The 1,108,321-nt window shown below is 44.6% G+C and overlaps 7 protein-coding genes, 5 long non-coding RNA genes and 1 pseudogene across 40 annotated transcripts; 6 read left to right on the plus strand and 7 right to left on the minus strand.

The window, feature by feature from the left end:
• Nucleotides 1-94,396: 94,396 nt before the first annotated feature.
• Nucleotides 94,397-334,791, minus strand: COL4A1 (collagen type IV alpha 1 chain). Of its 5 annotated transcripts, XM_074990128.1 has the most exons (53): nucleotides 327,650-327,666; nucleotides 326,792-326,846; nucleotides 242,670-242,720; nucleotides 218,238-218,327; nucleotides 218,106-218,150; nucleotides 215,207-215,251; nucleotides 215,051-215,113; nucleotides 214,904-214,957; nucleotides 214,743-214,769; nucleotides 211,000-211,080; nucleotides 209,998-210,060; nucleotides 205,630-205,665; nucleotides 203,153-203,194; nucleotides 201,441-201,530; nucleotides 199,961-199,996; nucleotides 199,744-199,803; nucleotides 194,553-194,597; nucleotides 194,220-194,273; nucleotides 193,306-193,347; nucleotides 191,465-191,558; nucleotides 189,711-189,746; nucleotides 178,917-179,081; nucleotides 172,567-172,662; nucleotides 167,204-167,287; nucleotides 164,238-164,308; nucleotides 162,743-162,934; nucleotides 160,892-161,060; nucleotides 159,817-159,909; nucleotides 159,614-159,718; nucleotides 154,080-154,177; nucleotides 153,777-153,927; nucleotides 153,280-153,393; nucleotides 152,625-152,792; nucleotides 151,194-151,283; nucleotides 147,544-147,696; nucleotides 145,569-145,667; nucleotides 145,390-145,479; nucleotides 139,991-140,130; nucleotides 136,710-136,836; nucleotides 136,548-136,628; nucleotides 135,809-135,907; nucleotides 134,198-134,248; nucleotides 133,050-133,235; nucleotides 131,920-132,053; nucleotides 124,081-124,153; nucleotides 122,222-122,293; nucleotides 121,746-121,874; nucleotides 120,961-121,059; nucleotides 107,444-107,656; nucleotides 105,510-105,687; nucleotides 101,889-102,003; nucleotides 100,750-100,922; nucleotides 94,397-97,951 (listed from the first exon to the last, which is right to left on the minus strand). In XM_074990128.1, coding segments are annotated over exons 1-53 (5,001 nt in total). In that variant the 5' UTR covers nucleotides 327,652-327,666; the 3' UTR covers nucleotides 94,397-97,869. The 5 variants fall into 5 exon arrangements, with proteins under 5 accessions (XP_074846229.1, XP_074846248.1, XP_074846221.1 ...); XM_074990147.1 differs by lacking the exons at nucleotides 326,792-326,846; nucleotides 327,650-327,666 and adding an exon at nucleotides 334,694-334,791; XM_074990120.1 differs by lacking the exons at nucleotides 326,792-326,846; nucleotides 327,650-327,666 and adding an exon at nucleotides 333,856-333,985.
• LOC142011179 (uncharacterized) lies at nucleotides 262,397-272,924 on the plus strand. Its single transcript, XR_012644982.1, has 4 exons — nucleotides 262,397-262,428; nucleotides 268,249-268,337; nucleotides 271,237-271,279; nucleotides 272,632-272,924. It is a non-coding gene; the product is annotated as an uncharacterized LOC142011179 (long non-coding RNA).
• Nucleotides 332,796-592,442, plus strand: COL4A2 (collagen type IV alpha 2 chain). 3 transcript variants are annotated; one of them, XM_074990097.1, is made up of 48 exons: nucleotides 332,796-332,819; nucleotides 334,562-334,632; nucleotides 334,829-334,889; nucleotides 387,991-388,071; nucleotides 486,750-486,884; nucleotides 486,975-487,019; nucleotides 490,535-490,651; nucleotides 492,672-492,743; nucleotides 495,132-495,167; nucleotides 495,275-495,337; nucleotides 495,922-495,957; nucleotides 496,904-496,945; nucleotides 500,179-500,268; nucleotides 504,910-504,954; nucleotides 508,632-508,694; nucleotides 512,595-512,639; nucleotides 514,707-514,760; nucleotides 515,411-515,477; nucleotides 520,506-520,607; nucleotides 521,046-521,201; nucleotides 526,076-526,168; nucleotides 526,550-526,713; nucleotides 531,215-531,287; nucleotides 531,384-531,490; nucleotides 532,818-533,019; nucleotides 533,866-533,925; nucleotides 534,811-534,873; nucleotides 539,144-539,251; nucleotides 541,323-541,544; nucleotides 547,389-547,550; nucleotides 548,316-548,486; nucleotides 550,851-550,994; nucleotides 555,501-555,626; nucleotides 556,454-556,635; nucleotides 556,870-556,933; nucleotides 557,355-557,429; nucleotides 560,284-560,391; nucleotides 561,326-561,433; nucleotides 562,525-562,596; nucleotides 562,998-563,123; nucleotides 572,384-572,500; nucleotides 577,833-577,994; nucleotides 578,124-578,222; nucleotides 578,928-579,074; nucleotides 580,460-580,576; nucleotides 587,198-587,389; nucleotides 587,748-588,034; nucleotides 591,831-592,442. In XM_074990097.1, the coding sequence occupies exons 1-48, from the start codon at nucleotides 332,811-332,813 to the stop codon at nucleotides 592,083-592,085; spliced, it is 5,196 nt and encodes a 1,731-aa protein (XP_074846198.1). In that variant the 5' UTR covers nucleotides 332,796-332,810; the 3' UTR covers nucleotides 592,086-592,442. The 3 variants fall into 3 exon arrangements, with proteins under 3 accessions (XP_074846198.1, XP_074846209.1, XP_074846188.1); XM_074990108.1 differs by lacking the exon at nucleotides 332,796-332,819 and adding an exon at nucleotides 332,894-333,498; XM_074990087.1 differs by lacking the exon at nucleotides 332,796-332,819 and adding an exon at nucleotides 333,932-334,273.
• LOC142011183 (uncharacterized) lies at nucleotides 360,109-438,332 on the minus strand. The gene is made up of 4 exons (XR_012644986.1): nucleotides 437,493-438,332; nucleotides 437,116-437,166; nucleotides 383,996-384,089; nucleotides 360,109-360,217 (listed from the first exon to the last, which is right to left on the minus strand). It is a non-coding gene; the product is annotated as an uncharacterized LOC142011183 (long non-coding RNA).
• On the minus strand, nucleotides 591,870-594,439 carry LOC142011172 (uncharacterized). The gene is made up of 2 exons (XR_012644979.1): nucleotides 593,089-594,439; nucleotides 591,870-592,066 (listed from the first exon to the last, which is right to left on the minus strand). It is a non-coding gene; the product is annotated as an uncharacterized LOC142011172 (long non-coding RNA).
• A 9,516-nt stretch (nucleotides 594,440-603,955) lies between these two features.
• On the minus strand, nucleotides 603,956-659,474 carry RAB20 (RAB20, member RAS oncogene family). The gene is made up of 3 exons (XM_074990179.1): nucleotides 659,235-659,474; nucleotides 605,084-606,673; nucleotides 603,956-604,097 (listed from the first exon to the last, which is right to left on the minus strand). The coding sequence occupies exons 1-2, from the start codon at nucleotides 659,404-659,406 to the stop codon at nucleotides 606,141-606,143; spliced, it is 705 nt and encodes a 234-aa protein (XP_074846280.1). The 5' UTR covers nucleotides 659,407-659,474; the 3' UTR covers nucleotides 603,956-604,097; nucleotides 605,084-606,140.
• A 63,183-nt stretch (nucleotides 659,475-722,657) lies between these two features.
• On the plus strand, nucleotides 722,658-811,948 carry NAXD (NAD(P)HX dehydratase). Of its 5 annotated transcripts, none has more exons than XM_074990266.1 (11): nucleotides 724,778-725,000; nucleotides 726,370-726,741; nucleotides 730,716-730,866; nucleotides 735,237-735,282; nucleotides 736,473-736,561; nucleotides 769,549-769,657; nucleotides 790,098-790,148; nucleotides 790,226-790,330; nucleotides 790,698-790,818; nucleotides 802,102-802,222; nucleotides 811,533-811,948. In XM_074990266.1, exons 2-11 carry the CDS (start codon nucleotides 726,462-726,464, stop codon nucleotides 811,681-811,683), a joined length of 1,224 nt encoding a protein of 407 aa, XP_074846367.1. In that variant the 5' UTR covers nucleotides 724,778-725,000; nucleotides 726,370-726,461; the 3' UTR covers nucleotides 811,684-811,948. The 5 variants fall into 5 exon arrangements, 4 of the variants coding, with proteins under 4 accessions (XP_074846373.1, XP_074846369.1, XP_074846378.1 ...); XR_012644998.1 differs by lacking the exon at nucleotides 811,533-811,948 and adding an exon at nucleotides 794,149-794,268 and having other exon boundaries at nucleotides 724,868-725,000; XM_074990272.1 differs by lacking the exons at nucleotides 724,778-725,000; nucleotides 726,370-726,741 and adding an exon at nucleotides 722,658-722,862.
• Nucleotides 724,025-726,102, plus strand: LOC142001621 (myb/SANT-like DNA-binding domain-containing protein 7; annotated as a pseudogene).
• Nucleotides 811,949-815,495: 3,547 nt separating the features above from the next.
• CARS2 (cysteinyl-tRNA synthetase 2, mitochondrial) lies at nucleotides 815,496-869,974 on the minus strand. 5 transcript variants are annotated; one of them, XM_074990223.1, is made up of 15 exons: nucleotides 869,632-869,974; nucleotides 869,181-869,231; nucleotides 856,568-856,685; nucleotides 851,172-851,243; nucleotides 850,397-850,502; nucleotides 849,336-849,419; nucleotides 847,316-847,445; nucleotides 846,527-846,660; nucleotides 837,940-838,007; nucleotides 834,565-834,631; nucleotides 825,500-825,638; nucleotides 823,185-823,308; nucleotides 820,412-820,510; nucleotides 818,507-818,578; nucleotides 815,496-815,728 (listed from the first exon to the last, which is right to left on the minus strand). In XM_074990223.1, exons 1-15 carry the CDS (start codon nucleotides 869,874-869,876, stop codon nucleotides 815,657-815,659), a joined length of 1,581 nt encoding a protein of 526 aa, XP_074846324.1. In that variant the 5' UTR covers nucleotides 869,877-869,974; the 3' UTR covers nucleotides 815,496-815,656. The 5 variants fall into 5 exon arrangements, with proteins under 5 accessions (XP_074846324.1, XP_074846315.1, XP_074846334.1 ...); XM_074990214.1 differs by having other exon boundaries at nucleotides 815,502-815,728; nucleotides 818,315-818,578; XM_074990233.1 differs by having other exon boundaries at nucleotides 815,503-815,728; nucleotides 818,315-818,578; nucleotides 869,586-869,773.
• Nucleotides 869,975-870,189: 215 nt separating this feature from the next.
• On the plus strand, nucleotides 870,190-898,987 carry ING1 (inhibitor of growth family member 1). Of its 5 annotated transcripts, none has more exons than XM_074990306.1 (3): nucleotides 870,190-870,416; nucleotides 883,451-883,571; nucleotides 897,384-898,986. In XM_074990306.1, the coding sequence occupies exon 3, from the start codon at nucleotides 897,530-897,532 to the stop codon at nucleotides 898,085-898,087; it is 558 nt and encodes a 185-aa protein (XP_074846407.1). In that variant the 5' UTR covers nucleotides 870,190-870,416; nucleotides 883,451-883,571; nucleotides 897,384-897,529; the 3' UTR covers nucleotides 898,088-898,986. The 5 variants fall into 5 exon arrangements, 4 of the variants coding, with proteins under 4 accessions (XP_074846407.1, XP_074846416.1, XP_074846390.1 ...); XM_074990315.1 differs by lacking the exon at nucleotides 870,190-870,416 and adding an exon at nucleotides 873,208-873,226; XR_012645015.1 differs by lacking the exons at nucleotides 883,451-883,571; nucleotides 897,384-898,986 and adding an exon at nucleotides 875,407-878,355 and having other exon boundaries at nucleotides 870,288-870,416.
• On the minus strand, nucleotides 880,609-886,223 carry LOC142011233 (uncharacterized). Its single transcript, XR_012645016.1, has 3 exons — nucleotides 886,110-886,223; nucleotides 882,146-882,491; nucleotides 880,609-882,043 (listed from the first exon to the last, which is right to left on the minus strand). It is a non-coding gene; the product is annotated as an uncharacterized LOC142011233 (long non-coding RNA).
• Nucleotides 898,988-984,803: 85,816 nt separating the features above from the next.
• ANKRD10 (ankyrin repeat domain 10) lies at nucleotides 984,804-1,026,608 on the minus strand. Of its 11 annotated transcripts, XM_074990364.1 has the most exons (7): nucleotides 1,026,249-1,026,378; nucleotides 1,022,810-1,022,947; nucleotides 1,020,156-1,020,308; nucleotides 1,013,076-1,013,167; nucleotides 993,315-993,535; nucleotides 989,791-989,886; nucleotides 984,805-986,472 (listed from the first exon to the last, which is right to left on the minus strand). In XM_074990364.1, the coding sequence occupies exons 3-7, from the start codon at nucleotides 1,020,294-1,020,296 to the stop codon at nucleotides 986,024-986,026; spliced, it is 999 nt and encodes a 332-aa protein (XP_074846465.1). In that variant the 5' UTR covers nucleotides 1,020,297-1,020,308; nucleotides 1,022,810-1,022,947; nucleotides 1,026,249-1,026,378; the 3' UTR covers nucleotides 984,805-986,023. The 11 variants fall into 11 exon arrangements, 5 of the variants coding, with proteins under 5 accessions (XP_074846447.1, XP_074846465.1, XP_074846456.1 ...); XM_074990346.1 differs by lacking the exon at nucleotides 1,022,810-1,022,947 and having other exon boundaries at nucleotides 984,804-986,472; nucleotides 1,026,249-1,026,584; XM_074990355.1 differs by lacking the exons at nucleotides 1,022,810-1,022,947; nucleotides 1,026,249-1,026,378 and adding an exon at nucleotides 1,021,665-1,022,803.
• A 42,261-nt stretch (nucleotides 1,026,609-1,068,869) lies between these two features.
• LOC142011276 (uncharacterized) lies at nucleotides 1,068,870-1,097,825 on the plus strand. The gene is made up of 4 exons (XR_012645030.1): nucleotides 1,068,870-1,068,984; nucleotides 1,069,673-1,069,767; nucleotides 1,088,060-1,088,185; nucleotides 1,092,272-1,097,825. It is a non-coding gene; the product is annotated as an uncharacterized LOC142011276 (long non-coding RNA).
• Nucleotides 1,097,826-1,108,321: the final 10,496 nt, after the last annotated feature.

The raw sequence follows: 1,108,321 nt of genomic DNA on the forward strand, positions 1-1,108,321 counted from the left end.
AACTTCTGATCAGAGGAAAATTTACAACAGATTTGGTGGTCTTAGCTCTTACCTTTTAGGAGTGCTTTTGATCAAACAGACAATCAGGGGAGTTTGTGAACAGTTGATTGCAAACAAGATGGAGTTTTGAGAGGGGCGCTCTCTACGTGAAGGAGGAGCAATTCACAGGACCTTTGGTTATGTGGCTGTATGGAGTGTGCGCGCTTGTGTCTGGGGGTTACTTGTGACTGTGTACTGGGCTTGTTTGTCTATGTGTTTGTGTGTTTGGAGATCCATGTGCAGAGTTACTTGCTTGTTTGAAAGACTGTGTGCTGAGGCTGGCAGTTAGGATTTGAAATCTAGAGCCCTCTGCTCAGTGTTTGAGCTGTAGCCAGCAGGCGGAGCTACCAATCAGGAAGAACAGAGCTTATAAAGCCTGCTAGTAAGCAACTAGGTGATTGCAAATAGGAGGGAGTTTTGAGGGGGCAGCTGAGCGAGGAGCTAGTTCCTTTTGACTTTCTCTAAAACTTCTATACTAAAAACTACATCCCAGATGACCACATTGAGTTTGCTTGTCTGTTTACATTTTGAATTTTGAATTCTGATTGCAGATTATTTCAGTTTCAGTTACTGTGACAGTTGGGATTGTGTGCCTGGGAGGATTGGAATCTCTTTTGATCCCTTGTTCCCTTGATTGCCTTTGATCAGCCTCAGGATCAGCCTCCCCCTGTATGATTAACAAAGGGGAGGCCTGACTGAGGTCTGCAGGCTTTATAAAGCCAGAGTCAGAGTGACCAGGGGCTTGCATACAGGGGAGTTTTTAAGAGGCAGTGAAATAGAGGGGTTCCGCTATGGTTAGGAAGACCCACAACATGTGTGCCAGCACTTCTCCTGTCTTCCATCTGCACCTGTAGTCTGACAGACCTCCTGACCAGGGTTGCCTCTACCCAGACCCTGGGGTGGTTTTGTAGGGACTGTGACTTGCAATTCCCACCTACTGAAATCCAGGCTCGGGAGACCATCTGATGTGGAAGGTGCCTTCTGATAAAAGCTCTCAGGAAGCAGGTGGTGGAGCTAAAGGAAGAGGTAGCTGGGCTTAGGAGTATGAGACTCCACGAGCAGTTCCTGGACAGTATTCATGTGGAGATAGCTGAGGTTAAGATGGCTGTCCCACCACCAAAGAGTGCTGACACACCATCAGTGGAGGTGGAGGTGGCGATGGCTCAGGGGGCACACTGGCAGCTGGTCACTTCTGGCAGCAGGCAGTGTTCTACTCCTCCTCCCAATCCTCCCACTGTGGTACTGGGAAACCGTTACACTGTTCTGGATGTGGGAGATACAGGAGATAAGGAATCACCCCCTACAGGTGAATCAGAGGAGCCTTGTACCCCCAAGGCTGGGAGATCTGCTGCCACCGCTACAAGGAGGAAACGTAGAGTAGAGGTGGTTGGAGACTCTCTTCTGAGGGGGAGGGAGGCACCCATCTGTTGCCCTGACATGTCATCCCAGGAGGTATGCTGCCTTCCAGGAGCCTGAATCCAAGACATTATGGCAGCAGTGTTGAGGATTATCCAGCCTGCTGACTACTACCCCATGCTACTCATCCATGTGGGCACAAATGATACTGCAAGGTGTAACCTTGAGCAGATCAAGTGTGACTACAGGGCTCTGGGAGTACGGATGAAGGAGTTGGGAGTGCAGGTGGTGTTCTCTTCAGTCCTTTCTGTCCAAGGTAGGGGACCAGGCAGAGACAGTGCATCCTGGAGGTGAACGGCTGGCTGCAAGGATGGTGTCACCAGAACTGGTTTGGCTTGCTCGATCATGGGATGCTATTCCAAGAAGGACTGCTAAGTGGGAATGGAGTTCCCCTTTTGAGGAATGGGAAGGATGTATTTTGATTGAGACCTGGCAGTTGGGGTGGAAATGGAAGGGATCATGGACTATAATAATGGAGAAAAAAGAGGGACTAGGTAGACCTGGGAGGCAAAAGCAAATCAGCGTCTTAGATGCCTATATACAAATACAAGAAGTATGGGTAATAAGCAGAAAGAACTTGAAATCCTATTAAACAAACACAACTGTGACATAAATGGTATCACAGAAACTTGGGATAATACACAATTGGAATATTGATATAAAAGGGTACAACTTATTCAGGAAGGATAGGTAGGGTAAACAGGGAGGTAAATAACAAGAGTGTGTCATGATAAGGGTCTACTACAAACCACCTAACCAGGTAGAAGAGGTGGATGAGACTTTCTCTAAACAATTAACAATATCATCCAAAGCACAAGATTTGGTGGTGATGGGGGACTTCAGCTATCCCGACATATGTTGGGAAACTAACACAGTGAGGCACAGAATATCCAGAAAGATCTTGGACTACGTGGATGACAATTTTTTATTTCAAAAGGTGGAAAAAGCTACTGTGGGGGAGGAGTTCTAGAGCTGATTTTAACAAATAGGGAGGAACTCATTGAGAATTTGAAAGTGGAAGGTAGCTTGGGAGAAAGTGACCATGAAATCATAGAGTTCATGATTCTAAGAAATAGTGAAAAGGAGAACAGCAAAATAGAGACAATTGATTTCAGGAAAGCAAATTTTGGTAAACTCGGAGGCCTGGTAGCTAAGATCCCATGGGAAGAAAGATTAAGAGAAAAAACAACTGAAGAGAATTGGCAGTTTTACAAATGGACATTATTAAAAGCCCAAAAGCAAGCTATACTGCTGCATTGGAAAAATACAAAGTAAGGAAAAAGACCACCTTGGCTTAGCCAGGAGATCTTGTATAATCTCGAAATCAAAAAGGTGTCATATAAAGAGTGGAAATTAGGAGAAATTACAAAAGATGTATATAAGCAAACAGTACATGTATGCACTGGCAAGATTAGAAAGGCCAAGGCACAGAGCAAGCTCAAGCTAGCTAGAAACATAAAGGGTAACATGAAGTCATTCTATAAATATATTAGAAGCAAGAGGGAGACCAAGGACAGGGTAAGCCCACTACTCAGTATGGAAAGAGAAACAGCATCAGGAAACTTGGAAATGGCAGAGGTGCTCAATGACTTCTTTGTTTCGGTCTTCACCAAGAAGGCCAATGCAGAAATGCCTAACATAATGTATGCTAGTGGGAAGGGGGTAGGTTTAGAGCAGTGGTTCCCAAACTTTTTGGCATCACACCCTCCTTTTGACTTTTGAGAAACCCTCATGCCTCCCAAACTCTTCTTTATCACATCCAACCCCATTTTTAACAAAAAATTCAATTTGTACTTTAATATAAACACAAAAACTTGATATTAAAATGTTATTTAAAATTAAAAAGAAGCACAAATAGTTTCGCTTGGCACCTTGTGGGTGCCTGGTGCAGCCCCAGCTGACCAGCTGCCTGAGCCCTGTGCCAGCCGCCCACCTACCCGAGACCTGCGCTGCCAGAGTCACCCTTCTGCCAGCCACCCAAGCCCCACACTGCCAGGACCAGACGCCTGTCCCAGCCACCAACCCGAACTGCCCATGCCACACGCTGCTGGGGCGATCCACCCACCCACCAGCCCAAGCCACCTGAGCCCCACACTGCCGGGGTGAGCTGCCCAAGCCCCACAAGTCTCACAAGCCGGCCAGCTGCCCAAGCCCCGCATGCCACACACCCAAGCCCCTCCCCTCCCACAAAGCCAGGCACCACCAGCCCCCTGCTCTTACCCTGTCCTCATCCCCCTCATCCAAGTCAGGAACCCCAGCCCCCCATACAACACCATCCTCCTCCTTCTCCCACCACCAACCCACACTCACTCATCCTTGCATGAGGCAGCTAGCTCCACATGGGTCTTCTAGCTTCATGTAGGTCTTTGCCAGCTGATTGCTTTTTATAGCGGCTGCACCAGGCCACCCACATAAAATGGCAGGGGCTGAGAGCCAGAAGCAAAGGCCAGCTCTTTCTTTGGGGGGGGGGAATGATGGGGGAGGCTGGGTTGCCTCATACCGCCCCCCCCCAGAACTTCTTCACACACACCCCAGTTTGGGAAACCATGGTTTCGAGAATAAAATACAAAAAGAACAAGTTAAAAATTACTTAGAAAAAGCAGATGTCTGCAAGTCAGCAGGACCTGATAAAATGCATCCTAGAATACTTATGGAGCTGATAGAGGAGGTTTCTGAGCCTTTAGTTATCACTTTTGAAAGTCTTGGAAGTCAGGAGAGATTCCAGAAGACTGGAAAAGGGCAAACATAGTGCCCATCTATAAAAAGGGATAAAAGAACAACCCAGGCAACTACAGACCAGTCAGTTTAACTTCTGTGCCAGGAAAGATACTGGAACAAATAATTAAGAAATTCATCTGCAAACATCTGGAAAAAAATAAGGTGATAGGTAACAGCCAGCATGGATCTGTAAAGAACAAATCATGCCAGACCAATCTGATAGATTTTTTCGACAGAACAACAAGTCTTGTGCATAAGGGCGAAGCGGTAGATGTGGTATACCTAGGCTTTAGTAAGGCATTTGACAAGGTCTTACATGATGTTCTTATCTATAAACTAAGCAAATACAACTTAGATGGGGCCACTATAAGGTGGGTGCATAACTGGCTGGATGAACATTCTCAGAAAGTAGTTATTAATGGTTTGTAGTCACACTGGAAGGGCATAACAAGTGGGGTACCACAGGGATCTGTTTTGAGCCTGGTTCTCTTCATCAACAATTTTGGTATTGGCATAGAGAGTACACTTATTAAGTTTGCAGATGATACTGGAGGGGTTGTAACTACTTTGAGGGATAGGCTCATAATTCAGAATGATCTGAACAAACTGGAGAAATGGTCTGAGGTAAACAGGATGCAGTTTAATAAAGACAAATGCAAAGTACTCCACTTGGGAAGACTCAATCAGCTTCATACATATAGAAAGGGAAGCGACTGTCTAGGAAGGAGTGCTGCAGAAAGGAACTTAGGGGCCATAGTGGACAACAAGCTAAATATGGGTTAACAGTGTGATGCTGTTGCAAAAAAAGCAAATATGATTCTGGGATGCATTCACAGGAGTGCTGCAAGCAAGACACAAGAAGTCATTCTTCCACTCTATTCAGTGCTCATTAGGCCTCAACTGGATTATTGTGTCCAATTCTGGGCATCCCACTTCAAGAAAGATGTGGAGAAATTGGAGAAGATCCAGAGAAGAGCAACAAGAATGTTTAACGGTCTAGAGAACATGAGCTATGAAGGAAGACTGAAAGAACTGGGTTTGTTTGGTTTAAAAAAGAGAAGATTTAGAGGGGACATGATAGCAATCTTCAAGTACCTTAAAGAGGGTTACAAGGAGGAAGAAAAATTGTTCTTCTTAGGCTCTGAGGATAGGACAAGGAGCAATGGGCTTAAATTGCAGCAAGGGAGGTTTAGATTAGACATTAGGAAAAACTTCCTAACTGTCAGGGTAGTTAAACACTGGAATAACTTACCTAGGGAAGTTGTGGAATCTCCATCACTGGAGATATTTAAGAGCAGGTTAGACAGACACCTATCAGGGATGATCTAGATGGTGTTTGGTCCTGCCAAGAGGGCAGGGAACCGGACTTGATGACCTCTTGAGGTCCCTTCCAGTTCTAGTGTTCTATGATTCTATAAAATAGCTATGTGCTATTTTGAAACACATTCTTTTGCATAGCTCTTTTATTTCAAAATAAGCTATTTCGGAATAGCTGTTCCAGAATGGATTGTTTCTTAATAACACTGCTGTGTAGATGAAACCTTAAAGTCCTTTTCAGATCAGAACCAGTCTTTTTTCTCACCTAGGTCCAGCAGCTGTTTTCCGCCCTTGGTGTTACAGTTCTTTTGTTTCTGGATGTTTTCATGTATCCTCTCAGGGTGGCTGGTTCTGTGGTTGGCCTCTTCATTGTTGTTTCTGGTGGGCTGGAGATGGGCTTTTCCCAGCAACAACAGATAATAAATCTACAGTCAATATTCTTAATTTCAGATGTAGAAATGGAACATGAATGTAAGTAGAATACAGCAGTGCCTCGATTTATGGGAGGGTTGTGTTCCCAGGCACCCCCAAGTAACTGGAATTTTCCATAAGTCGGGGAACAGCTTTTTTTCCTGGTGGAACACGCGTTCTGCAGCTGGGGAGCAGAAGAAGCACCTGGAGCTCCTTTTAAAAAATAAGTGCTGGGGTTGTGGGGGGCAGTTCGGGTGGTTAAGCATGGCAGTAGGTTGGGGCTGAGGGAGGGGGTGGTGTAGTTGAGCCTGGGGTGGATTAGGGCTGCAAGGGGTGGGGAGGTGGAGCTGAGCCAGAGCTGCATGCGGGGGTGGGGGGTGGTTGAACTGGAGCCACACATGGGGGTGGTTAGCTAGAGCTGTGTTTAGGTGGTGAGCCAGGCCACAGCACGGGGGGTGTTGAACCGGTGGGGGGGGTGTTGAGCCAAACCGCACATGGGAGGTTTGAACAAGGGCCAGGGCAGTTGAAACAGGGTGGGGGGGCGGGGTTGAGCTGGAGCTGCAAGTGGGTGGTGAGCTTGCGGGGGGTGTTGAACTGGGGCCGAGGGGGTTGAGTGGGAGCCGTGCATGGCAAGGGTGAGATGGAACCAGAGTCAGAGCCAGGCATGGAGGTGGGGAGTAAGCCAGAGCCATGAACAGGTGATGAGCAGGGCGGCGGGGGATGGTGTTGAACTGGGGCCACAAGGGCCTGGGGGGCAGTTGAGCCGTGGTGGGGGGAGCAGGATTTTGAGTGGCACTTAACTCGCATTAATGCCAGTTAAGCGCAACTTGAAATCGTGCATGTTGAGGATTTACTGCATACACATTCAGGGCATTTCCAGTGATAGACTATAGGTGCAAGACCAATGAACTCATGTCCCAGCAAGACGGAATGAACCTACAGCCTTAGGGGCTAAAGCCATGTGCTCTATCTCATGAGCTAAACCAGCTGTCTCTCAGCCAAGGCTGTAGAGCAGAGACTTCGCTCTCCCTTGTCAGTGAGCTCACTGCCTCAGGAGTTACACATGTAACATTTTGCATAAAGCACATTCGAGTTAGGCGTATTCATATTTATAAGCATATTTTCATAAAGAATATGGAAGAGACCATCACAGACACTTTGCAGGCCAGGGAGGGCTCATGTTGAGGGCAGTGTGGAAGACAGAAGGAGCAGCTGCCTGGGGCAGTGACGGCTAGCATCATTGGCACAGAAGGAAGTGGAGAATGCATAAGGGCCTGAAAGCCTAAACTTGATGTGCTTTGGCTGCTTTTCCTGCCTAAGAACTGTTCAGTTTAGACCCGGCAGTGTGGGGTTCAGGTGGCTTGGGCTGGTGGTGGGTGGCTCACCCCAGCAGGGTGGGGCATGGGCAGCTCGGGCTAGTGGCTGGGGCAGATGGCTGATGGGCAGGCGTCTGGTCCTGGCAGTGTGGGGCTCGGGTGGCTGGCAGGAGGGTGGTTGGCCCCAGCAGTGGGCGGGAGGGAGACTCTGGCAGTGCAGGTCTGGGGTAGGTGGGCAGCTGGCACAGGCAGCTCTGGCGGCTGGCACGGAGCGTTAGCAACTGGCCAGCTGGGGCTGTACCAAGCACTGCAAGGGGCCAAGGGAAACTATTTGTGCTTATTTTGAATTTTAACTAACATTTTAAGATCAAGTTTTTGTGTTTATATTAAATTACAAATTGAATTTTTTGCTAGTGGGGGGTTGGAAGAGGTGGGGGTAATGAAGGCTTCTCAAAAATCGACATGCGGGGCGTGATGCCAAAAAGTCTGGGAGCCACTGGTTCACATAGACACTGGGATTGCTGATTGTTTATGAGGTTTGCTATTTGACTGTAAATATTTTTGCAGGTATTTCAGAAGAATATAAGGCCTTTTAGTCTGCAAAATCTCCGTAATAAATCACTTCAAAAAATTAAGGCATCTCATTTCCAAAGAAGTTCATTGCAAGGAAAACAAATAATAAAACCCTGTTGATTACAACTCCAAAATATATGTAAAACGTATATAAAAGGTCAATATTTGTGCTTATTGTTTGAAGTAGGTTAGAGCTAATTAGATAACTGAACCTCAGGCCAACTCCTTGGGATGATTCATTCATGCTTGTCCGAACAGAACAGAGTGGTGAAGAGGAAATGACATGACAGACACCCATTTGGAAGCTTTCAGTTCAGTTTTTATAGCTATTATTCTGTGCCAAAGGTTTGGGGTTTGTTTTTAAAAAATATTATTCTATATAAAGTTTTCTTACATACAGATTGACCTCTCTAATCCAAAACTCTCTTGTTCAGCAACATCCATAAACTGTCATGATTTGAGTTAGCCAGCTGACTACTTATCATGGATAGGACCAAAGTGTTGGTAATGTGATAGAAAATATTGACCTCCCATGGTCCAGCAAATTCTTTTATCCGGCACCAGTCAGATCCCAAGGGTGCCAAACTAGAGAGGTTAAACCTGTATTTCCTACCAGAGGATTTGATTTAAATCACAACATTTTCCTGTTACACTTGTGTGGAATTAGAAATTTTTGATCTATCTCTTTTCCTTTTCTCCACCCACTAAGTTCCCAGCTGTGGACATCACTCGTGTTATCACTTTTGCACATGCTTGAAGATAATCATGTGCTTAAGTCCATGGGATTTTTGCTATCCTGCATGATAATACATACTTAAAATGTTCCCTGAATTGCAGCCAAAGACATCAGTGTGCTCATGTGGACTGCCTTTAGCTCACAATGACCTTGATAGTTGTTGTGGTCAAAGCAACACCACACTTTTTGGGGAGGGCTAGGGCTGAAGTCCATTCAAGTTGATGGACATATTGCAATACATTTCAATGGGCTTTGGATCAGTCCTAGTATGAAAGGCACGTACTATGAAAGGATGACCAAAAAGCAAACACTGGCAGATGTTTGTTTATGACATTTCACTTTATTCCTACAATACACATTAGCAATGTATGTTTATGTAAATAATGAATTTATTGCCTTGTTTTGTTTAGGGCACATGCTTCTCTTCTTTCACTTACCCTCCTTTCTTAAAGGTGAATAGAAGTACACTAATGCAGGTCAGACAGAACAGGAAATAACAGCAGCCCTAACCTTCAGTACTGGTGTGACATCTCACTAATTAAACAGGAGTAGTTATCATTAGGGTGCCAGTGACTGTTATCATCTTTGTCCCATTTCCACAGCGAGAAAGTGAGTGTTAAATCTTGTCTTGGCAGTTCTGGCCAAGATAATTTTGTTGTTACACAACTTGTTTCAATGTATTAGTTAAATGCTAAAGGTATCACATTAGCTAATTTACCTGACTAATCCATATATCTCTACATGAGTGTATTACAGTAAGTTGTTCTACAAAGATGCTGCCTGACAGGTAACTTTCAGTTTATACTTAATCCACTTTCATTTTATCATTTTTGTCAATAACCCAGGCATGGGCTCTGTGTATTCTAGAAGTAACTATAGTGCTGCTGTTCCCACACAGCTTATCATCACCTTTCTGATATAACTAAACCTACTGGGCTCAATCTTACAACACTGTCCTCGCGTCAGTAGCCCTTACTACGTGACCAATTCAACTGAAGCAATGAAACTGTTGTATAAAAAACACTCGGTAGAACCGGGCCTCTACCTAATTAATTCATTAATTCCCAAAGACAATTTCCTGGTAATTGTTGAGGAAAGAGCTCCATCTAGCTGTTTTGGGTCCAAAGCTGAACACTGGTATTTATGCCAAAATAACGGAAAAAGAGAAGAGATATTTCATAATATTATGTTGGTGAACATCTAGCAATATTTAGCTATCGCTACATACTTTATCAGTATTGCATGAACACTTGTACAGCAAGAACAAATGTTACCTTACAATGATATTCATAGACAATAGCAATCTTTCCATCAACCAGAGCATATACTTTGGTTTTACTTTAACTCACATTAACCTCCTAGAAGAAAACATATAACCAATTAGGGCAAATAACCAGCATACATATTAATAATATTAATAACTTAACAAAGTTGCCATATTTTATCGCACCACATAGTTTACATGTATAAATAGACCTCTACTACACAATAAATATTTTTCAAATGATTCGACAGACATCATTTATTTACTATTTCTATTCCCATAATGCTTCAGGACCCCAAACTGGGATTAGGGTCTCATTCTTCAAACAATGGTCCCACCCCAGAAAAATTCTGGAATCTCAGCTTCAGGCACTATGTGACAGGTCAATAAAACAAGGAAATTATAGGGCTGAAAATCAAATTGTATTAAATACAGATGTGTTTGCATAAATTGATCATTGCAGTGGTCTCAAGGAGTCCCAAGTGGCTACCAGCCTGACCACTTATATCCATGTTGTCGATTTTGAATAAATGCCACTTTGTGACAAAACTTGTGACTGTAACTTGAAACAGTGTCAAAGGCTTCACGTCTCAGGCAGACACACAGTACACCCGTTGCTGTTGACCGACACACCGAAAAGAAGAACTTGGGGTTGTTATTTTCACAGGACTCCTGAGCAATAACACTTACATGGCTTTGGAAGGCATCTATCCACACAACGTGTCAGCTCCAGTACAGCTGCTACTAGGCTGAGAATGAACTGAATGGCTGATTTGAAATGCCTTCCAAAGAGATGTGCCACACTAAGCACTAGCAGTAACCAGCACTTAGAGCAAGAAGGCAGAAACGGGTGATGGTTGGGAAGGAGCGAAAAAGAAAAAGTTATACTGTAGGACGGGATGCAGGGTTTTGATACATAAACGTTCTGAACACTTGGATCTGCTACAGATTGTTGAAGAGACATTTATAGCAGCAGGCAGAGGTGAAAGTAAGCAGGTGCAACCTGCTGTGAACTTCCAGAAAGAGCTGTTGTACCTGCAGCAAAAACCAGCAGGGAGCTACTTAAAAAGCTGGCAGGGAGCTGGGTTGCAAAAGGAAAGTCCCTGTAAGAAATTTTAACTTAACTTTCACCCCCGCCTGCAGGAGTGCAATCAAAGTGGGAGGAATTCTACCTTCAACTACCATGGTCATCCCCACAGATGTCAGACACGGTGACTGCACAGGGATAGACAGGGCAGCATCTGGTCAGTGCTATTTACTGTCCTGCTTCTGAAAAATAAAAAGGAGAGCGGCAGGAAGCTGGAGGTGCCTTCTGTTTTCGTTCAGGGAGCTACCTGTGACACAGAGAGCCTGCACTAACCAGTCACTCCCACTTGCACGCAAGTCAGATTAACCTTTGTTATCAACATTCGATTTCCATCAGCCCAGCCACCTTGCTCCCACTTAGAGCATGTGACGCAGCTACTTTCCTTCCTCACAACAGCTGGCACCTGCCCAGAGAGAGAGAGAATTAGATGCTTGTTTAGACCATTAACCAATCTTTTTAGAACTTTTAAGGTCTTCCACTTTGTCACTTTTTAAGGAAACAGAATCTTCATTGGGTACATTGGATTTAAGAAATCTCCCCCACCCTACCCCAAGAGCTTTACAGTTCAATACAACTGATTGTTGTCTAACATTTTTCACATGTATTAGGAGTCCTGCAAAGAGATGCACTGAGTTCATTTTACTCCTTGAAGCAGTCCTATGAGCTCAAAAACATTAAAATCCTTTTAATATCAAAAGTGTATTTGCAGGAGTTCTGAAGCTTTCCCCTTTTTTTTCATCTGCATCTATATATCTGCCATCTGTCTGAGAGTCCATTTATTCAAGAACTCCTAAATTGTAAGAGCTAGGACCACCAAATCTGGTATGCAGCGTCCTCTTGTCCTCACCTAAAGCAAGGCCAGGGTGTGGCTGTGCCGGAAAAATGGGATGTAGCTGGAAAGTGATTGTTTCTTATTAAGCAGAAAGGGAAGGGTGTGAGAGCAGAGACAGTTACACTCACAGGGCAGCAAGCACCAGGGACAGTTATACTCATGAGCAACCACGGAGGGGCAGCAAGTGCCACGGTGATCACTTGCTGTCCAGCTGCATGGTCCCAGTCACCCCAGCCTGCCCTGGAAAGCAGCTGCTGACTACCTGCCTTCCCTGGGCTGACCCCGGAGAGCGCGTGTGGGTGGCCTTCTTGGACTGGGCCAGCCTCGGGAGAAGCCAGCAGCCATGGTGTGCATGTTCCTGGCCCCTGGAAGTGCATGTTCCCCCTTACTTCTTGGACCACCCCTCCCCAGGCCAGACCTAAGGAGAAGTCAGAGGATGGGCTGCACAGCCCTTCCCCACCCCCAGCCCTTGGAAAGGACCAGTAAGTCTACTAGTAATTGACATATGATTCCAAACACACATATACACACACCAGCCAGAGATTGTTATGCACCAGAAGACACGAATTTAAAGAGGGTAAAAAAAATATAAGCTTCAAATAACAAGATGGGAGGTACCAAGGCAGACCAACACCTTCAAAAGGGCAAAATGTAACCACTCTGGTTACTGCATAACACATCCAGTACTACTCTTTCTCTCAGGTCTGAGCAGTGGCTGAACTACAGCTAGGAGAGGCAAGCCCCCAGTTCTGCCCAAGACCCCATCCCTGCCACCTAGGGCCCCTGTGGGAGCCAGACCTCCTGACCTCCCCATCCTAGGGTTAAGCCATTTCCCCCTGCAGGAGGAGGCACATGGCGCCAGCCTTTCCCAGCACTGGGAGCATAGGGAGGTCCTGCAGCATATGGCCACAGCCTTCCTTGGACAATGGCGGGGGGCTGCCCTTCCCCTCCCCCTGGCCCGAAATCTCAAGCAGCGCCTGACCCCAGACTCCCCGGCCCTGACAGGGATGGCAGCACAGGCCCAGCCACAGCGGAGCTCAAGCCAGGGCAGCCCCAAAAGACTAGGGGAGTCAGGCTGAATGGAGAGGTGGGCTGGGGGCAGAGTGTTAGTAGGGCTGGCTGGGCAGTTTGGAAAGGCATCACCTTTCCCTGACTCTTATGCGCACTGCCCTGCTCTTTTAAATGTGAACAGTGATAGGGTGTCATAAGGTGGAGGGAGAAAACTTGTTCTTCCTGGCCTCTGAGGATAGAGCAAGAAGCAACGGGCTTAACCTGCAGCAAGGGAGGTTTACGTCGGACATTAGGAAAAAGTTCCTAACTGTCAGGGTGGTCAAACAGTGGAATAAATTGCCTAGGGAGGTTGTGGAATCTCCATTTCTGGAGATATTTGAGAACAGGTTAGATAAGTGTCTATCAGGGATGGTCTAGACAGTACTTGGTCCTGCCATGTGGGCAGGGGGCTGGACTTGATGGCCTCCAGTCCTAGCATTCTGCTGCTGTCTGCTGTGTCAGGGATGGCAGAGTGGTTTGCCACTGCAAGAAATGATCAGGGACACATTTTTGGTGAGTCTCATGCTATTTGCCCTGCATACATAAATGAATGAATGAAAGCCGCTTTTACCTTTCACAAATTTAACTACTTCTTGACTTGTTTCAGTGTTGTGAGGTAAAGTGTATTTGTGGATAGTCCCTTTGGGGCCCTTCCACTAGAACCAGCTCCCTAGCAAAATAATGTGCTGCAAGATGACAGTTTTGGTGGCTTTTTCCCCTGTCTTCCACCAGCAGCCGGTTCTTTTCTTAGGGACTAATGCCTATGGCTAATTATGTCTGCTAGGCATACCTAAACAGCTGCTTAAGGAACCAAGACACATTTTGATTAATTTATTAGCATTAATAAGATGTGCATAGATAAAACTTTGACTTGTGCTGAGAATGTATTGTTCTAAATTGGACTAAATTTCTATTTTTATTTATTTCTACATTTTAAAAACTAAGGCTGTGTCTATGCTAGCCCCTCCCCCCACTTTCGAAAGTGGGATGCTAATGACACACTTTGGGATATCCTAATGAAGCACTGCAATGAATATGCAGTGTCTCATTAGTATAACGGTGGCCACAGCACTTAAAAAGTGCCGCTTTCGATCATGTGTGGCTCGTCTACATGGGGTCCTTTTTGAAAGGACCCCGCACACCTCGAAATCCCCTTATTCCTATAGGGGGTCATTGTCTCAGAGGAAATTTTTGACAAAGATCTCAAAATTTGGCTGAACTGGAATAAGCACTCCATTTGTCTTCTTGGAGTAGGCAGCCAGCACAGAAAAAGTCCAAGAGTAGCAGTCTAGGGCTTGGTCTACATGAGGAAGTAATTTCAAAATAAGCCCCCAGTTTCAAAATAACAAGTGGAACGTTCACACTACCATGCCCGTTATCTCAGAATAAAGGTCCACTTATTCCAAAACCGGTATTCCTGCTTACCATGAGGAGTAGCACTTATTTCAAAATAGTTATTTCGAAAGAGCACTAGTTTGCATGCCCCAGCATTGTTAATTCAAAATAGTTGGCCTCTGGAGGCTTCTCACAGCTGCAGCCTGACCGCTCTGGCCACACCAGGCATCTCCACCGCTCCTTCGTGCTGTGGAGCTACACAAGGGGAGAAAGGCTCGGTACGCATGGCCAGCTGTGACAGCCTTGCGCAGGTCTCTACCACCGGAGGACAGCATGACAAACCCAGGGAACTCTGTGATCCCCTGATGGCTGCTAGCACACCTCCAGCTCCCACAGCAGCTACAGCCCAGGAATGAAAAAGAACTTTGGCCAGTACTGGTGTGGAGATCCTGGACCTCATTAAGGTCTCAGGGGAGGAGACCAACTTCTAGGATCTCCACACCAAGAGGTGCGCCACAGTCATCTATGGCTGGATAGCCGCCAGCCTGGCCAACAAGGGGCATGCCAGGACCCTTGAGCAGTGCTGGGTCAAAATCAAGAAGGTGTGGCAGGCCTACCACAAGGCCAGGGAGCAGAGAAGGCACACTGGAGTGGCACCACACATCTGCCACTACTATAAGCAGCTCAGTGCCCTCCTGGGAGGTGGCTGGTTGCCTCCCCTGCCATCGTCATCAAATCCTGCCAGGACACACTCAGCAGGAGGGCCAGGGGGAGGGGAGGAGGAGGAGGAGGAGGCCAGCCAGGCAACCAAGCTCACAAGCCACAAGCTGCTCCTGACCCTGGAGCTGGTTCCCCCCAACCCCTCCACACTCAGGATATCTCCCAGGCTTCCTCAGACATGGGGCAGGCACCTCAGATGAGTTCTATAATGTTCCCTCTCCACAAGCTGGGGCAGGTACCAGAAGCAGAGCACTTTCTCTTTGCCCACTCAGCCCAGGGGTCATGTGACAGCTTGTTCACCCATACACACATGGAGTGCCAGTCCAGAGCACTGAGCTCTCACAGGGACCCCTCAGTCCTTCCCATGGGGTTCCTGGAGGGACCTGCCCCTTTCCAGCATCTGTGGTTGGACACCAGCCCACAACAAGCCACCCCTGGGAACTGGGGCCATGGAATCACACAGCAGTGCCACTCATGGGCCAGGGTCAGGCCCACACTCAGGCAGCTCCCGTTCAAGTGTGGGGATGTGGAGGCAAATGACTGCATGCATGGGAACCTGCTTGGGGGGAGGAGGAGGAAGAGATCCCATTAGCCTTCTCTCCAGCATGTGGCATTTGCTGCTCATGCACCCCTCCCTAACCCCACTCCCCTCCAGCAGGCAGGGATGGAAGGTCCCCCCTGTGGCTCCAGCACTTGTGAGACGCAGAAGGACACAGAGCCGCCCCATCCCTGGCTCCCACCCCCAGATTCCTGGACTGGTGGGTACCCTTCCATGCCTGCCTGCCCCTGGGCTGTGGGTGTTGCAATGTTCACCTGGGATGGTTGTGCCCCATTGGCAGGTGCCTGCTGTCTAGGCAACCTATAGCCTTGTCTGAAGCACATAGCCATCATCTGAACTGAGGCCTGTGGTGTCTGGCTGGGGATCTGGGCTGGGCGTCTCACACAGTGTCACCTGAGATGATTGCCATCATAACCTTTCTTTGCTGCTGGGCTAGCCGTGACCTTAGCATGTCCCCCACCTCCCACACCATCTACTCGGCTGCAACAGATCTGCAGGCAGAAATGCACCTGGGGTCACCAGAGGTGGGAGCAGATGGCCTGCCTGCCGCCCCTTGTCTAGCTAGTCCACTGGCTTTGGAAGACTTCTATGATTGCCAAAATTTTTCTTCATCACCTTGACAATAATATTGTATCTATAATATAACTTTATAATATTAAAAATCAGATGTACAGGACATTACACGTGAGCTCTGGACAACCGTGGGGAACCATTCATAACAAACCTTACCTGAGGAAGAATGGGAACTGGGGGCAAAGGTAAAAGGGTATTTTGGGAGGACAGCTTGGAGATGGCCTTGGACGAATGATTACTGCTTTGTGCTAAGATGGGTCTGTTCGGAATATCTGGCATTAGTACCAGTGGTAGTCTTATTCCTCATACTAACAGTAACTAACAACCACTACGACACCATCCAGGGCTAAATCTCCATCTCTTTTATAGCATGGAAAGTAATTAAAAAATTGGCCCTCAGTGAAGTTAAACTTTCATATACATACTAGCAGATGGATTTGGTGCTGCTTGGGTCTTTTTTCTGCTCCCAGCCCCACCCGGCCTGATTTTGGGCAGGGGGAGATGCAGAGTGGACTGAGACTCCTGGCCCACTCAACTTTCCTCACTGGGAGGCCAAGTCAGGCCTAAGCTCCCAGCCTCCCCAGCTGTCCCTGAGGTGGTGGGGCAGGTGAGGCCAGGCAATGGCTTCTGCCAGTGCTGTGGTGGGCAGGGGGTGGGGGCTCCCTGATGGCATTACAGTACCTCTAATTCAAAAGCATAGATGAAAAATACCATAACATTTAAAAAAAACATAAAAATGTTCAGGCCTAGAGATGGGAATATTTCTGGAGCAAATGGGCAACACACATATATTTTATCAACTGGCACATGCTACCCTAGCTCAGACCTGGATTGTCCTCAGACTCCCCCGAACTGATCTGAAGCCGTACAAAAGCATTAAAGAAGATAAGAGGCAGGAATTCATTGCTAACTATCAAACCCTCCCCCAGGCCATTGAAAAAAACTTTATTTTTCTTGCTCAAAAAAAAAAAATCAAAGGAGCTAATTGAATTTTCATTTAAGTTTCACTTCTATTAAGACATGTTAACAATGATCAAAAATGTATTTTCCACTTCATAACTGTAACTATGAATGACACCTTAGTGAATATGCAAGGACGAATATAAGCTCAGTGACAAGGCCCAGAGAAACCTTCTTAAACAGCTAACGTGTTAGCTTCTATTAAGAAAAAAAGCACATCATAGTTGTGCAGGCTCTGTGTACTTTTCATTTCATGAGTAGTGGGTAGAGAGTTCCCAAATACAAAACAACTGAAGTTGCATCACACTGTAACACTTTGTTCCCTTTGTCTTTGATTCATATGGCTCTTTATCCTTCTCTGTTGCTCATGGGAATTTCAATCCTGTTTGTTGGCTTGCCTTGTCAGTATGACGCAAAAGATATTATATACTGTATTCCCCTTATTCACGATGTGCCAGTACTTCTGGTACTTCAGTGATACTTCTTATACCACAACAGCTAAGAGCTTAGCAGTGTAACATTGCAAGCTACTGTGTTCAACAGATTTGAAAAGCACCCAAGTATACATAGCCCCCAGGCAGAGGGAGAAGGCCATGCTTGGGGAGGGAAGCCCCAGCCCTCTCTCTTTCATACCCAAGCCCAGCACCCATTGTGGCTACTGGCTCTGGTCCTGCCCCTGCTACCCCACAACCCACAGGCTATCACATCCTATACTCCCCCAGTACTGGGCAGCCCTAGCTTCTTCCTACCCCACAGCCCCAGGAACAGCAGGAAAGCCCCAGTCCTGCGATTAGCTGTGAGCTTCAGCCTCCAGCCCTGGTCCTGAGAGCAGCTTTGGCCCCAGCCTCAGCAACAACCAAGTGGCCCCAGCCACAGCCTCAAGAGCAGCCCAGCCCCAGCTCCCATCCCGAGAGCTGCTGCATCCCAAGCCCCAACTCCAGGAGCAGCTGCATGGCCATGGCCCCCAGACCCAGTCCCACAACAGCTCCCCTGGCTCCAGCTGCAGCAACTGGGGAGCCACATGGCCCCAGCTCCAGACCAGGCTCCAGCCATGGGGGCAGGTGGGTGGCCATAGCCCAGCCTTGGCCCTAGCTTGAGCCCCAGGTGCAGCCATGGCCTGGACAGCCACTTCTCAGGCCTGGGAGCAGCTGGGCAGCTGCCTTGCAGCCTCAGCCTTCCCAGCTGGCTGAAGCACGGTGGGCAGGGCCACCCCGGTCCTTTTGGGAAGGCAGTGCCTTCCCTTGCTGTATTACCCACCGCCCACGACACAGACCCACCTCAAAGTCCAGTATTTCACAGTCAGGAGGTGATATGTCACCCCAAAGAGACTCTTTCAGGGACCAGCTTTTTCTACATCCGTGATGAAGCCCAAAATCTCCACTGATCTAGAACTATGGGACAGTCCACCAACAGGTGGAGCTTGTGCACACTGAAGTTCAGTAGCAAAGCTCTCATTCTTCTCAGTGTTCCAGGACTCAAATGAGCGAGAGGTATCAGAACAGTAGTTAGGAGAGAATTTTCTCAGGAACAGGGCTCTACCAATGGAGCATCTTCCCAGGAAAATGTAGAACAGTCACAAGTATCACCACCTGCGAAGTGCAGTTTACCATTTTCATGGTAACCACCTTGGAATATTTCCAATCCGCTGCAGAAGGTTGTTGGGAGGTTGGGAAGAAGAGGGGGAAGAAAATAAAAATCTCACGCATGGTGGGTATACGAAGGGCAGAATCCCAAGAAGATGCCTTTTAGCCTGTCTGTCTCTGCAGATGACTGATTGCATAATTCTGTTAGGAATTCAAATACTGTGATGATGAGCTTAGGTGAGAAAGGGATGTGTTGCAGGAATCCATTTATACTGCAGCAGTATTTAATGGATGTCTGAATACAGAATACTCAGTACGCAATGACCATAACAGGAGTAAATTTAGGAAATAAAAAGTGAAGTTACAGCCATGATAGCTTATAAATTAACTTGCCTACAAAAGTCTGACACAGTAACACACACACACACACACACACACACACACACACACAGGCTACGTCTGCACGTGAAGCCTACTTCGAAGTAGCTTATTTCGATGTAGCGACATCGAAATAGCCTATTTCGATGAATAACGTCTACACGTCCTCCAGGGCTGGCAACGTCGATGTTCAACTTCGACGTTGCGCAGCACCACATCGAAATAGGCGCAGCGAGGGAACGTCTACACGCCAAAGTAGCACACATCGAAATAAGGGTGCCAGGCACAGCTGCAGACAAGGTCACAGGGCGGACTCAACAGCAAGCCTCTCCCTTAAAGGGCCCCTCCCAGACACACTTGCACTAAACAAGACAAGATCCACAGAGCCGACAACTGGTTGCAGACCCTGTGCGTGCAGCATGGATCCCCAGCTGCGGCAGCAGCAGCCAGAAGCCCTGGGCTAAGGGCTGCTGCACACGATGACCATAGAGCCCCGCAGGGGCTGGAGAGAGAGCGTCTCTCAACCCCCCAGCTGATGGCCGCCATGGCGGACCCTGCAATTTCGACGTTGCGGGACGCGCAACGACTACACGGTTCCTACTTCGACGTTGAACGTCGAAGTAGGGTGCTATTCCCATCCCCTCATGGGGTTAGCGGCTTCGACGTCTCGCCACCTAACGTCGATGTTAACATCGAAATAGCGCCCAACACGTGTAGCCGTGACGGGTGCTATTTCAAAGTTAGTGCCGCTACTTCGAAGTAGCGTGCACGTGTAGACACAGCTACACACACACATGCTAACTTCTTCAAAGCGGAAAAACATTTTATTTAAACTGTTTCTGTCTTTATTTGAATGAAGTCTTCCAGTAAAATGCAGCCAGTCTTGAATTTTCATGGATTTTGCTAGTTTCTGTTTGTCAGTGACACAAGTATATTCATAGGGATTTACCACAAAAGGCGATGGTGACAGATGTTAAAAAGCATAAGATAGGACATACCTAATGAGTACAGGGGAAAAAGAAAGGCTGCTGTTCTCGAAGCTTAAGACATTTTATATCAAATCAGGCTGCCTTCATTCTGTCAACTCTAAAAAAAAATATTCCAAGTGGGAAAAACTTTGAAGCCAGAAAACTAACCTGTTTCAGCTCAACCAACCAAAATTACAGGGAGGCACGCCGCTCACAGGCTAATGCAAGGTTCTGAAGTTACCACCTTAACTGCTCTTAAGCTATCAGTGGAGTCTCTGTGTGCCAATCTGAGCGTTATGCTGCTTAAATGTGGTTAATTTTACACTTCTGTTTTAAGTAAGGGCTGTTGGCCTCCTTAAGCGTAGCTAATAAATGCCACATTTCCCACACAGCCCTGCCAGATGTATTCCAGCACTGTTCCCATTTTAACAGCCCCTCAGTCTTCAAATGTGTAAAACTGACAAACTGCCTAAACTTGCAGGTATTTTTATTGGTTTGCTAATGCAGAATGACCGCTGGGGACTAAATGGAGACTGGTACCAACCCTTTTCCTCTACAGGTTAACTGTGAGCAATATAAAAAGCTCATAGAATTAGCTATCCCCACAGCCCATGTGCAGAATGGCTGCCATGCCATGGCAGCTACTTGCAAAGCCTCATTCACAACTGACCCTCAACTCCTATACACCATTTACAATACAGTTCTGCTTATTGCGTCCCTCGGATAAATACCTCGGGTGCTATTTTGATTTCATGTGCACAGGTATGGACATGCACTTGGTATTTTTCAAAGTGTGAAATTGTTGGCAACTTATTTGTACTCACAAATTACGTCACTTGGCTTTTCTGGATCCCAGGCCTGCAAAGGGAGCTGCCTACATGGACGTATGCCCCCACAACAAGGTGGCCCCGAAAAAAAGAAGTAGCAGCTGCAGAACCTAATGGATAAGGCTGCGCTAGAGAAACTGCTGCTTAGCCTGAGAGAGTTCAGTGCCCTTACAGGCTCAGGTTGATGAGGCTGTGAGCATACATTGGGATGGTATTTGCTGGGGTTGCAGAGGGCATTGCACTGCTCAACCTGGGCACAGGCAATCAGTGGGCGAGTCCCAAACTTTGGTTTAAGAAAGGAAAAAATGGTGCTTATACAATTTTGAGAAGGTGGCGTAAGCATGCAAACAGAAACCTTGGCCACTTGAAAGAACAAGAGCAAGATGTTTAAGGATTGCAAAGTTAACCTGAGCGAAAGAGTTGCAGTCTTAACAGAAATCACGGGTGGTAATGGTCACAAACAGCAAATACACCTCACTTCAGGGCTCACAGGGCTTGTCTACACTTGCCCTCAACTTCAAAAGGGGCGTGTTAATCAGGGCAATGGGAGATTACTAATGAAGAGCTGTGGTGAATACTCAGCACTTCATTAGGCTAATTTTCCCCCACAGAAACTTTGAAGTGTCAAACTTCGACTTGCCGGCATGCGTGTAGCTAAAGGTGCTTCAAACTGCCTGTGCTACTTCAAAGTCCCTTTACTCCTCAAAATTTTGATGCTTTGAAGTTGCCGCAGGGGAAAATTAACCTAACGAAGTGCTGCATATTCACCGCAGCACTTCGTCGGTAATCTCCCGTGGCCCTCATGACCATGCCTCCTTTGAAGTTGGAGGAAAGTGTAGACCCAGCCAGAGACTGCAGAGCGTGAAGGTGGATACGTTTAGGGCAAAGATGGGGAACCCCTGGCCCACAGCCTAGATCTGGCCCCTGAGGCTTGGGGCTCCCCTCCCCAGCATCTGGGCCATGGTAGGGTGCGTGTGGGGTGGTGTCAGGCAAGCTGGGTCAGAGTCAGGCAAGCTGGCTTCAGATCTGGGTCGCAGGCTCTGTCTGGCAGGGGCTGGAGGCAGTTGTGCAGGCTGCTGAGGCAGCTGGCCAGTGCCTGCATGGCTGCTGCCTCTGCTCCCACTTCCCTTCCCCCGGCTGGGGGAAAAGCAGCACAGTCCTGCCTGGAGAGGCTTCCCTCCGTCGCTCCCATTGCCTGGGGCAGTGGGGGGTGGGGGCGCAGAGCCAGGTGCATCCCGGGGCACTGCACAGGTAAGCTTCGTCCCTGTTGCCCAGACCCTGCACCCCTAGATGGCATCTTGCATGTCCTCCCACCCAGACATCCACTCCCTCCCTCTCCCGTCCAGACCCCCTCACCCTGATCCTGCATCCTCCCTCCCAGACCCCTCACCCTCACCCTGCTCTCTCCATTCCTCACCTCACACCCCAAACCCTCCTGAACTCTTCCTCCACCCAGACCCCACAGCCCCAGCTCACTCCTGTACCCTACCGCCTCCCCGACTCCCCAGCCCTCTCCTGCACCTTCCCACCCACCCAGACCCCTCACCCTAAGCTGGCTTCCTAGCTTCCCTCCCACACTGAAACCCCCATTTTTAGCCCAGCCCAGAGCCTAGGGGAGTCCACAGTAAGTACTAGCTCTGAGACACACACCTGCAGGATCTGGGGCCAGAGTGTGAGGGGAATGAAGGGAGTGTCTTTCTTTCTTTCTTTGTTTTTCAGTTGGGGACCACATTTCTCTCTCTCTCTCTCTCTCTTGCTCTCTCTCTCTTTTCTCACACATGCAGCCTCTAACTGGAGACAAGTCGCTTGATCATTGTCTTTGGTCAACCCCCTCTGGGGCACCTGGCCACCGTTGGCAGACGGGATGCTGGGTTAGATGGACCTTTGGTCTGACCCAGTAATGGCTGTTCTTATGTTCCTATTTTTCTGTGGACCAGGGCCCCCACCCCAAAACAGGTTCCCTGCTTGGGAGGTTAACATTTAACTAGCTAACCAACAAGCCTCATCCTAAACAGGGTGGAGGGTTACTGGGGCGAGGGGGCTGGCACAGCATGCGGCAGCAGGAGTCAAGTTCCCAGGAGCCACAGGCAAGTGCAGCAAAGCAGCAGCCTCTGGTCTGCTGCCATCTCCCAGGTGGTAGCAGGAAGCAGAGCACCCTGTCCCAGCATGGGCTGGCATGGGAGATGGCAGCAGAGCCGAGCTGCTGCTGCTGCTGCAATGAAGGGCCAGGACTGGGGGACCCAATCCCTGCTGTTGGCCCAACCGCACCCAGGACCCCACAAGCTAACCTGAGCGTGGGAAGTCACAGAGAAGTAGCCGTGTTAGTCTGTTGTGGAACAAAACGAACCAGCAGTCATGTGGCACTTAAAAGACTAGCAAAAGAATTTATTAGGTGAAGAGCTTTCGTGGGGCAAGCCCACTTCTTCAGACCTGCCCCAGGAAAGTCCATCACCTAATAAATCGTTTTGTTAGTCTTTAAAGTGCTGCATGACCGCTGTTTGTGTGTGTTTTTCTGAGGGTGGGAGAGTGTCCCATCCATAAGGCGGTTGGGGTGGCCACTGAAGGGCCTCCCAAAGCACAGGACCAAAGATGGCCCTGCTGAACCACTCAAGCATGGGATGGCTCTGCACACACCTCTGTGTGCCGGCAGTGGTGCACAGCGAGCAGCTGGAAGCTGCTGTAGCCCTGCTGCTTTATTGGTGGTGGCAGCGACGGACCCCGCGGGGGTGGGGGCGCTTGTTAAAATCACCCAGGTGGGGCTGGAGGATGCACTGGGGAGGAGCGCACAGGCCGGCAGATGTGTGAGGGGTGTGAAATGCATGGAGAACTTTTGCCCAAGGTTGCCCAATGGCCAACTAGGAGGATTTGAGGACTGGCACTAGACATAAGGCAATTGAGTTTGAGTCCCCTGTTTTATATGCTATAGCACTGTTGTGTGAACTGATAATTACCAAAGTCTTTGACCTGTCAGCGCCAGATGTCAAGGCTGCACTGCTGAAGATGTCACCCGGAAAAGCAGAAGGTCCAAAAAAGCTACAGAGGAAATGATTGAATCCTTGAGTCAATTGAGTGTACACAAAATCTGTACACAGCTTTGAAAGAGAAGAAAATCCCAAGAGAATGGAGAAATCCACATCGTACTAATATACCAATGGGAAAGTGACAAACAGAACTATTTGAAGTATTGAGGAATTAAGCTGCTGTCCCACTGCATGGAACTGTTACAGAACCATAGACAGTTGCGTTCATCAAGCCCATTTTAGGAAAGGAGCAATTGGTTTCAGAGAAGGAAAAGGCATGTGCCTTAAGCCATGTGCTTCTCTCGGCAGGTGGTGGCAGAGAAGCTGGAAGGAAATGTCAGGCCTGGTTGAGCTTCAATTTTGGGAAAATATTCAACAAAGAACATAAGTGACGGCTGATGCCTCTGTTACATTTCTAGGATGTGTACCAGAGGACCATGTTGAGATGGTGATGTGTTTGCATGATGGTCCTTACAAAATTAGAGTCAACCTTCAGTGTAACAAGGATTTCAAAGTGAAGGTTTGGCTATGCTGGCTATCTAGTCTATTCATAATTGGGGGGACTTCATAAGCAATGGAATGGAAGGTGGTACAAAAATGACCTATGTAGATGACATTGCACTAGTGGCCTATGGTAAGGAAGATTTGGTCCAGGTGGGTGATTCCTGGAAAAGGAACCTAACAAATTATGGCCTCAGAAGTCATGGCGGGGGGGTGACTTATGCAGCCATATAACAGATGAATAACAATGTTAAGAGCCCGTGCCCAAGCCAGGTTTCTGTGCTTCAGTGTCTTGGAAAGCTGATTGGCAGCAAATGGAGAAATCAACAGAGATCTGCAAGCAAGGTTACTGAGCCTGGGAAGGCCTGAGAAAAGCTCAGAGGAATAATTTATGATAAGCAGAGGTGTAAAGTAACTAAGTAGAAACACTTTGTTACACTATCCAAGTGCATTTTTTCAGGATTTTCACTTTATTCCATAATTTATTTTCATGGAACTTGTACTTTCACTTAAGTGTTTTTTTTTAAGCAAATACTGTACTTTTTTTCTCACCTACCTTTTCCGAAAGTATTTAGTTACTCACTACTTTCATCACCCCACGAGCCAGTACTCCAATTGATTAAAGCACAGCTGCACACGCATACTATCCAATCACCATGCAGTGATAATTTTTTTTAAATACCCAAGCACAATGACCCCGCCAAAGAAGAACCTTTTTACTAACCTTTTAATAGCTGCATCAACCCCTTTTCATTCAAAAACAGTATCTCTGCAGTACCTACCCACTCTAGTGACCAAAGCTGTTGCCCAAGGCAATGCGCTGAGGGGGGGTGCATATGAAGAATCTCATGTGACTTTAGCTGCAGGCCAGGCCAGCTAGCTAGGAGGGGAAATCCAGGAGGGAGGACAACAGCTGCAATACTTACTCTGTCTCAGGTGATTCCTCTGCTCTAGTGGGAGAAGCAGCAAGGTGTGTGCCCAGGGCAGGGGCTCCCCATTCTCCCAGAGACAGAGGGCTCCTGTAGAAGCCCTATGGGAAGAGGGTGGCGCAGGCTGTGCTGGAAGAGGCTCAGGGTGGGTGGCTGAGGTTGCTGCAGGTTGAAGAGTGTGTGTGTGTGTGTGTGTGTGTGTGTGTGTGTGTGGAATGACATTTAAAGTTGCCTTTCCCACCCCCACCACAATCTGATACGGCACCACTAGTGAGTCAGGAGCAGTCAAAGAGCTGCAGGAGAGCTGTGGGCAAGATGCAGCCCCCATCCGATAGATAGCATGGAGATCACCATGAGCTACAGGCCAAGCACCAGGCACAAGGGGCAAGTGCTGCTGCAGCAAGGGAGCTGCCAGTGCTTCTTCAGAGCATCTCAAACTGTGGAGGTAGAACCCACTACAGGGTGAGTGACCCCCTCAGATATTTTTACCCACTGTTTCATTTCACAGTCGGATGCCTTTCAAAGGCTACGTCTACACGTGAAGCCTACATCGAAGTAGCCTATTTCGATGTGGCGACATCGAAATAGGCTATTTCGATGAATAACGTCTACACGTCCTCCAGGGCTGGCAACGTCGATGTTCAACATCAACGTTGCGCAGCACCACATCGAAATAGGTGCTGCGAGGGAACGTCTACACGCCAAAGTAGCACACATCGAAATAAGGGTGCCAGGCACAGCTGCAGACAGGGTCACAGATGAGATGAAGAATTACATTCCCCTCGCACATTCCCCTTGGATGGCCCAGACTAGTAGATTTTGTGTGTTGCAGCCCATGAGGGGATGGAAGGACGTTGGAGCTCCAGCATGAGGTCCTCAATCCTGAAGGGAAGCCGTGAGTCTTTTGGGAGTGGGGGGCAGGGTGTGGAGAGCAGATCTAGGCAAGCCAGGTGCTGCATCCAGCCACCGGGGCCTTTGATTTCCCACCAGTGATTTAACCTAAAATAATTTATTCCCCACGTGGCTCTCAAAGGAAGGGCTTGGCCAAGGAGGACTTGACAACTCCCTTTGCAAAGGGGATTGGTAATAGCCCTGTACTCAGAGGAGCAAGGGACTGAGCAGCTTCCAACGGAAATGAGGGTGGGGGTGGGGTCACCAAAATGCAAGTTTGCCCAGGGCACCATTTTCCCTAAGGCTTGACTCTGATACTTCTGAAAATCAACTGCTTCTAAGGTTGAACAAGCATTTTTGTGATTAATCGTTACAGCACTAAAATACACACTTGTGACTGGACAAAATAAATATATTTCTGTAATCTGACTCCTGTATTTGGTCACTCTTTAGGTTTAGAAATGAAGGCTACGACTACATTTAAATTCCAGATTTGAAACATAAATCCATAGTATGTGTGTATAGAACACACACACACACAGATATAGACATAAGTGTGTGTGTGTGTGTGTGTGTGAAAAAATAATGTAGACCTATGATAATTTAGGTGGTTAACCATAGGTTTCTACAGGATGGCTATTTTTCACTATCAGGATGTCACAACTTTGTACTTTTATCAAAGTCGTTTTCCAGAAGGATACTTTGACTTTTATTTAAATACACTTTTTTTTGTAAAGTAACTGTACTTTTACCCAAGTAACTTTTTTGGGTACTTTTTACACCCCTGATGATAAGCATATGGCCAGACTACTGAAGGGACAACTATACAAAATCTGGTTAAGACCAGCTTCTCCATACAGATATGGGACATGGATTGAGGTAGGAAGAGAGCCTGAAACAGAAGTGTGACAGGTTCAGTCACAGAAATTCCCTTAAAACAAAAAAAGCAGTTAAGTAGAACTTTAAAGACAAAGGAATCAAAATAATCTATTAGGTGAGCTTTCGTGGGACAGACCCACTTCTTCAGACCATAGCCAGACCAGAACAGACTCAATATTTAAGGCACAGAGAACCAAAACCAGTAATCGAGGTTGACAAATCAGAAAAAAATTATCAAGGGGAGCAAATCAGAGAGTAGAGGGGTCGGGGGGGGGAGTCAAGAGTTAAATTAAGCCAAGTTTGCAAAAGAGTTCAAACTCTCTTAGACAGAGAGTTAATGGGCACAAAACAGACACAAAAACATTCCTGATCCACAAACCAGTTAGTCTACATTTTAATGGAGTGGGCCATTCTGTTAATGACATGAGAGTTTGCGTCTTATTGAAGAAGAATTTTCAGTCTGCTTTGGAAAGAGAAACTGTGCTGAACTCTCTTTCATATTCAAATTCGACACATTAACACGTGGTTTGAACCGGGATGCAAATTTTCTGGGACATTATAGGGGCTCTTTGGCATATGTGGCTTAATCTAATTCTTGACTCCCTCCCCGCCCCGCCCCTCCACTCTCTGATTTGCTCACCTTGATAATTTTTTTCTGATTTGTCAACCTTGATTACAAGCCAATAGGGTACTGTCCCGCCACAGTTCACCTGCCTCACTGGGTGCGTGAGGCTTAAGGTTCCTGAACTTGACAAGTGATTGAAATTTGGGCACCAGGCAAACCAATAAGAAAATCAACAAGAAATGAGAAACATCAACAATTTAAGCTTGCTTGCTGGAATGTGCGGACCATGCTGACCGGCTTGACTGAAATCTTCAGGCCATCAGTGACACCCGAAAGACCGCTGTCATCAACGAGGAACTGAAGAGGTTCCGAGTTGATATCGCTGCACTGCAAGAGACGCAACTCGCAGATTCGGGATCTCTAAAGGAAAAGGACTACACCTTTTTTTGGCAGGGTAAAGCCCAAGAAGAACCCAGAGAGCATGGTGTTGGCTTTGCTGTCAGAAACACCCTTCTACAAATGGTGGAATTAGTCATGGGTGGATCAGAAAGACTTCTTCAGATCACGCTTCAAACTTGCGCCGGTCCCGTCCACCTGATCAGCACTTATGCTCCAACCCTGTACACCACACCAGAAGTAAAAGACAAGTTCTATGACGTGCTTAGTGCTGCTGTAGCGCAAATACCTGCTTGTGAACAACTGTACATCTTGGGTGACTTCAATGCAAGAGTTGGAGCTGATTGGGCCTCATGGCCTTCCTGCTTAGGACACTTTGGTGTGGGAAAAATGAATGACAATGGACAGCATCTCCTTGAACTGCGCACGTACCACAATCTGTGCATCACAAACACTTTCTTCCAAACGAAGCCACAGCACAGAGTGTCATGGAGACACCCACGCTCGAAGCACTGGCATCAACTAGACGTGGTCATCACTAGGCGTAATAACCTCAAAAACGTCCTTCTGACACGCAGCTATCACAGTGCTGACTGTGATACAGATCACTCGCTAGTTTGCTCCAAGCTCAAGCTGAGACCCGAGAAGCTGTACCGCTCTAAACCTGCTGGAAGGCCCCGCATTGACGCCAGAAAGACGGCAAACTCAGAGAAAGCTGAAAAGTTCAGAGAGACCCTCCAGGAAAATCTGCGCAGTGGCCCTGGGAGCGCCGGTGTGACATCCAAATGGCAACAACTGAGGGAAACAGTTTACAACATGGCCTTGTCGGTGTTTGGAAGAAGAGCTAGAAACACGAACGACTGGTTCGAAGCTAACTCCGATGAGATGATTCCAGTCATTGAAAAGAAGCGTGCTGCACTCCTGAGCTGCATCTACACGTGCACGCTACTTCGAAGTAGCGGCACCAACTTCGAAATAGCGCCCGTCGCGTCTACACGCGTCGGGCGCTATTTCGAAGTTAACTTCGACGTTAGGCGGCGAGACGTCGAAGTCGCTAACCTCATGAGGAGATAGAAATAGCGCCCTACTTCGACGTTCAACGTCGAAGTAGGGACCGTGTAGACGATCCGCGTCCCGCAACGTCGAAATTGCTGGGTCCTCCATGGCGGCCATCAGCTGGGGGGTTGAGAGATGCTCTCTCTCCAGCCCCTGCGGGGCTCTATGGTCACTGTGGGCAGCAGCCCTTAGCCCAGGGCTTCTGGCTGCTTCTGCGGCAGCTGGGGATCTATGCTGCAGGCACAGGGTCTGCAACCAGTTGTCAGCTCTGTGTATCTTGTGTTGTTTAGTGCAACTGTGTCTGGGAGGGGCCCTTTAAGGGAGTGGCTTGCTGTTGAGTCCGCCCTGTGACCCTGTCTGCAGCTGTGCCTGGCATCCCTATTTCGATGTGTGCTACTTTGACGTGTAGACGTTCCCTTGCTGCGCCTATTTCGATGTTGGGCTGAGCAACGTCGAAGTTGAACATCAACGTTGCTGGCCCTGGAGGACGTGTAGACGTTATTCATCGAAATAGACTATTTCGATGTTGGCTGCATGTGTAGACGTAGCCCTGGAGTACAAACGCTCACCGAGCCAGAGTACCCAGCAAGCACTTAGAGCAGCCAGAAGAACAGTACAGCAGACAGCCAGGCACTGTGCCAACAACCACTGGCTCCAGCTATGCAGCAGCATCCAGACCTGTGCTGACTTTGGTACTCTCAGAGGAATGTACGAGGGCATGAAGAAGGCATTAGGACCCACCCAGAACAAGATGGCACCTCTGAAATCCAAATCTGGTGAAGTCATCACTGACAAAGCCAAACAGATGGAGTGCTGGGTTGAGCACTTCTCCGAGCTGTACTCACACGAGAACGTTGTGGTTGATGCAGCCCTCGATGCCATCGAGCTCCTACCAGTAATGGACGAACTGGATCAAGAACCGACTGCGGATGAACTGAAGAGAGCCATCGACAGCATTGCAGCAGGAAAGGCCCCTGGCCAGGATGGTATACCACCAGAGGTAATCAAGTGTGCCGCAGACACACTCCTGGAACCCCTACATGAGCTACTGTGCCTGTGCTGGAGACAGGGAGAGGTTCCACAGGATATGCGCGACGCTAACATTGTAACGTTGTATAAGAAGAAAGGAGACAGAAGTGACTGCAACAACTACCGTGGAATCTCCCTCCTAAGCGTCACTGGTAAACTGTTCGCTCGCGTCATCCTTGGCAGACTCCAGAAGATTGCTGAGAAGGTGTACCCCGAATCGCAGTGCGGATTCTGTTCAGAGAGGTCTACCGTTGACATGATCTTCTCTCTAAGGCAGCTGCAGAAGAAGCGCAGGGAGCAGAGGAAGCCACTCTACATAGCCTTCATCGACCTGACCAAGGCCTTTGACTTGGTCAGCAGGGATGGTCTGTTCGAACTGCTCCACAAGATAGGCTGTCCTCCACAGTTACTCAAGATGATCCAGTTGTTCCACGAAGACATGAGAGGAACCATCCAATATGACGGTGCATTATCGGATGCTTTCAGAATCAGGAGCGGCATCAAACAAGGATGCGTGCCTGCTCCGACATTGTTCGGGATCTTCTTCACACTCCTTCTGAAGCATGCCTTTGGATCTTCAACAGAGGGCATCTTGCTGCACACAAGATCTGATGGGAAACTGTTTAAACTTGCAAGGCTGAAAGCTAAGTCTAAGGTGAAGGAAGTCCTCATCAGAGACATGCTGTTCGCAGACGATGCTTCTGTAGTGTCTCACACAGAAGACCAGCTTCAAAAACTGCTGGATCAGTTCTCCAAAGCGTGCAAGGACTTTGGGCTTACCATCAGCCTAAAGAAGACAAACGTACTCGGTCAGGATGTTGCTGAATCCCCATCAATCAGCATTGACAACTATACGTTGTCCACGAGTTCATTTACCTCGGATCCACCATCACTGACACCCTGCCGTTGGAGACTGAGCTAAATAGGAGGATCGGAAAAGCGGCCACAACTCTGTCCAGACTCAGCAAGAGAGTGTGGAATAACAACAAGCTGTACACTCACACCAAAATGCAAGTCTACAGAGCCTGCATTCTCAGCACCCTCCTTTATGGCAGTGAGACTTGGACCCTGTATGCCCGCCAGGAAAAGAGGCTGAATGTCTTCCACTTGCGCTGCCTCAGGCGCATCCTTGGAACATCATGGAAGGACAGAGTGACCAACACCGCCGTCCTTGAGCAAGCTGGAATCCCAACCATGCACACCCTCCTCAGGCAGCGTCAGCTCTGCTGGCTTGGCCACGTCCACAGGATGAATGATGGAAGGATTCCAAAAGACATCCTGTATGGTGAGCTAGCCTCTGGCAAAAGACCTCCCGGACACCCCCCGTTGCGCTACAAAGATGTCTGCAAGAGAGACCTCAGAGAGGTAGACATCGAGCTGGACAACTGGGAAGAACTAGCAGACAACCACAGCAGATGGAGGCAGGGGTTACACAAGGGCCTTCAGAAGGGCGAGATGAAGATCGGAAAGCTAGCAGAGAAGAATCGAGCGCACAGAAAGCACACTAAGGACTTGCCAGACACCCACCACATCTGCAAGAGATGCAGCAAAGACTGTCACTCTCGTGTGGGTCTTCATAGTCACAGTAGATGCTGTAAATGAAGTCGTCAATTGAAACTATAAAGGGCGCGATCCATAGCCTATGCAGACTGAAGGGGCAACACCTGACTGGTTTGTATTGGTGTATAAAATGAATCCTCAAAGGAAGTGTCTCTGACTGGCCAAGGAGGAACAGAAAGTCCTGCCATTAACTGAGTTGTTCCAATGCTACTGGCATATACATATTAACGTGTGAACTCATGAGAAGTGGGTATCTGACTAACTGAAATCATGCCAGACTATGGATGTTGCTGGATGAGAAAGCTCTGGATTAGAGAAGTTCAATCTGTACTGGTTTAACTGGGCTTTAGATTGGGCCCTAGACAAGCAGAGGCTGCGCAGGTCAGAACAGAGGTTTATAGCTCTTGCTTGATTTTTATTTAGCTGTAACTACCACTATACATTTCTCACTGCAATGTATACCAAATCTCTCATCCCCAAATATTGTCTTAGGTGTAGGCATGTACGTATTAATGGTCTGGAAGAGTGTGTGGGATACTAGTACCCTGCTTTGTTGACAATAAACCTTCCTACCTGTGTGCTATACTGGCTCTTGTGGTCACTGGGCAGTTCATTGGAGGTCTGCTGTGCCAGCTACCGGCACAGAGCCAGGACAACATCCAGAGGGAAGGCACACAGCCAAACATCTATCAACACGTGTGAGCAACAAAAGGCACTTGAGAAGACTTGAAGCTATTAAAATGGGATATTTCAGGCCAGCAAGGAGATGCCCTTTCAGGACGACACGTTGAAAGATGCCATCAAGAGTGAGACCAAGGTCTGTGGTATTAGAGAGAAGCTGTGAGGGAGAAAACTGAGGTTGCATGGGCATGTACAAAGGCCATATGAAGGGTATGCTGTTAGGAAGGCATTTGAGACTAGAGTTTGTGGGAAAAGAACAAGAGAATGCCTAAGAAAACACTGACAGCTTGTGTTTGGGAGGATGGAGTGGACATGGAGTTAGTATTGAACTGACATGCCAAGAAAAGATCGATCCAGTGAGCCAACACCAGTGAGTTGGAGAAAGAGGGCTCAGGACAACAGAAGCAGCTCAGGACCAAAGGCCTGATAGAAAACACACTGAAGTCAATGAGAGTCTTTCTACCGATGGAACCTCTCTTGTCCATCACCCTTGGGGCCTGACCAGTGCAGGATGGGAGAATTTGCCGACTACAGGAGGTTAGTATCGTCTGGCAGCATTACCAATGCTTCCATTACGTACTGGGCTCTTAGAAGACATTTAGGGGTAAATTACAGCTAAATAACAGCACAGAACCCTAAGAGCCAGGACTGGTGGCTATAAACAAACTTCTTGGAACCACAGGAAACTTGGCCACACTCATGAGAAGTGGGTATCTGACTAACTGAAATTGTGCCAGACTATGGATGTTGCTGGATGAGAAAGCTCTGGATTAGATAAATTCAATCTGCACTGGTTTAACTGGGTTTTGGATTGGGCCCTAGACAAGCAGAGGCTGCGCAGGTCAGAACTGAGGTTTATGGCTCTTGCTTGATTTTTATTTAGCTGTAACTATCACTATACATTTCTCACTGCTATGTGTGCTGAAGCACTCATCCCCAAATATGTTCTTATGTGTTTTGGACACTCTTAAGAATACAGTAATTACTTTGGATTATAACACTGAATTACCCTCAAATCCAGAAAACTAACACAGAAATCACAACTCTGCCACAAGTATGTTAAATCATAAGCAGTGAATACTAATGTGACTGGTAAACATTGATTCTGGAACTATGTCAGTAAACACATAAAGGAAAAAAATTACATTTACATATACATCATCTCAATGTACCAAAACACCTTATAAAAGCAGACATAATTAGACTCTTCACAGATGAATAAATTGAAGCCAAGTGCTATAAAGGACCAGATTTCTAAACTTCTATGTACAAATAATAATGTTATATTCACACATAGCAATTTAGGCACTTAAGAGAACACCTCTATTTGAAATGTGTATGTTATCTAGATATTTGTATGTACAGATTAGGCACTTATATGACCGTGTATGTACACATGCAACTGCATTCATGCAAATCCACACCTTTGAGAGTGAGGCCCAAGGTCACAAAATAAAATGATCAGAACTAGAATTCACATTTCCTGGCTCGGAGTTACTCTAGTCCGTAGACTCTGCTTCCTTTCTTGGGTTCAGGATTTCTCAGCCCATCCAAGAAAACCTTTAAAGTTAATAGGCATTAAAAAAGAAAATAAATAACTTATATAAACAATAGGTTGCAGGAAGTGGGAAGGAATAGGTGTATTACATTTTAAATTGTAAAAAGACTCACTGGAGTCTTCTGACTTTCATTTCACTCTGCTGCATTGTGCTCTTGTCTCTTGCTGGTGGTGAGATTCTAAACACAAGTAATGTTCTAAACTAGAGCCAGAACCCTCAACACCTTCTGTAAACCTAGGTTAGGGGTGCACTGATCTCTGAATATACTTAATTCTGTGGCTGGGGATTCTTACTTCAGTTAACTACAGAGTACACTACATTCCTTAACAACTATTTGTCAGCTAACCTTCTGTTGCTTGCCAAACAACTATTCTTAACTTTTGAGGGTTCCCTGAGAGGATTCTATTCGTAATCATAGTATCTTTACAATGTGGACTTTACATGCTAAGTGTTTTTTAAAGTGGAGATTAATCACCAGGGGATAGAGCTAGTGTGTATCCTAATAAGTATCAGAGGGGTAGCCGAGTTAGTCTGTAACTCCAAAGACTACAAGAGTCCTGTGGCACCTTGTCAATGAACACTATGAGTCATGCATCTGACAAAGCAGGTCTTTGCCCACAAAAGCTTACGTTCCAAAATATCTGTTAGCCTATAAGGTGCCACAAGACTTTTGTTGTATCCTCATATCATTATTCTGACTTCAAAACACTGTTCTCATGGAGGATGGATGAAACTCCAGTGAAGCTGGGAAGATACATGCCATAATCAGTTCAGTGCCTTGTTGGAGTAAGATAGATGAAATAATAAGAGCCACTGCTCAAAACCCAAACCCCACCTGAGTTAGCTCAGGAGTGGAACCATGTCAGCACAGCTGTTTTGGTGGAGTTGTGTGTGACTGTGAGCAGGCGAAGAAAAACAACCAGAAAGTCAGGGAGACAGCTACCAGAGCACTGGAGGGTGGTGTCACAGAGCACTAAGGAAAAGCCTGGAGAGAAAGTTTTTTGGTCGGAATACCTGTTGGAAAGGAGCTCTTATCTGATTCCTACTGTATTCAGGAAAAGAAGACTCTGTACATAACTCTGTAGTAAACAGGGCTCCATCCATGAAACCTGACTCCATCACCATCATCACCTAACACACAACTCACAAGACCCTGAATATTGGCTAACTGCCCCAAGGGGTAACAACATTAAAAAAAACTTTACAAAAAATGCGTTGTCCTAATTACTGTCCACATAACATGCTGGTCAGTCCCCTTTGCTTAGATCAGTGTTAAATATGAACTTAATATTTCTTCACTGAATAAGGTTTGTGACAACTTTATTTTTATTGAGAAAGAAAGAGGAAGAACAATTGTGGGTTTGTTTGCTAAATACATTTAATTGCTGTAGACTCGAGAAAGTTGCCAGAACGAGCTGTTCTAGTTGCAGTCCCAACGCCAGGGAAACAAGCCATTTTAAGAAGTGGTTCTGATGGGCAAGGAAAATGCCAAAACAAAAAGCTGAAGTGTCAACATACAGTGAGCATGTTTAAGAGAGCTGGCAAATAGACTTTAAGGGCCCAGAGTGAGAACCTGCAGTAGTGAATTATCTGAGACAAAGCAATTCTTATATCCACTCTCTCTGAGTCACAGGCTCTTCCTTGTATAGTTCTGGCTAGCAAAGGATTCCTCCGTAACATAATAGTAACAATCCTGTCTGGGGATGGTATTTTCCAGGGTTCTTTGCTCTTAAAAACTAAATCCTCAATTATGCATGGAGTCTTAAAAAGCTCAGAACACTTGGTTACAATTACAATTTTGCATCAAAGCGTCAGCATTTAAGAGGCAAGTCGGAAACATGTCCTGGAAAAGTGCACATGCCACTTAGATTTTGCAGAAGAGTACTTAAAAATACACAATAGAGAACAAAAATCTGTAATGCTCTGAAGCCAGAATCACTTCATTTTACTTCTGGAGCAATAAAATGGAAGAAATGTTGTTAAATCTGTTTCAATGAGGTGTTTTTATACAACATTCATGCCTGCCATGTGTCTAGAAGCTGATTTCCCTGGAGATCTAAGTCCTAAAGAGCTACCTGTCTTTTCTACCAGAGCCCAGAAAGTCACAGACACAGATGGTGAATGCATTACAAATGCTGTGCAAGACATTTTGTGTAAATCAATTGACTCTTATGCATAGATCCTACAGCCCATAAGGCGGTCCTTACAAGAAAACGGATACATTATTTTTGCCGTAGATGTGTTACTATTATGTTACGGAGGGATCCTCTGCTAATGCAGACTTACAGCACAGAAGACAAACACATACATATTTACAATAGATGTCGGTCATGGTAACGGATGGGAATAATCACTGTTCCATTTTTAGGGAGGCAGACCTAGTTAATGACTTCTGCCTTCTTAATCTTACAGGGAAGGAATGGAAGAGGGACTTTAAATCCTGACCACCAATCAAACCTGCCAAAGGCTGTAAAGGCACTTTCCTTAGGATGCCTCAGCCCCTCAAAACATGTTGCTGCTTTGCAAATTCCTGATGCCAAGCTCATGGATCCTATTACGTTTATAACCACCTCCCCCAAGTCTGCCATAACTTACTTTGTGCAGTACATGCAGGGGACAGACCTCATTTCCCGCTAGTACCGAAAACAGCTTGGAACATAATTAGCCTTGTCAAGTCTTTCACTGGCATGCCATATATGGCTGCCAGCTTTCCAAGCAATTCAATAATCCCCAGAGTGATGCTGCTGGGTCTGCAATTAAAAGAGGTGTTTACATGCCTGCAAATGTCCCAAGCTATAAATAGAAGTCATTTTCTTAGCATCCTGTGATGTCCTACTTGTTCTTTGCTCTTTCTTGCCATTTGCCAGATTTACACATTGTGTTACACACAACAAGCACATTCACTTAACTTCCTTAGCCATATGGAAGATCAACAGCACCATCACCGCTGCATCTCCGCTGTGAAAGAAAACAAATGCTAAACAAAAGACTCTATGCAGCACTCCTAAAATAGAAGAGAAAAACACCCAGGAGCTTTAGCAAATAGGTCTTCTCTGCAGTATGGAGCACATTTGCAAGCCTGGATGCCCAAAGTTAAGAGTCTAAACATGACATTTGTAACTCTTGGCAGATAGTGTGGGCTTTATCTTGAGTAAATTTGTATCACCAGCAAATTTTGCCACTTCACTGTTTACCCCCTTTTCCAGATTATAATGAATATGTTAACCAACACTGGGCCCCAAACAGGTTTTGCAGGGACACAGCCTCATCTCAGTTCTCAGAAAAATCATGGAGGGAATCCTCAGGGAATCCATTTTGAAGCACTTTGAAGAGGGGAAAGTGATCAAGAATAGTCAACATGGGTTCACCAAGGGCAAGTCATGCCTGATCAACTTGCTTGCCTTCTATGGCAAGGTGACTGGCCCTGTGGCCATGATAAAGTCAGTGGATGTGCTATGCCTTGACTTTAGCAAAGCTTTTGATATGGTCTCCCACATTATACTTGCCAGCAAATTAAAGAAGTATGGATTGGATAAAAGGACTGTAATGTGGAGAGCAAGCTAGCTAGATTGTGGGGCTCAACAATTAGTGATCAATGGCTCGATGTCTGGCTGGCAGTCAGTTTCAACCGGAGTGACCCAAAGGTTGGTTCTAGGGCCAGTTTTGTTCAACATCTTCATTAATGACCTGGATGAGGGGGTGGCTTGCACCTTCAGCAAGTTTGCAGAATACACTAATCTAGGGGGAGAGGTTGATACTTTGGAGGGTAGGGATAGGGTCCAGAGTGACCTAGCCAAATAGGAGGATTGGGCCAAAAGAAATCTGATGAAGTTCAACAAGGACAAGGGCAGAGTCTTTCACTTGGGATGGAAGAATCCTAAGCACTATGGCTATGTCTAGATTAAAGGGTTCTGTCAGCAGAAGTTTGTGTCCAAAGATACCTTGCAACAAAACTTCTGTCGACAGATCATGTACAAACTGCAGAGCAGATCAAAAGAATTTTCTGCACTGTCAACAGAATGTCCAGACTGCCCAGCTGTTCTATTGGCAAAACTGCCACCTGGAACCACAACTGACAGGATTGTGCAGTGCCCTGGAGGCCTTTTCTGTTGACAGAAGCTCCTCCAGAATGTCCGGACCAGCGTTGTATTGACAGATCTCCATTGACAGTGGTGTTCTTCCTTGTGGCGAGTGGGGTACCACTGTTGAGACAGGTGCTACGTTCTGTCAACTTACTGTCAACAGAATGCACTTGGCAATCTGGACACTCCACAGGTTTTGTCGACAAAAAGGTCATTTTGTCAACAAAACCCTTTAATCTAGACATAGCCTTGTACAGGATGGGGACCGAATGGCTAAGCAGCAGTTCATCAGAAAAGGACATGGGGATTACAATGGATGAGAAGCTGGATATGATAAACAGTGTGCCCTTGTAGCCAAGAAGACTAATGGCATATTAGGGTGCATTAGGAAAAGCATTTTTAGCAGATCTAGAGAAGTGATTAGTCCCCCTTATTTGGCACTGGTGAGACCACATTTAGAGTCCTGCATCCAATTCTGGGGCCCCCACTATGGAAAGGATGTGACCACATTAGAGAGGGTCCATCAGAGAGCAATGAAAACGGTTAGGGGGCTGGCGCACACGACCTCCAAAGAGAGGCTGAGGAATTTGGGCCTGTTTAGTCTGCAGAAAAGAAGAGTCGGGAGGATTTGATAGCAGCCTTTAACTACCTGAAGTGAAGTTCCAAAGAAGATGGAGAGAGGCTGTTCTCAGTGGTGACAGATGGCAGAACGAGGAGCAATGGTCTCAAGCTGCGGTGGGGGAAGTCTAGGCTGGACATTAGGAAAAACTATTTCACTAGAAGGATGGAGAAGCACTGCAATGGATTACCTAGGGAAACTGTAGAAACTCCATCCATAGAGGTTTTTAAGTCCCAGCTTGACAAAGTCCTGGCTGCGTTTATTTAGTTAGGATTGTCCTTGCTTTGGGCAGGGGCCTGGGCTTGATGACTTCTGAGGTCCCTTCCAGCCCTAGAATTCTATGGCTATGTCTGTACTTGTCCCCTTCTTCGAAGGTGGCTTGGTAATCACGGTGATGGGGGATTACTAATGAAGTGCTGCATTAAATATGCTGCACTTCATTAGGCAAATTCTCCCCTGTGGCAACTTGGAAGTGTTGAACTTCGAAGTGCTGGCGTGCCATGTAGCTGTGGGCACTTTGAAGTGCCCACGCTATGTCCAAGTTTCTTTATTCCTCATAAGCTACTCTAGCCTCATATTGATAGATTCAAATGTAATGAGACACATGCCTGAGAAAATATTAATCAACATGAGGATTACAGAACCCAGCGCTATATTTGCACTGCTAGAGTTGGGATGTTAATCAGAGGTGAAGTGGGCTGGTATGCCATACCTATAAGAAAGCAGCTGTCGGTACATGCAACACACAACTGATGCTAAAGCACTTTAAGGACCTTACTGGCTGGGCTGCCATAGAAGGGGTGGCCAAAGGGGGCAGGTATCTTGGGCTCTAGCAATTTAATGGGGTTTGGGGCACCTGCCACTATCATGGCCATGGCTATAGCCCTGGGCATAAGTGCCCACTCTGTGGCTGCTCCAGGGCTGGAGCACCCATAGGGAAAAATCAGTGGTTGCAAAGCACCCACCAGTGCCAAGCTCCCCTGCTTCCCCTCTTCCACCCATGCCTCTCGCCCACTGGTCTCCCATGTTTACCAACTCCTCCCAGCAGAATGAAGCACATTGATTCACGGTGTTCAAGCTCTGGATTGGAGGGGAGTGGGACTGGGCTGCACTCATGGGGAGGAATTGGGTTTGGCAGGGAAGAGGTCATATTGAGGGCGGGAGCTTAGAAACAAGAGTAGAGTGGGGACAAAGGCTGGAGTCGGGTGGGGCATCAGTGGCCCCATGGCAAAATGAGAAGTTAATGTCTATGGCCCCAAGCCCTTTCAATAGCCACCAGCACCCCAAGTGACACAAGCTGAGCAGTGCTGAAGGGCTGGCTGGAGGAACTTGGCTGCCAGCCCCACCCCTTTTGCCCAAGACTCTGCCCCTTCTGAGGACCGGGCTCTGGGCCCACAAAAATGGTAAGTGTCTTAATTTACTTTCACCTCTGGTGTTAGTCAGTGGCTAATATTCATGAACACAATTGCCCTGCAAGTCTCCCTTCCCTGCTTTATATTTCGACCAACGCATTCACACTGAGCAAGCTGCATATTTAAAGCTATGATATTAAACTGGATGTTTTGACACATGAGCCATATTCACCAGAGAGGCTTCAAGGAATTCATTTTAAATATGATATTGTGTGACAAAGCACTATAATTATAATGCACATTTCCATCCCCTTTAGGTTTTGTTTCTGCCAAGGTCAGACACCAAGGTATGCTGTTTATAGGCCAGTGATTTATAAATAGGACCCTTTCAAGTAGACAGGTTTATCTTACTGGGTTCAGGCTTATTATTAAAGTCCCAGTGGTTAAAAACTGTGCACTGAACAGGAAGTGGAAGATATCTGATGGATAATCAATAGCGTGCACTTCAATGCGAACAAGTTATAAATAATTTGTCATTGATGGAATTATTCTTTCTTCTTTGTAACGTATATTAGATAATCAAAAATGAACAGCTGCATAGTTTCTAAACACTTCCCATCATTTGTGATAAATTTTAATTCAAAGAGAAGGCCTAAGTGTTCATAGCATTTAGGTAGTACTTTTTATCTTCCAAGTACTGTATACCCATGAACTGACGAATTGTTATAACACCAGCCATCTTTGAGATAGGTAAGTATGAACACATTAATATTAATGAATGAATCTGGTCCTCTTTCACTGAGATCCAAGGCCCAACATCAAAGAAAGTGGGTAAAGGTGGTTTTATGGAGTCATGTTGTTAGACTCCATTACTTCTATTATTTGAAAGATCAGTAGGGTTGCAACTGATGGCTGTTATCTTAAATAAATTACTTTTGTAAGACATCATGTGCCCCTCCCTTCACTTTACCCAGCATGTGCCATATATTGTTAAGCAAACCAAAGAATATAACTTACTGCATAACTACTGCCATTGTAAAACTATTGTATCACCTCTACCATATGCAAAGTGACTACGTTTCTCAAGTAGCTGATTTATGGATGCCACTAAGGCCCAAATGCAAAAGTGACTAATTCCAATCAATGGAAATCTATCCATAAACACATCTGAGGATTTGGGTCTCAGTCTCTACCTGACAAAGGGTGACATACGCACTGTGGTTTTATATAAGTATTTTAACAAGCAAGATTTCCAAGTAGATACATTTTTAGGCTGTCAGGACATGTGTTTGGCCCTAATTCTCAAGGAAAGCCTCCTGGTAAATTCAGGGTCTCAATGCATGCTAATTACCCACATTCATGTTCAGCTGCTCGCTCTGTTTCCCTACTCCCCATTTTTTTCCAAGTCATGAAAAACTTCTTTGACATGATGCAACTGCTACAATTAGCCCCGCTCTTAACAGTAATTGTGGCAAGGAAATTTGATTTTTTTTTTCCTGCAGCCAAACAAAACCACAAAAAAGACTAAGAAAGACGGGGACCAGTAGGAACTGCTGCAGAGCCACTGTGCTGGCTCTACTTCACTTATTCTCAGAGGGGTAGCGGTGTTAGTGTGTAGCTTCACTAAATACATAAACACCCCGCAGTCCTGTAGCACCTTAAAGACTAACAATGTTATTCATTCGTTTTCGTGAGTAAGACTGACTCCATCAGATCTGAGCCAAAATAAGAGCCCACAGCAACTTTCTCCCTCCCCTCCCACCCCTCGCTGAATTATATATACACCCTGGATTCTTATTTTTGCTCCAAATCAGATGAAGTGGACGTTACCCATGAAAGCTCATAACCTAATAACTAAAATTGTCAGTCTTTAATGTGCTACAGATCTACTTCATTTATGGATTACTTTATGCAAGGGAAATTCCCAGGTTACGGCTTAACCTGGGTTTCGTGATAATTTGCACTACCAAAAAGGCATGAAACAGATGAAGTGGGACCAGACTGTAACTCATCATTACTTATGGTGTACACACTTGGGCTGCGTCTACACGTGCACGCTACTTCGAAGTAGCGGCGCCAACTTCGAAATAGTGCCCGTCACGGCTACATGTGTTGGGCGCTATTTCGAAGTTGAAATCGACGTTAGGCGGCGAGACGTCGAAGTCGCTAACCCCATGAGGGGATGGGAATAGCACCCTACTTCGAAGTTGAACGTCGAAGTAGGGCACGTGTAGACGATCCACATTCCGCAACATTGAAATAGCGGGGTCCGCCATGGCGGCCATCAGCTGAGGGGTTGAGAGACGCTCTCTCTCCAGCCCCTGTGGGGCTCTATGGTCACCGTGTGCAGCAGCCCTTAGCCCAGGGCTTCTGGCTGCTGCTGCTGCAGCTGGGGATCCATGCTGCATGCACAGGGTCTGCAACCAGTTGTCGGCTATGTGGATCTTGTGTTGTTTAGTGCAAGTGTGTCTGGGAGGGGCCCTTTAAGGGAGCAGCTTTTTTGTTGAGTCCGCCCTGTGACCCTGTCTGCAGCTGTTCCTGGCACCCTTATTTCGATGTGTGCTACTTTGGCGTGTAGACATTCCCTCGCAGCGCCTATTTCGATGTGGTGCTGCCCAACGTCGAAGTTGAACATCGACGTTGCCAGCCCTGGAGGACGTGTAGACATTATTCATCGAAATAGACTATTTCGATGTTGCTACATCGAAATAAGCTATTTCGATGTAGCGTGCACGTGTAGACATAGCCTAAGAGGTGCAGAGCACCTGCATTTCCCTCTCTCTTGACCAGGAGTTAGTTTCAATAAATGAGCAAGTGGACTCTGCTGCTGGCAGGTTCACATACATTTAACCTTTGAGCTGAGGTGGGAAGGGGAGATGCAGCCAAGTAGCAGCATGAACTCAGACCACCCAGAGCACTGTGCGCTTCTCAAGCATTAGCACTTCAGAGCTCGCTAGACAACAAAATTTGGTTGTCTTGCTTCCTTGCTTAATGCCCCCTGGACTGCCTAAGTTTTTAATCACATGCCTCACTCTGTACTTGGTAGATGCTTGGCTTCTCCTTTTTTTCTCTCCCCAAAATAGCTCTATTATGTCTCCCAGCCGCTGAGCAAAGTTTCCAAATTGTTTGGCATCTTGCACAACTGGACACTTCTTTCTCAAAACTGTATGTGCAGCCTGCCAGGCTCTTCACAGACCAGCCCTGTCAGCTGGACAGTCCTCTAGGATCAATGCACAGCCAAGATTAACTGGGTAAGCCTCAGGAAAACAATAAGAACCCTGTCAAGAAATTCCATCTCTTTACAAATTAACGGGACACTGTCTGCATAAATTCTGAATAGCATCTACCTTTAAAGCTATACATTTTGTAAGCAAACGATCCAGTAATTATCCTCATATGACTAGTTATAACTGCAATCACCAGACTCTCTAGCTAAAAGCAATAAAAATAAAATCAGAGCAGTGATCAGGTTACCACATAAACTGCTGTGCATTAGCTCAATCCACCCTACAAAAAGGGTGTTTTGGTTGCCACGTGTTGGGTTTTTTCAGACCTAAAAATGAAGGTGTCAAGCTTTTTCGCTAATAAGAAAGAAAAGAGAAGGCTACTTCAGCAGTAGCCCTACTTAAATCATTCTTTCATAGAGCTATTGTAGGCTGGATTTCATAGAATCATAGAATCCTCAAAGATTTGGGTTGGAAGAAGATCTCAGGAGGTTATCTAGTCCAACCCTCTGCTCAAAGCAGGACCAACCCCAACTAAATCATCTCAGCCAGGGCTTTGTCAACCCTGGCCTTAAAAACCTCTAATGATGGAGATTACACATACCACAGCCCCAGGTAACCCATTCCAGTGGTTTATCACTCATTAGATGCATCTACACTAGAAACTAACTTCAAAGTAACTTCGAAGTTAGGCACTACATCAAAGTAGGCAGCAGAAAGTCTACACACATTTTCCCTTACTGCAAAGTTAACTTTGAAGCAGGGAATCCAACTTTGAAGTCCTTATTCCATCCCCGGGAATGGAGTAGTGCCCTACTTCAAAGTTTAATTTTGAAGTAGGGTGTGTAGAGACACTCAACGTTGAAGTTGCTTACTTCAAAGTTGTACTTCCATGTAAGCAACTGCGAAGTTATTTTTTGTAGTGTAGACACTACCACCTAGTGGAATGATTTTTCCTAACATCCAATCTAGACCTGCCCCACTGAAACTCGAGATTATTGCTCCTTGTTCTGCCATCTGCCACCACTGAGAACAGCCTCTCTCCATCCTCTTTAGAGCTCCCCTTCAGGTATTTGAAGGCTGCTATCAGGTACCACCCCCCTATTTGTCTCTTCTGAAGACTAAATAAGCAGTTTCCTCAGCCCCTAACTATTTTCATTGCCCGTCTGCTATACTCTCTCCAGTTCTCTCACATCTCTGACCTCACAACACCCAAAACACTTCTCAAGCTGGATTTTTGTTTCAAATTTTGTAGTAAATAAATGGTACATGTATGGGGGGACTGGGACTGAGATGAAGTGTCCACGCGGGGAGACTGGGAATGGCTGGCCAAGAAGACTGGGACAGAGAGAAGAAGCCTGAAGAGGGGAGACATAAGCTGCGTCTACACGTGCACGCTACTTCGAAGTAGCGGCACCAACTTCGAAATAGCACCCGTCGCGTCTACACGCATCGGGCACTATTTCGAAGTTAACTTCGACGTTAGGCGGCGAGACGTCAAAGTCGCTAACCTCATGAGGAGATAGGAATAGCGCCCTACTTCGACGTTCAACGTCGAAGTAGGGACCGTGTAGACGATCCGCGTCCCACAACGTCGAAATTGCTGGGTCCTCCATGGCGGCCATCAGCTGGGGGGTTGAGAGATGCTCTCTCTCCAGCCCCTGCGGGGCTCTATGGTCACCGTGGGCAGCAGCCCTTAGCCCAGGGCTTCTGGCTGCTTCTGCGGCAGCTGGGGATCTATGCTGCAGGCACAGGGTCTGCAACCAGTTGTCAGCTCTGTGTATCTTGTGTTGTTTAGTGCAACTGTGTCTGCGAGGGGCCCTTTAAGGAAGCGGCTGGCTGTTGAGTCCGCCCTGTGACCCTGTCTGCAGCTGTGCCTGGCATCCCTATTTCGATGTGTGCTACTTTGACGTGTAGACGTTCCCTCGCTGCGCCTATTTCGATGTTGGGCTGAGCAACGTCGAAGTTGAACATCGACGTTGCCGGCCCTGGAGGACGTGTAGACGTTATTCATCGAAATAGACTATTTCGATGTTGGCTGCACGTGTAGACGTAGCCATACTGAGTAGGAGAAGTAAATGGCAGTAGGGTGAAAAGCCAGGCTGGGAAAGAGTCAAGACTAAAATAGGGACATGTTGGAGGGGAAGGGGCAGAAGTGGTCAAATTTGACAGAAACAGGCAGAAGAGTCTGTACCCACTAGCGAACTCTATCCTTCAGAGCCTGGAATAGAATCTAAGATTCCTGAGTGTCACCCTGTTCCTCTGCTGTCAGCAAATATCACTGGCAAAATGTGTGCCCAATCCCCCAATAATGCCCCTTACCATTGCAGGCAAAGTTCTGGTGCAGATCCACACCACTAGCCTTCTGCTCCTATCAAAAGAAATTTTATCAGAGTCACAGAGTAGATTTTGACCATGTCACAGAACCGCGGGCCTGATCTTCACAGCATGTCAGCTGCAAGAAAAAGTGTCGGGAGCAAAACTGACCATTGTGTATGTCTTTCATTGATCTAACTAAAGCCTTTAAATCAGTGAACCTGGATTGTTCTTTTGAAGATTGGATGTCCTGATAAATACATGAATATCCTGAAGTTGCTTCATGACAACATGAAAGTGACCATTCAGAGTAGAACGGGCTCCCAAGAGTCTTTCAAAGTACAAACAGGAGTTAAACAGGGCTACATGATTACCCCAACTTTGTTAGCTATTTTTATTGCCATCATTCTTTATCTAATTGCTGGGAAGCTCCCAGCTGGCACTGAAATCATCTATAGGATGGATGGAAAGCTGTTCAGGCTTAGCAGGCTGAAAGCTAAGAGTAAGAGTTCCACTTCATCTATTGTGGAACTTCAAAAAGCTGATGACAATGTAGCTTTTGTCCACTCAGAAAGATCTTCAGACTATCTTGAATGTGTTTTCTGATGCTTACACGTGTCTTGGTTTCATGCTCAATATCAAGAAGACCAAAGTGCTCCATCAGCCCTTTCCAAATGAGATGCCACACGCCCCATCTATTAAAATCAATGGAGAAATACTAGAGAATATTGACCATTTCCTCTACCCTGGAAGTTCTCCTTCATCCATGGCAGATATTGATGCAGAAATCTAACGTCATCAGACCTGTGCTTGCAGCCCTTGCTTGTTTATGACACAGGATTTCTGAAGTTCACGACATTCAAACAGACACCAAACTTCTTGTTTATCAAACTATTATTCTTCCAACATCATTGTATGGGTCTGAAACTTAGACAACCTACAGACATCATTTGAAAATCCTGGAGAGGCACCACTATCCCTGCCTCCACAATATCTTGAAGATCAAATGGGAAGACAGGCACCCCAACATTAGTGTTCTAGAAGTTGCAAAGACCAGCAGTATCAAGGCAAGGATCATCTGTTAGCAATGGTCACATTCAGGTCCTGTTCTCTCAGCTGAAAGAGGGATACCAAAATGTGGGAGGACAATGGAAGTTTGATAAGGACTTGCTGAAGGATAACTTAAGGACACTTGGAAGACACTCTCCCAGGATTTCTCAAAGGGGAAAAAAATCCTACACAATGGTCCCCAGTATTTTGGGCTTGCCCTTGATGAGCTGAGGAGGATAAGAGGCACAGGAGAAAAGGGAAACCAGCTTCCAGTCATGGTCAACAAGCCTCCTGCCATCCGTAGAAACATCTGTCCCACTGTAATAGAACTTGTGTTTCAAGAGTGGATCTTATCAGCCACCTGAGGATCCACAGTTCCCATGGAAGATGATCACACTCAGCAATGAGTGATCACTTCCTCATCAGTGCTGGTCCACAAAGATGAGGACAACCTACTGCCAGTACTCAGTTAACTTATGCGGCACAAGTCTGTGCAAAAGATTTAAAGATATCAAACCTGCTGATGAGCTACGGGGGCATCAGTAAGGTGCACAAGATGGAATTTCTGGTTTTTAAATTGCTTTTAAAGCTTCCACAACCACACAAACACACACACTAAAATAATACTAAGGCCACGTCTACACTAGCCAAAAACTTTGAAATGGCCATGCAAATGGCCATTTTGAAGTTTACTAATGAAGCGCTGAAATACATATTCAGTGCTTCATTAGCATGCAGGCAGCTGCAGCACTTTGAACTTGACGCGGCTCACCGCTGCATGGCTCGTCCAGACAGGGCTCCTTTTCAAAAGGACCCCGCCTACTTTAAAGTCCCCTTATTCCCATCTGCTCATAGGAATAAGGGGACTTCGAAGTAGGCAGGGTCTTTTCGAAAAGGAGCACTGTCTGGATGAGCCGTGCGGCAGCGAACTGCATCAATTTCGAAGTGCCACGGCTGCCTGCATGCTAATGAAGCACTGAATATGTATTTCAGTGCTTCATTAGTAAACTTCAAAATGGCCATTTGCATGGCCATTTTGAAGTTTTTGGCTCGTGTAGACATAGCCTAAGGCAGCAAAACCAAGTACTCCTCAGGCAGCAAATGCCAGAATAAAGGATGCTTCTTCAACCTTAATTTGGCTACTTGAATGAATTATGATATCAATTTCATTTACATAATCACATCCTATTTTTCCCACCCTTGCCTCATTCACTGCACAGGATCAACTTGTTCTGGTACCAAATCAGGGTCATGTAATGAAGGAGGCTATTAGAACCCCTGCCTCGTTAGTTGAGGAAGTTGGAAGTACTTATTTTATGGAGAAGAGAATTGCAAAAAGGGGAAAGGATGACTTGGTGGTTGAGGCAGTTGGGTGCTGTCTTGGAGAACTGGATTTTAACCTTGCCTGCACCCTAAAGTTCCTAAGTAGACAGGTCAGTTAGGCTGCGTCTACACGTGCACGCTACTTCGAAGTAGCGGCAGTAACTTCGAAATAGCGCCCGTCACGTCTACACGTGTTGGGCGCTATTTCGAAGTTGAAATCGACGTTAGGCGGCAAGACGTCGAAGTCGCTAACCCCATAAGCGGATGGGAATAGCGCCCTACTTCGACGTTCAACATCGAAGTAGGGATGTGTAGACGATCCGCGTCCCGCAACATCGAAATAGCGGGGTCCTCCATGGCAGCCATCAGCTGGGGGGTTGAGAGATACTCTCTCTCCAGCCCTTGCGGGGCTCTGTGGTCACCGTGGGCAGCAGCCCTTAGCCCAGGGCTTCTGGCTGCTGCTGCTGCAGCTGGGGGTCCGTGCTGCATATACAGGGTCTGCAACTAGTTGTTGGCTCTGTGTATCTTGCACTGTTTAATGAAAGTGTGTCTGGGAGGGGCCCTTTAAGGGAGCGACTTGCTGTTGAGTCCGCCCCGTGACCCTGTCTGCAGCTGTGCCTGGCTCCCTTATTTCGATGTGTGCTACTTTGGCGTGTAGACGTTCCCTCGCTGTGCCTATTTCGATGTTGGGCTGAGCAACGTCGAAGTTGAACATCGACGTTGCCAGCCCTGGAGGACGTGTAGACGTTATTCATCGAAATAGCCTATTTCGATGTCGCAACATCGAAATAAGCTATTTCGAAGTTGGGTGCACGTGTAGACGTAGCCTTAAAGTGATATTTCAGAAGGAGACTCTACTTGTGCATTTCTCATTTTCTAGGTGCCCAGTCTAAGAGCATGGGATCAGATTTGTTCAACATCTTTATTAATGACCTGGTTAGGGACTGGATTGCACATTCAGCAAGTTTGTGGATGACACTAAGCTGGGGGGAGGTAGATACATTGGTGGTTACAGATTGATCCAGAGTGACCTGGATAAATTGGAGGATTGGTCCAAAAGAAATCTGATGCAATCCAACAAGGAGAAGTGTAGAGTCCTGCACTTGGGACAGAAGAATCCAAAGCATTGTTATAGGCTGGGGACTGACTGGCTAACCAGCAGTATAGCGGAAAGGGATTTAGAGAGTATGGTGGAAGAAAGGCTGGCTATAAGTAAACAGTGTGTCCTTGTAGCCAAGAAGGCTAATGGCATATTGGGGTGCATTAGGAGGAGCATTTTGAGGGGATCTAGAGAAGATATTTTTCCCCTCTATTCGACATTGGTGAGTCCACATCTGGAATATGATGTCCAGTTTTGTCCTCCACCACACCCCAGTATAGAAAGGATATGGATGTGCTGGAGCAGGTTCAGCAGAGGGCAACGAAAATGTTTGAGGGACTGGAGCACATGACCTATGAGGAGAGGCTGAGGGATTTGGGCTTATTTAGTTTACAGAAGAGAAGACTGAGGGATGATTTAATAGCAGCCTTCAGCTTCCTGAAGGGGAGGTCTAAAGAGGATAAAGAGAAACTGTTCTCAGTGGTGACAGATGGCAGAACAAAGAGCAATGGTCTAAAGTTACAGAAGGAGAGGAGTAGGTTGGATATTAGGCAAAACTGCTTCAACAGGAGGGTGGTTAAGCCCTGGAATACATTGCCTAGAGAGGTAGTGGAATCTCCATCCCTAGAGGTTTGTAAGTCTTGGTTTGATAAAGTCCTGGCTGGGATGAGTGAGTTGGGGCTGATCCTGCTTGAAGTTAGGGGCTGGAGTCGATGACCTCCTGAGGTCCCTTCTAGCCCTATGACTCTATGAGTCTGTGATTTGCAGCAGTGAGCACAGCATTTCTGCAACTAAGCTCCACAGGAACTGTTCTTTGAACATACTAAGTGCTATGTCATATTAATTACTCTGAAAACATCAGGTCCTACATATCTCATATTGAGAACTCAAAATTAGTGGATATACTTGTAATCTGAATTTCTCTGTGCCTCAGAGCTCCATTTGCAAAACAGGGATAATAATCAGGGCTGGCCAGAAATATGCCATTTCACAAAAAAACCTCCACAGTTTCAAAATCTGGTTTGATGTCAAGGTGCAATGAAAATTAGACCTTTCAAAATCTTCCATGAGGAAACATAAGACCTTTCCCTCACACACAGGCAAGGACCTGGTAGCTAGGGCACTCCCACATTCAAAGAAATACCTTCTTCAATAGGGCAGAGTATGGGCTTGATGGTGGGTCTCTCAGACTCCAATGAGTGCCTCTCTTTCTCTGATTTTGACTAGAAATTCCATTCTGGGCTTGAAACGCTTTTCACCCAGAATGTTAAATGAAGCCAATGACTAGCCATGAAACATGCTGGTATCAGTTAAATGGATTTTTTTGATATAACTTTTTTGTCAAACTTTGTCAAATATTTTTTTCAATCTGCTCTAATAATAAATACCCCTTTCTCATGGGGGTGTGCTGAAAATAAATTTATTAGTGACTGTGAAGCACTTGGATGCTATAGTGACAAGTTCCGCAGAAAAGCTCCTGAATAATAAACACAACAATGAATAATAATTCTCTCTTCAGAACACATTTGAATACCATGAAAAATATAAGGCCTGGAAGCTGCACATTCAATCATGGGGAGGAAACTAAATATTAACTCACTTCTCCCCAAGTGAGCATCATCCATTCTGTGGGAAAAATAATATGTGATAACATAATTAAAGGCTGGATCAAACTGTTTATGTACAAACCAGCCCAATTAAGGTTGTACAGGCAACTTTAATTCTGGTATTTTCTTATTTGGCTTTGCAACATCAATAATGTTCTTTTAATGTAGCTTTTCAGTGTGTATTTATATATGAAAGATACTTTCAGGTCTTGTTCAGAGAAATAAAAAAAACGATCACTGATTAAAAAAAAATATACCCACTATGAGACAGGGACCTACTATTCAATTAACAACCTTGGAGCACCATCCATAGCCAAGTGTCCACCTTAGATGTCTCTTATAGTTTAAATTTTAATTGACTATTTGTTTATTTGCAATAAGACCTAAACGCTTTTCCTTCACTGTTACAGAATTAGAAGGCTGTTTCCCTATGCAATATTCTGAAAAGAATGTTTAGGACAACTCCAGTCATAATTATATCCCATTAATTATACAATTTGTACTTCAAACGAGAATCAGCAGATCAGGACAGATGTTAGTCATGGCTCTTAATGCTCTACTAACAGGCTGCTCTGATGCTACAGTGACAAGGGTGGCAATAGGCACTGTTAACAATGAATTCCTTTAAAAATGTGGACTTAAAGTGCATTGGCACTTAGCGAGATCTTGCTCGGTACATTGGCCTGGGCTGGTGCTCCTATTATCGCTTTCACTTCAATGTGCACCTTATCTTTGTAAGAAAAAAATAAAAATCACCGTTCCTTTTTCAGATATTTGTACCTATTGGATTTGCAGATATTTTAGAAAATACAGAGAGGCTTTCCGTGCTTTCCACGGCAGCAGAGATTTCAGCCCATTAAGGAGCTATTTTTATACTGTAGAGGTGCCAAAGAAAGTTGCTTCCAGTCCTGCTTAGCCAGAAGGACAATGGCCAGAGTGTGGGAAATATGGGAGAGGAGAGGCATTTGCAATGCTCCAATAGGAGAGAGAAGGGGCCTGTCACACCCCCTAGGCAGAAGGGGAAAAGTTTGTTTTCATTGATTAAACCAACTTTTCCTCTTATTTTATCTTTTCTTTTTCTACTTTTCTTTTTCAGGACAGAGTCTGACCCTCTCAACCAGCAATCCCAAAGGAATGTGAGAAAGGGAATCAGAATCTTTCATAAAGGCTGTGTCTACATTAGGGGATTTTGACAGCAAAACAACGGTCAGTGTCCAGATGCCCAAGGCATTCTGGAGGTTTCTACAAATGCCACCTCCCATTGGAGGGTGCGTGTTAATGAGGCAATTCAAACCAGGCTAATGAGGTGCTAACGTGCATATTCAGTGCCTCATTAGCATAATGGCAGCAGCTTGAATTTTGAAGGGCAGACTTCGAATTGCAGGTTGACAGTGAAGATGGGGGCAGCTTTGAAATAATTGCCCCACTTCGACATCCCCTTACTCCCACAGAACTAGATCAGAGTAAGGGAATGTCAAAGTGGGTCGCTTATTTCGAAGCTGCCCCCATCTTCACTGTCAATCTGCAATTCAAAGTCTGCACTTCAAAATTCGCATGGACACCATTATGCTAATGAGGTGCTGAATATGCATGTTAGTGCCCCATTAGCCTGTTTTGAATTGCCTCATTACCATGGCATCTCCAATGGGAGGTGTCATGTGTAGAAGCAGCCTCTGTTGACAAGTATCAGAGAGGTAGCTGAGTTAGTTTGTATCTTCAAAAACAACAAGAAGTCCTGTGGCACCTTATAGCCTAAGAGATCATTTGGAGTATAAGCTATCATGAGTAAAGACCCCCACTCATGCATCTGATGAAATGGGTCTTTGCCCACAAAAGTTTAGGCTCCAAAATATCTGTTAGTCTATAAGGTGCCACAGGACTTCTTGTTATTCTGTTGACAGTTGACAGAAGGCGGCACTTTTGTCAACAGCTGTATTCTGCTCCCCACAAGGAATAACTCCTCTGTTGACAGAGATCTGTTGACAGAAAGCTGTTCTATCGACAGAGAGTCCCCTGAAACATCCAGAGCAGGCTTCCAGGACACCAGGCAGTTCTGTCTGCTGTGCTTCCACTTGGCTGCTTTGCCGATAGAGTGGATCGCAAGAGCAATCCACTTGGAAGTTTGGCCACGATCAGTCAACAGACATTTTGTCAGAAGATATCCTCTGACAAAAATTTCTGCCAACAAATTGCTGGAATCTAGACATAGTCCAAGTGTTTAGTGAGTCAGTCAGCCATTCCAGAAGCCACTTGGCTGTTGCTCACACACCTAGCGGCAATCAAAATACTTTAGGAAAGTAAGTGTTGAAGAAAATTAGCTTGGAGTTTTCAGTAAGAAACTATACCAATAATTTTCAGCTTTACAAATTCAGACTCTGATTCTGTGGGCTGACCTTCATGGCAGCAAAATGACACCCCTGCAAAATCTCATTCATTTTAAAGTAGCATTGCTTGTGGGCATATGAGTCTGCCCACAAGGGTCAACGAGCACAAAGCCTGTAGATAAAAGCTAGGATATGTGTGTGTATAAATGGAACACAGAGTAACCTATTTATTTTTAGATCATACATGTAACTGTCAGAGCACAGTGACATGACTCTGTTCAAATGTAATGCAGGTGATTTGGAACTGTGACAGCCTTCCAATGCACCTTTGAATGTAAATTCCTAATTGTGGTTTTACAACAACATTACTGAAGTTGCTTTTCTATTTATTTATTTTGAGAAACTTTGGCTTTCTCCAAACAGCCCCTCGTTGCGTCTGTAACAGAACTAATTTAATTAGAAAAACAAAACAAAACAAGCTACCACTGTTTTCTTGACAGCGCAATAAATTCCTGACTAAGCTTCTACTTACTCCAAACATACCTTTCTGTAATGCAGCATTTCCCAAATTGTGTTCTGTGGAACACTGGTGTTCTGCAGGATGTGAATAGGTGGTCTGTGATAAAAATGTTGATGCTAGTGATATTTTTCCTTCTAAAATATTAAATACGAAATTATGTGTGTATCAAAAATACTAAGCCATTTGAATAGTATTTAGATGGTGGATGTATTAATTTTTAACATGCATTCATAATAGCATGTTTGTTATTAAGTGATTCATGCAGAAACAGTTAATTCAGAGTGTTTCACCATGAGTCATGTTCAGGTAAATCACGGGATGCTGTGAGAGTTCAACTCTCCAGCATCCTGAATAACATTTAAATAACTTAATAATTGTCAAATGTTACTTATTTTTATTCTCCAGTACTTTTCTGTATCCACGAATTTATAAAAAGACAAAATTTAAAAATATGTTTCCACATCTAATTTCTTTTGCATTTCTTTTTCACAGAAAGCGTTTTCTGTACTTCCTTAAAGCTTAAAAAATTTTGAACAATATTGTCCTTTCTCTTTTTGTACAAAAGAAGGATACTAACATTCTTTCTTTTGGCTGTTATACTGATGTTTTGGTTTGAGTTTTTACTTAACTTTTAATTTTTATTCTTAATTATGGGGTTGCTACCCATCCTCCTATCAGAAGGACATTAGTTGTTTTTTAAGGCTATGTCTACACTAGAAGCATCTGTCGACAGGAGTTACTATTGACAGGGTACTCTTGACACAATTTCTGTCAATAGATTGCGTCTACACACAACTTGCTGTGTCGACAGAGAGATGCCAGACTGTGCTGCCCTCTTGTGCCAGAAAGCAGAATGGCAGCTCTGTAAAGGGCTGCCCAGCAACTCAAAGCCCTCTCTGTCGACAGACGTGTCTACACTGCAGACAGTACGCTATCCAGAGATTGTTGTGCCTCAAATTTTTGAAGGATAGTACTGTCAAGGAAAATGCAGAGTTCTGTAGAGGCTTTGTCAACAGAATGCTTTAAATGTGTAGGCACTCCCTGAGTTATGTTGACAGAAGGCCCCTTCTGTCAACAAAACTCTCTAATATAGACCCAGCCCAAGAGAAAATCTTCTAATTATTTTTTGTTCTTTGTAAAATAAAAGCCATCATCTAAAAAACTAACTTTTTTAAATTATCTGGCTGAATGAATTTGGTTTGATTAGTTTGGAAAAGAGACTACTGAGAGGGGACTCAATAGCCATGTCTACACTAGCCGGCTATTTCGAAATAGCCGTCCCAATTTCGAAATAGTGCCCACCGCATCTACATGTGTTGTGCACTATTTTGAAATTGAAATCGACGTAAGGCAGCAAGACATCGAAATCACTAGCCCCATCAGAAGATGGGAATAGCGCCCTACTTCGACGTCCAATGTTGAAGGAGGGTATGTGTTGACAATCCGCGTCCCACAACGTTGAAATAGCGGGGTCCTCCATGGAGGCCATCAGCTGAGGGGTTGAGAGACACTCTGTCCAGGCCCTGAGCTCTCTGGTCGCCATGTGCAGCAGCCCCTTAAGGCTACGTCTACACGTGAACGCTACATCGAAGTAGCTTATTTCGATGTAGCGACATCGAAATAGGCTATTTCGATGAATAACGTCTACACGTCTTCCAGGGCTGGCAACGTCGACGTTCAGCGTCAACGTTGCACAGCACCACATCGAAATAGGCGCTGTGAGGTAACGTCTACATGCCAAAGTAGCACACATGGAAATAAGGGTGCCAGGAACAGCTGCAGACAGGGTCACAGAGCTGACTAGCGCTTCCGGGGCAACAGCTAGCCGCTCCCTTAAAGGGTCCCTCCCAGACACACGCAGCCTGCACAGCACGTGGTCTGCAGAGCCACAGGCACGCACACCTCAAGCGACGCAGTCATGGACCCCCAGCAGCAGCAGCCACAGCAGCAGCAGCCAGAGGTCCACCCAGCCGCCCCTGCAGGAGCAGTGCTCGCCCTGCTCCATGCCATGCAGGAGGCAGCTGAGCACATCCTTGCCACAGAGGAGGAGCTGCCCGCAGGGAAGGAGGACACAACTCCCAACCCTGCAGCACCCCGCCCCCTGCCCCCCCCGCCCCAGCCGCACACGCCGCCGGCTGTGGAGCTACCCCACGAGCACTGACTGGTGGGAGCGGCTGGTGCTCGGAGAGTGGGACGACAACCACTGGCTCCAGAACTTTCGCATGAGCCGGCAGACATCTCTGGAGCTATACCAGTGGCTCACCCCCGCACTCAGGCACCAGGACACTGCCATGTGGCGTGCCCTCAGCGTGGAGAAACGGGTCGGCATTGCTGTCTGGAAGCTGCCACTCCAGACAGCTACCGATCCGTGGGCCAGCAGTTTGGCGTCGGCAAGGCCACCGTCGGGGCTGTCCTCATGGAGGTAAGAGGACCCACGGGGGTAGGGGTAGGCAGCCCTGGAGGGGGTGGGGGGAAGGCAGCCCTGGCAGGGGAGGGGAGGGGATGGGGGCACTGGCAGGGGAGGGGGGCCCTGGCAGGGGAGGGCCACACACACCCTGCACACCCCTCACTGGTGCTCTCCCATGTGCTTCCCCTGCAGGTCGTCCGCGCCATCAACGCCCTGCTCCTCCACAGGCTCATGAGGCTTGGGGACCCGGATGCCGCCATTGCGGGCTTTGCCACCCTGGGCTTCCCCAGTTGCTTCGGGGCTCTGGATGGGACTCACATCCCCATCCATGCCCCGGAACACAGTGGAGGACGCTACTTAAACAGGAAGGGCTACCACTCAGTTGTCCTCCAGGCCTTGGTGGACAGCCGGGGCCCTTTCCTGTACATATATGTGGGCTGGCCTGGCAGCACCCACGACGCCCGGGTATTCTGGAACTCGGACCTGCGCCGCCCGCTGGAGGCGGGCACCTACATCCCCCAGCGGGAGATCCCTGTGGGGGACACCACCATGCCCCTTTGCGTCATCGCAGATGCGGCATACCCCCTCCGGCCCTGGCTCATGCACCCGTACACAGGCCATCTGTCTGCCAGCCAGGAGCACTTCAACCAGCGCCTGAACCACGCGCGCCAGGTGGTGGAGCGCACATTTGGGCGCCTCAAAGGGCACTGGAGGTGTCTCCTCACCCGCCTTGATGTGGGCCTCGCCAACATCCCCCAGATTGTGGGCGCATGCAGCGCCCTCCACAACCTCGTGGAGAGCAAGGGGGAGGCCTTCTTTCAGGGCTGGGCTGTGGAGGCCGGCAGGGCCGATGTGCAGCCACCCGCTGCCCCCAGTTGCCAGGTGGACCCCCGAAGGGACTCAGGTCCAGGAGGCCCTGCGGGCCCAGTTTGACGAGGCCATGGGGTGAATGCTGGCAGGCCCCCCCACTGCACCCCCCCATCCTCCACAACACTCCCTGCCCCTACGCACACACCACAGAGCACCCAAGAGCACCCCCCCCCGACTTTTCTTGTAAATAAAAGCAGACAGTTGTTCGTCAACTCAAATATCTTTAGAACTCTTATTATTATTATCAATGACTAACTATTTGCAGGGAAAAATCTAACATATGTATATGTATTATAAATAGGGATAAGATGAAAGGGGAAGACAAGGAAGGGGAAAACTATTTAAATGGGGGGGTAAGGATCAGCATTGTAACAGGGGTCAAATATACAAACTATTTACAACAAACTAACTTAAAACTGGGGGGAATATATACAAAGGTGGGGGGGCACGTCCTGGGCTCCACACCCCTAAAGTCCAGCTCTGGGAGTGGGCTGCCGGGATCCCCGCCTCGGCCTCAGCCCTGGCCGGGGCTGGCTGGGGGCTGGGCAGACTGGGAGATACAGCCAGTGAGTGTCAGCTGGCCCCAGGTCCCCCTCGGCGGAAGGGCCCTCGGTGGTGGGTGGTGGTGCGACGGCGGACGGCGCAGCAGCTGGAGCAGCGGGTGGAGCAGCAGGTGGAGCAGGCAGGGTGGGCACAGCGGCGGCCGGCGCGGCATGGGGGGCCAGGTAGTCCGCGATCCAGTTGAAGGTCCGCATGTAGGCCCCCATGCCTCCTGGCACCAGGCCAGCGCCTGCTCCTGCAGCTGGAGGCAGCGTTCCTCCACCCGCAGCCGCTGCTCGGTGACCTCCAGCTGCCGACGGTGGAGGGCCAGCAGCTGGGGGTACGTCGCCGTCGGCTGGTGATGCTGGGTCCGCCGTCTTCCCCGCCGTGGGGCTGGTCGGTCCTCCGCCGAGGGGCTGGCCTGGAGTGATGGCCCCGGAGGGCTGTCCGGGACCACTGACGCCTTGCCGGCGCTCTCCGGTCCTTCCGATGGTGCAGCTGCAGAACACAGGAGGGGGGGAAGAAGAGTGGAGACGGCCATTAGTGTGGGCCCCGAGCCGTGGCCCTTGTCCCCCCACCCCTCTGCTGCAGGTTCCCCATCCCCATCCCCGGGAGATGCTGCTGTGATGGGGTTCAGGGGTCCCCCTGCACTGCACCCCGTCTGCTGGCAGGAGTGACTCTCACTCAGCAGGTAAAACAGGAGGTTTACTAGGCAACAGATGCCCAGTTTCTCACAGAAGCGACAGTACAGCAGTCAGAGACGGTCCTTCCAACCCATCCTGGGGAGAAGACCCCGAGGGGTGCCCCTCTGGGGTGTAGCTTTCCCCCTCCTCAGGCTGGCTGCCTTCTAGCTCTCCCTTTCCCTAGCCTCTAACTGCCGCCCCCGATTCAAACCCAGCTCGGCTCCTCCCTCCTCTTTGTTCAGGGCAGAGGTGTAACCTGCCGCTTGTAGCCCCAGGGTCATCCTTAGCCACTGGGAGCTATTCAGCTTGTTTCTCATATGTAGCCTGAGTCTCGCATTTGCACTCCCCCCACTCCATCACATGCTGCTGCTGCTGCTGCTGCTGCTGCTGCTGCTGGGTGTCCCACCCACTCCCCCCAGCCCTGGGGATGGGACATGGCACTGTCGTGCTGGGGGGGGCAGGGGCTGATGCACTCTTCTGAGGGACATGCCACTTCTGTCCTTGGGACCATGGTCATCTGGGCATGTGGAGGGCCCTGGTCATATCTATTACCCCCGCCCCTCAACCCCGGGGGTGTGCACCGGGGGGGTACATACCTGACGGTCCACTCCCACGGTCGGGGGACACCCAGGGAGCGGACACCCGGCTGGAGCTCCTGGATGGGAGGATGATCTGGAGGCCGGTGTCGCTGGAGGAGGACTCCCCCTCCTCCTCCTCCTCCTCCGGTGCCCTGGGGGTGGGCTCCTGGGGGGGCCCCCGGGGTGCGGGGCTTGCCTCTGGGGCGGACTCCGCTTCCAGGGCCTGCTGGGGCTCCTCGGCCGAGGTATCAAGAGTGGCCGGAGGGGAGGAGGTGTGCCGGGGGCCCAGGATGGCCCTGAGCTCCCTGTAAAAAGGGCAAGTGACGGGGGTGGCCCCAGATCAGCCAGCCGCATCCCAGGCCCGGGCGTAACCCTGCTGCAGCTCCTTCACTTTACTCCGGACATGGTCCGGAGTGTGGGCAGGGTGACCCCGGGCGGCCAGGCCCTCGGCCAGCCGAGTGAACACATCCGCGTTCCTCCTCTTGCTCCCCATTACCTGGAGCACCTCCTCCTCGCTCCAGAGCCCCAGCAGGTCCCAAAGCTCGGCCTCCGTCCAGGAGGGGCCCTGCTGCCGCTTCCCCGCCTGGCTGCTGGGCTGGGAGCCCTGGCTTCCCTTGGGGGGGGTCCCCTGGGGGCGCTTAGGGGGCTGGCGCGCGGCCATCGCAGCTGGGAGGGGTGTCTGTTGCGGCTGAGGGACGTTCAGGCTGGCCGCCGTGTCTGGGCTGCCGCCTGCATGTTCTCTCAGCTTCCTGCACAGAAAGGGAGGGGGCGGGGAGCTTTAAGGGGCTGCTCCACGTGGCCACCATCGAGCTCAGGGGCTGGAGGGAGTGTCTCTCAACCCCTCAGCTGATGGCCGCCATGGGGGACCCCGCAATTTCGATGTTGCGGGACGCGCAACGACTACACGTTCCCTACTTTGACACTGAACATCGAAGTAGGGCTCTATTCCCATCCCCTCATGGGGTTAGCAACTTCGACATCTTGCTGCCTAATGTCGATGTTAACTTCAAAATAGCACCCAACACGTGTAGCCGTGACGGGCGCTATTTCGAAGTTGGCGCTGCTACTTCAAAGTAGCGTGCACGTGTAGACGCGGCTTAAAGCTCCCCACCCCCTTATTTCCTGTGGCAGGAAGCTGAGAGCATTCAGACAGCAGCACAGACATGTGTACAGCCTGAACACTTTCCAGACGCCCCGATCCACCACCCAGCACCCATGGCAGCCAGCCACCCCTCCAAGCCCCCACAGGGCACCCCCCCAAGGGGAGCCAGGGCTCCCAGCCATCCAGCCGGGGGGGAGAGACGGTGGGGCCCCTCCTGGTCGGACACCGAGATCCAGGACCTGCTGGGTCTTTGGGGTGAGGAAGAGGTGCTACAGGTCATGGGGAGCAAGCAGCGGAATGCAGCTGTGTTCGCCTGGCTGGCCGAGGGCCTGGCTGCCCAGGGTCATCCTGTCCACACTCCTCACCATGTCAGGAGTAAGGTCAAGGAGCTGCGGCAGGGTTACACCCGGGCTCAGGACACAGCCAGCCGGTCTGGGGCCACCCCCACCACTTGCCCCTTTTACAGGGAGCTCAGGGAGATCCTGGGCCCCCAGTACACCACCTACCCCCGGCCACCCTTGACACCTCAGCCGATGAGCCCCAGCAGGCCTCAGAGCTGGAGTCCGGACCAGAGGCCAGCCCTGCACCCCAGGGGCCCACGGAGGAGCCCACCCCTGGGACAGCAGAGGAGGAGGAGGAGGGCTCCAATGACAGTGGCCTCCTCATCGACCTCCCCTCCCACAGCTCCAGCAGGGCGTCCACCTGACAGGGATCCCCTGACCATGGGAGCGGACCGTCAGGTATGTACCCCAGGTGTACATCCCTGGGTTAAGGGGCGGGGACAAGGGAAAACCAGGGCCCTCCACACACCCAGATGACCATGGCCCCTAGGACAGCAGTGGCACGTCTCTCAGAGCCCATCAACCCCTGCCCCCCAGGACAGCGCCATGCCCCATCCCTGGGGATAAGGGGGAGCAGAACCTCAGAAGGGGCCCCCCCCCGGGGGATACCACACCCATCATCAGCATCTCTGGGGGACAGGGGATGGGGAACCAGCAGCGGAGGTGTAGGGGGCATGGGCCATGGGTCAGGGCCCAGACTAACGGCTGTCTCCACTCTTCCCCCCTCTGTTCTGCAGCGCACCATCTGAGGGCCTCGAGAACACAGGCGCTGCATCCATCGTGCTAGACAGCCCACCAGGGCCATCACAGAAGGCCAGTCCAGTGGCAGAGCAGGTACTGGACCCAGGATGAGCCCAACAGCGGCAGAGCCAGCCTCAGGCATCCCCTGACCCCCAGCTCCTCACCACCCTCCGGCGTCAGGTGGAGGTTTCAGAGCACTGCCTGAAAGTGGAGGATCGCCTGCTCCACTTGCAGGAGAGAGCACTGGCCTGCTGCCAGGAGGCTTGGGGTTCCTTCATGAGGACATTTGAGCGGATCACTGAACACATGGCACCCCCTGCAGCTCTGGCCACCGTCCCTCCCAGCCGCCCTCCACCTGTCCTGCTGGAGCCTGCCATGGAGTGGGACCGTGGGGCCCAGGAACCAGCACAGCCATACCTGCCGGTTCTTCCAGCCCCCACCCAGCCTCGATGGGGCCTCCGGCCCAGAAGTGGGGCAGGCCCCCCCACACCAGGCGCTGGACAGTAGGGGTGAAGGAGGCCAAGGACTGGGCCTCCCCAGGTCCCCCTTTGTACATATTCCCCCCCCCACATTAATTGTAAATAGTTGCCTTGTCCCACCCCCCCCTTTAGTAGCTGTCCCCCCCGCCCATGTACATAGTTCTCCCATTAATGTAAAAGTTCATTGTTTGGTTTCAAGAAGGTTTTGGTTTAATTACAACAAAACAAACGTGGGTGTGTGCTCTCTGCTGCTCAGTGGTGTGGGCGTGGGGGCAGGTAGTGTTGGGAGGGTGTCGGGGGGGTGCAGTGGGTGGCTCACCAGCAGCTGGCCCTGCCAGTGTTCACCCCGCAGCCTGCTCAAAATGGGCCCGCAGGGCCTCCCGGACCCAGATCCCCTCAGCGTCAACTTGGCGACTGGGGGCAGCGGGTGGCTTGGCGTAGGCCCTGCCAGCTTCCACAGCCCAGCCCTGGACAAATGCCTCCCCCTTGCTCTCCACCAGGTTGTGGAGTGCGCAGCACGTGCCCACAACCTGGGGGATGTTGGGGAGCCCTGTGTCCAGATGGGTGAGGAGACACCTCCAGCGGCCTTTGAGGTGGCTAAAAGTCCTCTCAACCACCTGGTACGCATGGTTCAAGCGGGTGTTGAACCGCTCCTGCGTGACACTGAGGTGGCCCGTGTAGGGGCGCATGAGCCAGGGCTGGAGGGGGTATCTGTGACGAGGCAGAGGGGCACAGTGGTGTCCTCCAGAGGGATCTCCCACTGGGGGCACAGGCCCGAGTTCCTAAACACCCAGGCATCATGGGTGCTGCCAGGCCAGCCAACATAAATGTCCAAGAAGAGGCCCCGGCTGTCCACCATGGCCTGGAGGACCATGGAATGGTAGCCCTTCCTATTCAGAAAGCGTCCTCTGCTGTGCTCTGGGGCACAGATGGGGATATGGGTCCCATCCAGAGTCCCGAAGCAATTAGGGAAGCCCATGCTGGCAAACCCCGCAATGGCCACATCTGGGTCCCCAAGCCTCACGAGCCTGTGGAGGAGCAGGGCATTGATTGCGTGGATCACCTGCAGGGGAAGGACATGAGAGCACCCATGAGGGGTGTGCAGGGTGTGTCTGGCCCTCTCCCCAGGCTCCCCCTCCTCCCTGGGCTCCCCCCCAAGCTCCCCCTCCCCCCGGGCTCCCCCCATCCCCCTGGGATCCCCTTACCTCCATGACGACAGCCCTGACGGTGGCCTTGCCCACACCGAACTACTGTCCTACAGATCGGTAGCTGTCTGGAGTGGCCAGCTTCCAGACAGCGATGCCGACCCATTTCTCAACGGTGAGGGCACGTCGCATGGGGGTGCCCTGGTGCTATAAGGCAGGGGCAAGCCACTGGCAGAGATTGAGGAACGTCTGCCGGCTCATCCAGAAATCCAGAGCCAGCGGTTGTTGTCCCACTCGCCAAGCACCAGCCGCTCCCACCAGTCTGTGCTAGTGGGGTTCCTCCATAGCCGGCGGCGTGTCTGGAGGCTGGGAGGGCAGCATGGTCTGGGGCTGCTTCTTCATCCCCCAAGGACAGCTTGTCTTACTCGAATAGAAGATGCTGAGCTGCCTCCTCCATGGCACCAAGCAGGGCGGCCACTGCTCTAGGTTCGGGTGTGTGGGCCTCTGGCTGCTGCTGCTGCTGCTGCTGCTGCTGCTGCTGCTGCTGCTGGGGGTCCATGCTGCTTACACGGGGTGCGAGTGCTTGTGGGCTCTGCAGACCACGTGCTGTGCAGGCTGAGTGTGTCTGGGAGGGGCCCTTTAAGGGAGCGGCTAGCTGTTGCCCCGGAAGTGCTAGTCTGCCCTGTGACCCTGTCCACAGCTTTTCCTGGCACCCTTATTTCGATTTGGGCCACTTTTGTGTGTACATGCTCGCCTGTGGTGCCTATTTTGATGTAGTGCTGTCCTACGTCAATGCTGAACTTCGACGGCACCAGCCCTGGAGGATGTGTGGATGCTACTCGTCGAAATAGCTTATTTCGATTTCGCTACATCAAAATAAGCTATTTTGATGTAGCGTCCCAGTGTAGACATAGCTAATAGCAGCTTTCAAGTCCTTAAAAGGGTTTTATAAGGAGGAGAGAGAAAAATTGTTCTCCTTAACCTAAGATGATAGAACAAGAAGCAGTAATCTTAAATTGCAGCAAGGGAGGTTTAGGTTGGACATTAGGAAGGACTTCCTAACTGCTAGGATGGTTAAACACTAGAATAAATTTCCTTGAGATGTTGTGGAATCTCCACCATTGGAGATATTTAAGATTCAGTTGGATAGGCATCTGTCTGGGATGACCTAGATAGTGCTTGTTCTTTCCATGAGGGCAGGAGACTGGAGTTGATTGACCTCTTGAGGTTCTTTACAGTTCTAGTATTCTATGATTCAGTGTATGGTTGGGGCCTTTTGCCTATTCTGATTTGCTAGACTGGAAGTTTAGAGGACCTTTCAAATTAAGTTGCCTTAAAACAAGTATTATGCCGTCTTACAAACTTTAATTTTGAAAGTAAACCACTGATTGTTCTCAAGTAAACGACACGTCTCAAACACTAGCAGTTTCCCTGCTCCAGGCACTTACAAAGATTTCTACGTTTGGTAGCATTAGAGTGATTGCTAAGCACTTCTTGAGAGCTTGGAATAATTTTTGCATGTGGAAGTGACTTAAGAAGAGTGCTCAGAGAAGAGCTCAAAGTCATTAAAATGACTCCTAGCCAACAAAAGGCTCACAATAAAAAGTAGAGCATTAATCAGTAGGTATAAAAATGCAAGCTAGCTGGAGCCAGTCTTGTAACAGCTCTGTTAGGGAAGTAGAGGCATTTATTTTGGTTCCCCTTCCTTTCACTATCATTGTCCAGGATTCCACTATTCTATTAACCAGACTTGCAGCCTTGTCAGCTCTTCTTGTCTTTTTCCACCACTGTCACTAAGTGCTTGTCTACCCCGAAAATTATAGTGGTTATACCAATACAGCACCCTCCCAGCTCCATTCTAGTCAGCCTGCAGGTGCAGCAGTACATTTTGTCCACTTTCTTTGCTGCTCGGCGGTCCCGCATTGTGATTTCACACCCTTTTAAAGGTGTCCAGAGGGAAGTTGTGGTTTTTCGTGATGTTAACATATTATTCATAACAAGCTAATCTGTTGTCCTTCTGTGCAGCCCCGGCTCCCCAGTAGTGTATCCAAGCTGCTCAGTCAAGCCCCTCTCCCATGCGGGCTGTCACCACAGCTCATTTGATCCCTGTCTGCACCCCACACAAGACTGACAATGGTGTCACTTGTCACTTGAGCCCTGTCTGCCTCTTGGTTTGCCCAAGCCCCTGCCTCCCACCTTGTCAAACAGGGCTGGGGCAGCCTTCAAATTCTAGGGGATGGGATTTCTGCTGTGGTGGCGTCTGGGCAGCTTTGTTTCAGCAACAGGTGGTCCTGCATTGTAACAAGTGAGGTTGGTATGTTGCCATCAGCTCGCTGGTGTGATTGTGAGTCATCTGGCCAATGTACCAGCTGGGTCACTTTCTTTTGTTGGTGATGGTATCTTCCCAGCACTTTCACAGCTGAAAACTCCACTTCTCTCAGTGGTAGTGGATACTGCCTTGTGCAAAGTTTTATTCTGAGTAAGCGGGGTTGGTACTTGCCCCCCCGCCCCCGCAGCAGTGGTTGCTTAAACATAAATGAGTCACAACACATTTGGCCCTCAGGGCTTGTCTACAGCCCCCTCCATTGTATTCCAGAAGGTCCTAAGCCCCTTAGAGGAAGCCTGTTTCTTGCTTCCATGGTATGAGTCATTGCTTCCTTAAAATCAGTCAAACTCTTCTACCCTTTTTTCCCTGTTTCTCATCCTTCATACTAAGACTTGCCCTGATTAGCTGCAGCAGCCATGGGTCTGTTTCTCCATGAATGACATTTCTCACAGCAGAGCAGGTTTGGGGCTGGTTTGCCCTCTGCAGCAGGGCTGGTTGTTAAGTCCTTCCTGTCTGCATTTAACAGGTAAGGGTAATAATGCATTCCATTTTGGATGGGACAGTCCCTTTAAGCCCCATCCTAACTATCCCCAGGTTTTTGGCAAAAGTAGGTATTTGTCCTGTTTTCTGTTGCCGAAGCATATGGGCCAAATGCCCACTTTTGTCAAAATGTGGGTTGTGGGGTAGGGAGTTGCATGGTGGTTCACTTTCCCCTCTGGCCACTGGGCCATGCAGCCCTGAACAGGAGGACCACCTTATGTACCCTGGCCATTATGTCATTCTGCCCTGAGCTCAAGGGCCAACAGTTGGACTCTGCCATGTGTCTATGGCTACGTCTACACGTGAAGCCAACATCGAAATAGCTTATTTCGATGTAGCGACATCGAAATAGGCTATTTCGATGAATAACGTCTATACGTCCTCCAGGGCTGGCAACGTCGATGTTCAACTTCGACGTTGCGCGGCACCACATCGAAATAGGCGCTGCAAGGGTACGTCCACACGCCAAAGTAGCACACATCGAAATAAGGGTGCCAGGCACAGCTGCAGACAGGGTCACAGGGCAGACTCAACAGCAAGCCGCTCCCTTAAAGGGCCCCTCCCAGACACAGTTGTGCTAAAGAACACAAGATACACAGAGCTGACAACTGGTTGCAGACCCTGTGCCTGCAGCATGGATCCCCAGCTGCCGCAGCAGCAGCCAGAAGCCCTGGGCTAAGGGCTGCTGCCCACGGTGACCATAGAGCCCCGCAGGGGCTGGAGAGAGAGCATCTCTCAACCCCCCAGCTGATGGCCGCCATGGAGGACCCAGCAATTTCGACGTTGTGGGACGCGGATCGTCTATACGGTCCCTACTTCGACGTTGAACGTCGAAGTAGGGCGCTATTCCGATCCCCTCATGAGGTTAGCGACTTCAACGTCTCGCCGCCTAACGTCGAAGTTAACTTCGAAATAGCGCCCGACGCGTGTAGCCGCGACGGGCGCTATTTCGAAGTTAGTGCCGCTACTTTGAAGTAGCGTGCACGTGTAGACACAGCTTAAAGCACCCTTTCCCCCACTCAAAAGGTGATGGGATGAACTTGCCCCACAATATTCTAACACTACCCAAGATCATGGTGGAAATGATTCAAGTCCTTCCTGGTAACCTTTGAGAGAGAAATGTTGGTTTCTTAATGGTCACCCCAGTAATGGGTCACCCAGCTAGCCCCCTGTTGATGGGAAAAGCTGAGGCCTTGATGATATTGTTTCCCAAGACTATGAACAGGTGAAGGTAGCTGCATTGGACTGATTAGGCATTGATGAAGAGACCTGCCACCAGCACTTCCACAAAGGGAGACACTTCCTGCAAGACAAGACCACAAGCAGTTGTCCAGAAGCTGAAAGGCTTCTAGTGGCACTAATTAAAGTTGGAAAGATCCACTCTGGGCCCTGAACAATTCATAAAGGTCCTCCACCAGCAGGCATGATTTGCAACCACCACCCAGAAACCCTTCTAGAACCTTCCTGCCTCAATCACAAAGACAGCAGATGCTACCCCAACATTTCAATGCAACTGAGTGTCATGAGTCACAAGACCCTTGTGACAATGGAAGGGTCCTCATATTGACCATACCTGATCACAGTAATCAACACTTTCTGTTAGGGTCAGGCTGAGCTGCCTGGTGAGGGGATGAAGGGTTGCTGTTAGATATGGGCTGAGGATCTGGGGTCAGAAGCCAAATTATGCTCATTTGGAACACCAGCCAATACAAATTGAGTGACAAACTGGAGGGCTGTAACCAAGGAACAGATATACGGAGGCAGGCAGGCTGCACACTCTTGCAAAAGGCTGCAGCACCATTTAGTTTTTTCCTCAGACTGTTGAAGACATATAACTGTTAGAATGGAAAGCTCAGAGAATAACACCTCAAGGTCTATCTTTTTCCAGAAGCCTTAATGCCTGGGTAATTCCTAAACAGCAATTGTGTAAACCTTTGGGGACTTAGTTACTATACCTAGGAAGCCCTAACTTCTGAACAGTCCACCAGACAGTTTTCCAACAGAAACCAGCCTTTTCCCACAGAAACTGATCAAAACTGAAAGGTTACATGTTTCAGTTTTAACAAATCCACAATAAAAATGCCCAGTCTGCCTTTCCTTACTACCTGGGGCTCTGTGCCCCAGTTTCCTCCCTCCAGCACTAAACATTTCCTTCTCACAATTTCAGATGGGCCAGTTCTATTGCTTTTTAACTGTTTAGCTGTCCGGCCAAATCATAAACTCCCCCAGGTTCCTTTGCAGGATAAACAAGAAGTACAATAAAAAAAGCAGCCTTTCAACTCCTGATTTATTTCAGGACCTTTGCCAGCCCTTACTTGAGGCTTCAGGCTCCATTGTCTCCCAGCTCCATAATTTTCCCTGAACAAAGAAGTTCTAGTGCTCCCATTCCATAACACGGATCTCCCTCCAGCCCTGGATGGCCAGGCCCACTAGGCTTTCTCCCCATGCCTTCCCAAAAGACACCCTCCCATCAGCCAGATTCTAGGGCAGAGGACCATTTCTTCACCTACAGTCCCTCTCTCAAATGAGCTTAGAGACTACCCACTTACTAGCTGAACCTCTCGAATCCACTCATGTGACCACTCCATGAGTATCTCAAGCTGTTGACAGCTCAGGTCCTTCTTGCCTTGAGTAGGAGGGTTAATTCCTTCCCCGTCCATCATGTGAATGAGTGTTTTCATTTTGTATAACTTTTCTAAGATTTTCCTGGTCTTTAGGTGAGGAAAGGCAAAACTATTAGACTCTGCCCACAAGACAGGAGTTGAGTGGTGGTGGGGGGGCGGGTGTTCTTTTTTATAGCTCCTGTGAGGAAATCCTTGCTAGGCCTGGTAGCGGCTGCAGGCATTCCTTCACTATGGGAGCAACTGGTGTCACCCTACCACAATAGGTGGCAGTGGTGCTTAAAGCATCTCAGAGAGATCTTTGTGTTGGAATAAAGTCTGGATGCTCTATGTGAAGCAGCAAAGGTTTATTACAACCAGCTGGCAGCGTGATTCTGAATTTGGTTGAGTTTCAGAATGCACTGACAGGCACCAAGTTATGATTGGTTATACAGAGAGCTGATAGTCAGAGGAAAGAAGAGGAGCAGACAATAAGGAAATAAGCATAATCAATGAGCAATCCAGCCGAATTAGCGAACAATCTGGGAGTTACAAAGAGTTTCCGTGAGCAGTTTACAGAACATTTTATCTATAAACAAGTCCTTTGAAGAGTGCAGTCCTCACCACAGATATATAAAGCGAGAGCTCATCTGTAATACACTGATGTGTAAAGCAGTGATGTCTCCAGTGATGTCTCGTCTGGCATCCTGATGTAATCTTCGCATGGACATGATCATTAGTGTTATTTCTACAGAATCAAAGCAAGTGGGCAATGCAGAATCAAAGCAGAAGTTAGTGAAAGAATCATGTCAGTGGCCCTTTAACTATAGTCCAATTACCCTCTCCACAGGGTCCCTTCCTGGAATGTGGCTGCCTAGGGACTTATTTACATCAACTGGGATGCCCTCCCCAGATGGCTGGGGTGGGGGAGGCTTAACAGACTCCATTTTGGAACAGTGGTTTTTAGCAACTATCATGGCCTACTTCAGAATTTTATCCTATACTTGCTTTCTTAATTTCCTTGTTGTCCAGTGAGTTTTAATGTAATTAATAGGTATTCTCAGCACATTAACCCCCTTTCTTCCTGTTGTCCATATATTTTTTTTCTAAGAAGCCAAAGAAGAATCTAAATACCTACTGTTGCTTCTCCCACCGAGGAAAATTTGTAGAAGTTGACATGGGAATGGAGCAGTCAACTCTGAGAGTGTCATTAGCTTATTTGTTTGGTGCTAAGAGTTTTGTTCTTTAACTTCCTGTCATTTTTCACTTTCCTGTTCCTAGTCTTTTAAAAAGCTCGGCAAAAATGCTATTCCCTAATAAACTCTACTGCACTTAAGATATTCAAGAAATTAGACCAAAAGGGGATGACAGTAGTTTCCTTTCATATCACATAACTTCAGTCAAACTCTTTGGGGAAAAGGGTAAATCTAAATGCACCATGTGCTCTGCTAAGCTCCAGAAAGTGCTTTACTGTGTGGTAGCTTTTTGGAATCAGGAGCTGAAGTGTTCCTTATCTCTGTTGTACTCTTGATCCACAGTGACATTGAGTAAAACTACATTCCATAGCATCTTTTTTTGTACTGCCGTTTCACTTCTTTTTAATGACAAGGAGGTGCAGTACACCTGTACAGGAGTAAGCCTCAGGAGGTACATGGCTCATTTGAGAATGAGTGTCTGAGCAGGGAGTTTTCTCCTTTCATGGATTGGAAAAGACAGGATGATAGTTCCTGAATGAAGGGAAGGACGAATGCATTAAAAATGCATTCTTTCATTAAAAATTCATTCTCTCTGTAAGAGTTAGCAGACATTACCCAGTGCAAATGAAGGACACAGCGTGTTTGTGTATTTATTGTACAAGGGATCAACTGCTTTCATGTGCATGTGGCCATTTCTTTTTCATGAATCCTCATGTTGTTAGTTATGCAGGACAACTTTCCTTTGCAGTGAAAGTGTGACTGTACTCTGAAAAGTGACTCAAAATATGACATTGAGGGTTTCTGTGCTTGCTGTCTCTCCCTAATTCTATATCAAATTTCTTCAGTTTATATAAATTCTTCACGATCTCCAACTAGCAGTCCCACATACTTAACCTGCATTTAGAGAAGCTGGGTAGTTTTTCCCCCCCTCACAGAACACACTCCTTTCTCTTCCATACCACTCTTTTTCACCAGGTATTCATCCAGTTCCTTCAAACCACATGCATACCCACAACTTCAACTCTATAGTCAGCAAAATGGCAAGTACCTTGCTGATGAACATACATGGCATGTTTACATCTAAGAGCTGATTTTCTGTTAAGCTATAAGCCCTCCTCTCCCTGATCAGCACCTTGCAGAAGATTCAGAGTAGAGTTTGACTCCAAATCTCTAGTGAAGAGACAGTCAAGCAAATGGTTAGCTACAAATGCTAGATTTACCAACTGCAGCATTGTTAAATGTTTAGAAGAGTGTTTCTCAGGAGCATGAAATGTCATATGGGTGGGGAGGGTGCAGTGTGATTGGCTGCTATGTGTCAGGCTCATCCATCTCATTAGATATGTTGAAATATGTTACTGCTTTTAGATTTACATTTATATACCGATTAATGAAGTTTTTGCATTCTGCATACTTATTTCCTTACATATGCCAAAAGGTTTTTTTTCATATGAACATAACCGAAATTTCCATCGGTTTGGATGACATTAGGCAGGTTGGGGTGGGGTAGGAGGCTGCTAATTGCCAAGACAAAAAGTGGGGCCCGATGCAAAAAGTTTGCTCACCCCAATCTAGGCATTAAAGTAAACTTTATATTCCTTTCCGCCAGCATACGAAACAGTAATTCACAAGATGCTGTCAAACCTCCAGTTAAAGACAATGGCTCTGCCCGCTGCAAAGCACAGATACTGGATTTCATTAGAATGAAACAGGACAGAAAGTGCACTACATGGAAATGACGCTTTGTGTTTTTCCCTGTGAGGTACTTTTCTTTCACTAGATCTGAATAGTGGTTGAGCTGAGTGCCCTGCCACCCAATGGCTGCCTCAGTGCAGCTTCTTTAGTTCTCTGTCTTATTTTCATGTTCATAGATAACATTGCATTTTGTTCTGTTGCTCTTTTAATGATCCATGGGGACTTTTTTGCACATTGGTCTCTGTGAAACTAGCTTTATAGTAACATTGACCTACAAGTCACACTGATGGAAAATTCATTATACTTTGGGATTAGTCGTTAATCTTTGGGATTATTAATATTACACCAAGAACAAGTGTGTCTGTATGTTTAATTGCTAGCGTTATGAACCAAGTGCTAGTATAGCATCTGGCACATGCATATAGTTCTTTGTCAGCACTGACAGACACATAAATAGGATCTGTTTTCAAAATGACCTTCTCCTTCTATCTGTATTAGAACAGTCTGACAAAACTCATAATTGGCCGTGGCATTTTTACAGTAGCTCTGAGCACAATGACCAGGCACAGAATTTCCAGGCTGCTCTGCCACAGCCCTGCCTCTGGTCAGTCTTGCCATAGGAATGCCTCCAAGGGGGCTATGTAGAACCATCTATTACTTCTATACACTGGAAATCTGAAAATAGAGGCTGCCTCTATACTTAGAAGTTATCCTGGCATAGTTTTTTTCTGGTGGGGTGTGGAAAAACAACCCCTGCTAATGGCACTGCTATGCTGACAAAACCCCAGTGTACACACAGCTATGTGGACCAAAGAGGATTTCTGTCAGTGTAGCTTGTGTCCTTCTGTCTGTGTAGTTTATGTCCTGTCAGCATAGGCTGTGTCAACACTTGGGGCCTTGCTGGCGCTAATGGCTCCATAGTGTAGCCATACCCACAAACATTTTCATTGGAGATAATTACTTCACTTGGATGATAGCCTCTTTCCTAGGTAAAATACTTAGGCCAGGTCTACCCCTGGTCTGACTTAGCTCGAGGTAATGAAAAATCCCCATTCCCTATGCCGAGCCAACACCTACTGCAGGCTCAGGTAGGTGACAGAAGAACCTAGCTACTGTCACTCAGGGGCTCCTACATGGACAGAAAACCCCTCATGAGCACCTGCCCACCATGTGGATATGGCCTAAGTACCAGACTGCAGTGTCCCATGTGTCTGCCACTCAAGAAGTTGTGAAACTTACCTGTCAAAATCTGTTCTCTCCTGGCTCCAGCCCAAACTTCTAGCCCATTGTACCAACTCAGCCTACTTCCAGTCCCTCTCTATCAACTTGTATGGGAGTAGAGGGAGGAAGTAGCATGTGCACCATACATCTTTATTTCTACATGCATCAGTCTGAGGTCCAGGCAGGACCTGTATGTTCTTCTGTGTACATCTTTACTGCACATTGACCTACACAACATCATGTGGGAAACAGCGTGTGCTCTAAAAGCTATCTAGGCAAGAGGTAGCAAGTGAGGGACAGAAAGGTTGCTTTAACATTTGCCTTTGTGAGTTTAAATAAGCACTTCACCATCATTTACTATAAAGAGAAAAACATTGCCTAATGGTTTGCACAAGTGACAGATTCCAAAACTTTCTTATCTAGCTCTGATTCTGTTTTTGACTTGTGACCTGAAGCAAGCCACTAAAACATCCTTGCCTAATTGTCCACATCTCCATTATTAGAATAACAATACCCAGGTTTCTAAAGTGCTTTGAGATCCAAGCATGAACAGCATTATGTACATGTGAAATATTGGCATTAACCTGCAGCTCTGTATTAATAGTCTACATTGATATGACCACTGCATGAGGACAAGTGTGACAAATAAGAAGTCAGTTTGGGCCTCCTCCTTCTTCTTGGTGGCCACTCAATAATGAGTTGGACATCTTCATGTCACCCTCCTATTTATGAGTCCATTGATGGCTGATCAGCCCAATGCTGGAGCTGTAGATCTTATCACAGAAGGGGCAGGTGTTGGTAGCTGTTGGAAGGGCACAGGTCAGTTTTTGACACGCTTTTCTTCTCTGCCTCTCCTCATCTGCACTGAGGTGGGACCTCTCAAATTGCACCACTCCCTGATGAATTGCCACTCTCCACTGGGGTTGGTCTTGGGCAAGCTTCTCCCAAGTTCACCTATCCTCCTAAGAGAAATTTAGGATTTTCCTGAGGCAGTATTAATGATATTGTTCAAGTGCCTTCAAATGACGTTTGTATGTTGGCCAGGTTTCACATGCATACAGTAGCATTGGAACAACCACTGCACAGTTTAAAAGGAGCTTTGTCTTGGAGTAGACATCTCAGTTCTCAAAGACCCTTCGTCTCAAGCGGGCGAAAGCAGAGCTTTGCACAGCTCAGATGATACTGGATTTCCACATCAATGTTGACTTTAGCAGAAAGATGACTTCCAAGGTATGGGAAGTGCTCCACATTTTCCAGCAGTTCTCCACTGACTTCAACAGAAGACACATAAGATTGTCCCACCGGTGAGGGTTGGTGGAGTATCTTGGTCTTTTTAATGATCAGTGTGAGGCCAAGATTCTTGTATGATTCAGTGAAGGCACTTACAATGGTCTGAAGGGTTGTGGGAGAAAGAGAAGCAAGCACGTTGTCACCTGTGTACTAGAGCTCCATGATCAGCGTTGTGGAGGTCTTGCTTTTAGCCTTCGGTCTCCTGAGAGACTGGGTACCTACTCAGGGGACCTAGAAATGGCAGTCTGCATCAAAAAAGCCACTGGTCTGCTAGATATATTGGCAGTGTCACAAGAAAATACATCAACTAATCAGTTTGTGCTTGTTTAATGTTGGATGATTTTTTGCGTAATTCAGAAAATTGCCTTTGTTGATATGTTGGAGTTAGTTATGTAGAGCATTTGTTCTTTAAAAAGGTCTCCCAAACGTATTAATATTGTATGGCCATACCTTCAAAAGACTTTCAGCTCTAATTGCACATTAACAATACATGCTTAAGCAAGAAAAGTCACATAGCTGTAGAAGGGTTTTTGCTAACCCTTCTGTCTTTTTAGAAAGTGAATTGACACACCCATTTAGAAGGATGTACAAATATTTGAAACAGCAAGCTTCTACTAGTGAACCCTTTGGAGACAACGGCTATGTCTGCACTACAGAATTATTTTGAAGTAACAGCCCTCTACAGTACGTCCATGATATTTCAAAATAAATTAAAAATAGCAGGTGCGTTGTTTCAAAATTGGTAAACCTCAATGCGGGTGGGTGCTATTTCGATAGACATTTTATATTGTGACAAAGTCCTTTGTCAGCCTCTGTGGGTCCCTGCACTTCCTGGCAGATCTGAGCTGCCTCAGAGACTCACAGAGGCCCCCCTTTTGCCCAGGCCCTTCCAAAGGCAGGGGTCTCTGCTTAGCAAGCCACCCTCATCATAGGCAGGACCAGTACAGGGAGAATAATATCAGTCCCCTTGCAGGCCCGCGCCTGCTCCAGTAAAGTGATCCCTCGGGGGAAGGATGGGGGGAGTCCAGACCCACCCTGTACCCTGGACTCTGGCCCAGGGTCCCTAAGAGAACAAGAGGCAACCGGCAGGACCTTTACCCCTGCCCCAAAGTAGTAGCCTCACCCTGGGCCACTTCGCCCACCACTTCCCCATGGTACCTTTTCACTCTACTCTACTCTGCTCAGGCTCCTGCTCCTGCTCCTGCTCCTCCCAAAACCTTTCCCCCGCTACCAGATGGGGAGCCTTTTATAGGGAGCACAGGGCCTATCTGACCAATGAAGGTCTGGGCCTAGACAGGGAACGGAAACGCTCTGTCCTCTAGGCTGCAGGGCTGCCACGGGGATCCCATCTGGGGAGCCCCGCGGTTGGGAGGTGAGGTGCTGGGCGGTGGGCAGCTTTTGGCTGCTTCAGGCCCCCCTGGGGCTGTCTTTTGGCCCCCTTTCTGGGCCAGCTTCTCTTCCCTGTCTTAGGCAGGCTGCTTTATTCTCCCTGCCACCCCTCCCAGCTAGTTTCTTCTGGACCTACTGGGTGGGTGGTGTGAGGCGGGGACTCCTGCTGCCCTGCCTCTTGGCGGGGAGGGGGGTTCCCCCCCTTCCATCTTCTGGGGGGCACTCTGCTGGCCCTCTACTTGGGCCCACCTTTCCATCCACTGGCTGCTGCATCCTTGCTGCTCCGGAGGAGGTAAGGGGCTTTCTTGGGCGGCGGCCGGGCTTCCCTCCACAGCTTGCTATGGAGTGGCTTGGGGTGGTGAGTTTGGGTGGGGCCCCTCCCCACCGGGGCTCCAGAGGGGTGGCTGCATAGATGGGGGTGGGGTGTTAGGGTGCGGTCCCTGCCCCACCCCTGCAGCCACTGCCTCCTTTAACCCACCTCCCACACCCAGCTGCCGCCGGGGCCCTCTCCAACTGGGCCCCACCCTCACCATCTGCCCCTTCCTCCTGCCTGCATCTGCGGGGCTCTGCAGCAGCAGCTGCTGTGGGCCCTCCTTCAGGCGCCCGTGGGCACACCTCTCCCCTAACACCAGCCCCTCCCCTTCCTGGTTGGCTCTGCCACCCTCCTTCTTACCCCTCCCTTTGTGCCCCCCCCCCCCTTTTTGTGTTTGTTAGGTGCCTGAGTCCCTCCCCTTCTCGCACGCTCACCTCCCCACACATACATATATTGACCCCCTCCCCCACATCCCAGTGCAGTAGTAGGAGCCATTTACCATCTTGTGCTGGGAGCTGTGGCCTTCTTGCACCTCCCTTTCCTCCCTCTCGCCTCCTGCCCCACCCCCACCTGACCAGGTCCTCAGCCTGGCCAGTGGGGGAGGGGTAGCCACTTCCTCCCTCCCTTCTCCCTTCCTCCTCCCCTCCCCCACTCCTTCTTAAAGTGCCCTACCTCTATAAAATTCCTTGCTCTGCGCCCCTCATCATGACCTCCACAACCGCCGGGGGGACATCTGGTGATGCCCCCCTCCCTCTTCCCTCCACTACTACCCCTTCCACCCTTGACATGGTGGCCCACTCGTCCAGGGCTGCCGGGGATCTTGCCATGGCGTTGGTTGATGGCGCGGGCATGGGCTCCGGGGCTCCTGCTGCCTCCGCCACGGCGCCCTCCTCCAGCAACCCTGCCCCGAATCCACTCCCCCGAAAGAGCAGGAAGGGCCAGGGGACCAAAAAGGGCAAGAGCCCTGCCTGGAAGGCCAAACCTCCCGCGGCCGGGCCCTCCATCCCAGCTGCCGAAACACCTGCTGCAGCTTCCCCTCCTTCCTGCCCCCCTGTTCCCTCCACTGATCCTGGAAGCAGTGATCCCCTGGCCCCCAGGTCATATGCCCAGGCGGCGGCAGCCGCCATGCATCCTGCTCCTTCCGCCTCCGCTTGGAATACCATCCCCGACGGTCACAGCCCCTTCCCTACCCTCACCAGGAGGCACGGAGTCCGCTGCCTCGTGGTGTCAGCCTCACCCCACATCAAGACCTGCGTGCAGGCGTTGGCACGGGTGGTGGGGCCCGCGGCCGTGGTGGCGGCCTCTCGAATGTTTGGGAAGATCGTGTTCTTCCTGGCATCGGAGGCCACCGCGCCGGAGGCGGTGGAGAGGGGCTTGGCGGTTGGGGGCGTCCACGTGCCCCTGGAGCCGCTCAAGGACCTGGGAATATGGGTGGTTTTCTCCTCTGTCCCTCCCTTCCTCCCCCAATTCTGCCCTTCTGCCTTACCTCACCTCCCTGGGCCGGCCCTTGTCGGTCCTGAGTCCCCTCCCTCTAGGCTGCAAAGACCCCGCCCTACGACACGTGCTCTCCTTCTGCCAGCAGGCGCAAATCCAACTGCCGCCGGCAGCAACACAGGGCGCGGTGGCCCAGGAGGGGACTATACTGGTGCCTCATCAAGGGGCCCAGTACCGGGTCTATTACACCTTGGGGGAGGCCTGGTGCTTTGTGTGTCAGGTGGCGGGGCATGTCCAGAGGGATTGCCCCCTGGCCTGGCACGGAAGAGGGGAGCCCGGGACCTCCTCCGACCCGGGGAGCGCCAGCCACATGACCGGCCATGCCCCGACTGCGGCAGGCCCTGGGACCGCCCTTCCTCCTCCCGCCCCGGACGGATGCCGAAGCGTATGGCGAGTGGCAAGAAGAAGTGGGCACCGGTGCCCAAGAGGGCATTCAAGCCGGATATGTGGAGGAGAGGGAGGCAGGGCCGGTGACAGGACCCCGGACAGGGCCCACCCCAGGGCGGGCCGTCCCTTTCCCTCGCTGTCCCATCCTCCTTCTCCTTCCCTCCCTCCTCGTTACCTCCGTCCCCTGGTCCTTCCTCCTCTACCACCGAGCCCGCCTCTTTGGAGGGCTGGCTACTAGTAAGGGGGAAGCGCAAAAAAAAGAAATGCACGTGCCCGGCACTCCACCCTGTCGGAGGACGGGGTGGATGTGCTGCGCAAGGCATTAAAGAGAGCTGCCAGCCCTGATCCACCTGCTGAATCCCCAGCTACTGACCATCTGCCGGGGGTGACTGAGGCCACCGCGGCAGCAATGGAGAATACCACCCCTTCTGTCCCGGGGCCCGAGCCCAAAGGGGCAGAGGAGGCCTGTCCTGAGACCGTGGCCTCCTCCGACACCCCTCCGGCCGCTGCCCAGACCGTCGTCGCAGAGCGCCCAGAGGAGGTGAGCCCCGGCCTTGCCCTCCTCTCGCAGGAGGTCGAGGCCCTAGTACTAACCCCGGCTGCTCTGGACATAGAGGGCCTGCTACTAGAAGCCTGCGGGCCGACTGCCTGCACTCAGCCATCCCCCTCGCTTTCCCCACCTGTTGGCGATCCCCCAACCACTACCCCTCCTTGTTCAGGGACGTCGCAGGGACCCTCCCAACTGCAATTCCCCAGCCCCTGGATGCTCCGGGAGGATCTGTGTTCCCCCCCTTGCTCTCCCTTCCATCCTGGAGTTGAAAACCCCAATGCCGACCCTCCCACCTCACTGGTGCCTGCTGCCGAATGCACTGGCACCTTGTCCTTTACACCCTCTCCCATCTCACGACCCAGAAAAGCTCCCCCTCCCGAAACCCCTCTTGTTTGCACTCCCGCCCCCACTCCCACCTTATCCCCCGCTCCCGCCCCTGCCCCCACCCCCACCCCCTATTCCAATCAATGCCTTGCCCCAGAACCTGTGCTCTTACCCCCTCTGGACCCTCCCCCTCCCTCTCTCCCCACACTGCCTCCCCCACCCTCCCTCCTCCTCCTCCACCTCCCCCTTTTCCTCATGACCCCTCCCCCTTCCCTAAAACCTTTACCCCTCCTGCCCCATCCCTTTCCTTCCTGCCCCCCCCTTGGACCCTGTCTGTTCATAACCACTCCTGAGGCTGCAAACCCTCGGGAGGCCCCCACCCCTCGGGAGGCCCCCTTTGCTTCGCCCTCTCCAAGCACTTTCGGGGCTGCTCTCCCTCCGCCACCCCTACTCCTCCCAAAACCAAGCCCCAGCCCCCATCCCGACCTTCTTGCCAGCCGTCGGGCCCAAAAAGATACCAGGCCAAGGGACACTCGGGACCCCGAGGCCTCGGCACCCCACGCGCTGGCAGACGAGATGCGCAAGTTCGTGGAGGACATTCGCAGCTCCAAGAACAAAGTAGCTCTAGCCCTCCAGCGCTGGGGTGACTTTCACTTCATCCTTGAGTCCGTGAGGGCCCTTCTAAAGGAGGGCAAGGGGACCAGGAGGAGGGACGCCACGGCCTACCAATGGGCCCGCAGCTTCCGTGACGCTCTAATCACCTATGGTGTCAGCCACGGCTTGCTGCGTGGCCCCACGGGGACCGTTGGCATTTCCTCCAGCGAGGATCCTCCCCAGCCCTCTAAATGCTGCTGATCATCTTTGCCGCCTTGAACACCGGGGCTGCGGGTCGGGTCTCCGCAGGTGCAGGGTGCTCTCCTTCCTCCGAGAGGGGGCGTACTCGGTCACCTTCCTCCAGGAGAACCACACTACTCCGGCTGCCGAAGCCAGCTGGCGGCTGGAGTGGGGAGGCGGGGTCCATCTTAGTCACCTCTTGGCCCATCGGGCCGGCGTAGCAACCCTGTTCTCCCCAGACCTGCAGCCCGAGGTGCTGGGGAGCGTCGAGGTCGTGCCAGGCTGCCTGCTGTATCTCCGAGTACGGATGGAGGGGCTGCCTCTCCACCTCATCAATGTTTACGCCCCAACATCCGGCCCGGAGAGAACATCCTTCTTCCGGCAAGCAGTGGCCTTCCTCAACTCCATCAATCCTTGCGAGTGCCTGGTCCTCGGCGGGGATTTTAACTGCACCCTCGAGGAGCGGGACCGTATGGGGACGGAGCAGTGCCAGGCCTCTGCGGACATCCTCAGGGAGCTCATCACTCATTGCTCCCTGGTGGATGTCTGGCATAGCCACCACCCGGACGAGGACACTGTCTTCACCTATGTCCAGGTGGTGGGCCACAAATCCATGCACTCCCGGTTGGACCGCATCTACATCTCCCGGCAACATCTCTCTCGGGCCCTCTCCTCCAGCGTACAGCCGGCCCCTTTCTCAAACCACCACCTGGTGGCCGTGAAGGCTTTCTTCTCTCTGGGGAAGCAGGGGTCGGCCTACTGGCACTTCAACAACAGCCTGCTGGGGGATGTGGGCTTCGTGGCATCCTTCCGGGAGTGCTGGCTGGCCTGGCATGGGCAACGGCACGCCTTTCCCTCGGCGCGGCTGTGGTGGGATCTGGGAAAGGTGCGCACGCGGCTCTTCTGCCACGACTATGCCCGGGAGGCCAGCCGGCAGCGGGATGCGTTGATAGGACAGCTGGAGCGGGAGGTTCTTGAGCTGGAGAGGCGCCTGGCCGCCAGCCCCAGAGATCCATCTCTCTGCGGCACGTACCGGGAGAAGCGGGACGAGCTCAGGGCCCTCGACACCCTTTGGGCACAGGGGGGCCTTTGCGAGGTCGCAGATCCAGCTCCTCCGGGAGATGGACCATGGCTCCCCCTTCTTCTATGCCCAGGAGAAAAAGAGAGTTACCAAGAAACATATCTTCTGCCTCCTTGCGGAGGATGGCACCCCTCTTATGGGTCCGGTGAAGATGCGCGAGAGGGCTCGTGCCTTCTACGTCACCCTTTTCTCCCCGGATCCGACCAACGCTGACGCCTGCAGAGTGCTTTGGGACCAACTCCCTTCAGTCAGCATGGGCGACGGGGACCAGCTAGAGCTTCCTCTCACTCTAGCTGAGCTCTCTGAAGCCCTCCATCTCATGCCCACCAACAAATCCCCGGGCATGGACAGGCTGACCATGGAGTTCTACTGCATGTTTTCGGACGTCCTCTGTCCAGACCTGCTCAGCATCTGTGCCGAGTCCTTGCAAAGCGGGGTCCTCCCCCTGTCATGCAAGCAAGCCGTCCTCACCCTGCTGCCCAAAAAGGGGGACCCCTGCGACCTTCGGAACTGGCGTCCCATCTCGCTCCTCAGCACGAACTACAAGATTATCGCTAAAGCCATCTCCCATCGCTTGGGGTCCGTGCTACAGGACGTGGTCCACCCCGACCATACCTACACCATCCCAGGCCTCACCATCTTTGCCAACCTCTATCTGGTCCGGGATCTCTCGGAGCTCGGGTGTAGGGATGGTCTGTCGTTCACCCTCCTGTCCCTGGATCAGGAGAAGGCGTTCGACAGGGTGGACCATGGGTATCTCCTGGGCACTCTGCAGGCCTTCGGCTTCGGACCCCGTTTCATCAGGTTTCTTCAGGTGCTGTACACTGCCTCAGAGTGTTTGGTCAAGCTCAACTGGACCCTGACCACTCTGATCAGCTTTGGGCGAGGGGTGCGTCAAGGCTGCCCGCTGTTGGGCCAGCTCTACGCTGTGGCCATCGAGCCCTTCCTCTGTCTCCTTCGACGAAGGTTGACAGGGTTGGTGCTCCGTGAGCCGGAGCTGCAGCTGGTTCTGTCAGCGTATGCCGACGATGTCCTCCTCGTGGTCCAGGACCCGGGAGACCTGGCGCGGTTGGAGGCCTGCCAAGCTGTTTACTCGGCAGCCTCCTCCGCCCGGATCAACCGGGTCAAGAGCTCTGGCCTGGTGGTTGGGGCTGGGTGGCAGGCAGGCCACCTCCTACCCACGCTTCAGGCCATTCGGTGGAGCGTGGGTCCGCTGTCCTATGTGGGCATCTTTCTGCCACGCATCCCTCGCCGCCAGAAAACTGGCAGGGTTTAGAGGGCAGCGTGGCTGAGCGGTTGCGGAGATGGGCACGGCTGCTCCAGTGCCTCTTCCTACGGGGGAGGGCACTGGTGCTTAACCAGCTAGTCCTGTCCATGCTCTGGCACCGTCTCAACACCCTTGTCCCACCTCCGGGTTTTCTGGCCGCCCTCCAGAAGGTAGGTCTGAAGTTCTTTTGGCCAGGACTGCACTGGGTCCCTGCAGGGGTTCTTCATCTCCCCCTGTAGGAAGGAGGGCAGGGCCTGACCTGCCTCCGCACTCAGGTCCATGTCTTCCACCTCCAGGCCCTGTAGGGACTCCTTAACAGCAATAGTGCAGATAGTCCGGCGTGGAGCATGCTGGTGCACGCTTTCCTCCGTCGCTTCTGAGGGCTCCAATATGACTGGCAGCTCCTTTATTTACCTTTGAGAGGCCATCCGCGAGACCTCTCAGAGCCGCCGGCCTTCCACCAGGACCTCATCCGCATCTGGCGGCTGCTCGCAGTCTCCAGGTCCTTAGGGGCTGCCAGGGGGGAAGACCTCCTCGCGGAGCCTCTGCTACACAATCCCTACCTCCATGTGCAGAAGGTGAAGTCCCCCACAGTGTGCCGGAGGCTGGTCCTCAGTGGAATCACCAGGGTCGGACACCTCCTGGACTATGACCGAGGAGACTGGATGGAGGCCCCGGCGCTCGCCTGGCGCATGGGGCTTTCCACCCTACGCTTTCCCTGGTGCGTACTCGAGGAGGTGAAGGCCCCCTTTCCACCTGCTGCTCACGCCTACCTATGCCGGTTCCTGCGAGAGGGTGCACCCCGCCCCCCTCTCACTCCTGGCCCTCCGGATCTCTCTGTGGGCCCCCGGCTCCGCGAGCCTTCCCGCCCCCGCCCCCCCCCACCTCATCCCAGCTGGCTGCACGCCTTGCAGCTGGTCCCCTTTCGAACCGCGCCCAGACATCATCTGTACACGCTCGTGCTTCGCACGCTCCATTTCCCCACCCTCACATCCCGCCCAGATCACAAGTGGCAGGACCTTCTACCATCTTCAGAGGGTGGGGAGCCCCAGTGGGCCAGCCTTTATTCTACCCTGGTCCTGCCGCCCGCCGGGGACATAAGCTGGAGAATCCTTCATGGGGCGGTGAGCACGGGCGTGTACTTGGCACGGTTCACCCCCCCTCTCGGACATTTGCTTTTTCTGTGGAACGAGGAAGACCCTGGCGCACATTTACATTGAGTGCGCCAGGTTGCAGCCCCTCTTCTGGCTCCTCTAGAACCTCCTGCTGAGGTTCTGGCTGCACTTTTCCCCGCACCTTTTTATCCTTGCACACCCCATCCGTGGCCCCACTAAGTCGCGGGACCTCCTCATCAGCCTCCTCCTGGCTATGGCCAAGGTAGCCATTTATAACACTCGGGAGAGAAGGCTGGCGGGGGGGAAGCCTGCAACTGTGAGGCCTATTTCCGCTCTGCTCTCCGCTCACGAATCCGGGCAGAGTTCCTTTTGGCGGCCTCCACTGGCTCTCTCGACACCTTTGAGGGGCAGTGGGCTCTGTCCGGGGTTCTCAGCTTGGTGTCCCCTTCTGGTTTCCTCGTTTTAAACCTTTGACCTGCACTCCCATCCCTGTTTTTCTCTTTAGATGTCCCCCATACTTTGTTGGGGCCATGGTTTTTTTTTTTTTGAATGGGTTCCCTCTCCCTTTAAGAGGGGCCTTTTAGTCGTGGGCAGGCTGCATCCGCCCACTCCCTAGCCTTCAAATAGAACCCAGTATACTGTCCTTCTAGAAGGCTCTGGAAGCTTCCAGGTAAGGGTCTACCACCGGGTTTACCACATTATGTATTTTGAAATAGCTGTATTAAAATATTTCATTTTGAAATAGGGCTGCAGTGTACACTTAGGCTACATCTACACTGCAGAGATCTTCCGAAAGAACTTTTGAAAGCATGAGCCCACAAACACAAAAGCGGATCAAAAGAGTGATCTGCTCTTTCGAAAGAGAGCATCCACACAGCCCGTGCTCTTTCAAAAGCAAGGGCCAGGGATAGAAAAATCAGGCCCCATGAGGACTGCTCTTTCGAAAAAGGGCCTGCTAAGTGTCTACACGTTTTCAGGGCGTTTTTCCTGGAACGGGAAAGGAAGAGCGATTTCGAAAGGAGCGCCACATTCTTTCAATTTACTTTCAAAAGAATACTTTTTGCGTGTAGATGCTCCATGGGATCTTTTGAAAGAGCCCCCTTCTTTTGAAAAATCTCTCAAAAGAACTTGCTAGTGTAGATGCAGCTTTAGTCAAACAGAAGAGTAACAGGAAGAAATGAATTAAACTGTTCTAGGAAAATTCATATTAGTGATGCCTCAGATACTCCTGATTATGCTCCATCCTTAAAGGGGCACTTCTCAATGCTAACTAAGATCTAAAGCAGACAAAGGCCGTGTCTACACATGCCCCAAACTTCAAAATGGCCACGCAAATGGCCATTTCGAAGTTTACTCATGAAGCGCTGAAATGCATATTCAGCGCTTCATTAGCTTGCGGGCGGCCGCGGCACTTTGAAATTGACACTCCTTGCCGCCACACGGCGCATCCAGACGGGGCTCCTTTTCGAAAGGACCCCACCTACTTTGAAGTCCCATAGGAATAAGGGCAAGAGACTGATTTAGGGCTCCTCCCATTTTGCATTCTTCTTCACTCCATTCTTACAGGAGGGACAAACGGGTAAATAGTGCCCAGGTTCAGTCTGAACAATGCCAAGCAGAGTGGGAAAGGGGCCTTTGCTCCATCCACTTCATGTTAGGACAATCTGCCCCAAAGCCAAGCCACCTGACAAACGAAGTCACCCAACATTCTGTGTTCCATTCTATTTCATTTTAGCTTGGATATATCCAACCTGGCCAGCATCTTCAGGTTACTTTGCAAAAGGAACTAAAAGTCACTATACTTTGCTTGGATTCTTTTAATTATCATGATTAATAATCGAGAGCAAAGGTCAAAATAAACAGTGACAGAAATGAACGGAGTACTTCTTTGTTTGCTTTCCTTTCATCAGGAAAACATGCTGTTTGTTCAGACCAGTGCAATCAGCAAGGGATTTGACAATGGACAGCTGGAGATGAGTCATGGGTGATTTCACAAAAACAAATAATCCTCTGTTAATCTCTATGACAAACATCCTGTTAGTATTGCCATATTCTAGGAGGTGTTATAACAGGAGCAGAAAAAGGATTAAGTGCTTAAACCTGTCCCACCAGTTCAAGTTTACTGCAGCAGAATCTCTGTTTTGGTTATGTGCTCTCTTAGAACTAGAAGAGATTATTTCCCTACTGTATTTCTTTATCTGTAATTAGACCCCCCTGGATTATGCAGGAAGTGATTCATTGCTGATCTATTTATATTTCAAATTATCCATTTCAACTCACTGAGACTCTTCAGTATGAAATAAGAGTAAGGCTCAGAGGTTCACCAAGCTTACGCTATAGTCAGCTCTCAATGTCAGACTTTTCCATTCACTTGGAGCATTAAATTCCTGTCAACAGATCCTCATGAGAATAACAACTGTGTACACTCCTCTTCATTGTCCTCACAAAGCTGTTCAGCATAGCAGAATGTATTTTTCAGAAGATAAGTGATTCTAGGAAGTGATTAAATAAACAACACTTCTTTGTAGTACAAGGCTCCGAGTCTGCCTTTCCCACCCAAAATGTGAAATAATTTAAAAGTACAAAGAAGTGAAAACTATCAAGCAACTAGAGTGGCATGACTAGTCTGCAGCTTTAACTGAGCTATGTAACTTTTTAATAAAGAGTATAGCTGAATGCGTTGTCTTCTCCACATTTTTTTAATGTTAATAAAAATTGATAAACTCTCATTGGCCTCTTTTCCAAAACTGAAGCTGAGTTCAAGAGGACTCATTTCTTTCATAATCCCCAAAATGATTCAGCAGGAAAGAACCATAGAGACGCTTCCTAAATAACATCAGCTGACAAAAGCTGCATCATCAACAGGTGATCAAGATAACAATAGCACCCAGGGTTTACCCTGGAATTACTTAACTAATGAAAAGAGATTTTCACAAATGGTGCACTAGCTCTGTCCTCCTGGCAGTCAACAGTCAGGTGACCACTGACTTCTTTGAAAGCCAAGAAAATTGTACCAGATGCATATCATGTTGGGCACCCAAGTTTTAAAAATGTTAGTCTAACTTTGCGTCAAGTTTTTCACAACATCTTGGACAAATGGGTTTTAGATAGAAGTTAGGCAGTTTTTCAATGGCACAAATATAATTGATAAATAATGCCACTTAATGCAATCGCTGATAATAGCAGGTTTCACCAATGGGTTACTTACACACTTAATTTGAGTAAACCCTCACTAATGCACTGGAAGAGCCTGTGGTCCCCTATTAGAAATGGTATTAAAAAGCAAAGGAGGATGCTATATTTGTCCTCTAACTGCAGACTGGAGAGACACTTCTTTGTAGATTACAGAAAAGGGAGAAAACGGTTAGAAATTCGAGACAGGTGCTAGAAGAGTTAGTACTCAGGACATCTGCTAGTGCAGGAAGGCCCAGCACAGACATTGTTCCTTCTTCGTTGACCCTTCCTAATACCAGTTGAACTATCACACAAAACACAGGTGTGGTAAGGCTATAAACATGTCAATTTTACCAAAATTAACTTACCTCTTCCAAAATATCCTTATTTTGTTTCCGAATTTTTACTTAGAATGTCTAGGACTGGTGATACAAGGCGGGGGAGGTAATATTGTTCACATCGACTGTTGGTGAGAGACACGTGTTCAAACTTAGTGAAGAAAAGTTGAGTGTAACTTTGAAAGCTCATCTGTTTCACTGACAGAAGGAAGCCCAATAAAAATATTATCTCATTCACCACGACACTGAAGTTCTCTGGCCAAAATGGCTACTCTTACACTGAAAATAATAATCATAACGGTGGTGATATTGTTCTTCCTATAGGGTAACAGAATCCCAAGAGTTGAGCAATGTACAAACCCTTCCAACAGAGGGCTTGGACTAGCTGACTTCTCCACTCCTCCTTGAATTCCCGATAATATCTCTACACTTGATTCAGTGGGTGCTTAAAACCTTCCACAAGGAAATTTGTAAGATGAATAGGGCAGCTATTACTATTGCAAGATGTCCTATCCATCCCTGTTCTATTTAAAAATCCCAAAGACTATCTCTTCTGCACAGCATGAGGATTGGAGTGGATTACTAATAAAATATGTAAGCAAATGCTCAGTATGGTTTCCCATAAACTACTATATCATTTGGGAGAAAGCATGGAACAGATAGGACACTAGACTGGCACTCAGCTGACATGATTGTCTGGGTAAGTCAGTTCATCTCCTGTGCCTCATTCTTCCCATCCAGAAAATGGGGCTAATATTTACTTTTGATTATAAACAGTTTTGAAATCCACAGATGTAAAATCCTATGGAGCCTATTGTTCTTAGTAATAATTTGATCAGATACTATGCAGAACATGTGAATCTATTAAAACCATGCAGTAGTTTTAGGACTGCTACACAAACACACTTTTATTGGGATTGGTCCAAGAGGTGGTTGCTTACATGAAGATAGTTCATAAGTTACTATCCTATTTCAAGGAAAGGTCAGTTCTACATTCCAGCACACTTTATACCACTGAGAGCAAATATGCTGGTTGACATAGGTGTGCCATGCTACCAGACTTTCTATGGAAAATGACAAGACTATCCCTCACTACACCTTAGGTAGGTCTAAGATGTAATGTAAAGGCAGGGTTTCAACTCACACTCAAGTCTAACCCCAACGCTTTCATCTACACACAAATCACACTAGTCCAGGGCCGAGCCCAGAGATCCCAGAACTCAGAAGGAGTAGAGGGTCCAAGCTGGGACCCAGGGTTCAATCCCTAGTGTTTTGCAGTGCAGATACAGCCTCACTGGACTCATGGTCTGCCATAAGTATCCTATAAACCCACATGCCAACTTCCTTTGTCCTCTGGGCTGCCTAGTTTGCTGACTGCAGGGGTTTACCACACCGTACCATGATCGAAGGACAAGTGCAACCACATTTTTGGGAAGGTGCCAGGAAGTCTGACATGGGGTGGTTGAACTTGGGCTTGCACAGTGCTCTGTAGACACTGGAACCCCACGTTAGAACCCAGGCTTCAACAGAGAAGAGTAGAACCTCAGGAAATTTTTTTTTTTTGCTTGAGAGAGATCTTTGGTCTCCTTTTGCATGTCACACTGTTCCTCTGCTAGTATTTTTAATTTACTGCCAAATACCAAGTTAATATGTTATCAGACAGTATGGTATCTATGACACCTGTTCACCATGGAGAATATGCCCATGACTGATGTGATCCACCTTATGATAGAGGAGAAGTACTGCTTTCTCATCCTCCTACATATGCTTGTCATTTCCTCTCGTACACCTTCCACAAAGCCCCTCTCGCTCTTGCTGTCGCTGCAGTTCACCTGCAAACAGAAGGAGAAACTTCAAGAATTTTCATTGTGTTGTATGTTTCCTAAAACAAACATATCTCCACTTCTCACAATTGTTAATTTATGTATATCAGCTAGATTTCTGCAGCTGCGGTAGATTACTGCAGAGTGTATCAGTGTGCTGACACTGAATATTTGTTTTTCACTGCTTAATAACTCAGCAAAGCAATAACTTGATTTGGTAGCTCAGGGGTTCTTTCCATATTCCCCATTTCCATAGGGCCCCATGCATTAATAAGCTGGGCTGGTTTCTTCTGTGCTTTAGACCTGCCCGTTGTCACTCTGGAGCTGTCTCTACACGTGCACGCGACTTCGAAGTAGCGGCACTAACATCGAAATAGCGCCCGTCGCGGCTACACGCGTCGGGCGCTATTTCGAAGTTAACTTTGACGTTAGGTGGCAAGACGTCGAAGTCGCTAACCTCATGAGGGGATCGGAATAGCGCCCTACTTCGACGTTCAACGTTGAAGTAGGGACCGTGTAGACAATCCGTGTCCCGCAATGTCGAAATTGTGGGGTCCTCCATGGCAGCCATCAGCTGGGGGGTTGAGAGACGCTGTCTCTCCAGCCCGTGCGGGGCTCTATGGTCACCGTGTGCAGCAGCCCTTAGCCCAGGGCTTCTGGCTGCTGCTGCTGCAGCGGGGGATTCATGCTGCAGGCACAGGGTCTGCAACTCGTTGTCGGCTCTGTGTATCTTGTGCTGTTTAGTGCAAGTGTGTCTGGGAGGGGCCCTTTAAGGGAGCGGCTGGCTGTTGAGTCCGCCCTGTGACCCTGTCTGCAGCTGTGCCTGGCACCCTTATTTCGATGTGTGTTACTGTGGCGTGTAGACGTTCCCTCGCTGCGCCTATTTCGATGTGGTGCTGCGCAACGTCGATGTTGAACATCGACGTTGCCAGCCCTGGAGGACGTGTAGACATTATTCATCGAAATAGCCTATTTCGATGTCACCCCATCGAAATAGGCTACTTCGATGTAGGCTCCACGTGTAGACGTAGCCTGGGACAGCAGCTGGATATGGATGTAGCCTGAAGAATGAGACCAAATGCCTTGGTTTTTCTTGAGTGTGACTTCATGATTTCACTCAACAAGGTTTTTAATCTTTGAGAAGACAAGTGTCTTTCATTAGAGATTCAAGTATTCATGGAATGGGCCACCAATACTGCACTGATCTTTTGCATAATTTCTTTTGGTATTAAGTACGACTATGTGCATGGTCAAGTTAGTCAGCTGGATTTTTTGTCTCCTCCCATTTGACTATCATGGCATTTGAGATTACCTCATTAAGACAGCATCCTAGATGTTCCTTATAACCTTAAGGAAATGTAGATATGGACAGGAGCCTTCTTCCTGGTCTGTCTGAATGCCCAAGTTTTATACTGCTTCTGGGCACCTGTTAAGGATATCTGGTGGAAAAATTTTCTCTCAGATTTCCATTTCTGATTTTTTTCCCCATTTCAGTTCAGGAAATTCACCATCTTCCTCTAGTCCTGAGTTAATCCTACTAAGAGATGAGGAGGTTTAGTGCTTTGGATTTAGCTTTCTTGGAATGCCAATAATACTTCCACTTTCTTTGTTTGGGGTGGCAGATGAAGGGCAAGACAATGGTGGGGAATGCCTTTTTCTCTGCTTGTGCTGGACCTTTTCTTATTTTGGCCATATTGTTGGGGCAGGGGAGGAGAGATGGAGGGCGAATGACTGTGTTAGAAACAGAGGATGAGTCACTCTACAAAATTACTGGTGTCCTCAAGGAGAGGGACTGCCTGAGAGCCATCCAATGTCAAATTGCTTCTGCAGGGTGATCAGAAACCAGTTAAAACTTCTAATATCATCTAATAACTGATCCTCCTCTTCCTAAATGTGCCTGCTGTGCTGGTAGCACACTTTTGCTTCACCTCCTCACTAGGCTGTGGCACCTCCTTGGAGTGCTTCAATAATAGGGGAAAAATACATAATTAGATCTTCCTTGGAGCCAGTGTTTGAGGCACATGCTTGGGTTAGAGTTCCTCGTGCCTTCTAGGAAGGAAGCACTGCAAAAACTCTTGACAATGTGTGATTTTGGCCTTGTTTTAAGGTTCCTGTGGATTGGTTGCCATTTGGCTCCCTTCTACTCAGAAGACTCCCTTCTCCATGGTAGCGGTAATATTTTAGTTTTGTTCATAAGTTTCCCAAAACCTTAAAAGTCTAAAATGAGGCTGGGAGAGGAAAAAAATCATTGCTAGGGTCATTTAATCTGATATGGAAGAGGGTAAATGTTTCCCACTGTCTGTTTTCATGACCGCCAAGACACTGGATGCTGGCAAAAGACCCTATGTCAAAGAACCATCACTGCTGTACTTCTTTTAACGTATGGTAAAAAGGATCCACACACTTACGAAAGATTGGTAAATACACTTTGGAAAGACAATATTGTAAATTATTCCACTACTATAATTTACAGTGGAAATGTCATGTTCCTCTACCAGATATGGACTGACAACAGAGCTTATTTACACACACCAGATGTGTTCATCACAAATTTCTTCAGTGCTATACCAAGTAACACTGAGGTTCATTTAAATCGAGATTTGATACACAATGCCATCTGAACAGTAAATATGGTTCTGTGTTACCACACTAAGGTAATGAAAGCCCATGGTAAAATAAATAAAATGCCCATCTCATGTACATCCCTAACAAAAAAGACTGAAAATATATTATAGTAAGCCAACCCTCTGGTTTTATTGATACAGTCCCTACCTTCAGACTGCACCTCTACTGAAAAACATTGCATATTCTTATCTGTAACTTTTTATCCTCTTAAATGTGTCACTCAACTCATACCAAAAAGACCCTGGTATTCTGTAAGCAGAAATATTTTGAGAGTCTCTCTGCAGAGTTCTGCATTGGTTCCAGAATTTTACTTTCTTGCCTCTGGTTACATACATCCAGCTGTATTTATTGTAATTGGTATGAAATGGACAAGATACTGACAGAGAAGTCTAGAGATGGAATATGATCATTTGCTGCTCTGTCAATTTCTGACTTGCAAAAGAAAACATGTTGCCTTTGTGCAGGATTGCTGCAGGCCATAGTTGTCATTCTGACTCTGTTTTAGGCTGTAATAAATGTGTGCAAGTCTAGGCAAGGGGAAGAGGTTTTGATCAAATCGACTTCATACGCATTCTAATGGGATTCTGAACTGAAGTTTACTCAAAGGCTATAAACAAAACTATATGCTACCATTTGAAGTTATTATTCCTTCCTTATAAAAGCATTAAAACAATAATGCTGCTTGCAATAGCCATTTTCTTCACAGAGGCCTTTCTGACCATTCATTTGCAAATTCTGTAAAAGAAGGAAAAGCTTGCTCCTTCTTGCTAAGCTGTTATTGAGGAAATCAAGTTTCTGAAGTTTTTTTTGTTTTTTTTTAAATTTCCAACACATCCTGTGTGAGCTTATATTAAATCAATACAATACAATACAGATAATATCTACTTTCTGCCATAATGCATGGGTGGAAGTATTTAACTACCTTCTTACATACCTTCAAAGATGGAAATTCCACTACCTCTCTAGAGCTTCGTCTACACATGCCCCTCCCTTTTGGAAGGGGCATGTTAATGAGGCACTTTGGAAGAGGTTAATGAGGTGCTGACATGCATATTCAGTGTCTCATTAGCATAATGGAAGCCAGTCGTGCAAAACACAAGACGGTCTGTATAGATGCGGGCGCTCCAAAATATGTGCCACACTTTGAAATTCACTTATTCCTAAAATGAATTGTTTGATTATTTGCTCAGTTATCTTTCTGGCTGTCAAAATTAAGCTGTCTGATTTGTAATTCCCTAGACTGTCCTTATACTCCTCTTTTTTATAGATAGTTTGCCCAATTCCAGTCCTCTGGGCTCTCTCCCATCTTCCATGAATGCTCAACTACAATGTCTCGGACCTCCTTAGCCAGTTGCATAAGTATTCTAGGATGGATGCATTTCATCAGGCCCTGGCAACTCCCAAGACAACTAACTTATCCAGGTAATTCTTAACTTGTTTCTTTTCTTATTTAAGACTCAAAACTTACCCAATTTATACTGATGTTCACTAAGGATCATCCAATCACTGCCAATTTTTTTGGTGCAAATTGAAGCAAAAAAGGCATTTAATACTTTGGCCACTGCTGCACTTTGTTTTGGTCTTTCCACTCCACCTTGGCTACAGCTACACTAGTGAGTTTTGCTGACAAAAACCTCGGTTTTGTCAACAAAACTGGTGGACTGGCCACACACAAAATGCATTTTGTCAACAGTACGTCGACCAAAGTCAGCACTTCCACCGACAACCTTCTGTCTCTCCCAGGGTGAGGAAAAGTGCCTTTTGTTGACAGGTTCTGTCACCAAAAAAGCTGTGTGGATGCTCCCTCTCTAGACTCTTTTGTCAGTATCTTGTCCATTTCACACCAATTACAATAAATACAGCTGGCTGTATGTATGTCTTTTGACAGACACGACATCCAGAACAATGGGCTACCCTGTCTGATCTGCTTTTGGGTGCCTGTTTTGTCAAGACAGCAGCTGGGCAGTCCAGCCACTCTGTCAACAGAGCTGAACATTCTGCCAATTGGCTTTGCACGTGGCCACACTCTGTCGACAGAAGTTTTGGTGGGAAATCTCTTACGACAGTGACTTTTGTCGACAGAGCACTGTAGTGCAACTGTAGCCATAGGGTAGTGGACCGGTCCTTATCTTTCTCTTACTTCTAATGTATTTGGTAAATGCTTTCTTTGTACCATTTAGGCCCCTAGCTAGTTTAATGTCATTTTGTGCCTTGGCCTTTCTAATCATGTCTCTCCATACTTATGTGTATACATACAATTCATCCTTCCTCATTAGACCTAGTTTCTACTTCTTGTATGACTCCTTTTTAAAGTGCAGGTCACTGAAGCTCTCCTGGTTTTTATTTAATACACATCTTAATTTTCCCTGTGAAGAGGGAGAGTTTGCATGTGTGCCTTTAATAATGTCACTTTAAAAAAACTCTCTAGTCTCCTGAACTCATTTTATCCCCTTCCACTTGCCTCCTGTGTGAGCTTACCTGAGTTCTCTGAGGCCAGATCTGCACTAGACCTTAAAGTCAATTGTAGATACATAGCTATGGCAATTGTGTAGCTGGAATTAACCTATCTACAATTGACTTATCTGGCTGTCCTCAGAGAGGGAGGCTGATGGGAGAAACTCTCCCATTGAATTCCCTTACTCCTTGCAAGATTGAGGAGTTGATCTCCCAGGTAGTAAAGACATACTCTGAATTTGCTAGAATTGGCCTTCCTGAAGACCATTATCTTTATTCTCTTTTCCCTCCTACCAGTCCTTAGAATCTTAAACTTTTATCATTTCACGATCAGTGGCCCCATGTGTTATTAACCTGACAACTTGTGCAATTAATTTTGGATTAAGTAGGATTTTTTATTATATCTAATGGAGTTAATAAGTGGCTTTGCCGAAAGGCATAAAACTGAAGCACATTTGTTTAAAAATAGCCAACCAACACCAATTCATGCTGTCGTTTCTTCAGGAGTCTGGTAAGTAGGGTTCTACCAATTTCATGGCTATGAAAAGTGTTATGGCCTATGAAGTAGGTCTTGCCCTCTGAAATCCAGTCTCCCCTTGCTGCTGTGAGTGCAAGGTGTAGCTGCTGGTCTTGGCTAGTCTGGGGTGGGCCAAGATCTGTTGTTCCCCTGCATGGCTGCTCACAGTGAGAAGATCAGACCCACCTCCAGAAGCAGGACTTGGGGCTTCTGCCTTCTCTGTTGCCTGCTGGGGTGGCTCCACCTCGGGGCTTCAGCACCTTGGCTGCAGCTGGGGCTCAGGCACCTGGGCTCAAAGTTTCTGCCTTGTATGGCTTAAGCCAGGGCTTGAGGCACCTGGGCTTTAAGTATCAGGCTTTTGTGGCCCCTAACAGGGCTCAGGGTGCCCATTTTTCCTGGGGATCCCCCAATTGGTCAGGGACCCTGCATTAATCTGCTACTGGCTGGGACTAGCAGCTAGGAGCCCCCAGCTGCGGAGCTATCAGCTCAGTGCAAATCAGACCCACCTTCACCTCCAGGAACCTCCTCTAACTGCAGGAAGATGAGTAACTGCTGCCTTCAAAGCCCAGCTCTGAAGGCAGCACAGACATGAGAATGACAGTCCCGTGACCTTCCTACAATAACTTTGCGCCACCTCCTCCCCCTGCTTCTCATACTATTTTGGGTCAGGGCACCCATGGTTACAACACTGTGAAATTGTAGCTGTAAACAGCTGAAATTGTGAAATTGACTAATTTTAAAACTCTCTGGCTGTGAAATTCACCAAAATGGTCTGTGAATTTGGCAGGGCCTTACTGATAAGGGCATATTGCTCTGACAGAAACTATTTTATAGGAAAATAAGTTTAATCAAACGAATCTTTACAAAAAGATAAATCCCATAATTAGAATGTGATCGTGCATAACTGTGAGAAAATCTGCATGAGTTCAAACTATTGGGAAAACCACTGCACGTAATTATCTGCCTTAATGTTTTTTGCCGGGTATTTTTTTGCATTTTTATAAGTCAACAGATGCATATTTCCAGTCTGTTTATGTTGACAACTACTTTCCTCCAATTTGGTGATCAAACTTTCTGATGATTAGAACAAGCCAGGACTGAGCTAAAGATTTGTGCGTGCATGTGTGTGTGTGAGACAGAAAGAGAGTATAACCCAATTTTACAAGCAGAAAAGGAGCACTTGTTAGATATACTAATGTTCTGTTCTGCTGTATGGTATAAAGAGAGCAATAGCACCATCTGCAGTTGTAGATGTGTACTGTGGCATGAATAGCTTTCCTAGTTTTAGTCAGGTTTACATAATGAACTTTAAGTTAAGCACGGTAATCTGGGTGTTTATCACAACAAATGAGCTCTTCAAAGTTCCTGTTGACATAATAAGCTGCACTGAAGCAACAATGCTGGCCCTGGGTACTTAAATCCATGACTACTGATTTTTATACTTTTGTAGTGTAAGAGAGGGTTGCTATAAAAATTCACTGGTCTACCTTAGTGCATGGGCAGCTATTCTTCTACATCATGAAAATCAAGGTCTCAGACATGACTGACTTTCAACCACTTATACCTTTATATATTGATGTTGGGACAAAGGACATTTTGGGCAGGAAAGTTATTTTTAGAGTATTTTAGTAGAGGATTACTAAATAAGTAATCATGAGTAAATAATGAAGACTGCTAAATACCATCTAACCAGCCTTTCAAAGAGTAAACAAGGCATTGCTTTCAATTTGTTTTTTATTAAGAAAAAAAAGAAGTTAGTGTGAACCTTGTTATCAGTTCCTTGCCAGCCAAAAGATACTTTCTCTGGCTGTCTCTACATTGCATTTGTTTTTATGATACTTTTTTTGACATCCCAAGGTCAAAAGAAGTAAAGTCAACTGTGTGCACACAGCCACAGCTTTGCAAAATGGCACATTCAAATTTTACAACCATGGTTCACAGCATAGCATTGCAAAAAGAGCATTCACATAAGCCAAATATAGCTGTGATAGAAAGCTCTGGTTCCCAGGAGAACCAGATTTTAGGCATATTTCTGCAGCTGGAGAGTAAGTCAGCATGTTTTGGGAAGATTCCTGCTGATCAATGGCTGACTGTTAGAGCTCTGGGCTGGGACCTAGAGTAAAAGGGTGGGCACAGGATCCCCTAACCGAAGAGACCTGTGGTCCAAAAGTCCTCTCTTTCCGCAGGATACTTGGCCTCTGGTAGTCCCCACAGCTCCTCAGAGCACTTGTTTGACATTGCTTCTGGAAGCTCTTTGGGATACTCATCCATCTCCAATCACAGGGTGTGGCTCCATGCCAGGGCTAGTCTGGGTGCATGCAAAGTGGCATGGCTATCTTTTCACACTTCCTGTCCAATCCTGTAACTTCCCATGCCAGACATGAATTTGGCTCTGCCCACTAGGGGGCTATAATGGTTCCTTGCTCTCCAGTATGGAGTGAGGCAGCTCTGCCTCACATGCACAAAAGAGTCAAGGGAAGAGTGACAAATATATAAAGTAATGCCCCTGTATGCACAATTTCGATTTGCATCTAACTCACATTAGTGCGAGTAAAGCAAATTGAAAGCCTTCTGGCTCCCCCAACTGGGGGAAGCTGGAGGGAAGCTCCATGGCAGCAGCTGTCTGCCTGCTGGGCTTCCCCAGCTGTGGGAGCCCGCTGGGCAGACAACCACGATAGCATCACTTCTCCCCGGCTACCCCCAACTTGGGGGAGCCAGGGAGAAGCCACATCTGGCTCCCACAAGCCCGGGGAGCCGGGAGCCAGGCTGCCGCGTAGTTCCCAACTCCCACCCCTGACTTACGCTCAATTTGAGTTATGCAAGGGTGTGCCAGGAACACAACCCTCACATACCTTGGGGGACTATTGTATATAACTAGCTTTTTGACTTAAGATTTCATTCAAGGTTTTTAATCTGAAATAAATAAATAAATAAATAAATAAATAAATAAAAACCAAACACCTTAATTTAAGACAACTATTACTAGTTCTTATAAGGTTTCAGGGCTATCTCCTTATTTCCTCCTGTCAAAAATCCTTTATATTTGCAATATGTGCAGAACAAAAATGATCTAGGATTACAGCAAATCTGTGCATTTATTAATGTATTATTAAAAATAATTTATTATTGCTGGGTAAATATGAGTAACAAATTAATAAAAAATTTTACACAAATAATTTTATTACAAATCTGATTTTTAAAGAAATACACATTTAAGAAATTACATAAAAGGCCTTGGCATTCTCAAAAAATATTTTGGTATTTGCCTGGTTATAATATATAAAATGATTTCTGACACTGATGTGCTCAAACATCAGAATATTTGCATAGAGAACTATTTCTTAGACTACTCTGAAAAACATTTTTGGAAAAATTTAACAAAATTAAAGCTTTTAAAATTTGCAAAATCAAATCATTCAGTGTGTGATTAGTGTTTAAAACCCTGAACATATTAAATACAGAAGACTGTATTAAAATATTGTAAGCTCAAAGAATATTTTACCACAATAAACACAAATGCCCACTAACCTGGTTTTGTTCTCTGCAGTATACAGAGTTAGGTATTGAAATGAGCTAGACAAAACAGATGTTTCACATTTAGTACTTTGGTATTTAACATCTGATTTATGGCAGATTCAATATGACTATTGAAAAAGAGGAAAAATTATCTAAGATTCTTTGTGAAACTATAGCAAACTCAAAGCCTGATTTGTGTAACTGTTGAGACCTATATAAATTACTAATTATTTTTTCCCTGACCACAAATGGATGATTCCTTATTCCACAGGAAAATCTGTTCTACTACATGAAGAAGCTGCATAGTACCAAACATAGCAGAAACACTTACTTGCTCATTTGCGGAACTAGTCTGGCAAACCCTTCCTTTGGAGCATAGTGCACTGAAACCAATAGGACTGGGATGAAAGTAAGCACTACAGGTTGCACCTCCGAAAACTGGCATTCTCTGGTTAGCAACAACCCTTGTCCGGCAGGATAAGAGATGCTCCTGGACCAGAGGGCCAGGCAAGAGGATAGGCAAGGGGCAGTGGACCACAACTGGGGAGCCAGAGCCAGGGTTCCAGAATCTCTCAGTGGGGGGAGCCAGAGCCAGGGTTCCAGAATCCCCCAGTAGCCCCACAGGGGGCCAGGGCTCTGGCATCCCCTGGCAGCCCCACATGGAACAGGGGGTGGGGAGATGGCATCCCTCAACAGTACTGCACAGAGCCAGAGTTGGGGAGCCAGCAGCCCCCAACAACCCTGCCTGGAGCCGGGTAGCCAGCATCCCCCAGCAGCCCCATGCAGAGCCTGAGCTGTTGCGTCAATGTCCTTTGGTAACTCAGCACGGAGCTGGGGCTGAGGAGCTGGCATCCACCAGCTCTGTGCAGAGCCAGGGCCAGGGATCTGTTGTCCCCCAGCCATGCAGAGCCAGAACTGGGGAGCCGGCATCCCCATGTCACGCAGAGCCAGGGTTGGGGAGCTAGGGCAGGCAGCCTGCTATGGCAGGACAGTGGGGGTGGCCAGGGACTGTGGGGGCATTCATCTCCCCGGTCTTACAGAATCCCTCATCTAGGACCAATGAGGTCCTGAGGGTGCTGGACTAAGGAGGTGCAACCTGTACAATAGAAAAACAAACTGGATGACACCCTATATTTTGAAAAGATGGATATTTGTTGTTTAACCATAATCTGTAATCCCAAAACTCTTCTTTATATTAGTATTACTTTGTACAGGAACAATAAGTACATACCTAAGAGTTTGAAGTTTTAAGATAGCTAGAAAATGGTAACAACATATGTATCTGGGTAGGAAAAATAAATCTAAATATATAATACAAAAATGAGAAAGGCAAGTCAAATAGAATGCAAGGCACAGCAACATACCTCCTAGCACCTTTGAATCTTGCTGAATGAACTCTGGCTTTTTTATACTGTCAGTGCATTACATAAAAATTTCTTTTATCAGAAGTGCCATTTGGTATGCCAACATATGAAGCTTATCTTTTTTGTCTCTTTTCTTCTTCAGCAAGTACAGAGGCAGTAAAGCAGTGTGTGTTAGTTACGCAAGTTCCTATAAGGCACTTTACTGTTTTCATATTGGACAACAATGAGGTACATATGATATAAGCCTAGGCTTCTTTGCTGTTAAACAAATAGCACCATATTGTGACAATAGTTGAAATTCAAAAGTCATTATGTTCTTCTCATACAGACTTGACAACGGCTAACGTTTGAGCGCAGGTCCCCTGCTTTCAGAGTTGAAGGAGTAGGTTTCCTATAAAAAAAATGGACAGACATCATTAACGGCTACTATAAAAATATATCACTTTGCAAGCTTATTGTTAATTTGGCAGTGTTTTCAAAACAGCAGCTTAGTCCATTAATGACAAATTGAAAAACCCAGGGCAGAGTTAAATCAAGAGGCTAGGTCACTGCAGGCTAATTGGTCACTTATTTCAGAAAATAATAATAATTTCCTACTTTTAACAGTGGGAGAAAAATAACTATATACAAAGTGATGTCAAAAGACACAAACAGAAAAAGATTTCTCTCTCTTTAGTTATAAGGAATTATTCAAAACAAAACAGGGCAAAATATTTTTACACACAAGTATGATTTTTTTTTTGGTTGACTTGTCTCTTTAATAATCCTGACTTCAAGCATGCAATTTGAATTCACATGAGGTAAGATTGCAGATTGGTTCCCCAGCCAAGGACTTATGATGCACAAACTAGGACTGTTTCTATGGTGTTCATACTGGCTATGTTTACACTGGTCCCTCCCTTTTGAAAGGGGCATGTAAATGTGGCAGATTGAAAATGCAAACAAGGTGCTAATTTGCATATTCAGTGATCTATTTGCATAATGACAGGCACACATCTTTCTGGAAGACCTGCTTTCAAAATGCAAAACAGCCACGTATACAGGGTTCTTTCAAAAGGAGGCCCTGCTTTCGAAAGCACTGTTCTCCCTAATTTTCTTCTGGAAGAAGGGTACTTTCAAAAGTGAGCTTCCTCTCACAGGAACTCTGTCTAAAGGGCAGTTTTGCATTTCAAAAGCAGCTGTTCCGGAATGGTGAGTGGCTGCCATTGTGAAAATGGATTGTGTATTATGCAAATCAGCACCTTATTTGCATTTTTGATCTACTGCATATGCATGTCCATTTCAAAAGGGAGGGGCCAGTGCAGATGTAGCCAAACAGAAAGGTATGCCAGGCTTCCTAGTTCTTTCCTCATGAGGGACATAAGGAATAAAATAACTATGAGGCTCAGTCTTCCATCTTTTTTCTCTGAGTAGTCTCCCTGTCCTAAAGGGTATTATTTATTCTGCATCACTTATTTCCTCAGTTTAGAGACCAAATAGAAGAAAAGGCATACATAGACCCTTCTGCGCAGTGTGAAGTTCATGGCAGACTCATATTTTGGCTGTGTCTGTCCATCTGTCTGTCCAGGCAAGGTTCAATCATGTTCCCACTCCCACACTGGGCTGGCCCCAGCTCCTCCCACGGCCATCACCAGGCCTGGCCCAGCCCCCACTGGAGACCCTCCCTTGGCCAGTGTAGGTCCCAGCCCCCTCAGTGGAGCCCCCCACACTGTGCTAGCCTCAGCCCCTCCCCCACCCAGTGCAGGGCCTGGCTGAGTCCCCCAACAGAGCCCCTCTCCCGGTCTGTGCAGGGCCTGGCCTAGCCGCCCCCAATGAGGCTCTCCCCCTGCACTGTGCCAGCACCACCGCTCCCCCAGTCAGCCTGGGGCCCAATCCAGCTCCTAACGGAGCTCCTCCCCCAGCCAGTGCAGGGCCCGACCCATATGCTTCGAATGTGTATTACAATGGGTTTCTGTCTAGAACTTTCTTCCAGCCCAACTTCCACTTGCAAGCAGAGCTGCAGCAGGGCCTCTAGTGATAAATGATTGGTCAAGCTCATTCAGTTCTCTGCCTCTTTGGGTGTGTAAGTATTGCAGTTAGAAATGACTGGCTGATCCATGCCAGCTCACTCAGGCTATGTCTACACTAGCCCCAGACTTTGAAATGGCCATATAAATGGCCATTTCGAAGTTTACTAATGAAGCGCTGAAATACATATTCAGCGCTTCATTAGCATACGGGCGGCCGCGGCACTTCGAAATTGACGCGCCTCACCGCCACGCGGCTCGTCCCGACGGGGCTCCTTTTCGAAAGGACCCCGCCTACTTCGAAGTCCCCTTATTCCTATGAGCAGATGGGAATAAGGGGACTTTGATGTAGGCGGGGTCCTTTCGAAAAGGAGCCCCGTCGGGACGAGCCGCGTGGCGGCGAGCTGCATCAATTTCAAAGTGCCGTGGCTGCCGGCATGCTAATGAGGCGCTGAAAATATATTTCAGTGCTTCATTAGTAAATTATGGCCATTTCGAAGTTTGGGGCTAGTGTAGACACGGCCTCAGGCCCACAGGGCTCAGGGTGAAAGTCTGCTTAACTTCTGTACAGAGGTTTGGGCTTGGGGTACAGCGCAGACTTTGTGACCCTCTCATTCCACAGTGTCCTAGAGCCCAGGCTCCAGCCCAAGTCTGAATGTGTGCCCCAAAACTAGGTGCCCTGTTAGCCAACAGCCCCCTGAGCCCAGGTCAGCGGTCACAGGCAACGCAAACCTACCCTTTCTGAGGAAATGTCAATGCCTGTGCTAGTTTGCAGTGGTTCTATTATGAACCACTAGAGACGAGACTGTACTCCAGGTCAATTGCTATCAAGTTGGCAGTGTACCCCAGTTACATCTGAAGTCACACATGTGAAACTCAGGTGTGGCAGAGGCACACATATTCTTAAGTTCTCTTAAAAGGAATAGTGCAAATAAGTTTTATATGGCAAAGACTACCAAAGTGTTGTTATTCGCTCTCTCCCCAAAAGCATTATTTTTCAACTTTATGTACACAAGCATTTTGATGGCATATTCAAATAGATTAGCAATAGCCTTTAACCATTTAAACTCAATCTAGAACACTACTCATATGACAGTAGAACAAGTTTCACACTGCTGCTTTTACTGATGTTTACTGAGCCATGAATATGGATTTTAGAAAGGAAAATCAGCTGTAAACTTACTTGAACATCTCGCTTCTGTCTATAGTGGCAAGCCAAAAGCTGTAAGCATTTGCATAATAGTTACAAGTCCCACGACCATGGCATTCTATGAATGGAGCACTGCGGAATTCCTCCAGACAGGAACCTGGAGATGCCAGAGCTTGTCCGGAACCCTCAGCCCCAGCGCTGGTATGCTAGGAAAATGCAAATAAATCAATCAGATGAGAAGTATCTAGCTCTTTAGTAGCAGGTGGTTGTAATTCTTTCAAACCAACGCTTTGACCAGCGTATTTCCTCCCCTCTTTTGGGAAACGTGGGGGAGAACCTAAAGGGAGGTATGAGAGGATGGCTGGGAGGAATGCGTTCATTCCAGGGGCAGGGTATCTTAAGGAGCATGGTATTGATGGCAAATAGGTAGATTATCTTGGGGTCCACTGGTGTTAGAACCCATAGAACTGAGCTGCCTTGTGTTAAGACTGTGTCAAATAAAGTCTGGGACTGCAGCACACCAGACACAGAACAAAAGATCAACAATTCCATTAGACAAAGATCCTATTCATGAAGAGATCAGAAAGAGCGCAGGCAGTGGCTCTATATTGCTCTCTGAAGGTGCTGCAGCCCTGTTCTGGAGGGACAATGGGAAGGTCTGTTAACTTCCATGTTCATTCAGTCCATGGCATTTGTGTGGAGGCTGTAAACAACGGAGTGCTGGTGTGCATTGTGAGAGGAATTACTTTGCTAGAAATTAGAGGGTGAATATTACTAAATTATTCTCTCACATTCATTAAATAGCCACCATGTTTCTATAGTCCCAAAAGAGCGGAAGCCTATTCCTCTGGCCCTTGTTTCCTTGCAATAGCACAGACAGCACCTTTCCAAGACTGAACTGACTTGATCTCTCCTCTCTTGATGTCACAGCTCCACATTAACTGCTGATAATGGGTCACGTCCATCCTTACTGAATAGACCGTGTCAACTCTGGCCCTCGCCTTGTCCGAGACTCCCCCTTTAAGTCCTCCTCTGGAAGCCCCCCTTCCCCCCACATGCATCTGACAAAGGGGGTCTTTGCCCACAAAAGTGTATGCTCCAAAATGTTCTGAATATATCAAACACCAACATACATTATTTTTCTGGTCTAGGGGAGATCCTGCTGCACTTACCATTACAAAGGAGTAACCGATCCAAAGTGATAGCCAGCCTTCAGGGCATGATGGTATTTGCACTGTTTGGCTGTGAACGGCAATTACCATGGCAGGAGCTTCACACACAGAGCATCTACAAAGAACAGAACAGCAAGGAACTCAGTGTATTTGCCTTAGTAACATTTTTATCCTGTTTGCAGTTCATTGCACAACAAGCTCAGAAATTAAAAGACCCATACCTCACTCTTTTTTTTTTTTCACCCCATTAGGGAAAAATTAGGGACAATTACGCACTGGAGTCACTAATTCTACTGGTATCCACTGGATAAAGGGAAGTTTGGATCTTATTATTATAAAACTAAATAGTTAAATACACTTACTATGTTAGCTTTTTTTTCCCTTTTTTTTTTTTTAAAAAAAAAATTCAGAAGCGAGCATATGTGCAGCTTTAACACTGAAGGGGAAATGGTGAGAGAATTAGAAGGTCCGGTGAAAGAGCAGGAGCAACTAACAACAACACTTTGCTTTAACTGTAGACTGATGTGACTTCCGCAAAGAGCACCATGAAGATACAGCAAAGAGTTCTTGGGAAGGCCAGTGAAACATTTAAGGAGGCGGGTTCCATATGTATTCCCTTTAAAAGTGATTTTTGCTTACATCTGGGGCCCTTATCTCTGAATAAAGGACAATTAGCCAAGCAGCTGGAACACAGGCCTGAAGAGACCAATATTCTGAGAGGTTTAGAAAGACCCTTTTAGTTTAGGTTCTGTACATTGTACATCTGATCCACTACAACCATGAATAAACAAAAGGCTCAGGCTCAATAACTCCTTGGTTCTCCTTCAGAAGACTGTCAAAGTACTAGTAAATGCCAGTTTGGGGGCAAATATTAATTATATGAGCACCTGTTAATTAGGGATTTGACTGGAACCACCAATTCCTTGATTGCAGTACAGCTACTTTTAATTAGCACTAGTTCTATTGGATCACACTGCCTACCTAGAGATGAACGGTTTTGTATTATATTATGAGAGCACCAAAAAATTAATATAACAGGCTGGAGTAAGCTGGGTTCTGTGAAATCCACAAAGCAAAGAAATTCTGAGTGAAGGCATCTACATTTGACTTAAAAGGATTTATACACTGCCTAGAGTGCCAGCACAAAAGTTACATGGTCATATTAAGAAACACAGCAATGTTTCTGTGAAACATGAAAGAGAAAAAGAAAGAGAAAAAAAATTGAATGTAAAAGGCACCTGGTACTTGTACTGCTTCACGAGATTTCTGGTGCATCAGTGAATGGCTTTGGAAAAAAGGAAGTTTCTTGAACCAGGGAAGGTAAGTGGCACTTTTACATCTTTTCAGTTTTTTCATGCAAGATGATGATGGTTTAACAATCTCAAATAATAAAAAATACTGACAGAATATAAAGATAACCTTCTGCCTTGAGATTACAGTCAACATGTAGAGATACAAAATAATGTAGTGCGTGTGCGCGCGCGCGTGTGTGTATGAGAGAGAAAGAAGGAGAGACTATTTATATCACCAAAGGTACTCTTTATGAACGACAGTAGACAGTTTAAGGGCAAAATTTCAAAGAGTGGTCTCTTTCTTCAAGATTTTCCGGAGTGACTCAGGAGGATTTTGGGTGCCTAATCTTTTTAAAATCTTGGCAAAAATCCTGCCCCAATCAAATTCTGGAAAATTTTTCATCTTAAAAAAAAAATCAGAATAGCACAGAATTAATATTTGTGTGAGTTGTGTCACAAAACACAAATTACAAACAAAATCCCACATTTGGGGCAAACAAGGTCGAGCTTCTCTGCAGAAAGGGTGGTATTTCATTTTTCTGAATCCTTTTTAAAAATTGCCTTTTAGCTTGTTTGGGTTACTTAAGAGGCAAACTCATATTGGCTATGTCTACACTAGCCCCAAAACTTCGAAATGGCCACGCAAATGGCCATTTCGAAGTTTACTAATGAAGCGCTGAAATACACATTCAGCGCTTCATTAGGACGCGGGCGGCTGCGGCACTTCGAAATTGACGCGCCTCGCCGCCGCGCGGCTCGTCCAGATGGGGCTCCTTTTCCAAAGGACTCCGCCTACTTCGAAGTCCCCTTATTCTATAGGGGTCCTTTCGAAAAGGAGCCCCGTCTGGATGAGCCGCGCGGCGGCGAGGCGTGTCAATTTCGAAGTGCCGCAGCCGCCCGCGTCCTAATGAAGCGCTGAATATGTATTTCAGCACTTCATTAGTAAACTTCGAAGTGGCCATTTCGAAGTTTGGGGCTAGTGTAGACACGGCCACTAAGTACTCTGGTACACTGGACATCTACAATGGGGGATATTACTTTAGAACTGCCTGAATAACTAATATACATATATATAGGCAAACGTGTCATATTCTTACCTCAAGAAAGCTCACCAGAGCAATTTCTACTCTCACCCATCTCCCTGGGAGGGAGAGAGCAGCAGGATTCATCAGTGTCTACACCTGGGAGGATGTTCCCCAGTGCACATATGAGGCAGCATATTAAAAACATGAGATCACACACAATGGCATAAGTGGTGTTTGGATGAGTTGCCTGAGTTCAACTTCACCCAATCCCTGGGTATGTAGTCTGGCAGCATGCCCGGGCTGCAGCCCATGCCACTGTGGTCAAACTGCTATTTTTAGCATGCTAGCTTGAGTGCAGCTACCATGTGCTGTCCAAACTGGGAAGCACCCTCCCAGCTTCTGTGTAGGCAAAACCTCAACCAGTAGGATCAGGAGGATCCATGGAGGCCCTGCTTGTTCCCTATGTGCCATGATCAACCTAGAAAGATGCTGGTCCTCCTTTGTCAGATCCTAGTTAAATCAGAGCAGTGTAAAACACAAAGTTCATATGATCACTTCTACCTTAAGCCTTGCGCATGTTACATCAGGGCATAGTTCTTCCTAGCAAAATGAAAAAAGTAGAACCAAAGCCTCTGCTGATGTGAGCTGGCACAGCCAAAATGAGCTCAGTGGAACTACGGCAATTGACACCAGCTGAGGAGTCATTTCTACAAATAGTAAATGATTGCTTTACAATACTACACCTGGGTTCCTTTGCAGTGCCATTTGCTTTATACCCACATAAACTGTTTTCAGGCACCAAAATAATGTCCAAAACAGCCCAAAAAACATGGTGTAGTGCATGATAACTAAGATAGATCCTGATGCATTTTTCAAAAGGGAAAAGACATTAATCCACAAAGTGCTTCTAATTGGAGCAGGGTGAAAAAAAAACAGAAGTTTTTTTTTTTCCTTTGGAATTACCAATAAAAATAAAAATTCCTGTTTATTTCAAAATTTCTTTTTTTTTGAATGAATTGATGAAAAATAAATATGTTTGTTTCAGATGAATCAAAATAACCCCCTTTTTTTTTTTGTCTTGGGTTGCCCTCACTTTTTCCAGGCGAAAATTTGAGGGCACCCAAATATTTTTGTTTTATTTAATTTGAACCAATATGGAAATTTTTCAATTTGAATAATTTAATTGAAAACTGAATTGGAATATTCTGAGTAAGATGAAAAAGACTTGATGAAGCTATTTTGGGCAGCCCTGCATTTGATAGGTTGTCTCCATAGTCATAACTAATGTGGCAAAACAATCTCACCTACTGATGAATGGCCTGATGCTGTCCCCTGTGATAGGAGCCATACTCATTGGCATGGGCTGAGGAGTAGACAGCCAGTAGGAATAGTCATTTCTTGATGCAAAGTTGCATACATTGTTGATGTTGCAGAACAAGAATGGCATAGTGCTAAATTTACGTAGACAGCTTCCTGCTGTGCCTGAAAGTGCAATAAAACGGTTAATGTGTAAAACTATTTTCAAGTAAATATATGGCAACTGACATATTTTAATCAGTGCAATTCTGATGACAGTACACAATGTCTGAAACTTTAACATGGCAGCCCTGGCTTTGAAACTCACTTCATGGCTTGCTCCAGCCATGGTAAGAGAGATTCTGTTATCAGTCGGACAGGGGAGGCTGTCCTGTTTTCTCCACTATGTAGTTGCAATGGCAGACCACAATCAGACTTTAAAATCATTTTTCCCTCAGCTTCATGGCAGTCTAATTTACATAGCAGCTGCTTCTAGGATTGTGTACTTGTTTACTAAATGCCAAAAGGTATATAAAGTCAACAATAAGTTTACAACTTAGCTATAAAAATTCAGGGAATGCAAAACTTAAGGGCTATACATTAACATCAATATGCTTACATTAAATAAAGATGATATTTTTGATTACTAGCTAGTAATTACCCAAACTAGTAATGAAATATATTATAAATGTGCAATTCCTGAGGCTCTCCAACCTAAGAAGCTATTGTCTCCCTGTAGTTTGCTGACCCACACTCTGGGCTCAACTGTGGTCTCATTGAGTCTCTTGCCTCTATAAGCAAGGCTCATAGGCTGTGTCTACAGGAAGGGGCATGGTAATGAGCAACCTGGAAGATGCTAATGAGATGTGGATGTAAGTTTCCTCTGCCTCATTAGCATATGGCCACGTGATTCTGAGTCCTCAAAATTTTGATGAAAAGGGGGCTTCTAGAAGGAGGGTTTCCTTCCGGGAAATCCCCTCAAGCTGTACGTCTACATGGATATTTTGGAGTCCAGCAGAGCTTCTTTCGGACTCCAAATTACATGGCCATATGCTAAAGAGGTGTGGGAAATTTACATCCAAGCCTCATTAGCATCTTCTGGACTACTTATTACCACGCCCCTTCTGGAGGAAGGGGCATATGTAGACGCAGCCATAGAATATTTCCAGAAACCTCCTCTTTTCTCCCACCCACAATTTGCTATAAAAAAAACTCCCGGGCTGTTGAAAATATTTTCTGGAGCTCTGCTCTGGACCGCTGTGGCTGAACTGAAGCCCTGCCTGTGAGAGAGTCCCACTCATGGTTAACCTCACTACTCCCAAAGGGTGCTCAGCTTGCTACTGGGGTCTTTTCAGAGTCCATTTACAGTTCACATGTACCTGTAGACCTTCTGCATTATGGAGAAACAGCCCTTGAGGGCTGCTTGTTGACATCAAGCTTGTAATGTCCATCTTTCCCTCCTAAAGTTGGCATGGGGAGTTGGCAATGGAGGGGTGGGAGGGAAAGGAAAGGCTGGTCATTGCCTTGGACTAAGTTCCCCTTGCTACTCGAGCTCATTAGCAATCCCTACCAGCCTTCCTGCTTCCATGTAAATCTCCCCCGCCCCGGCCCCGGCCCTTTTCTGCAGCTAGTTTCACTTTTTTTAGCTCTCCTTGTCCAGGTGGCGCATGTTCTGCAGGTGCACCTGTGCCTTTCTACCAGTGGGATGAGGGTGTGTCTCATCACACTCCTCAGCTCATTAGTGCATGTTTGTGTAGTGCTGGAAAAGGGTAAAGTACTATAACAGCTCTAAGTAATTATGATTATTATGCAGTTTGTGCTCTACATAGCGCAGCATGAGCCTATGAATAAGAGAAATATTTGTGTAGTTTGCAATGAATTGAAGCTGCGCTTCTTATTCACCAAAAATGCATGCTAACATCTTGTTTACATGATTTCTTACCCAAATCCTGACCATGTGCCCTTTCATTGCCTTGTACATAAAGTAAGGAGTATCCATAGTAAATCAGTTTAGTTCCCGGTGGACATTCTGGTTCTTCAGTGGTTTGACTGTGCCTGGTAACAAGGAAGCCATGAGCGACAGATGGTGTCCCTGGTGGGCCCATTGCCCCTGGTAAGCCCTCAGGGCCTGGTGGACCTCTGGCTCCTCGTGGACCTACATGACAGAGAGTCACATTTACCTCTTTCTTATTTCTAGAAGTGTTCGTAGAGAGAGTCCATTCTGAGCCATCAGTTGCATATTTATTTTCAATGTACACAGCTACTGTATTACCACTCTCTTGAGAAGACTGCACACACTGTGCCAACAATAACATTTTTAAATAATCAGAACACCAATGATTATGCATGATGCAATTGCATAACATTTTGCATTTAACATTACACTAGCGTTAAATGTTTTCTCTGGGGAGAAAAATTACTCTGCTGGGTTCAATGCTACTTTAGTATAATTTCTTAAACTCCAACCTATGAAGGAAAATAATTTAGACCAAAGTATTTTGAATGATTATTTAATGCCTCTAAGAGCGGCTATAGAGAAAATGTGCCAACTTTTGCCAGAGCTGAAATTAAAGCAAGTAAAGGGAACTAGAGAATTGTTGCTTATGAGGCAATCATTGTTAAAGAACTTGAACTGTCTGGAAGTACAGCAGATATTAAATGAAAAAAAAATACAACACAAATTTGAATGCAATCTTAAGGTTAGGCAACATAAGCACTAAGACATCGGCAAGCTCTGTAAAGTAAACCTCTCTCTTGCCATGGGAAAGTGACCGTTTTGTTCATCCATGTTGTTGGCAATATACACACCACATGGAAGTTCGCTTTCTATGAGGAAAGAAGGACTAGACACAAGAGGGCAGACTGTCACTGGCAGTGTGTAGATGGGGGAAAGACCAGGAGGGCCTTTTCCTCTGTAAGCCCTGTGCAAGAGCCAGGGAAAACACAACTTTTGTGCTTGATGATGTGCAGTGACTGCCCCTCCCCACTTTACCTTTCAGGGATGAGCATCACCTCAAAAGGTATCAGGAAAGAGGGCCCTCTGGCCCTCACTTGCCTCTGTCCCAGTAAACACTACAGGCTGCGTGTACGGGGAGAGCACACTACACATCCCTGAAGGATTTGATTTTTATTAAGACTGTGAGATCTTCAGGCATGTCAGTGATACTTGTAAGATCCCTGACTCACAGCTATACTGAGGTCATCACTCAAATGTGTCCTCTGAGGTTTCTCAGATCTCAGTTTCCGAGGGTCTCTTCACTGTAGAGGGCTAACCTCTAAAGAGGATGGTGAGAAACTGTTCTCAGTGGTGACAGATGGCAGAACAAGGAGCAGTGGTCTGAAGTTGCAGAAGGAGAGGAGCAGGTTGGGTATTAGGAAAAACTACTTCACCAGGAGGGTGGTGAAGCACTGGAATGCTTTGCCTACAGAGGTGGTGGATTCTCCATCTCTAGAGGATTTTAAGTCCCGGCTTGACAAGGTCCTGGCTGTGATGACTTAGTGGGGGTTGATCTTGCTTGAAGCAGGGGGCTGGACTAGATAACCTCTTCAGGTCCCTTCCAGCCCTAGGATTCTATGCTATTCTATTCTATGAAAACTGCAGAACACTCGTCTCTTGTGGGCAGTCAGAACCTTAGTGATGAGCAAGTTTGCTGGCAGATCTCAAAAGCTGCATTCTGATTGTGTTACTGAAGACAAAAGTCGACATGTTTCCCATCACAATTCTTTGTTGCTTCATTCTAACATATTAAACAAAGTTTCCAAGGAATAAAGGCTCCACAAGATGCTAGCTACACCTCCTTCTGAATCTATTGAGCCTCTGCAATTAACAAACTTTGATGACAGTGCGAGTTGCTACAAAATGCTCAGAGCTAAGTGCTTGATGTGCTCTCAAACCACGAGCAATACATGGATCTTCAACGACATATTTCTGGTCTCCCATCTATGTAAATAAAATCAAAGAATTTACCCCTGTAATCTTAGGTTCTGGCCAGTGACTACCGAAGCAAAAAAACTACAAAAATCTCGTATTCATTTCAGCGGTTGCTGAGCAGACCGATGTGCTCTAACTACATTATTCTGACTAACTTCTGCAGTACTTTTCCATTTCTGAAATACCATTTTTATAATATGACAACCAGAACTGAGTATTCCTAATGGTGACCTAACTCATCACCCCGTTTTACAGTGTGTGGTAAACCCGGTGGTAGATCCTTACCTGGAAGCTTCTGGAGCCTTCTAGAAGGACAGTATACTGGGTCTATTTGGAGACCAGGGAGTGGGCGGGCACAGCCCGCCCATGACTAAAAGGCCCCTCTTAATAGAAGAGGAATCCCTTTAAAAAAAAAAAAGCCATGGCCCCAACAGAGTGCGGGGGACAACTGAAGAAAAAACAGGGATGGGAGTGGAGGTCAAAGGTTTAAAATGAGGGAACCAGAAGGGGACACCGAGCAGAGAACCCCGGACAGCGCCCACTGACCCTCAAAGGTGTCGAGAGAGCCAGTGGATGCCACCCAAAGGAACTCTGCCTGGATTCGTGAGCGGAGAGCGGAGCAGAAATAGGCCCCACAGTCGCAGGCTTCCCCCCCGCCAGCCTCCTCTCCCGAGTGTTATAAATGGCTACCTTAGCCATAGCCAGGAGGAGGCTGATGAGGAGGTCCCGTGACTTAGTGGGGACACGGATGGGGTGTGCTAGAATGAGGAGGTGTGGGGAGAAGAGCCAGAAGAGGAGCTGCAACCTGACGCACTCGATGTAAATGTGCGCCAGGGTGTCCCTCGTGCCACAAAAGAAACAGGTATCTGGGAGGAGGGTGAACCGCACCAGGTACACGCCCGTGGTCACCGCCCCATACAGGATTCTCCAGCTGATGTCCCCAGCGGGCCGCGGGACCAGGGAAGAATAAAGGCTGGCCCATCGGAGCTCCCCACCCTCCGAAGATGGTAGAAGGTCCCGCCACTCGTGGTCTGGGAGGGACATGAAGGTGGGATAGTGGAGCGTGTGAAGCACGAGCGTGTACAGATGATGTCTGGGCGCGGTTCGAAAGGGGACTGGCTGCAAGGCGTGCAGCCGGCTGGGATGATGCAGAGGAGGGGGGCGGGAAGGCTCACAGAGCTGGGGGCCCACGGAGAGGTCCAGAGGGCCAGGAGTGAGAGGGGGGTGGGGTGCACCCTCTCGCAAGACCCGGTGCAGGTAGACGTGAGCGGCGGGTGGCAAGGCGGCCTTCACCTCCTTGAGTACGTGCCGGGGAGAATGTAGGGTGGAGAGCCCCATGCACCGGGCGAGCGCTGGGGCCTCCATCCAGTCTCCCCAGCCATAGTCCAGGAGGTCTCCGACCCTGGTGATTCCACCGAGGACCAGCCTCCGGCACACCGTGGGGGACTCCGCCGCCTGCACACGGAGGTACGGGTTGCGTAGCAGGGGCTCTGCGAGGAGGTCTTCCCCCGTGGCAGCCCCTAAAGACCTGGAGACTGAGAGGAGCTGCCAGGTGCGGAGGAGATCCTGGTGGAAGGCCGGTAGCTCTGAGAGGTCTCGTGGATGGCCTCTCAAAGGCAAATAAAGGAGCTGCCGGTCATATCGGAGCCCTCGGAAGTGACGGAGGAAAGCGTGCACCAGCATGCTCCACGCTGGACTATCTGCACTATTGCTGTTAAGGAGTCCCTGCAGGGCCCGGAGGCGGAAGACATAGACCTAAGTGCATAGGCAGGTCAGGCCCTGCCCTCCCTCCTCCAGGGGGAGATGAAGAACCCCTGCAGGGACCCAGTGCAGTGCTGGCCAAAAGAACTCCAGAACTACCTTCTAGAGGGCGGCCAGGAAACCGGGAGGTGGGACAAGGGTGTTGAGACGGTGCCAGAGCATGGACAGGACTAGTTGGTTAAGCACCCGTGCCCTCCACCTCCGTAACCGCTCAGCCACCCTGCCCTCTAAACCCTGCCAGTCTTCCGGCGGAGAGGGATGCGTGGCAGATAGAAAGATGCCTAGATAGGATAGTGGACCCACGCTCCACCGTATGGCCTGAAGCGCAGGTGGAAGGTGGTCCGCCTGCCACCCAGCCCCAACCACCAGGCCAGAGCTCTTGACCCAGTTGACCCGGGCAGAGGAGGCTGCTGAGTAAACGGCTTGGCAGGCCTCTAACCACACCAGGTCTCCCGGGTCCTGGACCATGAGGAGTATGTTGTTGGTGTATGCTGACAGAACCAGCCGCAGCTCTGGCTCACGGAGCACCAACCCCGTCAACCTTCATCGAAGGAGATGGAGGAAGGGCTCGATGGCCACAGCATAGAGCTGGCCCGACAACGGGCAACCTTGACGCACCCCTCGCCCAAAGCTGACCGGAGCGCTCAGGATCCAGTTGAGCTTGACCAAACACACTGAGGCAGTGTGCAGCACCCGGAGAAACCCGATGAAATGGGGTCCGAAGCCAAAAGCCCCAGAGTTCCCAGGAGATACCCGTGGTCCACCCTGTCGAACGCCTTCTCCTGATCTAGGGACAGGAGGGCGAATGACAGACCATACCTACACCCGAGCTCCAAGAGATTCCGGACCAGACAGAGGTTGTCAAATATGGTGCGGCCCGGGACAGTGTAGGTCTGGTCGGGGTGGACCATGTCCTGCAGCATGCCCCCCAAGAGACGGGAGATGGCTTTAGCGATAATCTTGTAGTCCGTGCTGAGGAGCGAGATGGGACGCCAGTTCCGAAGGTCGCGGGGGTCCCCCTTTTTGGGCAGCAGGGTGAGGATGGCCCGCCTGCACGACAGGGGGAGGACCCCGCTTTGCAAGGACTCGGCCCAGACGCTGAGCAGGTCTGGACCAAGGACGTCCGAAAACACGCGGTAGAACTCCACGGTCAGCCCGTCCATGCCCGGGGACGTGTTGGTGGGCATGAGATGGAGGGCTTCCAAGAGCTCAGCCAGAGTGAGAGGGAGCTCTAGCTGGTCCCGGTCGCCCGTGCTGACCGAAGGGAGTTGGTCCCAAAGCACTCTGCAGGCGGTTGGAACCGGGGAGAAAAGGGTGGCGTAGAAGGCGCGAGCCCTCTCGCGCATCTCCGCTGGATCCGTAAGAGGGGTGCCATCCTCCACAAGGAGGCAGAGGATATGTTTCTTGGCACCCCTCTTTTCCTCCAGGGCATAGAAGAAGCGGGAGCCGTGGTCCATCTCCCGAAGGAGCTGGATCCGCAACCTCACAAAGGCCCCCCTGTGCCCGAAGGGCATCAAGGGCCCTGAGCTCGTCCCGCTTCTCCCGGTACATGCCGCAGAGGGATGGATCTCTGGGGCTGGCAGCCAGGCGCCTCTCCAGCTCAAGAACCTCCCACTCCAGCTGTCCTATCAACGCATCCCACCGCCAGCTGGCCTCCCGGGTATAGTCACGGCAGAAGAGCCGTGCGCACACCTTTCCCAGATCCCACCACAGCCACGCCGAGGTAAAGGCACACTGTTGCCCGCACCAGGCCAGCCAGAACTCCTGGAAGGATGCCACAAAGCCCACATCCTCCAGCAGCTTGTTATTAAAATGCCAGTAGGCTGACCCCCGCTTCCCCGGCAAGAGGGAAGCCTTCACAGCCACTAAGTGGTGGTTCGAGAAGGGGGCCAGCTGCATACTGGAGGAGAGGGCCCGCGAGAGATGGTGGCAAGAGATGTAGCTGTGGTCCAACTGGGAGTGCATGGATTTGTGGCCCACCACCCGGACATAGGTAAAGACGGTGTTCTCATCCGGGTGGTGGCTGCGCCAGACGTCCACCAGGGAGCGATGACTGATAAGCTCCCTGAGGACATCCGCAGCGGCCTGGCACTGCTCCGTCCCCGTACGGTCCCGCTCCTTGAGGGTGCAGTTGAAATCCCCACTGAGGACCAGGCACTCATGAGGATCGATGGAGTCAAGGAAGGCTCCCGCCTTCCGGAAGAAGGATGTTCTCTCCGGGCCGGATGTTGGGGTGAAGAAGTTGACGAGGTGGAGGGGCAGCCCCTCCACCCGTACCCGGAGATACAGCAGGCGGCCTGGCATGACCTCAACACTCCCCAGCACCTCAGGCTGCAGGTCTGGGGAAAACAGGGTCGCCACCCCAGCCCAATGGGCCGAGAGGTGACTAAGGTGGACCCCGTCTCCCCACTCCAGCCGCCAGCTGGCTTCGGCAGCCGGAGTAGTGTGGGTCTCCTGGAGGAAGGTGACCGAGTACCCCCCCTCTTGGAGGAAGGAGAGCACCCAGCACCTGCGGAGACCTGACCCACAGCCCCAGGTTTTCAATGTGGCAAAGATGATCAGCGGCATTTAGAGGGCTGGGGAGGATCCTCGCCGGAGGGAATGCCAGCGGTCCCCGTGGGGCCGCGCAGCAAGCCGTGGCCGACGCCATAGGTGATTAGGGCATCATGGAAGCCACGGGCCCGTTGGTAGGCCGTGGCATCTCTCCTCCCGGTCCCCTTGCCCTCCTTCAGAAGGGCCCTCGCGGACTCAAGGATGAGATGGAAGTCATCCCAGCGCTGGAGGGCGAGAGCTACTTTGTTCTTGGAGCCGCGAACGTCCTCCAAGAACTTGCGCATCTCGTCCGCCAGCACATGGGGTGCCGAGGCCTTGGGGTCCTGAGTGCCCCTCGGCCTCGTATCCTTTTCGGCTCCACGGCCAGCAGGCAAGGTCATGCAGTGGCTGGGGCTTGGTTTTGGGAGGACTAGGGGTGGCAGAGGGAGAGCAGCCCCAGAGGTGCTGGGAGAGGGCGAGACAAAGGGGGCCTCCCGAAGGATTGCAGCCTCGGGGGCAGTTATGAGCAGACAAGAGTCAAGGGGAGGTGCAGGAAGAATGGGGATGGGGGCAAAGGTGATGAATGTATTGTGGGGAGGGTGAGTGTCGTGGAGAGAAGGGGGAGGCGGAGGGAGAGGGGGCGGGGGAGAGAGAGGAGGAGGAGGAGAGTCTGGAGGGGGTTGGGGCGCAGTTTCTGGGACGGGACTTTGACTGGAAGAGGGGGTGGAAGTGGGGGTTGAGTAAGAGGGGTGTAGGGAGGGGGGGCTCTTCCAGGCAGCAAGAGGGGAGGGGGGGGATAAGGGCGAGGTGCCATTGCATCTAACAGCAGGCACCAGTGAGGTGGAGGGGTCGGCGTTGGGGTTTTTGATACCGGGGGGGGGGGGGGGGGCGCAGGGTACGAGAGGAACACAAATCCCTCCGGGATATCCGGGGGCAGGACAGCTACAGCTGGGAGGACGGTCACACCCTGTGACGTCCCAGAACAAGGGAGGATAATGGTTGGGGGATCGCTGGCAGATGGGGAGAGAGAAGGTGAGGTGGGCGGCTGGGTGTGGGTGGCTGTCCCATAGGCCTCTAGCAGCAGACACCCTACATCCAGAGCAGCCGGCGTAAGGCCTAGGGCCTCGACCTCCTGCGAGAGGAGGGTGAGGCCGAGGCTCATCTCCTCCGGGCACCCCATGACAGTGGTCTGGGCAGCGGCCGGAGGGGTGTCAGAGGAGGGCACGGGCTGAGGACAAGTCCCCTCTGCCCCTTTAGGCTCAGGCTCTGGGACATGAGGGGCGATACTCTCCATTGCCGCCGTGGCGGCCTCAGTCACCCCCGGCAGATGGTCAGTAGCCAGGGGTTTAGCAGATGGATCAGGGCTGGCAGCTCTTTTTAATGCTTTGCGTGGCACATCCACCCTGTCCTCCGACAGGGTGGAGTGCAGGGCGCATGCACTTCATTTCTTGCGCTTCCCCCTTACCAATACCCAGTCCTCTAGAGAGGTGGGCTCAGTGGTAGAGGAGGAAGGACCACGGGATGGAGGCAACAAGGAGAGAGGGAAGGAGAAGGAGGACGGGACAGTGAGGGAGAGGGACGGCCCCCCCCGGGGTGGGCCCTGTCCGGGTCCTGCCGCCAGCCCTGCCTCCCTCTCCTCCACAGACCTGGCTTGAATGCCTGCTCGGGCGCCGGCGCCTGCTTCTTCTTGCCCTTCACCATGTGCCTGGGCATCCTCCGACACCCGAGCGGCGATGGTTCCGTCCGGAGCGGGAAGAGGAGGGGCGTTCCCAGGGCCTGTCGCGGTTGGGGTGTCGCCAGTCGTGTGGCTGGCACCCCCCAGGTCGGAGGAGGTCCCGGGCTCTTCTCTTTCGTGCCGGGCCAGGGGGCAATCCCTCCGGACATGCCCTGCTGCCCAACACATGAAGCACCAGGCCTCCCCCAAGGTGTAAGAGACCCGGTACTGGGCCCCTTGATGAGGCACCAGTATAGTCCCCTCCTGGGCCACCCCACCCTGTGCTGCCGCCGGCAGCAGTTGGATTCGCGCCTGCTGGTGGAAGGAGAGCACGTGTCATAGGGCGGGGTCTTTGCAGCCAAGAGGGAGGGGACTCAGGACCGACAAGGGTCGGCCCAGGGAGGTGAGGAAAGGCAGAAGGGCGGAATTGGGAAGGAAAGGAGGGACAGAGGAGAAAACCACCTGCACGCCCAGGTCCCCGAGCAGCTCCAGGGGCACATAGATGCCCCCGACCACCAAGCCCCTCTCCACTGCCTCCTGCGCGGCGGCCTCCGACGCAAGGAAGAAGATGATCTTCCCGAACATTCGAGAGGCCGCCATCACGGCCGCGGGCCCCACCACCCGCGCCAACGCCCGCACATAGGTCTCCATGTGGGGCGAGGCCGACACCATGAGGCAGCGGACTCTGTGCCTCCTGGTGAGGGCGGGGAAGGGGCCGCGACCATCGGGGATGGTATTCTGAGAGGAGGCGGAAGGAGCAGAGTGCAAGGTGGCTGCCGCCTGGGCCTATGACCTGGGGGCTGGGGGATCCGAGCCCTCAGGATCAGTGGTGGGATCAGGGGGGAGGGAAAGAGGGGCTGCAGCAGGTGCATTGGCAGCTGCGGTGGAGGGCCCAGCCATGGGAGGTTTGGCCTTCTGGGCAGGGCTCTTGCCCTTTTTGGTACCCTGGCCCCTCCGGCCTTTTTGAGGGAGGGGTGGTTAGGGGTGGGGTCACCGGAGGAGGATGCCGTGGCAGGGGCAGCAGGAGCCCCGGAGCCCATGCCCGCACCCTCAACCGTCACAGAGTTCCCGGCCACCCTGGACGTGTCGGCCACTGCTGCAGAGGTGGAAGGAGTGACAGTGGAGGGGGAGGGGGGCATCTATGGACAACCCCCCAGTGGGTGGGGAGGCCATTTTATAAGGTATGAGGATTTGTGAAAAAATGGGAGTGGGGCCTTTAACTAGCAGGGGAGGGGAGAGGGGAAAAAGGAAGAGAAAATGGAAATGGAAATGGCTGCCCCTCCCCCACCAGCCAGGCTGAGGACCTGGACAGGCAGGGGTGGGGCAGGAGGGTAAAAAAAAAAAACAAAGGAAAGGGAACACAAAAAGGCCACAACTCCCAGCACAAGATGATAAGATGGCTCCTGTTTCTGCACTGGGATGTGGGGGGAATTCAAGATGTGTGTGTGGGGAGGGGAGTGCAAGGAAGGGGAAGGGGCTCAGGCACCTAACAAAAGAAGGGGGGGGATTCGCGGGCACAAAGGGGAGGGAGAAGAGGGGGAGGAAAGGGGGTGGCAGAGCCACCAGAAAGCGGGGGGGCAGGGGGTATAAAGGGAGGGATGTGCCCACGGGTACCTGAGGGGTGAGCCCACAACAGCTGCTGCAGAGCATCACAGAAACAGAGGGAGGAGGAAGGGGCAGATGGAGAGGGCCCCGGCGGCAGCTGGGTGTGGGGGGGGGCAGCAAAGGAGGCAGTGGCTGCAGGGGTGGGGCAGGGACCACACCCTAACACCCCACCCCCAACTATGCAGCCACCCTGCTGGAGCCCTGGTGGAGACGGACCCCACCTAAACTCACCCCCCCCCCAGGCACTCCACAGCAAGCTGTGGAGGGAAAGCCCGGCCGCTGCCCAAGAAAGCCCCTTACCTCCTCCGAAGCAGCGAGGACACAGCAGCCAGTAGATGGAAAGAGTGGGCCCAATTGGAGGGCCAGAAAATCCCCCCCAAAAGATGGAAAAAAAGCGGGGGAAGGGTACCCCCGTCCCTGCCAAGAGGCAGGGCAGAAAGAGTCCCCCCACACCCCACCCACCCAGCAGCTCCAGAGGGAAACTAGCCCAGAAGGGTGGAGTCGGGGGAGGAAAGAAGCAACCTGCCCAAGGCAGGGAAGAGAAGCTGGCCCAAGAAAGGGGCCAAAAGACAGTCCCAGAGGGGGTTGAAGCAGCCAAAGGCTGCCTGTCCCCCAGTACTCACCTCCCAACTGCGGGGCTCCCCAGGTGGGATCCCCGCAGCCTGGAGGACAGAGCGTTTCTGTTCCCTGTCTAGGCCCAGACCTTCATTGGTCAGATAGGCCCTGTGCTCCTTATAAAAGGCTCCCCATCTGGTAGCAGGGGGGAAGGTTTTGGGAGGTGCACCAGAGGAGCAGGAGCAGGAGGATGAAGAAAAGGTACCACGGAGAAGTGGTGGGCGAAGTGGCCCAGGGTGAGGTTACTACTTTGGGGCAGGGGTAAAAGTCCTGCTGGTTACCTCTTGTTCTCATAGGGACCCTGGGCCGGAGTCCAGGGTAGAGGGTGGGTCTGGACTCCCCCCACCCTTCCCCCGAGGGATCACTTTACTGGAGCAGGCGCGGGCCTGCAAGGGGACTGGTATTATTCTCCCTGTACTGGTCCTGCCTATGATGAGGGTGGCTTGCTAAGCAGAGACCCCTGCCTTTGGAAGGGCCTGGGCAAAAGGGGGGCCTCCGTGAGTCTCTGAGGCAGCACAAATCCACCAGGAAGCGCAGGGACCCACAGAGGCTGACAAGGGACTTTGTCACAAGTGATATTCTCATTTATTCAAAATCTCTGTTTCTTTCTTAGCTTTCCAAACTGTTGCTAAACACCAGGCTTAAACTATTAGATACCCTTCCAATCTAACCTAGAATCTCTACAGAATAAAAATACTCATCCAGTTCCTACTTGGGCTATTAAAAAAAAAAAAAATCAGTAAAATTAAACAGTAATAATTTCTGGTTTGTTAAACCAGGCAGAGATCTTAAATTTTCAATTCATGATCACCAGGCTATCACTTCAAGGTTTATGAGTAATGTATTCTCTTGCATATACAGTAATCCCTCAAAATGTGTGATTTCGAGTTGTGCTTACCTCGCATTAACGTGAGTGAAGCACAGCCCAAAATCCCACTCACCCCGCCCTGGCTCAGCCTTCTCCCCTTGGCCCTTTGTACCCCTGGTTCAATGCCCCCTGCCCTGGTTCAACCCCCCTCCCCACCGCACAGCCCCAGTTGAACACCCCCTGCCCTATGCAGCCTGGTTCAACCCCCAACGCCCAGCTCCAGCTCACCCCACCCCCCACAGGGCTCAGCTCAGGCTCAACTCCACCCCCCAACACGTGGCTCAGGCTCACCTCCCCACTCCATGCCCAGCTCCGGCTCACTCCCCACAGGGCCACACGACCCCAGCTCAACTCCACCCCCGCCCCTGTTCCCCTTGCAGCCCTAGCTCACTCCAGGCTTAACTCCCCTGCCCTGCTCCCACGGTCCCAACCCACCACCAGGCTTAATCCTCCCCAGCTGCCCCAACCCCAGGACTTACCTTTCAAAAGGAGCTCCAGGTGCTCCTGCTGCTTCCCCAGCTGCAGAACGTGTGTTCTGCCAGGGGAAAAAAGATGCCCCCTGACTTAAAGTGAAATTCAAGTTATGCGAGGGTGTGTGGGAACACAACCCTTACATAACTCGGGGGGACTACTGTATTGTTATATTTGAGATATTTCTAGACTGCAATCATTTCCTTTGTGAAACCTCTCTTTCTGAGATTAAGCCATTAATAAATAAGACACCTTATGCTCATTAAAAGTATGATAAAATTACACAGGTAATCTTTCTAAATCCAGAATCTTTTTATAGCTAATAATTCCATTTAACACTTCTCCTGTCAGTTGTGACTGGTAGCTCTACCCTGGAGTTTTTAGATCTACATTCTTGTATTCACTGTATTTCCTTTGTCTGGCATCTGATCTACCCATCCTTGATAAGGACTGTGGAAAATGGCATATGGTCATTTAATCCTGTGTGATGCAAGGAATGTGCCAGCAGAAGCTCAATACTGCTGAAGGATTAGGGTAGTGTGTCTTTCAGAGATCACTTGCATGAAAATGCAAAGCTATGCATATATAATACCTTGTAAACAAAGCCTGATGGGAGCAGATGAAGCAATGAGGTTTTATCTATTGTAAATAACATGTTGTAAAGTCACAATTTATGCTGTCACCCAATGTAAGAACTGGGGAGTCTCAACAATGCTTGAAGTTGTTGTGGGCGTATAGGGAAGTCATCACTACTGTATAAGATATGGCTTGCACAGGGCTCCCCCCATCTAAGCAGTGTGAGAGGAGGAAGAGTGGGAGACATAGTGGTTGAATCAGCTGGTTGGAAGCCTTTTGGCTATACAGCTGGAAGACTGGTTTGACTAGTTGTCCCTCCCTCTCTACTCTTCAAAGGTAGACTTAAAGCTGGGTCTATAGTTGTTCTGTGAGAATCTACCTTGGTGGATACTGAGATGCTGTGACTAGGTCTAAAGCTGAATGCTACTATGAGTTGAAATTGCTGAGAGCTGGAATCACAGGGTTTCGCAAAACCCAAAAGACAGTAGCCTGGGACTAGCAGATAGGTGGCAGGTGCGACCAGTGGGCAGCTGGTAGGAGGAGCACCAGGTGTCTGGCAGGTGCGACAGGCAGTTGGCCAGTAGGAGCAGCAGGGGATGGCTGGCAGAAGTGACCGGCGGGCAGCTGGTGTGGCAGATGGCAGGGAGCAAGTGGAACAGCAGACCAGTGCAAAGGCATCCTTGTCCCAGGCTCAATGAGGGAATGCATCAGGGTGATGTGTCAGGGCTGCAGGGGCTGGACAGAGTTGTAAGTGAGGCATTTGAAGGGGGGTACGGAGAAAGTTCAGGAGTATGGATTGGCTGTTTACAGCATTGGACTGGTGAGCCTGAGAGGCAAAGGACACCGCTCAATCCATTTGAGCTGGGATAGTTACTTGAGGATTGGCTATGAACTCTGGGTGTGGTATTTTCCCAAGCTTATGCCATATGACTTTTCTGCCTCTTTAATTAAAAGTTTCTTTTCTACACTCAGACTCTGTGCTTGCGAGTGGGGAAGCATTGCCTCTCTGAGGAGCCCAGGGGTGTGTGAATTTCCCAGGCTACTGGGTGAGGGCTCAAGCCAGTTCTATGCGCGTTGTATGAAAAGGAACCCCTAGATGTTGAACCTGGCCCTGGCTGCTGCTGACTCCTTCTGGTGGAAGGGTTACAATAATATAGCCCCCTCTGTCACTAACTTACACTAAAACATCTCTTGGGAGGTGCCAACAATTTCTTTAATGACCATGTGCTTTTAAATTCTATGAGCATTTTTGTTGTGTCTGCTTCTTGTGCTGCTTTTATCCAGCTACCAACATTTTTCGTGTATTTTACCCTTACCTTCATCCTGTAAACACCATCAGCAATCTTTTATTGAAGAACGGAGTCTTTATAGAATACACAGACCTACCTGAGGGACCAGAAGGACCAGGTTCTCCCTTCTGACCAGGTTGACCATCAAAACCCGGAATACCAGGTGTCCCAATTATACCCTTAGGCCCTGTCACTCCTGTTGAAATACAAGAAATGATTACAAATGGATCTCAGAGGCAAACTTGTTCTTGGCTTTTTTTTTTTTTAATGATAGGGTTGCAGTATAGAAACAAGCACAGTAGTTATAGGTAAATGGCTGTACACAGAACAGTCATGTGTGTGGAGGGTGTCTACAGAGGGCAGGTGTGGGATGGGAGAGGACCAAATATAGCTACTGGAGGTGCAAATTGGAAGTAAATGGTTTGCTGCTAGCATCTGTCCAGACAGTGAGGAGAGTGCCCAGGCTTTCTCCTCATTCTATGAGAGAAGGTGTTCAAAACTGAAGGATCCTCAAGTAAAAGCCCATAAAGAGCCCGAATTCAGTAGCAATTTGTGGGAAATGTACAGCCATGCTAGGTCTTTGCCCAACTGCTTTTGATTTTACTCATTAGGTTAGTGCTTTGTTTTGTAGCTGTGTGTGTATTTAGAGTTACTTCCATAGACACGCGGGGCTAAGAACTTGATGCTGAAGAGTTGCTTCTGGAATTCCTGTATTAGGACTTCAAGGAGAAGCATCACTTTCCTATAAGCAGCCATTATAGACGTGGGTGGAGAAGCAGCTGGAAAGAGCTTAAATTGTGCCAATAACCAGCTAATGCTCAGCCTGTCATAGCTTCTTTTTACAGTATGCACCATCTATATACAACTTTAAAACCTTCTCACCTTGCTGTCCTTTTGCACCTGGAGATCCAGGAATCCCTTTGAGACCAATTGGTCCAACAGGGCCAGGTAAACCTGGGTCCCCTTTAATAACGTGATAAGGCCCAGGAGGACCTGGTGGGCCTTGTAAACCTGACAAAAATGGATTAAACAAATACAAAAGAAGCGTTTGTTATCAGACAGTATAAATAACTAATAATTACATCCACTAGCACCCACAGGTGGCAATAAGGATTGGAATTCATAGTGCTAGACTCTGTACACATATACTGGGATACAAATCAGTTCTCCGGGCTAAGAATTTAAATCTAATGGTAGATTATCTTTACAGACTGAACATTTGATTCCAGTAACTCAGTTGCACAGTCTAGGGTGTTTTTTTACATTATACAAAGAGCAAAGGTTGATACAATGCCAGAGTTCAGTAAAAATGCCTATTTTAAACATTACAAAATCTAAAACACTCAAGTTTGTCATACCTTTAGAGCCAGGAAAACCTTGGTCACCTTGTTCTCCCTTGATACCTGGCAAGCCAGTAGATCCTTTTGAACCTGAAGATTTACATGAAAAATTTAAGCCATGATTTTTGTTTTAAAACTAGCCCTGTGTCTACACGAGCCCCTTCCTTTCGGAAGGGGCATGTTAATGAGCAGGTTTGAAAGATGCTAATGAGGCACTGCCATGAATATGCAGGGACTAATGGGCATAATGGCGACTGCAGCAATTTGAAAGTGTGGCTTTTGAATCGTGTGCCACCTGTGGAGACGGGGACCTTCCGAAAGGACCTCCCAGTTTTCGAAAGCCCCTTCTTCCTATCTGGTGTTAGGAAGAAGGGGCTTTCAAAAACTGGGAGGGTCCTTTCAGAGGGTCCCCATCTCCACGGGCAGTGCACAATTCGAAAGCCACACTTTCGAATCGCTGTGGCTGCCATTATGCTAATGAGGTGCTGCATATTCATGGCAGTGCCTCATTAGCATATTTCAAACCCACTCATTAACATGCCCCTTCGGAAAGGAAGGGACTCATGTAGACGCAGCCTAGGTGTTCAGAATAATGGATCTAATCCTACAAATGCTTAGACGAATGAATAATTTTACCCACATGAGCAGTTCCTTTGACTTCAAATGTCTGCAGGAACACGACATATGAAATGTTCACATAAAACCTTCACAATAATCAATGAAAAGATACATTCTCAATGTGCTGACGGTTGCACACTTTATGACACTGAAGCTGCGTCTACACGTGCACGCTACTTCGAAGTAGCGGCACCAACTTCAAAATAGCGCCCGTCGCGTCTACACGCGTCGGGCGCTATTTCGAAGTTAACTTCGACGTTAGGCGGCGAGACGTCGAAGTCGCTAACCTCATGAGGGGATCGGAATAGCGCCCTACTTCGACGTTCAACGTCGAAGTAGGGACCGTGTAGACGATCCGCGTCCCGCAATGTCGAAATTGCTGGGTCCTCCATGGCGGCCATCAGCTGGGGGGTTGAGAGATGCTCTCTCTCCAGCCCCTGCGGGGCTCTATGGTCACCGTGGGCAGCAGCCCTTAGCCCAGGGCTTCTGGCTGCTTCTGCGGCAGCTGGGGATCTATGCTGAAGGCACAGGGTCTGCAACCAGTTGTCAGCTCTGTGTATCTTGTGTTGTTTAGTGCAACTGTGTCTGGGAGGGGCCCTTTAAGGGAGCGGCTTGCTGTTGAGTCCGCCCTGTGACCCTGTCTGCAGCTGTGCCTGGCATCCCTATTTCGATGTGTGCTACTTTGACGTGTAGACGTTCCCTTGCTGCGCCTATTTCGATGTTGGGCTGAGCAACGTCGAAGTTGAACATCGACGTTGCTGGCCCTGGAGGACGTATAGACGTTATTCATCGAAATAGACTATTTCGATGTCGCAACATCGAAATAAGCTATTTCGATGTTGGCTGCACGTGTAGACGTAGCCTTAGATTTTAAGAAACATCCTAGTGGATAGTGGAAGCGATAGAAAAGGCTTTTTTACTTGCAAATAGTGTCAAGCTTAGCACCTGGCATACGACATCTCAGAGAAAACCCTGAGTATTCTTAGAACATCCCAACATTCATTCGTCTTCAAAAGCAACCGTGAATTGTATAATTTACAGAACAAGGAATGGGGAAAAAATATGGAGAAATTTGTCCTTGTTTTGGCTTCTGAAGCAACTTCAAATTTCAAGCTACAGTATCGGTGGGATGCTAGGTTAACTTTCCTTGTGTATCCTCTTTTCATAAAGGAGAAAGGGAAAGTGCAGTTTTCTCTACTGTACATGAAGTTAGAGAACAATAATTTTGTAGCTCTACACAATTACATATTTCTCCTCACCTTGAAACCCAGGAACTCCTGGAGGTCCCATATCACCCTTTTGACCAATACCTCCTGGTAAACCAGGGCTACCCTGTATAAGAAGAAGCCAGACGTGAGCTACCCTGTATTGCTATGACCCACCTCTCAATTAATCATATCACTTTGGCAAGCTGTAAAAAAAAAAAAAAAAAAAAAAAAAAAAAAAAAAAAACTTGAGATGATAATGTCTAAAACCAGAGACAAGCTGTTCAATCCACAGATGGTCCTTCAGCTCAATCCGCAGATAGTTACACAGCTCAAATGAGAAGGCTTTGCTCAGAACCAAGGGTTTGGGTTAAGCAGGCAATGCAGCCTGTGGGTTGATCTGTGCTATGCTATGCTTTATCTTGCAAGCTCACTGGGACAAAATAAGGTGGCTCAATAAAAGTTTAACTAATCAAATGGCCTTGACCTTTGGGAAATGACACCATGAACAGCATGAGCAGAAAGACAAAGATAACTGACTAGAGCATTCACTCAGAGTATCCTAGACTTGGGGAGATAGGGGTGGCCTCAGGTGACCCACATGGGAAGATAGGATATTTCTGGTCACAGAAAAGATTAGTTAATATATGGTATGAGAGTACTCAGTAGCCTCAAATTCTCTTGCAGGGCACTTGGTATTTTTACCAGAGCTGCACTGGTCTAGGAGCAAAGATGTTGAACAGACAAAGCCCACTTCTCCCTTTACATACACTGCTGTAAATGAATAACTCCACTGAAGTTGGCTATATCAGTTTTAAAATAATCTAAAACTATGTTTACACTATAAAATTTGGTCAATGCAGTTACGTTTGCATACAGCTGCCAAAGTTAATGTACTGCTCATGCTCGTGCAAACTGGGCTCATTATATCAGCACTGCATGTATTCACCAGCAATAAGTGGGTCTGTCTCATGAAAGCTCATCACCTAATAAATTACTGTTAGTCTTTAAAGTGCTACTGGACTGCTTTTTTGTTTTGATTGTGTCAATGCAAAGTGCAGTGCATTACGGGAGGGTATCCCACTGTGCCGGGTGCTGCCATCTGGCATAATGTCTTATTGGAAGCTCTGCAATGTGTTGTGGTATGTGTGTGTGTGTGTGTGTGTGTGTGTGTGTGTGTGTGTGTGTGTGTGTGTGTGTGTGTGTGTGTGTGTGTGTATATATATATATATATATATATATATATATATATATATTTCATCAGGAATTTCTGGGAGCTAAGGATCAAATTCCCAGCATGCAACTTTCCTCATTCCATAATGCCATCAATAGCCCATAATTTTGTCCTTTTTTTTTTTTTTCCCCCAAAAGAGTCCACATACCATACAGCTGTGTTCACTATCTGCTGTCTCTGACAGAAGCATGGAGCTCCACACCTCTGTACCATTCTTGAGAATGTTGCAAATACAGGGTGCATTATTCCCTGATACTGTCAGGAAGAACTGTAACATAAGACGCACTTTTTGAGGACCAGATTGTAGAGGGACACAGAAAAAGATAAGGCTGTTGGTGATATTCATGGAGCAACTGCTAATGGTGGAGCTAGAGAAATGTGTGCTGTCTGGAGGGACTGCATCATAACTGCTATTTGCAATATTAAGCAGTGTCTGTAGAACTTTGGGATGTGCAAAGCCACATTCCTTGATCTGTTTCTGAGCTCACCCCAGTCCACCAGTACATGGATACCAGAATGAATGAATGAATGCAAAAGTGCTGACAGTTGAAAAGTGAGTGGTGATCTCACTCTGGAAGCTTCAGTTTCTGGACTGCTGCCACTCAGTGTGAAATCATTTTGGAGTTGGAAAATCCACTGTGCAAACAGTTGTCATGAAAGTGTGTGGGGCCATTCATTGTCTTCCATTATGCAGGAGCATAATTCTTGACAATGGGTAATACATAGTAGATAGATTTGCAGCAATCAGGCTCTCAAACTAGAGTGAGGCAACAAATCATGCATATCCTTATTCTGGCATGAGTCCATTTAGTTACATAGTATTTTGAAAGAAAGTGCTGCTTATCTATATTTATGCAGGCATTGGTGGATCACTGGTGTTGCTTCACAGTATCAGTAAGGGCTGGTCAAGGAAGGTGCATGAATTTACACCTTTAAGAACATAGGACTGTTCAGAAGCTTCAGTCCGGGACATTCTTTCCTGACCCTTTGACTGCCAAAGCAAAAAGGCAATCTTGTAGCACTTTGAAGACTAACAATATAATTTATTAGGTGATGAGCTTTTGTGGGAGAGGCCCACTTCTTCAGATCTGGAAAATCCCGATTAAATGATAACTGAGATGAAGAGAATTTAATAGGGAAAAAAAACCTGATGAATCAGCTAGGTAGAAAAGAAAGGCTGTGTCTACACTACAAAAATAACTTCAAAGTTGCTTACTACGAAGTACAACTTCGAAGTAAGCAACTTCGAACTTGAGTGTCTCCACACACCTTACTTCGAAGTTAAACTTTGAAATAGGGCACTACTCCATTCCTGGGAATGGAGTAAGGACTTTGAACTTGGGCTCCCTACTTTAAAGTTAACTTTTCACCTCTAACTTCAAAGTAAGGGAAAATGTGTGTAGACCCTCTGCTGGCTACTTTGAAATAGTGCCTAACTTTGAAGTTAGGTCCTAGTGTAGACACACCCAAAGAGTGGTGGAAGAATGGGGGAAAAAAATAGTTTCTGCAAGTGTCTATTAAGTTAAGTGGGCTGCCTGCGGTCACAGTGAATAACAAAGTTGGTGAAACTGTCCTTGTAACACAAGGTAATTGATATCTTTGTTGACTTTCAGGTGAAAAGTGTCAAACGTGAGAAGGAACTCCAGTTCAGATGTCTCCCTTTGTAATCTGCCATTAACGTTTCCTTCTTTTAGAATGCAGAATTTTACGTTTTGAATGCTATGACCTGCTCCTGACTTACATATATTCAGATTCCTAATGTCTGATTTGTGTCCATTCATTCTTTGCTGAAGTGATTGTCCAGTGTGTCCAATATACATAGCAGAGGGGCATTGCTAGCACATGATGGCATATATCACATTGGTGGAAGTGCAGGAATATGAGCACCTGAATGTGTAACTGATGTGGTTTGGTCCAGTGATGGTGTCTCCTGTGGACAGAGTTGGCAACAGGTTTTGTTGCAAAAATAAATAAATAAAAAAAACTTCCAGGATTGTTTTTGGTTCTCTATGCCTTAAATACTGAGTCTGTTCTGGCATGGCTGCGATCTGAAGAAGTGGATCTGTCCCACGAAAACTCACCTAATAAATTATGTTGTTAGTCTTTAAAGTGCTACTTGACTGTGGTTTTTTTTTTTTGGTTTTTTTTTTGGTCTGGGATTAGTATTTCTGTGGTGTGGCATATGGTTCCTAGTGAGAATCTTCCTGAGTTTAGGAGCTCTGGGGCACCCCGCCACACACCCACAAGTGCGTATGCCCTCCATCACATGCAGGTCATCAGGGTGATCAACGCTGCCCTCCTGTGGAGGGTCATCTGTGTTGGGGACCTTGACACTGTCCTTGCGGGATTCACAGCCCGAGGCTTCCTCAACTAATTTGGCGTGCTGAAAGGACCCACATCATGATCCAGGCTTTGGATCACAGCACAGAGCCCTACATCAACAGAAAGGGGCACCATTCCATGGTGCTCCGGGACCTCATAGGTGCTAAGGGGAGATTCAGGGACATCTGTGTAGGCTGTTCTGGCTAAGCCCATGATGCCCAGGTCTTCTGGAACTCATGGCTTGGGCGCAGGATGCAGGAGGTGAACTATATACCCTTGTGGGAGCTCCTGGTCAGGGACAGCACCATGCCCCACCGCATCGTGGATGCTGCCACCTACACCCTGTACCAATGGGTCATGCAGCCTTACACAGGCGACACATACCCTAACCACGACCTTCTTAATGACTGACTGAACCAGGCCCACAACACCATGGAGCGGGAATTTAGGTGTGTGAAGGGGTGCCTCCTCACGCACCTGGAGAGCGGCCTCCAGAACGTGCCCACCAGTGTGGGAATATGCTGTTTTCTCCACAATATTGTGGAGAGAAAACATGAGGTATTTGTGCAGGGTTGGGCTGCTGAGGCTGGCCCTGCCTATGAGCAGCTGGCCATGCCCCATGTTGCCAGGTGCACCAGGATGGGTGTGGGTCAGGGAGGCCCTCTGAGAGACCTTTGCTCAGAGGCCTCAATGATCCTCCTCCCCCAGGCAACCTCCACCATGACCCCCCTGGCTGGCAAAATTGAGGGGGGCCTCAGGCTGGTTGACAGGCACCCGAATGCAGCCGTGTTCCGGTGCTGGCCACTGATCTATACGAGGATCTCCTCATCCCCCTACAGTCCAAGGAGGTCCTTCACCTCAGCTGCAGTACATGAAGGGGCCCTCTTCTTTGGGCCCCGGCTAGGCTCCTCATAGCCCTCGGACAGCTCGGAGGGGGGCTCCTGGGGGTGCAGAGGTACTGGCCATGGGGATGGTGGGGTAGTGGTGTCCCTGAAGCATCACTGGGAGGGCATGATGCAGGAGGCTCATGTCCTCACTGCTGCTAACATGATCTCAGATTTCTGTCACAGGGCTTCTGGGTGCCTGCAGCTTTAAATGCGGCCAGGTTCAGAGACCATAGATCCCCAATAGGGCTGGCAGGGGTGTCTCCATGCTCCAGCTGGCTGGAGCCATGGAGGACTGCTCTTTGTAAAGAGTGGCCCGCTGAGCATCCACACACATTTTCTTTTGAAAGGGCCTGTCAAAAGAGGGTGCTCTTCCTGACACAGGAATGGAAGAGTGCTTTCGAAAGGTGTGCAGCCCTACACAGTCCTCATGGCACCAGATTTTTCAGTCCCTGGACTGTTCTTTCAACAGAGCAGGGCCTGTGTAACCACTCTCTATCAAAACAGTGGATCAGTTTTTTTCCATCTGCTTTTTTCTGTGTGGATGCACTCTCCTGAAAGACATTTTTTCAGAAGAGATCTGCTGAAAGAACTTGTTTCAAAGGATTACTGTAGTGTAGACATAGCCAATAGGTAAGAGATAGGAGAAATAACATAAGGAAGGCATTGTATCACAAAATGAAGTGATGTGCATACTTGTAGTCATGAAGCACAGGGCACACATCAATTATTTATTTTTAAAAAGTGAATCCCATCAGGCAGCTGTCAGGCCTCAGCAGCACCAAGTATTAATATCAGAATCACTTAGAAAATAGATATGAGGAAAGGAGTTTGTCTACCTATCACAAACAAACTGTATGATTGTGCTCCCTAGCCTGACTGAGGACAAAGTCAACTGACAGAAGAAGGGAGCGGGCACCAGACAAAAGAATCAGTACTGAGCAAGTTGGCCACAGAGAAAGGGAAGAACCTGGGTTGAAATATGATACCAACAAAAGACACTCTTCTGAACACAGGAGACCCTATAAAGAGTACAGCACTGACCTCAGCATGTGAAGACCAGGACTTCAACAGGGTTCAAAAAAGAGCTAGATAAATTCATGGAAGTTAGGTCCATCAACAGCTATTAGCCAGGATGGATAGGAATGGTATCCCTAGCTCCTGTTTGCCAGATGCTGTGGAAAGGGATGACAAGAGAGGGGTCACCTATTCTGTTCACTCTTGCTAGGGCATTTGGCACTGGCCTCTGCTGGAAGAGAGGATACTTGGCTAGATTGACCTTTGGTCTTACTTAGTATGGCCATTCTTATGTTCTGACTCACCCAAATGTAACTGGTTGGGAATTTTCTATCGGAATGACTGAATGACTTTCCAACAGAAGATGCATTTTCTGCAGAAAATCAAGATTTTACCAGTTTTTAAATTTTCTTTCAGGAAAATTAAAAAAGAAAACCTGGGTTGATTCCTCTTGAAAAGAAGTATTTCAGGGTCAAAATGTTTCAGGTCAGCTAAGTAAAACCAGAATGAAATATTTTGATTTGGGAATACTGAAATGTTATATTTCAATTGAAAATGACTGCAATTTTTCATTTTGTAAAAAATTTCAATTCTTCATCCTAATTTTGAAACAAATATTTTGTTGAAACATTAGAATTTCTTATGAGACAGAAATTCCGATTTTTACTCAATCTGCTTATGAGCACTCACGGCACTTAAATAAAGTGCCCCTCAATCTGACAAAATGAACGCTGTATGTGGAAAGCTAGTGACCAAAAAGAATTCATTTTAAAATATTGAAGACTCAAGCTTAAGTGTCACTTTAGAAGAAGCCCCTTGAAGACTGAAGAGTATCCAGTTTCACACTTTGCATTATGAAGAATTTGTTTCTCCAAGTCCACCATTAGCATTCTGCTTCCAACACTAGAATCTAAATGACTCCTTTTCCGAGTTTCTCTCCATCTGGCACAATGAATGTGGTGGTGCTATGCCTAGTCTCTTATCCCTGCTTTCATTTCTCCATTTTTATATTACCTTATTTTAATTTCCTTCTAAAAGAGAGAATGAGCTACAACCTGGGGAGAAATGTGCTTCAAGAAATGAGAAGACAAAAGCACAGAGAAAGTATATATAGAGCCCTGTGGATTTTAGCAGATTTTCATCTTTTTCTTTCTAGTAGTTGGAGATGCACAGAATTATTGAAGAGATATTTAGGGGGAGGGAGATGGAGAAGAGAACTGATACATGACAAGAATGTATTTATGTAATTACTTGTTTTTGTTTCTACATTACCAGCTATCCTTCATCGACAGAAATGAAAGCACACACACTTAATTTGAAAGGTTTTATATCTTTCCTGAGTAGTTAAGATATTTCCAGTTACCAATTTATTATGAAATATGCAATGTATAAAATTAAGTACAGATTTATTGTTACTACACAGTAAATTATATGCTGTCTGTCTGTATGTTTTTGTGACAGGGAGTACACACTCCATACTATGCTGGCAGGGGATAACAAACAACTCTGGACAAAAGAAGTCCTGGCAGAACACAGCCTGGTTCAGTCTGGGCTGGATACCAGAGAGGAAGGACCTTTGGTGGAAGCTCAAGCTAAGGACCAGCCATAGCCTCTGCCAGCAGCAGCTGGAGGTCCCAATAACCAAATAGGCTTCTACAGCTGATAGAGCCCCAGGCAGCGACCCGCACCGAGGAACCTGTAGATCCTAAGGCCTCCTGGACTGCTACATCAGACAGTACAGTAGGAAATGACCCAGGGCATATGTGTGAGTTGTATCTCCAACCCAGGTGAGCTCTGCGTGTTTTGATGGGATTCCTTGCTGAGCCAGTGGTAGGCTGCTCCACCACTGGCATTCCTGTGGGTAATGTTTATTAAGGGGCACTACTGGCCACCAAAGGACCACTCTGCTGATTCTACCTTCTAGGTCATTGTGCCCTGTACCAAAGGGCTGCACTATTGACTCTGACTGCTAGGCCATGTTGCCCTTCAGGGAGGGGCTGTTCCATTGACTTCAGCTGTTGGGCCATGTTGTCCTGGACACCAAAGCTATGGCCTTTACTCTGATCCTTGAACCTCGTGGTCATGAGATCTGGGACAGCCAAACAGACAAACTACAGTGTCCACATTCCCACTACCTATCCCCTCCTGGGGTGGGGTGGGGTATACATACACTGCCACAGTTATCATTTACTATTGTTAACATTGTAACAGGTTAATTAGCTCACTCTCAGGCAGCCCTGAAAAGAGAATTCACATGTTTTGAAACTGACTATAGACAATCAACAGAATCTGAAAGCACTTTGGGATATAAAATATCATTCGTCTGAAAAAGAAATATCTATGATTAATACATCCATTAATTGGAAACACTAAGATGACCACTATGTGCTGCTGAGCTACACTGGAGAAATCAGTAATGTATTTAATGTAACTTACAGGAATGCCTTGAAATCCTTGGTCACCTTTGAGTCCAACTCTTCCAGGTGCTCCAGGCCAACCGCTGCTTCCTTTTTCTCCTTTGGCTCCTTCCAGTCCTGGAGGTCCTGGTGATCCCACTGGCCCCGGTGGACCTAAAATGGAGTAGTAGGAAAATGTTCCTGGCAAATTTGTTTTCTATATGACGTCAGTGTTTGGATTAGGATCAGATGGCTCAAGTTAAACAAGGTCAAAATCAAAGTAAAGCTGGCAAGGGGCAGGAACGTTTCAACAGCTAGCTATGACATGGAACTACCAGTCCAATGGGAAATTTCATGTTCAAGTAGTTTAAAACTTTTAGGGTCCTTCTGAACTCATTACTGCTATTGGAGAAGCAGGTGGAGACAGGACCAAGAAATACCTTATTTCTCCATGGATTACATGAAGCTAAGAAGCTTCATGTTCTCTCTGGTGAAGGATCTGTCACAATGATCCACACAGCAATCTCCTTCAGACTTCATTATTGTAATCCATTATACCTGGGGCTGAAGAAGCAGCAGCAATGCAGGGGCTTCTGCTCATGCAGTATGTGGCAGCCCATGCTGCTCTGAACTCATCAATCCTGCGCTCCACATTCTCCATTGGCTTCTAATCCACATCCATTGCCTACCCAAGGCCTTCGCCCCAGTTTCGAAATACATAAACAGGATAGGATATAACTTCATCAGCTACGGCACATCCACCCACAGCTTGCTGAGACAGCTGCACTCACTTGTACTAAGCCTCTAATTAAAACCACGCAGGAAGCACACTAGAGCTTCAGAGGAAGTGCTCGAGTCAAGGGGGTTCATGGATGGAATGAGCTAAGAGGAGAGATTAAACTGGTGCCAAAGACAGATCACTGCAAAACTCTCCAGTGTGCCAACTAGTAAGATTTCATTTTGTTACCAAAATCTATGAAAAGGTAAGAAACATAACAAAGACTTTAATATATGATGTAATATGAAATTATATTATTAATAAAAAGGACATATTGCTAACTTCCTTGGTGCTTCCTGGTAATAAAAATAACAACACATTTTATAACATCATAATACATATTATACATTTTATAGTTCACAGATTTTTAATATTTTACTTAATTTCCTTACCTGAAAGGCCAGGTTGACCTTGGGGTCCCCTGTCTCCTTTAGGACCTTCCATTGGCCTGCCTGGTAATCCAGGAAAGCCCTGTTGGCCTGGAAGACCCGGTGGACCAATAACTCCTGCTTCTCCTTTTGAACCAGGAATACCTGGAATTCCTGGGGGTCCTGGAAATCCAATATCCCCTTTTGCACCTAAGATTTAAAACAGCGCCATGACAATCACTGAAGTATTTTACATTATTATGCGCTGATAACATTTACTCTATGATACATATTGATTTTCCTTTAGATATGTGGATTACAAGGAAATTCATTCTAGAAATTTCATTATTCTCTACCAGATCTTCATGAGTCAGGTAAAAGAAATGGGCAGCTTCACTGAAGCGTTCGGTTAGATAAATTGTATGTGGCTTACTGTCTACCCATGTCCACCATCTTCATCCATTGCACTCACACTTAATCATTCTTACAGGCTAAACCCTAAAGCCATGATTCCTCTGGTGTCTATGGACTGGAAAGTTTCCCTAAGTTAAGGACAACAGGATTTAGTCTAGAAGAAGAGAATAGCTTTACTAAGATCCACATTTAAAATATGGTTTTTCCTCAAGTTTTTACAAATAGGCTGTGCTGTTTTTGTAACAAAAGAGGAGCCGGTACTTAGCCATCTCCCTGCCCCATCTCTCCCCACCAGCCAGTCTCATGGTTGTGGCTGCCAAGGTGCTGATACTCAGTACGGGCAAGTACCAGCACAAGAAAAGCACTGCAAACAGATAATTTAAACTGAATTTTAGAACTTTCATTGCTCACTCTGCATATTTTATTGCCTGGTGAAAATATGTACGGTAGAGTAAAAGAAAGGTAAAATAGCTAGGCTTTGATTTTTACAAAATTAGTATGGAAACAGAAGGACTTCCAATTCGAAAGCATACCACACAGTATAAATATACAAGTTATTTGTATTATCTCACCACAACAAAACTTGCATTAAATTCCACACTAAGAATAATTACCTAATTAGGGCATACCTAACTCATGTCCAGGATGCTGCTGCTGGAATAGAAATTAGTAATTGACACTTTAGCTTTTTTCCTTCCAGGTTTGCATAGTACAGCTCATAAAATAACACAGTTGCAAATGTGTTTGAACTATATTACCTTTATCTCCCTTTGCACCAGAAAGTCCTGGAAGCCCTCTGCCTGGAACACCTGCAATTGATTGCAGCAAAAATAAGAAGACAAAACAGTAGCTTCCTTTAATCCATAATTAACCTATTACAAAAACAGTCATCTACACTCTAAAATCAAGTTTATGCACAAGGAATTTTTGGGAAGGGTCTGTTTTTGTTATGTGTTTGTACTACATCAATCAGCCCCTATCTGTGACTGAGTCTCCTAAGTGCCACCACCATATTAATAATGAAGAAAGAATGAAACGGCTCCAATATTTCATAGAGAACTTATGGAAAAAAGATTTCTGAATCAGCAGTTCTTTAAAATACTGTCAGATTTTGCAACACATTTTTTTTTGTCAAACTTACATAATGTCCAATGAAACTAATGGAAGGTGCTCATCTTCTTCAAAGCTGGTTCAGGACTCAATGCTACACCAACTAAGAGTAGGGTGACCATCCACTCCACACTGGGCGGGACAGTTCTGTATTTGGGTGTCCTGACTTATTTTTCAAAAGGGATGAATTATCCCATATTTAAGCCCTCGGGGGCTGGGGTTGAGGGCTGCTTTCCCAGGGCTCCGGGAGAGAAGTGCCTGCAGCTGCTGCTACTGGGGATTCTGGGGCCAGAATCGCCCATGGTTGCTGCTTTCCTGGGACTAGTGTAGCCAAGAAGAGCTGCCCCTCCCCCTCATAACTCGCTCTCTCATTTTGGGGACAGGGAGATATGGTCGCCCTAACTAAGAGATTAATTTGTCAGAGGGCTAAATAATGTTGTTTATTTGAGGTATAATTTATTTATGGTGGGTTGTAGAGTGCTCAGAATTGGTTTGTTTGTTTGTTTTTGTTTGTTTTCGCATCTTCATTTTCAAGTCATAAAGAACTATATTGTAGTCCTTATTCAGGCAAACCACTTTTGACTTTATTGAAATTTTGAGTAAGGACCTCAAGATTTGGTCCAAACTGTACTAACTGTACACATGGTTCTTTCCCCTCAAATTTATACCTTTTCAGAAATGCTAATTGGAAGACTATAATACTGTGTTGGATTTAATATCCATGACAGCATTAGGGCTCTGACAAGAACTGCAGGACATCAATGTAAATCTACAGGAGTTATGAGGAGATATACATCGTTTTGATTCTGACGAAAATATTTGTTGCTCTCCACAGAAATTTTGAAACAGTTTCTCCATTTTGTATAGACTATTTGTTGCTTACATATTTTGGTTTTAAGAAACAAAATTAAATTTTATATCTGTCTGAAGCAAAAAATTTCATTACAAATGGATTCAAAACTTCTCTCATGAAAAAAACCCAACTTTTTACTTTTTTACTGAAATATTTCAAAGATTGTTGTTGCAAATATCTCAGAGGGGAAAATGTCAGTATTCAGATCCAATCTACCATTTTCTGCCCAAATTAGGAGCTCTACTGTAGGTTACAAGGCATTACACAATCTTCAGTATTTAAAAATGACATGTCCCTCCATCTTACTTGAGAGGACAATCAGACATTTCTTATGCTTTTCTGTAATAAATATCATACATATGTACTTTTTAATACAAAAAGACAAGTAATGTAGCATGGTGCTTACCTGGATCACCCTTTACTCCAGGTGAACCTGGGATTCCATCATAACCTGGTTCACCTTTCTGTCCAGCGACACCTGGGGGACCTTGATGACCAGGATCACCTGAAAAATCATTCATTGCCATTTTATACTCCCGCCATCAGATTTTTCACACATCTCTTTCTCAGCAGAAACATGGGTTATAATGCTATTTGCACTGAAGCTGTAGTTATTCATTATAGACTCAGTTCTGCTCTCATTTTACACTGGTATACTGGCAGAACCCCAATGCCTTTGTTACACTTGAATTATACCATGCTGACAGAAGAATCAGTCTTTTTAAGTTTCTTATAGTAATAGCTGTGAACTCAGCTACGATTAGAGTATAAGGAGCTCCAGTAAGAGCTTGAATCTTCTCCCACAGTATTACGCATTGTATACAAGGTGCATACATCCTGCAGACAGATAACTGGGCCATCAAAACTCATAGTCACCCTACATTTGGTGATATTTGGTAACAACAAATGGTACAGAAGAAAAACTGTCCTACAAACAGCTTTAAAAACCAATCCCTCCACATCTTAAAATGATTGGTTTTGTTTTGCAACACCCCTCCACCCTCCATCTCCACATTTTTTACTTGTCAAATAAACAAAAGTGACCAGGAATCTTGGAGACAAGACGAACACAGATGCCCACAGCCATGTTCCGTCACTTTTTAGTGTCGAAACAGTGCTTTTTAAAAATGAAGTGGATGCTTCACCTGGTTCTCCTTTTAAGCCCCTCATGCCATCCAAGCCAGCGAGTCCTTTTTCACCTTTTTCTCCCTGGCTACCTGGGCTACCTAAAGAAAGCAAGAACATTTGATTTACTGACTGCACATTTGCTATTGTTAATTTTTGCACTAAATATTTTTAGGACTTGCCTGGATATCCTGGAATGCCAGGTAATCCTTTGGGACCGGGAAGCCCAGGCATTCCTGGAATTCCTGTGCTACCCTTTTCACCTTTGTCGCCTGGGAAGCCTGGAACGCCTGGCCTTCCTTGTTCTCCCTATTAAAAACGCAACCAATAAGAACCATGCATTTAAGCTGCATCACGTCCTGCAATATTAATGTCCCTCCAAATTATATCCACCATAGGTGCTGACTCTATGGGAGCACTGGGGATGGAGCACCCATACGGAAAAATTAGCACCCACTAGCATCCAAGCTTCCCCTTTGCTCTCCCTCTCCCCAGGACCCCCACCCACTGGTGGCTCCACTGATCTACTCTTCCTCTGCCCTACCAGCTCCTCTTGTTGCTGTGAAACAGCTGTTTCGCTGTGTTCAAAGCCTCTGGGAGCAATGGGGATGAGTGAGGATATGGAGTGCTCATGGGAGGGGTGTAAAAAAGGCAGGGTGCGGGCCAAGGCTTGGAGGGAGGGGTGGTGGTAGAGCAATAATGGGAGAGGTGGGGTGGAGATCTGGGGGAAAGGGTAGAGGGTGGGGGCGGGACCTCAGGTTGCAGAGGGTCAAACACCTGTCAGATAGAGCAGAAGGTGGTGCCCATGACATTCACCACTGTCTCAAAGAGCTTCATCCTCTTTTTTTAAGTCAGTGATCAAACACATGATTTTCTTCATTCATTCATTCATGTAGTACACAGAAGACCAGAAGCCTTTCTGTACACTTCACTGGGAGCCATTTATCACTTTTTCCTGCCAGTGACAAAGACTACAATTTTCTACAAGTTACTCACATAACTTCCTTAGTGAAGTTAGTGACCTTTTAAGATCACATTATCAAAATCCTTTACTTGCTATTAAAGAGGTTTTAATTTTTACTTCAGAGTTCAAAGCATACTTTAAGGCTACACACACACTACAGTGATCTTTTGGCTGTTTCTACACATGCCACTTTCAGAGAAAGAGGCATGGAAATAAACGGCCCAAAATATGCTAATGAGGTGTGGATGTAAATTCCCAGCACCTCATTAGCATAGGGTCACATGATTTGGAGTCTGGAAGAAGCTCTTCCGGACTCCAAAACAGCATGTGGAGGTGCAGCCCCTGGCAGATCTTCCGGAAGGAAGTCCTCCTTCTGGGGGCCCCTTCTTCCTGAAAATGTTCAGGAAGAAGGGGCCCCCGGAAGGAGGACTTCCTTCCGGAAGACCCCCTGGGGGCCGCGCTTCTACACACTGTTCCTGGCTCCAAATCATGTGACTTTATGCTAATGAGGCATGGGGAATTTACATCCACACCTCATTAGCATACTTTAGCCCACTTATTAGCATGAAACTTTTGGAGAAAGTGGCATGTGTAGTAACAGCCAAACAAAAAGGTGGATCAAAAGAGTGATCTGCTCTTTCAAAAGAGAGTGTCCACACAGCCTCCGTTCTTTTGAAAGAATGGGCCAGGGATTTAAAAAATCAGGCGCCATGAGGACTGCTCTTTTGAAAAAAGGGCACACAGAGCATCTACACACATTTTCTTTTGGAAGAAACTTTTGAAAAAAGGCACTCTTACTGAAAATGGGAAAGGAAGAGTGTTTTCGAAAGGACTGCACGTTCTTTTCAGTTAATTTCGAAAGAATGCATTTTTGTGTGTAGACGCTCCAGTGGATATTTCAAAAGAGCCCCTTGTTTTGAAAAACATTTTGAAAGAATTTGCTAGTGTAGATGCAGCCTAAATGTTTGCCTTCAAAAAGTCTTGTTAGCCAACACCAGAACCACTTTAAGAATATGTTTTTAGAGTGTGAAATACATCTATTCAAGGCACTTATAGGACCCTATTAGGATATTATCTGAGCAGGTCACAGTCTTTTAATTAATTTAACCCCTTCAAATGTCTGTAAGGTAGGGAAGTCAGGGTATACCTTAGTGCAGTGTTTTGTACCTTCTTAGTAATGTTAAGAGTTCATTTCTTTCCTTTCCAGTGACTCAAATTATTTTATTTTATAGAGAGACAATAAATTAACATGGTTGCAAAATGTGGCCCCATTGTGCTATGAAGTATGTGGGGCCTCACACACACACACATATTATACACACACAAGTAGTAAGAAGAGGGTCTAAAATATAAGCCTGTGCACGACAGGTATGTTATGAAGTCTGAGGCCTTGACAACAATTGCCAAGACTTTGCTGAAATAAACCAAAATTAAGCTGTGAACCAGAGGCAAGCCATGCTCATAGTACCTGTCAAGAACAGGGTTGATATTACAGAAACACTCACACCCAAAAGGTACTAAGCACAGGCTGTAAACAAATTGCAGAAGGATGGTAACAAAACACCTTCTTAAGGACCATCTTGGTACCAACACACTTCCCACAAATAACAGGGTTGTACAAACCCAGGTTCAGGACAGGCCCTAAAATGACATGATGGATAACCATGTTTTGCACCACCCCACCATATACAAGGTAATGGGTGGTATCTAGGTAACATCAGAGGGTGGCAACCTGACATGTCAGAGTAATATGTAACTTGTCTGTACCTATGTATAAACATGTACCCTTAGGAGGTTGTCCTTGTACAGCCTAAGAGGAAATGGGAACACCCACTGACTGAGCCGAGTCCCCTGTCAGGGGGTATATGTGTAGTGGTTCAGCAGAGTCTGCTGGCAACTGTTACTGTATGTGTCTGGCTGGGTTCCCTCAGTCTTTACCTGATTTAGTGGTCTGTGGGGGGCTCTCTCAGAGTCTGTTGTACTGGCTACCTGCACAGAGATAGTGCAGCATACCTGGTGGCGAGGTGGGACTTGGGGAGCACATGTATGCAGCTGAACAGTTATCACCACTGGACAGAGCAAGACAACTGTCACTGGTGACTTCTGACCACAACATACATCATTATCATTGCCATCATCTCCTGTTAACAACGCCATTGTTGGGGAGGATTGACTTCTCTTGGTTTTTGGCTTTGGTACTTGGGCTGCCAGCTACCTCAAATCTACACTCACTTTACAGATTGGGAACCAAGACACAGGTTAGTGACTCTCCCAGGTCATACAGCAAGTCATAGCAGAGCAGGAACTTGAATCTAGGGCTCCTATGTCCCTAACCACCAGGCCATCCTTCCTCTCTTTTACATACATTCACACTCTTCCAGTTTCCTCTCGGAGGTTAAAAAAAATAGAACAGAAATTTAACAGAATAATTTCTGAACAAAAGAATCTTTTGGAATACTTCTTAGAAATGAATCAAGTCATTCATGGGGTTGTAAATACCTTCTCACCCGGAGAACCTGGAATGCCAATCCCTGGAATACCGGACTCTCCTTTTTCTCCTTTTGCACCTTGTGGTCCAGGGAACCCTGGTGTACCTGGTGAGCCTGGTACACCTGGCACACCCTTTTCTCCAGATGTTCCTAACAATAACAAATACATTAAATCTGTGGTACTCGAGTAATAAAGATGAAAATCTGTTCTTGAGCTATTATCTTGAAATGACTGAATGTCAGAACCAGGAAATGAGAGAATTATTATACTATCTAGTAAATAAAGGTAAGCAAGAATCTAGCCATTTAAGTGAATTGTTTTTAGTACTTCCTCAGTTTCATTATACATAAATGTTCAGAAGAGTGCCTATGATTTAGTCATGCACAGAACCAAACACAAATACTTTCGCTAGGACAATACAAATCTATCATACTTGGATGCATTCCAACTTTATGAGAGAATCTATAACAAACAAGATACACAATTTTAGAACCAGCTGTCCGAATTGCATGCACTAATCCCACTTGTGTGATCCTGAAACAAGTAACTGCATTGTTTGTCAGCATACACAAATCTGAGATGTAATGCTAAATTTGGGGATCCCTATTAAGAGATTTGTTTTGATATTGACGTAAAAGTGAAAATGAAAGGCGTGGAGATCAGATTTTCTGATGGTGGCATAGCTGCATTGAATTCAGTGGAGTTACATTGATTTATGCCAGCTAAGATCCTCAGTTGACTTCTACTGACCTACATTTACAGATATCAACTAAGAATCTGGTCTTTAGCATTTTGCCCAGCCTTTTGGCAAATCTGTATTGTTAGGTAAAGGAATGATGTGAAAGTACGTGGACTCAAAATTCAATCCAAAATTCAATTTCTCTGTTTCTGAGTTAGCCTTAACTATACAGTGTGACGACTGATGTAGCTAACCTTGTTTTCTATTTGAACTGCCATGTCATTTTCTGGATGAACTTTCTATATAAACTGTCTTTTTCAAATTTAGTGTCTTAAAAAATACATAGTTTATTTTGGATCAGATAAAATTTGCAGAGATTTAGGAAAAAAGAATTGCATAATTTATCCCTTTAGCCTCCTCAAGGTATAAAGGATTGGAAGGATCATATATTTCTTGGAAAAAATATCAATAAACCTCAATTTCACCAAACAAACAGAAACAGGCAAAATATTTCCATCATCAATCAAAATTAACAGATGCTCCTTGAGAAATTATTAGATTTCAATTTATAGATATTTACTTCACATACTTTGACTTGCGGTGTTGCAAATTTGCGTTTCAACAATTATAATGGTTCAAATTTTTGAATCTCAATGTCGATTGTCAGTAAATAATTATTCCCCGCCCACTTCAATTGCCTGAATCCCAGAAAACTTCCCACAATGGTGACAATTAAAATGGATAAAAATCTAAAAACACCTTAAAAATAAACATCTGCTGTCAAAATGGTCAAAATGCAAGTTGAATTTGCCCACCCTTGATATAATATACAAAAGAGAGAACACACTCATGCTTGCATGCCCTTTTAGCTTTGTCAACAAACATAGGAAAATGTCACTTTTCAGTAGGATTACGGACTGTTTTGAACTGAAGATATTACAGATTTTACTAGGCGGGTTCTGCCGCCCTCCTTTTGAAAAATAAGTGACCGTCATGCTTGAGAAAGTATCCCAGTTGGCAGAGCTGAAAAATAGTCTTGTCTTTAGTAACAGAACACTTACAGCACAAGCAGTGCAGCAACCTATACTGCAATTGTACAACCATATAACACAAGCATCCCCTGAAAGAACTACCTCTAGGGGTGAAAGATGGTTCAGGTTTTCTTGTGCCCTTGAGCTCACTGTTCAGATTCACAACAACCATGCAGGCATGATGTAGCCATCTACTTATCCACTAAAATCTGAACTGAGACAATCAACTCTTTTCAAAAAGGATACTGAATGAATGCCAGATGCCAACTTCTTTTGGGCCTTGTGGCAATCCCTAGGATATGTGTAGCCACACACCAGGTTAAAAAGCACACACTGCAGTGACAGTGAAAAGCTTTGGTGCCAGGGGAAGACTGCAGCAGTAAGCAAAGAGTTGTCATAAGAACATAAGAATGGCCATACTGGGTCAGACCAAAGGTCCATTCAGCCCAGTATCCTGTCTGCTGACAGTGGCCAGTGCCAAGTGCCCCAGAGGAGGTGAACTGAAGACAATGATCAAGCGATTTGTCTCCTGCCATCTGTCTCCAGCCTTTGACTAAAGGCTAGGGGCACCATACTTTACCCTTGGCTAATAGCCATTTATGGACCTAACCTCCAAAAAGTTATCAATCTCTTTTTGAACTCTGTTAGAGTGCTGGCCTTCACAGCCTCCTCTGGCAAGGAGTTCCACAGGTTGACTGTGCGCTGTGTGAAGGAAAATTTTCTTTTATTAGTTTTGAACCTACTACCCATTAATTTCATTTGGTGTCCTCTAGTTCTTATATTATGGGAACAAGTAAATAACTTTTCAATATTCAATTCTCCACACCATTCATGATTTTATATACCTCTATCATATTGCCCCTCAATCTCTCTTTTCTAGACTGAAAAGTCCCAGTCTCTCTAGCCTCTCCTCATATGGGACCCTTTCCAAACCCTTAATCATTTTAGTTGCCCTTTTCTGAACTTTTTCTAATGCCAGTATATCTTTTTTGAAGTGAGGAGACCACATCTGCACGCAGTACTCAAGATGTGGGCATACCATAGTTTTATATAGGGGAAGTAAGAGATTCTTATTCTTATTCTCCATCCCTTTTTTAATAATTCCTAACATCCTATTTGCTTTACTGACAGCCGCTGCACACTGCGTGGATGTTTTCAGAGAACTATCCACTATAATTCCAAGATCCCTTTCTTGATCTGTTGTAGCTAAATTTGCCCCCATCACATTGTATGTATAATTGGGGTTATTTTTCCCAATGTGCATTACCTTAGACTTACCCACATTATATTTCATTTGCCATTTTGTTGCCCAATCACTCAGTTTGCTGAGATCTTTCTGAAGTTCTTCACAATCTACTTTGGTTTTGACTATCCTGAACAGCTTGGTATCATCTGCAAACTTTGCCACTTCACTGCTTACCCCTTTCTCCAGATCAACTGATGAACAAGGTGAAGAGGATTGGTCCCAGGACTGACCCTTGGGGAACACCACTAGTTACTCCCCTCCATTGTGAAAATTTACCATTTATTCCAACCCTTTGTTTCCTGTCTTTTAACCAGTTTCCAATCCATGAAAGGATCTTTCCTCCTATCCCATGACCACCTAATTTACATAAGAGCCTTTGGTGAAGTACCTTGTCAAAGGCTTTCTGGAAATCTAAGTATATTATGCCCACTGGATCCCCCCTGTCTGCATGTTTGTTAACCCCTTCAAAGAACTCTAATAGATTAGTAAGACACGACTTCCCTCTACAGAAACCATGCTGACTTTTGCCCAACGAATCATGCTCTTCTACGTGTCTGACAATTTTATTCTTTACTATTGTTTCTACTAATTTGCCCGGTACTGACGTTAGACTTACCGGTCTGTAATTGCCAGGGTCTCCTCTAGAGCCCTTTTTAAATATTGGCGCTATATTAGCTGTCTTCCAGTCATTGGGTACCAAAGCTGATTTAAAGGATAGGTTACAAACCACCACTAATAGCTCTGCAATTTCACGTTTGAGTTCTTTCAGAACCCTTGGGTGAATGCCATTTGGTCCTGGAGACTTGTTACTGTTTAGCTTATCAATTAGTTCCAAAACCTCTTCTACTGACACTTCAATCTGGGACAGTTCCTCAGATTTGTCACCTACAAAGGACGGCTCAGATCTGGGAACCTCTGTAATGTCCTCAGCCGTGAAGACTGAAGCAAAGAAATCATTTAGTTTCTCTGCAATGGCATTATCTTCCTTGATTGCTCCTTTTATATCTCTATCGTCCAGGGTCCCACTGCTTTTTTAGCGGGCTTCCTGCTTCTAATGTACTTAAAAAACATTTTACTATTGTTTTTTGAATGTATGGCTAACTGTTCCTCAAAATCTTTTTTGGCTTTTCTTATTACATTTTTACACTTAATTTGGCAGTGTTTATGTTCCTTTCTATTTTTGTCACTAGGATTTCACTTCCACTTTTTAAAGGATGCCTTTTTATCTCTCACTGCCTCTTTTACATGGTTGTTAAGCCACGGTAGCTCTTTTTTAGGTTTCTTACTGTGTTTTTTAATTTGGGGTATACATTTAAGTTGGGCCTCTAATATGGTGTCCTTGAAAAGTTTCCATGCAGCCTGCAGGGATTTTACTTTAGTTACTCTACCTTTTAATTTCTGTTTAACTAACCTCCTCATTTTGTATAATTCCCCTTTTTGAAATTAAATGCCAGAGTGTTGGACTGATGCAGTGTTCTTCCCAACACAGGAATAGTAAACATTATTATTGTCAGAGTTTTCCCCTGCTGCTTCATTCCTGTGAGAATTCTTTCCTACTGCCAGAACTTTTCCCTGTGCTGGAGAAAGGCTCTGGGAGTTCCCTGCAGTGGCAAAAGGCTCCAGCAGTAGGGAGCTGCCCCTGGCTGCCTTCTTCCCAGAGTCCTTCATGGAAGAGAAGTAAGGCTCCAGCACGGGAAATGGCAGTGTTGATGCGGAAGGCACTGCTTCGGAGTGTCGAGAGCTGCGTAGGGTATAGACCCTAAGGTTCTGGCATGTCTTTACTGTACTCACCTAAGTGGTGCCTCAACGTCTCCACTGTTATCTATATCTACGTGAGGGGGACATGCAATGCATATACTCTGTACTTCAATGTAACAGCAGAAATAGCCTTACGTCACTACTAAGCTGGGCCATATTTAAACCAGTGGCGAAAGAACAAAAGCCCCTTTCATATCTAATCGATGCAAATAACTGTGTATTACAGAATATGTTCTCTGGCTGGGCACTAACTGGGGTTTTAAGGATCAGCATGTGACCATGCACAGAAGCACTAAGTTCTTACATCATGTGGAGCTTTTCCACATCTCAATTCCAGTCACAGAGGGAGAACAGTATGTGTGGCTAGAGCTGAGTAATGAGTGAGAAGAGTCCAGAATCTGTCCCAACACTCCAAACCACTGACAAGCACAGGTGAGGCAGCACGTGGTGGGATGTAACCTGCACCCAACTGAAGGAATTTATTCCTCTTAGAAGTAAGGAAGAGGACTCAGTCATGCTTCCTTCCATGGGCATCACTCCTGGGGCTCTCCAGCTATTGACCATTGATTATAAGCACACCCTGCTCCTAAATATATCAAGATCTTTGTTCCCTTCACTATTATGACCAGTCACTCAGCACACACATCTTTGTGAAGATGATTTCTCAATGAGGTAAGTTCACAATATGTGATACCTGGCAAACCCATATCTCCAGATGCCCCTTTCTGTCCTGGAACTCCTGGATCACCTGGGTAACCTGGAGGGCCTTGGTCACCTTTTCGTCCTACAAACAACGAGTCATATTACATCTATTAGTTAACAAGAAGTACAAGCGTCTGTGCTGGTTATATTTATTTAATGCTACAAACATACCTGGAGGTCCTGGGAAGCCAGGATCACCATCCTTCCCTGGCATTCCTGGTGCACCATAATCCCCTGCTGCTCCCCTTTCACCTAGTGGTCCTTGTTGTCCTGGAGACCATAAAAAGCAAAACCAGTTTTCAATTTTTTGGTTAATTTTGCTTTCACATGAAAAGTAATAGGCAAATCTTGCATTGTGAGAATGAAAGGATTAATTCAAACTTCAAATGTAGTGCAGTAACACTGTAAGTGTTATCCAGCACACTAGCTCTATATATGTCACCAAAATCACCTTTGCTGTTTGTGCACAAAATAGCAGTACTGGGATTCTTTTGTAACATAAGTGGCAAGATATGTCTTGAAATGGAGCATTAAAAGAAACCTAATGCATTCAGAATGGATGCCTGTATTTGCAACATCTCGTAGAAAGCTAATAACCTATTATTAAATAGGTTAATGTGTAATAAGGCACCAGTGTCAGCTTGCAACATGAATGTCTGAGCATGTATGTGTCTGTTTAAGCAGGTAACTGAAAAGTCTGTCTTATGAACAAGAGGTAGCTTGAGTGACCTCTTCCATCTCCGCTCAAATGTGAAAGCCTCTGGGACACTGATTTACATAACTTTAGACAGTCATCTAAGTGCCCCTGTTGCTATTCCCACTACCTATGTGTAGTAAGGATGTTAAAGTGTAGCTGTTTATGGTTAACCAGTAATGGCTGGAGCAGCCCCTTCATATTTCCAGCCCCAAAGGGCTGCTGTGGGCAGGGGTGCACCCGATGGCCTGGAGTTGCCCTGTCCGCGGCTGCCCTGCGGGGAGGAGCAGCTGAGAGGCAACAGGAGTGGCTAGGACAGCAACTGCTCTGGCCTGACTGGAGCACCCCCACCTTGCAGCATGCCCAAGGCTGCTGTGGATGGGGACTGCTCCAGCTCAGCTGAAGTGCCCCCTGAGTGCAACAGAGCCACAGGCAGGGACATTCCAGCCTTGCCAGTGCAGTCCTGGTCCCCGGTGCGCTGCAAGCTGGGGCACTCCAGCCCAGGTAGAGCAGCTCATCTCCACTGCAGGGAGGCTGCTCCTATCCAGCTGGGCTGGAGCAGCATCCCCAGTCACCCCCAACCTATTTAATCAGTTAACCTAATGTTTAGCTGATAAACCAATTAAATGGGATTTAACATCCCTGAAATGTAGTAGCCCCATGTCTCTCTGAAGACATAAAATAAAGACAGTTCCAAAGGACGTGACAACGTTAGAGAGTAATGAAGAAGAGAGCACATAAAGGCTACGTCTACACTAGTCCCTTCTTTTTGAAAGTGGCATGGTAATTAGCGAGGTCGGAAGATACTATTTGGTTTTAGGAATAAGGAGCTTTTGAAGACCGGGGGGTCCTTTCGAAAGGCCCCTGTCTACACGGGCGGTATGCAATTCGAAAGTGGCACTTTCGGACTGCTGCAACTTTCACTATGCTAATGAAGCACTGCATATTCATGGCAGCACCTCATTAGCATCTTCCGACCTCCCATGCCCCTTTTGAAAAGAAAGAGCTAGTGTCGATGTAGCCAAAGAGAAACCCAAAGGAAAGAGTCAGCCTGAATTAGATTTTTTTTTTGTCTCTATACCTTGTTGGTTGATTGAATTCTTGTAAACACCATACAATAAATTAGTCTTAAGGAGAATCTGTTGCTGGAGAGTATCTAGTGGAAGTTTTTAAACTAGATTTCTTGAAAATTGGCTTCTGTTTGAAACTGAATTTTTTTTCAATGAACGTTATTGAAAATTCTCTTTATTCACAAAAATGTATCTTCTACCAGAATGACACCTTTTCCTAGAAAGTGCTGAATGTTTAGTTTGTTGTTTGAAGTTCCTAGATTTTGATTTTTAAAAGCTTGCTTTCTAAAACCTAGATGTAATGGAGGACAAACACTAAGCATCACCTTTAATACGTAACATAAAAAATCAGTACTTACTGACATGTAAAGAGAAAGCTTACCTTTTTCTCCTGGGTCTCCTTTTTGGCCTTTCATTTTCTCCATGTCTACTGGACTCATAGCTCCTGGCTGTCCTTGTAGACCTACTTCACCTTTATCCCCTTTTGGACCAGGACCACCTTGTGGCCCTGGAACGCCTGGGAGACCTGGAGAACCTGCAAGGAGAGAATATCAGATAGAACACCACAGTAACGTATGATATGTTACAGACATATGCAAAATATAGAATTAGAGAAGATTAGGGCTGGAAGAGACCTCATGAGGTCATCTTGTCCAGCCCCCTGCTCCAAGAAGGATCAACCAAATTATTCCAGCCAAGACTCTGCCAAGCCTGGTCTTAAAAGCCTTTAACGATGGTTTCCACCATGTCCCTAGGCAACCCATTCCATTGCTTCATCACCCTCCTTGTGAAATAGTTTTTTTCCTAATATCCAACCTAGACCACACACACTGCACCTTAGACTATTGCTTCTTGTTCTGTCATCTGCCACCACTGGGAAAAGCTTGGTTCCATACTCTTTGGAACTCCTTCAGATAGCTGAAGGCTGCTATTAAATTCCCCCTCATGCTTCTGAAGACTAAATAAACCCAATTCTCTCAGCCTCTCCTCAGAAGTCATGTGCCCCAGCCCCTTAATCATTTTTGTTGCCTTCTGCTGGACTCTCTCTCCAGTTTGTCCACATCCTTTCTGTAATGGGGGCTACAGAAATGGGCGCATTATTCCAGATGTGGCCTCACCAGTGCTGAATAAAGAGGAATAACCACTTCTCTTGATCTGCCAACAATACTCATATAAATTCACCCCAACATGCCATTAGCCTTCTTGGAAACAAGAGCACACTGTTGCCTTGTTTCCAGATTCCCATCTACTGCAATGTCAGGTCCTTTTCTAAAGAACTGTCATTTAGTCAGTTGGTCCCCAGCTTGTAGCAGTGAATGGGATTCTTCCACCCTAAGAGCAGGACTCTGCATTTGTCCTTGTTGAATCTCATCAGATTTCTTTTGGCCCAATCCTCCAATTTACCTAGGACACACTGGACTGTATCCCTAGCCTCCAGTGTTTCCACTTCTCCCTCTAGCTTAGTGTCACCCACAAACTTAGAGAGGATGGAAACCAACCCATCATCCAGACCACTAATAAAAATGTTGAACAAAATCAGCTCCAGGACTGAACCCTGGAGCACTCTGGCTTTGCTAACAAGGCCACTCCAATAAAACACAAAATTCAGTCTATGGCTATGTCTACACGAGAAGCCTCTGTTGACAGAAGTCACTGTCGGAAGAGATTTCCCAGCACAACTTCTGTCAACAGATTGTGAAAGAGCTGTTCTCTCTTGACAGAACAGCTGACTGGAAGCTCTGCAAACAGGGCTGCCCAGGGAACTGGAAGCCCTGTCTGTCAGCAAAAGGGCACTGGAATATCTACATGGCTGTTCTGTCAACGGAACACTGTCAAGAGAGGTGTTACACCTGAACAGGGAGAGGTATAACACTGCCAGCGGATGTGCTGAGTTTTGTCAACAAACTGTTGACAAAGTGCATTTTGTGTGTAGATGCTCCACATTTTTTCATGACAAAAGCCAAGGTTTTCCAGGAAAAGCCTCTCCTGTAGATGTAGCCTTTGAGGTAAGTGTACCTTGGTTAGGGGATCCTGATTTACCTCCATAAGCACTGAATAAGACATTTTTTACACCGTGTTCCAATGGGTTAGCTGTGTTGCAAGGCAGGTTGAGTTCTGCCAAGCAGAAAGCTATTGTTATCTGTGACACAGGTTCCATAGTAGACCTGCTAAGGCAAAGGCTTGTGAGGATATTTGACCCACTACTTTCAAGTGATGTGGCTCACCCATTTTCTCACCCATTTGGTAACTAAAGAATGGGTTGGGATTTGGAAGGAGGGCATGGGTTTGGTTTTACCCCCACCTTGTTAGCCAGCACTGGAACCTTACAGGGAGCTGCTGACTGGTTCCTGATGACTTGCTGTTGAAGATATGGTTCATTAACTCCAACCTGAATAAAAGGTAGGTGGGAGCCAAAGACCGGGACAGAGAATTCTCCAGGGAATGATTATACTAAGAAAACAAATGTATTTTTGACATGCATGATAAAACATATGGATTTCACCACTGCAATTCACAATGACTCACTAACACATGTTACAAGTGCAGCTGCCTGAACTACACTCTGATTTTAACATAAAGACATCTTTCATTTTCTAGGGATGACATGGCTTTGGAAATAGCCACATCTGCAGAGTAGGTGCTAAAATACATACTGTTTTGACTTGAGTGTCCTTGCTAGCAAAGCCTGGCACCAAGAACAGGATGCCCAGAGTCAGAATTTTTGTTCCATGAAGGAGCAGGGTCAGATCAGAGAGGATTCTGTAGTAATTTCACCAAAATGCAGATTTTAAGGAGAATAGGATTCTATAATTAAATTTGCCTTGGACAGTGGTTCTCAATATGCCACTTGTTGCCCATTCAGTTCACATCTGTGGCCAATGTGACATCCTCGGGGCTGTACTGGCAGTATTAGATGTGGCCCATGTAATACATGTGGTCCACACTGGTAAATACGTTGAGAACCTCTGACCTAGAGGGGTTAAAAAACTGTAGAAAGAGTGTCATTAAATTTCTTAGTCTTCACCAGGGGGGTGTGATAATAAGGTGCCCCATGTGAAAACTGAACACATTGTATCTGATGGAGGGGTAAGAAAGAGAGTGGCAGTAACAAAAGCTTCTTTTACAAATATAAAACTTTTATAGAACCTGTTCATATCTTGTAGAGTTTTACATTCATCCACCCCATAAACCAACATTCAGACTGATGCATATTACTGCTGAGGTGCCAGTTTAAGAATACTGTGAGAGGAATGGCCTATTAAGGTTGAAAAATGAGCCTAAAAAGTCAGTGGCTATGATATATTTAGAATTTGTACTCACAGTCGCTCAGTTCGCAGTGACGGAGTCTTCCTAAAAGTCAGGGAAGGGCACAGGGTTCTGTCCCTTCTGTGGCCCCATAAGGATCGACCCCCCCCAAAAAAACCTGGAAGCTGGAGCCTGGTTGGTGAGCCCTAGTTCATCCACCTGCCTGGAGTGGGGTGGGGAAGAACAGTCCCCAGCCCATATTCTGCCCTTTGGTCCTCCCAACGTACAGGGTCTGTAGCTCCCCACAACTACCTGTGCAGCTCTTACCCTGATCTGGCTCCAGCTGCTGGCCTGGCTGGGGTGGGCAAGGACTCAGTGGGAAGAGGATTGTTTGCAGGTGTGTGTGTGTGCATGTATGTGTGTGTGCAAGTGTGTGTCTCTGTGCACGTGTGTGTGGCCCTGAGGGGAAAAAAAAGAATGAATGGGCCAGGGCCATCAGCTTTCAAAAAGTGGGAGGGGCATGGCCACTTCTCTCCCCCTGCCCCCAAACTGTCAGTTCTGGTGTCCCTATCTTTTGCTCTGATCACCATCCCAAATCTAAGACAAAAGTTTAAACTTGCATTAACATTGTGAATATGCTAAGCATGCATACAACCTACCATGACTGACTCCAATACTCTGTCCTCTTTGAACGTGCAAACTCGTTGTGGGTTTTTAAGTCTAATCTGAGTGAGCTGTTTAAATGACATCTCACTAGGTCTTCATTTGTCAACCTCTAACTCGTACCTTTTTCACCTGGGAGTCCTGGACTTCCTACTGGTCCAGGTGCACCTGGGATTCCAGGGGTTCCCATAACTCCCATTTCTCCTTTGGTGCCTGAAACAAAAGCAAAATAATTCTTAGCAGAAATGTAGTTGACTAAAATAAAATAAGCAACAGAAACTGAATGTCTTACTTTATGTATTGCAGTAGGAACTGAACTCTTAAAGAAAGATAAATCAAATAGGATGAACTAATTAAAAAGTATAATTTATTAAATGATTGCATACCTTATATAAATCTTATATAAGGTATACAGTAGATTGTCTGAACTTTATATTCCTCTACTTATTGTATTTATCCCTCTCATTTTAATACATATGTAAAAATAATTGTACTGTCAGTGACTATGCTAATCATTGAGTTAGTCACATGTAATAAACAATGTTTCTTATGCCTTAGATTAATCATCTAAGTGTAATCTACTAACAAATTTCATTTTATATAAATTTACAATGTAATTTGGATTTTTTAAAAAGTTCTCAACAAAGGATTTCCAGAATCTTTTCTTTTATAACTTATTACTGATCCCAGCTGAAATATCTAAATCCCATAAATCCCATCCAAAATATGTGAATCCAGAATTACATGCTCCTGCGCAAGGTCATTTATCAGGTATGTTTTCTACAGAATACTGTATGCATGGCAAGCTCAGTAGACTGTTAAAACAGTTTGCAGTGAAGCACTTAAATTAGTAATCACATCTCACGACCAAAATGATAAAGAACCAGTAAAAACCATAGATGAGAAATAGAGAATCAAGAACAATCCAAAATAGAGCATTCTTGATAATTCTTTAAAATTCCAAAGTAATGACATGGAGGGTCAGATGTTAATCTCACCTGCAGTTAGAATAAAATTGCTTCAAGTTAATATTGGCTTTATTGAGACCAAACATCAGGACGAATCTCACAGAAGAACAACATTATCTTTCATTTTTTAAAGGCAGATCCTTACCTACAATGTAAGGACTTTCCCCAAAAGCTATCTAGCTCTGATGAACCAAATTATGCAAAAAGAGGCTATGAATCAAGCATGTTTTTAAGTGTTTTGCTGTGTTGGAGCTAGTGTTCCCTGTAAGCTGAGCACTTGGGTGGCCGCTCAGGAGAGATTCAGGTGCCACCTAGCTGATTAGCATAGCCGGCAGCAAGTGCTTCTATTGGTGCCGCATGTCTGCACATGCACTGGTGCACGTAACAAAACATATTCCACCCATGGATGGAAAAAATTAGAGGGAACACCGATGAGAGCCTGAGTACTCTTCAAATGCTACCTGCAATGAAAGGAACACAACTAAGTGGCATAAACACCCCAAACTGCAAAAAACTATGATTTAATAAAAAAATACATTGTTTTCTCCACAGACTATTCCTCCATTCTGAAAGTAAAAATGCATACCTGGAAAACCTGGAAGTCCATCCTTTCCTTGTAAACCAGGTTTACCAGGTAAACCAGGCACACCTGGTGGTCCACTCTGGCCAGAGCTACCCTTATCTCCTCTAGGTCCTGGCATATCTAATCCTGGGCGACCTGGGTAGCCCCTCTCTCCCTTTGCTCCAGGAAGTCCTATGGGGGGAAAAAAACTCTTAGTATATCACATAGAACTGGCTAATCAAATTAAGTATCAACCACTAATATGGTCTGTAAATTGTGCATCTTGCAGAAAACAACACACTCACTGCCTTCATCGGTGGAAGGCAAACAAAGTTAAAAAAAAACTTCTCATAATCTAAGTGCTGTTTCAATCTTACTCATTTCTATTTTTAATTTGCAACAACGGAGCAAAGTTACACTGAATATCAGTGAGCACGTGCACCCTGCAGAGACATATTCAGGAAACTGTGTGGCAACCTGCTCTTTTAGGTCAAAGCGATGAAGCTTGACAATGTTCTGGTTTTCTAGAGATTCTCATCCATTTCTGAAAGGCTGGAAAATATTACAGAAGCAGCTCACCATTTTGCCCCCACATGAATGCCCATAAGATCCATAAATCTATTCCAAATATAAATGAAAAAAGGAAGAACATACAAAACCACCAAGTATTTTGTATCACCTGTTGGTCCCTGTTGTCCTGGGCCTCCTGCAGGTCCAGGGGGTCCTGGAGGACCTATGCCTGGTGCACCCAGGGTACCTGGTGGACCTGGTAATCCAGCTAAGCCTGGGTCACCTACGGGTAAAAATAAAGCATAAGCCAATTATGTTGTCACATTAAATTTTAGCTTGCTTGGCAGAGATAGCAGACAGCCACTTCAGATGAAATTCAGCCCTAAGCGAAGGGCTGGTGGAAGGCCTGTGCATCCCATAAGCATTTGGTGTTTCCTGGGTGTTCCAGAAAAGCAAGAGGAGAGGAGTTGCACAGCCAGAACTGCCCCCTAGCAGGTCAGCGGAAAGGAAGCAGAAAGGGAAGTGAAACAGGCATGATCTCTTGATTTTCACATGGTGCTCAGATCTTTTGTGGGCTTTCTGCCCATGTGAGAACTCCAGACATTAAGATTGATTTTTAAAAGTGAAAAAAATTACTATTAACAAGCTATAACTTTGCTAAATTACCTTGGATTCCTTGTTGGCCAGGTACACCTGGAAATCCTTGCTCTCCTCTTAAGCCAGGCACACCAGCATTTCCTTTTTCTCCAGGGAAGCCAGGTGGGCCGTGTGGGCCTGGTAATCCCTTAGGACCCGGGAGACCAAATCCAGGTTCACCCTTAAGGTGCAAAAAATACAAACTAGTAGTCAAAAATCAAGTGTTTTTAAATTAAGGCAGATTATAATAAGTTACACTAAATGAGGAGTTGGCCTCATTTTCTAAGTACCATCAACAGTACCATCAACCGGAATGTAAAATGAAACACTCACTTTTTGACCAGGTAAACCTGGTGCGCCTGGTAAACCATCAAAGCCAGCACGTCCTTGAGCCCCTGGCTGACCTGGTGTGCCCGGCTGACCTGGGAAACCTGCAAAACAAAACAAAAAAAACCCATATAATCAGTGTCTCGGTAAGTTAAATCCAAACCTTCTTTTTCTGCCTTTTTAAATTAACTTTTCACACCCACACAGAGAGGTATTAAACAAAGCCAGGTTGGTCTCTCAAACGCCAAACTTGTGAGGGGCTGAACTCCTCCTCTGAGGAGCTATACATTCCCATATCTCAGTGACTTCTATAGAATTTAGGGTGCACAGCAACTTGCTGTATTTTGTCATTGGTGAATGAAGTACTCTCTCTCCTCTCTCATGACTGATGTTGAATTAATACTTGCACAGGTTCACTTCTTTTTTAAGAAGGTGCCCCCTTTAAAGGGGAGAATGCATTTCAGGAACATTCTGAACTTCTGCAGGCAATTTAAAGTAGATCTCATGCTGCACTAGCATGTTTGCATAATTATAAGGGCATCTCCTTTTCCATGAAAGACCCTTGGAAGTGAGACTCAGATTCCTGGCTCAGTCCCTATCAAGGCGAGGTGCAGGGCTGTGCTGCCCAAGGAGGAAAGGGATTGCAACTGTGAGACAATGCACTTCTTGTTTCCTACTCCTAGGGTAAATTTTTAATGCATCCTTTACTGTAGCGTTTCTCAACCAGGGGTGCATATACCCCTGGGGGAACATGAAGTCTTCCAGGGTGTACATCAACTCATCTAGATATTTGCCTAATTTTACAACAGGCTACATAAAAAATGTAGTAAAGTCAGTACAATCTAAAAGGTTATTCAGACAACAACTTGTTTCTACCACTTCATACGCCTTAATCTGAAATGTAAGTACAGTATTTCTATTCCAATTCATTTATTTAATAATAAGATGGTAGAATGTCAGCAAGTTTTCAGTAGTAGTCTTCTGTGATATTTTTGCATGTTTTTGTAAGTACTTTTTAAGTGAGGTGTACCTTGGTGATACACAAAACAAATCTGACTCTTGAAAAGGGTATAGTAACATAGAAAGGTTGAATGGCACCTGTTTCAAGACCTGAAGTTATTTTAGGACCACGTTTCTCAACCAGTGGTAAACATACTCTTAAAGGTATGAGAGAGAAGTCTGGAGGTACTTTTTTTTTTTTTTTTAAAAAGGGGGTACTTCATAAAAAAAGGTTGAGAAACACTGCTTTACTGGATGCAACTTATTTCCATATCTACTAATTGGTGAGTCAGACATGGGTGGAACCAAAAACATGCCTATTCCCCTCAACTTTAAAACTTCTGTGATGCTGGAAGACCAGGTGTCAGCTCATGACACTTATAATATCTCCATCCCATGTTATCATATGTGAGTGTTTGTTCTGTAACTGTAGAAGTGTTTGCTTTGAATCTGTAAATCAGCACAGTCAGGAGAGAAGAATTACCAAATGTACAATGCTAGTTTATCACAGAAGGTGTTATCTCATGCCCAACAAAACTAGGGTTCATAAGCATCAGACAAACTGGTGTGGAACAGAGGATAAAATACCATGTTGATTGCTTGCCCCCCACCCTTTGAGAGGGCAAGATATCTAAGCATATACAAGGGATTCCCAGCCGTTTAGCCTGGGTTTGCCATAAACACATATGCAGCTTGCTCATTATAGAAGCTTCTGTCATCTTTTCAAACCTCTGACTGTAAGCCGGATGTGTGCGTATGGATACTCCTTTAATCTTGTGAATTACTCTCCCATTTCTTTCACTTAGCTAATAAATCTTGAATTAATTTAGTATAGGATTGGGTACAAACTTTGTCTTTGGTGAAACTGGAGCACAGTCATGGAAGGTTATAAGCTGTCAGGAAGGACAGATGGAGGGAAAAGGAGGAGGAGTTGCGCTCTGTGTGAGGGAGCAGTATGATTGCTCAGAGCTCCAGTATAAGGAGGGAGAAAAGCCAGCTGAGTGTCTCTGGGTTAAGCTTAGAGGCGGAAGTAACAGAGATTATGTTGTAGTTGCGATCTGCTATAGACCACCAAATCAGGGAGATGAGGTAGATGAGGATTTCTTCAGACAGCTAAGAGAAGCTTCCAAATCACAGGCCCTGGTTCTCATGGGAGACTTCAATCACCTGGACATTTGTCGGGAGACCAATACAGCAGCAGACAGACAATCCAGGAAGTTTTTGGAGAATGTTAGGGATAACTTCTTGTTACAAGTGCTGAAGGAACCAACCGGAGGCCATGCACTACTTGACCTGCTGGTCACAAACAGAGAAGAACTAATAGGAGAAACAGAAGTGTGTGGCAACCTGGGCTGCAGCAACCATGAGATAATAGATTTCAAGATCCTGACAAAAGAAGAAGGGTGAGCAGTAACATATAGACCCTGGATTTCAAAAGAGCAGCCTTCGACTCTCTGAGGGAACTGATGAGTAGGATCCCTTGGGAAACAAAGATGAAGGGGAAAAGAGTTCAAGAGAACTGGCATATTTTAAAGAAGTCTTACTAAAGGCACAGGAAGAAACCATCCCGCTGCATAGTAAGAAATGCAAATATGGTAGGCAACTAGCTTGGCTTAACAGGGAAATACTTAGTCAGCTTAAACTCAAAAAGGATGTGTACAAGAAATGGAAACGTGGACAGCTGACTAAGGAGGAGTATAAACATAAGGCTGGAGAATGCCAGGGAGTAATCAGGAAAGCGAAAGCACAATTAGAACTGCAGCTGGAAAGGGATGTGAAGGGTAACAAGAAGGGTTTCTGCAGGCATGTTAACAGTAAGCAGGTTATCAGAGAAGGTCTGGGGCTGTTACTGGATGAGAGAGGTAACCTAGTGACATACAATGTAAGAAAAGCTGAAGTACTCAGTGCAACTTTTGCCTCCATCTTCACGGACAAAGACAGCTCCCACACTATCATGCTAAACCATGCAGTATGGAAAGGTTGGAGGGCAGCTATCTGTGGAGAAGGAATGAGTTATGAGCTATCGAGAAAAACTAGATGTACACAATCCATGGGTCTGGATTTAATGCACCCCAGGGCACTGAGGGAATTAGCAGATGTCATTGCCAAGTCTTTGGCCATTATCTTTGAAGACTCTTGGAGACTGGGACAGATCCCAGCTGATTGGAAAAAGGCAAAAGTACTGCCCATCTTTAAAAAAGGAAAGCAGGACAATCCAGGGAACTATAGACTGGTCAGCCTTACCTCAATCCCTGGGAAAATAATGGAGAGGATCCTCAAGAAATCCATTTTGGTGCACTTGGAAGAGGGGAAAGTGATCAAAAGTAGCCAACATGAATTCACCAAGGGCAAGTCCTGCCTGACCAATCTGATTAACTTCTATGATGAGGTAACAGGCTCTGTAGGCATGGGGAAGTCAGTGGATGTGATATACCTTGACTTCAGCAAAGCTTTTGATACAGTTTCCCACAACATTCTTGCCCATAAGTTAAGGAAGTATAGATTGGATCCTTGGACTATAAGATGGATAGAAAGCTGGCTTGATGGTCGGGCCCAACGGGTAGTGGTCAATGGCTCAATATCTGGATGGCGGTCAGTTTCAAGCGGAGTGCCGCAAGACTTGGTTCTGGGGCCAATGTTGTTCAACATCTTTATTAATGACCTGGATGAGGGACTGGATTGCACCCTCAGCAAGTTTGCAGACAAAGCTAGGGGGAGAGGTAGACATGTTGGAGGGTAGAGATAGGATCCAGAGTGACCTGGATTAATTGGAGGACTGGTCCAAAATGAATCTGATTCGGTTCAACCAGGAGAAGCATAGAGTCCTGCACTTGGGATGGAAGAATCCCAAGCATTGTTATAGGCTGAGGACTGACTGGCTAAGTACAGCGGAAAGGGACCTAGGGATTATGGTGGATGAAAGGCTGGATATGAGTAAACAGTGTGCCCTTGTAGCCAAGAAGGCTAAAGGCATACTAGGGTGCATTAGGAAGAGCATTTTGAGCAGATCTAGAGAAGTAATTATTCCCCTTTATTCAGCACTGGTGAGGCCACATCTGGAATACTATGTCCAGTTTTGGGCCCCCCGGTATAAAAAGGATGTGGATGTGCTGGAGCAGGTTCAGCAGAGGGCACCAAATATGATTAAGGGGCTGGAGCACGTGTCCTATGAGGATAGGCTGAGGGATTTGGGCTTGTTTAGTTTACAGAAGAGAAGAATTAGAGGTGATTTAATAGCAGCCTTCAACTTCCTGAAGGGGAGCTCTAAAAAGGAGGGTGAGAAACTGTTCTCAATGGTGTCAGTTGACAGAACAAGGAGTAATGGTCTGAACTTGAAGAGGGAGAGGTGTAGGTTAGATACTAGGAAAAACTACTTCACCAGGTGGGTGGTGAAGCATTGGAATGCGTTGCCTAGAGAGGTTTCTCCATCCAAGGGAAGAAGTCTCCATCCCTTGAGGTTTTTAAGTCCCGGCTGGACAAGTTCCTGGCTGGGATGACTTAGTGGGGGTTGATCCTGCTTGAAGCAGGGGGCTGGACTCGATGACCTCCTGAGGTCCCTTCCAGCCCTGTGATTCTGTGAGGGAGAGGTATACTTTGGATATTAGGAAAAACTACTTCACCAGGATGGTGGCGAAGCATTGGAATGCATTGGCTACAGAGGTGGTAGATTCTCCATACCTACAGGTTTTTAAGTCCTGGCTTGACAAGATCCTGGCTGGTTAGAATGATTTAGTTAGGGTTGACCCTGCTTGAAAGGAGGCTGGACTAGATGAGCTCCTGAGGTACCTTCCAGCCCTCTGATTCTATGATTCTAGGGGATCTAATGTGCAACTGACATGGGTTAAGTGACCAGTCCTTTGGGACTGGGAGTAAACCGAAAATTGTTGTGATTTTTGATGTAAGGGACCATCTATTGCACTCAAACTTCTGAACTCATTAACCCTTTCACAGAACAAGCCACTGAGTCTGATCCCCTCTTACAAATTAGACATTTTTTATATATTTAACATTATTACAAATGCTGGAGGCAAAGCGGGATTTGGAGTGAATGCTGACAGCTAATGGCCCCCTACCTAATAACCCTGTCACCCCCTCAGGGGTCACAACCTCCAGTCTGAGAATCCCTGATCTATCACAAAAGCAACTTCCCTGGACATATAGGCTGGACTACCCGAGGGGACTGGCAGTTACTCCATGTTTATGCTCCTGGAGTGCCTGAGGAGTCCATAGTTGATACTTGGTCAGTGAACTCTGTGCACAGAACTCACAGCCAATTTGGGTTTTGTGCTCTGCTGCTTAACACTCATACCCTTGAGTCACTCCAGATAGCCTGGCAACTCCTTCCAGCCCACCTGCTGTTCAGATAGCAATTCACAATAACATGAGCAAAACATGCAAATACACATGGGGGGGAGGTTACTTGCCATTACTCCCCTGTTCTATGAAGTATGTCTTCCATACATTAGAGGAGAAAACCAAAATATGGACATTTAGTTCCCACTCTTATATATATGGACAAATACTTCTTACTGTTTTCTTACCTTTAGGACCAGGAGGCCCAGGGAATCCTATTCCTGGCTGTCCAACAACACCTTTCTCTCCTGGAAGTCCAGATCTTCCGGGAATCCCAGGATCCCCCTTGTCACCTTTAGAAACAAGACAGATGGAGCACATAAAACACTTACGCAAAAACCAGCTTTGGCTGGTGGGAAAGACATAACATTAGCAGAGAGAAAAAGTTTACCTTGGACTCCAGGATAGCCACGTGGCCCTGGGAGACCATCTGACCCTGGAGGACCAGGTAGAGGAATGACTTGTCCAGCTTCTCCCTTTGGCCCTAGGAAGGCAAAGATGAGGAATCAAGATTTCCAAATTAAAAAGGCAAATGAATTAACACATGAGGGTGTGTGTATATTCTCAGGTGCTCGAGAAGATATCCATTGGGTTTTGTTTTCCTCTTTTTACAACTCATCTCTAGTGCACTGACTGAAAGATGAAAAAGACCCAAGCATGAAAGACAGGCATGAAATTGGATGAATTTTGACTGTTATTCCAACTGCCATATGTTTGTATCTGAAATGTACGAACCCACCAAGACACAGGTACAGAAGTCTCAGAAAGCTAGACTGTAACTTGAATGACAAGCCCATTGAAAGGTGTAAAAAATGGTTTGTGTGTACTAAATGCCCTTAAAACACTGTGCAGGTTAATCAGATATTGGTTTGGGGCAGCTAAGTGAATAGGGAGTGCATGGGAAATGGGCAAATCCTTGTTCGCCTGTATCCTTGCTGTGAGGCCAGTGCATCTTAGGACCAGATTCTGACACCCTTACTCATGCTGAGCAGCCCTGGTAACTTCAGTAGGACTGCTTGTGAGTGAGGATACCAAGGTATGTGCCAGAACCAATTTACTACCCCTCAGGGTTAAGAAGAAGCAGGATAGGAATAATAAATCTTATAGATAAAAATCACAACCCCTGGGGCTTCCCTTGGGGTGGGGCAGTTTACACAACAACCCTTGCACAGGCCTGTACCCAGTGTCTGAGAGCACAATTCAGATATATTTCTAACCTCTAAAAGGATGGGAGTGATTTTGTGGCTTTGGAATAGTTACAGAAACACAAAAGGAACTAGTAACCTCCCTGCTTTGTTCTGCAAGGCTCTGTAAGAAACTATCTACAAGGACTTAGGTTGCAAAGTACATTTTAAGGAACAGATGCTGACACCCTATAGGTCTCATTTATCTCCGTTTCTCATTACATCTGTTTAATTGTACCTGTGAGAGAGAAAACATCAGTTTCTCTTCTTTCAGTGTGTTACCTGGATGGCCTGGTGCACCTGGGCTTCCTGGAAAGCCTCTGTCTCCTTTGTCACCAGGTGGCCCAGCAGGACCTGTCCCCGGAAGGCCAGATTGGCCTCTTTCACCACGTACACCAGGAAATCCACGTGAGCCAAGGGGACCACGTTCTCCTTTCAGCCCAACTATATCCTACATTTAGGAAAAAACCAATAATATTTACTGTACCACTCACACCAATAATGCCTTACAAGTGTTAGGAAAAGTTTACTGCTCCTCGTCACATTCATGTATGATTTTGTGACTTCTAGATCAGATTCAAGACACTTTGCTCTTTGGGCCCCAGGCTGAGGCTGCCAAGTCTACACTAGGGGAGAAAATCAATGTAAGATATGCAACGCCAGCTACGGGAATTGCATAGCTGGAGACAACATACCTTACATCGTTTTTTTGCTCCATTTCCACAACAGGAGGTCAACTGGAGAAACTCTCCCATCAAATTCCCTTACTCCTTGCAACTGCCAGGAATACTGGAATTGATGGGGATGCACTCAATGTTTGATTTAGAGTATCCCTACGAGACCCGCTAAATTGAACCCTGGAAGATCAACCTCTCTGCTAAGTACTGACAGGGCCTGAATCACTGAAGCCAGTGACTTCACTGGAAGCAGGACTGGGTGGCTTGGAAGCTACACTTTTGCAGAATGTAGTCAAGTGGCCATTTAACGACCAATTCTGTGAGGAACACACCATAATTTCCAGCTAGGATTTAAATAGCTGAATTGTTGACTTATAAGTCCCAGTGTCAGCAGCACTTGGAGTAAGGATCTGGATTTTAGAAATACAAAAACCCAAGAATTTCAGAAATACAGAATTCCACTTTTGGGGTTGATTTCTATTATTAAAATAAGAAATTGTAGCAGGAAAAGTGAATCTAGTTTAGGGTTCTGTACTAAATACCTCAAAGAAAAAGAATATGTTGGGTATTCATAACCATTTTTCTTTCAGGTTCTTTGAAATTATAGTTTGCTTGTTCTTACTCTATGGGATGCCTCAGAGTAGGGAGCCAGCAACCTGCCAATTAGTTGTATTAATGAGACAAATCAAGATTAGTAAACTAGTCATCTTAAACTATCTTATATGCCAAATGTCCCAGCAGATATTTTCTAATAGGCAAATGCATTATGGAATTCAAGCTTCCCAAAACACCAATCATAAATCTAACTACAGATATTGGAACTGGCTACTGTGAAAATGATTGCGATCTCTCCAAAAATACACCATAACTCAAGTAGAAGAAGAAACATCCCTGGAACAACTGGCTACATTCTGACTAGCAGCTGAGGCCCTCACCAAAGTATTGCAAATAAACTGCACCTGCTCAGGATAAATCCCTGACAGACACTGATTCAGAGACACATTTCTGAGTCGCAATCCCTCCCCTGCTTTCTCCTTGATCCCGGCCATAGTAATATACTGGTGGTTCACAACTACTCCTATGATCTTGCCAGCAATTTTCTGGGGAGAGGAAATGGAAACAGCTCTGCTCATTAACCATAGTTCTGAGGAGGAAGCAATAGTGCAAGTAGGTCTGTTTATTCCCACGCCATCTATGTAAGCCTTTGCAGGGCATACATGGTGCTTCTTATTCCCATAGCATACACTCAAGAGTCAGAATGTAGCTCAATGACCCTACCATCATGCTACTAGTCTTAGTTATTTAGTAGTATGGGCATCATGCTTCCTCCTTTGCAGCCTCACTGAACTACTTTGCTGAGCAGTAGGGGTTCTACATTTTAAAACTACATTTTATACAGCAATTACATATATTTCGTGAACTGGATGAAATTCAATACAAATAAAGATGTGCTCACCGATGTCCCTTTAGGGCCAGGCGGACCTGGCTGGCCATTTCTTCCTGGCCTTCCTTCTCTTCCAGGAGCACCTGGTTGCCCTGGGAACCCAGGATCTCCTTTATCACCTTTTAGGTTAGAATCAAAGAAAATGTCTCCGGGCTCTCCTTTTGCTCCTGGGCTACCAATCAGTCCTGGTGCACCGGGAGGCCCCTGAAATTACACACAATTCCAGCACCATTCACTGCCTGTTTAATTAATTCTTTTTCCCACCCCAAAAAAAAAAAAAAAAGGGAAAAAAAGTCTTCAAATGTAAAGAAAAAAAAACCCCTAATGTTCATCCTACATACTGAACTGAAGAGTGGATTTACCAAGACTGAGAATGCAAAATCACGGACAATGGCCCTCATAAAATAAAGCTTTTTCTTGTTCTTCTAACTGGCTTCTTTTAACATAATTTGTCAATTCTGAATGCTTGTTCAAAGTGCTCGACTAGAAACTAAAGGCCATGTTATTGAAAATTATACTCTAATTCTTCATGTATTGGCCGTAAGGATTCAGAGGTCACCTTCTATAGGGCCTTAATATCAAGAAAATGTGGTCCTTTTTAATACATTCTTGTATTTCCCCTAGTTTAGACAAATTGCTAAAAATATATACTAGATGGCACTGTACTAAACATACACACACATTAGCCAACAGTCATCATAAACCTCTTCTGCAATATGAAAAGAAACGTTGAAACAGACTTGGCATTTGATTCAGTTTTGTTTCTTATCCAAACTTACTACTCAGTTGATGGAGCCATAGAGACAACTGCCTTACTTAAGGTCATAAGTGCCTAAGTACAAAGTTTCACTGCTACTCACTTCTACAGGTTGCACCTCCTTGATCCAGCATGGTTGGGACCTGACAGGTCCCAAACAAGAGAATTTGCTAGATCAATGGAGGTCCAGAGCTTCTACTGCTGGGCAGGTCCTCACTTCCCAGGTGCTCTGGCCCTGGCCCTGGCCCTGCAGTCACCAAGGCTGCCTCCAGGCTTCATCCCTGGGGGCTGCCACAGCACTCTGACCTGGCCCTGTGGGACAGGCAAGGGCCTCTGGCTCAGCCCCACACTGCTGCGGTTTGGTGGAAGGCTCTGGCACCGCACTGCCACGGGACAGGTGGAAGGCTCTGTCCCCAGCCTAGCAGATATAGACTACCAGAGGCTGACCCTGGTAGAAGCCCTGCAGATGTTGTCTCCAGCTGGGCTGCCAGACACTGGCCCCACAGATCCCAACCCCAGCCCCAGGACTCTGGTACAGTTTCCGGATGAGAGAGTACTGAATTTGAGAGGGGCAACCTGTACAAGATTTTTTCCTCCCATAACTAAATCCATTACCACCTAATTTGTTTTAATACACACAACCAATCCTTTATCATCCATTAATGGGGCTACAACACAGTAGCTCTGAGGGTCTCCTGTAACACTCCTAGGAATAAAAAAATATGAAACATCTGTAAAACATTTACTTACAGGAAACCCTTCAGGACCATTGAGACCAGGAGCACCCCTATCTCCTTTGGCACCTGGCTGTCCCGGAAAGCCTTAAACATAAGATAAAAATAAAACAATCTAAAATACAAATGTAGGGAATGTGGCAGAAGGAATGCAGTGCTGCTGAAGGCTGGGAGGAATGAGTCTCCCAGAGGTCATCTGCATAAGAATGCAAAAGGTGTGCATGTGTGATACCTTTTCAGGCAAAGCCTAATGGGTAGCAAGTAAGCCATGAGATTTGGTCTATTGTAAACATGTAGTTGTAAAATCACAATTTAAGCTGACACTTAATGCGGGAGTTGTGAGATCTCACCAATGCTCTGGGTTGTTGTGGGGGACAGGGCAGTCGCCTTAGCTGTGTAAGACATTGATTACACAGGGCTCCCTGGTTTAAAGCATTGTGAGAGAGAAGGGGAGGGGTATTGGTTGAGCCAGTTTGCTGAGTGCCTTGGCCCTGCTTATGCCTTGGCCATATAGCTATAAGCCTGGCTTGACTAACCCTCCCCACCTGTTGAAAGATAGAGCTGAATACTAGGGTGTTTATGAAACCCCACACTAGAGATACCAAGAGCTGAAATCACAGAGTAGCAGCTGAGGCCACACAGAGCTGAAATCACTGGGTTCTGCCTTAGGGCAGTCCCAAGCTGTGGGGTTAGAACCAGTGGAAAACAGCAGGACCAGCGGGTGGCTGGTAGGAGCAGGGGTGGATGACGGTGACTGGTGGGTGGCCGGTAGGAGCGGCGGCGGACGACAGCGACTGGCAGACGGCTGGTGACAGCAAGGAGAGGCTACAGACAAGTGGACAGCTAGTATTGCCCTGGTGATGTATCTGTGGGCTTTGGGTTTGGGACTGCACTGCAGAGGGTACACTCTGTAACTGTGTGTGTGTGGAAAAGGGCCAAGAGCCCCAGCAAGAGACTGGGTTCTACTGCATGTGGGGATGGTATCTGGGTAAAAGGGGTTTTGTCTCTTCTGTGCTGAGATATACTGCATCTGTTGCTGTAACCTTGGGGTAGGTTACGGTCATTAAACAAGCCATTTCTATCTCAGACTCTGTGCTTGCGAGGGTGGGGGAGAACTGCCTTACAGGCACCCAGCACGGGGATGAAATTGTCCCAGGCCACTGGGTGGGGGCTCGAGCCGGTTGGTTGTATCCTTGATAGGAAAACCCCACAAGAGCTGAACCCGGCCCTTCTAGCAGGCATCTGGCGTTAACAGAAGGGTTACACAAACACTTTTACATTATAGCTTATTGTGTTTCAGAGGCTTTAAAGTCCCTTGAAATGGTTCCCAATTCTGCCCTGTTACCAGGTTTGCCAACAGTGGCAGGGGCTGGGGGAGCTGCCCTGGGGTCTGGCAATTTAAAAGGGACTGTGGCTCCAGGCTGCCACTGCCGTTACCACAGCAAAGGCAGTAGCCAGAGCCCCGGGCCCTTTAAAATACACCAGAGCCCCACGTGGACATTGCTGAAGGATTGGTTGGGAGAGGCTAGCGCTCAGGCACTCCCTTCTGAGGGCCTGGAGTCCATCTTGTCCAGGGCCTGGCAAAGTCTGTCAGCAGCTCTGCCTATCACACCCTTGCAACTCTTCTGAAGATAGTGAAGTTGCTTGCTCAAAACAGAGCTCAGGATCTAACCCCGTATATATGTGTAAGGCATGGGAAGAAGACAATGTGCACAACTCAATTATGTAAGTTGGGCAGCACGCCCTTAATTCAGCCCACTGACTGGAACTGCCATTTCCAGACAGCGATGCACTAACCATCACAATATTTTTGTTCTGTTTTACTGCCTCCTGAACACTTACGCACTCCACATATATAATACAAAAGCAACATCCAAACGTCAGATTTTTGGGGACACAAGAATTATTCTCCAGACTGATTATTTCTGTTTGGCAGCAGTAATCAATACTGGAGACCAGAGATGAAATGAGGGTTTAACACTAAGTCAGAACACATAACAATATGTAAAATAATTCCCTGACACACTCTGGGGCTCTCATTACTTATTGCTTGCAGAGCCATCACTTTCTTGGTTTTCAGAAGGAGATAAAAAGAAAAGCAGATGCAAAGAGAAATCATGACCAAATTCTTTCCTGATGTAAATGACTGCAAACTCATTGATGTCAGTGGAATTTTGCATATTATTTTATACCCAACAGCCCCTCTGCCAAACACAATTTCTTCAGATGGCACTTCACGCTTCGAATTGGCCCCCCAAGATGAAAATTCAGTGTAAAATCGTTAATGGGTTTAAAATAGTGCTTTAAAAAGTCCCTGAATATAATAATCTGAAAACATTAGAGTGGGGGTAAAATTACCTTAAAGGCAAGATTACATTTTTGAAGAAAATGTGCTTTTATTAAAATAATAGATCCTGACACTACAAAAGGATCTTTTAAACCCTCTCCAACACTATGATGCTCGGGAAATGGTAGAAAGAATCCTAAATTGCTGTGTCAGAGTCAAACCATGATCTGGACTTAATAAACTCAATTCAGTAGCAGATCTTAGTGCAGTTTTGAGCAGTGTGTTTGTACAAACTTTAAAGACACGGTGATTCAGGCTGAAGACCAACTGAAAACCAGCTAGGTCCCCACCACAAAGAGAAAGATTAATGAAGAGAAAATACTACCTATAGCTTATTGGGTACTGGCAAACCCTTTACAAATTCAGATTGCCTTTCCATAATCCTGGCAAAAACATTTAGGTCAAGCTTTCAAAAGTGCTCCAAGTTGTCTGAGCTCTGTTCCTTCTGAAGTCAATTTTAAAACACTTGTTGATTTCAATGGAAGCAGAATTACACCATAACTGAGCACAATGGAAAATCCTGCTCTTTCATTATTTTCAGGAATAGTTCCATTAATGGAAACATATTAATTTATGGCACACCTGGATGCAAAGTTGTGTTTCTATTCTTTATTTACAGAGCTTTTGGTTTTTACCTGGTGGACCTGGTGGTCCTTGTGGCCCTGGGGGTCCAGGAAGCTCAGATACATCACACAAGGCACAGCCATCACCTTTATCACCTGCAGAGAAAAAATAAGACTGAGGACGATTTCCCCTCATACATTGTATGTTGATTGAAAGTAAATTTGTTACTTTTCACAAAATGCATAAGTTAGATTTTATGGGCATATTTTACAAAAATAAGTATATTTTTTTCAAAAAATTCAAATTCCTTTTTATGTCATAGAACTGATGAGTAAAACTTTATTAATCAGCAGGGGAGGAAGGGAGGAAGTAATCTAACTAAAGAGGGAACAAATAGGAAAACATGAACTAGGACTTATGTAAAAAGAGCAATATCAGAGAAAAGGGGAAAAATGGGGACTCTGTAACTCCCATAAATTTTATGGGTTCAGAAAATCAGCAGATGCAAAGAGAAATTGGGACCAAATTCTTTCCTGATGTAAATGATTGCAAACTCACTGATGTCAGTGGAGTTTTGTACATTTATACCAACAATGCTAAAATCAACTCAGCTATATTCATTCACAGATTTCAGACCTTAGCTTTTCTTTTAACCAAAGAGAAGAAAAAAGCCAGTAGGATTAAAACGTAGGGTGATAAGGACAGGAGAGCAGCTCTGAAAGAAATGTTACATTTTATCGTTGAGTGAGAAATGAATTTGGACACATCAATGGATTTGAGAAAGAAAGATAACTACGGATGAGTGAGCAAAGGCAACTGGCACTACAAACAGGGAAACTGAACGTGAGGAAGAAAACTGTGGTTGAGAAAAGCATTGGAGTGAAGACTGTCTCTCAGAAAAGTGCTGCAGTCTTTCTAGTTTTCTTTAACAACAGGAAGTCTTGTGGCACCTTACAGACTAACAGATATTTTGGAGCATAAGCTTTCATGGGCAAAGACCCACTTCATCAGATTCATGAGTCAGGGGTGGGGGTGGGTGTTAAGATCTCCCCATTAGACTCTGACAATGGCTCATATCCCCCTGTCTGATCTGACTTGTTTTTTCCTCTTTTGATTCCTACTATTGATAATGGGCTATTTCCACCTTGCTGAATAGACCTTGTCAGCTCTGGCCCTCCCTTTTTCTCAGAACCCATTCTTTAAATACCCGTCTGAAACCACCACCCCCACTCATGCATCTGCTGAAGCGGGTCTTTGCCCATGAAAGCTTATGCTCCAAAATATCTGTTAGTCTATAAGGTTCCACAAGATTTCTTGTTCTCGAAGCTACAGACTAACACGGCTACCTCTCTGATAGTTTTCTTTACTTCACCCTATAAAATACTCACTGAACTACACAATAAATAAAATCTTTACTTCGATAGCATCTGATGTTGTTGCTCAAAAACACATTGACTGAGCACGAATACAAACAGAAACTTCTAAAATCTAAACATACTCATCAAATAATGGTTAAAGAAAAGCAGAAGATACAGCACAACCAAGGGTTTGGCCAAAAAGCCTGCCTTTAGGGCTATGTCTAGAGTCGAGCAACTGGTTGACAGAAATTTTTTGTTGGAATGTATCTTCTGACAAAACTTCTGTCGACAGATTGCAGCCAAAGTGCCAAGTGGATCACAAGAATAATATGCTCTGTCGACAGAGAACAGCCAAGCTGCTGAGTCACTCTATCATCAAAACAGCCAGCTGGCAGCACAGCAGACAGGGTTGCCCAGTATCCCAGAAGCCCTTTCTGTTCACAGAAGGCCTCCCGGAATGTTCAGACCAGCTTTTAGTTGACAGATTTCTTTTGAAAGAGGCATTCTTTCTCCTGGCAAGCAGGGTACAGCTGTTGACAAAAATGCTGCATTCCATGGACTTACTTTCCACAGAACACGCTTGGGAATCTGGATGCTCCAGAGGTTTTGAAAACCTAGATATAGCCTTGGTGAGACCATCCTGAATTTGACTGGCTGTTTGTGCTATACTATGTGAGTTAGACTCACCAGAGAAAAGGATACTTCTGCTAACACATTTTGAAGTGGAATTTTGTCTGCTCTTTAAAGAACTGATTTGAGTTCAGCTTCTTGACCTTTTGAAAAGAATACAAACATTTCTACAACTTCTGCAATATTCTGTGATTCTGCTGTAACATAATGAAAGTATGGGAGAGAATCTGCCTATCTTCTTTAAAAAAACAAAAACACATTAGGCACCTAGCTCCAAGAAAAGGCTCATAGATACAAAGGCTAAGCCCCTCCCTGAAACCTAGATTTATTCATTCATTTTGGTGAGAAGGGCGATGCTTAGCAAACAACCCTCTCATTAGTACCTCCTGTTGGGGAGCTCAGGCAGCTCCCCATCCAACATAAATGCTTTTGTGAATCATGTTCTAAGGTGCCTAACTCTTTCCATTCATTGTATGGGAGCCTAACACATAAATCTGGTTTGTGGGCTGCATCATTGTTCCTGCGTTTTAATAGGTACCTAAAAATTATGTGCTGCAACGGCAGGTATCACAATGTGTAAATACTTTTGTGAATCTAGGCCAAAGTCACTGTTAATTTTATATTTTGTATTTTGCATACAAACTCATTTTTATTTTAACAGTTCTGTAAGTGTTCCCTAGTTTTTCACCTTTATCCACCTACAGGAGAAGGTTAAATGTCTATCCAAGAGTGTTTCCCTAGTAAGTGTATAAATCTGTAGTTATAATATGTGGTCTCTTCTTCAATACCCGGTTATAACTATACCTCAAAATGTTCCTATCATGTTAATTAAGTTGTACAGATTGAACCACTCTTGTCCAGCATCTTTGGGATCTGAACAGTGCTGAACAAGAGAACTTGGCAGGCCACAGGAAATCAACATTGTCTAGCACATTACCAACAGTTCCACTGCTTATGGGGCTCTTAGAAGGTAAAGTCAGGGGTAAAGTAGCTCTAAAAAACAGCACAGAACATGGACAGCCAGGACTGGTGGCTGGAAACCAACTTTATGGGACCACAGGAAACTTGGCTACACCCTTGATAAGTGGTCATCTGGCTAATTAAAATCATGCCAGCTTATGGATGTTGCCAGATGATATAGTTCCAGATTAGAGAGGTTCAACCTGTAGTTGGAGCCTAAGAAAACTCCACATAGATTTTATTTGTATGACATAGATGTTACATCAGGTCTTCCTGAGTGGCACAAATCATTATGATGCAATGTCTTAGCACCAAAGACAGGCAAATTAAAGCAAAAGTGTCGAACAAAACATGGATCTGTTTAGTGTCTGCGCTGATCCCACAGAAGCGTTTGATACAGTCAGTAGAGGACAACCATGCATGATCTTTTGCAAAACAAGGTCAGGTATTTTCTAATGGAGATCTCATGGACTCCTTTCCCATTTCAAATTGAATCAAACAAGGCTGTGTTCTTGCCCCTCTACTCTTCAAACTCTTCTTCACTCAAGTTCTCAATCATGCTACAAATGGGCTAAACATATAGGCTGCGTCTACACTTGCATTCCTCTTTCAAAAGAGGCATACAAATGAGGGAAATCAAAAATGCAAATGAGGTGCAGATTTACATATCTGGCACCTCATTTACATATTCTTCTTTTGAAAGAAGAAAAGCAGTGTAGACGCTACTCTTTGAAAAGTTAACCCCACCTTCAAAAGAACCCTTCTTCCCTTTTTTATGGGGTTTACTTTCAAAAAAGATGGGGTTTACTTTCAAAAAAGCAGCATCTACACTGCTTTTCTTCTTTTGAAAGAAGCTCTTTTAAAATAAGAATATTCAAATGAGGTGCCAGATATGTAAATCAACACCTCGTTTGCATTTTTGATTTCCCGCATTTGCATGCCTCTTTCGACAGAGGAATGCAAGTGTAGACTGAGCCATACATCAGATATGTACATGATGGCTCAGTCATCAATCTTATAAGGCTTAAAGCAAAAACAAAAGAAACAGACCTACTTATTATAAGAAAAGCACTCTGCAGATGATTGTGCCCTCCTAGCACACACACAGGGAGATCTCCAGTGTATCAGAGATTGCTTCACTGATTCATCAAAACTGTTTGGCTTTACAATCAGCCTGGAGAAAACTGTGGTGTTACATCAATCTTCTTCACCACTGTATCCTCTAGCAGAGGCACTAGTGGAATCCAACTGAAGCAAGCTGAGAGTTTTACCTGTCTTAGCAGTATCTCTAGTGATGGATCTCTTCACAAAGAGATGACAAACAGCATCGAAAAAGCTTCTCAGTCACTGGGAAAGCTATGTAGCAAAGTCCTGAAATCCCACACCATAACCACCTCAACAAAAATAAAACTCTCCAGTGCTTTTGTGGACACAACTCCCTTCTACGGCTCTGAGATCCCTAGACACCATTCAAATGGCATACCAAACAGCCAGAAGACTTCCAAGGACTCTGCATGCCATTATGGTGATCTGGCAAGACAAAATTACCATCCAAAAGTCAAGTGCCCCATAAACATTGAGGCCAGGCTGATAAAAATCCAACTATGCTAGGCTGGACACATCATTAGGATGCATGAACACTGACTCCCTAGAAATTATTTTTGTGGAAAATTGGCACAAGGACATTGGATCAAGGCCACTCCAGAAAACATACAAGGACAGCATCAAGAACGGCATAAACTTTGGTGCAGAAAACCCCAATACTCTTGAGAAAACTGCATTAAAAACATCAGCATGGCAGCACACAGCACTCATTCTTTGACGAGGGCAGAAATAATCAACTATTAGCTGCTAGGGAAAAGTGTCATACTACTGTTACAGCTACCGCAACACTCGCTACGTCTAATGTGCTCATGAGTATATGCATCACACTTTGGACTTCAGAGTCACTCCAGAATCCACAAAAGGAAATAGCATGAAAACATAACTGTAAATTTCAATGTCCATCTTTGGGCTGTGTTTGATTTTTTTAATAGTACTAAATGCTTCTATTACCAGGTTTATATCAAAAGCTCACAAATACACCTTCCATTGCACTGCTGGCTTTCTACATCCACTTCTGCATCTCTGTCTATTTCTCTGACAACCTGTACATCTTATCATCCACTTGAATAAGCAAAGCTGAACTCATCTTTCTACCGACATCCTCCCATCCTTTACCACTATCAAGCAGAGCAGCGGGTATCTAAATTACAGGCTGAAGTCTGTGTCAGCACCACCATCCTCTCTTTCACTCAGACCTCTATCCTTGAAAACACACACAGTGAAAGTTAAGCAGGTGCTTATGCACTTTTCTGTATCAGGACTACAGAGCTCAACACTTTGCAGAGTCAAAACCTTAATAACTACAAAAGATAGACAGTAGAGGGGAATCAGGCCCATTAAATGGGACAAATGAATGCAAGGAGCTCTTTAAACAATATTACCTTTATCTCCTCTCTCTCCTATGAATCCAGGTTGACCTGGAGGACCAGGTAAACCTCGATCACCAGGTTGTCCAGGTTGACATTCTATGATTCCATCTGCAATGTGAGTGAAATAATGAAGAACATTATTGTCCAACTTCAATTTTTCATAATAGTTCAGTACACAGCAATGTCACTACTCCATGGATTATTATGGGCAATGATGAAGTATATACAGGATGAATATGACCAGAAAGAGGAGTAAGTTCATGTATTTATTTGTTCAATACAGCTATTATGGAAATTAAGGGATAAAATCAATAGGGGTCTTTAGAAATGTAATGGCGTTCTATAGATGTTATTCTAAAAACCTACAGAATTATGGACAAGTGGCAGTCTCTCTATATTAAGGTTGTAAATAACTTCCATTTAAAAGCCCTGACTTTTGTCAGCTCCATCTCTGATTTGGAAAATTGATATGACTTTTATTTAAAATCGAACATATTTTTATACTAGAGGCCAAAGAGGGTACAGTAATTCCTTGATTTATATGGAGGTTGTATTCCAGGCAAACTATGTGTAAATCAACTTTCGCATAAATTGGGGAGGGGTGTAGGGGGAATGGACAGCTAGGGGAAGTGGAGGGGGCGGTCATGTGGTCCCCCCAACTTCTACCAGCTGGGGGGCACACAGAAACCATGCCACAAACAGCTGTGTGCCCCCTGGGCTCCCCATCTGGGGAGCCTAGAGCACAGACAGCTGCTTGCAACACCGGTTCTCTCTTCTGTGACCTTCTTTCCGACCTTTCAGAAATACAGTAAATCCTCAAGATACATGCAATCAAGTTGCGTGTGTCTCAGGTTAACGTGACTGCCGCCCCGACAGGAGCAGAAAACCTCTGCTGTCACAGGTGGCAGCTGCGAGTCAGGCTGACGTCCCTGACTGGAGCCAGGAAACCATGCCTGTCAGGGAAAGCAACCTAACTCACGGCTGCTGCTCCTGACCAGAGCAGAAAGCCGCTCTTGTCAGGGGCAGCAAGAGTCAGGCTACTGCCCTAGACAGGAGTGGTTTTCTTGCTCCAGTCAGGGACATCACCATGATTTGCAGCTGCCGCCCATGACAGCAGAGATTTCCCGCTCCTGTCAGGAGTGGCAGTCGTATTAACCCTAGACACGCACAACTTGATCACGTGTATCTCACAGGCTTACTGTATTTCTGAAAGGTCGGAAAGAAGGTCACTGAAGATATTTTAGTTATGGTTATATTTTAAAATTATCTTTATTTGGAATTTTAATTTGTCTTAGGTTTCTTTGCATCTATCAAGATCAAAAGCAGCTTGTTAATGACTTTCTAAATTTTTCACATTAGTATATCTCCCTGAAAATTCACATACAATATATTTCAAGAAAGCATATATTTTAGGGTCAGCACCAGGATAACAAGTGGGAAAGTACATTAGAACCTCAAGTTTGAAAAAAATAATGATCCCTAGGTTATGTCTTATTGCAAGGTTTCTGAGTTAATATAATTTGACATCAGCTTGACTGAAGTGTCTAGCACAGGCTGTGGCTCTTCAAGGAGTTATTTGCAGCTCTGGATGCTGCTGCCGCTGACTCCTGTGCAGTTCCCTGCCCCTCCACTGCTGAAACAGTAGAACTACATTCAACTGGTTTAACAGTCAGCATGGCAGCAGGAGGGATTCAGCCATTAAACTGATTAAATTTAGTTCCATTAATTCAGCAGCAGCAGGGCAGGGAACCAGAGAGAGCCCCTTACTCACCCTGTTACACAAGTGGATACACCCTTCTGTGGATGTGGCATGGCTCACCCCCACCAGTGGAATACCTTCATGCCAGCCTTTCTTCTTCTTCTTCTTCTTCTTCTTCTTCTTGGCAGTCACTCAATAACCAGCAGGATGTCTTCACGTCATTCTCCTATTTGTGAGTCTGTTGATCGCTGATCTACCTGATTCTGGAGCCATAAACTTATCACAGAAGGCGCAGGTGTTGGTAACTCTAGGAGGGGCGCAGGACATTTTCTGACTCTCTTCTTTTCTTCTCCAGCTCTCCTCATCTGCACTGTGGGGGGACCTCTCAAATTGTGCCACCCCTCACAGGTTACCATTCTCCACTGGAGACGGTTTTGGGCAAGGTTCTCCCAAGTGTTGACACCAATGCTGCACTTTTTCATGTATGCCTCAGCATGTCCTTATATTACTTCCACTGACCTCCAACGTTCCTCTGTCCTTCCTCCAATTTGGAAAACAGAATTTGTTTTGGGAGGAGCTGATCAGACATCCAAACCACGTGACCAGTCCAGCGAAGTTGTTGCTGAATGATAATGGCTTCAATGCTGGTCACGTTTGACTCTTCCAGGATGCTTGTGTCCATGTGCCTATCAATCCAAGAGATATTTATGATATTGTTCAAGTGCCTTCAGATGACTCTTGTATGTTGTTCAGGTTTCACAAACATACAGTAGCATTGGAACAACCACCGCACGGTATGCAAGGAACATTATCTTGGGACAGATATCCCAGTTCTCAAAGACCCTTTGCCTCAGGCCAGTGAAAGCAGAGCTTGCACAGCTCATACAATGCTGGATTTCTGTGTCAATGTTGACTTTAGTGGAAAGATGACTTCCAAGGTATGGGAAGTGCTCCGCATTTTCCAGCAGTTCTCCATTTACTTCAATAAAAGGTACATGAGATTGTCCCATCAGTGAAGGTTGGTGGAGCACCTTGGTCTTTTTGATGTTCGGTGTGAGGCCAAGATTCTCGTATGCTTCAGCAAAGGCACTTTGGATGGTCTGAAGGGCTGTGGGAGAAAGAGCAGCAACCCTATTATCATCTGCGCACTGGAGTTCCACGACAGAGATCGTGGAAGTCTTGCTTTTAGCCTTCAGTCTCCTGAGGTTGAAAAGCTTCCATTCATTGTACAGACAATCTTCACACCATCTGGAAGCTTGCCATCAATGAGGTGAAGGATCATGGCGATGAAGATGCAGAACAGTGATGGGGTAATGATACAGCTTTGCTTGACTCCCGTTTTGACCTCAAAAGGGTCTCTTTGGGATCCATTGTTGCTTAATGCTGTGGCACTCATGCTGTCATGAAGTAGACTTAAGATGCTAGTGAAGTTTTTGGGGCAGCCGATCTTTGAGAGGATGGTCCATGGGGCACTACGACTGACTGAGTCGAATTCTTTGGTCAGGTTGATAAAACTCTTATGTAAGGAGTACACAGAGGAAGATGCTTGTGTGTGACTTCTTTTAATGTGAGAGCACTGTTGCATTGCAGCCACCACACAGTTCTTGATGGATTGAAAGCTCAGATTCCATGGCAAGGAATCCACAACAACTGGGAGTCTCCTGTCTACTGTAGCCTTCATCCATCTTCACAGCCATTGTAGCATTACCTTTGCTATCCTCCACCTGTTCTGCTTTTGAGGATTTTTAGGCTCATTATTTGTCTGGACCCTCCCCCTTGGTCTTGCTGCCATGTTGACCCTGCTGGGAGTATGAGACTCGCTAGGCCTTCTCTCTTGGGTTCATTGGAACACACAAGCCCACACACCCCGATAAGGTGGTGATCTGGAGAATCTGTATTTTGTAGTTAATACATTTGTTTTATGTTTAATTCTAAACCAGTGCGCCTTTGACTGAAGTGCCTGGGGAAAATCTCAGCTTGGTTTACACAAGCATATTGTGCACATTCCTCTCCACATGGAGAGAAAACAAACTAGATAATACATTCATACAGGTTGGCGTTTCAACCAGGTCAGGATGGCACAGCTCTGGGTTCTTAGCCTGGGAAACTGTAGCCTTTCCATTTTTGGTTCATGCACTGGCTGGCTACAGCCAATACACAACTGGGAATGCAGGATGGGGAATGGTCCACAATGCTGAGAGAGAGCCCAGTCTGGTTAATCAGAAGGCTTAGTGATACTGCAGTTCTATGTAGCAGCCCTGGGGAAATCAGACACACAACATAATACAACAAACCCAGGAAATAAAAATGAGTCTTTTACTGTGCATATGCTTTGTGAAAACTGCCAAAATGAAGTGGAGAAGAGTTTTTGTCTAGGTTAGTTATTTTATGGTAATGAACTATTACAGCACTATGAACATTACATTTTTTATTCTGTGAGCAGTATAATATTTAGTGTGTCCAACTATATCTTTCCTTTTATAAGTGGATTGGTTTTATAATCATGCCATAAGAAAATATATTGTCACTAAGCAACCTTAATTTTTTAAACTAAATTTTGTTGGTTTAGGAATTTCACAGAGAACAGCATTTCTTTCTGCAGCAAATGCAGCCATCTGAAATTCTATAGCAAGGATATTGTCCTCTATTTTTGTTTCTCTTTTAAAATCTGTAGGATTTTATGACTCAGTTGCATAATCTCCTCCTTATACTATTTTTAAAAGTTTCTCTCTATCACAATAATTTGTTAATATCTGAAATGCACATCTCTTTTCATGTCTGCCAAAAATTACAGACAAAATGATATTGTCTTTATGTCAATGATTATATTTTCGCTATTGTGCAATAACATGTTAGTGTTAATTTTAAAAATATATAATCTAACAAGGTATATAATAAATTATTTGAATTATATGTCTACCTAAAATATGTCATAATTTTAATATTCCATTTTTATTCTTTATTCAAGAGTTATAGGGCTTAAACCACATTAACACCAAGGCTAGCAAAACCATTGTTATTTCTGCATTGTCACCCTTCAGTAACAAAAAGCTAAAAACCAAAGAAGCAAACAAAAAACAAAAATACCTCCCAAAACAGAATAACCCAATAAAACCAACTTAAAAATCAGATTCAGCCAAAAAAATTAAAATTCTGAAATTTAAAATCCAAATAAATATTAGAGGGATTGCTACTAGCAAGTAATATAATTCAATATTAACATTTCATGTTGAACAAAATTGTCTATAGAGACTATTTGAAGACACAGATGGCCTAGAGCTAACTGAAACCATGTGGGAGAATACTGCAGTGGAATTTTAAAGCAGAAAATTAAGAGGGAGAAAATGGAAATGTCTGAGTCTCTCTGATGTTTGTTTAATGAACTACTAATGTGTCCCTAGGTAGCAATTAACACTGAAATATATCCTTGCTTAGTTGTAATTATCTACTGCTTATTTTATGTTAACTGGCAAGTACCATCAATAATTAAGGGCAAATACTATTTGTCTCTAGTCAAATGCTTCCTAGTCTCCTACAAAAAGTCATGTTTTCATCTGGTGTAAATGGACTTGGGAACCACTGGCTTCAATTGAGATATGCCAGTTACCTCCAACTGACAAGAAGGTCTGAGGAGGTTAAGCAAAGTGAAAATTTGTCAGTAGAACAGAATCAACCCAAACCTGAAGAAGTTGGGGCAGTAAAAGCTATTATTCCACCAACTTTGTCTCACTAAACTCCTGGGATCAATAAGGCTACACCATCAGTGCAAACATGAGAATGATTCTCATTTCTCAGTATTATAATGTCAAAAGGCCATTTATACTAAGTAACAGGTAATCATCTAGGATGAGCCACTGCACATATTGCATTTGCAAAACTGTATGGAAGAAAAGCAACCCATTTGGTTCCTTAAAAAACATTACAGGATGGAAAGAAGTTCAGAAATTATTTTTTAGAAGATGTTTAATTGTAGAACTAAATATAAAGCACCAGAGGAATTTTGCTTCTTCATCAGCTATTCCTTTTACAAAACAAGTGACTTTCCCATGTACTAGACACGCTTAAATAATCTCATTTTCACATTACAACCCACTATGTAAAAAGGAAATAGCTTCTAATTTATAAATGTTGGGCCTGATCCTGTAGCTATTATCACATGCTAGTCCTACTTACATTAGAAGGGTAAAGAATCATAGGATTAGAATCCTGTTTGTTCATTATCAAATAAAATAAAATAAAAATAAAAACAAAGCAAAAACAACGTAAGTGGTTTTGTCTTCATTTAAAAAAACAATTTTACTGTCAGTATATAAATCATACCCAAAAGTTGGCATGTCACAACAGAGGCCAAATGCATACATGTATAATTATTTATGCTATTTGTGGGATCACATAATCAAATACATTTTTGGAAGAAGCCAAAAACAGTAGCCATTTATCCAGAAAATGTTTGTCTTTAGAGCCAAGTAACCAGTGATTTTTTTCATAATGAGACAGGGACACCTTTTTTCTCATTAATAAAGTCATCTCTTTCCATATTCAGGGATATGATTCTGACGATCATCTCCCCTTTACTGAGATATCCATGTTGCCCTTGTTCTTTTTGAATACGCAAAATTTGAACACAGTTTCAGCTGCATATTGAAATAAAGTCTTCACCTACTTGATATGCCTGGAGGTCCAGGAGGACCTGGAAAACCTGGAGGCCCTGGCATACCATCTCTTCCAGGTGGTCCATACAGAGAGAGTCCTGGAGGCCCTTGGTCACCCCTTTCACCTTTCTCACCAGGGAAGCCAGGTGGACCAGTGATCCCTGGGCTCGGTAAACCTTATTGAAAACAAAGTAAAACACATATGAAAGCAAATACAAATTAAAAGTAGAATGATGACAGATGAGCCAGCAATAAACTCCTAAGAAAGGGCAAAAGCCAGTATGTGTGAGGGGCTACATTTTGATTCTTGGAGTTTATATTAAATTAAAATTCTAATCCCATTTATCAGCATTATTTTAAAATTTGAAGACTGTCTTGTAGATGTGAGACCTTCACTGGGGCCAACAGCCACCGTGGGCATGTTGCCGGTAAGCAGAGTGCTTGGGTGACCTGCTGAGGAGAGATTCAGGTGCTGCCCAGCTGATCAGCAGAGCAGCTATATCTGGCAGCTTGCGTTGCTATTGGTGGCACACAGACACACAGGCCTTCGTGCACGTTACAAAATTTTTTCTGCCCACAGATGCAAAAACTTAGAGGAACCACTGACTGTGGGCCCTGCTCTAAGGTGTGTGTAGTTGGCCAGCTCTGTGCCCCTGGAAGGGGTGGGGCCAAGGGTAGAAGGGGCAGGGCCTAGGCTCGCAACCCTCAGTGCCACCGAAACTGTTCTGCTGCCTCTCCATTCCCGCTCACAGCTCCACAGAGTGGCGGCTGCTACAGTAGTTCAAAGGGGCCCAGAGCGCAGTTCAAAGGGGCCCAGAGCTCCATCTGCTAGGCCCCTTTCAAACACTGGGCCCTTATGCAACTACCCTCCCGCCCCCTCTCTCCTGCTCCCCATCGGCAGGCCTGGTGACCATAGAAGATGGCAAGAAAATAAAATACGCAGGGACTAATTTTGTCACTACCATACTACAAATCCTGACATGCTACAGAAATGATAGACCTCTGAAGGGTCTCCAAGGAATACGTCTAGGACACAAGACTGACCATACTGAGGCAAACATTTGGGCCATCTAGCACAGTGTCCTGTCTTTCCGTAGTGCCCCGTGCCCAGTGGTTCAGAGGGAATTAACAGAATAGGGTAATATATCAAGTGATCTGTCCCTTATCTAGTCTCACTTTCTGGCAGTCAAGAAGTTTAGGGCCTCCCACAGCATGTGGTTACTTCTCTGACCATCTTGCCAAGCTGCTGTTTATGCACCTATCCTCCATGAACTTGTCTCATTCTTATCTCTATGACTTTATCTCATTTTTTGTACTTGTGGCATTCACAACATCATCTGGCAGTAAGTTCCATAGGTTGATTGAGACTTATTTGAAGCAGTACTTCCTTAAGTTTCTTTTAAACCCACTGCCTATTCACTTATTTCAGTGAACCCTAGCTCTTGTATTGTTTGAAGGGGTAAATAACACTCTCTAATTCACTTTTTCCACCCGTCATGAATTGACAGATCTTGATCATATTCTACTTTATTTGTCTCTTTCCTAAACTAAACAGCCCCAAGCCTTTATTCTCTAGTCACATGAAAGCTGTTCCATACCCCTTATTAGTTTTGTGGCCCTTCTCTGTACTCTTTGCCCCGCAATTCTAATATATCTTTTTTTAATATGGGGTAATCAGAACAGCATGTAGTATTCAAGGTGTAGGTGCTGTCTATATAATAGCTTTATGATATTTTCTGTCTTATTTACCCTTCCCTTTATTAAGAAAAGGAAATCATCAAAATTTCAAGCTTGCTTGTTGGAAAGTATGGACCATGTTGACCGGTTTGACTGAAGATCTTCAGGACATCAGCGACACCCGAAAGACCGCTGTCATCAATGAGGAACTCAAGAGGCTCCAAGTTGACATCGCCACTTTGCAGGAGACGTGACTCACAGATTCGGGATCCCTAAAGGAAAAGGGCTACACCTTTTTCTGGCAGGGCAAAGCCCGAGAGGAACCCAGGGAGCACGGTGTCAGCTTTGCCATCAGAAACATCCTTCTGCAAATGGCGGAACTAGTCACGGGCGGATCAGAAAGACTTCTTCAGGTCAAACTTCAAACCTGTGCTGGTCCCATCCACCTGATCAGCGCTTAGGCTCCAACCCTGAATGCCACACCAGAAGCAAAGGAAAAGTTCTATGATGAGTTCAGTGCCACCATAGTGCAAATACCTGCTCGTGAACAACTGTACCTTTTGGGTGACTTCAATGCAAGAGTTGGAGTTGATCATGACTCATGGCCCTCTTGCCTAGGTCATTTCGGTGTGGGAAAAATGAATGACAATGGACAGTGTCTCCTCGAACTTTGCATGTACCACAATCTGTGCATCACAAATACATTTTTCCAAACCAAGCCACAGCACAGTGTGTCATGGAGACACCCATGCTCGAAACACTGGCACCAATTAGACTTGTCACCAGAGGCAACAACCTCAAAAATGTCCTCCTGACACGCAGCTACCACAGTGCCGACTGCGATACAGATCATTCGCTAATCTGCTCCAAGATCAAGCTGAGACCCAAGAAGCTGCACCATTCTAAACCAACTGGAAGGCCCCGCATTGATGCGAGAAAGATGGCAAACTCAGAAAAAGCCGAAATGTTCAGAGAGACCCTTGAGGAGAATCTGCACAGCAGCCCTGGGGGTGCTGATGCGACATCCAGATGACAGCATCTGAGGGACACAATCTACAATATGGACTTGTCAGTGTTTGGAAGAAGAGCTGGAAACACAAATGACTGGTTGGAAGCTAACTCTGATGAGATGATTTCAGTCATCAAAAAGAAGTGCGCTGCACTTCTGGAGTATAAACGCTCACCCAGTCAGAGTACCCAGCAAGCACTCAGAGTAGCCAGAAAAATAGTACAGCAGACGGCCAGACGCTGTGCCAACAACTACTGGCTTAAGCTATGCAGCAGTATCCAGACCTGTGCTGACTCTGGTAATCTCAGGGGAATGTATGAGGGCATAAAGAAGGCAATGGAACCCATCCAGAACAAGACAGCACCTCTGAAATCCAAATCTGATGAAGTCATCACTGACAAAGCCAAACAGATGGAGCGATGGGTCAAGCACTACTCCGAGCTGTACTCATGCAAGAACATTGTGGTTGATACAGCCGTCAGTGCTGTCGTGCTCCTGTCAGTCGTAGACAAGCTGGACCAGGAACCAACTGTAGTCGGATTGAAGAAAGCTATTGACAGCACTGCAGTAGGAAAGGCCCCAGGCCAGGATGGTATACCACCAGAGGTAATCCAGTGTGCCTTGGACACACTCCTGGAACCCCTACATGAGCTGCTCTGCCTGTGCTGGAGAGAGGGTGAGGTTCCACAGGATATGCGGGATGTCAACATTGTAACGTTGTATAAGAACAAAGGAGACAGAAGTGACTGCAACAATTACCATGGAATCTCCCTCCTAAGTATCACTGGTAAATTGTTTGCTAGTGTCATCCTCGGCAGACTCCAGAAGCTCGCTGAGAGGGTGTATCCTGAATCCCAGTGCGGATTCCTCGCCGAGATATCTACCATTGACATGATCTTCTCCCTGAGACAGCTACAGGAGAAATGCAGGGAGCAGAGGAAGCCACTCTATGTTGCCTTCATCGACCTGACCAAGGCTTTCGACTCGGTCAGTTGGGATGGACTGTTTAAATTGCTCCATAAGACAGGCTGCCCACCACGGCTACTCAGGATGATCCAGTCTTTCCATGAAGACATGAGAGGAACCATCCAATATGACAGCACATCATCGGATGCCTTCAGCATTACGAGCGGCATCAAACAAGGATGCGTCCTTGCTCCAACATTGTTCGGGATCTTCTTCACACTCCTCCTGACGCATGCCTTTGGGTCCCCGACAGAGGGCATCTTTGTACACACAAGATCTGATGGGAAACTGTTTAATCTTGCAAGGCTGAAGGCTAAGTCTAAGGTGTGGGAAGTGCTCATTAGAGACATGCTGTTCGTAGACGACGCTGCTGTAGTGACACACACAGAAGGCCAGCTTCAAAAACTGCTGGATCAGTTCTCCAAAGCATGCAAGGACTTCGGGCTTACCATCAGCCCAGAGAAGACACATGTACTTGGTCAGGAAGTTGCTGAACCTCCATCAAACAGCACTGACAATTACATACTAGAGGTTGTCCACGAGTTTACTTACCTCAGGTCCACCATCACTGACACCCTGTCGCTGGAGAGTGAGCTAAACAGGAGGATCAGAAAAGCAGCCATAACTCTGTTCAGACTCAGCAAGAGAGTGTGGAACAACAACAAGCTGTACACTCACGCCAAAATCCAAGTCTACAGAGCCTGCATCCTCAGCACCCTCCTCTACGGCAGCGAGTCTTGGACCTTGTACGCCCGCCAGCAAAAGAGGCTGAATGTCTTCCACTTGTGCTGCCTCAGGTGCATTCTTGGGATATCATGGAAGGACAGAGTGCCCAACAATGCCATCCTCAAGCATGCTGGAATTCCAGCCATGCACACCCTCCTCAGGCAGCGGCGGTTCTGCTGGCTTGGCCACATCCACAGGATGAAGGATGGAAGGATCCCAAAAGACATCCTGTACGGTGAGCTAGCCTCTGGCAAAAGACCTCCCGGACACCCCCAGTTGCACTACAAAGACGTCTGTAAGAGGGACCTCAAGAAGATAGACATTGACCCAGATAGTTGGGAAGAGCTGGCAGATGACCGCAGCAGCTGGAATCAGGAACTACACAAGGGCCTTCAGAAGGGCAAGATAAAGATCAGACAGCTGGCAGAGGAGAAGCAAGCCCATAGAAAGGACAGCAAGGACCTGCCAGACACCCACTACATATGCAGCAGATGTAGTAAGGACTGTCACTCTCGTGTGGGCCTCCACAGTCACAGTCAACGCTGCAAATGACGATCTTAAATGGAGTTACGAAGGGCGCGATCCATAGTCTACGCAGACTGAAGGATGCCTAGGAAATAACTCCTAACGTTCTGTCAGCTTTTTTGACTGTTGTTGCACATTGGGCTGATATTTTCAAAGTATTGTCCACAGTGACTCCAAGATCTATTTCTTAAGGGTTAACAGCTAATTTAGACCCCATCATTTTGTATGTATAAGTAGGATTATGTTTTCCAATGTGCATTCCTTTGCATTTATCAACATCAAATTTCATCTGGCATTCGGTAGCCCCACCACCCAGTTTTGTAAAATCCTTTTGTAACTTTTCACTGTCTACTTTGGACTTAACTATTTTGAGTAATTGTATCATATGTGAACTTTACCACCTCACTGTTTATACCTTTTTCCTGATCATTTATGAATATGTTGAACGGCACTAGACTCAGTACAGCTCCCTGTGGGATCCCAGTATTTACTGCTCTCCATTGTGAAAACTGACCATTCATTCCTAACCTTTGTTACCTATATTTTAACCTGTAACTGACCAATTGGAAGGCCTTACTTATCATCCCATGACAGCTTACTTACCTTTAGAGCCTTTGGTGATGGACTCTTTCAAAAGCTTTCTGAAAGTCCACATACACTATAACCACTAGATCACCCTTGTCCACTTATTTGTTTAACCCCTCAAAGAATAGTAACAGATTTGTGGAGTGTGATTTCCCTTTACAAAAGTCAAATTGATTCTTCCCCACAAATACTGGGTTGACCTTCATGCCTGACAATTTTGTTCTTTACTATAGTTTCAACCAGTTTGCCTCACACTGACATTAAGCTAACTGTCCTGTAACTGCCAGGATCACCACTCGAGTCGTTTTTAAAAAAATCAGTATTACATTAGCCATCTTCCAGTCTTCTGGCACACACTTATTTAAGCATTAGGTTACATAACACAATTAGTAGTTCTGCAATTTCACATGTGAGTTCCTTCAGAACTCCAGAGTGGATCATCCTGGTGATTGACTACTATTTAATTTACCAATTTGTTCCAAAACCTTCTCTACTGATGTCTCAATCTGGGGCAGTTTCTCAGATTTGGCACCCACAAAGAATGTCTCAGGTGTGAGAATCTCCCTCACACCCTCTGCAGTGAAGACCAGTGCAAAGAATTCATTTAGCTTCTTTGCAACAGTCTTGCCTTCTTTAAGTATCAGAGGTAACCATGTTAGTCTGTATCTTGAAAAATAACAAGAATTCCTGTGGCACCTTATAGACTAACAGAAATTTTGGAGCATAAGCTTTCTTGGGCAAAGACCCTCTTCATCATATGCATGAGTGGGGGGGCAGTTCAGAGGAACATTTAAAGAGGGGCGTCTCAGTAAAGGGGAGGGCCAGAGCCACAACTATTTCAGATTTGAGGACAATTTATACCTTTAAATCAGTGGCACTGCTATGGGCAAGTGCAGGGCCCCACAGTATGTCAAAATTTTTATGGCTGACCTGGAACAACGCTTTCTCAGTTCTTGTCCCCTAGTTCCCCTCCTCTATCTGCACTACATTGATGACATCTTCATCATGTGGACCCATGGGAAGGAGGCTCTTGAAGAGTTCCACTGTGATTTCAACAGTTTCCACTCCACCATCAACCTTAGCCTGGACCAGTCCACACAAGAGATCCACTTTCTGGACACTATTGTGCAAATAAGTGATGGTCACATAAATGCCACCCTATACTGAAAACCCACAGACCGTTATGCTTATCTGCACGCCTCCAGCTCCCATCCAGGGCACACTACACAATCCATTGTATGCAGCTAGGCACTAAGGTACAACCGTATTTGCTCCGATCTGTCAGACAGAGACAAACATCTACAAAACCTTTACCAAGCTTTCCTCAAGCTACAATACCCACCTAAGAAAGTGAAGAAGCAGATTGATAGAGCCAGACATGTACCCAGAAGCCACCTGCTACAAGACAGGCCTCACAAGGAAAACAAGAGAATACCACTGACCATCACACACACCTCCCAGCTAAAGCCTCTCCAGTGCATCATCAGTGATCTGCACTGTCCTCGCCTAAAGACAGCCTGCCAACCTTAAACAAATTCTCACCAGCAACTATAGACCCCAACACAGTAACTCTAAACCTGGGGAACCAATCTCTGCAACAAACCTCGCTGCCAACTCTGTTCACATATCTCCACCAGCCATATCATCACAGGACCTAATATCAACCATACCATCAATGGCTCTTTCATCTGCACATCTACTAACGTAATATATGCCATCATGTGCCAGAAATGCCCCACTACAATTTACATGGGCCAAACTGGACAGTCTCTATGTAAAAGAATAAATGGACATAAATCAGACATCAGGAATGGTAACATACAAAAACTTTTAGGAGAACAATTCAATCTCCCTGGACACTCAGTAACAGATTTAAAAGTAGCAGTCCTACAACAAAAAATTTCAAAAAGCAAATGAGAGAGAAATCTCTGAGCTGCAATTCATTTGCAAATTTGACTCCATCAACCAAGGATTAAACAGACACTGGGAGTCATTGGCCCATTACAAAAGCAGTTTCTCTGCTCTTGATGTTCACAACTTGACATTAGAATCTGACAGTGGGCCACATCTCCCTTGACTGATCTGACTTGTTTTCTCCTCTCTTGATGTATACTACCGATAATGGGCCATTTCCACCCTGACCGAATAGATCTCGTCAGCTCTGGCCCTCACCTTTACTGAGACTCCCCTCTTTAAATCCCCCTCTGAACCCCATCCCCTCACCTCCACTCATGCATCTGATGAAGCTGGTCTTTGCCCATAAAAGCTTATGCTCCAAAATATCTCTTAGTCTATAAGGTGCCACAGGACTTGTTGTTTGCCTTCTTTAAATGCTCCTTGAGCAACTTGATCCTCCGGTGACCCCATTAATTGTTTGCCAGTCTTCCTGCTTTGTGTACTTAAAAAAATATTAGTTTTTGTGTCTTGCTAGTAGCTATTCAAATTCTTTTTGCCCTGTCCAAATATGCTTTTACAGTTGACTTGCCAGAAATTTTGTTCCTCTCTCTTTCCCTCCATAGGATTTGACTTCCAATTTTTAAAAGATGTCTTTTTTTAATCTAATGGTCTTTTTTACTCTGTTTTTTAGCATGGTGACCTTTTCTGGTACTTTTACTTTTTCTTTTTTAATTTGGAGTACACATGTAGTTGAGCCTTTATTCTGACATGTTTAAAGTTTCTATATACTGGCTGGCGTTTCACTCCTGTGATGGTTCCTTTTAATTTCTCTTTAACTAGCCTCCTAATTTTTAGATAGTATCCCACCCTGAAGTTAAATAATTCTGTGGTGAGCTTCTTTGGCATTTTCTTCCCACAAGAAAATTATACTGAATTACATTACTGTCTCTGTTACTGAACATCTCAGCTACATTCACTTCATGGTGCCGCATAGGACCAAATCAAGAATTTCCTCTCTCCTTGTGGGTTTCAGGAGTAGCTGCTCAATGAAGCAGTCACTAATGAGGACTAGAAATTTTATTCCTTCATCCCATGCTGAAGTGTCACATTCCCAGTCAACATGGGGATAGCTAAAATCTCCCACCAGTGTTCTGTTTTTGTAGCCTCTCTAATATCCCTGACCATTTCATAACTGTCAAGATCATGTCAGAAGGCTGATAGTATATTCCTACTGTTGTAGTCTCTTATCGAAAGTGATTTCAGAAGCCCTTGAAACAAAAATGTTAACAGGAATTGGTGGATAAGTGGGTAGTGTTAATAAGGGTAATAAGTGTTAAGTTAAGGAATGCTAATGGAGTAATAAGAACATTATTTAATAGGTAAACAGGACTATTTAAGATCTTTTAGTAAATAATACTGTTCACCCTAATTTTCAAAACTTTCATCAGCTATTTTTGTTAAGATCCATCCTTGTTCATTAATCATTAGAAGTGATTTTTAAAAAATTTTGTTCCTTTCTCTACATTAAAAAAGACTTGACAAATCATACAAGCACGCACTTTGCTGAAGTTTACTCTGTAGCAATGACTAAGTAAAAGTCATTGTCCCTCATCACATACATTTCTTTAGTTTTTACAGACTCCCACATGGATTATCCTTCCCCTTAGACTTTGAAACCTTTTCTGGCAATATTATGACACTGCTCCCCACAAGCTTGAATACTTATTTCACTGTCAGTACAGATAATGCTAGCACATGACAGCCACAAAGCATTGGCACCTGGCATGACAGCCACAAAGTACTGGCAAACCTGAAGCAGGTATAATATTTGCCCTGGAGATATAAATTGTTTATTTCCTTTTTAAAATTCAGGAGACAAGGCAATGACTTGTGAGATCAAACATAGAGATATTTATTGACTTTGCTTTTGAGTCCCCAAATTTTTTCACTAGTTTCAAGTTGGGCTCATCTACACTACTACCTTTGTTCAAAGGAAGGATGATAATTAGGGTGTTGGGAGTTTACTAATGAAGTGCTGCCGTGCAACAGCAGCACTTCATGAAGCAAATTGCGCCCCCACCCCTGGCAGCAACTTCGAAGTTTTAAACTTCGAAGTACCGGCACACGTCTAGCTGCGGCTCACCCGCTGGTACTTCCAAGTGCTGGGGCAACTTCGAAGTCCCTTTACTCCTCAGTAAAGGAACTTCGAAGTTGCCTTGGCACTTCGAAGTACTGGCAGGTGAACCATGGCTAGACGCGTGCTGGCATTTCGAAGTATAAAACTTCAAAGTTGCCACGGGGCGGTGGAATTTGCTTAATGAAGTGCTGCGTATGCACCACAGCACTTCATTAGTAAACTCCCAACACCCTAATTGACATTTTCCACATAGCTTCAGTGAGCACCAACACCATGATAAACCCAATGTTCTTATCCAATTCAGTGTTTAATAGCAAACAAAGGGGCTGCACCTACACTAGCAAGTTCTTTCAAAAGAGTTTTCAAAAGAAGGGGGCTCTTTTGAAAGATCCTGCAGAGCATCTACACACAAAAAGTATTTTTTGAAAGTAAATCGAAAGAATGTGGGACTCCTTTCAAAAGCACTCTTCCACTCCTGTTTGAGGAAGAACATCCCCTTTCGAAAGTTTCTTTCAAAAGAAAATGGGTGTAGATGCTCTGCAGGGCCCTTCTTTCGAAAGAGCAGCCCTCATGGCTCCTGATTTTTCAAACCCTGGCCCGCTCTTTCAAAAGAGTGGGGGCCGTGTGGATGCTCTCTTTCGAAAGAACAGATCACTCTTTCGATCCGCTTCTTTGTGTGTGGATGCTTTCTTTTGAAAGAGGTTCTTTTGGAAGATATCTTCTGGAAGGGTTTCTTTTGAAAGATCTCTGTAGTGTAGATGTAGCCAGGGACAAATCCCAAAACCTTCTCCCTTTCCCCTGAAATCTCATATGAGAAGAAGACAAACTGGGTAGTCAGCAGGGGTGCCGTCCCTAGAATCCAGTGCTAGGATTTCCTGTCCTCATCTCTGGATCCTGGACAATGCACAGTTCCAACGGAGCTATGTTGTTCTGGCTTCTTTTGTCTGGCTGTTCCTCTCAGACACTGTTCCACTAATATTATATGAGAAGTTTCCCAGTAGACTGAAAAGTCCATGCAAAACTAATACAGCCTAAATATTCTCCATAGAAAACACAGTTTATGCCATAGACATAGCTGATAACATACTTCCATACATGAGAGGGACAATCCATTCAAAGATATTGTGGGGATGATTACATTCCCCTCAAGAAGGCAATGTATGTCAACCCTGGAGGTTGGGCAGTGACTGAGAGTAACACATGCTCAGCACCCCAGAAGACTGACCCCAGTTTTTTTGTTTTTTTTTTAAGAGCGAATAAAAAACAATGGTCATATGCTCATACCTGGAGGACCTGGCAATCCTTGTTTACCCGGCAAACCTAGAACGCAAAGTACAATGGATGAATATTAATGAAATAGACACTTTCAACATTAATGATCTCATAGTATTTATTATGTAAATACTCACTACCCCCTTATAACACTATAGAGTAGCGTAGACTGAAAACTCAGATGGTTTAAACTGGAATTATCTGAGAAAATTATGGTAAAAATAATCTGGGACTGACATCAGTGGAAGTCTACAAAACATACATTTGTCATAAAGACCTGAACCTGAGGGTGCTGAGGCTCAGACCCCCAACACTGCCCTGGAGTTGAGAGGATCTGACCCTAATTCAACACCACTGGCCAGGGACTAGTCTATCACTGACACATTCTATGCAATTCCTGTATTGCTACTCACAGCTAATCATGTTTATTTAAAAAAAAGCAGATCTTCAACTGAAATTCATAGATTATATTTAAAATAGTGACATTTCACTAATATCTACACAGCAAAGTTATTTTTCATTTGAAATCCCTGCTCTTTTCAGGTAGATGCAATTCAAAATCAGGGCTCCTCCATCCTAGGTGAATGCTATAACCACTGAGCTAAGTGCTAGGTGGGTATCTCTGGGTCCTCCTCCTGCCATTTTGTGAATCTATTATTTCAAAATAACTATCGGTTGTGCTCACTTTGACGCGTACCAAAATTTGAGATGGAAGGACGTATCCTTGAGAGAGCTGAGGAAATTTCTAATTCTTCAGTCCTCCAGCAGGTTCAAAATCTTTAAAAATAAAATTTTGGTTCAGATTGAACTGAACCTGAAAATTCCAAAAACTTTTGCTGAACGAAAGACGTATGTTTCAGGTCAAATTAAATGGCTTGTTCCTCAGAACATTGTTAAAGGTCTAGATTCACAAGATGGCAAGAAGAGGACCCAGCGATGCCCACCTGACACTTAGCTCAGTGATTGTAGCATTTACCTGGGATGGAGAAGACCCAATTTTGAATTGCATCTACCTGAAACGAGCAGGGATTTCAACTGAGATCTCCCTCTTTCCAGGTGTGTACGACAATCACTGAGTTGTGAGCTATTTGTGGCTTGATTTCTCCCCATCTCTCTGGTTGAAGCCATTTAACTTTGTATATGATACACAAATTGGGCCAAAACAAGAGAGCAAGAACACCACTGTATGCTGGTCATCAGGCCATCTACCTGAGAGGGGAGAGACCCTACTTCAAGTCTTCAGTGACCATTTAACTACTCATACAGATTGGAACAGCTGAAAGAGAGCTGGAGAGAGACCACCTCCAAACAGCCAACACCCTAGAGGTTAGGATATCTTAATCACTGAATGACAAGGTATCAGATGAGTGCAATCCCCACCTCATGCAAAGGAAACCATTTTTATAGCCAAGAGCTATTCAGCAAGTTTGTGATAATTCACAAATAGTTTGGGTCTACTGAAACCACAATAAATTATTTGTCTGAAAAAATTTAACCAGCTCTAACCTTTTAAATAGCGTGCAACAAAAGTACACCAAAAGGTGAAACATGCCATACAGCAAAGTAATTCATCACATATTCAATCAAAACTACATAGGAAATTTACATAAGCAGAATGTAAGAACCCAAGAGCAATTCAGTGACAAAATCTGGGGATTTCATTATCATATAGCTCGATTAAAACATTCAAGTAATTCAACACTATTCTCCTTTAAACAAAAACAAAGTACACATATAAGGACAAAAAAGGCAATATAAATGCATACCTTTTTGACCTGGTTCACCTTTGAATCCTGGAGCACCTGGAAGACCCATGTCTCCTTTTTCACCGTACATGTCCACTGTTCCAGTACCTATTACCTGAATCACAGAACGAATATAAAAATATTAAGAAATACACAAGGGCAGCAGGTATAAGGCATGGGGGAACTAAGCCTCCCTAAATGGGGCAGAAAATGACATATGTGGCACGTTTCCCTTTGGACCAGCTTATTGCCTTTGGAATGCAAGTACTGGAAGCTCCTGAGAAGTGTGTGTGTGGGAGCAGGGCTGTCACCAGTGCCTGGACCATGTCCACGCCTGTGGTGAGCCTCTTCCTCTTAAGGCTCCTCCACCCACTGCTTGCTCCTCTCCAGCTCCACCCCTCCACTGTGCATCCTTAAGGCAAGAAGGGGAGGAAAGGAGTGAGCAGTGGGCAGGTGGGGATCCTCAGGGAACAGGGTAGAGAGAAGAGGAAAGGGGAGGCATTGGGAAGGGGGCAGAGAGGAGCAGATGGAGGGCAGGAGGTCTTGGGGAAAGAGGTGTAGTGAGAATGGGACCTTGGGACAAAGCAGGGTTGGAGAACAGGCAGGTTCTCAAGGTGAGGAAGCTGAATGGGGTCAGAGCCACGGTCCAGGCACTGGGGTTACCCATAATTTTAGGGAACTCAAAGTTAGGATCTGGGGCAAGGAAAGATCCTCTAGTTCAGAGACATCCATTTCTGCACTATCCCCTGACCCTGGGTGATGTGGCTAGGCTTCCACAATCTCCTTATCTGCTGATGCCAACTAAGAATAAGAACTTCACAAATCTACTAGCAGCACTGCTTGGCCTGAGGAAATGGGCAGCATGCAGTACCTTCCTAACAGTTCCATGACAGAGTAATGAGCCCAGAAGAACAGCTTCTGGTCACATTCTGGCCCTCAGCTTCCACTCAAAGACACTAACTACGAACAGGTAGCTGGAAAAAAAGAAGATGACATCCTACCCTGCACAGAGGCTATGACTGCCCAACTGAGCTACAACCAGGGGAAAATATTCTAGGTCAGTAGCATGATTTGATGTGTTCCTGTTTCAAACAGCAATATGTCAACGCATACTATGGAACTGTTAGTGCATGGTAGGAGGGTCTATATAGGATGTTACTGCACAGTAAGCAAGTGCACTTTAGATTTATACCCTGATTTGCAAAACACTGGGTAGCCAAGTTTTAGTGTCAACCAAAATGATATTAACACTTACATTACATTTTATTTTTATATAGTTTGCTTTGGTGCTTTCTCTTGGCAGTGAATTGTACCTGAAGCACAGTACTCTAACTCTACACAGAAATATTCTGGAATTATGCACAATCCATTGAAAGAAGTTATCCATGTCCCAAATACAGGGGAAATCGTTCATAGCATTTGGGACACACATGTGCCTGGCTACCTTCAGTCGAAATCTAAAAATAGTGTGAAAAAATAGGCTTTAGTAAACTGTAAAGTCAATATATCATGTTCTGAAGTCTCTTATTTGCACCATTGTTAGTAATTGTTTGTATTGCTTTGTAATGATAGCAAGGCAGCAGTAATATTTTAAATCCATAAGCCAGAAGATTTATAACTCAAAAGGTACAAACTTCAGCTATACTGAAGTTTCTCTTTACAGATTTAAACTGTATACCACATGGACAACATATGGCTCCCAAGTTTTGCTCCCACTGAAAATCTGTGATAGCATTGCCACTGATTTCAGTTGGATCACAACCTGTGCATAGCCTTTATGAAAAGAGACCTGAGTGCCTTGACTTCCGCAATGGTTAGGGATTTTGTGTGTGTTTCATACAAGCAAAATTTAATTTACTCACTGGTCCTGGAAGTCCTGGAAGACCTTGTGCGCCCTTGTCTCCCTGAATAGAAAAACAATTTACATTTTTTAGACTGAAGTACCACACAACAAAAACTGATCTATCAGTGTCATTCCATTAGCTTTTTAGTTTTACACAGAGAGATTTTGTATTCTAACAGTTTACTTCACTGAACAAGATGTACACAGAATACATTTCACAAGTTCAGGTTTGGGCTACATAAATCCTTCTTCTGCACAAACTTCCAGAATACAAAGTCATATGCAACCCATTAATGAGAGCTGTATGTTCAGATATTTTGTAGCTGATGAAGCAAGCACTGCTTCATACTAAGTAACATTTCTTATTACAGAGATAGCCCTGAGAGCCCTGCCTATTATTAATTGAGGTGATGACAAATTTCCATTATAAGGACCTGCTTTCCGTTGCATATAACTTTGCCAAACTGTAACTGTTTGGGGTGACCTTTTCCATGGTAGGTGTCTGCTTCAGACTGAACTTTGGGAGAAAGTTTCAACAAAAGTGACAATTATAATAGGGAACTACACATAGTTTAGGACATGACAAAAAGTTTTGGACATGGTAAAAAATTCTGGCATCTCTTCATTTGGAAAACTCCAGGGCTCCATACTTTGGAGCAGGGATGTAAATCTGGCAGGAGAGAGGACTGCATTTTTCTCATGGCTGTGCCTTTTGATATCCCTCTGAAAATCTGCCCATATCTTGTCATGTTATATTATGAAAAAAAGTTACAGTTCATAGATGTTTAGAGCAGACTTAGATTTAAGGAGTGTAAAATTAGTTTTGAGGCACAACAAGGATGAATTAAGATTGCATAGACAACCTTAATTCTGGCACTTCCTAATTTATAGATGACTGATTTTGCAATCTTAATGGTTTAACATATTACTTGCCTTAGGACCAATTTCACCTGGTCGTCCTGGATGTCCAAACTCACCATCCTTACCCTATGTGTATATTGGAGTGGGGGAGGAGTGAAAAAATAAAAAACAAATCAGACACAACAAATACAGTTGTTCCTTCTTAGTTTAAATCCTTAAACTGATCACTTTTTTTCAACAAAATTCAACACAAAGGCAATTTATCTAAATAATTCCGAAAACTACTGGTGTCTTCCCACAATTTTCATTCTTCTTATTTTTGCATACAAAGGAATCAAACATTAGAAGATGATTTATTCTTTCAAAAAGATAAGAAAAATATTTAAAATGTAGTGAAAGACATACAGGTTCCCCTTTTGGTCCTTGCTCGCCATCTTTTCCAGGTTTTCCCTGTAAAGCAAAAAATTCCACATTACTGAATCAGAACCATCAAATTTATATAATTTCTCTAAACATTGGCTGAAATATTAAAACTAAGAATCCAGCAGGATAAGGTGATCATAATTTCTCTCACAGCTAACAGCACACAACACATGTTGAGCAAAAAAGATGGCCACTGAGAAAGCATATTTCCTAGCATGGTGATAATCTAGAGCAGAGGTTCTCAAGCATTTTGTATTGCTAATTCCTTTCACACAGCCAGCCTCTGAGTGTGACTCCCCCCTTTACATATTACAAGCGGGGGTTAATTTAACTTTAATTTAGTGGGTTCAAGCTGTCAGCCTCACACAGACACCTTGTAGCTCCCCAGGTAATAACTTCACAACTCTTTCAGGGTTTGTGACCAATGTTCCCGCTAACTGTTTCCATCCAGGGGTGGAATAAATTTTGTTACATGCACCAAGGCACATGCAGATGTGCACCACCAATAGAATCACATGCTGCCCACAGTGGGGGGCTGTGGGCACTCTGCTAATCAGCTGTGTGGCACCTGAATCTCTCCTGGGTGGCTATCCAAGTGCTCAGCTGCAGGGAACACTGTCTGTGACCCCCCAGCATGAGAAATTAGAGTCTAAAGTAAAACCACAGAACTGCAAATCTCCCCATGTTGCTCAGTTGATACTTCAATAGACAATTAACAATATTCTTATTTTATTTGCATGTAATTAATTTTTATTGCCTATCTTCATTTTTGTAATCGTTTCTGTTAGGGATGACTATGCTTCCATACTATGGATGACAGGTGTTCCTGAAATAGTGCTGATTAGGCAAAGCTGCAATATATGTTTCTTTTGATTTCTGGGAGTGATTTATCAAAAAAAAAAAAAAAGAAATTTCCAACACACAAACTAAGCATGCACTTTCTTCTCTTTTAAGATTTGTACATATTGTATTTGGTTTTTCCACTAGATATTTCTCCCTGCCGAACTGGTCTATGGTTTCAAAAATACATAGTTGACTCTTTGTGGATACTTTGTTAATTTCATAAAATTGAGCTGAAATTTGGTTTGTTTTAAAATAGGCAAGAGGTGGACTCTAAACTCACTGTATGTATGGAATGTGCTTCAATAGTAATTAGATGTTCCATGGTTAGGACAAGTAAGGAATACAGAACGCACAGAATAATAACTTTGATGGCCATATGTTTTGTAAGCTAGCTATACAAGGCTATGCAGAATGCTAAACCTCTATTTCTCCAATTAACTGCCAGAGAGGATTTCGTATCTCATATGTTTTGTTAAATGGTCTCAAAGAAAGCATGGATTTTTGTGGTTTAATTCATCTATTTGTAACACACTGAAAGTGATTGCAAATCCATTGCCAGCAGTTCAAAGATTAGTTCTTAGTTAACTCTAAACTACCCTAGACATTGGTAATTTATTTGCATTTTATTTTAATTATCAGGACTATTGAGGTTTATTTGTCAAATATGCATTTCACTGTAGGTTAATTAATATTTATATGTGCACGTGCAATAGAGTACTAACGATTAATGAAATGGTTATAAATGGTAAACAAATCACTTCAAACAATCACCACGTTTTAAGAGTAATTTCTTTACAAATAGCTTAATGTCTGTACATTTGAAACACTTATGAGACCTTAAATTTTATTAAGAAAATAGACGATATAAAAAGACATTGAACTAATATAGTCAGACTATAGAAGGCATTAACAGTGGACTCAATGAAGTCTACTTGAAATTAGTTCTCTAAAAGTAAAGAAACACAAAATTCACACCCCAAAAAACCCTGGTAGGACAAGAAAAGATGCAGAACAAGAATGACACATAAAATCAGAATACAACTGGAATACTGAATTCTAAATCACATGACAGAAGAAGGACAAGCGGTTTGTTAGCAAGCAGTGAGATAAAATAACGGGATATAAATATTTATATTTCAAAATGTTAATAAGAGAAAAAATAGCAGTAGTAATCACACAATGACTAAATTATGATTCTTCAAATGATTTATCAAATTACAGAAAAAGAAAAATAAGAGTTTCTGAGTCTAAGAATTTATTTGATGATTTTTTTCAAGATTTTTCACAACTTCAGAAGAAACTCAGATTTATCCAAAGCACGAAATATGTAATAAGAATATTAGAAACTTTGTTCATGAGATTACATCAAAAGTAACATGATGCCCCCATACCAGGATTCTTCCATTTCCTTGCCAGAGTTTCTCAAACTTCTCAAAGTTGGTGACCTCTTATTTGGAGTCAGATGGACAGATGCCCCACGTTTCAAAGGGATGCAAGGTCCAGGGTTGCCTTAGGGTTTGACCCCAGCCTGCCATCCTCTGCCCTGCCAATTCCCAGAGTTGCGGAGGGGAGGGGCTGGAAGCCAGAAAGAGCAGGGGTTGCGGTGGGGATTTGAGGGAAGACGTGAAATGGGGGCAGGGCAGGTGGCTTGGGGGATGAGGTGGAGTGGGGGTGTGGAATGAAGGCAGAGCAGAGTGGGTTGAACCACTGCCTCCAGTACTAGACCCCTCTAGTCACCTCTTAAGCTGCTATGAACCCTATATCCCCCTAAAGTGCAAGTCCTCCCAAAGGGTGAGGCCTGGGGTAACCGCCCCAGTCTGTACTATCTATGGGTCTGAAAATATAAGACCAAACACTGGTGGAGCTGACCCACATTCTGGAATGCTGGTGGAGCTTGAGCACTATGGGCCCATGTAACTCAACACTTACGGTCAAATGTTTTCGTAGGCCTGTGACACCTTCCATAACATGAGAGATATAAATGAGAATACCTAAAAGCTGGTAGAAATTTTCTGGATTTATATTTTGGGAAGTTAACAGCAAACTTGAGCGAAAGGGTAAAGATTTAATGGGGCATAAGGGATCCAGGCTTTCTTTGCTTTAGATATTAATAGCACTTCCCATGCCTCACAACACTCTTTAGTTGCCTTTCCTGACCCCATAGTGCTCACCACCCGGCAACTGAGACATGTTTAATTTAACTTTTTATAAATCTGCCATATGCTAGTAAATTATGAAAGATAAGCTCTATAGGAATTACTGAATAGTAACAGAGAGATAGCCATGCTAGTGAATATACTATGAAAACAAAAAAGCAGTCCAGTAGCACTTTAAAGGCTAACAAAATAATTTATTAGGGGATGAGCTTTCATGGGACAGACCCACTTCTTCAGACCATAGCCATACCAGAACAGACTCAATATTTAAGACCTGAGAACCAAAAGTAGTAATCAAGGTTGACAAATCAGAAAGATTATTATCAAGGTGAGCAAATCAGACAGCAGAATGGCAGAAGGAGGGGAGGAAGTCAAGAATTAGATAAAGCAAAGTACGTAAAAGAGCCCCTAATATGATTTGGAAAATTGTCATCCTGGTTCAAACCACATGCTAATGTGTCGAATTTGAATATAAAAGAGAGTTCAGCAGCCTCTCTTTCCAAACAGCTATGAAAATTCCTTTTCAGTAAAACACAGACTTTCAGGTCATTAACAGAATGGCCCACTCCATTCAAGTGCCGGCTGACAGGCTTGTGAATCGAGAGTGTTTTTATGTCTGTTTTATGCCCATTAATTCTTTAGCTAAGACAGTCTGTACAATATACAAAGCACCTGGGCATTGTTGACACATAATGGCATATATGACATTAGTTGAGGAACGTGAGAATGTGCCCGTGATTCTGTGAATAACCTGGTTAGGTCCAGTGATGTCATCTCTAGAATAGATATGTGGAAAAAGTTGGCAACAGGCCTTGTTGCAAGGAAAAGTTCCAGGATTGGTGTTCCTGTGGTATAGTCTGTGGCTGTTGGTGAGAATCCTCATAAGGTTGGGAGGCTGTCTGTAGGAGAGAACAGGCCTGTCACCTAGGCCCTTCTGGAGTGTGGCATCTGATTAGGGACAGGTTGTAGGTCTCTAATAATGCATTGCAGTGGTTTGAGTTGGGAGCTGTAGGTAATGACCAGTGGTGTTCTGTTCTTGGCTTTTTTGGGCCTATCTTGGAGTAGCTGTTCTCTGGGTATTCGTCTGACCCTGTTGATTTGGTTTTTTTATTTCTCCTGGTGGGTAATTCAGGTTAATGAATATTTGGTAGAGATCTTGTAGTTTTTGATCTCTGTCAGTTGCATCAGAGCAAATGCGATTGTATCTAAGGGCTTGACTGTAAATAATGGATCTAGTTGTGTGTGCAGGATGGAAGCTAGAAGCATGTAGGTAAGTATAGCGATCAGTGGGTTTCTGGTAGAGTGTGGTACTGATCAGCCCATCCTTGATTTGTACTGTAGTGTCCAGGAAATGTATCTCTCATGTGGAGTAGTCAAGGCATAAGTTGATGGTGGGGGTGCAGATTGTTAAAGTCTCTGTGGAATTCTTCTAGAGTCTCTATACCTTGGGTCCAAATCATAAAGATGTCATCGCTACAGACTAACATGGCTACCCCTCTGAGACCAAGATAACTTATGTTAGTCAACAAAACAAAACAGCAGTCATGTAGCACTTTAAATACTAACAAAATAATGTATTGCATGATGAGCTCTTGTGCAGACCCACTTCTTCAGATCTGGAGACAGTCTGGGTCTTCCCCACGAAAGCCCGTCACCTCATAGATTATTTTGTTAGTCTTTCAAGTGCTACATGACTGCTTTTTTTGTTTTGTTAGGATACCGACTAACAGTACTACCTCTCTGTTATGTTAAAGTCATTTTCTCTCCATGCCATGTGTAAATTAAACAGATTTAATGTGCCTATGCACAGGTAATTATGCAAATCGTTCAATTCACTAAATGGATTTCAATTGTGAATTATGTTCTGTCCTGTAATGGCCTAATTCAGCTTCCATTGAAGTCAATGGAATTCAGTTAATTGCTAATTTAGTGAAAATGGGATCAGATCTTAAATGTTTTGTGAAGTATTTGTGAGTCTTTTAGACGTCACTGAATACTACCAACATCCTAAGCCAAGTACTGGCCCTACTGAAAACTTTGGCAAAACTCCCATGAATATATATATCACGTATATATCACTTTTTACATCTCACTGATAAACTATCAAATTCAATAGCTTTATGTAAACAATAAAATGATGGTCCATGTTTATTGATAAAATACTGTGTACTTACTCGTGGGCCGGCTTTCCCAGGTTCACCCTTTTCACCTTTTATGCTTGAGCCTGAAAATCCCTTAAGAAAACAGACCAGATTAATCATACGGTCATATTTCATTGTAAATGTTATTTTAGTTATAAACCACTAAGATACATAGAGTACTTTAAGGCATGGACACCATTAAGATTGGTAAAATCTCTTAATACAAACAAAGTGATTACTTATTACTTACTTGAGGTCCAGTTTCACCTTTTTCACCCTTTTCACCCTAATGAAATTAGAAAGCAATGGAATCAATATATTGGAAAATGATCAATAATCCACTTCTAAAAATCATTTATTTCCTCTTTGTTAGATACTGTACACTGTCGCCATATTATCCACTCTTGTTCAAACTACAGGTTGAACCTCTCTAATCCAGAACTCCCTCATCCAGTAAACTCCGTAATCCATCATGATTTTAGTTAGCCAGAGAACCACTTATTCTGAATGTGGCCAAGTTTCCTGCAGTCCCATAAAGTTTGTTTATCGCTGCCATTCCTGGCTCTCAGCATTCTGTGCTGTTATTTAGCTGTAATTTATCCCTAAGTGTTTTCTAAGATCCCTCTAAGCAGTGGAAGTGTTGGTAGTGTGCTAAAAAATACTGACATCCTGTCACCCAGCAAATTCTCTCTTCCAGCACGAGTCAGGTTCCAAGGGTGGCAGATGAGACAGGTTCAACCTATACAGGGCCTGCTAGGCATGTAGGGAAAAGTAACACCTTTTTTTTTTAACATACAAAATTTGAATCCATTTACACCTAATGTATCGTACTAATAATTGTTGCTTATAATGCCCTGCTAAATAACTATAAGTTACAATTCACTGGAGGTGATTCTATTAATGAGAATAAATCTAATATAAATTAGTTGTTCTATTTTTAAAGATGTTTGCAATTCACACACACACACACACACACAAAATCCCTATGTTGATCAGCTTCTATGATATTCTTCAGGCCTGTCACCCAATTTGTCTCCCACTCACCCTCTGCCAAAACAAATTCACAGGAACGTGAAATGTTATTCAGTACAGGATACAATATTTTTGCCAAAATTTTCGATGCATAACTTCCTTTCAAGCATCCAGAGACAGTAAACCAATGGAAAGAGAACACTGAGCTGCCTGGGAATCCAATGCTAAAAAGGATCCCAATTCTCCACCTTCCCCCAATGGCACACTTCCTCCTGGGCTGCATGGCCAGCTCCCATGAAGTGCTGCCATTGGCTTCGCTACTAGAACTGAGCAGTACACAGTACAGGGAAGTATGGCGAGGAAGATGACGTAAGTATGAGGCCACAACAAATGAACTGCTGACTTTCTGGAAGGAGGTGTCTCTTTTCTCTCACTTCACCACCTAGATGATATTGCATTAAAATTTACGTAAGTATGAGAGAACATTCTATAATGTATACAATTCTTACCAAAATCTTCTAGGGGCATGTGATTTATTTACACAGATATTATCATATGCAAAGATTATACATGTACTAATTCTTGAGATACTTACAGGAAGGTCATTAAACTTTATTTAGGAAAGGTAATCATAGATCAAGTGTGCATAATTAGCATTAAACTCTGGTTTCCCTCTTTCCTTAAAAAGCTTGTCCCCACTGACTTTAGCAAAGAAACTAGGAAACCAATATTTTAAGGACTCAATAATATTTTCTCACCTTGTCTCCATACAGTATTAATGTGGTCCCATTCTCTTTGAATGGCTGTGATCCTGGTGGTCCCGGAGGGCCTGGAAATCCTTGTTCACCCTAATGATACAAAATACAGGATTATGAATTTAGCTAGAAATAATATTTATACTGAGAACATGCATAAATAAAATCATTAAAATAAAATAAGGATTTAAAAGAGTGACAAGATGTTTGTTGGATTGTTATTTTAGCAAAACCAAATACAATAGACCTTTGATCTATGCGAGAATTACGTTCCTGGGAAACCACGAGTAATTCAAAATCTGTGCAAATCAAGGGGGGCAGGGCCGCCAGCTCAGCCCCAGCAGCTGCTGTTGCAGCTGGTGGTGGAGGTATCCTCCTGCAAAGTGGGAAGAGTGCTTGCGGAGCACTTTACGTTGCCCTGGGGTGCTGCTGCTGGGGAGGGTAGGGGGTCCCTTTGTTAAGGGGGATCCCCCTCTTAAAGGGCCGCCAGCTCAGCCCCAGCAGCTGCTGCCACGGTGCAAGAGGAGGCAATCCCCCTGTGAAGCTCTGCCAATCGTCAGCCTTTTAACAGGGGGAGCCCCCTTAACTCCAGGGCAGAGCTGGTGGAGCAAAGCCTTCCGCTAACTCTTCCCCCTTCACAAGGGGATCACCTCCCCCTGTGCCACAGCAGAGTCTCCCTGGACCTGGAGCTTCCTGAAGTCCCCCTCCAATCACGCAAATATGAGTTACGCACATGTCAAATGTGCGTATCTCAGGGGTTTACTGTAGCTCATAAACTAAAAGTTTGCATATGCATTTGCAGAAAATTGCATTATAAATCACCTGGCAGACCTGCTCTGAATCACCCTAATGTAACATGCCAGATGCCATCCATAATGAAGCAGAGTAACTATTGCTCAGTCATACTGGCAGATTCACTTTGTTGATACTTACAGGGATACAAAAGAGTTTGGGGTATCCTTATCAGAGAAAAAAGGGGCAAGGGAAAAGAGGTCATGCAAAGTTGCCCCAAGTGCTGAAAGAACGTATTTATTCTCAGTAAGATGAGAACACCATCAGCTTCCACACAATAAAATCAACGGAAAACACACCTCCTAAAAGACCCTATATATTATGTACATTATTTCGGCTCAGTTACATTTCCTGTTCATTTTTGCAAAAGGAAAACCCAAATAAGTCAGCAAATCAGTCTTGCTAAATCTTCTTTTTTCTGCACGTATACTGAATGAAACTTTGCCTCATGAATTACACCAGGTAAAATATAGATGATGTTGGAGTCATTCTGTGGAGTAAGCCAATACTGTGCTGTTTGGCTCAAGTCACTGCCTGGTATAATTTGCTGCTAGCATGATTTGTGGAATTTGACCTGACTAGCATTGGGCACATAGAAATTGCCATATTGGATCAGATCCATGGTCCACCTAATTCAGTATCTTTTCTCTGACAGTAGCCAGCACCAGATGCATCAGAGGATGATTTAAAAACCCAGCAGTAGGCAGCTATGGTGTCATGTGTCCCCCTAGACATGTCTCTCTAATAGTTAAAAACTGCTTTTAGTCCTGAAGTGACTTGAGCCAAGTTTAAATCCAAACCTTTTCAAATGAAAACAGTACTGTACTGGATTACTCCAAGGAGTTACTCCAACAGCCAAACTCTAAAATAAATATAGCTTCAAGAATATGTCTAGCATCTATATTCTATGGAGAGGGGCTTACCTTGTCACCTTTTTGTCCTTGAAAACTCAAGCCCATATGACCCTGATGATAAAAAAAACTGCATATTATTACACTGACCAACTTTTCATTTATAAATATATATTTAAAGATATTATAAATGTGGTAGATTTGGCGTGAAATCTAACTTAGGCTGTGTCTACACTAGCAAGTTCTTTTGAAAAAGCCGGGCCTTTTTCAAAAGAACCCGTGGAGCATCTACACAAAAAATGTAATCTTTATATCTGAATTTGAAAGAACACGGCCCTTTTTTCAGTGGCTCCTCTTCCTCTCCTTCTCCCAGATGAGGAAGAGCGCCTTTTTCCGAAAGATTCTTTCAAAAAAAAAATGTGTGTAGACATCCCGGGGCCCTTTTTTTGAAAGAGCACCTTCATGGTACTGGATTTTTCAATCCCTTGCCCATGTTTTCAAAAGAGTGGGGGCTTTGTGGCCACTCTCTACTGAAAGAGAAGATTTATTTTTTGATCTGTGTTTTTATGTATGGACGCACTCTTTTAAAACAAGGTTGTTCAGAAGAGATCTTCCAGAAGAACTTCTTTCGAAGGATCGCTGTAGCGTAGGCACAGCCCTACTGTTTATTCAAACAGAGAAACTTCTCAAGGCACATATTTTCTTCTCCTGATTTAAATGATAATAAACTACAAGTACCAATTAGAATGATGATTCTATTATTCATTTGTGGGAGTGTCTAGAACATGCTAGACATTCACAAAATATATAAAAGGCATAGGTCCAGCTACGATGAGATCCCGTTCTTTTTTTAAAAAACAGAGATGGAGAAATGAGGAGCAGAGAAACATACCATTAAAATGGCCGTAAGATTTAAGTATACCCTTAGTGACAACTAAAATACGGCTGTATGTGTGCATGCATATATTTAAATGTACAGATATCTCACTCTTACAAAAACTCCTTTCCCCTCACCTACACTTCTTTCAAAATAGACTGACAGAAGCAGAGGCAATCCTAAATGACCTTACAAACATGTCATTATAGTTATCTTTTTTCCTGTCTTTAGCACAAAGATCTTCACCCCTAGACAGGTGGAGCAATGATGGGATTGCAAAAGGTACGGGAAATGCAGCCTTCAAATAAATATTAGATCCCAATGGACCACTATGGCCGTGTCTACACTAGCCCCAAACTTCGAAATGGCCATGCAAATGAAATATGAAATACATATTCAGCACCTCATTAGCATGCGGGCGGCTGCGACACTTCGAAATTGAAGCGCCTTGCCGCCGCGCGGCTCATCCAGACGGGGCTTCTTTTCGAAAGGACCCCGGCTACTTCGAAGTCCCTTTATTCCCATCTGCTCATGGGAATAAGGGGACTTCGAAGTAGGCGGGGTCCTTTAGAAAAGGAGCCCCGTTGGGACAAGCTGCACTGTGGCGAGGCGCGTCAATTTTGAAGTGCCGCGGCTGCCCGCATGCTAATGAAGCGCTGAATATGTATTTCAGCACTTCATTAGTAAACTTCGAAATGGCCATTTGCATGGCCATTTCGAAGTTTGGGGCTAGTGTAGACACGGCCTATATATCTCAGAGGATCTTTTTCCTAATGTCTGCTCACTCTGTAGACATCCACAAGGCCTGTGAACAGCTGAAGAGTCCTATCTGGGGCATAATGGTCCCAGGTTCTTTGAACTCAGAGCTGTACAGTACCTGCGGCTGTTTGTATGGGGTTTTTATGTGTGTGCACTTCCTGCCCCTGGATACCAGCGATCATGACAGATACTGATCTTTCCTCTGCTCCTGATTTTTGTAGAGAATCAGACCCCAAGCAGCACTTTCCACTTACTTCTGCCTTCAGAGGCAGAAAAGAAGACAGGTGGCATCAGATGAAAATAAACGAATGGGGAGAGAAGTAAGAGGTGAGAAGGATGGAGGAACGTGGAATCCCACAATAATGAACAGAGTGAGATACATCGAAGTTGGAAGAGAAGTAATATGAAGTGGGTCACTGCAGATCAGAGCTGGATGTTGTAGGGAAGTTCACTAACAGAAAAAAATATTTCCCAGTGGAATGCCAAAGGAGGTAGCAGACACTACACTCTCCTACCACATACTGCTCAATGCCACTCTGCCACCACCTTAGAGAGAATGGGACGAATATAGAGTTTGTTGAGTGGTTGCGAGTTGGTGAGGGATCTGCCCAGAGACTGTGATTAGAATTTTCATGAAAACACTGAGGTGACTGCTAGACACCTCCTCCATCTCCTCCTCCTCCTCCTCCTCCATCATTATCATCATCATCATCATCAAGAGAATGCAACATTTAATGGTGATTTAATCTTGTAGGAAAGTATATCTGAAAGAGTAGCCTATAAAATAGTGCCTTTTTGAGCCCTGTTAATTAAGATGCAACATTTTATATAAAGACACATGAGTGAACAGAACATTTGGAAACTAAATAGTTCGAATGTTTGCAGTGACAGTGCTGTTTAAGAAAATCCTCACCTTCTCACCCTTTGCTCCCTTTTCACCTGGAGGACCCTAAAAGACAAAACACTTTATTAGACTAAATGCTATATGTTACATGTGATGTTTTCTGCTTACCACAGTTATTAAAAATGCTAAGCTATCTACTACTGTCTTAATGGAGAAAGATCAATATGTTTTTAGTACTTTCTAGCTTCCAGAATTTGTCTAAGATCTTCTATTAGGGGTGTGACCTCGCCAGATTTCACTGTTAATAAGTGGTGGAGGTAGTCACTATGTAGACAGGAGACATTCAAAGCAAACTGAAGGTGCTGCAGAGAGTGGAGGTGGTGGTTCAGAACTCTTCTCTTTGATCGATGCATATACCAGTTCCTTGGCCTTAGCACATCTCTTCTTCCCAAAGTGAGATTAAGAACGGTCCATCCGGCTCAGTAACCTGTCTTCTGACGATGGTCAATGCCAGGTGTCCCAGAGGAATGAACCAAACAGGTAATCAAAGTGATTCCTCCCCTGTCACCTGTTCCCAGCTTCTGACAAATATGGGCTAGGCACACCATTCTACCCATCCTGGCTAATAGCCATTAGTGGACTTAGCCTCCATGAATTTATCCAGCTCTTTTTTGAACCCTGTTAAAGTTCTGGTCTTTACAACATCCTCTGGTGATGAGTTCCACAGTCAGACAGTGTGCTTGTTTGTTTTAAATCTGCTACCTATTAATTCCACTTGGTGACCCCTAGCTCTTTTGTTAGGTGAAAAAGTAAATACCTTTTCTTATCTACTTGCTCAACAGCAGTCATGATCTGATAGACCTCTACCATATCGTCCTTAGTACCCTCTTTTCTAAACTGAAAAGTCCCATTCTTTTTAATCTCTCTCATATGGCACCAGTTCCAAACCCCTTATCATTTTGATGCCCTTTTCTGAACTCTTTCCGATGCCAAAATATCCTTTTTTTAGATCTGTACACAGTATTCAAGATGTGGGCACGCCAGGGATTTATATAGAGGCATAAGATACTCACAGTCTTATTGTCTATCCCATTGTTAATTAATCCTAACATTCATTTTGATTTTTTGATACTGACTGGATGTTTTCAGAGGACTATCCACAATGATCCCAACTTATCATTTGAGTGGTAACAGCCAATTTAGTCCTCATCATTTTGTGCGTACATTTGGGATTATATTTTCCAATATGCATTACTTTCCATTTATCAACAATAAAATTTAGCTGCCATTTTGCTGCCCAGTCACCTAGTTTTGTGAGATTTTTTTGAAGTTCTTCAATCTGCTTTAGACTTAACTATCTTGAGCTGTTTTGTATCATCTGCAAATTTTGCTGCCTCATTCTTTACTCCTTTCACCAGACCATTTATGAATATTTTGAATAGGATAGATACCAGTATGGAGCCCTGTGGAAGACCATTACTTACCCCTCTCAATTGTGAAAAATATTTGTTTCCTTTCTTTAACCATTTATCAATCCACGAGAAGACCTTCTGTCTTATCTCATGACTGCTGACTTTACTTAAAAGTCTTTGGTGAGGGATCTTGTCAAAGGCTTTCTGGAAATCTAAGTATACTATAGCCACTGGATCTCCTTTGTCTACAAGCTTGATGACTCCCTCAGAGAATCCTAGTAGATTAGTAAGGTGTGATTTCCCTCTATAGAAACCATGTTGACTTTTCCCAACAAATTCATCCATGTGTCTGACAACTCTGTTCTTTACTATAGTTTCACCTAATTTGCCCAGTACTGAAGTTAGATTTACCAGTCTGTAATTGCCAGGATCATGTCTTGAGCCCTTCTAAAGTTTGGTGTCAGATTAGCTATCTTCCAGTCATTTAGAACAGAACATGATGTAAAGGATAGATTACAAACCACAGATAGTAGTTCAGCAATTTCAGATTTGAGTCTTTAGCACTCTTGGGTGAAAACCACCTGGGCCTGGTGACTTATTACTGTTTGGTTGGTGAATTTGTTCCAAAGCCTGCTCTAACGATTCCTCAGTATCAGGAAATTACTCAGATTTGCCACCTAAAAGAATGGCTCAGATTTGGGAATCTTGTTAATATGCTCAGATGTGAAGACTGATATAAAAAATTAATTTAGTTTCTCTGCAATGACTACTCATCCTTGAGTGCTCCTTTTAGCATCTTGATCATGCAGTAGCCTCACTGGTTGTTTAGCAGTCTTCCTGCTTCTGATGTACTTACAATTTTTTTGCTACTACCTTTCAAGTTTTTGGTTAGCTGTTCTTAAAATTCCCTTTTGGTCTTTCTAATTATATTTTTATATTTCATTTGACAGAGTTTATGTTGCTTTCTATTTTCCTCACTAGGATTTAACTTCCACTTTTTAAACAAGCATTTTTTATCTCTCACTACTTCTTTTATTTGGTTGCTACTCCATGGTCGCACTTTTTTGGTTTTCTTACTGTGTGTTTTTTATTTGGAGTACACATTTAAGTTGAGTCTCTATGGCTACATCTACACGTGAAGCCTACATCGAAATAGCTTATTTCGATGTAGCAACATCGAAATAGGCTATTTCGATGAGTAACGCCTACACATCCTCCAGGGCTGGCAACGTCGATGTTCAACTTCGACGTTGCGTGGCACCACATCGAAATAGGCGCAGCGAGGGAACGTCTACACGCCAAAGTAGCACACATCAAAATAAGGGTGCCAGGCACAGCTGCAGACAGGGTCACAGGGCGGACTCAACAGCAAGCCGCTCCCTTAAAGGGCCCCTCCCAGACACAGTTGCACTAAACAACACAAGATACACAGAGCTGACAACTGGTTGCAGACCCTGTGCCTGCAGCATGGATCCCCAGCTGCGGCAGCAGCAGCCAGAAGCCCTGGGCTAAGGGCTGCTGCCCACGGTGACCATAGAGCCCCGAAGGGGCTCGAGAGAGAGCGTCTCTCAACCCCTCAGCTGATGGTCGCCATGGCGGACCCCGCTATTTCGAAGTTGCGGGACGCGCAACGACTACATGGTCCCTACTTCGACGTTGAACGTCGAAGTAGGGCGCTATTCCTATCCCCTCATGGAGTTAGCGACTTCGACGTCTTGTCGCCTAATGTCGAAGTTAACTTCGAAATAGCGCCTGGCGCGTGTAGCCGTGACGGGCACTATTTCGAAGTTAGTGCCGCTACTTCGAAGTAGCGTGCACGTGTAGACACGGCCTATAACATTATCTTTGAAAAGTTTTCATGTTTAACTCAGGAAGCATAACCACTACCTCAGGCCAAACTCAGCTGCGTTTATATTCAGACATACCTTGTTTCCTTTTTACACACCAGTATTTCAGTGCAAATTCCACAGCAGTGGAACTGTTACACAGATTTCCCTGACTGTAGCTCACTATAATGAGAAAGATGAACAGTGCTGGTTTTTAAAAACAGGATAAATTTGTGGGTATCTGTAGTATTCTATTAGCCACATGAGGCAGAGAATGTATCTGACATCTATTCCACTTGTCCACATATCAAATAGCTCAGGTGCCATGAATGTTTGGAGTTTACTACAATAGGTCTGTGTCTACACTAGCCCAAAACTTCAAAATGGCCATGCAAATGGCCATTTCAAAGTTTACTAATGAAGCACTGAAATACATATTCAGCACTTCATTAGAAAGCTGGCAGCTGCGGCACTTCAAAATTGACACGGCTCGCTGCCACGTGGCTCATCCAGATGGGAGTCCTTTTCGAAAGGACCCCAAGAACTTCGAAATCCCCTTATTTCTATCTGCTGTTAGGAATAAAGGGATTTTGAAGTTGCTCGGGTCCTTTCAAAAAGGACCCCTGTTTTGACGAGCCGTGCGGCAGCGAGCCACGTCAATTTCAAAGTGCCATAGCTGACAGCATTCTAATGAGGCGCTGAATATGTATTTCAGTGCTTCATTAGTAAACTTTAAAATGGCCAGTTGTATTTGCCGTTCATTTGCATGGCCATTTTGAAGTTTTGGGCTAGTGTAGACATAGCCTAGGAGACATTCTACATGGGATGAAATTGCCTTTCCTTTGTAGCTGTTCCTAATGGTATCCCTAGGACAATCTCAGCAGGTATTTTGATGAAGATTAGGTGGAGAGATTAGCAACACGTTTTCCATGGATTCAGGAGGGGAAAATGTAAAAGCCTACTACAAAACAGTAGAAAGAGAGGCAAGTTTCCAATGGCCACTGAAATAAATTGGAGTTATGTGCATCCTGCAGAACCAGAATCAGTACCCTGGAGTCCAGAAAATGTGTGGTACAGTAATGAAAGAACCTGAGTTGCCCAAGTGCTAGGCTAAGTACTCTAACCACTGTGCCATATGACTCCATTTAAAGTTTTTTCATAAAGCAGCATTACATAAGTAATCATAAAACGACACTTACTGGAGCTCCTGGACGACCTGGTGGCCCTTCTGGGCCTTGGAACCCTGGCAATCCTGGTGTACCCTGTATATAAAAAGGAGCCATTAAAAAGAGATACCCATTGTGCAATTTAAGTGTGACACGTATATTGTCTGGCTATACCAAAGGAAGGACAGGAAACATCTGAAATAGTTTTAATGAGGCTGCAACTTCATTATTGCATGTCTGTGATTACCTGGCAGATAACAGCATACTGTGAAGGCTCAATCTTAATCTATCCAGTAGGCTTCTGCTAGTCTTCCCCACCCTGCCTTTTTCAATCAGGTTCCCAAACTAATCCATTATTGGCACATTACCACCCACTCTCTCAAACTAGGGCTAAAGTGGATTATAAGAAAGGGGACTGGCTCCTGGCCATACTCACTGGAGCCCCACACTCTTCTGTCTCCAATTCCACACCTTTAATCATCTTTTTTAAGTTCTTTACCAAGCCATATTATCCAGGCACTGTATCCTTTCTCTGTGAAGTACCTTGCCTGGACATCAATCCCACATTTGTACAGTAAATTGCAACATGTAGCCTAATTGCCTTTACACCTAATCTCAACAAAGCTTTCCTTTAACCCATTGTAGAGAAAGCAAAAACAAAACAAACAAAAACCTCTTCACTGAGGCCAATCTGGTGGTGAGGGAAAAATTCCTCCCAGTCCCCCTGAAAAGGAATGGTTATTGTGATACCCATAATGGGTCCTGACCAAATCTGGCATTTTGTCACAAGGAAGGAAGAGCAGGTGCTTTCACCCAGACCTGAGAAAAGTGATCATCCTGCCTGGCCTTGTCCCTTTGAAACTCCTCAGTCCTTCCAGTACTAAGACATCACATATACCCACTCCTTTTTGTAGCTTCAAGTCTCTCTCTCTCTCTCCTCCCTTTTCCCCTTGCTTTGTTCTTCACCTTTCACAAGTCTGAGAGCTGCCCCTCCGTGTATGAAGGTGTGATGTAGTCATTTTAGTTAAGACTTACTGGTAGTCCAGGGTGGCCAGGAAAACCTTTTTCACCTTTTATCACATTTGGGAAGACCCCAATCACTTCACCTGGGTCTCCCTATCACATGAAAAGAAAAATATAAAGGTGAATTATATATACATACATAAATAAATTAAAAAAAAAATCCCAAAACACTGATGTTGAGGTTGGAGAAAAGCACTAACATAACATCTACACGGACTTTTGGAATCATTTAGGAAAATCACAAAACAGGCCATCAACTGACTTGTTTTAAACTGATTTAAACCTATCACAAGCAAGCTGTTGTCATTTTTAAATGCACTTCTTTGTCAGGTACTCTTGAAATACTTAGTACGGATTCCAGTACTTATCTTACCCTTACCCTTTACTTTCCACTTATTGGTAGGATATCCCCCTTGTTGACCATTAAATTTAAGTCTGTCCAATGTGAGTATCTGGCCCAAGCCTGGTGACTGCTGCTTGGCCTGAGCATAAGCCTGAGCTACTGAACTGGTGTTGTTCATCACACTGCCCTAAGCTCGGGCATGAGCATATAGACTACTGGCTTAAAGGCTCGACTTGAGCACCGGTCCGAGCTATGGATTGTTTGTTGCCTACCCTGAACCATGGCCTGGGTGTATTGACTGCTTCCCAGACTGCCCACAGACCCCAGCCCCTGGATTGTTATTACTGCCCTGAGTAATGGCCAGACCCGACTGACTCTGCTTGGCCTGACCAGAAGCCTTAACCCCCAACTAGTGGCACAGCTGAGTCCTGTGGGAGATTGAGCAGGGGTGTAGCGAGGCAGAGTGGCTGCCCACTGACCCAGAAGTGGAGGAGCTTCTCCCAGAGCCCTGGTGGGCTAAAATGCCACTTAATATGCCCTTCCAGCCTGCCTGTGAAACTACGCTCCGGGAAAGGGTTTCCAACCAGTCATGCACCACTGTATAATACTTTCATATAGGCTGTATTTCCATAATTTATGAGCAAGTCATGTGAGACAACATCAGAAGATCTACTACAGTCAAGATAAACAACATCTACCACTCTGCCTGCTACCCACAAGTCTTGTTAAATTGGTTTGAAACAATATGTTCTTGACAAATCCATACTGTTACTTAGCACCTTATCATTTTCTAGGTGTGGGTAAACTGATGACTTAATTATTTGCTCTATTATCGTTCTAGTTATTGAAATTAAACTGACTATTCTGTAATTCCCCAGGTTGTCCTTTACTCCCTTTTTTATAGTTGAGCACTATATTTGCCCTTTGCCAGTCCTCCAGAACTCCCTTGTCTTCCATAATTCTTCAAAGATAATTGCTAATAACTCAGATCTCTCCTCTGTCAGCTTCTTGAATATACTAGGATGTATTTCCTTAAGACCTGGTGACTTAAAGAAATCTAACTTGTACAAGTAACTTTTAACTCATTCTTTTGGTTTTTTTAAAACTAATCTTACCTCATTTTCACTGGTTTAAAACTAATCTTACCTCATTTTCACTGGCATTTGTTACAGTACATGTCTAATTGCTACTAAACTTTCTGGTGATAACTGATTTAAAAATGTCATTTAGCTCTTCTGTCTTTTCCCCATTTTCTGTTTTTGTTTCCTACCCCTCACTAAGTAATGGAGTTACCCTGTCCTTCACCTTCCTCCTGCTTCTAATGTATTTGTAGAATACAGTAATCCCTCGAAATGCACAATATCAAATTGCACTTAACTCGCATTAACGCAAGTTAAGCGTAACTCAAAATCCTGCTGCTCCCAGCCCTGCTCAATCCCCACCCCCAACCCCCTCCCAGCCCCGATTCAACTTCCTCCCTTACAACCACGGCACAGCTCTGGCTCACTCCCTGCCCCACTTGGCCCCAGTTCAACACCCCCCTGCCTGGCTCCAGTTCAAACACCCCCCACCCAAGTTCACCCCCACCCTGCCCAGCTCCGGCTCACTGCCCCCCTGCGCCTGCCTCTGGCTCACCCCCCACAACCCCTGCACAGCCTCAGCTCTGAATCACCACCCCTGTGCCCGGCTCCAGTTCACCCCCACCTCACCTGGCTCCGGCTCACCCCTGCCCCATACAGCTCCAGCTGACCACCCCCCCGTGCCTGGCTCCAGCTCACCCCCACCCTGCAGAACTCTGTCTCTACGCCCCCCCCAAAGGGCTGGCTCACCACACTCCACCCGGCTCCTGCAGCCGTAACCCACCCCAGGCTTAACCCCTGCCCCTCTCCCACAGCCCCAACCCACCACCAGACATAACCTTCCCCAACTGCACCCCCCAACCCCAGGATTTACCTTCCAAAAGGAGCTCCCGGTGCTCCTGCTGCTTTCCCAGCTGCAGAGAGTGCGTTATGCTGGGGGGAAAAAAGCCGCCCCCGACTTAAGCAAAATCTGAGTTACACAAGAGTGTGTGTGAACACAATCCTCGCATAACTCAAGGAACTACTGTATTTGCTTACTAACCTTTATGCCCTAGTTAGTTCAATCTCCTTTTGTGTTTTGGTCTTTCTAATTTTGTTTCCATATAGTTGTGTTATTTGTTTGTCTTCATCCCTTGTAATCTGACCTAGTTTCCATTTTTTGTAGGACTCTGTCTGAGTTTCAGATCACTGAAAATCTCCTGGTTAAGCCTGGTTAGTCTTGTGTTGTACTGGACTTCATCTAACCACATGGGGTTGAGAAGTTCCCTACCTCCTCCTCCCTCACTAACTTAAATCACACCTAGTTGTACCAGCTCTGATTTTAGCCACCGTGGTCCAAATCTGATATTAAATGGTCATGGGAACCCTGTCCGCACAGACTAACTGAAGAATTTTCCTTGAAGTACATTTTTATTGCAAAATTTAATGACCTGCAAAAAATGTGAGATTTCCCCTAATAACAAGTTTATACCTAAAACAGCACAATAATATTTATTCAGAATCTTAACATAAATTATTTACATCTTTGCTTCATTATTTGCCATTTTCATAAATTCTGAACAAATCACTGTCCTTGGTGATTAAGCTATATTGCATCTAAAGTTGTTTTCCTATGCCCACATGTATAGAAAAGAAAAATTAAAGTACATCAATGTTAATTTATCACATGATAGGAAAAGGCAAGTGGTTTTTTTTATGACTAAAAGTCTTGTCACTACAAAACTGTGATTACATTTATGATTTATATGCAAATTACAGGTTCAAATTGTATCCATTAATTTTACACTCAGGTGTCAAATCCTTTCACAGTTACAGCATTTCATTCCTTAGAAAGAGAAAGTAATATACATTTCATTACTGAGGGAGTTCGCTTTTAAAAATTAAATTTTAACTATTTTTCAACAAGCAGAAGATCTTGGTCATTTTTGGCTCTTTTCAAAGGAGACTCTCTATGGAAAATTGACTGAGAAGCTGAAACATTAAAGTTATCTTATATACCCCATAATGTCAAAATAAATATACAGGTGAATCTTAAAAATTAATTTATGTCTTTAAACAACAGAAAGTGGGCAAAAGATACCTGCTTAATAGTGTATACTGTTTTCTTTCTTGTTGCAGCCCAGATACTTACTTTTTAAAGCCCTGACCCTGCAAAGATTTATGCAAGATCTTAAACATTACACTTAAGCGTTATGCAGCAAACTGTACTACAGCAGTGTATAAAATCAACCATGTATATAAATCTTTGCAGAATCAATACCTGAGTAAGGACTGCTAATTTTTAACTTTGGAAAGCAATGTATAAATGCATTCATTTTTAAGACAATATGTACCTTAATACCCGGAGGTCCTGGAAGCCCCTGGAAAATAAATATTTAAAATGAATAATTTTGTCTCATACATATTATAAGTATTATAACATTTTCAATAACATTTAAAATTTCAGGAATCAAGAGTTGAAAGGAATGAATTATTTAAGAAAATATTTGCTTACTTGAATCCCAATCAATCCAGGTAAACCTGGAGGACCAACAGGACCTATTTCACCCTAAAGAGAACAAAGAAATTAACCTTGTTTAGGAAACATTAATATTTGCAAAAATGCATACACAGAAACTGTCATTAAAAATGTAAATGTCACCTTTGTGCCATTGCATCCTGGTATACCTGGCGGACCTGGTGGGCCATCTTGTCCAGGGATGCCCTGTCATTAGGAGAAAGCAGAAAAGTAATAAATGTTGTTGTCACTACTAACACTGTGAGGTTCTTTATAAATAAAAGTATGCTTCATACTTACTGGAAGACCTGGGTTTCCTGGATATCCTGATGCACCAGGTGGGCCCTTTAATTGATGAAATATATTAAAAATTATAAAGTGAAGACACCAAAATTACCCAATAAAATGCAAAATTATGGGCCTGATCTAATTATGGCTGGTTAAGATATTTGTAGAACTTTCCATCAATTTTTTTAGCAAAGAATTTTTCATCAAAATATCAATCACTTGATAGGCTAATGAAAAATAATAAAAACAAATCCACAAAACTTTTGATTTTTTTTTCAAAGAACATTGAAAAAGTCTTTGATCAGCTACATTTTCATTGTTTTCTACAGGAATTGCACGAGAACTGAAATGCACAGTTAATGCTACTAAAGGTGTACATATTTTGTACATTTGCCAACGCCATGCATACTATGAAGACCAATCTACAGCAATCTCCTTTTTTACATTAAAATAGGACACTCACATACTTCTGTAAATGCTTCTATGTCTTACATAAGCCTGAGCCAGTTCAGCACTTTAATTTTTATTGCTCAGAAAAATCGCAGAGATGAAACACCAATATTATTTTTCTAAACTTCCAAATAATTTTAACAAATCACCAATTTGTCCAGACCCGCAATTTCTAATGTGTATGTCGGGGAGCAGGAAAAGCAGATTTCTTTTTAAGCTTGGTTATGTAATTTTATTCACAAGATTTTAACATTATGAAAGCCCCAGTTTCGTGCTACTGCTAGTGGTGATCACATGCATAGTTGTTATATATTTACCCAAATTAGTGTAACACAGTAGCCCTGGGTATGTCTATCATCACCAGTGAGGCTGACTTTAAGACCTAACGCTAATAGTATAAGGTACTAGTGCCTGAGCTACAACTATTAACTCAGCAGCTATACCTGACTCAATCTCTCTGTGTTTTAGCCACAAGAGGGAAATAGCAACTAAGGGTCCTGTGGCACCTTATAGACTAACAGAAAAGTTTTGAGCATGAGCTTTCGTGAGCACAGACTCACTTCATCAGATGCTGATCTTGGAAATCTGCAGGGCCAGGTATAAATAAGCCAGAGCAAGGGTGGGGATAACAAGGTTAGCTCAGTCAGCAAGGGTGAGGCTTACTACCAGCAGTTGATCTGGAGGCGTGAACACCAAGGGAGGGGAAGCTGCTTCTGTATTTAGCCAGCCATTCGCAGTCTTTGTTTAAGCCTGAGCTAACGGCGTCGAATTTGCAGATGAATTGTAGCTCAGAAATTTCTCTTTGGAGTCTGGTCCTGAAATTTCTTTGCTGTAGGATAGCTACTTTTAAGTCTGCTACTGTGTGGCCTGGGAGATTGAAGTGCTCTCCTATGGGTTTTTGTATATTGCCATTTCTGATAAACGCACACAAATCAGATATCAGAAATGGCAATATACAAAAACCCGTAGGAGAGCACTTCAATCTCCCAGGCCACACAGTAGCAGACTTAAAAGTAGCTATCCTACAGCAAAGAAATTTCAGGACCAAACTCCAAAGAGAAATTTCTGAGCTACAATTCATCTGCAAATTCGACACCCTCAGCTCTGGGTTAAACAAAGACTGAGAATGGCTGGCTAAATACAGAAGCAGCTTCCCCTCCCTTGGTGTTCACGCCTCCAGATCAACTGCTGGTAGTAAGCCTCACCCTTGCTGACTGAGCTAACCTTGTTATCCCCACCCTTGCTCTGGCTTATTTATACCTGGCCCTGCAGATTTCCAAGACCAGCATCTGATGAAGTGAGTCTGTGCTCACGAAAGCTCATGCTCAAAACTTTTCTGTTAGTCTATAAGGTGCCACAGGACCCTTCATTGCTGTTACAGATCCAGACTAACACGGCTACCCCTCCGATACTTGACACCATGCAAGAGGGTAATAAAGAGCCATATTAAGTAAGCTTACTTGAGACTGTCCAAGAAAGCCCTAGGTATAAAAGTATCACAGGAAATACAAAATATTTGAATTCTCTTTCATTATTATGATATCATTAATTTATAGTGCCCAGAAAGATCTAGATACCTCAGAAAAAAAATAAAGACATGGCCAATGCCATACAAATGTACAAGCTAAAATCAACATAACAGAGGCAAGTGTCAAATGCAGAGTGCAGGAAAGTAAAAAGCACAAGAAAGTGACATCAAGATCATGGATAGTAACAGAGAGGAAGCTGTGCTAGTCTATACACTATCAAAACAAAAAGCAGTCAAGTAGCACTTTAAAGACTAGCAAAACAGTTTATTAGGTGAGCTTTTGTGGGACAGACCCACTTCTGGTCTGGCTATGGTCTGAAGAAGTGGGTCTGTCCCACGAGAGCTGACCTAATAAACTATTTTGCTAGTCGTTAAAGTGCTACTTGACTGCTTTTTGTCAAGATCATGGAGATACTCAGAAAGGTCTTGTTCCAGCACTACTGAGGTCAATGGAAGTTTTGCCTTTGACTTGAATGGATACAGGATTGAGCGTTGGGCCACACACACATATTATTGTTTCTGTCAACTTATGTGAATGTATGTGTCTCCTTTCTTCCCTGCTCAGTCCCTGTATGTTAGATAGCAGAAGTGATATTTTAATGTAAGTGAGACAGGCAACTTGGTGAATAAGCTTGGGGAGAGCTTTTCAAGCATAACAGACCATGGGGAAAACATGAAGTGTCCAGGCCAGTATAAATGGTAGCGTAATAAGGTTCAGGTAGGTTATGGGGGAGGACAAAGGCAGGGACAATATGCTGCAGACCCTAGAAGACAAGAGCAAGGATTTTGAGATGAGCAGGAAACCAATGACTAACTCACAAAGGTGGCTGACATCAAACATATCTAATGAAAAATTAAGTTAGCCATTAGAGTTTAAAAATCTTACCTTACATTATTCAAAATTATTAAAACTAAATGTAACTAGATACTCACCCTTGTTCCTTTTGTTCCTGGTAGTCCTGGTTCTCCAGTATCACCCTGTGAGAAAAATGAAATGAGTCCTTCACAGTGACAAAGGTTTAGGTTTAGGGACATTTTCCCATATAAATATGAAATGTATCCTACCTTAACTCCTGGTGCCCCAGGGGGACCTTCAGGCCCTTGCATTCCAGGAAACCCAATCAGACCTTGTAATCCAGGGAAACCTCTTTCTCCCTGTAAAGAAAAAGAATACATCAACCTTAAAAAAAAGGATTACACATGACACATAGGTAGAGCTGAACATTTGATTTTGGTATTTGATAGAGAAATCTAACAGCTACCAAACTGATGTGCATAGAAATATGCTGCAAAGTAAAGCAAACAAAGGAGACAGAGGTACACAGAAGAGTAACTTGTGTATTTTATAAAAGGTAACACGTCTGTGTCAGTCTTCTTTCAACATTCTGCATGCTGACTCCTGATACCACAAGCATGGCCGTCCACCATCGTCATGACGCTGCACAGCTCCTCCATAATTTTTCCTCCATTATGAGCTTTTTAGAAGTAGCTGCACAGCTGCCACTGTCTAGTAGCAAATTACATACTCACAAACAGCAAACCCACAGAGACAAGTGCCAAATGGAGAAGGCTGTATTATGAACTACCACTTGTTCATTCCAGCAGCATTCATGAGGTTAGACTCTGACAGTTAGATACAACTTTAAGTCCCAGAGGATGGTGCAGAGTCCAAGAGCCCCAGGAGAAGTTCGGAGTAAGTAAAATTCCTTCCCAGGTGGCTTGGTGAACAGACTGCACCACCTATTAGCGTCTTCTTTCCTCCTCTCTGGAGCAAAAGAGCGATTTTTAAAGATCTTTATGCTGAAAAGTATCCTTCTCCTATAGATAGGTACAACCCCACTGTTTATTTAAATCAGATAATTCTCTTGTTAGCAGACAGAAGACTAGATCTGTCCCACATTAGGAATTAATCCTGTAGCTAAATGCTCACTAATTTAGAGCTCCTATGCACTGTACAAGGATTTTGTTTGTTTGCTTTATTACAGTGCACCTAGAGGATAACTGAGAATGTGGCTTTAATATACAAGACATTGTACTCAGAAACTGAAAAGGAAGAAAAGTTTAACACTTTAAGCACACCAGACAGTAAAACAGTAAGGGAAAAGGAAGTAACACAGCAGAATGAACTGAGTGAGTATTGACTTCTAGGCCGTGTCTACACTAGCCCCAAACTTCGAAATGGCCACGCAAATGGCCATTTCGAAGTTTACTAATGAAGCGCTGAAATCCATATTCAGCGCTTCATTAGCATGCGGGCGGCCGCGGCACTTTGAAATTGATGCGCCTCGCCTCCTCACAGCTCGTCCCGACGGGGCTCCTTTTCGAAAGGACCCCGCCTACTTTGAAGTCCCCTTATTCCCATCAGCTCATGGGAATAAGGGAACTTAAAAGTAGGTGGGGTCCTTTCGAAAAGGAGCCCTGTCGGGACGAGCCGCGCAGCGGCGAGACGCATCAATTTCGAAGTGCTGTGGCCGCCCGTATGCTAATGAAGCACTGAGTATGCATTTCAGCGCTTCATTAGTAAACTGCGAATGGCCATTTGCATGGCCATTTCGAAGTTTGGGGCTAGTGTAGACATAGCCCTATAGTGGGAGTTTTACTTTTTTGTTGTTTTGTTTTTTTGTGGGAGTGGAGTTTTGGGTACTTCAATTTTTAGGGTGGGAGAGGATGTTAGGATGGTTTTAGCTAAGTGGAAAGAAAAAGAAAGGGCTAGGGGACATAGAAGAGGGGTTCAACAAGGCAGATGATGGAAGGGAGGGACAAATAAAGAGAGGAACATGAAGGCAAGTGAAGTGAGGTTGAGGTGAAATGAATGTGAGAGAAGGGCAAAAGGAGGTTGTAGCAAAAGCCAGTCAGCAGAGAAACTCCTGAGTAAAATTGGTATAAAGCTTCCTGACAATTCCCTCAGTGTCCAAGGTCTCTTTTGTACTTGCTCCTGCTGGCTTGAGTTTCTCCACACTGGCTCCTTCTTGGGTTTTCCTGCCTTCCCCAAGCTCACAAGTCTTTGGGAAAGTGGGATCCTAAAGCCTCCAGAGGCATCTGTCATACACATTTCTAGGCCCAGGAGGTGCTGGCGGAAGTCAGGCATGACACAAGTATGCTATTCCCTTACCACGCTAGAAGGAAATCACTCAAAAGGAGGTAGGACAATCCCCCAACACACTGCCAAGAAGTGGTCAAAAATGGTATTTATTTCTGAAGAAAATTTGATTTTTTGGCATAAATTTAAGGGCAGATATGTTTGTCTGAATGCCAAAATATTAAGATTTGGCAATGTTCCCACTGTGTCTACTGGGAATATTACTTTGGAGGCCCTATGCCCCCATTTATCTCTGTGGGTTTAATTCTCCAATTGGACTACATTTCCCATATGGCATTAGTGTCTCTCTCCTCTCGGAGTGTGAAGGCAATGCATCATTAGACTACAGCTACACTACAGAGGTATTTCAAAATAAGATATTTCAAAACAGCTTTTTCGAAATACCTTATTTTGAAATCAAACAGCTACACACAAAGGCCCCTTTTGGAGGGGGCATGTTAATGAGGCAGTTCAGTAGATGCTAATGTGGCACTGACTAGAAGGAGGGGCATGTGTAAGCGCAGTGAAAATGCATTTCAAAATAGTATCCAGCTATTTCAAAATAACTTTTCTGGACACTTTCAAAAGAGTGCCACTGAGCACTATTATAGCTTACTTCAAACTAGTGCTATTCTGTGTCTAATAGAGCCCATTTTGAAATATCTATTCTGACATACTCATTATTCCTCCTGCAATGAGGGTTACCAGTTTTGGAATAATGCACCCACTATTTCAAATTTATTTCAAAATAGTGCATGCATAGTATACATGCTAGTACAGTTATTTTGAAATAATAGCTGCTATCTCAAAATAACTCTGTAATGTAGATGTAGCCTAAGAGTTTCTGACTATGATGTATCCTGGAACAGGAAGCTACACAGCGCCATTTCCAAACTAAAATATTTTGTGGTTGGAGGAAATATTTTGGTTTTTGACCTCATTTTTTCCATGGAAAGATGACATTGTTTCCTCCACAATTAATTTAGTCAAACAACTAATTTTCTGTCAAATATTTTTTCTATTGCTTAAACAACATCTTCTATTACACATCATGTCAATCCCAGCATGTTTCCTTAAGAATACTAACATTCCAGGCAGTGCAGAAGATCACAACAACAGAAAACACAATAATTAGGAAACACATCTATGAACTTTCAGCAAAGAAGGTATAAAATCCTAACTGTACAAGTGGTGTAAAAAAACATTTTAAGGAAGAACATAGCAGAATCTAGGAAGAGGTATCTGGCTAAATGTGGATATAATTATTCTAAAATCTGGAAGCTTTCAGAAATACTAAACAGATTATTGAGGTACTTAAACTCCATGTTTTGGCTGGCTTATTGGCACTGCAGTAGCAAGTATATCTACAAAGAACAGATGTTACCTCATTTACAAGCAGTATGTTACAATGAATCCTTGACACTTGCTCCTGTGACCTGCTGGGAGATGGATTAGGGATACAGAAAAACTAAAACAGATTTCAACACAGTTATCCACGGCTTAAGGAAAGCACAACATGTGCACGTAAAGGGGAAAAATGAACTCCAGTAGTATGTAATATAACTAATGTTTTTTCCCAAGGATCTCAAGGCATTTCCTAAATAGAGCTCCTCAGAGCACCCTTTGAAATGGGAAATATTATTTTGCCCACCCTTCATATGGATAAAACTGAAGCAGCAAATAGTTATGTGCCTGCTTCTCATATGCTGGCAAAGTAAGGGGTCCCCCAAAGTGGACGTAAACAGCTTCATTTAAGTTCAGAGGTCTCTTTATGCTGCAGGAGCAGTTCAAATGGAGCCTTACAGAAAACAAAATGACGTAAGTAAATTCCTCTAGCTCACCTAGATATATTTGTTTCTTTGTCATCTGCCCTAATTAAGGAGTAGCATGTAGCCATACTAACCCAGCAGTGAAGAAGAGAATATAAAGTGTTTCAATCCCAGTTTATCTTATGAGCTCACTGCTCAGGGAGAAAGGGAGTAAGTTATTTTCTCTCTTCTTGTGGAGCAAGTTATTGCTAGCTCGATGCCTGGCTGGTTAATTGGGCAGGTAAATAGTTGGGAGAAGGGCTGGGGCTCTTGGGTCTTTCTTTCCATTGCCTCCTACTTTTTTGCAGAGTGGCCTCTGTTTTTTCCCCTCTCCCCACCAGGGTAGCAGTCAAAATCTGATCAGGATCAAGCAGACTATTAAGGGAGCTTTAATTCCCAGTACAGCCATATGAAGGCTGAGGCAATCTAGTCCCCACTGAGGCAGAGGCAGCGTCAGGAATGAAACCACATGTCTTATCTTCCAGTCTTCTTCCCCTACTCATCTGATTACAGAAGATGTCAGTACCTTTAATCTGGTTGAACTGAACAGTGGCACTGCTGGGTCCAACATTTAGTAACTGTTGTAAAATTTATTCTAGGAACTGGAACAAGACAAACTGGCACAATACACATCCTTGTTAATGAAAGCTGGCAAGTATCAGTAAACTGATGCTGTTCTAGTTATTTTCTAGAAATGCAGATCCCTAGTGGTGATGCACAAAGAGCACAAAAATCTGAGTGCAAGGGCTACACATGGCAGTCATTCCAATTTATACAGCTGCAAAATCTTGGAAGGTAACTCCGAGTTGACTTCTCCTACTTCAGATTTGATTCACAGGACTCAGAAATTAGAACAGATGTAACCAACACCACTTAGTCACTTCCCCCTCTATTGATTCCATGTAAATCATAGGAAAAGACACTATGCTTTTCAGAATGGTGCAGCTGAAAAACAAGAGATTAGTAAATGTTGCAAGGAATTGTCAGTTGAGATTACCTTTTACAATCCAGTTCTTGCACAATGCATTGAGTGTCCTTACATTACTGTCAAATATATACATTCGAAATTGAAAACCAATGGGCAGCACTCTAGTGAGAAGTAAATGTTCACAATATAGCCTCTAAGGCTATATCTACACTACAAGAAAAATTCGAATTTCAAGGGTTTAGCTTGATATTAAAACATGACTGTCTTTACACACAATACTGTTAATTCAATTTATTGAGCTATAATGCCAATTACAGAATATCAATATTACAGGACAGTATAGCGTCTATCTCAAATTTAAAATCTCAAATCAAGGCTAGTGTGGAAGCACCATGTCCTTGAGTCGACTTTGTTAGCTTCCAGAAGTGTCCCATATGTATCCCACAAAGCTATGCGGTGACCCTCCAAGTACGGCCACTTTGTTGTGCACTGCTGTCACGTGTGCAGGAAGAAGGTCAAAGTAAGCCCCCAAAGTTTGGACTGAATTTGAATTGGAATGAAAATTTGACTTGGAATTTAGCAGCCCAGCCCTGCAAATAAAAAGGGCGTCCATTATGAAAAAATCCCTTTGCCCAGCACATTGCACCACATCGGTAGCCATCACACCGCATAGGTAGCAATTATCGGTAGCCCTGTACTGCCATCATGAGTAATCAGGGTAGCAATGTGACTAGCACTTCTCAGGTTCACAAGAGAGCCCCAGCTTGGACCCACCAGCAGATTCTGGATCTCATTGCCATCTGGGGAGAACAATTGGTGGCTTAGAGACTTCAGGTGGCCAAGAGAAACGCGATCGTCAACTGGATGGCAGCCCGAGGTTATTCCCAGGACTGTATGCAGTGCCGGATGAAGGTGAAAGACCTCTGTCATGCCTATTGAAAACTCTGGGAAGCCAACCAACAGTTGGGGCAGGTCCATGGACCTGCCGCTATTATCAACAGCTCCACATGCTTATGGGGAATGACCCCGCCATGGAGCCCAAACTGAATTATGATACTTGTGGAGGCTCTGGTATGGATTCTGGGTTGAGCACAGAGGAGCAGCGTGGACTGGAGGAAGAGGGCAATGGACAGGAGGAAGGGAGCAATGAGCAGTGGACAGAGGAAGTTGTTCCGGACAGCATGGGGCACTTCAACATAGACCTGGAACCAGTCCCCTCCATGGTGGGCCCTTCCACAGCATTCCCCTCCACACCGGTCACTGAGCCCTCTGGAGCAAGTGGTTTGGGTGAGTCTTTATTCTGCATGCTAGAAGCAGGTTGGTGGTGCGTACAGCTATAGGGTTTTGCATAGGTACAGGTTTGCTAGATGTGCTTCTGTGCCCCTCAGAACGGTGCGTTAATGTTTCTTGGGAGGGAGCACTTCTCCTTTTTGGAGATCTCCTCAAAGGCCTCATCCAGGCACTCTTGTACTTTTTTCATGAGATTTTTGGGTAGGCCTGACTTGTGGCTTCCACAGTAGCACACTTTGCCATGCCAGGCAACCAGATAGTGATCTGGTGTCATGGCACCATATAGCATTTTAGCAAATTTTCCAGGTTTTTGGTCTGACAGCAGGAGTAGCTCTTCTCTCTCCATATCAGTTAGTTTTAGGAGGGTGATGTCTTCTTTGGCAACCTGCTGAAGTACAGGAATTCACATCTTTTTTTTCTCCTTCTTTTTTAACATGCTTTCCAATCCTTTATATTGGCCTGCAGCAGCCAGCAAGTGCTCCGTTCCCCACCCCACAATGCAGTTTGCAGACTCTGCAGGGGGCGGGGAAGGAGTCTGCCACACATGTCCCTTTCCAACCAGCATTTATTTTCATTTTTCATGCCTCGCCCCATCCTACCCCGCACCACGCAGCTGCCAGACTCTGCTGGGCATTTCCTCTCCCATGTCCCTTTCCAAGCAGCATTTGGTTTCAGTTCTCAGGAATACCCCTCTGCCATGCAGGGGATTCCTCTGCTGTGCTTTTCCTCTCCCATATCCCTTTACATCCAGCCTTTCTTTGGATATTTTTTTTCTTTACACTATTTTTATTGTGCATGGCAGCCCCACACACAGCCGTCCATTTGTCACTGCCACAGGACACTCGGCCAGGACACCTGGCAGCTGCCCCTGCTTTCCTATTCCCAGCAACACAGGACAATTGCTTATAACTTACCATGTTCACAAAGTGATGTGCTGGAGAAGTGATGGCAAGTGAGGTATTATGAAGTGCATGCTTACTGTCCCATCCTTAATAACCCATGTGTCCTTCAAAAGTGTACGTTCAGTGATCGTGCGCAGAAAGACCCATTCACTGCACTTCAAAGCACATTATGGCAATTGTATTTTAATTTTGACCTTCATTTTCCAGACGCAGTGCCTGGTGTTGCAGAAAAAACCAGGAGACACAGGAAAGCAAAACAAGATATGATCATGCAGCACACGCAAGACACTCATGCAGAGTGTAAGAACTTGACAAAGGACACTGCTCAGTGGCATCACAGTACAGCTGGGTGGTGTCAGGGTCAAGAAAAATTCAACAAGAGAATGCTTGACCTGCAGCAGCAGCAATTGTCCAAAATGAATGAGGCCACGGCAAAGCATACTGAGGTCACAGCAAAGCAGACCAAGGTAGCTGCAAAGCTCGTAATGGCCTTTACCCAGCAGACAGAGATCCTGCACTCCCTGCTTGAGTTGCAGAGGGACTTTCAAACCAGCAGGGCATAAGCTGCTGCCTGATGGCTGAAGTCCCCTGAGGAGAGGGGGCCCACCCCCGCCCCTTGTTGCATTCCCTGCCCTGCACCAAGTCCCCTGAGAAGAGGGTGTGCACCCCCCATCATCATGTTCCCTGCGATGAATCCCCTGAGAGGGTGCCCATCCCCCATCATCGCGGTCCATGCGATGAGTCCCCTGAGGGGAGGTCACCCACCTGCTGTCATTGGAGTCCCTGCATGCAGGGAGGGAGGGCCAGGCTACCCTGCCACTCCAGCCCCAAGGGCCATTACAAAAGGCTATTCAAGCACTCTTCAGGGGGTGGGATAGCTCTGTGGTTTGAGCATGGGCCTGCTAAACCCAGGGCTGTGAGTTCACTCCTTGAGGGGGCCATTTAGGGATCTAGAGCAAAACAATTTTTTTTTAAAAAAAAAGGCAGGGGGGTGGTGGTCGGTCCTGCCAAAAGGACAGGCGACTGGACTCAATGACTTCCCAAGTCCCTTCCAGTTCTACGAGACGTGTATCTCCACCCTTGAGACGGCTTCTTTTCCCAGCCACTTAAACATCTCCTAACCCCAAAATAAAATCATTCCTTTGAGCTCGGTGTGATTTCTTGTCCTACGGGGGCGGGGGGGGGGAGAACACAAATCAAAATGGGTGGGTGGTGGGATGGTGAGTGCCGCTGAAGGCACAGCTGGCCAATGATACTCCCTTGCCCACAGCAGATGGGCAGCTGAGGGAACCAGGCAGGTTGGGGGAGGGGGAATGCCACAGAAGGCACAGCTGGACAGCAAAACTCCCTGGTCCACAGAAGCCGCGTGGCTGAGGGAAACAGGTGGGGGGAGGGGCAGTGAAACTCCCTTGTCCCACCAAAAAAGACCATTCATTCATTACGGCACAGTATGATTTACTGGCATTATGGCAGATAAATACATGGGTAGCACGTGTGTTACAGATCATTCATAAAGGTGTTTTTTAAAGCATCCCCTATTGCTGAAGCCTGAGCGTGGCTAGTGGTACTAGACAGCTCTGAGTAAGCCCTGCCTATTGCCTCTACATCAGAATGCCATATAGACAGGAAACTCTCCCACCTTGATTCACATATTTTGTGCAAAATAGTGCAGGCTGTAATAATGGTGGGGACATGACTTTCAGAAACATTCAAACGGGTCAATAAACATCTGAACCTTGCTTTCAAATGTTCAAAGGTGCATTCCACGAACATTCTGCACTTGCTCAATCTGTATGTAGGGAATGTGGCAGAAGGAATGCAGTGCTGCTGAAGGCTGGGAGGAATGAGTCTCCCAGAGGTCATCTGCATGAGAATGCAAAAGGTGTGCATGTGTGATACCTTTTCAGGCAAAGCCTAATGGGTAGCAAGTAAGCCATGAGATTTGGTCTATTGTAAACATGTAGTTGTAAAATCACAATTTAAGCTGACACTTAATGTGGGAGTTGTGAAATCTCACCAATGCTCTGGGTTGTTGTGGGGGACAGGGCAGTCGCCTTAGCTGTGTAAGACATTGATTACACAGGGCTCCCTGGTTTAAAGCATTGTGAGAGAGAAGGGGAGGGGTACTGGTTGAGCCAGCTTGCTGAGTGCCTTGGCCCTGCCTGTGCCTTGGCCATATAGCTATAAGCCTGGCTTGACTAACCCTCCCCACCTGTTAAAAGATAGAGCTGGATACTAGGGTGTTTGTGAAACCCCACACTAGAGATACCAAGAGCTGAAATCACAGAGTGGCAGCTGAGGCCACACAGAGCTGAAATCACGGGGTTCTGCCTTAGGGCAGTCCCAAGCAGTGGGGTTAGGACAGGCGGACAACAGCAGGACCAGCAGGTGGCTGGTAGGAGCGGCAGCGACCGCTGGGTGACCGGGAGGAGCGGCAGCGGACGACGGCTGTAGGAGGGGCGGCGGCAGCAGATGACGGCGACCAGCGGGAGGCCGGTAGGAGCAGCGGCAGACGACAGCAACCGGCGGGCAGCCGGTAGGAGCGGCGGCGGACGACGGCGACGACTGGCAGACGGCTGGTGACAGCAAGGGGAGGCTACAGACAAGTGGACAGCTAGTATTGCCCTGGTGATGTATCTGTGGGCTTTGAGTTTGGGACTGCACCGCAGAGGGTGCACCCTGTAACTGTGTGTGTGTGGAAAAGGGCCAAGAGCCCCAGCAAGAGACTGGGTTCTACTGCATATGGGGATGGTATCTGGGTAAAAGGTGTTTTGTCTCTTCTGTGCTGAGATATACTGCATCTGTCGCTGTAACCTTGGGGTAGGTTACGGTCATTAAACAAGCCATTTCTATCTCAGACTCTGTGCTTGCGAGGGGCGGGGAGAACCACCTTACAGGCACCCAGCACAGGGGTGAACTTGTCCCAGGCCACTGGGTGGGGGCTCGAGCCGGTTGGTTGTATCCTTGATAGAAAAACCCCACAAGAGTTGAACCCGGCCCTTCTGGCAGGCATCTGGCGTTAACAGAAGGGTTACATGTAATTAAAGTTTTCCTTGCTGGGGTCCAGCGCTCTTGTGTAGGGTTTCATCAGACAGGGAAGCAGAGGGTAAGCAGGGTCACCCAATATAACAATGGGCTTCTCCATGTGCCATCAATCTTGATTTTCTGATCAGTGAAAAAGTCCCATCCAGGAGCTTTTGGTCCAAGTTTTGGAACATGCATGCATCGTGAACCCTCCCTGACCAGCCAATGGTGATGTCGACAAAACAACCTTTGAGATCTACCAACCCCGGCATGACCATGGAGAAGTACCCCTTTCGATTAATATACTCCTATGCCAGGTGGGCCGGGGCCATGATGGGGATGTGCGTGCCATCCATTGCCCCACCACAGTTAGGAAAGCCCGGGGCAGCAAAGCCATCCACTATGGCCTGTACATCTCCCAGGCTCACAGACTTCCTGAGGAGATGCCAACAGATTGCAGGGGCCACCTCCATCACCACAGTCCCCACTGTGGATCTGCCCACCCTGAAATAATTTGCCACTGACCAGTAACTGTCAGGGGTTGCCAACTTCCACAGTATGATTGCCGCTCACTTCTGTACCATTAAAGCCTGCCTCGTTTTGGTGTGGCTGTGCTGCTAGGCAGGCACCAGTGCATCACAAAGTTCCATAAGGGTGGACTTGCGCACGCAAAAGTTCCGCATCCGCTGTTGGTCATCCCAGGACTCCAAAACAATGTGATCCCACCCGTGTGTGCTGGTCTCTCAAGTCCAAAAATGCTGCTCCACTGTCATCAATGCAAACATGGCAGCCCTAGCTCAGCATTCTTGGTCCACAGTTGGCACAATTGTTCCAAAACGCCATCAGCATCAGCAGAAGCAGCAGCAGCATTAGGACAGAAAAGCGCCATCGAGCTTTGGAATTGAAGGGCAAATTGCGTGACAGCTTCTGTGGTTGCCGAAACGATCTCTGCTATGATTTGGATTGTTTGGGGATCCATGCTTGCTCTGGAATGCTGCAGCAGGAAACGGCGCGATCTCTCGTTCCTTTTTCGCCTGGTTACTGATGCAGTGAATTATGAGACAGTGATTGGAATTCTGGGATTCCAACATGAAACACCCACAAGCAATCGGGGCTAAGGCACTGTGGGATAGGTACCCACAATGCAGTGCTCATGCTGTCAAACTTGCATGGGGCGATGGGGATGCAGAGATTCGACACAGACAAAAGGTGGTTTGAATTTCAAGAAGCTTTGTGGACATTTTATTCGAATTCACGATATTGAGATTAAGTATTCGATTTTATTATATATCAAATTTATCTCATAGTGTAGACGCAGCCATAGGCTGATCTTCTCACTGGCACTAGCCCTTCAAAATTAACCAAGAAATAGCATTCCACACATGGAACAACTGCAGATCATTATTCGAGATAGTCACATGCAATTAGTATTTTCAGAATTTTTGCTCTAATATATTTGGTGAAAAGCGTGGAGAATAGTCAAGATTAGATTATAAACTGTTTCCTACCTTTCAGGATGAAGACACTGGACAAAAAGACACTTAGACTCAGGTGATTGGAAACAAAGATAAAGGCCAATGTCTTCAGAAACAGGAGCCCAAAGTTAGGATTCTAAATCTAGATTTTGGTATTGAAGGGTAGGATTTTTAAAATCCTTTAAGTGACATAGAGGCACAAGTCCCAGTTACTTCTTGCTTGTGTTCTCAGATCATACAGTAATTTTGGAAAATCCCACTATTAGGTAGCTAACTAAGGACTTTAGTCTGTTTTTGACACAGCTAGTCTTAAGAGAGGGGTTCATGCCACAGGCCTGTACACAGCAATTTCTATGTGGGTGGTGCTTTTTGTTGTAAATGGGGAACCCAATTTTTTTTAAATATAAAGGAGTTCAAAATAGTCATGTAATGTGTGTACATAAGAGAGGTTAATGAAAAATTTCAGTGGAAACAGTGATTGGTAAAATGATTTTGTTATCCCATACTACAATTTATATAGTAATGAAGGTTTTATAGAAATCACCTTCTGGAATCTTGTAACATCATAAGTAGAAAAAAAAATCCCTCCTCCCCCTCTCATTCCCATTACTAGCAGCCAGGGGCATACTGGGAAATATAGTCCCTACCCTGCTCCAGGGCCAGCTCTCTAGGCTGAGAGTTGGTTAAGGAACTGCAGTCCCAGAGTTCCTCATCATGCCCTGCAGAGTCTCTCTACACTGCACAGCAAAGAGGAATGAAGAGAAACCAGACCTGGGGGAGACAGGGGGTGCTTTTGCATGCTTTGAACACATAGCCTGTGTACAGGTCTGTGCTGCTACCATGTGGCCATGTCCACTTTTATTACACCACATTTTTTAAAAAATGGAATAGTTAGTGGTAACCGTACATTTTTTGAGTAAATGAAATGTACATATTTCTCTTTACATTGAAAAGACATGCCTTTTATTGATGATACTTTCAAATACCCACAGGAGTAGCTTGTCACTAATACAGTATTTTCACTGTCAAAACTGCAGCCACTATAAATTTGGTATGGCACATGACCAGCCACAGAAAAAATGCATTTGAGAACCACTGCCCTAGAGAATGGCTGTCACAATTTCTGATTTATCACTTTCCTGTTTTCTAATATTATTTCTGATTTATTTAAACAACACATTGATCCTGGAGGGGAATGATGAGATGGAACTTAAGCAATAGAAAGAACTTAAGTATGTGGAAAAATGTCAAATTTACCAACATTTATATGGCATCTTTCATCCAGAAAGACTCCGAAGAGGTAGACAAATCTATGCCCCAAGCAGAATAGATGTTCTAATGTGTACCTCTATGGAGTCCAATTCACTGCACTAGATTCTTCATACATCCAGTACTGGGTCCACAGAACATAGCACAAGTTCTGTAAGCAATTCCATTCAATTATGTCATTATCTTTCTGTTTACTCTTGTCTCTCACTCTTCCCTCCTTACTTTTAATTCTATGCTTCTTTGCCTTGCATTTGGCTATTTTGTAATGGGAACATTTATAATCTACTGATAGATTATAGAACGAATAGGTAGAATAAATCGACAAATGAATAAGAACCGGGTATGCTTCATGTCTTACATTGATTTTATCCTGGCTTCTGCAGTTCACTATGGTTTTTTGCTGCCCCCTACTCTCTGATTTCTGAATGATATTCTTTTGTTCAATAACTATGTGTTTGTTACACATGAGATCTAGCTGCAAATCTGCCAATTTCTCTGGGTTTGGCAGCTTTTGTTGAAAATTAAACATGATTGCATGACCATATTATTATTAAGTACTTGAAGAACATTTTAAGTAGCTTGGTGCATTCGTTAGCATTACTATCTTACCATTTGAGTCCTTTTTGTTCTGATAACCAAGGACTCTCTGATTACAACTTATTTAGATGAAAAAATCCTGTGGTCTAAAATATTAAATGCTAGTGAGGTGCGATCTCTCTTATTGAAGTGATAGAACAATTATTGGAGGGCAGGAATGACCCCAAAGCCAGCCCAACAGGGCCCAGCCGGTGGGTGAGGCCAACATGGCATGCTGACAGCAGGGCTTGGCTGGCAGGCAGTGGATGCTGTTTTCAATTGGTGCATGGGGCCCGGGAGGCACAGGGTCCAAGGCAACAGCTTTGCTTGCCTTGCCCTAAGGCCAGGTCTTTATGAGACTAATATCCATACCTACCAATTCCTACATTCACAATAAATGCATGCCGGCCTTAGAATAAATACTTTTAAAACACCCTGTTTCACATCTACAAAGAAAAAAACAACAAATGCTAATGCAAACAAACTGTTGGCAGTAAGCCTACAATAGCAGTTTTCATTTTATTTTCATTTTCAGACCCGTAAAATTTTCATATGGTTTTGCAGGCCATTTTGAAAATCCCAGAAATAGAAAACTACTGGTCTATGGGCTTGCACTGTTCAAATGATGTGTCAAGCAACCATGTCATTTTTCTCTGGCAACAATCTGGATTTGAATTACTCTTAGGATTGCTGCTAGCACCTGAGGTTACTATAGCACAGGTTGTACAGCTATTTCCTGGAGGAGCCTTTATTCAAGCATAGTCCCATTTTCTACTGTGCAAGTAATGACATAAGTAAGGGCTAACCAGGGCACACAAAGCCTTTTCCATTAGCAAGTTAAACAAATGTTTTAGAGGTATAGTGAGATGCTAGTATCCCCAACTTAGGTTTGACTCTACCGTCATTCCATTTTAAGCCGATTCTGTCTCTCTCTCTCTTTCTCTCTCTCATTCACAGACATGCACATGCATACCCCGTCCCAGACCAATCTTCTTGGAATATCACTGGTCTGTAAAATGTTTTGAGGTGAGGGATTAAAAGAAGATACAGAATTGGTGATCTTACTTTTTTGACCCCCCCACCCAATTTTTCTCTCGTCTAATTCCATTTTTAGGAACCTGATGGTTTTGATGAGGACTAGTGTTGAGTTTAGGCCAAATTATGTAATTATTAAAAATATGAACCCTACTTTATGAACTCTGAAGATTTAGTATCACATTATAATTCTGGAAAGCCCCAGTATGGATTTTACAAAATCTACACAGCTGCAATAGGGTGTTGCAAAGTGAAGATGGCCTCAGTGTGGACTTCTCAGACCTGTATGTTAGCAGAATTCGGCCCTAGGTTTTGGTGTTCTGTAGAAGCAATCATAAAATATTCTAAAGAATTGATAATCTTTAATCTCCGTACTTTTAGGTGGTAGACCAGTACCATCAGTATAGTGTGATACCATGTGATCTGGCCTCATTTCTGAAATATTCACCTTTAAGTAATTGGTTTTCATTTTCAAGCTTGTTTTAAAGCTCTAAGTCTGTTTTCCACCAATGCAATGCAGTTACACTGACAAAAAGCAGATGTAATGGAGCAGAAAGTCAAGCAAATTAGTGGAATCTGTACTTCTTTTTTTAACCACAAGAGGGAGTAATAATACTGAACATCTTTCCAGATTAAAAATAAATGAAGTAAAGCTCATTTGCTTGTCCTTAATGGCGGTTGTCATTTCAAAGAGTTTAACATAAAAAAATTTACTCAAAGTTTGAATTATTTCTATTGTTATTTATTTACCAAGGAAGCATAATTAAAATGTGAAGCTTTGTAGCATTACAATGTTTACACTTTTAGACTGTATGCTCTCCAGAACTGGATTTTTCATATTTTAAGTACTATCTACAGTTATGGAATTGTGTAAATAGCACATAAGTTATACAAATAGTGCTATTAAGATGATACAGAGCACATGCATAGGAGCTCTGATTTGATCTTGGATAATTCATGGCTTTGAGGCGCAAATTATGCCATTTTGGGCATTAGCAAAGTCTTTTCTCTTTCTCTGACAAGAGTATTGTGAGGAAGGCTAGGAAAGATTAGGAAAAAAGACCTTTTTGATGCAGGATTTTTGGCTTCCCACTTCGCTACACAGAGGTGCCCAACATGGGGGGTGGAGCACCCTCATCGCGTTGGGGGGCGCGGGGTCTTACGTTCAAGGGCCAGTTGACATGGCCCTTCAGTGTTGCGCAGTCGGGGGAGGCCAGCCCCGATTGACTTTGTGGGGGCTGCCCCCCCTCATTGCATTGGGGGGTGTTGTGAAGTGTGGGATCATAGTTGAAGGGCCAGTTGGAACAGTCCCTTCAGTTTTGCTCAGGTGGGGGTGGCAAGTCCCCAAAATGTTTAATGCTAGGGGTAGATTTCCCCCCAGCAACAGCAAACCCACAAAAACCTTTCCGGCCCTCAGAGCCCACACCGTGCACAAACCAGGACATGGTGATGTCTGAAATCATGGACCGCACTGAACAGCAGGTATGTCCTTTTATATGGTTGGAGACCAGACACATGATGTGATCGGGTGTGGGAAAGACCATGACTGCATGGTGCCTGTGCGGGAGTTGGGGGCTGCCCCTGTACAAATGTAAACCACAGAAATTTCTTGGCCTCTCATACAAGCATGACCCCCACAGCCTAGCTGTCACATGGTGCGGTGGGGCAGACGCTGGCACCAGTGCTGGAAAAAAAAATCCAAGCACTCAGTTTATAGAACTATGAACTCTATGTTGGGGCTGTGTTTAATTGGTAGATGGCCCACTGTGCTGATAGCAAAGAAAGAAAGAAACTTCTCGGCCTCTCTTACAAGCATGATCCCACAGGCTAGCCACCACAGGCTTCCTAGTGCTGACTTCAATTTTGCACGCTTCCTGTTACCTAATTCCTACGCACCTGGAGAGCAGTGGAAATGGAAGCGGCCAGAGTGGACAACTGCGGAGCATTGTGTGATACATACAGGACACCTCTTGAGGCTAATGAAGTCTATTAAAAGACATGGCTTTTCCACACTAGCATAAATTGGAACTTTTAAATTCCAACCTGACACTATGTCGAGTCACTTCTAACAGTGTTATAATATTGACCTTAGCGATGCCTAAAATTGACCTAATGGTAATTACAGTGAAGACGGTCACATTGTAAAATCGAGCTAATTGCCTTAAATTTGACTTTACCATGTAGCGAAGACATAGCCTAAGTTACACCTGGATGACTATTACACCAAGGGCTTGCTCTGGCTATCCCTTGCTCCTGAAGTAGAGAGGTACTCTTGCCATATCCTCTTTAGCAGAGGCCAGTTTGAGATTGGTATTAAAGTACTATGCAGGTTCTGCACTACCTGGGGAATCCCCAAGTAACCATTTATGATGGCTTTCTGGCTACAATGGACTTCCAAAGCATCGCAAAGCAGCCAGTTCATAGGGGGTCACACAGTTTCATAGATTTTAAGGCTATCATTATCACTATCATCTAGTCTGAATTGCTGAAGAACACAGACATGGACTTCCACATCGTGATTCCTGCAACAGTAGACTTCTTTTTTCCTGTTATGGAAATGACCACCACCAAGCCTATTAAATGTGGGTATCCTAGCCAGGTGGGAAAAACCACAGAGTTGCAGCAAATGGGCCCAGACCTCCAACAAAGAGTCAAATCATAATGAAGATATAATTACAGTGCTGCTCTGTTTGATGCCTGTACTAATAGTTTAGGCCTAATCCATTTTTGGGTTCTTGATAGTAACCTTGAAATAGGGAACTCCATCACACAGATTAGAGTGACACTGAAGATTGGGACAAGATTAGAGAACATGGGCAGTACAAAGATTTGAGGGGCAAAGGTGACAGTGGTGTGAAAAAGAAAATTGCACAAGCTGAAGAAAAGTTAAAAGGAGTGTTAATTTCCACTCAAGATCATCAACCGCATTTGTCAGTTTTGAGTAATTCTTCCTTTATTTTATTGCACATTGTGTAAAACCACTTACTGTTAAAGGCTCTATAAATGGGAGATTTGAGGGCTAATATGTTCCCTGCCCTTCCTTCTTACTTGCTGAATATTATTAAGGGTTTGTCTGGATTTGGCACAGATTAAATATTCATCATACTCCAAGGCAGAACAGCAGAAAAACATCTTTCACTTTTAGTTTGTTTTTTATTAAGACTCTAAATATGAACGATATGTGACTTTATATGCGAGTTTCATAACCTTGCCAATGATTTGTCATGGATATATTTATAAAAAATTATCTCTACCATAAATAGTAAAATCATGGTCTACTGGCCTTAGACTTTCCAGACTTCAGTGAATTCTCACAAAGAAGCATTTTGCATCTCAACATTTATGTTGACTAGATATTGCTGTTCTAGATAGCAGTTTTTTTCCTCTAAGGTTTGGATGAAATGCTATTTTATGCTACATTTTAAAGTTGTACAACAAGGTAGCTTCTTGATATAGCTACAGGAAATGCTCTGGTTTTCCAGTGTTGAAATACCACAAGGCAAACTGAATTGTGCCTTAAACTCTAAGTCAGAGGGCTAAAGTTTCCTCCACAGTTAATGTTAACCCAAGCAGAAGCTGTTGACTGTTTTCTTTCAGGTGAAACTCAATGTCTCAAAATGGGGAAATTCAAATTAAAGCAAAGGAAACAAAAGGCTAATGTCCCAAAACCAGAGGTTTGGTGGTACCATCTGCTTTCTATTCAACAGCTCAGGCATTAGGGCCAGAGCTGTCCCATCCAGCCGCCCCGGACCCATGCTTTTGGGGGCCCTGCCGTAGCCACCACAATTGTCCTATGGACCAAGGTCCAGGCATGGCAGAGGCCATAGAGATCACCCCCTCACCACTTACTAGATGGGCAGTGGGAGCTTGGCAGGTTGTTCTGCTCCATGCTGCCCTCCTGGTCTTCTGTGCCTAGCTTCTCTGCGACATCGGGAAGAGGAGCTGAGAGGGCAGTGCAGCATAGGGCTGCTAGAGCTCCCATTACCCACATGCTGGTGGGGAAAGGGAAGGTGGCAATCCCCTGGGTGGCATTGCTCTGGGGAGGAGAGCAGGGGTGGAGCTGTGAAAGAGACAGGGTCTGCAGCCTGGCAGGGGTCAGTTCCCCAGACCCCACACCTGGGGCACTGGTGGTGGGGAGAGGTTGGCCCAGGCCCTGTCTTTTCCTTCAGGATGGCCCTGATAAGGGCATTCACCTGGGATACAGAAAACCCAGGTTCAAATCTCCACTTTAGAACAAGGACTTGAACCAGGTCTCCCCAATAACTATTCTAATTATTGGCTATTCGGGGTGGACTTTGCTCAGTCTCTCCAAATGCATCTGGTCCCCTTTTCCTAAATAAATATTCCTTGGTTCAAGTACAAGAACCTACATGTCCTCCCTTCTGACCAAATGAGTTCTAGTAATTTACACAACGTGGAACAGCTTCAACATGACAGTTGTATGAAAGGCAATCCAGAATACCTAAAAGTGGTAATTAAGGAGTTCGCTCAAGAGAAAGAAAATCTTTGTTCAAATCACTGCTTTAAAGTGAGGTTTCCACTTCCCTGCTAAGTATCTTAATCACCAAGCTATTCATTATATGGGAAAACACTTATAACCACTCCTCCTTTGGTTTTGTAAATAATGCCTAAATCCCCTTGTGAATCTAGTCCCCAACTTTACATATTTCATTTTCATAATGTCAAAATATGAAAACATACTAATTTCAGATGAAATGATTCACTGAATTTTACAAAAATTTTCAGTGTTTTGGTTGACCAGAATCTGCCATTTTAGTGATTTTTGGAGGATTTCCAGATCCCATAATTCATTGACAATTCAGAGATATCACTGACAGCCTCTTTACACGTTTTCAATCTTTTCCCCAGTGACTTGGCCTTCACATGATTTTTTATTATTAATTAATTTATTTATTATTATTTCATTCTTTTCCTTTGGGATCTGAGATGTTACAATGTTTCATTCATTGTTTCTGATCTTTGTCAGTATTAACAGTTTCTTGTGTTATTAGTTTGTTAGCAGCTCTTGAAAGAATTCCACCCGTTGTTCTTTTCCATTGTTTAATGTATTGCCCTGTTTTGTCTTTAATAGGCTCTCCAGATGGTGTAAATTCACCCGCTGGAATCCTCTTGAGTTGATAAAGTATTTTACAGTCTCTTCTTTCAGCATCAGGTTCAGTTTCTTTGGCAATGTTACCTCTCTACCTCTACTTGTGTCTTCTAAGGCTGATTTTTTTTTCTTTCTATTTGATTTAACACACATTTTTGCTGCTTCTTTTTCTGAAAGGCTACCTCTACACTAGAAGCATCTGTCAATAGAGCGCATCTACACACAAAAGCACATCAGCAGGGCAATTCACCCTGTTGACGGAGAGCAGCCAGACTGCCCAGCCCTCTGTTGACAGAACAGCTGAGCAGAAGCTCTGCAAACAGGGCTGCCTGGTGAACCAGAAGCCCTCCCTGTTGACAGAAGTGTCTACACTGCACTTCTGCTGACAGAACTCTGCTGACAGAGCATTATTCCTCAGATTTTCAAGGAACAATGCTGTCAAGACAAAGGCAGAGTTCGGACGAGACTCTGTTGACAGAACACTTTATGGCTATGTCTGCACCTACAAAAAACTTGGAAATGGCCATGCTAATGGCCAAATCAAAGAATACCCATGAGGTGCTGAAATGAATATTCAGCACCTCATTAGCATGCCGCCAGCTGCGGCTTTGCTCGCCCATGGCTTGTCTTTTTGAATAGCTGTCAGCTGATAGGAATAAGTGGATTTCAATGTTGGCAGGGTCCTTTCAAAGAGGACCCCCATGCAGACGAACCATGGGGGAGCAAACTGCGGCACTTTCAAAGTGCCATGGCTGCTTGCATGCTAATGAGGCACTGAATATTCATTTCAGTGCCTCATTAGCATTCTTTGATTAGGCCACTAGCATAGCCATTTCCAAGTTTTTTGTAAGGGTAGACATAACCTATGTGTGCAGATGCTCCCTGAGTTATGTTCACAGAAGGCCCCTTCTGTCTAGAAAACTCTCTAGTGTAGACACAACCAAAGTGTTTTTGAGTAACTGATGTTTACTTTGGTTTGTCTCCTTTTTTTCCACACAGCTCCTTCACTTATTCAGGGTTAAAGTTAGCTTGTCTAGAAAGCAACTGGTTATGTGCCACGTCTGTCATTGTGACGGGTGTCCACCCTACACATGATTGAGAGGGTTGAGGTGGCCAGGTTGGCCAGTTAACATCACATGCTGTACCTTGAGGAGAAGCCAGGAGCCAGCAGGCCCAGCTGGGCAGGAATAGGTGGGCCCAATAAAGCCAAGCAACTACCAACCAAAAAGGACTGTGGTTGAGAGAGGGCAGTCACCCCTTGGGAAGAGGGGTCTAGGAACTGGTACACCCAGCGAGAAGGGGAGCTAGATTGGTAGGAAGCAGACCAAGGAAGGAGCTGTGAAGGTAGAGAAAGGATTATCAGAGCTGTTGAGCTGAGGGTCCCTGAACTAGAACCCAGAAAAGAGAGGAGGCTTAAGTTTCCCTACCAGCCCTTATGAGCTGTGTCTACACTTCATTCCCCTTTTGGAGGAGGAATGCAAATGAGGGAGATCAAAATGCAAATGAAGCTTTGATTTACTAATCTTGCACTTCATTTGCATAATCTTGCACCATCTCATTTCCTGCTGAAAACAAAACCAGCTGTGTAGACGGGGTTCCATCGGAAAAAAAGACCCATTTTCGAAAGAACCCTTCTTCCTATTTTGTTTCAGAAAGAAAGGTTCTTTTGAAAATGGTGCTTTTTCCCCAAAGAAACCCCATCTACATGGTTATTTTTGTTTTCAGAAAAGTGTCTTCTGGAAACATGATTGCATGAGATTATGCAAATGAAGCACAAGATTTGTAAATCAGCACTTCATTTGCATTTTTATCTCCTTCATTTGCATTCCTCCTTGGAAAGGGAAATGCAGTGTAGGCATAGTCAGTGTGGGGCATGGTACTAAGGCAATGAATGGGAAGACTGCCTAGAACTGCTGACAGATTAAACCCCCAAAAGGAAAACATTGAGTGACCTAGCTGGAGAACTAAGTAGTGAAGAGACTATTGTAGACTCTGGAGCAAAATAAACTGGAGACCAGAGATGGCACAATGGCATGTAAACTGCAGAAGAGTATCTTGTTCCTCTAGATCATGGTTTCCCAAACTGGGGGGCATGAAGAAATTCCAGGGAGGGCACGAGGCAACCTAGCCCCCCACATCATTCCTGCCATCTGGAGAAAGATTTGGCCTTTGCTTCTAGCTCTCATCTCTCTTGTTTTGGTGTGGTTTGGTTTGATTTGGTTTGGTTTGAGCATACTGAAGAAAACTAGGTATTGAGCATCTCTCCCTTCTTATCATCTTCTCATCCCAGCTTACCAGCTCACCCTCTTCATCAAGCAGTAGACTCACAACATCCTTGACCTTCCTCTTCTGTCTGATATAGTTGAAGAACCTCTTCATGTGGTCTGTAATACTCCTCACCACTGGGACTCACTCTTTGCCTTGGCTTTCCTGATTTTTCTATTCCTACACATGCTTTTTTAGTGGCATGTGCCTCCTTCCATTTGCTGTATATATCCTTTAGTTCTTTTGACAGTTAGACAGATCTTGGTGCAGCCACACTGGCCTCCTGAGGTGGCTTTTATTTTTCCTGTGTGTCAGAATAGTTTGATATCGAGCCGGTAGCACTACATCTGTTGAGAACTGCCTGCCCCATTTAAATACCTCTGCTTGAATGACAAGTGACAAATGTATTAGTAGAAATGTAATTTGTTTCATATTTTTGTTCAGCACGTATTGCTGCTTTCTCTCTTGAAAATTAAAAAAGATGGGAAAAAAACCATGATGGGCCCTCATTTTCCAGTAAGCCCATTTCACAGCTGTATTTCTGGTACCTATTACTAGACATTTAAACTTTCAGAAACCTCGAATGAAAACATGCTGATAAAAATGGCTTGTGTCATTTATGGAATTTGCTTACTTCTCAAACACCACAATGTATGCAGCAATTATGCTATTTTTATTTTATTTTGGCATTTCATATTAAGATGTAAACTGCAAGAATTAAATCACAATAACCCTGGCACAAAAATGACAATTTTTCTAAAGATTAAGTATTTATGCAACAATAAAATATAACTGACAGGCAATGGAACACCTACCTTTTTTATTCTACGGTCATTATAGCAAAGTAACTCAGAAAACAATGGTTGATCCAAGAATACATCTTTCTAATGCGGAATTAAATTCTATCAATTGTTCATGAATGTTTTCAGTTGATAGGCTCAACATGTTTGCAAGATTTCATGAATTTAACCAATGTTATTAATCTGTATGAATACTTCACCATAAATAGTAATTAACTGGTTAATATGTTCTTTTTAACCAGTAGTAATGCCTAACTAGTTCTCCTCTGTCCAGATTTCTCTAAAGGCCCTTAAAAACCAGGTAAGAATGAAAATGAATATATAGCTTCTGGCTATTTCTTAGTAACCAAGTAAAAATTAGGCAAGCATTCAACATTCTAATCAGTTTAAATAGATACGGTTCCCACACTATTATGAGGTTAGGAAGAACAATAAGTAATTGTGTACAATTCCAAAACAGAGAGAAAACATCTAAAGGTATTCAAAGCTAACCTAATGAAAAGTAATAAGCTATTTTATTCTGACTAAAAATAAAGTTGCTGTGAAAATATTACATATTTTCTTGTAAACACTTTATACTTGACTTTATTTAACTTACAGCCAGTTGTTAAATATTATATGCTACTATTTAATTTGATAACAAAGGCTTTATATGCTAAGAGCCATCTGTTGCAGTGAAATTCATTTTCTGAAATCCAGAAAATATAAAATAAAAGTAAGTCTTTGTCAATTATGTGCCCATAATAAAGTATGAGTCAGCTGAAAGGATTTCTAGCACAGGGATGTAATTTACATTGGAAGTGGTCCAATAAGAATTTTCTCTAGTGTGTTTGAACTAATTCTAAATATGGTTATCCCAGTGACCCAATGTGATAAATACTTTCTCAAATGAGAGATAAAAATGTCTTTATGATGTAGTCTTTTCATATTGAAAGTAACTTCTAGTAACTTTTATAAGGCATTTCACAGGCTTGTATCGCAAAAATATTCCTTGCATTTATATGGTGAAATCACTAATGCAATTATATGGCAAATTGAGCATTGGCTACAAAAATAAAAGGAATTGAAATGTTTTCCCACACTCCAGTGAAAAAAAAGTATATCTCCAGATGCTATGAATTAAGGCATTCAAGGGCAAACCCAGCACCCTCTTCCACAACTGCTGAAGCTCCCATGTAGCAGAAATGCTCTGGCTCCATTGTGTTTTGGAGAGGGGGAACAAGAGGGGGGTTGATTTGTGGAAACACATGAAAGTTTGCACAGTTCTGCACACACTCTAAAATTTTACTTGAAAAGGTTCTGCAGTTCTTCATGTATATGGACCTCTAACATGTTGGCTGAGTCTACACTAGGAACTAACTTTGAAGTTAACGTTGAAGTTAGGCACAAAGTTAGGCACTAGTTAGAAGTAGCCAGCAGAGAGTCTACACACATTTTCCCTTACTTCAAAGTGAATTCAGAAATAGGGAGCCCAATTTCAAAGCACTCATTCCTTTCCCAGGAATGAAGTAGTGCCCTACTTCAAACTTTAGCTTCGAAGTAGGGTGTGTGTAAGCTGCTCATCTTTGAAGTTGCTTACTAAGCAGCTTTGAAGTAATTTTTGTAGCATAGACACAGACGTTTTATAAGAATCTGGTTTCTTAGCAATAGTCCATACTGTGGAGGTATACATTTGAGGTCCATCAATGCTAAAAATTGTGTGATAACATATTTAAAATGTAATATTTAATAACCCCCATTTTAAAAAAGTTTCATTTTCCCCCATTTCTCTTAAGAGATCTAAGCTCTATGCCATACAGACCTGACACTACTACAGTCTGAACCTAAGAAGATGCTGGCTGAAGACCCATCTCTAACTGCAGCTCATTTGTCTTTGAATGGTTTCTATGGCGTTACCCATCAAACTCAGAAAATTAGATACAGTTGAGATACTCACTTTTTGCCCTTTTACTCCACTGCAGTCACATTTTCCACAGCCAGAACAAGCCTGTGAATTAAAGAAACAGGAATTAAAATCTTGCATTTTGTGAAAGTTGCAATACATAACATATATTTGGCTAAGAGATTTGGAGTGTTTGATATCTGATACATTAAAAACCGCTGTTAAACACACTCAGCACAGAACACTGAGCAATGAGCTCCAGTGATGAACTCATATTAAGTTAGTGTGTATGTATCCCCCAATTTTCTCCTTATTTTTTTGCTCATGATAGTAGATAAAAGGGTTCTCCCGTAAAAACAACAATGGTTTCAGCTTTTACCAGAAAATTACTTGTTAGATTATTTTGAAGACTGGAAATTATTTGAATCTTTATTTCTTGGCATGCTATTTAAAAGTGGCTCATTTCTAACAGGATGTATGCTCACTGTGCATCTGGTAAAATTAAGGTCCCATTTTAGAACTATGCAGGGACTCTCAGACTTATCAGTTGGTATTGAGAGCATTCAAAAGTTTAATAGAGTGTTAAAGAAAAAGCACACCATAGTTTTAAAGCCTGATCTATAATCTATTATCTTGTTTGTAAATGGAAGGCACTCTCTGTAAATGTGTTCCCCTGGTTTGAGGATGGAGGGATTGTGCAAGCTAAGTTTTTTTTATGGTTAATTTTCTACTACTCGCAGGGAAAATGGCATACTTACAGAATGTTTAATGCTTTTAGAAAGAGAGAGCATTTTTGTGTCTGTATACTTACAGTAAACTATTGTCCATTAGACTTACTAATATTAGTTCCCTGAAACACGCAAGTGTCATTAGCATTCTCGTGATAATGGTAAGGCAACATTTTTTAACAAGGAACTAAAACATTTGTCTCATTGCCATAGTAAGCTGTTATATAAACAAGTTCATCTGCACATATATTTTATGAAGTTAAATCTGAACAACAGCTTCCAAGACAGTAAGATGTTCTTAATTTCACATACTGGAAATGGAAACAACTGCCAATGTTTATTGGCAGAGCACTGACTAACTCCACATATTACAAGACTGTCTCTTAAACTTACTACTTACATGCTGTTTCCATTGTCCCATGTTTTTTATAACCTTTATACCATTTAAGTTAATCTCTAAAATATGAAATAGTTTCTATTTATTAATAGCATGTTGATTGTAGTAATGGCATTCATGTAAAATATAAGTAAAATATGTATCATTCTTAAAATATTTTAAAGGTAAACTTTAAAGCAAAGGAAGACTATAAAAGCCCTTCTGAGCTTGATATGATAACTCTTTAGGGCAGAACAATTGTACTGAATTTGTGCACTGGACAAACCACTACCATCTTTACCAAACGTTTAGGATATGATGAGAAGCAGACAGCTTATGCTCCCGTATTCTCTCATTTTATCTTGGCAGAGGAAAGGAAGCTGACGATCAATGACTCAGCTAGTCAGGACATTATGTGACAAAACCTTTTAAGCATCACCGACCCATCCCCAGCAGAGGGAGACAAGGACTTACTTAGAGATCCCAGATGCTTGAAGAGAAGACTTTCAGACAGTTTCTACAAAATCTTTCATTTCTTTACATGAACCACAAGCTAGAGAATATGGTTGGGGAGATGTTTTCTTCTCAGTCAGTGGCAACTAAAAGCATAGTTTCTAGGACATTGGGGGCCAAAGCCTCTTTACAAAGTAAGGTCGAACTACAGTAATATTCTGGCACGTAAGGGAACTGGTAAACCAGACAGGCTGGTGCACTCTGGCTGCTAGTTAAAGGATTATGGCTTCATTGTGTCACCAAAGCTATTGCACGCAACCAGAGCATACCAACATCTCGCACATTATCTTTTCTCCTTTGCCCTAGCTGGTTATGAAACAATAGAGGAATGGTTCTGTGGCTATAACACCCCCTGAAGCTGCTATGTCTTTAGTGCGTGGTAGGAATAAACACTGAGGCTATGGCTACACTAGAACCATCTGTTGACGGAGTGCGACTACACACTAAATCAGATCAAAAGAACGCCTGGCTGCTCTCTCGACAAAACAGCCAGCTGGAAGCACAGCAAATAGGGCTGCCCAGTGTCCCAGAAGCCCTGTCAGTCAAACAGAACGTCCCCAGAGCATCCTCACAGCTTTTTTATCAACAGACTCTGTTGACAAAGGTGATCTTCCTCATCTGGAAGAGGCAGAAGTGCCAAGTTTTGTCAAAAGACTGTTGACAAAATTTATTTTGCGTGTGGATGTGTGTCGAGTTTTGTTAACAAAACTCCATTTTTGTCAACAAACTCCCTAGTGCAGCCACAGCCTGAATATTTGCTATTGCAGATAATCTGACCCACCCCAGTCCTAAAATAGAAAAACATGGAGGTGTTTTCTGTGGTAGTTACAGAAGCTGCATCTCCCGCCTGAGTTTCCAGAATAACGCACAACTCTCTCAAGCCAAACCTATCCTGATTCTACTTTCTTTCAGCTCTCAGCATGGGTGGGGATTGGGGAACCACAACTAAAGTATGTAATCCAATTCAAATAACAATAAAACCTCCTGTGAGGGCCAAACAAAATATGCTACTCATCAAAGTTAAACAGTAGAGCAATATATACATATATATATATAGAGAGAGAGAGAGAGTAACCTACTATTTTACCTCTGTAAATATGGCCTTTTAAAAATTAAAATGATTCAGTCATATGTAATATTGACAGTAATTTCAAGTTACCTGTTAATTTTTGTAACTCTGAAGTTTTTTTTTTTTTTTTTTAACACATTGAGCTTCTTGTTTTCTCAATAACCCACCTGTCACATTCAAGGAAAACCCAAGGTGATTCTCTGAAAAATGTTTTTGTGATATTTCAGCATCCCACTACTATATTATATTAGAAACTGAGACAAGAGATGAAAAGCAACACTGAGTTCAATGACAGTAAATGATAAACAGTAGGGATATAACTGAGTTCAGTAACTGAAATGGGACATGGTAGGGAACTGGTTTAATCAGAGAAAAATGCCTCCTGAATACCAACGTTACTGGCCAGAGCACTTGATCTCTCTTTCCTTTCCTCCCTGAGAAAACGAGCTCTCCCATATCAATTACTGAACTTATTTAACCCCATTTAATTTGTCAGAACAGCTGAGGTCACTGTAAAGGATTCCTGACTACAAGTCATACTTCCTTATCCAGCATCATTTAAAATGTTATCAGAATGACCAACACATCCCTTAGACTCAAAATATTTCAATAGCACCTGGTAATGTAATTAAAGCTAAAGTACATCTGGATTCTTTAAAAACCTTTGTTTCCAAGTTAATTTTTAACTATTGCTATGGTCTAATATTTTACATGTGCAGGTTAAGAAAATAATTATTACTCTTTTTTTTAAAAAAAAGTGGGGGAGAGTGTTTTAGAATGGCCATAAGAATAGATGTATGATTTGCTATACCTATTTTGTGCTCCTGCAAATAAAACTACCTTAAAACTTTCCTGTCAAACTGTAATTTAAAAATTCTAAAATATTTAACATGGAATTATAGTTAGGAGGTTTTTTTGTTTTTTTAAATTTGGATGGTGGCAGTGACTAATCCCCAGGGTCAGGGAAGCTGTGACCTGGGGGAGCTTTTTAAAGTGGAACCTTTAGAGGCGAAGTATTTTTAAGGTTTGTCAGGCTCCCACCTTCTGCACTCGGAGTGTCAGAGTGGGGAGGCAGCCCTGCCACCATGTTTCTAGCAAAGAAGGTTTGTGTTTAATTCAGAGCTTTCTTTGCCCATCTATATAGGTCAGGGGTTCCCAAATTTCATTGCACCACAACCTCCTCCTGATACAAAAAATACACAAACCCTGAGGGGGGCCAAAGCCTGAGTCGATCTGAATCCCAATGCTCCAGGAGAGGGAGTCAACCCCCAAGCCAGGGCCATTCCTTGGGGCCTGCAGGGAACAGGACAAGCCCCATTGTGCCCCAGGTCCCACCCTTGCCCTGCCTCTTCCCACCCCTGCTCCACCCTCGTCACCACCTTCTCCAGCTGTGGCCCTGCCTACAGTCCCACCGTGTGCTGCCCATTCCAGAGGGCTTCCCTGTCTGAACCAAAACCTGTTCAATCACCCTGGCCCCAGTCCACAACCTATTTTACTCATTTCTGATAGAGCCATCTCCCCACAGCCCAAGACCAGAGAAGTTCTGTCCCCACATCACAGAGCTGGAGAGCTCCCCCAATCCCAGGGTCACAGCAGGGATTTGAGTGCTAGGAGTTCCCCTGTGAACCTCTCCACTTCTGCCAGGAAGCTGAGTTGGGGCACTGGGATTTCTCCAACTCCTCCTGCCTGCCATTTCTATTAGAGAGCAGGGTGCAGGTGCAGGGGGCTTCCTGTCTACCCTGTGGCTTCTGTTGGGGACAGCTGGGAAGTGCTGGTGGCTTCCCCTGCCACTCCATGGCTACTGCTGGGGACACATAGGGAATGTGGGGGGGCTTTCCCAGCTAACCAGTGACACCTGCTTGGGACACACTGGGGGCATCAGGGCTTTGGTGGTTTGCTGTCCTGTTTGCTGACCAGTGCTGCTCCTGGGGATGAGTGTTGGAGTTTGGATGCTTACCCCACCCCCACCCACCAAGCAGCCAGGGCATGAGGCCAGTGGCTTATCCATCACTGCCTACACACTTTGCCTATGCTGGCTATCATCTGCAGTGAAAGGCAGGCTGCCTGTAGATAACCAATATTGTACTGCAAGACTCAGGTATGCAGGGAGGCACAGGGGGAAAAGCTCTGACAGCTCATGGATGCCTCTCCCCTGCAAAAGCCTGTCTCTGGTGCTGGAGCCTTTCCTTGTAGCAGAGAAAGGGTCTGGCAGCAGGGAGGCCATGAGATGGTCAACAAAAGAGGCACTGTTTGGGCATTTAGAGTACTGTGCAGACCACACAGCCACAGGGTTCATGTATGTCTTTACTTGTCTGAGTGGTGTTTCACGACCCATGTTGCTAGTCATACACTGCACGCCTGCCAGCATGGTTATGTATAATATATGCTACTGTAAGTGCAGACCAGTGCTTGGCAACCTTCTGCACACCACCTACCAGAGAAATCCACTGGCCGGTTGCAAAAAATTTTGTTTACACTGATCCATTCACAGGCATGGCCCCTTGATGTTCCTTCCTGTTTTTCCATGTAAAGGTAAGGGTCTGTCTAAACTTAAGTGGAGGGGGGGATATGATGCACTGCGATCAATCTTTTGGAGATCGATTTTGCTGCATATGTGAAGATGCGGCAAAAATCAATCTCTCTGGGCTTGGCCTTTGATCCTGGTACTCCACACTGTGGCATGGAGTAAGGGACATTGGCGTGAGTCCAAAGATCCCCAAGCTGCGCTAGGGAACAAAGTCAATCCTGATACGTCAATTCTAGCTATGCTAATCATAATTTGTATGGACATTCATCAGTCTTCATATGATATTGCAGCTTCTACCCAACTTAGCACATCTAGATATCTTTGGAGTATTTTGTATTACTTGTCTCATTTTATTCTGACTATTAAATGCTAGTCACAAAAACACTTATAAGCACAGAAACAGAAGTAAGCACTGCATCATTTTTGGATAAATATTTCCATTGTGTTTCAGTCTGACTGTTATGGTATCTACTATCTAATTTAGAGAGTTTGTGTGTCTGTGTGTCCATCCGTCTGTTAGTTTGTTTATTCGAGAATTCCTCCTAAACAGTAAGAACTTAGACTACCAAATGTGGTATGCTGCTTCCTCTTAGCATAACTTAAAGCAAGGTCATGGTTTGGTTGTTTCAGGACAATGTGATGTCTGTGGAATGTGACCATCTGGCATCAAATGGAAAGTAAGTGCTGTGAAAGCAGGGAGGGTTATTCTCATGAATGATCACAGGGCGGCACTGGACAACACTGTCTTCTAGTGCAGCATTTCCCAATGTGTGGTCCACACCCCAGTACCAGTCCTTGGAAAAAAAAGTTGGTCCTTAGCAAATATGCAAATTACCACTATGTACTATTATTATTGTGAATAAACAATAAACTGTGAAAATTTACTAATTTTTCATTCTTTTTTTAAATATGAATTTATATTTTTGGACCGCAAAAAAAAGTACGGAAAAAAACCTGGGTCCCAGCTGTATAAATTTTGGGAAACCCTGTTCTTGTGAACCACATTTGTAAATCATCTAAGTAATCAACCAATATATATTGAGAATTTATTAAAAATATAATCAACCATTACATTTCACAGATGAAAATATCATGTACAGATGGTGTATATTTCATGGGTAAATGCAACCCATATATTAGGCAATTATCACAAGGCCCTTAAACTATTTAATTACACATGCACATCTTTTAGTCAGGAAGGTAAAAAATGTAGCAACACTTGCCAATCACAGACAAAGCTGAGAAGGTTCAAAAAAGTTGGTGCAGCAAATATCTCCAATAAATGGTGCCCAATAAGCTAGTTCTTGACATATCCTGGACTACAAAGAACTTCTTCATTTTGCTTAATTTCCCCACTTAAAGCCACTTTCCTGGCTCTTTGAGGGGCGGGGGGGATTGAGGGGGCATGTCAGCCATAACAATTGAAATTTGGTTTGGGGATCTCCTCAGGGACATTTTTTGAAAATGGTTTATTATAGTCCACGGTGGGCAATATGCATCCCAGGGGCCAGACATGGCTTGCCAGGGTTAGCCCCCGATGGGCTGCCACATATTTTATTTACCTGCCCATCTGGGCCGTGTCTACACGTGCCCCAAACTTCGAAATGGCCATGCAAATGGCCATTTCGAAGTTTACTAATGAAGCGCGGAAATGCATATTCAGCGCTTCATTAGCATGCAGGCGGCAGCGGCGCTTCGAAATTGACGCTCCTTGCCACCGCGCGGCTCGTCCCGATGGGGCTCCTTTTCGAAAGGACCCCACCTACTTCGAAGTCCCCTCATTCCCATGAGCTGATGGGAATAAGGGGACTTCAAAGTAGGCGGTGTCCTTTCGAAAAGGAGCCCCGTCAGGATGCGCCGCGCGGCGGCAAGAAGCATCAATTTCAAAGCGCCGCTGCCGCCCGCATGCTAATGAAGCGCTGAATATGCATTTCCGCGCTTCATTAGTAAACTTCGAAATGACCATTTGCATGGCCATTTCGAAGTTTGGGGCATGTGTAGACGTAGCCCTGGTTGCAGGTCCTATTGACCACAGGTTGCTATTTCTGTCCAATGGAAGCTGTGATAAGCATCACAGATTGGCACAATGTTTCCTGCAGCTCCCTTTGGCCAGGAATGGCGCTGCATGATCAACAGGAGCTGCAAGCAGCCACATCTGCAGACATGCAGGTAAATAAAGTGCCTGGGCAGCCTCCCAGGGGCTAACCCTTGTGAACCATGTCTGGCCCATAGGATGCTTATTGGCCGCTCCTGTTACAGTTAGATAAGCAATCTAATGTAGTGACTATTGCCAGCCTCTAAAATTCACAATTTACACAAATTTCCACAGGTGTATACAAAGATTATCTAGGTAATGATTCTATCACCTGCACTAAAGAAGCAAACAATTTCAAAAGTAATCATTACAGGCATTATTTATAGTACTATTTCCTCCTGTACAGGTAGTGTGTCAACATCAAAAAGCTTGCTTGCTGGTAAGTTGATTCAGGGCCATATTGTGCTAAGGGCAGTATGCACACATAATAGAGAATCCCTGTTCCACACAGCTGCAATCGAATTTAATACGAAACACCAAAGAATTGGGATAAGATTTACAGTGGTACAAACATTTAGTTATATTGTAAAAGAGAGATAGCCGTGCTAGTCTATATACTATCAAAACAAAAAAGCAGTCCAGTAGCACTTTAAAGACTAACAAAGTAATTTATTAGGTGGTGAACTTTCGTGGGATAGACCCACTTCTTCAGACTATAGCCATACCAGAACAGACTCAATATTTAAGGCGCAGAGAACCAAAAATAGTAATCAAGGTTGACAAATCAGAAACATTATTATCAAGGTGAGCAAATCAAAGAACAGAAAGGCAGAAGGTGTGGGGGGCAGTCAAAAAATAAGATAAAGCCAAGTATGCTAAAGAGCCCCTATAATGAGATAGAAAATTCCCATCCTGGTTCAAATCACGTATTAATGTGTCGAATTTGGATATAAATGATAGTTCAGCAGCCTCTCTTTCCAAACTGTTGTGAAAACTCCTCTTCAGTAAAACACAGACTTTCAGGTCATTAACAGATGGCCCACTCCATTCAAGTGCTGGCTGACAGGCTTGTGAATCGAGAGTGTTTTTATGTCTCTTTTATGCCCATTAATTCTTTGTCTAAGACAGTTTGAAGTCTGTCCAACATACAAAGCACCTGGGCACTGCTGATGCATCATGGCATATATGACATTTGTTGAGGAACATGAGAATGTGCCCATGATTCTGTGAATAACCTGGTTAGGTCCAGTGATGGTATCTCCAGAATAGCTATGTAGAAAAAGTTGGCAACAGGCCTTGTTGCAAGGAAAAGTTCCAGGATTGGGGTTCCTGTGGTATAGTCTGTAGCTGTTGGCGAAAATCTTCATAGGGTTGGGAGGTTGTCAGTAGGAGAAAAAGAGAAGTTACTCACCGTAGTAATGATGGTTCTTCGAGATGTGTCCCCGTGGGTGCTCCACGATAGGTGTTGGGCTCGCCCCGGCGCCGCAGATCAGATCTTTCCAGCAGTTTCTGCCAGACCGCGCATGCGCCAGCGCGCGCCGCTCCCTTGCGCACTCCCGGCCACGTGCGCGATCCAGTCCCTGCCAGTTCCTTGACCAACCGCCTTGGATGCTCCTCAAAAACACTAAACAGAGATCCGAAGCGGGGAGGATGGGCGGGTGGTGGAGCACCCACGGGGACACATCTCGAAGAACCATCGTTACAACGGTGAGTAACTTCTCTTTCTTCCTCGAGTGTCCCCGTGGGTGCTCCATGATAGGTGACTACCCAGCAGTAACCCAAGAAAGGAGGTGGGTAATCGGGTTATGTGCAGCTTGCCCCCGAAAGGACCGCTGTCGAGAGACAGGTATCCTCTTGGAATACCCTGTGTAGGGCATAATGCTTGGCAAAGGTGTCATAGGATGACCATGTCGCCGCTCTGCAGATGTCTTTTAGCGCAATGCCCTTGAAAAAGGCTGTTGATGCCGTCACCGCCCTGGTGGAGTGAGCCCTAGGCGGGGCCAGTAAAGGTGTCTTTCTAAGTTTGTAGCACATTTTTATACAGGATACGACGTGCTTCGAGATTCTCTGTGAAGAGAGACCTTCTCCTTTTGATCTGGGAGCGAGAGAGACTAGAAGTCTATCCGTTTTTCGGAAGGACTTAGTCCTATCTGCATAAAAAGCCAGCGCCCTCCTCACGTCCAGGAGGTGTAGGCGCGCCTCTTTGTTGGAGTTATGAGGCTTTGGATAAAACGAGGGTAAGACTATAGGTTCGTTAATATGAAACTCTGAAGAAACTTTCAGAACAAAGGCTGGCTGCAGCCGTAAGGTTACTGCCTCCTTCGAAAATACTGTGCAGGGTGGCGTTGCCATAATTGCCGCGAGCTCGCTCACCCTGCGAGCTGACGTGATTGCAAGAAGGAAGGTCATCTTTATCGTAAGGAGATGGAGGGAAACTGTGGCTAAGGGTTCAAACGGTGGTCCCGTTAGCGCGTTAAGCACCAGGTCCAAGCTCCACGAAGGTGGAAGCGGTTTCCAAGGGGGGCACAGGTTTACCAGCCCCTTCAGGAACCTGGCAACCATGGGATGGGCGAACACCGTGGGCCCTTCCTCTTCGTGTCGGAAAGCCGATATACCGGCAAGGTGGACCTTCAACGAGGATAGGGAGAGTCTGCCTCTCTTGAGGTCCAGTAAGTATTCTAATATTACAGGTATAGGCACAGCAAGGGGAGCTAATTGCTTGGTAGAACACCATGCAGTGAATCAAGTCCATTTCTGCTTGTAGGTCTTCCTGGTGGAAGTCCTTCTGCTACTTTCTAGGACTTGTTGCACTCCCTCCGTACATGTGCTCTCTAGGGAGCTGAGCCATGGATTAACCATGCTTACAGTCGCAGGCCTCGGGGATGTGGGTGCACTATAGACCCCTGGGCTTGCGTGAGCAGGTCCGGCGCCACCGGAACAGGCACCGGTGGGCGCTCCGACATGCGCAGGAGTAAGGGGAACCATTGCTGTCGATCCCAAGTTGGGACTACTAGGATCATGCAGGCTCTCTCTCTCCTGGCTTTCTGCAAGACCTTGTGGATGAGCACTGTGGGAGGAAATGCGTAGAGCAGGGGGCCCTTCCATGAGACTGCAAATGCGTCCCCCAGGGACCCCCGTCCCAGTCCTGCCCTGGAGCAGTATTGTGGGCACTTCTTGTTGTGATGAGTGGCAAACAGGTCTATCTGGGGAAACCCCCATGCATGAAAAATTGGTTGTAGCAGATCGGAACGGATCTGCCACTCGTGTGTGAGTGTGAAGTGCCTGCTCAACTGGTCTGCCTGCACGTTATGAGCGCCTGGTAAACACGAGGCTTTCAAAGTTATATTGTTGGCGATGCACCAGTTCCACAGGCAGACTGCTTCCGCACATAAGGCACGGGACCGAGCTCCTCCTTGTCGATTTATATAAAACATGGTGGAGGTATTGTCTGTATTGATCCCAACTACTTTGCCTTGTATATGGTCTCGAAAGTGTTTGCAGGCGTTGAACACTGCTCTGAGCTCCAGTATATTTATGTGCAGCGACTGTTCCGTGGGGGACCATAGTCCCTGAGTCACCTTTTCGCCCATGTGTGCTCCCCACCCTATGTGGGAGGCGTCGGTGGTGAGAAAGATAGATATTTGTGGTTGATGAAAGGGTACCCCTGTTAGCATGTTCTTGGGGTTCACCCACCATTGCAGGGATCTGCGCACCTCTGTCATGGGCGACACCACCCTGTGGACGGTGTGTGCTGCCGGTTTGTAGACGCTCGCCAGCCAGTGCTGCATGCTGCACATATGCAATCTGGCCTTCTGTACTACGAACGCTGCTGCTGCCGCCATATGGCCTAGCAGCTGTAAGCACGTTAGAACCGGCACCGTGGGGCTGAAGGTGATGACTTGTACGAGGGAACCAATGGTGCGAAAGTGGGCATCTGGTAGATAAACCCGTGCTGTGATGGAGTTTATGCGTGCCCCTATGAACTCTATGTCCTGTGTGGGGTCGATCTTTGACTTCGCCAGGTTGATGACCAGGCCCAGCGAAGAGAACGTGCCTGCTGTAACACGTATCATGCGTAGTACCTCTTCCTTCGAGGCCCCTTTCAGTAGGCAGTTGTCCAGATATGGGAATATAAACACCCCCTGTCTGTGCAGGTAGGCTGACACCACTGCCAGGGTCTTGGTAAATACTCTGGGGGCCGAGGAGAGGCCGAACGGCAGAACCTTGTATTGGAAATGTTCTTTGCCGACCATAAACTGGAGAAAACGTCTGTGAGACGGGTGGATTGTTATATGGAAATACGCGTCTTGTAAGTCGAGGGCTGCGAACCAATCTCCATCATCCAGTGCTGTAAGTATAGAGGCGACTGTGATCATCCGAAAGCGTTGTTTGTGCAAGTACCGATTGAGGCCTCGAAGATCTAGGATGGGCCTCCAGCCTCCTGTCTTTTTCTCTGTGAGGAAATATCTTGAGTAGAACCCTTTCCCTCGGAGTTGCTCCGGCACTCTTTCCACTGCCCCTATAAGCATAAGATGGTCCACCTCCTGCTTGAGTCTCGCTTCGTGGGAGGCGTCCTTTAGATGGGGCCTGGGTGGAGGTCATGGTGGTGGGAGCGACTGGAAGGGGATCGCGTAACCCGTGGCTATAATCTCCAGTACCCATTTGTCTGTGGTGATCTTTTGCCACTGGGCGTAGAATGGTCGGAGGCGATGATGGAACATTAGCTTTGGATGACATTGCGCGATGGTAGTGATAGTGCAGCCCTCGATCTGTCCGTCAAACTTGTTGCCTTTGGCCCTGTGCCGAGGAGGCACGGCTCTGTTGGGAACGTCACCTGGGAGTTCTGTACTGTTGGTGCTGTTGATGCCGCCCTTACTCGTAGCCCCTTTGGTAGTGAGCAAGCTGGGCTTGATACGGGTATCGTCTTTGCTGAGGGTAATACTTTTTCTTCCTGTATGGAGGGGTATAAATCCCCAAGGTTCTGAGAGTAGCCCTTGAGTCCTTACTGGAATGAAGGACCGAATCAGTTGATTCAGCAAACAACTTCTGTGCGTCAAAGGGGAGATCAACGATCTTCACCTGCAGATCCCTCGGGATACCCAATGTCTGAAGCCAGGATTCCCTGCGCATGACCACTGCTGTAGCCGTTGAGCGTGCCGCCGTATCTGCTACGTCCAGGGCGATCTGAACTCCTGTCCTCGAGGCTGCGTAGCCTTCCTGCACAATGGCCTTCAGCACCGGCTTCTTATCCTCTGGAAGCGAGTCCATGAGGGAAGTCAGCCTGGAGTAATTGTCAAAGTTATGGTTCGCTAGGTGTGCTGCATAATTTGCCATTCTCAACAGTAGGGTAGAGGAGGAGTAGACCTTTCTGCCGAATAACTCTAGCTTCTTGGCATCTTTGTCCGTTCCCCCTGTCTTGTACTGAGAAGTTTTCTACCTCTGTTGAGACGATTCCACCACCAGAGAATTTGGTTGTGGGTGACTGAACAGGAACTCCATGCCCTTCGCCGGGACGAAGTATTTCTTATCTGCTCTCTTGTTTATAGGCGGAGCGGACACAGGGGTCTGCCCTATCGTGGTAGCGGACTCCATAATTGCTTCGTCGAGCAGAATAGCTATTTTGGAAGAGGCCGGAGGTCTCAGGTTTTTGAGGAGCTTATGGTGCTTCTCCTGAACCTCTGCTGTTTGGATGCCTTGCGTAAAGGCCACCCTTTTAAACAGCTCTTGGAACTGTTTGAGATCGTCCGGGGGGTGGACGTCCCCTGGGGCTGTAGCCTCATCGGGGGAGGATAGAGAGGAACCACTAGGGTAAGCCTCTCTGGATCCCTCTGGGTCCTGTTGACGGTGATACATCTTCTCGCTGGAGGCTTGCGAGGGGAAATCTCGGGGTTCCAGAATCAACTTCCCCTGAGATATTTGCGTTTCCGTCCCCATCCGTGATTGCCCTCGGGGATAGTGAACCATCTGAGGGGACCTGTCCCCGGGGGTATGCCTATGGTGTCTATGCCCTGCATGACAGAGGTGACCATGGCAACATGGGCACGGTTCCTGGGATGGAGACCTGGACCACTCTCGAGGTGCATACCCCCAGCGTCTGGGGGAGCGAGATCGTCTGGGTGATTGAGACAATGGTGAGACTGATTTGTGATAGTACTCCAGGGGGTCAAATCCCAGAAAAGGTGAGGGTGGCCCGAGCCATGGTGACACTGGCTGGAGAAACGGGGAGGGAGGCTCAGGGTAGACTGGGGGAGACCCCTGCCTCCTTGTTGGAGTTCGCAGCATAAGAGGAGGGCTTAGAGAGAGCAGCCCTGCAGCCCTGTCTGGAGAAGGGCTGCGGTGCCAGGTTTTCTCTGCTGCCTTTCCCCTCCCCTGTGGGGCTGACTCCGCCCCTTTCCGCACCGGGGATCTCGGCCCCGCTGTCGGCGCCGCGCTCGGCACGCTTCGCTGCAGTGCCGCGCAGGTGGTCTCCCCTGGCGCCTGCAGGCTGCGTGCCTGGGAGCTCTGCACTGTCGGCGCCCCGGGGGTCTGTGCCGCTAGCTGCGGTGCCGCCAGTTCTGGCACTTGCCTAGCCGCCGCTCTGCCCATGGTGCGGGCCGGCTGTTTGATTATCGGAGGCTCAGCCTCTGCCATGTGCGCTTCCGCGCCGCTGCCGCTCATCTGTGATTGTGGCTGGGGGCTATGTGCTGCACTCGTCCCGCTCGCTGTGGCTGCCAGCAGGGATCAGGTTGGCGAGAGCTTCCTCCGTTTTTGCACTGATGGGGTGAGGGAAGCCACCTTCCTTTTATGGGCCCCTGCGGGTCCCTCTTGTTGGGGCCACTCCGGCACGTCTGGCTGGAGGGCCTTGTCAAAGAGCAGCATTTTTAGCGCATTTCTCTGTCCTTCCTTGCTCTAGCCGTGAGCTTTGCACAGAAGAAACATTTTTGGGTGACGTGAGATTCCCCCAGGCACCTAATACACTGACTGTGCCCATCGGAGGCCGGCATAGCTTCGCGGCATGACTCACGCTTCTTGAATCCTGAAGAGGACATTGCGGTGAGTCTTTGAGTTGTTAATGGGGTACTTAGCACCTTCTCTGTGCTTGTTTCCCTCTCGGACCCAGCCTGCCGCGGCAGGAGACCTAATGGCCTTACGTCCCCGGGCCTCCGCTGCTCCTCTTGTTACTAAGGCTTTTATATACTTTTTTTTTTTTTTTTTACGATAAGAAAAATAACAAGCTAACTTAAAGACTGAAAAGAAACTCTAAAAACACTTAAAACATTAAATACGCTGACTCTGGCCGCAGCCTCAGCGGATTCCGTCTGCAGCCGATGGCGGTTAAGAAGGAACTGGAGGGGACCGGATCGCGCACGTGGCCGGGAGTGCGCAAGGGAGCGGCGCACGCCAGCGCATGCGTGGTCCAGCAGAAACTGCTGGAAAGATCCGATCTGCGGCGCCGGGGCGAGCCCGACACCTATCTTGGAGCACCCACGGGGACACTCGAGGAAGAACAGGCTTGTCACCTAGGGCCTTCTGGACTGTGATATCCTGATTAAGGATAGGTTGTAGGTCTTTAAGAAATCCACTTTAGACAAACCAGGATGGGAATTTTCTAGCTTATTATTGGGGCTCTTTTGCATACTTGGCTTTCATAGAATCATAGACTACTAAGACTGGAAGGGACCTCAAGAGGCCATCGAGTCCAGCCCCCTGCCCCAAAGGCAGGACCGAGTACTGTCTAAACCATCCCTGATATTCGTCTATCTAACCTGTTCTTAAATATTTCCAGCAATGGAGATTCCACAACCTCCCTTGGCAATTTATTCCACTGTTTGACCACCCTGACAGTTAGGAACTTTTTCCTAATGTCCAACCTAAACCTCCCCTGCTGCAGTTTAAGTCCATTGCCTCTTGTTCTATCCTCAGAGGCCAAAAAGAACAAGTTTTCTCCCTCCTCATTATGACACCCTTTTAGATACCTGAAAACCGCTATCATATCACCCCTCAATCTTCTCTTTTCCAAACTAAACAAGCCCAATTCTTTCAGCCTTTCTTCATAGGTCACATTCTCTAGACCTTTAATCATTCTTGTTGCTCTTTTCTGGACCCTTTCCAATTTCTCCACATCTTTCTTGAAGTGCGGTGCCCAGAACTGGACACAATTCTCCAGCTGAGGCCTAACCAGTGCAGAGTAGAGCGGAAGAATGACTTCTCATGTCTTGTTCACAACACACCTGTTAATGCATCCCAGAATCATGTTTGCTTTTTTTGCAACAGCATCACACTGTTGACTCATATGTAGCTTGTGGTCCACTATAACCCCTGGATTCCTTTCTGCTGTAGTCATTCCTAGACAATCTCTCCCCATTCTCTATGTGTGAAACTGATTGTTCCTTCCCAAGTGGAGCACTTTGCATTTGTCCTTATTAAACTTCATCCTGTTTACCTCAGACCATTTCTCCAATTTATCCAGATCATTTTGAATTATGACCCTATCCTTCAAAGCATTTGCAACCCCTCCCAGATTGGTATCATCTGCAACCTTAATAAGCGTACTTTCTATGCCAATATCTAAATCGTTGATGAAGACATTGAACAGAACTGGTCCTAACACAGACCTCTGCGGAACCTGACTTGTTATACTTTTCCAGCAGGATTGAAAACCATTAAGATCTACTCTCTGAGTATGGTTATCCAGCCAGTTATGCACCCACCTTATAGTAGCCTCATATAAGTTGTATTTGCCTAGTTTTTTTATAAGAATATCATGCAAGACCATTTCAAATGCTTTACTAAAGTCTAGGTATACCACATCTACCGCTTCTCCCCATACACAAGGCTCGTTATCCTATCAAAGAAAGCTATCAGATTAGTTTGACATGATTTGTTCTTTACAAATCCATGCTGGCTTTCCCCTATCACCTTACCACCTTCCAAGTGCCTGCAGATCATTTCTTTAATTACTTGCTCCATTATCTTTCCTGGCACTGAAGTTAAGCAGACTGGCCTGTAGTTTCCTGGGTTATTCTTATTCCCCTTTTTATAGATGGGCACTACATTTGCCCTCTTCCAGTCTTCTGGAATCTCTCTTGTCTCCCATGATTTTCCAAAGATGATCGATAAAGGCTCAGATACCTCCTCTATCAGCTCCTTGAGTATTCTAGGATGCATTTCATCAGGCTCTGGTGACTTGCAGACATCTAATTTTTCTAAATGATTTTTAACTTGTTCTTTTTTTATTTCAACTTCTAACCCTACCCCTTTCCCACTAGCATTCATTATGTTGGGCACTCCTTCATCAGACTTCTCAGTGAAGACCAAAACAAAGAAGTCATTAAGCATCTCTGTCATTTCCAAGTTCCCTGTTACTATTTCTCCCTCCTCACTGAGCAATGGCCCTACCCTGGTCGCTGGTCTTCCTCTTGTTTCTAATATATTTATACAAAGCCTTCTTGTTTCCCTTTCTTTATGTCTTTAGCTAGTTTGAGCTCATTTTGTGCCTTAGCCTTTCTAATCTTGCTCCTGCATTCTTGTGTTGTTTGCCTATATTCATCCTTTGTAATTTGTCCTTGTTTCCATTTTTTAATACAATTCCTTTTTTATTTTGAGATCATGCAAGACCTCCTGGTTAAGCCAAGGTGGTCTTTCACCATATTTTCCATGCTGCACAATAGTTTGTTTTTGGGCCCTTAATAATGCCCCTTTGAAAAACTGCCAACTCTCCTCAGCTGTTTTTCCCCCCAGGCTGGCAGTACCTGGCTACGTCTACACGTGCACGCTACATCGAAATAGCTAATTTCGAAGTAGAGACATCGAAATAGCCTATTTCGATGAATAACGTCTACACGTCCTCCAGGGCTGGCAACGTCGATGTTCAACTTCGACGTTGGGCTCAGCCCAACATCGAAATAGGCGCAGCGAGGGAACGTCTACACGCCAAAGTAGCACACATCGAAATAAGGGAGCCAGGCACAGCTGCAGACAGGGTCACGGGGCGGACTCAACAGCAAGTCGCTCCCTTAAAGGGCCCCTCCCAGACACACTTTCATTAAACAGTGCAAGATACACAGAGCCAACAACTAGTTGCAGACCCTGTATATGCAGCACGGACCCCCAGCTGCAGCAGCAGCAGCCAGAAGCCCTGGGCTAAGGGCTGCTGCACTCGGTGACCACAGAGCCCCGCAAGGGCTGGAGAGAGAGTATCTCTCAACCCCCCAGCTGATGGCCGCCATGGAGGACCCCGCTATTTCGATGTTGCGGGATGCGGATCGTCTACACGTCCCTACTTCGATGTTGAACGTCGAAGTAGGGCGCTATTCCCATCCCCTCATGGGGTTAGCAACTTCGACGTCTCGCCGCCTAACGTCGATTTCAACTTCGAAATAGCGCCCAACACGTGTAGCTGCGACGGGCACTATTTTGAAGTTACTGCCGCTACTTCGAAGTAGCGTGCATGTGTAGATGCAGCTCCTGTGTCCTACATGACACACACACACCTCCCTGAGCTGGAAGGAACCTCTGGAGGTCATCTAGTCCAGTCACCTGTCCTCTTGGCAGGACCAAGCACCATCCCTGACATCTATCTGCCCTAGTTAGCCTCCCCAAGGATTGAGCTCACAACCCCAAGTTTAGCAGGCTAATGCTCAAACCACTGAGCTATCCCTCTGCTAGGTTTTAAGCTCTTTTTTAACTCCCCCCCACACCTTCTGCCCCTCTGCTCTTTGATTTGCTCACCTTGATAATATTTTCCTGATTTGACAACCTTGATTACTATTTTTGGTTCTCCGTGCCTTAAATATTGAATCTGTTGTGGTACAGTTATGATCTGAAGAAGTGGGTCTGTCCCACGAAAGCTCATCACCAAATAAATTATTTTGTTAATCTTTAAAGTGCTACTGCACTGCTTTTTTGTTTTACTAGTTACATTGATTAGCTATGTGTACAACTTACTGGTTGCACAGCATTCAAATAATATTTCTTCTAGTTTATTGATAGTATTAATATTTTATCTTAAATCTGTGTAAATAAACAGCAAAAATAGAGAACAGTTCATTCCATTTAACAGTTGCTTCTGCTTGTGTACTCAAGTGGTGTTGAGAGAAATAAGTCAAACTTTTATAACAAAGCCCAAAAAGCAGGCGAAACTTGCCAGTGCTTCATTATGCTCTTGAAATTTTGGTCTACCAAGATTCACTAGTCTTTCAATGAACACAGGAAGATCTTAAGATGTAGTGAATTTTGAAAAAGTATTTGACCTTTGTTTAAGTCTGTTCTCACTGAAGTCAACAAAAATCCTATCTGTAATAAATTACACTTCTCACTGCAATTTAAATGAAGTACTATAAAAGTCTGAAGTAAATAGCATGCAAGCATGTGGGTGATAGAGGGGGATAATAGTAAAGATAGCTAATTTTCTAATAGTCATCCCCTCCGACGCCCATTATCAAATGATGGTTTCCCATAGACATTACTAGAGGTAGGGACTGAATTATGGTTTTGAGTGGGGACTACATGCGGCCTGATGGGTGGTCTTCTTTTTTATATTGAAACTGGGGAAAAATTGGCCTTAGCTTTTCTGATTTATTGGAAACTAACTCAGAAGGCATCACAAATTCTTGCAGAATACAGCAAATATTTTATGAATTCCTATAAACTGGAGCACTCTAGTTTTATCCTGCTCTAGCTATCAGTAACACTGATTTGGGACTATGTTATATGAATTTTATTCTTCCACTGTCCCTTTAAAATTAAACCAAGGAGTAAGTACAAGATTTAGAATCAAGGCTATTTGCAGCAAATACTGTATCTTAAAATCTTACCAAGTTGTGAAATCTCTGGTGTGTTAAGGATTATTGGTTTGAGAAAGGGCAGTTTTATGTTTGTATTTACAGGCTTTCTGTGTGTATATGTCTGGCCTGTACGGGAAGGAGGATAAGATCAGACTTTTTTTTTTTTTTCAAACTTAACAGAGGATTCAATTCTGCCCACACTTACAATCGTATAACTCCCATATAAGTGACAACTGAATCAGGTCCATAGTTGTCTGTGTTTCACATCCCACCAAATACGGAAATATGGAGGTGCTGCCAATAGAGCATACTTATCTCTTGAATTCCTTTCACATTCCCTTCTCTATTTAAAAATGTCAAAATAGCTCCCTAGCTGTATTGCTGGCTTAATCTTCACTTTGTAGATATAACTCTATTGAAATTAACTGAACTGTTCTCTCAGACACTGCACATAATGGCAAAATATAGTTGGAAAGGATTACCAGAATACTCAAATCAAATCCTACAATGTTCCATTTTTTTCTTAAGTGATTTGATTTGCCACCATCTTTTTATGACTTTTTAAGCCTTGTATATCAGAGTCTTAACCTTAAAGAGCAGCATAAAAAAGAGCGACATCTTGATGTTATGGAAAAAACACAAAGTTCAATATTTCTGGGATTATTTGTATTTATTTCAGATTTTGAAAACAGTTAATCAGATTGGCACAGGACAGTCATAATGTTAAAAATAAACATGTAGCAGTCAGTAGAGAACCTTTGTTTCTAACACAGTGCATAAGGGACAAATCTTGAACAGGGGTGAGTAATAATTTTTGATGGGAGGTCACTAAAAATTTATTAAGTGGTCAAGGAATGCACGCTTCCATGATATCAACAGAGGATGTGTGGGGCCTGATGTGAAGGCTGGGTGCAGAAGGGAGCTTGGGGTAGGATTTTGGGTGAAGGAGGGGGCTGTAACCTGGGGCAGGGAATTAGGGTGCAGGAGCCGGTGCAGGGTCCAGGAGAAGGCATGGGTATGGGTGCAGGGGGAGTATTCTGACCTGAAGGAGGAGTGGGAGGGGTACAAGGTCTGGGAGGGGGGTGTAATCTGAGGCAGGAGTGCAGGAAGGAGAGCACAGGGTTGGTGGGTGGGAAGGGCTGAGTTGCCAGAGGCTCTGGCCAAGAGGCACTTACCTAGGCGGCTCCCAGCCAGCAGCCCTGGGGGATCCTCAGGCAGGCTACCTGACTTCTACACCCCCACATTCTGCACAAAGTGGCCCAGCTGAAGGGGACACATGGTCCCTGGCACTGCAAGCGCTGGGGTGTGTGCGGGGGGGTACTTTGAACACTGCCTGTATCACAAGCACAGCCTAGACAGCTCCTATTGGCTTGTTTCCAGCCAATGGAGCTGCCAGATTGTGCTGGTGGTGGGGACAGTGCACAAAGCAGCCCTCCACATGCAGCACACAGATAACACATGGCCCCTGCAGCTGGCCCACTTTGAGCGGGATATGGGGCAAGGAAAGCAGGGAGCCTGCCCAATGCTTCGTCTGGGCTGCAAGCTAGATGTGATGGCTTGGTGGGCCAGATCCAGTTCACACGTCATATTTTGCCCACCCCGACCCTGAAGTTAGGGAGACAGAAAAACCGTAGTTCAGCTATTGAAGCTGATCAAGATGTAACATAATTTAGAGCACAGGTGGGCAGTAATTTTTGATAGGGAGCTACTCCAACAATTTGGAAAGCAGACAAAGGCCACACTCTTCCATGACGTTAATGGAGGAGGTGAGGGGCCTGGGATGCACATTAGGTGCAGATCGGAGTTTGGGATAAGGAGAAGATGTGGGATTTGGGAAGAAGTTTGGGTGAAGGAGGTGGCTGTGACCTCGAGCAGGGGACTGAGATGCAGGGGTTTGAGTTGTGACCCAGGCCAGGTGAAGTGATGAAGTAGCAGTGGCTGTGACATTTTCAGATAGAGAGTGGGAATTCCATCCCCTATTTTAATCCTACTTAGTGTTGTATATCCAACCCATTTCCTTAGGGTTTTCACAGCATAAGGTAAATTTCAACTACAATCCTCAATATGGTTGAGGAATGAGGATTTCTGCCATATTTGCACTTCATAGTACTGCCAGATGAAGAAATGCCACATGTAGGTTTTTTGTTAACTTTGAGCACTGTTCTCACGTCTTAAAATTATAGACCTGGGATCAGCAACCCTGAGGTAGAGCGCTGAAATTTGACCTTTTGACCCGTATGTACGGGCCAAGTGTGTGAGCCTTTTTAAAGTCACTAATAGTCCTACCCACAACAGCTTCATTAATAAATACATTAAGGCGTGGAGCTGTATTGTTTAGGTGGTGGTTGGTAGCATTAGCTGGTCTTTTGTGAAGCTACAGGCCACATGGGTTTCAGCAAGCCCCCAGCTGCATGGGGGAGGAGGGGAAGGGCTCAGCTCCTGCCTTGTGTGCAGATGAATATCAGCTCGCATGCCACTCTTGGCACATATGCCAGGGGTTGCTGATCCCTGCTATACATTTCAAAAGTTTAGAGGGGCAAAACATAAATCTGAGGGCATGGAACTTTTTGAATATATTTTCATAAACATACTGACCTTTTCTCCTGTGCTTGCTTCTCTATCTAATTAAAAAAAAAAAGCCTTGGCAATTCATTTTCATTTATCTGATTGCCTATTTTTCTTGCTAAGTGTGGGTGGACATTAATTACTGCTGTTTGGGGAACTGCCTTGAACGGGACTGGTTATGGGTAACAGAACTTTTACCTCTATGTGACTGTTTTCAGTTCAGCTCAAGTCAGCAATAACTGTTGCTGTCACCCGACTGCTATTCAAAGCTCATAGCTATCCTCAGTGCAATTCTTCATAAGTCCAGTTTGTGTAACTGTAAAGAGAAAATAAATCTCACCCACAAAACTATTGTGATTGACGTTAGCTGCCAATCTCAGATGAAAAATTAAGGCCTGAATGGAACAGGAGAATTAACTACCCCTTTCTTCTTCAGATTATCTCTTAGGATCACAACTATAAGTATGCTTGTAGGACAGCTTTCCTTACAATTGTCAGTAGAATCACAGGAATCATCACCCAGTTATTTTCAAGAATACATTTTCTAGGCTACTTCTACACCAGCCCAAATCTTCAAAATGGCCATGCAAATGGCCATTTTGAAGATTACTAATGAGGCACTGAAATACCATATTCAGTGCCTCATTAGCATGCCTCCAGCCACGGCTCTTCAAACAGCTTTTCAAAATTGCTGCTTTTCGCTGCCGTGCGGCTCGTCCAGACAGGGCTCCTTTTCAAAAGGACCCTGCCAACTTCGAAATCCCCTTATTCCTATCTATTGATTTCGAAGTTGGCAGGGTCCTTTCAAAAAGGAGCCCCATCTGGATGAGCCGTGTGACAGCGAAAAGCATCAATTTTGAAGAGCCGCGGCTGGCGGCATGCTAATGAGGCACTGAATATGTATTTCAGCACCTCATTAGTAATCTTCAAAATTGCCATTTGCATGACCATTTTGAAGATCTGGGCTAGTGTAGACATGGCCCCTGTGTTGTGTTTAGCCCAGCTGAGAACAATCCCAATAAATGGTTTTTTCTATAATGTCCCTGTACTGTGAACATACAAGACAATTCAGTTCCCAGTTTTTTTCAGTTCAGACCCTTCCCACATATTAATACAGGTTGAACCTCTCTGATACGGAATTATCTCATCTGGACACAGCTGTAATCTGACATGATTTTAGCTAGCCAGATTTCCACTTATCATTGGAATGGCTAAGTTTCCTGTGGTCCCATAAAGTTTATTTACAGCCATTGGTCCTGGCTCTCAGTGTTCTGTGCTGTTATTTTGCTTTAATTTACCCCTAAATGTCTTCTAAGACCACAGTAGCCAGTGGAAGTGTTGGTAATGTGCTGGAAAATATTGACCTTTTGTGGTCCAGCAAATTCTCTCATCAGTCACCAGTCAGGTCATGACGGTGCTGGGTGAGAGATGTTCAACCAGCTATGAAAATATATGGAGTGTAACAGGAAAAAATACACTTTCTAATCAGGTTTAAATATTCTGTCAAATTAAATGGCCAATTCAATTAGTGTTATAGAATTTTGCAGGATGCTCCCCCAAGACCATAGACACTATAGATCTCTTCCATCAAAAATCTTTTTTATTATGCATTTTGCCATTTGAATGAAAAAACACCTTTTGCTTATAGTTTAGTAAGAGAGAGTAAACTATGCAATAACTGAGCAAATCAAAATATTTACTGAATTTTAGAACGTGATAGATTTCCTCTTGGTCCTCAAACACAATTTTAAGCAGTTAACTGATGACTAAATGCTATCTAGGCCTCTCTCACATCACTATTAAAATAATTTTTGCTCCTAAGAAATTAAACTATTATCACTGCATATATAAAATATTATTCCAGGTTTGCTCATGCAAAATAATTATGATCATGATTGCCAATTATCTGCTCCTCCAGTTGTTTTTAATCCCCTTTCCTTTTTAAAGAATTTACATTTTCAAAGAAGTAAAAAGTATCATTTGGATACTAAGGCAATACACCAGCGGAAGTCAACAGGCAGACCCCAGGCCAAATTGAGACCACCAGACACTTTTGAATGGACTAAGAAACATATTTTCTCTGGACTAAAAAACTTGCACTTAGAAAAAAAATAATTGACTTCTCCTGCATTATAGCAGCAGTTCCTGAGCAATAATTCAGAATCAGAGTCTCCTCTTGGACTTTTTTAGATTTTATTACATTTACCTCAAAGCATTTTCTCAAATGCCTTTGAAAAAACACATATCCATTTACAATTTAAGGAAACTTAATAAGATTTTTTCATTAGGAAGACTTTATAATTTAAGGAAACAGGTAAATAAGGTTTTATGATTGCTTATTTTGTGTTTACCATTATATTCTATTTCTTTCCTCTGCTCAAATGCAAACCTTCCCAGGTTGTCTAAAGTGAGAGGCTGAGATCTTAATCCAAGACTTGTGTTTCTCCGTCCAACCTAAACAAAGCACGTTCAGTACACAGACAATTCTATTGCAAAACTAGTGTGTCTCTTAATAGTCTTGCTGTCACCCACAGTGTGTTTCAGTGTCTTAGGGTACGTCTACACTTACAGTGAGATTGACCTGTTCTGGGGTCCACAGTCAACTTGTATGAGGAGTAAGGGAGGTCACTGGGAGAAACTCTCCTGTCAACCTCCTTCATTGAGGACAGACCTTAAGTCAACAGCAGATAAGCAATTCTAGCTACCACAATTGCATAGCTAGAATCGACATATCTGCAGTTGACAATAAGGTCTAGCGTAAACCAAACCTCAGTAAGTCCAAACCAAACAGTTCTTTTCCTGTGCAACATGAAGCAGAATACTCTTCCATCCCTGTATGCTTACAGATATTCATAGCATCTATGCACATGCAGCGAGGGAAGAACTAATGTCAGATTCCAGTTTTTTATGAAGAAGACCAAAATCCTTGAAAATATAATTTGGGTCTGAGGCTATTTCCTCCTACTTCAGACACTATCTATACAGAAACGCATGCGCAGAACAGCCATGGTAATCAGTATGAATTTCTTAAATCCTCCTTTTCGGTAACAGAAGATAGACACCTCCAAAGCTAAGGTTAACATTTTCAAGAGTGGCTTTTGGTACCCAACATGAAACATGCTAGCCCTGCTGTTCAGGAGTACAAAGAACACACAATTTCATTTGAAATCTATGGACAGTGTGGGCATTCTGTGCCATGGGAAAATCAGGCCCATGTGCGGAAACCAGAATTAGTGGCTACTTCTGAACACTTCTGCATAATTCTTTAGGACCATCTCAACAAAACAAAATCACTTCCAGCATCCAAAAGGCAACCCACTTCCTAATGTGTGATATTTTTATCACAATGGTTTACAGTAAACAATTCCACCCACAAAAAAAAACCCAAAAAACAAAAAACAAAAAAACACACACATCAAAACTAACATGGATCTTTTTATATGCTGTCTTGGTGGCTCAAGGCTCTGCAAAGCTATAAGGTGACTTCTGCAGACGCTGGATCAGCCTCTTCAAGCATTATGCACTAAACAGTCTTGTCTGCTGCTTTCTATTCCAGAAATGTGTTTCCTCCCCATTCTCCCTCTCCCAATTAATACAGGTTGAACTCCTTTTATCCGGCACTCTACCTTCCAGCACGATTTTAGTTAGTCGGAAAATCACTTATCATGGGCGCAGTCAACTTTCCCATGGTCCCATAAAGTTTGCTTCTGACTACCAGCCCTGGCTCTCAGTGCTCTGCATTGTTATTTAGCTGTAATTTACCCCTAAGCTTCTTGTAAGAGCCCAGTAAATGGTGGAAGTGTTAGTAATGTGCTAAACAATATTGACCTCCCGTGATTTGGCAAATTTTCTCATTTGGCACTGGTCAGGTCCCATGGGTGCTGGACTACAGAGGCTCAACCTGTATGTCAGCTTAAAGCCTTCTACATGGAACAAATGCAAGGTTTTGCCTTATGTGGCTGGCCAATTTTAGTAAACAAGATGAGAATAAATGTAAAGGGTACAAGGGATCTGACGCTGAGCTATAAAACAGAGGGTTTCCTATTGGCTTTCAGTTACAGAGGCTAAAAATGTTGTCTGGCAAGAGAATTCTCCTGGCTGACCATGGCACAGTGATATGAAGACCCATCCAATGGCAATCAAGGTAGGAGTAAACTTAATGGAAACCTGTGCTCAGGGGTTAGATTTAGGGGCAGGCTGTTCAGGCACTCACCTGGGGTGCTAAGCTTTGTGGGGAAGGGTGCCCAGCTCACGGTGATGTTTTTGATGTTAGTGACACAAAGGAAAAGAGAACATTTGAAATAAAATGTTTCCATTATTCGGTATGTGGATTCATTTTTCACTAATCTCCTAGCACAGTGGTTTCCAACATTTTCACTAGTGCACACCCCAATCCCTCCCAAAACCATTGGCAGACCCCCCGTTACCCTCCCAAACTGTTAGCAAATCCCATTCAAAGCCAATTCTAGCTGCTATGTACATGTCATTAAATGAAAAAGGAAACTACAACATCGATTTTCAGACAGCTATTAATATTATTGGAAGATATTTAATTTAAAAATAATAATTGATTGCATATTTTCAATTTATTCAAAACTTATTTTCTGTTATCATTTTTATTTATCTTATTTTATTCATGATCCCCTGCATACCCTTGTGGAGCCCCAGGGGTCTGCAGACCCCAGGTTGGGAACCACTGTCCTAGAATGTTCTGAACATTTGGAGAATCTCATGGAATTTTTCAGACATTCTGAGAATATTTTTCTCATACCTCCTAGTATGCGGTCAGTGATACCCTCATGGATATACAAGGTGGTGGGGTTGCCAGTCAGTGAGATATGAAAAAGAACTGAAGTAAAAGTCCAACTGTGATCAGGCCTGCCAGGACAGGGTGACAAAGGGCGCAGTTGCACAGGGGCCTAGAGCTCCACTTCAGTAGCAACCAGAGCTCTGGCCTCCTTTTGACCTGCTGTGATGGTGGGGTGCTGAGTGCCACAGTCTGAGCAGCACTAACGGCTGATTGTCCTAGGCCCCCACCCTTTTCAGGGGCATGGAGCCAGGCCCCTCTCCCACCCTGTCCCAGGGCTTTGCAGTGGCTGCGATACTGTCAGCTATGTTTTACTGTATATTTGTGAAAGCGCACCTGTGTTTTAAGACTTGAAGAATGCTAGTAGTAGTGACTAATAAAGGACAAATTTAATGAGACATCAGCAGTATCTATCAAACTCCTATCTACACAACAATATAACATTTTCTGTAAGAGGAAAGGGATTTTTTATTTTACATATGGCATGAATAAATATGAGTTTTATAGACCCTAGTGTGCAAATTTATGGTCTTCTCTAATAAGGATAAATCATAATATGCTGTTCAGAAGTATAACAAATGGAGGGGGCAAGCACCAACTATGTTCCTCATCTGGGATACCATTTGGTCTAGGGCTGACCCCACCTGTGCTTCCATCCAAGCTAACCACACGGCAGGAAATATATCTATGCAGTTAAAAATAGAAAGAACTATTGTGTTTGAAATCTTGTCAGGTGGTCCTGTCTTACCTTAGGGTGGACTCTACATAATTCCTCTGCATAAACAACCTCTAACTGAGAATGCTAATGCATTCTTGGAACTGTTGCAGTGCTCGTGAATTATAGTAGTCCCCACCATGAAGCTCAGCCACATGGACCACATTTCATGTCTCCTGATTTGACCCTAAATGCTAAAATCTCAAGCCCTTACTCAAAAGATATGCTCGCTGATCTCCATGGGAGTTTTGCCTGCACAAAGACTATAGGATTTGCCCCTAAAAGCTTTTATAAAAAGAGTGACAGTATTTGCTGGCAAGTGATTTCGAGATACAGAAATCAATAAAACTGTTTAAAAGATTTCTTCATTAAGATAGACAATAGTGTATCTTGCCCATAGTCCCATCTTCTTTCTACACATGAAGCAGATGCTCTCTTTAAAAAATGATGTTTTCATTAGAGAATACACACAGAAATGGTAACAACTCAGCTTCAAAGCACATGAAGCAATTCTTAATGTTGCTCGGTACCATGCAGGAGGTAATCCTAACTATTTTTCAATCCTAACTATTTTTTTCTGTAATAAAGGCATGACTGGTAAATGGCTAGACTGTTAATCAACAGTTAATATATTCCAACCAGGAAGTGCAAGGTATTCTGGCAACCACAACTTTTCAATGTCTTTGTCAAACATTGGACTTTAAAGGGAAACAGTGTGTTTAGACTACTTAACAGCCAGACAAAATCCTCTAAGAGTAATTTTCATTTTATAAGTCTGCTATTCTTATGCATAGCTCAAAGTACTTAAAAACAGGTTGATCTTGTGAAATATTATCACTGGTTCCATAAAAATCTATAATAAAATAGGACAAAGGAAGAGTAAAATTAATTGTTCCAGACTATTGATTACAAACACACTTGCACTTAAAATCCCTTTAGTAACACAGCAAGCACACAAGAAACACCATTTCTGAACTTAATGCTGTCTCATTTGGATTTGCAAAATTAGCAAAACTGACACACCTGAGCTGTCAGCAGAAGGGATCAAACCTGTGACCAAAGCCCTGTGCTCTACTGCATGAGCTAAAAGCCAGTTGGCTCTCAGCTAAGGCTGTAGAGCAGACTTCACTCTTCCTCATATGTTGTGTCAGTGCCTCTGGGGTTACACTAGGTTATAAACCTAGCAAGAATGAAAAACTGGTGGATGGAGTTCTCACATGAAGGGTTTATTCCATGCATATCTCTAGCATCTGTAAAAAGGAAGGCAGTTAGGTACAAAAGCCCTATTTGTTTTTGTCAAAATCCAGTCAACAGTGCACCTAGAATTGTTTCTAATACCTCATCATTTAGTTCAAGTGAAGACAAACCCTAAGCAATGTCACCAACTTGTTACAGCATGCTGTAACAGTATTTTGGCATTAAACTATTCTGTCAATCATTTACTTCATGAAAGGCAGTGCTCCATTCTGGAGTCTTTACGCTCTTGCAGATGGTAACACGTCTTCTTCCATTTTTGGTTAGCCAAGAGATGATGACTGTTCCTCTTGCCTGGGAAAATTAGACGGTGAGTCATTTTTCTTCATGTCCAGATTAGTACTGCAACTGCTTTATGATAAGCTGAACCTTTCAGGGGCACTCTGCTTAGCACTGGATATATTTCCAAGGGCCACGTCCTAATCTCCAAGGGCCTTTTATGACTTAAAATTAATAATGCTTAAGACCAGCCAATACCTTGGGGGTCCATGAACCCAACAGGCCCTTTTCCTCCTCCTGTAGCACTCCACTAGATTTGCCCAGGGAAGTAGCTCTTTAAGAGAGGGCTGACAGAGATAAGAAAACATGGAAGGAAAAAAGTAAAATTATGATTTGGAAACAATGCAAATACAATTCAATGAATGTGTCAAACATGCAAAGCAGTGCTGTTGTAAAGACGAAGTAGTAATAACTGATTGTAACTCTGATGTTTCCCTTTGTGATAGGGCAACAAATAAGGCCAATGTTGTTTGAAGCTACATACACAGATACATCACAGAACAAGGATGTGATAGGCCAGTAGTGTTAAGCGGAACCTCACGTAGGCTACATCACACTATGGCTGTGTTTACACGTGCCCCTCCCTTTCGAAAGGGGCATGTTAATGAGCAGGTTCAAAAGATGCTAATGAGGCACTGCAATGAATATGCAGCACCTCATTAGCATAATGGTGGCCACGGCAATTCGAAAGTGCGGCTTTTCAAATCGCACGCCGCCCGTGGAGACGGGACCTTCTGGAAGGACCACCCCCAGTTTTCAAAAGCCATTCTTCCTATCTGGTGATCGGATTCATATTCATTGCAGTGCCTCATTAGCATCTTTCGAACCTGCTCATTAACATGCCCCTTTCGAAAGGAAAGGGCATGTTTAGACCCAGCCTATGAGCAAGAGATGTAATTCCCCATCCAGAGTAAAACCTGTCTGAAATCAGCGGTTCTCTACTTGCAACAGCCCAGCCATGCCTGTGCTACTGCTTCCGACACTGCCTGCTATTTATACTCCTGCTAGCTCAATATGAGCTAGTGTGAATATGTGTACACAAGCAGGGGAATTGCACCTATAGCTAGCAGCACAGACACAGCCTTAGGGCTAATCTATACTTACCGGATGATTGACTGCAGCGCAGTCAATTTTCCAGAGCTGATTTTGCCACATGTTAGGATGTGGCAAAATCAATCTCTCTGGGCTCGGATGTCACCGTTTTATCGCATGGAGTAAGTGACACCAGTGTGAGCCTGAAGAGCCCTGGATTATACTAGGTAAGAAGGTCGACTCTGATATGTTGATTCTAGCTATGCTAATGCCATAGGTAGAACTGCATATTGGAAATTGACTTTTTACCCCAGTGTAGGTCTACCCTTAGTGTATTACTTTCTCTTCTAGGTACTGAAGTTCTAGAAACGTTAGAAACTTTGGAGGGAATTCAGAACAATGAAAACTACTACAAGTTGAACTTCTCTCATCCTCGGGATTTTACCAGTATCGAGCATTACGTGAGCATAATGAGGGTGGAATAAAAAAGTCACAGGACATCTTTTTTTAGTATGTAACATTTGCCAGAGGCTAAAGGAAACAAAATTGACAATCTTCTATGATTTCTTTTTTCTTTGTTGACTAGACAGGAAACTGGCAAACCTGAACTCATAAAAAAGCAGAACATAATTTTTATTGTACTATTTCAACTGCTCATTGTGTTTGGTAAATAAAAACATGTTTCATAACCATCAAGGGAAAAGGTTATTGTTTGGTTTAATGGGATACTAATGTCTCTTGAAATAGCTTTTACAGCACAAACTGAAAATAAATGTAAAACTGAAGCTGAATATCCTTTCTCTTCTATAGCTGTTTTGTGAGAAATGCAAAAGAGTGATATAAAATTAATCCATTGTTGAAACTTGCATTCCACACACTGAGGCCAGTGATAAGTACACACGCTGACCAAAACAAAGAATAGGGCCCTAAATATTTGTGCATAGTTTATTTAAAAAAAAAGTTTGCTAAAAAACACAACTATTAGACTTCTTTATGTTTATAAACAATTAAAAGAAGCTGGACACGGCTCCAAACAACCTGCAGTTATTTATAATGTATTAGGTTTGTAACTGTAATCAGGTCACCCCATTTATCAAGTCACAGCTCATAAATAAATACAAACACCCCCATTCATTACCAAAGAAAAGATTAAACAAATGGGCCCTGAAACATGCTCTGACAGCAATTCCAGAGCCCAAGTACCATTACAGGGAACTGCCTGCCAGCAGGAGGCCTAGGGTCTATTTATACAGCACCAAAAGTGTGCTTACTCCTTTACAAACAATCAGGAAAACAAAATCGGTCATAAATTGCATAAATATGGAGTTGGGACCAAGTAGCCCCTGTTAAACTGTTTTTGACAAGACATTTAACTTCTCTTCCATTAGTTGTCTCATGCCCAAAATTAGAATAGATATCTGTGCCACAGGGGTGTCATAAGAATTACTCAGTAAGGCCTGTAGTGTGCTTTGGAAGTAAAAGTTAGATAGCAGTTCCTACTCTCTAATTCAGGGGTCAGCAACCTTTCCAAGGAGGAGTGCCAAAATGTGACCTTTTGACCTCTATGTATGGTCCAAGTGTCGGTGATACTTTTTAAAGTCACCAGCAGTCCAACTTACAACACTTTCATTAATAAATGAAGCTGCAGAGCTTCACCATTTAGGTGGTGGTTGGCAGCATTAGCTGGTCTTTTGTTAATCCACATGCGGCATGGCTTTGAGCAAGCTCCCAGCTGCATTGGGAAGGAGAGCGGGGCTGAGCTCCCGCTGTGTGTGCTGATGAAAATCGGCTCACGAGGGGTTGCTGACCCCTGTTGTAATTGTTACTACCTAGGGGAAAACGAGAGTGAAAGTTTAACTTAGGTAAATCAGCAGCATGGCAAATTCCAAAGGGACACAGTATTCTTTAAATCAACCACCAGCTGAATTGATCTATCGCAAGGTGCTTAAGGTAGTCCAAAGGATAGTATGGACATAAACTGAGCATACAGTCCTGTTGTGGCACTGATGTATTTGGTGACTGTGTGATTGCTAGCTGCACAGCAGCATTCCTTGATACACACATTTCAGAATCTGGGGACCTTTCATTCTTATGTTCATTATGAAGACACTTGCTGAAACTAAACCAGTGCTGATGGAGGAGGATGCTGGGTTCAGCTTCAAATATCTTCATTTATGATCTTTTTCTGCCCCTGATATGGAGCAACTGACAGAGATGATGAGAACTGAAATGGCAATTCCTCAATGCCCATGTCTCACTTCTACACAACTGAGCTGGTATAAGAGTGATTTTTATAGCTATGCATCTTTGTAGTAAGTTTGATGTCTGGACAGCCCCACAGGGGTCATGAAAGGGACCAAAATATGGCACCTGCTGTTATACAAAAATATGCATTGGGAGCATCCTCCAGCACCTTCTCTGATGCTATCCAAATATCTGACAGCTGCCATCTGCTCAATATCCTGTACGGATAGGTTAATAATGAGTTTGCAATCTGAAGTTGGAGACTGCGGCTGCTCCTACACATGTAATGAGGCAATTCGAAGCAGGTTAATGAGACGCTAAAGTGCATATTCAGCACCTCATTAGCATAATGGCACCCATGCAAATTTCAAAGTGCAGACTTCGAATTGCAGATTGACAGAGAAGATGGGGGCAGCTTGAATATAAGTGCCTCACTTCGACATTCCCTTACTCCTATCTAGTTCTGTGGGAGTAAGGGAATGTCCAAGTGGGGCACTTATTTTGAAGCTGCCCCCATCTTTGCTGTCAATCTGCAATTCAAAGTCTGCACTTTGAAATTCACGTGCCTGCCATTATACTAATGAGGTGCTGAATATGCACATTAGCACCTCATTAGCCTGCTTTGAATTGCCTTATTAGGTTCCACGTGCAGAAGCAACCTGTGTGATATTAATGGCCACAGATTTAGTTTTATCTGGATTAATAGCAGATCAATGTAGGTGCTTTCTTGCCCCCACCAGATCTGCCTTTGGCTACAATAATTCACCAAACTGACAATCTCATTCACCTATTCAATAATTAAAAGCAAAATGATGCTCATCTCTGTGCCACCACAGCTGACTCCTCAGGCCTTTCTGTGAACCAGCCACCTTATATACTGAACCACAATGGTGAGAAAACTCTGCCTTTCTGAAGTCCTATGGATCTAGGAAACCTTGCCACATATCTGCCATTGACTAGAACACAGCTCTCCATTCCATTATTGAGCTCTTCTATTAATGATACTATCTCCCCCAGGATGCTGAAACACCTCACTAGACCCCACAAACTTGCTCAAGGTACTGAATCACAGGCTCACTGAATCATAGGCTAGGTGGAAGCCTATAAAAAGTACTGTCATAGCTTATCTATCATGGCTTATTAAATTCAGCCATCTTCTCAAAAACCTGTCTCAAGGCAAACATCTGGTCAACAGTGGAATGACTAGGTATAAACCACAGTAGGTATCTGGCCTTTGCCACAAAGCATGTCACTGATTTAAAACATTTATGGGGAAGCAAAGACTTTCCCTGGGACTGATAATAATGTAATACCTGCATCAGGGGAATGGCCATATTAGTCTGTAGCTGCAAAAACAACAAGAAGTCTTGTGGCACCTTATAGACTAACAGATATTTTGGAGCAGCAGCTTCCATGGGCAAAGAGCCACTTCGTCAGATGCATGTAGAGGAGAGGAATCTCCACTACATATATCTGATGAAGCAGGTCTTTGCCCCCAAAAGTTTCTGCTCCAAAAAAATCTGTTAATACCTGTATATTTGCTACAGTCAGCCCTTTTTTGCACAGAGGTTGGAAAAAATCAGGTAAATGGGACTATAACAATACAGGTACTAACAAAATCAGCAATACTGATCACTCAAAAATAATAAAATCCACACAAAAGCAAGAATAATCACTACCTTCTTTTAACAGTAACAGAGAGTTAGCCGTGTTAGTCTGTACTACAACAACATAAAGCAGCAGAAATGTAGCACTTTAAAGACTAACAAAATTATTTATTTGGTGATGAGCTTTCATGAGACAGACCCACTTCTTCAGATCAATTTCATTTCCAATACAGACTGACATTTATGAGTACAGAGGACCAAAAAGAAAAAAAAATTGCAGAAAAAAATGACAAATCAAATGGGATAGAAGGAAGGAGGTAAGAGGTGGGGGGATGTTAATTGTCCTGTCTGAGATAATTAAAAGAATCAAAGGAAGGGAGGCTCACATCACAGGATCCACCGTTTACAGTCAAGCCCTTAGATACAATCGCATCTGCTCTGATCCTACTGACAGAGACCGAAAACTACAAGACCTCTACCTCTACCAAGCATTTACAAAACTGAATTACCCACCAGGGGAAGCAAAAAAAAAAAAACCCAACTGACAGGGCCAGAGGAATACCCAGAAACCAGCGACTTCAAGATAGGGCCAAGAAGATCAACAACAGAACACTTCGTCATCACCTATAACCCCCAACTCAAACCCCACAACACATCATTAAAAATCTATAACCTATTCTGCATCAGGATGCTATGCTCCAGAAGACTCAAGGTGATGGGCCTGTCCTTTCTTATAGACAACCTCCTAACCTAAGAAAGATTCTCACCGCTATCACAGGCTACTCCACAGGAATACGAATCCTGGAATTTTTCCTTGCAACAAACCCCGCTGCCAACTTTGTCCACAGATTTATTCTGGGGATACCATCACTGGACCTAACCGTGTTAGTTACAAGATCAAAGGTCCATTCTCGTGCACTTCCAGTAATACTATATATGCTATTATATGCCAACAATGCCCTGATACTATGCACATTGGACAGACTGGGCAAAACCTTCGCCAAAGAATAAATGGACTCAGAGCACACATTAAGAAACTCAATACACACAAGCCAGTCAGTGAACACTTCAATGGAGTGGGCCATTCTGTTAAAGACCTGAGAATTTGTGTTCTGCAACACAGAGAATTTAACAACAGATTAGAGCAAGAGATTTGTGAGTTAGAGTACAGGTTCAAATTCAACACATTAACACGTGGTATAAACAGAGACATCAACTACCTCATGCATTACAAGGACTGCTTTCCTTCCTTTGATGATCGTAATTATCTCAGACGGGACAATTAACATCCCCCCCACTTCTCACCCCCTTCCTTCTATCCCATTTGATTTGTCAGTTTTTATTGTAATGTTTTTCTTTTCGGTCCTCTGTACTTATAAATCTCAATCTGTATTGGAAATGAAATTGATCTGAAGGAGTGGGTCTGTCCCATGGAAGCTCATTACTGAATAAATCATTTTGTTAATCTATAAAGTGCTACATTACCTTCTTCTAAGTACTTATCATCAGCGTATTCATAATACCCAATAGAAAGTTTTAACATAGTTTTAATCTCTCTACTGTATTTAATTGTTGATTGATATGAAGATAAAAATCCCTAGAAAAATGGATTTCAATTTTTCTCCAGTATCAGCTACACTGAATTATACCTTGTGCACTTTGTAATCTGGAGCTAGAGCCTGATTGCCATTTGTCACAATTTAACAATAAATAAGAACATGTGTATACATGATATGGTAGTAAATAGTTCATAACAAAGGAAGTCATTTTATAAATTAATGTTTAAACATGCCATGTTTTTTTTTCTCTCTTATCTCTCTTTAGGGTCCCTAAAGCTTATCTAAGCACTGATGTAAGCAGGTATGGTATGTAAGTAGTTACTGAAGGCTATCACGTAGGAAAACAGACAGGGTATGAAGAGCTCCACAGATCACCCTTAAAGGAAACATTGTGAGCCAGATTCTGCACTCAGACCATTTTTAAAACCAGTATGTCTTCTCCAATTGCAAGAGAGGCACTTCTGATTTGAGGTGGTGTTAGTGAAAGAGAAAACAGGCTTTGTCTCCAGGCCAGTTTTACTCTGCTCTCTTTTCAGGAGACTTGTTGGTCACGCCCAAATCTGTTCACCCAAGGTACTATTTTTATAATACTTTTCACTATTTTAATTATTTTGCTGTCATTGATCCAAAACATTTTGACCAGCTCCTGTTTGCTCCAGATTTTTTCTAGAGGATTGACCTGACCATAGCAATCAATACTGGTGTGGCTGCAAGACTGGATGGGTTTCCAAATTCTTTGCACTGGGTTCCGCTGGCAGTAGTGCATAATGACTGTTTCATGGGATAAGTCAAGTTACAGACAACTTCATGTGCTGAAAGAGATGAATGTTCATCAGCCTTTTTGGAGAGCCTTCCTACCCCTTAAGCTGCACCATCCACAGGACAGTTTGAAGCAAAAACCCCAGGCTCTGCACTCCGGAGAATCCCACAGGGGCCAGGGTGACCTGAGGGAAGTAGTGGGAGACATGGCACTGGCAGTAGGGGTTGAGCCAGTATCTCACACTTGCTGCAATGGTGGAAAGTAGAGCAACCCAACCCTGGCCAGTACACTTCCCCCGTTCTCAGATGCATTGTTCATGGGAGGGGACTTGGGGGGAAAGTGGCACCACCCCCTGGACTCAGCAGTGGTGCAAAGAGGAGTGGTGTGGCTGGGAGACAGCAGAGCAGAGTGGGCCCCACCCTTTCCCCCAAGCCCTCTCCACCTGAGCAACATGCCCCAGGGAACTAGCAGGAGTCCTGGTGACAGCAGCTGTATAAGGACTTGCCAGACACCCACCACATCTGCAAGAGATGCAGCAAGGACTCTCACTCTCGTGTGGGTCTTCACAGTCACAGTAGATGCTGTAAATGAAGCCCTCAGTTGAAACTATAAAGGGCGCGATCCATAGTCTATGCAGACTGAAGGATGCCTACTACTACTACTACTGTTACCACTATGGAAATACCGCGTCCAATTCTGGTATCCACCATTCAAGAAGGGTATTGTGATGAAGATGATTAAAATGAATCAGAAAAAGGACTGAAAGATGAAAAACATACCTTATAGTGATAGACTGAAGGAGCTCAATCTGCTAAGCCTGACAAAGAGAACGTTAATAGATGACGTGATTATAATCCATAAGTACCTACCTGGAGAACAGCTGTTTGATAATGCATTTTAACTCAGTACACAAAGGTATAACAAGATAAAATGGCTGTAAACTCAAGCTAGAGACACTGAGATTGAAAATAAGGAGTATATTTTTAATAGGGTAACTTAAAATTCACCAAAAGTATAGCAACTTTAAATGAAGATAGGATGTACTTTCTAAAAGATCTGTCTCTAGCTTAAACAAGAATTATTTTGGAAGTTCTACAGCCTGATGATCATAGGGGGCCTTCTGGCCTTAGTATCTATGAATAGCAAAGAAAGTCGATGGCAGAACCAGAATTTGTGCAAAGCATCCTTGTTTCACAGTTTCCTGCTTGGTACAATTGTTCACCCTTAGCAGTATCTTTAAATAAACCAGATCTACAAGTTGAACCTCTCTAGTCAGGTACTCTCTGGTCTGCAATACCTGTGGTCCGGCATGATTTTAGTTAGCCAGATGTCCACTTATCCAACGTGTGGCCAAGTTTCTTGTGGCCCCATAAAGTTTATTTATAGCCACCACTAATCTCTTCTGTGCTGTTATTTAAGTGTAATTTACGCCTAAACATCTTCTGAGAGACCAATAAGCAGTTGGTAATGCTGCTAGACAACATTGATTTCCTGTGGTCCAACAAATTCTCTGGTTCAGCACCAGTCAGGTCCCAAAGGTGCCAGACTAGAGGGGTTCAACTTGTATATTATTATAGCAGTGAAGCCCCACAATAGACAGGTCTGCCTGAATCTATTCAATGTGGTCCTTTTTCCCATACGTACGCAAGTGTAAATTCATGGCAACTGTGCATGTGTAAGAGGAAAGCACATCTCTATGTATGTTAGAAATACAAATATTTCCTGAAAGGAGAAGCGCTTTTTGTATTTCAATGTAAAAACTAAACTTGTTTACAAAATATACTTTCATCTTAAGGTTTCAACACATTTGGAGTAAATGCCTTAATTTTAAAAAGCTCCCATGAAACCCATTTTTGTTACCATAAGCAAAACAAATATTGACATTTAGGGTATGCATATTTTCAACAAACAGAGTGCAAAATGATATTTGTAAGCAAAGCCACCCAAAAACTTATCACAAGACTTCTTTTTAATGCCAAGACATCTGCAGAAGTCACATTAAGTGTTCAGAACATCACATTCTAAAATGTTAAGATTTTGGCAGTATTTTTAATGGACCAGATGTATTCCCAGGTTGCTTTCTGGAACAGAGCATGCTTTTTAACTATACGTCTAATTAGTGCATTTTTAAAATTCTGAATTTAGCTGGTTACAAATTCAATGAAGACTCATTGTAATGCAAATATATTCTAAATCTCCTCGTCTACTGATAGAGTAAATCATTAACAAAAAGAACTTTAATCTTGCATAGGTGCATCAGTAACTTTACACATACAGGTTGAAGCTCTCTAGTCTGGCATCCTCGGGACCTGACCCGTGCCAAATGGGAGAATTTGCTGGACCACAGGAGGGCAGTATTGCCTAGCAGCATTACCAACATTTCAACTGCTCACTGAGCTCTTGGAAGATATGGTGGGGTAAATACAACACTGAGCACTGACAGCCAGAACTGGAGGCTGTAAACAAACTTGGCTAAAGTAGACCTCCAGCTAACTAAAAGCATGCTGGATTATGCATGTTTTTGGACAAGAGAGTGCTGGACTAGAGAGGTTCAGCCTATATAAACAATCAAGGTTGCACACACAAACTAGGCACATGTTTAACTCTCAAATTCAGATCCTGGCCATTATTTTCCTAGATTTAACATAAACTGAAAGAACCAGAATTAAGCATCGGTCCACTGGAATGTAGCGATAGGATTCCCTGTTTAGAATTCTGGTAGAAACCAAAGACGGTAGCTTGTGTTAAACACAGGTATGGAAATAATCTGCCAGTTTCCATACATGCACCTGAGGAAGTGAAAAAACAGATCAACAGAGCCAGACGTGTGCCACGAAGCCTCTTACTATAGGACAAGCCCAAGAGAGGAACCAACAGAACACCACTAGCCATCACCTACAGTCCTCAGCTAAAACCTCTACAGCGCATCATCAGGGATTTACAACCCATCCTGGACAATGATCCCCCACTTTCACAGGCCTTGGGAGGCAGACCAGTCCTTGCCCGCAGACAACCTGCCAACCTGAAGCAAATCCTAACCAGCAACTATATACCGCACCACAGTCACTCTAACTCAGGGACCCATCCATGCAACAAACCTCGTTGCCAGCTCTGCCCACATATCTACACCAGCAACACCATTACAAGACCTAACCAGATCAGCCACACCATCGTGTGTTCATTCAGCTGCACATCTACCAATATAATTTATGCCATCGTGTGCCAGCAATGCCCCTCTGCTATATACATCCGACAAACTGGACAGTCTCTACATAAAAGGATAAACACACACAAATCAGATATCAGAAATGGCAATATACAAAAACCCGTAGGAGAGCACTTCAATCTCCCAGGACACACAGTAGCAGATTTAAAAGTAGCTATCCTACAGCAAAGAAATTTCAGGACCAGACTCCAAAAAGAAATTTCTGAGCTACAACTCATCTGCAAATTCGACACCCTCAGCTCAGGCTTAAACAAAGACTGTGAATGGCTGGCTAAATACAAAAGCAGTTTCCCCTCCCTTGCTGTTCACACCTCCAGATCAGCTGCTGGTAGTAAGTCTCACCCTTGCTGACTGAGCTAACCTTGTTATCCCCACCCTTGCTCTGGCTTATTTATACCTGGCCCTGCAGATTTCCAAGACCAGCATCTGATGAAGTGAGTCTGTGCTCACGAAAACTCATGCTCAAAACTTTTGTTAGTCTATAAGTTGCCACAGGACCCTTCGTTGCTGATGCTGATCATGTAACTTTGCTCATGGGGTCTCAATGCGACTAAGGTTTGAGCCAGCCATCCCTGTTTCATGACAGAGGTGTGCCCAGGCTAAATTTGCATGAATAGCATTCGAATCTGGCACACTGCACCACTCAGGTATGGCCTGGGTGCTCTTCCATCGTGATGAGCAGCAGCACCACAAGAAGCAGCAGCAGGATGAGTATTTGGTTCCCATGGCCAATGTTCTATATGACTGTCTGTATTAAAGTAAGGGGTCCAGGGTAGGTTTGCCAAAAGCCCACTAATGCATTAATCCAGCTGTGATTCGGCCAACTCTCAATATTTGGTGTTATTTCTGAAAAAGAATCATAAGAATCTCAGCTTTTGCTTTCTTCTCTTTCTCAGATTTTCTTTTTTTCTTAAAAAAATTAAGTTTATAGGCATCCTAATTATGGTGAAAAACTTGAGCATAAAATTTCTACACACTCCAAAAACCGAAGTCCAATCAATAAAACTAAAATTTCATTATAAGCAAATCTCATGACTTTTTTTGACCTGACTCATGAACTTGCAACAAAGCTGTTTTGGGAACGACTTTTCCTACTTTTTTGCCATGAATTCTGCCAGGAGTATGAATTGAGCATGAGTCCACTGGAATACAGCAATAGGATTTCCAACTTAGAATTCTGGTGGAAACCAAGTAGATGGTAGCTTGTGTTAAACACGGGTACTAAAATAATTTGCCAGTTTCCATACATATTCTTTCAGGATCAGCAATAAAGTTGTGTGTTTATGTTATGTTATTTTTGGCTTTTCCCCTCTCCTGAATCAAATAGAAAAGTTCTTTTACAGTAACAAAGCAGAGCTCAAGAAGTCAAAGCAACTCTCCCCTCAACTTATACACGTATACAGCCCTTTAATCCCGATAAAAAACCTCCCAACAGGATTTACAAAAATACATAGCAATAGGAACAGACAGGCTTCAAAAAACCAGTACCTTTGATGAGACTGAAATATGATCAGAGTTGCCTGTAACTATCTTTGACATATACCTACAGTTCCATTGGCAAGCCAGTTCTTAGTCTGCAGATTGTAACATCATTATCAGAGTCCTTCCCCAGGTTCCTTTTACTTCATGTACACAAAAAAGTAAACCAGCATGATACTCTCTTTCTGGCTTAGCTGAGACCGCAGCATATCGAATTTTCAACAAGTCTTAGCAAACTAAATAAGAATGTTTTTGGAGTGGAGCACTATCTTGAGAACACGTGCAAAAGAAAATATCCAGAAAAATGCAGTGAAAGAGGAAAAGGCTATGGCGAGGTTTTCAAAAATAGGGACCTAAAGTCAGGTTTCAAAATAATAATTTAGGCATCTAATAAAAGTGTCCTGATTTTCAAAAGTGCTGAGCAGACAAACCTTCTAGTAATGTCAATGGTCGATGATGAATACTCGGCATTTTTAAAAATCATGACATTTATTTAGGAGCCCAAATTTATATTTCAGACCCTCATTTTAAGAACACATTTTTTGGCAGTGGGATAGCTCAGTGGTTTGAGCATTGACCTGCTAAACCCAGGGCTGTGAGCTCAATTGAGAGGGCCATTTAGGGTCTGGGGCAAATAGGTTAAAAAAAAATATCTGTGAGGGATGGTGATAGGTCCTGCTGTGAGGGCAGGGGGCTGGACTCAATGTCCATTCCAGCTCTATGAGAAAAGTATATCTCCAACTATGTCCCACTTCTTATTTTTATAGAAAAAGGTTTGAACAAATGGAAAGGAGCATCATAATGTAAAAAACAAGACAAAAAGTCAGAATATTTTGACTTCTTTAAATCCTCTCTCTTGGATCCAGACAGTTCCTAATACACCTGAGATACTCACAGCTGAGGACAGCAATGCCAGGTCCCTGGGAATGGTGGAGGGGGCTAGCTCCAAGCCCTCCCAGAAGGGGCAGGGCCAGGGTTGCAAGGGGTGGGCTGGAGGCTAACTTCCCCCAGCCAGACCTTCTGGGCTACCTCTACAGCACAGCAAGGGGCTCTGGCAGCAATTTAAAAGGACTTGGAACTCAGCTGCTGCGGCTACTGTAGTGTCAGTGGCAGCAAGGAGCCCTGGGTGTTTTGAAATCACTGGGCTATGAGGCAGCTGCTCCCTCTCTCTCCTCCTCACCTCCTTCCCTACCCCACCCAACCCTTCCCTGCCCCCATTTGTGACCCTAGATGGATTTAACTCAGTAATTTTACCTTTCATATGCAGAAAATGCTACTGAATCTCTCTCCCAAAATAAAATAATATAAAATAAAGCCTTGCAATATGACAAACATCTCAAGACACTTCACTAAACAGACTTTGTGAAGGGACACAAGTCTAAGCCCTCCCAGTATAAAAATAAGATTATATTTCACATGCTAAAAGTTATTCTTTTCTTGTCTGAAATTAGTTCTGTAGCCTGAAGTCAATGGAAGAAATTTAAACACTATTTTTAAAATTCCTTATGACCTATATTAAACATGAGGCAACTGTACTTCTGGTAAAACTGGGTCTGCTATAAATCTAACTTATATCATTTTAGCGACGTGAAGTCCACATTTCCTCTACTGGGAAAACACAGTAGAAAAACAAAAGCTGCAGGAAGACGGAACCTTCAGGAAGTAAGCGTCATAAAAGAGTGTTCTGTTTTACTCATTAAGGAATCCAGACTTCTTCCTTCAATCTTATTTTTCACGTTCTTCCCGTTACATGGTCTTGTCATTATTTTGTATAGATGTTCTAACTTAGCAAAAAGTACACATTATGATATATATTGATGAAACAGTGATGACAAAGTCATGACATATAAGAAAAAATTATAAACAAAATCACCCCCCATATGTATATTTCAGGGGTTAAGATTAAAATTAATCAAGCTCTTCTCTCCCTTTAAAAATGTTGTCTGGTCTCAAATCCACAGAAGTGATTCCTCAAATACAACAATAAGGAACTATGTCTCCTCCCTTGCCCCTCATGTGATTTGTGTACAGTAAAGCCTCAGAAGGTGCAATTTTGAGCTGCACTCAACTTGCATTAATGCGAGTTAAGCGCAACTCAGAATTTCCCTCCCCCTAGCCCTGGCTCAACCTCCACCCCCCCACACACCTGGTCACGCATGGCCCCGGTTCAAACCCCTCATAGCCCAGCTCTGGCTCACCCTACCTGTGTGTGCTTTCAGCTCAACACCCCTGCCCTGGCTTAACCCCCGCGGCCCCGGTTCAGCCCCACTCTCAGCCCTGCTCACCACCCACGCACGGCCAGCTCACCCCTGGGCCTGGCTCTAGCTCTGGCTCTATCCTCCCAGCCTCTGCTCAAACTCCCCACTGGCTCACCACCCGAGCACAGCTCTAACTCAACCCCCACACCCCCTCGTCCTGCATGCAGCTCCACCTCAATCTCCCTGACCCCAGTTCAACCCCCCCAAGCCTCGGCTCACCACCCAAGTACAGCTCCAGCTCACCCCCCTGGACCCTGGTTCAATGGCTCCCCTGCATGCAGTTCCAGCTCAGCTCCAGCCTCCACCCCCCTGCAGCCCTATCCCACCCCAGGCTTTACCCCTGCCCCTCTCCCACAGCTCCAGCCACCGCCAGGCTTAACCCTGCCAACTGCACCCCCATCCCCAGGACTTACCTTTGAAAAGGAGCTCCAGATGCTCCTGCTGCTTCCCTGGCTGCAGAACGTGTGTTCTGCCAGGGAAAAAAGCCACACCCCTCACAATTTATGTGAGGGTGCCTGGGAACACGACCCTCGCGTAAATCGAGGCACTACTGTACTATCACCTTTCTGGGTTTTTTGGTTTTTTTGTGGTCTTGTAAGTGCTGTACTATAACTTTTAGTCTTTTACATATCAAAAGTTTTTATCTAACACAGCCTGCTCTATTGAAACAATATCTGAAACAATTACACTTTTGGTTGCCTGTATCAGATACTAAAACATTTTAAAAAGAAGGTTAAAAGAATACAAGTATGAAACACAGAAAGCCTTTGATACCATAGAGTCAGAAGTGCTGCGGATGCACCTGTAAAGGTTTTCAGGACAGATTAGGCTAATCCACAGTGGGTTTGGTCTCCCTTTGAAAGGATGCCTAATCTAATCTTTCATGGTTGCTCTTTGCCTAAAGGCTTTCACTTCACATGTAGACCTCCACAGGGATCCTTTTTGTCACATTCCTGCTCAAATATATGAAACTACAGAGAAAGGTCACAAGATACGATGGCCTGCAGTATCATCAATATCCTGATGTTATCTTTTATATGATGTAATCTTTGGGCTTTCCATCAGCCTAAAGACGACAAACGTACTCGGTCAGGATGTTGCTGAATCCCCATCAATCAGCATTGACAACTATATGTTAGAGGTCGTCCACAAGTTTGTTTACCTCAGGCCCACCATCACTGACACCCTGCCATTGGACACTGAGCTAAATAGGAGGATCGGAAGAGCGGCCACAACTCTGTCCAGACTCAGCAAGAGAGTGTGGAATAACAACAAGCTGTACACTCACATCAAAATGCAAGTCTACAGAGCCTGCATCCTCAGCCCCCTCCTTTATGGCAGCGAGACTTGGACCCTGTATGCCCGTCAGGAAAAGAGGCTGAACGTCTTCCACTTGCGCTGCCTCAGGCGCATCCTTGGAATATCATGGAAGGACAGAGTGACCAACACCGCCGTCCTCGAGCAAGCTGGAATCCCAACCATGCACACCCTCCTCAGGCAGCGTCGACTCCGCTGGCTTGGCCACGTCCACAGGATGGATGATGGAAGGATTCCAAAAGACATCCTGTATGGTGAGCTAGCCTCTGGCAAAAGACCTCCCGGATGCCCCCATTTGCGCTACAAAGATGTCTGCAAGAGAGACCTCAGAGAGGTAGACATCGAGCTGGACAACTGGGAAGAACTAGCAGACGACTGCAGCAGATGGAGGCAGGGGTTACACAAGGGCCTTCAGAAGGGAGAGATGAAGATCAGACAGCTAGCAGAGGAGAAGTGAGTGCACAGAAAGCACAATAAGGACTTGCCAGACACCCACTACATCTGCAAGAGATGCAGCAAGGACTGTCACTCTCGTGTGGGTCTTCATAGTCACAACAGATGCTGTAAACGAAGTCCTCAATTGAAGCTTTAAAGGGTGCGATCCATAGTCTATGCAGACTGAAGGATGCCCACTGATGTAATCTGTGTGCACCCACCACACAATCAAGATCAGGGTTTGCACGAAAGAACTGGCAAAGGCCCTAAATAAGAAAGATCTGAAATAGGAGACAAATTTGGAGATAAGAAGTGGACAGACATGGGCATCTAAACCCTTTTCTGGCTTGTGTGGCCATCTTTAATTACTTGACGTGAAGTGAAAGGTTTGACTTGCTCACTTGCTACTCCTAAGATTTCAGCTAGCAGCATTGCCTTGCAGTGCCATATGGCAGACCCCAGAGCCAAGGTTCCTCTTAGAAAATCAAGGGCATTTTTGTGAGACAAGTAAGAAAAGTCTTGCTTGGGCTGCTCACTCTAAATGAAAACTGTTCACCATACATTAGCAAAACAGAAGCATACACAACAATTCAGGATGTTCTTTTGAATACCCTTTCCTAACAAATATCCACAGTGCTATAGAATTTAAAGTTGAGAATATCCATAGTCAGCTGCAAACTGGCCATTTGGAGCAAAGCACCCTACTTACAGTCATTTAAGCCATTAGCTAACAGTGTTCAAATCTAAGAGGTGATTTTAGGCACCCAACTGCTGTTTGATACAACAGTCACATATTCAGACTGTATTATCTCCATCCACCTAGGAGGCTGTGGCCCTTCACTTTGGATTCTGACCTTGCTACCATTAGCTAGCTCTTTGCCACTTCAGGATAAGAATACTGCAGTGTGCTATGCAAAGGAGGCTACACATTAAGGTCAGGTCTACATGAAAGTGGAAGATTGAATTAAGGTATGCAACTCCACCTACATCAGTTACATAGCTGGAGTTGATGCACCTTAATTTGAGCTTTCGTGCTATCTTCACTGCATCCTCCTTGATATCAACTCTGGCGCATTTGCTCCCATCAACTTCCCTTACTCCTAATGAGGGGCAGGAGTACCGGCGTCAACTTGGGTGCCCAGTGAGATTGATACAGCTCGTCCCTTTCAGGCATGCCAAATCGATTTCCAGAAGATTGATCACGGCAGCGTCAGTCTTGCCGGAATTGAATACATAGCCTAAAACCAGTCAGAGACCGGAGCTTATGCAGCAGGTAGCAGCTCAAAGGCAGCACAAGACAACAGTGTTCCAGATTCTCCACTAGTTGTCCTTGGTTGGTGGACAGAGTTCAGTGTGTGGGTTATGGCCTTGAAATGGCCTGGGGCCAGCCTCCTTAACAGAGTGCCTCTTATCCAGGGCCACTGTGACACAGCATCAGTCAGCAGGAATGTTCAATCTAATTCCCTCAAGTGGAAAGAAGGGATAGTTAGCAGAGCATTCTCTGTGAGGGCTCCAAAACTTTGCAACTTTTTCTCCTCCTTTGGTCCTATTAGCCTGAATTTGAGTTTCTGGGCATGCTGTAAAAGATGCCTGCTCGATATGATCTCTGGCGCACATGAAGGATGTGCTCCCTAGATGACAACAAAAGGAGTAGGCGGCTGTCTGGTTAAGTTCCTGTGGACGCGTGATTTCCATGCTGCTGAGATTTAATCTAATTGTATTTATTGTATTATTAATTACATTAGGGTGCCTAGAGCCTTGGATAAGCATCTTTATTATTTTAAATCTAATATATAAATAAATCCAGGCTAGACTATTGCAATGTGCTCTGCTTAAGGCTACCTGTGGATCACCAAAGCTTCAGCTGGGGAGAAATGCAGCTGCCTCCCTGTTCTATCAGAGCAGCTGTTATAAGCAAATAAACTCCACACAGGGTACTCTTTTAAAATGCTGGTTATCTACACATCAGATAGCAGCTGCCCATATGTCAGTTAAGACTGGTTGGGAAGCTCCTACTGTCAGTTGTTAGAGCAGAACTTTTCGGGACTAGTGGCAGGGCATTCTCAATTAAGGGGCCCAACTCATATCTGCTTTTTCAGTTCATCCAAGGGATTCCAAGTTTGGCTGCATTTACAGGGTAAGGTATAGTTGTCTAATCACATTGTAATCACTGACATCAAATTAGCTTTTTTTTAAAGCACAAAAATAAACTCATGTTCTGAATAAGGCAGCTATTCACTTGTCATGAGATTTTCATACATGTTCATGGAAATCAATAAGTGTGGCCCAATAATATGGCAAAGAGTACAACAAAATATCCCTATATCTGCTGCAGTACTCAACTACACAGGAATATAATAAGCACTAAGCTGGATTCAAAGATTGTTAATGAGAACCTCACGCACACATACCGAGAGACAAATGGGTCCCTAAGGAGAGGTTATCAGACTTAGCTTTGTATTTCCTTTCTATTAAGGTTAGTATTATAGTCAACATTATTACAGTAGCTTTGAGTGTGCTAACAGTCTTTTCATGTATGGTATTTCACCAAATGGAATATTAGATTTCACACTATTATACATTACTCTGTCTTTTCTAAAACAAAATTAACATAGGTTACATGTACTGTTTTTGGAATTCTTAAAAGTATCCAAAACAAAGTCTTAGTGTTAAAATTTCTTTACTGCAAAAAACCAAAAGAACAGCCAAAAAAGCAAAATACCAGTATTTTTAGAGGTGAATACAGAGTGAATTGTCAGCTACCTTATTTTTTCAAATGATCGTGGTGAGTAGATTTACTATGAGTTTGCCAAGCAAAATTTCACTATGAAAAATGTAAACATATTTCTTGTGTATTGTTCCTCTCAAACAAAAATGGCTGAGTCATTCTGCATCTTAAAATTCAGCCCTTACAAGTCAAAAAAGAGGCACATCAAGTGATCAGGCACGAAACTCATGATGTAAAATGATACAATATTATCTACATTAGTTCAAATGATACTGTGAAATTTTCTTAAATACAATGGCTGCATCTACACTAGCAAGTTCTTTCGGAAAATCAGGCCCTTTCTCAAAAGAACACACAGAGCATCTACACACAAAATGCGCTCTTTCAATCTGAAATTGGAAGAACGCAGCTCTTCTGGAAGCCCTCTTCCACTCCTGCATCAGGAAGGGCACCTTCTTTCAAAAGCTTCTTTAAAAAGAAAGCATGTGTAGATGCTCTACTTGTCCTTGTTTTGAAAGAGCAGTCTTCATGGTGCTGGATTTTTTGATCCCTGGCCTGTTCCTTCAAAAGAGTGGGGGTTGTGTGGACGCTCTCTGTTGAAAGAAAAACTCTTTTGAAGGAAGTTTTCTCAGAAGACCTCTTCTGGAAGAACTTCTTTCTAAAGATCTCTGTAGTGTAGATGTAGGAAATCAGTCTCTGTTATAGTCTGTATAATTCTATGACCCCAGATTTCTGGTGGAGTACCATTAGAGACAGCTTGTGTAAGAACAACATTCATAAATCAGGTGAAATTGCTTGCAAGCATTTAACCCACTTCTAACAGATTCCCTATCAGTATGTTGTTCCTAAGGTAATTCAAATAGTATTATCAAAAGATTAAGAATGGAAAAATATTTTAATATACTGCTGTGTTGACAATGCCAGAATTAAGTACTGTTATTCTTCTGCCCCCGTAACACATAGATCACATCCATATGACAGAACTCCTTTGCCATGATATCCGCAAAGGAACTGTACCATGTAGTTAGATAATGATGCCATCAGCAAATAATTTTATTTAAATTTTTTGCTGACATCTAATTTTAACGACAGTGTAAAGGGGACAGCAATCACACAAGTATATGCTGCCCAACTTCATTATCTGAATCTATAATTTGTTTTAGCTAAAATAGACAAGTTGAGAGAGATTGAAATGGCAACTTCTCTATTTGTCTGTTATTTTTGTAGCGACAGCAATTTTTAAGATAAATAGATTAATTTTATTTAAAACAGACAATGTGATTGGGGCTCATCCTACTTTTTGGATCTCTATCCTCAAAAACAATTTTCACAGTCAGGTTTGGCTGTAGGCAGTTTAAAATTAAGAGTGAGTCCCGCTAAAGGTCAAATAAAGGGCATATCCAGAGTTTGTTAGATAAAAATAATTGGGGACTTAATTATAAAATGCATTTTGTAAAATCTTTTTTAAAATTTCCTATCATTTTTACAATATACTAAGACAACCAGCCCTTTAAATATGATTAGCTGTTTCAGCAGGTAAAACAATGTAGTGCCATACCAGAGATCCAAGTTTTGTACATTCGTTGCCCAAACTGGCAGAAGAGGAATTGCATCGTGTGGATATGAACCAGGTGTTAAGGGAAGGACAGGAAAAAAAGGTATCACTACATGGACCATAAGTGCTTTACCTTTTACCAGGGCACACGGCAGTGATACTGGGGCTGGGAGGAGTGGGAAAATGGGATGGCCAAGACTTTGCAGGGTGATCCAACCCAAGATCCTCTTTTTAGTGGCTGGCCCTCCTGAATCAATGTCTCAAAAGAAAAGTGCCTCAGAATGCTTTGTAATCCCATGATATGCTAAAGCCCATAGCTGCGGGGAAACAAAATTTGGATCTTTTCCTCTGAAATGACACAAAGGCTGTGGCCACACTAGCCCCTCTTTTCAGAGGGGCTATGGTAATGTGGCACCTTGGGATATGCTAATGAGGTGCTGCCTTGAATATGCAGCACCTCATTAGCATAATGGCACTTGTGCATGCTTCAAAACTGCTGGTTTCAAAACGCAGCCGCCCATGTAGCCAAGGAGCCTTTTGAAACGGACACCTGATTTCAAAAGCCCCTTATTTCCAAAACCAGATGGGAATAAGGGGCTTTCAAAATCAGAGAGCTGTTTTGAAAGGCCCCCCGGCTACATGGGCGGTGTGCAGCAGTTTCGAAGCACACTGGGCCACCATTATGCTAATGATGTGCTGCATATTCATGGCAGCGCCTCATTAGTGCTACATTACCATAGCCCCTCCAAAAGGGGATGCAGCCAAAATGAACAATAAAAATCTAGACAGTCCTTTTTTCCCTTTTTAATTTAGTCCCCCTACATCTTAGAAAAGCATGCCCTGTGTTTTTATACATACACACACACGCACACGCACACGCACACGCACACGCACACACATAATGTAAGGGCCACACAGAAATAAGTCATCTCAATTATGCCACTAGTTGAAGCTTTCTTTATCTTTTGAAAAGAGAGAGTAAATTTATGGCCAATATAACTTAATGTAAGCCACAAATATGTGAAAGGTCACATGCTAAATAAATTAAGAGAGCACTACGCTGACTCTGTCATCCTGACAAATTGTGTATGTTTGTTTAAAATTTAAGAAGTGCTCAGAAACTGGGAGGTGGGGAGTGAGAGTGGGCAACGAAGTAGGGAAAGAGGATGTTTAAAATATTTGCAATTTCTTTTTAAATCAGTTGGAATGTTAACAACATGAAACTCTTTTCTAAGGAATATTCCATGTCATTAAGAATTCTCACATACTACCTAGGTTTCTTTTTAGTCTAAAAAAGATCTTCACTAAATTCAGCTGTTCTCAGCGTATTTTTTTTTACTTTCTCATAATGTCACACAAACTCCATTTAAAAGAATATTAACTATTTACATGTGCATGTCTTGACAAGAACCTAGAACAAGCAGTGAACTTAGCCACAAATGAAGGATAGTGTGCACTGAGGAACTGGGCCAAACTTATTTAAAAAGTCAGTCTCTGAGTGTTGTCAAGGTGAACCTCAATTTTCATGTTTTTAAAATAGTAAACTTTTATTTTCCCCCTGGTGGAGACAGGCTAAAAGGACAAAGGAGGTGCACTCCACACTGAGCATGAGACAAGAAGGAAATATGAAGATCCAACAGAGAGACTTTTTAAAATATAAAATAATCCAGTTGAGTTTGAGGTGTATGTCATAGAAATCATTCTGCTGTTTCCCAAAGTCATTAGCTGAGTTCTCGGTTTCATGATAAAACTATGGGAGGCAGAAGTCAGTGTGTGAGGTGTGGAAAAACAGTGTTTGAACTCTCGTGGTTGACTGTACTAACATTTTCATTCCTCTCTAGGGCTGGGACCGTCTACTCCTGGGGGGAATTCTACCCCACTTCTCAATACAGAATTTTGCAGAAATTAAGGTTGTGACCACAAAATTTCCTTTTCCCAACAGAAATGAGCTGGAGATCTGCCACTAGGGGCTTCTAGACCTGGTAGAGTTCAGCGAACAGGGAAAACACACTTGGGAAAAAAGAAAGCCAGACGGTTCCTGGCAGTTCTAGTTCCCCAAAATGTCCTGAGGAAGGAGACAGGAGCATGCAGGAAACTCAGTGGAAGCCTGGGACCAAGCATCAGGCTGTTTCTCTCACTTGATCTCCAGGCAAGGAAGGATGCAGTGTATGGGCCAGGAGGGTATCACAGCTGGGCTCTAAGATCACCAAGTTTCTGACTGCAGAAAACCTAACACCCATGCCTTGCTTACTGCGTACTCCCTCCATTACGTGCTCTTCGCCATCCTCACTCATTTTCACTGGGCTGGGCTAGGGAGCTGGGAGTCTGGGGAGGGGGTGAAGACTTGGCTGGGGGTATGAGCTCTGGTGTGCAGAGTACAGGCTGTGTGTGAACTGCAGATGTAACCCACACACCAATGCGCGGTTAACTGTCCCACATAGTGGTACCTCGACCACTTCACAGAGAAAGAATAAGTGTCCTCTATAGCCAAAGCTGAGCACCAGTTGACCTTTACCTCAAGGTGCAGAGTTGACTGTCCAGTGCTCCAGAGGCCCCTGATTCGAGTCTGCCTGAGGGCAATTACACAGACTCTGGAAGGGAATTTGGGTAAAGGGAGCTCAGGACTGCAGCAGAGGTGGTGGTAGGGTGCAGGCAGCTCTTACCTTCAGAGCCACACAGAACTAGAGTGTTTGCCTTAGATCTGCTGTACCACCTACCTGATTTTTAATGGCCTATTCAATGATTCTAACTGGGAGCCATCCAGGTCCCTTTTTGACCAGGCATCATGGACAGAAATCAGACACCTGTCAGCCCTAGTACTGTCAGAGTGCAGAGGCAGCAGTTTGAGCTATTTTGCAGTAAGCCTGCTTGGACCTGGCCTAGCCTAACTCAAGAGGCATAACAACAGCTAACGCTGCAGTGAAGACATAGCCTCAACTGTCACGTCACACAGGTAATGCAACACGGCCACAGCTACGGCTGCTGAAGGAGGGTGGTAGAGACGAACGCAGAGGGATATATCACATCATCCCAGCAGCCTCATCTCCTTCTACTTTAGCCCAAAGGACGTGAAGCAGAGGAAGTGGGGCAGCTGCACTACTAAGGGCTGGCCATTTCCTTGCTGTTGACTCAGTGCCAGAAAGAAGTGAGGAGTTCCATTCCCTGGCCCCCTTTCCAGACCAGAATCTAGAAGAAACTGCTCCCCTTATACTCCCACACCAGTTAGGAAAAGGTGCTCCTACACACCAACTGAGAACCAAAGGGGCACCCAAATGCCAGCTGAGCAGTTAACCTCTGCCCCACCTTACTGAACTGATCCTGCAGGGCAGCCTGCATGCCAACCTTGCTCCTAGAGCAACTTAATGGAGCCCTGGTGGTAATGAAGCAGACTGTGAAAATGATGGATGTCTGGGGGAGGATGAAAGCATGGGCAGCGGGTGACCTTCTGCTTCAGGGAGGCTAGTCCCTTAGCCCCATCCCTTCTGCCCGAGGCTCCGCCCCTTCCACACCCTTACCCCAGCCAGCATCCTCCACACTTTGGCTGCAGGCCCCTACCTCAGCCTAACACCCCAGGCATTTCCTATTCTCAGAGTACTGGGTGGCCAGGCAGCACAGTCAGAGCCTTCCCAGACCCAGAGCGCCAGAAGTCCCAGCAGCACAGCTCCAGACCTGGAGTACCAGGTGGCTAAGAAGTGCAGCCCCAGCCTCCCTAGCCCCAGATTGCCAGAAAGGCAGGAAGCGCAGTGTCAGGGGCTGCTGGGGCCAGTATGGCACAGGGAAAGAGGGGTCAGCCACCCAGAGCAGAATGGGAAGCGGGGGCGGGGGGAGGGGCATGAGGCCAAGAGTGGGCAAGGCCACACCTGGCTGTTTTGGGAAGCTCAGCCTGACCCAGCATAAGATACTCACCAGCCATGGATGAAAGCATTGTGTTTCAGACTGAGGTGTAAAATTTATGAGGGAGCCCCTGTAACTGAAAGTACCCCATGTAGTCACTCCCTACACACCACTGTAGTAAACTCTGTACACAATATGCCTTCTGAGGTATCACGCGAAAACTAACAACTTGCTGGTCAATGAAGTCATGGTGAAATGTGTATTGTTATACCCCGCAGCTGATGTTCCTAGCATATGTTCAAAACCACACTGCCTGGCCCAGGCAGAAGTATCCTGAATGAAGAAATGTGTGTTTACCTCTATTTACATGTTAAACAGTAAATGGGGATCTTAAGACAGCAGGAAGAGATGACAGGAGACAAAGCAAATTTGCATTTCAGCAGAGTCTCTCTCAGCACCAGACTCCATATCACATTCTTTACAGTCTGAATAAACTTTACTTTCAGAGATAATCCTCAGAAGAATCCACTTCAAAGATGAACTGGACTCTAAACAAAAAGGGCAGAAAACCCCTTATGAGCCATATCTCTGTCACTTAAAAGAAGGAGGAACCAGACCTTTGAGTATTTTTAGTCAGCCCTGTTGCTGGCACACATAGTAAGAGTTTTACTTTGAACCAAGCCTAGCTTGGTAAGTTTTAGCTGACAAAAATGTATTAATCTTTATTTTCTGGTACTTATTTCTGACTGGTCCCTTATGTTGTACTCATTTAAAAATTATCTATTTGTAGTTAAATAAACTTGCTTGATTTTCAACCTAAACTAATTCAGTGTTGCATTTAAACTGACCTCCCTGGTAGCTCCAGTCAAAATAACAAAGGCTGCGTCTCCACGTGCTGCTTCTTCTGGAAGCGGCATGCTAATGAGCTAACCGGAACATGCTAATGAGGCGTGGATGCAAATTTTCCCAATCTTATTAGCATATCGGCACGTGACTCAGAGCCTGGAGTTTTAGGAAGATTTGGGACTGAGAATGTTAGGGACACCCTTAAAGTAGTTAGGGTTGACAAGTTTTTAATCACACAGAACTCTTCTTTCACATTTGTTTCAGGAAGAAGGATTCTTTTGAAGAGGGGGATATTTCTGAAGGAAACCCGTCGACATGGCTGGTTTTACTTCCAGAAAAGCCTCTTCCGGAAGTGCGCTCATGTGAGAATATGCAAATGAGGTGTGACATGTAAATCCACACTTGATTTGCATTTTCCATCTCACTCATTTGCATTCCCCTTCTGGAAGGGGAGCGTTGTGAAGATGCGGCTATAGTTTTTAAGGCCAGAAGAGACCATTAGATCATCTAGTCTGACCTCCTCTACAGTATGGGCCATGGAATATAATCCAATTATTACTGTGTTCCAGATGGCAGCATCTGAGGGATACAATGTACAACATGGCCTTGTCGGTGTTTGGAAGAAGAGCTAGAAACACAAATGACTGGTTCGAAGCTAACTCCGATGAGATGATTCCAGCCATTGAAAAAAAGTGTGCTGCACTCGTGGAGTACAAACGTTCGCCGAGCCAAAATACCCTGCAAGCACTCAGAGCAGCCAGAAACACAGTACAGCAGACGGCCAGGGGCTGTGCCAACAACTACTGGCTCAAGCTATGCAGCAGCATCCAGACCAGTGCTGACTTTGGTAACCTCAGGAGAAAGTACAAGAGCATCAAGAAGGCATTCGGACCCACCCAGAACAAGATGGCACCTCTGAAATCCAAATCTGGTGAAGTCATCGCTGACAAAGCCAAACAGATGGAGCGCTGGGTCGAGTACTACTCCAAGCTGTACTCACATGAGAACATTGTGGTCGACTCAGCCCTTGATGCCATCGAACTCCTACCAGTAATGGATGAACTGGACCAGGAACCAACTGTGGATGAACTGAAGAAAGCCATTGACAACGCTGCAGTAGGAAAGGCCCCGGGCCAGGATGGTATACCACCAGAGGTAATCAAGTGTGCCACGGATACCCTCCTGGAACCCCTACACGAGCTACTGTGCCTGTGCTGGAGACAGGAAGAGGTTCCACAGGACATGCGCAACGCTAACATCATAACCTTGTATAAGAACAAAGGAGACAGAAGCGACTGCAACAATTACCGTGGAATCTCCCTCCTAAGCATCACTGGTAAACTGTTCGCTCGTGTCATCCTCGGCAGACTCTAGAAGATTGCCGAGAGGGTGTACCCTGAATCACAGTGTGGATTCCGCGCAGAGAGAGCTACCATCGACATGTTCTTCTGTCTGAGGCAGCTGCAGGAGAAATGCAGGGAGCAGAGGAAGCCACTCTATATTGCCTTCATCGACCTTACCAAGGCCTTCGACTTGGTCAGCTGGGATGGACTGTTCAAACTGCTCCACAGGATAGGATGTCCGCCACGGTTACTCAAGGTGATCCAGTCTTTCCATGAAGACATGAGAGGAACCATCCAATACGATGGCACATCATCGGATGCTTTCAGCATCAGAAGCAGCGTCAAACAAGGATGCGTCCTTGCTCCAACACTGTTCAGGATCTTCGTCGCACTCCTCCTTAAACACACCTTTGGATCTTCAACAGAGGGCATCTTTTTGCACACAAGATCTGATGGGAAACTGTTTAATCTTGCAAGGCTGAAAGCTAAATCTAAGGTGTGGGAAGTCCTCATCAGAGATATGCTGTTCGCAGATGACGCTGCTGTTGTGTCACACACAGAAGACCAGCTTCAGAAGCTGCTGGATCAGTTCTCCAAAGCATGCAAGGACTTTGGGCTTACCATCAGCCTAAAGACGACAAATGTACTTGCTCAGGACGTTGCTGTTTCTCCATCAATCAGCATTGACAACTATACATTAGAGGTCGTCCATGAGTTCATTTACCTCACGTCCACCATCACGGACACCCTGTCCTTGGAGACTAAGCTAAATAGAAGGATCGGTAAAGCAGCCACAACTCTGTCCAAACTCAGCAAGAGAGTGTGGAATAACAACAAGCTGTACACTCACATCAAAATGCAAGTCTACAGAGCCTGCATCCTCAGCACCCTCCTTTACGGCAGCGAGACTTGGACCCTGTATGCCCGCCAGGAAAAGAGGCTGAACGTCTTCCACTTGCACTGCCTCAGGCGCATCCTTGGAATATCATGGAAGGATAGAGTGTCCAACAACACCGTCCTTGAGCAAGCTGGAATCCCAACCATGCACACCCTCCTCAGGCAGCGGCGGCTCCGCTGGGTTGGCCACGTCCACAGGATGAATGATGGAAGGATCCCAAAAGACATCCTGTATGGTGAGCTAGCCTCTGGCAAAAGACCTCCCGGACAACCCCAGCTGCACTACAAAGATGTTTGCAAGAGAGACCTCAGGGAAGTAGACATCAAGCCAGACAGCTGGGAGGAGCTGGCAGATGATCGCAGCAGATGGAGGCAGGAACTACACAAGGGCCTTCAGAAGGGTGAGTTGAGGATCAGACAGCTAGCAAAGGAGAAGCGAGCCCACAGAAAGCACAGCAAGGACCTGCCAGACACCCATTACATATGCAACAGATGCAGCAAGGACTGTCACTCTCGTGTGGGTATTCACAGTCACAGCTGACACTGCAAATGAGGATGCCAAACGGAACTACGAAGGGCACATTCCATAGTCTACATAGACTGAAGAATGCTACTACTACTACTACTATTACTGTGTATTAAACCTAATGACTTGTTCACTAAACTATTATCAGAGGAAAGAAAAACACTTAATTTATATATCCTACAAGAATAGCACTGTATGCCATTCCATTTACAGAAGCAATTTTGTATTCCAGAAATCATATTGCACGTTTAACCTGTGGTTAAAGTTTGTCAATTAATACAGTAGACTTGGGAAAATATCCTTCTTTGACTACTTTCTTACTAACTATGATGTTTCATGTCTTCTCCAAGGTAAATTTAAAACATCTTAAGAGGCTGATCCTGTACTGATTCTAAATTCAAAATTCTAACTGAAGATAAATTAGTAGATTATGAAGAAGTATCTGAAACACATGCACACGTTTGCATTCATATTACATTACAGATTTAAAGGGTAGAATACACGAATGAAAATATGACTCTTTGAATTATATTTATCTACATCACACCTTGGCTTTTAATAACTTCCAGTTTCCTCCTTTTATGGATCCTAATTTTTTTGTATTTTTCACAGCTATAACTGATGGGCAGCTCAAGCAGCCTAAACAAATCAAGAATATATTTTACCCAGTCAGCATAATTTAGTGAAGTGGAGAACTGTTAAACTCATTAATTCTATAAAACATGAAAATATATGTGGAGTACATCTGATTCATACAGATCATACACTATGTGAGCTTTTCCCCCATGGACAGGACAGGAAGCTCTGCAAATTTATATTTTCTCAGTTCCGTCTATGATTATTTCTACGGGCCCACTGTTTACCTCTGGTGAAAGAGAGCCTGTTCTTCTATAAATCAAAGCCCATATACTGCATAAAGAAATCTGCCCAGGCACAAAAAACAAATTCCAGACCAAAAGATGAAAATAAAATTGGCTAGTCATGGGAACTATTTTGCAACATTAAGAATGGAGTGTGAAACCAGTGCATTGCTGTAACTGGCTTACAGTAGGTGACCAAACATCTGAAATATTTTCTCCACTTAGGCTGTGTCTGTACCACAAGCTAAAACTGAATTTATTAAAATCGATTTATTAATGCTGGGCTTTATCCATTTGATTTTGCACATCCTCACCTTACCACACGCTCCCCACAAAATTGACTTAATGATGCTACACAAAAGTAGCTTAAATCGAGAGCTGCAGCAGTGTATTGTGGGAACCTATCCAAGAGTTCCCTGAGCCCACGAGCATTCTGGCTATTTTCCACTGGTGCAGCATGAGAAAAAAATGCCCCACAAGTAGATGTGGGTATCTGATGACACCTTCCCACATTTCATTCTCCTCTTTCCCCTGCTGTGTTAAACAAATGTCCCTTTTTCCAGATGGCGGTCTCCCTTGCCTTTATAAGAGATGAACTTATTTATAATTGATGGGAGGAGAGGCTTAGTAAACCAGTCCCAGCCAACAGGTTTCTGAAGACAGGATGCAAAAGCACTGGATCTTTGAAGACTTGGATCTGGATTTATACCTCCTGGCAAAGAAGACCCTTAAAAGAAGAATATGTTTAAGTAGACATGGGCACTACACTGAAACTGCAATGAACCATTGAAACAGTTAGAGCTTGGGGTAGCTAAAAGACCCCAGACTATAGCCAGCCCCAAAACTGTGACCGCCCAGAGAGACCCACCACCTGTCCCTATTAGCAGCATTCCTAGGCTTTGATTATGTTTGGACCTGAATCTGGATTTAGGCCTCCTGGAGACATATTAGCTATCTTCCAGTCATCTAGTACAGAGACTGATTTAAGTATCAGATGGTGTACTACAGTTAATAATCCTGCAATTTCAGATTTGAGTTCCTTCAGATTTCTTGGGTTGAATAACATCTGGCCATGGTGTGTTATTACTGTATAATTTACCAACATGTTCCAAAATCTCTTTTACTGACATCTCCATCTGAAACAGTTCCACAGATATGTCACCCAGAAAGAATGGCTCAAGGGTGGGAATCTTCCTCTTGTTCTCTGCAGTGAAAATAATCAGTTTAGCTTCCCACACATCATCTTATCTTCCTTGAGTGTTCCTCTGTAACCTTGATCATCCAGGGGTCACACTGACTGTAAGGCAAGGTTTCTCCTTCTGGTACGTTTAATAGCCTTTTTTTCTGTTAGATTTTGAGTCTTTTCTTAAAAGCTCTTTATATTCTTTTTTGGCCTAATAATACTTTCACATATGACTTGCCAAAATTTATGCTTCTTTCCATTGTCTTTGGTAACATTTGACTTCCATTTTTAAAGGATTTTTTGCCTCTAAGTGCTTTTATTTTGGTGTTTAGCCATGATTTTTTGTCCTTGTCTCACATCTTAAATTTCAGATACATCTTTAATTTGAGCTCTGCAGTTTGCAGGCATTTCACTGTCATAATGATAGTTTTTAATTTCCCTTTAACCAGCATCCTCATTTTTGTGTAGTTCTCCTTAAGTTGTATGCTGGTGTGGTGTTCTTCTTAGGCATTTGTTCACACACACACACACAGAGTTAAATTTAATGATATGACAGTAGCTATTACAAAGATATTCAGCTACATCCTCTTCTTGGAGCATATATTTTCCTCCACTAGGACTAAATCAAGAACTGCCTCTCCCTTTGAGGGCTCCGGGACCTACTACTCCAAGTAGTAGTCATCTATGGTGATTAGAAAATTTATCTCTGCACCACATCCTGAAATGACATGTACCCAATCAGTACGAGAAAAGTTGAAATCTCCCATAACTACTGAGATTTCTATTTTTGTAGCCTCTCCAACCATCCTGAAATTTCAGAGTTACCATCACCATCCTGGATCAGAATGTTGATAGTATATTCTTGCTGCTATATTCTTATTATTCATGTATGGAATTTCTACCCCTCAAGATTCTCTGGTACAGTTTAATTCATTTACGATTGTCACTGTCTTTGACTCTATGCTTTCTTTCACATACTGTCCCAAATCAGCAAGGTGTACTGTGTCATTTCTATAAGTTTTGTACCCTTATATTATCCTGCTCCACTATAATAATTTCACAAAGTTTTTGTGATGCCTATTATAGCAATATTCTCATATAATACCATCGCAGAATTTAGATTGCTAATATTTGTATACAGGTAGTTTAAAATTTGTCCGTTTAGGTGTCTGCAATTAGTCAATGTAACTGTATGTGACGTCTTTTCATTTAACTGTTTCTCTTCATTTCTTACCTGTACTTTACCAACCTCAGTCCACTCCTCTTTACTAAGACAGTGAATCTAGTGAATCTGCATAAATAGATCCTTGCCTAATGGATGTCTCTGTCTGAACCATGTGCTCCTCTGAGGGATAGCTGTGTTAGTCTGTAGCTTCACAAACAACTAGCAGTCCTGTAGTGCCTTAAACACTAACAAATTTATTAGGACTTGAGCTTTCCTGGGGAAGATTCACTTCTTCAGATGATTGGAATGAAAAAAAAATAGAATCCAGGATTTATGTAACAGGGAGGGAGAGGGGAAGGGAAGGGAAAAAAGGATTACCTGTCACTAATAGGACCAGTTAAAGAAGCAAATTAATTAATATGTGTCCCATTCCTGCGAATATCAAAGGTGGGGAAATTGCCCTCGTAATGCATGAGATAGTTGAGATTTCTATTAAGGCAGAGGTTAAATACGTAAAATTTTGCAAATGAATTCCAGTTCAGTTGTTGTCTTCTGTAATTGTGTGGTAAAATTCTTCTGTAGAAGAATGGCTATCTCTAAATTCTTTACTGACTATCTAAGGAGGTTAAAGTGTTCCCCTACAGCAAGGGTGGAAAACCGTTTTCAGGTCGGGGGCCACTAACCCATAGGAAAATCAGTCAGAGGCCACACAAGTGAGAAGCAAATAAGTAATAATAAATAATAAGAATAACCACCTCACTGTTGTGGCCGATGTATGGGAAATAGAGGGTGATCTGGGCTGCAGTGCAGTGCAAGAGCAGACTGAGGGTGAGAGGGGGTCTGGACGTGAGGGGGTGCAGGAGATGGGTGGGGTTTTGAGTGAGGGGGTGCAGGACCAGGCTGGGAGTGTGGGTCTAGGTGGGTTGGAAGGGTGCACAAGGGTTTGGGTTCTGGGGTCTGGAAGGGAGGAGCAGGAGCAGGGTGTGGGTGGGAAGTCCAGGTGAGAGGGAAGGTGCATAAGAGGGTGAGAGAGGGCGCAGGAGCAGTCGAGGGGAACAAGGTCTGAGTCATGGGGGTGCACTTACCTGCTCACCCCCAGTTGCACATGGTCTGCTCCCCCTCTCTCTGCTCCCAGGCACCACCCTCCACTGCTCTGATTGGCCAGAATTGAGCAGTGGTATGAAGCCTCTGAGCAGTGCCGCTGAGGCCGTTATGGCTTCCCCTCCTTCTCTCCTCACCCAGGGAACTGCAGTGAGTGCCCCTGGCCCTCAGCCCAGCTCAGCTCGTGGTCTGGATCCAGCCCCAGCTTAACTGACCCAACTTGTGAGGCTCAGGGCTGTGTCCTCTCAGTCCCGCTATGGGATGGATGCTATGGAGGGGAGCCCCGAGGTTGGGGATCCAGATCCACACTGGGGGCTGGAGGGTCCCCATCCCTGTCCTACAGGTTTGTGTGTGTTCTCATTCCTGATGGCGGATTTATGTCCATTCATCCTTTGGGGCAGACACTCTCCGGTTTGTCCAATGCACATGGCACTGCTGCCACATGATGGCATATACCATATTAGCGGATGCCTGTAAGTGGATTCAGGGTTTCCAAGCCCTGCACCCCATTTGCAGTCAGGAGTGACTCTCACTCAGCAGGTGGAACAGAAGGTTTATTAGTCGACAGGGACACAGCATGGGATACAACGTGTCAGTACAGCAACCAGAAGTAGTCAGTCCAATCCATATTAGGGAGATGAGGCCCCGACAGGGGTCCCCAAACCTGGGACCCTGCCACCTTTGTTCCCCTCCAGGTTCAAGACTAACCCACTCTAACTGCCAAGCTTCCAAGCCATCTACCAGCCATCACCCGCACCATACGCCTGTAATGCAAAGGTGTTACCTGGTTGCCTATGTTACAAATAGCCAGGACTAGGTTAGAGAGAGCAAGAACTCCATACCTTACATGAGCTATTTAGCATCCTGAAAACAGCCCCCGCCTTACGCACGTGCACACGCACACCACTTTGTCACAATGCCTTTCTGGGCATTTAATATATTTTTGACCGTCTACCCTGAGGCTAAACTAAACTGAACAACATTATCATATATTTATAACCCTCCTGGCAATCTGTTCCATTGCACTTTTAACATGAAAGTACTATAATTATTCTTTACAGCGGCCTATTCAAAATTTCAATTAACTGAAAACTGAACTACTCCAGGTAATAGAGACCATCACCAACTTCCCCACTTTCCACTACAATTGCAAGGCACATACATTCTCTAATACACACACACACACACACACACACACAGAGCTATACTGTTTGTCTTCAACACTGCATCAAGTTCTGTGTGAGCATGCATAAACACAATTTTTAAAAATACACCACAAAAGCTACACTACATACAGATATCCTCCTAAAGAATACGAGATAACTATTAACACAAGACTGATATTAGTTACACTGCTTAATACACTCTGGAAGTTGCTTAGATATTAGCAATAATATAAAACTATATAGAATAGAGCAAAACAAAAGAAATATCTACCAATCAAGATATTAATGTAAGCGTACGCGCCATTTCTTGCAGCTCCCATTGGCAAACTGTGGCCAATGAGCTGTAGGGGCTCATGAATGTGGATGGTCAACATCAGCAAAATGCTTCAGAGCCTGAGTATCAGAGCATATTAACACTGCTATTTACTCTTTATACTTAAGTTTTCACATACAGCAAGGCTTTGTAGTGAATAAGAAATGCCATTTCACAAGAACAGCAGATTCTGTAGCAATTCTACAAAAAAGCATGGATGAATTTAATGTAAAGGTCAAAAGTGAAATGCCTTTGGGAATACCCATGCAACCTTAAAATAAAAGTTGCATTCCTAAGTTCCAAACTATCCAAAGTGGAATACAATATCATCATTATTCCTTTGAAAATGTAAAACAATTACCACTTATAGGAAAAGAAAAATTCCTATAAACGAATGAAATAGCAGCAGTGAGAATTTTAAAATGTTTTATTCACAAAGTATGACTATGTTTTTACTGAGAGTTTTACGTGATCCAGAAGTCATGGCACCCATAATAATCACAGTGTGATCTAATTGTAACACTAGTCCTCTCTAAGTAAAATCCATTTTAACAGTTTTCTTTCTAACCTTGCTAGCAGTCAAAACAAGCACCTACCTTACCCTTCAAAATCTTTATTTTCAGATTTAAAAGTGAGTTCCTGATAAAATAGCCTTGTTGATATTTGTATTCATAGACCAACAGTAAAATAGACAGGCTATGCAAGCTTCACCATTTACATTTACCTAGAACAGAAAACACTGTATTTTATATACATAGTCAATGTATCCAATTTAAGGTTACTACAGGAACTTTTTGCCTTTTATGGCTCCTGATTGTTGCAGACTCAATTTCTACATCTTAGCATGGAATCAAGTTCTGCATGCGAGGTGTAGGTCAAAGCTCTCTGACATCAATGGCTGCTTTCCAATAACTTCAATAGCCCTGAAAAAGGTCCACAACTAGCCCAGGGACATATGACCAGAGGCTGCCAACAAGCATGTCTCTTCATGCCCCTTTGGTTATTGGCGGGGGGAGAGGGCAGGCTGCAGATCTCCACATTTCCAGAACCAGGCTCTTTCACCTGCCTGGTGATTCTCTCTTCAGTATGACTTTATGAGAAGCAATCCAATTCTAGGCACATCCCATTCCTGGCACAACCGAATTCTTACTTTGCTTTAAGTCACCTTTTCCCAGTTTTACTTGTCTACTGAACCCTTTTAAACTCAAAAGGATTTTGCAGAACCCCATTCCCAGGCTCTACCCCTCCTCAGACCCAAAACCCACCCTCTCTATCCCCAAGTTTTACCCCCATCCCACAAACCCTCCACCTAATCCCCAGGCTTAACTCCTCTCAGCATCAATCTTGCCCCCCCATTCCCAGGCTTAACCTGCCTCAGCCCCAAATCCACCTGCCCACTCCCAGAATCAACCTGCCTCAGCCCCAAACCAGCCCCCAAGGACTAACCCATCTGTGACACTGTCAGGCAGCCACATGCGCCTAGCAGAAGGAAGGCTGGTATGGAGGTGTTCTGCTGGTGGGGGTGAGCTGAGCTATGCCCACCAGAGGAGCATGGGTACTCAGGTAATGGGTTGAGTTAGAGGCTCTCTGCGGCTGCCTGCCCTTCTGCCTCTAAAATAATATAATTAAATTCAGTTGGTTTAATGGCCTGATCATTCCTGACATCCTGTCAGCCGTTAAACCAATTAAGTTTAGTTCTACTGTTTCAGTAGTGGCTGGGCAGAGAGTCACAGAGGAGTCAGCCATTGTAATACAATTATTTTGCGGAACTTATTTTCACTTGGCAAAACTTCAGAACACCATTTGGAAAACACTGCTTTAAGGTATGGTAAGAGGAAGCTGTATAGGAGTTCTTGAACAAACGGATAGAAAGACACACATACAGGCTCACAGACAAACTATCAAATATATAGTAGATTCTGCCATATGAAAGTTTTACTGTCAACTTCATTATTCACAAAAATGTCCTTAATGTAGTTATCTCTAATAAGACTGCCATCATTACCAGCTCATTTGTGTAGGTGACAAAACAGCTGAGGCAGTTCTTCCTGTTCAAAGCGACAACTGTTTTATGCAGAAATTGTATCACGATTTTAGCAAACCTCATACATATGTGTACTAAATACAATTAGAAATTTTTCAAGTTGTACAATTTTTTGTTCCAATTTTACAGAACTTCTAATTGGTGGCTTAACATTTTATAATTAACCATAACATGGTTTATTTAGTTCATATAATACCGCTATCTGGGCGGTTCTAGAACTGTTCAGTAGAAGAACCTCCTGAGTAGTGGTTCTAAAGTTCTCAGTCCAAATAAAATTTGTGATAATTCATTATAAAAGCTTTTGAACCTCAAGTGAGATTTTGATGACACAATAAAATTATGCAATTTTAAATATAGGCCACTTTATTGGGCAAAAGCATAAGGTGATAGTTTGGACACACTGACCTACTTTTCCCTTTGGATGAGCAAAAAGTGTAAAATGAAAACAGGTCAGACACAGAAACATATTAGGGAATTAATAAGAGACACAATATATTCTAAGTAGAGCATTAAAATTTTTAAATTTAATTACTGTTTGCCATTATGTAAATATAAATTTATTTAAAATACTTCCTCTTTTGATAAAAGGGAAAACACAAAATAGCTCACAACTATTTCCAACACAGAAAAGTCATGATTTATCCTCTTGAAAATTTTGGCATCTAAAACTAACTGTGGGCTACAACATATTAATAAGTGCATAAGGCACATTCAAATAAATTATTTGTCATATATGACAAGGTGACTCAAAAATGGCCTCATGGATAACAACACATGAAGAGAATTCTTTTTGAAGTTTAAACTTTAAGTAGCAATATTTGTTTTCTATTTTCTTTAAATTTCCTGGAATAAGTTGCAAAACTCTGAATCTGCTTTAAGCCTCAAAAATAAGTTGTAGTTTCACTGTTACTGCAGCTAAGTTCAAATATATTTGAACAGTTGATTCAACAAAGCATTTAGCTAGTTTTAGCAGTTTTGTATTCATGGGATGCAAAACAGTTTCACATGTAAGACCTACAGGATTTGACCTTTCATTTCTATTATGCTCATTGTAAGTACTGAAGACCACAGTGATGAAAGCAAAAGAGTGCAGTGGCTGACATTAGGCTTCACTGGAAAATTGCCAGGAAAAAAAATGAAGAGCTGTTCCAACCATTCTTTCCGCATTTCCAGAATTAAAAATTTGTGTCTGGCACCATTTCTTCTGTTAGAGTGACATGACAGGAAAGAAATACAGATAAAACTAGTGATTCTACAATGCACATGGCAAAAACAGAATACGGAAGCTGTGAACACAAACTATTTGATCAAAAAGATGAAAGGTAAGTTGTTCACATATTTATAATGCTAGAAATTTCATGATCTTTTGGTTTACTTCATATCATTTTCCTCGTTCTTATAGGTGAGGCTGGTAGCATTGCCAGCATAGCAGGAGAGCTGGGGGGCGGGCAGGGAAGAAGACTGAGGAACTGAGTTAAGACTGGAACCTGTTGGACACGGAAACTGGGACAGACAAATCTGCAGAGCCCAGTGCGGATACAAAAATGTGGCTCTGCATCTGACCTGCATCCGTCAGTCTCAACTCATTACCCAATGTGCACTCTGTGGTCTGGATTTCACTAGCATTTGCACAGCAAACCATTTGGAGGGCAGGAGGGAGGGAGCACAGATGATCGAGTGGGGACAGGGAAGATGTAGGCAGTACCAGATTAGGGACTGTGGGTTACAGTCAGACTGACTGAGGGTAAGGGGCAGCACAAGAGCCAGGGTGAAGGTCTTGAGAGGGAATAAGTGGGGGGCAGAGGGAAGGGATGAGACTTGCATCATATGCTGCTGCTGCTGCCGCTGCTCACGGCAGCAGTGCTTCCATGAGACCACAGCAGGTAAGAGGGGTACTGCCCGGTGCTCTGCTCGCTCCAGGCCCCATGGTGGGGAGGACTCTGCTGCCCTGAACCAGCTGGTGCCCAGGTCGCCCCTGCAGCATCAGCCCCAGCCCCAGAGATCCAGGCCCCTCACCCTTGGCTCAGTACTACACTGAGAGCTCTCTTACTCCCCCAGAAATGAGTTGCCTCCCACATGCCTGCTCCCAGATGCACTAGCCAGGAGCACAGAACAGTGTGTGGGGCAGGCAGTGTGTATTCCTGAACTGAATTTGGGCCCAGGCTCTCATAGGTCAGTGCTCACCAGATGGTGAGGAGGGGGAAGCCGAGCAGGCCTAGCCTTCGGACCCTCCTGCAGGGAGAGGCTGTTTTGTTCCTTCCCCATGAGCAGTACAGAGGCCCACCCTGGCGTTCCCAGGTGGCTGAGCAAAGGCAGGAGGGAGAGCAGTGGGCAGGTGTGTGAAGTGTGCATGTGTGAAGCATATCATTCTTAAACAACTTTTTGATGAAAAAACAAAAAAAGTTTGATTTCTCTACTTTATTCCTTCTCTTCCCCCGTCTCCCTATTTTGGGGAGAACACAGAAAATAAAACTAGAGGAAAAAAGAGAAAAATGGGAAGGAAGGGAGGGAAGAAACAACAAAAAAAGGAATTAGAAATTTTCAAAAAATTAAAATTGTCCATGAGAATCGCAGTTTTCAAAAAGATCATTTTTTACATTTTAAAGAGTTCCAAATAAAGATTTTCATTGTTCATTTTCTGGTAAAGACTTCAGTGACTCCCACAGCATTTGGGACTATTCTGTTCAACAATATGTAATTTTTATTTCCCACTTGTTATATTAGAATACAAACCCATTGTCCCATCCCATGTCTTCATCCAGGTAATTTGTAAATACCTGATCTTCTTTTTCTAAAGAAAATTTGCTTTAACAACCCTGTATTAGAAAATTATTTATAAAATCTACTGTATGTAAAAAAGGGGTTAGGTGTGAGCTGTTTTCTGGATGTGCACGTAAGTTACAAGTTTAACTTCTATTGTCTATTAAGATGCATAGTCTTGGAAGTGGCATTCACTTTATATTTTTAACAAGCCCTTAAATCACAGTAATAGACTTCTATGAGGGACTCATCTGACTACCATACCTTATTTCTCAGGTCTCAGCAACACCTTCCTGTTTGATCAGAGCATGAGGGCTTGATCACCTTCAGAGCTTGCATTTCTTGTGATTATATTGCAAGTGTGGCAATATTTTATTACAGCTTTATTAGAGCTCCAGCTCCTGAAATCATATGATTCCATTGAAAGCTCAGCTTTCTATTTTTATTAAAATATTTCTACTTCTCACTATTCTAGAGAAAAGCTTGGAAATATCAACACCAAAAGACAAAAGGAACCCATCATTTTCTAAAAACTGCATGATTTTAAGACAGTCTTGTTTTTTTAATGCTTAAAGCAGCACATTAGTCTTAAACAATCAAAGAAATATTTAACTCTGGCTGTGTTACACTAGCCCCCTTCTTTGAAGGGGGCATGGTACTAAGCCTGAGTGGACAATACTAATGAAGTGCTGCGATGAAGATGCAGCACCTCATTCAGCTAATTCTCCCCACGTCAACTTAAGTTGCAAACTTTGAAGCTTTGGCATGTCATGTAGCCATGGGCAAATTTAAAGTGCCCTTACGTTTGGGGCATAAGGGCACTTAGTGCTGGCATGCCATGTATCCACAGGCACTTCAAAATACCAGGGCAACTTCGAAACTTGTAACTTTGAAACTGCCACAGGGAGAATTAGCCTAATGAGGTGCTGAATATTTATCATATTTATGTATCATCTTATCACTCAGGCTGATTACCTTCAAAGGGGGCTAGTGTAGACACAGCTTCTGACTCCCAAGCCAGAGCCTTAATCACCAGGCCATTCTTCTCAATAAACTGAACCAACAGAGAATTGGTTTAAACTTTGTCTCTTAGAATAGCTGGATACATATTAATATCATCTACACATGGCTCCACCCAGGAAGCCAAAAATACACATGGATTTTTTGGATGGACAGAAAGGATGACTGGTTCAGATGAAAAAATTCTTTGCTGCATGATTACAAGAAGGAAAGCACAAAGACACACCTTCGGCCAAGACATTCCATACAAATGAGTTCCCTGCTTCAGCAGGTTATAACTTATGGCACTGAGTTTCATACACTTTGCCAATGCTGGGACTGTGCAGCCTGGGAGAGATACTCTAACCCTGGTTGTGTATGAGCTTTTTTTTTTTTCAAACATATAAAAAAGTTTATTTAGCTACAATAGTAAAAAAAATATCATATAATGCATAGACCTCACTGTAAATACCATACACTAGAAGGGTCAGATACCCAAATATAAACATGTCCTTTATAAGTAAAATATCAAATGCCATGAAGAAGTATTGATAGTTCATTAAGAGAGTCAGGCTTCACACATTGAGCAGTCATTGCAGAGAACTTGCTCGCCAATATCACCGTAATCGATAACTGAGCACAAGGAACAGGTAACAGCATTACAGCACTGGCAGAGTTTGCTGCAATTCTGGCAAACAAAACGATCGCTGTGTGCAAGCAACCTCAACTTCTCTATGCCTGCTGATGACTCTCCTGTGCTGGGGGAAATACCCTACTATTAGGTTGTGGCCAGTGTCTGCTCCCTTTGCATTGCCTAAGTGGTCCAAAGGGAAATGTGGTGGTACACAGAAACTGCTCCATGGTGTCATGATTTTATAACATCTAAGGACATTATTGTCCCCGTAGGCCAGGGAATACATGCCTTTGGCTATGAAAAATCAGTGCAGGCACATGAAAAATCCAAAGTCTCACAGGCTGCCATTTGGCAGCATTACCAATGGTCACTTTTTGACAGTTGGTTTCCCCGGTAACCTGAACTCATGACAAGGTGTTTGAATTCTAGGCCTCTGACTGGGCGGAGGGGAGAGCTTCTAGCACCTTCCACACCCCAGAGGACCTAATTGAAAACCACAGGTACAATCATGAATATTCATTTAGAATCATGAATCATGCATGAACTCCCTGCATATAAGCAGGTGCCTCAGGCCATTCTGTGGCCCTGGAGGACACAGGCTAGACCCTGCTACTCCGTATAGGGAGGTGTGGCTGCATCTGCGGCGTCCGCCGAGCCCTTAGGCAAACCCAGAGCAGCGAAGATTAGCTGAAATCACTATCTTTGAGCTAAATCACTTCAGCGCCGCCACTACACCTGCAGCACTGACCAGACTCGAGTAGCGCCTGCGCTCTCAAGCAGCAGCTCCTCTCCCACGCAGCGGCAGTGGCAAGAGGCCTCTGCGGGGTGGCGGCCAGGTGTCGAACTGGCCCACCGTCAGGCGGGTACTGCGCTGCTGGCTGCCAAACCCAGAGGCCGCCATCTTTAACACCTCCACACCTACCTCACCGGTGCTGCCATTTTGACTACCGGCTTTTCCACTCTACCTGGACTCGACTCATTCTACTGGATCAGATGTCAACTTCAGGACACGTAACTTATCTACTGAAATTGACACCTCATACACATTTAAAACAAATCTCACCTGGGACATCGGGGCCCCCAACGGGGTGTAGGGGTCGCGCCCCTGCAGTGTGCCGGCCCAACGGGGTCGGCACAGAACCCAAGGGCCTGACCCTCAGGGCCGGGCCTGTGTGCCCAGGGTTATAATACAGCACATTTAATTATTAATTGTTTACTGCTTTATATTGATAGTATTGTTGTTATTATAGTATAGGTTTAACATTGAATCCTTTATTGATAGTTCTGTTAGGAAGGTGTTATCCCCTACCTTGTGGTACCTATATTCTTCCGCATATAGCGAGTGAAGGCCCAGCCTCCTCGCCTCCCGCAAGCTACCAACACAGTGCTTCCTGAGGAAGAGCTGAGGCCTCCCAGGACCACATCATAAAAAGTGCCCACAAAGAGGGTATTGGAGGGCCTCCCACAAATAGAGGAGCTACCCTCGACTGACCCCAAGGGCCTATCTTTGGGGCAGGTGTAGCGCCCTGCCCCCGGCCAGGAGCGGGAGTTAGAACCCCTCGCTCCGCCTATGAAAGTTGGTAGCAGGGATAATATAAATTCCTTCACCCCTCTCACCTTTCCATCACTAATAAACTGAATTTTTGCCTTCCGGAGAAATAAAAATTTATAACTACACCAAGGAATCTACAATCCAACAAACAATGTTCATCGTAAGTTTATAGCTATAGTTATTGTTTAGTTCAGTATAGTTAGTTTGTTATTTAACAGTGTGCTTTAATAAAATAGTTAATTTGTTTCACCTATTTCTGCCTTGTCCTTGGTCTTGCCCTTCCGTGCCAGCCACTTTCCGCTAGGAGGCTTGGGCAGGGTCTAGTGAGAACCGGGGTGAAGCTCTCCTGCCTGGGATTGCAGCAGGGGACTGTCTGGGTGCTGGGATCTGTGATTAGGAGGCTTGTGACCTCCTTCTAAGGGCTTATTTTAAATTACCACCTGTCCAGAAAAAAGCCTGGCACATGGTACCTCAAAGATCCTGTTAACCACACGTGTTCAATGATAGGTGCTATACAAAAGCCCAAAAAAGGAAACAGTATCATGTCTACCATGATAACATCAGACAAGAAGTGCCTTTATTTAGGGCAATGAAATTCAGCTGGTCATAGTAAAACCTCAGTATGTACCAATCTTAATTTTCTGCTATATATACTTTGATCACCCTCTGCATATTTTCTCAAGCATCAGACATTCCAAAATATTACAGTTTCTTATTATTAGACAATAAAGATGCCAGCACATATTTTCAGCTGTTCTTTTACGGCTTATGTTTGAATTTTTAAGGCAGATGTCAGCCCCTTATTACCAATGTGTTTAGCTACTTGGTTTGCACAGAAAGCAAATGGTAACTGTCATTGTGTGTGGCTTCCTTTTATGGCACTCCTTCAAAGGGAGAGAAACCACTAAAGGAAATAAAATCAAAGACTTTCTTTCTACAGGGGCAATAATAAAAGCAAATCTCAGACAAGCACGCTGACAAAAACCCTCTTTAATAGTTTCTTTCTCTCAAGAAATAAATGTAGTTTTCTGAACAATTATGACTCACATTGTAATTATGACCCATCACAGTCAGCCAATTACAAATGAGTGTCCCCACAGAGCAGATACAGAGCAGCACTTCAAAGGAGTCCTCTCAAGGAGTAAACCGATTCCAGCAGGGTAGGCCTAGGATTTCAAACTCCCTGTGAAGTCATCCTTTGGCCCATGAAGAGGAATAGCAACAGGGATTTCTGAGAGGGAGTTTAACATCCTGACAATCTATTCTACTTACTTACCTTTCTCCATGGTGAACAAGGCGGGAACAGGAATGCATCTCTGCCCCTACAGACAACCTGACATGTTGTCCTAATTCTCTTGGCTACTGCAAGTGTGTGATGGATTGCAAAAGCAGTTCTGCATATTGGTTTGGCCTTCACATAGGTTTAGTTATTATCATTTACATCTGAGAAAGGGATTAAGCACTAATGGCTGGTGTCTGTTTCTCACATACTCCAGGACATCTCATTAATATACAATTTTAGGGTCAGGAATGAATTCTTCCCCACAGGTTTGGGGGCTTTTTTCATTTTGCCCTACAGCAAGTGTCAGGGATCATTTGCCTTATTGTGGCTTACATTTCTCATATACCGAAATCAGAAAGAATAGCTTGGACTTGTAAGTCAGGTTAGAAGCCCTTCTTTACATTTGTACATCTCATTCAAAGTTCAGTAGTTCACTGAAAAACTGTCCAGATTGGCCTGACTCCCTTACAGTTTGAATTTATTGGATGGTCCCATACTTGTACAAGTTGCAAATAAGGGACGCAAATGAAAGAGTGTGAAATGAGACATATGGAGGGGATTCATAACAAAGCACCACCTCCAAGACTCTTCATGAGAGGCTCAATTTTTCGCACAAGGGAAGGCCAGTAAGGGATTTTCATATCAAGACCTAAATTCTGGGTGATTTGGCATGCCATTCTCCCATCATGCCTGTCCAAAAGGTTGCTTGACTATTTTACATTAGGAAAAAAGCACAAAGACATTTGTGAAGTACCAGGAAACTATGAGCACAGATTGTCAGTTAATTATGAATTTATGGACTATTTCTCTACCAATTAACCAATTCTGATAAGCCAACAAATACTCACTGTAGCATCAAGGTATAGTACGTATGTAATTAAGCAAAAGTATTCTCTGTTTCACACTTAGCAACATAACAATCAAGAACTATAAAAACAATTCATTTTCAAAAGCAGAATAAGAAGTAAATTCTAAGTAATCCATAAGTAAATTCAAATGCCACCAGCACTCCTACCTATGTTCCAGACACCACAGATTTCCTTTGTTTGTGGGATGGAAGCAGATCCAGATGTATCTTGGGACTTGGTTGTATACAGTGGGTCATGTGATATGTTCTGGAAGCTAGAGGCATGTAGGTAAGAATAGCACTCAGTACCTTTCTGCTACACAGTGGTGTTTATGGGACCATCATTGATTTGTACTGTAGTGTCAAGGAAGTGGATCTCCTGTGTGGACTAGTCCAAGCTGAAGATGATAGTGAGGTGGAAATTGTTGAAATCCTTGTCGGAATTCTTCAAGGGTCTCCTTCCTGTGGGTCCATAGGATGAAGATGTCATCAATGGAACATAAGTAGAGGAGGAGTACCAGGGGACAGGAGTTGAGGAAACTTTGTTTTAGGTCAGCCATAAAAATGTGGCATACTGTGGGGTCAGGTGGGTGCGGACTTGAAGTTATAAATTGTCTACAGATTGAAAACAGTTCTGGGTTAGGACAAAATCACATAGGTCAGCCACCAGAGGTGCTGTGGCATCATCAGGGAGTGTTCCTGACAGCTTGTATTCTACCCTCATGTGGAGTATGGGTGCAAAGAGCTTCTACATCCATTAAGATGTAGTTAAGATGCAGTTAAGATGGTGTTTTCAGGAAGATTACTGCTTCCATCCCACAGACAAAGACCTATAAGATCTTCATCAGGCACTCTTAACACTTAAGTGCCCACATGAGGGAGGAGTTTAAGAAATAAGCTGACAGAGCCAGACAAGACCCGGAAGTCACGTACTTCACGATAGGCCCAACAAAGAAAATAACAGAATACCATTTGTCATCACCTATAGCCCCCAGCTTAAGCCCCTCCAGTGCATCATTGACAACATACAATCTATCCTGGAACACGTTCCCTCACTCTCACAGACCCTCTCTTACATACAACCACCCAACCCCAAGAAAATAAGTGCCAGCAGCCACACACCATACAACAGAAACATTAACCCAGGAACCTTTCCCTGCAACAAACCCCACTGTTCACATACCTATACAAGCAACACCATCAGAGGACCTACGCATATCAGCCACACCAGCAGAGGCTCATACACCTGCACACCCACTAATATGCTATATACCATCATGTGCCAGCTATACCTGTCAAAACAAACTGCACAGTCTCTGCGCCAAAGCATAAAACTACACAAATCAGCTCTCAGGAACTAGAAGACACATGAAACTGTAAGGAAGCATTTTAATCACCATGGACATTCAATAACGGATTTAAAAGTAGTCATTCTTCCACAAAAGAATTTTATCACCTGAATTCAAGTTACAAATTTGACACCATTAATTTAGGCTTGAACTTCCTGAAAAGGGGCTCTAAAGAGGATGGAGAGAGACTGTTCTCACTGTTGACCAATAGCAGAACAAGGAGCAATGGTCTGAAGTTACACAGGGAGAGGTGTAGGTTGGATATTAGGAAAAGCTATTTCACCAGGAGGCTGGTGAAACACTGGAATGCGTTACCAAGACAGGTGGTGGAATCTCCATCCCTAGAGGTTTTTAACTCCAGGCCTGACATAGTCATGGCTGGGATGATTTAGTTGGGTTTGATCCTGCTTTAAGCAGGGGACTGGAGTAGATGACCTCTTGTGGTCCCTTCCAGCCCTAGGAGTCTATGATTCTATGAAAGTTCTTAACTGGCTAAAGCATTACACAAAGGCAATTTCCCTACCATTGATATTCGTATTTTTACATCACATGCTATGAATGAGACACATCTAGCTCAATTTGATTTTCTTTGTTAAAATCTGGTCCTACAGTTAGCAGATAACTTCTTTTGCTGCTGTCTATACCCTGTATTTTGTAATTTCCATTCCAACTCATCTGTTGAAGAGGGTTTTACCTGTGAAAGCTCATGACTTAATAAATTTGTTATTTCTTAAGGTGCCACAGGGCTGCTTGTTGATTCTAGAAACATTGTTTTTCTGTCTGTGAAGAAAACTATCTAGCATGTTCACAATGTTGATAGTGCTTTTTCAGCTACAGGTCTACCTCTGCTTTTTCATAGTCACACATTTCAAAATTAACATTCATAAAATAAAAAAATCAAATTTATGAAAATCTATTTTCTGCCTGATGTCTCTATTAGGTAGGATTTATACATCTCTGAGCTTCAATTTATTTCATGCCTTATTTTTTAAGGCAGCTGAATCACAATTAACTGAAATGTACAGAAGTTCCAAAAACAGAAAACCCAGAAGATGTGATATAATCACATATGCACATTCTCATGTCAATCAATTTAATACATTTCTTTAGGCAGTAAACAGACTGCGTCATGTGCAAATGCTTGCTGCATAATTGTTTGTTATCTTCATAAAAATGGAACGTGTTTACTCTTTGCTGTTCACAACAGGAGAACTCTAGAACTTTTCATATTTTGCTTAGAGTCTAATCTATCCTCACAAATCAGAATTTATGAAAACAAAGCTTAATCCAGCACTGCGGAAGGGTGAGCGCCCTCTGTTCCCTTCCGAACCAATAGGAACCAAGCATTCAGCACCGTGCTTGCTTGGGTACTTAACAACTAATGTGTGCTGTTGAACAAACAAGGGGCCAACGTGACAGAGCACTGTGAAGAAATGCAGGCTGACCCATGGATGCCTGTACCTACAGATGTGCACAATGCAATGACAATGAGGTGGTATACCACAGTTGACTTTGTTTGAAACTACACAAACATGGCTGGGCAAAATTACTTTTATACTCCAATTGGTGACCTGGGCCAAATTCAGCATTATAGTGGCCTATGAGTCAGTGCAAGGCTTGAGATGTCCTGCAGCTCGCTGATTTGGACCCAAGCATAGAGAGCCATCTCTAGCATTCCCTCTAAGCTGTGCAGTTGGGCAGTCACCCAGGGCATATTCAAATGCCACACAGTTGATTGGCAAAGCATCCACAATGCCCAAGCTGGTAGCATGTGTTTCTAGTCATGGTGCACATCCATGAATGACTCGGTGCACACAAAATTTATTCTGCACATGGCTGGAAAAAATTAGAGGAAACCTCAGGTCCCGTGCCCATCCTTGAATGCCACCTACACTCACAGCTTCAGTAATGGCAGTGCCAAGCCAGTTTTGCACCCAAAAAGAGTGTTCTACACCAGCCCATGTGACTGCATTGTGGCGCCTTTGCCATGGCTATGATGCCACCAAGTGGCTGTAAGGCAACCATGAACTGGGCCCCCCAATGTGCAGTGACATTCATCTTGAATTGCCAGGGACAGAAGGTCATCCCTATGATGTCAGCATTTTAGACAAAAATGTCCCCCTGTGTTTGTCTTAATGGTCTGTTTTTTCCAGATCTGCTCTCATTGGTCTCCCTAATACTTTAGACAAAAATCAGGCAAAACACTGAGTACCTTCAACTCCTGTTCACTTCAAAAGGAGCAGAGGTCTCAGTCTCCAGGACCTTCAGTGAAGCACTCAACGCTTCCAAGGATTAAGCTCTTTGAGCTGGAATTACTGACCAGGTCTCATGGGATAGCAGCTTTCAAGTCCTTAAAAGGGTGTGCAAAGGAGGAGGGAGAAAAATTATCCTCCTTATCTTCTGATGACAGAACAGGAAGCAATGGGTCTTAAATTGCAGAAAGGGAAGTTTAGGCTGGACATTAGGAAAAATTTCCTATCAGGTTAAGTACTGGAATAAATTGCCTAGGATGGTTGTAGAACACAGATAGAAAACCCCCAGCACACAGTTTGGATGCGGGACATAGCTTGTCTGGATCCAGACGCAGAGGTGAATCAGAGCAGCAGAGGGTGTTGTCTGAGAGCAGGGGCAAGGGTTTCAAAGCCATGTGCAACTGGGCGTGCTGCAAAGGTAAGTGCATGCCATCGCCCAGACCCCACTCCCTCAGGCAGCTCCTAAGCCCCCTCCCCACCCTGAACCCCCTTTCCAGACCCTGATAACTCAAAGCCCTCCTGCACCCTTCCTCTCACTTAGACCCACACCCCTAACCTGCTCCTGTACCTGCTCCTGCCTAGACCCCGTCCCTCTCCTACAGCCCCTCCCATTCAGATTCCCCATCCACTGCCCACTCCTGTACCCAACTACTGCCTAGATCACCCACTCTCAGCGCACTCCTGAGCCCCCAAATTCCCAGCCAGCTCCTGCATCCTCCCTCCCACCCACACCCCATAGCCATGTGCCTCATACAATTGTGGAGCACATCAGTGAGGTTTTTTTTCTTCTCACTTCTACAGGCCTCGACTGATTTGTCTACAGTTCAGTGGCCCTTGACCCAAGAAAGGTTCCCCACCCCTGTTGTAGAATCTCCATCACTGGGGATATTTAAAAACAGATAGGATAAATATCTAACAGGGATGGTATAGATGGCACTTGGCCAGGACACTAGCGTCAATGACCTCATGAGGTTCCTTCGGGTTCTAGTACAGTAAACCCTCAAAATGCATGATTTCAAGTTGCGTTTAACTTGCATTAACACGAGTTAAGCGTAACTCAAAATCCCATTTCCTGCCATCCCCGTTCAACACGCCCTCAGCCCACGCAGCCCCAGTTTAAACCCCCTCTGGGCCTGGCTCACCATCCCAGCCTGGTTCAAACATTCCCCCCACCCCATGGTTCAACCCCCCACGGTTCCACTCACCACCCAAGCACAGCTCTAGCTCACCAGCCCCACCACATGGTTCTGGCTCAACCCCTCACCACGCCAGTTCAACCCCCCAAGCCCCAGTTCAAACCCCAGCCCTGGTTCAAACTCCCCACAGCCTGGCTCCCCACCTGTGCACAGCTCTGGGTCATCACCCCTGCCCCAGCTTAGCCCCCACACCCCCGGTTCAAACTCCCCCACGGCCCGACTCACCACCTGAGCATGGCTCTGGCTCACCGCACCCTCGCATGGCTCTGGCTTACCACCCCGGCCCTGGTTCAAACTCTACCATGCGTGGCTCAGGCTCATCCCCCACCATGTGGGCCCAGCTCAGCTCCACCCACCTGCTCCCCAATAGATCTAACCCACCCCAGATGCCCCCCAACCCCAGGAATTAACTTCCAAAAGGAGCTCCAGGTGCTCCTGCTGCTTCCCCAGGTGCAGAACATGCATTCTGTCGGGGAAAGAAGCCACCCCCTCAACTTAGGTGAAATTCGAGTTATACGAGGGTGCATGGGAATGCAACCCCCCATGTAACCCAAGGGACTACTGTATTCGATGATCCCATGAGTCTCCATGCAAAAATGTTCTGTGCCCATGACAATCTACTTCATTCAAGACCAGAGGCTGTGCACAGCATGTCCTACTGCACCATTCCCGGAAAACATACTGATATCTATAGCCACTATTCATTTTGCCTATATGAATCAGAGCACATGTACAAAGGTGTCCCCCTTTGAGAGACACATGATTGTGGTGTTTGATTTTTCTCCAGTATTTTCATACGCCCCTGGGTGTGACTGAAGTCAGAGTTTAGCCCAAAGATTTTTAGGAGCAAAACTATACTATTAATCTAATTGAGGTTCGTAATGGAAAACAATACTTACATTTTAAAAATGTTAATAAAAGATTACATATGGTAAGATTATGATGCACAAGGGCTAATGTTACATCATTTTAGCACAAAGCAGAGACACAGGCCTCCCGGATCCCAATACGCTGTTCTTTCATTTTCTTCCTTGCCTCACCTGTTGCTGCTCCATAGCTTATTCCCAAATATAGCCCTGTTGAATTCTCCAGTGTTTCTGCCTCTAATACGCCACGTCTACACTTATGAAAAACTTTGAAATGTCCATGCTGATTGCCAAATCAAAGAATGCTAATTAGGTGCTGAAATGAATATTCAGCACCTTATTAGCATGCTGCCAGCTGCGGCACTTCAAAAATGCCTCTTTTCCCTTGCACGTGGCTCATCTACATGGGGGTCCTTTTCAAAATGACCCTGCAAACATCGAAATCCCCTTATTCGTATCAGCTGATAGGAATAAGGGGATTTCAATGTTTGCAGGGTGCTTTCAAAAAGGACCCCCATGTAGATGAGCCATGCGCAAGTGAAACTTGGCACTTTCAAAGTGCCACAACCTGTGGCATACTAATAAAGCGCTGAATATTCATTTCAGCGCCATATTAATATTCTTCGATTTAGCCATTAGCATGGCCCTTTCGAAGTTTTTCGTAAGTGTAGACGTAGCCATAATCTTGTATTGCTTATTTTAATGAACACATGAAATAAAGGAAAAGAGGTTTACTTTAGTTACAAACAGAAGAATTCTATAATTTACTTAAAACAGACTACAGTATTTCAAGCATCTCTTTGGGATACTTATATCTAATCCCTCTGGCCCACTCTTCCACAAACACATGCATTTTAAAGAATTTGTTTTTATTACAACTAACTTGACATTTCTATGTATTGGTATTAAATAATTGCTCAGATATTCGTTCACATATTGCAGGGAGGTCATTTTTTTTTTAATTCCACTAACAGCTGACTTGTAATTGCCATAAATGGGACACATAGCTACAGCAGAATACGCAAATTCCTGGGGTGTTTTGAGGCTGCTTAACCTCTCCCTCCTTTAGTGTATCCATTGCATATACCAATAAGTGAATTAATAAACACATTTCCTGACCATATAATGGCTTATCAAGTAGTATATTTTCAAAACCCTACCTGAGTTGCAGTGTTGGGCAACAAATTCTTTTTGACTATCAACACTTACTGTTATGAGCATTAGACTGATACTAATCACACACAATCGACATGCAACTATGCATTAAAATTAGCACACAAATAAGTCTTATTCTCGAGCTACAATAGAACCATCTTAACTGTCTGAAGCAATGTTTACCTGAAAACAACCTAAAATGTGCTCCATCATACTAAGTATTTTGACATGCCTGATCGCTTAGTAGAGTGATTAGAGTATCAAAGCACTGTTGTAACCAGCAGGAAGACCCTCATGGAAGACACCCGGGCTAGAAGAAACAGTTTACTTGTGTTGGTGAAAAACTAGACCTCACATGGAGTTAGAGAGAAGACCACAAATTCCAAAGAGGTTGCACCGAGAAACAGTGGGGCAGAACAAAAGTCACAGAACAATCTGCTTTTGTATTTTGTTTTGTTTTTTAAATAATGATAGCTGCCACAGGGCCCTGACCTGCTAACAAAATAATGAACAACACTAAACTTACAACAGTGTTTTTAAAAAGTCAGTATTACATCTAGTGCTCATCTGATGTTTCCAGCAAATCTCAATACAGATGTGAATCAGGGAGACTCAAAACCATGAGCCTTTCAACATGATTCTTCCTTAACTTCCTTCTCTGTGGCAGCTGGCAAGGTTCTCTCCATCTTTTATTACCCAGACTCAGACCTCTTCCTATGGCTGCTGTTGTAGATTAACAGCTGGGATGAAACCTTTCATCTAGTCAGAACTGACTGACTAGTAAAGTGGGGCCTCCTGACCTCTGGTGCCTGCTGTATCTCCATCACTAGCTCCCTCCAGAAAACAGAGAATGTTGTGCATGAAATTCTCTTCACTGCATCCCTATTAGCCCAGAAAGAGCACAAACGTCTCTCCTAAACCAACATTTCCAACAAAGTGGAACATGAATATAACAATGGGGGCCTGATCCTGATCATTTCCACTGATTTCCATGTGTGTTTTGCCCTCACTGAAAGATCTGCCCACTGGCTGAGGCTCTTTGTCTAAAAACTAGACTTTTGACTTTTCATTTTAGATAAACCACAGCATTATATGGACAGAGAAGCATAAATACAATATTGAAATCTAATATTATATTATTATATCATTATAAGCAGAAAAAAATATGGACATAAAGGACTACATTATCATAAAGAAAAATTCTCAGTAAGACATCTGCTTCGACACATATGTGCACATTTGGTTACCTCACTAGCATTTGTGGTGGCTACATTCTAAGCTGCATCTACACTATGAAATAAATTCAAATTTCTTAATATCGATTTTGTAATTCTGGAATTTATAAATTCAATTTTGACTATCCTCAAGTCCCCAAGTGCTCCTCATGAAGTCGACTTACTGCTGCCACACTCAGTTGGCAAACAGCAACTGTTGCAGTAGTGCATTGTGAGAACCTATCCCACAGTTCCCTCATCCCTGTAGCATCCTAGGTATGCTCGCTGGTCTTTGACATCATCTTCCCACATTGCATTTTCCTCATTCCCCTCCTGGGTTAAGCAAACGTCCATTTTTCCAGTTGGAAGAGAGGAAAAGTAGGGCATCAACAAAGATGGGACGTTAACAGAAACCTCCTCCTTCTATAACTGAATTATCAAGGATTTCATAAAAATCAGCAAGTGTGTGTCTTCTCAACTGGTCATCCACTGACTGTCCCCCCTCCTGTGATTGCATCTGATCCCTAAAAATAACACAGGGACCCTGAAAAGCTCGAAGAAAGAGTTGATAGTAAAGTTTTTGAAAAAAAAAGAGTTGCTGAAAATAACATAGGGACAGTCTGTATTCTCAACCGGCCCTCCACCCACTCTTCCCTGTGTGAAGGGGTGCAAAGTAAGAAGAGGATAGAAAAGGCTAGGACAAAATATTTTTCTCTTCCCTCTTGACTACACAGACATTGCCAGCAAGGGGAATGGCAGTGAAATCTCATACACAGAACTTTTAACAGAAACAAGAATCTCAGCTCGCCCGCCACCCTGTGCTTTTTGGGGCTCAAAGCATGAAGAAAGAAAATAGAAAAGGTTAGGAAAAAGATTTTCTAACTGAAATATCAAATATTTTGCAAAAAGCAGCAGGTGTCTGCAATGGCGGGGGCTGTGGTCTGTGGCTGCAGAGCCAGTTGAAATGTTCCATCACCTCTGAAAATCTTAACCACCAGGGAAGACTCCCTCTTGGTGGCTTCAAGCCCCAAGGGTCCATTGCTGGGGTGTGGGAGGGATTCAGTGGATGGCCAGTTTGAAGTAGTCCCCCTGAATACCTTAGATGCTGAGGAAGAGTTCCCCCCAATGGCTGCAAGCCCCCGAAATTCTTTCCAGCCCTTGGAGCCCTAACTGCATGAAAGCAGGACATGGCACTGTCTGGCAGCATGGTCAGCACCAAACAGCAGGCACACCCTTTATTGGGTCGGGGTCTAGTCATGTGATGCATCTGAGCACAGGAAAGACCCCAACTGCATGGTGCCTGTAGGGGAGGAGGAGTCTGCACAAATGTAAACCACTGAGAAGAAGTTTCTCAGCCTCTTATGCAAGCACAACCCCCACAAATGCCTTGTTGCCACAAAGCGTGGCAGGGCAGTGGCTGGCGCCAGGCAGTGCAGAAAAAATAACAAGTGTACAGACAGAACCATGAACTCTGTGGCAAGGCTGTTGTAATGGGTAAATGCGCTCACAGCTTTAAGAGCAAAGACAGAAAGACATTTCGCAGGCTCTCATACAGACATGAGTCCACAGCCACAGGCTTCCTGTTCCCAATTTGAAATTCAGGGTCTTCCTGTTACCTAATTCCAGCACACCTGGAGAGCAGCGGCCAGAGTGAAGCACTGTGCAGCATTGTGGGTTCCATATAGGACACCTCTGGAAGCTAATGAATTCAATTTTAAGATGTGGTGCTTCCACACTGGCCTTTAATCAAACTTTTCAATTTGAGCTTGACGCGACACCCAGCAGGCACCAATGATATTATGATATCCATATTAGTGCTCCCTACATCAAACTAATGGTATTTACAGTGAAGACAATCACATGGTAATATCGACCTAAGTGCTTTAATTTCGAATTTATCTCGTAGTATAGATGCAGTCTTAGTGATTACTGTTCTGTCTGTTCCCTCTGGGGCACCTCACGTTGGCCACTGTCAGAAGACAGGATACTTGGCTAGATGGAGCCAAGTATCTCACCAGAGTCTCACCTAGTATGGCCATTCTTATGTTCTTAAAAGCATTTCCTGAGGTGTATTTTAGATCTCTGACAATTTCTTCCTTAAACTCCACTCAGTGCTCTCAAATATTTTGAAATGGAAGGACAAAAAAGCATTTTATTTGATCATTCAGTTTTCATCTAGTCATTATAGTATTTTTGTCCTTCCTCTTCAGTTTGTTTACTTTCTGTATGTGAGAGCACTTTGTGCTTTGTCTACTTCACTGTTCTGTTGACAATGCACACCCTTCCTGAGGCTCAGCAAAAGGCTTCATGCCAGAAACAGTAGCAGCAAAAATGTGCCCAAAGAGACAGACAGAGGAAGAAGAGTGGGCCTGAGTTTACCCTGACCTTAACGAGCATGACATTCCAAATGCTAGGACCCTCCGCTGACATGACAGTACCTCCCACTCTGGAGGCTTCACCCTGACACCAATGGTCCAGCATCTGAGTGCAGCAGTGTCAAAGAACCATAGGCAAAGAGTCACTCTAGCCTGAGAAATTTTATGGTCAGGATCATGACCTTGAATTGAACTCATAAGCAAGTGGCCAATAAGGGCATAAAGCTGGATTTTCTATGTGTAGACCACCTGATAAAACACAAGTAGAAGAGGTGTTTCTCTCCAATGTAGTTCTTGTGCATTCCTTACAGCTCTTCTGTTCTTTGTCTCAAGTACTACCTTTACATTTTTTTATCCAGCCTAACTGTATTCATAGCTCATAGACTGAAAAGTGAGCACTGGCAGTGTTACATTCTGAGTGACATCTCACAACTGCCCATGACCATTTCATTCCTCAAATTTTGTCCTTGTCTTCTAAAAATCTAAAATTTAGATAATATGCTGAGAAAGGGCCACAAATATCACTTTAAAATGATGTCAAACCACAACAGTGTTTTGTTATAATAACTAAACAAAGTAATTTTTTATAAGAGCTGGTTGAAATTTTTTCCATTTAGATTGCTTTTTGCAAGGAAAATTGATATTTGAAAAAAAATTATAGAAAGTATCTACTTCCTCTGGAAAATTCTGACTTTCCATTAAAAACAAAAGTTTTCACATTTCAATTTTAGATTAAAAGTCAACATTTTTGGTAGAAAATTTAAATAAATGATTTTCCTTTTCCTTTAATTTTCTGAACAAAAATATATATTTTCCAGCCAGTTATACCATAATCACCATTAAGTCTACATTTACCTTATTGTAATACTTGAGTACACTATGGCTACGTGTCCACTAGAGAGTTTTGTAGACAAAACGGAGGTTTTGTAGGCAAAACTCATGGAGCGTCTACACAAAAAATGTGTTTTGTAGATAGAAACTGTCAAAAGAAAAAGCTGTGTAGATGTTCCAGGGGACACTTTAGTTGACAAAGAGGATAGATCTGCATTTATGTATAGACAGGATCTGCTGAAAGAAGTTTTGTTGGAACAACTCTTACGACGCTGACTTCTGTAGGCACATGCTTCCAGTGTAAACATAGCCCTACAAGAGATATTTATGGCAATTATTGAATTATTATTTTAATAACTGCATTTCTTACTGTATTCTTCACAGCCTTAAGATACTGCATCATAGGAACTCTTCAAATATAAATATAATTAATTAGAAAATGCAATGATATCACTGAGAGGGATTTCAGCCCAGAAAATTCAAATGTCTTCCTCTCACAAATGAGATTAAAGTTTTTAACCACTATTGTCTGTGTTCAGTCATTCGGTTTCTACATTGGATACTGCCTGAAACTGTTGTTCAGGTTATAGCCCTCTGTCAAACTCCTGCACATTAGAACTGTCCCTAACAAGGTGCAGAGAACTTTTTTAATGGTAACCCACTATGAATAATGGGAATTATTCATCTGAACTATATCAAGTGACATCAATGGAAATTCTGAGAAAGCATGGAACAGATATTTTAAACACTTACTAAGCAAGTCTTTTTTGTGGTGTGACTTGTTGAATCTTCTTTGTTTAGTCTAGTCCTATAAAAGGAACAATATTCATGACAGAGTCTATCCACAATAAATAGCTTTTGAGAATGTCTGTGTTTAATTGCCTGAAAAAGCCATTTATTATCACGTACTCCTCCACCATGATCACTGTCCCTTAAAGAGCATACGAGCAAGTAGAATGAGTGTAAAGCACTTAATTTTAATACAAAACAGAAGAATTATGAAAATTATAGTACAATTACATGTTATGTAATTATAACATCTGTATAAATTCATGACTAATAGGAGCCATATGTTACATAAACTAATAGACAGATGCAATTCCATGAACTAGAATTAATTATTATGAGTAAGATAAAGCTGGATGCTACAATTATTCTACAAAGTATATAATCGTAAATATTTATGGTTGAAGGCTACCGAACCTGCCCGCTCTCATCAATAAAACCATGAAAAGTTGAACAAACACCACCAAAATAATCCTTACCCGTATAGTTGGGTCTGTATTAAATGAAACAAGCTTAAAATAAACACTTCTGGTAAAAGGTCTACTATTTCTTAGCAGCAAGTACAGATGAAAAGCATACATTCAGAAAGTGTTAATTCACCCTCCTGTTAAACGCATCTAAACCTAATTTCAGCCTGACATCACTTTTAAGCAAATTAATAAATCCTTGACAAGAGAAATTTTACATTAGATCAGCATTAACTACACTGGTGGAAATAGCACTATCCTTGTAACATTTTGTGCATGCTTTTATCACTTTTCTAGTCTGCATTTACTGTTAACTTAAACAGTGATGTATCAGGCTTGCAGTGAAGATCTAGCTTACATTAAGTCAACAGGAAAACTTCTAATGAACCCAGAGGAAGCCGGATTTCTATCTTGGGAAGAGACTCCTACGCTCACTGCTGATATACTGTAGGAGGGAGCATCTCCACTTCACAGAAGTTCCGTGGCACTGCATCTATTTATGCTAGTGGAAATCTGTACCAACATTTAAAAGCATTCAGAAATTAAGTCCCATTTCAGAGAACACAGAGAAATGCATGATGCAACTCTTGTGGCTTTGATTAGATGTCAAAAAAGTAGCTAGGATTTCTGTATCACAGTGATTTCTCATGTAAGTAATACTAACATAAAGAAACTGATTTACTTCATCAAAATGAAAGGCAGCCTTCAGGATTCTGCAAATGATAACCACTGTTTGGATAACTTACTTAAAAGAACAGTCCCTCAGCCTGATCTAAAACCACATGAACTGCTTCCTTGCTTATACTTTAGTTCTCCTGATTTTGGAATGGAAATTGATCCTACCGTAAATTTTAAAAAATGCTAAATTTACTTTTTAAAAAGCATTGTGGGTTGACCTCAAGCACATTTCGATTCTAGTGCCATAAATAAATGCATTTAATAGAGCAAGGGAGGCTGTCAAGACCATGCATTTTAAGTTGAGGTGTGTGATTGTGCCAGTGTTGCACATGCCTGTTCAGAGCTGACTTTAAAGCATGGTTCTGTTGTATAAGGGGACCATGTAAACAGCATCTTCTGTACTGTGGATCCCTTTGGGCTTAGGCAGGCTATCAGTGCACAGATACCTATAAAAATGAGGCAGCAACATGCATGCTTAGAGACAGAAATGTAGGCACTCAACTACTTTTAGAACAAAAATGTAGGTGCTTTGTGAGTTTAGGTGTCTACAGGTTTATGCGAGATCTCCACCACTGGTTCTCAAACTTTTTGGCCCACAGCTCACCCCTTGCAATGCAAACCTTTCTGCAGACCACCAGCCAACAACCCATGATGACAAAATGAATTTCTCTTTAAATACAGTAAATCCTCAAGATATGCACAATCAAGTTGTGCATGTCTCAGGTTAATGCAATTGACACCCCGACAAGGCAGGTAGTCCCTGACGGTAGTGGGGAAATCGTTCCTGTCAGGGACAGCAGCCTGACTCTTGCCACCTCTGACAGGTGCGGCAGCCACTGCTGTCAAGGGCAGCAGCAGCAAGTCAGGTTGCCACTCCTGACAGGAAATGGCTACTGTCATGGGCAAAAGCTGAAAGTCAGGCTGCTGCCCTGACAGCAGCAGTTTCCCAGGCTCTGGAGTGGCAGGCAGCTGGGAACCAGGTGGGAGCCTGGCTCCCAGCTCCCCTCCACTTGCAGAGCTGGGAAACTGAGCAGGGCAGCAGCCCTGGTTAGTTTCCTGGCTCCAAGGAGCAGAGGGGAGCCAGGAACCAGGCTGCCCCTGGTTCCCAGCTCCCCTCCACTGGCTGGAGCCAGGAAACTGAGCAAGGCTGCTGCCCTGCTCAGTTTCCCCTCTCTGCAAGTGGAGGGGAGCTGGGAGCCAGGCTCCTGCATGACTCTCAGTTCCCTGCTGCTTGTAGGACCCAGGAAATGACCAGTTGGTCAGTTTCCCAGGTCCTGCAAGCAGCATGCGGTGGGGAGAAGGGAAGGAGGCTGCCCCCTGGTTCCTGGCTCTCTGGCTCTTTGTGAGCTAGGAAACTAACCAGTCCTGCTAAGGTGGTCAGTTTCCTGGCTCCTGCCAGCCCAGGGAGCCAGCTGTCTACCCTTGACTTGCACAAAAATTCGAGTTACCCTGGGCTGCAGAAATGGGTTTACTGTATGTTATTCATGTTAGGCTCCTGGAGCATAAAAGCACAAATACGCAGCTACAACAAAGGGTCTATATTTAAATCTTATTGTGTATTTCATGTTAATTTACCAAACTTCATTTTATATGAAGTCAAATATTAATTTATGTCCAAAACAAAAGGTTTTAACAATGTCTCCTTATGGCAGGGGTGGGAAACCTTTTTAGGATCAGGGGCCACTAACTCACAGAAAAATCAGTCCCCTCCCCGCTACACCCACACACACCAACCATCACTGTTATGGCCTCCAACTGAGACACTTCATTCCCCTCATACTACAGCCCCATGGAGAACAGGGGGAGGGAAGAATGAGGTTCAGGGCTTCCCACAGGCCAGATTGACTCTTCTGGCATTTCTGGGACAGCGGATTTTGTGGGCTCCCTAGGCTCTGGAATGGCTAGAGAAATGAGGGGTTCAGTGTGCTGGAGGTAGATGCCAGGGAGTGGGATGGGGGTGCAGGGTCTGGGCAGGAGGTAAGATAGAGGAGGGGGTGAAGTGTGGGTTCTGGGGAAGAGGGAGGATTTAGGAACAGCAGTGGGGGGGTGAAGGGTCCAGGTGGGAGGGAGGGCTTAGGAACAGGCTGAGGAATCTTTCCGGGAGGCTAGGTGCAGGAGTGAGTGGGGGGTGAGGTCTGGCTGGGAGGTGACGCACAGGAGTGGGCTGGGGAGTCTGGGTGGCAGGGAGGATGCAGGAGTGGGCTAAGTGTGGTGTGGTCTGGGTGGGACGGAGGGAAAGCGCAGGACCAGGCTCAGACAGGGGTGTGGCCAGGAGACTGAGTGCAGGAGCGGGTTGAGGGTAGGAGGGAGGTGCAGGGGAGAACTGGGCACAGAGGATCTGGGTGGGAGGGAGGATGCAAAGGGGGTGAGGGTGGAAAGGCCTGGGAGGGAGAGGGAGCATGTGAGGGGGCTATGGGGTGAGCAATCTGGGCATGAGGAGGATGGGGATGTGCATATCTGGCTCCACATTCTCCGCCACTCCCAGACACAGCCCTCCGACCTCCTACTGGCTGAAATTTCTGTCCAACAGGAGCCACAGGGAAACACTTCTGCAAGCAGTTCCCTGCACTTCTGTTCACCCAGCTGGGTGCAGCAGGAAAGGCAGTGAGCAAAGCCACTTCTTCCCCCCATGAGCTGGGTTCAGCCTGTGACGCTCAGGGCTCCCTCCCGCCCCACACCTCAGCAGGAAGCTATCATTGGTGCTCCAGCCTCATGGGGGGAAGCTGCAGGGCTGAAGTAATAGTGCAGACTTCTCGCTGGAGGGGGCTTGTGAGCCCCGTTTCTCTGGCCCACCTGCAAAATGGTCACAGACCACATGTTGAACCCCACTAATCTACACTTACAGCAATGTGTAGAGTGTAGACAGCACATATACAGCAAGCACAAGTAAAGCACTGTTTTGCCTGCTATACTGCTCTTAGGTGAGTAAAATGTAGTGCCTTACACTCCTGAACCCAAGGTGTGTACCCTGCACTACCTACCCACTTTGTGCTTCCTACACCTAGGCTGCTGTTTCAGTAGTGTAGTGTACCCACTGCAAGAGCCTTTTCCCACTGCCGTGAACGGCTCCAGTTAAGTGGAAAGGCTGCAGATGCTCATCACTGCAAGAGCCTTTCTTTGTGACGGTAGCTGCCTGTGCAGCACAGGGGTGGGAGATCCTTCCTAAGAGTGGCTCATCAGCAGCCTCACCCCTGCCCCTCCTCCTCTTCCCCAAGCCCTCCTCCTCCTTCCTCCCCAAGTGTGCTCCTCTCCCTTCCAGGACTCCTCTCCAGCCAAGCAGGAGGCTGCAGCAAGGCTGGGAAAGCTATCCCCGCTTCCAGTGTGTGGGGGACCAAAAGCAGCCCCCTGCTCATGTCCATGTCCCCCATTTCCCCCACATAGGGTAGGGAGAGGGACCCAGTGTCTTATCCTGAGCCAGCTCCAGCCAAGGGACAGGGCGCCATTGCTGGTAAGAGCTGCATGGGCATTCCAACACTACTGGTGTAATGACTACACTCCACATGCCACCAGAAGCAAAGACATAACCTCAGACAGAAGCAGAGAGGGGGGACTGTGGATCACAATGTGCCCTAGGCATTTAAGACCCTTTGTGGATCCAGATCTCAGAATCTAGGTCAAATCTGCAGAACCACTCAACTGTGGGATATTGAGTCCCAGGCAAGTCGTGTAGTTTATAGGCAAGTGCTACCATCTACAGCTGTACAACTACAGTCAGTCACTCCCATGGGTGCGGTAAATAAACCTCCAGCGTAATGGCTGATGGCTTAGTGACCAGGAAAGGGGACATCAACAGCACCCTTGTCATAATGAGCCCACGACAATGTCCATATCCACTCAGACAGCTTGCTTGTACCCTATAATAAAGAGATATCTATACCAGTGAGTTGGCGCAACAAAGAACAGCTGTCTGGGGCTTAACTTTTATCTTGGTTAACAGAACTGCAGAAATGTTAACTTCCAAAACATGCTTCTGTTTCCTTGTGGCATTACCCTTGCCATTTAATCTTGTGCAGCTAATGTAATATTCAAAGAAAGGCTAGTTAATGAATGAAACTGAAATCATTACTAGCTTTAGATTACTTCAGCCAGAGTCATGAGGTTAGCAGAACAACTTCCCTTCCATTTAGAGGTCAGTCTCAGAGAAACACTTTGCTCATAGTTTTATCTACAGAAGAACTCAAAATATTTCAAAATATAAAACTGAAACTACAGACTTTATTAGGTACTTGACAAATTGGAAGCTTGAAGGGAAAATGTATGGTTTAGACTTGGTATTTTCTTCTAACAGGTATCTCCTTTGTTATGTACTGTCTTTCTACTTTGATAGGTAATCATGGTTTCCTCTTTAAGATTAATCCCTGTACAAACTATGGAGGAGGTGAGGCAGGGTGAATCACCATCCACAGAGAGATTCCCATATCTTTAAGAATATCAGAGCTAGAATGCAAGTGAAATGGCATATTATGTTTATGACACAAGAATCAAGTAAGCACTGTCCTGAAATATGGGATTTAGGAGGGTGGAGTGCAGTTTATTTTCGTTGCTTTTGGATTGACTGAAAACATAAAACTTTTCCATGGTGATCTCGTATCTTTAGATGTCAGCTAAATAAAAATATGAAATGCATATCAAATATGTGAAAAATAAGGGGAAATATTCCTTGTTTCTTTTCTGATTAATTTACCATAACTAGAGCTATTTTTAAGCAAATGAGAGAGCTGATACTGTATAATCATATGCCTTTCTTTAGGTATCAGAAGTCTGAAGCCTTATGTAACAGAACTCAGTTATTACAATATAGAACTAAAAATGGTACAAGACCTCAAGGAGCTGATCAAAGGATGACTAAGGTAAAATACTTTATTAATCAGATTTACTAACCTTAAGGGGAGTGATTACAGGTTCAACACATTTCAAGAATATTAAGAAATTAACTGTCCTCACTAGAGTTTGATCCTAGGAAAAACTGTATGATAAAAATAATTCCATTATATGACAGCTTCATAGCAAGTGAAACTGTTTGCAGCTGGAACTTGAGGTTAGTTACGGGAAGACTATGGGGAGTCTGACCTTTCCCTGTTTCCACTTTATCTCTAGCTCTTCAGCAGGAGAAAATGATGACCTAAGAAAGCAGCCTGTATACAGACTGGGCTTCCCAGCTTTGTTTATTTTCTTTTAAAAAATCCCACCCCTTTAAGGCATGGACACAGCCGCTCTTCTAACCACTTAGCATGCCCCGTAGGGCTCCTCTCTTCAGTGCGCCTGGACTAGGCGTGGGAAAGGCACGGTACTGCAAGTTCCACGGAAGTGCCTCAGCAGTAGCCAAGCGCTGCCCGCCTTCGGGCGCAGTGCGGACCACCCCGGCTGGGGATTACAAGGAGCAGCGCCGCGGGGGTGCACGCGTAGCCTGCAGCGAGCCCCGCAGGACTGCCACTGCCCGGCCGAGCTTCGCCGCGCGCCTCCGCTCGCAGCGTGTTGTTACTTCCCCGGGGGGAAGTGACCACTCGCAGGCCGGGGGGTAGCTCGGAAGTGAGTGGGGACTATCCCCCCGTGTCAGCCCCGGGGGTGGGAGAGCCCAGGCGGGGCTCCTCGCTAGCCCCCTGCCGTAGGAGCAAGTCACCTGCCTGCCTGCGGCGCCGCTGCTGCCCCGACACACTTAAAAGCCGGGGCCGGGCTCCGTGGGCGGGAGCGGCTCGGAGTCGTGCTCCCGCTGCACCTTGTCTAACCCACGCGGCCACGCCGGCTTCTCTCTGCCCCCACCCGAGTACGCGGGGGGCGCCCGCAGCAGCCCCCTGCCCCGGCCGCCTGAAGGGCGGGAGTGAGGCGGGTTGGGCCCGGGGGCTGCCGGAGGGGAAGCGGGCACGTGGCCCGCCCCCGGGTACTCACCGCCGCGGACACCTCTCCGGGCTCCCCGCCGAGCAGCAGCGCCGCCAGCACCAGCCCCGCGCCCCGCCACAGCCTCATGCTGCCGGGGGCAAGCGCGCTGCGTGCTCCGCGCCCGGCCGTGCGCATCCCCCGGCCCCTGCGCGCGTCTTTGCTCAGTCCCGGCTGCGGCGCCTCTAAAGCCAGCGCCGCGCGGGCTGCCCCCTCCCCTCGCGGCGGGCGGGGGCTCCGGGCTGGGCTGGGCTGGGCTGGGCGGGCGGGAGGAAGGGAGGCCGGTACCTCGTCCCCACCGGCCAGGGCCGCTCCTCCGGCGGGGAAGGGGGCAGTCTCCGGCCTCCGCCGACAAAATCCCCCCTCCCCACGCGGCCGGCCGGGAGAGGACTCGGCGGCGGGGCGGACTCCGGCTGCCTGCACCGCCGGGGTGAGCAGGGGCTGGGCGCCGGGGGAGGAGGGTAGCCGGAGCCGCTCAGCCCTGCTCCCCACGGCGCGCGTGGCGAGGAGCTCGGGCCGGTGGAGCCACTGCGCGGGGCGAGGCTGTGCCCGGGACGCCGCAGCTGCGGAGCTGGGGGATCGGTTCCGCTCCACCGGGCCAGTTGCGTCGCAGCCTCCAGAGGGGTGGCCGGCGCTGGGGGAAGGGGAAGAGACCCCCGCTTAGCCCGGCTGCTCCCTGCTCTGTGCCGTGCGCCGCTCACTGTCTCTCTGCCTGCAGGGGCTTTGCTGGGAGCGGCTCGCAAAGATGAGCAGCGCGGGGTTCCTCGCCTGGCACCCAGCTCCTTTGCGGTGAGTAGCTTCCTCCCCGTTAGTATTTCGAGTATTTATGCGGCACGTTTCCCATCACCACCTGGCAAAAGGCGGACAGGTTCTCCTCCAAGGGAGGGCAGGGACCTTGTCTTCACAGCAGCCAGTACAGCTCTGTCCTCCTCCTCGGGGAGTACAGCCATGCAGATACTTCACGGTGTTTCCTTTCTGTGTGCAGGGTTATGCAGGTCCTGCTGCTCTTGGTGTTGACGTCACTGTTAACTGGCAGAGTAAACGCCGTAAGTAAACTTCTTATCCCTTGCTTGGAGGGGAGAAGGTAAAAGGGGAAGAGGAACCCACTGTGTTCCTCTTTGAGGTGCCATAGTGTGAGGAAAGTGCATTTTTCTTTCCCCAATGCCTAACATTGCTGAAAGTTTGATTTGGGGGAGGGGGGAAACAAGCTAGCAGATCACTAACAAATCAGCATCTTCAATAAAATGTTTAACTGCAAGCCTTAGAATTCACCTTCTTTCACTGTACTGGGTGATCATTTGAGGCTTGCCATTGCTTTCATGACACCTGTTCAAATCAAATTATCTGTTAAAGCAACAGCATGCCATTACAAAATTTAGCTCAAGGTTATCTTCCTTTGTGGCCCAAGAAAAGCCAGCAGATCTGTGGAAAAGAAGATACTAGTGTAACAGTCATGGAGCACAAATGTGGGAAATAAACCTATGAATCAAATGATAAATATTGGCATTTTAGCACATCCCTAATCTGTAGATTGAGTCAGCACTTAAAGATCCTGGTTTATGTTAAAAATCAAAGTGACAATTATTAATAAATGCTTTTTTAAAATATAATTGAGTCTTATCTCCAAGAGGAAGTCCTTAGGAAGCTAGATGCTTTGCAAATGCTAGTGAACATCAGGCTGTGATACATGGGTAAAGGATTTTTTTTTAAATATCAAAGACCATGTTGTACTTGTTTGCCTATAATATCTGGGGGGGTGCGTATTTTTGGAATGTCTGGGGCACTAAGGACCCAGCTCAAACTCCACTGTATTCCACAGGAAGACTCAGGAAGACTAGCAGTGATTTCAGTGAGTTTTAGATCAGGCCCTAACACTCCTCTGACCCTTTTGCTAATGAACTCTTAAAACTTCTTTTATGACTGCCCCTGCCCAGGTGCACAAATGAAGGTCAGACTATGTACACCTGTGCCACGACAAGTATGATTTGGCCATTTAGGTTTTGGATAATATTTTGGCTTCCTTACATTTCTTCAGACTACAGTGCCTTTTATGGCTTTGCCTCTTCTAAAATCTGTGTGATTATTTTTGGGTGATAAATTGGCATGACAATTTAGGAAGTGGGGGGGGTGTCTTCATTTTCATAGTGTTTTGAAGCAGGCTTTGTGATAGTTACACTCTAATTTTGTACTCAAGTTATAGAAGCCTTTTGGCTTCCTAGGCCCTTGCTTATTTTATGTAAAAGATTAAAGCTGGATTCATGTGCACTTTGGTTTGAGAGGGAACATTGAGTGCAACAGCTTTTGGATCTTCTGAAGTGTTGTCACGTGAGAAAAGGGAAGGGAAGGAGCAAGGAGCTAAAATACCTAATGTCATATGTCCTTCTTGCTAGTCATCTCCCCTTGAAAACACTCAGTACACTACTGTGCTATGCGGTATTGAGTGACCATATCTCCCTATACTGAATACAGGACACCTGGTAAAATTACTCATATTCAAGCAAGTTCAATGGCAATCAACCATACAAAAGTTCAAATTAACATCAAGTTGGCTGAGACCCTGTTAAAAAGAAATATTGTATAGTTGGATTCTTTTTAATTTACCTTCCTGTCTTTAAGGCTTTACTGTTCGCACGGGGGATGACACATACACGCATTCTCATATGTCTCTCTCACATTGGTGTGTGTGTGCATGTGTGTTTGTGATTCACAAACCCAGCCCTCCCTGCCAGGTGCTCTCTGTTGTTCATGCCTGGAAGGCCCCCTGGGATGAACCCACCTTGCCTGGAACCTGGCACTGCATCTTCTCAAGGCAAAAAGTTCAGGGTGGGAAGGGAGTATGCAGGGTCACGTGCCCCGTCCCATGCCCAGATTTCTACCAGAATCAGTGGAGCCGACCGACAGCCTGACCAGGCCTCTGGGCAAGGTGTGTGTCTGTTGGGGCGGGGGGAGGGGAGTGTAACTCCATACCCCCAGAAGGGGTGGGTACTTAGGTAGAAGAGGTGGATCTGGGGCATCCAGCCCTCACCACCACCCTCAGTGCCTCTGGAGTGTTACGCAGCTCTCCAGCAGTAATTTAAAGGGCCTGGAACTCCAGCTGCTGATGCAGTGGCAATAACTGGGAACCCTGGGTCATTTTGAATCACTGGACCCAAAGCAGTTGCCCACTTTGCCACCAGCTATCACTGGGCCTAGCCAGAGTTCACACCCAAATGTGGCCAGCAGCAGCAGCCTTTTGGTACTGTGCAGGAGTGAAGGGTCAGGAGTTGCTTCCAGCTGCAGGGATTGGAGTGGGGAAGGGGTTGACCTGGCCTGTATCTTTGCAGAGCTCATCCCTTCTCTTTCCCTCTGCTCCTAAGTGTCTGGAAGCAGCTTGTCCCTTCCTGCTCATGCAGTGTCAAAAGGCATCTGACATCTCCAGGCTACTGCTGGCCATGAATATAACCCAGCCACTTCCTGTCCACTGATTACAGCCTGGGCAGGAAGGAGTTCAGCCCTAAGGATGTACCATGAACCAGAGCCCAGGGATCCTGACCACAGGACCCAAACAGAGAGGTGGCTCAGCAGGGAGGATGCCTAGGGAAGAGAGCAGCCCTGTGCTCTTTGGGCTCAGGACCTAGGAGTGGGTGTGTGTGAAGAAGGTGCTAAGCCCCTGGCTGGGGGACTGCTGTGGAGCTTAGGAGAAGCGCAGGTAAGCACTCACTAAACCCTCACTAGGCATGTGAAATTGAACCCTAGAAGATTGACCCTGACCAGGTCAATCTCCGGGTAAGTGTAGCAGAGGCAGGAGGAGAGGGAAGGAGCCTGCCAGCCACACTGCTCATGAGCTGAGTGATCCGATCAGAGCTTGGTTCTCTGCACAGTGCCAGGACCAGGACATACCATGCTGGGAGTGGGGAGGGGATATAGAAGAGCAGGCAGGTGTGGAGGGAGGAGGAAAAGCAGCAAAAGGGAAAGCATGTAAAGGCCCAGTAGGTGGGCAGCAACCTGCCCAGCCAATACTGAGACAGGGAGAAAGAAAATATGGGGAAATTTGTCCAATAAAAAAAAATCAAGACACTTGCTGGAGGTTTTAAACACAGGACTGTGCCTTTAAGAACAAGACCTCTGGTCACCCCATGCAATATGAGGCATGACATGGAATGTACTGTCATGTGGAATGTGCTGTTATGTATCATAATGTCAATTTTGAAATAACTGTGCTGCGTTAGACATACCCTTAGAGATCAAGAGTGCTAATTCTCTGTCTATTGGAGTTAGAATAAAAACCCTCTGGCAGGGTATCAATCTGGTGTGTACCTCTCTCTATCCTAGCAGGTAACTGACCTGTAAGAGAGACCATCTAATGTAATTTAAGAAACAGATACTGAACTTTTAATAGATGACAACAATATTATTGACTAGATCGTGTTGTGTCATTTAAAAATAAAAAAACAGCCCCTCCACAAGGACAAATACAGCTGTTCTGACAACAAGTCTTCCTCACTTGCATACCTTGCCCGAGGGCTCCCTGACCTAATATGTCTACATGACCAGTCCTGATCTTTACATAGTTTGTCTCCAAGCCTTCTTGCTGGCCAGTCCCAGTGTCTCCTTCACGCACTTCCCAAGCTCACTTGCTCTCCTACCAGCTTTTCTCCAGTTCCAGCACTCACCCACACCACCACAAGCTTCTTGTCCCAATCTAGTCTCTGCATGTACCTCAGGTCTGGCTTTTATCCCTTCTGCCTTCGACTTGGATGGCTTCTTCTTCCATGCTGCTGGGGTAGTAGAAGGAAGACCATTAAGCGCACATAGAGACTCCCTACTTTCAGTTCTGGTGCCTGGCCCCATTCTGCCCCAGTCAAAAGTAACAATTGTAGGGGAAATCTTACATGAATACCTCAGCCCTGAGTTGGAATATGCTCATCACAGGTGAAGTTTTTGGAGATTTTAGCTCTGAAGCTCTAACAAGTCTCTAATGAGGATGTGCAAACTGTGACTTTTATTTATTTATTTATTTTCGGTGGCTTACTTTTATTCACATAAGCCTTAAGGTTTTATCAGTAGTGAGAATACACATGATGCTAATGTTTCATTATTTTCAGACAGGAAAGGTCTTTCTTCCAAAGCAGCACTTGCAAAGTTAGGCAGACTGCCCATTTAAAACAAGTGTTGCTTCATGTTTTGTCCTCACAAGACATTTCAGACAACTTCTGAATGTGGGACATACTGGCTAAACACATCAAGTGAAACCCTGACTACTGAAGTCAATGAGTGCATTCTTGTTGATTTCAGTGCAGGCAGGATTTCAGTCATAGGCCACCTACTTGTGACAGCCATAGGCCAGCTTTCTGACCTGTGGCCATTAATTGGCTGTACATTTTTATTTGTTCATTTTAGGCACACAAAAAAGCTCCAGTTGGGAGTAGAGCTCAATTCTACAAGGTACTTTAAAAACAAGTCAAGGTCCCCGCTTCCAAAGAATTTGCAACCTAGTTTGAAACAGGATGAAATAAATAAGCATTTCAAAAATAGGAAAGGAGGGAGCACAAGGCAGTGATAAATTCATCTAGTTACATATATGAGCTGTTTGCACAATTTCATGGTATCTAATCTTTTTAAAAACATTTTGAAAATTAACAGTATTAGCTATTCACAGTTACTGCTCACCCTGTTTTGTGGGTTGGATGATTGCTTATGGGACATGCAACAGAATCTTGAACGTGGGTTTAAAGAAGGAATGGTTAGGACCTTATGTGTTATTTTAGGGAAGACATTCTGTGTGTAAGGGGATGTCCAACCAATAATTCAGCTCTTGTGAGTAACTTAAAAAAATCTGGTTAGGTCAAAAAGATTTCTTTTTCCTATTGAACTGGTTGGAGGTAAGTGCAGGGCAACAAAAGGAAAAAGATGTGCTAAAGTATATCTATGGCCTTTGTTGAAATGAATTGTTTTAGTGTGTGTGTATATTTTTACATTATGCAATGCACCTATCAAACGCTGGGGATATTTATAATCACGAAAAAACACCAATGTTTTATTTCTTCCAACTAATGGCAACATCAATGAAAAGCCAACTGGAAAACTACAACAGGCATCAACACTTAGTTGTTTCTGTGAATTGGTCAGGAGCATATTCCACAGACTTAGAGCTTATCTATGCTACCACAGAAGATCAGCCTGCTCACGGTTGATCTTCTGGGGTTCAATTTCACGCGTCTAGTCTGGACATGCAAAATTGGGCTCTCAGAGGTCTCAGTTGACCCCTATACTCCTCAGAAGATGTGAGGAGTAAGGGAGGTCGAAGGGAGAAACTTTCTTGTTCACCTTCTTCTGTATAGACAGACAAGTTAGCTGAGTGAAGATACGTCAATTTTTAGCTACACAGTTGCATATTTGTGTTTTGGCTTTCTTGGTCTAGGATAGACGTAGCCTTAGGCAATAGTAAGGTCTGTGTGGTATGTCTACCTGTAGAGAGTTATTAAACGCTAACACATAGCGCAGGCTGCATAAAGCAAAAGAAAGAAAGCTCATTCTGCTTTCTGTTCCCAACCAATACATGTCTTAGTGGATGAGGACAACAGATCTCTACGTTTTGGTACAGAGGGAGAGAGATGATGTCACTTTAGAAACTATTACTGTTTTGGCAATGAAAATGTGACACACAAAATTAAAAGCTAGGTATGTACAGAGTCTTGATTTTTGTCTTTTTTTTATTTTTAGTGGAAATTTGCTAAAATTGTTAAGGAAAGGTTGCATTTCCCACCAACTTTAAAGTGGTGTATCTTGGCTTTAATGTGTGAACATCACAACAAAAGAATATATAGAGGATTTTAAGTCTCTCTTATGTTTTGGGCTTGTTTTGTTTTTGCTTGGCAGGAAATAAAATGGATTCATGTCTTCAAACAAAAGTTATTTATGGGAAAATTAAAACTATAGTGTGACTTTTTCAATCACATCAGTAGATATTTAAGCTTCTATTAATGTTCTCAGATATGAAATTATTTCATTGGATTCATTCTCTTTGCACTAGCATAGTCTGTTTGAACACAATTTTTTTCCAAGCAAAAAATTTTGGAGAAGGAGCAGGACTTTTACCACATTGTCGCACTAATTCAGGACCTTGGGAGATTTAAAGTGAATTTATTAGTTATTTCTTCTTTCCTCTCACCGGGGAGTGCCAACGAAAGTGTTGCGTGACTTGTCTTTTTCCCTTCTCCCTCAGGGAAAGGGTGTGCTGCTCCAACTGAACTATTGTCTTAGTGTTTTGGCTGTCTAGGAACACAAAGTGCTGTACATATTTGCAATATATTCAGACATTTAGCAACATATTGTTTTAATTAATTTTGATCCAGTAGCTGACAGAAGAAGTAGCTTCTGTTCATGTTAGAAGAAAGTCTTATTTCATATAGATGTTTCCTGACTGGTTAAAGAATAATGTTGATAAATTTAAAATGGTCTCCTCCTCTTCATTTGGAAGGATGGAGGTTCTTATAAATGATGGTGCTAAAGTAGACTGAAAATAGTGTCTCTAGGGTTTATGAAGAGAGATGTGGGGGCACAGGGAATGTGAGGATATCCAAGTATGAACAACCATGAACACATATGAATAACTATATAAAATATAGTGGAGTAGTTAGTGCAATTTGTTATCACTACTTTGAGTCTCAAATGCCGAGTCTTTAAAACACTAAGCCTATGTCTATACTACCATTTATGTTGCTATTACTTATGTCACTCAGGAATGTCAAAAAACTCACCTTTGAGTGACATAGCTTAAACTGATATGAGCATCAGTGTGGTCAGCTCACTCCAGCGTAGTTACCACCAGTCACTAGGGTGGTTTAATTATGGAAAGTGCTCTCCCATCGGCTTGGAGCAGTGACATGAGAGATCTTGTAGCAGTGTCACTGTGCCTCTGTAAGCTCTTAAGTGTACCCAGAGCCTAATACAGGCCTCTATGTCTTTTCAACATTTTATTCTCTGTTACTCCGTGTTCCATTATACATTAAATGGAAGCTCAACACTGGGAGGATAGTAGGTTTTGTTTTGTCAGAAATACTATGTCAATGTTTTTTTGTGATAAATGTACCAAGAGCTTGATAGATGCCTTATGTGAACGTAAAATAATATTTATATGCATGCACCAAAAGAAAGGATAGCTAGACATTTATTAGCGGTCTGTGTTGACATTCAACTAGTCACCATATTCTTCTCTGTATTAATAACTCCTATTTTCAATCTCAGGGGAGTGGGCCTCTGTTAAATGTTTGACAGTTTGAACTTTTAAGTCATGAGTGCATTACCACTGTGAATAATTACAGCCCAGGAAACAGAAAAGCCAGGGCAATGATTTTATTCTTAATTTTATTTCCACATTAACTTCCATCTCCCTTTAAAACAAGCTTTGCTCTGTAATGCAACAAACATTCTCACTTGTGTCCTTTGGGAAATATATACACATTTTTATCCCATTTGTTTTATGAACTCTATCTTTAAAAATCCTCATGGAAACTTCTGTACGTCCCCCACCCACCACCATCACCTGTGTGAACTGTAGAAAATTCTCTTTCTTCTAATCTGCATGTTTTCTTTTGGCAGTATGTTCCATGCCCAGTCATCAGTGGTGTTTTTCAGACTGATGCTTTGTGTTGCTATTTTGTGCAGTGGGGTGGGCATTGGGAGAACTAAGGAAAAATAATTGGTGATCAGCAAGATTAAAGACATGTTTTCTAGGGTACTTCAAAGATCACACTTCATTCATTCCAGAATTAGGGGCCCGAGTCTGTAGTCTTTATTTAGATCACATGAGCAGTCTCTCTAAAGTCAGTGTGTGAAGATTACTCTTGTAAATAAGACTTGGGCCTGATTTTTGGCAGTCCTTAGTTATAGACCTGCTTGATACATCTCCAACATCACAGGCTGATGATGCCACCCGTGACTTCTTTTCAAATGTATATTCTTCGTTTACATTTCAACGCGCTGCCAGAGTTTTTCTGTTTTTTGGTAAGGACAGTATTGTTTGATTGTAGTTTTTCTAAACTAATACTTCAGGCAGCTGAAGGGTCTGAAACAGATCTGTTCACTTAGCTTCAGCAGAGTGTTTTGTTTTGTTCTTGTTTATTTCATGCTTACGCCTCATTAGATAAGTACGGTCATGCCTGTATTTGTCCTCTATTTTTTCACTGTCAGCTCGCTAATGAAGTTCTGAGATCGTCTGTAACTGCTGCGAGTTTCCTTCCAGAGCAGTTTTCTGAAACTTGTATGTCAGCTGTTTAGTGCCTGATCCAGTAGATTCAACTTAATAGTAACATTCCACAGCCGACTGAGCTGTGCAGTCCCCAGAAGGCAACAGTTCCTGACTCCACAGGAAGATGACCTATTCAGTGCACAAGCTGACCTACTGCAGAAGCCATAAAATTGAAAACAAACTGGTTCAGCTGAGAGTTCAGCAGCTTCCTGTCAGGGGAAAAACGCTCATGCAAATTAGCTCTTCACCTTCTATGCTGAAGTAGTCTCAATTCTCAGGACCTTCAGTGCCCTTCAGTCTCCTAATCCACAGCCTTGTAACCATTTCTAGTTTTAGAGTAATTCTCCCATGTAACTGTAGAGTCTGGGGATATGGGAGTTTTCAGATCAGCATTCTTAACCTTGGGATGCTGAGGAAAGGTCATCTACCGGATATCAGCTATACTTACAAGGCATCTCCCCTTCATCCCCACAGTGCCAGAATGGGCTGGATCCTTACTGCGTGTGCATCATTCTATCTCTCCTCTTTTTCACCAAAGATCACCAGCCTTTTATGAACCTTCGTTTGCATGTCCACTGTGTTGTTCGCCTGCCTGATCCTCAGCATACAGTTATCAAATAGAGAAAGATGCATTGTATTTGGATTTCAGCCTCTTTAAACTTTTACCCAAGACAAGTGACGCTCAGCTGGTTACAGCCTTCTGACTCCTTAAATATTTTTAAGGCATCAAGGAGCATCTTAGGCATGAGAATTGAGCAGTTCAACAGCATTCCCAATGTGTTCTGGGCTGAGTCATAGGGACTGTGGAGTGGGCAGAATGGAATGCCTAATTCCCCTTCAGAACTGGGAATAGCCTCTGGGGCCTCAGAGCATGGGAAGCCTGTAGATCTCCCTGAGGCCAGCAGCCAAAATAACATCTGCTAGAAACGACCCAAACATTTCTGCCTTAAACTTAGAAATCTTAGCTGACATATTTGTTTGAAAAACGAGCAGGACCATGTTAGAGAGATCCTTAGGAGACTTCAGGTCTCGGGCTTGATTATGCTCAGCTGCTCTGGCAGGGGTAAAGAGGGCGAAAAGCAGCTGGCATCATTTGCCCACACATGCAGAAGGAGATGCCCTCACTGCACTCATCAGAACACAAGGACTGCTTTATTCATACACGAAGACTGAGGGCTTCGGGCTTTCACTTCCCCAGATGGCCCACATTGCTGTCCAGGTATATGGCATTATGTACTTCATCCCCTGACACACTTCTTTGGGCTCACTACTGCCCTTACTGCAGAGCTGTGCTTAGTTATACAGCTGAGCTCATAGAAAATGTTAACTGGACAGCAGTAGCTGAAGAAGCAATTCAGCCTTTACTTCCTAGTTTATTTGTTCTCTATTATTTATCGTTCACAGCACAGCAACAAAACAGGTTTTAGTTTGTTGAACATGTATGGCTAAATTCTGAATACCTTATTCTGTTTTCTGATGCCAAAAATATGTTCCAGAACATACACAAAAAAACAGAGCTAATGCCTGCAATAGGATTTCTACCTAAGAGCTAAGTGTTCATCAACAGAGACATGTGTGTTACAATAAGACATGCTGAACACACACACGACCTGATATTAACATTTTAGATTTACTTTGTAACAGTAATTATGCATCGTTCACCCAAATGGGAAGTTTATCCACAGACAGAAAAAGCTTGTGATCATTTCAGAGCCGTTATGTGGTGTTGAATACAGAATGCAATTGCTGTTGGGAAGCCAGTTTCATGACAAATGGATGAAGAGACTGTGATGTATGTATGAAACCCAATTTGTCCACAGCTCTGGCACTTTTGAAAAGTAGGGAAATTAAAAATAAGCATAGTTTTTAGTGGCAGTGGTCAAACAAGCTAACAAAAGCAAAGGAATTCTGAGCATTTGCCTCAATAGCCTCTTTTGTCATTCCTCAGAATTAGCAAAGATGAACCTCTGAGAGTAGGGGAGTGCTGTTGAGGGCTTAGAGAGAACAAATAATCTGGCCAGTCTACCTAGCAGGCCCTGACTCCTCACTGAGGAGGCCAGTGATTGTTATTCACTAACTTCAACTTTGTTCCGCATCCACCCTTTGATCTCCCGTTGCATGGAAAGCAAGGACCTCTGCCCCAGCCTGACCATTCGCAGGGCATTCATCCACCCAGAGTGGTGAAGAGAGGGTTGTGCAAACAGAGAGTCTTTTCTCCCTCCTGACTCCAGAACAACGAGGATAGGGGGCAGATGAGTAGAGGCCCGTGGGCAGCAATTACGTATGATTGCCAAGTGAGCAGGAGAGATCAGAGCTTAGCTAGCCAGCTTGACTTTCCCACCCATATTCTCCCTTGACTTTTCCCATTGCATCCATGGTGACTGCTTTAATTTCTTTTGCAGAGCACAGTTCATCTGTTCTGCCCACTGAGACTTTAATGTTGCTGACTTTGAAAACTTTTATGCAAGACACTTTCATGCGATTTTTCTGTAGTCATAGTGGGTAGGGAAAGCTAGTTCTCAAGACTCTGGTTTTCTCAGGTCCCCGGAACTAATGGAACCATAACACCATCCTTGGATTCAGGCCCATTGCCCTGGGGGTGCAGTTGCCCCCCAGGCCCGGCATTTCAAAGGGGCCCAGAGCTCCAGCTGCCACTACTGCCAAAGCAGCAGTGGCAATGGCTGGAGCTCTGGGCCCTGCTGAGACACTGCAGAGCACTGTACTACATTTCCACAAGCATCTCTGAGGGAGCTTGCAGGGAGGGGCTAGGGCTGCCTGCTTTAAGCCACACCGCTTCTACACTTGGCCTCACCCATTCCTGGGGCAGAACAACCCCCCCCCCACACACACACTGGCTGTTGGCTCTGCTGCTCAAAATAGTCCAACTGGAAAGGAGAAAGATGTGATAGCTGTCTATATTTGAATTATCTCCATTACAATTATCGAGATAAGTCTGTGGGATCTGGGACTGCTGGACAATTTGTGTTCATTATGGTTGATTCAGGCTGCTTTTTAGTATGACCTTCTTAGTTATCAGTCTATACGATACTCATTAACATGGTATCTGAGCACATTACAAAATGGCGTTATGTCCAATGTATAATTTACTTAGTGTTGACTTTTGGTGCTCTTGCTTCTGCCATTGGGGCAGGGGGCTGGACTTGATGGCCTCTCGAGGTCCCTTCCAGTCCTAGTATTCTATGATTCTACGATTGTACAGGAAGGAAAAGTTTCCACTAGTGACATTAATGATAATGACAATGAATAATGAACGCTGCTGTTATCCTGTATACAGTGAGACTTGTGATCCATCTAATATTTTGAGGAAGGGATTTGCCAAAGCCATTGATCAACCACTAGGAAAATGTTGCCTCGTGCTCTCATCTTTTTCGTTCAGCCATCCATTGTCCCTCAAGAGCACAGTATTGTGTAAGATTATGCGTATAAAGAGAGTAGTCACTGAAGTAGTTTGAGCCCGACACATTTATTATCTGAAGATTCAAATCAGAGCATTGAAGTTGTTTTCGTGAGGAATCAACCTTTGTCTCTACAGTGACCATGTTAGTACAGGTTGAACCTCTCTAATCCAGAACTCTTTCTTCCAGCAACATCCATAATCCAGAATGATTTTAGTGAGCCAGATGACTACTTATCATGGATGTGGCCAAGTATCCTGTGGCCCCATGAAGTTTGTTTTCAGCCACCAGTCCTGGCTCTCATTGTTCTATGCTGTTATTTAGCTCTAATTTATCCCTAAATGTCTTCTAAGACCTTGGTAAGCAGTGGAAATGTTGGTAATGCTGATAGATAATACTGACTTCCTATGGTCTGGCAAATTCTCTTGTTCAGTGGCGGTCAGGTTCCCAGGGCTCTGGATTAGAGCGGTTCAACCAATATCACCCTAACCTACTTAATAAGTAGGCTGTCACAATAGCTGGTCTGTTCTTCCATGGGAACAATGCCTTTCGATAGCTGAGCTTGAAAGTCACAGCTTCATGGATCACTGTGGCTAAGTCAGCATCAGTCAGAGATGGAGCAAAGCATTTTTGCCAGCTGTTCCTATTTAAGGATCTAATTGTCACCTAGTATGCTGAGCTTGCAGACTTGTTTGGGTGATTGGAATTGGACCCTCTTGAGCTAAGTTGATGTTATGACTGTTGCTAGTTCTGCTAAATATTTCTTTTTTCCAGATCACAGCCATATTCATCATTCTTGTATTTCACTTCAATCCGGAGCTTATCAGTTACACATGAATTTCATTTGGACACAAGGAGAGACAGTCCATAATAGTGCTGTTAGCATTTGCTGCGATGGACTGAGTACTGGGAATCTGTTGTGCAGTGTTAAAACTGAGATGATCAATCTCCCCCTTCATGTTTTATGTGTTTATTGAGTAGGCTCAGAATACATTTACAGCTTTGTGCAACTGCAAAATGGATACATGTTTCAGGCTGTCTTGAAGTTTACTTCCTTTCTGAATGTATCAAGAGAGATTAAAATACTCCAGATCTTTCATTATTTGCTCCGTAGATGTGTAGTGCATAATGATGTTACAACAATAGATAACAACTTGTCACAGTAACTCAACATAGGGAAAATTTAATCCTAATAAATCCAACATCTACATTGCAAAATATGGAATAAGTGCACACTCTGCACTTGCACAACAGTGCAAAAGTAAATTCTTAGAGGGATTAAATGACTGCAAAATGGGACATATTCTGGCTGGTTCAGATAAATATCCAGGAGTTTGGGTGCTCTTTGAAGCTTCTTGAAGAACCCCTGAACTCTCACCTCAAAACCTACTATCCACCCAGAAACATCTCAATTGTCTCTTGGAAGAGACCTCTTCCTCTTCATTGAAATAGCAGGTCAGTTCTCACTCCATTGCTCTTGAGGTCTGGGCTTATTTCCTTTAAGTCCCTTTGACCACCAAGTTCTTATTCTCTCTTCCCCCCGATTTCTCCTCAAATCATCATCACATCTATTCTCCTGCCTTTTCTGACTGCTGCCTCCCTCTGCTGTTGACATTGCTTAGTATTAAATAAAGAGGAGTCTTTTCCTATAAAAGAGAAAAGGTATTTTAAAATTAAAATACAGATTTTTTTTCCTTTTCCTTCACTGATTCAATCTTCACATAAAGAGGAGAAACTTCTATGGGAGCTGTTTATCTTGTCGGGATTGAGTTCAGTCTCAATATTTTGTGCATTAGCATTTTGAGAAAGTCTGGAGAGTAAGATCAGCTGCATCTTGATTCTTCTAAATATATAAAATGATCAGATACTATATATAGAGTGATTAACATCAGTCATTCTCTCTCTGATTACAGAAGTAGTTTGTTGCAGTCAGTTTCTCTTTGAAAATGAGTAGTATACCAATGGATTACTTATTTTATCCGGTGTAGGGGGTGGGTAACAATTGTGTTTTATAAAGAGAAGACATCTTAATCATTGCTAATCTAACCTATGTCTTTTTTTTTCTTTAACGGGGTAGAATAAATCTTATCAAATTCTGTCTTGGGGCACTATAAATAGTGTAAACAATGGGTGTTTTTTAAATGCAAAGACAACATAAGAGGCTGGTATCTTTTTACATGATAGTTGCCTAATTGTTAAAAAGTTAATTATTTTGGTGCCACAGAACACACACTCTACTTGTTTAACTACAGGACATGGTAATTATTAACTTATACCCCCACCACACTATCGGACTTTAAGCAAATGACACATTGATTTAAACAGGAAATTCTGCTTTAAAATTGCTCGCACCATATAACCTAAAGCTTTAAACTGATTTTTAAATTTGACTGTTAAGTATTCAATTCAAACCCAATTGAAATCCATGGAGAGTCTTCCATGAATTTGAGCTGGCATTGCACAAGATCCTAAAGGTTTCTCTGCTATAGTTCTTGGTATCCCATATTGTGTGGACTTAGTCTAATATATAAGGTAACAGCTTATCAGAACATATCTAGTATATGCCGATAAAGTAGATTTTATTGATAAAGGTTACTGTTCTGTTTTCAGGGAAGTGAAACCAGTGTACAACCTCATTAAAATCATCTTCAAGTGACAAAGCGTTTATCAGATGTATACATGAGTTCTGCTTTTGGACAGATACATAATCATTCTACACTTTTGTGTATTTGAGCTGAGAAATTGTTTAGTCTTTTTATTATAACTAGGCTCAGGTTTTTTTTCTGAAAGTTAAACACTTGAAAGAAGACTTTTGTGGTAATCTGGTTGTAGTTATAGACATTAAAAATCTTTAGATTCCTTTCACAACTTTATTTGCATCCTCAAACTGTGAGAAACTTGAAAAACATAGTTCTGTTTTATTTTTCCCATCAGTAATGGAATTTTCCTATTTGTGGTAGAATGATCTTATATCACTGAGGCACAATATGCCCCCAACTTTTCCTGTATACATTACTTTATAATAGTAATTAGATGCCTGAGATTAGATTTACAATCATAATCCCTTGAGTGTTTTCAGTTTTAAATCTCCCAGCTCTTTTAGAATATTTTAGGGCTGTAATGTTGCATTAGATTTTAATTTTTTGAAACAATATTAATACTAAGTGCTTGGTCAAGGTTACAGATGGAAGAATAAACAAAGGTCTTTAATAGCAATGATGGATGGAAAAAACTGATGGTGGCCTCAGTTCATAAGAAATATTTATAGAAAGAGGAAACAACAGATAGACTAGAAAAGATAGTTTTAAGAGGCGGAAAAGAAATATTTCAAAGTCAGACTTGAAATGTTGCAGTGAGTGACAAAAGCTTGGAAGAGACTTCCAGGGAGCTGGAGCTTGGACTGAGGAAGTTTGGAATTAGATCAAATTCAGGTCGAGGTCAGAATTTGTGAAAGGTGGAATGAAGGAATTTACTAGTAGATGAGTAAAGTTTTATTTAGCTGAGTTATTTGTAGGTTCATAGATTTTTAATGCCAGCAGGGAGCATTATGATAATCTAGTTTGACTTATTGCATAACGAGAGGGCCATGTATTTCATCTGACGATTCTCGCACAGAGGCCAGAACTGAAGCTGAGCTGACGCTTACCCAGTTTAGATTTAAAACTTCAAAGCAACAGAGAATTTGTAACATCCCTTGGTACATTGTTACAATGGTTTATTACCTTTATTGTTAAAAATTTACCATTCATTGATTCCACCTTCCAGCTATGAGAATTTATCTAGCTTTGTCTAGTGGATTGAAGAGCCTTCTCCTATGGAGTGTATTCTCCCTGTTGAGCAATTTGCAGACAGTAATCAAGTTGAAATTATCTTTCTTCTCCATAAACTTAAACCAGAATATGCTCCTTTTAGTTTTACAATGAAAGGCTTATTTTCCAGAGCTGAAATCATTTTTGAAGGTCTCACCTGAACAATCTCCAGTTTTTCAATATTCTTTTCGAAGTATCATCTCCAGACTTCATAATTCAGAGGTGATCTCACCAATGCTGTGTTATGAATCACTGTTTAGATATTGTTTGTGTTATAAATTGGAACCATATTTGTAACTGGATTCAGAGACAACCAGCAACCCTGGGGACCACTTACAGTTTTATACATTGTAAAACCAGAAGAGACCATTATGATAATCTTTTGTGACCTCCTGTGGTGAGGCAGCATGGCTGCCCAATGCTGGGAGCCTTTTTGGATTGAGCCTGGCTCTGCCCAGTCACCTGACTGGAAGTCAGGAGGTGGGATCAGGACTATAAAACCACAGCCTGAGGCCTCATTCAGGGCCAGCCTCCAGAGGAATGAGAGATCAGCTCAGAGCTCCCAGCTTGGGGGGCTGAGGACCTGCTGAGAGTGGCAGGCTGGATCGGACCCCCGGGACTCCTGTCTGATCCTGGAACCTTGGGAAACCCTGGAAGGACTCACCTGACCCCAAGGAGCAACTGCAACCTCATTCCTGGCCCAGTCAGTGGGTGGCCATCCTGCCCTTCTACTCCTTCTCTATAACACATGCTGTAAGACTTCCCTTTATTAATTCCTGTTTTGTTTTAGATCGTATCTTTTACAAGAATATTGTCTTGATTTATCTGGATAAAGAATCCATCACAACCCTGAGCAGATTGTTCCAGTGGTTAATTATCTCAGCTGCCTTATTTCTAGTCTAGCTTCGGTTTACAGCTTGGGATCTAATTTATACCTTTGCCACCTAAGCTGAAGAATCCTTTGTCAGATTTCTGTTTCACATGCAGGTACTCACAGATCCAGTGATCAAGTTACCCCTTAACTTTTTCTTTATTAGGCTTATGGAACTCCCTCCATTTGCTTTACCACTGTAAGTCATGTTTTCCAATCCTTTAATCGTTCTCATGGCTCTTCTTTGACCCATCAAAATCCTTCTTGAATTGTGGTTACCAGAACTGGATACAGTATGCCAGTAGCACTCGCACCAAGTCTGGAGCCAAAGTAATATAATCTCCACAGTGAATACTTCTCTGGCTGTACATGCAAGAATCATACTAGGCATTTTTCCCCCTCACCATCTGTAATGTTGGAAGTTTTCCAGGAACAACTGAGAGAACCAAATCAGGATAAATTGCTTAAAACAGGGCTGGTTACAACACAAGACTGGGAGTACTCCACTATAAGGCACCAGACCAGTCAGACATAGCACTTTTGTTGCCACATTCGCCAGCAAGAAGTCACACAAGTAATTCCCTCAGACACTCCAGCTTCCCTTGTGCCACAACCAGTATCCCTCTTTACACAGATGAGAAGTGTTATGAAAACCAATCTCACCAAATCTGAGTAGGATCTTCTAGTCCCAAGGGACTAGCCACGTTCCCAGGTCAATGTGTACCTTAGATATATATTACCAAAAGAGCACGTTGTGCCTAAAATCTAAAGGTTTATAAATAAAAAGAAAGAAGAGGGTGAGAGTAAAATTGCTGAAGCAATCAAATTACATACACCAACCACAATGGCCCTGGCTATATTACCCCTTATTTTCGGAAGGGTCATGTAAATTAAGCCTGCTCAAAAATGCAAATGAGGTGCTGTATATTCATATCAGCACCTCATTCGCATAATGGCAGGCACCCAGTCCATTGAAAGCGCTGATTTTGAACGAAAGGTATCTGTGTAGCCGTGGTTCCAAATTGGGAAGTAGGGTGCTTTCAAAATTGGGGCACCCTTTTGAAGGAACCATGGCTACACAGCTTACTATTCATATCCGCTCCTCATTTGTATTTTCCAGTGGCCATAATTTACATGCTGTTTCCGAAAGGGATGGCTAGCATACCCATGGCCAAAGTTCTTGATGCAGGCTCACAGGAGTGGTGGAATAGGCTCTTATCTTTAATAGACACTCTGATATTTGTGTGGTTAAAGCTGCCCCACATCTACCACGTCATACCCTCCCAGTGTGGTGGCGGTGTTGTTGGACTGGTTGACCCTCATTGTCTTGGTCTTTCCCTTGTTAATGTTCAGTCCATTCACAGAGGCAGTTTTGCATAGTGTTGTAAACTTTGTCCATGCTTTCATGTTGGTGTGAAGGGTGGGGGGTGACATCATCAGCAAAATCGATGTCTTCTAGCTGTTTTAAAAGTGTCCACTGAATGCTCCGTTGATGGCCATGTGTTGTCTTGTTCATAATCCAGTTCATTGTGATCAAGAACAGGAAACAAGAAGGGTGACAATAGGCATGCTTGCTGCAGTTCTTTGTTCCTAGACATATACTTTTATATTTTGTCTTATTGATTGCTTGCACCCAGCTTATCAAATGATCCAGATCACTCTATATCAGTCACTTGTCTTCTTAGCATTCCCCCTGTTCTTTGTGTCATCTGTGAATTTTATCAGTCATTTGGGACCAAGAATGGATCTGTGCACGAATCCCCCTAGAAACACATCCTCTTGATGTTATGTCCTTGTTTACAATTTCTTCTTTTAGAACAGTCATGTATCCAGCATTTAATCCATTTAATGTGTTCCATTTTGATTTTTGTGTAATTCTTGTTTTCTAATCAAAATGCCACGCAGTGACAAGCAATATTGCCTCCAATGGTTTCCATCCCATCTCTGGAATAATTTTGTTATATGCACCAAGACATGGGTGAATGTGCACCAGCACTATGAACAAAAAAACTGCCTTCCAGATACTTCAAAATTGCTACGTCCTTTTTTAACAGCAATGAAGGGTCCTGTGGCACCTTATAGACTAACAGAAAAGTTTTGAGCATGAGCTTTCGTGAGCACAGACTCACTTCATCAGATGAAGTTGCTGTTACAGATCCAGACTAACACGGCTACCCCTCCGATACTTACTTCCTTTTTGTCACCAACCCATGATGCCATCTGATTTTATGTTCCTTGGCCCTCAGAATGTTATCCTCATTAACCTTACCTGACAGAGCGTTCCAAAATTTATTCTCATGTGAAAAAGATGCTTCCTGACTTCTGTCTCGAAATTTGTCTTTAGTTTCTACCTTTTGCTCTCTTGTCCTTTTATATGTATTAGGCTGAAAATAGAAACTTGTGGTCAGTGAGTCTATGCTTTAAAATAAATTTCAATTAACTCCTTAGGAAAAAAGTAAAAAGAATGGTAGTTTGGTGTGGAGTGGTTTAACTAGCATTAACTAGCATGTCAGTAGAGGAGCATGAGAAAGTGCCCGTGATTTTGTGAGTAACCTGGTTAGGTCCAGTGATGGTATTTCCAGAGAAGATATGTGGACGAAGCTGGCAGCAGGCTTTGTTGCAGGGAAAGGTTCCGGGACTGGTGTTCCTGGGGTATAGACTGTGGCTGTTAGTAAGGATCCTCATGAGGTTGGGAGGTTGTCTGTAGGAGAGAACAGACATGTCACCCAGGGCCTTCTGGAGTGTAGCATCCTGATTAAGGATAGGTTGTAGGTCTTTAATAATTCGTTGCAGTGGTCTGAGTTGGGGGCTGTAGGTGATGACCAGTGGTGTTCTGTTCTTGGCTTTTTTGGGCTGATCATGGAGTAGCTGGTTTCTGGGTATGCGTCTGGCCCTGTCGATTTGTTTTTTTATTTCTCCTGGGCTACGTCTACACGTGAAGCCTACATCGAAATAGGCTATTTCGATGAATAACGTCTACACGTCCTCCAGGGCTGGCAACGTCGATGTTCAACTTTGACGTTGCGCAGCACAATATCGAAATAGGCGCAGCGAGGGAACGTCTACACACCAAAGTAGCACACATGAAATAGGGATGCCAGGCACAGCTGCAGACAGGGTCACAGGGCGGACTAGCGCTTCCGGGGCAACAGCTAGCCGCTCCCTTAAAGGGCCCCTCCCAGACACACTCAGCCTGCACAGCACGCGGTCTAAGGAGCCATAGGCACACAGACCCCGGGCGACGCAGGCATGGACCCCCAGCAGCAGCAGCAGCAGCAGCAGCAGCCAGAAGTCCACCCAGCCCTCCCGGCAGGAGCAGGGCTTGCCCTGCTCCATGCCATGCGGGAGGCAGCTGACCACCTCCTTGCTATACCGGAGGAGGAGCTGCCCCCAGGGCAGCAGGGCTCAACCCCCAACCCTGCAGCACCCCGCCCCCACCCCCGCCTCACACGCTGGCGGCTGTGGAGCTACCCCACCAGCACCGACTGGTGGGAGCGGCTGGTGCTTGGGGAGTGGGACGACAACCGCTGGCTCAGGAACTTCAGGGTGAGCCGGCAGACATTTATGGAGCTGTGCCAGTGGCTCACCCCCGCACTCAGGCACCAGGACACCGCCATGCGGCGTGCCCTCACAGTGGAGAAATGGGTCGGCATCGCTGTCTGGAAGCTGGCCACTCCCGACAGCTACCGATCCGTGGGGCAGCAGTGTGGTGTCAGCAAGGCCACCGTCGGGGCTGTCCTCATGGAGGTAAGAGAACCCACGGGGGGAAGGCAGGGCAGGGGAGGGGGGCCCGGGCAGAGGAAGGCAGGAGAGGGGAGGGGAGGCCAGGGCAGGGCAGAGGAGGGTGGGGGAGGGCAGGGCAGGGCAGGGGAGGGGAGGGCCACGCACACCCTGCTCACCCCTCATTGGTGCTGTCCCATGTGCTTTCCCTGCAGGTGGTGCGTGCCATCAATGCCATGCTCCTGCACAGGCTCGTGCAGCTGGGGGACCCAGATGCCGCCATCGTGGCCTTTGCCACCCTGGGCTTCCCCAATTGCTTCGGGGCTCTGGATGGGACTCACATCCCCATCTGCGCCCTGCATCACAGTGGAGGACGCTACATGAATCGCAAGGGCTACCATTCTGTTGTCCTCCAGGCCTTGGTGGACAGCCGAGGCCGTTTCCAGGACATTTATGTGGGCTGGCCTGGCAGCACCCACGACGCCCGGGTTTTCCGGAACTCGGGCCTGTGCCGCTGGCTGGAGGCAGGGACCTACATCCCCCAGCGGGAGATCCCTCTGGGGGACACCACCATGCCCCTCTGCGTCATTGCAGATGCGGCATACCCCCTCCGGCCCTGGCTCATGCACCCGTACACGGGCCATCTCTCTGCTAGCCAGGAGTGCTTCAACCAGTGCCTGAACCACGCGCGCCAGGTGGTGGAGCGCTCATTTGGCCGCCTGAAAGGACGCTGGAGATGTCTCCTGACCCCCCTGGATGCAGGCCCCAACAACATCCCCCTGATTGTGGGTGCCTGCTGCGCCCTGCACAATTTGGTGGAGAGCAAGGGGGAGGCCTTTTTCCAGGGCTGGGCTGTGGAGGCCGGCAGGGCCGACGTGCAGCCACCCGCTGCCCCCAGTCGTCAGGTGGACCCCGAAGGGACCCGGGTCCAGGAGGCCCTGCGGGCTCACTTCGATGATGAGGCCGCGGGGTGAACTCTGCCAGGCCCCCCACTGCCCGCCCCTTCCTCCACCACACTCCCTGCCCCAACGCCCACACCATGGAGCACCCAACCGCATCCCCCTCCCACTTTTCCTGGACAAATGACAGCACGCACTTGTGGCTGAACTTAAACTGCTTTTTCTTTTAGAACTTTTTTTTTTAACTATAAATATAAAACAAGAACAAACTATATGCAACATGTGTGGAACCAAAGTAATATGTACAAATAAAACAATAGTAATAAAAAAGTGTGTTCAGTAATAAAAAGAAAACCAGGAATGATAAAGGGGAGAACTATTTACATGGGGGGGACGGGGCAAACGGGGGGCACAAAATAATAAGTCCCAACTATACAAGGGGGGGGGGCCACATCCCGGGCCCCTCGCCCCTAAAGTCCGGCACTGGGCGTGGGCGGCCGGGAGCCCCGCCGCGGCCGCAGCCCTGTCCAGGGCTGGCTGGGGGCGGGGCAGACCGGAAGATATGCCTGGCGAGTCTCAGCTGGCTCCAGGGGTCCCTCGGCGCTCCGGCCCTCGGCGGTGGGTGGCGGGGCGACGGCGGATGGGACGGCGACGTGCGGAGCAGCTGGTGGTGCGGCGGGTGGAGCAGGCACGTTGGGTGCTGTGGCGGCCGGCGCGGCATGGGGGGCCACGTAGTCCACCAGGCGGTTGAAAGTCTCCATGTAGGCCCCCCATGCCTCTTGGCGCCAGGCCAGCGCCCGCTCCTGCAGCTGCAGGTGCTGCTCCGTGACCTCCAGCTGCCGACAGTGGATGGCCAGCAGCTGGGGGTCCGTTGCCGTCGGCTGGTGGTGGCGCGGGGTCCGCCGTCTAGCCCGCCGTGGGGCCGGTCGGTCCTCGGCCGAGGGGCTTGCCTGGAGCGATGGTCCCGGAGGGCTCTCCGGGATGACTGACGCCTCGCCGGCGCTCTCTTCCGGTCCTTCTGATGGTGCAGGTGCGGGACACAGGAGAGGAGGGGGGGAAGAAGAATGGAGACAGGCGTTAGTGTGGGCCCCGAGCCGTGGCCTTTGTCCCCCCAGCCCTGTGCTGCAGGTTCCCCATCCCCGTCCCTGGGAGATGCTGCTGTGATGGATGGGGTTCAGGGGTCCCCCTGCACTGCACCCCGTCCCCTGGTGGGAGCGACTCTCACTTTACTCCGCAGGGTCTGACAGGAGAGGTTTCTTAGGCCACAGATGCCCAGTTTCTCCCAGGAGTGACAGCACCAGCTGTCGGAAGAGACAGTCCTTCCAACCCGTCGTGGGGAGAAGACCCCAAGGGGTGCCCCTCTGGGATGCAGCTTTCCCCCTCCTCAGGCTGGCTGCCTTCCAGCTCTCCCTTCCCCTAGCCTCTACCTGTGGCCCCCGCCCTCCCCCCGCAATTCAAAGCCAGCTCGGCTCCTCCCTCCTCTTTGTTCAGGGCAGAGGTGTCACCTGCCAGCTGTAGCCCCAGGATCCTCCTTTGCCCCTGGGAGCTATTCGGCTCTTGTTGCTCATATGTAGCCTGAGTCTCCCTTTTGCACTCCCCCCACTCCATCATATGCTGCTGCTGCTGCTGTTGCTGCTGCTGCTGCTGCTGCTGCGGGGTGTCCAACCCCCTCCTCCCGGGTGCCCCTCGAAGTTCCGCTCCCCCCTGCCCCGGGGATGGGGCATGGCACTGTCGTGCGGGGTGGGGGGGGGCAGGGGCTGATGCACTGCTGTGAGGGACATGGCCCTGCTGTCCTTGGGGCCATGGCCATGTGAGCATGTGGGGGGCGCTGGACACATATCTATTACCCCCCGCCCCTCAAGCCCAGGGGTGTACACCAGAGGGGGGTACATACCTGTCGGTCCACTCCCACGGTCCGGAGATCCCCAGGGGGTGGAGGCCCGGCTGTTGCTCCGGGATGGCAGGAGGAGGATCTGCAGCTCGGATTCTGCGGAGGAGGAGTCCCCCTCCTCCTCCTCCTCCTCCTCCTCCTGCCGCGATGTCCCGGGGGTGGGCTCCGGGGGAGCCCCCGGGGTGCGGGGCTTACCTCTGGGGCGGACTCCGGCTGAACGGCCTGCTGGGGCTCGTCGGCCAAAGTATCAAGGGTGGCCGGAGGGGAGGAGGTGTGCCGGGGGCCCAGGATGTCCCTGAGCTCCCTGTAAAAGGGGCAAGTGACGGGTGCGGCCCCAGATCGTCCGGCCGCATCCCGGGCCCGGGAGTAACCCTGCCGCAGCTCCTTGACCTTACTCCTGACGTGATCAGGAGTGCGGGCAGGGTGACCCCGGGCTGCCAGGCCGTCGGCCAGCCGAGCGAACGCATCCGCATTCCGCCTCTTGCTCCCCATTACCTGGAACACCTCCTCCGCGCTCGAGAGCCCCAGCAGGTCCTGCAGCTCAGCCTCCGTCCAGGAGGGGCCCCGCTGCCGCTTGCCAGCCTGGCTGCCTGCCTGGCTGGGCTGGCTGCCCTGGCTCCCCTTGGGGGGCGTCCCCTGGGGGCGCTGGGGGGGCTGCCGGGCAGCCATCGCAGCAGGGGTGGCTCTCTGTGCTGGCTGAGGAACGTGCAGGCTGGCCGCGTGTCTGGGCTGCCGCCTGCATGTTCCCTCAGCTTCCTGCACAGGAAGGGAGGGGGAGGGGACCTTTAAGGGGCCGCTCCACGCGGCCACCATTGAGCTCAGGGGCTGCAGAGAGCGTCTCTCAACCCCTCAGCTGATGGCCGCCATGGAGGACCCCACAATTTCGACGTTGCGGGACGCGCAACAACTACACGGTCCCTACTTCGACGTTGAACGTCAAAGTAGGGCGCTATTCCTATCCCCTCATGGGGTTAGCGAGTTCGACGTCTCGCCGCTTAACGTCGAAGTTAACTTCGAAATAGCACCCGACGCGTGTAGCCGTGATGGGCGCTATTTCGAAGTTAGTGCCTCTACTTCGAAGTAGCGTGCATCTGTAGACACGGCTCTGGTGGGTAATTCAGGTTTATGAATATTTGGTAAAGTTCTTGTAGTTATACCATCGCTGGACCTAACCAGTTTACTCACAGAATCATGGGCACTTTCTCATGCTCCTCTACTAACATCATACATGCCATCATGTGTCAACAATGCCCAGATGCTTTGTGTATTGGACAGACTTCTAACTCCCTTAGACAAAGGGTCAATGGGCACAAAACAGACATTAAAACACTCCAGATCCACAAACCAGTTGGTCAACATTTTAATGGAATGGGCCATTCTGTCAATGACCTCAAGGTATGTGTGTTACTGAAAAGAAATTATCGCTCCTTTGTAGAAAGAGAAGCGGACGAATTGACATTTATATTCAAATTCGGAACATTAACACATGGTTTAAATCGTGATGGGAACTTTCTGAGTCACTATAGGGGCTCGTCTGCATACTTAACTCAATCTAATTCTCGACCTTCCCCCCCACCCCTCCACTCTCTGATTTGCTCACCTCGATTATCTTTTTCTGATTTGTCCTCCTTGCTTCCTGTTTTTGGTTCTCTATGTCTTAAATATTGAGTCTGTTCTGGTCTGGATATGGTCTGAAGAAGTGGGTCTGTCCCACGAAAGCTCACCTAATAGACCATTTTGCTAGTCTTTAAAGTGCTACTTGACTGCTTTTTGTTTTGGTACTTTATTACATTACTCTAATGTTGTTAGCTTTTTTGGATTATTTTGTATATCTAATGAGGCCAAGAAATAGTTATTGTGGGACTTTAATAGACACTCTGATATTTGTGTGGTTAAAGCTTCAAACATAATTTATAACAGGGTGGCAAATCCCAATCCCAACTTTGCCTTAGTAGCCATGCTGGTCATTTCTCAATGCCTAAGGTTTGGGAACAGAGGAATGTTAATGTCCACCTCACAAAGTCTAATTGTCTTTCTTATTGGCATGTAGTAGCTCGTCCATACAATTCCATAGCAGCTGCCTTGTTCCACCTCTTAGTGTAGAGGTGAGAAAACTTTTTTTCTTTTGGGCCCACCTTTTGTCCCTGGAATTAGGAGGCTCCCTACCAACCTGTCTAATCCAAACAAATGGAAATTTTTGTTATGTCCCATGAAAGGAAAAACCAACTTTTTGGCACATATAAGAAAAGAAGTACATAGAATGTAAAAACTTTATTAATCAGTATATAAAGGTGAATGTATATACATAAAAACAATAACATGTATCCACAGTTTTAATGAGATGGGTGAGCTTGATACCCAGCAACCATTTGTGCTGCACCCCCCATATGAAATTTCACCCACTCAAAGCTCTGCGCCCCACTTTGCTCACCTCTTATTGGAAGCATCCACTGACCTTTCCAAATGGCTGTGTAAGGAGCCCCATGGAGTTTGTACACTGTACATGGCCCCAAATCCTTCAGCCAAATGCAGCCAGTCTCTGTTGAGGAGGATAGGATTAATATCAAGGAAACAATCTGTAAAACTGCTGTTGAAGTACTGGGTTTCCAAACACACCAGGACTGGTTTGAAGACAAGGACAAAGATACCTGTGCTGCTCTTGATGAGATTCATAACACACCTGGCTTGGATCAATGATAAAAAGAATGCCTCCAGGAAATCAGAATACATTTGAGCTAAGCAGAGGTCACAAGTCAAATTATGAAAATTAAAGAGGACTTGTGGAAATGATGCAATTTTCAAGTATTCTGTGCTGGGCTGAAGGCAGTCTATGGGCTGTGTGATGTTGGCTCTATACTATTGCATTCTGATGATGGCAACATTCGGATTACAGATAAAACTAAAATCACCAAGGGAAAACTGACTGGAGAAAATCTCTGCAAGGATTCCCCCTCAGAGAGTTTGACTTCGTCTTTTCCATCAAGATGATGTCCCCTTGCAGTCTAGAAGAAACAGCATCCAAGCTGCATGTATAGTGTAAGACATGCACAGAGTCCCAGTGTTTCACTATTGACTTAGTCTCCCTTCTCTCTTTCCTTGGCAAAGCTGCTCTATCAGAGTATTTTACAGCTTTGGAGGCAACATTGCAGGAGGCTAAATCTGGCTTCAAGCCCATGTAGATTATGCACCCTCTTCACATGATCCACGTTTAATAATTTATTTATTTTTAAGGCTGGCCCATGATTATCACCTGGTCCAACACTTTGCATTATGTATATGATAGTGGTTTACCTGGTAATTCCTTTATTTGTTCCAGTAATTTTTGGTTGAGCTAAAGCATGTGATGGAGAATTTCCCACACCCTGTGGTAATCACCTTCATCACTGAAAATGTGAAGTTTCCTGTTTGAATATTTTTGTGTTGACTTCACAGAATTGGGCCTTGTTATGTTTTTGTCTGCTAGATGAAAGTCTTCTAGACCAAAGGTCCAGAGAAATGGGGTCTGACTCCCACCCTTCCATTCCTATATTCTGGGATACAGGGGAGAGATCTTACTCTTTTGCAGAAGTGGAAAGATAGACTGGTAAAATTAACTAAAATTTAAGTGTTGCAATGAATGTATTGGTGGACCAACAGGTCAGAACTGGTTATATGTCAAAAGCATGTTAGGAAATCCTTAAGTTTTATCAACCACTTATTGTAGCCTGTGGGAGTTCTTTTTTTTTTCCCCCATTTTAAATTTTATTGAGAACACCAGAATGTTCCTGCTGTTACAGACATTTATCTCCACATCACTGAAAAAGACAGCTGTCACAACACTGTTATTTATTTTTCCTGCTGGGGTTCAGTCATCCATTTGACCAACTCAAGTTAAAAACATCTGCCAGATTCCTTTGGAAAATTCCACATACAACAAGCAGAGATAAGACATAAGTTTAAAGCCAGTGTTCATTTTGCATATTTTGTTGCAGTACTTCTGTTTAACAATAAAGAACAAAAGAATCTCACAAGAAGTTAGTGTACGTGTGGCATTTATTTTAGTGTCAACAGAACATGAAGGGTAAGAGTGAGAAACAATTTTCATTTTCTGCAAGTATGACTTAGATTTTTCTGGTTTTTGCCTCTAAAATTTTTCTGCCATCTCACAACGTGTCCATTGTCACTATTACTACCACTCATTTATTCCTTTATGGGGGTAGTAAATTTAAAAAAAAAGTCTATGATCCTATATCTTATCATTGTGGCTGTTCCATATTTAGGCAGGAGAGGTAGGACTGATACTTGTGCACATTTTTTCAGGTGAAAAAGCACCTGTGATGTCAAAGCCTCACCTGGTGATCTGCTTCTCTTTCACCCTAAAGCTGGCCTGATGTTTGTTTTTTAGTGATTTGGACTGCTTTTATACTGACCTCCATCCAAATGCCATGCCAGCATGAAAGTCCTGCAAGATGCCAAATGTTGACCAAGGGTTAGGAATTTAATTTGGAATATTGTTTTTAGTGTCAGCTTGCCAATTTGACCTGAGACTCTCCAGGGTTGCCCTCCCCCCTGGACAACTGATATTAAGAGCTATAAGAGCTCTGTATCTGGAGGTAGGTCTCAGGACCTACTGCAGTTAACATTTGCACAGTGAACAATACAACTGCAGCACAATTTTTATTGCAATTGATATTAAAATCATACACAGTAATATGGCTTGGGTGATGAACAAGGAAATGAATTCAATTCTCCCCACCTCCCTTGTTGGTAACAAGTGCAACCTGAGTGTACAATTACATATTCCTGGTATAGTCTCGAGGAGTTGAAGGCCCAGCCTCACTCTGCTGATGGTGAGAGAGTATTATAGCAGAGGAAACTAAAAGGTATTAAGTGGTACTAATACTAGTGGACAGAAAAGATAAAGGAGAGTTTGAGGAAGAAAATCCTCTCTTTAAGGAAGTAGACTGACTGAGTGACTGACTAACTTTTATCTACCATGAGGTCTTATAGACCTTCCTGCATCACTTCAGCTAGACCTCCCAAAACCAGAACTAGACTTCCATACCTTAAGATTTTGAGGATGTATTCATTGAAGGATTAGAGTAGGATACCACTTTGAATATGCATGAGTGTCACCTCATGTTCTCGTGGACACATTCATAAAATGGCGCCTGTGGTTGGAATGCCAAGAAGTACTGCATGATGCCCCCAACCTCTACTTTGTGGAAAAGTAGGATATCCTGTCTGACAAGGCCATTGTGTTTTTGGTACCTTCAACTATCACACAAGATAATGTCATGTTCTCTGTCAGCACACTGATCCCTTTGTGATTAGACGAACCTTGATAAGCAGGCTGGAAATTTCTACGTGCTCACACCTGCTTACCTATAAAAGTGTGCTAAAGCTAACCTCTTACAGGCCTGTAACCTGTAGGTCCTTGCATTATTGCTAGAATAGAATAATACAGTGAAAGATTTAGAGAATAGATACTTAGAGAATCAGTAGGCTTGACTATAAGTTTACAACCTATAAAGCAATTATACATGCTTATAGACTACAATAACATGTTACTTTTCTTCCTTAGTCCTATGTATTATTGGCATGCTGCTAAACCACAGGTGTCTCAGGAACTGAAACTTTGACTTTTGTGACTTTTATTCGGTGTGTCTGCAGCACCCACATAAAAGTATTGTTGCCTCCTGTTATGTAGGCAGGGTTTAGATTGGCCCCTGCTCCCATGTAGCACAAGGGTATGGTGGGTGCAACTCACTAATGCCTTCAGGCAGCTCTCAGGTCCCCAAGTTTGGAACCTATAATGTGCCTTTTAAAAGTGCCTTTTTGCCTTTGCTGCTTTAATGAAATAGTAAAAATCTGCATTCACATGAGCATACCATTTGTCTTCATATTTGTGACGTGAGATTCAGAGAATCACAGTCACTTGTTTTGATCACACCAGTGCAAGTTTTAATGGTGCAGTTCTCTAGCATAGCCAGAGTGAGGAGGGAGTCAAGCCTGTGATGAGTTAGTAGATTGTGGCTTCTGCATCTCTAGAAGACAGTCTGTTCCCCCTTCCACCAGTGACAGTATCTTCCTCCTCTCCTGTAGTAGAAGATTGTGCCACTAGTAGGGAAGCAAAGAATAAGAGGAAAATCCACTCTTTCTAGCAGAGGGTCTTTACTGTTTCATCTCTGTACTTGTTAGTACCTTCTCTCAATGGGAGAGTGACCTATGGCTGCTTCACCCACTTCTGCCTGTCCGCTGCAGCCAGTGGAACTCCATCTGAGGCACTGAACTGAACCCACGAAGAGGTGGGGTGCGCTGAGGGTGGGAGATTGTCTCATCTGTAGTAGGCTCCTTTCCCCTCTCCAGCTGACTGCTACTGAAAATTTGTGACAGCAATAATGGGTAGGACTGTACCTCCTGTGACAAGAATCTCCTTTCAAAGGAAAGTATTCTGGGAAAACTCTATCTTGGTGACTAAAAGTGTTATTTACTGAAAGAGAGCCTCACATCAACTTTCTGGTACCCAGTCAGTCTGAAATCAAACTTCATTTACTGCCCTAGAAAGAAATGTGATCGTTTTAGTTCAGTACAGAATCACAAAGAGACTGGGTAGCAAAGCACTGCAGTATAGACCATCTCAAAGGAGCACCACTGCCTCCAGGGTCTCCTCTTCATACTTTAAAGATAACAGGAACAATCTCACTAGTCTTTATGGCCTGCAGTCTTACCAATCAACACACAGTCTTATCATATCTCACAAACTAAATGGGACTGGGTCTGCCTCCCTTAGGCAGAGAGGTTTAGACCAACACCTTAAAACTTGGATGTCTAGAGTTGGGCACTTAAGTTTACCCAGAGGCAGGTAGAGATTTCTTTTCTTTTTCCACTTTTCATCTCTTTTCCTCCTGTCCTTTTTCTTTTCTTTCAACAAAGGGAACAAAATAGGGAAAATGAAAATAAAACCACATTTCAAACTACACTTAATACATGTCACTGCAAATATGAAAATATGGTTGTATTCTCCCCCATCACATTGTTTTTTATGTTGAGAAAAAGGAAATCAAAATAAGGACCACAAATATATCATGAGAAGGACCTAGCATGTATTATAATATATTATCATTTGTCACTGAAGTTATTTGCGTCTTGCATTTATACAAAATCAATCTACCGTATGCAGGTAATGGCTGTTAATACTGCTTTGTAAAATTAGTAATGTTGTAGTTTGAGCTGAGGAGTAGTTTCTGACAATTCTGATATATTTTTGAATTTTATTTTTAAAATATAAGCAATTTTTCATTTGCTAGGGGAAAAAAAACATTTTCCATTTCACTGCTTCGTCTCAGTCAAAGAGTGAGTTGATGTTTTTTTGGTATGCCTTCCCCCACTTCTTGCATGTTTGACATAACTTAGTGTAGCTGTTTGTGAGTTAAAGAATTTCGTAGACAACAAAAATACGTATTTAAGACACCAGATTGTTTTTTTTTTTTGCATTAAAATAACTTTTTTTCTAACCAAAATTTTAGTTTACTCTATAACTCAGTACACAGTGGTTCCCACAACAGCCTTGACCTTTTCCTTAGCTGGTGTAAATCGGCAGCTGTTTATTTATGCCAGCTGAGAAAGTGGCCCAATATGTTCAGGTGAAAGCATCAGACTATTAAATACATATGTCAAAATAATACCACTATTTTGCGATACTTCAGTACAGTGCATAGTAGCATAACCTACACTGTGTTTAAAACCATGCAACTGTAAAATTTCAGTCAGCAAATAATTATTTCATAGTCAAGTCTTATATATAGAACATCTATTTTGCCTTTATATAGAGCTCCCTTTTCCATAGTAGCTGGTATTTAGGAAGGAAAGTATGACAACAGCAAAGATACAACTTTACCATGTGTCCCTGTATCCATGTGGTTGGCTGGGAAGGCAATTAAATTAAGCTAGTTAGTGGCGTACATTCTGTTCTACTTTTTCCCATGTTTCTAGTCATTTGTTTCTTTTGAAATACTTGAATATTCTGAAGTTCCTCAAATACAGTACACTTGAAATATTTTTCTTTTTACAGTTATGGCTTTTATTGTACAACTGTGATGCCTGATATTTAGATTTGTATAAGTTAGAATATTGATTGTTAATGATTAAGTACAAAGTAGTTTTACTAGTAGTTTTACATACATTTGTAGAGAAATCAAATTTGCAGCTGCTAATGTCGTACGCTTACATAGCCCATTCAATAGTGAAGGATCCCAAAAGTTCACAAATTTAAACTGAATATAGGTTGTGGGCAAAATCCTGGTAGTTTTGACATTGATTTCAGTGGGGGCAGTTTTTCACCCGACAAGCTTAAATCACTCCAGTAGAACTCAGCCTGCAGCCTGTTCAAACAGCTGAAAGTCTGCGCATCATTGGGGTGCAGCTGAGCAATCCAGTCGTATCCCACTACTTCCACCAGTGGTGCCAGAGCCAGATGGCGCATCTCACAAACTGGATGAGGCTAGGAAATCTGGAAAATACACAGATTCATCCTATCTTGTAGTAATGGCGTTTCTTTGGAACTAAAATCAGACCTTAATTTGCCTCCTCTTACAGAGATATAAGCAGTGGTATTGCAAACTGAACCTCCCTGAGCCTTGGAAGTTAATCAGATTCAAAATGGTTCCTAAAGATCTTTCATTTATCATGGATATTTGTGAAAACAACAAGTATTCACACCATAATAAGACATTTTAAGACAGGAAGTACAGACCAGCTATTACTTTTGAAACTATTGGGGAAATTTAAGAAAGCAGAATATAATTGTCAAAGTTGGAATTTGGCCAGATGAACACTCTTACTTCTTGAAAAGTGGACCAAGAAAGCACTAGTTCACTGGTTTGATAATGACTAAGACAAGAGCGAATGCCACCTTGTCCTTCAGTAGCTAAGTGTGTTCCCTGCTCAGCTTTTAACAACTCCCTTCCCATCCAAAAAACACCTTTTCTTTAGTTTGTGAGAGCAGATGGCAGCACAGCATGAGCTGGCATGCAAAATGCTGCCTATGTTTTCCCCAGACTACGTGTTTTAGTGACATGCTTTGAATTTGGTGAAAAGGCATATCTTAAGGTAAAATGCATATTCAAGTGTTAGAGATTAGGGTTGTTTTATGATGATGAATAGAAAATGCCATGCCAAGCTCTCATTCTCTCCAAAAAAATAACAAGAATGTATAAAATAGAAGAATTAATTTTCCAAGAAGAATATTAAAACTTGTCTTCCTATAAATATTTTTAGAATACAAATATCAATAATGAAGTAAAATATTGGTGGTGAATTTTCAGTGTTATATCAAAACAAAAATCTTAAATTAATACATGGAGTTGTATCATCAAAATCTAAGTTTGAATAGAATTATAGCAATGACCGTTGGGGAAATAAGGGCATATTTTTCTGCTTATCTTGTTGATTACTCTCTCCTCTTTTTGGATAATACTGCATAGTAGTGTTTCATTTACACTGAATTGGAAGAGCAAAACAATGTAAGAACCCATTTCTCCAAGCTTTAGTCATGTTGAATCACCTTCACATGTTCTAATGAAACAAAGAAAGGTAAGTTTTCAAACTTAACTGGCCAGACTGTAAGGCTACGACTACACTACAGAGTTATTTGAAATAATTTTGTAAGTGACTACGCTATGCACACACTATTTTGAAATAGGTGGTGTGTTATTTCAAAATCGGTAAACCTCATTGCAGGAGAAATAACACCTATTTTTATAGCTATTTTGAAATAGGCGCTGTTAAGACATGGAATAGCATTTTTTTGAAATAAGCCATAATGGTATCCACTGGCATTATTTTGAAATAGTGCTATGTGTAAAGAAATGCTCTTTAGAAATAGCTGGGTGCCATTTTGAAATACATTTTGTGTGTAGCTGTGTTATTTCAAAATAAGATATTTTGAAATATCTTATTTTTAAATAACTGTGTAGTGTAAACGTAACCTAAGAGAACATGAGCAAGAGCAAACACCACTTCTGATTACATTCTTATGCCCAGTGACATTCCTGAATTCAATGTCTAGAGACTAGTTATTGGTGTGCTGTAAATTTGTGAGGGTCCAATTCTGCCAACATCACTCCTGGATTCTGTCTTTCACTCTCTTTATGCTTCGTCCTCCTCCTCTTTGTTTTTCTGAGCCTATTATTGTACACAGTCTCTGGACTATGTTAATTTACCCCACCCTGCTGGAATCAGCATTGTCTGCTGTTCCTGATAGTTTCTGCATGCTCGTGGGCTATAGTTACACTAGAGAGTTTTCTCAACAAAACCCTGGTTTTGTCAACAAAGCTGGTGGAGCATCCACACACAAAATGTGTTTTGTCAACAGCATGTCAACAAAAATCAGCACTTCTGCAGACAACCTTCTGCCTATCCCAGATGCAGAAGAGTGCCTTTGTTGACAGATTCTGTCAGCAAAAAAAAAACTGTGTGGATGCTCTGAGGGGCCTTCTGTCGACAGACAGGGCTTCCAGTTCACCAGGCAGCCCTGTTTGCTGAGCTTCCAGTCTGTCGTTCTGTTGTGTCAGTGCTGAGACTAAACTCTGAATTCAGTGACTAAGGCACTAGAACAGTCAGGTTTGGTGGATGCTGATTATGTTGAGTTATGCTACCAGAGAAAGAATTCAGAAAAAACAACCCAGAAAAGCATAGGTGATTTGTCGTAGCTCTCAGGATGTGCACCACCCCTCTTAAGGCCATGCAAAATTTTAGTTGCTAAATGGGATGTCCCCCTGCCTCTCTTGGTGGGCCTCCTAGCACCCTTTTGCCCACACATACGAGTCATCCCTGCAGAAAAATGTAATTCACTGACACTGAAACACTGATTAAGAAAACAAGGGGCATTTTCTTTTCTCCCTCAGGGTACATCTATGCTACAGGGAAGATTGACTCTGCTGCACTTGATTTCTTGGGATTTGATTTAGCACACCTAGTGGGGATGCACTAAATTGAATTTACAGGGCGCCCCATCTACTGCGGTAATCCTGTCCCCCATCAAAAGTAAGGGAAGTTGACAAGAGAACAGGATCCCATGAACCTCCCTTAGTGGAGATGGCACAGAAGTCCAAATTAAGATACATCTACTTTAGCTACTTAATTAATGTAGCTAAAATTGCACGCCTTAATTCAACCTTCCCCTGTAGTGTAGTCCTGCCCTCACTGGCCGTGTCTACACTAGTCAAAAACTTCGAAATGGCCATTTCGAAGTTTACTAATGAAGCACTGAAATACATATTCAGCGCCTCATTAGCATGTGGGTGGCCGTGGCACTTCGAAATTGACACGGCTCGCCACCGCGCAGCTCGTCCAGACGGGGCTCCTTTTCGAAAGGACCCCCTACTTCGAAGTCCCCTTATTCCCATCTGCTCATAGAAATAAGAGGACTTCGAAGTAGCCGGAGTCCTTGTGAAAAGGAGCCCTGTCTGAACGAGCCGCGCAGCAGTGAGCTGTGTCAATTTCGAAGTGCCGCGGCCACCTGCATGCTAATGAGGTGCTGAATATGTATTTTAGCGCTTCATTAGTAAACTTGGAAATGGCCATTTGAATGGCCATTTTGAAGTTTTTGGCTAGTGTAGACACGGCCACTGTGTTATAAATCTGGAAAACTCCACTGAGTTAGCTTAATACAAGAAATAGCTCATAGTACATTTTTGTTTCAATAACAACTAATGGGTGTGAGCGTATCCATCAGGAGGATGCTGGTAAGTTCTGAAAACTATAAACAGGGTGAAGTGCTTCTGTGTGTGAATAAAAATGATGGAATCTGGCTGTGACTCAGACAAAGGGAACTTGTCCAGTCTCTGCATAATTCTTAGCTAGTGACAAGGCAATGGAATGTTCTTAACTGTTTGATTAATGTTCTGGTGTTGGATGTTTCATAAATTATTTATTTTCTTTCCTCATGCCTCTGTATATCTGGGCTACAACCAGAAGTGATTAAATACCTGCAAAAAGCAGTCATGAAACACTTTAAAAACTAACAAAATAATTTATTAGGTGATGAACTTTCATGGGGAAAACCCACTTCTTCAGATCTGAAAATAGCCAGATCTTTCCAGATATGTTCAGATGTGAAGAAGTGGGTGTGTTCCACAAAAGCTCATCGCTTTATAAATTGTTTTGTTAGTCTTGAAAGTGCTACAGGACTACTTTTTTTGTTTTGTGAAGATACAGACTAACACGGCCACCACTCTGTAACTATTTACCTGCAGAAAGGTTGGTCTTTTATTTCTAGCATGACAGAAAGCTCTGGATCTACCATAGAAAAGCTCAGTTCTGCAGGTTTAAGTGGGTCAGAGAGTTCAGATAAGCATACAGAATTTTGGGTGCTTATTTTAACTCCAGGCCTTTTGAAGTTAACTCATTATTAATTCTGAACCTGTCTTCCTTAAACAAAGTTCCTTCTAAAGAAGATATAATTATGTTATTATAATTATAATAATTATATTTATATTATATTATTATAATTATATCTTCGTCTCCTCTTTTTCAAGCTTCCATGCAATCATTTATGATCACTTGAGTGGTGATCAAATGAACCCCCAATGTGCTTCCATGAAGTATCACCAAGCGCCACTATTTATACAAGAGTTAAAGGTTTCTTGAGGCAGTAGGACCCAGGATACTGCAAAGAGGCTTTTTTTTTTCCTTCCTCTCGCAACTTTGAGGCCTGGATGGGTAGAGGAAGGAAATCACTCAGCTCAGAGTAAACGGCTATTTGGGCTGGCAGCTAAATTCCGATACTATAAGGGGACAGGAGGGCACAAGTGAGCTACAAGAGGGACCATGGGATCTGCCATTACAGCAGTCCTCCCTCCTTCAGGGCCTTCATAAAGATTAACATGGGCTCTGCAGGATGGTTCCACTGCTACTCCACATTTCAGTGGAACAGCTCCCATCTTCATACACATCTACCTGGTGTTCTGCTGAGCCACTTGAGCTTGGAGCTGAACTCTGGATTCTAGCTGAAGTACGTGACTTCCAGGAGGAAAGGGAGCTTTTGTAGCAGTACCAAACCAGCAGTTCTGACGGGCCGTTAACAGCTGAAACTCCTCGATGCTATTTGGATGAGAATTAACACTATGCTAGGAGTATCCTACTTTGGGAGGCATAGACTTTCACCACTGACCATACCTACGACACCAGGGGAGAGTGTGGAGGGAGGAAGAATCATTAAAATAGAAGGTGTGGGAAAATAATGTGACTGGATCAAGGGGACTAAAGACTTCAGAGAAGACAAATTTTGAATAAGAGATAAGTAAAGAGTAAATTGATACTGTAAAAGAATTGGAAAATGTAATGAGATAGCCTAACCTTGTCCGAATGATTGTGGTGCTGCAACAAAACTCACTGCCTGAGGCGAGGTGTCAGCTAATCTGAAATATTCCCCTTTGAGAAGTAATAGCCTGAGAGAAAACTAAAAGATCTTTTCACTGGAAGGAGAGGTGGGAGAAGGAAAGAAAAAAAAAACACTTTCTCTGGAAAAGAAGCCAGAAGAAATCTATCCTTTTTCACAGCTGGAAAACAAATTGTTCTTCCCTGCGTAGTAAGTACTAACAGCATAAAGAGGATGTGGCTTAGAATGAATTCCCAGTTCACTTGTTCTAGCCCTGTTCCTTCTGCTCAGCATGTTCCAAAATCCTGGTATTGTACTGTAGCAAGCAGAACTTCTGCGTAGTGTGGAAGATGGGAATTTGTGGGTAAGACCATAAGAATGGCCATTACTGGGACAGACCAAAGGTCCATCTAACCCAGTATCCCGTCCGCCAACAGTGTCTAGTGCCCGGTGCCCCAAAGGGGGTGGACCAAAGACAATGATCAAGCAACTTGTCTCCTGTCATCCATCTCCCTCCTTTGACAAAGAGGCCAGGGACATCATTCCTACCCCCTGGCTAATAGCCATATATGGATGTAACCTACATGAATTTATCTAGCTCTTCTTTGAACTCTGTTATAGTCCTGGCCTTAACAGCCTCCTCTGGCAAGGAGTTCCACAGATTGGCTATGTGCTGTGTGAAAAATAACTTTCTTTTATTAGTTTTAAACCTGCTACCCCTTAATTTCATTTGATGTCCTCTTGTTCTTGTATTATGGGAACAAGCAAATAACTTTTCTTTATTCATCCTATCCAGACCGCTCATGACTTTACACACCTCTGTCTTATCCCCCCTTGGTCTCCTCTTTTCTAAACTGAAAAGTCCCAGTCTCTTTAGCCTCTCCTCATATGGGACCCATTCCAAACCCCTAATCATTTTAGTTGCCCTTTTCTGAACCTTTTCTTATGCCAAAGTATCTTTTTTGAGGGGAGGAGACCACATCCGTATGCAGTATTCAAGATATGGGCATACCATAATTTTATATAGGGGCAGTAAGGTATTCTTTGTCTTATTTTCTATCCCTTATTTGATAATTCCTAACATACTATTTGCCTTTTGACTGCCACTGCACATTGTGTGGATGTTTTCAGAGAACTATCCAGGATAACTCCAAGGTCTCTTTCCTGATTACTTGTAGACAGATTAGCCCCCATCATATTGAATGTATACTGGATGTTATTTTTTCCAGCGCGCGTTACTTTATGCTTACCCACATTAAATTTCATTTGCCATCTTATTGCCCAATCACTCAGTTTGGTGAGATCTTTTTGAAGTACTTACAGTCTTCTTTCACCTTGATTATTTTGAACAGTTTAGTATCGTCCACAAACTTTACCACCTCACTACTTACCCCTTTCTCTAGATCATTTATGAATAAGTTGAATAGAATTGGTCCTAGGACTGACCATTAGGGAACACCACTTGTTACACTTCTCCATTCAGAAAATATACCATTTATTCCTACCCTTTGTTTCCTGTCTTTTAACCAGTACTCAGTCCATGAAAGGATCTTCCCCCTTATCCTATGACAACCTAATTTACGCAAGAGCCTTTGGTGAGGAACTTTGTCAAAAGGCTTTCTGGAAATCTAAGTATACTACATCTATTGGATCCCCCTTGTCTGCATGTTTGTTAACCCCTTCAGAGAATTCTAATAGATTAGTAAGATGATTTCCCTTTACAGAAGCCACATTGACTTTTGCCCAACAAATTGTTCTTCTACAGCTATGTGTACACTAGCACCCCCCACCCCGCCCTTTTGAAAGGGGGATGCTAATGAGGCAAGGCTCGTCTACACAAATAGGAATAAGAGGATTTTGAAGTGTACGGGGTCCTTTCAAAAAAGACCCCATGCAGACCAGCTATGCACGCTCGAAAGCCGCGCTTTCAAAGTGCCGCGGCCACTATTATGCTAATGAGGCACTGCATATTCATTGCAGTGCCTCATTAGCATATCCCGAAGTGTCTCATTAGTACCCCCTTTCGAAAGGAGGGTGCTAGTGTAGACATAGCCTACGTGTCTGACAATTTTCTTCTTTATTATTGTTTCAGCTAATTAGACTTACCAGTCTGTAATTGCCAGGGTCACCTCTAGAGCACTTGTTAAATATTGGCATGATAGTAGCTGTCTTCCAGTCCTTGGGTGCAGAAACTGATTTAAAGGACAGGTTACAAATCACAGTTAATTCCGCGATTTCACATTTGAGTTCTTTCAGAACTCTCGGGTGAATGCCATCCAGTACCGGTATTTTATTACTGTTAAGTTTTTCTATTTGTTCCAAATCCTCCTCTAATGACATTTCAATCTGGCACAGTTCCTTAGATTCATTACCCACAAAGGACAGTGCAGGTTTGGGAATCTCCTTAACATCCTCAGCCATGGAGACTGAAGCAAAGAAATCATTTAGTCTCTCCGCAATGGCTTTATCATCCTTGATTGCTCCTTTTGTTTGTATCTTGATCATCCAGGGGCCTTACTGTTTTTGTTTTTTTTTTAGGCAGGCTTCCTGCTTCTAATGTACTTAAACATTTTGCTATTACTTTTTGAGTTTTTGGCTAGCTGTTCCTCAATCTTTTTTTTGGCTTTTTTTATTGCATTTTTACACTTAATTTTGCAGTGTTTATGTTCCGTCCTATTTATCTCACTAGGATTGGACTTCCACTTTTTAAAAGATGTCTTTTTGTCTCTCACTGCTTCTTTTACATGGTTGTTAAATCACGGTGGCTTTTTTTTAGGTCTCTTACTATATTTTTTAAATTAGGGTATACATTTAAGTTGGGCCTGTATTATGGTGTCCCTGAAAAGCTTCCATATGGCTTGCAGGGATTTTACTCTAGTCACTGTACCTTTTAATTTCTGTTTAACTAACCTCCTCATTTTTGTGTAATTCCCTTTTTTGAAATTAAATGCCACAGTGTTGGACTGCTGAGGTGTTCTTCCCACCACGGGAATGTTTAATGTTATTTTATTACGATCACGATTCCCAAGCAGTCCTGTAGTAGCTGCCTCCTGGAGCAGATCCTGTGCCCCACTCAGTACTAAATCACAAATTGCCTCTCCCTTGGCAGGTGCCTGTACCAGCTGCTGCAAGGAGCAGTCATTTAAGGCGTTGAGAAGTTTTATCTCTGCATCTCATCCTGGGGAGACATGCACCCATTCAATATGCGGATAACTGAAATCTCCTGTTATTATTTTTTAATTTTGATAGCTTCTCTAATCTCCCTTAATATTTCAACGTCACTATCACTGTCCTGGTCAGGTGGTTGATAATATATCCCTACTGCTATATTCTTATTAGAGCATGGAATTATTATCCATAGTGATTCTGTGGAACATTTTGATTCATTTAAGATTTTTACTTCATTTGGTTCTACATTATCTTTCACACACAGTGCCACTCCGCCACCCACACAACCTGTTATGTCCTTCCGATATATTTTATATCCCAGTATGATTGTGTCCCACTGATAGTCCTCATTCCACCAGCTTTCTGTGATGCCTATGATGTCAATCTCCTCCTTTAATGCGAGGTGCTCTAGTTCACCCATCTTATTAGTTAGCCTTCTAGCATTTGTGTTGAAGCACTTCAAAAGTTGCCACTGTTTATTTGTCTGCCCTTTCCTGATGTATTAGATTCTGTGTGAGTGTTTCTTGTCTGATCTGGCACATATTATATTATCTCCCCTCCACTCTTTCTGACTAAAACATAAAGAATATCTGATCCACGTGCTCCTCCGCACCAGTCAGCTTTCCCCATTTCTTAGTTTAAAACCTGCTCTATGACGTTTTTAATGTTTAGTACTTAACATAAACAATCAGAGGGGATTTTTGTATGAACTGACTTTCATACCATTGTGGAAAGGAATTAGGATTATGCAAATTGCAGGCACTTAGCAACTTGAAGTTGGGAAACAGCACAGTCAAAGAAGTGGCCCTTAGCGATATTAGATTATAAACAATGGTGACATATGTTATGTTTTAGATATAGTATGGATATATCTAAAATCTCCTATAGATCACAGATTTCCAGTTAGTATCAATAAAGTATATCAATACAAGAAAAAACACATTTTACCAAGCTGAAACTGCAAAAAAAATTTGGAAGATTGTTTTAGTAAAAAAATTACACAAGAAAATGTATAAATTAAGAGAAGGTGTATGTAACTAATTTCTTAGGCTTTCAACAATTCAAACATTGTATGGCTTTCCTCTTAATCATTACCTAAACATAAATTGCCAGAGAGAATTTTGATGGGAATAAAAAGTAGCAAAATTTTAATTAGGGAATCAAAAATGTATCCGATTATATTGCCTAAAAAACATTATTCTCATTTACATGAGACCCAAGTACAGAAACTTACTTGAGATCTCTGTCCCTGTTTGGCAAGAGGAAAGACATGACAGATTATCCATGAGTAATGCCTGCTCCATTCTTATGGTGTTCTCTACTGATTGTCTCAAGAGGAAGCTTTGTCTCTGACTTCAGAAGAGTCAATTCTTTCCTGATGGGATAAGTTTATTTTACTGGCAGACATAAAGAGGAAGAGGATGCCCGTCTATAAGGGTGGATGGGGGGGGAAGTATCTAATGGAAAAAATGGATTAAAACTCTGAAACTGTGTTCGCATCAGTCTCCACATGCCATTGTGTCTGTGGATGGTGGCAGTTTACTGAGTATATTTGTGTGGCCCCAGATCATGGATAAGGAGAAGAGAATTTGTGCAGATTCTTGAAGGATCCAGGTTAAACTGAACTGCTTGTTTATTTGGATGGGAGGGGAATTAGTCTGTATTAATTCTGTCTCTGTTTTACAAAATTATTTATTCAGCAAGTATAATCCTGTGCTTCAGTGTAGGCCACAGTTTTTTCACTGAGAATTTGATTGAATTGTTTTCTTTTTCTTTTCTTTTTTTTAAAAAAAGCATAATTACATGATTTTGAATATTTTTCTAGAAAAGCCATTCTGTGCAAGTCTTCATAACCCAAAATGATTTTGCTTCATGTACATAACAAATCATCCTATGTAAATACCTTAAAATAAGAATAAGAGCTATTTTAATACTATTTAACCTTGTCTAACAGTCTGTTAAGTGATCTCAACAGCTAGATTAACTGAGTCTCATTCCACCTCTCTCACCAACATAGCACCAGTGTGACCAGTGCTTAGTTTGCTGTAACTTGCATTGCTTGGACTGAGTGTCTTTTTCACTCCCCTGTGCAATGTAAGTCAGAAGGGCTTAAGCAGTAGTGTAGACCTGTTCTGGGACTATGTCTACATTGAGATGGCCAACCTTTGTCATATGTGGGTCATTTTCTCTTTTATCCTTTCTTCATTTTGATAGATGTGCATGCAGTATAGTGGTCTGTTTCCACAGACTCAGAGAGGTAGCTGTGTTAATCTGTAGCTTAACAAAACAAAACAAAAATATTTTTTAAAGACTAAGTGTATTTATTAGGAGACGGGCTTTCATGGGCCAGACCCACTTCTTCAGAATTGGAGAATAACTGATAAACAAAAGGAAGGTGTTGTTTTTAGTTTTTCTGTTTTGGGGGATTTTTTCCACCTGTTTTTTTTTTTCCCACTTTTTCAGAGTCAACCTGCAGTATTTCTTCCTAGAGGATTTTGTGAAGGCCAAAACTAGAAGAAAGTTCAAATAAGAACTAAATAAGTTCATGGAGGATAGATCCATGAATAGCTATTAGCCAGGATGGGTAGGGATGGTGTCTCTAGCTTCTATTTGACAGAAGCTGAGGCCTGGTCTACACTAGGGATCAAAGTCAATCCCAGATATGCAATTCTAGCCACACCATTTACATAGCTAGAATCGACATATTGGGATCAACTTTCTTACCTGGTGTAGATCAGGGGTCTTCGGGCTTGCCCCGACATCACTCACTCTACACATCAGTGTGTACCAAGGTTGATAGCCAAGCCCAGAGAGAGAAATTTTGCTGTATCTTCACCCACACAGTAAAATCGATACACTGCATATTAATTGTGGTGCGCCAGCCCCGCTCCCCATGCCATAAGTACAGACACGTCCCAAGAAAGGATGATGGGATGGATCAGATGATGATTACTTGTTCTGTTGGTTCCCTGTGGGACACCTGGCATTAGCCATAATCTTAACACAGCATGCTGGGTTAGATAGACTTTTGGTCTGACTCAGTATGGTCTTTCTGATGTACCTGGGATACACAGTGAGACAGAATCAATTGTACTCACTTGTGGATAAGAGTCATATTGCCCTGCTCCCACAATCAAAATGCAAAGTGAGGCAGTTCTTCAGGATGGCCAATTACAGTTGGTGCTTTATGCCCGAGTATGCCACTGTAGCATCTCTCTTTATGAATCTGACAAAAAAATTCCCATCCCTGGAAAAATCCCTGGTCTAAAGCAGAGGTGAGAAAACTTTTTACAACGGTCCTCACTTTTTGTCCCTGCAAGTAGCAGCCCCCCTCAACAACCTGTCTAATATCATCAAAACCGATAGCAATTTCCTTCATGTTTATATGGAAAGAAGCCTTTTCGACACGTCTAGGAAAATAAGAATGTAGAATGTAAAAACTTTATTAATCAGTCTATAAATGTGAATACACATACATAAAACTGTAACATTTCAACATTTTAATGAGATGGATGATCCTGAGACCCAGCAGCCAATCATTCTGCACTCTCCTTTGGAAGTCTCACACCCCCCAAGGGTCCCCCCCACTTTGCACACCTCTGATCTAAAGAGTGAGGGCATGCCTTCTAGACCCAGAAGGATTGGATGAATCAAGAACAAGTCCTATTCCACCCATACTTCTTGAAATAGTTTATGCACCAGAATGATGCCTCTGAGGCTGATATTGGAGCAGTGTTATCACAGGAGCTGGATGGGAACACCCTATACTTTACCTAAGTAGTAAGTCATTTCTCTGCAAAACTAGCTATTCCGCCATGGGGGGGTGAGGGCCCTGGCACTGAAATTGACAGTTGAACCTTATGTTACTATCTGCTGGAGAACTGCTTCCAACTCATCACAGACCACACTTCCCTTTATAGGATCCACTATATGGAGACACCAGTGGTCAGATTATGCTCCTCCCCTCTTAGTTCAAAGTGCTTCACTGACCAGGTCGGGCTCCCACAAACACTGACTTCTTCCTCCAATTGGGAGGGGAGGAAGAAAGGGAGAGTTTCCATCAAGCCCTAACTTGAAGGGGAGGACTTGTGTGTTGCTGGGTCCCACTGAACACTCACTGCCCTACACTGCTGAGGTGGGGATCCCAGACTACACTGTGAAGAGCACATGAGCAGTGGAGACTGCTGGGCCTGTGGAGGATAGGCCCTCAATGGACTTAAGGGTAGGAAGTGTCCAGGAGAATGTTTTGTGAGCCAGTATTGGACACCTGACCAGAGAGGCAGCTGGCTCCTCAGGGCCTTAGGTTGGAACCCAGTGGAGCAGGGTGGCTGTGGGTTCCCTTGCCTTTCTTCCTGTGCTGACAGAAAGGCATTACTGCCAGAATCCCAGCCATAGACTGTTAGTTTGCTCTGCCAGAGCCAGGGGACCGAAGCCCTGTTTATGATTGTTTGCCCCAGACAGGAGGCTTAGGAGTTCCCTACAGCTTGTTCAGCTAGAAGGCTAAAAAGCTGCAAACTGTTTCATTGCTTTGCCCCTTTTAGAGTGACAAAGTCCCTGACTGGCCCAGCCGAGAGTCATGACAATGTGCAATGGGTTGTATCAACCTTACACAGAGCAAATGGGCACTCCTCCCTGCATGATACCAGTTTATCCTGTATGGGTTTCTTTCATGTTGTGTTGTGTGTTTGTTGGAGGAAGGGAAGATTATTTTCATTGAATAAGACACTGGCTGCTTCAGTTGTTATTAGTTGCTCATGACTCTTTTCACCAGTGAGAAGGGGAATAGCCTGGGGCGATAGCGTATGGGTCAAGACTCCTTGATGCCCATTGCTTCTTGAGGAGTGAATATACTAGACCTAGAATGTGAATGTCTTGCTGTTTGATGGGTATAGGTGGAGGGAATTCATGGTGTCTGTGCAAAGTCCCTGAATGTATGTGATCTTTTCAATGAAGTAGGATGATAATTCCCCACAGAATTTGGCACTGGGTTCTACTGCAGGCTGTAGGTCAGTGTGGGGAACCAGTCCCCGGTGTACTTGAATGCATCCCAAGCCAAGGCATGGCGCTTGCCCCCAGCAGGGGGCAACCCACTGCTCACACTCCAGCCCTGTGGTGTGTCTCCAAGCCTTGACACCTTCCTCACATGCCATGGGCTGGTGCAAGAGCACTGGCTGGCCCCACTGCCAGGGCAATCCCTAAGTTTATTGAGAGCTAGGTCAGTGAATTTTGGATGGTTTTGTTTGTTCGTTCTTTTACGTCTCACTTATGTGTAGTCTTCTGACTGATTTTTCTGCAGCTCAATGGCCCTTTGTTGAAAAAAGGTCCCCTACACCTTCTGTGGGCACTCAGGATTTGTGAAGTTGATTATCAACCTGGATGGCTCTTTGGGGCATGATTTGCCATCTTCGCTGGAAGCTGCCAAGCAGGTGTTTTGGACTGTAATACACTCTTACCATAGGGCGAAGAATTCATTGTTTCAGCCTCTTTCACATTTATCTTCCACCCCAGTGCTTGAGTTTCCAACCCCCTCTATTCATCTGGCACAAGGTGACCAAAAACAGATCTGAGTAGGTGAGGGGGCAAAGGGAAGCCAGCCTACTGAGAATCAGCATGTTGATGATTGAGGTTGCCCTACAGTGATAATGATTCATTAGATCCTCGACTTTTTTTCGTGGGTGGAGATTGTTGCTGTCCTTCAGCAGGCTTTGGGATCATTGGGAATCTGTGTCTTCATGGCCTTATCAAAATTATGGGTTTTATTGTCAGGGAGGTGGGAGAACTCTGGTCATTGCCTGAATGAGGTAATGGTATGTACAAATCAGTGGCTGCCACCTTTAATTTAAAGACTAGGTCCAAAATGTAACCACTGTGTAAGATGACCCAAAGGTAACCTGTGAGATTCAAAGAGAGACAAGTGAGATGAGTTTGGGTTTTTTTTCTGTTACCTGGTCAGCATGAATGTGGAAATCTTCCATTATAATATTGTGAGGTATTTCTCCACTATGGCTAACTGTCAATGAAGTCTTTTTACAAACTTTTGGCACCCCAGCTTGACAGTTTTGGCCTGTGTGACCTGTTGAAGGTCACATAGGGGAAGACCTAGACAGAGTCAGGAACAGAAACCTAATCATCTAACTCCCCGTCTTTTTCATTACATGTCTGTCCTCCCCTCTTAAATGAAGATATAAATCACAGCTCAGACAGAAATGTGCATCTTTAAGAAGTATAAGATGAGGCTCACTACCTCCTAAATGTTTGTTAAATATTCTAAACTTGTCAAACAGTGAGTGGCCCACTGCATGACAGTTTTAAATGAATCAAACTCAACATTATTATATCTACATTATATTCTGGAAAACATAGGTCTATTCATTAGTTTATTCTGGTTCATATTGTTTTCTTTACTTCCAAGGCATGCATGTTTCCTGATTTTTATTTGACTAATGAGCAGGCTATGTTTGCAAGGACAGAAGTATAACACAAAAGGATGTGAAAGAAGGGCCAGATGACATCACTTAATTCATTTAAAGGAAGTTCAATATTTGGATGTTTATAATCTCAGCAAGTTCATTGTTTGTGCTGTGATAAGAGCATTTTTTGGTGTTCAGATGGAACCACAAGACCTATTACAGAGTGCAGACAATGTCTGTGAATTGTTGTGTGTTGGTTAGAGCAAGGACCGAGAGGCAGGAAGGTCTTTGGTCCAAAACCAAGCTGAGTCACTAGCACCGTGTTTCTCTGGGAAAGTTATTTAACCTAAATTTTACAGCATTCTAGAAAGTTGTTGAGCTGCAGAACTAAGTAAAACAGGAGCAATAAATATTGTATATAGAGTGATGAACTGTTCCAGATAAATGAAGTACTTTTTTTTAAATCAAGGCTCTATGTGCTCTCCGTGGCAATCAGGACCTAACTTTTTTGGCAAAGGTCTGAAGTTTCTATGGCCCTTCAGGGCACAATAGTCTGCAAGCAGCTTTGGGCAAATTAAAAAAATGGGTGGATGGTTAACTGAGTTTAATATTGAAAGAGAATACTACAGCCTGTACACCAACAGCTGTTTTATTATATATTTTAAATTACCATCTTCCAATGCTTTCAAATTACACTGTAACTTTCATATTGACAATATATAACTGTACAGCAGAAACCCAAATGGAACTGAAACTATAGATTATTAGCTGAAGAAGAAAAAAAAAACCATAAAACTGCATTTTCAGTACAGGCTGGTGTGAAACATTCTACCCCTCCCAGCCATTCCTTCAGCGATCCTATCTGGCAAACTACATTGTGTTGTTTTTATAGCAACCAGGAATTCCAAGGCTCCACCTGCTTCAAAGTATTTCAAATTTTTCTTCTGCATTCTGGGACATCCCTTCTGCCAAATGAACAACTAGTAGAACTTTTTCAACTCACTTCTTTAGTGAAAACCAGTCATAACATCTGGAGGAGATAACAAAAATGGGTGGGGAAAGGAGAAACTGCTATTTATATTAAGCCATCAGTAATTGTACCCATGAGGAAGAGATGTTTTCTTCTTGACAGGTCTCTATTTTATGAAACATGGGTGGGATATTACCTGTCCGTAAATCAGAAATAGCTATTGGGGGTGAAATGTTGGCTCCGTTCAAGCAAATGGCAAAATCTCCCTTGCCTTCAGTGAGCCCATGATTTCACTCTGGGATCTTTACTTTAAAATAATATATGTCTGCCACGGCGAATTTGCATGGGTTATATATTTATAGAATCTATTTGACATCCTGAAGCCATGGCTCCTGACTTAGTAAATTAATTTTGAATTTTGAGGACATTTTTCAGCTAATGAATTCAAAGGAAATACCTCCTGGAGTCTATCTAGTTTGCTTTATAAATATGTATAAATATGCCTTTAGGATGAAAGCCATGCCAAGTAAAAGTTCTTATGAAAATCTAAATGGAAAATTCACACTTCTCTTGTAAAGAAACATGACTACCATATGCATTTGTTACTAAACACTGTGTACAGTCTGGGGCAAGAATGTTTTATAAATTGAGAAGACAAAAGTAAATAATTCCCCGTACACTAAGAAATTATTATGGCATAATTGCCAAATTTGTCTTATAAATGAAAGTAAACCAAACCACCTTCAATCAGTGAATATGAGCTCTCTTGCAGTTTTCATGGACTACTAAATGCTCTATGACCATGCCCATGTCTCATAGCACCTGCTAGTCACCTATCCATCAGAGTCTGATTTGGGAAAGATTAATTTTTTGGAGATGCAGCTTGCTTAATCTACATTGTAGGCTCACAGTGTATGCTGAAAGCTAGACAGGAAGGCATGTGGCTGGCTCCATCTTGTCAGCACCTTTTGGGTTTCTTCGAACCAAGGGTAACATTATGGCTCCTCTTTCATCCAAGGAGTACAAACACTGGCAGTCTATCTGCTGCTTGTATGCTTCCTCACTCTTTGCACATCTACAGAGAAGGGACCCGAATCATAACCTAACCAAACTGGTCACTCATTTAGAGCTTCATTCTCAAGCCATGTCTGTATTACAAATCCCATGTCTACATAGGTATCCCTATATAGTTAATCTATCTCCTTAAATTACATTCGCTTTACCAACAAAACATTCTTCTGTTGGCATGGTTTCCCCCACACTTTGATAAACATAGTTCTGGATCAGAGAAAAAACCTTTTTAGTATTGCCTATATTAGAAAAAACTAGTAAGTAGATCTACATGAGATTAAACACGATTGAATCTTAATAGTTTGAAGAGTGCCCTATCATTTTGCATATATTATTATTTGCTATATGTTTTAGAGAGTTTGTCTGTTTGATTGAGAACTCCTCTGGATGGCAAGAGCTGGGACCACCACGAAATTCAGCATACAACTTCCTCTTATCATAACTTAAAGCAGCATAAGGGTTTGGTTGTGCTACGAAAATGGGATGTGCCTAGAATGGGATTGCTTCTCTTAAAACCAAACAGAAGAGAGATGCAAGTACAGTCCTCAAAATTGACGTCACTCAGCAATTATTGAAAGAGGCTGAACCAAGATGAGCCAGAAATATAGGATGAAGCACTGGAATGCGTTACCTAGAGAAGTGGTGGATTCTCCATCCCTAGAGGTTTTTAAGTCTCAGTTTGACAAGGTCCTGGCTGGGATGACTTAGTTGGGGTTGATCCTGCTTGATGCAGGGGGCTGGACTAGATGAGCTCCTGAGGGCCGTTCCAACTCTGTGATTCTATGAATAGGAGTGATTCTCAATAAACCTTACAGAAAAGTGGTAAAACAGAGTCATTTAGTGTAGTGCTCTGGTTTGGCACAGCTAAGTTAATGCTTAAGGTTTGAAAATGAGAAGAAAATGTTATTGGAAACCAAACCAACTATAGCCCTTTTTTATTAAAACAGTGAATGTTTGGATGAATGAAGAAATAAAATATATTTGATGGAGGTCCCATTTTAAAAAATTACCTAAATAAATTAAATGGACAAATTTAACCATCCCTTTCTTTAAGAAATCTGAATTTAAAGTGAGCTTCTTACAAATAACTGTATTTTTGAAAAGTAGAATTGTTTATATAAAGCATGTACATTTTCCTTTTACTTTCAAAAACAGAGCAAAAAAAGCACAGCCACTTAATTGAGTTAAGGATCTGAGCAGCACTGGGTAAATCTGCTACTAGGGAATTCATAGAACAGTTATTTGAAACTTTCAGTTTTGTAACTGTGACAGGTGCATTCCTTCTGTTGTGAAAAGTCTTTCCCCAAATGTGTCCAAATTTAGGTTTCAGTTTCTTACCGGTGTGTGAGGGACACATGTTGCTCCCCCTGGTTTTCCACTGCACCACTACTGTCCCAGCAGTGTGTCTCTCTACAAAGGTCGAGGCTCTAACCTGATGACAAATAGATCAATGCATTAATCCATGGCACCGAACCAGCAACACTCTCCAGACCTATTTGAGTGTTTTGAGTTGGGTCTACACACGGAGACGTCGTGCTGGCAGCTTCATGCTAATGAGCAGTCTTGTAATGCAAATTGCTTCTCATTAGCATATTCCCGCACCTTATTAGCATAGCCGCACAAGATGTCCCTGCCGTCAGAAGGTGATTTTGGCAGTAAACAGGCTGTGTAAACGTGCCTCTGCAGGCAAAAATTGCCTCTGTCTCCAGTCCCTTATGCCTGAATCTGGCAACAGAAGTGGTTTTTGCTGGCAGAGACATATCTGCATGGCCTGTTTACTGTTGGTAGCACCCTTTGCAGGCAGTGAGATCTCTTGTGGCTGTGCTAATGAGCTGTGGGAATATGCTAATGAGCAACCATTAGCTATTGTGAGACTGTTAGTTAGCATGTAGCTGCCGGCACCATGTCTCTGTGGAGACCCAGCCTAGGGGAATAATTTAGCAGACAGAAAGCACAAGATGTATCCTTACTTAAATAAAGCTATTTCTGAGTGATTACAAGCAGAGCAATATATTTGAATATGTTTTTTTAAAGAAAGCAAAAGAGAAAACCTCACAGGTTAGGATTTTGTGGACAGTATTTCAGATTAATGTGAGATTTTTCAGTTGAATGTAACCTTCCTGAAACTGTGGGTTTATAAGCAAAGATCTAGCAGATTTCAGTGGTGATACCATAATGTTCTGCTTTCAAAGGCATGTTTAGAATCCTGAATTGGCTCTCAAGCGAGAATCTCACATCAGATAAGTGAACATGCCACCCATTGCAACACCACACAAGTATGAGGTTTGTCAGCACTACAAGTCAAACCGTAACTTTACATTAATTTTCCAGACCTTCTAAATCCCTGTGTTAATCTTAGGCTGGCATTAATGCAGTGACTGAGTTAAAGACTACTCCCTGGCAACAGTGAGTGCAGTTATTTCAGAGGTGTAACATGTAAAATACTGCAATTATATTGACGACAGTGTGGGGTGTATAGAATCTATTGATAATACGATGTGGTGTTTTGATTACATTCTCTTTAATTTTTAAAGCTGTATGGGTAAGGAAAGGCCTATATTTCCTGTTTTTGATATACTGGAAGGATTGTACTGGGAGCCTTGATCTAATGTTGGCTTTGTTCTCTATCGGAATACCAGTTGTTAGAGGGCTGAATGGGCATTCAGGAATGAAAATGATGTAAGCAGATTATTTTATGTGAAATGCAAGCAATAAAGGAATCATTAATACATGCAGAAGTTTGAATAGGTGGTGAGTGTTTATTGTTGTTTTAATGAGTATTGCTTGAGAAAACTGGATTCAGGTAAAAACTGGAAGTTTCCCCACATTCTCTGCAGAGAATTACCTATTGCTGGTTGGTTGTGCACTGGGCATAAGAAATATTGCCTTGGGATAAAAGGTTCATGAGAACAAAGAAGACAAAATCTTCTTTGTTTTGGGATACATAAGCCTTATACTTGCATTTTTACATAAATGTAATTTATATTAAATGCGCTAATATTTTATGCACAAGGTTCACAGATGTTACTGTACTCACTAGATCTGATATTGCAGGATTTACTCACACATGTCAATAGCCCCTTATAATTAGACCCCATGATAATTTGATTTTGTTATGTCCTCACTAGGTGCATGACATTGAATCCTGGAAATTGACCCTGACTAGGCTGATCTCCCAGTAAGCATAGTCAGTCTTGCACTAGGATATGTTAACCCAGGTCACTGCACCAATGTGGAGCCCCATTAAAATGAATGAAACTGCTCCTATACAGTCTTGTCGAGTTGAGGGCGGGTGGGGATGTCAGATGGTGTTATATGTCTGATAATGAAAGCTCATGCGCTAAGGAGAAAGTACATTCCATCTGAAAGGGGATAATCACACAGAAACACAGATTATTTTAAAAAGTAAGTACATATCTCTGGTAATCTTGCGAGTTTGTATCTGACTCGTTAGTAAACTAAAATAAGAACAGACTTGAGCAAAACGTTAGGGATTACAACATATACTGTGACTTTGTCACTCCTGCATGGTATAATGTAAACATGCTCTTCTCAAATGGTGCAGAGTGCAGTGAATGAATCAGGCGAGTACTGTGTCTGGGAGATTATTTTCGAAAACAAATATAAAATCTTTTGGGAAGCTGAAGATGTGGTTTAAGTTCCTAGAATACATTTTTTTTCATTCTACTACCAAGTTTCATCAAACTGTGAGAAAACTTTGAATCCAATTTAATTAAATCTTTTGTGCCCCCAAGCTAACAAAAAGGGAACTTAAGCATATGACAGTGAACATCACACAACAAATGTGTTTACTTTGAGAAATTAAATTATTACATACAATAAAATTTAGAATATATTATACAGGCCTTGAAAATACCAGTTAATACCAGGTATTGAGTGGTCCGCTGCATTGTGATACATGACTTATACTCCCTAAAGAATTCAAGCAACTGTACTCAGGTAATACAGATGTTTGCTGGCGGCATCAAAAAAGCTGTATGAGACATACTACTCAAAATATGGAGTTATAATAGCATTTAGAAATTCTGTATCAGTGTAGAAAATCTTGTCATAGTACAGTTCTTAGTGATAATCCCCCAGTGACAGTTTTTGACCATTTCTCACAAAACTTACGAGTGCTTTTATAGATTGTTCCTTTTTTTGCTAAAATGTGTATAACTGGGAAATGGAATCAATTAACCCTCCTCCTTAGAAAGATTTGAGTAAGGCCACATCTAATAATCACAGAGCCAAGTCCTAGGCTTTGCTTGGGACAACTCCCCATGAGTTTACTATTTTAAGTTATTACTGTTTTCTCCTAGGTACTGTAGCTGACATTATCATAGAATCATAGAATACCAGGACTGGAAGGTACCTCGAGAGGCCATCGAGTCCAGCCCCCTGCCCTCATGGCAGGACCAAGTACTGTCTAAACCATCCCTGATAGACATCTATCTAACCTGGTCTTAAATATCTCCAGCGATGGAGATTCCACAACCTCCCTTGGCAATTTATTCCAGTGTTTGACCACCCTGACAGTTAGGAAATTTTTCCTAATGTCCAACCTAAACCTCCCTTGCTGCAGTTTAAGTCCATTGCCTCTTGTTCTATCCTCAGAGGCCAAAAAGAACAAGTTTTCTCCTTCCTCCGTATGACACCCTTTTAGATACCTGAAAACCACTATTATGCTGCCCCTCCGTCTTCTCTTTTCCAAATTAAACAAGCCCAGTTCTTTCAGCCTTTCTTCATAGGTCACGTTCTCTAGACCTTTAATCATTCTTGTTGCTCTTTTCTGGACCCTCTTTAATTTCTCCACATCTTTATTGAACTGTGGTGCCCAGAACAGGACATAATACTCCAGCTGAGGCCTAACCAGCGCAGAGTAGAGCAGAAGAATGACTTCTCATGTCTTGTTCACAACACACCTGTTAATGCATCCCAGAATCATCTTTGCTTTTTTTGCAACAGCATCACACTGTTGACTCATATTTAGCTTGTGGTCCACTATAGCCCCTAGATCCCTTTCTGCTGTAGTCATTCCTGGACAGTCTCTTCCTATTCTGTATGTGTGACACTGATTGTTCCTTCCCAAGTGGAACACTTTGTATTTGTCCTTATTAAACTTTATCCTATTTACCACAGTCCATTTCTCCAATTTATCCAAATCATTTTGAATTATGACCCTGTCTTCCAAAGCAGTTGCAACCTCTCCCAACTTGGTATCATTTCCAAATTTAACAAGCGTACTTTCTATACCATTATCTAAATCGTTGATGATTAAACAATTATTAATTGATGATTAAAATTATTTTTTGTGTTTGCTCTCTTTTCAGGGTGGAAAATCTTACACGGGACCATGTGGAGGAAGAGACTGTAGTGGGAGATGTGAATGTTTCCCTGAAAAAGGAGGTCGTGTAAGTACCAATGTCTTCCCATCCAGACACATGTATGTTGCACTGTAGAGGTCAGAACCAATGCCCACTGACATCAGTGTTTGTTGGATCAGCCTGTAGGAGTTAAATATCTTAAATAATATTCATGCTGAAAAAGAGTGAATTCACACTGTACTTTGCTATCATTTCTATAGCAGTTATAGATGATTGGAATGAAACAACTAAACACATCTGAAATGAAGATTTAATAAGAAAGAAACATTCTGAAATAAATTGTGGAGGATTACAGGCTTATAATCAAAGGTCTCTTTCATTAGGTAGCACATTAGAACTAATTACACAGCAATCTACTTCTCCCCGGGTATTTTCTGTGGCAGAGCTGCCCTGGATCATATGGCAATGTTAAGCATTTATAAAACCATTCAGTAACCTTCAGGTTTATTGAAATGGTTCTGACCATTGGGTACCAAGGGAAAATGCATACCCAGCGCTCATTATTTGCACTAGCGCAGACGAATACCATGCTTGCGGGACTCAGAACTTCCACGGGAAAGGAACCATTTGGGACTGTGTTGAATGCATTGGCATGAAACAGAAGAGTCTGGAGCAGTGTTTTGAGGGGAGCAGGATAGGGATTGTAGGAGGAGTCAGTTGCTATGCAGAGCTCTTTACCTGTGCAAGAGTGCACATCCAATCCTGCATGATTAGGAGCCCTGTATGGCAGACAGTGCTACATCTGATACAGTACTTCGGCCCTTTCTGCCCTCCACACCCCACCGCTAAGAAGAGGTCAAGAGAGGCAGGCCACACATCCTTTCTGTTGTCCTGTATCCCACATGATCTCCCTTTTTCCCCATTCCACTCAATTTGTGCCAGTACCTCGGGGTGCTGGGAAGGAGGCAGCAGCGGCACTGGTGCTCCTCTCGGCTCCCCGTGGCACGGGGAGCCGGGAACGTGGCGGCAGCTGCACCAGTGCTCTTCCAGCTCCACACTTCTCTGGGAGCTGGAAGCCAGGCATCAGCCCCACTGGCGTAGCTCCCTGCTCCCCCCAGGGTAGCCAGGGGGCAGGCACGCTCGTCCAGTGAGGAGCTGGGAGCCAAGCAGCAGCCATGATGGTGCGTCCCCAGCTTTCTTGCACCTCAGAGAGCTGTGAAGGAGGTGGCAGCTCTGCTGGCCCAGCTCCTGGCTCCCCCTGGAGGGAGCCAGGCAGCAGCTGAGCTACTCCAGCTCCCCTGAGGCATGGCATGGGGAGCTGGGAGCCAGGCAGCAGCGGCACCAGTCCAGCTCTCAGCTCCCCTGAGCCATGGGGGGCTGGGACCCAGATGGCAGCCGTGCTGTCCAGCTCCCACAGAGCATCCACACACAAAATGTGCTTTGTCAACAGAACCGAGAACATCGTCCAGCAGCATTATACCTTTTTCCGTTCAGCGTAACTCCTGTCTTGACAGCGTTCTGTCGACAAAACCACCGTGGAGACGATCTGGGGCCCTTTGGTTGACAGACAGCTCTTCCAGGTTCACTGGGCAGCCCTATTTGCAGAGCTGCCGGTCAGCCATTCTGTCGAGAGAGGGCCAGGCACTCTGGCTGCTCTCTGTCAACAGAGCAGACTGAGTCTACGCACAAAAGCAGATGGGAAGAGCAATCTGTCCCTAGAGGTCCTGCCAGGAAGATCTCTTCTGACAGTAACATCTGTTAACAGTGGCTTCCCACGTAAACCTGGCCATTCAGTCAGCCTGTTTTGCTTAGCAGATGTGCTTCCTCCCTCCCTATACTTCTTGATGCACTGTAGGAGAAAATATTTACTGATGGTAAATGGATTCAAGAAGTTGGGTGGGTTATATTTTTTTCCTTTGTAATTTTTGCTTATCATCATCTTCGTCACATAAGCCAAGTATGAGATTTCTTATACCCATTGGAGGCAGCAGAAAACTCACTTTGACTTAGGCTATATCTACACTAGCAAGTTCTTTCAGAAGATACGGCCTTTTTGGTAAAGAACACATGGAGTGTCTACACACAGAATGTGCTCTTCTGACTCAAAATTGAAAGAATATGGACCTTCTTTTGGAAGCCCTCTTCCACTCCCAGATTAGGAAGAGCACTTTTTTTCGAAAACTTCTTTTAAAAAAAAAGCATGTGTAGATACCCCACGGGCCTTTTTTTCAAAAGAGCAGTGTCCTCCTGGTGCCAGATTTTTCTGTCCCTGGCCCGTTCTCTTGAAAGAGAAGGGGCTGTGTGGACTCTCTCTATCAAAAGAGCAGATGGATTTTTTTTTTTATCTGCTTTTTTGTGTGTGGATGTGCTCTTTCAAAAGATGTTTTTTCAGAAGAGATCTTCCTGAACAACTTTGTTTGAGAGATCTCAGTAGTGTAGCCATAGCCATAGAGAGTTGAGCACACCAAGATCTGAGGCCATTAGGTCATGGCTTAGCAAACACTAAAAGCCCAGGAAGATCTACCGCAAAGCATACTTTCCTCATATATTTTGTTATTTGTGGTTCAGTCTTAATTAAAAATGTATGAATAATGAGAAAAAAGATATTTTTGTCAAAGAACTTCACAACATTTTTATAAAATTATTTTTAGCTACGTAAAGTATCACTTCGACAGAGTGAGCATTGGATGCGTGTTGTATTTGTTGGCCTCTTCAGATGTCACAGCTTCATATGTACATCTGGTTTACTCAATAACTTTTTGCCTTTAGAGACTCTTGTTGAATTTGGCTGAGAGTTTGCTCATCCTCTGTGGGAATATTTGTTCATAAGAACCTCTGTATAAACTGGCCCAGTGCTCATTTGCTGTTCCTGAGGTGACTCACTACATTCGCAGTAGGAATGGTGCATATTAGTTATTATTCGTTGCATGGAGTCTGTTTGTTCTATGACTCAAGCTAGCATCATCAGCCTCTCATTTGGAAGTGCATTTGGAATTTAGCACATGCAACAAACAATTGGATAAAGATAACATGTAGTTCTGATCATTAGCATTGCTGCCACTGTATACAGCTTTGAATCTGGTGGAGGACTCTTTCTTAATAAGAAATCTTTCAGGCTTTGTGAAGCAATACCACTCCTTTGGATTGCTGCAAATCAAAAGCTGCTGACTGAAGTTAATTCATCAGTACATTTAAAAACTTTACAAATAATTGCAGAAACATTTGAGATGGCTGGCAAGAATTAAAAGAGAAACCTGTCATTAATTTTGCATATGTAAAGTTTCAGCCCTTTTTGCTTTACTTTGCAATTCCTGCTAGGCGTGCCAGGTGCCCGGTTTTCAACCAGAACATCCGATGGAAAAGGGACCCTGGTGGTTCAGGTCCGCACAGCCAACAACTGAACTATTAAAAGCCCAGGTGGTGGTGCAGCAGGTCTAAGGCAGGCTCTGTGTAGGAGCCACAGCGGGAATATACTGCTGGTTCCAGAAGCAGCTTCAGATAAGCACCACCCAGGCCATGTTGTAGGTGTGGGGGGATTTTAGGCACTTATACCTGAGCAGGGTTTTTTGGGATCTTAATGGCCCTGGAATTTTGGATTGAGGCATCTGTCTCCCATCTTAGGCATGTACATTCTTTTGTAGATTTGAACTTCCTACTACCTCCTTGTATTGACATGTCTGATTCCAACACTTCAGTGCAATGCCTGGCTCAGAATTACAGTTTCAATTCATTATCAGATACACATTATCTTCCTAAAGGAGTTAGGGCTCAAAATTGCAGCTCTTGGGGGTCAGCCTGTTTCCTGCCTGGCTTTATAGGACCTTAGGAGGGAAGGATAAAGGGAACTTTCTGGTTTAACTGGTTCCTTAGAACTTCTTGAAGTGTTTACTCCTTTATTTACTCTCCCTACTCTCTTTTCTCTGTGGTCTGGTACTTTGGAAGTCTGAGTATCAGCTACATACGGATAATCCTACATGGGAACTATCACAGGGTGGCTGGATCTTCAGGTAATTTGACTTATCAGCTGCATCCTAGCTGAAACGGTGAGGTTAGGGATGATGTGGTAACCTGAGGATCATCTGGTCCTCATAAAGACCAGCAGAAGATCAGCTGAGCTATAGAAAGCTGGAGCTCTTAGGTTGGGGGAAGATCCCATTTTGCATGAAGTACTTAAGTGGATGACTTATGGATGAGGTCCTGCAGGGCGAAGCTGGAAAGGAAAGGGATTGAAGACTTGCGGCTGGAGATGTTCTTTGATACAGTTCACTCACTTAAAGAAAACAACAGTTTAAGATATGTTTAGGACTATACATAGGAACAGGGCAAACATATCTCCCTGTCCCAAGTAGGGGACAGGGAGATATGAGCGGAGGGGCAGCTCCTCCAAGCCCTGGGGAGCTGGAAAGAAGGTGGCAGCCACCAGTGCTCCCTGGGAGCCCCAGGAAAGTGGCAGCTGCCAGCCCTCTCCTGGAGTCTGGGAAAATGGTAGCTGCCAGCGTTCGCCCCAGAACCCCAGGGAAGCAGCAGCCCTGGGAGCTCCCTGATCCCTAGGAAAGCAGCAGCTGCCCACACTCCCCCTGCTTCCCCAAGGCTCAGGAAAGGGAGTCCTGCCAGCAGCTGGCAGAAAAGGTGGGTGAGGCAATGGTCCAAATACAGGACATGAGTCCTTTTTAAAAAATAAATCGGGACGCCTTTTTGGCATTCCAAATGCAGGAGCATCCCACCCAATACAGGACAGATGGTCACCTGACATAGGAATAAAGCCGCATGTTTTCATAGCACTAACGACTATGCAACGCAGCAGCCTGTTCGTTTAGCAACACACTCTGCTGTGAACCCAGGGCTCTGTTCTTTGCAAGGAGTACTGAACCCAGTTCAAGGTCTTCATCCTGATATTCCAAGGTCTGTGTAAAATTAGACTTTACTATCCAAAAGAGAACCTTTTTCTCTCTCCATTACTACGACCTTCCATCACAGCAGTGTTCCTGTAGGGCACTGCAACTGTCAGCTAATAGGATGAATGATGGAGTCAATTACACTGACTTTCATAGATCTTGAGGGTCTTTAGCACCTGTTCGTGGGTGTTCAGTTCCCTATTTGAGTAAGTGGTCAACATTTCTTTGGATATGTTTCTTAATAAAGTTTAGTCAGTTAGATAAGGGCAACAGGACAGGTCCCATAGTTTGAATATAAGCAACATTACACAGAATTTGTATATATAAAATCTGTAATTGTTAATTAATTGGCCTGTGATAGTTTGGTATGTGTGATTGTAAAATAATAAACTCTCAGAGCATTTTAAAAAAAATCAGAATTTTCTAACTTGAAGTTCATTTTGTGAGTGTTGTAAGTGAAGGCATGATTGTACAAAAATACTATGCCCCCTGCTCAGTCTTTTGCTTAGAAACAATTTGTTAATATCTGTGATCATTACAAAAGAAGTACTCAGTGAAGACAAAATCTTTGCAGAAAAGCGTATAATTCATTTAACGTAAGTTACAATAGGATCTCATGAAACTGGGTGACTGGGAGACAAAATGGCAGAGGAAATTCAATGTTGATTAATGTAAAGGAGTGTGTGTTGGAAAACATAATCCCAACTATACATACAAAATGATTGGGTCTAAATAACTGTAACTACTCAAAAAGAAATCAGAATAATTCCAAAGGTAGTTCTCTGAAAATATCTACCCAATATGCAGCAGCAGTCAAAAAAGGCTAACAAAATATTAGGAACCATTAGGAATGGTATAGATAATAAGGCAGTATATAACATAATGGCACTGTATAAATCCATGACACTCCCACACTTTGAATACTGCATACAGTTCTGCTCACCGTGTCTCTTAAAGAGTTATCAGGACTAGAAAATGTACAGAGAAAGACAATAAAAATAATTATGGGCATGGAACAGCTTCCAAATGAGGAGAGATTTAAAAGACTGGAGCTCTTCAGCTTGGAAAAGAAACAACCAAGGGAGGGATGTGACAGAGGTTTGTAAAATCATGAATGGTGAGGAGAAAGTGAGTAAGAAAGTGCTAAATACCCCTTCACAAAACACAAAAATCGGGTATCACCCAATGAATTTAGTAAGTAGCAGATGTAAAACCTACATAAGAAGGTATTACGTCACACAATGCACAGTCAACCTGTGGAACTCATTGCTGGGGATGTTGTGAAGGTCAACAAGTTGGTTCAAAAAAGAGCTAGACAAGTTCATGGAGGCTAGGTCCATCAACAACTGATAGCCAAAATGATCTTGCAACACCGTGCACTTTGTGTCCTAAGCCTTTGAGTGCCAGAAGCTGGAAATAGATAATAGGTGTTGTATCACTCAATAATTGTAGTTTTGTTCATTGCCCCTGAAACAGCTGGTACTGCCACTGTGAGAGGACAGGAGGATGGGCTACATGCACCATTGTTCTGACCTAGTTTAGCCATTCTTGTGTTCCTAAGTTTTCAATAATTTGTATATCTGCTGGTTGTCAAAGGCTATTTTTATTATAAACTACCTAAAAAAACAGATCAGATGCATGGATTGCAATCACAAGAAACTTGGACCTTACAAAAGGGAGAAATGTTATGGAAAACAGTATCTTTTGTTGTTTGTTTATTATGCTGTGAAAACATACCTTCCAGATCTCAAGTAGTCTAGTTTTTTTGTGGTAATTCTACAAGGTTAAAAAAAGGGTTGGTTGGTTGGTTGGTTTTTTAATAAACGGCTTTACCAAATCGATACCTTGGCAAATATGTTATTGAAATTTTTAAATTGTTAAATGCAACTGTGGGAAACTACAGTAAATGCTTGCAACATAATAGACAATTACGTGTCTTGTTGCATCCTTGGTTTGTTTGGAATTCAACCTAGAAGGCCTGTGTAAGGTGAAGATGAATGGGAACATTTTGCTTTCTGTAGAGAGTAAGAATTTGCTCCTTATTAAAACCTCACTTTGTGCTTTCCATCTGAGTCTAGTCATGCTTGAACCCTTTTTTCACTGTTTTAGTAATGGACTACGATAATAGAAACCATGAGCTGTGAAGATACTTCAGTGTGCCAGTAATGCCTATTTTGTCAGATTAGTCTGGCTACTTTTTAAAGAGAGCTAAAAGTCTGAAGAAAATAATTCACAAAACATGAGGCATACCTAAAACTTCTAGCTGAAGAAAGAAGCCAGTAGTAAGTTATCAGCAATCCATTTATCACATCAGCCACCTGCTAGCCACTTAGCAACAGTCAAGCTTGTGCTCACGTTTTATTTATAAACCCCTTATTCAAGTGTCTATAACCTGTCATTTAGGAACTGTTTTATTTTCTAAATTTGAAAAAAATAAGCCTTTGTAGTTGTTTCTGTGTTGTTTGGCTTCTCACAATTGCAAGGTTTTCCTAACACTACTTTACTGACTTTCTTTTTCGCTTTCATTTATGTTCACAGTGGACCAGATTTTTAGCCAGTATAAATTCCTTTGACATCAATGAAGCTGTGCCCATTTATACCAGCAGAGAAATAGGCCTGTTGGCATCTTGTGGGTTTCTAGTGTTCTCTTTAAAAGAATTATCGGATTCTTCATTAGAAACTGATGTGAAATATAAGAAAAGACTCAAAGTTGATGGTACTTTCTTTTTAATAAAATATTTTATTCTTCTCTTGCTTATTTTAGAAACACATTTCAACAATGCAATAAAGAAAAAATCAGCAAAGAATTAAAATATAATATCACCCAAGAGGTCTTTAGTAGAACCACTAACTTGAAACACATTTCCTAAGTCCCAGTTCAGTGACTTAACATTCTTCCTCTGTTTTTATAGGTTTACATTATATGAGTTTCATATTACTGTTTCACAGTTTTGTGTTCTATCATGGGTTAGTATGTTACAGGGTTTGTTCTTTTTTAAAGTTAAGTTTTACTAAATTACAACAATTTACTTATATTGATCAATAGTCTGCCACTTTACTGGAAAAAAATGCTTAAACCAATTACCAAAATTTTCTGTATTATATGTTACTACTGTAATTTGAGAGTCCTTTGAATTTTTACGTATATTGATGGAATAATTGCCTATTACATCACTGCAATTGTTCTAAAAGGACAATGAACTTCATTCTCACACAAAATGAATACTGTAGTCACAGGCAGATTTAGGTTTTGTGAGTCACTGGGCCAGAGCAAGTAGCACCTCTCCTCCCCCCCCCGCCACCCCCACCTTCTACCTGTGGGCCTGCATCTTTTGCTTTCCCTTCTGCCTGCAGTCCCGTCCCTGTTCCACCCCTTTCTGTCCCTTCCCTGGTGCTCCACCCACTTCCATGGAGCGCTGTCACCATGCCCCCGTTGCAGTCTTGCAACTTGTTTGTTCCTTTCTACCCCCTTCCCAGCTGAAGAAGTTCTGTCCCACGCACACACCCTGGGCCACTTCTGCCAGGGACAAAGTAAGGGGGCACAGATGGTTTCCCCTACTGCCCTGCTGCTTCTTCCAGGGGCAGGGGTGGGACAGAGAGGGCTTCCCCACCATCCCATCTGCCATTCCTACTATCAGGGAGGCGTCAGAGGTAGGGGCTTCCTCCACTGCACCTGATTACCAGGCTTCAGAATTCTGCTGTGGATTTTTGTTTTTTGTTTGTTTGTTTGTTGTGGGGGAGGGAGGAGAAGACTCCCAGTTAGTCAGAGGCCTGGGTATGGGAACCTTCAGACCAATGGCTAATCCACCACTGACGGTAATAGCTTTGAAATGTCACTGATTTAAAATTACAAAACTGAAACCTGTGGTTATGCAAGAGATTCTGGAGTGTGGGCAAGAGTTTAGTTTGGTTTTGTTTAACAGTAGCAGATTTAAACACTGGGGCTGTGATTACATTATCAGGTTCTCCTGAAAGATTTTTTCAAAAGTAGGGGTCTCTTTCAAAAGATCCCACAGAGCATCGACGCACAAAAAGCATTCTTTGAAAAGTAAATCGAAAGAATGTGGTGCTCCTTTTGCAATCACTCTTCCTTTCTCATTTCAGAAAGAGCGCCCCCTTTTGAAAGCTTCTTTTGAAAGAAAATGTGTAGATGCTCCACAAGCCTTTTATTCGAAAGAGCAGTCCCCATGGCATCTGATTTTTTTGATCCCTGGCCTGTTCTTTCGAAAGGGCAGGGGCTGTGTGGACACTCTCTTTCAAAAGATCAGATCACTCTTTTGATCCACTTTTTTGTGTGTGGATGCACTCTTTCTTCTTCTAGTGTCCCCGTGGGTGCTCCACAATAGGTGTCGGTCTCGCCCAGCGCCGCAGATCGGAAATCTTCCACCAGTTTCTCCTGGATTGCGCATGCGCCGGCGCGCACCACCCTCCTGTGCGCCTGCGTGCGCGATCCGGTCCCCGCCAGTTCCTTCTCAACCACCATCGGCTGCAGATGGAATCTACTCAGGCTAAGGCCAGAGTCAGATTAAATAGTGGGTTTTTTCTGTGTGTCATTCCTTGTTTTTGGTTATTAAAAAAAAAAAGAGAGAGAGAAAGCAAAGACAAAGAGAATATCAGCAAAAAAAAAAGAAAAAGAGAGGAGCGGAGAAGAGAAGAGCGGACATGAAGGCCATTTAGGCCGCCCGCTGCCCCGCAGGCTGGTGATCACTATTTGGGGTGGAAAGGCACGGATTAAGTGTTAAGTACCCTATTAACAGTAAAGGACTCACCGCAATGGCCTCTTCAGGTTTTAAAAAGCGGGAGTCATGCCGTGAAGCTATGCCGGCCTCCGTGGGGCATAGCGAATGCATCCGATGCCTGGGGGAATTACAGGCTACCCAGAAGTGTTCTCACTGTGCTAAGGTCACAGCCAGGGCCAGGAAGGACAGAGCGATGAGGCGTAAAATGCTCTTGTTTGATAAGGCTCTCCAGCCGGACTTGCCGGAGAAGCCTCATCCAGAAGGGCCCTCTGGGTTGCATAAGATGAGGGCAGTTTTCTCTGACCCCCTCGGTGCAGAAACGGAGGAAACTCTCCCTGGCTCAATCCTTGCCGGCGTTTGCAGCGAGCAGGACGAGCGGAGTACACAGCCCCCAGCCGCATACTCAGGCAAGCGGCAGCGCACGTGGCAGAGGCTGAGCCTCCGGTTATACAACAGCCGGCACGTGCGGCGCCTAGAGCGTCAGCGAGGCAAGCGCCGGACCAAGCGGCACCGGCCCCTGTGGCACCAATGGTGCAGGGACACCAGGCACGGAGCCTGCAGGCACCGGAGGAGGATCCCCATGCAGCACCGCAGCTGACAGTGCCGAGCGCGGCGCTGACAGCGGGGCTGAGATCCCCGGCACGGAAGGGGGCGGTGCCGGCCCCGCAGGGGAGGGGCAAGGCAAAATCAAAAGCCCGGCACCACAGTCCATCTCTGGACAGGGCTGCGCTGCTGTTAGCACCAAGCCCTCCCCCTGTGATACACACGCCGCACTGAAGGCCTGTGTCTCCACCGGCCCATCCGGAACCTCCTTCTCCGTTCCTCCAACCAATGTCACCATGGCTTGGGCCACCTTCACCATTTCTGGGATTGGATCCCCTAGAGTACTATCACAAGCCAGTTTCACCTCTATCTGTGTCGTCGCTGAGGTCTCGCTCTCCCAGGCATCGGGGGTACACCCCCCGTGAGTGGTCTAGGTCACCATCCCCGGACCCTTGCCCATGCTGCCATGGTCGTCCTTATCATGCTGGACACAGACACCACAGGCCTACACCCAGGGGCAGGTCCCCCCCCAGCCACTCAATACCCCCGTGGGCACTCCCGATCGGGGACGGAAACACAGTTGTCTCAAGGGGAGTTAATTTTAGAACCCCGAGACTTTCCTTCACAATCCTCCAGCGAGCAAGTGTATCATCGACCTCAGGAGCCCGAGGGTTCGAGGGAGGTTTACCCTAATGGTTCCTCCTCATCCTCCCCAGATGAGGCCATGGCCCCCGGGGATGTCTCTCCCCCGGATGACCTTAAACAGTTTCAGGAGCTGTTTAAAAGGGTGGCTTTCACGCAAGACATTCAAACGGCAGAGGTGCAGGAGAAACATCACAAACTCCGGGAAAATTTGAGACCCCCGGCTTCGTCCAAAATTGCTATTCCGCTGGACGAAGCCATTCTGGAGTCAGCCATTACTCTATGGCAGACTCCGGCCTCTGTTCCGCCTACGAACAAGAGAGCAGATAAGAAGTACTTCGTCCCAGCAAAGGGCATGGAGTTCCTCTTCAGTCACCCACAACCAAATTCTTTGGTGGTCGAGTCGTCCCAGCAGAGGTCAAAGGCTTCTCAGTACAAATCAGGGGGATCGGACAAAGATGCTAAGAAGCTAGAGCTGTTTGGCAGGAAGGTATATTCCTCTTCTACCCTGCTATTGAGAATGGCAAATTATGGGCACACCTAGCAAACCATAATTTTGATAATTACTCCGGGCTTACTCCCCTCATGGATTCACTTCCGGAAGACAAAAAGCCGGTGTCAAAGGCAATTGTTCAAGAGGGCTACGCAGCATCACGGACGGGAGTCCAGATTGCCCTGGACGTGGCGGGCACGGCGGCACGTTCAACAGCTACAGCAGTGGTCATGCGTAGAGAATCCTGGCCCCAGACGTCAGGTATCCCGAGGGACCTACAGGCGAAGATCATGGACCTTCCCTTTGATACACAAAAGCTGTTTGCAGACTCAACCAACTCGGTCCCTCACTCCAGTAAGGACCCGAGTGCTACACTTAGAACCTTGGGCATTTATACTCCCCCATACAGGAGGGAAAAATTTTATCCTCAGCAAAGACTTTACGCTTACAACCACAGCGTGCTCAATATCAACGGGGCTACGGCCAAGGGCGCTATCAACAGCAGCAACAGTACAGAACTCCTAGGCGACGTTGTCAACAAAGCCACTCTCATCTCATGTTCCATCATCGCCTCAGACTGTTCCAGTCCCAATGGCAAAAGATCACCACAGACAAATGGGTGCTAGAGATCATAGCCACAGGTTACGCGATCCCCTTCCAGTCGCTTCCACCGACGAAGCCTCCCACCAGGCCTCACCTCAGGGATGCTGCCACGAGGCGAGGCTCAAGCAGAAGGTGAATCACCTTATGTTCATAGGGGAGGTGGAAAGAGTGCTGGAATAATTCCAGGGGAATGTTTTTATTCACGCTACTCCCTACCAGAGAAGAAAACAGGAGACTGGAGGCCCATCTTAGATCTTCGGGGCCTCAACCGTTACTTGCGCAAGCAACGTTTTTGGATGATCACAGTTGCCTTCATACTCACGGCACTGGACGATGGAGACTGGGTTGCAGCACTCGACTTACAAGATGCTTACTTTCATATAACAATCCACGCGGCACACAGGCGCTTCCTCCGCTTCACGGTCTGCCAGGAGCGCTTCCAGCACAGGATTCTTCTGTTCAGCCTTTCCTCGGCCCCCAGAGTCTTTACCAAAACCCTGGCAGTGGTATCAGCCTACCTGCACAGACAGGGGGTGTTTATTTTCCCATATCTGGATGACTGCCTGCTGAAAGGGGCCTCGAAGGCAGAGGTCTTACGCATGATACGCGTCACAGCGGACACGTTTTCTTCACTGGGCCTAGTTATCAACCTCGCAAAGTCAAAGACCGAACGCACACAAGATATAGAGTTCATAGGGGCACGCATAAACTCTATCACAGCAAGGGTGTACCTACCTGACGCCTGCTTCCGCACCATCAGTTCGCTGGTGCAAGTCATCACATACAGCCCCACAGTGCCGGTCTTAACGTGCTTACGGCTGCTGGGCCACATGGCGGCAGCGACGTTTGTGGTACAGAATGCCAGGTTACACATGCGAAGCTTGCAGCATTGGCTGGCGAGCGTTTACAAACCGGGACCCCACACTGTCCACAGGGTGGTGTCGCCCACAACAGAGGTGCGCAGATCCCTGGCATGGTGGGACAACCCCCAGAATCTGCTAGTGGGGGTGCCTTTTTTCACCAACCACAAATTTCTATTTTTTCTTACTACCGACGCCTCCCACATAGGATGGGGAGCGCACATCGGCGACAAGGTAATGCAAGGGCTATGGTCCCCTGCGGAACAGACACTGCACATAACCATGCTGGAGCTCAGAGCAGTGTTCAACGCCTGCTAACATTTTTGAGATTACCTACATGGCAAAGTAGTCGGGATTCAATACCGACAATACCTCCACTATGTTTTACATCAGTCGACAAGGAGGAACACGATCCCGTGCCCTATGTGCGGAAGCAGTCCAATTGTAGAATTGGTGCATCACCAACAACATAACATTGAAAGCCTCGTACTTGCCGGGCGCTCACAATGTGAAAGCAGATCAGCTGAGCAGGCGCTTCGCAATCACGCACAAATGGCAGATCCGCTCTGATCTGCTACGGCGCATTTTTTGTACATGGGGGTTTCCCCAGATCGATCTGTTTGCCACAAGGTCTTGCGCAAAGCCAGAAGGGAGAGAGCTCGCATGATACTCGTAGCCCCGCTTGGGATCGGCAGCAATGTCTTCCCTTGCTTTTGCGCATGTCGGACCACCCACTGCTCCCTCTACCGGTGGCGCCGGACTTACTCACACAGGCTCAGGGGTCCTTAGTGCATCCGCGCCCTCAGGGTCTGCACCTACAAGCATGGCTAATCCATGGTTCAGCTCTTTAAAGAGCACGTGTATGGAGGGAGTACAACAAGTCCTGGAATGTAGCCGAAGGACCTCCACCAGGAGGACTTACAAGCAGAAATGGACTCGATTCACAGCCTGGTGTTCCGCCAAGCAGTTAGCTCCCCTTGACATTCCTATACCTGTAATACTAGAATACTTATTGGACTTCAAGAGAGGCGGGCTTTCTCTATCCTCGCTAAAGGTCCACCTCGCCACTATATCAGCCTTTCGGCATACAGAGGAAGGGCCCATGGTATTCGCCCATCCTATTGTTACCAGGTTCTTGAAGGGGCTGGTAAACCTGTACCCCCATCGGAAACCGCTTCCACCATCGTGGAATTTGGACTTGGTGCCCAGCACACTATCGGGTCCACCTTTGAACCATTAGCCACAGTTCCCATACATCTCCTTATGATAAAAAAAAAAAACAACCTTCCTCCTTGCAACTACGTCAGCCCGCAGGGTGAGTGAGCTCACGCCAGTGATGGCAACGCCGCACTGCACAATATTCTCAAAGGAGGTGGTAACCTTAAGGCTGCACCCAGCCTTTGTTCCAAAAGTCTCTTCGGAGTCCAATCTTAACGAGCCAATAGTTTTACCCTCGTTTTACCCGAAGCCTCACAGCTCCAGCAAGGAGGCACACCTGCATCTCCTGGACGTGAGGAGGGCGTTGGCCTTCTACATAGACAGAACTAAGTCCTTCCGGAAAACGGACAGGCTCCTAGTCTCTCTTGCTCCCAGGTCAAAGGAGAAGGTCTCTCTTCACAGAGAATCTCTAAGCACATTGTGTCCTGTATAAAAATGTGTTACGAGCTTCAAAATGCTCCTTTGCTGGCCCCGCCCAGGGCTCACTCCACCAGGGCGGTGGCGGCGTCATCAGCCTTCTTCAAGGGCATCGCGTTAAAAGACATCTGTAGAGCGGCGACCTGGTCATCTTACGACACCTTCGCCAAGCATTATGCCCTGCCTCAGGTATTCGAAGAGGATACCCGTCTGTCGACAGCAGTCCTCTCAGGGGCAAGCTGCACATAAACCGATTACCCACCTGCTTACTTGGGTTACTGCTGGGTAGTCACCTATTGTGGAGCACCCATGGGGACACTCGAAGAAGAAAGAGAAGTTACTCACCGTAGTAACGGTGGTTCTTCGAGATGTGTCCCCGTGGGTGCTCCACCACCCGCCCATCCTCCCCGCTTCGGATCTCTGTCTAGTGTTTTTCAGGAGCATCCGAAGCGGTTGGTCAAGAAACTGGCGGGGACCGGATCGCGCACGCAGCCGGGGGTGCGCAGGGGGGCGGCGCATGCCGGCGCATGCGTGATCCAGGAGAAACTGCTGGAAGATTTCCGATCTGCGGCACCGGGTGAGCCCGACACCTATTGTGGAGCACCCACGGGGACACATCTCGAAGAACCACCGTTACTACGGTGAGTAACTTCTCTTTTTTGAAAGAAGTCCTTTCAGAACAGATCTTCTGGAAGGACTTCTTTCAAAAGATCTTTGTAGTGTGGACATAGTCTGTGACTCCCAGTGGTGTTAATGGGAATTGTGTAGACAAGAGGCTTGTCTCTTTGTTTCAGATTTGTAACTCAAGTTCATGAAGTTCAGAGTAATAAAGACTGTTCAGAAGTAGGACTATAATCTTGTGGGAAGTGCAAGTTATTTCTTTGTTTTGATTCTCTCTGTAACTCAGCCTTGTCAAAATACTAGGTATAGGAGAAAGCTGCTTCTGGTCTCTAATCTTAGAGGAAAGAGTGGAAATTAGGAAAATACTATATTCACAAAGATTTGTTTAATTTTTGTGATGCTTCAGTTTCCTTTCACATGTATATTTCTGTTCATCACTTTGTCAAGCAGCCCTGCCATATGCTGTTAACAGAGACCAACAGCACAGGCTTCTTTAATTTGAGATGCAAGTATAACCCCTCAGAAGTAAGCAAGCTGTTAGGTTCAGCTCCACAACAAGAGTTAGGCATTGCAGTGCCTAACTTGTAAGCACCTAAAACTAGGGTGGGGAGCCATTTTTCTGTCGGGGGCTATTGAGCCGCAGAAAAAAATCAGTGGTGAGCTGCACACATGGCCTTGCAAGAGGTGTGTGCAGTCTTGGGGCTTCCCCCTGCAGTGAGCCACACACAGCCCCAGAGCTGTGGGCTCGAGGGTGGGCCTAGGGATGAAGAGTTTGAGGTACAGGAGGGGGATATAGCCTGGAGCCAAGGGGTTTGAGTGCAGGAGGAGGCTCAAGGCTGTGGAGGAAATTCAGAGTGCAGGCTCTGGAAGGGTGTTGGTTGCAGCAGAGGGCTCAGGGTTGGGACAAGAAGTTGAGGTTGGGGTGTAGGCTCTGGGAGGTAGTTGAGGACGACAGGCACTTATCGCAGGCAGCTCCTGATTAGTGACACAGAGATGCTAAAGCAGGCTTCCTGCTTGTCCTGGCTGTGCACCACTCCTAGAAGGGGCTGGCATCATGTCCCTGTGATACCTGGGCAGAGGACCAGGAGACTCTGCATACTGCCCATGCATGTAGGTACCACCCCCTGTAGTTCTCACTGGCTGTAGTTTACAGACAGTAGGATCTGTAGAGACCGTGCTTGAGGCAGGGGTAGTGTGTAGAGCTTCCCTAATCACCCCTCTACTGCAGGGCTACAGGGACATCAAGCCAGCCACTTCCAGGAGCTCCATGGAGCTGACCAGATTCTACAACCTGGCAACCCTAGTCCCCCCTTCCCCCCGCAGCAGCTGTGAGGTCCCCACGCTGACCTAGAAAATCACTGGAACAACAGTGGGATTCACAAAGCCTGAGTTAGGTTCCCTGTGCAGTGAACAGGGAGCGACAGGTGCCCGAGAGTGGGATCTGCAGAAGGCCACCTAAGCTAGTCAGGTGGCTTAAGGCAGCTCTGCCATTTCTTGAGGGAGTGAGTTAAGTGCCTGCTTCCCTTGACACAAAATGGCAGTTGGGAGGGAGGAGAAGGCAGAACTCCTTCATAATATTTGGTACACTTACATATCTGCAGCTGATCGATTTACCCCGATTTGCAGGGGTGTACACCAGGGGCTGGGCTGAGGCTCTGAGGCAACCCCTTCTCCAGAGCTTGGTCAGGGAGAGCCATGTGTGCAGGTGTGGGAGCCCACACAGACACTTTACCTGCGCTTGGCAGGTTGGAAGCCTGGAGGTGGAGTGGGGGATGCAGCCAGGGGCTACTCTCAGCTCCCCTTACCCCACCCTGCAGGAAGGGAGGGGATCTGCTGTGGCTTCCCACTGAGCTCCTCACTGGCCTGGACAAGAGGGATGAGGGAGACCTGTGGAGCTGTCCAAGGGCTGTTCAGAACCACTTCTATAGCAGGTGGAGGGTCCACCACAGCTCTCCACAGCTGCCAGAGTGGCTTTTGCTATGGCTGGGCTGTCACACCCAGCTGCCTCCACCTGTCCTCTTCCCCGGCCAGAGCCGGGTCAGGCACAACTTTGTTGATGACTGTGGGAAGCTGTGATAGGGCCTCCACGTGCCCTGCATGTGGGACCCAAGCAGCCTGCTGTCCCTGTCCCTCAGCCCCTTCTGGCTGGTGTCCCTGCCCCTCTGCCTGCACTAGCTCCCCTGCTCAGGGCAGGTGGAGGGACCCAGATTCCCTAGAGCTGCCAGCCTGGCACTCCCCAAGCTGGCTTCAGCCAGGGGCAGCTCAGAGCTGAAGCTTGGCCCCAGTAAGAGTTTGGCAGACAACTATGGGGAGCCCTGGAAGCCCCTCTACCTGCCCTAGGCTTGGGGCTCAAGCAGATCCTGGCAGAGGAAGGTGGTGCACTCTTCCAGTGTGCTGCTCCAGTGAGAAGGAGCCGGCCCCAGCTGAAATGCTCTGCTGCAGAAGGAGACATGGCGTACTTCCAGCCAGTCTCCTGGGGCTCTCCTGCAGGCTTCCATGGTAAGCAGCAGGCAGTCAGGCAGATGAAAGGGGCTGGCTGCGGGGCATGCTCCCCCACTCACCTGGGGCTGTCCCAGCCCCTACCTTCCTCCCTCCCCCCTGCAGGGCACCATTTAGGGAAGACGGAGTAGGGGGGCTGAAGGATTCTACCAGGATTCTGCTTGCTGTTCCCCTTCCCATTAGGGAGCAAGAGAAAAGTACACAGCGGCTCTGTATTCCTCTGTGAGCTTTCCCTACCCACTGTGCAGGTGACTGCTTGTTCAGTTCTTTCCTATGGCTGATCATGGGAGGAAGGGATTTGAGCAGGGGTCTGCCACTTTTCAGGTGCATGCCCTAATCACTGGGCAATGGGATACTATGATGTAGTCCTCTCCTGTTGAAGTTCTTCCACTTTAATTGAATAATTAAGTATCAATAGGCCAAAAAAAAAAAAAAAAAAAAGGAAAATACAGCTCTTCAGGCAAGAGGCTAGGATACCCTCCTATGAATCTGCAGAACCCTGTTCAAATCCCCCATTTCAGGGGAGTACCGTAATTGTTTGTCTTAACATTTCAAGGGAGGCCTCCTCACCCTGTCTGTGTTATACAGAGCTAGATAGCCTTGAGTTTACCTGGGTGACCATGTAATTGGCCTCTGGGCATGCCAAAATGCAAATTACATAGTCACCTATGGAGCTTTTACTGCAAACACATATATGCCAAGAGAGTTTAGGTGCCCATAGCTCAGGCAGTAGCGAAGCAGCAGCGGATTAAAGTGGTGCCTAAAAATGGGATTTAAACATCTAAATCTGGGGATTCTCTCAGTATCTTTGTAGATCTGGGCCTGATCTGCCAGTGCTTCCCAAGCTGTGAGCCACAGCTCTTTTGAGGAACCAAGAAGAGTTCACAGGGGAGCCATGACTATTTGGGAAAAATATTAATTTGTGGGTGGCTTTTTTTCTGAATGAACCATCTAAAAAAACACCCATCTCTTACCTAGCGGTTTGTGTCTCGTGCTGCTGCTGAGGCTGGGAGCTCCTCTGTGCCTTCAACTGGCAGACTTCCTGCGAATGAAGTCACAAAGCCATCCAAATTCTAGCTTGCGTCTTGAATCTATTTTAAAATATCTGTAAAGACTATCTGTACTAAAAAGTTTGGGAGCCACTGTTCTGGGTGAAATGATTCCCAGACAGAAATGCGACAGTTAGGCAGAATGTTGTATTTTAAAATAGTTTGGTTTTAATCCATTGGAAATATCATATCTGTCATACCATAGCATTCTGCTTAGCGAAGAATGCTTTAACTAGGCTCCAGTGACTGTCTTTCTGTCTGGTAGCTATAGCTTGTGATGATTGGATAAGTGATATATTTTATTTTGGCTCATAGACTTTTTGTCTAGAAGAAACTATCATGACCATCTACTCCAGGGGTCAACAACCCCAGGCCCAGAAGCCAAAAGTGGCTTGTGAGCCAAATTTCATCAGTGTGTGCAGTGGTATTTCAACCCCTTCCCTTCTCCCCCTTGAAGCTGGGAGCTTGCTCAGAGCCATGCAGCTCGTGGATTAACAAAAGACCAGCTCTTGCAACCAACACCACCTAAACATTAAAACTCTGAGAGATGCAGCAAGGACTGTCACTCTCGTGTGGGTCTTCATAGTCACAGCAGATGCTGTAAATGAAGTCCTCAATTGAAACTATAAAGGGCGCTATCCATAGTCTATGCAGACTGAAGGATGCCTACTACTGAAGCTGTTGTGAGTAGGACTATTAGTAACTTTTAAAATTAATACTGGCACTCAGACTGTACATACAGGTCAAAAGGTCAAATTTCAGCACCCCGCCTCAGAAAGAGTGCGGACCTCTGATCTAGGCTAGTCCTGAATATTGCAGGCTACAGAACCTCACCCATCTGCTCTTGCAACAAATAGACCCCTGACCTCTGACTGAGTTACCTAGGTGCACTGTAATAAGAATCATAAATGGAAATCCCCATTTGTCTCTATTTTAAGTGTATATTTATCCATGCTTTTCATGGGTATTTCAATCAGTAACAGTTCTTTTGAACTAGATTTTTTTCCTAGGGAGTATTCCCATGAAAGAAGTGATTCCTTTCTATCTGAACTTGCACCATAAGAACTGAGGGCAAGGGATCTTCAATGGAAAGTTTTGCTGAATAACACATATTGTCACTTTTTTGGATTGGGGATGAATATGGTTTAAAATGATGTAAAAGTGAGCTAACTATGAATGAGGCAAAACATACATAAATATTACTAGGGTGTCCCTGACAATCTGGACCTTTCTTTGTCACTTATGGAATAAACTATACGGTATATGAGTTCTGTCACCAGCTGGCTGGGCATCTGGATAAAAAAATGGTGAAATTTGCTTATAGACTGAGTGCACCTGCATTTCAAGGACTGCCCTATTCTTAGGGCAATCACGTGCAGACTCCTGGCCTTGCCTTCTTCTCCATGAGCCCTGAACACAGGTCTTCTCTAAAGCATGGCCAAATCACTATGTGCCAACAAAGGAGTGGAAGAAATATTGCTTGACTGAAGAAAAGGTGGAAAGAGACGTTGCCTTTTCACCTTCTACCTCCCACCCATCACTGTTCAAAAGCCTCCCAGGCACAGCACACAGATCACCAGCAAAACATGCACTGAAGTGCTAACCTTACAGGTGTTATTGCCATAGATTCATCATCATTATGTTCCCATTATGCCTCTGACACTTAGGGCAATGATGAAGCTCCTCCACTATTTCTGGCAAGTTATTCAATGGCTTCCTAGCTTTGCCACAGGCTTTTCAGATCAGCTTCCACAGCTCTTCACCATGTTGTTTTTGAGTGGTCGCATTTTCACGTGCCTTTAGGTGTCCACCTTATTGCTATTCTGGTGATGGAATCAGTTTCCAATTGGAACACATCACCAATCCATCTTCAACATCTCCTGGCAATGGTAGTGATCAGATTCTTTTGCCCGCACTGTTCCAATAGATTTTGGCTTGAAATACACAGAGGATACAGAGGAAAAGACACAGAAGATTTTCCTGAAGCAAGTTGTACAACATGTCCTACTGTCTCATTTCCCAGCATTCTGCACTACAGAGTAATGTTGAAAATGTGCAGACTAGAGCTATAGGCTACATCTACACGTGCCCCAAACTTCGAAATGGCCATGCAAATGGCCATTATCCCATGAATAAGGGGACTTCGAAGTAGGCAGCATCCTTTCGAAAAGGAGCCCCGTCTGGACGCGCCGCGCGGCGGCAAGGAGCGTCAATTTCGAAGCGCGGCTGCCGCCCGCATGCTAATGAAGCGCTGAATATGGCCATTTGCATGGCCATTTCGAAGTTTGGGGCACGTGTAGACACAGCCATACAGTTATATTTAACCAGGATACTGGATGTAGCTTTTCAGACATTCTGAAGTCTGGCTGAGAATCTCAAAGCTCATCTTTTATAAGGTGTAACTAAAACTACATTAGACAACCTGATGGGCCAGGCACAAAGAGCCTCTTTCCTCAGTCCCATGCAAAAGTAGGAAGAATATTGGGGGATAGCTTTGTACAAGGTGAGAGCACTCAAGGCTCTCTCTAGCCAGAGACCAGCAAAGAGGACAGCCCTCTAATTAACTCAGGCTTGAAATCTGAACTCTGAGAGTTACTGGTTTGATTTTGTTGTCTGTGCTACAGTCATTTCTTTTTCCTGCTGCAAAACATCTTTTCACTTCAGCCTTCCTTAGGCAGCCCATTGTACTTTTCGTTTCTGCCTCTCACATGTGTACACCTACTTTCCCTCTCCAATACCCTCCTCATTTTTCCCTTTCCCCATCTTTATTTTATAATGCCCTGCCATCTGCATCCACTACCACTCTCCAAAATATGACACTTTGGCTAATTAAAGAAAAAAATCTATCCCAAAGCATACCAAACCACCTAAGCAATCAGCTAATCTCTGATGTGTGTAATTACCTCAGGCAAGACACTTAACATCCCTCATCCTGCTCCTTCAGTTCCATGTATTTGATTTGTTGTTTTTTATTGCAATTTTTTTTTTTTTTGGACCTCAGTGCTATATAACTGAGTCTGGACTGGAAATGCTATAGATCTGAAGAAGTGAGTCTGTCCCACAAAAGCTCATCACCTAATAAATTATCTTGTTAGTCTCTGAAGTGCTACATGACTGCTGTTTTGTTTTAATTTTCTCAGTTATTAATTTCTTCAGGAATAGTTATTGGCATACAGATTGTTCATGAATTGCAAATATCCAACATTTGAAAGTCACACTATGTTCAGTGATTATGCAAGACAGGTGTTATGGTTTCTTTTCCTGATTGATCATAAGTGTACCAAAACAGTGCAGATTTCCTACTGAAATACTGTTTGTTACTTACATGCTCTATTTACTATGGCTGGGTCTACACTTGCCCCCAGCTTCAAAGGGGGCATGTTAATCAGGGCGACAGGAGATTATTAATGAAGTGCTGTAGTGAACTTGCAGCACTTCATTAGGCTAATTCTCCCCCCCGCGGCAACTTCGAAGCGTCAAACTTCGAAGTGCCAGCATATATGAAGCTGGGGGCACTTTGAAGTGCCCACAGCTTCACACATGCCAGCACTTCAAAGTTTGACGCTTCGAAGTTGCCGCGGGGGAGAGAATTAGCCTAATGAAGTGCTGCATATTCACTGCATCACTTCATTAATAATCTCCCATTACCCTGATTAACATGCCCCCTTCGAAGTTGGGGGCAAGTGTGGACAAGCCCTATGTGTTCTATTAGTGACCTGCTTGTGTTAATACATTCAAGTAGGAAACTTATGCTGAAGAAAGTCATTAAGAGGAGGAGATATTTCACTGGTATTTTTAGAAATTTATCTTTGGGGATAGGTTTTTTTATGATGATGGGGGTCTGTGGCCATCTGTATATCCTGAAGACGAATGCAGTGAGACATGGACAATGAAACTACACAAAATGTACTTTGTTGTTAAAAAAAATCAAGAGCCATTTCATTTCACATAAGGATAAAGCAAGACTTCTCTAGCTGTAGGAGGAAGTAATGTTGAACCAAAAAAAGCCTTTAAAAATGTCAACTATCTTGTTAGAGAAGATGAGTAATGGAAAGCTAAATTGATCACAAAGATGAATAAGATTAGTCAGTTGAAACTGGCATTCAAAATGAATAAGAAGCTCTTCGGATCCAACCCAGTATCATTTAAAATGTTACTGTACTTTTCTGCTCAATAATAACAGAAAGAACTTTGTCATCCTCTTTTTCATATACATATTTAAAGCATTTTTTTACATTTCTAACCAGTGATGTCTGTAGAGCTTAATAATTTCTTGGGTTGGATTGGTTTCCCCTATTTTCAGGTATAAATTATACTTTATACAATCCAGACCGTGTGCTTCTGTGTAATTGTTATATTTCTTCAGAGTTATACACTAAGGCTTTGTCTTTTGGCTTTACAGTGTCACCTAAATGATGCATCTATTGCATAGAAATGTTGAGTTCACACTGGGTCTTGTTTTGCAACCCTTGCTCTCTCTGCATAGTACTTACAAGGACTAACTTACAGGATATGAGGTGCTGTGATTGTAATTGGGTAGCCCAGGCAGTGGTGTAAGAGTGAAGGTGGAGGTCTTAATTTAGCCCTGAGATTACAGAATTACAAAGTGTTCGTGGTTTCTCATGACATGTATCTAAGGTTTTACAGCAAGTTTCTCAGTATGATGCTTGTTTCTGTTTTCTTCATTTTTGTCACGTGGGACCAAACAACATTGACCCATTTTCTCTTTTTCTTATTTACTAACTATGAACTCATTAATAGAATCTGAGTCTGCGCCTCTGGCAAATCAGGAATGTGGGAATGGGGAGACATAATGAACAGTTTTCTCTCTCTAGGGGAATCATGTACATTTATTTCTTAATATTGTCTTGTCGTTGTATCTGCTTTGAAAAGATGCACAATGCCTATGAGTCTGAAGCATTTGTACGTATTGACAGGAGTTTTCAATGTTGGTGGAGTACATATATCTAAGATTCCTGCATTTTTAAAATATGTCATATAATTTGTATTGTTTGTTTAATCTGAAAAGGTAAGAATTTCTCTTTAAACACAAATCAAGATTTCAAGAAGAGCATTACACTGATATTTTTATTTCCATTTGTACTGAACTTCTTGATGTCCTCTTAAAATATACTAACTTCCAGTTAGTATAAACATCAAAACACACTAGAATTAAAGCATTTAATGTTGGAGTACCTTTCTGGCATTGGACACTGTAGTGAATCAGTGTGGCCTCCTGCTGGCTCGGAGGCAGAGGAAGCTGCACGGAGGCCCTGGTGGGTGGGCCTGGAGCCGGGGTGCCAGTGGCCTGCCCCTCAGAGGGCGGGACCTGGGGCTAGGGGGGCCAGGGGCGGGGCTCAGGACCCATTGAGGCCTGGGCCTCCGGGCAGGGAGGAAGTGCCTGCGTGAGCTCCCCGGCTCCAGGGGCAGAGGGTCTGCCGCTGCCCGGCCGGGCCAGAGGAGCAAGCCCCCAGCGGCCCCGCGCAACCACGGATCCAGATGCCCCAGGGGGACTACCCGGACTTCCCAGACCTGCCAGGACCCTCATGCTGGCGGAGACCCCCCGCCTTGGAGGAAGCCGCGGACGCAGCCAGACCGGCGAGGGTGAGTGACCACGAGGCCCCAGGAGCGGCCTGCCCCAGAGTCCCGGCAGACCCCTGCAGCCCCCAGACCTAGGATCGCCTCGGGCCCACCGTGCTACCGCAGCCAGACTATCCCAATGACATCGACATGAGCAACTGGCCGGAGCCCCACAAAGGTGGACGATTTGGAGGAGACTGACCCCGCGGGACCCCCTGACCAGATGGACTGGGACCTTCCCCCGGTGGAGGTAGAGGTAGGAAGTGGACTGGGGAACAACGCTCCCGAACCCATGGCGGTGTGTTGCAGCCTGGATCCCCACTGCCGTGGTCATGTGTGAGCGACCCCCTACCCGCCCCCCCTTGACAGGGCCAGCCCGCATTGGGCCTGTGCTCAAACCCTTGTGCTGTTGCCCCGCCCCAAACTGAGGGCTGGGCCTGTGCTCAAACCCTTGTGAACTGCTGCCCCGCCCTAGACTGAGGGCTGGGGCTGTACGGCGTTACAACTGTGAACTGCTGCCCGCCCTGAACTGAGGGCTGGGCCTGTACTGTATTACTATTGTGAACTGCTGCCCCGCCCCGAACTGAGGGCTGGGCTGGTGTTATAACCCTCTTTTGGTTGCCGCCCGCCCTAGGCCAAGGGCTGGGTGTCCCAGGACTCCTACAGACACATTGCTGGACATTGGGGAATCTACAAGCCCAATGGGGAAAAAAAAACTATTTAAAGTGTAAAGGAAAATTATTTCTTTGAAATAAAATTATAATATTATTTTCCATGAAACAATTTAGTCTTTCAGAATCCCTATTGTCTCACACTTTACCAGATACATACCGCAAAATAATATTTGTTTACTAGCAATTATATGGCTGTATTTTCCTACTCTTAGACATTAAATTCAGTATTTAAACTGTCTCTGTAGATATACATACTGTTTATTTTATTTATTCCTGCAATAGGACTGGAAGGGATCTTGAGAGATCATCGAGTCCAGCCCACTGCACACATGGCAGAATCACACACTATCTAGACAAGGGGTCAGCAACCAAAATAGCAAGAAGAGCCATTTTTTTTTCAAATTCAGTAAAAAAAAAATCAATAATTCAAGAGCCACAATGCATGTGAACAAGACTTTATTAGCACCATGATACAGTATCATATCCCACAATGCCCTGCCCATATTAATGGGGGAGTTATCCAACGTTTTGAGATCACATATCATTTGCTATTTAGATATGAATTGTTCTTTGATGGGCTTTTAGACATTCACCATTTATCAAACATAATCAAAAGGGTTTTTTTTTTTTAACTTCACACTTATAGTGTTGAGAGCCACAAAAGTCCTTAAAGAGCGACATGTGGCTCTGGAGCCGCAGGTTGCAGATGCTTGATTGAGACCATCCCTGACCGGATGTCTACCCTGCTTTTTAAAATCTCCAGTGATGGAAATGCCCCAACTACCCTTGGCAATTTATTCCTGTGCTTAACCATCGTGACAGTTAGGACATTTTTCCTAATGTCCAACCTAAACCACCCTTGCTGCAATTAAAGCCCATTGCTTTTCATCCTATAATCAGAGGTTTAGAAGAATAATTTTTCTCCCTTTTCCTCTGTGGAACAGCCTTTTAGGTACTTGAAAACTGTTATCAAGTCTCCTCTTAGTGTTCCTTTTTCTAGACTAAACAAACTCATTTTTTCAGTGTTCTCTCACTGCTTATGTTTTCAAGACTTTTAATAATTTTTGATGCTCTTCTCCAGACTTTTTAGAATTTGTGCACATCTTTCTTGAAACGTGGCACCCAGAACTGGACACAGTACTCCAGCTGAGGCCTAATCAGCATAGAGTAGAGCAGAATTACTTTTCATTTCTGAGTTACAACTCTCATGTTAATACATCCCAGAATGATGATCTTTTTTGCAATAGTGTCACACTGTTGACTCATACTTAGCTTGTGGTCCACTATGATCCCCAGATCCTGTCCTGTACTACTCCTTCCTAAGCTGTCCTTTCCCAGTTTGTATCTGTGCAACTGATTGTTTCTTCCTAAGTGGGGTAATTTGTATTTGTCCCTATTGAATTTCCTTCTATTTACTCAGTTCATTTCTCTAATTTGTCCAGATCAGTTTGAATTTTCATCCTGTCCTCAAAAGCACGTCCTGTTTGGTATCATCCAAAAACATTAAAAGTGAATTCTCTATGCCATTATCTAAATCATTGATGAAAATGTTGAACAAAACTAGACACAGAACTTATCCCTGCGGAATCCCACTTATTGTGCCCTTCCAGCATGACTGTGAACCATTGATAAATATTTACTTTCTGGAAACATTTATCCAACCAGTTATGCACTCACCTTATAATATCTCTGTCTAAGTTGTATTTCCCTAGTTTGTTCATGAAAATGTCATAAGAAACTGTATTCAAATCTTACTAAAGTCTACATATGTACCACATATAACTCTTCCCCCCATCCACAAAGCTTGCAATCCCATCAGATTGGTTTGACACAATTTGTTCCTAAAAAACTCATGCTACTACTTGTCCCCTTATTATCTTCTAGACATTTGCAAGTTGATTCAGTGATTATTTGTTCCATTATCTTTCCTGGTCCAGAAACTGACTGGCCTATAATTTCCTGGGTTGGCCTTGTTTCCCCCTTTTTTTTGTTTTTTTTCATAGATGGGTACTGTATTTGCCCTTTGGAATCCCTTCCATACTCCATGACTCTTCATGTTACGGTACTTTTACCTGTAGGAAACCCTTGTAGCTCAAATATAACTGTTTTAACACCACATTATTTTACTGTAACTGTGCAATTAGCTCCTCTGACCATTATATATTTACAGTTCCAGAACTTTGTCTGTGTATTGAACGACATAATGTTTTGAAACTCCACTGTGCACACAACTCTGTAGTTTTCAGTTGTATTTTTTGTCAGGGATAAACTGGCAGGTAAAGGAACTGTCCCGACTAGAAGTTCAAGTCTGTTAAACTTGAAGTACTAAGGGTCAAATCTTTCTTGGGCCTGTTGCCTGTATATAGCTGCAGGGGTTTCCTTATGCTTTTTTGTAACTTGCATCAGGATCAGCTGGGGTGCTCCGAGTCTGCTCTGTGACTGCTTCTTGAAAGCTTAACAGCAATCAGAGAGAGGCCTGAGAAGGAGCAACCATGATTCCACACTCCTCATGAATCAGTGGAGTGGGACCAGCATGTGGAAGAGTAGGTCAATACCCATAAAGGGGTCTAGAAGTGGATATGCTCCTCTTGCATGCGTGAATGTTCTCCTCTGCATCCCACTGGGGGTAGTGTATCTCTACAGCATGATTTCCCAAACTGGGAGGGTATGAAGAAATTCCAGGGGGGGCGCAAGGCGACCCAGACCTCCACCACCACTCCCCACACCCAAAGAAAGATCCAACCTTTTCTTCCAGCTCTCGGCCCCTGCCATTTTACATGGGCAACCCAGCACAGCCTGTATAAAATTCAGGCAGCCAGCAAAGACCCACATGGAGCTATCAGCCTCCTGCAAAGGGGAGTGAGTGTGGGTTGGGGAGGGGAGGGGAAGGAGGTGAAGGATGGGGTTAGATGGGGGCTGGAGGTGCCTGGCTTCAGGAACAGGGATGAAGTGACTGTGGGGGTGGGCGTGCCTGTCTTGGAGGGAGGGGAGAGGCTTGGGCAGTGGGGCTTGCAGGGCTCGAGCGGCTAGCTTGTGGGGCTTGGGCAGCTGGCCCCGGCATTGCAGGGCTTGGGTGGCTCAGGCTGGCGAGCAGGCGGCTGGCCCCAACAGCGCGGGCTTGGTCAGCTTGGATGGACAGCCCTAGCAGCACAGGGCTCAGGCAGGCAGGCAGCTGGCAAGGCAGCTCTGGCAACTGGCACCAAGCTCAGGCAGCTGGCCAGTTGGGGCTGCATCAGGCAGATGTGACAGGCCAAGAAAAACTATTTGTGCTTGTTTTTAATCTTAAATAACATTTTGATATCAAGTTTTTGTGTTTGTTTTAAATTACAAATTGAATTTTTTCTTAAAGGGGGGGCTGGGTGATTGTATAGAATAGATGCGGGGGCATGAGGGTTTCTCAAAAATCAAAGCGGGGCATGATGCTGAAAAGTTTGGGAACCACTGCTCTACAGTATTCCTTCCTTTGGGATGCATCTAAATGGTACAAGAGCTTTTGAATGTGTGTGTGTGTGTGTGTGTGTGTGTGTGTGTGTGTGCGGTTTATTTTAACACTTGCAAACCAAACTGCAGAATTTCCACACCTCTAGTTCAAAGCCTTATTGTGCCAGATTTGACCACATTGTGTAATACTTCTTAGTTATATACCTATTAAGAAATATGTCCAGCTACTCCTGGAGTAAGGTAGTACTCAGTATGAATAAGGATGAAAGAACATGCCCCACAACAGCTTTCCCAGAGCCACAGGAGTGGGGAGCCACAGTGTCAAAGCTGGGAAATCTCAAGACTTCCTGACTTACTGCCCTCTGCTCAAATCATGTCTCTCTCTCAGCTGGTGTATTTCTTTCAACTTATTGAGTGGATTTTGTTAAAAGCTGGCAGGTTATAATAAATCAAATGTCCAGTTCAGTATTGTGTGACACTGTGTTTCCTGCAGTATGGGGGAGGACCATGTGTTTTAATCACATCTGTTATACTTAGCAAATGTATCATCTGATGTAGTGATCTGTAACTGCCAAAATCTTTACTGGCTGATTTGAAAAACTAGACAAAATAAATGTTAGCATTCAGAATATTGCAGATCAAGTAGTTCGATAGAAAGTAAGATAGTCCATAAAGGAATAGTAGGTTTTTCTAGTTAAATAATGATGGTATGATTAAGGAGCAAAACTGATACAAAAGAGGAGTGGGGGAAGAAGGTCTTCTTTAGAAAAGACAGAATGATAGACCTTAGGGTTTTATTGTTATCTAAGGAAATGGGAAGAGAACTCTACGAACTCTGCCAGGAAACGAGAGTAGCCTAACGAGAAAAGAAAAGAATGTCTAGCAGAAGGCTTGGGTGGATTACAAAGCTCTTGTAAAAACCTCACTGAAATATACAACTAACAGTTTTCTGTATAACAGATTTTCAACAGCATGAAACTGAGTTCTCTAAAGGCTCAGGTACCCCTTGATTGTGCTTGCAGATCTGTAAAGCAGAGCAAGAATGTTCCTTCTTCCCAAGTATGGGTTTGCCTTGACTCTTGTCTATAATTTCCTCCCTTCTCATGGCCCACATTCTGTTGAGAATGGGATTAACCCAGGATACAAAGTATGACACAGAATCAGAAGGGTTTAAGAAATTTATAGGCTCGTTGACCCAGATTCAACCTTTAGAGACAAATGAGTAGATTATTGGGGTTTTTTATGTTTATGTCTATAATGTTAGAGACTGACAATGTAACCAAACAGTTCCTGTGTATCACTGTCATTTATTAATTCAGCAATCAAAAGGAGATGTTAACATGTAAATGAACTGTGAATGTAGTGATATCACTGTCTTCATTTCTCTTTGAAGTATGTAGTAAGCGACCGATAAACAGAGGAAGATAGCCAATTGCCTTATGTTAATCCACGTAGCTAATTACTGGTGATGTTTAGGAAACAGGAGGTTACTTCAAGATACGAGTGTTCATCCAAGGCACATCTGCTGTCAAGAGACTTGCAACAGCCTTCCAAGGATCTATAAAATCTTCTGGACCCTGATCCTTTTCATCTGACATAATTCAAGGGCATTAAACAATGGGCCTGATTCTCCTGTTACTTAAACCAGCTTTACCCGTTGCAACCCCATTGAAGCCGGTGTAGTTGCTACAGTCTGACTGGGGCATCTGAGGGGAGAATGTGGAGAAGACCTCATTGTGTGTGCCTGTACTGCAGTAAAAGACCCAAGGCAGGGCCATGGCCTCATGGGGGTTGGGCTGAAAGGTTACAAAATTGTAATGTAGGTATTGAGGCCTGGGCTGGAGCCTGGGTTCTGAAACACTGTGAGTGAGGAGGGTCTCAGAGCTCCATCCCAAGCTCAAACACCTACACTGTTATTTCAGGTCCCATGACCTAAGCACTGTGAGCACGAGTCAGCCGAGCTGGGTTCCCTGTAAGCTGCCCACCTACATGGGAACCTGCCCGAGGTGGAGACCTACCTGCCAGAGGAGGGGCCACACCACCCCCAACTTAACCTGACTGCCAGTGCCTTTCCCTCAGTCCAAACTGAACAACGTCCTCACCAGCCTGGCCCTGGAAACCCTCTGTGGCACCCAGAGCAGCCTTGCCCTGGAGTCCCCTTGCCTTAGCCCCGGAAGTCTCAGAACCTTCCTGCCACAGCTGGAGCAGCCTGGCCCTAGACCTCCCCTACGAAAGCCCCCTACCACAGCCAGAGTGGCCCAGGCCCAGAGACCCACTGGTGCAGTCCAGGTGGCCCCGGAACTACCCCATCTCAACCAGAACAGCCCAGTCCTAGATCCTCCCCTGCCTTGCCCATAGTAGCCCAGCCCCATGCCCTCCTGTCACAGGCAGAGCAGCTTTGCCCCTGGGTCCCCAGGCCACAGTTGGTGTGGCCTGGCCTTGGAGTTCTCCTGCCATGGCCTGGACTGAGCCATAACACTGGGATCTGCTGCAGCTGATGCACCCCCTCCCCAGCTCCAAACCAGCCCCATCTGGAACCTGGCAGGTGGGGTGCCTATCCTGCAGCCCCAGCTCCAGAAAAACCATTGCAAAGAGACTTGCCTTTCCCTTCCAGCCAGGGGCTCCTGAAGGAAGATGGTGAGAGTCCTCTCTCCTCCCTAGAGCACCTGCCTTTATTCCTAACCTCTCAGCCTGGCCTCACCCCAGCATCCACATCCCTGGCTGAAGCCCACATACTCCTGCACCTCAACCCTCTCCCCCAGGCTCATGCCCTCTCCCAAACTCAAGTCCCTTGGTCTCACCTTCACCACATGTATTTTGGTGCGTGCACCGATGTGAAGAAGGTTGTCCTTACTCAAGCAGAACAAGCCCCACTCTGTCTTAATGTCCAGCTACCCACCTCTTCCTGTCTCTGTCATAGAATCATAGATCTGGAAGGGACCTCAGGCGGTCATCTGGTCGAGCCCCCTACTTCGAGCAGGATCAACCCCAGCAAAGTCATCCCAACCAGGACCCCGTCAATCCAGGACATAAAAACCTCTAGGGATGGAGAATCCACCACCTCTCTAAGCAACGCATTCCAGGGCTTCACTACCCTCCTGATGAAGTAGTTTTTCCTAATATCCAACCTACTCCTCTCCTTCTGTAACTTCAGACCATTGCTCTTTGTTCTGCCATCTGTCACCATTGAGAACAGTTTCTCACCATTCTCTTTAGAGCTCCCCTTCAGGAAGTTGAAGGCTGCTATTAAATCACCCCTCAGTCTTCTCTTCTGTAAGCTAAACAAGCCCAAATCCCTCAGCCTGTCCTCATAGGTCATGTGCTCCAGCCCCTTAATCATTTTTGTTGCTGTCCTGTCCTGTGGCTCTGTTTTTGCCCAAAGAGAACCTAGTTAACTTAAAAGTGAAAAAGCTGGCCAGGCCTATTAGCAGAACACTGAACCTGTCAAAGAGCCATTCAGATGGTAAGGAAATCATTTAAGAGACATTTACCAACCCAGGTTTATACTGTCAGTTTCTGATTCTGCTGTGTTAGTTCTATAGGACTGGGTAGAGAATCTATTTTTGGGTCGCAGGCCATTGACCCATAGACAGAGGAGAAGCAGGCTGGGGTTGTGAGTCCAGGTGAGGGGAAGGGAGCAGGAGGACGTGGATTGTGGGATGTGGAAGGAGGTGCAGGATAGGGATGAGATGTGTGGCAGGGTGGGGCAGGGGCAGGATGGGGTGGGGAGTCTGTGTGGGAGGAGGGTATTGGAGGGAGGTGTGGGGTCTGGGCAGGAAGCTCGTGAAGGGTTTGGAGTGAAGGGTCTGGGGGGGAAGGGTGGGGATGAGGGGTCTGGCAGGGAGAGGTCACTGGAGAGGTCATGGTGTGGGTGAGGGGTCTGACAGAGCAGGATGCTCATGGGGAGTTGGGGGTCAGGTGGGGGAGAGGGCGCAGGAGCTGTCTGAGGGGCACAGGGTTTGGTCAATGGGTGTGAATCCCTGGACGCATGTGCTTCTGCAGCCTCCCCCCTGTTCCCAGGGCCCATCCTCCATGGTAAGAAGCCTGTGATAAGTAGCTGAGGCCACTGCTGCTACCCATCCCCACCTAGGGGAGCAGTAGTGACCTGCAGCAGAGCCCAGAGACACTTTCTGCCCCTGGCAGAGCCTGCAGTCCTTATCCAGCCCACGAGGCTCAGAGCTGCACACCCTCCCCCCTCCCATGGGCCAGATTCTATGGAAGGGAGCTCCGAGCCTCAGGATCCAGATCCAGACAAGCTGCAGGCTGGATGCAGACTGCAGGCCAAGGGTTCCCCATTCTTGCTTATCTTAGTTTAAAATTTGTATTCCTCATTTCCTCATTTTTCTCACTAGCATTTTGAAGATTATAAAATCCTATTTCCAAAAAATCATTCTCTCCCTGCCCCCAGGCTGCCATTGGGCTTAGGGGCACCAGTTTAATAATACTGTGTAGGGCCCCGTAAAACCTAAGGACTTCCCTGAACGTGAAAGAGTTGTTGCGCACATCACCTCCACATCAGTGCACATAACAAAATTCGTTCCCCTCAAGGGAAAAATTTAGCGACAACACTGGTTCGGAGAGTTGGTACTGCTGGATTTTTATCACAGTATAGGTACATCAAGTGAGCTCTTCTCCTCTGCATAGTCGTCTGCCATTTTGGGAGTATGGGTGGCCCCCTTATACAGTCATTGGGACATGCAAGGGGGTTGCATCCTCTTTCATTTTGAGGTAGCAGCAAGATGCACCACTGCACTGCATAGTCTGCTGTTCCGGACCTTCCTGCACCTGTCTTGATGTTTCTGATGCCTACTGCATAGACGTGCTGCTTGGCTGCCCCTGCAATCTTCTGTCATAATAAAGGCAGTATTTTGATCATAAAATACATGTTTACCTATGAAAATAATTGTTGCGTTGACTATGGTAATAGTTGTTTTCATTATATCAGATTTAAACGTGTTTTCATATTTAGTCAGTAAATACTCTCTGAATGTTTGCTTGGCATCCTTTCTAAATGTGCCTCTTTTTCTCTAGTTTACAAAAAAAAACCCTTCCAAAAACTAGATAATTTAAAAAGAAGACACCATTCCTTATAACAACCACTCCTTGAAGAAATATTAAGATTTATTTGCATCCATATTCGAATCCAAAATATTTCTAAAACTCTGAAAGATATGAATATTAGATTTGGTGCAGAAATCTACAATCTCTTTGTGTTGACAGGGATCCTGCAATTTTTGCTATTTTCTTTCCTTTGTAAGGATCTTCTTTATGGCTTTTGCTATGTATCACTAAGCTCTACAGGCATTGTTCTGTATTGATTTATATTGCGTGTATTTTCACAGACTTTACTGTGGTTTTACACAGTATGAATCAGCACAGAGCTGTGTAAAGCTCTGATATAATATGGTACAGCTCCAGGCAAGTCAGAGGACTTACTTTGGGGCTGATTTTGTGCATGCTTCTGTGTACTGAACTGTCAAAATTCTGTTTCATTTTAATGGAATAACAACCATGAACCACATATAATTGCTAGAAGACAACACTTCAGTACTTTGTAAATTTTCTGTTTGAAGGGAACTGAGAGGTTATATACATCACATCATTCACCTCATAGAAAAGCTGTTCGCTTAGCTGGGTCTCCTTTGTAGATTAGTCCCAGCTGTCTCTAGCTGAACTCTGCAGCTATCAAAATACATGGGTTGTTTTATTTGTGCTGTATTGAGCCACATCTTTTTCTATCTCTCTGTGGGACATGATATTCATTGCAGTCAGGCTCACTTTAGAGATCAGGCTCTGGGTTTTCTATCAACACTAGGTTCTTGGTTCTTATAACACTGTCAATAAATCACACCCACAGTCTTTCTTTCTTGTCTAAATCAGAGAAAAAATAGGGATGATGGTGAAGTTCTGGGAAGAAATGGTTTCTCTTTATTTTAACATTTCAGAATTGCTTAAGCACATGTCCAGTCTGGTGGTGATCTATTTGAGTAGGTGTAGAATAAGATATAGTTAGGAGATGCGTAAATTGAATCTGTAGCTCAAGGAACACAGCTCCAAATATGAGGCCTGCTCTACTAAATTAAAAGATCATAATCCAATCCAACTCAACAATATTAGATTTTATTTTTACACCTACTGCAGTAGTTAATTAATTACACTGTAGACTAGGCAGAGAGTTGATAGGTCTGTGTTTTCTCAAATTTCTGTTACCGTGTGTTGAAGAATTACAGTCAACATCTAAGATGTCTCCGGCCTTTGTGCTGCCATGCAGCTGAGGAGGAAATAAATAAAGACTGCTGGCTGGGATCAGCTCTCCAGAAAGCAGATCAGGATAAAATGTAGCTAGGGCTCCACTACCTCTGTGCACCAGCTAGCTCAGTTGGGGAATGTGGAGTATGAAGCACCCCTTATAAGGATGCTGCAGACTCCCCCACCCACCCAAGTACATCCAAAAAGTTCCAGCCAGGAGGCTTTTGTACTTCCTGGACCCACATGTGCCTCGGTTTAAATTATTGTATCAAGGATCATCTCTTTTTATAAACAGTTCCATGTGGCCCATCTTGTTGAAAATGTTATTGGTGAGACTTTTCTAGCTCAGAAGTTGTCTCTGTTACCATGGCTGCTGCTCTCATTAGGTCTCAATCTGGCAAGAAACATACTTTGTTTCTTTAAGAGCAAGCTAAACCTCTTAAGAATTCAGCTGGAGTGTGTAGTACATTTCGTGATGAGGCACAAACTTCCCATGGAGATTTTACTTGTTTGGCAAGAGAGAGATCCAGGTGTTTTAAGTCACAGCTACGACATTAAGAAATTCCAAAGGGTCTGATAAGGAAAAGCTTAAGCTTCCAGATTACTCTTTTGTGATACCATTTTGGGGAGGGGAAGGGGAGTATAGGAAATAGCCATGTTTGTTTAAATTTTATGTTCACAGAGATTTATTTATGGGTCAGTCCCCTCCTAAAATGTTAACCTATTACTTTATTACTTTGGGAAAGTCAAGGCTCAGCTACTAGAGGATACATGATAGTTAGCTTAGTAGTGAGGCTGCTCTTGAGCTGTATGCCTACATGGGGGCCGATCTGAGATTATGGGCTTGGGCTGTGGACCTAAATATTACTCTCTACATGTTCAGACTCAGGCTCAACTTGAGACTTGGGACCCTCCACTCTCAGAGGTTGGGTTTGGACTCCACCTCTTGGGCAGCAGATGTCAAAGGACAGGGCAGGATAAGCCTCCCCTGACCCAGGCCATGTCCCTCTTGTGTTCTGCCTGGAGGCCTTCTCTCTCTTCCCAGCAGCTGGCAGGGTCTCAGCTCCAGCCAGTGACCGGGAGCTTAGGACTGTCAGCCAGCCTCGGTGTTTGGGCAAAAGGCTCAGGCTGGTGCCAGGGCTGGACAGACGCCCAGGCAGCTTGAGTGGGCAAGGTGTGACTCTTCCAGCATTGGGGGTGGGCTCAGGCTCCTTCAGTGGTAGTGTCAGTGCCTTGCCACGGGGGCTGGACAGATGGGGCAGGGTGGGTGGGTTAACCTTACGGACATGAGAGTTCACCTGCTACTCATGTTGTAGCTGCTGTTTTTTTATCTCTGTAGGGACATACTGGAGACTAGTGTTGTTAGAAATCCGGCTCTTGAAAATGGAGAATGGCAGTAATAAGTTTCTTTAAGTCAATTAATCATAGTGGATATACAAACATAAGAATGGCCACACTGAGCCAGATCCAATGGTCCATACAGCCCAATATCCTGTCTTCTGACAGCGACCCATGACAAGTGCTTCAGAGAGAATGAAGAGAACAAAGCAATCATTGAGTGATCCACTGTAGTCAACTCCCAATTTCTGGCAGTCAGAGGCGAAGGAGACCCAGAGCATAGGGTTGGATCCCTGATTGTTTTTGGTAACACGTTAATGGACCTATCCTCCGTTAACTTATCTCATTCTTTTTTGAGCTTTGTCATCTTCATGACATCCTCTGGCAATGAAAGCCACAAGTTCACTGTACTTTGTGTGAGGAACTTCTTTTTATTTGTTTTAAAATTGCTGCTTATTAATTTATTTGCCTTATGCCTGGTTCTTGTATTGTGTGAAGCAGTCAGTAACACTTCCACATTCACCGTCTCTGTGCCAGACATGATTTTATAAAGCTCCATCATATAACCTCTCAATCAGCTCTTTTTTCATGTCTAAAAAGTTCCCATCTTTTTAATCTCATCTCATATGGAAGCTATTCGGTACCCATAATCATTTATATTGCTCTTCTTTTAACTCTTCAAGTTCTCATTTATATTTTTGAGATGGTATAACTGACTGTTATATTCGAAGTATGGGTATATCATGCATTCATTTACTGGCATTATGATATTTACTGTCTTTTTAGCTGTCCCTTTCCTAGTGGTTCCTAACTTTCGATTGGCTATATTAACTCCTGTTGCATATGGAGCAGATGTTATCAGTGAACTATCCACAGTGACTCCAAGATCTCTTTCTCAAGTGGTAACAGCTTAAATAGACCCATTCATTTTGTATTTGTAGTTGGGCTTATGTTTTTTCAGTGTGCACTACTTTGCATTTATCAACAGAATTTCAAGAGCCCAATGACTCGAATTTGTGAGATCCCGTTTTAATTCTTTGCAAACTGCTTTGGACTTATCTATCTTGAGTAATGTATTATCTGCAAATTTTGCCCATTCATTGTTTACTCCTTTTTCTGGATTGTTTATAAACATGTTGGACAGCACTGGTCCCAGGACAGATCCCTGGGGGTTCCATTGTTTACACTCTCCATTCTGAAAGTTGATCATTTGTTCCTACCCTTTTTCTTTTAACTTTATTTGCTTCTTCTGCTGGTCCTATTAGTGACAGGTAACCCCCTTTTTTCCCCTCCTTCCTCCTCCCACCATCCCTCTATATAAACCCTGGATTCTAATTGTCTACTACAACTTTCAAATGGGTCTTACCCATGTAAGCTCATTACCTAATATATAAAATTTGTTAGCCTTTAAGGTGCTCCAGGATTGCTTGTTATTTGTTAAGCTACAGACTAACATGGCTACCTCTGAGTCTTTTAACCTTTAGTGATCCATTAGAGGGCCTTATTTCTTATTCCCTGACAATTTACTTTGCTTTTCATGAGGGACTTTATGAAAGCCTTTGGAAAGCCTAAAAACTCTATTTTACTGGGTTACTCTTGTTCACAAGTTTATTAAACTACTCAAAAATTCTAACAGATTGGTGAGGCATTTTTTCCCTTTACAAAAGCCATGTTAACTTTTTCCCAACGTATAATAATAACGATATGATTGTAAGATAATTCTGACCAATGGAGTGTTAATATCAGAGGGGTCAAGAGTATGAAATTATTTGAAAATCGGCAAATAGACGGCTCTTGAATAGTCCTAAGAGTTTTTGAGGGAAATTGGTAGATATCAGCAAGCACTGCATTCAATGGTCACAACAAAACAAAAATCAGAATAAAATCAGTTCTAAACAGATTTTAGAGATCAACACATTAAATAATACAGGTAATCTAACAACAGTGATATCAGCTAGATCTAGCCAGTTGATGAGGGATGATTTTCAGTTGACTAAGGCTATGTCTACACTAGAGTGTTTTGTTGACAAAATCCATGGAGTGTCCACATTCCCAAGGCATTCTGTTGACAGTAAATTGACAGAATATTGTACTTCTGTCAACAGCATTCAGCCACTCCACCATGAGGGAGAACACCTGTATTGACTGGGCCTGTCAACAGAAAGCTGGTCTGGAAGTTCCAGGGCCCCTCTGTCAACAGACAGGGCTTCCGGGACATTGGGCAGCCCTGTCTGCTGTGCTTCCAGTCAGCCGTTTTGTTGAGAGAGCAGCCAGGCAGTCGATCCACTCTCTGTCAACACAGCAGATCGCTTTTGTGATCCACTTGGTAGTCTGGCCACAATTTCAACAGAGGTTTTGTCAGAAGATATCTTCCAAGAGAAACTTCTGCTGACAGATCGCCCTAGTATAGGCTTAGTCTAACTGACTTCAGGAAATTCAGGAGGACCAAAACGGTTAAAGCGAATTCTTATAAGAGCTGTAGTAGCATCCACTGTTTTGCTCATGTTCTTAAACTGCATGGTTAGTCCTTTCTGCATATGATTACAAAACATAACACCTTGCTACTAATGCCACATTGTTCTTTTACAAGTCTGTAGAAGTACATTTGCTTCTCAGGTTTCTCACAAAGGCTACGGCCAGGTTTGGCTTTGGTGTGACATAATCTCCCTTAGCACCTTTAACATGCTTTGTATAGGAAGTAAAATTTAATATGTTGTATTTGGCAAATATTGCTGGTCATTGACACTAGAGAATATGAATTATAATGTGCTCTATATTGGGTGCTGATGACCACGTTTAAGGATAGAATTATATCATGGTGTTCACAGAGGTTATGAGTTCCTTGACTTCTGAAGACCTCTTGGACATTTTCTGCCTCAGTACTGGGGCCAACAGCTGCTACAAGCACCAGGGGAACCTGGAGCTGTTGAACGTGGGGGGTGGGGCAGGACTCAGCTGTGAGCCCTTGTGGACCATGGGTCCTGTATTCCCTTCTCTGCAGCAGGGCTCCAGCTCTCATCACCTCCTCCTCAGGCTTCAGTCAGCACTGGTAAGCCTTCCTTCCCCATGTTATTTTTAGTAAAAGTCACGGACAGGTCACTGGCTTCTGTGATTTTTTGTTTAATGCCTGTAACCCATCCATGATTAACTAAAAATAACCATGGCAAAGTATTAACCTTAGCTATGATGGATGCTGATGATCATCCTATGATGCTGATTTACAGTACTGCGAACATTTGAATTAGGCTAATAATCTGTAAAACCAATTGCTGCTTCTTTATCCCCTCAGTCAATGTATTCCATGTTTGAGCCTTATTATTTGGATTATGAGTTTTTACTGATACTCTCAGATATTTCTTGAAGAGCTCACCAAATACATCTAACTGGTAATTGGTAACTTTTATTCTTAGTTTGTGCTCAATGCTATTCTATAATTCAACAAAGTCAGTCACAATATTCCCTTGCTTACCATTTTTCTCTAAATCTTCAGAATTATAAGATTAAACCCTATCATTATGAACCAGTCCAAGGATCAAAACAGCAATTTTTTTTTAGTGTGTTAACATTTCAGTTATGCAGATTGTGGTTACATGAATTCTGAGCTAATATAAAGCCCCTTCAATTTGGAATGATCAACAGAAGTCCTTACTTGGGTAAGAACTATCCAAATGTGAATTTGAAACCTAAGTGGAGCATTATAATAGCATCTCAAAGGCACACTAAATTACACAACTTCTCTGATCTGAATTACTGAATCTCCTTCTGCATGGATGAAGCATGTGAAGTGATTCTTGATAAAGTCCTGGTAACATTCACAGTTTACAGACATAGGGCTAGATCGTGGTATTTTCACACAGCCTATGGCAATTGAATTGTTGAATCAGCACAATATCCGACAGTCCACTAAACTGAAAGAGTGCAAGGCTGTAGTCCTGACCAGTCTCCTGTATGGCTGTGAAACCTGGACCTTGTACAGAAAACATATAAAACTGCTGGAGCGCTTCCACACGTGCAGCCTGAGGTCAATACTGCAAATTTGATGGCAGGACAGAGTTATGAACCTGGAAGTCCTGGACAGAGCAGGAACCACAAGCATCAAAGCCATGATTCTGAAAGTCCAGCTTTGCTGTACAGGGTACGTAATACCAATGGAGGAGTCAAGAATCCCTAAGCAACTCCTGTACGGTGAACTCTCCCAGGGCAAGGAATCAAGCTAGGCCTCACAAGACATATAAAGACTGTGTAAAGGCCAACATTGCTCATGCTGGTTTAAAACCAGATCAGCTACAGCAGCATGCAAAAGCCCGAACAGGCTGGTGTGCTCTCATATGACACACGTATGACAACTTTGAAGAGCAGTGACGCGTATGCCTCATTGATGCTCGTGAGAGGAAGAAAGCAGCAGCAGCAGCCGCACCAACAGAGCCAGGACAATTCCCTTGTCCCCACTGTGAATGCCCATGCCGTTCAAAGCTTGGAATCCTCAGCCACATGCGAGTTCACAACCGATGAGCCTGTGCAAGCTCAAGATGTCATCATCGGACACGGCGGACTACCTACATGGCAATTGAAGTGCATAGACGTACAGTTCCAGGGGAGCACAAAAAGGTCTTGTGCCTCAGAGAGATTCAATTATTTCTGAAGTTCCTCTGTGCCATGCAAGGGAGTGGGATAGAATAATTTTCAGCATTAATTATGTAATTCAGAATTCTCTGCTTTTGCATCCGGACAGTTCTTAAATGGCACATCACAGGGCAGCACAGCCATTCCTCACTCATTTCTCTTTCCTGGCGGATGGGGGGAGTGGAGTATGTTGTATGCAGCCCTTGCCCTGTCCCACCCCAGAACAGCCCTTACATGGAAAACTGGGCAGAGATGAAATTATTAATCCCTCTTGCTCTCCTGTACAGTTGTGTAAAGTATCGGAACAATCTGGGCAGGGTAGGGCTTTCACATCTAAAAAGTTCATTAAAAGAACATCATTGAGGTTTGCTAAATTGGACACAGGCAAGTAAGGAAATCCAGAATTAAGACCTCCTGTGTCTCCCTGCCAAATTTTAAGTCCTTTCCCCAAAGCCTGGAGAAGCTAGAACTTCTCAAAGAACAAGTTACTGAAATAGGGTTTTCATTCCATACAAACCAAGATCCACAATGGTGTTCTCAGCAAAGGGAAGGCAAATTTGCTCCTCTGCTCACTAATTAAAACAATGGTACAATATAGCTATGAGTGCATGAATGCCTTTTGCAAGAGCATGGTAGTTGTATTTGTTAGACTTCCTTTATGCTATTACCCTCCAATTGACATTAAGTAGACTTGTGCCTTAACAAATAGGAAATAGGCGCTTACATTATTTAAACATCATTTAATGCAGGTTTGGCACTGGGCTTCTCACTTCAGCAGTGAGATGGACTGATAAAACAGCTGAAAAGAATATTCATTTTACCAGGTGTTTTCATTAACAGCTGTACACGAAGTATCTGCTGCACTTGTTTTAAAGAACAAGTTAAAACAACCAGATTAACTGATTCAGTGAGCGATTTAACACTGTCAAAGCTAAAGATTTCATCATACTTTTAATTCTGTTGTTTCATCAACAGCTGTAAGATCATACCACACCTGCTTTCTGATACCCTTGATCCAAGAAAATGTTTTCCACATTGCATTTTTTTTAAATGGAAAGAGAAGGATCCCTGTTTTTGGATAGTACATACCAGTCTTTCACATCTGTTCTCTGGAGGAAAAAATATTAATCATATGCATTGCAAATGGATGAGCTTTCAAACCAGGTGCTTCAATCTACAAAAAGTAATGACTGTTCAAAACCCCTCGGTTCTCAGAATCTTGTGCTATTATGTTTTTTAGCCAAAATATCAAGCGAATACTTTGTTACCATCGTCATATGCAACTATTGCTAGTGTTGTGTAAAGCAGAGAAATACTGAGACTAATTTAACTTCCATTATTTGCACAGCTTTGTACTTTCCATGTTAGCCAACCTCTGTAGCAGAAGAAATGGAGAGAGAAATGAATGTTAAATATTTTCTCATAGCATTTAGACTATCATAAAATCTGCATGGTTATATTTAATAGCTATCTTCAGATTAATTCATCATTATAACTTGATTTTTAGAGAAGGTAATGATTACAGGGAAAGTATCACATGCTATGCAATGTGGCGTCTTAGAGACACCTAAGGAGAAACACATTTTATATTTAAATTCAGAAGTAATAGATTGCCAAGTTCTCTAATCTCCATAGAGAGGAAGTTGGGAGGACAATTTAGTAACTATTTCTTTCATTCTGAACATGGAATTTATTCATAAAGTATGTACTCAGTTCCATTAGTGGTCTTATCTTCATAATAAGGTGCTGGTGGAATAACAGCATGAGCAAACAGTTCTTGATGAACCATGTTAGAAAATGGCTTTTGTTTATGAAAACTTTTTTGTTATAACTTGTGGGAATAAAGTGGTACTAATGGTAGGATGTTGACATTTTCCAGCTAGGGAAGATAGTTGCAGAACAGGATCCAGAAAAAATAAACATGGAAATTATTTAACTCCTTAGCTGTCTTCCGAAAAACTTTTGCAAGTCTGTGGATCTTGGGTATTGAATCTATAGGGCAAGCCATTGCACTAAAATACCAAAAAAGCAAATAACTATTTTTTATTAAGTATAATTATCAGTTTAAAGAAGGAGAAGGAGAACAGGAAAAATATTTTCTGTCAAAAAGAAAAATGCTGTAATTCTATATAAAAGAAAATATAGTGTATATTAATATTATACAGTGCTCCAGGTTGAACTTCTCTCATCCAGCATCCTCAGGACCTGACCAGTGCTGAATGAGAGAATTTGCTAGACGACAGGAGGTCAATATCTTCTAGCACTTTACCGACACTTTTGCTGCTTACTGGGCTCTTAGAAGACATTTAGGGGTAAATTACAGCTAAATAACAGCACAAAACACTGAGATCCAGACTGGTGGCTGTAAACAAACTTCATTGGACCACAGGAAATGTAGCCACATCCGTAAGTGATCATCCATATAACTAACATCACACCGGATTATGGAGTTTGCTGGACGAGATAGTTCTGGATTAGAGAGATTCAGCCTGTACTGTTTTCTGTGTATTGTCAGTGTTTGTGTTTAGGTTCTAGGGTCAAAACAAAATCAGATTTTCTCAGAGCTTTTAGACTGTGCAATGAAATGTAGTGCTACTGAACTAATAGTTACAATGAAAGAAATGAATGGAAAGATAAATGTTTCATATATTCTTTAAGCTTAGGACCCAGTCTCCTGAAGTCCTTCCTTATCGCTAGATTGCCTTCACTGCTGTCTTGAGTGGGTGGAATGACAGCACAGATCTGTCACAGAAAGTGGGAATGCAGTCTCCAGGTTCTGGTGTTTCTGCTCACTGAAGGTGAAAGTCACCAATGTGAAGAGGGCTAACACACACTGTTGCAACTAAGACCCACCAATATCTCAAAGTAAGTCTTAATTGTGACACGGGAGGTACATAGACATTATGCTGGCACCTCTGCACAAGAATAAATTGCATTCTTGGCTTGTTAACTGTGTAAGTTAGACAAGCAAGAGGATGATCCTGAATCAGTGTAGCCCTGTGCAGCTGGCACTGCAGATACTGAAATTTCCTGAGAATCCTTTACACTGACTGCCCCAGTGCCTTCTTGAAAGCATAACTGAGCTGACACAGAGACATCCTTTTGGAAAAGAAACAAGCCTAGCTGGTAGAAGACTGTTTTGACAACCATAGGGACTGAGAGTGAGCAAGTTGGCAGGCTTGCACTTTGATTTAGGGACAAATTAAGGAGTATGTTAGTTCAGGGGTGAATAGGTTTTTGGCTGAATTTTAGCCAAAATTCTGATATGTTGCTCCATTGGAAAAATTTAAGTACTTTTTCAACCCTTATAATTAGTTCCAGAAGGATGAGATTTTATTGGTAAATGTCAGTAACGTCAGTTTCACCATACAAACACAAACTTACCCAAAAAAATTACCGTTGATGATGATCTAATTTACAGGTAAGGGGAAAAAAAAGGGAAAATGCTGCTTGAAAACTTACTGATGTTTCATTTAGGAACATTTACTTTTATATCTTGATCTGTGATGATGACAATTTGTGTTTAATGGTCGTAAAGCTTTAATTTTCTGAATCTCCACTGCTACTGTGCAAGAAGTACAAGAATCTTTCTACTGTCTGACTGCCCATAATTCCCCACAACTGTGAAAATGTTACTTGATAAAAATAGGAAAAAAAGCTTAAAAATAAATATTGGCATTATTTGTCTCGATATAAAATGAATTCTCCCGGGCAAGCCTAGCTACAATTCCTATAGCAAGGGTAGTCCACTCGCCACTTCTCTTTTTCCTTGTGGTTGTATTTCATGATGGACTATCACATGTCTGTTGATGTGGAGGGGAAGGAAGATCTACTCATTCCTTGTCTGTAGCACTGCTCCTCTTCCTGGTCCTCATGTCCAGTTCAAGTCTGACATCCTCCTTACCACTCCTTACTTCCTTTTTTTTTCTATACCCTCCTCCAAATGAGGAATGAAGTCAGGAAGAACAACAGGAAGAAATGAGATGGGCAGCTGTTGTACATCAATGTGGTTCCACTGATTTCAAGCACAGGCATTGGAGTGAAACCATTTTACACCAGTTCAGGTGATCTCTCTCACGCCTCATTCTTGCAATTTGCATTTTAAAACTGCTGTTTGGTCACTGTTAACAAGCTTTAGTTAAACAAGACTGTTTATTTTGCCATCTACACAGGCACCGTGCATTTCGAAAGCGGCACTTTCAAACGTTGCGCGGCCACCATGATGCTAATGAGGCTCTGCATATTCATGTCAGCACCTCTTTAGCCCCTTCAGAAGTCCCTCATTAACATGCCCCCTCCGCAAGAAGGGGTCTAGCGTAGACATGGCCAAAATGACATAAGTAATAGGTTATACATCACCCTTAGTAACTCTAAAATCCATGTATGAGTTTTTTTGAGAACTCTTCGTTGAATACCGTCTTATCCAGGTGACTTACTGAAACTTCACTCACGGACAGATCCTGAGATTTGTCCCCAGAAATAGTGGCTTAGATGTGGGGATCGATGCAGAAAATTCATTTAACTTCTTTGTAATTCCTGGGCATCCTTGACTGTTCCTTTAGCACCTTGTTCATCCAGTGGGCCCACTTATTATTTGTCAGGCTTCCCGCTTCTGATATGCTTAAAACAAAATTTGCTGTTTAATTTTTGTCTTTTGCCAATTGCTCTTCAAATTCTCTTTTGGGCTGCCTAATTATACTTTTAAACTCGAGCAGCACATTCAACATAAGTTCATTAACCTTTCCACAGTATAGTAATGTACTGTTTTGGAAACAAAGAGCAAAAGTTTTCGGATAAAAAAGTAATTCTTTTTAGAATAGGTTTAGCTGCTTTGTTCCTAGGAAAAATTTGTTTTAAGCACAGCAGAAGAAGAAAATTTGCCAGGAAGTCAGTGCGGCAAGCAACCACATTAATAATTTTGTACTTCTATTTTGCTTTTAGTAGAAGGATCTCAAAGTGCCTTATGAGCATCAAGTAAGGTGTAATATGATGCTAAGCCAGTTCCTTCACATATGTGCACTTCCCACCTAAATAAATAAATAAATAAAAAGTGAGTATGAAATAGCTTTCCCTTCCAGAGTCCAGCATATCAGGCACAGAAGTATCAGTTTTTCTTGACTAACAATACACTTTATAAAGTCCCAGTTGTTATCCATGCGGTCCTGCTACAGAGTAAAAAATTTGTTCCAGTTGTATTGTTTTGTGGCTAATCTTTTCACAATGTATCTCCTTCATCTCTCTATACCTTTTTCCTTCTCCCAGGATTCAATGTTTCTCTCCATTTCTCTTTTCCTCTCAATTTCTCCTTCCAATCTCCACCCGTGTCTCCCCCTCCACCCCTCCCCCACCCATCTCTTGCCTGTTTTGTCTTTCCCCAGGAATATGAACCTGAGAAGCAAGGTCTTCTTTCCAACTGATTGTTCTGAAGAAGGAACTATCTAGGGCTTAGAGGTGGAAAGGGGGCTGCAAGAGGGGGACTGTGAATGAGGGTTGCTGGGGAAACAGCAGCAGGCAATAAGGAGAAGGGAGTGAGGCACCGTAAGGGGAACAATATAGACCTGAGATGTGGACAGAAGTGATAATGAGATGAGAAGAAGCAGGTCTGAGCAATGAGAAGGGAAACAAATCCCTTCCTCGTGTAAATAGTCTCATCACAAATAAACTCCTAGGCTATGTCTACACTAGTGAGTTTTTTCTGAAAAGCCAGGGCTCTTTGAAAAAATCCCATGGAGGATCTACACACAAAATAATAAGTTCTTTTGATGTGAAAAAAGAAGAGTGCAGCACTTTTTCTAGCAGCCCTCCTCTCCCAGGTGAGTACGAGTGCCATTTTCCAAAAGATTCTTTCGGAAAAAACAGGTGTGAGGATGCCCCAGGGGCCCTGTTTTTCAAAAGAGCAGTCCTCAGGGCACCAGATTTTTCAATCCTTGCCCTGTTCTTTTGAAAGAGTGGGGGCTGTGTGGATGCTCTCTATGGAAAGAGGGGATCAGTTTTTTCAATCCAGTTTTTTGTGTGTAGACGCGCTCTTTCAAAAAAAAGGGTTGGATTTGGTTTGTTTGGTTTTTTTTTGGAAGAGATCTTCTGGAAGGACTTCTTTAGAAGAATCACTGTCATGTAGTGCAGAAGGTACTGCCTTGGCACAAAGATTAAAGTGTGCACTCACTTCACTATGAGTCAGAAGCTAGGGTTTTCCCATTTTTAGATCTTTAAAATTGAGGTTGTTGTCTGTATAATGTGTAGTCTCCCATAATCACTTTTAGGAATGTTGTGTGTCACCATGTGATTTTCTCACTCGTGTGCATCCAGCACTTCATTTAAATAGGAGGTTCAACAGAAATTCACAATCTGTTATCTCAGTGGTACTCGTGCCTCTACATTTGATTATATTGATGACAACATAGGAGGCCTTTTCTGTTGCATGGATTTAGAAAAGGGAACTACTATAATCTAAATATCAAAACAAGATGATTCTTTGGTAGCTGTAGGGCTTTGAAGGAGAGCAAAACAGAATGAAGGCCATTTTCTTGCTATGTACTTTTAGTCAAATACATTAGTGCTCATCTAAAATTTGTTTGTCCCCAAACCTACCTTTGGAAGGTTTTCAACTAACCATTTAAGAAGTCAATGAGGTTAAGAATATCAATCTCATTTTAGTAAATAAAGTGAGTTGGAATTTTATTAACCCCATTTTAATTAGCTATGGATTTTGCAGTGCTTACTGATTGCACTAAGTTATGTATTGAGTATGCTCTGCTTCCAAATGGCAAAGAGTGAAAAATGAACTGCCTCTGTGTCACCATCCCTCTGTTTTCCCAGACGTCAGGGGTAGTTCCCTGCAAAGAGGTTGAGAACAGGGAATGGCCATTTCTCTGTTGGATGGGGGAAGAGATGATGCATGTGATCCTCTTCAAAAATTCCCTGGGAGCAGTAGATAATTCCTCCTGGGCTGCTTTTTCTGTGCTCTGCTATGGAGATCCCTTTAAAGGGGGCAGCTTCATTGCAGTCACTCTCCCGGGAAGTGGGGAAGTTCCAATGGGACCATTGCGGGGCACAGGACCAAAAGCTTCTTCTGCAGACCCCTTCTTCATAATAGATTAGCTGGAGAGAAACTGCACAGGGAATCCTCTCAGGCATGTCCTCCTTACTGAGACACCTTCTGCAGGTTTTCCGACATGGGGAAAGCAATGCAGCCCCATGTTTGCGTTATCAACTGTGATATTTAAAGATCAGACATTAAAATTTAGAGAGAAAGGAAGAAGAATGTTGTTGAGATAATTGACTGGGGGAGGGTTTCCCTAATGAATGGGTTGTTTACATTCAGAGGGTGGAGTTGCAGAAGAGGATCAACTTCATAATTTCAGGATGGACAGAATACAGCAGCAGCAGGAAAGACATTGCCATTGGGAAATCCTGGAACATTTTTGTGGGTTAGAGATGCATATCGAACACGAAATACCAGACTTTAATGTTGGTACCAAAATTATGAGGCTGGATCTACACAATGCACCTTTCCCAGCAGATCCATGCTAATGAGCAGCCTCGAAATTGCAAATGTCCGCTCCTTAGCGTGGTCCTGTGGCTCATTAGCACAGCCGCATGAAAGCTCGGTCTCGGTGGAGGAGGGTGCTGACAGTAAAGCGGCCGTGTGGACGTGCCCCTGGCAGCAAAAAGGGTCTGCCTGCATAAGAGTCTGGCAGCAGAGGGGATTTTTGGTGGCAGGGGCACGTCCACAAGGCGTCTTTACTGCTGGCACCCCTCTCTTCTGAGACTGAGCTCTCGCGCAGCTCTGCTAACGAGCCACTGGAGCATGCTAATGAGCGGCCATTTGACATTTCGAGGTTGCTCATTAGCATGGATCTGCTGGGAAAGCCGTTCCACGTAGACCCAGCCTGAATATTTTATTGCTCATTTAAACAAAAGGCGACCAACAAATACTGATTGTTTCAACCAAATGAGATAAATATAAAACAACTAATAAGAGGGTAGACATAAAAATAAATAATTTGAGATTCTAGAAACCCCAGAGTATCCAAAAGGAAGTGTTCTGAAGGAATTTCATAAACAAGAACGACAGAAACTATTGACATTGGTGTGTCAGGACGTGATCTATAAATTAGGAAATTCCAGTGTAAACAGGAAATTCCAACAGAACAATTTCACTGAGTTGTTAACATAGGAAGAAAAGCTGCACAGCAAAATCACTACCTGAAGGCCTGAATAGTACATGAATAGTAATTCACTTTGCTTCTAATCTTATTTGATCAGTTTTAATGTCAAAAATATTCAATTATATTCGCTCAAAGATGCAAGCTAACAAAACTGAAGGCGTGTTTCCTTGTTTCCTCTAAGCCCTAGCAAGCCCAGGTAGGTAGAAACTATATTTTATAATCAAAGAGGACTGGAAGCTTGAGGTATAGTATCTATTGTAATGATCTGTAGTTTATGATCTGATCCAATTTGTAATAAAATTGGTGGTAGTCTTTCCACTCATTTTAATGGCATGCCTTCAGTCCTTCAAGTTACAGGGCACAGGTAAATCTAACCCTGATATTCTCTCAGGGTGTCACAATAGTTAGCTATTCACAATTTTTTTCCCCTCACTGTCACCCCCAAACAATCTGACCCCAAAATTCTGTATTCCACTCACAGAAATTCTCAGAAATGCATTAGCTGTCCCATTCCACAGGAAGAAAACATGCTGTGAAAGAATAATAGGGTCTTTGAGTAGGCATAAGCAGGCTGAAAATTTATGTCCACAAGTCTCCATTAAATTATTTCTATAACACAGCTATCTTATAAAACTACAAACTAGATACAGACAGACAAATTAGTACACATTAGTACAAATCACATATTAGTACACGTCAGTACAAATTAGTGGCTTGAGTTAAGGAATCAAAATGGTTAGCTGAAGGCAGTAAAAAGAAGAAACACAATACTTGAATATTATTTCCTTTCATTGCACATTGATATACACACCAAAACACAAGACACATACCAGAGGGAACCAAATGGGACACGAACCCCTCCAATAATCTGTGTGGGCACAGAAAGCCTCTGGTTCCAGGGTCACAGTCAGTAGACCAAGCTCTTCTGGTCCCAGGTCTGTGGCAGGGACACAGAATGTGCCCCTCCAGAAGGTGTCAACTTTGAATGCCCCTGTAAAGAGCAGACAAATATGTGACTTTCCTGCGGTAAAAATACCACAGCATTTATGAAACTCCACTATGGAAATCAAATACCCTCACTACAAAGAAATGGCCCAGCTAATATGAAATGTGTTCTATACGATGGAATGGTGTTCAGCCCTTATAAAGAAAGACACTTTGGTGAGAAGGGAACAGACTGAAATTTTACTCCTGGGGGTTTCTGCACTACTGCACAATGCAGAATTAAGTGATGGTATTCTTGTCTCATTATAATGCCCTGCACCTACAAATACAGATGGAATTTGTGTAAGTAGGCCAGCTCTTGGTTGATGAGAAATATCTCCCTGTGTTACTGTGGAAATCACTGTCCAGTGTTGTTTAGGGCACTATTGTAGAAGGAATGGCTACTCAGCACAACCAGTATTGAGATTCTGACTTGTTTCTAAATATAAAAAACATCCCGGATCATACGCTTCTCAGCTTGTTTATCCTTGTGGGCCACTTACGTGTTTCACAACCTGGGCCGCAGGTTGAGAACAAGAGCACGCCTCCCCACCCCAGCCCTCTATGCCCAGCATCTCCCAGCCAGACACCTCCTCCACAGAATGGGGCCTGGAGCAGAGCCCGGGCTGGGCAAGGGGGCTCAGTGGCAGGGACCCTGGATTCTGCTGTGCAAGGCCCAGTGGCTGCTCTGACACTGGACCTGGCTGTGTGGGGCCAGGTTGCTGAGCGCCTGAACGGTAGCCTGGACGCTGACCTTGCCAAGACTCCACCTAGCAGCACTGACATTGACCCCAGAACCCGGCTGTGCAGAGCTGGCTGGTGTCCCCAAACCCCATGGAGATTTCCAGCTGCTCTTGGCCCTTTGGTATCAGGCAACAGTCCTGAGATCCCACTGTGTGCAGCCAGGTGGCAGCCCCAAAACCCTGCTGCATGAGGCCCAGCCAGACCAAGCAAGGAAGCCTGGCACCCTGGAACCCAGACCCTGCCACATGGGCCTGGCAGTCTTTATCACGCAACTGGAGAGCAGCTGTGTGCTAATTGGACCAGTATTTGAGAACTGGTTCTCTGGAGGTACCTCAGGAGAATGATACTCAGCAAACAGTGAAGATGATTGACCACTGTAAAGGAATGCTTTTTTTTTCCCCCCGTGAAAGAACTCTGATTTCCCCCTCCCCCCACAAAAATGTGTTCCTCTGGGTTTCCGTGCATCTCACCCCCCAAGATATTTGTATAACACATCACCTACCAGTTGCCTGATTTAGAGTGAGGACTGTGCTGCAAGTGGGTCCCATTGCCTAATAAGGCTCTAAGGGAGACAAGTTATTTATTTTTGTTTGGTTGGTTGGTTGTTTTGAGAAAATTAATTCAAAATCTTTTTTTTTAAAGAAACTGTTTTTATTCATTGTGGTAACAGTTGTGATATGGAAAAAAGATAATTAAACAAACACAGATTTTCTTTATTAAAGAACTCCAAAAAGCATTTGACATAATTAACAGTGTTATAGGTGTCACAGTAGTGCACAAAGGTTCCCAAATGAGGTTGTTTCTACACTGTTGTATATAAATTCCTAATAAGAAATAACCCTGTCCTGAAAACTTTGCAGACTGTTTAGGCAAAATGGACGGAGGGTAGAAGGATGGATATTATGCCATCTCTGTTTTATAGATGGGAAAGTGAGGCTTTACTGAAGAAGTGGCTTGTCTATGCTATCCCACAGTTTGGAATACGGGCATGTGAATTGCAGTGTACACCAAAGTGCTATGTTGTAACTCCCCTGTGTGGGTGAGAACTAAAGGCTCCGTATTTGCATAAATGTTCACATGGTTTATACGATGATCAGGAATATTAATAGGAAGTGGCAGCCGAAGCAGATGGTGATCAAAGGCAAGAACAGTGAGGTGTTCATGAACAAGAAGGTTATGCAGCAATGGACGAGATATTGCACCAATTTCTACAAAGCACAGTTGGACCCAAGTATCTCAGAGGGATTGATTGAAGAACTGAAAGAGATCTATCTGCTGAGCTTTGAGAGCGAGACTGATATTTCGAAGGAGGAAGTAGAAAGATCAGTGAAACAACGAAAGCCCTGGAAATGATAAAGATTACAGGAGAGGTGATCAAACACATTGGAGAAAGTATGATTCAGGAAGTACATCAACTATGTAATATAGCACGGAAAGAAAGAAAGGCACCCAAGGAATGGACAAGATCCATGCTAGTGACAATACACAAGAAAAGAAGCACATTTAACTACAAGAACTACAGAATGATGGCCCTAACAAGTCTTCTAGGCAAGGTGCTGATGATGATACTGGTGCTGAGATCAAGATCGCAGATAGAAGACCATCTAACAGATGAGCAAGTGGAATTCAGGAAAGATAAAAGTACCATACAGCAGATATTGGCACTAAGATAGATAGTGGAGAAAGCATGATGAAAAAACAAGAGCATCTGCAATTGCTTCATCCATTTTCAGAAAGCATTTGACAGTATAGATCAGAAAGTGACTTGGGCAGTGTTGGAGTCATGCGAAGTAGGTAGCAGACTCATATGGTTATTAAAGGATATCAACGAACGTGCGGAGGCAGCAGTGAGAATGCATGGAAAGTTGGGAAGTTGGTTTCAAACAAATGGAGGTACGAGACTAGGAGATCCAATATCACTGAGTGTCGTCATCATGCGTCTAGAGAGAGAGATGGACGAGATCAAGGAAGAGGTAGAAGGGATATCTGCTCGCAGAATGAGAATCAACAACTTGAGGTTCATGAATGATGTCATTGAACAAGATGAAGAGAAGTTAGTGGGAACGATGCAGGTGCTAAATGTGGAAGGGAAGCGATACGGGCAGATTATGAACATTGATAAAACAAAATCAATGGTATTTGGAGATAAAGAAGTAGGAAGGAAGATCAGTGTAGACGGGATCAAACTAGAGAAAGCAGAGACATTCTTGTGTCTGGGAAGCAACGTAACATAGGATCTAGACTGTAAGAAGAAAATAGCGACTAGAGTAGCAAAAGTAAGAGCAAGTTTGAAGGTGATGGATAAGATCTGGAAAAGCAAAGCGGTTAGCTAAGGAACAAAGCCGAGCATCTTGAAAATGTGTGTATTCAGCAGCATGTTGTACAGCTGTGAGACATGGGTGATAACGAAAGATTTGAAGAGAAGGATATTGGCATTCAAGAGGAGTTATTATAGAAACATCCTGAGAACAGGATCAATGCAGAAGGTCACCAGTGAGGAATTATATAGGAAGATACAACTGAAAGAGAACCTACTGCAAAAGATTATACAACAGAAGTTACGGCTATTCAGGCATATCTGCAGAATGAATGATAAACAAAAAATCAAGACCCTGGAATCTGGTATAATGGATGGTTCGAATAGGAGAGGCAGACCCCAGAGAATGTGTAGATGATGAAGTAGATTGGTATGGAACTAGTCTACAGAAACTGAGGCACTCTGCACTGGACAGGGAAAGATGGAAGGAAATAGTGAAGGAGGCATCAGACACCAATGGACGCTAAGCCCATGGTGGTTGTTTGATGATGAATGAGTACTAGGAACCTTTTACTTCTCACTGAGAGCTTCATCGAAGGGAAGTTATTGTGGTGCGCTCTGCTATGCATGCACTCACAGTCTGAACTGCAGGTTACGTAGAGATAGCCTAAGAGCTTTGCCAAGGTCACACAAGAAGTCTGTGATAGATCTAGGAATTGAACTACTTAGACCTCCAGAGTTCCAATCTAGTGCCTTAACCCTGAAACGATTCTTCTTCTTTGAGTAGTGTCCCCATGGGTTCTACACGACACTACATAGTGTCTATACGTGCCGGATACTTCGAAGTAGCTGCGCCAACTTCAAAATAGCACCCGCCACGTCTACACGTGGCAGGCGCTATTTCGAAGTTGAAATCGATGTAAGGCAGCGAGACTTTGAAGTCGCTATCCCCATCAGGGGATGGGAATAGCACCCTACTTGGACGTTGAACATTCAAGTAGGGCACGTGTAGCTGATCCACGTCCCGCAACATCGAAAGAGCGGGGTCCGCCATGGCAGCCATCAGCTGAGGGGTTGAGTGACGCTCTCTCCAGCCCCTGAGCTCTATGGTCGCCACGTGCAGTGACCCCTTAAAGCTCCCCGCCCCCTGCATTCCTGTGCAGGAAGCTGAGAGCGCGTGCAGGCGGCAGCACTGCCACGCGGCCAGCCTGCACACATCTCTGCAGCCCCAGGCCACCACCCCTGCATTGATGGCCTCCCACCAGCCCCCCAAGCGCCCCCAGGACACCCCCCCCCAAGGGGAGCCAGGGCTCCCAGCCTGGCAGCCAGCCCAGGAAAAGGCAGCGGGGCCCCTCCTGGACGGAGGCCGAGATCCGGGACCTGCTGGGGCTCTGGGGCGAGGAGGAGGTGCTCCATGTAATGGGGAGCAAGAGGCGGAACACGCATGTGTTCGCTCAGCTGGCTGAGGGCCTGGCTGCCCAGGGTCTCCCTGCCCGCACTCGTGACCACTTCAGGAGTAAGGTGAAGGAGCTGTGGCAGGGTTACGCCGGGGCCCAGGATGCGGCCAGCCAATCTGGGGCCGCCCCCGCCACTTGCCCCTTTTACAGGGAGCTCAAGTCCATCCTGGGCCCCTGGTACACCACCTCCCCGCTGGCCACTCTTGACACCTCGGCTGATGAGTCCCAGCAGGCCCCGGAGGCGGTGTCTGCCCTGGAGGCAAGCGCCGCACCCCGGGGCCCCCCCAGGAGCCCACCCCTGGGATGCCGGAGGAGGAGGAGGGGGAATCCTCCTCCAGCGACGGGGGGCTCCACATCGCACTCCACATCGCATCCGCCCAGAGGGTGTCCCCCGACCGTGGGAGCGGACCGTCAGGTATGTACCCCCCCGGTACACACCCCCGGGGTTAAGGGGCGGGGACAACAGACATGACCAGGGCCCTCCACATGCCCAGATGACCATGGCCCCAAGGACAGCAGTGGCATGTCCCTCAGAAGAGTGCATCAGCCCCTGCCCCCCAGCAGGACAGTGCCATGCCCCATCCCTGGGGATGGGGGGAGTGGAACTTAGGGTCCCCCCGGGGGGCGGGGTTGGGACACCCATCATGAGCAGTAGCATCTCCCGGGGATGGGGAACCAGCAGCAGAGGGGTGGGGGGGACAAGGGCCACGGGTCGGGGCCCACACTAACATCTGTCTCCACTCTTCTTCCCCCCTGTGTTCCGCAGCTGCACCATTGGAGGGCCCGGAGAGTGCCAGCGAGGTGTCAGTGGTCCCTGAGAGCCCACCGGGGCCATCCCAGCAGGCCAGCACCTCGGCGGAGCACCAACCAGCCCCAGGATGAGGCCGCCAGAGGAGGAGCCACCACCAGAGGATGGTGACGGACCCCCAGCTGCTCGCGACCCTCCGGCGTCAGCTGGAGGTGTCAGAGCGGCGCTTGCGGGTGGAGGAGCGTCGGCTGGAGCTCCAGGAGCGTGCACTGGCCTGGCGCCAGGAGGCATGGGGGGCCTTCATGCGCAACTGCGACCGCATAGCGGACTACCTGGCCCCCCATGCCACGCCACCCGCTGCTCTGCCCATCCTGCCCACTCCACCCGCCGCTCCCACCGCCGTCCCACCGCCGTCCGCCACCCTGGGGCCTCCCAACACCCACCGGCCATACCTGCCAGTTCACCTGGCCCCCAGACAGCCTCGGCCAGGGCTCAGGCTGAGGCGAGGTTCGCACCCGCCAATCCCGGGCGCCGGACAGTAGAGGGGTGCGGGGCCCAGGACGTGCCCCCCCCTTTGTACATATCCCCCATCATACCTATTTGTTGTATATAGTTTGTGTTACACCCCTGCTCTGTTATATGGTACCTGCCCCCTCATGTAAATAGTTCCCCCTTTTTGTTCTGCTCTCTCTCTATATATATATATTTATTTGTACTATTAATAATAGGAAAAATCACCGGTTTTGGTTTCAAAAACAACAGGTGTATTTTTATTTGCAAGAAAAGTTGCGGGGGGTGTGCTCTTCGGTGCTCTGTGGTGGGAGCAAGGAGTGTTGTGGAGGATGGGGGGGTGCAGTGGGGGGCCTGCCAGCGTTCACCCCGCGGCCTGGTCAAAATGGGCCCGCAAGGCCTCCCGGACCCGGATCCCCTCGGGGTCCACCTGGCGACTGGGGGCAGCGGGTGGCTGCATGTCAGCCCTGCTAGCTTCCACAGCCCAGCCCCGAAAGAATGCCTCCCCCTTGCTCTCGACCAGGTTGTGGAGTGCGCTGCACGTGCCCACAATCTGGGGGATGTTGGTGGGCCCTGCATCAAGGCGGGTGAGGAGACACCTCCAGTGCCCTTTGAGGCGGCCAAAAGTGCGCTCAACCACCTGGCACGCATGGTTCAAGCGCGTGTTGAAGCGCTCCTGGCTGGCTGAGAGATGGCCCGTGTAAGGGTGCATGAGCCAGGGCCGGAGGGGGTATGCCGCGTCTGCGACGACGCAGAGGGGCATGGTGGTGTCCCCCACAGGGATCTCCCGCTGGGGTATGTAGGTCCCCGCCTCCAGCCGGCGGCACAGGCCCAAATTCCTGAACACCTGGGCGTCGTGGGTGCTGCCAGGCCACCCAACATAAATGTCCAGGAAGCGGCCCCGGCTGTCCACCAAGGCCTGGAGGACCACAGAATGGTAGCCCTTCCTGTTCAGGAAGCATCCTCCGCTGTGCTCCGGAGCATGGATGGAGATATGGGTCCCATCCAGAGCCCCAAAGCAATTTGGGAAGCCCAGGCTGGCAAACCCCGCGATGGCAGCATCCAGGTCCCCAAGCCGCACGAGCCTGTGGAGGAGCAGGGCATTATTTGCGCAGACGACCTGCAGGGGAAGGACATGGGAGAGCACCAATGAGGGGTGTGCAGGGTGTGTCTGGCCCTCCCCCACAGGGCTGCCCTCCACCCCAGGGCTCCCCCCGCTCCCCGTGGGTCCTCTTACCTCCATGAGGACAGCCCCGACGGTGGCCTTGCCCATGCCAAACTGCTGCACCACGGATCGGTAGCTGTCTGGAGTGGCCAGCTTCCAGACAGCAATGCCGACCCGTTTCTCGACGCTGAGGGCACGCCGCATGAAGGTGTCCTGGTGCCTCAGTGCAGGGGTGAGCCACTGGCAGAGCTCCAGGAATGTCTGCTGGCTCATGCGAAAGTTCTGGAGCCAGCAGTCGTTGTCCCACTCGCTGAGCACCAGCCGCTCCCACCAGTCGGTGCTCGTGGGGTAGCTCCACAGCTTGTGGCGTGTGCGGTGGGTGGGGGGGCGGAGGACAGCAGGGTCTGGGGCTCCTTCTTCCTCCCCTGGGGGCAGCTCCTCTTCTGTGAATAAAAGGTGATCAGCGGCCTCCTGCATGGCACTAAGCAGGGCAAGCACTGCTCCTGCAGGGGCGGCTGTGTGGACCTCTGGCAGCTGCTGCTGCTGCTGGGGGTCCATACTGCTTCAACGGGTGTGCATGCCTGTGGCTCTGCAGACCGCGTGCTGTGCAGGCTGAGTGTGTCTGGGAGGGGCCTTTTAAGGGAGCGGTTTGCTGTTGCCCCGGAAGTGCTAGTCTGCCCTGTGACCCTGTCTGCAGCTGTTCCTGGCACCCTTATTTCAATGTTTGCCGCTTTGGCGTGTAGACATTCCCCTGCAGCGCCTAGTTCGATGTGGTGCTGCCCAACGTCGACGTTGAACGTCAACGGCACCAGCCCTGGAGGACGTGTAGACGCTATTCATCGAAATAGCTTATTTTGATGTCGCTACATCGAAATAAGCTATTTCAATGTAGCATACACGTGTAGATGTAGCTTGGGTGTCGGTGTGTCCTCGCACCAGCACTATGGAGATTCCTTTATAGCCATGGTTTACCACATCATGCATGTGCAATAGCACCTTTTCATGCTATCTGGTGCACAACGTGTGTGACCCTTAGTTCCTTCTCTACCATCCTCGGCTGTAGGTTGAATTTTGAGCGCTCTCTCTCTGCATGATAAGAAAAGTTAGTTTGTTTAGTGTTTTATGCCCTTCCTCCAAGTTATTTAGCCTCTTAAACATTTTATCAAAAAGAGCAAGTTTCAAATAGTTGCTTCATCATCACCATGCTGGGCTTCCCAGGACTTACACGCTGCACAACATGCAGAGGAGCCATGCTGGTTTCCAAGAGCCATGCTTCCTGTATCAAGTGCTTGGGTGAGGGAACCCATTGCTCCAGCCTCACTGAGGACCAACTGAGGCTGAGGCTATGTCTACACTATGAGATAAATTCGAATTTAAGGCAGTTATCTCGATATTACCATGTGACTGTCTTCATGTTAAGTACCATTAGCTCAATTTAGGGAGCACTAATATCAAGATTACAGTACTGTCGTTACCTGACGGGTATAGCTTCAAGCTTGAAGTTCAATTAAAGGCCCGTGTGAAAGCACCACATCTTAAAATAGAATTTATTAGCCTCCAGAGGTGTCCTGTATGTACCCCACAATGCCCCTTAGTGCTCTGCTCTGGCTGCTGCTCGCCAGGTGTGCCAGAATAAGGTAACAGGAACACCATGAATTGAATTTAATCGTGACCACGAAGCCTCTTGCTGTGGGATCATGTTTGCAGGAGAGCCTAGGAAATGTATTTCTTTCTTTGCTTTAGCGCTGTGAGCACATCTACCCATTACAATAGCCTCTGCAGGGGGTTTGTGGTTCTGTCACTGCACTTGGTTTTTATTCCTGCGCTGCCTTGCATCAGCTGCTGCCCCACTATACCACATGGCAACAAGGCTGTGGTGGGGGTCATGCTTGCATAAGATGCCAAGAAACTTCTTCTCAGCAGTTTACATTTGTGTGTGAACCCCCTTTCCTCTCCTACAAGTGTCTCACAGTCAGGGCTTTCCTGCACTCAGCCACATCATGTGGGGAGCCCCCAACCCAATAAAAGGATGTGCCTGCCATTTGGTGCTGACTATGTTGCCAGGCAGCACCACGTCCTAGCTTGCGCGCATTTAGGGCTCCAAGGGTGGGCAGGAATTTCAGGGGCTTGCTCCCACCAGGGGGAATTCCGCCCCCGCCCCCATCAGTGGCTAAGATATTTGTGGGCTTGCTGCCGCCACAGGAAAGTTTCCCCTGGCGGCTAAGAAAATTGGGGGAGTACTTCAACTGCCCCCCACTGAGCTCCCCTCCATGCCCCTATCATGGGACCACTGGGACTTGCTGCTGCTGGGGGGAAGTCTCTCGCAGCCTGTGCACAGAAGCCTTATAGTGCACCAGAAAGCCAAAGGTGCTCCCCTCAGCAAGTCTTTTTTTTTTTCAAAAACTTTTCTATTTTCTTTTTCTCCAAGCATTTCAGTGTCCCTGCATTATTTTCAGGGATCAGATTGAATCACAGAGGGAGGATGCTAAGCGGATGGCCAGTTGAGAATTCGGCTACAGAAGGAACAGATTTCTCTAAAGCTTTTTTGCTCTCTCTGTGGATGCCTTAATTTTCCTTCCTTCCAACGGGAAAAACAGATGTTTGATTACCACGGGAGGGGAATGAGGAAAATGCAATGTGGGAATATGATGTCAAAGACCAGCAAGCATACCCAGAATGCTACAGGGATGAGGAAACTATGGGACAGGTCCCACAATGCACTACTGCAACAGCCAATGTTTGCCAACTGTGTGTGGCAGCAAATAAGTCGACCTTATAAGAGCATGTGGGGAGGTGAGGATAATCAAAATCAAATTTATTAATTCCAGAATTTCAAAATAGATATTAAGAAATTCAAATTTATTTCATAGCGTAGCCAACAGGCTCAAGACTTATGTCTATGAAAAGTCCCTGTAACCACCAGCCCTGGCACACCACTCCGCTAAGGAACTGGCATGGCAGACCAAGGTTATGGACTCTGCATGTCGCTCTACCTTGGTCAGCACCCCATCCACAAAGGCAAACCCTTCTTCAATGTGTTTCTGGCCCTTAGCACCATCTTCACAAGCTGTGCCAGTTGAAAAGACTGCTGCAGTGTCTCCGGCACCATCAGAGCTGGCACTGCTGAAGAGGGCATGCTCAAAGCCAAGCCACTGGCACCATCAGCACTGCTGGCTTCAGGCACTTCTAACCTTGGCATAAGAGGTACCCGGAAACCAAGACCCCACCCTCAGTGCTGGACCCAGAGAGCAAACAGCACTGTTCCAAATCTCCACTCACAAAGCTCCGGACTCGGCACCATGCACATCCAGAGACCAGGCACCGCCCCATTCTCACACAGCACCAGAGAAGGCACTCAAGCAGCCCCAAGACACTACTTCACCAAAGCCCCCAGCACTGGAGTGCAGCACAGCATCTAAGCAGTGCCATGAAGACTTGGCACTGAGAGTGTACGGCACTGGCACCTCCTACCTCACTGCACTGTGTGTCTCTGACACCACCTAAATCCCTGTGTTCATCTTGATTCTCTCACATTGCTCAGGGATGTCATAGGACGGGGTTTCTGGACACAGCTACAGAAATCAATCCAGGGTAACTTTGCTTAAAATTTGAGCTACTTACCGCCCCAGCCTGGTATTTCCTTCTCACTAATGCAAATCCAACCAGCCACAACACCACTTCCGCCAGCCCCTTGGTCAGCCAGAAGCCATAGAAGCAAACCCACACATTTCCCAGCTGCTCTACCAGCCCAGGCCAGCAACCCCCAAATTCCGGTGAGAGGCTCTTAATCCTGTTTCACCCAACACCACACAGGTTCTTACAGACCCCAGGTCCGGTCCCAGTTCCTGGTCAAGATATACTTGGATCATACCCAAAACAGCACACTCACCAATCCTTCAGATATAAATATCTAAAGAGTTATTAATAAAAAGGAAAGAACAGGATTAGACAGAAAAATTATTGAAACAGTACTTTACATACATCAATTTTGGTTATTGATATAGTCCAGCGATGTTATTTGCTGATTCCTGAAAGTGCGTTTTAGGTTACATTGTTTTGGTAACTGGAGAATTGTAATCTGGCCCGCTGGGGTCCACGTGCTGAGACATGGACCCTTGGAGAGAGGCACAGGTACCAAAAGACAAAAGATCCAAGGTGGACACTGCTAAATCCATATCATCCTCTTTTTTCCAGGGGCAAAACCCTTTCTTCCTCACACCAGGCCCTTAAGGGTCAAAAGTTACCTGACCCATGTGAGCCACATTCCACTGACAAGTACCAAGCCTCTGGGGTGTGGATTTGACTGTCTGAGCCTTTGTTCATTTATCTTGGCTGGGGCTAAGTTGACACGTCATATTGTGAAGCTTAGCACTCAGACATTGTGTAGTACAGAGATATAGCTAAAATCTATAATGTTACCCACCAACATGATACAGACATATAAGTAGCCTGCATAGATTTAGGTCATCATCAGCTTTCATTAGACATCTCACACAGCCCCCCGCCCCCAGCACAATATTTGGGTTCAATAGATACACTGGTCACATAAAATGGCTTCCAAACCCAACGTAAAAATCCCGTCATGTCACAGGCGACCAAACCACTCTCCCCTAGAAAGGACGGTTCAGACTGCAGGAGTGGTTTTTTTTTCATGGCAGTGCTCCAGCCCCACACACTCCAGCTGGGAGAATGTGCTGCTCACAATGGCCTACCCGCATCGACCCCCATCGTGGTTTGTGCACCACTACCCATACCCTCGAGAGCCAGCACTGCAGTGGTCACCTTGGCCGGCACAGTCTCCCTGCTCCTATGCTCCACTGGCACTGTCTATGGTGCTTAGGGACCGCCCCACGTTGCCACAGCCCATCACGTTGTTGACGTATCCACCATCGCAAGATTCTGGAGCTGAGGATTCCCTGTCAGATGGTGAGGATAGATCCCCACTACACCAGTCCTTGTCTTCACCAGACAACACAGTGCTTTCAATGTTGCCGCCCGGTGCATGCAATTCAAAGGCACTCCAGGAATTGTTTAGACGGGTGGCCCAGACCTGGCAAAAGGACCTGCAGGAGGTGCCAGTTAACTGACACAGGCTTCTCCTCACCCTTCAGTCTCCCTTTTCCTCTAGGATTGTGATACCCGTGGAAGAGGCCGTTATGGGTCCAACCAGTGCTATATGTCAGATGCCACCATCCATTCTGTCTACTAGCAAGAGGGTTGACAAGCAATACTTTGTTGCCTCTAAGGGCACAGAGTTCTTGGTTACACACCCACAGCCAAATTTTTTGGTGGTGGATGCAGTCTGCAATAAGACCAGGTCCTTTTGTGCCACTCCTTAGGACAAGATTAGTAAAAAGTGGGACATCATTGGGTGCAAAGTTTATTCTTCTGGCATATTGCTCCTGTGGGTGGTGAATTACGCAGCCAAGCTGGCTCACTATGACCATCTGAATTACTCCAAACTGCAGGAGTTGGTTCCTGCCTTACCCACGCAGCAGCACCCAGCCCTCATGAACGTCATCCACGAGGGGAACATCATCGCCCACATGGTGCTCCAACCCACATTGGATGTGGTGGACATAGTGACTAGGGTCACGGCTTCTGCCATAGTTATGAAACACATGTCATGGCTCCAGCCCTTGGGGGTCCCCAAAGACCTTCAACAAAAAGTGGAGGACCTCCCCTTGGACAAGCAGCAACTGTTTGCTGAAAAGATGAACAAGGTCCTTCACTCTCCAAAGGATTCTTACACCATGCTGCATATACTGGGGATGTACCCCTCCCCCTGCATTCAAGCGGGTCTTGTACTCTCCCTATTAAAGATCAGAGGAGCAGTTCCCATATTAATCGCAACATTTCAGACCTCACCAATGGCATCGGTTCCAGCAGCAAAGACACAGTCAGCAACAGCACCAACAGCTGGCAATGTCCCACCCTCAACAACCTAAGCAGCAGTTCTGAGGGTGTTGTCAGGAACATGAGAGATCTTTCTTCTCCAGCTGTTGCATGGTGTGGGCACCATCCATGCCACCACCACCACCACCTCTGCACCTTTTTCCACCACTGGGAGGCCATTACCTCAGACAAGAGGGTCCTGGAGCTAGTGGCCCAGAGGTACTCTAGCCTCTTTCCCCACCACAGATCTACTGCAAAGTTTCCACTTCCACATAAGCTATCAGAAGTCCACCCCTCCCTTATGGGATGGAGGGCCCATTTGGGTCCTCGTATGGTCCAGGGCAAATGGTCCTTCACCAAGCAAGCATTTCACATAAACCTCCTGAAACTCAGAGTGATCCGCTATGCTTGTTGGCATTTCCAACAGCACCTCACATACAGGTCAGTCAACATCCTCACAGAAAACACCATCTGCATGTATTATATCAACTGTCAGGGCAGTGTTCAGTCCCTGTTCCTAAGCACAGAGGCCATAAAATTATGGACTTGATGCCTCAAGCATTACATCACTCCAGTGGCCACATATCTTGCACAGGGTACTAAACTTGACCGCAGATGCCTTCGGTCACTCATTCAGCAATCACCACAAGTGGGAAATTGACACAGTGGCCCTCAGTCACATATTCCAGGTCTGGGCCCAGCCACACATAGACCTGTTTGCAACCCGACTCAACAGAAAGCGTCACCGGGATTGTGCCAGAGTGGGTCTGGGGAGACACTTCCTTGGGGATGCCTTCTCCATCAAGTGGGACATACCCTTCTTTATGCATTTTCTCCCCTTCCCTTGATTCACAAGCTTCTGGTCAAGGTCTGACTGGATCAGGCTCGCCTCATCCTGATATATGGCTGATACAAACTTGGTATCCTTACATTTACAGGCTGTCAGTGGCAACTCCATGTCCCTTTCCCCTTGCCTCAACCTTCTGTCTCAGAACTTCGGCCTCACTCTTCACCTGATCCTTTCAGGCCGCGCCCCCACGCATAGCTCTTTCCTGGTTCCAGAATGCTGAAATTTCATGCTTTGAAGGGGAAAAGAAGATTCTTGTTAACAGCAGATGGGACTCCGCATGCAAGTCCTGCCTCTACAAGTTATCTCAATGGTTGGGCTCTAACTATTCTATGCTTCCTCACACCCCCCCCCTTCCTGTCCTCCTCAACTCCTGCTGCACCTGCATGAGTCAGGCCTACCCCTCAGTACTGTCCAGGTTCATGCCACGGCATTAGTAGCATTCCACCAACCAGAAGATGGGATCACCTTCCTGCCCATCCCATCACCAAACATTTTCTGATGGGTCTGCAAAATACCTTCCCATCAGTAATTCTCCAGTCCTTATTTGGTACCTTAACAATGTACTCAACTGCCTCATAAAACCGCCCTTTGAACACCTGGTGACGTGTTCTTGGCTCCATCTGTCAATGAAGATGTCGTTTTTCGTTGCCATCACATTGGCCAGGAGGGTCGGGAAGCTTGCCTTTCTCAGGGCTGAACCTCCTTATACCATATTTACCAAGGACAGAGTCACTATTCACCATCATCCTAAGTTTCTTTCTAAGGTTCCCTCTCTATTTCATATCAACCAACCTATCCACTTATCTGCATTCTTTCCAAAGCCACATTCCAGTCCTGCGCATCCAGTGTGGCACACTCTGGACATTCAGTGGGCATTGGCCTTTTACGTTGACCACACAGGGCCTAGCTGCAAGTCTCCTATGCTCTTCATATCCTTCGTGAAGCGGTCCAAGGGTCTTACCATTTTGTTTCAATGGCTGTCCAAGTGGATCTCCAGCTGTATTCACACTTGTTATGCACTGCACCAAAGGGAGCTTCCAGGTGCTGTCACTGCCCATTGTACCTGGAAATGGAGGGGCCCATGCTGAGCGCATGCCAGATAGCACAAGAAGGTGCTACTGCACATACGTAGCAGTGGAAACCAGGGCTATAGAAAATCTGTGAACACTGGCGTGAGGATGCACCAACACCCATGGGGGGCACATCTCAAAGGGCCATTGTAACTGCACAATGCTCTGCTCTGAACCTACATAGGTGCTAGACCTGCAGGTGCAAGGGGTGCTGCATCACCCCGACTTGAAGTTATTTCCATTATTTATATATAGGGCTTCTAGTTTGGTTCAACAGCTCTCAGCACCCTCACTATAAAAGGAATTGTTTCAGCACCCCCATGAGCCTGTTTGTTGTACTTATGTAATCCCCTTGTACCAATCTCATCATTAAGTCTATAGACAAAACTAGTTATTATGTGCCAAATTCTTCTGCATAAGGGTTGCTTCTACTGATGTCTTATAAAATTCAGTTGGAACCCACACACCCTTCCTCCCCCACTTCTGTGACTCCAAAGGTAGAATTTGGGTCTTAATTATGAAAAAACTGACCTTCCTTATCTGATTCAAAAGTATTTTAAATAGCCAAATTGAGTGTGGGTTTCAGATTTCATTTAATTTAAAGATATCCCCAGGGCTGAGACCTAATAAACCAATTTTAATCCTGGAATTAATTTTTGCAGATGTTACATATTCTCTGTTTCGGGATGTGGGGGGTCTTCACTGAAATGCTGACGCAACCTCAAGTAAAACTACGCACGCAGCACAGCTATTATGACACGTTAATCTCAACAAATAGATTATCTAAATGCAACTGAGTATTAAACCTATTGAAAGAGTTTGTATAGGAGATAGGTGATTATGCAGTAGCAGCTTTGTTTAACATTTCTTCCAGTCTCTGGCTAGGAAAGAACTCTTACGTGTGCTCTGGACACTACTAGAAAAGGGAAGGATTTTTCAGCTGCTGGCACTGTGTGTTATTTACCAGCACAAAAAAGCAAAGATTTATTTTTGCTTGCTGAATGGGTAAAAATGAAATGCTGAGAGCTCTGTAACATTTCACACTGTTGCCATAATTTTTAGACCCTAGGAGCCAGATGAATGTTCTTGGAAAGAATGTGTTTACAGAAGAATCATATTTATCCATCAAAGAATCTTGTTCTGTAACAATTTGAATGTGGTATACAGTGAGAAAGCTGAGTGTGTGACACCTCAGCAAAATTCCCCTTCTTGTTCTGTGTTTTAGTAAACTTTAGGTATTTGTGTTTTACAATTCTGTTTTCAAAACAATTATAGAATTTATAGTACAGATACACTTTCATGTGTGGACTGAGAGAGAAATACAAATTTGCTAAGTCACTATTTAAGTGTTCAGAATGTTTGTTTTTCCAAGAATGCTAGTCAGATTTTTTTGCAAAAAGGGTTGTTTCAGTGTATGCACTGAAAGCTTTACATAGAAACAGTTGCCACTTTCATATCTCTTTCATACCTTGCAAAGCATGGCTTAATTTTAACTTCATGCTACATAGCAATTTTTCCGTAGTGCAATCTGGATTGATTCTTTTGGGAGCTAACAGTACAGTCTCATGCTCTTTTGACTTCATTGATTTAATAGTAAAGAGCACATTCCTGGAATGCTTTCAACATAAGGCTTCTATGTAATATCGATATGGAGAATTATGACACAGTGGACTAATTTGTATTTTAAGTAGCAGCGTTACCCTTTGTTATAGCAGTGCAGTGCCTTTCTTTCCATTTTCTCTGATTCCCTAAAGCTGCTTCTCATGAGAGATCCAGAGTTCTAAGAAATCGTGGTTAAACTACCACTTTATAATGAACTCCTTTCTAAGGAAAAGCATCACAGTTGAAAGCGATCCCACTGGACCCCTGCAAACATTGAACTAAAATTTGCTCCCAGTTCAATTACACTAGTGTAACATCTGAGTGACTTGATTTAATTCAATGGAATTAATCCAGAATTATACCTGAGTATATTTGTCCCAGGAACAGTTCTGCCTGTGTATTAAGGCAGGGGTGTGCAAAGTAGGGCGTGGGCCCCCTGGGCGAGGGGTGTCATGAAATTGGATAAGTGGGGCACAGCTGGATCTCAGGCTCATCCATCTCATTAAAAAGCTTGTAATATGTTACTGGTTAGGTATATGTGTACTCACATTTATATACCCGGTGGTAAACTGTTACCTTCTACATACTTACTTTCTTACATGTGCCAAAAGGGTTTTTTTGTTTGTTGGTTTGTTTCCATATAAATACAACTGGCAGAAATCTCTGTTGGGATTACATGAGATGGGTTTTAGGAGCCCTGCTATTGGCAGGGACAAAAAGTGGGGCCTCACATAAAAAGTTTGCTGAACCCTGCATTAAGGGACAAAATAGTCCCAACTCAAGGAAACTATACAGTGGATTTCCAAGCTGTCATACTATTGGGACAGTAGGGTATGCTTCCTTTCACAATGCCAGGGGATGTACCCAATAGCAGACCTCCCCGCAGCAGACTTTAACCACCAATTTTGGCATGTTAATGCACACCTAAGGGCTGGTCTGCTCTAAAGCTGCAAGTCAACCTATGTTACACTCATTCAGTTATATAAGTTATGTAACTGAAGTTGATAGGCCAACTTAGAGCAGTGTTTACATCACACTGTGTCTATGGTACAGTTGCCAGATGTCTGGTTTTTAACCAGAATTCCTATTCAAAAAGGTACACTGGCAGTTCCAGTAGCCACTAGAAGTCTAGTCATTGGTGCAGTGGGGCTAATGTAGGCTCTCTATTTTCCCTAGCTCCATGTGACTCCGAGAAGCAAGCCAGTATGCCCAGTTCCTAGATGTGGGGTGGCCAGGGAGCTCCACACACTGCCCCTGTCCTGAGTGCTACTGTGGGGGCAGCACAGGGAGCCCTCCCCAGGCCACCCAGGCGCATATGAACTGGAAATCCCAGCCACTTTCAGGAGCCACCTAAAGTAAGGCCACTCAAAGCCCACATCTCTCACCCCCTCTAGCACTCCAGCCATGAGTCCTCTCCCATTCTTGAACTCTCTCCCAGAACCACACCCACGACCCAGCCCCAAGTTCCCCCTAAGCTGTGCAGCCGTGCAGTAGTCCATTAAGCACCACACAGGCACTTAGGGCTGTAGGGGGGAGATGCCTCTTCACAAGCCCCAGATCAGCTACAGCCAGAGGATCTGTGCCCCTCCTCTGGCTCTAACCCAGCCCAGCCTGGACCTGCTGTCGTTGGGAAACAGGAGCCTCTTCTGCACGGCGCAAGTTCTGCAGCACGGAGAGAAAGCTGTAGGAAGTCCTTTCTCCCCACAATAATCCCAGGACAGCCAGCATCACAAACCCTCATCCCTGACCCCACGCCAGAGCCTGCATCCCCACCTGCAGCAGTCACTGTCTTTCTCAACTCAACTTCCTACCCAGCCCAGAGCCCCTTCCCACACTACCCTTGCACACACACCCCTCCAGCTCTCTCCTCCTGGAACCCTTCTAGCACATCAATTCCCCCATCCTAGTTGGTATAACAAGTAGGATAGAAGAGGTCCTATTTGATTAGCTTTAGTCTAGATCTGCGGTGTCCAATATGCAGGGAACATATTGGAGTAAATGCGGGTTGGCTGGCTGGTGCGGCGACTCAGGCAGTGGCTCAGGCGGTGGATCAGGGGCTCATGTGGTGGCTCCCTGGGAGCCCTGCAGCGATGGCAGGATGGGCACCACCACACCGCTGGAGTCACCCAGCCCCAAGCTGCACGGCACCCGAGGAGCCATCCCACCATGCAGCCCCCAAGCCAGCCACATGGCACCCAACCTCCCAAGCTGCTGCCACTGCACTGCCACCAGAGCTGCTGCTCCAGTTCTCAGGTCACCGGGGGGCAAAGGAGTAGGGTGCCTGGTTGCAGGGGCTGGCGGGGGTAGGGAGCCTGGCTGTGGGCGGGGGAGGAGGCCCTGCCTGGGGAGGTCATGTGGTAATCAGGTGTCTTCCTTTTGGACACTGCTGATCTAGAAAGACATTTACATAACCATATTTTTAATACGTCTTTAAAGAGGAATCTAGCATATCCATGTATTAATTTGCAGAATATATGCGCACTTCATTTTCCCCTAGGCTGGGTCTACACGTGCCCCTTCCTTTCAAAAGGGGCATGTTAATGAGCGGGTTCGAAAGATGCTAATGAGGTGCTGCAATGAATAGGAAGAAGGGCTTTCGAAAACTGGGGGGGTTCTTTCAGAAGGTCCTGTCTCCACAGGCGGCGCGCAATTCGAAAAGCCGCACTTCTGAATCACCGCGGCTGCCATTATGCTAATGAGGCACTGCATGTTCATTGCAGTGCCTTATTAGCATCTTTCGAACCCACTCATTGACATGCCCCTTTCGAAAGGAAGGGGCATGGGTAGACACAGGGCTAATGATTAAGCAGAACTAAAATAAAACAGCACATTCAGATCAAAGCAAATATTAAAATAAAGGTAGAGGCTATTATTTCTTTCACTTCAGTTATCGGAAACATACTTGTCATGAATTTTTAAAGTGACAGGGCAGTAGAGAGCTTGGTCAGAGTAGAGCACACTGCGGTAATTCTCACGAGCATAAAGATTCCTAAGGGGCATTGCCATTTAGAGCAGGTACTCTAGGAATTGGCTCTAGGTTCTCCCCAGAACTGTGAAATAATGAAGTGGTGAAAGTCATCCTTGCCCACACGCTCTTCCCCTCTTCTACCCTGGGGCGTCAGCCTTGCATTTCCAGAAATGTTATAATATATACATATACATTTCTTTATAACAACTGCAAGAGTGATTTCTTCTCCAAAATCTACATATTATGATACCACCTACCTAGCTGTTATGTGGCTTCCTTAGTGTCTGTAGAAGTAATGGCACTTAAATCTGTAACATTTTGGCATGCATATAGTTTTCAGGGCAGTGCTACATGAGCATAACTAATTTCAGTCTATTCACTGCTTTACCATCCATGGTCATAACATTGCTCAGAGCAGTGCTGCCAAGAACACATTGTAGTCCTGTTAATATCACATGACAGCTTGAGATTTTGTGGAAAACTCCTTTCCACAGACTGTTCGTACACTCCCACTGATATTTGTCTGAAGATACGTTTTGTACTCTGTTTCCTTACAAGTGCGTCAGAAGAGACTTCTGTTTTTTACACTTTATTTGCCAAACAAAATTTAAACAAAAAATACTATACAAACAATACTATATTGTTTATAAATAAATTAGTGTTCTATTCCTTTTCACCATCAATTCTAAAAAAAACCAAGAATATGCAAGCATAAATAGATTACTAAAATAAGTTTTAATCACACTAATTAATTCGTTATAACCAATTATCTTGCTCATCAACAACCCACACAAATCTGTAAAAGTACTTTTTTCTTGTTTGATGTACCATTAGACATACAGGCTGTGTCATTTGGTTACCAATTCCACAGTCCTTACTCAGGCAAAGCTCCCATTGATATAAATTTGTTTGCTAGAACAAGGACTGAAAGATCAGGATATATTGCAATGAAAACGGATATGTTACAGTGGTTTGATTAGAAATATAAGTAGGATAATTATGACCACTGTTTCTCATATTGCAATTTCCTTTCCACCCACTTTGAGAGAGACAGTGTGTCTTTCCACTTTAACAGCACTATAAAAAACAAAATAAATTATCTTGTGGGGATTTAAGAACCCTGGCAATGCAGACAGATGTTGGAACAAGTCAAAGGAGTGAGCCAAATTTTGTTGTTTACCATGACTGCCATTTATAAGTAATTTTGCAGCAGGCAAAATAGAGCATGTGAATAACTATGGAAAATTATCTGGAATAGTCTTACCAAGTTGTTGTGAATGAATGATCTTTTTGTGGAAATAATAAAGAGGGAGTAGATAGGAATGATGTAGGAGAACTTAAACAATAAGCTCTGTATCTCATGCTTCTGATAGTAAGATTCTTTGGAACATTTATTTTTCATAGTATTAACGTTATGTAGTACTGCTTCACTCAGAGATTGATACAAGTCCTTCCTGTTGTTAGGAAATTTTATATTTCTTCATGAAGAAAACTGAGCAGATTCCGAATGAATTATTTACTTCTAGGTTTGCAGTATAGTTGCTGAAGGATACAAAAGTAAAGTCTTCTCTGCTTGAGTTTAGGCCGGTGTCACTGACTCCAGTACTGCAGATATGTGGAATATTTTTGATTCAACGTGCTTTACTTTGGACCCATGTCCTTCCCGGCTGATAAAGACTAGTTGGGAAAAACTGGCCACTATTATTGGATATTCTTAGCAGCTGCCTAAGGGGATTAGTGAAAAACTGATCAGTGAAAAACTTGTGGGGAAAGAGCTGAGACTGGGCAAAGAGCTGAGTAAAGAATGGCCCTAAAGGAACTCTTGGGAGCACAGAGTCCATATCTAGCTAAGTTTTTAAAGGCACAATCTGTAGAAGGTTATTGTAGCCAAACTGCCCTGACACTGGGATGTAGCTTAAGGCGTGGTTAGTGTGCCCTTACTGCATGTCCAACCCAAAGAGAAAGAGATTTTGTGCTTGTAAGAGGCAAGAAGTGACTTGGAGCCTAACTGCCACCCCACAATTGAAGCAGTCTGCTGGTGGGAGCTGTATGGGTGCAGTAGCAGGATAACCAGGAAGACTCAGCCCCAGTAAATGACACAGATTGATCCTTGTCAGGTAACTTGCCGATCACCTGATTTCCTATAATAGAGGTACTAACTGAAGAAGTGCACTTCAGATGCTGTGCCAGATAATCCTCAATATGTATACGTAATATTTCTTTTGATATTTAGAAACAATTCAAAAGCAGTAACTATTCAAAAGCCTTGGGAAAGAATGGAAAATGATGCTATTGTTACTTTTCTGTTTTATTTGAGAGGCTTAACCATGTTTTTTACAGGATTTTATATTACTATCTGAAAGTCTGGGAGAGTGAGAGAATTGTTTACTGAGAACCCCTACAATGGAGAGGCATTTCAACTTCCTGTTTTGTAAAATTAATTTTCAAAAAAAAAAGGGAAATGGCATGAATTTTTGGAATAATATTAGTGAACAAGTGTAAATTAAGGGTCAGGATGACTTTTCATGTTTGTTGTTTTTTGGACAGCACATACTTTTTGTGTTTATTATGGAAAACCACTGACCTTTGTACTGAAAACCATTCTCTGAAATGTTTCTCTAAGCATCTTTCCTCTTCATTCAGTTCTCAGCTTTGGTGGCATTCTTTCACCTTCTTATGTTGAAGGATTGTGTATGACATTCTGGAATTTGAAGCAGCATTATTAAAAAAAAGAAAAAACCTGACAGAAATTCACCCATGGGAGAATGGCCTCTGTAAGCCCTCCTACCCCCCACATCTTCTGTGAAGGAGTGTGGTGGAGATGCCAAACAAGATTCTGTGGGTTGTTCTGTGGGACTCCCTACCAAGTGAAAATAGACTGACATGGAAAGGGGCAAGGAGTGTGGCCTGGGATGCGAAAGGGCCATTGGATTCCTATCTGTTTAGTTCCTGTATCCCAAATTACTGCAAATGGGCAATGCTGCCATCTGACATATTGCTGGAGGGCTGACAGACTTGTCAGGGAAAGGAGGGGGCACGGGCCAATTCCGCACTCACAGCGGGGCAGGGCCTTGGGTGAACTGGGTGGGGTTGGGAGCAGCCTACACTCAGCAGTGCCCAGAGCAAGCTGTGCCATACCCCTTTGCTTCCTGCTTCTCAGGCCACAGAGCCATCCAGAGTGTGTGCCACCTGGTGTTCCAGTGGCGATTTAAAAGGCCCTGTGCTTTGGTCACTGCCACTACCATAGTAGCAACAAAATTGGCCAGGAGCCCTTGTCCTTTCTGAATCACTGCACCCCAACGCAGTTGTCCCCTTTGTATCCCCGTCAGTGGGCCGGCCTTTTGCCTGTGACTTGGAATGAATTCTCTGCATCAGACTTCCTGGAATTTTTTTGCATAAAACCTGTTATCCAATATTTTGTGCAAAAAGTATCTGAGAACAGAGCTGGCCCTAAACCAAACAGTAGCCCAGCTGAGGAGCATCTTCAGCACTGGCACCCTGCCACCCCCCCACACCACTTTTTGAGAACCCCATTTCACAACACTGATGTATGAATTGCAGGCATGATTTATCCTGTCCTATAAAGCAATATACATTTGCACTTAGAACCTGTAAATCTGTAATGTATTCATGTAATATATTAGTAAATAAAAATTCATTTCCTCTAAGCCTATAAAAACTGCTTAATTTTAAAAATAACTGTAGTGTCTAAGATCAAGAAATTGAACTCGGCACCAACACCGATGGACTAGTTTTAGTACTATTAAAGCAGAGAACTGTCTTAAAATGCTAACCCTAATCCTCTCATAAACTAAAGCACAGCATCAGAGAGATCCAAAGATTGGTAAATGGCATTTTCAAGTGATAAAATAGCAAGCAATGTCAGCTTCTCACTGGCCATCATCAACCAAAGATATGTTTTAATGAGCCTGAGCTTCAAAAAGGCTGCACTCATGACTTGGGATTCTGACCAGTAGTATGAGCATAATCCTCAGAGCTATTCACACATGAGGAAAAATGTTCTTCAGCTCTGTGTCCTAAATGAATTTGGGAAGCTGGGGAGCGGAGGAAGAGCTTCCCATCTTGCCAAATGTGATGGATGTTGTCCAATTTGACATTTCCCCATGTATTAGTATTTGGTGATGGTCCATACAATTTCTCATAAAGGTTTTCTTGCTTGCCAGCAGCTTATTAAGGTCATACAAAAAAAATCGTGTCTTTCTGTGGGGCTTCATTTGTCCTAACCTTTCTTAGATGAATATTTGAGCAGTGTTATCAAGCAACAATAAAAATTCTGTCTCAAAATTTAATACCAAAATCCCCATCACCCTGTCTCTGCACTCAGAACCAAATTATCTTGATGAATATGAGTTTCCTTGAAAAAAGGTTCAACACCTCCTTTTCCACCATTTCTTTGGCTGCAATGGTTACATCTTCAAAACTGTTGCCTCTATAGGCCAGAACAAAATCAAGGCAGCTTCTCATGGTCATGATGTCCATCAACTGAGTTTGCAATGCCTTTCCTACAATCATAGGTGCCAGAAGGTACACAACCCGCTCCTTGCCCCAGTCCCCAACCCCATTCTACATTTTTCCCTTAACCCTCTGCCCCTGCTCTGCATCTTCCCGCCTCTGCCTTTCCCCTGTTCAACCTCTTCCCTCCAAACCCTCCCCGACCTCTTCCCTACCTTGTCCCCTGAACACACCCCATACCTGCTCATACCCCCTTCTCTCCGAGCATCCTGCACCTCAAAGCAGCTGTTTGCAGCAGGCAGGAAGTGCTGCGAGGAAGTGGGAAGAGTTGAGCAGCAGGGCCACTAGTGGGTGAGAGGCACTGGAGAGAGGAAGGAGCTTGGCTGCCATTGGGTGCTGAGCACCTGTTAATTTTTCCCCTTGGGTGCTCCAGCCTCAGAGCACCCATGGAGTCAGCGTCTGTGCTCACACCATTTACTTGGAACAGCATACTTGGAATGAAATCCATGACTGAGAACATAAATCTGTAGTCAGTGATCTGGTTTGTCATGCTTTGCACCAAAACGTGACCTTGACATTACTCAACTGTGCCAGTTCCATCAGGGCATCATAAACCTCAGTTATTTGGTACCTCACTAGCCTTGTGCTGTCAATGTAGCTCTCATTCAGTGGCTTCACAGTCACATGTGTAATGTTATATGTGAGGATCTTTCATCTGATATTTGATGCTGAAAACAAGACCTATATCCTTTGCAGTAATCCAAAGAGAAGTATTGAATCAAAAGAAGAGGACACTACATCTGACAGAACCAGACTAAGGAAATGGCAGCCACAAGGAATAAGAAAACTCTTGGGTTCAGCTCAAGAATTGTTGCCTGGGTGTCGTTGTTTCTTCCCTTCATATTCACTCTATTTTCGTACCCTTAGTCGTGTCCGTCCTGAAGCTTTATTTTATTCCTGTTCAAAATATTCATAAAAAATCTGTTAGGACTTTTCCAGTAGAGTCATCCAGAGACCAGAAACAGATAAAGCATTCATTTAATAGGATACAGCCATCTTCTTTATCAACAAGTCTTACTGTAAATGACACCTTTTCACTGTAACTGACATTGGGAGTGCCATCCATTATTATTAAGTAATACTTTGATTTGCCAAATCATAGCAATGTGTTATCAGCACCAGAACTTTTCTTGCCTTAGGATCAATCAATTTGTTTTGAATTATTTGCTGCAATAATGGTCCATAGCTTCTTTATCAGCTAGTGCTCACACCTGACATCGTCATATTTCCCAACAAGCTCCACCAAACCAAGAAAATTACCATTATGTTCAGTGGATGACTTCTCTGACAAGCTGTGGAAAGCCAAATTATTCTTTGCAAGGAAGATGGTAATTGAAGTCAGATGCTTTAACATGTATCTCCACTGCTGGTTTTCTGGTTTTCTGTGTCTATGCATTTATTCAGGTTGAGTCTGGATTCAATCTCCATCCATTTGGAATAAGCCATAAATGACTGGGTGACTTTTTATGTTGCTTCAGAGCATCAGCCAATTTGTGCCAGGAATTGCACATGAAGGCTATGTCTACACGTGCACGGTACATCGAAATAGCTTATTTCGATGTAGCGACATCGAAATAGCTTATTTCGATGAATAACATCTACACGTCCTCCAGGGCTGGCAACGTCGACGTTCAACTTCGACATTGGGCAGCACCACATCGAAATAGGCGCTGCGAGGGAACGTGTACACACCAAAGTAGCACACATCGAAATAAGGGTGCCAGGAACAGCTGCAGACAGGGTCACAGGGCGGACTCAACAGCAAGCCGCTCCCTTAAAGGGCCCCTCCCAGACACAGTTGCACTAAACAACACAAGATCCACAGAGCCAAAAACTGGTTGCAGACCCTGTGCATGCAGCATGGATCCCCAGCTGCCGTAGCAGCAGCCAGAAGCCCTGGGCTAAGGACTGCTGCACATGGTGACCATAGAGCCCCGCAGGGGCTGGAGAGAGAGCGTCTCTCAACCCCTCAGCTGATGGCCGCCATGGCGGACCCCGCTATTTTGATGTTGCGGGACGCGGATCGTCTACACGTGCCCTACTTTGACGTTCAACTTTGAAGTAGGGCACTCTTCCCATGCCCTCATGGGGTTAGCGACTTCAACATCTCGCCGCCTAACGTCGATTTCAACTTCGAAATAGTGCCCAACACGTGTAGGCGTGACGGGCACTATTTCGAAGTTGGTGCCGCTACTTCGAAGTAGCATGCACGTGTAGACACGGCCGAAAAGTGCAAGGAACAATTCTAGCCAAATATTAACGGAGAGGGAGCCGTGCTAGTCTATATACTATCAAAACAAAAAAGCAGTCAAGTAGCACTTTAAAACCTAACTAAATAATTTATTAGGTGAGCTTTTCTGGGACAGACCCACTTCTTCAGACCATAGCCATACCAGAACAGACTCAATATTTAATGCACAGAGAACCAAAAACAGTAACAGAGAGGTTCTCTGTGCCTTAAATATTTAGTCTGTTCTGGTATGGCTATGGCCTGAAGAAGTGGGTCTGTCGCACGAAAGCTCACCACCTAATAAATTATTTTGTTAGTCTTTAAAGTGCTGCATGACTGCTTTTTTGTATTGCTAAATATTGTGCAACAAACACTTTGTCATCCAATTTGAGGTAATTTAGCCAATGCTGATTCAGTTTCTCACCGTTTAAGCACTCTTTCCCAGTGTGATTTTGAGAAGTGGCACTCCTACTGGAAACATCATATCCTTGATTTTGCCTGTGCCATTCAAAATTGTATAATCTATATTGGCAGAGTTTAGGCTTGCCGACCATAAAGCAGGATCTGATGTATTGATTTGTGGTATCGGAATGCAATTTTTCTAACTGCTATTTCTGTCAACATGCAAGGCCGATTCTTCTTTATCATTTCTCTCCTTTTCATGTAAACCAGATTTTAATTTGTCATGACTCTTCTTTTCATTTGAGCTACATTCTTGTTCATTGTTGCTCTCTTCTACACCAGCCAGAAAACTGGATGATTCTCCATCCCCTTTGTCACATTTCCATTGCTTATCTTCAGGTGATTCTCGTAATGTTTTAGCAGTGGGACTTGCGTCATTTATGCTTCGCTCCTTAATTTATTATATACTAAGACTCTCACTATGGCCTAAGGCGTTCTCTGTGTTGTGCTGTTTCATATATTTTCCCATCAAATTTTCCCCTTGATTCAAACAAGATTGCAGTTGTGCATTTCACCTCCTATACTGCACTTCTGTTATAGATTCATCACTTTCCGGTAATTAATTTCAGTTTCTGGTACATCACTCTCTCCTAGTCCGTATCACATTTTGTCACTGGTCTGCCTCTTGGTCTCAAACATTTCAACTACTTATACACTTGAACCTCCTTAATCCAGGTATCTGTGATCTAATAACTACACATGACTGGAGTACCATAAAGAAAATAAAACAAAACAAGTTTAAATACAGTGCAACAAAACAAGTGCACATACATTTGCCTGCTGTCCTGCCTAGTCCACACTCAACTTATAAACATAAGAAATGGCAGAGCATTGTACTGTAAAATTGGGGGTTTTCTACTTAACTACCTATGTATGATGATAACAACAAAATAACAGTTTAAATACAGTGCATTGAGGGTTTATCTTATGACCTTTCATACTTGTTGAACCTCACTAGTACAGCACCCTTGGGACCTGACTGGTGCTGGATATGAGAATTTGCTGGACCACATGAGGTTAATATTGTCTAGCTGCCTTACCCACACTTCCACTACTTACGGGAGTCTTAGGAGACATTTGGGGTAAATTACAGCTAAATAACAGCAAAGAACATTGAGAGCCAAGACAGATGGCTGTAAACAAACTTTATATGACCGGGGAGACTTGGCCATGCCCTTGATAAGTGGCCATCCAGCTAAGTAAACTCATGCCAGAATACGGATGTTGCTGGATGAGAGGGTGATGGAGTAGAGCGGTTCAACCTCTACATGCACAGTACTCTATAATGGTTTATGCATACAAAAGATTTAATAATAGACTTTGTTTATCCTTCATGTTACAGCAAACACCCATGGTCCAGAAAATTCCATAATCCATCATAGCCTGTTTCCCAAAATTGCCAGATTAGAAGTTCGTGTGTAGCATCTCCAGTGCTACTAGTGTTCGAAGGTACGATGGTCAGTGCCCCTAAGTTTTTGTCAGTTACTTTTGCAAATACTTCTCACTTCTGCTAGGATAGTTAGACCTCTAGCTAAAGGAATGAGTTAACCTGTATCTTGTATCTTCTTTTTTAATTTTCAAAAGAGCTTAAAGATCCTTCTATTTTTGTTGAAATTTTCTGCATATACTCATCTAAATTTGGAGGGAGAGTAGAAGTTAGGTTGAAATACTGGGGAAGTCCTCAGTCATCATCTTAGTACTGTTTTTCATAAAGATAAATGTTATATTTTAATATTGCTGAACTATTATTAAGTCTTTCATATAGCATATGGGGGGTTTCGCAAGCATCAAGCAAGTGAATTTTTCCTATGTAATAATGAACATGCACAAATATTTCACAGCTTATACACATACAAAATACTTAGACATAAATGTTTATGAGTTGAAGTCACGCTCACAAAAACTCATAAGCAATATGTTTCTTCATGTCTGTATCAGTAACAAGTAAACTAACTGCAGAAATGTGATAAACAACCTGTTTCCTTCAAAGGAATAAACAATTTCACTGAAATTCTTGAAAGGAAAAAGGATTTATATAGGGAAGAATGGTATTATCCAGGGCTGACTATAGATCTCTTGCATTTCTCTTCAGTATGATGCTTCGTTAAAATTCTTCTTGACTTGAGTAATCCCAATAGAGTTACAAGTATTTTTAATTAGTTCCATTCTTACAATGTATCTAATGTGACCATTTGTAGAAACTAGAGATAAAATCAGCCAGATTCACAGGAAAAAATATGCAGCCAGCTGGGTTTGTGGTTTTTTTCTCCATAGGATTGGGGTGAATACTTGTTCAGCTGCATATTGCATTAAACTGACTCAGTGAAAAAAAAGTTTTTATTTATTCACAAACAGAATGCTGCTTACAACAAAGTTCTGCAAACCCTTCTAGGGTAATTTGGCCAAATTCTTGTATAATCATTTTGAATTACTACAGAAATGAAATTAGCCATTGTGTGTGTCAGGAAAATAAGTAAGGTCTTTCAAAACACAGTGTAAAGAGAATTCCAAATGCTCTTCAGCTTTGCTTCACCTTGTTCTGTTCTACTGAATGCTCTTTATTTTAAATGTTTCCCATCCTGAAAATGTCACAATATATTTGTGTGTGTATAACACTTCTGTTGTCCTCCTCATAAGGAAACAAGTATTTGTTAATGGCAGAAACACTTAGGCTACATCTACACGAGCGGCTTTTCCTGGCAAAAGTGGGCTTTTGTCAGGAAAAGCTGCAAAGTGTCTACACATAAAATGCACTTTGTCGACAGTTTGTCAACAAAACCCAGCACATCCACCAGCAGCATTTTACTTCTTCCTGTTCAGGTATAACGCCTCTCTTGACAGTATTCTGTCAACAAAAATAGCCATGTAGACTCTCCAAGGTCCTTTTGTCAACAGACAGGGCTTCCAGTTCACCGGACAGCCCTGTTTACAGAGCTGTCGGTCAGCCATTCAGTCAAGAGAGGGCTGGGCAGTCTGGCTGCTCTCTGTCGACAGAGCGGATTGTTCTTTCAATCTGCTTTCATGTATAGACGTGATCTGTCAACAGGAGTTTTGCTGGGAAGTCCGTTATGACAATGACTTAACGAAGTTGAGACTTCTAAGTCACATTCTATCCATATAATAACCAATCTTCATATCTCAGATCAGGCAAACATATTAGTTAATTTATAAAGAAATGTAAAACCAGTCGGATAAAGCACATATTTAAAACTTGAAAAGCAAATGCATTAGGTTTCACACATACGAGTATGACTACTGTAGAGAAAGAACAACCACCTTCAGTATCAGACATTTAGAGCATGTCTCATGGTTCATCGTAACAGCTGTTGGGTCTTGTCTTGGTTACCATGCTACATCACTGTAATTGCAGCTGCACTGATGTAGCATATCAGGTGAAGATGCATGCTTTGATGAGAGAACATACTGTCATTGACTTATTAACTCCACCTGAACCAGAGACAGAAGCTATGTCAGTGGGAGAGCATCTCTCACTTACATATGGCAGTGGAGACGCCACTTTAAATCAATATATGACTTATGGCACTCAGGGACGTATTTTTTCCCACTCTTTGGGAAGTAAGTTACATCACCTTAAGTCATAGTAAAGACTAGCCCTCAGTGTGGTCATCAGTATGTAACTTGTGGAAAATGTGTTGGTGATTTTAGATGCATGAAAAGGCAATTGTGCAGTCAATATTGTTATATCTATATGATGAAGAAAGTCAAGGAGGATACCTCTTACATGTTTTAGAGAAGCACAGATGCTTTATTGGATTGGGTCTTTTACATAAAAGCTTATTACCTAATAAATAATATTGTTAGTCTATAAGGTGCTACAGGCCTGCCTGCTTTATGGGATTGTGTAAGGATTGTATGCGAGGATCAAAAGGCAGTATTCAGAGGGATGGGGGAGGGTGACACATATATACATGAGGATGGATAGATAGATTTCACAGAGAGAAAAACATTTTCAAATCTACATATCTGGTAAACAGATCATTTAGAGTATTTAAAAGAGGATTTGGAAAATCAAACACAGTAAGATACTGTTTGTGGCAGTGGTTATCCGGATAACTTTGTGATTCCCATTCTTCAGTCTATCCAAAATCTCACTGTGAACTCAGGGGCTTTACTTGTATGCAAAATGTCTCCCAGATTTGTTATCTGAATCATTTTAAAGATCACAAACCTATCCTGTTCTACTTTAGGTTATCTGTAGCACAATGACAGCCATAATCGTAGAATCATAGGACTAGAAGGTCCATGAGAGGTCATCTGTTTCATGCATGCATGACAGGACTAAATATTATCTAGATTATACCTGTTGGGTGTCTGTCTAACCTGCTCTTAAAAATCTCCAGTGATGGAGATTCCACAGTCTCTTTAGGCAATTTATTCCTGTGCTTAACCATCCTGACAGTTCGGAAACTTTTCCTAATGCACAACCTAAGCCTCCCTTGCTGCAATTTAAGCCCATTGATTCTTGTCCTTTCCTCAAGGGTTCAGAATGTTTCTCACTTCTTGCTTTTATGTACTTGAAAACTGTTACCCTGTCTCCTCTCAGCCTTCTCTTCTCCAGACTAAACAATTATAAACAATTAAACATTATAGGCAAACAACACAAGAATGCAGGAGCAAGATTAGAACAGCTAAGGCACAAAATGAGCTCAAACTAGCTACAGGCATAAAGGGAAACAAGAAGGCTTTGTATAAATATATTAGAAGCAAGAGGAAGACCAGGGACAGGGTAGGGCCATTGCTCAGTGAGGACGGAGAAACAGTGACAGGGAACTTGGAAATGACAGAGATGCTTAATGACTTCTTTGTTTCGGTCTTCACTGAGAAGTCTGATGAAGGAATGCCTAACATGGTGAATGCCAGTGGGAAAGAGGTAAGGTTAGAAGTTGAAATAAAAAAAGAACAAGTTAAAAATCACTTAGAAAAATTAGATATCTGCAAGTCACCAGAGCCTGATGAAATGCATCCTAGAATACTCAAGGAGCTGATAGAGGAGGTATCTGAGGCTTTAGCTATCATTTTTGGAAAATCATGGGAGACAGGAGAGATTCCAGAAGGTGGGAAAAGGGCAAATATTGTGCCCATCTATAAAAAGGGGGATAAGAATAACCCAGGAAACTACAGGCCAGTCAGCTTAACTTCAGTGCCAGGAAAAATAATGGAGCAGGTAATTAAAGAAATGATCTGCAAGCACTTGGAAGGTGGTAAGGTGATAGGGAACATCCAGCATGGGTTTGTAAAGAACAAATCATGTCCAACCAATCTGATAGTTTTCTTTGATAGGATAACAAGCCTTGTGGACAGGGGAGAAGCGGTAGATGTGGTTTACCTAGACTTTAGTAAAGCATTTGATACAGTCTCGCATGATATTCTTATAAAAAAACTAGGCAAATACAACTTAGATGAGGCTACTATAAGGTGGGTGCACAACTGGCTGGATAACCGTACTCAGAGAGTAGATCTTAATGGTTTTCAATCCTGCTGGAAAAGTATAACAAGTGGGGTACCACAGGGGTCTGTTTTAGGACCAGTTCTGTTCAATGTCTTCATCAACGATTTGGATATTGGCACAGAAAGTTCGCTTATTATGTTTGCAGATGATACTAAGCTGGGAGGGGCTGCAGCTGCTTTGGAGGGTAGGGTCATAACTCAAAATGATCTGGATGAACTGGAGAAATGGACTGAGGTGAACAGGATGAAGTTTAATAAGGACACTGTGCTCCACTTGGGAAGGAACAATCATTGTCACACATACAGGATGGGGAAAGGACTGCCTAGGAATGAGTGCAGCAGAAAGGGATCTGGGGGTTATAGTGGATGACAAGCTAAATATGAGTCAACAGTGTGATGCTGTTGCAAAAAAAAAGCAAACGTGATCCTGGGATGCATTAACCGGTGTGTTGTGAACAAGACACGAGAAGTTACTCTTCCGCTCTACTCTGCGCTGGTTAGGCCTCAACTGGAATATTGTGTCCAGTTCTGGGCACCACAGTTCAAGAAAGATGTGGAGAAATTAGAGAGGGTCCAGAAAAGAGCAACAAGAATGATCAAAGGTCTAGGGAACGTGACCTATGAAGAAAGGCAGAAAGAACTGGGCTAGTTTAGTTTGGAAAAGAGAAGATTAAGGGGGGACATGATAGCTGTTTTCAGGTACCTAAAAGGGTGTCACAAGGAGGAGGGAGAAAACTTGTTCTTCTTGGCCTCTGAGGATAGAACAAGAGGCAATGGACTTAAACTGCAGCAGGGGAGGTTTAGGTTGGACATTAGGAAAAAGTTCCTAACTGTCAGGGTGGTCAAACAGTGGAATAAATTGCCAAAGGAGGTTGTGGAATCTCCATCACTGGCGATATTTAAGAACAGGTTAGATAGATGTCTATCAGGGATGGTTTAGACAGTACTTGCTCCTGCCATAAGAGCAGGGGGCTCGACTCAATGGCCTCTCAAGGTCCCTTCCAGTCCTAGTATTCTATGAAATCCAATTTTTCCAATCTTCTGTCATAACTCATGTTCTCTAGACCTTTAATCATTTTTGTTGCTCTTCTCTGGACTTTCTCCTTTTGGTCCACATATTTCTTTAAATGTGGTGCTGAGAACTGGACACACTACTCCAATTGAAGGTTAATCAGTGCGCAGACAAGTGAAAGAATTACTTCCTGTTTCTTACTGGCAACACTCCCATTAATATATCCCAGAGTGATGTTTGCTGCTTGTGCAACAGTTCTACACTATTGACTCATTTAGCTTGTGATCCACTAGGACCCCAGATCTCTTACCACAATACTCCTCCCTGTGCAGTCATTTCCCATTTTAGAATCATGGAATCATAAAACACCAGAACTGGACGTCACCTCGAGAGGTCATCGAGTGCAGCCCCCTGCCCTCACAGCAGGACCAAACATGGTCTAGATCGGTGGTTCCCAAACTTTTGGCATCACACCCTCACCTTTTGATTTTTAAGAAACCCTCACACATCCCCACCTCTTCTTTACCATCAGCCAAGCCCACTTTTAATAAAAAATTCAATTTGTAATTTAAAATAAACACAGAAACTTGATATAAAAATGTTATTTAAAATTAAAAATAAGCACAGATGGGTTTTTTTGGTGCAGCCTCAGGTGGCCAGCTGAGCCCCATGCCAGCCGCTAGAGCTGCCCACGCAAGCCATCCATCCACCGGAGATCTGCACTGCCAGACCTGCCTGCTCCCCTGCCCAAGCCCCACGCTGCTGGGACCAGCTGCCTGCCCACCAGCCACCCACCCCAGCCATGTGCCAGCCGCCCAAACCCCACGCTGCTGGGACCAGCTGCCGGCCCGCTAGCCCGAGGCTCCCTGTGTTGCCAGGGCCAGCCACCCACCTGCCAGCCCAAGGTGCCTGAGCTCCACAAGCTCTGAAAGCCACCTGCCTGAGCCCCTCCCCACCCACAAAGCCAGGCACCACCAGCCCCCACTCTTAACCCATCTCCATCCCCCCATCTAACCCCATCCTCCTTCCCCTCCCCCACCAACCCCCATTCAATCACCTTTGCAGGAGGCAGCTAGCTCCATGTGGGTCTTCGCCGGCTGCCTGGTTCTTACAGTGGCTGCACCGGGTCAGCCACGTAAAATGGCAGGAGCTGAGAGCCGAAAGCAAAAGCTGGCTCTTTCTTTGGGTGGGGAGAATGAAGTGGGAGGGGGTCACCTGACACCTCTCCTGGAATTTCTTCACACACACACCCAGGGGTTCACGCCCCCCATTTTGGGAAATCATGGTCTAGTCCATCCCCGATAGATGTCTGTCTAACCTGCTTGTAAATATCTCGAGTGATGGAGATTCCACAGCCTCCCTAGGTAACTTATTCCAGTGCTTAACCACCCTGACAGTTAGGAAGTTTTCCCTAATGTCCAACCTAAACCTCCTTCGCTGCAGTTTGTCCTATCCTCAGAGGCCGAGGAAAACAATTTTTCTCCCTTCTCCTTGTGACCCTCTTTGAGGTACTTGAAAACCACAATCATGTCCCCTCTAAGTCTTCTCTTTTCTAAACTAAACAAGACCTGGACTTTCAGTCTTCCCTGATAGCTCACGTTCTCTAGAGCTTTAATAATTCTTGCTCTTCTCTGGACCTTCTCCAATTTCTTGAACTGTGGTGCTCAGAACTGGACACAGTGGTCCGATTGAGGCCTCATGAGTGCTGAGTAGAGCGGAAGAACGACTTCCTGGGTATGTATGTGTGCAACTGCTTGTTCTTTTCCTAAGTGCATTTTGTCTTTACTGCATTATGTCTATTTCTCCAGTTTGTCCAGATCATTTTGAATTTTAATCTTATTCACCAACACACTTGCTATCCTTCCCAGCTTAGTATTGTCTACAAACTTTGTAAGTGTACTCTCTATGCTATTACCTAAATCATTTATGATGTATAAAAACGTACATAAGACCAATTAGAGGCATAATATAAAAAGACACCTATGTGGGAGGCAGGTCTCAGAAAGGATGAATGTCACTTCCATACTGCTGTTATCCATTCCCACTAGACATGTCCAATCAGGGAAGAACCCGGGGAGGCCACCAGCCCTGTGGCCCCTCCCAGCCCAGGAAAGGGCCAGGGCAACCCTCTTCTGCCCAGGCTCTTCTGCTTCGCACTTGCTTTGCTTCTGCTCTGCATCTTCCCGCAACCAAGGCAGCCCTGGGGGATTAGCAGGGGTCTGACACCCTTACCCTCCCCACATGGCACACAGGGGAAGTGGAGCGAGGTGACCCAACTGCTTTGCTTCCCCAGTTGCCATGTTGCCTTACTCCCACCTGGGGAGTGCTGGTGCTGTCCCACCCCTTCCCCTGGAGTGGCATAGCCAGGACAGCAAAGCAGCGTGGCCACCTTGCTCCGCTTCCCCGGCCATTTCCTATGAGTGTGCGAGGGCCAGATCCCACTGAGGGCGCTATGGCCCCCATCCACTTGTCCCCCGGCTGGCTGCTGGATGGTTCCTCCTGCCCACAGTGTTGGGAGCATGTGAGCCCTCGTGCCCTCCCTACATATCACCCCTGATTCCCACTGAGCCAATGGAGGCCCTCTTGTTAATAGTAGCTGTCAATCCCACTGGGGGTGAGAGGGTCTAAGAGAATCAAATGTTCAAGGGGCAGCTCTGTCCACATGAACAGGGCCATCAGGCATAGAGCAGCTTCCAGACAGGTGACCCAGGCCTTAGGTTTTCTCCCAAGCTCTGTCCATGTCTGCTGGTTTAAGGAAATCGCTCCTTACAACATCCGTTCTGCATTGCGAGAAGCCTTTTTGTCACATTTCTGAGGGGACAATACAAGCAAAATTCTGTGAGGAAAACCACATAACAATTCCCGTCCCATGCACAGGTGGTTCTCACGTAGGGGATAACTTGGGTTATTACCATATGGTCATAGTACATCCAAAACCATTAGCAACGAGCGATAGTTGAATGATTAAACAGCTATTTACAGTTCTAATAGTGGTTCCCATCACAAAAATTATTACACTATTGTTTAAACAGAAGAGATGTATAAGATGAAAAAATTGGCACACAGTAGATTATGAATTCCTGTAGGGGTTTTAATTTTCACATACACTTACACTCATGTAATCTAGCCAGTTTAACATTTTGGCCAGTTCCACAGTGTGGAAATTTCAACACTGGATAATTTTGGCAGAAAAATGTGTTCTCACAAATAGAGAGAAAAAAAAAAAAGAACAGATGTAGCTATTGGTGCTTCCAACGCCTACTGACAGAAAACATCTGTGGTGAACTTCCTGAATTTTTAAGATCCTGAGAACACTCCCACACAGCACTGAACATTTAAAAGAAAAAAAATTGGCTGGCAGATCACTTTTCAGTTCTATTACTGAATGTTCTAACACAAACAGGTGTTGGTTGTTGTGTTTTCCTTAAGAGCCTAACTAACCAAGTAACAAGTTTGTAGTTATTGAAAATCAAGTTTCTGGATCAGTTGCCTGTCAAGAATTTAATAATTGATATAGCTTGAGTTTAGTATAGGAAGCTAAAACTCCTAATCTTATGAATTCATTTATAAAGTATTAATAAATAAATGGGAAAATGATAGATAGATAAAATGTAAAAAAGGATAGACTTTAACTTGGCATCATGAATTCCACAAGTGTCTAACTTTTAAAATTATTTCAGAACCCATGGTGTATGAAAATATTTCATTCTATTTTGGAAACCTACTATGTTGTGCTAAAACTGTCTAATACATTCATGTATATATCACTTTTCAGGTCCTGTGAGCTACCTTCTTCCCATTAATATTTTTTGTACTGCCATTGAAACCATTGGAGTTGTAGATGCATCTCCACTTTATATCACATCCATCACATCAATATTTGAGTACTTCCAAGGCAGATTTGTCAAAATGTATATTTACTTGTTTTCTAAATTAATGTGCTGTTACATGTCAGCTGAACTTTATTTGAGTAATTTAATCAAATACTTATGACTTACTCTAAAATGGTAAGTCAGTGTTGTAAAAACATTCTTCCAAACTGGCATTTAGCTTGTAGAGCAGAGCTACACTTCAAGAAAAAATGGCTTCTGCACTGTGCTATGATAAACCATATTACCTAACTCAAGCTAAAATAGCAGTGAAGACATGGCAACTTGACTTATAAGGCCAGGACTACATAGTACCTAAAATCAATTTTAGATACACAAATCCAGCTGTGACAATTGTATGATGAGTCGACTTATCTAAAAATTATTTTTGCTGCCGTCTGCACATTGGAAGGTCTACAGGAGAAACTCTCCTGTCAACTTTCCTTACTACTCACAACTGCCAGGAGTACTGGGGTTGATGGCAGTGCCATGACAGCTTGATTTAGCGTGTCCCCACTAGGCGCACTAAACAAAACCACGGAAGATCTGTCGCCACCCCGTTGATCTGCCCATAAGTGTGGGCATACCATTAGTCCAAAGATGCTTCTAGTATCTATTTCAATGGTAGTAGTGACTCAAATTTAACATTAGGTTTTAGTTATTTATTTGATTAAGACTGAATATTTAGATAAACATGAAGTCATAATATTTAGATAATAATAAAAATAAGTTATGTCTGAACTCCTTGCTGTATGACTGGACTCACTGTTGTCAGTTTACACAAATGTAAACCAGAATTGCATTTCTCTTTCCACTCTTGCCCACACCATGTGTCTAAACTGTAAACTACAACCAGGGATCCTTAGAGACCACTTATGCTGGCCCTGCACTGGAAGATTTTCTGTAATGTGTGAGAGTTATATTGGTGGGGCTGGAATCTGATCTAGAAATATTGTCAGGTATATTCATCTAAAGCCAATAGCAAAAAGGCTAAACTGCTAGCTGGAAATGCTATAATTTGCATGATTTGCATGACTCACTGTACTCTAAACAAAAAAGAAAAAAATCTTTTTAAGTGGTCATGACATTTTTCACCTCATATTTTTATGCTGAACCATTTCTAATTTCCAGAAGAACACCGTGGTCTTGCCTTACAGCTAATAATGTGTGTGGCACTGATTGACAAGTTGGCATAACAATCTCCCGATAGGGTGCTGTGGACAGAAGTGCATTGTACACACTTCTGTCAACAGACAGGGCTTCGAGTTGCCGGGCAGCCCTTTACGGAGCTGCCATTCTGCTTTCTGGCACCAGAGAGCAGTGCAGTCTGGCAGCTCTCTGTTGACAGAGCAAGCTGTGTGTAGGTGCAATCTGTTGACAGAGGTTCCGTCGGGATTTCCCTGTCAACAGTAACTTGTGTTGACAGATGCTTCTAGCGTAGACATAGCCCATGAGTTTTGTTGGCAAAACTCTCTAGTGTAGAGGTAGCCAATGAGTTTTACATCACCTGATCGTCCTTAACTGAATAATAATCTATACTCCGCGCTTCCATACCTCAGTTATTTAAGTCAGATCTCCATCCTTCAGAAGTCATTGGGTGCATTGCTGTATATTTCAATAGGATTAACATACCAGGCAGAGGTGGCAATGCGCCACAAGAACCTAATTTTGAATTTCTTGGAGGGCCTGTGTGTTCTGGGAGCCAACCTCTTACTGGTCCAGTAAATGAGAACACTTCTTCCACCTTCTTCCGCTTCCCTGTCTCACCTCCCATGTAAATACTCTGCTGAAAACTTTGAGCATTGAAAGCCTTTTGCAGTTTTGTCTATCCTTGTTCTGCTCTGTAGGGTTTCTGATATTTTTGTCCTACTGGGCTTGATTAGAATGAAGACAACCCTCCAAAAACACCCCTGGGCATTCCTTCACATACATTCATGTATTCTGTGATTTGAAGAATTTTTAAACTGAATCCTTTGAGTTCTTGACCTATAATTCCAATGTCTATCTTTCTATACCACTGTTGGATCTTCTAGGGTGACACAACAACTTCCTAGAAGATCAAACAGTTTTGGGAAACATCTCATAAATTAGATAAAAGCTTGGGAACAGAGAATAGCACAAAGCTTTTAGTTTACTGTCAACAGAAGAGGATTGCAGCTTTTTGAGTTTTGGTGGTGAGCATTCTTTGACAGAGGATATTTTTGAAGATTTAATGTTTATTTGTTCCTAATTCAGAAAAAAAAGCATTCCGCATGAATACTGAATCACTGCTTTGCAATTCATGTTAATGTCATTTGGTTTCTACTGTTCCATAAAAATGTCTTATGGCTGGAAGATACAACTGAACAACTAGCAAGGTAAGGTGGGGCGGGCCCAGTGGTAGAAGGAGTGGGGCTTTAAAGCAGTCGGCCCTGGGGGGGCCCCCACATACTCCTTCACAGATGTACACAGAGCAACAGCGCAGTGCCCTGCAGCATTTTGAAGGGGACTGGAGGTCTGGCCACTTCAGCTGCTGCTTAATCAGTGTTGGGGGCCAGAGCTCCAGGCCACTTTGAAAGGCGCAAGTGCCCCCTTTGCATTCCCCCTTCCTTCCCCCACTCCCTCATCAGGCCTGCCTGAAAGGTAGCAAGGAGAGGTGGAGGAGGAGGCAGGGCCATAGTCCAACCTCCACCCCAGCTTTTGGAGCAGGACTGGCACACATACCAATTGGCTGACCTGTGCTCATTTGGGTTATTTTTAAATTTAATTAACTTTATATTGTATTATTCTTGGGTGTGAAAAAAAGAGCTTTTCTATTAGATACAAGGGAAGTCTGTTTTTCAAAAGATGAGATGGGCTGTGAGATATTCAGCCAAATAAACCTCAGTAAAACATCAAAGGAGAATTTAAGAATAGGGATAGCAGCCCCTGTCATACTGGGTGTGCCTACACAGTAAAGTTATTTTGGAATAGCAGTCGCTATTCTGAAATAATTTTGTGAGCATCTACACAGCAAAATCACTATTTCAAAATAATGTCAAAATAGTGGATGGCTTATTTTTGAATTCTGTAAACCTCATTCTATGAGGAATAGCACCTATTCCAAAATAGATATTTCAGAATGGCTGCGTCTACACTATTCCAAAACTCCTATCTGCTGATAGGAATAAGGGGATTTCGAAGTTGCCAGGGTCCTTTCAAAAAAGAGCCCAGTCTGGACGAGCCACAAGGCGGCAAGCCGCAGCAATTTTGAAGTGCTGTGGCTGCCGGCATTCTAGTGAGGTGCTGAATATGTATTTCAGTGCCTCATTAGTAAATTTCAAAATGGCCATTTGCATGGTGATTTCAAAGTTTTGGGATAAACACGGCTAATAGGGCCTGTGTAAACAAGGAAGAGGGGCTGTTTCAAAATAAGCTAAATTTAATTAACTTTATATTTTATTATTCTCTGGTGTGAAAAAAACAGTTTTTTCATTAGATGTAAGGGAAATCTGTTTTTCAAAAGATGAGATGGGCTGTGAAATATTCAACCAAATAAACCTCGGTAAAACATCAAAGGGGAATTTAAGAATAGGGATAGCAGCCCCTGGCTACGTCTACACTAGCCCCAAACTTCGAAATGGCCACGCAAATGGCCATTTCGAAGTTTACTAATGAAGAGCTGAAATGCATATTCAGTGCTTCATTAGCATGCGGGCGGCCGCAGTGCTTCGAAGTTGACGTGGCTCGCCACCGCGCAGCTCATCCCGATGGGGCTCCTTTTCAAAAGGACCCCGCCTACTTGGAAGTCCCCTTATTCCCATCTGCTCATTAGTAGGCAGGGTCCTTTTGAAAAGGAGCCCCGTCAGGACAAGCCGCGCTGCGGCGAGCCGCGTCAATTTTGAAGCGCCGCGGCCGCCCGCATGCTAATGAAGCGCTGAATATGCATTTGAGCGCTTCATTAGTAAACTTCGAAATGGCCATTTGCGTGGCCATTTCGAAGTTTGGGGCTAGTGTAGACGTAGCCATTAGGTGTGAGTTGAGAATAGTTTATTCCAAAATATCATTGTTTATTAGACATAGCCTGTTTCAGATTAGAGCCCCCAGAAACACCCTCATCCAGAATAGGCTGTGTTGTGTGTGGACACTCTATTTTGGAATAAGGTTTGCTTAATTTGGGGATTCCCTGTAGTATGGATGTGTTATTCTGGAATAGCTTATTTTGGAATAATACCTCTGTAGTGTAGACAAACCCATTCTTTTAGGCTTACTGCATCTCTCAGCACTGCACCAATGTTGTGGAATAACATGCTTACTTGTTCAAGGGAAATGTGAAATATTTGCTCCATTTCCATTATCACATATACAATTGAGATCATAGAATTCTATCTTTTTCAAGGGCTGGTGACCTATAGACTTGACATCAGTAGCTGAATCCCATTTTGCAACAGAATACAACATTGAGCAGTAGAGGGTAGGAATACTAATTTCTGCAGGTATTTGATATGAAGTGTAAAACCAACTTGCTGCCTTGTCTAGAAGGATGAGTTTTGCTTACTTGTCTAGAATAGTGAGTCTTTCACTTGAAAAAGAAGAAGTCTGATATGCAGTGCAGAAAGACAGTAGTTCTGATTAAGCCTGTATGTCATGGTAAAGGCATATAGTTAGCACAGCTTGGCTACATCTACACTAGCCAAAAACTTCGAAATGGCCATGCAAATGACCATTTCGAAGTTTACTAATAAAGCGCTGAAATACATATTCAGCGCCTCATTAGCATGCGGGCGGCCGCGGCACTTCGAAATTGATGCGGCTCACCGCCGCGCAGCTCATCCAGATGGGGCTCCTTTTCAAAAGGACCCCAGCTACTTCGAAGTCCCCTTATTCCTACGAGCAGATAGGAAAAAGGGGACTTTGAAGTAGCCGGGGTCCTTTCGAAAAGGAGCCCCATCTGAACGAGCCGCGCAGCAGCAAGCCACGTCAATTTCGAAGTGCCACGGCTGCCCGCATGCTAATGAGGTGCTGAATATGTATTTCAGCGCTTCATTAGTAAACTTCGAAATGGTCATTTGCATGGCCATTTCGAAGTTTTTGGCTGATGTAGACACGGCCCTTGTCACTTCAACAGAAACATCCTACTTGTCCTGCCTTCTGTGATTTAGTATCAACACGTTTTTGTCTTACTATAATTTTATTAGAAATTAGTCTTATCAGAACTCAGTCTCAGAGTTCAAAATTAAGTGTGCATGTTCCACCTGTGTTGTTGATGTACATTGCCAAGAATGATAATAGTGAGTGCCATCTAGTGGCAGTTATTGAATTCTCATGTTTGTATTACAAGTGTACTGAAGATCGAATCTTAAGGGTCTTTTGAAATGAATAGTTCTAGGTATACTGATAGCATAGAAGTGCAAGTTTATGATGACCTAGGATGTTCTTTTCTGAATTAGCATTGTCAGAGCTGGTGAGGAACGCTCATTTTCCTATATATTCTTTCTAGTCCCATCCTTAGTAGGAGTCGTCTTTAGGGAGAAGTGGGGCTCAGGACAGCCCTCCCTCTGCCCTTGCCACCACCTGGCCTCTTCCCACCACTGCTCAGGTCTGCCCCCACACTCACTGTCTGCAGAGGGAAGTGGCGCGACCCAGTCCCATCCCACTCTGCTCCTCCAAATACCAGCCATGTTGCTCCACTTCCAGCTGCTGCCGATGATTGTGAGGGTAGTTCCACCCCTTACCCCATGAGTCATGGGTGGGAATTGGGGGAGCAGAGTGGCCTCAGGCCAGGTCACACCACTTTCCAGTGCTGATGTTGAGTTTGGGGCAGGCCCCAGTCCCTGCTGCCAGGCCACCCACTAGTCCCCTGGGCTGCCCACAGACTCCCCAAAGTTCAGCCCAGGGAGGTTGCCCTGAACCATCCTATGGATGGGATGGCTCTGTTCCTGCTGAATGGCTTCTTATCATCCCTGTTGTTGTCTCCCCTTCCATGGTGGACCTAAGTCAGCAACGATTGCTGTCAGCTTTATGAACCCCCAGCCATCCTTTTTCTCCCCTCAGAATTTCCAAGTCCCATCTTACTCTCTTTCTCGTTAAAACTAAGATCTCAAATAAGCAGCAAGGAGATGATGAGAGGCCTTTACATACAGTGAAGCTACGACAGCTGTTCTAATTCTATGTGATTACTGCTCATCATTAGTTAAGCATTCCCTTCTCCTCTCCAAGACCCTGGCCTGCTTATTTGTCTTCTCCATCTATGACATGTTGTCTTTGTTGTTATAATTTCTTTGGAGCAGACTCTCATTTATATATGTACAGCACCTAGCACAATGGGACCTCAGATGGGTTGGGCTGTAGTCACTTCTACAATGAAAATGTTTAATAATAATTTTAACTGTTCATTTTCATGCATTTAGTAAAAAAAATGTTTTTTTTAATTTAGCAGTGGGAAAGGAAAGCTTCACACCAGGAACTCGCTTCTTCTTGAGTGGTCCTGAAGGAAATGGAGTTTTAAAACTGTCTAAGGCACATGTCATATAATTTTGGAAGTCTGTTCAGGCTTTTCATAGTTCTCTAGAGATTAATTACAGAATGACAAATTATCACTGCATTAAATTGGATAGCCCTTTTTTTTCATGTACCTCATTTTCTGGATAGGCACCAATATGCATCAGAAATTGCAAATGTTTTCTGGGAAGAATTCCTCCAGGCTTCCGAATTTCTGACCTTTGCTCCATACTGTAAATAGATTCTGCACATGCCTGTGTTGGACAATTTAATTGTGTGAGACCTCATCCAGTTATTTTAAGTCATGGGAAGAACACAACAGGAACTGCGTACTTCAGGAATGTATCCTGCCATTGATGACTTTTAAATCATCTGAACAATGATCTACATTTTGTTTAAGAATTGACAAAGAAGTAATTCACAGTGTTAATCTTCAAAAATGCCATTTTCTAAATTTTTTGCCTGCTCATGCTCCTCTCAAAAGTAGTTATTAAATGATACATTGTACTCTATTTTGTTAGTCTCCTGTTGTGAACACAAGTCTGCATGTGAGGAGGAGTAGGTGCTATGTAACCTACTTTCTGAAAGGAAATCATTTCATTTCAGCAATATTTCTGAGGAGAGAGTAGTGGACAGTAAAAAATCTGAACTGCACCAGGAAATCAACCTACCACTGTTATCATTATTGAATTTGCATCCATAACTTATGTTAAAATAATGTTGTGGTTACAAAGTTTGATATGATGGATGCAAAAGCTCCCTATTGTGATTTGAAGACATCGGAAAATCGATAACCTACCCTTCTATGGTCATTTGCTCCTATGATTACTCACACTCACTGTCAAAAATCTATGCCAGTATATAATAGTAACAGTAGTGGAGCTACACCATTAGAGCTAACAAAGTAACTGAAAGCAACAGTAGGATGTTATCCTCTGTATGGAGCGGGCACTAGGGAAGGAATGAGACACATGCTTATACAATGGGTTTCTCAGCCTGTTTACTGGTGGCAGAATAATGTAAAGATTTAGGACTCTGGTTTAACTCCAGGTTCAGAGGATAGTGTGTTTCATTGCAGAACTTTTATCTTGTGTCCTTCAACCTGTTTCTGTCCTACTGTCCTCGTTCTGCCTCTTACTCCCTCAGTCTATGCTTTTCCATCCCAACAGTAGTTCCTTTCTCCTCCGTGCTCCTCACTACACTCTGGTTCCTGCAACCACACCTCCCGCTTTGCTCTTACTGAACCCTTCTTCTGTCCAGGCCAGACTTTTTCACACTGTGCATGACAGGGAGGCAGCTTCCTCCTTTTCCTTCATACTACCTGAATGCCAGAAGGGAGATCTTGAGAGCACGAGGGATCCAGCCTCTCTACTTTCAGAACTCCTGCCTGGCACCACAGCGGTCCCTGACAGCCAGAAGCAGCAATGGCAATGGTCAGCCCTAAGTTGGAGCATGTTCAGTGTGGATGGAATTTTCAGAGACTATTCTTATCAGATTCTAACAATCCTCTACTGAGCATGTTCAAAATCAGACTGATACTTCAATAGAATTTGGGTGTATTTCAGTGGACATGACTGACAAGAGGGGGACCCCACATTTATACCACCACCAAATTTCAATCCCTTGCTCCAAAGCATGAAAGTGCCAGAGCTTTATGACAATCGTTGTAAGATTTTTTCAACATGGGAAAGACAAAGTATTTTTCCTTAATCTTATCGTCTGAAACAACAGAACCATTTTAGCTAGATCTATCCAATAAAATTCAGGTTGTGGCACAACATACAAAATTTAGCCGAAACATTTAATGTTGTAAGTCTGTGCTTTCAGAGGCTTATCATGAAAAGTGTTTGGCAACCTTAACTATAAGATGTGTTACCCACTCCACTTATAACAAATTAGTGAATAATACTCACCCAAGCTGGAGGCAGTATATTGTGAGTTAGGCCTGGGGAACAGGATCAGTATGAAGAAAAGTGTTGATATCATAAGCTAGTTTTGATTAAACCAAACTTTGTGCAAGAAAAAGCTGAAAGGCCAAAAGTGTTTCTGAATGTCTCAAGTTTGAAATTTGGTTAGGTTTTGAAGGAAGTTTAAAATAGACAACAGCAAAATAGTGAAAAATAAGAGTTGCAGCATCTGAAAATGTTCATAATTTGTTAGCTATGTAAAAGATGGCAGACTAGACCATTGTTTGACTGAAACTTTATAGCTAATGGGGAGGCATGTTTATGATGAGCAGCACAAAGCATCTAAGATAATGAACATGGAGAAAAGACGGACACAGTACAATCCAAGTTACATATTGGCAAAATGCGTGAGGAGACACCAATATATCATTATAGAAATGCTGCATTCTCCAGTGCTAATTTGTCATTTCTTTCTAATATATTAGTGACACCTCAAGGCTTAATTATAATACCTTTGTACATAATAATTTACGATTAGGAGCAGCCTTGATGTAAGAAGGTGTAGGCAAGGCCCCACCCGCTCCCCTCCCCAGTGAAGAAAAGACTTGAAAACACAGAGGCTGACAGCTACCACAGGCCTGGAGGTAAGGTAGGGTGAAGGGCTGGCTCTTCTGCCCCCTAGAATGGGAGGGCCCAGTGGTAGAAGGGGTACAGTAGGGTCTCAACATTCGCGAACTTAAGGTTTGCAAATTCAAATATTCACGAGTGGCCGCTTCTCCGGGGCACGGAGCACCGGCAGCCACCACTTCCCGGGGGCTCTGGGCAGGAGCACCGGCAGCCACCACTTCCCAGGGGCTCTGGGCTGGAGTGCCAGGAGCCGCCGCTTCCCTGGGGCTCCGGGCAGGAGTGCCAGCAGCTGCTACTTCCCTGGGGCTCCGAGCAGGAGTGCCATGAGTTGCCACTTCCCTGGGGATCTGGGCAGGAGCGTGGACAGCCACTGCCTCGTCAGGGTTCCCCGCAGGAGCAGCTGCTATATTCGCAAAATTCAACATTCACAAGGGTTCTCAATAAGGAACCCTTGCAAATGTTGAGACCCTACTGTACTAACTGTATTGGAAAGATGAAATTGTGCTTTCTCTGATGATGCAACAGGGATGAATTGGCACTGCTTTGTGCAAGTTTTGTGATTTAGTCCATTATGAGTGTTTTCTTGGAAGATGACATCAAATGTTCAAAATGCTTTCTGTCTGCAGGCCCCGTGTCCAAGAAATGTGCATGTTTGCCTTCTTCCTGTGGCTGACTAGACCATATGGACATTACTTGGTATAGCTGGGCTTTCACTGATTTCACTGGCTACACAAAGCAACATTTTCCATATGTAGAACACAGTGACTCAGTTAAAATACATTTTTACTAAAATTGCTCAAAATTTCATCTGAAACTTGAGCTAACGGAAGCGATGTGACTATACAATTGGAGAGTGGATTTCAAACTTTATTTGCATGTTTTTTCTAGCTTTTGATTTGCTTCTGCTTTAATAGATTATTTGAGGCTCCTCCTTCTGTCTTTTTATCCAGGGTTATTTCTTTATGGTTACTTTAACATTAAGATTTAATAGAGGATTATGTTTTTAAAGCAGTGTTTATAAGTTTAATCTAATCGTTAAGATACTTCCATAAGGTCTGGTGTTGCAATGTTCTGTGCATTTTGGAAGCAGAAGAACAAGGTATTTGCGTGCTTACAGATGTACAAGGACATCCAACTGTTTTGGAAATATCAGTCAGTATCTTGCACAAGTGACCTCATGGAATGTGACCATCTGACCTGACACCTGTGCACCCAGAGTTTATATCATGGAATAATAAGGGGAGAAATTATTGCTCCACATTCCTGATCCTAGAACCCACCTGCTATCTGTGGACCTATTATAGTTATTCAGTTGTCCATATATAGACACATATACAGCACAGGTAGGGTTGAGCAGGATAAGGCATTGAGCTGATTTGTGCTCAGGTGTTTGTTGATTCCTTTGTCCATCTCAGCATTTTTCTCATTTTTTTGGCCAGTATAGGAGCTGACATATGTGGTGGGGGTGAAAAGGCCAATGCTTTAGCCACAATCCCTACCGCCATGGTGATTTTGTTTCCTGAATAAGCCATTGTAGAAGGAAAGGCATAAACTGAGTCTTGGTTAATAATTGTGAATAAATGGAAACAAAAAAGTACATAGATTATCTAACAATAATCTTCCATTATTGGCCACTTGTAGATCACAAGCATATATCATATTTTGGTTGGAAGAGTAATTTTGTTTATTTTATTAAAACCCCTGGAGTATTTCTCTTCAGGGCTACAACTGACAAAATATAGTTATGAAGAGAGGAGTGAAAATTTAAAAAAAGCAGAAAATTTGTTATGTCACATGAGTCACAGGACCGAACCTATGATACCAGATAAAAATTGCCGAAAACTCAACATGTTGTTAACTGTCTTGACTACTTTCTGGATCCAAGACCCTGATCCAGTTAATCAGTTTTATTTCTTTTTCTTTCTCTAGTCCAGTGGCATTATATGAAAATGGCACCAGTATTCTTCACAGGGCCCTTTGTTTGGGACATTTGCTATATCTTTTATTGAAGGGGAATAGTTTCAGAGAAGTGAGATGGGGAATATGAGAATGATTTCTATTATGCTAATAATTTCATTCCATTTGTACACATTTATGTTAGTTTTATAGTTTGTACAATTCCTTCCTGCAGTACCTAATTTGTGCCAGGGCTTACCATGGCTGAGTCCCAGCACTTTTAGGTTTGGCAGTTCATAATAACTCCAGCACCTCTGGGCTTGTTGCCTCAGTTATGAATGTAAAAAAATGACTAGATTTCAGGAATCTATTTCCTTGAGCTTGACACCTTTTTCATTGCAAATTAAGCACTGCCTTGCTGGGTGGCCTGTTATCATGATTAAGCAGATTTCCCAGTTAATAGAAAAGATTGTTATTAATTATATTGTATGTTAATTGACTGGTGCTACACAGAACATGCAAAAACTGTAGTTTCAAAGGAGACATTTTATATTTGGAATCGTTCTCAAAGTGCTGTCTTTCACTAATCTCTGACCTACTGAGTCACATCAAAAAGAGAAAAACCTGGCATCTCAAGCCTACTATTTATTTAGGTCTGAAAGTGATCTTTCCCCACAATTTGAATTTAAATGCAATAGAAAAGCATAGTGCTGGCTGGTTTCTGTTGATCCTTGTGATCTGCCAGCCTGAAGAGAAAGAATTATATGCAATGTTTGAAGTGGCCTGAGTGGCATCATTAATGCTGAACCAACAGTGGAAGAGATTTTTTGAGACTGGAGAAGCCTCTGATCAGTTCTTCAATGTATGTAATTACCATTCCCTACCTGAGTACTCGTTTCTATATGAATCATACTAGTCATCTTCAGGCATCATAATTAAGTGGAATTACCATCACAAAGAAACAAATTCCTGCTGTTAAGTATCTGGTTTGATTTGAAAGAAACATCCTAATTAAGTGAATTTCACATTTAAGCACATTTCAGTTTCCTGGAATGCACTGTAACTGGACCTGCTATGGGCCTTATTTAACAGAAACCAGCTCTGTTTAGTCTGCAGATAACATTCTTTTCACAGCATGACAGTAAATATTCAATGATGAGAATTGTTTTATTTTAATATATTGGCTTTGTCATACACAGTACTGTTGCCTGTTTAGCTTCTGTGTGTGTTGCTCTCATATTATTTTCACCAAAGAACCCAACCTGCCAGTCTAAGGCGAGTTGGATGGTTTCTTTCATCTGTTTAAGGGAGGGGAAAGGTGCCATTATAATAGAGCTAAATTGGTGATCCCTATTTATCACAATCTTTCCTAATGCAATGCTTTTATTACTTTCCTCAGGGTCAACCAGGGCTACTTGGACCTCAGGGATTCCCTGGACCTCCAGGATTAATGGGTATCCCAGGTTTACAAGGTCACAAAGGTCACAAAGGTGAAAGAGGACAACCTGGAGTAACTGGACCAAAAGGAGAAGTGGTAATTTCAAAGCTTCACATATTTTATCTAATATCTAAAGAAGAAAATACTGGGGTAATTCTTTGCTTTAATTATGTTGTCTCATTTTAGGGGTTAAGAGGAGTAACTGGTTTTCCTGGTGCAGATGGCATTCCTGTAAGTAGCCCTTCATTTCATACAATAGATATCAAGGATTCCTGAGGGTTATTTAACACTTGTAAACATGTAGACTATTTTGAAGTTACCGAGTTAAAACATTTATGTCAAACTTTGTCTTCAGCTACATGCCAGCAATCCAACACAGGTTAATGAGACTTGTTAAAATGAATGCAGTTGCAAACATGTAACTGAGAAGAAAACTGTACTTCATTTCTCTTCATCTCAGATCATTAGGATTCAGTTGCGTGCTTTCACAGAGAATCTGCACAAAAGGGCTGAAGAGGAGGATATATCTGTGAGAGTTGCTTGAAAGAAAGGGACATGGTCCGTGTAGTTAGCCTCTCTCATCACACAGGGGAGGGGTGGGACAAAATCAGGTCCCTAATTATTTCATACTTATAAATGACTTTGAAAATGTCAGTGGTTATATGAATGCTGAGTATTTACTTATTATAAGTTGCAAGTGACATGAGTTTAAAAGCTTTCATAGGTACTTCCATACTGTACAACTTTGAATAAATTGTCAGTCTATGGAAGAAAACCATTGAAACGTTTCTAAAACGAAAACCGTAGTACATTCATGGGAAAAAGTTCATACTTCAGCTTACTCTGCTTTCCACTTTGTGGCAAGAAATAATAAGCAGACAACTGTGAGTAACAGGAATCCCTGGATGGATTTACCAGAACTTTGTTTGCAGTGCTATCTGTCCTCTGGGACTTTCTCTGCCACCCACACATGCATATCCACTCTTCTCTCACCCTCTTTGTTCCGCGTATACTTTCAGAGAATTCTCTCACACTCATCCTCTCGTTTGTCATCCTCTCCCTCTGAAAGCCAAAGATGGGAATCCCCCTTTGCCGCCGCACTGGAAGCCCTGCAGCCCTGGGTCCTTATCAGTCCATGCCTACAACTTGCACTGACTTCAGTGGGGTTTGCATGCATACTACTGATGTCTGTGCAAGAGGAGAGTAGTGTTCTGGCTGCAAGAAAATGGGGCTTTATTGGAACACTTGCCTGCTGTGAGTCTTAGGTGGGCCTCTTTCCTCCAACCTGCACTCTCATGCTCTTCGTCCCCAATCAGATGCCTTAGGCCAGGAACCAATGGTAACTGTCTGTATGTAAACAGGAATGGATATGAACCCACGAGTGGCTCAGCACGGGCATGTGAGGCTGATGGCCAAGAAGAGGGAGATGAGGACCATGAAGATAGGGGGAATGCCTGTGCTTCATGGAGGAAGACAGGCAATAAGGCAGGGGTGGGCTAAATATAGCCTGCAGGCCAGATCCTGTCTGCCACACCATCCTGCCTGCCCCTTTTCCTCCCGACCCTGCCAGTCCAGGGGGAGGAGGGGAGATGCTTTGCACACCACCCTCTCCCCCAGCAAAATTTTGCAACCCCCATTGGCTGGAAACCAGCCTATGGGATCTCCCTCTTTGCAAGACAGGCAGCACACAAAGTACTCCTCCTCCTTCTGGACTCACAGCATTCAGAGTCAGTCACATATGCCCCCCTGCAGCTCGTGCAGGGACATGGGAGCCAGGGACCCTGGCTGAGGGCCCAGGTGGGCTACTGGACAAGCACTAGTCTGGTAAGTGCCTCCCAGCCAAAGTCTGTCTCTGGCACCCCAGCCCCTCTCTCCCTGCAGCCTTCTGCCCCCGTCCTGCACCACTATCCAACATAACCCAAACCCTCAGCACCCCCACTCATGCACCCATAACCCCTCCCTGACCTTGCACTTCAATCAACTACTCCCAGTCACAACCCAAATCCCTGCACCCTTCCCGCACCCCTCCTTCAGATCACAACTCCCTCTCAGACCCTCTCCGCCTCCACCCCATCCCTGCCCCAGGTCACAACCCCTTCCTTCATCCAAACTCCCTCCCAGATCCCGCATCCCCTCCCATAGCTCAGTTCCTTACCCCAAACCTCTTCCTGCCCCCAACCTCCATCCCAGACCCTGCACTTCCTCCATGGATATGACGGAAGAGTGTAGGCCTTGACCACTTAACATAACTCTTGGAGTGGCCACCCATTAAAAATTATTGCCCACCCCTGCAGTAAGAAGTTCTCTTTCTGCTTGGGTGAGGGAACAGGAGTGAAGAGGAAAGCACAGCTCCAGCTGGGGGAGAAGAGTGAAGAGATGTGGGGTTCTGAGCGTACTTGGCAGCTCTCGTTCGAATTGCAGTCTTTTATGGAGCGGACAGCTGCATGAACAAATACGGGTTGAAACTGTCTCGTCCAGCACTCTCTCATTTGGCACCAGGACAGCGGGTGCTGCTGGACCAGAGAGAACCTGAAACAGGCTGACAGGCCCGGAGTAGAGCCCCACTGGTGCCAGCTGCCCCTCTGTGGGGAGTCGGGCCGGGGGTGATGGGCAGCCCAGTTGGGGTCATGGAGCCCCATGGGGAGCCCAGTTGGGGGCAGGGAACCCTGCTGGTAGCCCCACAGCAGGGAGCAGGGCCGGGGTGAGGAATCCAGCTGGGACAGGGATCCCCACAGCAGGGAGCCAAGCTGGCCCCACTGGCAGCCCAGCAGCAGGGAGCCCCACAAGGAGCAGAGCCTCCCCAGGCAGCCTGGGGGAAGGGAGCAGGGCAGCAGCCAGGAGTGAAGCGCAGCCTCTCCTGTGAGCCAAGAGGCCTGACCTCACCTGGTCCAGCAAATTCTTGTGCTCAGGACCACTCGGGTCCTGGACATGCCTGACCAGGGATGTACAACCTGTATGTGATTGCCTTGGTTCTCTTTGACATTGGTGAAAATCAGGCATAATTAACTGCAGCAAAATTAATGGAATTACAGTGGTGTAAATCTAGATTAGGGGCCAGCTGAATCAGGGTTCATTTTTTTTCTCTCACTTCCAGTGCCCTAAAAGCTGGATACTGGTACTTCCACAATGTCACATATCCCTTTGGCTTGGATGTATATTTTTCTCTCTCTCCATGCCTATGTCCAATGCTTGCTCTTTTTTTTTTTCGTATTCCCATGGCTGAGGCTGCCGAGGTGCCAGTAGTCAGTACCAGCAAGTACCAGCACAAAAAAAGCACTGCATATGCCACAGAGGCATCACAACACCCAGACTGGCTTCATACCACTTGCTAGAGTTCCTTTTTCTTTCCCCTGGAATGGAAGTTGTTCAAAGCCGGTCAGAAACTTTTCTTACCAGTCTTTCACGCCAAGGTGCTGAAAGCAACATTTCCTCAATAATCCCAGGCCCTGATACGCTCTGAAGAAGCGCCCTTAGTTGTTTAGCTCTTTGTTTAACAGAAAGTGCATTGAGAATAGTTTTCTTACCCTTTCCTTTGCCTTTGATTTTTTTCATGCTGTCTGGGCCATCTGGTTTGAGCTGCAGCTAAATAAAAAAAGCACCGTCTGTGTTGCTTTCTTTGAAAATTGTAGTTTCCCATGGATCTAAGCCTTGGGCTGATTATGAAAATGTCTGAAAACTGTATGAGCACTGGAGAATAAAAACTAAGAACAGATGGATAGTGAAACACATTTTTTTATTCTTCGCAGGGTCATCCTGGGCAGCCAGGATCAAGGGGGAAACCAGGTCTTGATGGCTGTAATGGGACCAGAGGTGATGCTGGTGAGCAGGGAAGACAGGGGACCAGTGGTCAACCCGGTTTCAAAGTAAGTAGCTAATAGGAAACGGGTAAACTAAATTAAATTAATCATTTTGATTAATTTAACTGTCTTTTTCAGGACTGAAATTAAAAACTCTTTAAGCCAGATTCCCTATCTAATCTGTGTTTATCTCACATTTTAATTGGTTTTCCAGTGAGTTTTGGTAGTGCTTTTAGGTTTTGGGCCCTTTATTTACAGGGGGTGAGCTAACAAACAGCTATATGGATTTGCCACAGAAGTTAGTTATGCAAAACTGTGAAATTAATTCACTAAAGTGTGGAGGGTCTACTTAAAACCTCCCCATCATGCAGGTCCCATAGGGAGGTGGCTTGAGGGAACCACAAAGCAGCTACTACAGTATATCAGTACTCATAAACTGAAATTTTGATGAAAAATGTTTATACTTTTTTTTCCACAAAAAGTTTGTTATTTGGTTCTAGTGGCTTTTCCAACCTCCATAAGCAGAGCAGAGGGAGTGCAGCTGTCATTCCAGCTCATAGGCTGGAATAATGAATACAAGAGGGCGATCCTGAGGCCCACAACCTAAGCTCTCAGTTCAAGTCAGATTTCTTTCCCTCCTTTCTGCACAATTCACCCATATGATCCGGATTATTTATGCTTTGTACGTGTAGCATGAATCTCCACCATTAGTCACAGTCACTGATCGCATACTGTAATTTGCATATATACCTATGAAATTGCTGTTGGATATGATTCATAACTTTCAGGTCCTGCCTTAGGCCAAGGCAAGCAAGGTGACTGCCTTGGGCCATGCCTTCAGGGCCCTGAGCAAGGCTTTGCTGTCAGTGAGCCATCTTTGTCCCCGCAAACTCTTTGGATGGGCCTCATACCTTTAAATGTATAAGTAGTCATAAATGCACCTATAAAGTTTGTGACTGATACTGAGCTTGGAGTGTTTGCAAGTGCTTTGGAGGACAGGGTCAGAATTCAGAATGATCTGGACAAACTGAAGAAATCGTCGCAGGCAAACAGGACAGAATTCAAGAAGGACAAATGCAAGGTACTCCACTCAAGAAGGAACAGTCAGTTGCACACATACAAAATGAGAAGTGACTACCCAGTAAAGAGTACTGTGGAAAAGGTCATGGAGGGCCACAAGCTACATATGTGTCAACAGTGTGACACTGTTGCAAAAAAAAAGCAAACATCATTCTGGAATGTGTTAGCAGGAGTATCACAAGCAATACACAAGTAATTCTGCTCTACTCCAGGCTGATTAGGCCTCAAAGGAAATATTGTGTCCAGTTCTGGGCATCACATTTTAGGAAAGATGTCAACAAGTTGGAAAAAGGGTGGAGAAGTGCAACAAAAATGATTAAAGGTCTAGAAAACATGACCTATGAGGGAAGATTGAAAAAATGAGTTTGTTTAGTCTGGAAAAGAGAAGACTGATGCTAAGAAAGTTGACCACAGATAAGCAAAACAGGCATATCTATGCTCAGCTAACTTGTCTGTCTATACAGGGGAAGGTTGACAGGAGAGTTTCTCCCTTCAACCTCCCTTAGTACAGGGGTTGGTTGCGTCCCCTGAGAGCTCGATTTCACGTGTCCATACTAGATTAATGAAATCCAACCCTGGAAGATCAACCCTGAGTGGGTCAATCTTCCATGATAGTGTAGATGTAGCCTAAGGGGGTAACAGTTTTCAAGTACCTAAAAGGTTGTTACAAGGAAGAGGGAGAAATAATATTTTCCTTAATCTCTGATAACAGGACTAGAAACAATGGGCTTAAACTGAAGCAAGGAAGATTTAGATCAGACATTTGGAAAAATTTCCTGTCAGGGTGGTTGAGCACTGGAATAAATTGCCTAGGAAGGTTATGGAATCTCCATCACTGGAGATTTTAAGAGCAGGTTAGACAAACTTGTCAGGGATGGGCTAGATGATACTTGGTCCTGCCATAAGTGCAGGGGACTGGATTTCATTATCTGTCAAGGTTCCTTCCAGTCCTGTGAATCTGTGTCTCTATGTCAAAAGCTTTTTTTTTTTTGTCCTTTCAATTTAGGGAATCCAAGGACCAAAGGGTCAGAAGGGGGAACCTTTCGTATTGCCTCCTGAGGTAGCAAAAGGATTCAGGGTATGTATCAATCACTTGTGAACTGATGAGTGCTCATGTGCAGCCACTCTTGCATTTGGCAGAGTGGTTGGGGTGCTTTCCGCTGGTGAGTCAAGTTTCTTATTTTTCTGTATGCATTTTGCATGGGGGATGTTATTTTTCATTCTTCTGAGTATTATGAAATCTAACTGACACCCAGGGAAGAGGGTCCATTTTAATTTTTCATAGCAAAAATACCCCAGCTACATATCGACTCTGGGTCTGCTGGAAATTTACCACTGTGTCTCATTTTGAAAATATTCCCAATGTAGTGTTTATAAAATGTGAGGTGTGCAATCATTATAACTGAGGAGCTTTCCAGTAAATTCAAAGATTACAATAAGGTTTTGTAACCTTGATATAAATCATTCACAGCAACAGAATTCCTTTTCCAAAGAATTGAATATGAGTATTTTTTAGTCTCATTTTCCATATAGTTTTCATGTGATCTGCAGGAGTTACACCAACTTTTAATACAAGTGTGTGTTTGTGTATATATATATATATATATAGGTTCTGATATAATCTATGAGAACAAAATATTATTAATAAAGATGGTTGATGATAGCTGTATCTATCTTAGACAAATCTAATAGGTCTTGTAGTTTTTGTTGTTTATCCTTTGTATTAACTTGAGTGTGGATGTGGTTGTGTATGGAAAAAAATATAACATTTTATAGTTTTAAAGTATTAGATTGTTATTATAAGTGGTTAGAAAGGGCAGGGCAAAGGTGGAAGGGATGGGGCCTACATCATTTGGCCCTCAAGATTCCCTGACTGTGGTGCTGGGATCCCATCCCCCTCACAGCCACACTCAGCAGCACTGCCACATCAATTCAAAGGGGCCCAGAGCTCTGGCCATTGCCGCTGTTACTTTGGCAGCAACAGCAGCCACAGCTCCTGGCCCCTTTGAAATGCCAGGCCCAGGAACAATTGCTCCCTTTGCCCCCCACATCCACCCTAACTGTCAGCTGGCCCAGCTATGCCTTCTCTGCTACGGTTGGAGGAAGGGACACATAGGTTCGATATACTAGTTGTGCATTAACTAGGGGTTTCGTTTATGCAAGCAAAATTCCCAGTTGGGTGGATAACCTATATTTCTGCCTGATTTGCATCAGTGGAGCATCATAAAACGTCCAAAGAAGGAGCCAGAATCTGGCTGTAGATTTTATTTTCTTCTTTTTCCTCCATCAAAAAGATTAATGAAAAGAATGTGTTGTGCTAATAATAAGATGCCAGCATTTTTAGGTTACTAATTAATACGTAGTTTATATTTTTCGGTGAGATAGTATTCTTTTCCTTCTAGAATAATTTTCAAATCCAATAATAGTGCTAATAATTAATCATTTATATTTAGTTTATTTCATGTATCGGATACCTGATAGTTAGATAATGATAGCCATACATCTGTTTGGTTTTACCATGCTCCATAAATTTTCCCATTAACTTTGACAGAGATGTTGCTATAGTAAGGAACTATTCAAAATTAGTATATTTTTGTTCAGCCTTCCAAAAATATTTCAATGTATTCCACAGTCAAAAATGTGATTTCTAAAACAGTATACTCCAAGGCTGTGTCTACACTACAAAAATAACTTTGAAGTTGCTTACTTCGAAGTACGACTTTGAAGTAACAGACTTCGAAGTTGAGCATCTACACACACCCTACTTCAAAGTTAAACTTCGAAGTAGGGCACTATTCCACTCCCGGGAGTGGAGTAAGGACTTCAAAGTTGGGCTCCCTACTTCGAAGTTAACTTAAGGGAAAATGTGTGTAGACTCTGTGCTGGCTACTTAGAAGTAGTGCCTGACTTCTAAGTTAACTTCAAAGTTAGTTTCTAGTGTAGGTGCACCCCAGGTGTTTTGTCTATGTTTTAAAAAAGGAAATGGTCAAAGAAACAGAATCATATTCTAAATGCAGTCTACTGAGTCCCTATTTAATTACTTTGTTTGTGCATATCCTTGTTAGACATTATTTACATTTATAAAGTGGGATTTCCAAAGGAAGTTAGTCATTCATTTCCCATTTTATTTCAATGAGATTTGGGTACCTAACTCACCAGCCACATTTTGAAATGTCAGCCATTCACATAGATAGATATCTGTGTCTATATCTATGTCTGTCTATAACACTTTATACAGAAAGTATACAATTAACATATAACAAAATTGAAATGTCTATATTAATATTTATATTGAATTTATCTTTATATAAAGATTTAAGGTCCTGTTTTTAGACTACAGTCTGATGATTTAAAATAGTTGCTATGACTGAGAGAATGCTTTTTAAAAAAAAGTGAGCTTGAAGATGTATCATTCACTGTCATGTACAATACTTACTGAATCTGTAACTATTTTTGTCTTCATTAGGGAGATCCTGGTGATCCAGGATTGATGGGCTTTCCAGTAAGTTGCTTTTCACCAAATGTGATGATTTATCAATATGTTACTAATAGCAGCAATCAAAACAACATCCTCTGTTGGTTTGTTTAAGTCATTTTTGTCATTTCTAGGGACCTCAAGGTGCTTCTGGTATTGTGGGTTTTATCGGTCCAACAGGAGAACCAGGAGGACCAGTAAGTATTCTTAGGCTATGTACTCCTTGAAATGAACCTGACAGAAGGTTCATTTTAGCAGGACCTCTTTTTTTGTATCTTAGGAGCTAGTAGCTGTGCAATAGCAAACAGGTTTAAGTGTGACAAATAGGCTTTTCTAAAATCAAAGCAGGCATTACATTTTGAAAGTGAGCAGCAGTGCATGACCCTGATTCCTCAGGGATCAGCACTGAAAAATAAAATTCAGAATTTTCAATATATATTGCCCAAGTTATTTCAGTTATATTGTCTTGTGAAAATTTTAAGTTCCCATTGATTGAGCTACGAAAGTAACTCCACGAGTTCCAAGTAACCAGCAGCTTCCTACCCCCCCAGAGCCAGGAAGATGGTCAAATGAGCTAAGCTATCATGTTTCAGTAACATTTGGTACAATAAATATAGCTAATATGCAAATATTGTTCACTGTCTGAATGCTAATGAATACCATATGTTCTGAATGAACGCTTATGTGTTTTATAGAAAATACTTAGTGTTACCAAAACAGCATTCATGGAAAAGGCACTAATTAGAAGAAATTTATATTCTCTTCAATTATATTTATACAGGGACGAACAGGGTCACCTGGACCCCCTGGAGCACCAGTAAGTCTTTGTCTGAAGACCTGTTCTCACATATTTCACAGGACATATTCCAAGTCAATGGTCAGATATCACAGGCTTCAGCTGATGTGCTAAGTCAGGCCTTTAATTATCACAGAGAAAGGATAAGATGATATCTTTTATTGGACCAACATCTGTGGGAGAAGGGGGCAATCTTATAAGCTACAATGAGCTCTTCTTCGGGCCTACAGGCTATAGTGATTACAGGCATGCCTAGTGAACTGAAGATGTTGTGAGATGTGAAACCCAGGATGGAGGCTAGCTTCAGAGCCCCAGTGCCAGCCTTAGCCACAACTTCAAAGCATTGTCTATGCCACTATGTTTCAATTACTTATATGCTACCAACTAGCTCAAGTCTGTCGACTAGATCTGGGAGACTTTTTCCCGCTCACTTCAGAAAGGTTTGTAGACATACTCTTTAAGCCACCCATGTGCAGGAGAAATCTTCCCTGCGTGGTTAAAGCTGCTTTAGAACCAAATTAAATTGCTGGTGTGAAACACAGGAGTCCCACCAGACCAAAAATCTGTCCATACGCAGGAGATCTTATTTTATCTGAGAAAATACACAAATTCCTAGTTCCAATGTGTTGTTCACGTGGGTAACTTTGTTTAATAAGTAGTTCTGTTAGCCCTCACAGATTAAATGTGCAGTCTTCTCACATTGTTACTCAGGAAAAAGACTGCCTAAAAACACTGGAGCGGTACTGTCAGCATGAGATTTTAATTGCAACCTTCTTTTTAAATGTTAAACCAAACTGACGTGTTGAGTTAGAGCTGGACTGTTACATGATTGGAATTCTCTATTGATGTCCTGATAACCTTTGCCCTGAAACCTCCTTTGGTTATGTACTTCTGGAGTGTCTTTCATTTAAAGTTATTCTGTAGAAATATTGTATAATTATATTACAATGATTTATTTTCTTTGCAGGGCGAAAAGGGCCGTGATTTTTATGGCGCAAAAGGTGAAAAGGTAAAGAAAAACTAATGAAGTAGTATGAGCACCATAAAACAGCTTGGTGGCACAATTTTTATGAAGTCCAATATTATTTTGTGAGTATATCTTATAATAAAAATTCATTCGTTTTTAAATTTATGATGACCAAAGTAGTAAACATTGTAGCCTACTCTCCGGATTGTCACCAGAGTGATGCCCTATTACTCCCAGGAGGGTCCCACATTGCAGCAAGGTCAAGGAGGGGGGTCCAAATGAAGAATAATCCTAAAAGTCCTCAATGGCAGAACAGGCGGAGGCTAGCGAGGGTAATGCTACAACAGCTGTTAAAGCAGATGAAGGCTGCAGCAGACACGAGACTCCCAGTTGTCGTGGATCCCATGCCATTGGACCTTGGCCTTCTGTCCATAAAGGGTCATGTGCTGGCTGCAGTGCAACAGTCCCCCCATGTTAAAAGAAGTCATACACAGGCATCTTCCTCTGTGTACTTCTCTCCTAAACTTAAGCCCTACAATGGCAACAGAATTGTGAAATCTGGAAGCTGTTAGTCGTGGACCAGCACAAAGGTGGTGAATGTATGTATTAGTTGTTCTGTTTCAAGGACGGAGGTGGTAGAATGGTCTGGTTGCTGCATCCATGGGTGAGTACCCCTATTTAGGGTCCACTCTGCTTACCCCACATGAGTGCCCTAAACATAGTGCACCTCAACCCCGCCCCCCCTCCCCGCCTGGATAACTTCATCCAGTGGATTCATCTCTATGAGGTCAAAATCAAAAGGTAAACTTTGGACCATGGAATGTTCAGACACTAATGGGACAACCCAGACAGTGGGCGACCCGAGAGATGCACAACAGTTATAACCCACACGCTGTAATGGTTCGACATTGATGTAGATGCTGTGGCAGAAGCGTGTGAACCAGAAGGACGGCTAGTAGAAGAAGGCAGGGGTGTACTTTTTGCTGGAAAGGAACCCAAAGGAAAAATGAATTCATGGAGTAGGATTTGCTCTCAAGAACAAACTGACAAAGATCCTGTCTGAAGTTACTGTCAGCATCAATGAGCATATCATGACTCTCTGTATGAAGCTTTCCAGAAACCAACAGGCAACCATCGTGAGTGCTTATGCACCAACTCTAGATGCCAAAGATGAGGTGAAGAAGTTCTACACCCAATTAGACACAGTCTTGAAAGATATTTCCATTGAATCACAGCACCCTATGGACCGTATTCTCAAAGATTGTCTGCCCCAGAAAATTCATTAGCATCTTGAGGCTGCTTCCCAGCAACATGACTGCTACAGTATTGAGCAGCAGTTGGTCCCAAAGTGAGCCCTTTGATGTCAAAACAGGAGTCAAAAAGGCTGCGCCCTTGTCCCATCATTGTTCTGCATCTTTGTAGCCATGACCTTTCACCTCATTGATTGTAAGCTTCCAGATGGCATGAAGACTGTCTACAGAATGAACAGGAAGCATCTCAGGAGACTGAAGGCTGAAAGCAAGACCTCAGTCATGGAGCTCCAATATGTGGATGACAAGATGGTTGCTGTCAGAACACTTCAGACCATCCTAAGCACCTTCACTGAAGCATGTGAGAATCTCAACCTCACACTGAATGTCAAAAAGACCAAGCTGCTCCACCAGCCGACGCTGACAGGACAATCTCATGTACTGTCTCTTGAAGTCAAAGGAGCATTTCCCATACCTTAAAATTCATCTTTCTGCTAAAGTTGACATTGGTGCAGAAAATCCAGCATCGTCTGAGCTGTTCAAGCTCTGCTTTTGCCTACCTGAGAAAAAAAGTCTAAAAAACTGGTACATCTATGCCAAAACAACGCTCTTGTATACCATGCAGTGCTCATTCCAGCACTGCTGTGTGCATGTGGAACCTGGACAACACACGTGGCATTTGAACAATATCAACACTGCCTTAAGAGAATCCTAAATATCTCTTGGAAGGATTGGCGCACAAACACTAGCATCCTGGAAGAGATGAACATGACCAGCATTGAAGCCATTATCACTCACCAGAAGCTTCGTTGGACTGGTCATGTGGTTTGGATGTTGGATCAGCGGATCCCAAAACACATTCTATTTTCATAGTTGAAGGAAGGATGGAGGAGCACTGGGGTCCAGAGGAAGCAACATAAGGGACATACTGAGGACACACATGAAAAAGTAGGGTGTTGGTGTCAGCACTTGACAGAATCTTTCCCATGACCATCCCCAGTGGAGAGCTGTAATCCATGAGGAGGTGGCACAATTTGAGAAGTCCTGCTGCAGCACAGATGAAGAGAGGCAGAGAAGAAAAGAGCAGGAAAAACTGCCTTGCACCCCTCCAACAGCTACTAACACCTGCCTCTTCTGTGATAAGACCTGCGACTCCAGAATCAGGCTGATCAGCCCTCAACAGACTCACAAATAGGAGGATGCAATAAAGACGTTCTTCTCATTGTCGAGTGACCACCAAGACAGGACTGCTTGTTATTTGTGAAGCTACAGATAAATATGGCTACCCCTCTAAGGGTATAAAGGAAAGTCTTTCTTGATTGACATGACGACATCTTACTCGTTATCAACTGACTGCCAAGAAACATTGTAGCCAAATGGTCTTGTACATGTCTAGGTCTTACTGGGCTTTCATACCAGTACAAATCAGAAGAAACTCTGTGGAACTCAGAGAAGTTAGATGTGCATCAGAGACAATCTTTATAGTTTATTCTAGAAGTATGCGGCACAATGGAAAATATTGGCACTTCTTCACTTAGTGTGAACCTGATTTTTTTTCTTCTTTGCCAGGGCCTTCCTGAGGATGTATTTCTATGTACAGAGCTGTACCAGCACAAGCATACCAGTACAGCTGTCCTATTGTAGCACCTCTGTTGAAGACACTACATTCCAAAAGGAAAGAGCTCTGATCTTGGTGTAAAAAAGCCACCTCTGTGAGCAGCATCAGTAGTGTTAGTGGGAGAAGGTGTGCTCATGAATGCTTCCATTGGTGTAATTTATGTCGCTCAGAAGAGTAAAACAGTAGTATCAGTGAACAGTGTAAGTTTTGACAACACTGGCTGTAGTGGAGTCACAGTCGTAGACTTCCATAATTGAAACTCTAGATATTATAAACCCCTGTCGCTCTACTTGGTTCTAATTTAGACCATAGACCTAAATTTAGTAGCAAACTGGGCACCCAGTGCAAGTCTACAACTTACAGTTATTTTAGATGTATCTAAGCCTATTTATATGGTTTTCCAACAGGGTGAAAGAGGTCTTCAGGGTCCTCCTGGGCTTGCATCTACAGTGGAGCTGATAAGTCTCCCAGACACACACCTGACATCAAAATACAAGGTAATTAACAGCATTATGTTACAGCATGTAGGGTATTGAGTTGAATCCAGATAAACAAAACTTAGTTCTTATTCAAGTGTGTTGGTGGCAGGTTTGCAACATAATAGTGAATATTTGGATAAAAAAGGGAGAAATACCTGCAACAGGTCATCATACAGACAGACAGACCAATGCCTTTGGTACTCGAATGAGATTGCCCTTTCTTTGGGGGTGAAAGACTTCTTATTAGTATTTTGGCTAAAATCACTTACAGTCACACTTACTGTGTTTCTCTTGAAGTTCCCTAAACAAATTTGTTCCTTTTCTTCAAGCAAATCTTAACTCTGCTCCGCTTAATGTCACCGATATTTTCTTATTTATGATCACCAAATTCTGTACAGAAAGCATTTGTATTTGTCCAACAGTCAGTGGTATTGATGTATTTTGACAGAAGCATAAGAGTAAATATACTGAAGGAGAGAATTTGAGTTATTTGCATCTATTCATAAAATGTAGGCTTGAGCGTCTCCTTAGAGTGACTGCCAGGGCTTACTCCTCTGTACATAGAAACCCTCCTACAGTAAGATTCAGCCTGTTTACAGAGATGGCTCTTTGCAGTCAGGAAAGATGTGCCCTGCCCTGCATGTAGTGTTGCATCAATCACCATCTTCTAAATTATTTTTGTTTTTGTTGTTAAATCACAAATCTGAGCCTAATAGAGGCCAGGTGGCTTGGGCACTGTTTCTCCACCCTGGGCTGGAGGGGTAGGTAGTATAAAATCGTAGAAGGTTAGGATTGGAAGAAACCTCAGAGAGGTCATATAGTCCAACTATCTGCTCCAAGCAGGGCCAATTCCAGCTGCACTCATCCCTAGCTGTACGAGCACAATTGGTTCCCAAATTTCTGCTTGTAGGTGAAAACTTGTGACAAGGTCACTAAATTCTCATTAAAATACATGTAAAAATCTCAGATTCATTCCAAGTGCTCGTAACTCGGCAAAAGAGTGGTAGCAGGTGGTACTGCTTTTGAAAGATAAGTGAACCTTGGGTTGCGGGGGTTGGGTTAGGGTTAAAGGCTGGGGGCAGTTTGGGGCCATGGGTGGGAGGGAGGGTTAAAACCTAGTGGCTGGTTAGATCCATTGGTGGGGGGAGTTTAAGGCTGCAGCGGGTTGGGTACACAGGGAGGATGGCGGGGGGCTTCAGACTGCTGTGTGTTGGGGACATGGAGGAGTGAAGCTTCAGGCTGCTGTGGGCTGGGGCTGCAGGGAGGGCAGGGGGTTCAGGCTGAGGCAGGTTGGGGCTGTGGAGCTGACAAGGGATTCAGGCTGCAGCAGGTTGGGTCTGGGGGGAGGGCGCAGGGTTCAGGCTGAGGCGGATTGGGTCTGCAGGGAGTGGAGTAAGTCTCATATTAGCGGGGTGAAATTCACTCGTCTAATGAACAAAGGTAGGTATATGTGACCCTCATTTTAGTGAGTACTCATAGGTAAAGTACTCGTTTAACGAGAGTTAAGTGTAAATCACTCCAGCGAGGGCTTCATCGAACCTATTCTTAAAAAACTGAATGGAGGTCTCACCACCTCCCTAGTCAATCCGTTCCAGTGCTTCACTACCCTACTACTGAAATTGTTTTTCCTAATATCCAGCCTAGCTCTCCCTGCCCACTACAACTTGAGACCATTGCTTCTTGTCCTGTTATCTGCCACCACTGAGAACAGGCTGGCTCCTTCCTCTTTGGTACCCCCTCTGCACTTTCAGGGAACTGAAGGCTGCTATCAAATCCCCACTTTCCAGCTTAAGTGTAGGACTTTACACTTGTCCATGTTAAACCTCCTCATATTTCTTTTGTCCCAATCCTCCAGTTTGTCTGGTCACTCTGGACCCTCTCTCTATCCTCCAGTGTATCTGCCTCTGCCCCTGCTGAATGTCATCCACAAACTTGCTGAAGGTGCAAATCAACCCATCCCAGATCCTTAATGAAGAAGGTGAACAAAACCATCCCCAGGACGAGTCCCTGAGGCACTCCACTTGATACCAGCTGACAACTAGACACCAAGCCATTGATCGCTACTTCTTAAGCCCAACAATCTAGCCAGCTTTCTATCTACCTTCTAGTCCATTCATCCAGGCCATACTTCTTTAATTCGCCGGCAAGAATACAATGGGAGACTGTATCAAAAGCTTTTCTAAAGTCAAGGTGTATCAACCTTTCGCCACTTTCCCCATATCTACAGAGCTAGTTATCTCATCATAGAAGGTAATCAGGTTGGTCAGGCATGAATTGCATTTGGTGAATGCATGTTGACTATTCCTGATCACCTTCCTCTCCTCCAAAAGTTTCAAAATTTGTTCCTTGAGGACCTGCTGCATGTTTTTTTCCTGGCACTGCGATGAGGCTGATTGGTCTGTAGTTCCCTGGATCTTCCTTCTTCCCCTTTTGAAAATGGGCACAACATTTGCCTTTTACCAGTCATCTGGGACCTCCCCCAGTCAGCAGTAGTTTACAGAGATAATGGCAACTCTGCAGCTATCTCAGCAACCTTGTATGCATTAGATCTGGTCTCATGGACTTTTGATATTCAGCTTTCCTTAATAGTGCATCAGTTGCTTTGTCACCATTGAGGGCTGCTCACCTCTCTCCATACTGTGTTGCCCAGTGTAGCAAGCTGGGAGCTGACTTTGTCTGTGAAGACCAAGGCAAAAAAAGGCATTGAGTGCTTCAGCTTTTTCTGCATCATCTGTCACTAGGTTGCCTTCCGCACTCAGTAAAGGTCACACACTTACCCTGACCTTCTTCTTGTTGCTAAGATACCCGTAGAAACCTTTCTGCTATCCTTCACATCCCTTGCTATCTTCAATTCCAGTCGCACTTAGGCCTTCCTGATTCCACCCCTGCATGTTCAAACAATGTTCTTATACTCCCCCTTAGTCATCAGTCCAAGTTTTCACTTCTTGTAAGCTTCCTCTTTGCATTTAAGTTCACAAAGGATTTCTCTGCAAGCCAAATTAGTCACCTACCATATTTGCTATCATTTCTGCATATTGGGTTGGTTTGTTCCTGTACCCTCAATATGTCTCCCTTAAAATACAGCCAGATTTTCTGGACTCTTTCCCCCGCCACAACCCCCAATCAAATTAGCCTGCCAGGGGATTCAACCCACCAGTTCCCTCAAAGTCAAAGTCTGCTTTTTCTGAAGTGCAGGGTCCATATTCTACTGCTCTCTTTTTCTTCCTTTGGTCAGGATCCTGAACTTAACCATTTGCTGCCCAGGTTGACAGCTACTTCTACCTCTCTACCAATTCTTTCCTGTTTCAGGGCAGCAGGTCAAGAGGAGCATGACCTCTAGCTGGGTTCCTGAGAACGAGCACAAGGAAGTTGTCCTCAACATTCTCCAAAAACTTACAGGATTGTCTGAGTCTCTGATATTAACCCAAATACTCTCTACAGGCTCTTCTCCAGTTTTATACTGTTCTCTTACACACAGTGCAACTCCTCCACCTTTGCTCCCCCACTTCTTCCTTCCTTCCTTCCTGAATAGTTTATATCCATCCATGACAGTGGCTCCAGTCATGAGAGTTACCCTCCACCCCCCAAGTCTCTGTTATTCCAGTCACATCCTAGCTCCTTGACTGTGCCAGGACTTCGTGTTCTTCCTATTTGTTTCCCAGGCTTCTCACATTCATGTGCTGGCACCTAAGATAACTAGCCGATTGCTACTTATCTTACTTAGTTATCTTGCAGTGTATTGATATTTTTTGGAAACTTCAACACCTTGTGGCTAGACCCCCTGCCAAACTCATTAAGTTGGTGACAGCTACACAGACCCCATAACTGATAAAATGGCAGGTACTCACAGTCTGTGAGTTTTATAAAGTAACAGCTGGACTGCCAAATGGAAGTACAGCGTGTGAAATACTTTTGCTTGGTCTTTGAATCGCCTTTTCTCCTCACAGCATGCTGTCTTTTCCTGTAGTAAAGCTGAAAGGGGCTGTCAAGTCCTGAACAATGGATTGTGGAGTAGCCACTGGTCCACTGCATAACTGATTTCCTCATGTATGGTGATAAAAAAAAATAACCTTCCCCTGGAAAATAGCTCATCCGTACAGAGGAAGAGCTTGTAATATGTGTTACAGATCACGTTCTCTGGATTGCCTTAGAAAACAAATATTGTTGGAGAAGAAAATCTGAAGTCAGATAACTTTTATCTCCTAGGGAGAAAATAAAATAAAAGGAGATGGAGAGGTCTAACCACAATTCAAATAAAGTGAAGGAAGAGACAAAATCTGAGCTAAGCTCCTCTCTGTAGGGGATAGAGTGAGGAACATTTATAAGTATTTGCAGTCATTTCTGTGGCACTCATAACTGTACAACCTGAGCTCTTCCTAAACATGTCTGACTTAAGCCTTGTAACATGAGGTAGGGAAACTTGCATGTTTTTTCTATATGAGCAATATGAAAAAATGTATCTCTTTTAAAAAAAATTACACCAAAAATATTTTCCAACAAATTATCAAATAAAATCACTAAAACTATTTGACACATGCATTTAAAAACAAATACACTGTTGATCAGATCTCCAAAGTAATGCTTTTGTTCACAACTCACAAGTAATGTTTTTTATTTTTTCTCTTAGTAAATAATCTTTTCTCTTTTTTTCTTTATTAGGGTGAAAAGGGAGCAAAAGGAGAAGAAGGAGACCGTGGGACACAAGTAAGTCAATTGAAAAAAACCAAAACAAGTCTAGCACTGGGGCTAATATTGGTGCATTCCACCTTTGAAATGGTATGGGAAAAAAATAAAACAACCTAACATGACCGTATCAGCTTTTTTGTTCATGTCCCTGAGATTAACCATGACAGGCCATATCATGCAATGAGATAGGGCTGATAAGGCCTGAGCTGTAGTATTGTTACCAGTTTTGGGTGCTGCACTTCAGAAAAGATGTGGACAAATTGAAGGAGGTCCAGAGAAAAGCAGTTAATTTATTAACGATCTAGAAAATGTGGCCTATGTGGAAAGATTGAAAAACATGGGTTAGTTTAGTCTGGAGAAGAAAAGACTGGGTGGACATGATAACGGCTTTCAAATACATAAAGGGATGTAACAAGGAGGCAGTAAAATTGTCCTCCTTTTTCTCTGAGCCTAGGACAAAAAGTAATGGTCTTAAATTGCAGCAGGGGAGGGTGAGGTTGGACATTATAAATATTCCTAATTATCAAAGTAATTAAGCATTTGAGCTGTGAAATCTGGTCTCCCCCAATGGCATCTGTTTTGTTTCTGGTTTTTGGTTGTTTGTTGTTTTGTGCTTTCACCATATGCTATACAGAATTTCACCAGGGAGACAAGCATTTCTTAAACTGGGGGGCCTGGCCAGAGAAGGAGTTGCAGGTTATTTTAGAGGGGTCATGGTATAACTTCTGTGCTGCCATCAGACCTGGGCATCTGGAATTTGGTGGCTGTTGGTCAAGTATCCAGTTCAAAGGCAGTACTCCTCCAGCAGCAGGACAGAAGTAAGGATGTCAGTGCCATACCAGGCTAGCTTTACTTTAGTGCCTCTGGCTTCAGAATTAAGCAGTCAGAGAGTGTTGGCAGCTGACAGGTGGCCCAGTTCTGCAGGCAGCAGTGTGGAAGTAGAGATGGCAATGCCACAACATGCCATCCTTACTTTTGTGCTGCTGCCTGCAGTAGCTCTGCCTCCAGAGATGCGATCCCAGCCAGCAGCTGCCGATCTCCAGCAGACCAGCTATGAAGGCAGTGCCGTCCATCACCAGAAGCAGCACAGAAGTAAGGGGAGCAGTTCCGCAACCAACCTTACAGTCACCTTACAACTCCTCCACAGCTCCTTTTTTATTTAGGACCCCTACAATTACAACACAATAAACATTCCAATGTAAATCGCTGATATCATAAAATTTATGATTTTTAAAATCCTGTGAAATTGACCAAAATGGATTGTGACTTTGTTAGGACTCTAGCTATTATTTAATACTGCCTTGAATGCAAAGGCTGGTTAAGATGAATTTTTGAGGTCTCTTTGGCTATGTCTACACAACAGCCTAACCTCGAAATAATCTACACCATTTCTGCAGCTTACTTTGGGTCAAGTTCAAAATAGGCTATTTCAGCATCATACGCTGTCTAAACAGTGCCACATGTCCAAACATCCCTTACTCCTCCTGCCAGGAGGCATAAAGGCATGTGGAAATAGTGGACCTGTTATTTCAAAAAATACCTCAAAATGATGGGTGCGTTGAGTAGACGTGGGGCAGCTATTTTCTGATGCTGCTATATCCCAAAATAGCTCCCACTGTGTAGACATAACCTTCGAGACCTACAATTCTGTGATTCTAGGTTTCTGTGATATTTAGAATGGAACGCCCATTGCAATCATTTTTATGGGCTTGTCAATAACAACTTTTTTCTCACAACTGATTTTTGAATTTGCATGTTAAATGTTACTACATCTGTTGTACATAGCATCCCTTAAAATTACAATAAATGGTTACAAGTACTAATTTCCTTGACCCTTCCTGTTTGCCCTCCAGCCTGGGTATAGCATAGATATGACTTTGGTGTCATTGATGGCTGAATTTAATAATCAAGTACTTAATATCATAGAATCATAGAATTCTAGGGCTGGAAGGGACCTCAGAAGGTCATCTTAGTCCAGCCCCCTGCCTAAAGCAGGATCAACTTAAATAACTCATACCGGTGAGGACTATTTCAAGCTGGGACTTAAAAACCTCTAGGGATGGAGGTTGTACCACTTCTCTAGGTAACACATTCCAGTGCGTCACCAACCTCCTGGTGAAATAGTTTTTCCTAATATCCAGCCTACACCTCCCCCTCTTTAACTTCAGACAATTGCTCCTTGTTCTGCCATCCATCACTACTGAGAACAATTTCTCTCCATCCTCTTTAGGGCCCCGCTTCAGGAAGTTGAAGGCTCCTATCAAATCACCCCTCACTTTTCTCTTCTGCAAACTAAATAACCCCAAATCCTTCAGCCTCTCCTCAGAGGTCATGTGCTCCAGCCCCCTAATCATTTTCATTGCCCTCCGCTGAACCCACTCCAATGCATCGACATCCTTTCTGTACTGGGGGGGCCCAGAACTGGATGCAATATTCCAGATGTGGCCTCACCAGTGCCGAATAGAGGGGAACAATAACTTCTCTAGATCTGCTGGAAATGTTCCTCCTAATGCACTTCAATATTCCATGAGCCTTCTTGGCTACAAGAGTACACTGTTGACTCATATCCAGTCTCTCATCCACTGTAGGTGGGAGCTACTGTAATAAGTTTGTTGGTCATTTCATTTAGAGCTTTCAGCAGTCCTTGACACCAAAGAGTGAGAGATTTTGTTAACTCAGCTGCAGAAACTAGACTGGCTGGATAGTTTTGTTCTTGGTTGGCCGGGCACCTGTAGCTTTGAGAATTAGGCAGGTCTACACTAGACCTGAAAGTCAGTCCTAGATACACAATTCCAGCTCTGACAATTGCATAGCTGGAATCGACTGATCTAGGATTGACTTATCTGACCTTCCTCACTAAGGGAAGTTGATGGGGTAGACTCTCCTGTCGACCTCCCTTACTCCTTGCTATAATGAGGTGTATAGTTTGATTTCATGCATCCCCACTGACCACGCAAAATTGAACCCCAAAAGATCGACCCTGACTGATCTGGCAAGTGTAGAAGTACCCTTAACCACTCCCTAGCCCAGGGAGTCTCCCATAGAGGGTTCCATAAGGCTCTATTCTCACAATCCTCCCTTTTAATTGGTACATGAGCCCCTTTGGGGAGGTTGCAATTTGGGCAGTGTTGCCTTTAGTATACATGTGGTAGCAAATTCTGAGAATACTTACCAGTTTTCGCACTGGTTTTACACAGGTAGAATGTCATTCACTTCAATAGCATTATTTTGGATTTATGCCTTTGCAGAAAAGTGCAGAATGCCTGTGCCTGTCTCATTTTTATTAAACATGGATGCTGACTTATCTGTGTTTTCTCAATATCTGTTTGAAACTGGGATATGGATGAGAGCTTATATGGCTAGCTGGTGAGGCAGTTAAAAATAGTTGCTTTGGGTTTTTGTCAGAGTAGCAACGTAAAGGATACGTTTGCCTGTGTATGAGAGAGAGGGGGGAATCCATCTCTTTAAGGGCTTGAACTTGGAACTCTTATGAAGCAAACAGACAGAACTCAAAGATAATAGCTCTTGCATGAACTACAGGATCAGGTCTGATCTTTACACAGACCATGTGTTTTCACTTGCACCTATTATCCGCCTCTGCATGCAGTGTATTGCTCTTCTTCTCATAAATGCATTCATAAATACATGCTGTAAACTTAAGGTGTTCATCTAAGTTCTTCTGCAATGTTTTCTAGGGCAGTCCTGCACGAGCAGCGGAAAAGGGAGAAGAAGGAATAATGGGTTTTCCAGGACTGAGGGTAAGTTGTTCATTACAGGATTAATTTGTCCAGGGGCAGAGAGCCATCCAAAGCCTGTACAGTCATACCCTGAGATACACCCATTCGGGTTATGAGAATTCAAGTTTACAAGGAGTTTGATTTAAAACCCCTACCTCGTCTTCTGAGGCATTTCCTCGAATTTACGAGGACCAATTTCAATTTCATGCACCTCAGCGGGACGCGGACGCCCTGCAGCGGGAGAAAGGCTGCGGCTCCAGGCAATGGTTGGCCGCAGCTGCATCTCACCCAGTGCATCTCTCTGCAGCGCCTGGCGGCCGTTGCCCGGAGCCCCCGGCCCAGCCTTTACCTGTGGCTGGTCTGGGTCTCCTCCTCGGCACTGCAGCAGCAGCGCGCCCTGGCCCAGCTGGCAGCTGCGGGATCCCAGGTGCTCCCCCGAGACGTGGCTGCTGGGCATGCAGCCCATCCCAGCCACGCCCCTGCCGCTTGCTCCCCAGGCGGCTAGGGGCCCGCTGCTGCCCGCCCTGCGCAGCTGTGCCTTGGGCGCCGCTTGCTGCCTGTGGCATTCCTTTGCATTTAGCGCCTCGGCCGCTGCTGGTGGGGCCTCTCCGCCACGCAGCCCTGCACAAGCAAGGCATTGCCCCTTGCCAACTGGGGGCCTCCTGTGCCTGCCTAGCTCCCTGTGCAACCAGCCCCTGACACTGCCTCCTCCCCACTTAACCTAAGCTGCGCTCAGGCCGGGCTGCTTCCCCGTGCCTCCCTGTGCCCTGTTGTGCCCTGCCCACCCCCTTGCACCAGCCCCGCTTCTGCAGCCGCAGGCAGCTACCTGGCTTTGCACCCCCTGCCCAGGCGCTCTTCAATTTCCGTTCCCCTGTCTCTGCAGGTGAACAGACATATTGTAGAGTAATTAATGAAGGGAAAATGCCTTGTTAGGTTGTGTTATGATAACTAATGTTAACTATTGAAGTAACTGTGTTCATTTTAATGGGATTTGGTGTTGTTTTAACGTAAATGGGTGTAAATTTTGGGGCTCAGGAATGCATAAAATTTTTCCCATTGAAATTAATGGTAATTACATTTTTGACTTACAAGAATTCCCTGAGAGGAGTTTTTCAGGAATGAATTACCCGCGTAAGGCAGGGGAAGACTGTACTATAGCTGTTGGACAGGTCAGAGGTGAAAAAAGTTGTATGTGGGAGTTGCTGTGCAACTTTTTTGTGCCTACTAGGCCTGAAAAGGAAGAGGCCGCTGAGCCAGGCAAAGGGAGATGCCAGTGCCTCCACACTCAGACTTGTGAAGTGACTAGGAGCCACTCCATGTTGAGATCTACAAAAGTCTGTGATGAATACCTATGGCCTGTTTGCTGGCTTGGGGCAAGGTTCCATTTCTCCACCCACTTCCTTAGCTTTCCCCACAAAGACAAATTAAGGGGTAGGGAATAGTGAATGTCACCCATATTGATATTATTCATATACACCCTAAAACTGGGTCTACACAGAGATGTCCTGCCAGCAGCTTCATGCTAATGAGCAGTCTTGCAATTTCAAATGACTGCTCATTAGCATATTCCTGTGGCTCATTAGCATAGTCACTCAAGATCTCACTGCCAGCAGTAAACAGGCCATGTAGACATGCCTCTGCCGGCAAAAACCCCCTCTGTCGACAGCCCCTTATTTCTGAAACAAGTCAGGCACAAGAGTTTGGCAACAGAGTGTTTTTGCTGACAGAGGCATGTCTACATGGCCTGTTTACTGCTGGCAGCACCCTCTGCTGGCAGCGAGATCTTGCATGGCTGTGCTAATGAACTGCAGGAGTATGCTTATGAGCAGTTATTTGCAATTGCAAGACTGCTCATTAGCATGAAGTTGCCGGCAGACGTCTCCTTGTAGACGCAGACTAAGAGAAAATCTAAACCTGTCTGGATGTAAGGATTCTGTAGCACCCAGATGATACTGCTCCATGTCATGTCTTCAGAGTACCACTTCTGAATGAACACATATGGTGGACTAGATAGGCAATATAAGTATTCCTAAAAGAATTCAGGCTGTGTCTGTGCTATGGTATCCGTTTGAAAGGGGAGTTCAAATGAGGCAAATAGAAAATCCAAATGAGGTGCTGATTTACAAATCTCGTGTTTCATTTGCATAGTCTTACACAGTCTTGCTTCCCAAAGAAAATGCTTTTGAAACAAAAACAGAAATACAGACAGGGTTCTTTCAAAAAAAAAAAAAAAAAACAAAACACATTTTTGAAAGCACCCTTATTCCTGATTCTTTTCAGGAAGAAGCATTCTTTCAAATATGGGGTTTTTGTTTGAAGGAAACCTGTCTACCCTTCTGTTTTTGTTTCAAAAGCAGTCTCTTGCGGATGTGAGCTCATGTGAGATTATGCAAATAAAGGGCAAGATTTGTAAATCAGAGCTTCATTTGCATTTTTATTTGATTTATTTGCAGTCCCTTTCGGAAGGGGACTGTATTGCAGACACAGCCTCAGAGTATATCTACACAGCAAAGTTATTTAAAAATAACAGCCCTTATTTCAAGATAATTGCTAGCACCTACATAGTGCAACTGCTATTTCGAAATAATTTAGAAATAGTGGTTGTCTTATTTCCACGAGGGCCATGTCTACACGAGCCCCAAACTTCGAAATGGCCACGCAAATGGCCATTTCGAAGTTTACTAATGAAGCACTGAAATGCATATTTAGCGCTTCATTAGCATGCGGGCGGCCGCGGCACTTCGAAATTGACGCGTCTCGCCGCCGCGCGGCTCGTCCCAACGGGGCTCCTTTTCGAAAGGACCCCGCCTACTTCGAAGTCCCCTTATTCCCATGAGCTGATGGGAATAAGGGGACTTCGAAGTAGATGGTGTCCTTTCAAAAAGGAGCCCCGTCTGGACGAGCCGCGTGGCGGCGAGTCGTGTCAATTTCGAAGTGCCGCGGCCGCCCACATGCTAATGAAGCGCTGAATATGCATTTCAGCGCTTCATTAGTAAACTTCAAAATGGCCATTTGCGTGGCCATGTCAAAGTTTGGGGCTAGTGTAGACATGGCCGAGGAGTAGCACCCATTTTGAAATAGCTATTTCAAAATAGGGGCTGCGTAGACAGGGAATAGAGCCTATTTCGAAATAAGCCGTAGTGCATCCATGGCTATATTATGAAATAGTCTCTGTTGTTTGTAGAGGCTATATTTTGAAATAGCTGAGGGCTACTTCAAAATGGCCATTTCTACACAGCTAATGAGCAGCCCGAAATACGCTAATGAAGCACGGATGCAATTCCCCCTTCCTCATTAGCATAAGGTCGCATGATTTGGAGTCCAGAAGACGTTTTCCGGACTCCAAAATGCCATTTAGAAGTGCAGCCCCCGGGGGGTGGGGGTCTTCCGGAAGGAAGTCCTTCTTCCAGAGGCCCCTTCTTCCCAAAAATTTTCAGGAAGATGGGGCCTCCAGAAGAAGGACTTCCTTCCGGAAGACCTGCTGGGGGCCGCACTTCTAAATGGCACTTTGGAGTCCAGAAGAACATCCTCCTGACTTCAGATCACGTGACCTTATGCTAACGAGGCACAGGGAATTTGCATCCATGCCTTATTAGCATGCCACTTTGTTTGGCATGTGTAGAAACGGCCAATGTGTTTTGTGTGGAGCAGCATTATTTCAAAATAAACTATTCCAGAATAACTCTTCAAAATAAGGCTGCGGTGTAGGCATATCCTCAGAGATCATGGGGGTGGTTTAACAATATCTTTCTTTTGAAGAAAGAAAGACATAAATTTGCCTATTCTGTTTGCACTGTGCCTCTGTGAATTCTTATTCTTATGATCAGGTTTTTAAAAGTCCACTTGCACACTTTATCTTAGAAGGGCCAAAGATTATAAGATTTGTCGCTTTACTTTGCAAATGATGTTGTATTTTCAAAGGGATTACCTGGTATCAACGGCATCCCTGGAGTTCCTGGCGAAAAAGTGAGTATTTACCATAAAAGTCAGGTTTGTTTTTAACACACTGCTTTTAACATAGAGAACTGACGTCTTCGGATCACAGAAAAATATATGTTTTATCCTGAAAATAAATAGAGAAAAAATTTTACTTCCATCTAACTTGGCACTCCTAAAAGCCTGGCACCCTAGGCAATCACCTATTTCACCTACAAAATCAGGCCAGCCCTGCAGTGGAATTACACTGGTGTAAACCCATCGAATGCAAGAGGAGATTTAAGCCTGGTATTTTTATACACACAGCTCCATCAGCTGAAGCGTACAGTAATGGTCTGTGATATATTGCACTCTGCTGATGCAGGCTTCAGATTTCTGCCATTTCAGAAGTGCACCAGCAGGCTACTATCGGCAGTCCCTGAATGTGTCATTGTCTCAGTAAAAAGAATAAATAATTCAATTAATTAAATTCTCAATGGAAATATGTTTATGTGATAGGATATTCTTACAGCCAGTAGCAGTGTAATTGTATAATCTTCAACATCCTAAAGGCTTAGCCCAAGGACACTAGCTACTATACAAACACCTGACCAAGAAATTATTCCAGTACTCACAATGTACAAATAACAATGACTTCATTATCCCAATGACAACTCTAAGATGTGACTCAGTAGCCTATTCTAGACAAGTTTCTGTAGCTGACTAGCATCTGGGGGAACTCCAGAGTGAAAGAGACGCTGAGCATGTGCATTTCCTGTGTGACACCATCTCCAAGGACTAGATAGAATGGGTTATCTGCTGCCTTCTTACCTGTCTTTGCATCAGTCCAGAATGCTGTTTTCCATCTCAAGATCTTCTGAGACCTCAGCAGCTGCTTTTCCTGCCAATTTTGTATTCACCCAACTAGGCTGTGTACCAGGGCTGCAACAGAGCCAGGGTTTGGTCCAACGTACAGAATTTTTTTTTTAATTCTTTGGGCTCCAAGTGGCGCATAGGGCCTCCACAGTCATTCTCCATCTCTTGTGATCCTTAGCTATAGTCTTGATTTGATACCATGTTAAGCCAGCTGCTTTTACTTCATCCAGGAAGCTTTGTTGCCGTGTTTGGGATGCCCCTCTTCCCTCTTTCCCTTTGGATTCCATTCCAACATTTGTCTCATGATACATTCCTCTCAGTCCTTATGTAGGATATAGCCTGCCCATCACCATTTTCTTGTCTTGCTCTGGATCTCCGTTGGCTTCTGGTTTGTTTTGGTCCACAAGGTTCCGTTTGACATTCTGATGTACCACTGTAGCTGGAGAATGTGTCTAAGGCATTTATTGACAAACATCTGAATTTTCTTAGTGTTGCTCTGGACAACGCGCCACATCTCTGAGCCATACCGCAGCACTGAATTCACATTGGAGGTGAAAATATGTAGCTTGGTTCTTGTTGAAATGGCTTTTGTACACAGACTGGTTGTAATGGCAGAGGCTTGTTGCACCTTTCATATTCTTGCACTGATGTTCTCTTCAGCGCCCCCATTCTTGCTGATAACGCTTCCCAAGTATACAAACTGGTCAACATTTTGCACTGCTTTTCTTTCTATTTTAATTTCGCTTTCCTGTCTGTTTGTGTGCATCAACTTGGTCTTCTCTTGACTGATCTTGAGGTCAGCTGTTTCCTGTAGGGCATCTGTCTTCTCTTGCATATACTCTAGTTTGTCTGCAAGCAGGGCTAAGCTGTCTGCAAACTCGAGATCTTCAAGTTTCCTGGTTTGTGTTCATTGGAGTCCCCTTTGTGAGGCAGCATATGCTGTTTTTGTGACCCAGTTTAGGACAATCAGGATGTACAGAATATATATAAATTTAAAAAAATGGAAAAGTAGAACTCAATTGATATTCCCAAGAGTAAATCCTGCGGGTAACAAACTTCTCAGCTTAGTTGTGTGGTTAACATGCTTAACTCTATTAGAGGAAATTAGTATTCTTATGCTTTAAAACAACTTCTCGAACAGATTATAATGTAAACATGCTGGACAGTTGAAAAGTCTTGTAACCAAATCTCTTCTCACTTTGTCTGGTTTAAAAAAGGAACCCATTTTGATGTATATTTCAGGGTTTTCAAGGATTTGATGGCTATCTAGGAAGAGCTGGTCCTAAAGGAATGAAGGTATTTCTTTCCTTTCCTGCACTAAAAGTGAATGTAATTTGTCAGAATTAGTAAACCAGACTTTATTTTGCTTATGTTATACCGATTCATTAGAATAAATATATTTGTGTTTGTTGCCATAATTGAACAGGCAGTTGTCTGTGCTGCTTGGTTTCCATCAGTAGCCAAATACTTAAGAGGAAGGTGTAAAAACTCACAAAAATGTGCTTAACTGACACTGGGAAGAGAAAACAACAGGGACGATTTTCTGATTTGCCCCACACTGGTGAAGAGAATGAGTGAGTGAGTGGGAAAATGTGGATGTATGATGAAAAAGTAGAATGAGGATAACAAGTGGAAGAATCAGTGAAGAGGTAGCATGACTGAAGGGAAATACAAAACTTTTGCTGGCAACTTGGGGCGAGATGTTAAAGGTATTTAGTGCCTATGAGTGAAGATAGACACCCAGTGGGATTTTCAACTCCCATTGAAAACAAAATGATTGGGACTTTAAAAATTCTCTTAGCTATCTATGTTGCTAAGGTGGCCACATACCCTGGGGAATCTGGCTCTTTGTGTAATGGACTCACATGCTCAAACTGTCCCTCCCCACAAAATGGTGTAAGTACACTCTGAGTGTATGTCTGACATTTCATTATCTATTTCTGTAGGGAGAGCAGGGTGAAAGAGGCATTCAAGGACCACCTACTTATGTTCCATATCCCATTCCAAGAAAAGGTATGGCTTCCTTGCTCAGAGTACTTGTGATGCTGATAGCTTATTCTTGTTTTTCTACCTTCCCCACAGAGCAAAACCATGAAATGCAAAGAACTCTGCATTTTTAGTAAAGCTGATCTGCATGTACATTATTCATTGAAAACAATAGTATGCAAACTCCCTATTAGTGTGAATTTGCCTGATTTTCAGGAAAATTACCTTCGGTCTGATCCTCTTAGGCCTCGTCTTCACTCAAAGAAAAAGGGCATTTTTGCAGGCAAGGGAGTAGCCCAGTGGTTAGAACATTGGCCTTATAAACCCTGGGTTGTGAGCGCAGCCCTTAAGGGGACCTTTCAATGGCTTGGGGCAGGTTAGATTTAAAAAAAAAAAAAAAAAGTGTCATTGATGGTACTAGCTCCTGCTGAGAGTTCAGGGTAGTGGACTCCATGACCTCCGAAGGTCCCTTCTCTTTTCTTTTAGGTCAAAGTGAGTTTGTCTTTGCACACCTTAGCAGGCTGGGTTAAAAATCCTAATCTGCTCTGTAACTCAACCTGTTCACTCATGCTAGCACTAGTGTTCCCTGTAGACTGAGGGCTTGGCAGCCACCCAGGAGAGATTCAGGTGCTGCTCAGTTGATTAACAGAGCACCCACAGCCACCTATAGCCAGCAGCATGTGTTTCTATTGGTAGTACACTTCTGCACACATCTTGGTGCACATAAATTTATTCTACACATGGATCAAAAAAATTAGAGGGAACTCTGGTTAGCACTCCTTTTTTTCCTCTAGTGTAAACAAAACCTTGAGATCTAAGAAAATGTCAACATTCCTGTAAGTATTCTTGTAACATTTATGTGCAGTAATGGGCATTTTAGTAAAAAAATAGTCACTATAGCCATGACAGGTGAGGTGAGCCAGAGACTGATGTAGAATCAATATTCCAGAGTGATGGGCATAACTGAAGACCAGGCAGAAGAGACAGATTATTTTTTTCCACAGCCAGAGCTTTAAACTAAATGTTCTGAAAGGGTCCTGCAGTCTGGGCTCCTAATAAGCTTAACCAAAAGACTTAATCTACTGTGATGCTTCCCAAAGGATCCCAGAGTTGTGGGCACTTCACCCCTATTTCTGTCGTCAGCATGAGAAAGCCTTGTTTGTGCTTGGCAGAGGTCACCTCCAGCCATGTGTAGCACGAGCACCTTCCTCTCAGCCCATTCGGGCTCTGCTGTCCTCTGCAGGTTAGAAATAGTCATGTGCAAGTCCTCCATGCAACTCACTAAAGTACCTAGCCCCGATCCACAGGCCACACACAGCACTGCAGATCTGCTCCCCACAGTTTACCAGTTACACCGTACAAAACAACACCACGTTAGCTTACAGCACTTAGAGAAAGCAAATATATCTTTTTAACAAAAAAACAGAGATTCATGTGACAGCAAGCAGAAATATTAGAAACAAAAGGTTAGATCTTCAGTAAAACCATAAATGAAATACTAGAGCCTAAACTTAACAAATAGGACATTATGTCATAAAAGCAGAAGCTCCCTGCAAATCCTTCCAGTATATTACAGTCAGGCATGGCTGTGGTTATCTCTTCATGATACAAGCCCAGTCAGGTTACATCTAGGTGAAAAGGCAAAATGTGGCTTTGAAACACCTAGGACACGTCTACACTATGGGAAAACTTCGAAATGGCCATGCTAATAGCCAAATCAGAAAATACTAATGAGGTGCTGAAATGAATATTCAGCACTTCATTAGCGTGCTGCCAGCCGTGGCACTTCGAAAGTGCCGCATTTCACTTGCACGTGGCTCATCTACACGGTGGTCCTTTTTGAAAGGACCTTGCAAACATCAAAATCCCCTTATTCCTATCAACATGGCCATTTCAAAGTTTTCCCCTAGTGTAGACATAGCCCTGATGTAACAGAACAGTCTATGATCTTTATTCATAAACTGGAAATCCTCCTGCTGTGTGTTCCTTCCTATAGGTAGTGTGCAATCTCTTTTAAATTCTTAATCTTGATTAATTGGTGGCTTACTTTGCAGATAAGTAGCCTTTGTGAAATATACAATATTTAGTTGGTATGTAACCAGGCAGATAGGAATGTGTAAAAAGAACACATTCTCACCAGAAGCGATGCGTGGAGATACTAAGTGCTCACCAAGATTTCTGCCTTCCATTTGGCAACAGCTGCTATGCAGAGATTTTTGAAGTGGGACAGAGGGGGCATGAAAGAATACTCTGGGCTAACAGCAAGCAGCTCAAGCTGGGGGTGGGGGTGCCACCTCCAACCCACGACTTACCTCAGTGGGCCACAGGCTGGGTGCAACTGACATTGATGGGACCATGGATTGGGCATTTGGGCATGCAACTTGGGGCTTTAGTGAGGGGACCAGACCATATTACACTTAAAAGCATTTCAGACATCCATGTTTCATATTTTCTCTTCCCTTTCTTGCTAGACTAAAAAGAGAAAGAAAAAGGAGAAAAAAAAGCTGAAAAATGCAAAACATGATTTTTATTTAATACAATATCCAGACATTTTCAAAAATTAAAATTTGCATGTTCAAAAAGAGGCCATTTTAATGTGTCTTAAATGGAAAATATCAATTAACTCTGTTTAGGTTACTGCCATGTTACATGCCATCATAGTTGTAATTTTAATGTTAAGTTCCCGATCATAAGTCTATAGATACTCATAATTCACTGTATGTTTACAGAGCTCTCTGACACAGCTTCTATTATAAATTATTAATATATTTTCCCTTTAACATTTTTGGGGGGGATCACCTTTCCACATAAAATGTGATATCGTATGTGTAGTCCTTGCCAAACTGAACAATTTCTGCTCAAAGTTTGAGGTCAATCACATAAATCGTTTTTCACTTTATGAAAACCTGGTCATTTTCCAATTTTTTAAAAATTGTTTTAATTCACTTGTGTGCTCTTTTCATGATACTGAATGACTGTAAAAGCACTGGGCTTTGTTTCACATTGTCTCTCTAACACAAAATGCTATTTTTATTAAATTGGATTGCACACATTTTTGGTTCTTAGATGTGCATCTGCTACCATTTTCCTGAGATGGCTGCCAAACACTGAAAATTCCATTCTGGCTGATAACCAAGCACTCATTTAAATAACATGGGATGTTCAACTGATTTAAATTGTGAGCTTTTCACTAAGCGTATATTGCGCAGCACAGTGATTGGTCCCAAAACTTATGTTTCCAGCAGCTCATATCAGCATCCCTCACCACCTGCACGGAGAGCCCCCTCTCTATGTAGGCCTGCCCTCCCATGCTGTAGGCAAGGACAACCCACAGAACTCTCTGTGGGTTTGGACGGTGCCATCTTTCTGGATTGCGACAGCGTGCCCAACTCTCCACTCCACCCCAGGCCCTGCCCTCACTCCACCCCTTCCCCTAAACCCCCACCACACACTGCCTCTTCCTGCCACAATTCCGCCCCCTCCTCTAAGCGCACTCTGTCCCTGCTTCACTTGTCCCCTCTAACACTCCCTCATGCCTCTCAGCAGCTGATCACAGCAGACTGACTGAAGGGAGTAGGAAGCGCTGGGACGGTAGGGGAGGATCTGACCAGCCCAGCCCACCAGTAGGCAGGAAGCACAGAGGGGAGGGACAGGACCTGATCGGAGGGACTGCTGGTGGGTGCTAAGCACCTACTGTTTCTTTTCCATGGGTGCTGTAGCCCTGAATCACCTGTGGAGTCAGCATATCTGGGGAGGGATAGGCAGAAAGAGGGAGGGACGCATTATGTGTGCCATCCAGCTGCACGGAGCTAAGGCTTACATCTACACTTGCAAAAATCTTCAAAGTGTCCATGCTAATGGCCAAATCAAAGAGTATTAATGAGGCGCTGAAATGAATATTCAGTGCCTCGTTAACATGCCGCCAGCTGCGGCACTTCGAAACTGCCGCATTGTGCTCCCATGTGGCTCGTCTACACGGGGGTCCTTTTCGAAAGGACCCTGCCAGCGTCGAAATCAACTGATAGGAGTAAGGGGATTTTGTTGTTGGCAGGGTCCTTTTCAAAAGGACCCCCCCTGTAGATGAGCCGCGTGGGAGCGAAACATGGCACTTTCGAACTGCTGGGGCCAGTGACATGCTAATGAGGCACTGAATATTCATTTCAGTGCCTTATTAGTATTCTTTGAGTTGTCCATTAGCATGGCCATTTTGAAGGTTTTTTTAAGTGTAGACATGGCCTAAGACACAAACCATAGTCCAATCCCTGTGCAACAACTAGCCCAAAACACAGTCCTTCTGCTCTCTGGTAGCAAAGGGTCTTCTTCCATCATGTGTCCACTAGAGTGTAAGGCACTCCCCAGAAGAGGAGGAAACCTGCCATACAACCTAGAACACCCCGTGAAGAGGTAAGTCACAGGTGCGCTCCTCCTTCATGCTATGCACCTCAGCAGATAATTCTTCCCCTTTTAGTGCAGGGAAACTCCACACTACCCACCATTTGGGCATGACTGAACCCTAACCATGATCTCCTCAGAAGAGCACAGTCTGGAGATTGCTTCACTCATACTAGCAGCCTTACATTTATGTGGTAGCTGGCAGGTGTGTCCAGCCCAGAAGCTAAGGTGGTTGGAGATACAAGCAGAGCTCTGTAGCTGTTGAAACTTTGAATGCAGATCTACTTCTCTTAGCAGTTGTGTTTTCTTTAAAACTATAAGTTTCCGTTAATGTTAATTTTAATAGGGCAATCAGGATCTTAGGATATAACTTTGAATAGTGCTACCTTTAAATGTTCTCTTCCACAAGCCTTTTTTCTCCTTAAATGCTTCTGTCTGCTGTGTTACAGGTACTTGAGTGTGGCTCTTGTGCTACTGTGAATACTGCAGTTTTTAATTAAAACACTTTCTGGAATGTGTCACCAAAAGAAGGAGTTGAATGTTCTGATTGATCTTGCAAGAATTACAGTTGTCTGAGTAATTGCAAACATGCAGTGCTGCACATGTGTGTCACAAAGATCAGCAGAATAACCTGTATTCTTGTGGGGTGGGGATGTATTTCAGGTGTAAGAGGAGATCCAGGATTTCCAGGCATTCCCGGGACTGCAGGAGACCGAGGGGAACAAGGAGACCCTGGCACACCTGGTCTGCCTGGGGACTTTTTTGGTAATATTCTGGCATTTCATGACCTAAGTATTGACTCAAAACAATTTGCTGTGCTCCAATTTTAGTCAAAATTATTTTGGCAGGGTGGGGGGAATGGGTCAGGTGTACATATGAAGATAACATATCGAGCTTGGGGCACTGGAAGAGGTGACATGGTGTAGTGGATAAGGAGCTGTACTGGGAATAAGGAAACCTGATTTCATTTCTGTTTCTGCTACTGACTTCTGATGCAACTTTGGGCAATTCACTTGCAAAGAGGGGTAATGATACCTTTTCACTTTGGTAACATGCTCAAATGAAAAGTACTATTATCACGATGTACAGAATACTGTGTTGTTTCCTCACCTGGTGGGAGTAGTTAGCATGTGCAGCCTCTTAATCTGAGAGCACCTTGAAGAGGCCATTTTCAATTTTTTGCTTGCTTTGTTCCCATTTCAGATGGCTCTGAAAAAAGAGGGTTACGCGGGGAAATGGGTCCCAAAGGTTCTCGTGGAGAGCCAGGTCTTCCAGCAATTCAGCCAGGTCCACGTGGTAGTGATGGTAAACCTGGACCGCCAGGGTTTCCTGGCCCACCTGGCCCTCCAGGAGACCCAGGTAAGTGGTTAGTGATGCTGCCAAGCACTCAGGTCTTGGGGAAATGAACAGCTTTTATTTTAGGGAATCAGAAAATATCAGTGCTTGAACATTTTCTAAGGAGGCCACCACCATATCAAGTTAATAGGTCATCTTGGAAGAGGAATGGGAATTCTCTGATGGGCTCAGGATGTGGTGGGGAGTTAGTGATTGTATGCATCTGGGCCAAAGGAAGGGTGCCAAAAGCACAAAGAAACACCAAAAGAAAGGTGTGTTTAGCCGATCGTCAGACATTAATAACAAACCCTGGAACACACACCTGGTTGGTTTGTTTTTGGTTTTTTCTCATGGTTTGGCATTTTCAGCAGGAGGCCTGCTGGTAGGAGGTGCTCAGGGGAGGGAAGAGAGGCCCACCAATGGGTACTCAGCACCTTTTTTTTTTCAGTGGGTGTTCCAGCCCTCAAAGTTGGTGCCTATCAGTGTTTTTTCTTCATCAAGGCACTATTCAGTCAGGGTTATTGACATTGTTTACATATGGCTGGTCAGTGGTGCTGGAGCAATTTTGATACTGGGCATGCTAAAGGGGGAAGTCATGTCTTTGGGTTATTATTACTACTTCAAGCCAGGGATTGCCCCAGTACCCCAAGTCCCAGCACCTATGTTGTTGGCCCTATATTGAACACAGTAGTGTCTCACCTTCTCCTGTGGCAAACTTATTTGTATATTGACCATGACCAATTGAGTTTGCATGTTGTGAAGACTTAAAAACATGACTGTTCTGACCCTCTGTGATCTACCTGAGAAGAATGAATAGCTGATTTCAATTCTGTCCAAGCTGGTATGCCTTTACTTAACTAGCGTATACCAAAATATCTAGCAGTATTAGCATGGCTCTCTCTCCAAAACTACACGAAGATAATCTAGCAACCTGGTCTAAGAGGTGAACCCAAAATCATGTCTTTAAATATTATTTTTAAATGCTCACTTTCAAGAATTACAGTTGGCTGAGTAATAGAAAACATGCAGGACTGCACAAGTGCGTCACAAAAGTCATCAGAATAACCAGTCTTAAAATATTCATGGATACAAGGATTATGGTCTAGATTATATACTAGATCCTAGCTGGTAATACAGTAGATCATTTCACCACAGGTACCGTAAAACTGACCTAAGTGGTCTGCTGAGCATTCCCCTCACATGAATAGCGACTGCATCAAAGAACTCTGCCTCCAACATAGGAGTCATCTCTGGAATGCTGAGTCCATAAGAAAGGCTCAGTGTGTGATGTCCCCTCAACCACCTTGTAAAATTTAGAGCAGTGTTTAAGCAGACTAGGACAGCTCCAGAGACTGGGAAAGAGGTGTAAAGAACTGTGAACTAGATGGCTTGAAGTCAGCTTTCCGCGAAACCTCTGGCCCAGCTGGGCCAAGGCCTTATTCAATGATTGAATGTGGAGAGCTAAGCCATGCAGTGTACTCTTATTGTACATAGGCTATCATTAATCTACCATAGAATTGTAACTTTTAGGTATTTAGATGTGTTTGTAAAGGTAATATGTTAAATGTGGAACAGCAAACACCGCATGTCAGTAATACTGCAGTTATGTATTAATTCAGCACCTCTTTGCTTCAGAGCCAATGCTGTACTAATACAGAACTAAGCAGCAGTCACTGGTCTAAAGAGTTTACAGTCTCATCTTAAAATGAGAGAAAATGGAGAGATACACACAACCAGGACAGTTCCAGGAACCAGTGAGACAGTACTGATCAGTGTGATAGGCAGTACAACAGTGGTGTAACCATTGTCCGTTATTTCTGTTGGCAGAGTGTTGAGGGGGTGATGAGGTGGTTTTTTGGGTGCTTACAAGGGAGTTCATCCCAAGTGTGTGGGTTAACATGGGAGAAAGCACAAAGATACTAATTTTAAAATTACACAAGTATGCAATGAAGGCCAGCTGGTGACACTGTTGGAGCAGAAATGGAAGCTTAACAATTAGATAGCCTACAGGAGCCTACAGCATGGAAAGAAGGGAGGGACAAGCTGCAGAGGGCCTAGGAAATTAAGATGCTTACATTTGATGTGATGGGGAAAAGGGAATTGCCCAAAGAATATAAAGGAAAATTATCATGGTCTGGATAGGTACAAGCAAGAGTTGCGTTTAGACCATGTTAAGTTTAAGCTGATAGCTGGCCATCAGTGAGGAAGTGTCATGTAGACAGACCAACACTTTTTGTCAGTTTGAGAAAGAGGAGGCTGATCTGGAGTGAAGAGGCAGATCGGAATCATCACTGTAAAGATGGTGACTGAATTTGTGCTTGTGTGTGTGAAACAGTCATCTTCTCTCCTCTCCGCTTCTCTCCTCCCTGGAGATGGAACTCTGTAGAGGGAGCATAAATATGAATCTCCAAGGGACATGCTGAAGGAGCAGTTAAGAGAGGTAGGAAGTAAACTAGGAGTGGACAATATCATGAGGAAGGACAGTGGTCAAAAATGGTCAGTGGTGTCAAAAGCAGCTGGCAGATCTAGGCAGAGATGTCCTATAGATACGCAAAATATGCGACATCAAATTGCCCCAGATTTTGTGGTGCCCCAAGCCAGTTTTTCTCAACCTTTTGTACAAAGTACAAATTTATGATTGTGCAAAAACAATAAAAATAATTAGATGGACGTAAAATACGTCCAGAGTTTTATACATAAAAATGGTTCAGGAACACTGAGTTAATGTGCCCTGAGTACCCCCCAGTAGATGTACCCCTGGTTGAGAACCACTGCCCTAGGCAGTTGTGTGTTGTGTGTGCAGCAGCGCCAGCTCCAGCAGCCAGCACCATCCCCCAGTTGCCTGCCTCCTCGCATGCAGCACTCTGCTGCCACTCACGGTCTGTTTCTCCTTCCAGGGAAAGGGGAAACTATCACTTGCATCTGTCTGGCTGCCTCTGGCATCTCCTCTGTCCCGCAGCTCAGGCCTCTCACCACCACCCACACATCCTGCATTCTCCCTGTCAGGTCCCTGCCCTGTTCCTACCTCCTACAGCTCTGGGCCTCCCCCCCTCCCCCATGGTTCTGGACCCCTTGGCCCCACAGCCTATGATTGCAAGCCCCTCCCATGGAACACACTCTTCATGTGGAATGGCCATCCTACCCCATGGAGCAGCTGTTCCCACCTATGCCGTCCCCCTCACTGTAATGTTGCAGGTGCTTGGGCTGCATCGGGCACCAGAATTGGTAAGGACGGCCCTGTGTCTAGGACAGAGGACTGACTCTGAGATCTGACTGGGAGGAGGTCTTTAGAGACCCGGGAGATCAGTTTCCACGCAGTGCAGGAGGCAGAAGCCCAGTGGGAGAAGGGCTAGGATGGAATAGGAGAGGAGTTTGAAACAGCAATTGTGTGATTACACTCTGAGCTCAGAGACGACCGGGAGAAGAAAATGGAAGTGATAGCTGGAAAAGGCAAGTGGGTCAAGGCTGGGGATGTGTTTAAGTGGAAGGGATTAAAATACTCTTGTATTGTGCGGGGAAAGAGCCAAATGTGAATCAGCGGTTAAGGAGAAGGGAGTGGGAGAGAGTGGGGGCCAGGGTGAAAAGAAGAAGAAATGGCGTTCGGGAGGAACTGGAGAGAGAGAAGAGAGCAGCTGAGAAATGTCTACATCAGTGCTGGGGAGCAGGTGGGAGGGAAGGGAAGTTGAGCAGAGGAGGAAGAGGATGGTCGTGCCTGACTATCAGTTTTCTCTTTGATGAAATCTGTGTGGCCCAGAGTAGAATGGGAAGGCAGAGTGGGAGAAGAAATGGGAATGAGGAGGGAATGCAAGGTCCCAAACAGATAGCTGGGACTGCAGGTTCAGAGTTCAGTGAGGCTTCAGAAGTGGAGCTGCTTCAGCAGCTCCAAACTGAAGAAGAACAGAACAGACTTGCCACAAGAGAAGTCATTCTGTTCTTGGGATTTCTCCCAGAGACACCCAGCAGCAAAAGAGCAGGATCAGAGGAATTAGGTATTGGGGTGAGCCTAGACTGGAGATGGCCGGGGCAGACACTGAGAGAAAATGACCAGAGCTGAGAATAGCAATGCCGGGCCCCTTGGAGAGGTACGGAGGGAGCGAGCCTCTAGGCTGTCCTGAAAGAGGAGGGGCCTCAGTCAGAAGGGAAGCACTGGTAGCTGTTTGAATGAGCCTGAAGCTATATCTGCTCACACAGCTAAGTAACTGGTGGCAGCTGGGAGCCCCAGGCTCTTTGAAATTGCTGGGCCTTGAGGCAGTTGCCCTCTTTGCTCCCCACCCCATTGGCCACCTGAAAATAGCAAAAAAGAGTGAAGAGTGAACAACTGAGAGAATCAACAAACTCATTGGAAGACAGAGCATGGAGGAGGAGGCTGAGAGCAGAAGAAAAGTTACTGGCATCGAGAGGCTGGAAATCACAAAAGGACAAGGTGGCCAGGCACAGGGAGGTGAGGAGGAGGCCAACGGGCAGTATCAATAGGACCAAGGATGGTCACAGCAGGGGAATTCGTAAGTAGAGGGGTTAGAGAGAGAGTGGTGCTGTTGAACACCAAATCAAGTGACTGGCACTTTTGGTGAGTGGGGGAGCTGGGCCAGGCTTACAAGTGACATGAGAAGATGGAGATGTGAAGATAGGAATCTAAGGGGTTGGATTGGTCCCTGGCATTGAAGTGGAAATCACCAGGGAGGAGGGTAGAACATCGTGAAGCCAGAAAGCTGGGATTAAAAACCCAGATAGCGGAGCTAGTGGGGAGGAGCCACATGGATGGTAGATGACGTGAACAGGCAGGACAGAGAATAGACAGATGCACTGCTGCTCGACACAGAGTAAAGAATGCGAAGGAGGGGAGGCGTGGTCAGCGTACAAGATATCAATGCTGTATTTCAAATGCATTAATCTTATAGGCTACCTTTTTGGGCTGAAGGGGCGCATTGGGGATCCAGGTGAGATGGGCCCTCAAGGTTTCCCTGGGAACCGAGGACAAAAAGGATCAAAAGGTAAGAAAGTATAAATAGTGAGCCTAAATCCTGAGATTTTTACTCATGCAAAAAGCTTGTTGTGCTCCAGCGTAAGTTTTGCCTGTGTGTGATCTGACCTAGGACTGCAGGATTTGACCCAACACTAATACAGTAGGAAAAATATTGCGTAGAGAGATTCCTTTATCCCCATAAAGCTCCTTTTTCATATTTATTTACGTCTTCATTAGGGAATCAATCTTGTCCCAGTAACATAAATTTGAGTTTTGCCATTGACTTCAACAGGGCCATGATTTCACCCAATGTATAAGAATTATCTTGACTGAGGTTTCTCACAATAAAATCTTGCAATGTTTGCATCCAGTGAACTTCTGTGTTTTCCTCCTTCCCGCATCTCTGCAGGTGAAATGGGGGACTGTAAATGTATTGAAGGTGATGAAGCCAGACGCAGTCCTGCTGGTCCACCTGGTCCACCAGGTTTTCCAGGACTCTTTGGAGAGCCAGGGCAGAAAGGAGCTGTTGGTGACCAAGGTCAACATGGTCTTCCAGGCTTCCATGGTGCAAAAGTACGTGATTTCTTTCTCTTAATCCAGTTTTTTTCAGAGACATATTAGAACTTGTCATTAATTTTTGTTTTAAATATTGATGAAAACCCAATGTATTTAATAAAAATTGACTTTTTGACAAAAATGTCCATTGAATAAAAATGCCAATACTCACTGTTAGCTGACAAGATGATGGTAATTATGTCAATAGAGTTGGGCTTTAATGATGTTTATAACAAAATACATATATCTAGGTGCTGAACTGTGAGCATCTTATTCAGGGGTGGGTATTAAGCACACTGCAGATCAGATGCAGTTCACTAGGATTAGTCCTTATTTACCTGAGCTTCCCTAGAATCACAGAAGATTAGGCAACCCCTTCCAGTGCTTCAACACCCTCCTAGTAGAATAGTTGTGCTTAATATCTAACCTAGACCTCCCCACTACAACTTGAGATCATTGCTCTTTTGTTCTGCCATCTGCCACCACCGAGAATAGCCTAGCTCCATCCTCTTTGGAACGTCCTTTCATGTAGTTGAAGGCTGCCATTAAATCCCCTCTCATTTGTCTCTTATATCTGCAGAGATATAAGCCCTGTTTTCTCAGCCTCTCCTCATAGTATTATGTGCCCCAGTCCCCTAATCATCTTTGTTGCCATCCAATGGATTCTCACCAATTTGTCCAAATCCTTTCTGTACTGGGTGAGGAGTCCAATATGGACACAGTACTCCAGACATGGTCTTACTGGTGCCAATTAGAGGGGAATAATCACTTCCCTCAATTTGCTGGCAAAGCTCCTACTAATACAGCCCAATATGCCATTAGCCTTCTTGGCAACAAGGGCACACTGTTGATTCATATCCAGCTTCTCATCTGCTAAAATCCCTAGGTTCTAGTTAGTTGATCCCCAGCCTGTAACAGTGCCTGGGATTCATCTATCCTAAGTTCAGGACTCTGCCTTTGTTCTTGTTGAACTTCATTGGAGTTCTTTTGGCTCAATATTAAAAACCAGAGTGACTAGAACAAAAATCCTGCAAGCCGCATGGAAGCTTCTCGAAGACACTATAATAGAGGCCCAACTTAAATGTATACCCCAAATTAAAAAACATACTAAGAAACCAAAAAAGAGCCATCATGGGTTAACACGCATGTAAAACAAGCAGTGCGGGGATAAGAAGGCATCTTTCAAAAAGTGGAAGGCAACTCCTAGTGAGGTAAATAGAAAAGAACATAAACACTACTAAATTAAGTGTAAAACTATAATAAGGAAAGCCAAAAAATATTTTGAGGAACAGCTAGCCAAAAGCTCAAAAAGTAATAACAAAATGTTTTTTAAATACATTAGAAGCAGGAAGCTAAAAAACCAGTGGGTCCCCTAGATGATACAAATAGAAAAGGAGCAATCAAGGACGATAAAGCCAGTGCAGAGAGACTAAATGATTTCTTTGCTTCAGTCTTCAAGGCTGAGAATATTGGGGAGATTCCCAAACCTGCACCATTTTTTGTGGGAAATGAAACTGAAGAGCTGTCCCGGATTGAAGTATCATTAGGGGAGGTTTTGGAACAAATAGATAAACTTAATGTTAACAAGTCACCGGGACCGGATGGCATTCATCCAAGGGTTCTGAAAGAACTCAAATGGGTAATTGCAGAACTATTAACACTAGTTTGTAACCTATTCTTTGGATCAGCTTCCGTACCTAGTAACTGGAAGATAGCTAATGTGTTGCCAATATTTAAAAAGGGCTCTAGAGGTGACCCTGGCAATTACAGAGTAGTAAGTCTAATGTCAGTTCTGGGCAAATTAGTTGAAACAATAGTAAAGAATAAAATTGTCAGGCACACAGAAGAACATAATTTGGTGGGCAAAAGTCAACATGGTTTCTGCAGAGAGAGATCATGTCTTACTAACCTGTTAGAGTTCTTTGAAGGGGTTAACAAACATGCAGACAGGGGGGATCCAGTGGATATAGTATACTTAGATTTCCAAAAAGCCTTTGACAAGGTACCTCATCAAAGGCTCTTACGTAAATTAAGTTGTCATGGGGTAGGAGGGAAGGTCCTTTCATGGATTGAGAACTGGTTAAAAGACAGGAAACAAAGGGTACACATAAATAGTAAATTTTCTGAACGGAGAGGGGTAAGTAGTGGTGTCCCCCAAGGGTCAGTCCTAGGACCAATCCTGTTCAATTTATTCATAAATGATCTGGAGAAGGGGGTGAGCAGTGAGGTGGCAAAGTTTGCAGACGACACTAAACTGTTCAAGATAGTCAAGACAAAGGCAGACTGTGAGGAACTTCAGAAAGATCTCACCAAACTGAGTGACTGGGCAACAAAATGGCAAATGAAATTTAATGCGGATAAGTGTAAGGTAATGCACATTGGAAAAAATAACCCCAACTATGCTTACAATATGATGGGGCCTAATTTAGCTGTAACTAATCAGGAAAGAGATTTTGGAGTTATTGTGGATAATTCCTTGGAAACATCCACGCAGTGTGCAGAGGCAGTCAAAAAGGCAAGTAGGATGTTAGATATTATTAAAAAAGGGATAGAAAATAAAACAAGGAGTATTTTACTGCCCCTATATAAATCTGTGGTACGCCCACATCTTGAAAACTGTGTACAGATGTGGTCTCCTCACCTAAAAAAAGATAGCCTGGCACTGGAAAAGGTTCAGAAATGGGCAACTAAAATGATTAGAGGCTTGGAACAAGTCCCATATGAGGAGAGGCTAAGAAGATTGGGACTTTTCAGTTTAGAAAAGAGGAGACTGAGGGGGAACAGGATAGAGGTATATAAAATTATGACAGGTGTGAAGAGGATGAATAAGGAGAAATTATTTACTTGTGCCCATAATACAAGAACTGGAGGACACCAAATGAAATTAATGGGTAGCAATTTACTTGTGCCCATAATACAAGAACTGGAGGACACCAAATGAAATTAATGGGTAGCAGGTTTAAAACTAATAAAAGAAAGTTCTTCACTCAGTGCATAGTTAACCTGTGGAACTCCTTGCCAGAGGAGACTGTGAAGGCTAGGACTATAAAAGAATTTAAGAAAGAGCCAGATAAATTCATGGAGGTTAGGTCCATAAAAGGCTATTAGCCAAGAGTAGGAATGGTGTCCCTGGCCTCTGATTGTCAGAGGTTGGAGATAGATGGCAGGACACAAATCACTTGATCATTGTCTTTGGTCCACCCCCTTTGGGGCACCTGGCACTGGCCACTGTCAGCAGACAGGCTACTGGGCTGACCCAGTATGGCCATTCTTATGTTCTTATTAATGAAGATGTTGAACAAACAGTCCCAGCAGGACCAACCCCATGTTCTTATTGTCTAGGGTGTGCATGGGCGGAATGGAAAAAGCATATAACAAATTGAGTAGGATATCAGGATGATGTTGTGGGACAACTGGGTAGGAAGCCTGGCCCAAAGCTTTTGTCTTGCACTTACCTTCAATTATGTTTTATCTTTGTTTTTTGTGGTTTCCATAAGCATGAACAATGCAGGAAACCACTTTATTGTACTTATTTCATTCTTAGATTTATGTATATTGACAGTCCCTGTTATTTCCATGATATTAGTGTGTGTTATTTAAATCTGATAAGGTTTGTGGGTGTGCTTCAGCAATTTCATTTTCTTAATTAAGTTTAAATAGCTGCCTGAATAAAGAACCTGTTGTTTGTGAGGGGTGAACTTTTGCACCCTAGATTAATCCTAGCCTGCAGTTGTTTTGTAATCAGGACAAAGGACCAGGAATCAGGAAATCTGAGTTTTCTTCCTAGTTCTGCCAGGTTTTCTGTCTGATTTCAGGCAAGAAATTTCGTCTCCCTATGCCTGAATCCCTTCACATGTTAGAAGTGTATGTTAATACTTCTCTGCATCACAGAATGTTGTGAGGTGCTCATATAGTTTGATGCTGGGCACAGCAAGCATGCCTATACATAAATTCTGAGGGTTTGTTTGTTTGGTTTTTTTCCCCCTGCTCTGGGAATCAGTTGCAGAAATTTTCTTTACTTCACATTATTATTATAAATAATTCAGCACATTCCCTCAACAGACTCCATCCCTCCATAGCAGGGACAACTGTAAAGCTAACATTATCCCTTGGAATCCTGCGTGAAGTGCAGATAGGCTTAATCAAGCCTTGCTAGGTTTTACACATTTTCATTGCATCTTCCTGCACGAGCAGGAACAAATCTGGACCATTGTTATTTTATATACTCCCAGAGGAGCCCATGGTATCTTACAGAAATATAATAGGGCACGTTCTTTGTTCCAAAGAGTTTTATATCCAAAGCAGAGAGACAGCACACTGCTTAAGAATCAGACACAAGAATAGGAACACCAGAGAGGAGATCATTAATAGGAAAAGATGTGAAAGTAGTCAGTTTTGAGGAAGTTTTTGGAAAACAGCAGGGGGATCATTTGGCACATGGGTTTATGGCTTAACTATGTATTTTCCTTTTGTTTCTTTAATAGCTCTGATTAACTTTATTTAAAATGAATGTCAACAGGGACTCCCTGGTGCAGTTGGACTTCCAGGGCTAAAAGGAGAGAAAGGAAATCCTGGATATGTTACAACAAAAGGTAAAGTATGCAATCTTCTATCTTTGAAATTTGCAAATTCTGTACAAGCCTTTTGTCCAATACAGGAATAATTTCATATTGAGAGTACTTTTTCAGGTCCCAAGGGAGACCCAGGAAGTCCTGGACTACCTGGCATTAATGGTGAAGATGGGTTTCCAGGAAAAGATGGTGTAGATGGCTTTCCAGGGCTTCCAGGCCCTCCAGTAAGTAACAGCTATATCCAATATTTGTGTATCATGCTTAATTGCAGACTGCCATCCACACCTACATTATAAATTATCTTACCTTCACTGGCTGCTGAAACATTCAAGTATCATATGTATCAATATTTACAAGCTATATTAATTATTTTCCGTTCTTTTCTCATTCTACTTAAGCAAATAAATAACAGTTTATATCCCAGACAGCTCAATTTGCTCCGCCAATAATTTATTATTGGTTTTCCCTCCTTTTAGATTTTTGTAAATTTCTTGCACACTGAATAACTCTTGAGAGACACATTGTCATCAAATGTAGTTGTGGAGAGGTAAAAATGGAACTGCGGGTCAGCAGCCTGACAGAGCATATTAATGCCTGCATTAAGGTGGTGCACCCTGAAAACAGTATAAACTCACATTGTACTGCACTGGGGTCAGACATCGGAACTAGAGGCCAGGCCCAGACATTAAATCTTAATGCCTATGATGGTTGTTATAAGTCAAATCTAAATCTGAAAAGACCTGTTTTCTGGTTCTTTGTGACACCAGTGTTAAAAGAAGAATTATTTCCATGAGATTTTGGCTCAGGATAGCAGAAATGTCATTGGAAGAACGGAATAAGAAATACCTTCCGTTTTGTAAAAAAATCATATGAAAATAGCTCTCAAAATTTGAAAGATGTAGCAGGAGCTCCAGCCTAAATCTAATTTGGGTTCATACGCCAGGCCTGATTCATTTTTAACCATAATGGTTCTACTCAGTTTTTCTACAACTCCATTTGATGCTTTCCGCACTTTCCTGCCCACCCTAACCTAGTCTTTTTGTCTTCTTTAAGAAAGAAGTCATTATGGTTCTTCTCTCCCATTTCACCTTACTTGTTTGCTTGGGGGGGATATGAAGTGATATTGATCACATTCTGATCAGCGTATACAGTGTCCCCTGACCTGCCACATATTTCTCTGGAGAGTAAGCAGCCCACAAATCAACCCCAGAGGCTCCCCAAAAGTTACGGTCATCTCTTTGGCCACAGGTGGTGCGTGACTGATTCCCATATTCCAAACAATATATACTCATCACTGCCTGTCTCTACAGAAATGTTCTGTCCGTGGATTTGTGTTTCATTGGCACCATCCACGGTTTTATATCTAAATTAAAATATTACTGTATTAAACATTTATTGCTGATGTCACCCTTGTAAATGGCCATGATACGGGGAAACTGTCCATCTGCCAGTTACTAAAAATAAGAACAAAAGTTTAAATGTTTGGGTGAGATTTATTTTTATGCAAAGTCAAAGTGCCCATCTCTGTAAATTTAATCTGTTTTACCATAGGGTGATGGTGTGAGAGGTTCACCAGGTGATCCTGGTTATCCAGGACCACCCGGTGAAAAGGGCGTTCCAGGAGAGATTGGTATGCCAGGTATGGGTTTACCTGGCCAAAAAGGATCCCATGGCCCTCCAGGTGACACTGGAACATACGGAAATCTAGGATTTCAAGGTCCCCCAGGTCCTCCAGGTGATCCTGCCCAATTAGGTAGGTGTGATCACAAGTTTCATCTTAAAGCCAATAGGGATCAGTACTGTCATATGCAAAACAACACGTAAACCTACTCGTTGACAAGGCAGTATAGTGGGTCTGTATGAATAAAGAGGAGTTTGTGTTATTATTTGTTCTATAGTTTCATTTCAAATATTTAAATAAACTTCATAAATTTGGCATTACTAGTCTAGTGAAACCTTAATTTTTCAGAATGAGGAGAGAGAATTTATTCTGTATACCTACCTTGTGTTGTGCCTGTCTTTCCTCTGATTGGTCCTCATCAAACCTACTCTATTAATTGAAATAAGAGAGAGAGATAAGAAAAGCTTGAATCCACCTTCTGCTCTTCATCAGGACATAAATATTTGTCCTTTGCAGGTCTCTGAGCCCCTCCTGGGCTGAGAACTTGGTACGCAGTTGCAGGTCCCCTTAATTATTTGGTGCTGTTGGGAGACTGCAGGGCTGGTCTCCATATACTAGTCGAGGTGGGGAGGAAGGGGCATAAGGAAAAGAGAGGGGAAGATCTGACATTTCTTATTTCTCCAGGTGTAACAAAAACAAATATTTTACTTGGTTACATGAACTCTCCTTTACTCTTAGAATCAGACATGGCACACCATGACCCCAGTATTGTGAACCTAGTGGTTGTCTCTTCATTCTTTAACTGATGAGAATTTTCTGGTGAACAATAATTTAGACAAAGTGCATCAATGGATGTGTAATGCACACCTGCATTTAGAACTGAGAAGTTTGGGTTTTGTAATCTTTTACATTTTGTTTATAATACTAACAGTCTAATTTACTTGTTTCTCTTACTCTTTTCTCATACTTCCCTGGTAGATTGTAACCAAGTTACTGAAGATCTTTCTCGGGGTGATGGCACCAAGACAGTTTGGCCAGGTACAGTACATGAAATAAGATGGCTTGGAAACCACTCCTGCCGTAAGTGCCAGGGACTGGACTAGATTACCTCTTGATATCTCTTCTAGTCCTTTGATTCTATTATTTAGATCTATGGCGCCCATACAACATGACAGTGTGGCTACCGATTCCTGGTGACTATTTTTGAGATTGCCATTTCTTGGCAATAACTCCATCTGTAAATTGCTTAAAATTCAGATCACAACTGATGACACTTTCACAATGTGAACTAAACAGTAATTTGATCATAGCATGTGTTTTGAAAGTAAAGGTCTTTCCTCTTTGCAGAACAAAAATGAGTCGGTTCACTACTCCCTTGAGTTTGCTGTGTTCAGTAATAATTACCACGTGGTTTATATTAATTCTCTGAAATTACAAAAAACAACAGATATTAGACTCCTAATTTTAAGGAAAATTTCACAAGCACAGTATGACAAACCATTTGTTAGAAGTACTTTACATTTTGATTAAAAGGATCCATGCAGCTTGGTATTTAAAGGAACAAGTACTCTGGTTTTCCCCTGCAACCGAATTCATTTGCTTGTGATTTTAAATTGCTTCTGGAAAAAAGAGAGCTGCCATTTTGGGAATTTGGCCATAGAAGTGTTGTAATAGTGTCTGATCTCTTTACTGCTATTAGCACAGCAAAGGTCACAGTAAATTAAAATGAAATTTTCTTAATGCATTGTCAGCCTGGGCTATGCTCCACGGTTCTATATGAAAAGATCAAATAAAATTTTTGATTTTTATCATTTTACTAATTGAAATAAGATGTAATCATAGTAAGGTTATGGTAAATCACAGAAACAGTGAGAGATACAGCAGATGACTTTGTGAAACTCCACTGATAATATTTGTTTGTAGGAGCAGAATGTGCGAGAATGCCAAAAGGATCACCAGGAAAACCAGGATTGTCAGGAACTACAGGTAACATTGTGTCTTTACTTTTGAAAGATTTGTTTACCTTATCGGCTACATTTGTAATTAGTTTTTGCTAAATCTGATTTTAGTTGTATCCTTAAACTAAATGAATTTTAGAAATGAGAGTAAAGGAAGCTTTAGGTCAAAATTTAAAGGTGGGGAGCAGAACAGACAAAGGAAAATATATACAAGTCTTTTATACATAATGGCTACAACAATTAATCCTCTTGTGACTCCTGAATTTGAATTCTATAACAAAATCAGCCACCAACAATGTTTTTTTCTCTGAACAGTCATTACGTTTAATCGCATATCCATGTTGTTTGTGACTATCATTTAGTGCCCAAATATATAGAGTCAATGAATGGGTTTTAAGTTATTTTCTTTTAAGTGGTAAAAATCAAAATTAACACTCCAGGGCTGTGTCTACACGTGCCCCAAACTTCGAAATGGCCATGCAAATGGCCATTTCGAAGTTTACTAATGAAGCGCTGAAACGCATATTCAGCGCTTCATTAGCATGAGGGCGGCAGCGGCGCTTCGAAATTGACGAGCCTTGCCGCCGCGCGGCGCGTCCAGATGGGGCTCCTTTTCGAAAGGGCCCCGCCTACTTCGAAGTCCCCTTATTCCCATGAGCTCATGGGAATAAGGGGACTTCGAAGAAGGTGGCGTCCTTTCGAAAAGAAGCCCCGTCTGGACGCGCCGCGCGGCGGCAAGGCTCATCAATTTCGAAGCGCCGCTGCCGCCCTCATGCTAATGAAGCGCTGAATATGCATTTCAGTGCTTCATTAGTAAACTTCGAAATGGCCATTTGCATGGACATTTCGAAGTCTGGGGCACGTGTAGACACAGCCCAGATGATATATGCCTTCTGTATGAGAATAGATATTGGAGATGCAGCAGAACTCTGTTAAATCAACCAGTTCATCCTTCTCTCAGGGCAGATTGATTACCATTCTAACAGCTTCCTCGTCAGTGCCATGTTTCTTTCAACTGTACCTTTATGCCTTAGAAAGTCAGTGATGCTTCACAGTTGAATAACACCATTGAGAGCTTTGGGTTGTGCTCTGGTTCTATACAGTGCCCAGGAGAGTAAAGAGGAGATTCCATCCCCACCCTACCCCTGCATCTGCCACTCCCTGAGGTGCTGTGTAGGAACCTCTTGGATTGAACCTTCTGAGGCCATGCGGAGAGCAGTGGCTGCCCCCTACGTCCTACTCCCCACACCAGGAGCAAAGGGAGCACACAGAGGCAGAGTGGGATAAAGCCTGGCTGGGTACGGTACAGGGACTGTGCTAACCCCCAGCCAGGGTATAATGAATTACTAGACCTTCGAGCAGGTGGATGTAGTGCCGAAATTGTCACAGTAGCTTCTGAATGCTCCTTCTGGGGTTACATAATTACATATAGTCCCTTGAAAAGGTCAGAGACTAAATTCTCAATGGAACTCTAGGTAAGTAGGTCCAGATCATCAGATATAGTGGGGTTATGTTTCTCAGTGCTCCCAGCAGTTTTTGTTTCCAAGACTGGTCTATCCAGTCCTAAGAAAATCACCTCAATGTTTGTGGGGTGGAGCGAGTTCTGGGGCTTTCCAAACCCTGTTCGTCCACAGCTGCTGTATTTAATCCCCTGGAATGCTGGTAACTGGCATAACTTAAAGCAGCCTTTAGTATTAGAGGAGAATGAAGTCCACTTTTTGCACTGTGCCTTGGATTTTCTTGGGCTATTGTATTTAAGGCTGAACTTTCCGTTTGAACTAAATATAGAATTCATTGTTGTTCTTACGGTTTAAGTCATCACTGATTCATATTTCCTCAGGGGATTTGCTATTTTTATCTCTTGTTACTGCAGCATGTTAAATATTTAAAATTTACATTTCTTTATTTGAGTATGAGGCTTTGGCATTGCAATCAGTACACCTGAAGGTGGTTTTTAATGCTGGGCAAGGTGATTTACTCTAAAGTCTTTGTATAGCTGTTACTCACCAAGATGTATGTTTACTTTTCATTCTTCTTTCCCAATAATTGTGAATTAACTCATATTGAGTTCTTAATCACAGTCTTTCTATACATTGATGCTTTCATGCCATCAGATTCATGTATGTGTGTTTTAGGCTTTGGTCTGTTGTGGTTTTAAGCAAAGCTCCTTACGCTGTGTATCCATCTCTTGGATAAACATCAATATCATGAATAACTATATGACCTTGCTACATTTCCCTCAGACTCCTGAGCAGAGGGGAAGAGAACCCTGCCAACCTGTGACAATGAGTGCTGTCTCTGTGGCATTGTTTCCCTCAACCCCAAGGAATTTGACTATTAAATACAAAGAAGAATAAATGACCTGCTGTGTTTCATGTCATTTCAACAAGCCACTGTTGCCATAATTCTGTCCTTTTACTCCCATAGTATTACACAAAGTCATATTCATTTATGCTGTCTAATTTATGCAGTGTCACCTTTTATTATTGTCTTTTGGTTATAAGGTTTCCTGCTTATTTTCAGCTAGGCTGTAACTGTGTCATGTGCAATTAATGAACTGATTCAGTAACTTGTGCACCAATGACACAGTAACATCAGAAAAGAGCCATCTTTGTAGTCTCACATCCTTATATCCTTGTGTTCCGGTGAAATAATTAACACTGTGTTTAACAGCCTGTCCTAAAGTCTGTCCTGAGGCCTGTGTACACGTTCTCAGACTGCCCTACCTGCTTTCACTTGCAACCATATACTGAAATAGATTTAGCAAAGCTTGCATTAAACTAAATTGGGCTGTGAAATGAAACATATTTTCCTTACTCTTTTTTGATGCTGGAAGTTAAAACTAGCTACCACAGCATTTTCAGTTGTTCAGCTCTGCGCCTCCTTTTCTTATGTAGAGGCTTTTTTTCTAGTACAACAATGAATTGACTAAATGGAAGTGACAGAGAGGTAGCCGTGTTAGTCTGTACTCCAGGAGAACTTTAGCACTTTAAAGACTAACAAAATGATTTATTTGGTGATGATCTTTTGTGGGACAGACCCACTTCATCAGATCAATCTCATTTCCAATTCAGACTGACACTTATAAGTACAGAGGACCAAAAGAAAAAAATATTGCCATAAAAACTGACAAATGGAATAGAATTGAAGCAGGGGGGTAAGGGGTGGGTGGATGTTAATTTTCCTCCCTGAGATAATTACGAGCATCAAAGATAGGGAAGCAGTCCTTGTAATGTGTGAGGTAGTTGATGTCTCTGTTCATACCATGTGTTAATGTGTTGAATTTGAACTCCAGCTCACAAATTTCTCACTCTAATATGTTTTTAAATTCTTTATGTTCTAGGACACAAATTCTCAGGTCTTTAACAGAATGACCCATTCCACTGAAGTTTTCACTGACCAGCTTATGTGTATTGAGTTTCTAAATGTCTGCTCTGTATCCATTTATTCTTTGGCAAAGGTTTTGCCCAGTCTGTCCAATATACATAGAGTCAGGGCATTGTTGGCACATAATGGCACATGTAATGTTGCTGAAAGCGCATGAGAATGTGCCTTTGATCTTGTAACTAACATGGTTAGGTCCACTGATGGTATCCCCAGAATAAATCTGTGGACAAAGTTGGCAGGGGGGTTTGTTGCAAGGAAAAGTTCCAGGATGTGTGTTCCTGCAGTGCAGCCTGTGATTGCTGGTGAGAACCTTTCTCAGATTAGGAAGTACTTTGTCATAGAAGGAAAACAAAACTGAATGTTATCAATGGTACTTGGGTAACATGCATATTTAAATTCTGCTGTTACGCCTGCAGTCCTAGGATTTGTCTTAAATTAAGTGAATGCATTGCTTGTAACATTGAGAAGTGCATGGCACAGTGCTGGGTCTAGGAAATTAACATTCAAGCTGCACAGTTCTGACAATGCTCCTTCATCCTGGCCTTTTTTAAAAAACCAAACTTGAATTTTAAAATGAACAACTCTAGAAATAAAAATGTCAAGGTATTACAGTAATATAAGCTTATAAATAAATAACTTAGTGTTTCTTCATCTAAGTAACATCGTCGTATTTTGTCATAGCTAGCAAATTCATGCAGAAAAACTACTGTGCAATGTAAGACACAACACAGTCAATTGCAGTTCATAAGAATAAATATCGATTGTAAAAATATTTCTAATCATGTGCATAAAATAAAGATAAAAATTGATCCTTAAATTTTAAGATAACCAATTGTGATGCAATATGTGTGCATATATTTACTTTTTTTGTTTGGATCTGATTTCTTGTTACTTTTATATGCTTAATTTAGGTGCAAAAGGTGCTAAAGGGATTCCAGGTGAACCAGGTCTGGATGGCTTTCCAGGTGTAAAAGGTTCCCAAGGTGATCCAGGTCGTGAGGGATATCCAGGTCCTCCAGGTATATTGAATTCACTAGCCTGTCTTCAGGTACTTTTGATCTGTTTGCTGTAGTCATGGGATCCCCAACATGCTATTCCATTTGTACATATTAATTTGTCTTCCCTTCAGCATTCATAAAATAATATAACCGCAATTTAAAATGACCGGCGAAGACAAAAGTGTTTCTCATTGGAAAATGGTGTTTGTCCATAATTAAGAAAAAATATCAATTCTATTCTTTTCCAAGTTTACTCTAATATAGAAATGTAGCGGTAATAGTAAAGGTCCATAACACTGATTTTAGACAATGATACTTCAACAATAAGATATTTCCTTATGCCATTTGGAGCACGTTCGTATTCTGAAATAAATTGCACAAATAAGGAAAAGACACATATGAATCCATCTGTTAAAACTTAATAGCAGAAACTCAAATTATTTTGTATACACCAAGACAAGATTGTTTATCTTCGCTTTACAATCCAGTAGCTGAATATGCCCCCTGCCCACAAGCTGCTGACTATATCCCTATTTGGCAGGGGAGTGTTTATAAGAGCATAGTACCAGCAACACTTTTTACCTATATATGCATCATGCACCTGTTTTTCTATTCATTAAATGTAGTTTTATTTAGTTATTTTGGTTTCTTTGAGAATGTCAGGCTCTTTGGTATTAGAAATTTAAGTTCTAATGTCATTCTCATTTATGCTCCGAAATCATGTATGTGCTATTGAAAACCCCACCTATGTTCCTTAACCAGCCAGCCTTTTCCCCCACAGTAACTGTTCTAGTGCCCCATGGTAATAAGACATTACGTTGCCCAAGTGATATGGCTTTCAGTAGGACTTAGATTCCAAAGGCTAGAGGTCACTAGAGGGGATTTAAACATTACAGTGCCAAATTCCTCAGTGCCCTGCCACCCAGTGGCATTCACAGCCCTCAGTTAGGCACTCAGGCTCCCTATGCACAGTATGGGGAGTATTAGAGGCTTAAGGAAGGAGATTAGTAGAAGCCCCAAGCTGGGCTAGCCGCTGCAGAGGAAAGGGCTGTGACATAGGCCGACATCCACAAAAATGCTAGTCAGTCATTTGGCAAGAAAAGAAGAGATACCTCTCCTCAACTGCTTACAACCAATAATTAAGGCCCAGTGATTGGGGAAAATCCCCACTCTGCCTGACTTAGAGCAGGACTTAAACCCCAGTATCCTGCCCTCAAACACAAAGATGGATGAACAGCCCAGCTCTGGCATGTTTAGAGTAGCTCTTTTCCGTCTCTCCTGTGGGAGCAGTACTGCTTTGTACAGACAATCGAATGTTCATTGTGAGAAAGAGAGAGAGATTAAATGTATAACCCATTGACATGGCACTCCCTGGAAACGTGTGAGACGCACCAGACTCAAGTCTCTGCTCCAATCAGGGAGAATAAGAATCAAATGTAGGTCCTTACACCTCCCAGGAAAATGCCCTAACCACTGAACTATTTGATATCCTGGAGGATGTGTTTGCAGGTTAGCTCTAAAAAATTCATGCCTGATCACCCCTAGATCTATTTTGGGTGAGCCTAGGCATATTCCAAGCATGCATACTGGCTCAGGCCCATCATGCAAGCTAGGCAGGAAATGCTTCCCTTAAGAATCTGGTTAGAACTTAGGCATGAGAAGAACTGTAAGAAGCTCATTGGATGTGGGTACAGATTACAGGTGGCTTTGTGCCTGCCCACCAATAGAAACTTAAAAGCTTGTGGGGATTTGGTCACCAACTGATTGAGGCAGCTGCTGAGCAGTGGTTTAATGCATGTCAGTGGTGTCTAAATGCTAGATTTAGTAGCCTAAAGAGGCAGGTAGGTGGCTAGTTTCTTTCTAAATGTAGACCCTCGGTCAAGGAGGTGCTTTTATAAATGTGTCAACTGTTCATATTTGACAGGGTATGTACCACTGCTTTATATTACAGTAATACAGACTTCCTCCATTAGCCCTCAGCAGACATGCTGTGGGATTTTTAAAAAGTGAAACTTTTAATCTGAAATTTTTAATATCTAATACAATGTTTTGATCATGGTTAGCCATGTGGTGATCATCATTTTGCCTTTAGGGTTTGCTGGACCTCAGGGAGATAGAGGTGCACCAGGTCTTCCAGGGCTAATGGGGACTCCAGGCATTTCAGGAAAACCAGGTGCCCCAGGGCCTGCAGGTATAAAAGGAATTGCAGGTGAAGTTTTAGGAGCAGCATCAGGCACGCCAGGGGAGGTTGGACCACCTGGACTCCCAGGATTGAAAGGCTTCCAAGGAGATCAAGGAGTACCAGGAATTAGAGGTAAATGTTATATTTTATATAATGATTCAGCAAAAGGAAAGGCATGAATGCAGCCAGATTTCAGCAAAGCTTTAATGGGAAGAGCTCAGAAGAGCTGCTGATCAGGTCAGCAGAGCATCCAACTAATACGCTATTACCATAATCCTAAAGTACCTCCCATACTTTCTCTAGGCACCAAAAATTACAAGTGTCCCCTACCTCATTTACCTCAAACCTCTTAGCTTCCACCAGCAGCTTCTACCGTGCAGCACACTGACAACTAAGAACACAGGAAAATCATCTAAAATGTGATATCAAAGAACCGGGTTCTGCCAGGCTTAATGAAGTTGAGAAGTTAAAATATTCCACAAGTTGTCCCACTTATGTTAATGGCAAAGGATGGTACCACTCAACAGGAATAAAATGATAACATGTGGCCTACAATAAATAACAGAAGGGATATAATGCTTATTGCATCATTCACTTTTCCTGTTTAATTCCATAAAAGTCTTCATGTGACTTTCCCTAGGATACAACCTGAACTGCTGAATAGTTGTGTCCCTTCAATTATCCAGTCTGGGGTGCCTTTAATAATCCTTTGCTGTAAAGCAGCTGTTCCTGGTCTGCTCACACACAGCCTCTAGCATGCAAAATCCCTCCCTACTCATTGCATGAATGCTTTGGCCAGTCATTCATGAATTACTTGTAGGACAACACCAAAAAATTCCCATTCCCAGACCTTTCTCAGAAAAGCATGTCTTCTACTGCCCAGATCGCTCTTTCTGGACAATAGAAGCTCAGAGAAAGTCCATAATTTCATCAGAGGAAAATGACAAATCCTGCCATTACCATGTGGAGGTTTCTAAACATCGCAGTTCAAACTCACTGTCTGGATAAAACTAGCCCATTAACTACAGAAAGGTAAATTGTAAGTGATTACAAGTAATGAGTCACAAAAGTCAGAAGTGGTTATAAAAAAATACAAAGGTAATATGCAAACTAATACCAAACTTTAAAAGCTAGGTGAACTTAAAACCAAAAAGGTTTTTCCCACCATAATCCTACAGCACTCAGGCTAGATGTTTCAGCCAGGACCAGACTCCTCCCCCCGTTCACTGTATCATTTGCCTTTCAAACATTGTTGCTGCTGTGAGTGGAGATGAGGAGTGAGAGGTGATTTGGGTGGCCTTTGTTTCTTATGCTTATATCCTTCTGCCCTCTTTGCAGTTTATCTCATCTGGGTTTCAGATGACAACCATTTTGGTAACCCCCAGCAGTAACTTTGCCAATATATAAATTTCTCACACCTTTCTTACTGCGAAAGAATGGCTGCTTAGCCAGATGATAGTTCATGCTGGACATTTGATTATGCTGATATCTCATAGGGGTGTCAGTGTGTCTTTGGCTCTGAACAACTGGGTTGGACCTGGTTTTCTGAACTTGGAGAATGTTACAGCAGTGTTACACCCAATGGAATTTTATAACTTTACAGACAATGTTGATACACATATTTTACCAGAGCAATAACATCCAACAGATTATGAGTTTTCAAGTGATATCTCAAAAGGCATAGTTTGTAGAAAATGTCTTGTTATAGTGGTGAATGGGGTGTACAGTTTCTCACACTCTGGGTTTGAACTGACATCAAACTTTGACAGAATTTCCAACCTGCAGCTCCAGAGTGCCATATAGTAAGGGTTGCAGATACAGAATTTGATGTACTCATTTTATGTACTCATTTAACTCAAAGTATATAAGCCTTGATAGTGAGATATTGAGCTCAAATATCTTGCTAAACTTTTCACAGAAGACAAAAAAGACAGGAGCACACCTCCTGTTGACCAGAGTTTTTGTTTTGATGCTCACTGAAAAGGAAAGCCTATTTTTATGAGAGGAGGTTAAAGGAGCCTGGTTTGTTTAGCCCAGCAAAATGAAGGCTGAGTGTGGATATGTTGCCTCAGCAGGTAAACACGACAAAGGGTGAAGAGCTATTTAAACTAGATGCTCAAAGTAAATGTTTAATGTTGGCACAATACCAAATGGCCATGAATAAATGTAGACTGGAAATAAAGTTTCTAATTAACAGAGGAATATTGTTCCGGTACAGCCCCCAACAGTACTAGTACACCAATGCTAAGAAGCACCTTTTTAATGTTATTTACAGGATTGTCTGAGAGGCTGGCCTGCAGTAGGAAGGAACTGGACTCAATGGCTCAGGAGCTCCCCTCCAGTCCTAGGCCTCCATGTTTAGCTGTTTAAATATTCATGAAAACTAAGGAAAGTAAGATACAAAAAATCAAACACTCTTGCCTGGCATTGTGGAAGGATCAGTTTTCAGGAGAGGTTTAAATGAGGGATGGTGGCTTGGCTGACCACATTTGTGAGGGTGCTCCATTTGCTGGGAAGTCTTAAGTGGAGGCAAACATTTGCTTGTGAGGAAAATAGGTGAAAGGAGCAATCTGCCACCTTTCCTACGCACTAGACTCATTTGAGAATAAAAGAAAAATAGTCAACAAAAACTCATAAATAGGTTTTCTGTACTAAAGGCCAAAATTCAAGTGAAAAGGGTAGAAAAAAGAAGAATTCAGTAACTAGTCCTTGTGTATTTATTTATTTAAAAGTGATATTTTCAATGATAACAAAAAGTAATTGTAGCAGAGTATGCCGTGTCAGCTTTTCTGTTCTCCATCTATTTTGCAATACTGATATAACTTCTTAAAGCATAAAATGCACCAAACAAGCATTTATGTATGAGTGATTTCCTTTTTTAGTCTTCTGTATGAAATGTGCAAATATTTAAGATATAGAGACAAATTTTACTCTGTTATAAAAGTCTAAGTTAGGAATAATGCTACTGAATTTTGCAAATACCTTCCTCTAAGACAAAGTGGAATCCCTTACATGAGTAACCATTACTCACCATGCGTAAGGATTGCTCTAAATAAAGAGAAAATGATTGAATGTATATTTTGTTATTTTTTACTGCTACAAACCCTCATTCTGCCCATCCTCCTTTCCTTCACCCCTTGTTCGTGACTGTGACATCATTTCCCATATGACATCCATTACCCATACTGAATTATCATCATAATCAAATGAACATCAGGGATTATCACCTCTATCACTTAGATAAGTAACCATCCTTTGGCCAGGAGGAGAGTGAGAACAAGAACTTTACCTGTTAGCAACTGAAAACAAGTGGAGGTCCAGTGCAAACAGACTATCACTTAAATCCTAGCGGGGGGCAGGACTCAAAGAGAGAGGAAAGCTACTGAAAAAGAGAACTCAATGCACTTTAGTTTGCCTCTTTTCTTCACATTAAATCTCTCTGTTTATCCCATCAATGGGTACCTGAAGAATACTAAACTGAAGGGAGTACTCTCAGGATGAAAGGAAATCCAGCCTGTAATCTAAGAAATTTGAACAGCCTGGAGCATCTGTTGCAGTGAGCAAACTGTTTGCTTCTGATCTCACTTTACTTGGTAAAGATTAGGAATTAGATTCTGTATTTATCTTTTGTTTCTTTTGTAACCATTTCTGACCTTCATACTTTACTGCTTGGAAATCCCTTACCATCTGTCTTTCTCTATTTAGTTTGTTTCATCTAAGCCAAGGTATTTTGACTGAAGTGTGTGGGGAATCTCTACGCAGATTAACAAAAGCTGGTGTGTGATTGTTTCCTGTGATGGAATGATATTCTGTTGATCAATTTGCATGCTTAGAATCATAGAATCCTAGGGCTGGAATGCACCTCAAGATGTCATCGAGTCCAGCCCCCTGTTTCAAACAGGGTCAACCCCAACTGTGTCTTGTACAGACAGGACTTAAAAGCCTCTAGAGTCGGAGATTCAACCCCCTCTCTAGGCAATGCATTCCAGTGCTTCACCACCCTCCGGGTGAAGTAGTTTTTCCTAATATCCAACCTACTCCTCTCCTTCTGTCACTTCAGACCATTGCTTCTTTTTCTGCCATCTGTTACCACTGCGAATGGTTTCTCTCCATCCTCTTTCGAGCTCCTCTTCAGGAAGTTCAAGGCTGTTATTAAATCACCCCTCAGGCTTCTCTTCTGCAAACTAAATAAGCCCAATCCCTCAACTTCTCCTCGTAAGTCATGTGTTCCAGCCCTTAATAATTTTCGTGTGCTAAAGAAAATAAAATGTGTGGTTCTTGGGGTGCAAAGCTGGGACTAAGAATTTGGCAGGATTCACACTGTATGTAGTTCATGAGTGGAAAAGCATTCATGTAACTTTGTTGGATGTGACTTCACAGGCTAGTGGCTGCATGTGAGCAGAGCCAAGACCACGGTGGCCAAACTTTTTTCATCGGGGCCACATGGCAATTTTTTTACACGTTTCAGGTGGCAAACACAAAATGGCTCCAAACCCGCTCCCCCACCCCTGACTGAACCCCTCTCAGCTCCAAACATGCCCCCAGGCTTAACTGCTCTCAGGCCCAAAACCAGGATTAACCTATCTCAGATGAACTCTGTGCACTGCCGCTGCTGCCCCCCTGCTCTCCTTTGCCAGGGCCACCGCTGCCTCCTCAGCACAGCTGCACAGCTTCTCCCAAGTCTCCTACTCCCTTCCCTCACCTGCAGCATGGGTGGCTCCCTGCCTTGCTGCCCTGAAATAATGGAACTCAGTTTCATTGGTTTAATGGTCAGCCCTCCTGCAAGCTGTTAAACCGATTAAATTGAGATTTATTATTTCAGCAAAGGCAGAGCAGGGAGTCAGGGAGGAGTCAGTGGCAGCAGCATCCAGACCTGCAAGCAGCTCGTTAAAAAGCCATATGCAGCTCTGAAGCCACAAGTTGACAACCTCACGCCCTGCAGCCAGCTTTCGAAATGGCTCCAGTGCTGGTTTCATGGGCCTGATGTAAAGGCTTCACGGGCCAGATTCTGGCCACCCTTGGCCTAGACAGTCTGCTTTTTTACAAGCAAAGCTGTGTAAAAGGCTCCTGGGGTTGGAGAGTTAAAGGGACACAGTGGTGAAGTTCAGCAGTCCTTCTGATGATTTTTAGCTATTTAAATTATTAATGCTTCAGACAAGAGACTTAGCTCTCATTTCACTTGTAAATAAAACTCTCACTTTTGGGCCAGTACTTCCTCCCAGTTATACCAATATAAAGCAAGAATACTCCACTTAGGTCAATTAAGTGATGTGCGTGTGTAATCAGAGTAAGCAAGAGAAAAGCAGACCGACTTGGTCTGATACGCTATTGCCGTATGTGTCTGCAGTCTTTTATGCTGCAGTAGAATGGGTGTAAAATTCCTACCTTTCTGATCTGATAGAGGTTTTACACTCTTTGATATCACCTTACAGAGGTGTAAATGACCACACAATGTGCCATGCACTGGAAACCAGACATTGTATTGTGTTGTACAACTCTCGTAACAATGACTGTGACCTTCCCAGGTGGCTGCAGTATCCTTAAACAACAGTACAAACCAAGGAGCTGCTGTCAGACTTACTTTGTCTATTTCTGAAAACACATAAATGTTACTTTAGAAAGTATGCTGCATCTTATTTCTGTGCTTAAGTCAGAAACAGAAGGAATGACCAAATCATAGAAATGGAAAAAAACTACGAGATCCTAAAGTCCATATCCCTGCCCATGCAGGACTGTTCCCATTTATTTGAGTTACTAATAAATTTTCAGTGTAAATTACTAACCAATTAATGATCAATTTTTAATTATTTTTTCTGGCGTAGTCATATTTTCTGATGGAAAATAATTAGCTCTGAAATGTGAGTACTGTATTATGTGAGGTGTATACACCGTGATTAATAAAAGTGTTGTCTAATAACCCTATGTTCTAGAAGATATTGGAACCCTAGAATGAATTACTTCGGTATGATATTTTAGGAGCTGGTGGTACTCCAGGTTTGCCAGGACCCAAAGGACAAAAAGGAGCTCCAGGACCTCTTGGTTTGCGTGGTCTGCCAGGACAACCTGGATCACATGGATTCCCAGGGCTTCCTGGACAGCAAGGACCTCCTGGCAGAACTGGCTCACCAGGATTTGTTGGTGAGGAATTTTTACTATACACTTCTCTATCTTGCACAGATTTGTTTTTCCTCCTGCTAACCTGTAACAGTATGCCTGTAAGGGTTGCGTGTCATCTCTGAGGAAAGATGGGCTTGTGGTTAATTCGTTAGATTAGCATTTAGATTGTCAGGGTTCAATTGCAGTTCTGACACAGACTCTGTGTATGACCTTCAACAAGTCACATAGGCACTTAGTGTTTCAATTCCCACCAACAAAATGGGGACAAATAATACTCCCCTTTCCCGCAGGTGAGTTGTTAGTTTAGCTCCACTAATGTCTGTGACGTATACTGCTACTAGGATAATGGGAGCCACATTAGTATCCCACCAGACAAGGCTGCTGTCTTCTGTTTGCCATTCTTCATTGCTTCTGGTCTTTCGAGTAATGGAGGTTGCTAGAGAAAGCAGAGCTGTTGCAAAGGGGAATGGATGGTTGGAAACAGAGTTTAATCCTTAGACAGCCAAAAAGAGGAGTAAATTGGGTACAGAGTCAGTCTGGATTAGAAGCATGTCTATGAAGTAGTGTGTAGAGAGTCCATACACTGAGCTGGCCCTATCTCTTCTGCAATATCAGGCTTTCGTTTTTAGTAAGAAAATCTTTTTAATTGTAAGTTGTTGATCTTTGTTCATATTTAAATTTGCATTAAGCAAATGGGATTCTTTCACCTTTCTTCAAAACTTGTAATGGTGACATTGAAGTCAAACAATCTATATCTAATCTTCCTATTCCCGTTGACTGTTACAGGTTTGGTTGGTGCCAGAGGGGAGCCAGGTGACCAAGGCTTTCCTGGTCCAGTTGGCATGAAAGGTCTGGCTGGTGACAAAGGTGCAGTCGGTAATAAAGGAACACCAGGGGTACCCGGGATGCCTGGTCTGCCAGGCATAGAAGGAATGCAGGGTTTTCCTGGGTTAAAAGGTAAGATCTTAAAAAGAGAGGTGCATTAAGAAAGAAACACTTGTTTATAATGTGTTTCTGTTAAACAGATTCTCTACATGTGTAATTCTGCTTTAGTGAATAGAGTTATTCCCACAGAGAATTTGGCTCAATATATTTCAAAAACACTGGAACTATTCTCAGACAGTACTTGGTGGTTAAAGCCTGAGGCTGCAGAAAGTTTGTGGGCTAAACTTCTGTGTGAGAAGGACAGTCCCTGTTCTTTGAGTTTTGGCCTTTTGAAAAATGTATAATATTTATGATTCATTATTTTACAAAATCCTTTCTTCACCCCCAGGCCAGTGTATTTCAATGAAATTAAAAGGATTCTCTCTGTTTTTGTCTCTTTACAATCCCAAGTTTAAAAGTTTCAAGTGTTTGCAGGTATGCCCCTACCCAGTAATGCCATCCACAGGAGCAGCCCCAGTGTTTGAGTTTGCCAGGGCATAGAAATGTTGAAGCTTTTGCTAGCCAATCAAGAGGTCACTGTATTCCAATAATGGGTATTTTTTTATTAGAAAAGGCTAGTTGAAACAGAATCCCATTCCTTCTGGAAGCAGATGAAGCAAAACACAAGTTGTTCTCTTGAAAGTGTGAGAAGAGCTTTTGGTCATAGTGTGAATTGGAAAAGTCACATTCAGGATAGGACTCTCTTTGTGGCTTTACTTTGGAATTTAAATCAATTTTCATTCAACAGGGTCACTAACCCAAAGAGACAGATTGTGCTTGCATTTGCATGGGTGTGAAGGTCGGAGTAGGCTATCCAAAGACTTCCTACTTACCCTACAGCATCTTGAACAACAGCCAGGCACAACAGCAGTCCCATCCATCAGAGGAACACAGGAACTACTCCTGGGAGGGCAGAAGTATGAAAGGGGAAAGATAGGGGGTAAGGCCCCTGTGCTGGCCAGAAAAAGAGTGAGACTTAGGCTACAACATCCAAATAGATGGTAGGGCAGATGAACACCACTGGCACTCCAGGGATCTGGAGGACGTGGCACTGATCTCCCTCAGAGGGCACCCCAGTACTGCTTTCTAGTGATGGCCAGTGCCTTCATGACACAATGCGGTCCAAAATCCTTTAACTTATGTGAATAGTCAAGGGATATTTTTCCACGTAACCACAATGTCAATGAATACAAAGAACTCACTTTCTTCTTAGTGCAAAGATCTCACTTTTGGGATGCCTTATCTGTTACCAGTTTTCTAACCACAAGGTCTCTGGGTTCTAATCTGATTAAGAATAGCCTATTCTAATGTACTGCATAGCTCCACCACACTGTTACTTTCAAGCTGAGCTTCAGCTAGTCTTCAGCTGGATCTCTAGCCAAGGAGGTGTTGTGTGTGCTATACAGATGGTGAGCTGAGTCATCATGCCATTTACATTAGCTGATGATATAGCTGTCACTTTTGATACATCTTCTGAAGTTCCTTGCTTCTTAAACCTATGACAACTCTCTATTATTTTTTTTAGGCTTTGGACTGTACAGTTACACATATTTAAGGGGGCAAAGCTTTTAGGACTAATTCTGAACATGAGATAACAGCTCCAGTGAAAATAGACACTGAGATACGTTGTTACTGAAGAGAATGGCATAGAAAAAGCTTCACAAAAGAAAAGGACTTGAAGGAGGGATTTGGAAAAAAATTAGGAACGTACTGGAGATACAGAAGCCTGGAGGTTGCTTTAAGCATAGAAGGTTCCCCTGAGCAGAAGTTAGAAAGAAAAAGGAGAATTTGAAAGAGAGGAAGTAGACATGTGAAATCAGTGGGAGTAAAGCAGAAATAAGAGCAGAGAGCAAAGGCCTGACTCAATGCATAGGGAAGACTATGGAAATATTTATCAACTTCACTGAGTGTCGGTTTAGATAATGGTGGAGTTATGCAGAGCTTTGAAGGTGAGATTGAATCTGATGCAGGAGTGGAAACCAGTGGAGAAATTTTGGAGGGAGGAAGGTATGCTCAGACCAGCAGGGGCGGAAAATGACCTTAGCAGTCTTGTTTTGAGTGCACCGAAGGAAGAAAAGAAACAAGAAGGCAGATAGCTGTGAGCATGCTGCATTTAAGGGAAGAGATGACCAAGGCATGGACAGCGTTTGAGTGGCCAGAATGGAGAGAACAGATTTTTAGAGGTGGGATAAAGGAGGAAACAACAAAATTTAGCAGGAAATATGGATGTGAAGGCTGAAGGAAAGAGAGTGTTCAAGAACATGAGAGCTGTGAGGCATGGCAATTGAAAGAGCAGGGCTTTATTAGTAGAGATAAAGAATAAGCAAGAGCTTTATGGAAGATAGGTGAAGTTGGTTTGGATTTGGTTTAAAATTTCTCTTTTTCATTTCTTTAAAGGTACTAAGGGTTCAGCTGGTATTGGAGGTTTCAAAGGTATGTCGGGCCAGAAAGGAAAAGCAGGAATGAAAGGACTCCAAGGCAAAACTGGCTCTTTTGGCAATCTGGGTTATAAAGGTCTACAGGGAAACCAGGGCCATAAAGGTATTTACAGCTGCATTTCTGAACATTACTTGCTGTTTGACTCTTGTGTGTGTGAATGAGAATTCTGTCAGGATGTAAATAAAAAAACAACATATTTTCGATATAGTGATTTTTAACTCAGGAGCTCTATCATTATTACAGAGGAGGTCCTGGAAAGGCCCAGCCTTACCTTCTGCACTGAAATTAATCGAGGACTTCTTGGATCATGAATGAATGGCAGTTAACATAGTTCCTACCATTGACGTTTGCTAGGTGTCCTCATATTTATTACAAAGTATAAACACCTTTTTTCTGAGGTTCAAACTGCATTGTGTGAATTCACCCAGAAATGTATTTAAAAAATATACTGGCTTCTCGTTTGTCTGATTCTGACAGGCAGTGGCTTAATGTTATTTTCCCAAATAGCAGTCCTTCCTGAAAAGCAGTACGTTCCAGTGCACGTCAGTTGTAATGACCCTTCAAGTCTTGTGCTGTTATTTTTTCTGACATAAACCCATTGTGAATTGAGGGCCTGCAATACCATGAGGGGTAAGAGGGATTTTCAAGCTGTTTTTAATATACAGGTGTGTGAAACTGGTTACATTCTCTTTTGTGTGTGTTGCCCATTGGTCTCTGATCTTGGAGAATTTATAGTTTGTGGTATAATGAAATTTATCTGCTAAATATGCAAGCTATTGCTGCTGTAATAGCAAGCAGAAGAACCAGAAGATATTGTGGCAAGGTGCCCCGTCTGCCTTGCCTCAGGCCCCTTGCCTCTTCCCCTCACAGATCTGTTGGTCTGGCTGGGGGAGGCGAGCCCCCTGGTCCTCCCTCCCCAGCGCTCCTGTCAGCACTTTCCTCTTCCTGATCTGCTCTTGCTAATTTTTGCTTCCCTCACAGGGTGTCTCATGGTCCTCTGCCTCCTCTCTCCTTCCTCTTGCTCTGTTTCGCCATTTCTACACATGCCACTTTCGGAGAACAGTCTTCTGTTCATGGCCTCAACCTGGTTCACAGGAAAATGTCACTCTCAGCATGTCACATGGTGCAGATCACATAGTTCCTGATTGTCTATATTGATACTGTTTAATCAGGAGGGAAAGCCCAAGAGACAGCATTTATTATTGGCTATTGAGGGAGCAGTGCTGTATGTTAGTTGAAGTCTTTGATCTATATGAGGGAAAAAATAGTCATCTTGAGAACAATTTTTTCTTTTGACTATTTAGGCCAACAGCACTTGTCATAAATAAAACTTCTTCATTCAGATAACTATTTGCATAGTTTAAGTCCACTTGTCCTCATAGTGTAGACCTGCTCTTAGCACTTAATACAATGTTTAAGACCTTTGTGCACCCTATTTTAATACGTATTTTAAACATGGTCAGGGCAGCAGATAGCGGGTGCAAGTGTGGAAGGCAGCCCAGCACCCAGCCTGGGCTAGGGAAAAGAGAGAAGGAATTAATTAAGCTCCCAGGTGGAGGCAATAGGGCATGGCACAAGTAATCAGTTACCAAGGCCCAGCTGAGCTAACTGCCAGGAGGCGTAAAAGCAGGGACACAAAGATCGTTTCTGCACATGCCACTTTTGTGCTAATAAACGGCCCAAAATATGCTAATGAGGCATGGATGCAAATTCCCCGTGCCTCATTAGCATAAGGTCACATGCTTTGGAGCCTGGAGGACGCTCTTCCGGACTCCAAAACAACGTGTAGAAGCGCAGCCCCGGGGGGTCTTCCAGAAGGAAGTTTTTGGGAAGAAGGGGCCTTTAGAAGGAGAACTTCCTTCTGGAAGACACCCCAGGGGCTGCACTTCTACATGTTGTTCTGGAGTCCAGAAGAGCGTCCTCCGGGCTCCAAATCATGTGACCTTATGCTAATGAGGCACAGGGAATTTGCATCCATGCCTCATTAGCATATTTTGGGCCATTTATTAGCACGAAAGTGGCATGTGCAGAAACGATCTTTGTGTCCCTGCTTTTACACCTCCTGGCAGTTAGCTCAGCTGGGCCTTGGTAACTGATTACTTGTGCCATGCCCTATTGCCTCCACCTGGGAGCTTAATTAATTCCTTCTATCTTTTCCCTAGAACCAGGCTGAGATCATGAACAGAAGACTGATAAAGGGCTCATGTATAAAGGCAGAGCAAAAGTACTTGTAAAATCTTCTAGATGTAATGAAATATCTAATCAGTCCTGATCTCTGTGGTTTGAAGTCCTAAATTTGTTTTTAAATGGGAAAACCCCTCCAAGCCATACAATGTAGGTGGACAAGTATTTGAAGGGTTGCCAAAGCAGTGATGAGAGGTAGTTTGACTTACTGGTGCATGTTCAGTCTAAGGAGTGTCACTCTCACCTAATAAACTATTTTGCTAGTCTTTAAAGTGCTACTTGACAGCTTTTTGTTTTGATAGTGTATAGACTAGCACGGCTTCCTCTCTGTTACTATTGAGTAATGATACTGATTGATATCAGTTCGCCTTGGTGAGTTTCTGTCTGTTTCGTTGTAAAAATGAGGACTTTTTTCTATTAACAAACGCCAAGGCTTTAATGCAGTTTCAGTGCGAAGATTGCACAAATGAATATTCAAAAGTTAGGAGAAATGAAAGTAAAAGCTGAAGGAATAAAAAAATCTCTGTCCTTTCCTGCTTGTACATAAGAGGGGTCTTTAAGTTCATGATCACATATTATCTGAGGCCAAATTTTTCAAACATTGTTGCCTAAAGTTTAGCGCCTAAGTAAAAGTGACCTGTTATTCAAAGGTGGTCAGCAGCCAGTGTTTTCTGCAAGCTGAGCTCCCGGGCAGGCACCCTGGAAAAAGAGATGCTACCCAGCTAGCAGCATGGCTTCTATTGATGGTGCACATACCAAAAGTTATTCCACACATGGATGGAAAATTAGAGGGAGCATAGGTCAGCACAACTAGCTCCTCTTAACTACAGTGTGATTTGTGAGTGCTTAGGAACCGTGAAAAACAGGCCATTCTGACTTTGGGCATCCAGATTTTGATCTGACTTTGAAGAAGAACAAAAGATTCTCACGTATTATCCAAGAAATGGTATAGGCTTGCATAAGCAGACTGCAATAGAATAGATACGCATAGGGGGCAGCATTAAACTTGTACATTTAATCTCAAGTTTTATTTTTCATATCTTCTAGTGGTTGAGTGTGCTGCCTCCTTGCTACGTCAGCGTAAAGTATTTTTATGTAATATTATGTAACCCTTCTGCCGGAAGGAGTTGGCAGCAACCAGGCCCCAGTTCAACATCTAGGGGTTCCTTTTCATCCATCTCACACAGAACCAGCTCAGCCCCCCACCTGGGAGCCTGGGAACTTCACACACCCCTGGGCACCTCAGAGAGGCAATGCTTCCCCACTCGCAAGCACAGAGTCTGAGTGTAGAAAAGAACTTTTAATAAAAGAGGCAGAAAAGTCAATTAGCATGAGCTTGGGAAAATACCACACCCAGAGTTCATAACCAATCCTCAAGTAACTGTCCCAGCTCAAATGCATTGAGCAGTGTCCTTGGCCTTTCAGACTCACCAGTCCAATACAGTAAACAGCCAATCCACACACCCAGCTTTCTCCGCACCCCCAATTCAAATACTCCACTTACAACTTGGTCCAGTCTGTGCAGGCCCTGACACCTCATGCTGATGCATTCCCTCATGGAACCTGAGACAATACCACCTTTGTGCTGGTCCAGTGTTCTGCTTGCTCCTACCAGCCAGCTGCCAGTCACGCTGTCCAGTCAACCGCTGCTCCTCCTACTGGCTGCCAGCCCGCCGGTCATGCCATCCATCTGCTGTGGGTTTGGCCTGAGGCAAAACCCTGTGATTTTAGCTCTTAGCAGCCTCAGCTGCCAATCTGTGATTTCAGCTCTTAACATCTAGCAAAGTAGAGTCTCATAAGAAACACTAGCTACAGCTCTGTGTTTTAAACAGGTGGGGAGGGCTAGTCAAACCAGGCTTATAGCTCTATGGCCAAGGTATTCAGCTACCTGGCTCAACCCATATCCCTCCCTGTCTGCTTTACAATGCTTTAAACCAGAGGAGTCCTGTGTAATCCATGTCTTATGCAGTTATGATGACCTGCCCTGTCCCCCACAACAGCTTGGAGCATTGGTGAGATTTCACAATTCTTATACTGAGTGTTAGCATAAATTGTGATTTTACAACAATATGTTTACAATCAACAAAAATTTCATTGCTTCCTTGCTACCCGTGAGGCTTTGTTTGCAAGGTATCACATATGTACACCTTTTCATTCTAATGCAAATGATCTCTGGGAGACACATTCGTCCCAGCCTTCAGCAAGGTACCACATATGCACACCTTTGCGTTCTCATGTAAATGATCTCTGGGAAATATGTTCCTCCCAGCCTTCAGCAGCATTGAGTTCCTGCTGGCACATTCCTTACATCGTAACAGTTTTCTTAGCTGCTGAAGCTTCCATGCTGTTTATGATCCAATTAGTGGGATTTTTGCCTGAATATATTTTGCTGTATTTTTCAAGACTAAGTTTTATTATTTTTAGGTGACCGTGGGGAGAGGGGTCCACCAGGAGTCCCACCAGAGATAGATATGAGCATGGTGTTGAAGGTAAAAGGTGAGAAAGGAGGTATAGGAGAACTTGGCTTAAAAGGACAGAGGGGCTCAAAAGGTAAGTAGAAACAAATCAATCATTTAATATTCATGATTACTTACCAGTTACTAAGTCTTATCCTGATCTTCAGAAGCCTTTCAGTTAGTCTCTCCATATCCTTAGTATGTCACACCTCCTGTTGTATTACAGCACAACACGACTGAGCCAGCACTAAAAACAGAGGGCTTGGTTTTCATTGTGACTCCATTGCTGCAATAGCAGCTAATCTAAGGGTTTGTTTAGCTAGAGAGATAGTGAACAGCAAGCTAGCGTTCTATGGATTCAACCCCTGGCTTTCTATGTTAACTTGCTTGAGATGGGAATCAGGCCCACTGATTTAAATGGGAGTTTGGGCAAGACCTACCTCTTTAGTTCGGTTCTGTGCTGTCTTTTCCACCATCACCAATATTTGACTTTGTGTCATCAAAGGGATTTTCCTTTTTATAGGTTAATCTGGTAAGAAACAACTCGGCTGTGTCTACACTAGCCCCCGTCTTTGAAGGGTCATGGTAATCAGCCTGATTGGAGAATACTAATGCTGTGCTGAGATGTTTATGCAGCACTTCATGAGGCTAATTCTCCGCACAGCAACTTCAAAGTGCTGCCATGGTGTGTAGCCATGGGCACTTCGAAGCACCTGCACTACTTCGAAGTTCCTTTACTCCCCAGTGTATCTATGGACATAAAATTGGTTAATTCTTAGTACAGTTCCATCACTGTCTGGCTTTCTAGCTCTTTGTCTAAAGACATAGTACTGACCTGAAAGTTGTAAGTTTTTACAAAGGTGGAACTGCCTATCATAGAAATCTCTCCTGATTTTACATTTCATGCTGGTTTTCTTACAGGTACCAAAGGAATGCCAGGCTTACCTGGCAGTTCAGGAGTTCCAGGTTTGCCTGGATCAGCTAGTCAGACTGAAGGAAACAAAGGAGATGTTGGTATTAAAGGAGTGAAGGGTGTTCAAGGGTATCCAGGTACAACTGGACCTCCTGGTATACCGGGTTTCCCTGGAACCACTGGAATCAGGGTAAGTTAAAGTTCACAATGATTTTTTTTTTCAGGTAAAAGCCCATCATTTAGCTTGTTTCATCTAGATTTTGTCCACCATTAAAATTGTGTTGGAATATTGAATAAAAAAAGATATCAGAAATTGATAAACATGGAATGTATGAAATGTCCCTCTGGCATTTTTTAGTGTCTCCGTAGCAATGTTGTTTTAATGATGATATAAACATTCATTCCATTTTTATCCCTATGATAGGGTGAAAAGGGTAGTGAAGGAATCAGAGGTGATTTTGGTAGAGCTGGCCTTCCTGGGCAACTCGGTGAGTTTGTTTTTATCTCATCCACTGAGTCCTTTGTACTCATCTCAGACATAAACAATTGTGTGTGTTATAACATATCATGTGAATCCCTTCATACAAGGTCTGATCCAATACATGTTGAAGTCAGTGGGAACACTTGAGTGGTGCAGTTGGACCACTGCATGTTGTGCATTGAATTACGTCCATATAGTCTTTCTTGTTTCCTCCATCATGGAAACCAGGCCTGCTTTTGTGCATCTCCTTTCTTTTCTTTGTGTGTGTGTGTGTGTGTTTTCATCATCATTACCATTGCTCCAGCACAGCTAAGCTATAGTAGCGAATTTTGCTTTTTCTCTGAAGGTTACAGATTCTTCCAATAAATTGAATTTGTATTCAGAGTTGATGTCCAGGCTCATCCCTCACTTATTTTTGCTTAAAACAGGTGATCGAGGAGATACAATAAATTTACCAGGAAGCAGTGGTCTGAAAGGAGAAGCTGGTGTAACTGGATCACTGGGTATTCATTTAATTGAAATCAGAATTGTTCTTTATACATTGTTTTCACATGTGTGTATGGTACAACCCATGGAAGGTTGCTCACAGGGATGAACTCCCCAGCATGCTGAGCAGTTCAATGGGTCCCAACTGCAGGGTCTCACCAAAACCTTTTTAACGTCAGACAGGCTTTTGCAGAATCAGTAAATGGCAGGGTAAGTTTGGAATACTGAAGAGCAAGGGGCTAAACAGCCTGATAGGTCCATGTAAAGGAAAGCCAGCTTTGGCTTTTAGTGCTAATGCAAGCCTGGATAAGGAATGTTGTGTGTTACCAGTGTCTGCAGAATCTGCCTCATTGTCCCCGCACCACAGTGCTTGGAAATATACATTTGTGTTACATTTTGAACATGGATGTGAGTATGCAGTATCACCTCTTTGCTGAGAATGTGAATATGCTGCACTGAAGTGTGAGACAGCATGTGTCGTTCAACAGTGTGCAGCTAAATTAAACATTGCATTCCACTTTGGAATGGCATTTTTGCCATTGACACTATTAGAATTGTGATTTGGCCCTGATTGTGCAGTGGGAGAGAGCACCTGGTCTGCCTCTTTTTTGAACTTGTATCGGCTGAGAAAAGTAATGGTGTTTCAGTACCAGGATTCGCCAGGATTTTTAAAGATCTCTGTCGCTGTCTGCATTAGAAATGACGCAGTATTTAAAAATGTGTTAATTGACATGGGTTAGCTAACGTATTATATAGCAGGAGTCATTTTCCCAGGCTGGGCAAGCTCACTGAAGGGTTTTATACACGTGAAACACTATAGCGGAGCAGCTGTAGCATTGCAGCTGCACAACTGTAGCCCTTCAGCAAAGATGCCACCTATGCCAATGGGAAGGGTTCTCCTATCAGGCTAGATAATGACCACTTTGAGAGACAGGGGCTGAGTCAATAGCAAAATTCTGAAGGCCTAATGCTGTCTACACTGGGAGTTAGGTTGGCATAGCTATGTCTTTTTGGGGCCACATGGATTTCTCACCCTGTGACATTACCCAAGGTACAAGCTGGATGGTCAGACAGCTGCAGCCCCTCAGTTCCCCAGCTTGGGGTGTCTTTTACACGGTTTCACTGCGAAAGCAACCATTGTTGGTCTGTGAGAGCAGACCACGCCTTAGCACCCACTGGCAGCCATGCTACCCTCTCCCCTCCAGTGCCTCCAGCCAGCTGGCAGCCCTGCCAATCATCTCCTCAGGACTACTGACAGAATTGCTGGCTCCCTGAAGAGCAGGAAAGTTGCATGCTTAGGGGAGGAAATGGGAAGAGATGGTGAGAGAGCGGGGCAATGGGGAAAGGATGGAGTCGGGTGGGAAGCAGCAGGATAGGTAGGAGTGGGAGGCCTGGGGCTGAGCAGTGGTTTAGCACACCCTGGGACAACTGGAAGCTGGTGCCTGTGCTCCCAGCTACGCTGCATGAGCTCTACAGCCAGGCCAGTGCTCCCCGTAAGCTGATCACTTAGGTGGCTGCCCAGCAGAGTTCAAGTGCTGCCCAGCTGATGAGCAGAGCCACAGCCACACACACAATGGGCAGCATGTGTTTCTAGAGGTGGTGCTCATCCACATATGCCCTCAGGCATACAACAACATTTATTCTGCTCAGGGATGTAAAAGTTAAATGGACCACTTAGCCAGAGAGCCATAATTTACATTGCAGGGCAATATCAGCAAATTCAAAGTCCCACACTTTCCCGCAGAGATATGTACCTTGTACTGCCCAGCTACCTCCTAGAAATACAAGCGCATATGAAGCCAATCATTTATTGAAAGAACATAATCTGCACAAATCTTGTTGTCTCAAAGGGAGTTTTCCAACATCTCAGTCCAAACTCACTGAAATAACTAAATATATTTATTAACGACATAAAGATAGTTTTTAAGTGACTACAGTAATAAAGCATATAAGTCCGGAAATAAACAAGGAAATAAAAGGTGAAACACCACTAAAATCAAATTTAGCTAGTTAAGCGAATACAAAAGGGTCTCTCCTCATATGTTCCAGCACTCATACTGATAGAAACTCTTTCAGTCATGATCTCCGCTCTCCCCTGTCTTGGCAATATTGTGTAGTGGCATCTCATAACACTGTATATAAAGATACCAGACATGCTTTACCTGCACAATGATTAACAAACCAGGAGCTTTCAAATAATACCTCACCTAGCAAGCTATGTACAAAATGTATATAGTCTTGTAAAATGGAGACCTCTGGGTGTAGACTGGAAGGCAGAGGGGAGGGGGAAATTGTGGCTCATGAATAACATGCAGCTTTTTTACCATTAAAAAGTAGCTCGCAGGACCCCCATGACTCCTCAGTCTCTACCTACCAGACTGGATGGCGGAGAATCTCAGGAGCTTTGCCATGAAGAAGGGTGATGTGGTAGGGGCTTCTGCCTGGTACGGAAGGGTGCCTTAAGGCTTCAGCCCTTTGGAATACACCTTCCATGGCTTGGGTCGTCAGCAGGAGCGGGACTAAACTCCTGGGCTCTGTCAGGTGTCTCACACAGAGCTAAAGCTGCAACCCTCTCCCAGTAGGTGTTCCCCAGCTCCCAGACTTCTGGAGATTGTCATATGTGGCTTAGAGGACCAGTGAGTTTGGCCAACCCTTGTACAGATGGTCTTACATATCCCTGAGCAATGTCACAATGCTAATGTAAGCTCCCACAGACCAGCTCTGTGTGTGTTCACCATGCAATGAGCTGAGGGCTTTTCTAGGAACCCTGCCTCATTAAACAGGCAAATTCAAATTCAGCTATGCCTGTTAACTCACAGTTAGTGTGGTGTGTACATGGTGTGTGTGTTTTATACATTTCTGTTCTTGCAGGTGTGAAAGGAACCAAGGGAGATAAAGGTGAAGTAGGTGATCCTGGTTTTATTGGCATTGAAGGCCTGAAGGGCTCCCAAGGTTTTCCTGGTTTAAAAGGGGGAAAAGGTGAAATACTTCTTACATTCTGTCTTAACAATACAGCAATCCTAAGATTAGGAGTAAAGTTGGTTTGATAGGTGCAGGAAATTTATTCCAAGTTTTAGGCAAATACTTTTCATTGAAATTTCAAAGTTTTTTATTGTGTGACATGCAAGAAGCTACTCAAAAGAAAGGGTTTTTTAAATATGAAAATTTTCGAAAGAAAAATATACCAAAAAGTCTTATTCAATGTTGTTAGCTCTAATTAATTCATTTTATTAAGATGAAGATGCTATGCCTGTTTATAGTAATACATACACAGTGCAGTGGTGTTCAGTGTACAAGGCGGGATTAGAGTATTTGGATAATATCCAAGCCAGGAACAGTCCAATACTTCCCCTTCCCTCTAATTTAAATGAGACAGTAAAATACTCCAAAAGGACTGTCAGCCATGGTATTTTGAACCAGATCTTCTGACTGACTGTACAAGGCAGATAGCAGTCTGACACTGCTCTGGATCCAACTGGCAACTTGAGAAATCTGTTAGATATGATCATGAAAAAATACTGTTTCAAAACAGTTGTTCTCTGTACATTATTATATTGCCTAGAAGCCCCAAACAAGACGGGTGGCCCAGTGTGCTGAGAACTGTACTAGTATGTAATGAGAGACAGTCCCTGGTTCATGGACCCCTCAGTCTGAACAGACCAAACATGGTAAAAGAGGAAGCTTCTTTTGGGAAGGTAGTGATAGGGTTGTACGTGTCTCTTCCCCTCACTGGATACTTCAGACTTGCTCTTTATTTCATAATTTTATTGTAAGGGACTTTGTTGTTTATTGAGGCACAAGGGTGCCCGTGGCTGGCCAACTGAGAGACTGAAGGTACACAGTCGATGTTTTATGGTATGCGATAGGATCAATTTCAGACACACCTAGAATTAATTATATGTTTTTCCTATAGGCTTCCTAGGACTGGGTGGACCACCAGGATCACAGGGAGACCCAGGCATTCCTGGCTTTCCAGGAGGAAAAGGAAGTAGTGGATGGCCTGGCTTTGCAGGACAACCAGGTGATAAAACTATTTTCATTTAGTCATTTCACTCTTAAGTATTTCATCAGTGTGCATGTCAGACCTCTACCTCACTTCCCAATAAATGTTAGGGTCCATTAAAGCTCAGATGCATAAATCTTGACTGGTATGATTTGACTTTTCTTGTATTGTAAGGGTCCTTGCATTCTCATATTGACTGTAGGGGCACTTTTTGATATGTCTATGACCTAATTTACAGTATCTAATTTATCACTCTGATTGCAAAACAAATTAACTTTCAACAATGTAAGCAACTCTTTCATATGTAGCAGAGAGTAATATCATTTCATACCATGCTTTGGATAGCAAGCAATTTATCTTACATGATCATCAGACACAGGAGAGTTTACTTTTCAAACCATGCATTCAGTATAAGTGAATGACCTACAGCACACCACACTGACAGCTTTGTTGTCACAATATAAATAATAATTTTAAATAAAACAGTGGGCTTTCTTAATTACCAGATCAAGGATTGGCTCCTTCCCTCTTAATAAATTAAAGCATGTAAGTTTTCATCTCCAGGCATGGGGCAGAAATCCCCTATTTTGAATACCAGCAAGCATTAGGTGTTTTTCAGTTTGTTTGTTTGTTTTTTAAATCACACACAGTGATTTTTTTTTCTCAAGTGATCCATGTTACAGAACTTGAAGGATGTATTGCCACCTTACCGTTATCCTGCTTTAAGGGTTACAAAACAGCATGGAGATGAACTCTATCAAAGCTAGAGTAGTAAGACAATAACTAACAGCAGTTTTGTTTTCTTTCATTTGTGTTGGATCTTGATGTAACTTTTAGCAATCAGATCAGAGTTGCTTCTTAGAAATAAGGCTGTGATTTTACTGGATAACAGAAAACTACAGTAATTTCCAAACCAAGGAAAATTGTTTTTTGTAGGTTTGTAATAAATGTATATACTTACATGTAAATTCAAATAATACATTGCTTTGGTGGCTATCTTTTGAACAGGAAACCATATTTTCAGTACAATTCAATTTTCCACTAACCAAATAATGTTAACAATTCATTGAAACTATGAATAAGTTATTCATACAGAAAATATTCAACAGGTTTACCTGGCTCACAAGGAATTGATGGATTGCATGGTTTGCCAGGCACTAAGGGATTTCAAGGCTCCCCAGGTATGTGTGACAATCTTATTCTGCCTTTTGGTAAAGGCACAATGGTATGTTCATGATTCCATGATCAATTCACTTTGGACTAGGTTTGTAATAAAAATTCTTAATTGACAGTCATCTGAAATTCAGCATGTGAATAGTAGGCTCTGATGGAATTTGTGTAGATATTCCAGGATTTGAAAAAAGTAATATATGAATCTTTACATGGTGCAACACAAAATCAAAATAAAAACTGGGGGATTAGGACAAAGCTTTAAGTCATAATCTTTTTTATTCTTTTTTTGGCAGGCTTAAGTCAGTATTAAGAGCCTGATGTTATTTTAATACAGTTTTGGGTATGTAATAAAGAAGCATTTTGAAATCATGAGATATTTTGCAGTTTACTCTTATTAACTCCAAAACAGGTCCAGATGCATATGGGACTGTAGGTTTTCCAGGTACTTACGGTGATAAAGGAGAAGCAGGAGAACCGAGCACTTTTGAAGGAACCAGAGGAGCTCCAGGTCTGAAAGGAGAAAGAGGCAATCCAGGTCAGTGTTCAGGGTGCTGTGTTTTTCATTGTAATACGCTGGAGCACGAGGAGCACGCTAGCACACATTCTCACACCATGCAATTGAAGTTACAGCTGTTTATGAGAAATCTACGCCCATTTCACCCAGACACAGCCCTGCTGCTATAGCACCTAGTGCAATAGCTTCTCTCAATCTATGTCAGTTATTAATTGCATTGGAAATTTGAGTTTTTCATTAGTTTGCTGTTTCCAAGCCTCACACAAGTGCTTCAAGATAATACAGAAATACAATGTTCATAGAGCTATTACGAGACTGCATAGCCAGTTCCAGTGTTGCCAAATGTTGAGATTTTATCACAAGTCTTGTGATATTTGGTGTTTTCCTTAAAGCCTAATGTCACAATTAGTGAGCTAACAGCACCTCTGGCCCCTCCCAGTCTCCTTGCATGCACCCATCAGGGCACAGGCCTCAGAATTCTCTCTCCTGTGATGGAATTGTGCAATTCTCCACTCTTTCTGCTCTGGGACTGATTTGGGGTCAGTACCTGCAGTTCGTTTCCCTCCAGGAGCTCTGAGAGATGTACCCAGTGACCTGACAGCCAGCTTAAAGCAAAGTAGTAGTATTAGTTTTAGAATGGCAACATTTCAGAGAAAAAAAAGGCCATAAAATAATAAACCAGTCTAGACAATGCTTGCCTGTCCCTAAAGCTCATCATTCCCTCGATCTGTGCAACTCCTACTTTCACTGTCAGCCTGACCACCAGCCTGGACAACCACTCACAATTTCTCTCTTCTTCTGAGGGTGTCCATTGGATTTCTAGGGCTCTGTCTACACTACACAGCTGTGTTGCTCCAGCTGTGCCACTAAGTCAGGCAACATAGCTGCTTCTTCTTAGTAGTCCGTCATGTCCGACGATGACGTCTTGAGTTTGCACAGGCTCATTGGTTGTGGACTCGCATGTGGCTGAGAAGTCCAAGCCTTGAATGGAATGGGCGTCCACAGCAGGGGCAAGGGAATTGTCCTGGCTCTGCCCGTGTGGCTGCTGCTGTTGGTTTTCTCCTCTCATGAGCATCAATCAGACATACGCGTCGCTGCTCTTTGAAGTTCTCATACGCGTGTCATACAAGTGCACACTGGCCTGTTCAGTCTTCTGCATGTTGGTCTAGCTGCTTTGGCTTTAATCCAGCATGAGCGATGTCAGCCTTCACACGGTCTTTATACCTCTTGAGAGGCCTACCGTGATTCCTTTTGCCCTGGGAGAGTTCCCCATAGAGGAGTTCTTAGGGATTCTTGATCCTCCATTCATATGATGTGCCCTGTCCAGAGAAGCTGGGCTTTCAGAATCATGGCTTCAATGCTTGCGGTTCCTGCTCTGTCAAGGACTTCCAGGTTCGTGACTCTGTCCTGCCATCAAATGTGCAGTATCGACCTCAAGCTGCGTATGTGGAAGCGCTCCAGCAGTTTTATATGTTTTCTGTACAAGGTCCAGGTTTTACATCCATACAAGAGTCTGGTCAGGACTACAGCCTTGTACGCTTTCAGTTTATTAGACTGTCGGATACTGTGCTGATTCAACACTCGTGCTGTCAGACGTCCTAGTGCCTGGTTTGCCTGGCAGATCCTGGCATTGATTCTCTGTCAAGGGAGCCATCATTGGCTATCACGCTGTTGAGGTACTTGAACTCATCTACTGTTTTTAACTCTGTTCCTTCAATAGCGATTAAAGAGGAGAGAGCAGCAGATCCTGGAGCAGGCTGAAGCAGCACCTCAGTCTTTCCTAGGCTGATGGTCAAACCAAAGAGGCAAGTGGCTTCAACAGACTTGTTGACGATGAGCTGGAGATCAGATTCCTTGTGTGCCATAAGTGCACAGTCCTCAGCAAAAAAGGGCTTCAAGGATGAGCCTCTCAAGCATCTTGGTTTTAGCATTCAAATGATGAAGGGCGAAAAGTGACCCATCAAGCCTTTATGTAGACTCCATGGTCCAGGTGCCTAACTGTGTGGCTGAGGACGCATGTGAAAAAGAGGTTGAATAACACTGGGGCCAGCACACACACTTGCTTCACACCATTGGATATCTCATATGGATCTGAGGACTCACCATTTGCAAGAACAAAGTCAGTCATGTCATTGTAGAACAGGCGTATGAGGTTAACGGATCTTCTCTGGCAGCCGACTTCTGACAGGATAATCCATAGGGCTTCTCTGTTGATGGTGTCAAATGCCTTGGTCAGGTCTATAAAGACAGCGTTTAGATCCAAGTTCTGCTCTGTGCGCCTTTCCTGGACCTGATGAACAGCAAATGTCAATGGTGTTGCAGCCTGGGTGGAAACCACACTGTACCTCTGGTAGGTTCTCCTCTGAGAGGATGGTGATCAGACGGTTGAGGGTGACTTGAGCCAAGTTCTCCCCAGTAGTACAGAGAAGGGAGATGCCCCAATAATTTCCACAGTCAGCTTTGTTGCCCTTGTTCTTGAAGAGTGAGAGGATTGTGGCATCCCTAAAGTCTTTGGGCATCTCTTCTTCTTCCCAGATGCTGATCAAGATGTTGTGAAAGGCTTCAAGTGACACTGGTGCTGCTGCCTTGAAAATTTCAGCAGGAATACCGTCCATCCCAGGGTCTGTGCCACAGCTGGTCTGGCTGATTGCCTTTTTGACTTCATCCATTGGAGGGGCAGGTCAAGACTGTCGTGGGTTCTGAGGGATCTGGTCTAGGGTCGCAGGGTCAACAATGGAAGGCCTGTTGAGAAGGTTGCTGAAGTTCTCTCTCAGCTTGTTCAGGCTGCTCTTCTCCCTCTCTCAGCAGGGTCATTCCATCTCCAGACAGGAGAGGTGCAGTATTTGGCTTTGAAGGTCCATATACAACTCTGATTGCACTGAAGAACACCTTGGAGTTCTTGGTGTCAGCGTAGTTTCGGACTTTATCTGTGAGTAGTAGCACCTCTGGTGGGGGGACTTGTCGTGTCTCTTCGGGGGCAGTTCGTGCCCCTTTGGTCCTCACCTGGCACTCAGCTCTCACCTGTGGCTCCAAGAAGCTGTAGCATATGCCGTGGCCACAACCTGATAAACCACTTTAACAGGCGGGCTAAACCAGATGAGGGTAGCTGACAGGACTGAAACCTTCGGTGAGATAGGGACTTGCACATCCCAGCATGCGAAGGTGGCTCTGGTGGACTGGACGGATGAGATCAACAGTGAGATCCAGCAACCAGGAAGGCAGCTCTGCAACGCTCTGTGGAGAGCGAAGGGCATGACAAAGCACCGAAGATAGTGTGGCCATCCACTGCAGCCTAGGAAGTCTCCAGTCATGATGACTTTTCATACCACTGGAACCAGGCCAAGAGAGTGGAACTGCCCCAGGAATGACTTTTCCACTTTAAACATTCTCCCACACAGGTTCTTTGCACATTCTCATCTCTCAAATCAGTCTACGTTATTAGTCTACTTGTACATCTTCTGTTTACTTCAAAGTCCTGTGGCGATGAGGAAAGGGCGAAGCGACAGGTGGAGGTGACCACTGGGAATTATAGTTCCAAACCTGCATAAATGCAGCTTGTGGACTTTGTTCACTTGACTTGACCCCAGGACAACAGAGAAATTTGGCAACATCCTGGGCGACTGAGCAGGTCTATTTAGGAGCAGCACTGCTCACCCTCAAATGAGAGAGGGAACTAGAAAAGGTGTCCTAAATATTGCTTGTCCCAGCCAAACTGATCAGCATGATGCAGCTGGCAGTTTTACCTTCACAGTGGTCGAAAAACAGTGAAAAGAAAGATGATATTTGGAGCATGGAACGTTTGCATCCTCTTGGATGGGGAGAACTCTATGAGGCCTGGGAAAAGAATGGCCCTTATAGCAAGAGAACTGACATGCTATAACATTGACATAGCGGCCCTGAGCAAGACCAGACTTGAAGAGGAAAGATCCATCTGCAAACCGAGAGTAGGTTACACGTTCTTCTGGAAAGGCAGGCCAGAAAACGAAGACAGAATCCACAGATTAGAACTTGCCATCAAGACGTCACTTCTGCACCAGCTTCCTGACGTATCAACTTACATTGGTGAGCATTTGATCAAGCTCCACTTCCTCCTCACCCCCTCTTGCCACATTACAGACATCAACGCTTACACCCCTACTCTGACCAGCAGTGATGAAGCAAAAGAGAGTTTCTACGAGGACCTTGACCGTCTTGCAAAAGCAACTCCTTCCAGTAACAAGCTTCTCTTGTTGGGTGACTTCAACACCAGAGTCACCAAGGACTGCAGAAACTGGAAAGGGGTGCTGGGGCATCACAATGTTGGTAACATGAATGCCAATAGCCGTCTTCTGCTGAGCTTGTGCGCAGAAATTGATCTGACAATTACCGACACTCTCTTCAGACAGGCCAATAAATACAGGACCACGTGGATGCACCCGAGATCAAAACAGTGGCACCTGATTGACTATGGCATCAGTTGCAGGTGGGACATTAGTGATATTAAGATCACCAAGACCATGCAGGGAGCTGAGTGCTGGACTGATCATAGACTCGTCAGGTCACACCACTGCACCTCAAGAAGTTCAAGGTTGTCAGACCCTCCTTCAACATCAGGAAGCTGCAACATACTGGTCATTGTGAGCAATTCACAGCCTGCCTTGACGACATGCTGACTTCCCATGGACCTCTGACTGGAGAGCAAACACAAAAGTGGAACTAGTTTAAAACTCCGGGATGAAGTCAGCCAAGTCGACACTAGGACTAAAAAAGAGAGTTCACCAAGACTGGTTTGACGAAAATAACGAGACCATCATGAAGATCTTAGAGGAAAAACAGAATGCATTTCTGTTATGGTAAAATGGTCGGTCCTCAATCTCCAAACATGACTGTTTCAAGCACCTTCTGAGTCAAGCACAAACTGCACTTCACAAAATGCAAGATGAGTGGTGGGAGAGAAAAACACAGCTGCTATTTGTCAGCAAAATACATCCACCCCTATGAGCAGCATTAGCATGATCAGGAGAGCGCTCCAGCCAACAGCACACCATTCACAGTGGCACTTGACAGCAAAATGTGTGTTTTTCGCAGTGGTGTCATTTTTACATCTCTGAATATGCCAAAATAGACATAGCCTAACTCCCACCTTGGCAAAACGAGGATGGTACCGCTGGAGGCAGTCTGTCAGACCCTTGAAAGTAATAGCTTTTCCCATTGATTTTCAGTTGTGTGCCAGGATGGTCTTATCTGCAGAGTTGTAGTATTGCCTTCCTTTTTGTTCTTAGCACAACCCTGTTGAGTTTAAGCAATATAGGCACATAGTAAACATTGCATTCCCCAATACAAGTTACACATTCTATCTCAATAACTTGATTCCATACTGTGTTCATAACATTATTACATAGCAACTCCCCATTATATACTGCTGTGGGAGTCAAAGGAGAATTTTCTCTTCCATTTTGGGGGGAATATGTTTCTAGCACTCCCTAACTGAAGAGAAAAAGCTTGATAATGTGGCCCGAGTGCACCTTAAAGACGAAGAAATTAGAAGGCATATAAAAACCCGAGTTTCCCATCAGTAGCTTTTACACCAAGCAAGTAAACATGTTAATAGTTTTAAACATTGATTATTCTGTTCAACAATAAGTATTATGTACTGTTTTATTAAAAGGAAAGAAAATGGGGGGAAACAGCTGGATATTTGTATTTTTCAATCTTTTCCACTTCTTTGGCCTCAAAGTATCCCCCTCTCAAGTTCTCATAAGGTTAATGGTCTCACCACATTTTAACTTCCACACATATAACTGTGAAAGTCTACTCTATCCATAAATTCATCTAAGATACTAGCCAAATAAACTATCTAGTTACATGTTTGAAAGACGTCCTGACACTTAGGGCTTGTCTACACTTGCCCCCCAACGTCAAAGGGGGCATGTTAATCAGGGCGATGGGAGATTACTAATCAAGTGCTGAGGTGAATACACAGCACTTCATTAGGCTAATTCTCTCCCGCAGCAACTTTGAAGCATCAAACTTCGAAGTGCCGGCATGAGGAGTAAAGGCAGTTCAAAGCAGTGCGGGCACTTCGAAGTGCCAGTGGCTACACACATGCCAGCACTTTGAAGTTTGATGCTTCGAAGTTGCCGCGGGAGAGAATTAGTCTAATGAAGTGCTGTGTATTCACTGCAGCACTTCGTTAGTAATCTCCCTTCACTCTGACTAACATTCCCCCTTTGAATTTGGTAGCAAGTGTAGACCTAGAGCCAGCCTTAGAGGCTAAAATTCCCACTGAATTAAACACACTCTTAATTATTTCTCCCTACACCTTTTAATGGCTCCAGCTCTGCATCCTTGGGGAAGCCCCCAGTTATACTCTACTTTCTTGTAATCACCAAGAGACACTGTGTCTTCCTAACTTTCCTACTAGAAATGTTGCCAGTCCCTTAAAGAAATAGCCATTTTGCTACTTTTGTTTGTGTTTGTTAGTGTTATATGTTTACTAAAAAAAAATAGATTTAAAATATTTTCATGGCTTTCTGAGACTAAGATGATTACTTTATCAAGGAATAGTTACAAGCTGTTCTGGTGCACACTTTTAATGGTTTAAAAACTTATGATCTGTGGACAGTGCTCTCTGGATTCTAAATATGTGGTTTTAATTGTCCTTGAACAATCAAAATATCCATAACCACTGGATTTGGAAGATATGGTACACTGGTGTTTGCTCTTTTGCAGCACAGCCAGTGTGTTTAAAGTATTTGCTAGTTTGGAACAGTGTTTATACTATAGAGCACCTGGCACACAAGTATGGTAAGAAATAATTAACTCTCCATGCCTGCTTTAAAATAGATACATTTGATTTTACCAGTCAGAAGTCCTAATTTCAGGGTACTGAGTGTCACTCTGCCTGGTATAAGATGCAACTAAGGACAGGTCTCTATTAGAAGGGAAGTCAGTCTAAGCTACACAATTGGAGTTATGTTAGAATCGTAACAGAAGTTGATGTAGCTTAGATCTGTTTCCCACAGGTCCATGTCATTCTGCAATTCTCCCGTCAGCTCCCCTTACGCATCTCATTCTGGTGAAGTACCAGAGTTGACATACAGTTGTAGGCTGATTTAATGGGTCTTCACTAGACCTCCTAAATCAGCTCCTGGTAGCTTGATCACCACACCATCAATCCACCTGGTAGTGGAGACAATTTCATGTCAGACTGCCAGCACACAATAAATGTACCCCAGAATGGTGGTATAGTCTCTTAAGACTTCACCAAGCAAGTAACAGGTGTATGCTTCCAAAATATTATACTACAGGTTGAACCTCTCTAATCCAGAACACTCGTGTCAGGCAACATCCATAATCTGTTATGATTTTAGTTAGCCAGGTGACCACTTCTCATGGGTATGGACAAGTTTCCTGAGGTCCCATAAAGTTTGTCTACAGCCACCAGTGCTGGCTCTCAGCATTCCATGCTCATACACCATCCAGAAAAAAACAGACTTTAGTGATAAATGACTGTTAAAACCAGAAATCTTATATATTAAGTTCTTACAGCTTCAGAGAGCCAGCTGCTCACCACAAGTCAAAATGTATTTAATATCGTACCCAAAAAACCATACTGGTAGTCAATCCTTTAGTCAACTACATACTGAAGGTTTATTAAGTAAATAAAAGAAGAAAGTTATGAAAAGGTTAAAGTCAGGGGTCTGAAACCAAAATAAAGAAAAGAGCCGTTTTTCAAATTCCATTACAAAATCAATACTTCAGGAGCCACAATACATGTGAATATGAGACAGTCCTTATTAAATGTCAAACCCTACTTTTTAATCACCTGTATTTAAGAACAGCGCACTCAGTGATTTGTACCAGTTGGAAAGTTTAAATTACTTTCACCCCTGGATTGGAGAACAAATGACAGCAAGAAAAGTGCTGTGCCTGGGGATTGACTCTCAAAGCAGGAAGGAGTAATACTTGCATCAACTCTCCCTGCCCCCCAATTCCCAGGAGCTACCCCCCTCAGTTCCCAAACCCACCCCCAATCTCCAGGCTTTACACACCTCAGCCCCCAAATCTGCCCCCTCTCTCAAGCTTTAACCCCCCATCCCACACACCTGCCCCCCATACCCAGGATTAACCCCCCACAGCCCCAAACTGGCCCCCAAGACTAATCCTTCTGTAGTGCTGCCTGGGGACTCTGCACCAGGCAGCTATGCATGCAGAGTGGAAGGAAGGCTAGTGTGGAGGTGTTCTGGCGGGGGTGAGGTGAGCCATGCCCACCCAAGGGACGTGGCCGCTCGGGTAGTAGGGCTTCCCTCCTCAGGGACACAGCTCCACCGAGGGCAAGGGAATGGCAGTGTGTCCTGCACTGGGGCTGAGGAGAAGCAGAACTAGCTCAGGATGGAGCTGCAGGGGAGTGGAGGCCATGGCAATTCCATGGCTGGCAGCCATGCAACCTGGCTGGATAAGTAGAAGGGTGAGTGAGGGGCTCCTGTGGCTCCCTGGCTTGCCGTCTCTGAAATAATGTATCTAAGTTCAATTGGTTTAACAGCCGGACCCCTCCCACCACCCTGCCAGCAGTTAAATCAATTAAATTTAGTACTATTGTTTCAGCAGGAGTCAGTGGCAGCAGCATCCAGAACCAGAAGTGGCTTCTTAAAGAGCTGCTTGCAGCTTCAGAGCCACAGGTTGCCGACCTGTGGTTAAAGTGAAATGTATACATGACAGTTGATTTCAGAGTCTGAAGGTCAGATCTGCTAGCTTGCAATAAGTCTCTCTGGTTCATGGGCATGGAGAAATACTGGCTCAAATATGGAACTCCATGCCCTATTTTACCTGCCCTGCTGAGTCACTGGACCTGCATTGTCCTCAAGAGGGTACCACTGGAAGAGTTCATTTTCCTTAAAGGCCAATCAATACCAAGGCTTTCTAGTCTTGAAGTAAATTGGTTTTGTGTGTTCCTCAGGAACACAACCGGTTTAGTAAGACGTATACAGTAAAAATTCATAACTTCCTGCACTGCGATGGCACACGTTTCAAAAGGATAATAATACTTTGCAAATTATAACTTTTCCAGTGATACCTTACAAGGGATGCTTTGTACAGGATTTATTATGATGGTGTAACACTGGGGACGACAGTAGTACAGATGATCTTTCTTATACAGCATCACACTGAACACACACAGCTTCATCTGGTGTTAGTGCGACAACTCCACACCTCTGAAAAATCACAGAGTACATTTGGTTCACCTGGTATTTTTTTGTGCTTTTTCCCTGCATTATTAATTGTCTTTACTTTCCTTGCAGGGGAACGAGGCCCAATTGGTGTCCCAGGAGCTGATGGAATTCCAGGCTTTCCTGGAACTTCAAATATATCAGGAATATCTGGTGATGTGGGTTCCCCAGGTCTAGATGGAGTGCCAGGTAATATAATCAGGTGCCTGAAAGGTTGTTGAAAGGAAGAGGGAGAAAAATTATTCTCCTTAACCTCTGAGGATAGGACAAGAAGCAATGGATTTAAAATGTAGCAAAAGAGGTTTAGGTTGGACATAAGGAAAAACTTCCTAACTGTCAGGGTGGTCAAACACTGGAATAAATTTGCTGGGGTCCTTGTAGAATCTCCATCACTGGAGCTATTTAGAGCATGTTAGATAAATATCTGTCAGGAATTATCTGGATGGTGCTTAGTCCTGCGGTGAGTGCAGGTAACTGGGTTCAGTGACCTCTTGAGTAACTTGAAGAGTCTATGCCCTGTGCTCATTAGCAAATGCCTGCCTAATATTTAAAAACAGATGTTGAGCAATGTCTCTTAGTGCTGTATAATATTAGCGCTGATGAAGTAAAGCATCACAAGTGCTTTCCACATCAGGGCACTAATTTTTAAGAAAATTATCTGTCAAAAAAATGGAGCTCAAGCTATCTTTGTAGGAACAAAGTCTGGACACAGTGTAGAATCAAGCAGGAGGGTTTATTACACACAGCGCTGGCGGAGTGCCACCTTGCCTGTCAGGCTAGGCTCAGTGAAGCACTGTCAAGTAATAGCTTACAAGTGATTCTATAGGATATCAATGGGCAGTGAGAAACGACAGGGTGAGAGGTCCCAAGCCCCTGGATAAGTGCTGGCAGCGAGAAATGATGTGCACAATAAGCAAATAAACTAAAAGGCTACCCAGTGACTCCACCCATAATTTATATGCAACATTTTAGACAATACACAGGTGTTTTTTTCTTTAGTCATCTGTTTAAACGACATATACATTGATTGTAGTCTCGCTTATGTATCCATGGGAGTAATGATGCCTTTGTTTGATTGGGTATGATCCACAGGTCCATATCTGAAGGAGTTAAAATAAAACGAGTACATAAGAAGCGTCACTTATTTGTAACACATTGCTCTTGTATCTGGGGCCCTGGTTAGTGAACTAGGGAAATGTCTTGTAGAGAATACTGAAAGGGAGGAGGGTATCTCATCACTGGCAGCTCAAGCTTGTCTTACAGCCTTGACTTGGCCTTGGAGCACAGTTGCTGGGGTTATTATCTCTTTTATCAGACTATGAGAAACCTATGGCCTTGCTTGTAAGTTCCTTCTCCCACTAGCTGTATTTGTAAACCATGATACATGTTGTGAGTTAGTTAGGTCTTATACCAGACTAAGAAATTTGGGCATAAAGAGAGAGGTCTTAACACAAACCATATTATGCATCAGGAAGTTGGGATTTTCACTCTACAATCTTTACAATCAAACTATCCTTACACACACACACACACACACACACACACACACACACACACACACACACACACACACACACACACACACACACACACACTCTCCCTCTCTCTCTCCTCAATCCTTTCCCGATAGGTGATTATTGTTGAATTGCAGTGGTGGGGCTTGTTTTACAGATAAGTGGCAGATTTAATGCCCCAGGGTTGACTAGCAACTTTCAGAAACATTAATTCATTTTTTTTAATTTAATATCCCTCAGGCTCGCAAGTCCATGACAAGTTTAACTTAAACCAGTGGAAAAATAATCATTTATAATTCCTCACATTGAACTATTAAATTGTCTGAGCTGTCAAGTTCTATTGTGAAAACACATTCACTTTTTCATTCTACAAAAACTGCCCGCAGTGGTTCCTGAGCTCCCATCTCTCACACACAAAAAAAAGGATCAGCTAAAAACCATTAGCAGCACCATGTATGACTGCCCAGCATCTGGTTTGTTACTTAGAGAACGTCAACATTTCAAACTTGGGTGCCTGAGTTAGACATGCAGGCTCAGATTTTTGGAAGGTATTTAGGTATTGCTGCATTCTGTGTTGTAACGTCTAGTGGATTAGGAGCCTAAATCGTTTTCAGAAGAGAGTTGAGCAATTAGAAACCAAAATTCCATCCACTATCTTAGATTCTGAAACAAGAGGAACCATCCAGTCTGAATCCTGTATAATGCAGACCATAGAACTTTCCCCAAGATAATACCTAGAGTATGTCTTGCAAGAAAACATCCAAACTTAATTGAAACATTGTCGGTGATGGAGAATAAACCATGACCTTTGGTAAAATGTTCCAACAATTAATTACCAACACTGTCAAAAATGTATGCCTTTTATTCCTGTCTGAATTGCACTAGCTTCAAATTCCAGCCATTGGACGGTGTAATACCTTTCTTGGCTAGCTTGAAGAGCCTACTATTAAATATGTTCTCCAAGCAGATACTTGGGCTTGATCTACACTTTGGAGCTATGTTGATTGCAGATACACATTTCTAGCTACAGCAATTGTGTAGCTAGAATTGACTTACCTGTAATCGACTTACCTGGCCATCCACACAGAAGGAGGTTGATGGGAGAGTTTCTCCTGTTGATCTCCCTTACTCTTCATGATATTGAGGAGTACAGGGGTTGACTGCCAACCCCAAATAGTTCAAAAAAAACAAACAAACCAAGAGTATGATTAAAACATGCTATATAGGGATCGACTGAAGGAGCTCAGCCTACTTAGCTTACTAATGACTTGATTACTGTCTCTAAGGGTATGTCTACACTACTGGGAAGACTGACCCAGTCAGGGTCGATCTTCGGGGTTTCGATTTTGCGACCTAGTTGAAATGCACAGCATTGAACTATCTCCAATTTATCCATGTCCTTTTTGAATTATGGGCACAAACACTGAGCACACTATTCCTGCAGCATTCACACCAATGCCAAATACAAAGGTAACATAACCTCTCTACTGCTGCTTTATGCATCTCAGGGTCAAAATAGCTCTTTTGGTTGTGGTATCATGTTGGGAGCTCATGCTCAGCTGACTGTCCACTATGACCTCCAATCTATTTTCGGAGTCACTGCTTCCCAAGATACAATACCCTACCAACACTTCTTGAGTTATGTAATTATCATCTATAACATTTTAAAATTCTAAGGTTGTTTTAATACTGTCAGCTAGAGGTGTCTGGTCTATATCACACAGACTGAAATTCCCTGTGATCACACAGTGTTCTTCTCCTCTACCTATTAGAGGTAAGTATGTAAGGAGGCAGCTGTCCTGTTACCTAGTGTGATTTGAGGGACTGTAGCAGACTCCCACTCATACATAATGTAACACGTTATCTGTTAGGACAGTGGTCCGTAAACACACAAGATCATTTTCTTCTGAGTTAATCAGCTGGAAGGAGTTAATGCCATTTTGTATAGAATGACACACCGCCTCCCCTTTTGCCTGCTCATTCCTTTCCCCTTATGGTGTAATGATTGCTTTTTAATATTCCGGTTTTGCCAGTCATCTCACCATATTCCGCTATTACCCACTAGAACGAATTACTTCTCCTAAATGAGCCATTTCAGTATTTTTCTTGATTTGTTACCCAAACTCCTAGTATTAGGTTATTAGCAATTAAAGAATTTCTTCTCTCTATATTCTTTGGTTCCTTCATAATATTATTCTCAATATCTCAGTTTTGTGCTGAGTGCTCAGAACTTCCTTCTTTTTTATCCTCCCATTGAGTTTTTAGTTTAACTGCGTCCTGCCTACTGAATGGGAGTATGGCTCCCAAGTGCTCAAGTCACTTTTGAAAAGGAGATTTAGGCTTCTAAGTCTACTAGGCATTGCAGAGCTGAGTGCTACACCTGATACCCTTTAAAAAGCTGGCACTATTTCCCTTCTGATTTCAAGTGGAAGCTCTGCACCTCCAAAAATCAAGTTAACATTAGGCCCAGGGGTTTGAAAATATTGTCTAATTTACCAGTCTACTCAAGACAAAGCTTCAGATGGGATTTTCAAATTCTCTTGCCTTTGGCCTACTCCTTCTTCTGGAGTCTATGGCTATGTCTATACTAGATGCAGAAGTCGACCACTGATACGCCAATTGCTTAGCTTAAATCAACTTAGCAGCACCTGACTGTCATTTCTGTCTACATGGAGGAAGGTCAACGGGAGCATTTCTCCTGTTGACCTTCCTTATTCCTTGCCTCTAGCAAGGAGTTTTGGGATCAACTTTGACTCCGGAAAGCATCATTTTGTGAATGCATGAAACAAAATCCCAGAAGATTGACCCTGAGCTCTAGCCTCTGGGCACTTTATCACTGCTGGGTGATTTTGAAAATCTGGTCTTTGAGCTTTAAAAGTAATAATCATTTTCTCTCTGCTGTTTGTACATAGGGATATTTTTCCCTATCTCCTTCCAGGATGAACAGTTGCAAGCTCTTATAAAAGACCTTTGAAAATAAAAGGCATGCTGTGAAAGAAGTAGTTTCAGACAGACTGCTTTAAACCTGAAGTGTTCTTGAAGTTCCAGAATAATTGTGAAATCAAGCACAGTGGTCCTTTCATTTGCATTTCTTAAACATTGATGGGCTTCACCAGCTATGGAAAGCTACCAGAAGAACCCCAAAGTATTACTTCAAAAGAATTCAACAAATAGGAAAATTCAGTGGCTACCATCTCTTCAGGCTAAAGTAATTCTTGCCTCCTCATCCTGTTGCATAGTTAGGTGCATATGAGAAGCCTACTTCTTTCAAAGCAAAGAGTTCCCATCTGTAAAAGTCACACTCAACTAGAGAGGTTGCAGTTCTATAGGGAGAACTGTGATGAAAGTTGTTTGATGACAGCTCAGGCAAACCCTCCACAGACTCCTTTTCATATAGTGAAGACGCATTCAAATTCAAAATGCAGGTTCTGCATCAGTATTTCTTCCTCCATTCATATTTTTCCTGAATCCAAGTTTTAGGGTTTTTTGTAAACCTGTACACCTGGGCTGTTAAATAGGAAAAGCAAATGTTATGAAAGGGGCCCTTATGTTTCTCTTTTCATGAGCCCTACTTAAGAAACGTTGGCTTGAAGGCCTAAGGTAACTAATTTCTTCCATTCTATGAGTTGTCTCAGTCTAACATCGGGACCACGAAACAGACAGTGATGGTGTCCCTGACCTTTATATGTTAGAAGCTGGGAATTGGTGACGGGATGGATCACTGGATAATTAGCTGTGCTGTTCATTCCCTCTGAAACACCAGGCATTGGGCACTGTCAGAAGACAGGATACTGAGCTGGCCGGGCCATTGGTCTGACCCATTATGGCTGTTCTTACGTCTCCTGGATTCTGCAGGCTTATCCCTCTTCCCTCCCTAGGATCAGTGACTAAAACTTGCCAAGAAACCCCGGGTTCATCCTGAGGTGACACATTGTTAATTTCCTCCCATGTGTACACTGTTGATCCCACCTTTCAACACAGATTCCAATCTAAATGTGCTCACGCAGGCTACCCAGGACCACAGGGCAGACCTGGAATACCGGCTCCACCAGGAAGCAAAGGAGAAGAGGGCCAAACAGGAGTTCTTGGAGAAGATGGTCAAAAAGGAATTACAGGTGACCCTGGACCACCAGGGAGACCTGGAATTTCAGGATACCCTGGACCAAAAGGTACAGCTGGCAAGGACACTTTCTAAAACAAATGCATATTTGGTGCTACAGTAGATACTAAAAGTGATGATCAATTTGTATTATCTGTGCAGAAATACTGTATTTCAAATGTGTCTTTTTGCATTAAAGGTCACAAAGGTGCACAAGGTCTCATGGGCCCTCTTGGCTTAGTGGGAGCATCTGGTGACACAGGGCCCACTGGACCCAAGGGTGATCGAGGACCTGTTGGTGAGTAAGAGCCTTCAGGTACTAGACTGTTTCAGCCATTGAACAGTGAACTTACCTTCCCAGCAGCTACCACCCCTGCCTGCAAACTGACACCATGACTGCCTCCCTGACTGAACCTGGGCCCCATTGTGAAGTTTGGCTCCCAGGTAAAATTGTTTTTAAATGAAAAGGGCCAGTGCCAAACCCTAGAGGCTTTTCAAAAGACACCCGCATATAAACTGTAACCCTCCAGCACCAGCCCTACCCCAGCCCACCGGAGGAGACCAACAGAAAAGATATTTGGAAATGTAAGAAGCCTCCCTAATACCAACCCTCATGTATCTTTTTTTCCCCCCAATGGTCCACAAAAATACAGAGCGCTGTCTCATGCTAGTTTTTAAGACAGTGCACAACGTTGCATAGCACAAGCTACACTCCAGCCGCTGTTCTCCTGTCTTGTTCCCTTGTCTCCTTCCCCTCATTTTTACACAGCCCTGGGAGCCAGGAATGATTTCCCTGCCTTCCAGGATATTGAGTGACCTCCTCAAACCTTTGCAGGAAATTGCAGGCCTAGATCTGCAGCTGGACTTTTTGGCTTAGGGGTACATCTCTAATATAGTTACCTAAAAGGTCCAACGTGAGTACCTTATTTGGGTGACAGACATAGAGCACACCAAGGGAAGGAAATTGTTTGCAAACTAGTAACTTTCTCTTTTTGTAATGCAGGTTTTCAGGGACCTCCTGGCTCTCCTGGGCTGCCTTCGCTCCCCCCTAAACTGGTTGCTCAACAAGGTATAACAGGCCCACGTGGAGATATAGGTCTCCCGGGAGTGCCTGGTGACGTGGGGCCCCAGGGTCCACCAGGTGATCCAGGTATGAATTGTGCATTACACTTAAAGTGTAATGCTGCTCAGAATAGGACTTCTGTAGAGGTATTGCTGGGGGGCGGGGGACGGAGGGGGGTGGTCCCTACCTATTCTGTCTCATTAATTCTAAATTAAATTTAAGTCACAATGAAAATAATGAATTTTCTAACTGCCACCTTTGCAAAATCAATCCTGCCCAATGAAAGTGAAGCCATGCAGCATGCCAGGCCTGGTGATGTGGGAGAGAGGAGTGAGGCAAGAGAAGCTGTTGCTCCTGGGCCTGGCGATATAAAATAGGGCTGGGAGCTCCCAGCCATCACTATTGCAGCCGTGGCTGGAGCCCTGAACCCTCTTAAGTTGCTGCCGGAGTGCCACATGGCACAGTGCAGGCAGCACTGCAGGCCTGGGGGGCTGCACACCATGGTCCAGATGGCACAGAGGGCTGCCCCGTCCCCGCCCCTTCTGCCGGAGGCCCTGCCCCTTCTGGGGCCGGAGAGCAGGCTCTCTCCCTCACCTTGCCCAGGGGCCTGGTAAGGCTGTCAACCCCGAGGCAGCATGCACAATTTAACCAGCTTCAGCTTAACTGACAGCCTCTATGAAACCCGCAAATGCCACCCTGGTCCCAACTGTCATCTTCCCTCAGTCCAAACTGAGTCCATTAGCCCAGGTGTACAACTGTCAGTGAGGGCAAAATGTGACTTTGCAGCTGAATTTCATTCTGTTCGTGATACACTGCCGCAAATCCATTCCGCTCCTATAGTTTATGTGGGGCCTGCAATGGCAATAGGCATAGGTGCCAACTTCTGCTCTGGTTGGGGAGCGCTTGACTCCCCCAGAGCTCTGCCACAGGGCCTCACCCCCCCGGCTCCAGCTCTTCCAGGCCTGCTCTGCCTCCACCCCCACCCCACCTCTTCTCATCCCTCCCCTCAGTGCACTCCTTCCCCTCCAAGCTGTGTCGTGGTGGCAGGGCCACCAACATGTGAGAGGAGCTGGGGTGATGGGACAGAGGGAGGAGCTTGGCTGCCAGCGGATGCTGAGCATCTGTTATTTTTTCCCTTGTGGATGCCCCAGCCCCAGCGTACCCACGGAGTCCGTGCCTATGGTAACAGATATAAAAAATAATAGAATTATGGAGCCCAATCTTGCATCCTTTCTCGGGCAAAATTCCTCTTTAAAAATTCAGTGAGGAACTTGGCCAGGGCAAGCAGCAGTTCAGCTGACAGACTTAGCAGGTAGGACTGAACACACATTCACTAACCGGATCGGTTGAGTAAGTAGGTGCTAGGTTTTATGTGGAGTTTAGTCAGAACAGCACTGCGCTTTGAATATCATCTTTTCTGTACTTTAAAAAAATCAAATCTGTCTGATCTTGTTGAACTTGGTGGTTTCAAGGTTTTAGGGGCCTGCCAGGTGACCCAGGGGTCCCAGGAAGAAGTGGTATATCAGCTCCTCCGGGTTTTAGAGGCGATCAAGGACAATCAGGTTTTCCAGGTCTAGCAGGCATTGAGGGTAAGTGATATTGCATTATTATTTTTTGTTTTCCCCATTTCCTACTCTCAATCTTCTTCGTACAGTTGTTAACCCTTCTGAAGCAAGGCTTCTGTCCTCCACTTACATCAAATACCCATGCTCTTATTAGGTTTTGCTGATAAATAGTTTTCATGGAAACCACTCTAAATTATCTATAACTAGATCTCGGTCCAAAAGGTTTTCCATGAACATTCACTCCGTTTTTAAATTAATTTGTTTTATTGTTTGTGTCCTTTCTGTACTGGCATTCAGTAAACATGCCAGCAATAATGTTTTAGCAATACAAATGTTCATGGAAACAGAATTTAAAATTCATATGTGAGGTAAATGGATGAAAAGTTGTGGTACCAGGCTTTGTGAATGCATCCAATCAGGAACCAGAAACTTTACCATATGAATAAGCTGAAGAAACACAAATCAGTCGAGCCCAAATAAGAATGTCAAATACTGAATATTGTCAGAGAACTGTTCACAATTACTTTATAGGGTAATAAGTTACCCAAAAAATTCTGGCAGTTAATTTCAGATGAAAAATAAATTTTGAAAGAAAATCAGTGCCTGCCTGTACAGAATAGGCAGAAAAAGGCTGAAGTCATCAGATAATTACCTATGAGTTATTCCTTATTATTCTTTTATCCTTTCCATGCTTACAAACTGACCATTCAGTGATTTTTCTTCAGTATCTTTCCACGTACTGAAGATACATTGATTCACCTATAGTTCCCAGATGCTTCTTGTCCCCATTTTTGTAGATCGGTACTATGTTTGCCCCCTCCATCTTCTAGGACCTCTCTGCCAGCTTTGGCTGCTTCTACACCAGGGCATAACAGGTCTGCAAAAACCAAGCCCCTGCCCTTGGTTCCAGACCCAGAGCACAAGCAACACCACTCCAAGTCTCCAGGCTGCTCACACCAGGCACCAACTTAGCACCAGGCAAGTCCAGGGCCAAGGCACCACCCTACTCCTGGGCAGCATCAGAGTCGGCACTGAAGTGACAGCAGAGCACTGCTTTACCGAAGCCTCCCGCGCCAGAGCACAGCAGAGTGTCAGAACAGCACCACAAACACTCGCTGCCAAGAGCACACATGGCACCAATGCCAGCTCTGCTCAGCTCACCGCACCAAGTGTCTCCAGTGGCTCCTGTGTCCCCATGTCTATCACAGCACTTGGGATTTTCGCAAGGCTCAGGGGCTAGGCCGCTCACTCCAGGAAGAGGCGGTTCCAGCCGCAGGAGTGTTTTTTCATCACAGCACTCCCGCCCCATGCACTCCAATTGGCAGGATGTGCCACCCACCATGGCCTACCTGCAGCTGCCCTCACCATGGTTCATGCACCACTGTCCATACCCTCACGAACTGGTGCTGCAGCAGTCATCATGGCAGGCAGTCACCCCACTCCCATGCTCCATCATCACCCTTCACGGCATCCAGGGATTGTCTCCTGTTGCCACAGCCTATCTGCCATCTCTGCATTCAGGGGCAAAGGATTCCCTGTCGGAAAGTGAGCATGGATCCTCACTGCACCATTCCTCGTCTTCACCAGCCGACATGGTGCTTTTGGTGTTGCCTGCCTCGGCAGATGATGCAAGGGCATTTCAAGAGTTAGCCTGGCAGGTGGCCCAGGCTCAGGAAAAGGCCCTGCATGAGATGCCAGTCAAGCAATATAGGCTTCTGCGTACCCTGCAGCCTCCTCCTTCCTCCAGAATCACAATGCCCATGGACAAAGCCATTATGGACCCCATCAATGTCACATGGCAAACTCCAGCATCCATCCCTCCCACTAACAAGAGGGCGAGCAGCAATGATTCATAGCCTCCAAGGACACAGAGTTCTTATTTATCCACCCGCTGCCAGACTCACTGGTGGTGGATGCCATCCTCATTACGACAGAGTCCTTCCGTTCCACCCCTCAGGTCAAGTCAAGCAAAAAGTGAGACATTATGGGGCACAAAATTTATTACACCTTCACGTTGCTCCTATGGATGGTGAATTATGTGGCCATGTTGGCTGATTACAACTATCTAAATTATTTCAAACTACAGGAGGTGGTCAGTGCCCGGCCCTCATCAGCATCAGCCGCAAGGAGCACATCACTGCCCACACGGCACTTCAGTCCATGATGGACTTCACAGACGTGGAAGCCAGGGTCACCGTTTCCATCATTGTCGTCAGGCACACGTCCTGGATCCAGCCCTCGGGCATCCCCAAGGATCTGCAGCAGAAACTGGAGGACCTCCCCTTCGACAACCAACATTTGTTTGCTGAAAAAACTGATGCGATCTCGTATCATGCTGCGTACACTGGGAATGTACACCTCCCCCCACCCATTCCAGCAAGCCTGCTACTCTCCCTATCAGGGACCACAGGAGCAGTACCAGCAGCAACTGCAATGCTTTGAACTTCACCAGCAGCGCAGGTGCCAGCAGCAAAGGCCCAGTAGGCAACAGCAACTAGAATCTGTGGCGTCTCATGCCCAACAACCTAAACAGCAGTTTTGAGGATGCAGTTGAAAGTTTGAGAGATGTTTCTACTCTGACCATTGCACACTATCGGCACCATCCATTCCGTCACCATCCCCACCCTTTTCCACCACTGGGCTGCCATTACATTGGGCGAGTGGGTCCTGGAGCTAAGGGCCCAGGGATACTCTATCCCATTTACCTCTCCCTCCTGCACCTGCCCCCCGCCCCCCTGAACCCATTTCTCTTCCAGGACCCCTCTCACAAGCAGCTCCTCAACCAAGAAGTTCAGCGCCTCCTCTGCCTGGGAGCAATCGAACCAGTCCCCATGGCTTGTTGGAGCAGCAATTCTATTTCACATCCTTCTTAACTCAAAAGAAAAATGGGGGCTGGGGGCCATCCTTGACCACAGGAGGCTCAACAAATACATTCAAGGTGGTGACTCTCTCAACCGTTATTCCAGCACTGGACAGAAACAATCGGTTCTGAGCATTTGACCTACAAGATGCCTACTTTCACATCACAGTGCACCCAGTGCACAGATGTGTCTTCTAGTTTACAGTGGGGTTCCGACATTACACCAGTATCGGATCCTCCTGTTTGGACTCCTCACTGCACCCAGAGTGTTCTCCAAGACACTGGCAGTCATGGCTGCCAGCCTGCGTTGGCACAGAGTCACCACCTTCCCTTTTCTGGATGATTGTCTCATAAAAGGACCGTTGTTTCTGAGGCCCTTTGCATGGGGCAGGTCACCATGGACTCCTATTAAATCTTGGCTTCCACATAAACTATGAGAAGGCCATGCTTCAACCCATGCTATCCTTAGAGTTCAGTGGGGCTCACATAACCATGACCACCCCAGAGCCACTCTGCCCCTCAAAGATTCCAGGCCCTGTGTGATCTCATCCTGGTGATGTGACCATCTCCCACCATCATGGTGTGCATTTGCCTCAAGCTGCTGGGACACATGGCAACTACCCTGTACATGGTCAAACTAGCCAGACTTCACATGTGGTGCCGTCAGTCCTGGCTGGCCCCTTTTTATGCCCCAGCCCGGGACCCGCTGTCCAAGACCATGGCCGTTCTGCTGTGCATTCTCACCTACCTTCAGTGCTGGACTTGTCTAGGCAATGTTCTCACCAGGGTGCTGTTTCACCCCCCACCCTCCATCACTCTTACTATAGATGCCTCCCTTATGGGATGGGGGGGCACCATTTGGGTTCTCACACAATCCATGGCAAATGGTCCTTTGCCATTTGCCACATAAACCTCCTAGAACTCAGAGCAGTGTGCTGTGCTTGCAGGCATTTCCAGCAGCATCTCAAGCACAGGTAGGACAACATCCTCAGGGACACCACCAACTGACTGTATTGTATCAACCATCCGGGTGAGATTCAGTCCCTGTCCCTGAGCACAGAGGCCATAGAACTGTGGACCTGGTGCCTTCAGCATCACATCACTCCAATCACCACATATCTCCCGGGGTGCTGAATGTGACCACAGATGCCTTCAATCACTCGTTCAGTGATCTCCACAACTGAGAGATCAACACGGTGGCCCTCAATCATGTGTTCCAGCTTTGGGGCCAGCCATGCAGAGATGTCTTTGTGACCCAGCTCAACAGAAAGTGTCACCAATACTGCTCCAGAGCACTTCTGGTGAGGCATTCCCTCAGGGACACCTTCTCCATCAAGTGGGATGCACCTATTTTTATGCATTTCCTCCCCTTCCCTTGATTCACAAGCTCCTGGTCAAGGTCAGACTGGATCGGGCTTGCCTCATCCTGATAGCCCCAGTGGGGCCAAGACATACTTGATATGCTTGCCTGTACTGGATGTCAGCAGTGACTCCATATCCTTTTCTCCTTCCCTGCAACCTTCTCTCTCAGGACTTGGGCCGCACCCTTTCACCCCAGTCCATTCAGGTTACAACACCACGTGGCTCATTCATGATTCCAGAATGCTGAAATTGCATGCCCTAGAGGGGTAACAAGAGTTCTTGTTAACAGGAAACAGGAGTCCACACGCAAATCCTATCTCTGCAAGTGGAAGTGATTCTCCCAATGATTGGACACTAACCATCCTGTGCTTCTTCACACCACGCCCCCTTCCTGTCCTTCTCAGCAACCTGCTGCACCTGCATTACTCCAGCCTAGCCCTCAGTACTGACCAGGTGCATGCAGTGGTGATGGCGGCATTGCACCAAGCAGAGGATGGGATTTCCTTTCTTACCCATCCTGTCACCAAACATTTCTGATGAGTCTGCAAAACACCTTTCCATCAGTATGTCCTCCGGTCGCTATTTGGGACCTGAATTAGGTACTCGGCTGCCTCATTAAACTGCCCTTTGAACCCCTGGTGACGTGTTCCGTGCTCCATCTGTCACTGAAGGTTTCTTTTTAGTTGTCACTATATTGGCAAAGAGGGTTGGGGAGCTTGTCGCTCTCATGGCCAAACCTCCTTATACTGTGTTTACCAAGGACAGAATCACTCTTCGCTCTCATCCTAAGTTTCTTCCTAAGGTTCCTTCTCCATTTCATATCGACGAACCTATCCACTTACCTGCGCTCTTCCCAAAGCCACACTCCGATCCTGCGCATACGGCTTAGCACACCCTGGGCATTCTGCGGGCGTTGGCCTTCTACACTGGCCGCATGAGGCCTTTGTGCAAGTCTTCCAGGCTCTTTCTGTCCTTCATGGAGCAGTCCAAGGGTCTGTCCGTTTCATCTCAATGACTGCGCAAGGGGATGTCCACCTCTATTCGCACTTACTGTGTACTTCACCTAAGGGAGCTTCCGGGTGCAGTCACTGCCCATTCTACCCGGTCTGTGTCCTACACTACCACCTTTTTCAAGAACTTACCCCTTATGGACATATGCAAGGTGGCGACATGGTCTTCCAGCAACATGTTTGCACAGCACTATGCTCTTCCATCTTGCATTGCTTCCTCCATTCAAGTGGGACAAGCAGATCTTTCAGCTGTAATTGTTACTGGGCTCCAAAACCACTTCTGAGTGCAACTGCTGCTTTATAATCCCCCAGAATGGAGCACCCACGTGAACACCACTCGAAGAAGAGAAAGTTACTCACCGTGTGCAGTAACGATGGCTCTTTGAGATGTGTGCCCCCATCAGTGCTCCACTTCCCTCCCTCCTTTCCCTGCTTTGGAGCATCCTGCTCTATCAGGGTAGAGAAGGAACAGAGGGGCCCACACCATGTGCATGCTAAATAGCACACGGGAATGCTGCTGCATGTGTTCAGCATGGGAAGCCATGGCTATAGAAGAATCTCTGAGCACTGGTGTGAAGACGCCCTGACACCAGAGTAGAGCACCCCCGGGGGTACACATTTCAAAGAACCATTGTTACTGCTCAAGGTGAGTAACTTCCTCTTCCTTCATGTCATCAGCTATTTGCTCTCCTTCCGATTAAGCACAGGTCATACATTTGCCTTTGTCTTTCTCTTGATCTTAATGTACTTAAAGAACTTCCTCATTCCTTTTGATAGCCCTAGCCAGATGTTTCAGTTCTTTCTGCCTTAGACTTTCTGATTTTGTCCCAACGTACTTGGGCTGTTCTTACCAATTTGACTGTGTTTCAAATGTGTGTATGATTCATTATTTGATTTTCAGATCATTAAAGCGCTTCTGGGGGCACCATATTGGCCCCATGCTACTCTTCCTGTCTTTCTTCTGCATTGGAACATAGACTCAAAGGAGTAGCTGTGTTAGTCTGAAGCATCACTAAAAACAAGCAGTCCTGTAACACCTTAAGGACTAAAATTTTATTTCTTCGGTAATGCACTTTTATTGGTAAGACCCACTTCTGTACTGTTATCTCATTGAAGAACTGCCAGCTCACCTGACCTCCTCATTTTTTGTTCCAATGGGACCTTACTTACCATTTCCACATAGTTTCAAGCACATCTTCCTCATTCTGCCGTCCTCACTCCTTCCTTTCTTTAGAATCATGTAAGCTACCGTTTCACAATTACTGTCACCCAAACTGGCTTCCAGATTCAGATTCACTACCAATTTTTCCCTGTTGGTCAGAATCAAATCTAAACCGGCTGTCCTCTGGTTACTCTTTGTCTCCTTCTATTTATGGCCTTTTTCCACTTTTTTTTTTTTTTTTTTTCCTGAAGGTGAACCAGGCCGCCCAGGTAACCCTGGGATACCAGGTATGCCAGGTCGCAGTATTAATATGGGGTACCTTCTGGTGAAGCATAGCCAGTCTGAGCAAGAGCCAATGTGCCCAGTTGGTATGAACAAACTCTGGAGTGGCTACAGTCTACTCTATTTTGAAGGACAAGAAAAAGCACATAACCAGGATCTTGGTATGTATAAGGCTATTTGGAAGTGTCAGATATTGAGATATTAATCTGGTGTCATCACTTAAAGAGAGGCAGGCGCAACTAGAGCAAGTTCTGAAAATTTTGTCTTTGGTGCACGTTAGGGTAGGCCTACCTGACAGCAGACTGGAAATTAAATTTATTTCCTTTCTCTCCCTCTGGAGGTGGTTTCTCCAGATCACTGCTGAAGTTTAAGTGGGACTATGTTGTCAGTATGAATGTCACTGAATGAGTTTTTAACTGATAAACAGTTATTTATGTACGTATGTGTAAAAAGGTAAAATAGATTCTCAAGTGAATGTATTACAGATGCTCAAGATTTGCGCTCATTATTTTTGTGCAGGGCTGGCTGGATCCTGTTTGGCTCGTTTTAGTACCATGCCTTTCCTCTACTGTAACCCTGGGGACCTCTGTTATTATGCAAACCGAAATGATAAGTCCTACTGGCTCTCAACCACAGCACCTCTTCCAATGATGCCTGTAGCAGAAGAAGAAATCAGACCCTATATCAGTCGTTGTTCTGTCTGTGAAGCTCCAGCTGTTGCCATTGCTGTCCACAGTCAAGATGTCTCTATTCCACACTGCCCTGAAGGATGGCGCAGTTTATGGATTGGATATTCCTTCCTCATGGTATTTGTCCTTTTCACTATTTGCTGACACTGTTGCAGAAAAGTTAAATGAAGTTTGGGTCTCAGCTACTGGCCAAGTTGTTCAGGTTTAGGAACAGGTTTCCTAGAAGTCGAGCCACATTGAATCTTCCTGTAGGAGCAGGGAGAAATAGGTGGGAAAACTGCCCTCTCCCTTATCCTGGAAGCCAATTAAGCAAAGTTTGGAGTGGCTACACTCCTGGTGGCAAATTGTACCTGACAGCAGCAGGTATGACCCATTTTATGTGGTAGAGAAAATGGAGCCTCCAAACAAAAAAGCCACTTGAGCTAAAAATAAGAGTATCACCTAAAGTTCAGGCACTGAGGTGGGGAATTTGGCCCTCTAAGCCAGGGGTGAGCAAACCTTTTATGTCAGTCCCCTCTTTTCATCCCTGCAATCAGGAGAACACACACACACGCCCAACCTGTCTAATCCAAACATTCCTGTGGAGTGGGAGCAGCAGGAAGAGGCACAGGCTGGGCCACTGCTTCCTGCAGATCCCATTGATCCCATTTCTAAATGACAGACACACACATTCACTCCTCTCTGCCTGCCCTACTGCACAGCTTTACGAGCCTGTTTGCTGTTGTAGCCTAAACAGCTTGTCTCTCTTTAATGTGATTGCCTTACTCAAGGCTACCACACCTGACTCATTAGGCAAAAAACACGGATTTTTTTTGGGATGGGACACATGGATGTTGTCCCATGTCCCAAGGATATTATTATGAAATGTCAACTTTCCTCTTTGTTTTATTATTATTACTCTCCAGCGTGGCACTAATTTGGACAGCTGTTAAGCTCATATTCCTGCATTTTAACAACGTTAAAAACAAAAGATCATTACAAAGGGCCAAACCCGCCATTTCTTAGTACAGGCAGCAGGCTTTGCCGCCCACGGTTCAAAATGTGACAGACTAAATGAGACACCAGGAAGGAACAACAGATATACTGATGAAGACTGGAGGGCTGCAAAGTGAGCATGCAAACTGAACAGCTCCCTTAACCCTCCCCACTCCTGCAGCTGCGTGCGGGACTCTACCATGTGGCATGCCAGCTCTGCTCCCCTCTCTCCATCAGCGCAGAGCTTGGCAAGCCAGCTTTGCTGCCAGGATGTGCTCAGCACACCAGTGCTATGAGCAACAGTGCAGGCTGGGCACCAGGGTGAAGCCAAGCATGCCCAGGCTGGAGATGGGAGGTGGCAGGGGCCCCGCCGAAGTGAGCACCACCCTCCGTGCATGGGCACAAGCGAGCTGGGGGCTGAGAGCTCTGGGAGTTGGGGGCAGGGAGGGTGTTACAGGTATCTCCGTGGGACTGCTGGCGCTGGGGAGGAGCTGCTGGAGCTGTGTGGAAGCTGCAGGATGTGTGTGTGATTGTGCTGAGCCCCCTTAGGAAATTTAACACCCCCCCCCCAAGGAGATGCGCCCCCCACTTTGTGCACCTCTGCACTAAGCCATTGTCAGAGAGACCTGAAGCTGAGTAGTGTTTGACATGTCAGAGATGAAGAATTTTGTGCCATTGCCCAGAATCCTAAGTACTCTATCGCAGTCTGATTGAAAGAAAAGTGAAAGGAGAGGAATAAGTACCATACCTATCTAGCACTGTGGTAAGAGACCGATTTCTGCTTCCATTTCTAAGCTGTGTAGAGATTTGCAAGCTGAATAACAGTTGGCTTATGGAACTAAAGGCAAGAAGTGAAAGATTATTCTTTCTGGCCAGGTCTACACAAAGCAGCTTTTCCTGGCAAAACCGAGTTTTTGCCAGAAAAAGACACAGAGCATCTATACAGCAAATGCGCTTTGTCGACAAAACCCAGCACATCTGTCGGTGGTGTTCTACCTCTCCCCATGCGGCTAGAATGCCGTTTGCAACAGTGTTCTGTCCACAAAACAGCCGTGTAGACCAGGCATGTCAAACGCAAAGCCTACCAAGGGCCACACACACGAAAACTGATCACTTCCTGGGCCACCAAAGAAGATGTACTTATATTGGAAAGTTGTAATTATTTATTACCGTAGGTTATGTTTTAGGTACATTTGATCATTTTTCAGGTCTTGGTTGGATAGAATACAATAATTTTAATTGAGAATGTAATACTTAACATGAATTTTATTGTTTTACAATTTTATTAATAGTTCATAAAATTGGACATGTAAAATTGATATTTGCTCATATATAATAAATGTTAATATAAATATAAATTCAAGGTACTTTAATTGTGTATGATACATAACTTGTTGAACAAAACACAAGCATAGACAGTGGTTAATCAAATAGTGCAGCCCCCCTTTTGTACCACCCCCAGCCCCTTGAGGCCTGCTCTGCTCCCCCACCATGCACTAACGGCTCCAAGAGAGGGCACATCATAAGCATGGGCAAGGAGCTGCTTTTTCCTCTGTCGACCCGCTTCTACCAACCTCTCACATACAGCTTGCCCTTTTGGGGGGGGGGAGCGGTAGCCTTTCCCATCTCCATGGTCTCTGGGCACAAAATGACTAGCGACAACAAAGTCCCCAGAGGGCTCCACAGTGTGTCTGGCACAAGCAGACCAGCCGAACGAGGGGCTTGAAGCTTCCAGCAGCAGGAAGAAGGGTACTGGGCTGGTGGCCACAGGGAGCGGGATAAGTGTTTGTCCCACCCCCGCCTCCTCGGGCTGCCCGTGTTGGACCCATGCCTATTAAAACTCCAGGGAGCTAAGTGGGGTTTAATAGGCATGCACCAGACACAGGCAGCCCATGGACACATGCACGAGCAGCAGGGGGCTTCTAGAGCTGTCCGTAAGGGCCAGGGTGGGCTGCACTTTGATGTTTCATTTACATCTAGTTGTGGGCCACAAAAAAAAAAAAAAAAAAGACAGTAGGGCCGCATGCAGACCCCTGACAGGGTATTTGACATGGCTGGTGTAGACACTCCAAGGCCCTTTTGTCAACAGGACTGCATCTGATAGACTGCTAATTGATTCAGCTGATAGGGGAAAATGTTCGAATTAGAACAAGCTACTTCTGTTCCCTTAGCATAGCTCAGGAGTCAGCAACCTTTCTGAGGCAGACTGCCAAAATGCCACCTGTTGACCTCTCTGTACGGTCCAAGTACCAATGATACTTTCTAAAGTCACTAATAGTTCTTCTTACAAGAGCTTCCTTACAAAAATAAATGAAGCTGCAGAGCTTTAGGTGGTGGTTGGTAGCATTAGCTGGTCTTTGTTAAGCCACCAGCAGCAAGCTCGCAGCTGCATGGGAGCGGAGGGGCGGGACTGAGCTCCTGCCTCACATGCCAATGAAAATCTGCTTGCATGCCAAGTACTGGGGAGTTCCTGACCAGTACACCTTTTGGATGTGTGATCTGTAAGAGACTTGGTGAATGGAGGAGGCAAATTCTCATTACCCCCACACGGCTGCAAATTCACACATGAGAAAAATTTCAGCTGTTGGTATGAAATCTTATATGTCTGGGGTAAATAAGAGGCAGGCAGGTTTATAATAGAAAACACAGATCAACTGGATAGTTTAATGATCCAATCGTACAAATTTACCATGTAAGTAACCAACAGGAGTACACCCTTAAATCTTTGATATGAGCATGAGGTTTACAAGATTGGCCCTATGTATATTTCAGTGGAATATCCTACAGCGTGAACACCTATAGGTAACAGATTGAGAAATCCTTTGGCTCTTGGTCTCCTCCCTCTGCCACAAACTGTTTACTGCCAGTACGGACAGAGGCAGCAGTTTGTACAGCCATGTCCTATATCTAAACAGTGCACCTTCTTTTTGTCTCACAGCACACTGCAGCTGGTGATGAAGGCGGAGGACAGTCACTGGTTTCTCCTGGGAGCTGTCTGGAAGACTTCAGAGCTACTCCTTTCATTGAATGCAATGGTGCCCGAGGAACCTGCCACTACTATGCAAACAAGTACAGCTTCTGGCTTACCACTATTAACCAGGAATTCCAGAGTTTGCCTTCAGCTGATACACTCAAAGCAGGTCTCATCCGAACTCATATCAGCAGATGTCAAGTCTGCATGAAAAATTTGTAATACAAAAATTAAAAATCCCTTCTGTTAAAAGGAAAATATTTCAATTGTGTTCTAGACCTTTGGGGGGGAAAAAATCACATTGGTGCTTATTTAACTTATTACCTCAAAAGCTGAATGAAAAGTTGAGAAGTGTCTGTAGAAGCACAAACACCTATACCAAATACTGGCTGCTCCTCCTACCATACAGTATATTTTGCTCACCTCATGTTATTTGCTAATTTAGTCAAATCCTTAACCATGAAACACCAGAAAGGGCGACAAAACCATCCAGTTACTAACTAACCATTCTCTTGGACAGAGCCATTCTCTAACATGTTTAATGTAAATCTTCAATTAAATGTACTTCTTGACAATAAACTAAGAGGTGTAATTCATATTAAATGCTAACTTACAACAGTAGAATGGAGGCATAGCAGGGGGCTAAACTTTGGGAGGTACTCACAGTTCAGAGCCCCGAACCCCACATTTGAACTTAATCTTTTACTCTAATAAGAGATTGTGCCTGGGCCCTTACAATGCAAAGAGAGGTTGTTTTAACCCCTACTGTACCCCTAGGCTTTTGCCCTGCTTTTTGTCTTACCAGAGCGTTCCTAAACATTCTGAAGTAGCTCAGGTAGCCGCATTTAATAATACTCACTTCTTGCAACGAGAACAGCTCATTGCCAAGGGCAGCGCATTGCTTCACATGTTATACTACCCACATCCCACAATAATTATTTTGGGCCTATGCTCTCTTCTGTTGCATGGCACAGAATAATTGCCCACTGGATATGCTGAACCACAGGAGGGAGAGAGGTGTATAGACGTCGCACTTTCTTCTTTTAACAGCCATGCAATACACAGGAAAAACTTTTAACTGGCATGTTGGGGCAATGGAGGAAGGTGCCAGTTAATCAAATATTCTGGTAAATTGAGCATTCTAATCTACCAGTGGAACATCAGTTTTCAAAGAATTAGAAAAAATAAAAATGAATGACTTATAAAACAGTATACAGGTACTCACCCATCCAGTAGTAGTAGGGCACTGAACATTCCTTCGTTTCTTGTAGTCCAGCCAGTTAGCTTATGACTCTAGGTATCACAAAGGGCAGTGGGTGGCATACACCCGGAGCACTACAACTACACTGAACGTAATTTAATATTCCTTTAATTCAGACGGCACTTCAAGAGCTTGCAGTGCCTCAGGGTGGTCATTATCCACATCAATCATTCCTGATGAAAAAAAAGGCGAAGAAAATAGGATCATTACAGAGTCAGCACAATGGCACACCCTGGAAGCTGCTTTTTTGAATAAATCCCTGATTTCAGCTTACTGGCCTGTCTTCTGCCTCTTTTGTATAAAAGTAGAGCGCAGAATTTCCAGTTGCATAATGTGTGGTGTACTGGTCACAGTTACTAAACTGAAGATTTGTAGTAGGAGATACCAGAAATGCCAGTGAATTGGGCTTTCTGGTTAAATGAACGCTAAATAACAGAGCTTCTCTTATACTTAATAACAGTGTGTGGCTAGGGCACCACATGAATTTGGTTATATGGTTGTGGAGCAGTCCCTCTCCAACATATTCCCCTATAAAACCAATGCTATGTGCACAAATTTCCCAGCCGTAGTTGATGTTATTTAATAAAGTTATCTTTAGGCCCACAGCCTTCAACCGCTCTACTTCACCTCTGGGACGTGCACAACATGAAGGCAGGGGGATGATGGTAGCCTAAGCGTGAGCTGTGATGCTAGGAAGACCACACGGAGGCGGCTAGAAGTCACTCAGAAGGGGTTTCTTGAACAGTTTTCCTTCAAAGGGTTTAGAAACTGAGTGCACAATTTGCAGAGTATCCACAGAGCCTACAATGGGTAGCAGTTGCCTCCTGCCTGCTATGTTTGCTACATGGGCACCCACAGAAAATGAACTGCTGCTTCTTTAGAAAGCGAACATTAGGCCCAGAGGTAAGCTGTTCCACATGACTTGGGAGAGAAGAATGAACCACATAATGATAACCCCTGCTTGTTCATTTTCTCGAGTCTTTTGCAGCATTATAATGGACATGACAAATACTAGGACCCCTCAGCATTTCAGCAAAATTTTTTGTAGGGAGAGGGAACCACCTGTATTAACAAGGGTGAAAAGTATTATGTCTGCTTACAGCACCGGCTTGGAAATAATCTGTAATTATCTGTGTCACAGTTTTTAACTTTTCTTTATGCAGTCCACCTTTCCCCTTCTTCAATTAGTGTTGGGTTTGGTAATTGCGGTCCCTCATTGTTGTAATTATCTTAAATAAAATTTGTTTTTCTATACCTCTACTTGTTGATTGTTTCAATTCCCTAAACATATGCCAAGCTCACCTATTACATTTGCAGAGATTACTTTAATAGCTATTAGCTTGGATTTGTTTGGTTTGTTTTTTTTACTAGTGTTCTTTAGATGCCAGGAGACACATCAAAAGGTGGCCAAATAAACTTCCTCGATTTAAATTCAAACCCTTTAACCAAGCAAGGGTCTGCTCAGTCTGTCAACGCAGAGTCATAGCGAGTTTCAGGGAGAGGATGCTAACTAAGACTACGTATTCAGTACAGCAAAAATTCAAATCAAAGGCACTTAGCTCAATTATAATTTGTGACTGTTCACACATCAAATATCAATGTTTCAAATTTCGGGGGTACTATGGCTGATTTACTCGCACAACTTGAGTGGGATTAATGGGAAGTTAAACTGTAAGCATTTGGATTAATGGTAGCATGGAAACAGCTTCCATTTAAACCGTTTTATTGGCCTCCAGAGAAGTCCTGCATATATCCCACAACCTCCCCACAGTTGTCCATTCTGGCTGGTTGCATCTCCAATACTCTCCAGGTATGCAGGAAATAAGGTAACAAGATGCCCACAAATTTGAGTGGTGTCAGGAATGCAAATTCATTTTCTTTCACATCAGCATGGAGAGCACACCTCAGCCATCCACCCCCACCATATCATTCTGCCCAGGCAGGGGTGGTTTCAAGGTGGGGGGAGTGGCTGAGGGGCCTATAGAGATGGCACAGTCACCTGGGTGATCCCAGGGCACAGAGTCATTCTGGCAGGCAAGTATGACAGTTACCTGCCTGGCGCACGAGTTGGCTGATCAGACAAAAGTAAAGGTGTTCTCTCTATGAGGGAAAAGCAGCTGAGAACCAGTGTACATGGGTCAGTCATCTTCTGAAGCCAGCCTATTTGGTTTTCTTTTGCCTGGGACTCCCGACTTTTCCTTCCTTCCTTCCTGCTGAGAAAAATGGCTGTTTGTTTTCCACAGGAGAAGAATGAGGGCAATGTAGTGTGGAAAGATATATCACATATTTACAACCACTTGCGGGGCATTTTTTTTCCCATATTGTATCAGCAAAAATATCCAGAATGCTATGGGGCTGAGGGACCTGGGACAGATCCCCACAATGCACTGCTGCAACAGTCGGCTCTTTGGTGAATTAGTTTGGCAGTGCTAACTCGATTTTTGTGGCACGGTGTGGATACTCAAATTCAAATTTACAAAACCCAGCCTTGCAAATTCAAATTTCATAAATTCAGATTCATCTCATAGTGTGGCCATAGCCTAAGTTGGCATTCCATCCATTGTTACAGGAAAAGAGTTGTTTACCATTATCATTAGCTTAGACAATGCACCTCTGTGATCTGGGCTATACTAAAAAGTTGCTCACCCCAGCCAGGTGAAGAATCCACACCCCTGACCAGTGTTCCCTCCAAACTTTTGCAATACATGGATGGAATAAATTTTGTTATGTGCACTCAGACAAGTGCACCTGTGCACCAATAGACACATGCTGGTGGTCGTGGGTGCTGTGTTAATTGTCTGGGCTGCACTTGAATCTCTCCTGGGTGACCATCTGTAAGCTCAGCTTACAGGGATCTCTGTCCCAAACCCCCTAGAGCTGTTGACCCCAGAAGAGTAGGTCCTTAATTAAAGTGACCTAACGCCTGGGCAGACCGCTCTAAGTGAATTGAAGCAATCTTCCATTGTAGTATTTCAGGTGTAGACAAGCTCAGTGGAATCCTGGGATAGCGCTAACAGCAGCAGCTACAATTGCCTGTAAAATTACAGCATGGAGGAGCTAAACCATGATAAGTGTAGCCATATATGTGTGTTTAAAGAAGTCTCAGCTGCCGGGTTTTTCACCCACACATAGTAAGCTTATCCTCAACATCCTCTTGAGGTAGGAGCACTTCATCCCTATTTTACAGATCTAGGCTAAGAACAAAGTAACTGGCACAGGGCAGAGCCCAGAATCCAAACTCCATGCATTTTGGTGCCTTCACTACAAGCCGCAATCGCCTTGAGAGCAAAGGCCCCTAATGTTTGCTTCAGCTAAAGTAAGCCATTAGAATGGGGCACACAGAATGTGCTGCCTCACACCAGACAAATCACCATGAGTTACACATTGCAGGAACAGCCCTGAATTAACTCACTTCTCCAAATATTGACAAACAACTGTGATGGCTGAAACACCTAACTAAATATTCCTCATTTCCAGTGTGCTGTTAATGAAAGAGATTATTGCAATTGCTTTATGAGGAGGAGTAGCCATTTTTAAGCAATGTTTTACTATATTTAATATGTCAGCTACCAAATCAGCTTCCATTTCTTTTTGTTAGCAGAAATTTCACTTGGGTTTTTACCAGAAGTGACTTCTGCAATACAAGGGCATATTTAGGCCTGAAATGTGAAACTGTAGCGAAGAAGCTGGGATGAACGGGAAGGGTAATACCCTTTTCTGGACATTTCAGCCATTCAATTATCTAAATTACTGTAAAGGTTAAAATTATAGTGGATCCTAGAAAGCCTCCAGGAATGCTAGGAAAGCAGGCAGCCAAGCGAGCCAATGGAAAAAGAGTGTGGGTTTTTAATTGGAAGCAGTGGCCTTCCTGTCCCAGCCTTTGTGAGAGCAGAGCAGAACTGGGAGACATGGGCATGGTCTATGCAGCAACATCCATGCCTAGGAAAGGACTAAACCTTGGAACACCAGCTGTGTGAGTAGAACAGGGAATGGTTAGTCAGAGACTATCAGGTTATTTATTTTTCACTTTGTAGACCTTCTCTGTGCTGAGCACCGGTAGCCCCTCTTCCCCCTTATATTGTAACTCTCCAAACTGAATCCTAGGGAAGCAATTCTCTTGTTTTAATCTTGTGTCAGTTGTTCTTTAACACCTAGTAACCAACTAATGCTGTGCCAAGTGTTCGCTCTTAGTTTATTAATAAAAATGACCTACGGTTACCATATTTGAACTTTCAAAAAAAGAAGATGCTCCTGAGAGGGTGTGTATCTCTATCAGTATCAGAAAGGTAGGGTGTAAGGTAGCTGTGTTAGTCTGTATCTTCGAGATCAACAAGAAGTCCTGTGGCACCTTATAGACTAACCAATATTTTGGAGCATAAGCTTTCGTGGGCAAAGACCCACATCATCAGATGCACGAGTCTCTTATCAGTATCTGCCAAGTCACTGAACCAGACTCGGTGACTTTGTTCTTCCCCTGTTGCACCACTCCTCAGGTCCTAGCTGGTGACCTCGCATGGGGCCCAGCACTGCTCTGTGTATTTCCTCTGATCCAAGGGACATGCACTGTTCCCTTCCTAGCATGGCTGGGGAGCCGGGGGCGGGGCGGGTGGTTATGAGTGAGCCTCGTTCTGCAGCCCTTTACATCTGTGCAAAGCGAGTGTGAGATTCCCAAACCTGCACTGTCCTTTGTGGGTGATGAACCTGAGGAACTGGCCCAGGTTGAAGTGTCATTAGAGGAGGTTTAGGATCAAACAGAAAAACTTAACAGTAACAAACCACCAGGACCACATGGCATTCACCCATGGGTTCTGAAAGAACCCAAATGTGCAATTGCAGAATTAACAACTGTGATTTGCAACCTATCCTTTAAATCAGCTTCTATACCCAAGGACTGGAAGACAGGAAACATCACACCAATATTTAAAAAGGGCTCTAGAAGAGACCCTGGCAATTACAGATCAGCAAGTTTAACCTCAGTACTGGGCAAATTAGTTGAAACAATGGTAAAGAATAAATTTGTCAGCCACATAGAAGAACACACTTTGTTGGACAAAAGGCAACCTCATTTCTCTAAAGAAAAATCATGTCTTACTAATCTACTAGAATTCTTTGAAGGGGGGTTAACAAACATGCAGACAAGGGGAATCCAATAGATATAGTATATTTAGATTTCCAGAAAGCCTTTGCCAAAGTCCCTCACACAGGTGCTTGTGTAAATTAGGTTGTCATGGGATAAGAGGGAAGAGTCTTTCATGGATTGAGAACTGGTTAAAAGACAGGAAACAAAGGGTAGGAATAAATTGTACATTTTCTGGAGGAAGAAGGGTAACGAGTGGAGTTCCCCAAGCGTCAGTCCTAGGACCAATCCTGTTCAACTTATCCATAAATGATCTAGAGAAAGGGGTAAGTAGTGAGGTGGTAAAGTTTATGGACGATACTAAACTGTTCAAAATAGTCAAGATGAAAGACGACTGTAAGAACTTCAAAAAGATCTCACCAAACTGAGTGATTGGGCAACAAGATGGGAAATGAAATTTAATGTAGGTAAGCGTAAAGTAATGCACACTGGAAAAAAATAACCCCCAGTATACATTCAATATGATGGGGGCTAATTTAGCTATAACTAATCAGGAAAGAGATCTTTGGGTTACCATGGATAGTTCTCTCAAAAAATCCATGCAGTGTGCAGTGGCAGTCAAAAAGCAAATAGGATGTTAGGCATTATTAAAAAAGGGATAGAAAATAAGAACAGTTTACTGCCCCTATATAAAACTATGGTACACCCACATCTTGAATATTGTGTACAGATGTGGTCTTCTCACTTCAAAAATATATATTTTGGCAATAGAAAAGGTTCAGAAATGGGCAACTAAAATGATTAGGGGTTTGGAACAGGTCCTGTATGAGGAGAGGCTAAAGAGACAGACTTTTCAGTTTAGAAAAGAGGAGACTGAGGGGGGGGATATGGTAGAGGTATATAAAATCATGAGCAGTGTGGAAAGGGCAAATGAAGAAAAATTATTTACTTGTTCTCATAATACAAGAACAAGATGACACCAAATTAAATTAATGGGTAGCAGGTTTAAAACAAATAAAAGAAAGTTCTTTTTCCACACAGTGCATCATCAACCTGTGGAACTCCTTGCCAGAGGAAGCTGTGAAGCCTAAGACTATAAGAGAGTTCAGATAAGAGCTAGATAAATTCATGGAGGCTAGGTCCATAAAAGGCTATTAGCCAGGGGCTAGGAATAGTGTCCCTGGCCTCTGTTTGTCTAAGGCTGGAGACGAATGGCAGAAGACAAGCTGCTTAATCATTGTCTTTGGTTCACCCCCTCTGGGGCACCTGGCACTGTCAGCAGAGGGGATACTGGGCTAGATGGACCCAGTAATGCATTTTTTTCTAGGCTCCAGCCCCACTCACCACCAGCAGCACTTTGCACGAAGTGGAGGGCCTGGGAGGATCCCTGGGACGCTCAGACCCTGAGCATGGCTGCCCCTAAGGTTGGCTCAGGCCTGAATGCTTACCACAAGCCCCAGTTAAAGCAATCATCAGGCTGGGAAACCATCAACCTCCTTCTCAGCCTGGAGCTGCTTTGGGTCTATGGCCCACCATGGACCAGCCCTGGGATCAGAGCAGGGGACGTCTGGGGGAGGGGCAGCATTTCCTATCTGTCCTGATCTCTCCTTGGGCTGGCAGGGAGCTGCCCTTTCTTCTGGGGGCTGCTGCAGGGAGCAGCAGCCCACAGGTGGGACTTTGCAGCAGGCTCACAGGGCCCATGCAAAGAATGGTGGCAGGGCTGAACAACCAGAGGAAACCACAGCAGCTCCACCTCCCAGCGGGGGTGTGGCAGTCCCACACTGCTGCAGCCCGTCTTGAAGCCAGCTGGGTTTTGGGCCAGCACTAGCCACCCCAGGCAGCAGGGAGCCCAGCGGCAGGACTGCTCCAAGAAGGGTGATTACCTTGCTGGTGAGTAGCAAGGCAATGCAGCCTCCCCAGGAGCTGCTGTTCTCCCACCCTTGGCTGGCTGGCCCTGTTCCCAGCTGGGCTGCAAGCACTCTGCCCAGGTGGGCTAAGCTCCCAGTCTGAACCCACAGCCAGCAGATCTCATTTCCTTGGGGAAAAGAAAAAAAAGGTGAGGGGGGAACCCTCCTACTATGGCTCCACTCCTGCCCACTCCAGTTCTCAATTTGCTCCCACCCAACTCCAGGAAGCTGCTTCTGGCTGAGGGGAGGCAGACGCATCTGGGAAAAGCTCTGGGGCTGCAGACAGAGCAAACTCCCAGACATTTTTAGATTTTAGATTTTTTTATATACCCAGCCAGACAGAGATTTAATGGCTGAAGTAGGACGTGGCCAGGGAAAACTGGACGCATGGTAACCCTAAATTACCTTTTTGAGACCATTATCGGATTCCTGGGCCCTAGAAGGCAGGAGGTTCTGTGTGCCTCTGCCAAAGACTGCAAGCTCAGCTATTAAGAAATGACTGAGGAAGTGAGGGGTGTTTAAGCTGTCTGCTGAAGAAGGGTTAAAGCACCTGAATGAGCCACACAAGAAGAAATTCTCAAATACATCTTCCTGATTTTTTCAAAGGGATTTTTGCCCTTGGATGGTGGCACCCCCGTCTCTTACAGGCCCCCACCTTCTACACTTGAAGTGCCAGAGTAGGGAACAGCTTTGACGGAAACGTGTCAGTTTTAATTAACAACAACTAAGGCCAGATGGGACCACCAGATTGTCTAGTTTGGCCTCTGGTGTATCACAGCTCCCCCCACCCCTCCAACACCTGCTCTCTCACCCCAACAGTGGAAATTCAACCACCCTATTGCAGCTCATGACAGACTAGAATTACGTGCCAATGGTAGAGAATAGGAGGGAAGGAGATGCCTCAGTACTGGCAGGCTCTGCAATAGGATGGAAATGATTAAGTGACATATACACAGATAATCCTGGCAAGTCACAGCAGCATCCCTCAGGGGACATAGGATCGAGAATCCATTTGTGTGGCCCTGTCCCTGACAGGAGGAATACCTTCTTGCACCACCCCCAGCCTTTCAGCCATTAAAGCATTCTCCTGCCGGCTATGCCAGCCCTGTTTTCCCCTTGCCAGTTAACAATAGGTGCACCTCAGTTTGCCAAGTCTCTTTGACTCATTCTGTCAGGATACACAGCCCTTGGCAACTGCCTGCTCACAGAAATTCTGGATCCCCTGCCCTCAGAGGAGCTGTGTCACCTAACTCACCAGTTTCACCTTAAACCACCACACGGCTGTTTCAAATGAAGATGTAACTAGAAAGGAGCGCTTAAATAAAGCCATTAAAATACAAAACAAAAACAAAAAATAAAACAAAACCACAACAGTAGATCCAAGTTCACCTTTTATTAGTAAACTTCCCCATCTAGACAAGTAAAGTTCCACCCACCACCAGTCACTTAAATTAACGGTAACAGAGAGGGAGCCGTGCTAGTCTATATACTATCAAAACAAAAAAGCAGTCCAGTAGCACTTTAAAGACTAACAAAATAATTTATTAGGTGATGAGCTTTCGTGGTCTGAAGAAGTGGGTCTGTCCCACGAAAGCTCACCTCATAAATTGCTTTGTTAGTCTTTAAAGAGCTACTGGACTGCTTTTTCGTTTTGAATCAATGGCTACTTCCAAAGGACAAGAATCCAAATGCTCACCAAATTCTCCCCTAACTGCAAGGGTCTCCCCTTCTGTGAATGATTACCAAGGACCTTCCCTCTCCTCTCTGACACAGAAACAGGTTTTGGTTTCTGTTTCCAGTCACGGCACACCCTGCTCTGATTGTAAGTCTCCTTGTTTACCTTCAGGTAATTTCAACTGTTTGCCGTTTCTGACGTTTTCCAGTCCAATGCCTTAGCGAGCCTTGTGCAAGGCTGAGCATTTGAGCCCTGCACTGCATTTCTGACTGAAGAGGGCCGAGTGACAACGCCCCTCTCCCTGAATGGGTGCTCACCAAGACACACTATCCCCGGTTCCTCGGTTTTACTGAGAGTCCCTTAAGCACACTTTAGGTATAAATACAATACTCCTTAAATAATTACCATTCGTACAAATGATTATCCGTCTTGTCAAGGCACAGTTTCTCTGTAGGCACTTTACATGGTACTCCATATGGATACATACCCTGTAAGACACGTTTGCTGTAGCGAGTTTGTCACTTGTGCAATGGAACCCCCATCACCAAGTGATCTGTACCCATACGTTTCAGAGGAAGGTAGAGAACTCCAAGGTCCCTGGCCAATCCAGTCTGAAGGAAAAATTCCTTCCTCACCCTGCATATGGCCAACCAGACAGTCCCTGAACATGTAAACACAAGCCAGCCAAGCACGTGAGAAAGTGAATGCTCAGTACCACCTCAAAACCCCAGATCTCCCCATCCACTGTCCCATTTCCAGCCCTGGCTATCCCTGATTTTTCAGAGGAAGGAGAGTTTTTTTAAAAAAAGCCGCACACCTCTCAGAATACACTGGGGAGAAACAATCCCTCCTGGCTCTGGCAGGTGACCTAAAGCATGAGCTTAAGGAACATAAGACATTAACAAGAGCAAGACACAGGGCTGTTGCACTCAAATTCACCTAAGCCTCTCTCAGAACTAATTAAACTGTTTGTGGTTTGCTCCTACAAATACTATTGGGAGCTTGTCCAAGAATCTCATCCCTCTGATGGTTAGAAACCATCACATCAGATATTAACTTGCTGCAGTTTTAGACATTCTGTGCTTGACAAGTCTGTCAAATGCAAATATCTGTACAAACAGGTTAAGGTTGAGAAGCCAGGGGCATGTTTCAAGGACTCCAAATGTTAACTGTCATAAAGACCTTGAACTGTTGTACAGCCTCATCTCTGTGCACTTTATTTTTAAGCATCAGCATTGCATAAACAATACAAAATGTATTTAATTTTCTTGGGTTAAGGAAACTTCCACTTCTGCTCACTTCAAGTCACTCAGGACACTTGAAAGACTAAGCCACGTGATCTGCTTCAACAGTCACCCAGCGATTTAAAGTGCTACAAAACACCTAATGAGTGTCCCAATTCATAGGCTCCTATCAGCCATAGATATACAACTCAAACGTCTGCCAGCTTTCAGTTTATCTACATGACTCTTATCTATAATCTAGTCTCTCTGATGAAAGGCGAAATGACTATTCAAATTACAAGCCTGCTCCTTATGAGAGATTAAGGAACTCTGTGTGTGAAACACGTTGTTTGTTTCTTACACTGCTTTTTAAAACTCCTACATAGCAACATGCTTCTATTCCTGGAAGAACGAAACAGGAGAGACCATCTCTCTTCTGGGCCCGGTGAGAGCTCTTCACTGCGCTCCCCAAATCTGCCGAGTGCTATTTTCTGCTAAAATTGTTACTGGTCTCGAAGGCAGACAGGGAGAACTCACTCCTGAAAGTCTAAGCAATAAATGTGACCTCACTGTGCATCAAGCAGATTGCTCTGGTAAGTCACAGAGGCTGCAATCCAAAACTGTTTTTTACATATTTCTTGTCAGAGAAGACTCAAACGCAGAAGGTGAGTGAGAGTAGGGAGTGGGATTGATTTTTGTGTATTGCTCAAGACTTCAAATGAACCACGTACAGGCAGCCCTCAAAATGTTCAGCTATTCACGTAAGATGGTATATTTAGAATTTACAATAAAGTGCTCCTACCTGCACATATCTCCTGCAGTCTGACCTCGCAGCTACCTACAGGATGCCCACTCTGCTTTGAGGATCAGTAGCAGTCAGAGGCAAAACAAGGGACAGCTGTGTGGTGCTTCCAGACAGTGCATTGCAGACTGTGGTGCAGCATTGAGGAGGGGTAGTTTTCAGCTACCCTCTAGGTTCTGAGTGCTGTGGAGATCAGCAGAGTCCCAGGGGTGGCTCTTCAGCCTGAAGAAGCACCAAATCTCCATTGTGATGAGTGCTATGGAGACTTCTGATGAACCCCCCCAGCTGGCTGGGGAGGAACAAGAGAGGGTCGCTTGGTCATGGCAGGTAAACAAAGAAAGCACCAGGTTTTAATATACGGTGGCTGTACTTAATGTTTCTGCTGGTTTGACAAATACTTCCAAAACATACAATGGAGACTAGCAGACTCCAAAATAGAACTTTTAAAATAGTCAAAATGTTCAGAGCAGCCAGTGTATTTCATGTATTTCATCACATTGCGTGTCATGGACTTTAAAATCATAGTAATGGGAATAATGAAAGCTGCTGTGAATTTTCAGATCAGGCCCTTTGCAAAAAGTTACTCAGTGGGGCAGACAGACATTTACAGGCATTCACTATCCAGAATTTACAGGCATTCACTATCCAGTAGCTACTCAGAAATTGTCTCTGTGCTTAGAGCCTAGCTTGGTGTGGGGTGAGTGGACAGGAGCTGCCTAAATCTGTATTGCCCAAATCTATGTTTGGGGAGCTGACTATGCAGGAGCTGCATGTGTGGAACTCCTGTTGAAATCAATGGGCTTTCCATACACACAGAAAGCACTTCAAGGAGTGAGGTCTACCTTTGTTATTGCCTATTTCCAACGTTGCTGGGGAGCCAGTTTTGCGCTGGGCCCCCCTCTTTGAGATTGTCCCCAAATAGGTTATCATTGCAGCCTACCATATGGGGTCCCAGCACCACACAGGTTTGGCCCAGAGGCACCTCTGTGATGACACAGTTGTGGGCCAACCAAATCAGGGGCACTACAACTCTGCAGGTTGCAACACCCCGAGTGAGGAGCTGACCTTGGCCTCACAAGACAGGGGTTGCTGTTAAGGAGTCAAGTGCCTCTCCTCATTTGCACACTTTGGAAGGGCAGTTTCAGATGTTTCTGGAGCTCTAAAATCCTGCATGAGGTCCTGTCTGTCCCTATTTATCCTGTCTCTGAATGAGGTGCTAGATAACTACGTATCTGACTGTGCTAGGACACTCTGAGAACAGTATTAAAGACTTACCCCTCTTCTCAACTGCCATGATGACAAAAGAAGAGTTTGTCAGCAGGCTTCAATGCTCCTTCATGGTGTATAAAGGTCACTTTAGGTTCACCTCCCATACCCTCCAACACCAGTCATCTGCTTGTGTTGCACAACGGAAAACTCAGATCTTCACTTCCCTACTGCTTGTAGAACTTGGAGGGTGAAATCACACCCTGGGCAGCTCAGAAGTGCAAATTTTCCTGACCCCGGCCAAGGACACAGAGGGGTATCAAACACTTTATGTTCCACACCTCTACATAATGAAGCAGAAGTACAAGTGCCGATAACATTTTTTCATACCATCCTTTGCAGTTTTTAGCTCCCAGTAGCACAGGAAAGCAGCGTCCCGGCTTAACATGGAGAAGGCCTGACTGCTAAGGCAGAAGGATGTACTTTAATAAATCCTCAGAATGAACACTTCATTTTCATAGTAACTTTAATAGTACGTCTTATACTGCAGTATCTGGTACAGAAAGGTAATTGAATTACTTGATTAGTGACCTTTCTGAAAAAAATAAATTTGTAAAGCTTAAAAAAGTACCCCACATCTAAAGAGTTCCCAGAAGAAGAAGATGAAAGATTTAAGTGAAACTCTCATCCAGTACAAAAGTGAAAGTTACATCCAGTGACAGTTTAGATGTAGCATATTAAATGTGGAGAAAATAATGCATTCTAAAAAATAAAGCAGGATTCCTTTAAGAGTGCTTAACTTTTGGTCAGTACCAATATGTATGGAAACAGTACCATAGCATACATTTCCACTTTTCTACATTCATTATCTCTGCTCACCCAAGGGCCCTATGAAATTCACAAGTCTTCCCCCAGGATTCCATGCAGATTTTTGTTTTTATAAATAAATTAGGTTGGAGTTGCCAAATGCCTGTAATCTTGAAAAGATTTGTTCTCCACACTTCGTTCTAGATCATTTATTCCTTGATTTTTTTCCCCTTTCTCCTCAACTGTAAGCATCTCTAATGTCAAGATTTCTAACAGAAACACACAGACTCAATCTCCTCACTCCCATATCATCTGTGTTTTAGGCACAGCAACCAGATTTTGTCCTTTTTGCTGACTTGTAATTGGTAATATCTACAGTTTGTGATGGCCCCTGAGCTTGCTGACGCAAAATTATTGGTACTACCATATCGAAGATGGTTTCAAAGAGATAGTCCACTTTGTATCCTGTTTTTGCACTGGTCTCAAAGCACATTTTCTCAGCTGCTGGAACATCCTTCTCATCCAACATTTTGTATTTCAGTATCTTTTTGTAGAGTGCAATAGCATCATCCAGATGGACTTGTTTTTGGAGCTTAGTAGAGATGCAGCTGGTGACAGGCTTCTCCGGTCTACTTTCATCTTCTGTTTCTAGTAATAAGGCATATTCGTTTGTGAGGTCGACTTTGTTTCCAACAATAGCAAAGATACAATCATCGTTAGCAGTGTCCGTCAGCGCCAAAAATCTGTCTTCCAGTTCTATCAAGCTTTGCAAGTTGTTTACATCATAGGTGAGGATCACAGCAGCTGCTCCTCTACAGTACATAGAGCCAAGGCCATGAAATTGCTCTCGTCCTGGCAAAGATGAAAAATAATTTCAAAAAATTAAACTAAACCATTAAACAACAAAACACCTAGTTTCACAAGCAAGTTTAAAATGCAAAAATTAAAAGGATGCAGCACCTAAGAGAAAAACCTTCTGTTTATGGTATCTTCATTTTTTTCTACAATTTTGCCAAGAAGCGCAAAAACATTGCAGGAAAAACATACTGCCAAGTCCACAGGCTACTTGCCTTAAGCACTGGTGTCTTACTAATGGGCTCTAAAACAAGGCTTCTGATGCAGTTTTCAGGAACTGTAGGATATTGTAAAAGCTAAATTTTTGCATATTAGTTCATTCAAGTTGTGTAAGTGGTTATAAATCAACCATGAACAAAGCTACCAATAAAAACCTCAGATTATCATAAGCAAGCTTCAAAAGTAAAAATCAAAAGGTCACAGCACCAGAACTAGCCATCTGTGTAATTGGCCATTTATATCTAATTGACTATTTATGTTTGCAGGTACCATGACTTCATGCTCAGCTGTAATTGACTGGATGAGCAAATTCAGGCCAGGCTCACAAATTTTCCAAGCACGTGCATTTCTGAAATGGTGGCCTCTGAAGTCAGTGACTCTGGAAGAATTGTGCAAAACAAAATTAATCTCATTATATGTTCTCAACAGCTCTCAGCTCAATGAGCATACAACAGCTACCTTAATGGGACAAGAGCTTTCAACACCTCTATATCAGAATCTATACACCAAGTTGCGTTCTATAAACACTCAAGTTATATGAAGTCTGTACGGCACCCACTACTATAGCGTCTCGATGCCCCTCCAAGTTTCATCACTTTTACCCCATTCGGTATGCTGCCTACAGCCACCACCAATCTTAGCTGGCATAATTTTAATATACAGCCTCAGTAACTACTAGGAAAGAACACTGTCTCCTCCTCACTCAGGGTTTCATTGGTTTTAAATTTCTATCTGTCCCACTCAAAAGAGCAGCCATGACCTTCAGACCTACACCCTTCTTCTGACATTTGTTTGGAGTTAAAATTTGATGGTTGCATTATTCATTGCACCTTTCCTACAGCACTGGGAAGGAAAACAGTAGTCTACCAAAAGCCCCTTGAGAATATTGTACTCAGGACAACACCAGTCAGAAAACAAGAAGTAAAAATATTGCCACTGATTTGCAGAGAACTGCAGCCCATTCAGAATGCATGTACAAACAGCAAATACAGAATTCCAGGATGAGTTTCTCCAATCAAGCCTCAGAAGCTAACAGATTTCATTCAAAATCAATAAGCCTGAACAGTTGGTGAGTTTCAGGGCCTCTGGTTAAGATACCATGAGATACACTGTGGGTGAAGGCCAAAGCCTTGTAACACCCATCTCCCAGCTCTCACCCTTCAACTTTCCTTAAAAGGAGAGTTTAGGAGAAGGGTGAGCAAAGATCAAAGGAGCAGAGATCGATTGCAAGAAGCTTCCCGTCCCTTAACACCTCTGGATCCAAGTTACTCAGGGTCAAGCGCAGTATGTGGGTGGGTCAAATGATGTTATTTGCACCAGGAGGTGATGGGTACAGTGAGCAGAAGAGGATGTGATCATGCTGTCGTCCACCCACCACCCCACTTCACCACTCCAGACTTCTGCCTTCCATTCAGCACAGAGGTTTTCAAACTGAGGGGTGCCTCTCAGTTTGAAAACCATTGCCTCCTGTCAGGGCAAGTAGTTGGAGCCAACCTGCTTATTCTGAGCTACTGGAGTTCCTCAGGGTGTGATCCTTGGGACCAATCTTATTTAACATTTTTATTACTGCCCTTGCCACAAAAAGGGAAAGTGTGCAAATAACATTTGCAGCTGACACAAAGTCGGGAGGCATTACCAATATGGAGGAGAATCAGAATATCACAGAAAGATTGGAAGGACCTGGCAAACTGAAGTAGCAGCCATGGGATGAATTTAATGAATATAGGGACTAACAAAATGCTTTGCTGTAAGGTGGGGACGTATCACTTGGAAGTGACAGAGGAGGAGGAGGAGAAAGACCTAAGTGTAATGGCTGATGACAGGATGACCATGAGCTGCCAGTGTGATGTGGCATGAAAAAAGGCTAACGCAGTCCTAGGGTGCACTGAGTTGGGTACTTCCAGTGGAGACAGGGAACCCTTACTACCATTATAGGATGCACTGGTGAGACCTCATCTGGAGTACTGTGTGCAACACTGGTCTCCCCTGTTTAGAAAGACGAATTGAAACTGGAACAGGAGCAGAGAAGGGCTACTAGGTTATCAGAGGAATGCAAAACTACCTTATGAGAGGAGACTCGGAAAGCTTGGCTTGTTTACGCTAACCAAAGGGGAGGTGTTACTACGCTCCACAAATACATCAGAGGGATAAATACCAGTGAGGGAGAGGAATTATTTAAAGTTACAAAACAATCTGAACACAACAAATGGCTATAAAATGCTGATAACTTTAGTTTAGAAATGAGATTGTTTCCGACCATCGCAGGAGTGAAGTTCTGGAGCAGCCTCCTAAGGGGAGGAAAAAAAAACAAAAACTGGTGGCTTCAAGACTGAACTTGGTAAGTTTATGGCGGGAATGGTATGATGGGCTGCCTACAACGTCGTGTAGACAAACTGCAACTGTTAGTAGCAAGTAGCTTCAGTAGCTAGTGATGGGATGGCTTTGTGTTACTACAAAGGATTTTTCCCCCCAGTGTCTGGCTGCTTAATCTCATCCAAATGCTCGGGGTCTAACCAATCACCAAATTTGGGGTCATGAAGCATCAGATCAGCAGGGATTATGGGGTGTTTTGACTCCCTCCGCTGATTGACGCATGGGTCACTTGCAGGTTTAAACTAAGTGTAAATGGTGGATTCTCGAACAAGAAATCTTTAAATCAGTATTTGAGTGCTTCAGTAACTCAACTAGACGTTACGGGTTTATCACAGGAATGGGTGGGAGAGGGTCTATGGCCTGAATGTCCAGGAGGTCAGACTAGATGATCATGATTGTCCCTTCTGCCTTTAATGTCCATGAGCTCCATTGCGTAAACTGCTGTAGCCACGCCCAGTCCTTGGAAAGCAGAGTTTACTTTCATGAAGATGGTAAGTCCTAGACTGAGAGACTTGCAGGTCCCTATGACTTCATTCCCTGTATATCAGTGCTCCCAAACTGTGCCCCAGCAGCCCAGAAAAGCATAACCCTTTTTGGCTTACTGATTTTCAATGAAATCACTCATATTAGGCAAGCTCCCCCCTAGTGCAGACCCTTCCAAGAAGCTGGAGTGAATTAGCCCCAATATTTAGTTCCATAGGTGTATAATCATGTGAAAGATTTACAAATCTGCTTTACAAATTTGTGCAAAAACTTTGGACAATGCAACACCTAAGCATTAACTTAAACTTGTACAAAATGCATCATGGCTAAACCATCTTGTGTACCTGTTTATCCATCAAAAAACAAGATATATCAACCAAGGCTCTCAAAAGCAAGAGAGGGGTGTAACTTCAACCCTAGCCCAGAATATGAACTACTGATTCTATCATTACAAAAGCAGAGCCTTCCCTTAAACAGAGTACCTATAACTTCCAAATGCTAATGACATACTCACATTATCATTTTCTCAAGATGATCTCAGATATATTCTAAACTTTCCAGGAAGAGTCAACAGTGTACTTGTACAGCGTAAGACAATTTAAGATTTTATTGAAGATACAAAAATTAAACACAATCAGGATGTATCGCCTAACATGGACTGAAGCTACACAATGTGTTACCAATACAATTTTAAATGATCACTGACACCAGATTAGTATGTTCTCGTCCCAAGTAACAAGGCCTTATGTGCCAATGTGGGAAGACAAGTGAAAATATTTCAGACTAATCTTCGGAAGCAGCAAATCTTGCTTAGGAGGTACACTGTGTGCTCTTTTGCTCATGTGTAATTGAAAGACAGACCAACTGAGTGTGTTTTTAGACTGGAAATATCTTCAGAGATCCAGTTTTGCTTTCCATACTTTGAAAACAAAAATCACATTTTCATTAGACCCCTTATGATGTGGCCTGGAAAAGCACAACAGAACACAAATAGTTCTGTTTTTCACACTTCATCTATCTGAGCCAGAAAATCCAGGCCTCAAAATTGTTAACAACTATTTGATACTGAAACAATGCAGGTATTTGTTCTGTGCTGTGTACAAGCAAATCTAAGCTACTCTCTTTTCAAGCTGAACATTCTCAGTTACATTCCAGACGTTGATTGCAGTAAGTCTTTTAATTAGAACTCAGACTGGAACTGGCAAGTTCACTATAATTTTTTCCCCTTCTTTGCATTAAGTATGTCTATGGAGTGGAAACAAGTCTGGCCACAACATACTCTACTTAAACATGTAGCCAAAATGTCTGATTTCTAACTTGCCTGAGTCATCTGCAAACCTGAAGCGAGGGGCACAGGTGTTTCACACAGGAAGCTGCTGTTGGCCAGAAACCAGCCAATGGGATAGTGCTGGGGATGAGGGACAGCGCTCGAAGCCTCTTCTCCTTTCCTCCGTGACTCAGCTATTGAAAGAAACGGAGCCCCACAGCTGCTCTTCTCAGAGGTGTGAGGGTACAACTGTCTGCCTGAGGCTCCCCGCTGTGTCAGTGGGCCAGATCCAGTGGCTTGGTGGGGGGCATGCAGCTTACAGGCAATATTTTGCCCAGCCCTGATTTAAAGCTTATGGAAAGTTTGCCCAGCCCCAAACATGCAGCTTTTCAAGCAGTACGTTGAAGCAAGGTGACCAGATATCCCAATTTTATAGGGACAGTCCCAATATTCAGGGCTTTATATTACATAGGTGCCTATTATCCCAGACATCCTGTTCCAATTTTTAACAGTTGCTATCTGGACACACTCGGTTAAACTAATAGCAAACCCATTATTATACGAAACATGCTTCTCTCATAATGCCTACAATCATCAGACATTAAACAAATATTAAAAAGCGGCAGTAATTGGTGTGTCTAGAGGAGTGAGATCTTGGAGGAACTTTCAGAGTAATTACACTCCCACTGAGCAAATTAAAAACCTACTTCAAAACAGAAAAAAATAAAAGCAAAACAAACGAGAGGACACATAATCCAAGAAAGAAAAGTCTTCCAGAAAACACAGAAAAGTAACACCATTCTGATGTCAGTTTTAGGAAATGAAGCCTTTAACTTGAAGTCCCCTAAAGAAATAAGAATCAAGGAAAGCACATCAGGTTCTGTAACTCTTCTATAAGAGGACAGTCAGGCACATTACAGTATTTAAAAAAGCACTAGTTTTAAAACACCAGAAAGAATCTAGAAACTTTCTCAAGAATGAATGTATGTAGCTGATTTGTCTTCCACATAGTGATTTTCCAAGATCCTTCCACTGCAATTCTGAAACAAAGGAGACACAGATTGGTGGGTTATCAAGTAATTAAGAAAGTATCACTAAAGTCCCTCTTCAGATGACAATTCTTTTATCAGAATATTAATTCTCAGATCTGTAAGGGACAAGAAGCACCACATACTTTAAGTGAATGAAAAACGAAGAAGCTGATTCTCAAGGAGACAGCTGCAGCACTAAACTCATAGCAAGCCCCTGGCATTTAGCCAAACTCGTAAAAGAAATCACAAATAGGGAAAAACCCCTAAGAATTCTGCTTCAAGTGGACAACTCCAGACAGGCTATAAATTACTTTATAGATATAGCTAAAGATCTGTAGATACAACTAAACCGGGAATGCTAAGGTATGAATAATTCAGTACGTTACTTCTAAATGGAAGGCTGTTCATTAATAGTTTAACAATGACTAGTGAAATAATAAATACTTTAGAGGCACCCAAAGAAAACAAGGGAACTGACAAAAGCATAATCACCCAAGGAATACAGACACTGCTCTTGAATAATCTCCACCCTTTGGTCCTCCCACTCCTCCTGTTTGAGTCAGAAGGTAAAATCCTTCTCTCACAGAAGTCACTGGGAGTTCTGCCAGCACTTCAAGAGGGTCGGGTGTCTAGTCACCTACAAAAGGTGTGAGTTTATTTGTTCTAAGTCAAGGCTGGGCAAAAATACAGCCTGCGGGCTGGATCTGGCCTGCCCCACTGACAGATCCTCCCCTGTGGACGCAGCAGGGAGCCTCAGACAGGCTCTTTGCCTGCCCTACGTCGACCTGCTCCCCCACCACACACCTCTGAAAAAACAGCTTCAGGGCCCTCTTTGCTTTTTTACAGCTGCAAGCCTGGGAGGGGGAGAAAATGGGGAGAGGCTTCACAGAGCATATCAAAATGCACATTGTTGCATAATACAACATGCTGTACACAGAGGAAGCCGTGTGCCTACTTATTCAAATTTCATAATCCTGCAGAACTTTAATCAGTAACTTCTTGATTTAATAGGCTTGCTCAGTGACTATAGTCATTATGAAGTCGTCTCAGAAAACATTGCTATATTTATTTTAAATCAATTCAAATCAATACAGAAGAGTATAGTTTGGCTGCATTAAAATTCAGTTATTAAAAACTTATCTTAATATCCAGAAGGATTTACTTTCCTCTCTGTGAAAGGAGGAAAAATGCCTACAGTGAAGACAGAAGATTTAACTTAAAGGACTAAATATGACGAAGAGACACAGAAAGTCAACATAAAAGTAAAGATGATCCTGTTACTTATTTGTCTATAGGAAACACTTTGAAACAGGGACAATGAGAAATGGCCTCAAAGGCTGCACTACAGAGTTTTGTTGACAAACCTCGCAGAGCATCCACATTACAAAGGTGTTCTATTGACAGCGTTTTGCTGTTCCCCCAGCAGGCAGAATGCTTCTTTCCACAGACTCTGTTGACAGAAAGCAAGTGTGGACGTTAGGGGGGCCTTCTGTCGACAGACAGAGCTTCCAGGACACCAGACAGCTCTGTCTGCTGTACTTCCAGCTGGGTGTTCCGTCGAAAGAGAATTCTTCGGTGCTAGAGACTTGTCCCAATGGTTTTTCCCCCCCTTTGCTACACCTACACTACAGCAACCTGTCGAAAGAAGTTACTGCAGGAACAGATTTGCTGACAAAACTTCAGTCGACAGATGCCACCCACACACAAAAGTGGATTGATCTGTCGTTTAGTCGATAGAGAGCAGCCGGGCAGCGTGTGGTTGCTCTGTTGATTTCATGTGTGGCCACAATCTGTTAACAGAAGTTTTGTCAGCAGATCTCTTCCAACAGTAACTTCTGTCGACAGACTGACATAGTGTAGACAAAGCCAAGCGGGGAAAACATTGGGACAAGTCTGTAGCACTGAAGAGGTCCACACGCACTAGTTTTCAGTTGGTTAACCACACCTATCCTATCATAAAATGAGGATTCAATAGCAGGAAAATTATGTACCGTCTATGGCTCAGCCTAACCAAACTCAAAAAGACATTTTAAAACAAACACTCTGAGGATACATCTACACTTAGGAGAAAGAGTGACGCGCTGGTGGTCCATCTTCTGGGGTTTGGATCTCGTAGATGGATCTGCTTATCTAAAAATCAATTTTACCTCCCAGTGTAGACCTTGCTGAAGTAGCCAGGAACTCAAGAGTCTAAAGCTTCTTATTGCAGATACTAAGCAACCCAGGACACTGTTTCTTCTCTATAAGTAGGGCAACCATATCTCCCTGTCCCAAATATGGACAGGGAGATACAGGTGGGGGGAGGGCCACTCCTCTGAGCTGCACCAAGCCCCAGGAAAGCAGCAGCCGCAGGCGCTCCTGCCCCCACAGGCCCAAATACAGGACTTTTGGTCCCTTTTAAAAAATAAGCAGGGACGCCTTTTTGGCATCTGAAATATGGGACCATCCCACTCAATACAGGATGGATGATCACCCTATCTATAAGGTGAAGACTGTGAGATTGAAACAGGGGCACTTGAATAAAAACCTTGTTATCCCCACCCTTGCTCTGGCTTATTTATACCTGGCCCTGCAGATTTCCAAGACCAGCATCTGACGAAGTGAGTCTGTGCTCACGAAAGCTCATGCTCAAAACTTTTCTGTTAGTCTATAAGGTGCCACAGCACCCGTCGTTGCTGTTACAGATCCAGACTAACACGGCTACCCCTCAGATACTTGAATAAAAAGTGCATTCATATAAAATGTCTGAAATAGTACTAATAATTAAATTTGAGATCTTCTTTTGGCAGGCTACAGCCACCACATGGTCACATCATGCGCCAAGTAAAGTCATAGTTTCTTTAAACAAAACAAAACAGAAAGCCCTAAATAGACAGCTATAAACCAAACTGACTATATCCTTTGCACGATTATTTAGACCACTACCCAAAAACAGGACAAAGATATTACACCTATGAACTTTGAGGAATGCACGTGATGCGATGATGAGATGTCTATCAGAGTGAACGCCCACTCCCCCAGCTTAAAGAATGATCATACAACAGAAGCTGCAAACTCACCACCAGTCCGTCTACTGCTCACCAGAAACTACTTTTGGAAACGGGCTTGAACATAACCTCTTTTGTTATTAGCTATGGGCCTGATCTTAGGGATCTTTATATTAGTTCAGTGCGACTACATCTTCTGAAACTCACCACTACCCATGTTCAGAATTCAGGCAACCAAATACTCTCTCTTCTCAAAGGAAAGTGAACAGTGAAATTAAAACAAACATCTTAATGAAAATATTGAGTCTGTTCTGGTATAGCTATGGTCTGAAGAAGTGGGTCTCTCCCACAAAAGCTTACCGCCCAATAAAAACAAATAAAGCAGTCAAGTGGCACTTTAAAGACTAACAAAATAATTTATCTTAATGAAATACATAATCTTATAGACAATACTCTAAAACTATATCTTGCTCATGTCAGTAGCATTATGTTAACTCTAAACTACCATTTAGAATGGGCTGCAGGGTCTACACAGGGCATTTACAGAGCATAATATGATGGAGCACATTACAAATCACACCCCAGTAAAGTGCTTTAAGGTGCTGTGTATGACACTACCCATCATATAGAGCATGCCAGGTCTTAGCTGAGCAACACAAATATGGAGAACTGCTGAGGATTATCATCCACGAAAAATTATCATCCCCCACAAAATTTCTGTTGGTCCTCATCTCAGAGTTACTGCAAACATCCCATGTTGAATTAATTAGTATGGTAAAATAAAAAGTAGAATATAAGGTACAAACATTAGGAAAAAAAGAAGACTGATAAGAGATTGGTTTCACGAAACAAAGGCCTGATATTGGGAATGTTTGCTCAATTCCAAAAAAAAAAAAAAAAAAAAAGTGGGGGGAGGAGGCAAGGAATTGGGCTTATGCCCTGTTTCTACTTCTTTACTATTTCTAAAGGCTGTTTAGGTTTTACCTACCCTGGAAGAAAGTGGCTGGAAAAGTCTTATGCACACTACATTTAGAGTTCTCATCCCCATTTTTAATAAAATACCAATAAACCTTTGCTAAAGATTGAGTACTCTTAGCCACTCAGAGATTTAAAGGGCTCACAAGTATCTCCCATTCTTTTCCTCCAAAAACGCCAAGATAGTCACAAGCAAAAATAAGCAGATCAAAAAACAAAGTAAGAAAAATAACCAAAGAGCCAAAACCAAAACACTGCCCCAAAAATATGGCATAAATCCAGCTTTATAAAAACTCTTTTAAAGTCACCCCTAAAGTGATTATTTTCCACAGTGCAGCCCAAAAATAGCCCCTACACACCAGAAGAAAACAAGTCAAATATAAAAAAGCCAGAAATTATCAATTGCTAAGTTAAGAGACACCAAAGCTTTCTGTATATCTAGTGCAGTGCATACACATGAGCACAGCTTTTAAATATTTTAAATAGAGATGGTAATAGTTAACCGTTTAGGATGAGGCTTACTGGTTAACCAGTAGGGGTGGAGCAACACCCCTGCCCGTCATGGCTGCCGCAGGGCCGCCACAGGTGGAGGTGCTCCATTGCAGACAGAACAGGTCCCATCTGCAGCTGCCTGGGGGAGGGGGCCCTCTGAGGAGGCCACTCCAGCCCAGCCAGGATGGAGTGGCCCCTCTTCCACAGAGAGGGACTGCTATGCCTCAGCTAGTGCGCTCCCACCCATTGCATGCCAGGGACAAGGACAGCTCCAACTATTCTGGAGTGCCCCTCACCCATGGCAGCGTCATGGGCAGGGAAGTTCCAGCTGAACCAGAGTAGCCTGGGTCCCCAGTGCACCAAGGGCGGGTGCTCCAGCCTAGCCACCCTGGTCCCCAGCATGCCCTGCACAGGAGGGGAGTGAGGTGGTTGGCGGGGGAGGTTGCTCCAGCCCATTTGGAAAACATTTATGGACATGCTTAACTTTACTCTTGACTAATACCAGGACAACCTTGGGGCTACCTAAGAAGCACTTATCTTTGCAGCACTTGGGTATTGTACTGTAACTTGTATTTAAAATGGGTAATTTTAAGAAATCAGATGTTTTTCCAGCTTGCCAAAGAATGGATGGGGGAGAAATGATACTTGAGAAGTTAATTCAGACTGAATATAAATTTAAGAATTTTCATTCATTCTTTCAATGTTTACAGATTAGACTAACTTCATATTAGCTAAATTCTGAAAATGAACTGGCATTTAGAACTCCCTAGCAGATACATATGTGCAGAATCATAAAAAAGAATTTCTAACATCTACAGATTTTGGGAGACACCTCCCCTCTTGCAGGGTAAAGCCCAAGAAGAACCCAGAGAGCATGGTGTTGGCTTTGCTGTCAGAAACACCCTTCTACCAATGGTGGATTTAGTCATGGGCGGATCAGAAAGACTTCTTCGGATCATGCTTCAAACTTGCGCCGGTCCTGTCCACCTGATCAGCGCTTATGCTCCAACCCTGTACGCCACACCAGAAGTAAAAGACAAGTTCTATGACGTGCTTAGTGCTGCTGTAGCGCAAATACCTGCTCGTGAACAACTGTACATCTTGGGTGACTTCAATGCAAGAGTTGGAGCTGATTGGGCCTCATGGCCTTCATGCTTAGGACACTTCGGTGTGGGAAAAATGAATGAAAATGGACAGCATCTCCTTGAACTGTGCACATACCACAATCTGTGCATCACAAACACATTCTTCCAAACGAAGCCACAGCCCAGAGTGTCGTGGAGACACCCACGATCAAAGCACTGGCATCAACTAGACATGGTCATCACTAGGCGTAATAACCTCAAAAACGTCCTTCTGACACGCAGCTATCATAGTGCTGACTGTGATACAGATCACTCGCAAGTTTGTTCCAAACTCAAGCTGAGACCCAAAAAGCTGTACCGCTCTAAACCTGCTGGAAGGCCCCGCATTGACGCCAGAAAGACCGCAAACTCGGAGAAAGCTGAAAAGTTCAGAGAGACCCTCCAGGAAAATCTGCGCAGCGGCCCTGGGGGCGCCGATGCGACATCCAAATGGCAACATCTGAGGGATACAGTTTACAACACGGCCTTGTCAGTGTTTGGAAGAAGAGCTAAAAACACGAACGACTGGTTCGAAGCTAACTCCGATGAGATGGTTCCAGTCATTGAAAAGAAGCGTGCTGCACTCCTGGAGTACAAACGCTCACCAAGCCAGGGTACCCAGCAAGCACTTAGAGCGGCCAGAAGAACAGTACAGCAGACAGCCAGGCGCTGTGCCAACAACCACTGGCTCCAGCTATGCAGCAGCATCCAGACCTGTGCCAACTTTGGTAATCTCAGAGGAACGTACGAGGGTATGAAGAAGGCATTAGGACCCACCCAGAACAAGACGGCACCTCTGAAATCCAAATCTGGTGAAGTCATCACTAACAAAGCCAAACAGATGGAGCGCTGGGTTAAGCACTACTCCGAGCTGTACTCACGTGAGAACATTGTGGTTGAGGCAGCCCTCGATGCTGTCGAGCTTCTACCAGTAATGGACGAACTGGATCAAGAACCGACCTTGGATGAACTGAAGAGAGCCATAGACAGCATTGCAGCAGGAAAGGCCCCTGGTCAGGATGGTATACCACCAGAGGTAATCAAATGTCCCGCGGACACACTCCTGGAACCCCTACATGAGCTACTGTGCCTGTGCTGGAAAGAGGGTGAGGTTCCACAGGATATGCGTGACGCTAACATTGTGACGTTGTATAAGAACAAAGGAGACAGAAGCGACTGCAACAACTACCATGGAATCTCCCTCCTAAGTGAACAGTTTACCAGTGACGCTCATGTCATCTTTGGCAGACTCCAGAAGATTGCTGAGAGGGTGTACCCCAAATCGCAGTGCGGATTCCGCGCAGAGAGGTCTACCGTTGACATGGTCTTCTCTCTAAGGCAGCTGCAGGAGAAGTGCAGGGAGCAGAGGAAGCCACTCTACATAGCCTTCATCGACCTGACCAAGGCCTTTGACTTGGTCAGCAGGGATGGTCTGTTCAAACTGCTCCACAAGATAGGCTGTCCTCCACGGTTACTCAAGATGATCCAGTCATTCCACGAAGACATGAGAGGAACCATCCAATATGACGGCGCATTATCGGATACTTTCAGAATCAGGAGCGGCGTCAAACAAGGATGCCTGCTTGCTCCGACATTGTTCAGGATCTTCTTCGCACTCCTCCTGAAGCATGGCTTTGGATCTTCAACAGAGGGCATCTTGCTGCACACAAGATCTGATGGGAAACTGCGTAACCTTGCAAGGCTGAAAGCCAAGTCTAAGGTGTGGGAAGTCCTCATCAGAGACAAGCTGTTCGCAGACGATGCTGCTGTAGTGTCTCACACAGAAGACCAGCTTCAAAAACTGCTGGATCAGTTCTCCAAAGTGTGCAAGGACTTTGGGCTTACCATCAGCCTAAAGAAGACAAACGTACTCTGTCAGGATGTTGCTGAATCCCCATCAATCAGCATTGACAACTATACGTTAGAGGTCCACCATCACTGACACCCTGTTGTTGGACACTGAGCTAAATAGGAGGATCGGAAAAGCGGCCACAACTCTGTCCAGACTCAGCAAGAGAGTGTGGAATAACAACAAGCTGTACACTCACACCAAAATGCAAGTCTACAGAGCCTGCATCCTCAGTACCCTTCTTTATGGCAGTGAGACTTGGACCCTGTATGCCCGTCAGGAAAAGAGGCTGAACGTCTTCCACTTGTGCTGCCTCAGGCTCATCTTTGGAATATCATGGAAGGACAGAGTGACCAACACCGCCGTCCTCAAGCAAGCTGGAATCCCAACCATGCACACCCTCCTCAGGCAGCGTCGGCTCCGCTGGCTTGGCCACGTCCACAGGATGAATGATGGAAGGATTCGAAAAGACATCCTGTATGGTGAGCTAGCCTCTGGCAAAAGACCTCCCAGACGCCCCCAGTTGCGCTACAAAGATGTCTGCAAGAGAGACCTCAGAGAGGTAGACATCGAGCTGGACAACTGGGAAGAACTAGCAGATGACCACAGCAGATGGAGGCAGGGGTTACACAAAGGCCTTCAGAAGGGCGAGATGAGGATCAGACAGCTAGCAGAGGAGAAGTGAGCGCACAGAAAGCACACTAAGGACTTGCCAGACACCCACTACATCTGCAAGAGATGCAGCAAGGACTGTCACTCTCATGTGGGTCTTCATAGTCACAATAGACGCTGTAAATGAAGTCCTCAATTGAAACTTTAAAGGGCATGATCCATAGTCTATGCAGACTGAAGGATGCCTACTACTCCCCTCTTGCAAGTATAGATAGTATGTATGTGTTAATTTTTCAGAGAGAGCATCAAAAAGAGAAAGGCAAAAATGTAGCTATAATCAAGGAAAATTTCCAGGAAACCGTTACAAGACACATCATCAGTAAGATTTCACGCAGAAGGGAGGAGGAGAGGAAAAAACACACACCCCTACAGAGACAGGATAAGGAAATAGGTATGTTTTTTATTAGCATCATTTAGGAATATTGGCTAACAGATTCAGCCACCAACAAAATGCACACTACCCAAAATTCCCTTAGTTTAACTTCGATTTGTTTTGACTATATGTTAATTTACTGCAAGAACCAGAATACACTAGTAGCAAACAACTGGAAGAAAAGCACTTCCTATTTTCATGACTTGGTAAACAAGAGACGCCATTCATGTAAAACTACAAGACAGAAAAGAGAGAACACAGAACTAATTAGAAGTATTGTTTCCTTTTATTTTTTGTTGAGTAATTTGAATAACTGCTAAGAGAGGAAAAAAATTCTATGGTTCTTGATTTTTCTAGAAGAAATCAACCACCGTAAGGAAAGGCTGCTGATACACTACCATTCTCCCATCAGAGGTGCCATGGTAATGAGGCAATTCAAAGCAGGCTAATGAGGCACTAACATGCATATTCAGTGCCTCATTAACATAATGGTGGCCACGTGAACAGACTTCAAATTGAAGACTGACAGTGAAGATGGGGGCAGCTTCAAAATAAGCACCCCATTTCGACATTCCCTTTCTCCGATCTAGTTCTGTGGGAGCTTTGAGTTGCCTCATTACCATGGCACCTCCGACGGGAGAATGGTAGTGTAGCGGCAGACAAAGTAAAGTTGGACTTGGAAGACTTCGGCTTTGTGTACACATGAAAGTTTAAAGTGCTGATGCCGCAGCGCTTCAATGTGGCAGTGAGGTCACAACAAGAATGCTGAGAGAGAGCTTTTCCAGGACTATAGGTAAACCACCTCCATGAAGGGAGCAGCCAACAAACTGTAGCACTGTCCCCATTGGCACATCACAGCACTATAACTTGCTGGGCTGGAGGACAGGGTGTTTTTTCACACTCCCAAGCAAGAGAGTTGCAGCACAGTAACTTGCCAGTGCTGACAAGCCCCAATACACGTCAATAAGCTAAATGATGGACATGCTGCAAATAAGATTTGTCTGCTATGTTTAAATGAGACTGTCAAACAAGAAGGAGGGAGAAAATTCTGTACTTTATGGCTATGGCTACCCTAGCGAGTTTTATTGGCAAACTCGCCGCACATCCACACCCAAAATGTATTTTGTTGACAGTCTGTCAAAAAAACTTGGCACTTCCACCAACAAACCTCTGCCTCTCCCAGAGGAGGAAGGGTGCCTTTGTCAACAGATTCTGTGTCGCTGTGTGGCTGCTCTGGGGGCACTTTGTCACCAGACAGGGCTTCCAGGACACTGAGTGGCCCTGTTTGCTGTGCTTCCAGTTGGCTCTTTTGCTGAGAGAGGGGCCAGGCAGTCCAGCCACTCTGTCAACAGAGTAGAGCGCTCTTTCTATACACCTTGGTGTGCGGCTGCACTCTGTCGACAGACATTTTGTTGGAAAAGCTCTTCCAACAGAAACGTCTGTCAACAGACGCTTCTGGTGTAGCCATAGCCTCTATGGAGGGGGGTGGATGAACAGCCTGGCTAGAGCTTTCAATAAATAAAACTTTCCCCCAACAAAGTATCATGAGACTTCTTCAGCCTAAATATAACAGAATTAGAACAAAGTCAAACAAAAAGTAGAAGTGTCCCAATGTAGTTCCTTAAAGAAGCATGGCTGTTTAACCTCAGTTACAGCTTTATTTTTCTTTTAAAAACAAAACAGAGTTTACTGCAGAGCAACTCCAAAAAGGAGATGACAGCAAGTCTCCTGAGTTTTGCTTCCCTTTTTTCAGTTTAAAAAAACAGACAATTTATTATGTGTCAATAAAATGTGTCAATAAAAATGTGTTATTAATAAGACAGAATTGTGTTTTGCCCTTTTATGTACAGGGGACTACCAGAGAGCCCTAAGAATGTCCCCCTCAGTGATCACCCCAGCTTTCCAGAGGCCAACGCTTGTCAAACAGCTACGTACACGTGGCTAGAGAGGCAGCTGTGTTAGTCTGTATCATCACAAAACAAAGCAAGCAGTCTGATAACACCTTAAAGACTAACAATTTTATTGTAAGTCATGAGCTTCCATGGAAAAGTCATCACCTAATAAGTAAAACTGTTAATCTTTAAGGCGCTACAGGCTGCTTGTTTCATCTGGCAAAGACAATTCAACCAAAAAGGGCACCAAACAGCTGTTGAAGAATTGCACAGAACCACCACTCAAGAGGTGCATAAGCAGCCATATTTTGGCGAGATTAATATAAAATGGTTGCATAAAATATCCAATGTGAATGGATTCTTTGTAAAACTGCTAGTGGGGAGCTAGAGGCAAAATTAATGAGGATATACTGTACTAAGCGCTAAATGCTGCATGCACTAGTAAATACGGATAGCGAAACAGGAGCTCCTCCAGCCTTAGAGCAGAATCCCAGAATTACCGAATTGAGGCTGTCTGCAACGGCAAAGTTCTGTAACGCTGAAGGAAAGGTTACTGACATCAGCCACACAGGGTGGGAGTTAGGGGTGCAGGGGTTGGAGGTCAGGGCTTCTGACCCTTGGGTCAGCAGGGCTGCAGGTGGGGAGGCTCAGGGCTTTTGCCCGGCAGCCCCAACACCCACTTGAGACTTTAGCTTTAGCCCCAGAACACTACAATATTTACTTTTTATTGCTTATTTTTGGCCTGTGCTGCTGCTTGATTGAGGACTTCTACCCCACTGGCTGTCTGGTTGAGCCTTAACTATGGTGTTCGTCTCTCTGAGCGTCTGCCATAATTTGTCCATATTAGTTGATTTAGTTTCTGAAGAAAACACAAAAACGTTTTCCCCCCATAAGTAATAAAAGAATAGGTACATCTGCGTAGCATGTGCGAGGGCTGTCATATAACTGACAGTACAGTCCAAAAGCTTCCAGAGTTACTTTGTTCTTTATCCACTTCCTTTCTCAAAGATCTGGTTTGCTGAGCAGTAGCTTTAAGATATGTTGCTACAAGGCTGCAGTCATATTTCAGATTCATTCAGGAATGATTTTGTTTTCTTTAAGGAGGCATGCTGGTAGAGGCCCCATGTGAACTGATCTATAACAATATTCTCTGATCCAAAGAAAGAACTATTAAAACACAAAACGCCTAGATCAAAGTCCACATTTAGGAACATCACAAGAGACTGCATTAAACTCTGAACATCCAGTTTAGCTTTTTAAAGAGTAATCATTAACACAATGTGAATTTATTTAAAATTGTTTTTCCTTCTCCAGATACTAACTGGTCATGTTATTTTCTAAAGCCTGAGATTGCTAAATTAAAGTATGCGCACAGATGATTAGCTAGAATCTGCTAATGGATCAATCCATTTGCACAACCTTCAAAAGGAGGCAATATCACACCACAGTAGCTATAAAAAACTGAAATACATAAAGATTCAGATACAAAGACAAGCCACAGGGTGCCAAAGAACACCAAAATTAGAAAAGAGTTAGCCATGTTGCCATCTATACACATAAAAGGTCAACTACCATTAAGTCTTGCAGAACGCAGCAAGTCTCTCTCCAGGCCACACAAACACATATTTTAGAGTTAAGTCTGGTAAAAAAGAAGATTTTCATATCCTGAATTATTCAGCTGTAGAGTAATTCAAAACAATCCCAGAAAATATTTAATCTACCCACTCACCCAAGCCAAATGTAGACGTTCTTCGGTTGGGCCTATTTAAATAAACAAAGTGTACTTCCCACATTATTTTTAATTGAATAGCCTCATGTTTGTTAAATGTCTTGCATTTACTAGAAGCCCCTCCCAACACATGTATGTTCAAAGACCCAACTAAACACTGAGGCTATAAAATGAGTTAACGTAATCCTGAGGCCAGGCTTCCTTTACACTCTTGGCTTTTGGGGTCTAACAATTAACTGATGCCAAAATCACAGATATACATCATCAAAAGTTATATTCCTTCATTTCTAGTATTTTTTCATATTTCTCTACCAAAATTATGCTGCTTAACTACTGACTCTATTTTCACTCTGGAATTGGTGTCAAAGACTTAATTCATTTCAGGGGTAAGACCCATAGGACGTTCTTGAGAGAAAGAACCTAATCACTTATGAAGAAGTTCATTTATGGAGAACATCATCATAAACTCTGATTAATATGAATAAATTAATAGATTAAAATCCAAAAGGGGCTATTTAAAGAATCTAATCTGACCTCCTGCATAAATACAGGGAATAAAATTTCATTAAGTGGTTTCTATATCAGCATCCGTATTGTGAAGTTGAGTCAAATTTTATTTTCTATAAGGATATCAAATCCTGATTCAAAGACGTAGGCTGGGTCTACATTTGGCCCAACTTCAAAGGGGGTACGTTAATCAGGACGACAGGAGATTACTACTGAAGTGCTGTGGTAAATACGCAGCACTTCATTAGGTTAATTCTTGCCCACAGCAACTTCGAAGCCTCAGACTTGCTTGCTCCTCAAGTAAGCAGCTACACAGCATGCCAGCACTTCGAAGTTTGACGCTTTGAAGTTTCAGCGGGGGAAATTAGCTTAATGAAGTGCTGTGTATTCACTGCAGCACTTCATTAGTAATCTCCTGTCACCCTGATTAATACACCTCCTTCAAAGTTGGGGGCAAGTGTAGTCAAGCCCTAAGTAATGGAGAAACCACCAGATCCTTAGGTAAATTGTTCCCATGGTTAATTTCTCCCATTGGTAAAAATTGCACCTTATTTCTAATCTGAATTTATCTATCTTCAAATTTTACCATTTGCAATGCCTTTATCATCTAGATCATGGTTTCTCAAAATGGGGGGTGCCCCCCCACAGGGGGTATGAAGAAATTCTTGGGGGGGGAATATGAGGTGACCCAGTCCCCTCCCCATCATTGCTCCCGACCTGAAGAAAGATCCGGCCTTTGCTTCTGGCTCTCAGCCCCTGCCATTATATGTGGGTGACCTGGCACAGCCGCTATAAAAAGCAGGCAGCTGGCAAAGACCCACTTGGAGCTAGCTGCCTTATGCACATGAAGTGAGTGTGGGTTGCAGGGGAGGAGGACAAGGTTAGACGAGGGGCTGGGGGTGCCTGGCTTTGTAGGAGGGCAGGGGAGAGGCTCCAGTGGGTGGCTTCCAGGGCTTGGGCAGCCAGCCAGCTTGTGGGACTCGTGGGGCTCAGGTGGCTGGCCCCGGCAGACCAGGGCTTGGGCAGCTCGGGATGGTGGGTGGGCGGCTGACCTTGGCAGCATGGGGCTTAGGTGGGTGGCTCAGGCGGCTGGCCCATGGCTGGTGGGCAGGCAACTTATCCCAGCAGCACAGGGATCGGGTGGATGGCGGTCCCCGACAGCTGGTGGGCAAGCAGGTGGCTCTGGCAAGTGTGGCTCTGGCAGCGCAGGTCTCAGGTGGGTGGCGCAGGCAGCTCTGGTAGCTGGCATGGGGTTCAGGCAGCTGGGGCTCCACCAGGCAACCAATAAGGAGGCAAGGAAAATTATTTGTGCTTATTTTTAATTTTAAATAATATTTTTATGTGTTTTTATGTATTGAATTTTTTGTTAAAGGGGGTTGGATGACAGTAAAGAAGAGGTGGGGCAGCCGTGAGGGTTTCTCAAAAATCAAAAGTGGGGCATGATGCTGAAAAGTTTGGGAACCAGTGATCTAGATTAAACGACCATCTACTATCACAAGACTTCGTCCCATGTAGATGATTCTATACCATGGTCCAGTCACTTCTTGAACTTTTTTTCATTAAAATAAATAGGCTTAAGACCTTTTAGACTCACCATGTAAGCCAAATTTGCCAGACTGACAGACATTCTTGTAGCTCGTTTCTGAACCCACTGCTATTCATCAATGCCCTTTTTAGAGTGCTGGCAACAAAACTAGGCACTTACATCAGAGAGGTAGTCGTGTTAGTCTGTATCTTCGAGAACAACAAGAAGTCCCGTGGCACCTTATAGACTAACATTTTGGAGCATAAGCATTCGTGGGCAAAGACCTGCTTCATCAGATGCATGATGAACTAGGCACTGTACTTCCACATACGTCTCCCTAGCCTCACCTGCAGGAGCAGTAACACCTCCCTACTTGTACTGCACAGCCCTTTCTTATACTTCCAAGAAGTGGGTCTGTCCCAAGAAAGCTCATTACCGAATAAATCATTTTGTTGGCATTTAAAGTGCTACATTTCTGCTGCCTTTTTTTTTTTTTTGTTAGAGTACAGACTAACTGGGCTACCTCTCTTTTGCTCTCTTGAAGTCATTGCACCACACACAGAGCTTTTTCAAACTTGTTATTCAGCCTGACCCAACATCCACTTTTCAGTCACTGCTTTCCAAGCTACAGTCCCCACTCCTGTAAGAGTGACCTACAGTCTTAGCTCCTAGATCTACAACCTTGCACTTACCTGCATTTGTTTTTTTTTTTTAAAAAAAAAAAAAAGCTTTACAACTTCACTACTTTGTATAATCTGCATGTTTTCCAGCAATGAATCTGTTTTCCTCCAGTCCAGTGACCAACAAAATGAATAGATCTGGAACAGGGCCAAAAACAAACCTGAGGGGACCCTACTCATTGGGAAAATTTAACTGCAAAGCTCCTTCAGAAAGCGTGCTCAGATGAAACTATGAACACAGAGAGAGAAGAGAAAACTGGATGAACGTCAAGCATGGTTACAGCCACAACAGAGAACTATGAATAAAAGACTATGAATAGCATTGTTCACCAAGGAACCTGAAATAGGAAGAGGTTTGGGTTTTTTCCCCACATTTCTAAGATAAAAGTATCAGCCAACTATTCTGCTAAATACCAAAAATAATTTCACGTTGAAGTGTATAAAGGTAGGTGGTTACATTAATGAAATTATTAAACACACAAATACCACTGAGTTCAAAAAAATCAAAGCCCCCATAGAAGCTGTAACACTATGTTCCACCTTTTCTGTGTATGCATTACAATGAGTCTTTGATTATATGGTTTGATCAGAGGTATGGTGTCCTACTATTCAAATATTCCCACTGTTCTCCTACATGGGATCTTCCCTACTTAGGGCAACTAAGTATAGGGCTGTAGAAAACTGCATTTTCTTTCAAATGTCCACTTCACCCTTACACCATTCTGACAGAGTTGCTTTTGTTTAGCAAAGTAGTATGTGTATGTTAGTCAAAATGAATAGTTTGGGACAAGTAGCCTTCATGAGCTGCTGCTTTAGGATGTAAGAGCAGGCTCCAAAATGGAAGGAAACATCCTCAGACTTCAAACGTAAGTTTGCTTTCTTTCTAGAAGCCCCAGAATTCCAAGATATTGGAAAATATAGCTTTAGCCAATGGAGAGTGAATCCTTAAACCTACAACCCAGACAGCAGAGAAGCCATTTCTATTTGTAGTTTATTTACAATACAAACTCAGAAAAAGACGCTAATATTTACATGACCTCCCTTCTCTTACATAACACATGGGGAAGTGTGAACGAAGAAATGTTAACACCAAAGTCTGATCAAAGCAACTGGCATAGAATGAAATGACAGGATTCCAACTTCAGAGAGAATTCCAATGCTACTTAAAAGATTACTACATCCCGCCTTTGTACGAAACAGTAAGGTTTTGAATCAATTTAAAAAAAAAAATCACTGCAAGAAATCAGAAAACTGATCTATGCAAGAGATACAGCTGCTTAAAAATATAGTGCAGAGGGGATTTCAGAAAGATTGGTAATGAGATTATGTTAAAGAATGTCTGAAACAAAACAGCAGAAGACTTTTGTACTGATGCTTACATTTTAACTGCTGTAAATCAAAAACTACCTGTCTTCGTTTTGAGAGAAGACTGCTTAAAACAAGCTGTGGCTAAATCCACAGAATTGTTAGTCCAATTAACATGGTATGTATTTCAGCATGGAATGCGGTGTTAACCAGTACAGATGAAAACAGTAGAATTTATTTCTCATCAGAGCTGCAACTTCAAGCAGAACCCAATAATCTATTGTAACAGGGAATTTAGCTTATCATGTATTGACCGTATGGATCACTCATACCTTTATCTTTAGACTAATAAAATCATAGACTAGATAAGACATTTCAGCCAATTCTGTGTTGTTCCTTCTCGTGCTTTAACTATGCATATTCAGTACCCTGAGGAAAACTGATCCAATTCTTTGGAAAGAAGCCAGCAATATAAAGACAGGAAAGGATTCTCTAATCATTGCACTGAATTGTTAAAGCGTGCTTTCCTTGGCAACAGTGTGAACACATGCTTGGAAAAACATACTTCTCCCTCAAATTATTTTTCCTCTGCTTTAGAGAAGAGGACACGCCGCTGAAGTTTCACACTTCAGTAATCAGTAGTAGCAAAGATCCTGCTAACACTACCTTCCCAGGCTTGTTTGTTTCTGCTCGGGTTGCTTAATACTGGAGATTTGCTTCACTTTGTCTGCTTTTAAATTTACAAATTCTTATTTCTGCTCAAGACAAATTTGCAACCTAATACCAGCTCAATTAGACTACAGGTTGAACCTCTCTAATCTGGCTCTCACTCATCCGTAAGAGGACCATCTGTCCAGTTTTCAGCAGGACAGCCCTGTATTTTGGGCACCATTCTGGCATCCTGATTTATTTTGCAAAAGGGGCTAACTGCCCTATATTTAACAGTGGTTCACCAGCTTCCCCCACCTGGGGGAGCTGGGAGCCAGACCGCGCTGTGGCTCAGTTGCCGCCCGGCTTCCCCCACGGGGGGCTGGAGCCGAGCTGGGGCAGCAGGAACCCAGGGGGTTGAATGAGGCTGCAGGGGTTAGGGCTGGAGCCACGGTGGGGGGGGGGGGGGCGTGAACCAGAGCTTCAGTGGGGCTGGATCTGCAGCCTGAGCAGCAGGGCTTGGAGCAGGGCTGCGAGGCTCAGCGCGAGAACCGGGATTGGAACCAGGCCATGGAAGTTGGAGCGGGAGCCAGGGTTGGAGGGTCTGAGCCGGGGCAGGGGGAGGTGAACCATAGCCACAGTGGGGTTGGAGCCAGAGCTGCCCAGCTTCCCTGAGCTGAGGCAGCCAGGAGCTGGACCTCTGCTGAAGTGCGGGCTGCCACCCATAGCTCAGGGAAGCCAGGAGACATCGTTAATTTTAGTCATTTAGGGCAGTGATTTCATTAGGGCAGTCATTTCATAAGACAGCATTTCTTCTTTTCATCAACAGAAACGGAAATTCCTTCCTCCAGTCAGTTATTAACAGAAATGACCTTGTTGTGACTGTTCTCGCTTTACAACAGTTAAAGATTCTTCCTATTTCAATTTTCAACATTCACATTAGATAGTTTATTTTTTAGGAGTCTTATGTAGGGACACTACTTCAGTTAATGATTTAAGAAGCTTTCTAAATTAAAGGGTAAATACTTTACATTCTGGCAAGGACACAAAAGATGCAAGAGTCTAGTAATAACTCTTTTAATTAACAGCAACGAAGGGTCCTGTGGCACCTTATGGACTAACAGAAAAGTTTTGAGCATGAGCTTTAGACTCAAAACTTTTCTGTTAGTCTATAAGGTGCCACAGGACCCTTCGTTGCTGTTACAGATCCAGACTAACATGGCTACCCCTCCCATCTTTTAATTAAGTGTGGGTAAATGGTTCCAATGGTTACATAAGACAACTAATAATATAATTGAGTCAGGAAAAAAGATAGCATGGGACTCAATTGTGTTTTAAGTAGCTAAGATAAGTAAACCACATAAAGCTAACAAATGGACAAAGTCAATCAATCAGAAAGGTCTAAATGAAGACCTAGTTTATTTTCTTTCCATTACTCTATATCTCCTCTTTCCCCTCCTCTGGCTCCATAGAGCATCCTGTGCATATTTCTTGTACATAGTGAACTGCCTGGAATATGGTGAAATACATCATCTCATACTGACCTGAAGAAGAGCTCTTTGTAAGCTTGAAAGCTTGGCTCTTCCACCAAAAGAAGACGGTCCTTTAGACAGGGATAACCCAAACTGTACTGAAGGCAGACTCTCCACCAAGTCCCTAGTTGCCCTGGGAAGTTATGTTGAGGATTCAGTAGGCAGTGTTCTTTTCTGTAACACTGTACCTACTAATGCCCCAGAACAGAGGGGGAAAAGATATCTGCTGTCAAAGGTTCCATTTTTTGGCATACACATACAAAAGATCAGGCAGTCTCACCTCAGATAAGCAGTAAGTATCTGACAACAAACACTCGGGCCAGGTCTACGCTAGATGTGAAAATCAATATTAGATACGCAGTTGTTGTAGTTGGAATTACGTGTCTAGGATCGATTTATCTGCCCATCCTCACTGAGGGAAGCTGATGGGAGAAATTCTCCCATTGACCTCCCTTACTCCTCGAAGTAATGAGGAGTACAGGAGCCAGCTGTTGAGCCCTGATAGTTCAATTTTGTGCCTCCCCAGTAGGCACATGAAATCTAACCCCCAGACCAGGTTGACTTCAAGCACACCCTCAGTGGAGGGAGTTGCACTTTACCCCGAACATTTGTCCTGTACTGCCTGGTGCCATATTCTTCACTTTCTCTAACCTGCATGCTGTGGAGATGGCTGTTGTCCAGTTGAGCTTCTCATCCAGAAGTGGTGATAGCTCTGTAACCAGTTCAGAGACCCTCAAGTATTTTGTTGAAAACTTTGAACCATCTTACAAGCATCTGAGATTAAGTGCATTACATGGAGATGCTAATCTTGTTTCTAACATATTCACATTGAGTTATTTACGTATGGGTAGTTTTATCAGCCTCGCAAGAGCGCTAAGAAAAGACTGCATTCTAGAAATTACAGAGCAACCATTTGTTTTTTACTGCCCCTTCACATTGAATGATCCCTTGAAATAAGCATTAGCAATTTCTGCGGAACAATCTATTTCATCTTGTATTGAGCTGCAACTTTCTGAGTTCCCTTCCTAGACCTGAAGAAGAGCTCTGTGCAAGTGTGAAAAATTCTCCCTCTCACCAACAGAATTTGGTCCAGTTAAAGACATATCCCCAACCACCACAACTTTCAAATATCCTGGGACCAACATGACTACAACATAACTGCAATCAGGTCTACACTGACAATTGTAGGTTTATCCTCCCCTCCCCAACAAAAGTTTTGCCACAAGTGCCAGTGAGGACAATATGTTGTCATACGTTGTCAGAAGAAGCACTCTCCTGCCAACAATATTATGCCTACTCACCAGGGTGGGTGAAAGCATATTGTCAGCAAAAGAAATGACAAACATCAGCTTCACTGCTGTGTCTCTCAACGCTGTGCAGTCTTGACAAACCCTCAGTATCTGTGGTGCTATTTAACCTCTACTCTACTCTACTCACACCCACCCACAAAAATGTAGTGTTATCATGAACCTGAGTGGCAACAATATGCAGATGATTCGCAGTAGGTTGTCTACCCTTCATTACAAATAACACCATCACAAAGCTGTTCCCATGACTTACTGAGGCCATGTCTACACTAGACCAAGAAAGTCAACAGCAGATAGACAATTCTAGCTACTCTAATGGCATAGCTAAAATCAACATATCTGTGCTCAGCTCACTTGGGTGTCTATACAAGGAACGTTTGTTTGGAGAGTTTCTCCCGTTGACCTCCCTCACTCCTCACATCTCGTGATCCTGAGTGGGTTGATCTTCTGGGGTAGTGTAGATCTGCCCTTGGATCAGCTTATGGTGAAAAATAGCTGGTTGAAGCTGAACCAAAACTTGGAGGAGTTGAGAGCCACAGCATACTCTACTTGGAGATGCACAACAACAACAACAACAACTAATCAGTGGAGTTTAAGAGCACTCCTGGAGTCCTTATTTTCACAAAGTTCTGGGATGAGGTTGGTGATCAACAACTCTGATTCACAGGTACTGTACAAGGATAATATTCACCTGTGCAGGAGACTGAGATTTCTCATTGGGGTAGTCCAAGACTGTTCAATGAACTCTTGCAGGGTCTAATAACCACCACCAACTTGACTGTGCACAAGTTGTATTTCTCTCACAGTACTTTTGCTTGCGTAACAGCATGTCTATACCATACAATATAAAGAGACTGTAAAAAATCCCCACACAGTTTCCCCGGGGAAGAGGAAAACAGCCACAAAAGCCTACGGCTAACCATACCGTTTCACACATTTTCCAAAAGTCATTCAAACACAATGGTGAGCACTGCCATATGATAACCTGAATAGAACAGTTTCTTCTTTCAACTTACACACCCACCACCATTTTGTTTTCTGGTAATACCCTGCTTTATTTTCCAACACCCTCATATGGGTAACATGCCTCTCTCTCCTACAATCAGTAGCAACACCAGAAAATCCTGCCATGCACTTATCATAGCCTTTTCTATACTAGTCTTCTCTTGACAAGGGAATGGGTGCTGGAGATCAGTACTAGTATTAAACACACACACACACAAATATGTCTGGAGAAGTCACTGAAAGGGCAGGACACATATACCATGGCATTGAGGCATGAGAGGTAGCATCAGGTCGATATGCAAGGGGCGTGTGAAGGGTGTGAACCCAACCTTCCTCCCAGGACTAAAAAGGTCCGGGGCACTCAAGGCCCTCCTGACTTGTAGAATCAAAAACTTCTCAATCTCAGAATTCCCTGGGTGTGTTCAGCATGTGCAGCTAAACTGAGCATGCTCAGTACCAGCTGATGTAGCTGCTGCCCTCCCCTGTATTCAGGTGCTGCTCCCAGCTCTTTGCAGGCATTAAGAAGGAGCAAAGGGGACAAACCACAGCAGGGTGATGGGTGGGGTATGAGCAGGTGTAGCCAGACAGAACCCCCCCTTTTGCTCTACTCCATCTTGCCTTCCCTAGGTGCTTCAGAGCACGAAAGGGTTAAAAGGTATTAAATGCCCGAGAGCGCAGATGGGCTTATCTTAGCCACAGGTATTTGAAGCTCCGGAGCAAAGCTAAGAACAATGGGCTAATTAACAGCCGGGCCTCGGACTGCCCTTGGCTAATTACTATCAGTTGATTCGCCGGGACACTTGTCCCAGACAGGAGGAAAATCTCCCAGCCCATTAAGGAACAAATGCCCTTAATTGTCTCTACCTCACAGGTGTGAACTACACCCTTGAACTCCCTGTGAGAACCAGTATCAGACAGTCTAATTCAATTGGCATTTTTTTTAAAACCAAGGAGGACGCCTACTTGACCCAATGGGTATAAAAGAGGGGTCCGGCAGACCCCCATTTGAGCTCCAATCATCTTTCCTGCCGGACAGGAGGATGGGGGTCTCCCCAGGTCCCCCGGGACACTCGACTCCTGGAGGAAAAAAAAAAAAAAAAAAAAAGGACAAAGGACTTCTTCCCAAGGGATTGGGAGGAAACAGGCCAAGCCACGTTGGTAATGCAGGGGTCAGAATAAGACCTGCTAGGTATTTCACTTTTCATTTCTTTTTGCACATATTCAACAAGTACAGATCTATGAATTTCACTAGTATAGATCTATGAATTAGAGTGTATGCTAGCTATTTGTAATCAAAGTATAAACCTTGTAACAATTGTAACCACAAGAGCTTAACTCACTAGGTAAACAAACAAAGCAACATTGTAACAATAAGAAGCAGTCAAGTAGCACTTTAAAGACTAGCAAAATCGTTTATTAGGCGAGCTTTCGTGGGACAGACCCACTTCTTCAGACCATATCCAGACCTGTGTTACTATGTAACAATAAGAGCTTAACTTGTTAGAGAAATAAACAAAGTAATTGATTAAGTGGTAACCTGACTCTCCTGTTACTGGGCAAAACCGAACACAAAACAAAGAACCCAGCTGCTTTTCAGCAGCTCTCAGCCTGGTCACTAGTGAGCTCTGCCCTGGCAGTTGAAATCTCATATTAATACAAGGGCATAGTGGTCTCTCACCTGACCATCGGCTAACAGCAGGGGGCACAATTTTATCGGTCTGGTGGGAGACCGTGGGAGAGGCTGGAGTTCAGCAGCAGGGGAGATGCTGCCAGCCCATGTGGGAATTTTGTGCCCATGCAAAGCGGGGCAGAGGAGATAACAGTGATCCCAGGGCAATGAGTCCCCAGCCCAGTGTGCAAAGGCAGCGGATAGGGGGCAGTGAGGTGGGTTTTGCTTCCTACAAAGTTCAGCCAACTACAGGAGAGGGGCAGATGCGGCAGCCCTGCACTCCTTGGGCCCAGCACCAGGTGGGGGTGGGGTGTTCAGGACAAACAAGGGGATGGAATCGTCAGGCTGAGGGAGGAGTGGGCAAGTTGGGGGAAGGGCCTGCCCTGGTGGCAGCAGCTTGGCCCAGCTCCCCAGGCCTCACTCCAGCAGCCATAGCTGCAGTGGTCCCAGCCATGGTAGCAGGCCAGCTCCACTCTGGGCCCAGCCCCAGCAGTCCAGATGCCAGCAGCCAGGTAAAATAACCAGGCCCCAGGGTAATTCCTCAGGCCCCCCACACACTGGTCCCTTCCACCTGCCCTGCTCCCTGTACCCCGACCCCAACTCCAACCCCCTGCCCTCAGCCCCTTCATGGGCCCTGATGCCTTGCTCTGGACCCCTCACATACCCCAACCCTTACTCCTGGACCCCTGATATCCCTTGGCCACTGCACCCCTACACATTGCAACACTCTGCCCTGAGCCTCTCTTGCACCCTCACCATGATTCCTGCACATCCTCATTACCCTGCTTGAACTTCTGCACCCCCTCCGCACTCCAATCCCATTCTCTGAGCACCTCGTATACCCTGACCCTGAATCCTGCAGCCTCACATCCCTAGCCCACTGCCAGGAGCCTCCCACACTCTGTCCCATAATTTTGGAGTACTTCAAAATGACTCAGGTTTATTTAGCATCTTAAAGCTGAGCTGTGTGTGGATAATATGTAGTTTGGTGTGTTCACTAGCTTGAATTGTTAGAAAGGATGATAATACTGATACTCCAAGGGTAAGGTTCATTTTCTTTTTATTTGATTTCACATTAAATAAACATTGTAAGCATTGCTCCTTGCTAATTATCCCTTCATATATTTTCTTCTACACCTGTGGACTATTTACGATCCATGTTTATATGTAGGTTTTTGTTTGTACTGGTGGTGGACAACCATGCACCACCTTAGCATTGGTGTTGCACGTATGAAATTTTAACCCGCCCAAAAGAAAATTCAACCCATCCATGGATGTAAAAATCTTACAGAAAACACTGCCCTCCTGCCCTGTGCACTGCCAGGAGTGCCCTGGATCATGCGAAGGCTGAGGGCAGCTAGGAGAGGCCTGAGTGTGTGGTAATCAGCACCACAGCATGCAGTGCAGGGAGAAGGGTAGGAAAGCCAGGGCACTGATGCACACAGGCATTACCATCAGCAGCAGGAATGATGAGAAGGGCAGGGCCAGGCTGGCTGGAGAATGGGGACAGGAGTGGGAGAAGAAGGGCTCGGCCAAGGGGGGTGGTGGGGAAATGATCCACGTTTACAAAAAAAATGTACACCCCTCTCCTCCCAGAAATTCCAGTGTATAGGCCTGAGCATCCCCCTTACAGATGCACTATTTTTCAACCCATCAGAAATTCACTTGCATTACTGAATTTTAAAAGCCACATGGGCACATATAAAATCCCTGTCAGGCTTCCATCTGCCACAGTTCTTTTATACAGTAGTGACTTCATCAGACTTCCTCCACCCGTCCGTGTGACAAAATTAAATACTTACCATGAGCATCAGCCATTATTCAGTGGCTATCGTATGCATATAGGAAGTTGGTGGTCAATAAGCTTACAATCTAAAATTGACAACGTATCCATCTGAAAACTATAAATTGCAGGGTAAAACAAATAAGGTGAAATAAATTACACTGCTGTAAAAATAGGGAAACACCATATGAAGCAACACGAAGTATTTAGCAGGGCAGTCACTTTCCATTTCTAGAGGAGCAGAAAGACAATAGTAGTTTCAAATGAACTGGACTTCTTTTAAAATTATTGTATCAAGGAATTAAATCAAAGAACTGCAAAGCAAGAAAGCTGGTCAGTGACTAGTGTTAGCAATGCAAATACAGAAGAACAAAAAAACCCTAAAAATCCAAACAAACCACAGTCCTTCCTCTTCCTCAAGTGATTATTGCCTAACAAACCAAGAGGCTGGAACATTTGGACTGTTTTGCTCAGTCAGTGGGTAGCAGGGTAGTTTTCAATAAGTGACCAACCTCAGTTGGATTAAAAACCAAGAAGTGAGTCTTGCAAGTTAACTTATAATACAGTTTTTTGTTTGGTTGTTTTTTTAAATATACGTAAGAAAGCGATAATCAACATTAAACACAGGATGATGGCTGGCTGAGGAAATGACAGCATCAAAATGACTCTTCTCTAAGATTCCAGCTAGACTGTGACTTGCAGTAAAATGAAACGCTACTGCTCAGGGTAGATAAATAAGGCATAAATTGATTTCTCTTTTGGGTCTATTTTAAACAGTCCTTAACAAGTCTTGCAACATGGCTGCAGCCTTGCAACATGGGCATGATTAGAGTGAACAGAATAAGTTTCTACTACTTATTTTTGGACACCAGTTCAAATCAGTAAAGTGGTGTAAAACTTTGGCACCATTAATTTACGAAGGTCCCCAAATGGATCTATCACAAATAAATGGTATAAAAATTATGTGGTGATGCTGAACTGGAAGGGCTGACAAATATACAAAATAATTTATTCTAATCTCTTCTATTCTGCCACTGCTTCAGTCAATCCCTGATAATAACAAAACGTAAAGTAATTCATTCAAACAGCATCCTCCTTTTTTGGTTGCTTTTGGTGCTTTTAGCCACCCACAGAAAAAAGGAAAAATTTGCAGCCCTTATCCTGAGAATTCTTTTCATCAAACCGCAAAACAAAGAGTCTGAGCAGAACAGCTAGCAGACCTATGGCCCTAGGCCAAGGAGCCTCACTTGCCATTTTCCTAACCATAGGCCAGGCAATCTTACCTGCTCGAACTGTGCTTTGGTGTAGTCAGCTCAATACAAAGTCCACACATGGTTTTATTTATCTACTTGGTGGTATAGTGCATTTGGCAAGAAAAGTTTAAACAACTGTGAAGCTTGGATCTTGTCCAAGTGAACAGTTATTATATAGCACAAGTCAGAGATACATATACTTTCAATTTTGAAGGCCACTACTGAACACAAAATTCAAGAGTTCCCACGTTCAGAGATTAAATTTCCCAAACATCAATGTGCTTAAATGAGTCCTATAATGATAGCTTTGAAGCTAGGCATTTATTAACATTCCTCAACAACCCAGACCTTTATTTCAGGCACAGGCTGTGTCTACACTAGCCCAAAACTTTGAAATAGCCATGCAAATGGCCATTTCGAAGTTTACTAATGAAGTGCTGAAATACATATTCAGCGCTTCATTAGAATGCTGGCAGCCGTGGCACTTCGAAATTGATGCGGCTCGCTGCCACACGGCTCATCCAGATGGGGCTCCTTTTCGAAAGCACCCCACCAACTTCGAAATCCCCTTATTCCTAACAGCAGATAAGAATAAGGACATTTTGAAGTTGGTGGGGTCCTTTCAAAAAGGAGCCCCGTCTGGACGAGCCGCATCAATTTCAAAGTGCCACGGCTGCCAGCATTCTAACGAGACACTGAATATGTATTTCAGCGCTTCATTAGTAAACTTCAAAATGGCCATTTGCATGGCCATTTCGAAGTTTTGGGCTAGTTTAGACATAGCCACAATGATTTAGTGAAATAAGATAACAAAGATTTTATTTTATTTATTATTTTTGACATATTGCCACACATAATAGAGATCTCCTCAATACAGGCGAGACATTTTAACCGTAAAATAAAAACATAACTTATTATTCAGCCAAAGTCAATACCCAGTACTAGAGAAAGAAGTATGTAAGAGCTGGCTGGATAGCTGCTGGACAGTATATATGAACAGTACCTTTACCTATATTTGGCAGGAAAGTAAAGTCCCAAAGTACAGGAACACCAGTTACATTTAAAGTCTCTTAATGGATTTTTTTTCTAAAGGAATAAATTAATCTATCCATTGGAAATGATTTTGGGTCTCTCTGATAGGCTTATCCATTCCATCATACAAAGTCACTCTTGTCTTCTGACAGCATCAAGCTATAGGCTGGCAGAGGACAGAAGCTATCTAAAATAGTGATTCATAACCTGCAGCCCAGTCAGCACAGAGCTGGAGCCCACGTGACATCCTTGGGGCCAAAGGGTTAATATTGGATGTGCCCTACAACAGTAAATAGGCTAAGAACTACTGATTCAATATGATTTGGAGCAGGAAAAGAATGGTGTATTTTCAAGATGGAAAAAGCTCTTGAAAAATCCAAGATAGATACTTGATTCCCATAGATAAGACACTTTCTTCTGTCTTTTATATTCTAGAAACAGACCTCGGAAACAGCTATTTAGAGTCACTGTAAAGCATTTGTGCAGTCTGTTTTAATGATATCGATTCTAAATTTCTGCTTCTGTACAGAGCCCTGTATAAATTCTCACTGTGCTATACAGTAATTTGAAATACACTGTGAACTTTCCTTCTGTCTACAAAAAGAATGTAAAATCAAAGTGAAGAGCTTAGACTTGCTGAATACATCCTAGCTAACATCTGTGTCAGGGATGAATATATCCAAGCCTAACTTCAGGCCACTAGTTAGAATATGCCCTAGATTAGTAGTTCTTCACACACAAGACATTTCAAGCAAGTTCTGGTTTCTGTCCTGCACTTAAAAGACCTACATCTGCAATGTAAGACTCAACACCATATTTGGCTCTATTATATAGGTTGAACCTCTCTCATCTGGCAACCTCAGACCTGGCCACTGCTAGACGAATTTACCGGATGATGGGAGGTCAATATTTTCTAGCACATTACTAGCAATTCCACTGCTTACTGGGCTCTTGGAAGATAGTTACGTAAATTACAACTAAATAACATCACAGAACCCTGAGAGCCAGGAACGGCAGCTATAAACAAACTTAATGGGACTACAGGAAACATGGCCACACTCACGATAAGCAGTCACCCAGCTAACTAAAATCATGCTGGATTATGGAGTTGGCCAGATGAGAGAGTTCCAGATTAGAAAGGTTCAACCTATAGTAAGACTATGTGGCCCATCTAGCCCAGTATCCTATCTTCCAACTGTGGCTGTACTTCAAAAGGAATGAAAGCACCAGGGCAATTTATCAAGTGATCCATCCCATCATACAGTCCAAGCCTCAGAGAGCCCAAAATTCAAGAGAAACATGGAGATTTAAATATTTTAATTCCTGAAGTTGTTTTTTTCCAAATCAGGAAAAAAAAATACTGATGAGGCAAGGTAGGAAAAGTTTGCACTCCCACTGCCCAGTTTATCCGGCTATTAAATACTTCAGTCTGCATTCCTATCGCAAAGAAAGCCAAATTGCCTGTGTGCTAAAGTTCACTGAAGTTAAAAATAAAAACCCACTTCCTTTGGTTAGCTTTCCAGTGCTACATGCAAGATCTAATGTCAATTACCAGGTCCAAACCTTGCTTCCCCGACCTGCGAGCATTTATTCACTGCAGATGAATTGTACAACCACAGCAGTGGGAAAAGGAACCTTAACCTAAGATCCCATTAACAACTCTGATCAAGTCCCAAAATGTCCCATTCAGCACTCCTGAAAGAAAAAGTGGTCACTGGGACTCAGAGAAAAGAAACATCTGTTCCTAACATCTTCTTTAATGAGAAAGCAAATGTTTCCTAGTCAAGTTGCAGTTAAAGATTAAAAGCTCGTAAGGAAATACGGAACTGGGGGACTAGTTTGGGGCTGGAAGAGAAGTAGAGAGATCAGTGTACATAATGCAGAAGATTAGGTAGAGAGTGAACTATATTAATCTCTACTCTTGAATTGATGCCTTTTCTTATGAAACTCAGCAGAGGTTGATCCTCCCTTGTCCGGCACCCTGAACCGTGCCGGATGAGAGAATTTGCCAGATGACAGGAGGTCAATATTTTCTAGCACATTACCAACACTTCCACTGCTTACTGGGCTGTTAGAAGACATTTAAGGGTGAATTACAGCAAAACAACAGCACAGAACCCTGACAGCCAGGAATGGTAGCTGTAAAAAAAACTTTATAGGACCAAAGGAAACCTGGCCACACCCATGATAAAGTGGTTGTCCAGCCAACTAAAATCATGACAGATTATGGAGTTTGCCAGATGGGAGTCAGGATTAGAGAGGGTCAACCTGTACGAAGAACGTCTTGTTTAATATATTTATTGCGTAGTCCAATGCGACTCAGACGAAGAATTACTGCAATTTTAACTGAATGTGAAATGCTGGCACAGCTACAATTGCATTAAAGTTCATTTTGCTCTCGGGCGTGAGATCATCTTGCATCAGGCTGTTCAGTCATTTAAAAGGAGAAGTTTGGAAAAAGTGGCCATTGTGTTTCATAACTACATTTAAGGGTTTGTTTCAATTTCTTACAACGTACACCAATCACTTGGTAAAACTTTCAGACAAGGCAACTGTAGTGGATGAAACATCAGCTCACCTAGGAGACTGTAACTAATTATTAGATAGCCATCCTCAAGAGGGAAGTTCACTGACCATCAATGGTACACAATGAGCAGTGTGGTAAGGCTAGCCTCGTTCCTGGACTCTGGGCCTCTGTTCAGTCCTCTAGCCCCATAGGCAGGATGCCACTGTACTTCTTGAGAGGGGTGAGGGTGGGAAGGTGGGGATGATGGTGGTCTGGGAGGAACAGGGGCCCCACCCACTCGTTCCGGGTTCAGGCCCAGGGACCCTGTGCGGCTGCTACCGGTGGGGAGGGGCTCCCCTTGCCATGGACACTGCAGATCTTCTCCCTGGGCCACTTCCCCAGATGATTCCCCCCTCTCTTGTACCTCCTTCAGGTAGTGGCAGCGGTGGCAGCAGCAGCAGCAGCACGTTCACCTTCCTGGATGGGCCGCCCTGTGCGATCAGTCTGTTACAGCCTCACGCCGAATCTCAGGGCCGCCTGGGCAGCGGCCTTAGCCCCTTGCTGCTGAGAACTCCGCTCCTCCTCTGGTGCGCCTAGAAAACCCCCCTTGCTTCCTCCTCTCGCCTTCTATACTTTCCTCTATCATCCCCTTCTCCCACTGGGTGAAGGGGGTTTTAAAGGCAGGCTTAAGTGGGACCAGCTGGCCCCAATTGACCTAGGGCAGCTTCCTCCCCAGCTGCTCCCACTCGGCTTATTTGCCTGCTTTTCCCTCTTGTACTCACCCCCTGCCAGCCCTACCCTGTCACAACAGTATGAAGAGTATTTGTTCTTCACAAGTGCTTGTAGCCAGTTTGGGCTCCTGGGAGGGGTCCTCCCCCTCCAGGTCAGTGAGCGGCCCCTCCACACTGCTGCCACGGGTACCATAACAACCCCCAAGTTAACAATTCGGGGACTCCCACCTTGCCCCAGGTGGGTGAGAGGCAATAGTTCAGGGGCCCAGCCTTATCTCCGGTGGGCCCTGGGGAAATTAATTCAAGGCAGGGCAGTGCACATAGGCTCCCAATGTGCCCAGGCCCTAGCTCAGGGCAGAGCAGCAAAACACCCAGTCTCAGGAAAGCTGGGCACTCACTCAGTGCAGCAGCAAAACAACAAGCAAAGAGCCCCAGCCCTAGCTCAGGGCAGGGCAACACACACAGTTCAGCTGGGGAAATAAGCACAGGTCTTAAAAGGCCCAGGTCCTAGCTTAGGGCAGGCAACAAACCAACAGTCTCAAAGGCCCAGGCCCTGGTGCAAGGCAGGGTGGTAAACCAGCCAGTTCACAGCTGAGCCCAGGCCCTAGCTCAGGGCAGGGCAGGGCAGCACACCCAGTTCACACAGTTTCAGACAGGCACAGGCTGCCGCTATTCGCCTGTGCTGGTGGATAGATGGGAGACTGCCACGCGGCGAGTGGGTGGCAGGGGGGACGCAGGCCCACCCACTTCACCAGGTCCAGGCCCAGGGGCCCTGGTTGCAGCAGCACAGTCTGCAGCGTGGGTCAGCAGGGAATCCAGACGACAACATGCTGCCCAAGGACCTGCCACAGTCCTCTCTACCCCCTGGGCCTCTCCCGGTCTCCCCTCCAGCACATACCCTGGTGTCCGGCCAACTTCTCAGGGCTCAAGGGTTCCAGGTCCGGCTGGGGCCTGGGTGGCCCGATCCAGGCCTGCGCAGCTTGTGGGTTCTGCTGCCTCAGGCTGGCTCAGTGTGCAGGCTGAGGCAGATACTCTGGTCAGTCCTCCAGGTCCAGCTGGTCTTCTATAGGCAGAAGGTTCTGCTGGGGTCCCCAGGGCAGGCAAGGGCCCAGGCAGCCCAACCCAGGCCTCAGCTTCACTCAGACAGTCCTCACTCTTCCAGGCTGGGAGCCCAGAATCGCCCTCTGGCTCCCCTGGAGGCTGGCCCCAGGCTGCAACCCCCGGGTGCCAGGCAAGGAGCACGGAGCCATCCTCTGGAGGCTCCACCCAGACTGAGTCCTCAGGTTGGCTTTTCAAGTCCTGGCCCTGCCTCCTGACTTCTGGTCAGGTGACGAGGAGAGGCCAGGCTCCATACAAAATGGCTCCCAGAAGGGTTCCTCCCCTTCCAGATAGTGGGGTGGCCATGCCACCCCCTACAGTGCTTCAAAACCCAGTGCTGCAAAATAACATGTCTTCTGAACACAGAAACAAATGTGCCCTAAAAGCAAAGCATGTCAATGGAGCTATAATACAGATTAGCCAGGTCATTCACACATATATATGGGATCCATTCTTGAATTGGTATTCAGCATAAAACTTACACTATTAAGATTACTATCAGACACACAAAACATGAAGGTAGGTTTGCACACTCTTCTTTAAGCTGCAGTTAATGAAGCTAAATTCACTATTCCTCGCAAGGTTTTCTACAGTGACGAAGGGAGAGAACAGACAAGTAGAGAAAGCACTGTTTGCACAAGGAATAAACGAGAAACAGCAAAGGAAAATATCACTCAGACAACACTACATACTTACAAAGCTGCAAGAGACACTGAATTTGAGTGCTGCCTTTGTGAAAGGTAGGCTCCAGAAGGCTGACTTTCTGCACTGCTGAACAGAACAAGTACACTATGGGCGACAGCAATGAATGCCCTCCACACTACCCCATTAACACATCTCAATTTTACCAGAAATGTAATTCACTCTCAGCCATCCTCCTGAAAAGTCACCTATGAAATGCTAATTTTTATACTTCTCGTATTGGCAACTGGGCAATTAGCCAAAAAACCAGATTCTGCTTGTAACAGAACTCAGCAGTGATGTTTAATGGTTAAGTGCTAAGCATACCCAAAAAAATGAGGCTCACCAATTACCCAGCCCTTCCTAGTTAACTCTGGCAACAGCTGGAGCAGCCCTGGACACAGAGGGGCAGGCAGGCCAGTTGGTGGGACCTGCCATTGTTTAACCAGTTAACTATTTAAACATTCCTAGACCATTGCTAGCCAATTATGAACCATGCTCTTGAAATGAAAGGCTCATGCCTCACTGCATACCCCACAGTCCATCTGTTTCTCTCCCACAAATACCAAAGCCACCAGAAAGTTTCACTATAGTTTAAAAAAAAACACAACAAACCCAAAATACAAACATACACATGTAACATACACCCTTGATATTTTATCAGACTCATACAAGATTATTAAACTCTGAATTTCAATGTTACTGACCATTTGTAAATTGTGAAATGAGGGTCCTGTTCTTTAGATACCTTATTCATTCTTGGGGAAGGGCAGAAGGGTACAGTGCAGACATAAGCATACTCTTCCCTGTGCTATTTTTCCCAATCCTCCTCAAGCTTAGCCTGGTACTCAGCCAGAAAAATAAAAAACAGATCTTAAAACTATACATCTTTACTCAATCCATGGTGAACTTCAAACTTCTTCCTAGTCATCTAAGTTAAAAAGCAGTTTCCAAATTACAACACTGTTCTCCAAAGACTGCACAAATGTACTTTCCCCTTTCTCTTGAGGATCTCATCAAAATTAATCCCCATCACCTTCTCAGAGTACTACTTCTCACAAATCTTCTGCCTCCTCTCAAAATTAGAAAGCCAACAAGGAGTCTTCAATTACCCAAGTTGAGTGTGTGTTGACACTAAGGTGAATGCTTCAGTTGTGTCTTCAGTGGAATAGTGACTTACTGGTTTTGGACAGTTTCAGCCATGAACAAATCACAGATACATGAAAAATAACATGATAGTTCAAAGCATATATGATAGAGTAGTGCTGACTTTTTACACTGTACTCTTAAATAACCCTGACCAAGTATGGATGTAAACTAAGAGTTGGGAAAATGGGAATTGCTATACTGGACCCAGCAAGATCTACCTAAAGCAATCACCTGTCTCTCACAGGGACCACTTCCAGATGCTTCACAGGAAATATTAAGAACCATAAAATAGGCAGATGTGGGGTAACCTGGCCTCCACATTAGCTCCCATCTTGATCTCTAGTAAATGTTGGCTCAGTCCCTTAAGCATGAGACTCAATCCCGGAAGCATCCCTTCCGAGATGTGTTTGCTTTACCTTGATATCTGCATTATCCATGCAAGCATCCAATCCCTTTTGCATCTTGCTAAATTCTTGGTCTCAACAACTTTTTGTACTAACTAGTTTCCATATTTTAATTATACACAGTATGCAAAAGTATTTCTTTTTATCAATTCTGAATTTGCAAGCTTTTGATTTAACTCAATAACCTCAAGTTATGGAAGAGGGAAAACAAGAATTTCCTCTTGATCAATGAAGACAACTTCTATGACCCAGTGATTCTGGATCCCCTTCTGTGAACTCCATTTAATTCTGCAATATCCCTTTTGAGCTGTGGTGACCAATACGGTACACAGTATTTTCCATACCATTCCTTAAGCATTTCCTGCAACCACAGCATCATTGTGGACTGTGCTTAAGTAGATGCAACTTGCATTGCTTTGGAGGTGTCTTTTTCACTCTTCTGAGATCTAGCGTTCAAAAGTCAACTTCAAATAAATTCTACTTTATGTCATAGTGTAGAGATAGTCCAAGTTACACCAACTTAAGCAATAGCATACACCAGCCCACTGTCAGTACTGTGACCAGACAGACACAGCTCTGAAATGAAATACTTACAATGATAGCAAAATCATGTTTCCATGGATTTTTTTTAAAGAAAACTTCCTGGTTTTGCATCCAATTACCACCCCCAAGATCTTCATAAGAAAGATGTGTTGTGAACTCATTCTGCAGAGAGATCAGCTTTGTTTCCAGAGGAAGAGGATACTCAAATTCACACCATGTTTACAAGTCCCCCTCCACATCATGGAAAAAATCCACAAATGCAGAGGGAAAGCATTACAACTGGATTACAGATTAATATTTTTTTTTGCTGGTGGAGTCCATTCCCAAATGCAAATAACTAAGCCAAGTGGGGTGTGGGGCAGTTCTAACCATCATGCCATGTAATTCCTGTACAAACACATGACTGTCCAGTGGTAAATTCACTAGCGAGCCCCTTTTATAAAATACTTTTATTGCATCAGGAAGTACAGTTTGTGAAATACTTTCCATTAACTGGCAGATCTGCTACTTTGACAATAAGCCAGTATTACAGGAAATACCTAGAAGAGACGGATAGTCTTTGAGAAGCTTTGTGGTTGCTGAACATTCCTTTCTTCTATCAACACTACAAATGCAAGTCAGATAAGCTCAACTTAGAGCCAAAATTTCCAAAAGAAATTAGCACCCTCAAAAACACTAATTGCACAAACCAGATGCTAATTTTCCATTTAAACAAGCCCGGCTCGTGTAAGGTCACCAGAATTTCAATCTGCATTTGAACTCCACACTCTGCAGCCAATGAAAGGCTATGGGGTCTACTGCAAAGAGATACAGCTCCCTCCAACAGCACAGTTTCATTCCCTGATGGCTGTCAGCTGCCCAGGAAAAGAAAAGTATATTATTTATAGTTACATAAACATCTTTCATTCTCTGGCTTTTGATTCAACTTCTGACTGTCATTTGGTCAGAAACAGACCTTTTTTCTTTTTTTACACTAAGGCTCTCACATCTGCTGTTGGGGTTTGATTTTCTTTCTGTTGGGGCGCAGGAGGCGAGCAAAAAACGACTAAACTGGTCGCAATACAGCACGTTTTAAATCCCAGGTTTTTAAAAGTTATTAGGCATTGCAGCACTCACCGCTCTAATGCGTAGCTAGTTGAAGAGCTTAAATCTCATCCTAACAATCCACTAGGCTCCCACATCAGTTAGACATTACTGAGCAGTGTGATAACTACATATTTTTAAAAATCTGGGCCCAGGCCAGATTTTTACGACACAGTGGCTATGTCTATACTACCCCCACCTTCGAAAGGGGGATGAGACACTTCGGGATATGCTAATGAGGTGCTGCAATGAATATTTGGTTATAGGAATAAGGGGATGTTGAAGTTTGCGTGTAGACGAGCCGCATGTGATCAAAACTGGCACTTTTGAAGTGCCGCAGCTACCATTATGCTAACGAGGCGCTGCAAACTCACTGCAGTGACTCATTAGCATATCCCAAAGTGTCTCACTGGCATCCCCCTTTTAAAAGGGCAGGGCTAGTGTAGACATAGCCAATGAGTGGAGGTGGCATAGGGAGCAACCGACCAAGGGACTGGATAATATAAAAGGGCACAGGGGACGCCAGCTGCCACCTCCAGCAGTGCAGAGGGACTAAGGCAGGCTTCCACCATACTCTCACTCTGCATCACTCCCAGAAGTGTCCAGAGCTGTCCTGCTGCCCCTGGGCAGTGTGTCACCATGTGCTCTCCCCACCCCAAGCACCACCTCCACAGCTCACGTTGCCCCAGAACTGCAGCCAATGGGAGATGCAGGGGTGGTACCTGTAGGCTGCAGCATGTGGAAACACCCTGACTTTCTCCCACCCCCCAACCTAGGAGCCACCGCCAAAGGGATGTGCCATTCACTTTTGGGAGCCACCTGTGACAAGCGCCCTCCGACCATCTCCTGCACACCAACCTCCTGCATGGTACTCCCTCCCAAAGCCTTATTCCTCACCAACTCCCACACCTCAACCCTCTAACCCAGCCCAGAGCCCACACTTCCTCTGACACCGAACCTCCCTCCCAGAGCGTGTACTCAGCCCCACACCCCAATCCCTTGCCCCAGCCAAGTGCAAGCGATAAGGGTGGGGCAGTGAGCAATGGAGAGAGGGGGAAATAGAGAGAGAGGCCTGGGGCCTCAAAGAAGGGACAGGGCAGGAATACAGCCTCAGGAAAGGGGCATGGCAAGGGTCTTGGAATTGGCACCATTAGACAGTTGGCAACTCTTCCAAGAGGGCATGTGGAAGCCCTGGCCACGCTGGAAGAGCGTGCTCAGCAGTGCAGCTGGCAGCTTGCTGGGCACCAAGTAGCACAGGCACAACACTGCCCAAACGTCACACTGACCGTGTTCATGTGGGCACAGCTTGTCTGTACTTGGCTGTTCCGCCCTGGGGCCTGGAATTGCTGTCGGCAGGCCTGTCCAGGCCTATTTTGAAAAAAAGGCTCCAATCCAACACTCTACTATCTTTTAAATAATGTGATACTTTGGGGACCTTCCATTTCTAGCTTCAAGGGGAAAAAAACACATTCTCATGAGTTAACAGTCTTTAAAAAGTAATGTGTGGAGTTATGTTTTAACAGCAAAGTGATTCTGTGATTTTTTTATTTTAATATGGATTGAACCTCTCTAATCCAGCACCCTTAGGACCTGACCAGTGCTGGATGAGAGAATTTGACGGACTACTGGGGCGGGTATTACCTACACTTTGTTTGCTGACTTGTCTGTTAGACATTTGGGGTAAATTACAGCTAGAAAAATAGCACAGAACGCTCAGAGTCAGGACTGGCAGCTGGAAACAAACTTTACGGGACCCCAGGAAACTTAGCCACCCACAGTAAGCAGCATGTATTTCTATTGGTGGTGCACAACCACATGTCTTGGTCTACATAACAGAAGTTATTCTGTCCATGTATGGAAAAAAATAGAGGAAATTCTGTTTAGCAAGCTAAAGAGAGAGAGGAGTGAGGGGGGGCGTGTTATTTAAGTTAAGCACCAATGCGGACATAAACAAATGGCTACAACTGGCCATTAACAAGTCTTAAGTTTGAAATTAGACAACGATTTCTAACCACCAGAGGAGGGAAGTTCCAGAACAACTTTCCAAAGGGAGCAGAGGAGAGGGAAAACCCTAACTGGCTACAAGGCTGAGCTCGATAAGTTTATGGAGGGAATGAGCTGCCTATGATGACATCTGGCCCAATAACAACTGCCAGTAGCAAAAATCCTCAATAGCCAGAGACAAGTGACTAGACAAGGAGGACTCTGAGTCACTCAGAGAATTCTTTCCCAGCCATCTGGCTAACAGGTCTTGCCTTTGTGCTCAGGGTCTAATTGATCACCACATTAGGGGTCAAAAAGGAATTTCCCCACTGATCAGAGTAACACAGATCCTGAGTGTGTAGGAAGGGGTTGACCTTCCCTGCCAGGTGGGGCACATGTCATTTTCAGGTTTAAACTATAGGATGAACCTCTCTAGTCCAGCACCCTCGGGACTTGAGCGTTGCCAAGCACAAGAATTTGACAACCCATAGGAGGTCAAAATTGTCTAGCAGCACTACCAGCACTTCCATTGCTTCCTGGGCTCTTAGGAGACATTAGGGGAACATCGGAGCTAAAGAACAGCACACAACACTGAACGCCAGGACTGGAGGCTTTAAACAAACTTCACTGAACAGGAAACTTGGCCACACCCATAAGTGGACATCTGTCTAACTAAAATGATGTTAGACCACAACCGCCAGACGAGAGAGGTTCAACCTGTAGTGTAAATGGTTGATCCTCTGTAACAAAGTTTTTACACCATGATTTGAGGACTTCAGTAACCCAGCCAGAGGTTGCGGGTCTATTACAGGGTGAGGTTCTGTGGCCCACAATTTGCCAGACATCAGACTAGATCGGGGTGTCCAACCATTTTTCATCGGGGGCCACACAGCAATTTTTTTACATGTTCCGGGACCAAACACAAAATAGCCTCAAACCACCCACTTACCTCCAGCCTTAGAACCTCACACAGCCTCAAACCATCCCCAATCTTAAACCTCCCAGAGCCCCACACCACCCCCAACTTAAAACCCCTGAAGCCCTAAACCACCACTGAACATCACGGCAGGGGCAGTTCCCTGCCATGCTGAAAGAACAGGACTCAGTTTAATTGGTTTAACTGACAGGTCCCTCCTGCTGGCCGTTAAACCAATGAATCTGAGTTCTACTACAGTATTTCCTCAACCATTTTTATATAGTACCCCTTTTTCAAGAACAAAAACATTTTACGTACCCCAGTACCCACCATTTTCAGACACACAAAATCCTCAATCCCGCCTCCTCTCTTCAGAGCCAGGCAACCCCAGCTCTGACCGAACCCCAGACACCCAGCTCCCCTTTTTAAACAAATCCTCCCTCCCCCAGACCCAGGCACCCCCAGCACCCTGCTTTAAACCAATCTCCCCTCCCATCCCCCAGACCCAGGCACCCCCAATTCCCCCCTCTATAATCCAATGCCAGGACTCACTGGAGCTGCCACTGCCAGCATAACCGCTGCCAGGTGCTTCTCCCCTGAAGTGCTCGGGAGGTATGAATGCACAGAGTGATGCAGTGCTCCCACAGGGGCAGCTCTCAGTGCCCTGCCGTGCTGAAACAATAGGACTTAATTTAACTGGTTTAATGGCAGCAGGCTGGAAGAGTCAGGCGGCAGAGGGGCGAGCTGAAAATGGCTTCTTAAAAAGCCACATGTAACTCAGAGCTACTCAGCCACCTTTTAAAAATGGTGTGGCTGCCAGCATTGTGGGCCAAATAAAAAGGCTCCGGGGGCCAGATTCTGGCCCACAGGGCATGGGTTGGACACCCCTGGATTAGATGCACAATGGTCCTTTCAAGCCTTAAAGTGTAGGACATTGCTGACTCACAGCCATGAACTCAGACTGAGCCTGCCAAAGAGATTACTAGGTACAGCAAAAGGGGGTTAAAACTTGCATGTTTTTCAGTAAAATTTCTTTTGACTCTTGGAATTTTTCCAACAAAAACATAGGCTGTGATGGTGCTATGTACACAAGGCTGATAAGCTTCACATTTAGCGTTTGACTCAATGTGCTGTTATTAGTAGTTGACTATCACAGGGGTGAGCAAACTTTTTACGTCACACCCCACTTTTCATCCCTGCAATTAGCAGGTCCCCCCCACAACCTCTGTAATGTAATCCAAACTGAAGGAAGTTTCAGTTATGGTCATGTGAATAACCCTCCTCTTGGCAAATGTAAGAAAATAAGTATGAAGAATGTAAACTCCTTATTAATCAGTATATAATTGTGAAAACATACCCTGTGTCTACACGTGCCCCTTCCCTTCGAAAGGGGCACGTTAGTGAGCGGATTCGAAAGATGCTAATGAGGTGCTGCAATGAATATGCAGCACCTCATTAGCATAATGGCGGCCGTGACGATTTGAAAGTTTGGCTTTTCGAATCGCGCGCCTCCCGTGGAGATGGGACCTTCTGAAAGGACCCCCCCCAGTTTTCGAAAGCCCTTCTTCTGCTCACTTTCAAATTGCCACAGCTGCCATTATGCTAATGAGGCACTACATATTCATTGCAATGCCTCATTAGCATCTTTCAAACCCACTCACTAACATGCCCCTTTCGAAAGGAAGGGGCACGTGTAGATCCAGCCATACAGAAAAACAACAACAGATTCCAATGTTTTTAATGAGATGGATGAGCCTGAAACCCAGCAGCCTGAGACCCAGATGTGCCCCCCCCTTGTGAAATTTCATGCCTTCCTAGGGGGCCCACCCTCCCACTATGCACACCCTGGTCAATCATGCAAATTCAACTTTTTCCTGGAAACGGGTATTTAGTTGTGTGCCAAAGTATATGTTAATAACAAAGCAGGATGTGGAGATCTGCCCAATCAACACAAAGCATATTTAAGTGATGCTGGAGATCAGTGATTAACTTGACACAGCAACAGCATGTACTTTCCAAATTTGTGCTACTCTTTACGGTCAGTCTATTTACTGGAAAGCTCTCATCCCTCTTGTTTCGTAATCCAAAGCTTCTTTAGGTTTTTTTTTGCTTGTTCGTTTTTGCTTTGCTTCATTTTGTTTTTTTGTAAACTACACAGTGTAAAGATTCTACAGGCTCGTGAAGTGTATTCATTGTACTCAAATATTAACCTGAGGCATAACTGTGAAATTCCACGCTTTTGGCATGAACAGAGACACTATCTGGAGAATCGCTTCACCTTTTTCCCCTCCACTATTCTCTCCTCATGAAAGTTTATGCCATAATAAATGTGTTAATCTTTAAAATGCCACCGGACTCCTTGTTGCCTTTTCTTCCTGTATTTTTTAACGTATAGTCATTAAATTTGGCTCTCATCTCAAACTAAATGTCTGTAGTGATATGCAGCGTGTGTATCAATTTAAGAATGAAAAGCACTTGCTGTTGCCACACAAACCTGGAGCTCATTTAAAAATATTACAAAAACAAGGGCAAGATTTTGTAGCGTTTGGGGGTTGTCTGGTGGGGTTCAAGATGCCTAACAAAGCCATAGACCTCTTTAAAAAAGTTAGCTAAAGAGAATTTCAGCTGAACAGTTCCAATGAATTCTGCTGATCTGTGAAAGGGAGCCCTTCCCAGATCCTTCTAGCTCCTGTGTGCTGCTGAACACATAAATAGCTGCAGCTGCTAAAAACATCCACCTATGGCTGCCCAGGAGTCTGTAAGCCAGGGATCAGCAATCTCCAGCAAGGGTGCCAAGAGTAGCGCATGAGCCGATTTTCAGTGGCACACCTGACAGGAGTTCAGCCCTGCCTCTCCTCCTCCATGCTGCCAGGATCTTGCTCAAAGCCTGTGGGTTAACAAAAGACCAGTTAATGCTACCAACCACCACTTGCATGGCAAAGCTCTGCAGCTTCATTTATTTACGAAGGAAGCTGTTGTAAGTAGGACTACTAGTGACTTTAAAAAGTATCATTGGCACTTGAACTGTACGTAGAGGTCAAAAGGTCAGATTTCGGCACTTCGCCTCAAAAAGGGTGCTGACTCCTTCTGTAAACCATCCAACCTGATGTCATTTCTGCCACAGCGATTCAAGTTTGTCTCACCTCCATATGGGACTGCTGTCAATCATTATCCTTAGTGATGATCACTCCCAGCTTAAAGCTTCACTTGCTCCAAGAAGCAACAGCCCACCTACCTGGCAGCAATGGTTACAAAACGTCTGCAGTACACACAAAGCCCAGGTCTGTTGGACTCAAGCTTGTGGTCTTACTGCCTGAGTGTCCATTCTGCACCGTAAGCCTAGGTTTACAATTGCTGCACCAGGGTCTCACAGCTGTGCTAACTTATCCACGTCACACTACACAGACCTTCTGCAGCTTGACCTGTATCCATGGTGCAGAACAAGGCTTGGACCGAACTCACATTAATGACTATTGTGGCTGATGTCCATGTTATCCTCTGTCGATCAGCAGTGTGCCTCCTCACCAGGATCATGTCCACTGATGGAGGGGCAGTTGTGCGGGGCTGAGAGCCAGGGTTCACAGATCCCCACTGGGATTGTCTGGGCTTCTCAGCTCCCTGCCAGGAGATGGCTGGAAAACACCCAAGCTTCTCAGCTCCAAAGAATGGGAAGCCAGGCATGGGGAGCCCAGGTATCAGGCCAGCTGGGATTGGGGAGCCCAGCAGCAAGCACAGGAAGCAGCCTGTCTGGAACAGGGGAGATGAAATGTAGGGCAGCTGGGCTCTAACTGAAGCTCTAACAAAAATGACAGCCACCTGCCAATATAAGTGGAGATGGAGTTATGTCAATGTAGTATGGCACTTTACATCAGCAGGGGTAAGGCTACAGTGTACACACAGATATAATTAGGTTGATCTAAGGCCTAACTATATAATGCAGACCAAGGGTCAGCAACCTGCGGCTCCTGAGCCGCGTGTGGCTCTTTAAGTAGTAATTTGTGACTCCAGATGCTGACTCTTCTGCAGCTCCAGATACTGGAATGACCCCGCCAAGCTGCTGCTGGAACAATAGCTCAGGGGAACACAAAGTGCGGGGGAGTGAAATTTTGCAGGGGGCCACAGTGCAATCATCCTCCCCCCTCCTAGCTCCCGCCGTGCGGCACTGTTTGAACCCTCTGCCTCCCTGCAGCTTGGGAGGCGCCAACCTGGCAGGGGCACTGCAGCTCCTGGGAGCAGAAAACTCTCCAGGGAGTCAGCACAGGGTGAATCTAGGGAAGGGGGAGTGAAGACACAGCAGGGCTCTGGCTGCTGGGCCCAGGTACTGCAGTATGTAGCCGAGCTGATGGAGTGGGACAGGTGGAGGTCAGGGCAGCGAGGAGGTGGCTGATTACCCCTGTTCAGAGCAGGGTTGTGTGATGGTTTTTTCAAGTGACTGGTGGTGCCCTGCCTGGGGGGTGGGGGGAGGAGGGGGAGCAGAGGTTCTGAGCCAGGGTGAGCAAGAGCAGAAAAGTTTAGAGGAAGCTTGTTTTTCAGGCAGGCACGGCCTGTGCCTGTTGTGTGTGTGCTTCTTTCGCTTTTTCACTTTGGCAAGCCCTGGCACAAATGAGGCATTGGTTGTTAGCAATATTCCCTCTCATCTTTTCCACCATGAGCAGATTCCTTTTTCCATCCATGTGCAGCACAAACTTCTTCGCACTGAAGCATGTGCGAATGTGTGCTACCAGTAAAAACTCAAATCTAGCTGTGGGAATGCTGTTAATCAACTGGGCAGCACTTGAACCTCTCTTGAGCAGCTGCACAAACACACAGCTAACAACCAGGTTACGTGAAGTGGGAGGTGCGCCCCCCTCCGAGGGGGCATGAAATTTCATAACAGGGGCACAGTGCAATTAGCCTCCCCGCACGGCCTCTGCTGGCTGCCCTCCTCCTGCCCACCATTGCCAAAGGAGCATCACGCGTTAACTTACGGGAGACCACCGCTCGCCTTCAGCTACTGAACAGGCTGCGAGGGTCCTGCTAACTACAGAGACAAACAGTGGGGCCTGACACAAAACCTTTGCTGACCCCTGCTATACTGTGTGCTAAGGTGAGTCCATGAGCAGAAAAGGGAGGAAAAGGAAGAGTTATCTTTCCTACCCTCTATACATATTGGTAATGGGGCTTAACTGAGCACCTAAGAAAGTTCTCCCCAGTCCTCCACTTACAAAACTTGTGGGTACAACGTGGAACTAAAACAAGGTGTGGAGGTGATGCAAATCCAGAAAAGACAAGGCTGGGAAAGAGTCGTATAAGGGAAGACAGGACCTCAAGGGTTAAGTTTTGTTTTGATTTTTGTTTTGATTTGAATAAAAGGACAGGGAAGCAGAAGACAAATGAGAAAAATACCTGGAGATGAGTCTCTCACTCCCTCCCTGCAACACACCCAGAAGGGCTCACACTGCAGCCAGGTCACTTTTGCCACCTGGGCAAAGCTGGGCTGCATTAAGCATTGCTACTGTTGTGCCCTCTCCTTACACAGTCCAGGCAAAGAAGTGACCTAAGCGCAGGGACTCCTGACGTTGCTCCTCACTCCCCACTCACAGTCCCGTTGAGGTATGTGGAGCAGAGAAGCAGCAGCCCCAGAGAGGAGAAAGCAACAATGCCATCTGCTATGTGCACCCAGCTTCTCCACATGGATGCAGGAGGGAGATGCAGCAGTTAGCAGTGAAGGAGTGCAGGGGTTAGGGGACTGGCATGTGTGTGTGCTGCCAGCCTCCTGGTTCCTCCCTGCTGGCCCAAACTGGGCACAAGCAGCACCATTTCTGCAAAAAAAAAAAAATCAACTGGCAGGAGGCAGGGGGTGGGTGGAGGAGCCAAGTTGAGCCAGGAGGGAAGGGAGCATGGCCATGAGCAGACCCACGGACAGAAGGCAGCAAAGTGGACTGTTGTCCCAAGGCCTGGCACTTGAAAATGGAGTGGCAGTTGCCCCCGAGCATGACAGAGCCCCACACAGCAAACTCCAGGTGGTTTTAAGGGCTGGGGGTGGAGGAAAGGCCCAGCACACTGTGCTCTGGGTAACACTGAGGGCTGGTTGTCCCTAGCTCCATCCCTTCCATTGAGGCCACGACCCTTCCGGGAGCACAGAGCTGCCCCACGCCGCATCTTGCCAAAGAGATCCAGGAGTCTGTCAGTCCCTCCAGACTTAAGTCAGGGCAGATTCACTCCGCTCACCTGGCTTCGCTCTCTCCCCACACAAGCTGTGGAGATCTTGCCTTGGTCAGCAGCAGAGGGGCTCTCCTTCTGGGGCTGGTGAGCGGGCAAGCTGACGTGAAACAATTCAGCACCAACCCAAGTTTTGTCCAGGGGCTGTGCCTCCTTGATACACTGGGATCGGTGGAGCATCATTTTACAATCCTGCGTAGGGCCTCAGGATGGCCCTGGACTCTTAAGTTTTGCAAGGCTTTTTTGGGGGAAGCGAGGTATAAGCTCCAGAAAAGGAGAAAGAAGGAACTTGAAATACACACAGAGATCTGTAAGGAAACTTCATCTTTGTTTGACTGCAATTTACTATATAAAATTACAAACAAATATAGAAAAAAGCAAAATGGACTACACAGCGATCGCTCATCCAAATATTTGTCCTTACCATTTTTCAGTAGCTTCTTCACCACAAAAATTTGAGGACTAGGTGAAATAATTAAGTCTACGTCAGCTCGACAGTATATTTATTATACTTTCCGTATGTTTCATCAATACCAGTCACTAGACTTTCCTATTAATGCCCAAGTGTCACCAAATGGAAACCAGGGTATTGCATACTATTGCAGTTCCCTATTTCTGGCAAGGTTTAACACTTATGAACAGTACTAGAAATTTTCATTTTTCTCTTCTTGGACAATATTCAATTAAATATAAAACCTTGGTCCTGCTTCAGTAAGGATATTGTCAAAAGTTCTTGAAGCCTGCACAAGTTGTTCTGAAGAATGCTATGATATTAAACATAGAAGAGTGTTCACTGAACTGGAAAGTGATTTTTCAAACCAGATTTCTCAAGTATTATTCACAGGCTGCATATATCTGACCCTGGAAACCATGCTGCAGAACATAAAAAAACTACTCCACCTTCCAACTAGCTACAAGTATTTTAATGTCTTTGTAATTTCTACTGTGGACGGGTAAGTGTCTGGTGTGGGCCTCTCAGATAAAATATTTTGACTGCATTACGGGTGGGCAAAAGTGAGTAAATGGAGTATAGTCACCACCCCTCCAATTTTTATCTATATTTTGTAAAGTGCCTTGCAAATACCACAAGTGCCTTGCAAATACATATTCAGTAAACTCTTCCAGAACCAGCAGCCCTGGGATCGGGAGGTTGCCAGATACTCAAATATTCTGGATAACAGAGAGGCATACTTAGCAATGCCTAACATTAAAAAAAAAAAAAATTAGATATTAAGAACCACCCACAAATGTATGCAGAGTACTTTATTTACCAACAACAGTAGTACTGTACACAATTAACTTTGACTGTATTTGCTGTATTTACTTGTATTTACTTTCACTATACAGTAATCCCTCACTTTACACACCTTCATGGTGTGTGAAACTCACTTTAACGCAAGTTTCACACAACGTAAAGCTGCTGGGCTCCCAGCCTGCCTAGTTTCCCCTCAGCAGTGGGCAGTTAGGCAGGCTAAGAGCCCCCTTCCCATGCTTTCCCAGAGCAGTGCTAGGCAGCGCTCTGGGAACGTAGGGGGAAGGCTTTTATCTCACCTAGCTGCCTACCACTGCGGGCAGGCAGACAGGCTAAAACCCCCTTCCTAGAGCGGCACTGCTGTCAAGCTGACAGTGGAGCTGCTCTGAGAAGGTAGGGAGAAGCGTGCTAGCCCCCCTAGCTGCCTGCAGCTGGCAAAAAAAGAAAAAACAAACCTTCCTCCCCACCCACCACCACCAGGCTCAATCCCCCATGGCCCCAGCTCGTCCCCTCTCCATGCACTAGGGGAGCCGGCTCCAACCCACACACAGGGCTCAGCTCCTACCCTGTGCTCACCACCCCCATGGAGCCAGCTCCAAACCCCTGGCCAGCTCAACACCCCGCCCAAACCCCCATGCCCCAGCTCCTACCCCCCACCCCATCTCAACTCCACCTCCTGCAGCCCTAACATACCCCAGGCTTAATCCTCCTGCCCCCTGGTCCCATGCCTCAACCCACTGCCCAAGTCCCCCTACTTACACAACATTCAAGGTACGTGAGGGCTGTGTGAAACACAACCCTCATGTCTCTTGAAGAACTACTGTAATGTATTATGGAAAACATAAATAACATTTACTTATGGTTAAAATGCCAGTTATTTGAGTGTTCCAGGTAATAGAAGGAGGGATATGAAAGAGTTCACTGTAACTGTTGATAATAAATACATCTTATTTCAGACTTTTTATTTATTAAGTTCTTATGAAGGTTGAAACTCTCTAAACCAGCACCCTCACGACCTCAGCAGTGTTAAACAAATGTGCTGGACCACAGGAGGTCGATATTTTCTAGCAGCATTACCAACACTTGCACTGCTTACTGGGCTTTTAGGAGACATTTAGGGGTAAGTTACTGCTAAATAAAAGCATAGAACACTGAGAGCCAGGACTTTATGGGACCAGGGGAAAATTGGCCAGATCCATGAGAAGTGGTCATTCAGCTAGCTAAAATCATGATGGATTTCAGATGTTGCTGGATAAGAGTGTGTGGGACTTAAAACCATCTAGGGATGGAAATTCTACCACCTGTCTCGGTAACGCATTCCCATGCTTCACCACCCTCCTAGTGAAATATTTTTTTTCTAATATCCAGCCTACACCTCTGTTTCTGCAACTTCATACCATTGCTCCTTGTTCTGTCTGCATCCCATTAGTCTCAAACTTGCTAGGCAGACATATGTGAAAAAATAGTTCCTATTACCAAACTGGGAGCAGTGATCCCTGTGAAAAGTGAGAGATTCAAATGCTGCCCACCACTGTTTTATTTCTACTAGTGGTCCACATTCACACATGCCTCTGAACATAAAAAAATTATTCGGTGCACATGGATGGAAAAACTGAGAGGGGACATTGACGTTACTTATTTTGACATAATAATGTCAAAATAAGTAATATTGGCAAATCACAGTCACTGACAATCACAGCAGACGAGCTGAACTTTGTTCACATGTTGCTTTTTGACCATGAAAGAGGGGGGGAGTTCATCAAAAGTCATTCACAGAGCTGGCATAATTATTTTGAAGGAAAAGCCTTCTTGTCTCAAATTATCCTGCTTGGCTGTGTGACGATCAGAGGGTGGGGGGGGGATGGAAAAAAGCTTTTTTTCCAGAAAAAAGCGTAGACAAGCCCATATTTTATATATATACATATAACGTTACATACATCCCCCCTCCCCCAGCAGTTTTTAAGTTACAACAGCATAACCAATACAACACACACTTTAGGATTCATGCAACTAAGACCCCAACCCACTTGAACAACCTGAATAAGTTGCCCCTTCGCCGACAAGATACATCATGTGACAGCCACTTCCAACGTGAGCCAAATTCGACTGTGTCCAGCTGGCGGGCTAGCCTGCAAACCCCGACCACAAACGGTAACGCCGCCACCGCCGCTCTCCAGAGAGGGAAAGCGGCTGTTCCACTGCGTTCACACGACAGGCTGCCTGACCCGGAGTCGCTCCGGACCCCCACCCCTGTGAGTCTCTGCCCCAGGCGCGTGGCCCGCGCGGGGGAGAGGGTTACCTGCGGTGTCCCAGATGGAGATGTTGTAGGGCCCCCACTGCCTGAGGTAGAAGGCGCCCCCGACCGTGCTGATGGTCTCCTGGAAGCGCCGCTCCATGTAGCGGTGCAGCAGGGAGGTCTTGCCCACGTTCACGTCCCCCAGCAGCACCACCTTCCCGTCCGGCTTCTTCATGCTGCACCGGGCCTCGGCCGCCAGCTCTGCCCGCGGCGCAGCAGTCTCGGCTCCGCTCCTTGCGCGGCTGGCCGCCTGGCCCTGCCCCACGAGGCTCGCCCCGCCCCGGGGAGGCTCCCGCTCGGGCCTCTCCGCCCCCGCCAGGGCAGAGCGAAGAGGCAACCCGGAGGAGTCGGAGCAGGGATCCCGCCCAGCCGCCACGTGGGGCTGCTCCCAGCCCTGACCCAGCGTCGCCCCCTGTGTCTGCTACCGGCCCCTCGGCTGCCCACCCTGCGAGGCTGCAGTAGAGCAGCGGCAGCCAGAGCCGAGGAAATAAGTCCCCGCCTCTGACACTGAGACCAAGCAGGGAGCAGTAGGCAGTGGCCGTGCGTGGAGTTTACTTCAGCCTCCAGCTCTCTCCTCTTCCTGGCTCTGTCTTAGCAGTTTGCGATGTCCACCACGAGCGGAAGTCCTGTGGCACCTTATAGACTAACAGACATTTTGGAGCATAAGCTTTGGTGGGCAAAGACCTGCTTCGTCAGATGCACGAGTGGGGGGGGGGTGGTTTCAGAGGGGTGTTTAAAGAGAGGGGTCCCACTAAGAGGCAGGGCCAGAGCTTACAAGGTTACACAGTCAGGCTGGAAACGGCCCATTATCAGTATATCAAAAGAGGAGAAAAAACAAGACAAATAAGTCATGGGGCATGTGGCCTATTGTCAGAGTCTAATGTGGAGGTGTGAACTTCCAGCGCAGAGAAACTGCTTTTGTAAGGGGCCAGCCACTCCCAGTCTCAGTTTATTCTTTGGTTGATGGAGTCAAATTTGCAAATGAATTGCAGCTCAGAGATTTCTCTGTCCATTTTATTTCTGAAATGTTTTTTGTTGTAGGACTGCTATTTTTAAATCTGTTACTGAGTGTCCAGAGAGATTGAAATGTTCTTCTACAGGTATGTGTATGTTGCCATTCCTGATGTCTGATTTATGTCCATTTATTTTTTTATGTAGACTGTCCAGTTTGGCCAATGTAAATTGCAGTGGGGCATTGCTGGCGCATGATGGCATGTATTATATTAGTAGCTATGCAGGTGAAGAAGCCCCTGATGGTATAGCTGATGTTAAGTCATGTGATGATATTGCCAGTGTAGCTATGTGAGCAGAGTTGGCAGCGAAGTTTGTTGCAGGGATTAGTTCCAGGGTTGGAGTTACTGTGTTGTGATCTATAGTTGCTGGTGAGGATTTGTTTAAGGTTGGTAGGCTGTTTGTAGGCAAGGACAGGCCTGCCTCCCAAGGTCTGTGAAAGTGAAGGATCATTGTTCAGGATGGGTTGCAGGTCACTGATGATGCATTGGAGAGGCCTTAGGTGGGGGCTGCATGTGATGGTCAGTGGTGTTCTCTTGTTTTCCTTGCAAGGCCTGTCTTGTAGCAGGTGGCTTCTGGGTACCCATCTGGCTCTGTCAGTCTGTTGCTTTACTTCCTTAGGTGGGTATTGTAGTTTGAGGAGAGCTTGGTAAAGGTCTTGTAGATGTTTGTCTGATGGATCAGAGCATATACTGCACATTCATGGCAGCACCCCATTAACCTCTGCCAAAATCCCTCATTCCCATGCCCCTTCCAAAAGGAGGGGGCTGGTGTAGACACGGCCACAGTGCATGAGCGTAAAAAGAAACATGGATTAGGTCCTTGGTTAGTGAACACAGGCTATCCTGTGTGCTGAACTGAAGCAGACTAGAAAAACCAGTATCAGAGGGTAGCCCTCTTAGTCTGTAGCTTCACAGATAGCAAGAAGTCCTACAGGAGTTTTAAGGTTAGGGTTATGTGACCTTTCAAAAAAGAGGGCACCCCTGAGAGGCAGGATCCCTGTATCAGTATCTACCAACTCAGGTTGAATTAAAGTACTACATATGCTATAAAACATTAATACAACATAGAGTAAGCCGTGCTAGTCTATACAACATGAGTTGGTAGATACTGATACGGATACACTCCCTCTCGGGGTGTCCTCTTATCATACGGTAACCCTGGGCATCTTAAAATATAGCAAATTTATTAGGTCATAACCGTTCATGGGTAAGTCTTTAAGATGAGAATGCTGAGGGTGCCTCTGTTGACCTCCATACTCTTCACAGTTGCGAGGAATAAAGGAAGTCAAGAGGAAAGTTTCTCCTGTTAACTGCCCACTGTAGGGACAGTAGAGAAATTTGACCTAAGGGATGTCGACTCCCATCTTTGCTATTCTCGTTGATGGAGTTGTGTAGGTCGATTTTCTCTCCTAGAGCAGGCCTGGCTAAAGGAACGTTTTTGAGAATTTGTACTTTTGAAGGAGACGACTGGTGGTTTTATGACTGAATGTGTTCTACAAAAGTTTGAAGGAATGTCATTATCTATTGCGAAGTTATGTGGCCAAGACCATGACGATGGGAGTAATCTGAAGGGTAAAGACAATGGTGTACAAAAAAGAATAATGGAAAGGGGTCCTTGGGCATTTTTTGTTTCTTTCCGTCCACATTCCTAGAATTTGGTTATCAATGATGCTGTTAGATCTTGTTTGGAGACAAATAGTTTTTTTTGACCTGGTGCAATGCACATATGTGGAGGCAGAGCTTCAAGTTCAACATGTTACTGGGATGTTCTTTGTGCCCATGTGCATCTTCTAACTCTGAAACCATTTAGTCAAACAAGATGGGGAAGCCAAATCAGTTCTAGAAGCCTCTTCTATATGAATTTGGAAATATCTGTGATGCCCTATGATACTACAGAGGATTAATTATCTGGAAACACGGTGCATGCAGATGCAGAAGCTCTTGCAAATAGCCTTTGCAAGTTCAAATTTACAGTTTCACTAATTGTGTGGCATGATATCTTGTCTGAAATTAACCTTAACAGAAAGAAACTTCAAGTAAAGTACTTCAATGTACATTCTGCTATGCAAAGCTACAACAGACCAAGAAATTTCCGGAGGAATGCAAGAGTGATGAAGCTTTTGAAAAGACCCTAGCTGATGCTCGTGACCTTGCTAAGAAATATGAACTACCAACAGACTTTGAGCCAAAACCAGCACGTAATTCAGAGAAAGAAACAATAGTTCACATGTGAGGCAAAAGATGAATCAGTTCAAGATCTAAAACAAACATTCAACGTAAACTACTTTTAAGCCCTAGAAACTGTAATCCAGTCAGTTAAGGAGAGATTTGAGCAGATAGGTCAGCTGGATTCAATATTTGGTTTCCTCAATGATATGCACAGTTTGCAAAACAAGACATTAAAACATTGCTTGAAGCTAGAGTTAGCGTCACGACTTGGAAATTCAAAAGATATTATTGCAGTAGATTTGTGCAGTGAACTGAAAGCTATTTCATGACAACTTCCAAGACATCTTACACCTCAAGATGTACTGAACACAGACTCACAGACAGCTTTCCCAACATTTTCATTGTTCTTCAAATTCTCTTGACTCTTCCCATTTCTGTTGCTCATAGCGAGCATTCAACTTAAAATTGATAAAGACATGCCTTAATTTTTCCATACTGAAAGAGAGATTTGTTGCACTGGCCACCATCTCAACAGGAGACAAAATAGCCTCAAAACTTTGTCTCAGACTACTTTTTGCCCAATTTGTGAAAGCAGACTCACAAAAAGCAAAGTTTTAAATGTTTACGCTAAATTGAGAGTCCAGTGCAAAAAGGGTTACAACTCAAAACCAGACTTTATTCAATAACAAGGAGCAAAGATTTTCACAGAGTCCCAAAAATCAGTTCCTTTGGAAAGAAGACAGTTGCAACTTGAAATGTAACTGTTTATAGCAATGACTAGAAACATTGAGTACAACTCAAAATGGTTAAAACTTTAAAGTGTCAGCTGCTGGAGAAACGTGACTGTGTATAACAGAGTATAATTGTGTTAGAATTAATGAAAAATAGAAACAAAACAATAATATATTTATTTTTATTTCTACATTGCTCATTTGGAATTCTAAGTAATTAAAGGTAAAATTAATTCTAGACTTTAAATTTTCTCATAGTTTGAATAGTATGCCAAAAACCCTTGGGCAGGCTCTGCCTCCAAAAAGCAAATTTTAAATTTCCAGAGCCATTTAGCCAGATCTCAGCTGGTGTAAATAGTCTTAGCACCATTTACATTAGTGGAGTTACATTAATTTGCCTTAGCCTCTGTTTCATCATCTTTGTCTCATCTCTCTTTCGGCCCTGGTGTCAAGCAATTTCAAAAGCACATTTCAAAATGATCATAAATATTTTCTAGAGTCTTAGGGTATGTTTCTTTTTTTTAATCATAGGGGAAAGTGATAATGTTTTTAAAAGGTAACCCTCTGGCTACTGTTTTTTTTTCTTTCAATAGCATATGTGCAAACAGCAACCTTTTTAATAATTAGGGATTGCACATGCACACAATCAAATGTTTCTTTTTGAAATTGTTAGGATTCTTCTATATAGATTAGATTTCACATTTACAGAAAATTTTGATTGTTCACTTACCTTTCCTATTAAAAAGGAAACAGTTTTGTGGATGCTTTTTTAAAATCACTGCATATGAACATTGCTTGTGCTGCTTGCAGACTCTTGATCTTGCAAACTTGCCATCCAGAAATATACAGTTTTACCCCTGAGGGGACAGGAACAATTTGGGTAGCTGGTGTAGCCATTACAATAGCCAAATTTGTATAGCTGGTGTAGCCAAACAATAAACCCTGTATCTCATAGGTGGTGGGTGAAGGCTGGGCTTGGGGAGGCAAGCCATAGCCCTACCACTTCCGTATCCACCACAGCCCATCCCCCGTTGTGGCCACACCCACCAGTCCTGCCCCACCATGTCCCTTCCACCCTCCCCGCAATGCCAGGCAGACCCAGTTTCTCCTCCTGCCCTGGCAGCCCCAGCAGCAGTGGGGCAGCTCCAGACCTGGGAACAGCTGCACAGTTCCAACCCCAGTCCTAGCAGGAGCTGAGCAGCCGCAGCCCTGGTCCCAGCAGCAGCCAAGTGGCCCCAGCTCCAGCACTCCAACCCCCAGGATCAGCTGCTTGGTACTAGCCCAGGTCCTGAGAGCTGCCACAGCCCCAGACACAGCAGCATCACCAGGGCAGCCACATAGTCCGGAACCCAGCTCCATATCCAGCCCTGGTAGCAGCTGGGCAACCGCACAGCCCCATCCCGCAGCCCCAAAAGCTGGCTGCAACTCTAGCTCTGGCCCCTGAGAGCAGCCACGGCCCTGGACCCAGCCCAAGCTCTAGGAGCAGCTGCACAGCTCAGGCTCTAGATGCAGCAGCCAAGCAGCCCCATGGCACTGGCCCCAGGGGCAGCCAGACAGCCATAGCCCAGCCCTGACTCTAGTTCTAGCCCCAGTCCTAGGAGCAGCCATGGCCCTGGCAATAGCAGTGAGCAGCCACAGTTCTAGCCCTGGAAGCAGCTGGACATGTGTACTGCAGCAACACCGCAGCCAGAGGACAAGTCTTTCCAGCTGGCCAGAGTGTGGTGGGCAGGGCCTCCCCCAGTCTTTTTGGGAAGGTAGTGCCTTCCTTTGCCTGTATTACCCACCGCCCATGTTGTGTATCCTAGAAACCACATTCTGCCAGGGGTAGGGCAGAACCCTCAGCACTCATAGTTCCAGCATCTGTTATTTACTGTAGGTATTAACTACATCCCCACCATTGAAGATTTGAAGACATTTGTCTCTGGGACATACCAGTTCCTGAGGAAGACGGGGTACAGACTAGATAACGTTAAAAACTTATTCAGGAGGTCCTTAAGTAGCACTGTGGAATGTGACTCAAGGCTTGGTGTGAAATACGCAATGGATGTTTGTTTTCATTTTGATTATTATGGGAGGGGGTTGCTATGAAGAAAATAACCTTCCTGCCTGGTTCCCATTTGCTACCCAGCTTCCACCAGCTCCAAACTTTGGAAGGGGTAATTCACTGAATCAAAGTGCGTTTTCCAAGCAACACAATGTGGTTACTTTTTGTTCGGTAGCTACAAGGTAAAGTGTGGGAAGAATGGAATCAGAGGACTTTTAAAAAAATCAAACTACAAGGAAAGCGTGCAAGCAGCATGCTATTAATGTTGTATTAGTGATGGATTAAAAGCTAGTTACAATACACAATGACAAGCTAATGAATTATTTGGAAAGCTGCCCTTTGTGATTCTTAGTGTCTGAGAAAATTAAATAAGCAAAGATTTAGGCTGAGACAAGAACTTTAATACTTCGTTAGGTTTCTATGGCTTCATTCTGCTCTATCCAGATTCTTTCAGAAAGAAGTAGAGTCTGACTACAGATGGAAATGACCCACAGCTGACTGATAGTTAACAGTAGGTTCACTCCTGAACATGGTTCAGCTGCAAGTGTGAACATTTAAAAAACAAAACAAAACTATTTCCAGTGTTAACACAGACAAACACCACTCAGACCTGCTGGAACCTGGTCTCAATTGTGCCTTTCATAACAGTGCTCAGAAAATTTTTGTCCCATCTCCACTAGCAGTTAAACCACTTTCCATACCCATGGAGTTCCACGCTGGTTTACACAGCTGAGGATCTGGCCCTGAACTTCTCCCGGTGCTTGCAAGAGGAGTGAACTGTCTATGGGTTTTGTAATTTCTGAAAAATTCACTTAGGTGCAGAGCACCTTCCCCGCAAAGTCAGGAGGCGTGGGGTGTCCCATTCTCTGTGTGAGCTGGAGCTGCCTGGGCCAAAGTTGAGCCAAGATAAGGAGAGAGAACAAGAGTCCGAGCTGAGGAGCACAGCTGTGCCAATCAGAATCAGAGAAAAGCAGCCAGAGCTGAGCAGACCTGTAGACACCAGAACCAAAGGAGTGGGCCAGAGAAGTAGCCCAGGGAGCTGGAGGCAGAGCAGTGGCAGTGCTGGAGCTGTCCAGAGCCCAATGTGAGTGCGAGGGAGACCCTGGTCAGAGGACCCCGTGCAGGGAGATGTCTCCAGCCAAGAGGGCTTGCAGTCCAAACTTGGGAGAAGATCATAACCCCAACGGTGGGGCTGATGCTGGGAAGAAGGGCCTTGCCCCCTAGAGCCTGAAGTCATGTGGCCAGTGCCAAAGCAAATCCCTCTCCCACTGTATCATTGCCAGGAGCCAGGGCAGGAGGCCAGGGGTGTGTGAGGAACAAATTGAACTTCTCTTATATTCCCTAGACAGCTGTTTGAGGTTCACCCATGCCCACAGAGAGGGCTGCATGTTTTCCTAGCTCAGTGGTTTGAGCATTGGCCTGCTAAACACAGGGTTGTGAGCTCAATCCTTGAGGAGGCCATTTAAGGACAGGGGCAAATATATGTCAGGGATGGTGCTTGGTCCTGCCAAGAGGATGGGGCTGGACTAGATGACCTCGCAAGGTCCCTTCCAGTTCTAGGAGAAGTGTATCTCCAATTTGTGTTTTGTGTGTTTTTTCCTGTTTTTCTTTGTTTTGTAATTAGTTTAATCATATTTGCTTTGAACTGTATGCTCAGTGGGTCAGGGAAGCATCCAGAACAGAGAAAGCACCCCAAAGTGATAATACCTTATCCCTTGGCCTAAGTGACTACAACAAGGTTGTGAGTCAAACCCCTAGAAACTCTGGTCCCAGCCTTGCTGGAGTTACAAGAACTCTTCCAAACAGGAGAGAGGAATGGGAAGCTTCTAGGTCAGGTAGGCCTCTGGATAAAGGGTGTGGGAGCAAGGACTCAGATCCTTTTGCTAGTCAATTTCACTTAGGTGGTGACTAAGTAGGGTGACTATCCATCCTGTTTTTTGCAGGACAGTCTGGATTTAAGCTGTCACACAGGTGTCCTGACTTTTTTAAGAAAATGGGCGAATTGTCCCATATTTTTTCTGGGCTCCTGTTCCCTGGCACCTTGTGTCCTGGGGTCACAGCCTCTCCTGCCAGGGATCTCCTCCACTGGGTGGCTGCCCTGTTCCATGGAGCTCTGCCCCTTGTGGCAGCAGCTCCTGGTATAGGGTAGCACCTCTGTGGGGTAGCAGCCCCATTCTCTGGCACCTCATGGTGGCAGTCCCTGCGGCTGGTGAACTCCTCAACAGGGCAGCTGCCTCCTACCTTGGCCTCCCATGCCTCAGGGAGGCAGCTCCTGCTTTATTCCCTTCTCTCTCTGCAGGGAGGCTTTGAAACAACCCTCCACCCCTCTGGAGCTCCCATCCTGTACTCCCCTTTATCCCTCGTGCCTCCCCGTTGGAGGCTGCAGAGCCCCCATCCATGGTGCCTCACTCTGGAGAAGCAGCCCTCATCACCAAGGAGTCTTGCCATGGGGTAGCAGATACACCCCCATCCCTGGTGGCTGGTGTCCCGTATTTGCCATAAGGCAATGTGGTCACCTTATGACTAAGTCAGGAAAAGTTCCCCACAATAGCAAGACCATTCTTCTGGTTACACAACTCTCATTACTGTCTATGTAAAGTAGGACTTTTAATTTGTATTAGGAGGTCTGTAAAACCTTCATGCCCATCCTAGGATGTAAGTCATTGTTTCGATGTTACATTTTGGGCAACTGAGATGCAGATTATGGAAGTGACTTAGCCCAAGGACACAGCAAGTCCTTGGCAGAGCCCAGGGTAAGGAAAATCCAAAAATACTGTATTTCTATTATTTTGTGTCTTTTTACTCTTCTCTCACAATTGCTTTGTTTTCCTCTCTTTTATTTCCTCTTTCTTTCTCTGTTGTTCACTTTTTTTTCCTAGTTTTATCTCTTCAGCTCACTGAGGTGTGCATGGATGGATGCTTGTTAACCCATACAGTACCTCCCATACTTTTTCATATTAATTCCTTCTGTCTCCTTTCTTGCTAAACAATGACAAATCATTTATGACAAGATTGTAACTACCTGTTCCTCTTTAAAATATACCACTCATGGTTAGTCTCATACACACTGACTCCTCTTTGTGTCGACTTTATCCAAATAGCAGTACGTAATGTACAGTTGTATATCGCTGAAGTGACAGGCTATTTATAGACAGGTAGGAAAACAAAGGTGCCTTCCTCAAAGACCCTGTACTATGAGATCTTGAATCTATAAAGGCAGCTTTTCCCAAACTCTATATAGTTGGGACCCATTTTTTTTCAATACCCTTTTTTGCCACCCCAAAATATAAATGCATATGAAAAAGGAACAAATTTTCACTGTTTATTATTTATTCACAATAATAATAGTACATCGTGATAATTTGTATATTTTCTAAGGACCAGTATTTTTTTTCCAAGGACCGGTACTGGGCCCTGGATCACACTTTGGGAAACGCTGTATAAGGAGGTCTGAAGCACATGTCCTTTACTCATGCACATTGTCCTATTCACTTACTGCCCTTGTAATGAAAAGTGAAAGGCATAATTTCTGACTAATTGATGTCTGCTACTAAGCCAGGGCTGCTAAGTAGAGAGAAATCAATGTGTCTGGTGGGTTTTTTGTTTGTTTGTTTTTGTTTTGTGAGAAAATTGTTTTTGAGATTCTGTTGTACATGGAGATGCTGAAAAGGTGTTTTTAGGATAGGATAGTGCAGATACTTAACACAGTCTTTTTACAACGTGCTCAGAAATAGGGGCTGAAAGTAGTTAGAATACCATATATGTTTGAAATCACAGAGGGGATTTTAAGGTCTGTGTTAAATAAAGTAGAATATAAAAAAGAGGTATCACCAGATATCACTAAATACACAATGTTAAATTGCTTGTTTTCCATGTTGGGCAGAGAGAGAACATGTAACCAAGTAGTTAAATGCTGTGTCTGCAACAACATCCTGTGGTTGAGTGAAACTGATCCTGTACCTCAGCACTTCTGAATGCCTATTTTAACGTGACAAAGCAATTCAGGAAGATCAGGGAATTTCCTGAAAAGTGATATCAACAAATTTTTGGTGATGGTGAATACTCCCTGCAACTCAGCTCTCTAGATGTTTCTCAACCCCACCTTGGCACCATGAAATCAGACTGTAGGCCCCTGTGGTCCTATATCCAGTTTAGTCCAGACCTTGATACTAGTACGATAGGCTGATTTTTAAAATTACTTTATACCCTCCATCCTCTGTCATTTAAAAGTATTTTCCCCCTGTGTGATCATCAGCCCCAAACAATGTAGTAGGTGTGGAGAGGGAAGCATGGCTGTATATACATATGGTTGTGAGGACACACAGAAGGGGAGGTAAATGGTAATCATGTGGAAAAGGAAGGCCCTCACAGTAAAACAGTGATGTGTAGTGTATTCACTCAGGTAAACAAAAAATTCCATCCTGGGATGAGTTAAGTACCTTCAGTTCCAGCTCACTGCAAAAGAACAAGTGCATTATGTGTTCACAGTGTGTTTGCCCTTCTCCAGCTTATGCCCAGCACCTTAGGATGCTTTGTAATAATGAAATAAGGATCTCTAAAATGATTACAGAGCTCATCTGAAAAAAATATTGGAAGACAACAAAATCCTAGAAATTGCCCGCAGATGTAGAAACCCAGGTAACTAAGTTGTTGCAATATAGACGTTCCCAAGGTCATGAGTGACCTGTGTTTGGGAAAGAGAATTACACAGCAGTGAGCTCTGACCAGTGACCCAGGAAATGTCAGCTATGAGTTGGTTTAGAAGGGGAGTGTACGTGGGCTACTTTACCATGTGGATAATTAGTGCATGTGGTCTGCACATGCGTTGGGTTGGGGGATTGTTTCAATGACTCAGTCCCATCAGTGTGGCCTTTGCTGGCATGTATTGTTGCGCATAAGCATTGTACTGCCAGTGTGGCTGTTACATTTATGTAGAGCATCTTTTATGTGCCACACAGCCAACCCAAAGTGCTCATAAATCATGAGATCATCTTAATTTAAAACCATGATTTTTTACTCACTTCACATTTTCACAGCTAAGAGTTTTAAAAACTTATATTTTTACAATGAAGGCTGAAACTGCCTTGCAATCTCTTCATTTCAGGTCTATAAGAAATCTACCAAAGATCTGGAGATGTGATCAGATCACCAGAGTTGGCAACACTGGTTCTTACGCTGCATCCATCACTGCAGTATTTTTACTTTTCCTAGGCTGATTGCTGTAATTACTATAAAAAAAGATGTAAAAAGGAAGAATTTAGGCTGCAGAAGTGAACTTGCGGAGCTATGGGGATGTGGAGCACTCTACAGACGTTAAAAAAAATTCCTGGATTATCGCATTCATCACTCATATAAGCAGATATGACTCAATAACCAGAGCAGCAATTGTATTGAGCAGGCTGTGCTGTTGTAGCCATATTGGTCAAACACTATTAGAGAGACAAAGTGGGTGAAGTGACTGACGACGAGATCTGTGTAAGCTTAGAAGCTTGTCTCTCTCACCAACAGAAGTTGGGCCAAAAACACATTACCTCACCCACCTTGTCTCTCTCAGGCTATGACAACAATGCCCACCCTCGAGGGGCAGAGGTGAGTGGCTACATCCGTGCCAGTGTAAAGTCGCCACTCTTTTTTTGCCAGGACAAAGCTACCATCCCTTGTCAGGAGTGGTTTAATTTTGTTGGCAGGAGAGCTGTGTCGGCAGGCAGAGCCATCCCGTCCATAGGACAATTCAGGGAGGCTGTGCTTTTGCTGGCCCCACAGCAACCACTTCAAGCAGACTATGGACAAGTCCCATGGGACCCGGGGCAGCCCGGGAGTTTACCGGGGGCCTAGCACGGGGTGGCAGCAGGGCTTGGAATCACCATGGCAGCAGGAGCCACAGGAAGCAGAGTGACCCAGAAACCCACTCCGCTCCACCACCATCTCCAGGCTGGGGTGGGGGCACTCTGCTTCCCTCTGCTGTGGTGAAGTGGAGCAGCTTGGCTGGGAGGTGGTGGTAGCCCAGAGCAGGCTGCTGCATTGCCCTGCTTCCCGTGGCTCCCACTGTCATGGTGAATGCAGGAGGCCCCAACCCCTGCTGATGCTCCCTGCCAGGCCCTGCCCCCTGCTTATCCTCTGGGTTGTGTCTCAGCAGAGGGGACTTCAGGGAAGGGGTGCAATGGGGGCAGAGCATGGGTGGGAAAAGATGGGGTGAGGGTAGAGCAGGGGCAGGGCTTGGGGAAAGTGTAGAGTGGGGGCAGAACAGGGTGGAGAGAGGTGAAGTGGGGCTGAGGTGGGGTCTGCTCTGGACTCTGCACCCACCTAGGAACAGCCCTGTCACCAGCAGAGCATCTCCCACTGACAAAGTGCTATCCGCACTGGTGCCTTACATTCTGACTGACCAAAGCTTTACCCACGAAAATGCAGCATAGACATAATCCCTGTAAGGAAGTGTGAATTTTACACAGAATCCCCTCCTTCCCAAGAGACACGACATTTCAGGGGGCTGACAAACAAGAGAAGCAAAGAAATTCATTAGGGCTCCTTATGTCATCTAGTTTTCATGATACAGCAGCACAAGGAAGGCAAGATGACTCTGGGATCTGTTAAAAGTCCAGGCACCTGCTTCCCTTGTGAATCTTCCAATTTCCCATTGGTATTAAAGATTAAACATTTTGACAATACTTTAGTAGGGATGTTCATTGAAGTTATTGGCTCTTGTGTGGTTATAGCAGCCTGCACAGAAGTTGCAGGATTGGCACCTAAACAACATTTTCTTATATTTTTTTTACTTCTGTTGGCTCTGTAGGGCATGTTTACGTGAGAGTGAGCTAGAATCTGACCTTGTTTTCATATCAGCAGAATGATTAACTAACATCCTAATCCTACAACTGGTGTCATTGCCAGCAAATCTTTGCTACCATGTGAAATCCCATGAGCTCTAGTTGTGTACAAAGGTTCACCACGCTCACTCACCCTTGAATCTGATTGCAGGTTTGGGGCTAGTTCTGATAGCAGAAGCTTCATTGCTGATAAGTGGACCAGAAAGAACACAGCTTGACTTTTAAATTCCAGGCTGAGATTATAGCATGGGCAGTGAGACAAACTATAATTTTATATTAAGAGAACACAAGCATGGAAGCCTCTGATGCCAGAGTCATTTTTTAGGGTAGAACTACATTTTCAAATAGCCCTGCCCCCAACCCCTTCTGAAACCGTTCCTATTAAACCCTTGAGGAGCGTTTATTCCCCCCCACACCATTTTTTTTTTCAACTTTCAACCTTGCCTAAAGACTCTGGAACTGCAGGTGGGGAAATTCCAGTGAAGCCAAGCTGCTCAATATTGTTCCTTATCAGGTGGAAAGATCTCTGCTTCTGAACCACACAAGTCAGCCATGAACTAGGAGTAAGAGATGAAGACAGGAATCAAGCTTTGGCTTGCACCTCACAGCATCATGAGGCTGGCCATGCCTGAAGTGTTTTTTTGGAGGTAGGCAAAATCCACTCAGATTTCCCTCCAACAAGCATTGTCCACTTCTGCAATATGCAAAGCCTGCTGCTGTGTGCTCTCACTGTTCCAGGAGCCTGTAGATATCAATGGTAATTTCCATTTGCATTTTAAGATGAAAGAATCTTCTGCCCCTTTTCGATGCAAACATTAGACTTTTCAAAATGTGAACTGATCAGTGCTTTACATTTTATCACAATTCCTTTTCCTGAAAAATAAAGAGCTATTCATCAGTTTGCCTTCAATTGTTGTCTGCACCAGATCTTAATGGTCCCTAAACAAGGTGCAGGATTTGTGGAGGTAACATTGATTTATTGGAGCGAATGGAGGTCATGGTGTTGGTTTAATGATCTGTGAGACAGGGGTGTTATTGATGTACTGGTGGAGGTGAAAGATTTATGGGGGGTGGCAATTGGGCAAACATCAGTGAAATAGGGTTGGCTTTTGCGGAGAGGTAGCAGAAATAGTATTGTTGACTTAAACTAGTAGTCCTAGTCCTCAGATGAGAAAATATGGTGGAACTATTCAATGCCTTATTCTAGATTTATTTTCAAAGCAGATACAACTATCCTGTGGCTATAATGTTACAGGGATTTTAATCCAGCCATACAAAAATCTTTATTTTCCCTGAAATGTGGAAGAGTCATTCTTCGTTACTGCTCATAGAATCATAGGACTGGAAGGGACCTAAAGAGTTTCCCAAGTCCAGTCCCCTGCACTCATGGCACAATCAAGCATCCTCTATACCCAGGGTGTCCAACAAGTGGCTATTTGGCTGGTTGAGTGTAGCTAGTTGGCTTGAAGAATAAATGTATTTTTAGAATAATATGGCTATAGCAGTAACCACAGTTTGGACACCACAAGTCTAGACTATCCCTGATCGGTGTTGGTCTCACCCGCTCTTAAAAAGTTCCAATGGTGGAGATTCCACAACCTCTTAGGTAATTTATTCCAGTGCTTAACCATCCTGACAGTTAGCAAGTTTTTCCTAATAACCATCTTAAATCACCCTGGCTGCTGTTGAAGCCCATTGCTTCTTACCATCAGAAGTTTTTCTCTCTCCTCCTTGTAACAATCTTTTATGTGTTTGAAAATGATTATCATGTCCCTTCTCAGCCGTCTCTTCTCTAGACTAAACAAACCTAATTTTTTCAATTTTCCCTCCTAGGTCATGTCTTCTAAACCTTTAATCATTTTTATTGCTCTTTTTTGGACTTTCTCCAATTTCACCACATCTTTCCTGAAATGGGGTGTCCAACACGGCACACAGTACTCTACGTCAGGCCTGATCAGTGTGGAGTAAAGTGGAAAAAGTATTTTTGGTTTCTTACTTACAACACTCCTGTTAATGCACCCCAGAGCTGTTGACTCATATTTAGCTTGTGGTCCACTATGACCTCCAAATCCCCCTTCCTAGGCAGTCATTTCCCATTTTTAAGTGTGCAACTCCTTCCTCGGTGGAGTTCTTTGCATTTGTCCACCTTCTTACTTCTGTTGTGTATGGAGTGCTGGATGATGGCAGGGAAGAAAGGGGTTATTTAAAATTTTGAACAACAACTAAAGAATAACACTTTGATTAATAGCCAAAAGAATATATTACATAGTCAGAGAGAAACTGCATATACATATGCATTAAAAACCCTGCAAAAAATGGAGGTTTATTATACTAATTCCAAGCATAATATAAGGCTGACAATACTGCGTCTGACCTGCTGTGAGACTGTGGTACATGCAGCATGTTGCAAATGATTTTCTTACTTTCAGAATGTTCTGTTTCTTTGAGTCTTTGATACTAAGTTTGCTTCTAAATTCCCACAAGCTGCACAGCAGTTTTTCTAGGAACACATTTGTCTCTTTTCCTTCAGAGTGTGTTTTCAGTTTCAAGGTGAAGAAATTCACTGGTAATTCATTTTTACAAAACCTCTCTCCTTTGCTTTTATCTCTTCATTCTTAACCAATTCTTCCACTATTTCTCATATTTACTCGTACTTTTACTCCACAAGAAGCTTTTAACATCAATAAGCCATTTTCTGAGTAACATCCCAATTAGCTTGAGTACGAGTGGGAGAATCTGGCCCGTAACCAGTTCAAAAACTTTCAAGGTATACCTCTGCATATCTGGTCTTTGTCTAAGTTAAAGCTGAAAACATCTGCTAAGACAAAAGTAGCCAAATATTCACCTCTGTTTCAGTGCTGCAACAGGAATGCCACATTTTACCCTCATTATGGTAAAATTATTTTTTAGCTAGCCCCTCCAAGAGAAAATTTGGTGCAAGCCATGACTGATCGTGTGTCTCTCCCCGCGCGCTCCCATGCCATGACACTTTACTTCTGAATGGCTGTGGAACACGTCCTACTGCTTTGATGCCTCTCCAGGGTACCAGTGCTGCTAGTTGCCTTAGAAACATGGAAAAAATGTCCAGGAAGGAAACTTGTGAATGTTGCCCTTATTAAAAATAAGCTGCTGTGATGATTGCTTTGGTTGCTTCTGTGCTGGTCATAGTACTGACAAGAGTATTTAACCTCTGTGTGCTTTCTTCCATTTGGAATGCAAAGTGGGGGAATCAGATTTAAATTGCCTATCAATATTCTTTTTCCATTATGTAGCATTTATGTGGCTCTTCAGAGCATTATAAAAACAGTGAAACAAATTCTGGGTTGACTTAGGGTATTTTAATCTCACTGTAGTCAGTAAAATTTCTAAGGCTGTAACTCAGTGTCATGTTCGGCCCAATGGCTCATTAATTTTTATGACTAGCCATGGACATGAGTGGCAGCCTGATGTCACTCATTTGGAAAGTAGTCGTTAAATAGCGTTGCTCTGTAAAGGATTAGTAGAGAGAAAGAGTGCTCTAAAAATTTCTCCAGGATAATACGATGTTGTTCAAATACATTTAAATGATAAGGACTCTTTAGATACAGAGAAGACAGGCTTTTCTGAATCTATCTCAGGTTGTGGAAACTGTAGCATTATTAATACTTGTTGCTATTTGATCTAAATCCATAACTTAAAGAGACTCAGCTCTGAGGTAACACTGAATGATCCAGTTGACTTCAAAACCATGTTTACAGTGACAGGATCTGATCTGGTATGTTTGAAAGCAGGGTTTTCAATTAATCACAGGTAACTCATGCAGTTAACTCACAAATTACAGTAAACCCTCAACATATGCAGCTTCAAGTTGCACATAACTCACTTTAATGTGAGTTAAGCACAGCTTGACTCTGCAGCCCCTTCTCACTGTCTTCTCTGAGCTGCGCAGCTGTCAATGTGACAGCAGCGTTCTCATTTGTTACCGAGTAGAACCTGCCATCAGCATGTGCTCATGTAATCTGAAATGGTGGTTTATAGGCACAACACCAATTCTCAAATTCACACCAGCTGCTGGTACCCTCACTAGCAACTTCACCAGAGGCCAAGGACTGACTTAGTGGGACGTAGTTCCAATTTGGAGAAACCCCATTGACTGGGCCCTTTAAAACTAGCCTAGACAAAGCAGTTGTGAATATGTTGTTGGGAATAAACCCACACCAACAGGGGACTGGATTAAATGTGTTTTCCATCATTAATTTTTAATGATAATCTAATAATTGTTGATCATAGCCTTCCTTCCTTCTTTCCTTCCACTTTTTGATTTTTATGAACATTTTTCTGTTCAACTCTTTCTTTAGAATTCTCTGATAAGCTAGGGTGACTCTTGGTCCCACATGTTTTCACACTTCAAGTAATTTAAAATCACAGACTACATGAGCTAGAATAAATGATTCATTTTTCAAAGGTCTAAAATAAACATTAACTCAGAGCTCTCAAATGTTTTACCAAGTACTTGAAATGAGTTTTGTTAACTGTGAATCAGTAGGCTGAATCCTGATGGTATTTTGAGAAAGAATATTGGCTAAGAGTAAATGTGATTAGTGACCTTGACACCACTAAGTTTGGGACTGGAGCCAAAAAGGGTTGCAAAAAAGGGAAGAAAAACTAAATTTTCCTCTTTATTGCAGATTATTATTTTGGTAACTCTTTACAGTTCTTAAGATTTCCCATATTTTGAGTTCACGTAAGAATACAGCATTACAGTTATGGGTGACGGTAACTGTGAGAGCCACCAGTGTGTGTTAAGGGCTTACTCTCTGGCTCTCAGTTTTAATTATAGCTTTTGTCTGAATTAACTGGCCACATAACATTTTAGTCTTCATTGCAATTTCATTTTTACAGACAACAGAACATAATAAAAGTAATAGCTCCCCTGAGACCTCCCCCACAAGTTACACATACCTTCAGAGGTGCATATCATCTGGATAGCTGCCTGCTTTTTCAACAGAGTACAGTACATAAAAAGCACTACCCAAGTCCATACACATACAAACTAAAATTTTATACAGCCAGTGACTTGTTTATATTGCTGTATGTGCTATACTCTGAATTGTAAGCACAATATTTATATTCCAATCAATTTATTTTATAATTGTATGGTAAAAATTAGAAAGGTAGCAGTTATTCAGTAGCCAGCAGATGTACCCAGCCAGCATTCATTGCGTTCTTAACTCAAATGTGTTTTGTTTTGTTTTTTTTAAATAAAAGGAAAACATACATGCTAATTTAAATTATTGCATTTTTTCAAAATTACAGTTTTATTTTGATGCAGTTCATTTTTATTTCAGATGGCTTAAAAATGGATGGGTTTTTTTTTTCCCAGTAAATTTTTAAATGGGAATTCCATCAAGTATGGGTTATTTTCTTCATTGCTGCTGACTCTTATCATTCACTGTTTTATCAAAAACAAGGGCTGTAGTCAATTTGGTTTCCAATAACTTTTTTTTAGTTCTCAAACATTAAGCATTGATTTAGCTGTGACAAATGAGAGCACTACTACAAATTTCTCCCTTTTATCTCTTTTTTTTTTTAAGGATTATTGAGAAGCAGTCCTATTAGAGGTTCGTGCTATTTTTCTGGCTCATCTTGGTTCATTCCGGGGTGAAAGAAACTTACATTTCTTAAAGGTACTGGTGTGCTGTGCTCTCCTCTACCCCCCGCCCCACCCCACTCCACCCCCCCCCCCCGCTTGGGGAGGCTTTCAGGGCAGGAGGTTGGGGGGCTGTGATTACAACAGCACCTGTAAGAAAATTAAACATGGGTGGAGTGAGGGGGGCTCAAGGCAGGGAGTTGTGAAGAGTTGGGGATTGATCTCGGGACAGGAGGCTGAGTGTGTGGGGTGTGCAGGAGTCAAGATTGGGGTGAGGAGGGGCTCGGGGAAGGAGTTGGTGGGGGGATGCAGGAGTCCAAGTTGAGGGGTGAGGAGGGACTCAGGGAAGGGGGCTGGGGTGTTTATGCTAGGGAACAAGAATCAAAGTAGGAGCTGGGTGTGGCGGGGTGCAGGAATCAGGGCAGAGACTGGGAATTATGTGGGTGCTCAGGGTAGAGGGTTGATGTGCATCTCTAGGAGGGGAGGGAAGAACAGGGGCTGAAGTTGCTCACCCCTTTCTATTCTGTCAGGCAGTGAGAGCAAAGTTCACAGTTTGTCTGTCCCCTGCCCTCCCCAGCTGAAGTAAGGAATGCAGCGAACTGGGTACTTTTCCCTCACGCCCTGACGTTGACAATAGTGAGCAGTAAGCCATGTCCTGGTACGAATCTGGAAAGGGGGGAACTTCAGCCCTTCCCACCTTAAAGGACCCCTGGGGGCTTCAAGGCTCAGAGCTGGGGCAGTCCCAGACGGGGGAATCACCCCCTGCCAGCCCTTTCACCTGCCTGGCTCCCTGCTGCTTAATGTGGCACCCTGTACCAGAGCCATGGGAGTTGGTCTGGGAGCGTGCAGTCTCCCGCTTCAGCTGAGTGCCCCAGCCAGCCAGCTCCTCCTTACTGGCACAGTGTACCAGGCACACTGGCTTCCTTTCACTTCTGCTTGTCTCTTCCAACATCCACTGAGTTACACCAATTTGGGGATTGTACTTAATTTGGTAATTCTGTTTCTTCTCTGTTTGGTTTTATGAGAAGAAATCCCATTCCAGGAACATCCTGTTTTCCTGGCACAACCAAACCCTTACAGTGCATTATGATAACTGTTTAGGAGGAGTTTAGGAGAAACAAATTCTCTAAAATATATGATAAACAGTGTGGCTGCGACAGGTTTATATTTTCGTGTCTGTTTTTGTAAGTCACTAGTTTTTGAGGGAGGTGTAGCTTGGGATGTGCAAAACACATCAGACTCCTGAAAGGGGTACATCTGTCTGGAATGGTTGAGAGCCATTGCTTCAGACCACATTCTTCGCCTTCTGTAAAATATGTTTCATTATGTTAATATATGACAGCTATATGTTAATAATGACAGCTATTTTGTTGACATTTCATACCCCTCAGAACCGAAACTGCTTTGTGCCTCTAACAAACTTTGAACAACTTGGAGCGTGCTTGCTCATTGTAGTAGTAACACTGATCTCTCTGGGACTACTGCTGTATGTGCTCACAAATGGGAGTAATAATTGCACAGATCTATCCCTGAGATTTTTCCTTGAACTGAGCTAATTTCCTCTTTGCTTGTGACAAACCACAATCTTCTATTATATAACTGGATGACCACAACTGAAGCAAGTAGCATATTACTATCGCTTTCACAGCATAAAGACTTCCATTTTGTAAGAGATATCCTCAGTGGTAGCATTAATTATAGTGCTATTTATTAATAATTCTAAGTTTATTTAAAACTGTAGCAAAAAAGCATATTTTCTATTACTTGATGCACATTTTTATATTATTAATTCAGTAAAAATTGTTAATAAGACTGAACTTACCCAGTTATATCATCCTTTTTTATTCTGCAGGCAATTAACAGTACTCATAGCTTTTGAAAACTTGTGTTTAACTTCACAAAGTTTCCAGTTCTGCAAGGAGCTGAGCAGCTCTGCTGTGGCGCTAAGTGCAGACAACTCTTATTGATATCTGTAGGAATAATAGGCCCAGCCTAGAGCTGAGTGAACTACAGCATTTAATTGTTTGTATTTTAACATAAGTAATAGGCCAAAACATGTGACCAAAAAGAGCAAACCTATGAGGAGAAGGACTTATTTGTGTTAAACTTGTAGTAACCTTGGTAATGCCAGTGCTAGCTTGTTGAAAGCTTGGGTTAAGAAATAGAAATAAAGAAAACATGGTTAATTGGGCACCAGGTTCAGTAAATGCTTGGTTAGAAATGCTTAGTTCAGTAGTTGGAAAAAATGTAGCAAATAAGACAAAAAGTAAACTCTGAAGAGAGCAAAGTGCCTATATTGCGTCAGCTGACTTTGGCTAAGGTCCAAGGACTAACAATCACTTGTTTGTTACAGTGCACTGAAAACTAGGATTGCTCTTCATGGTCTGAGTTTTGCTTACCCTCCTACAGTCACGTCATATGGAAAAATACATCCCAGGACTGAACCTCTTGTCAGTAGGTTGGTGTAGCCAGACAGAATCCCCCTGCTCTACTCCATCTTACCCCTCTTAGGTGCCTCAGAGCACAAAGGACAAAAGGAGACAGCACACTCTTTGATGCCTGAGAGCACGGATGCGCTAACAGCAAGCACAGTCTTTGATGCCTCAGAGCACAGATGTGCTGCCTCATCATGACCCTGGACAACAGGGCCGCGTCTACACGTGCACTCTACTTCAAAGTAGCGGCTCCAACTTTGAAGTAGCGCCCGTCACGGCTACACGTGTTGGGCGCTATTTTAAAGTTGAAATTGACGTTAGGTGGCGAGACGTCGAAGTTGCTAACCCCATGAGGGGATGGGAATAGCACCCTACTTTGAAGTTGAACGTCGAAGCAGGGCACGTGTAGCCGATCCGCGTCCCGCAACATCGAAATAGCGGGGTCCGCCATGGCGGCCATCAGCTGAGGGGTTGAGAGACGCTCTCTCTCCAGCCCCTGCAGGGCTCTATGGTCACCGTGTGCAGCACCCCTTAGCCCAGGGCTTCTGGCTGCTGCTGCGGCAGCTGGGGATCCATGCTGCATGCAAAGGGTCTGCAACCAGTTGTCGGCTCTGTGGATCTTGTGTTGTTTAGTGCAACTGTGTCTGGGAGGGGCCCTTTAAGGGAGCGGCTTGTTGTTGAGTCCGCCCTGTGACCCTGTCTGCAGCTGTTCCTGGCACCCTTATTTCGATGTGTGCTACTTTGGTGTGTACACGTTCCCTCGCAGCGCCTATTTCGATGTGGTGCTGCCCAGCGTCGAAGTTGAACGTCGACGTTGCCAGCCCTGGAGGACATGTAGACGTTATTCATCGAAATAGGCTATTTCGATGTAGCATGCACCTGTAGACGTAGCCCAGAAGAACACAGATAAGAGGGCTAACAGGCCAGCCGATGACCAAAGGGCCTCGAACCGCCCTTGACTGGTACTGATAATTGATACGCCTACACATCATCCTAGGAGAGGAATCTCACACCCATAGGAAAACAATGTCCTGTCTTAATGATTTAGTTGTCTCTGTCTTACAAGTGTAAATTTAGTCGCAACTCCCTTGCAAAAACTGGCATCACAAAGGTGAACCAGTACAATTGGCACCTTTAGATAAAGAAGAGTGTACGTGACCCAAGGGGTATAAAGAAGGATCTGGCAGCCCACTCTAACTGAGCTCCAATTACCTATACCTGCCAGTTGGGTAAGGTCACTGCCTCCCGAGGACCCAGTGGATGCCCTCCTTGTACTCTTCTTCCTGAGGGATTGAGTGAATGACGCTGGCTACGCCGGAGTTGGAGGAATCAGGGGTGAGAATTATACCTGCAATGTACTTTTGTGCACACTTAACAGTAAGAGCTCTGTAAGCTAAGGCGTTTTGTCCTTTTGACGTGTAACTTGTAATCTAATTGGTATGTCATATGTATCATCCTACTAGTAGTTAAGAAGATAGAGCAATAACCTTGTAACAGCTAAGATTCTTATTTCTGCCTTTTAATAAATAGTAACCATTTAAGCTTCAGCCTGACTCCTTCCAGTTACTGTAACTCAGCCAAACACAAACAAAAAAGCTTAGCTGGTTTGGCTTTATTAGCATGGTTTGTGGTAAGGTGCAGTGAGAGCTGAGCGCTGAGTTGTGTCACCTCCACAGGACAGACTCCTGGGGCACCCATCAGCCACCCTGTCTGCCCGAAGGGACAGTCTGTCCTAGCAGTTAAAGACTCGGGTGGAATAAGCTCTCTGCACCAACCTTTGGGGGCGTCCGTCAGCCACCCAGGCTGCCCGCTGCGAAGGGACTGCTGGTCCTAGCAGTTAAAGACTCGGATGTAATAAGGCTCATAGACCACTCATTACCCAGCCATCGGCTAACAGTTGGTCAGAGCTTATCAGTGAATTGTTATTAAAATAAAGAATATGAGAATGCACATGTTTATACTATGCTGAATGTAATCAATATCGGGGATTCTTTAGTGTAAATGAAGGAATCCTTGTGTGCAAACTGAATCATGGGAAACCTTAATACACTTATTAGGAGAATTATTTCTAACAATGTGAATGGGTATGAAGGAGGTCAGTTCCTCACAAAAGACAGCTTGCAGAATATGACCCCGTTTAGATGAAGTTAGTTGCAAATGCTCAGTATATATAGAGAAGATCTTAGTACCTTTCAGGGCCTGGCCCTTATATAGGTAAAATCAATTGGTGCATTATTTCATTTATATTTTGCTATCTAAAGGAATAAAACCCATTTCTCAATACTTTAAAAATCCTATTTTTAAATATATTTCCTATATTAGGGACGTAAGACCTACTACAGTAGAGCCAATCTGTGTCTGATCTAGTCTATTATCCTCTCTCCAACAGTGATCAGCATCTGATGTATCAGAGATCAGAGCAAGAAAACACCACATTAGGCAAATGAAGGTTTGATCCTAATCCAGAGTTTTTCAAATGCGGCCACACATGGCCTCCAGCAACTTTTATTGCTGCCACAGCTTCCTGGTTGTTGCCTTGGGGAAAAAGGGACAAAGCAGCGCCCCTTTCCCCAGCACAGGTCCATGGCCCCTTCTAGAGTCACAAACGCTATGACTACATCTACCCTAGTGAGATTTTTTTTAAAAACCCCAGTCCTATTTTAAAAAAACTTTCAGAGCATCGACACACACCATGTGCTCTTCTGATATTAAATCGAAAGAATGTGGCTCTTTTTCCGGCTGCCCTCTTCCGCATGTGGGTGAGGAAGAGCTCCTTTCTTTGAAAGAATCTTTGTAAAAAAAAGTGAGTGGATGTTCTGAGGGCCCTTCTTTCGAAAGAGGAGTCCTCCATGGCACCAGCCAGCTGGAGCTCGGAGATGCCTTGGCCAGCGCTATTGGAGCTCTATGTTCTCTGCATCCATCCGCTTTAAAGGCACAGGGAGCCCTGGAGACCCTGTGGCAGGAAGCTGTGAGCATGGATGCATCAAGGAATTGATCTGAGCAGCCCCACACCCTCACAGCCACCCCCTGCAGTGACCACTTGTAAAATGGCTGACAGCCAGCCACCTCATGACCCTCAAGGACCACCCCTGTGAGCCAGCCAAGGGTGTCCCAGGAGCCAACCTCGGCCACCAAAAGGAGGGCCCCCTTCTGGACTGAGCCAGAACTCAGGGACCTTTTGGGTCTGTGGCAGGATGAAGACATCCTGGGGGCAACCACAGGCAAGAGGTGGAATACCTCCATTTATGGTTGGCTGGCCACCAGCCTGGCAGCCTGAGAACACCCCACCCGGACCTTGGAGCAAGGTAAAGAAGCTGCACTGGGGTACATCTGGGCCTAGGACACAGCCCGGCAGCAGTCAGGAGCAGGGCTGGCCACCTGTCCCTTTACCACAAGCTGCACAGCCTCCTTGGGGGTGAGGACAGCTCCCCCCCGGACCACAATGGACACAGCACTGGAGGAGGAAACAGGAACAGCCAGGACTGTACAGCCAGACCACTGCACTGGCAAATTGACTGATGGGACCCTCTCATAGCCATGCCCTGGGGCTCGTCAAGCCAGGTGACCTCAAGCAGGGCATTCGAGAGACACTCCATAAGTGTCTGGTGCATCACACACCCCAGGGTATGGGGTACTGCCCACCCCTGCCTTGGCTGGAAGTGGGCCAGCCACACAGGCAACAGCCTGACCCTAGACACACCATTGAGCAGGGTGCTCCCAGCATGTGGGCATGCCCACAGGTGACAGTCAGCACCCGCCTCTGTGGACAGTGCCATGGGCTGCACATTTGTGGTGGGGGTGGGAAAGGCCATGCTCCACCCAGCTCACCCGCCACCCATGCGAGGCTCCTTCCATGGATGGACACCCCCCTGGGCAGCTAGCCTTACCCCTGCCCCGGCAGGGCCAGGGGGTCCTGCAACAGTCATCCCCATCCCCAAGGCACCACAGAATCCATGTACAGCAGGGCCCACCATACAGGGCACACAAGCCACCAATCCTGGGACATCCCCATCCCTTGTCCTGTATGTGTGTGTTCCTGCCTATGGTGGGTAGGGGCACGGCCCATGGGGCTGAGGTGTGGGACTGACATACTCTTTCTCTCTCGCCCCTTCCATCCTTACAGCTGTGCTGCTGCAGGGCAGGCCAGACCCATCTGCATCATTGGGCCAGGAAACCCAGGAACAGCAGAGGGGAGGGCTAGGGTGGGCCTACACAGCTGCCCTCTGCTGCCAAAATGAACTGGCCAAGCAGTGGCTGCACCTCAGTGAGGCAGACCTGGCCTGGCAGCAGAAGGCCTGGGTCAAGCTGATGGGCAACCTGCGCACCATTGGTGGGACACTGAGGGAGCAGCCTGCCCAGCCTCCCATCCCTGCTTCCCCCCACCCTCCCTGCTGCCCTTGCTGCCCACCGCCACATCCTGCTGCCTGTTTGTCCTTCCCCCCACTGCCTCTGTTTCCCCTCATTCCCCCACTACACCTCCTGCTCTGTTCCTGCCCACACTCGCCATTAGGGGCTCCTGTGGCCACCATGGCTCATGGCCCTCCACCCCCTCAGAGAATTAAGTCCCCCACCCCCTGTCCAAACCCTCCAATATATATAGTTCCCCCCTGTAAATAGCTGACAACTTATTTTTCATGTTTCAAAAGGTTTATTTTGTTTAAGGAAACTGTTTATTTTTTCACCACCTCCCATGTCTCTTGTTATTGGGTTGGCAGTGAGTGGTGGATGGGTGGGAGGGCTTGTGGTAGGGATGGGGTAAGGCTGTGAGCTGGAGGAGCTTGCAGGGTGTGCCTAGGGGATAATCACTGGCGCTTGTGGGTGAAGGTCCTCGGGAGGGTCTCCTGGATCCACAGCCCATCATGGAGGGCTTGGCGGTGGCGGTGGGGTGCATGCCTAGCTGCTCATACCTAGGGCCAGCCACGGCCATCCATCTCAGGAGATAGGTCTCCTCCTTGGCCTCCACGATGTTGTGGAGGGCACAGAATGCCCCCACAACCCGAGGAACAGTGTCCACCGTGACATCCAGGCACATGAGGAGGCACCTGAACCATGCCTTCAGGTGGCCAAAGACACATTCCACTGGGTAGCGTGCCTGGCTGAGGTGGCTGTTGAACAGCTCCTGGGTGGGGTATGGGAGGCCTGTGTATGGCTGCGTGAGTCAGGGCTGCAGGGGATAGGCTGCGCCCCCCACCAGGCACAGGGACATGGTGACATCTCCAACTATGAGCTCAAACTGGGGTGCTGTAGGTCCCCACCTACATTCCTCCAGCAGAGTCTGTAATTGCGGAAGACCCTCATGTCATGGGTCTGGCCTGACCAGCCCACCTAAATGTCCATGAACCGCTCCCTATGGTCCACCAGGACCTGCAGCATGACTGAGTGGTAGCCCTTCCTGTTGATATAGTAGGCTGCACTGGGGTCCAGGGCACGGATGGCGATGTGTGTGCCATCAATGGCACTGAAGCAACGTGGGAAGCCAAGGGTGGCAAACGCAGCAATTACTGTGTCCAGGTCCCCAGTGCAGATGACCCTCTGGAGCAGCAGCGCATTGATCACCCTCACAACCTGCAGGGGATGGAGAATGAACACACTTGTGAGTGCATGAAGAGGGGCCCTTGGCCCTGGCAGGCTCCCCTGCCCCCTCCCAGCTCCCTTCTCCCCTCACCAAGTCCTCCAGATGCCTCCCCCAGCCACCCTTCAAGCAGCAGGCCTGTGGGGGGGGCATCACGGTCCTCCAGGGCTAGGTCTTCCTGCCCCCTTGCACCTCTGACCCCAGCCCCCGAGAGTCTCCCTTGCCCATGAGCCCTTTCCCCACTCCCCATGCCAGACCAGTGAGCCAAGCGTGCCTTATCTCCACGAGGACAGCCCTGACGGTCAACTTACCCACCCTGAATCCAGGCATTAGCTTGCTGGGACTGAGTAAGTCTTCTGTGAAAAGTGATATTAACAAATATGCAAATATCACTTTTCACAGAAGTAGACTCACTCCCTAGCATGTCTTAAAAAAAAAAAAGAAAAAACCCAAAAAATCAGAACCTCCAAAGCTGGTTATTTGTGTTTCTATTCTGTTTAGGTCCAGTAAAGAACAGCAACAATGGTACATTACTTTTATGATTGAGTTTGCAGAAAAAGACTTACATCAATAAATATACAATAGTTTGGAAAAGTATAAGTGCATACTTAGTTGCTTTTCCTAAAACTCTCCAGGGCTCACAGCTGAGATTGCAAAACAAAAGCCTATGTAAGATAAGGGCAATGTAAGGAAGTCCACAAAATGCTAAAGGTAGATACTGCCATGAAAATGGCAAATGGTGCTTTCCCTTTTCACATACTGTCTCTCCCACAAACTGCACCAAAGGATCACACGGTTCTCCTTAGACTGAATTTAAGGCAGTTAGCTTGATATTACCACGACTGTATTCACTCTAAATTTCATTAGCTCGATTTAGGGAGCACTAATATGGATATCATAATATCATCAGTACCTGCTGGGTGTGGCGTCAAGCTTGAATACAGAAGTTCGATTAAAGGCCAGTGTGGAAGTGCCACGTCTTAAAATCAAATTTCTTAGCCTGAGTGCCCCTCAGTGCTCTTCTCTGGCTGCTGCTCTAGGTGCGCAGGCGTTAGGTAACAGGAAAGCCATGAATTTCACATCGGGACCAGGAAACCAGTGGCTGTGGGCTTATGTTTGTATGAGAGCCTGAAAAATGTCTTTCTTTGCTCTTAGCACTGTGAGCGTGTCCAACCATTACAAATAGCCCCAGCACAGAGTTCGTGGTTTGTCTTTACACTTGCTGTTTTTTTCTGCACTGCCTGGCGACAGCCACTGCCCTGCTGCACCAGATTGCAGCATGGCTGTTGTGGGGTTTGTGCTTGCATAAGAGGCCAAGAAACAATTGCTCAGCAGTTTGTATTTGTGTGCAAACAACAGGTGCCACGCAGTCGGGTCTTTCCCACGCTCAGCCACATCACGTGGATCGCCCCCGACCCCATAAAAGAATGTGCCTGCCGTTTGGTGCTGACCGTGCTGCCAGGCAGCGCCATGTGCTGGATTGTGTGTGTCCAGGGCTCCCAGGGCAGGAAAGATTTTCAGGGGCTTCAGGAGGTCTCCCCCAGCAGCTAAGATATTCAGAGGCTTGCACCATGGTAGGCACAGGAAGTGCCATCAAAAGTTGAGAGGTCGGACATTCAGTGTAGTACGTTTCTAGATTACGGATCACCGAGACGTAAACGTGGCAGAGCAATAGCTCTGTATGAGCTTGATCCAAAAGCCATTGAAGTCAATGTATTAGCTCCACAGTTAGCCAAGTAAGACTTGACCATAACTGATATAATGAGCTCTTCGCATTTGCACTGTAAAGCCCATGTGTACCTAAACATACATTTCTAGATTATGGAGCATCAAGAAATAAATGTGACAGAGCAATACCTTGGTATGGGCTTGATCAAAAGGTCCCTGAAGTCAATGAAAAGAATCCCATTGATTTCAATGGACACAGAATTTCTTTTTAGAGTTATGAGTTAATCCATTCCAGATCAGTGATCTGGTGTAGGAAGACCTTCTTATGAAAAACCAGGAGCCCTGGGTTCAGCAGGCGAATGCTGTAACTGCTTTGCTACCCCTCCCCTCTTCTCCCCTCACATAAAAAGCAAATCACTTATACAAGCAAGATTCTGCCTGGACAAAGGAGTGTTTAAATAAATGGAGATGTATATCTCATAGAGCTGGAAAGGACTGCAGGACGTCATCAAGTCCAGTCCCCTGCCCTCTTGGCGAGAGCAAGCACCACCCCCGCTCCTTTTTTTTTTTAAATCTATTTGCCCCAGATCTGTAAATGGCCCCCTCAAGGATTGAGCTCACACCCCTGAGTTTAGGAGGCCCATGCTCAAACCACTGAGTTTGCTTAACATGGTAGGGGAATAAGGGAAATGAAAAGTAGGAAGATGTTGTCAGATACCCACAGCCACTTGCGGGTCATTTTTTTCCCATGCTACACCAGTGAAAATACCCACCATGCTACAGGGCCCAGGGAGCTGTGGGGTAGGCTCCCACAATACGCTGCTGCAACAGTCGCTGTTTGGCGATTTGTGGCAGCAATAAGTCGAATTTGTGGAGAGCCCATGGGAAATGAGGCTGCTCAAATTCAAATTTATAAACCCCAGTGTTAAAAAATCGATTTTAATAAAGTTGAATTTATCTCATAGTGTAGATGTAACCTAACGGAGTGGGTCTGGATGTACAGGATCAACTCCCTCCCTAAAATTGTACTAAAGAAGAGACTTTTCTGATTTTTTTTCCCCCTCCCCAGGATAAGTAGAATAATCTGGCCCTCTGTCAGCATTATTTTAGGCAGACTCCCAAATCATTCTGCTCTCTCCACCGTTTCAAGAATTTGGGGATTTTAAGCAGGCACAGAATGTTGTGATCGTGGCTCCTTAACGAGCACAGAAACACTGGGTCTCTAGTCAAAATATGCCAGTTTTACATAGATGCCTTAAAATATACAGAATTTTCCCCATGGAACTTGGTCGCTCATGAATTAAGAAGGCCATGCCTCCTGCCTGCTCTGTGAGGGATGGAATCATGTGATGATACAGTTCAGATGAAATTCCACTATCTGAAATTTTAGGCATGTCCTTATTCTCCCAAGAAGATACACAGTGTCCTAATACAAAATTTTAATTGGTACGAAATCATATGCAATATGCAGTAATCTTTTAATGTATGTTAAATAGTCTCTTAAAACATTCATTGGTCAAAGGTGATGCGGACATCAAGACTTTTTAAATTAATACTGAACCATGGTCACACACAAAAAAAGTGTCTCTTTTAATGACATTTTGTCAGTCATTCCTTGAAAACTATGTATGTCAACTAGAGTTTGTGCATTTTACTGTGTTTAATATTTACCTTAAAGTAGTACCCAAGCTGTACTAGTTACTGTACAGACACGTGGGAAGACAGTCCTGGTCCCAAATGGACTATATATATATATGGTCTATCTTGTCCAAAAAAAAAAAAATGGCACGTGGTTTTTGGGGAGTTGGAGGAAAATTCTTTATGGTCTCACCCGAACCATTCCCACAGCAACTGAGCTGTAACGTTACAATGTTGGAACTAGCAATGTAGGATAACACTGAATCTGTCACCTTTACATTCCTTCTTAACATAGTGAAACCTTTTGATGTGAATGTTGGGGTCAGAGGCAGGGTGAGCCCATGAGGGCATGGCACAGCTCTTGCAAAGCTCAGATATCAGGTGAGAAACTTCGAGCCCCACTGCCTGTTCCACAAGGGAGACCAATTCAGTTGCTCCGAGGGAATTCGATGAGTTGGCACTTCTGTGTCTTTTGCACAAGTATTAGTTTTGCATACTTATTATTTACTTCAGTTAAAGCTCCACAAGGTGGCAGCAAGCAGTTTCCTATATGCTTCCCATATATCTTGTCTTGGTGAGTGGGCTCGTGTGTTCCAATGAACCCAAGAGCAATGCCATAGGGAGTCTCATACTCCCAGCAGGGTCACCTCTGGTGGCAAGGTCAAGGGGGAGGGTCCAGACGAAGAACAATCCTCAAAGTGCTCAATAGCAGAACTGGCGGAGAAGAGCAAGGTTAATGCTACAGTGGCTGTGAAGGCAGAAGAAAGCTGTAGCAGAGAGGAGACTCCCAGTCATCATGGATCCCATGCCTGGGCCTTCTATCTGTCAAGAACTGTGTGCTGCCTGCAGTCCAAGAGTCTCCCCGTGTTAAAAGATGTCACACGTAGGAATCTTCCTCTGTGTACTACTCTCCTAAACTTGAGAGAAAGAGACCTCATAGTCCCTCAAGACAGGGGAAGGGTAGCTCAGTGGTTTGAGCACTGGCCCCCCTAAACTGAGGGTTGTGAGCTTAATCCTTGAGGGGACCATTTAGGGGTCTTGAGCAATTAGATTAAAAAAAATTTGCCAGGGATAGTGACAGGCCCCACTGTGAGGACAAGGGACTGGATTGGATGATCTCTTTATAGTCCCTTCCAGTTCTATGTGATAGGTGTAACAGGCCAAGATGTTTGTTAAGGGAAACAGTTAATGAAAAATCGGAACTTGTTTCTCTGTCTGAACTTGTGATGAACCTTCAGTTAGAACTTGCACTGGTCCTCTACATATTTTGTAGTTCTGCTCCATCAGGTCCTATCATCTGAGCTGACAGAACAAAGACCGAATTCTGCTTTTGCATCAGTGCAACTTCAGAGAGTTCAATGAGGTAGAAACAAGAGTAGAATTTGTTCCCTTGAACTTGTGGGAAGTTAGCAAGTTTGAAGAACACCTAGGAAACAGAGGTTCTTCATACCTCTGAAAAAAACATTATGGTTACTCTTTCAAAAGTTAACAACTGACCATTGATTTAATACAGCTTTGAAGACTTTGCTGTGCAGAAGAAAAATGGTGCTTCTCACCTTTTTCATTTAAATGAAGCAGGCAGAGAAGTAGTTTCCTTACCTTATCAAGTCTTTGTTTAAACTTTCCCCTTTATTTTTAGTCGTTTACATTTAACACACTACTATATTTCAGTTTTAAGTAAATTAGTTTGCTTTGTTTTTAGTGTTCCTTATCCATTGGGAAAAAATGCTACCAATTTAAATATTCAAACTTTGCTTTCCTTCGTAAGTGCTATAGGAGAATGATGTAGACATTTAAAAAAATCTGTAACGGTATTCTGATTCAGGTTGCCAGCACGTTTTTGTTTGTTTGCTTCCAAGGTGCTTAGCTCTTGAGGAATCACTGTGTTCATCCGTGTGGCTTCAGGCTGTTGTTCAAACCACTGAAGATGGGTAGCAAAGCACTCATCTGCTTGCAGGCGTGGGATCTTCTTGGTGTTCTCCTCCTTCTTGTTGTCACTGTCAGTGTCACTGTCAGGTTGTGCTGTTCCTCATCCCAATTCAATTATCTCCTGGTGGCTAAGATTAGGGTGTCTGTTCTCATGTTTATCTATATTTAGCCATTCCTCTTCTTCCTAAATGTTGATATCCAAAAGCTGTCACTCTTCAGAAAAATGTAGTTTATTTCTTTCTGTCCAATCTTTGTTTTCTAAATTATCTGATTCAATGTTATCAATATATGGCCAGAGCTTATTCCACAAATATTGCAAAAACTCAGAGCACATCTCACTCCAGGACTTGGCACACATTCAGGCAGCAGCTTTGATTATCATCTGTTTACAATAATCTGTGAAGATTCAAATTGCATCAGTCCCAGTTTTATGCCATATGAGGTTTCACTTGTATTGACATTTCATGTTTTCCAAAACACTTCCGTCCATTGGCTCACTGAAGCCTGTGATATTTGGTGGCAAAATCAAATTCCAAACACTCCTCTGGCAATAGTTTTTTTCAGAGCAGGGTGAGATGGAGCATTATCCATCAGTTGCAGGTAAAGGTTTTGACGTAAGGTTTCACCAGTGGGATTAAGTGTTTAAAAAAAAAAACAGAAAAAATAACTTTATCCATCCAAACACTGTGCTAGATGTAGTAATGGATGGGTAGAGCTAACCCGGTGACATCTGTAAAGCAGTGAAGTTCCACTCCTTTGTGAACAAAAACCAAAGGAGACAGAAATCCTCTCTTGCATTAGCAGCAGCCGTTGGTATCTTCACTGGATTTGAAATTCTTTGCCTGTTTTTCTGAACTGTCTGCCAGAGTTTTGTTTGAAAGCAGGGGCCAGTACAGGTCCAACTCATTGCAGTTCAACAGCCGTTTGCAGGTAAATTTGTGCTGTTCAGTGAAAGACTAGTCAGACTGATTAAAAAAGTTTTTAAATTCACCAGTGGTGTTCAAATCAGCTGTCAGAGACTCCTCTTGCAGCCTCAACTTCTGTATTGCGGGCACGGGCAATCGGGAACTGTGGGTGAGTCCATGTCGCCCTCCTTCACTTTAGTGGGCTGCAGCAGCACCGCAACCCCTGAGGTTCCACCTGCAGCTCTCCTGTGTGCTCCACTCCTCATACGCCTCTTACACGCCAAAGCCCCACACTTATTTGCTCCTCCTGCTCGCTCCCAGGGCTGGAATGCCATAAACAGCTGATTCTCAGTGTTCCAGCTCTGGGAGGGAACGGGAAGACTGGGGACCCCATGTGAATCAGGCAATTCACGCTGCTGGGAGGGAGGTGGGGGCTTAGGAATTGCAGGGCTCCACCGCCCCAGCCCCATGGGGGAGGGAGTCATCCAGAAGTCCACAGGCTGGAGGTGGTGCCCAAGTGGAACAGAGGTTGCCCACCACTGCCATATTCCCTGCCAAGTTTTGAACTGGCAGAACTATTCTACGTTTGCTTTTAAATGGTTCTCACCTTTGTCTTCTGGACTCATTTCTCAGAGTAACTTTGTCTTTTCTGTAACCATCACATCGCTTGCAAGAGTGCCTTTTGATCCTTGTGTGCTAACCACAGGTGCAAGATCTCATCACAATCAGCTGCTCCACTGTCTTTGGTGTCATTTGCAAACTGCTTTATTTTTCTTGGTTTGTCTTAATATTGGCTGAGTTCCTGATGCCACACTTTACAGCTACGTTACTGGGGCTGACACCGTTATCGAGATCGTTTTTATAATATTTCTAGCTTTCTGCCAATTGAAAGTGTGACACGTTTGCACTTCCCACTGCTTGACATTTTGCTTAGTCACACAGTATTTGCTTTTTCACTTTTTGTCCCTCCTGCTGCCAGGAGCTCCTTGCACAGAATGCACACACATGCCACCTGCCCATTGGAAGCAATAAACTGGGTAGCCCCCTACTCCGCTCCTGTCTCCTGCCTTCATTCTCTTTCTACTCCTGCAGCTCATTCCTTTATTAACTGTGTTATCTAGCGCCACATACACCACACACACTCCCTTGCAAAACTCCCCTCTTGCCACTTCTGTTGTCACTTAGGAGTGGGCTTTCTAAAAATCCTGGCTCTCCTGAGTAGTCCCAGTCCCTAGTTAAAGTTTGAGGGATACTAAAGGGCTTTATGATCCAAGCCTCATTAAGAAGCTGTCATCCTTCCTCCAGTTCTATGATCAGTCCTGTCTCCACTCCCAGTCTGGATGGACACTGTCAGATTTAAGTTTAGAGTGCAAAACCTCTTGCCGTTGACACTGCATGCAAGCAGCTGAGGATCTTGTCTTATTTGTTCATGCCACCACAACTAGTCGCTTCTTGTGCAGACTAGATGCTGCAGTCCTTCTGCCATCATCTCTTTTCCTAAGGCCTTCGCAGTGGGTTTTTTTTAGTCACTGGAGCACTCACTACAAGGGTATTTTACATAAAATGCAATCAAGTGTCACTGTGTTCAAAAAATACACGTCTAGTCAGATGTTGTTAGGCTCATATTTGCTCTCCTGGAAAATGTGTTTGCTGTTCGTTTTGACGAGCATAGAGACTGACAATGTCCTGTAAGGATGTGAGAGCAAATAACTTCTTTTAAATCACATTTTATGTTCTCTCTCTATATTCTCCTGGAGGCACTTCCGACCCTGACATTCAAGCACATACCCTGCTGCAATTCATGGAGCACAAAAACACTCCAGAAATTTGATCTGTTTCTTGGCCCCACTGTGTACATTTGCACCATGAAGAGTTGCTGCAAAAGGACAGTGGGGGACTTACCTTACATAACAGCTGGCATAACTGACTGGCACAAGGCTTGCTGGGGTATGCAAAAAGCATGAGGGTCTGACACTCTCTGATTCGCATATGATTGTCTACAGGCCTATTACAAGCACATTTTACAGCAAACGTGAGGCTGCTTAGCAGTGTTCCCTCTAAGCTGTAGGTTCCCAAACTGGGGGGTGTGCCCCCCATGACAAGCATGAAGAAATTCCGGTGGGGCCGAGGTGACCCAGCCCTCCCATCAGTCCCCCCACCTCAGGAAAGAGCCTGCACTGGTGTTACCTCCAGCAAAAATGGAGGTAGCGCCAGCGTCCTGAGGTGCAGTGGGGAAGTCCCGCAGCCGCACACCAGAGCCAGCATCTCAGGAAGCGTGTGCACTGCTTCCCCTCCCCAAACAGCTGGAGTGTTTCCTGAAAAGCTAGGTCTGTTGCTCGCTGACGACTTCCTTCCAGCTGCTGCCTTCCTGTGAGGGGGACAAGGGAGAGTGGGAGTCCCAGGTCCAAGCCAGCTCCAACTGCTCAGGCAGCACGTGGGTGCCATGGGGAGCAAGGAGCAGGGCATGCGGTGCCTGAGCAGTTGGAGCTAGCATGGACCAAGACTCCCATTCCTTCCCTGCCCCCTGCGCAGGAAAACAGCAGGTGAAAGGAAGTCACTGACGGGCAACAGACCTGGCTTTTCAGGATACGCACCAGCTGGTCGGGGAGGTGAAGCAGTGAACGTGCTTCCTGAGATGCTGGCTCTGGTGTGCAGCTGTGGGATTCCCAGGTGCCAGCTGGGCTGTCCCCTTCCCTCGCCCAGACCCCCACGAGTATGGGTTCCCTGCCCCTTCCATAAATAAAGACAGGGCTGAAATGTTTGTGTTGGACATATTTTATTTAAAAATGAAGCCTGGCCAGCAAGCCCCCAAGTGGGACCAAGACCCCATCTGGCCACAGGATCATAACACCCCTGCATCCCCACACACACCTCAATCCTGAGCCTATCCTACACCAGAGCACCCTGTCCTGAGCCTCTCACATCCCCAGTCTTCTGCTACAAACCCTACTGCACAATCCACACACTGCAAGTCTGTGTCCTGAGCCCATCATACTCTGAACCCCCCTGCCCTGAGCCCCTCATACACCCCAACCTGAACTCCTTCACCCTCACATCCACAAGCCTGTAGTTTGCTCAGCACCCCAACACTCCACCTGACCCCAACACGCTCCAGCCTGGAGCCCCAACCCTGAATCAGCAGCCCTTTCTCCACCTCTTCCTGCACTCAAATTCCTTCCCAGAGCTTGCATCTTCCCTGACCCAGAGCCCGTACCTCCTGTGAGATACTCAGTGAGAGTCAGTAAGGGCCAGGGACAGCAAACAATGCAGAGGAGGTGAATGGAGAGGGCAGGGTCTCAAGAAAGAAGTGGGGTCTTGGGGCTTGCCCTGACATTTAAAAAGGGATCTTGGGTGTAAAAAAGATTGGAGACCACTGGTGTATTAAATTTTTGGGCCAAGAAAAAGTATTTGTGCTTATTTTTAATTTTAAATAACATTTTTATACCAAGTCTTTGTGTTTATTTTACATTTTAAATTATGAATTGATTTTTTTTTTTTTTGCTAAAACGTGGGGATTGGATGATCACAAAGAAGAGGCGGGGAGGGCGTGAGAGTTTTTCAAAAATTGAAAACGGGGCATGATGCCAAAACATTTGGGAACCACTGCTCTAAGCTGAGAGCTTGGGTGGCCACCCAGGAGAGATTCAAATGCCACCCATCTGATTACCAGAGCACCCACAGCTGGTCCCATGTGTTTCTATTGGTGGTGCACATTCGTGCAGGTTTTGGTGCACATAACAAAATCTATGCTGCCCATAGATAGAAAAAATTGGAGGGAATGCTGCTGCCTATCCTGTGCCAGAGGCTGAACTTGCCCATCACTGCCCTACAAAGTGAGACAGAAAAACTCATTTTTGCTCCTCCCTCTATTCCTGCCCTGAGCAGAGCTGCCAGACCAGGTCTGTCATTCTGTTCAGATTATTTGCTTGCACCCTGCTATTCTGGGACCACTATGTATGCTGTGTTTTCCCTTTGCTTACCCACAAATGGTAAATTCTGCCCCTCCCCATCAAAGGTAGTACAAGTAATGAGATACCATGGCTCTGGACGTTGGGTGTTGAATCCTGGAAGCTGAGCAAGAATTATATACCTTAATGGTCTTTATGGGCTGGTTGCATTCCCACAGAGAAGACTGAGGATGAAGGGTAAATTTTCTCTTCTGGTCAGCCCAGGGGTCGGGGGGCAGCAGGGAGCTGGCTGAGGCTCCCTGAGCTTGTGTTGTTTAGTTCCATCATACATTATAGCAATCAAGAACCTGCTTTAATTTATGCCCCGGGTGTAAGAGTTTTCAGTTATGCAGGAGGTCAGACTAGATGATCTGGTCTGGCCTTAAAAATCTCTGAAGCGGAGGACAGGCATTGTGGAGCTCTGCTCTGTCAAGCCTCTTCCCAGGGCTTTTTTTCTGGCAGAATGCACCAGAAGAGCTTTCCTATTTTCCTGTTGTTTTAGTGCCAAGGGGTGCTGCCAACCACAGGGCATCTCCAGCTGCTGCTTGTGCGCCACAGGGTGCCTCCAGCCACGGCTCGTGCGCCGTGGGACACCTCCAGCCATGGGGCACCTCCAGCCAGCTTACTCACCATGGGGTGCTTCCAGCCGTGACTCGTGTGCCCTAGGGTACCTCGGGGCTGCAGGGCCCCTCTGCACCCTGGCTGAGGTTCCTGCAGCTGGGGCTGCCAGAGAGGCTCCACCCCCTAGCTGCTTCCCAGCCATGCGGTCCCCATCCTACACCAGGGGTGAGTACCGACACCTTTTTTTTTTAAGGAAAAAAAATCACTGCCTCTTCCACAATCTCAGCCTTTCCCGGCATCTTCCTTCCTTCTCTCAACATGTCCCCAACATCAGGTATGTGTGGGGTAGCTGGTGCAAGAGGTGGCTAGTATGCCTATGCAAGCTTCAGGCCAGTAGCTCATACGAAGAAAAAATCTTTCCTGACCGCCTCTGGCTACAATACAACCACTTGCAATGGTCCAAGATGTGCAAAACAGCCATACAGGAGGAGAAAACCCCGCCCTGCAGTTCCAGGACTACATGGAATCACCAGCCACCCACCTGTGAAACAGGGACACTTCAGCTCCAAGACTAGTGCATGCGTTAAATGGCAGCAATGACCTCAGTGTAGTTCCAATGATACTCCATGGCTTTGGGAGGAAGGTGTTTTTGCACATTAATCCAACACATAGCCTATCTCGCCGGGGCTGTGTGCTGGGGGCTGTTACTGGACCTGTAATATGTACTTCCTGAATGCTCTGGATCCTCAAACTGAGCACTTTTTTTTCTTTGCTTTCACTCTTTCTCAAATTTTATTTTTCCTCACCATCAGTGGGTGTAGTCTAACATGGGGGAGATGCCTTCTATCTTCATTGGCACTTTGCTTAAAAATGTTGCAATTTACAAACAAATCTGTTACAGTACATCTGTAATTCTAAGAGTTAAGCAGCTGGACTCTTAATATTCTCATTCTAGCCAAGCTTTGATATTCTCACTTCACACAGAGCCTGAGTGTTCTTTTGTGGGCCTGATTCTGCCACCTTTACTCCTGCTGCCTAGCACTTACAGAGCAGCACTTTTGACTTCATCCACTTCACAAACCTTTTTACCAGGAGCTGAGCTCCTTTCTTTTGACCTCATTGATGCTCAATCACAAGCAACAAAATGAACAGGAGAGAGCAATCTCTGTTCCTGTTATGTTACAAATTCAGAAGATGAAAACAAAAATCAGTGTCAGACAAACAGAAAATAATTATGGCCAAACGCTGTTTTCCTTACATCAGGATTTCACTTTCCCTGCTCTTACGAACAAAGCAAGCTGGGTACCACTGGAGATGAGTGTGGAGGGAGTATTTTTAAGTTTGTGAAAACAAAACACAACTATTTTTAAAAGCAGCTGACAGTGTACTTTTAAATGCAAAACAATACTGTAAAGAAAATAGGAACATAGTGCCTGGCAGAAACGCTGCATGAAATGTAGAGAATTCCCAGGTGAGATAGAGATGCAGCAAAACCGTGTAAATCAAACTAAAAGGCAACCCCTCCCCCCCAATAAAAAAAAGCAGTTCTGTATCTAAATATAGATACTTCTGGGAGGCTTTGGGGCTAGAACTGAAAAAGATTGAGAAGGGCGACACAACCAGATTTTGCAGTTGAAGTGTGACAGTAACTAGTTAGGGTTGGGACAGGGGGCTGGACTCGAAGACCTCCTGAGGTCTCTTCCAACCCTAGGATTCTATGACTCTAACTAGAATGAAGGCTTTGGAGAACACAGAAGTAGAAATAATACCATTGCTGGCTCCTGGAGGGTTCACCGGACCACACCACTCCTGGAGGGTTCACCTTTGGCAGTAAGGTTGAAGGTGAGGTACCAGACAAAAGTGTAGCCCAATCCAGCTCAGTATAAGACCTCAACAAAAGAACAGGCAAATGAAGCTGGGTAACCTCTCTCCATGGCTGCAGAGTTGGACAAGAGCTGCAAGAGATCACTGCCCCACTCATCCCGGCTGTCTTGGACCTCCTTGCCACCAGGTACAGGTGCCTGGGCTGCCAAGATTTTGGTGGCTGCTGGTGTGCAACGGGTCCCCCACATAAAACTACTCAGGCACAGGCTTCTTCCACAGGATACGTTTTTTTCCCATGCAATCCTGGGCAATGGGCAAGTGGGGTAGGGACAGAGGAAGTGATCACCAAGAGTCCTAGTCACAAACCCCCACACAGGCAGTGACTGCAAGAAGGTCACTGCGTGCCTCTGGAGTGGGATGGGGGGCGCATTTTCTGCAGCAGCCGTCTCTCACAGAGAACAAACACAGATGGTGAGATTCAGCACAGAACCTGCTGTGCCAGCTTTGCCTTTGGCAGACTGTCATACCAGCTGTTCACAGCCATGACATTCGAACACATACTAACTAGCCCCCCACCAGAGCCAAGCCACCACCCCTCCCCCTAGAACCAGGTGCCTCCCCCCCGTGGAGCCAGGCACCTCCTCCAGAGCCAGGCACCTACCCGCCCCCCGCACAAACTGCCCCTGACTCACCAGAGCCACCACAGCTGGAGTTCATTGCTGCGCGAACTGCCTCACCACGGGAGCCACTGCTGATGGAGCCGCTGAAGCACGTAGGGCCATGTCTGGAGCTGCACCACTAGCCACGCGGGGCCACCGGAGCTGCAGGAGGAACTGCCTCCACTGCTGTTGCCACGTACTTGTCCCACCAAGTGGTGGGGCACGTGTGTGGTGGGGGTGGAAGGCGCTCCACTTGTGCAGCTCTAATGAGCTGCTTTGCCACACCATGGTGTCCAATTCGTCACATGTGGCAAACAGAAAGCATGTTAGACATGGTGGAACTAGCCTTTTGGTTTATAAAGTGGTGGTGAAGTTTGGACTGGACACATGGACTATAAGATGGAAAGCTGGCTTGATGGTCAGGCCCAACGGGTAGTGGTCAATGGCTCAATATCTGGATGGCGGTTGGTTTCAAGCAGAGTGCCGCAAGGCTCGGTTCTGGGGCTGGTGTTGTTCAACATATTTATTAATGACCTGGATGAGGGACTGGATTGCACCCTCAGCAAATTTGCAGATAACACCAAACTAGGAGGAGAGGTAGATACATTGGAGGGTAGAGATAGGATCCAGAGTGACCTGGATAAATTGGGAGACTGGACCAAAAGAAATCTGATGTGGTTCAACAAGGAGAAGTGTAGAGTCTTGCACTTGGTACAGAAGAGTCCCAAACATTGTTAGAGGCTGGGGACCGACTGGCTAAGCAGCAGTACAGTGGAAAGGGACCTAGGGGTTATGGTGGATGAAAGGCTGGATATGAGTAAACAGTGTGCCCTGGTAGCCAAGAAAGCTAATGGCATATTGGGGTGCATTAGGAGGAGCATTTTGAGCAGATCTAGAGAAGCTGTTGTTCCTCTCTTTTTGGCACTGGTGAGGCCACATCTGGAGTACTGCGTCCAATTTTGGGCCCCCGTTATAGAAAGGATGAGAATGTGCTGGAGCAGGTTCAGCAGAGGGCAACAAAACTGGAGCACATGACCTACAAGCAGAGGCTGAGGTATTTGGGCTTGATTAGTTTGCAGAAGAGAAGACTGAGGCATGATTTAATAGCAGCCTTCAACTTCCTGAAGGGGAGCTCTAAAGAGGATGGAGAGAAACTGTTTGCAGTGCTGACAGACGGCAGAACAAGGATCAATAGTCTGAAGTTACAGAAGGAGAGCTGTAGGTTGGATACTTGGAAAAACTACTTCACCAGGAGAGTGGTGAAGCACAGGAATGCATTGCCTAGAGAGGTGGTGGAATTTCCATCCCTAGGGGTGTTTAAGTCCCAGCTCGACATAGTCATGGCTCGGATGATTTAGTTGGGGTTGATCCTGCTTTAGGTAGGGGGCTGGACTCAATGACTCCTGAGGTCCCTTCCGGCCCTAGGATTCTATGATTCTAATCCCGACTTCCCTCTACTTCTGTGAGATTTAGGTAACCTAAAGAAAATACCTGAAAAACCTGGAATGTCAGCACCAGCACTTTTTTTGGAAGATACGCCATATAAAGGGGGAGGAGCATCACACTAAGATCAGCCTCCTCACACAGGCCAATATTTTCATGTTGAGGCCCCAGTTATCTAGCCCCAGCTAAGGTGGAGCAGGCATTGTGTGCGTATGCCTGAAACACGTTTACCAAAACAACTTCTTCATGGCCAATTTACCAGTGGAAAAAGTGAAGGGGAGAGGGAAAGAAGTGTTTTAAAAACATCTTCAGGATAAATATCAAGATATGTGACACTGACACTTCACATTGGGAGACAGACACCTGAGATAGGAATAAGTAGTGAAGACTTGTCAGAGAGAGAATGTCCACTTCTGGGGAAAACCTTTGTCATAGTCAACTGAAAACACCAGGCCCAACATGTAGCAACTGTGGCACAACTCTGGATTCCAGAACCATCTGCAACATCTGTGAAGCTGTGATTCAAGGAGTGGACTAAGGACCTAAGGACCCACGAAAAATGAAATGTATGAAAGATCATCCTTGACCTCAAGGTATTGCAGGTAATGATGTCCATTCATTTTTAATGGGATTAAGGTATATAAAAGTAAGCAATAAGTGGTAAAGTGATAAACCATCAGATAGAGAAGTTACTCACCTGTAGTAACGATGGTTCTTCGAGATGTGTCCCCATGGGTGCTCCACAATAGGTGTCGGGCTCGCCCGGCACCACAGATCGGAAATCTTCCAGCAGTTTCTCCTGGATCGCGCATGCACCGGCGCACGCCACTCCCCCTGCGTGCCCCCGGCCACGTGCGCGCTCCGGTCCCCGCCAGTTCCTTGACCAACCGCCTCGAATGCTCCTGAAAAACACTAGACAGAGATCCGAAGTGGGGAGGATGGGCGGGTGGTGGAGCACCCATGGGGACACATCTCGAAGAACCATAGTTACTACAGGTGAGTAACTTCTCTTTCTTCTTCGACTGGTCCCTGTGGGTGCTCCACAAAAGGTGACTACCCAGCAGTAACCCAAGTAAGGAGGTGGGTAATCGGTTTATGTGCAGCTTGCCCCCAAGAGGACTGCTGTCAACAGACGGGTATCCTCTTCGAATACCCGATGTAGGGCATAATGCTTGGCAAAGGTGTCGTAGGACGACCAGGTCGCCGCTCTACAGATGTCTTTTAACGCGATGCCCTTGAAGAAGGCTGTTGATGCCGCCACCGCCCTGGTGGAGTGAGCCCTGGGTGGGGCCAGCAAAGGAGTCTTTCGAAGCTCATAGCACATTTTTATACAGGACACAACGTGCTTGGAGATTCTCTGTGAAGAGAGACCTTCTCCTTTGACCTGGGAGCAAGAGAGACTAGGAGCCTGTCCGTTTTCCGGAAGGACTTAGTTCTGTCTATGTAGAAGGCCAACGCCCTCCTCACATCCAGGAGATGCAGGTGTGCCTCCTTGCTGGAGCTGTGAGGCTTCGGGTAAAACGAGGGTAAAACTAATGGTTCGTTAAGATGGAACTCCGAAGAAACTTTTGGAACAAAGGCTGGGTGCACCCTTAAGGTTACTGCCTCCTTTGAGAATACTGTGCAGGGCGGCGTTGCCATCACTGCTGCGAGCTCACTCACCCTGCAGGCTGACGTAATTGCAAGGAGGAAGGTTGTTTTCATCGTAAGGAGACGTAGGGGAACTGTGGCTAATGGTTCGAAAGGTGGACCCGATAGCGTGCTGAGCACCAAGTCCAAATTCCATGATGGTGGAAGCGGTTTTCAAGGAAGGTACAGGTTTACCAGCCCCTTCAAGAACCTTGTAACGATAGGATGGGCGAATACAGTGGGCCCTTCCTCTGTATGCCGAAAGGCTGATATAGCGGCGAGGTGGACCTTTAGCGAGGATAGAGAAAGCCCACCTCTTTTGAGGTCCAATAAGTATTCTAGTATTACAGGTATAGGAATGTCAAGGGGAGCTAACTGCTTGGCAGAACACCAGGCTGTAAATCGAGTCCATTTCTGCTTGTAAGTCCTCCTGGTGGAGGTCCTTCAGCTACATTCCAGGACTTGTTGTACTCCCTCCGTACACATGCTCTCTAAGGACCTGAGCCATGGATTAGCCATGCTTGTAGACGCAGACCCTGAGGGTGCGGGTGCACTCTGGACCCCTGAGCCTGCGTGAGTAAGTCCAGCGCCACCGGTAGAGGAAGTGATGGGCGGTCCGACATGCGCAGAAGCAAGGGAAACCATTGCTGCTGATCCCAACTTGGGACTATGAGTATCATGCGAGCTCTCTCCTTTCTGGCTTTCTGCAGAACCTTGTGGATCAGCACTGTGGGGGGAAACGCGTAAAGTAGGGGGCCCCTCCATGAAATCATGATTGTGTCCCCCAGGGACCCCCGCCCCACTCCTGCCCTGGAGCAGTATGGGGGACACTTCTTGTTGTACTGGGTGGCAAACAGATCGATCTGGGGAAACCCCCATGTACGAAAAAAATGCGCCGTAGCAGATCAGAACAGATCTGCCATTCGTGCGTGAGTGCGAAGCGCCTGCTCAGCTGATCTGCTTTCACGTTGTGAGCGCCTGGCAAATACGAGGCTTTCAATGTTATGTTGTTGGCGATGCACCAGTTCCACAATCGGACTGCTTCCGCACATAGGGCACGGGATCGTGCTCCTCCTTGTCGATTGATGTAAAACATAGTGGAGGTATTGATCCCGACCACTTTGCCATGTAGGTAATCTCGAAAATGTTTGCAGGCGTTGAACACTGCTCTGAGCTCCAGTATGTTTATGTGCAGTGTCTGTTCCGCAGGGGACCATAGCCCTTGCGTCACCTTGTCGCCGATGTGCACTCCCCATCCTATGTGGGAGGTGTCGGTAGTAAGAAAAATAGAAATTCGTGGTTGGTGAAAGGGCACCCCCACTAGCAGATTCTAGGGGTTTTCGCACCACGCCAGGGATCTGCGCACCTCTGTTGTGGGCGACACCACCCTGTGGACAGTGTGGGATGCCAGTTTGTAAATGCTCGCCAGCCAATGCTGCAAGCTTCGCATGTGTAACCTGGCATTCTGTACCACAAACGTCGCTGCCGCCATATGGCCCAGCAGCCGTAAGCACGTTAAGACCGGCACCGTGGGGCTGTATGTGATGACTTGCACCAGCGAACTGATGGCGCGGAAGCGGGCGTCAGGTAGGTACACCCTTGCTGTGATAGAGTTTATGCGTGCCCCTATGAACTCTATATCTTGTGTGCGTTCGGTCTTTGACTTTGCGATGTTGATAACTAGGCCCAGTGAAGAAAACGTGTCCGCTGTGACGTGTATCATGCGTAAGACCTCTGCCTTCGAGGCCCCTTTCAGCAGGCAGGCATCCAGATATGGGAAAATAAACACCCCGTCTGTGCAGGTAGGCTGATACCACTGCCAGGGTTTTGGTAAAGACTCTGGGGGCTGAGGAGAGGCCGAACAGAAGAACCCTGTACTGGAAGTGCTCCTTGCCGACCGTGAAGCGGAGGAAGTATCTGTGTGCCGGGTGGATTGTTATATGAAAGTAAGCATCTTGTAAGTCGAGGGCTGCAAACCAGTCTCCATTGTCCAGTGCCGTGAGCATCAAGGCAACTGTGATCATCTGAAAATGTTGCTTGCGCAAGTAATGGTTGAGGCCCTGAAAATCTAAGATGGGCCTCCAGTCTCCTGTTTTCTTCTCTGTTAGGAAGTAGCAGGTGGTCCACCTCCTGCTTGAGCCTCACTTCGTGGGCAGCGTCCCTGAGGTGAGGCCTGGCGGGAGGCTTCGTCGGTGAGAGCGACTGGAAGGGGATCGTGTAACCCATGGCTATGATCTCCAGCACCCTGGCGCCCTTGGTCCTAGCCCCGTTGATATTGAGCACGCTGTGGTTGGTAAGCGTAGCATCTTTGCTGAGGATAAATTTTTTTTTTTTTTTGTATGGGGGAGTATAATGCCCAAGGTTCTAAGTGTAGCTCTTGAGTCCTTACTGTAGTGGAGGACCGAGTCGGTTGAGTCTGCAAACAGCTTTGTGTATCAAAGGGAAGATCCACGATCTTTGCCTGTAGGTCCCTAGGGATACCAGACGTCTGGAGCCAAGATTCTCTACACATGACCACTGCTGTAGCCATTGAACATGCCACCGTGTCCACCATGTCCAGGGCAATCTGGGCTCCCGTCCGTGATGCTGTGTAGCCCTCTTGAACAATCGCCTTTAACACCGGCTTTTGGTCTTCCGGAAGTGAATCCATGAGGGGAGTAAGTCTGGAGTAATTATCAAAATTATGGTTTGCTAGGTGTGCCTCATAATTTGCCATTCTCAATAGCAGGGTAGAAGAGGAGTATACCTTCCTGCCAAACAGCTCTAGCTTCTTAGCATCTTTGTCCAATCCCCCTGATTTGTACTGAGAAGCCTTCGACCTCTGCTGGGATGATTCAACCACCAAAGAATTTGGTTGTGGGTGACTGAAGAGGAACTCCATGCCCTTTGCTGGGACGAAGTACTTCTTATCCGCTCTCTTGTTCGTAGGCGGGATAGAGGCCGGAGTCTGCCATATGGTAGTGGCTGACTCCAGAATGGCTTCGTCCAGCGGAATAGCAATTTTGGACGAAGCCAGGGGTCTCAAATTTTTCAGGAGTTTGTGATGTTTCTCCTGCACCTCTGCCGTTTGAATGTCTTGTGTGAAAGCCACCCTTTTAAATAGCTCCTGAAATTGTTTAAGGTCATCCGGGGGGGGAGACATCCCCGGGGGCCATGGCCTCATCTGGGGAGGATGAGGAGGAACCACTGAAGTAAACCTCCCTCGAACCCTCAGGCTCCTGCGGTCGATGATACACTTGCTCCCTGGAGGATTGTAAAGGAAAGTCTCGGGGTTCTAAAACTAACTCCCCTTGAGACAGCTGTGTTTCCGTCCCCGATCGAGAGTGTCCACGGGGGTATTGAGCGGCTGCGGGGGGGACCTGCCCCTGGATGTAGGCCTGCGGTGTCTGTGTCCAGCATGATGAGGACGACCACAGCAGCATGGGCAAGGGTCCGGTGGAGACCTGGACCACCCACGGGGTTTGTACCCCCGATGTCTGGGAGAGCGAGACCTCCACGACGACACAGATAGATGTGAAACTGGCTTGTGATAGTACTCCAGGGGATCCACTCCCAGAAATGGGGAAGGTGGCCCAAGCCATGGTGACATTGGTTGGAGGAACAGAGAAGGAGGTTCTGGATAAGCCGGTGGAGACACAGGCCTTCGGTGCGGCGTCTGTATCACAGGGGGAGGGCTTGGTGCTAACAGCAGCGCAGCCCTGTCCGGAGATGGGCTGTGGTGCCGGGTTCTTGATTTCACCTTGCCCCTCCCCTGCGGGGCAGGCACCACCCCCTCCCGTGCCCAGGATCTCGGCCCCACTGTCGGCGCCGCACTCGGCACAATCAGCTGCGGTGCCGCACGGGTAGCTTCCTCCAGCGCCTGCAGGCTCCGTGCCTGGTGCCCCTGCACCGTTGGTGCTGTGGGGGCCGGTGCCGCCAGGTCCGGCGCTTGTCTCGCTGACGCTCTGGGCGCCGCGTGTGCCGGCTGTTGTGTAACCAGAGGCTCAGCCTCTGCCATGTGCGCCGCCGCTTGCCTGAGTATGCGGCTGGGGGTGTGTGCGCCGCTCGTCCTGCTCGCTGAACCCGCCGGCAAGGATCGAGCCGGGGAGAGTTTCCTCCGTTTCTGCACCGAGGGGGTCAGAGAAGCTGCCTTCCTCTTATGCAACCCAGAGGGCTCTTCTGGGTGAGGCTTCTCCGGCAAGTCCGGCTGGAGAGCCTTATCGGACAAGAGCATTTTAAGCCTCATCTCTCTGTCCTTCCTGGCCCTGGCTGTGAGCTTAGCACAGTGAGAACACTTCTGGGTATCGTGTGATTCCCCCAGGCAGCAGATGCCTTCGCTATGCCCATCGGAGGTCAGCATAGCTTCGCGGCATGACTCACACTTTTTAAAACCTGAAGAGGCCATTGCGGTGAGTCCTTTACTGTTAATAGGGTACTTAGCACTTAATCTGTGCCTTTCCACCGCAAATAGTGATCACCGGCCTGCGGGACAGTGGGCGACCTAAATGGCCTTCACGTCCGCTCTTCTCTTCTCCACTCCTCTTTTTCTTTTTTTTTTTTTTTTTTTGCTGATATTCTCTTTGTCTTTGCTTTCTCTCTTTTTCTTTTTTTTTTTAGTAACCAAAAACAACAAATTACATGTGGAAAACAACTATCTAATCTGACTCTGGCCTTAGCCTGAGCGGATTCCATCTGCAGCCGATGGCGGCTGAGAAGGAACTAGTGGGGACCGGATCGCGCACATGGCCGGGGGCGCACGGGGGAGCGGCGGGCGCCGGCGCATGTGCGATCCAGGAGAAACTGCTGGAAAATTTCCGATCTGCAGCGCCGGGCGAGCCCGACACCTATTGTGGAGCACCCACGGGGACCACTCGAAGAAGAACAAAAGTTATTCTGTTTTTAAGGGCCTGATTCTTATTACTTATGCTATTATAAATATTATATAACTTTGACACTTTATATCAGTGTAAGCAAATATCAAAATCAAGCCCCAAGAAGGCACAAATAATCTTTAAACCAGTCATTTTGGTGCCAGCAGAGCTCCACCAATGAAACATCAGCCTGTGTGAGTTTAGTATGAGGCCAGAGCAGAATTTGTGGCCAAAAAAAAATTAGGCATCAACTTTATTGGTAAATAAAACCAATTTTAATTGACTCACATAGAACAAATAACACAAATATCTCTTGTGGTATTTGACTGTTAAACTCACATTTATTTTTTGATGCCCCCAAATTTCAACTTTCTGTTGATTGAATAGACTTTTAGTGACAACGTACATATAATGCACTGGAGAAACTGTCAGAACAGAGAAGAAAAATGCACATGGTTTTGCATATAGCGAAGAGATAATTAGACATTTGGGTGCCCAGAAGGTCATGGTACAGGATGAGGCCTTTGGCAAGAGTGAGGGAATGACTCTCCTTTTTCCAACCTCACTATGAGTAGGATCAGAGGTGATTTTCAAAATTTGGGAGGGATCGTCAAGTGCAAACTCTTCATCCATCCAAACAGATGTTCCACTGCCTCTGTTCTTGTTATCCGCCACTGCAACCAATAACAGAGGATAAGCACATTAGCAGGATGTTTGTGCTAAAATGATCAGCAGTAAAGGAGTTAATGTTGACACTTGTATGTGTTGACACTGGGGTTTAAAGTTAACCCACATGGAGGAGATGCTTTTGAGCTACTATTTCAACCTGTCAAGTATCGGAGGGGTAGCCGTGTTAGTCTGGATCTGTAACAGCAACAAAGGGTCCTGTGGCACTGTATAGACTAACAGAAAAGTTTTGAGCATAAAACTTTTCTGTTAGTCTATAAGGTGCCACAGGACCCTTTGTTGCTATTTCAACCTGTGAATTTGCAAACTCAAGAAGAAAACACTGCATCAATTTAAATCCTGTTCAAATTTGAATGGTATTTTTAACAACCATAGGAAATAGCAACTTTGGCCAAAATTTTCAAATTTAGATACTTAAGGGTAGGCACCTAAGCAGGTGGTTTGATTTTTTAGTGATACTGGGCACCTGCTGAGTTCCTGTTGTGGCAGATAGCAAACTAGAGGCTTTGCAATTTCTCAGTGTACAGTAAATTCTTTCATATCTGGCAGCCCTGGGACTGAGAGGTTGCCAGATATTCCGCATAATAGAGAGGTATAGTTAGCAATGCATAACTCTAAAGAAAAACAAGATTAGAGATTAAGAATCAAACAAAAATGTATGCAGACTACTTTATCTACCAACAACAGCAGTATAGTACACTGTAAACTTGGACTGTATTTTCTGTATTTATTTGTATTTACTTTCACTATACTATATTATACTTATAGAAAATGTAACTAAAATTTACTTATGGTTAAAATGCCAGTTATTTGAGAGGTCCAGATAATAGAATGCCGGATATGAAAGAGTTTACTTGTGTATAAAATATTTCCTTCAGACTAGTATGGATGTAAATTGGCATTTTTCTACATTAGAATCTGGCGTGGTTATTCAGTTTCTTGTTCTTTTCTCTTACTTGCTAGACTGATGGAGGTTCCAATAGGTGATGAAAAAGCAGAATCCATGGGATTCAAAGTAATTTCTTCTTAAAAGTTGTGATGCATAATGAGGAGATGAATACAGACAGAGAAAAATGAAGGGCCGTTTCTTTAGCAGGAGAGTTCTTCTCAGGGGACTCTAGTCGTAGAAGCCCCATATCTCAGAGCTGTACAGAAAAAACCTGCTTCATGTAAAATTTGCCCTTTGATCAAACCCCGTGCAATCAGAGCCTTTAATGGGATTACAGAGAGTATGTATCAGGCCAAAAACTGGTTCCATGAATTGCTGCAATTCATACTGCTCTAAGAAGTTGAGATCAGGTCCCAGGATCGCTCCAATAATTTTAGCAGGCACTGTTTTAGATAGTCTTTCTTGCTTTGCTCAGAGGAAGATTAAAAATGTTTTGGGATTCTGGGTCTGAAGAACGTTTGAACTCCTCACATCCAATTAAAAATGCAAATATACCAAAATGCTTTAATAAAAATTCCCCTGACATGAAGCTCTGTCCCTGTTGGGGGTGCCAGCCTCCTTGTTGGGGAAGGGCCGAGGGAGGTCTTAGCCCCCTTGTCATCACCAGGCACAGTTCCTCTCAGTGAACTGGCCCATTCCTTTCCCCACCCCGCAACTCCTGCAGGCAAGGCTGGAAGCCAAAACTGGGCTGTGGTAAGAGCCACCCAGAGAGCCCAGTCTGCTGTACGGAGCCCCTGAATTCTACCTTCCCTAGGTGGCATGCCATGGGGTGGGTGGAGATACTGACTTCCCTAGCTTCCTTGCCAGGGCAGGTGGATAGGTCAGGGCTACCCACAATGGCCTGGCTCCTTGGGGGCAACTTTTACCATGGCCTCACTCCAGCTTTGGGCCTGGCCAGATAGCAGGGTCTTGGGGAAAAGAGGAAGAGCAGGGGGTCAAGCCACAGAGAAAATGAGGCCTCATCCTCCGGATCCCTTCCACTTCTACCCAGGTTTGGTGCTCCTGCCAGGTGCCCCTAGATTGGCTGGGGACATTAACATGTGGGCCCCTGGGGTTGATGCCTGATCTGCCACTGTGGGCACTCCTAATTCATTCATTTGGCATTTTGAGATGAAGCCAAAAAACACTGTTGCAAAGTCTTCATTATTTCTTCACAAACATCAATCTGTGACTAAGATACTGGGACTGGGTTTCTTCATGCTTATTATTTATATTCTCTAATTGTTCCTTACTTCAGTTGTCTCATGCAATGAGAATAATAAAGTCCCAATCTTCAGCAACTTATTGACTATATAAATGACACAAGAAACAAACAAAAGATTGGTACACGCTCTAAGTTATATCCACATGCATTTATTTTTTTCTTGAGAATGCACTGATGAAGCAGAATATGGCTCTGAAGTGTTAATATGTTTAAAAATCAGAGATTCTCCTCACAGAGTACATGGCTTGCCTTCTTTCCATCAGCTACAGAAAACAGTTCTTGTCTGTGAAATTCTTGAGTTCCCAAGTCTGAAAGACAGAAGCAAGCATATCCCTATCAGGACTCAAAGGCTACGTCTACACGTGAAGCCAACATCGAAATAGCTTATTTCGATGTAGCAACATCGAAATAGGCTATTTCGATGAATAACGTCTACACGTCCTCCAGGGCTGGCAACGTCGATGTTCAACTTCGACGTTGCGCGGCACCACATCGAAATAGGCGCTGCGAGGGTACGTCTACACGCCAAAGTAGCACACATCGAAATAAGGGTGCCAGGCACAGCTGCAGACAGGATCACAGGGCGGACTCAACAGCAAGCCGCTCCCTTAAAGGGCCCCTCCCAGACACAGTTGCACTAAACAACACAAGATCCACAGAGCCGACAACTGGTTGCAGACCCTGTGCCTGCAGCATGGATCCCCAGCTGCCACAGCAGCAGCCAGAAGCCCTGGGCTAAGGGCTGCTGCCCACGGTGACCATAGAGCCCCGCAGGGGCTGGAGAGAGAGCATCTCTCAACCCCCCAGCTGATGGCTGCCATGGAGGACCCGGCAATTTCGACGTTTCGGGACGCGGATCGTCTACACAGTCCCTACTTCGACGTTGAATGTCGAAGTAGGGCGCTATTCCGATCCCCTCATGAGGTTAGCGACTTCGACGTCTCGCCGCCTAACGTCGAAGTTAACTTCGAAATAGCGCCCGACGCGTGTAGCCGCGACGGGCGCTATTTCGAAGTTAGTGCCGCTACTTCGAAGTAGCGTGCACGTGTAGACACAGCTAAAGTGAGTTAAGAAACTATGAAACCAAGTTAAGGTTCCAGATAAACTGATTCTAAACATGGCTTAGCCAGCCACCATGGGTCATGTTTAAACATAGCTTTAGTATTATTTGGCCCCATTTAGGGCCTATCTCCTACAACTGGAAGGGACCTTGGGAGGCTGGTGGTTTCCTGGCCTTTTATAGAGGTCTACAGAATGAATAAGTGAATTCTCTGGGCCTCCTGCTAATCTCATAGTACTGCCTGGCCCTGGGTAAGCGCTTGGTGAATATCCATACACCTATTCAGTCATGGTAGGGTCCTGGCCCACAGAGATAGCTGGAGAGTGAAGTGAGGGTCTCCTCAAACCATGCTAGTCTCACCAGGGATCAAGAGACTGACATGCGACTTAACTGTGGCTGTGAAATTTTTAGCATGTTATAAAGTTTTATCATCTTGCTTGTAAATACACTTGTTACTACTACCGTATCAATAGTAATACGGTTCTTGGGCTTTGGCATTTTCTTTGTGTGCCACTGGCCAAACATTCAACGCAACTTATTCCCCCACACACCTTCACATCCTTTTCCACTCTAAGGGGCAGAAAGCAGTTGTGCCCATTTGTACATCACCCTTTGCATAGATAGACGCACAGCCTGGCTGTTAGCCAAGGGAGGTGAAGATGGTAACTGGACCCTTTTTCACATTGGTCGGCCTTTGCACAAAAGAATTGCATAGCATTGTTGAATGGTTTTGCAGCATACTAGAACGATATTAAGTTTAGTGGGGAAAGTCAGTGCTAACCACCAACTTCCAACAATTTTTAGGAGCTGTATCTTTTTGGTAATGAATTGTAATATTTTCTGACATCTTTTTATCATTAATTTGCTATCAGTTGGCTTTGCTTTGTGAAAGCACAGCAGAAATTTTTCAGTGTGTTAATCTCTGGGACAACCCAGGAGTAATCTTACCCAGAATGAGAATTAACCGTTGGTCCATACCCTTTGCTTCCTTCCTCCTAAACAATTTTTGATCTATAACACTTTTTATCTCACCCTGTGTTTATCCTGTTTCTTTTATCACTCTGGTGTGAGACTTTATCCAATAAATTGTAACACCTTTATTCATTTTTTTTTTGTTAATTCTTGAAAAAAATTGTAAAACATGAGTCACAAAATTTACGGTCATGGAAGCTGTGCTAATTTGTCTTTCACATTATTCTCATTTTAGTGCTTTGTAATTTTGTCTTTAATTACTTCCTTAACTATTATTCTGAGATCAAGATAATTGACCTATATTTCTTTGAATTTTCTTTGGCATGGTTTCACTGTTGGCAACCTTCCCATTCCCCAATAAAATAGAAAAATAAAATAAATGTCTAACCTAGCTAAAGTATTTGTATAGCACATATCACTGTATCATGTAAGCACGATACAATACATTTTTAAGGACAGAGTTGTATTTTCTTTAACTGGTCTTCCCTTCCACTATTAATTTCTATTAGTACTCTTGGGTGAATATCATCCAGCCTTTGTGCCGTCACTTAATATTTCAAGTGGTTCCAACACTTTTTTCATGCTCTTTCTGACAATGTCTCACCTGTGTTATCAGTAAAAAGTAACCTCAATGTATATTCACCTTTCATCTTTTGTGACAAAGATAGACACAAAGAAACCACAAAGGGGAAGGGAAGAACATACGCAGACCACTAAAAGCCTAGGTTCCAAATCTGAATTTAACCACAAACAGAAATAAGTTTGGTAATTCCATCGTTGTCTCTGTTTGACAATTGTATATATCACAAAGCGACTCCTGGATTAGTACAGTTCTTGTTTTCTGATTGGGAACAGATTACTACTCTTTCTGTGTGAGATGTCAGGACCTACCTTACTATAACCAAGCCTGCTTAAGAGCCATAAGGCCCCTAATAATTAGGGCCCTACCAAATTCATGGCCCATTTTGGTCAATTTCACAGTCATAGGCCTTTAAAAATTCTAAATGTCACGATATCAGCTATTTAAATGTAAAATTTCAGTGTTATAATAGTAGAGGTCCTGACCCAAATAAAGGCTCTGGAGTAGGGGGTGGGGTGATAAGGTCTTGGTGATAGAGGGGTTGCAGTACTGCTATCCTTACTTCTGTGGTGACTCCTGCCCAGGAGCCTAGTTCTGAAGGCAGAACCACTGCCAGCAATAGCACAGAAGTAAGGATGGTATGGTATGGTATGACCACACCCTTCTACGCTGCTGCTGGCAGATTTCCCCAGCTTCATTCATTTCCAGTGTTTGATGCATCAGAACGATGCCCAATAAAAACCCACATATCAGCATGCAGCCACTTGGCTAGAGACTGACAAGAATCTTCATGAAGCTTTTGGGCCAAAGTGTGTAAGACTTATAACTAACTCCTCCAAGGGGAACTTCAAACAGCACAATGATCAAAGTTGCAAGCAGACCAGAGACAAAGCAGAGAGAAGAGGTGAGGTAACAGAAGACCAAAGATACAAATTCCAAATGTTATGCTACCCATCCCAAAAGCTATCAAGTTTACCTTGAGCAGGAAGATTGTTCTAAGCAGTGCCTCAATCCCAGAGACCCACTTCAGAAGGGACTCATCTGCAGGCCTGCTGACAGCAATTCCAGGCCCCTGGGTGGAACAGTCAATGGGCTCTTATGCTTATGTAGATATGGTCTTTCTGACATCTGGTGCTAACGTGCAGGACTGCATCTGCACTGGCTGGTGCCCAGTGACTTCCCCATTGTGCTTTTCTGGCATGGCCAAGGCTCCTATGTATCCACCTGGCAGGGTTGCCAACTGTCTAACCAGGCAAACCCAAAGACCTTTTCCTGAAGTCATGTCCCTCTCCCACCCCTTTGCTGAGACTCTGCCCCTCGGTAACTCTATCCCTCTTCCCTCCGCCATTTGCTCTCCCTCATTTGCTGACTTTCACCAGGCTAGGACAGGGAGTTTGGGTGCAGCAGGGCATGCAGGATGCAGATGCTGGGAGGGAGTTTGGTATGGGGTCTGAGTTTGGGCAGCATGTGGGTTGCTGGGGCAAGGGGGGTCAGGTAGCAATGCTTACCTCAGGTGACTCCCCCAAATGGCTGGTACAGACCCAGAAGAACTATCTCCTAGGCAGAAGGACTAGGGAGTGTCTGTGCATCACTGCCAGCAGGCACCACCCCCACAGCTCCCACTGGCCACAGTTCCTGGCCAATGGGAGCTACAGAGTCGGCACTTGTGGTGTGGTCAGTGCATAGAGACAAGAGCCACAGGAATGGTGCTAGCCACTTCCAGCAGTGGTGCAGAGGGAGGGCAGGTAGGAATCCTGCCAAGGGCCAACTTTACTGCTGGTGGAAGCAATGGGAACACTTGTCCCCTTCTCTGCCAGTTGGCCTGCTCAGCTGGGATAGGCAGGTATTCCAAACGTGTGTTTGCAAAGATATCTCCCCACTCCCTCAGCCAGTTTGAAGAGGGGCCGAGCCTGGTGTGCTAGAGCAATTTTTCTATTAGGGAGCGGGGAGATGCACTGAAGCAAACTGTAAACCTTGTATATAATGGAAACCACTTCAAGCCACAGGGTGCTGTAGCACCCAACTGCTCCCCCAGTTCCAGCACCTATGGGCTGGGCTCAGCTTCAGAGTAGACAGCAACCCCACTTACAGGGGCTCATCCTTGCTTTTGACCATGAAGAGCATAGCCAAGACTCCTATGTATCCACCTGGCAGGGTTACAGTTTTAAGTTTCAAAAAGTAACAGAGGCTTCTATTATAACAACAAGTTCCAGAAGTCTTTTAGGGCTTATCCAGGCTAACCACTGGAGAGCTCTTGCTTATGCCTAGTAATCTCTCTCTTTCCCGCTTTCCCTCATCCCTCAGACTTCAAGTTGCATAAAGACAAAGTTCCTCCTTGGACAGTTTTATTGCCTCTTTACACCCGCTTCTGCTTTGAGCTGCAAACCCAGTGATGGAAGGAATTCACTTGCAAGGCTCATTTTCCTGATTATGAGCAGAGAATAAACAATTTGTCCTCTTTAATGTTCCACTCTGGGCCATCTGTTGATTGGCCTTCTTGGCCAGGCAGAACTTAACATATTCTGTTGGAGACCAGCATTTCTCATTGATGAATGTCTCTCTCCTGTCTGGTGATGTAGTTACAAAGACTTACAATGCAATATTTCAAATGTTACCTTACAATATGGGATACAGCTGCCATGAGTGTGATCAATCCATGTTGCAACTCACAACTATTAAATACAGTGTAAACACTGAAGATATTCTTAGCACTCTAATACCCATTTTAACAACACTAACACAAAGCTAAGCAAGATTAATTTCAGCTACTTATTCATCAATATTCAGTTGAGGCAGGTAGACCTTCGCATGAGCTGGCACTTGGTCTGCTAGCATTGCAATTATTATAGAGCACATGATGAAACATTGGGCAGGTTCTAGCGTATTGCTAGCTGGTGCTTCCTTTATGGACAGATGTGTGCAAGACCCCATCTCCTCCTCCCTTTTGCTGCTAATGGCAGACAAGGGGGAGGGGACTAGCAGATTACAGGGGTTGAATGCTGTACCTTTTTTTAAATGGAAAAACATTACTGCAAAAGTTACACATTTGTGACTGTACCTCAGACAAAGTGAAATTTATTGTTGTAACACACTTAGAGACACGTCTTTCCAGTATCCCCATGCAATACCTGGGGTTCCAATGGAGCCAGCTGAGATACTGCAAGAAATGGGATGGTCAGTCCCCAAAGGTGGTGGTTATTTCAATATTTGTATTTACCAAGATAGCACAAAACAGCTTCTGTGTCACCTTACTGGTCCACCAGAGTCCAGGAAGGGAATATTATTAACTGTAATGACAGAGAGCCATTCCATGCCTCTCTTCCAGTTTTATTCAATGCATGGTACACATACACCTAAAGATACATGAAAGAAGTCTGGGGGTACACACACTGGAGCTGTAGGCAGCTCTTTGAGCAACAGAGTGCTCAGAGCTACGAGAACAATGTGCGTTGCTCTAGACACACATTCCTCCCTAGTGCTTGGGAGGATAAGCGTGTGGCATTGGTGGTGCTGTCAGCAGTGGCAGCTCCACTGAGTCACTGGCACTGGATTACAGCGGGTTGTATCTTAGGGCTTGGCTGTAGACAATGGGTTGTGTGGCATGTGCCGGATGAAAGGTGGAGGTGTGTGGGGTAAATATAAAGGTCAGTAGGTTTCCGGTACAGTGTTGTTTTTATGTTACCATCACTTATTTAGGCTGTAGTGTCCAGGACACGTATCTTTTATATGGGCTGGCCCAAGCTCAGATTGATAGTGATGTAGGAACTATTGAAATACTGGTGAAATTCTTCATGGGCCTCCTTCCCATGGGTCCAAGTGACGAAGATGTCATCAGTGTAATGCAAGTAGAGGAGGAGCACTTGGGGACAAGAGCAGAGAAAGCGTTGTTCTAAGTCAGCCATATCCCCACATCAATTTGCTGACCTGTGTACCTTTTTCTTCACCTATAGCCATTTCAGATTTTGAGATAGTTTGTGCTTCCAAGTCAGTGGCACTGCTAGGGTATTGCCCTACTATACTGCCCAAAGTTCTGTCCTTTCTGGGGGGTGCAGAAATGGACACCTCTACATCTTGCTCTGGATCCCAAAGTGACTATCGATCTCACTACCCACATTCAGATTGGTGCAATAAATACAGCAGCACTGCTAGTTCTGAGGAACTTCCCTTCGAACTCTCCCACCTCATTCAATAATGCTGTCCTTGATCGTCATGCCTACAATCTTCATGCCTCTCTTACTCAAGTGAAACCCTGGACACCCTATCATTTTGGGTGCTGGCACCCTTACTACCAGACTATCCAGCTATGTAGACTCCTTCCTCAAACCCTATGCCACCAACACTCCCAGCTATCTCCGAGATACCACTAACTTCCTGAAGTAATTACAAAGCATCGGAAAACTTCCTGACAACACCATCCTTGCCACCATGGATGTAGAGGCTCTCTACACTAATATTCTACATGAAGATGGACTACAAGGGATCAGGAATATCATCCCTGTCTTTACCACAGCTAATCTGGTGTCTGACCTCTGTAACTTTGTTCTCACCTACAGTTATTTCCGATTTGGGGACAATTTATACTTCCAGATTAGTGGCACTGCTATGGGCACCCATATGGCCCCACAATATGCTAATTTATGGCTGACTTGGAGCAATGATTCCTCAGCTCTCATCCCCTATTAGCTCTCCTTTACTTATGATGATACATCCATGACATCTTTATCATTTTTACCCATGGTAAAGAGACTAGAAAAATTCCACCCAAACTTAAACAACCTGCACCTGACCAACAACTTCAGCCTTGACCACTCCACACCAGAGATACATTTTCTGGACACTACAGTACAAACCACTGATGGCCAGATCAATACCACTCTCTGCCGGAAACCCACTGACCGGTACACTTACCTACATGTGTCTAGCTTCCATCCTGCATACACCACATGATCCACTGTTTACAGTCAAGCCCTGAGATACAATCACATCTGCTTTGATTCTACTGACAGAAACCAAAAACTATAAGATCTCTACCAAACGCTCATAAACCTTAATGACCCACCGGGAGAAGTAAAAAAAACAAATCAACAGGACCAGACGAATACCTAGAAACCAACGACTCCAAGATAGGCCCAAAAACGCCAACAACAGAATACTGCTCATTATTACCTACAGCCCCCAACTCAAACCACTGCAATGCATCATTAAAACCTACAACCTATCCTAAATCATGATGCCACGCTCCAGAAGGCCCTAGGTGACAGGCCTGTTCCCTCCTATAGACAACCTCCCAACCACAGGCTATACCACAATAATATTAATCCTGGAACTTCTCCTTGCAACAAGCCCTGTTGCCAACTTTGTCTACATATCTATTCTGGAGATACCATCACTGGACCTATCCACATTAATCATAGAATCAGGGGCGCATCCTCCTATTCCTCAAATAATGTCATATATGCCATCATTCCAGCAATGCCCACACATTATGTATACTGGGCAATCTGTAAACACTCTTCGCCAAAGAATGAATGGACATAAGGAGCAGACATCAAAAATCTCCAAATACACAAACCTGTCAGCCAGCACTTTAATGAAGCAGGCCATTCTGTTAAAGATATAAGAGTTTGTGTTCTGGAGACAAAAAGACTTTAAAAGACATGAGAGTTTGCATTCTGAAGAAGAGGGACTTTAACAATCAACCATCTACAGAAAGAATGTTCGGAACTAACATTCATATTCAAATTCTACACATGAACCTGTAGTTTGAACAGCCACAGCAATTACCTGACCCACTATAAGGATTCTTTCACATACTTTGATGTTTGACCTAACACTGAACTTCCTCACCCACACCCTTCTCTTCCATCTGATTTGTCAACCTTGATAACAATTCTTCTGATTTGTCAACCTTGACAACAATTTTTGGACCTCTGTGCTTTATATATTGAGTCTACTCTGATAAGGCTATAGATGTGCGGAAGTGGGTCTGTCCCACGAAAGCTCATCAATTAATAAATTATTTTTTTAGTCTTTAAAGTGCTATATGACTGGTTGTTTGTTTTGACAGACTACAGACTAACATGGCTCTCTCTCTGTTATTACTCAACTGACCTACTCATTACACAAACATCCTACTTACTTGATAATGTCAGTCTGGGAAAGGTATTACCTGGAGCCTTGAGCAATACAAAAGGATATCACACTGAAATGTATTCATGATAGTTTGTTTATTCAGCCTCAGCTGAAAGGCTCCAAATTACTCTACACAAAAGCTGGGAGTAAATTAACTAATTTGAAGTAGCCATTAGGTGTTTGTCTGCACTAGGAAGTTGTACTTCTCTAATCATACCAGTTGCTCACAACCTTTCCACAATACTGTACCTCTTTAGGAAGCCTGATTTCTTTTGTGTAACCCCAAATTTTGCCTCACTTAAAAGCTATTTGCTTACAAAAAAATCAGACAAAAAAACAAGACACCAACTGAAAAACTGCTTACAGTAACCCCCCCTTTAATATGATTAACACATAAGTCAAAATCACCTAATGCAAATATCAAAATCATGGGCTCCAGCCACCCACTTTCCCCAGCTAGGGGGAAGTGGGCGGCTGGAGCCTGGTGGGGCACAACTTCCCCCTGACTTCCCCCAAAAAGGGGAAGCCGGGGGAAGCCGAAGGGCTGCTCCTTTCAGCTCTCTGCTGCTGGCTCCAGTACAGCTGAGTGGGAGCCTGAAAAGTGACCAGATACTGTTGAATCTGACTCCAGGTTCCCAGGGGCTTGGAGGAGGGGGGATGAATCCCCCCTGCCCCAACTTACATGAAATTTGAGTTATGTGGGGGTTGCATTCCTTGCAACCCCCACATAACTCGGGGTTTTACTGTACTTTCTCATTCTACCATATAATCATAAAAGAGAAATCTGAACGTAAATATTATCCTTGCCATTCTGTGTACAGTTTATACAGCAGTATAAATAAGTCTGTATGAATTTTAGTTTGTACTGACTCACTGGTAAGACAAACTTTTTAATTATACCAAGCTCTTTTTCAGGTCTGGGAAAGGTATTCCCAGCAGCGCAACAAAACAGAAAAATTAGTAGATTGTTTATCATCTGTAGTTAGAGCATATTCTAAGGGACCATTAAAGGCAGCAAGTTTAATCCTGTACTGATTTGATTTAACAATTGAACATTCTCATTAGTAAACAAGGGATAATATCAGTTCACTGTTGAACTATCAACTGTGCAGGTGATCCTTGGGAAAAACGACCACAAACGGCAAAATTCTGCTCTCAGTTACACTGCTCAAAATATACAAATTATTAAACTGAATGACTGTGAAATATCATAAAAACTAAAGTGGCATTATTCCCGGGGCTGTTCCTTTCAGTGCTCCGCTGCTGGCTCCAAGTGCTGAAAGAAGCAGCCCACCCACTTCCCCTGCCAAGATTTTGACATTTGCATTAATGTTGAAATCGCATAATGTGGGAGTTTACTGTAATTTTGGTAAAAGTTAAGGTCTGTAAAATATTATATGTACAACCACACATTCCATATAATTCCATTTTATACAGATCAGACTATGATATGAACTGACCAGACCTTGTGGACCACCCTTCCCAAGAGTTAGAATTTCTTAGGGCTTATGTATCAGTAATAATAGCACGGTAAGACATTTTAATTACATTTACAGACAAAAAAATCATAATATTGAAAAGATGAAGCTAGACATTTATTTTCACAAACTATCACCAGTCATTGCACAAATCTTTGAAATATTAGATATTATTTAAACTATAAAATGATGTCCCTATTGGTGGAGAAAGGCAGACTACTACTTGGTATAGACTGTGACTTTTCTGATATTGCAGAGGAAATTCCTGCTAACATCTGTCCCAACATTTGTAACATCTGGAGTTCTCGAGCATGCTCAGCTTCATGATGTTTATCCTCGATTTTCAGCCATTGCTCCTCATAGCTGCGAAATTTTTCTTCTGTATCCTCACTTTGTTGCAGGAATTTTTCTAACATTTTATCCAGCTTTATATTTGCATGGCATTTTTTTGATCTTTTGGGATGAGAGGGTGGGGGTGCACTGCTTTGAGCACTGATTTGTTTAAAGCCTAAAACAAAGTAACTGATATTATTTTCAATGTTCCACATATTCAACTGGTAAGAACAAATATTTACATAAGGTTTCAGTTCTTAGTCAAAATACTACAAGGAAAGAGTAAATAGTAAAACCTGTTCCACGTGTAATTTAGGTCTTTTTGCCATATCAGGCTATTTTATTTTATAGTTAAAATTATCAGACAGTGTTATGCCTTCGAGAAGCAAAATAGGGAATACATGCTAACCAAAAAGTTACACAGGTAATGTGCAGCCAAAAAGGGATATCCTTTATCTGTTGTAGTACTAAACTTCAAAAATAAGAAGAGGCTTTTTGATCTTTTTAAAAGGTTTAAGTGAAGACTTTTCAACAGCACAGCCTCATTTGTGTACTGCAGGTAATTATGCTAACCAGAACTGAGTTGCAGCCTGTTGGCATTTTAGATTAGCATTTCAAAAAAAAGATGTCAGCGTAAACAACACTTTTGATGAGATTTATGTATAAAAAGAAGATTGGTTAAAAGTCAACCAATTGGCTACCTCCTGAGTCTTCTGAAGGCAGATTCAGGGTTTAGACAAATGCACAGAGCACAAGACTGAACTTTAAAAAAAAAAGTGCAGAGTACAAAGGACAACAGAGAAAGGGGCGGGCTTTGTTTTGCTTTCTACATTCCGGTGCCTCCACATTGTACTATTTAAAAATCAATTCAGAATTCCTGAAAAGGCCCACTCAGGTGTTTAGCCAGGCCAAGTCAGGTTAGTACAAGGATTAAAAAACAATACAATGTTTTTCTAACCAATTTCACAGCACAACTACTTTAAAAGTAAACCTTACACACTGAAATAACTGCATGGCATCTACAGCAAAGTTTAAACATAACAAGAATGCTAAGGATGCTGCTGGTCTTATCCAGAACCCTTCGCTACCTCCTCTCTTCTCTCCGCATTACTTTCCCATTATTAACAAAGGAATAAAAAACAATTAGCAAAACCTCAATCCCCCTTCCCCTGTACAGGGCAACTGCTGACTTTGAATTGTTTAAGAGCTTCATGAAACAGTTCAGCTGCTCTTTTGGTTGTGGGAAGGGTAAAAGGGACAAAGCTTTGGGCTGGGAAAGGAGAAGAGCAGAGGAGGAGAACAGAAATTAAATGGAGCCGATAGGACTCCACAGCGAGGGACAGGGTTAAGGAGATGAAAGACGTTCCCCTTGAAGAGGACGAGAGAGGTCGGAAAGGGAAGAGGCCGGTGCAGCAGCGAGCAAGCACGAGCTAGAGACGTCAGCACTTCTATTGTATGGGCGGGGGGCGCAAAGGGAAGGGCGGGGGGCGCAAAGGGAAGAGAGCGGGAGGTTCTTCACCGGCGTGGAGGCGAGGTGGGGCTGCCCGGCCCGGCGGCCGGTACTCCCCCTCGGCGGGCGGCACCGGGGTGGCGAAGGGGGGACACTCCACCTTGATGGCGCAGCGGCGAGTGACGGGCTCCGCATCTCAGCCCGCCGCCGCCAACAACCTTTCCGGGCCGCGGCCCCACGGGGCGCCGCCTGCTCAGCCCGTCACCCGGGCGGCGGCAGGACGCGCCCGGCTTCTAGGCCCCGCTCGCGCACAGGCCGCCGCAGGCAGCTCCGCGCAAGGCGTCACCGCGCACTGCGCGGTACCTCACCCCGCACTCGCCCGGGCCGGGTAGCCCCGGGCCTGCGGAACCGGCCCCCGCGTCAATCCGGCCAGGCAGCCGCTAGCGTCGCCGCGGCCCTCCCGGGACAGGGCAGGGGCGGAAGCGTCGCGCCTGGATGCGTCCCTCTTACCCCGGGCGCGCCGGGAGCGAGCCGCGGCCCTGCGCTGAACAGCGGGGAGGTGCAGCTCCCGCCCTGAGCAGCCGGATCGCCTCGTCCCTCCCTCCAAATTCACTCCAGCGCTAACCCTGACAGCGGCCCGCTGCGTTCCTGCTCCGCGCTCTGGGCGGGCCGCTCCTCGGCGCCCCGGAACCCGTTCACCTGGGGCCTCTGCTGCCCAGAGCGCGGACATGGCGAGGGAAAGCCTCCATCCCACTGCCCGCGTGTCCCACCCCGCTCTCCGCCTCCCACGCGTCCCCCGCTGTTGCTTCGGGTGCACGGGGCGCGGGCTGGGCCGGCCGCTACCCAGCATTGCGCAGGGTGGGGTGGCTGCAAGACGCGCCTGAAATGGAGCTGCCGGTCGCCGGTTAGGCCGCCCTGTGTCCGAGCCGCTGAGCCAGTCAGCCGGGCGTGTGTGCTCGGGGGTCCATGAGTTTCTCCCCCTTTGCTGCAGGGGACGGGAGAGGAGGCGGCCGATACACGTGTGGTGCCTTGGTTCAGCAGCCGCCCCGGCCACCCTCTCGTCGACCCCAAGCGCGCTCTCTGCGCACGAGAAGGGGGTGGGCTACTGAGCTGCGGCGAGCCAGTCAGGAGCTCGGCTGGAGCCGGGATTGGCTGCCGCTGGTGGGTGTGCCCCAGAGCATGGCGGGAAGCTCGGGGCCGGGGCGGCCTGTGCCTACCCCGCAGTGGCGCGGAGCCGGGAGCAGAGCTGATGAGTTGTGTCAGGCGCTTGCCTGCGTGTTTGGCAGGAGGTGGCGTGAGCCCCGCTTGCTGGCTAGGTAAGAGAGTGCAGAGCGCTGCGTCCGGGGCCGCTCCCAGACACCCTGCCGCGATGGTCTGGGGAAGGGGCACGGCCACCACCTGCGTGTTTGCAGCACTGGCCTCGGCTGCAGTTATGATCTTCTGGCTGCAGCCTGCTGAAGGTATATCAGCCATCTCCGCTGGGTCTCTCGCCTGCTGGGAACGGGGGACCTGCGGCTTCGGGCGGCAGCTACTGCCAGCCCAAGCCAATGGCGGAAGCTCGCCACAGGCCCGACAGGTGTGTGCTGCTGGGCGTGTGTCGCTGGCTGCCTGACAACTGCGGGGCAAAGCGAACCGGCCAGTCCCCAAGTATGGTCTCTGCCCGCCAAACAAACGGTCTCATGCGGGGGTGGCCTGGAGCTGATGATCTGTGGGGTACCCCGCCTTTCCCACCCCCCTGCGGGCCGTTTCGGGAGGTACCGAGGAATGAGAAAGCAAAGCGGGGCTGAGGGGTGTCTCCCCGGACCAGTGTCATTGCAAGCCTGGGGGAAGGCGCTCAGGGGCAGGAAGAGGGCTGCGCTCGCCTGGCTGAAACCCAGGGCCGCTCACCTGCGAGCAGCCCCTCCATTTCAGGCGCGTCTTGCAGCCACCCCACCCTGCGCAATGCTGGGTAGCGGCCAGCCCAGCCCGCGCCCCGTGCACCCGAAGCAGCACCGGGGGACGCGTGGGAGGCGGAGAGCGGGGTGGGACACGCGGGCAGTGGGATGGAGGCTTTCCCTCGCCATGTCCGCGCTCCGGGCAGCAGAGGCCCCAGGTGAACGGGTTCCGGGGCGCCGAGGAGCGGCCCGCCTAGAGCGCGGAGCAGGAACGCAGCGAGCCGCTGTCAGGGTTAGCGCTGGAGTGAATTTGGAGGGAGGGACAAGGCGATCCGGCTGCTCAGGGCGGGAGCTGCACCTCCCCGCTGTTCAGCGCAGGGCCGCGGCTCGCTCCCGGCGCGCCCGGGGTAAGAGGGACGCACCCAGGCGCGACGCTTCCGCCCCTGCCCTGTCCCGGGAGGGCCGCGGCGACGCTGGCAGCTGCCCGGCCGGATTGACGCGTGGGCCGGTTCCGCAGGCCGCGAGCAGGCCCGGGGGATGGCGCTGCCCTCGGCTCCCGGCCCGGCCGAGCCCGGGCGTGCGGGGTGAGGTAGCGCGCAGTGCGCGGTGACGCCGGGCGCGGAGCTGCCTGCGGCTGCCTGTGGGCGAGGGGCGGGGGAGGGCAGCGTGCGGGGCTCCGGCCGCGGCGGGCGGGGGCGCCGTGTGCCGAGCGGGGCCTAGCAGCCGAGCCCGCGTCCTGCCGCCGCCCGGGTGACTGGCTGAGTGGGCGGCGCCCCGCGGGGCCGCGGCCCGGAAAGTTTGTTGTTGTTGTTGGCGGCGGCGGGCTGGGATGCGGGGCCCGGCGCTCGCTTGCCCGCCACTCGCCGCTGCGCCGCCGCCGCCGGCGGGGCTGTAGCGAGGCCGGGCGGGCGGGCGCCCCCCCCCCCCCCACTCCCCTCCCCCCACTCCGCGTGCGCGGCCATTGCCGGCCGAGGATGATCACCAACACGCGGGGCTTTCTCTGGTCCGACCTGGAGACGCGGGCGCTGCTGGAGATCTGGGGCGAGGCCGACGTGCAGTCGGCGCTGGACGGGAACTTTCGCAATAGCCATGTGTACCGGGACGTGGCCTGCCGCCTGGCCGAGCTGGGCTTCGAGCGCACCCCGGAGCAGTGCCGCATCCGCATCAAGGGCCTCAAGCGCCAGTACTACCAGGCCCGCGACGGGCTGAAGAAGAACGGGCACGCCCGCAAGGTCTGCAAGTACTACGACGAGATGGACCGGATCCTCAGCTGCCGCGGCGGGCCCGACGGCGTGCCCGAGCCGCCGGCCCAGCCCGCCGACTGCGCCCAGCCCCCCCGCCGGGCCGCCCACGCCGGGCACCCCCCGCAACAGCCGCGAGCTCGACACCGAGCTGGAGGAGGAGGAGGAGGCCGAGCTCGAGTCCCCCCACGAGCACTTCACCGAGGACTCGGGCGAGTGCTCCTCCTACGCCGAGCACCCCATCAAGGTGGAGTGTCCCCCCCTTCGCCATCCCGGTGCCGCCCGCCGAGGGGGAGTACCGGCCGCCGGGCCGGGCAGCCCCACCTCGCCTCCACGCCGGTAGGGAACCTCCCGCTCTGCTTGGATTTGCCCCCCGCCCCCTTTGCGCCCCCCGCCCATACAATAGAAGTGCTGACGTCTCTAGCTCATGTGCTTGCTCGCTGCTGCACCGGTCTCTTCCCTTTCCGACCTCTCTCGTCCTCTTCAAGGGGAACGTCTTTCATCTCCTTAACCCTGTCCCTCGCTGTGGAGTCCTATCGGCTCCATTTAATTTCTGTTCTCCTCCTCTGCTCTTCTCCTTTCCCAGCCCAAAGCTTTGTCCCTTTTACCCTTCCCACAACCAAAAGAGCAGCTGAACTGTTTCATGAAGCTCTTAAACAATTCAAAGTCAGCAGTTGCCCTGTACAGGGGAAGGGGGATTGAGGTTTTGCTAATTGTTTTTTATTCCTTTGTTAATAATGGGAAAGTAATGCGGAGAGAAGAGAGGAGGTAGCGAAGGGTTCTGGATAAGACCAGCAGCATCCTTAGCATTCTTGTTATGTTTAAACTTTGCTGTAGATGCCATGCAGTTATTTCAGTGTGTAAGGTTTACTTTTAAAGTAGTTGTGCTGTGAAATTGGTTAGAAAAACATTGTATTGTTTTTTAATCCTTGTACTAACCTGACTTGGCCTGGCTAAACACCTGAGTGGGCCTTTTCAGGAATTCTGAATTGATTTTTAAATAGTACAATGTGGAGGCACCGGAATGTAGAAAGCAAAACAAAGCCCGCCCCTTTCTCTGTTGTCCTTTGTACTCTGCACTTTTTTTTTTTAAAGTTCAGTCTTGTGCTCTGTGCATTTGTCTAAACCCTGAATCTGCCTTCAGAAGACTCAGGAGGTAGCCAATTGGTTGACTTTTAACCAATCTTCTTTTTATACATAAATCTCATCAAAAGTGTTGTTTACGCTGACATCTTTTTTTTGAAATGCTAATCTAAAACGCCAGCAGGCTGCAACTCAGTTCTGGTTAGCATAATTACCTGCAATACACAAATGAGGCTGTGCTGTTGAAAAGTCTTCACTTAAACCTTTTTAAAAGATCAAAAAGCCTCTTCTTATTTTTGAAGTTTATTACTACAACAGAGAAAAGACATTCCTTTCTGGCTATGCATTACCTGTGTAACTTTTTGGTTAAGCATATATTCCCTCTTTTGCTTCTCGTACACATACTCCTGTCTGATAATTTTAACTATAAAATAAAGTAAAATAATAGCTTGATGTGGCAAAATAGACCTGAATTACAAGTGTAATTACAATTATAAATTACAGGTTTTACTATTAATTTTTTCCTTTTATTATTTTGACTAAGAAGCGAAACCTTATCTAAACATTTGTTTTTACCAGCTGAATATTTGGAACATTGGAAGTAATATCATCTACTTTGTTTTAGGCTTTAAACAAATCAGTGGTCAAAGCAGCACACCCCCACTCTCTCAACCCAAAAGATCAAAAAAACGCCATGCAAATTTATCACTGGATAAAATGATGGAAAAATTCCTGCAACAAAGTGTGGATACGGAAGAAAAATTTTACAGATATGAAGAGCAACGACTGAAAATCGAGGATAAACGTCGTGAAGCTGAGCATGCTCGAGAACTCCAGATGTTACAAATGTTGGGACAGATGTTAGCAGGAATTTCTTCTGCAGTATCGCAAAGGTCACAGTCTATACCAACTAGTTCACCTCAGAGAGCAAATCACCGATCCTATGGCGATAACTTTAATTGTAATGCTATGACAGCAGCACTTTCTCCACCGATAGGTACATCATTTTATAGTATAATATTTAAAGATTCGTGTTATGACTGGTGGTGGTTTGTAAAAATAAATGTGTAGCTTCAACTTTTCAGTATTATTTTTTTTCTCTGTGAATTGAATTAAAATGTCTTACTATGCTATTATTACTGATCTATATACCCTAACAAATTCTGGCTCTTGGGAAAAGTGGTCTGCAACGTCTGGTCAGTTTATAAAATGCAGTTATGTGGAATGTGTGATTGTACAGTATATAATATGTTACAGAGCTTAACCTTTACCAAAATTACAGTAACTCCTGCTTTACACGATTTCGACACTAACACAAATGTCAAAATCCTGGTTGAGAGATGTGAGAAGCTGGAGCTTGGGAGAGGGGGGCACAGCTCTCCCCTGGCTTCTCCCACTTGAGAGAAGCCAGGAGGAAGCTGCGGGGTTGCTCCTTTCAGCACTTGCAGCCAGCAGCAGAAAACTGAAAGGAGTAGCCACGCTACTTCCTTCTGGCTTTCCCCAGGGGTGCTGCTGCTGGGAAGAGCGGGAAGGAGCTAGTGGGGAAACTCCAGGGAGTTGGGAGCCAGGCAAACCCCAGGGAGCTGGCACCAAGGCACAATAGCACTGGTCAGATTCCAGGCTCCTGAGCCAGGGCTGGGAGGAGGGAGGCAGGGAGAGAAGCCCGCAGCTGCAGGGATCCAGGAGCCAGGCACAGCAGCAACTGGTCAGTTTCCCAGGTCCCCACTGCTTATGGGAGCCGGGAAACTGACCAGGCTCTGATGTGGTTGGCTCCTGGCTCCCTATGGCTGAGTGGGAGCCTGGAAATTTTCCAGGTGCCGCTGTGCCTGGCTTTAGGCTCCCAAAGGCTCAGAGGAGAAGGGAGAAGTCCCCCTCCCCTGACTTACGCAAAATTTGAGTTACGTGGGTATTGTGACCTCTAGCGGCACAATACGAATGCCCCCAGCCGTCCCTCTTAATCAGGAATGTTAACGCCAGCCTAACTTGGGGTTTTACTGTGTCTGGAAAAATGTGTGTGTTTTTGCAGCAGAATGAAAAAGTAGTTTTACATAAAATTGAAAAAAAACCAGACATTTAAACATTTTTCAGTAATATATTTGTTAATTCGAAGTAGTGAAAAAACATGAAAAATGACATGCATTGGGTTTTTAACAGTGGTTATGTCAGTCATGTTTTCAACATTACAGTTGAAATTCTGGCCTTGCAGAAATCAAAGGAAGTTGTCACTGATTTCAGTAGGGCATGGATTTCACTCTAGATTCTGAAGTAAAGATGCTAAACCCATGTAAATGATCACATCTCAGTTGAGTGCTCTAGTGCTTAAATAATTTATGCCTACTTGAGGACCCATGCTTTAATTATTTACATTTCTATACAAAAATATCTTTGATATTATTTTCCTCCTCCACGAATTCATCTATCAATTTATCAAGGTTTAAGTTCTTGAAAAATACCTTTTAGAATCCACATTTATGCAAAGTTGTTCTGTGCTTCTTTCCCTCCCTTTAGAGAGGGCACGTGGACTAAAGTCTAACCAGGTATGAAGTGTATAGTAACACTTCTCAAGATTTGTGGCAGTATGTCATTTACATTGATGATGATCCTGCTGTGTTTACTTATAAAGAATGGTCAGTAACAGTAATCAGGTACAAAGTGTTGTCAACTTTGAAAGCAAAGCCTGTATGCTCATGATGTTTACAGCCTGTCAGGTTGATTTGAACAACTGTTTTGTTTTATTTTTGTTTTTAAAATCATATGGTTTCAGTATTTCATGGATGAGTAGTCTAAAATAATACAAATAAGCAGAATTAAGAAATAGAACTCTACAGGAGTTTCAGGCTCCACATGGGCGATCAGAAACTATAGTTTGCACACTTAGGCCATCTCTACACTAGCCCCAAACTTCGAAATGGCCACGGAAGTGGCCATTTTGAAGTTTACTAATGAAGCGCTGAAATGCATATTCAGTGCTTCATTAGCATGTGGGCGGCTGCAGCGCTTGGAAATTGACGCGCCTCGCCGCTGCGCGGCTCGTCCCAACGGGGCTCCTTTTCGAAAGGACCCTGCCTGCTTCGAAGTCCCCTTATTCCCATGAGCAGATGGGAATAAGGGGACTTCGAAGTAGGCGGGGTCCTTTCGAAAAGGAGCCCCGTTGGGACGAGCCGCGCGGCGGCGAGGCGTGTCAATTTCGAAGCGCCGCGGCCGCCCACATGCTAATGAAGCTCTGAATATGTATTTCAGCGCTTCATTAGTAAACTTCGAAATGGCCATTTGCATGGCCATTTCGAAGTTTGGGGCTAGTGTAGACATAGCCTTAGAGCCAAATAAATGTCATGTCCAATCCTATGAGTGACTCTCAGACGGCTATTAAAATTGAGTGGAATCTTGAATAACAAAGAATGAATTGTCAGGCCTGTTGTGAGATAACATACTTTTTTATTTTATGGAATGGGTATCTGGCCTGTAATATTGCTCTTTGTTGTCAGAACAGTTAATCCAAGCTCTGTTTATTACAAATGATGGTTTCACTTTTCAGTCTAACTTAGTAAATAGATACTGAAAACTACCTAAATTCCGAAATCTTGAACACAGTGCATTCTTACCCTTAATATCATTGCTTCTAAAATGCATTCAGTTTAATATGAAAGATATTCTATTACTTGTGAAGACCTGAAGCCAGGATCCTGTTTCTCTTACTACATTCAGTGATGAAGATGCATAGTTCTTATTTTATACTGTAGCAAGAGAAACTCAACTGACTTCCAATCACAAGAGGGATTTTTTGCTTTTTATTTTAAAATATGCTTTAATTATTTAAGGCAGCATATGCTGATGATTTGGGATCTTAGTTATTTGTATCTGAAGTTGAAATTAAACTAATTAGGCAGAAGTGAAATCAGTCTGGAGTTCTTCTTTTTTAATGTTCTCTACTGTTTCCCCCTCTTTATAGAGTCTGTGTTCTAGAAAAGCAAATAAACTGAAGGTTTTTTAGCAGTTATGATACTGTAAGTAGGTTGTGAGGTGTATGGGATATATATTTCATATAGATTTTTTTATGGTAGAAAACTTGATTGTTTGTAAAATGTGGAGTAATTTTAATATTGCCCTATTTCCAGAGCAAAGTTAAATTTTGTTGTTCTCTGGATTGTGGCAATACTATTTTGGCTATGCTTCAATAATATTAGTTTTTGATCTCAATGGGAAATTATTATGGAATGATTTCTAAACCAAGAGATCAGCCAGGAATATTATTATTGGACACTATAAAGTGATTTTTGCTACGGTGTAGCTAGCCTGGTTTAATGTTGGATTCAGCAAAGATTGGAAAAAGGGGTTTTCTGCTGACATAGGAAAAGATGGAGTTTTATTGTTTGTTACCATAATATTTTCAAAGTTGCAGGGTGTGCTACCGACATTGCCAGGGCGGGGATATTGGCAGTGGCTCCAGGGCCCCTGGAAGGGGCAGGACCTCAGGCAGAAGAGGCAAGGCTAGGGGCAGCCAGCTCTTAGCGCATTTTAAACTCTGACCTGCCTCCCCCAGCCAGCCCTCTGTGTCACTAGGGGCTCCAGTGGCAATTTAAAAGTTTCGGAGCCTTGATTATTTTAGATCACTGGTTCCTGGGGCAAAAGCTCCCTTTGCATCCCTTCCACTTCTCTCACTCTCCCACCCCATCAGCAGCTCTGCAGAGTTGTGTTTTAACATTCTTAGAACACGTTTTCGTTTTTTTTTTTTCCCCTCCCCTAGTTGCAGTATTAGGGTGGCAAGGACAATTATTGAGTACATGGCTGAATAGTTTTATTAAAAGTAAAATTAGAGTTTGGGTTTTTAATCATTCTGTGCAACTATATAACAGTTGTTAACAAAATGGGTTACACGAGTACTTCTGAATGGATAGAAATCTCGGGGCATTCTAAAACATTTAAAAACTAACATTTCTCAAGTAATCTTTAAAATGTCTTTATCTTTTTCAGTTATTGAGAGAGCCTTTTCACTACACAAACCCCATTCTATAAAAGATATGGAGAATATTTTTCAGCTGGTGCGGAATGTTATTCCTCCTCTAACAGCAAAGAAGCATAAAGGTCAAGATGGACGGATAGGCATTGTCGGAGGATGTCAAGAGTAAGTTGCACAGAAATATGTGTACTGTGATTGAATAGAGGTGTCAAGTACATATTTTACTACCTATAAAAAAAGTGTTTACACTGAAACTTTTGTTTAAGGAACTGTGAACCCCATGTTTGCAAAGGGGCTTAGTTTAGTCCATTAGAATCAGAATACCTGTCCCACTTAGTCAGGGATGCAAGAGTTGAGGGTTGGCAATTTCCTGGAGGAAAGCTCTTTTGAGACGGGGCTGGCAAATACCAGTTTAAATTGGGAAACTGGAAAAATAAAATTATTAGACTGCACTAATGAAAATTACTGACACCTGTTCGGGAATTTGACAATTTTGCAGTAACATTGTCTCTTCATGTTTCAGTTAAAACCGAAAAGGCCCTCAACCTAAAGCTATATGCTAATTTATAGGTACTTCCAAACAGAAACTCAGACTCTTGTACATGGGCTTTTAGTACTGGGAATGTGTTGGAGTTATTTGGCTGATTTAAAAAAGAAGGCTGGGGGAGATCAGAGTTTGTTTGTTAAATAACAGGCTGCTGGAATCAAAGTTGCTGAGCTAGGGCTGCTTAACATTCAGCCATTCAGTGAATGGTTGTATGCTAACTGGGAGCGACCAGATAGGCAGCTATGACAGCAGAGCCTCATACAGCATTCAGAGGTAGCAGGTCAGCAGTGACATAACTTCTCACTGGTCTGGGTTGACCCTCACTGTGTGATAGCCTTGAGACTGGAAGCAGTAAGAAGACTGAAAGTTACAGTGCTACACTACTGAGAGAAGCCACCACATTAGTAAATGAATGGTGCGTTTTGGTGTTTGAGCTAGCTGACAGTGTGGAAAAAAGATGTAAGAATGAGGAGTGATTTGAAAAAAGTTGGCAGTTACATTACGTATGAATGTGCCTTACGTTGGCTGAACCTACTTGAACAAGACCTTTCACCTAGTGCTTTGATGGAACAGGTGGTAGGTAGATTTACAAAAGTATTTGTGAATATTGGAGCCTCTTCCAAAAAATGCCAAGAATCTGTAAAATTCCTCAAAATGAGTGATTTCGAGTTGTGCTTAACTTGCATTAATTAATTAACTCAAAATCCTGCTCCCTCTGCAGCCTGGCTCACCCCCACCCCATACATGCTGCTCTGGCTCACCCCCCCTCCCCCCCACCCCACCCTGCATGGCTCGATGTCACCCCTGCTGCCTGAATGTGCATGGCCCCGGTTCAAAGCCAATCAGCTCCGGCTCACTCCCCATCCCTTGTGCCCAGCTCAACTTCACCCCCCCCCGGCCCCAACCCATGGCCAGACTTAATCCTCCCTAGCTGCCCACCCCCCTCAACCCCAGGACTTACCTTTCAAAAGTTGCTCCAGGTGCTCCTGCTGCTTCCCCAGCTGCAGAACACGTGTTCTGCTGGGGGAAAAATTTATGTGAAATTCAAGTTATGCAAGGGTGTGTAGGACCTCAACCCTTGCATAACTTGAAGGGCTACTGTACTTGGGAGACACATTGGAAAACTTGAATACTGTACCTGGAAACGTAAATTTAAAAATTGTCTGTTTTATCTCAGGTTTGAGAGTGATAATAGGCAGAATTTGAAGATGGAGTGGCAGTAGAACTAATAAGGGATTTACCAAGAAATAAAGAACTCAGTGGAAATGGTTACTATTGCATTTCTCACATTCCAAAGGGGCCCATTAGCAATTGCATTTGCATGCAAAGTATTTTTGGATCTCCTGACCAATGAAAATCTTGAACCAGGTAAAGCAACAGCATAGATTTCATGAGGCAGTTACTCACGTATGGTGGCCAGCCTGGCTTGGTCTTCGGCTAAAATAAGCAGAAAAGAAATAGTCAACTGAACAAGAAGAATTTTCTGACCAGTGGCTGCTCAGTAAAATCTTTCTGCCATATTCACTTGCATTTGAAATAGAAACTCTGTATCCAGAATCTGTTTTACTCTGCTCTGAAGAAAGTTTTCCCTATAGCGTGATGAAAAACTTAGAAGAAGGCTGATACGTCATTTGAGTTCAAGAACTGGTAGTGCAATTGCGTTAGTGTTCAGCAAGCATAGAACAAATCTTTTCAAACTTTGGATACATCAGTTCAAAATTGAGGCTCAATCTGTATACATCATCAAAATTGGGTTTCTTCTGCAGAATGCTGTACAGACATGTGGACCTGGAGTGGTAGTCTACAACTCTGCATGCTTCTGATTGCATAATACTTCAAGCCTACAGCTCTGCGTTATTGGCATTTTTCACATAATCACATGTTTTTGGTTTTGCTTGTGATATGGGAAAAATGGAATAGGTCCTGACATGTAACTTCCTTGAGAAGATGCCAAATAAAATATGTAAGTGTTCTGATGTTCAATCCTATGATTACATATTAAACCATTTCATCTTTTTTTTTTGTTTAACTTAAGCCAACAGGTTCAGAGGTTAAGTTGTGTAAGCACAATTCGAATATAGCTAAAGCTAAGCATAGGATGATGTGCATTAATGAAAGAGTTTAAACATAATCACAGTTTAACACATTCTAACTTGCTTTTCTGGGGTGGTAAAAAACCACCTCTGTTAAATGTTATGTCATCCCTGTTTTGGCTGTAAATTCAGTTGAAGTTTGTTCATTTAAGTTCCTTTTCCCTTTTCCTCTATTTTCTCTCTACTTTGCACTCTAGTCTCTTTAAATTTCCTCTTTACATTGTCTGACTGGAGCTTATGGGAGAAGTATTGACAATAAAGTAGCAAGATGAAAAATCTGTTGTAGACTGGGTCATAGTTGCGATGCCTTTTTAAAATTCCTGACTTTGACTAGATTTATGAACTACATCTTGGCTATCTGACCATGGTCCTTTGTTTGGATTCTGGCTGCCTTTTGAGACTTGTATTGTGCACCTTCTTAACTCTTATTGGTTGACACAGTTTTGCAAATAACATTCTGATTTGAACTCTGGGGAGCAGGCAATAGCATAGGTTGGTTGAGTAAGGCACTGGACTGGAAGTTATAACACTTAGGCTCTATTCCTGGCTCTGCCAGGGACTTGATGATAAGGATCATGTCTCTTGAACCCTGATCCTGAGAAGCTAGTATGTTCCTGCCTTTCACCTGGTGACCAGAATAGAAGCTGAACTCTGCAAGAGGGAGTCCAAGCTTGGACTCTTGACAGAATGGTGAGGGGAGGGGCCTAATTGGTTCCCAGCCTCCATTACACCAAGCACATGGATGGAAAATGTGTACAGTAAACCCTCGATTTTTATAGACCACTATTTAGCACACTTTGGGAACAGCGGGCATCTGCCAGCCCCCCGTTGTTTCCCAGGTCCACTTAATTAGGGCATGTAAAATCCTAAATGCCAATGCCCAAAAAAGTAAGGTGACTTACCTGAGCCACCGCTGCTGCCGGACCTACTGCCATTGGAACCACCACGTGCTTCTCTCACCAGGGCTGGGGTGCATATGCCAACAGATGGCAGTCGTGTATGTGCCCCACCATTGGTGGGAGGCACGCGTAGCAGCTTCTCCAATGGTGCAGTGGGCCAGCCACTCCAGCCCTGTGTGATAGCGGGCCCCGGTGATGGCAGGGCCGCTCTGGCAGTGGTGGTGGCGGCAGGCCCTGGTGGCTCCTCCAGCAGTGGCAGCGGGCTTTCGTGGCTTCTCCAATGGCAGCTGCTCCGGTGAGTTGTTGGCATTTTGTGAGATGGGGGCAGAGGGTGCTGGGGGATCCTGACAGGAATGGGTGGACAGTAAACCTTCGTATTTAACAGACCTTTCGGTTGAACGGATGTCCTTCCCCCCCATTAGTCTGTTAAATTGAGGGTTTACTGTATACAGCTAGTTTATCCATATTTAGGATTGTTCCCTCCTGCAGTCACTGATTTTCTGACCTGCTCTGACCCAGAGGCAAGACTGCCAATGTCCTAGTCATGATACCTATTGTAATATTTTGGGCGAGCCCTTTCACTTCGCTTCCAGTTGGCCATCTCTCAAATGGAAATATTACATTCATTGTAAAGTGTTTGGAAAAACTGCAGATGAAAAGGACCACATAAAGAACTAAATTCATAATTTTATTTGTTATGCTATTCCTGTTAGATTACCCTTGTCTCTTTAATTTTCTGATTGGTCTACTAGAGCTAAAATTTGACCTGCCAAAGCTTATTGCAAGGTACTGTCTTCTGTACTTGAGCTTTTTCTGAGTATCTTTCTGAATCTATTGAGTCTCTCTCGTGTTTGATTCCTTTAGTTGACTCTACATTTTTGTCCTTATTTATGGTGTAATCATGTGACATGATTCTTCATTATAGCAGGGTGATCAACTGCCAGCATAGTCTTTTAATACAACTACTTTCTAATCTGAAACATGTTTCATTTGCAGGTACACTGGGGCACCGTATTTTGCTGCAATTTCAGCTCTGAAAGTGGTATGTGTTTTCCTGCCTTCATGTGTAATGTGTTTTTTTTAATATCATAATTACTGTCTGACATTTGCATTGTACTGTGCATGGGATTTTAATTCTTCTAGAAATGTAGCCTCTATCTTTTAATGGTAACTTCTGAGTTCTAGAAGATTAATATTCTTGCTAATTGTAGAATGTATCCAATATTTAAATAAAAAGTCATTCTTTTTTCAGTAAGCTAAATTCATTATTATTATTTAATTTAGACAAGATCAAAAATAATTTAACTTGGGCTCTTCTGTGTTTAAAGTCAGGAAAGCTAAAAACTCCGTATCTAACAAGCTACTCTGGCCTTAATAAAGTCATTTGCTATGTGCCGGCAGACTGCTGCGCAATCCAGGAACCTTATTGAATTCAGTAGTCCTATGCACAGTCTTAGCATCTCACCCTAACACAGAGTGCTGGATCGGAACCTCAGATAGGTCAGAGCTTGGAATATGTGAAGTGATACTATTAATACTCCAGAGGAGCCCCTAGTAGGTTATTGTTTTCCTTTAGGTGTTTGTATCTTTTAAGCTTGGGGTGTCTTTCTCCTTCCGAAGTATTGGAAACTTCTTGTCCCTGGCTATCTAATTGTACAGGTATGTTGTTTGCTTTTTCTTCTTAGAGGTCACAGAAGCTTAGGGTCAGACTTGCACCAATTTATCTCTAGTCCAGATTTGACGAAATGGCTCAAACATGGGATTGGAAAAGAACTCATTGGTAATTTTGTTTTGTCCTCCATGACTGTAGCACAACACCATTTTTTTTTTGTTTGTGCTGTAGCCTGTCTCATACTTGGCTGTTGCCTTTGTTTTTCCTTGCTGTGGGCCTACGCCTCTCATTGTTGCTCATGGGAGAATGGAGAGGATTACTTGTGTTGAAGGATTTCATGATCTCTCCCTAAACTTTCACTGATTTTTGCTGTAATCCTGTTCAGTAAGCAAGTATTTCTGTGATTTTGCAATTTTGCATGGAAGTTAGATCTACGAACTAAAGTAGGATTTCTCCGAACTATTGAGTGGTATGGTAGTGCAGGTGGAACAAATCAGGTACCAGCTTTGCTTTATTTAGCAAGCAGTAGGAATTCGTAGTTGCTTAGTGAAAGCTGTTGGAGTTATTGCTTACACACAAATACAATTGCAACTGGTAATTCTTCAAATTTTCTTTCTTAGGGTGCAGACTTATCCCACGTGTTTTGTACCAAAGATGCAGCAGCTGTAATAAAATCATATAGTCCAGAGTTGATTGTTCATCCAGTTCTGTAAGTGATTTTTGTTCTTTTAAATGATTCAGTCCTCTCTCGATTGAATATTTCAGTGTGATAGCTTATTGGTATACAGTATTTCTCTTCCTGGATCACAGGGCAGTTGAATTAGAGGTTATGAAAGTAAAATATTTTCATTTAAGAGCATGTAGAGATTCTGACCTTTTAGAGCCACTTGTGTGTATGTTTGTCAAAGCACAAATCAAAAGAGAAAATATTGTTCTTTGTTTGCAGTTGTAGTGCTCTGCATGAGAGCAAGCTTCAAAAAATAGAACTGAGTATGGTACAAGTCAGCATTTTAAAATCTTTTTAAACATCAAAATAAAATTCACATCCCCAGTTTCTTCCTTCTTAATCAGTTTTACTTTCTCGTCACTGTGCACATGACACTATTAATTCTAGATCACTGTATGCAAAATTGATTTAAGAAATTTAGATTTAAAAATAAAATCATGATAAGTTAATATTGTACTTTGTAGATAACAAACCTAGTTATTAAAAAGTTAGGCTAAATAGAAAATATCAGGGTCTGGTTAGTTGGTTTGTTTCAGTTGTAGGCTGGAGTGTATCCCCAACTGGGTATCTTAAAGGAAATACTGTTGCAAATTATTTTGAATGAATATACCAAATAAGGCTCAAGATATAGCCCTTGCTTGCAAATCTCTAGGGTAAGCTTGTAGTACATATTGCACTGCATTGGTTTAAGTCGTGTGTACACTAGAAGCTTATATAAACAGACTAAAAATATTTTCTGAATGCTGCTGTAGATAGGATTTAATACTTTTAAAAACATGTTAGCACCTTTTAAAAAGCGTGATCATCAAGCCAGAAGGGAAGCCTTGACTTGACAGCTACAAGCTAACACATTTTAAAGATGTTAAAACTTTTCTCTGTGAATATAGGTGTTTTTAAAACAAGTAAGCAACAAGGTTTTTTGTTTAATTTTTTTTAAACACACCTCTCTATTTTCCTGGTGTATGCCTGAGTGCAACCACACTTATGTCTAAAATTCAGTGGGCAGAGCCAGTGGAGCTATGACAGTTGGGCTAGCCAATATGATATGTGGGAGCATTTGGCACAAAGTACTGTTGACTAGTGTGTCTAATAGAAGAGTACTGTAGGAAAAATGAGACAATGTGGTCAGAAAGGAGAAATCTATTAGCTAACAAGATCGTTGGATCTTAATGAAGCGATGGATTGTTTCTCTAAATTTCTGCAGGTTCCTTCCACACAGACTTTGTTCATTGCTTTCCGGAGAATAAATTTTTCAGTTTTTTAAAAAGTTGCCTCCCTAGTTGGAAAGATGCTAATCTGATGCACTATCATACGTATTCCTTAAACAGACAAACTCTAGGTACGGTAGGTGGATTTGTGGGAGAGGGAGAGAGTACTTGCCCCTTCTGGCCAAAGAGAATGTTAGGTCTGAAGCCCGATCACTGTTTAAATGTTAGTGTTTCTGATTTTTACACTTCAAACTGATTTAGCAGAATGTGTCAGCTAATATACTTAATCAGTATGTGTTGCTGAAAACATTATTTAAAATTGAATAAGGTTTAAGATTTAAAAATTCAAACAGTATTTCACTTTGTTTTTCTAATTTATTTTTATCGCCCAACAAGACTTCTTGCCTGTCGTCCTACTGCAAAATATGAGACAATGGTCTTGCCTCATAAACAAGGGCACTGTCCATTTTTGAGGAATGCCAGAAAGTCTTGATTGAATGTTTTAAACCCAGCTTTGTCTTCCATCAGACACAAAAGTCCACATGCATGCCATCATTACGTGGTATTGAGCTGTCAGCCTCCGATTGTGCTCTTCCAGCAATGGCAACCTTTATTCCCCATGAGTGCATTTTTCTCTAATGTACCTTACCTCATCTCTAATGCTGTTCTTATGCATGGAAGGAGCTCCCTGTAAAAGTTCACAAAACTGTTGCATTGTCCTCCTTTGTACCTCTCATTAAAGGTACTCTTTGCTATGATATTTGCATGGTGTGTGACACTGACTAGGCAACTGATGTCATATGTCACTGCTTGTTTTGTTAGTCCTTATCAGGGCCTTGTGTACTCTGTGTTTCACTGATTTTATTTTGCAGAATTTAACATTTTTCCAACCTGCTGAACAATGTCCTATTTTACTTCAGTCAGAAGTGTTCTCTCTGACCTGACCTTGCTGCAGCTTCCTTTTCTTGATACTGCTCTCACCTGAAGGGGGAGTGTGTTACAATAAACAGCACATTTTCTGTTCTGTTGCTGTGAACATGGGAGCTGGAACGGGAAACAAAATACTCCCTGGGCTCATAGGCCAGTCTTTGCCTCTGTTTTGAAGGTGTGGGCAAAAGGAAGCATGTGACGACCAGAGCGTGAGCTGATGAGATTTGGGAGGCAGGCAGTGCACTTGTGCCTGGGATACAAAATGTGCTGGGGAGGGGATATGAACAAACTTTATTGGGGGAGAGTTATGGGGCAGAGGGTCATCCTGCTGAGCTGCAGGCACTGGGGCAGAATTCCATCCCTTGTGAGCTACAAAATGATTCGGGGCTGAATTAGGGTAATTTGCAGTTGAGCATGTACCACAACAGATTCCCTGTGGTTTTTTTTTATAGCATTGCCCCGCTTCCAGTTGGATGGATGCAGACAGTGTGCCTGTTCCTCTCCCCGTGTGGCAAGGGTAGCAACATGAGTCTCGGAAAGGATAGGCCTTGCTTAGCTGCCACATACTCTTTTTCCCATAGGAGCTGGGTAACAGTAGCTGTCTCTATAGAGAACCTGAACATTGCTCCTTATCAGGCGTAATTATCTCCTCTGTCAGTGGAGTCTACACAATATATGCCTGCAATTTCTGAGAGGATTTGGCAGTGTGATGCCAAAAAATCAACAGGGTAACCTAATTAACATTGCTGTGGAGTTGAATAGCACATGCTGCAAAAATTGAGCCCATAGTGCAGCCTGCTTACGCAGCTGTCTCTCATCATAGCCATCTCTTTTATGTCCTCACATGCTTATGCTGGAAACTCTAGGGGTGGCTACTCTGTCATTATAGGTTTATGCAGTGTCTAGCATGTTGATGTCTTGATTGGAGCCTCTTGAGTGTTTTTGCAGTACTGATGAGAAATGAGACGTTTCTATAAGCTTAGAGGAAATGGTGTTTTTAGTCTGGTTATGTATGGCATGGATAAATGCAGATTTAGAGGCCCTAGTGTACAATATTATGTTATGAGAGGGGTAAATGTGCATGCAGGTAGTGCATCAAAGTTGTGAAATGGGCTACAAATGCAATAAAAATAAGGTATTCAAAAGTTCACCAAATCTGGAGAGTGCAGCTTGGGTTTTCCAAATGTGCTTGTGGTGCTGTTTGTTCTAGGGCAGGGGTCTGCAACCTACGGCTCCGCATGTGTCTCTTTAAGGACTTCTTTGTGGATGCTGATGCTATAATTGCAAAGTAACAAAAAAAAAAAAAAAAACAACAAAACTCCTGATTATTTTCAATAAATGGTGAACATCGTGCAGTAAACATGTATTGCATTACAAATCCTTGTGTGTGCTGTTTTTAAAATAGGGGTTCCAAAAAGTATTGTTTAACTTTATTTAATTTATTTATTAAGGACCATCTCATATTCATGTGCATTGCAGCTCTTGAATTTTTTTTTAACTGAATTAATTTAAAAAAATGGCTCTTCTTGCTATTTTGGTTGCTGAACCCTGGTCTAGGGCCAGCCATGGGCACTTTTCAACCCCATGTTCTCACCCAGTTCTGCTCTGCCCATGCCTCCTTATCTGCAGAAACTGTACAGAGTCCTCCAGGTGTGCGCTCTGTCAAGCTTTATTTCAAGTCCACTCACTAGGTTATCACTGCAGTCACCTATGTTCCCACTTATTTGTAGAGTCATAGAATGCTAGAACTGGAAGGGACCTTGACATCATTGAGTTCAGTCCCCTGCCTTTATGGCAGAACCAAGTACCATCTAGATCATCCCCAATAGATGTCTGTCTAAACTGCTCTTAAATTTCTCCAGCGGTGGAGATTCTGCAACCTCCCTAGGTACTTTATTCCAGAGTTGAACCACCCTGACAGTTGGGAAGTTTTTCCCAATGTCCAGCCTAAACCTCCCTTGCTGCACTTTAAGCCCATTGCTCCTTGTCCTATCATCAGAAGCCAAGAATAATTTTTCTCCCTCCTCTTTGTAACCCCCTCTTAGGTACTTGAAAACCACTATCATGTCACCTCTGTCTTTTCCTTTCTAAACTAAACAAGCCCAGTTCTTTCAGTCTTCCCTCATAGCTCATGTTCTCTAGACCTTTAATTGTTCTTGTTGCTTTTCTCTGGACCTACTTAACTTTCTCCACATCTTTCTTGAATTGTGGTGCCCAGAACTGGAGTCAATACTTGAATTGAGGCCTAATGAGCTCTGAGTAGAGCGGAAGAATGACTTCTCGAGTCTTGCTCTAAACACTCCTGTTAATGCATACCAGAATGTTTGCTTGCCTGCTTTTTTTTTTTTTTTTCTTTCTGCAACAGTATTACTCTGACTCATATTCTCATATTTAGCTTGTGGTCCACTATGACTTGTAAATCCCCTTCCACAGTACTCCTTTCTAGACAGTTGCTTCCTGTTCTGTATGGATGAAGCTGATTGTTCCTTCCTAAGTGGAGTACTTTGCATTTATCCTTACTAAACTTCATCCTGTTTACCTCAGACCATTTCTCCAGTTTGTCCAGACCATTTTGAATTCTCACCCTATCCTCCAAAGCAGTTGCAATCTCTCCCAGCTTGATATCATCTGCAAACTTAATAAGTGTATTCTCTATGCCAATATCTGGATCGTTGATGAAGATATTGAATAGAACTGGTACCAGAACAGATGCCTGCGGAACCCCACGTGTTATGCCCTTCCAGCATGACTGCAAACCGTTAACTACTCTCTGAGAATGGTTATCCAGCCAATCATGCACCCACCTTATAGTAGCCCTATCTAAGTTGTATTTGCCTAGTTTATTGTTCTTGTATTTTTGGTAACGGTCGAGATCAAACTCATGTTAGTCTGTATCCGCAAAAACAGTGAGAAATCCTGTAGCATCTTGTAGACTAACATATTTTGGAGCGTAAGCTTTTGAGGGCAAAGACCTGCTTTGTCAGATGCAAGCTGTTGATCTGATGTGGGTCATAATGATCTGAATTTTTACCCAAAGTATTGCATGGGTAGATGCTTGGGGGCCTAAATTGCAAAGGACATTTTAGAACATGTTCACATCTTCACTTGTGTAAGTTTGCAGCCTGGAAGGATTGCAGTGTGTGCATATTTACCAGTAAAGAAGAAAAAATTGAAAGGGTTTCCATGCAGCCACTTCACGGTTCACAGGTTTGTTCAAGGGACAGTGCTGATGGCATTATCCTTGGCAAACACCTGCCACTGACCCATCTAATTTGAATGTTTGTGCACCTGTTCAATAAATATTTTATAATTCATTGACTTGCTGCAAGTTCTTTTATATCATATATTCTTTCAGATGGAAACGTACTGTGAACACAACAAAACACTCAGCATCTAAGCAAATCTTTTGTTGTACTGAATAAGGGAGGAGCCAGAGTCTTGGGTGTGAGGGGAGGAGGATGGAGAGATGTTGCATTTGAAGTGGGATTGCGCAGTGTGGCACAGATAGGCAAACTTTGGACTGTTGTGCGAGAACTTATGTTTAGTTACAGATTCAACCTCTCTGATGTGGATCTTTGTGATCCAGTAACATCTATGGCCTTGCAAGACCCTGGATGTTGCAGGACCAGAGAGCCCCAGGAGCCCAGTGGTCTGGGCAGCTGGTCCCCGGTTTCCGGTGTGGAGGGGCCGGGTCTGCTGATGATGCCCGGGAGACCTGGAGTCCATCAGCTGAGAGATCAGAATTGATCTCCCCTGATCTGTCAGATTCCCTCCTGGTCAGGTCTTGAGGGTTCCTGTCAGGGAGATTCAACATGCAGAAAGTGGCTACTCCCTGATCTTGGGGTAGATTAGTGTGATACTTTCAAAGATGAATACTGTGTAAGTTTAGAACTTACAGAGCAGATACTTTGACCAACGAGAGAGAAGAAATATGTGTGCTGCCAGGGTTGCTAACAGGTTTCTGGATTCTGATCACAAAGTTGCAGAAGTTTGTTAGAGAATATGGCATACATCATGGCATAGGGTTTGCAGATAAGAGAATTTGGCTGGTTATGCTAATTGCAGAACAGCTACCTAAATGACTACTAAATCTTACCAACATACCTTGTCCTAACCACAAAATTAAGAAATTCAGTGGTGCAAAAATACAGTACACTCCTCTCTCGTTTAATGAGTACTTTACCTACGACTGCTTGCTAAAATGGGGGACACACATACTTCACATTGTTCACTATGTGAGTGAACTCCCCTGCTTATATGAGCTAGCCTTGAGGTCCCTGGTGAGGGCACGGGAAGATCTGCAGCCCTGCCCAGCCAGCTCCCAACACTCCCTCTGTGGTAACTCCCCATGCACCCCCCTGCCCTGTCTGGTCCCAACACTCCCCCAGCTCTCCGCACAACCCCACCCTCCCGCCGAGGCCACTCCTAGCACCCATCCTGTCCTGTCCTGTCCCAAACTCCCTGGACCCCCACACCCTCCCCCCAGGTACTGCTGCTGCAGCCTGGGGGAACAAGCCACCACTTCCTCCGCTGGAGCTGCCACTAGGTTTTAACCCTCCCGCCTCATGGCCCCAAATTGTCCCCAGCCTTTAACCCTCTGTAACCCTCCTTACCCACCCAAGGGTCACTTACCTTTCTAAAGCAGCACCACCTTCTGCCACTACTTCCCTGAGTTTGGAGCACTAGAAACCAATCAGAGATTTTTACATGTATTTTAATGGTAATTTAATGTCTCTCTCACGAGTTTTTGCCTGTGAGCAGAAAGTTGGGAACCAACTGTGCTTGTATAAGGAGGGATGAGTGTACTGCATAATTAAGGTTATGTTGGCTTGTTGCAGTGTTGTGTTGCTGAAAAGTTAAACTTCTGACGACCAGGAAATGCAGAGATAAGGTTGCCCAGACCATCTTAACTCTGCCCTCTTTCACCATTGCCCCCAATTTGCCCTTTACTCTGCTAACCATCCTTTGCAACTCATTCACTTTCATCTGTAGGATTCCCTTTAACATTATTGGGAGGGGAAAGATATTAAAGAAATATTGGTCATGCGACTTGCTGTCCCCTCTGCTGAAGGTGGGCAATAGCCAGGGTAACCATTTGTGTACAGTGGACCTACTGGGCATCATTTCAAGATAGAATTTTGTGTATTATTTAATCAGGGCTCCCTTTTGTTAGGGTGTGGTCAGTAGCAAGCTGGGCTGTAAGAGTAGTCTCTGCATTTATATGTGCCATGTATTTTGAGTGAAGTGAACCTGATTGGTGTCAGGCATAGTTCCACTGAATGGTGCGCTTGTACTTGTCTCTGTTTAGTAGAAGTGTGTTAAGGAGATAAGTGGATCAGTTTGAAGTGTATGGAAGAGCTGATTTGTGATATGAGATCTGTTTTTCACCCTCTTATGTATATGAAGGAAGTGAAGAGGTGCATTCTTTCAAATGCAGTGTGTCTCATTTTCCTATGGAGAATTCTGTGGCTATGTCAGTAGCAGGGCATGCAATGTCTGTTAGAATGAATATTTTCAGCTGTGAGCTGGAACTTGAGGATTGTAAATCTGTCATAATAAAGTGAAAATGAAAGTGTGTATGTTGAGACCGTATCATGTGAGTAATGGTAAGAGGCTGTGAAGTGTTTCTTAAATTGTGCAATTTGCTGTGTTCCTCCTGGGGACGTGGCTCAGCATGAATATTCACTTTTTTGTCATTTAATAGTGTTAATGGAATCCTGTGGAGGGGAGTGAAATGTGTTGGGCATGTTGGGGCATTGGTGAATGAGGGCAGTGTTAAGGTTGTCTGGGCATTCCCTGGTTTTGGACGTTTGTTTCACTGAGCAAACTGTTCTGCAAGGGGACAGAATAGCACTCTGAAGAGACTCTGTATTAGTATAATATTTTTGCCAGTGAATTGATTTTGGGTAATGAATTTCAAAAGTGGGCCAGTAGGAGGAATAATTGATTGTCTTAATAATGTGCAAACAAAATAGTCTAGAACAGTAGTATTTGGTGCTTTAATAGGGCCAGTTTCACAAAGTGGACCATGATGGCCCAAGTCAGCTGGGAGGAAGAATTTAATATGAAAACCATGAGTTATGAGTGGAAATAATTTAAGAGCATTTTAGTAGATGCCCCAGAAGTTTCAGTTCCGCAGTTGAGAAGGAAGTCATTCTGAATCTAAAAAAAAGACCTTGGTTAGAACTTAAAACAGACTGGGGTGCTCTCTGCGCTGTTTAAGTGTGGGTGCACTGAAGAAGTTCCAGAGGACTGGAAGAAAACTATTTTGTCAATTTAAAAAGAAAAAAAAAAAGGTTAAATGGAGTGATCTGAGCAATTATGGGTACTGTCAGTCTGACATTAGGCATGGATGAGATAATGGAGTGGATAATAACAGGTCTATTAATAAAGAATTAATGTAAGGTAATGCTGATGAAAATCACTCTGGGTAAAATAGATCTTGTCAAACTAACTTGATATCTTTTTGGTGAGAGTATAAGTTGGATAAATTTAATACAGGTGGTCCCCGACTTATGACCATTTGTACTTACAGCCAACCTCCATCTCACCCATGTCCCACGTGCACCCCAGCTCACCTCCCCCTGTGGCGGGGGGCTCCAGCCACACGCCTGGGGCTCCCCTCCAACCCCTGCGGACCTGGCTGCAACCCCTATGCTCCCACTCCCCCGCACACCCAGGCTTTGACCCCCTGCGGACCCGGACCCAACCCACATGTGGCCCCCAGATCACCTCTTCTGTGTGGGTGGCTCAGCATGTGCAGGCCTCCAACCTGCCCCCTAGCTCAAGCACCCCGCCCAGTGCACCTTCATTGAACCCTACCCCGCCTGGCTCAACCCCTTACCCTGCGCCTAGGGCTCTGGCTCCCAGTCCCCTGTGGGGCTCCAGCCCCCCTCCACTTAACCACCCCACTCTAATGCACCTCCCCATTCAACCCCCCCGTCTGGCTCAAACCCTCCCTCCCACGGCCCCAGCTCACCCCCTGATGCTTGGGGTTCCGGCTGTCAGCTGCCACCGGCGTGTGTAGGGGCTCTATCCCCCTGCCAGCTCAACCCACCCCTGCCCCAATTCACCCATTCAATGCCCCCTCCACCTGGCTCAATCCCTCCACTGGTCCCAAGCTGATTCTCTCCCCAGCACATGCTGAGCAGTCAGCCGCCAGTGCGTGCAGGGCTCCAGCTGTCAGCCACTGGAGGCGCATGAGGCTCTCCCCGCTACAGCTAACCCTCCTGCTCTGGTTCGCCCCATTCAACCTTCCCCTTCGGCCCCAGATCTCGTTTCCCAGCATGCTGGGCTCCGGCTTCAACCTGTGCCTGGGGATCCCAACCACTGGTGTGCAGGGCTCCAGCTCCAACCCCCTACCCACCACCCCTACAGGCCCAGCTCCAACCCCCTGGCTGGTCTCAACCCCCGCCCCAACGCCCTTCTGCCTGGGTCCAGCCTCCTGTAAGCCTCAGCTCAACTTCACCCTCCCAGGGCCCCAACCTAAGCCCTCCCCGACTTAGGCGAAATTACGCGAGGGTTGTGTGGAACACAACCTTCATCTACCTCAAGGGATTACAGTATAAGGGTGTTTCCAATTTACGACCAAACCGAGTTACGACCAGGTGTTCAGAATGTAACCTATTCATAAGTCAGGGACTATCTGTAGTGTTTTGTAAGATGGCTTGGCGCTACATGAGGCTTGGTTAAAAAAGCAAGAATGATATAAAAGTAACATGGTATATGTTAAATCTGTGGTGTACAAACAGTTCTGAAGGGAACTAGCCATGTTATTTTGAAAAAGTATTTATTGTTCAAGCAACTAGCCACACTCAACTGTCTAAATAGCCACATGTGACTCGTGTGGTGGACACCAGGCATGAAGTATATTGAAAATTGGTTAATTAATAGGTCTCAGAGTAGTTGTGAACAGGGAATCATTGAATGGGTGTTTTCAGTGGGGTCACATAGTGATTGATTTGTGGCCTTGTGCCATTTAATGTTTATCAATGATCTGGAATTAAATATAACTTCTTCTGTGATGAAGTTTGGAGATGACAATCCAACTGGGGGAATGATAAATAAAGAAGAGGACAGGTCATTAATTTAGCATTATTAAATCACTTAATACACTGTGCACAAAAAAGTGTATTTTAATGTGGCTAAATTTATATATATCTTGGGCCATACTTACAGGATGGAGAAGCTATATCACAGGAAGCAGTGATACCAATAAAGGCTGGTGGTCATTTTGTATAATCAAATGCACGTAAGCTTCTAGCCATTCTCAGGCTCTAGGGAGGGGAAAAAAGCCCTTCAGAAAGAGATTGCAACAAGTCTGTGTTAGCCTGTAACTTCAGAAACAGAAAGCAATCCTGTGGCACCTTAGACTAACAAATTTATTAGGTTGTAAGTTTTGTGGGTAAAACCCACTTCATCAGATGGGTTGGAGTGGAAATTACAGAATCCAGGGTATGTGTATGTACATATAGCAGCTAAAACAAAAAAAACTCTCCACAACCCTGGTCATTAGTAGGACCAATTAATGAAGCAAATTAAGCTGGATGTGTGTCATCCATGGCATGTGATTGTAGAAGTGTGAATAACAAAGGTGGGGAAATTGCCCTTGTCATGCATTAGTCAGTTGAGATCTTTATTGAAGCCTATGTTAATTTTGTAAATGGATTCCAGTTCAGCTGTCTCCCTCTGTAAATGGATGATAAAAATTCTTCTGTAGAAGAATGGCTACTTTTAAATTTGTTATTGAATATGTATGGAGGTAAAAATGTTCCTCTACAGGTTAGTGTGCTACCATACCATACCATGCGCAGAAGGGGACCTAAGGGTTATGCTGGATGAAAGGCTGAATACGAGTAAACATTGTGTCCTTGTAGCCAAGAAGGCTAACAGCATATTAGAGTGTGTTAGGAGGAGCATTTTGAGCAGATCTAGAGGTGTGGTTACCCCTCTCTATTTGGCACTTGTGAAACTACATCTGGAATATTGTGTCCAGTTTGGGGCCCCCAGTGTAAAAAGGTGTGGATGTGCTGGAGCAGGTTCAGCGAAGGGCAACAAAAATGATCAAGGGGCTGGAGCACAAGGCCTATGATAATAGGCTGAGGGATTTGGGCTTATTTAGTTTACAGAAGAGAAGATTGAAGGGTGATTTAATAGTAGCCTTCAACTTCCTGAAGGGATGCTCTAAAGGGGATGGAGAGAAGTTGTTCTCAGTGGTGACAGCAGAACAAGGAGCAATGGTCTGACAGAATGAGAGGAGCAGGTTGGATATTAAGAAGAACTACTTCATCAGGAGGATGGTGAAGCACTGGAATGCGTTGCCTAGAGAGATGGTGGATTATCCCTCCCTGGAGGGTTTTAAGTCCTGCCTTGACAAAGTCCTGGATGGGATGACTTAGATGGGGTTGATCCTGCTTGAAGCAGGGGACTGGACTAGATGACCTCCTGAGGTCCGCTGCATCCCTATGATTTTATGATTCTATGATACCATACCATACCATACCATACGTCTGATTTGTGTTCATTTATTGTTCAACTCACAGACTGTCTGGTTTGGCCAATGTACATAAAAGGGCGTTCCTGGTTCATGATGGTATATATCATGATAGTCTATGTGCAGGTGATGAGCCTCTCATGTGGCTTACATGGTTAGGTCCTGTGGGAGTTGCCTGCGTAGATAAGTGGACAGAGATGGCAATGGGGTGTGTTGCAGGAATAGTTTCCTCAGTTAGTGTTCCTGTGGTGTGATGTGTGGCTCTTGTGAGCATGTGATTCAGGTGTTGGGAACTGTCTGTAGGCGAGGACTGCCCTGTTTCCCAAGGTCTATGCGACCAAGGGATTGTTTTTCAGGGTAGGTTGTAGATTGTCAGTGACGTGTTGGCTGTTGTAGGTGATGACCAGTGTCGTTCTTTTGTTATCCTTGTCGGGTTTATCTTGAAGTTAGGTGAGTTCTGGGTACTCCTATTTTATTGGTTGTTGATTGGTCAAGAAATCTTGAAGGAACTCCTAGACCAATTTTTCACTAATTAATTTTCTTCAGTTAGACCAAAACAAACAAACAAACAAAGAGAGCAAAGAAATTAGGCTACTACAGCTGTTTGGGTTTATTAGCTAACGTTGCCCTTTACCCTGCTTTTAGGTACTAGTTGTTCCTAGTTCTGAATTGTTTGGTTGGGAGTCAGCTGTATTATGCAGACTGGTGTTTGGGGCAAGAGTTTTTCTTGCAGAAGCAAGAGATTGGACGGAAGCCTAATTTTGGAGGGGAGCAGATATCAGACTAATTGGCTGAAATTTTGCTGTCAGTTATGAGTTGTAGATAGTCTGTTTGAAGCCTACCAAAATAGGTACAAATGATTTGTGTCTCAAAACACTCAATGGGAATTTGAATGTGGTAGGCTGTTTTGTGTGTGGCTGCAAGATACCATAAGAAAAGCAAGCTTCCATCTTGAACCTTGTCTGAACTCAGAAAATAGTTTGTGATGCCTTTTCTTTTCAGTGTGGTGTGGAATTACCTCAGGCCAGTAAGGTAAAGAAAGGAAATGTTCTATCTAGTTTCATTCTGTATCCGGTCTTTACCCTGCCCTGCCATCTGTTCAGCCCTGCTCATTGCGGGATCTTTTTCACAGATGAAACTGTAGTAGTACAGTATGTAGTTTTGCCCTTCTTCCAAATGGGAGCTGTAGGGGAGGTGTTTTTAGTACAGAGGAAAAGGATTCTAGACTTGTTGCCTCCTAGAACCCAGGAGAAGAGTCAAGATTGTGTGTGGAGGATGTATTTGGGAGTGGGGAGGGTTACATGCCGTAATGGGTTCCAGATATCTGAACAAATTTACTGGGGAACTGATGTTCAAGGTGGTAATGTTGGCTTTTATATTCCCTTCCTGGAATCCACGGGACACTCAAAGGTTACATACTCCAATGTCGCTGTCTAACCAGTATATCAAAGGGCTTGGCCTTTGTGTGAAAGATTAAACCTACCAGTATTATATCCTGCCATTCAGATTCTTCAGAGATGGAGTATTGCTTCAGATTTGAATAGCAACAACTAGAGGTACTTGAACATCATTTGTGACTCAGAAGCTCAAAGTGTCCGGTACTGGGCAGCAGGCAGTTAGGTGTGGTGGGTAAAATGAGAGTTTGGCCTAAAACTTAGAGATGGGTCTAGCAGACAGAGTCCACAAACAAGCCAAGGGTCAGTTCTGGAGGGACAGAAGCCAAATGCTTGTTCTGTGTATATGATAGTTGTAGTTAGAAGGTATAACCAACATCTGAGCCAGAAGTCAAAAGCCAAAGCTGAAAAGTTAACCAGTGTCACTGCCCAGAGGTGTAGGCAAAAATCAGAAGTGGGAGTCTGAGCCTTGGATCGAATTGGAGGTTAATGCTGGAGCTGATGTGAGCTGGAGCAGGAACAGGGCACGAGCAAATGCTAGAAGCAGGAGAAAAGTGAGCACAGCTTATGGGCATAGCATGCTCTAAACAGCTGCTGTTTAGCTGCAAGTGCTGGACTTATAAACAGGACTGCTGATCTCGCATCCGGTGAGATGCTGCAGCTGTGTTGTCAGCTTCAAAGCAGTGGGTCTGGGGTTAGTGGGTGCTTTGAAGAAAAGTGAGCTGGAAAGAGAGGATAGTGAGTTGCATGGGCCTGCCTCCACCAGTGTCGGGGTTGGCTGTCTCCCTCGCCCTGCGTGCTTCTCCCACCCTTATTCCCCACCCCAAATCCTTCATTTGGCAAGCCCCTCCCACAACCCAAAGCCATAGGCCTTACCCTCCGCCCCCCTTAATGAGGCCAGTGTGTGGGCTGGGGCAGAACTTTGGCAGTGGTTCTCAATGTGTGCAGACTACTGTACTCTTTTCAGGAGTCTGATTTGTCTTGCACACCACAAGTTTCACCTCCCTTAAAAACTACTTGCTTATATAATCCTAGATAAAAATACAGACGTGTTGCAGCACACTGTTACTGCAAAATTATTCTCACTTTCCTTATATACATATGAAAATCAACTAAATATAAATACTGTATTGTATTTACTTTTCAGTGTGATACTTGAGCCTGTTCGTCACTTTGCATCTGATGAAGTGGGTCTTTGCCCTCAAAAGCTTATGCTCCAAAATAGCTGTTAGCCTGAAAGGTGTCACAGGACTTCTCATTGTCTTTCACTTGTGAGCCTTGTCGTGCTGGGAGGCACTTAAGCAATAACAACAATGAAGATTTTCTCCACACTGAATCCATCCCTACTGTCAGGGCAAGTGTTGGGAGGTGGCAAGCAGGGTGATTGCCTTGTGACGCTCCCCTGATAAATTATGTGGATGGGGGTGGCAAGGGGGCCAGAGCATCTTAGTGTTCTGGAGGGCTAGCTGGGGGGGTGGGGTTGGCATCCAGAGCAGAGGTACCACCCCGCCCTCACTAGCAGAGGCAAGGGAAAGTGGAGCAACACAGCGCTGGTCTCCTGTTCGCATCACTTGCGGGAGGGCTAGGACTTCTCCTGACACTTACTGGTGAGAAGTGCAGTAATGCAGCTGGGAGCCCTGGGAGCATTGCTCCACTTCCCTGGACCACCAGTGAGTGCGGAGGGGCCAACTTCTTCGAGTGTCCCCGTGGGTGCTCCACATTAGGTGTCGGGCTCGCCCGGCGCCGCAGATCGGATCTTCCAAGCAGTTTCTGCCGGACCATGCATGCGCTGGTGCACGCCACTCCCTTGCGCGCTCCTGGCCACGTGCGCGATCCGGTCCCCGCCAGTTCCTCTAAACCGCCGTTGGCTGCAGACAGAATCCGACTAGGCTACGGCCAAGTTAGCGTATCCAATGGTTTTAACTGTTTTTCTTTAAAGTTTTCAAGTTCTTAGTCTACTGTTAAGTTAGCCAGTTGTTATTTTCAAAAAAAAAAACAAACAAGAAACAACAAGCGGGACGGCATTCAGTCCAGTCCTAGTAACAAGCGGAGCACCGGAGGCCAGGAGCCTAGGGCCATTAGCCCTCCTGCCGCGGCAGGCTATCGGAGAGGGGGAAAACAGCACAGAGAAGGTGCTAAGTACCCCATTAACAACTGAAAGACTCACCAACAATGTCCTCTTCAGGATTCAAGAAATGTGAGTCTTGCCGAGAGGCAATGCCAGCGTCTGATGGGCACAGTCACTGCATAAGGTGCCTTGGAGAGTCCCATGTCACGCAGAAATGCTCCTTCTGTGCAAAATTAACAGCCAGAGCAAGGAAGGACAGGGAGATGCGGCTTAAAATGCTGCTCTTCGACAAGGCCCTCCAGCCAGACGTGCTGGAGCAGCCGCAGCAGGAGGGACCCTCCGGGGCCCGTAAAAGGAAAGCTGCCTCCCTCACCCCATCAGCGCAAAAATGGAGGAAAGTCTCTCCAGCCCGATCCCTGCCGGCAGCAACAGTGAGCGGGACGGGAGGAGCGCACAGCCCCCAGCCGCAGCAACAGCTGATCGGCGGCGGCACGGAGAGCCACGTGGAGGCGGCTCAGCCTCTGATAATCAAACAGCCGCCCCGCACTGCAGGCAGGGCGGCGGCTAAACAAGCGCCGGTACCGGCGGCACCTCAAGCAGCGGCACCGACCCCCAGGGAACCGGTGGTGCAGAGCACACAGGCACGCAGCCTGCAGGCACCAGAGGACGCTGCCCGTGTGGCACCGCCCATAAGCGTGCCGAGCGCGGCGCGGACGGGGCCGAGATCCCCTACGTGTCAGGGGGCGGAGCTACCCCCTCAAGGGAGGGAGAAGACTGCACACAAAACAAGGCACCGCAGCCCCTCTCCAGACAGGGCTGCAGAGTTGCTTTCTCTCAGCCCTCCGCTCATGCTGCGGACTCCAACTAGAAGGCAGGGGTCCCCCCAGCCTACCTGGAGCCCCTGTCTCCATTTTTACAACCAGCCTCGCCCTGGCTGGGACCACCTTCACCCTTCCTGGGGTTTGAGCCGCTGGAGTACTATCTCAAATCGCTCTCTCCAGTGTCCCAGGTGTCTCGACGATCTCGCTCCCCCAGACGCAGAGGGTATGCACCAAGGGAGTGGTCCAGGTCACCTTCCCAAGAACAGTGCCCGTGCTGCCATGGTCACCCCTATCACGCGGGGCATAGACACCACCGGCAATCTACCAGGGAAAGATCCCCACAGACGGTCCCGTATCCCCGAGGGCAATTGCGAACGGGGACAGAGACTCAAGTATCTCAGGGGGAACTGGTTATGGAACCCCGAGATTTTCCCTTGCAAGCTTCCAGCGAGTGGATGTACCATCACCAACAGGAACCGGAAGGGTCCAGAGAGGCGTACCCTAGTGGTTCCTCGCTCTCCTCCCCGGACAAGGCTACAGCCCCGGGGGAAGTCCATCCTCCAGATGATCTCAAACAGTTTCAAGTGCTGTTTAAGAGGGTGGCCTTCACGCAAGGCATCCAGACAGCAGAGGTGCAAGAGAAACACCATAAGCTCCTCAAAAATCTGAGACCTCCAGCCTCCTCCAAAATAGCAATACCGCTTGATGAAGCAATCTTGGAGTCCGCCACTATGATATGGCAGACCCCCACGACTATTCCGCCTGTCCACAAGACAGCGGATAAGAAATACTTCGTGCCAGCGAAGGGCATGGAGTTCCTGTTCAGCCACCCACAACCAAATTCTTTGGTGGTGGAGTCGTCGCAACAAAGATCAAAGACATCTCAATTCAAGACAGGGGGAACAGACAAAGATGCCAAGAAGCTAGAGCTGTTCAGCAGAAAGGTCTACTCCTCCTCCACTCTGCTGTTGCGAATGGCAAATTACGCAGTGCATCTAGCGAACCATAATTTTGACAACTACACTAGGTTAACCTCCCTCATGGACTTGCTTCCAGAGGACAAGAAACTGGTGCTCAAGGCCATCGTGCAAGAAGGCTACACGGCCTCGAGGACGGGAGTTCAGATCGCCCTGGATGTTGCGGACACAGCAGCACGTTCCACAGCTACGGCAGTGGTGATGCGAAGGGAGTCCTGGCTCCAGACTTCGGGTATACCGAGGGATCTGCAGGGAAAGATAGTCGATTTTCCCTTCGACTCGCAGAAGCTGTTTGCTGAATCAACTGACTCGGTCCTTCATTCCAGTAAAGATTCAAGAACCACACTTAGGACCCTGGGGATTTACACCCCTCCATACAGAAAGAAGAAGTACTACCCTCAACAAAGACGGTACCAGTACCAGCAACAGCGTCCCCAGTACCACAGGGGTTACGAGCAAGGGCGACATCAACAGCACCAGCAGTACAGAACTCCCAGGCGACGTTCCCAACAGAGCCGTGCGTCCTCGGGGCAGGGCCAAAGGCCACAAGTTTGACACACAGATCCAGGGCTGCGCCGTCACTACCATCGCACAAGGTCATCCGAAGCGGTTATTCCACCATGGCCTCCGACCATTCTACGACCAGTGGCAAAGGATCACCACAGACAAATGGGTGCTGGAGATCATAGCCACGGGGTACGCCATCCCCTTCCAGTCGCTCCCACCGCCACGACCTCCACCCAGGCCCCACCTCCAGGGAGGCCTCCCACGTAGCGAGGCTCAAGCAGGAGGTAGACCATCTCATGCTCATAGGGGCAGTGGAAAGAGTGCCGGAGCAACTGCAAGGGAAAGGGTTCTACTCGAGGTACTTCCTCACAGAGAAAAAGACAGGAGGCTGGAGGCCCATCTTAGATCTTCGAGGCCTCAACCGGTACCTGCACAAGCAACACTTTCGGATGATCACAATCGCCTCCATCCTTACGGCACTAGACGATGGAGATTGGTTCGCAGCCCTCGACTTACAAGATGCGTATTTTCACATAACTATCCATCCGGCTCACAGACGATTCCTCCGGTTCGTGGTAGGCAAAGAACATTTTCAATACAAGGTCCTACCGTTTGGCCTCTCCTCGGCCCCCAGGGTCTTCACCAAGACCTTGGCAGTGGTGTCAGCCTACCTGCACAGACGGGGTATTTATATTCCCGTATCTGGACGACTGCCTACTCAGAGGGGCCTCGAAGGAGGAGGTACTACACATGATACGCGTCACAGCAGGCACGTTCTCTTCGCTTGGCCTGGTTATCAATCTGGCAAAATCAAAGATAGACCCCACACAGGACATAGAGTTCATAGGGCATGCATAAATTCTATTACAGCGAGAGTGTATCTATCAGAGACACGCTTTCGGGCCATCGGCTCCCTCGTGCAAGTCATCACCTTCAGCCCTACAGTGCCGGTTCTGACGTGCTTACAGCTGCTGGGCCACATGGCAGCAGCGACATTCATAGTACAGAAAGCCAGGTTACACATGCGCAGCATGCAGCACTGGCTGGCAAGCGTATACAAACCGGCAGCACACATCGTTCACAGGGTGGTGTCGCCCACAACAGAGGTGCGCAAATCCCTGCAATGGTGGGTAAACCCCAAGAACTTGCTAACAGGGGTACCCTTCCACCAACCACAAATATCGGTTTTTCTTACTACAGATGCCTCCCTCATAGGGTGGGGAGCACACATGGGCGAAGAGGTGACGCAAGGGCTGTGGTCCTCCACGGAGCAGTCACTGCACATAAATATACTGGAGCTCAGAGCAGTGTTCAACGCCTGCAGACACTTTCGAGACCATATACAAGGCAAAGTAGTCGGGATCAGTACAGACAATACCTCCACCATGTTTTATATAAATCGGCAAGGAGGAGCTCGGTCCCTTGCCTTATGCGCGGAAACAGTCCGCTTGTGGAACTGGTGCATCGCCAACAATATAACCTTGAAAGCCTTGTACTTACCAGGCGCTCACAATGTGAAGGCAGACCAGCTGAGCAGGCGTTTCGCACTCACGCACGAGTGGCAGATCCGTCCCGATCTGCTACGACCGATTTTTCACGCATGGGGTTTTCCCCAGATAGACCTGTTTGCTACTCAGCACAACAAGAAGTGCCCACGATTCTGCTCCAGGGCAGGACTGGGACGGGGGTCCCTGGGGGACGCATTCGCGATCTCCTGGAGGGGCCCCCTGCTTTATGCTTTTCCTCCCACAGTGCTGATCCACAAAGTCTTGCAGAAAGCCAGGAGGGAAGGAGCCCAAATGATCCTGATAGTCCCAATGTGGGATCAACAGCAATGGTTCCCCCTACTCCTGCGCATGTCAGACCATCCACCGATGCCCCTTCCGGTGGCGCCGGATCTACTCACGCAAGCCCAGGGGTCCATAGTGCATCCGCACCCCCAAGGCCTGCGACTACAAGCATGGTTAATCCATGGCTCAGCTCCCTAGAGAGCACATGCACAGAGGAAGTGCAACAAGTCCTAGAAAGTAGCAGGAGGACTTCCACCAGGAAGACCTACAAGCAGAAATGGACTCGCTTGACGGCATGGTGTTCTACCAAACAGCTAGCCCCCCTTTCGGTGCCTATACCTGTGATATTAGAGTATTTACTGGACCTCAAGAGAGGAGGACTCTCACTATCCTCGTTAAAGGTCCACCTTGCCGCCATTTCGGCGTTCAGACACGAAGAGGAAGGGCACACGGTGTTTGCCCATCCCATGGTTACCAGGTTCCTCAAAGGGTTGGTAAACCTATACCCACCTCGGAAACTGCTTCCAACTTCGTGGAACTTGGACCTGGTGCTTAATGTGCTAACGGGACCACCGTTCGAGCCTTTGGCCACGGTTTCCCTCCGCCTCCTTACGATAAAGACGACCTTTCTTCTCGCAATCACGTCAGCTCGCAGGGTGAGCGAGCTTGCGGCAGTTATGGCAACACCACCCTGCACTGTTTTTTCCAAGGAGGCGGTAACCATACGGCTGCATCCAGCCTTTGTTCCTAAAGTTTCTTCTGAGTTTCATATTGACGAACCTATTGTTTTACCCTTGTTTCATCCAAAGCCTCAAAACTCTAACAAAGAGGTGCGCCTACACCTCCTGGACGTGAGGAGGGCACTAGCCTTCTATATAGACAGGACCAAGTCCTTCCGGAAAATGGATAGACCCCTAGTCTCTCTCGCTCCCAAATCGAAAGGAGAAGGTCTCTCTTCGCAGAGAATCTCGAAGCACATCGTATCCTGCATAAAAATGTGCTACGAACTCAAAAAGACTCCCTTACTAGCCACGCCCAGGGCTCATTCCACTAAGGCAGTGGCGGCATCAACAGCCTTTTTCAAGGGTGTTGCGCTAAAAGACATTTGCAGAGCGGCGACCTGGTCATCCTATGACACCTTCGCCAAGCACTACACCCTTCACAGGGTATTCCAAGAGGATACCCGTCTCTCGACAGCGGTCCTCTCGGGGACAAGCTGCACATAATCCGATTACCCACCTCCTATCTTGGGTTACTGCTGGATAGTCACCTAATGTGGAGCACCCACGGGGACACTCGAAGAAGAAAGAAAGGTTACTCACCGTAGTAACGGTGGTTCTTCGAGATGTGTCCCTGTGGGTGCTCCACTACCCGCCCATCCTCCCCGCTTCGGATCTCTGTTTAGTGTTTTGCAGGAGCATCCGAGGCAGTTGGTCAAGGAACTGGCGGGGACTGGATTGCGCACGTGGCCAGGAGCGCGCAAGGGAGTGGCGCGCACCGGCGCATGCGTGGTCCGGCAGGAACTGCTTGGAAGATCCGATCTGCGGCGCCGGGCGAGCCCGACACCTAATGTTGAGCACCCACGGGGACACATCTCGAAGAACCACCATTACTACGGTGAGTAACCTTTCTTTCCTCCAGTCCTCCAGGCCACATCACTTGGAGAAAGGGGTCTTGGGAGAGTGGGCAGAGCAGAGGGAAGAGGTGAGTTCAAGGGTGGTTGGGTGTTGTGGGGGACCTCCCCCAGAGTCACATGGGGGGGCAGTCATGTGACTAGTGGCCTTGCCCCTCCTGTTTTCTCCTTTACCCCTGAGTGGAGCCCCAAGAAACTAAGCTGCTTGGGCTTCACCACCCAGGGCTGATTCTGGGCCTTGGTCTTCAGTTTTATGCCTTGGGCCCCAGCAAGTCTAGTGCTGGCTCTGACAATCCCATCAAACTGAATTTGTGACCCCAGGTTTGGAAATTACTGCAATAATACTTGGAGCAGCATAAACTTAGTACTGAGGTGGCATGCGCTTTTTATACAGCCTGTTGTTCAATGAGGCAGGCATGTAGATGAGATGAGGAGTTCAGGGTGCAGAAGGGGGTGCAGGGCCGGAGTAGAGGGTTGGGACTGAGGGCTCTGAGGTGGTGCCAGGGATGAGACGTGGCGTGCAGGTAGGCTGCACCAGGACTGGGGCCGGAGGACAGCTTGCGTCACTCTCCACACCACCACCAACTAGCTCTAAAGGAAGGGGCACATCTTACTCTGCCCCTGCTGTCAAGCAGCACGATGCTCTGAGTGAAGGGGCCCTCTGCCCCACTGGCAGCAGCAAGCTCTGGGGCCAGGGCAGGGGGCGACTGCAGTAGCCATGCAAGCCCCAACTTGTTCCTCTCCCCGGTTCTAATCCACCCCTACCTCTCCCCTCCCTCTGCTGCATGGCCCTTTAGCGCTGCTGCAGTACAATGATTATTTTAATTTGAATCAGTGAGGCAACCCGATGCCTGACATCCCACCGCCCATTACTGAGTCACTATCCCTACTTTGAAAATGACTGCCTTAAGTGTGGAGACAGTGATCAGTAATGACTGCGGGCCTCTAGTTTTTATTTTTGGAATCCTGCAATATTATATGCTGTTTACAGGAACAAGATTATAACTGTAATAGATGTATATGTGTAATGGATTATAAAAAGGAAGTTTTGCAATTTATATGTTTAGAATGACTATGCAATACACTCATCCCTCACTATATGAGCACAGTTGGTTCCCAACTTTCTGCTCATAGGCGAAAACTCGTAAGAGGGACATTAAATTACCATTAAAATGCATGTAAAAGTCTATGATTGGTTCCTAGTGCTCCTAATTGTGGGAAGGAGTGGCAGCATGCAGATTGAAAAGTCAGTGAACCTTGGGTGGGGGGGATGCTGGAAAAGGTGCAGTACCTGTGGGGGGTGCGGTGGGCTGGGGGGTTCCAGGCCTGGGTGGGTGTTGGGGCTGGGGGGGCGGGTGCATGGGGAGTTGTAGGCCAGGATGTTGGGAGCAGGCGGGGTGGGGCTGCGGGTTTCCCCGTGCCCTGACCAGGGACCCTGCGGCTGGCTCGTGTAAGTGGGAAAAGTTCACTCTTTTAGTGAACAAAGGTATGTATTTATGTTCCTCATTTTAGAGAGTATTCATAAGTCAGGTACTTGTTAAATGAGGGATGAGTGTATAAGCATCCATAACCCTTATTACAGGTGTTCTGACCACCATAGATATCCTGAAATGAGTTGGTTTGCTGATCTAGGCAATACTTCTTCTGATTCCCTTATTTTAAAAAATAATTTTTTTCAACATCTTTTGTCAGTGATTTTGTGGTATCATCATTATTGTGGTTGTTCCTTATCACTGGGTCTTTCTGATAGTCTGCTTTATGTTCTTTTTTTATGTGAAATTGCAAAGGAGTTTCATTAAAGTTAATGTTGGTAAAACACTTCTAAGATGAAAAGCAGTACAGGAATGCAAAACATTACCACCACAGGCAACATAAGCAGAACTGACTTGGCATTAGGCTTAGTGTTCCACAGGAAATGCTTGTCTTGAGGTGTGTGTGTTATTCTTTGGGTGCAGAAACAAACTCTTATTTTCAATCTTGAAGATAAAAAAGTAGTGAATTTTCTGGTAGGTTATTTTCATGACCTATCCAGAAATGACATAGCTGAATCCATGTCAGCAGTATTTGCACAGCTATCAGCCTAAACATTAACAAACCCTTTTTACTGATTAAATGCATTTAGTTTTTCTAGCCAAATTCACTTTAAAGTCAAGCTTTTCAAAACTTCTCCTTTGGCATGGAATAAAATCTTGTTAAATTACTTTTTTCTTTTGTTTTCTACAACTAAAATGTTATTTAATACATTTTCCTCTCTCCCCAAAAATGGTATGTGGGCCACTATTTTGTATGTAACTTATTAGAATTTGTGTTACTGGAGCTTTTCACAGACTTGAGTGTGTGTAAAAATGAACAATTTTTTAATAATGCTTTATAAGTACAGCACATTGCTACTTATCTTTAATGTCTTTCCTATAATTTCCTATATCTATGTCATAAAATTATTATGCGGATAATACTAGAGAAGACAGAAAAATACCTATTTGGAGACTGTTCTATGACTTTTCTTCGTGGTTTAAAATAGACAAAATGTAGAGTTTAATTGAAAATTGTGTTTCACTGCAGTAGTCCCTTGAGTTATATGAGGGTTGCGTTCCCATGCACTCTCGTGTAACTCGAATTTCATGCAAGTCGGGGGGTGGTGCCTTTTTTCCCCTAATGGAACATATGTTCTGCCTCTGGGGAAGCAGCAGGAGCATCTGGAGCTCCTTTTGAAGGATAAGTCCTGGGGTTGGAGGGGAGGCAGTTGGGGAGGGTTACGCCTAGTGGTGCATTGAGGCTGTGTGTTGGGAGGAGGGGATGATTAAGCCTGCGGTGGGTTAGGGCAGCAGGGTTTAGGGTTTAGCCAGGGCCGGGGGAAGCGGGATTTTGAGTTGCACTTTACTCATGTTAGTGCAAATTAAGCACAACTCAAAATTGCGCATTTAGAGGGATTACTGTACATTACACTGAGCAAGAAAACTTGCACGGACACAGATGTTTATCAGATGGCTGTGTAGTCTCATTTACTTGTACAGTGATTCGTAGCTTAGGCCTGTATGCAGGAATTTTGTGGGGGTGGATGCTTTGTATTTGTAAATTTGGACAACCTTCATAGCCACTCACAGCAGATCCTGCCCTTCTCCCCATCTCTCCAGGTGGCCTGCCACCTCACTCCCCCTCCAGCCGCCCCTGGTTTGGCCTTCCCCCGCCAGCGTAAGGCCCCAATATCTGCCCTGGCCAAAAAACAGTCTCCTGCTCAGCCAGAACACACACACCCCTCGGCCTAATCACCACAGCCCACACTCAGACATCGTGAAAGCCCCCCAGCCCCTTCTTAGCCCGAACACATCCCCTCCCAGCCCACCTCTGCTTGGCCCCAAGATCCCCAGCTTGCTTGAACACTTCCTGCCTGCTCACCCTGCCCCGCCTTCCCTGTGTAGGGGCCTGTCACTTCTCTACAGCAGCCCTGTTCTGACAGAGCCGTTTTGCAGTGTCAGTGGACAGTGAACGCAGCTTGTCCGAGTGAGTGGGATTCCCACAGTCAATCTTGCTCATCAAGAGGGCTTTTGACTCCATGCCAAATGAGGAGCTGCATAAAGGGATGGGCTTAGGAGGACTGGTGGGCACGCTGCATAATTTTAACGCCTTCCTCACTTGACGAAATCACTGTAGAGTGCAATATCTCTGACAGGTGTTGAGACCAGTTGTAGCTGAGGCTATTAAAACATGCAGCTTTGTACAAGTATTGGAAATGCAAGATATTTCCAAGAAATAGTAACTTGCAGCACTGTTTTGCTTAATGTAGAGAGTATTTGCTGTCACTTCCTTGTTATAATGCAGTTTTGCTAATGCCGTTTTTAAAGAAAGCAAAACTAAACCCTACTTCATTCCCTCCATAGTATCTTCCTACCTCTGATCTAACTCCAATTACTATTGTGAGGATTAAATAGCATGAGAGTGAATTGCTTGGAAAATAGTAGGCTTAGCTGACTGGAAGAGAGCTTCCCAGAGGTTTTTGGGGGGAAATGGACCCCTCCTTTCCTTCCCAGAATTTTCTAGTTTAGGAGATTCTGGGGTGAAGCAGTGGGGAGGGCTAGCCTACCCTTCTCTCACCTTGCGTCGGTTGCTTCCATCCTTCAGGGCTGCAACACCACTCAAATTTGGAGCCAGAGCGTCAGGTTCCAGTGAGTGCCATTGTGACATGATGTACAGGTTCACAGAGATGCTCATGGTTTGGGGGCCCAGGACAAACTGCTCCATATACCCAGAAGCCCCAGAATAGCCATTCCTTAGAAAGTTATTCTGCAGTAGTTTATTTTGTTCAGCTTCCCCCTGCACACAAGCTGATGGGCACTATGGAAATGTGAAGTATTACAACTGGATAATTGTTACCAGTTGAATGGTTTGATTTTTCTTTTAATTGATGGGGAAGTGGGAGACTGTAGCTGTGACTTAACTCTAATGCTTAAGTAACTGAGAAAAAGAATACAAATAGATCACAGCTTTGTCAAGGTAGAACAGTGATACTCATTCCAAGCTGGCTGTGGTGTGCGCTTAAAACATGTAACAGTTTGAGCTCATTATTCTCTAAGTAAAAGTTTTCAACAGTTCCAGTAACAAGCAAATTTCAGTTGCTGTTAAGAAGGAGACTTGACATTCAAAAGTCAGGATAGTTACAGCTTAATGATTGGGTGCTAGCTTCTTTTTAATTGGCTTGTCTAAAAGAGGTGGAAAGGGCAGACAAAATGAATCACTTTTTGTAATTTTGTTTTTAAAATATACCAGCTGTTGGGAGTAGTGTACACTTATTGAGAGGAACCAGCTAAATTCCTTTCACCATTATTCTTTCTTTGCCTTCCACCCGCAAGAAGGGGAATCTGCTGCCCCCTTTCCCTTTCTTTGTAGCCGCCCAAACAGGATATGAATAGTATGTGGCAAACCCTCGATTTAACGGACTAATAGGAGGAGAAGGGTGTCTGTTAATCCCGAAAGTCCGTTAAATCCAAGGGTTCACTCACTGACCTTCCCAGCTCTGCTCCAGTGATGAAGGCAGAGCCCAGTGGCTCCACCAGGTCTCAGCCACCCATCCTCTTCTCTGAGCTGTCCATGCTCCACCTTGAGTGCGGGGGCTCCTCCTGGCTCTGAGCCCCCTGTGCTCAGGGCAGAGCTTGCGGGGCTCCTCAGCTCTGAGCCACCTGCTCAGCCACAGGAGGGCGGGAGGAACCTGTTGGCAGTCTCAGCCACAGCCAGGGACCCCACAGTGGTGGCAGTCTCAGCCATTGGGGGAAGGGGGTGGCGCTGAGTCACCTTTTACAGCACAGTACAATACTGTATTCTACTTTCTTTTGAGGGGGTGGGGATGCTAGCGGACATACGTTATTACTGACGCCCAGTAAAACAGGGTCTGCTATGTTGAGAGTTGACTGTACATTCTTCACGTGTCCTTTATATCAGTGTTTCTTAAACTACGTTCCATGGAACACGGGTGATCTGCGAACAACTGTGCGCCTCCAGCACCTGACACACTTTCACTATCATATTTTGATGGGATAAATTTTCCGTTATTAAAACCAGGTACGATGTTACTACTTCATTGCTATGATACCTGATTAAATTACCTTTTTTTTTTTTTCCACCCTGGAATATGTTGCTATTTCCTTGTCTTTCTTTGATAACAGGTTTTTGAAGAAAATTTTCATAGTTGTTCCACATAAAAATACTGTTCGGTGTTCCATGGTCTCAAAATGTTGTAGAAATGCAGCATTATATCATCCCACTCAGGATGAACTGGTGAGTGCAGCGCAGAGGGTGGCACCTTCTTATAGCAGTGCTTGTTGGTGTGCTGAAGTTCACCTCCAACCCCCTGCCGTCGTGCTCATAAGTATTCTGAGCTTGAGACTGTTAAAGTAGGGCGCAATGGCTGAAACCCTCTGCTGCTTCAGTTTAAAGGATGGCTAATTCCAATCAAACCTCAGAGTTACAGATGCTTGAAGAATGGAGGTTGCCTGTAACGGAACAAAATGCAGCTCCAGGCTAGGTTCCAGAGGCAGGTATGCTGATTCTTTCCCAGATATAGGCAAACTTCCTCCCACAGTGGGGGTGGGTGTGTGTGAGAGAGAGAGAGAGAGAGAGAGAGAGTGAAAATTTAGAGGAAAGCAGCACAGAGCCCAGTGCTGCTCCTGCTCGGGCTGCCTATAGCTTTGCCTGAAAATCTTCAACTCCTTCCTACCTGTAAATTGGTGCCCCACATGTGGGTTGTGGTAAGGTAGGGACAGGCAGCCCAGCTCAGCCTTTCCTTAAGATGCAATACAGGCACAGAATTTGTTTTTGTTTGGTCTCCATTGCTTCCTGCTTGGTTGCATACAGTTCTGCTTGGTGTCTGGTATTTGTATCTTAAAGGTTTCACTGTAGAAGAGTTTTCTTTTTCTGTAAGGGTTTTTATTAAGATAGACTAGTTAGTTCCTTCTTCATTTCCTCCTAACCAATATGATAATAGAGAACTGGAGAAGTATACTTGGTGTCTAGAGCCCACCCAGTATCAGACATCCATACTATATGCCAGTCAGATCTTGGAGGGGTGTTCAGTTTGCAGCATTCTGTTTTAAAGTACTATATTTGCCTTTTTCCAGTCTTCTGGAATCTCTCCTGACTTCCATGACATTTCAAAGATAACTTCTCTGTCAGCTTCTTGAGTATTCTAGGATGCGATTCATCAGGCCCTGTTGACTTGAAGACATTTAACTTTTCTACATAAAGTTTTTAACTTTTCATGTTCCAACTTCTTGACCTCCATTTGCACTGGCATTCACTGTTAGGCATCCAGTCTCCATCAACCTTGGTAAAAAACTGAAAAAAGATATTAAGTACCTCTGTCGTTTCCATGTTGTTGTTTCTCCCTCTTCATTGAGCAGTGAGCCTACCCTGTCCTTGGTCTTCCTCTTTTTTCTAATATACTTGTAGAAAATGTTTTCTTGTTTTCCTTTGACTCAAAATGGATTGAGCTTATTTTATGCTTTTGCCTGTCTAATTTTGCTCCTACATTCCTGTATTTTGTTTATATTTCTCCTTTGTACTTTGACCAAGTTTCCGCTTCTTATGCAATTTTTTTGATTTTTAGATCATTCAGAATCTCACGATTAAGCCAAGCTGATCTCTTGCCACACTTCCTGTCTGTCTTGTGCAGAGGGATAGTTTGCTCTTATGCCCTTAATAATGTCCCTTTGAAAAACTGTCATGTCTTCAACTGTTTTCCCTCGTAGTCTTGCTTTTCATGGGATGGACTTACCATCTGTCTGGGTTTGCCAAAGATTGCCTTTCTGGAAATACATTCTTTTTTTTGCTGGCCTTCCTTGTACCACTCCTTAGAATCATGAACTTTATAATTTCATGATCACTTTCACCCAGTGCTTTTTAAGGTGCCGGAAGTCAAATCTGATGAATCCTTATAGAGGTCGGGGTGTTCAGTTTTAATGGCTTGGTCCCTATGCTGCTGTGGGACCGGCAGGGGCTCCTGCCTCAGTCCCTGCACTCCTCTGGGACTGACGGTGAAAAATTTTCTGGCATAATAATAAATAAAAGGGTGCCAGAGCTCCATTCCAGGGTGTTCCACCAGAAGAAAAGCCCTGCTTTCACCCAAGCTGCCTGCCACTTTCAAATTCTCAACCCGTTCTTCCCTAGTTGTGAAAATCAAATGAAAAACAGCTTCTTCCACCCCCCCCCCCTTCCCTGCCCCAAGTAGCTTTTTCCACCTTCTGAAATAAAAAATTGTGGTGTTTATTCCAAGGACTTGTTGGATAATCTGCACCTTGCTGTGTTCTTTTTCAGATGTCTGAATAGCTGAAGTCCCCCATTGCCACCACATTGTGTGTTTTGGATTATTTTGTTGGATATTTAAAGAGTCTCATCTACCCCTTCTTCCTGGTTAGGTGGTCTGTAGTAGACCCCTACCATGATATCACCCTGGCAGTTCACTAGAAGGTAGTGTTATCTTAGGTGGAATAAGTTTCTGAAATAGGCAAGTGAGAAACATTACCCCCATTGTGTATGTTTAAGAATAAATCTCTTCTTGAATGTTTTAATTAAATAGTTCAGGATTTTTTATAGCCTCCTTTAGAAAGTTCACCCAACAGCTATAGCTGTGCGTAATGAGCAGGGAGATAACTCAGACTACGTCTACACTATGTGTTTTCAATGATACTATTTTGATATCTCGAGGTTGAAATAAAGTTGAAAAATAATGTTCAGACAGCCACAACATTGTGAAATGGAGCATTCACATTTACAGCCATGGCATTGCAAAAGGAGCACTCCCATAAGTTGATAATAGCTCTGTGTTGTTCACATGCATTCATTTTTCGACCTTGAAAGACGGAGGCTCAATGAAAGTTGCTTGCAGAGATGGAGTTGTTATTTCAAGGGCAAAGCCCTCTTATCTTGACTTTTTGTGCATGGTAGTGTGACTGCGCCATAATTTTTTTCAGAAACAGTTTTTTTTGTTTTGTTTTGTTTTTAAAGGCAAATACAGACAAGCCCTCAGTCTTTGCACAAAATTCAAGTTAAGGAATTTATGACCACACTTGTCAGTATGTATCTCTGCATAAAAGTTACAGTCCTATCTTGGTATTGCAAATTAGTCCTTATACCAATTTGTTTGAGATAATGGTAGAATGTGCTTTATTCTATTTGTCTATCTAAATGTTTTTTTTTGTCATAGCCAGGACATCAGCCAGACAAATGAGTGGATTATATGCCTGCCTGGCATATCTTTCATTCACTGTCTTCCAGAGGGATATGGTGGTACATTGTTCTGCTCTTCTCCTGGATCATCATCAATCCCTGTGTGGTGTCTGATTTTTCACCTTAATCAAACTATTAATTATCCAACTTCTTTCACCTAGACCTCATAATCGTGTAGACAAGACAGAGTTGCGTACTTTGGATGTTGAGAGGCTTAGCATCTTGACAGAACCTTCATTTCATATGCTGACAACCATAAAGGGGCACACTTTTTTTCTGAGATGCTGTCTAGTTGGGTTAAACAGTGCACAGTAGAGCACAATGAAGTAGTATCTATTCTACCCTGCTTAGGAGTTCAATTATACTCCAGTAGAGCACTGGCAGACTTTGTACAGATGCTTTCAAATTGAGGAGATCTGTCAAGCTGCAACAGGAGATTCGTTACATACATTTACAAACCACTACTCCCTAGACTTAGCCCCTCACTATACTGCTCAGTTTGGAATTATACCTTCCTTACAGAAGGTGTCGCTTATCAAAGTACCTCATGAGTGGAAATATGTAGAGGATACTAGAAGAAGAAATGAAGATTAACCACTTGTCACGAGAATTCTTGAGATGGACTCTGTACAGTCACACTACCTGCCCACCTTTTCCTCTTTCTCAGGGTTTTAAATCTGAAGAGGAAGTGGAAGGAACAGAGGTAGCAGTGCATCAAGCCCTCTTTTATAGTCTCCTCCTTGGAATGTTTGAGAATGCAGAGGGAATTGGTGGGATGAGTGCATCATGCTCTCTCTTGGCATTGCCCTGAGCAGGCATCCTTGAAGTTTACCCACTTACACATCCCCAGGAGTATCAGTGTACAAAGTCCATCTGAAAGAACTCTGTTACAGGTAGGTAACCTTCATCTTCCTGTAGGAAATGCATTATTTATTGTAGGAAGAGTGATTGGGTTAAAGACATCTCTAAAGCTTTGTGTAATCTAGAAAGATGAACTGTTGTAACCAAATAGGTGTAAAAATCAGCCTAGTTAAATGACAAACCCTTAATTCTAGATGTATTTAAATGTGCATAATCCTATCTTAATTTGGTAATTTACTGATACAGCTGTGTTGGGGGTTTGCATAATATGAACTAGCTCAATTGTTAAATCAGTTTAATTAAACTGCATTTTTCTAGTATAAACAAGGCCTCATTTACTAATCTAATGGGAATCTTATTTCTCCAGTGGCATTTACTTTTATACTGTAGTTTGTCAAATTCCTCATATTGGCATAATTTTAAAACTCAAATCATAATTCTGTAGTACTCCACTTGGTTAGCATTTATTTACAGTAGAGACACACAGTAATCTCAGTAATTGAACCTGACCTTGGAAAAGATGAAAGATCAGCAAATAGACTTGTGCCATTTACTATAAATAGTATATTTTCCAAAGGTGGTTTCTTCGTAGTTTTGTGTAGTGCTTTGAGGGGAGCCTGTGCTCTGCATAGAGTAGAGAACACTAGTCCTTTTAATCAGTGGAATAGCTGGTCCTTTAAGCATAAAGCTCCTGATCTCTCTAACTCCTCATTCAAGGATTTATTATTCAAGTAGATCTGTGGCATCCTGTCATTCCTTGTGGGATCAGAGTCCGCTTGCACAGATCTAACTGCAAGATGGGCCCATGTTAACAGGCATTCCATGCTTCTGGCTGCCTCTACACTGCGAGATAAAATAAATTTAGTCAGTTAGCCCTATTTTTTTCCAAGTGCCTGTCCTCACTGTAAATTCCATTAGCTCAATTTATGGACCACTAAAATCGACATATCATCAAAATTTTAAAATCGTAGTAACTTGATGGGTGTAGTGTTCAATTTGAATTTAAAATTCCTAACAAAGGGTAGTGAGGATGCAGCATATCTTTTAGTCAAAATTATTTACCTCCACAGATGTCCCATATGTACCCCACAATTCACCACTGTTCTCTGCTCTGGCCTCTTACTTCTCCACTGCTTTCAAGTGCAGAGAAATTAGGCAACAGGAAGACTGTTACAGTTCGGCATCTGCAGACCCGTGGCTGTAGAGACATGAGAGGCTGAAAAATCTTCTTTCTTTTTCTTTGCTAGGAGTGCAGCTGCGGGGTCTGTGCTTCTGTGTATACCCCTGCTACCTGCCTTTTTCTCCATGCTGCCTGGCACCAGCTGCTGGACCCCCGTACCACGCGTCAGCTAGGCTGTAGGTGGGGTGGGTTGTGCTTGTCTGGTCGTATAAGAAACTGCTTTTCAGCCATTTACATATTCTCCTGACCCCCGACCCCCAACCACCCCTCTCTTTCCTCCCCCTGGAGGTGCCACACAGTCTGGAACATTCCCATGTCCAGCCACATCATATGGCTTGACCCCGAACTAATAAAAGGACATGCAGCGCAAGGTGCCAGGCAAACTGTGCTCAGTAAGGGTCATGATTTTGGGGGGGGCTGGCTGTAGCCGGGGCTCTTTTAGTCGCCCCGAGCCATATGTTTAAATGAAGGCAGGTATTAGCTAAACAGCTATCATAGCTGTCAAAGTAAAGCTTGCAGCGGGGAATATGCCTGTCCTAAGAGTCGTCTTTTCCAGGTGCAAACCTGACTATAGCCTGGGCTCTTTTGGCCTGCTGAATCATTCGAGCTTCAGTGTAGCAGCCATGTCTGCTTAGACATAAGGGTCTTCTTCGGTAGGAGGCCTAAATCCAGATTCAGATTCCTGAAAGGGCCTCCATGGGCAGTCACAGTTTTCACCGTCCTGGGCCATTACTGATGGCTCGTTAGAGTTTCAGTGTAGCACCTATGTCTACTTAACAGCCCTCTTTCCCAGGAGGGGTAAATCGATATCCAAGCCCAAACTAAAGCCTAGGCACACTGTTTCAACATACCACCCATGTCTACTTAAACATACTTAACATGGCAGGGGAAAGAGGGGAATGAAATGTGGGAAGATGTTGTCATATACCACATCTACTTGTGGGGCCAGAATGCAATGGGGCTCAGAGAACTGTGGGATAGGTTCCCACAATACAGTGCAGCAGCACTTGATTTAAGCTTCTTGTGTGTGGCAGCAGTAAGTCAGTTTTGTGGGGAGCATGTGGGAAGGTGAAGATGCTTAAAATCGAATGGATAAAACCCAGTGTTAAGGAATCAGTTTTAATAAAATTGATTTGTCTTGTAGTGTAGACATAGCCTCAGAGAGCCCCTAGTCTCAGCTCCAAAATTGTTCCCAACTTTCCTCTTCCCAATGATTATTAAAAACAAACAAACAAAAAAAAAAACTTTCAGCAAAACAAAAAACAATTTATTTCTCTATGGGCAAAATCCTGCATGTAACTTTTGGCTAACCTCAGATGTACATGGGAGACCCTGTATTTCAGATTCAAGAGTGTTGTAAGTAAATGCTTTGTACTTGTTTTCTCTACTTAGTGACAGTCCTAATGCTGTTCATGAAGTGGAAAAGTGGTTGCCGCGACTGCATTCAGTTGTCATAGGACCTGGTTTAGGTAGAGATGACGTACTGCTTGAGAGTGCTAAGGTAATGTATACTTCAGTATTTTGCTCTACACCTTTTGTTGTTGAATTTTGTAAACCAACTTTTGCAGTATTTGTGCAACTGCATTAGCATTTTTGAGTGAGGATATTGTGTGATAGTCTTAATAAAGTCATTAAAATACAGCTTAGAAGCAACACCTGTAATAAAGTGGTTATAAGTGAATCAGATCTGCTTTGAAATTAAATTTCTATAAATTATATCTTTGTTCTAATTGTTAATAGTTGAGATCTATTAGTTTCTAAATGTGAATACCTATAAGGTAAACAGAAAAGTTAAAACTGGGAGTTGCCCAGTCTTTGTGGTAAGAGTCATAGACTTGAGGGCTTGTCTACATGATGAGTTGGTAGGTTATGGTGTGAATCGCTAATGCGCTAGGCTGCCACACATTAACTCGTTGTCTGGATCTGCTGCCATTCATTCAGTTACCAAATACACTTTGATGTACACCTGTCCCTCAATGTACCAACTTCGGATTTATGAATTTTCAGTACAACGAACCATGTAAATTTATACCTGTTTTTCAATTTATGATACCGAAGATAGATGTGTTGATCATCAGAGGAGATTGGAATGCGAAGGTTGGAACAGATAACGAAGTTTGGGAGAGAGTCATAGTAAGGTTTGGATATCGAGAAAGAAATGAATGAGGTGAAAAACTACAAGAGTTTGCTACGGAGCACGAGATGGTGATCTCCAACATGAGATTCCAACAAAAGGACTGTATGAAGTGGACATGGAGATCGAATGACGGGAGGTCCAAGAATACAATAGATATGGTTTTGATACAAAGAAGATTGCTAACATCAGTAGAGCAGTACCTAACTTTCCGAGGAGCGGATATAGATGTGGACCACAGTCTGGTGATTGTAAACATCAAGGTAAAACTCAAAAGAAAGTGTAAGACACAGTTTAAGAAAAGAGATGTGGTGATGCTTTGTGAGGAAGAAACAGGGAATGCATACAGAACAGCACTCAGAGAGAATATTAAGAATATTGCCACAGAGGAAGACCTAGATAAGAGAGTCGCAGGGATAGCTACGGTGATAGAAGAAACAATTGAGCAGACTGTTCTAGAAGAAAAGATCAATAAGAAGTGGATTAATCAGGAGACCCTGAAGTTGGTTCAAGAGAAGAGAGCGTTGAAGATCAGAAGAGATGTTTCCGAGATGGCAGAACAGCAATATAGGGTGAAATGCAGTGAGGTGAGGAAAGCAGACAGAAAGGATAAGGAGAAATGGTTAGAGGAGCCATACAAAGGTATAGAGAGGTATTAAGGTGAATGTAAGACCAGGGAGGTGTATAAGATGATTAGAAATATTAATAGGAAAAGGCAACCAAAGCAGATAGAGAGCAAAGATGAGAACGAAGAAGTGCTCATGAACAGGGAGAAGATACTGCACTGATCTATATGAAGCACAGCTGGACCCGGGAGTTTGAGAGACTGACTGAAGGACTGAAAGAGATATCTCCGCCAAGTATGGAGAGCGAGACCTGTATTTCAAAGGAGGAAGTAGAAAAAGCAGTGAAACGACTAAAGCACAACAAAAGTCCTGGAAATGATAAGATCACAGAAGAGATGACCAAATACGGTGGAGAAAGCGTGATTCAGGAAATACACCGGCTACATAATATAGCATGGAGAGAAGGGAAGGCATCTAAGGAAAAAACAAGATCCATGCTAGTGGCAATGCCCAAGAAGGGAAGTACATTGGAGTGCAAGAACTACAGAATGATTGCCCTCATGAGTCATATAGGCAAGGTGCTGGTGATGATACTGACTGAGACTAAGACTGCAGATAGAGGAACATATAGCAGACGAGCAAGCAAGGTTCAGAAAAGATAGAAGTACCGTACAGCAGATATTGGCACTAAGGCTGATAGCGGAGAAAGCTCAACGAAAGAACAAGAATGTATACGCTTACTTCGTCAATTTTCAAGAGGCATTTGACAGTATAGATCAGAAAGTGACTTGGGCGGTGTTGGAATCATACGGAGTGGATAGCAGACTGATATGGCTGTTGAAGGATATCAGTGACAATGCAGAGGCAGCTGTGAGAACATGCGGGGGGTTGGGAAGTTGGTTTAGAACAAGTAGAGCTATGAGACAAGGAGATCCAATATGGCCAAGTATCTTCATCACACATCTGTAGAGAGCAATAGACAAGATCAAGGAAGAGGTAGAAGGGATATCTGTGCATGGGAAAAGAATTAACCACTTGAGGTTCAATGGATGATATAGCTATCATTGAGGAAGATAAGGAGAAGCTAGCGAAAATGGTGGAGGTGCTAAACAAAGAAGGGAAGTGGTATGGACTGATCATGAACATCGATAAAACAAAACCAGTGGTATTTAGAGATAAGGAAATAGGAAGGAAGATCAGCGTAGATGGTATTGGACTAGAAAATGTGGAGAAGTTCACATATCTGGGGAGCAACATAACGTATGATCTAGACTGTAAGAAGGAAATAGCGACTAGAATAGCGAAAGCAAGAGCAAGTTTGACGGCAATGGATAAGATCTGGAAAAGCAAAGTGATTAGCTTAGGAATGAAGCCGAGCATCTTGAAAATGTGTGTATTCAGCAGCATGTTGTACGAATGTGGGACATGGGTGATGATAAAAGATTTGAGAAGAAGAATATTGGCGTTCGAAAGGAGTTGTTATAGAAAGATTCTGAGAATAGGATGGATGCAGAAGGCCACCAATGAGGAATTATACAGAAAGATACAGCCAAAAGAGAGCCTGTTGCAGAAGGTCATAGAAATGGAAGCTACAACTGTTTGGGCATATTTCTAGAATGAACAATGAATGAAAAATCAAGACTCTGGTATTCGGCATAATGGATAGTTCGCATAGGAGAGGTACAACCCGCAGAGAATGGGTAAATGATATAGTAGATTGAGGCGGAGCTAGTCTACAGAATCTAAGCCACTCCGCACTGGACAGGGAACAAAGGAAAGGAATAGTGAGAGAGGCATCAGACACCAGGGGATGCTGAGCCCATGGTTGATGATGATGATGATGATGATGATCATCAGGACAATCAATAGTCAACCTTCATCCAAGCATCCACAGAGGAATGTGGTACAGTCAGTGCTCCGCTCTCCAGCCCCGGGATCCAGCAGGGGCCAGAGGACCTCTGGGTTGGGAGCCACCTGGGGTTCCGAGCTCTGCCAGCAGCTCCAGCCCTGGGACTGGGGAAAGCCAGCAGCCCCAGGGCTAGGAGCTGGTGGGGTGCAAAGGTCGTCTGGCAGTTTTAGCCCTGGGGACCCAGCTGGGCCTGGGGAGTTCAGCAAGCCCCAGGGGGGGAGCCAACTGGGGTGCAGAGCCCTGCCACAGCCCAAGCTGCAGGAACAGGGCGAAGGAAGGAGATAGGAGCAAACGGGTGGGGATCTGGCTGGGAGAAAAAAACTAAAAAGCACTGGGTAGAGCAGTAGTAATGTGCAGGCTTACACACTTCCCTCAGCTGGCCTGCTCTTCCCAGTAGGTTTGCAGGCTTGCTTGTGTTTGTGTTGTCTTGACTGAATGATATTAATCTTCAAATATCTTTTACTATTTGGGATCCTCATGGGTGCTAAACGTGAAAAAGTTTCTTCAGCAGGTGTTACTAAGGCCAAGAAACCAAGGAAAGCCATATGTGTGGCTACCAAACTTAGTTATTAAAAGAATTGAAGATGGCCAGCAATTGAAAGACATATGGTTGGCAGTGATCTTGGCAGCATCGACAATGCATATGATCTTCCTGTGGAAAAAGATTTTAAAAATGGCAGAAATGTATGTTGGAGCTAAATTGCATCAAATAACAAAGGCCAGGGATGCAATAATAGGGAAACCTGAAAGACTTTTAATACATTGGATTGATAACCATAACAAACACAACATGCCTTTTGAGCTCCCTCATCATAAGGGAGAAAGCCCTGTCTTTTTAGAGGACCTGGAGAAGAATGCTGAGAAGAATCTCTTCCTCTAAGGAAGGAGAGACAAGTTGAGTCTGCCAAAGTAACTTTCAAAGCTGCTCACTTTAGAGTGTGTTCACCTTATCATAAGTCTGTGTGTTACAGGCAAAGCTGCATCTGTTGATATTCAGGCATCTAACATTTTCCCAGATACATTGCAGCAAATAATTGATGAAGGTGGATATTATCCAAAACAAATCTTGAATGTTGATGAAACTGGGCTTTTCTGGAAAAGAATGCCTTCTCAAATGTTTATTTCAAGAGATGAAACAAAAGCAGCAGGTTTCAAAGCCTCAAAGGATCGACTGATGTTACTTTTTGGTGGAAGTTTGGAAGGAGACATGAAATTGAAGCCTCTCCTTGTTTACCATTCAGAAAATCTGAGAGCACTTAAAGGCTCAAACAAGGCATCATTACCTGTGGTATGGTGTTCTCATTGATAGGCATGGGTGACAAGGCAGGCTTTTGCTGATTACATTACAAGCTTTCCTTTCATCTTTACATTTCATCTCTAAATATTGTGCTGAAAATAATCTGGATAATAAATGTTTGCAGATCCTCGAAAATGCTCCCGGTTGGCCTATCAATGTTGAAGACTATGGTGATAACAATAGAGTGCTTTGGTGGATGTTTTTTTTTTGCCCCCAAATACCCTTTCCATCCTTCAACCAATGGATCAAAGTGTCATTGCTATGTTAAAAGCTTAACATCTGCAACTGATGATGAGGTCTCATGTATCTGCATCAGATGGAGAAGACAAACCAACAGTTGAGCAGTTGTGGAAGAATTACAATGTCAAGATGTCTGTAGAAAATATCGCAACGGCATGGAATAAAATAACTCAAAGTATCATAAATGGTGTTTGGAAAAGGCTATTGCGAAAATATGTTCATGATTTCCGTGGTTTTGAGAGTGAAGTGAAAGACATTCAAAAGACTATCGTGCAACTGGCAACTCAAGCAGGATTCAATGAGGTAGACAGTCATGATGTTCAAGACCTGATAATGTTACACAGTGAAAAATTGACTAATGAAGAATTAATTCAACTGTACGTAGAAAAGTAGGAGGAAGAATTGGATGGACCACAAAAAACACTGGACACTGAAACACTCTCAGAATTCTTCAATGGATTGGAACGAAGCAGCTACACAAATTCTCGATGACAACAACCCAAACTTAGAATGGAGTTCATCATGTAAGTGACAAATTCATTAAGCCATTCGATTCTTTCAGTAGTTGTATGACAGAAAAAAGAGGGTTGCAGTACAAATTTAAATTTTATTGTTTTTTCAACCTTCATCCTCACTGCCTCTGCCTAAACCCTCAACACCATCCTCAACCTCCAAAGCTGAAGATAAAACACCAATTAAGGAGGTTGAAGTCACAATGGAGCTGACTTTAGATGAGATCCCTTGAGCTCTCATCGCCACCACCCCACCTTCACCACAATCTGAAAACTGACTAGTGGTAATAAAGTAATACTGTTCTTATTTTTATGATTGTATGGTAACGTGGCAAAAATATCTAGTGATTTTTTTTTTCTGGGAGTTGGGAACCAGTCATTGTTTCCCATTGAAATTAATGGGAATTTCATTTTTGATTTACGAATTTTCACCTTACGAACAGTTTTCATCATGTGAATTATGTTCATAAATCGAGGGATTAGGTGTACTCCAATTTCAGATGCGAGGCAGACTTGTCCACTGTAGCTTCATCCCCTTTGTCTAATTTGCCACGTAGACAAGCCATAAGCCATATTTTCACTACCAGAAACTCAGAATGGACTTGAAGATCATGCATCCAAGTGGTTATTTTGGTCGTTTTAATTTTGATGGTGAATATGTTAAAATAAAAGCCAACATTTTCTACCAAAGGTATATAAAATTAAGCACCTAACTCTATATTTAGGCTTCTATCTTCATTTTAAAAAAATATTGTCATCTCCCCTCTCACACCCCTTATTTAACAGACTCTCCATCAAAATAATCACTGAAATGCTTAACAACTCACTTTAGGCACCCAGGTTTGAAATTTTTGGCCAAGAGTGGTATCGGTAAGCAAATGTGTACCTGCACATTGGAGACATTCTTATTCATTATATACATTTTCTATTCTAGTTGAAGCAATAATCCTTCATGTTTCATATCATAGTAAAAAGTTGAAAAAAGAGCATTTAAATATTGCTGCACAGAAGGGAATAAACTGTGGTACAGTATTTACAAAGATAGCTTTACATTATTGCTATCGTGTGTTAGTACTTCGAAATCAATGCTATCATTCTAATGCTGGAAGCTGTGTAAAATCTGGTGAAGAGAAATTTGTGCTGATCAGTGACAGTAACAAAAAGTTGGATTGCTAGGTTTTGCATAGCTGAATGTGGAGTTTATATACCCTGTGCCCCTCGTCGTCATGAACATAAGAACATAAGAATGGCCATATTGGGTCAGACCAAAGGTCCATCCAGCCCAGCATCCCATCTGCCAACGGTGGCCAATGCCAGGTGCCCCAGAGAAGGAGAACAGAAGACAATGATCAAGTGATTTACCTCCTGCCATCCATCTCCTGCCCTTGTTCTGAAGGCTAGGGCACCATACTTTATCCCTGGCTAATAGCCATTTATGGACCTAACCTGCAAAAATTTATCAAGCTCTTTTTTAAACCCTAATAGAGTCCTGGCCTTCACAGCCTCCTCGGGCAAGGAGTTCCACAGGTTGACTGTGCGCTGTGTGAAGAAAAATTTCCTTTTATTAGTTTTGAACCTACTACCCATCAATTTCATTTGGTGTCCCCTAGTTCTTGTATTATGGGAAAAGGTAAATAATTTTTCTATATTCACTTTCTCCACACCATTCATGATTTTATATACCTCTATCATATCGCCCCTCAATTGCCTTTTTTCCAAACTGAAAAGTCCCAGTCTCTCTAGCCTCTCCCCATATGGGACCCGTTCCAAGCCCCTAATCATCTTAGTTGCCCTTTTCTGAACCTTTTCTAATGCCAATATATCTTTTTTGAGGTGAGGAGACCACATCTGCACGCAGTACTCAAGATGTGGGCGTACCATAGTTTTATATAGGGGAAGTATGATATCTTTTGTCTTATTATCGATCCCTTTTTTAATAATTCCTAACATCCTATTTGCCTTACTAACTGCCGCTGCACACTGCATGGATGTCTTCAGAGAACTATCCACTATAACTCCAAGATCCCTTTCCTGATCTGTCGTAGCTAAATTTGACCCCATCATGTAGTATGTGTAATTTGGGTTATTTTTTCCAACGTGCATTACCTTACACTTACCCACATTAAATTTCATTTGCCATTTTGCTGCCCAATCACTCAGTTTGCTGAGATCTTTTTGTAGTTCTTCACAATCTGTTTTGGTTTTGACTGTCCTGAACAACTTGGTGTCATCTGCAAACTTTGCCACCTCACTGCTTACCTCATTTTCTAGATCATTGATGAACAAGTTGAACAGGATCGATCCCAGGACTGACCCCTGGGGAACACCACTAGTTACCCTCCTCCATTGTGAAAATTTACCATTTATTCCCACCCTTTGTTTTTTGTCTTTTAACCAATTCCAGATCCATGAAAGGATCTTTCCTCCTATCCCATGACCACCTAATTTACATAAAAGCCTTTGGTGTGGGACCGTGTCAAAGGCTTTCTGGAAATCTAGGTATATTATGTCCACTGGGTGCCCCTTGTCCACATGTTTATTAACCCCTTCAAAGAATTCTAACAGATTAGTTAGACACGACTTCCCTCTGCAGAAACCATGCTGACTTTTGCCCAACAATTCGTGCTCTTCTACGTGCCTTGCAATTTTATTCTTTACTATTGTTTCTACTAATTTGCCTGGTACTGATGTTAAACTTATCGGTCTATAATTGCCAGGGTCTCCTCTAGAGCCTTTTTTAAATATTGGCGTTATATTGGCCGTCTTCCAGTCATTTGGTACCAAAGTGGATTTAAAGGATAGGTTACAAACCACTGTTAATAACTCCGCAATTTCACATTTGAGTTCTTTCAGAACCCTTGGGTGAATACCGTCTGGTCCTGGAGACTTGTTACTATTCAGCTTATCAATTAACTCCAAAACCTCCTCTAATGTCACTTCAATCTGAGTGAGTTCCTGAGATTTGTCACCTAAAAAGGCTGTGCTAACAAGTGTGCTAAATGGTGTGCTAACAAGTGTGGAGAGCTGGTCAAAAAATAAAACTTTTCATTTATTTTTATTTTTGAGAAGCTTTTCAACAAAAAATGAAATAAAGCTATTGTAATTGCCCATTTCAGTTTGAAATTATTTCATTTCAACATTTTGAAAAGTTGGACATTTTCAATTAAGTCTAAAATTTTGTTGAAATTGAAAGTTGGAAAAAAAAATGCAGTCTAAAATTTTTGACCAGCTTATTTGTATTACAGAAGAGGCCTCTATAGCCTTTTCTTAACTGATACAAGAGGTGAGTTTTTTACTTCAGGGTAACTTACCCACATGAGCTATGCCTTAGGTAGATAACATAGCGGCGATCAAGTGCTTTAAATTAGCCATGTGATAAACTAGGCCAGTGTTTCTCAACCTTTTTTTTTTTTTTAAATAAAGTACCCCACCCCTTTAAATAAATGCAAGTACCCCCAGTGCGCACAATTTTCAGTTACACAGTTGTTTCCTACCATTGCAACACATTTATTTAAACAACTCAGTCGTGACTGGTTGGTTGGAAGATATTGCCTGTAGGCAATAAATTTACCATTGTACTTATGACTGTGGAAAAAGGGATAAATAAAAAATCAGATGAACATAAAATAAGTCCAATTTCTTATTCATAAAAAGGTTGAGAAACACTGAGTCACTGAGTATCCTATGTTGTCCACAGCCTCCGGAGAGCAAGAACTAACTTCTTGCAGTTAGTCACAGAATATTACCACTTCTGTCTCACAAAGGCCTTGATTAGAAAAACAGATCATGTTAAAAATGTTGACCAAGATTTTAAATATCACTTTGCATCTTGTGCAGACACAATTTTAACACCATTTTAAAATACACTAACTGGAGGGGTGGGGCACCATAGGGTCAGTCATGTTTGAATGAGGGTGTTAGTACAAACATAATCTGACTAGACTTCATCACTGCTAGTCAGTGTAGGAGCGTAAGCGCTGATGACTGTAACGTGGCGAGCGGAGCCTGATTAGATGCTCACTGCTGCAAGTTGGTAGGTCAGGAAGCTGGTGCAGAAGTGATGTCTTGATGGCAAGTCCAACTCTGTGGATTCTGTCTTCATTTTCTGGCCTGCCTTTCCAGAAGAAGGTGTAACCTCTTTTTGGTTCGCAAATGGATCCTTCCTCTGCCAGTCAGGTCTCGCTCAGGGCAGCTATGTCAATGTTATAATGCTCCAGTTCTCTTGCTATGAGGGCCGTTCTTCTCTCAGGCCTCACAGCATTCTCCCTGTCCAAGAGTGTGCAAACGTTCCATGCTGCAAATATCTTTCTTTTCACTGTTTTTCAACCACTGTGAGGGTAAAATTGCCAGCTGCAGTATGCTGGCCGTTTTGGTTGGGACAAGCAATTTTTGGGACACCTTTTCTAGTCCCCTCCCTCATTTTGAAGGTGAGTAGTGCTGTTCCTAAAAAGGCCTGAGGTGCTGCTGAACTCCTCCGTCATCCTGGGGTCAGAGTCAAGTGATCAAAGTCCACAGGCTGCCTAAGTGCAGGTTTGGAGCTACGACTCCCAGTGGTCACCTCCACCTCTCGTTTTGCCCTTCCGCAAAAAAGGCAATCAGCCAGACCAGCTGTGACAAAGCCCTTGGGATGGACGGTATCCCTGTTGAAATTTTCAAAGCGGCAGGACCAGTGTCACTTGAAACCTTTCACACACCTTGATCAGCATCTGGGAGGAGGAAGACATGCCCAAATACTTTAAGGATGCCACAATCATCTCACGACTTCAAGAACAAGGGCAACAAAGCTGACTATGGAAATTACCAGGGCATCTCCCTTCTCTGTACTGCTGGGAAGATCTTGGTTCGAGTCATCCTCAACTGTCTGATCACCAGCCTCTCAGAGGAGACCCTACCAGAGGACAGTGTGGTTTTCACCCAGGCCGCAGCACCAATGACAAGATTTTTGCTGTTTGTCAGGTCTAGGAAAAGTGCACAGAGCAGAACTTGGATCTGTATGCTGTCTTTATAGACCTGACCAAGGCGTTTGACACACTCAACAGAGAAGCCCTGTGGCTGCCTGAGAAGATTTGTTAACCTCATATGCCTGTTCCACAGTGACATGACTGACTTTGTTCTTTCAAAGGGTGAGTCCTCAGATCCATCTGAGATATCCAATGGTGTGAAGCAAGGGTGCATGCTGGCCCCAGTGTTGTTCAACCTCTTTTTCACGTGCGTCCTCAGCCACACAGTTAGGGACCTTTGGACCATGGAGTCTACATAAAATACAGACTTGATGGGTTGTTTTTGGACCTTTGTCGTCTGAATGCTAAAACCAAGATGCTTGAGAGGCTGATCCTTGAAGCCCTTTTTGCTGATGACTGTGCACTTATGGCATCCAAGGAATCAGATCTCCAGCTCAACGTCAACAAGTTTGCTGATGCCACTCGCCTCTTTGGTTTGACCATCAGCCTAGGAAAGACTGAGGTACTGTTTCAGCCTGCTCTAGAATCTGCTGCTCTCCCCCCTTCAATCTTTATTGAAGGAACAGTTAAAAACAGTAGAGAAGTTCCAGTACCATGGCACTGTGGTAGCCAGTGATGGCTCCCTTGACAAAGAAATATCTGCCAGGCCAGCCGGGCACTAGGACGTCTGAGAGCATGAGTGTTGACTCAGCACAATATCCGACACTCCACAAAACTGAAAGCGTACAAGGCTGTAGTCCTGACCGGTCTCCTGTATGGCTGTAAAACCTGGACCTTGTATAGAAAACATAGAAAACAGCTGGAGCGCTTCTACACATGCAGCCTGAGGTCAATGCTGCACATTCGATGGCACAACAGAGTTATGAACCTGGAAGTCCTACAAAGAGCAGGAACCACAAGCATCGAAGCCATGATTCTGAAAACCCAGCTTCGCTGGACAGGGCACGTCATATGAATGGAGGAATCAAGAATCCCTGAGCAACTCCTCCACGGTGAACTCTCCCAGGGCAAAAGGAATCAAGGTAGGCCTCGCAAGAGAGAGAGAGACTGCGTGAAGGCCAACATTGCTCATGCTGGTTTAAAACCAGATCAGCTAGAGCAGCATGCAAAAAACTGAACAGGCTGGTGTGCTCTCATACGACACGCATATGACAACTTTGAAGAGCAGCGACGCGTACGCCTCATTGATGCACATGAGAGGAAGAAAGCAACAGCAGCATCTGCACCAACAGAGCCAGGACAATTCCCTTGCCCCCCACTGTGAACGCCCATGCCGTTCAAAACTTGGTCTCCTCAGCCACATGCGAGTCCACAACCGATGAGCCTGTGCAAGCTCAAGACGTCATTGTTGGACATGATGGACTACCTACATACATACATACAATCTGACAACACAAACTGTCCTGTTTGCTGCTTTTTTGTATTTTTATATTTAAATAAGATTTCATTTGTTGGCAAAATTCTGGAGTTTTGTATCAAGGCATTTTGGTGTCTGGTTGAGTCACTCTGAATGCCATCTAGCTAGCATTCATAACCATCTGTAGTAAACTCTTTTTCATATCCAGCAGGACTGGGAGGTTTCTGGATATTCATATATGTTGGATAATAGAGAGGTATACCTAGCAATGCATAACATTAAAGAAAAACAAGATTTGATATTGAGAAACAGAGTATGCAGAGTATTTTATTTACCAACAGTAGTATTGTATGCTGTAAACTTATACTATATTTGCTGTATTTATTTGTATTTACTTTGACTATATTGTACATATAGAAAACATAACTAAAATTTACTTATGCTTAAAATGCCAGTTATTTGAGAGTTCTGGATAATAGAATGCTAGATATGAAAGAGTTTACTGTAATTTCTAAGATGTTAAACAGATAGCACTTGAATACTAACAGAGAGGAAGCCGTGCTAGTCTATACACTATCAAAACAAAAAGCAGTCAAGTAGCAGTTTAAAGACTAGCAAAATAGTTTATTAGGTGAGCTTTCGTGGGACAGACCCACTTCTTCAGACCAAGTGGGTCTGTCCCACGAAAGCTCACCTAATAAACTATTTTGCTAGTCTTTAAAGTGCTACTTGACTGCTTTTTGTTTAGATAGCACTTGTTTGATTTTTAATTGAAATGCTAGATGCTGATGCTTCCGAGATATGAAAAGAATCTAGGTTTCACTAAAATCCATGAGTATCACGTAGCTTGAACTGGGAACTTTTAAATTTGCGTCCTTGGGATAATCTGTTCAGTAGGATTAGATAATATCTGGGAAATCTAGGACTTCTACTCTTTGGTTGAAGTAAAGTATATTATTGCTTAAACTAGACTTGGATGGGCTTGGGGGAAAGTAGCTTGAGTTCCTTGAATGGTATGTATTCATACATGAATTTTGGTGGAAACATTTAAAAAGGTGATGCCTTATTTTCTGACCAACTGGAACAGCAGTTCAGAATCTTCTTACTGTACTATTCCCAGCATCTCAAGCATCTCTGTGGCTATTATCCCTCCCTTCTAGAGAATATGGTTTAGGCCAGGGTTGAAATGTTAAGGTTTTGTTATAGGTTGATAAACTGAAGAGATGATATGGAATTAAGATAATAAATGGTATTCAATTAAATTAAACCTTTCTGAATTAGGATTCAGATATTTGTAGTGCATTGAGACTGTGTCTACACTAGAGTTTTATCAACAAAACTGGGTTTTTGTCAATAAAACTCACGGAGCATCCACACTACAAATGCGTTCTGTTGAGAATCAGTTGACAGAATGCAGCAGTTTTCTCTGGAGAGTTAGGTTTCTCCTGTAAGGAGGCACAACACCTCTGTTGACAGATTGTCAACAAAAAGTAGCGTAGATGTTCCAGGGGGCCCTCTGTCAAGAGAAAAGGGTTCACTGGGCAGTCCTGTTTGCAGAGCTTCCAGTTGGCTTTTCTGTCGATGGAGGGCTGGGCAGTCTGGCTGCCCTCTGTCGACAGAGGGCGTCAATAGGGTGTGGTATGTTCTGTTGACAGAGTGTTAGGTGTGGATGTGTTCTGTTGACAGTGTCTGTTGGGAAATATGTCCTGACAGTAACTGCTGTCACCAAAACTCTGTATTGTAGACCCAGCCTGAAATATAAAAGTTCATATTGTAAGATTGTAGGGACCCTAATTAGCAGAAAGACAAGAGAAATGCAATATCTAAGTTATAAAGAAGTTCAGAGATCTCTTTAGAGCAATACATGTGAAGTGGATTTCCTTAAGACGCACCTTGAGGTGAGGGGAATGCAAATGCTCCCCCTCCAATGCCAGTCTTTTGAAAATACACTCTGGGGTTAAAGGCTCTTTGTATACTAACTACCTGCTTCTGACTGGAAAATCCAGTTCAGAGACTCCTGAATCCTGTATAAAAAGGGATCTAAACATACTGGCTACGTCTACACTAGCCAAAAACTTCTAAATTGCCATGCAAATGGCCATTTTGAAGTTTACTAATGAAGCGCTGATACATATTCAGCGCCTCATTAGCATGCGGGCCACCATGGCACTTTGAAATTGATGTGGCTCGTCCAGACAGGGCTCCTTTTCAAAAGGACCACAGTTACTTCCAAGTCCCCTTATTCCTATCTGCTCATAGGAATAAGGGGACTTCGAAGTAGCCAGGGTCCTTTAAAAAAGGAGCGCTGTCTGGATGAGCCGCACGGTGGCGAGCCCGTCAATTTCGAAGTGCCACAGCCGCCCACATGCTAATGAGGCACTGAATATGTATTTCAGAGCTTTATTAGTAAACTTCGAAATGGCCATTTGCATGGCCATTTCGAAGTTTTTGGCTAGTGTAGACACGGCCACTATGAGTGTGGTTATTCTGATATGAAGGTCTGATGAACTTGTAACCACAAGGATGTCCCTAAGTCAGTATTGCATTGCCAGAGCTGGTGTCAGAGTTGTGATGAATTCTAGTAAGCTCATTAACATGCTGTGTAGGTTCATTTATTGTTTCTGGTCTTTTTCTCTGCAATGCATTGTTCTTTATAAAATAAGCTTGCTTAGTACGAGTTGTATGTTAACTTAAGAGAAAAGAAACAGGTCTCCTATTACTGAATGAGAATGATACCCGGAAGGACAGGCAACTGTTCAGCCTAGGAATATCTTGGACAGAAAGGAGAGAGGCCCAGAGAGCCAACACTTTGGGAGTGGGAAGCCAAGAGTTGTTGTCCTTGCTGAACTGCTGAGGAGAGATTCAGGTGCAGTTGCTTTGACCTGTGAAAGCTCTTAATTGTGGTTTTCAAGTTACCTGGCAAAGTTTTTTCTTTTTGAATTCAGAGAGAGAGACTTAGAGATGGGTTTACCTATACCTGTTTTCAGTGCCAAGGAAAAAGGTTTGGGGAGTAATTTGTATGCAGTTTCTCCAGTTTTCTTACACACACACACACACACACATCTCCTAGAACTGGAAGGGACCTCAGGAGGTCATCTAGTCCAATTCCCTGCCCTCTTGGCAGGAACAAGTACCGTCCCTGACATCTATTTGCCCCATTCCCAAATGGCCTCCTCAAGGATTGAACTCACAACCCTGGGTTTAGCAGGCCCATGCTCAAACCACTGAGCTTAGTTTCAGTGATTAGGTGTTCGTGCTTTCTTTTATTTTTCCCAAACCATCTTATGTTTTTTCTCTTTCCTCTGCCAAAGATGCACTCTCCTTCTCCCTCTTTTAAATTGCAAGGTGATTGTAAACTTTTTAATGTATTCTGTACATATTAAAATTAATTAATTAATTAAAATTAATTTCTTGACCAGCCTCCAGTTGGCATTGTCTTAGTAAATGCAGAGTTCATGTATAGAATGGCACATATTTTCATAAAGTGGAAACGTCTGTTAGTGAAGGTTTTCAGAACCTCCTCTCCCCCAGTAGTGGTAACTTTTGTCACGCTAGGCAATGTCGGGAGTAAATCAGCAGGAACAGTAATTTCATCTGCTAAAAGACTAGTGCAGGTCAGCATGCTCTATCTAAAACTGCATTTTATTAGATATAAGCAACACAGTCATACCAAACAGGTTCAGAACAGCCTAGTGCCTAGCATTTTGACTGTTACTGAATAATCAACGGCACGTTAACAGCGGCCAGAGAGAAGAGGTATCAAGAAAAATGTGTCTCAAGATGGCTTCAGAGGATTGTTCCAAGTATACTTTTGATAATTACATTTTACCAAACACAGCTCAAAGTGATGCCCTACTTGGTTATCCCATCTCTTAATTTTCAATAAACGTTTAGTATTAGAGGTGCCCAGATTCAAGGTCTTCAGACCACCAAGGTTTTCAGTTTCACTTGTTTACTCCATCCCCACCTTCTATTCTGATTAGCAGAAAGTGCCAGCTAATTTTAACTTTGCCTCTAAAAGACTGCTTTACAGTTAGTCCTTAACTGTGTGGTGGTCTGTTGAATTCACAGTGGCTGAATGCACATAATATGGTTGCATTTGGTTTGATTACGTATTGATGTACACCCCCCCCCCGCCCAATCAAATTCAGGGTAACACCTAAATTGCAAGTATGTGTGTAGACATTCAGGCAGGAGCTTGGGCTGAACTGCAGGCCTTGAGGCTCTCCTTGCGGGGTCTCAGACAGAGGTGGAAGGTAACTAAGTAGAAATACTTCATTACACTCATTGAATACATTTTCAGGATTTGTGCTTTACCCAAGTAATTATCTTCACTAAGCTTGTTCTTTTATTCAAGTATTTTTAAAAGAAAACATGGTGCTTTTTGCTCACTTACCATTTCTGAAAGCGCTCACTCACTACTCTCATCACCCTACTAACAGGCTGCAAACCTGTATTCCAGTTTGCTAAAGCACAGCCTGATGTGCGATTATCCAGTTATGCAGTGACACCTTGTAAGAAAAAAATAACCAAGAAGCATAATGACCCTGCCAAAGAAGAACTCTTAATAGTTGCATCAGCACGTTTTCATTCAAAAACAGTATCTATGCAGGCACAACCAGCCCTAGACCTGAGCAACCAGGGCTGCTGCCCCGGGGTGATATACTGAGGGGGTTGAATATGAATAGTCTCATGTGACTTTCCCTGCAGCTAGCCAGCTAGATAGGGGGCGAAACCCAGCATCTTGGCCAAGGGCTGGGAGAACAGCAGCACTTACTCTGTTTCAGGTAATTCTTCTGCCCTGATGGGAGCAGCGGGATGGGTGCCCAGGGCAGGGGCTCCCCATTCTCCCTGGGACAGAGGGCCCCTGTAGAAGCCCTATGGCAAGAGGGTGGAGCAGGTTGTGCTAGAAGAGGCTGAGTCGGGTGGGTGGCTGAGTTTGGTGGCGAATTGAAGGAGTGTGTGTGTGTCTGTTCTGGCTGGCTGAGATTTGGAGATGGGAGGGGGGTATTAGTGTGTGTAGCTTCTTTTCTCTGTGTGCTGGCTGGCTGGGATTTGGAGAAACCCTGCTGTCTGGGTGTGTATTAGTATGGAGAGGTCTGGGTCCACCCCCTTCCTCTTGAGAGCTCCACAGGGGAACTGAGAAGGAGGGCTCAGCTACAAACTGGGGAGTGGGGTATGGTGCTTGAGTTTTTGTGGTGAGAACATTTAAATTGTGCCCCTCCCCTATCAGCAGCTTAGTTTCCCTCACATTTTTGGGTGGGTGCGGGGCTGCTGTGTCTTCTCCATTGTGAGGCGGGTGGGTGGGTGGAGAGGAGATATCTGTTACTGAAATCAGCTCTCCCGGGAGTTCCCTAGGGAAATAAGTCATGTCTGGCTGGATGGCTGAAACACGTTTACCTTCCTTTCAATTCTTGCCTCAGGTTTTGTTTGTTTTCACTATAGGTTGTACTTTTTAGTATGCTGCAATTTCTCAGGTCGGGGCCTTATTAAAACCCCTGACCTCAGAAATTTTTGAGCACAGTGTTGATATTGCATCAAGAGTAAGAATTTTTTTTTGCTCCAATTTTACTGCAAACTTTCATGCTCTGGAAGTCAGTGGGGCTCCTACTGTGAGAATCTGAAGTTAAAAAATGATTGTTGCGACTTTGTTTCAATGAGGCACTTAAACTCAGAGGAATTCAGTGGGAATATAGGCTCTGCCCCATCTGCCTTGCAGTGTTTCACCCCTGCTGTTCTGGCTTATAAAAAGGCTTGGTGGCTACACTTAAATTTTTAAACTTTTTGTGATACATTTTCAGCTTTTTGTCTTTTCATAATTTCTGTAATTTGACTTGTATTTAATTTGGTCACTCTTTTTAGTTTTAGAAATGAATGCTATTACTACATTTAAATTCCATATTTGAAATATAAATGCATACTATGTGTGTATATAGTACACACACACAGATACACACAAGTTTATATGCATATATGTGTGCGCACATTATGTGGAGGGGTTGTACACACACACACAAAGAAGCATATGAAAAATAATGGAGCCCTGTGATAACTCAGGTGGGTAACCATAGATTTCCATAGGATGGCTACATTTTTACTTCTGGATACTTGAGTACAGTCAAGATGCAACAGCTCTGTACATTCACTCAAGTAGATTTTCAGAAGGATCCTTTGACTTTTACTTAATTATGTTTTATCCAAAGTATACTTCAAGTAATTTTATTTGGGTACTCTCCCCACCACTGGTCTAAGATCCCAGACCCCAGCCTGAGTATGAATGTCTATGTGGTGATTTTTAGTCCTGCAGCCAGAGTCCTGCAAGCCTGAGTCAACTAGGGAAGGCCAGCTGTGGTCTTTTCTTGCAGCATTGACTATCCCTACAATCACCCTGTGTTCATTCTTTCCATCTTCTAGATGTTTACCACTATTAAATGTTCTGCAAGCGAATCATGTCCTCAGAACACCTTGCACTTCAGAACCTTCAATGGGTTTGCACAAGTGTTAGTGTTGTGGGAATGTAGTAAATAATTCTGTTTCCAGTGCAAGAGAGAGAATGAATCAAGTACTTTCTCCATTCTTTTTGCTCTGCAAGTTTAACAAATAAAAAGGACAATCCTGTAGGACCTTAAAGACTAACAAATGTGTTAAGTAGTGAGCTTTCATTGGTAAGATCAACTTTTTCAGATTATTGGAATAGAAAAGGACTACAATCTACTTTGTTACTGAAGGCTACAGGTATAATAAAAGAAACAAATCTATTGATCAAGATGATGTCATTTTTAAATAGGCTCTTCTCAGAGTATGCACTTTTTACCCAGGGTATCTTATAGAGAATTAACTTACTGCTGCTATAGATTGAGATTCAGCAGCTGTAGAAATCTTGTGGGTATGCTAATTGAAATGTGCAAATCTGAAGAGTTTTTCCTGAAGATGTTTTCTGCCCAGGAAGATTTTTATCTTTTGTTCCATTTGTTTGAATAAGAGTTGCCATGTTTTTAGAATAGAATTTAAACATTTAAAATTATTTTGATTATTTAGATACTGGGTAGACTGTTTTGCATTTTTTTACATTTTTTAATTCTTACTCTTTTATTGCCTTTTACTATTCGTTCAAATAGCATATTGGAGCTTGAGAAGTAGTGTGTGTCAAGCAGTTGGGTGTTTGTTATGACTTATCTGTCAAAAGTGAGTTATTGATGTTGGCATATAAAATAACTTAATTAGGTTCCAAACGCAAGACCCTGAAATGTGTGGGGTTCCCCTCCCATTCTGAACAGCGGAGTTTATCCTCTAGGGCGTTGCAGTCCTTGTAGAGGAGAAGACAGTCCATTTAAATGTCTCCTGACTATAGAGGATTACTGAGGTAATAAAGATGTGTCGTGTTTTGAAGGAGAGATTACCTTTTTATCTTATTACCTTTTGAGGGAAATAAAAAATGCAAATAAGATGCAGATTTACATAGCAGATGCCTCATTTTCTTCTTTTGAAAGAATATGAAAAGCAGTGTAGATGTGGCTCTTATGAAAATAAACCCCATCTTCGAAAGAACCCTTCTTCCTTTTAAAAAAAAGGAGGAGGGGGGGGAAGAAGGCTTCTTTCAAAGATGGTGTTTACTTTTGAAAGAGCCCCATCTACACTGCTTTTCTTCTTTTGAAAGAATATGCAAATGAGGCACCAGGCATGTAAATCTGCATCTTATTTGCATTTTTTATTTCCTTCATTAGCATGCCTCTTTTGAAAGAGGAATGCAAGTGTAGACACAGCCTCAGAGGAAATGACTAAAATCATGGAAAAAATAGAACTGTTTCAGTGAAGAAATGATTTAGTGAACACGATAGATGTGTATGCATAAAAAAACCCAACTAGTATAGACAATGCAAATTGGGCGCTGTTATTTGCTCTCCTTCATAATATAACAATAGGGTACATTTGGTGAATGTACATGATAAGGAAATACTTTTTACACAATATATAGTTAATCTGTGGAGCTCATGTGATATCATCTGAACTCAATATAGTAACATTAAAAATTATCAGACATTTAAATGAATAACATCTATTGTTACATTATTTGGGGGAAAGCTCTAAACCCTCAAGCATTAGTGCATAAGCTAAGAAAAAAACTTCCTAAAAGATTTTAGTAATTGCTGCTGCCTTTCAGGTATGATGGGATAGAGGCAGACAGTTTATTTTCGGACTGGTGTATGTACTAGTTGCAAAACAAGTTTGCAAATAAAACCCCACCCTTCCTGTTTGTTTCTAGACCCATTCTGCTAATGTAAAATCTCCATTTCATAAGCAAAACTGCACATCTCATGCTTTGTCTTGTCATACGAGGTATATTCTTACCCACACAGTAAAATGACTGTTATGCTCAGAAAAGTGAGTAACTTCTGTTTTGCTCACCAGATACAGTTTGTCATCTTACTCCTTTTCTGAACAAAGATCTTTTTACTGCATTTTACTGATCAGCTTTGTAGAGCCAATAGAGCCATGAGAGTACAAGTTGGATGGTGGTATTCTTGTTTCAGTTGCATGATTCCATTGCTACTGGTTATGTGTAAAGCCCTGCAAATCTGTACATATATGCTTTATATCTGTGGGTTTCAGCAGCTGTGTGTGCTGCTGCTGCAAATGTCTGCAGCTCATTTACACATATGCAGAAACCAGTTTTATTTAGAACCTTGCAAATTTGCTGATATTTGCTTTATGTCTGCAGGTATCCACACCTGCAGATGTTGAAGCTGATATTTGTGGCTCATTTTTGCAGGCGGGGGTACTAATTTTGTATCCATGCAGCAGGGACGTCCCAAGGGATGTCCCATTATTTCTTTGAAATCATGCTCAATATGACCAGTCTCATTAGGCAGCATTTTTTAAGACTGAAGTAAACTGCTGAATTTCCTTTACATCTTTTGGGAGTTAATGTACCAACCATCTTAACAATCTTTTACGTTTCTTACAGGGTATTATAGAAAAGGCCAAGGTCAAAGGAATTCCGATTGTTATTGATGCTGTAAGTATTTGTTCATACATTTGTTTGTCTGACATTTTAAAAGCTATTAAACAAATTCTTTTAACTGTCTTGTGCAGGATGGATTGTGGCTCATTTCCCAACAGCCTTCCATTATTCAAGGTTACCAGCGAGCCGTTCTTACTCCAAACTATGTGGAATTTAGCAGACTTTATGAAGCTATGGTGAGCTGCTAATTGATTTTTTTTTGATGATTCATACGCATGTATTCATTTCATTTTTTAAAACATATATTTTGATATTGTATCAAACACTTCCATACTGTTTATCATCTATGTAACAAACTACCCTAGGGATAAGGTAATGTGATAGCTGTCATGACAACACTGGATCAGTGCTTGGCACATCTTTAAAGCAAGAAAAAAGAGGTCCTTTTGTAACAATTTTCTTTTTGGCAGCACAAAATGGGTGGAAAAAAAAAATAAAAAAGCAAAGGAAGATTGAAAGTAACATCTTTTTCCTAAACTAAATTTGTTTGGTTTTGCAATAATGGTAAAATAAATAATTCTCTATGGTATTCTTGTATTGTAGCTCAGAGACCCTGTGGATAGTAATGATCACCATGGGTGTGTGTTGCGGCTCAGTCAAGCCATGGGGAATTTGACAATTGTTCAGAAAGGAGAACGAGATCTTATTTCAGATGGAGAAAAAGGTAAGCGAAGTCTTTAGCTGTATGCTTTTGGGTTTTTTGAAGTTTTTTTTTTTTGTTTGTTTTTTTAGTTGCGTCAATCAGTAGCTCATGCCTTTGATTCAAGGACTGACTGATAAGCACAGAAACTTTAGATACCTTTTGAAGCTTGATGCTTAAAAAACAGGTTTCATTGTTTTAGTGGCCTTGATGTGCACGTTCTTTAACTTCTCTGTTCCTGTCTTTAAAATGGGTTTAATACTTCTCTGCATCATATGGTTGTTCAGAAGCTTAATTTTTTGTGACACTCTTTAAAATCTTCAGATGAAAGCAGTGCAGGTGTAATTTCAGTATGTTAACAATTAGTTTGTTGTTTCTCTACATAATCTATTGGATGGTTCCATCAACTACTGGATCACCTCATGTTGTCCATAGTCTTACCTAGATCTGTGAACTCTCTACCAACAGCACTATAAGCAGTGATCTATATATCGCTCACATCCGTTAGATTTAACATACATGCCATATATTTTATAGTCTTTAGACCAAACAATATTTTTGCTAAACTTTTTGTAGGTAACAGCTGTTCCCTTCAAAACTTTTATGTACAAAAGTTGTTAAATTACTACTTAGTGGTTTAGAAAAAGGAGTTGTTTGCTTGACATCAGGATGTTCCGATAATCAATGCTTTTTTTGTGCTTGCTTTTTTTTGCAAAAACGGTGTTGCTGATAATTAATAGAAAAGTCAAACAAAGCTGTAAAGCCTGTATGAGCTTGTTTTATATACAACAAGCAGGAGATGACTGACACATAATGTGAGCTGTTGTGAACCACCAATCTCAGACAAAAGTGTATATGCCAATTTAAGTTATGTTATATATACACTGTCAGAAATCAAAATATTCTGACCTCCAGTTGTATGTCTGTCTTGTGGATGTGGTTGTAGTTGCCAGCAGTGTTTTAGAGCTGCTTAGGATTTTGGCAATATTTGTTACTTGGTTGCTTCCTTATAACTTAACAGGTGTTTTCCTGGATGATAGAAATCGAGGCACTAGCTCTGTTCTCCTTTTGAAAACTACCCATTCAGCTCTCTGCTCACTCCTTGCCAAGTGCATCCTTGCAATCTTCTAGCAGATGGTGCCACTCAGCCCCACTCTCACAGGATTCAGAAAACATGAGAGGGGCAGTGCCTCGACTGTCTTCCAGTGTCTTTTGACCACCAGGTGTACAGAGCTCAGTTAAGACTTCATGTCTGAGATGGCCTCATGTTGTTGTCCCCCTTCCCCATACATGGCTTTGCATGCTATTTTTTCATAGTTGTTTAGCCAGGCATTTTGTTTCTCATTTAAAAAATTAAAACTTTCTGTGACCAGGCCATTACAGATGTTGACAGAGGCTCAGCTATGTTAGGCTACTTCTCTTACTTGTTATATTGGTCCAATCAGACCACGTATTCACCATTTTCTCCATCTTTAGTCCTTTGATGTCTCAGGCAGCATCGTTGACATAGCAAAGAACGCAGTTTTGAGGGCCTGCACTTAATACAGAGTTACAGTGTGTATTACAGACATCCATGTCTATCATCTGCCATGCCTGGGAAGAGGTTATAACTAATACAAGTATTCATTTTGCAAAGTGTATCTCAGACTTCTGCTGACAAAGATGTTCTTTGGCCTCAGCCAAGTGAGCCTCCCAGACATGAAGTCTCCATTCTTAAGAGGCATGTTAATGCCTCAGAACTGCTTCTCCTAATTGAAGGAGGGTACTGCTTGCTGCTTTTGTGCTGCAACTAAGGACCAGTCTCCATGCCAGGTCTTTCCAAGATCTGTAGTCTTTATTTCTGCTGCTTCATCTGTCACTGTAGTCTCTTGACCTAATGTAATTGTTTTTACTGGATGGGACAACACACGTGAGGATTCCAGTCTGAGGAAAATCCATATTATTGGAGTAGGACATTGTGCCCTAGGCACAATTCCGTGTTCTGGAAGACTTATATACTCCTGTGGCCTACTTTTTTTGTTTTTTTTTGTTTTTTTTTAAGTTGCCATCTTCCAAAAATTTTTATCCTTTAACTTTATCCTTCCAGGCAGCTAGCTGCTCTTTAACTTATGCATTTCATGCACCAATGCTTATTGTTGAAATACTACAGCTTCTAGGCTTGATCCTTAAGCTTACTTGCCTCTTACACATTTGGGCTACATCTATACTAGAACGTTTTTAGACAAAACTTGCAGAGCATTCACGAACAAAATGTGTTTTGTTGACAGAAATGGTCGATGCAAAAGCTGTGTAGATGTTCCAGGGGTCCTTTTATCAACAGAGTGGATCAAAAGATTGATTCACTTTTATGTGTAGACAGTCTGTCAACAGAAGCTTTGTTGGAACATCTCCTGTGACAGTAACTTCTGTAGACAGATGTTTCTAGTGTAGATGTAGCCTTAGTGAGAAAACCTAAAAACTAAATGTGAACATGCTATAGAAGAGGTAAAAGCTGGAATTTTAAAAAGAACTTTCAGGCTGCTTTTTGCTTATTTGGTTCAGATGAAAGCTTTATGAGGATGCAGCTGTCGGTAGCAGAGAAAACTATAGATTGATGAGCATTATTTTTTTAATCTCTTGGTTACATTAGCTAATTGCATACTTCTATTCAGACATTTGTAAGGCAAATACATAGTCATCACGAGTAGCCTTTTTGTTTGGTATTTGAAACTGAGTCACAGACTAAAGAAGCTCAATTTATTTAGCTTAAAAAGGAGAAGGTCACAGGGTAGCTTGATCAGACTCTGTAAGTAAGTACTGACATGGAAAGAAGATTTCTGATAGTAGGGAGCCTTTTAACCCAGCAGAAAAAATAACATAATGAGTTCCAGGACTGGAAGCCAAAGTGAGATGAATTCAGAATAAAATAAGACCTGTATTTTTAACAGTCAAGGTAACTAAACATGGTATCAATTTACCTAGGGATGTCATGGATTCTCAGTCACTTCTTGCAGTCTGTTAAAATCAAGATTGGATTATATCTTTGTAGACTGTATGCTACAGCTCAAACAGAATATACACACGTGATGCAGAAGCCCATGTGGTGCAGTTCTGTGGCTTGTTATTCAGCACGTCAGACTCAGTTGTCATAAAGGTCCATTCTGATCTGTGAATTCTTTATTCACATACAAAGTTTTATCTGAGAAACTAGTAAATAAAAAATTCTACCATTTCCTGGAGAGTGAGTTGTAGTAACATTTTTAATAGTATCAGCCTGAGGTATGCATTGCTGGCTGCCCAGTGAACATAATTGGCAAGGCTTTTGGTTAAGTTTTGTACACATTTTTTCTTTTCTTTTGCAATTCTGCGTTATAGCCTGCTCTACAGTTGTTGGCTTCCAGCCCTACAAAGATGTGCCCCACCATTCTTTTGGTAGGTGATATCAGTACCAGCACTGATCAGGGCAGGCGGGAGTACTCAGCATAAAGGGTAAAGGTAAGTCAGCTTTTATTCAATATGGCACAGCTCTCTAAGGTGGTTTTTTTTTTTTTTATTATTATTATTCTTTGGAGAACTGGGCAATAATAAAGTGTGGTTATACTAGTTTTTCTTCCTAACAAGTTTAAAATTTAGTTAAGTCCTTGACGTACCTCTGTTTTGACTTTTAAAAAATATGTTTTCCTCCAGCCCCAGATCAGTTACTGTCTTCTCTCCTCAAGGCATAAAGACAGAGCCTCTGAACATAGCCAGCTAGCTTCTTCCCCAAACTTCCCTCTGCATGTTATCCTCTTTGGTTTCTCTCCTACCACCTGGACACATGCATGAAAAAGTAGGAAAGCATGAGGTGATGAGACTCTTGCTTTTGCACATTGGTTAAAAAGTCACCTCCTGCCATAGGTGTGCCAGTCTTGCGCGCCTCAGGCCTCAAATTAAAAGTTCCAATTCCTCCCTACCACTCCCTTGATGGCTGGATAAGTGGCTGTCCAGCCGCTTATTAGAGTTCCTGTGTTGGTCGGCTGCTTTTATAAAGTCCGAGCATCCAACAGATGGTTCTGCAGTCTTAAGGAGGGGACAGGATATTTGTTCCCTTTCTATGTCTCCAAGCTGAACCCGGTTGAGAGATTGAACCAATACGCTGGAACTGTAGTATGCGCTCCACTGAGTCTGTATTCTCCCTGGCAGTGTTTTACGCTGTCTTAGTTTCTGTTTGCATCAAATAAATAGAAATGACTAGAAGATTAAAATAAAATCTGATCTTTTTATAACTTTTTTTAAATATTTGGTGTCTTACTCGCAAGGACTTAGCTAAATTTTAAGTGTGATTAGGGAATATAACAGTATAAACACCCTTTAAATAAAAGCCAGCTTACATTTCCCACATCACTAGAGTGATTACTTCAGCCTAGTCATTAGCGTTTATATTGCTGTGCTTTTGCATGCTGGGGCATGTTACTAGGATTCCTTTATGGACCAACCTGCAATAGAGAAAAGGTTAAATATTACGCATTAGTATGAATATTTGCCAGGTCAAATAAATGTATCAATTGGGAATATAATTCAATTGAAATTACTTTCTTAAAGCTGACTCTTCTGTTTAATTAAGCAAAATGGTCCTGGATAGCTATCCACATAAGTGGGGGGAGGGGAGAGGGAGAGAACGAAGTAATGTTGTGTGAGGATCACTGATTACCCCGAAGGTGGGTAAGCGGCATTATCCCCAATTAATAGATGGGTAAACAAGCATAGGGAAAGACAAGCGACTTGCCTGAGCTATTACAGACAGTAATCAAGCAGGCATAGTCAATAATAGAACTAGGCCTACTCATATATATTTCACTTTGTCTTTACACTAGTCTTTATTTTTACCAGTATTACTTGTGCATTTCGTCACAGCTTAAACTTGCCCATATCTCTCATTTAAAATATGACTACATAAAAACCCATTAAAAGTGAATTTATAAAATTAACCTTATTGTTCCGATTAGTATCAGCATTGATGGCATACCGTGGATACCCCGAGTTGTGCTGTGTGGAATCACTTTCATTCCTTTGGACTTTTCTGATTATAACATATGTAAGATGGCTCACTTATAACCTGTTTTCACTTCCTGATTTTAGAGTGAGATTATCCATGCTTGATATTAGCAAAGTTTAGCACATTGTTTTTTGAAATCTTGAGGAGATTTCCTAGCCGTTTTGATTAGAATAAAGAGAAAATCTTTTAAGTAGCGCATCGTCGCAGCAGTCTTGTGCTGGGTTTTTAGTGTCCAGTGAGCTACAAAACAGGAACGCCTTCAACCCAAAACTTCTTGGCAATGGTAGTGGGGCATAAAGGTTGCTAGCTACTGTGTCCTCTTAATATCTGAGCACCTTACAATTTTTGATATGTTTTAACCTCAGTATATCCTTTTGAGGTAGGGAAATGCCCATTTTATGCATAAGAAATTTAAAGCACAAGAGATTCTGAATGATTTGATGAGGAAGTCTGTAGCAGAGCTAAGAAATAAACCAGAACCACTATATCGACTGATGATATTTGCTCCAAATCTCATGTTCTATATTCTTAGGGTTTAAGACCAGCAGGCGACTATTATGTCATCTAATCTGACCTACAGTACAACACAGACTATTAAATTTCACCCAGTTGTCCTTTTTATTGAGCTCAATCACTTGTGTTTAGCTAAAACCAGTCTTCCCTGAACTCATTTAGTTTTCGTAGGTTGTTGCAATGGTTGATCACCTTCACCACTGAAATTCTTGATCTGATTCCTTATTTTATTTGTCTGGCTTTGGCTTCTAGCCTTTGGTTCTTGTTTTACTTTCTCAACTAAAACGTCCCTTTATGCCTGTTTCCTCTTTTGACAATACTTACACCCTATAATCAAGTCACGTGTTCATGTTTTTGACAAAAATAAACAGTTTGAGCTTCCTGCTGTAAGACATTTCCTTTATTTATTCATTATTCATAAAATAATGTTTATGGCTTTTTTCTGCACCAGCTCTAATTTTTCAACGTTATTGTTAAAACACGGACATCAGAACCAGATACAATTTTCCAGTACCTATTTCACCAATGCCGCATGGTACTCCTCTTCGCTTGTTCCCTGGGGATAGGGCCAAAGATCACATTAGCTCATTTTGCCATAGCATTCTGCTGGAGCTCGTATTTAGTTTGTGCACTGTGGAACCTAAAGCCTTTTCAGAGTGACTGCTTTCCAGGATTTTCTGTAGGTGTGGCCTGCATTCTTTACAAGTGGTTGCAACAAAATACATGTTGTATAAATGAGCCCAGATTAGAGAGGTACAGATTTCTGCATATGACTGCCCTCTCCATCACTGTAACCATTCTGGTAATCTTTGTGGTGTTTGCAGGTTTTATCAGCAGTGGTTTTATGTTTATTTCCAGATTATTGATGAAAATATTGAATAGTGTCTAGATTTTACCCAGATTCCTACTGGAAACACCCCAGTCAGTGATGATCCAACACTGATAACGACTTTTTTAGAGTCGTCAGCCAGTTTTTTAATCTATTTAACAAGAACTCAGTTGATACTGCCTAATTCCAATTTTATGAGCGTTCTGAATATGCTAAGTCAAACACTTTATATGAAGTCTTAAGTTTATTATATCAATGGACGTATCTTTGTCAACCAATTTTACAGTGTGTCCAAAGAATAGAATCAGATTTTATATGCCAGGATCTATTTCTGTAAAACCATGTTGACTTTTTTTTAATTTATATTCCCACTGTTTAGTGAGTGAACTACATGTCAGCTTTTCTGGTATACTTTCTGGGATTAATGTCAGGCTAACTGCTCTGTATCTACTCAGATTATCCTGCTTGCTGTTTTTGAATATCATTACATTAGCACTCATCCAGTCTTGTAGAATTTCCCCAGTGATCTGTGATTTATTTGCAATTAACATCAGTAGGTGAGAGAGAGATCTTCAGCCAACTCTTGCTTATCTTGTTTATCCCTTGCAATTCTTGTCTAACATCCTCTTTAGTCCCTAATGGACTAGAATGTACTTCATCCTTGTATGATACAACTACAACAATCCTGCATCTTTCCAAATGCAGAAAAGTAATATTTACTGAATTATCTTTTGCACCAGTCAGTAACACCTTACCACGTCTGTCTAATGATGGACTAACACTGCTCCCACTAGCAGCCATTGCTCCATGCCGGATATGTGAAAGGTCAGTCACGTGGCCTTTCCTACCCCTTTCTGAAAGCTCTGTTGCTTAGATTTTGCCTCTGGGGAAGAGACCTGATCTAAATTCTCAGTACTGCAGCACTATATTCCCTCTAATTTTTTCCCATCTGTGTGGAATAGATTTTATGTGCACCAAAATGTGCAGATGTGCACCACTGTTTGAAATACATGCTGCCAGCTGCGGGGGTGGGGAGTTGGAGATGGCATTTGAATCTCTCCTGCTCAGCGACCCAAGCACTCCCCTTGAAGGGAATGCTGCTGCAGAACCAGTTTCTAAAACAAGGTAGCTGCAGTTCCTCTGGGGGTAAAACAGGTCTCCTAGGCTATGTCTACACAGCACTCTAGCCTCATTTGCATAGCTAATTTCCAGTTGATTTTGAAATATGCCTCAAAATAGCCTCCCTGTACGACTCCTGCAATGAGGTGTACAGGGATGCTGGAATAGCCTGCCTGTTATCTCGAACACTGTTTTGAGACAAGGGGCACGTTCTTTAGACATGGGGAGCTGTTTCAGGAAACTGCTGTATCCTGAAATAGTGCCTGCCCTGTAGACGTAGCCTTCCTGAGCTGGTCGGATTTTTGAAAAAGCATCACGCAGTTGTGTCCTAGGAGGCTCTGCCAGTCTATCAGTTTATGCCTTTGTTATTGCTTGGAAGTATCTAATTCCTTTTCATCTATTTTAATTTTAAAAGTTCACAGGTCTTAATACTGGTCATCAGCTTTTTCTTTTCTTTTTGCACTGCTTACTGCAGCATGTCAACCTTCTATTCGGAAACATACCTTGAGTTACTGAGTCTTTTGAAGTGCTGTGGTCCCCATTATGCTAATAAGGCACTGCATATTCATGGCAGTGCCTCATTAGCATCTTTTGAGTAGGTTCATTATCATGCTCCTTTCGAAGTTCTGGGGCTCGTGTAGACCTATCCAGAATGTATAATCCTCCCACCAGGCACTGAGGCCGGTGTGTGAAGGGATTATTTTATTTTATTTTTTTATTTAAAGTTGGGGGACTATGTCAGTGAGAGTGGTTTTTGTTGCTCATTTGTGTGACTCCCAATTGATTTTTCTGTGGGTCAGTGAGCCACAATCCAAAAATGGCTCCCCATCTTGCATTATAGTTTTCTTTTATAATTGGTTTAGTTTGAAGATTAGTTACTTCCTGGACAATTCAGAATTGACTAGAAGGCTAGGGACTCTGAGGTTGTGGTAAAGGATGAGCCATAACTAATAAGAAGGGGCTGCTCAGCTGCCATTCAGAAGGCCAAAAGAGCTTTGAATGTAGGATTTTCCATCCTGCCTCCTGTTAAGAGTTTAGATCCTTCCAGTAACAATCGTGTGAGATGTTATCTTCAGAATAGCAGAAATAGAGATTTCCCCCAAACTCTATCCATTTGTTATACCATTAACTCAAAACAGCTCCAACCTTTGAGACTTGATGCACGCATACTGCTTGCCAAGAAACATATCCAAAGCCTAATTTAGGTGGGAGTTGTGGGGGCAAGAGAAAGAGGAGTAATTGGAAAATCAATGTCTGGGTATGTTGTGGTAGCATCTGCTAAAATGTTGTTAGTGGTTAATGAATCCATGCCCTCTTGAAGCACCGTTGGTGAGACTCATGAGCAGAGACTACTGCTGAGACAATTGGCAGGAGAGAGAGAAACTTAGTGTATTTCCCCTAAACACCCACAAAGAGGGGGAGAGAGAGAATACAGCTGTGGAGCTGAAACAGAAAGGATGTGATTGTGATGATAACTGGATTTTGAATGCCATTGTTTGTGGAAATTTATTTGCACATCCTTAACTTTTCATGCAAATTGCTCTATTTTCTACATAAAAAGGCTCAATGGCTCCACTGCAGAAAATTCGAGGCAGAGAAGCTCAGGTATTTTAGACAGACAGAAATGTTCAGGGGTCTTACGGAAACTAAGGCCAGGGACAGCTGCCCCAATTCGTCCTGTGAACAGGATGGCTCTACCGGGACCCAGAGTTGAACATCAGAGAACCGGAATAGGGATTGCTGTCCCAAGTAATTGCTCTCATGTTGGGGCACATGCTGTTTATTCTGGATCTGGGGGAGGCCTAGTATCCCTTGTCTCAGCCCAGCAACAGAGAGAAGAGAGTAAGACCAGTTGTTTGCCTGGAGGAAAGGTTTTGGAGTTGATATGCCTGAATTCATTTTGTTTCCTTTTTATTTGTTTTATGATCCTTTGCAGCTCAATATATGGAGAATAGAGGAAAGTGATCCTGTGGGCATTATGAGTTACATTACAGCTAAACTATTTGCATGGTCCTACTATCTTGAATTCACTCCAGAAAAAAATCTGTGTGACCGTGAACCTGGATGCTATCAGAGTAAAAAATGGGAAATCTAATACCGTAACTTAGCCTTTCCATAGTAACACTGACGACAAAGGACAGAGGCAAGTATCAGTCTGAACTTGCCCCTGGGAACCTATTAAGCACAGATTATCTCTTCCCTAAATAAAAAGGAAAATACACCTCTCCCCAGAAGTGTCAAAAGGTGTCATAGTTAACATTTCTAAAAATAAAACCCATTGCTTATATAATTTTTCATCAGTAGATTTCAAAGCTCTTAATAAAGGAGGTAAGCATCATTATTCCCATTTTACATATGGGGAAGCTGAGATACAGAGAGATTAAATGACTGATACACAGAGAAATGAAATGACTTCCCATGGTCTCTAGCAGGCCAGTGGCAAAGAAGATTTGAAGCCAGGTCTCCTGAGTTCCAATCCAGTGCTCTATCTTTTACGTGGCTTCTATAACAGTGACAGCATGGCTGTGGTGCATGTATGGTAAAGTTTCTTACATTTAACAGGCAAAGCTATTTTATTACACACTTAAAAAGGGAAAGCAAGAATAAATGCTACTAAACATGTGCTGTGTGGCCAAGTTGTATAAATTACAGTAATGGAGAAAAATTCTGTAGTTATATAAATAACATTAAAATGTTATGCACTTATTTCTGCTCATACTTGGAGAGATAAAATGGTGGTAGTTTTTTTATACAGTCTTTTGTGGGAAGAGTGGGTTACATGAAATAGCCTGATAGATGCTGGATTTGGATAATAAACTTGTCAGAAGTTCAGTTAAAAATGTCCTGTCAGTCATTTCATGTTGACTGCTGTATCTATAAGCTTAATAGGTATTAATGTAAGTTATATGGTGTCTGTGGTAATATTAGTGGTATATTATACATATAAAGACACACACACAGTAAAAATTTCACAAGAATCTTTGTCTCATTTTTCAAAGTGTCTGAGTCATATTAATATTCAGTGGAAGTTTGGCTCTTAAATTACTTGTAGATGCTTTTGAAATTTTTGCCCACAGACTTTTCTTCTGAGCGTATGTGTTGAGACACAAGAATCTTCTTTGCTCTAATCTTCTGTGTTTAAAAAAAAAAAAAAAAAAAAGCCTACCCCTTTATATTAGGATTGTTAATGCAGATGCAGTCAGATGTTTGAGTGTTGATAAAATGTTATGACCTTTGAAATAGATACTTGGGTCAAATTCACCCACAATATAGGATTTTTTTTAAATAAAAGCTTCTTTTTACAAAGTCAAAAAGGGGGTGGGGGAATGGTATTTGAAGCAGTATTTACAACACGAACATCACAGGTTGATTCGTTTCTAATTATGATATTTCCCCCATGCCCTTAGTCTTTGTAAACACTTTGGGTCAGAGACTGTGATGTGCTTTGTTTGGACAATGGCTCACGCAGTAAAGACCCAATTTTGATTGCAGCTTCTGGTCATTATGGGAATATAAATGTTAGTAACAATAGTGCACAAAAACCTACTGTGAAATTGGCTGAACACAGTCTATTTTCCGTGCTGAGGGGGAAAAAAACCTACATACTCGATGTTTATTTTTAAATGATTTTTAATAATTGAAAGATGCTTTTTTTTTTAGAAATGGTTGTTAGTCTCTTTTAAGGTAAATTCTAACCTGACAATGTTTCTTCTCAGAGAAGAAATGTTCTGATGTAACATCGCATTTCTTATGTTTCCTCTGGAGCTTTGGCAGTATGTAATGTACATAGAGGATAAGTGTACATGACCTTGTGTTTTTGGTTTCTTTGTAGTGCTTGTATGCAGTCATGAAGGAAGCAGCCGAAGATGTGGTGGACAAGGGGACCTTCTTTCAGGTTCCCTCGGAGTCTTGGCACACTGGGCATTTCTTGCTGGACCAGAAAAAACTAATGGGTATGATTTCATTAGTTACTACTTTTATCTCATGTGAGCCTGTGTTCCTCACAGCAGCTCCTGTAGAAGTGCTGTTTAGAAACAGAAACACTCAGAACTTGAGGCATTGGGATAGGACACTGACAACCGTTGTTGCAGAGTGGACAGTAGTCATTTGTAATAATTCTGATTTGATGAAGTCAAACTGCTCCTTGAGTCTGAGAATGTTCCATGATCACAAGGCAAAAAAGCAAAACAAACCTGCACTGACTTCCCATAACATTTATTTACCCAAGTGTGCATTTTTAAATCATTTTCCTAGGCAGAATGGTAGTTGCTGTAAAGGAGTGAAATTACAGCCACATATAAATTTTATTTTCTCTGTGATCTATTGATGAATTATTTTGGTGCAGTTAGGTGATTGAACAAATGTAATTTGTCATGGCTGTTATAAATCTATAAAATGCAAAACTTCTAATGGAATAACTGAAGAACCAACTGAACTAATTCTAGGTACTTAAAAGCATTTCATTTGGCTATATCAAAATGACAGTAGTAGTTTGGGTTCACAATTAGAACATTTTAAAACAAAAGCTAATTCCCTGCTATTTTAAGAATTATGTAAGGATTCCTATGAGAGCAGAGTAGTTGCCCATGAATTCTTTCTAAAGCCAGTACCACCATCTTCAAAAGAAATCACAAATCCTTGAGCGCCCAGTTATGGAATGACTCTCTCACTCTGTCCAATATCTTAAGAACTAGAAATGTTCTCATTAGCCATGTAAATATGTAATTCTTTTTCAGAAACCATGTGCTTGGCTTCAGTAGTGTATTGTGCCAATCAGTTCCACAAGTTGTGTGCTGTGTAAAAAGGGCTTCCTTTTATGAGCTTTGAATAAGTTATTTTTTAAAATTTAGTTGCATGTCCCCTAATTTTTTTGAAAGAGTAAATAGGATCAGCGCATTTCCTTTCTTTATAATTTTTTTTCATATACTTTTTTATGTGTTGTGCCTAAAGTGTGTTTAATTTCTCTTCATGTGGCAGTTTCTGTAGGCTTTTCTACATATTTTCATCGTTTTCTCTCCCCATGCCCCCAGCCATTACTGTTTTCACTTTATATGTTTTGGGATAAGGTAACCAAGACTGTACGTGGTATTTCAGGTTTGGGCCAGTTATTTTTCTATTACATTTTTATGCATTTTAAGGTTTGCTCTCTTTGACCACCAGCATGCACAGGACATGTTTTCAGTGAACTGTCTACAGTGGTGCCCAGTTCTCTTCCCTTTGTTTTCTTCATCTGAATGTCTTCCCCCCCCCCACCCCCAAATTCTAACTTTACTCATCATTTCATCTTCTGAAGTAAGGGTCACAGGCCTGTAGATCCCAGAATCTCCCATAGAGCTTTTCTTTCTTAATAATTAGGATGTTAGCTGCTCAGAGCTTTCCAGTATGGTAGCTGATACTGATTATATATATTTTTGAAGCAGCTCAGTAATTATATTAAGTTTCCTTAGAACTCTTAGTAGTTTGAATAAATTGTCTATGGGTGCTGTGCTGTACCAGTGAAGAGCAGTGCCTCATGTCTCCATAGGAGATGGTAGGGGTCCTCGGTCATTCAGTTCTTTCTTGGCTGTCTGCTGCTCAAGACACAGCAATTTGGTGTCTGCTGTTTTTAGCTTCCTGGCTTTTCCCTGTGACACCTTTACTTACCTTACTCATTTGTTTTATTTCAACTGTAGCGTAGTTGTGCTTCTGGAGAGCGTGAATTTGACCCTTTAGAACTGGAGTTCGTGTCTAGAGCCTTTTGTTTCTGCTTATAAAATTCTGGGTGTAAACCCTACCAGACCAATTGCTTGAGGTGTTTGCGTACACTGTCTACATCAGCTTCAAAGATGTGGAATATTTCCTAGTCCAAGATGTGTCTGCTCTGTCCCCACCTCACTATATCAGCCTTAACGTCTCAGGCCACTCCAGTGTCTTCTGGAATCTCGTCAGCAGCTCTTGATACCAAAACTTCAAGGGAAAAGAAGCATAGTTCCTCAAGCAAAAAAACAAAGAAGAGGGACAGTCACTCCAAAAGAGTTACCAAGAGACCTCATGTCTCTTGAAGGATGTTATTGAGGCTTTGTTGTATCTGGTACTAAGGTTCTAGTACAATAGGATCTCAAGATTTGTGAGGGTTCCATGTTGAGAACCCTTGTAAATGTTGAATTTTGCGAATATAGCTCCCCCGGGGGCTAGGCTGTTAGTGCTCCTGCCCAGAGTCCTGGGGGAAGCGGCCGCTTCCAAATAATTGAATTTGCAAACATTAAGTTCACAAATCTTGAGAACCTACTGGTACTACATATAACTTTTCATATGGACAGGCCCACTATCCCCATCTTCAGTGGTACCATCTGACATCTTTGCATCGCAGTGCACGCAGTCCTATCCTACATGCTCCAGTGCCGCCATCTCACCATAACTCTGGGGTCAGAGAAGATCCAGTGAGCTCTTTGGTACTTCATTCACCAGCTTCTTCTGGATACCAACTATAGTACTGATTCTGACTTTGGCTATGAGCTATCATAGCCCTCCCTTGCCTTCCAAATTCCGTTCTACAGATCAACTTGTATTTCTGGAAGAATTGGAGTTCCTCATTTCAGAGAGGTCCACTATAGTCCCCTTCTTCCAGCACAGGCCTGTTGCCTGCAATCCAATTCTCAATTGAGCCTTCAATCTTTTGGTACTAATATGTGGGACATTCCCCCACCCCACATGCTTATTTCAGAGTATAATACTATGGACTTTGAGATTTTGGTACAACACTCCACCCCTATACCAAACCATCCTGCATCTGTGAGCCCAGTTTTACAAAGAGGGTCTTGCAGAACTGACCAAACTTTGTAGGCGTCAGGACTATGACTGTTTGGTGACCCCCATCCCTAATTCCCACTCTGCACTGTGCCTGCTGGATCACAGTTCTTCAAAATGCCATCCCAAAAGAAACTGCAACTCCCAATGGTACCGTATTACTCTGGTACCAATGAACCAATCTCCAGGACCACACACACTGTCAATATTGGATGGTACACAGGAGAGGCAAGAACCACAGACTGAATAAATATGTTTTAGCAGATCTCAGACCACTTAGCAGTCCAGGCTGTTTCAGTACCATCATGCCTTTTCCAAGCCCTGAAGCCCTTCAGGAGAAGACTAACGCCAAAAGAGAAGTCTCCTTGCCTCTACAACTATCCAGTCTGCAAGTCTCTCTAAGAGGCAGTTTTCATACCTCTGTCAAGGGCATCCACCAACTTCCTCCACCAGAATGTATGTTGTGAAATTGTTCCAACTAACCAAACTTTGGAAACTCTCCCCCAAGACCTGTTTGCTTGGGAACACATCACCACATACAAATGGATTTTAGAGGTGGTCAAAGTGGGTTACACTATACAATTCTCCTCTACCTCTTCTCCCAGTCCCGCTTTAAGGGACCTTTATCACGAGGAGCCCCTACAACAGGAGGTACAATCTCTTTCACTTACAGGTGCGCTAGAACTGGTACTGTCTGAGTGTGTCATGAGGGATCTGTTTCAGCTATTTCCTCATCCTCAAGCAGAACAGAGAGTAGGAGGCCAGTCATCCGCTTCAGGAAGTGGAATTAACTATGTCTTTGTACAACCTTTCAGAATAGTGACTCTAGCAACTATTATTCCATTCCTAGACCTGCCTTTGATCTACAAAGTGTTTTTCTTGTAGCTACCCTCCATTCCCACAAGCATTTTCTATAATTTGAATAGGGTAATACTATTGCTTATGGAGCCGTGAGCCTTGTTCTTGGAGATCTTTTAAGATAGCTCTTGGAGTAAGGTCTTGAATCTCTGAGACACCTCTCGCAGAAGTAATGGATACCTGGAAAGCTACCATCCAGGGTAGGCAGAGTGGAGAGCATGTTGCCAGTGTTTAAATGGAAGTCCTGTTAGCACCAAGTTGAGGTCCCAGGGAGAGAGTACTGCCATATTAATGGTATAACCACTTGAGAAAATGACTATAGAGAGTTTGAGAAGACAGATTGGCCAGTCACCCTTGACTGTAAATATATACCGTTAGGTCTTGCTGTATGAAATAGAGCAAGAAATCTAGGTGAAATGCTACATTGACTGTAACACTCTTCTGCATGGACCAGATTGAAAAATTTTCTACTTTGCCCGGTAAGATGCTCTGATGGATGGCTTTCTCCTCCCTAAAGCACCTTTTAAACTGGCACAAAGCAAGCTAGTGCTGCAAGGTTCAGCCATGGAGCCTCCGGGCCATGAGATGAAGGGACTTGAGATTCAGATGATGTAGATGGCTAGAAATGGATCACATTTGGAAATGGAGGCAGGTGGTTTGGTGTTTCCACTGAGTGATTTAAGAGGATAATAAACAACTGTTGATATTGCCAGGCTGGGACTGTCAGAAGAAAGTGCTTCCTGTCCCTTCTGGCTTTCTGTTGGACCTTGTGTATGAGAGGGTAAGAGGGAACACAGAGACAAGATGATCTGTCCCAGGGAGGAAAAGGATGCCCTGAGTCATCCTGGGCTGTGATCCAGGAAGAAGCAGAACTGAAGACGCTTGCTTTTGTGCTTCATCATGAACAGCTCTATCCAGGGAAATCCCCCACTTCTAGAAAATGCCTTACATGGCATGTGGTTTTGTGACCCTGAGAAACAGGAGGCCTCAAGGTGGATCAAGTGAGCTATGCACAGCTTCCTGGTCCAGGTGAGAGGAGTGCACTTTCCTCTGTCTGTTTACATAAAACATTACTGGCATGTTGTCCGAAAGAACTGACACACATGCACCTCCAGGCTGGTTGGCAGGCTAGGCAAACTGCTCTGAGGTCTCTGATGAAGATGATGTGTTGTAAGAGCTTTGCCAGAGGCCCCGAAGTCTGCAGATCACCATGTGAGCCCCGAACCCCTTTGCTGCCACATCTAAAATGAGAGACCTGGATGGCTGGTTTGTGAGAATTGGGTTCCTTTACGTACAGCCTGGAGGTCCATTCACCAAAAAGAAATGACAGGCATGTCCGGATGGCGTTGGCCTGCTATGTATATCGCACCAGCCAAGCCCAAAGGGGTCTGAGTGCTAAGTTTGCATGCTGCGTCACAGAGGTGCATGATGCCATATGTTCCAGCAGCTGTAGGCAATTTCTTGCCCTGGTGATTTCTGAGGCTCACTGTGAGGAACCTGGTTCCTTGGAACAAAATATCTGGTAGGAAGGCTTGGGCTTGAACTGATTTGAAGATCGCCTCAATGAATTCTTTACTTTGAAGCAGGGTGAGAGTTGACATCTACATATTTGTGAACAGACCTAAATCATGGAAACTTGACTCCTCTTGGACTTTGTTCTGACCTTGCCAGCTATTGAGGTAAGGCGTGTGTTTGACCCCCTGTCTCCTCAAGAAGGCTGTGAAGACTACGAAGCGGTTTGTGAACATCTGAGAGGCTGCTGGCATGCGAAATGAGAGCCCGGCATATTGGTTAGTGTATGTGGTACATGATGAATCTGAAGAATCTTCTATGTCCCTGAAAGATTGAAATGTGAAAATAAGTAACTTTCAAACTGATGGCTGTATGCCTGTCCCCTGGATTCAGGAAAGGAATGATAGAGGCCAAGGAGACCCTGTGGAATTTTAACTTCATCAGTCTGTTGTACAGATGTGAGACATGGGTGACGACAGAAGATTCAAAGAGAAGAGTATTGGTGTTCGAGAGGCGTTGTCACAGAAAGATCCTGAGAATAGGATGGATGCAGAAGGTCACCAGTGAGGAATTATATATGAAGATGTATCTGAAAGAGAACCTACTGCAGAAGGTTATACAATGTAAGTTACAGTTATTCAGGCATATTTGAAAAATGGACGACGAACAAAAAAATCAAGACCCTAGTATTTGGTTTAATGGACAGTTGGAATAGGAGAGGCAGACCCCACAGAGAATGGGTAGATGATATAGTAGATTGGTGCAGAGATAATGTACAGAAACTAAGCCACTCTGTGCTGGACAGGGAGAGGTGGAAGGAAATAGTGAGAGAGGCATCGGACACCACTGGGTGCTGAACCCATGGTGGTAGTTGATGATGAATCTGTTGAGGTTTTGCCAGTCCAGAACTGGTCTGAGGCCACTTTTGGCTTTCAAGTCTAGGAAATAATAGGAGTAACCCCCCAGTATCTCAAGTCTAGTAGAATCTCTTCCACCCTCCCACCTTCAGAAGCTACTGCACTTCTTGGGCTAGAAGTTGCCTTTGATAAAGTCCCCAAAAAGGGGTGGGGAGGGAAGGATAAGGAGGAGAACATCTGACTGGAAGGGTGTCTCCCATCATTATCATGCATAGCACCCAGAAATCTGAGGTAACATAGTCCTGCACTGTATAGAAATGGGATAACGGTTCCATGAAAATTAGAAAAATCGGATCCACACATTATCTTGGTTTGTTGTCCCCTATCATCCCATCAGAAGGCCTGCTGAGACTCTACTGATTGTTTCAAGGGGCAGACATGGAAGCAGAGGAGGACTGGCATGGAGGTCTCCTTGTGTAGCTTCAGTCTTGTTGAGACTGTGGGAGATGGACGCAATCAGACAATTGGGGGCAATACTGCTTCCTAGCAGGAGACAGTGTTTTTAGCCTTAGAGGCTTCAGGCTGTACAGTTTGGTATCTGTTTGCTCCAAGAAGGACAAACCCCCTCAAAGAGAGAGTCCTGTAAATGGTCCTGCACCTCATAAGGCAAGTCTGAGTACTGAAATCAAGAGCCTCTCCTCCTTACCACAACCGAAGACATGGACTGGGCTGCAGTGCCTGTGGTCTCTAGAGCTGCCTCTAAGAATGCCTTTGTCACCAATTGTCTGTTCTCAGCTAAGGCTGAGAATTCATTCTGAACCCCTGTGGCAATAGTACCTTGAATTTTGCCACTGAGATCCAAAGATTTAAAATTGTGATGGCTGAGGAATACTTGCTGGTTTGCAATCCTGAGCTGAATACACCTTTCTGCCAAATAGATCTAATTTTGGGGCATCTTGGACTTTAGGGGGTTGAATTCTGCTCATCGTGCTGTGCTTCCTTATTGACTGCTGGTACCAACAGTGAACCAGGTTGGGGGATGGGTGTAGAGGAATTCAAAGGCCTTGGTTAGAACAAAGTACTACTTCGTCCTTTTTGCTATGGGTTGCCCAGATGCTGGGGTCTGCCAGAAGGCCTTGATGGGATCCAAAATCGCCTCTTTCGAGGGCAGAGCTGTTTGTAATAGGCATGACAACACAAAAATGCTTGTCAGGAGATGGGAGAACTCTTAGTTTTTTTGCTTGGATCCCCAGGTTTTGAGCTACCCTTTTAACTCTGCATGCTGCATATAATCATCCCACTCCTGCCTCATCAGGAGAGGAGAGGGAGCCTGTGCAGGCAAGGGGAGCTGTTCCTCCCCATTAGCGCCAGATGATCCTTGCAGTGCTGGGGCCTGAAATTTGGCACAGGGTTTGATACCAGCACCTGTTCCACAAGAGGTGGCAGTGGGGGGAACTCTAGACTCTGATACAACAGAGTAGGACCTCCTGGATTGATGGAGAACCTCAGGGGTTCTGGTAACAGCTGCTATAGGAGCATGTGTCACTGTGCCAGTGCCAGCTGCTGGTGGAACGCCCGGGTTTGCATTAGCTATTGGGTAGCACCAGCCAGAGCAGCGTCAGCTCTTGAGGGAGACATATAACTTCATTTCTGATCAAGCTCCAAGAAGATGCTTTGTATTGATCAAGGTGGAATGGTGTTAACTGGTGCTGCTGTGCAGTGCCAGGAGGGATCAGATGGGTGCTAGGCCTGTTTCCCTTTTTCGCTAGGGTCTTGGTGCCATGGGAGTACTTGCCTCCTAGCCCCCAAGAACAACTCCCAGATGACGGGATGTTGGTATCAGGAACAACTCCCCCACACTGCCTCAAATGCGTCTGGGGTGGATGGTAAGACCAGTGTAGTTGTCCAAGGGCTGTCTGTTGATTGACACCTCAAAGGAGATGGGCTCAACACCACCCTTCCTGGGGCTGGAGTCAAGCGTACCAGGTGGCCCAGCATGGGTCATACATGCCCATGGTCAGTGTTTCTCTGCTGCCTTCTCGGCACCATCAAGAGTGATATCCAGGAGTGGTTGTCTTCGGCACCAGGGATGACTTCTTTGGCGCCAGAGAAGCAGAATGGCCTTGCATATGCCTAAAAGTATCTCAGGGTCTTCCTGAGGCCAAAGTACATGGTGCAGAGTTGGTCTGGCTTGGCTCCCAGGGAGCGTGAAACACTGCCTCTGCGAGGAGGGACTCAAGCTTGGTGTCCCTGTCTTAGAGCAGGTGCTGAGTTTGTTGCTGCATTTCTGCACATGGGCCTCTCCCAGACACTTATTTGAAGCAGCTGGAATGGCGGTCAGTAACTAGCAGCATCTTATGACATGACACAGCTTAAATCTCAGGGGCCACAGCATGCCTCGGTGCCAGAGGAGGCCTAACCCTGCTCAGTGTGGTCCACTAATAACATAACCACTGCAAGTAACTGTATTAAAGGTAACAGAACAAAGTCCACTGTGAGTACTCACAGGAAATACAAAGACAAGCTGAAGTTCCAGCAACTGTCATGGTTGGTAAGAAGTAACTGAAGGGGCAGCAGGCTCCTTTAGATCTATGCTGCAAACATGCAACTCCAAGGGGCACCAGAACTAACCCAATGGATACCAGTGAGGGAAAATCTTCCTGGCACCTGTGCTTGGGACCAGCTCTCCTATGCTGGAGTAGACATGAACAAGCACTTGAAGGGGAAATTCAGTATTAATAAACATAAAGCCCTACTCCCTCAGGAAAAGGAAATGCAATACATGCTAGAAGATAGGACTGGAACTAAGCACTCATTTGTTACACTAAATCAAGTCTGTTTATTACCTTGTCCCTTTGTCCTAATATTATTTTTCATATAATTGGAGGAAAGATGCATTCACACTTGGATTTCTAATCTAACAGTCCATAATATCAAAGTGTAAGAAGTAGCATAAGGTGGTAATTAAGAATAAACATGCTTCATTCTAACATGGAGAAGCTCTTAGATGTATAGAAAATGTTGGCATCAAGAAGATAAATGGAAGCAATGGAATTAGTGACAGAAGTCATTCATGCATATGTTAGGATAATACTAAATTCAGTAACAAGACAGCAGTGTATTTCAGCTGAATTTAATTTTTACTGCAACCCTCCATCTTCATAAACCATTGCTTTTGGGATTATTCAAGGTTCTTTTGTAAAATAGTCGTTAAAGAAAATTAATATTTTATTTTTACTTTTTTCTTTAGTCAAAATCCATTTTTAGTGGCTGCATTTGGAGCTTGTTCTCTCACAAGACAGTGTAACAGTCAAGCCTTTCAAAAATTTGGACGTTCAATGACTGCGTCTGATATGGTTTCAGAAGTGGGAACAGCTTTTAATAAACTTTTTGAAACCTGAAGCCAAAGCAGTAAAGAGGAAGGAAAGGAAGAACAATGACAACAGCAGTAATTACATTTACAGTAGAATATGCATAAGTAAGGCACCCTTTCAATTGCTGTAGCAGCATCGGTATGCTAGGTAGATTTTTTTTTTTTTTTTAAGAATAGAAAAAAATGATTAATGTAGATATTTTTTAAGAGTTTGGGATACAAAAAATGTTTTGGCTAAAATATGCTGTAGTTGCAGATCTGTTATATAATATAATAAAACTAAAGTGAAAGTATTCCTCTGTTCTTCTTCATAGTTATTGAGCAATAACTAAAGTGTGTGTGAACTGCAAAAATGCACTTGATTCTTAAGAAGGTAAAATTCTTCCACCAGCTGAACTGAATGTCTTGGCTTGCGCCAAGACTGTCATGATTTTGTTATTAGACTCTGTATCTAGAATTAGCTACTACAATTCATGTTTTTCCCACATTAATGTTTTCTTTTAAAAGCTGCCCCTTTCGAAAGGGAAGGTTTGAGAGTTGATTTCACTTCTGGATGTAATTGGTTGCCTTTGTCCATTCCTAGACACTGAGCTGCCAATATCTGGTTTGAAATCCTTGCTCTTTACTTTTTCAGAAAGAAAAATCTCATTTTAGAAAGCAGAAGGTGGAACCCCCTTACAATAAGGATTTCCTCTAGAATCCAGAAGTGTTGGCATGAAAAGTAGGAATTGTTTAGCTGAAATAATTTGATTTATAGTCCATTTACTGCATGACACTAAAATTTAATATGGAACGCAGTGTGAAATAAAAGGTACTAGGTGTGGGGAGGAACTAGTGATGTTTAAATGGTCAAAATGTCACTGGTGGTAGGACGTTGTCTGTTTCAAAGCAAGTTATAACTCAGACTGCTGGAGTACATCTCAGAGCACATGACTGTGTACATGCATATGTGGCTCTTTATTGACAGCATAACTAATAATTGAGGAGGAGACAGCTGCATTTACTTATATAAGATTAGTCCGCTTGGAAACTGTGTAGGGCCCAGGGGATAGAAAAGTAATGGGGCTGGTCAAGCTTTGGCTGTAACAAGGTTTTTCAGAGGCTTTTGCTGGATCATCATTTAATGGAGGCAGCACTTTCCAAGAAAGACAGGTCAGCAGTTTGTCTTGCTGCTTGGATAGAAGGCAGGAATAAATCAGAAGTTGGGAGAGATTTGTGCAGCACGAATTTCTTTAAACTTCTGGATGTACAGCCTAATGTTGGGTTAAGGGGAGTCAGAAGTACATTTCTTGACATTTGGATAAGAACCAACTTGCTGCCCTATGGTTTAATCTTCAGTCTAACTCTTAGATGCATATTCATTAGAGCATAGGGACTAATTTTGTAAACTGTTTATTAGATAATACATATTAATGTAAATCATTCTCCCAGTAGCTTATTTCTAGAATGGAGTTTAGTACCATATGTATTAATTGGATTGCACTTTCACATCTTGTAATTGCTTCCTTCAGTGAACACATGAAGTAAGAAAGGCTGTTCTGAGTAGCTCTGGCCCTTATAATTCATGTTTGGATGCACTGTGACTACTACCTCACCCTACTGCATTCTGGTGTTTTTTTAAACTGGTGATCTATTTCTAATATAGGTTTTTGTATGTTTGCTCATTTTGTTCTGTCAGGGTTCTAAGACTTTTAAAAATGAGAGCAATTGTTTACTCCTAAGAAAAGACTTGGCAGTGTTTTACCAAAGCACTGGTTTTATAAACAGTCTACTTCCCTGGGGAACATAAGCTATTGTCATTTTCTCCCCCTGGAATTAATTTTGAACTCCAATTCCTAAACCAAAAGTTTGCCTGTTGAATTGATTTTAAAATGGTTTTTGTATTTGGTATGTAAAGTATTATTTCTAAATTACACTTGTAGATAAAAACCAAATCAGACCTTTTGGATTTTATTTCCCCAGAATGAAAACACTTGACATCAGAGGTTGGTACAAATTTGAATTTGCCTTTGTTTTAACTATACACAGAAGTAACTTTGTTATTCACCACTGTATACAAATTGTTACAAGTTAATTTTAAAAGATTCTGGGAATGTAGCAAGTTTCTTTCCATAGGAAATAAAAATATAGTAAATAAAACTGTCTCGTGTGCTTTGTTTGCAGTGGCTTAGTCACACAGTGCCTAGAGCAGCAACAGATGGTTTATTCTCCATACCATTGTTTTATTACTAACCAAGTTGATACAACTGATAGCAAATTTATATGAACAGTGTTGTGCATAGAGCTGGCTGAAAGGTGAGCTCACACGAGATTTCTAAATTTGATTTTGTTCTCAGACTCCCAGCTCTGCACCAGGGACCCGGATGCACTGGCTCAAGGTGGACTTCCTCTGGTTGATTCCATTGTGTGAAGTCCTTGGCCTCTAACAGTTTGCCAGGGAATCACTGTAGCTGTTCTATGACTGTCTAAATCCAAATTTGCCTCAGTTTTATGACACCCTGTGGCATTTTGTTAAAAAATTTCCAACTAGGTAGATGAATGAGGGGTATGAGAAACTTCCCTACAGTGCACCAGTACCCAAAAAAGGGTAGGAAAACTGCTTAGATAGTGACAATTTATTCTCTGGTCAAATAAATGGCTTAAAAGCAAATCTGAAGCTTTTTGCCCGTGTTAAAATAACTCCTGCTGGGACCTGTATCTTCAGAAGAGATGGTTGCAGATTTAAAGTTATTTTTCCTCTCCTGTCCTTTCACAGATTGCTTTGTAGAAACACTGAACTCCAGTAAGTGATCACCTACCATATTTTTGATAATTTGCATTTAACCCCAGCAGTTAGACTATATTCCACTAACAGTTACCTAACTATCCAGTTCCTTATTTTAATTTAGCAAAATTTAAGCATGATCTTTGGGGAAAATATGCTGAATTTTATAATACCTAATCAAAAAAGGACAAAGTAAGTAACATGGGTTAAGTATAAGAGACAGCTGTCTATTTTAATTCCAGCTCTGCTGATGATTTGCTGCAATGTCTCTAAAGAAAGTCTATCGAGATCTGCTTACTTTCGTTCCATAAAGTATATGCTAACCTTGTATGGATAGTGTGAAGATTAATGATACAACTAGAGGGGCATGCTACCCATTTAAAAATTGATTTCAAATGCTGGTAGTTCCTGGCTTGCTCCATGAGCAGTGTTTGGGAATTGTAACTTACTTTGTCCAAAAGAGAATAAGAAATATAGGGACCTTAACTCGGACATAGCCTACAAGTAAGTTGATAGCATTTTTACTTAACTTGCTTATAGGCCTCATGGGAACTAACCAGTGGGACCAACAGATGTGCCAGGATACTGGGCAAGGTGTATGTCGGGGGGGTCTTACTATGTACCCCACAAAGATTTTTGTTAATATTTAGTATCTGCACAGACAAGAGTAGCATGTACAAACAACCACACACAAGGTCCATGGGGTAACCTATAGTTTAAGCACTTAGCTAGATATGCTCCTGGAACAATTTTTGAGTTTTCCTTTCAAGTTCTAGAAGAAAATACCTTATCTTTGTGTTGTGGTTGCCTGTTTGTCCTCAGCCTAACCAAGTTACCACAATGGTTGGCTCCAGTGGAGTGGGAAGAAAGTAATCATCAGGAGCAACAGCACATTCTGCCGAGCTGTTCTGAAAGTCTATGAAACACATACCTAACTTGGCTCATCAGCTAATTACCGGAATTAAAAATCCCATTTGTACTGTTTTCAATTGTATTAATTATTGCACTATTTGACTGAAATCCACCTATATTACTACCAGCTTAATTCACAATACACGCAGGAAAAAGATCAATGCCTTTTCAATAAAGTGGGGGAAAAATTCAAATTGTGGGAAAAGGTGAGATAATTTATTGAGAGAGAAGTTTCTGCAGCATTCTTCTTAAATTGACTGGCCCATAATTACATTTATTCCTAATTCGTTCCCTGACACATGATCAGCGCAACCAACATGCTGTATCAGCTGCCTTTTCCAGTATTCTGTTCTCCTCTTTGATCCACAACTTCCCATGTAGTAGTAGTACCCCGGTCCTGTACAAATAAAGTAGTAAGTCAAAATCCATGCATTTTTTTTAAATTACTGCACTTATCTGCTTAATTTTATTCAAATCCTTAAAAGGCGTAACACTTCCCTGAAGCAGCTATAAGATGAAACATTCTGCATTTAACTCAGAAGGCAAAAATGCTGATTAGAAAACTATTCCTGAGTACCTATTTGTTTTATAATCAATATTAAATTGCATAGCTTTTGATTAAATTAAAAAAGCAATCTGATCTTAAAATTACTTCATCTTGAGTAACAGGCAAAAGCTGAAAAATGTCTCAATGATGGTTACACTATTGAAAGGAACATTCCTTTGGTTTAGGTTTAAGTTCATTAGTGACTTGAGAAGAATACTGCAACTTCAGTTCTAAAACATTACTGAGACCACAGGTGGTGACAGGAGCTGTATTTTGAATTAGGTGATAAAGGAGACTGCAATGACACTTTAGTGTTTACTTTAAAGTTATCACAATACATTTTCAGACTTTGGCAGAAATAAATAAATGTGCCTCTTATGGCTACTACATGAGAATAAACTGCCCTGCACCTTTTGAATTCTTTATGGTTTATTAAGTATATTCAACCTGCTCTCATTCTTCAAAAGTATTATATTTATAAAGTATGAGTTCAGTTAGTCATTTCTGCTTATTACCTAGTCACTTGCAATTGGTGGAAATAAAGTGCCTCTGAAGAGTTCTAAAAGTGAAGTTCTTACAATGCACATAATAGAGGTTTCAAATCTGAGCTTGATTGGTAATCAAGGATATTTGAGTAGAATGCAATATATATCATTTGAGAAAATTAGTTTAATACATGAGCAGATTAAACATAGCAACAGGTTCTTGTCAGCAAGAACTATTTTATGCAAAAGAATTCAGTTCTATTAAATGTAAAGTAAGTTCTTGGCAGACTTAGAGAAATGTAAACTACAGGTCAGAGTTATTGGATAATTTTACTCAGGATTTTAAATGTAATTTCAACGTTTGAAGCAACAGCATGAGTGCCACCCTTGATGAAATACATACAATCAATATCTGAGTCAAAAAAGACATATCCTTTTGTAACATGGTATTATGTAAGTCAGATTTTTAGGAAAAATTTTTAAATACATTTGAGTATTTATAGTTTAAGTTTCTGGGAGAAAAAACTAAATTTAATAAAGAAACTACTAACTTAGAATTTGGGGTTTTCTTGGCCCTCCTTTACTAGCGAGATTTTTTCACACTTGAGATTCCAAATAATTCTTACACACTTAATTTGAAGTGGACAGCAGGGAAAGGTCTCACTTTAATGCCTTTTTTTTTTATCAGTAGTTTTCCATCAGGGTCCCAATAAACTTCCTGGTCTAAACAGGACTCAAGTGGCCACCAACAGCTTTTCTACAGAAGTGCTCCTGCAGTTGCTGAAACAATGGGTTATTTTTTGCCCCAGAACTTGATGCATCTGTGTATCTCATAGTGCCAGTTCTAGGTGAGGAGCCTCAAAAGCACGATGGCTCAGTTTTGCAGGGGCTGAGCGCCAGAGGATGTTTGCTCCAGTGAGTGAACATCTGACTAACACATTTGCATATGTCTGCTACAAATACAGAGCGGGAAAGGACAGTAAGGCAAGAGAAATGGGAAGGAGCAGTATTGGACAGAAGGAGATAATTCAGGGCCTGCAGGAAGAGACTTGAGGATACATCTACATTACCCAGGAGACTGACCCTGACCTGACTGGGTCAATCTTCTATGGCTCGATTTAATGCACCTATCAGGTGTCAACAGTCGACCCCACGACTCATTCTTGTGATGTGTAAAGGAGGTCAATGGGAGGAGTGTTTGTCCCATCAACCTCCCTCAGTGAGGGCAGCCAAATAAGTCAATTGTACACAGTTGCTGTAGCTGGACCTGCACATCTACAACTGACTTTAAAGTCTAGTGTAGACCTGCCCTCAGCCTATTACGGGGTGTGTGTGTGTGTGTGTGTGTGTTTTTTTTAAGGGTAGATAGAGCAGGAACATGGGAAAGGAAAATACTTCAACACTGGCATGAGGGGATAGACTAGAAAGAAGGGCTAGAAAGAAGGTGGCTACAGGCACATGGGACAGCACAGAAGGAATGGAGCTATTTGAGTGAGAGGACCACTGGATTTTCATAATGAACTGAGTGGAAAAAGCACTTTTCTATCTAAGGTCAGAGCTAACACAGAATACGAAAGATGAGTGTAAAGGGTGTCCCCATTCCTCGGCAAGCCTACTGCAAACTGCGCTTGTTCAAAATCATAACTTCTAGTGGCCCCTGCTGAATCTAGACAATGGCCAGAGGAGGATTTTAGAACATGGCAGAGAGTGTTTTGATAGCTAAATAAGTTACCCTCGGTAATTACAAAAGCAGCCATAGTTTAAGTAGAGATGCGGGGGAGGGAAATGTAAAGCCAATAGTTTGATCGTACATGAGGATTTCAGTTCTGCTTTGTCCTAGTCTAAATGCATACCACATGGTGCACAGCCCTGAAAGCTGCCGACACATTGCAGCAGTAAGTGCCGTCTTACACGAATTATTGAAGGAGTTGCAAAGATCATTTTCTCAAACCTTTATGTTGATTCCAAAGGCAGCAAGGTCTCGCCGCAGGTCGTCACAAGCCTGCAGCAGGGGTTCTCGCTCCAGCAACAGCTGCCGCCTTTTCTCCTTCTCTTCCCGTTTCCGTCCCTTTGCTAGGACGGCCCCCTCTTCCACCTGCTCGGCTCCTAGTGCTTCAGGCATAGCAAGAGCATAATTACGCACCTTCCCTCGGAAGCTCACTAGCTCATCAATCACGCTGGAAAGAGTAGCTGAACTTCTGTTTTCTGGAACAACCTATGCACCAAACACAGCTGCATTAAAATACCTGTACCAGAAAATGAGTTAGGCTGTTTTCATTTGACAAAATAAACTCGGAAGATAAGGCCCTTTCTGCCGGAGTATGTTGCAGTCAGGAGCTGGCTTACAGTACAGCTTGGCGCAGCTGCACCAGCTTCTATCAAGCTCGTGCCAATGAAACCAGTAGTGTTGTTTCAGATGTGCAGTCTCCATGAGCTGCCTCCTGGGTACGTGCACTGCACTTGTGTGGTCCATGCTGCAGTCACCGTGCAGGCACTCCCACAAGGGGGATGTAATTGTGCTTACGCTAGTCTAACTTACTCCTCTATAGCAGTGGTTTCAACCAGTGTGCCACGAGAACTGTCCAAGTGTGCCATGAAATTTCATCAATTTCCCTTCACTGGGACTCTTTCCAGAGCCACTCCAGGAGGAAAATGCTGACCCCACAGGAGCCCATTCACGCCAAGAGGCAGCTGCAATGCTGCCTCCCAGCTAAATGGGCTGGCAGGGAGGCCATTCCCCCTCCCCGCTGTGGCAAGGGAGAGCAAGAGCCTTTTGGAGCTGGTATGCACTTTAAATGCCATGTCCTGGCGCTAACGCTCTGACAGGAACGGGGAGGTCTGTTTTCTGGACCCCGCCTCCCCACTCTGCAAGTAGCTGAACATTTCAGTGGTTGCTTGATTACTCAACAGCGTATTTATGAGTAGAGCCAAGAGCCGTGCCCTAGCGAACTGCCATCCCTTTATCAAGGCACCACTTCCACACAATTACAAAAAACATCGTTCAGAGAAATGGGGCCCAAAGCTTTCAGTGGAGTGATTCTCTCACACCCCACTTTCAGCACTGCCTGAAAGCACTAGAGAACCTGAGAACACAGCTTTCAAATGTCAGAAAAGCACAAAGGCGCACATCCTAGTTAGGCACAAGGTCACAGCGTGCAGGTGAATGTCCTCCATGGAAATTACTCAATTCCTTCAAATACAGTATACCACCATAAATAAGATAAAACACACAAAATAAATGTGTGGACTAATAAATAACCAGCTCCTAACAAACCCAGCTGTTTTGAAACCAAAAATCTAAGAAACTGCTCTCACTAGCACTGTAATACAAAGAAAGCACGTCAACGTACGGCTAAACGAGTATTTGTACACACTGTAGATGTGTATGTATCAAATAGATTTTTTGCATATGTACTGTAAAGAGACATTTGTTTGCATCTGTAGAAAATTATATGGATCTGCTATGCACAAAAGGAAATTTGATCCTTGTTTAGGATTTAATAGCATCTGCAAATTTTGGGAGCCACAGAAATCAAACTTGGAACACCTCCCAGCTCCAGTCCTGCTTATTTTTAAACATATATAGTACTGGGTTACTACCCTTGGCAGTTCTCTGCTCAACACACTTGCTCTGGTGTTTCACTGATTACCTTCCCATCTGCCATTTCTAACTTATCCAGTACAGAAAAGCCTCTCAGTCACAAACATATTCTTGTTTCACTCCCTAAACTTGTTTCCACTTAGTGCCACAATAGAAGCTACACAGGAATATCCAAGAGCAGAATTTAGCCCCTAGTTTGTTCTGTACTATGCATCTATGTTTCATCTTCCTTCTTTTCTAACCACATAATTTACATCCATATCAGTGCAAATGCTTCCCTCTTTCTTGGTCAGTTAAAAGAATCAGAACCAGCAGTTTTACCTAGATTTTGCTCATTATTTTTGTGAAATGTTCTGTTAAGATGTAACGCCATAGCTGTTACTATACTGTTACTGCAACACAAACAATAACTCCCACAATAGATAGACCTTTAGAGTGGTTTCATACCTGTCTTTCTCCAAGAGATATTCCAAGGGTGTTAAAAAAGTCCTCTATATAGGAAACCATGGCTCCATACACAACAGGGCTTCTAGGCAATCCACCTTCCTGTTACAAACCACAGAAACAAAGCTGTCTGATCAATAAAAGTTTATTGCAGGCTTCAAACCGCTACTGCAGTTTATGGTTTGAAGTCTATGACCTTGACTACCCGTGGAAATTTTACCAGTCATGCGAGAATAATCCACCAAAGTGGAGAAGCATTCTGGTCAGCGAGTGGGACTTTTTTTTTAATTTTTCAGTTTAGCCTGCGTGATTTTGGAAGGGGTTTAAGTTAAATCATTGACACTCTTGTAAGAGTTGCCAAACCAAAGGCCAAATTCTCGCTTTTGTTTATTAAAAAACCCTACACCTCCTCTCTTCCTTGTGGGCACGGCCTATAAGCATGAAGTGAAAAGATGAAAATTCAATTAACAGTTGAAGGTTTTTCAGGTTAATTAATTACATCAGCTGCTTCAACATCAGGCTTTGTTGTGCTGACTAACACATTGTGAAGGTCATTTTCAGACACCCAGACAGTATTTAGCTACAAGACAGTGCTGATAATCCTAGCAGAAGCATTTGTAAACACAGATGCAGGCACACTTTCTCCTTCTATATTTACCAAATATGAACTCAGAGTTCAAAATTAATGCAGCAAAAACAGGAGCAAAGACTTATGGGGATGAAGTCTGGCTAGCAAAGGCAACAGCAGTGTACTAAGTTGAATACTGGTGTTCAGAGAGATGCATTAAGATGAGGTATTGGGTGAGCTTCTATTTAACATCTGCATGAATGTGAAGGATACTAAACTGGAAGAAGCCAGAACCAGCAGCCGGGGCCGGGGGGGAAGGTTAGCAGGGGGAAGCACACAAACGGTTCAGTGATAAGGAAGACTGAAAGAAAAATGACATGAGTTCAGTTTAGGAAAACGCAACCAATACAGCTGATATGAGTTGAACCTCTAATCTGCAACACTCTCGTGTGGCAACATCCGTAATCCTGCATGAATTTAGTTAGCCAGATGTGCACTTACGGATGTGGTCGAGTTTCCTGTGGTCCCACATAATTTGCTTACAGCCACCAGCTCTGGTTCTCAACGTTCTGTGCTGTTATTTAGCTGTAATTTACCCCTAAATGTCTAACAGCCTAGTAAGCAGTGGAAGTGTTGGTAATGTGCTAGACAACATTGACCTCCCATTGTCTGGCAAATTCTGTCATCCAGCACTAGTCATGTCCTGAGGGTGCTGGATAACCTCCATCTACATTTATGGTGGCGCGCAGAGTACTGGGACTTCAGACTACAAGCAGAAGCTACATGCTGCAGTGAAAGGCAGCTGTTGTCCACACTTGCCACTGCGGTGTGCTCTGGCAGTGGGGAAAGGCTCCAGGAGCAAGATGCTACACTGTTAAAAATAGCAGTGGTAACGTTGGAGACACTGTCTGGGCATGTAGGGAGCTGTGTATGGTACATACTCAAACCACAGACGTAAGGACACTACTGCTCTCAAGCTGTGCCTTGCCCTCCAGGCTGCGCTTCATGTCTGTGCTAGAAGGACATGCTGCGTATGTGCTACTCAGTGCATTGCCGTGCCTGTAGAGGTGCTGCTAGAGAAAAAAATCCAGCACAGCTGCTCCATAGGAGACAAAATACAGAAACCGGTATGTTCAAAGAGATCCTCGGAACAGTCCAGGGCAGCGTCAAGTGTATACAACATGGGGCAGGCCACTGCCAGAGAGATTGATTACTAAATGGGATTCGGAAACAAGTCAATCCGAAAGACGAGAGGGGCTTGTTCCGATATGTGCAGCTTTGTTATCAGAGATAAACTACAAACTGGATTGCATTAGGGATTTATTTGCAGAGTGGTCCAGAGAAGAACTTTAGACAGACAGGCTGTGACTAAGTCCAGATCTCAGACTGGTAGTGCACCTGCAGGACTAAAAGGAGACTGAGTTTAAAAAAGAATCTGCAAATGAGTTATTACTATATTCAGCCCCAATAAAAACACCATGAGCTGGGCAAATTAAGCAATCAGGGACAAAGAGAGAGAGAGAGGGTATGTAACCCAAAGCCAAAGAGGGCATCTTTGCCAAAAGTAAGATTAGAACCCAGGAGTCCCTAGGGCTGGGCCATCTTTGAACTCCTGCATTCAGCTCTACTTCAATATCAGATTTTAAATGAGGTCTCAAATGGTTGGTAGAGGACATGCAGTGTAGCTACAGCCTTAGAGAGGCAGTCAGAGACCACATTTCTGATTTGCTAATAGCAGAGGAAACCGGTGAAGGCAAAATAAAACAAGTGCTGCACTACCCCCGTTACCACCCCATGCACTTGAAAATCCTTGTAATAACAATGACTTTTTTACAAAATAAATAAATCCCCAGTCTATTCTTCATCAGTATTATGGGAGTAGAAAGCAGGTATACACAACAAGGTTTAAAATTTATGGCCCATGCAACAAAATCCACAGGAGTCTTTCAAAAGTCTTCCCTATGAATACAAGGCTGTTGTATTTGTAGGGAAGGCAGCAGGACAGAAATGTGCCTTGGACACAGTGAAGCATAAAACAATAGTACAGAATTCTAGAGATGCAGTCTGGACAAATGTGGGTCTTTATGTCAATATGTAGAGCTTTTTTTCTGCTGGTTTGTTGTGTGAACAATAAACTAGTGGGTCTGAATTAAACAGTAGGACTGTGGGCAGCTGTCATTTGATGATCTCTGTATCCTAATGGGTTACCTTAGTAACAGCCTTAAGCTGTCTGTTGCCATGGTGAATGAGGTCCATAATTACAGCAACAGCCCTGGAGGTGTCAAAGTCATCTGCAAATGCAGCCTTTACATTTGCTTTTGTGTTGGCTAACCTGACAAAAGAAAAGGTAAATGTGTGAGATAAAATGGATACTTGCTGGCAGAGTACTGAAATCATCTAGGATCAGCCAGAGGGAGTCATCCAAATGACACTGTCACTTGGTTCCTGGCTGTACCATAATGGGCAAAACTATGGCAATCAGAAGAGAAGAAAGATATCCGTGCAGAAGGGGAAAGCTATGTCTACCCAAAACTGACACATGGCACGTTTTACATCGTAATCCACAGCTGTCAGCTGCTACGTGACCCTTCAGCCACGCAGCCTTTACAATTTGGGAAACTGTCATTCTAAACTAACAATGTTACTTCTTTGGGGCTTTTTTAGCCGTTCATCGTTCACACTAACTGTGAGTATCTCTGCCAAGTCAGCGGTGATGTCCCGAAGTGCTGCAAGAGAGCTGAATGGGAGTGAGCTAGGAGCTCTGTGGCAGCACCGTGCACTGTATCTATCGTAAGACACAGGTTTAGGAGCACACTCTCTTTTCTCATTTGCTGTACCCATAGGACTTAGACACTGTTGGTGCAGTGCCTGGCTCAGAGGAAAAATGACAGAAGGCTCTTGTTCACGAGAAGCTTCTGGATAGTCTGGAGTTCCCTTTTCTCAAGTTTATCTACCACTGTCCCAGTATTAACATCACTCAACTGTTCAGTCTCAGACACTCGGATGCTGATACCCTGAGAGATTTATTTTATAAGTCCTTCCCTGAGGGCAGGTCTACACTAGATATTAAAGTCGATTGTAGGAATGCACTTGTGTAGCTAGAATCGACTTATCTATAATTGACTTACCTGGCCGTCCTTACAGAGAAAGGTCAATGGGAGAAACTCTCCAATCAACCTCCTGTACTCCTCACAAAATTGAGGCCAGGGGTCAACTGCTGAACCCTCACGGCTTGATTTCCTGTCCCCCTACTAGGCCTGTGAACCTGAACCCTGAGCGGGTCGATCGTCCATGAAGTGAAGACATACCCCGACATCCCCTTTCAACTTCCTTTCCTCCTGTCTCCATTACTGCAGTACAGTAAACCCTCAAGTTACGCAGGGGTCACGTTCCTGCAACCCCTGCCTAATTCCAATTTTTGTGTGATTTTCTGCCACCTGGTTCCTAGCTCCCCTGGGCTTGCAGGAGCCAGGAAACTGACCAGCCCACCAGTGGAGGGAACCAGCCCACCAGAGGAGGAGAGCTGGGAACCAGGGGCAGCCCTGGTCAGTTTTTCAGCTCTGCAAGTGGAGGGGAGCCGGAAGCCAGGCTGTCACCTGATTCCCAGCTCCCTGCCACTCCAGGGCCCAGGAAACCGCTCCTGTCAGGGACAGCAGCCTGACTCTCGGCAGTCACATTAACCCGAGAGACGTGCAACTTGGTTGTGCGTATTCTGAGGGTTTAGCGTACCTGACTGCCTTCGTTGGCCTCAGCTGGGTGTCTCTTATTTGTTGAGATGCTCCCTCAGCGTTACCTCACTCACCTTCTCTCAGCTGTGACTGACTCACTTGCCCTTTAGGATCACAATCCTGCCAGCCTCAACCACCAACTTCTCTTTGCAAAAGCCTGGTACATACGAATGCTTACTACTATTTCTACAGCACTGCCCCCTTCCACCGCCTTACAGTGACACTGAACTGCCCATTCATGAGCTTGTTACTGCAGGTTATTACTGCAGCTCCCACCTGTGGCCTTCCAAAATAGTGCCCATCTATTCAGACGGCTGCAGCCCAACTTCTCATGAATGCATGGATACAAAACAAAACGGCACCATTGTGTTCTGTTCATAGGCTCCCCATCAGCTTCTGCCTCATTTCAGGAGAGGTTATATCAGTCAAAGCAAGGCTAAATTTTACACACACACACACACACACACACACACACACACACACACACACACACACACACACACACACACACACACACACACACACACACCAGGCATCATAGTAAGACCATACAAAAGTGCATTGGCTAGAGAAGGGGGAGGGGAAAGCAATCAAAGTGAAAAGACAATATTGCTTCTCACTCTCCCTCTATCTAGATCAGATGGATTTTTGTTCAGTTTTTTAATGACACACAGTGCAGCACAAGAGTTCAATCCCTCGTAATCAATCAGGAGTTAACCAATTACCATTCATAGAATCAGAATCTTCAAGTGACAGTAGTATTTTTATTACACACACACACCTATGTGCACTCACATCTCCCACAGTGTGTCTTCCTTAATGGGATCACAAACCAGCTGTCCTTTCACATAAGCATTTGCATCACTCATAAAATACGAGATCGCCTGAAGAAGGTTCTTTGCATCATTCATGCTATCAGCACCAAATTCTATTGCTAAAAAAATTTAAAAAAAAATCATGTTATGCTATAGAAGATACTGTACAACATATATAAGAATTACTACCAAAATTAAGTATACATTCCCATAAAAATCAAGAATTGTCACATATCCTGAGGTGTAACAAAAACACTTACCTGTTTTTAAAGAAGCAGACATATTATATGATTAAGCAATCATAACTTGTTCAATCCATCATACCAATGTATTTCAGGCAGCTTGGGATTGTATTAAGAGGGATTCTAGTTTTAGCCTGCGTGAAAGTTCTCCAATTAAGGTCAGAGGCTTACTAGTAAATGTTTGCTTCAGTTCCCCCCCCCCCCCATCTGCTCAGGTTTGAGCCTTAGTTTATGAAATAGGGCTGAGAATGGACATATTCAGCTACACCTGCATGTAACCATCTACAGCACCATCACTGACACCAGCAATCAGCAGCAGGTCATCTTCCTACAATACACAAAAAGTTATAACTGTTTTAAATTACACTGCAATATCTCCAATGGACCCAAATTCAGCCCTTGTGTCAGTAAGCACTATTCCAACCAAGTTATGCCCCCTGGAAGTCGTGCCTACCAACATCAGAGCTGAATTTAAACTTTAGTCATCTAGAACAGGGGTCAGCAACCTTTCTGAGGCAGAGTGCTGAAATTTGACCTTTTGACTCCTCTGTACAGCCTGAGCGTCGGCGATACTTTTTAAAGTCACTAATAGTCCTATTTACATCAGCTTCATTAATAAATTAAGCTGCAGAGCTTTACTGTTTAGGTGGTGGTTGGTAGTATTAGCTGGTCTTTTGGTAATCCACAGGAAGCTCCAGGCTGCATGAGGGAGGATGGGTGGGGCTGCGATCCCGCCTCATGTGCCAACAGTACTGGCTCATGTGACACTCTTGGCACCCATGCTGGGGGTTGCTGACCCCGATCTAGCTAATTAAATCAGGGTAAGGTCTGCAGCCTTTACAAACCCACTGAACATAAATAACTCTGTTTTGCCCGATATACATGTTTTCTGACTAACTTTACACCCAGAGAGCATATTTTATTATAATGTACCACTCATTATATAAGCATTCATTTGACCTGCAGTTTTCACAGCAACCTCCCTCTGGCCACACACACACACACACACACTCTCTCTCTCTCTCTCTCCAACTTGCTTTGTGTGACTACACAACACTAAACACATTCAAACCATTTAGAAATATACACTCTATGTGCAAGACAGAGTTAAAACTGTGGTGGAAAACAGAGGCCAGACCTGATTACAATGACGGTAATATAAATCCAAAACAATCCTAATGGCTTGAACAGGATCTTTCTCGATTTATCCCAGTAGAACAGAGATCAAAATCCAGATCTACATTTGGGAGATTCTCAACTCTAACCGCATTAAAAATCTGTCTTAAATGGTGCATTAATGTTGATTTCAAAACATAACATTTGATTGTTCCTTTCAAATCAGACATTTACTTTTATTTGTCAAATAGTTACAGAAATTGGACATCAAATTTTATTCAATAAGATTAGCCAATTAATTACTCTGGTCACAGGAACTGTATAAGATAAACGTTTAATACACTGAGTCTTGCTTTGATTAAAGCTATTTTTCCACTCATTTATGCTTATCTACTACATGAGAATTACAGTCAGATGCTCTAAGGTGATTGTTTGGACTATGCATGTGCAAGTCCCTAAAGAAATTATATCTCCTAAATAAGTTTTGTCTTTGTGCTGGACAGCTCCACTGTGCCAGGGGAGCAGAATTGCTGAACACAGACCATACCCCAGAGTTTCAGTTCCTTATCAGGCCTAGACCACTATACTCCTGGCTCCCAAGTCTATCGTCTAACTATTAGAATAATGGCTCCTCTTAAAGACAGTTGTCATCTTTTGTTCCAAACAACCCTTGAAGAACTTACTGAGGAATAAAGAAGAGCCAGGAGGTACAAACAAAAATAACAGAGGCAGAATTTCTCTACACTAAATGGGCTTGCAAAAGGCAGTATACAGAAGCGAGTGGTTTTTAAATAAGTTTTAAAAAATGAATGAAACCGGACAGGACGGATGGACACACACACACTGGTATGCAGTAGCTAATTCAAGAGATGGGGATGAACTCTGGCTTTTCATTTTAGGCCTTATCTACAATACGCTATTTTGTCATTTACAGTCATCTTTTGTCACAGCTTTGCACCAACTGTAGAAATTTTGAGATGGACTGGCTGGTTGCTAGTGGCCTGCAGAAGGTGCATGACAAAGACACATAGTAGGCAGGTGAACCAGAAGACAAGTGAGTCAAACCGTCACTGTAGTGCAGTGCTGATGACATGCTGCTTCTATAAAGAGCTCAACGCCACAACCATCCCACATCCAGTGCTAAGAGCCCTGTGGATACTTTGAGGGGACAGTAGTCGGGAGTCAGCCCCAGCGAGGAGGTAGAGCTGGAGGACAAAGTGGAACATGCAGCAGGATCATCAGACGGCATGGTGAGTTAGGAACGCTTCCCCACACCACAGAAGCCTAGCCAGTCCCACCACTCTAAGTATGGCACACAGCAACAGGAGAGGGGACTTCTAGTAAGTGCTTTTTTACTTTGATAGTGCACAGTCAGACGGGATTGAGCTCTCAAGTACTTTGTTATATGGTAGAGGAGGGACAAAAGAGAGAAATTAAAAACATAGTCCATGCATCTGCGCAGTATGGCCAGGGTGCAGAAGTGTTAACACACAGGAATGTCTCTGCTGTCCTCCAGAGAGCGCTCTAGAAGCTTTCCTGTAGGTATTCTGCAATCTTTTGCTGCTGGTTCCTTGGCAGAGCTGTCTTGTTTCTCCCCCATCATAGGAAACTTTGCTGCATCACCCAGCAGTTATTTTGGCAGGGCCCAGAACAGCTTACAGACAAAGGGCACACAGAGCCAGTATGTAGCCGGATGTTTGCAGGAGATGCTCTCTTGCATCCTGGGTTACCTTCTGCAGATATCATATTCAGTCACCCTAGCCTGTGGAAAGGGTTCCAACATTCAGTGCAGGCTCCGTAGCTGCTCATAACCACTCTTCTTGCAAGCCCCCTTTGTTCCTGACCTTCCTTTCTTGTCCAGTCACCACCCCATAACACACTCATGGCGACCTGTGTGCCGGCCAGGAGACTGTGAGAAAGTAGTATGTTTAATTTTTGTGATTCATGTGAGCGCACTCATTATACAGCCTTTCTGTTCCTTATTTTCTTGCATTCTGCAGATGTGCCCTTGAGAACACAGTCCTCGGCACCAGTGAAGTGCCTCCATCAGATAATGCAGCAACCCAGGAGGCGTAAGGAGAATGTGTTTCATGAAGGGCTGCAGTCAAGACATACAGCGCAAGTGAAGCAAACGTGTGGGTGGGAGGGAAATTAATGAAAGACTGATGCTAGATATCCTTGAAAGGACACAGGCAAAATCAGATAATAAAGGCTCCTGCAGAACTGGAAAGAGAGGTTGAATCTCTGCAGTCAGAGCAGAACTGTGGCTGAGTTCCCATCCAGCTACTACAGAGACCTCCCTAAACTCTTCCACCATATTCCTCATATGCAGTGTTCCTTGTAAGCTGAGTGCTTGGGCAGTCACCCATGAGAGATTCAGATACCATCCAGCTGACTAGCTGAGTGCCCACAGCTAGCAGCAGGTATTTCTATTGGTGGTGCGTATCCACACATGCCTAGGTGCACATAACAAAATTTTATTCTGCCATGCATAGAAACAATTGGAGGGAACACACCTCAGGTGTTCTCAGTCCCTCACAGGACCCCCTGGACTCCACACCTGAAATTAAACCCAGCTCTCACAGCCCTAACTGCAAGACCGTTTCTCATTTTTTCATTCCCTGGTTGTCTGAAAGTTCGTGTTTTATCCCATTACTAAATGTCAGCCTTTGAAATAATGAGTCTATTTGTGGCACAAATACATTGCTCAGTGTTAACACTGAAATACAGAGGCTGTAGGTAGGACTAGTTGCTCCTTGCAATTAATGCTCAAGAAGTGAGTTCTACAGCTGTAATTCATGGCAGCAAGTAAACATTGCCCGGCCAAATACAGCCCATACAGACACATGACTGGGAATCATTGCTAAAATGCTACTTCAAAACTCTGCCTGATTCAAACAGCCTCCCACAGTGCCTATATAATTGCCCTTGTATCTGACTGCTCAAAATTTGCAACCCAATGCGGGGGAAACTTCTCCAACTTAGATTCACAAATATTATGAAGAGTACAGCAGGTCACAATGACCTTCAGATTATTTTCCTCACTGAAATCTAACTGATCAAACAGAGACCCCCAGGGGCCTATTCATTGGTCAAAGGCACATTTAATTGTCATTTGGTATCTGCTGAGCCCGTTGCTGAAGCAGTGCTTGGCACTGCCTAGGTTCCCATGTAAGGCTTCATGAACCATGGGAGCAAGAGGTAGGCATGGTCTCCAAGGACAACTATGGGCATTTGCACAACTTCCACTTCCATCTTCTGGTCTGGAAAGAGTCCCAGTATGCAGATTTCTGTATAGGCCAGTTTTCCTCAAGATATGTGCATCATGCACCTTCCCTGACCAACCCACACCGATGTCAGTGAAACAGCCCTGGCGCATTGGTGGAATATGTCCACACAACGTTATTAAAGCAACATATAACAGTTGACAAAACTTATGTAAGCAACCTTGTAATGCAGACACAACCTTAGAACAGTCCCATGTTCCACAGCCCGTCCCATCTTATTAATTGTATTTGCCTCTTTTGTATAGACAGCAGAAGTCATTCACAGATCCCTGTTTGCTTTTCTATATTATTGGCAGCAGACTCACTGGATTCCAACTAACAGCGTGTGGTTTCTTTTTAACAAAACTGTCTAAAGTTGCATGGGCAGTGCGCTGTCCTTATACTTTATCCAATGAGAGGAGCACAAAAGCCCAGGCTCACTGCAGCTAGTCTTCACACCTTGTAAATGAATTAATGAAACTGTAGAAAACAATGTGTAGGCGTTCATCAGCTGCAGGGCTGTCACAGCATTGCTCCTGGCCCCGGGGCCAGTCTGGGAAGTTTTGCTGAGCTGTCGAGCCTTTATATTACATACATATATATTATGTATTTTAGGTTTCCATTTAAAAAAAAGTTTGTCCAGGGCTCCAAATGTTCATATCAAAGATCCATTTATGCCCTCAAAACTCATTTTGTCTTGATCATGGTGCAGTAATCATTGAATCCTTAACAGCAGCATTCCTGCCACAGAAAAACACTCATACATCCACATTTAGGACTTGCTTAGAATCCTGATTCATCTAGAATTCTCTCTTTATTTTTCTTAGTAACGAAGGGCTGTTGCTGAGAGTCAGGCCAAGGCCACATTACAGGTGCTACTGTGACACCACGGCAGTGCTGCAAATTTGCTTATGTAGCACTGTACATCCTGTCTACCTCAATAGGACTCATGCCATTCAAGTAGCTAAGCCACCTCTCCAACAAGCTTGCTTGCTTGGACTGAGCAGTCAGTTGATGGATCTCATCTTCTACGATGCTATTGGTGAGCAACTAAACCAATTCTTGTTGGGCAGTCGTTCATACTACTGCAGGTGTTGCACGTTCTTTTCAGATCCTATGTTTTCCTGTAGTGCCTGGATACACTGATTCTCAAAGCAATTAAGAGCCTGTATAGTAGTCTGTCTCCAGGACAATCTGTCCTGAACTAGAGTTTCCAGATCACTGGGAAATATACTGCATGACTTCAATATGGCCTTTATTATGTCTTTATAGTGCTTATACTGACCACTGACAGAGTGCTTTCCATAAGCAAGCGGGTCATAGACGACCATCTTTGGTATCCATGTATCATCCCTCCTCATAACTTGACCAATCCAGCAAAACTGTTTGTTCATAAGCATTGCTTCCATGACCATGACACCATTTGGCTTAAGAACCTCCGTATTAGGAATTTTGTCCCACCAATTCACCTGGGCAATCTTTCTCAGACAGTGCATATGGAACTGATTGAGTTTCAAAACACAGCGGTGATATACTATCCATGACTCTTAGCCTTACAGCAGGATACTCTGGCCAACTGTCGGATAAATTGCTATCTTGGTATGGAGTTTAACGCCATGGTCATTCCACAGACATTTGGTCAATTTTCTCAAGGCAGCGTTGGTTTTGGCTAATTGAGGAGATATATCACAATCCACATTTAAGCTAGAGGACAGAAGCAGTACATAGTTGATTTTGCCATTAACCCAGATGCATCTACTTTGGGGGTTAAATCAACCTAATGTGGCACTCTTCATGGAACAAAACTTTTCACAGCCCTGAGCAGCCTAGCTAGGTCGATGTAACTTTTTAAATGTAGAACAGGTTTCAGTGGACACTTCACCTCCATTTCTGTGAAATATTTTTAAAAATAAATAGCATTTCTAGAGACTTCAGATGCTAAGGCTCTGATCTTCATTGAAAAATTAGACCAACCTAGCTACATCCACCAGGGGCTGTGAAAAATGTTGCACCCTGAGCACTGGAATGAGGTTGCCCTAAGCTCACGGAAGTCACAACTAGTTGAATGGAAGAATTCTTCCCGAGCTAGGGGAAGGATTAGAAATGGATTAACCACAACAATGGAAAAACTCTTTCTATCAATGTAGGAAGCATCTTTCCTCTGGCGTAACAGCGGCACAACAGCACTGCCTTATCCGTGGCACTGTATGGTAGACATACCCCTTGCATGAACCAGAATCTAGTGAGGCAGTAGAAAAATATAGCTCCTCTAAGTAGCTGAAGTTCTTTAAGCAGCAAGAAGAGCTATCAATGAACTATTTGCACATGGAAATTCCCAGCATGTTACAGATCAATGCACACTACCAAAATAATAGGGCTTTAACTACCTCGAATCTCTCAGCTTTACTGTTACAGGTGTTACTTTGTGAATGCCTAGCGGCATGCTCCATGAACGTTCCAATACAACAGACCCCTGACTTACGCAGGGGTTGCATTCTTGCAACCACCCTGTAAGTCATATTTCCCACACAATGCAGGGGAGCCAGGAAATTGACGCGGGCACCAGCCCTGTTCAGCTTCCTGGCTCCAACAAGCGAAGGGGAGCTGGGGACCAGACAGCAGTCTGGCTCCCCTCTGCTGGTGGGAGCCAGAAAACTGATCAACACATCGCTGAGAGCCAGGTGTGGCTTCTCCCCGGTGTGACAAGGTGAGGCTGGGAGGGGGTGAGAACAAGAGGGAAAAGCAGGGCATTCAAACAAGCAGAGTGTGAGCAGCTGGGGAGGAAGCTGCCCTGGGCCAGCTGGTCCCACTTAAGCCTGCTTTTAAAAGAACCCTTGCCCAGTAAGCATGGGGGAGAGAGGAGAGTGACAGAAGAGGGGAGAGAGGAGAAAAGAAAGCGAGGGGAGAGAGGCAAAAAGGAGTTTTTCTAGAGGCACCAGAGGAGGAGAGGAGCGCTCAGCCGCTAGGGACTAAGGCCCCTGCCCAGGAGGCCCTGAGATTTGGTGTAAGGTCAAGCAGACTGATTACACAGGAGGAGCCAATCCAGGAAGGGGAATGTGTTGCTGCTGCTGCCACCGCCACTACCCAGAGGAGGTGGGGGGGGAGGAATCGTCTGGGGAAGTGGCCCAGGGAAGAGCTGTAGTGTTCGTGATGAGAGGAGCCCTTCCCCACCACTAGCAGCCGCAGAGGGTCCCTGGGCCAGAACCCAGAACAAGTTGGTGGGGCCCGGGTTGCCCCCCAGACCACCATCTCCTCCCCGCCCGTCTCAAGAAGGGTGATGGTATCCTGGCTGAGAGGTTAGGAGATTAAACAGAGGCCTGGAGCCCAGGTGTGAGGCTAGCCTTGCCACACCGGATTCTCCCAGCTGGGGGAAGCCAGGGAGAAGGTGCAGATATGTGGCTGTCTGTCCAACTGGCTTCCCCCAGCTAGGAGAACCTGCACGAGACAGCCAGCCACGGTGCAGCTTCTTCCAGCTGGGGAAAGCTGAGGAGAAGTCACAATGCCATGGCTGCCTGCCTGGCTTCTCCCATCTGGGGGAAGCCAAGGGACAGACAGCTGCGGAGGTGGAACTTTCTGTCCGTCTGGCTTCCCCCAGCTGGGGGAGCCAAACGGGTCAACAGCCACAGAGCAGCTTCAAGTTGCGCTTGACTTGTATTAATGCAAGTTAAGCGCAACTCGACGTCGCGTATTTCGGGGGTTTACTGTACAAGCATAGCACGCATTCACCATGCTCTGGCACCTAATTACATCACCATCAGCAACAACAGACTGTGAGACCTAACTACCGTAATGTAACCTCACTTCTCTTTTGGTGAGCTTGAACAGGGTGAACTGACCAGGATAAATCTGTTGCTGTGTGCATTCAAATCTATTTTGTGCAAGCGGGCTGTTCGCTTCTTTAATGCTATTTGGCATGACAGATTTTTTGCAGAGAATTTCTGTTCATTTCAAAGAGGTATTTATCAAGTATTCATGTAAGTGAACGTCAGTATATCAGTAAACAATTTGATTGCCCCCCCTCATTCACTACCTGGGCTATAAATACAAAACTACAGTGATTTCAAAAATATAATTACACAAGTAGATCTTCCAATATCAATACACCAAGTTTTACTGGCTTCACTCTCCAAATTTTGTTAATCTCAACAAAATTGGCTTCAACAGATTAAAAACCAGAGATAGGTAGAGTTTATGAATTAAGGCCTCAATCAAGAAAAGCACTGTGCTGTTCTGACTAGGGATGATTTTCTGAATAAGGGCCCTAAGAGAGCAAATTTGCAAAGAGCTGAGCAGTCTTCTACATCTGGAAATTGAAGTAGTTAGGCTCTGCATGAAGAGAACACCAAACTGCAGCACTGATACCTCAGTATTTGGAGGATCATGGGAAAAGATAAAAGTAACTGGCCTCTTCTTTTTCTTACCTGATCTGTACTTGCTGCGCAAACAAAACATTCTGAATTCATCCGCTGAATTCTTTGTCAAAAAATCCTAACCAATACATAAATAAATGGAAATCAGCATTATAATAGACACCTTCTAAAAACAGGATTTCATTATGTAATTTTATACTTTGTGCACGCCTGTATTTTATGTTGATTTCTCAGCCCTTTGGGAAACATTAATAAATAAATACATTGTTACTGAAACATTCTACTTGCAAAACTGGATAAAGTAGGAAAATGATTCATATTGTAATCTTTCAACTTTAAAGTTTATTTGCAGAAGAATTAAACAAGGTAATATCAGCTGACAATTTAAAGCACAGAAAGATACATTATTAAATTAAATTTTCACCACTGTGATCATCCCAAACTAACATACAGCATGAAGAACAAAGAGAAATGTAAACCTGAAATGTTCTGCTGAGATTTAGAAACAACAGAAGTCAGGCGGAAAGGGATGGGGGAACCAAGGTACCCTTGCTAGCTTCACCCCCAGAATGTTGGGTTTAGTGAACTGGATTAGAGTTTAATTTGTTGCAGGGGATGAGAGTATGTAAGAATAGAAGGAAAATTGGGAGTGTATGGAAGTTAATTTCTTCCTGTTCTAGATTTATCCATACAGATTGTCAAAATCCTATTCATTCAGAGGCCAACTCCCTCATTTTAGATTAATGTTAAGGTTGCTTTAAAACTCCATTCATAAAGAATTTGACTGTCTTCTAAAGAACCATTTCCAGTTGTGATAGTTTATTTGAAAATGATCCATCACTTAACAAGCCTGCTCACCACGAAGAGAGGCACGTAGCAGTGAATGCTATGCTCACGATCTTTTAAAATTAGCAGATGAGAGGTAGTCAAGGTTTGGCTGAATTTTATAGCACTGCAATGAGGAGTTAGCACACGTATGAAAAAATGGGAAAGTAAAGAAATACATATGGAAAGTTAGCTTCTGTTTCATATTAAAGCAAGCGGCATAGTGAAGGCACCAAATGTTGAGCATGTACAGTGTCTACAATGAAAAAAGAAACAGTTGGGGCAATCAAGGCTAAGTTAAATCAAGAACTAGACTGAGAGAATCATTTGTCCGTACACTTTATATAAACTCAGTAAATTCAAAGTGCCTGAGAACACCGTGGTAGGAGAATAAAATGCTTAAGGAAGGAAGTACATTATATAAATGAAAACTCTGAGCTGGGGGCAAGGACCTTATGAATTATTTAAATTGGAAGAGAATATATAGAAAAAGTTGTTATTTAAACTATGTTTTGAGTGAAAACAAGTCTCTGTTCAAAACAGGATGTGTGGGAAAACTGAAAATATTCAAACAAAACTGATTTGGAGGGAAGAATATGAAGAGCTGTTCTAACAAACCAGAAGGCTTGTGCATGTGGAATACTGCGGATAAGCACCACTTGATCAAGGGCATCCAACATGGCTGCAGGAAAAAGAAAGCCATGCCTCACTGACTATTTGCAGCGTGTTCAGTGTGTTGTTGGCAGGGGAGACAAAGGGAAGACAGTAGGAAGGATCACCCAAGCCTTGAATATTTCAGAACGCACACGAAAAAGTCCCACATGGGGCTTAAGATTCAAGATGCAGAATGACTAAATGGGAAGAAGTTTGGTTCACTGGTCTGAAAATTACCTACAGGACAGAATTACATTCATTAATCCCACCTAATCTATGTAGATTTAGACTAAAGAAAAATTACCCATGAGGTACTGCAGGGAGGAATGCTGAGTCAACAGTTATTTAATATTAAATGTATCTGACTTGCCCTGGATGTAAAAATTATTTGCTATGACAAAGTTCCCTTCACCTTCCCAAGCACATTCTGTCAGCACAGAACATTCCATTAGACATGCAGTTGAGGATGATGTCTTTTTTTTTTTTTTTTTTTGTTAAAGTTGTGCTTATTGCGGTCACCCTCATTCCACCAGCTCCTCTCCGGCACCTGCCTACACTAGGAAATTACTGTCAAAATTGTAAGCGATGGATAATTTTCCTAGAGGACATGAGACTTAGCTGTACACAGACAGCACCAGGAGAATTAAGATTAAAGCAGCTCACACTGCACTCTGATTTTCAAAGGATTATAATTAGTCTTCCAGGAGGGTAGAGAATGAGAGGAATGCATGTGCTGAGACAGCCTTTTAATCCTTGTCTACATGCAGGATAAAACCATTGCTGACAATGGAAGTCATAACTGAGTGTATCTGAATTAGTGCTAAACACAGCTTGATAGTACATGTACTCAAGGACAAACTACGTTACACACCACTTCAAAGAAGTGTGGTTAAACCCACTAACAAACATACAGACAGGAGCCACCAAAAGCGACTGTTTCAACAGAGTTAGCTAAGAAAGCTGCTTTTGGCAAAAGCCTAGGCCTGTCTAATATAATAGTACCAACAGGATCACGCAGGCTGAAAAAGACCTACTTCTGGCACTTGACATTAAATATGAAATTAAGAGAATGGCACGGAAGATACAGGTCAGTGCCACATAAAAGGGTCTATGTTATCAAATCCTGCTTCATGTTATATAAAATAAGGCACGAGGTCTCAAAAAAGTAGTATCCTCAAACTGTAAAAAGAATATGCATATCATATGTTAATAACTTTGGGCCTGCTTGCCAGCTGATCAGTTAAATAGATGGCATGAGTGCTATGTTCCACAATACAGACCTTTGCTCGCGTATGTTAAGACAAGAGTATCAAATTCACTGTTTGAAGAAAACTGAGCTATATCATTTGACATGACCCACTGCCTCGTCTTTAGGACTCTAAGCAACCCTTGAGTAAGAGCAGATTTCATACTGGCAACAGAGGTTAATATGCCCATATATGACACAATAGGGACGAAGACCCCAATTTGGGGAAACAATTTTTGTTGATGAGAGAGACATCCTTTCAAAGCTACACAGAGCCCTTCTTCAGGTCTGGAAACATGGAGAAAGCATTCCTATACAGGGCAGGATTTAAACACATAGTGGGAGCATGTGTCCATGTGTATTCCTAAATCAGGGCCATAATAAATTATAAGCTGTGTCTACACTACAAAAATAACTTCCAAGTTGCTTACTCTGAAGTAAGCAACTTCAAAGTTGAGTGTCTACACACCCTACTTTGAAGTAGGGCACTACTCCATTCCCAGGTATGGAGTAAGGACTTCGACGTTGGGCTCCCTACTTTGAAGTTAACCTCAAAGTAATGGAAAAATGTGTGTAGAGACTCTGCTGGCTACTTTGATGTAGTGCCCAACTTCAAAGTTATCTTCCAAGTTAGTTCCTAGTGTAGATGCACCCATAGACTACAAACCTTCGCAAAAAACTTTAGTTTATAACAACGTTACCTTAATTGTAATGTAGTTTTTTAATGATTTTGACATTTTTTCTTGATTTCCTTTAATAAGCAAATGCCCTGGAAGAAAAATATGATTAAATTAGTTTTTGCTTCTGAATGAGTGGCAAATTAAAAAAATAAAACAAAACTCTGCTTTGAGGAACTGGAGATTGAATATACTTAGATGCATGTGTCACAATGGTTTCAATGCAGTGCTTTGTATTTTTAGACAGAGCTTTATCTAAAATCCTACACCACTATGCACCCAGAGCTTTGGATGTGTGCATTTCACACATTTCTTCCAATTTAAAGAAACAGAACTAATGGAATGGCAGACAACAAATAGCTTGCTTTCAACAGAAACACTCAAACACACGTCTACATAAGCACAGAAAACACTCTTACCTCTTGACATCCTACAATAGTATTTGGAGGCCACTAAACCCTCCTCATAAGTATAGTATCTCCATGCAAAGCAAGGCATTTTCCAATCCAATTTCAAAATGGAATAAAAGTGTAACACAACAGCCAGACAACTAATTCAAAAGCTTTGCCTAACAACAGCCGCCACACAAAATAGGCAAGTTTCCAAGTAGGGAGGAGACAGACAGATCTCCACCAAATGTAAAATTTCATAGGAACAAGCGATACTGAATGTTCTGTGATAGATGAAAAATGGCTGGCAAGATATAAAGCAGGTCACATATACACAATGACGTTCCACCTTAAAAGAACTTGAAAGCAAACCAAAGATTTTGAAAAATAATCAAAACATTTTAACGCAGCTTCCCAAAGTAAAGGTTACTGGAGAAGTTTCTCTCCTGAACATCTGGGCTTAGAGATACTTCAAGAGACAAAACTGATGCAAACTATTAGTGGGAAAATAGGAAAAAAGTGAACGGAAGGGGCAGTCTGAATATATGCTGAAAATAATATGCTGCATCAGGGATTGCATCTTAAGTCACGCAAAACAGGTATCTATCCCTGGCTGTCCCTCTAACACAACAGGACAGTCCCAATTAACAGAAGGCAAGCCCTGTAAAATGCACCCACTGTGGAAAACCTGCTCATGTGACTGTATGCGCCTCCTCCATCATGGTTATACCTATGCTGTAAATCTGACATCTCTGTAAGTAATCACAGATAAACTGCTTCCTTCCCTCTCCAACACACATTGAGCAGCACAGAGAACCAAATTGTATAAGGGAGTGTTATTTATTGCTCTCCTGCAATTTAAAGAGGTCGGCAACAGGACTTCCAGAGAAGGGGCCTCTATTCTGAAACCTACTGCCCGCTTTCATTCACTACAACGTTAATGTGCCAACCCTCAGTAGTCAATGTATTTTATCAGGTTCAGACAATGATTAAAGTGAAGGGTTAAGAGGGTAGAATTTACCTGGAAGTGGGAACTCACATTTTGATGTGTTGGGCTGATTCACTTTAGCATGTTTGGGGGGATCGGTTGGTTGTTGTTTTCAATTAAACTCCACATACCCTAGAGAACAACAAGAAGTCCTGTCGCACCTTGTAGACTAACAGATATTTTGGAGCATGAGTTTTCGTGGGCAAAGACCCACTTCCCACCAAAGCTTACGCTCCAAAATACGTTACTCTATAAGGTGCCACAGGACTTCTTGTTGTTCTCCAAGATACTGACTAGCACGGCTACCTCTCCGATACTTTCCACGTACCCTACGCTATTTAATAGCTGAATTTTACAGACTGAAATAAGCTCTGAGTTCGCAGACCTTGAGCAGAGGAGAGGCAACAGCCATCCATATTGAAACATGCACCACTGGGCATGTGCAGAATTCATGTCTACCACAGACTTTTTTCTCTGCAGAGTAATACATTCTGCTAAAAAGGTGCTGCAATTGCACCTTTTTTGCCCAACAGAGGTTGTTGGGGCACCAGAAGATAGGCAGCTGGGTCATGGGTCCAGCGTAGCCAGCAAGGAAGATGGCACAGGCTGTTCTTCTCACAGTGACATACTGAAGGGGGGGAATGAGAGGGGACAGAAAGTTGGGCATGTAGGGCTGCTGGGGGAGGTCACGGACTGAGTTTCAGAGGGTAAGTGTGTGTGCACATGAAGGGAAGTGTGGCAGACAGGGAAAGAGAGAGACAGAGCAGATGTGTCTGAATGAATCTGAGGGATTAGGGATTAGCCAGGGTCTTCACTGGGGGGGCTCCCTGTACTGGAAGACTTTCCAACTCTCCCCCTCCCCACCCCAAAAAAACCCCAACTATTCTATACTTCACACCCCCACACCCAGCCACCCTCCGGATTTACTCCCAGGCTTCCATCTCCCTCACTTCCTCTGTCACCCCAGAGCCTTTGCAGTGTTTCTGAGGGGTACGGAACACACATTTCTGTATTTTAGTTTAAACTAATTAATCCAAGTTCTGTATTAATATACCTAGTCAGGAATCTATTTGTCAAAAAACATTTCCTGGGTCTTTTTTGTTGTCTGTATTATTGCAGACACAAACTTGCTGACAAGAATTTTGAAATAAATTACTGAAATAATCGAAATTAGTATAATTATTTTATGTTTTCTGACAAATAATATGCAGAATTTTAAAATAACGTGCCCACAACTTTTAATATTCTGATGCAGAATTCCTCCAGAAGTATGCCCTGGACTTGGGATAGCATGTAGCTTAGCTCTGTGTAATGCCATCCACATTTGGTAGAACTCCTTTCAGATCTATACCCACACTCTTGGGTCTTGCTTACATTAGCAAAACCATGCACTGCTGACAATGAGCGCAAGGAATTTGTGCAGCTGAACTGGTGCTGAGTATGGCTTAGCCTAAAAGTGTAGCCAAGAAAAAAGGACTCAGCACTACTTCAAAATTTACGGTTAAAAGGCTTGAGCCAGCAGTTTGCATTAAGAGACTAATCTTGAAAGTTACTGAGTAGTCGCACCTTCCATTCAACTCACAGGTGGTCAGCTCCTCTCAGGATCTGATGGCACTAAACATGGCAGTAAGAGCAATGCTGTACTGTGGACAGAAATAATGGAATTTTCCTTTCTATTAAATTACAATAATTCTGCAACCAATCCAATTATTTCTGCTCCCTTCTCAAATCACCACTCTCCTGTGCCCATCTTTTATTGCATTCAGAACGCTCTTCCAGAATAGTATGTGACATGATTATTTTGTTTCTCTGAGACAGTAGCTGAGGATCTACTCCTTGTACTCTTGAATAATCTAACTGTACAAGATTTATGTTATTCAGTGGTAATACTGATTTATAGTTTATTTGTTCTGTGTGTGTGCGCGTGCGCGCATGCATGTACACGTACACATAAACAGAAGCAGGGCAGTCCACAGAGCTCAGTGTGGACAACGTAGCACTTTGTAGTGACAACTGTGGCTGGTTAAGAATCAGTGGAGACTATCTCCCGGAAGAATGCATCCAACCCCATCCTCCTCAACTGGAAACAGAATTTGCACAAAGGACAGTTTTAAAGGCAGGAGAGCAGTCAGAGAGCCACAGGTGTGAGAATGGTTTAAAAGGGTTCTGCCATCAAAACGAGATCCTCTCTGCAAGATTTTGTCCTTAGTACTAGAAAACGTGATCAGAAGAAATGTCGGTCTACTGTGAAAAGGCCATAATTTTCACACCCGGGCATCTAGTCACACCTGTGGCTCAGCGCCTTAGCTTCCCCATCTATAAAATAGGGGGATAATACAGAACTCTCTAAAAAGTGCTTTGAGATCTACTGCCGAAAAGCAACACACAGGAGCCACATATACTAAAGTTAGACACCTAAACAAAAGGGGCCAGATTTTCGGAGCAATTGAGCACCTGCAGCTCTGACTTCAGTGGAAACTCATGCTGCGCTGAATGTGTAAAAATCAGGCCATTTTTATGTATGTGTCAATCTATGAATTTAAGACTTAATTTTAGGAAAGAGGGTTTTAAATTTTTGACCACTATACCTGTATCACGTGGCTTCATAATTAGGCACTGGCAACCTTTGACTCATTTCAAATCCCACTCTTCTATGCAAATGAATGCCACCACTGGCAGAGAATAGTTCCATTAAAGAATCTAAAATATCAGGATTTTCCCAACTGTGTTGTGAGATGTTTCCCAGAGGATGAGCAGGCTAAAAATAAAATCCTTAGAAGAAGATTTATCCTCACTGCAGGGATTTTCTTCTAATGGGGACTGCTCTTATGATTCTGAGCCTGCCAGTATTCCAGAGCGTTAGCAGAATAATTTCTGAAGCTTAATCATTTGTCCTAAATAATTCACCACCTCCTCCACCAGCAGCACTTCTTACCTGAAAGAATGTAATTTATTGGCTTCCAGAGAATCATCATCAGCTGAATTCTCACTGGGATCCAGCTTTTTCTTTCTTTCTGAGAGAACTCAGAATCCTCCATTCTTCGCTAGACAAGAATATTTCTACCCTTTGACTAACAACATTTAAGAATAAAACTGAAAGGGTACAGCCAGCTAGAACCCTTCACTGCAAAGCAGTGAACATCCTTCATGAGGGAAAAAACTGAAATCATCTGGATTTAGGGAACAAGCTCACCCCTTGTAGATAATGAAATGCCACTTAGACAAAGCCCAATTGTTAATTTATAACATATTCTACAGTTGGAGTTGAAACCAGCATTCAATTTAACCATGGCAATTGCAAATATATGAAACAATCAGAGCCACAGCACCAGTGTATTATTATTATTATTATTATTATTATTATTATTGTCATAGCGACTCTCCCTGTGCTAAACATTGTACAAACCCCACCCCCCCAAAAAAAATGACAGTCCCTGTCCCAAAGAGCTGGCTAGTAAGTTTTAAAATTTCAACTGGCCCCATCAAGGGGATACTTGCCTATTAAGAGGCAGAAGAAAAAATGGACACTTTTATATTGACATGAAAGCTAATACTTTGTGATCACAGGTTAGGGAATTGTTTTTCAAATGACAAGGCTTAGTTGCAACAGTATGAATCCACGTGTGAGTACTGTTTACATTTGATCTCAGAAAGTTAAGCTCAGAGATATTGGGTTACAGACTGAGTTTAAACCAAGAGTGGCATTTGGAAATCTGATCAACTGTGGCTCCAATATCACAGTTATTCCCAAATGCATCAACAGTTTCCTCCAAAGCAGAACTATTATGGAAATTTTGGTTCTATTGTTCTTTTATCTCATTCTGATTACTCTGCAAATACATGAGCTTAAATCCATTGTTTAAGACAGATGTGGTCAATACTTCTTTTATGTGGGGACCACTGCAAGATTTTGGAAACTTGTCAAGGGCTGCACTTTTCTATGGAGGAGACACAGAGTACGGGATGGAGTTTGGGTTCAGGAAAGAGCTTGGCATAGTGGATCAGGGTACAGGGGGAGGGTCTGGGAGAGAATTTGAGTGAAGGGGAGGGGATGTTGACATTGGGGTGCAGGGTTGGGTGGGGGTTGGATGCAGGTGTGGATTCTGAACTCGGGCAGGGGTACGAGGAGGTGCAGGATCCGGAAGGGAGTTGTGACCATGGGCAGGGGTACAGAGGGCTTGGGTTGTGACCTGGGTAGGGAGCTAGGGTGCGGGAAGGCATGGGATACCAGGTGCAGGTCTGGCTGGAAAGTGCTCACCCTTTGTGTCTCAAGGCCAGCAGCCCCAGTAAACCCCTGGACAGGCTCCCTGCCTACTGTGCTCCACAAGCCACTCAAAGCAGCTGGCTGCTGGGCCCATGTGTGTCCCTGCACTGCATGCCCCTGAGGGGCGGTGGACCCCTCCGCAGGCAGCAAGGATTGCGCTGGGTGCAAGGGCGACGTGTGGAAGCCACCCCATGGGACGCACACCACAAAGAAATGTACAGGCCGACCCCAACCGTCAACCGCTTTGAGCAGTAGGCAAGCAGCCTGCCCCAAGGTCCTGCTATGCCACAAGACATTAGCAGCCCAGAGGACTGTGGGAAGCTGGATCTGAGGCTTTGGTGGGCCAGATCTGACTCGTGGGTTGTATTTTGCCCGCCCTGGTTTAAGCAGTTTGTGGTAGGCCAGTGTTTATTTACCATATACAATAGTTTTTTTTCTGCAGTCATTACTCATCTGAGTAGTTCAGTGAACAAAATGGGACTTCTTGCATGAAAAAGCAGTACTCTACAAGGTGGGGGATGCAGAATCAGGCTTTATTACCACCAACTTTGAAAAAAGTCAGAATGACCATGGTGGGAAAGAAAACCATAGGGCAGGTATTTCTGGTACCACTTCCAGCACCAGCACAAGATGATGCAGTGGCAAAGCCTAATGCAGAGCAAAATCATCTCAAAATATTGCACAAAGATTTGTGAGGAGTGTTCTTCCTCAGGGCAACAAAGCGTGGCACTATACAGAGCAATGCCATGAACAGGAGACTGTGAGAGACAAGGGTTTGTTCTCTTCACAGAGCCTATTTAGACAAAACCAACAAGACAGCTGTTTGAAAAAGATCTTTTGCCTTAACAGGTTAACAAGTTACCTCACACTCCATCCTTCTCATGTTGAGTTCCGTAAGAGTGTGGGAGTAAGAGACCAAGGCAGTCAGCAATATGAGTCCATCCACAGCAGACATCTGAATAATTCCATGCTAAATCTCCCCACTCGCCACTCTGCAGAGGGCATGCAGAAGTATGCTTTAACTTGTCCTTGAGTTATTTCTTTTCCCCTCTGGGACAGTGCTGACAGTGCCAAACTATGATTAACATCAGTTAAGGCTGCAGAGGCTAGATCATGGTTGCTACATTTAAATAAAGTTCACATCGAGAAGAGAGCATTTAAAATCAATATGGCCTGAGCCAATTTTAAAACACATTTGAAAATGGTTTGCCATAAAACAGACAGTTGATATGGCAATTCAGCTGTCTCTGGTGCTCACCAGTGCTAAGAGATAAAGCAAGGGGCATGTGAATCCCATTAAGATCTAAATTGACTGGTTTGTCAAACCTACCACGGGAGACAATGTGGATTGTTTGGATCATGAAGAAGATGATACAGGAAGCTAGAAAGAAAGGCTTTAATGGACTTATGACAGTTTAGACCAGCTGATGCATTGCTCCCATGGCTTTACAGGACATTTAAAGATAAAGGACCAAGCGAGCAAGGTCCAAATAGCCTGAGCAATACTATCACTGTGGTGAGTGGTGGAGAAACAAGACTGAAAAAAAAGACTAGGAGGCAAAAGGAAGAAATCTTTGTTTGAATTCCCCCCACCTACACACCCTCCCCCCAGGACAGAACAGGAGAGCATAAAAAGGACGTCAATTATAGAGTGTATTAGACTCTATCTTGTTTCTGTTCTCATGACTCAAAATGATGCTACTAATAGATAAATTTTCTCAGCAGAATTTAGTGGATACAGTGAATTTTGAGGTACGTCAACAGCAGAATAGTTACATATTCAGAACTCCAGTATCTTTCTTTAACCCAGGCGCTTCTCTGTTGGAAAGTACCTTGTGGATGTGGGGGGTTATTTGTTAATCTGGTTATACACCTGAGCATTATCCTCAGGTCTTGTTTTCCTGAAGAACAGTTAACTAACCCTACCATGACTCAAATTTATTTACTACATTTATAAATTCTGCCGCTCTGTTTATAGCTTTCTACTGAACACTTCATTTCAAGCCAAGTACACCTGATGCCGAGAGTTAATGGACTCAGATTGATTTGTACTCCCTACCAATTCTGGTGCTTCTAAAAACTGTAATCAGACATCATCTCACAGACTTCTGACTCACCTACCTCCCCCACTCACCTCCCCTCAGGTCTGAGGGTTCTCATAACAAGAGGATGTTTTTTTTCTGTGTTTAGGAATATAGACAGATGTATACCAAACTGCAGGTTGAGACTCTCTAATCCAGTACTCTCTCATTTGTCAACATCTGCAATCAGGCATGATTTTAGTTAGCCCGACGACCACTTATCATGAGTATGGCCAAGTTTCCTGTGGTCCCATAAACTTTGTTGACAGCCACCAGTCCTGAATCTCAGCGTTCTGTGCTGTTATTTAGCTGTAATTTACCCCTAAATATCTTCTAAGAGCCCAGGAAACAGTGGGAGTGTTGGTCATGCTGTTTGACAATGTGGACCTACTGTGGTCTGGCAAATTTGCTCGTTTGGCACCAGTTAGGTCCTGAGAGTGCTGGACTACAGAGGTTCAACTTGTGCATACATAAATCTTTTCTATTTTTCTGGAGAAGTATAACAAAGATGCACTACATCAAAATTCTGAAGGACAGCAGGTCAAGGATGAGTGAGAATTGTGAGACTGTATCTTCAGAGAGTAATAATTAACTTTACCTTAGCTTTGTTTTATCCATGGCAAACCCTCTCACATGGTAATGCCGTGTAATTACTTAGAGACTTCTAAAAACCACATTTTAATTAGAAACGCCTTCATTTCTGAACTTATTAAAAAGAGAGTCAATTTGTTTTATTTCAGGTAGATTTCATTTTTGGTTGTCCCTCTTAATTCATTTAGCAAAAACAGGAAGCCATAAGCTTTTCTCCCCATTTTAAGTCATAAAAGAATGCTGTGAAAAGATGAAAGCCAAATACAACATTTGAGACTAATTTTGAATTGTTACTTACCAGAATGTAGAAAATAATTTCCCCACTGTTCACACTGATGATAAGCCTCACATTGGGCAATTTCATTTTCATGATGTGGGAAAGCAAGGTCTATGCCACCAGCGTGAATATCCAGTTGGCTTCCAAACACTGCACTGTAATAATATTTACTGATCAAAAACAAAACATCCCAAGAGCCTTTGTAAAGAAATGTAGTAACCACCAGAGCAAATCACTTCAAGCTTCTCCAATTTATTAGCATAACTGAAAAAAAAAATTAAGAAATACAGCAAACTCTTTCATATCCAGCATTCTATCATCTGGAACTCTCAAACAACTGGTCTTTTAGCCACAAGTAAATTTTAGTTACATTTTCCTAAAGTACAGTAGAGTGAAAATCAATACAAATAAAATACAGCAAATACAGTATAATTTTACAGTGTATTGTACAATGTAATCAAGTACTCTGCATACATTGTTGTTTGTTTCTTAATATCTAATCTTTTTCTTTAGTGTTATGCTTTGCTAGGTATACCTCTCTATTATCCAGAATATTTGAATATCCAGCAACCTCCAGGTCCCAGGGCTGCTGGAGATGAAAGAGTTTACTGTACTAAAATCTCAGCAATGTTTGTCCAGTTTCACTTTCTGCAAAGCTGAACACAAGTCTTTATAATCAGCAATTTCTTATTTTTATGTGAAGTTACAAATGGTCATATCCTTTCCCTGATCCAGTTACAAAATCCACGTCAGTCACACACACATAAGCACACAGATGTACAGAAAAACAAAAACACTAGGAAATCTGACCTTGACATTGTAGAGCACTCGATGTGCCAACCAGGTCTTCCTTTTCCCCAGGGAGAAGCCCAGTAAATTTCTTGAGGCTTTGCTGCCTTCCACAGGGCAAAATCTTGGATGTGCTGCTTATCACTATCACCTGTCAATAATTTGTTTTTTGTTAACAGAGTAAGTCTCGAAAAATAGTAAATGCATGAAACCATTGAGATTGTCAGTCCAGGGAACTACTCAGATTTTATTCTTGAACTGACACACTTTCACTTTCCTCGGCATTATTTTTCCTATCCAGAAGGACAAACATGTTAGACATAAAGGCTGGGTCTACGCGTGCCCCTTCCTTTCGAAAGGGGCATGTTAATGAGCGGGTTCGAAAGATGCTAATGAGGCGCTGCAGTGAACATGCGCACTTTCGAATCGCTGCGGCTGCCATTATGTTAATGAGGCACTGCATATTCATTGCAGCACTTCATTAGCATCTTTCAAACTCACTCATTAACTTGCCCCTTTTGAAAGGAAGGGGCACGTGTAGACACAGGGAAAGTGTCCAACAGAAATAATATCCTAAATATTCTACCATGAACTAGAAACAAACTCTTATCATCTAAGAAATCCTCTTGGCCTTAAGGTTTGCAGATCAGGAGCCAGCAACCCCCAGCACAGATGCCAAGAGAGGCACATGAGCCAATTTTCATCAGCACATGAGGCGGGAGCTCAGCCCCATCCTTCCTCCCCCCATGCAGCTGGTAGCTTTCTCAAAGCCATGCTGCCTGTGGATTAACAAAAGACCAACCAATGCTACCAACTACCACCTAAATAGAAAAGCTCTGCGGCTTCATTTATTAATGAAGCTGTTGTAAGCAGGACTATTAGTTACTTTAAGAAGCGTCACTGGCACTCCGACCGTGCATAGAGGTCCAAGGTCAACTTTTGGCACTCTGTCTCGGAAAGGTTGCTGACCTCTGCCTTAGATCGTTTAACCCAACATTCTGTGTCACATAGAAAGAATTTCAACCAATTTTCCTCGTGTTAAAGTCAATAACTCGTACACGACTAAGGTATATCATTTTATTTAAGTACAAGTGTTCAGGCTGATCTTAGCTTCCACTAACAGGCTCACATCTAACCTATTGTAAACACTTTCATATCCAGCAGCACCAGGACTGGGAGGTTGCTGGATATTTAAATATGCCGGACAACAAAGTTCAGCTTCCTCCACCCCGAGCTCTGGCTCACACTCAACCACTGCCCCATTACATTGCTGGTGGGGACAGTGGAGAGCCGCTTGCAGGGCTTAGGCATGGCTGCGCCATGTGGGGAGCTGCTTTGGGTGGCAGGCACTGGCTGGGGAGTTGCTCAGGGGGCGGGGGTGGGCGCCATGCTACTCGGGGAAGGGAGGAGAGGTACCACACCACCGCACAGGGAGCTGCAACCACATGAGGAGCTGCTGCTGGCTGCAGGCAGTGGGCGGGGAGTTGCTCAGGGGATGGCTGCCACATGGCTGCTTGGGGAGCCGCTCTGGGCAGTGGGCACTGGGTGGAACAACGGAGGAGTTGCTGGCTCCACACGCACTCAGGCTGCCAGAGTACGAAGGGAATGGCTGCGGTGGGACGGAATGCCAGTTAATTGAGAACTCCACTTATTTGAATACCGAATAAAACAGTTTACTGTGCTTCTAAATCTGTTCCACTCAAAAGATAACCTTGAAGATATAAAACAATAATTTCTCTGAAACACAAGTTAGCCAGTGGCTGCAGAGTAACTTTCCTGTCAATTTTCCAGCAAGAAAACTGTATTTAAGTGAAGTAACAGGAGAAAAAAGTACACGCAGTGAAAAAAAAAACAAAGGTCAAAGTTTCCATAAGCACTAAATAAATCTTACCTATGAATTAAAGTTACAAAAGAAGTATCACTAATTAAGAGAATCACAGTACGTATGGCTTTAGTTTTTCATATACAGGCTAGTTAAACCTTAGAAAATGCATTTGACGGAACCAAAAATACTGATCCAAACCAGTCAATATCAACATACCCATTTCTCCTCCTACATCAGGATAAATACTAGCAAACTTTCCATATCGATTGCCCCTAGACTTGACATCAAAATAAACATTACCTGTTAGAAAACAAACAAACAGTGAGGTTTATTGAAAAAACAGAGGGCATTTATTTTGTCAGTCTGGTAAACAGATAAACATTCTTCCTGCGTAAGGTATCTGTGTACCATATCCTAGAAGAATCATTCTGCTCTGGAAAGTAACTGCAATAAAAAGAGCTTCTGTGTCTATGGTGCCTCAAAGGCTGCAGATTAAGTTTGCTAATTTTAAAATTATTTTTTCTAACTGCCAGGCCTGCAAACCTTCCCCCGCCCCATGATATGGAAGTTATGCTGGGTTCTCTCTCACTCACATATTACTAACTGTAACATTCTGGACTCAAACGAAACCTCTCACGTATAGTTAACATGCAGCTGAGATCCTCCTGGAACCAGCCACCCTGCTTCTAAAAACCCCACCGTGCACTCTGTTTTGCAAAAGGGGTGCTCTGCCATGGATAGGGGATGCACCTCTACCTGTTGGGACTAATGGGTTCTCATCATGCACACAAAAAGTGTCAGTTCCATGGTTTTATAGCCCAGGATTTCACCCACAGGCGTTACATAATGCAGCTAGTTTCCTTAAAGGACCATATTAAAGACTCGGTTACATTTGAATTGCACTATAAGTATACCACGCTAAGAACAAGCATATTATTCTCAGCATTTGCCTTATTAGTTATTAATTAAGGGATGAGATGGTACAGAGTTTCTGAATGGATCCCAAAGTCGCACAGTCATATTGTAACTGCCCACAGGGAGACTTGAACCTGGGACCTCTGGAGCTTAGTACAGTCACCTCTGCAGTTTGAGCTAAGGACCAGCTGGTTCTCAGTTTAGGCTACAAAGGACACTTATTCTATCTCTGTGAGGTGGTCTAGGTACCACTACAAGAGACACTGAACCACACACAGATGTCTGGGTTACAATAACTCCAATTAAGAGAATGAATTTCTTGCATACAAATTAACATCAAACTGTACTGGTTAAAGTCTTACCTTTGGAGGTTGCATAAGCATGACCACCAGCAATTACTCGTTTTATAAAAGAAATGATCTGAGGAATATTTTCAGTCACTCTCATATATACTGTTGGGGGAAGAACCTTAAATATAGAAGCAAAAAGAATATGTTGCTGGCAAGGTGTTTTAGTTAAACCAATGCCAGATGCTCCAAGGAACACTGTCAACTTAAAAATACAATTTTTTTTTCTCAAGATGTTGTATATGTTATTGTTATGAACCACATCTAAGATGACAATAATGGGAAAGTTACAGAAAAAAAGCACTTTTCTCCATTCTTTTCCTAGCTTATTTACTTTATACATTTGGCAGCACATTGAGCCAGATGCAAAGACACACATGAACTTCTGTGGGCTTTAGATCAGGCCCTTTCTGAAGTTTATTAGTCATATCCATTATGGTAGTGCTCAGAGATAACCAAGAATGAAGCCCCCTGGTGCTAGGCATGAACCAAACACAGGCAGTATTCAGTACCTATCCCCAAAAACCATACATGCACTCCTTGAGACAGTTTCTCCTTTGCCAAAAGACACATGTAAATACATAGGGATCAGATGAAATCTTACAAGATTTTTAAAAACATATCTTAAAAATGTTCACTCCATACTATTGAAAGGATGATTCATCAGGAGTATTTTTAAGTTAGTCAATCAAAAATATACTTTAAAATCATGTTGTCATTGTTCCCTTAATAAATAAAAGCACATTATAAACATTTCATTTTTAAAAGATCAAATAATAAATGTTTGCACCTTTAATGCAGCCATGTCCTGTTTAAAGTCTTCCTCATAAAACCGGGAAAGAGCTAATGGTGATATGTTCATCTGTAGAAGAGGGGCAGATGAGTGAATCATAAATCAAACTAATATAAAATATTATAGTCTTATCAGTCAGTTACTAGCTAACAGGAAGAGTCACAGTGCCCCCGAGGTGTTTTTAAAAAAAGTAAAGAAGGCTTTTTAATCTAACATTCTGTAGAGAGGCTATGAAACAGCTATAGCATAAAAGTGATATTAAATTTATCTGTTTGAATTATAGTAACATTTTGGTCCATATACTTCCATAGAAAAATGACTAAAAATTAAGTCCACCACCCTTTATTTCTATTAAGTAAAGGGTTTCACTTCCAATGCTAAGACTTTCTCCACTTCCTGGAGCATGAAAGTAATTTACAACACTTACTGATACATGCCAGATTAACAGTACAGAGACTCACAAGCAGAATGTTTTTATCATTGAAAATGAATATGCTATTTAAGTTATTCATTGCTGTTCCTCATATACTTTAATGCAGTTGGAGAAACAAACAGAAATATTTTGAAAAGCATAGTGATCTTCCAACAATATCTACAGGTTTGTAATGTAGACTGTGGTGACAGATCGGCACAGGGATCTTTACAAAAGCGACTAAGTTAAGTAGAAATACAGAGCCAGTTCACATTTTATGTTGCATGTGTCTCAAATACTCATGATTGCCAGCGCTTATAGAATTCACCAGAACAAAACCTTCTCTCAGAAGTAGAGGTGCTAAGTCACTGACTGTTGCAGGACTCAAGATTCTAGTCCTTATGTTTTGGAACATACCCTGCTGCATGTGAGCCAAGGGAAGGCTGTCTTTCTAAACTAGCAGACAAAAGCTACAGAATGAAATTAACAATAAAAATCAATTCTATTGCTACCATTCGGTATTAGGTGAGTAGAAACATACCCACTTTATTCTGCAGATGCCACTCAAGAACGTTATAAGCAACTGGAAGCGGGCACTTGGGTCAAGATATTCAAAGGTGATTCTGGACATCTTAAAGGGGCCTGATTAGCACCACGCTAGTGCTTTGCACGATGGCTCAAACTTTTTTACTGTACTAGTGACCCCCCTTCACACAGCTTCCCTCTGAGTGCAACTCCTCCTCCTTATAAATTGAAAATACTTTTAAATATATTTAACAGCATTAAAAAATACAGGAGGCAAAGTGGGGCTTGGAGTGGAGGCTGGTAGCTTGTGACAACCCTTCCCCACCCGTATAATAAGCTCATGACCCCCTTACAAGTCCCAACCCTCAGTTTGAGAACCCCTGGCTCAGCACTTTTTGAACAACTCATCAGAACAACCAGGAACTGAGGTGAAGAGGTAGAATACAGGAGTATTCCAATATCTTGCAGTTGAGAGAAGGCTTGATGTGAAAGGAAAGCTTCTTCTCTCGTCTAGCAACCAAAAAGGGGTTGTTTCAGACACTAGACCCTTCAGTGTTAATCACTGCATGAGGTCTAGGAGACAGCACCTGACAGGAATCTCAGCACATGAAGTATAAGTGAGATTTCTCTACAAGGCATTGTCTCTCAACCTCACTGGGAGAGCCCTTCCTCAACCTTGCCTACTGACCTGTGGCTCTGCCAGAATGTATTCTGTTAACCAGTGCTTTTTTGTGCTGGTACTGAATACACTCATCCCTCATTAAACGAGTACTTTACTAATGAGTACTCACTTAAAAGAGCAACAAGGGGTCCTGTGGCACCTTACAGACTAACAGAAATTTCTGTTAGTCTATAAGGTGCCACAGGACACCTCGTTGCTTTTGCAGATCCAGACTAACACAGCTACCCCTCCGATACTTGACACTTAAAAGAGGGACACTTTTCCTTACCTTTGTTCACTCTACAAGTGAACTCCCCTGCTAATACGAGCCTTACCCTAGCCCCATGTCTCTCACCCCCTGCCAGCCCCAACCCATGGCAGCCTGACCGCCCCCCGCAGCAGCTTGACCCCTGCCACTGTCCCCACAACCCCAACCTGTGGCAACCTTAATCCCTGTGCCAGCCCACCTCCACCGCCCTGTGGCAGCCTGACGCCCCCCGCCTCCACCACCCTGTGACAGCCTGACCCTCCTTCCCCCCGCCTCCACCACCCTGTGACAGCCTGACCCCCCTGCCCTCCGCCAGCCCTGCGGCAGCCTGACCCCCCCGCCCTCCGCCAGCCCTGCGGCAGCCTGACCCCCCCGCCCTCCGCCAGCCCTGCGGCAGCCTGACGCCCCCACCCTCTACCATCCTGTGGCAGCCTGACCTCTCCACCCTCCGCCAGCCCGGGACAGCCCAACAACCCTGCACCCACCAGCCCGACACCCCATAGACATAACCCGTCACAGCCTGACCTTCCCCCACCCCCTCCGGACCACACACCCAACCTTCAGCAGCCTGAACCCCACCCCACCCACCCCACGGACCCAACCAGCCACCAGGTTTTAACCCTCCCTCCCATTCATGGCCCCAAACTGCCCCCAGCCTTTAACCTTTTCCAACCCCCACAAACCCAAAGCTCACTTACCCTTCAAAAGCAGCGCCACCTGCTGCCACTCCTTCACTGAGATCTAGGAACTAATCAGAGACTTGTACCTGTATTTTAATGAGAATTAAGTGTCCCTCTTATGAATGTTGGCCTATGAGCACAAAGTTGGGAACCAATTGTGCTCGTAGTGCAAGGGATGAGTGTATCTGCACCGTGGCAGCCCCATTCACAGGATACCTGGCTGGGTGGTGGTGGGGACCCTGGCATTTCTTTTTAAAACAACAAAAAACACTGCTGTTAACAGAACTACAAAAGCAATCAGATTCAAAATCTAAAGGCTACAAGGAATGAGCAGTGTTTAATAACATGACTACTAAATAAAGAACAAATCTTTCCAGACAAAACTAAGGGCTTTCTGGACTGAGTGTCAACGTAAGTGGAGAAGAGGATGCAATAATCATCTACCTGGGCTTTCTTAAAGCATCTGATACAGCATCAAAAATTACTTCAAAAAATAATTCCACTTCCTTTGCATATGGACTAAAAACTGGAAAAAAAGGGTAATGATTAATGCCCACTGAATCAGATATAAGGAACCTCTAGTCTACAGTGAAACACCAGGATCGCTGCTAACTAGTTTTATTAAGTATCTTTTTAATGAGCTAGAACAGTTGGAGGAAGTAGGTGTAAAAGGGACCTGTTATGTCACCTAATCTTTCTGCTACTGCAGAAATGCCTATAGAATATATTATTCAGAAGTGCTTTATCCCCATTGAAACAAAGAGCAAGCTAATGCCATCTGAAGACGAAGTTCACAGAAATGTTCTAAAGATATTGAAGGGAAATAAAAAGACAATACAAAAAGCTACCCAGGGAGGTTACAAATCCAGGATCAAAGCACCACATTCTGCGTTTTGCATGGCACTGCTTGACTAAGAGCTGTACCTGGAGCTCTCCCAAATCACTGAAGAAGACTAATGGGGAAAAAGACACAGACCAAGCAATCTAGAAGTACCATGGTACCCAGAGACTGTTAAACTGAGACTTGGTTCTGTAAATACACTTTACTGTACATCAAATCATACCTAGGATTTACATTTAAATAATGTTGTGTGGTTTCTATTACTTGTGCTATTCTTACCACAACTCTTCTAAAGATTTTTCCCACCCAATATTAGGTCATACCCACAGTCCTAACCATGGGGTTTGTTACTGACTGTCACTCTAACACCTCCTTCTCTGTAAATACCCACAAAAGGGTGAGAAGACTTCAGTATGGCACTTTTCTACTAACTGTAAAAGCACCCCTGAAAGCACAACATATGGGACCTGGCAAAAATAGAAAAAAGGCGGCGGATTTGTTTAACATAGTTCATAAGCTCTGACTGTTAAAACTATTTCATAGTGCAGCCTTTAGTCTTGACAAAAGAATGGAGCAAATGAATCAGAATTCTTTTAAACACATTAAATCAACTTTTGGTTTACAGGAAAAGATCACAATGATACTTGTGTAAAAAATTATCAAGAAAGAGATGCTGGTCCTATTTTAAGGCACTGGCCTGCAGCCAATTAAAAAATATTCCTAAGGGGAAGAATAAGAATGAGCAAAAGCTTATTTACCAAAAGTATAACAATGTGAATGAGAACCCTCTCTACATTTACTGTAAGTTTTTTTTTAAATGGATTTTTTTCCTTGTAATCATTACAAGTTAATTTTTTACTAACCATTACAATAGATCTTACTTCAGGGAAAGAACGTGCAGCCTGCAGCTGACATCAATTGTGACAAATTCCCTCATGTCCCAGAAGGCAGAAGTCACCAGGATTTAATCTCCTCCAAACTCAATTTAAATGTTTCAAAAATAATTATCATTCACACTTTAGCTATGTATTATTAACATTTTGTGACCTTGTAAGGATTTTATCAAGCAGAAAAAGAGGCAGACTGGTAATTCACTAAGCTCCACTGGTAAAATTGATTTGATTAGCATCCCACTGAGAAGAGTTTACAGTCAAAGCTTTTAATTTAGCCAACTGCCATGAGATACCAGTGAAAACTTTGGTAAAGTTATAAACTACCTTTACTTTAGCAATCTAGAACCCCAGTGCTGTAAGACTTATGCCTATCCTTCACATTAACCCTGTGAGTAGTCCCATCTGAGTTCAGAGCTTGGGAAAGCATTAAGAAAGATAGTACATACAACTAAGAGACAGACCCTGTCAATAAGTCCTGGGCTAATCCTAATTAAGTTGTAAAAATATGAACATGTTATGGTGTTACTCCACCAAAAGTACATCACAGCCTCTCAGGCCATTTCACTATATAGCTTGCTCCTTCGGGAAACCAATGAGAGGTGCTGAGCCTCTGCAACTTGATCTGATGGAAGCTTCATGATTACCTATAAAACAAATGTCTTCTTTGATGACCAATTTCAAAGGTAACAGCAACAATTTAGATATCTGTTAAACAGCAGCTATTGGGGACAACTGTCCAAAGTTCATTAGTACGCCACCCCTAGGACTGAAAAGAGTTAAGGCAGCTTGTCAACGCTAATGAGAGCCCCCACGACTTTCCCCTTTCCCTAATAACCTCTAGCAGAAGCCTAGCTAGGGCTGCCTCTGTTGCTGATGGTATGGAATTTGTTGTACCTACTTTTCACTGAAGAACAACTGTATTCATTGCCTCCCTCACAGAGCTATATATGCCAGCTTTGCCAGAGACCCAGCCTTCATTAGCCCATGAGCTGAGAGACCAGGAGACAATTAGCCTGTGATTTTAAACAGCAGTAACAAAACCCAGGTTGTTGCTTAAGACTACTTACTACATTAAACACTAAGTTTTTATCAAAGGAAACATCTTATATTTACCTCATTGGATCTTTTAATTATTTTGTCATCTATGTCTGTAATCCCCATCACCATGACTACTTCGTTTCCAAAAACCTTAGTTATTATTCTTCGAATAATATCAAATCTAACATAGGAACTGAAAAAAGAAAAATAAGGGCTTTTAAATGTGTGCTGTTAGTAATATATCAAACTAAAATTAACAACAAAAAATACCCATATACACACTGAATGACCTAATAATGAAAGTGAAATAGAGAGAAAACGATAGTTTTCAGAGAGCAAGAGACTATAAAATAAATAAATAAATAAATGCTACTCCAGAACTAGTTACATTCTGCAAAGAAGTTATACAAATCTCAGTTGACCTGGCCTACCCTCTTCTGGCACTAGTGACACATTACATTAAATTTTCTGACGCATTTCTTTTCTTGGACACACTCTTAAAAATGACGTACTCAAGCAAGACTGTATCTAAATATTAACCCAAAGGCTTACTACTAAAATGAAGATAATACTTATACCCCATCCTCAGCTTCTAAAATCTCTAATACCTCATTCACGTTGGGAAACATTCCTGGTTTTCAGCTACTACAGCACAGATGTGCGCAAAGAAATAAATCAATATAAATGTGCTCCAATTAAAGTGGTAAAGGATTAGCTAAACAAGTACTGACCTCAATTACAAAGTAGTATAGTTTTGTTTATACAACTTTAAAGGTCTTTTTGGATACCAGACAACAGGGTTTTTGCCCCTCCAAAACATCTAAGAAGGAACCATTTTAAGTTTTTTTTACGGACTTCAAACAAATATATTTGTTTTAACAAAATCCATGAGTATTAAATATAACCTGTAAGACATGATGCCCTCTGAAGCCATTTGCTACTCTAAGAATCTCAGCTCATGCTTCCAAAGACATTCCTTTGGTCTTCATAAGGGCAGATATTGCAAAAAGGCTAAGCAACAATAGCATCTGAGGAAAGGGCACAGACCAGCAAGGTGATGAAACCTACAGCTCTCACTGACTTCAAAAGGAGCTGTGGGCATTCAGTACCTCATGGGACTGACTCCAGAAAGATATTCACAAATCTACATTTTCCATTTCATCCAGCATGAAGAACAAACTGGAGATTGTGTTTACTAAGTCTGTAAAAACAAATAAGGCTTAATTAACTTTGCAGATGAATTTATACCTTTCACTTAGCTGCATGGATCTGATGGTGATAACACAATACCTTCCCAAAAATTCTTAGATGACACCGTACATCACAAACATCTTACCTGAAATACTCATATTATATTTGACATACCCCCATTTGAAAACTATTCTTACTTTCTTGAATTATGCCACACTAAAACATGCTGGAAAACTAGCATATGCAACTAAGTAAGAGCTCAGATTAATGAATCCCTGGATAATTCTAGGTAAGGTTTGAATTATATAAAAATGGAGAAGTTGAAACTCTCTAATTCGGAATTCTCTCATCGGGCATAATGTTAGTTAGCCAGATGACCACTTCTCATGGGTGTGGACAAATTTCCTGTGGTCCCATAAAGTTTGTTTACAGCCACCAGTGCTGGCTCTCTGTGTTCTGTGCTGTTATTTATATTTAAATTTATCCCTAAATGTCTTTTAAGAACCCAGTAAGCAGGGGAAATGGTGATAACATTCTAGACAATATTGACCTCACATGTTCCGGCAAATTCTCTCATCCAACACCAGTCAGGTCCTAATGGTGCCGTACTAGGGAGGTTCAACCGGCAGTATTAGTCCACCAAAATATGTCAGAGCCCTCTAAGACCATTTCGCTATCAGTAAGAGAATCGTGACCAATGTCAAAAAGCTTAAAATTTAATCCATTAGTGCTGTGGTTGTCTTTGTCATATGTGTTAGCATACATGAACACTGCACTGTCCCTGGCCTTGTACCGCTACTTTGTTTATAGAAGAAACAGCACGTTTACTTATACAGAGCTGTTGGAATTTCAAGGAGCAGAATTCTTTCAGTCTTCAATAGCAACATCCAGACTAGAAGAAAGCAGAAAGTCAAGGCAGAGGAGGGTGACACAACCAATAGCTGTGCAACAGAAAGGAATTCTGCTCTTAAGACAATTACTACTAAGAATCACCCAGCTGAAAAACTGGATCTTAAGTAAGCTACAGCCCTCACATCAGTGAACCGCTACCACTTCAGAATTAAATGTTTAAATTCAGGGTTACATTTTGACCCATGAACAGCAATTCTTTGAACTGGGGGCACACACCCTGCATAAAAGCATAGAGAACCCTGTTTCTGAAGCCTGGGGGAGGTGAAGAGCTATCACACAGCAAATAAAAGAGGTGTTCATAGGGGAGAGCATTTAAAACAGCAATGCAACCCCTCCTGCAGATGACAATCTCTGTATCTGTGCCATTTACTTCCTTCATCAGTTGTCTGTGTCATGCTTTTAAAACACAAAAAATAAAAGCTTGTTTGAAGAATTCAAGTAACAAAACAGTATCCAAACTCTTTAAAGAAATAATTTTGATTTTAAAATATAACTTTAGGGATCACATACCGTTGGTTTAGTTAAGATCTTAGTCAAACTAACACTTAAAGTTACATTTAACCAAGCAAGGCAACTGGGCAATATGAAGGTATAAAGAAAAACGGTGTGAAGTAAGGATGTTAAAGTTTAACTGCAACAAGTCGTCCTGTGGCACCTTATAGACTAAAAGATATTTTGGAGCATAAGCTTTCATGGGCAAAGACGCACTTCATCAGACTCATGCAGCTGACAAAGTGGGTCTTTGCCCATGTAAGCTTATGTTCCAAAATATCTGTTAGTGTATAAGATTCCACAGGACTTCTTATTATTTCTGAAAAAAACGTTTAACTGGTTAACTGACATGCCTCATCCTAAATGGATGAGTCTTACTGGTTTCTGTTAACTGGCACAAGCTTGATCAGACCCCCTGCTTGCCACAGGCAGGGTGCTGCAACAGCCCCCCATGGCCGCTGCAGGACAGAGCACTCCAGCTGGGCTGGTGTAGCCCTGTCAGTGGCAGCCCTTGAAGGCAGGGGCACTTGAAGGGATAAGGAGCAGCTGGGAAGGCTATTTCAGCCCAGCTGGGCTAAAGCAGCCCCTGCCACAGACAGGTGCTGCTCTGGACAAGCTGGAACGCCCCTGCTTGCAGCCCACCCGGACCAGGCCTGCGTTGGCCCAGCGAGAGCACCCATACCCTGCAGCACAGCTGGGGGCCACTCCAACCAGGCCTGCATGCCCCTGTTTGCTGCACTCCTAAGCTGAGCCGCTGCAGAAGTGAGCTGCTGGTGTGAACAAGAGCAAAACGATGCACACTGAAAAGAACTGTTTTAATTATTTACACGCTTTAGTGAAGTTTAAATTAGCTCTTAACAGCTCAGAAAAAAGTGTGTCCTTTTGGACAGTTCATTGAAGTCTCTGCTCTACATACAGGTGCAGTCAACAAAACAAACGATACCTGAAGATACAAAAGGACTGGGGTAGAGATCATAATGCAGCTATATAAATCAATGGTGTTCACATGCTTTGAATGCTTTGCTCAGTTCTAAACAAAACAAAACAAAAAAATGCGAGAGAGATAGGATTTGAAGATAGGAGACGAAGATGATTAGAGGCACAGCAAAACCTCCATATAAGAAAAGGGCAAAAAAATGGAGCTGTTTAGTTCGGAGAAGGGACACAAAAAGAGGTGCATGAGCAAATGAGCAGCACAGTAAAGTCTTTGCTATCCAGCATCCACGGGACCGGGAGTTTGCCGGATAATCAAATATTCTGTAGAACAGAGAGTTCAGTACTCAAGCTGCGTAGGAGTGCAGAGGAACCTGACACCTGCACTCACACGCAGCAGGGAGGGAGTCAAGGCAGCACTGAGTGGGATGCCCCTCTTCCCGGGGAGTGGGGCTGTACACAAACACCAGCTCCGACTCCCTGTACTTTTCTTCCTGGTTCTGTGCTCTGTTGTAGGATGTGGCCATAGGCCTCAGCAGGAGGAGGCAGGTTTGCAGCTGCCATCTCCCAATGCAGGGCTCTGCTTTGCAGAGCCCCACAGTAGGGAGGAAAGGAGGTGCAACCCACGGAGAGCTGCAGCTGGCTCCAGAGTAGGTCAATGCCCGGGCTGCCAGCTTTCCCCTTTAAGAGCAGGTTAAAAAAGAGTTTACTGCATAGAGAAGTTAAGTTAGAAACTCCTACATACCTCTTCTTAAAAAGGGCAGCGGAGAGAAAAAAGGAAAGGACAAAAAGGTAGCTAGATAGAAACCAGAAAAAAAGGAGAGAAAAAAGAAGAGCAGACCAAAACACGGGGCAATTCCAAGTTGTAAGAATGAGAACTCCTGTGGCACTTTATAGACCCAGGCATCTGACAAAGTGGGTCTTTGCCCACAAAACTTTATGCTCCAAAATATCTATTAGTCTATAAGGTGCGGCAGGACTTCTTGTTGTTTTTGCAAATAGAGACTAACATAGCTACCTCTCTGATACTCAGTTGTAAGAGGTGTGCTCAAATGTAGACCTCTCCAGGAAAGCAGTGGAGATAGAGGAATGGACAGATATGCAAAATTTCCTCAGCCATCTCTGCATAAGTGGTGGTAGAAAATAGAAGCGCCACAGGGAAAGTACATGTATAGATCCAGAGGCCCCTTAAGCTCCCAACTGGGGGCACAACTGATGGTTCTTGCTATTCCAGCCTACAGAAATTGTGCATTAGTTGTGCAGCAAATTGACTGTACATTATTTTAACAAAGGCCATGAATATTAAACATTCTGCTCCTTTTTAGTTTCCAGTAAAAAGCCTATTTAGGGTTTACATGACTGAAGTGAGGCATGTGCCAAAACCAAAGATATTGAGAGTAAAAAAATTAAGAGTAATAGTAAGAAGAGAAACAGTAGCAGTTTCAACCTTGACAGCCAATGTAATTCACTATGCAAAAGTTATATGGGATATAAGTTAGAGAATGGGCTACTACAGAGTATTGGGTACTCTACTGAACTACAAGAATATACTCACCCATGCTGAATATCTTAAAATCCTGGCACATAAGAGCTACAGTTAAATAAAACTTTCTGCGGATATACAGGTTTCCTCTCTCAGGACACAACAAGATATTTCCTTTTGTTATTTGCATTCAGATGTTTACCTCCCTACTCTCAAAACCTAGAGCATGGGTTCCCAATCCGCAAGTCTCAAACAGATTTCAGGGGTGTGCAATCACCTTCCTATCTGTTACAGCCAGATGGGAGAAGGGTTCTAAGACTATTTTGTAACATGGGGTTAACATGGAAGAGGTGGAGAGCCACTATCTGAGATTAAAATACACTTGACAGAAGAGGCTAGAGCAGGGGGTCGGCAGCCACATAGCAAGAACAATTCAGTTTAAAAAAAAAAAAAAAAAAAATCAATAATTCAGGAGCCACAATGCACATGACTACAAGATGGTCCTTAATAAATAATGTTAAGCTATACCTTTTGTAACCCCTGTTTTAAGAAGGGTGCACACACAATGATTTATAATGTGATACATGTTTACTGCAGGACATTGACAACATTTTTACATACTTTATTTCCTCACAATTTACCTGAGTATTTGTACCACTGTCTTCCTGACTTTTACTCCTAAACCTTCTCTCTCTCTGGGGGACACTAGGGATTTATCCAACATTTCAAGATCACACATAATTTGCTATTTAGAGATGAGTTGGTCATCACTGGGCTTTTAGATGTTTACCATTTATCAAAAAAAAATTTGTTTTCTACTTTGAAATTACAGCATCGGGAGCCACAAAGAAGTCCTTAAAGAGTCCAAAGCTGCAGGTTGCAGACCCCTGGCCTAGAGTGAGACGAAAAGAAGTTTGATATAATGAGTTTAATAATTTTCTTGAACAATTACGTTTTAAGCTATTCTTTCAAAATGAACAATGTTAGTGATATATATTCTGATAAAACCTCTTCCCCAGTGATTTGTAAAACTAAAACAGGGGTTATCTGGAAGTTAAAAATAATCATAAAGCATGTCAGGTATTACTTGAATTATATTTTTAGGTCATGATTTGCTGACCTTCATGAGCTACCGGGTTAATAAAGAACTGTCAGAAAGTTATAGAAAGGATGGAAAATACAGCAATAAACACAAAAAGAAAAAGGTAACATATAACTGCTGGGAGTGCAAAGAGGAGAGTTTGCCATTTCTGTACCTGGACAATTAGTATTTCAAAACCTGCAAGTCCACAACAGATACACAAAAATACAGTACAATCCTCCTCTTGCAGTTTCTGTCACAACTATACACTGAGGAAATGAAATATAATGGGTGCGTCTACACTTGTGTGATGGAGTGGGGGGGGTGCATGTGTGAGTCAGGCTGGATGTCCGAGGCAAGCAGCAGCTCCCAGTGGCTAAGGATGACCCTGGGGCTACAACTGGCAGATAACACCTCTGCCTGAACAAAGAGCAGGGAGGAGCTGAGCTGGGTTTTGAATCGGGGGCGGCAGTTAGAGGCGAGGAGAAGGGAGAGCTGGAAGGCAGCCAGCCTGAGGAGGGGAAAGCTACACCCCAGAGGGGCACCCCTCGGGGTCTTCCCCCCAGGACAGGTTGGAAGGACCGTCTCTGGCTGCTATGCTGTTGCTTCTGTGAGAAACTGGACATCTGTTGCCTAATAAACCTGCTGTTGTACCTGCTGAGTGAGAGTCACTCCTGCCAGCGGACGGGGTGCAGTGCAGGGGGACCCCTGAACCCCATCACAACTTGCATTCCTCTTTCGAAAGAGAGAGGCAAATGGGGGAAATCAAAAATGGAAATGAGGGACATATTTGCATACTTGGCACTTAATTTGCATATTCTTATTTTGGAAGAGCTTCTTTTGAAAGAAGAAAACCAGTATAGACGCTGCTCTTTCGAAAGTAAACCCCCATCTTCGAAAGAATCCTTCTTCCCTTTATTTAATGGGAAGAAGGATTCTTTCGAAGATGGGGTTTACTTTCGAAAGAGCAGCGTCTATACTGGTTTTCTTCTTTCAAAAGAAGCTCTTCCAAAATAAGAATATGCAAATGAAGTGTCAAGTATGCAAATATGTCCCTCATTTGCATTTTCAATTCCCCTCACTTGCCTACCTCTTTCAAAAGAAGAATGCAAGTGTAGATGCACCCAATGGATTCAGAGAAAGAACACACTCAAATTAGGGAAGCAGCATAACCTAAGAAGAATTATTTACAAATAACCAGCATTTGACATTCATGCTCCTAAACATGAAAGACAGCCTTCCTCTGCAATGAAGTAAGATGCAATATATACTTCATTTTAAGCAATTGCACTGAAACAATTTTTATATGGGAAGTGCTAAAGGCTAAAACCACGTATCGGGTTGTTATAACTACTTCAAGACAGTGTGTACAGCAGCAGCCTGAGCATCTCTACTTATAGCACTTATGATTTTAAACACCATAGGCATGAACCCGAAGAGATGCCAAGTATTTGCAACTTCCATTGCCTTCCGTGGGACCCGCAGAAGCTCAGTGCACACAGTTTTTAGCAGAGATAGTAGCATTCTTTCTTTAACAAGATTAAAGTATTTTTCAATTTTTTTTCTGCTGCTCCTGCACAACATGCTATTGTTTGTATTGATCCAGGATGAATTCATTTAAATGGACATTATTTAAGTCACCAAAATTAAAAAAAAAAAAACAAAACAAAACTGATTTAAACCAAGTTACCAAAAAGCTAAGACTGACTATGCTTAGAACGCACTTCCTTTTGGAGTAAGCCCCATTGAACTTAGGTTTTTTGAGAAAACAAGTATAGGATGGGTTTCCTTGAAAAAGCTGAACCGCACAGAAGTAAAAAAGGGAATAGATTTAAGGAATCACCTTTATGGTCTGTGGCCATGATGTGCCAAAATAAGGGTTAGGTATTATGCAATACAGCAGGGTTTCGACATTTGCAAGGGTTCCATGTTGAGAACCCTCACAAATGTTGAATTTCATGAATACGGCAGCCCTGGCTGCCTGTGGTCCCTGCTCCAGGCCCTGGGGGAAGTGGTGGCAGCCAGCACTGCTGCCCAGAGCTCCAGGGGAAGCAGTGGCTGCTGGCACCACGTGCCCCAGGGAAGCGGCTGCTTGCAAATAACTGAAATTCATGAACCTTAGGTTTGCGAATACTGAGATCCTACTGTATAAAATAAGAAAATGACACTCAGTGGCAACTGGAAACTCCAGATTTCTCCTACCAGCTTTCTGTATATTGTACAATTGCGTAATAGATTCCAAACCTAGTTAACTAATTAAGCAAGCCATAAGGATGAGCTAAACTAAAAACTTTTCTTTTTTCCGAGCACCATCTGACACAGTAAACAGCTTGGGAATTTACTTACCAAACAAATGGGACAGCCAGTCTTGAAGAACGGTGCATTGCAAAGTGAATTATTCAAGTTACTAATCAGTTGATCCACTTTGCCATAGCCACATCCTCATCCACATCATTTTCTCCCAGTAACCAGTTTTCCTTGTGATGTTTCCTTCTTGCAACCAAGCCCTATGCCTTCTTCTTGAACTTGACACACTTTCTTTTTTTACCCCAGGAACGAATCATGCTGGTTTCAATTATTTTGGCGACTTATTTAAACTACATTAAAATGGATGGAGAATAAAATTGGGGAACACTGCAAAAAATCCCCAAATTCCCTCTAACAGTAATGTAAGCAGTGTTGACCCTTTACTTTCAGGTATTAGTCAACAAATATACACAGCCATATGCTCAGTGTTATGTCACAGGCTATGCCTACACTAGAGAGTTCTGTCAACAAAACCAGCATTGTGTCAACCAAACCGGTATTTTGTCGATAAAACTGGCGGAGTGTCCACATTCCCAAGGCAGTCCGTCAACAGAAAAACCAACAGAACCCGCCACTTTTGTCTACAAGGTTCTGCCGTTCTCCCATGAGGCAGAACGCCGCTGTGGACAGAAAGCCAGTCTAGATGTTCTGGGGGAGCTTCTGTTGACAAACAGGGCTTCTGGGACACCAGGCTGCTATGCTGCTAGTTGGCCATTTTGTTGAGAGAATGGCTGAGCAGTCCAGGCAGTCTGGCCACTCTCTGACGACAGAGCAGTTCACTCCTTCGATCTGCTTTGCAGCGTGGCTGCAATCTGTTGACAGAAGTTTTGTCAGCTTCCAACAGTAACGTCTGTTGACAGATCACTCTATCATAGCCACGGACAACTGAAGAGCAAGAGAGGCATGGAGACTCAAACTCACAATTTATATTGACTATCTCTGGAAAGAGCAGTATGAAACAGCTCAAGGACCACATGCTGACAGGGAATTTTCTTCAGTCCAAAAATTAGATCAGTTCTAATCACAAAAGTGCTATTCTGTTTATAAGGCCATGCTGTTATAATAAGGCTTCTTCACACCATTCTGGAGATCTAAGGGAGTCTTAAAATTTGTGCCCCTATTTTATACTCCTGGAGGAATTCACTAACAGCAATGGGAACAAATCACCCAAACCGACCCTGCCTGCACTGCTGTGGAAGGACTCATGACTGTCTTGTGGCATCTCATTACTTGCCATCAGAAGTCATTTTTCTGTGGGGGAGCAAAGAAATCTGTGGGGCCCATGAATTCTGTGCATGTGCAGAGACACAGAATTTCTCCAGTGTTCTCCTTGCAGTAAAGATGAGAGCAAAATTTCCAAATCAGTAGGAGTTTTGTGTACCTGACAATGGTAGGATTGGAGATCCTGGCCACAGGAGCTCAGACTGTCTGCTAAAGATTTTAGCCATTATCAAATGCCTTAAATCAATTTTTAAAATGAAATGTTTCTTTTACAATAGCCCCCTATCCTCAAATCCTTCATAATCAAACTCGTTAATTACTATAAATCTGTCAGTGACTTTTGAAGTGTTGGCATATTTGTGGTCTTTAGTTTCATAGAACAAAGACGCACTGTACCATTGTTTACAGGGAGTAAAAATAAGTCACACAGGCTTTTCAAACAAGTTAATGAACATAAAACAATAAAAAAATTGAGCCTACCAGTCTTAAAATTGTCCCACTGCCAGTCCTGTGCTATTTTTCTAAGTGCTGACACAGTAACCAAGCCAAAAGAAAGGAAAAATCATTCTTGCAGCCTAAGTTCATATGCAATGTGGTCAAAAGAGCTGCTTATATATATCTAGCAGTCTTTTAAATGTCTGCACCGTGGGAGTGTAAGCACGTACTTCACACAATTTATCCTGGCCTGTTTAAACCTAATATTTCATAAACATTTGGCCCAAGTACTCATTGTTTCAAAAAAAGAATCCAAATTACACATATCTTAGCAGTCACCCTCATTCCAAAATCTTTAAACAGTGGTACTGTTTAATCAGTATCTATATTCATATCTATAGAATATGATTTATATACAAATATAAATAAATAAAAAGTCCACCTGGAGACAAACTGATCAGAACTCAAAAACCATAGATTCATCAGCATATGTCTGACCTAATGCTGAAATGAACAACAAGATTTTCCTTTCATTTCCTTCATACAGTAAACGTTATCAAATGGCAGCTGTACGCCCAACTCCATTCTGCTAAACAGCATAGAAAGTACAGAGCTGCAAGGGAGCTCCCGAAATCAAGTCCAGTCCCCAGCACTGAGGGAGGACCAAGTAAATCTAGACAATGCCTGACAGGCATTTGTCCAACTTCTGCTTAAAAACTGTCAATAATACAAATTCCACAACCTTCCCTAGAAGCCTATTCCAGTGCTTAACTAACCTTAAAACTAAAAATATTTTCCTAATCTCTAACTTGAATCTCCCTTGCTGTAGATTAAGCCCACTACTTATTGCCCAACCATCAGTGAACAACAATAGATCACCATCCTCTTTATAACAAATCTGAAGACTTATCAGGTCCGTGCACCGCACCCCTTCAGTTTTCTTTTCTCAAAATGAAACGTGCTCAGTTTTTTAACCTCTTCTCCTGGGTCAAGTTTTCTAAACCTTTTATCATTTCTGTTGATCTCTTCAAGACTCCCTCCAACATGCCCACATCCTTCCTAAAGTGCAGCATCTAGAACTGGACACAGTATTCTACGTGAGCCCTCATCAGTGCCAAGTGGAACAGGCCAATTACTTTTTGTGTCTTCCATGAGACTCCTCTGCTAAGGCACTACAGAATACTGACCTTTTCACAAATGCACCATATTGATTCAGATTCAATTTCTGATTTTCCTATAACCTCCAGATCCTTTCCAGCAGGACTGCCAGATAGGCAGCTATTCCGCATTTTGCAGTTTTGCCTTCAATTTATTGGCAAAGGCCTTGTCCACACTAGAACAGTAAGTTGGTTTAACTAAGTCAGTCAGTGGTGTGTTGGGCTGAACAGCATAAACAACAAGGAGTCCTGTGGCACCTTAAAGACTAACAGATTTATTTGGGCCTTTATTTGCATGCATCTGGTGGAGTGGGTTTTTGCACACAAAAACCTATGCCCAAACAAGTCTGTTAATCGTTAAGGTGCCCAGGACTCTTCATTGTTTTCGCGGGTACAGACTGATAGGACTATCCCTCCGATATCTGAACAGCATAGTTATGCAGACCTGACTCCCGAGGTAGACAACAGAATGTCTACAGAAGAATTCTACCCATGACCTTGATACTGCTGATCTTCTGCAGTTTGATTTTGCGTGCCTAGTGAGGATGGGTGAAATTTACCTATCGGGGTTGACAGTCAACCCTTGTACTCTACATTATCATGAGGAGTAAGGGTGGTTGATGGGAGAGTTTCTCCTGTAGACCTCACTCAGTGACGACAGCCAGATAAGCTGATTGTAGATACATCAATTCTAGCTATACAGTTGCCATAGCAGGAATTCTGTATCTAGGATCAACTTAAGGCCTAGCATGGACCTCCCAGAGCATCTTCACAGACGTGATATAGTTGTGCCACTGTAGCATTTTAAGTGAAGACAAAGCTTTTGTGTAGTAGTTTGCAGGTGTCCTTATTGAATTTCACCTTGTTAATTTCAGACCAATTTATCAAAGTCATATTGAATTCTAACCCACTAGCACATAATCAGCCACATCCTGAATTCCAACTCCCAGAAGAACAATTTCGCAAATTAGCAAATTGGGACAGCTCCCAAGCAGGGAGTAATTGCATGAGGCTAGCTTTCACTTTCAGTCTCAGGAAAGAGGCACAAACACTCTTAAGTGAAGAGCAGCAGCTTGTCCTCCACACAGCAATTACATTTCATTCCTCCACCTAAGGTTTGTCCTGGACCGCTGGACACTAGGGGTCCGTCTACACTGCAATTAAAAACCAGCTGATGTTGGCTCACAGAGCTCAGGCTATTGGGTTCTTTAACTATGGCATAGACAGTTAGACTCAGTCTGGTGCCTGGGCTCTGAAACCTGGAGAAGGGGGAGCATCCCAGGCCTCCTACCTTAACTTGAACAGCCCCACGACCTGAGCATGGCAAGTCCAAGTCAGCTGACACAGATCAGCTGCAGGTGTTTAACGGCAGTATAGACATACCATAGGTTCTTCTAGCCCTACTCTACAATCAATCACCTGACATCATAAAACATTAATGCACAGCCTTCCTCCTATAATTTTAAAACAACTCACCAAGCATGCCCAAGGTGCGCATGATCATATACTGTTGGTCCACAGCTATACCTGTGAACAAAGTGAAGATCTAGTGAACAAATAATAAAGTAGCCAAAAGCTTTTTAACATTGTTACCTGCTGGTACAACCAACTAAAATCAGATACAAGTAGTCCTGTCACACCTTAAAGACTAACACACTTAATTAATTGGGGAATGCACGTTCATGGGTGAGACCCACATCAGCTACATTAAACACACTGTAGATGGCCACAAGCGATGAGCTGCGTGGGATGGATCCCTTTTCACGCAGTTTAAAGAAAAGCAGGGGAACGCTGCTAAGACCCCCGACCCCCACTCATCTCAGCAGTATTTTAGAGGGCTGCAGAGGATAATCTTCATTTACTGACTTCACGCGTTAGTACATTTTGTATTGGGCTGGCCACGTATTAATGCTATTTAAACCGCTACCAGCTCGCCACGCCCGCCTTGGCCAGTATTAAGGGCTCTTTGCTTCTGCTCAGGCTGTTGTAGGTCTGGATCCCGGTATCCTGGCCTGTGGGTCTGAGCCACTTCCACGCGCCGCCAGAGCAGCCCCGCGCCCGGACGGCCTCCACCCCAGGCCCTCGGCCGGCTGCCCCGAAGAGCTGGCCCCGGCCCGCGCAGCGCAGGCGGCGGCAAAAGGCGGCGGCGGCGGCCTGCCAGGTGTGCAGCATGTTCGAGCCGCGCCACCAGCCCCGGGTCGCCGAGAGCGGCGGGCGGAGCGCGCGCGGCTGCAGGCTCCGGCTGCGGGGCCAGCACTGGCAGCGGCTGCCCCTCCTCCGGGCTGGTGCGTCTCGGCTGGAGGCGGAGCTGCCGCTGCAGCACAACCCACTCCGGGTGTAGCTACAGCAGCCGGGCCTGACAGGCAGAGAGCGGTGTAGCTACAGCCCGAGCAGCAGGAAGGGGAGGTGCCTGGGTCTCCTCCCCCAGCGCCAGCTCCGGCCCCAGGCGGACTCAGGAGGGCGGAGCTGTGCTCGCCTAAAGCTTGGCTGGTGCGGTTGCTGGTGCGACTGCGCTCTCCTCCTCCTGGTCTGGCCGAGGAATCTCTCAGGGTGCTCACGGAGCAGGGGCCAAACCCGCCTGGACACAGCAAAGGCAAGGCGGGTTTCAGACTCGCCCTTGCGGTAAATAACTCCACTAGCATTGCTGTCTGCGCTTTGCTCTGTAGTCCGCTCACTCCCTTAAAGTTAAGCAGGCGCCTAAAGGTTTGCAAGGTAAGAGCCAACTTTAGTAGTGTCTAACAAGGGAAGTAAATGTGCCTATGTGCCCTCCCCCCATGATAGCGTTTCCTAATCGGTGATTTGTTTAGCCTTGCAGTATCTCTGAGAGGCAGGAAAATGCTCTTACTCTCATTTTGCGGTCGGGGAAACTGAGGCACGCAGCGACTAAGTAATTTGGTCAAAGTCACCCAAGAAATCTGTGAGAGCTGGAAATTAAACTAGCATATCTGAGCTCTCCATGTAGCACCTCAAGTAGAACTGTTTTTCCTCTTAGATTTGGAGATGATTTTTATTTATTTAATAAAGCACTTTCAAAATAAGTTAGAATCCTGACTATCTGACCTAAATGGGACCGAAGGATGGTTGGATAACAGAAATGTTGAATAGTACAGAATACTAATGAAAAAAATGTAAAAATATCTATAAACTCAGTTTATTACTAATTCCAATGAAAACACAATACAGTCATTCTTAAAAATTCTTGAATGGTAACAGAGAGTAAGCCGTGCTAATCTATACACTATCAAAACAAAAAGCAGTCAAGTAGCACTTTAAAGACTAGCAAAATAGTAGTCTTTAAAGTGCTACTTGACTGCTTTTTGTTTTAAAAATTCTTATATTTGTCATGTCAGATAAAATGGAATATTGAGTAATCAAAGGTTAGATAATCAGGGTTCACCTGTATTTTAATAAAGTATCTAAATCCAAAGTATGATTACAATAGCTTTATTTCTGTCAAAATTTGCAGGACAGATAGGTATGCTTAACAAAGGCCTTGTATACATGAGAAGGTTGTATGAGTTGAACTTAAATTGTCTTTTTTAAACCAGTTTAAATTATTGCATACCCTTGTGTGAGAACTCAAGTTCAATTAAAAGCGTTTTATTTCAGTTTATCCTAAACCAGTTCATAATCTATTTAAACCATGTTTATTTCAGTTAAGTTTGAACTGAAAGATGTGCTCCATAAAGTGTTTTGCACCACTTTAACGGAATTACCTTAAAATAACCTTCTGAAGTCAACTGACCTACCTCTAAGGCAGGTCCAATGTCTAATACTTAGCCTTTTGATGAGGTTTAGGTCTTTCTAAGAAAAACCTGCCATATTCATCTAGTACCTCAGTAGATACTCACTCTGCTACAGATGGAGTTATACCAGGATGAATTTGTCTTGTATCTGTTTAGCACAGGATAGGGCAAAGGCACAGATGTACAAAGGTGCTTAGGTGCTGTGGTGCTAAGTCTTCAGACAGAAAATCACGGGAATAACACTGCTGTCAACAAAATCTGAACCTAAGCTGAGTGAGGAGAGAGGGGTTTTAAAAATGCTGTCCACAAAAGACAGCATGCTAGGCCAAGAGAGGTTGACAAGAATTGTGTGTCATAATCCCTGTCCCTTTCCTAGTGGTAGGCACTTCATTCTAGGCCTGTAGAGTCGAACACACTAGCCACATGTAGCTAGTTGGCTTGAACAATAAATATATTTTCAGAATAATGTGGCTAGTTCACTTCAGAACTGGTTGGACATCACAGCTCTAGGCTGTAAGGAAGTGCTTTTCTCTGCTGGATATCCACATGCTGGAGCCCTTTCTTGGAGTCACATAGCATAGGCACTGAAGTCATCATTTGTGAAACAGAGGCCAGGTCTGCACTAGCCTGAAAAATCGATCTAAGATATGCAGTTCCAGCTACGACTATTGGCTGATGTCTCAAGACATTACCATTTCCTTCAGGACTGGATTTCTTTCATCTGCAAATTTTTCTACTACTGCTATAAAAAGGTAGATGTATTAGAACTAAAGCAGGGCAGAATTTTTTCCAAATAATTTGACAAAACTGCAGTTTTGGTAATTCTGAAATTATATGTCAGTTCAACCCAAATAGTTTTGGCCAGTCACAAAACAGAGGAGGAAATGGCATTGCTAAACTCTACTTTTTCTTCTCCAAATCTTTCTCATGGTTGCTAGGGCATGTTCCCTGGATATAAACAACCTTGATTCAATTATCTGCTCCAGAATAGAATTGATAGGTGAATTGAAAAAAAAATCCCCTTTTTTGTTTTTTTTAAGTTGTAAATCAGATTCAGTTTGACAAACCTGATTATTTTTTTCTTCTATTTTTGGAAGTGTCACCAAACCAAAAAAAAAAAAATAGTTTTTCTCCTGGCTCTAGCTAGAAATAAATGACCACAGCCTTCCATTTTTAGTGGACATTATAGAAAGTGTCTTTGTGGTATGTTACATCATGGAGTGCCTTAAGTGAGCCTTTATTGATTCCCTTTAAAGCTGAAAGAGCTAAGTCTAAGTTTTCGTGGCTCTATTATGATTATTTCATTCATTGCCTTTGTGTAATAATAGAAATCTTTCTTCATCAAAACTGTCTATATATAAAGTGACCATATTTCCCTGTGCCAAATACAGGACACCTGAATAGTAACAGAGAGGTAGCTCATGGGAATAAGGGGACTTCGAAGTAGGCGGAGTCCTTTCGAAAAGGAGCCCCGTCGGGATGAGCCACGTGGTGCCGAGCCACATCAATTTCGAAGCGCCGTGGCTGCCCGCATGCTAATGAAGCGCTGAATATGCATTTCAGCGCTTCATTAGTAAACTTCGAAATGGCCATAGTTTGGGGCTAGTGTAGACATGGCCCATGTGTGTTAATGTGTCAAATTTGAATATGAATTCCAGTTCACAACTTTCTCACTGTAATCTGATTTTAAATTCTTTTTGTTCCAGGACACAAATTCTCAGGTCTTTAACAGAATGGCCCACTCCATTGAAGTATTTGCTGACCAGCTTATGTGTGGTGAGTTTCCTGATGTTTGCTCTGTCCATTTATTCTTTGGCGAAGGTTTTGCCCAGTCAGTCCAATATACATAGTGGCAGGGCATTGTTGGCATATAATGGCACATATAATGTTGCTCGAAGTGCACGAGAATGTGCCCTTGATCTTGTAACTAACATAGTTAGGTCCAAGTATCGGAGAGGTAGCCGTGTGAGTCTATATTTCAAGAACAACAAGCAGTCCTGTGGCACCTTATGGACTAACAGATATTTTGGAGCATAAGCTTTCATGGGCAAAGACCCACTTTGTCAGATGCATAGTTAGGTCCAGTGATGGTATCCCTAGAATAAATACATGGACAAAGTTGGCTGCGGGATTTGTTGCAAGGAAAAGTTCCAGGATTAATATTACTGTGGTGTAACCTGTGATTTCTAGTGAGAATCTTTCTTAGGTTGGGAGGTTGCCTATAGGAGAGGACAGGCCTGTCACTTAAGGCCTTCTGGAGTGTAGAATCACGATCTAGAATAGGTTGTAGGTTTTTAAAGATGTGTTGCAGTGGTTTGAGTTGGGGGCTATAGGTGATAATGATGTGTTCTGTTGCTGATCTTCTGTGGCCTGTCTTGGAGTAGCTGGTTTCTGGGTATTCGTCTGGCCTGGTCAATCTGTTTTCTTACTTCTTCCGGTGGGTAATTAAGTTTTATAAATGCTTGGTAGCGGTCTTGAAGTTTTTGGTCTCTGTCAGTAGGATCAGAGAAGATGCGATTGTATCTAAGGGCTTGACTATAAACAATGGATCATGTGGTGTGAGCTGGATGGAAGCTGGAGGCATGTAGGTAAGTTTAGCAATCAGTGGGTTTCTGGTAGAGGGCGGTGTCGATGTGGTCATCATTGATTTGTACTCTGGTATCCAGGAAATGTATTTCTCATGTGGGGGCACATTCTCATGCATTTGGAGAAACACTATATGTGCCATTCTGTGCCAACAATACCCTGCCACTATGGACATGGGACAGGCTGGGCAAAACCTTCGCCCAAGAATAAATGGACACAGAGCAGACATCAGGAAACGTGTTTTTTGTCAGTTTTTATTGCAATTTTTTTTTTCTTTTGGTCCTCTGTACTTATAAATGTCAGTCTATATTGGAAATGAAATGGATCTGATGAAGTGGGTCTGTCCTACGAAAGCTCATCACCGAATAAATCATTTTATTAGTCTTTAAAGTGCTGCAGGATACCTGGTAAAATTGCTCAGACTTCAGCGAGTTCAATGGAAATCAATCAGACCTATGCCCTACAAACATTCAAAATAATATTGTTTACTAAGCAACCATTAAAAAGACATACTACATTTTTATAACTAACAGGTAAAAAAAAAAATTAAAAATATATTTACAAGTAAATGGTTACTGCTTTTTAGAAAGGCCTTCCTCTCCATCCTACTCCATGCTCCACTGCCTCCCTGAAGGCCCACAGGAGGTTAATTTGGCCTTAACTCTGCCCACTGGGCTCCAGAGGCTTCTCCTCCACAGAGAATACATGGGGGAATTCAGGATTAAGCCCTGCCACTCCCAGCTGTTTCCCCCACAGTGGGGCACTGGACAGGGGGGCTCCTGCCCTGCAGTGGTGCCCCAGGCTTAGATTTACAGAGAATAAGCTATCAGGGCACTTGTGTTCTTCCAATACTTATTTTCCAAATGTTTTGTCATTTTCCATCATATTTACCTTTATCAATTTCTGATTTTTGATTTGAGGAAGAACCCTCATCTGTCTATAATTTGCTGTTTTGAGTCTTGTTGGGATGAAATTTAAGATACTGTCCAATAACCTATGTTTATATAATTTTGTGAAGCTCCATGGGACTGTTACTTCCCTTTCCATTGTGAATGATTTCTGTTGGCAGATACCTTTGACTCCTCTATAATTCCACATGCAGGTTGATAGAAAAGTTGTCATTAATTCTGTGATCTTCTTTGTTTTGTACAGTGCCAATCACTTTGGCAGAGTTCAAATTAATAATAAATAACAATTAATGGCATGTTTTTAACTCATTCCCTAGTTTGGTTGATATGGTTAATATTGCTGACTGATCACAAAAATGCATTTGGAACTCCTTTGAAATCATCTGAAAGTAAAAAAAGCACATCATACTTGTCCTTTGCTGTGTACACTGGCTTTTCAAATAAATTAAAATTACATTACAGCTATCAGTCCTTATCTCTCAAGCGCTCTATGGCCTGGGCCCAGGATATCTAAGAGACCACCTAAAGCTCTCAGATGAAGACCATGGTTGACAACTTTGCTACTTGGGAACAGTGGAACTGTCTACAATAAGAGTTAAGCTTTTCTGTGTGGAAGAACTTTCTTTGGGCTGGTCTGAGACTACGGATTGACCTCCCTGAGGCACTAAGCACCATCTTTTTCTTCGACACATGGTGCTCTTCTTTGTCTTTGCAGTCTCTAACATACACACTAATAGCAACAGGTATGTTCATTGTAAATCGTACTAAAACAAGTCATTCTATTGCACATGCTTGTCCCCAAAGAAAAAGGATGAGAGAGTAAACGCACGACAGATGTTTATTGTGTCATTTAATGCACAGCTGGAAGGCTCTGAGATACTATGGTAATGAACATGGCCTAAAAACCAAAAGAGAATACAATAAAGTAGAGGACTTAGTTCCAGGGGTATTCAGACAGGTTTAAATTAACATTCAGTTGGATAACCTCCATGTGCTACCATGAAATGTAATTTTCTAAGTACACAAAAGTTTATGGATATTATTAAAGGCACTGAAACAATAAACATGCCATTGTATTTTATACTTATTCAACTGTAGTAGAATAAATTTAATGAAATAACAGAGAGACTAAAAGGAGAATTAGATTTCAAAGTAAAAGATGTCTCTGCCAACCTCACCCAGGAGTAAGTGGGCTAATGATCTTGATGTGTTGGAACAGTGAATTATGCACCTTAAATCAAGAATACTCCTGGGGATTTCCAAACACAGGGCTGGATTCAAGCATATGGGAGCTCCAGGCACCTCACAGTTTCTCACCAGCCCCTTCCTTTCTCTGTGGCCCCAATTTATTTGGCATCCAGGCCTGGGCCGGGACCAGGAGGGAGCTACTCCTCATGCTGGCTGAAGTTGGCTATTCCAGCTCTCTGCATATGCAGCATGGCTGTTACTTGTGAGACAGCCTGGCCGAGGCAGCAGCCTTTACTGCCCCCTCCAGTCCCTGCTTGAGCCTAGCTGCCAGAGAGGGGCCAAGTGAGCCACAGTCCCACCATTCTCTGGCATGTTTCCGGTTCACTTGGCCCCTGTCTCTGGCACCCAGGCCTGGATGGGGAACAGAGAGGGTAAGGTGGGCTGTTGCCCCAGCTAGGCTCTTTCACAGCAGCTGCTGTACTGCACAGAACGGTGACCTGGAGTGGGCAGCATGAGAGGCAGCTGATTCCACCGCTTCCATTCCTTCCCCAGGCCTGGGTGCTAGTGACGGGGACTGAGGGGGTTAGGAAGCAGGTGCAGCAGAATTTCCCCAAGTAGGCCAAGCGGAAATGTGGGGGATATTTGACCTCACATGCCCTCAGCAGGCATCACTGAGGGACCTCCTCTACCCCTGATGTAACCTGAAGTGCTGCATCAGCTTGATAGAATGGGCTGGACCTGCTCTTTTTTTCTCCTTCTGCCTCATACTGAATTCTCTGTGCCGTGGTATTCAGGGGGAAGAGAAGGCCCAAAGCAGTGTGTCTTGGAGATATTATTATCTCTGTGATCTTTGTTCTGTACCCCTGGAGGTACATAGGCAGTTTGCACCACTCAGATCTGTTGTTTCAAGTTGTAGGCTGACTCAAACAGTCACCACTACATTGATTACACTGGGGCACTGTCTTCTAGCTTTTCTGTCCAGCCAGGAGGGCGAGAAACTTATGCTTTTATTAATGAAAGCTGAAATTCTAGGCTGGAGACCTGACCCCAGGAGTCTTAGGTATGAGCCTATATGTTGCCTATGCTTGAATCTAGCTGTGTCCAAAAGGCACAGAATTTTCCCCTGCAGTATGAGAAAAGTGGGAGATCTGTCCGGTGAACAATCGTATGATTCACTTGAAGTTCCATGAGCGAAGTTGAAGTGGGTGATAATATTTGGCTGTAATCATGGAGATGCTGATGCTTTTGGAAGTTACCTGTTTTGTCACAGATGAATTGCTCTTGTGAACACAAAGGTTAATTGTCCTAATATTCAGTTCAAAACTTAGATCAAATATCACATCTATCCACCTGGCAAGAGGGAATCAAATGCTCCATGACAAAGCACTTCAGTGTAAATCATTTGCACAGCACTGAATGTGCTTCTTCTCAAAGCCTACCCGGATATGCTTTTACACAAGTGACAGGAAATAAAAGATTATTGAGTGTTTTTAGATTAGTTAATATTTGTAAAGTACTTAACAAATATGTCAACTGAAGGTAAATCCCACCTTAATGAATGCAGAGGGTCCCCTTTCCTGGGCAGCAGGAGACGTGGTGGTGGCAGTGTGCAGACACAACGAGGATTTCTGTGGCACCTTAGTGAACTACTTGTTTTTGGAGTTCCAGACTAACATGGCTACCCTGCAGAAACTGCACAGATAGATCCAGCAGTGCGACATAGGAAATTTGCACTTTCATGCATATTGAAGGGCACAACAGAAGAGGGAGTAAAGCCACAGATGATTCTTAAGGTTCTCTTAATCTCCCCAAAGCAGATGCACAAAGAGCCGTTTGACTGAAGAAGCTTTCACCTCCCAATGGGCAGCTCTGCAGCCACTCTTTAATCTTGGGGTCAGACCCTCCAACATAGTCTGTCAAGCTCTCAGATGGAACCCACAAGGAAAACGCAGAAGAGGAAGACCTCGGGCAAAGTGGAGAAGATCTACTGAGACTGAAGGACAACAACAGGGGTACTGCTAGGGTTATCTAGGAGTTTTGTCCTGAGACGGAGTGAAGTGGAGGAGACTTGTAGGTGACCTGTGCTCCACCTGGAGTACAAGGGCTTAAGTCAAGTCAGATCCTCCAGTCAGGCTGGGCACTACATTGAGGATCGGACCCCAAGAGCTAACTATTATAGTTATTGGACCCATATGTTAGCTGGGTTTTATCCAAACAACTGTAGCATGAGTAAGGAATAAATAAAAATAAAGTTAGAACTTCTTAGTTTTTCTTATCAGTTGTTGGGAAATGTACTTTATAAGGTCTGACTCTCTTCTCCTTGGAGTTCATGGGCCTGCATATTTTTTTTTTAAATAAAAGAACAGAAAGTTTCTTGAAATTGTTGAAAAGAAAGGAAGCATCCGTAATGTCCTCTAGACCATGTTCATAGCATATGGATTCTTTGTAGTCAGACTGCAGTGCTGGAGCCTGCTAGAGAAACTGACCCAGAGAAAATAGGGGAAGAAATTTAAAAACAAACTAGAACGCAAAACTGAATACAGCATTAACCATGTATTTCTGCACTGAAATTCTTCTCAAGCTCTAAGTATCTCTTAATCTCTCAATCTCTAACATTCAACAGAAATGTTATAACTAGTCGTTTAATATTATCTCTCCCCTTTTGATAACCTTGGCGTGTCTCAATGTGTTTAAAATATCCCATCCATTATTTTTAAAAGATGCTTAAAACTTGTCTCTGTGTTGGTTAGAGGGCACATTCAATTTTTGTTTTGCTTTGTTGTTAACTTTTAAATCAATTTCAAAAACGTCTATAAAAGAAGGAAAGTGGACTTGTTGCAGAAGTAACAAACCATTTGAGATGATTTCAGCATGAGAAAATGCATGCACACAGAAAAATAAACTCAAGGGCTGGTGGGTTTTAAAGAATAGCCAACATAGTAGCCCTTGTTACTCCCAATCTTCTATAGAGCTAGTCAGGGTGGTCTACAGATTTTAGCCTAATCTTGCTACTGGTCACAATCTTAGCAAACTTTACGAGTTCTTTATTAAAGTCTTCATCAGATAATGTTTTTGGCTTCTGTCCCATAGTTTATGTGAAGTAGAACAGAGGTCTTACGGGGGGTGTAGATTTACGTTAAGCATCACTTTTTCGGGGGGATAAAGCAGTGTTAGCATTGCTTAGGAAATGTATCCTACTTGGATCAAATTTGTGAAGTTATAGAAGATTTACTAGGGAACTAAACCAAGGGAACTGCTAGTTCCATTTTCCTAATTTGGGGATCTGTTAAGTCCATGTCATGTTCCAACATTAACAAATATTTTGATCCAGATCTCTAAATCACCAAGCCTATAAGTAATAGACATTGGGACAACCACCAGCATGCAGACTTTCCTGAAAGGAAAAAAAAAAAGATGTCATGGTGACACTCAAAATTTTATTTTAGCATGTGACAGTTTGGGTCAGGATATTTCTCAGAAAACCCAAATGCTAGAAAATCTCAGATAAATCACATAAAATGGCACTACTGGAGAACTGGTTCTATAATTTGGTGACTGGTCATGTCAGACTGGATGGAGAAGAAAGATGGACAAGTCTGGCTGTCAAAGACAGAAAATTCATCAGCCAAATCGTATGTGACAGAGACCAACAGTGGAGATTTCAGCAGAAACTGCTGACATTTACAACTTGTTCTTCAACAGATGGCGGCTATGAAAAAGTATAACAAGTGGGGTTCCGCAGGGGTCTGTTTTAGGACCAGTTCTGTTCAATATCTTCATCAACGATTTAGATATTGGCACAGAAAGTTCGCTTATTATGTTTGCAGATGATACCAAGCTGGGAGGGGCTGCAGCTGCTTTGGAGGATAGGGTCATAACTCAAAATGATCTGGCTAAATTGGAGAAATGGACTGAGGTGAACAGGATGAAGTTTAATAAGGACACTGTGCTCCACTTGGGAAGGAACAATCAGTGTCACACATACAGGATGGGGAAAGACTGTCCAGGAATGACTACAGCAGAAAGGGATCTAGGGGTTATAGTGCACCACAAGCTAAATATGAGTCAACAGTGTGATGCTGTTGCGAAAAAAGCAAACATGATTCTGGGATGCATTAACAGGTGTGTTGTGAACAAGACACAAGAAGTTACTCTTCCACTGTACTCTGCGCTGGTTAGGCCTCACCTGGAGTATTGTGTCCAGTTCTGGGCACCACAGTTCAAGAAAGATGTGGAGAAATTAGAGAGGGTCCAGAAAAGATCCACAAGAATGATTAAAGGGCTATATAATGTCACCTATGAAGAAAGGCTGAAAGAATTGGGCTTGTTTAGTGTGGAAAAGAGAAGATTGAGGGGCGACATTATACTGTTTTCAGGTATCTAAAAGGGTGTCATAAGGAGGAGGGAGAAAACTTGTTCTTTATGGCCTCTGAGGATAGAACAAGAGGCAATGGACTTAAACTGCAACAAGGAAGGTTTAGGTTGGACATGAGGAAAAAGTTCCTAACTGTCAGGGTGGTCAAATAGTGGAATAAATTGCCAAGGGAGGTTGTGGAATCTCCATGGCTGGAGATACTTAAGAACAGGTTAGATAGATGTCCATCAGGGATGGTTTAGACAGTACTTGGTCCTGCCATGAGGGCAGGGGGCTGGACTCGATGGCCTCTCAAGGTCCTTTCCAGTCCTAGTATTCTATGATTCTATCCCACAATGAATAAGGGATTATTATGAGAGGGGACCTTTTTTCTTTGGGAGTTCACCTTTTCCCCTCTTGCTGCTTCTCGAAGGGGGAGGTCAGGGTAATGCAGAAGAGTGGGGCAGAGGGAGAAAAAAGGTGGATATGATCTTCACAGTGAAGGATGTGCTGGAGGCATTAGCTTGCCCCACATCCATACCCCTTGTATTTCTATCTCCCTTTGAACACTGCTCCCCAGAGTGTTGAGACCAGGGTGCGGAACTGAGAACGGGTATGTGACTATGAAGGAATTATCATGCAGATAGTGCATTCTGTGCCAGGGCTAGCATTGCCAAGGAGCCAGGAGCAGGGAGGCAGAGAATTAGATTACAAGATGCTAAGAAATTATGTTTTAAAAACAATACAATTCTACTCCCTAAAACTTCTTTGAAGCAGGATTAAGATTGCCTTCTGGTGCCTCACCCTGCCTTTCCAGAGTTCAGCTATGTTAAAATATCTGAAAAGCAGGACACTGAAAGTAAAGATACATGCTAGCCCTGCAATGTTACTTTAACTTTGTCCTGTTTGAGCAATGCCCCAAAATGTCAAACCGCACATACTGATACACAGCCCTTGCACATCCCAGCTATTGCCAGCTCCAGGATGTGGCTCAGATCCTTCAACTAATGTAGTATGCATACTCTTTTTCTACTGAAGTTCACATCCTGGAGTCATTGAATCTTCAGCTCATGCTGGATCCCCATATTGCTGTGGTTGTCACATATGTTTAATCTTTTGCACTTGGTAAAACAGGGTGTGAGCATTTATTTTGGGGACCTCATCCATACCTTTTTCACCTAATAGCTGGGATTGCTGCAACATGTTCTGTATGTGTTTTGTATACCCGTGGGCTAACTCACAAAGCCATGCACCAGAGATCACTCTCCTGCCATGGGACTTCACACTCTTCTTTCAGAGCTTCCATTTTATTTCTCAGAATGAAACTACTTAACACAATTTCAATATGTCAATTATGTCCTTTCTTCCTGATCTGGGACCTTCCCCAAGATTCCCATCTACTCCCTACAGGGTTACACACCATAAATCATGTGCCTTGGAAACATGAAATAGGTTCTCTTTCATTACCCAGGAAATTCTGCAGGAGTCTTCCACTAGCATATGAGCTTTTGTTGACTTTTATGAAGACCAGCGGATCTTCAGGTTACCACCTAATTCCTGAATAACATGATCAGTCACAGGTTGGAGTAGGTTCAATTACACTTAAAGGACCAACCACCATTCAAAACATGAAAGTTGGTGCAGAATGAGGCTACTTACTGTCCATGTAGTGCTGAGAGAAAACTGAATCCAAGCTCAGAATTAGCTCCAGTTGATTTCTGAAATGTTTTGTGGGTGTTGATGCATAAATCTTTAAAAGGGTTTTTGGATCCTAAGTGCCGGAAAGACCTTCTTGCTCCCCTTTTGTCATACTGTGACACTTGGGATTAACAAAGATATACATTTAAATCATTCATTCAACCAAGGAACAGCCTGGGATGTCTTATCATTGAAAGATCCTCAGTTCTAGAATTCTCTCTTGGCGAAACGTGGCCCAGATTTATTGATCTTCAGGAAACACTGGAACGTTCATCTGTTTTCCCATGCTTTTCCTCAAAGGCATTGACTAGGACAGAAAGGAAAAGAGTAGAGTTCATTATTTTTGGTTAGTTAGGAGGTCCTTTTATGGCCATTTGACTTTATTATTTGTATGTATAATTATTCTTTTGTGCCTCAAGGATTAGGTGGGTTTTGTACTGCACAAAATAAATACATGTTTTATCACACTTAGCTGTTCAAGATTTTATATCATATGTAAGACAACTAAGAGACAAAAAGGAAAGATGAAACAGGATGAAGCATAAAATAAAAGAAAGCTGAAATTTTATGATAGTTATGTAGTGCTCAGATATCATTGTGATGAGCATAATATAAATAAATTCCTTCGGCTGTGTTTTGTACAGCATTGACCAACAGGTTAGTGCTTAATAAACAATAACAGTTTTGCCAACCCTATACATTCAAAAATCATCATGAGTCAGGCCTCTAGAAATCATAAACTGGCATAAAATCGTAACATTATTTAACAAATATGGGGTTCTTTTTATTTGCCTTCTGAATTTGGTGCCCTTTGGGATCATGTTTTTCAGCTTTTCTCTGCAACCATGAGGCTAGAAACTTACTTCAAAAAGTCTTTTAAGAAAAGCTGAGATGCCAGTGTAATCATATAACTTCTGGATCTGGGACTTTAAGAAAAAAATTTCATGTAGGCACAGGCACGTTTTCTTCATATTGAGAGACTGGTGATAAAAATCACACAGGTTGCCCGTACTCGTTTAGTCAATTAATGTCTGCATGACTGAAGTCATGTGTTTATAAGTTAATACTCATGAAGACTGCTGAAGACCAAATATATATGACACTTGTAAGGAAATTTTAATAAAGAGGCCTATTCTGAAGTGCCTTCAATACACATTTTCCCTCCATTCTTTTTATGATTGTTCGCATAGACCTTGTAGGCTGAGTGCGCAGCATCCCAGAAAATTAAGTTTTGTGATTTATATTCCCCCTATTTTGTCCTTACAGAATGAACAAAGTGGAGAAATCCAACCCCTCCCCTGGGGAGATTCCTCCAGACACCAACCAGGGTTCTCCTCCTCCACAGCCGCTTCCCTTCAGTTGAAGCTTCAATGGCAGCAACAGCCAGGTCAGTGAAAGAAACACAGGGGAGAAATGCATGGCGAGCTACTAGAGAAACTAGCAAAGCACGAGTGATTGGGGAGGACAGAGAAGTGGATGGAAGGGGGAGAAAAGGGGGAGAGAGGAGGAGCTAGGTCTCTCCTGCTGATGATACTGTTGTCTTGACAACTGGGCTTACCAATACCCATTTTAAATAAAAATATCCCCTCCCCGTTAAAGCACATAAGGGGAGGGGAGAAACCTGCTGATTTTAATCACTTTATTGAAAAGGTTATTGTTTAAATAATAACACTTCAGCTCCTTGAAAGACACCTTCCCTCTGCCACCATGATCTTAGCTCCAAGAGCACAGCAGCAAGGCAGATCAGAGAAAGGCTGGGTCTCTGCCACCTCTGGAGGAATGAGCTTTCCAGCCAGAGCTTTTTCTACCGCCAGTCTTGCTTACTGGAGGGCAAGGAGAGTGAGAGGGAAGGAAACACTATCCGTGGGAAAGGAGGATTTTGCTGTGCGTATTGCAGTCCGTTTCCCCAGTGGGGAGGAAGGGTGTGTATTTTCCATTCTCGCTCCCTTCTCAGGTTATTATCGATTGAAGGAGAATTTTGCTGCATGTTAATGTCTCCCTGTTTAGGGATGAGACAAGGATTTTGCTGTGTATATTTTAGTATCTCAGCCTCTGGAAATGTGTGTATTCAAGGGTTGGTGGTGGGTTAGTTTCCTTCCCACCTACCCCCAGCATGGTGCAGACTATTGCACACTTTGTGTTTTACCATCTTTCTTTCCCTGGGGGATTTACTGCATGTTATACTATGTCCTTCACTCTTCTGGGACTATCTGCTATTGGGGAGATTTTGCTGTGTGTCAGGCACACACAGGGATTGGAACATTTTAGTGGGGGATGCCAAGGAAGAGAAATCGTGTAAATTGTGATGTTTGTTATTAACACATATAGCAGGACAGATGTGTATTAAACTTCAGAAAACAAAGATTCCCTCTCCTCTACTTGCAATCTGACTTAAAGGTGACCTACACTGGCAACATAATTGGCTGTGAGGTTTTTTTTAAAAAATGTCTTTATGCTGTTTGAAGGCTTGAAGGGTTTGTTTTACATATTAATAGCTCTGACATCACTTTTCTCTTTTTCTGTGGGGAGCTAGAGAATGAGCAGGGCTAGGACGTTTGCTGCAAAGGAAGGGAAACCAAATTAGTTTACAGATACAAGCGGTCCTATAGCACCTTAAAGACCAATACATTTATTTATTAGGTAATGAGCTTTGGTGGGTCAAACCCACTGCTTCAAATCTGAAATCTGAAGCAATGGGTCTTACCCACGGACGCTCATTACCTAATAAATAAATGTATTAGTCTTCAAGGTTCTACAGGACTTTTTTTTTTGGAAGCCACAGACCAACAATCTGACATTAGTTTAGACTAGCTGTGATCAATTCTTCGGACAGCTTAAAACCCTCCTACTGGTTTGTTATTTCTTTTGGTTGGCTTTTAAGTCAGGGTGCAGCATGAAAAGCAGTTTTATTAAAGATTCAGCAAGGCGGCAGCCAGTTCTCGAATCCGATGAGCCAAGGCATACGTGCAGCCAAACTTAAGGGGAAAGAAGCCTTATAGGGCTTCCCCGAGCTGTTCAAGTAGAGGGAGGACTGAATTTTTCTGTTGGACCATTAGGACGGGCAGCTGACGGGATGAGGCTGCATAAAGCGCCCCCAGGCATCCCCTTCTGTGTCCCACCCACCCTTCTTCGGGATGCACACCCGACCCCTGTATCCCGGAGGTATAACCCCCTCCCCCCAGGCGCGCGCTCCCGCCGACCTCCCCCGCCCCGCTGCGCTGCGCGCGCGCGCGAGTTCCCTTCTCTCAGCAGTAACCCCTTTGTTCCCTGTACGGGCATGTGCGGACTACGTCCCCACAGCGCAGTGAACATGTGCAACGCGCATGCGCGGAACCCGGAGGATGTTGGGAAATGTAGTTCAAGTTTCTTCTGCCCCACACTGACTATGGCCTCCATTTTCTCGTCTCCCCCCTCCCACGGCGCATGCGCCTAGCTCCCTTGTCGCGGTATCCCAGGCCCGCCCCAATTCCCTTCTCCTATTGGCTCATTCATCAGAGCAGTGGGCGGGGCGGAAAACGACTGGCTGGCAGACATGTCAGTCTGTGCTGGGCTGAGTGACTTGGATTGGTGCAGTTGCCCGGCGGTGGCTGTGCTGGGGTTCGGGAACAGGGTGCGGAGACTCACGCTGAGGCTGTACCCGGTCGGCGGGACTCCGGGCGCTCCCTTTTGGAGAGGGGCGAGGGGCTGAAGTAGCAGCGTCGCATGCTCTTCCCCCAGTCCGGCGGTGATGCTTCCCGCCGGAGGAGCTGCGCGGGCCAGTGCAGTGCAAAACTTTCTCCCAGGGACCCCCGTGCAAAAGAACCCAACAACTACGCACACAATTTAGCACCTCCCCGCGCACCGCAAGCTCAGCACCAGGCACAGCTTTCCTTATAGCGTCAGGGCCCTTGCACGTAACCGGAGCGTTTTCTAGCTGGCCACGTACCTGCTTAGTTCCCCGGTATCACGTGGAAATGTGTTTGCTGCCTATGTGCCCCACCACTACCAACTGCCTTCCCTTTACCCCACGCCCCTTGTTTCTGCTGTTGCACTAGCCCCACTCCTTGCTCTTAAACGTGAGTACGGAGAGAGGCGGTGCAAAGCTAATAAATATGCACATGAGCGTTACTGTTGCTGCTGTTGGGGCGGAGGGGGAGGGTCAGTGTGTAGAGAGGAGGGGTGCGCATGCGCGGTGCGTGGCGGGGCTGAATGTTTCCCAAGTGTTTGAAACTGGTATTTGGGTTTTCCACGTTGGATCAAGTGCGGCGTATAGCGAGCGAGAGAGAGCGAGCGATCGCGAAGGGAGGCTACAGTGATATAGCTGGGGAGCCGCGGCCGCAAGCCGAGCGTGGACGGAGAGAGGAGAGGAGTTGCCCGCGGAGGAGCCGCTGCTTCTGTCAGACACTTTGCAGAACAGATTTTGTTTCCAGATTGTTTCAGAGGATCTGCTTTGATCCCCCCTCCCTCCTCCTGCTTCGCACACACAAATCCCTCTGATTGTTCCTACCACCTCCTTCGTGAGTTACCCACAACGACAGCCATTCAATCAGCTGCTGCCAGCGGAGGGTGCGTGTGTTTCTCGCTCGCTCGGCTTTCACAAGAGAGTCAGATGTAGCTTCTGTCGGTTTTTGGGGCGCTCCAGAGAGAGGTGGGCAGAGAGCGAGCCGTGTAGTGGGGCTGTCGTCTTTGGAGTGAGGAGCACTCGCTCTCGCCCGGGAGGGGGAAACGGGGAGGAAGACTGTTTGTCTTGCCGGATGAAAATGTTGAGTCCTGCAAACGGAGAGCAGCTTCACCTCGTGAACTATGTGGAGGATTATCTGGACTCCATCGAGTCTCTGCCCTTCGATCTGCAGAGAAATGTCTCTCTGATGAGGGAAATTGACGCCAAATATCAAGGTAAGTGCTTTCTTCTGTGTGTGTGGGGTGCTGGGTTAGGGTTGTCTTTTCTTTCCTAGGTGGCTAGGTCCTGGCACCCTTTGCCTCTCCCCCACCCTTCGCCTCCTGCAGGGATGGTAGTTTTATTTTTGGGAGGAGGGAGAAAGCAGGAAAAGAAAGCCTAGGAGAGGAGCTGATCTATAGCGTTAGCTCTTGTCAGGGGCGGAACAAAAGGTCTCCGGCTTCTCTTATTAAGCAAGGACTCTGCTTTTCGGTGTAAAATACTGCACAAAAAGACTGGGGGCAGGAAAGTGGGGTGTGTGTGTGTGTGAGGGGGGTGTTATTGCTGGGTGTGTAGTTGTGAGTGTGAGGGGGAGGTTTTGTAGGTACCACGGAAAGTGCTGGGTGGGCAGAGGGAGAGATTACAGCACAACAACATTTAGGAATGTACAGTATTCATTATGGCTGTAGTAAGAGGCTGCTAGGGAAGGAGCGGGGAGGAGGTTTAGATGCGAGTGGGGGGCAGGGTTTGCTTTCTTCAGTCTCTTTTAGAGTGAGGGTGCTATTCACCCCTGTGTGTGGGTCTCGGAAAAGGAGAGTTACGTAAAATAAAGGTTGGATGGGTTATGGATGAGCTGAATGCTACGTGCTCCTTCCTTGCGGCGTGCTGGCTGCACTCACTCTGGGGCATGCCGTCTCCTTGCCCCACGGGCGGCGGTGAGGGAAAGGGCTTAGTCTGCGTGGGCTTCAGAGTAGCTTTGCCACTAAGCTTGGAAACAGGAAGAAGAGGTGGCATTGGGTGCTGAAGGGGAGCCCGGTGCTGGAATATGCTCCCCCTCCTGTTGTTCGGGGCGGGGGGGGGGCGGTCTCTGCGGCACTTGCAGCTGATCTGCGGACACCTCTCCCGCACGGGTAGAAGACTAGCAGGAGCCACCCTATCAAGGGCCCGGCAGTAGGGGGCTACGGGGCTGGCTGGGTCGGGCAATGTTGCCCGCGAAGGGAGGGGAGGAGCACGCAGGGCGGCGCATCTGCCGAACCTAGCGCTTCAATACCACCATGAGCTGCCTCCGCGCTATGTCGGAGTCACCCTCGGCGCGGCATTTATAGCCCTCCTTCATTAGCATATCGTGGTTCGCTCCGCCTCGCCCCATTGGCTGGGATCAGCCCCACGGCTCAGCGTCTGCCGCTAGCTGCCTGGCCGCGGTGTTCCGCCTTCTAGCTCTGCCTTCTCGTGACGTTTCCGAAGGCCCTTTTTTCTGTGGGGTTGATTTGAATAGCGTGAGTCCTCCCTCCCCATTCCCCGTTTCTGATTGGCACCGTGGGCTGCGCGAGGCAGGCACAACTTTTGGGCTTTTGGATTGTGATTGACACGTTTTCAGGGGGCGGGTGGGTGAATTTTGTCTCGCCTTTTCTGATTGGAGCGTTGGGAATGGACGGCGGGCTCTGGGTGGGTTTTCACTTTCTGGTTGCGCCTGTGTGCTTTGGCATCATTCTGATTGGTGCAGTTTTCCGGAAGGGGCGGGATCTCGCAGTGGTTCTGATTGGTGCGCTGATCTGGTTAGGGCGGGTTATCCTCGTTTTTCTTATTCTGATTGGTAGGTGGTAGACACTCTTTTTTCTTCTCCTTCCGTCTGTTAGCCGAGGAACAGGGGAAGCTCGGCGGGCCCATTTCCTGTTAAAGAACAATAGCCTGGCGTCACGTCCTGCTTGTCCCTGCTGCGTTGGCAACTGGCCGGTTGCTACGGAGAGGTGGAGTCTCCTGTCGGGGCGCTGCCGAAGCTCCATCCTCGTTGGCTGAGCGCCCGCCGCGGCCCCTCCCTCTGTAATGGCGACGGAGATGGGAAGGGAGGCTGGGAGCCGAGCGCCCCCTTCTCCCTCAGACTGTCACCTCCCGTATTGCGGCCTCCTGCTGCGCGGCGCCAGTTCAGGGCTGGACCAGAGGTGCTCGGGTTCGGGCCCGGCCCCTGTGTTTGGCTCCCTCTAGACGGAGCGGTCACTTAGCTCACCCCAGTGTAGGAGGTGGATGTGGGTGGGGGCGTGTGTGCTACGGCACCGCTGGCTCGAAGTGGTGTATCTCGATGTCGGGGTTCTCAGCACCCCTCCTAGAACAAAACTTAACAGCGCTGCAGCCCCCAAACCTTCACCGCTGCTGCCACCCCTTATCCCTACTGCGCCCTGGCCGTTCAGCGTGGCAGTGCTGGTCAGCGGCTGTGGCTGTGGGAAGCCACCGAGTGCCAAAGCAGATCCCAGAATGCGGAAGAGAAACCAGCCCGCCCCCTTCCTGGGCAGCAGCCGACACAATACCCGGCCTCGCTTGTAGCCGGGAAATGGACGCTCACAGCTCTGCTGCACCACATATCAAGGAAGCGCTCCCATAGTGAGGGATGCCACCTCAACCCAGTCCTGCTGTGGCAGCTGGGCTGGTAAGTCCACAGCACAGAACCTGCAGAATGTACAGTACTTTCTTCTGCTCTTCATGATGCCTCTATCATCTCTTTCACTTTGTTTTTCAGAAAAGCAAACTAACCAAGTTTTAACCCTCTTTCAAACAGGGAGGGATTCCACAAACACAGATTTCTATGGGGCTTCTAAATACAGTTTACAGCAAGATTTTGGAAGATATTTTAGATGTGGAATTGTTCCTTAAATAAAAGTTAATTGAACTTTGCATAGCATTTTTTCAGTGCTAGTATACCAAAAGTTTTTACAGACCGCCTTCCTTAAACATTAATCCTCCTGTGACAAACAAATTGAGGCATCTTTTGACCTCCCTGTAAAAAAATTAAAAATTGTAGACCAGAGCATTGTAATAAGGTGCTAATACTCAGATTTCATTATTTGTACAAAAAATAGAAGTAATGTATGACCAGTTATTACAAACATGAGTTACAATTGGGTAAATGAATAAAATACGTATAGGGCAGCATCCTTATTTTACCAATCACTTATTAAGTTAAATTTAATAATTAGCGACAGCTCTTCTCGTTGTTCTACCATATATAGTATATGTATTCCCCAAACTACCTCTGGTAAAGGTGGTGTTTTTTAAAGCAAAACCTGTGTTCCTATCTGCCTTTCTGAAGTCACCCTTTTGAAAGCGGAATTTTGAAAAACACTCAGCACTGGACATGTCGTACTCCCATTGAAGTCAGTGGGAGTTTCAGTATGCCATGCAGACCTGCTCTGGGCATGATTAGTTGAGAAGGTGATTAAAATGTTGACAGCTGTGGCTCTTCAGCTGTGTATGGAGCTGTACCAATGTTAGCAATTGTGGAAAATGATTATGCTAGCCACAAGCTGAGAGCATGCACCACAGGTCCCTGGCAATATAAAAGGAGAGGCAAATATCTCATAGGATGTTACAGCTGTTTCCACCAGAGTAAGGAAGAGCTTTTTGTTACTTGGCCTTTAGCTCTTTGTTAGAAGAGAAAGGTGATGGTCTCTATTTAAAGCTGTTCGTGTGGCTGTTGAAATAGATCCTCTTTTCATGTATGTTCTTTAAAAAAAAAAAAATTACAAGTAAAGATTTATACCTTGGCAGGCCTCAAATCAGCAGTCTGCTGTACTTAATTCAGACCAAGATATTCTTGGCAGCACAGGAGCCGCCTTTTATTTCAGATCAAAACTGAATATTCTAAATTAATTACCCTTATGGGGGTCTGAGCTTGCTGCCATCAATCAATGGGAACAGTGGGATAAATATTTCAAACTCTGAAAATAAATCTGTGACTCTTATTCAGCTATGGGTCACAGAGGAACTGGGCAAATACTGGAAAAAGGCAGATTTATCTCCATAACTATAATTTAAGTCTGTGATGTTATTGGTTTAGAGACTCATTGTAAAGCAGTAGATAATGTTGAAATAGATGTAAAGGGATAATTCTGCTAAGAAACTGGTTAGCTCAGTGCAGCAATTAAGATTGTCTGAGGGTATTTGCCTTTATTTTCATTCTTATGTTTGGGCTTTCTGATGCTACACAGTGAAAAAACACTTAGGCTATATCTACGCTACAAGACTTCAGTCAATACTCAAAAGTTGACAAAACAAAAATCACCAGAGTTCACAACACGGTTCACACTTTCTCCCTCTGTCTACAGATCATGTCCACGTCTGTTGCAGTGTTTCCCAACCTTTTCATCCTTAGTCACACCTCCGAAACCATTTGTGGACCCCGTCGAAGCCAATTCTAGACGCTTATGTACACTTCGTTACATGAAAAAGAAAACCACAACATATATTTTCAAACAGCAGTTAATATTATTGGAAGATGTTAAATTTAAAAATAATAATAGATTGTAACTTTGTAATTAATTTAAAACTTATTTTCTATGATCATTTTTAATTTGCCTTTTTTTTTTTTAATGGATCCTCTGCAATGCCCTCAGGGCCCCCAGGGGTCCACAGACCCTAAGTTAGATACCACTGATCTGTAATGTGAGCAGTGCACTTGTTGGTATGTATCACAGCACAGCAGCCTGTCCCCAGGAGCCTTCCAGTGATTTGCTGCTTGTTTCCCAAAGGAAGCAGCTCACTCAGCTGTCAGTTCCCAGAGCTGTGAAAGAGATGAGGCACGTATTTCCTGGGTAGCAGAGATCAAAACACTGAGCAGAGCAGTCAGGGCAGGCGTTGTGGGATACTGGCGGAATCCAGTTCTGTCAACAAAATGAACAACAGTGTCTACACTGGCTCTTTCTTGAAAATAAAGGGAGGAGGGAAAAAAACTCACTGACTGAAATATTTTGTCGCTAAAACTGCATTTTTTCCAGCGTAAGTCAACTTGTAGGGTGTATGTTCTCACTGTTTTGTAGCAGAAAAGTCAGTTTTCCTTAACAAAACTTGGTAATATAGATGTAGCCTGTGTTGCATATTTGTGTTCTCTGAAGCCTATGGAGTTAAAAGGTTCACAGTATTCCCAGCATGTGATCCTTGCACTTGTAATATTCCCAGCCTGCTTTAAACATGCAAGTGACAGAGCAAAACCAGGGACTCGGAGATATTATCATAGGTGTTTGACTAACTTGGGAGACATTGAAATGACTAGACTCTGGTATTGGGCCTCTGGGGGGATTAGCATTCGCCATTTTGGAGAGGACAGGCTGCTAAGTCCACTTGTCTAAGGAATACAAGAATTTAAAGGCTGGCGCTGCTTTCAGCAGAAAGAGCTGCTAAGCAACTTCTTTCTTATCTAGAATCACATTTAAATACCATAATCCCCCAACTGCATCCATTAGAACACCCATTTGTTGCTGAACAACCCTTTTTTGGGCACAGTAGTAAACAGCCATAAACTTTACTAAGGCTTTGTATACACTTATAAGGGTGCCCGGGCAGTGTGACCACAGCAGGTGCACTGGGTGCATACAGTGCTGAAATTTGCTGCGCTTGGGGGGAAGCAAGAGGTGTTTCACACCCCTGAGTCAGAAAGGTACAGCACAGTAACTGGTCAGTGTAAGACGAGCTTTCAGTATTTTGTGTTGTGCTGAGCAATTTTGATTAACACCTCACAGGAAGTGCTCAGGAGCAAACGTATTGTGGCTAAATGAAATAAGCCTGACTAATATGTTAAATTAAAGTAGAGCAGTCGCTGGCAGTGTGATCATGGTACATTTTCATGTGCATACATGATATTTAAAATGAAATTTGATAACAGGCTTGGAGCACTGAATTTATCTATTGTTGTTAAAAAAAAAAAAACAGTAGCCTGTAGAAAAACATTCTTTGAATATCCACAAAGCGAAGTATTTCTCCTAGAAAAAGTATCTGTATGTCAGGTTGAAGTGGGCTAGTCTACTAATGACAGTGGCTAAGTGCCGCAAAATTGGAATGTTGTCTTCTGAATTTCAATCATTGGAAATAAGGATAATATATAATCTCCCAATACACTTAATTTTTAAGAGTGTACCTTGATTAGGATAAAAGGTTTTTTAAATGTAGTTAGCTAGCAAATTCACACCAATTCTACCTGCTATAGTGCCACTAGCTCTAGCTAAAATAGTCTTAGAATATGTTAGTTAACATGTTATCAAAAAACAAACATCTTTTTATCCTAAGCTAAACAAAGCCAAATAGCAGGACCTTTGTTGGTATTAGTTGTGTAACAAAAACTATGAGCATGTTTTTTGTCCAAAAGAAGGTATTATTAGGCAGATTAAATTCCAATGCCAAAGGTTTGCGATTTCATTTAAATGTAGGTGGGATTCTAACATTTATTAGGTTAACTGAGATACTTTTGTGCTTTTACTGCAAAGATTTCCTTCTATACCTGTCATTCTTGGCTAGTATGCTAAACTGTTCTTAGCAGCTTGTTCATTTCAAGGTGAATGGAAAGAGAAACAAACCATGATGCAGTTAAAAAAGTAATCCTCATTCAACATAATATCTCAGGAGGAATGAGTATATTTATGATAGTGAAAGGAAAGGGAATCTAACATGTCTCACTGGTACTGAATAGAGTTTGATGAAATAAACACAGATCAAACACAGCCATCTATTTTTCACAGTTTATGAGCTCTAGAGCCACACATTTAACCCCCTAAAACTCTCTAAAACAATCTCTTATAGTGAGCTGAAAAAAATCTTTTTAGTAAGTAATGCAATAGTGCTACTTCAAAAATATGTTTATTTGGCTTACAAATGCCCGCGTTGACTTCTGCTGTTTTTAAATCATAACTCACAGCTGCTCCAGTTGTTACATAATATATTTGAATGTCCTAAATTCTTTCTTCATGCATACTGAAAATATATGTATTATTTACTCAGAATGCAACCTTTATGGAATATGTTGGTGCAGGAGGGACATGACTGTGTGCAGACATGGACCCAAGCCTCCGGCACTCCTTAAAAGAAAGTAAAATCCCTGAAATATATCAGTAGTTTGTAAATTGTAGTCCTGATCCAGCAACCTGTAGGCTGTGGTGCTCACCTGTCAAAGACTGAGGAACAGAATGGTGGCTTGGGCCTGGTCTGCGCTACACAGTTTTGTTGACAAAAGTCAGGTTTTGTGAACTGGAGGTGTACACATTGCAATGGTCCTTCTGCCAATGAAACTCCCCTGCTTTGCTGACAAAATAAACCACCTTGACAAGAAGCATAGAACTGTTTGAGGCAAAGGTATATTAACAACGTGTCAGCGTAGACACAGCACTTTGTTATCTTGATGTAAATGGTCTCCAGGAGCTGTGTCCCACAATACCAGTCCTAATTGCCTGGGTGAGTAGTTTAAACTCACTCCCTTGCACCAATGCGTCTACCATTGCCTCTGCCTCTCTAAAGGCCTGGGAAGTTTTGAAATTCCACTTCCTATTTGCTCAGGATTGACGTTCCCATCATGTCTTCCCATCTCACCATGTCAGCTCCCCACAGCAAATGCTGTCACACTTGGATACACCTGAGGAGTTTGATCTGTGTTCACTGTGGGGAGAGGAGGCTGTACAGTCCGTGCTCTGCTTCAGCCATTCGAACTTTGACCATAACAGTCAGGTTTCTTCTGGCCTATTGGACAAGAGCTACAAAGGGGACATGCCTCAGTGCCTTGTGAAGATAAAGGCACTGATGCAGGTGTACCAGAAGCCAAGGGAGTCAAACTGTCACTCTGGTGCTGCATCAAAGACCTACTGCTTCTGTAAGGAGCTGGATGCCAGCAATGAACCCACCTTCACTGCCAGGAGCCCCATGGCTACTTTGGCAGGGCTGGAGACACCCAAGTCAATCCCAAGGACAAAGTCGCTGATGAGAAGGTTGAGCTGGAGGATGATGTGGAGCATGTGTCAGGTTGTCCAGTGGTATGGCACGTCAGGAGGTCTAACCGGTCCCAGCAATCTGTCTCTCAAATTTTATGCTTCAGTAGAGGGGACCTCTGGTAAGTGATCTTTTTGAGTTGATACTGCTTGGTTATGTGAAGCAGAGCTGTCCTTTGTAGAAGGGGGTGAAGGAAAGGAAAGGTACAAGACTAACTGTGTGGATATGTGCTTCACATTCTCCTATTTAGCTAAGCACTGTGGTGAAACTGTGTTAATGCATCCTGAGATTTCATGAGACTACTACAGTGAGATGTCTAGGAAACTTTTCTGGAGCTACTTGTGAATCCTCTGTTGAAGGTTCCTTGACAGACTTGCTTTGCTCCTTCCCACATTGTAGGAAACTTTCCTGCACCAATCAGCAATCACTTGTGAAGGGACCAAAGCAGCACATAAGTGAGCAGCATAGGGACCCAGTCTGCAACTGCATGTATGCAAAAGATGCACCTTTGCATCCCTGCTTACCCTGAAGAGTGAGATACCATCTTCAAGGACCACTGTGCAAAATGGTGGCAGAATTTACAATATTGTCCCTAGTCACCTGCAGCGATCCCCTTAAAAAAAAAAACACTGAAACCCTTTGCCACATCTTGAGTGTCCCCCTCCCCCAGCCAACCTCTCCATGTTTAGGGAGTTTGCAGAGTAGTGTGCTTGCCAGGGGACAGTGAGAAACTGATTCATATTAAAAAGTATATTTTACTACATTGATTCAATGCAGCGCATGCACTGACAATTGTGCTTATGTTTATTGGGCTTCTGCAGATGTGGCCTTCAGTGGAATCCCCTACATAGGGGTGGAACATCTCTACGACATCAGGAAATGACCAAGGAGGACATATGCCAAGAGGTGCTCCGGTTCTCAGAGGCTGAAAATCAAGAGTGCAGGGAATGGAGAGAGACTGTAAAGGAAAAATTTAAAATACGCAGGGCTGAAAGGAGAGGCAGGAGTGAATTTTAATGATTCAGAAACAGATAATAAAAAGCAATAGAGGACCCAGTGGAGGTGTTGAAGTCACTGATCACGCTGGAGGGAGAACACATGCATTCCTGCCTTCAACCCCAAGACTACAGAACCGCTTTCCAAGCCCTTCCCAAACCCCACCCACGCATTGCTTGCTACTTCCCAGCCCATCTTGGTACCCTGGTCACTCCCTTCCCTCAGACAGCTTCCAAAACAATAGCTGGAGTTACACACAGCTATGAGAGCCTACATTGCCCTTCATTGTTATGTCCCTACACACCAAGCCTTTTGTATATGTTGTTAATTGGTTTTTAATAAAAAAAAAAAGACTCTCTGAACAAAACACCATGGTTGATGGTGGAATTAATACACAGTCTGTTTCATCATTTGGTGACAACAGAATCCTGTCCTTTTGAATCGCCAAAATTTTCATGCAAGGCAACAAGCATGGCAAAGAACTCGATCAGATGACCCCATTACTGGATCTCTTTGACAAAATGGCTGTTCAAAGCTGACCTGATTTGAATAGCACCCATCTTCCCCCCCCCACCATGTCCCTAACCCTTAGTGTCTGGCAGTTCAAAATCAGCCGCCAGGTGATCTGCCTCTATACTTCGCCCCAGGGAAACGTTTCACCTTTAGCCTGATGAATATGAAGCACACAGCAGGCCACGGATGACCATGGGAATATTTTTCTCATTGAAGTCCAATGTGCCACAAAGGCAACACCAGTGTGCCTTTAACCTATCAACAGCGCTTGATGATCTTTTTGCACCTGCTAAGGTTATTGTTGAATCACTCTCTGCTGCAGGCTTCATGAGTCCTGTGAGTAAGGGCTAAGTTGGGTCTCCCAGGATCACTATAAGCATTTCTTATATCCCCCGAATCTTCTGGTTTGAAAAGAAACTCCTTGACCTCTGTGCATTGATATCAGTGAAACACCAGTGGTTATTCCCAAGTGCCTGCAATAATATGGAAAATTATTATCCCTGTCTGCTGATGTATTACATCGCAAGATGACCCAGGGCCAAAATGGTGGTATGCAACTGTCACACATAGGGAATCCCTTTGCAGTAAAGCCATTCACTGTTTTGCATGTATTTTTTAGTCCCACCGCTGATTGCAGAAGCAATTTAGAAGCTGCTGCTGATGAAAATACAAACGAATTTTGGTTTATGTTATTGATTTTTCTGAAAGGAAAATTCTTGAAGATCTATGGCACTTAACTTAGCAATCTGTAACTTCCCTTCACTATGACAAGCTCCTTTATAAACATCACATACCACGGCATGCACAAAACTCACACAGGATGTAACAGTCTAAAATTAAATTATTTTAAATAATACATCTCTAAATTGGAGCTTTGATGACATTTTCATTCAATTTCAGAGATACCTACTAAAAAAAGAAAAATCAGCCATAGACGCGAGCCACTTGTTAGATTTCATCTTCAGCATGGCTGCCTCTGACCAACTTTGTACTTTACGAGAAAGTGTTGCTGCTTTTGGGAGGCAATAGTATGGAGAGGGTTTTTTTGCCAGGCTGTATATGCGTAATATTTATAGTTTTACTTTTTTCCCCTTTCAGAGATCTTAAAGGAGCTGGATGATTTTTATGAGAAGTTCAGACGAGAGACTGATGCAGTGCAGAAAAGAAGACTGTTGCATTGCATACAGCGAGCACTGATCCGAAGTCAGGAACTAGGCGATGAAAAAATCCAAATTGTCAGTCAGATGGTGGAGCTTGTTGAGAATAGAACCAGGCAAGTAGACAGTCATGTGGAACTGTTTGAGACCTGTCAAGAGACTAATGAGGCCACTGGAAACAGTGGCAAAGCCAACCAAGATAAGTCAAAGAATGAGGCAATCACTCAGGCTGAAAAGCCCAACAATAAGAGGTCTCGGAGGCAAAGAAATAATGAAAATCGAGAAAATGCTTCTAATAATCATGATCATGATGACATCACCTCAGGAACTCCAAAGGAAAAGAAAGCAAAAACATCCAAGAAAAAGAAGAGGTCTAAGGCTAAAGCAGAGAGGGAGGCGTCCCCCGCAGATCTTCCTATTGATCCCAATGAGCCAACATACTGCTTGTGTAATCAAGTCTCCTATGGAGAAATGATAGGATGTGATAACGATGAGTGCCCTATTGAGTGGTTTCATTTCTCATGTGTGGGACTCAATCATAAACCAAAGGGCAAATGGTACTGCCCTAAATGTAGAGGAGAAAATGAGAAAACTATGGACAAGGCACTGGAGAAATCTAAAAAAGAAAGGGCCTACAACAGGTAGTTTGTAGACGCTCTTAGTTGTGAAGAAAAACAATAATAAAGAAAAAAAACCAAACAACCAACCAGTGTATTTATTGTCAATGTCACCTTTGTTGAGGTGCAAGGATTGTAAAATGTATATTTTTAATTGAGGTTAGAAACTAAACCATTCCTGTTATAGGGACGGCAATAAGAGCAATTTTGTTTTTCCATTTGATACAGTTGTAAGAGGAAATTGGTCTGTGGACCAACACTAACAAAAGTGTAATAAGAGTTTAAATTTAGTGTTCAGACAATATAGTATTTCTTTTGTGCTGGTAGCACTATACCCATTAAAATTTAGGTAACAAATACTGTTTTAATGTAATTTCATTTTTCTTTATAGAGGAATGTTATTTACCTTTCCAGCAAATTGTCAAATATTTAGCCATCTGGTTGCATTTGAATAAAACTTACAGTACATTACAAATTATAATTTGTTTCAGTGGTGATCAATGAAAGATCAAACAAGAAGGTAAAATAAGACTTCTGCTACAGAGTGTGTCAGTATAACAGTTCAATAACGAATGTTTAAATAGCATTAGAAGATTATTTTTTAAAAAAAGTAAATGGTTAAATTTTACATGACAAATATTTTATATACTGGCCAAGTACCATAATGGCCATTTTAACATGATTGCGTACATTTTATATTTAACCAGGAAGTGGTTTAGTAAATGAAACAACATAAATCAAGCTTTATACTGTCACAGGTAATAGTGTAGCAATCTTTAATTTGTATAGGGTGTATAAATGTAAATTTTTAAGTGGAGTTGCACTTACTGTATTATAATTGGAAATGCAGCCAAATGCCATTGTGTATCCAATATGCATTTCCTTCTGTATGTATGAAAATTGTACAGCTGTGATATTAAGAAATAAATGAAAAAACTTAGTTTGCTCCTCTGGTGATTACATTTTAATATTCATTCATACCATTTAAAATTGATGTCTAACTTAAGTAGTACCATCAAGCTGCTGCCTGGAAGCTTAAAGTAGAATCTGTTATAACAGTAGTCAAATTATGCTTACAGTAATGAATCTTCAGAGGTCATATGATTAGTAGGAGAATAAGGGTCTTAATACCAATTTAACCTTTACATCCAGCTTTGCACTGTGGTGCTTATAGTTACTCTAAGACCTGGCCATGATTTTTTTTCTTTGTTTTTGTGTTTTAATGAATGGAATGGAACTTGTCACATTTATTAGTTTTCATGTGGATATAAATTCACTGACATTGTTATCAATAGGAAGTGCGTATTGCAGTTTAAGCATCCATAATAGTCCTGGTCTCCTTAAGTAAAACTGCTTTATAGCTATAACAGAAATGTTAATTTTAGTTTAGGCACACAGACCATGTCACTTTTTTTTATAGGAACATAGGCTTAGAGTAGAGAAGAGCAAATCCCTTCAGAGTCAAACAGGGCACAGACAAGGGACTATACATCATTCTCTTTTCTGTTTCCTCTTTTCTCTGGTGGAATTCCCTCTCTGGGGGAGTTAAGAACTGCTAGTACAGGGGTCAGCAACCCCCAGCATGGGTGCCATGAGTGGCACGCAAGCTGATTTTCATCAGCACGCAAGGTGGGAGCTCAGCCCTACCCCTTCCCCCCCCCCCCAATGCAGCTGGGAGCTTGCTCATAGCCACGCTGCTTGTGGGTTAACAAAAGACCAGCTAATGCTACCAACCACCACCTAAAAGGTAAAGCGCTGCAGCATACTTTATTCATTAATGAAGCCGTTTTAAGTAGAACTATTAAGGACTGTAAAAAGCCTCACTGGCACTCTGCCTGTACATAGAGGTCAAAAGGTCAAATTTCAGCACTCTGCCTCAGAAAGGGTGCTGACCCCTGCACTAGAAGTTTGGGGCTGGAGCTGGTAACAGGACAAAGATTAGAGAATGGAGTGGGAGGGGAATGCAGAGAGGTGACTACCAGCATGAGAAACGTTTGAAACATAATGCTGGGAATGGGCCATTCATATTACCAAATTCAGTGGGTCAGAGAAGACTCTTACAGATTTGTGTCTCTTATGAACACCATGTTGCTCTCATCCTAAAATTCCTAAACTGCAGTTCCTCTCACAAATAATGAAATGATGCCATGGAATTGGCTGGCTGGTCCATCTGTAGGAAGAAGAGTAGAAGCTACCAAGTCAACAGAACAGGCGTAAATGCAACAGCCCTGGTGACCTCTGGGCTCAAACAGAGAAGCCACAAAATGGATTGTCACATACTACACTTACGTCACTCTCATGGGGACCTGCCACCTAAATTATACTGGCTGAGTTAGTTTTAAATTAGATGGGTTACACTGGGGCCAGCAATCTTTCCAAGGTGGAGTGCCAGAATTTGACCTTTTGACTTCTGTGTAAGGCCCCAGTGCCGGTGATACTTTTTAAAGTTACTAATAGCCCTACTTACAACAGATTCATTAATAAATAAGCCCTACTGTCAGATTTCATTTTAATCATAGAAAATGTCAATTTTTATTTTTAATGAGCCTTTTGGTGGGTTTATCATGGAAAACAAGGATCCCTGCTCATGACACAGGAAAAAGAAAGCAGTAAAAAGAAACTACCTTGATGGGGGTGGGGGCATTCAAAAATGCTCCTTCTCTTAGACAAGCCCCCCAGCTTCAGTACCCTGCCTCTGGTGGGGGGGTGGGGCTCCAGCCCCATGCTGCAACAGGGTCTCCACAATATGGGCTTTTACCCCAGGCCTGTGCTATGGTTGGGGGTGGGGGGGGGGGTCTAGCTACCCAGCCATGTGTTCTTGTTTGGGAAGTGGGGGGGGTGACCCACATTTGGTGGGGGAGCGAGCTACAGCCGTGCACTCTGCCAGGGGTGCCGGCACCAGCCCCATGCCACAGCCCTGGTTCCCCACTGTGGCTGGGACTCCATAGTGGTGGCTTTGCGGCAGGCCCCAGCCCTGTGCTATCACTCCCTCCTGTGCTGCATGGTGGGAGGAGGGGCAGGGCTGAGCTCCCACTGCATGCCACTCAAAATTGGCTCATGTGCCAGGGGTTGCTAACTGCTGGGTTACACATTCCATCTCTGACCCCTGTGCTCACCACTAGTAAGGATCAAGGCTAGCAGCTGAGCCTACTATGCATGGAATTTGTCCTCTATTTCTGCAGAGTGTAGCTTCAGAGGAGATAGCAGATATACAAGCTTCCTAACATCTCCTATCAACATAACCAAACCCTGATTTGTAGACACTGTCTCTAGAAGTAAGTGACCATTTAATTCTCTGTGCCCATTCCTTGCTTGGCTTCATTTTCAAGACTGCAAAAAATCACAGTTGAGACACATGTTCGCTGTACTAAGAGATGTGACTAAGGTTATCCTACGATGGCCTACAGCTGATGGAACAACTATCTTTGAGCAGCTTACTACTGGAAAACATCTGAGTGGAGGGACGCATGACTTGTTTGGAGTGCATCAACAACATTCAACCAGTTCTAGTCAATGCTTCTATGGGTTGAAGTTGAATGAGAGCCCTAAATAGAGAAGGATGCCCTATGCCGCAGTACACAGTCCGTTCACAACATGTGGAGGACTGGACAGTGCAGTGTCATGAAGTGGCTCATTAGACCTGCACATGTGGCGCACCCTCCACTCCCATGTCCCACCACTTGGTGGGACAAGCGCATGGCGGTGGCAGCGGAGGCAGCTCCTGCTGCAGCTCCTCAGGACAGCGGCTCCGCTGAGTCTCTGGCCATTTGTGTGGGAGGTGAGGGGGAGGTAGGGTGCTAGGCTGGGGGTGGGATGGAGCGTGGCTGTCGTGATTGTTAAATTTCTTGTGGACACCACTCTCCTAAAGCTAGTGATACATTCCCCCAGTTAATAGCCAATGCCCTTTCAGTGGTAATGGTGCCGCAATTTTTTTCACATTACTAGACAAGGTCCTGGAGAGGAGGCACTGTGGGAGACTTAGCACCTGTGGCTGGTATGGAAAATGCAGATGAGCAGGTAAGAAGACATGGTGATGCGGTGCTTTGTTTGGTATGTAAGCTGTAACCGCAAGCTGTAGCTACAACACACAGACAGAATCAGCATGATACTGAAGCAAAAACAGTGAAACACTGATTTGAACCATTACCTCACCTAGAAATAGCTCAGTAAAACAGCACTAATACCTCCCTTAAGCAGCCATCCTGTTTGTGCATATCATTAGGCTTAAATAAGTTTCCTGCCAATGAAGTGGATTGTGTCCCAATTAAATAGACTGTACCAAATAAATACAGCTTGACTGGATTGGTTCGTTGGTCCTCTTTTGGTAGAATCTTTTTAGTCAAATGTGGAAAATGTGCCAGAACACGGGTGGAAAGCAGACAGTGTGCTTAGAGCTGTGCTTCCATGTAACATTTATTTTTTACTTATAAGAATGGGCTTCCTGCTGGTTCAGTTAAAATGGACATGTTTCATCATAGCCTAGCTAATCTATATAGCTGTGTCTACACTTGCATTCCCCTTTCAAAAGATGAATGCAAATGAAGGAAATTGGAAATGCAAATGAAGTGCTGATTTACAGATCTCATGCTTTATTTGCATAATCTCTTTTCAGAAGAGATTCTTTCAAAAGAAGAAAAGCAGTGTAGACGGGTCTGTTTCAAAAATGAACCCCGTTTTTGAAAACAACCTTATTCCTAATTTTCTCTTTTTTGGAATCCAGGTTTTTTCAAAAGGATTTTTTTTTCCAAAAGAGCCCCATCTACACTGCTTTTTTTCTTTCAAAAGAATCTCTTTGGAAAAGAGATTGTGCCAATGAAGTGTGAGGTATGTAAATCAACACTTCATTTGCATTTCTGATTTCCTTCATTTGCATTCCTTTTTTGAAAGAGTAATGCACATGTAGGCACAGCTTTAACGTTATCCAAACCTCAAAATGTGTTCGATAACCTTTGAAGTGCCATACCAGATTTAATAGTCTAAGATAGTTGATAAATTCTTGTTGCCAGATTATCAACAGCAGCACTAGCATTTAACTCAATATCCAAAAATATTTTATTTCTTGGCAAATAAGTTAAAGATATCAGCTGCTTCCAGCTTCTGCTGTATAAATGCCTTACTTGAAGGGCATAAATGGGGATACAATAACGTGGGATAGTTTTGCACAGGAGTGAAAGAAAAATATACATGATGTTAGAAGTGTAATGATTTTGCCATTATGACTCTGAGATGACTGCATTTATCACCTATGCCAATAAAACCTCTTCTGACACCACTTCATCATATGTTCTATAAATATACCTATTTCTGAAGTGCCTGTTACCATAGGTCTGTGTTTTCCAGCCCGTGTGCCGTGGCACACTGGTGGGCCATCAGGCCAGAACAGATCTCCAGGGACTTTGAGAAGAAAAGCCTGACTGTCCATTTGCCTCGATGCTCTACCTTCTTCAGGGGTGCTGCAAACAAATCAGAGTTCTATCTCTTTCTCTTCACCTGCTACCCTCCTGAGCAGACCTGTTGTTCACACCTCTCCCTCCCATTCACTTTTGCAACTGCTGGCTGGGGGCAGAGGAAAGAGCCCCTGGTAGTCAACATGTGCTGCATCAGAGAAAAGATTGGAAAATAATGACTCATCTAATCTATATACCCATGTAACAGAAGGATTAACAATGTTAATGCCTAAATTAAGCAAGACACACTGATCTCATTTTCTTTCCCCAATCAAGAGCTCCCATTTATGGTCTTAAAACATGGGGCATAAAGCCTTCAGGGCTTAGAAAACTCCAACTAGTATAGAACATGAACATATTTTTCCTCAGCCACATGGGCTACTGTGTGTGTACATCATACCTGCCCACCACTCTTTGCATTGGCTTCCTGGGCCATCATCCAACCACATCACATCTTGGGCCAGATCCTCACAGGTAAATAGCAACAGCACTGAAATTAATGGGAGTTAGGCATCTAAACCTTTGAGGATCTTGGCTCAGTCACCTGGGCCAAGAACAGTCAAAAAATTGCCAGACGCTCTGGGATGAAGAGTATGCTCGGTAACTGTGCTGTGCTGGTACAATGGAACTCACTACAATAAGGATATATCTTGTCTGTGCAGGAAATAGAGCTTTCCCAAGGGCCAGTGCAAGACTGTGGCAAAAAAAGACGCTGATGTCCACTGCAGAACTACCTGTTTTTTGGCTCCAAGATGCGCTTTTTAAGTCTGATCTTCTCTAATCAGTTTACATAGCAACATGCACCTAAGCATTCCCAAAGGCAGGCACACTATGTACTGCAAGACATATACATAACCACCCTTTTCTAATATAGTGGCTATTCGTGCTAGCACTTCTTTATGTTTGTTTTCTGACTTGACTTCTTTAACATTTGACTAGAAAAAATGGTTAAAAAAATTAATCACATGGGTGGAAAAAATTAATAGAATTATTAACAGTAAAAGTTCCTACTTAGCAGGGTTTTAATTCATAAGCTTTTAAATTACTAAAGATTTTTTTCCCCACTTGCCCAAGATTTTTAAAAAAAAAAAAAGTGCTGGTCATGGTGGGTGTCTCAGCTGCTCAGAACGCTTGCTTCCTGAGCTTTAATTGCAGTGAACAAATGTTCCTGCCTATTGCTACTGTATTTGAATTTTAGCAGCAACTACTATTTACATGAGGCAAATAAAGATTTGTTTTGTTTCAAAAAATTTACTGTAATTAAAGGCTAAATAAAACATTTTTTTTTCTGAAAGTGCGACATGGCAATGAGTTGCAGGCTCTTGGGTCTGGCTGTCACGGCAGTGTGTAATTCCAGGTTTCATCAAGAAACCAGTCTCTGGAGCTGGACTGCAAGAGGTGCTACGGTAGAATGGGCACATGGAAAGAATGAGTTGAGGAAGCTGTGGAACAGCATTCTGTATTGGCTACAGGAGGCGTCATGAATGGATGTGCTCAGACTGCAATGCTACGAAGGACCTGAGCATCTCTGCCTGGCAGTAGCTTTATCACAAGCTTCTTCCCATTTGTGTGAGGTCTCTCTGTTGGGAGTGGAGGATTCTGCAAAGTGATGTCTTCCATGGAGGTGACCATGCACGCTGTGGGCATGTATACTGACATGTTCAGAAATATTGGAATGTCTAACTGCAACTTCCTCTCCAAGGACAAGTATGGACTGTGGAAAAGCAGTGTCCCCTAGATCCTGTAACATGGGGCACCTTTTCTACTGTTTTACTGTCAGAACAGTCATGCTTGCATAGCCTTCAGCATGCAAAGCTACTCCCACCTATGTAACATGAATGTTCTGCAAGCCTTTTATGAATTACTTACAGGGCACCAAGTTCTTAGTTCCAGTCTTGACCCCTGAAATGTCCAATGTCCTCCTAGATAGTCTAAACTCAGAGAAAGGCTGTCATTTCATCAAACAAAAATGGTTATGCACCAGTCTTTTTATCTCAAGTTGAGGTTCCCCAACACTTCAGTCCAAATACATACTGGTTTAGATCAAACGCTAAAATAAGTACAGGGGACTGAACTAGGTGACCTCTCAGGGGCCCTTCCAGTCCTTTGATTTGAAAACTAATTACACCCTAGTCAATCAGGCCCATGTACAAGTGTCAGGGCTCTGTCACCATGCTGGCACTCCAAGTGCAGAAAGTGGGGACCCATAAAATACCTTGCCTATACACAGGCTTTACTTTAAAAGTTCCCAAGGTCACAGATCCTCCTAGACCCAAGAGGGTATGCTGCCACCACCCAGGTAAAACAAAAACCTCTTAACCATGAAGCCACCCCTTCTAGCCCCAGGCATACACATTTACAGACAGTTGTCAAGATCCAGGTATCAGATCAATTGGGTAAAAACAGTAATTTAATCACAAAACAAGAAAAAAAGAATCATGGGGTTGCATGCAGAGAAAAATATTTCCCTGGGATTCAGCTTAACAGTTAAAGCAGGGGAAACATCAAGTCAAAGCAACAACAACAAAAACAGCAGCAAAACAAGGCAACAAGAAAACAGACATAGCCAGTCCAACCAAATTTAAAATAACCATAACCTGATTGTCTCTGCCTATACACTTACCTTATACGTAGCGCTCTGTGGCTGATTTTGAGATAGCCAGGATATTGATGGGATTCATTTCAGTTTCCTGGGAGATATTATTCTCCCTCTGTCTTCTTTCTGCCTCGCTAGCCCCTTAAACTGCAATTGTTCTCAGTTCAGAAAAGTCACTCCCCTCCCATAGGCTTACCTGGGCTCAAGTTACCTCAGGAAGAGAGTAATCTCTTCCCTGCCTCATTCATGTCAACAGGAATTTTGGCATGTGTGCTTTTTCTGTATATATGGACCAACACTCCCCATAACAGTGCTCAGTAGGCCACGGTGCAGCTGTGGAGCCACGTGGTGAGTGCTGGTGGGGAAGGGGCAAGGGAGGCCATGGGAAGGCGATCCCCTATCGCCACCAGCCCACCCTCTGCCCCAGGTAATCCCTGGCTAGGCTTGTGGGGGAGAGCTGGGAAGGGCTGGGGCAGCCCATTGAGAGGATGCAAATGCACCCCTCACACCATCCCCTATACAGGCCTGTCCATAATATCATTCTGGAATGTATATGCCAATGCTGCATATGGAGTTATGGACATACTCAGCCATTATGTTTTAAAGTCTGTATCTGGAGAAATAGAAACAGGTCCACCCAGATTTTGAATACAAATAAAGCAGGGCAACCAAAGGCAACAGGAATTAAAGCTGCACACGCAGTGGCTGAAGAATCAGCATGTCTGTATCACAGAGAATGGGGATTTGCTTGTCTAACCATCCTAGTCATCAGGCAGAGACAATGAAGGTACATATATAAGATGTTCATTAAAGCTAATGTTTGAAATCAAGTTCACATTACACAAGTTTAGGGCATCGTACGTTTGGGGTAAACAAGGCCTTCCAGCTAACCAGGGGAGGAGGTAACAGGTAACTTAAGAGGTGATGAAGAGTGCACCCAGCAGAAGGCCTTTCTGCTTCTGGAGGCAGGGTCAATGGACCTTAAGAGAGACACTTTTTCAAAGCTTGCTGAACTATAAAGAGAGGGGCAGCAAATGGCTAAATTATCTTCCACCTAAGAAATAAAACAAAAGCATCACCCCGTACTTCTGTGGCAGGCTCTGACAGAGAGAAAAATCAGCTATGCTGGCCCCAAGGTAAATGGTGAGGACTACCATCTTAAATTCTGTGCCTCAGGAGAAGTCCTGTGGCACCTCATAGACCAACAGAAATATTGGAGCATAAGCTTCTGTGGGCAAAGACCCACTTCATCAGATGTGTGACAAAGCAGGTCCTTGCCCACGAAAGCTTATGCCACACAATATCTGTTGGTCTGTAACATGCCACAGGACTTGTTGTTTTTGCAGACACAGACTAACACGGCCACTCCTCTGAGACTTTTAGATATGTGTTTTCTCTCTCTCTGCTTGTATCTGTTTCTACTGTTATTTCTTTCACTTGGCATCACTGAACCTATGTCCTATTGTTAATAAACTTGTTTTTTTATTTTCATCTAAAGCCATCCATTGTTGTGTTTGAACTGAAATAATGAATTCTAGTTAATGTGGCAAGCTGCTCTGTATTGTCTCTTTAAAGAGCACACAAACCTTATTTTTGAGTAGTCCAGTAGAGGGCAGGACGCTTCAGGGAAGTTGGTTCTGGGGAAATTCAGGAGTGAATTCCTGCTGGGGTCACTTAGGTTACACCTACATGACAGCACTTTTTCTAAATAAGATATTTTGAACTATCTTACAGGTTGCACCTCTGTGGTCCAGCACCATCCAGACCTCAGTGGTCCCAGACAAGTGATTTTGTCAGAGCAGGGGAGATGAATTTCCGCCCCCAGTTCCTAGCCACCCCCCCTGGCCTGCCACGGTGGGTTCCCCAGGCTTGGATCTGCACAGGGTTGCTGGGAGATGGCAGCTCCCTGACCCTGGCTCCATGCAGGGGGATGCCAATTCCCCGTGTACTGCCCATGCAGGGCTGCTGGGGCCTGCCAGCTCTGTGTCGAGCTGCTGGGGGATGCCATCACTGCGCCAGGGGATGCTAACTCCCTGACCATAACTGCGTGTCGAGCTGCCAGTTCCCATACCCCAACTCCAAGTGGGGCAGCCAGGGGACTCTGGCCCCCTGACCCTGGCCCCCCCTCAGGGCTGCCAGGGCGTGCTGCTGCCTCTGGACCCACTGTCCCCTGCTGGGCTGCCGGGAGGCCAGCTTGGGTGTAGCCCTCTGGTCCAGGAGCATCCCTCATCCTGCTGGATGAGGGATGTTGCTGGAAGAGAGAATGCTGGTTTTTGGAGGTGCAACCTGTATTTTGAAATAACACAACCACACACAAAATGCATTTTAAAATAGCACCCAGCTATTTCAAAGTAGCTTTTCCAGACACATAACGCTATTTCGAAATAGAGATTATTCCTCAGGAAGTGAGATTTACCAGAATTGAAACATCACACCTGCTATTTTGACTTTATTTCAAAGTAGTGTGTGCATTATTTAGACGCTGCCAAAGTTATTTTGAAATAACTGCTGTTATTTTGAGATAAGTTGGGCATGTAGTCATAGCCGTAGCTAGTAGAATGATGACTACTGGAGTGGAGTGGGTCTGTGGTGCAAAAAACCAAACTGATGGAGTCAGTTACTGAATGAGGGCTGCTTATTGCCCAGACACTCAGTGCACACTTCTCTGCCATCAGGGAGCATCCAAACATGGGAGCGGTGAAGCAGCAGAGCATTTTAAGGTGCCCCAGGTGACAAGGCAGTCTGGATTGAATCCCAAAAGGTGGCATGTATCTCCTAACTTTTTGACCTTGTAGTATGAAGAAGTCTGAAGTATGAAGATGTTAATCCACCACTGAGGTCCTGAAGGTGCCACGCCACAGAGATATAACCTGTAAGGTATTTCAGAATATCTTATTTAGAAATAGGGCTGTTATGTAAATGTAGCCTAAGTGACCCCAGCAGGAATTCACTCCTGAATTTCCAGCAATCCTTAAAAATCTGTTGTGTGCTTCTATTTTTTTATTCCTTTTTACTGTTACCCAAAAGATTAGGTTTAATAGTTTCATCCATAAATGTACAGAGGCTTTTCAGCAATTATTTGCAGTGCGTACACTGTTGTGTTACAAGTGTGCCACATACCAATTGTAGAGCTTGAGTCGGAAGCAGTTCTAGGTGTGTAAGAGTTGGTTTTGCAGCTGACCCAAAAACTTGTTATTTAAAACTGATTTTATCAGTGCTCTATACATCAACATCAGTACCTCCTTAGCAGCACTTCTCGTTTCCAGCTACACTTTATGTAAATTCATGCTACATCTGCATATTTGCACAATATTATCCATGTGACTTTTCTAAGTTAATGTTGATACATTCTATACCTTGGGGGCGGGCACCCAGTAACCCCTGGGTTCCTCAGGGTCTATATTGCATTCCTCTTTCAAAAGAGGAAAGCAAATGAGGGAAATAAAAATGCAAATGAAGTGCTGAGTTACAAATCTCACACCTCATTTGCATAATCTCATGCAATCACATTTCCGGAAAAGGCTTTTCTGAAAGCAAAAACAGCCATGTAGACAGGGTTCCTTTGGGAAAAAAGAAAAAACCTTGTATGTAGCTTGCCTAGTATCCTAACTAGTACCATCAAGGCATGTTTTTGTTCAATTGGCAGCAGCCCTTCCCCTGTATCATTGTGTAAATGCAACAATCTTTTGATGCTCTTCTGACAAGTGTTGAAGCATTTCAATATTTATCTTTGCTTAGAGCCATGTGTTTTCTTTTCCTAATGGCTGTAATAAATTCTTGCATTATAAACTTCCTTCTTCAATACATTATGGCTATGTTTACCTAGGAGCATCTGTCCACAGAAGTTACTGTCGGAAGAGATGTTCCGACAAAACTTCTGTCAACAGATCCCATCTACTCATAAAAGTGGATCAATCTTTTGATCCGCTCTGTCGACAAAAGGGTCCCCTGGAGTGTCTTACGCAGCTTTTTTGTCGACAGTTTCTGTCAGCAAAATGCATTTTGCATGTAGACACTTCGCAAATTTTGTCTACAAAACCCCAATTTTGTCTACAAAACGCTCGAGTGTAGGTGTAGCTTATCAGGTATAGTCTCCCTAAGCATTTAATAGTTCACTGTTATCCTAGATAACGCCTCCTCTCCCCCAAAATCAAATTCATATCGCTGTTGACATTGTACTACACAGAGATCTTAAGGGACCTGTTTGATTCAGTTCACTTCCAGTCCTGATAAGGCACAGATTAGGGGAATGCTTTCAACCCTGTGATTGCAAAAGCAGTTTCTGCAGCTATTGGTGCTGTGAGTCAGGGCGGGCTAGGAGCTGTGGGAATGGCTGTCAGCACAAGCTTCTCCCTGCTTTGCTGAGGTGTTGAGCCTTTTCCTTACCCCCTCCCCCCGCTCTGGGGCCTGGGGAAAGGAAGGGAGGTGGAGGAAGGGCAAGCCAGGCAGTGAGGCTTGGGCTATTGGAGCTTGGTCTCTCTCACAGTCAGTGTGCGCTTCTATTCCCCATCCTACTTCAACAGGACAAGTTTCCTTTCCCCCAGAAGCCCAGGAAAGGGAGGGGAGGGGAGTGGTCCAGGCACGACAGAGCAGGTTGTTTTCTTCCTTGTGGCTGTGTGTGTGGCTCTTTCAGTCACTGTGTAGTCAGCCCCCTGGCTGGGACAGTGAAAGTTTCCCTTCTCCCAGGAAAGGGAGGGGTGGTCCAGGCACAGTAGAGCAGCTTGTTCTATCACTAGCTTAGAGCTCCTTCCCCTGCTTCTTCTAGGTTGCAGAAAGAGATATCAGCCTCCTTAGAATAACAGGCATTGATAAGGAACGGATGCTGACTGAATGTGGGCAGAAGGCTGATCATTAGGCTGCACCGCGCTGTAGTGCCTTGGCACCAGATTACTTACTGGTGGCTTGGCATGGAATGGTGCCCTATCAAGGTGGTCAGGCTAAGGCAGGCCTCTCCAAAAACCTTGTGAGATGAATTAAAAAGTACCTGTCAGAGCTTTACGGAGATGTGCAGGAAGGATCAGCGCTCCATCCCCAGACTCATTAACAAGTTGTTCCCAGGGTTCTGGGTTGTGTAGGTACAGTGTGTACCATAGATCACACCCGATTGCCTCGATCCACTTGTTGCATGCTTAAAAATGAGAACTCGCCAGAGGTGCCCTCCCCGCCATCAAGATCCTGTTGTGAAACTTCCTGGGAGGAGGGGATAAGATCCAAAGTTAAAAAAAAAGGTTTGGGCTGTCAGTCATATCAGCTGCTCATTCACCTGCTGACCATTGTCATCCTCCTCTTCCTCAGCCATGTCCTTCATGCTTTTGCCAGAGGCTTTCTGAGGAATCTCTTCAGAGTTATCCAGACTCTTTGGGGACAGTGGTTGGGTCTCCCCTTAGAATCTCATGCAGCTGTTCATACAAGCGTCATGTTTGCAATGATGACCCAAAATGTCCATTTGCTTCCTTTGTTCTATGGTATGACTTCATGAGCTCCTTTATTTTCATGCTGCACTGCTGGGCATCCCTGGTATATTTTTTTGCCTCCCAACCCTTTGAGATCTTGGCATACATGTTACAGGAAGCAACAGTAAATTCAGAATCTACTTAAGTTTGAGCCCAACTGTGCATCTATCACCACTGAAAACTCAATGAATAAACAACAACCTTTATTAAACAATTAAATCCTTAAACAAAATCTCCGGTTGTCACAACAATATAATACATAGATATAGATCAATGACAAGTCTCCCCTGCCCAAATTCCATTCATACCCAGATTCTCACAGCAGGTCAGCTAAGATGAAACAGTGGCCACTGGACTGAACGTGATGAATGCTCAGTGATTGATGGTATTCTTTCTTTATGGTCTTCCTTCTTCTCCTTCGTTGGATCTTCCGTTCTTCTGATCTTCGTAGTCTTCCCAGACGTTGTCGTGCATGGGGACTGCCTAAAACAGAATGGATTCCTGCGTGCAGGTAAGACTTGCAGTATCTATATTAACTAAACTAAATTCAGAACTCAATCCCTCATTGACCAGACTTCCCCAGTATCAGCATAAAAATCTCTGTAGGAAGTGTCACTTTCTCTATATTCTCCTTCTCCATACACCACAAATCACAAGGAGAGAAGAGAGAGAATTGGTCATAGAGGAAGTGAGAACCTTCTCTCCAGCCTTCTGGGTGCGTGCGTGTTTACATGCCCATGTTCCTACGTGCCAAACCTGAGGTAAGCAGGAAACTCTTATATAGAATTCCAATATGGTCACATAACCTCAGATTTTTCCCGCCTCTGGAGTTTCCCACCTTTCTGAGGTAAACATGACTCAGCATTTCTTCAAGCAGCCATGCTTCAAAATGGGTACCATACAGAAGCCATTTTGAAAACCTTGAAAACTTATTCAGAAGAAAACCTCTCAACATATATGTCTGAATTTCTTTCCTGCTTTGTAGTTTTGCCAGCATTGATTCATTCCCCCACCTCCCCACTTCAGCAATGAGGTCCTGGATCTTTTGTATGCCCCATCCTGGAGCTTCTCTGCAACTCTGGGAATTCATTGTCAGATGTGCTGCTGAGGTGTGGTACCTGCTCTGCTCACCATGCTGGCCAAACAGGAAACGAAAAATCAAACTTTCCTGAGCTGTTTCTTTGGAGCATAAAGTGGCGGCTAGAGTGGTCACATTGGAGCCCTCTGGGAGACCTCCAGGAGGCCAACAATGTTGAATTTCACAATGCTCCATCTGCACTACCCTAAGATCAACCAGGCAAGGTTAATTTGGCATTATTCCTTGTGAAAAGCAGGAGAATAAAAGTTGACCTTGGGAGCACTTGAAGTCAATGTAATGGACCGTGTTAGTGTGGACTAATTTCTTAGAGGTTTGACCTAAGTCATATAAATTTGACCTAATTTCCTATCATAGACCAAGCCTGAGAGATACCAGATAATCTTGGCAAATGATCCATAAGCTTCTGAGGAAGACAAGAAACAAAACAAAAAACTGAACCAACCAAAAAAACCCTCCTTAGGTCACTTCCAATATATCATGGATGGAGAACTAACAAGCAGTCCTGTAGCACCTCAGAGACTAACAAATTGGTTAAGTCATGTGCTTTCAGGGGCAAAACCCACTTAGATGAAAAACAGAGGAAAGACAGAATGAAGTGGAGGGGTAGGGCAAACTTCCAAACCAGCCAGGCAAGCAGCTGAAGGACAGAGAGAGAGAGGGGAAGAATGTGTGTTGTTCATAGAATCATAGAATGCTAGGACTGGAAGAGACCTTGAGAGGTCATTGAGTCTCTCCCTGCCCTCATGGCAGGACCAAGTACTGTCTAGACCATCCCTGATAGACATTTATCTAACCTGTTTTTAAATATCTCCAGAGATGGAGATCCCACAACCTCCCTAGGCAATTTATTCCAGTGTTTGACCACCCTGACAGTTAGGAACTTTTTCCTAATGTCCAACCTAAACCTCTCTTGCTGCAGTTTAAGCCCATTGCTTCTTGTTCTATCCTCCGAGGCCAAGAACAACATGTTTTCTCTCTCCTCCTTATGACACCCTTTTAGATACCTGAAGACCACTATCATGTCCCCCCTTAATCTTTTTTCTAAACTAAACAAGCCCAATTCTTTCAGCCTTGCTTCATAGGTCATGTTCTCTAGACCTTTAATCATTCTTGTTGCTCTTTTCTGGACCCTTTCCAATTTCTCCACATCTTTCATGAAATGTGGTGCCCAGAACTGGACACAATACTCCAACTGAGACCTAACTAGCGCAGAGTAGAGCGGAAGAATGACTTCTCGTGTCTTATTCACAACACAGCTGTTAATGTATCCCAGAATCACGTTTGCTTTTTTTACAACAGCCTCACACTGTTGACTCATATTTAACTTGTAGTCCACTATAACCCCTAGATCCCTTTCAGCCATACTCTTTCCTAGACAGTCAGTTCCCATTCTGTATGTGTGAAACTGATTGTTCCTAAGTGGAGCACTTTGCATTTGTCTGTATTAAACTTCATCCTCTTTACTTCAGACCATTTCTCCAATTTGTCCAGATCATTTTGAATTTTGACCCTATCCTCCAAAGCACTTGCAACCCCTTCTAGCTTGGTATCATCTACAATTCAATAAGCGTACTTTCTATGCCAATATCTAAATCGTTGATGAAGATATTGCAAAGAACTGGTCCCAGTACAGATCCCTGCAGAACCCCACTTGTTATACCCCTCCAGCAGGATTGAGAACCATTAATAACTAATCTCTGAGTACGGTTATCTAGCCAGTTTTCCTTCCACCTTATGGTAGCCCCATCTAAGTTGTATTTGCCTAGTTTATTGATAAGAATATCATGCAAGACTGTATCAAATGCCTTACTAAAATCTGGGTATACCACATCCACCACTTCTCCCTTATCCGCAAGGCTCACTATCCTATCTAAGAAAGCTATCAGATTGGTTTGACATGATTTGTTCTGTGCAAATCCATACTGTCTGTTCCCTATCAGCTTACTACCACCTTCCAAGTGTTTGCAGATGATTTCCTTAATTACGTGTTCCATTATCTTTCCTGGCACAGAAGTTAAACTGACCAGTCTATAGTTTCCTGTGTTGTTCTTATTCCCCTTTTTATAGACAGGCACTACATTTGCCTTTTTCCAGTCTTCTGGAATCAATCCTGTCTCCCATGAGTTTCCAAAGATGATAGCTAACGGCTCAGATACCTCCTCCATCCACTGCTCGAGTATTCTAGGATGCATTTCATCAGGCCCTGGTGACTTGCAGACATCTAACTTTCCTAAGTGATTTTTAACTTTTTTTTTATTTTATCTTCTAAACCTACCCCTTTTCCCACTAGCATTCACTATGTTAGACATTACGTCTTCAGACTTCTCAATGAAGACCGAAACAAAGAAGTCATTTAGCATCTCTGTCATTTCCAAGTTTCCCGTTACTGTTTCTCCCTCTTCACTGAGCAATGGGCCTACCCTATCCTTGGTCTTCCTCTTGCTTTTAATATATTTATAAAAAGTCGTCTTGTTTCCCTTTATACCCGCACCTAATTTGAGCTCATTTTGTGCCTTTGCCTTTCTAATCTTGCCCCTGCATTCCTGTGTTGTTTGCCTATATTCATCTTTCGTAATTTGTCCTAGTATCCATTTTTATACGATTACTTTTTTATTTTGAGATCATGCAAGATCTCCTGATTAAGCCAAGATGAAAAACAAAATGAGGTGGAGGGTTAGGGCAAAATTCCAAACCAGCCAGGCAAGCAGCTGAGACACAGAGAGAGAAAGAGAGGGAAAGACTGTGTGTTGTTGCTGCTGTATGTCACATATTAAATAATACTTGTGAAGCAAAGGGAGAAACATTACCCACGGGGGAGTGGGAGGAAGGGGGAATTGAATTGGCTGCTGAATTTAGCCTATCAAGGCTAAGGATCACTTTAACTATATATATATATATATATATATATATATATATATAGTGAGCCAAGGCAGTAGTCCAGATTGACTATCAAGTTCAGTTCTCTATAGCCACTAATGGAGACATCCATTTTTAACTTAGCGGCTACATCTACACTCACCCAAATATTCAAAATGGCCATGCACATGGCATTTCAAAGATTACTAATGAGGCACCAAAATACATATTCAGCACCTCATTAGCATGCCACTGGCCACGGCTCTTTGAAATCACCGTTTTTGCTGCTGTGCAGCTTGTTCAGACAGAGGTCCTTTTCTGCAGATGGGAATAAGGGAATTCCGAAGTTCCTGGGGTCCTTTTGAAAAGGACCCCCATCTGGATGAGCCGGGCAGCAGCAAAAAGCAGCGATTTCGAAGAGCCATGGCCAGCGGCATGCTAATGAGGTGCTGAATGTGCATTTCAGTGCCTCATTAGTAATCTTCGAAATGGCCATTTTGAAGATTTGGACTAGTGTAGACATGGCCAGCACATGTCATTATTGTTATACTCAGTAATTTCATTTGAGAATTGAACCTTTCAAAGTAGCCACCACTGAAACAAGGGCATGAAGGAATCAAGGCAGTATGGATAAGGCAGATCAAGATTGATATTGTGCTGATGACACGCCAATTTTCATCACTGATCTGGACACAAATGTACCTGAATTTCCTCATCTGTTGCACATATTTGGGAAACTATCAGTGCATAAAGGAAATTAGATATCTGTGGTCTCACATTTTTCTCACTGAAAACTCAAATAGGTCCCAAAGGTGTCAAAGTATCTAGGGCTGATACAGCATCATCCATAAAAGATATACCTAAAATAAGCTTGGTTTGTCATTGAATCTTTTAAGAACAGATTAAGACAGGTGGATCCATCTCTTATATTCAGACTGTTGGGAAGAATTAAATAATACATAAATTACTCTGGTCCCTCATTCCTATACATGCTGTACTCTCTGCTAATCCAGCTCCTCCGTATTTTTCTAAAATATATCAAATTTACAGAATTTTTTCTATGATGCTACAGACAGGACTCAAATGAACTTTGCATAAATGAGTTACCACACTTGGAAAATAATGCTTCATTTTTTAAATTGTAGGATATAGCAAAAAGCTCTTACCTTTTGCCAGCCTTTGTCTCTGTCAGTAGTCTTCTGGGTCTCGGCTGAAAGAACTTGCCTTGTTTGTGTTACTGTCAGTCATTCAACTTTGTCAGAATAACCCATTTCTTCCTATATGATAAGGTGATTACTCACCATATCAGCGCAGTAACAGAGAGGAAGCTGTGCTAGTCTATACACTATCAAAACAAAAAGCAGTCAAGTAGCACTTTAAAGACTAGGAAAATAGTTTATTAGGTGACCTTTTGTGGGACAGACCCACTTCTTCAGACCACAGCCAGACCAGAACAGATAGAGCCTTAAATATTGAGTCTGTTCTGGTCTGCCTATGGTCTGAAGAAGTGGGTCTGTCCACAAAAGCTCACCTAATAAACTATTTTGCTAGTCTTTAAAGTGCTACTTGACTGCTTTTTGTTTTCATATCAGAGCAGTTTGATAAGGAACAATCAGAGCTATTCACATAAAGCCATGTTTATGCACCATTACAGGGCTTGGGAAAATGATTATCTATGTAGCACCATATGCATTTAAAAAGCAGTTGTCAGATACAGTTGTAATCCCAGAAGCACTGAGACCACTGACAAGGGAGAATGAAGTCTCTGCTCTACCGCCTTGGCTGAGAGCTAGGGTGACCATATCTCCCTGTCTCAAATGTGGGACAAGGAGATATAGGGGGAAGGGGCAGCTCACCGTGGCTCCACCAAGCCCCAGGGAGCTGGGAAGGAGGTGGCAGGCCCCAGCCCTTCCCCACCCCCGAGCTCAGGGGAAGTGACAGCTGCTGGTGCTCCCAATCCCGCAGTCCGGGGTAAGCAGCAGCAGCTGCCAATAGTCCCCTTCCCGCCCACGCATGAGAAGCAGCAGCCACCCATCCTCCCCACCTGGAGCCCCAGGGAAGTGGCACAGACACAGCAGCCGAGTGCTCTCTGGCCACTAGCTGCTGGAGGAAGAGGTCAGTGCATTGCAGGGGGAGGGGCGGGCAAATACGGGACAACTAGGCCCTTTTACAAAATAAATAGGGACGCCTTGTTGACATCCCAAATATGGGACCGTCTTGCCTAATACGGGACGGATGGTCACCCTACTGAGAGCCAGCTGACTTTTAGGGTGTGTCAGCCTTACACAGGCTTCACCTAGAACAGTGGTCCTGGACCAGGTATGGAGGAATGTTTTGTGGGGTGGGCACACGGGAGTGGACTTGGCCCAGCTTCCATTGGGGCAGGGAAGGAGCGCCCCCCAGCCCTGCTCTAACATCAGGTGTAGCTCTGCTCCACCTCCAGATCAGCTCTGGCCCCATCTCCCTCCTCTGACCCCCAGCCCAGCTCTGACCTCATTCCCTTTCCACCGCGCAGGTCAGTGGCGCTTCTAGAGCCAGTGGCTAGCCCTCCACCCCCTGCCCCGTTACACCGTCAGCCCAAGCTCCTCTGCTGAACCAAATGTGCAATATTGGAGGAGGCAGTGACAGATTTCATTACTGACAGGGGGACGGGGCACAACCGGAGAAGTTTGGGCACCATTGACTTAGAGACTGAAATCGAGCAACTAAAGGATCGAAGCCAACATCTTTATTTGGAGTGCCTCAGTTTTTGGGTATCTAACACAAAGCATGTTGAACTTAACTTTCAAAAATGCCAAAATCATTTTTCCTCAGGAGTGGGAAGAAGGCAATGGAGCTTTAAAAAACAGTTTAATCTAATCTGGGGCCACAAACACTAAAATGCCTTAATTCTAATCCTATGGTTTTTGCATGGTGCCGCTACAAAGCAGAGTTAAGGCTGTTTGGGTGCCCTACTTGTGCTTTTCCCTATGTTCATTTAAGTATAACCATAATTTTTTATTTTCTGGGTTTAAAATGCCTGGTTTTGAGATGGTTACACCATCACAGTGCTATTTGAATCAAAAGGACTGATATGTGTTCTCAGCCCTAACCCTCAACCCTGAATGTTCATTTGTCTGGAAATAGAGAGAAAACATCATAAATGCTGTGTTGTGGGTACAATGAGAACATAAACTTTGCAAAAGGAAGAGCGGAAGTTTTGGAAAAGTCAGATTAAAAATACAAACAGCAGAGCGAATGTAGTATGCAATGTTTTCTAACCAAAGGAGCGATTACTGGGCCGTAAATGGTTAAAGCTCTTATGCCTAGAGTAGTTCAAAGTAAATAGTATTTCCAGGAGATTGGATGCTCTATGTTCAGAGTGTGTTGTGCCTTTCGCACCAGACTGATTTTTATAAAAGGAATGCAGGTTGTTTCATGTCCAGCTGCAAATTCTGTGCTAGCATTTTGGAAGACCAAAACAGTGTTGTGTGCAGTAAGAGAGACCACTGAAATACAGAGGGGCTGGTTGCCCAGCAGTCTTGTCACTGATTGAATTTTTATATACTGTATGTATCTTGAAATAGGAAGGTGTAGACCTCATTTGCAGAGATTAGAAGGTGATTGCGAACTTTGGGTTGAACAGTTCAAAGGCCCAGGACTCAGTCAGAAGACCAGAAGCTGACAAACCTAGATTACTGCCAAGTTTTCCCAAAGCAAGTTTCTCAAACCCTTCAACACAAGCTTCCAGATGGGAAAACCTCCATTATACCATATTAGACATCCCTAAGGAACAACCAGCACTTCAGCTATATTTCACTGCCTAATGAGCCAACTAGTAGTGAGTTTAAGTGGAATTATATGGCATCTGTATGATATGTTTAAAGGTGTAGACATGAAAGGTCATTTGAAGGACATGATTTATAACAAGCAAACACTTCTAGTATGGGCTTGGCTATAAAGCAAACAACTCACATGCATGTTTGAGGATATTCGTAGTGTCTAAAACCCTTTGAAGAACCCAAAAGGAACATATCGCTATCGCTTCCAGCTTCACGCCTAAAGTAGCGAAAACCTATTTCCCCTTTTGCTGAAAAGTAGCAGAATTTGTGGCCTAGAGGTCAATTTTCTGTTAGGAGAATTCAGTGATCGAATCAGGTATTTTCTCTTTGTGGTTTGTTTGCATACACACTGCTCACACATCCTGGCTTTTTTTTTTTTTTTTTTTTTTTTTTTTTTATTAAAAACCAGAAATGGTCCTTGCAGAAAACTTGGGTAAGGCACTACTACCCTGCTCCAAAAGCTGTTATTTAGACTTAAACTTCCATCTCTCTCAAAGGCTTTACACAAATTTCTCTGATTAATAAACTACGACCCATGTCCTCCCTGAGCTCCTACACTATTACATCTAGGAAACCCCACGTCTGAGGTTCCACTTGGACCATATGGTCTACCCAAATGAGCCTGTACATCTATTTTCCTTGTGTGTAGCTGCTTTGCAATATAAACAAAGTCCAAAAATGTAGAACACACCAAGCAAAAAGAGTGCTTTAACCCCCACACTGCTCTTAATAATGCGCTTGGAGAAGCTATTGCAAGGCATCATTAACACCTTCTATACAGAGAGTTTTCATCCAGAGTGCTTTATGTCAATAACTCCAGATGGCCTAGTCAATCATATTTTTTGACACAAGAATATTATGAAACAAGAAATTCCATGATGTCTGTATAGTAGGATGTTTACACAGATTAGAAGCCATAAGTCACTGGCTGAAATGATTATTCTAAAGCCAGTATTAGCTGTTGAGGACATATCATTTCTGTTGAGTTACCCCCAGTGGTTGGCACTTCAGTTAGCCTAGTCTGGGGTGAGCAGCCACAATGATAAGCCATACCCAGGTTAGTTTGTCTTCACTTGTGCTGCAAGTTTCTGGGGGGTGGGGGGGTGGCAGGGGGCACATCCCAGAGGTCTCAGTCCTTTTGTAAGACTAGCTGGTCTGTGATTCTCTTCCAGTGAATTAAAGAATGTGGTTGTCTTGGTGGGTTCATGGGGGGAAGGCACTGGAGGACTATCAGCAATTGAGTGATTTAGCCTGTTGTCCACACCAGGCAGCTAGGAGGATGTGGAAGCACCATCAAATTTTGGGTTGTGTGTGAACGGGAGAGTCAGGGAAGTTAAATACATCTGAATAAGGCCTTGAACTAACCACAGAGAAGAAACACTTGTACTGAATTGGTTCAAACAGCTGCTGGGCTACAGAACTGGGCTCTGAAATGGATGTCTTGTTCCCACTAGTGACAGCCTTCTGAAAAGCACAGAAAACATGCTTTTGCTGTTAAAAAGGTGAAAAAAAAATCACCTCCAACTCTCACTAGCTGGAAACGTTTCCTAGTGCTGCAAAAGTAATTACATCAGAGACAGAAAAGAGACCATCTTAATTCTGTGCTCTGGGTGCAGGAATAAAGGCAAGGCAAAGATATTTTTTTGTCACCTTAACATTTCCCCTGTTCTCAGGCCAGCCAGCCGTGGTCTGTCCCTTCACATAAGTCAAAGAAGCACAGAACTGCTTTACTCTTCACTCAGCTGTCTGTAGCTCTTAGTGGCTGCTTCAGAAGACTAATAGCCAGAGCACTGTAACACTCCCGAGATGTCCCTTTTCCTACAGGATACCATCTACACTGGAAGTAGAGAGAAACAGCAGTACTTTGCACTCGGAACAGCTTCTTGCATTCCTGCAGCACTATAAAAAGGGACAGTTGTATAACAATATCCAGCCTCTTCTCTTGCAAAGGATAAAATCGTAGAGCATTGTCCTGAGTGAACAAATATAATCATATACTGTCTAAAGAGAGAAACTGCAAGCAGAGACTGACTGTGCACTGTGGAATTTCCACATAGTGATACCAAAATCTTTGCAATCCATATGGTAGAAATGTATCAAAGCCACACAAGACTTCCCAGGAACAGAAGAAGTTGTTGGCAGCCATATTTGGATTGGGATATAGAGTTGTGTGCACGGTGTGCCAACAAGCATGTTCCTGCAGTCTGTTATCCCAGGAAACAGGTTCAGAGAATTCACAGCAGCTTCACAGTGAAGGACAAACAGATGTTCCCGGTGACAGTTATGCATGCTCAAGATGGCCACAGGCAAGAGCTGCAAATGCTATGTCTGCTAGCAATGCTGGTGAGGTGGTTGAGACATGGTGCCTTTATAAAAATGTCTGCAAATGATATCAGGCAATGCTCATCAGTTCGCCTGTGAAGAATTTTAAATATGGAATAGTGGGATAAAACATGCACAAGGGTACAGGGTAACATTCCAATGGCTCCCAATGATAATGCGCAGTGTAGGGTGTGTGGGAAAGCAGAAGTAGCATGCAGGAGCCAATGAGGGGAGGGAATAGCTGTGGCAGCTGCAGAGGCAGGCTGGTCAGTTGGAGCAAGAAGCTAGACACTTCTCCCCAGCCTGGGCTGTGATTAACCTGAAGAATCCCCTCCTCTCTTTTCTCACATAACAGCTTCTTCTAGGGGCCCAGGCAGATAATGCTCAGGTTCAGAAATAAACTACAGCTCTCCCTCTAGGACACAGGAGACAAACTTATTGCTACACTCATCAAGATCAGCTCCAAAAAGGAAAGTAAATCAAAAGAAATCTCATGTAATATCCTCACTCATTTATTGTGTTGGAGTTGCAAAAAGACTTTTTTTCCCCCCGCAGAAAGTTATTCCATGGTGGTTTCTTTTCTCTCCATTACAGCAAGGTAAGAACATATCTGCTGGTTTCACTAACACATTTCTTTAATCAACGTGCAGGTCGGAGTCCAGTGATTACATAATTTGAAGTTGATTTATGTGTAGCTTTTGCCAATATTCAGCAAAGGTCCTGAGTTCCCTTCATCTCATTTCTTCAAACAGATCTGAAATGTGATGTCTACATTTGACTTTTTTTTTTTTTTTTTTTATTTCTTCAACATCTGAAGAAATGGCTCTTTGGAATGATCACAGCATCGTTTGAGATCAGTACAAAAAAATTGCTGCTCTTGTTTTCCACTTAATTGAGTTTCCTACATGATTTCTCACACCAGCTGGAATTTCCTCAGTCATTTATATACCTGAGCCAAAAATGGCCATCACCTTCTTGATGTCAGCGTTGTCAGCTTCTCTCTTTTTCAATTCCCCTAACAAAGGGGACAAACTAAAATACAACAGTGACATCCTGTGAGAGAAAGGGAGCAGGTCTGCAAGACAAAGTTGCTTTTTGTCACAATAGTTTTGCATGTGTCCACACCCATATTGGATTCCCACTGCTGATACCCAGGCTGGATACCCTGGATAACAACTCCTCAGCTAACATATTTCTTCCAGCAAAATGCCACAGTCGATGCTGCATTACTGGTGCTTGTAAAAACAGACCTTCTGACAGAGCCCTGCCTTGCCTCTGTCCCTGTCCTCTGTCCCATAATTTTGAATTCCCTTGAATCACGGTCAGTCACTGGAAGAACCTCTGTCCCCAGCTTTAAAACCCTCAGCGTGTCTTGAAAAATGTCTCTTTTCCTGTCAATTCACCTTTGTGAACAGATCTTAAATGTCCCTGCACAAAAACGGAAGTGCAGATAAACCAAGAATTCCTGCCTGGCCCAGAAAAGGAGTCCTTGGTCTCCTGTTGGGGAGAAGGAGCTGTTTAAGCTCACCTGCAGGTCCCCACCGTAATAGGAACATAAAGGAGAGGGATAGCTCAGTGGTTTGAGCAGTGGTTTGCTAAACCCAGTGTTGTGAGCTCAATCCTTGAGGGGCCCATTTAGGGATCTGGGGCAAATAGATTGAAAAAAGGGATCATGCTTGGCCCTGCCAAGAGGACAGGGGACTGGACTTGACGTCTTGCGGTCCCTTCCAGCTCTGTGAGATGTGTCTCTCCTTCCCTTATCATCATCATCGCCATCCCTACCCATATACAGAATATGCAGCTTTATAGGGCACCCAAAAATGTGGGGCACCAGAAGGTCTTAATGTCCACCTCCACCTTCCTATCACTTTTCTGTGGTGCTGCTTCCTCCAGAGAGGATCTAGTTAATTTAAAAGTCAAAAGTCCCACCAGACCCCTTAGCAGAACACTGAATCTCTGAAAGGGCCATTCCAGTGGTAAGGAAGCCATCTAACCAGCATTTTCCAACCCCAGGTATATTCTGTCAGTTTGACTTTACTGTTTTAGTCTTTGTTACCTTAATTTAAATTTTGCTTTAAAAAAAAGATTTCATTAGTTTGTTGCTGAGGATTGTATATCACCCCTCTAAAAATCTTAACCCCCACCCCCAGCTGCCATCAGACATAAGGTCCCCGGTTTAATAGTACTGTGTAGGGCTTTGTAATGGCTAAGAACGGCCCAGTTTGTCCACTTTGCCAACGGGTTGCAAGCCCTGGTCTGAAACAGAGACAAGTGGAGAAAAGGGGAAGGATTTGTGACAATCACACCAGAAGGTGAAGGAGGGCAAAAGAAAGTCTGTGGCTGCCCCATAAATTTGCTGCTTCTATAGTAAGCTCCAGGCCATACATGGTGGATGGCAGTTAAGTTCCCAAAATGGGACAGTAGACACCTTCCAAAAGTGAGAGAAGGGACTACCAGCAGTGCCCAGCCAGGACACGCTCAAAGACTGGGGACAGAGAAAGCTGCATGGAGACCCTGCAGAATACCAGCGGCTCTTTGATATACAACTGAACCCACCAAGATGAAGACAAGAGAGAAAGGGGAAAGAAGCTCAGTTAGGTGCGTTGCTAATGAATTCTTAAAATTCTGACCCCTCCCCGCCGCTTTGCTATGCATGAACCACCCTTCTCCCACATTCTTTCCAGCATTCAAAATGTCTGGTCAGAGAACAAAGGAATAAACTTTTAAAATATCAGAGAGGCACATAATGGCGCATATAATGTTGCTCAAAGTCCACAAGAATGTGCCCTTGATCTTGTAACTAACATAGTTAGGTCCAAGTATCAGAGAGGTAGCCGTGTTAGTCTGTATCTTCGAGAACAAGAAGTCCTGTGGCACCTTATAGACTAACAGATATTTCGGAGCATAAGCTTTTGTGGGCAAAGGGTCTTTGCCCGTGAAAGCTTATGCTCCAAAATATGTTAACTTTTAATCTAGTTTATTTAAAAAAAAATATTGGCAATGACCTACAAGAATATTAGGCTCATTTAGTAGCCAGTTTGTGTTTGGTACAGCAATATAATATTAGTACAGTATATTTAGTATTTATTAGGATAAATACCTTCTTTCTCCATTACTTTTCCTGATTGTCTTAGACTGGGTCACAAAAACAGCATATGACGACTCAGGAAGGGAACACCAATGGACCCTAACCAGGAAACTTGAAGATCTAGAGTTTGCAGATGACTTAGTCCTGCTTGCAGATAAGCTAGAATGTATGCAAGAGAAGATGGATGCTCCACATCAGTGGTATCCAACCAAAATATCAAGAAGAGCCATTTTCTCCAATTCAGTTACAAAATCAATACTTCAAGAGCCTCAGTGCATGTGAATGAGACAGTCCTTAATAAATAATGTCAAACCATACTTTGTCACCCCCATTTTAAGAACAGCACACACAATGATTTGTACCAGTTAGAAAGTCGTTACTCCATCTCTAGGCTTTACCCGCCTCCACCCACAAATCTGCCCCCATATCCCCAAACTTTCCACCATCTCACAAACCTGCCTCCCCATCCCCAAGTTGAACCCCTCTCAGCCCCAACCTGCCATCCCAACCCCAGGTTTAACCCCTTCAGCCCCAACCCTGGGTTTAACCCTGTCAGCCACAGGATTTCTCTGCCTCAGCGGACGAGCTCCATGCACTGCCGCTGCTCCTCCATGGCCCCCACCTCCCTCCCCTCTGCTCTCCCCTGCTTCCTCCTTCTGTGCGCGGCCACACAGCTCCAGCAGGGCAGGCTCAGCCACCCCTCCTCCCCAGTTCTCCCACAGGCTGACTTCCCACATGTGGGGCTCACCTATCTTCCTCTTTTGGGGCTCCCTCCCTTGCCGGCTTCCCCGCTGCTGCAGCTGACAGCTCTGTGGCTCTGGAGATTGCCACTGCTTAAACAGAAAACCTAAATGCAGTTTTAACTACGGGCATTGTTTAAGTGACAGCCACACGTGGAGTCAGCAGCAGCAGTGCTCGGAGCGCATACAGCTTCTTAATGGTTGCGGAGCTGCAGGTCGCTGACCCCTGCCCTACAGGAAACAGCTGAGTGAGTGGGCCTCAAGATCAGTCAAGAGAAGACCAATCGGATGTACGCTGACAGACAGGAAAGTGAGGTTACAATCTAAGGAAAAGCAGTGCAAGATGTTGACCAGTTTGTATAGTTGGGGAGTGTTATCAGCAAGAATGGAGGCGCTGAAGAGGACAGTGTGAGAACGTGAAAGGCGCAACAAGCCTTTGCCATTATAACCAGTCTGTGTAGAAAAGCCATTTCAACAAGAACCAAGCTCCATATTTGCACCTCCAATGTGAATTCAGTGCTGCTGTGTGGCTCGGAGAGGCGAGCAACACTAAGAAAATTCAGAAGTTTGTCAATGAATGCCTTAGACGCATTCTTCAGCTAAAGTGGTGTGACAGAATGTCAAACGAAACCTTGTGGACCAAAACAAACCAGAAGCCAATGCAGATCCAGAGCAAGAGGAGAAAATGGCGATGGGCAGGCTATAGCCTACATAAGGACTGTGAAGAATGTACCACGAGACAAGTGTTAGAATGGAGTCCAAAGGGAAAGAGGAAAAGAGGGACATCCCAAACAAATCTGGTGATGAAGTTTCCTGGACGAAGTGAAAGCAGCTGGCTTAATGTGGGATCAAATCAAGACTATCGGTAAAGATCACAAGAGATGGAGAATGACAGTGGAGCCCTATGCTCCACTAGGAACCCAAAGGATTAATATATATGTATAAAAATAAGTATATTTTAGTGTTACCCGACAGACTTCTTGGAGACTGAAGGACCATCCCCTCCCACCAAACCTATAAAAGGTGTTTATAAATAATTTAAGAGCCATGTTCAAACCAGAGTCACAGAAAGCAAAAGCCGCTCATTGCAACACTATGGCACACTGTTGAAGTGATCTTTTAAGATTTTCCTCAGCAGTACAATTCCTTGATAGGCTCTTGTAGCTGCCCTTGTAACTCGCTGCAAAATTCAGCAGACAATCTTTCCAATCACCTCATACCTCACACACCTACACCTTCTGGGTAATGCATTTTTAATCTCCCTCATTTGCATTCCTCCTCTGAAAGGGGAATGTAGTGTAGCTGTAGCCAGCATGTCTTCAGTAGGTGTTGGTGTGGATAAGTTACAGAAACCATCACCAGGCATGGACATGAACTTACTATTTTCAATAGACAGAAAAGACAAGATGCACTGGAAAACTGTGGAATTTGGTCACACAAAGCAGTTTTAAAATACCTGCATTTTAATGAAAAGCTGCTGTCAGCAATTCAGCCACTGACTATTTATTATTGCTGTTGGCAAAGGTGAGTATTTTTTAAAACCTTGAAAGACCTGTGTTTTAAGGAGGGATGTGAATTCAGAGAAGCTGGGTGGCTGCTGTTGAGGCATCGAGAAGTCTTTCCACTTGTAGAAACCAGCACTGAAAAGTGCAGTAGAAAGAGGTGGTGGCACACAGAATGTCACAGTGTCCTTCAGGTCTATTTCAACACTCAACCACTTTGTACTGCAAATTAATGAGTAGTTTCAATTGTCATTGGAGGGTTCACAGAGTCTGTAAAAAGACGTCTGCTTGACACATTTTTCTGTTCAGTGACAGTTTTTAGCAGGGAAAATCTATTTTCAAGGCTACTTAGGTGCACAAAGAAACAACCTCTGAGAGCATACCTCTGAATGACACCAAACTAGCGGCATTGGCCTGCCCCTGTTACAGTGCAAGTTATATTGCCTGTCTCTTAACAGTGGGTAACACTTATGAAGACTCTAGCAATAAGTGAGTCAGCAACCAGGTAGAACTGTTGGAGGAAGGTCTTTAGTAAGCATGCATAGAGGCCAATGTTACATGGTGGGAGACTTATCCTTGTCAGCCTGACAACAGCTTGTTATTGCCAAGTTGCTGGTATAATACCAGATAGTTTCCTCTGGTATCCTGGGCCCCCTTTCTAGTTCTAGGCATCATATTACTCTCCTCCCCATCTCCCAGCCCCGCATGCATGCACACACACACCTCCCTGTGGTGTGCAATCAAAATATAAAAGCTGATTTAGTGGTGTTTATATGACAAAGGTAGTGCATTCTTTCCTAAATATGAAAGACATAGAAAGCATTTTCCACATCATTTATCTGAGGATTTCAAAGTGCTAGAGGAAAGGTAAGCATCATACCTCTGCTTTACAGATGAGTAAACTGAGCTATAGAGAGGAGATCAGACTTGCCCAGGGTCATGCAGCAAGTCAGTGGCAGACACAGGAACAGAATCAGCTGCATGCTGTCTCCACTGAGGAGAGAGAAAAAATGGGTTAAGTAAGTTTTGCCAACTAAAAGACTGAAGTACAACTCTGAATTATGGGTATCATCTCCATAGCTCATTTTCACTTAAATTATTCCCCAGTGAATATAGCACTTGCAAAAGGTGCTTGATTGGCAGCATTGAATTCTGTACGTAGAGACAGATCAGGTATGGCCTATTACTTTTCTCTACACAGATGCTTCAATCAGCAGCCTGAAGGTAATTAGTCTCCATGAGCTGTACACGAAAACTGCCAACCAAAGTGCAGATTATCAGGGTGGTTTTATGATGCAAATACCTCAAGCAAATAGTCTAAATTTCAAAAGGATCAGTATCAAAGCCAGTTGATAGTGATTTTCAGTTATTGATCTTACCTGAATTTGACTCATCATCCTAAAGGTGGCAGCCTCCTTTCCTTTATACTATTCTTTTAAGAGTGAGTGCACTTGAATTGGTTCATATTACTGGCTCAATTGCTAAATTAAAATCAGTTCATTAAAAATAAAAACAAAGCTGTGAATTCTGTAGACAATACCAAATTTTCAACATTGACTGGTTACTGCAGCTAAATTAACTACTACTTATAAATGATAAAGCTCAAGTGTTGTTTTGTAGGTTTTCCCAGTTAGTTTTGGTTGGGGCAAAGGCTATTGGAGATAGTATTCTTCTTACCTTCCAATTTACATTCATGCATGGAATAAGAAGGTATCCTCAAAACAAAGAATGAGTGATACAGCTTTCAGTAATATCTGTCTTATTGCTGGGCTCTTCTAAGCTTTCTCAAATGTGACAATGTGCAGTTGGAAATAATTATGCCACTAAACTTCATTGTAATTTTTTAGGCACAAAAAGAAACAGTCGGGTCAGGATCCCATGGAAAAGGCAAACAGCCCAGTATTTTTTTCTAATACAATTAAAATTTATACTATGCTCTTGTGCATCTTTTATCATAAAGCCAACAGGCTGCATTAATTAGTCTGTGTAAGTACTTCACATTTGTAAGTTACTTAGTGCAGGGATTGTGTTTTCTTTGTGCTTTTTTTTTTTTTTTGAACTGATGATTTAACAGGAAGGATGTGAGAAAAAAGGTTAAAACTTGTAGTACAATGATTAAATGTTGCTTGTGACAAGCAAGCCATCAACTGTATCTTAACTGCAGTATATTTCAAAATATGTTGATCTTAAATCAAGCATGCAGTTACAAAGATTGATGTAATAGCAGTCCTAGAATCATAGGACCAGTAGTGACTGAATTAGTGGTTCTAGGAGGACACTTAAAGTGAATGATAATTTGGAAATATGCTGCAGTATGGGCACACGTCATTGACATTAGACAACCAATATTTCCTAATGAATAATTAACCACATTTCCTTTTACTGTTCAAGAAAACAACTGAAAAGTTGCTATTGCAAATTATGAAATAATTTAATCTTTCCCCACATCAACAGCTTCCAAACACTTGAAACTGTTCGTATGCCAACTTCAAAATTTCTGCTGTGTCAGTTAGTTACATAAATCATTGTCTTATTTTCCACCCTCATTAGAAAACTTCTAATGTTTGAGCTTTTAATCTCAAGACCCATTTAGTAAAACTGGACCACTCAAATGTTTTTTAAAAAAAGCAAAAATGTAAAGGGACATGAACATTCAAGGAATATAAATTAGTGTTCTAATTTAAAAAAATTAATCACAAAAATATTTTCCACTCTCCATGCAAAGATAGCTATGATATATGGTACCCATGTAAAATCTGAGTCTGTAAGGCACATCTCAACAAACTTACCTTTCAAATGATGGGTGGCACAACATTCCAAATCTGATATTCAGTACAGAAGTTATTTAATCAGACTTTTTTTTTTTTTAAAATCCTGAACAGATTTAAACAATAGTCTTAACTTTGTAACATTAATGCAATTAAATGACTTTGGACTCTGATTTTACTCAGTGTCCTCATTTTTATAAATGAATTTCATATTTTGATTAGGGCTGTCAAGGGATTAAAAATTAACCATGCAATTAAATGCACTGTTAAATAATAGAACACACCATTTAAATATTTTTTACGTTCTTTATATTTTCAAATATAGTGAATTAAATTACAACACCAAATACGAAGTGACCAGTGCTCACTTTATATTTATTATTACTATTTTGTTTTTAAGATGCAAATATTTGTAATGCAGGAATTGAAAGTACTATAGTGCAAAAGCAATGAGGGGTCCTGTGGCACCTTATAGACTAAACAGAAATGTATGAGCATAAGCTTTCTTGGGCAAAGACCCACTTCATCAGATGCAGTGGGTCTTTGCCCACAAAAGCTTACGCTCATACATTACTGTTTAGTCTATAAGGTGCCACAGGACCCCTTGTTGCTTTTGCAGATCCAGACTAACTCGACTACTCCTCTGATACTATAGTGCAGTCTCTTGAATTGTGAAAGCTGAAATTACAAATTTAGAGTTATGTAAAAAAAACAACTGCCCTAAAAATAAAACTTCAGAGCACAGAGATGCACTCAATCCTACTTCTTGTTCAGCCAATTGCTCAGACAAACAAATGTGTTTACATTTGCAGACTATAATGCTGCGTGCTTCTCTTTTATAATGTGTCCTGAAAGTGAGACTAGGCATTTACATGGCAATTGTGAAAGCCAAGACTATAACATGGTTAAAAAAGAATTAGGTAAATTCATGCAGAATAAGTCCACCAGTAGCTAATAGTGAGGATGGTCAGGGATGGTGTCTCTAGCCTCTGTCTGCCAGAAACTTGGAATGAACAACAGGGCGTGGATTCCTTTTAGATGTTCTGCTCCTTCCTTCTGGGCTATGTAAACAAAAGACTGAATACTGAGCTAGATGGACCTTTGGCCTGATCTAGCATGTTTGTTCTTAAGTTGTAGCTGGTAGTGCAAGATAGTTATGTATCAGAAATGCTATGGATTCAACCACCATTCCAGAGAACATGCATCCTTGCTGATGATGGATTCTGCTTGGTTACAATCCAAAGCAGTGTGGACTGAGATGTTCATTTTCATCGTCAGAGTCAGATGCCACCAACAAAAAGATGATTTTCTTTTTTGGTTGTTCAGGTTCTATAGTTTCTACATTGGCATGTTGCTCCTTTTAAGACTTCTGAAGGTATGCTCTACAACTCTTCTCCCTCTAAGATGTGAAAGGCATGTCTGGGTCAAGTGCTGTAGCTATCTTTTTGAATCTCACATTGGTACCTTCTCTGTGTTTTGTCAAAACTTCAGTGAAAGTGGTCTTCAAATGAACATGTGTTGGGTCATCATCTGAGAGTGCTATAACATTATATATATGGCAGAATGAAGGTAAAACAGAGTAGGAGACATACAATTCTTCCCTAAGGAGTTCAGTCACAAATCTAATTAATATTTTTTTTTTTTTAAAACAAGCACCATCACTATTGAAGTAAGTCCTCTGGAATGGTGGATGAATGTTTAGCATATCTGGCACATGCAACAAAAATGCCATTCAAACACCTATTCTCACTTGCAGATGACATTGTAAATAAAAGGTTGGCAGCACTATTTCCCATAGATGTGAACAAACTTGTTCAGCCAACTGCTTAGAAGAACAAGAAGTAGGAATGAGTGGACTTGTAATCTCTAAAGTTTTCTACTATTGTGTTATTTGGTGCAGTTATGTAGTAAAAAAAAGAAGTATCTTTTTAGTTTCACTTTCATGATGAAGATTTACATTACAGTACTGTGAGCGGTTCCCACCTGGGGCCAGGTGGCCTAGTGGCTAGGTTCCCTGACCAGGGCCTGTTGTGTGGATCTTCAGCCCCACCCAAGAGTCTATGGGTTAAGTTTGGGGCATGGTCCCAAGAATCTAGTTCCCCTTTATGAGGAAAGGGGTTCCTGGGGGGGGGCAGCTCCCCCACTCACCTCAGTGCCTGGGGAAGGGTCCTGGGCCACACCCTCAGGCAGCCGACCGGGTAGGTCCTGCTGCCTCACAGCCAGGTCCTACCTCTTGGCTGGTCAGCCCTCAACTGGGCTGGCTTCCCTCCCTTTCTAGTCCTCCAGGCCTGACACTGTTTGCAGGTGAACTGGGGTTGGACTGATTGGGCCAACAGGCCTTGTTTAACCCCTGCCCTGCCTGGCCTTGCTCTTACCCTCTTACAAGTACATATGACATTAATTGAAAAATATTTTGTTTATCATTTTACAGTGCAAATATAAAGTGAGCACTGCACACTTTGTATTGCGTTGTAATTGAAATGAATATATAATACATTTCAATTGATATTGTATTGTTTAACTGATTAAAAATGCCATTTTTAATTGATCCCATGAATTAACTGCAATAGTCAACAGCTTTACATTTTGATGTAGCAGTTTTAAGTTTGGTGTAGTGTGTAGCCAAATGAAAAGATGTTTTACTAGCAACGTGAGGGTGGGGAGACAAGGGAAGCTGGGGAAGGAAAGTGTGTGGAAGGCTGTAAATAGAAAACAGCAATAATTTAGCTTGTTCCTCAAGAAGTGCTCAATCTGTACAGGAAAAATTAACATCTGCTGTATTCCGAGTTTGGACCTATACATGAGACTCCAGCTTACCTCAACACAAAGCGTGCACACACAAGCACATCCACAGCTGGAAAATAATTGATAGTGTGAAGACTGAAGTAGGCATTTTCTAGATATGTAGAAAGGCCACCAAGGTCTTCAGCTGGTGTAAATCAGAGTGGCTCCATTAGACCCAAGGAATAGACAAGGCAAAGCTCTGCAAACAAGATCTGCAAAGCAGAATCTTGTTCCCTATGTTAGCCCAAAACCCCCTTTTGGATCTGCTCCAAGGTTCTCTTGGTAGGACTGGGCCCTGAATAGATGATGTGGAAAGGATCGAGGCTGGATATAACAAAACCATGATATTCACTGCTGAAGTTCCACATTTTTGCATCCATTTAGTTGCTAATTTGACTAAAGGAGGACTAGAGATTTTAAGCCTCATGGAAGATTATTTTAGGAAAAAGCCAGAGGAAAAAAAGAATATTGCCACATGTAGTACAATTATTGTCATCTAACTATTCTGCTTCAAGTATAATACATCTTCTTCACTATGGGCCCAATCTTGCTCCTGTAAGAATCAGTGGTAGTTTTGCATGACGCTCAAATTAGCATAACAGAGTGGAAAAGATAGAAGCTGTATTCTTCCAGCCTCTGTCTTTTACAACTCAGGGCATGTCTTCCCTAGAAACATGTGTTGATCTCTGTTAGGTCAACTTACTATCACCATATTAATTACTGCTGTGCTTCTAGTCCACACTATCCTCCTTTTGTTAGGTGGTGCATGTCCTTATCTGGAGATTTTCCAACAACTTAGGAGGGGCAGCATGTGGAGGGCTGCCATCCTGAGCTCCCTGCTTGTAGCCACCAGCTGGCCTCCAGCAGACAGCGAGGCTCCAAGCAAGCCCCTGTCCCACCTGCCCAGTGACAGCCCAGCTAACTTCTGCATCAAGTGACGAAAACAACAGTCAGCCACTCTGGTAATGCAGTGACTACATGGATGCTGGTCATCCTAACTACACTGACCTAAGCCCTCCATCTCACCTAGGCTGTGTCTACACGTGCACGCTACTTCAAAGTAGCGGCACTAACTTCGAAATAGCACCCGTCGTGGCTACACGCGTCGGGCGCTATTTCGAAGTTAACTTCGACGTGAGGCGGCGAGACGTCGAAGTCGCTAACCTCATGAGGGGATCGGAATAGCGCCCTACTTCGACGTTCAACATCGAAGTAGGGACCATGTAGACGATCCGCGTCCCGCAACGTCGAAATTGTGGGGTCCTCCATGGCAGCCATCAGCTGGGGGGTTGAGAGACGCTGTCTCTCCAGCCCGTGCGGGGCTCTATGGTCACCGTGTGCAGCAGCCTTTAGCCCAGGGCTTCTGGCTGCTGCTGTTGCAGCGGGGGATTCATGCTGCATGCACAGGGTCTGCAACTCGTTGTTGGCTCTGTGGATCTCGTGCTGTTTAGTGCAAGTGTGTCTGGGAGGGGCCCTTTAAGGGAGCAGCTGGCTGTTGAGTCTGCCCTGTGACCCTGTCTGCAGCTGTGCCTGGCACCCTTATTTCGATGTGTGCTACTATGGCGTGTAGACGTTCCCTTGCAGCGCCTATTTCGATGTGGTGCTGCGCAACGTCGATGTTGAACATCGACGTTGCCAGCCCTGGAGGACGTGTAGACGTTATTCATTGAAATAGCCTATTTCGATGTCGCCACATCGAAATAGGCTACTTCGATGTAGGCTTCACGTGTAGACGTAGCCCTAGAGGTGGAGTTATGGTGTCAATGTAGTAGGGCACTTGCACTGGAAGAGACAAGGCTATAGTGTAGACACTGACGTGCGTAGGCTGGTGCAAGCTGCCTTTCATTGATCTACTTCTGTAGGTTAGACCAAGCCCAGAGCTACTGATGCAGTGTGAGGTCTGGGTGGGGGGGGAACGCAAAAGGGGCAGTTGCCCCAAGGCCAGTATTTCCTGTAAGCTGTGCACTTGTGTAGCCACTCAGGAGACATGCAAATGCTGCTCAACTGATTAGCAGAGCACCCACAACTGTTTTTTTTTTATTTCTGCTGCTAGTGCACATTTACACATACTTCGGTGCTCATAAAAATTATTCCACACATGGCTGGACAAGATGAGAGGGAACATTGGCTAGGGCTCAGAGATTCCAATGGGCCCAGGGTTCCTGGCTGCCCTTGCTACAACAGCCAGAGCCCTGAGTCCTTTAAATTACTGCCAGAGCACCAGTAAGGGCACTCTGTGTAGCGCTGAAAGGTGGGTGGGCAGGGGAAGCTAGTCCCACACAGAAGGGGGACTCTGCCCTTTCCAGGAATATGGAGCCAGCCACATCCCAACTTGCCCAGGGGCCCCGCAATTCTGTCAGCCCCCATGACCAAGCCTCAGTGTTTGTATAGTCTGAGGTAGGTGCAAAATGGAGAAATAATTTTGTCTAAGGCTACCTGTGGACTAGCACTTTGGTCAGTGTAGCTACCACCGCCGGTTGAGAATGGTTTAATTATGTCTACAGGGAAGAGTCTCCCATCAGTGCAGAGGCTACACAAGAGATCTTAGCATGGAACAGCTGAATCAGTATAGCTGTGTGCCCTCTAGAGCAGGCATGGCTTAAAGGTAGGTCTACACTAGACCTGAACGTCAGCCCTAGATATGCAATTCCAGTTATAACAATTGCCTCAGTGGAATTGACTGATCTAGGATCGACTTATCTGGCCATCCTCACTGAGAGAGGTTGATGGGAGAAACTCTCCAGTTGACCTCCCTTACAGCTTGTGATGAGGAGTATGGGGTTGGCTGTTGAGTCCTGATAGTTCGATTTCATGCATCCCCACTCGGTGTGTGAAATCAAACCTGGGAAGATTGACCCTGACTGGGTCAATCTCCCAGTAAATGTTGATGTACAAACATCTAGATCAGTGATTCCCAACCTTTTCCAGACAGGGACCCATTTTGACAATTCAGGAAGACTGTGACCCAAGGCAGTTCAAAAACCAGGTGTGGCAGGGGGAGGGGAGAGCAGAGACACAACTAATTTTGCACCTCAGGCAAGAATATAGAATTGTACCCCTTCCTGTTTACATATTCACTCAGGGCGAGGGGAGTCACATGGGCCAGAGAAGGCTATAGGGGCTAGGGGAGTCACTTTTGATGGAGGGGCGTGAAGGGTATCACACTCTGGGGCTAGGAGTCACTCAGGGACTGCAGGGCGCTAGGAGAGTGATACTCAGAAGCTGGAGAGGTCTAGAGGCGGCTAGGGGAGTCGCACAGACTAGGAACACAGAGAGATAACCATGCTAGTCTATAGCCTATCAAAACAAAAAAAAAAAAAGCAGTCTTTATAAGTGCTACTGGACCAACAAAATTCATTAGGTGATGAGCTTTTGTAGGACAGACCCACTTCTTCAGACCATAGCCATACCAGAACAGACTCAATATTTAAGGCACAGAACCAAAAATAGTAAGCAAGGAGGACAAATCAGAAAAAATATTATCAATGTGAGCAAATCCACCTCTAGGGCTACGTCTACACGTGAAGGATGGGGAGCAGGGGAAGTCAAGAATTAGATAAAGCAAAGTATGTAAAAGAGTCCCTCTAATGGGCTAGAAAATTGCTCTCCCGGTTCAAACCATGCATTAATGCATCAAATTTGAATATAAAAGAGTTCAGCAGCCTCTTTCCAAACAGCTGTGAAAGTTCCTTTTCAGTAAAACACAGACTTTCAGGTCATTAACAGAATGGCCCACTCCATTCAAGTGCTGGCTGACAGGTTTGTGAATCAGGAGTGTTTTTATGTCTGTTTTATGCTCATTAATTCTTTGTCTAAGAGAGTTTGAAGTCTGTCCAATATACAGAGCATGTGGGCATTGTTGGCGCATGTTAGTTGAGGAACATGAGATTGTGCCTGTGATTCTGTGAATAACCTGGTTAGGTTCAGTAATGGTATCTCCAGAATAGATATGTGGACAAAATTGGCAAAGGGGCTCGTTGCAAGGAAAAGTTCCAGGATTGGTGTTCCTGTGGTATAGTCATTGTTGGTGAGAATCCTCATAAGGTTGGGAGGTTGTCTGTAGAAGAGAACAGACCTGTCACCTAGGGCATTCTGGAGTGTGGCATCAGAGACTAGGAGTCACTCAGGGGCTGAAAGGGATTAGGGGTGTCTCACTCAGCAGCGAGGAGTCACTCACAGGCTGAAGGGAGCTAGGGAAGGCACAAGGATCCCAGAGCTGAAAGCCAGCTGGGGTACAGAGCCCCAGCCAACACCACCAGCTGTGGGAACCCTGCTGGGGTCTGGAGGGACCCCACCTTCAGCAGAGGCTGGGAGCCAGGGAGCTGATCAGCTCTGCCCTCCCTCGTTCCCAACCTTGGACTCCAGCCCCCACCTTACCTGAGCTGGGTGCTGCTCCTCAGGTATGCAGTCCTCTGCCCTGGAGATGATATGGTTCTCAATGTGATTGATCTAAATGAATAGCAGCACCTTCACGCTCAAATCTGTCCTCTGTACATAGTCAAAGTCATGTGAGGTAACTTTACTGGCAAACAAGCTTATTTTTCTCCTTCTTAGCTGAGTTGGCTCTGCAGGGTTAAGGATGAATGAGTCTGAGGTAAAAAAGAAACATTAAATGAAAGCTGAGATTCAGGGACAGTTTTTGCCGAAGAAGCTATATTCCACAACAGTGAAATCTTGGCATGAACCATGTCCTGACTTGTGACTCAAGTTTTAATTGCATTTTATTCCAGAGAATGCTGTAGAACCAACACAGAAAGGAAGGAGTTGACTATTTTATTCCCTCTTGTGCATCCTCAACAGAAGCATTTACCAAGTTCCAATTACTGGCTTAATAAATTACACCTATCCAACACCACTGATGGCAGTGGGGATTCACAGGTGTCACTGAAGATCTTATTTACTTTTGTCTAATATTTATTACAAGTGATTTATGATGCAGAAATAGCCTCACTCAAGTCTTTATTCCCATGGAGAATATGCAGGGCTGGTAGTTGAAAACACAAGCAAACATCTTTCAGCCTGTAACCAAGCACCATTGACTTGGAATCATCCAGACTATTCTTAGAACGCACACCATGCCAACTCTACCATCATATTCAAGTAGAAGCAGAGTTGTGTTACACTGTAATATTACAAGAGAATAATTTAGCTTGAACAGCTGTGTCATCTCAGTTCTCTAACCTGGAGATGCCTTTCACCAAGACCGACCTTAGGGATAATGGTACCCTAGGCCAATTTGTATTTTGGCACTCCTATAGGCATGGTGCCCCTAGCCCCCAATACGTTCCACAATCCCTGCACACCTATCCTACCAGCAATTATCTGGCTCATTATAAGGACTCTTACATATTTTGCTTTATCTAATTCTTGACTACCCTCTCCCCCATCTCTTTCTGCCCCCTACTCTGATTTGCTCACCTTGACAATATTTTTTCTGATTTGTCAACCTTGATTACAGAGAACCAAAAATAGTACCTTAAATATTCAGTCTGCTCTGGTATGGCTATGGTCTGAAGTGGGTCTGTCCACCTTTCCAAAATCATGAGTGAAAATTAAGTAAATAAATCAATCAATCAGAATTCATTACAAAGAAATAGATATAATACACTCACACCTAACTGAGCAAATAAAGTGAAACTGAAGCAAAAGGTTTCTTACCACATGCTTACAGGGGTCTGGTCGAATTCCTCCTGACGTGAGCGTTTTGATCAGAATAAGTTAGATATTAAAATGAGCTTGTCACAAGGAGGGCGTAAACCTCCTGATTCACAGATCCCAGGACCCGGGCACGATCCCTGCTACAACCCCCAGACAGGAGAGTGCCACCCTGATATGCACTAGACCCCGCCTAAGCCACCTGGAGGGAAGTGGCTGGCACAGACAACGAGACCAGGACAAGGAAGTGAAGGTTAAAAAAATAACTGTTTTTATTAAGGCCACACTATTGAAAATAAACTAATTATCTATACTAAAAACTAACAATGACTATGCACTTACTATAAACATTGTTTCCGTCTTGTGTCTCTTGGATGATGTTTAAAGTTTTATTTTGCCGGAAGGCAAAAATTAACGTTAGGTTATTCAATGAGGGAGAATTAAAAAGGTGAGGGTATTTAAATCCCTTCCGCTACCTTTAAAGGCGGAGTGGGGGTGCTATTCCCCAGAACTGACTGGGAGCAGGGTGCTAATCCTGCCCCAGATGATTGGTCCCCGGAGGCAGTCAAGGCTGTTCCTCTTTTCTTTTTGGGAGGCCTTCCATTTCTCCTTTTGGGTCCAACAACTGTGTGTTCCCGGGAGGTACTTGGCTCTTCCTTGGGTCACGTGAGGTTAGCGGAAAATGGGAGGCTTATGCCGTCACCTGCAATTATTTGAAGAAGGGTAATGGGTAAGAGGATATAGGGATTAAACCTTCTCAATAAAACAATTATAACATTCACAGGCTTTACTAATAATAATGATAATAATAACTAACTAATAATAATTAAATGTGCTGTGTATTTATATTTATATGGAAAGACCCAGCCTGGGCTTATAGGCCTGGCCCTGAGGGTCAGGCCCCCGGGCGCTGTCCCTCCCCCGTTGGGAAGAGGCACAGCAGAGGCACGACCTCTGCTCCCCCCCGAAAGGGGTTCCGGTGCCTCAAGCTAGTGTATTTTTGTGTAAGCAAGTAAGTTTGTGTGTCCGAAGTTGGCAAGGAAAATCCAGTAGAGAAAGTCCAGTAGAATAAGTCATGTCCATTAGGTTGTCAAAATTGGTGAGTCAGTTTTCAAGATGACGGCAATGCTGGCTGAAGATGGTGATGCCGCAAGTGTGGTGGCGACCTCAGGGTTCAGTGACTGGGTACGCAGTACCTGCCTTGCAGCAGGCCAGTTTGCCACCCAGCCACATCCCTGCTGAGGCTGATTGCCGCTCTCTGGTGGTGCTGCTGGGGAGCGCTGGCGCCGCTATGTGATTTAGCTCAGGTGATTTCAGCAGGGGCCTTTGCTCCTCAGAGCTGGCCTAAGGGCTGGTGGACGCCACTTTCGCAGCCACACCTCCCTGTGCAGGGGCACAGAATCCTTGCCTGGGTCTCCCAAGGGCCACAGAATGGCAGGTGAGCCCTGCTTATATACACTGATCTCATTAATAATTCATGATTCTATTTCCCTATTCATGATCTAGTTACCATAAAGGTACAGTTCTCAAACAGGTCCTCCTGGGCATGGAAGGTTCTGGAAAAAAATCTCACCTTTACCCAATCAGAGGCCTTCATTTCAAATACCTGAGCGTGAATAATTCATGAGTTCAGGTTGCCAGGGGAACTAACTGACAAAAAGTGACCATTGGCAATACTGCTAAATGGCAGCCTGTGACACTTTAGAATTTCACGTGTCTGCACTGATTTTATACAGTCAAAGGCACGTATTCCCTGGCCCACAGGGACGATTATGTCCAGAGATGTTAAAAAATCCTGACACCTCCAACTAGGATGACACCCACAGTTCAGTGACACTTCCTTTGTCTTTCAAACTTGGTTGATGTCATGGATAGAGATGAAGGGAGAGGGCTGATTGGAGGCCTCTGTTACTCATTGTCTATCTTTTTATGGTCTTTGAAAAATCCTCTCCAGCAGGAAGCAGTCTGTTTACATGGAACCACCCAGCAGTTTTATTGCCAGGATGCAAATTTCTCTCACACAACCGCCTTCCTCCTGCCAAAGAATGGCTAATTAACCATGCAACAGTCCATTTGATTTTGTTGTTGCCTGGGCCAGGTGCCAGTTTGCCTTTGCCTGTGAGGGACGGTGCCTGCTTTCCCAAACTCAGAACATCTCAGCAAGGCCTTATTGTAGAATCTTCTAACTTCAGATACAGCGATCAGCAAATGAGTTTTCCAAGGCTACTTCACAAGGCATACTTTGCACAAGAGTTTTGTAAAAATGGTGAATATCAGGATACAAACTATTACAAACACATTTCTGCAATGGGCTCCATAAAAGGCAAAGTAGCTGGTGGACTGCATTGCTGGCCACTGTGCAGTGCTGGTAAAACTTGGAAGAGTAGTGTTAATTAAGGATTGACCCTATTCCCACTGTAGTCAATAGAATGCCAATACACCACAGCAGTGCAGGACTGGATCCCCCATGAACATTTGTTCTGTGAAGTGTGTTACACAGCAGCAGAAACAGCTACAGCCTTGCAGCCCCAGCGGAGCCCTTTTAAAAGCACTTTTAGCTTGGGCCACGTGGGCTTGTGTCACTGGGGAAGCAACATGTATCCCACCCCAAACCCTTGCACACAGCTGTGTTGTTCAGAGGACATTGCCTGCACCATACAGAGACGATTCTCCTTATGGTTTTCCTAGGGAGTGCAGCTGAGGTAGGAAAGTCCCCCCTGAAGCCCTAGGCAGGCACCCACAAGTGAACCTAGTTCATGAGAAGTGTACTGACCAACCCTGGGAGAAGATGCACTTTTCTGAGCTACTGCTGAGACTGTGCAACTCCAGTTCTACTCCAAAGCAGGGCTGTAACTTACAAGGTACATCAAATCCCTCCCTAAAGACAGGGCAGAAGCAAGCTCTAGCACCTCACCCAAAAATTTAGATCTTCGGCAGGCACTGGTTGTATCTTAGACAAACTTCTATTACAGGGCACTGATCAAGAACTGGGGGATTTTGACTAAGCAAGTCCCTCTCAGCCTAGAGTATTAGTGCCCTGTCCTAAATCCATAACGCCTGACTCCTTAGAGCAGAGATTACACTTTCAAGTTAATTGGTTATGTTTCCAAAGTTTTGTACTACAAATCAAGCAGGAAATTCATTTCAGTAGACTGTGCCTCTCTCTTACTCAAGTCAATTTCAAATGCTCCGCTCTACAAATTTCTCTTCTTTTCAGTTACTATATCCCAGGGTACTAAATAAATTTATTTCCAGTGCACACATTTCTCATTTTTTTCAACTACGGTTCCCGCTCAAGTAATCTAATTTCTTTCAAGTCTTCAATTCACTTCCAGCTTTCTCTCCAACAAGTTTACACAGCAGCTATTAGCAACGTAGCCGGGACTCCACTGAGATTTAGAATGTAGTTTTTGTCTTCATTACCTTTACATTGACTAAATACCAGATACAGTTTCCGTGAGCTGTAAAGAGAAAAATCAGTAAAACATTTTTACTGGGATTCTAAATCAAATCTCTTTTTCATATTTAACAAAGTTAGAAGTGATCTAATATGAATACACTCTGCATTAGGGGCTTATCCCCCTGACCATTTGCCATTTCTGCCCAGTCAGGTTACTAAGTTGTAGGGTGCCATCTCCACCAACCCCCTCCTTTCTCACAGAGGAGAGCAGACATAGTTTTTCTTTAGTTCTTTTTATTAAGAAGTCTTTTCCGATTCAGAAACACTCCTGTAGTTTTGGGCACTAGAACAGAAAGCGACTCTCTGCCTCCATCACTCCTCCACTGTGTTAATTACTTAATCACTCCTCTCTGGGGGTTGACTGTAATTTGTCCTTCCCAGTTTCCACCTGTGACAAAGTCAGCCTCATTCCTGGGTCTCTATTCAGTCCCCTGGGCACACTTAATAACCCAGTTGGCCTCACTGAGGTGAGGGGGGGAACCCAGCCCCAACCCAGTCATGCCAGGGTGCAGCCGCTAGTGGGGAAGAGCTGACTCCCTTGGTGCAGCAGCTCTCCTCCCTGGGCCACTTCCCCAGACAATCCCCCCAGTACCTTCTCCAGGCTGCAGCAGTCACAAGTCCCCACTCTTGATCCACTGATGCTCCCTGCTCTCCCTCTCTAGTTGCTGGTGTGCCTGATCCTCTTCTCTCAAACCTGCTCTCTCCCACTACTCTTGTCTCTCCCCCTACCCTGCTCCCTCTGAAGGGTTTTTAAAGGCCTCATATTAGCCCAGTCATGGAGTCAGCTGGTCCCAGTTAACCTGAGCCATCTCCTGCACAGCTGCTTGTGATTGTCCTGCTGGTGCTCCTGGCAGGATCCCGTAGGCCTCCTAGGAGGCTCCTGCAGGGCTGCTGCCACTGTGGGGGGACCCCCCCATCCCATGGTTGGGAGGTGAGGAGCTGGGAGACAGACAGCCCCTGGCTGCCTGAAGCCCCCACAGGGCTGTCCTTCCACCCCTTTCCCTTTCTGGGGTCAGCTTCCCTCCTGCCTTGGGCAGAAAGGCTGCTTCTTTCTCCCCCCCACTCCTCCACCCTTCCAGCTGGTTCTCTTAGGAGCTGCTGAGCGGGTGGAGGGTGGGGGACTCTTCCCCCCTCCTTTCCATCCTTTGTGGGGGGAGACTGCTGGCCCCCCATTTGGGCCCACCCCTTCATCTAGCAGCTGCTGCATCCTCACTGCTTGGAGAAGGTAAGGGGCTTTCTTAAAGCAGCGGCTGGGCTCCCTCCACAGCCTCCTGGGGAGTGGCTTTGGGAGGGGTGAGTTTGGGTGGGGCCCCTCTCCACCGGGGCTCCAGAGGGGCAGCTGCGTAGCCAGGGGTGGGGTGTTAGAGCATGGCCCCTGCCCCACCCCTGCAGCCACCCCCTCCCTTACTGCCTTCCCCATCTGGGCCCCCCTCTAACCAGCTGCCCCCTCCTTCTCCCACTGGCTTCTCGAGGCTCTGCAGCAGCTGCTGTGGGCCCACCCCACAGGCGCACGTGGGCACACCCCTCCCCCCCTTTAGCCCCACTCCCCTTAGGCTGGCTGTGCCACCCCTCCTTCCAATGCCCCCTCCTCTGCATGCCCCCCCATTTCTGTTTCAGTCAACTGCCTGAGCTCCCCACACACATGCACAGAGTTTGACTCCCTTCACATCCCAGTGCAGAAACAGGAGCCATCTTGTGCTGGGAGTTGTGGTTATTTTTGTGTTCCCCTTTCCCTGATCTCACTCCCCTTGCCCTGCCCTTCCCCCATCTGACTGGGTCCTCAGCGGGGGAGGGGCAGCCACGCCTCACTCCTTCCTTCCCTTCCCCTCTCTTCCCCCTCCCCTGCTCTGTCTTAAAGGCCCCCACCCTCAACAAACCCCCTCCCTCCAAAACCCAACATGACCTCTGTGCCCATTGGGGGGTCATCTAGTGACCCCCCCCATTCCCCTCCCCTCCACTGTCACCCCTTCCACCCCTGAAACGGCAGCCCACTCGTTCAGGGCCGCCCGGAATTCTGCCGCCATGTTGGCTGAGGGCGCGGGGGCAGGCTCCGGGGCTCCTACTGCCTCTGCCGTGGCGTCCTCTGGCGACCCAGCCCCAAACCCACCCCCCCAAAAGGGCAGGAAGGGCCAGGGGAAAAGAAAGGGCAAGAGCCCCGCCTCGAAGGCCAAACCTCCCGTGGCTGGGACTCTCACCCCGGCTGCTAAAACACCCACTGCAGCCTCCCCTTCTTCCCTCCCCCCTGCTCCCTCCACTACTCCTGGGGGCTCCGACCTCTAGGCCCCGAGGTCGTATGCCCAGGTGGCGGTGGCCACTGCCTTGGACCCTACTTCTTCTGCCTCCGCCAGGACTACCATCCCTGACGGTCGCGGCCCCTTCCCCGCACTCACCAGGAGGCACGGAGTCCGCTGCCTCCTGGTGGCTGCCTCGCCCCACATGGAGACCTACATGCAGGCGCTGGCATGGGTGGTGGGGCCCGCAGCCGTGGTGGCGGCCTCCCGGATGTTCAGGAAGATCATTTTCTTCCTGGCATTGGAGGCCGCTGTCCAGGAGGCGGTGGAGAGGGGCTTGGCGGTTGGGGGCATCCACGTGCCCCTGGAGCCGCTCGAAGACCTGGGCATGCAGGTGGTGTTCTCCTTCATCCCGCCCTTCCTTCCCAACTCCTCCCTTCTGCCTTTCCTCACTGCCCTGGGCCAGCCTTTGTCGGTCCTGAGTCCCCTCCCCCTAGGCTGTAAAGACCCCACCCTACAGCACGTGCTCTCGTTCCGCCAGCAGGCCTGTGTCCAACTGCCACTGGCAGCAGCACAGGGCGGGGTGGCCCAGGAGGGGACTATACTGGTGCCCTATCAAGGGGCCCAGTACCGGGTCTTCTACATGCTGGGGGAGGCCCAGTGCTTTGTGTGCCGGGCGGCGGGGCATGTCCGGAGGGCTTGCCCCCGGCCCAGCATGAAGAGGAGCCCGGGACCTCCTCCGACCCGGGGGGCATCAGCCAGGAGATTGGCGGCACCCCAACCATGACAGGCCCTGGGACTGCCTCTCGTCCTGGACGGATCCATCGCCTCTCGGGCGTCGGAGGGCCCCCACCTGCATGGTGCCACACAGGAAGAAGCGGGTGCTGGTGCCCGAGCGGGCACGGGAGCCGGGCCCGCAGAGGAGAGGGAGGCAGGGCCGGCAGCAGGACCAGAACAGGGCCCACCCCAGGGCGGGTTGCCCCTCTCCCTTGCCATCCTGCCCCCCTCCTCCCTCCCTCCCTCCTGGTCGGCTCTGGCCCCTGGCCCCTCCTCCTCTGCCGCCCAGCCTGCCTCCTTGGAGGGCTGGGTGCTGGTGGCGGGGGGAAGTGGAAGAAAAGGAGTGCACGGGCCTGGCACTCCACCTGGATGTGCCGCGCAAGGCACTCGAGAGCTGCTAGACCCAATCCACCTGCCGAACCCCCGGCTACTGACCATCTACCGGGGGCGACAGAGGCCACTGTGGCGGCGGCAACAAAAGACACCATCCCCTCTGCCCTGGAGCCGGAGCCCAAGGAAGCCAAGATGGCTTCTTCTGCGCCCTCGCCCTCCTCTGACACCCCTCTGGCCGTTATCCAGACCATTGCTGCGGAGCGCCCGGAGGAGGTGGGCCTCGGCCTCGCCCTCCTCTCTCAGGAGGTCGAGGCCCTGGGCCTCACCCCGGTGGCCCTGGATGCAGACAGCCTACTATTGGAGGCCTGCGGGCCGTCCATTCACTCACCACCACTCACCTCACTCTCCCTCTCCCCACCCACCAGTGATCCCCCAACTGCCACCCCCCTCTGCTTTGGGACGTCTCAGGGTGTGACCCCCCCCTTAACTAGGGATGACCTCCCAGCGGGGGTCAGCCAGCCCCTGGATGCCCCGGAGGAATCAGTGTTTCCCCTGTACCCCCCGCTTCACCCCTAGAACTGAAAACCCTGACACCCACCCCCCCACCCTGTTGGTGCCTGCCGCCGAGTGTGCTGGCACCTTGCCCTTACCCCCGCTTCTCCCCCACTGCCTGAGGAAGTGCCCCCTCCCAAGACCCCTTCTGTTCATATCCCCGCCCCTGTTCCCACTTTAGCCCCACCACTTGCCACCACCCCCATACCTTCTTCCAGCCAATGCCCCGCCCCAGAACCTGCAATCCTACCCCTTCCAGACCCTCCTCTTCCTCCACTCCCTCCTTTTTCTCCCCTCCCCCTCATGACCCTTCCCTTCTCCCAGTGATTTCCATCCACCCCTCCCCCACCCTTCCTCTTCCCACCCCTCCTTTCGACCCCTGCCCACTCATAAGCGCCCCCGAGGCCGTAACCCCTCAGGAGGCCCCCCTTCTATTGCCCTCTCCCAGCACTTCTGGGGCTGCTCTCCCTCTGGTGCCCTCATCCCTTCCAAAATCAGACCCCAGTCCCCACCTCAACCTTTTCTCTCGCTGTGGGGCCCAAAAGCACACGAGGCTGATGGGTACTCAAGACCCTGAGGCCTCGGCACCCCATGCGCTGGTGGGCGAGATGCTCCAGTTCTTGGAGGACGTTCACAGCTCCAAGAACAAGGTAGCTCTCGCCCTCCAGTGCTGGGGGGACTTCCACTCCATCTTAGAGTCCGTGAGGGCCCTTCTGAAGGAGGGCAAGGGGACCGGGAAGAGGGACGCCATGGCTTACCAACGGGCCCGTAGCTTCTGTGACGCCCTCATCACCTTTGTGGTTGGTCACGGTTTGCTGCGTGGCCCCATGGGAACCGTTGGTGCTCCCTCTGGCGAGGATCCTCCACCGCCCTCCAAATGGCGCCCATCATCTTTGCCACTTTAAATGCCAGGGGCTGCGGGTCGGGTCTCCACAGGTGCCAAGTGCTCTCCTTCCTCTGGGAGTGGGGGTACTTGGTCACCTTCATACAGGAGACCCACACTACTCCAGCCGCCGAAGCCAAGTGGTGGCTGGAGTGGGGAGCCGGGGTCCACTTTAGTCACCTCTCGGCCCACCGGGCCGGGGTAGCGACCCTGTTCTCCCCAGACCTGCAGCCCGATGTGCTGGGGAGCATCAAGGTTGTGCCAGGCCGCCTGCTGTATCTCCGGGTGCAGGTGGAGGGGCTGCCTCTGCAACTCATCAACATCTATGCCCTGACACTCGGCCCGGAGAGAACACCCTTCTTCCGGCAGGCGACAGCCTTCCTTGACACCATCAATCCTCGCGAGTGCCTGGTCCTCGGCGGGGATGTCAACTGCACCCTCAAGGAGCGGGACCGCACAGGGACCAAGCAGTGCCATGCCACTGTGGACGTCCTCAGGGAGCTTCTCAACCATCGCTCCCTGGTGGACATCTGGCGCAGCCACCACCCGGACGAGGATGCTGGTTTCACCTATGTCTGGGTGGTGGGCCATAAATCCATACACTCCCGGTTGGACCGCATTTATATCTCACAGCACCATCTCTCTCGGGCCCACACCTCCAGTGTGTGGCCGGCCCCCTTCTTGGACCACCACCTGGTGGCCGTGAAGGCTTCCCTCTCTCCAGGGAAGCAGGGGTCGGCGTACTGGCATTTTAATAGCAGCCTGCTGGAGGACGTGGGCTTCGTGGCATCCTTCTGGGAGTTCTGGCTGGCCTGGCGTGGGCAACGGCACACCTTTCCCTCAGCACGGCGGTGGTGGGATCTGGGAAAGGTGCGCGTGTAGCTCTTCTGCCGCAACTATACTTGCGGGGGGCCAGCCGGCAGCGGGATGTGTTGATTGGGCAGCTGGAACGGGAGGTCCTTGAGCTGGAGAGGCGTCTAGCCACCAGCCCTGGAGATCCATCCCTCTGCGGCACGTACCAGGAGAAGAGGGACGAGCTCAGGGCCCCCGACATCCTCCAGGCACAGGGGGCCTTGGTGAGCACGAATCCAACTTCTTTGGGAGATGGACCATGGCTCCCGCTTCTTCTACGCCCTCGAGAAAAAGAGGAGTGCCAAAAAATACATCCTCTGCCTTCTTGCGGAGGATGGCACCCCTCTTACGGATCCGGCGGAGATGCGCGAAAGGGCTCACGCCTTCTACGCCACCCTCTTCTCCCTGGATCCGACTAATGCCGATGCCTGCAGGGTGCTTTGGGACCAACTCCCTTCAGTCAGCACGGGCGACCGGGACCGGCTAGAGATCCCTCTCACTCTAGCTGAGCTCTCGGAAGCCCTCCATCTCATGCCCACCAATAAATCCCCGGGCATGGACGGGCTGACTGTGGAGTTTTACCACGTGTTTTGGGACGTCCTCGGCCCAGACCTGGTCAGCATCTGCGCCAAGGCCTTGCAAAGCAGCGTCCTCCCCCTGTCATGCAGGCGGGCTGTCCTCACCCTGCTGCCTAAGAAGGGGGACCCCCGCGACCTCAGGAACTGGCGTCCCATCTCACTCCTCAGCACGGACTACAAGATTATTGCTAAAGCCATCTCCTGTCGCTTGGGGTCTGTGCTGCAGGCCGTGGTCCACCCCGACCAGACCTACACCGTCCCGGGCCGTACCATTCTCTACAATCTGTACTTGGTCCGGGATCTCTTAGAGCTTGGGTGTAGGGACGGCCTGTCGTTCGCCCTCCTGTCCTTGGACCAGGAAAAGGCGTTCAACAGGGTGGACCACGGGTATCTCCTGGGCACCCTGCAGGCCTTCGGCTTTGGGCCCCGCTTTGTCGGGTTTCTGCGGGTACACTGCCTCGGAGTGCATGGTCAAGCTCAACTGGACCCTGACCGCTCCGGTCAGCTTCGGACAGGGAGTACGACAAGGCTGCCCGCTCTCAGGACAGCTCTACGTCCTGGCCATCGAGCCCTTCCTCTGTCTCCTTTGTCGAAGGTTGACAGGACTGGTGCTTCGAGAGCCGAGGCTGCAGCTAGTCCTGTCGGTGTACACCGATGACGTGCTTCTCGTGGTTCAGAACCCAGGAGACCTGGTGCGGCTGGAGGCTTGCCAAGCTGTCTACTCGGCAGCCTCCTCCGCCTGGGTCAACTGGGTCAAGAGCTCTGGCCTGGTGGTCAGAACTGGATGGCAGACAAGCCACCTCCCACCCGCGCTTCAGGCCATCCGGTGGAGCGTGGGCCCACTGTCCTATCTGGGTGTCTTTCTATCCGCCACACATTCCTGTCCTCCGGAAAACTGGCAGGGTTTAGAGGGCAGGGTCGCTGAGCGGTTGCGGAGGTGGATGGGGCTGCTCCAGTGTCTCTCCCTACGAGGGAGAGCACTGGTGCTGAACCAACTAGTCCTGTCCATGCTTTGGCACCGCCTCAGCACCCTGGTCCCACCCCCGAAGTTCCTGGACCGGCTCCAGAGGTTAATCCTGGAGTTCTTCTGGCCAGGACTGCACTGGGTCCCTGCAGGGGTACTCCATCTTCCCCTGGAGGAGGGGGGACAGGGCCTGACTTGCATACGCACTCAGGTCCACGTCTTCCGCCTCCGGGCCCTGCACAGACTCCTCAACACTAGCAGTCTAGTATGGAGTACGCTGGCACACGCTTTCCTCCGCCGTTACCGAGGGCTCCGATACGACTGGCAGCTCCTTTTACTTATCCTGGAGAGACCGTCCGCGAGGCCTCTCAGAGCTGCCAGCCTTCTACCAGGACTGCCTCTGCACTTGGTGGCTGCTTGCAGCCTCCAGGTCCTTAGGGGCTGCCGCAGGGGAAGATCTCCTCGCGGAGCCCCTGCTACACAACCCCCACCTTCGTGTGCAGGTGGCAGAGTCTCCCATGGTGCGCCGGAGGCTGGTCCAAGGTGGAATCGCCAGGGTCGGAGACTTCCTGGACTACAACCAGGGAGACTGGATGGAGGCCCCAGCGCTTGCCCGGCGCATGGGGCTCTCTGCCCTACGCTCCCTCCGATGCATACTCGAGGAGGTGAAGGCTGTCCTGCCGCCCACTGCTCATATCTACCTCGGTCGGGTCCTGCGAGAGGGTGCGCCCTGCCCCCCTCTCACTCCTAGCCCTCCGGACCTCTCCGTGGGCCCCTGGCTTCGTGATCCTGCCCTCCCACTCACCATCCCAGCTGGCTGCATACCTTGCAGCCGGTCCCTTTCCAAACCGCGCCCAGACATCTTCTGTACATGCTCATGCTTCACACGCTCCACTTCCCCACCCTCGTATCCCGCCCCGACCACAAATGGTGGGACCTCTTACCACCATCGGAGGGTGGGGAGCCCCGGTGGGCCAGCCTTTATTCCACCTTGGTTCCGCAGCCTGCTGGGGACATCAGCTGGAGAATCCTCCATGGAGCGGTGAGCACGGGTGTGTACCTGGCACGGTTCACCCCCATCCCAGACACCTGCATCTTCTGCAGCATGAGGGAAAACCTGGCGCACATCTACATTGAGTGTGCCAGGCTGCAGCCCCTCTTCCGGCTCCTCCAGAACCTCTTGAGGTTCTGGCTGCACTTTTCCCCACACCTCCTCATCTTGTCACACCCTATCCGCGGCCGAACAAAATCACAGGACCTCCTCGTCAGCCTCCTCCTGGCCATGGCCAAAATGGCCATCTACAAAACCAGGGAGAGGAGGCCGGCAGAGGGGGCGACCTGCGACTGTGGGGCCTACTTCCATTCCTCCCTTCGGTCACGAATCCGAGCAGAGTTCCTCTGGGTGGCATCCACCAACTCCCTGGACACCTTCGAGGAGCGGTGGGCGCTGTCCAGGGTCCTCTGCTCGGTATTGCCTTCCGGCTCCCTTATTTTAAACCTCTGACCCTCACTCCCACCCCTGGTTTGTCCTTTGTTGTCCCCCGAATTCATTTGGGACCGGTTGCTTTTAGTAGGTCCCCCCTCGCTGTGAGAGGGGCCTTTTGCCTGCCCACTCCCCAGTCTCCAATAGGTAGTACTCCGCAGGCCCTTCTGCTTGTTTGGGCTCACTCTGATGGCCCTCCACCCTGGCCCTGCAGTACACCTCAAGTCTGTTTCTGTGTTTGGTGAGAAATTTCCCAGTTTACTACATTTTACTATAACAAGGTACTTGCCTAATGTAATAGGTTGCTGCAGGGATCTCACATATCATTTAGTTCCTCTTCTTGTCAATACAAAGTTATTTTTTTCCTTACAAAAAGTTGTTACGCTAAAATCCAGATTGTGCATATTGGGCCATATGTTCCCATAGTCTGTGTGCTGGAAAGCATAGTAAATTCCTTTAAAAACTACTTCACAATCAGCAGCAGCCAAAACTACCTCTTTGTCAAGATGCCATTCCAACTTTCAACATATAACAGGCTCTTAAAGATGTTTCTTAAGAGAGTGCACAAGTCAACCTGGGATGGGGCACAGTGTGTGTGCGTGCGTGCGTGCGTGCATGCATGCTGTCGAAATCAAAGTGTAATCAGAGAACAGTCAAAACACCATAGTCTATATGAAACAAAAGACCATTGTAGCTTCTTACGCTCAAGACATAAGAAACAGCAACAAAGAAAGGCTGCTTTGGACAATAACTGGAGATCTTCAAGACATGTGGTCCCTAGCAGTATTCCACTCCAGGTAACCATGCACCTGAACCCAGAACCTTTTTGCTACCAGTCTCTGTAACCCTCCTCCGCTCCTTCTATTATAAGGTTGATGGACTTGGGGTGTGGGCAGGAGGGACCACACCTGCAACCTTAAGGGCTAAAGCTCTGTGCATGAGCTAAGGCCCAGCTGGCTTTCAACCATGTCTGTAGAGCAGAGACTTCACTCTCCCTTGTCCAAGGCCTCTGTGTCCCTAGGGTTATACTATAAACCATGTGCACAAGGAACAATAGAGACCAATTGCTTCTCCAGTTCCTGTCTACAGTGAATGACTGAAGGATAAAGTTTCCTGTGGGGGTGTGGGGGGGAGGAGAAGGTTGGATGAAAGCCAGCTAATGCTGCAGCCAGGAGGATGTTCTTTTGGGACCATCTGCACTACAGAATAACTGGAGACCCGGCAATCCACTTCTCCCCACACGCCCTCAGTTCTGAGTTAAGGAGGCACAGGGCTGAGGCACAAATACATAGGCTGCTTGCAAAAATCTAGTCTCAGGCATACAGACAACATGCACACTCACAGTGGAATATGCATAAGGAGCTATCTCTAACAGAAAAGCTGACTGTCAGATGACATGCTCAGCTTGAAGTGGCTCGTTTTAAATCCTTCAGGGGATTGCTAACCTGCTAGGGTGGGGTCTGCAACCTGCAGCTCTGGAGCTGCGTGCAGCTCTTTAAGGACTTCTTTGTGGCTCCCATTGCTATAATTGTGAAGTTAAAACCAAAAACCCTCCTACTTATTTTCAATAAACAATGAATGTCTAAAGGTCCAACAAAGAACAATTCATATCTAAATAGCAGATGATATGTGATCTTGAAATGTTGGGTAATTCTCCCAAGCATCCTCCAGAGAGAGTGAAGGTTCGGGAGTGAAAGGCAGGAAGACAGTGGCACAAGCACACATGTAAAGTGTGAAGAAATAGAATAAGTAAAAAGTTTGTGAACATCCTGCAGTAAATATGTATCACATTACAACTTGTGTATGCATTGCTCTTAAAAGAGGGGCTACAAAAAGTACTGTTTGCCATTAAGAACTGTCTCTTATTCACCTATATTGTAGTTCGTGAATTATTGAGTTGTTTTTTTTTACTGAATTGGAAAAAATGGCATCTCTTCTTGCTATTTTGGTTGCTGACCTCTGTGATGGGGGTCCTGCAAACAGTTCAGAATACATTGATCTCACTTCCCCAGAGGTATTTATTGAACCTGTACTGAGAATCTTTCCCACTCCCATTATTCTGCCTTTGCCTGACGTTATTTTTCTTGTCAACCCTCTTTCCCCATCAGTAGTTCTTATCTAGTTTCAGGATATTGACATTATCATAGTATCTGTTTTCATTGTACTACAGGTTGCACCTCCTTCGTCCAGTAGCCTTAGGACTTGACTGGTCCTAGACAAGGGAAGTTGCTGGATGAAGGGAGGTCCCCTGCTCTGCCCAGTCTGCTGCCCACTCCTCTTCCTCCTCCACCACACACACATACCTCCAGCCCCGGGGCTCTCTCACTTCCCTCCAGACTTTGGCCCCTGCTGGGCTGACACCAGCTTGATGACCTCCAGCTGCTGACTGCAGAGGCTGGTTCCAGCCCCATACTGGACATGGCCCTGGCAACAGCAGTGGCCATGTGGGCATCAGCTCTGCCCTGACTGGGCTGCTGGTATGACCCCAGAGCCACAGGCGCAACCTCAGCCCTGCAGAAGCCAGCTCCAACCCTGGCCAAGGTGCTAGACTCTGCCTCGGCCTTGGCCTGGTGGCTGGTTCTGGACTGGCTGGGCTGCCGACATGGTCCTGGCCCTGTGGGCACTGGGTGCAGCCCTGGGTTTCTGGCCCAGTAACATTGGTGGACCTTCTGGATGACAGAATTCCAGTTTTGGGAGGTTCAGCCTGTACAACACAATGCTTTGAGTACATTTGAAATGTTGATTATGGACCAGATTGTCACTATCTTCTGAGAGGAAAAAGCAAGGCCCTCCTCCAGCCCTCCTCTGTGCTCCCTGAGCAGACAACAGCTGTAGTCCCTGTGTTCGACTGCTCCATGCTTGTGCCCCCTGGGAGGGAAGAACTGGGACAAAGGGGGCTGTGTTTTCCACATCGGCTTGCCAAGCGTCCAGTTCTTGACGACAACACCAGGTCAAAAAGGGCCCCTCCAGTCAGCACAGCCAACCAGGTGGCTCAAAGTGCAGTTGGCTCCAGCTCTTGTTGGCTGGAAACCACTGCCAATGGGAGCTTTGGAGGCAGCCCCGGCAGGCCAGGGCAGTGCACATAGAACACTCTGGGTACCCCTCTGCCTAGGAGCTGGAGGGACAGGCTGCTGCTTTGCAGGAGCTCTGCAGATGTCCTCTATCCCTGGGAAATCTGAGGCCACCTGAATTCAGAGCTGCCCAAAGCCTGCACCCTGTATCCTCTCCCACACCCCAATGCCCTGCCCCAGCTTGGAATCCCTTGGTGCACCTAAACTCCCTAACCCATGCAGCCCACACTCCAACCCCACGCCCTGGCGCTGAGCCCAAGCCTACACTCTGAACTCCCACCCCCACCCTACAGCCCCCTCCTGCATCCCAAATGCCTCATCCTTGGCCCCACCCCAGAGATTGCATGCCCGCCTGGAGCCCTCCCACCCTACACTCAACCCTGTTCCAGCCTGCAGTCCCCTCTTGCACCCTGAACCCCTCATTCGGACCCAGCCGAGATCCTGCAACCCTCAGCCAGAGCCCTCACTCCCTCCTGCATCCCAAGCTCCTGCTTGGCCTGGAACCTCCTCCCACCGACCAAACCCCTTGGCCCCATCTCCAAGGCCCCTCTGGCACACATACCTTTCATCACCAGCCACACCCTAGAGCCCCCACCATCAGCAAGAGCCCTCACACCTTCCTGCACTTCCACCCCCGCCACAGACTGGTGAAAACAGAGCTAGCACAGGGGGAGAGTGACAGAAAAAGTAGGGAGACAGAGCGAGAAGGGGTGGGAAGATTAAGAAGGGGCAGGGCAAGAGTGCTCCAGTTTTCTGGAGATTGGCTATGTCTACACTAGCATTCCTCTTTTGAAAGAGGCATGGAAATGAAGGAAAATGAAAATGCAAATGCCTATTTTGCTTTTGAAAGAGCCTCATTTATGCTGCTTTTCTTTAAGCTGTTTCAAAACAAGAATATACAAATGAGGTGGCAGATATGTAAATCTGTGCCTCATTTGCATTTTCAATTTCCTTCATTTGCATGCCTCTTTCAAAAGAGGAATGCTCGTGTAGATGTAGCCAGACAGTTGGCACCCCTACTCCCACAAACAATGGGGAGCAGAGCTGGCTGATTGTGCAACAGACAGCACAATACATCCTTGTGGGAGGAGCTGAATGAGGTCTGGTCCCCTGGGCAGCTAGGAACCCAAAGAAATATTGTGCCTTCCTGCACAAAGTCTTCAGTGCTCCCACTAGCGTATTATTAGCCGCCCCTCACCACCTATACTGAGCTGTGTCTACAGGTTACAACAGAGCCCTGCCCTCCCACTTTACAAGTGAGTTTGGTATCCTCATCCTACCTATTTCCACCCTGCAGTTGTAATTGCAAGGGTTATGCCCCATGGAGCAGGTTCCATGGACACGGAATCCATGCCTTGGAGCTGAATCTCACTCCAGAACCTCTGCTCTTGCTTAAGAACTTATTTCACGCCCTTAGCATTGCAAAGGAAAGTTTATGATTGCCAGTCTGTGGTTGCAGAATTTGGCATTTTTCCAGTGGGCCAGAGACTTCAGTAGTTTTGCCACTTTGCTGCACGATGCACCCACCTTTTCTTTGTGTGTTCTTGCCTGCTGGGTGATATCGGTCGCTGTCTCTTCAACGAGACTTCTTCACAGCAGGGCAGCTCATGTGAATTACGGGGGGGTTCCCTCTACTGCTCCGTTGGCTATGCAATGGGGAATATGGCAGCCAGTCACATTTGGGTTTTTGTGCTTCTAGCACACAGAGCCCTTTTCAAAGCCATGTCTGTTGGGGATACTTGAGCACCCTCCCAGAGTGTTGAATGTTCAATGCCCGAGGCTTTATGGCTATGTTTACACAGTGCCCTTAACCCAAAATAAGATATGCAATTTGCACTATGCGAATTGCGTATCCTATTTCAAAATACTGGGCTATTTTTAGGCATCCCTTACTCCTCTTGCAATGAGGGGCAGAGAGATGCCGAAATAGCACAGCTGGTATTTTGAAATATGTGGAGTTGCTATTTCACAATACTCGGCACCCTGAAATAGCTCCACGGTGTTGCCCATAGCTATAAGGGTGCACAACTGCCTGTCCACCAACCACCCCAGGTTGTTGTCCTTACCCTCAGTCTCCTGTGTGCATAGAGAACTCAAGGTAGAGGGACACGTAAACTGCATGTGTGAAATTTTAAGGAAAAATTAAGGAGTTCGTCCACCTGGATCAACACTCTCTTCTCTGAGGTTATTACTCTAGAAAGGACTGTGACCGAACAGCGTGACAGCACTAAGGAAACAAACCAATTACTGGTCAGTAAACTCTCGTTTTAAGTCACTTACAAGCTGAATGTCTCCTTTCCACCTGCATTTTGGAGGAATCAGTGTATAATTCTAAAATAAAATAGAAGAGAGAGTGACATATGAAAATGGGTAAGAAAAAATTGACTTGTAACAAAGCACTCAGAGCCCTTCATTGTGATTAGGCTGCCTACCCTGAGCAGGCCTCAAAGCCATGAATGTTAAAACTAGGACCTGAACTGGTTTGAAAATGGCTTGGATTAACTTAAAGTGCCTTTTCTTTTCCACTAGATGAAGCTATAGAGCAAGGAGTGGCTAACTTTTCTTGTTTTGATGCAGTAAGCTAATACTAAAATTACCTTGGGGATGTAGTTTATTCTTATTTTCCTAACTCACTTTTGTTTTCTGCCAGTTTATAGCACTGGAGATTGGATCGGCAGGATTGGTCCTGCAGTGCCGCCTTAGCATGTTCAATTAGGTCCTTTATTATAAATTTCATGTTAACGACTTTGGTTGATTTTGTTGCTCTCTCACTGTGCAGTGAGTTTATTGTCCTGTTGGGATGTCACAACTGAGAATTTTTTCTGCTCTCATTAAAACTGCATTACATGCTTTAAAAATAAGTTTGTTGTTATTTTTGGTTTTATTTTGTAGAGCCTGGAGGCCCCCGTTCAGATTAGGGCCCTGATTTGCTAGGTACTGTCCAAACATGAGAGACAGTCCATGACCTGGAAAGCTTACAGGTTAAGCAAACAAGACGGACAAAGGATAGGGGCAGAAAATGGTTTTGGAAGGACAACATATACAAATACACACTTTGTTCCAAACAGTGTCTCATGACTAGCTATCAGATGACAAAATTTCATATGTGGAAAAAGAATAAAAAATGAAGATCACCTCTGAGTCCTACAAAAATGGCAATGTTACAAAACATTTATAAATGTACACGGAAATATAAAATACAGATTGTCTCCTTGATTGCTTGGAGTGGGGCAGTAATTAACTCCCTAAGTTACACTTAGTAACACCACATTTGAGAACGTTAGGAGTAGAGTAGGAGACACGTAGGAAGAAAATCCCGTTAAACTTTCCCCGAGTTTAACACCACTGTAGTAGTAATGGAACAAACCAAACCAATCTGACAAGCTCATTTTGGGCATGTAAAATGAAATAGCTTTCAAGGATTGTAACAGAGAGGAAGCCGTGCTAGTCTATATACTATCAAAACAAAAAAAGCAGTCAAGTAGCACTTTAAAGACTAACAAAATAATTAGTTGATGGATCTCCATTCCAAACGGCTAAATGTAGTGCCTTATTTTATCAGTCTCTGAAGTGCTACCTGACTGTTGTTGTTCTTTCAAGGATTGTGCTTTTTGCACCAATTGTGACTGACTTTTTCATACCTATAAGATGGCTGTCTGCAGTTTTTACATGCTATATAAGATCGATAACAATAACAAATACCACAGTTTTTGTACAAGACTGATATGGATTGAATTACATGAAAATGTACACCATCCCAGTGGATTCATATGTTTTATTTGTAAACAAGTCTTAACTTCTTAATGGTGAGGTCACAGAAGACCACTAAAGCAGCAAGGACATAAACAGCTGTTGAGCAGTCCTAAAAGTCTTAGGATGTAACAAATTATTTTAGGTATACTCACCTGCCTGTGTAAATTGTTTTCTCTAGTTTATACCAACTTTACATAGGGCTTGTGATATAACGCTTTGGAAATGGAGGAACACAAACCAGCAAAATGAACATTCATGAGAAGTCCTCAGACCCTCTATCCCAGAATATCTATAGAGCTACAAAACAACCCATTTGTCATGAATGGCCTGCAAAGGGTTAAACCCAGGGACAGTGTGTTTTCCATTGGCAAGCAGCTGGGTGATCCAATGGGAAGAGAGAGGGGTATTTTTTGAAGAAAAGCAGTTACCTTCAGAGGAGTTTCTTTTGTGTGGCTGAAGAGGAGAGAGAGAGAGAGAGAGAGATAGAGACAGAGGTGTTTAAGCCTGAGCAGGCTAAGGAATTCAGTAAATACCCAGGCCTCAAGGAAATCTGGGCATACAGAGATGTAAGTAGAAAGGAAATGTTTATTCAGACCTGATCAGGTTATTTATTCTTGTGGTTTGGTGCAGGACTCCTCAGGCTGGCTGATGTACCCTCCCTAACCTCCCCCCGCCCCCGACTCTGTAACTTTGAAACTGAATCCCAGGGAAGTAATTCTCTGTGCTTTAACCTACATTTTTTTTTACGTTGCTGTCTAACACTTAGTTGCCAAGTATGTTTTATCATGTATATCCTTTGTTCTGTTAATAAATCACCTTTTATTAAGGCAATGATTTAATTCCTATGTCCTAGAGAAAGGTCTGGGCATGTGCATGCACAAGACTGAAAGGTCAGCCATCAGATTGCAGCTTAATTTCTTTCTCTCTGTTTTCAAGCTCTCTCCTATGGGGTTACACCACAGGGAGACACTCCAAGCTTCAATCAGTGAGGGGGCCATTTAGGGATCTGGGGCAAATAGATGATTTTAAGAAAAAAAAAGGGGGGCGGGGCTGGTGCTTGTTCCTGCTGAGAGGACAGGGGACTGGACTCGGTGACCTCCCGAGGTCACTTCCAGCTCTATGAGACGTGTAAGCTTATCTTCATGGGTTTTAAATAGGGGTTTTTCTCATTTGGGGGGTGGCTGCTACCTCCCAAGGTCAGGGAATCCATGACCTTGGGAAGCTTTTAAGCAGAAATCTATGGAGGCAAGTACTTTCAAGGTCTCTTGCAGGCCCCCACCTTCTGCACTTGGAGGGTGAGAGTGGGCAACAGCTTTACCGCCATTTAAAACAAAACCCTAGACCACGAGCAAGGATGGCCAGACAACAGCATGAGACAATCAGAAGGGAAAGTGGATACACAACAGACAACACTTTAAAAAAACCCCTAGAGCTGTAGCTTCAGATGAGCTTGGAATTAGGATGCCCTGTGGACATCAGCCATCTAAGGATATGTGGACTTCTGTACACTCAGTTCATCTCGGTATTCTGGCCACCCTTACAGCAGAAAAGAGGTGATCACTTGTGAATCTTTGTCTTGCCTGGTTTGTTCTCAGGTTTTTTTCAGCTCCTCCCTGCCTTGGAACCTGGACTATAGCTGATTGCAGCTTTTTCTGCTTTCGCTATTTCTCTGAGGTCGAGCAACTCCTATTCTTGTGCAGCTGTCACACTTCAAGGCTACGCCAGCTAATGTGTCAGTCGTGTACATCTCAGTCCTTTTTTATTTATATATTTTTGTGGTGTAGTTTTGCCATGTCAGTTGCATTCACTAAAGTCATTGGGAGGCTGCTAGGAATGAGTTTTAAAGAGTGCCTCCTAGTGCTTTCTGGTCATTTTCTACTTGATGGCTTTCTCGGTCTGGAACATATTAGGTGTGAAAAATTCAACCAAAGATGCTCCTTTTCAAATGGGGCTCATCTCTAGCTCCCTTTCCCTTTTAACAGGCATGATGGCCCCAGCCTTGTCTCACTGGCACGACACTGCATGGTTGTACTTCACCAGCCATGATGCTGAGCCTGTCAAGTCTTTAGTGCATCTTGCTGGCAGAGTGGACAGTCTTCTGCCATCAGTTTGAAACCAAACAGTACTCAGCCATCTGGGGGTCTAAAATACAGCATCCTTTTATATCAGCTAGCACTTGCCAATATCAGTCTTTGGCATCAAGTATGGAGAATATTGTAGCTCCTGCCAAGTCAGGTAATATTTCTTCATTCATAGACATTTGGTAGTGAGCTTTTCTAGCACTTTGTTTATGCTAATGTTCAGTTTGCCAGCTTCTCAATGGCTACCACATTACTAAGCCAGCTTGTGGGCTCTTTCTACATTTGTTTAATGGGTACTCTGTGAGGCAGATGGCATACTGGCTCAGAATTGTTTTATCCATTTTTAGGTGTCACACCCCCAAAAGACAACCCAGTCTTTCAAAAGCCACCATGGTAATCATTTAGCAGCTTTGCTGTCAGGGTGCCAGAGCACACACTGCTTTGGCTGTTCCTCATTCTGCTTGTGCATCTATTGCATAAATCTTTTCTCACAGGTGTACAGCATTAGGTTCATCCATTTATTTGTTTTAGCTGAACACAGGGGAATTCTGTATTGGCTGCACTAGCTGTCAGCTTTCTGCTAACTTTGCACATGTTTATAGCTTTGGGGGATTTATTGTGGTCTTTTTAAATAGTCTCGTTCCAGCTTCTCCATTTTTCATCCCTAATACTTGTCTATCCAGACTTATTTCATTGTTAAAGATTTGATAATTGCTGACAAAGTCTCATAATGTAATTAGAGCCTGCACCAACAAATGGGAAACCACTTCCCTGAATGACATCAGGATGTAAGAGGTTGCAAGTAAAAACAGAATAAAACATGACAGCTAATCCTAACACTAAGAAACTTGTTACATGCAAAGACTTACCCTAACAGCTGTTCCAGTCATCTCTTTCACAAGCTAGACAGCCTCCTAGCTTGGGCCCAGTTTTAACTCCTGTTCAGTCTTGGATGTTTCCACAGACATTTTGGATGGGTAATTGGGGGTCTCCTAGCATGTGGCTTTCACCACACTTGTTTGGTTTCCACCCTTGATGTCTCTTTTGCTCAAGTGGGAACTGTTTGTACTTATTTCAGATTGAGTGGAAAAATACCAGATCCAAAATAGGTTCCAGCATCAGGTGGTCTGGCCACACATCCTGGCAGGACCAACCACAATCCAGGCTTGCAGGAAAACAACCAGATTGTTAAATTGAGCGCTGGACCATTAAATTTCTGGAATATCAGTAATGGCCCTCATTAGCACATTTAGAATGCTAACCAGTCCATCCACACTGCATAGTTCTAATTTCACATACAAGATTTATTATGAACAAGAATAGAATACAGAAAACCCTCAAAATGTGCGATTTCAAGTTGCGCTTTATTTGCATTAACGCGAGTTAAGCGCAACTCAAAATCCCGCTCCCCTGGCCCTGACTCAACCCCCTGCGCCCCACATGGCCCTGGTTCAAACCACCAGTGGCCCAACTCACCACCTGCATGTGGCTCCAGCTCACCACCCCCACCCTGGTTCAAACCCCACCCCCCCGCCCCGCACAGCCCCAGCTCACCCCCAGCCCCAGCTCAAAGCCTCCACCCATGGCTCCGGCTCAACTTCACCCCCTCCACCCCGCCCTCTGCAGCCCTAACCCACCTCAGGCTTAACCCCCCTGCCCTGCTCCCACAGCCCCAACCCACTGCCAGGCTTAACCCTCCAGAAGGCCCCTCCAACCCCAGGACTTATCTTTCAAAAGGAGCTGCAGAATGTGCATTTGCCATGGAAAAATGCCCCTTCCAACTTATGCAAAATTCGAGTTACGTGAGGGTGTGTGGGAATGCAGGCCTTGTATAAGTCAAGGGACTCCTACATACACATTCAGCAGACTGTAACTTTGAAAATTATATTACCTGATGCATTTTGCCTACAGCAGCTTTGAGCTATGCATATTCATAAACCAGTTTTCATAAAGCATGGCAGGGGAGGCTCAACAGATCTAACCGTTAGAGTACACAGTGCTAGGTTAATGAAATCATTTTCTGTTGACCTACCTACTGCCTCCTCCCAGGGGTAAGGGGAGTGGATTAAGTACACTGACAGGAGAACCCTTTCTGCCAGGGCAGTGCTGTAGTTGTGCCACTGTGGTGTTTTAAGTGTAGATGAATCACCTGTAGCTGTGTCCATTCCATGGGCTGTGTTGGCAAAGCTATGTCAGTGAGCGCCCGTCCCGCTCCTCCCCCAGTATCCTGACCAATGTAGCCAATTGTACAACAGGTGCAGTATTTTACATGGGTCACCCCAGTCTGCTGCTGACTTGGCTAGATGCTGAAGGACCACACAACAGCCATTACTCCATACCTCCCAGTAATGCGTGGCTGCTCTTCCTTTTCAACCCTGCAGCAATTTAGAAGTTTGCCATTGTGTTCAGAAGCCTGCCCAGTGGAACACATTTACTTGTCCGTGCCCATCTGTCATCATGATTATGGAGGTATTTTTACGTGATTTCTTAAATTTCTCAGTTCACACACCTGAAGCAGCCAATTGACTTCTGACGCCATGTTCTGTGCATAAACATAGCAAGATATCCAAGGCAGTGCAAAATGCAGACTACATCCCTTCCTCCGCCTATACAGTCCCACCCTTTTCAAACATGTCCTGAAAGTGAGTGCTCTGAAGCTCTTAGACATGATCCTGTGCATAACCTTACTATAGCAGCCCCCTAGGCAAGCTTTCTGTTGTAACATGCGATTCCTTATGGAAAAAAGCCATGAAGAGACAATTCCTGGCGGCTTCTGAATCATTCTGTAAGAATACAAAAGACCCACAGAAAGGGTATAATTTTCTATTCAATTTTGGAGGGTTTTAAAAATAATTTCTGTACACCCATATGGGCTTCCTTCTCCCCTACAGTCTATAGGATGTAACCTTTAGAGGTACCTCTCCTCTTTCCATCCTCTGTTGCATCTTCCTATTTATCAGGAAGGCAGCCATGTTATCTGTAGCTTCACAAATAATAAATTAGCAGTCCTGTAGCACCTTAAAGACTAACAATCTTATTTACCAGGTCCTGAGCTTTCATGGGTAAGATCCACTTCTTCTTATGACACTAATAGCTCTTGGGGTAGCCAGGACTGCGAATCACGTTGTGGTTTGGATTGCCTCTGAGAGCTCTTCTGTTCAGCTTATGCACAAACCTTGTCCAGTTCTGGAAGAGTAGTTTGTCTACGTCTCTGGAATCCACAATATTCACTTTGCCACTCAGTCTACTTTATTAGTCATGTTGTAGCTCTTTGCCCATGCTGGCCAGGCCCAGAGGCAGAGGGTGTAGGTACAGGGTGCTACCATGATTAGGGTGACCAAAATCTCCCCTGCCCAAATATGGCGCTAGGGGAATGATGCCATCCTGGATAAAATGGGACAGATGGTCACCCTACCTGGGAGTCAGGAGGTGGCTGCCCTGTGGGGGCTGTCACCCTCCCAGGGAAGCGCCGAGCTTCCACCACCTGGGGGGGGCCACCGTGCTGCCACTCCAACTCCCAGTTCCCCCAGCCGAGGGAACCCGGGAGGCAGCCGCACTGCTGTGCGGGTCCATGTTCTGGCTCCCCTAGCCAGGGGAAACTGGGGGGCAGCCGTGCCACAACGAGGGAACCAGGGGAAGCTGGAGGGCAGGGTGCTGCTGCATGGGTGAGGGTCCCCTCTCCCAAAGCCAGGGGGAAAGCTGAGGAGTGGGGTAGCTACACCGCCATGCAGTCCAGCTCCCTCAGCCAGGGGGAAGTAAGCAGCAGCTGCCTGAAACTACGGGGCTATTAGTCTCTTTGGCAAAATAAATCAGGACGCCATCTTGCTGTCCCAAATACGGGACTGTCCCACCAAAACAGGGATGGATGGTCACCTAGGCCATGATGCTAATGCATGTCCTACGCTGCGCTGTTCATATAGCTCTTTCCTAGTTGCTAACATGTACACTTTTTGCATGTACAAGATGATCACTTTGCGGATTGTGAAGGGACTAATCGTTCTGCAGATTTCGTATGGACCAATTGCTTTGCAGATTGTATAAAGCAATCTTCTCAGTTCAGGGTGTTTCTTTGCCTTTCAGTGCCTATTAGCTTCCTCTAGACACACTCAAACTATTCAATTTAGTTTCAGTATTTAAATATGTACTATAAATACATTCACAACAATTAACTGTTTCAGCATTTATTTATTTGGGCTTGTTCAGCAGTTACTTGCTCAGACTACTTGTCTTACTTGGGCCTTCTCATGTCAGCTAAGCCTAAGGTGACCACATTTATTGATGCCAAATACGGGGCACCTGGCCTCTGGAGATGCGGGGCTGCTGTCCCTTGTCAGGGCTCCCTGGTTATGGTGGCGTGAGGGATGGGGACTCCACAGCCTCCTGACAGGGACCGCTGGGATTCAGGGCAGCTGCCCTGTGCAGGGGCTCCAAAGCAGCAGGGGAGGGGGGCCTGCTGCCCAGAGGTGCAGGGTACTGAGGAATGGGGCATATACCCTGCAGAGGGGCTTTCCAGCAGTGGAGGCAGCTGCCCTGAGGTGGGGCTTCCCATTATCAGGGAACCAGGTAGCTGCTGTCCCAAGGCATGGGGCACCAGGGAACAAGCATCCTGCAAAATACAGGACAATTTGCCCATTTAAAAAAAAAAAGTTGGGACACCCGAAAGAGGGCTTAAATAAGGGTCTGTCCTGGTAAAAACAGGATGGATGGTCACCTTAGCTAAGCCAGCTAACCTTTCCAGACTACTGTACGCTTTTCAGGAGTCTGATTTGTCTTGGGTACCTCCAAGTTTCATCTCACTTAAAGCTATTCACTTACAAATATATCAGACAAATGGTGTCACATCCATGCTATTACTGAAAACTTGCTTACTTTCTCATGTTTAACATACTATAAAATAAAACGAATTGGAACATAAATATTGTACTTACCTTTCAGTGTATAGTATATCTAGCAATCTAAACAAGTCATTGTATGCAATTTTATTTTATATAGCTTCTTGTAAAACTAGGCAATCACTAGATGAATTGACATACCCCTGGAAGTCCTCTGCTTATCCTGAAGGTTAGACAGCACCATGGTTTTCTACTGGATCAGAAGAGAGTCTTACGTTTCTTTTTCCCCAGCAGAATGCAGCGGAACTGTGTTCTGCCACCTTTTTTCCTGGTGCCACCATATTGGAAGCCAGCTGGATGGGGCGGCTCCGAGCTGCATGTGTCTCTTAAAGGAGCCATTTGCAGTTCCAGCTGCTCACTCTTCAGACTCTCTGCCCTGCCTGCTGTGCTGAAAGACTAGAATTTGATTGAATTGGTTTAATGGCTGGCAGGAGGGATCTGGCCATTAAACCAATTAAATCATGCCCTAGTCTTTCAGTGCAGCAAGGCACTGGGAGCTGCCTCTGCTGCATTGCCAGAGGGCTTGGCCAGGTAGTAGCAGCAGCATGTGGAATTTCTGTGCAAGCTGGTAAGTGAATCCTGGATTGATGGGGTCGTTTGGGACCACAGGGGAGGGTTAATCCTAAAAGTGGTTTGGGGATGCGTGGTTTGGGGCAAAGTTAAGCCTGGGTGTGGTTTGGGATTGCAAGGTGGGGAGTTAACCTTGTGGGTGGTTTGAGGCCACGTGGGGGCATTAAACCTAGGGGCAGGAGCGGCTGCACGGGGGGGGGAGGTTAAGTCTAGAGATGGGAGGGTGCAGTTTGGGGCCATGTGGGGAGTTAAGCTGCTGGGTGGGGGGTTGGGGCTGCATGAGGCGGGGTTAAGCCATTGGGGGGAACTGGTTTGGGGCTTGAGTTCCACCACCATTTTTCCTAGAGGAAAAAAAAAAAGCACTGGGCATTCTTATGCTTGTTACTTCCCTCTCTGAAGCATGAGGGAGACATTCTTGTACTTAGCTGGGTGTCTGCATGTTAGCCATACAGGCATGTTCCCCTGGGCCAGGGGTTGGCAACCAACATAGCAAGAGGAGCCATTTTTTCCAATTCAGTAAAAACCTCAATAATTCAAGAGCTGCAATGCATGTGAATATGAGACGGTCCTTAATAAATAACATCAAATCATGCTTTTTGTAACCCCCTATTTTAAGAACCGTGCACACACAATGATTTGTAATGCAATGCATGTTTACTGCAGGACGTTCACAAACTTTTTACATATTCTATTTCCACACAAGGTATTTGTACCACCTTCCTGACTTTCACTGCCAAACCTTCTCTGTCTAGAAGATGCTAGCCGAAGTTATCCAGTGTTTCGATATCACATAGGCTATGTCTACACTAGAAGCATCTGTCGACAGAAGTTACTGTCAACAGGGTAATCTCGGCAGAACCTCTGTCAACAGACTGCATCTAACCACAACTTGCTCTGTTGACAGAGAGATGCCAGGCTGCACTGCTCTCTGGTGCCAGAAAGTGGAATGGCAGCTCTGCAAAGAGGGCTGCCAGGCAACCAGAAGCCTTCTCTCGACAGAAGTGTCTACACTGCACTGTTGTCGAAAGTACTCTGTCCAGAGATTGTTACGCCTCAATTTTTTGAGGAATAATACTGCCAAGGAAAGTGCAGAGTTCTGTCAAGACTCTGTCAACAGAATGCTTTACATGTGTAGACGCTTCCTGAGTTATGTTGATAGAAGTCCCCGTCTATCGACAAAACTCTCTAGTGTAGACCCAGCTTCACTGTTTATCAAAAATAATCAGGAGGGTGGGGGAGTTCCCCCAAACTTTGCAATATAGCATCAGGAGCCACAAACAAGTCCTTAAAGAGTCCCATGTGGCTCCAGAGCGACAGGTTGCAGACCCCTGCCTTGGGCAATTCCCATTCATTGCCCTGAAGCTAAGAGGAACTGTGCGCATGCCAGCTTCTATGGTTCAACACAGTTATCAGCACTTTGTTTCATACCACAGCATTAAGATGTATTTATAGTGAAAAAAATAAACATGTCAAAGATTCAAGAGGTAGTAAGTCTAATGGAAACAAAAGAGTCACTGTAATGGGGTACCCTAAGCTCTCACAAGAGCCCTCTGGTTGCGTACATGTGCCTGCACTCGGTCAAATATTTTCCCCAGGAATTGAAGTTGAGGGGGACGGTGTTTGGTTCTGACACCTCAGCCCCCTAAGTAAAGTGGGGGGTGAGATTGTGAAGGTGGACTGTATGATAAATGCAAAGTAGTGCACACTGGAAAACATAATCTCAACTATATGTGCTAAATGTTATGTTTTAAATTAGCTGTTACCACTCAAGAAAGGAATGTTGTCATTGTGGATGGTTCTCTACAAATATCCATTCAATATATAGGAGCAAACAAAATAGCTAATGGGATGTTAAGAGCCATTAAGAAAGGGATAGGGAAGACAGAAAATACCATAAAGCCTCCATATAAACTCATGGCATGCACACATCTTGAATATTATGTGCAAGCTGGTCTCTCTCTCTCTCTCTCTCTCTCTCACACACACACACACACACGCCTCCAAATATATTGGGGCTGGAAAAGATACAGAGAACGGCTCCTAAAATGATTATGGCCGTGAAACACGGGGAGAGATTAAAATTAATGTAACTTTTTAGCTTGAAGAGAGACAACTAACTGGGGATACAGTTCTATAAAATCTTGAATGGTGTGAAGAAAGTGAGAAAAGAAACATTATTTAATCTTTCCCATAACACAAAATATTTGAAAAACCCAAAGGAAGTATTTCTTCCCACAACATGCAGTCAGCCTGTGGGATTCTTTGCCAGAGATGCTATGAAGGCCAAAACTATAAAAGGGTTTAAAAAAAAGAACTAGAAAAGTTCCTGGAGGATCCCCAAAATAAAGACCTCTCAAGATAGCCACAATATGAAATAGTGACCTAGGCAAATAATATGTTTTAAAAATCTTGGCCTTTTAGGAAATATGTATTTATATAAATTTCTGAGCTACAAATCTAGCATTCTGGAGCAAAGTCACTGAAACATGGTCCAGCAAACAAATGTTCCGTTAGCACACCCCTCACTTTTCCCTCCACCACATCCCACTCATGGTTGTTATCTGCAGTCAGGGGAGATAAAGAATTCTGAGGAGCGTTCATGTGAGTTCACCTCCCAGATGGGAGGAGAAGTGGAGGAGAAGGCACCTAGCTCATTTCTCCAGCCACTCACCACTCATTCTGGCCACTGTTGTTCATTGTATGACTGTGCAGTCCACACTTCTGTTGCCAACAGCCTGGCACAATCCCCTTCTGCTGCCACCTGCCACTGTGACCTCTGTGAGTTGGTCTCTGGAGGTTCCAACTCACAGTGATTTCACCTCACTGCTAGTGCAGGCTGGGCTGCTTCCACAGAAGTGCTGACCCAGAGCAGGTCTAAGCACTTGGACTTGATAATCAGTGATTTCTAGTGCCTGATTAAGTGAACACTGGACTATCCATGGAGCATAATCAGCTCTGTCTTTAAACAGTGGAGAGGGGCTGGTCAAACAGTGCCTGTGATTCTCAGGCAGGCCAAAAAGCAAAACACCTGTCTCCTCCCTTTCTCTTCACTGGGATATAGCCTCAGAACCCCCTGCTTAGCCAGGGCCTTTCAAGTGAAAGAGATGCCTTCAATCTGCACAGGCTAAGTACAGGTCTGATGCCCTTTACTTGTACAATAAGGATAACACCATTTAATTATCCCAGCATTAAAGTAATTTATAATCCAAAACCAGCCAACACTGGTCACTTGGGCAACACAGTGATGTAACTAGTTAACAACTGGGGGAACGGAGGGGGCTTTGGGAAATTTGGCAGGTGGGAGTACACCATTCCTGGGAGGGATTTGGGGAAATCATTAACCCTGTTACTCTATTCCTAGTATCAGAGGGGTAGCCGTGTTAGTCTGGATCTGTAACAGCAACAAAGGGTCCTGTGGCACCTTATAGACTAACAGAAAAGTTTTGAGCATCAGCTTTCGTGAGCATAGACTCACTTCATTAGATGCATCTGATGAAGTGAGTCTGTGCTCACGAAAGCTCATGCTCAAAACTTTTCTGTTAGTCTATAAGGTGCCACAGGACCCTTCGTTGCTGTTACTCTATTCCTAATGGCTCATTGACAGCTCAGCCCAGCCCACGAGGCCCACACAATCTGTATTTGAAATAAGACAATCCCTTCCAGGGCAACAGTACAGCAGGGCCCTCTCTCAGTTTCCTCACTAATCTCTCTCTGTGTTTGTCTCAGCTCTAGAGCACTGTGCCCCAGGGCTCCTTCCTGGAGGGAACGTCTTAACCCTCTGAGGGCCTTTCTCGCCCCAGGTCTTCAGATGGGTCAATGTAGTTCAACTCCCTGCTCTGGGGTGCCTCTCTGCGTAGGCCACTGCTTTCTATCTGCAGCTAATGAAGGGCTGGGGGCAAGTTGGACACCCCTCTCTACTCCAGGTTACAGTCCAGGGAGTTTACAGATAGCAGCTGTCTTTGAATAAATATATTGCTGTTATAATTTTCCATGATCTCAGCACCTTTTTCACCCTTAATACAGAGCTTTGGTCCAGTGGTATCCCAGCAGCCAACACAGAACACCATCTGCTCTGCCTCAACCCAGCAAAGAACTGCTCTTACATTGGCGCTGCACCTCTTCTGATACTGACCTAGTGGACCCTGATTGGCTGCTTCCCACACAGCCATTCTAGGCAGCTTGGAGGACCTCTCTACTGCCTTTTTGTGTGGCAGCACCACAAGTCCTCGAGCAGGGGGCCTCAGTATCTAGTCAACCCCATCAGTCACATATAATGCAAAACCACATCATGTCTTCTAGAGGCTAAGTGTGAGCTGGCCTCTCCTAAAAATATCTTCTTGAGTGTTTCCAACAAGGCTGCTGAAGATCCCATTTTCACAAATGTAAATGCATTGTCCGCGAACTTTCATGATGCAGCATTAAAAGGAACCTGCCTCATCTTTCCTTGTACTGTCTCCAGAAAGTTAATGTCTGTAGTCAGAGACCCTGTTGCTCTCCCATCCCTCTGAAAACAGTTTATGTAAATATATAGATACAGAGTTGGCTTACAGTGCTTAAATTTACATGCTGCCAGACAGGTGACTAAACATATTTTGTCTGACAGAAAACCTGTTGGTCAACTGCACGTTTTCAGAATACATAACTGCTTATCTAGTACAGCAGACCCCCCAAGTTACATGAGGGTTCTGTTCCATGTGCCCTCATGTAACCCAGATTTTATGTAAGTGGGGGTCTGGCTTTTCCCCCCCAGTGGAACACATGTTCTGCAGCCGAGAAAGCAGCAGAAAGGTAAGTCCTGAGGTGGGGGGAGGCAGATAGGGAGGGTTAAGACTGGCAGTGGGTTGGGGCCATGGGAGGTGGGGAGCTAAGCCTGGGGTGAGTTAGGGCTGCAGGGGGGCAAGGGGTGGAGTTGAGCCAGAGCCCTAGTTGGGTGGTGAGCCGGGCCACGGGGGCGTTTGAACTGGAGCATGGGAGGTTTGAACCAGGAGAGGGATGTTGAACTGGAACCATGTGTGAAGGGGGCTTGAACCAGAGCTGTGCGTGGGGGGTTGAGCTGGGGTGGGAGGATAGAACTGGGGCCACGCACAAGGGGTTTAAATGAGCTGGAGCCACATGTGAGGGGTGGTGAGCTGCAGCCAGAGTTGGGGATTGAGGGGTGAGCCAGAGCTGTGCAGGTGATGAGCCAGCAGGGAGTTTGAACTGGGATTGGGGAGGCTGAGCTGGTGTCACAGCTGAGGGGTGGTGAGCTAGAGCCAGAGGTGGAGGTGGGGGTGAGCAGGAGCTATGCACAGGTGGTGAGCGGAGCTGAGGGGGTGCAGCTAAGCCAGGGTCATGCAGAGCCGGGGGTGCGGGTTGAGCCAGGGCTGGGGGGAGGGGAGCGAGTTAAGCGCAACTGAAAATCACACATTTCCAGGGTTTACTGTAGGAATCGGGGTCAGCTGCGTAAGAGCAGGGCCATGCACTCTGGGTGCGCGTACTCTGAGATCTTACCGTATCTGTACATATATTTCAAAACAATATTGTTGACTCTGGATTTCATTTCAGACCTCGTGTAACAGTCTCTGGTGAGCCAGAATGTACCTAAATGCAGGCATTCCTATAACTTTTTGCCTGTTGGCAGAGGGGTTCCTGGGTCATACCTTCCCTCCCCGGGTCACCCCTTGAACTATTTTTTGCCTCAGCTCCAGCTCCTCCTCTGCCTTTCTTTATTCCATCCCCTGACAGGAAGGATGGTTCACTTGAATGAATTGAGCTGAATGAATCTTCCCTCCTTTCTTTCTGTCTCCTCATGACAGCAACTATCGCTTCTTTTGGAAGGTGGAGAAAACCACAACTAAAGTATTTGTTTTCAGGGCAAACTTGCCTTAAATGGGGGCATAGATGTGGACAGTGACTGGACCCAAGAAAGCAGATAGAAATGTGGGGCCATCACTGGAAAAAGCAGGGCAGGTTTGGTGCCATTATGTGGCTAGCAAAAGAGCAGACCCCCATGTATTTGGTGCTCCTGAGGCTCTACCCTACCTGAATTACCTCATAAGTTTATAGCTAACTCTAAATATTTATTTTTAAAAAATGTTTGGTCTTTATGATGACAAGGTCATTTTTTTCCTGTTTTCTTCTGTGGTCTGAGAAGAGCCTGGAACAATAACTGTGAACTGTCCTTCTTTTTTCAATAGTGTGTTAAATCTGACATTTAACAAACACAATTTCAGTGTGAACATTGCTATTTATTTCACTGCTTTATTCCTTTTTAGTTAAAAATCTGCCCCACAAGCTTATCCATGGTTGTTAGATAGGGAAAATTCTGTTTTACCTGTGAATTTTCCATTAAGGGTACTTCATGTCAGACAGGCATCACAGTGGGGTGTTCTCCATTTCCATAGCAACTAGAGGCAGACCAGACCTTTGCTTAACACCATTGCTCAGAAAGATGGCTTCAAAACAGTAGCTTTCAAAGTGGAAAAATGCTATGTGTATAAAAGTTTAAACGTGCTAGTTAACTCAAACCATTTGCAGCGGAGCCTTGAAGCAAAATGTAGAGATTTTCTGGAGAAACATTCCCTTTCTTTTCCAGCGACTTAACAAGTGAGTGGGTGCCAGGAGGAAAACCTGGACAGACTAATATCGTCTGACAGAAGTTCACAATGTCTGGCTGGGAGAGACCTAGAAAGAAAAGCAGTATTGCCAACTTTTGCAATTTTTTTTTTGCCTCAGGAAACAGTATTTTGGATGGCTTTGCAGCCTCTTTTGCCATTATGTGAGAAGCTCTAGTCTCCTTGAGCAGTTCAGCCCTGCCAGCAGTCTCCTCCTATTCTCACTGTTTTCAAAAGAGAGCCTTAGGGAAGAGGGAACAAAAATAACAGCAGAGCCCTCCTTCAATCTCACCCCCCCTCCTGCAAGAAACATCAACAGAATGGTACCGCTGCACCTCTCCTATGCAGCACCTAGCCTGGGAAGGAGAAGAAGGTAAAGAGCCCCTGGAATGATGTCCCAGCTTGGGATGGGACAGAGAAGACAGTGCTGCAGCTCTTCTAACCTCACCCCAGCTGTGGGAGAAGGGAGGTGAAGAAAAAAGGAGGTGTAGAGGTAAAACTGTAGCAGGATGACCTTTGGGTTGGGAAGTAACAGAGAAGTAGCTGCGTTAGCCTGCACGCCAACAAAACAAAGTAGAAGAAATGTAGCACTTTAAAGATGAACAAAAAGGTTTATTTGGTGATGAACTTTTGTGGGACAGACCCACTTCATGAAGGGGCTAGGTGGGGACAGAAAATGGGCAGACCCGGGGGGATGAGAGCTTTGCAGCATAGTCCAAAGTCACCTTCTTCAAGGCATTTGGCAGAGGGGGCAGCACACATTGTCACACACAGGGGATGGGCAGAGAGAGTTCAGCAATCAAAAGACAGACTGAAAAAATGCAATACTGTGCACCCTTTTAATTGGATGCTTTTTGGCCAATCTCCTGCTGGGGGGAGGGAGGCTCATCATTTTTGATCTCCTTAAGTTGGCGATACTAGAAAGGTCACATGTAAGACAGACTTGTCCCTTTCTCAGTTGCCTTCCCTCTCAAATAATCTTTGCAGTCAGGTGTGGGGTGCAATAAGACATCCAGAGTGCAGGAGAGAGGAGAGTTCAATTTACCCATTGTGGTGGGTCTCTGGGGTGTAATCTGTACTGTAGCTTGTTGAGTCCTCTAAACTCAACAACTTGGGCTTCCTCTCTCACTGCGTTGCTGATATCAAGCTGCAAGCTTCTGACAGACATTGCAATCATACAGTCATCCACAGGCAGGGACACAACCAAGTTATATGAATGTCTCAGCCACTCATAAACCATCAATTCCCCCCATATCTCTAGTTTTACACCCCAGAACTGGACTGTCTTGCACTGGTCAAAAGTCCAGCCAATGTATGTTTATTGCCTAGTTTGCCACTGTCAATGGAAAGTAGACATGCATCAGCCTTTGCAACCTGAGCAGATTTCCCTGGCAGTTTAGACAAACTTACTAGTAAGCATAAAATATTAAAATATGTTTATTAACTACAGAAAGAAAGATTTTTGACATATCATAAGCGGTAGGCCTAAAGGTCAGAAATAGTTATCTTCAGCAATAAAAAGCAAACACATTCTAAATCCTAAACTTGTAGGTTAAGCAAGAACAGGCTGAAACAGCATTTCTCACTCCCAACAGATGGCACAAGCAGCTTACAATTCTTCAGTACACAGACCGGCCTCTTTCCTAACCTGGGACCAAGCTACTTCAGTTCAAAGTTGTCGGTCAGTCAGTCTCTCTCCCTCCCGCACCCCCCACCCCCCCCACCCCGCAGGACCTTCTTCCAAATGTTGAGGTAGAGGAGGATGGGAGAGTCCGAGTGACTACATCACTTTCTCTCTTTGTATACCTTTTTCCAACTTGTAAAAAGATCCTTGTTGTGACATGGGGATCAGTCAATCCCCATTAGTCAAGCAGTTTCTAATGCCTCAACACCTTCTCCCAGAAGTTTCTGGGGTAGTGTATTCAGTGTTAATGAGCCATTAACGATCATCTGGCTGTTGATAGCTACTCCTTTTTATTGTAACTGAAAGGTGTTCCCAATTTCACAATGTATGTCGGGTAATATACATAAAGCAATGCCTTATAACTTCACATACAATGATAGTACATACAATCCAACAGAATATTATTGTTCAACAAATCAAGACCTCACAAAATGATGCCTTGCAAGGCAATCTCTGTACAGAACATAGTATAACACAGGTGAATATGGGGCTTCCAGGGTGCTATTGGGAGGCACAGAGTGTCACACCCATGTGGCACTGAACAAGTACTGAAGGCTTAGTGGGGCACTCTTTTTCATGACACCCTTCTCCCAAAGGCTGCATCAGCAGGGATGAGGAGATCTACTCGACAGCATTTGAAAAAGTCTGAAAGGGAAGAGCCCATTAGAGATTTCAGACCGCCTCCTAAGATGCTTGTGATCTCTCTGCCCAGATTCTGGAGCAGTGCAGGGTTCTCGGAGAATCACAGCTTTGTTCTTGCAACTCCTAGACACCAATGGCCTCTTCTGAATGTGTAAACTCTATATCAGAAAGGATACTGGAAAGGAGAAACTACGGCTTCAGTGGGGACACATGCTAAGATAAGGTAGTTCAACAGTTCTCTCACTGGAGAGAAGGAATTGTTCCCTTATCTAAAGCTTCAGGGACTGCTTTGTCTCTGTTATGCCCAAGAACACACAGGCACACATATTTGGAAGAATGTGAGCCTGCAATTCCAGTTTCTTCAAGCAGAGCCATAGCTGACCAACAAGACATGTCGTTGGTAGATTTTGAATGTTCAGCAAGTCAGAATGAGTGAAGCACGATCCTGAAAGCGGCTATTGAAATCTAGTATCGGAGGGGTAGCCATGTTAGTCTGGATCTGTAACAGCAACGAAGGGTCCTGTGGCACCTTATAGACTAACAGAAAAGTTTTGAGCACGAGCTTTCGTCAGCACAGACTCACTTCATCAGATGCTGGTCCTGGAAATCTGCAGGGCCAGGTATAAATAAGCCAGAGCAAGGGTGGGGATAACAAGGTTAGCTCAGTCAGCAAGGGTGAGGCTTACTACCAGCAGTTGATCTGGAGGTGTGAACACCAAGGGAGGGGCAGCTGCCCGCATGGCCCCTCAATATGCCAATATTTTCATGGCTCACCTGGAACAGCGCTTCCTTAGCTCTCGTCCACTAACACCCCATCTCTACTTACGCTACATTGATGATATCTTCATCATCTGGATCCATGGGAAGGAGACTCTGGAGGAATTCCACCGGGACTTCAACAACTTTCACCCCAACATCAACCTCAGCCTGGAACAGTCCACACAGGAGATCCACTTCCTGGACACCACGGTGCTAATACACGATGGCCACATCAATACCACCCTGTACCATAAACCTACTGACCGCTACGCCTACCTTCATGCCTCCAGCTTCCATCCCAGACACACCGCACGATCCATTGTCTACAGCCAAGCACTAAGATATAACCGCATTTACTCCAACTCCTCCGACAGAGACAAACACCTACAAGATCTCTACCAAGCATTCTTGAAACTGCAGTACCCACCTGAGGAAGTGAAAAAGCAGATCAACAGAGCCAGACGTGTGCCACGAAGCCTCTTACTACAGGACAAGCCCAAGAGAGAAACCAACAGAACACCACTAGCCATCACCTACAGTCCACAGCTAAAAGCTCTACAACGCATCATCAGGGATTTACAACCCATCCTGGACAATGATCCCCCACTTTCACAGGCCTTGGGAGGCAGACCAGTCCTTGCCCACAGACAACCTGCCAACCTCAAGCAAATCCTAACCAGCAACTATACACCGGACCACAGTCACTCTAACTCAGGGACCCATCCATGCAACAAACCTTGTTGCCAGCTCTGCCCACATATCTACACCAGCCACACCATTACAGGACCTAACCAGATCAGCCACACCATCGTGGGTTCATTCAGCTGCACATTTACCAATATAATTTATGCCATCATGTGCCAACAATGCCCCTCTGCTATATACATTGGACAAACTGGACAGTCTCTACGTAAAAGAATAAACGCACACAAATCAGATATCAGAAATGGCAATATACAAAAACCCGTAGGAGAGCACTTCAATCTCCCAGGCCACACAGTAGCAGACTTAAAAGTAGCTATCCGACAGCAAAGAAATTTCAGGACCAGACTCCAAAGAGAAATTTCTGAGCTACAATTAATCTGCAAATTTGATGCCCTCAGCTCTGGCTTAAACAAAGACTGCAAATGGCTGGCTAAATACAGAAGCAGCTTCCCCTCCCTTGGTGTTCACACCTCCAGATCAACTGCTGGTAGTAAGCCTCACCCTTGCTGACTGAGCTAACCTTGTTATCCCCACCCTTGCTCTGGCTTATTTATACCTGGCCCTGGAAATTTCCAAGACCAGCATCTGATGAAGTGAGTCTGTGCTCATGCAAGCTCATGCTCAAAACTTTTCTGTTAGTCTATAAGGTGCCACAGGACCCTTCGTTGCTGTTGAGATCTAGTTCAAAGTAAATAGTGTGTTGTGTTTTGTTGTGTCTGCTGCTATATTTTAGTTTTTGGGGTTTTTGCTCATACTTCCAATGGTATCCCAGTTAAGCACAAATTCCAGAATAAGAGACTACAGCTAATAGTCTAAGGGCTGAAGGTGATGTCTCCAAATTTAGTCTGAGAGCATTTATCTTCCTCTGTGTATGGCAGAAATATTCCTCAGCCGGTTTTATTTTCCCCTTCGCTAATGAGGCAACAGCAGGCCTAACTTTATGCTGAGTAATGAAGATCTTTAATACTTAGGTGCAAAGCCATGCTAGATAATTTTCACTCAGCCTTAATTATGCCCTCAAAAACCAGGTGAGGAAGAATGACACAGCTCTTCAGCTTTGCAAGGTTTTGTATGTCTTGCTTTTTTTGGACTGTTTATAAAAACATAAGCACCTGTGAGGTAGGGCCCCAGTCATGCTTAATTTTTGGGACGTTTAGTTGTGAGTCAGATGCGTCTCACTCAAAGCACCCCACCTTTAGTGATTTCTCCTTCTCTTGAGAAGGTCTGCAGGGGAGACTGTCTCCTGAGATGCTTTGAGACTTTGTACTGCCCTTTAAGTGCTGATAGAGGGCAGTATCCTTCACCAGCCCATAGGCAAAACCTCTAAGAGGAAGCAGAGGGGCCTGTGAGGGGCAGTGTGTTACTGGGCAGCTTGAAAGGGCAGGGCAAGCATGCAAGTGACTAGATCTCCTTGTGGACAATACTATCCACCTGGTGACCTTTTGCAGGACTCCTAGAGGCCAGAAGTGCAGAGGAGCTTGGCTGATTTCCCAGGGAAGAGGATCACTTTTTACACCATGCTCCCTGCTGCCATAGCAGGACTGAGTGGTGATTAACTGCATAGAAGGAGCAGAGAGCTGGAGCTGCTGATCAAAGTCAAAGGAGGGAAGCGGTAGAAGTGGGAGATAAGTGTTGGCTGCTAGAAGCGGTCAAGGCACTAACCTGAGGCTCTGACCACAGAGGTTGTTGCTTGAGCAATGGAAATCACTACAGCTTAGCCCAGTGTGGTGCCAGGCTACGCATAATGGACTTAATGCATTTATCTTCACTAACCTGAGGACTTCCTACGCTGTTTCTCCTTACATATTGGCTCACTAGGCTGGTTCCCCAGGGTGGGAAGTGAACCCAGGACCTATGGTTCTAAATAGCATGAGTTTCTACTGCTTGAACAAGGACCTAATCCATTAACTGAGAGGCAGTAGAATGGTGAGTGGCTTCCATATATAGGGTCCTTGGATTGGGAACCAGAGTAGTGGGCAGGCCTGGGTCACCCCCCATCACTTCCATGTGCTGCTGATGGGAGTGGTCAGTGAAAAGCTGCAGTCAGTGGTGACTGGTAAGGGGAGTTCTGGGGGAGGAGAGGCCATGTGCACCTACTCTTCTCCCTCTCCAGTCCTGCTACACCTCCACCTGCCTTGTAGACAATGCCAGTGGGGCCCTCTATGCCCACGTGACAGAGCTAGGGGCTGAGGTGGACCTCTGCTCAGATGCCAGAGGAGTACTTTGAGACAAATCTCTCTACCACTTTGTCTGGGTTTTGGAGGATGTACAGACACACTACTAGTTGCTTACATGCCCTTTGCCCAGACACCTGAAACCAGGGGTCAGCAACCTTTCCAAGGTAGGGTGCTGAAATATGACCTTTTGACCCCTATGTACGGGCCGAGTGCTGGTGATGCTTTTAAAAGTCACTAACAATTCTGCTTACAACAGCTTCATTTATAAAGAGGTAGAGCTTTAGCATTTGTGTCTTTAAATCTCCATCCAGCTGGGTTTTTTACATATCTAAAAACATCTGGAATTTTAATAAAGGTTGAACCTCTATTATTCTGGATGCTCTGGTCCAGCAGCATCCCTCATCCAGCTGGGGAAGGTGACACTCCCTAGCTGCACCTCAGGTTGCCCTCCCATCTGTCCGTGGGGGAATGGAGGGGACACGAAACATCCCTGCCCCCCACCTCCCTGTGCTGTGGGGCCAGACGTGAGACACACCCATCTGTGCAAGGGTGGGGAAGATAGACACAAGACACACTTGCCCCTCAGACTTTTGGGGCAGGCACAAGGTGGGAATGAGAGAGGCAGTGCAGGTCCAGACCCCAGGTGTGGATGCTGAGTGAGCCCCTGCCAGAATCCCTCTTGGGCCAGGCCTCACTCCACCCGCCAGGGTCCCTCTTTGCTCCTCCCCCTTACTTACGGTTAGCAAACTTGACTGAGTGAGCAAACAGTAGGGAAGTGCCCACTAAAGTACAAGTTGAAACTCTCTTGTCCGGCACTTTCTCAGCTGATGACATCCCTTGGGTGGCAGGACAATGGATGTTGCTGGACCAGAGCACTCCAGCTGTGCAGGGCCCAGTGGAGCCCTATACTGGTGGCAGGGACCCCTGCTGGCAGTCTGCTCAGGGGAGCCCCAGGGCAGAGAACCAGGTTGCAGAGGTCAGCCCCAGTTGAGAGTGCTGCAGTGGAGAGTCTGGCTGTGGCACAGAGCCCTGCCAGTAGCCCTGCAAGTCAAGGGACCCCAGCTGGGTTAGGGGAGCCCTACAGCCCCATGGAAAGGAGACATGCGGCAGTCCTGCAGACCTTGGCTAGGGCTGGGAGGAGCCCTGCAGCAGGAAGCTGGCTGGGGAACAGAGCTCTGCAGGCACATGGACCCCAGGTGGGACAAGGAGAAGCCCCACAGCCAGGAGCCAGCTGGAAATTTTGGTTATGTTCATATGAGGGGGTGGGGGGGAAGAGAAAAACCCTCAGCACGTGTAAGAAAGTAAGTATAGGAGAGTCTCAACATTCGTGAGAGTTCAGTGTTGCAAACCCTCACAAATCTTGAAAATTTTGCAAATATGGGGAAGCTGCAGCTGCCAGCTCTCCGTATCCCAGAGCCCTGCTGAGGCTGCCAGCACTCCCTGCCAAGAGCCCTGGAGAAGTGATGGCTGCTGGCGCTCCCTGCCCCGGAACCCAGGCTTGCACATAATTGAATTTGTGAACCTGAAGTTTGTGACTGTGGGGACCTTACTGTATGTAGAATGCAAAACTACTATCAGTAGATAAATCTGAATACACATACATAAACACAGAAATATATTTCAGCATTTTTAATTAGATGGATAAGCCTGAGACCCAGCAGCTGATCATGCTGTGCCCCCTTATGAAATGTCATGCCCCCCCCGGGCCCATCCCCCACTTTGTGCATCCTTTGCTTTAGCCAGCCTCTACCAGCTTTGTCCTGGGCAGTGTGGTTAGTGTCCTCTTCAGAAACCTTGATTGTAATCTAGGATTCTCAATGCCATTTGTGTTAACCACTAGAATTAGTTGATCAATGTATTTTCTGGTGCCTGAAGGCAATTTGTCATGTACTTAGGAACCAAAAGTCTAACCTAACCCTGCAGTAAGACACCTGACAGTAATGATAGGCTTGAAATCCTACTTATCCAGACCTAAGCCTTGACTTTGCATCCCTAGGTGCCTCAGCCCTAAGCATGGGAGTATCACATCCCCCAGCTGGAACATGAGAAACATTTTCTGCCCCCCTGCTACTGTCTCAAAATTAATCCTAGGCTGGGGAAACTGTACTGCACAAACCATTTTTTCCCCACTTCAGCCCCTAGAACATGGTGCCTTTCTTGCCTAAACCTTAGGAAATAAGACTGTGTCTGCCTTTCAGTGTAACACCAACCAAGTCCAACTCCAGAATCCGAGCCTTCTTTTCATCTCCAACCCTAGCCTTGGGAGATGTATTTGCCTGAACCTTGGTCTTCATCTAACACACACTGCTCTCACTTCATATTCTATAGCAGGGGTCAGCAAGCCCTGGCATAGGTACCCAGAGTGGCATACAAGCCAAGTTTCATCGGCATGTGAGGTGGAAACTCAACGTCGCCCCTGCTCCCTGATGCAGATGTGAGTTTGCGCAAAGCCATGGTATTGGTAGATTACTAAAAGACCAGCTAATGCTACCAACACCTAAATGGTAAAGCTTTGCGACTTTAATGCACAAACCACAGTAAACTCTTTCATATCCGGCAGCCCCGGGACCGGGAGATTGCTGGATATTCTAATATTCTAGATGATAGAGAGGTATGCCTAGAAATGCATAACTCTATAAAGAAAAACAAGATTAGATATTAACAAAAAAACCTGTATGCAGAGTACTTTATTTACCAACAGTAGTACTGTACACTGTAAACATATGGTATTTATTTGTATTTACTTTCACTATACTGTACCTATGGAAAATGTAACCAAAATTTACTTATGGTTAAAATGCTGGTTATTTGAGAGTTCTGGATAATAGAATGCTGGATATGGAAGAGTTTACTATAGTTACCAACTGCTCAGCTCAAGGGCTACATCTACACAGCATCAGAGAGGTAGCCATGTTAGTCTGTATCTTGGAGAACAAGAAGTCCTGAAGCACCTTATAGACTAGTAGATATTTTGGAGCCTAAACTCTCGCAGCCAAATGAAGAGGGTCTTTGCCCACAAAAGCTTAGGCTCCAAAATATGCTAGTCTACAAGGTGCCACAGGACTTCTTGTTATCTACACAACAGTGTTATTTCAAAATAATACATTATGGAATCAATATTCCAAAACAGCTTATTTCAAAATAACACTGCTAAATGCAATACATTTCAAAATAGCACCTGTTTCAAAATGCACATCCAGACATATAGTACCTATTTCAAAATAGTACCACTGTATGCCACAACAACTTATTTTGAAATAACGCTATTCAGTGTGGCTCCTTCTGGAAGAGGGATGGTAATGAGCCACCCGGAAGATGCTAATGAGGCATGCACGTAAATTTGCCAAACTTCATTAGCATTTGGCCACATGACACGGTCCCACACCAAAGGCTTTTATGTAAATTAGGTGGTCATGGGATAGGAGGAAAGGTCCTTTCATGGATCGGGAATTGGTTAAAAGACAGAAAACAAAGGGTGGGAATAAATGGTAAATTTTCACAATGGAGGGGGGTAACTAGTGGTGTTCCCCAGGGCTCAGTCCTGGGACCGATCCTGTTCAACTTGTTCATCAATGATCTAGAAAATGAGGTAAGCAGTGAGGTGGCAAAGTTTGCAGATGACACCAAGTTGTTCAGGACAGTCAAAAGCAAAAGGGATTGTGAAGAACTACAAAAAGATCTCAGCAAACTGAGTGAGTGGGCAGCAAAATGGCAAATGAAATTTAATGTGGGTAAGTGTAAGGTAATGCATGTTGGAAAAAATAACCCAAATTACACGTACTACATGATGGGGTCAAATTTAGCTACGACAGATCAGGAAAGGGATCTTGGAGTTATAGTGGATAGTTCTCTGAAGACATCCACGCAGTGTGCAGCGGCAGTTAGTAAGGCAAATAGGATGTTAGGAATTATTAAAAAAGGGATCGATAATAAGACAAAAGATATCATACTTCCCCTATATAAAACTATGGTACGCCCACATCTCGAGTACTGCGTGCAGATGTGGTCTCCTCACCTCAAAAAAGATATATTGGCATTAGAAAAGGTTCAGAAAAGGGCGACTAAGATGATTAGGGGCTTGGAAAGGGTCCCATATGGGGAGAGGCTAGAGAGACTGGGACTTTTCAGTTTGGAAAAGAGGCGATTGAGGGGCGATATGATAGAGGTATATAAAATCATGAATGGTGTGGAGAAAGTGAATATAGAAAAATTATTTACCTTTTCCCATAATACAAGAACTAGGGGACACCAAATGAAATTGATGGGTAGTAGGTTCAAAACTAATAAAAGGAAATTTTTCTTCACACAGCGCACAGTCAACCTGTGGAACTCCTTGCCCGAGGAGGCTGTGAAGGCCAGGACTCTATTAGGGTTTAAAAAAGAGCTTGATAAATTTTTGCAGGTCAGGTCCATAAATGGCTATTAGCCAGGGATAAAGTATGGTGCCCTAGCCTTCATAACAAGGGCAGGAGATGGATGGCAGGAGATAAATCACTTGTCTTCTGTTCTCCTTCTCTGGGGCACCTGGCATTGGCCACCGTCGGCAGATGGGATGCTGGGCTTGATGGACCTTTGGTCTGACCCAGTATGGCCATTCTTATGTTCTTATGAATCGGAGCCTGGAAGAAGCTGTTCCAGACTCCAAAATACATGTACAGCCACATGGCCTACAGGGATCTTCTGGCAGGAAACCTTCTCTTCCTTCTTGAAGAAGGGTTTCTATAGGCATGTTAACATAAGGATATCAGAGAGGATGTGGGGCCGTTACTGGATGAGGGAGGTAATCTGGTGACAGGAGATGTCAGAAAGCCTGAAGTGAAAGGATGAAGTGAGAAAGGCTTGTTTTGCCTCAGTCTTCACAGACAAGATCAGCTCCCTGACTACAGCATTAGGCAATGCACTCTGGGAAGGACATGGGCAGCCCTCAGTGGGGAAAGAATAGTTTAAGAGTTATTTAGAGAAGCTAGATGCAAGCAAGTCCATGGGTCTGGCTTTAATGCATCCAAGGGTACTGAGGGCATTGGCAGATGTCATTGCAGAGCCTTTGGCTATTGTCTTTGAAAACTTGTGGAGATTGGGAGAGATCCCGGATGATTAGAAAAAGGCAAATGTAGCACCCATCTTTTAAAAAGGAAAGGACAATCCAGGGAACTATAGACCAGTCAGCCTCATCTCAGTCCCTGGAAAAATCATGGAGGGGATCCTCAAGAAATCCATTTTGGAGCACTTGGAAGAGGGGAAGTTATCAAGAGTAGTCAACATGGATTCACTAAGGGCAAGTCATGCCTGAACAATCTGAGTAGCTTCTATGATGAGGTAACTGGCTCTGTGGAATGGGGAGGTCACTGGATGTGATATATCTTGACTTAAGCAAAGCTTTTCATACAGTCTTCCACAACATGTTTGCCCATTAAGGAAGTACGGATTGCATACATTGACTGTAAAATGGATAGAAAGCTGGCTTGATGAACAGGCCCAACATCTGGTTGGCAGTTGATTTGAAGTGGAGTGCCTCAAGGATTAGTTCTAGGGGCAGTACTCTTCAACATCCTTATTAATGACCTGGATGAGGGGATGGATTCCACCCTCAACAAATCTGTGGATGACATTAAGCTAGGATATCAGGTAGAAAACACTGAAGGGTAGGGACAGGGTCCAGAGTGACCCAGACAAACTGGATGACTGGGCTAAAAGAAATTTGATGAGGTTCAAAGAGAAATGCAGAATCCTGCACTTGGGATGGAAAGAATCCCAAATACTGTTACCGGCTAGGGACCGACTGGCTAAGTAGCAGTGCAGCAGAAAAGGACCTAGGGATTACAATGGATGAGAGGCTGGATATGAGTCAAAAGTGTGCCCTTGTAGCCAAGGCGGCCAATGGCATATTGGGGTGCATTAGGAGAAGTATTTCCAGCAGATCTAGAGATGTTATTACTCCCTTCTACTTGGTACTGCTGAGGTGACATCTGGAGTATTGTGTCTAGTTCTGGGCCCTCCAGTATAGAAAGGATGTAGACACATTTGAGAGGATTCAGCGGAGGCCAGCGAAAATGATTAAGGGGCTGGAGCACATGACCTATGAGGAGCAGCTGAGAGATTTGGGGCTTGTTTAGTTTGCAGAAGAGAAGACTGAAGGCTGATTGATAGCAGCCTTCAACTTCCTGAAAGGGGGCTCTAAAGAGGATGGAGAGAGACTCTTCTCAATGGTGACATATGGCAGAACAAGGAGCAATGGTCTGAAGTTACAGAGGGAGAGGTGTAGGTTGGATATTAGGACAACTATTTCACCAGGAGGGTGGTGAAGCACTGGAATTAGCTACTGAGAGAGGTGGTGGAATCTCCATCCTTAAAGGTTTTTAAGTCCCAGATCGATATAGTCATGGCTGGGATGATTTAGTTGGGGTTGATCCTGCTTTAGGCAGGGGACTGGACTGTATGACCTCCTCAGGTCAGCCTCAAGATTTTATGCTTCTGGTTTAAGTTTATAAACTCAAGCGTCTGGAAGGACAGTAGCTGTCACTGGGAAAACTACAACAACATTTTTTGCCATTTGATTTCATGTAGTTCAAATCCATCTAAATTTGCTCTGCCAAAAGTATCACATTTATTTCACTTACTTTTCATTAAGTGAAGCTGCTGCCCATATTTTGCCATCTATCACAGAACTACTTTTCAAGTCAATGGAGCTATAAACATATAACAAAATTCATCCTATTCAAAGCAGCAATGCTTATTTATACTAATAATATAATTTGATTTCCATAAATTTAAAATGTACAGAACACATCCTAAGAATTTATAAGAGGCAGCAATCAAGAATCTCAAGTTTAAGTTTTGGAAATTGTCTTGTAAGTAGTAGGTATTTGAATGAGAAGACGGGTCTGAAGAAAACGATTCACAGGATACAGATATTCAAGTTATTCAGTCCAACAAGAAGTCTTGTGGCACCTTACAGACTAACAAATACTTTGTAGCATAAACTTTCATGGGCAAAGACCTGCTTTGTTAGATGAGTTATTCAGTCAGTTTTTTAAAAAGAAAATGAGTGCTGGAAATGAGTTTTTCATTCATTATTACTGAAAAAGAACATGCTACGTGTTTCCTTAAAAGCTTGTCTGGCAGACAGGAAATGCAAGTATTGAGTTATGCTTCAGTTGGGGTACATGAAACCTCATTGAAAACTGTAAAATGTGACCAAGCAACGTGTACAAAATTACTTGTAATCAGAGGAGGAAAATCCACACAACACAGTCATAACTACCAATAGCTTTGATTTGTCCAAACAAACAAACAAAAAGCATATGTAGAACCCTTTAAGAACACTGAAAAATGAAGCAAGCAAGCTTTAAGTTAATAAATGTGAAGAGTTAATTTGCCCAAACTTATAGCATGAAAAGCCATGCTGCAGGTGAGATTTAGGTCTTGACATCCTGCTCATTTGTTCCCAGAAGCTAAGTGGTTATTTTGGCCAACTATGTAATGAACACAAACTAAGATTCCACACAAATAGAGGATTAAACAGTTATGTGAGATTTGACTTTAAAATTATTAAACATTTGTTCACAATGAATGTTATCACTTCTAAATAAAACAAATCCAGATACAATATGAACATTTATTTTTTTAAAAACCAATTTGTAAAAATTCCTTTAAAAACAAACACACAAATTGATACAGTTAAAGGACTTACAGATTCTTCCTCTTTTAATATATTCCTCCCCACCACTTTTTATCAAATCACAAAAGTAGTATATTATTAATGCTTGTACAGAGTACTTGTGTGAATGTTTACTTGTGTAATTAACCTTAAATTACAATATATTTTCAGTGAATATAACCCTAAAAGTATCTTAACTGGCTAGAGATACATATTTTCAAAGCCATTGTTAAAAACAAACAAAAAAAAACAAGCAAACAAAATATATGTACAGCATATTAAGATCAGTCAATTTTCTGTTAACGAGTAGCAGTTATTTTAAATTGCATAAAAAGCAAAACCAGTACCAACATGCCTCCAAGCTGTGAGCTATGATAAAACATCAAGCACTCATTTAAGGTATAGAAACAAAATTAAACAAGAACCAACCCTGAAGCACATGTTCATTTGCAACTGAACATGGGTAATCTACTTTCCACTCCTCTAATGCAAAAACCTCCAACAAATGATGAAATTCTTATGCTACACTGAAATTAAACTTTTTTAAACTTTTGTCTTTACATTTTTAGCATTTGTCACAGAACAAAGATGAACTTCCAATTCTGTTAAAGGAGCCACACAAATGCCTTTAACAACAATACTTTTCAAACCTTGCATAGTGATAGCTGGCATTGATATTGCTACCACAGCTTAAGCAAAAAATAGAAGAAAGGAAATTTTTTACTTTAAGAGTGATGCACAAACACACACCTTATTTTCTGCACAAAATTCACTACAGTTTGATCATATTAAGAAGAAGGACAACTTTTCAAAAATGGGATAGTGTTCACTAACTTGAAAATAAAATAATAATAATAAAAAACAAACCACCAAACTAGTATAAAACCACATTTCATAGTAAAATGCAAATAATAAGCATTTTGTTGAATAAACAGCACCTACATGCCTCGCTATAAAAACATGCAACAAATTAAAACTATAGTTTAAGACTGTCAAATGAATGTTTATATAAAACACTTAAATCTAAATGTAAAAATAGTAACAGTTGCATTCTTCAGATTTAATGCTAGGTGGTTTTTTTTGTCCCTCCCAAACATTTGGTAGAAATTTCAATATGATTTTGACAAGATGTTGATTTAGGAACCATGATAAAGATACATTGTTCCTAACACAGTATTATCATATTTCTGTTCAACTTTAACAGAATTGGAATGCTCAACAACACTGTTAAGTTCAGGGATGCTTTCAGCAGTATCCCCAAAACCATGATAATGCCCATAGTGCAAAGTATCACCAAGATCTTCAACCCATGAGGGCCTGTTAGACACATAGCTACTTGGACTTCCATTCAGATGCAGTGAACCACACATATCAGTAGAAGTATTCATGACTTTTTCTGGTTCTTCATTTCCATTACTGGTATGAATTCTGTGCCTACTGGCAGGAGATATTCCATTAGGCATTAAACATTCTTCATGTCTGGCATCCATTCCACTGAAATGTGTTATGGCGGTGAAGTCCAAATGTCCACTGTTGGTACATCCATTTGTCAATGCATTCAAAACGGAGCTACTGCTATTCATATCTGCATTAAGAAATACATCTGTCACCAAAAATTGAGAATCAATGGAAATACATCAAAACGACTCCCCTGTACTCCACTTTGTTTTTTAAAACCTATTTATGGAAACTCGGGGGAAAGAAAGACAGGAAGTGCAAACCTAATTTTTATATTCCAGACCAATATAGGCAGGTAGTTTAAAAGTAACAATCTGACAGTTAATTTAAAAAAATGTAACTATTACCTAAATGAGAAATGTAAATATATGTAGCTAATCTTTCTAACATAATTGCTTATTTGTCTAAAAATCATACTAATTGACAAGTGTAGAGTCACAAAGCAGACAACATTCCAAATACTATTTTGGTAAATGGAACAAAAGTTTCTGAAGTTAAAATAGCTTTTTACACAAATTTAAAACCCACTTGAAACTAAAGAGTTTATATGCAAGAACTGAAATTTGCACGGACAACAGTTTTTGTGGTGATTAATTTAAGGTTTCCTGTCTCCTCTTTAATGAGGGATCTCAGGTAACAGTACAACTGAAGCAAGCAATATGAAAAAGCTTGTGTCAATGGGGAAGAGAATACAAAATGTTCCCTAAGGTTGCATATTGAACAAATATTTCAGTGTAACTCGTTTACTTAAGATATTAAGCAAGAAAAAGTGTTTTTCCTTAATGATAGATTTGTAACATCTGTACAATCCACATGCAAAATGCCATATAACAGCAACAGCAGAATGCACAGACGACCATAAGACTGGTAAAAAAACAGGAAATACTAAAAACATGCATGTAAAAACATTCTGGTTTAAGCAATTTCTCATTTGAATTTTAGTAATTCGTACAATAATTATCTTCTCAATAAAAACAAATTTCAGTCACGTTTCAAATATATGCTTTTGCAGTGGTACTCAAATTACTAGCATAAAAATAGATTACTGGGTCTGCCCTAAAAATACCTATGGGGGGGTACATGTGTGTATATATTTATATGGCTACTGATAAGCAGGGCAAACCTAGAGACTTTAGCTCTGAATTTTGATAGAAGTATTTAATGTTGTTTTCTAGGTCTCTCTGAACATATGTACATATATTTATGTACATATTAACACAAACCTTTGTACAGAAAAGTATGGTTTTATTTCTAGCTCATGGCATTTAAAATTTTCTCTTACTAAATTGCCAAATTTTAAAACATGGGGTCCTTGTTTGAAAGAAAGGTAATGAGTACCACTGTTTTACACTGAAGTGGAAAGTTGTGGTTCTCTAACAGTTCTCAACATAAATATAAACTGTTATACATAAGACATTGGTATTTCATATACAGTAACACACAATGCCATAAAAGTGCATGAATTCAGAGAGTGATCTGTGACACTAAGTGCAACAAATGAAGTTTCCTGCTTTATCCCTACACTACTTAAAATAATGAAAATAACTGAACTTATTATTCACAGAATCCAGCTGAAAGTCGAACTAAAAAAAAAGAGTCAACACATCGTGCCTAATGTCATGACAAAGAGGCACAATAAAAATTTGATAAGTATTTACAGTAAACTCTTTCACATCCGTCAGCCCTGGGAGAGGGAGGTTGCCAGATATTCCAATACGCTGGATATGTGGGAGGTTCCAATATGCTCTGGAAAGGTCACTGCACCACACAGGGAGCCACTCTGGGCAGCTTGCACATGGCTGTGCCGTGCAGCTTGTGCATTGCTGCACCTCGAGCCACTCTGGGTGGCTTGTGCATTGCCGTGTTGCAAACTGCTCTGGGCAGGGAACCGTGCAGGGAGCTGCTCTGCGTGGAGTGCTGCTGTGGGCAGTTCACACATGGCCGCATCATGTGGGGAGCCGCTCTGTGTGGCTCATGCATGGCCATGTTGCGTGGGGAGCTGCTCTGGGCAGTGGGTACTGGGCAGGAGAGCGTAGGACCCTCTGGCCACAAACACAGAGCACAGAACGCCTGTTAATTGAAAAGTCTGGTTGCTTGAATAATGGTTAAAACAGAGTTTACTGTATTAACTGAAAAAAGTGCAGAGTCCTGTTTCAAAAATGGTAATGTAGGCTATCTTTGTCAAATGGATTAAGTTAACAGTGGCATTTGTTAGTAAATATTCAAAAGCACATAGTGATAGTTCTAGTGGGTACAGCATTTTTATATTTGTTGAAAATAAGCATTTATAACAATACACAATGTTTATGAACTTGTTAAACTTTGGTAACTATTACTGGAGCTTTTCCTCTATTTGTAAATTAATAAAAAGGGATTTTTTGGTAATTCCTATATATTCTAACATCTATTTAATATCATTTGATGACTCTGACCTACAGGATCAAGCAGAAATATTTTTATCATAGTATGAATATTCATTCCAAAATGTATTAATGCACTACAATAGTAACTCCTCCCTTTAACTAGCATGTGTATGGGAAAGCTAACAATACAATTTTTCTTAAGACAGAGTAATTCTACATACACTCATGGGTTATTAAAAAGCATCCTGATCAAACAGCCCCTGAAAAAATTCAAGAACTAATATGCTACTACTAAAAAGTGGCTGTTTTCATGATGACTGATTCAAAATCCAGTGATTTCCATGACTGTTCCAAATGGCAATTAAATGAAAATCCCATGGAATCAAGTCTTTTATCCAAAAAAGATCTAAAGGCAACTGCTGTTCACAACATGATTTCTACAGTCGTATTGCTGTGTTTGAACAAATGTTGAACACAGTCGTTAAGTCTGAAGTATTATTTTTAGCATTCGTTGAGCTAGTTTGAAACCAGCCAAGAAGTACCACACACACTGTTTCAAGATCTGCATAAACCCATTGGATATACTTTTCCTTGTATACACTGGCAATTAAGTCTATTTGGTACCAATAAAACCAATAATTTAAAATACCTCTGAAATTTTCCTTTAAGCTGCAAACATAGTAATTAAAAACAAGGCACATGAAATGTAAGCCTTTAATTAAAGTGAAACAGCCAAAGATAATCTAAATAAAATTTGACTATCAATAAGCTTTCCCTTTTACTCTTGTAGTGTGTTCTATAAAACAGCTCATCTTTGTTATCTACTAAAAGCTCAAATATAATAGCTATTACAGTAATACAATAATTTTCAAGACTCTGGACAATAGTGTGCAAAAATAAAAATATTTTATATTTAAATTAGAAATAAAATGCATATTGATTCTTGCAACGACAGGGAGTTTGCATTGCAGAAACTGTGTAAATTTCAATCTCTTTTGGTCCAACAGAACCACTCTCCTGTTGTTTGGTGTCTTCAACCATTTGAATGTTGTTGTAGTTAACAGGAAACTGTCCACTCCCACCTGATACAACAGCAAACTCTTTATCAATGTGCATATTCTCAGCATCATCTTCATTTCCTCCATTCATCATTGGTATTAATCCATCAAAGCTATGAGCTGGTTTGAAAAAAAAAAAAAAAAAGATTTAGTTTTCAGAGCACATTTAAAAACTCACAGCCAAGCCAATAAACTGAAGGGTAAATATTTTCATTATTAAAAGGAAAAAAAATCTGCTATATACAAAGATTAATTGCATGTTCATAAAATAAGAATTCTGAAGGGGGCCTGCAGATTTGGGATTAGAAGCGATTAACTAGGAAAATGAAGGGTTTGGCAGGGAGCAGTGCTTGGCAGCTCCGATGGCCTCTTCAGTTCATGTCTTATATTTTTAAAGCTCATGCTTCAGGACTTCAGATGGGTACCCACAGGGGTCAAGAAGGAATTCTCACCCTTGCCCCATGTAGTCTGTGGTGTCTGTTTTTGTTTTTGTCACCTTTCTTGGAAGGCAATCAAAGATGGCCACAGATGAAGATCAGAACCATGTGTAGATCTGGCAAGGAATTTTCCTCTAGGTCAGAGTGGTGGTACCTTTTTTGGGGGGTGGGGATGGAGGAGAATCTTCTGTATCATGGAGTGTAGGTCACTTGCCAGGATTGTCTCATTTAATCAACTCCCTGCCATTGCAGAGGCCTCAGACACTGATATACTTCAGTTCCTCCAGCTTTCTGTCAGAGTCCGTGCACTGTAATACTTTGGTATATTTTTTATTGTTGGTTTGCATATTGGCACTGTTTTATTGCCTGTAATATGCAGATTAGACTAGGTTATTTAGCTCCTAGCTCTAAATTTTGGTTAAGGTTGAACACAGACTAGAGTTCCCATCACATCCAAGTATGTCAGACTGATCTTTCTGAAGTGAACAGAAGAGAAATAGTTGACACTTCCAGTTCCCATCGTTAGGCTTCAGCTAGCACAATGATGCCAAAGAGAGCAATTCACACTTCTCTGATCCTGATCTAGAAATGTTTTCTGAGATTATATTTGGTGCAGATTCTGAATGCTGTTTTTGGAACCATAAAGATTGTGGTTGGTTACTGACATGTTCCTTCCAGCTGCCATGTCCACACCAGTTTTCTTCAGCCAGGCTTTCAGTATGTCTTTGTAGCGTTTCCTCTGACCATTGTAGGATCTCTGATCATGGGTGAACTGAAGAGTAGAGGACTTGTTTTGGGAGGTGTCAGACAGCTGTACATTAAAGGAAGCACTTATGCATGGGATCCTGTGTTAGATCTCACTGTTGCTTTTTACATTTTGAAAAGTTAGCTACTGGAAAGCAGAAGTGCCCAACTGTCTCCAAAGTTTGTCTACAAATGGTGATTTGTGATGGATTATGTGCAAGGTTGATGGGGTACTTTAGTCTTTTCAATAGTGAGAGAGGGTCATAGGCTTTGGTAAGGCTGTGCAAAAAATAAATCTAGTGTGAACTAAATGTCATCTCACGGTGTGAAAGGACTGCAGTCATCAGTGTACCGAAGATCAGTACCTGGATGCCCTGAGGACTTTAGACTGAGCACAGATGTCAAGATTAAAAAGCTATTCATACATTTTGTATTGAGTATCAACTCCACTGGGGAGGTGGTCTTTAACGAGAACTAAAATGACTTCTAAACAGATGGAGAACATGGTTGGGGCAATAAACACATCCTTGCTAAATCCCAATTTTGATAATGAAAGGGTCTGTCTCCAGGCTATTACAGAGAATGGTGGCAGTCATCTGATCATGAAGATGATTTAGGACTCTTGTAAATTTTGGAGGGCAGCAAAGCTCAGCCAGCATCTTCCACAAGGCTTCACCTGTGGAAAACCTTGTCTACCATACAGTTTATTATTAAATTAATTATGAAAGGGTTTTTTTTTTGTTTTTGTTTTGGGGGGGTGGGGGAAGGGTACCTGTAGGGAAGGGAAAATGTGTCTAACTACAGTATGTAATAGACAAAAAAAAAAGGGGGGGGGGCAGGAGGATTGCTGGTTAGGCACACAATTCCTAGAGAAGGCAGCCAACCTTAAATTAACCAAGAATTAAGCAATGGCAAACAGGTGAAAAACAAACAAATGACATTTATAGTCTGACTTATGAATCAGACACAGTATTACAGCTAAGGCCTCATTTGCCAAGCAGGACTGGATAATTACCTCCCATGTTGCAAGTAAAAAAAGTGAGACAAATGTCCTGTGCTATTCAGTACTCCAGCTGAGGTCTCACCAGTGTCATGTCCAATTCTAGGTGCCAAACTTCAGGAAAAAGATATAGACAAACTGAAGACAGCCCAGATGAAAGCAACAAACGATAAAAGGTTTAGAAAACTTGACCCACGAGAAAAAGGTTACAATATGAGGTATCTGTGTTCACTCTCATTTTCATGGATGGAATAAATCTTCCATGCACTGAGGCACATACAGATGTGCGCCACTAACAGAAAAACATGCTGCCAACAGTGGGCACTCTGTAAATCACTGGGGCAGCACCCAAATCTCTCCTGGGTAGCCTCACAAATGCTCCGCTTACAGGGATACTGCAAGACATGTTTAGTTTTGAGAAAAAAAGGACTGAATTGAGCAGGGGGGGAAAAGAGAGAACCTAAAAAGAGTGTTCAAATATGTTAATGTCTGTTCTAGAAGACAGTGATCAGTTGTTTTCCACGTCAATTTGGGTAGGATCCGTTGTAACGGGCTTAATCTATTGTGAGGGAAATTTAAATTAGCATTAGAAGAAAAACAAAACAAACAAACAAAAAACCCCACAACTACATCCCCCCAACCCCTAATTCCAAAGTTAGTTAAACATTGGAACAGACTTTCCAGGGAGGCTGAGGAATCCACATAATTAAATCGTTTTTAGAACAAGTTAGACAAACATCTGGTAGGGATGGTCTATATTTACTTGACTCTGCATCAGCATGGAGATCTGGACCTGGTATCTTCTCCAAGTAGCCCTACATTTCTGTGAGTATATGATCTTTGTGACTACTAGAAATAAGGCAAAAGATGCTTCTGTCTCTTTCTGAATCAACAGCTGAGTCACAAGAGAGTGCACATATTCCCTCCAAGTTATTTTCTATCTAAATGGCTTGGGACTTGCAGAAATGAGGCATGGACTCACTAAGGCTGTGCTTACAACACAAAAATAACACTGAAGTTGCTTACTCCACTATTCCACTGCTCCATTCTTGGGAATGGAATAAGGACTTCGAATTTGGGCTCCCCACTTTAAGTTAACTTAGAAGTAAGGGAAAATGCGTGTAGACTCTCTGGTGCCTACTTCGAAGTAGTGCGTAACTTCAAAGTTAACTTCAAAGTTATTTCCTAGCATAGACACACCCTAAGCGTAGGAACCTACAAAAAAAATTCTCTAAGGAGACTACCAGCCTAGTTTTCACCACTATTTTAGTCATATCTGATTCACTTAAAATAAACTTTCCAGCCCAGAGTACATTTTAAATCAGTCAGTGATATTGCCCCTCCCACTTTTATATCCAAAGTCTCACCTTCTGTTCTAGCTTTCTTTACTCCAGCAGACTCCACATCTTCAAAGGATCTTTTTCGACTTGTCCCACCACTAAGTATACTGGGACCTCCATTTAAGGTGCCATTTCTAAAGAAATGGTTCAGGTGACAATTCTGGACATTCAAGAGAAACTGGGCACACTCTTGGAAGCCCTGGGTATGTGCAAGATCTGCTGCTGTCAGTCCACTGGCATTTCTCAAGCTGCACAATATAAAGAAACTGAATTACACTCATTCATCAATCCACCTTGACTCCTGCTGCTGCTCTTACTGACTAACTATCTGCAGGTGATGAGAGAGAAAGAGCAAACTTAGCAAATTTCCATTAAGGAATTATTTATTGATCTTAGTTATAACACTAACTTAGCTCTTTGCACATATCTGGCTTCTAAACAAATTTTGGGAGACAATATACTTTTCAATAAAATCAACACTATGTGCCTTTAAAAAGTATCTTCCTATTTAAATATCTCAAAATGAGTAACCACTAAATTATGGTCTGAAGCATCTGACCTTTATACGAACTTCAGACTCTAAATCTTGAATTCTATTATATTCTGCAGTGTATTTTGACAATCTATTTCTTTATCTTGAGTAAAAACCACCCTCAAAACAAACTTAATATGACTTAGCAATAGTCCATGGCATTCTTGCATCTAAGACAACAATAATTAACATCACTAGTCTTCCTAACAACATATAATGTATGCTTAGTTACGTTTGCCTTTTCTTCCCCCCTTGATTCTGATTTCAAAGTGTGTGACACTATAAATGGTCAGGACTCAATCTGTTATTTCATTCCAGACTACCAGTGGTCCAAGATGGAACACTGAATTTTCAATTTTCTAATTTAGCAAGATTCCTAAGTAAATAAAGCCATAGAAACTGTCAAATAGTTATAGATGCACATTTCAATTTGAATGAGAGTTTCTCCTTTGTCCTTCCCCCACTAACATGCACTTACATCAATATCCTCTGACAATAATAAGCCTGTCTTTAGCAATATGAAAATTAAAGCATAATAAGAAAATGCTGTAAGAAATGTATAGACTAGGAGAATTGGAAGCAGCAGAATTAGAAGAATAGAACATGAGGATAATCTTTCCTAACTAGATACACCAGAAAACAAACTGCCAGCTAGAAAATCAGGTCTTTAAGGTCTTAGATTAAGGCCAGGTCTACACTAGACATTGAAGTCGATTGCAGATGCACAATTCTAGCTACAGCAATTGCATAGCTAAAATTGACTTATCTACAATCAATTTACCTGGCCATCCTCACAGAGGGAGGTTGACAGAAGAAACTTGCGATATGGAGGCATACAGGGGTCAACTACCGACCCCAAATAGTTTGATTTTGCACATCCCTATCAGGCATGCAAAAAATCAAACCCCCGAAGATCAACTCTGACTGGATTCATAATGTAGACATACTAGTGGTCTGGGCAAGCAGTTTATTCTAAAAGTTTCTGAAAATAAGTAGGTGGACCAACAGAGGGATAATTTAAGAGATTAACACAGCCAATCCATTGAACTGGCTCCTTTACTGAAATTCCCCTGAAATATAATAAACTGCTCTTACTAATAAAATGAAAATGAAGAAACTGAGCAAGTTATAGACAATCAATTACAATAATACCACATTTAGATAAAATCATGTCCTTTTTGCTTTAGTCAGAACTACTGTTTCACTCTCAGCAAGCAAGGTGTAGGAATAATTTAGTAAGGCCTGTGAAAGATAGCTGAGTAGGCCTAGAACGAAACCTTAAACTTTGACACTAACTGAACTAGGAATTTGAAAGACTGTGGATTAATATAACTTCCTAGAAAACTGTGGTTTGCTCGCTACACAGATTAGAAAGGAGGTAAAAAAATCTTTACAGGCAGAACTATCATTATATCAAGAACAATTCCTTAACAGAAGAATATAGCTAAGCTTAATTTTTTAAATGGCGCACATGGGTCACTTTTTTTTGGATCTCCACAACCAGAAGCACAACTGACTTAAGGAAATCAAGAAAGGTGCCTTCTTTACCAGAATATTCAAACAAAGCCCGTAGTAGATGGTTTGTACTAGCTTACACATGCAGCAGATATTATTTACACAGGTGCTACAGAAAGTCCAACATTAGAGATGCTTCAAATGATGCAAATTTCAGGAACATATCCTTTGTTGAATGAAGAAAATAAACAGATCAAGTGTGGGCCATTATGCCTTCATTTAAGAGAGGAAAGGAGAGGCATGTATGCAAAGTATTAGATATATGACAGATTGGTAAATTTACCAGAGTTTCATCTTTCATTTAAAAAACCTCTAGCTGTTATGTTCGTGAAGAAAACCTTCTAACATAAAGCAAAGGCAGCAAATGCAAAGACACCTGCATGGGTTTGCACAAAACCCTCAAACCACAGCGGTGAGATGCTGATTGCTCCCCTCATTTCAATGAATAACTGGTATAACAATGATGAACGATGTTGACATTTAAAATATCATTGAACTATTTCAGTGCTGTAAGCAGGTGGCATGTGTAAATTAAGATGCCTAGACCTTTAACACAAAAGATTGAAAATGAGCACAACTAATTCATTTTCCTGAAACGTGTTAAATTTTAACTTACTAATTCCCAAGCTGTTTAAATTAATAGAGAAGAGATGAAAGACAACAGAACTAGTTAGGCTTGGTTTTATTTTAAAAGAATGGTTTCTCACTAACTTGAAGGTCCAACCAATTTGCCTTCTATGAAAGAGTTATCAGACTACTAGTAGTATTGCAGTAGCATTTTGGAGTCCTGATGTGCAAGGTACTGCACAAAAATACATTACAAAAACCATGGTAGGTGCACAAAAGAGTTCATAAATGCAACTTGCATAAAAAGGCTAAAAAAAAAACTTAAAGCAAACAGGAACTCCTTACTTTAGGAGGATAGTAATGGCGGGGGGAGAAGAGGAGGAGAAACTGGAACTAAGGGGAATCCCAAGAATCAAAACCAGGCAATCAAAGAATAAGAAAAATAAGAAATAAGAATAAGAAAAATCTAGTAAAAATAAACATGAACAGGCCTGCCAATTTAGTGTCTAAGACCAGACCCATTCTAGAAGGGAAATTTGTTGACAAGAGCACAAAAGTGATAAAGAGGCCACTATACTATGAAATCCTAATGATGGAAAGGCTGCAGATACTCAATTAGCAATCTGCATGGAAGAGACAGGAAAGAACTATAAGGATTACATAGATATAGGATTTTGATAAACATCTCACACACACACACCCCCTTACAGATGAGATATTAGCTTTCATCAAGCAAGCAAGAAGTTTTCTGAATTAGTAAATGTGGCTGGGAAATGGAAGGCAAACCAAGACTGCAGAATGTGACTGCATGTTAGTCTTCATTGAAAAACAGAAAACAGTTACAATGTTTCCAGCTAGAATACCTACAGGAGGCTAGTTGTAAGAAATACAAGGGAGACTATTTCTAATGTAAGTGAAGATTCTTGGCCATGATGTAATCAGAAGTGCTCAGGTAACTGATGAAAAAAGTACATCACACTCATAACTGCTTAAAAAAGTAGTGAGTCTTTGTAAACAACTAGGATTCCAATAAGGCCTTAACTGATCAAACCATGAAAGGCAAAGAAATGTAGGTATATACACCAATCTAACAGCAACAGGGAAGGGAGTTCTCTCAGATTTCAGGTTTGTCTTAACCTATTATGACAAATTTTTAGAACACCACAGAACACACTAAAACCAAATTTTAGACATGGTTTTACGAACCCTGACAGGCCTGAATCTTGGGCTCTGACATCTCTTCCAAAGAGCCCAAAGATATTAGTTAAAGATAGCAGCTAGATAGCATCTGTATAATCACTAGCGGCAGATGGGACTGCCGTACCTGTAATTTTGCAACACACATTACGGAACCTTGTCTGACAAATTTCACAAAAGGCTGTAGAGGATGAACTAAATTTCGAGAACATATCCAAAATACAAGGCCCAGTAATCATGTTGGACAACTGCTGGAAGAATAATACAGAAAAACACAATAACCAGTAAATTTTTGGACTATACAGAGGATAACTTCTTGTTTTAGGAGATGAAGCAACCAAGTGGGGGGGACAGCCCTTTAGAACTAATTCAGATTAACAGGATGGAATTAGTTACAAAATCTGAAGTTGGAAGGTGGTTTGGGCAAAAGTGACCATAACATGAGAGAGCTGACAATTCTAAGGAAGGAGTGGCAGCAGTACAATAAGAGCATTTAAAAAAAAAAAAAAGACTAAAATTCAGAGAACTGTTTGTCTTCCTGTGGGATCTAGCCTATCTAATGGGTGGTGCGGGGCAGTGGAGAGTTAGCGAACTAGCGGTTTCTCAGGGCAGAAATTCAACCTAAGATATGCAACACCAGCTATGAGAACTGCATAGCTGGAGTCGATACATCTTAAGTCGAACTTCCAGTGCAGTCCCACTGTAGGAATGACAGTGAGGGGCACTACAGTTCAAAGAGGTGCCCCTCAGGGTTTGATTTAGTGCATACCAACTAGGCAAGCTAAATCAAACCCTGGAAAAATCAATCACCAGAGCATGAAACTTCAGATAAGTACAGATGTGCCCGTAGGGACAATATTAGAAGCACAAAGGCAAACTATACTGCTGTGTGGAAAATAAGAATAAGAACCCAGTATGGCTCCAATCAGGAGCTCTGAATGACCTAGGGGTTGGGGGTAATTAAAAGAATCCTCTGAAAAGAGGGAAGACAGACAAATTGCTAAGGAGAAGTAAAGAAGAATAGTAAGCATGTGTGTGAACAACCTGAAAGGCACGAAAGAAGTTACATCTAGCAAGGGACATACAAGTCAGTAAGAGGAGGTTCTATACATATATTTGGAGCAAGAGAGAAAAAAGTAAAAGTGTAAATCCATTATTTGATGAGGGAAAAAGAGCTAACAGATGAAATCAAGAAATTTGAGGTCTGTTTTGCTTCAGTCATTGCTAAAAAAAAATTTAATGGTGACCGGACACTCAATACTATTAATATGAGCAACAAGAGGGAAGGAATGTAAGCCAAAACAGACATCTGAGAGCTCATGAACGACACGCAAGTCAGAACCCAAGCCACTGGAAGGACAAACATAGCACCTCTCCTTAAAAATATGTAAATGAGGAGGACCTGAGAAATTCTAGATCTGTCAGCTTAACTTTAATGCCTGAAGCATCCACTTTTAAGGGTAAGTAATAGCCAGCATGAATTTGTCAAGAAGAAATCATGATAAACTAACCCAATTTCATTTTGGAAAAGGCGACTGGCCTAGAGGATGGGGGTGAAACTACAGATGTGATACCTTGGTTTTAATATGGTTTTTGACACAATCTCACATGACGGGCTCATGAACGAGAGAAACGTGGCCTAGATGAAATTACTATAAAGTGGGTGAACAACTGGCTGAAAGAACATATTCTAAGTACTTATCAATCATTTGCTTTCAGACTGGGAAAATGTACCTAATAACATCTATCCTGGGTTCAGTACTATTTGTTATCTTCATTAATGACTTTGAGAGTGGAATGAAGAATATGTTTATGAAATCTGAAGATGGATGGTTTGCAAGCACTGCAAAGGCCAAGATTAAAAATTCAAAACAACCTTGAGGATCTGGATAGGATAGGCTAAGTAAGTTAGGCATGTTTAGCTTGGACTAAGGAACATTTTTATAAGCTTTTCCTTCAGTCTTCAAATATACTAGAGGCCCTGTTGCCACTCCACTTGCAAGTGGAAGTTGGGTTGGAAGAAAATTCTAGACAGAAACTTATAATACACATCTGAAGTGTATGGGCTGGGTCCAGCTTGGTATATGTGTGGGGGTAAGGGGGGGTTCCACTGAAGGGCTGGACTGAGCCCCAGGCTGGCTGAGGGTGGAGGGGGTCTGGGTCTGGCATAGTGTGGGAAGGTGTACCCCCTCCGTTGGGAGGCTAGGGCAGGCCCCATACAGGCCAGGGGAGGGGCAGGGGCTGGCACAGTGCTGGGAAGTGTGGGTGAAAGGAGGACATGGTAGAACCTTGCCCAGACAGATGGATGGACACAGCAAAAATTATATGTATGACTCAGGACTGTTCTAAAGAAAAGAGTGATCGTTATCTATGTGCATGGAAGACAGAAAACATATGAAATGGGCTTAATCTCGACAAAACAGAGATTCAGGTTTGATTTGAGGTGTCCAACCAGTTCCAAAGCAGTAGCCACTCTAGTGCTGCTACAACGAACTAGCCACATTATTCTGAAAATGTACTTTTTTGTTCAAGATAACTAATCACCCTTATCCGGCCAAACAATCATATGCAGATAATAGGAAAAACTTTTTTAAATACAGGGATAGTTATGTAATGGATTAGGCTGCCAAGGGAGGTTATTAAGGGATGGTTCAGGCTAACCTGGCCCTTCCTCAGAGTCGGGGGCTTGACTAAGTCTATATCTATGCTAGGCAATACAGTCAATTTCAGATACTCAATTCTAGCTACGCCATTTGCGTAACTAGAATCAATGTATCAGAATCCACCTTCTTCCCTAGTGTAGTCTGACACTTGGTAATCTCACACTGATGTCCCTTACTCCATGCGATTGTGCTTGGCCATCAAACCCTGTACTCCGCACTGAGAGGTTGATTTTGCCGCATCTTCACCACACAAAATTAAACTCCAGAAGATCAATCGCAGCAGAGTGATCTTCCCGTAATTATAGATGTGCCCTGGATGCCCTATCAAGATCCTTTCCAAACCTGTTTTCTGAGTCAATGAATTTGGGCTTGCAGAAAGACATACTTTCCCATCAGGGCTGGAGGGGCTGCATCAAGGAAGTCATTTTGAGGCACTTGAAGGAGGGGAAAGTGATTAGTTTCTACGATGAGATAACTGGCTCTGTGGATAGGGGAAAATCAGTGGATGTGATTTATCTTGACTTTAGCAAAGCTTTTGATATGGTTTCCCACAATATTCTTATCAGCAAGTTAAAGGAATGTGGATTGGATAAATGGACAGTAAGATGGATAGAAAGCTGACTAGAAGGTCAGGCCCAGTGGGTAGTGATCAACGGCTCGACAGTGGGATGGAGGTCGATTTCTAGTGGCGTGCCCCAAGGTTCAGTTCTGGGTCCTGTTCTGTTCAACATATTTATCAATGACCTGTATGAGGGGTGGGATTCCATCCTCAGCAAGTTTGCGAACGACACTAAGCTAAGGGAAGAGGTAGATATGCTGAAGGGTAGGGATAGAGTCCAGAGTGACTTCGACAAATTGGAACGCTGGACTGCAAGAAATCTGATGAGGTTCAATAAGGTCAAGTGCAGAGTCCTGCACTTGGGCCGGAAGAATCCCAACCATTGTTACAAGCTGGGGTCCGACCGGCTCAGTAGTAATTCTGCAGAAAAGAACCTGGGAGTTGTAGTGGACGAGAAGCTGGACATGAGTGAACAGTGTGCCACTGTAGCCAAGAAGGCTAATGGCATATTAGGTTGCATCAAGAGAAGCATTGCCAGTAGATCCAGAGAAGTGATTATTACTCTTTATTCAGCTTTGGTGAAGCTGCATCTGGAGTACTGTGTCCAGTTCTGGGCCCCCATTTATAGGAAAGATGTGGATACACTGGAGAGGACCCAGTGGAGGGCAAGCAAAATAATCAGGGGGCTGGAGCATATGGCCTATGAAGAAAGTTTGAGGGAATTGGGACTGTTTAGTCTGCAGAAGACTGAGGGGGCACTTGATAACAGCCGTCATCTTACTGAAGGGAGGTTGCAAAGAGGCTGGAGAGAGGCTGTTCACAGTGGTCACGGATGGCAGAACACAGAAAAATGGTCTCAAGTTGCGGTTGGGATGGTCCAGGTCGAACATTAGGAAAAACTTTTTCACCAGGAGGGTGGTGAAGCATTGGAATGGTCTACCCAGGGAAGGAGTGGAATCTCCATCCCTGGAGGCGTTTATGTCTTGCCTCAACAAAGCCCTGGTTGGGCTGATCTGATGGGTTTGGTCCTGCCTAGGGCACGGGGCTGGACTTGATGGCTTTTTTAGGTCTCTTCTAGCTCTATTGTTCTATGATTCTAAGTGGTAATACGCGGAGAAAAGAAAGCAAACAAAGAATGGGATTAATTTAGCCTTGAAAAAATTACTGTAAGCTAACCAGGTCAGTCACAAGTTACATTCCTCAAACTTTTACCGCTTTATGTCTGATCAAAAATGAAAGCTTAGCTACAAAGGGCAGGTCTAATGACATGAACATTTGAATTCCTTTTTGGCCCATCTAACCTCCTGATAGAAGTATAGAACTGAACTGGCAAACACAACTAGGAACTTTTAGTTAACTTTAGATGGAGTCAAGTGTGTAAGATATTACTATTGATCAGAAGGTCAATTCACTCCGCATTTAGAGAACAGCAATGTCTGGCAGCAATTTAAAAAGCAACTCATCTGTCTGCAGGAATTAATGTGCGACAGTTAGGTTCTTTCTTGTGGATATGTGTCTCAAATATGACATTGGGGGACAAAACACTTTACTGCAAGATTATTGAATTAATATAAAGACATATTTTGCTTTGAGAGTAAGGATGAATACAGTGGAGAGAAATCTCAAAGAGGATACACAATATGGAGAAACAAAATAAGGAATTAATGTCCATATGCAGAAAATTGGATGACTGAAATTTTTACATTTCTTGAGATATTTGGCAACATATACGAATTTTATACACACGCTGTGCATGCTTTTGAATTTAAATGCTTAAATCTTCCAACTTGAGAAATACATTTATTTGTATACTTTCTCTTGAAGAGCAATGGACTCCTTCACTTTCACCAGATCATTTTGCTTCATGGAACAAGAGAGGTCTAGAAATTGTACCTTCAGAACTACAAATACACTTGGTATGAAAGAGGTATGTGGTTTTCACTCATTTGTTCTCATTTTCCATTTTCTTCTTTAAGCAATGTCACCTTGGCAACCATGCTAGATCCACAATTCTTTTGAGATCTATGCCAATATAAGTCAACTATTAAAAGGACAATGATGTAGCATACAACCTAGAATAAACGTATCACTTCTGCAATGCTCTAGGATCATCCTGATAAATGGGAATTTGATCAGGTCATTAAAGTCAATAAAAAAAAATCCTCATTAACCAAATAGGTCCTGAATGTGGAAGCCAGAGGTCAGATTCCAACCAAGGAATCTTAAGGTAGAAGATTTTCCTTAAAAATTATATTTTCTCAGAACAATCCATCTTATACAAATGACTAGACTATATGCTTTGAAAATTACTTCCTTATAGAGCAACAGTTTAAAAGTTGGAGCACAAAAGAGATATTCTTGAAGTTAATAATTTTAGGCTAATGGCCATTCTTGTACATATTACAAAGGAAACACTTAATACAATTTATAAAACGTATTCCTAAGATCTGTGGGAAGGACTGATACTGGAAAAGCACTTCAGTTTTTGAAGAGCTTCATACTCAACTGAATTTACTAAAAAGAAAGCTGGGATCAAATTTCCTGCAACTGATCAGATTTTTGTTGTGTCAGGGGAAAGAGTGAGTTTAATCATTATGAGTAGTCTTAAAAGATACACCTCAAGGAATCTTCCAGTTATAATGTCACATACTTTGAAAAACAGAGCAAGTGTTTGCTACAAAAAAAATCCAATTTGATATATATAAAATTCCCTGAAACTATAATTTTAAAGAGTGATTATCACATCACCTATTGTTTGTTAACGTCATGTGACAATCTAGGAAAATAAACCACAGTTTTCGTATATCAATGTAATATTTCTATTAAAAATACTGATCTCAACTTATTGTTAGTTTACAAATAAAGTAAATATTGTAAATTAGGGTAAGCAAAAGCATGCAAATCTATAGATTCTATATCTGAATTCCTAGATTAGCATTAAAACCAATCACCGCAACAAATACCTCAACAGTATGCCTTGTGTGCAGAAAGGAAGCGATACTGAACATTCAATGCCACAACTGTAAGGTTTTCGGAGAAGCACCTGTGGCAGTTTCAGCAGTTTCTATATGGAATGCTCCCCCTTTCTAGGATTACTTGAAAAAATCAAGTCAATTCGAATTACGTAGCTGTAAAACATTGACATGTGTAGTTTTTACAGTTTCAGAATCTTCTGTTTGATTTAAAACGGGCAACGGTGCATAAACAGGAAACTTATATCATAAGGGATCACATATTTGCAGGCAACATTAAGATTAAAAGTTACATTAACATACATATAGTGCTGTAGCACGTTAGTCATTGTGTTTAAGCCATCACCACGTGACCACCTTAACAACAAGACACAGAGCCTTTCTGGCTTTTAAACATTACTACCTACATCCTGAAGCCAATTTAACTATCAAGTTCTTTTGATGAAATTTAACTAGTATGGGCTAATAACTACTGGTCAACTCATGGCTTCAGTTACTTTAAATTTCAATATGCTGTATTGCAAACAAATTAGTATTATGCTTATAAAAATGTTAGCAGAGACAAGAATTAAAAAAGAATCAAAACACTAAATATGCCCACAGTGAGAAAAATATTTTTTCTACAGACATCAGTATACTAGTCTAAAGATTCTAGAACAAAATGTTCAAAATACTAAACTTTGAATGTTTTTAACCCTTTGGTGTCCAAGTACAAACACTGCACAAAATGTTATATGCATATTTGTTAGATAGTCATAGTAAAAAAGGAAAAATACTCTCAACTAACTGCATTTCAGATTTGCTGGAGAAGTTGCAAAATATTTTGGTAAAAATACATTCTGAGTTTCTATCCCTAGACATGAAAAGTTGGTGCCAAGTTTTCATTTCACATCCAGTGTTGTGATATAATGAAGGTTGAAATTTACTGAAAATTATTTTAATACTTTTAAAATCATTAGCCAGATTCTTAATCTTTTCTTACATCCTCACACAGACTGTTAGGAGGAGTGGAGTGCCATTCCACTAATGCAATTCTCATGCACTAAATTTATGTCAGGGTCTTGGTAGCTTGGGAACCACAGAGCTGTAACAAGCAGAAGTAATTGGCAGATTTTCTACATAAGCTGTTTTACACAATAAATGCTATTCAAAGACAAGATAAAAGAGATAACAATAGTTTTCAAAGTGGTCATCTGTTCAACTAAGCAACGCACCATCACAGAAAAAATGTTCTCCACTTAAAACAAACAAAAGAATCATAAAGATGTCCAAAATCATGGGCAGCACTACTTAACAACAAAACATTTACAGAATCACCATAGTACTTTGCCAAACTGACCCCACAGGAACACTCACAGGCAGGAGAATACTAGAAGCTATAGAATAAAAGAGAAACCAAGGTTCCAAACAGAGTATCAATTTGATACAAATTCAGCTGATGAAACAACACCATTTCTGCTATGTCAAATACATGTACCAAGTCAAACTGGATGGTCTACGCTAGCAAGTCAGAAGAGAATAGTAAGTAGAGATAGATTAGGAATTCAAGTTAGACATTTTCATAATGCAAGTATTAAGGTAGCATCAAAGCAGAAACTGCACGGAGTGTATGTTTGTGTCTTTCAAAAGACAAGAAAATTGCACATTTAACTTTCAAATTCACTCAGGAAAGACCACCAGCAAAACAGTTAAAAAAATAAAACCCAAGAGAAAACACAAACTTGAGAGATTTAGTAGTAAAAATGCTGTTGCAGAAGGACTTCCACAAAGGAATAGCTATGAGCGGTTTTCAACAATCACCTCCAAGCTGCTCACCCATATAAAGAGAGATGGCCAATGGCAATATATAGACAGACAATTAAAGCAAGAAAATTTCTTAGAGAGTTTGAATCATGTGCCGTGGAACTCCCTTGAATGATAATCTATATGAAAACAAGTTATACCCGAGGGAAGTAGTTAATATAAAAACTGAGGACATGATAGACGTGAAGGTCAACCTAGAGAAACATTTTATTTTTTTGGCAAATTTAAATGAAGAGATATACAACAGAAAACTGGATAGAGAGCAATTAATTACAGATAAATGGACCAGTTTCCAGTAGTGGCAGAAAGATTTTTAGATTCGGAGAGCACTCTGGATTACCTTCCACAACAAGATGAGTAGATGTAATCATGTACAGTAAAGCAGACAAAAACCCTCTGGGTTCAAAATTAGAAAGGCTTTTGAGCAAGAACACATGACAAACTCAAAGTACTCTCCAACCCCCAAGTTCTGCCACAAACTACCAACATAATTCAGGGCATCAAAAAAGGAACTAAAGCAATGGTTCTCAGTTAGGAGCCTGTGAAGCACTTCTATGCAGTGGACAGATATGTTACCGTTGGAAATAAAGCATCTCTCAAGGCTTTCATGCAAGAGATGCTTCCTGCCAACTTTAGTGAGGTCCCAAGACAAAAAGTTTTTCAGAGCTTCTTTTGACCAATTAAACTTAAAATGTCTGAGTTTGTGCGACTGCTTCATGTTTTCCTTTGACAGCTATTTCTCTGGAGTAAGTCCTGTCATTATCAAATGTGTTGAGAACAACAAAATTAGAACTGCAGACAAAAAATATGACAAAAGCAAACCTGGCAAAAACTACCTGCAGAGATCACAGGAACAGGGTCTTCAGTGAAATATGTTATAAAAGTTTAAAAATCAGACATCAAGACAGAGGGTATCAGCAGAAAAAAATACAGCAAATTCTACCCCTTCTCTTATTGTCAAACATGATTTTCAATGCCAATAGTGCATTTCTTCACCACAGCAGCTGCTAAAATAATGCCGTGCTGAACGTTGTCAAATCATTCTCTTGCTCATCTTGAGGTCTCTATTTGACTCCAGAAACCAGCATTTTTAGTTTCAACTATCAACTTACTTTACAAAAAAGCTTAACAGAACCTGTAGTAGTCAATTTGAAGAACTTCATGTTGAGAACAACCCCAATACCAGCCATCTCAAAGCCCATTTCCTCAACGAGTCCCAAAAACAGAGCAAAAAGCCAGAGCCAGGATTAACATTCCTTTGAAACCTACTCTCTGTACTTTCAAGTAATCAATTGGGCAAGTACTTAAACTTCATTTGAGGGGGAAAGAAACCTTGTAAATCACTTCACCACATCTAAACTCCATTTTCTAAGCAAAAGAATCAAGTTTATGAGAAACTAGTTAACAATTCATTTAGGATTACACGAATATACTACATCCTTTCTAGTGAAGTTCCAGGTAGGGCAAAGAGATTTCTATTGTTGCTTGGATGGTGGACTTCCTTTCCTCTATGGACCTTAAGCACTCTCTCCCTTATGGCAGTTTATCCTTGTTGCAGCTGATAATATTGGTAATTATGGGTCCTGTCTCACATTTAAGAGCATGCCACTACCAGAAAAAGACACCCAAATACCCAGTTGATAGATTCTGAACCCAAGTGTTTTCCTGGATTTTTTTGTTATTACTGGATACCCAAATAACTACTGATGTGAAAAAGATCTCTGACATTTTTGGGTGGCTAGGAGGCTAAGCTCAATTCCTTTCAGTTTTAGACTTGACTACAGCTATCAATGTGAATGATCCTCCAACCTTCATAGCTTTCAACATCCTGACTTAAGAAGCTTCCAACCTTACTGCACTTTTTTGTTGAAAATGAAGCTGCTTCTGCTTTCCAAAAGAGGCCTTGACGAGAACATTAATCTGGTGGTCTGTTCTCCCTAATGAGTAAGAGTCAAGATGAAGGTTTTTGTATGTATTTTCAAAAAGCTCCCTGAAAATTGGCCCTTACAAGATCTGTACAACAAAGCAGAGTTTGGTTCATTGCATCATCTTAACAACGTCCTAAATTATTTTCAGTAATCCAGAGGTATAGATGCCACAAGGAAGTTGAGGAATTGAGTTTCGAAGGATGATAACTATAACATGGTCTTTCATTTGAAAAGGGTTTGTGTAGTGATTTACCATAAAATGTGAACTACTGTGCTGAGAAGTATTTAAATGGATAGTCAGATGGAAAAGAATAAGAATCTGAAGTATATGTACAGGATGTGATGATTAGTGGGCATAACAAAACTAAAATGATTCTTCTATAGAGAGTATCAGTACTATCATGTCTGCTCTTTTGGAGAAGTGGTGTAGAAGAAGCATTTCACATCAAGAACAATGATAGCAAGCTCCCATTCAACAATGAAGGCACAGTAATTATTTAGGTAAAGAAACAAAGAATGTTAAAAATCCAACAGTGAGCACTACTACAGAGCACCAAGAATAAATAATTTCATGTGCTTGAAACCCCATATGCCTCCTAAGTGACAGGAGCAGATCTCTATATAAAAGAGGTTCCTAAATCCTACAAGGAAAAAACTCATTTGGTTTTACAAACTGATGAGGAATGGACTGATAATATACAAAGACTAGGGTATAAGATTTCTATCAAAGTTATATGTCAACATGAAATCTAAACATTACTTTGGTTTCCAACTTCTGGAAGGCAAAATTTAGAAAAACCGATCTATGAAGGAAAAATGACATGCATCTACGAGCATGCATGATGGCTAAGGAAATCCTAAAAGAAGTAATTAAAATGCCAACTAGAATTCACCTGAAAAAGAATGTAATGACAAATGTGGCTACAAAGACTTCCTTCAGAGGGCTTCTCAAAGGGTTTAAATGAACCTGCCATTAAAAACAAACATATATAAACAAAACCTGTTCCAATACTTTAAAAAAATGGTAAGCAGTCAAATAATTATCAATCAAAGCCTGAAGGGGTTGGGGGAGCAATAAGTTAACAGTATAAAGGTGAAGGAAGTACTATACCTACCAGTTACTAATACAAGGACTGAATTTATTCGTTCATAAATATATGTTCAATCTACTCTGTAGCCAATGGTAAGAGTGAGATGATATATGAATATTAATGTTACAACAAACGGCCTATAGACCTTCCAAATGTTTAGTTTACACAGAAACTAACAGGGCTGAAGGCTCAATGAGCTACCTAAGTAACGTTCATATCTAGTAACTGACCCTACATCAGGAGTTGTCTTAAGCTTGAATGCCGCAACAAGAATGTACAACATTGACAATATTATATACTGCAAGCTCAAATTAGAAGAGTTACTTTGGGTATTTTGCAGACAAAAGGCATAAGCAACATGCTAGTCACAAGTTGTTACAGTGAACGAGTGAACTAAATCTTAATTAGGGGAACAAGTTACTTTACAATAAATGGAGCTCCATAGAAGTAGAGTGGTGTGGAAGTTCAAATAAGGAAAAGGGACTGAAGCACAGTGGGGGATCAACACAATACATTATGGCTACATCTACCACTAGCCAAAAACTTTGAAATGGGCATGCGAATGGCCATTTCGAAGTTTACTAATGAAGCGCTGAAATACATATTCAGCGCCTCATTAGCATGCACGTGGCCGTGGCACTTCGAAATTGACGCAGCTTGCCACTGCATGGCTCATCCAGATGGGGCTCCTTTTTGAAAGGACACCGCCTACTTCCAAGTCCCCTTATTCCTATGAGCAGATGGGAATAAGGGGACTTCAAAGTAGCTGGGGTCCTTTCGAAAAGGAGCCCCATCTGGACCAGCAGCACGGCGGCGAGCCGCGTCAATTTTGAAGTGCCGTGGCCGCAGGTGTGCTAATGAGGCGCTGAGTATGTATTTCAGCGCTTCATTAGTAAACTTCGAAATGGTCATTTGACGATAATGAAAATAATCACTGACACTTCAGGTTTCTCTGCAAAGGATGGAGTATATGAATGTTCTGATGCCAGAGGTCTCGACCATTCTGAATTACCTTTATCTGCTTTTCTAGGTTAGAGTGTTTGTGATCCTGTTAACTATAAATAAAAATACAAACTCAAAAGTCCTTCTTAGTGTAAGTACATTTTCTGTGCACATAAGTTCTCTCATCATGTTGAGAACTCTGAGTTTGAGGCAGAGCTCTGCCAAACCACAGAATGCTAACTGGGAATTAGCACATAGTCAGTAGATCAGGCAATAATTCTGGTGAGAAAGTGGTTGAAATCCTTGTGCCAGCCACTGCTGAATATATAAAGAATTATAATGATGTAGGTCAGTCTTCCAACTGCATCATTACCAGACTCTTAAGAGCTTCCCTGCGTGACAAATAAACTATTTTTCTACAAGACATTACTCAAATGCTTTCACTTTTATTTTGATATTTAAGAACCCTGAACAATATATCTGAATATTTGAAGAACAAACATGGTATGGAAAAAAAAATATGAAATTTTCTCCCTTCATCACTTTAAGCAAAACAACTGCCCTTACTCAAAATATATCATGATCTCAAGGGTTCTCTCACCACCTTAGCAGAATATAGATGAACTAACAATTGGCCATTGACAGGGGGTCTCTTCTGTCAATCCAACTCTAGCCTAAGTAGTTGAAGTAGTACAGTGTGGCTGCCAAATGGCAGTTGCAGAAGTCTTAACTGTTCATACAAACAGGAAAGAATGTGATCAGAAATGTACTGATGGGACGCAAAGTGCCAGAAACTGATTCAAATGACCATGGTCATCAACAACAGAAGACATTCCCATTTATCCAACAAAGCCTGTTCAATATTTATATATGGGTATTTCTTAAATGAGTGCAATATTTTAAAAATGTATTTTTAGAAGTTATCAAATATATTTGGATCTGGAAAAGATATCAATAGGTGAAAAGAAAACCTGGCACCAATTAGTCTTTTGTCGAGTTTTGTGAAAACTTGTTTCATTATTATTTTTAAAAAGTGCACAATTCTGCCAAATAGATAAATTGCGCTATCATACCACTTAAATAAAAATCCAGTTGTTATTATGGATTACTTTAAAAGATCTTATCCACATTAATAAATCAGTTACATGGCAAACCTTTTCACTCATATGAGGATATTGTGACCACCTGCTTCCCCTCTTGAAGAGTCCATGAATACCATAGTTAGAAGCAATCCTTTTTATGGATGTAGGACATACTGTGCACAGAATATGAATGAGCTAAAATGAGAAGGCAAATACCACCAAAAATGTCAAAATATTTTTAAATATTGTTTTACAATTAAAAATTTACACAGGAATGGAGACCCATATTTTCCTTCATCAATTAGGGAAATAATGAAATCTTAGTTCAGTTTAGACTGCAACATATTGTATTTATTTTATAGGGTTTGTGAAGTACCATGCTGAGAATAAAGTAAACTTGAACTTTGAGGAAGTAAATTTATTCATAACAAACTTATCTGTCCAGAAAGGATAAAATTAAATATTGTCAACCTTAGTTAGTTTCCAAAGAAACCAAATACTGTAAAAGCATATCAAAAAACGTGATAGCTCAAATTAGTTTTTGTACTCAACTTTAAAAGAGCACTATTTCAATTATCAGGATTTAAATACAAAATACTACTAGCAGTATAATATTTTCATTAAGTTAAGTCCATAATGAAACACTGGAATTGTAGTATCCTTGTGTTACTTCCCATACAACACAAGTCAAAGATGTGAAATTCAGCATACATTATGTATACCTGTTTATATCAGGTGTCTTTATATTTGCCTATGTGCAGTCATAGTTGTTTTCTCTGCATCTTCATGCAACTACAGTTTTAGTAACAAAAACACTGTATAAAGAAATAAACAAGAATTTATTTATAGAAAACAAAAAAGTAAAAAAGTAGTGCAAATCACTATGAACAAAGGGCCAAGTTGACCACCAGTACCTCTGGGCATAGTTATCAAAATTCAGAGACATTGTAATTGCTTTACATCATCTGTGTATTTGGTTCCGTGTATTTAAAAAAAAATAAAACTTCTTTTGATGACAATCACTTCATTTACTAGAACATGGTTGAATTAGTTAGTATGCTATAATGGGAAAATCTCTTTTTTTCTTTGATATATAGAATAGATGAGAATAAAAACTTAATAATTAAGGTACCCTGCATTTTCATTAAGTTACAAAATTCAATGAGACCATTAGCTGGAGGTCCAGATTAAAACCTGGATGCCTAAGATCATTATCTCATCAGGTGTTTAAATATGGATGACTGAATGTTAAGCATGTACATTTGGAAAACTAGACTGTGTGTGAAATCCTGGTCCCACTGAAGTAAATGGCATAAGAGTTTACTGGGGCCAGGATTTTACTCCCTATGAAACTGATGAATCAAATTAAGACACTGATCCCGGAAACTGACCTATAGACACAGACGCATGGGTTTAGCAGTCCTACTGCATTCATTTAGGGTTCATGCAGACTGAGTCTATGGAAGCAAACGAAGATTAAAAACTGAGGCCTTTATTATCCGCTCAAGGCAGGACCTATTACTTTACTTGTCTGCAAAGTCCTATGGCAAACCTAAGGCACTGTATAAATAATGAAATACCCAAGAGTTAAAATTGGTAATCTGTTACATCAAATTGCCATAAATCTGCACTATTTCTGCTGCAATTAAATCAGAAAAACTGAAAATAATTTTGGCCAAAGTTCTCTACAAAAGTTTGCAACAATATTTTGCCAAGATAGCAAAATGACATATTAATATCTGGAAAAACTAATGCAATGATTTAAATTTAGAGTAGTCTTTCTTTCTTGTACTGCTTGTATAAGAAAAACCTTATTAGAGCTAATCATGAGTTTAAAATTTCCTTCTAGAATTCTATTTATTTCAAATACTTTACAATAAAAGTTACATCATATACCACTTAACATTATCCTTTCTGTCCATTACAAAATCAACTGGTCACATACTAATTGATGATGATAATTAAGGTTCACTCAATTCCACAGTAAATTTTAAGTTTACCTCAAGCATTTACTTTCAGGTGTGCTCAGTCCAAAACAGAGATTTATAAAAGTAAATTTGTTTTCAAATAATGTCAAGATTTTACTAAAAGTTTCCATAATAATTTGAAATTGAATACCATTAAACTAGCAAGACAGTTGTTCTTAATATTATTAAATGGTAAATTATGCTTTCTGGACTCTATATACCAAAAACTAATTATGGCAGATTTCACTGATGTAGCATTACAAAAAACAGTAAGATGGAAACCAAAGGGTTAAATAAGAAATTAATTCTATAATTCTTATTTCATTTATAACTCAGATTTACATTGCAGATTAAAATACAAAGAATGCTAATTTAAATTATGAAGCTAGTTCTAATTATGAACAGAGTGCTAAAGTATTTACATTATTATAAGCCGCAGAGCTTATATACTCAACATGTCTAGGTGAAAACTGCATCCATTTTGTCCAATGCTGTAAGTTGCAAAAATTTGTGAAATTTTCTGAATGTTTTTGCAGTATATAAACCTTTAAAGAAAAAAGTTAACAGTGCAAATACACAATATATACTAATAAAATTTTTACACTAATAGCTGAATGAAAGCTTTATCTGGCAAATAAATGATCTAGTTCTTTAGTAAATTTATTCATTACTATGACATACGAAGTGTAATAACTATATAACAGAAAAAAAATAAGGCTGGGACATTTTACAGAGGTGGGCTAAATATGGTTCTAATAAAATATATATTCAGTGTTTCATATATTGCACCATTGATATCACTAATTTTTTATTACTAGACATTTTAAAAATCTTGTTTTACAATAAATGAACACATCTAAGTGATGCTGTCTCAAGATGTTTCCTGTTCTGATTTCTTTCAGTTTTATTAGTACCTATGTTTGCTACCCTATGTTAGAGACACAACAACCAAGCAAGAAACCTCACTTACTCTATTTGAGCTCCATGAGCTACAAGGGCACTTATGGAATCCATACTACCAGATCGTGCTGCTTTATGAATCGGAGTTTCACCAACATAGTCCTATAAAGACAGAGCACACTTTGTCATGTACAACCTCTCCAAAATAATAAAATTACATTATTGCTGAACATTCAGTGGCTTTTTTCAGACATATATTAGTACAGGTAGCAGGCAACCAATCATGAATCTGACTACGACTTTAACAGTATTGTCAAACTTACCTCATAAGGGCTGTGCCTACACTTACTTAAAACTTCAAAATGGCCGTGCTAATAGTCAGATCGAAGAATACTAATCAGGTGTTGAAATGCATATTCAACACCTCATTAGCATGCTGCCAGCTGCGGCACTTTGAAATTGCCTCGTTTCACTCCCACTTCCTATGAACTCTTAGGAGTATGGGGATTTCGATATTGGTGGTGTCCTTTCGAAAAGGAACCCCATGAAGCCAAGCTGCACAGGAACAAAATGAGGCAATTTCAAAGTGCTGCGGCTGGCAGCATGCTAACAAAGCACTGAATATGCATTTCAGGGCTTCATTAGTATTCTTTGATCTGACCATTAACTGGCCATTTCGAAGCTTTTGGTAAGTGTAGACGTAGCCATGGAAACTAACGTCATATGATTATGGAATGATCCTTCTTTGGAGCTATCATCATCTGTAAGTATTGCAGTAATGCTCAGAGATGCAAATCAGGATTGGAGACCACTTTCCGGCAAAAGTTCTGCTTCTCTTTCGTGGAATTCTCTCCTCCTTCCCCCTCTTTTTTTTTTTTTTTTAAATGGTTTGATAGTAAATCAATCAATCTACAACAGGGAGGTCAGTGTCATTTGTAGGTTAGGACTGAATTCTATATGCGATTATGATCCATGGATCCATGCCATGAATTTTGAACTACATGCATCATGTAACGTGCCACTGATCTCCCACTGACATTACTGATTAAGCCCAGAGTTCATGAGCAGGTTCTGTTTGGTTCGATTTTCAAATGTTTGGGTCTTAGGCTTAGGCTTTTGTTTTGCTTTCCCCTTCCTAATGTCTGCAAGTCTCTCATTCCTCTCTGCATGTCCTCGAATCCCATATTCTACTAGTAGGCCACCAGGATAACTGATGCTCGATCTGACTGAATTTTCAGCAGCATTCGGTGGATGAGTGGTATCGGTGGGAAGGCGTAAAGCAAGGGTCCTGACCAACGAATGCTGAAGGCATTTGCCCAAGAGTCCGGGCTCTGGTTCTGGTAAGAGCAGAACGTCCGGCACTTTGCACTGAGACAGGTGGCAAAGTGGTCTACCTGCGGACGTCCCCACTCCTGGGGATTGAACTCAGTAGTTCGTGTGTACTGACCACTTGTGGTCCATGAAGGACCTGCTGAGCCAGTCCGCTAGGGAGTTGTGAGCCCCGGGTAGGTAAAATGCACTCAGGAGAATCTGGTGCTGGATGCAGAAGTCCCAGAGCATGAGGGCCTGGAGACACAGGGGCAATGAACGTGTGCCCCCTTGTTTGTTTATATAATACATTTTCATAATATTGTCTATGCTGACTGTGACACACTGCCCCTTCAGGTTGCTCTGAAACACTTCGCATGCCAGCTGAACTGCTCTGAGCTCCCATACATTTATGTGGAGTGGAGTGTCAGTCTTGCTCTACATAGCCTGAGCCTGGCAATCCCCCAAGTGAACTCCCCAGCCTAGGTCCAAGGCATCTGTGACCAGGGAGAGGAAGAGCTGCAGGGCACTGAAGGGGACTCCGATGCAGACCGACCAGGCCTCTAGCCACCAGTGTAATGCCATTAACGCTCGCGGGGGGACTGTCACTAACTTGTCTATATTGTCCCTGACAGGTCTGTATACCCAAGTGAGCCACAACTGAGAGGGGCGCATTTGCAATCTGGCATGCTGGACTACAAACGCGCATGCTGACATGTGGCCCAACAGTCTAAGGTATCCTCTGGCCGTTGCGGTTGGGAACATGATTAGTTCTTGGATGCAAGACACCATGGCTTGGACCCTGCTCTGGGGCAGGAGGGCCCTGGCTTGCTCTGCATCTAGTCAGGCGCCCACAAACTCCATGACCTGAGTTGGGGCTAGTGCAGACTTTGCCTCATTTACTAGGAGGCCTAGTGTGTCGAATATCTGTCATATCAACTGCACGTGTCGCGCCACCTGTTGCTGCGACTGACCCCAGATCAGCCAGTTGTCCATGTAGGGAAAGAGGTGCACCCCTTGCCTGCCTAAGAAGGCCGCCACTACTGACATACATTTGGTAAAGACTCTTGGGGCCGAGGAAAGGCGAAACGGAAGGACTGAATTTGTAATAGTCCTTCCCTAGCACAAACCGGCGGAACCTCCTGTGAGGTGGGTAGATTGCTATGTGAAAATACACGTTCTGTAAGTAGAGAGTGGAAAACCAGTCCCCACGTTACAGCATTATGCCCAGGGATATCACACGAAACTTTATCTTTTTCACAAATTTGTTCAGGTTTCGCAGGTCCAAGATTGGCCATAATCCCCCTTTTGCTTTCGGGATTAGGAAATAATGTGAATAAAACCCCTGCCCCCAGAATTCTTGGGAAACTTCCTCTATAGCCCCCTTTTGTAAGAGGGCGTTTACTTCCCGCCTGAGAAACATCTTGTGAGAGGGGTCCCTTGAAAAGGGACAGGGAGGGGGAGTGGCAGTGGGGTAAGAAGAAAACTCAATAGCATACCCATTTTCTACCGTGCGGAGGACCCACTGGTCCCATGTTATTCTGCACCATGCATGGTAGAAGGGGGATAGGTGGGATGAAAATAAATGCTGAGCTGGAACTACGAGTGTGGCCGGTGTGTCACTGCCAACTGCCCTATCAAAACTGATGTTTAGACCCCCGTGGGGTTTTTTGGTGGCTCTGTTCATGTGGCTGGTGGCCCAATGTCTTCTATCATGGCAGCCCCTTCTCCTGTTGCCATCCCGGTGTTGATGCAGGAATTGTCTGGACTGGGGTCTCAGTGTAAAGTGCCTCCTCTGGGTTGCCGGTGTATACAGACCCAGCAAGCGTAGGGTGGCCCTTGGTCCTTCATGCTATGAAGCCTCTTATCAGTCTTTTCTGAAAATAGGGAGGTCCCGTATGGACTATTGCACCTCATACGAGAGTCCTGAGACCTATAGTCATGCTCCCCTTCTCACGGCTATCCCCGAGGCCATGACCCTGGTGACTGTACCTGCTGCATCTAGCACGGCTTGCGGTGCTGCTTTAGATAGGAGTCTCTGCTCCTGAACCAAGGCCGTAAAGTCTGACTTGGTCTCTGGTGGGACTAGCTCAGCGAAATGGTCCATGGAGCGGGACGTATTATAAGCATATCTGCTAACCAAGGCTCGTTGGTTAGCAATCCTCAACTGGAGGCCACCTGCAGAATAAACTTTTCTACCATACAGGTCTAAGCGTTTGGCCTCTCTGTTTTTGGGGGAAGGGCCTTGGACCCCCTGCCTTTCCCTGTTGTTCACAGCATCTACGATCAGGGAGTCAGGCGGAGGATGGGTGAACAGATATTCATTGCCCTGGGCTGGGACGAAATACCAGTGCTCGTTCTTTCAAGCCGTGGGTAAGGCTGAGGCTAGGGTCTGCCATACTGTCTTTGGCGTTTTGGCAATTGTCTTTATAATGAGCAGTGCCATCCTGGTAGGTCCAGATGCCGACAGAATGTTTGTGACAGGGTCTATTTCATCCCTGACCTCTTCCACATGTATCGCCAGACTCTGGGCCACCCTTCTCAGTAACTGCTGGTACGCTCCTCCATCACCGGAGATGGAGAGGATCCAGCCAATGCCTCATCTTGGGAGGACGAGGGCATCACACACTGCAAGCCCATCAGTGCAGGGGGTTCAGATACCCCTATGTGAGTCGCCAGCACCATGGTTTGCAGTGCCGCACTCGGTGCCCAGAGTGAAGCACACCCTAGCGGTATATGGTGTGGTGCCGTGAAGACGGGGCCACTCGGCACATGGGACAGCACCGGTACTGTCGGTGCCAATGCCCACCGTACAACAGTTCCCAGTGCCTGCAGGGGTGGAACCCATGTTTGAGTCAGTGCTGACTCCACCATTGTCAGTGCCAACGACGCCACCTGCTCTCGCGGGGCACTTCCAATGAAGCAGTCGGTGCTGATCTCGGCAGCTGTGGAGTGCTGGGCGCCCTAGCAGGGAGTCCCTCAGCCCACCCCTGTGCCTCATGGATTGCCCATGGAGTCCAGAAAGGCCATTTTAGGGCACCTTGTGGGTCTATCTGTGCTGGTGTTGATGGCCACTACACCGGGACGATCCTGTACTCCCGCTCCAAGCTGAGCTGGAGTAAAAGGAGCCCGACTCCAATGCTGATTCCCATACCAACAACCATGGCAGTACTGAGGGTCCCATGGTGCCTATCAGCTCCTGTGTGCCCTGCACCATCTGATGCGAGGCACCAAGGTAGGTGACCGTTTGCAGGGGTCTTCCCGGTGTCAACAACTGTGCCGGGGCCCCTATGGACCATTTAGACGTCTGTATCTGGGGCAACTAAGTGCGAACTGGTGGACTCTCCCAAGGATTGCCGTCGCCTCCTCTTTTCCTGGGATTGACCCTGGTCCCAGCTCCTCTTCTTGCAAGGCACCGGGCACGGGCTCTTACGGCGCCGAGTCCTGCTCTCGTTGCTGGGAGCTTTCTGATGGCACTGACAATGCAGTGCTCTGAGCTCCCACCAGCGAAATGTCCAGACACAAGGCTGATTCCATTCATAGTACCTTCAGCCGTTGACGTCCATCTTTCAAAGTCCTAGGCTTGAAGGCGTTGCATATAGAGCAGTGTTCCCTTAGGTGGGCCTCACTGAGGCAGCTCAGGCAAGTCCTATGCGGGTCGCTTTGGGGCATTTGTTTGTCACATTTTGACCAGGTTTTAAACCCTGAGGAGCCAAGCATCCCCTGGCGCTGAGGGGGATTAAAATTCCACCTCGGCTCACTAAGTGCTACACAGAACTATTTACAGATGAATGACAACTATCTAAACTATTTACAACTCTTTTCACTAACCACTAACTAATTTAAAAGTAAAGGCTACCAGCGAACACTCAACGATGAGGGAGCTCCAGCAACCGACAGTGTAGTGAGAAGGAACCGAGCAGGGGGCAGGTTGGGTGGTGCATATATGGGCGCCACTTCAGGGGGCACCGCACCGACCCTTGGGCAACTGGCTAAGGCAAAAAGCTTCCAGCAACTGGGCATGCACCAGCACACACTCCCCTCCAAACTGGAATGCACATGAGCAATCAGTCGAAGAACCACATTATCCCTGGAGACCATCTTGATTACAACACTGCTGTGGCCCACTGAGATGAAGGAGGGCCACTCATGTGGCCTAATCATTAGCCTGGGTTGCCCCTTCTGTTCCATAGCATTATAAAAAAATGTTTTCACTACTGCTAGAATATACATGGGACATTGTTCAGCCCTAAGGAGATTTATAATCAAGCCTGCTGTGCATTAATAACCACGGTTTGCAAGGACAACAGTACAAACCTGTAATTACTGCTTGTCTCCATTACTGTCACGGAAGTTCCACAGTACGCCCACACAATTTCATTGCAGATTAAACTAATCCACCCTCCACCTACAAATGAATCTTTGTCCAGCCCTACAATACAGTAATCAAGACTACCCAGCCCAGGGTAGAAATCCATTCACCCATGAGTTCTATAACAATGAAAAATGTGTTTTCTTTTAACCAGTTTTTAAAAAGTAACTTGTGGAATTTTGTCAGACCTTTAGCCTTGAAAGAGAAACACTGTGTAAACAATTACACCCTAAAATAATTCCAGTCAGCTCCTATTAATACCTATTAGAATTTTGATTGAATCATGTTGAATTGACTGGTGGTTTTCACAATTCAATTAGCTATGGTCGCTTGACTTACAGTTGTAGTTTTTAAATTCTTTTCTGTTGAAGGCTACGTCTACACTAGCCAAAAACTTCGAAATGGCCATTCAAATTAAATCATTCAAATCTGTTCATGGGAATAAGGGGACTTCGAAGTAGGCAGGGTCCTTTCGAAAAGGAGCCCCGTCTGGACGAGCCGCGTCAATTTCGAAGTGCCGCGGCCGCCCGCATGCTAATGAGACGCTGAGTATGTATTTCAGTGCTTCATTAGTAAACTTTGAAATGGCCATTTGCATGGCCATTTCAAGTTTTTGGCTACTGTAGACATGGCCTAAGAGATGCAATGTAATAACGGAACTGTGGTCATATTGCCATCACCACAGCACTCTGATAGTTTTACTGAAAACTGGAGCCATGCCTTAAGTTTTGGATAGAAAAATAGGTTACTTAAATCTTCAGTTGAATTACTACACATGTACCGTAACTGTCAATTTCTCTATTGGTGCACCTACACTAGGAACTAACTTTGAAGTTAACTTCAAAGTTAGGCACTACTTCAAAGTAGCCAGCAGAGAGTTTACACACATTTTCCCCCACTTCTAAGTTAACTTCGAAGTAAGGTGTGTGTAGACGCTCAACTTCGAAGCTGCTTACTTTAAAGTTGTACTAGACTACCTCCATCTTTCATGCTGAAACTTTGGCTGAATGAGTAAAGTCATTGGAAAAGCGGGTCTGGAACTTGAATCTTCCACCTTCTAAGTGAGTTCACTAACTACCAAGCTGTACAGTCCCTCCACCCTCTGATGGAGGGTCATTAGCAGAGACAGATACCTACATCAAGGCTTTACAGAGGTGCCTAGCTGCATGAAAGGGGCAGGGCTTAAGACAACTCTCTCTCATCTGCATCTCCCAGTAGCTAGTTTAGGTAACTCCTTGCCTAGCCAGTTAGTTTTTGGGAATCCCATTCTAATACGGCTCTCTCCCCTAGTGCATGTGATACTGGCACCACACTCGGGGTTTGTGGATTGCAACACTATTCCTTTGAATTTTTAGGTGCCTAGAACTTACACACTGCAACACTGCTTATCACAGCACTCGTCCCTTTCTGAATCCAGCCCCCATGTGTTTATTTTGTTTAAAAACAAACAACCCCAACATAATGTTATACCTGTTTGTTTATGTTGGCTCCTGCTTGAATCAACCAGATCAGACACTGAGGATGTCCTCCAAAAGCAGCAATATGGGCTGGTGTTTGGGCAAACCGTGTTGTACAGGCATTTACAGTGGCACCAGCTTTCACTAACTGCATTAGACACTCCAGCTTTAAACAGACAAGGGGAAAAGTAGTTTAGTAATATTACTCATCAAATGTGCCCTGATACTCTAGGTATTACAGATTAAATTAAAGGAGAAAGTGGGAACAAAAATCAGTTTAAACTGACCATTAATGGAAGCAGGCCAAACAACATGATTAAAAAAATAAATTGGGCCTTCACCGCCTCTTCCAGGTTTTTCAGTCATTAAAGTAGAAACCAAAAAATTTAACAAATGCAACACTTAATTTGATAAGAAATCAACTGACACTCAGAGATGATTATAATAGGGATTTGTATTTAGTTTGCTTCTGGGAGAAAAGATGCTAAGTTTCTGATCTGAAAAGTTGTGATTGTAACACTAAACAGACACCATCAAGCAGCATCTGTTAGAACTTAAGTTTTTTGAATAAAAAACCTACTGTGAATTTATGGGAGTTCAAAAAAATTTAAAAGGAAGGGAGCATGGAGAGTATGCGATAAAGAATGATTACTGAAAATTCTATTTTAATATTAACCTGCAGCTGTAGAAACCCAAACGCTAAAAAGAAAGTATAAGGCTTATTATTTTTTCAGTGCCCTTGCTGAGTTAAATGTAAAAGCAAAAAAAGTGCTGAAATATGTGTGTACTGCCATTTAAAATTTCTGTACTACAGTCACTGGTAGCATAAAAAAGGATGCTTGGGATTTTTGGTTGCCTTTTTGAATATGAATGTCAGAATAAAAAGAATCTGATGAAGTGATCAATCTCATACCATGCATTCTATGCTACCATTTTTAAATATTTCAACATTAAAATAATTCAGAGTGCTCTGAAAAGATGGCAGATTAGTAGGACCTAAAAGAACTGCAAGGTAATGACCTTTCCTTACAGGAAAGTAGCTGGAAAATTAACAACCAATGGCACCAACTTTGGCCTTCAGGAAGGAGGGAATCAAAAGGAAATTTACCTTTTACAAGCACACATTTGTTTTATATTAGGTGCCAATGTAATCAGCTAAATTTTACCCTAAAAGAGTTAAGAGCATGTATATAAAAGCTTCCAAGTGAAGTGACTAAACTTGGGCATCATATTTTGAAATTTTAACAGAAATATGTGATCACTAGAAATATTTTCTAAACTTCAACTGTGATTGGATAAATGTCTTGTGGCATTAACAACCATCCCTACCAGTTTAATAAAAAGGTTAAAATGCAATATTAAAAGTCTAATTTATCAACTTACAAGTTTGTTTTAAGAGGACTCTGATAATTAACTGTATTCTGCTGAGAAGTGATGATGTATGAACAGCATAGAGAAAACAAAAATGTATCCAAACTCTAGTGAATTTAGGACTGGGTATAAAGGAAATGTGGTGACTCACCATGCAACAGAGAGGATTCAGAGAAGAGCCATGAAAGGATCAGAAAACATGCCTTATAATGACAGATTTAAACAGCTTGATCTATGTAGCTTAACAAGAAAAAGGTTTAGGGGAGAAAATTATGTGTGTATAAGTATTTACATGAGGAGCAAATTTTTAAGGGGTTTTCAATTTAGCAAAAAACGGTATTGACACAAACCAATGTCTGGAAGTTAAAGCCAAACAAATTCATAGTGGAAATCAGACACACATTTTTAAGTGAGGTTAATTAATCATTGGAACAATTTAGCAAAGGTCATGGCAAACTTTTCATCATGGACAATTTTTAAATCAGGAATGGACGTTCTTCTACAAGATATGCTGTATGAGTTATATGGGGACATTGTATGGTCTGTAAACAGCATGTCAGCCTAGAGGATCACAATAGTCCCTTCTGGCCTTCATCTAGGAATAAAAGTATAGTGATAATGCATCTAGATCTCACAAACCTTAACATTCAACACGGGAGAAGGTATCCTTTAAAAGGAAATAAATAGATGCTAAAACAACTGCACTAATAATTACCGCAGTTCACAGAATAACAAAGATGCCATAACAGAAATACAGATATAATGGTGATATGAACTCTTCAAAATTTTCTCATCATTAACAACACTGGTTTGCTTTCACTGGTGTTTACACACCAAGGCCCCCAATGTTGTTGACAGGTTACCATAATCAAGCAGGGGTAAATAGTGTGCTTAAGAAACCAGTGACAGTCAGCAGCCCACCTACCAAAGCTACAAAGGTGAAATTGAACTAGCCTTTATAACTGTAGGAGATTTTGTAACAAAGACTAAGATGATGTTAATGGAAGTGTTAATCCTTCACTCTAATAAGAGCTAAGGATTTTCCTTTTTTTGGTATACAGATTCAGATCGCTGGCCTGACGAGAGACAGGGAAACCTCAATGACCATTTATTGTGAGCTGCACATAAATTGCAGTCTGTCAACTCCAGAAAAAAAACAACCACTGTCTGACTAGTATTTTTAAAATGGGTCTGTTAAAAAATTATTCTAATTTTAAGATGTCTAATAATAGGATGAGTTGCTGCACTTCATTAAAAATCAGAACATGAGGCCTTCTGCCTCATGGACTGAGAGACCTGCTTCTCCGGGTCCCAACTCCATCAGAAAATGGAAGTAGCTGCTAGTCAGGAAGAGGCCAGAACACCAGGTTCCCTTATTGTTGTCCCATGGATTCGAACACTGAGCACTCGTTTTGGTCATCATCTTTTTGGTTTCTTTAATAAAAAAAAAAAAAGAATATTTTTTCAAGTTCATGATATTGCTACAGTGGGGATTGGGAATCTTGGTTAATAAGAGGAAGAGGGCGAGGGTTTCAGGGCTCCTGTACATTGCAATGTACGGAAGGTGGACACCTGATTATGTATTTTTAAATAAACAGACCAAAGAGGAATAGAATTTACTTACCATAAATTATATACAAAAGTAAAACAAAGTCAACAAGAACAACAGGTAAACAAAACAGTCAAAGATCACAAAAGCAAGAGGCAAGCTGATATGGTCATTTAAAAAAATAGAAAGCATTAAAACCCCCCTAGCTATCTTGAGACTGAATCCCCACCTGCAATTCCCTTGTTTGTACATTGGCTTTTATATACTGACCTGTCTTACAGACCTGGGCAACACCCAGCATAATTCAAGGCACTATAACATGAACTAGACAGTACACCTGAACCTCTATAAACCAGGTGTGTGAGATCTGGGATTATTGTGCCAGAACTATAATAAAAACAAAGTAAGGTTAAATATAGTGTAACCAAACAAAAAGTATACATACATACATATTGTACTGTCTAGCACAAATTTAGCTTGCAAACATGAGCATTGTGCAATTAGTGGTTTTATGCTTAATTACCTACATATGATAATACAAACAAAACATTTAAACACAGTGTATTAAGGATTTGTCTTATGATGTTATACATGCACAGTACTCTATAATGGATTGAATATACAATTGCTTTAGATTTTGTTTATTCTTCATTATGGCAAACACCCAGAATCTGGAAAATTTCGTAAACTGACATAATCTACTTCCCAAAATTGCTGGATTAAAGAGATTCAGGTGCAGTTTTTGATCACTATTTTTTATAGAACTGATTTTGTAAGAATCCATTAGTGTCCCAGGAGATGAATTTATCTGTTTTCTGCATATTCCCTGAAAACTCTGTATCCATGGGTATCCAAAGTATTAAGGAGCAGATAGGGCTCCACTGTGGTTTATACTCATGAATACACTTCAACACTAAATCCTACCAGTAGAGATCTGTACTGGTATATACACCCTTATGAACGCTAGGGAACAGTTACCTACAATTATAATGAATCATTTTCTTAATTGCTTTTTGTTTTCAAACTGTTATCTATTTGTAACACTTTCTTAGAAATTGGAATACTGCATTGTTCTTGCTAGTACTGTTATCCTTTTCCAATTACGAATACCGATCATTGTCATCCCTTACTTCCACAACCCTTCAAAAAATAAGTATTCCTTTCTTGTTGACTATTAGTTAAAAAACACTGTTTTCCTTCTATACTCTCTTCTGCCCAATACATTCTTTGTGCAGCGGGAGGGAGTGGGTGTTTCCAATGGAGCAAGTTGGGGATCTACAATCCTGGGTACTGCTCTACTTAAATTCCAACACACACAGGAAAGCTGTTCTAAGGCTCACCTGCTGTCTTTGGAACTCATTAGGGATATTCCACCAGTTGTGGGATAACCAGAGGGGACACACGTTCTAGCTATATCCCCTTACACAGGACTGAGGACAGCCTAGGATCTGGGCCACACTACTGGGTGACTGCCCCATGCAGGAGAATAAGTAGCTGGGATAGGAAAATCTGTCACATTCATGGCTTTTTTGGTATACTAGATCAGCAGAAAGGGGCTGAAATAAGGAAGAGAGTCAGGTCCACTAATCTATAAGTTTTTCGGAAACTAAGAGTTTTAAAATCCACAATCAATTTAGAAATGCAATTGCTTTTGCCTCCAGTTATTGTAATTCTGAACTAGACTACGCTTCACTAAAGAAAACAACAGGAGAAAATGTTTATAATGGAAATGTTTATTTTCATTTCTCTTCAACATACTATATTTATTTTTGTCTAATGGAAAGTGTACCCATCTGGGAACTGATTACCTAATAGTGTCCCTTTAAAGTGTTTTATTTGCTCCTAGTACTAACACAAAAAAAAGGTTTGTAACTGAAATATACCACCCCAATGTGTGTAGGAGCATGTCAGAAATCCAGATACAACAAGACTCTGCTACAGCAAAGTAATTTACTGCAGTTTAACGAGCCAGCTCTGCCCCTACACTTGGATAATTTAATTGAGGAGCCTCAATTTACGGGTATCTTGCTTTATCCTCTTTGCAGGCCTGCTGCCTTGCCTCTCTCCCGAAAGGAGGTCAAGCCTTTGATTGGACTAATGGCTCCGACCTCTGACACTGCCAAAAGTGCAGCAAATTTGACAACTAAACTGTTATATGCACAACAGCAAACAAATCTTCTACAATCTCTTTAGTGCATTCAGTAGACAAAGGCACCTGTCCAAGGAGCCCAAAAGGGGCATTTCGCTACGGATAGCTCGCTTTAGCCCACATGCCTGGCTGTTCCCTCTCTTAGTTCCTTTGATCGGGGAGGACGAGCACACACACACAAGAACCTTAGATAGCCTAACACGAAAAGCAATGATTAAGCCCAAGCGGCTGCGCTCCCCCCATGATCCCTGACAAACAACAGCCAGCATGAGACTTGCACACGGAAAAAGCCACAGGAGATGGGGTAGGGGCGACCCATAACAGGAAGAGAGAAGAAAAGGGAGGGACTGTTTACACGTTTGGGCCCCGCCCGCCGCGCTTCCTGCCCTCCATGAGAACACACACCCGCAGGACACAGCGACCCTCGGGTGACCCCGAGCGCCCTTCTCCCCTCCCCTCCCCACTCCCATGCGCGGCCGGGAGGGACCGTCAAAACACAGCTTCCCCGCGCCGCCGCCTCCTCCCCCACGCACGCGCCGGTTGCCACAACACGGGCGCGAGCTCTCCAGGCGGAGCCTCCGCGCGCGAGAAGGACCGTTACTGGACTCAGAACTGGGCGAGGGGCCTGTGGGGGGGGGGGGGGCGAGGTAACCCACCCCCCCGCCCCCGCGCGCTCGGGGAGGAGCATCTGCCCCCTCCTCCTCCCTATTGGCTCCCGCCGCAGCCACCAGTGACCCCGGCACCTTTCGAAATTAGCTTGGCCGCCGGCCTGTCCCTGTCAATAAAGCTCCGGCCGGGACTATACAGGGCACCGGAACCTATGAGCCGCGGCGCGGCCCGCTCAACAAGGGCAGGCTGTCGAGGGGCCCAGGGAACGTGCTCAGCCCCCCCGCAGCCCGCCCTTTGCGCTCCCGGAGCCGGGTAGCTGGGCGCGCCCCCCCCCCCCCCCCCCCCACGGCCGCGAGCCCGGCAAGATGGCGGCCTGTGCGCGCGCGAGGGTCCCGCGAGGCAGCGCCCCCTCCCCGGCCGGGCCGCACCTTTCCGAAGTGCGCGGCCCAGTGGATGGGCGTCCAGCCGTAGAAGGAGTCCTCGGCGGCCAGGTCGGAGCGTGGCGAGCCCTGCAGCAGCGCGCACAGGGCGGGCAAATCCCCGTCGCGGCAGGCGCGGTGCAGGGGGAAGCGCAGGGTCAGCAGCTCCTCGCTAGAGAATCCCGCCTCCGGGCCGACTCCCAGCGACATGGTGACCGGCGAGCGACGGCGGCAACTCGAGACGGCGGTGGCGGCGGCTGGCGGTGCCGACTAGGAGCACAAAGAACCAGGAGGGGCGGGCGCGTGGCTCCTCCCCGAGCCGCGTGGGCGGAGCGGCGGCGGCGGCAGCAGCGCGCGGGATGGGAGGGGTGGGGAGAGGGGAGGCGGTTGGCCGGCGGGCGCTGAGAGTTCCGGCCGTTGGCGCCTCTTTGGCCGCGAGCTCGGCCGGGGGCAGCGCGCGCGCTGACGCAGGGCGGCCGGCCTGTGTGATCAGCCTGTAGGGGGTCCGCCCGAGGCGGCGGCCGGGAGAGGCGCCTCCGGCCGGTCGGGGACCGCTCCGCTTCAGTCTTGTGCATTTCCGGGGCTTCCGCAGCCCACGTCCTTGGCTGGCAGTACACGGGGCTTTCACCTTCCCTCGGCAGCGAAAGCAACTTACAGTTTCGTACGGGTACCCGGGTCCCTACCAGCGCCTGAAGTAGCTCCCTGGTGGGTTTGCGGGAGCTGCGCGCCCCGTACTTTCACCTCTGCCTACGCCCAAAGCCAGCTATGCCGCCACAGCGGCAGTTTGCAGCTGGGTAACTGGGGACTGGACCAGTTAATGTCGTGGGGCTGCTAAGGGCTCGCGAGGCAACTGCAAGCCCTGTATGCGTGGGAAAGTGTTTGTGGGAAAGCACCACCAGCGCTAGTGTTCCCTGTAAGCCGCGTGTTTCCCCAGTTCCCAGCAGAGAGTCAGGTGCCCCACATGATGCGCAGCGCACCCCCAGCTGGCAGCCTGTGTTTCTGCTGGCGCGTATCTGCACATATTTCCATAGTCATAAAATTTATTCCTCACATGGACGGAAAGATTAGAGTGAATGTTGTCCAGCACCTAGGCTAGACCTAGTAAGAAAAATACTATTTGAGATCTTATCCAAGTTTGATGTAAGGCTGTTTTAATTGATGTGCTATTAAGGATTTGTGTTCTTAAAACACAAAGTTCTAAGTTTTTTACTCTCAGGATCCACTGTTATCAGTATCTTGTGGTCTTCCCATTTCCACAGCTGTGATCATTTACACTGTTAAACAGAAAAAAAGTTTAAAAGCTCAAATTATAAAAAAAATAAATTGAATATTGCCAAGTCTATTTATAGGTCCAAATGGTGTTTGAAATGGTGAAAAAAATGTACTGGCCCCCTGTCTTCCTTTCAGTTGCTGTATTGTTGTTGCACTATACTGCTGCGGCAGTATACATTATATAGCTACCATAAAATCAATGCTCTCTGAGAGCAACCAAACCTAATTTTGGCTCCTGAACAATAACAGAATTTTTCACTGTCAAAAGGAACAGATATATTTTTCAAAATGGATCATGCAGTGAAGGCGCTTCAAAAAATCCATGTTCCAAGATATGTAAGATAACCAATGGCTTACAAAATGTCTATCAGATTTTAAAAAAAACTGCAGAAAAAGAAGCCAACAAAATTATCTAATAAATAAGCACATTATCATTCACCACTTTTTAACATGCAAAAATGTACAATTAATAAGAATATGAAAATATTAAGCTGTATAATGTCTTCAATAATTGTATATAGTTGTAGTGTACCATGTACCTGTGACAATATGTAGCTCTATGTCCATCTCTTTTTACAAAACTATAGTGAATTTTGTAACAAGTATACCTTGTGAGGTAGCATGTGAAGACTCATATGTTGATAATTATTGTCTTAGTAAAATATGTGGCAACATTGTAAGCAAATGTATGAGTCTACTGTAAAACATTAGACATATTCCATGTTCCGAAATAGGCACAAACCAGTTCCTTGGACACAAAAAGTAAACCTGATGCCTCAGATGTGCATTAGCATAGTCAAATAGATTACCAACTAGTTAAGCAGCCATTCTTTGGCAGAAGAGAGTGAATGGGAAATGCATATGTTGGCAAAGAAACAGATGGACATTTCTGGCCCGAGACAGTGTCCCCTGAACCTCAGCTGGAGATGATTGTTAAAGAGCAGGAAAAGGTTAGAAATGAGTAACAGAGGCCCCAAATCACCTCTCCTCCCTCATCTCTAATCACAGCACCAACACCAGTTGAAAGAAAGGGAAGCATTGTTGGGGGAGGAGTTCTGACTGAAAGGAATCCTGCCAGACTGCTGTACACATGTGATGAGGGAAAACCTTTTGCTTTAATTTTAATTTAGTTTGTTAAGGTAGGTGTTGGGGTTTTTTTACCTTCTGTTGCTTTGTAACTAATTCTGACTTCTATGCTTCATTACTTGTACTCATTTAACAGCTGTCTTCCTGGAGTTACACTTATCTACACCAGTGAAGATTGGATTGATGTGTTTGGGACAGCAAGATTTGTGCATAAAATTTTTCTATTAATGAAATGACAGCCTTTATATGAGCTTGAATTGTCCATGAGGGTACTGGGCAATACAAACCACTTAATTCTAGGAACAATTTTGGGATTTGGATTTTGCTAAAGTTGCACAATAATATAATTCAGGAGTGGCTAACTATATCACTCTTATAGAATACACCCATCCTTCATTAAAGGAGTACTTTACTTACAAGTACTCGCTTAAACGAGGGTCACATTTACTTTCCTCTGTTCACTAGACGAGTGAACTCTCACCCTCTAATACAAGCTTTACCCGCACCCCCACAGCTCCAACCTGCTGCAGCCTGACACCCCACCACCAGCTCCACAGCCCCAACCAGCCACAGCCTGAACCCCCCACCAGACTGCAGGCACCCTACCCCACCCCACCCTACCCCACCCCATGACCTGGTCCATTCCCAACACTCACCCAGCCCGGTCCTCTAACCCACCCCCCAGGTAAGTTAAGGACTTACTTACTGCTGGTGCAGCCCAAAGGAGCTGTCAGTACCTCCACCTGCGCACATCAAAGTGGCTCCCACCATGTGGTGGGGTATCTGTGTTCTGCGGACCGGTTCCGGCTGCGTGGCGGGGTGCCCACAGCCATGCAGTCCGGTGCCTCCAGCAATGCTCCACATCTCCCCCCATGCCCTGTGTCTCAGCTTGGCCTGCTCTCAGTGCCCCCTCCCCTGGCTTGGATTGGCCCACTCTCAACACCCTCCCACTGGCTCACTGCTCCTCCCAAACCCTGTGGCCCAGCCTGGCTTGCTCCCAGCACTCCCTTGGCCCACAGCATGCCCTGGCCCAGCCTGCTCTCAGCACTCCCCTAGACTGCAGTTCCCCACACACACCCCGGCCTGGTCCATTCCCCCAGCCTGCAGCTCCTCGTGTACCCCCTGGCCTGGCCCACTGCCAACATCCACCCCGGTCTGGTCCCCAAACCCACCGGCCCACTGTACCCCCACAGTTACCGCTGGTGCAGCCCGGAGGAATGAGCTGCCACCTCCTCCACTGGAGCACCCCCCCCCCGCCAGGTTTTAACCCTTTCTCCTGCTCATGGCCCCAAAGTGCCCCCCGCCTTTAACCCTCTCCGACCCATCCCCCCAACCCAAGGTTCACTTACCTTTCAAAAGCAGCACCATATGCTGCCACTCCTTCTCTGAGTTAGGAGCACTAGGAGCCAGAGACCTTAACGTGTATTTCATGGTAATTTAGTGTCCCTCTTACGAGTTTTCGCCTACAACTAGGAAGTTGAGAACCAAGTGTGCTTGTATAGCAAGGGGTGAGTGTAACTGGGAATAATTTACATGCTTGAGGGTGTGAGTGAGCTGGCCAGGAGTGGCTGCACCCAGGCTGTATCTACGATAGCACTGCACTTTTCGAAAGAGGCACACAAACGAGAAAACTGAAAATGCAAATGAAGTACAGATTTAAACATCTGGCACCTCATTTGCATATTCTTCTTTTGAAAGATGAAAAGCTGTGTAGATGTGGCTCTTTCGAAAGTAAACCCCATCTGTGAAAGAACCCTTCTTCCCATAAAAAATGGGAATACTCTACACTAGCATGAAGATGGGGTTTATTTTCGAAAAAGCTGCATCTACACGGCTTTTCTTCTTTTGAAAGAAGCTCTTTTGAAAGAATATGCAAATGAGTTGCCAGATACATAAGTTGGCACCTAATTTGCATTTTGTTTCCTCATTTGCATGCCTCTTTCGAAAGCACAATGCTAGTGTAGATACAGCCCCACAGCAAAGCAGTGTAAAAGGTACCCAGGTTGGACTACTGAGAAGACACAATTGTTCAGCAGTCCACATTGTACTGCAGGTCACATCACTAACAAAAAGATGCGCCAAATCTGGTGTAAAGGAATTTGTATTTAAAAATCAATATGTTGCAATGGTTATATCAATTAATCAGAATGCACCTTTCTTTATAAAACAGTTGATGTACAAGCAGAAATATTTCTTAAAATCAATTATGTTAAAAAAGGCTTTTAAATCCACATGGTGATTCTTTTAAATCACTGCTTTAAATTGACTTGATTTAAATGATTCCATCCTGTATTAAAATCATATTTTTGAGAGGGTTGGGGCAGAAGGGGGAAAATGTGCCAGAATTATATGAGAAGCATTCAGTGAGCATGATCAGGAATCTTTCTTTGTTAAATTTACTTGCTACATAACATGATGAGAGTCTTCCTAAACCAAAGAAAACAATTTCTGTTGACCACCAGCCCTGTGCAGAATAGCCTCTCTATATAGAATTTGAGGAGGAAGCAGGTAAGACATTGTCAAGATGCAGTGCATACCCTGAAAAATATTATTTCAGGAATCTACTTCCAAAAGTATTGCAGCCCTCTTACTGGACAATGAAGTGCAGTGGTTTGAGATGGAGAAGCTGTCTGAAGTTCTTCACCTGGAGATTGCTGTAGTCATCATATAGCTTATCAAAACCATTTTATAGCAAATAAGAGAAATAATTTCAAAGGAGCAAAAAACTGAATAAAGATGATGGGAATTTTCAGATAAATACCACACATTTTTACACTTGTATCTTCATGCTTTCCAATTACTGTCTCAGATTGAAATCCTTTTGCAGTAAAGCAGGTTATTGACTCATCTTGGTGGGGGGAAAGAACAGAAAGGAACTGATTAAATGACCATATTGTGAAAGCAGCACTAGATATAGGTATTACAGTATGTTTTTTGATGACATTCATGAATGTCAGAGTGTCTCTATAGCTGCTGAAAGCAGAAAGAAATTACAGGTTTAAGAAAAATGAAACAGTGAGCAAAGGCACTCAAATATAGGAGACAACATAAAATAAGTGAAATAAAATGTACTAAGTCTAATAAATGCCTTCTTGTTCTATCAGACTGAACATACACCTATTTAAACAAACACTAAAATGAAGTAGCCTTCACCCTATTACCCTTTGAAATATAAGATTCACAAGACAACTGGTAATTTTCCAGTTTTGTTTATTTATGTGTAACCCTTCTGCCGGAAGGAGTTGGCAGCAACCAGGGCTGGGTTCAACATCTAGGGGTTCCTTTTCATCCATCTCACACAGAACTAGCTCAAGCCCTTACCCAGTAGCCTGGGAAATTCACACACCCCTGGGCGCCTTGGAGAGGCAATGCTTCCCCACTCGCAAGCACAGAGTCTGAGTGTAGAAAAGAACATTTAATAAGAGGCAGAAAGGTCAATTAGCATAAGCTTGGGAAAACACCACACCAGCATTCATACCCAGTCCTCAAGTAGCTGCCCCAGCTCAAATGCATTGAGCAGGGCCCTTGGCCTTTCAGACTCACCAGTCCAATACAGTAAACAGCCAATCCACACCCAGCTTTCTTTGCACCCCCCAATTCAAATGCCCCACTTACAACTTGGTCCAGTCTGTGCAGGAACTGACACCTCATGCTGATGCATTCCCTCATGGAACCTGAGACAATACCACCTTTGTGCTGGTCCGGTGTTCTGCTTGCTCCTATTGGCCATCTGCCCGTCATACTGTGCATCTGCTGCTGCTGCTGCTCCTCCTTCTACCAGCTGTCAATGGGTCATGCCAACCATCCACCCATTGTCGGTTTGGCCTGAGGCACAATCTGTGATTTCAGCTCTCAGTATCTACCAAAGTGGAGTCTCATAAAAACCATTGGCCGTGTCTACACTAGCCAAAAACTTTGAAATGACCATGCAAATGGCCATTTTGAAGTTTACTAATGAAGTGCTGAAATACATATTCAGTGCCTCATTAGCATGCAGGGGGCCACAGCACTTCAAAATTGACACAGCTCACCTAGACAAGGCTCCTTTTTGAAAGGACCCGGCTACTTCAAAGTCCCCTTATTCCTGTGAGCAGATAGGAATAAGGGAACTTTGAAGCAGCCAGGTCCTTTCAAAAAGGAGCCCCATCTAGATGAGCCACATCAATTTTGAAGTGCTGTAGCTGCCCACATGCTAATAAGGCACTGAATATGGATTCTAGCACTTCATTAGTAAACTTCAAAATGGCCATTTGCATTGCTATTTCAAAGTTTTTGGCTAGTGCAGACATAGCCATAGTATCAAGCTCTATCTTTTAACAGGTGGGGAGAACTAGTCAAATCAGGCTTATAGCTATATAGACAACCTTAAGCCAGCCCAAGACACTCAACCAATTGATTCAACCCATATCCTTCTCTTTCTGCTTTACAATGCTTTAAACCAGGGAGCCCAGTGTAATCCATGTCTTATACAGTTATGACGACTGCCCTGTCCCCCACAATGACTTGGAGCATGGGTGAGATTTCACAATTCTTATACTGAGTGTTAGCATAAATTGTGATTTTACAACAATGTGTTTACAATAGACAAAAGATCATTGCTTCCTTGCTACCCATCAGTCTTTGTTTGCAAGGTATCACACATGCACACCTTTGCATTCTCATGCAACTAATCTCTGGGAGACACATTCCTCCCAGCCTTCAGCAGCATTGAGTTCCTGCTGGCACATTCCTTACATATGCAATGAACACAAGCTTTGAATGCACATGAAATATCAGATATGATCCTTATTTTCTGCCGGGGACAAATTGCTTCCTCCATAGTAAAGGAGTTTCAACAGAGCTCAGTTCTTGTCTATGTGACGAAACCTCCCAGAATATCTTCAACAGGAGTTAGCAACCTGCCCAACTTTGTAGCAGCTCTATAATCATAACTTTCATGATTTCAGTTACTTAACTCTGAAATTTTAGTGTTGTAATTGTAAAGATCCTGACCACAAATGAGCTGGGAGGTAGCAGTGTCCCCTCTAAGCTGCACAGCTGCCTCATAAGGCCTGAAGAGGGGCTAGGGAGCCTGACAAGGTTCTATCTAATTTTTAGCATTCATTGGCAGAATACATTTAATTACGTGCACCAATGCATGTGTAGATGTGTGCCACAAACAGAAACGTATGCTGCCTGTTTTGGCTAGGGGTGGATGTTACACTGATCAGCTGGGCAGCACCTGAATCTCTCCTGGGCATCTACAAATACTCAACTACAGGGCATACTGGTCCTCTCTCCCTTTTCTGTGGCAGCTCCCTGGTGGATCCAGAGGAGCATGGTTCTCCTGTACCTGCAGCAACTCTCTGCTGGTTCTAGAGGAGCAGTGTGCTCATCTAGCCTCAGCTTCAGGGCCAGATTAAGAAAGGAGCTTTAGGGGTTGCTGATTTCCAGGAAGATCTCCTTCTTCATCTGCAGGTGCTGCAGTCAGCGGTTGTTATCCCACTCCCCCATGATGACCCTGTCCCACTAGTCTGTGCTGGTGGTGTAGGTCCAGATGCACTGGACAGCCCGGGGGGTTGTCTGGCAGGGGCAGTGGGGGGGTTGGGACCATGGGCCTAGGTCTCTGTCACCACAGGAGGCCATGGAGGTTGGCCAGGAGGATGGCTAGCCTGCTGGTCTGCAGCCACTGGGGATCCATGCCTGCTGGTTGACCCACGCTGGACAGGGACCTCAGTCTGCCTTGCTGTGTGCAGACATGGCAGGCCTCAGCAGGTTGTGCAGGGAGGGTCTGTTTGGGTGGGGCCCTTTAAAGAGCCATGTGGCCGATGGCCCCGGAAGGGCTCCCTGGCAGTGCAACCCCGTCCATGCTGTTTCCTGCCCTGTTCTTCCAGAAAGAGGAATGCAAGTGTAGATATACCTTAAGTATATATCTGGTTTTCGTGGGGGTTTTATGTAGTATTCACTTTGCTTAAAAAGCCTCTTCACTGAAACAAAACTGTTTTGTGATAATCCTCAAACAGAATATGACATAAACATCTCACTCAGAACATTGCACTTTAGTAATTTATGCATGTTAGTGATGAAAACACATAAACTACTGGAAATAATAATCCAATGGTTAATTTATTTCACACAGGTGCATTATGTTGGAGTCCTAAAGCAAAACGTGATTGTTTTTTTGAGGCTGCTCATGGCACAAAGACCAGAAAATTAATGGTAAGAGTAGCTGCATACCTGGAAAAGAAGGAGAGAATGAAAAAAGCAGCAAACTGAAAGCCCTTTATCCTGCTTTCCAGGCATCAGTCCTCTATTTCGTCTGGCAAGGAAAGCAAGGGTTCTGCCTGACATTCATATAATTACTGATGTATTGCTCTCTTGCAGGCAAATAGTAATAGCAGCTGCATGTTTTAACTAGGGCCAACTCCTTGCCCTCATCTTTTCTTATGCCTGACTGCTTTATGTGGATGGTAACTTCAGATTGTCCAACCGTTGAATAAATTAGGCTGGGTAACAAAATACCATCAGTTTTATTAGAAAAATGTTTACTGTTTCATACAAATCCCCACTATTTAGCAAGTCAACTGATTAGATGTATAATAAATAAACATGGATACGTACACTACAGATCTTTTACAAGCTGGGGTAGAGTGACCCACTTCCTCATCCATCAGGCTTGTAAATTCTGCCCCCATTCTTCCGCTGTCTGTTTCACACCTGTGATTCAGATGGTTCATATTCATCTGGGAACAAGAATCCAGAGCATAGATAGTAAGAGGAAGTCTGATTTATTGTGCTGCTTTGCCAGGTCACATTTCTCCCCCCTACTTCTACTCTACCCGTCTGGCGTGAGGATTAGTTTTACCTAAGAAATGAAAATAATACTGGCATTATAATAATACTGGCATTATGGCAGAAATAACACCTGTAAGAAATAAATATTATCACCATTGGTTCCTGAATCAGGCCTGAACCACCACAACAATGAACCAGACCCTGCCAAGAGCTGATCAGCTTAGGATTGCCAGGTGTCTGGTTTTTGACCAGAAAGTCTGGTCAAAAAGGACCTAAGACACTTAAAGTCCAATTGGCTGCAGCATGGCAGGCAGGCTCCATGCCCAGCTCCACATGGCTCCTGGGAAGTGGCTGGCATGATTTCTGTCTCTTAGGTGGAGGAGCGGCTAGAGGGTCTCCATGTACTGCCTTGCGTGCCAACTCTGTAACTTCCATTTGCTCCAGCACTGTCTGGAGCCTGTACCCTAAGCCCCCTCGAGTACACCAAACCCCTCAGTCCCAATTCAGAGACCCCTCTTGCATCCAACCCCCCATTCCCATGGGCCATGGAGAATGGTAAGGGATAGTGTACGGGTTTCAATTTTCTGCAGGTAGAAAATTGGCAACCCTATGGAACCACTGTGTTACAACCCTACAGTGATGCCAAATTCATGTCTCCATTTATCTTTACCTTCTAGACAGACTGTAAATCAGACCACGGCTACGTCTACACTTGAAGCCAACATCGAAATAGGCTATTTCGATGAATAACGTCTACACGTCCTCCACGGCTGGCAACGTCGATGTTCAACTTCGACGTTGCGTGGCACCACATCGAAATAGGCGCTGCGAGGGTACGTCTACATGCCAAAGTAGCACACATTGAAATAAGGGTGCCAGGCACAGCTGCAGACAGGGTCACAGGGCGGACTCAACAGCAAGCCGCTCCCTTAAAGGGCCCCTCCCAGACACAGTTGCACTAAACAACACAAGATACACAGAGCCGACAACTGGTTGCAGACCCTGTGCCTGCAGCATGGATCCCCAGCTGCCGCAGCAGCAGCCAGAAGCCCTGGGCTAAGGGCTGCTGCCCACGGTGACCATAGAGCCCCGCAGGGGCTGGAGAGAGAGCATCTCTCAACCCCCCCAGCTGATGGCCACCATGGAGGACCCAGCAATTTCGACGTTGCAGGACGCGGATCGTCTACACGGTCCCTACTTCGACGTTGAACGTCGAAGTAGGGCGCTATTCCTATCCCCTCATGAGGTTAGCGACTTCGACGTCTCGCTGCCTAACGTCGAAGTTAACTTCGAAATAGCGCCCGACGCGTGTAGCCACGACGGGCGCTATTTCGAAGTTAGTGCCACTACTTCGAAGTAGCGTGCACGTGTAGACACAGCTCACGTGTCCACTAAAGATCCTGTGACTGCATGAAGGGGTATAGGATCTTGTCCACTTCAAGTTTGAGTAGTCTCTGAATTCCTCCTGAAAATTCACTAGATATGTGAATCTTCTTAGTCATTGACACTTTCTGTCATAATTGCTATGGCTGAATGAACTTAAGTGATGGGTGAAACGACTCCCCTATGTACTATTTACACAGTGCTTTGGAATTCTTCGAGATTTAAGGAGCATGCCTTTCCCATGAGCCAATGGAAGCTGTGGATTTTGTAAAAAGCAGACATTAAAAAGGAGGCAAGAGGCAATGTATAATGCACATTTTGACTCTTCTGTTTGGAAGGCACAGTGGCTATTAGAAGAGCTATGTAACTGATCATACATAACTTAAAAAGACTTAAAGAGCAAGGTGTCCACAGTTACTGTTTATGATATTTTGTTCACTTTTTGGATACTGCTGACAGAATGCTGGTCTCCTAGGTAAAGTTGCTGGTGGCGGGGAGGCCAAGAGTGAAACTGGCTATAAGCCCCCAAAGGGATGGGTCCTTGGGTGGAAGGGCTGGGGGCTAATTTCCATCAGCCTGCTCTTCAGCTCTGCTCAGCCTGTGTTCCCTGGGGCTCCAGGGGTGATTTAAAGGGCCCAGGGCTCTGGCAACTGCTGCCACAATAGCAGTGGTGGCAGCTGGGAGCCCCAGGTCCTTTAAAATCATTAGACCCCCACATTAGCTTTTCCTTTTGCTTCCCTCTCTTCCCACATCAGTGACTCTGGCAGGGCATTTGTGTAACATATTTATTTGACTGTGAAACAGCAAGAAAGACTGTAACTTTAATTCATTATAGAGAGATCTGAAGTTAATAATCCATCAATCTTTCCTTAAAAAAGGAAGATTTTTTAAAAAAGATATGGATGTGAACATTTCCTATAAACACAAAGTGATAAAAAATGAAATGATCTAATTCATCCATGAGCCATTCCTGATGTCCTGAAACCTTCTAACATGTCCAAATGTATTAAGTTATTTGAAGGGCTTTCACTTCCTCTAGTATGCCACTGCTTATTGCCCCTTACCTTTCTAAGGGATCATGTGATTTCTCCTTAAGTGTTGTTTGATGAGAAACCTTCAGTGCGTACAGCTGACAATGGCTGAGGTCCACATTCCTTAAGGCTATGTCTACACTAGCACACTATGCTGATGTAGGTTATTTCGAAGTAAGAACATCAAAATAGGCTACTTTGACGCGTATTGTCTATACATCCTCCAGGGCTGGTGCCGTCGACATTCAATGTTGAAGTAGCGATGGGGAACGTCAAAAGGAGCCACCCCGGAAGGAAATGCAGAGTATCCACACACACAAGTGCTTCCCTTTGAAATAAGGGGCCAGGAAAGTCTGCGGACAGGGTCACAGGCTGGACTAGCTGTTCCAGGGCAACAGCAAACCGCTCCTTTAAAGGGCCCCTCCCAGACACACCTGGCCTGCACAGCAGGAGGTCTTCAGCATGCTAACCACACTCTCACAGACCCACGCACAGCAGCCATGGACCCCCAGCAGCAGCAGCAGTAGTACCTGGAAGCCTTCCAGATAGTCACCCAGGGATCAAGTGCCTGCTAGGTGCTGCATGGGAGGCTGCCCAGCAGCTCCTGGCAGGGAGGCCCTTCCAGGGGCAGACAGGGACACCCCTGATCCCTGGGCTCCCCTCTTCCTCCCCTGCCAGGTTCTCTGTTACCTCTGGAGCTACCCCAGCAGCTGGTCATGGGGGAGTGGGACGATGACCAGTGCCTGCGGAACTTCCACATGCACCGGCAGACCTTCCTGGAGCTCTGCCCAGTGGCTCACCCCTGCACTGAGGCACCAGGACACATGGATGCGGCGCACCCTCCCCATCGAGAAGAGGGTCGCAATAGCTGTCTGGAAGCTGGCCACTCCAGACAGCTACCGCTCCGTCGGACACCAGTTCGGAGTGGGAAAGGCCACGGTCGGGGCCATTGTCATGGAGGTAAGGAGGCCCGGGCACACACCCACTGGGGGGTGGAGGGGCAGAGGAGGGGACTGGGTGTGGGGCTGGGGAGGGAGGGGTTCCAGTGAGGGAAGGGCTGGATGTGGGGCTGGGGAGAGAGGGGTGCCAGGAAGTGAGGGGCTGGGCGGGGGTGTACCCAGGGAGGTGCCCAGCAGGGGGGCCTGGGGGGAGGGGCCTGGGGCACCCTGCACACCCTCATGGGCACTTGTACTCCCTCCCCACAGGTGGTCCATGCGCTCAATGCTCCAGAGGGTCATCTGAGACCTGGACACAGCCATCACTGTATTCGCCGCCATGGGGTTCCTGAACTGCTTCGGGGCCCTGGATGAGACCCACATCCCCATTTGCACCCCGGACCACAGAGGGGGAAGATACATCAACCGCAGGAGCTACCACTCTGTGGTCCTGTGGGCCATGGTGCACAGCCGGGGCCGCTTGCAGAACATTTACGTGGTCTGGCCTGGCTGTACACATGACGCCCACGTCTTCCAGAACTCGGGCCTGAGCCGCTGCCTGGAGGCAGGGACCTACGTCCCCCAGAGGGAAATCCCTCTGAGGGACACCACTGTGCCCCTCTGCCTCATGGCAGACGCGGCCTACTCCCCTCAGCCCTGACTCATGCGCCCGTACACCAGCCACCTCAATGCCAGCCAGGGGTGGTTCAATGCCTGGCTGAACCATGCCTGCCAGGTGGTGGAGAGGACCTTCGGCTGCCTGAAGGGCCGCTGGTGGTGCCTCCTTGCCCTCCTGGACGTCGGCCTCCAGAACATCCCCCTGGTTGTGGGCGCATGCTGCATGCTCCACAACATTGTCGAGAGCAAGGGGGAGGCCTTCGTCCAGGGGTTGGCAGTCAATGCCAGCACAAGCTTCCCCCAGCCGGCCGCCGCACCCAGTCGCCAGGCCCACCGCGAAGGGGTACAGGTCTGCGAGGCCCTGCGGGTACATTTTGATCAGGAGATCCCTGAGCACCTCCCTGGCCTTCCCTGGAGGGCCCCCCAGACACCGCCCGCACTGCCCACACACCGCCCCCACCACCCGCAACCCCCCCCCGCAATAAGCACACGTCTCAGGTTCTGTGGAAAATAAAACTGTGAATTACTAAACTGGTAACTGTGTAATGTTCACAACAAAAACTGCAACCAATATATAAAGGAGGACAACTCTATATAAGGGGAACAACCGTGCACAAAGGGGACAACTATATACAAATGGGGGGCCAGTGGATGGCTCGGCCCATCAGTCTGGGGTGGGTGTAGAGGGAGAACCAGCAAGTATGGCCGGGATGCCTCCACTGACTGGTCTTTAGCTCCAGTGGGCTCCAGTCCTGGGGGCAGGCAGACAGTATGGTGGGTGGCGAGGCAGGTGGGGCAGCGAACGGTGAGGCAGGCAGTGTGGCAGGGGGCAAGGCAGGGAGGGCACCAGGTGGAGAAGTGGGGAGGGCAGTAGAGGGGGTAAGCAGGGGGTAGGAGCCGGGCAACAGCCTCCTGGAGTGACCCGGCTATGTCCCAGAATACGCCCATAAACACCTGCCACACAGCCCAGTGCCGGCTGGGCTCCTCCTTATCGAACCGGAGTCTCTCCTCGGCCACCTCTGTCTGCCGCCAGAGAGCTGCCAGGAGCTGGGGGTACAAGGGGGCCATCCCTGGGTCTGGCAGTGGTGTGACTGTCCCGCTGGCCTTGGGGGTGTCCCCAGGTGCTGGCGGTGGCTGGCCTCCGGTGGGCTCTCGGGGACCACGGACGGTGCCTGGCTGCCTGGGGCCTTGGATGGTGCAGCGGCGGAGAGTGAGAAAGGGAGGGAAAGGCTGTTAGTACTGTGCCCTGGCCCATTCCCCCAACCCCTGCTTGGGTTCTGGGTCTCTGTCCCTGTTGGTAGGTGTGGTGTCCCTGTTGGGTGTCCCCATTGTATGTTCCCTCCACCCCCGGGATTAGGGCACAGTGCTGTCCATGGGTGTGGGTGCTGACAGGCGCTGATGGCCATGCCGCCATCCTGGGACCGTGCTGTGGCTGGGCAGTTGCGGGTCAGGGTCCGCTGGGGGTGTGTGGGGCTCCCAGTCATGACTGGTGCCCCCGCCCTGTGGCCCAGGGGTGTGTGCCCTGTGGGATACATACCTGACCATCCACTGCCACAGTCAGAGGAACCCTGGGGGGCAGATGCCCGACTGGTCTCCAGGAGGGGAGGTCTATTAGGCGCGCCCCCCCTCACTGCTGGACCCCTCCTCTGCCGTCCCAAGGGGTGGCTCCTTGGGTGGACCCCAGTGTGTGCGGCTGGCCTCCGGGCTGGATTGTGGCTCCAAGGCCTGCTGGGGCTCGTCGGCCATGGTGTCAAGGGTGGCCGGGGGGGGAAGAGGTGTCCCGGGGGCCCAGGATGTCCTTGAGCTTCCTGTAATAGGGGCAAGCGGCGGGGGGAGCTGCAGACTGGCTGGCTGAGTCCCAGGCCCGGGCGTAACCCTGCTGCAACTTCTTCACTTGCTCTGGATGTGGTCCAGAGTGTGGGCAGGGTGACCCCAGGTGGCCAGGCCCTCAGCCAGTTGGGCGAATGCTTCTGCATTCCGCCGCTTGCTCCCCATCATGTGGAGCACCTCTTCCTCACCCCAGAGCCCCAGCAGGTCTTGGAGCTTGGTGTCTGAGCAGGAGGGGTCCCGCCTCTTTTTGGCCCCCCTTTGGCTGCTGGGGGTGTCTGGATCCCCTTGGGGGGGGCTCTGGGGGTGCTCTGGGGGCTGGCTCAATGCCATGGGTGGTGGGTGGTGGATTCGGGGCCTCTGGAGCCGTGCATGTGCTGCTGCCTGCACACTCTCAGCTTCCTGCCACAGGAAATCTGGGCCCGTGGTGCTTTAAAGGATGCTGCGTGTGGGGACCATAGAGCCCTGCAGGAGCTGGACAGAGCATCTCAACCCCTCAGCTGATTGCCACCATGGAGGACCCCGCTATTTCAAAGTAGTTGGATGCGGATCATCTACACACGCCCTACTTCGACATTGAACGTTGAAGTAGGGCACTATTCCCATCTTCGGACAGGAATAGTGATTTCGATGTCTTGCCACTTAACATCAATTTCAATGTCGAAATAGCGCACGGCATGTGTAGACGTGATGCATGCTATTTTGACGTTGCGCTGGCTACTTAGAAGTAACTGGCTAGTGTAGATGCACCCTAAGGCTACGTCTACACGTGCAGCCAACATCGAAATAGTCTATTTCGATGAATAACGTCTACACGTCCTCCAGGGCCGGCAACGTCGATGTTCAACTTTGACGTTGCTCAGCCCAACATCGAAATAGGTGCAGCGAGGGAACGTCTACACGTCAAAGTAGCACACATCGAAATAGGGATGCCAGGCACAGCTGCAGACAGGGTCACAGGGCGGACTCAACAGCAAGCCGCTCCCTTAAAGGGCCCCTCCCAGACACAGTTGCACTAAACAACACAAGATACACAGAGCTGACAACTGGTTGCAGACCCTGTGCCTGCAGCATAGATCCCCAGCTGCCGCAGCAGCAGCCAGAAGCCCTGGGCTAAGGGCTGCTGCCCACGGTGACCATAGAGCCCCGCAGGGGCTGGAGAGAGAGCATCTCTCAACCCCCCAGCTGATGGCCGCCATGGAGGACCCAGCAATTTCGACGTTGCAGGACGCGGATCGTCTACACGGTCCCTACTTCGACGTTGAACGTCGAAGTAGGGCGCTATTCCTATCTCCTCATGAGGTTAGCAACTTCGACGTCTCGCTGCCTAACGTCGAAGTTGGTGCCGCTACTTCGAAGTAGCGTGCACGTGTAGACGCAGCTTAAGTGTGTCTGTAGATATTGTTATGAGTGAACACAGGTTAAGTCAGTCTGAATTATGAAATTACATTTTTGATCTAGACAAAGACCATATGACAGGAACCATTTTGTAATTTCCGTTGCAAAGAAAATGTGTGAATTTTGGGGTATTCTGTTGGGTTTTTTTAAGGCTGTTAGTGGAAAACTCTAGTTAATTGTTATAGCAACATTTCCATTATTATTTTTTCTGTTTATTTACAAAGGTTTTATTTTGGGTCAAATTTTACATTTTTATCTGATCAACTCATGGGAATATTGTAGTTCTGTCAGTTCTCCTGCATTGAGCATCTGCTTCCTCACAGAGAATTAAGATTTGTTGTGTGCATAACCATTCAGTCATCAACTAGACAAATCTAGCTTGAGTATGGCTACACATACTACAATTACAGTCTCTAATTATTGTAGAGCCATACCTTTAGTGGCTACTGCTTCGTATCTCTGTTGATGTCAGGTGCCAGTTATGAAGTATTTTGTGGTATGGACATTTATTCACAAAGCTGGGCAGAGACCAGCATGCTGTTATGGACTGACATGTGGGCAGAGTAGGCATACAGGCTGCAGAACAGAGCCAAGGGCCAGCACGAGGGTCAACTGCCAGTTACCAACATCAGGGGTCAAGCTTGAGTCAGAACCAGCAATTGAAACTGAAGTTCAGAGCTGAGGATCAAGCCAGAGACAAGGTCAGAAATCAGATGTTAGTATTTGAGCCAGGTCTGGGCAACGAGGACTGGAGATGATGTATAAGGGCAGGAGGAGATGTAAGCCTCAAGCACAGTGGGAACAGAAATAAAGGCAGCTGTAAGGCAGGAACCAGGAACAGGGTTGAGTGCAGGCAGCAGGCACAAGCAAGGTGTACTGCAGGAAATCTTGTTGATTATACAAACTACCTTCTTCTTCTCCTTGCTTAAACAGCATAGTTGGACCAATCAGTGCAGCCAGGTGATCCTCCAATCAGAGGTCCCATTAGTGATGCCTTGGCTGGGACTATAGCCCTGGTAGGCTCCCAGTTCACTTGATTTCAGTTGCCATTGGATGGAGGCCAGGATGTCAGCTGTCTGGGGCCTCCCAGGGCTCGATAGTGCACAGCCAGAGACATTATACATGCTTATTTCACAGAGGCTATTGACCAGCTGTCTGATGCTTGCACAGGTTTAAGTACATCAGTTGAATAACAACTTTGGTTAATCCTATTCAAGTTTTATGTATTAACTAGTCCTTAGTCATAATATTAAAATAATAACTTATTTAAATAATGCCAGATTAGGTCTAGTCTGATTTCTCTTGGATGGTCATCTGTCCATTATAGCAACTTTATAACTAAAGATATGACGATGACTTGAACATAAGACAATTATACAAAAAAATCACACTGAGTATGTACACAGTATTATGGGGCTGAGAGCATAAGGAATCTACAGTCTCTGTTTATTTTATCCTCTAAAAAGGTAGTTGCAAACAGATGACAAAAGGATTGTATCAAAAGGAGTCATTCCTGCTTTGTTCTATTCTTTTAAGCAAGACAGTGCTGAAACAAAGACTGTTACTTTGTTGGGAATGTGAGAATCTGGAAGAGCAGTCCTAAGGGGAGACTGATTATTTATCCCCAATGTGATGGGATGGGGGTGGTTGAGCAGATAGGATCAAGAAATTTGTTTGCAGTAGTTTATGTGCTTTTATTGTGGCTTTAAGAGAATGAATAAAGATTTCAGGGTTTCGGGATGACAGTTGGTTTTAGGTTAGATTCTCAACCCAGTCAGTACACAGCTGTAGCCCATGTGACCTTCTTGGGGCCATACAGGTATTATATTTATTGTGGGGATGCAGTCCACATAACACCAAACTGTATAGTTGGTCCACAGTGATAATTTGGTTGAGAACTACATGGTTAGAGTGATAAATTGACCTGAGTTGAGATGCTTTGTTCATGTGTAAACTATGTAACTAACAAAGAACATTGGTAAATTACTAGCAATTACTTATTATTAAGACTAATGAATTATATAAATATGTTGGAGGCACTGGCTAAAAAGTAGAGCTTGTCAGAATTTTTTTGACAAAATATTTTTTCAACAGAAAACGCCAATTTATTGAAACTGAAACTTTTGGTAGAAAGGGTTTTGATGAATTTTCCATTCTGAAATTCTTTTGAAAAAAGAAAGGCTTTTAAATTGTTAAAACGTCTTCTTTCAAACATTTTTAAGTGAAAAGTTATGATGTTTAGTTTGAAACTTTTACAACTTTATTTCAAATTTTTAGTTTTTTTTAAAAAAAATAAATTTAAAGATCAAAATCAACATGAAATGTTTCAACTAGTCCCATACAAAAAAGAAAAAAAAAGATTTTTAGTTCTCAAAAGTTTTCCAGATTCTGACTGTGTCCCAATTTGGGATGGGAAATTTGTTTTAAAAATTTTCATGGGAGGGGAAAACTTGTTTTACACTCAGTGCTTATAAAAAGATCAGGCTGTTTCTCACTGGCAGAGAGGACAGTTCGATCTAGTGAGATGGATTTATGGCTGGAAACACATGCTGAACTGGGGAAAGATCAAGGTTACTCTATCATGTAAAATCATATAGTGGTAACACAAGGATTTAACTTGTCTGATGGTAATTTTAAACAAAGTAGTTTGAAGCATGATCATGCATTTATATTAATTGTTTTTCCTGTATTTTTCACTCTAGAGAAAGGGAAACAATGTATCATTTGACTTCAGGAGAACCAGAAACAGGGGAAGTGTCATTTGGTCAAAAGTAGAATAAAAAGAAAGGGGGTCAGGTGTGATAGTTGTGAATATTAGGGGTATAGGAACAGTGTAAAGATTAAAATATAGGTAATATTAGGTACAAGTTGTTATACTGCCTAAAGAGGAAAAATATTTTTAAACAAAAGGTCCCTGAAAAAATGAACCATCAAAACTTGTGAATAAGAGTCATAACAGTTTTATGCGAGCTAGTCCATTTTCCACATCTAATATCAAATTTAGAGGTTCCTTTAAGAAAACCTGCTCCTGTGAATCCAAGGCTCTTCAAAGATTTCAATACTACAGTTTCAGAATTACATATACATATGATTCAAAAGTGCCAGTTTCTGATTTGAAATATTTTGGAGATTGTCATTGCAGTGAAATCAATGCTATTTCCCAAATTTATCTCATGTAACAGAAATTTCAAACTGTAGTAGCTTCTTTGGTATTAAGAATTAAAAAATTAAGAAATTTTGGGAATGTCAGTCTTCCTTGGAAAGAAACTGTGTCACCTGAGAAATTTGAAACGCAGAGAAATCACTAGGAAACATCTGAATGTAGTCTGTTTTCATGAGAGCACAGTTGTAAAATGTACTGCTATGTCTCCCAGCAACTCTGTAACAGCTATTGAAAGGCATCATTTAGAACACTGTCTAACAAAAGACATTTAATCTCATAATTGTCTCCTAGTTGCTTAGCACTCTCTGGCTACGTCTACACGTGCAGCCGACATCGAAATAGGCTATTTCGATGAATAACGTCTACACGTCCTCCAGGGCCGGCAACGTCGATGTTCAACTTCGACGTTGCTCAGCCCAACATCGAAATAGGCACAGCGAGGGAACGTCTACGCTTCAAAGTAGCACACATCGAAATAGGGATGCCAGGCACAGCTGCAGACAGGGTCACAGGGCGGACTCAACAGCAAGCCGCTCCCTTAAAGGGCCCCTCCCAGACACAGTTGCACTAAACAACACAAGATACACAGAGCTGACAACTGGTTGCAGACCCTGTGCCTGCAGCATAGATCCCCAGCTGCCGCAGAAGCAGCCAGAAGCCCTGGGCTAAGGGCTGCTGCCCACAGTGACCATAGAGCCCCGCAGGGGCTGGAGAGAGAGCATCTGTCAACCCCCCAGCTGATGGCCGCCATGGAGGACCCAGCAATTTCGACGTTGCGGGACGCGGATCGTCTACACTGTCCCTACTTCGACGTTGAACGTCGAAGTAGGGTGCTATTCCTATCTCCTCATGAGGTTAGCGGCTTCGACGTCTCGCCGCCTAACGTTGAAGTTAACTTCAAAATAGCGCCCGACGCGTGTAGACGTGACGGGCGCTATTTCGAAGTTGGTGCCGCTACTTTGAAGTAGCGTGCACGTGTAGACGCAGCCTCTGATTTCACCTTCTGATAATCTGGTGATGGGTGATTTTATAATTCATATGCAGACTGGCAGCCCTCTATTAATGTCTGGAACAAGATATACAAAGCCACATTCTCAGCAGGTAAAAATCAACATAGTTCCAGTGAAGTAAATGGAGCTATTGTGATTTATACTAGCTGAAGTTCTGGCCCATAAAACCTAATTCTGATCTGAAAAACACCCATTAATAAAGATGAAATTAGACTGCCTCCACAGGTTACAGATTTGTTTTGAATGTACCACAACAGCATTCTGAAATGGATTAAGAAATATTTAAATAACAGAATCTGGATGAAAGCATTATACAGGTTGAACCTGTCTCGTGTGGCACCCTTGGGACCTGACCAGTGCTGGACAAGATAATTTGCCAGACGACAGGAGGTCAATATTTTCTAGCGCTTTACTAATACTTCCACGGCTTACTGGGCTCTTAGAAGACATTTAGAAGTAAATAACAGCACAGAACACAGAGCCAGGACTGGTGGCTGTAAACAAACTTTATGGGACCACGGGAAACTTGGCCACACCCATGAGAAATCCAGCTAACTAAAATCATGCCAAATTACAGAGTTTGCCAGATGAGAGAGTTCCAGATTAGAGATCAGATTAGAGAGGTTCAGCATGTAGTACTGTCTTTAGGAAATGAACTGGAATAGCAGATTCAGTCTCCCTGCCTCTTTCTTTGGTGCATTTTATGTTAATATCTAATTTGCTGGAATGAAACCTTCTGCTTCTCTTCTACGATAAACTGTGTGTTCTCTAATAATAATTATTACCCTTTGATACAGACAAATGAGACATTTCCCACTTCTGTGGGTAAATGTGAATTGACTTTTCACTCAGGAAAGGCCTGAGATTTAATACCCACAGGGAGTATATATGGGTGGCAGAGCCTGACTGACATTAATAAATGACATTTCTAGTGAATTCATGCACTAATGTGTGGTGGCCCACTCCATCATTTCCATTGGCTTTCATTTGGTGCTCCTGCAATGTAAGAAGACCTACATTTTGTTTGGTGCAACACATATTTTTGCAATGCTCAGCAGATACAATTAAACTAGACAAGCTAAACTTCACTGAAAACATATGCACTAGCTTCAACTCTTCGCATTCACCATATTGTTCTTTGCCGGTTTTACAACCTCCAGCTCTTTCCAGTGCAGAAGGCCACACTCTGATCTCATTACACTGGTAGAAGTCTTCAAAAAGACTGTGACAGAGTTCACTCACCAGCATGGCACCTTGTGCTGGTTGCCTCAGAGATTAGCTCTCAGCCATTGTACCATTTCTTGGCAGCCCCTCTCCTGTGACCTTCTTTGTCAGCAGACCTGTCTCAGCCCAGGAAGCACAGTGTCCTTTTTATGACTCAGCCCCCTGGCTGTGTCACCATCTGTCTTTCCCCCCTTTCTGGGAAGGAGAAGTATCTCAGTTCAACAGTCTAATCAGTTCCCCAGTGGCAAGCTGATGTGGCGGGGGACGACACCCAAGCTCACCTGCTACTCTGGGCCCCAGCCCAGGAACCCTCTAGACAGCAACCTCTTTCTGCATAGCTTTTAATTTCACCCTTTGCTATTTCTATTAGCTGGGCCACTTCTCTACAGCCTTTACACTTTCTTCACCTTATTCTCAGGGCTTTCAGCCTGCAAGTCCCAGCAGTCAGTTTGGAGCTTCCTACTATTCCCCTGGTTCCTACCAACAACCCCTCAGTTCAAGGTACTACAGCCTAGAAGAATGCAGTTCTCTCTGTTTGAGGTCCCTGCAGCAACTGATTGGCTCTGACCTTGCAGTTCCTTTTATGTAAACCTGCCGGGCCCCAATTATCTGCTCCATGAAGCCTCTCTTGGATTAGCTGATCCTCCTGCAGCTTCCCAGGCTTCTTTTAACTCCTCCCTTTCCACCTCTTCACAAACCCCACTAAAACCAATGCAATTATAACAGTTTTATGCCACACTAATGGAGATCAGAATCTGGTCCAATATGTATTAAAGGAATTACCTAAGACACTGTACTTTGTACCAAGTTTGACTGAATTCGTCTGGTTATCTTCAGTAGACAAATTCAGACAAGAAACGTAACTTTGGTTAGGTAGACTGGGAGGATGGATCACTTCCTGATCCAGCTGAAGAAGCATTGCACTCTGTTAGCATAGAGGCCTACCCTCAGCATCTGCGCTTTCAATACGTTTTTGGCATGCAGCTGTCTGGTTCTGCTTTCTGAAGCAGTTCACCTTCGAGCAGAGAATGCCCAGGGAAAATGCAAGCCAAAAAAGCAAGGTTTAAGTGGCAGGACTTTGCACTGTAGCTGGAGTTTAGACTAGCAACTTCTTTGTGTTCTGTTACTATATCAGTTACTGCCACGCCTGCTATGATACTAGTATTGACATTATTTTTATCAAAGCCCTAGGTACTAATGTACAAGCTGTTCTCTAATATGAATATATTTCTTCTGAAACTTACGCTGATATTTTGAAGACAATATATGATTTCATTTTAGTGTTTCTGTTCCTAAAATGTTTACAAGAGCAAACTTTAAAAGCTCCATGGAACATTTTTTACAGGGAGGCTTAAACCACAGCCATTATATATATCAACAGAAAATAATTACATAACTCTAAAGGAATGGCACTGTGATATTTTAAGCATTAAGGCAGCACATGAAAGATGTGATCTAAGATGTCTAGGCATGACATTTCAGTGTCTAACATTTTCAAGTGCTTCAGGTATTATTAGGATAATTATTCAGTGTTTAAAAATGCATTCTTGAAATTTCTGCAAGTACTTTTTTGTGAAGGGATTCATTTTGTAATTTAGCATATTAACAGAAAGCCCTTCTACTCTTTTTATTGTCCATCACACTAACTCTGAAAACTTCTTGTCAGTTCCAGTCACCATGGAATATGTTACAGCTATTAAAATAATGATCTGTCTAAAGAACACCAAAAATCTATAACTATTCTGTGTATGTGTGTGTACTTTAATATTTTACTGAGGTAATGTCATTGCATTAAACTGAGAAATATCAAAGTGTTGACTCAAAATACACTTGAGAGAAGTTCAGCTCAAGATGGCATAGAAGAAATTTGGTTGTATTTGTAAAATAGTAATTGGACGATTTCCGAACAGCTGTGGTTCCAAACAGCTATTCCTATGGTTAGATGAATGGAGTAGAGGATAGAACAGATTACTTCCTTCTGCCAGTAAAGTCTGGTGAAATGTTGGCAACATAATTTGAACTCAACAGTGGATTTCAGCAGATTTCTCTTAAGCTAAGGAGGTTTATGCTATTTGTAAGCGCAGGCAACAGTTTCAGAGATTTTGGTGAAACTGGCCATAAGCCATAGTATATTTGTCTCTTATGCACGTGTCTATCTAAGACATTTCTGCTTTTCATTAAATTTAGTTTTGAACTTCTTTTTGCTAATTTAGTTCTTGTGAATGCTGCTGGTTTGCCTGCAGTCCTTACAGTTTGAGCCCTCTGCTAACAGGCGTAGCAAGGGCACTAGCTGCAATGCAATCTTCCCCTTATTGCCATATCTGTATGTTTCTACCTTGAACCAAAACTAACTGCAGTCTTCATGTATCAGAGAAGTAGCTGTGTTAGTCTGTAGCTTCGAGAACAACAAGAAGTCTTGTGGCACCTTATACACTAACAGATATTTTGGAGCATAAGCTTTTGTGGGCAAAGACCCGCTTCCTCAGATGTATGAGTGTTGGGGGGATGGCTTCAGAGGGGTATTTAAAGAATGAGGTCCCAGAAAAAGGGAGGGCCAGAGCTGACAAGGTATATTCAGCAAGGTGGAAATGGCCCAGTATCAACAATACTTATCAAAAGAGGAAAAAACAAGTCAGATCAGACAGAGGGATATGAGCCATTGTCAGAGTCTGATGGGGAGATCTTAACACCCAGGGCAGAGAAGCTGCCTTTGTAAGCTGCGAACCTCTCCCATTCTCTGTTTAATCCATGGTTAATGGAGTCAAATTTGCAAACAAATTGCAGCTCAGAGATTTCTCTCTCCATTTGATTTTTGAAATTTTTTTGTTTCAGGACTGCCACCCTTAAATCTGCCACTGAGTGTTCAGGGAGATTGAAGTGTTTTCCCACAGGCTTCTGTACATTACTGTTCCTGATGTCTGATTTATGTCCATTTATTCTTTTATGGAGAGATTGTCCAGTTTGGCCAATGTAAATCGCAGTGGGACGTTGCTGGCACATGATGGTGTATATTATATTAGTAGCTGTGCAGGTAAAGGAGCCCCTGATGGTATGGTTGATGTTAAGTCCTGTGATGATATCGCTGGTGTAGATATGTGAGCAGAGTTGGCAGCAAGGACTGTTGCAGGAGCTGGTTCCAGGCCTAGAGTCACTGGTTTGTGATTTGTAGTAGCTGGTGAGGATTTGTTTAAGGTTGGCAGGCTGTCTGTAGGTGAGAACAGCCCTGCCTCCCAAGGTCTGTGAGAGTGAAAGATCGTTGTTCAGGATGGGTTGCAGATCACTGATGATGCGCTGGAGAGGCCTTAGGTGGGAGCTGTATGTGATGGTCAGTGGTGTTCTCTTGTTTTCCTTGCAAGGCCTGTCTTGCAGCAGGTGGTTTCTGGGTACCTGTCTGGGCCATTTCCACCTTGCTGAATAGACCTGGTCAGCTCTGGCCCTCCCTCTTACTGGGAGTCCACTCTTGAAATACCCCTCTGGAACCTCCTCCACCACTCATGCATCTGATGAAGCAGGTCTTTGCCCACGAAAGCTTATGCTCCAAAATATCTGTTAGTCTATAAGGTGCCACAAGACTTCTTGTTGTTCTGCAGTCTTCATGGTGACAGTCTCCATACACATCAATATCTTTGTTGGCACTGGCTACTGTTAAGGTTTAAGTTTTCTGGTAACATTCTCAGGTCCAATTGATCAATGACTAATAACTCAGTCGAAGTAAAGATCATCTACGTGACCATAAGCAATGCATTTACATGACTTCACATGTTTGGAGTTAGTTTGGCAAGTGGAACAATAGCCTGGGAATTTCCAGTCTTTCTAAAGCATGTGGGGTTTTGGTGTGAAAAAAAGATGTTATTTAAACCTTTAACCTCAGGGTAAAAGCTCTTACTTCAGAAGAATAAGAACTCAGAAGTTCACAAGGAAATAATAAGGATTTAATGTGATGTTGATAATCTCCTCTTTTGCAGCATGGAGGGGAATTAAACAAAGACCAAATTAAAAGGATCAGCGAAGGTGTATATTGTAGGCATAAGAACAGCCATACTGGGTCAGACCAAAGGTCCATCTAGCCCAGTATCCTGTCTGTTGACAGTAGCCAATGCCAGATGCCCCAGAGGAGGTGAGCCAAAGACAACGATCAAGCGATTTGTCTCCTGCGATCCATCTCCCGCCTTCGACAAAAGGCTAGTCACCATACCTTACCCCTTGCTAATAGCCATCTATGGACCTAACCTCCGAATATTTATCGAGCTCTTTTTTAAACTCTGTTAGGCTGTGTCTACACGTGCCCCAAACGTCGAAATGGCCATGCAAATGGCCATTTTGAAGTTTACTAATGAAGCGCTGAAATGCATATTCAGCGCTTCATTAGCATGCGGGCGGCAGCGGCGCTTTGAAATTGATGAGTCTTGCCGCCGTGCGGCGCGTCCAGATGGGGCTCCTTTTCGAAAGCACGCCACCTACTTCGAAGTCCCCTTATTCCCGTGAGCTCATGGGAATAAGGGGACTTTGAAGAAGGTGGTGTCCTTTCGAAAAGGAGCCCCGTCTGGACGCGCCGCGCGGCTGCAAGGCTTGTCAATTTCGAAGCGCCGCTGCCGCCCGCATGCTAATGAAGCGCTGAATATGCATTTCAGCGCTTCATTAGTAAACTTCGAAATGGCCATTTGCATAGCCATTTCGAAGTTTGGGGCACGTGTAGACGTAGCCTTAGAGTCCTGGCTTTCACAGTGTCCTCTGGTAAGGAGTTCCACAGGTTGACTGTGTGCTATGTGAAGAAAAACTTTCTTTTATTAGTTTTGAACCTGCTACCCATTAATTTCATTTGGTGTCCTCTAGTTCTTATATTATGGGAACAAGTAAATAACTTTTCTGTATTCACTTTCTCCACACCATTCATGATTTTATATACCTCTATCATATCGCCCCTCAGTCTCCTCTTTTCTAGACTGAAAAGTCCCAGTCTCTCTAGCCTCTCCTCATATGGGACCTATTCCAAACCCTTAATCATTTTAGTTGCCCTTTTCTGAACCTTTTCTAATGCCAATATATCTTTTTTTAGGTGAGGAGACCACATCTGCACGCAGTACTCAAGATGTGGGTGTACCATAGTTTTATACAGGGGAAGTAAGATATTCTTCATCTTATTTTCTATCCCTTTTTTAATTATTCCTAACATCCTATTTGCTTTACTGACTGCCTCTGCACACTGTGTGGATGTTTTCAGAGAACTATCCACTATAATTCCAAGATCCCTTTCCTGATCTGTTGTAGCTAACTTTGCCCCCATCACATTGTATGTATAATTGGGGTTATTTTTCCCAATGTGCATTGCCTTACGCTTACCCACATCCTAGGGTGCAGTACAGCACAGCCTATTTGTGCCTCAACAGTAGCATATTCTGAATTTTAAGTCATAGTTGTGAACAGGAGGATCACCCTAGTGTTGGGATTCCTATGCCAACAATTCCTGGATGATGGTGTGCAGGTTATAGCTAGCAGGGAGCATAGCTAAGGCTTTTCTATATTCACTGATTCTCTCCAGCCATAATGGGTCCTTAGGACTATTGGCAGATGGTATAAAATAGAACAGTCTAAAGTACACCTAAGGGCTGGCCCAGCATGCATCATAGAGATGGGTATAGCATAAGAATGTGGCTAGAATAGAACATATAATGCAACAGAGAATCAGTGCGGGGACATGCCCAGACTTATTCCGGGCATAGCTAACTGCTCCTCAGCTGTGGCCAAGGGACTTGGCCCATTCTGTCCAACCAATAAAGAGTTTTGCCAATTCAATTCCATTATTCAGGTTCAGTTGAGCAGTTTCAGGCCTGGGAGCTATTTAGATTTTTACAAGTGTTTGCCTAGTTTTAGTCACGATTTCCATGGCATTTCTGCCAGGCACTTTAATAATGAGACTTTAATAATGAGGGTAATTTAATGTTCCCCTGTGCCATCTATTATAGGAAGGAACCAATATCTGTCAGGAATTTGAGTGTGGATTTATGATATTTTGGTTTAATGCTGGTTTACTGTATGCATGTTACGATGTTGCATTAACCCTAACATTAATCAAAAAAAAAAGAACAAATAAGGAAATGTGCACAGGAAAACCTGTTACCCAGAATCATGTGTTCATAAGCAAGAGATATTAAAATAAGAGATACTGTGGTGCCAGCCTACTGATTAATGGATTTCTGTAAGTATAATCAGAGGTGCGGGACCTAAGGGTGCTGGGGTGCTCTGTCTTGAAGTAGTAATACAACTTTTTTCAGTATCCCCACTATAAAAATTGTTCCAACATCCTGGAATATAATTAGTCATGTGGCTGTTTTTTTGTTTTCTAAATGCTGTTACTATCCATGCTTCTGTTGCTATAGTTTCTTGCTGCTATTTGCCAGGTGTTTCCTTGAGGCTGTCTGATATCCATGAGAACTCCTGCATTCTCTCTCCATGGTCACAATGGGGTTAAAGTGTTTCTGTGGCTTTGTATCTACTCTAGACTCAGTTTACATGTTTTGATTTGGCCCAGTGTTTAGAGCATTCTGTTTAGGACACCACAGGACTGTGAACAGATGACAGATTAGCTGCTTTAGTTGCATTTATGTCCAATGTACCTTACAGAATCACCAAGAGTGTTTAGGCTGCACAAAGTGGCTCAGTTGTTCTTCCTCTGGGTCATGTGAAAAAGGCATCATATGTGATCCTGTTAATAATCACTTTGCTATGTCCTGTCCCCTGCTATTCTACTTAAGTGCACAGCTGTCATCTTGGGCTCAGCTGTAGTGAGTGCTTTGTGGTTCAGTTTATCCTTTGGTGACATTATGGGCCATGAGATTGCTTATGGGGAGAAAATGCCTGCTGTTTACTTTCAGTATCAACTGCATTTTAACATTGAAAGTGCTCTTCATGGGTTTTTGAGGTATTTCCTAGTTCATCCTTCTGCGTGGTAGCCATAAAAGTTCATTATTACCACGTTTTCTTTTTCTCCTGTTTTTTTTTTTTTTTAAACACCACTCTTAACAATTGTGCCTTAGATTAAACGAAAGTGTGGCTTAGAGAGGAATGGCTTGTGGAAGAACAGATGTCACAAGCAGGGTTATTCAGACTGACATTAGATCCCCTTTGCCTAGCAACCCTAGTGCCTGATGAAAATTCTGGCTCTCTCATAAGCGGGCACTGTGCCCTTCAAACAGATGGTCAAAAGTGCAGAGAGCAAGAGGCCATCTCCGTATATGAGATGTGTCTGAGGGAAGGTATTTTGTCATAAAAGATTCAGCTGAACTTCTGGGCCTGTGGTAACTAGAGTTGAGGAGATGTGCAGCCATTAAGCTAATTAGACCCAACATTAACTTTACAAAATGAATTTGTGTGGCAACGTATAACTATTTTGGATCTTTAAATTTGGCATGAACTATGTTGGGTGGAGGGTAGGCTCGTAGTAATTATTTAAATAGAATGACTTCATTTTGGCTTATTTCACTGAGAAGATCTTACAGGAGACACTAAAATTCCTCATTGCAGTTCACTGAGGTTGAAGTGCTGGACTGACAACTTTGAAAAATGAATTGATACATTACAGGCAGTGCAATATGCAAATATCCCTACACTGTCCCATTAATGTACGTAACCATCTGCTGAAAGAATTGCATGTGATGGTGCAAAGAGATGTTAATCTCTAGGCCCATATAACCTTTGACCTCTGCTCCAATTGGCAGGAACACTATCTGCCAATTATTTATCATTACAAACAAATCTTTCCACTAGGAAGTGGATGGATATAGATAGCTTGTTTCATAGATTGCTAGTAATAAACAGCTACCGGATGACAATGGCATTCATTCTCAACTGAATACGCATCAGTGACCTACAGCTGAACAGCCATATATCAGATTGTCTGTAACTTAAACTTTCTATTCCTTGACTATGCTGTGTAGATTCTTATACCATGGTTATCCCCACAGTATCTGCGCATCTTGATTTCAGTTATATTACTCTGACAACTGCAACATATTGTATAGTGGTAAAAATCATGTGACATAATTATTTCTACCTAGTAGGTGCAAAAAAGAGTTAAAAAGCCCCCCAACAAATAAATAATCAACACCTAATACCAAGAAACTTCAGCAGGCAAAAGTGAATGTAGGCACTCTGTATTCACACCCTATTGTATGCATCCTTCAGTCTGCGTAGACTACGGATCACGCCCTTTGTAACTCCATTTAAGATCATCATTTGCAGTGTTGACTGTGACTGTGGAGGCCCACATGAGAGTGACAGTCCTTGCTACATCTGCTGCATATGTAGTGGGTGTCTGGCAGGTCCTTGCTGTCCTTTCTACAGGCTCACTTCTCTTCTGCCAGCTGTCTGATCTTCATCTCACCCTTCTGAAGACCTTTGTGTAGTTCCTGCTTCAAGCTGCTGCGGTCGTCTGCCAGCTCTTCCCAACTATCTGGGTCGATGTCTACCTCCTTGAGGTCCCTCTTACAGACGTCTTTGTAGCACAATTGGGGGCGTCCAGGAGGTCTTTTGCCAGAGGCTAGCTCGTCGTACAGTATGTCTTTTGGGATCCTTCCATCATTCATCCAGTGGACATGGCCAAGCCAGCGGAGCCGCCGCTGCCTGAGGAGAGTATGCATGGTTGGAATTCTGCTTGCTCGAGGACGATGTTGTTGGGCACTCTGTCCTTCCATGATATCCCAAGAGTGTGCCTGAGGCAGCGCAAGTGGAAGACATTCAGCCTCTTTTCCTGGCGGGCATACAAGGTCCAAGACTCGCTGCCATAGAGGAGGGTGCTGAGGATGCAGGCTCTGTAGACTTGCATTTTGGTGTGAGTGTACAGCTTGTTGTTGTTCCACACTCTCTTGCTAAGTCTGAACAGAGTTATGGCTGCTTTTCGATCCTCCTGTTTAGTTCACTCTCCAGAGACAGGGTGTCAGTGATGGTAGACCCGAGATAAATAAAATCGTTGATGACCTCTGGTGTGTAATTGTCAGTGCTGGTTGATGGAGGTTCAGCAATGTCCTGACCAAGTACGTTTGTCTTCTCTAGGCTGATGGTAAGCCCAAAGTCCTTGCATGCTTTGGAGAACTGATCCAGCAGTTTTTGAAGCTGGCCTTCTATGTGTGTCACTACAGCAGCGTCATCTGCAAACAGCATGTCTCTAATGAGCGCTTCCCACACCTTAGACTTAGCCTTTAGCCTTGCAAGATTAAACAGTTTCCATATATTACTGTAAAAGTCTTTGAAATAAATATGCCTAATCACTTGAAAATTCACTAATCAGTAATATTCTTGCACGGTATATGTATATGATTTATATGAATTGTTATGAATATATGTTGGAATTATACTAATGTGTGTGTCAACCAGGTATGTGAGGGGAAGCTATTAAATAGGCTTATCTTAAACAAAGGAAAGTGTGTTTACCTCAGATATATTTGCAATAAATAGTCAATCAAGAGAGTGGAGGGCAGGAGAAATGGCAGGAAAAAATTGCATTTCAACAAATACCAGTGGAGGAAAAAGAAGCATGGAGTTTTCTTCACCACCAGGTTCCTTGTTGTCTTCTGCACAACTTGAATGAACATTACCTTGAAGAATATCCTTCAAGGAATCCATTTGTAAATCCTTTTGTCACTGGACTGTAAAATAAAGGAGTAGAGCACTCCAGTTATCTCTTTCACCTAAGAAAATAAAGAAACTAGCACTTTAGGCCCCTGGGAAGAAATTCTGATCTTGTTCAAATAATGTAGGTGAGAAAAGCCTTGAACAAAACTTGTATCTGTCTAGATTGCATTACAGACTTCTAGATGCATCATTTCATTTTATTTGCTTATAACCCTTCCTATCTTTGTCTCTTATATGTGAACACACTTAGACTGTACACTTAAAATCCTTTTACTAATAAAATTGTTTTACTATTAATCTAAACCAACAGTGTTGTGTTTAAATTAAAATGAAGGTTAATTCCAGTTAATGTTCAAACTGGTGGGTTTCTATCTTTAAAAGAGCAAATGGGTCTTATTTATTTCAGTAGCCCAGACCAGTGATTGGCACCTCAGGAAATTTAGGACTGGAAATGTATTGGTTTCATCCTAGTGGCTGTGAACAAATATGGTGGAAACCAGAGTGGAAATGTGGGGCTGGAGAAAGGCTGTTGAGGTTGGTCTTTCAGAACCAGGGCTGGGTGCACAGCACACACACTCCCAGGGTGTGACCTGTATGCTTGTTGCCAACTAAAAGTCTCCCAGGCAGAAAGCAAGACTGGCAAAGTATCATGAGGCACTGGGTTACAGGATAGTAGGTAACACAACCCTGCAATGATATGGATTACATCCCAGAACATGACACTGGTGCAAGAAGCAAGGACCTCTTTGCTTTATATACTGTTTAAACTCCTTATTCTAATACCCAAACCATTCCATAGTCTCTCTCCTGCCTTTATCTCTGCACTGGTCTCCCTCACTATATGCTGCGCTCAAGATTCTGTCCTGACCACAGTCTTCCAATCAGAACCTTTCACACAACCTTGTACATATGAAACAACCTCCTTGATAATCCGGTATTCTTTTCTCTTTTAAGAAATGAAGCAAACTGGCTGCTGTCACTACAGTATTTTGTGTGTGTGTGTGTGTGTGTGTGTGGAATTATGCCTTCACGTTCAAATCCTGAAATCTTTGTGATGGCAAAACTCCCCATGAAATCAGTAGGAGATTACATGGTTTGTCCCTTGGGACCAAGGAATTGTGTTTCATACATAGGGAATCAACTGTTATACAATATCAACAATCTATATGCAGCGATCCATTATATTTATTTTAAAATGTTTGTGCAGACTCAAAAATATAGTTTAATTTAGTTTCTTACATAGAAACAGAGAGGTAGCCATGTTAGTCTGTACTCTGACAAAAGAAAGCAGCAGAAATGTAGCACTTTAAAGACTAGCAAAATGATTTATTCGGTGATGCGCTTTCATGGGGCAGACCCACTTCATCAGATTCTCACCTATGGTATGTCTACCCAACAAAGTAATTTTGAAATAATGGCCATTATTTTGAAAACATTTTGTGAGTGTCTACACGATGCAACTGCTATTTTGAAAAAATTTTGAAACAGGCGGCAGTGTATTTTGAAATTTGTACACCTCATTGTATAAAGTATAGCACCCATTCTTAGTATTATAGGTATTTTGAAGTAGGGGCTGCGTAGACAGGAAGTAGAGCCAATTTCAAAATAAGCAGTGGTGTGTCCAATGGCTCTATTTCAAAATAGGCTCTATTGTGTCTGGAGGCTCCATCTGAAAATACGGCTCAGCTATTCCGAAATGCATTTTGTGTGTAGTAGCATTATTTCAAAATAAGCTGTTCTGGAAAATCTCTTCTGGAATAGCTTATTTAGAAACAATGCTGCTGTGGAGACATACGCCTAGGCTATGTCTACACTACAGCGATCCTTCGAAAGAAGGTCTTCTGAAAGATCTCTTCCAAAAAAATCTTCTTTCAAAGGAGTGCCTCCACACACAAAAAATGGATCGAAAGATGAATCCGCTCTTTTGATAGAGAGTGCCCACACAGCCCCCAATCTTTCAAAAGAACAGGCCAGGGACCAAAAAAATCCAGTGCCACGAGGACTGCTTTTGAGAAAGAAGGGCCTGCAGAGTGTCTACACACCCTTTTATTTATTTATTTTTTTAAAGACTCTTTCAAAAGAAGGTGCCCTTCCTGATCTGGGAGTGGAAGAGGGCTGGGCTTCCAGAAGAAAAGCTGCATTCTTCTGATTTCCGATCAAAAGGGCAGATTTTGTGTGTAGATGCTGTGACAAAGTCCCTTGTCAGCCTCTGTGGGTCCCTGCGCTTCCTGGCAGATCTGTGCTGCCTCAGAGACTCATGGAGGCCCCCCTTTTGCCCAGGCCCTTCCAAAGGCAGGGGTCTCTGCTTAGCGAGCCATCCTCATCATAGGCAGGACCAGTACAGGGAGAATAATACCAGTCCCCTTGCAGGCCCGCGCCTGCTCCAGTAGAGTGATCCCTCGGGGGCAGGGTGGGGGGAGTCCAGACCCACCCTCTACCCTGGACTCTGGCCCAGGGTCCCTATGAGAACAAGAGGCAACCGGCAGGACCTTTACCCCTGCCCCAAAGTAGTAGCCTCACCCTGGGCCACTTCGCCCACCACTTCCCCGTGGTACCTTTTCACTCTGACTCTGACTCTGACTCTGACTCTGACTCTGACTCTGACTCTGACTCTGACTCTGACTCCGCTCCTGCTCCTGCTCCTCCCAAAACCTTCCCCCCTGCTACCAGATGGGGAGCTTTTATAGGGAGCACAGGGCCTATCTGACCAATGAAGGTCTGGGCCTAGACAGGGAACGGAAACGCTCTGTCCTCTAGGCTGCAGGGCTGCCACGGGGATCCCATCTGGGGAGCCCCGCGGTTGGGAGGTGAGGTGCTGGGCGGTGGGCAGCCTTTGGCTGCTTCAGGCCCCCCTGGGGCTGTCTTTTGGCCCCCTTTCTGGGCCAGCTTCTCTTCCCTGTCTTAGGCAGGCTGCTTTCTTCTCCCTGCCACCCCTCCCAGCTAGTTTCTTCTGGACCTGCTGGGTGGGTGGTGTGAGGCGGGGACTCCTGCTGCCCTGCCTCTTGGCGGGGAGGGGGGTTCCCCCCCTTCCATCTTCTGGGGGGCACTCTGCTGGCCCTCTACTTGGGCCCACCTTTCCATCCACTGGCTGCTGCATCCTCGCTGCTCCGGAGGAGGTAAGGGGCTTTCTTGGGCGGCGGCCGGGCTTCCCTCCACAGCTTGCTATGGAGTGGCTTGAGGTGGTGAGTTTGGGTGGGGCCCCTCCCCACCGGGGCTCCAGAGGGGTGGCTGCATAGATGGGGGTGGGGTGTTAGGGTGCGGTCCCTGCCCCACCCCTGCAGCCACTGCCTCCTTTAACCCACCTCCCACACCCAGCTGCCGCCGGGGCCCTCTCCAACTGGGCCCCACCCTCACCATCTGCCCCTTCCTCCTGCCTGCATCTGCGGGGCTCTGCAGCAGCAGCTGCTGTGGGCCCTCCTTCAGGCGCCCGTGGGCACACCTCTCCCCTAACACCAGCCCCTCCCCTTCCTGGTTGGCTCTGCCACCCTCCTTCTTACCCCTCCCTTTGTGCCCACCCCCCCCCCTTTTTGTGTTTGTTAGGTGCCTGAGTCCCTCCCCTTCTCGCACGCTCACCTCCCCACACATACATATATTGACCCCTCCCCCACATCCCAGTGCAGTAGTAGGAGCCATTTACCATCTTGTGCTGGGAGCTGTGGCCTTCTTGCACCTCCCTTTCCTCCCTCTCGCCTCCTGCCCCACCCCCACCTGACCAGGTCCTCAGCCTGGCCAGTGGGGGAGGGGTAGCCACTTCCTCCCTCCCTTCTCCCTTCCTCCTCCTCTCCCCCACTCCTTCTTAAAGTGCCCTACCTCTATAAAATTCCTTGCTCTGCGCCCCTCATCATGACCTCCACAACCGCCCGGGGGGACATCTGGTGATGCCCCCCTCCCACTTCCCTCCACTACTACCCCTTCCACCCTTGACATGGTGGCCCACTCGTCCAGGGCTGCAGGGATCTTGCCATTGCGTTGGTTGAGGGCGCGGGCGTGGGCTCTGGGGCTCCTGCTGCCTCTGCCGCGGCGCCCTCCTCCAGCAACCCTGCCCCGAATCCACTCCCCCGAAAGAGCAGGAAGGGCCAGGGGACCAAAAAGGGCAAGAGCCCTGCCTGGAAGGCCAAACCTCCCGCGGCCGGGCCCTCCATCCCAGCTGCCGAAACACCTGCTGCAGCTTCCCCTCCTTCCCTCACCCCTGTTCCCTCCACCGTTCCTGGGAGCTCTGATCCCCTGGCCCCCGGGTGACATGCCCAGGCGGTGCCGGCCGCCATGCATCCTGCTCCTTCCGCCTCCGCTTGGAATACCATCCCCGACGGTCGCAGCCCCTTCCGCGCCCTCACCAGGAGGCACAGAGTCCGCTGCCTCGTGGTGTCGGCCTCACCCCACATGGAGACCTACGTGCGGGCGTTGGCGCGGGTAGTGGGGCCAGCGGCCGTGGTGGAGGCCTCTCGAATGTTCGGGAAGATCGTCTTCTTCCTGGCATCGGAGGCCACCGCGCCGGAGGCGGTGGAGAGGGGCTTGGCGGTTGGGGGCATCCACGTGCCCCTGGAGCCGCTCAAGGACCTGGGCGTGCGGGTGGTTTTCTCCTCTGTCTCTGCCTTCCTCCCCAATTCTGCCCTTCTGCCTTTCCTCACCTCCCTGGGCCGGCCTTTGTCGGTCCTGAGTCCCCTCCCTCTAGGCTACAAAGACCCCACCCTACGGCATGTGCTCTCCTTCCGCCGGCAGGCGCGAATCCAACTGCCGCCGGCGGCAGCACAGGGCTGGGTGGGCCAGGAGGGGACTATACTGGTGCCTCATCAAGGGGCCCAGTACCGGGTCTATTACACCTTGGGGGAGGCCCGGTGCTTCGTGTGTTGGGCAGCGGGGCATGTCCGGAGGGATTGCCCCCTGGCCTGGCATGAAAGAGGGGAGCCCAGGACCTCCTCCAACCCGGGGGGCGCCAGCCACATGACCGGTGACAACCCGACCGCGATAGGCCCTGGGACCGCTCCTCCTCTTCCCGCCCCGGACGGAACCATCACCGCTCGGGCGTCAGAGGATGCCCAGGCGCATGGCGAGGGACAAGAAGAAGCAGGCGCCGGCGCCCGAGCGGGCATTCAAGCCAGGTCTGTGGAGGTGAGGGAGGCAGGGCCGGTGGCAGGACCTGGACAGGGCCCACCCCAGGGCAGGCCGTTCCTTTCCCTCACTGTCCCGTCCTCCTTCTCCTTCCCTCCCTCCTCATTACCTCCATCCCCTGGTCCTTCCTCCTCTACCACCGAGCCCACCTCTTTGGAGGACTGGCTACTAGTAAGGGGGAAGTGCAGAAAAAGAAACGCACATGCCCGGCACTCCACCCTGTCGGAGGATGGGGTGGATGTGCCGCGCAAGGTGTTAAAGACAGCTGCCAGCCCTGATCCACCTGCTGAACCCCCAGCTACTGACCATCTGCTGGGGGTGACTGAGGCTGCCGCGGCGGCAATGGAGAATACCACCCCTTCTGTCCCGGGGCCCGAGCCCAAAGGGGAGAGGAGGCCTGTCCTGAGCCCGTGCCCTCCTCTGACATCCCTCCGGCCGCTGCCCAGACCACCGTCGTGGAGCGCCCGGAGGAGGTGGGCCCCGGCCTTGCCCTCCTCTCGCAGGAGGTCGAGGCCCTAGGCCTAAACCCGGCTGCTCTGGACATAGAGGGCCTGCTATTAGAAGCCTGCGGGCTGACTGCCTGTACTCAGCCATCCCCCTCGCTTTCCCCACCTGTTGGCGATCCCCCAACCACTACCCCTCCTTGTTCAGGGACGTTGCAGGGACCCTCCCAACTGCAATTCCCCAGCCCCTGGATGGTCCGGGAGGATCTGTGTTCCCCCCCTTGCTCTCCCTTCCATCCTGGAGTTGAAAACCCCAATGCTGACCCTCCCACCTCATCGGTGCCTGCTGCCGAATGCACTGGCACCTTGTCCTTTACACCCTCTCCCATCTCACGACCCAGAAAAGCTCCTCCTCCTGAAACCCCTCTTGTTTGCACTGCCGCCCCCACTCCCACCTTATCCCCCGCTCCTGCCCCTGCCCTCACCCCCACCCCCTATTCCAATCAATGCCTTGCCCCAGAACCTGTGCCCTTACCCCCTCTGGACCCTCCCCCTCCCTCTCTCCCCACACTGCCTCCCCCACCCTCCCTCCTCCTCCTCCACCTCCCCCTTTTCCTCATGACCCCTCCCCTTCCCTAAAACCTTTGCCCCTCCTGCCCCTATCCCTTTCCTTCCTGACCCCGCCTTGGACCCTGTCTGTTCATAACCACTCCCGAGGCTGCGACCCCTCGGGAGGCCCCCTTTGCTTCGCCCTCTCCCAGCACTTTCGGGGCTGCTCTCCCTCTGCCACCCCTACTCCTCCCAAAACCAAGCCCCAGCCCCCATCCCGACCTTCTTGCTGGCCGTCGGGCCCAGAAAGATACGAGGCCGAGGGGCACTCAGGACCCCAAGGCCTTGGCACCCCACATGCTGGCGGACGAGACGCATGAGTTCTTGGAGGACATTCGCGGCTCCAAGAACAAAGTAGCTCTTGCCCTCCAGCGCTGGGGTGACTTTCACTTCATCCTTGAGTCCATGAGGGCCCTTCTAAAGGAGGGCAAGGGGACCAGGAGGAGGGACGCCGCGGCCTACCAATGGGCCCGTGGCTTTCGTGACTCTCTAATCACCTATGGCGTCAGCCCCGGCTTGCTGCGCGGCCCCACAGGGACCGTTGGCGTTCCCTCCAGCGAGAATCCTTCCCAGCCCTCTAAATGCTGCCGATCATCTTTGCCACCTTGAACACCTCACTCTCTCTTGCTCTCACTCTGCCTGGGGAGGGGTTGCTGGCCCTCGGCACGTGCAGGCTGAGGTCTGGGTGGAGGAGGAGGCCTTTTAGGGAATGGCGGACAGCGGCCCTGGAAGGGCTCGTCCGCTATGTGACCCTGCCCATGGCGCTTCCTGCCCCTGCTCTTTCGAAAGAGCGCCCTGGCATGTGTGGATGCTCTCTTTCGAAATTGTGCTGGGGGCCTTTCGAAAGAACCGACTGAACCTTCAGTCCCTGCTGGTGTGTGTGGATGCTCTGTTTTGAAAGACCATCTTCCGATGTTCTCTTTCAAAAGATGTTCTTTCAAAACAGAACTGTAGTGTAGATGCAGCCTGACTGTGCCAGGGCTTCTAATTCCTCCTGTTTGTCTCCCTGGCTACTTGCGTTTGTGCACAAACAGCTTAGATAACTTGCCGATTGGCCTACTTTCTCCTTTTGAATCAGGGGTCCTCCTTTGCTGTTCCTTTCTCATTGTGTTTCTTCTCGGTACCCCTTGTACCTCAGGGTTTATGTCATCATCCCCCTATGAAGCTGATTTTAAAGCCCTCCTTGCTAGATGTGCAAGCCTGCTGGCAAAGATGCTGTTTCCTCTCTTTATTTGGAGGATCCCATCTCTTCCTAGCAATCCTTGTGCCCAAAACAGAATGCCATGGTCGAGGAAACCAAAGCCCTCTATCTGACGCCACCTTCACAACCACACATTCACTTCTATGATTCAACGATCCCTACCTTCTGCCACCATGTAATCATGGAAACAAATACACTAAATTAATCACCCTTAATAAGTTGTCTTAACTTTAATTGCCAATAGGTGCCAGTATGGGAACTTGCAGATGATACAGATACAAGCAAGCTGCACAATTTCTGATCACAAATAGCACAAACTAACAGAGATATTTTGAAGGGTGATATGAAAACATTCCCTGAACAGTGGATACTGCATTTCCAGTGAGATTAAGAATGGTTAAAAGAGAAGTTTTGAACACTGTTTTCTGAGCAGCAAAAAAGGGAAAACTTGTTCTCTTAAGGAAGCAGAAAATTTTCATGTCATTCAGAATGGAGGCCAGCACTTATGGGAGTTTTCTGTGAACAACCATTTGACTTCAGTGGGTGTCGTCAATATGCAGGCTGAACATTTAGAAAAGAGACGGCTTTCACAGTAAAAGGCTTACACTTAAGGAAGGAAGGGAGACTGGATTGCTGAGGGTAGCAGTAAGAAGCTACGCAGTCACTCACTTTTAAGCAAGGCCCTGTGCATTGTGTACTTATGTGCCTGGACTCATAGCTGCATAATTTGTCCATTCCCCACCCCCCTGCTTGGTTTTTTTTGGCCAGAATGTCACATAAATCTTCATCACATACATCTTAAAAACTGTTTTTCAACCATATTATAATTTTGTAATCCCCCCACATACCTTTTTAAAGGTGCACCACAGGCGGGGAAAGAGAGGCAGAGGCTGGCAAGGCGTGTCAGGGATGGGAAGTGTATAGTGCTATGAGGATTAGAAGCAGTTTACATACCTTGGGAAGGATAGGGGGAATCCTGAAAAGAAGGCAGTTATTTTATTATGATTCCTGATGGGCACGGCATAGAAGTGCAACTCCATTACTTCAGAGCTCAGGGCCCAGAGGCCAGATGGTTCCCCCTGCAAGCTTTCCCTGCTCCCCTCGAGCCACTGCTTTGCCCTCTGCTGCTGCCTTTTCTCTTCTCTCCCAGATGAGAAGCTCACAGTTAAACAAATGATTCTGTAGTCCTTCAGTTAATGAATGCATCATTGCTAATGAATCCAGGTTACCAAATGGTAGTCATTCTGTTCACATTGCCTTGGTGAATGCTCCATACTTACTGCAGAGATGCCACAAAAATTTAGGGCTTAAATGGAGGGCTTATCACATTTAGGCTGTGTCTACACTGGCACAAAAATTTGAAATGGCCATGCAAATGGCCAAATCAAAGATTACTAATGAGGCATGGAAATGCATATTCAGCGCCTCATTAGCTTGCCACCAGCTGCGGCTCTTGGAAATTGCTGCTTTTTGCTCCTTCGTGGCTTGTCCAGACGGGGTTCCTTTTCGAAAGGACCCCACCAACTTCAAAATCCCCTTATTCCTATCAGCTGATAAGGGGATTTTGAAGTTGGTGGGGTCCTTTCGAAAAGGACCCCCCTTCTGGACAAGCTGCAAAGGAGCAAAAAGCAGCAATTTTGAAGAGCCGTGGCTGGTGGCACACTAATGAGGCGCTGAATATGCATTTCCATGCCTCATTAGTAATCTTTGATTTGGCCATTTGCATGGCCATTTCAAAGTTTTGTGCCAGTGTAGACACGGCCTTAATGTGCTCCACGGTACGTGGAGCCTTGCTTCTTGGTCTCTAAGCAGCATAGGTCAGACACAGAAGAGGTAAAGAGGAATCCAGCACAAGCTGCCATTTGTTGACTAGTCTCAGAGGAGTAGCCATGTTAGTCCAAGACTTTAACATTTAACAGGGTTCGAAAAAGAACTACATAAATTCATGGGGGCTAGGTCCATCAATGGCTATTAGTCTGGATAGGTAGGAATGGGGTTTCTAGCCTCTGTTTGTCAGAGGCTGGAAGTGGATGACAGGAGAGGGATCACTTGATGGTTACCTGTTCTGTTCACTCCCTCTGGGGCATCTGGCATTGGCCTCTGTCAGAAGACAGGATACTGAGCTAAGATGGTCTGACCCAGTATGGCTGTTCTTATTCTCTTGGGCTATACCTGCTAAAACAACGAGGAGTCCTGTGGCATGTTAACGACTAGCAGATTTGATATCTGCCAAAGTGTTTTTTACGCACGAAGCCTTACACACAAATAAATCTGTTTGTCTTTAAGGGGCCACAGTACTCCTCATTATTGTATATGATGACTGTTTTCTGGCCTCTGTGAGTTAATTTGGTTTCAGCCTAAGTTCATGGTAGCCAGTAACCAGAGGCTGTGCTGCCAATGTTTGTGCTTTTGTTATGATAGCTGGCATTTGTCATATAGCCTGGGCACCTGGAATGCTGCGATTGTGCAAAACTCTCAGCCATCATTAAAATGATTGCAAAGGAAAGCTTGAAAATATGAACAGGAAAGTCTAAAATAACAGAGGACAAATAAGCCCCCTCCCCCCAACATGTGTTATTTTTTAAAACAATATCCTGATTTGGGCAGGGGGAGCTTGACTCCTGATTTTAGAAGGCTTACAGTTGACAATAAAAATACACACATAACAAAAATCTGTCACTTCAGCAGCTGGTTGTTAGCAGTTTCTCCAGGCAGAATAAATTATTCATCTGGTATAGTGAATGAAGCCACCCAAAGAGCTGGTCCACTGCAGAATGGAATGGAGGCTCATTGGCAAGGCGGCACAGGAGAGCTATCTCTGTCCTGTAACGGGCCAAACAGATAGAGGACTTTGGTTTTCTCTGCCATCAATCTCGTAGTTCACCTCTACTCAATTTGTAATATAATGCAGCATTGCCAGCTCTTGTGATTTTATGGAAGTCTTGTAATATTTAGTTTTCCTATAAAGGCCCCAGCTGATATGAGGTACTTACAAGGGAATCCCAGCTCACCTTTTTTAAATGGAGGTTTCATACTTTCAGGGAAAAGCTTGAAAATGTGATGAATTCACTCTAGATGGGCTCAAAACCCAAACTAAAGAACAACCTCAAATTATTAGTACAGGCCAGCCCACTGCTGCTCACCACTATTGTCTCTGATTCTGGCCTGGCCAACTCCCATCTCCTCCTTCAGTGCAGCTGGGCTGTCAGCCCTGGCTGGGCTTACTGGACATCATCCCCCTACCACTGACCCAGGCCAGCACTTCTTCACCTGTCCTGACCCTACTCCTGCCAGCTCTGGTCTCTTCAGGACTGCCAGATGCCAGCCCTCCTGCCACTGGGCTCCTGCCTCAGGAATTCTCTGATCCTGCTGGATGACAGATGTTGCCAGACCAGAGTCCCAGTTTTTGGAGGTACAACCACTATTTTAAATCTCAATATTTTAAGCCAGTCTCATGGGTTGCGGGCTGGGTTTATGATTTGAGCACTTGAATCATCAGTATAGCAGGTATGATGTGTATAAGTAAGATACATTGGTTCATCTGTTGTTCGTCAGGAAATATATCCTATTGTTGCTTGATCTGAGTGGGCGTGGCATTATACTGGTGTGGTGAGGCACTCTTCCTGGCTCCCAAGTATTATAATCTATTTCAGAAACAGTCAAAACTGTGCAATCACATGTAGGTGTGTTTTGGAATCTTGCAGTGGTTATTCTTGGAAGGCTTTACGGAAGAACGGAGTGTAAAATGGAATGTGGTATCATTAATTCATTCTTCTGAGGAGCAAAGCTTTAGAGATATAAAAATAAATGTAACTTTAAAAATCCTGAACAAATTTCTTAACAAAACAACCTTGGAATTTCAGTGCCCCCTTCAGGAAGGAGTTCCAGCTTGAATCTGTGCTAAATATATATTGCATCACTTTACTATCACACATGACCCAGGAGATTGCACAGAGAACAGGAAGCATAAGCGTGACATGAATCCTGAGTTGCATTCTATTTCAAGACCGAAGCTTGAACTCTGCGTGTCTCGAGGTAGAAATATCTGTATTTGTACTTCTAGAATTTCATGGTAAAATGTGAAGATTCTTAAGTGTTAAAATGAATAGTTAATTTCTGGCTTGGCAGTGCTAATGCTTTCGGATAATGTTTAGTAATTAATTCAGTTGACTCCTTTGAAGATTGAAGGAGACGGGTTAAATGTCTGAGTGACCCAAACAGCTGTATGTTGTCAGATGGTTTAGGGAGGCAGTGACTTGGTAAAATCATTCAAGTTGTTTATAAGTTTGTTTATCAACATTGCTTTTGAATGTTTTTTGTGATCTGCATCTAGATGTTAAACATGCATATGTCTTGTGTTGACTCTGTTAATTATATATTACTTTGTCTTGGGATTGTAGATCCTTAAAGAGGAGTCAAATTAAGGTTTCTCTGTTTGAGTGTGTAACATACATCCTACAGTCACAAGACCTTTCTTTTTTTAAACTGCATTTGCTGCCCCATGCCCACTTCTTTGGCTTCTCAACCTTTCATTCTGGTACAGGATCCGTCTGTCAATCTTACATACACTGCTGATTCATTCAGACTGCAGTGTTATTACACCTTTAGGGTACTTACACAGACAGATAATTCAGCATCTGTAACAGCTTTTATTGGTGCAAGCTCTATTGATTGACAGTCTGCCTGGAGAGCTGCTGAAGTAAAACAAAATGTTTTCTTTCAGGCACCCTGCAGCTGGTTAGTGCATCTCAAGAAACTGAAGAGTGGACCATAGAGAGATAATACTGATTCAACGTATCATTACTAAAATATTGACTGGTAAGCTGCTCTGAAACTAAAGACACCTAGCTGAAACTCCTGAGCCTGAAATCATGGGGGTATGAAACAGTCTCTTAGGAATAAAGAATACCACACTGGCAAAAAGCAGGGGCCACTCAACTTCTCTTAACATTTAGACCAGTGTTTCCCAAATGGTGTTCCATGGAATCCTGCGGTTCTGCAAAGTGAAAATAAGGGGTCCACAAGAAAATTCCATTGCAATAGCTGACTTCTTTGCAGCTCCCTGCCCTGCTGCCACTGAAACAGTCGAACTAAATTTAATTGGCGTAACAGCTGGCAGGGTGGCGGGAGGAATCTGGCCATTATACCAACTGAATTTGGTGACAGGGCAGGGAGCTGCAGAGAGCCCCTTACTCACCCTGCTACCTGAGTGGCCACACCCCTCTGGTGGGTGTGGCTCAGCTCAACCCCACCAGCGGAACACCTCCACGCCAGCCTTCCTTTTGCTGGATGCATGTGGCTGCCCAGTGTAGGTTCCCTGGCTAGTGCCATGGATGCGTTAGTCCCAAGGTCCAGTTTGGGGCTGAGGCAGGTTAATCGTGGTGGGGGCAGGTTTGTGGCTGAAAAGGGTTAAGCCTGGGGATGGAGGGGCAGGTTTGCAGGATCAGGGTGGGGGTGGGGGTAAAGCCTGGAGATGGGGGGTAGATTTGAGAGCTGAAGTCTGAGGCGGGTAAAGCCTGGAGATGAGGGGTAGGTTTGGGGTCTGAGGGTAGTAAAGCCTGAGAATGGGGTTCTGCAAAATTCTTTGAAGTTTAAAAGGATTCCATGGCCAAAATAAAATTGGAACACGAGCTAGAGCCCTGACAACCATCGTGGGCTGCGATAACCTTATTTATCAAAAACACTGGTGAGCAAAGTCATGAAGACAGAAATCTGTTCACACCTCTCAAGTATGTGATAGATTGAACAGAAGAAAAGTTTGGATTTTTTCCCCCCCGGGGAACATTTTGATAAAAATATCAAGAAACAAAATATGTTTGGTCTGAGTGGTTTTGCAGTTTGATCTGGCAGAAAACCAGACTTTTTAAGCAAAAATTTCATTTTTTTTTTAAAAAAAACCAACCTATTCCTCCCACCCCACCAAAACCAACCAAACAACCAAACAAATAAAAACTTACAGAAAATTTTCACAGCCTTACTGACTAGTTTTCAATAAAATAGACTGACTAATAACTACAGCCTCATCCCACATATCCCATTCACTGTTATACCAATGGCATAGATGTATATATCACCTCCATCTTTTTTGTTTACTGATGTCACAGTTTTAACTGAGATGTACAAGTCAAATTTCTGTAAAGCTAAATCTTGTTGAGAATAGAACGTTACTGATACATCCCAGGACTGTTTGGGGCATGTCTTCCTTTCTGGTAATTTATTATACATTATCATTGTGATGGCAGCTGTCGCTGTTTAACAGTGTTCTAATTTGTTTTCCTTAGAGTACAAGAAAATGCTCAGTCTTGAGGGCAGATATGCCCGTTAATTGTTAGCAGACCTGCCAATGTGTGGGGGGGAGGGCGGCCGAAAGAGGGGAGGAGGCAGAGGAGGGAACTGCCCCCGGGCCTGGTAATTCAAAAGGACCCAGGGCTTATGATGGCTGTTGGGTTCTTTAAATCACTGCCTGAGCCGTGCATGGTGCTCTCTGGGCAGCTCTGAGGGCTGGCAGTGGGAGGAGCACAATGTGACATGGTCTGGGCAGCACTGAGGCCTGGCTGTCCCCAGTCCTGCCCCTTCCACCTGAGCCCTTGCCCCTTCTGGAAGGTGGGAGCTGGATGCTCCCACACCATCCCCCACCTCCCTACCCCGGTGCCCAACAATTCTCTTTCCCTCCACCCACCCGGATTGTTAGTAATTTTGGGTATGCAAAGCTCTATGTAGAGGAGGTGGTCCCAGGAAAAAATTGCTGGGGAAGCAAGATGAGGAGTTTGCTGTCTACCTTGGTCTCCAATTGGTGTCAGTTCTTGAGGCAGAGTTGCTCCCTGGGGACCAGGCACTGGGCTGTCATTCCTGAAGGAAGGGATTTCCTGCACACTATTTGGCCAGCTGTGCTCCAGGACTGGTGTAAGTGCAAATAAAAAAAAAATGTAACATTTAACATTTGGCTAGACTCCACATCACTGATTTGTCCTCACCTGGGAAGCTCACCTGCAAGGGCCTGGAACCTGCTGCTGCTGAGCAGAAGGGTGATGCTGGTGTTGGAATGGAACACAGACCTAAGAAGAAGATAATATACTGTACTCCTGTAAATTACACTAAATTATTATTATTTAGTTTTACCCTACAAGTATTTTTCTTTTGTCACCAAGGTCTCTTTTTATCTTTATGTCACAGCCTGATTGAGTTGCCTGTTTAGCAAGATATCTAGGATATCTAGGATAGATTATTATTTTCTATTTACCACTGCTGCCTGGGTTTCTAGCCAGTGCTAAGAGACAGAAGCTGACATAACTGCAACTAGAGCTCCTTTTAAAGTGGTCCCTGAGCTTTTTACCTCACCTCCCCTATCCATGGTCTGCTGGTCCCAGCTGCAGTTGAGAGGTGGGTTTGAGGTCACAGTCAAGGCTTGGGCCAGGGACGGAGCCTGGATCTGCAGTCATAGTCCGGCTGGGAATCAGGGTCCAAGACCAGAGCTGTAGCTGAGGGTGGGGCCAGGGTTGGGAGCAGAGCCATGGCTGGGTTGCAGAAAAGGCCTGAGGCTGGGGGAGAGGCTGGGGCACCAGCCAGGAGATGAGCTGCAGCTAGACTGGCAGCCAGGACCAAGGCTGAGTGTGTAGCCATGACCAGGACAGGAGCCAGAAGCCAAGGTGGGGGCAGCAGCTGGGGGGATGTGTAGGACTGGGAGCGGAGCTGAGGCCAGGAGCCAGGGTCAGAACAGAGCTGGTGGCAGAGTGGGGCTGTGTGACACTCCCACCACACCCCTGATGGGAGCTAGCCCAGATCCCTCTGCAACTCTATGCTTCTCGGGGGGCACACCCCAAAGTCTGGAGACCATTGTCCTATTGCAGCTGGGGTGCCTAATTGGGTACTGCTATAGTCAGTCTATTGGTTGGTTGGTCTTCAGTATAACTCAGTTGCTTGGGGCTTGTGCTCTTTAATGTTTACACAGGAAAGCTGAGATAAACTTCTTGATGTCTGAGAAAATGAATCTGTTTTCAGTTTTAAATAAAAATATGAAATGGAGTGCGTGTTAGATGCAGCTTTTGTGTCTGAGCTGCTAGTTCCCCTGGGACATTTTGTAAAGGCAGCTGTAGAAGTGTATTTTTAGTTTATTATTATTTATTACTTCTTCACTCTTGGCTAGTTCTCAGGATGACTGTTTAGTACGTATATAGCTCCTTCTCTGGGAGTACTTGCTAAGTGTCTCAGTCAGAGACAGAAGTATATTAAACAGACACAGAAAGTATTGAAGATAACAAAGGGCCATTTCCATATTTGCAGAGAGGAGAACAAAGAAAGTTGGGCCACGTCTACTGGGGTGTTTAGCCATTAATATGGATACACTGGTGCAAACCCCTAGTGTAGACACGATATACAGCAGGGCAAATTATGCTTCATCGGTGTAAATAATGTTTCCTCTAGGGGGGTTGCATTCATGCAGTTATGCGAGTGGTTAAAATCCTGCGGTAGACATTGTCTTACTTCAGCCAAGCTCCAGTGAATGTATGACAGAGAAGATGAGCATTTCCTAGAACTAAATGTGCAAGAGGGCTAACTCCCAGGGTGGCCAAACTGTGGGTCACAAAGGGCAAGTGTTTCATTTACAGTTAGAGTGTAGCTTGCCAAGTTGACATGGGCCCCTGGGCAAAGTGGGGTGGGCAGGGCCCCAGCATCTAGCCCTCAGTGCTCCCTAGAGCATAGTGATCCCTGCCCCTTCTTGAGCCATTCATAGCTGCTCTCCCACAGCAATGTAAAAGGGCTGGTGCTCCAGCCACTGTCATAATGGTAGCAGCAGGGAGCCTCTTTGAATTGCCAGATCCTAGGACAATTGCCCCCTCGCCCCCCATTAGATATATATATATGTATATGGAGATATACATCTCATGGAGCTGGAGGGGACATCATGAAGTCCCATCCCCTGCCCTCTTGACAGAACCAAGCACCCTTCCCCCTGCTGCTTTTTTTCCTATTTGCCCCAGATCCCTAAATGGCCCCCTCAAAGATTGAGCTCATAACCACAGGTTTAGCAGGCCAATGCTCAAGCCACTGAGCTATCCCTCCCCTCTTCTGCCTACCATTCTAGTGGAAAGAGGAGGGCTCAGGACTTCTGCACTGTGGCGGGGAAGGAGGGCTTTGCGACTTCAGCCCCACAGGAGGCAGCTGCTGGGGCTTGGGGCTTCAGCCTGACTCGTCTTGCCCTTCTCCTTGCACTGTGCCTAAGAGAAAGAGTTGGAAAAGTGATTAGTGGGAAACAGAAGAAAAAGAATGACCTGTGAGATAGACCCTTTCCTTATTTAGGCAAATCTCTCATTGAACTTAGTATGGCATAAGGACTGCGCACTGCATGCATTAGCATTGTTGCAATAGAAAATAAAACCAGGTCTCATTCTGTCTTGCGTATGGAGGCAAAAGAGAATAATAAAAGGCCCATAAGGTCCCTAAATCCACACAACTAGGGAGAGAAGCCAGTGATGCACATTGCCCTTCTACCACTGTCAGTGCAGTCAGTGCAGATGGTCTGCGTTCTGTGGCTCTGACAAGAGGAGGATCCAGATGGGTATTTTGATGTGGCAGGCTCTCCTAAAACCCCAACTTTTCTGAGCAGAAACCGCCCTAACTACTGAACTGATGGGCATCTTACATATGCCTAAGTGAGAGGGTACTTATCACAGCTATCAGGTATCATCTGCCCTTGTTCTACTCCCTTTCGACCAGGAGTTTTAGGGCTGCACAACTCCCTGCCTGACATCTAGCAAGTAAGTCTGTCTCAAGTCCTGCACCTGTGCATTTCTCTTTCTCAGAGGACTATGAAGAATGTATTGCTTTTAGTTACAAGTTACCAAACTGCTCTTTTTAAGCAAGTGTAACCCATGTGCTCAGTAGGGAGACATCCTTTAAGACCTCTACGTGAATAATGTAGCTGAAATCAACATACTTACATCTACTTACCTCAGTATCTTCAGAGGTGAGTTGATGGCAGACGCTCTCTCATCTACGTCACCTATATGTCTCTCTCTGGTGGTGTACCAGAGTTGATGGAAGAGTGTTCAGTGGTTGATTTATCAAGTCTAAAAGTGATAAATCAACCCCTGCTGGATCGGTCGCTGTCCATCAATCTGACCGGTAGTGTAGACATGCCCTTAGAAGTTTCTGGAATTAGGTGTGGTAGTTCTGTGCAGTAGGGTCCCAGTAACTGCAGATTTCATCAAGCCAAGTTGTCAGGGCAGATTTTTTGCAGTAGGTGGAGTTGGGGAAAACTGAACCTAAGAGTAGGAAGTAGGCTATTTTTCCCTAACTCTGAAGCATTTTGCAGCAGACATGGTTGGTAGGTTTAAGAGGCCCTGATTGGTTAAAGTCTTTCCAACCTTGCCACAGGATTGGAACCCCTTGTTTGCTGAATTAAAAGAAGGCCTGGCATCACTGCAAACTCTTTCATTTGTACCAAAGGCCCTTTCTGTGTCTCTTAGCTTTGGTAAACCCAGATTGAATCAGTATATCCAAATCACTCCAGGGAATGGGACCTCTTTAGAGTTATTTAGTTTTAGTCGCTAATCTTAATCACCTCCATCCCCTAGGGTTATCAGGCATCAGGTTTTGAACTGGAATGTCTGGTCAAAAAGAGACCCTGGTGGCTCCGGTCAGCATTGCTGGAAGGGCAACTAAAAGTCCAGTCGGTGGTGTATCAGTGCTGACAGGTCCCTGACTACCCTGGTTTCATGTAGCTCCTGGAAGTGGTAGCCATGCTTCTATGGCCTTTAGGTGGAGTGGTGATCAGGGAAGCTCTGTACATTACCGCTGTCCTGTACCAGCTCTGCAGTTCCCATTGGCCTGGGACTGAGGCCAAGGATAGCTGTGGGGGTGGCATCTCTGGACGTGAACAGTACGAAGAGCCTCAAACCCGTCTGCCTAGAAGCTGGATGTGTTGGTTGCTTCGGGGAGCTGCACAGAGCTAAGGTAGACAGGGAGCTTGCCTTAGTCCCATTCCACCACTGACTGACAGCTGCCTGAGATAAGTACCGTGCAGCTGGAGCCCATGCCATAATTCTCCCCCCTGCATGACAGCGCCCTGCCCCAGGGCAGAATCCACTCCCACACCCTAATTCCCTTCCACAGCCTGCACCCAGCCCCCTGCTCTAGCCCAGAGCTCTCAACTGCATCCTAACCCTGCCTCCTACAGCCCTGCCTTAGCCTTGAGTTCCTTTCTGCAGTCCAACCATTTGTCCCAGCCCTGAGCTTCCTCCTGCACCTCAAACCCCTCATTCGTGGTCCCACCCCAGAGATCACACTCCCAGCCAGAGACCCCACCTTCTCCTGAACCGCAGCCCCTTGCCTCAGCCTGAAGCCCATTGCCACATTCTGAAACCCTCGGCCCCATCCCAGAGCTCCCTCTGCTACTCCAAATCCCTCATCCCTGACCCCACGATAGAGCCTGCAACCGCACCCAGAACCCTCACCTGCTTCCACATCCCAACTCTCTGCCCCAGCCCAGTGAAAGCAGGAAAAGGCAAGGCAGAGCGAGTGACAGCAGGAAGGGGAATGGAAGGAGTGGTGGCAGAACCTTGAAGATGGGATGGGGAGAGGAGCAGAGCATTGAGGAAAGGATGTTCCATTTTGTGCCATTAGAAAGTTGATAACCCCACCCCTTCACCTCCCATGAATATTTGTAATTCTTGGAAGAGCTGTAGTAACCATTCCCCATGGAACAGAATACAATCATACATAAACTGTTCATAACTTTAATACAGTGGCCCCCCAAGATACTGTATGGGATTGCAATATCTGTCACAGGGTTACTGTAGGAAGTCAAAGGCTGTCATAGTGCATGCCTGCTCTATAGAGCCAGCTGACGTCTAAGCCAGGAACTGCAGTCATGGTTCCCTCAGTACCCTCTATGGGGGTTCTGAAATAAAACATTTGCAACCAGAGTCTGTAAATACAATTCCACCTTATCTTGGAGTCTCTTTTATTTGGATCACAGAACTTTCCCAACAGCCTGTGGCTTATGGAATAACAGAGACTTGGTGGGATGATGCGCGTAACTGGAGCACTGTCATGGAAGGGTGTAAACTGTTCAGGAAGGATAGGCAGGGCAGAAAAGGAGGAGGTGTGGCGCTGTGTGTAAGGCTGCATCTACACTATGAGATAAAACAGAATTTAAGGGAGTCAGCTCAGTATGAATATGTCACTGCCTTCACTGTTAATACTATTGGCTCGATTTATTGCACCGTAATACCGATAACAAAATGTCGATACTATGGGTGGGGTATAGCATCAATTTTGAATTTAAAATATTGAATCAAGGCTGGTGTGGAAGTGCCATGTCCTTAATTTGAATTTATTAGCCTACAGAAGTGCCCCGTATGTATCCCACAAGGCTGCGCGGTGACCCTCTATGTATGGCTGCTTCCTTCTCCGCTGCTTTCCATCCAGGTGCACAGAAATAAGGTCACAGGAAGCCTGTGCATTTTTTATTGAATTTGAATTTGAATTAGAATAGGAATTGAAATTCAGCAGTGCCCAGCCCTGCAAATATAAAGCACGTTCATTATGAAAAAATTCCTTTTCCCATTGCATCACACTGCATCGTCAGCAACTGCAGTGTAAGCCATCTCCTGCAATCATGAGCACCCAGGGTAGTGATCTGCCTACTACTTCTCAGGGTTGCAAGAGATTCCTAGTGTAGACCCACCAGGAGATTCTGGATCTTCTTGCGATTTGGGGAAACCAATCGGTGGTGAAGAGACTTCGGGTGGCCATGAGAAATGCGGGAAGCTATGATTAGATGTGCGCGAGATGACTGCCTGGGGTTACTTCTGGGACTCTATTCAATGGCAGGTGAAGGTGAAAGAACTCCAGCAGGCCTATGAAAAGGTTCAGGAACCCCAACCAATGGTCAGGGGCAGCTCCACAGGCCTGCCACTACTATCAACAGCTGCACATGCTTATGGGGAGCAATGACACCACGGAGCCTGGTCTTAATTACGACACTTATGGAGGCCCTGGTATGGAGTTTAGGGTGAGCCCAGAGGAGCTGGGTGCCTTGGAGGAGGAGAGCCATAGAGAGGAGGAAGGGGGCAATGAGCACAGGACCAAGGAAGTTGTTCCTGACAGGCAGGGGCTTTTCACCATAGACCTGCAACCAGCCCCCTCCATGGCAGTAGCTGAGTCCCCTGGACCAAGCTGTTTGGGTGAGTATTTATTCTGCATGCTAGGAGTGGGTTGTGGGTGGGTATAGGTTTCGGGTTGGGTATGGATACAGGTTTGCTATGGTTCTGTGTCCCTCAGAACACCGTGTTAATATTTCTTGGGATGGAACGCTTCTCCTTTTTGGAGAGCTCCTCGAAGGCTTTATCTAGGCACTCTTGTATTTTTTTCATGAGGTTCTTGGGCAGTCCTGACTTGTTGCAACTTCCGCGGTAGCCACTCCAGGCAACCAGATAGCAATCTGGTGTCATAGTGCCACACAGCATTTTAGCAAATTTTCCAGGCTTTTGGTCACATAGCATGAGCAGCTCTTCTTTCTCCATATCTGTTAGTTTTAGGAGGTTGAATATCTTCTTTGGCAACCTACAGAAGCTTGGGAATTTGCACTGGATTTTTTTAACATGCTTTCTGCTCCTTTACATTTGCATGCAGCAGCCAGCAGGCGCTCCGTTCCCAACCCCCCCAACACAGTTTGAAGGCTCTGCAGGGCGTCTCCCCGCCCATGTCCCTTTCCACCCAGCATTTCTTCTTATTTTTCAGGAACCCCGCACCTCACATGGCTGATGGGCACCAATGGGTGTCTCCCCTCCTATGTCCCTTTCCACCCAGTGTTTCTTTTCATTTTTTAACCATCCTCTCCATGAGGCTTGCTCGTTGTGGAGGATTGCTCCAGGAACAACTGCAAATTGTTTTTCCCCACCCCAGGACACCCCCAGAACACCTGGTGGCTTCCCCTGCTTTGCATTCATCCTCTTCCCCTGAAAAGTGGACAGTTGCTTATAGCTGCATTTTGCAAACTGTGCTCCCCCGCCCCCCGGGGGTTGTGAGCAACTTAGAGGGGGGTCACAGCTGGATTCAGTTTTTGTCTTACAAAAATTTGTGTGCCTCTGGCATCCAACTGGCAATCCATTGACACTGATCACATGATTACTGATAGTTGGGCTCAGCTTCTCTCACAGATGTTTGTGTGTCTCTGATGTCTCCACTGACAATCTAAATGCCAATGCCATGTGCTCAGACGGTTGTGTTCAGCTTCTTTTGCAAATATTTGTGTGTCTCTGGTGCTTCTGCCAATGTGGTGGAGTGTTTATTAATACAACATCTTCAGTAGTCCTTGTAGTGTATGTGAAGTTCCATTCTTTTGTCAATTATTATAAATTTATAAAAACTTTTACCTGTTATTTTAAATGTTTTGCCTTACAAAATGGAAAGGTTTTTGTTCAGTGGCAATCAAAAAGCTGATGACAAATCTACCAATATTGCTGATAATAATAGGCCTAAATCAAGAAAGTATGATGGAAGTTACATATCTTTTGGTTTCACGAGTGTTTTTGTTACTGGAATAGAACAGCCTCAATGCGTTATTTCTCAGAAAACGCTATCCACGGAAAGTATGAAACCAAGGAAAATAAAATGACATTTGGAAACAAGGCATGCAGACTTAACTAACAAACCTTGAGATTTTTTCATTCCAAAGAGAGATGAAATGAAACAATAAAATGTAAGTCTAGTTAAATACATGTTCCTTCAAAATCACTTTTAGCTGCTTATCAAGTTGCACACCGAATTGCTTAGTGCAAAAAGCCCCATACAATTGGAGAAAATTTAATACTTCCATCAGCTATTGATATAGTTATGACTATGTTTGGGGGGTCTAGAGCTAAACAGCTTTAAAGTATCCCTTTGTCTAATGATACTGTTTGCCACTGAATTGCAGATATGGAAGAAGACCTTAATGAGCAACTAATTGAAAAAATAAGAAGCAAATCAGTTGCCATTCAGACAGATGAGGCAACGGATAACACTAAAGATACTCATTTAATAACATACATTAAATTCATTGATGACAGTAAAATAAATGAAGATTTACTCTTCTGTAAAGAATTGCAGGGACGAGTAAAGCTGAGGATCTTTTTGATATGATTGATGGTTTTATGAAGTCAAATCTCTTACAGTTGTCGAACTGCATGGGCATATATACTGACGGAGTATGCTCTATGTCAGGCTGTCATATAGGACTTCAAGCATTAATACACCAAAAATGTCCTGTTGCTGTTTGGACACACTGTATAATTCATAGGCAAGCTCTTGCTTTGAAAGATTTGAGCCCGGATTTGGAGAATGTTCTGCAAGCAGCCATAAATGTTGTGAACTATATAAAAACCAGGAGTGTAAAGACAAGAATGTTTGCAAGGTTTTGCGAAGAGGTAGGCTCTGAACACACTTCCTTGGTATTTCACTCTGAGTCAAGATGGCTGTCTCGGGAAAATGTTTTGACACGTGTTTTCAAACTAAGGAATGAACTTCACTAGTATTTACTTGAGGAAAGGCTTATAGTGCACACATTTATCAACTGTGATTTCAATAAGCAGTTAGCATATTTAAGTGAAATATTCAATAAGCTGAATACTCTTAATACCTCACTGCAAGGTGGTAATAATAATATTCTTGAACTCTGTAATAAATTGACAGTGTTTATTAGGAAAGTTGAACTGTGGCAGAGCAAAATGGAAAATTCAAATTTAGACGTTTCCTACTTTAAAACAGTTTATTGAAAGGAATAACACACATATGAGTGAAGATGTGAAATTCTGTATGTTAAATCACCTTTCTTCTTTAAAATTTCAGTTTAAGGACTATTTCTCAGATGTGGATATTGAAAAATTTGATTAGATAAGCAAGTCATTCAATGCTAAACTAATAGCTGGTACACTCACTACAACTGAGGAGAAGCAAATCATTGATATCTCTTCTGACACTGCTTTAAAAATAAAATTCTCAACAATGTCTCTCTCTGAATTTTGGATCAGTCTGCAAAATGAATACAAAGAATTAAGTGAAAAGGCTATCAACATACTTATCCCATTTGCAACATCTTATATGTGCAAGTCAGGGTTTTCTGCAGTTGCTGCTATAAAAACCAAATATTGATCAAAAGCAAATGTGGAATGAGAAATGAGAGTGGCTATCTCAACAAGGAAACCCAGATTTCAAAAATTATGCAACAATAAACAAGCTCATCCTTCAAATTAAACAATGATTCTAAATTTGATATTTTTGTCTATTTCCAATAATATCAAAAGTTATTGGCATATTTATTTCTTGTCCAATCCTAATCCCAATAAAATGATTAGCTTTAACTCATGGAGCAGTGAGGGTGGGTCACATTTTAGCATTTTAGGGGGTCACGGAATCACAAAGTTTGAGAACCCCTGGCTTACAGCTTACCATATCCACAAAGAAATGTGCTGGATAAGTGATGTCAAATGATGCATTGTGAAATGCATGGTTGCTATCCCATCCTTAATACGATATGCCCAGGTCCACGGTGGACATGTGGCTAATGAAACCGGGTAGGTTGGGGGAAGGCGGAAGGCACAACTGCCCACCACATGCATTCTACATACTGCAACTTTACCCCTATCCCACAAGTGAAAGCATTCATTCATTAAGACATGGTATGATTTATTGGCATTATGTCAGAGAAATACATGGGTAGGATGTGCGTTACAGATAATTCATAAAGCTATGTTTTAAAGCATCCCTTATTGCTGCTGCCTCAGCGTGGTTACTAGTGGATGGTTGTGTAGGAGGCTGCAAGTAAGCCCTACCTATGGCTCAGCTTTGGAATTCCAGATTGACAAGAAAGTCTTCCGCCTGGATTCACATATGTTGTGCAAAATAGTGCACGTTGTAAGCATGGTGAGGACATTAGTTTCAGAAAGGTCCAAATTGGTTAATAAGCATCTGAACCTTGCTTTTAGATGCCCAAAGGCGCATTCAACCACCATTCTGCACTTGCTGAGTCTGTGATTGAAGTTTTCCTTGCTAGGGGCCACAGCTCCTGTGTAGTGCTTCATAAGGCAAGGGAGCATAGCATAAGCAGGGTCACCCAATATAACAATAGGCATCTCCATGTCACCAGCCATGGTTTTGCAGTCTGGGAAAGCAGTCCCATCCAGGACCTTTCTGTACGGCCCAGAATTTCAGAAGATGAGCGCGTAGTGAACCCTCCCTGATCATCTAACGTTACTGTTGGTGAAACAGTCTTTCTGATCTACCATCCCATGCAACACCATTGTGAAGTACTCCTTTCAACTTCTATGCTCAGAGGCCAGGTGGGCGAGGGCCATGATGGGGATGTGCATGCCATCTATTGCCCCACCACAGTGAGGAAAGCCCTGGGCAGTGAAACCAACCAGTATTGCCTGTACATCTCCCAGGGTCACGGTCTTCCTGAGGAGACACCAACTGATTGCGTGGGCCACCTGCATCACCATGGACCCCACTGTACATCTGCCCACCCCGAATTGACTTGCACTGACTGATAAGTGTTGGGCATTGCACACTTCCACAGTGTGAATGCCACTCACTTCTGAACTGTTAAAGCCAGCTTCATTCTCATGTTGCTGTGCTTCAGGGCAGGGACCAGCACTTCATAAAAGTGGACTTGTGCATGTGAAAGTTCTGCAGCCACTGCTGGTAATCCCAGGACTCCAAAACAATGTCATCCGACCAGTGTGTGCTACTCTCATGAGTCCAATACCACCGCTCCACTGTCACCAGTGCATCTAAGGCAGCCAGCAGCTGCGAGGTCTTGGACCACAGGTGGGAGATTTGATCTTCCAAGCCATCATCATCACCCTCATTATGATACTGAACCATCACCGAGCTTTGTAAATGAAGGCAAAATTGCATGACATGAATCCATGCTTGTGTGGGAAATGGCGCAATCTCCAGTTCATTTTTGTGTGATTACTGGGTGCTCTGAATTCTGGGACAGTGCTTTGCATTCTGGGATTCAAACATGAAATGCCCACAAGCAAATGGGGCTAAGGCACTATGGGATAGGTGTCCACAATGTGCTGCTCACAGTGTTGAACTTGCAATGGGGACGTGGAAACTTGACTCAGAAAAACGGTGGGTCAAATTTCAAGAATGTTTGTAGACACTTAATCTGAATTCATAATAAAGAGGTTAAAAATAGAATTTGTTAATAATCAACTGTATCTTGTAGTGTAGACTCAGTCTAAGAGAGCAGTATGATTGCTCAGAGCTTCAGTATATAGAGGGAAAAGACCCAGTTGAGAATCTTTGAGTGAAGCTTTGTGGGCGGAAGCAACACAGGTGATATTATAATTGGAGTCTCCTATTGACTGCCAGATCAGGTAGATGATCATTTCTTAAGACAGCAAAGAGAAGCTTCCAAATCACAGGCCCTGGTTCTCATGGGAGACTTTAATCACCCTGACATTTGTTGGGAAACCAATACTGCAGCACACAGACAATCCAGGAAGTTATTGGATAATGTTGGGGATAACTTTCTGGTACAAGTGCTGAAGAAATTGACCAGGGGCCATGTGCAGCTTGACCTACTGCTCACAAATAGGGAAGAACTAGTAGGAGAAATAGAAGTGGGTGGCAACATGGGCTGCAGCGATCATGAGCTGATGGATTTCAGGATCCTGACAAAAGGAAGGAAAGTGATCAGTAAAGTACAGAAACTTAATTTAGAAGAGCAGACTTCAGCTCCCTCAGAAAACTGATGGGCAGGATCTCCTAGGAAGTTAACAGGGGAAAGGAGTCCAGGAGAACTAGAAATATTTTAAAGAAGCCTTATTGAAGGCACAGGAACAACCATTCCGATGCGCAGGAAAAAAAGCAAATACGATAGCCAATCAGCTTGGCTTACCTGGGAAATCTCTGGAGGCCTAAACTCAAAAAAGGATGCATATAAGAAGTGGAAAGTTGGACAGATGACTAAGGAGGAGCATACATATATTGTTGGAGATTACAGGCAGTAGTCAGGAAGACAAAAGCACAATTGGAACTGCAGCTAGCAAGGGATGTGAAGGGTAACCAGAAGGGTTTTTACAGACATGTTGACAATGAGAGGGTGATCAGGGAGGGTGTGGGGTTATTGCTGTATGAGGGAGGTAACGTGCTGGAAGATGATGTGGGAAAATCTGACATTCTCAATGCTTTTTTTGGCTCTGTCTTAGCAGACAAGGTCATCTCTCAGACTAGTGCATTAGGCAGTGCAGTAAGGGAAGGCGCTGGGCAGCCCTTGGTGGGGAAAGAACACATTAAGGGATATTTAGAAAAACTAGTGTGACAAAGTCAACCTTATTCCTGGGCCTCTGGCCACTATTCCATCCACTGGGCTGACTTAAGGACCCGGTTGCCCTCGCTGGGGTGAGGGGTGGTCTGGGGGGAACCCAGCCCCTGCCCACTCATGTCGGGTTCCATCCCAGGGGCCTTATCTGCTAGTGGGAAGGGCTGACTCCCTTAGCACAGCAGCTCTCCTTCCTGGGCCACTTCCCCAGATGATTCCCCCTGGTACCTTCTCCAGACTGCTGTGGGCAGCAGCTGGCTGGGGGTAGCCTGTTCCAGCCTCCAGTGCCCAGCTCTCCACGAAGGCCTCCCCCTTGCTTTCCACCAGGTTGTGGAGCGTGCAGCAGGCACCCGCAACTGGGGGGCCACAACCTGGGGGATGTTTGGGAGCCCCAGGTCCAGGCGTGCCAGGAGGCAACGCCACCGGCCCTTCAGGCGCCCGAAGGTCCGCTCGACCACTTGGTGGGCGTGGTTGAGTCATGCATTGTAGCGCTCTTGGCTGGCATTGAGGTGGCCTGTATAGGGCCACATAAGCCAGGGCTGGAGGGGGTTGGCTGCATCTGCCACGAGGCAGAGGGGTACGGTGGTACCCTCTGGGGGATGTAGGTCCCAGCCTCCAGTTGGTGGCATAGTCCCGAATTACAGAACACATGAGCGTCATGGGTACAGGCGGGCCAGCCCACGTATGCATCCTGGAAGTGGCCATGGCTGTCCACCATGGCCTGCAGGACCATGGAGCGATAGCCATTCCTGTTTATATAGTGCCCACCACTGTGGTCTGGGGCACGGATGGGTATGTGGGTCAGTTGGGGAATCCCATGGTTGGGGAATCCCATGGTCTGGGGCACGGATGGGGCACGGATGGGGATGTGGGTCAGTTGGGGAATCCCATGGTGGTGAATCCCGCGATGGCCACGTCCAGGTGCCCAACTCAGATGACCCTCTGCAGCAGCAGGGCATTGAGTGCATGCACCACCTGTGGGAGGGTGCCTGGGAGGGAATGCAGAGTGTGACCCCCACCTGGGCCCCCTCCCCAGGCCCCTCACCTGGGCCCCCCACCCGGGCACCCCTCCCCCTGGGCCCCCCACCTGGGCCCCATCCCCAGTGAGTTCAGGCCCAGGCCTCCTTACCTCCATCATGACAGCCCCGACTGTGGCCTTGCCCTCGCCAAACTGCTGGCCCATGGAGCGGTAGCTGTCTGGAGTGGCCAGCTTCCAGACAGCTCTTGCGACCCTTTTCTCAACGGTGAGGGTGCACTGCATCCGGGTGTCCTGGTGCCTCAAGGTGAGGGTGAGCCACTGGCAGAGCTCCATGAAGTTCTGCTGGCTCATGCGGAAGTTCCACAGCCACTGGTCATCATTCTATTCCCCCATAACCAGGTGCTCCCACCACTTGGTGCTGGAGGGGTAGCTTCAGAGTCGGCGGGGCACCCGGTGGGGGGGGGAGCAGGAGGGCCCAATGGTCCAGGGCATCTCCTTGTGCCCCTGGGGAGGGCTCCCATTACAGAAGCTGCTGGGCAGCTGCCTGTGCAGCATCTAGCAGGGCGCCTGCTCCGTGGGAGGCAGTTTGGGGAGCTTCCAGCTGCTGCTGGATGTCCATGTCTGCGGGCTTGAGGTCTGCGAGGCTTGTGTCACCAATGCAGGGCTCATGAAGTGCAGACCAGGTGTGTCTGGGAGGTGCCCTTTAAGGGAGTGGCTTGCAGCTGCCCCGGAAGGGCTAGTCCGCTCTGCGACCCTGTCCGCGGGCTTTCTTGGCCCCTTATTTCGAAAAAGGGGGCTTGTGTGTGTGGATGCTCCGCATTTCCTTCCGGGGCAGCTCCTTTCAACGTTCCCCGGTGCTACTTCAACGTTGTACATCGATGGCACCAGCCCTGCAGGATGTGTGGACGATACACGTCGAAGTTGCCTATTTCGATGTCGTTACTTCGAAATAGCCCACTTTGATGTAGCGTCCTAGTGTAGATGTAGCCCTAAAGATGAGTGTACTGATTGCTACACATTTGTGCATATCATACTGTTTTTGTCTTTTAATGCACCTATGCATTATGCAATGCTTGTGTTATGAATGGGAGCTGCAAAGGAAAGCCGAAATCTACCTGGAGAGCTAGAAAAGGGTTAAACTAACTTGTCTCTGAGGGAGAGGGTTTGGCGAAAGCGTCAAAGAACCAATAGGAGCTAGAGGAAAAATTCAAACCTGAAACTGAATCACAGAAGCATTTCCTCTTTGTTAGAAAACAGAGGCAGAGGAAAGAGGGGGAATGAATGAGCTCTTTGAGCAGAGGTCCCCAGGGCTAATCAGAAAGTGTGAGTAGGAAAAAGTGTAGGTAGCTGCATAAGGTTTATCGTTTTCAGTGTTTTGGGGTTTGGAAAATTATGTCTGAGCTCATTTGAACAAATGAAATTTGTTCATTTTGTTCTCTCAAGAACATTTTGTTCTCAAGAATCAGACCTGTGGAAAAAATCCCTGTGTTTTGCTTCAATTCATCTTTTTTTACACTAAGTCATTTACAATGCTTGCAAAGATAGTCTTGTTTTAATAATACAAGTGTTTTTTTTTTCTTTGCTAACAAGTAGTGGTTGATCTTTTGCATCCTACAAGGGCTTAAAACTACTTGCCTGGCTGCAGATGTTACCAGAGAGTTCATGGTTCCATTCAGTGCTTTTTTTTGTGTGTGTGTGTGTGTGTCTGTCTGGTGTACATGTTATTTCTTCCCAACTGCTGTGGAAAAGGAAGTTGGGGATTTTGCCCTTGGGGGCAGATTCCACATGATTTCTTTCCTGGAAAGTGAGATTTTGTACATTCGCTGGTGGCAACTACTGACTGATTTCAGGGAAGGCTGAAGTCAGGAAAACTGTTCTGTCTCTGGGAACTGCAGAGACAGGGTCTAGAAGTGGTTTCTTTGACTGGCTGGCCCCCATTACCTGCACTGAAAGTGCTCGGGTGGGGAATCAGTTGTGACTGTTTGCTTCTCTGAAGTTTTTCACTGAACCTATGAGCTCTGTGGTTATGTAGAAGTACAAGTAGTGGATGATTTGAGTAATGCTAGGCATTCTGCGCTATATCTTGTGATATAATAAAGATAAATGCATATTCAAAACTAGAAATGTAATGCATACTGAAAAGAGTGCAAAACATTGTGGTACAATTAAAAAGCAAATACAATACAAATGTCTTAAACAAATTAGCAGAGCAGAACTTTGAAATTAGAATAGTAGAGAAAAAAGCCTGTCACTATGACTACATGTAAAACAAGTGTGGCTCTCACACAGGTTAGTTTTTTACTAGCTTGGAATTGGGCCAGATGCCATCTTTAAAGATAAATATTTTAAGAAAAAAATGCGGGCACATACTTGCCTGAGGTTCCTTCTGCTTTATTGGGTTTATCCAAGTTTGGCTAATGGGACTGTCTGGATTGTGGAGTGTCCAAAAGATCCTAGCTTGTACTGTAAGTGCCCAAATGCCATCTGTCCCCTCTTCCTCTCACTGTTTATGGCAGGGGTCTGTCTCCTAAATGCCTCAAAGGTAGTGGTATTATAAGGTGAAGGTGGGATCTCCACCACATGTGGCATGCATTTCTTTGTAAAAACAGCAGGTCTAGGGCTCAGCGTGAGATCTCTCCTAGGCCCCCCTAGCCTTGTGGTAAGCCTGGTGCAGTTGCTTCACTTCCACACAGCACAGCTGCTGCTCCCTGCATCTGTACACCTCGACCTGCATCTCCTGTTCAGTTTTTTCACAGATATCACTTTTCCACAACTGGATCATAGAATAAGCTTCACACCTCTTCTTCCCACAGGCCCCGAAGCTTCCCACGGGCAGGAGCGCGTCTAGTGTGAGGAGCTGGCAGGGTTGGTGTGGCAGTTGCACAAGGCAACGGAGAGTATTTTAGGCATGCACGCCAAGCTGGACAATCAGACAAAAGGTATTTTAAAAACTCACAGGGGTCTAAAGAGGGAAGGCTTGCAGTTTCTGTGACCTCTGGGCAAAGCAAACTTCGTGGAACAACTGCTGGAGGGCTGTTTGTGTCAACATAAGGCAGACACTTGCTCTGTGTTAGAGTGACCAGATCATAACAGTAAAATATTGGGACACAAGGATTCTATTGGACCCACACCCACTCCCACTCCACCCAGGCTCCACAAGCATAAATGTTTTTTCACTTACACTGGTGTAAAACATACATAATTCGATTCACCAAACTTACTCATAAGTACACCAGACGTATCTTTGGAAGGAGAGATATATTTTATTACTTCCACACAGGTTCTGAAGGGATGCAATAAAGAGGAACACAGCATGTTTAAGCAAAGAAGGATCTGAATTTGTTCATGTTTAGTCAGTGGGGCTGACAGTTGCTGCGGGCCAGGGCAAGGTGGGAGGGGGCCCAGCTCTGTGCTCCGGATGGGGAGGGGTCAAGTCTGGAAGAGGCGAAATCTAGAGTATTCATCCCTCGCTCTGCCCAGACTGCAGCACAGGCCCCTGCCTCAGACTTCCTCACAGCTCCTCAAAGGAGCCCAGAGTTCCAGCCACCACCACTGTCAAAATGCTAGGCTCCCTTTGCCCCCTGCTTTCCCCTCCCAGCTGCAGGCCTGTGCATAGTCAAAAAAAAAAGGCCTTGTATCTACACACTGGACAAAGAAACAGATATAGCAATAGATGTTAAGAGTGCCTGTGAGTTTTTTTTCATACCCTTCTTTTTCAGTTATTTGTAACTTTCCAAAAGGTTCACCCTTTCTCATGAAGTATTCTATATATGCTCTCTGCCAAAGTGTATTCATCTCCTGTTATAGCTCAGACGACAAAAAAATAAGTCTTATTTTTTTAAGTCTGAACTATAACAGGAGATGAATACACTTTTCTCCATGCTAAAACAAAACAACCGCTCCACTCGAAGCCTCCCTTGAACCGCTGTAGTGCCAATATATGGCTATGAATACAAACTGGATATCAGATGAGAAAAATTTTAAAAAGATGATAGTTTCATGTTGAAATAAAGGGCAGACCCTGAACTCATGTTTGAATGTTCAGTCAATCCTCTCCCATGCTAATTTCAATGGGAGGTTTGCCTGAGATACGACCTCAACATTTGGCTCACATGTAGGCAGGTAGTGAGACATCAGTCAACATGATGTATAATCTATTTGGGAAAATTTGGAACACTGAGGAGATCCAACAAAACCAGAAACATGGCTACCTTATCAAGCTTCCAAAGAAAGACAACCTGAAGGAACACAAGAACTGGAGGGGTATCATGTTACTCTCTATGCTAGGAAAAGTGTTCAATAGGATTCTCTTAGAGAGCATGAAGACAGAAACTGACAGACAGCTCAGGGAAGAACAGGCTGGCTTCTGAAGTGAGAGATCTTGTATGGACCAAATAGCAACTCTTAGAGTGATCATAGAACAGTCGCTTGAATGGGACTCCCCCCTTCAACAGCATTGATAGAGATACTTTCTGGAAACTGCTGCAACACGGTGGCATCCCATCCAAAATTATTAACCTGATCTGTTCAAGGTATGAGCCCTTGACATGCCAAGTTGTTCACAATGGTGTCTGGACAGAATGCTTCAGCATACTCTCACGAGTGTGACAATAGTGTCTAGCATCACCTTACCTGTTCTTGATCACATTGGACAGGATTATGATCAGGACAACAGATGGCCATCAATGGGGCATTCAGTGGACACTTCTCAAACAGCTTGAGGACATTGGTTTTGCTGACAATGTCACCCTCCTTTCAGACCAACATGAATGCATGGAAGAAAAGGTTGCAACACTAGACAAAACTGCCTCAGTGACTGGACTGAGCATTAACAAGGGAAAGACCAGGACAATGAGGATCAACCAGTCCAACAACACCACCATCACACTTGGCAGGGATGACCTGAAAGATGTGGAGCAGTTCATCTACTTGGGGAGTATTATGGACAGAGATGGAGGAACCAGGACATTAGTGCCAGAAGAGGGAAAGCAACAATTGCATTCAAGACTCTTCATCCCATATGGAGTTTACAAATAATATCTGCAAAGACTAAACTGTGAATCTTCAACATAAATGTGAAACATGGTCTTGTATGGATGTAAGTCCTGGCATATTAAAAAGTCTTCAAATCACAAGCTACAGACATTAATAAACAGATACCTGCCATACATCCTTCACAGCAAGACTTGGCCACAAATGAGGAGCTTTGGAAAAGAGCAGAACAAGAACCACTTGACATTCAAATCAAGAGAAGAAAGTGGGGATGTCTAGGCCACACTCTCAGAAAAGCATCATCCAGCGTAGTCCATCAAGCTCTCACATGGAACCCACAAGGAAAACACAAAAGAGGAAGACCTCAGACAATGTGAAGAAGATCTACTGAGACTGAAGGACAACAAACTGGGGTACTCTTGGAGTCAGCTAGAAGTTTTGTCTCAAGACAGAGTGAAGTGGAGGAGACTTGTAGATGACCTGTGCTCTACACAGAGTATAAGGGTTTAAGTCAAGTAAGTCAGTGACATTAATTTAATATTCCAGCTTTCCAAAAGTGCTTGAACAATAGTCACACATTTACACACTGACAGCAAGATATAAAAATGTACATATTCATCATGGGGCTAGAAGTTGCTTTAGCCAATAGTATGAATTAAAGCAGGAGAGTATTGTGAGGAAATTTTAAAAAGTGTGTTTAATTTTGCAGAATCTTCTCAATTTTTTAGAGATTTCTTGTACCATTTGCTGTGCATTGTCCTGGTCACTGTCTGCACTGCAGTTGGGAGCAAACCTTTCAGCCTGGGTAAACAGACTTGTCCTAGTTGGGCTCAAGATACTGTGCTAAAAATAGTAGTGTGGTCATTGCGTCACCAGCAGTGGCATGATTTAGTCACCCAAGTTCAAGCCCACGCTAATTCTGGATCTGAGCTCATATGGCTAGATCAAGCTTCTGCTTGTTACCACAACATCCACACAGTTTCATGTGCTAGTAGGCATCTGCCTGTCTGGGTAGGGAGGCTCAATCCCAGCTGCAATGTAGAGGGACAAAGGACAAGGGTATGTCATATAGAGATTAAAGCCCATGGCTGGCCTGGGTCAGCTGACAGACTCATGAGAGCTCAGGCTCCTGGCTGAAAAATTATTGTGTGGACATTCAGGCTCAGGATGGAGCATGAACTCTCAGTTCCTGCAAGCCCAAACCCACATCTACACATCAATTATAAGAACTACAACCTGAGTCCCAGTCAGCTGAGCAGGGTGAGCTGTGGCAATGCCATGGGTCACTTATCTGTGCAGAAATACCCTCAGACATCATCTCAACATTAAAGGAGTAAATCAGATTGCTTCGGTGGTGCAATTTCTTTTCAGTGACATTAAGCAACAACACTCAAGCCAAAGCAGTTAATCAAAGTAGCAGTTAGGGACCTCTGTGTAGTTATGTCAGGCAGCAAAGTTACAGGTCTTGTCTCTGTCTTTCTCTCTTGACCCAATTTAGTGGCAATGAAAATGGCATTGTAACTTTCATGCCAAATGCAGGGTTGTGAGAAGACAATTGTAAATGGTAAAACTGCACAGCTTACTGAAATGGGACAAGCAGTGGCTGGACAAAACAAATGTAACTTGCATGTTGAATAGATTGTACAGCTGTACAATCTATTCAACATGCAAGATGAAGTAACATCAAAGTTCCTTTTCCTACAACACCCTTTTTGCTGCTGAACATGTCTTGAACACCTGCTGATTGTTTAGATTGGTGCAGGTTAGTCTGCTGACCAGTTACAACAGCTGTTGTCTTCATGCTATTTGAATTGACTATGCAAATCATTAGGAGAAAAAAGGACAGTGGTCCTGGGAAAGCCTCTGGTTTCCAAACCTATTTCTACCAGTAAGTTAGGAGCCTTATAATGCCTATAGGCAACCTTCTTAATGAGATATTACAATGCCACATTGCTAGTCCTTTAAACCTTATCTCGCCTCATTTTAAAATACAGTTTCTCATTAAAGCTGCAGGATGCATTTGCTTTTCACAGGTGTTTCACATAAGAAGCTGAAGTTGGAGTTCTGGAAACCTACTCGAAAGACTTGGAAGCAGTGACTACAGAGTTGTCCTTTAAAGCACGCTTCACATAAAAGCAAAAGAAAATCCCCCTCACACGCAATTGCCCAAAGCCTAAGAAACAATCTTGGATAAAATGAAAATTTTTGAGCCTACGTGAGCTCTTTTAACATTTTGTAATATGGCCTAGCATGTTTTAAAATGAACTAGAGCACTCTGATGCTTTGATGAAAGTGCAAGGCTCAAAGGCCACTGAATGCTGGAGGGTCCAATTCCTTGCTCACATGCATCATTTTCCACTGGTGTAATTACATTGCCTTGTACTCCTGACTTATTTCAGAGTAATATGGGAATAAGGCTCTGTGAATCATTTCCCTGTTGCATGACAATGACAGAAACACCTATGGTGGGTCACTGAATGTGTGCGTCCTGTGGGGAAATTGAATGTGCTTAATAACCATTCCGCTTCCCTTGTGTTAATAGCTGTGAAGTAAACTCACTTTGACCTTTATAAAATATGTAGGCTCAAAGCCTTTGTATGGACTTTGTTTAAGCTACTTGCAAGGTACCCAATGTGTTTGCTTACTTTGGCAGCACATTTTTTCTTTGGTTTCACTGAGTGAATTTAAAGAGAAACAAAATAGACAGTTGTTGCTAGCCAGGCTGTGAAAACAGAGGGAAGATAAGCTAAAGGAAATAAGGATGCAGGGCTATTGTGACCAGCCATCAACAGTCATACAAACTCATACTGACTTCAGACCATCTTTGACTCTGGTTTTAATCTTGGCAACCACAGTGTGCATCTTCTTCCAGTCACTCAGACTTGATCTGTTCTGGAGATTTGCCCTGAGGGCAGCCATTGCTGGCCAGCTACTTATAGCAGGACCAGTGCAAACTTCTGCTCTCAGTAGGAAGGCTGGTCTGAGTCATGACCAGCACTGGGGTAGCTTGTTCCAGTTTCGGTTCATTCTGAAAGGAGTACTGAACTTGAAAAGTGCTACTGAATGTGAGGAAGGACGGTAGAAGTGGGTTTTAAGTGATGATTAAGGCTATGTTTTAGTCATAGGTACTCAGAGTAAAAGTCATGGACATGTCCATGAGTAGTAAACAAAAATTCATGGCCCGTGACTTGCTTATGACTTTTACTATACCCCACTGACTAAAACTTGTAGGGAGGATTATCTCAAGGGAGTGGCCCTGGGACTGCCACAGGTGCTGATGGGGATGGTCTGGTGGGGCTTGGGTAGACTCCCTACTCAGCTCCTGGGAAACAGCGACTTCCAGCTCTCATCTCCATATGCTGCCTCTGCTCCACCCCAAGTCCCAGTTCTGCTGCTCCCATTCAGAACAGCAGCCAGTGGTACCTGTCAGCACAGGCAGCATACGGAGCTAGGACCTGAGAGAGGAGAGTTCTGGGGAGTCTCACAAGGTGAGCACTGCCCTGCACCCTAACCATCGGCCCTGTGTCCTACTCATCCAAACTCCTGCTACCCACAGGCAGGGAGGGGCTAAGGTTCCCCCAGCAGTGGCCAGTGCATCTGGCCCAGGGGCTGTCCAAGTTGTAGAAGTCACAGAGATTGTGAAAAGTCATGGAATCCATGACCTCTGTGATAAACATGGAGCCTTAGTGATGATACACAGGACTATAGTCTAAACATAGGCACATGGGGGTTGTGGTGATCCACAAAACACTCATCCCAAGGCAAATTGTGATATGTATTGACTAATCTGTAAGTAGTTTCTATCACCTTAACACTCAAGTGCCTTGTGTGTATTAAAAATAAATACAAACTTGTCAATTTATTCCGTAGGACTAAAAATAGAGACTACATAAGCTCATGTGGTCTGTGTCAAAAATAGTCCAGAGAGCAGATAGAAGTTTGACTAAACAAATATATATTACTGTGGGCCCTGCTGCCTGGCCATCTGCCAAACGAGCAGGTTCCAAAGGCTTAGGCGCTCCACTGAGAATGCCCTGCTGTTAGTCTTGGGGAATGCATCCCCAGGAACTGACAGCAAGAATGACCCAGCAGATTACAAGTGCTGCGGTGGGATATGGGGAGAGTGAAAATGGCATGGCTAGCTGGAGCCCATTCCATCTCTGTAGCTTGTAAAACATGCCAAGTATCACAGTCATTGAGCATGGGTACAATTGTATATCAAAATCCCTTTAGAAATCATACTGGCCATTCAAAACACCCTCACATGCCCTTCAAATACACTATTAACCCTCTTCCCACCCATCCACCGTCACGAGAGCAGAAGCCGGCTATTACATCATGAACTCACTGACTAGGGTGTTGCCCACTTTGCTACAGTTGAAGACCTCGTGCCAGGGGTTCTCTGTACTCCTGGTCATGGGGGTTTCCTCATTCTCCCCGCTATGGCAGAGGGGCTTTGTGACTCTCATCACTCCTCCTCCATACCAGAGTTTCTGTCATAGGTTGCCCTGTCTAGAGCAACCCCAGTGGGGGAAAGTGTATATCTGCCTCCTCACAAACAGCCTTCTCTGGCTGTAGGCACGGTCATCCCTAGAGGGTTACAGGTCCTGTAGCAACACCCTCCCTCGAGTGCCTCAGGTACAGAGCCCAGGGTAACCCCTCCCAGCAGGCCCTGCCCCCTGCTCCACACCAAGCCCCATCTCTGCTCCCTCCTGCCTCTGCTCCACCTCCTTACTCAAAGTCCCCTTCCCCGGGCAACACAAGCTGGTAGCAAAAACCTCAAAATAGCCCTTTATTTTGAACTTCAATGCCATTTGGACAGCACCAAATTTGAAATGAGTTAACTCGAAATTAGTTATGCAATTTGCGTTGAACAAATTTTGTAAGTTATTTTGAGTTACAGCTACAGTCTAGACATAGCCTCAGAGTTTTAGGAATACCCAATGAATTGGCTAATAGCCATTGGTTTTTCTATCCTTCATGAGCGTATCTCATTCCTTTTGAACCCATTTATAATTCTGACCATCAAACCATCTTCTGGCAACAAGTCCCACAGGTTGACTGTGTATTGTATTGGAAAATACTTCCTTCTGTTTATTTTAAACCTGCTTCCTATTAATGCCATGAGGTGATCTCTGTTACATGAAGTGGTAATTAACACTCCCTTACTCACTTTCTCCACATCATTTATGATTTTATAAACCTCTAGCATATCTCTCTCCCTAGTCATTTCTTTTCTAAGATGAACAATCACACTTTTTAAAATCTCCCCACATAATGAAGCTGTTCATCATCATCAACAACAACCAGGGGCTCAGTGCCCGTTGGTGTTTGACGCCTCTCTCATTATTTCCTTCCATCTTTCCTTGTCCAGTGTAGAGTGGCTTAGCTTCTGTAGACTAGCTCTGCACCATTCTACTGTATCATCTACCCATTCTCTGTGGGGTCTGCCTCTCTTGTTGGAACCATCTATTATGCTCTTCATTTTTCGTTTGTTCGTTCTGAAGATATGTCTGAATACCTGTAACTTTCGTTGTATGATCTTCTGCAGTAGGTTCTCTTTCGGCTGTATCTTCCTATATAATTCCTCGCTGGTTACCTTCTGCATCCATCCTATTCTCAGGGGGTGTGTCTACACTAGCAAGTACATTCAAAATTCAGATCGGAAGACCGAGTTCTTTCAAAAGAACTCGTGGAGTGTCTACACTGACATGGCGCTCTTTTGAAATTAACTTCGAAAGAACTCACCCAGTCTTTCGATGTCGGTCCTATGTTCCCAGGATGGGAAAAGCACCCTCTTTTGAAAGACAGTTTCAAAAGAGAGCCAGTGTAGATGCTCCGCGGCCCACTCTTTCGAAAGAGCTGGTCCTCCATGGCCGCGGAGCTCTATGCTCCAGCGTCCGGCCATGTTTCAGGACACAGGCTCCCAGAAGCCCTCAGGCAGGAAGCTGAGAGCGTGCAGGCAGCAGGGAGCCCACACTGCTGCCCAGCCATCCAGCAAGGGCAATGCTCCAGCCCACCTACCGGCCTCCCTGGCACCATGGCCAGTGCCCCTGACCCCTGCCCACCCCAGGGCCCCCCCCCAAGGACACCAGGGAGCCCTCTCAGGAGGGGAGCCAGACCCCCAAGCGCCGGGCCCCCTCCTGGACCGACGCCGAGCTGCAGGACCTCCTCGCCCTCTGGGCAGATGAGTAGGTCCTGCAGCAGATGGGGATCTAGCGATGAAACGCAGCTGCATTCGAGCACCTCGCCAAGGGCCTCACCGGTTGGGGTCACCCCACCCGGACCCCGGACCAGGTGAGGTCCAAAGTGAAGGAGCTCCGGCAGGGCCACTGTCGGGCTCGGGACATGGCTGGGTGGTCAGGGGCAGCGCCCACCAGCTGCTCCTACTTTAAAGACCTTGACCGCCTCCTTGGGCCCATGGAGGCAGGACCCCGGCCGTGTTCCTCGACACTGCGGACCCCCCAACAGAACTGGAGCTGGAGGGGACGGGGACTGAGCGGGAGGACAGCCCCAGATCTCCAGCCACCCGCAGGCAGCCGCCACGGATCCCGGACACCAATGATGACGAGGGCTCGAGTGAGGGGGCCCTCGTCATTGAAGTTCCCTTGGGCCCATCCAGCCTGGCTACCTCAGATCGCGCCTCACCCGAGCTCCTGGAGGGACCCACAGGTATGTAGTGTGCATGCAGGGGGCCACGGGGCCGGGGGAGGGGGTGAGCAATCCCACCTGGGGTGGCCGCAGCCCACCCACAGGGACATCGGCCCCACAGCATGGGCGGGCCAGATGGCCCCACCGCCCTGGCCTCAGAGGGCTGATGTGTGGCATTCAACACCATGTGCCCTGGAGAGTACCATGGGCTGCCAGGCTGCGCAGGGACTGAGGAGGGCAGAGGAGAGCCAGCACTCCCGCAATCCAGATGGGGAACCCCGGATGCAGTCCCTGCAGGACCACCAGAATAGGGTGGCTGGGGTGGGAGACTTCAGGGGGTCCTTCATTGGGACGAATGGCCCGTTCCTCTCCCCTTGGCTACGTCTACACGTGAAGCCTACATCGAAATAGGCTATTTCGATGAATAACGTCTACACGTCCTCCAGGGCTGGCAATGTCGATGTTCAACTTCGACGTCGCGCGGCACCACATCGAAATAGGCGCTGCGAGGGAACGTCTACACGCCAAAGTAGCACACATCGAAATAAGGGTGCCAGGCACAGCTGCAGACAGGATCACAGGGCGGACTCAACAGCAAGCCGCTCCCTTAAAGGGCCCCTCCCAGACACAGTTGCATTAAACAACACAAGATACACAGAGCCTACAACTGGTTGCAGACCCTGTGCCTGCAGCATGGATCCCCAGCTGCCGCAGCAGCAGCCAGAAGCCCTGGGCTAAGGGCTGCTGCCCACGGTGACCATAGAGCCCCGCAGGGGCTGGAGAGAGAGCATCTCTCAACCCCCCAGCTGATGGCCGCCATGGAGGACCCGGCAATTTCGACGTTGTGGGACACGGATCGTCTACACGGTCCCTACTTCGACGTTGAACGTCGAAGTAGGGCGCTATTCCGATCCCCTCATGAGGTTAGCGACTTCGATGTCTCGCCGCCTAACGTTGAAGTTAACTTCGAAATAGCGCCCGATGCGTGTAGCCGCGACGGGCGCTATTTCGAAGTTAGTGCCGCTACTTCAAAGTAGCGTGCACGTGTAGACACAGCTCTTATGTCTCCACAGATCCAGCGGCCAGCAGCTGGACCAGCCCCAGAATGGGCCCGGGGAGCCTGACCACAGAGGGCAAGGGAGAGCAGCCCAGGCCCTGACAGCTCGGGGCTGCTGCCAGTTCCTCTGCTGGCACCACCAGGCCGGGGAGGAGGAGGAGGCAGGGGACACAGCCCACATGGCCACCCTCAGGGAGCTGATGGGTGTCGTGCGGGAGTGGCTTGCCATGGAGCAGCATGGTGGTGTCCAACCTGGATGCCCTCACCCAGGCTGTGGTCAGCCACCTGGCCCTGCCACCGCTCCATCGCGGGCCACTCCTGCACCCACACCCCCCATCGCCTCTCCACCATCCCCCACACCCCCGCTGCCTGGGCGTCCCCTCCCCCCAACATTTCCCCTCTGGCCCCAATCCCCTATCCCTCTGCCTCCCCCACAAAGGCCCCCCCCCAAGGAGGCCGACCTCGAGGCTCTGCTCCCTCCCCATCTCCCCCCGACCAGCCTCGTTTGCCTGGCCCATATCCTGCTGGCCAGGGCCGGCCAGTTGGAGGTCGAGCCCCCAGCCCTCCCTCCCCCATGCCGAGCCCAGTGCAGGCGTGGGGACCGTGCCCGAGCTGCACCCCTACCTCCCTGTGCTGCTGCCCCAGTCTGGCCCTGGCAGGGCCCCCGGACAGGGGAAGGAAGGGGCGGGCATGGGTGATGGGGATTCCAGCCATCGAGCCCTGTGGAGGGGTGAGGCCTTCCAACCTGGCTCCCTGTTCACCCTGCCCCCTCCACATGTAAATTGTTCTCCTTGTTCACCCTCCCCACTCCCATGTAAATAGTTCCCCCGAGAAAATGAGGGGCACAGTTCTTCAAAGTAAATAGTTTATTTTTCTGGTGTACCCTGTTTCCCCCCGTGCATGTGTGCTGGTGTGTGTGTGTGTATGCAGGGTGTGGGTGGGGGGTGTGCATGTGTGTGCAGGGTGCGGGGGTGGGGGGGAGTGTGGAGGGTAGGGGGGTCACCGTGGCCCCCACTCGAAGGTCTGGCACAGGGCCTCCTGTACACACACCCTGTCCTGCTGGGCCTGGCGGCATGGGGCGGCATGGGACTGTTTGTACTTGCGCCCTGCCTCGGCGGCCCACCCCTGCATATAGGGCTCGTGTTTCGCCTCCACCAGGTTATGGAGGTGCAGCAGGCTCTGACCACCGCCAGGACATTGGGGAGGCCCACCTCCAGGCTGGTGTAGAGGCATCTAAAATGCTCCTTGAGATGGCCAAATGCCCGCTCCACGGTGTTCTGGGCGTAGCTCAGCTGCTCATTGAAAAGGTCCTGGCTCAGCTGTGTGTGCCTGGTGTATGGCCGCATCAGCCAAGCCTGCAGGGACTAGGCCGTGTTCGCCATGATGAAGGGCGGCATCGTCATGTCCTCAATGGGGAGCTCCTGCCAGGTGGTCGACCGATCGGTAACTGTCCGGGGTGGCCAGCTTCCACAGGATGATGGCCACCCTTTTGTGCAGGGGGAGCGCCAGCTTCAGGTGTGTGTCCTGGTGCTGGAGGACTGGGGTGAGCCAGTGGTACAGCTCCAGGAATGTCCCCTTGGTCATCCTGAAGTTCTGTAGCCACTGGTCATCGCCCCAGTCCTCCAGCAGCAGCCAGTCCTACCAGTTGCTGCTTGTAGGGGAGCTCCACAGGCAGTGGTTGCCCCGGGGGACCGGCTGGGGACATTGCCCCCGAAGGATGGCATCCAGGAGGATGGCCATTGTGGTGGCCACCTGGAGCCACTGCAGCATGGCGGCCAGGACTGCGGCCAGTGTGCTGGCCACAGGTGTGATGGAGGTGGGGTGCTACTCGGGGTCCATGGGGGCCCGGTATACCTGCTCCGGTATCTCTCTCCCTCTCTCTCTCGATCGCTTTCTGCCTGGGGACAGGGTTGCTGGCCCTTGGCATTTGCAGGCCAAGGCATGTCGGGGGGTGAGGGGGACCTTTAAGGGGACGGCGGGCAGCAGCTGTGGAAGGGCTCATCTACCATGCGACCCTGCCCATGGTGCTTCCTGTCCCTGCTCTTTGGAAAGAGCGCCCTGGTGTGTGTGGACGCTCTCTTTCAAAATTGTGCTGGAGGCCTTTCGAAAGAATGGACTGAACCTTCAGTCCCTGCCGGCGTGTGTGGATGCTCCTTTTCAAAAGGCCATCTTTCAATATTCTTTTTTGAAAGATGTTCTCTCGAAACAGAACTGTAGTGTAGACACAGCCATGATGTTTCTGTAACAACTACTCTCAAACGCCAATATCCTTCTCTTTGAATCTTTCATTATCACCCATGTTTCACATCCATACAACATACTGCGGAATAAACACGTTTTCAGGATGCTCAGCTTCATTCCTAAGGTAATCGCTTTGCTCTTGCAGATCTTATCCATTGCCTTCAAACGCACTCTTCCTTTTGCTATAATTGGTGCTATTTCCTTCTTACAGTCTAAATAATACATCATATTGCTCCCCAGATACGTGAACTTCTCCACATTCTTAGTCTGATCCTGTCTACACTGATCTTCCTTTCCATTTCCTTATCTCCAAATGTCATTGTTTCATTTTATTAAAGTTCATAATCAGCCCACACCGCTTCCCTTCCTTGTTGAGCACCTGCAGCATTGTTGCTAGATTCTCTTCATCTTCCTTGACAATAACTATATTATCTGCGAACCTCAAGTTGTTAATTCTCATTCTGTGCACTGATAACCCTTCTTCCTCTTCCTTGACCTTACCCATTGCTCTCTCTAGGTGCATGATGAAGATACGTGGTGACATTGGATCTCCTTGTCTTGTACCTCTACTCATTTTAAACCAACTTCCCAACTCTCAGCATGTTCTCACCATTGCCTCTGCATTATTGTTGATATCCTTCAACAACCCTGTCTGTCCGCTGCGCACTCCAAATGACTCCAACACCATCCAAACCACTTTCTGATCTACACTGTCAAATGCCTTCTGAAAATCGACAAAGCAACTATGGATATTCTTGTTCTTTCATCGAGCTTTCTCCGCTAATAATCTTCTATATGGTACTTTTATCTTTCCTGAATCCTGCTTGTTCACCTGCTAGACGATCTTCTATCTGTGATTTCAGTCTCTCCATCAGTATCATCATCAGCACCTCGCCTAGATGACTCATTAGAGCAATCATTCTGTAGTTCTTGCACTCCAGTGCGCATCCTTTCTTTTGTATTGTCACTGGCATGGATCTTGTCCATTCCTTAGGTGCCTTTCCTTCTTTCCACTCTTGGTGTGGTTCCTGAATCATGCTTTCTCTGCCATATTGATCATCTCTCCCATGATCTTACCATTTCCAGGGCTCTTGTTCTTTAGTTGTTTCACTGCTCTTTCTACTTCCTTCTTTGAAATATAAGTCTTGCTCTGGATGCTCGGCAAGGATATCTCTTTCAGTTCTTCTATCAGTCTCTCAGAGACACCCCAGCTGTGCTTTGTACAGATAGGTGCAATATCTTGTCCATCGCTGCACAATGGTTTCCTTGTTCATGAGCACCTAATTGGTCTCATCTTTGATCACCGTCTGCTTCATCTGCCACTTCCTATTAATATTCCTAATCATCTTATACACCTCTCTGTAATACCTCTCTATATCTTCACACTGCTCCTCTAATCATTTCACCTTATCCATTCTCTGGCCACTTTCCTTACTGCGTTGCACTTCACTTTATATTGCTGTTCTGCCCTCTCGGAAACATCCCTTCTGATCTTCAGTGCTCTCTTCTCTTGGACCAACTTCAGTGTCGCCTGCGTAATCCACTTCTTATTGATCATCTCTTCTCCTGGAACCGTCTGCTCAATTGCCTCTTCTATAGCGGTGGCTATGCCTTTGTCTCTCTTATCTAGGTCTTTCTCTGTGCCTGCATTCCTGATCTTCTCTTCGAGTGCTGCTCTGTATGCATTCCCTCTTTCTTCCACACCTAGCCTTGCCATGTCTCTTCTTTTGCAAGCCTGGATGGAGGAGGGTTGGTCACATGAGTGATGATGCGCTGATCATAAAACAACAATATGAGTGAAATCTGATGTCAGTATGACTAATGAAGCTGTTCCGTACCCCTAGTAATTTTTGTTGCCCTTTTCTGTACTTTTTCTAATTTGAATGTGTCTTTTTTGAGATGGGGCACCCAGAACTGCATGTAGTGTTACAGGTATGAGAATATCGTGGATTTATACAGTGGTCTCATGCTACTGTTTGTCTTATTATTTATCCCCTTCCTAAAGATACCTAATATAGCCAACTTTTTGACTGCTGCTGCACATTGAACAGATGTTCATGATGACTCCACCTCTTTTTATTTTAATACTCAAGATATCTTGAGAAATAATAGCTAATTAAGACCCTCTGATTTTGTGTGTATAGTTGGGATTGTTGTCCCGTGTGCATTATTTTTCACTTATCAACATTTAATTTCATGTGCCACTTTGTTGCCCACTCAACCATGTTAGAGGCCTTTGAAATTCTCCTCAGTCAGCTTTAGACTTAACTGTCTTGAGTAATTCTAGATCGTCTGCAGATCTTACCACCTCACTGTTTACCCACTTTTCCAGATCACTCATGAATATGTTTTGTAGCACTTGTTCCCGTGCAGATCCTTGGGAGCAGCTGCTCTTTCTCTCTGAAAACTGACCATGAACTCCAACAGTGAAAGTACACTAGCGCACCCCATTTCTGCGTGGCAATAAGAGACTGGCTGGCTGGGAGCAGGACACTGGATGGTGCCAGCACCCTGGGTGGCGCAGCCACAGTGCACCCAGGCTTCAGTTGTGCTGCTCAGACAGTGTGGTCTTTGCTGCACTGGGGATCCAGTGGCCAGACAACATGTTGGCTGCACTCCCAGCACCAAGACCCGTCCCCAGCCCTGAGCCCTTCCCCACATCCTGCAACCTCTTCTTGACTCCTGCATCCTCCCACACTTTGCACCCCTGCCCTTAGCCCCCTACCTCAGTTTTGACTTCTGCACCCCCATCCTCTGTCCTGAGCCCCCTGCACTCCATCTCACACTGAAATTTATCATAGGAAAAATTGGTTTGGCTGTCCCTCACCCCAAGCTTTTGGGGGCCCTGCATTAGCCACCTGAACTGTCCTGTGGAGAGAAGGGACCAGGTGTTATGGGGGCCTGGCATGGTGATAGCAGCAGAGATCACCTCCCCCAACAGTTCACCACATGGGTGGTGGGAACAGCCCAGCGGCCTGCTCTGCTCCATACTGCTGCTCTCTCGGCCTACTGCACCTTGCTGCTCTGCAGATGATGGGAACAAATCACCCTGGTTCCAGCTGTCTGCAGTGAGGCGAGGCTCAGAGGGCTGGGAGGGTGGAGCAGCAGGGCAGAACAGGCTTCTGGAATGCTTTGGCTCCCATCACCTGCAAGGTGAGATGGGGGAAAGTGATCTCTGGTGTCCTGCTGTGTCAAGCACCCCTAATCGGGGAAAGGGTGGGGTGGGGGCAGGGCTTGGACAAGAGTGGAGCATGGTTGAGATGGGTGGGGTCTTTGGTGGGGGAAAGGGTTGCCCCAAGCTCCACACTTGGGGCATGTGTGGTGTGCCATAGGCCTTGTGCCCGCTCAGGATGACCCTGTGAGCCCCCTTCCCTCACACCGGTTTGGTCCTGCTTACAGATACTTGTTGAAAGATAGACAACAAAGGGCAAGTGTTATCAGAGGTGAAAGTAACTTAAATTGCTTATCGATACTATGTGCAATATTGCAAACAACCACCCACAGCACCCTACCCTCATCCCCACTAAGGTGGAGTTGCAATATGGCAGATAGTATCTGACAAAAATTTAAGTTACTTTCACCCCAATAACTCTTATCCTTTTTGTCTATCTTTCAATAAGTTTCTGGTATATGAGAGGACCTTCCTGCTTACCTAATGAATGTGTGCTTTGCTTAACAACCTTTAACACCTTCATGATAGGGATAGTAATCTGTCCCAGTATGGTCTGCTACTCTTCCCTGCAGGTAAGGGCTCTGTGTGTCCCCCTTCCATGATATTCTTATTTCTTTTCTTTCTGTCTGGGAAATAATTTATTTTTGGTGTTTACCTTTTAAATTGTACTGTGAAGATGGGCAGCATGGAGTGGGGGATATTGTTAAAATGGAAGATGTTAATGGCTACCATCAACTGGTTCTTTGCTGCATAGACAACAGGGTCTATTTACCATATGGAAGGCATTCTTGTGTGCCCCATTTCCTCCTTTTCTCCTTCAGTTTTCACTAGCATCAGTCAGGCACCATCCACTGATGCCGAGCGCATTCCCTGAAATTTTGGAATCGATCAGATGCAGTACTCAAAAGTTATCGTCATATTACCTCCAAGCACATAGAGAATTCAGGTTCCACATCCCTCATCCAGTACCCTAGGGACCTGACCACTTCTGAACGAGGGAATTTGCCAGACAAGGGGAGGCCCCTTGCCTCTGGCCCTCCCAAGCCTGCTGCCCCTCCCTGCTGCCAGCTCTGCTTTGCCTCAATGACTCCTCTTACCTCCAGCCCCCGCTGGAACCCTTTACCTCAGCCCCAGCTAGGCTGACACTGGCACTGGCTATGGCTGGTCTGCCAGCTGCAGATGCAGGCTCCAGCCCTGGTCAGGCTGCTGGATGCGGTCAGGCTGCCGGCAGTGAACCAGAGCAGCGAACAGGGAGTTTGTCTGGGAAAGCAGCCACGAAGAGCTCAGGTGAGTGTGGCTTTTAGGGGGGCTGCATTGTGAGCTGGTGGGTTGAATATCTGTCTGTGGCTGCGTCTACACGTGCACGCTACTTCGAAGTAGCGGCAGTAACTTCGAAATAGTGCCCGTCACGTCTACACGTGTTGGGCGCTATTTCGAAGTTGAAATCGACGTTAGGCGGCGAGACGTCGAAGTCGCTAACCCCATGAGTGGATGGGAATAGCGCCCTACTTCGACGTTCAACATCGAAGTAGGGACGTGTAGACGATCCGCGTCCCGCAACATCGAAATAGCGGGGTCCTCCATGGCGGCCATCAGCTGGGGGGTTGAGAGATACTCTCTCTCCAGCCCTTGCGGGGCTCTGTGGTCACCGTGGGCAGCAGCCCTTAGCCCAGGGCTTCTGGCTGCTGCTGCTGCAGCTGGGGGTCCGTGCTGCATATACAGGGTCTGCAACTAGTTGTTGGCTCTGTGTATCTTGCACTGTTTAATGAAAGTGTGTCTGGGAGGGGCCCTTTAAGGGAGCGACTTGCTGTTGAGTCCGCCCCGTGACCCTGTCTGCAGCTGTGCCTGGCTCCCTTATTTCGATGTGTGCTACTTTGGCGTGTAGACGTTCCCTCGCTGTGCCTATTTCGATGTTGGGCTGAGCAACGTCGAAGTTGAACATCGACGTTGCCAGCCCTGGAGGACGTGTAGACGTTACTCATCGAAATAGTCTATTTCGATGTCGCAACATCGAAATAAGCTATTTCGAAGTTGGGTGCACGTGTAGACGTAGCCTGTGTGTCTGAGCATTTGTTTTGCAAAGAGGGGCAGTTTGAAAGCATGTTTTGCAGTCTGATAAGTTTGCATGATATGAATTAGGAGTGCTTTGTTCCAGGTGGGCCTTCAAGGGCAGATTAGGTTGGAGGCAAGGCTTTGAGCCAGGCCTAGCCAGACAGCAGCCTCATAAGAAGGCAGCCACAGTGAACACTGTGAGCAGTGAACAGAGAGTTTGCCTGGGAGTTCACCTTGGGGGGATCCCCACACCTGTTGTCCCTTTCTTATAGGTTTGTTTCTCCTGTGCCCTTCAAGGCAGCACTAGAAACATCTAGGGGAACTCTCTGAAGAAAGAGGAAAAATGGATGGTGACATGTCTACTGAGAAGCCTGCTGTTTTGACCTGCATGGCATGTGCCATGTTTGTCTCCCTCCCGGACAATAGAAGGAATTTTGAATATCCCAAGTGCAAGCTGGTTGCCAATTTGGAAGAGAAGGTTAGAGGACTTGAAGCGCAAATATCAACCCTCAGGTCCATCAGAGAAGGTTAAGACTTTCTGAATAGAAGGCACTGTTTAGTAGTGCAGGAACAGCAGACTGTTCAAAAGGAAGAGAACTGGAAGCACGTTACCTCCAGGAGAAGAAAAACAATTCAGGTCTCTCCAATTCCAGTGGAGTTAAGCAACTGCTTTCAGCCTCTCTGCACGGGTGATACGTAGAGATAGCTGGGGCAGATACCTCACAGGGAATAGATCAGAAGAAGACCCCACAGATTGTAAGGCATGGAATATGCAGTCCTAAGGATTGGGGTTCTACAACCACCACCGCTAGGAGAAGAGGGGTGGTGATAATCGAGGACTCCCTCCTAAGAGGGACGGAGCCATCCATCTGCCGTCCGGACCTAGAATACTGGCAAGTTTGCTGTCTGCCAGGAGCTAGAATCTGGGATGTTACAGAATCTCTTCCAAAATTCATCAGACCCGCAGACTATTACCCATTCCTACTTCTCCATGTAGGAACTAACGATACAGCCAAGAGTGACCTTGACGAGATCACAGCAGATTACATAACCCTAAGAAGAAAGTTCAAGGAATATGGTGCATGAGTGGTGTTCTCGTCCATCCTCTCTGTGGAAGGAAGGGGTCCAGGTAGGGATTGTTGAATCGCCAAGGTAAATGCATGGTTGCATAGGTGGTGGCGCAGAGAAGGATTTGGTTTCTTCAACCATGGGATTCTGTTTCATGAACAAGGGCTGTTCCTAGGCTGGGTCTACACATGCCCCTTCCTTTTGAAAGGGGCATGTTAGTGAGCGGGTTCGAAAGATGCTAATGAGGCACTGCAATGAATATGCAGCACCTCATTTGCATAATGGCAGCTGCGGCGATTCGAAAGTGCAGCTTTTCGAATCGCGCACTGCCTGTGGGGATGTGACCTTCCAAAAGGACCCCCCCCCCGAGTTTTCGAAAGCCCTTCTTCCTATCCGATGATCAGAAGAAGGGCTTTCAAAAACTGGGGGGTCCTTTTGGAAGGTCCTGTCTCCATGGGCGGTGTGTGATTCAAAAAGCCGCACTTTCAAATTGCTGCAGCTGCCATTATGCTAATGAGGCGCTGCATATTCATTGCAGCGCCTCATTAGCATCTTTTGAACCTGCTCATTAACATGCCCCTTTCGAAAGGAAGGGGCATGTGTAGACACAGGCTAGTGAGGAGGCACAGGCTTTAAATGAGGTTTGTTGGGGGATGGTGACAAAAGCCCTGAGGTGAGTGGGAAAGAGGAATGTATAACAAAGTAGGATTCCTGGGTGAAGAGGAGAAAGTGGGCCAATCAGCCACTTCTCTAAGGTGCTTGTACACAAATGCAAGAAGCCTGGGAAACAAACAGGAAGAATTAAAGACCCTGGCACCATCAAAGAAGTATGAGGTGATTGGAATAACGGAGACTTGGTGGGACGATTCGCATAATTGGAGCATGGTCACGGAAGGGTATAAACTGTTTAGGAAGGACAGACGGGGAGAAAAGGAGGAGGAGTTGCGCTCTATGTGAGGGAGAAGTATGATTGCTCAGAGCTCCAGTATAAGCAGGGAGAAAAGCCAGTTGAGTGTCTTTGGGTTACGCTTAGAAATGGAAGCAACAGAAGTGATGTTGTAGTTGGTGTCTGCTGTAGACTGACAGATCAGGGAGATGAGATTTCATCAGACAGCTAAGAGAAGCTTCCAAATCACAGCTGCTGGTTCTCATGGGAGACTTTAATGATCTGGACATTTGTTGGGAGACCAATACAGCAGCACACAGACAATCCAGGAAGTTTTTGGAGAATGTTGGGGATAACTTCCTGGTACAAGTGCTGATGGAATCGACCAGGGGCCATGCACCACTTGACCTGCTGCTCACAAACAGGGAACGACTAGTAGGAGAAACAGAAGTGGGTGGCAACCTGGGCTTCAGTGACCATGAGATAATAGATTTCAGGATCCTGAGAAATGGAAGAAAGGTGAGCCGGAAAATACAGACCCTTGATTTCAAAAGAGCAGACATCGACTCCCTGAGAGAACTGATGGGCAGGATCCCTTGGGAAATGAAAATGAAGGGGAACAGAGTTCAGGAGAACTGGCAAAATTTTAAAGAAGCCTTACTGAAGGAAGAATTGCAAATACGGTAGGCAACCAGCTTGGCTTAACAGAGAAATCCTTGGTCAGCTTAAATTCAAAAAGGATGCGTATAAGAAGTGGAAACATGGACAGTTGACTAAGGAGGAGTATAAACATATGGCAGGAAAATGCCAGGCAGTAATCAGGAAAGCGAAAGCACAGTTGGACCTCCAGCTGGCAGGGAATGGGAAGGGTAACAAGAAGGGTTTCTACAGGCATGTTAACAATAAGAGAGTTACAGGGAAGGTGTGGGGCTGTTACTGGATGACAGAGGTAACCT

Source organism: Carettochelys insculpta, chromosome 1 (genome assembly GCF_033958435.1).
Source record: "Carettochelys insculpta isolate YL-2023 chromosome 1, ASM3395843v1, whole genome shotgun sequence".
Classification (NCBI taxonomy): domain Eukaryota; kingdom Metazoa; phylum Chordata; order Testudines; family Carettochelyidae; genus Carettochelys; species Carettochelys insculpta.

Bases quoted from the DNA above. Each gene is read 5' to 3' on its own strand.
- COL4A2 (XM_074990087.1), top strand. From the start codon at position 333,932: ATGCTGCCGGGGGCAAGCGCGCTGCGTGCTCCGCGCCCGGCCGTGCGC. The intron at 531,288-531,383 runs GTAAAGTATGCA...GTACTTTTTCAG, and splicing joins TGGATATGTTACAACAAAAG to GTCCCAAGGGAGACCCAGGA. The intron at 556,934-557,354 runs GTGAGTTTGTTT...TGCTTAAAACAG, and splicing joins TGGCCTTCCTGGGCAACTCG to GTGATCGAGGAGATACAATA.
- COL4A1 (XM_074990120.1), bottom strand. From the start codon at position 333,981: ATGCGCACGGCCGGGCGCGGAGCACGCAGCGCGCTTGCCCCCGGCAGC. The intron at 242,721-333,855 runs GTGAGTACCCGG...TTTAATTCACAG, and splicing joins CCGGAGAGGTGTCCGCGGCG to GCTTGTTCTGGCTGTGGAAA. The intron at 145,668-147,543 runs GTAAGCTTTCTC...TATGGTCTCCAG, and splicing joins AGGAGACCCAGGAGAAAAAG to GACAACAAGGACCACTAGGT.
- RAB20 (XM_074990179.1), bottom strand. From the start codon at position 659,406: ATGAAGAAGCCGGACGGGAAGGTGGTGCTGCTGGGGGACGTGAACGTG. The intron at 606,674-659,234 runs GTAACCCTCTCC...CATCTTTGCCAG, and splicing joins CTCCATCTGGGACACCGCAG to GACGAGAGCAATTTCATGGC.
- NAXD (XM_074990266.1), top strand. From the start codon at position 726,462: ATGATGGAAAAATTCCTGCAACAAAGTGTGGATACGGAAGAAAAATTT. The intron at 735,283-736,472 runs GTATGTGTTTTC...TTTCTTTCTTAG, and splicing joins CAATTTCAGCTCTGAAAGTG to GGTGCAGACTTATCCCACGT. The intron at 802,223-811,532 runs GTATGATTTCAT...TTTTTTCTTTAG, and splicing joins GGACCAGAAAAAACTAATGG to TCAAAATCCATTTTTAGTGG.
- CARS2 (XM_074990214.1), bottom strand. From the start codon at position 869,876: ATGCTGCACACCTGGCAGGCCGCCGCCGCCGCCTTTTGCCGCCGCCTG. The intron at 846,661-847,315 runs GTCAGATTTCCT...ATATTATTACAG, and splicing joins GAGTGCTCTACAATGTCAAG to TGCAGTGTTTGGAAGCCAAC. The intron at 834,632-837,939 runs GTAACGTTGTTA...TGTATTGGTTAG, and splicing joins AAAACTACATTACAATTAAG to GATTTTTTGACAAAGAATTC.
- ING1 (XM_074990289.1), top strand. From the start codon at position 886,918: ATGAAAATGTTGAGTCCTGCAAACGGAGAGCAGCTTCACCTCGTGAAC. The intron at 887,060-897,383 runs GTAAGTGCTTTC...TTCCCCTTTCAG, and splicing joins AATTGACGCCAAATATCAAG to AGATCTTAAAGGAGCTGGAT.
- ANKRD10 (XM_074990346.1), bottom strand. From the start codon at position 1,026,449: ATGTCGCTGGGAGTCGGCCCGGAGGCGGGATTCTCTAGCGAGGAGCTG. The intron at 989,887-993,314 runs GTGAGACTTTGG...TTTTCAAACCAG, and splicing joins AAAGAAAGCTAGAACAGAAG to CTCATAGCTTTGATGGATTA. The intron at 986,473-989,790 runs GTGGGAGTGGAC...TTCTTAATGCAG, and splicing joins AGAGTTTGCTGTTGTATCAG to ATATGAATAGCAGTAGCTCC.